The sequence below is a fragment of the Panthera onca genome, chromosome D2, assembly GCF_046562875.1.
Source record: "Panthera onca isolate mPanOnc1 chromosome D2, mPanOnc1 haplotype 2, whole genome shotgun sequence".
Lineage (NCBI taxonomy): Eukaryota > Metazoa > Chordata > Mammalia > Carnivora > Felidae > Panthera > Panthera onca.
This window is the reverse complement of record NC_138349.1, coordinates 65062623-66161560: the sequence shown is the minus strand read 5'-3', so window position 1 is coordinate 66161560 and position 1098938 is coordinate 65062623. Positions and strand designations below refer to the sequence as shown.

General features: G+C 39.3%; 4 protein-coding genes, 3 non-coding genes and 4 pseudogenes across 47 annotated transcripts; 5 read left to right on the top strand and 6 right to left on the bottom strand.

Moving 5' to 3' along the window:
- Window positions 1–17570: 17570 nt before the first annotated feature.
- Window positions 17571–29011, bottom strand: MRLN (myoregulin). 3 transcript variants are annotated; one of them, XM_060642749.2, is made up of 5 exons: window positions 28885–29011; window positions 23735–23788; window positions 19349–19460; window positions 18989–19040; window positions 17571–17800 (listed from the first exon to the last, which is right to left on the bottom strand). In XM_060642749.2, the coding sequence occupies exons 4-5, from the start codon at window positions 18996–18998 to the stop codon at window positions 17640–17642; spliced, it is 171 nt and encodes a 56-aa protein (XP_060498732.1). In that variant the 5' UTR covers window positions 18999–19040; window positions 19349–19460; window positions 23735–23788; window positions 28885–29011; the 3' UTR covers window positions 17571–17639. The 3 variants fall into 3 exon arrangements, with proteins under 3 accessions (XP_060498732.1, XP_060498729.1, XP_060498731.1); XM_060642746.2 differs by lacking the exon at window positions 18989–19040; XM_060642748.2 differs by lacking the exons at window positions 18989–19040; window positions 23735–23788.
- Window positions 29012–58058: 29047 nt separating this feature from the next.
- Window positions 58059–166315, bottom strand: CCDC6 (coiled-coil domain containing 6). Of its 2 annotated transcripts, XM_060642738.3 has the most exons (9): window positions 165232–166309; window positions 116248–116397; window positions 98021–98149; window positions 83591–83694; window positions 81600–81760; window positions 76042–76198; window positions 74617–74717; window positions 63395–63519; window positions 58059–62355 (listed from the first exon to the last, which is right to left on the bottom strand). In XM_060642738.3, exons 1-9 carry the CDS (start codon window positions 165538–165540, stop codon window positions 62161–62163), a joined length of 1431 nt encoding a protein of 476 aa, XP_060498721.1. In that variant the 5' UTR covers window positions 165541–166309; the 3' UTR covers window positions 58059–62160. The 2 variants fall into 2 exon arrangements, with proteins under 2 accessions (XP_060498721.1, XP_060498722.1); XM_060642739.3 differs by lacking the exons at window positions 58059–62355; window positions 63395–63519 and adding an exon at window positions 72534–72735 and having other exon boundaries at window positions 165232–166315.
- LOC132685724 (U6 spliceosomal RNA) lies at window positions 67203–67306 on the bottom strand. Its single transcript, XR_009613293.1, has one exon. It is a non-coding gene; the product is annotated as a U6 spliceosomal RNA (small nuclear RNA).
- A 63763-nt stretch (window positions 166316–230078) lies between the features above and the next one.
- Window positions 230079–231033, top strand: LOC132676444 (small ribosomal subunit protein RACK1 pseudogene; annotated as a pseudogene).
- Window positions 231034–236360: 5327 nt separating this feature from the next.
- Window positions 236361–239064, top strand: LOC132684674 (GPI alpha-1,4-mannosyltransferase I, stabilizing subunit pseudogene; annotated as a pseudogene).
- A 4185-nt stretch (window positions 239065–243249) lies between these two features.
- Window positions 243250–243355, bottom strand: LOC132685714 (U6 spliceosomal RNA). The gene has a single exon (XR_009613283.1). It is a non-coding gene; the product is annotated as a U6 spliceosomal RNA (small nuclear RNA).
- A 22478-nt stretch (window positions 243356–265833) lies between these two features.
- On the bottom strand, window positions 265834–953751 carry ANK3 (ankyrin 3). Of its 35 annotated transcripts, XM_060642719.3 has the most exons (53): window positions 953419–953703; window positions 858849–858930; window positions 827982–828020; window positions 494321–494422; window positions 493833–493931; window positions 493521–493619; window positions 485010–485108; window positions 478314–478499; window positions 477634–477657; window positions 476374–476472; window positions 454794–454892; window positions 434309–434407; window positions 428461–428658; window positions 426274–426372; window positions 423481–423579; window positions 421529–421627; window positions 418337–418534; window positions 416232–416330; window positions 415852–415950; window positions 410068–410265; window positions 403869–403967; window positions 395429–395527; window positions 395241–395339; window positions 394607–394702; window positions 390229–390301; window positions 390005–390067; window positions 376232–376285; window positions 369055–369178; window positions 364061–364163; window positions 348023–348129; window positions 346034–346066; window positions 343111–343335; window positions 340166–340320; window positions 322986–323197; window positions 321545–321752; window positions 318512–318608; window positions 317598–317826; window positions 316828–316953; window positions 315773–315895; window positions 315310–315336; window positions 314166–314247; window positions 302288–310090; window positions 301588–301662; window positions 298370–298501; window positions 297292–297435; window positions 293732–293822; window positions 291329–291707; window positions 289578–289628; window positions 287412–287498; window positions 280843–280926; window positions 280673–280732; window positions 279094–279174; window positions 265834–267252 (listed from the first exon to the last, which is right to left on the bottom strand). In XM_060642719.3, the coding sequence occupies exons 2-52, from the start codon at window positions 858867–858869 to the stop codon at window positions 279103–279105; spliced, it is 13467 nt and encodes a 4488-aa protein (XP_060498702.2). In that variant the 5' UTR covers window positions 858870–858930; window positions 953419–953703; the 3' UTR covers window positions 265834–267252; window positions 279094–279102. The 35 variants fall into 35 exon arrangements, with proteins under 35 accessions (XP_060498702.2, XP_060498672.2, XP_060498700.2 ...); XM_060642689.3 differs by lacking the exon at window positions 858849–858930 and having other exon boundaries at window positions 953419–953751; XM_060642717.3 differs by lacking the exons at window positions 827982–828020; window positions 858849–858930; window positions 953419–953703 and adding an exon at window positions 784446–785027.
- LOC132685416 (male-enhanced antigen 1-like) lies at window positions 621896–622737 on the top strand (annotated as a pseudogene).
- A 24741-nt stretch (window positions 953752–978492) lies between the features above and the next one.
- On the top strand, window positions 978493–978659 carry LOC145712542 (U2 spliceosomal RNA; annotated as a pseudogene).
- Window positions 978660–1004456: 25797 nt separating this feature from the next.
- LOC132685664 (U6 spliceosomal RNA) lies at window positions 1004457–1004563 on the bottom strand. Its single transcript, XR_009613253.1, has one exon. It is a non-coding gene; the product is annotated as a U6 spliceosomal RNA (small nuclear RNA).
- A 1376-nt stretch (window positions 1004564–1005939) lies between these two features.
- On the top strand, window positions 1005940–1026116 carry CDK1 (cyclin dependent kinase 1). Of its 4 annotated transcripts, none has more exons than XM_060642741.3 (8): window positions 1005940–1005995; window positions 1008586–1008646; window positions 1015344–1015500; window positions 1016352–1016475; window positions 1018484–1018654; window positions 1020096–1020259; window positions 1020383–1020524; window positions 1023971–1026116. In XM_060642741.3, exons 2-8 carry the CDS (start codon window positions 1008610–1008612, stop codon window positions 1024067–1024069), a joined length of 894 nt encoding a protein of 297 aa, XP_060498724.1. In that variant the 5' UTR covers window positions 1005940–1005995; window positions 1008586–1008609; the 3' UTR covers window positions 1024070–1026116. The 4 variants fall into 4 exon arrangements, with proteins under 4 accessions (XP_060498724.1, XP_060498728.1, XP_060498723.1 ...); XM_060642740.3 differs by having other exon boundaries at window positions 1005950–1006067; window positions 1023971–1026109; XM_060642742.3 differs by having other exon boundaries at window positions 1005979–1006053.
- Window positions 1026117–1098938: the final 72822 nt, after the last annotated feature.

The window sequence follows — 1098938 nt, the reverse complement described above, 5'->3', positions numbered from 1 at the left end:
AGTTTGTGGTTACTCGAGTGTATTCGCTTTATAATGATTCATTGACCTGTACACTGATAACTTGTGTTTGATAAGAGATATTTTAGAAAGTTTTTTCTTTGATTCAAATACTCTCTAACCACCAAAGCAAGTGTCATCTTGTCAGTTAGTTTGGTCAAACCAATCCACGCATGTAAAATTATATTTTGAGGACAAGGAATCCCTGCTTGAAAACTACTTGTGTTCACGAACTGGTTTCTGAAGGTGCCTTGTTCCTGTTCTCGTCTCCACCAAGTTTCCCCAGATTTCCTTTACAGATGGTATATGACCAACACTCCCGTGTCTGCTCAGGCCAGTTCACACCTATCAGTTAAGAACAAAATGAGTTCATTCTTAAACACTAGGGTATGGTCCCAATTTTAGTGTAGGACTAGAGCCCAGGGGTCAAAAACTCAAATGGCTAGGGGTCCAGACTCATAGTGTAATGAATGAAGTGGGCAGAAGGCAGCCTGGAGAACTTAAGGAGTGTGTAAGGTGACTCTGGGAGCAGTGGCCACCTGGCTTAGGGAATTGCTTCCTTGCTAGAATGTGAGAATTGCCCCTACCCCCTTGTGAAGTTTCATTTATCAGTCACACCTCAGCAGAGAAATTAGACATGTGAGAGAACTCAGAAATCTAATCCAGCTCTGACACTTTACCTATGAATGGAATTTGACCTAGAGAAGCTAGGGATGTTCTGATCACCTGGCTCCCACACCACCCAGCCCACAGCACAGAATGGGGTAGAGAGCAGGTTGACAGAGACAGTATTAAAACCACCTTGCTACCATCCAGAGTTTTCATCCCCAATGACAGGAAGAAGCAAGATTTGCTAGCAAAGTGAGGATCAGATAGTTTAATATTGCTGGCCTTATAGCTCTGTGCAACCCGTGCCCTTTGGGTCTCTCTTGGGCCCAAAAGTATATGTACTTTCAAGAGAGAAAGAAAAAAGTCATTAAATAAGCTGGATTTAGGGGTGCCTGGGTGGCTCAGTCAGTTGAACATCTGACTTCAGCTCAGGTCATGATCTTGTGTCCATGGGTACAAACCCCACATAGGGGGTCAGAGCCTGGAGCCTGCTTAGGATTCTGTGTCTCCCTCACTCTCTGCTCTTTCCCTGCTTGTGCTCTGTCTCTCTCTGTCTCTCTAAATAAACAAACAACTGTTAAATTTTTTTTTTTTTTAAATTAAGCTGGATTTAATGAGACTCCCTTGGGAAGAAAGAAAACTGAATGTGCATTTAAAGGAAAATTGATACAGAAGTGATGCCTTGGCCGAAGAACTTCATTCCTTGCCTTGTATTATTATTATTGTTATGGAGCATTTATTAAGAACTTTGTGATTTGTGAAATAGCTTAAGGTCCACCCCTTCTTAGGCCATTTGCTGACTCAATCCTTTAGAGAAAAGACAGAGAAGTTAAACTAAAATTGCTCTGAGGACCTCATCCTAGCCAGGAGGCCAGAAATGAGGAGGGCAGGTGAAGGCATCAGTTGGTCAGGGGAGGGTAAGACATTTCCACAGCACCTGAGTCACCACTCCAGTGCCTGCCCAGCTGAGCAGACTTTCCTCCCTTACTACACCAGGACAGATTTCTTTCCTTTCCACATGCTGTTCTTCCCCTCTTTATGAGTGACAGCATAGCTACGTGGACACTACATTTTAAAATAAAAATAAAGAAAATAGACATTAGAGTTTTTATAGCAGTTGGCTCAAATCTAAAGCCATTAATTCCATTTCATTCATTTATACTCTAACAGATAAAAGACCAAAAAATACTAGAAGTGGATAAATCGTTCTCTCTTATACTTACAGAGATACGTTTAAAGAGACAAATTTTCAAATGTTAGACCTGAACTTAAAGACATACTATATCATATTTTTGCTTGTAATTCTCCAGAATGTTGTTTCATCTTTTTCTTCCCTTTACTTTTGTCATGTTATTGGGCTGAGATGTTTTTAATCTTAGGAGATTATTTAACCCTCTTAGGGTTAAGAGGGATAAATGCTGTTCTCTGAGTGTCTGGTAATTGCCAAGAACTATGCTATCTCCTGGCGTTTGGTATTGTTATCTTCATTTCACAGATCAGAAAACTGGAATTCGGTTACTTGCTTAGTGGGTAAGTGATGGAGTAGGGCTCAGGCTCTGGTCTGACTGATTGCTAAGTCTGTGCCCTTCCCACTCTACCTTAGAAAAAGGATTCAAGGCTGGTAAGAGCTAACACTACCAGCTCACTAAGCTCACTATGACCCATAATAAACCTAAGAAGCAGGTGCTATGATTATCATCCACATTGGCTGCTGATGAAAATGAACTAGAGAGAAATTAAATAACTTGCCCCCAGTCACACAGTTCACAACAGGTAGGCTAGAGTTCAAATCCAGACATCCAGGGTACAGAGAACCATGCTCTGCACTAACATTTTATATTCTTAAGAAAGTGGAAATAAGAAACATAAAACTACATGGAATGTGTGTGTCCTTCTGTGGTGTGTGTGTGTGTGTGTGTGTACACATATATATATATATATATACTTTCCACCTTGTATCCTTCTGGCTAGCATTGCACAGTTCCAAGGCCATAACCAAAAATAACTTGCATTTTTATATGTACCAATTTCCAAAGCACCCAGCATATATCCACGTGTAGGACTCCCAACGTCTATAATGTACTCATTATTTGTTTGCACAGAGAAACTATAAAATCTTGGTAGCAGGTACTTGGTTGGCCTATCCTGTTCATCACTATTCCCTAGAGTACAGTGGCAACAATAGAGTAGAAGTTTGTTTAATGAACTTTTGTTGAATGAATAAGTCACCAAAGGAGCAATGAATGCATGAATGCATGCTCAAACATTTTTTTGTGAAAAGTAAGTGACTTGCTGCATCAGACCATTAATATTCTTCAATTGCCTTACTCTGCCAAGCTTTATTTTATTCTATTTTTTTAACTGGAGACAATTGACGTATAATATTGTATTGGTTTCAGGTGTACAACATAGTGATTCAATATTTATGTACATTATGTAATTGCCACACAATAAGTCTAGTTACCCTCTGTCACTATACAAAGTTGTTACAATATTGTAATAACTGTGCTGTATACAACATCCCTCGTGTCTTATTTATTTTATAACTGGAAGATTGTACCTCTTAATCCCCTTCACCTATGTCATCTATCTCCCACCCTCTTCCCCTCTGCCAACCACTGGTTTGTTCTCTGAATCTATGAGTCTGTTGCTATTTTGGCTTTTCTGTTGTTTTTTTAGATTCCACATATAAATGAAATCATTTAGTATTTGTATTTTTCCGTCTGACCTATTTCCGTTAGCATAATACCCTCTAGGTTCATCCATGTTGTCACAAATGACAAGATCTCATTCTTTTTTATGGCTCGGTAATATTCCATTATGTATATATGCCACATCTTTACCCATTCATCTATCGGTAGACATTTAGTTTACTTCTATACGTTGTAAATAATGCTGTGATGAACACAGGGGTGCGTATATATCTACCTTTTCAAATTAGAGTTTCCATTTTATAGATGGTAAACTAAGGCCCCATGAGGTTCAGTGAGCTGCCCAAAGTCGGAGGGCAACAAAGCAGCAAAGATGGAAGCAAACAGGCAGCATGAGTGCAGGGGCCATGCTTATGAGACTAGGCCATACGTCTGCCTATAGTGTATTGAAGGAGGGAAGAGAAAATCCCCTCCTGTGTCCAGGACAGTTTCAGACCATTTCTTACATTTTAATCCACTCATGGAATTGTTTATGTTGCAAATTCAGCTCATATCATCTAGGATGTAATCAAATTGGATAATAGATCACCAGAGAAGGGTTTAATCCCAAAGGCAGGCTATCAAGTTCAAAGGTACCAGTGAATTCAATTTCTTTTTTTTTAATACAGGTGGAATTGATTATTATTTTAAAATAAACATAAGACCATTGAATTGAATATTTTTTGTGAGACAGTGCCAATTTTTTTAATGTGCCTCTGCCTGAGTGTCTGACTTATGTGCAGTATATAACAACATTTCAGACAACCCCAAACAATATTTCAATTCCAAATGTTAAGTTTTAGCCTTCTTCTCTTCTCTGTTACATGATGTAAGTGAAAAAAGCCTGACTTCTACATTGTGCACAGGATCTATACAGTCCAAAATCTGTGGACAGTCCAAATAGTTTGTCCCATGGTTTCAGCGAGTAAACATTTTTGTTTTTCTTTCTTTTTTTTAAAAAAACATGGTCACCTTAGAACTAATCAGCATGCTGCAACCTTGGCTTATTGAGCACAATTTTGAAGATGATACCTAACCCATGAAACTAGAAGTTATAAAGAAAAAAATCCAGTTTGGACATGGACTGGGGCCACTGCAGACAGAATAAGCCCAACAGTGCTAGTATATTTTCCCCCATCGACCAACCCCAGGCTGTGCTCACATAAAAAGGTGCTCAGCTCTCTCCCTCCCCCCTGCACACTGTACAGCTTCTTTAATTTTCCATCCAAGTACTCAACAGTAATTCCAAACCACAAGCAAAACAACCAGCTATAGAATTGAAATGTGTTGGAGGTCCTCTGCTTTCCTTTAAAGATGTATGTGAACCCTGCTTTGACTCAATAGCCATAAGTGTTTTCATATCATAACAATATTCAGTAGCAATAATTATCTATTTTATTTAATTTAAATATTTCCATCAATAAAATTTAATATTAATTTTTTAATTTAATAATTAAACAGTTAACAGAGCCAGGAGCCTGCTTCAGATTCTGTGTCTCCCTCTCTTTCTGCCCCTGCCCCTCATCTCTCTCTCTCTCTCTCAAAAATAAATAAACATTAAAAAGTTAAAAAATAATACTAATTAAACATTTAATATTTATAATTTACTATAATAATGGCTCACATTTCTTTGGATTGTTTTAAGTTTATTTATTTATTTTGAGAGAGAGTGCACAAGTAGGGAAGGGGCAGAGAGAGAATCCCAAACAGGGTCTGCACTGTCAGCACAGAGCCCAATACAGGGCTCAAACTCATGAACCGTGAGATCATGACCTGAGCCGAAGTCAAGAGTCAGATGCTTAACTGACTGAGCCACTCAGGCACCCCAATAGCTCGCATTTTTAAGCAATTTATATATATAGTGTATTAGTCAAGGTCCAGGCAGGAAACAGAATAGGCCCAACCAAGATAGTCTTAAGGGAAAAAATAATTATAGCAATGTGGGCAGGATTAAAGGAATAAACAAGAAGCAACCAGAGACTAGACAGTGGGAAGTGATTACTACCTCTGGGCTTTAATAAGGGAAGACGTAGTATTACCAGCACCTAGGACAGCAGAACGTGCAAAGGAGGGACCCCCTGAGGGGAGATGGGATTGGGAAGAGATACAGTTTAATTGCCAGACACAAAGTGCCAAAATGAGTGTGGAGAGAAGTCCCCTGCCTCTCTTTCTGCTCTCCAGTCTTTTGATGGTGCTTACCATTGGCCAAGGCCAAGCAGAATCCAGGCACTGAGGGAGCCCAAGAGGTGTTGCCCACAAGTGGTCAGCCTCCCAGGCACAGAGCAGGACAAAGATGGGCAGAAATTGAATTGGGTTGGAGAGAGTGGCAAACGGAGATGACCAGAACCTCTAGACACTGTGCTAAGCACTTAAGGAGTAGATACCGTTTTACAGATGAAAAAAACAAAGATATGGAATTCAAATCCAGCCTGATTCTGGAGTCTGTGCTCTTAAGTACACACTATTTAACCAAGCTGTATTTAAAATGATGTTTTAAAATTACTTACTTAGTTAAAAAAAAAAAAAAAAAACACTTCACTAGTTAAACAAATGTCCTGTGTTTGTCACAAAACTTAGTGATCACCACAACCCTTAGTCTCATAAATTTGCCTTAATCTCATCAGCAATTTATCTTATGGTTAGTCTCACGCAATTTATGTTGATTTTATGATCTACAATTTGCAACCCATTTCTTGAAGTCTGTTGTCTATAACATAAATCCCCATGCATGAACTACAAAATATACTGTCAATTGTTATTTATTCTTATTTACTAATTCATCTAATATTTCTTAGTCATTTATTTTGAGCCAGACATTATATGAAAACAAAGGGTCTCACCATCTATGAAGGAATACTGACAGGTAAATAGTTACTGGAATGTGCCAAGTACCTTAGTCAAGGTACTCATGCCACTTTAACAGAACACAGAAATAGAAACAGCTTGGGTTGAGAAGGAGGCATCCCAAGACAGAGTAAAGAGCATTTGCAAAGCTTTAATGTCATGAAAGCTTCTTATGTTAGGCTAGGGAACTACAATGGATAACTACACAGGATTAAAGATAAGGGTATTTGTGAGAAATAGAAAGTAAAAAAGAATAGGGCCTTTGATTGCAAGCAATGGTTCCCATCTCTGGGCAGGATTGCATAAATGGACAACCCAAGAGGACGTGGGTCCACTTAGAGATCAAGTTGGCAGGGACTCATAGTCTTATCAGCAAATGAATGGGCTCTATTTTCTCCATTCTTACAGGCTTTTGTTCAAGATTCAGAGTCCCAAAGGAAAGAGTTAGTGATCTGGCTTGGGCACTATAACCATTTCCCAAGGGAACATGGGGCACTTTGAGAGCACTCAATGAAGGAGAGGTAATTCTCCAAAAGCAAATTGGGATGCTAACTAGCCAAAACACACACACACAAAATGTCTTCTCCAGTGGGTTAGACCATGTGAGTTCTTATCTCTGTATGAAGGCTTTAGCAATGAAGCATTGAAAGGTTGAAGGAAGCATTGAAGGATTCCAAACAGCGGGATGACATGGTAGGATTTGTCACAATGATCACTCTTCAAAACCACATTGGAGGGTACACTGGGAGGAAAACTAGTTAGAAGGCTGTTCAAATAGCCAAGGAAAAAACTTATAAAAATGTAAAACCTCTAAAATTATTTAAAAATTAGGGGGACCAATTTGAGAGATTACAAAGTACCATACAAGGAAAAGAAAGGTTGGTAAAAAGAAAGGTTTGTGATGGCGTCCAGGTTTCCCATAACGGCTTTATAGGGAATGGTGGGAAAATTAGGGAAGTGTGCCTCTACACTGCAGGATCCTCCACAATAGTCCAAATTTCAAATACTTTATTCATTGTTCCAATAAGACCCCCAAAATTCAAAAAAAAACTCCAAATCTAAAGTAGATCTCCAAGATTTATTTCACAATTTGAAACGGTACAAAATTCTTTTGTCAGATTCAAATTTTCAGATTTGTGGTCTGGATAACATGACGACAAATGAGTGAGCACATGCAACAGAAACAGAAACTGAGGAGTCTATTCAGTACCAGTACCGTGAGTAGTGGTGTCTGCAAAGTAAATACTAAAGTTTCACTAGAAATAGAACTGACTTGAGCAAGAAGAATCAGGGTTGATTATTAGGCTAAAGAGACCATAGTGGCAAGCCAGATCCTTTGTCAGTAACAGGCAAACATCAAGCAAACACCAGGTGTACAGCTGGCTCAGACAGAGGCATGCCAACAACCCCATTACCCACAAATCCAGCATTCTGTACTTAGAGAAAAGTCATTACATCTCTAACCTGAGAGTGGTATGACCCACAGTACAAATACTTGGATTCATCACATAGACTCTGGCACCCACCAAGGAAAAGCTGAATTAATTAACTCTCAACACTATGTACAATGATAATGATGGGCATTTCCTTCCCCTGAACCTGGTCCTTCAAACATCCTTGGAGGCTTGAAGTGGCTGCTTTTGAGTATTTTAGCATTCCCAGGCTACTTCACGGCTTGATAATTTCTCTTAGCCACCCATGGTCATGAATGCTCCTTTTGGGACTGCTGGATCTGAACAAGAGTCTTAGAACTGGAATGGACCTTGGAGATTAGCAGGTACAACCTCACACTCAATGTAACACTTACTCTACTAATTTTTCAGATGAAGAAACAGAAGCTCCAAGGGGTTGAATGATAAAAGGCAGAGGGAATAGAGGGTAAGAGCACGAGCCAAGACTCCCTGTTACTTTGTAACCTTGATGACACTCTTTATCCTTTCGTGCTTGTTTCCTCATCTACAAAATGAAGAGAATAATTTCATATGGTAGTTGTGAAGGTTCAGTGAATGAAACCAAATTAAATGCTTAGAATAAGCCTAGTACGTAGTAAGTGCTATTTGAGTACTTGTTCTCATGTGTACACCAAAGAAACCCAACAAGAGTTCAGATCCCACGTCTCCTGCACAGAGTTAGAAGAGGAAACTTCTATCCATTAACAAATTTACAATGGTTATGAATGGTTGTCATATATAATATCTTTTAAGGTGCCTCATCAAAAAACCTGCATCTCAGCTCTTGAAATTCATTTAAGAAGAGTTTCTCTAGTGGCAGTCAGGTATGATAACCACTCCAGGGAATCAACAAAGTCCAGCGACTAAGTCTGAAAATTAGCCTTTTAACCAAGAAGACTTGAGTCATTCCTCAGGTGTCAAGATGGGTCCATTCTCTGTCAACTGTGGTCTTAATGAACTCAAGGGCTGGATTCTGGCTTAGATGTAATTCTTGGAAAGGCTGTTAGCTCAACTTTTCTTTGGAAGGTCAAGATTGTTTTTCAACAGATTCTTTAGCCAATAGTGTTACAATATACCACCAAAAGAAATGAAGATTGCCATGGGGTGGATAAAGAAACACCTATTAGAACTCTTGTCACGCTGGAAACTATAATCTGCAGTCAGTTTGACTCACTAAGTGCAGCCCAAATAGTATATTTTATAAAAAGCATGCAGCCAATGAATACTGAAAGCCAAGAATTCAGTCTGCAAAGGGTCTGCTTATGGAAAATGAACGATAAGAATCATTTGTACTACACAGTATTCCTCCAACCACACAACTAATAAAGTGAGGCTTCTGAAATAGAAAACAGCAAGGAAAATATCCAGCACCGTGAACGTGACTGGCTTGAAGTAAGTGTCCAAGGAATAGTAGTCAAATAAATCTAATCTCCATCAGTGAAAAAGTGTCTCATGTTAACTTGGATATTTTTTATCAGACCTAACGTACTCAAAGGAAATGTGAGGAATTTTTTACATAATTAACTTCTTGAGATGAAATGAGTAATAAAGAACCCAAACAATAAGCTGTAATTGCCAGAGGGATAAAATAGAGATTTAAAGAAAATACTTGAGGGTTTTGAAACTCAAATTAAGAGGAAGGGGAAAATGGTTTCATCTTTAGCCTTTATTTTGTAATCTACCTAGTTCATATTTGAAATCCTGAGGATTATTAAGGTGACAAAAATGTTCTTTTTCCCCCTACATATCAAGACAAAACTTTTTCAAAAATGGTAGATGTGGGGCAGCTGCTTTGTTAAATAGTCTGGCAGTTCCTCAAAAGTGTAAAAAAAGTAAGAAAGTAAGAAAAGTAAAGAAAATTAAAAGAAATGAGAAAACTTTAAAGTAAGAAAAAATTAAAAGTAGAGTTATCATATAACCCAATAATTCCACTAACTGATATATACCCAAGATAACTAAAAACATATGCCCTCACAATAAATGTATACAATTATAATTGCCAAAAAGTGGAAACAATCCAAACAACCATCAACTGATGAATAAACTGTGATGTATCCATATTATGGAGTATTATCTGGCCAATAAAGAAGCCAAATACAAAAATACTATATATTTTATGATTCTATTTATATTAAATGCCCAGAATAAGAGATCTACAGAAATAGAAAGTCTATTAGAGGGGCACCTGGGTGGCTCAGTCGGTTAAGCCCCCGACTTTGGCTCAGGTCATGATCTCAGGGTTCATGGGTTCCAGCCCCGAATCGGGCTCTGTGCTGACAGCTCAGAGCCTGGAGCCTGCTTCAGATTCTGTGTCTCCTTCTCTCTCTGCCCCTCCCTCCCTCTCTCTCTCTCTCTAGCTCTCAAAAATAAACGTCAAACAAAATTTAAAAAGAAAGTTGATTAGAATTAAGCTGTTATTAAAAAAAACTACAGTAGATGCAATTTTTGCTCTGCTTATGTTTTTTTTAATGTTTATTTTATTTTTGAGAGAGAGAGACAGAGTATGAGTGGGGGAGGGTCTGGGAGAGGGGGACAAAGCATCTGAAGCAGGCTCTGCACTGTCAGCACAGAGCCTAATTCCGGGCTTGAACCCACAAACCACAAGATTGTGACCTTGGACACTCAACCCACTAAGCCACACAGATGCCCCTGCTTATAGTTTTTAAAAGCTGTCTGGGGCACCTAGGTGGCTCAGTTGGTTAAGTGTCTGACTCTTGATTTTGGCTCAAGTCGTGATCTTGTGAGTTTAAGCACCTTGTAGGGCTCTGCACTGATAGCAGGAAGCCTGCTTGGGATTCGGTCTCTGCCCCTCCTCCCACTGCTTGTGCATGCTCTCTCTCTCTCTCAAAATAAATAAATAAACTTAAAAAAAAAAGCCATCCTAAAAGCACAGCTTTTAAAATTAATGAGTAGAGCAATGAAGCTGCTTAATGTTGTGACAAGTTAAGAGCAGACACAATCAGCCTAGAATAACCATGGAAAAATGGCAATCCCCACAGAAGGAAGGATTGTTGTTTAATGTACACTGTGATGTGTACCAGTACAAAGAATGCAGAATATGACATATGCTCACATTCTTTCTATAGTTTGCCATGAGAAAATTTCACTAACCATCTAGGTTGTGCGACAAATATCAGAGAATTTAGGTAGAAGCTGATTTTTATCAATGCTGGAAAACTAACTCCCTACTTCGTCTCTAATCTGTAGTCACACTGGCCTTCCTGACTTCTACCTGCCTCAGGGCCTTTGTACCTACTGTTGTCTATACCTGAAGTCTTTACTCCCAGCTCTCCATCTAGCTTGTTTCTCATTAACCAAGACTCTGCCCCAATGTTGCTTTTCTTTTTTAAGTTTTATTTATTTTGAGAGAGACAGAGAGAGCCAGTAGGGAGGGGCAGAGAGAAAGGGAGAGAGAGAATCTGAAGCAGGCTCCACACTGTCACTGCAGAGCCTGATGCAGGGCTCAAACTCATGAACCTGTGAGATCATGACCTGAGCTGAAATCAGGAGTGGGTTACTTAACTGAGTCACCCAGGTGCCCCTCCAATGTTGCTTTCTCAGGAAACATTTCTTAGATCCTCGTAGCTAAAGTACTTTTACCCCACATAAACCCTCTTTCTCATTGCTTTGTTTTCTTCACAACACTTAGTACTACCTGAGATTCTCATGACTTTATCAGATTGTTGCCTCCCTCCCCCACCCACCAGAAGGCATGCTCCATGAGGACACAGCCCACAGTCTTTCCCTGTGCCTACACTACCACCAGATAGGCAATGAGTGCTTGCTAAATTTTTATTGAGCAGATGCTCTCCATGGTGCAAGTCATAACCAACTTTGTAAACAACACCCAAAAGGTCAGTTCCTGTACCTTGAAGTCATACCAGTCCAGGGACACTGACCATCCAGAAAACAGTCTGTAACAAGCTCTTGGCTGAAACAGCAAATGGTTCAGGCTGGAAACCCAGTTGGCCATCAAGGACTTCCCGTGCTCTTTCACTAATCTTCTCTCGCCATGGTCCCAGGTCAGAAGGCAGGAGCACACTCAAAGGGCCTTTCCTGTGGGTTTATAAATAAGTCTGGGCTCGTTGCTGATCCTAGACTGACCTACATGGCAACTTGCCTTCCGCCTGCTCAGCTCAGTTAGTAGGACTGCTCCCAGGAAGCTTAGCAAATAACAGTCATGCAGAGAGCAGCCCAGAACAAAAACCTGGTCTATGTGGTCACACAAACACCACACAGTTAGAAAAAAATTTTTTAATGTTTATTTATTTTTGACAGAGAGAAAGAGACAGAGCATGAGTGAGGGAGGGCAGAGAGAGAGGGATACACAGAATCTAAAGCAGGCTCCAGGCTACAAGCTGTCAGCATAGAGCCTGATGTGGGGCCTGAACCCACAAACCATGAGATCGTGACCTGAGCCCAAGTCAGACAACTAATCGACTGAGCAACCCAGACGCCCCACAAACACCACACATTTAAGATCTTCTCTCAAATCTTCACCCCAGGCTCTACAGAAGCAGATCAGCCCAATCCTACCTCAGAGTTAGCAACTGTCCACTCAAATTCAGAATGGCCATCTGGCTTATTTTGTGTGTGTGTGTGTGAGCCATCATTCAAGTGAACATTTAAGTGCTGCATACACTGTAGACTGCTTGTTACTCAAAAGATGCTATTATTAAGCCCCAGAAAATGGCACATTTATCAAGATATCACTTTTGTGAGTTCTTTGGGAACAAATTGCTCAAAATGGTATTTGAGACTTGTCAGTCATTACAAAATTCACATTAAGTGATTTTATGGACACAACTTAAATTTCTTTGTATGTTGAATGCAGAACAATGATCCGAGACTCCCTTTTATAAAGACTGACTTCATATTTGGTACCATCAAACAGTGGAGTTCAACCACTGGAGAGTGAGCACATGTGCCATTTTACTACAGAAGCCTTAGGAAAGAGAGTTACCTGTAAGATGGATAGTCATTGCAACACAATAGCTTATATGCAACAGGTCGTATTTTACTTGTATGATTGGGACACTTCATTTAGTGCACACCTCTTGCCCTTCCAAATGAAGAGCCAGTGAGGTAATTAAATTCTTTTGTTTGACCTGAGGCATATAACCAAATGGTCAAAGCAGGGTTCTAGCGGCAGATAGTTTTCAGTGGAGGGTCGTGTTTCTTTCACTTTTAGCTCTATCACCACAATCACGATATCCTATGCGAACTTGGGCCTTTAATTCCTCTGAGTATGTATCTCCTCATCTGCAAAATGGAAATACCTCATTGATCTGTTAGTGCAGACAAAATTACATAATGTATGCAAAACACTCAGCACAGTGCATTCCAACTCCAGGTATTGGCATTTATAAATTATGAGGACCCCAGCAGGCAACTTCTGAACTCTCCACTCAAATTCTTCAAGGGCCACAGAACTGGGAAGGATGCAAGGCCATTTGCATTGATATCAAGAGAGATTATAAAATTAACAGCATGGAGGCACCTGAGTTCACGTATGGCCAGAAAATTCATATGTGTTAATGGCAAGTTAAAAAAAAAAATCCAGTTCAGCAGGAGGGTTGATTATAACAGTGCTTGTGGACCTTAAGTTCTATGAAACTCCACAGAAATGCATCCAGGAAAAAGCATGTTACCTAATCCAGGCTACAGAACACATCCATGCTGTGGATACTGTTGCCATTGATGAGAACCATCCTTTTCCAGTTCTCCTGAAGGGAGTTACAGATCCCTTACCTCACAGAGCGCCTCCTGTCTTCTGGGTGCTTATAACAACATCTTAGATTTATATAACTATTTTCTGTTATGCATTTCTACGTGTTTCAGTTCAGTTCGCTTAAAGTTCACAAAATTTCTATGTGATATGCAAAGTCGTAGTGTTAATGCCATTTTTGGGTTTTCTTCATTCTGTTCTATTTTAATGCAGGAGGAGTATGAGACCCAGAGAGTTTAAGCAACTTGCCCAGAGGTCACATGTCTTTCCAGTAGCCAAACAGTAGGAACACTTAGTCCAGTGGGCCTCCCTCCACATAAGTGCTTGTCAACCTGTAGTGTGCATATGAATCACCAGGGATCTGATTACAATGCAGCTTCTGAATTCAGTAGGTCTGGGGGAAGCTAGGGTTCTGCATGTCTAACAGGACCCCAGGACTTGCTGTTCCTGGCAGTCCCCAGAACATACTCTGCCACACCTTTCATAACAGCCCAGGCATGTCCTCCTGCTTCCTCCAATTTGGAGTCCCATCATCTGGGTATCTACTCATTCCCCCCTCCACCACCACGACTGGACTATGAACTCCCTCAGAGCAGAAACTATGTTTTGGTCGTTATTTTGACATGACTGTTCAGTACCACACCTGGCAAAAAGGAAATGAATGAATATTTTTGAAGAGTGAAAAAGAATGTGTTGTATTTCCAATTAAAAAACCCCAACTCTTGCATATTAAGGCTGTGATTACTTATTGCAAAAAGATATTTATCAATTTCCTTCATTGTCTCCAGTTGTATTATATCTAACTGTATTTGCCAGGTCCCAAATAACATAACCAGAAGGAGCCCTGCAGGGTCTACCAGTTAGACCTACACCTTGGGCAGAACTATGCTAGGGTCCAGTGGAAAACCATCACAGTTTCTGGCTAAGGGAATGGGTCCATGTGAGGTCATTCCAAGGGCAAGGGGGAAGTGTAGTACAGGCAGGTGACTGAGATCCGCTAGCCTTCAGCTTGAGGAAGCCATGTCATCTGTGATCCCAACTGAGGATGCTGATAACACCAAGTTACGGTTGCAGGTTTTCCATATGGCAAGCACTGTGCTTAGCACTTTATAGCAGTCATCTTTCATCCTCTCTACAAACCTACGACATAGGCACTTACTTTGTAGGTAAGGAAGGGGACACATAGGATTATTGAACTGTAAGAGGTGAAGCCAAGATTTGGACCAAGCCAGTCTGGCTTCAGAGTCAGTGCTTCCAACCATGTCCTAAACTGGCTGGAACCAAACGGCGGGAGGCGGGGACCAATTTTCAGAAGATGGAGTGATTTTACTTTCTTGCCAGAAACCTGATAATAGACCCTAACAAATCCCAAATAGAAGTGGGGAGAAACACATCACATCAACAGGACGTGACCCTTATATCCAAAAGGAAGGGTGTGAATATAATGTAGAAACAAACAAACAAAAAAAACCCAGGATTTTCTGTTACAGCAAATGTTCAAATAGTTTGACTCTATTTGGCTTATGGTTAAATATACAACTCCACTGAAAGGTTAAGTAAGAGTCAGTTAAGTAATAAGTCTCAAAGGTCCCAGATTCCTTTCACACTTCATTAGGCCTCTTATGAAATCTTGCATTAATGATTGGGCCAAATCTGAGAAAATTGTCATCACATGAAAGAAATCAGAATTTTCTGAAGCATCTGTGTCCAATGTAAAAAGTCAGAAAGTCTAAAGGACAGAGTGACCTTTGCTTTTCAGAAGCTTAAGAAGCAGAAATCCAACAGTTATATTTTAACACTGTCAGAAAATGAGGAAATCAAAGAAACAAGTGAAGAGAATGCATTGTCAAACAGGGTAAATGAGCTGTCTCTTCTTTCATCAAAGATTTTTAAATGTGGAATAAGAAAACAAACAGGGGCAACGCTCAAATACAGCCCTAGGGTCTTGAATAAAACATTTCCATGAAAAAAAGTGGAGCCTTACAGATTGCTTTTTAACCACACTTGTCTTATTATTGACCTTGGGATGGCAACATGACATGGATTGCCAAGGTCCAAGACCTGGTTCTGCTGCTTCCTGGTTTTGGCCTCAAGCAAGCATATTTCTCCCAAGATTCTCTTTTCTCTTCTGTAAAATAAGGGCAACGAACCCTCCTCCTAGGATTGTTGTGAGCTTTATGTTGAATGACACACTGGGAGAGTTTAGACCCAAATAGAAAACCAATGTACATTGCACCTGTTTTCTCTCCTCCCTTATGAGTTCTATTTTCTTAAAACAATCTCCTTTAAATATTTTTATTCTTAAGTTTTTGTTTATAGAAACATAAAATTGTCCAAGGTTAATAATACCATATCTACACCTCCATGCAGATGCAATATGTGTATAAGAAAATGAGTATAAAGTGTTGGGATATCGTATGGAAAGCTTATCATATGTTAAGCTTGGTGTGTTAAAAATAGAACCATATAAAATTCCACATAGGCATGCATCCTGAAAAAGATCACTCGCAATTACACCTACAAATTTTGGTCAATCTACGAAATTACAATCATATTAAAAAATCAAGAAGTTTTAACTTGTATGGAACCGCAAAAGACCCCGAATGGCCAAAGTAATTTTGAAGAAGACCAAAGCAGGAGGCATCACAATCCCAGACTTTAGCCTCCACTACAAAGCTGTAATCATCAAGACAGCATGGTATTGGCACAAAAACAGACGCATAGACCAATGGAATAGAACAGAAACCCCAGAATTAGACCCACAAAAGTATGGCCAACTAATCTTTGACAAAGCAGAAAAGAATATCCAATGGAAAAAAGACAGTCTCTTTAACAAATGGTGCTGGGAGAACAGGACATCAACATGCAGAAGAATGAAACTGACCACTTTCTTACACCATTCACAAAAATAAACTCAAAATGGATAAAGGACCCGAATGTGAGACAGGAAACTATCAAAACCCTAGAGGAGAAAGCAGGAAAAGACCTCTCTGACCTCAGCCATAGCAATTTCTTACTTGACACATCTCCAAAGGCAAGGGAATTAAAAGCAAAAATGAACTATTGGGACCTCATCAAAGTAAAATCTTCTGCACTGCAAAGGAAACAACCAACAAAACTAAAAGGCAACCAATGGAATGGGAAAAGGTACTTGCAAATGACATATTGGACAAAGGGCTAGTATTCAAAATCTATAAAGAGCTCACCAAACTGCACACCCTATAAACAAATAACCCAGTAAAGAAATGGCAGAAGACATGAATAGACACTTCTCTAAAGAAGACATCCAGATGGCCAACAGGCACATGAAAAAATGCTCAACGTCGCTCCTCATCAGGGAAATACAAATCAAAACCACACTGAGATACCACACCTCACGCCAGTCAGAGTGGCTAAAATGAACAAATCAGGAGACTGTAGATGCTGGTGAGGATGTGGAGAAACGGGAACCCTCTTGCACTGTTGGTGGGAATGCAAACTGTTGCAGCTGCTCTGGAAAACAGTATGGAGGTTCCTCAAAAAATTAAAAATAGACCTACCCTATGACCCAGCAATAGCACTACTAGGAATTTACCCAAGGGATACAGGAGTGCTGATGCATAGGGGCACTTGTACTCCAATGTTTATAGCAGCGCTTTCAACAATAGTCAAATTATGAAAAGAGCCTAAATGTCCATCAACTGATAAATGAAGAAATTGTGGTTTATATACACAATGGAATACTACTTGGCAATGAGAAAGAATGAAATATGGCCTTTTGTAGCAACGTGGATGGAACTGGAAGGTGTTATACTAAGTGAAATAAGTCATACAGAGAAAGATACCATATGTTTTCACTCTTATGTGGATCCTGAGAAACTTAACAGAAGACCATGCGGGAGGGGAAGTAAAAAAAATAAAGGTTAGAGAGGGAAGGAGCCAAACCATAAGAGACTATTAAAAACTGAGGACAATCTGAGGGTTGATGGGGAGTGGGAGGGAGAGGAAGGTGGGTGATGGGTATTGAGGAAGGCACCTTTTGGGATGAGCACTGGGTGTTGTATGGAAACCAATTTGGCAATAAATTTCATATTTAAAAAAAATCAAGAAGTTTTATGACTCAGTAATATAGGTTTTTAGAAACAAAATACCTCCATGTCAATTTTTATGATGTTTTATAAATCTTAAGGTAGTAAACAATACACAGTATTATTTTTATTGTAATGTCCTATTGGCTTCTAAAACAATTGGAGATCAAAATCACTCAACATATTAAACTCCAAATTTTTATTCACTAGAATTAATGTGAAATTTACATGTAAAGTAAGGAAAGTAGGCTCTCTAGGAAGTTATAGCAACATATATAATAGACATACAGTCAACAAAGATAACAAATAAAATTTTTAGGAGTCTTCCAACAATTTCATCCTCCAGACTTGTGGGAGGAGTAGTAGACATTAATATCCAGTTTTTACACGTCATATCCAGGCTGCTCTTGCTCCCTAGGGGAAAGAAAGAGAAAAATATCCTCCAATAAATATATTTATAATCTTGATCCTTTAAACTCAATTGAATATTTGCACTGTAAAAAAAAAATAGTAATGAGGAAACATCCATACACATCTGTAACCCACTAATAAATTAAAATACTTTGCTCCCTAATGAATTAAAATATTTTCCATCCACTCATTTTGGCCATTTTATATCATAATCATACATTTCTCTACATGGCAAACATGCCTTTCTTTCTAAAAAGAAACAGCTCAAGGAGCTATCAGAATGACCACTCTCTTGTCATGTTATCAGTAGTCTAGTCATGAAATCTTCTCTGCAAAGTTATTTACAATCATTTATATTGGCATTGGTGAAATTGCCATTCTTCCAACTTGTATGGACAGTATTAAAGGGAAATGAGAATTTGGACACATGGAAAAAGGTAGATGATAAATTTTTTTTTAATTAAACAGCAAAAGGTCTTTTTAATTTTCTTGATCTTTCCTCAAGATCCTCTCTCTCATTATTTTGGTCACTTAATAAAACATCAAACATTTAATTTCCTCCACATTTCTGTGTTAACCAAATAATTTTTAAAAATAAAGTATTTTACTTTAAAATGCTTTCTAAAAAGTATTATGGAATTTTAAAAGGTATTAGCATGCTCTCTGTTTAGCACACTGTTGGAACATCTTACCAAATGCCTGTCAAGTAGGGAGTTTAGAACCATTCTGAACTCCTTTTTCAGGAATGCAAGGTCAAATAAATGAAGTGATTTTCAAAGCCTTGCATCAAAGTTCCTTTTATATACTCGACTTAAAAGGAGCATCAGTACTTTTTAAAAGTGGCAATATTGGGGAGGCGCCTGGGCGGTTCAGTTGGTTAAGCATCCCACTCTTGGTTCCTGCTCAGGTCATGTTCTCACTGTTCGTGAGTTCAAGTCCTGCATCCGGCTCTATGCTGACGGCGTGGAGCCTGCTTGGGACTTCTCTCTCCCTCTCGCTTCTCTCCTCCCTAACTCATGCTGTCTCTGTCTCTCTCAAAATAAATAAATAAACTTTAAAAAAAATTTTAAAGTGGCAATATTGGGGTAGGAAAATATTTTTTGCTATTTTTACTAAAAAAACAAAAGGCAGGTTGAGTTGCAAGAGAGAATGAGGGGGGGCGGTGGATAAATGAGGTTTGTGCAGTGTTACCTTCTTCCATCCTAGCAGCCTTGGTTAATTTCTGTAGTAACCAGCCCCATTCCTGGAGGAGGGAATGGCATGCTCCAAATTACACAGCAGTCACTAGCAAAGTAAACACCTAGAATTTCCCCGACATTCAACAATTCCTTTTGCCTATGTTTCAGAAACAAAGGGTGAGAATAATATATGGATTTACAAAATGCCTTTCCTTCCCTCCTATAGCCATGGCCCCAAGCTTGTACTTCTTTAATCTGTGTTCTGAGGGGCACCTTGAATTTCCTTCAACAACAGCAAGAGACCAAAATAGGAAGTGAGAGAAAGACCAGACAGCTGGTGGGGACTGAAGAGTGAGTAGAAACCTTTTCTCACCTGATTTAATCCCGGGTAGTGGTAGATAACACGGCTCCTTGGTTTTCTCTCTGTAAGCTTTTGCTAGAACAAAGTGCATTCAGCACAGGTGGTCTCTTAGCAACCTTGGTTCCTGTGTCAAAGCACATTAAAAGGTTTTATTGGATAGTGAGGTTGTGTATGAAGTGGAGGACCAGGGAGCCTACTTGGAGAAACTCTAAAATTACTCTCAAAGAAGTCAGAAAGGGGAGCTCAAAGAGTGGACTTTGGAAAATATGACAGTTAAAGTCTAATTTATCACAGAATTGTACAGCAATTCTGTACAGGAATTGGCAAACATTCACCATACTTTTTAAACAACAATTCTCAGGGGGTGGCAGAATGGCAGAGATGTTTAAAGATAAATACTTGGAACTACTAAGTAAGTTCGGAAACCTAAAACACAGTACAGTGATTATGGACAATAAAACTATATTATAAACATTAAACTTGCTAAGAGACCAGGTTTTAATTGTTTTCAATACTAGAAGAAATGATAATTATGTGATGTGATAAAGGTGTTAGCTATTACTACTACGGCAATCATACTGCAATTTAAATGTATCAAATCAATATGTCGTACACCTCAAACTTATGCAGTGTTATAAGTCAAACACCACTCAATTAAAAACTTCCCTAAAAATTATTCTAAATATATTTGTTTCAGTATCTTCTATGACAACTCTTTATGTAAGACCATAACCCATGCACTTGTGTGTCTGCTATAAATTCTATAAGTTTTCAGACTTTGTATTACTTTTATGAACAAGTTAGAAAGTGGAGGAGTACATTTATTACAAAAGACCATGCCGTAAAATTTAGGCACAAATGAAAGATTATGTATCCAATGAAATGATGGTTATTGCAACTATGAGATAATAAAAATGCTACTTAGAAAATTATGTTTAAATATTTAAATAACATTAAAAGCCATCCCTTATGACCACCCATTACACTCCTAGACATATACCCTAGGCATGGATATCCTGCACCAGGACACAGATCCAAATATTGTTCACAATATTCTCCACTTAGAAACAACCCAAACGCCCATTAGTACATAAATAGATAAATTCATATAATGGAATATTATTCAATAATGAAAATTAAGCTACAACTAACACAACAGCAGGGGTAATTTTACAATCACAATATTGAAGTTTTAAAAAGCAAGGCACCAAAGAAATACACAGTGTACAGATACATAAAGCAAAGAAACAGCTAAAAGTGCACAGTTTAGGGGTGCATATGCAGATGGCAACAGTGTTGGAGGTAAATTTATCAAGAAAAGCAAGGGATTGGCTACCATAAGTCAGGATAGTGGTCAGTGAGTGGGGGGAAGTTGTGGCCGGTTGAGACACATCCAGCACCGTTTCATTTCTTGCCCTGTGTGGCGGTTACACTGGCAATCACTTTTTAACCACTTGACAAACAGTACATGTAAGTTTTATGTGCTTTTCTATATGTATGTTAGACTTCACAAGTGAAATAATTAAAAAGAAAAGAAAACCGAGAAAGATCTATAAATGATCACAGAGCCTGAGTTTGGAAGGAAGGACTCTGTGATTTTTTATCCGTGCTTTTTCCATTTCTCACATTTTCGTTTAAAAGGATGTTGCTTCCCTTAGAAAATAAGGAAAGTAGTTTCAAAACTGCCAGTCTTCTTCCTTTTCCATATAATGAAAAGTAATGTATACTGATTTTTTGTCAAAACAATCACTTAAACAAGTATGAACTTGGGAAAATTAGATCTATCAGTGAAACATTTTAATGACAATATGCAACTTATGTGAAAAAGTACAAATAACATATTTTTAATTAAAATGTTTCACTGACAAATTTAATTTTCCTTGAGTTCATTCTAAGTCTGTGGCTAAAGAACATGTTCTTGTCTCAAAGTGCTCATGATAAACAGGAATATGGGCATTTCCTGTTTGGTTCTTCTGCTTGATGATAGATCTGTTTCAAGATCTAAATCAGTGGAAGGATGCAGATTTGTAACATCGCAAGTTTACTGATGCACTCAGATTTTACTGTGGATTAAAACTATGAGTGTAACTACTCTTTGATTTACATTTTGCCTAATTGGTTCTTACTTACCTAGAAGCTTCATAATCAGATGTTTTTTTTCTCCAGGATTGGAGGGACATTCCTTTTGGGGGAAAAACTATTTAACAGCAACTTTCAGGGGGAAAAAAGTGATTGCTAGTGTTTTTTATTGGCTATAACATGCACCCAAAATACAAATTTCAAACAAATTAGGACACTTCTAGAAGTATGCTATAACATATTGAATGTGACTATCTCAAGACCATGGTCTTATCTTGAACGTGGTATTTAAAAATCATAATTAAAATAATATCACCTCCAATTTCTGATGTAAGACATCCAAGATTATCCTGGGCCAAATATATTTCATGTTGAAATTTCAGATGACTCCAAATTATTTATCATCTCATTTGAATGCCTCTACCTACCTTTCTTTTCCCTATTTCCAGAAGGAAGTGGGAATCAATTTATTATTTTATAGAATGTTGTACTAAAAATACTCTGTTATCTAGTTTTTTAAACTTGTATTTATTTTATCTTCTGACCCCACTAATAGTTCAAATAATCTAATTCAAATTAACCTGTTCATTGTTTACTGAATGGTTGAAAAGTGGTATCCCACAAAGTAAGTTAGACAAATGAAGAGTAACAACAAACTTTGGTCTCTGGAAGTTGAATTTCACTGTATTCCTTGTTCTTCACCCTGCCATCAGCTTGTACGCTCTTGCCTTTAAAACCTTTACAGTCTTGTTTTTAAATAAAATGGGGCTTCTCAAATCAACTCTGACTTCTATGACCACAAGAAGAATGCATTTGCTAAATGGCTTGGCCCTCCAGTAAGGCTCACCATTTTTTCAACTTCTTTCAACCTCTACTATTTCCCCTTATTAGGCATGGATTCTTGGTCAAGACAAAGAACAGAACATACTTTGGAAAGTCTCATTTTCAATCAAAAGATAAACACTTTTCATTGGATTAAAGTTTATAGTCTTAAACTCTTGAGTCATGTTTCAAAAATATTTCCTTTTTTGACAAGAATTTGCTAATCCTACTCATGTTTCCATCAGTATCTAATGGTCAAGATAATATTGACCAAAGTTCCCTGGAGATACATGTTGAAAAATGACAAATAATGGAAATCTGTCCATTTTTATTTAATAGGTCACTTAAGTAAAATACAATAATTACTATTTATTGAGGGTCTAGCATGTGCCAGGCTGTGATTATGTGCTATTAGGAGATGTAGCAACTATCCAAGGCCACGCAGTATTGTGTGCTGGATCCTAGATTCTACTAAGCCAGGACTCTAGTCCCCAGATGGCACCATCTTTCAGCTACACAGATTTGTTAGTGTTTTCAAATGAAAAGTTACTTTTGAGGGGCACAAGGTGGCTCAGTCAGTTGAGCAGCCAACTTTTCATTTCAACTCAGGTCACAATCTCACAGTTCGTGGGTTTGAGCCCTGCATCCAGGCTCTGTGCTGACAGCTTGGAGCCTGCCTGGGATTCTCTCTCTCCCCCTCTCTCTCTGCCCCTCTCCTGCTCATACTGTCTTTGTCTCTCTCTTTCAAAATAAATAAATAAATAAACATTAAAAAATAAAAAAGAAAGACAAGTTACTTTCGAAAAGATATGTATTACAATGGAAATTGACCATACTGAAACGGAAATACCCACACGTAATTATTAATGACTACTCTTCCTCTTTGGTCCTGGCTCCTTTCTGTGTATAAACTGCTGGTCGAATAATGGGCTAGACAGTCTTGCAATTCTGAGAATGAGAACCCTGAACTTGCCAAGATATCTATACAACAGCCAGTTGTTCGTTTATTCACATCAAAATAATCTGGTCTTTGTAAGCACTCACAGACTACCAATGTGAGCTTACTGTCTAGCAACCAGGTTTGCTGAAAGCAGAGGTTTTGAAACCTATTTTATTAGCTCTCTTATTTGCAATTTTATTCTTGTTTATTATTACTTTGCTATCTACACACTGATCAACTTGTGACTGACAAGCGTTTCCCCATGACCTCCTTAACATTAGCTATACAAAGAAATAACAAGAATGTTTTCAGCCCATAGTGGTTGAGAGACGGGTCTGAAATCACACTGATGGGGTTTCATTCAAATCTGCTACTTACCATGAGACCTTGGACAAATTATATGAACTCTGTGCCTTAGCCCTTCTATAAAAAGGGGATGAAAATAATAGTACTTATTTCTTAGGGCAGTATGAGAATGAAATGAGATGATACTTATGCCTGGCAAGTACACATAACAAGCAGCGATAACTATTATTAATTATATTCTAGCATATTACCTCCTAGATGGTATCCCTTGAATGAATCATTCTTCTCAGGTTCTCCTTAAACACCTAAACACACAAAACCATGGCACGTTTACTCATCCTTTGAAACCCAGCATAACCCCCTCTGTGATCCATCCTGACTTCCTCAGGCAGAATTTAAGACAGGTCGTCTATGACATTGCACTTCACTACGTAGTATTATATTCATTTGTTTGCATAGACCACCCCATAGGCTGTTGCTGGCTTCCTAGCAAGTGAAGATGACATTACCCACCCTGGATCCCAGTGCCTTGTAGTATATGACACCAATTCATCTTCAACAAATAACGATTTAATAACTGCACGTAAAGTAGAGGCTTTTTCAGAAGACTGAAAATTCACTTTGTTTAAATGACAATTACAATAAGAAAAACACATATATTAAGTGTACCTTTCCAGAAAATATTTTAAAAATAAAATCTCAAAGTTGGGTGTCTTCTGTTTGTCTCTAAATGGAAAATATCTTTCTCATAAAACTTATGTTCAATAAAATTATCTTTTAGAAACTTGATAAGTCATATGGGAGCTATGTCTTGCTAGTGTTTTTGCTTCTGTATTTGTTTTTTGCTTGTAATTAGGGAACCAAGTCAAGTTCTTGGAAGGCAACAAAAATGTGGCACCAGCAATATGGGATTTTAGGATAGGAATGACTTGTTGGGATGGCTACCGTTTCTACAGCATAATGGAGATTTGCCCCTTTAAGACTCCAGAAATGGATGCTGGTGTGGCAAGCAACTCTTCAAATCTGAGTCTTTCAGAAGTTAACTAAAAACTCAGGCCTAGTCAAATGGATTTTGTGTGTTAGGTAAGTTTCTAAAATTTGTGTTCAAGTTGCATTTTCTGAACTAGGTAAGGCTCAATTAGATTCTGCCCAAAGCTGAATCATGTAAGAAAGGAAATTGAACACAAATCTGAGAAATTAATTCAGCAATGATGAGTCTTGTATGAGACAAAGCTTGTTGAATGAGAATCATAATAAGCAGCATATGGATTTACACTTAAATGTTTGCAGGCACAATTGTTGTTCCTTGTTTCCTGATTAAGACAGGATTTCCAACAGATTTTTCTCTTTCCAGCTAAGAAAAACAATAGTAGATAAAGGCCTGAAATATGCGTGGAAATGTTGGCACTGGAAGAGATTTCTGAAATTCCGTAAACTTCCCCTTGGACAAATGAGGCCCAGAGAAGTACAGGAAGTACAGCAGCTTGCCTGAGGCTCCACAGATACTTTTGTTAAGAAGTACTATCATAATTGTCTCAGCAGTTTTCTGACATTTGAGATAAATTGGATTCTGCATTTCACCAGACTTGGCCACTTAGAGAGGTTCTACCTTCATTACCTCCGAAATTCTTTGATACAGGCCAAGGTAAGACCAGAGAGTCTAAAACAAAGTAAGTCACAAGTGAAAACTGGAACACTTGGCAGGTCAGACTCATGAGGCCAGAACTTGACAAAGTGGACTTCAATTGAAAAAAAAAAAAAAAGTACATTTTGTCACAGATGGTCAGTCAACAGAGGAGAGAGAAGACAGAGCATAGGTTTTAGAGCCAGACGGAACTGGTTTTAGATCCTGGTTCTGGCTAGTATTACCCTGTAGCCTTGGACCTGGCATTAACCTCATCTGCTACCTTATCTGGAGAGCAAAGATAACATCTGTCTTGCAGGGAGTTGAAAGGATTTTATTTGTAACTATCTAACTATTGTTAGGAAGGGCCTGCAAATGCTTTGATTTAAATCTCATAAAACCTTATATCGTGAGTAATTAGCACTCCTATTACCTTAGTTAGGGAAACTGAAGAGCAGAGAGGTTAAATAAACTACTCAAGGTCACACACCAGGGACAACCAGATATTTGGATGAAGGTCTGTCTGGCTCCAAAGCTTTAGCCACTGCAGTATCTCAGGACTGGTAAAAAGGTAAGCCAAGAGCCCAGCATGCCACCTCGCACTTGATACAGTAGAGGTTATTACAGTGAAGCAGCAGAATCAGAAAAATGGCCACTTCCCCGCAGCCCAACTACAGGGAAGAGAAGAGTGACTCAGATGAATGAGAGGAAACCAAAGGACCTAGACAGGAAAGGCCCAGGAAGTTGAGGCAGGTGTGCAGACATGTGGGCAGCAGGGTGCTGGCTTGCCTGGCAGCACTCACGATGGTCCACCTGATCCCCAGTGGGGTGGGGGCAGGTGGGATTCCCAGATCTGTGAAGTTTGGGCCTTCCTGGGCAATCCATGACCATTCCTCAAATGTTTTAAGTACGTATCTTGGCCCTAAAATGAGCTATTTTTCTACACACGAACCAACATCTCTTGCTAATCATCCATTACAAGACTTCTGAAGGTTGAGATTTCCCACTGCCACATTCCTGCCCCAAATAGGAGTTTGTGCATGGCCCCTAAGAAGACATAAATTGCCCAGTTACAGGCATTTAATATGAAGAAATCTTCTGGAACCAAAATAATCAAAATGTTATCAACCTTCTCCCTGCCAAATTCCCCAACCCTCTTCATGAATCACTGCTGTAGAGCACACTTACCAGGCCCGATGAACTGCCCAGAGCCTGGCTGGGGGCCAGCCCTGCACCGTTTCAGCAGGAAGCCCCAGCACAGCAGTGCATCCAATGTGTGTCCTGCCATGATGTGAGGAAGCAGGAGTGAGACCGGGGATGTCTGTTAGGTCTGTGTTTTTCACCTGCAGAATTCATAGAGCCAAAGCAGTGCCGCTCCGAGTCGGGGGCTGGCAAGTGGAGGAGAGTGGAGAATGTCTGCGCCTGTGGGAGTTCTAAAAAGCATCCGGCAAAACCTTTCAAACTACTTTCTTGGCCTGCAACACACACTCTGCATAAATTCACTGGTGGCAATTTTTTTATTCATTAAGGTACAGATTTGATTTCAGAAACCAGCTAAGTGCTTTTCGGAGTCCAGTTTAGCTGAGAAGGTAAATGGCTAGGTTGGAGAACAGAATTTCAAGTTAAATGAAAGTCTGTGGCCTTTTTTAAGGCAGAATTATATTTCCAGCATTTAGCACAGACCTGAGAGAAAAATAGGTGCTGAGTTAAGAAATGATCAGGGAGTGGGGCGCCTGGGTGGCGCAGTCGGTTGAGCGTCTGACTTCAGCCAGGTCACGATCTCACGGTCTGTGAGTTCGAGCCCCGCGTCAGGCTCTGGGCTAATGGCTCAGAGCCTGGAGCCTGTTTCCGATTCTGTGTCTCCCTCTCTCTCTGTCCCTCCCCCGTTCATGCTCTGTCTCTCTCTGTCCCAAAAATAAATAAACGTTGAAAAAAAAAAAAGAAATGATCAGGGAGGTGGGGGGGTAGAGGGGTGAGGATGAAATGCAACTTTAAGGTGCGACTCTTCTATGCCTTTCCAGCTCATTACTTAGAAGTTGAACCCAAAGAGGAGCCCTGAAAGCCTCTGAATCGCTTTCCAAGAATGTACAGCCTTCCAAGGTGATGTGCAACCAATAATGTCTGTTTTTGGTGAATCAGTTTTGCATGTGAAGGCCCTGTGGAGTCTGGGCCCTGTCTGTATTCTGCGTGTACTTCTCATGTCCCATGAAACAAGCCCATTCTGACTGGTAGCAAAATCACTCGTGAAATGACTTCTTTCTTCTAGTACCATCAGAGCTCATTGAAGCATTGTAACCTGGCTCTATGTCTTGCACACAATAGGAATGAAATAAACTTGTGCATAATGAAAGTCCGTAGAGGAAAGAAGAAACCTCATACCCTGAGTTACAAGGGAACACTTTGGGAAGCAGGTACTCTTTGAGACAACCTTTCTTTCTGTCTCATCTAGTCACAGAATCGATCTAGCAATGGGGAAGAACTGGTCCCTTCAGACCACAGAAGTACATAACCAAAGGAAAAATTTTAGAATGCTGGTTAACGTAGATCAGGTAAGTTTATGGAAATAATAGCCTACATGTGAGGTTGTTTGGGGAAGTTTGTTGCCATCATTGATCTTAGCTAGAGCCTAATGTCCCTAACAGGTAACCATATGCCATCTTCAACATTCACATGGCTTACCCATCCTAAAGATGAAGTTCTTAAAAACAGTAAAAACAAATTATTGTCTCTACCATTTAGATTAGTATTTCCCACCAAAGACCACACTGGGGGCCCTAGACCTGAATTTGAAACAAACAAGAGATATAAAGAAGATTCAGGACAAATTCAAATGAGGGATTTCATAAATAATGTTATAATACTTGGCCATTTATATACATTACGAGTAAACCCCACTCCCTTATAAAAGAAGTTATGACTCTCATTTTATGAATGAGGAAACTGAGGCTCAGAGAGGTTGAGTACTTGCTTAAGCTCACACAATTTGTCAGCGATCCAAGCCAGGGTTCAACACCAGGACATCATCTGCCTCCTTCCAATTCACTCTTATGTCTTCTTTACACATTTTATTTAGAAGCCTGATACACATGTTAAAGGACACTGAAAATATGTAGCCAAAACAAGAAACTATATTAGTCCGTGGTCCTGAAGAATGACTGGATTGTCCAGTTTCAGGTCGGCACACAAGGACTGAGAAGGGCATTGGCCTTTCTGAGCTTCAAGGTCCTCCTTTTCCAGACAGAAAACACCGTGACCTACTTTTCAGGACTCTCAGAAGCAACCATTATAAAGGAGGCTGCAAAGACAAAGCATTTGGCTAAAACAAGAAGGCAATGAATCGCTGGAACAAGACAGGTGCCGTGTCTGAACCAAATCTGAAACATGGGAAAATGACAAGACCCATGTCTCCCGTCCAGCTCTCCCTTGCACACACTTCCCATATGTGAGGTTCCACTTCGAAACCACCAGAGCTATAGGAATACCAAACATATCACAAGGTGTGGTTGAATAATTTAGGAATTATTAATCCCTTTCTTCTTGCCCTGCCTTTTTTTAGCCAGAAGGAAATGAAAGGAATACAATTCTAATTCATTAATCTACAACAAGCTGTCCAAAAATTGGAGAGCTGTTGAAACAAAGTGAGGGGAAATGGTCTTTAGGAATCCCAGTTTTAGCTTTCTGTATTGTCCCCCTACGAGAAGCAAACAGGGGTTACACTAAACTTCCCTCCTACATCAACATTTTCCAATGCCGTATATTTTAAAAACCAAAACTTACTGTACAGGGTCTCAATAGGTGAAGTCCAAAGTCAAGGAGATGATCTCTCTTTTGTGAAAAACACCATATGCTCTTAGGTGGATCAGAAGGCTCACTGGGCTGTTATTAATAACTGGCTTAGAGCTTTATGAAGAAACATGAGCCAAACTGTCACGGGAGGAGGCAAATGGGAAGGAACTGACAGGCACAGGTGGATAACTTATAACAAAAATACACTTAGGCCCACATAAGAGCCGGAACAAACCATTAGAGGGGAGCAGCTCCCCGACCCCAGCAATCAATAGACCCTTATGTCAAATGTTCTATGAATTAAACAATAACTAACAAAAATAACGTCTTACTCTCTTGGAAAGCACAATGACTCATTTAATGTTACGCTGTCCTTTGTTCTTCTGAGCTATTCTTTTCCATGGATATCTGAATGCCCTTTCAAATTTCTACGTTTTGCCTTGTTTACTTTGACTTCCCCCTGTTTTGAAAATACATAAACAAATGGATTTTCAAATGCACATTATCATTATGAGATTTGCTTATCTGTAAGCATATCAGTCTCTCCCCCTTAGGAACCCAAAACAATTCCTGAAAAAGTGTATGTATGTGTGTGCCTTGTGGGGGAGGGGCGGAATGGATCTTGGAATAGTATCATAAAAGTGAACTCATAGATTGAGAGTCTGAAGAATGAAAGTACAATCACAGCCTGGTCACTGGTTTGTAGGGGTTCTCCTCTTGAAAAACTGTATTTCAAAACAGGCCAAAAAAGATATGTCTCCCCCACCCCTAGCAATGGATGTTAAATTCTCGGGATCATTAACAGCATGCCTTCAGACCTAAAATATATTAAACACTGGCTCTGCCTATCTGTCTGAAGTTTTAAAAGAAAACTCATCATTGGACAAAGTTATTGAAATATTGAAGAATACAAATTAAAGGGAAAAAATCTTGTCAAATTGCCTTATAAGTGTTCTAGGGGCCTGTCATCTTGGCTCAAGCCTGGTAACTGTTCTTTTTTCAAACTAAACCTTTCTCAACTAAATTCTGGGGATGGGAAATCAAAATACCTCACTACAATTAGTGGAGTGTTATTTTGCTGAGGTAACTGCTGAGAGAAGAAGTAGTATATGGGTAAAGGGAGTACAGAAAGTACAGGGCCTTAATTTTTTTTCCTGTACTGATCAGTTACAATTCTGGAGTGCCCACTGAATATATGTATCTTTATAGAACACATTCATGTACTATTGTAAATACGTTATGCACATCATAAAACACAAGTGGGAATCTTTAAAAGATGAAATTTTGAAATAGACATTCTAATATTCCCTTAACACACCTAAAGGGTCACTTTTACTGATCCCTGGGGCATGAAGATCCCCCTCTGCAGATGACTAGGGAGTGGTACAGAGCCCCAGCTTCATTGCTTATTAACTGGTGTGGGTTGAATTGTGTCCCTCAAAAAGATACGTTCAAGTCCTAACTCTCAGCATCTGTGAATGTGGCCTTATTCAGAAATAGGACCTTGCTCATATAATCAATTTATTTTTTTAAGTTTTTTCTAATGTTTATTTTTGAGAGAGAGACAGAGAGTGAGTGGGGGAGGTGCAGAGAGAGACAGAGACACAGAATCTGAAGCAGGATCCAGGCTCTGAGCTGTCAGCACAGAGCCTGATGTAGGGCTCGAACTTATGAGCCATGAGATCATGACTGAGCCGAAGTCGGGCGCTTAACCGACTGAGCCACCCAGGCGCACCTCATATAATCAATTTAAGATGAGGTCATACTGGATTAAGGTTGATAATACTGGGCCCTAACACAATGACTGGTGTCCTAGGCAGAAAGGGAAATTCAGACACAGACACACAGTGATAACACCGTGTGACAAAGGAAGCAGGCACTGGAATGATCTGTTTGCAAGCAGCAGAACACCAGGAATGGCTGATGACCACTAGAAACTATGAAAAAACAAGGAAGGATCCTCCCCTAGTGACTTCAGAGAAAGGATAGCCTTGCAGACACTTGGATTTCGGACAAAACTGAGACATAAATTTCTGTTGTTTTAAGCCCCCAAGTTTGTGGTCATTTGCTCTGCAGCCCTAGGAAACAAATATATTAATTATGTGCTATTAGCAATGTGACATTAGTAGTGTCATTTACTCTTCTTGTGCCTCAGTTTCTTCCTCTTTGAAATGGTAACTAAAACCTCTGCTCACGCAATCAGGTTATTTTGAGAAATAAGTGACATAAGGCATATCGTGTCCTCAGCGTGGTGCCAGGAACATGCAAACAATAGCTCACACTTATCGAAGCTTTATGAATGACGATGGGGCTAGCCAGCTTTGGTGGAGCACTCCTTTAAACACTCACAACTCAGAAACTTGTGTCAGGTGGAAGAGCGAGAGCAGGTACAGGGTGTGATAATGTTGAGTTCCACCTGAATCCTGTGCTCCTGAAAAACAGAAATTCCTCACCATTCTGTGCTCCAGGAAAAGGTTTACTGCAAAAAACCAGCCTTGTTCAAACAAGACTTAGATGAGACTGTTGGGTAACTCCCTTGTTCACCTACAACAGGGCCAGACACAGACCTCTAAATTCCCATTCCATGTCTCATAAATGGTCAGCTGAACTGTTTGTTACCACTGATTAATCTGGAGAAAATACCAATGTGTCTTAACCAAACTCTATTCAGGCTTCTCCTCTCCAGACAAGCCCCTGAACTTTGACCCGTCTGAATGAGAACACAAGCCCTTCCTTCATGAATTCTTCCGAAAATGAGCTGACCACAGACTTTCTCTGATCAATTGTCCAATGACACACCCTCTCACCCAATTGTGGACATGCAGTCCTTTTAGCTTTGTTTACTCCTCTTTATAAAAGAAAGCCATTTTCCGCCTGACCTTTGAGATGCTTGTAGATCTTGTGGTGAGAGTGTTTTCTGAATTGCAACAGGACCCCTCCCCATTTATGCCTTTCCTCTTCTTTTTAACAATTTTCAGAATTTTCAAAATTGTGGTCAAATCTGTACATCATAAACTTCACCATCTTAATTATTTTAAGTGTGCAGTTCAGCAATGTTAAGTATATTTACATTGTTGGGCAACAGACATCCAGAACGTTTTCATCTTGCAAAACTGAAACTCCATACCCCTTAAACAGCAACTCTCCACTCTCCCTTTCCCCCAGCCCCAGCCCCTGGCAACCACTTACAACAGTCTTTTCAAATATAGTCTCTCCTTACCTGAATCTGGATTTGTTTTTCTTTGATAGTTTTCTGGTGCCATATCTCATATGGAGTGCTGACAATCCCTCTTGGACCCAACTGTCTTCACCCCACTACTTGTGCTGACTTCTCAGACCCTCTGTGTCCTGGGGATATGGGATCCACAATAGTGAGTGGATCCTGTGCTCTAGATCCGTGTCTGTTGTAACACGTTAAGGCATCACACTGATTATTTCAGGCAAAGAGAGCTTTCTGGCTTTTCTTCACGGCTTCTGTTTTTCCTGTTTCTCTGGTGGTTTATTTTGCAAGGCAGTTCCCTCTGTTCTTCCACTGAAAATTGAATGAGGGAGGATTGGTATTGCACAAGGAGAATTGGAGGAATAACACAAGGAGTAGCGTCTTTTCTGCCTTCTTTGTCTCAGACATGGAGGCTGGAAGTCTGAAATCAACCTGTCTGTGGCTCTAAGAAAAGATTCCTCCTTGTCCCATCCTGGCATGGCGTGATTGCTGGTGATCCTTGGCATTTCCTGGCTTGTAGCTGCAACACATCAATCTCTGCCTCTGTCACCACATGGTCACCTTCTGCCTGTGTGTCTCTATCTTCTCCTCTTATAAGGACCCCAGTCATTGGATTAGGGCCCACCCCAATGACCTCATCTTAACTTGATTACACCTGCTCCTGTAATCTACATAAGGCCACATTCACAGGTCCTGGGGTCAGGACATCAACATACCTTTAGAGGGGACACAATTTGATCCAGAACAATAATTCTCTATCTGGCACTCCCCTCCTCTTCTCCCTCTCTCTATATGCTTTGCCACTATGGCAATAATTCAGTTCAATTTCTTCAGTAATGGCCACATTCTCCTAAAGACCACTTGGAACTTCAGTAGCCTGTTGGGGAAATGAGACAAGTCCTCAGTCTGGCTCTCACCTAGAATCTTCCTTCCTATCATTTCCTGTCCCTCACAGCTCCTTCTTTCACCTTTTTGCTAAGTCTGACACTCCCTTAAACTCCCTTGAGTTGTTTGACCCATTCCCCTTCAAAACCTTTCCCTCCTCCACCCCTCTGTCTACCCTGCCTCACCTCCCCCTTCCCACTCTGGCCCCTTAACCCCTGTAGTCACTGGAGCCTTAGGTGGCTCTCCCCTTGTCAGGGTTCTCAAGGGACTCAACAACCCCAAAAGCAACACTTGAGTCTGAAAAAAACTAATTGGAAACTGATTAGATATTTAATCCACTTTAATGGGCTTTGAAGACATCCAGAGGGCCACTTGGATGCCCTTTGCCCAAATTTACTCCACAGCACAGAAGATCACTTATCAGGGTAAAGGAAATCTTAAAAAATCTCCTCCACAAATATTGGTGGGTACGCTTTCCTCCTTCATGTTGAGCAGATAATCTCAACTTGCCCCATCTGCCAGAAACTCAATCCCTGTAAAAATGTAACAGTGGGATAATGATAAAAGCCAGCTCTCTTATGTGAACCAGTGAGTTGAAATTTTATAACTGAAGCTATAAGCCTTCTATTTTTGTACCTATCTGTGTATATGTATGTATGTTATGTAGGTGTAATGTTTTCCTACTTCCAGATGATATTATCAAATTAGATTCTAAGATCCTTTAAAGGAGCTTTATTTTGATTGGTTTAAAACTAAATAAGCCCTAGGGGCGCCTGGGTGGCGCAGTCGGTTAAGCATCCGACTTCAGCCAGGTCACGATCTCGCGGTCCGTGAGTTCGAGCCCCGCATCGGGCTCTGGGCTGATGGCTCAGAGCCTGGAGCCTGCTTCCGATTCTGTGTCTCCCTCTCTCTCTGCCCCTCCCCCATTCATGCTCTGTCTCTCTCTGTCTCAAAAATAAATAAAAAACGTTAAAAAAAAAAAAATTAAAAAAAAAAAAAAAAAACTAAATAAGCCCTTACATAAAGTAAATATTCCTAAAATTTCCAGAAATTAAGAAAATTGTATTTATGATACTTTGTTTTTTTAATGTTTACTTATTTTTGAGAGCGAGTAGGGGAAGAACAGAGAGAGGGGAACAGAGAATACGAAGCAGGCTCCATGCTGACAGCACAGAGCCCAATGTGGGGCTCAAACTCATACTGTGAGATCATGACCTGAGCCAAAATTGGATGCTTAACTGACTGAGCCATCCAGGATCCTGTCCCTTGTATTTCTAATATTTTAAAAAGGATTCTAATAAAAACAAGACAAAATGTTTTAAGAATTCAAGTTTACAAAATTTAGGTAAATATTTGGAAAATAAGACTAGTTTAATAATGTTGGTTTAATAAAAAAGAGCCATCCTCTGAGTTATTAGAGCTAAGTATAATACAAGCACACATCTTATTCTATTTGGGCATATTCTTCCTGAATGTATACAGGTTTACTGATCAAATAAATTGCATTATATCTACTAGATGTTCAGGATTATAAAAACTATAGATTTGTGTTTAACCAAATTACATCATTCAGACAAACTTTATTTCAACAGTAACTATGTTTTCTAGTATGGGTTAGCTTGAAGAGAGTCTCTAAGATCTTCATTATTAAGCATAATTTTAAGGTTCTCTATATTTTGGTCTGTTAATGAATGTGTTAATTTTTGCCCACATTGAGAAGTTGTACTGTAAGGATGTATATGGCTATAAAAGGTTATGAGGTATATGTTCATAAGCTTTGCTACAAAATGTTGGTATATAGAATGCTGATTCATAGGGGCACATGTAACCCAATGTTTATAGCAGCACTATCAACAATAGCCAAATTATGGAAAGGTCCCAAATGTCCATCAACTGATGAATGGATACAGAAGATGTGGTGTATATATATATATATGTATATATATATATATATATATACATATATATATATACATATATATATGATGGAATACTACTCAGTGATGAAAAACAATAAAATCTTGTCATTTGCAACAACATGGATAGAACTGGAGGGTATTATGCTAAGTGAAATAAGTCAGTCAGAAAATGACAGATATCATATGTTTCAGTCATATGTGGATCTTGAGAAACTTAACAGAAGACCATGGGGAAAGGGAAGGGGAAAAAAATAGTTACAAACAGAGAGGGAGGGAGGCAAACCATAAGAGACTCTTAAATACAGAGAACAAACTGAGGGTTGATGGGGGTGGGGGGTGGGGGGGCAGGGAAAATGGGTGATGGGCATTGAGGAGGGCGCTTGTTGGGATCAGCACTAGGTCTTACATGTAAATGATGAATTTTGGGGATCGGATTCCTGAAGCCAAGACTACACTCTATACACTTTATGTTAGCTAACTTCACAATAAATTATTTAAAAAAGAAAAAAAATGTAAATGTTAATGAATGACAGACAATTCACAATTATCTACCTCACAGTTATCTCTGTGAAATAGGAGTCCCTGTGGTTGAGAGTTTTGGTCAATATATGTGAGTGAGTCTCTGGGAGGAACAATTGCAGAGAGAAATAAATTTATATGCAAGGTATTCAGGATGTGCATTTGTTAAGGGAAAGGAGATTTGTCCTAAAGTAATGACTGGTCGTTTAAGAATGAGGAAGAGGAATGTGTAAGACAAAATCTGAATGAATACAGAATGTTGTAGAAGTTTCACGGAAAGGGAATTTTATTTGTCACGGTAAATGTTGGCTAAAGTTTAATGGGTTTATTTATAAGTTTTTCTTTAAAAGTGATTTAGCATCAATTATTATACTGATGATGGGGTGCCTGGGTGGCAGTGTCAGTTAAGCCTCTGACTCTTGATTTTGGCTCAGGTCATGATCTCACTGCTTGTGAGATTGAGCCCTGCATCAGGCTCTGCGCTGACAGCATGGAGCCTGCTTGAGGTTCTGTCTCTCCCTCTCTCTCTCTGCACACCTCCCAACTCACACACTGCATGCTCTTTCTCAAAGTAAATAAATAAGCATTTTTAAAAATATTATACTGATGCAAAACTGAACTTTTATTTTGTCTCTGTTAAATGAAAAAAGTGTTCCTACTTTAGGAATAGCCAAGTTTCTTTATGATCATATTACCTCCCTTTATTATTTTTTAATCCTTTTTTTATCACTTTGATTTTAGACTGATTTTGTTTTGTTTTGCCTGTCACTGGAACTACCAAATTTCCTTGTCAATTTGCATTACTTTTTTTTAATGAACTCTTATCAGATGTTCTGCTTTTGAAAGTTATCATTAATAAGCTAACCACAACCATTTTAAGTCTTTTGTGACCTACAGATATTTCGTTGTTTTACTCTGATGCTTCTCTGAACATGTTTGCAAGTTGCAAATCATCTACAGGCCAGAGTGCCTTTTCTTTTTCTTTTTTTTTAAGTTTATTTCTTTATTTTGAGACAGAGAGAGAGGTAGCATACCCATGAGTAGGGAAGGGGCAGAGAGAGAGAGAGAGAGAGAGGGAGAGAGAGAATCCCAAGCAGGGTCCACACTGTCTGCTCAGAGCCTCATACAGTTTTGATCTCATGAACCATGAGATCATGACCAGAGCCAGAATCAAGAGTCTGACACTTAAATGACTGAGCACCTCTAGAGTGCTTTGGCTCTGACAACAGATGGTCTCAGAGCCACACAGGAAAAGGCTCAGCCAAGTACCCTTGAGCACAGGCTTCTAAGGTCATGCCTTAAACAATTTTGAGACAATACTACTGGACTGAGTCAGGATTTCAGCACTAATGAAGAAGCTAATGGGTTCATGGGACTGCTATCCCAAGATGGAGCAGAATAGGAATTACATAGAACCGAGTGAGCTGTTGAGGGATGATTTGAGGTTTTGGGGGGAATTTTACTAATACCTTAATAGTCTGTTCTCTGGATGTAAGCAACTCCTTTCCCTTTTCTCTTAAGCTATCTATAACCATTTTTGAAAGCTGTTTTTGAAAAAATAGAAATAAAACATTTATCTTTTTTACCTTCTCTGATTCCTCCAGACTTTGGAAATTCATATTGAATATTCGTATTTTCATGGCAATATAAGTTCAACAAGAATATGACCTCCTTTTTAATAGGCTATAATAGAAAATATGGGTTATACAACAAAGGCTTTGTCCAGAATGTTCTATTTGAGAATGAATTAGGTGTGGCCAGTTAGTTTTTAAGGAAATAAGGTTGAGTTTCTTGAGCCAATGCTTTCTTGAGAAAACCAGCATGGTATGTAGCTTACAGGGTTCCCAGACTTACAAGGGAGTAAAATGTTCTTTTCCTGGCAGGCCCAGGATACAGGCTATTGGAAGGACCTCAAGAAGAGAGGAATTCACCCAAACCTATGAATAATGAAGGTGTAATCTGATGATAAGTTCTGGGCTAGACTTCCTAAACTTAAGAAGCTTTTAAAAGTCCATTCTGAGATTTCTTATGAAAACTTCCAGCCAAGCAAATTTAAAAAGGCCTATACGTTAAATCATCATTCTTACTGCTCCTGTGTAAATAATCAGGTCATCTAATAAGACTAGTTTTATTTTATGATCAAGAATCATCTTTTTTGTGATTATCTTTGATCAAAAGAGGGATAACTGTTGAGACAATTTTTGTGTTACGGTGGAAAACAGTAGCACAACCTGTGAGCTATCAGCCTCTGGCCCTGTTCATTGTTCCTGAGCTAGTTTGAGCCTCTTTGCAAACTTCAGGAAACTGATGGATATGAACACCTATAAACTGGACTAGAGCCTATCATCCTACACATACTGTCAAACTTTATTAAATTTTTTATTCTTTTATCTTCCTTCAGTATCTGTCTACAACCATCCAAACTAACATTTCCAATTCTTCTCCTTCTCTCTTGCCTTGGCATCACCAAGATCTAAAATATGACCAGATCCTTCCGGGGACTTTAGGTTGCCCTGTAGTTGGCTTCCTGCCCCCCAGCATCTAAGAAAGTATTGCAATCTAAAGCCTCTGTAGACCTCAAAGGACTCATCCTCACAGCAGCAGAGGCCAGATTTCCCCCTGGAAAAGGCACTGTCTGGAGTACCAAAGAAGTATGGTAAAATGCTCAGGTCAGGTGTGCCCCTATATATGGGACAACCAAGGCCACAAACAGTATTTTCAAGAGCACTGACATCTTAGCCTCAACAAATTCAATGAACGATGTTGTATTACCACCTGCCTCTTGGAATCCACTGGACTAGACACTTCCAGGGTGCAACTCCTGGCTCTCTGCCTAAAATAACTATTCATATTAATATTTCTCTATTTAATTCTGGTCATCCCTCTTTTAAGGTGTCTGAGCAGTAGGATCCTAAATCAACTGATCATAGCCACTACCTGTCAATAGATGATTTAACTGATTTTGCAGAAACAACACCAACAAGAGGTCTCAGGAGATTATTTTTTAGATGATTTTTCCACTCAGGAGATTTAAGATCACCTCTGAGCTGTTCAGTAATGAATGATATTTGTTTATCTTGAACAAAAGAAGGGACTGACAATGTTGAATTTTAAGGGTTTTTTTTTTTGTATTATAGTAGAATACACACAACATTAAATATACCATCTTAATCATTGTTAAGTGTACAGTTAATGCTAAGTACATTCACATTGTTGTACAACCAATCTCCAGAACTCTTTTCATCTTGAAAAACTGAAACTTCATACCCATTCAAAAATAACTCCCCACTCTCCTCTCCTCCCAAACTCTGGTAACCACCATGCTACTTTCTGTTCCTATGATTTTGACTATTCTAGATATCTCATGTAAGTGGAATCATAAAGTATTTGTCTTTTTGCAACTGGCTTATTTTACTTACCACAATGTCCTCAAGATTGATGGGTGGGTATCATAGCATGTCAAGAGTTTCTCCTTCCTTTTTAAGGCTGAATAATATTCTATTAAATGCATATACCACAGTTGTTTATCCATTCACCCATCAGTTGATGATAATGTTGAAATTTAACTGAGCCCTATGCTCCTAGAAAACAGTAGTCAAGAAATCCGCCTACCCTTTGGAGTTCAAAATGGCTTTTTGCAAAGAACCACAGCGCATGTGACTTAGATAAGACCCATGGATGCCCCTTGGTTACCTAAGACCAGACCAGACACAGACTGTCCAAGTCCCACTTTCTTGTGTCATAAAATGATTATATGAATTGTTTGTCCCCACAAACCAATCTGGACAAAATACTAACATTATTAGTATTATGTCTATTATTACTGTCTAACATGACTTAACCTCATTTCCACAGACTGAAAGAGGTTTCTTTAAGCTCTGGGTATTCTGTTTATTTTTTTTCACTTTGGATCCATTTTCCTTTTCTTAGAATATTGGAGAATGTCTTCTTCATCTACAAACATTGACCAGGATTGGGCATGTTTGTGCTGGAAAGAGCACTATTTTGTATGAGATCAAAGATAGCACTGGATTCCCACTCTGTCATTGGTTCTGTGACTGTCAGCATGTCCTTTGACCTTCTTATATCTCCCTTGCTTTGCCTGTAAAATGGGACTAAGAAATTGTTGTCTGCATAAATGCTGGGACCACACCCATGGTCCTCAAAGTTCACATCTAATGGTACACCTTTCAGCAGTTTCTCACTAATCCCTGTCAAATAAAAACAATAAACATACTATTATTCAGAGGTTGCTCTAGCAACATCACTTACATTTGGCAGAGACTCAGAGGCAAGCAGAAGACTGGGAAAGTCTTATAGTGGAAAAAAAGAAGGCTTCAAGTCTGACCTGATTGGAAGATGCAGGCATGGGGCAGCTCTACAGAACCCCCCAGGGCTTATGGTTTGGCTTCTTGGACTGCTTACTATTGTTAGCCGGCTGGCTTCCAAGGCTGCTGGCTACAGCAGGTTGTAGGTCCGAGTCCTATTTTTACATATAGTCTGGCCATTGTATATTCATTCTGTCAGGAATCTCATTTACAAGAGGCCTTCAGACATCTGACCAGCCCCACAGATGACCCCTCATTCAGACCAGGGATGGCAGCAAGATGTTTTTCCCTTCTGTAGGAGAGAAAGTATGTAGCGGCTGTTTGCCTCAACTACCTTCCACTAATCATTTTTTTTCTCTAAAAGGTGAAAATCAGGGCCTGAGCATCATCTCTGGATTTCCAGGGCTCTCAGACAATTCAGAGACTAAGGTCCTCCTACTTGGTTTCTCTTCTTTATGTGGTTCACAGAAGCTCAGAGAATCCAAAGGACTTCATCAGTCTCCTTGCATGGCCCTTAGATTTAACAGAAAGGGAGAGAGAGGTCCAGAGATTACAGTGTTTGGGTTCTAGTCAAAACTCCTTGAGACAAGTAAGGGGACTGGACATCCCCAAGGACCTCAGCCTGTGGGTGAGATGAGTATATAAACATACTAAACATGTCCCCAGACCTGCCATGCGCTGTCTCAGCTCTGATCTTGTAAATGCTGTTCCTTCTGTCTAAAAACCTTGCCCTTCCCTAATTCATTAGCTTTCACTGCTCAGTTCCTAGTTACAACATTACCTCTAGGAATACATTCTGCACACCCCATATTCCTCAACCCACATATGTCCCCACAAAGTGCCCTGTGCTTACCTTTCCTGGACTGCTCATGCTGCTCTGCTCCAGGGTATTTTGCCTCTTTTCCCCAAATAATCATAAGAACCTGAAGACCACCCCTACATGTAGTTTCTGTTGTCTGTCTCCTTCCTAACGCAAAGCAGCCCATCAGACATTTGGAGTTGTGCAACACAGAAGGGGTGTGAGGTGGAAAGACTTGACTGATGGAGGAGGGGCGCCAGGACCAAGTCCGAAAGGAGAAATAGGAACTTGCCAAGGAGTCAATGGGGGAAGGCATTCCAGGCAGAGCTGTCAAGAGGAGACAAAGGTTGGGGAGTCCAGGGAGTGTGTATGGGTAGGATGAGAATGGCTGGCAGCTTGCATCACTGGAGGATAAAGAACAAGTCAGAGGCTGCCAGACATAAAACTGAGACTTGAGGGGTTGGATTGGCACAATGGGTGAAGGGGAAGGGGAGGGACAGGCTTCCAGTTGTGGAACAAATAATTCATGGGGATAAAAGGCACAGCATAGGGAATATAGTCTGTGGTGTTGTAATAGCATTGTATGCTGACAGATGGTAGTGACACTTGCAGTGAGTATAGCATAACATACAGAGATGTCGAATGTTGTACACCTGAGATTAAACCAACATTGTGTGCAAACTATACTCAAATTTTTAAAAATTGAGACTGAGCCAGGGGTCTGTAAAAACTTTGATGTTCTGCTTCATCACATACTAGCAGTTTAACTCCAAGTAAGTGATTTACCCTCTCCATGCTTCAATTTGCCCCCTCATAAACTGAAAGTCATAACAGTCATCCTCACGTAAATTTGTTGTGAAGAGTAAGTGAGTTAACATGCATGGAACACTTAGAAGAACTATGAACATGCCTGCTAGTTTTATAGTGTGTTAAAGACTTCATCCCATAGGCAAGAGAAGGTTAACACTTCTATTCTCAGCAGGGGTAAGACATGGTCAACTTTTGTCCAGAAAGACAAAAGAGGAGGAAGGGGTGATGGATCAGGACTGGAGGCCAGAAAAGCAGTGATGAGAACAGAACTGGATTGGGCGGGAGTGGAAAGGACCAACAGGATTCCATAGCATTCAGCAGGTGCAGTTGGCAAGATGTACTGCCTGGCTAGGACTGGGCAGGGAGAGACTGCAAGAAGTCCAGGACCCCCCAGATTCCTGGTTTAGGCAGCTAGGTGAACGAGACACAGAAATTCCACTTGATCTTAGCCAAAAGGCTGAGAAGCAATGGAGACACAGAAATTGAAGGAGTCTATGAGCACTTCCTATGTGTCAGATCCAGAGCTAGACTTTGATGCAAGAGATGCTGAGGAATTGGTCCTGGGACACAGTGAGCCAGCCAGTGGCCAAAGGAGACTTGAAACTCTGTCTCCCAGTTTATGCACTTTCCAACACATTCCTATGCAATCCAACAATGGGTCCTTCCCAGGGATAAGATTTCTGACCCACACATCACAGTTCTTAACCCTGGGAAATTCGGGCACTGAGGGAGGTGCGGGGTGGGGGAGGCATAGAACTTCTCAGGCGGTCCACACCAAAATAATAATAGTGTCTTACCTCAAGCCACCCCCTACTGGCATATTTCCCTCATTCCATTCATTTTGATGCAAAAGATGTTACAGAAACTTTACCTCTAATATCTATTTATATCCTTGCAGACAGAGCTCTCTTGTTTATTTTCTAAATTTCAAAAAGGGTAGTTTAAAACTGCCATTGAGGTTAAATAATGAAGAAAAATCCTATTGGAATTATGTATTCAAGCTGTTTTTCAAGTATTTTTCCCCAATTTTACCTCAAGAAGTTGGTTTGCATTTTTTTTTATTAAGGAGAACCTGGCTTTATAAATGTGTGTTGAATGAAGGAGTCAGTGAAGTTAGTAAGAAAACTAAGCAAATCCTTAAACAGTAACATTCAAGAACCAAAATGTTCCATTCTCACAAGTCCATGGCCCCTCCAAGGACCCACAAAACAGCAGAAGGAAGTGTTCTTCAAACTCTGGGCTCCAAACACCCCTCGACGATGCTGCTTGAGTCAGATAGAGCCTGTTCATGTCCCTACGCAGCAGAACGCACATGAGTCTGTGGACCCACATGGGTCCCACGTGAAGGCAGCTTTGTTCGGGGAAGGGACTGGCTTCTTGCAGGAAGGTTCCTCCAGAGTGAAGGTCACTAGCAATATGCAACTGAAGGACTGCCCTTCGGTCCTTGATAATATTTGTCAGGAAGCTAACTTCCTGAACTTCATCAGCCCAATATTTTTTTAAAGAGATACGAATGGCCTGGGCATGGTGGCGGGCGGTGGGGAGGAAGTGACAAAGAACAGTAATCAAAAGCCCTTGCCTGTTGTCTCATTCCAATCCAGCTCCATGTGGCCCAGTTTCACTTTCTGGGCACATTGGGGGAAAGTTACATGGTTGATACAGCAGCAAGAGGTGGAGAGTTCTGCTCAGTTTTCAGGACTGATACATCATCACATTTTGAAGGTGGGAACTTAATAAGAATCAAGCATCTAAGCAATTCATTAAGAGAATTTATAAATTACTCAGTAGAATCCTGAAAGGAATCTTACAGCATTCACAAAACACTACTGCCAACAGAAAATAAGTGGATGTGGAGGAAAGCAATTGTCTTCTTTTAATTGCAGGTTCAGAAAAGAAAAACTTAGACATATGTCAAGCTAAATTGACATCTATCGCCAGAATTCAGTATCCTGGCCATCCTGGTGTGGTAATGCCGTGGAACAGAGGAATATAACAGTTCTCGGATGTCGAGGGCTTGCCTTTTCCTAAGTTCTAAGTCCCTGTTTTTAGAGCATCATCTATGGGAACACATCTGTTGTACACAATCCGTGGGGAAGTGTGAGGAAATGGACGCCTAGTGGTTACACAATTCATCCAAGGTCGAAGTGTCAGAGCCAGTGTGTGACCTCAGGCGATCAGGTCCCGGTGCGCATCTATGCTCTCGCTTATGCTCTCAAGATGTATATGAGTAGCTAAAACAAAAGTATGTTCTGATCAAAAAAAAAAAAAAAGGAGCCACACCTCATATCAACTGAATTGTTTACTTAGGGCTCCTTGTTGCCAGATTTGACAAGCCAGTAAATCCTAGGGAAGGAAAATTCTCAGAAACTGATTAACCTGGAGAGGTCAAAATGGATGAGTTGCTAGTACCCTCTTTAGATGTAGTCTAAACTTTCCTTCAGAAACCTAAAAGGACTCATCCAAGCTTATAGATAATTCCATGCATCATGCATGCAAAAACAAACAAAAATGCAACTCAGTAGGGGCTCATAGATACCTCAGGTCAACATGGCTCAAGGTTTAAAATGTAGGATTTTTCCCCCTTTGGAGGGATTCTCAAAGCCTAAAAAAGGCCAATAACATGAGTAACCTGTACTTTGTCTTCTAAATGGTGGTAAAGTTTACTTAACAATTGAACATCTTGATGCCAATTTAAGGTACTTGTTTTCCTAAAGTACACAGAGAGTAAGTAACATAAAAAAAGAACTTGGCTTTTAAGTGATTTACAAATACAGTCGCTCCTTTTGTGCTCCAAGCTGCTATGGTTCTCATCTCAGCAAAGCAACTCTAGATAACTGAGCCAAACTGGTCTCTCAAGTATTTTCTTTAGGACCAAGGAAATCTAGGACCTCTTCAAATGAAGGGATGGAATTTGGAGACAAGGTTCCTCAGATTAGGAAAATGACTGGAAATCTGGGTACCAGTAGAGTCTAATCCAACTTTTGCTGGCTTATGTCTCAGTTGTCATTGTCCTAGACTCTAATCCAGTCAAATTAATAAAGTCTACCTTTCTGGAGAAGTTAGGAGAGGAGAGAAAATTAGAGTTTTCCTTCACTTCACATTTCTTTTTTTTTTTTTTTTTTAATTTTTTTAAATGTTTTTATTTTTATTTTTGAGACAGAGAGAGACAGAGCATGATCAGGGGAGGGGCAGAGAGAGAGGGAGACACAGAATCTGAAGCAGGCTCCAGGCTCTGAGCTGTCAGCACAGAGCCCAACACGGGGCTTGAACTCACAGAGTGTGAGATCGTGATGTGAGCTGAAATCAGACGCTTAACTGACTGAGCCACCCAGGCGCCCCATCACATCTCTTTACATTTAGTTTTATTAAACCATTTGGTTTAACAACCAAGGCTAAATAGGTGATGATCCCTTTACAGAAGGAGCTCAAAGTATCAGAAATGTGCTGCCCACATCCATGTAGCCATTTAAAATTCTTTTAAATTGCTACTTTTAAATCCTGACCTAGGGCTAGTGAGACAAGCACCTTAGAAGCTTCTGCAAAGTCTGAAATTGTTAAACTGGGCATGAAACCCACTGGGTATGAAGTCAGACCCTCAGAGGACTGACCCCTTATTCTGCTTGCCACCTTGATTTGTGCCCAGTCATGCTACTCAAACTAGGGTTATACACTGCATAATGTTAAAGGCTATCCAATAAGTCACAAACACCCACCACAGAAAAAGGCCAGGAATTTTTAAAGCACCAAAAAGTAGAGCCTCATATTTCCACAAAGAGATTGAAAAGCCAAAGTGAAATAAAGCCCAGCGATTTCTTCTCTTTTATCTCATTCTTAAACTCAGACATACCAAAGGGGGTCTCACTCGATAGTTGGCTAAGTAGAGACTAATTCTTCAGAAGCCTCATTACTGATGTCCCTTATTCAGGACTCCCAGGCCTCTCACAGTCCAAAAGTTACATAAGGTCATCCTGAAACATGACAACAGCAGCACATCTTGAGTACAAAATTAGAATACCCTGGGACAAAAGCAAGGAGTGGCCTTTCCCAAGTAAAAGGGAAGCCCCCACCATGTGAGCCCTATTATCTGTGGAAATGTGTACATAGGGACAAGAAAGGAATAAAGGGGAGAACATTTCCTTGTGTTTATGTTACCAGGATATCATTTGCTCAGAGTCCAACACTCACAAACCCATAAACTTGTTTTCGGTGCAGAGCAACTTCTCAACATGTTTCTTTCTTTCTTTCTTTCTTTTTTTTTTTAATATAATTTATTGTCAAATTGGCTAACGTACACTATGTAAAGTGTACTCTTGGTTTTTGGGGTAGATTCCTGTGGTTCATCACTTACATACAACACCCAGTGGTCACCAAGTGCCCTCCTCAATGCCCATCACCCATTTTTCCTCTCCTTCACCCCCTCATCAACCTTCAGTTTGCTCTCTGTATTTAAGAATCTCTCATGGTTTGCCTCCCTCCCTCTCTGTTTGTAACTATTTTTTCCCCTTCCCTTTCTCCATGGTCTTTTGTTAAGTTTCTCCAGTTCCACATATGAGTGAAAACATATGATATCTGTCTTTCTCTGCCTGACTTATCTCACTTAGCATAATACCTTCTAGTTCCATCCACATTGCTGCAAATGTCATGATTTCATTCTTTCTCATTGCCAAGTAATATTCCATTGTATATATAAACCACATCTTTATCCTTTCATCAGTTGATAGATGTTTAGGCTCTTTCCATGATTTGGCTATTGTTGAAAGCACTGCTATAAACATGTGCCCCTATGAATCAGCACTCCTGTATCCCTTGAGTAAATTCCTAATAGTGCTATTGCTGAGTTGTAGGGTAGTTCTATTTTTAATTTCTTGAGGAACCTCCATATGGTTTTCTAGAGTAGCTGCACCAGTTTGCATTCCCACCAACAGTGCAAGAGGATTCCTGTTTCTCCACATCCTCGCCAGCATCTGTTGTTTCCTGACTAATACTTTTAGCCTCTCTGACCATGGTGGCTTTTGATTTGTATTTCCCTGATGATGAGTGACATTGAGCATCTTTTCATGTGTCTGTTGGCCATCTGGATGTCTTCTTTGGAAAAGTATCTATTTATGCCTTCTGCCCATTTCTTTACTGGATTATTTGTTTTTTGGATGTTGAGTTTGGTAAGTTTTTAATAGATTTTGGATACTAACCCTTTATCCAATATGTCATTTGCAAATATCTTTTCCTATTCCGTCGGTTTCCTTTTAGTTTTCTTGATGTTTCCTTTGCAGTGCAAAAGCTTTTTATCTTGATGAGGTCCCAGTAGTTCATTTTTGCTTTTAATTCTCTTGCCTTTGAAGATGTGTTGAGCAAGAAATTGCTGTGGCTGAGGTCAAAGAGGTTGTTGCCTGTTTTCTCCCCTAGGGTTTTGATGGTTTCCTGTCTCACATTTAGGTCCCTCTTTCATTTTGAGTTTATTTTTTGTGTATGGTGTAAAAAAGTGGTCTAATTTCATTCCTCTGTATGTTCTGTCCAGTTCTCTCAGCACCACTTGCTAAAGAGACTTTTTTCCGTAGGATACTCTTTCCTGTTTTGTCAGATTAGTTGGCCATACATTTGTGGGTCCAATTCTGGGTTCTCTATTCCATTGGTCTATGTGTCTGTTTTTGTGACACATGCTGTCTTGATTACAGGTTTGTAGTACAGGCTAAAGTCTGGGATTGCGATGCATCATGCTTTGGTTTTCTTTTTCAATATTACTTTGGTATTTGGGGTCTTTTGTGGTTCCATACACATTTTAGGATTGTTTGTTCTAGCTTTGAGAAGAATGCCAGTGCAATTTTGATTGGGATTGCATTGAATGTGTAGACTGCTTTGGGTAGTATTGACATTTTAACAATATTTATTCTTCCAATCCATGAACATGGAATGTTTTTCTATTTCTTTGTGTCTTCTTCAATTTTCTTCACAAGCTTTCTATAACTTTCAGCATTCAGATCTGTTACCTCTTTGGCTAGGTGTATTCCTAGGTATTTTATGGTTCTTGGTGCAGTTGTAAATGGGATCAATTTCTTGATTTCTCTTTCTGTTGCTTCATTATTGGTGTATAGAAATGCAACCAATTTCTGTTCATTGATTTTGTATCCTGCAACTTTGCTGAATTCATGCATCAGTTCTAGCAGCCTTTGGGGGGCATCTTTCAGGTTTTCCATGTAGAATATCACGTCTGTGAAAAGTGAAAGTTTGACTTCATCCTTGCCAATTTTTATGCCTTTTATCATTTTGTTGTCTGGTTGCTGATGCTAGGACTTCCAACACTATGTTAAACAATAGTGGTGAGAGTGGACACCCTTGTCGTTTTCCTAATCTCAGGGGGAAAGCTCTCAGTTCTTCCCTATTAAGGATGATATTAGCACTGAACTTTGTATATATGGCTTTTATGACGTTTAGGTATGTTTCTTCTATCCCGATTTTCTTGAGGGTTTTTATTAAGAAACTATGCTGTATTTTGTCAAATGCTTCTTCTGCATCTATTGACAGGAGCATATGGTTCTTATTTTTTCTTTTATTAGTGTGATGTATCACATTGATTGATTTGTGAATATTGAACCAGCCCTGCAGCCCAGGAATGAATTCCACTTGACCATGGTGAATAATTCTTTTTATATGCTGCTTAATTTGATTTGCTAGTATCTTGTTGAGAATTTTTGTATCTTATTTGAGAATTGTTCATCAGGGATATTGGGCTGAAGTCTCCTTCTTTGTGGGGTCTCTGTCTGGTTTGGGAATCAAGGTAATGCTGTCTTCATAGAATGAGTCAGAAAGTTTTCCTTCTGTTTTTATTTTTTAGAACAGCTTGAGAAGGATAGTTATTAACTCTGTTTTAAATGGTAGAATTCTTCTGGAAAGCCATATGACCCAGGACTCTTATTTGTTGGGAGATTTTTGATAACTGATTCAATTTCTTCACTAGTTACGGGTCAGTTCAAATTTTCTGTTTCTTCCCATTTGAATTTTTGTAGTGTGTGGGTGTCTAGGAATTTTTCCATTTCTTCCAAGTTGTCCAGTTTGTTGGCATATAAGTTTTCATAGTATTCTCTGATAATTGCTTGTATTTCTGAGGGATTGGTTATAGTAAGTCCATTTTCATTTGTGATTTTTATCTATTTGGGTCCTCTTTTCTTTTTGAGAAATCTGGCTAGGGGCTTATCAATTTTGTTTACTTTTTCCAAAAACCAACTCTGAGTTTCATTGATCTGTTCTACTGTTTGTTTCGATACTATATTGTTTATTTCTGCTCTGATCTTTATTGTTTCTCTTCTTCTGGTGGCCTTGCGGTTTCTTTGTTGTTCTGCTTGGAGTTCCTTTAGGTGTGCTGTTAGATTTTGTATTTGAGATTTTTCTTGTTTCTTGAGATAGGCCTGGATTGCAATGCATTTTCCTCTTAGGACTGCCTTTGCTGCATTCCAAAGGGTTTGGACTGTTGGACTGTTTTCCTTTCATTTGTTTCTGCATATTTTTTAAATTCTTCCTTAATTGCCTAGTTGACCCATTCATTCTTTAGTAGGATGTTCTTTAAAAATTTTTTTTTTAACATTTATTTATTTTTGAGGCAGAGAGAGACAGAGCATGAACGGGGGAGGGGCAGAGAGAGAGGGAGACACAGAATCGGAAGCAGGCTCCAGGCTCTGAGCCATCAGCCCAGAGCCTGACGCGGGGCTTGAACTCACAGACCACGAGATCGTGACCCGAGCTGAAGTCGGATGCTCAACCGACTGAGCCACCCAGGCGCCCCAGTAGGATGTTCTTTAACCTCCATGCATTTGGAGGTTTTCCAAACTTTTTCCTGTGGTTGATTTCAAGTTTCATAGCATGGTGATCTGGAAATGTGAATGATATGATCTCAATTCTTTTATATTTATTGAGGGTAGTTTTGTGACCCAGAATGTGATCTATCTTGGAGAATGTTCCACATTCACTCAAGAAGAATTCTGCTGCTTTAGGATGAAAAGCTCTGAATATATCCGTCAAGCCCATCTGGTCGAGTGTATCATTCAGGGCCATTGTGTCTTTCTTTCTTTCTTTTTTTAATCTTCATTTATTTTTGAGAGACAGACAGAGTGTGAGCAGGGGAGGAGCAGAGAGAGAGGGAGACACAGAATCCGAAGCAGGCTCCAGGCCCTGAGCTATCAGCACAGAGCCCAATGCGGAGCTCGAACTCACAAACCGTGAGATCATGACCTGAGCTGAAGTCAGACACTCAACTGACTGAGCCACCCAGGCGCCCCTCAAGGCCATTGTTTCTTTATTCATTTTCTGTCTAGATGATCTGTTCATTGTTGTAAGTGGAGTATTAAAGTCCCCTGCAATTACCACATTCTTACTAATAAGATTGCTTATGTTTATTGTTTTATATATTTGGGTGCTCCCGAATTCGATGCATAGACATTTATAATTGTTAGCTCTTCTTGATGGATACACCCTGTAATTATGATATAATGCCCTTCTTTATCTCTTGTTACCGCCTTTAGTTTAAAATCTAGTTTGTCTAAGTATGGCTACTCCAGCTTTCTTTTGACTTCCAGTAGCATGGTAGATGTTTCTCCATCCGTTCACTTTCAATCTGAAGGTGTTCTCATGTCTAAAATGGGTCTCTTGAAGACAGAAAATAGATAGGTCTTGGTTTTTTTTAATACATTATGATACCCTTTGTCTTTTGATTGGAGCATTTTAGTCCATTTACATTCAGTGTTATTGAAAGATATGGATTTAGAGTCATTGTGTTATCTGTAGGTTTCATGTTTGTAGTTATGTCTCTGGTAATTTGTGGTCTTTGCATCATTCCACTTACAGAGTTCCCCTTAGGATCTCTTGTAGGACTGTTTTAGTGGTGATGAACTCCTTCAGTTTTTGTCTGGGAAAACCTTTCTCTCTCCTTCTATTCTGAATGACAGGCTTGCTGGATAAAGGATTCTTGGCTGCATATTTTTCCTATTCAACACATTGAATATTTCATGCTACTCTCTTCTGGCCTGCCAAGTTTCAGTAGATAGGTCTTCTACTACCCTTATGTGTCTACCCTTGTAGGTTAAGACCCATTTGTCCCTAGCTGCTTTCAGAATGTTCTCTTTATCTTTGTATTTTTCCAGTTTCACTATGATGTGTCATGCAGAAGATCGATTCCTGTTACATCTGAAGGGAGTTCTCTGTGCCTCCTGGGTTTCAATGTCTGTTTCCTTCCCCAGATTGGGGAAGTTCTCAGCTATGATTTGTTAACTACACCTTCTGCCCCTTTCTCTCTTCTTCTTCTTCTGGAACTCCCATGATACAAATATTATTATGTTTCATGGAATCACTTAGTTCTCTAATTCTCCCCTCGTAGTCCAGAATTTTTTTCTCTTTTTCTCAGCTTCATCTTTTTCCATAATTCTATCTTCTTTTTCACTTATTCTCCCCTCTGCGTCTTCAATCCTCGCTGTCACCACCTGTAGTTTATTTTGCACCTCATTTACAACATTGTTTAATTCATCATGACTATTTTTTGTTCCTTGATCTCTGCAGCAACAGATTCTTTGCTGTCTTCTATGCTTTTTTCAAGCCCAGTGATTAATATTATGACTATTATTCTAAATTCTTGCTCAGATATATTGTTTAAATCTGTTTTGAGCAATTCTCTAGCTGTCATTTCTTCTTGGAATTTCTTTTGAGGAGAATTCTTCCGTTTTGTCATTTTCACTAGTTTTCTGTCCCTTATGTGTTTTCAAAGTTTGTTATATGTCCTGCACCTGAGAGCTCTGCTATATTAAAGAGTGGTCATACACTGCCCAGGGCCTGGCCCTTCAGGAGGTGTTTTTTGGAGTGTGTTACTTGCTCTCTGTTTTTGTGACTCTGGTTGCTTTATCTCCCTACTCATAGTTTGTTTTGGACTCTCCACCAGGTGTGCTTTGATTTGTTCATTGAAGTAACCCTCTGTTTCCTTCTCAGGTGCACATCCTCCACTTAGCATTTTTAGCCATGACACAATAGACATCAGTTGCATTTATACAGCAGCTTTACAGACTGTTCTCAATGGATTTTCCTTCTCTGCTGAGCTTCAAAGCTTCTAAGATCTTGGCAGCTAGGAAGTGAAAGGCAGAGGGAGGGAGTGCAGGGCAGGAGTGGCATCTGGGTGTGTGCCCACTGGGGAGGCCACCTGAGGAACCCAGGATCACCATGTTCCTTATTTTGGGGGGGTGGTGTATGAAATACTTTCACTTGATTGCAAAAATTAGAATTTCCTATGGTAGCATCTCTAGCACTTTCTCAAAACTCCCTTCTTCCTTTCCATCCTTAAAATCTCTTGATCCCCTTGCCTCTATTTCTGAAAATTTTACTGTAAAGATCTTAAACATACAAAAGTGGATAATGGAATAATTATCTCGTAATTTAGGCAATCAACATACTGCCCATCTTGTTTTCTCTACACTCACACCCACTTCCTCACCCTCCCCCATAAATTATTTTAAAGCAAACCTCAAATACCCTATCATTGCATTTGTAAATATTTTATTTATGTATTTCTAAAAGGTCTGCTCTAAAAGATGCATCTAAAAGATGCAGACCTTTTAGAAATGCTACTTTTATTTACAGAAAAGAAATAGGCCAAATATATTATATACATCAATAAGAAGAAGGAAAAAAATAGCAAAGGAAAAGTAGAGGGATTTAGAAACCCCATAATTCAGGACTCAGGTAAGAGTTAGCCCACCTCAAACCCACATCTTCTGCTGCTTCAAGGTCTTCCCTTTTCCAGCCATACTCTGGGGCCCCGCTGGCAACCCTGTCACAGCCCTGATGGCTCTGCCGAGTCAGCCTTTGGACTCATATTTAAGTGGAAATCTCTGCCAGGTGCATAATCTGCCTAAAGCCCTGCAGAATCTTCCCCAGATGGATTTCTGTTTCTGTGGCCTTCCCCGGCACACTTCCAGAGTCCTGACATTTCTCAGGGATCTGGGGCCCAAGTTCTCAGGGAAATAGCCACTGACAAAGATAAAAACCTGAAAGAAAAAAAAAAAGGCAATAGCCACAATACCATTATCATAGCTGGAAAAGAAATTAACAGCACATCTTTCATACCAACTAACCAGGGAGTGTTCATTTCCCCTTTGATTCAGGCACCTTGGTCTCTTGCACATATGCATACACATAGGTCAGGGGCCTCGGTAAATAAAGTTCACAGGTTTTCCTTCCTTCCAGTCTGAACCACCCCCAACCTGTTTTGCTACTATACTCGAGACAACTTCCCAAAAATTTTGTAGCAGCTGCCAATGACCATGGCTCTAGAATCCCTTGTCTGTGAGGTCTGCCTCACAATCATATGTCCACTTTGTCCCCACATTTCTTTTCCATCAAGAGATCACATGTCCTAGAGCCAGATGACTTGGCCTTGCCACTTAACAGCTTGATTCACCCCAAGTTCATTAAACATGTGTCTTAGTTTATAGTCCAACAAAAGGGAACACTATACAGGGCAGCCTGTCTAGTCTAGACTGGCTTCCAACAAGTCAGGGGAAAATGAGCACACTGCAAGGCTCCTCAGCCCCCCTCATGATGCGTCTGCTTCTGCGGAATAAAGTCCTGGCCTCCTGTCTTGGCTGCAGGATAGGGTGGTGGGGAGGGAAGGTAAAGGCAGAGTTGAGTGGAAAAGACCCGTGGTGCCTTAGAACCCACGTGCTCAGGCTCCTGAGGTGAGTGTGCTGGATCTAAGCAACAGTCTTGTACTTGACACGTGGGATGCTTCCCACAAGAGCAGCTGCCTCACAGCCTTGAGACTCCTGAGGGACTCTCACCCATCTTTTGTCCTCTGCTGAGTCCAGACCCCAGCCTGTTCTCAAGCCTGCAGCTGGGCTTGGGGTTTGGGGTCCCCCAAATAAATGAATTTCCCCACTGTCACCACTGCTTTTGCAATAGGACACACACACACAGAAGAGGCTGGAGCCTCCTCTGATTGCCCCCTATCCCCATCCCTCCATGCTCCCAGCCAGAGGTGCCCTACAACTGCCTCAACAGGCTCACAAGAGCCGACTGTCACATTTCCAGGAATTCTGTCAGCTGGCTGTTAAACACAGACACTTAAAAATTAAAGTATACAAATTTATAATTTAAAAGACTGTATTGAAGCAGTTAATAAATACTGAAAATATCTTATATCCTAATTGTTTTGCTACATTTCACTATTAGTATGCTTTTAAGGTTATTTACAACTAGCATGTCTCTGTGGTGAAAATACCACATAAATGGTGTGCTACTGCATGCTTCTCTCCAGTGATCTTCCTCTTGGTGGCATGAAAGCACATGGTGGGGAGTATTTACACCACAAAAATTGGCAAGCAATACAAAGAAGGGCTTAATTTTGAGACAGCAGAATGTTAAACACTTATAAATACAGGCCTGTCTGACTCATTGCTAGAATTCTAGACCCCTGGGCACACCCTCTTCTCAGCCTGCTAAGACCATGCTGTGTACTGAATTTAGAGAGAGCAAGGGACAATTCAGATAGTATCACAGCTAAGAGAATCCAGGAACACTTTAATCCTAGCTCCAATCTTGGCCAGCCTTCCCGATGGGCCTCACAAGAAGGATTGATTCACAGCCCATTGGGTGTCCTTAGACCACTTTATCATTATCCGTTGGACTTGTGCCAGGAACTTCCGGTGTGGGCCTCCTTCCAAACTGGGCTTCCGTGTCCACCTCCCACTCACCCACTCCTTGCCCTTCTTTCTTCTGCACAGACATAGCCTTTAGCCACATCAAACTTCAATTCTTCAAATACCTTACGCCAGGGGTGTACAAACTCAGAAGACTGTGGGGACCCCACAGTAATAACTTGTATGATGGGCAGAGGGACCCCCGAGGCTCTGAAGAGGGACTGGCATTCCCTGCTTTCTGGTACAGCTAATGCTCAGCCCAATCTGATTGTGCAATGGAGAGATGAGGCCCTGCTGTGATCTTATTTTTTCAAGAGAAATTAGGAATCTGGACTTTTAAATAAAACTTTTTAAACAAAAAGTTCTCTCATTTTAAGTTAAAAAGTATTTCCAGTTTTCATAAATTGTAACTATGTGAGGTGATGGATAGGCTAACTAGCCTTATTGAGGTAATCATTTTATAATATATACACATATCAAATCATTGCACTGTACTTCTTAAACTTACACAATGTTATATGTTGATTATTTCTCAATAAAGCTGGAGGGGAAAAAGTGGGAAATAAAACACATGGCATTTTCAACTCCTGGGGGAAAAAATTTTTTTTTCATCAATACTCCAGGCTAAATCAAATGCTTGTGTGAGGTATTGAGCTCTGAGGCCACCAATGCAAGACCTCATATCCTCTCAGCCCACCTGATTTCACCAAGAACACTTACTCACCTTGTCTTTCTTGCTTTGCTGCCTCAGGCTTTTGAGAAAGTCTCATGCACAACCTAGAAAGTTCAAATGTGGGGGTCATTCTCTCCAGGATGCCTTTAGTCAACAGGCAAAAGGAGTTGGTAACTTCAAGTCCCGACATTCCTGCTCTCTGGTGGGATAACTCTGAGGCACATTCTAAATTATGTCTCACACCCCTGGGGTTGAACTCGTTTCCTATAAGGCCAACAGGCTCATCAACACACCCTTCACTGGTCTTAACTTTCTCTGAACTCTCATTCCACGCCCTGGAATCATCCCCAAGCAAGCTTCCTACACCCAAGTCCTTGACTTAGTTTGTTTTCAAGGAACCCAAACCAACACCACGTGGATGGATGCTCTTACTCCAGGTTTTCCCACACGCTGTTTCCTCTATTCCAAACACTCCATTTCATTCCCACCTGTTCTTCAAGAATGTGCCTGAAGACCAGTTCCTCTGGAAGTCTTCTCTGACCCTCATCTCTTCAAATGCTGTGGGAGTCTACTGCGCTGTTCCCCAAGAGCACAACACTCCCAGACTTGCAAACTGTCATGAAGTTGCAATACAAAGAACCTTGTACTCTCTAAAGTTTTAACATCTTCATTGGATCCTACTGACCCCATTCCCATTCCTCTTTTATAGGTGAGGAATCCAAAGCTGAGAAAACCAGAGTTGGGCCAGACTCGAACTCACAGGACACCTGCTAGTGTACTGGCTCCCTTAAACCTGAGGCTTGCTGCCCAGCACTGCAGTGACTAATAGGAACAGTCAGTTCCCAAAGTTGAAGATCCCCCAAGAGCGACTCACCACCACCCCAGCAACACACACACCAGGGAAGGGGGGAGGAGAAAGGTAGGTCAATTAGGCTGAACTTGAATTTTAGGAGTGGCCTTTTATTTTATTTTTTTGTTTATTTATTTTGAGAGAGAGAGACAGAGACTGAGAAAGAATCCCAAGCACTCTCCATGCTCAGCATGAAGCCCAACGCAGGGCTGGAACCCATGAAGCATGAGATCACGGCCTGACCCGAAGTCAAGAGTTGGACGCTCAACCGACTGAGCCACCCAGGCACCCCTAGGAGTGGCCTTTTAAAGGAATAAAGAGCACAAACAGAAATCCACAAAAGATGTAAGTAGCAAGTTTGTTGTTGTTTTAAATTCCAGATATTGTATTTTTTTGTCTCTAGAAATTCAATTTGGTTATATATTTTTCATTTTTCTCATCATGCTCATGCTTTCTTCTGCCTTCCTAAACACATGGAGAAGGTTCTCATATTCCTGTCTACTAATTCTATTGTCCATTTCACTTCTGAGTCTGGCTTTTCCTTTTTAAGATGAAAAAAAAATTAAGTAATTACTAAGATCTCTTTTGGGGATAATTAGTTATCTTGAAAGTTGCACTAAACCATTTATAGAGTACCAGAAAATATGATCTTCAGAAAAAGGTCTAAATATATTTAGTTCAATAGCATTCAATGTACTATGGAATTAGGGATGATACCAGAAAACTTCAAAGGGCAAGAATTCAATCTCTCATGTCAACATAAACATTAGACACAAAATATAATCTATCACACACTGACTTCTTCCTCTATTTCCAAAGAGAATATTAAAAACGTTTGGGCCTGGATTAGATATTAGTGACTGAATACAATTGCATTTCCACAAAATTTTTAATACTCAAATGTTAAAAACAAAACCCCAGATTTATGTAGTTTTATTTACCTAAACACAAAGTTTCTATCAAAACTGTTTCAATTTCAGATGCACCAGGTGGGCATACTGCCTCTAAAAGATATCAGAAGAAAAAAAGCACACATGTAGCTTAAACTTTACTTACTTGTTGTTAAAGCACTTTGTTTAAATCCTGTTTTCATCAAACTCTACCTAAAATAAGAATGGCTATCCCCATTATACAGATTCAAAAAATGAAGCTTGCAAATGAAGCCAGGACTTGAATTCCAAGGTCCTGGGTAACTCCTCGGGTACCATTTTCTGCTAAGACCTAGCTGCCAGGAGTACAGAGGTCTTCATCAAAGGGCTAACCAAATTAAAAACTCTTTCATTAACTAATAGTTAACATGGAATCTGCCTTAAGCCAGAGTGAGTCAGAAATTACTCAATTCATTTAGCACTTTTATACAGAAAAAGGCCTAGATTCAAAGTCTGCCCTCAGAAGACTGTACCGCACCTGGGTTCTTGAAAACTAGACTCCTAATTAGGACTATGCTCCTAAGGCAGGATTCTGCTCAGTACTGCGCTTTCCCCCATTGGATGCTAGGGGCTCACAAAAATGCAACTGACAAATGATACTGCCCCCAAATGTGTGAAAAGTCAACCCCAAACACCCATTCTAAATTTCTTCCCAAATGAATGGCTGTGGGGCTAATCTGTATCTTATTGTGTGAAGGACAACACTAGAGGCTCCCATCTTCATCTTCTCATGTTAGTAAGGCAGATAATGGTATTTCACAGGTGAGGGACTGGAGTTCCAGAGTGGTTAAGTAACTGGCCCAGTTAAAGAGCTGGTACTCAAACCTGGAAGTGATTCTGGAGCCGTGCTTCCTAAAAAAGTAAAAGAGTAGAAGAGTTAATCACAAGAGACTTTAAGAATAAGCTCACAAATATACCAGATGTAATATCCAAAGCCTCAATGTGTGTGCATGTGGGTGTCTATATATGTATGAATCTACACACAATATAAACACACATATATATATTTGTGTAACATTTTGGGAATGAGTGTCACTTTTCATAATTTCCTAGGTTTATGGTTTTAAATTGAAATATAACAGTTATGGAGCAGTGCACACAAATCATAAGTATACAGCTCAGCGAATTTTCAGAAAAACTCAATACATCTAGGTAACCAGCACCCCATTTAAGAGACAAGAACAGTCCTAGCTCCTTTTGTGTCCTGTCCTTAAGTTTACTTTCTAGGGGTGCCTGGGTGGCTCAGTCAGTGTTGGACTCTTGGCTTTGGCTCAGGTCATGATCTCACGGTTCATGAGTGCATGCCTCCTGTTGGGCTCTGCGCTGACAGTGTGGAGCCTGCTTGGGATTCTCACTATCTTCCTCTCTCTCTGTCACTCCGCTGGTGGTGCACTCTCTCTCTCAAAATAAATAAACTTTAAAAAGAGTTTAAAAAAAAGTCTACTTTCCAAGGCAGCCTTTAGTATCTAGAATCAAAGTTAGATGTCCATCAGAATCAACATGGAAACAATGTTCATTTTCTGACTCAAAGACCAGAAACAAAGAGACAGGTTTTAAGGCTCAATAGGTACATTTTAAAAAATTATCTTTATTTAGGTTTCTGATTCAGCACATGTATCAAAGACTAATCAACATAAAGAAGTAAATAAGACATTAATTGGAAGTCTTACAGCTCTCTAAACTCTGACCAAGTATGTCAAGATTGCCACTATCACCAGAACTCCAACCTAGTCAAGTTGTAAACAAGCTATCATGAACAACATACAGTGTGCACGGAGATGCAGAGGCAAAAGACAATGCTAGCACTTGGCTCTCCTCTCTTCCTTGTTGATGTCTTTTTATTTGACAGTCCACTTTTGTTTTCCATGCTAAGTTCCAAATGAAGTCCAAAGGCTCAGGGTCAACCTGATCAAACACTCTTCTGGAGGAATGCATTCTCAAACTGTTGTGCCTGCAACTTTGTTTTTGCCAGGATGAAGTTCAGATCGAGATGTACAGTACAATCTCGATGACGGTGCAGACCAAGTCAAGAACTAAAGTTGAGCAGTAACTGGAGTTAAGGCATGAATGCACACACACACACACACATGTGCACACACACAGCACCCACGCGATCATGAACGCAGGATTCCTTCCACTGCCTAATGAGAGACAACCAGAGCTTGGCAGTTAACCGTAACTGCTGAGCATTCTGGAAGATGCTCCTCATTTTATGCTAACAGGTGTGTGTGTATGTTTTTAAAAAAAATAGAAAAAAGAAAACAAGAAAAAAACAAAAACAAACTAAAAACCCCTTAATCTCTTACAATGGCTCTTGAGCATGGAACTCATGTAGCAGCGTCAATGGCTGGTTCTTTAATAAAGTTGGAAATAAAAGGTTGTTTCACTATGTATTTCTTTGGTAGTTATCACTACAAAGTTTTCAGTGTTGGTTACCTATAAGACAAGTACTAGACAGAAGATCAAGTTACACAGAAATGACTCTTCTGTACTGGTAAGATAAAAATATTGCGCTCTCAAAGCACAGTTACTATGCTTTTTCTTGCCTTATTGAGCATCCTCTATAAGCAAGGCTTCGTGCAGGAAAAGTTCATGTCTACCTAACAAAGGGCGATACATACTCTATTTTCCTACAATTGAACAGTTAACAAAAATTCACATTATCAATTATCTCTGGTCAAATCAGTTAGAAGCCAATTACAAAGGGACAGCAGCACTTGGTGTCAAAGCCACATTCTGGTCACACATTCATTCCATGGTTGTGGTATCTCAGGAGCTCAGAATTTAAAACTCCTTTCAATTAACAAAGGAGCAAGTTAAATTAAACCTTAAATACTTCCACCCTCTGCCAAATTTCTAGAATTCTGCCCAGAATGCCAGCACGCTTGATGAGAGAAAGCAGTTCAGAGCCCAGAGAGGTGTCAGGTATTACAGAAGTTAATTTGGTTTTGTATAGAAGGCATGGTGGTCTGGCAACAGAGTACTTATCCTATTAGCAGCACAGTGGTAGCCAAGGGTCTCTGTCAGCAAGACAGGAAAAGGAAGTTACTGAAGCTACTGCTGTTCCCGCCTGCCTTCATGATGGCTACGGATTTTACAAAGGCCTTCGGGGCATCAGTCCAGGGTTACCCTGGGTGAGTGAGCAACAGGAATGGCAGGAACCATATTTAGCCCCAAAGAGAAGAGCCTGAGGTAAGGCAGCTTCCCATGGGTGAGGGGACTCCTGCCTCTACGGGCTTGGGGTCTGAATTTTATGGGTCCCTCATGGCTAAACAATCACTAAGAAATGGCCCTAGCATGTGTACCGCCCATGCGGGACAGGCTCTACGTGGGGTCAAAAACCCTTTAGAAGGACACAAAACAGCATAAATTCAAAATAGTAGTGTTTGTTCTCTCAATTCTGAATGTCTGCAGGGAGAGGCAACAAGATTTATGTTGAAAAGTGCTGTTTGAAGGAGCTGTGGTGTATATTGAAAGGAACTGACTAGTCCAGGGGCACCAGCACTACAGTTCTGCAAAGTCTGAATATCAAGAACCTGTTTCTAAAAGGCATTTGTCAGGAACGGTCTGCTCACGCCAAGTGCTTTCCGTTCACCACACGGCAATGTCTGGACTAGTATGCTTTCAGGAGGTAACTCAATGGACAGGAAGCAGAGGAAACTCGTTGCTTTATGGACGTTCCGATGAGAGTGCAAGCTGCTATTCAACAGCATTGAATTCTATCATCTCACGCAAGACTTGTAAACACAGACCACGCTTTTCCTAGGAGAAAAACCAAGAACTGTACCATGAAGGCAAACCTTGTTTGCCCCTTCTCAGAATTCCTCGGAATGGCAATGTACCGGGAGGGACAGCGGGCTGTTGGTGAGATCCCCGGGTTTGATATGACCTCGTCTGATCGAATTAAAAACCTAAAGCCTCAATAATTAAATGCCGAACTTCTTCCCCATATTTGAGAACTGCACTATGATTATGCATATTACGTACACATTATAAATAACATTTATATAGACCAACTGGGGAGAGAAGTTCTCAGTTCAGGGGTGGAAGCAGGAAGAGGTGAAAAATCCTACTGTTGCTTTTACTCTCAAGTTCTTAAAATGCTAGTCAAACACTATTATCCAACAAGACTTGTTTCATTCTGTAATTCTTAAATATGCATTCGAAGGCAAAAATGGAAGTTTCTATACTGTACACTATTAAATATCTACAATGTCATGGTTCCTTATTTTTAGGAGTGTGTTCAATAAAGAGCTAGCTATTAGAGATGGTTGTCACAAAACAGGGACTCTTAAAAATTACTGATAAATTAATTTTCAGTTCTCTGATTATATCCAACAGATACACATTCTCATCATAAAATATACATTCTCTAGTAAGTTATTTTCATCCACAGCATATATAAATATGCAAACACAAGTGGTAAAAATCACTTTACTACCAAAGTACAAAACAGTAACTGCTGAAAAGCAAAAAATAAAGATGTTGCAAGTATTAAGAAAAGAGTGACTCACAGTGTTCCACTTCAAAGTGAAACCAAACAATTTATTTGTGCTGAATGAATGGAAATAATGTATTCAGAGTATACTTCTTTGTACACTGCACTTGCTTATACTGGGCGACGTAAGCGGTCATCAATGCTAATGTGCTACTTTCTTCTACAACTCTTCTCTTTCCTGCCAAGCAATAAAGTATTCTGTGGCCATTATGCCAAGATATTCCTATAATGTTCATTTCAAATAGTATTTTCTAATATTTTGCACCTTTAAAATATTTGTTCAAACTCTATTTTAGGGGAACACAAAGAATGGAAAGGTAAATAGCTGTTTTTGTTACAATCACATTGCCCTTTGCAGCAGAAATCAAATAGCATGTTCTAACCAGCCATCAAAACCATTGGTTGGTAGGACAACATTTATCGACTCATGTTAGAGGGGCCCGGTCTGGGTAGATTAACACTAAAGATAAGGAAAGAATCACACCTTAATCTACAATAATTATCCATCCCACATGTGGAAAAGGTACAGCCACGTGATCCATCACTTCGGCCTGTTTTACAAGAGAACGGATGTTGACATATACTGAAAATAACCTATAAAAAGTGTATCTGTAAAAAGCCCTATTAAAGAGTTTATGGTCTTGGGCACTGATCCATCTAACTTTCCATTCTACACCGAAAGCTAGATTTTCAAAGGTCTGAATTGTAGTGCTGAATTACTGGGATGTTTGGTAAACACCATTATAATGGGGGTTGGGGGTGGGATTAACAGCTCAGTAATTTTCTGCAAATTTATGAAAACAAACATAAAAAAGATATCCCTTTTTATTTTACAAACCTAAAAGCCAGGAAAATGAAGCTCTGGGGCCAAGCAAAAATTGCACGCTGCTTCTGAATTACCAAATATTGACTAGCAGATGCTCCAGCCAGGGAATGGACGTACATGTAGATTCAAGTAAAACACTGATGGAAAAAGTCGTCTGTTTAGTGTTGTAGACCCACAACACTGGCTGCGTTTCCGACAAACACTTACAACACAATTAATAGTGAAGCCTAGATAACCTCAGTGCAAATAAGTCAGATCCAAATATGCCAGGGAAGGAAGCCTTTGGCGTCGAGGAGACGGCTCCACTGTACGAGTCCCAACGTGAGATGCAGACCAAGCACATGCATTAAGGCTGGGAGGAGGGGTGCCCCGGATGTTGCGAAGGGGCGGGTTGCGAGGTGGCTGCCGAGGGGGCCGCAGGCTGCATGGGCGGCGGAGGTGGAGGTGGAGGGGGCTGCACTGGGGTCTGTGTGTTGGGAGACGGAGGAGGCGTAGGCCGTTTGAATTTGTCAGGACTGTTGCTTCTCCGTGGTGAAGGCCTCTGTAGACAGGACAGAACAACAGGAGGTCAATCTGGGTCCAGATAGCTCATTTCTAACACAGCCTGACAAGCAGGAGCTAGTGAAAAAGGGGAGCAACAAAGACCAGAAACTAGGGATTTCCTAGTCTATCCCTACTGGTTTCTGAACTACTGATGAAAACAAGGTGGAGTTTGCACCTACACTCACGAAAAAGCTATACATAATTACTATGAAACTTGCATTGACCAAACAATTGGACTTGGGCCCTTCCAGGAGACAGCCCTAGAATTAAAAAACAGCTGTCTCATTCTCCACTTAAATCTTTTCTGTCCATTGTATGTCCCCAAGTTCCTTTCATTACTCAAAGTAAGTTTTCAACCTCCTATGAGCTACAGCTCAACCAAATGTTTCTGCTTTTACATAAAGCCATCAAACCAATAAAAACAACTTCAGAAATACCTTACTGCTTTTCCAGAATAAAAGTCTTCTTTTAAAGATTCCCTTACTGGACATACCCTCACATCTCTCCTATTCTCAAACCCATTAGCTACATTTCCAACTGCTCTATTAGTCAACTAAATAACCAGGTCTAAAGAAAAAACTCCCGAGTGAAGTCCTAACCAAATGCACTTAAGTTTCCTTCTAATCCCAGGAGAGAAAATTCTGAGTGAAACAAGAAACAAGACTAATTTCAGAAAGAATACTGGGGATCAGTGAACTGTGAAGATGCAGATATTGTGGCAACCAGCAATGATTCGTTATGGCAAAGAGCCGGCCAGAATCTAATCGAGGCATTGGCCAGAGTTCAAATAACATTTCACAAAGGGCAATTTTTCACAGAAAGTGAAGCTGAAATTTTTGTCTCCCAGGAAGGATTTTACTTTCAACACCAGAACTTAGTAATAAACTGCTGGAAGTCTCTACAGTTTGAAGGTGAACTGATGGTGGGAGGGAGAAGAAAAGTAAATGTCTAAGGGCAGCGGGCCTGGTCTCCTGAGGAGGTCCTGTTGCTATCAGCAGCAGGAGTAAAGTGTGGCTTCCTGCCCTATGGCTACTTACTGTGATGCCATGGGATGCTCCCATGTGCTGCACATGAAGACCCGGGGAATTGTAGTAAGACATTCCGGCTCTAGTCAGTGAAGTTGGTGGCGTGAAGCCAACTGTGTGACTTGCATATGATAGACCTGAAATATGACAATAACAAGTATTATTTCAAACTCAATTATCTGCTGTCTTCAACCATCTAGAAGACCTTAAAATGCAAAAGTTCTCCATCACCAATAAAAATGAACACATATGAGAAGAGTGCTGGGCTCACTGAATGGCCTGCTGGGTCAAAGGGGAAATGATAGTCAAGTCCTGGAACAGAACACAGTGCCCAGACATAGGTCCATGCATAAACGGTCAAATAATCTTCAACAAAGGGGCCAAGAATTCATAATGGGGAAAGCCTAGCTTCTTCACCAAATGGTACGGAGAAAATTGGATATCCACATGCAAAAGAACGAAACTAGACCTCTATCAAATATCATACACAAAAATCAACTCAAAATGGACCAAAGACTCAAACATAAAACCTGAAACTATAAAACCCTGAGAAGAAAACACAGAGGAAAACCTTCATGACATTGGTCTTAGCAATGATTTCTCAGATGTGACACCAAAAGCACAGCCACAAAAGCAGAAAATAGACAAGTGGGACTATATCAAACTCAAAAGCTTCCAGAACGAAAGAAATAGTCAACAGAAAGGGAACCTATGGAATATGAGAAAATATTTACAAGCTATGTATCAGATAAGGGATTAGTATTCAAAATATATAAAGAACTCCTACAGTTCAATATCAAATAAATAATCCAATTAAAAAATGGGCAAAGGATTTGAGTAGACATTTCTCCAAAGACATACAAATAGTCAAAGGCATATGAAAAGATGCTCAACATCATGCAACATAATGTTGCAAGAGCAAAGATGTATAAACAACCTAAATGTCTATCAACAGATAAGTGAATAAAGAAAACATAGTATATACATACAATGGAATATTACTCAGCCTTTAAAATGAATGAAATTCTTTTTAAGGAGAACACGGATGAACTTGGAGGACATTATGCTAATATAAGCTAGTCACAGAAGGGCAAATACTGCATGATACCAATTATATGAGGCATTTAAGTCAACTCATAGAGGGAGAATACAGAGGTAGTTGTGAAGGGCTAAGAGTAGAAAGAGAATTATTGCTCAACAGGCATAAAGTTTCAATTATACAAGAAGAGTAAGTTCTGAAGATCTACTGTACAACACTGTGCCTATAGTTATAGTTAAATTTTTGTTAAAAGTAGATCTCATGGTAAGTGTTCTTATCCCAATTAAAAAAAAACAAAACAAAACCAGACCTTGTTAGGAGTCCAAATAAGATGTAGGGAAGTAGTGAAAAGACAGGAGAAGAAATAAAAATCAAGGAGAAACACAGAGCAAAGGGGTAAAAATCAGATTCAAGAAAACAGGAAGTGTCAAAAGAGACACCAACAATGAGACAAAACCACTGTGTGTGTGTGTGTGTGTGTGTGTGTGTGTGTGTGTGTGTGTGTGTGTAGCTGTTATAAAGGCAAACAAAAAAAAACAAAAAATCACCACGGAGAACTTCGCAACTTGAAGATACTCAACAAAGAAAACAGAAGCCCTATATATGTCACTGCTCCCCCAAAGCAGCTGATATTTAGGAAATAAACAACCCCCAGCCCACTATCATGTTCTACATGGTCTCCATCTAGGACCCCAGAATCATCTCCAAAGTGTTTTTAAAATACTCAAGCCCAGACTTTTCCTTAGATAGGTTTGGGTTGGGGAGCAAACAGCTGTGTTTTTCAAATAATCCAAATGTTCAACCTAAGCAGCTCAGGAACTACTGGTCTAGTGGTCTGGGGCATTGCTTATTTATCAGTGAATAAATACAGCTATCTTTACATCTTTGAGTTCCCAGCATCTACCAGGGTTATCCAGCACAGAGTACATCCCATATGAATCAATGGAATGAAAATGGAAACAAAGGGGCAATTCGGGGAGTTTGGGCAGAACAACCTATTTTCAATCACTTTGGTTTTGTTGTTAACTCCCATATCGTTAACATACACTGGTATATTAGTTTCAGGTGTACACTATAGTGATTCAACAACTCCACACATCACCCTGTTCTCATCACAACAACTGCACTCCTTAATCCCCCCATCACCTATTTCACCAATCTCCAACCAACTTCTCTTCTGATAGCCATCAGTTTGTTCTCTATAGTCTGTTTCTTGGTTTTTGTCTCTCTTTTTTCCTTTGCTCATTTGTTTTGTTTCTTAAATTCCACATATAAGTGATATGGTATTTGTCTTTCTCTGACTTATTTCACTTAGCATTATACTCTCTTAGAGCCATCCGTATCATTGCAAATGGCAAGATTTCATTCCTTTTTATGGCTGAATAATATTACATTGTATGTATATATACCGATCTTCTTTATCCATTCATCAATCGATGGACACTTGGGATGTTTCCGTATCTTGGCCATGGTAAATAAGGCTGCTATCAACATAGAGGTGCATGTACACCTCCGAATTAGTGTTTTTGTATTTTTGGGTTCTCAGTAGTACAATTACTGGATCATAGGGTAGTTTTACTTTTAACTTTTTGAGGAACTTCCATACTGTTTTCCACAGAAGCTGCACCAGCTGCATTCCCACCAACAGTGAAAGAGGATTCCTTTTTCTCCACATCCTCTCACCTTTTATTTCTGGTGTTGTTGATTTTAGCCATTCTGATAGATTTGATGTGATCTCTTATTGTAGTTTTTGATTTGCAATTGTTGTGCATCTCTAATAATGAGTGATGTTGAGCATCTGTTCACATGTCTGTTGGCCATCTGTATGTCTTCTCTGGAGAAATGTCTGTTCATATCTTCTACCCATTTTAAATTGGATTATTTGTTTTTTGAGTGTTGAGGTTTTTTAATTAAAAAAATTTTTAATGTTTGTATTAATTTTTGAGAGAGAGACGGAGCAAGTGGGGGAGGGGCAGAGAGAGAGAGAGAGAGAGAGAGAGAGAGAGAGAGAGAGAATATGAAACAGGCTCCAGGCTCTGAGCTGTCAGCACAGAGCCTGACTCAGGGCTCAAACTCACAAGCCATGAGATCATGACTTGAGCAGAAGTCAGATCCTCAACTGACTGAGCCACCCAGGTGCCCCTGGGTGTTCTTTTAGAAGTTCTTTATATATTTTGGATATTGACCCTTTATCGGAAAGGTCATTTGCAAATATCTTCTCCCTTCCATAGGCTGCGTTTTAGTTTTGTTGTTTCCCTTGTGGTACAGAAGATTTTATTTTGAGGTAGTCCCCATAGTTTATTTTTGCTTTCATTTCACTTGCCTCAGGGGATATAGGATATATCTAGAAAGAAGTTGCTCTTGCCAGTATCTGAGACATTATTGCCTACTTTCTCTTCTAGGATTTCTATGGTCTCAGGTCTTACTATTAGGTTTTTAATCCATCTTGAATTTATTTTTGTGTATGGTGTAAGCAAATGGTCCAGTTTCATTCTTTGGCATGCAGCTGTCCAATTTTCCCAACACTGATTTGTTGAAGAGACTTTTTCCCATTGGATATTCTTTCCTGCTTTGTTGAAGATTAACTCACCATATCATCGTGGGTTTACTTCTTCTGGGTTTTCTAATCTGTTTCGTTGATCCATGTGTCTATTTTGGGGCCAGTTTTTGATTTTTTGATTACTATACTTTTTTGATTACTATGGCTTTATAATATAACTTGGAAGTCTGGAACTGTGATGCCTCCAGCTTTGCTTTTTCTTTCTCAGATTTGCTTTGGCTAAAAAATACGGGCACTCCACAAATTTGCATGTCATCCTTGTGCAGGGGGCATGCTAATCTCTGTATCATTCCAGTTTTAGTATATGTGCTGCTGAAATGAGTGCCATTTTCAATCACTTTGAATCTAAGATCAGCCAACGGATGTCAAGCAACATGAACTCCACTTAGCCTCTTTTCTGAATTACATCAAAACAAGAAGCTGTTAAGTATGTTTTTTTTTTTTTTTTTTGGCTTCCATGGCTGAGACATGCAGCCACGAAGCCTACCTTTAGTTGTCTTTATTTATATAAAATAAAGGTTATTTCTTGGTTTGACCATCAACTAGTGCTATTTCACATGTTTCTATTCCATTTGTGGACCTTGAGTTGACATTTAAAAAATGGAGGGCTGGGGGTGCCTGGGTGGCTTAGTGGGTTGAGTGTCCGACTTCAGCTCAGGTCAAGATCTCACGGCTTGAGTTCGAGCCCCACATCAGGCTCTGTGCTGACAGCTCAGAGCCTGGTGCCTGCTTTGGATTCTGTGTCTCCCTCTCTCTCTGCCCCTAACCCACTCACATTGTGTCTCTGTCTCTCTCAAAAATAAACACAAATAAATAAACAAACAAACAAACAAACAATCTTAAAAAAAATGGAGGGCTAGAGTAAAGTATAAGTCTTTGGAAACGAAGTGATCATGTTTATTTTTAACCATAAGGGCTTTGTTCAGCTGGAGGAGGAAAGAAGAGGTTCTGTTTCTTATGCAAGTGATGAAATTTAAGAGATAAACTATGGATCCTTATCCCAAGACAGAGAAACTCATAATAATAATAATAGTAATAATAATAATAATAATAAATTATCTAGCCTATTTTGTAGCATTACAAGGTTATTGGTATGTTAAACGCTAATCAAGAATCTTCAAAGACTCCCTGTTGCCTACCTAAATTGAAGAAAAAGAATGTCTTCTCTGGCTATTATAAAGGCCTCTGCACTTGGCTCCAAACTATCTCTTGAGTATCAAAGCCCTTGCCCAGCCCCATATCCAATGAAATCAGAATCCATGGGAGCAGGACCCAGAACAGCCTGTGGTAAGAAGCACAGTGACCTTATCACTCTTGATTCTCACCTCTACTGCTCAGTTCACACCAGCCCTTTGCCTGGGATGTCTTCTCTGTACCTTCTCTCATGTCAGTCAGGACCTCGATCAGCCTCTGAAGAGGCAAACGGCCCAGACACTCTAGAGCCGACTGTCATATTAGCTCAGACTCTAGTTCTGCCTCTTGGCACCAAGTGACAGTGGACTTCAGATCCATCAACTGTAAAATGAGATTACTGTAGTGGCCTCATAAGGTTGCTGTGGGGATGAAATGAGTAAATATCACAAAGTGCTCAGAGTGCCTGGCCAACTATGGCCTCATTAAGCTTCAGCTCATTAAGCTCCTTTAAGGCCCATCTCTAAAGTGCTCTAAGCTGGTAGCTCTCTTTGTTTAATCTCTTCTTAAACTATATTTTTTTCAATTATAACTTTTTATTTTGAAACCATTTACCATCCACATGAAGTTGCACACACACTACATGGGTCCTGTGGTCCCTGCAGCCAGCCTCCCCAGGAACATCTTCCATAAGCACAGCACAGTGTCAACCCAGAACACGAACACAGGTCCACCACTAGTGACCAAGGCAGAGACTTGAGTTGGATTTCATCAGTTTTTATTGTGCTCTTCCTGTGTGCATGTGTGTACACAACTAAAAAGTAATTTTATCACATGTGTAGATCCAAGTAACTCACCACAACCAGATGCAAAACTGCTCCAACATCACAAAGAAAGCCGGTCATGCCCATCCTTTCCCTGGTCACACCCTCCTCCTCATCCTACACCCTGGCAATGACTGGCCTGTTCCCCCATCACAGTAATGGTGTCATTTTGAGAATGTTCTAGAAATGAAATTGTACAGCATATAACCCTTTGAGAATGGCTTTTTTCATCCATCATAACACTCCCCATGCTCCATCCAAGTTCTCACACGTTATCAGGTTGGTTCCTTTTTACTGCTGAGTAGTAAGTATTGCACCACTGTTCAACTACTCAATTTTTACATAAATTCATTATGCTTGGCCTTATAAAGTTTCTTGCAAAGAATTTGTTTATTGTATTTCACCCCCTTCCCCAGGCCCTATTGTTTGTTGATGATAAGCTCTTAGAGGCCAGAGACCAGGTCTTAGTACTTTTTGTTTTCCCTTAAGTTCTAATCATCTTGCATCTGACCCGTGTGTGAACACAGCACAGGAGGAGATGGCGTGCCTGGGTGGCTCAGTCGGTTGGGCATCTGACTCTTGATTTTGCCTTAGGTCTGAGCCCCCTGTCAGGCTCCGTGCTAAGCATGGAGTTTGCTTGGGATTTTCTCTTTCTCTCTGTCCTTCTCCCATGCTTGCACAAAAAAACAAAAAATAAAAAACAAAAGAAAAAATACAGGATGAGAACACAAATACCTAGGTTGAAAATGCCAACCCCCAAATACCAGTCTACTAAATCGAATACTATGGCTTTTCAAAGTTATTGCTACGATAAATTTCTCTGGCTCTCATAGAAATGCATTAACTAAAAAGTAAAAATGTTAAGACTTATTTCACTGTCCACAAGCTCAAGGCTGCAAAATTAAAAGATGATTAATTAAAAGCAGTTCATGAGAAAAACTACTAAGCAAAATGAGGCAAACACAAAATATATATAATCTGTATGAAACCACCTCTCCAAAGGAACACTGTAAGAGGAGGGGGGTAGGGAAAGGACACACCTGGAAACACTAAAATATTAACTCCACCTTTGGATAGAGGGATTCTGGACTCTGGAAAGAGGGACTTTATTTCTGCTTATATCCTTCCGATTGTCCCCAAATTTTCTTTAGTATCTTTTTGCTAATGAAAAAAGAAATGTAAAACTGGACTAAAGGCAGATATACCTTTTCTTCCTTTTAAGATTATTTTAAATTACAATTTTAAGAGATTTTAGTTCTACAAATCACACATAAAAACATTGTCTTTGCAAAAACACAGACAATATAGACAGGATTTCCTCTTTAAATCTCCCTAATGTGGCTCTGTCTCCATCCCTCTATCAAGACTGCTCCTGCAATGTCAGCAGTGTTTCTGCTCTGCCAGCTGCAATAACCATTCTCCACTCCTCATTTTACTTGACCTTGGACAACATCTGATGAAGCTGACCACTCTCTTCTTGTTGAAAGACTCTATGAGATCGTATTCCTATTTTTTCCTTCCACTCCCCTGGTAGCCACTTCCCAATCTCCTTTGCCAGTTTTTCCTCCTGAACTTGACCTCTAAATATTGCAGTTGCTTCAGGATCAGACAGGAGGGTGTTTCTCTGCTCCTTTTATCTATTATGACTAGGTGAGATCTCATCTATTTCTGCAGTTGTTTGTTTTGTTTTTTAACTAACTTTTAGGGGCATTTGGGTGGCTTAGGTCAGTTAAGTGCCTAACTTTTGATTTCATTTCAGGTCATGATCTCACAGTTGCTGAGATTGAGCCCCATGTTGGGCTCTGCACTGACAGGGTAGAGCCTGCATAAGATTGTCTCTCTCACTCCCTCTACCCCTCTCCCACTCACACACTCTTTCTCCCTCTCAAAATAAACAAACATTTAAAATAAGTAAGTAAATGCAGCACCTGGGTTGGTCAGTCGGTTGGGCATCCAACTTCGGCTTAGGGCGTGATCTCACGGCTTGTGAGTTCGAGCCCCACATCAGGCTCTGTGCTGACAGCTCAGAGCCTGGAGCCTGCTTTGGATTCTATGTCTCCCTCTCTCTGCCCCTCCCCCACTCATGCTCTGTCTCTCAAAAATAACATAAACATTAAAAAAACTTTAAGTAAGCTTCTAATTTTAGAATAGTTTTAGGTTTACAGAAAAGTGGCAAAAACAGTACAGAGAATTCCTGTATAGACCACATTCTGATTTCCCTATTAACATCTTATGCCAATATGACACATTTTTCACAACTAGTAAACTATTACTGATACATTAGTAATTATTAATATTATTATTATTATTATTATTATTATTATTAGCTCAGGTCCATACTTTTCTGGACTTCCTGAGGTTTTACCTAATGTCCTTTTTTTTGTTCCAGGACCCCATTTAGGATGACACTTTATATTTAATTGCCACATCTCCTTAGGCGCCTCTTGGCTGAGACTGTTCCTCAATTTTCCCTGTTTTTGAGGAGCTTGTTAGATTTGGGGTACACTGATGAGGTATTTTATAGACAAACTATCCTTCAATCAGGATGTGTCTGATGTTTTCCACATGGCTCAGCTGGGGTTACGGGTGTTTACAGAGTAAGACCACAGAGGTGAAATGCCATTTTCACATCAAGGATACACACTCCCGACAAGGCTCCCCATTGTCGATGTGGACCCCGATGGCCTGGCTGAGGTCACATATATCAGGTTCCTCCATGGTAATGTTACTCTTTTTTTCCCCTTTCCATACTTATTCTTTGGAAGGAAGACCTTATGTGCAGCCCACGCTTAAAAGAGTGAAGAGTTATTTCCACTGCCTTGACAATAGAGTATCCAAAAATTATTTGGAATTCTTCTGTATGGGAGATTTGTCTCTTCTCCCTTATTTACTTATTCAGTCACTTATTTATATTAGTATGAACTCATGGATGTTTGTTTTATGTTTGGGTTATAACCCAGCATGACATTATTTCTTGTGTTGCTCCAACGGTTCCAGCTTTGGCCTCAGGGAGCTCTTTTGGTTGGCTCCTGGATCTCTTTCACATACTTTCATCTTGTTTCTTGAGCACCTCCTTACTTGGCAGCATTATCAGATTTTTCAGGTTCATCCTGTATATCCCCTTCTCTAAACCCTAGAAACATCCAGTTCTTTTCATTGGAGAATGGAATTAAAAACCAAGATCTGAGCAGTGAGTATGCTTGTTGCTACTGGGGTGTAGACCCTTTTTCAAACTTCCTTAGTCCCCATCTCTGATTTAGGCACATCAAAATATGCTAATTGGGAGTGTCTTTTGTCAGGCTGCATCAAATAATGGACAACCTGAAAGATAACTGTTGACAAGTAATACTTTGCTCATATATAATCCACATATGTAACACCACATATTATTAAAAGGATCTTTCATAAATTCTAGGAAATACACTTTTCAGTCAAACTGAAAGAGAACTTAAAACATTTCAACAGCTTGATGAAACCCGAGATTGCCAATGTTAATCAGAAATGGTAAAGGAAGAAACGAGCCAAAATGCTTAGCATGGAAATGGAAACTATTTTTATGAATAATATAATTCTACTAAGAAAGTGATTACAGATTCTTAATACAAAGAACCACAACTTCTTCCAATAAAAACTAAATTGAAAAGCAAACTTGAAAATTCACGTTCTGCTGATGAACTACGTATGGGACAGCAAGGGACTAGATTAGGAGTAATTCTGTTGCCAAGTACGAGATAAAATCAACTTCGATGATATTATCGAGCTTAAAATAAGACACACATGTTCTTCTCACTTAGGCTGGCTGAAAGAAAAAAAAAATCTAGGTGTTACTTATTACTTAGTTTAAGGAAAGAGCAAATGGCTTATCTATACAGGCACGTCCCACACTACAAGGACAGGTGCAGTGACAGTCAAAATTATGTACACAGAGTAAGATCTTCCTATAGAAGATCTGTTACAATAAAAGTTAATATTCCCAGCCAAGGTCTGACTTTTGCTTTTTTTTTTTTTATTCAATGACCACATTAGGTTTAATGAATTGGAAAACATGTCTCTAAGGATTTCTTCAGGTTTAAATAAATCAAACAGAAGGCTAAATTATACTTCATATGAATCAACATCACCATCAACTATAAAAGCTACCCCCATCTTGCTTCTTCCTAATGCATGCCTTCCTTTTAGATCAATAAATCAGAAGGCAAAGACTTTTATCATGGTAACGAAACCCAAGCATTATTTGGGGAAAACTGAGAGGCAGCAAGGCAGAGGAGCTTTTGGAGAGATTTAAAGGCCACGAGAGAACAGGAGAAACAGATTCCAGAACATCCTTTTGGGCAAGAACAAGGGGGAGATGATCATGCATTGATCTATGATACGAAGTCCTTTTGGTTTGCAAACAGCTCCTCTTTACCCTGCCTGAACCAGACAAAAGTTGCCATGCTTTGTGCTTGACATGCTTTTGATTTCTCCTCTTAAAAAACAGACAAAAAAAGGTCACAGCAGTATAGCACAGGGCTGAGATCCTAACCTCACAGCATGTCTGTGGCAACGTGCATTACTGTAGCATTTCCCCTCATCCACCTGAAGGGCATTCCTCTTTGTCAGTGTTGCAACAGACAAGGTGAGGCTGTACCTAACATGTAGCTGTTTTACTTTCCAAAACCACAAAGCCTTTCCTGTGCCACTCTTCCAAGCAGACACCTCGCGTTATTCCGCTGTGAAACTCCTCCCCCCCACACTCTTTTTCCCCAACTCTGTTTAAAATCTGTTTACCAGCAAGGACAAGAAACTCAGACTCGTCCCCTCAGTCACAAGACACAATCCTTTGGCTTGCTACCTTTTCTTTCCTCCCTCCGCTCCACTCACCCACCCCCGCCCCCGGCTTCCTCTTTCTTCCTTGCTGGATCATTTACTTGCCCTCCTGGCCCGAGAGCCCCACGCTGTGCTGGTTCTGAGCCAGAGACCCTGCGGGGAGAGAGTTTTCGGGGTCAGATGAAGACAAGCACGCCTTTGAGGGAAAGGCTTCTGAGGAGCAAAGCCAGATGCAGAAGCAAAGCCAAAAGCAAGGCCAGTTCCTTCTTGCATGGCCTGCCTACTAGGGCCCGGTCCCACTCACCCATCAGTGGGACTATCAGGAGGCAGCTTGTGCTCAAAAGAATACAACCTTTGGAAATAAGAGCCACCCTGCCTTGCCATTTCCTTGGATCTAAGACCAATAGCCAATGAATTTCTGAATCACTGCTTCCTCAATTTTAACATGAGAAAAATGATGCCTACATGAACTATTCTGAGGATAAAAATGAGATAACATACGTACAACAATAGAACCCACAGGAGATATGCTATGATCCATCTTAGAAAACATCTATCCAATGCTTTGTCAATCCACAGGCACTTAAAATCAGTCTAAGACTGTCTTTTTAAAAAGAATTTTTGGAGTTAAATTCTTTTTAAACAATAACAAACAATCTAAAAACACCAGCTGGCACAATAAAATTTATGCTTAAAAATTTCAGATTAAAACTCAGTCTTGATAGTGATTTGTTTTAGCTGTTTCTGAAAAACACAGGACCATTCTCCCTCTGTTTACAAGATTTTTATACGCTGGAGGGGAACATATTTGGAGATGCCTATTAGATGTCCCAGATATCAGTCACAGAAGTAGCTGAGGACGTGTACTTACCGGGTGATATAGGCCTGCTGGAACTTGGAGAAGGTGTGTAAGGGATCGGGCTTGACACAGTGCGAGGTCTTAATCCTTGTGCAGACATCTCATTGAAATACCTAAGAGGAGAGGCGGGAGATTATCAGAACAGTCTGCACTTCAGTAGTTCCTAAGAGAGCTCCTATGAGAAAATGTTGGGGGTTCATATTTTGAGGTCAAACTCTGGGTATTTAGAGAGTGATTTTAAAGCTAGGAGACATGTATAAAGTGGACTTGGGGGTCACACAGCTCCACCGCTTGGCAAAGTCCTCTCTCTAGGGGTACGGGCTAGGGAATTTGGAATGTTCTAGCTCCAGGTGGAGGCTTGCCAACAGAGCTGCTCCAGTCAACAGAGAGGCCTGGGCTTTCCTTCCTCACACAACAGCTATGTAGAAGTCTACCTCTGCTATCCCAAGAATTACAGACACATCCATGCTTTAATGGCTACATTTAAATTATTATTTGAAACTCAAAACCAAACAAGCCCTCTAAGATTTATGTCATCAAATTAAAGCTTAAAGATAATGGTATTCCCATGAACTGGAAGTCAATCATTTACAAGACAAGCTTTGCTTAACAAACAGTCACACGCTAGAATGTAGTAACAGACACTAGCACAGCACAGGTACCGCAGCCACACTTGGCCACGCCATTCCTCCTGGATGTGGAAGTCACATCAGACCTGAGAATACTCAGGCGTGATTGTTAGGGAAGTCAGCCTTTATGCTGTGAACAAGCACAGAATGCTGACAAGGAGACATTTCTGCTTGGGAGACCTCCCAGTAAGCTAACCTTCAGAGGCCATACAGCCAAAGGAAGAAATGGCTGTGTGTGCAGACATCTTTATGCCAGGGAAGATCTCAGCCCTGATTGTCAATCAATTTATGAGAACATGAACACAGCCATTTCCATGCTGGTTTATTTGGCTTAAAGAAAACCAGGCTCCGAAATTTCACATGCATCTCTCAGCTACCCACTATTGACTCTTCCTGTCCCTCCAGGGAAGCCCACCGTGGTGGCACCTACATCCTGCTCGGCAATGAAAAACACCTCTTCATCTCTAAGGAATAAACAACTTGGAGACATCTCAAGTTTCCAACTATTTTCTTTCTCTCAAATGTGACATTGTCATTCCTGGTTCAGTATAGAGTATAGCTGCTCAACTAAGTAAGACTACTACTACCAACTAGTAACTTTGAAAAGACCTTTTTTTTTTTTTTTTCGGTCTGTGATTAAGGAAAATGGCCAATGCTCTTCACTTCCCCATCCTCAGCATCTGCTTGGATGCGGCGGTCACCGCGGCGAGCGCGAGCCATCTCCTTCCACATCCAGCGGGATGCGAAGGGAGACCTCTCAGGGCCTGGTTTCCTTTATTTTTCCACAAGGCTCAGAGGACGTGCACACCTTTCATCATCCATTTCCAGGCTGGACTCGCTCTCAGAGAGCTGCCGACAGAGGGCTTCCCTTCTCTCCATTTCCCTCTGCAGCTTCCTCTGCAGCCGTAAGTTCTCTTCCCGCATGTGGCGCTCCTCCTCCAGATACTGCGCCATCTTCTCGGAATCTGAAAGGCCAGAGCTCTCCATTAGACCACGGCCAGAGCAGGCACCGTCACACCCCCACGTGTACTGTGAAGGCCGCCCAGCAGCAATGCTGAGGGAGCGGCTCTCCCCCACCCCTACCCTCTTGCCCGGGGAGATCTGGATCTAAGGCTTCCCCTTCGTGTTGAAGTTTACCCACGGTTTGCATTTAGAAAAACACATGCATACAAAGCGGCACTCGGAGTAGTTAGGTACCTTCACTCCCACTTACTTGCCTTCTAAAGTGATGTTTGTGGAAGAGGAAATGGTGGAGCTGGAGCCAAGTAAGGGCGCCGCTGGAGCCGAGGGGGGAGGGGGCCAGCCAGGGAAACTGCGTCAGCCCTGGGCTCCCCTCGAGGAGGCACCAACTCTGCTGCCCCTCAGCTCCAGACACAGAGGGAGCCCATCAGCCTGTTAGCACACCAGTGAGAACCAGGCTACTAGAACACGCGGTAGGTTAGAATTCTCTTTATAAAAATAGAAATTGACGTAGTGAATAGCTTTAGATGAATAGGTCACGTCTAACTTTCCGGGTGTGTGTGACTCTACTTCCCTGACTCATGCACAGCCTGAGTCAGACTGCAGGTACAGACCCGTGTGCAGGTAGGCTCCAGGAACGGAGTCCTGCTTATGACAAATTCCCGTTCCTCAGGAGCTGCCCCACAGAGCGAGGCCTCTGCTACAGTACCCGTCTCCTGGACCAGGGTCAATTAGCCTCAGGGCTAGATGGACCCAAGCCAAGCCCATCAGATTCTCCATACAGAAATCTGAAATGTGGAACTGACATCTTCATGGGGCTCTACAATGTCCTTGTGCTGAATTCTCTGGAGCTTTCACAACCCCCGCCCTTCTGAGATCACTCTGTGCAGGACTGTGGGGTACTTTCTGGCACCATTCCAATTAACAGTAAAACGTGACCACCCCCAGCCCTTTGCTGGTTTACATCTGACAGAATGTGTTGTTACTAAGTCACCAAAATAATGTTAATACAAAATGTAGGGTCAACCCATCTTCTTGCTTCCATCCTTTTTCCCTCCCTCAGCCAATGAACATCCTGGGAAAAATAAAATCTCCACCTATTTCTCATTTCTAAAAAATAGCTACAAACTCAGAGCGGTCATGGTCATGCTGAGGAAACAGTCCTATAAACTATTGCTCCATATTACTAGCCCACTCCAAATTTAAGAAGGAAGGAAGGTGTGGAATGCCACACTGACCACCTCTTCCCCACAAAGTGACCCTATTTCAACTCTCCAGTCCAAATTACTTTCAGTTTTAAGCACTTCTATGAAGTTCTGATGTTTTAGCAAATAATGACTTTTGATGCTAAGTATTCAATGATTTCTAAGACCACATCATTACAGAACATATAAAAGTTCTTGAATACCCTTATTTTAGAAATACAAATAAAAATACCAAAATTATTAAACAGTTATGTGCACTAAACACTAAATCCCTCAGTTGTTTTCAATATAACCAGAAACCCTGCTGTCTAATCCAGATGCAAAAATCTCTTTAATTGAAGGCATGCTGGGAAAATATTTACAAAGTACACTTTTAATATAAATGATTTAAATTATTTCATCCCAAATATGCAAGCATGCAGAATTTTTCACTAGCTCTACAGGAAGCACTAGATTGGCCCCTTGGAGTATTATTGTTTCTAGAACAAGAGGGATGGCTGTTGGAGCAAGTTTCCTTTCTTTTCCATAAATAGGAAAGCTTCAGAGAACTGAGGATTTATGAGGCTTCAAGAACAATCATTTAAAGAAACACTGTCTTTCAGATGCAATCCTTTAGCATCCGAGGAAATCAGTAGGGGAATACTTAATAATCTATACACAAGAACATCAGTCAGCAGGAGTGATGGCTGGAGGACTTTCATGGCAGTTGGGCAATTAACCCAGAAGCTAGAGGACAGAGAAAGCACCAGGCCCAACACCTCTGAGTGTTACAGCGCTAGCAGCAGATGGCTGACACCACGGTATTCCTTGGGTGCCCTCTGCTGGCACACCACCACACTGGATTTCAAGAGACTGGATTTACTCCCATGAGTGAGTCACCACCCTCTCACGCTCTCTCACAGAGTTCCCAGGACTCAGGGGGCACAGTCGATGCTTCCCCCATTTTCAGCCATCTTGGAACACTTAGTCACAAAGTTAGCGTCAATAGAGGATGACTTCCAGACAGACTCCAAAGAGGCAGTTCCCATATGATCCAAAGGTGGCCTGTACATTTTGCATCCCCTTTCAAGTTTATACTTTTAGAAAATGCTGATGCCCGGATCCTACCCCAAACAAATCTGAATCCTGAGGATAAAGCCTCTCCACTGGGATATTGAAAAGCCACCAGGGGATTTTCATGTTTATCCAGAGCTGAAGAACTATTGGGAGAGAGGTTCAAGTTTTGATACCGCTGGCCTTGGAGCGTAAGGAGCCAACTGTCCCAGCAGCATGGCAGAGAGGTGGGGTATCTGACCTCTGGAGGATGAAGGAAAGTCACTAACTCATCTTCTCAACCAATCCAGACCAAATGTGAGCAGCAGGGAGCCACATGCCCCTTCTTCCATTCAGCTTTCTCTGCCCTTATGAAATTGAAATAGCACTTATGGATGCTCCTGTAGTCATCTGCAGTCTCTTCAAAGACCAAATAGTGCCCTACGAAGAAAGTTATGGGAATGAAAAATTCTTCCCCAATTTCTTCTAAAAGTTTTGTCTGGGGCATAAGTATACATGAGAAAGAACTGTAAACTGACAGCACTGGAGGAAGTTCAGAAAGGGGCTAAAAGACATCTGTCTGACACACCAAAAACTCAAAAAATATCCTAACATAACTAGTATTTGAAAACTGATTTGTTTTCATGTAATATATGTAGTGGTTTTCAACCCGAGGTACACATCAGAATTCTTTGTATTAAAACAAATGGAGGACCAGGTTCTACTCCTAGAGTAAGCCCAGAATCCTGTATGAGGTTAGACAGAATAATGGACCCTCAAAAGATGTCCACATCCTAATCCCTGAAGCCTGGGATTATGTCACTTTACATGGCAAAAGGGACTTGGTAGCTGTGACGAAGTTAAGGACCTTGGGGTGGGAATTTATCGTGGATTATCTGGCTGGGCCCAAGGTAATCAAAGCGTCCTTGTAAGAAGGAGGCAGGGGAGCAGGAGTGAAAAGATGCAATCCTAGATGCAGGTAGAAGTGATGCCAATGCAAGAAGGAACTATGACCCAAAAGTACAGGCAGCTTCTAGAAGCTGGAAAAAAACAAGGAAACAGAGTCTCTCTAGAGCCTTTTACCAGAAACCAGCCCTGCTGACAGCCTGAGTTTAGCCCAGTGAGAGATATCTTGGACTATAGACCTCCAGAACTGGAAGGTAATATATTTGTGTTGTTTTTAGCTACTAAATTTGCAGTCATTTGTTACAGCAACAAGAGGAAATGAACATTGTTTTTTAAAGGTTCCAAGGATGATCCTGAGTCACCATCCCAGATGCACTACTGGACTAGAATCTGCAGTGAACTTTAGAGAAGACAATGTTAAGGTATGAATCACCAAAATTTTGAATGCACATTCACGTGACTCAACAAATCCACTTCTGGAGTTTCTCCTGAAGATGCTCTTGCTCAGGTATCAAATGTGTGGACACAGATGTCCACTGTGGTTGCAGCATCACAACTGGTGTTAACTAAATTATGGTATAAGGTATCCAAGGGTGATGTACTCTAAGATCCCACAGTGGATGCCTGAAACCAAGGAGGGCACCAAACCCTACATATACTAGGTGTTTTCCTCAATACACACACCTATGATAAAGTTTAATTTCTAAATTAGGCACAGTAAGAGGTCAACAAAGTAATAACAAAATAGAACAATTATAACAACAATTATAGCTACATGAAGTTGTCTCCGTCTCTCTTGTAGGGAGGGCAGGCCACCCAAGATGGACCACTTTGGCACGAACATTATTTTGAAGTAAAAGCAATCCAAACCCAGCAGATTTAGGAAAAGCTCTTTACCTTCCCCTCCAATGCCTGCTTGTACCAGAAAGAGAGCTATAAACAGAGATTCCTCTTTACCTAAGAAACTTCTCTACATAATAGGGCTTTGTTTTCCAAACATCTCCTCTCACCTTCCTCCTGATGGTCTGTCTCTCCTTTGTATCTTCAGAACCCTCCTCCCTTTGTCCAAATAAGCTTCATGTTGCCTGTAGATTTCCTGTACGTATGCTATTAAATTTGATTTTCTCCTGTTAATCTGTCTCATGTCAATTTGATTCTTAGTCCGACTAGAAGGACCTTGAAGGGCAAGGGAAGGTCTTCGTCTCTGACACTCTCAAAATATCTTACTGTGCGTACTCACCCTTCTTGTGATGATGTGACATGATAAAATGCCTACATGAGGAGATGGAAGTGAGGTGAATGACACAGGCATGTGACATATCATCAGGCTACTACTGACCTTCTGACGCTAAGTCAGGAGGAGAACCATCTGCCTCTGGACTGCAGTTGACCACAGGTAATGGACACCACGGGAAGTGAAACTGGGGGTACGGGGACACTAGTGTATCCACTTAACCAAATACCAAGCATCCTTTTAGAAAAGGAGTAAGACATCTCTATGTATTAGCAAGGAAAAAATTACAAGATACAGTAAGTAAAAAAAAGAAAAATACAGGAGTGTGTTCATTGTGCTACTTTTTGTATAAAATAAGTTTATCTGGAAGAAGAAATAAATAAAAACTGTGTAATTGTGAGACCTGGGTGGTTGGGGTCAGGGGTGAGAAGGACAGCTACTTTTCCCTGCATACCTTTCACTACAAGGTCTATTCAGACCCATATGAGCAACCCAACTGCATTAACAGGAGAAGCCCAAGCAAATACATAGTGCCCTAGGCAAGTGTTCAGAAATCTAGTTCCTTTGATTTCTAACTCAACATCTTGACCTTTTCCAAAATAATCAGTATAAATTTTTAAAGCATTTATTCCTCAAGTATGATGAACAGATGTTATCTGATGCTAAAGTTTAGTAGTAAGGAAAATAAATACTATATTCTCTGCCTTAATTCCCCAAAAGTACATTTGTTACTGCAATCTTAGAGATGAACATGGGGCAGAAGATTAATAATAGTGCCTGATTCTGGACTCTCCTCAAATTATTTGATTTTCTAGAAGTATTCTAAACTATTTGCCTTGTCCCACTATAATACTTTCAAAAATAATCTATTCCAGGATGATAGAAAGATTTCTAGACACATGTACTGGTAATGAAATACAGTATGGATTTGATTTATGCAAATTCAATGGTAAATACTGGTAAAATCCTGTAACTGGGAAATGGATTAATTCTGTACTCAGAAGACCAGTGAAATCAGAGGCTACATACGCTGTAACTGAGCGGCTCTCAGCTGCTTCTTCAGCCTCTCCACTTCATTCTTTAAAAACCTGATGTGGCGCATCATGTTTTCTGGAGAGTCTATCTCCATGGAGATGTCTCTAGGCGACGGGGGCGCAGAGACCGGCTGGTCTAATTTCTCCTGCAGGATTCTTCAGTGAAAAGAAAAATTCCAACAATGAAAAACAGTTTGCCTTAAAAGACAAAACAACCTACTAGCTGGAGGGTTTGTTTTAATAGCAAACTCCTGTAAATCACCGGAATTCACAGGGTTGCCAAACTCCTCTGCCCATTTTATATCTACTTCTGAGCTCCCTTACCTAGTAGGATCCAGTCAAGGTCAAAGGGCAGGGCTGTAGGATCCACCCTTTTTTTTCTTTTCAGGGACCACTGATAATTAAGCATTAGCGAGAAAGTCTGCAATGTCTGCTTCTGCTTATTATGCCTGGCATACAGTAGGCACTCAGAATTATCTGCTACCTAAACATTCATCATATTGATTTGTATGGTTGACTAAAGAAATTTCACTCAGTGCTGGTGAAACTTACAAGCTCCATATTATGAACCCCCTTGGAAGGTGGCTTCACATAGACTCCACTTATAAAATTCCCTCCTGAAAAACCAATCCTAACGGCATGACAAACTGGGCTGAAGGCCCTTTGCTTTTGGCCATAGCAGAGGCAAAAAGATAAAGAACAAAATAAAACCAAAATCACTGGGTTAATAATTGGTGGTCCCACCTTCTCTACCAATTATCATTAGTTTGAAGCACATGGAATGTGAATATTCAACAACTTTTGACCTACAGATGATAATTTCATATTACTTAACACAATACTCTGGTACTTATCTATACAAAACCTCCAGCTGCATTCTGCAAAGGAAGGCAGACTGACAATGGACCACCAAGTCCCCTTTTATAAGCTGCTAGGGTTTTGGTTTGGTTTTTAACTTTTCACCTTTAAATTTGCCCAAATGCAAACTGTGAATCACCTTCAGGCCTGCCCTTGTTGAGAAAACTGGTATGTTAAATACTGTAATGATCCCTGCATTTATTATATTAAGTAACTTTTAATAATTCAATTTATTAGTACCACTACAATAATGCAAAACAGCCAATTCACCTACAGCTTGAATATTTCCCCCAGGGATAGAGCTCTATTTTTCACTTAAAGACAGGACTATATTTTGCAAATTTAGAGATGAACTCAAAATAACTTATGGATGTTCATGCAGACCAAATAGTTACGGCAAAAGGACTCTGGTTAGCAAACAAAAGATCCTAGTGAAGTAGCTTAATGAACATTTTTAAAAAACTCCCTTTCCATACCCATGAACACATCCCACATACAGAACCTCCCTGCCATTCTTCAAGCCCTGCTCCATCACCCCCGTAAAGTACATAGTACTTAGAAATTAGGGCCTGACAGTGTTTTGCATAAAGCGGTTCAAGAAACATTTGCTGTTGAATGACATTTCACATCCATGTACCTACTTTTAGCACAATTCCTAACCTTAACTACATCAAGTTTTTCACAGTAAGTTTTAAAATCGATAATTTTCCTGTTAAAATCTCAGCCTTCCTCTGAAATACATTCTAGAGATGTGTAATCATTAACTGTACACAATATACATCCTAACCACTTTAGAAAACTGGGGGAGCCAGTTCAACAAGGTAAAAAGTTGAAATTGCAACCATCTTTCAAACAATTTAAAGGTGAAAAATAGCACCTTAGCTAATCTCTTCATAACCTTTAACCCCAAATGAAAGGAAATTTTACTGGGACGATAAGAGAGAAATATAAAGAGGTGACCAGCATGAGAAGAGTTCAGAAAGCTGTCAACACTTTTTTGGTTTGGCAAATTAATGAATGAGTGCATCACCCAGGGCATCACAATGCCCCTTCTGTTATCCTTGTCACACCCAGCTCAGCACCCCAGACATGCACACACACCGTACTGAACAGCAAGACTAAACAAACCGCTTTTCCGCTTCAAGTTTGTCCATCCTTTTCCAGAGACGATTAACTAGTGCTTCTTGTTCTTGTTCCAAAGTATTTTCAAGGTCGATCTTCTCTCGTCTCAACTAAAGGAAGGGAAAAAGTTTTACTGAGAATAGTAGGCCATTTAAACCTTGTTAATGAGGTTTTTTGATTGGACCATTAGGACTCCCTCGCTTGGAGAAATCTGCAAAGAAATGGCCAGTTTCCTGGCACAGACACATTAAGCGCATCTAGTTCTTAAATTTCAACTAGGAATACTGAGACAGGTTCACTCTTTGATGTGAATGCTTCATTGCCCTCTGGTACATGAATCACACTGCTTGTTTCAGCATTTAGTCAAGACACACGAAAATCTTCTTTAAAGAGGGTCTGGGGGAGCTGTGCTTACCACTCACACCAGGATTTATCTGGGTCTGTCCCCCCCAGGTTCTGCATGTAGCTCAATGTTAAACCAGAAAGGTTATATTACCATGTATATAAAGAACTCAAACACCTCAAGACAATTCTACATACTGATTAAAGGATGCACAATACTAGTAACTTCTGAGGAGGTAGGGAAGAGAAAGATCTGATTTGGGGGAAAGTATGCAGCTGCAAAGGAAACCCCCAAATGCACTCTACTCCATGAAAAGAAGCAAACATGGAAAAATTCATTTAATCAATCAATACTGGACAATATGTGAATACTGTGAACAAGGCCACTGGCAGGGAACCAAAAAATCAGAATTTTCTGCTCTTCATGACACTTACATTTTAGTGGGGGCATAGATAGTAAGTGAAATAAGTTATATACTTTGGTGGAGAGCAAAAGAGAGATGAAGAAAAACAAGGCTGGCAAGAGGGATAGAGAGTGCAATGCTAAATTCCACAGCCACAGTAGAGGGAATGTGTTATATCATTCTTACACTTCTCTACATGTTTGAGATATTAAATAATTGTAACAGATTTTTTTTTAAGAGAGAATGGCTATGGTACTGCCCCTGTGCTGTCTCTTCAACCAGTAGCAATTCACTTTTTCAATCACCGAGTCAACAAATTATTTCTGATTGCACAGCTGCAAAGATGTCCTTAGCAGGTCACAGAGACTCCTCATTGATCAGAGGTCCCTGTGTACACAGTAAAATGAGACCAGTACCATGTATAAACCGTAGGCTTTTAAAGCAACCAGAGCAGATCTTATTAACAGTGAATAAACCAAGATCACATGGTCAAATGAAAATACAGCTTAGAAATACCTTCCCTGCATGGGGGTGGGGAGGGTGGTGGGGACTCAGAACAAGTCAGAAGCATTCTGTGCAGTGAAGCTGGGAGCACGCGAATGCACAAATGCTCTTCGGAATGTCAGATACTTTCAACCTGCAGCAACCGGGAGAAACCCTGGAGCAGCTCATGGAACACCTATTAAACTGCGTGATTCTCTGCACTGACCACATGTTTAGCCAAGCTTTGAAGTACAATTTACAGCCATTTTTTTAAAGAAACAAAATTCCAAGGCATTTACCCTGTAAGGATCCTGTTCCCATGTTTAACTAAAAGCATTATAGAGAGTACTTGGCAAGCAAGGAAAATTTCAAGCTAGGAATTGTTTTACCATAGGGATGCCTAGTAAACTTATACCAAATTGCTTTTAATTTTAGAGTAATCATGCATAATGCTAATCAATAACTCTGAAAAGCAAAATCAAGACAAAGCTGTCTCTACCCGTGTACAACTTACTAAGCATGTGGCTGTGAGCAGATCCTTATCCACTAAATGAGAAGCCTGGCCTACCTGACCTGTGTGGTCCCCTCCAGGACTAGCCACTATCATTCTCTGTGAGGCTTAAGATGGCAGCTGTCTTCAGTCTGAGCCAGTTCAGCTCCAGACCCTTAGAGATGGGGGGAGCAAGAGAACCATCTAAGGCCATCCTTTCATTTCAGCGCCAAGGGACCACTGCCCTGGGAGATCGTGTGACTCTGGCAAAGCGATATCACCAGGATAGGAGTGGGAGCAGTCACCACGGTGGCCAAAAGAACTGGGTCCTGTCCAACCCTCAACTATGGGGATCCTGAAGGGAAAGTAGGATTTAGGGTAAGTTATTCTGATTTGCGAGCCAACAATTCTTGGGAGCAGCAGAGCAGAGGGTAGTTTAGGAGTCTGACACGATGCCGACACAGGTAAGAGAGCGGGAGAAACAAGCAGAAAAGGTACGTGAGTCTCAGGTTCTTTTCAGCACCTACTGGTTGAGCTACAAGTTATCAATTTACTGCCTTCAGTGAACCAAGGCTTCCTGTGAAAGCTGGGTTTGCTGTACCAATGCTCTATGAACTTACTTCCACGAAGCAGACGACACAGGAGGCCGCAGCTCAACGGCTCAGACGCAGGGGTTTCATTACACAGGCGGGCAGTGCTGTAGGAGTCCACATTATCTTTAAGCCTTAGAAAGGGTAGGGTCTTTCAGGGTTTTTTCAGTTTTAAAAAAATCTCAACTTTTCAATAAATGAATTATGAATGAATGAATGCTTTTAAAAAATTAAAAATCTCAACTTTTCTGCATTGCTGAGGAGCTCTGACACTAAAGGGCAAAGAAGTTAGAGGAAATGATATTATCATGATTAATTATGATTATGATTAATACTCTCTTAAGTTCTGGATCAGAGTTGCCCTTCCACCTCTTGTCTAATTCCACAACCTATACATCTGGAGCCAGAGCATACATACCAGCTCTGCCGATTCAGACAGAAGTAGATTTTTCCATGCTTGCACTGTCCTGATACCAGACAGTCCTCAAAACTGACAGTGTATGTTGAGTTTACAGAGTAGGAAAGTCAGAGAGTCTTGCCTGAATGGAAACATCGGCCCAGTGACACACTGCTTTCCTTATGCTGGTCTCTAACTGTCATCCTCTCCCCAACTCCTTCCTAGTAATACCTGAGGGCTTTTTACATTCAGTGTTCGTACAACAGGCGCCCATTCATCTATCGCCAACATCAAATTCTCGGGCAAACCCAAGCCACTCTGACTGCTGATTCTGCGAGCACTCAGCACCAATGGATATCACGGATTTGTATAATACTCATTTGAAAGCCTGCTTTATAATTAAGTCAGTTCAATGGACTGCCAAATTCTTTTCTTCTCTTCAGTAGCTCTCCTTTCCATTGCAAGTTAATTAATGTCAGACCAGGAGTTCTTATTATGTTCCCAAAATAAATATAGAAACTTTAGTGGATAAACTTTGAGTATAATAAATCTAGCTGGCTCATCTGAATTCACAGCCCATCCTATCTGTATCTTCTCAGTGGGCAGATACTGACCCATTACCAAAAAAGCAAAAGGTAGGGGGTGGCCGAGAGATGGCTCCAAACACCATCACACTTCTTTCTCACTGCAGCATTTTCTGATTTAAAGAGAACTGGGACACTGGGGGCAGAGGTATGAGAAAGAAATGGTTAGCCAAAAAGCCTCAGGAGAACTTCGGCCTAACAACCATCGTGTTCAATCCTAGAATCTTGGAAGGTCTTAGTGAACTTTGTTCAATCTATATTAAAAAGTTTTAGTCTAACAATATTATCCTTGTTTCCATGGGAAAATATATTTTGAGCCCCAAACCTATGGCTTAAAAAACAAATTTTGGAAGGCAGCCCATTACAACTAATCCAAGATAATAAAAGAGAGGGAAATGCCCATGAAGTAAGAGCTATCATACAAACAGAACACAGACACACAGTTTGTTACAACATACAGGAGAGGGTAGTTTAGGTGGTGACAATGTAAGGAGAGTACCCCATGTTTAAAAAAGAAATCACAGGGGCGCCTGGGTGGCTCAGTCGGTTAAGTGGCCGACTTCGGCTCAGGTCATGATCTCACAGTCTGTGAGTTCGAGCCTCGCGTCGGGCTCTGTGCTGACAGCTCAGAACCTGGAGCCTGCTTCAGATTCTGTGTCTCCCTCTCTCTCTGACCCTCCCTTGTTCATGCTCTGTCTCTCTCTGTCTCAAAAATAAATAAACATTTAAAAAAATTTTTTTTAAATAAATAAATAAATAAATAAATAAATAAAATAAAAAGGAAATCACAGAGTCCTCGAAGACCTATATTAACCAAACTCTTAGTTGACTAGATTTTTTTTTCCTAAAAGAGAAAGATAAATCCTAAGAAAACAAGTGGGTACTATGGATTAGCACAACAATCCCCCCGAACTTTCCAAGTTAGGTAGTATCTGAAGGCTATTGATAATTTAGCCCAATTGCCAATCAATTTGTTATATAATACCATTATAGATGTTCAAAGTGGTGACCCTGGAGATACAACAGAACCACTTGGGAAAATAACAGTAAATATTCAGAAAATGACTAAATTACAGTAAAAAAAAAAAAACAAAATGTATTTTTTCAATGGCTGAATGTTTGTGTCCCCCCCCCCCCCCCCAAATTCATATGGTAAAGCCTTAACCACCAATGTGATGGTATTTGGAGGTGGGGCCTTTAGGAGGTGATTAGGTTTAGTTGATGTCATGAGGTCATGACCCCCTTGATGATGGGATTCATGTCCTTTCTAGAAGTCAAGAGAGACCCTGAAGCTTGCTGCTGTCTGCTCTCCCCCACATGAGGATACAAGGGGAAGTGGGCAGACTGCAACTTGGAAGAAGGTCCTCATAGGGACTCCATCACACCAGGATCCAGATCCAACTTCCAGAACCATGAGAAATGAGAAACAAAGCCAGTCTATGTTGTTCTAGCAGCCCCAATGGGATAAGACCCTTTTGTTTCTACTACAAGGAATAGAGCCAATAAAAGATCTCATCCCATCCTACTTTGCCAATACATTCGAGTTAATCAAGGTTTTACATAGACATAGGAAAGAACAGGATTCATGAGGGGGCTATTAAAACAGATCAGGGGCAACTCACATTAAAAGAGTTGAGTATAATAATACATCATGGTCCTTACTCTGTGGCAAAGCCTTGTTCGCAAATTAAAGCGACAGACATGGAGTAAAACTTAAAAACACTCTGTTAGTGCCTCTCTTGGTGTCTGTTCAGGCAATCATTGGAATTTTGCTCAGCCCTGACAATGCTCCTCCTAGGTGGAAGATATCTGACCCTTGCCTTCTGAAGAAAAAAAAAAAATTTTTTTTTTTTTTTTAAGAAACCGAACTGCCAATTTTTATTACAGATTTTATTACAGATGAGTTAAGACAGGTGTTCATAAACCACCGAGCCCCCAGGTACCTATCTGATTAACCAAGCTGCAGGCTGGTTTCAAAATTAAAACCAAGTTCTAGGTCATCACCACTGCTAGTGTAATGCAAAGCCAAATAAGAACCGAGGGAAGCTGGTCAGTGAAGAGCAACAAAAAAGGAGAGAAAGGCTGCTCACTTTTAAGTCCAAGAAGTCAAAATCACAAGGGAAAAATCTATGTACATCAGGAATATACTGATAGAGGAAAAAAAGGAAAAAGATGTTAAAAAAAAAACATAAAGAACTATACAGCAAGATAATTAGGGCTGCCCCTTGGGTGAACAGAATATTGGTGATAATTTCTCTTCCTGCCTTTTCCTGCTCCCACCCAATTCTTTAATGAACACTTACTATTTTTGTAACAGAAGAAATTTAAAGATGTCTGATCTTAAAAGTGAAAGTTCCCAGTACAATTTAACAGTACATCCATTAACTGAAGATGATAATTTATATATACAAAATCCAGAATAAGCCAATAAAATCTCAGAGGATAATAGTGAAGTGTCAGCTACTTGAAATACTCTGAGAATTTTCCAGATAACCCAGAGTCAACCTTCTATACTACAGCTTCCAAATATATTTTCTCAAAGACTTCTCCTATAAAAATTAGATTTGTTTTCTGATGAACTGAACTTCAGGACAATATTAATATCGCATCAATATTAACATGTAAAAATGACATTATTTCATCATTTTACCAGTTTAATAAATTTTATTAAAGTTTAAAACTTTTATTCAGTGATGTTGAGAAATGAAGGCCTTTTATGAAAAAAAAAAACACACACAGAATTATTCAGATTCATATGGTTTCTGGACTTAAGTTTTCATCACTTAACCGGGATAATATACAAATTTGCATAGTGGGTAAATAATTCTAGGGGACTTTTAACATAAGTACCATTGATGGAACAGGGTGTACATTCTTTTGCCACATCCAGACTGCAGTGGAGAAGACCTGGGAAAGAAGTCGTAACACAGTGTATGTTGTAGATACAGTATCACATCAGTGGCAACCACCAGTCCATTATCTAAAATAAGCTTAAGAAAATAACATTAGGGAAACTTCTCTTGATATGCTTTATCCAAAATGGAAGTTGCCATGAAAAGTCATTACTGCATCCATCCCACTTCCTTACGCAGAGATGTTGGATTTACTTAGACATTCATTCATTAGCCATGCATGTTTAGCTAAGGAAATGCCCTTTCTAAGTCATCAACCAAATTACTGCTCTGGTCATAAACAGATTTCATGCATCTCAAAATCACAAGCAACGAGAAAGTCTGAGTACAGTACTCTCTGGATGTTATTGCCCTTACTGTAACATACCAATGGACTTCAATTTAACTGGCGAGAGTTTTTACATACATACATGCATGACCAGAAATACACTGTTGGATCATGGGGAGGTATCTCTTTCCTTACACAGGAAACACATTTTGAATTTTTTCCCTGCCACTATGCAACATCATTTGCACCAACTGATCCACATAGCAGGTGTTATCTGATACTTCAAAATAAAGTCTAACAAGATGAAACACAGTGCGTTTTTCTACTTAATTGAAATGAGATCTAGCAAAGAAATTGAGGGATTTTTCCCCCATATCCTGCAGAAAGACTTCCTTATCTGTGTCCCTGACAGAACTCAGAGTTTACTTTCCCAAGTCTGGAGTTGGGACCTCTCAGTTGGCTTCATGACATCCTTGGCTTCATGACATCCTGTTTTCTGGATTACAAATCAACTGAAAAGAGAGCCCACTGATGCTTCCTTTGACTACTGGAGGAGTGCCCCCAGCTTGCTTGCTTTCAAGGCACAAAATTCCACTAATTTTTCAGTTATGCTTTGAGGCTTTTTCCCAGATTTCCCAAATAAGCAGTAGGTAAGACGCTTGTACCCAGGCTTCTCAAGCAACCCAAACACCCTCAAGGATTTGCTACAATCAAATTGCCACCCAGCTAACTTCAGGATTTACTATGATTACGTCTGGCTGTACCCTAATGCATTTTGCATAAATGTGCAGGCACAAGTTATGATGTTTTATTAAAAAATAAAATCAGGGTAGCAAATTGTAATACCCTACAGTTTTTTTTAAAAGAAGAACAAAGAAAAAAAGGGGGAAGATGAAGAAGAAATATGAATAGTAGTTATTTGAGGGGTGGATTGTAATCCAGGTAATGTTTTTATCATTTGTGTACTTCTGTGTCTTCCAATTTTTCTTGAAAGAGCAATAGATTATTTTCATATAAACATTTAATTAAAAACTCCCATGATTTCCATAATTTGAGATTAGCACTTGAAATCAAATTTCAAAGTATGCAGTGGTCACTAAATTTCATCTCTTTAATGGAAGTAAACCCCAAGTAACATGGTTGTTCTTTGGGGGGAAAAACGGCACACAGAAATCAGCAGGTACTACCCAGATTCCTCGCACTGCCAGAATCTGCAAGGGCAGCAGTTAATGTGAATGGAATTCTAATAGAACCCAGTAGGGCCACATTCCCTGTGAATTTTAAAAATACCTTGGCTCCACAGCAACTAAAAAAAGATCAACCAAAGATGCAAAACTGGTTTGTATTTTGAATGAATTATTTTGTATACAAGTAAGTCAGAAAGGCCATCTTGTATCCTTGACTAAGAGCAACTATTCTAAGAGTTGGAAACCTAAAACTTTCCTTTCTTTCTTTCAATTTTTATTTGAGAGAGAGAGAGAGAGAGAGAGAGAGAGAGAGAGAGCGCGCGTGCGCACATGCTCAAGCAGGGGAAGGGGAGAGGGAGACAGAGAATCTTAAGCTGGATCCACATTCAGCATGGAGCCCAATGCAGGGCTCCATCCTATGACCCTGGGATCATGACCTGAACTGAAATCAAGAGTCAGATGCTCAACCGACTGAGCCACCCAGGTGCCCCTCCTTTCTTCCTAATAGAACTTAAAATACACTAAATGTGTCCTTGTTTCACTTAAAAAAAAAAAAAAAAAAAAAAGAACAAAATTAAATCTTGTCCTAAGGATTGAAATGCATCACTCTAAACCCCAGCCTCTGCATTTGCTGGTTACAGATGGTGAGAGACACCAGGATAAGTGGGTGTCACCTCTGCAATGATCCTGTAAGCTGGGGTCTTGTCAAGCCTCTGTAAGCACCTGATGCTGCCAGGCTGAAGGTAACCACTGAGGCCTACAGCTACGTGGTTGCCTCATGCAAAATGCTGACTCTAAAGATAAACTATGCCCTCAAAGACACCAAAGATGCAACTCCTTCTCTTTCCTTGCCCAGTAGCAAAGAGGAAGGATTCAATTTCACATCTTCTTCATGAGCTCTCTTCTCTGTCTCCAGTATCTCTGCTCCACACAGTGCTGACACTCACTTTTTACTGCAAGTCTTCTCTCCCATTGTCTCCTCTCAGTCTCTCCTTCTCCGCAACAAGGCTGGATTTAGATCTATCCAACCACGTGTGTCCATTAACAAATAATTAAACCCGGTGCCAAGGAGCTTTGGGGTGTCTCCCGTGGTTGTAGGGGAAAGGGGGTCGGGGCCACCACAGAGGCCTCACTGCTCCCCTCCACCACAGCCATGCATACAGCATCCCTCTTCACTGGCCTTCCTGGAACAGGAGATCAGACTGCATGAGGCTGGGACCTAACATCATCTTTGTTAGCAGAGTTTGTGCAGAGAGCAGGCACATAACAAAGATGTGCTGAATTAATACAGGATATGTACCATACAAATGTGCACTAACTATAGCATGGGCACAAAAGAAAGCCAAAGGGGCTGGGTCACAAATGACACTTGAGCGCATTCTGACTCATAAATTGAGGAGACAAGGTCAAGGAAGGTGGTGAGACATTTGTGGCTCAAATAATATGCATTCTCATTTTCCTGGAAAATGGGTAGGGTAAAGTACCATAGTAATTAGATGGAAACTTTCATTATTAACAGCAGCAGCTACCATTTTTGGAGAGCTTAATAGATGTGAGTCACCAGGATACGGTGGTGAGGTCAACATTGTGCTTTCCCTCCTTCAATTTATTAGAAAACTTATAGGGAAGAAACACTTCGTATAATTGTTTGCTAGTTGCTGTTTGTGTACCAAGTATTACAAGAGAAATAGTGATCATTATGTAAATACTTTTACAGCAAACGCCCCTAACTGCCTGGAGGAGGAAAGTCAGGTAAGATGAAGGACAATGGGGCAGGCGAGGGAGAAAAGCGGTCCAGGCAGAGGAAACAGATCCATGGAGATGTGGGGGCAAGAAAGCATGGCACACAGCAGAACATGATTTTCAAACTGCAGATCATGAACCATTATTGGATTGTGAAATTAGTCCACTGTGACCTACATTTTGCTAAAAATGAAATGGAATTCAATAGAGAATCAAAAGAAATGTTGTCTTATGGAACTTGTCCCAGTCATATATACGGGTACAAAAACATCAGTGTACTGGGTTGCCATGTTAACTTATCTCTTGCTGTGCAGTCCACACTGGAAGGATTCTGAGTGGAGGAATGAAGAACTTCAATATGCATGTAGTGTGAGGAAGGGCAGGATGCAACATTAATCCCCTCAACACACCTAGGAATTAGGTACTAATGTCTATTTCACAAAAGAGCTCAATTGCTTGCCTGAAGGCATACAGTTTATTCAGATGGAAGGAAGATTTGAACCAAGGTGAGAGTTTCCCTAAGAACTACATGGGATACGATGTTTATAAACGGATGCTAATGAGGGGTGCCTGGCTGGCTCAGTCAGAAGAGCAAGCAATTCTTCATCTCAAGGTCGTGAGTTCGAGCCCCATACCGGTTGAAGACATGACTTAAATAAACTTTAATACAGATAGATTAAAAAAATGGATCCTAATGAATGAAATTGCCATCCAATTCTGAATACAGTTTTAGACAAACAGTGTCTTTGCTTTGGGAACAGGATATAGCTCAGATAAAAGATGATGGACCAAATTCCAGAAGTAACAGAGAAAACTATACTCACTATGCCAGCTAGAGAAAAGAAAAAGAGTAAGGCATCTGGTACCTGGCAGGCAATCCTGTTCACGAGGTAAATGTTAGCTGAATTATGGGACTAATTCTCCATTAACTTATTCCACTTTTTTCTGTTGTACTACCTAACAATGATTAAGTATCTAGTGCACCTGCTTATGGCCACTATTTTCTTCTTTCCCATAGTTTTCCATGCCAAGTGCACAGAGGGCCCTCCAGAGCTGCTGAGTTGAACTTCACTTAATAAATAGGCTAGTGTGGACTACCTTTTGATGCTAGTTATCTTTCTCCAGAGAAATAATAAAAACTCTTCCTGGTTGGCAGAAAACATTCAAGATTAAGATATCTTGACACTAAAAGAATATTCCAAGTTCTAGATATTCTTACTGTCTCCTAAGAAAATGTGAATTCCAAATAAGAGACAAACAATGACCATGTTTAAACAAAAATTCTCAAATAAGGGTTTGCAGGCAGTGACCACCAGTTAAAAAAACAAAATGAAACAAAACATAAAAGACTAAAGTCATGTTGACCAGACTAATCCTAGTCTACAGTGAGGATCCCCTGGCATGTGAGTTGCAAATGATATATGTGATAAGGGAATTGTACCTAGAATATATAAGGAACTCTTAGAATTCAATAATAAAATGATCCTGAATGGGCATTTTTCTCAAAGATATAAAAAATAGCCAATTAGCACATGAAAAGATTCTCAAAATCATTAGTCACCAGGGAAATACAAAACCACAATGAGATACCAGTTCACATTTACCAGGATGCTATAATCAATATGGCACAGCCACTTTGAAAAACAGTCTAGCACTCTCCCCAAAAGGTAAACATGGAGTTACCATGTAATCCAGCAAGTCCACTCCTAGGTATATGCCCAAGAAAAATGAAAACATATATCCACATGAAAAACTGTACGTGAATGTTCACAGCCGCATTATTCCTAATAACCAAAAGATGGAAACAACCCAAAATGTCCATCAAATGATGAACACATACACAAAATAGGATATATCCACACAGTGAAACATTATTCAATCAGGAAAAGGAGTCAAGTGCCGATACATGCTATAACATGGATACAAGCCTTTTATTAAATGAAAGAAGCCACTCACAAAAGATGACATACTATATATGATTTCATTTTTATTGAGTATCCAGCATGAGCAAATACAGAGTAGTGGCTGCTTAAAGGGAATGGGAAATTCAGAGTGACAGCTGAAGGGTACAGGGTTTCTTTTTGAGGTAATGAAAATGCTCTAAAATTGTTTGCGGTTTTGGCTACACAACTCTGAATATACTAAAAGCCAATGAGTTGTACATTTTAAATGGATGATTTTTATGGTATGTGAATCATATCTCAATAAAGCCACTACCACCACTACTACCCACCCCCGAAAAGTGAACTAAGATATTAAGCAGAAGAACCAGGTTCACATCCAGTTCCTCTTGAATCCAGTATCCAGGCCCTGAACACTATACTGTACCTCCTTCCAAAACACAAATGACAGTTACCTGGCCAAATCTACACTTAAACTCTTCCAGCAAAGCAGTGGTATACCATAAGACACATGGGATAATTGCCTTCAAATAGCTTACAGTTTAAAAACTATGTTTATTGTCAGAAGAGCAAAGCCATGTACTACATATAAATCTATATAATACATAATATAGTACATGCCTTTGCTCTTCTGATAACCTATGATACAGAATATATTCTATAACAGAGACTGTGACATATAGTATATCATATGGATGATAATCCTAAGAGAGGATCAGATCACATTCATAGAAACAGAGATTTATTTCTACTGGAGGGGAAAAAACTGCTCCCGCCTAAGCATTGACTAAAATTATTTGTAGCTAAACAAAATACAGCAAAAGATCCCCAACATTTAATCATCCTGGACATACTAAAACAAAGCAGGGGTCGGGGTGGGGGCAGTTTCTCATCTTAATTAAATCAGGACCTTGAGGGGCCCCTGGGTGGCTCCGTCGGTTAAGTGTCCGACTATGGCTCAGGTCATGATCTCATCCTTTGTGGGTTTGAACCCCGTGTGGGGCTCTGTGCTGAAAGCTCAGAGCCTGGAGCCTGCTTCTGATTCTGTGTCTCCCTCTCTCCCTGCCCCTTCCCACTCGTGTGCACGCATGTACGCACTCTCTCTCAAAAATAAGTAAACACTTAAAGATGTTAAATAGAAACTTTACATCCCAGATCTGAGGCTTATTTTCAGGATAGGGCTTTACAATGCATATATTCCATTGTGGAAATCCATTTCTTAATTGTTGAGGTCTGAAATAACCCTAAATGTGTATTAAGTCATTAACCTGGCAAGAATGTATGCCTTGGAATCATTTTAAAGGGTTTCCATTATGAAAGTCGCTGGAGCCCTTAGACAGTACAACAACTCGTTCTCTCTCTCCCATAGACAAGAAGACCAAACTGTCCTCTCTCTGATGCCAGACCACTACCTCCACCTTGTGGCCACACTAAACCCTGGATCACAGCCCCTGTCCCACAGACTCCTTAAGAACTTCTGCAAATACAAGAAAGAAGCCATTACACTCAGCCATCACCATGAACGCTGTGACCAAATGAAGTTCTCACAATACAAAGCACTGAGAATTTCACTTGGTCAGCTCTTGATGAACAAGTATCAGTAACAAGTATTTGGTGTGTCAGAGACCTTCAACAAGAATCTTCAAAGCTTTAACTTGAACGGAACTGGTTGTCCCCTATCCTAGGAATTAAACAGGTGAACTCTGGAACAAAATGTTTTCCAACAGCATGTGGATTTTTCCAAATTTAGATACTGCATCTGAATTCCAAAGATGAATGGTAAATATAGATTACTCTGGATGTATATCAAATAGCCAACCTTTGAAAATAGACCTTTTTTTTCTTTTACCTGGAAGGGATAGAAAAATGTTTTTAGGACCATTATTCACAATCTTAGAAAACCCAGTGACATCCCTTTCTTTTGATACAGGGAGATACAAGAATAACACAGAAAACAAAAGTCAGTTAGATGAGTTTAAAGCCAACCTGGACTTCTTCCCAAACCTGACATTCCCATCACCATTTCGTTCTCAGGTAAAATAATGGAACTAGAACGGCCCTGGGTAGATTTCACAATCAGTCAGCATGAACTAAGATACAGAGAAAGACCCTAAAGTCGGGATAAATCAGACAACTTTGCATGAAAGGCTTAGCCAAACCGTCAAACTGACAATCAGGATTGAAATTACAAAGAGCTAAAAGACCTTCGTCAATACACTGAATTTTACATGGAAACCACATCGCTGTACAGTATGGTCAGCTTCTTATAATTAGCTTAGGGAAAGTAAAATTTCAGGACATTCGATTGGGGCAAAAGCATTAGGGAGCATCTAGACTAGGGATAACAGGTACTTTTGTCAACATACTAACGCAGATGGGCTGACAATGGCTGCCCACAGTTCTGTGTGTTGAAGGAGCACAAGACCCAGTCTGGACTCCCAAGGCGAGGACCCGGCTCAAACACCAACATGTGCAGAGGGCAGTGGACAAAGGGATTGTACACTATGACTTGCCACCTTTTGTACCTGGTTAAGCTCGCCATTCCTGATTTTAGTTTGCCCTTCTCTGTTTACAAATGGAAAAGCTGGGCCCAGAGAAGGTAATGCAAGGTCATACAACTAATGAGAGGCTGAGTCAGGATAAGCAACCAAATCTATGCCTCCATATCTGTACCAACAAATCACATTGGGAAAAGATAGTGTTCATATCATATTGCTAATAATTCAAAGAAGAAAAATGCTAATTGCCTCTTCTCAAGAATCCCTGAAAAAAAAGTTTTAGTTCCACAGCAACACTGTCTCAGGAACTTTCACACAATCTATCCTGTGGTTAAAAACACATTGTTCCCCCTTTGTAAAAGGAACCTAACATTTCCTACCTGTAAGTCAGTACATCACAGTATATCTCCAGAAACTTTATTAATTGCAGTTAAAAAAAGAGAAAGTGTGAGACAGAGAGAGCAGGTGCTCCACAGACTTGTCAATCTTACTACAAAAATGAAGTCTCCACTGTGGGAAGAAACAGCTGAAAAATATTTTTCACTCACATGCCCCAGGGTATCTGAGGCCAAAAATAATAAGGTGAGGGAGAATAATATGAGGAAAAAAGTGTATTGAGAAAACTATAGATTCTTACCTGCTCTAATGTAAGCTGCTTCGAAATGGTATCATTCTCCAGTTTTTTAATTTTCTTCATCAGTTTGTTGACCTGGAATTCCTGCTCTTGTTCGAGATGCTGTTCTAGTTCGGCTTTCTCATGCTGCAACTGGAAAATGGAAAAATCACAGACATGGGAATTGAGACACTCAAAAGCCACGGAAACACCGGCTCCATAAGCTGATTACACCGAGTAAGAAGTATCATCACAGAAGCTACAATCCTCATTTCTGCTGACACCCAAGTGCACACCTAGTGTGTAACCTGCTCCGAGGGTCCTCTAATTCACAACCACAAGTTAGAGTCCACGTACATAAGCTCCTGGCCTGAGCCAAAAGGCCACAAGTGACAGGGCAAATACACCTGAGCATCAAACCATGATTAAATACAGATTGTTTAGTTTTTAAAAACATAGAAGTTGTTGCCTCTGTAGAGAGGAATTGGGAAGCTAGGGATGAGGTAAGGATGGAAACTTCAAATATAAAACTAACGTTTTCAAAAAATATCCCTATTCAAACACACACACACACACACACCCTTCAGTACTTTTCAAACTATATACCATAAAAATTATATTAAAAATAGAAATTTTACAGTTTTAATTAAATGAATTAGTTTACTCAGATTTATATGTGTGTAAAGAAGGAAGAGATGTCACAATCACAAAACATATTTAGTAAATTATTCTGAATGCTATGTCTCAATATACTAATAAGCATCCTTTGGCAAAAACCAGTAGAATTAATTATCTTTCTATAATGAGACTGTACATCACACCTCCTACGTCTTTCCTAAAAGCCCAGGAGGGAGGCTTCTTATTTATGCAGGTAAAACATAAGGTTAGGGTTGCCTGTGTGGCTCAGTCGGTTGAGTGTCCAACTCTTGATTTTGGTTCAGGTCATGATCCCAAGGTCATGGGATCAAATCCCATGCAGGGCTCTGCATTAAGACTGATTAAGATATTCTTTCTTTCTTTCTCTCTCTCTCTCTCTCTCTCTGCCCCTCTCCCCCTGCTCACGCTCTCTCTAAAAAAATAAAAGAAACAAAAGATAAGGTTATGGTGTCACTGAAAAGTATTTTTAAAAGGTCCCCCAACCATCAAAACCAAAGGGGAATTGAGGAAATGACAACTGGGGTTCTAATTTCTAACATTCTCAATTGGGAGTGTTCATTCACAGCAGGGGTTGGAGAGAATGACAGCAACAGGGCCCAAGAGAGATTAAGTAAAAGCCATTAAAAACAATGAAACACATGTACTTTTATGTGGGGGTCTAAGAGGACACTGCTGCCTACTTTCACCCTCAAAATCACTTCTTCAGGCAGACACTGTGTACCAGGTTCTTCATATGCATTAGGCAGGCGTGATCACTCCCATTTCCTATGTGACAAAACAGGAGACTGGACCAAGATAATTCAGCTGAAGGCAGTGGAGGCTGGGACCCACATTCTGCTCTGAACCCCAAGCCAGTATTCTCCCACTGGATCCTGAGCAAACCTAGGAGGAATCAGCTTCAGACTCTGCTAGCATCTAGTGCATCTTTAGCGTTTAAAAAGTCAAACGAGGGGCGCCTGGGTGGCGCAGTCGGTTAAGCGTCCGACTTCAGCCAGGTCACGATCTCGCGGTCCGTGAGTTCGAGCCCCGCGTCAGGCTCTGGGCTGATGGCTTGGAGCCTGAAGCCTGTTTCCGATTCTGTGTCTCCCTCTCTCTCTGCCCCTCCCCCGTTCATGCTCTGTCTCTCTCTGTCCCAAAAATAAATAAATAAATTAAAAAAAAAAAAAAAAAAAAAAAAAAGTCAAACGACCCAGGGCGCCTGGGTGGCTTGGTCGGTTGAGCGTCCGACTTCAGCTCAGGTCACGATCTCGCGGTCCGTGAGTTCGAGCCCCGCGTCCGGCTCTGTGCTGACAGCTCAGAGCCTGGAGCCTGTTTCAGATTCTGTGTCTCCCTCTCTCTCTGCCCCTCCCCTGTTCATGCTCTGTCTCTCTCTGTCTCAAAAATAAATAAATGTTAAAAAAAAATTTTTTTTTTTTTTTTTTTTTAAAAAGTCAAACGACCCAACAGAAAACAAGGCGCCACAGACACTTGCCTGGAGGACGCTGTGTCTCTGGGTAAACCCTGCATATGGCATGACAGGCAACCCAAAAAGATTAGCCAGGCCTGAGCAACCTCTATACGGCTGCACCCAACCCTCACCACACCGACACAATTACCACTGCTCTGCAAGCACATACTTGGTTAAAAAAAAGGTTAAAGTCTGACAGTTTTCTAAGCTGGAAATGTTGACGAAACAGATGCTTCTTTCTCCAACTGTTTTTGATGTGCAACTTCAAGAAAAGCTGGTCAACCTTGCAGGAACCCAGGAAAAAAGCAGATGCAAGGAAGCACTTACAGTGACAAGTCTATTTTTAGCTCATTCTTTAAAACTCAGGTTCTGCAGGATCAAGCAGTAATTACAAGAAACAAGAGAAACCAACAGAGAACAAGAAGAGCTCCTGGCACTTCAGACACAAAGACCCTGATGCAACAAGACCACTCACGAGGAAGAAACAGCAAAGCATGCCCATCCCCACCTAACACTTTTACTCTGTAACATACCTGTGTACCCTCCATCTGTAGGTACTACATTAGACGCAGGGGACATCTTGAGTGAAGATGTCACCCTTGCCCTAGAACAGTTTATGACCACCAAGCTTAAATGGTGTCTACTGGTTTTAGAAAAATAAACTTTAGTCTTAAAACCTTTAAACATTCTGCATAGTAGTTTTTACACCAGGTATGTTTTCCTCCAATATGCTTTCAATTGCTGCCATTTTTATTTAAAAGAACCCCCCCTTTTTTTTAGCATTATTCTTCTGCCCTGAGGTAAATTAAAACAATCAAGGATGCAATCTAACATTGAAACATGTCTGGCCCACAAAGCCAGAATGTTAATCTGAGAAAAAGGTAAGGCTGTCATTGGCTTACAGAAAAATATTCCTATTTAGACAGATGGTCTATATTGTCAATATCTGATGAGGTATTTCCTTTAAGAATACAGATTAAACTAGTAATAAAATTCATAAAAGCTCTCCATTTTAAGAGGCTTTTCCCTCTCAAGAGATATCCCCTAAGGAAAATTTGATGGTAAAGCTGTTGTCACCAGAACTCAAGTGAGATCCCTGGGTTACACTAACCCATTTGGGAAAGATCAAGCCATCTTGAGATCTGTCTGCCAAAGATGCCCGTGTTCATCATCCCCCAAAAGATGCGCGTGTTCATCATTCCCCGAAAGTCAGGGCTGGAACAAACAGCTTTGCTACTTGCTTTGTTCTGACATCTCTCAGGTGACAGCCAATTTCGGGGCAGAGCGTGGAGTTTCTGAACAGAGCATTAGAAACAGGAAATAGGTTCTTCCTTGGAACAAAGAAACCACCAATACAAAGAGAAACACACAGATACAGAGACACCCCCTTCAAAGTCATGAGAGTTCAGATGAGCAAGAAGGTGAGAGAGCAGAAAGGGATCTTGAGGAACTAACAACTGCAGAGTCCGCCTGAGGAACATTCAGAAATTGTTGGTTTTTTAACAGATACCATGTAAATCCAAGTCATTCGGCCCCAACGGGGCTTGAACCAACATCCCAAATCCACCTGCCTAGAAGCCACAGCTCATGACACCAAAAACCCTAAAAGGAGCCTCGTTCAGGCTGACACAAGCCAGCTCTCAGAAATAAATTTCCTACGTGTAGGCATAAAATTCAAGGCATGATTTTAAATTTCTAATCAAAGGTCTTAACATTTTATGAGCAACTTTAAATCTTCCAAGAAGGTCAGTGATCCTAAACTAGAGCACAAGTCATTCAAACTGAGAAGTAAACAGTCAAGCAAATTCTATTAATGTGTTTGAAATAAACTCACGTGTGTGCCTTAAATATATCTAAAGCAAAAGGCTTAGGCAGATTAATTTTTTAATCAGAATTTTCTATAAATACACTTTATAAAGTCAATCACAAAGATTATGCAAGGGTTTTATGACTGTGCAATATAGTTAACATTAATTTAAAAAAGTGTAGAATGGAAATTATATTATGTAACAAATGATCCACTGGCAGCACATTTTCAATGGAATTAGGGCTATATGAATAAGTTTGCTACTTAGGTTTCACCATCAAAAACAAAACAAAACCAACATAACTGAAAGCCATAAGCAAAGATACAAACTATAAACCTATGAATTCCTAAGTATTAAAACTTGAGCATTTTGTTACCATATCAACTCATTATATATGAAGCCCTAAAGCAACCTTCCAGCCTGTTAAAAAAGACAAGTATAACATTAATTTGATCTCAAATAGGCTAGGCTTAAGCATCATTCGATCACTCACAACTGCTATCTTACAATTTATAAAGACTTTCTGGAGCCACTTCTGTGAACCAGGCCTCCCTCTTGTGTAAGAGACTCCAGAATTCTTCACTGCATGACCTTTATTCTGGGTCGAATTCTCACTAGCAAGTAGAAGCACTGCAAACTGTTCACCTAAGAGAACCATCACAGGTGCACATGTAGGTCGGCTGTCGAGCCAAGCCTCCCAGCCGGCATGCGGCAAGTTTGCCAAATCCCAGGCTGGGCGAAGCATGTTTGCGAGTCTGGGTTTGTTGTCCATCTAGCTACTGCCAAGTGAGGCAAGCCTCCAGCCACCAGCCCCAGGACCCAGCTTTCTCAGTGCAATTCAGAATAAACCCAAGATGCTCCCACCTTCTTTGTCACTAGTCCAGGCTAATACTTCTGTGTACTCAACACCCCCATCCCACAGCCAGCATCCTTGGTTTACCGACAACTACCAAAAGCTAGAACTAACTGCACTGGGCCAAGTAAAGGCCACCATAGGACAATAACTGCATGAAGTCATTGGGATGTCAAACACAATTATATTATTCATAGAAGCTTTGCAAAAAAAAGTTCAAAACTAGGTGAAAAGACATTGAGTCTTTTATGAACCAACTTTTTAGCCACTCTATTGAGGAGTGTGAGCAGAAAGCTTCCCGTTTCAAATTCATTATATCACCACTAAATGCCTCTTGGGCCCACACTTATTCCCACCTCCAAACCCCTTCTGTCACTGGTACAATTGTTCTCAATCAACACCTCATATCAGTTACCAGTTGGCATTTAGTCAGCCTCCAGAGCAGCTGTCAAACCACCCTCTTCTTTGTATGCTCATGGCCCCAATCTAGTTCAAGTCTTTTATTATTCTTCACTGGGCCACTGCCAAAGCCTCCTAATAAATCTCCCCAGATTCAATGTAGATCATCCTGACAGACAAACCCTATTAATACATCAACATTCTGCTCAAAACCCTTCAATGGTTCCCTACTTACCTGCAAAGGTATAACATCATTGGCATGACATTCAAGTCCTTCCATGATCCAATCCTATCCAAGTTTCCCATGCTTTCCTCATGCTATTTCACATTCTGCCCAAGTGACAGTCTAAGGTTCATGAGTATAAATGCCTTCAGGGTCCAGACACCTAACAAAGAATGGATGTGCCAAAAAACAGCACATGGTTGTAACTGTGTTAAAGGCAAAGTTCATGTCTTTTACTCTTACTCTTAAAAGAGTAAAGACTCTTTTACTAAAATAATAAATTTAAAAAACTGAAACCCATGATGCTGGGCAAACACTTCTGGAAACCACTCCAGTCCAGGGGTTGCACACCCCTGCCTCCACAACCCTGGTCGTGCTGTACCCTCTGGTAGAGTGCCTGAATCCCTCCCTCCAACCTATTCAAAGTGAGCGATGGCTCAGAAAACATCTTCCACAGTACAGTACCTTCCCACATGCCCCCAACATACTGTATCCTCCCTTTCTTTAAGCTGTGAGGAGCACATTGTACCTGTGTGCATGATAACGTCTAGTTCATGTTTCGTATCTTTCTATTAGCTACTTCTAAAAGCAGCTAATACTTTAAGGCACTAGTTACTATGTACCAAGCATTTTATATGGCCATAACTCTGTGGCAGATACTATCTTTTGCATTTTACCAAGAAGAAAACCACAGCTTAGGGAGGTCAAGTAACTTGCTCAAAATCACACAGCTGATGAGGAGTAGATCCAGGGTTGAAACACAGGTCTCTGACTTCACAGCCTTCGTCCTTATCCCTGATGTGTGCTGCCATCCTCGAGCTCCTGTATACATTCTCGATCACTCTTACAGGACTGCAAGCTCCATGAACAGCAGTGACCAGAACATAGTGAATTCCACTCCAGATCATGGACACATCTCTTGTCCATGCAAACACTGACTCACTTCCTTTACACTGTTCCCTTAGAGTAAGCCTCAGGATGAACAAGACAACTAGGTAAATATAAAGGGTGCCATTACTACATATATAGTACTCTCAGGTGACCATCACCTAAGTCAACAAATGTTAACACTGCCCGCTCTCTCCCAGAGCCTAGTGTATCCTTCCGAATCACAGCTCTCCATCTCTGAGGGGTGATGGCTCTCCTGATTTTCACTCATAGTAAGAACTCCTTGCATTTTTTTCTTTAAAAGAAATTTTATTGCCTATGTATTTCTAAACATTAGTTTTGCTTGGTTTTGCATTCTTTTTTGTCTAGCTTCCTCTGCTAGATAAACTTAGGATTTCATTCACCTGCATTACTTAGTTGAACAGTATTTTTACTGCCCTATGATATCCCGCTGGATGAGCACAATTTGTCTACTCTATGGACAATGAGTATTTGGGTCATTTCTGGTTTTTTACTATTACGTGCAATGCCACAAAAAACATTCTTGTATACATCTGGTGTACATATGCAAACATCATGAATATATCCAGGACTGAAACTGCTGAGTCACACACCGTGAATATTTCCAGTATCATTAGGTAATGCCAAACTGCTCTAAAAGCAGCAACCATTTCCATTCCCTGAGAGCATACAGAAGACTTCTCTAGTAATATCTTCTTGTGTTTTATTTTGCCTTTCTTGATTACTAATGTGTACTTGTTCATTTGTTTCCTGCTCATATGCCTACCTGCTTGTGCAAAGAGTCTGTTCAAGTCTCTATCCATTTTCTTTGGAGCAGTCCATTTTTCATACTGATTTGTAGTCTCATGTTAGTTATACAAGTTGCAAACACCTTCTCTCACACTGTGGCCTGTCTTTGCATTCTCTTTATGTGATTTCCAATGACATGTCTTTGTTCTTCTCTAGGCATTACTTAATGGCAATACTCCCAAATTTCTCTGTTAAAAGAAATCTACCCTGCTGCCTATCTGTAATCTCCATATGGATGTCTAGACCACTCGACTGAAGTTCTGACCTTCTCACTCCAAGTCTACTCCACTTAAAGTCTTTCCCATCTTAAATTATGGTTAACTATATTCTTCCAATCATGGAAGCCAAAATCTCCAAGTCTGTTTTGAGCCTGTCTTTTGCTCATGCCCACTTCTAATCCATCCTCAATCCAATAGGATATTCCTTCAAAATGTACCTAGAACCCAATGATCACCATCTTTACTACCACATCCTAGAACAATCAACCCTATCTCAGTGTGGATTATGGAATAGTCTTATAATAGACAGCCTAGCTCCCACCTTGCCTCCACTCCATAATTTCTTCTTGAGATAGCAATCAAGGCAAGATCATTTCACTACTTTGTTCAAACCCCTTTCCTGCCCCCCATGGCTCCCACTGCAGAGTGAATGCCAAACTCATGATTATGGCTCAATGGCTCTACGTGATCTGCATGCTGGCCACCAAACCCCCAGTACCCATTACCTCCTCAATCTCAACTCTTACTCCTCTCCCTCCAAGACTCCACTCCAACCACATTGGCCTCTCTGCTGCTCCTCCAACATGGCAGGCACGATTCCACCCAAGGCCTTAGCACTTTCCTGTCCCTTCCAGCTTCAATGCTCTTCTCTCTGAAATCCACTTATAGGCATAGGTTTTTTTTTCCCCCTAACAAATACAGTACCATACTATAAATGTATTTTCTTTTAAGTTTATTTTTTTTATTTTAAGAAAGAGAAAGAGAGCAAGCCCGAGTGGGGAAGGGGCAGAAAGAGAGGGAGAAGGAGAATCCCAAGCAGCCTCCAGGCTCTCAGCACAGACGGTGATATAGGGCGAATTCTCACAAACTGTGAGATCATGACCTGAGCCGAAATTAAGAGTCAGACACGTAACTGACTGAGCCACCCAAGTGTCCCTCTTATGATTTGTTTAAGAACATTTTTTCTCTAGCTTACTTTACTGTAAAAGGATGGTATATAATACAAATAACATAAAAAATATGTGTTAATTGACCATTTATGTTATAGGTAAGACCTCCAGTCAATGGCACACTATTAGTGGTTAAGTTTTTCAGGGGAACTAAAAGTTATACACAGATTTTGATTGGGGGAGGAGAGAGAAGGATGGGGGGGAGGAGAGAGAAGGATGGGGGGGAGGAGAGAGAAGGATGGGGGGGAGGAGAGAGAAGGATGGGAAGGAGGAGGTGGCACCCCTAAGCCCTGTGCTGTGCAAAGATCACCTGCATTTTTTTCCTTGAATGTTTGATACAACTTGCAGTAAAACCATTTGAGCCTGCAATTTTTCACTACAAAAGGTTGTTTCTCACCTACTCAATTTCTCTAATGGTTACAAAGCTCATGTTTTCTATTTCTTCCCCAGCCAGTTGTAGACAGTATGTTTTTCTATTAATTTGTCCATTCCATCTAAAATTTCAAATGTACTGGGCACCTGTGTTGCTCAGTTGATTAACCGTCCAACTTTGGCTCAAGTCATGATCTCACAGTTTATGAGTTCAAGTCCCACATGGGGCTTGCTGCTCTCAGTGCAGAGCCTGCTTTGGATCCTCTGTCCCCTCTCTCTGCCCCTCCCCCACTTGGCACTCTCTCAAAAATAAACATTAAAAAAAGACTAAAAACAATTTAAAAATTTCAAACATATTGCCATATATGATTATTCATGAGTTATTCACTCTCCTTTTGAATAGCTACAAGAAAAACTGTGATATGTTTCCTATTTCCTAACAAAGATTTCAAGCTTGATCTTTGTTTCTTTGAATGTAGTAAGCATGGCTGCTCTGGAGTCTGTGTCTGATAATTCCAGTATCTAAAGTATTTGTGAAGTCCATTTCTGTTCTTTCATTTCTACTGGTTGACATCCATGAAATCTCATATCTCCATGTGCCTGGTTCTCCTTGAGTGCTGGGCAACATATTTGAAATTGTATTTGTAGGTGAAATTTGTGGTCTAGGATGATGGTATCTTCTTCCAGAAAATTCTGTTTTCTTCTGCCAGGCACCAGAAGACTGGGTCTACCTTAATCCAAAACAAAAGCTTCATGATTTACAGTTCACCAGGTGATACAAAACTAGTTTGTTCTTGGGGCACCTGGGTGGCTCAGTCAGTTGAGCGTCTGACTTCGGTTCCAGTCATGATCTTGCAGTCTGTGAGTTTGAGCCCCGCATGGGGCTCTGTGCTGACAGCTCAGAGCCTGGAGCGTGCTTCATATTCTGTGTCTCCCTCTCTCTCTGCCCCTCCCCTGCTCATGCTCTGTTTCTCTCTCAAAAATAAACATTAAAAATTTTTTTTTAAAAAAACCTGGTTTATTCTTATCCTAAGGTTCATGATTAAAGTGTAGGTCATTTATCGCTGTCTCCATCTTTGGCCAACGCTGAGCTTTAACTTCTGTAACCTCAGCTCCACACAACTACCATAGCACAGCTCAGTTTCTCTGCTGTTCCATAATAAGCAGCAAATGCTCAGGACAAAACCAGCCCTGGGAGTTTGGGTCTTCCTAATCCCCACCTCCCCCAGATCATAGCCCAGCAGGCCTTCTCCATCTTGCTAGTTCTTCATGCTTTAAAAAATATTTAAGAGCATTCTGTGTAGGTTTTATTGATCCTCAGTAAGGTTTGTCTGAATTACCTAATCTGTCATTTTCTAGAGGGGAAGGTATAAGCAATTTTTGCAAGGCAATAGCTAGGCTCTTCCAGAAAATTATTTTTTAAATGCTATTTTCTTGTCAACATTCTCAACATCAAGGACAAGCCCTCATATTTCCTTTTTTTTTTTTTTTTTTTTTTTTTGAGAGAGAGAGGACACAAGCAGGGGAAAGGAGCAGAGGGAGAGAGAAGAAGAGAGAGAATCTTAAGCCGGCTCCATGTTCAGTGTGGAGCCCAATGCGGGGCTCGATCCCACAACCCTGGGATCATGACTTGACCCAAAATTGAGTCAGATGTTCAACCGACAGAGCCACCCAGGAGCCCTACAAGCCCTCATGTCTGAACAGATGGCTCCACTACAACATGGGGCTTCCCATCTACCCAGAATACCTAGTGGGCTAAGTTTGAGTTTGCCAGATTCCCCACAGCACAAAGCTGTTTAAAGCATTAACGCCTTTAGAGAAATCTGGTTAGGAGAAAATTTAAAAAAAAAATTTAACATTTTTTGTGAGAGACAGAGAGAGACAGAGCATGAGCAGGAAGGAAAGGGGCAGAGAAAGAGAGAGAGAGGGAGACACAGAATCCAAAGCAGGCTCTAGGTTCTGAGCCATCAGCACAGGACCCAATGTGGGGTTTGAACCCACGAACTACGAGATCATGACCTGAGCTGAAGTTGGACACTTAACCGACTGAGCCACCCAGGTCTCCTAGGAGATTTTTAAAAGATGCTCCACGAATAATATAAAGAAATCCTTTAGGGCCTGGAGTCGGCCTACTGCATTGAAAATGCAATTTGTAAAACCTAACACTTCCTTCTTCTGAGGAATAGAGTGTTCAGTACAAATAAAGAATTCATTCTAACTTGAGACATTACTGTGAACTAAAACAAGGCCACACCTTTATGAATAAAGAGGAAGAAAGTGAAGGTAGCTCCGTATTTTAAGGTAATTACTGACTGGGCTGACTGTAAACGGTTTTGAAATAGAAAACCTACCCAAGAGGTGCAAAACAGGGAACATTTATAACTGCAGTGTTTTAAAGTCATTTAAAAAATGTTTCCAATGATGGCTCAAGTCCATCTACAGTGGAGCCAGACTCATCTTTTCACCTAGAAATAACCATGCTTACTCCTACCCTGGAGAATAAAGTAAGCTCCCACTCCAGCTTCATCTCATTATTTTTAATTTCATTGTCTGTCTACTTTTGTTTTCTCTCTACCTGAGTTTTCCCACACTTTTCAAAGGAAGTCAGCATGGGAAGCCTGAAAGCCTCTACTCTTGCCCTTACATTTTTGGAGTCCACACTGGCACATCCAATCTAGACCTAATGTCAACACACATGCATACACTTGGAAAGAAACTCCATGATTTCTTAGAGTCTAAACAACTGTATCACGTTCATTTTATTTTCTAATCGTAATGCAAATTGTGTTGGACAGAGATTTCTGGCAGGCTACTAAACAGGAAAATTCTGGCTCATAATTTGGCCTCTGGAGGCTACATCATTTAAAATGCATTAAAAACATCCCGGGAGCCTTTGCAGATGTATTGGGAAACACAATGTACAAGCCCCTTGCTCCGTGAAAAGAAAAAAAGAACAGACAACGCTGAAGTTCAGAATTTTTGTAATGAAAAACAACACACACACACACACACACACACACACACACACACACACACACACACACACACACTCTCTGACCCTACTGTTCTGTGAGCTATAGGTAACAGCAAATTTTTCAGATCAGCACTAATAGCCCTGAAAAACGCCAGGAGGGCCACTGCTCTGGCCACCTTAATGAAGAACATATTTCACAGTCTCTTCTCCTCTTCCATGGGGAGGGCAGAAACAGTGTTCATCCGAACTGATGCGAAGGCCATCCCAGCCTAGGTGCCTTTAAAGCTAACTAGAGTATCTCATGTGTATTTATTGCCCTGACATGAGATTTTGCTGCCTGCCCAAACAAAATCACTACACTGCCATCCTAGTAACTAGGCAGACTCGGGGTGAGAGGCAGGCAGCCTCACATTCTGGTGCACATGCTTCACAAGAAGGGATCTGAGACGCTATGCTCACTGGTTGTGCCCGCGGGCATGCCTGCTACCCTGAGACACAGCCTGTCTGGGGCTGGGGAAGCACGCACTCCAGAGAGCACAACCAGTAAGATGGTACTTGAAGGAGAAACTGCTTCTCCAGAACTGAGGCGAGGAGAAGGAAAGGGTAAACCAAGTGGTAAGCCTTTGTCTAGATGAACAGGCAGGTTCAGGGACTTACTTGAAATCTTCCTGTCAGTTTTATTCCTGTGCAAAGAGACGGAGGAATAACGCTGTCGCCTGATGTCCCTCTGAGCTGCTTGGCTATCAGTCACTTGGTAGCGGCAGCTTCAGCAGTGGCTTTTGCCCTCAACTTCCTTCCTTTCCTGTCTCACCTTTCTATGGATGCTAGGAAACATTAACTACATGTGTTCCAGAAGGCATTCTAACCTCAAGGACCAAGTCAGTAATAATAAAGCCATGGCATTAAACAAGAGATCCAGAAAAGTGTTATTCTTAAGTACTTTGAATCATCAATAAGAATGTGCCCTTCCATAAGAATATAATACTCTCTACTGTAGCGACAGTGGCATTATTTTCTGAGGACCAGATCCAATTTCAAATATGAATCAAAAGTACGAAACTATTGGGGTGCCTGGGTGGCTCCATCGGTTGAGCGTCAGACTTCGGCTCAGGTCATGATCTCGCGGTTTATGGGTTTGAGCCCCACGTTGGGCTCTGTGCTGACAGCTTGGAGCCTGCTTCGGATTCTGTGTCTCCCCCTCTCTCGCCACCACCCCTGCTCATACTCTGTCTCTCTCTAGTCTCTCAATAATAAATAAATGTTAAAAAAAAATTTTTTTAAGTACAAAACTATTAACCTATTTGTTATTTTAAGGTCTAAAATTTAAAAGTTGGATTAGATTGAAAAAAGTCAGAGATATATATGTAATACCCAGTACCCTTCTTATCTTAGCCCTGCTCCAGGGCTTTAAAAAAAGAAAAAGTATTCATTAGCAATTGGCAGCAGTTGAGAAGATTGCAAACAAAAACAGGACTTCCTAAAGAGCAGAAGTAAACTTGATGCATCAGGCTTGCATCAAAGCAAGTGAAAAAAATCCAGGATTGCTAAAGCCATTATCAATCTCAGCAATGACAGGTCTTCCAATATGCATGATTGGTGATTGGTAGTTAACAGGGGAGTTAAGAATTATTTTAAAAAATAGTTTTAAGACTGAGGGCGTGTGTTATAAGTCATATTAGGACTGACAAGACAGTTAAGCTAGGTATTAAAGCAGTCTGATAATACTAGTTCTTAATGATTTGAGCATTCCAGAATCTTCTTTCACTTGCAAACGCACCCAAGACTGCAGCAGGCTTCACTGCACTATGATGCATGACAGTCACAGCTATGATAGAACTCTGAGCTCTCGGGGCGCCTGGGTGGCGCAGTCGGTTAAGCGTCCGACTTCAGCCAGGTCACGATCTCGCGGTCCGTGAGTTCGAGCCCCGCGTCAGGCTCTGGGCTGATGGCTCGGAGCCTGGAGCCTGTTTCCGATTCTGTGTCTCCCTCTCTCTCTGCCCCTCCCCCGTTCATGCTCTGTCTCTCTCTGTCCCAAAAATAAATAAAAAACGTTGAAAAAAAATAATTTAAAAAAAGAACTCTGAGCTCTCAAAGCCAATGACACAGAAGGTTCCAAAAGGTAAGGACAAAACAGGCATCAGAATTTTTTAATTTCCTTTTTAGGAAAGAAGACATTTTCTATTTACAAAAGTAATCCAGGTTGCTTTTACAAAATAAGAAGGAAAAGGATATAAGAAAACTAATATAACCCAAAGCTTAGCACCCAAGTATAATTACAACTAACATTTTGGAAAATAGTCTTTTAGATTCTTTTTCTAATGTACATGTTATATATCAAAATCTGGTGAAGAGTTTGCTCACAAAACATTTCTTGTAAATTTTAATTATAAATTCTGGTTAAACTACAATTTCTGTTTGAGGCATTCCAGAGCTGAATCTGGTTCAGATGCAGGCTTGTGCTGAACTTAGCAAAAGTACCAGAAGGTTCTTTTAGGGACAGTTCTCAATCAGATAATCAATTCTATGGTCTGGGCTCAAAAGGATGCAGATTTTTCAAATAAGTTTTCATAAAATGAAAGTATAATTTTCTGGCCATCTAGGGGATATATACAAAAGCAAGAGAGAAAGCATGCTTTTTGTGTGTTTTTGTTTCAGTGATGCTTAACATATGTGAAAATATTTAGGCTATATCCCAAACTTGATCTTCTAGGACAAAAGGATTTCCTCTCATCCACACTTAAATAAACTTCCATTTGTAAAGGTATTAGATACCAGTTCTGTTATGGCAGATCGGGAGGGAAGGGAAGGGAAGGGAAGGGAAGTGTGTCCCCCACAGCAATGATCTCAGTTTGTTTTCAGATCCAAAGAATCCCTTTGAAATGCACATAAAAGCACTGTCCAATCACTATGAGAGACAACAGTCAAAGCATGGTGACAAAACCAAAATTGTTCCACAAATGGCCTCAGTGGCCTTGGGGTGAAAAAGGCAAAATTCTTCCATGGTGAACAGGTCAATTCACTCTTTTGTCTATCAGGAACACCTGCATACAGTTTCTCTTCTCAGGCTTTTCAAAAAAAGGTCTATCTAGAAGCACCATCCTAGAGAGCCATGTTAAAGTAATTACAAAATTAGAAAAGTCTACTGGTACCAATTAGCCTAAAAAATCTCCAGATGGAGATCAGTTCTTCCACACTGTGTGGCAGATTATGTGAGCCTTCAACAAAGGGGCTGATATCCTGAGGCAAGCCTCAGGATGGGTAACAGAGGGTGGCAGACCCTCCCGCAGCCAAATGAGCTCTCTCCAACTGGCCAACAACAGAGGAGGGCCTTGGGGTTCTACCACAAAGGTATGCTGTGATAGCTGAAGTCTAAAGTGAGAGATCATCTGTCATGCCACAGAACACACATAGGTCTAGAACTTGCCAGAGACGTCAACCTCAACTCCCTGCCACCCATCTCCTTTCAAGGGCCTAAGAACCAGGAAGGGGGCATGAGGAGTATCTGTTTAATGGGTACAGAGAGTTTGGTTTTCAAGAAGTTCTGGGGATGAATAGTCGTGATGGGTGCACAACAGTGTACCTAATGCCACCACGTTATACACTCAAAAATGGCTGAAATGACAAATTTTATGTTATGTATATTTTGCTACAATGTATATATGTGTGTATATACATATATGTGTGTGTGTACACATACACATACGTATCGCCTAAGAACCAAGCTGGGATTCCTGAGAGATGGTCTTGAAGACATGCTAAGTATTCATTTGTCCAGATTCTTTAAGTTCAACCACAAACGAGCTACAGTCTTACTAAGAGCTCCCCCAGCAACAGAATCATACCTTCATACTATATTCCTTGTTTTGACTTGGCCACATGAAGGCTAGTGCTACATGTTACATACTACTTTGGTAAAAAAAAGTTTATTGCACTGTTCCATCTGCATATTGTTCAATCTCTGTAGAAAGATCCATGCCTCTGGAAAAGTTTAAGTTTTTAATATATGAAAATTATTTTTCTCCTGATCAAGTATAAAACTACTTAAAAAAATTTTTTTTTAATTTTTTTTAATATTTATTTTTGAGAGAGAGAGAGAGAGAGAGAGCGAGCACGTGAGTGTGTCAGCGAGGAGGGGCAGAGAGGGAGGAAGACAGAATCTGAAGCAGGCTCCAGGCTCCAAGCCGTCAGCACAGAGCCTGATGCCTGGCTCAAACCCACAAACTGTGAGATGGTGACCTAAGCTGAAGTCCGACGCTTAACCTACTGAGCCACCAGGCGCCCCCCTCCCTTTTTTTAAAAAAAAAAATTTTTTTTTCTTTTAATGTTTATTGATTTCTGAGACAGAGAGAGACAGAGCATGAGAGGGGGAGGAGCAGAGAGAGAGGGAGACACATACTCTGAAGCAGGCTCCAGGCTCTGAGCTGTCAGCACAGAGCCCGACGCAGGGCTTGAACTCACAAACTGTGAGATCATGACCTGAGCTGAAGTCTGTCGCTCAACCAACTGAGCCACCCACGCAAGCCCGCCCCCCGCTTTTTTTTTTTAATGTCTATTTATTTTTGAGAGTGAGAGCACAAGCAGGAAGGGGCAGACACAAGAATCCAAAGCAGGCTCCAGGCTCCAAGCTGTCAGCACAGAGCCCAATGCAAGGCTTGAACCCATGGACCGGGAGATCATGACCCGAGTCAAAGTTGGATATTTAACTGACTGAGCCACCCAGGTGCTCCAAACAATTTTTTTTTTTAGATATAAGAATTATGAAAAATTACTGTATTTCTCCAGGTTATAGCTAGCTTTAAATTCACCTCCTTTTTCTGTTGCACATGGCTCTTCTGTTCTTTTAGTGCCTTATTTTAAGGGATATCAATGTCTTTGGGAAAAAGGTGGGTTATGATAATAAACTACACACTATAGAACCATTCACAGTGAAGATGAACCTTTATAGAGAACAGAAGCATGATCTGGCTAGGTTTTGGCTGCTTTCTAAATAATTTGGTAAAAGACTCTAAATACTAATAGCCATTTAAGTTGAAAGCAAACACTGCTTCTTCCAGTGTTAAAAATTAGAGCACCTGATTACACGCTAAACTAAGAAAAACAAACTGTAATTGCATCCCTCTAGTTCTAGAAGCAATATGCAGAGTAAGTTGTCTGATGCTGCCAAGGTGAGAGAGAGCCAGAGGTCAAACTAACCTTGTCCCTCATTTTTTCCTCTAAATCTGAATGCACACGAATCAATAACGAGTTCCACACAGAAACTGTGCCATAAATCTCTGCAGGACAATAATGCCTGGCTACCTCTACACTTCACATTTCAACAGCGGCCATCGAAACCGAATTTTGTGTGAGACGGTAACAGTATCTTTGTTCAGTAATTAGGCAGAAAGATGGGGTCAAAGTTGACTGAAGCACTGTCCAGTCTTAACATTAAAGTTTCTTTACCAAAGCTTCCGGCTTTCTCTTACAGGACTGTCCATGTTGGAAGGTAAGAAAAGGATTTGGGAAGTTTTTTAAAAGCCTCAAATATCCTTTTATTATAACTTCACTAAAATACATACTTCAACCAAATCAATGAGTGAAACAGTCAGCAATGCCGTTGCATGGAGGGTACAAGGGGTGCGTCTACCTAGCTTCCACACTCAACTGACAAAGTTCATCCTCCCGGAATAATTTTATATCTGCTAGTGATTTTGGACAATCTGTGCTCAGTAATGAAAACTTAATATCCTACTTATTCTTTTAAAAAAATTTTTAGTGTTTATTTTTGAGAGAGTGAGAGCGCAAAGAGGGGAGGGGCAGAGAGAGGGAGACACAGAATCCAAAGCAGCTCCAGGCTCTGAGCTGTCAGCAGAGCCCCCCGTGGGGCTCAAACCCATGAGCCATGAGACCATGACCTGAGCTGAAGTCGGTAGCTCAACCGACTGAGCCACCCAGGCACCCCTCCTACTTATTCTTAAGTTCATGGTAAGTAGCATACAAAATATTTGCCCTAAACAAATTTTACTTTTGTAATTTATAAGCTTTGAGGGGAAAAGAAAGGAGAAAAGGAAGGACACTCTGGGTGAGAAAAATCAAACCTTCCTGTATGTTTTGTGTGTTGTGTCTTCTATAACCTATCCGAGATTAATGCTGTTTTAATAGCTGTCTGATACTTATTTGCTCAGTAACATATTACTCACCCATTTGAACACACCTGATTGTATGTAATTTTAACTACCGATCACGGATATCTTGTATTTCCACCCCCCAAACTGACATTTCACTTTACAGCCTCATATTTTAATGCAGAAGACCCATTTTTGCTACACAAATGTTGATTTATTCCTTACAGAATCAACATAAAAGGAGGAAAAAATTCCACATTTACTGTTAATCCTATTTCCAAAACACTACTGACAGCAATTACTCCTGTGCTAAGGCTTCAGGCTCATCAGAAACTTCTTCAGGTGCCCATAGCATAAAATCCCTTACCCAAGCAGATGAGTCACAGAACCAGTCTGGAGTATTACACTGCTTCCATCTTTACCTGGTCTTTTTAATCTCCAAAAAACTTTGGCTATAAATGTTTCAAGCAAAGTACTCTATCAAAGTCATTTTTTCCTAGAGAGGAAAACAGGCAGAGAAGATGTAAGGCAAGAAAAGATAAATTTACCTGCATCAACTTTCTGGAGAGCTCATTAGTGAGGAACTCTTCTTCCTTCTCATAATTTACAGCAAGGGTTTCTTTCTCCTTCTGCAAAGCCTGAATTTTCTTGAATAAAGTGTTACTGATGAATTCTTCTTCTTGCTCAGCCCTGGCTTGCTGTTAAAAAAAAAAAAAAAAAAAAATTAAAACAGAGCAACAACAAAAAAATATGTTAAACAAACAGGAAATTTACAATGGAAATAATGTTCTTATTTGCAGAAAGGGCACTCATTTTAATTAGATCTCTATTTTTACCTGTGAACCAGTGCACCCCAAGACACATAAACCAGAGGGGCTGAGCGGCAACCCAGAAGAAAATCTGGCTATTCCCCCAAAGAGCCTCCCTGAACTACAGATGGCCTTCTTCTTAAATTGACGTTTTGAAGAAATTCATAAAGACTGTTTTACTGTTTTTAGAATCAATCCCCAATCAGTAGAATACAGGGAGCTCATCAGATGGCACACAGGTCCAATTCTGTGCATCAATTCATGATAACTCTCTGCAAGTCACTACATCTCAAAGGTTTGTAATAAAGCTGAAATATCTAGGCAACATTTTTTTACTGAAGCAGAGTTCACCTTTTGAGGATGTTACTGAAAGGATTTGGATAAGCAATTGTAAAAGCAATGCACACTGCATGCTCAACGAATAGTAATTGGAAGGAAATACACCAAATGGTGATAAAGTAGCTACTGAGGTAGGAATCCAATGGGTGAAAAGTAAGGGTGGATGAGAGGAGTTTTATTTTTTACTTTATTAATTTCCCTACTGGGCATTTTTTGGAGGTGAGAGCAAGGACAGACATTACTGAATTTTAAGAACAGAAGAAAAGAGGGTCAGAATAATTCGAGAAGAAAATATTCTTCTGAACCACTTCCCCAAACCTATATTTTAACAGAATACACACCAAAAAACTAACCATCCTTGAAGGAAATTAATCTTTTCAGAAATAGGAAACTTGTTTCAAGTGAACTCAACTCTACTCAATGCACTTTTTAAACCCCATCATTTTGAGGCATTAATCCCAAACAATGTGTTCCTGTTTTATCAGCCAAGTCAAGGGAGAAAGAACTATATCAATTCCAAGTTGCCAGCACCTGTCACTTCAAGAATATGAAAGCCAGAGAGCAGGAGACAAAAGGGCACCAGCACTAAACAATTACCACCTTTATTGTACAGCCTCTGACAACCACTCCCAAAATCTGGTGGCTTAGATTTCTGGACATATTCTCTAGCTTCCCCAGCATCCAGCATCCGTGCCCAAACAGACTGGGTTTCTGAGTCTGTCCTCTGTGCTCTCCTGTCAGTGGCCAAAAGGAAGTCCTTCAGTCCCCAGAACTGCTTGTCAAACAATTCTACAAAAGAGAGTAGCATGTCGTATTTCAACTGAGAAACAGAGCTATAGAAAAAGTGAGAACTTTGGGACCAGGTCCAGCACTCAAGTTCTTTAAGAAACCATTTGGGATATGCCCGGAGAGCTGAACATAGCTAATAAATGTTTATTTCCATCCAAGAGCGCCCAGGGAGATATCCCTAGGTTCCCGAGGGCTCCCAGACACTTGATATTTTGTTAGCCCTTCCCAGGGCCCTACTCTCCTCTCCCCTCCACTCCACGGCCGAAGGTACTTACTCTCCCCCTTGAAATGAGTCCCCACTCCTCTTTACAAGTCACACACTTCCAGGTGGGCCAATGGGCAGGAATCCCAAGTATGTATAGAGGCACACTTAACTCACATATATAAGCCTGCAATCTGTTTAAGCTACTTGTTTTTCTGGTTTTGACTGACAACATCCTACACAATTTGATTTCTGATTATTCTAAAAGTTACAGAACAAAAAGGTAGAGGGGAACTGTAAGGCTTTTGCTAGTGATACCGCACTTACTATTTAAAAGGGTGTTTGCCATAAATTATTTTTCTTATCAGGTCAGACTCAACTTTCTTGCGTGTTGCCACACACTCAGTATTTTAGACAACTGGTGTATATGATCACAAGCAAGAAGAGCCAGACTCAGGCTCAGCAGACCACCCTCCCCTTCTGCACTTGAGGCCTGGAAGTAAGAAGCTGGAAATAAGAGGCTAAGCCCCAAGTGTGTGTTCTTGTAGCTTCCACCCCTGCCTCCCCCTCCATCTAACCATTAAGTTGCAGGGACAACAGATTTCAGTGTAATATAAAACAGTACTCTGCGATAAAAAGTAGATTAGTGGTTGCCAGGGGCTGGGGGAGGGGATGCGTGGGAGATGGGGAATGACTGCTAATGAGTGCAGAATTTCTTTTTGGGGTGATGAAAATGTTCTGAAATTAGTGCTAACAGTTTACACAACCTCATGAATATACTAAAAATCAATGAGGTGTACACTTTAAAAGGATGAATTTTATTGTATGTGAATTATATCTCGATTAAGAAAAAGCACTCTGATAATTAGCAGGGCCTGTATTTCCCGGGGCACCTGGTCTCCTTTGCAATTCTTCCCAGGGAAAGCAGCAAAATGTTAAAAGGATGGGGGCGGGGAAGTGTTGAGGAGCACTGGATCTGCTCTAAAGTGCCTTCCAAAGTAAGTGACACATCGCTGGTCATGAGAGGCTGAGGCTTTAGCTAACAAAATTATTCACCATTTAGAATAGCTGCTTAATTCTAGGCAAAGCCCATTAATGGAAAATGCGCGCTCAAGGAGCCCTGAATAACAGGAGGAACTGCTGGTGGAAGCTGGTTACAGCCTATCTAACTTCACAGGGGTTACCGGGGGTTACACAGATTCCATCAAAGGCCTCCTTTAGCGAAGTTTCTGGCACTTTTTGGTTCTGTGTGTTACCCTGCCTCCCACAGCATCTGACATCCAGAGGAGAAGATATGGGAGCACAGGAGTCCAGGTGCCCAAGCTGTAAAACCTCACTCACCCTTTTTCTGGTTGGTCACAGGTCACTTTAGGAAGGAACACATAAATGAGGAAAAAGATAAGATGCTGTATCCAATATAGCCTCAGAGGAAATTTCTGAAAGATCAGACAGAGTGTACTGACAACCAGGGGTAAAAAAAACTTGATTATCAGAGTATGAGCCGTGAGTCACACAGGCAGTCAGTAGCCACTGACTTCCCCACGCAGCTTTCTCCCATGCCACATGCATCAGGGGCCCAATTTCAGCCTTAGTCCTGGCTTTTTCTTCCCCTAATTCCAAAACAAGCCTTTTAAGCTGTAAATGAATTATCTTCCCAGTGTGTTCCCCCCACAGAAAAGCCAAGAGCTCAGTAAAGAGTGGCCCAGGTGCTAAGAAGCAAGCCCCAGGCACTAGCAGTCAGAAAAACAGGGGGACAGAGCAGAGATAAAACAGGCTACCTCAAAAAAATCTCATCGGTTTTACCAATCTATCTCCCTTTTTATCTGAAATGCTTGACAATGTCAACATACTTAAAGACATCCAAATTCAAAAACAAAATTGTATTTCAAAAGCTAAATAAGTGAATCATGGTTCACCTATAACTCCATAAACTCTGAAAAGAAAATATGAAAACTTAGGAATGCTTTGAAGGAGGTTGTGTTCTGTATATGTCTGTAAAGTTGAGAACTGGGGAAATCTGGGGAAAAATTTTAAAATATCTGTAACCATATCTGCATGTTCAATATGGTTCTAGATGCTGTGTGTAGAAACTGGGCGACTCTGTATACTGTACTCACATATTTGCACCGGCTATTTTGACACTCTCCTAGCAGTAACCATTGGGATCTATAAATATGAGGACCAGAGCAGAAAGCAGGTCTCCACCATTCCTTCCCCATCCTACCAGAAGTCCAATGTTAAAAAAAAAAGGGGGGGGGTACAGAAGAGAAATAGGGAAGGGGGCAGGACAGGAGAAATTTACCAAGTACTGTGGGAAAAACAAACACCAAAATTCTTAGAAAAATTATCTTCTCCTGAGTCACCACATATTCAGGCAACCATACTCTAAGTAAGCACTTAGATTTTCTGTGAATAAGGAAAACACAGCTCATTCTGACCCACTGCTATTATGATCAGAGCACAAATTTCATAGGATATTTCAGGGTGATTGTTTAGTTCTTCTGTTCTTTATCAACAGTACTTTGGAGATCAAGGGTAGGCGGAGAAAGCAGAATTCAAAAACTCTCAGCAGCACCACTCACTGCTGACAAGAAAATCCAAGTGCCAAAACCAAAATCATGTGGGATGATGCAATTCGTGATCTATCAAGCACAAGGAAGAGAACAGTTCTCCAAAGCAAGAAATGCAGGCAATATTTAATAGCAGCCATAGGTAAAAGATATAATCAAGAGAAGATACAAATGACTACCAAGATTACACATTAGTATTTGTGTTTTTTTTTAATGTTTTATTTATTTCTGAGAAAGAGAGACAGAGAGAGAGAGAGACAGAGAGCAAGCACAAGTGGGGAAGGGGCAGAGAAAGAGGGAGACACAACCCAAAGCAGGCTCCAGACTCTGAACCCTCAGCACAGAGCCCAACACAGGGCTCAAACTCACGAACCACAAGATCACGAACCACAAGACCTGAGCTGAAGTTGGATGCTCAACCCACTGAGCCACACAGGAGCCCCAACATTAGCATTTGTTTTTAAAAATTACTTTTAAGTTGACTGCTTAATTGTTTTAATAACAAAAAGCCATAAAACTAAGATACCTTGAAGCTCTCACGCTTAAGAGCCCAGGCAGGCTCTATTTATTATTTTAATTATTTAAATTTAGGAATCTATTTAAATGTATTATTAATTTAAATTGACTATTCTGTTGCCTAGTCACATTTTAATGACCCACAATTTAATGATCTTAACATCTCAGTTTGAAAGGGCATTGGAAACCAAACTGTTACGATAGCAGGAACCAACCCAGCACAAAGCCAGGGAAGTGAATAAAACCCTGCGCTCCGTCCACTGTCCCTCCACTAGGTTCACCAGAGCACACGTGGCTTGCTCTGGATGACGCTCAGAGTTCAACAGAACTCATGACTGATGGCTGGTGCCTCTTCAGGGATCAGTCAAGTACCAGGCATGCCAGTGGGTTTGTCAACACCAAACACAGTCCTGCAGTGGTTCTGCACCAGCACCAGCAAGGGAGGGGTGGGTGGCAGGTGACACAGTCCATGAAGTACGTTTGTTTCTTTGACTAGGAGAATGAGAGAGATGATTTCAATTACAGGTGTCAGAACTGGAATTTACCACCTAGTCTGTGGGAGCACAAGGTTACATACACACTGCACTCCAGGCCTATCGTAAAAACAATGAATAATCGGTAAATTAAAGAGCTTATCTGTTCCATTCCAGTATTGCCAGCCAATCAGTAAGCACACAGGCATCACAGCAGAATCTTTATTAGCCCTTGCAACTGTGCTACTGTAACCCAGATGCTTAGGTCACTTACAGGACTGCAGGCCGAGAGAGCAAAAAGCAACAAAGGGTGACCTGCAGGACAGAAGAACTCGAGGATCTCGAGGTTATGAAGGACTCTAATTGCTACCAAGTTTTTTTATCAATCAACCTACAGTGCCTCACAAACCAGCTGTAGTGGAAGACCAGTCCTCACCATTCTGGTGTCAGGCTGCTTGGTTTACAAGATGCCTTTGCCCACGTCCAGCTGTGTGACCCCCAGGAGAGCCATGTGACCTCTCTGGACCACTGCCTTCTCCTCTGTAAAGTGAAAATAACGGCACCTCCCTCTGGGTTGTCTGTAAAGATATATGCATATAACTCACAGAAAGAGTTTATTAGCACAGTATCTTGCATAAGAAAGCACTCAAAAGACACTTACAAAAAGGCTTGGGGAGAAGCATGGAAGGATTACATGGAGGATTGATGACAAAACAGTCAAGTCTTACAGAGTCTCTTTCCATTTAACTAAAAAGTTGAAATGGACATAATTATGGTACATCCATAGAAAAACACATAGTGGAACCATCAAAAATACATGGTCTGCACTTACTGTCATGAAAAGATGTCCAACCACAAAACGTTAAGTGAAATACCAAAGTTGAATGTTTGTATTGAAGGTGGAACAAAACTATGTTGAGTTCCCAAAGAAAAACCACATATCAAGGACACAGTGCATTATGAATAAGTTAACAGAAACGATCTATTTACAGCTCTACACATTCGTACTAACCACCCTACCCTCAGATTAGCTAAGGTTTCAGATATTCAAATTCTCATAAAGTATAAAACAGTATTATCTGAAATGTTTCAAAGAGATAAAATATGAACAAGCAGCAAGAGAATAGATCAGGCAGATTTGAAAAAGAAAACAGAACTTCTTGAAATCAATGTTTAAATTCATCTTGCATTTTGTATTTCAATAGCAAATTTGACACAGTTGAATCACAAAGACTGAAAGAAAGACTTAAGAATCAATCCAGAATGTAACACAAAGAAACAAGAAAATGGAAAATGTGAAGGATAGCAATAGATACAGGAAGGAAATGAGAAGATTTAACACACATCTTACTAAAGATCAAGAAGGAAAGAATATCGGAAGAGATGATGGCTTCAGATGGTATATCTCAGAAATACTACCTGAGAATCTCCCAGAACTAATGAAAAATATGGACCTATAGATACAGAGAGCACCAAGAATTGGTGCCTAGACACATTTTAATCAAACTGTACAGCATTAAGACAAAATCCTAAAAAGAGTCTAAAGAAATGACAGATGATCCATAAATAATCAAGTAGACTGGCCATCACTCCTCAACATCAATAGAGAAAGGAGACAATGGAGAATTCTCAAAATGCTAAAACTGGCAAACTATATACAAGGTTATCAAGAAAAACTATCTTCCAAGAAAGAAACAAAACCCATATTTCTCATATAAACCATAACTGGGTTTATCACCGACAGACCTACACTAATAAGGCTTCTACAGGATGGACTTACCCCAGAAGAAAGGTCTGTAGTGCACAAAAAACTGGAGAGCAAACAAATCAGTAAAAATGAAGGACAATCTCAACAAAAACAGTGTCTAGTCTGTGAGGTGAAAATGTCAGTGACCCCTTTTGCTCACCTACAGACCCCAATAGTTAAAACCAGAAATAGACAAGCCCGCCTAACTCATGCTCTAACTATATAACCCATGGTGTTCATTTCTTACTGCACTTTCTTGCAGCATTGACAAAGCCATTCTACAAGGACCACAGCATTCCGACCACCAGGCTAGGAGAGAGTGCCCAGAAGACCACACCCCACCAAATCACCTTCCCTGCCCCTAATCATGGCTGAACACAGACCAACCCCCACCCATGACCATGTGCTCCCTGCCTCCCTTCTTGAAGGACCCTCCTATGGAAACTACAGCTATCACCTCACACAGTGCTGGAGAGGAGGCAGAATGCTGCTACCACTTTGCAAAAACAGTCGGGACGTTTCTCCAAGTTAAACCTAGAGTCACCAATACAACTCAACCTCCTAGGTTGCTCTGTCTCTCTCTGTCTCAGAAATAAACGTTAAAAAAAAAATTTTTTTTTAAAAAAGAAAGTTTCAGCCTGGGTGGCTCAGTTGGTTAAGCATCCAAGTTCGGCTCAGGTTGTGATCTCACGGTTCCTGAGTTTGAGCCCTGTGCCGGGTTCTGTGCTGACAGCTCAGAGCCTGGAGCCTGTTTCAGATTCTGTGTTTCCCTCTCTCTGACCCTCCCCCATTCATGCTCTGTCTCTCTCGGTCTCAAAAAAATAAATAAACGTTAAAAAAAAAAAAAATTAAAATAAATAAATAAATAAATAAAGCCTGTGGTAAAAGGACAGAAATACAACCACCAAGAAAACTCAAACCCAGTTCAATTACTGATTAGACTGACTCAATCGCACACTGATGGGCTAACAAAGAGACATGCTCATTTCTGGGCATAAATAATTTTCTCAGTCTTTTACAGACAATGTCTGTAGTCAATCAAAAATTACAAAAAAAATTAGGGGTGCTGGGCTGGCTCAGTCAGAAGAACGTACGACTCTTGATCTCAGGGCTCAAGCCCCATGTTGGGTGTAGAGATTACTTTAAAAAAAGTAAAAAGATCCTATACAAGTAGGATAAAGGTTTTTTTCCCCCCTCTTTACGTATGGAACCAATTCAAGGCACAGTTTTCAAAAGTATCTTGTATTTTCTCATTTTCTCTCCTATTGATCCATATTGGTAGTACATTCAAAGTGCTCTCAAGGCCCCGCCCTGGTACAGCACAATTCCCAAACAGTACTTTCCCCCAAATGAAATCACGACACCAAATCAGCTGCCTTCCTTTCCTTATAAAACAAAGCTCTGAGCACTTAGCAGCCCTTTCAACTGACAACTGAGAAGCAATCGGACTGACCTAAATTATACTAAAATATGAAAGACTGTTTTCCTTACCCTGAGGATTTCCTATGAGAGGAAAGGAGAATATAATACGATCCCTGGCTGAGTACTTTCACTGAGAAGTTCATTCCATCAATTATCTTGCTACACTATGTAACAAACCATCACAAAACACAATACTCATAAAGAACAATATATTATTTGTCATCATTCTATAGGTGTTCCCTTGGCTGGTTTCAGTGAGCTTGGTCATGCTGCTGCATTCAGCCAGAAGTTCAGCTGAGCTAGTATGATCCAAGATCAAGGGAGTAGAAAAAGATTTCATCTTTTTTTTCTTTTTTTAATGTTTATTTATTTTTGAGACAGAGAGAGACAGAGCATGAACGGGGGAGGAGCAGACAGAGAGAGAGGGAGACACAGAATCCGAAGCAGGCTCCAGGCTCTGAGCTGTCAGCACAGAGCCCGACGCAGGGCTCGAACTCATGGACCATGAGACTGTGACCTGAGCCGAAGTCGGACGCCCAACCGACTGAGCCACCCAGGCGCCCCAGATTTCATCTCTTAATGAGAGAAGCAGTAAAATATTACTCAATCAGGATACTTCCCTTTTTTCAAAGCTTCTTCCCTTCTTTTGAAGACACAGATTTCCTAAAATCTCTCGAAGTTTTTCTGTAAATGATTGGCATGAGAGAGAAAACAACTCTAGAATTTGGTTAGTACTTTAGGTCAGTGTTAAGTTGGACCACCTGGATTGTCAATGACCTAACTAAATATAGTCAGAGCTTTTTTTTTTTTTTTTTTTGGATCATACACGATCAATTCTTCCTGCTAAGACTCATTTCCTTGCTTGTTGACAGCACTAGAGGACATAGAGTCTCACACTGGAATAACAACATATTTTCCCAATTATAAACACAGGAACTGGTCCTGCAATAGCATGATGGGTAATGTCCTCAGATCCTTAAGGAATATATAGAAAGAGATCAGACCAAAAAAAGTCCATGCCTGAGTCTCAAGGCACACACATCTGTAAGAACTGTCATAAACTAGACAGAACAGAAATACAAAGAGAGAAATGACCACATCAGTGTTCTGTTGTGACTCCCATCACTCATCAACTTACACCCATTGTCTTCTTCACCTTGAAGATATTACTACCACCAGGGTACATCGTGGCTCAGAAGTCAAGGGGAAAGTTATCCACCACTCTTGGGAGACATGTTCTTAAAACTGAGCCTCTAGGGGCACTGGCTGGCTTAGTCTGTATGGCATGTGACTCCTGATTTCAGGCTTGTAAGCTCGAGCCACACATTGGTTGTAGAAATTACTCAAAAACCTAACTAAAGAACTAACTAACTAAATAAATAAAATCTTAAAAATAAAAACCAACTGAGGCCTCTGTCATTTTTTCCCAAGAAAACCACTAATGCCACACCCTTTATACCTCTACTGATCTCCAAACACCTCGAGGTTTCCAAATTTAGTGCTGGGGCAGTAACTGAGACCTGGAGAACAGGAATTTGAAATATACACAGCTCGACATGCTCAGAAAAGGAGCATTACTACTCAGTTGCCAACCGAGAGAAAAGGTGAGCAGCAAGCACGTCCTACTCCAAAGGATCCACAGGGGGAGCTATGGTACAGTGGTCTCAATGGAACAGGATGGCAGGCCCACTACAGACAGAAAGACAGGTATCCTTCCTCCCAAAGGTAAATTCCCAAAGACAGAGGCATAATGAAGAAAATTAAAAATGATAAAACAAGTTGTTCTTCGAGCAAAGACTAAGGTCACTGGTAGTCAATTTCACAATACAGGTAAAGTTCACTGCAGATGATTATTATCCCAGATTGAATGCTGGACATGCACCATTCACTGTGTGCCTAAACTCACAGTTTCCTTGTACCAGGAACCCTGCATGATTAAACATGTCCCCACTATTTCTGACATGGGCAGGGGTGAGCCTCAACACTACTCCTAGAAGTCATCCCTTGTCAGTAATAGGCTTCCCCCTCAATACTAAAGTTCCCAACCAGAATACCTGACAAGTAGAAGCAGAAACTAGTGATTCAAGTTTTTAAATTTAATTCAATACATATGACAGAAAATCCTACATGGCAAGCACTCTATGGATATGGCAGTGAATACCACTGACCTTGTCCCTAGCCTGAAGGGGTACATAATCCTCCTAGCAATTAAAGGAAAGTAACATCATTAATCTATACATTTAGCAGTTGGCCTTGGAGTGATCTTGGCTGCATAAAATAGCCTAAAGAATCAAGGGATTTAAAAGGAGATTAAGCTGCACAGAAGAAAAAGGTTAAGTATTTTATCCACTACAGTAACAGAAGAAATGGCCAGCACATAAGCACTCAAACACGTGCTAAGGGGTATAAATGTACACAAATATACAAACTTTATATTATATACATATATACGTATGTACATAAATATACGTATATGTGTATTTATAATGAGGAATTAACTCTATGGCAGGAATTAACTCCTATACTATATGGTAACGTCAGTCAATATTTAAGTATCGATTATATTTCTGGCACTGTAAGAGACCCCTTCCAGAATTATCTCATTTGATCCATACATGGGCTTCACACATTTCAGCCCCACATAAAAACAAGAGCTGAGAGAGGTCAAGCAACTTGCCCAAGGATCCAAGCTACTAAGTATCAGGAATACAATTTAACCTAAACCCTGGACTGGCTCCAAAGCTCCTGGTCCTTTTACAGCCTGCTCCACCTTTCCAGTGACAATGTCTTCCCCTGGTGCAAGGGATGTAGCATCATGATCCAGAAAGAAGTCAAAACTCTCCAGCTCACTATTAAAGCCAACACGTGTCATTCACAGAGCCTGAGAACCACAAAGCAACTCCTCTTTGGGAGGAGATACCCTGTAATTTCCTTCCCCAAACAAAGTAACTGAATGTTGGGTGACTAACAGGTAATCTTTAAGAAAGGCACAAGAGCCACTGTTTGCTACAGCTACCCACCACTGCTCCAAGTGGGAGACCACACATTTCCTGATGGTACACACACTGTTGTTCCCGCACATGTCACGCTCACAGCACGCTCTGGCAATTTAGCTTTACTCCATCCACATGTGTTCTCCCCTAATCTTTCAGGGTGAATAAGGGTGTATGTGTCAGGGTGAGGGAAAACAGGTCAAAGAAATCATGGGAGCAGTTCGGCCATAAGCAGGCCAGTGAGGATATAGATTCAAGTTTATTGGGAAACTGCAAGATAAGAAGAGTCACCCTCTCTATGTGTAGAAAAGAGCTAACGTAGCAGCAGCCCTAACCACTATCCTTTTAAAGGCTGTTTACAAGCTCAGCCCTTGACTGGTGACGGAAAACTTGAATTTGGAAAGGATCCCCACCACCCTGATAAAAGGGGCTCATTGTGTCAAAACTTTACAAACAATATCGTTTGTGATGAGCACCTGCTTTCCTCTGGGAGACTGGAATTTTGGTACATGCTAAGCGGAGGGTACCTATGTGATCAGTCCCAGTGAAACCCTGGGTGCTGAGTCTCTGTTGAGCTTCCCCGATAGAAAACATTCCACGTGTGTTCTCACCTGTCACCGGGGGAAAGGAAGTACATCATGTAGGACTACTGGGAGAAAACTCTTGGAAGCTCATGCTGGTTTCCTGCAGACTTCACCCCTGTACCTTCTTCCTTGTGCTGATTTTGCTTTGTAGCCTCTCACTTAGGCATCAAGACTGAATACTGAATCCTGTGAGTTCTCCTAGCAAATTATCAAACCTGGGGGTAGTCTTGGCAACCAATGACTTACCCTGCATCTAAAAATAATCTTTCATCTGTCTTTCAAAAACCATGGGAGCCACAGAAAGGGACACACCTCACACCCGTCACACCCTAATGATTTTGGTGTAGTGGTATAAGCTATAACCCAAAGTCTGAATTTAAGTGCACCCTGACTAAGAGAGCCATGACACTACTTAGCCAGAAAAATCTCCCCCAGATCTCCAGACTCTTAACCAACTGCCTACTTACCAGCTTCAACTGGAGATCATGGAACTGTTACCTCAAACATAACCAACACCAACCAAACACATCTTGAGTAAACCTTGGTTCTTCTTTCCCTCGCTGCCTTGTGCCCATTCAATCCATCAGAACACCTTGTTTCTAACTGAAATAGATCTAGAATGTTTTTCTATTCTTGCAGTTGCCTTTGTTGCAGCCACCATCTTTTACCCAACTGACAGACAACAGCCAGCTGGCCAGCCCTGTTGATTCTTCCCCTCTTGCTCTCGAACAATCTATGCTCTCTGCATCCAAAGTGATTTTAGAGGCAGAAAACTGAGCACGTCACTGTCTTGGTTCAGGCCCTCCAGGGGCTTCCCAGGATACTCAGAAATAGTGATTCCTTCCCGTAATCTACCAACTCTCCATGATGGGAGTCCCCACCTGCCTCTCCCACCATGCTCATGACATTACCGCCACCCAGCACATCTACTCCCACACATGCCCAGCTCATGATTCCTGAGTGGGACCCCTCTGCCACATGGCGGACCGGCTATCTGTCATTTCACCTCCCCCCCAAAGCGGCTGCCCCTGTCACCGAACCTAAAGTCAGCCCTCAGTCACCCAGCCCATCACATGGCTTCCTTTTCATCAGAGTATCCACTGCCACTCGAATGTTTTTCCTTCTCTGTCTCCCTGTCACTGCTCACCAGAATGTGGGCTTATGAAGCACAGCGGATCTGCTGGTGACTGCTGCAGCTTCAGAGTCTAGATCCGTGCCTGGCATATGGCAAGCACTCAAATGCTGGACACATGGGCACCTTCTAAAATGCAGGAAAAGCCTTATCTGAATCTCTGAACCTTCTCACTCTTCTCTTGGCTAGCTGATGGCCACCGCAGCGAGTCAAGTTCTTGTGACCAAAAAATGAATACGGTACTATCACTGCCTTTGGAGCAGCTGGTCTAGTAATTCTATATCCTTCACAGCCTTCCACACCCCACATCAGCTTCCACAGATGCCAGTGATACCAAAACACAGCCCTGTACTTGGCAGCTCTGACTTCCATTCTCCCCTCCTAGCCCCACTGCTACACACTGCTCGGGATGGCTGGCCGTAGGGGACTGTCCCCCCAGCCTGAACTTTCTTCTTCCTCCTTTCCACAGCAGGACCTCCTCACACTCTAGTTTGACCCGTGACTATCCAGCCAGACTGAATTTCCCTGCCTCTCTGTGAGTGAGGTGAGCCTGAGCCCTGAGACCAATTTCTGGTCTAGAGGAGGTGAATGGAAGCAGCATGCGACTCTGGAGTCACATCTTCAAAAAGGAAGTGTCGTCATCCACATTCCTCCTTCCCTCAAGTTGGACTCAGACCTGGTGGTTATGAGGCAGCTCCTGCCCCAGAGGCAGGCGAACCCCACACAAGATGGTGGAGCAGTAACACGGGACACACAGGCTGGTGAACACTGTGGAGCCCGGGGCTGGTGAGTGACACTGCCTCCATATTCTGGGTCTCCCTTTCAGCAATTTAGATGCTGCCCCAGTACAATTCCTGAGATGCAAACTCATTGGCATGAGAGAAGCAGATCTAAGTTTAGAAATTAAAAGCTCCCACAAGATACAGTAAATTAAAATGGCAAAAGGCAAGAGGATGTATATTATGATCCCATGAGTAAAGCTTTATTTAATAAGGATACATAAAATGCATTCATCTAATAATAAATAAAAATTGTAACTTTATTATACTATATAAGTGCATATAAACATCTTGCATATAAATCATTGTAAATATTTTAAAAATTAATAGAATTGCACCCAAGAAATGTTAACAGAGCCTCTGGAATTAAGAGGCTAATTTGTCACACAACATCCACAGGGCTGAGAACACTGCTTTGTGCATACTAAGCACTAAGTTCTGTAAATATGACTATTCACTTTGCATTTGTATGTGTAGACACACACACACACACACTGGGAGGGGCTGCCCTGCCTACAAGCCCAGTACCAACATTACATTAACATCACCTATTATTAAAAAAAAAAAAAAAAAAAAAAAAAAAGATGGGGCACCTGGGTGGCTCAGTCAGTTGAGCAACCAACTTCAGCTCAGGTCACAGTCTCACGGTTTGTGAGTTCAAGCCCCACGTTGGACTCGGTGCTGACAGCTCAGAGCCTGGAGCCTGCTTCGGAGTCTGTGTCTCCCTCTCTCTCTGCCCCTCCCCCACTCATGCTCTGTCTTTGTGTGTCTCAGAAATAAACAAACATTAAAAAAAAAAGAAAAGAAAAGAAAAGAAAAGAAAAGAAAAGAAAAGAAAAGAAAAGAAAAGATAAACTACCCCTCTCCTGACACAGTGGGCCAGCTCTGAGCAGGGGGGCCCTGGGGTTCTGAGCAGAGGAAAGGACACTGCACTAGCAGTTGGGAAACTTTGGCTCTGGTCCTGGCTTTGCTGTTAACTCCTAATTAACCTTGGCAAGCTTCCTTCTTCCCTAAGCCTGCATTTCTTTCTCTATAAAACGTGAGAGAATCTTAAGTCCCTTATGACACAGCAACTGACAAAAATCAGTCACATTCTCCAGAAGAACTCTAGGGAAAACCTTTTGTCATCAGAGGACACTAAGGACAAGAAAGACAGCCAGTCAGTGGGGAATGAGAACCAAATTATTCCCCCATTCAGTGCTCTTCCCACATCCTCCTCGTCCTGCCCTGGCCCTTACTCTGCTTTGAACAGCAACTCTTACAAAGTATCCTCCAAACTCAGTGGACAATTGGCAGCAAAAGAGTAGCACTCTGATTAAACCCTAAGTAAACATAGTACTCTGATTAAACCATAAGGGAATACAATTCTCCCCCAAAAGTAAAAGGCTCCTGGATCAAGGGACTTAGAGGGGAGAAGGGGGGGGAGGGGGGTTGAGATAGAGAAAGAAAATAGATTTCTTACAAAATAGAAAATACTTCCAAGAAAATTAGTCCATTATGAAAAGTGCTGTTAACACGGTTATCCATTCCTTCTAAACTCTATGCCTATACAATTTGATAAAATCAGTTCACATTATAGGCACACCACATCACTTCACCCTGCTTACTATGTTGTAAGTATTCTCTGTGATTAAATGTTCCTCCAATGATTTTTGATGTTGGAAATATACTAGCTCACTGATGTGCCCAAACAATCTCCCTGACATTCCAGATGTTTCCAATGCTTTTACCCTAAGAACCGTTACAGTGAACATGCTTGGACAGTATCCAATACTGTACTAAGCTGGATGCTCCTTCCAGCAGATTCCCCAGCGCTGGATTTCAATACAGAGTTAAGATATGGGGATTTAAAGCAAACTGCTTCCGACATTCTTCGCAGCTACAAAGCTGTGTCTGCTTCCTGCGCAGTTGCAGGTGAGAGAGGGGTAGCCAATTTACTCCCCCGTTTGTCATTTGCTTGCTCCTTCAAATGTGTCTGGGGGTTTGGTTTCTACGCTGACTTTCTACAGAAGCCAATTCCTCTTAAGAGGGGAAAGGCATGATGCTTTGGTTAAACTGAAGAATGGCTTTGGATTTGGGGGTTGATATATGAAGGGTCTCTATTTTTCTGTGAGGGAGGAGAGAGAGCTGGTTTAGCTTCTAACAAGGGTTTACCGTGCAGCATAAAATTTCTAATCTGGTTGCACATGAAGATACAGTGGTCAAACTACATTACCTCCTTGATACCCAGGCCTAAGTCTGTTGTGTCTGGTCAAAGAGTATAACCCTTAAGTAATACACGAGTAGTCACTTCCCCTGATAACAACTTCCAAGAAAGCTCACTAACCTGCTGTCAGCAATTAAGGTGAAAACCTAGCACAGGTCCTCAATCTTTTAAACGCGACTCCAAATCCAAAACACTCTGCAAACCGAAAGCTGCAACCATTGGGCAGGAAGCCAAGTAGCCTGAACTGCATTTGCTTGGGGGCAAAGCCTGATCTAAAACGACATGAGGCAGCATGCAGCTTTATCACTTAGTGTGGCTCGTCGCATGTTCCGCTGATGTGTTTGCTGATGGACTGTGATGCCAACCCATTCAGAGGGGTCATATACGGCAGGTGCCCAACACTACCTTTCCACACCCCACCTGTTAGGAGCTGAACTGTCTCCCTGACAAAAGATATGCCGAAATCCTTTCTCCAATTACCTGTGAATGTGACCTTATTTGGAAATAGGGTCTTTGCAGATGCAATCAGATGAAGAGGAGGTCATTAGGGTGGGCCCTAATCCAGTATGACTGGCATCGTTATAAGAAGGGAAAACGCACCGAACAAGGATGTGCCATGTGACTGTGGAGCAGAGACTGAAGCGTTGCGGCCGCAGCCAGGAGCGCCCAGAACTACCAGAAGCTGGCAGAGGCATGGAACTGTCCTCTCCTAAAGGTTCTGAGGGAGCCCAACCCTACAACATCTTGGTTTCAGACTTGCAACCTCTAGAATCCTGTGAGAGAATAAATTTCTGTTGTTTTAAGCCACGAAGCTTGTGGTGCTTTGTTACGCCAGCCGTAGGAAACTAACGCACCCCCATCCTTGCCACCAAAAATCCTGAACTCTAAAACACATCTGGCCGCATGGACAAGAGACGGTAGGACTGTACTTTCATGTGCCATTTTATTCTGCCCACTTCAAAGTAACTCTAGGTTCCATTCACGGTTTCTGGCAACTGGTATTTATAAAATCTTCACAAATTTATATAGAAACTGTTTTTGTATTGGGGGGGCGGGGGAGAAGCAGGAAGAGAATATACAGGACACATAGTTAACCTTCAAAATTAGCAAGACAGAACAGCTAAAACCATCCAGATACATCTTAACTGCTTTTCACAAGAATAAATGTCCCCCATTTCAGTGATATGGAGGCAGTATTATACTTAAACACAAACAGCTGCCAACATCCAAAATGCTGCAAAATTAACTGAGGTTAGTCTTTCAGAGTCCTTATTGACATGTAATACCGGAAAGGAAACAAGGTGAAAGAAGGGAGTTTAATAATGAAGTGTATGCATATGTAATCAGTGTATATACTCATTTCCTTACTAATAAACGTGTACACAAGTGCCAAAGATATAGGGAATATAACAAAGCTATAATGAGAGACAGAACCTTAAACTCTAGCAGGAATGCAACAAAGGAACAAATTGGTCTCCTCCCAGTTCTGAAAACTTCTCTTTGCCTTCTGTTTTCCTACCACTCAAGACTGGAATTCTAGTAATTTGATAATTTCTGTCAAACATATTACAATAATCACACTGAAATATTCCATTTATAGAAAGGTGGTCCATGTGTCAACCAGAGAGATACACAGAGACTGATGTATGAAGGTGTTCACTGAATTGTCATCCACACAAATGCAAAGAACCAATTCATCTAGGAACAAGAGATTAACATGGGCAGAATAATGCCTTCCTCTACCAAAAAAAAAGATGTCCTTATCCCAAATCTGAGAACCTGTGTCCATATTACTTACATGACCAATTGGAATTAAGGGAAGAGATGGAATTCAGGTTGCTAATCAACTGACTTAAAACAAGGAAATTATCCTGAGATATCTGGGTGGGCTCAGTGTCATCACAGCAGTCCTTGCACAGTGGTCAGAGTGACACCACATGAGAAGGGCTCCTCCTGCCATTGTTGGCCTTAAAGATGGAAGAAGGGACCAGCAGCCAAGAAATACAAGTGACCTCTAGAAATTGGACAAGGCAAGGGAATGGTTTCTCCTCTACAGCCTCCAGAATGGAAGGCAGCTTTGCCACATCTTGATTTCAGTCCAGTGAGACCCATGTTGGACTTCTAACCTAACTAGAAGAAAATAAATTTGTGTGGTTTCAAGTCTCTTAGTAATCTGTGGTCATTTGTTACAGCAGAAACAGGAAATACAGGCACTGATAAATGGTCATTTATCCTAACAATGGAATAATTATGCTGCCATAATTAAGAACAAGGGACAATTGTGATGATACACCTTCAACAAGAAAGAACAGGCTGGGAGCCACACCGTGACCCCAATTTTGCTTAAAAACTTCACCCCAGCCCTCAAATGAGTTAGAAAGAACCAGAAGCTCAAGCAATTGAGGTGGTTCTGAGGCATGGCACTGATGACAGTCTTTGTAGAGTGAAGCCGGTTTTCAAAGTTGCTGCAATAAATAGTTATTTGTAATCAGAAAAAAATATTTAGAGTCTGGCAGAGATCTGCTCAACCAAGGCAGCTGTGACAGGCTCCTTGGTGACTGAACCAGGGAAGGCCTGGGATGGACAAACTCTGAGGGATGAGGAAGAATATGCAGAGGAAAAAGGAGGTTCAAAGAGCACAAAGCTGAAAGATTCTCGTCCAGGTGAACTTCAAGAACAAAGACCTTTACTGAATCTTTCCGAGTCTCGGGTACACAGCAGGTGCCCCAAGCACTGGCAGATCATCTGGAAGTTGCTGACATGCCGAACTCTACTCCCCACATCCAACTGAGGCTCTCCAAGGCACAAAAACGGTCTGCTTAGTTCTCCAGTGACAACGTCGCACAGTTTGAGGGGTCTGCCCCAACGCTATTGTTCCCTCAAGCCCTAATATTTTTAGTGATTTTGCAGAATGCAAAGTCTTTCAGGAACACATATATCATGTCAGGGCAGAAACCCCTATATTCCATTTGATGTTTTAAGACCTATGTAGGCACCAAACTGGCTGAAACAGACCCAGCCCAAACCTCTGGCCACTCCATGCCTGCCACAGGGCATTCTGAATGTGTTTGATGATACTATGCAAAGAACATTGATATTTGGGCATAATTTCGTACTCTGTACTTCTACCAGAATACTCAAATAAGTTCTGCAGTCCTGAAAAAATAGTGGTTACTACAAAATCCTGAAGAGCAGTTTCACCATCACAAGCACGTACGTGAGCAGTGTGCACGTACAGACACAGATGTGTGCAGACCTGTTGTTTCTTTCAAAGCAGCACCACTCATGTGTGACATGCCAGCTGCCTCACTGAATGGGCTACTTGCCACCACTATTCTCCCAATATGGCATTTTTTTTTAAAGCCTCTCCTCTACCTAGGAAGGATACCAGCCCCACATGTTTTTGACAGGAAGCGCTGTGTTATACAAACTATACCTATTAAAAACAAACAAAAAAATCTAAGAAAGCTACCCAAAAGTGACCCTGCTTCCAAAACTGTACAAGAAAAAGCTAAAGGCCACCTATACGTAATACACGTGCAGATATCTTGAATATATTAGCAGAATGCATATGAATACAGTAATGTATTAAAATTTAAAAATTACCTAGAAGGGCTTATCCCAGGAGTAAGAGGCTAGTTCAACATTAGATGATGTATTATTGTATTTCATTACATTAAGGTTTTGTAAATATCATCTCAACAGATGCAAAACATTTGACAAAACTCCACTAGCTCGTGAGAACAGACAAAACAAAGCCAACATCCTATGTCCAAGCTTCCACCAAAAGCTTTCATCAGACACCATATTTAAGAATAAAGTACTGGGGCGCCTGGGTGGCGCAGTCGGTTAAGTGTCCGACTTCAACTCCGGTCACGATCTCGCAGTCCGTGAGTTCGAGACCCGCGTCGGGCTCTGGGCTGATGGCTCAGAGCCTGGAGCCTGCTTCAGATTCTGTGTCTCCCTCTCTCTCTGCCCCTCCCCCGTTCATGCTCTGTCTCTGTCTCAAAAATAAATAAACGTTAAAAAAAATTTTTTTTTTAAAAGAATAAAGTACTAGAAGCACTCCCATTAAAGCTGGGAACAAGAGAAGGATGCCTGCTATCATCAATATTATTCAAGGTTGTACAGAACGTCCTAGCTAATGCAATAAACAGAAAGGAAATACGGCCGAGATGCTTCTTATGTTAGGGTTAGCTCCCAAGGCCAGCATGCAAGTGGGAAATGGCATAAAGTCAGTTTTCCTTTGATTACGATATGGTCAGGGTGGGGCTAGGGAACCCTGTTCTATTATTAAAAAAAAAAAAAATGCAGCAGTGGAAAGGTACAAGAAAATATGCATAGCCAACTGGCAAGAGGAGAGACAGACCAGGGCCACAAGGCTCATGGAGTAAGAATGAAGAAGCCAACACTGTTTAAATTAGTAGTCTCTTCTGTTTACTAGGTATAAATAGCCAAACATGTCAAGTTAAAAATGAGTATGACCTGGGGCACTTGGGTGGTTCAGTTGGTTAAGAGTCCAACTTCATCTCAGGTCATGATCTCATGGTCCGTGAGTTCGAGCCCTGCATCGGGCTCTGTGCTGACAGCTCAGAGCCTGGAGCCTGCTTCAGATTCTGTGACTCCTCTCTGCCCCTTCCCCACTCGCACTCTGTGTCTCTCTCAAAAATAAATAAAACATTAAAAAAAAAATGAGTATGATCTAATTCTATGGTAAGACACTGTGAGATGCTAGAAAAGGAGGGACTAGAAATCTGTCATTCCAGATGACATCCACCTAGAAGGTGCTAAAGAACCAACCAGTAACTAACTGTTTAGCAGGTAACTAGAGGTCAAGCAACACATTAAAAACACAAAACAAAATCATTCATAAATATGAGAATGTAAAATAGAAAAAATCCTGCTCACATTGGCAAGAACAAGGTACCTAAGAAAAAAGACTGAAGCCTGCACATGCTAAACCAAGTATTTTTAAAAGCGTCACCAGAGGGTTAAAATAAAGAAACACAAACCTTAACAAATGGATATATAGGAGATTTAGAAGATAAAAATTCTCCCCAACCTAAAATCCCCACAGGATTTAAGGGGTGTGACATGTGGGAGGGAAATCATAACAGCCAGACAGTACTGAAAACAAAAGGTCAGAACTTGCCATATAGTGAAACCTACTATAAGGTTGTAATAATCTGAACAGTTATTAACACAGGAATAGAGATTAAGGAATCAGAAAAGAGTGTTCATAACTAAATCTGGATACTTACGTGATTTAGATGCTATTTCAAAGCATTTCAATAGGATAAATGACCATATATTTAAACAAAAACAAAACTAGACAGCATCCCAAAACATGCACAAGAAGTGCCACACCTGGCAGAAGTGTCTACTTCCTAGCTCCTCTTTTTTTTTTCACCCACTTGCATTGGTTTGAAGCTCTTGGACAACTGATCCAAGCACGCCTCATCTTTTTCCCGTCCTTTTCTTTATTGTCAGGGGGACGCTGCAAGGTAAAACTCACCATTCTCACTAGCCAGTTTCACATTCTGTTCCATTCATACACAGCTGCAGCTCACAGATAAGGCTACGTTTATAAGCATTCAAGAAGCAAAACAGAAGGTGCCAGAAATCAGAAGGTTAAACGCTGTGTTAGACAAGAAAATGAGAAAAGCATGTGCTAGTTAAGTCCCATTCCTAGTCCTTGTGACAGGGTCAGGAGTCTAAGGTGACCCAAAATGTGACATCCAAGCCCCTAACTCTTCCTAACCAGAATGCTGGGCTCACCAAAGTGCAAGTCTTGTGCTCACCCTCCTTTAAAAAGCAATCACATGAGATATTTCAGTACCTCCACCGGGCATCCCCGGATGAAGTTTTCTTAGATGAAGACCACCCCTTTCCAGAAAATGTTTCTCTTTGTGGGAAAGAAAAGGAAAAGATGTGGCTACAGTGCTCAGAGAAAGTTTTGCACATCATCTTGGCCACCGCAAATCTCTTTCAGAAGCAGGTACGGTACAAATTAGCAGATACTTTCTCATTGTGAGATCAAACCATTACATCACAAGGGGTCATTAATAAATTTGGGACCCTGTTATAATTACCCTCACTCAACAGGTAAGGAGAGAAGGGTCAAGTGTGATTAAGCAATTGCCAAAGGGCCATGTGACTGCACAAAGATTACCTAAAACCCCTAAAAACCAGTCCACACAGGGCAACCCCAGTCACCTAAGCAGCTTGAAAACAGGGATCTAAAGGGTAACGTTCTAAATACACTTTCTGTTCAGAATTCTTATTTAGTATTTTAAGGAATAAGTTATCTGCTGAAAGTCAATCCTATTTTTTTTTTTTTTACATTTATTTATTTTTGAGAGACAGAGAAAGAGCATGAGCAGGAGAGGGGCAGAGAGAGAGGGAGACACAGAATCAGAAAAAGGCTCCAGGCTCCAAGCTGTCAGCATAGAGCCCGATGCAGGGCTCGAACCCACAAGCTGTGAGATCATGACCTAAGCCAAAGTCAGACACTTAACCAACTGAGCCACCCAGGCACCCCAAGTCAATCCTATTTTAAAAACACCCCTATTATAAGTGCAGATTTCTGAAAAACAAAACCTACAAACTTTCCTTGAGAAAGAAAGAAAGAAAAAAAAAAAAAGCATCAGTCTCTGATATCCAGGAGCTGGTGTGTGACACTCATAGCTAAATCTCTGTATTACTACAAACTCATCTGACACAGTGAGGTCATGTTGTTCTCCTGGAGGATAAACAATCCCACAGAACATCCACATCAAACAAGGCCACTCTGGGACCATGACAAAATGAGACAAAACAAGATCCCAGTGAAGCCCACAAGATGCCAAACATCCCCCTCTCTCAGCTAAAATGAGTGACTGCAGGGGCACCTGGGTGGCTCCGTCGGTTGAGCATCCGACTTTGGCTCATGATCTCACGGCCTGTGAGTTCAAGGCCTACATCGAGCTCTGTGCTGACAGCTCAGAGCCTGCAGCCTGCTTCACAGTCTGGGTCTCCCTCTCTCTCTGCCCCTCCCTTGCTCATGCTGCCCCTCTCTGTCTCTCAAAAATAAATAAACATTAAAAAAATTAAAAATAAATAAATAAAATGAGTGACTCCAGCTTCTTTACCAATTACAGCTGTCATCGACTCTAAACTGCCCTCTCCACTGGTAATATTTCCTGACACAGCCAATCAGAAAAGTGCCCCCGCGTTTTGAAAACACCCGATCTAGAGAGAACCTGTGCTTTTGCAGACCCTCCCAAGATTACCCAACCAAAACCCAAATCTTATAGTAGGGTCTAACACCCTCTCACTCCCAGGCAATGTTCTCTCTCACCACCAGGGGTAATATACTCACCTGTTCCTTGACAGGTGTGTTCCTGCTGGTCTTTGGCTAAAGGGCACAAATTCCATTTTGCAAAATTTCTAATTTCTTTTCCCACCTACGCTTACATCTTGGTAACACCAAATTTAACTTCATTAACAAACTTTTCAGAATCCTAGCTACTGCATAAAAGCACATTACATCCACAAGACAAAATGTGTCTGGCAGAAACATTAATCCCATCAAGAGTTTTACTCCATTCTTTTAAAAATACAGAAATGCATTTCGTTATTAATAACAGAATCTTTCCTACCAAGGACTCTGAAAATTCAGACAGCTTTTTCTTCTCAAGTTCAAGGCAAAGCAAACTGGGACGACACCTCACAGACTACATTTTCCAAATCTTCAAGTTTTGAAACTACACACACACGGGATTGTATAGCCCTGTAGCATAAATGGTTTTTCTAGACACTCTAGATCCTGAGACCTCATTTCAGAAAAGAAGATATCAACAGCATAGATGAATCTCACAGACATTAATGCTGGGGGAAAGGACTCAAACACTAAGGAACACATACTGTAGGAGTCCAGCTAAACAGAATTCAAACTCAGGACAGGGGTTAGTCTTGTAGGGATGGTGACTGCAGGGAGCAAAGCAGGGTCCTGGGTGTTAGTTATGTTGTTTCTTGATCTGGGCACAAGTTATACAAGTGCCTTCAACCTGTGGAAATTTACCAAGCTTACATTTAGCACACACGCATACTAAACAAGTTAGGATTCAAAAAGAGTTTCAAAAAAAAAAGCAGGGGGGGCGGGGGAAGGATGAAGTGTCAGCATATCAGAGAGCAGCATCCACTTAGAACTGAGACTCTAGAGGTAGCACATGCCCACCATTCCGGCCAGGTTCTCAACCTCTCCAAGCCTCTCTGTCCAGCTGTAAATGAGGATAACTGATTACACTCCATAGGGTTCTTCTGAGGGCACAGGAGAGGATGCCACACCTGGTGCACAGTACATGGTAATTCAACCAGGCGGATGTCCTGCCTACCAGGCTTTGCCCAGCATCATCTCTGTACAGCTTGGGGAGGAGGGGTCATCTCTGACATGACCAGAGGGGATGGCACAGAGCAGATCAACGTCCGGATGACCGCTTCTGCCCTCCCTTTAACTATCCCCTCCTTGCCCATTCTCGCCTTCTAGGCCCATTCGGGTCTCATGAGGCTCTTCCAGTCACCCGTGCCTTCTCTCCTCACTACTTCTCACAACATCTACCATTTCAGAGAGCACGAATTCTGTCCTCAACACTCCAACTGTGCTGTACCATTCAAGCTATTGCTTTCCTTTTCCTCAAGCTATTCCTTTCTGTGGTCTTCCCTTTGTTCTCACAGACACAACCGTTTAAGGGGTGCTTGCCTCCCAGCAATGTCCATGACCCCTGGTACCGAGGGTCACATTGGGTTAGAGAGGCAGAGCTGCCCTTAAGAGAATGTGAGGCCAGGGCCCTCTGTGAGGGGTAGGCGTGCACCCAAGTGCAGCACGGCCTGGAAGACTACAGATGAAATGCTTTTAAAATGAACATCAAGGCAGCATATTCAAAAGAAAAAGGAAAGTATTGGGGCTTCACGTGGGGGAAATTCCGCCTGCTCTGTCTGGGTGTCCCAGAAGGGCAAAACGAGGTCAGACAACTCTGACCCACTCCTCTCTTCGGGGCCAGCTGAGGTCTACTGCAACTGCAGAGTCACTCTGAGCTTCTTTTTATACACTGATTTACTCCAAAATTTACTGGGGTTCTTCGCATAAATATGTAAGATTTTAAAAGGGAAGGAAGCATGGATGGCCGGAGGGGAAAAAGAGAAAGTCTAACAGCCAAATAAAACTAAAAGTTACACAGGTGCTCATCAACAGGTCTTTTTACATTTTGAAATTTTAGCTCTGAGTGTCCTAGATGCCTAGTAGTGTTTGCTGCCCCAAAACTGAAGAACTTTACTTGGTAATAAGACATGAGAAAATAGTTTCTTACGTGAGTCCTCATAAAAGCAACACTGTGACAGGGCAGATAGCACTCAAAAATATGTGCCCTCCCATGTCCCTGTTCCTGAGATACACACTGAATACTCAGGAATGGAGTGACCTGATATCTGAAACCTCCTCTCAGATGGTTGGGCAAAAGGGGGTGGGGGGAGGAGGGGCAGGGAGAGGTTTGTGTGACGTGTGAGTTGTAGGACACCAAAAACTGGTGAATTTAAGTTAAGTGAGGAGTATAAGGGTACTCATTGATCTGTCTACATTTTAACTGAAAAAAAAAAAATTTTTTTTTAATTCAGAAGGAAAAAGAAAAAAAGAGGATATATTGTTACTCCCAAAGCACAGTAACAGGGATTCTAAAGGGTCCCATCAACTTTTAAGTAAGCAGTTGAGTTCACTGCCCACTCTCTCATCTCCTTACTCTGTATTAACAACTCCCCTCAGCACCCTAGTCTTTGAGTTAAACACCACGTGTCTTTGCAACAGCCACACAGCATTATCAGTCCTGCAAAAGACTAAACGTACAACAAGTCCAAAGTGATACTGGAAGGTGGCGACAAGGAACTAGGAAAAGAAATAAACTCCCCTTTTGTGACTTCCAGGTGAGACAATGGCATCAATACCCTGCAGAGGATGAAAGGGTCAAACACTAAGATGCACTCAGGTGTAGCAGATGACACAAGTACCAGGAGTGAAACTGGAAACAGCACCAGCCTTGGTGGGAGCCGTCACCTCCTTCCCGAGGCTCTGTATTTAGAAACCCGGCTCCCCTTTTCTTCCCTTCACTCTTCCCTATTCTATCAACTGAACTCATGGAAGCACGGGTGAATGATAGGAAAAATCTAACTAATCAGTACATTCCATTGCAAGGTTGCTCAAATTATAAATCTTGTCCAACGAGACTGTATTAAAAGCCTGTGTTCCTTTTATTGGTTCTACTTACAGAAAGTGGAGTGAACTCAATTGATTGTGTGTTTCATGGGGAAATCCATTTTATTCTTAAACTTCTAAAACAGATTTGAGAACGTGGGCTAGGACCTATCATGTGAACTGATGGTGACTGGAATGGAAAGCCTGTCTTAAGAAAACGGATCTATAGACTCTGAACACAGTACATGCCAGAAAGTGTCATGTACTGTTGTTAGAGTTCAAAACCCTCAACAGAGAGCCCCAAACTTTGAACAATCATAATACTTCCCACCATTTTACAAAGACTGTCACCTTCTTATATGACCCAAGGGAGTGATCTATGCTAGCCAAAGATAGGTCTTTAGTGCTACTCCAAAAACAGTTTGAAAGAATGAGAGGTATGTCATTAGGTGAAAAAGCAGGATAGAGAAGAACACATGCAATGTGTTCCCACCGCTGTATGTTTTCTTACGGGCTCAGCAAATATAGCCCCACATAAACTATGTGCATAAACGATATCCAGAAAAACACTTAACAACTAAGAAAAGATTAACAGTAGTTACATCTATGAAGACAAACCAGGGTCAAGGATAAGAAACTACCTACTCTGGGGCGCCTGGGTGGCTCAGTCAGTTAAGCATCCGACTTCAGCTTAGGTCATGATCTCACGGTTCGCGAGTTCAAGCCCGGGGTCCGGCTCTGTGCTGACAGCCTGGAGCTTGCTTCAGACTGTGTGTCTCCCTCTCTCTCTGCCCCTCCCCAGCTCATGCTCTGTGTCTCTCTCTCAAAAAATGAATAAAACATTTAAAAAAATTTTTTTAATTTTTTTTTTAAAGAAACTACCTTTCATTTTAATATGGCTTGAATTCCACATGCACCAATTACATGTTTTAAACCTACCTTTCCAAAAAACATAAAACTAGGTCTTTCAGTTTTAACATGGATCAACGTATGCATTTTATGTTGGAGGAACAGAAGTCTCAGGTGATCTCCACAAAGAGTAACAGCAAGCAGGCTCAGTGGTTGGGGACAAGTGATGAGCAGTTAGTATTATTTAATGACTGAATAAAGAAAGAACACAGGACGCATTTTGGGGAAAATGCCAGTAGGATGTTCCTGCTTATCGTCATCTACAGACTTAAACCCACCAAGTGCAAAGAGACAGAACAGCCGTGAGCAGGAAACACAGAAGAGCTCTCTACCTTACAAACTTGCTATATAAGCAAGCCCTGTGGGGTGGGGTTCCTGGTGCCCTCTGCAGACCCAGACCACACCCTAGATAACCCAATTCTTCTCCATTCCTCTCCCCAGGCACTAATCCTTGCATAAGGAAGGGAATTTTCCTACATCTGACCCTTACTGAGGCCCAGTCCAAGACTCTAATATTAACTGATCCTCCCCACTCACCTTTAACCTCCACTCTGGCCCCAGCCTCTAGCCTACCTCACAGGTAGTACGAGCGAATCCACCTTTTCATCCAGGCTCTCTTTCCATCCCCAACATAAGCAGTCAAAGTCTGAAATATGCACAGGAGACATTTCAGAGACAGTTACAACACAAAAATGCACAGGCTCCAATAAGGAATGTCTAAAGTCTCTGACTCCTTCAGTGTACAGATTAAAGGGATCCTCGACACATTTCTAAGATTCTAAGAAATACCACTGAGGACATGTGAAGAGTCTACCACCTAAGGATCTAAGATTCTAACAGATGTGAGAACATACCCTCTGCCATCTCCGCCTTTTTTTCTTCCCTTGTACAACGAAAGCACAAAACAGGCTACTCACCTTTCATCTAGAATGAGCACAGAATAAAATGTGACCCGGGGCAGAAGGGAAAAATCCATTTTGGATACATTTAGTCCTGTATCTACAGATTCTCCACCTTCATTCCTTCTCTAATCCTCCAACCAAGTCAGAAAGTTTGCTGAACAAGCAGTAAATCTTTTTGCCATATTTGGATATTAAAACATGAAGACTACTGGCAAAAACACATCCTAATGAAAAACTAAAAAGGAATGGATTAAAATGGTATTTTTGCAAACCAAATTAATTCATCTGAAGAAAGTTCTAGAATGGCATAGTCACTGGAATAAAGACTACTCCTAACTTAAAAGCACCTATGCCAGCACTGCTCCTTGAAGTAGAAGCTCTAGATACTAAATGTTGTCCTGAAGCTGCAGGATGAGAAGCATGGACGTGGCCTCGGCAGAGCCCACATTCTAGAAGACAGTCTCCTCTTTTGTGTGACATTTTTAATACATGTTATTCAACAAAATTCTCAACTGATTTAATTTGTATATCCTCATAAGATTTGTCATACAAATCAGAATAAAACCACTCATCACAACACATTTCAGTTTTTAGTCAGAACATGTGTTTTCTGAAAGAAGAGGAAGTGTAGAGTACAAAGAACAGTTTACAAACCAAGAGACCTGGGTTGAAGTTCTGACAGACACTACTACTGGCTTCCATTGTGGACTTGGATAAGTCATTTCCCTGGTCTATCATTTGTAAAAAATAAGCATTAGACTAGCAGTAAATGGCATTTAAGGTATTCTCAGCTCCAAAATTTGAAGACGGCAAGAGCTAAAGCTAAGGAAGTCTCTTCCCTTCAAATGGATGCCTTACATATTTCACCACTGGTTCAGGTTTTATTCACAGTAGCATCAGAAGACAGACTATGAACCCTGTCAAAATCTGCCCCACCTACTTCCAGATCCTTCCTCAGGCCACATCCAGATCGCACCCTGACCACAATCTCTCAGTTCCTCAAACTTACCATGCTTCTGTGGCCATCAGGATTTTTGCATGGCCTGTTCCCTTGGCCCAGAACATGTTTTTACCAATCCTCTCCATGGTTGACTTTTATTTATCATTCATATAATAGCAGCCCAAATGTCACCACAGAAAAGGTCTCCCTGGCTGCCCTAAACTAGTCGAGTTCCTGATTGTATCCTCTGAAAACCATATGCATGTTTCTTTTTTTGTTGTTTTTAAGTTTACTCATTTATTTTTGACAGAGAGCAAGAGAAGAGAGCACGTGTGCGAGCAGGGGAAAGACAGAGCAAGGGAAAGAGAAAATCCCAAGTAGGCTCTGCACTGTCTTCACAGAGCCTGATGTGGGGTTCGAACTCACAAACTGCGAGATCATGACTTGAGTCCAAGTCAGGAGTCAGACAGATACTCGACCAACTTAAGCCACCCAAGTGCCCCTGCATTATCTTTCAAGGCATCTATCACAGTCTTAACTGTGCAATGTGAAATTAGTTGTCTGATGTCTATCCCCTTCTGCCTCACCCCCACCCCACACCCAGCTAGAACACAAGCCCCAAGAGGCAGGGAATGTCCCCTAGACCCTATCACAGTACCTGGCACACAAAATATCCTCAGAATTACTTATGAGATGAACAAAAATGACTGGCTAAATGTGAAAGAAGGTTAAATTCAATTTAAGGTCCAGAGCTTTCAACCTATCTTTAAGTAGGGGAAATGGAAAATACTGCAAAGTAAAATAAAACCACCAGATAAAGAGTCTGAAACTAACCAGGAGAGAGAAATAATGACAATTAAACAAGTCCATTTAAGAAGGTTCTGGAGAGAGGAAAGGCTACCCTCATAATACCCAAAATGCAAACAACTCAGTAACTGATCAATTCATCACAGGAGACTTATCGTAATTCAAGATCGTAGACAACAAATGAAGTGATAGTATAAAGACAGACAAGGGAGAAAAAGGATACCAGGAGATGTGCCCCTAATATTCAGCCATGAATTCAAGTCATTGAATGCAATCTGAAAGAATACCTAGCATTGTTACCTCTAGGATTTCTTCTGAATCTCTCTTTAAGATTTTAATTTTTTAAGTAATCTCTACACCACATGGGGCTCTAACTTACAACTCTGAGATCAAAAGTTGCACACTCTCCTGACTGAGCCAGCCAGGCGCCCATGAATCTCTCTTAAATGCACTATGTTACCATTTCAATAAAAACACAGTAGTAGCCACCCTACGCTTTTTTCCAAAGGAGTAAATACACAGCAAAGTTTTACCTAATATGGTAATAATATTTCCTGTAGATTATAACATTAAGAAAGCATAAAGGTAATTTTTCCTGTACATTATGACATTAAGAAAGCGTAAAGAAACTTCACTGTGGCAAACAAAAACAAAAACAAAAAAAGACCCAATGCCAAAAGCCAAGTCAAAAGATAAATGAAAATGGGGAATTTTTTTCCTACTCAAAACTAGAAAAAAGGTCAAGTCCCTGTAATATATGGAGTGCTAAGAAAATGGCCAAGGGAAAGACCAACACCCCAGTAGACAATTAAAAACTGTGAAGTGGGCATTTGCAGAAAAAGAAACGCATATGCTTACCCATCCCCTTGAGAGAAATGCAGACTGCACCAAGATGCTATTTTTCCCCAGACCAGCAAAATCCAGGTTTGATAAAAGCATGGTATGGGGCCACCATTATCTCACTCATATCCTACTAATGGAAGTGTAAATGAGTACAAGCGCTATCAAGGGCGATTTGGCTACATCTGTTCTATTACACATCGACAGTACATCTGAAGCAGCAACATCACTTCTGGGAATTTACCCAGGAATTCAGTACTGTAAAGTGGAGTCATTTTGCACAGGTGTGATTTCTGGCTCTGCCCCTCTCTGGTTTAGGACTTTAGACAAGTTACCTAATCCTTGGTGAGCCTCAGTTTCCTCATCTGTAAAATGGAGACAATACTGGCTACTTCACAGGCCTAATTTGAGGACTGAGCCAATTTAAGGAAAAGGTTTAAGAGAGTGGCTGGTACGTAAGATGCACTAGATAAGCATTAGCAAATGCAGTGTATCCTCTTAGATACATTCACCCATATGCAAAATGATCCATGTTCAAGGTTACTGTAACAACATGAGACCAAAGACTGAAAACAAACTGGATGCCCAATGGTAAGAGACAGCCAGACAATGAATGACAATGCAACTGTAAGAAAGAATGAAGAAGTTAATGAATGTACTGTTATGGAAAATTCTCCAACATATAGTTAGGTAGAACAGAGAAAAGGCACAGAACAAAAAATCATCTGTACCACCTTTTGTGTAAAAGGGAAGGGGAGCGCATATCATGAGATGCCTTTCTATCAAAAAAAAAAAAATGCCAATTAAAAAATTAGAATTTTTTAGGTAATTATGTGACGTGATACAGACATTAGCTAATGCCATGGTGGTAATCATTTCACGATTTAGAAGTCTACCAAATCAACAGGTACACCTTAAACTTACACAATGCTTTCTGTCAATTAGGTCTCAAGAAAGCCGAAAAAAAGAACAGGGAAGGGGCACCTGGGTGGCTCAGTCGGTTGAGCAACCAACTTCAGCTCAGGTCATGATCTCACAGCTCGTGAGTTTGAGCCCCGTGTCGGGCTCTGTGCTGACAGCTCAGAGCCTGGAGCCTGCTTTGGATTCTGTGTCTCCCTCTCTCTCTGCCCCTAACCCACTAGCATTCTGTCTGTCTCTCTCAAAAATAAATAAGCACTAAAAAAAAAAAAAAAAAAAAAAGAACAGGGGGAGAAAAAGAACATTTTTAATGGCAGCATCTTTTTCAAACCTTAGGTGAAATTAATATCTACTCACAATTGTATACACCAACGATTCCCAAACTTTGTTGCTGGTAATTTTGGAATTACCTGGGAATCTTTAAAATTACTAATGCCTGGCTCCTATCCTCAGACACTGAAGTATGGGACCCAGGGTATCACGACTTTTAAAATTCTCCAGGTGATTTGGAGAGGAAAGTCTGGAATCCACAGACTGGAAGGTGAGAGGCTACTAGTTAGAGAGGTCAGATGAGCGTCCCAACAGAGAGCCACTGCTCTGAAAATAAACGAAGTCCCAAGCCCCCAGGTCAGCAGCCCGCTTCAAACACTAGCTGACTTAAGCAAATTAAGAGCAAGGTAAAATTGTCTAGACCATCCCATGGAGGTGATTTCAACAGCCAGGACTCCACACACTTCTTTTTCTATGCCCAGGGCTTGGCCACCCTGCACCAGCCCCCACTGAGGCCTCTTATCACATGGAGTGGCCCTCCTGCAGAGCCCAGCACACATTTGGATAACTTCTGGTAAAAGGAGACTCACTCCCTTCACCAAACTTCAGCCAAGGAGCTAACAACCCAGGCCATCTACCCTGCTATCTGCCCATCCCATTTGTCAGCACTGCTGCACGGCCAATAATTTAATCACATTTCACCTGATTCTTTATTTTTAAGTTGAGACTCCCACTACCCCACCACCACCACCCTCTTACACACACAGACTTCCTGTGAGGCTCAAATGAAATAACCGTGTTAACACCATTCTGTATCTGCTGCACAAGCTGCAGATTTCAGAGCTGCAGACTCTGGGCAAAGATGCTCATTTTTCTACCTGTCCAGAAGACATCTGTCTGCACACACTGCCCACAGCTTCCTGTCTGGTGCTCTCCAGCCCTGCATGGCTTCACATAAGACACTACACCAGACTTTCTAGAAGCCCTAGATGCCAGCCCATCTTCCTAAGGCATGATTTCTCCAGAAAGCTCATCAGACACTTCCTAGCGAAAAACCAGGGAAGACTGCAAAGGACGCCTCACTTCATACCTCCTTGCAGCAGACCTGCAAAAGCTGTGATTCTTGCCGCACACACACCAGACAGTGACCAGAAGTCCACACCACTGGGCAACATGAGGGCTGGGAAGCCAGACTGCATACCTTCCTGAGAGCAGAACACATGATTGGGATGCTTGGGGACTAAGCACCAAGAAGCAGAGCAGCAGGTAAAAGGTCCCAATACCAGCTGCCAGCACACTTAGCAGGAAGAGATTTAGATCTAGGGCTAGCAGGCTCAAGGCACAGGGGTAAAGGCTTAAAGCAGAGAAGCAAGGATAACACATTTGATTCCAGAAAAGTCTCTCCTGTTTACCTTTCAAACACAAATTTACTACAGGAAATACTTTTTTTTCTTAGATGTGATACATAATGGTATGTGGTTATAAATCCTTATCAGCGATGCAAACTCAACTATAGGTGAAACAATCTCAAGACTGACCACATGTTGATAATTGGTCAAGCTGGATGGTTTGCAAATTCATTTTCCTTTTGTGTATGCTTAAAATTTTCCATAATAAAAGTTTAAACAAAATCCTCTAACATCATAAAAACAAATTTCACAGCAGGAGAATGTGAGAAATGTATTCTAACAGCATGATCAAGTGCCAGACATTCAGCAGGGAGACAAGGCCACTAAGCCACTAACTTGAGCAGCTATTTTTCCTCCCAAGGCATCAGCCTCCTCATCAGAGCCCTGGGGCCCGTGACAGGACTGCCACTGGCCATGAACTCCTTTCTGGTGCTGGCCAGGCATCCCGAGCTGTTTCCCACTGTTGAATGCCGCATGCTCTATCAGAAGCGGCTGGTCTTGAGGATATTCAAGGTGTCAGCTCCCCACCTGTCTCTCCTCTGTGAGAAAATTCATGTCAGCCATAAAGGACGACATGAACACACAAGAAAGCATTCTAGGAGAGGGGCTTCTGAGGCTCAAGAAAGACACACAGGAAAGGCCGCAAGTGTCGATTCAGCCATTCAGAGCTGCAGGAGCTGCTGCAAGCGGAGCCTGTGGTTTCCAGCGGCCATGCCTCCGTCCATGCAGATCTCCCTGGCATGTCCTTCACTCACATCCTCCTGGGGAAATAAAAACCTACAAGTCCGCCAACACTCTGTCATCTGTGAAGTGTTCGACAACAGCCCAGGCCAAACATAGCCATTCCATTTTCATTTCTTCCTGAGCCAGTCCCAGGTCTGACTGGCCCCAGATCCCCACTGCCCTCCTCCCACTCTGCACGGGGTGACCTCTGAAGGCTGAAACTCCCAGTCCCCTGAAGCCAGCTAACTGCCCCTGGGTGCAGCCAGGCAGAGGTACTGGCAAGAGACCAGAGGCTGGGAGAAGGGAGAATCGGGGTGTTCTTCCCCTTCTTATCCACCCTAGGCAGCATTCCTGTCTCAAGGCCCAGCTGGCTCCAGCTTTCTCTTGGTGCCCCCTGCCCCTGGGTTGATAACACTTCCTCCTCCCTCTGTCCTCCAGAGGAGGATGGGAGTGATATCCTGCTGTTCCAAACTCTCTGCACCCCCAAGGAGTGGTCTTCTCTACAGCTCCCCTACTGGGGCAACCAGGCCCTGGATTACATCCGCTTCCTCTCATTCCACTCGGTTTCCTCTTTACTGTGTGAGCCCTGCATGGGTGACTCGCCATCTTCCTTCGACTGTGCCATGGTCGCTGCTTTCTCACCAGTCCCTCCTACCAGCCTCTCAGCCTCTTCACAGCAGGCCCCTTCGATGCCCTTAGCTCAGGGCCAGGCACTCAGTTATTCATCATACCCCGCCGTGCTCCTAAAAGGACGTCTCAAGCGTAGAGCCAGCACTTGGTAGATATCCAAAATCGGCTGAGTTAAATAAACACCAAGGATACCTCATAATCTTTTAAAAGTTAGAAGAGGGTCACAAGAAAACTCTCAGAAACATCTTTAAGGGACAGAAAGAAGGATGCTTTTGAGAGGAAACTGATTCTACGGATTCACCACCCATGAATTACAGCAACTTCCCAGACAACAGGCCAAGGACTAAGGTTATGAATTTAAAAAACAAAACTCTGCTATGTTCCCAGCTCCTACAAGAACTTTCACAGACCCTTATAGCTGCAGGAATACAACCCAGTGGCTAAGAGCAGGGGCTCTAGGGGCAGGCTGCCAAGTCCTGGCCCCACCACCTATGAGCTGACTGACCCCAGACCTCAGCTCCCTCAGCCTGTAAAGTGGCACGATTGTGCCCTGTGGCTTTGTTTCTGGAGCTAACTCAATTAAACAGGGCGCACAGTGCCATCAGTCACTATCCACAGCATAGCTCCAGGGTCTCCAATCCAAGTACCTTCGGAACAGGAAGGAAATAAGCAAGTGCAGCTGCTGTAGGCGTGAGAAGCAGCAGAAGTGATGCCCAAGACAACCAGAGCATCCGTGCCTGTCCCACCACATTCTCTTTCAGAAGTCTTCTAAATCTCCAAAGCTAAACCACTTGCTGTGGGCCACACGCAGGCTGCCAGTGAGTCATCCCTGAATCCTAAACAAGACTTCCCAGGGAACAGGAGAAGACTGAGGCCCCAAAATAATATGCGATCATCGCCTGGCCCCAGGAACTGTGAGAAGCCAAGAGGCCCCATTCTTCCCATGCCATCTCAGGTTGAGAAGGAAAGGAAAAATGAAATGAGAGGATTGGTAACACGTGGCCAAAGAGAAGGGACACCTGATGCACACAAAGGTGGCTTCCAGACAGGAACAAATAAATACGTGGGTGGTGGAAGGGCAGAAAAAGTGAAAGCAAACAGAGTAGTTGAGGAAGAAGAAGGGCTGAGGTCCTGAAAACCCCGACAAGCCACACTAAGGAAAGCGCACTGGGTTGGCTTTGTGAAAGAAAAAGAAGATGGGCCAATCCATAATAACTGGACAAAGAGGGAAAAGGAAGTCACGTGGTGCCTGTGTCCTGAGGGCTTTCAGAAGTCACCTCATTCATGAGGCAAACCTGAGAGCTAAGATAATATGATCTGTTTTTAAAGAAGGCATGTTGTCTTTGGGGTCAGGTAAAAGGCCAAATGATCACAGAACCAGGAAGAAGCAAAATGGAGATATTTTTAAGTCCTATGGGTTTTAAGACTGCTGGATAAAATACAGGATGCGTCATTAAATCTGCATTTCATATAATTTCTTAGTATACCTCGTTCCATGCAACACTTGGAACATACATATACTAAAAAAGTATTCATTGTTTATCTGAAATTCAAATATGGTTCCTCATCCTGTTTTTATTTGCCAAATCTGGCCACCCTATCTGGTTTCCAAATCTCTCTCCATTATATCAAGTTCACTCAAAGAACCTTGGGGTGGAAAAACAAAGGAGCTTATGAATAAAACTGAAAGGAGGGATAATCCACACAGATGGCCTAGCGGAGAATGCTGTTCTGCAACACATAAAATTGAGAGCATAAAAACGAAAAAGGTGAGCAGTGGGACCCACAGGAAAGTAAGAACTAGAGAAAGAATACACTGTGGCAGTGCTGTGTGGCAAAGCCTAAATGGTTTTCATCTGTGGGCTAACAAGTGCATTCCAATTGCCTTTTCACATCACCCAACAGAAATTCCAATGACCCAGAGCTACAAGGCTCTGGGCCGAGCAAGAGCGAACCAAATAAAGGATTAAAGTCATTAGTGCTAATCTCCCTTACCTGAAAAAGAATGGGAAGGCATTCAAAGTACTTTGGGAGGGGGACTGAGACAGACCAAAAGACTCCAACAGTCTTGGCTTATGGCCACACCTCCTCAGCAAAAGTAGTAAGGGCTTTCCTGGGTTCAAGAAGGCTTACTTTAACTTATTTACAATGCTGGCTGAGTCCCTGAATTATACCAACTGTCCTCCTTGCCCCCCTTCCATTATACCAAAAGCCTTCACACTGGGACAATAAAACCACAACCGTGCCCTGGTGAAAAGCATGTTCCTTCATCCTTCAAAAAGTCCCATTTCTATTGCTAGAGAGAGAGATCCAGAGGCAACAGAAAGAGTACAGGTCACTTGAGGAGTCCCCTGCAGACAGAAAACTACCGGCCTCCCACAGACTGGTCCTGGCTCACAAGCTGGAGCTGTCCTTCATCATTCAGGAACCGCAAACCTGCAAAGTCAGTCAATTTCAAAGACATTCATGTTTTGGCTTCTGTTCTTTAGACCAGCAGCTAAACAGGAGTGGCACTGGTGTCTCAGCCATCAAAGCCCACCCTCTGGAATCCACACTCCCTTGAAACAGGGTCAGAAGTCACAAAACAGAGAAGCAAGCTTTGACTGTCTGCTGCCCACAGTGCTAAAGACAGAAAACTAGGAAAAGGCACACGTCGGCTCCTATTTCAAGAAATGACGGAAAGAGCCCTACAACCGACCTACAAGGAAAAATGCATCTCTTTTAGGAAACATGTTTGCCTCTTGCTCTCCTTTTATTTTTACGCCACCACACAGGCTGGCTTACTCCTGACTCACCAAACCCTAGGAAACCGGCCAGGTTCCCAGGCATCCCAAACTGCCAGAGAAACACAGGCCCTAAAAAGCCAGGATGCAGAGCTCCCCAACTTAAGGCCTCCAGACAGCTCAGGGCGTGGGGCCTCAATCGCCTCCCCCCTCAGCTTTCCAAATGTTATTTTGATAACACCATCTTACGAAGAAAAGTTTTGATTCTGAAATATATTTTGGAAAACAATAGGAAGTATGGGGGTACTAATAATCTACCATATTCCACAGGAATATTAGGTCACAAATTATCAAAACACTCTGATGTGCATGCTCTCATTTCACACCTACAACAGCAGTAGGATAGAGGTATGCTAAAGAAGGTAGTAAGCCCACCAAGGTTCACAGGCTCTGAACGCAATGTAACTTAGCTAGTAAGGTGGCCGGAGCCTCCAACGACTGGGAGCCACGTCCCGCAGGGCCTCGCATCCTCTGGTGTGCCACCCTCCTTTCCCACTGCCCAGTGAGCACTGCTGAGGGAAGGGGTGGGGTGACCCAGAGGGCACACGCCAGAACAGTTCCATAGACACACAAAATGGGGATACTGCACAGCTTTAAAAAACCCTACCTCTATATGCAACAACAGAGATACTGTTTAATATCAGTAAATATACAAACTAGGATATCAAAGCAAAGAATCCAGACACACAATAAAAACCTTCCATATAAAACCACTTATGGGAAGTTTAAAAATAAGCAAAACAAATCTACAGTGACAGAAGTCAGTGCAAGGTTATTTTTTGGGGTGTGATGACTAGAACAGAGGACAGGGGAGGATGGTGAAGGAAATGATGATAATAGCATGTAGCTTGAGCAGGGTGATGATGACACTGGTGAATTCATTTGTTAAGTTCATAGAGCATAAATTTGTGCATTCAAACCTTGTGCACTTCACTGTAAGCATGTCATACTCCATTAGAGTTTATGAAAACCTGGGCACCCCCAAAACAAATCCCACAAAGTTTACGGAGCATCTCCTACAGCGTCAAGGCTGTGGGAAAAATGATCCTTCAAATGGCAGAACTTTTCTGCACCAGTCGCATGTGAGGTACCCTCAGATTGCCTATGTTCAAATCCCTGTTCTACCACTTACTGTGACCCTCAAGGTGTCACTGACACCTACACCTCATTTCTTCCTCCGAGACGTGGAGATGGCAAAGGGTTGCTAGGAGTTCCCACAAAAAGTGTTTTGAAATGTACCAGGCACACAGTAAAAGACAGTACCATGTAGCTACTACCATGGAATAAGACAGATCATCTCACAGGTGATAAATGACAAAGTACGTGCCTTCAAATAGCCTAGGAGGAAAACACGAAGAAATGTCGGCACTAAGCAGCCAGAGCAGATTATGAAAATACAGAACTGTTCCTATTGTTCCCCTGCCCCCTCCCCACCCCCCTTCTGCAGTCAGCTCCTGGATGGGAGCCAGAAATGGCACCCACCAGGCTTGCCTAGCAGGGTCCTGCTCTCCTCCCCAGTTTGCCTCCTTTCCCCAACACTCAGGTTCTGAGTCAGGGAGGAATGCCCGTCTTGCCACGCCTCTGCCCCCATCTTCCTCTAGATTAACTTCCATTTATCCTTCAGGCTGTAGCTTAAAAGTCACAACCTGTACTACGGTCCCCACTTGCAGATTGAGTCAGGGGCCCTTCACCAACTTCCCAAGTGCTGTCTCATCCCACTGATATATATGGCACATTGCCTAGTATACAGCAGGTGATCAATACGTTTGTTTAAAAAAGAAAAAAAATCCACTATGACTGCGCTTGTCAGACTATTTTTAAGTAGAGGTTATAAAAGAAGTACAAAGAGACTGATTCCAGACTGGGACAGGAGCAAAGGGAGGGAGGAGAGGGGAGCCCAGATGGCTGTGCTATAAGCACAGGGGCAACCTACCAGGGTTCCCTGGATAGGCCACAGGCTGCCCCCTCCCATCACCATTTCTCTTCCAAGGCTGCTACCCTGGAAACACTCCCTTAGGCCTGGCATCCCGGGAATTTGCCGTGGTGACAGGGCAGCCGTGACTGCTCTCACTGAAGGAACAGGAGTGCAGAAAACAAGGAGGAAAACGCCCACAACAAAATAAAGACAAAACTGATCATAAATTGACTTGTACCCCACCCTCCCCAGGCTGTGCAGCCTGCACTTATGCTCTGAGGACAGGCCTGCATTCAAATTCCGCCCCCCGCTCCACCCGCGGCCTGCGTTGGAAAGCTGGCAAGTTATATAACCTGTCTGAGCCTAAACCTGCATAGCGATGCATTACAGCAGTACTGACCCCACAGGATGGTGCTAAGGGTTAAATAAGAAAATACAAGCAGATCCCTCCCAACAGTACCTAACCCCACAGTAAGTGTTGCATGAATATTAGCTGTTATCACAGCAACACAATCTGCTCTGGAAATAGAGCAATGCTGGTAAATAAGAATTGTTAATTAATTTTTTCAATCTTTTGGGTTTTTTCAACCTTTCTTAAATCGTGATCTATTCAAAATGCCATCAAGGAAATTAAATGCTTGCAACACACACACACACACAAAGAGGGGCGCCTGGGTAGTTCAGTAGGTGGAGCATGCGACTTGATCTCAGGGTTGAGTCCCACGCTGGGTGTAGACATCACTTAAAAATAAAATCTTTTTAAAAGTTAATTAATTTTAAAAAATACAAAATTTAAATTAAAAAAAAAAAAAAAAAAAAAAAAAAAGCACCCATGATTGATGAGGAGTCAGGGCAAAGTCCTGTCCCCTGACAGTGTGTTACTCCCTCCCAAGGTTCTTCTTGAGAGGGTGCCTCCTCTAAATGCAAAGTAGGACAAAAAGTGCTGAGCCCAGGGCTGGGGTACCATCCATGTTTGCTGAATGACAGAAAACCCGATGAGGGAAAAGCCCCAATAACAATAAAAACTGGAGATGGAGAAAGATAACAGCACTTTAAAATCTTTTCAGTCCCAATTCATAACTTTAACACCAGGATAATAAAAAACAGCTAGCTGCTTCTGTAGATCACTATAAACTTTTCCTTTAAAACATTTTTAAAAGTAATTTTTAAGTCACTAAGAATAGAGGTTATTAGGGCCTAGAGGTAAAGGGAAATGAGGAAGTATTATTTAATAGAGACAGTTTCTGTTTGGGATAGTAAGTTCTGGAAATGGATAATGGTGATGGTTGCACAACACTGTGAATGCACTTAGTGCCACTGGATTGTACACTTATGGTTAAACTGGTAACTTAATGTTGTGTATATTTTACTGTATTTTTTTAATGTTTATTTATTTATTTTGAAAAGTGTATGGGGGGGAGGGGCAAAGAGAGAGAGGGAGAGAGAGAACCCCAAGCAAGCTCCCTGCTGTCAGCACTGATCCTGAGTGGGCTCAAACTCACAAACTGCAAGATCATGACCTGAGCTGAAGTCAGGCGATTACCCGACTGCGCCACCCAGGCGCCACTATGGTGTATATGTTTAAATTGTACTCTGGTTAGCAAAGATGTTAAAAGCATCTAGCCAATTTTTTTCTCCTCAAATTTTAGTGTTTCTATAATCAGAAGCTCCTAAATGAAGCAGAGACACAATGTTTTGACTCTCAGCAAATGTCTTTGTTTAGATAAATTAAGGCCTGTCTAGTGAAGACCAAAAAAAAAAAAAAAAAAAAAAAGGAAAAAAAAAACCCACCAAAAACAAAAATCTCAATAGAATAAAAGTTATTATTTGAGTTGGTATATTAGGATAACAGAAAAACAATCACCACTTACATGAAAATAATGTCACAAGTTGAGAAGCTCTTTCTATAATTAAACACCAAATAAATTATTTTTCTCAAGACTATTTTAACCTTTCCAATTCAGTCACAAAAAGCCAACTGCACAAAAAAGATTCTTTGCTTAGGAAAGCAACACATGAAGTGTTTCATCTACTGCAGGTACTAGATTTCGAAGAACTTTCTTTAGCTCATACAGACTTCCATGTTGTTTTCACTCTGTCACTTTCCTCTTTCCTTCTATGGAAAACTTTTTTGAATCATGACCAATGTCTGGCTAAATATCCTAACTCTGCTCCTCAGTACCAAATGGCCTCATTTGATCCGAAGTGCCCTGAGATGCCCTGGAGGGTATTAGCCAGATCACCCTGGACACACACCTGGCACCCACAGGAGGCTGGTCTGATCTGGAACAGATGCATGGAAGATTATCCCGTCAATCAACACTGCTTAAAAAAAAAAAAAAAAAAAAAAACAACTGGAATTTGGAATTGCCCATAAACTAGTATCTCTAATTAACTTTACTGTATGAAGTCTTTACTTTCACATGGTTTGGGATTAAAGACTTAGGAAATTCGATCCATCCAACAATATTCCATGAAAGGAATGTGGGTGGGCCTCAGGGAATAACAGGAATAGAGGAAAAACCACCTAGATCATTTCAATCTACCGGCAGATGCAAATTATAAAATTAAGACATCAGTGGCATTTCTTTTCAATCACCACAAAAAAAAAAAAAAAAAAAAAAAAAAAATTAAAAACAAACAAAAACCTCCCAGTACCACCTCAACATAGACAAACTGAGCAACCCGTTCTCCCCATCTTGGCCTTATAAAACCAACTACAAGCTAATTAAACTGTGAGTGAAGAGGGCACATCATTTCCCTTGAAGGGACTCAACAAGACAAAGAGGGTGACATAGCCCTCCCTGGAACCCCTACAAGAGTCTGCTGAACCTCCTTTCTTGCTTGCACCTGCACTTCACCACTCTCTGGACTGGAAAGTGCTGGAGAGGGAATGGCTGTTCCTCTGCCGAGTTCGCTACATCAGCAAGCCAGGGCCAAGCTGACGGCAAGTCTAGTGTAATGCTTGGGAAGCTGCTAGAGAAGCCCTTACACTGCTTCTGAGTGCTTCAGAGCACTGGCACCCAGGAGGCCAGTACTCCGAGAAGTACTGGGAGGTTGAATCGTGCCTATTTTTCAGGCTGTACTCCTCACATACCATTTTGTGCCTTACTGACAAGGCAAAGGGAGAAAGAAATCACAGAAAATTTCCCATCATTAAATAAGTATTATAAAGAATTTTAATCACTAAACTGTACCCCATACATTAGAGCTAGGGACCAATAATAAGGGGGTGGTTATTTCTAAATAAACCATAAATCAAACAATTAGTCTTTTTTGAACATTCTTCTCACCTAAACGAGAACACCTCTGCAAAGTAAGGTTTGTAATTTACTGGAATGAACACTGAAATAAAACTCACAGCTGTGAGTTTCACACCCATGAAAGATAAGAAAATTTGACAATATTGGGGAAGGAAGAGTTTGCAAGTTAACACCACTCTGAGATCCTGATGATTAGAAACATTTTCCAGAGCATTAGTTTCCCTGTCAAAAAATTTGAACCACCACCAAGCAAGAACACACTGAACCTGTGAACACTGACTTCACCAGCTTTGACAATAATTCAATCTATCTAAAAGCAGCTGCATTGTGATTGAAAACAAAAAGCAACACCTACCCACTGAGGGAAGAAGTATGGGAGGGAAAGAGGAAGAGGAAGGTTACTCCTGGTTCAGCCTGGCTGTAGTTGAAAAGGTCAGATGAGCATTTCTAGGTGTAAATGCAACGATCGCTGCAAAGCATTTAAGAAGAAATGCAAGCACACTGTGTGTGACACCATTACCAAGCTCCTGCAACTCCACCCTGCAAGCCTCCCATGGACATCTACAAGGATTCAGCCAAGTCTCCCAATCTCCTTTGCAGATACTTCCCCAAATAGAGCTTCAGGTCACGGGTACTTGCAGAGATGCACGATAGCACACTGTTTCCCAGAGGCAGCTGTGGGGCATTTCAAAACTAACGAAAGTCATGAGAAAACACTGAAATGATCGGTCACCATTACCAAAACTGAAGTGGTAAATCTGAACATGCCAACAGAACCACATTTTCCCCCTAAAAGCCTGGCTCAAAAATCCTTGGAAAGGTGAAACTGAAGACACTTTGTCCCCCTTTCAGAGGTGAAGTGTATCTTGAACATCTAGATATAGCTACAAGGTAACCTATAACCTCACCCACCCTTAGAAAACAAGAGCTTGGGTTGCATTGATTGTAATGGTTCCCCAAAGTATACACTGTATTCATTCATCCATCTAGCCTCTTTAACCAACCCCTGCGAAGACCATATGTGCTGTTGTTCAGAACACATGCAGCAGGAGAGTGACCCTATTAGTACAAGGTCAAGACAGAATGGGCACAAAACAACAACCACTGCACTACCCAGGGCCTCCTGAGTCAACTCAACATACCCTTGAGTATCTACCACATGCCAGGCACTGAGAAATGGGAGTGAACAAAGCAAAATCTGCCCCTGGAAGAATGTATACCCCTGCTGAGGGGCACCTATGTGATGGGGTGGTAGAGGGAGTGACAGATGGGTCCTGTGGGAGCACATGAATGGGCACAAAGCCCACTGTGTGGCTGGTACAGAGGCAGTGGCAATGCGCACTGGGGTGGGGGTGGAAAAGGTAGTATAGTCTACTAGGATCTACGAGGTAGAAGGGAAGGGAGGAGTCAGGGATAGGATTAAGGGCAGGAAGTCTATCCCAGAGGAGTCAGAGAGACCTATTGAAATTCCAGCAACTAGCAGTTCAACCAAGTGAGAGCTTCTAGACGTTGAGGGGTAGGTGTGTGAAGCAAGCAGGGGCCAGAGCAAGAAGGGCCTGGTAAACCACAGAAAGTTTACCTGGATCCAGAGGGTAATGGAGAGCCACTGAATGTTTTTAAACAGGCAATGACTAGTTTCAGATTTTTGCTGTAGGCCAGTGTCTCTGGTCTTGAACAAGAGTCACTGCAAACCAGGTACTGGTGATTCTCCCACCCCAGCAAAACAAAAGGAACACTGCAAAAGACTGTCACAATCTCCTCTAACATTCTGGGTTTTTTTAATCAAATACAATTACATTATGAAACAGAAGAGACATCAACATGAAGAATTTCAACTGCAGAAGAAAACTAACCATACAGCCTTTGTAACAAAACTGAACCATGTACAATTAGACCTAACTGTGAGGTCAGACGTTCTCAAAGTTCTGTCTAAAGCTGGGTGTTTTCCATTAAGAATCTAAGGGGGGAAAAAAATTTTAACAACAACAAAAAAAGACATACACCACACCTCTTTACAAGGGCAATGTCAATCTGACAGCTTCAGAGTCTGCCAAAATGAAGTCTTAAAAATGGAAAATAGTGTATTAAGCTTCCAGAGTAAATAACCCCAAATCCACAACATTTACTATATGGAAGATTTTATTGGTTAATGAAACGATTACACTGTTGATGTTTAAAATAGCCAGGCTTTCTAATCATGCCATACAAACCTGTTTTTCTACTGTAACTTCAAAATTCCTTTGTATTTCTGTATTTCCCTAAAGTTCTATAATAAAGAACTAACTTTATAGTTAGAGAAAGATACTCAAATACTAGGCCTTTATTTTCAAACCAGACACATGCTATTAGGTCTGAACCAGTCTAGAAAAGGCATACGCCTTAGAGACCAGCCATGCCAGGTGAAAGCTCCACTTATACTGAGAATACTAGCAGCTCATCTAGAACTGTAAAACCATCCAACTAACGCCCATTATAGCACTTCCTCATCTCAGAGACCACCACCGCTGGACACCTCTTACTACAATGAATCAGATCATCTCCAATTACATTTTCACCCACAATAAAAGCAGGATAAATCTAGCTAGCCTAACATATAAAAGCTATTCAACAGACTGACTGAGCATTTGCTTTTTGTGTATTTTCTCCACGCCAAAGAAGAAATTATGAGCTATAATCAGCATCCTGGTTCCACTGCTGATTTACTGGGAGAAATTGGATAATCACTCAAAACATTCCACTCTTCGCGTAAGCCCCAAGTGAAACATACTAGGGGCAAGCTCGTGACTCCCAGATGCACCAGGCACTTGGACACACGGATGAAAGGCCTCATCCAGTTGATTCTTCCCTAGAGATAATGTTTAACTTTATCATACAGATGCTGAGAACAGGGACCCATGAAACCAGTCCTTTATTAAATAGGTAGCTTGATCCAAGTAAGCATTTATATACCAAAATACACAGAAATGATCACTAGTTAAGATTTCTACTAGCCTTTGGACTGGTTTTTAAAAGAGGGCACAACAATGAGGTACCTACACACCTATCAGAATGGCCAAAATCCAAAACAATGACAACAGCAAAAGCTGACAAGTATGTGGATCAACAGGAATGCTCACTCACTCCTGGTAGGAATGCAACATGGTACAGCCACTTTGGAAAGACAATTGAGCCGCTGCTTAACAAAAATACTCTAACCATACAATCCAGTAATTGCACTCTTTGGTATTTACTCAAAACAGCTGAAATCTTTTGTCCACACAATGCCCTGCACACAGATGTCTGGTGCAGCTCTACTCTTAATTGCCAAAACTTGGAAACAACTGAGTCCTTCACAGGTTAATGGATTACTATGAAGACAGTAAAAAAAAAATCAGTGGGTGCTAGGTTAGGGAGGGATGAGAAGGCAAAGCACAGAGGAGTTTTAAAGTACTTGGTCTACTCTGCAGGATACTACAATAGTAGATATGTGTCATTATACATTTGTCCAAACCCACAGAATGTACAAACACCAAGATGAACCCTAATGTAAACTAAGGACTTTGGGTGATTATGATGGGTCAAAGTTGGTTCATCAGTTGGAACAAATGCACCACTCTGGTGGAGAGTGTTGATAATGGGGGAGGGGAAGGACAAGGAATATGTGAGAAATCTCTGTACTTTCCCCTCAATTTTGCTGCAAACCTAAAACTACTCTAAAAAAATAAGCTGCTAAAAAAAAAAAAAAAAAAAAAAAGAGCCACACTCTTCCACAGTGTGGCTGATTAGCAGTGTACCTTCCTGGACATATGCAGGGAAAAGGAAAGACACTCACAATCACCTTTAGTGCTCAAGAATATTAAAGTTAATATTGTAAGTAAAGGAACTAATAAGCACCAGGAGAGCAAGTAATAGGATTAGGACACCATCTTCCCTTTAAATTAACTAAAATATGAAAAATCTAGCAAGGCCTTCATTGAATTGAATATAGGCCTTATCACAAACTTTCTAGGCAACTATTAATAAGGGCTATGTTTAACTTAGAGTTGTTAGGAGTTGTCCAGCTTAACCTTGACAGAAATTACGACACAGTATTGTTCAATGGGCTCCTTACACCCACAGACCCATTTCACATAGTCACACACATCTCTCCTCCCATATTGCATACATGAGAGGTCAAGCCCACTTCAACACAACCTGGGTCCAAAATTCTCAAAAGCTTAAAAGAACTCTTCTCTGCATTTGCCTTAATAACACCTGTCAAATACTAAGGAACCAGGTAAACCACAAGCATTTTTGTTTCCTTGAAAGTATGAATTAGAGATCAAAGAAGAACTGAGTACCAAAAGGTACTTGTAGGCTGTCATCTAAAACAATATTAAAACTCTACTCAGTACGGCCACATTTCACAAAGTATATCTGGTGGGGTGTCAGTTTTAGCTGAGGGTAAGTGCTAAGAAATAAAGCTACCACCTCACACACTCTTCAAACCAAGTGTTCAGAAGGCCTCCGATCTTATGCACCAGGAATGAACACATTTGTCCATGTGAAGCCAACGTGTTTGTGTATAATTTACAGACCTACTTATAATACGGTCAACTGTCAAACAGATACCCTTTCACAGTATCTCCACCCCTAATCCTCTCTCCCAAACAAACAAAAACAGCCTGAATTGCTCACTGTATACAAGAGGCTAGAGATTCTGTTTCATATAAGTTTTACTGCTTTCTATGGTTCACATTCTCCGAGAGACTAACCCTCTCATTTACTAACTCAAACCTTAAATAAACTGCTTCCACCAACTTCCCCCTCTTCTCAAACCCCCACTCAGCAGAGACCTCTCTCTTGGCCAAGAAAGCTAGAGAAGGCTTGGAAGTGGCTGCCTCTGCAAATTCCTCCCTCTTCCTAACCAAAAGGGCACTTCAAGAACTTGACAGTCTGGAAACGCGTGAATGTTGTTCCCATTCCATTCACCAGGACTGGATTTGAGCATGCAAAGTGTCTTTCTATAATCAATTTCTATTTAGGCTGCCAATCACACTGAAACTTTGGTGGAAATCTGCTTCTAAAGCAAATTCAGAATGCCATCCAGGTCCCATGTATGAGCTAGCACTGGGGGAGCATACACACCCACTCACACATACACACTCACTTCTCTGCTGAAGACTTTTTCTGGCACAGGGGCATCCTAAACTTGCCCCGTTTCATTTCCAGACTGTCATCTTTGATCCATTCCCAAATTCATGCTTTTTTCTCCATCTGAAGGTTCAGTCTCATCAGCTATGGTGCAGCAACTATGGTAATTTATGCCCTTGATTTCTTGACATTTTCTTCTCAGCTCCTGGCTGGGAAACTGTTTTGATCTGAATAGAGTTGTCTGTATGGGGATTCTGCATGTTAATGATGTGGCTAGCTGGCAGGGATATTAGGTGAGAGCACACGGTGTACTTTTTCCAGTTATGTTTCGCCTCATCACGGCTATAGTGGCCTTTCTAACCGCCTGCTTCGCTAGGAGGGAGACTACACACCTAATCTTACCCTCTTCGGGTGAGCCTCGGGCGCCAGGTGGAAACAGAACAGACAGTCTGTTCTCTCATCAAGTATCTGGACTCAGAGGCTAAATATCCCTAGACACTCCACCACCAATGAAGCAAACACACGTACATCCTCCTCCGCAAGGGAAAAGGAGTCAGTCGATACCCTTCACGGTTTCAGCCTGTCCAAGCTGCACACCCTTCACTCTGTCCAGGTTTAGTGTAAGATGCTGCATTCTCCAGGCTGTGCACTGCCGCTGGCACCCCCTACACTCAACCCGAACCAAGGAAAGGACTTCCAACGGAGGTGGGAGCATCAGCTCCGGTACCCGCCCTTCCCTCTCAATCCTGGCCAGAAAACTCCACTTCCCGGATTCCCAGCCACTCTCTCCCGCCCCCTCCCCGGGCGATCAAGCTAGCGCCGTACAGATGCCAGCGAAGTGCCCAGCCCAGCTACGCAACCCCCGCACCCTAAGGCAGGCCCCCGGAACCTAATCCGGCTTCCTCCCTCTCCCACAGCCTAGGGGTCCCCAGATTCTGGACGTACACCTCAGGCACGCTGTGACTGGAAAAAAAAAAAAAAAAAAAAAAAAGTCCCACCCCGCCCCCCAGCCACGCCACCAGTCTCCAGCACTGCCCGGGAGGGGCCTCCTCCCCAGTGGCGAAAAGAAAATGTGGGTGGTTGTCCCAGCAGCTTTCTCCCGCACCCCGCGAGGGGCCTGACCCCTGAGGGAGGCCAGACTCGCGTGGCCCCAAAGGGACACCTCCCTCTCCCCGACCCTCCAGGGGCCAGCAGTTCTTGGCAGAGTGTGCTCGCTGCAGGTCCCCGGAAGGCTCGGGGAGTTCGGGGGCTGCCCGGTCCAGGTGCAACCTCTCCCGGAGGCGGGCGGAGGTCGGCGCCGCGGCGCGCCCCCCGGGGGAGCAACTCACGATGGTCACGCTGGCTTTGCGCAGGTCGCGGTTTTCCTCCTGCAGCGCCTTGCACTTGAGTTTGTAGGTCTCCAGCTCGATCTTCAGCACCTTGTTCTCCTGCTGCAGCGAGGCCAGGCGGTTGGTGAGCTCCTCCAGGCGGAACGGCGAGATGACAATGCCCCCCGACTTCCCACCGCCGCCGCCTCCCCCGCCGCCACCGCCACCGCCGCCGCCCGAGGTCGATGAGCAGGACGACTGCATGGCGGCCGAGCTGCTGCTGTTGCCCCCCGCCCCGTCCGTGTCGCTCTCGCTGGCGCTGTCCGCCATGGCCGCGGCGGGCTGGGGAAAGGAGGAGGAGGAGGAGGACGAGGAGGAGGAGGAGGAGCAGGGAGGCGGCGGCGACGAAGGCCGGGCTGCGAATGAGTGGGCGCCGGGCGAGCACAGGGGAGCGCCGAGCTGGGCGCCTGGCAGCAGGGCGCAGACTCCGAGCGGCGGCGAGAGAAAGAGAGGGAGCTTCCCGCTGCCAAGGGACCTCCTCTGCCAGAGAACAGAGACCCCGCCCGGGCTCGGGCAGTACTGCACTGGGGCTCGCTCCAGCCGGGCCTGGCGCGCTCGCTAGGCCGCCCTAAAGAGCTGGCCGAAAGCTCCGGGACCCTCCCGCCGCCACCGCCGCGGCCCGCCTCCCGGCGCCTGCCGGCGGGCCAGGGACTCGCGGGCCCAGCCGGGGCGGGAAGGCCAGGTCAGCCCTCGCACCAGCTGCGCGCTGGCCGCACGTGTTCCGAAGGAGGGCCTCCCGGCCCCCCGACCTAAGCCCCCAGACACCCAGCCTCTTCCGGGCTCGCGCCGGCTCCCGGGAAAAGGAAACCCGGTGCCCCGCTAGCCTAGCAGGTGTCGGGGACACGTGGAAAGGTCACGCCGGCTCCCGCATTCAGCCGTGGCCGGGCCGTGGCGGGGCCGTGGCCCCGTCTTCCGCCGACTGCGTGTGCTCCTGTCTCCCTCTGTCTGTTTGAAACATACACGCAGCCCTTTGAGTTTTATCTTCTCGGAGAGCTCAACTGGGAAGTCTAGGATAGCGCTAAGAAAACAGAAAGTTCCCTTGCCAGGAGCCCGAGTGGGGTGAAACAACAGCAGCCACAGGTTAACCTCGTTAAGAATTTGCGGAAGAGACATGCCACTCTCTTTGCTCCTCCTCCTAATAATCTCATAAACCACACTGCGCTCAATCTTTAAACAAGGTGCAACTTTCTTTTCTTTTTCTCTTCACATCTTGAGAACAGTGCCAGGACGTGTCACGCAATAGGATTAAGAGACTAGCGTTTATCTAATCCAAAAAGAAAAAAGAAACACTTTCTGTGGATTAAAACCCATCTCTTTAAGTGCCAGTTTTCTAAGGTAACTGCAGACAAAGCATTATGCTGTACAAATAATGATGATTAAGTGGGAATACAGCATAACCATCACCCTCTTGCCCACTTCCAGAAAACTTTAATAGGTTAAAAATAAAGCATTAATTACTCTGATGTGATCTAATTCAGGGTTCTAGTTTTGAAGCATAAGAAATTCTAAATAACCTTTTATTCCCCCTCTTCTCTCCCAAAGAAAGGCTTGCAGGAAATCCGCCCAGCAGGTGAGACGATTCTAAACATCTTTAAACTGTTGACACAAAACAGCTTTCACTTATGTATAAAAATTGGAAAGTGAAACTGACCAGACTAGTTATTACCAAGCTTAGTCAAGGGAAGAACAAACACTTGGAAACAGAAAACAGGAAAGAAAAAAAAAAGGTGTGAAAATTTTCTATTGCTTTGAACTTTTGGAAAATTTTATAATGTGCTATGAAGGATTAAGAGGTGGAATTTAATGATTTTTATTCCTACTCCTCTGTTATCTTTAAACCTAAATTTGATCTAATGATTAAGCTGTTATTCTGTGGCTAATGGAAACTGGTACCTCGGAATAAACTAAAACCCCAAGTGTTCCAAATGACATCATCTTTTACCAAAATGGCTGCTTCTGGCAGAGAGCTGAGAAATGCCAACTGCAATTAACCCCCAGATTTCTCCTAGTTATTTTTTAGTGCTAAAGGACTTCTGAATTTAGTCGTTGTTGGTGTGGCAGGAGAAAAGAAGAAAAAGAATTGGCTTTGCTCTTAAGAAATATAGCCAATGTAAAGTGTTAGAAGTGATCCAGTGTAATTTTCATTGAAACTTATTTCTCACCCTCACTTTTCTTTTTGGGGATCTGGTACATGAGACCAGCAGCTCATTAAATTAGAAACGGCTTCTGGAAAACTCACTTGCTGGGTGAAATGGAAGAGTAAAGCTCGCAGGGAGCAGCACCACAGGGAGAAACTCAGATTTAACAGCATTCTTTCCGCTTTATTCAGCAGCGTGATAGAATCTTAGAGCAGGTCTGGCTTCCATACTTCACAAGTTCCTATTGTTTCCTATCCCATACTATCTTAAAACTTCCACTTTTAGAGCTTATTGCAACAGAAACATTCCTTCCAGGCAGAGCAAGGGGCAAGTCGGCTCTCTTAGCTTTATCACCAACTAACTGCTTCAGAAAGACCGACGGACTCCTTCAAGTCAGCATAGGGGTGGGGTTTAAAGTGCCTGACTTTCTTAAAGGGCCCACATTATGATAAGCTTAAAAATGTATTGGTCTTGAATAGGATGTGGAGGAAAACTGCATTTTGACATGGTATTTGTAGGCAGTAATTGTGTTTAGAAGACTTTGGGGGAAAGCCATCTTCTAAAGCTTCCCTGCTGATACAGATGGGAATAAACTGGGGAATATTTTTTCACTGTGGTTTTTATTGTTATTGCAAAGCAGAAGCGTGTCTAATTTTCTACTTCTTGTAAAAGTGATTCCCCTTATAAACAGACCATTTATCACAACATTGGTTCAGTAATAGCATTACAATGGAAACACTAGTTACAAAACCAATAATATCATTATAAAACTCCTTCTCAGCTATCTAGGGGAAATGAATCAGAAGAATAGATGGCAGTGTGTGCTGCCTGGAGGAAGAAGAGACAAATTTAGATAATCACTTCCATTGGAGAAATAATGAAATTTACCTTTGCCCTAAAGTCAAGCTGCAAAATGTAACAACAAAGGAAAAAATACCTTATAGTCTAACTGCAAGGCACAATGTCAAAATCTTTCTTTGTCTAATGCTATTTGTGCAGTTGATCTACCCTATGGCCTTGAACTTTCAAATAGTAAAACTAAAATAATGCCATAAATCATAGGGAAATTTTTGTTTAATTTTTTATTGCTATAAATAAATTGCTGTACATATCTAGTTACATTACTGTCACATACTAGTAATTTCATTCAAACTCTGAATGGATTTGGTGGTTGCAGTCTCCATTGTTACAGTTTTGAAAAGAATTGGAATGAGCCAGGCATAAGATGGCTATTACGGAGTGCCAGAATTTGGATAGAATCATAGAATAATGAGCCACTGTGGTGTTATCATTTCTTGAAATGTAGTTGATATTGAAATATAGCTTGTTTATTGAAATATAGCTTTGATTTAGAGGCTATCTATGGTCTCAGAGTCTAGCTCAGGGCTTCATAACCTTGGCACTACTGACACGTGGATCTGGAAAATCCTTTGTTCGGGTTGGGGTTCAGAGGGGGTTGTCCTGTGCACTGCAGGATGTTTAGCAGCATCCCTGGCCTCCACCCACTAGATTCCAATAGCATGCTAACCAAAAGTGTCTTCAGACATTACCAAATATCCCCTGGAGACAAAAGTGAGAACCACTAATCTAGTAGAACAATTACTTTTGCAGGGCAAAAGCAGATCCACTTTGGACTGGCTTTTCTAGCAACATGTTGATTACATACCACAGAGCCATGAAGAGAGCCTTCTTCTCAACTCATATTTCCAGTGTCAACTAACCAGGAGATCTTGGACCCAAAGAACCACATCCACACTTAATACTATTGGCTTTTTCAATATTTTACACTAATTGATGTCAAACTAGTCTTGCTATCCAGCATCCCACCCTGGCAAGAGACCATGACTACAAGATTAATTATATATATGATCTCTAGCCTCCTGTTTGTGTTCAGTCATTATTGGTTCAAAGGAAACAAACCATTTATACAAATGGCAGACAAAAGAAATATGTCATCAGCTAAAGTAAATTACATGAGAATCAAGTAAGAATTTCAACAAAAAATGAAACATGATTTATATGTCTGGAGATTTGACAACCTACAAAACCTAAAATTTGTCTTGACACAGATCATATTGAATTGCTGACCTAGAAATGCTTCTTAAATGGTACTAAATACAGAACTAGAAAAAAAGTAAAGGGAAATCCCAGGCTCCAAAGCAAAGAGGAAAACTAGAAATAACCCAAATGTCCACCTACAATATAAATCCTGTTATATTCATGCAATGGAATAATATACAGCAATGTGAATGAGCAAACTATAGCTACATGAATGAAGCAACATGAGTTGCTTGGTGAAGGAAGCCAGACACAAAAGAGTATATGCTGTATGATTGCAATTGTATAAAGTTCAAAAATGTGCAAACTTAATCTATGAGGTTAGATGGCAGAATAAGGATACTCTTTGGGAGGAGATAGTGTTTGGAAAGGATACTAAAAGATTTCTAGCAATGTTCTTTTTCTTTTTCTGGGTACTTGTTACATAGGTATGTTCTCTTGTGAAAAGGTATTGAGCTATTTATGATCTATGTACTTTACCATATGTAACTTGCACTTCAACAAAATGTATTAATCAAAAAAGGGGAAGAGTGAGGCACTATAAATCAGAGTAGTAAACTGGCAGCTGAAACTGGGACAGCAGCATCGTAGGTCTTGTTAATCACAATGTTCGAGTTTAATACCCATCAGAGACAGAATATGAGGACATGTGGCCATACCAGGAAGGAAGATGTAACTAAGATGCCTACAAAATGCCAGATAGTCAAAAAGCTACACTGCACTGAAAGTCTTCCTACCAGCAAACAGGAAGACAAATAGGAAGATACAGAGTTTAAAAAAAAAAAAATCTCTTCGGAAACGTTATCTCTAAACCTAAGCCTCATGAAGTTAGGGACTTCACATGTATACTTATACTACCTACATGGTCCAAAAATCCCCAAACTGACATAGTATCTTAAAAGTTGGGTTTGCTTGGGAAGTTTTTGGGTGATGGAAATGTTCTATAGTTTCACTGTGGTAGTGGTTACACAAATGTATGCATTTGTCAAATATCATCAAAGATACTTAAAAAGGGAGTTTGTACTCTATGTAAAATCCAACCAAGAAAATAAACTGATTAAAAAAATTGGCATAAAAATGGTAGCATTTCCAGTGTACCTGACAGAAACAACAAAAATTTACTCTGGAAAGAGACTCAAAATGAAGATGGAGTTACAACTGGAAATTATAAAACACACAGAGAAATAATCCCTCTCAAATAAAAATTAGCAAAAATAAGGGCATCTGAGTGGCTCAGTAGGTTGACCAGGAACACATCTACAGCCAAAAAAGCTAGCTTTATCTAGCTTGCTGCAATAAAGGAGAATGTACATCACAGAAATTATGGGAGGGATTTATTACAGGATTTGTCCTTGAACTGGGTGATTCTAAGCAAGGTTTAAGAAGGCAAGTGTCAGTTCTGAATTAGATACTGTCAAAAAGTGGATGAAATTTGGTGCTTGAGTATCTTGGTAATTTTTATCTAAGAAACAGGAGTATGAAAGTTGGGCTAGAGTTATCATTTGGAAAAAAGCAGTAGTCACTCATATTCATCAAGAGTAGGATGTTTACCCCAACTCTTATTGTATCACTATCAATTTCTTCCTTTATGTTTGTTAACAGTTGCTTTATGTATTTGGGTGCTTCCATGTTGGGTGAATAAATATTTACAATTGTTAAAAAAAATAGTAGGATGTTTAGTTATTTTTATGGCTGCAGAGTATCTTTCTTTCTGTCTTGTTCCAAACACCAACACGGAATGGCCTTATCTGATCATTGCTTTTATTCTGTTAACATTGTCTTCTTTCAATTAGGAACACCTGAACTGCCATGTGAGCAGTTTTTCATTTCATTAAGTGATTAATTTTAAAAACCCTCAAGGAGTAAATTAATTAGCAGATTGGACACAGCTGAAGAAAGAATTAGCAAAGTAGAAGATAGATCTGAGGAAATTAGAATGCAGCACAGAGATATAAGAGCAGAAGTTAGAAGAGCAAGGTGCAATACACATCTAAGGGGTATTCAGAAATTAGAAAACAAAGCAAAAGAATAGAAAAGCAATATTTAAAGTGATAATGGCTAAGAACTTTCCATAATTGATAGCAAATATGAATGGTCATATTCAGGAGGTAAGATAAGAATGGAATAGGATAGGGGCCCCTGGCTGCCTCAGTTGGTAGAGTGTGCAAATCTTCATCTCAGAGTCATGAGTTTAAGTCCCACATTGGGCATGGAGCCTACTTAAAAAAAAAAAAAAAAAAAAAAAAAGAATGGAATAGGATAAATAAAAATAGAGCTATAGCAAGAGAAATTCAAACATATGCTGGTAAAAACTCTGAAGAATAAGTGCAAAAAAATTAAAACAATTCTATGTAAAACCAGAGAGAAAAGAGAAAACAAGAACTATCTAGAAAGGACAATTATCTACAATTAGAGTGTCAGCAGATTTCTTAATACCAATAATAGAAGCCAGAAGGCAATACAGTAATAACATCAAAGGGCTAAGAGAAAATAGCTGTACTAGAAATGTATTCACAGCTATAATACTTATTCAAGAATAAGAGTAAATTAAAGACATTTTAAGACAAATGTATTACCACTAACGAAGAGAATTTCTAGATGTTCTTCTAGAAGTAGCAAGATACAAGAAAGAACCATGAGCAAAGAAACTTGGAAGAAAGTGGATAAATTTAAACAAATACTGACTATATAAATATAAAAAATAATGATGGTAAATAATGGGAGTTTAAAAACCAACAATAATCATAATAATTACTATTTTAAGGAGAACTAAAATATTAGAAAACAACAACAAATGGGTAGAGAGGAATTGGAGTTAAGGCATTCTAAAGACTGTAATGTTCAAAGGAGAACAGCAAATACTTCTTCAATCCACAAGGAGATTTTAAAAATAAATAAAAGGTGAAAAGAACCAGAGAAAATCAGTATAAATAGAAATCACACACATACACACAAAGATGGTAGAAATTTATCAGGAAACATAATAACTGTAATTGAACTTACCTATAGAAACACAGAGATAATCAGAATAAAAAAAACAAATCCAATCATATTTTTATAAGCCTGTAAGACATTAAAGCCAACAACTTAAAAAAATTGAAAATAAAAGAATGAAGATATATTCTACAAATACCTATTAAAAGAAAACTGAAGAAGCCATATTAAAATAGGCCCCTCAAAGAAATCAAGTGTTACAAGATATAAAAGGAAGTAGGCATCCCATAATTAAAGGAACAAATAACCACAAAAATAAAACAATTAAAAAAAATTTTTTTGAATGTTTATTTTTCAGAAAGAGAGAGAGAGCATGAATTGGAGAGGGGCAGAGAGCGAGGGAGACAGAGAATCCCAAGCCAACAAGAGAATCTGTCAGCGCAGAGCCTGATGCGGGGCTCGAACCTAAGAACTGTGAAATCATGACCTGAGCTGAAATCAAGAGCCAGATTAACCAACTGAGCCACTCGGTGCCCCAAAACAATTACAATTTTCATGCGCCCAGTAATATAGCCTCAAATGTATGTATTAAAAACTAACAGAATTATGTGGATAAATTGACAAATCCATCATAGGTGACCATAGCACATCTCTCTATTGAAAGATTAAGCAAATGAAAAATTACAAAGAATGTGAAAGATCTGAACATAATTAACAAGCTCAGTCAAATGTGTGTGTATACCTGTTCCCAATAATTATAAAGCAAGCATTTTATTCAGGCACACAGTTTACCAAAACTGATAAGGAACTAAGCCACAAAGCAGGTCTCAACACACAGTATCTCATATTTACTAGCTGCTTACCTCATGCCAGGTGCTGGCTGAATACTTCAGTGCTTCACATGTATTAATTTGTTTAATCCTCACAACAACCCTACTCAAATAGGTACTATGATTAGCCCTGTTTTTAAGATGAAGAAACTTAGGCTCAAAGAAATTAAGAAAATTGTCCCAGATCATCAAATGATAAATTGGAAGACTGGGGTTCAAACTAATGCAATCTGCAGACATTCACTTTCCTTCTCTTAGGGAGAAAATGTTATAAGATACACACAAGAATGAATTCTCAACACCATAAATTAATAAATTTTGCTATTTGGTCATATTTCTTTTACTATTTTTCTTTTTCCTAAAAGACAGAGAACACTTATAGTTAGCCCTCTTAACAACTCAGTTTGATTCCCTGGCTCTTCTCCATGATAGATATGTTTCCTTCCAGTTTATATTTTACACATTTATAATGGCCAATACTTGGGTTAAAAATGTCTTACATTGGTTTTGGTGAGCATGCATATGCAAATGTGCACATACACGTGGGAATCAACTTTTTCAGTTATTTGGGAAAGGAAGGAAAGGACATTTTGATGAGGAAAAAATAGCTAATGGTATAAAACAAAAACATTTAGTGAGGCCAGAACATGAGCTGTATGAGAACAAGTGACTAAAGATGTAAATTGTGACCAGATTTGAAGCATTATTTTTTTCATGTCACAAGAATAAATTTGGATTTTATCCTGTAGGAAATAAATCAGAACAGTTGTCTTTTTCTTTGCTAAGGAAGAGAATGGTAGGTTTAGATATTTTGAAGTAAAATAGAGACATTACAATGTTTCACTCCAAATAATTTTCCTGCATGACCACAATACAATCATTATTACCAATAAAATTAACAGTAATTCCCTTACTAGTATACAGTACCTTATTATTTCCAGGTAAGCTCTACTCCCATTGTGGGGCTTGAACTCATGACCCCAAGATCAAGAGTCACATCTCTGCTGCCTGAGCCAGCCAGATGCTCCTGGTACCCAGTTGATATCATAATTTTCCTGACTGTCACCAGCACATCTTTTACAATTGTGTTATTCAGACCAAGATCTAATCAAAGACCACACACCATTGCATTGCATTTTTCTGTCTCTTTAGTGTCTCATTTTAATAAAGCCCTTCCATTACTTTTCTCATGTCATTAAAATGCTGAAGACTTGAATATCCCACTTCTAGATTTGCCTAATTCTTTCTTTTGATATTGTTTTAATTTTTCCCTCTGCCCTTTGTGTTTCCTAAATACCAAAATTTAGCTCTAAAACTTGTTTAGGTGCAGGTTAAATATTCTTAGCAAGAATACATCATTGGCGATGCTGTGTGTTTCCCACTGCAACATATACAGGAAGCACATAATGTCTGGCTGTTGACTAAAAATGGATGCTAAGATTAGTCCCTGAGTTAAAGTGGTGATATCCAGTTTGCTATTGCAATGCTATGGTTTATCTTTTCCTCCCAACAAATAACAGGCAGAGCATCTTGGCGATGGATTCATTGTCATCTTGTCTCCTATCATCACAACCTAATAGTTTCAACATCCGTGGATGATCCTAGTTTCAATCAGTAATTTCTATAAGGGTTGCAAAATGGCAATTGTCTAGTTTTGCCATTTCTTCTATATCAGTATCAGCTGTCATTCTTTTGTAAAGAAGAGTCTTTTTCCATTAGCTAAGATTATTTGGTGGTCCTGATACACAATTCCTACTAGACATATACTCCTAACAGCCATGATTTCTTGCCTTGCCAAAGAATCAGTATCAAGCTTTCCAATCATAATGCAATTAAATGATAAATTATTAATAAAATACAACTAAAATAACATATATATTAAGAAATTTAAAATAGTTTCTAAGTTAATTGTGGGTCAGAAGTGAATTAAATACGAAAATTAACAGACATTTGTAACAATGATCATTTAAAATCTACTTACAAAAATGTAGGATGCTGCTAAAGTAGCAAAACACCAGATAAACAAATAGTAAGATTCAGCAAGGAAAAAAGATAAGGGGCAAACACCTAAAAGCAATTGTAAGTCAAGAAGTAAAAAATTTAGGCAAAATATACAATTTTTGTATGAAAAAAATGACTTGCCAAGAACAAATAGAAAACCTGAAATATAACCATTGAGCAAATTGAATCAGAAGTTTAAAATGTTCCTCCAAAAAATACTCTTCTCTGAGGTCTGAAAGATTTATAAGAAAGTGCTACCAAACAATCAGAGAACAAATAATTCTTGTCTTACACAAACTGTTCCAGAGAATAAAAAAACAAGGAAATAACTCACAACTATTTTATGAGGACAATAAACCTGATGCTAAAACCATAAAGGGCCATGTAAAAAGAAAAAGAAAAAAGAAAAAAAACAGTTAAAGGCTATTAGACTGCTAACTATTCACCAAAACTATTCTCTCCTTTTTTAAGTACTCAATCAATGTCTCCCAACCTCCCTGGCCCCTGGGTGTGAGCATAGGTCAGTGTTCCTCAGAGTGGAATACAAATGGAAGTGACATATGCCACTGCCATACATGAAAAATAAAAAATTTAAGCACCATCCTCCTTGCTTTTCTGTTTTATGACTAACCATAGTGGTAATCCCCAGGGCTACCATAAAGAACATGAATTCAAGGTGGCTGATCCCCTGTCAGCCTGGATCCCTAAAAGACTACATGTAGCAGGAAAGATACCTGCATCTCATATAACTAACAAAGTATTATTATCCATTATATAAACAAGTCCTATATGTGAATAAGAAAAAAACCAGTCCATTAAAAGGCGGCGGGGGGGGGGGGGGGGGGGCGGCGCCTAGGTAGCTCAGTCGATTAGGTGTCCAACTTCTGCTCAGGCCATGATCCTGCCGTTCATGAGGTTCATGAGTTCGAGCCCTGCCTTGGTCTCTGTGCTGACCTCGAGTCCCGTGTTGGGCTCTGTACTCATAGCTCAGAGCCTGGATTCTGCTTCAGATTCTGTGTCTCCTTCTCTCTCTGCTCCTCCCCAACTCGTGCTCTGTCTCTCTGTCTCACTCTCTCAAAAATAAATAAACATTGCACAAAAAAAAAAGAAAGAAAAAAAGGCAAACCATATTAATCAGACAATTCAACAGAAGTAGAAAATCAAATTGTCAATAAACAACTGACAAAATGATCACTTTTACTACTGAAATACAAAATGATACCACTATGAAGTACCCTCGCATAGGTTTCAAATTGGCAACAAAATTTAAATCTAACAGTAGTGGGGCACCTGCATGTCTCAGTTGGTTGAGCATCCAGCTCTTGATTTTGGCTCAGATCATGATCCTAGGGGTTGTGGGATCGAGCCCTGCATCAGGCTCTGCACTGAGTGTGGAGCCTGCTTAAGATTCTCTCTCTCTTTCCCTCTGCCTCTCTCCCCCACTCACACTCTGTTTTTCTCTAAAATAATAATTTAGGGGAGCCCGGGTGGCTCAGTGGTTAAGCGTCCAACTTCAGTTCAGGTTGTGATCTTGCAGTTTGTGAGTTCGAGCCCTGCATTGGGCTCTGTGCTGACAGCTCAGAGCCTGGAGCCTGCTTAGGATTCTTGTCCCTCTCTTACCCTCCATGGCTCCCCACTCTGTCTCTCTCTCAAAAAAAATTAAAAGTTAAAGAAATAATAATAATTTAAAAATCTAACAATAGCATATGTAGGCAAAAAATTAAGCAATGAGAACGCTCTTCTCTTATTCATTGTTGATAGAATGGTAAACTGAAGAACAATCTAGTAATATCAATAAAACTGAAAATGCATATTTCTTATAATCCACCAATTCTTTAGTATGCATTCTGGAAAACAACCACACATGTACACTAAGTACATGAAAGTAACAAGAATATTTGCAGAATCGTATGAAACAGCAAAATATAGGAACAAATAAATGTTCATCAATAGGACAGTGGACAGATAAACTAATTCTATACAGCTAGAAAAATAAATTCTCTAGAACAATATGTATCAACACAGATAATTCTAAAAAACCTGTAAAGAGGAAACAAAACAAACAGCAGAAACATAGTACATATAATACAATTTAAAAGTAGGCAAAACAATGATCATTTGTGAGTACTTGCACATATACTAAATATATAAAGACATGTATATTGATAAACACCAATTTCAAGATAAACACCAATTTCAAGATTGCCTCTAGAAAGGGAGAGAAGATAAAAAAGGGCTTAAACTTTGTAAAGTTTTATTTCTTTTTTTTAAAAAGTTTATAAATTTATTTTGAGAGAGAGAAAGCATGACCACGAGCGGGGGAGAGGCAAAGAGAGAGGAAAAGAGAGAACCCTAAGTGGGCTCCATGCTGTAAGTACAGAGCCTGATGCAGGGCTTGATCCCACAACCCCTGGGATCATGACCTGAGCCGAACTCAAGAGCTGGATGTTCAACCAACTGAGCCACCCAGGTACCCCTATAATGTTTTATTTCTTTAAAACCTAAGTATATAGTGCTTGCTTCAGTAGCACATATACTAAAAAACTAAGTGTATAAAAATATATATACTGAGCCTGGGTGCCTCAGTTGGTTAAGCATCTGACTTTGGTTCAGATCATGATTTTGATGTTCATGAGCTCAAGCCCCACATTGGGCTTTCTGCTGTCAGCACAGAGCCCACTACAGATCCTCTGTCTCCCTCTCTCCCTGTCCCTCTGGAACCTCTCACACACTCTCTCTCCCAAAACTAAATAAACATTATTTTTTTTTAATTGGATGCCAATGTAACAAAATGTTGAGATGTGACAAGGCTGGATTGTGCATGGCAGGCTGTTTTAATACTTTTCTGTGTGTTTCAAATACAATTGATCATTATTATTTGTGGATTCCATATTTGTCTATTTGTCTACTCCCTAAAATTTATTTGTAACCCTCAAATCAATACATGTAGTACAGTTGAGGTACATTGCAGAAGTGGAAAATTTGAGTCACCTGGTACACATGTTCTCAGCTATGGTAGAACAAGACAACACCCCACCTTTCTGTCTCAGCTTGTATACTATAAAGTGTCCCTCTCATGGTCTGTCTAGTGCCTCATGTTTTGCATTTTTGTGCTTTCCGCTGAAAATTTCACTATTTAAATGGCCCTCAAGTGTAGTGCTGAGGTACTGTTTAGTGTTCCTAAGCTCAATAAGGCTGTGATGTGCTTTAGGGAGAAAATAACATGTTACATAAACTGCTTTTGGGTATGAGTTACAGGGCTGTTGGCCGTGAGTTCAGTGTTAATGAATGAACAAGATATATTAAATAAGGTGTCATTATAGAGATACGTACATAAAATAAGATTACATACTGATAGGTTGATGAAAACTTTGTGACAAAAAGCTCACAGGAACCTAAATCTGTATTTCTCCTAGAAGCAATGGCTCCTACTTTAGTGCTTACTAATTCAATAATTCAGTGTAATCCAGAATACCAAAGCAATATTGAAAAGAAAAACAAATTTGGAGCAGTTACATTTCCCAATTTCAAACTTACTGCAAAATTATATTAATCAAGACAATATGAGGGATGCCTGGGTGGCTCAGTCAGTTGAGCGGCTGACTTTGGCTCAGGTCATGATCTCGCAGTTCACGAGTTTGAGTCCCACCTTGGACTCTGTGCTGACAGCTTGGAGCCTGTGTTTCCACCTCTTCAGATTCTGTGTTTCCATCTCTCTCTCTCTGCCCCTCCCCTTCTCATGCTCTGTCTCTCTCTTTGTCAAAAAAAAAAAAAAAAAAAAAAAAAGACAATATGATACTGCCATAAAAATAGATGTATAGCTTAACAGTACAGATTTATGAGTCCAGAAATAAACACTTATATTTACACATAGCTGGTTTTCAACAAGGATGCTAAGACAATTCAATGTGGAAAAAATTGTGTTTTCTACAACTGGTGCTAAAACAACTGGATATCCATAGGTAAAAGAATGAAGCTGGACCCCTACTTCACACCGTATAGAAAAATTGACTCAAAATGGGCCACAGACCTAAATATAAGGGCTAAAACTATAACGCTCCTTGAAGAGAACATCTTCATGAATTTGGATTAGGCATTGGTTTCTTAGACACGGCAACAAATACACAAGTGACATAAAAAAAAGTAGAAAAGCTGAAATTCATTAAAATTAGAAAGTTTCATGCCTTAAAAAATACCATCAAAAAATACAAGTTCCCACATAAGGAGAGAAAATATTTGCAAATCATGTATCTGATAATGGAATGTATCTAGAATGTGCAAAGAACTCTTACTATCAATAATAAAAGGGGATTACTCAACTTAAAAAATGAGCAAAAGGAAGAAGGGCAGAGTGGCAATGTGGCGGTGCTGGTTGCTGGTGACCCTCTGGAAATGTAGAGTTGGAAGGCTTCTCCAGCTCAGCATGTCATATGACTTGGGAGGAGCTGATTCAGCTGTAATTCAGGTAGCAAGTGCAGCTCGCCAGTGGCAGAAGACTAGAATATCATGACTGATGTGGTTACCAGGGACCTGGTATTAGCTATTTGTGGTTATACCTTCTACTCCATGTCCCAGGAGCATTTCCTAGGTAAGCTGGAGGACAAGGCCAAAGCTGCTGAAGCCAAGCCCTGGTGAGGGCATCAAGACCCTGAACCAGATGGGCCCTCTGCCTCTCCAACCTGGTAGAGCCCATCACATAGTGGATGATGCCCCAAGACCCTATAGAAATCCAAGCCTGCCCACGGCACTGCTGGCCTCAAACCTGGACAGTGATTGAGACCAAGAAGCCAGGTATTTATACATTTGGCCATGTCAAGGGAATGTTGCCCACCTCACACTCACTGTGTCCATCACTGTGCCCTTCTTACAGTTTCCTTGTTTGAGAGTTGTACAACCTTGGCTTTTCTCAGGCTTTCTAACTTTGTGGTTTATTACCCTCTTCACCTTCCAGGTGCTTAGGTATTGTGGGAGTGGGGTGGCAGCTCTGTGTAGTGTTGGAACCTAAAGTGGGAAAGATGGGGCCAGGCTGAGGGTAATATGAGCAAAGGATTTGAACAGATATATCTCTAAAGAACATATAAAAATGTCTAATAGCACATGAAAAATGCTCACTATCATTAGTCATTAGGGAATTGCAAATCAAAATTGTGACATAGTATTTTACACTACTAAGAAAGAAATAAACAAAAACAGACATATCAAGTGTTGTTGAGGGAGTGCAGAAATTGGAACTTCATACATCACTGGTTGGATTGTAAAATTGGCAGCCACTTTGGAAAACAGGTTGGAAGTTTCTCAAAATGTTAAACATAGAGTTACTATGTCACCCAGCAATTTCATTTGTAGGTATATATCCAAGAGAATTGAAAACATCTGTCCATATAGAAAATTGGATGCAGACGTTCATAGCAGTATTACTTATAATAGTCAAAAAGTTGAAAACAACCCAAATGTCAATGAACTGATGAATGAATAAATAAATGTGGTATATCCATACATTGACTATTATTCAGCCATTAAAAGGAATAAAATACTGAGACATGCTATGACACGGATGAACCTTGAAAATATTTTGCTAACTGAAAGAAGTCAGATAATAAAAGGCACACATGATTCCAATTCTATAAAATGTCCAGAATAAGGATAACCATAGAGATAGAAAGTAGATTCATGGTTTCTAAGAACTTGGGGGAGGGAGAAATAAAGGATGACTGTAATGAGTATTAAGGCCACATACACAAAAATGAAAGCTTCACAGTTCATATTTTAAATGCATATTCTCATAGGATAAGCCAAGAATCACAAAGCAGGGTCTGGTGAGTTTGAGTGGCATCTTATCCAGGTTCGTTACTCTACTCCCTCCTCCTTTCTCTCCCTCCCTCCCCTCTCACCTTCCTCCCATCCTTCCTTCCCTCATTTTACTTTGAACTTTTCACAATGGAGGTTTTGAAAGATTTAAAATAGGTAGTATAATGGACTTCCTATTTGTTTGAGAGTATAGTGGATAGTCAGATATACCCATCACTTACCTTCAACAATTATCAATACGTGGGCAATTTTTTTCTTCATCAATAGCCCCATTGATCACCGTGTTAGGTTTGGTACCCTGAGAAGGAAATGTGAAGACAGGATTAGATGGACAACAGGTTTATTGGGGAAAATACCTCTGAGGGAAGGGAGCCAGAGGAGGCTAGGGGAACTGTTAGACTGTGCAATACAAAGTTCAAACTTTGTGGAGTAGAGAAAGAAGGAAGGAAATTTCAGTAGGAAAAATTTTAGACATCAGTACAGTTTTAAGAAACTTTCAGCAAAGCCAATGGAGAATCCTTGAGCCAATGTAACATGTCAAAGGAATCCCTGGTCTCCTAGGAATGGGCCTGCCTTAGATCTCTGCTGCACTTAGCCATTGGCTGGCAATACTCTGTGAGAATCATGGCCTCTGTAGAAACTGGTGATGAGTCAGTTTCAGAGTGCATGTCAGCTGGATACAGTTTTCTACATTCACCTAGTGTTTTCACAGACAAAATTACACATAAGCAAACGCAAAATTTGCATTATGGTTGAATTATTCCCTTATCAGTTGCACTGGAATAAATTCTTAGTTTCAAAACAAGCATAACAGAAGAACAGACAGAATAGCAAAGTTCCACCTCCATTTCAAGTAGCATTGAAAAATTACATTGTAAAACTATGGAAGCCTGGTAGGTCATTAGACTCAGAAAGATTATGTGTCATGGATGTTCCTGGCTGGAGTTCAATCTCATTTCCTTGATATGCATGAATTGATCAATTTCTACATGTTTGAAAGAATGATGTAGAATCAAACATGTCTTTAATATTAAGCTTATAAGGTCAAAACTGAAAGGGAATTCTCTAGAGAAGTTTACGCCATCTGAAGAATGGCTTTTTCCTTTGATTTTTCAGGTTGTTCGCTGTAAGCACTTTATATATTTTTCTTGCTCTTTCGCCCATCCATTCCTAATGGAATTTGAAAGAATTCCATTAGGTTCCTCAGGAATGGCTAACCACTTGGGAATACATTTCTTTTGTCCTTGAAGGCCTTGAGTTCCCCATTCCCCACAAGAAAATAAAAAACGATAAAGCAATGTGTAGTGTTGGCAATATCAGTGCAGTGTTTCCTTAGTGTAGCAAATTTATGAAGAAAGTTTCTTCATATTTCTGTAATTTGGGAAGGAATGGGGCAGTACAGGAAAAGGTGCCAAACGGACATAGGATATTGGGTTATACAGGTTTTGTTTTTAGTTTATTGTGATAGTTTTATAAATTTAGGCCCTATAAATTTCCCTGGAATGAATACTTATTGGAGTCAATTCCAAAATTAATTTTAGAGACTATAGAGTCTTCTGCACTAAAATTTTAATTTTTTTAAATTCTGTGATCAATTATTTAAGAAATATTAGTTTACTTTTTAACCTTCACATATGTATTTTATTTTCCTTCACAACTATTAGTGATTTGGCTTATTAAAGTATGACTCTACTGGACTATAAAAGGCCAATAAATATAATTTTATGGGTAATAATTTCACATTTTTGCAAATAAAACTTCACTTTTTACAATTGGTTATTCATTCCTTTAATGAAAGATATTCTAATATGTTTCTTAAAGTAATGTTTGCAGCAGTAATATATGATAATTAGTTATTAGTCAGTTAATTACTGCTTTTTGAAACTCTGTTCTTGAAGATGGTGGATTTTCAGTTTAATTCTTATGTAATGACATGATAATTACAGAAATAAATTGCATTTTTTAGATGGTAATTAAAATTCTGTTTTCCTCTTCTTTTACTGAGAAGATTAGAAACATTTTCTTGCTTTTGGTTTTGAGAATTTTTACTTTATTTCAAAGAGTAGAAACTGTCTTCTTAATAAAAACCATTAAAAAAAATCCTCATTTTTTTAATTAAAGTGAAAGAAGGAAACATTTACTCTGCCTTTTTTAGAAGGAAATATAGTTCAGCCCTAGTTAATGATGATGAATGCTCCTTTACAAAAGAATATCAGAAAATAAATGTAGAAGAGACAATCTAATTAGAAAGTCAGAATTCTGCATCCCCCTGTTCCATTGAGATAATTGATGTAGGCAGGGGTCATCAATAGTTACTAAATAATTGAGTGAAAGTTTGTTGAAAAACAGAATACTCTCATGATTCCAAAGCTATCTTTACTATGAAGCAATCCGACAGTCACCACCTTAACCCAGTCATCAAATTTAGAAATATTAATAGTAGGATGGCTGTACATCTATTGTTAGATGCAATATGACATACACAGAGCCATCTATGAAAGATACGTGCCACAAATGTTTAACCCAAATTGAATTAAGTCTTTGGATTTAATTTCCAGTTTAAAATACAAGTGATAAACGATCAAGTTGAACATACTGTAAGAAAACAATAAATCAAATCCAGAAGGTAGGGCATTCTACAGCACTACTGCCTGCTCTCAGAAAATACTCAACATCATCAAAGATGAGTTGAAACAATGTTCTATATCAAAAATATGTAAGAGACATAACAGCCAAATGTAATGGATGGACTTGATTGGATCTAGTTTGAAAGAAAAAATATAGCTATGGAAGATTTTTTAGAATTGTTAGAGAAATTTGGGTGCCTGGGTAGCTCAGTAGGTTAAGCATCTGAGTTCAAGCCCCACATCTGGCTCGCTGCCGTCAGCACGGAGCCCACAGTGTCCCCCTCTGTCTCCCTCTCTCTGTCCCTTCTCTCTCTGCCCCTTCCCTGCTTTCACTTCCAAAAATAAACATTAAGTTTAAAAAAATTGTTAGAGAAATTTGAATTTTGATTGGGTGTTGGTTGATCTTAGAGAATTGGAGTTAATTTTTTACATATGGTAATAGCATTGTGATTATGTTGGATTTTTTTTTTTTAATTTTTAGGAGATGCACACTGACATAATTAAAGGTAAACTGATCAGTTGTCTGCAACTTCTTTTCAAATGGTTTAGCAAAATGAAATACATATATATATATATATATATATATATATATATATATTTACAGATGTACATGTAAAATATATTTTTATAGGGTAAAGTGCTTAAAAATTGTTTGAATACAAATGGTTGATATATGGGTGATTATTGTACAATTCTTTCAACCTTCTGCATTTGAAATTTTGTTCCTAATAAAAGTCGAAGTGAGATGCCTAAAGCTTCAATTTTTATTTGTTAGCTGGCCATTATTTCCCACAACTTATAAAACTTAAGAATATGTAGAAACTCTTGGGAATGCAAGCTGGTGCAGCCCTCTGGAAAACAGTGTGGAGGTTCCTCAAAAAACTAAAAATAGAACTACCCTATGACCCAGCAATTGCACTACTAGGCATTTATCCACGGGATACAGGGGTGCTGTTTCGAAGGGACACATGCACCCCAATGTTTATAGCAGCACTATCAACCATAGCCAAAGTATGGAAAGAGCCCAAATGTCCATTGATGGATGAATGGATAAAGAAGATGTGGTATATATATATATATATATATATATATATATATATATATATACACAATGGAGTATTACTTGGCAATCAAAAAGAATGAAATCTTGCCATTTGCAACTACATGGATGGAACTGGAGGGTATTATGCTAAGTGAAATTAGAGAAAGACAAAAATCATATGACTTCACTCATATGAGGACTTTAAGAGACAAAACAGATGAACATACGGGAAGGGAAGCAAAAATAATATAAAACAGGGAGGGGGACAAAACAGAAGAAACTCATAAATATGGAGAACAAACTGAGGGTTACTTGAGGGGTTGTGGGAGGGAGGATGGGCTAAATGGGTAAGGGGCACTAAGGAATCTACTCCTGAAATCATTGTTGCACTATATGCTAACTAATTTGGATATAAATTAAAAAAAAATAAAAAAATAAAATTAAAAAAAAAAAAGAACATGTAGGAACTCAGCAACCCAGAGAAAAAGTGGAAAGAAGGTAAAAGCTTTAGTCTCTTAGCATCATACATGCTATGGACCAAGTTCCTTGCATAGAAGCAGAAGTGTTATCTGAACTGAGATAATTTGTGTAGTGTTACCTCAGGACAGTTTCCTATGGGAGGAAAATAATTCTCCACCACACTAAAATTATCCAAGAATATAAATATATATAGACAAGAAGGAAAGACAGGCTCAAGACTGAGATGCCACCCTCAAAGGATTCTATTGTCATGACTCTTACTCAGGTAAATACTGAGAATCCTGGCTTATAGATATCATTGTAGCTTACTGAATCCTCGAGTGAAGAGATCTTAAAACATTAGTTTGAGTTCTATGAAATTGCCAAATGTGACCATTTCTGACCAACAAAAATAGAAATTTGATATGGTTCGACTTATTACCTGACTCTCCTCTATGTACTTAACAAAGGGTCACCCAGTCTTTTCACACACAATGGAAAGATTAGGGAGGCCCATTTCATTTTCAGACAGCTTTCTTGGGATGGTCTTTCTTTTATTCACATAAAATTTGCCACTCTGTAAATACCACCTTCTCTCCATGACCCAGCTTGGTCTTTGACTCTCTTCAGATTTTCAAAAGCAGTTCTCATGTTCTCCTAAGTTTTCTCCCTTTCCATGTTAAACAGCTGTGGTTTCAGCCATTCCACAGGTGGTACAATTTCAAGTTTTTAAATTTTATGTATGTATGTATTTATTTATTTATTTATTTTGAAGAGAGGAGGTAAGGAGCAGAGGGAAAACAAAAGAAAGAGAAATGGAGAATCTTAAGCAGGCGCCACACTCAGCACAGAGCTTGACACAGGACTGGATCCCATGACTCTGGGATCATGACCTGAGCCAAAATAAAAAGTCAGTCGCTCAACCGACTGAGCTATCCAGTTGCCCCCTCAAGTTTTTTTTTATTATCTTCTTTGCATTTCCTCTGGAGTAGCTTCTGTTCTTCAGTGGCCCAGAGTTCATCAATCTTGGAACCATTGACGTTTGGAATCAGATAATTCTTTGTTGTGGGGGCTGTCCTTTCCACTGTAGGTAGTTTAGCAGCATCCCTGGCCTTCATGAACTAGATGACAGTTACAACCCTCACCCCCACTCCCATCACCAGTTTTGACAAACAAAATTATTTAAAAATATCCCTGGGGGACAAAATTGCCTTTGCCTGAGAACTACTGGTCTAGCCACCAAAGCAACAAATGAGAAATTCCAAATATAACAAAGACTAAAACTTTCTATTTGAAAAACAAAAGATCCTTGTGCCTTGGGAAGAGCAGATTGCTCACCATAATAAAGGAAGAATTATTTGTAGTTCAGAAGGGAGAAGATGAGGATGAGAGCAGAGAGAGGAAGGTGTCAAAAAAAATTCAACTACTGAGGAAATGTGAAGATCTTACTGGTTTTATTCACCGAGTCGGGAATTAGGCAGCATTCCATCTAACAAGTAGAAAGGAGGAGCTGTACAAAATGGAAGACTTTTATAGGCAGAAACTGGGTGGGACAAGGAAGTTATTAGTAAAAGGAAAGAAAGGATTATTTCAGACAAGGTCACCTTTTGGGGGGAGGGTGGGGGTCTATTATGCAAATTACTTCACTAGTGCTGATCAGGAAATTCCAGATTGACTGGTTAAAGGTCACATTCCCCCAGTTAAGTCTTGGTTTGCAGTCCAGGGGGCAGGGAATTCATTTTGGGCCTGTTTTGTTTGTTTGTTCGTTTGTTTGTTTTTAACAAAGCATACCCCAGGGAAAGTCCTGGTGTTTCCTGCCTGTAGGAACTGCAGCACAGAATAGTTGAAAGTGTGATTTTTAGAATCTGGGGCCTTGTTTACTCCATAACAGACTTAAATGACATTTACTATACCCTGGAAAGCTTTGGGTCAGGTTGTTATGATTTGTGACCTTAAGAAAGGGACTCCACTCCTCATCTGGGTTGATGTAGTGCAAAAAAAAGTTTGTGCACAACAGAAGCCTGGAGACAGTGGAATCTACAGAAGTCTCATGGAAGGGCTTTCACCTTCCTCAAGACGCAGACTATAGATTCAGACCCATCTGATCAGGTTCTTCAGAGCCTGTGCCATCCCAGCTGTCACCTGTGAGTTAGGTATGTCCTAGGCACCAGAGCAGGAGAGGGCTCTACTCTCTCATTTTGGACATCTATTAATATACCCTAAAAATTTTCTCCCAGCCACATTACAGTGATGATTCCTCTGTGTGTGTGCGTGTGTGTTATTAAGTAGTTAAAAGCACTGACTCTAGCATTAGATTGCTTGAATTCAAGTAATGGCACTGCCACTTTACCTCTGCCACTGTGTTTTGCTACCTCTTCAAGCTTCACCATTCTCTTGTTACGGAAACTGGTCTGGATCACTGGCAGAAGAACCAAGCGGCACTCAGAGATCTTGGAAGGAAGGCGGTTTGAAGGAGGATTATTTGGGGCGCCTGGGTGGCGCAGTTGGTTGAGCGTCCGACTTCAGCTCAGGTCATGATCTCACAGTTTGTGAGTTCGAGCCCCGTGTCAGGCTCTGTGCTGACAGCTCGGAGCCTGGAGCCTACTTCGGATTCTGTGTCTCCCTCTCTCTCTACCCCTCCCCTGCTCATATTCTGTCTCTCTCTCTCTCTGAAAAATGAATAAACTTAAAAAACATTAAAAAAAAAAAAAGTTGATCAATGAAGGAGGATTATTTTACACCGGTGGGCCTGGTGGGGACAATTTATAGTCTGTTAGTTTGCATTCCTCCTAAGTAGTAATTTGGCTCCTGAGGCAAGCAGGATGGGAACAAGAACCAGGAAGAGAAGTCTTCAGGCAGGGACTGAAATTCCCTTATCAGTCCTGTCGGCCAATATATAACAGAGTTTTCCCTAACATTTCCCACTTTGATGCCCCTTTAAACAGATCAACTCTGTATTAGAGGGCATCATCTTCATTTAAATATATATATTTTTAACGTTTATTCACTTTTTGAGAGACAGAGACAGAGTGTGAACAGGCAGGAGCAGAGAGAGGGAGACACAGAATCTGAAGCAGGCTCCAGGCTCTGAGTTGTCAGCACAGAGCCCTATGCAGGGCTCTAACTCACAAACCATGAGATCATGACCTGAGCCGAAGTCCTAGGCTTAACTGACTGAGAGACTCAGGTGCCCCAGGCATCATCTTCATTTATTATGGGCTGGTTCTTTTTCTTAGTTCCCTGGTTTTGATTGTGACTATTCCTGACTGGTTTACAAAGTAACAGCATTTTTTCCAAGGAAGATACTGGTGCCCCCTTTCTCGACAGTGAGGAGGTCAAGTGCCCATCTGTTCTAGAGGGCAACTCCTGCCAGGGAATTTATTTGCCTCTGTAAGGACATTAGGGAGTCTGCCACTCGTTAGTCCCACAGAAGAGCCTATGCCTCCTATGCCAGTCCCTATTCCCGTGGCTATTCCTGCCCCAGGTGAATGGGTAGTACCTCCACTCATTTAGCCTAGGCCTTAAGGTTGAAGGTTATTTTAGGCACCAACTTTGAGAATTATTTAATCTTTTTCCTGAAGCTTGAGGCACATGCATCATTGTAAACACTTCCCGAAAATGGCATTGTTAACCTCCTTACTGGCAGGCAAACCAGCAGACCAAAAGAGGTTACAACATATATGAGCTTTTAAACCCCCCAATTTTTTCCACACTTACAAATGAGGCCCAGATTAGAGGAAATCAATACCAACAAAACATCCTATCCATAAGAGGAAGGTGAGTGCAAACAGGAACCTCTCATTATTTCCCCAGCTTCCTGGGGCAGCCTCTGCCAACCTGATGGCAAGGAGTAAAGACAGTCTATTTATTTTATCAGACTGGCAATTCCTCAAGCTTCTGCCATGCGTAGACCAGCCAGCTTCCAGGGTGTGGTTGGAGCAGGGCTGAAGATCGGACTTGGGTCAGTCTTCCAAGTCTGGGGCTCCTCAGGCTTGGCCTTCTTGACTCTGGAGTGGTGGACCCCTGGAGTGATGCCTTTAGACGCCCAGTCCACTGTGGTTTGAGAGGGTCTTTTTCCAGTCTCTAACCTTAACCAAGTCCCCTTGTGAGAAGGGGTATAGATGTGCAGGCAGCCCCTCAGCACGAAGTGCAGGCTTACATCCTGGTCCCCTTGGTGGGTGATGATGGTGCCAGCTTTGGCATGATGGGGCAAAACCCTGCTGTTCAGGAGGGAGTAGTCACCGGGTCCTCTGCAGGTCCAGGTAGTGGGGCCCCAGTGTGGTCAGGCTGCTGGCCAAGAGTCTCCCTTGGCTCCTTGATAGCTGAGGCACTGACCACCTGCTTAGAGCCATACACGGGGCTGGTGCAGTCCAGGAGGCCAGGGCTGGGGACGAGGCACAGGGGCTGGATCTCGTGGCTGAAGGTCCCACTGTAGCCTCACCATGATGATATGCACCACCTGCACCAAGCTCTTGGGGTACTTGGTGAACATGGCAGAGAAGGCCTCCACTGGCAATGCAGCACCGTGGAGTCTCGGGCCGCCCAGGCAGACACAGTGCCCCGGGGGTGCTGGTGGCCGGTGATGATGTCCAAGATGTCCAAGAGGCTGTCGACACTGTCCCCAGGGACCACTTCCTTCACCACACACTCCTTCCCATCAGGCCCTGGCAGACAGAGGTCTGGCTGCCCATCCTGCACCACATAGATATTGGCATCCAGCTGGTCTGGCTGGAAGACTAGTCACTCTGGCTGAGCTGCAGGAAGAACATGTGTTGGCAGAGATCCAGGAAGAACAGCTTCTTGAAGCGCCCAGCACCCGGACATTCTTGAGCATGTAGAGCACCTCGGAGGGCAGGTGGGAGTTATCCAGGTCACCCTCATCAAGTCAGCTTCAAGCACCGCGGGTGGGGGCTCCTTCCGTTGCAGTGTTGGTACCTCTTTCTGGATGCGCAGGATCTTTAATACCTGGGGCCATCTGGGGCTGGAGTTTTCTGCACTTACTTAGTCTGCATACCAGCAGGAGGATGAATATGGCTGTGACTAGCACCGCAACTCCAGCCCCAATCATTATGTCCAGCACGTCCTTATTAGCTGCTTTCTTGGCTGCTCTGTCGGCTAGATGATTTCCTTGTGCTGTAGGGTTGTCTCCATTCTGGTGTCCTTTGCAGTGTAGAACTGCAACTTCTTTTGGAAGCCAGACAGCCTCGAGGAGTTTTCTTCCCTGCTGCAGTGAGGCCCCTTTCTTTGTAGATTGCCTGCTCTTTGTATGTGTATAGTAGCAAAGGCACACTGGGAGTAGGTTGAATCTCTTGTCCTTGCGAATGGTCAGGGCTCAGATTAAGGCATGTCACTGCATACCCTACCTTTTGAACGTCCTCCAAGATGAAACTGCTACCATCATTTAACAAGGTGAGGTCTGGGTTCAGTCCAGCTTGGTCATGCAGATCTGGGCAGCTTGCGAATACTTTATCAGTCACCTTATAACAGTCATGATCTGGTTTCCCTTCCTCATAAGGTAGGAAAGTTGCAGGGTTCAGTGTCTGCACTGTTTTAAGAGTGACCAGTGGATTCTCACAGAGGAGCCCCTGGTATTGTGCTAACCGAGATTTGGAGAGGCATGAGAGTTTCTTCTCATGCACAAAAAGACTCCACACTGAACCAGTCTGTGGCCAGCCAAAACCTGCTGGCAAGGGGCCCTCAAGGATGCCCAGTGGTACATCGACCTCATCCCCTAGAATCTGAGAGCAGCAAGCCCCCCACCAACCTACCACACAACTGTCTATCAACTCTCCTCCTCCCCCAGGATGAGCCCAGTTCTGGCTCTGCAGACATTGGCAGCAAGGGGTGACAGTCCCTGGGTCTCTGTGGCCTTCCTTTTTCATCCAGGGCTGAGAGATTCCACCTCTCCCAGGCTGAGAAGCAGCAAAGTTCTCTTAAATGAACACCAAAGCATAAATCCACTCAACCATCAAGAGTCACCTTAGGGCACAGTCTCAGCCCCCTCCTTGGGCCTTCTGAAACACACATCTTTCTGACCCAAGCAGGTATTGAGATATGACTTCACAGAACGAATCAACCTCTCAGCCTTCCATAACACTGTGCTCCTGTGGACGGAGAGGCATCCACACCCTTGGCCGTAGCTGGAGATGTAGGAAAATGTAGGAGCAAGGGGCAGGGGGCAAAAACAGAAATGGCTGTACCACATTTTCTGAAAGTCACTTTAAAAGGCTTTTCTATATTCAGCAGACCAAGGGCTGATGCCTGCCCTGAGGCAGCCTTTATCTCTAGGAAGGTGGCTTTGTCCTTTGCCCAGAGGGTTCTTGATCTTGCCCTACCAAGAGATTATAGAGGGGTCTTGCTGTTGCTGAAAATCTGGGAATCCAGATTTGGCAGAATCCCACAGCCCCCAGGAGCTCTTTTAGCCCCCTCTTAGTTTGGGACTAGGGTAGGGAGGTGATGATCTTTTTTTCTCCGGCCCTAGTGCTCTTTTTCATGAGACCCCATACCCTGAGTCTGACAGGAGTTGGAGGGGGGCTCTTGTGCCCTCTGTGCAATTCTCTCAGGTATTGCTGGCAAAGAGGAGGTCATACACATGCTGGAGAAGGGTGCAGTGTGTGGCCTCCCTTGGAAAGCCAGCAAGGCCTCCAGCCAGTGCCTCCCCAAAGAGGGCAGGTGAGTTTTTAAACCTCTGTGGGAGGTGCATCGAAGTTAGTTGCATTTGACGCCCTGTGTCTGGTTTGGTCCATTCGAAGGCAAACAAGGGTTGGCTCGGGGGGCCAAGCAGAGGCAGAAGAAGGCATCCTTTCAGTCTAGGCAGGTAAACCAGCTGGCAGAGCCTGGAATCTAGCTGAGGAGGGTGTATGGGTTCGGGACCACCGAGTGCCAGGCTTGAATTGTCGGTACCCTCCTCTTGGCTTCTTGACCAGCAAAAGTGGGGTGTTCCAGGGTGAGTGGCATTCAACCAGAATTTGATTGATTTCTTGGATGCCTGCCCTTGCCTCTTGTGGGAGGGGGCATTTCCTTCTGCAGTTGAACCCCTGGGATTAACTCTACAATGATGGGGGCCCGGTGTGGGCAAGTCTGGGAGGGTTGTCCTCGGCCCATACAGCGGGGAAGGTAGTCCTGAATTTGGGCAGCCCACTTCATGCTGTACCATGTGGCCCCTGGATTCACATAATCTATTCCTGCTTTAAAGTCCTTTCTCCTTGTAGCAGGTGCATTGATCTCTTGCTAAGGAGGTTTTGGGCTTTCCCCCTTTTGGGGCTGGACCTTCCCCGTGCTTTTGTCGTGGCTCTCTTGTGCCTGGGGTCAAATGGAGTGTAAGCCTTGCATAACCTCTCATAATAATCCCTGGGGCATTCCCCTTGGGCTGGGCATATTCATGGGCTTCTTAACACCTGTTCAGATTCCCCAGAGGAGAGCCTCTTGGTACCAACAACTGTGGATCAGCATCTGGAGAGCACCTGTGCCTGGCAGAGGGCACAATCTGGCCACTGGTCCAGGGGGAGAGAGAATCTGCCAAGCCGGGAGGTGGTGGAGAGACTGAAGGTGGTGGAGTATTGGGAACTGGGAGGTTCATACGGTGGGGCAAGATTGGTTCTTCCTCCAGTTCACTGGAGACAATTTGTGGAGGTCGGGACTTATACAGGAACTGATCAGGGTAACCTGGGTCTCTGAAGACAACATGCCAGATGCAGCAGATGGTTGGGACATCCAAGTTTCCCTCAAGGGCCCTCCTACACCAAAAGTGGGCCATTCTAACTCACATAGGGTCCTTACCTTGCCGGGGGTTATCTTAATTCCACAGTCTCCCAAAAACCCCTTCTTTGTTTTGTCCCAACCCCATAATGTTCCCATGAGGTGGAGGAGCAAAGACAGACAGAGGGATAGGGGTGCCCTCTCTAATGAGGAGACCAGTCAGATGCCTGTCTGGCCATGTCCCGAAGGAACTTAGGTGATGCTTAGCCGTGGCAATCCCAGCTTTGTGACTTACGACTTCTGATGCCGCCATAGACTGTATGCCATTTACCATGGAATCACAGACAGGCCCACTCAGACTCCGAGGGTTTTTGGGGACCTTAAGGGTGCCGACCCATGGAGCCACAGAATTGAACTTGGCACGGAAGCCAGACCGAGTTGCACATTCACACTCACATACACACCAGAGGTTATGACATTCCCTCTCACAGAATGTCTACAGATGAGACCACTGAGGTCTCTGGGGAGTGATCAGGTCCCCCTTCCACCACCAAGGGTGGGCAGGACAGGACAGAATTGGGTCCCAGGCCTTACTGATATCCAACGTCAGGCCCAGATCCTCCATTGCCAAGTCTCCTCGAGTCTGGTGGGAATAGCGGAGTGGGGATGGCTTGAGGCGACTGAGCAGGAGACTGCCAAAATTCAGGCAGGGTGCGCCTTCTCCACTGCAATTCCTCATTCCATCACTGCCTCGCTGTTTTCCCAAACCGGTGGCAACGATGAGCCAGCGCAGTTGGGTTTCCTGGTCAGGGAACCAAATGTTATGGGAACTGGTCTGGATCACCCAGAAGAACCAAGTGGCATTTAGAGATCTTGGAAGGAAAGAGGTTTATTTTACACCGGTGGGCTCAGAGGAGATCTTTCTCCAGAAATCTGAGCCCTGAATGCAGGCGGGAAGGGTAATTTATAGCGTCATCTTCCGCATTCGCCGCGGCTTTTGCATGCGCCACAAACGGGGCAGGAAGAACCCGGAAGAGGAGTCTCTAAGCTAGGAACTAGAACTTGTTTTAGTCCAATCAGCCATCTTATGGTGCACAACTTTACTTATTTTCCCAACAGTAGTAATTTGGCGCCTGAGGCAAGCAGGGTGGGAACAAGAATCTGGAAGGGAAGTCTTCGGTTAGGGACTGAAATTCCCTTATCAGTCCTGTTGTCCATCATATAACAGATTTTTCCCTAACACTCCTCCACTAAAGTAGGAATAACAACAATACTGTCTCATGGCACTTCCTGTGAGAATTAAATGTGCTTGTGTACATAGCACACATTAGAGTCTGAAAAAGCGCAGCAAACCATTAACAGATGTTTGCTACCATTATTTAGTCCTTACTCATCTGAAAGCAGCTTTTCTTCCACATGTGCTAGCTTTCATACTTCTTCCATCATGGGCTTATGGTTTCGTTGTTTGGCTCTAAGTGCAGTAATACATCATTTCCCCTTAATTTCATCTTGTTCAGAGTGTGGCACCCTGAGTCAGATAGCTTTGGTGTCAATGTCAACTCTACCTGCCTCTTACCGGAATTATGAGAATTAATAAAAACAATTGTGGCAAAAGACTAAATCAGTCGTTCTCACCCAGGGGTGATTTTGCCTTCTAGGTGACATCTGGCCATGTTTGGAGATACTCTTGGGTGTCACAACTGAAGGCTGTTACTAACACCTAGTGGGTGATCCTACTAAACAGATTACAATGCACAGGGCAGCTTCTCACAACGAAGAATTATCTGGCCCAAAATGTTAACAGCACTGAGGTTGAGAAACTATGCATTAATTTGCAAACATCAGTTGTTACCTGTTCTAGCACCAAACAAAACTGTTGACATAATCTTGAATCTTGACTCTGACCTCTACTATCATAGCTTCTTCTCCCTGCCTTAGATTATGCCTAAATTTGATCAGCATACCATCTATATTGTCATCCAAATTACTAACAAAAATTGATAGTGTATAAGGATGGAGTACTCCAGTCAGACTACTGTTGAAGCAGGGTACATGGCGGTTACATATGAGTGTACTGATATGAAATCTGCTAGAGTCCAAGTCTCATCTCCATGATTACTAGCTGTGTGAGTGTGGAAGTTATCCAACTAAGATGTGCTTCCACATCCTCATTTGTAAAATGGAAAGTAATAATATTCCCATATAGTTGCAGTGAGGATTAAATGGTATTAAAGCAGGTAAAGCATTTAGTCTGGTGACTAACCCATAGGAAGTGTTTGTGTTAACCAACTGTTAACACTAACTGAGTGAGTATTCTTTAGGTGTATTTGCTCAAGGAGTACAGGCCCTGCTCTGTACCCCAACACAAACCACACTTTGTCATTTTGTCAACATAGTATTAATACTACTTGTCATATACTTTATTGAAATACTCACATTATGCACATTTTATTAAAAATATTAACCCTAATAATTTTTTTTCTAAAATCACTGCTGTACTTCAGAAATAATTAGGGCTGTGCTTGGGCTTGCAGTATCAGCTCTACATGTTTACTCACTGGAAGGTACATTCATTCATGTGAGGGGGCCAGGGCCGGCCTTCCCAAGATGGCTGCTTTGGCATGAACATTATTTTAAGTTAAAAGCAATCCAAGCTCAGCAGATTCAGAGAAAGTTCTTTGCCTCCCCCTCAATTGCCTTCTCGTACCAGGAAAGGGACTATAAATGGAGATTCATTTTTACTTAAAAGACTTATCTACATAATAGGGCAAACTTTGTTCTCCAAACATTTCTTCTCACCTTCCTGCTGATGGTCTGTCTCCCTTTTGAATCCTCAGACCCCTACCCTTCTTATTATTCACATAAACTTCATGTTGCCTGTCTTTAGAATTTCCACATCTATGTGGATTCCCCACCCATGTGCTATTAAATTTGATTTTCTCCTGTTAAACTGTCTCATGTCAATTTGATTCTTAGTCCAGCTAGAAGGACCTTGAAGGGAAGAGTAAATTCTTCCTCCCCAACAGCAGAGAGATGAGGAAGATCAAGTATGCTTCCTGTATGCCATTGAAATGATTTTGGATTTTTGTTTGAATGAAATAGGAAGTCATTGGAGGGTTTGAACAAGGTTCCACTGTGGTGGAGAGAAGGTGCATGGGGACATAGATAAAACAAGAATGACCAGGCATTCATAATTAATTGTTGAACAGTGAGTAAGTACAGGGTTTTATTATGCTATTCTCCCTCTTCTATGTTTGTTTAAAACTTTCCATGATAAAAATGAAAGAAACAAAAAAGAGCTCTTTAGCTTCTGTGTTAACAGTAGATGGAAGATGATGAGGTTTTGGAGTGATGGTGGGGTGGTCTGGAGCTGACAGCCAAGAAAGAATTCTTGAAGACATCTTTGGTGCAAAAATGTGATTTTATTAAAGCATGGAGGCAAGACCCATGGGTAGGAAGAGCTGCACTGGGGTTGTGACAGGTAACTCATTATATACCCTCAGGTTGGGAGGGGGTCAGGGATAGAGTAAGTCTCTAAGGAATTTTGGAAGCAAGGTTTCCAGGACCTCAAGGGGCTAGCTGTTGCTAAGGAAGCACCATTTATTACCGTTTAATCAAATTTCAGTCATGAGATCCTTCAGATGTAAATCAGGGGGCCATAAGCTTGGAGTATGATTGCCAGCATATATCTTTGGGCAGTTGAGATAAAGGAAGTAGACTTATGGGATCCTTGAGGTTGGGATAATGTTAAACCAAGATTCCCTTTTGCCCCTAGTGAAGTATCATTATCCAGGCAGCTGAGCTCCTAGAGGGAGTTTACTCTGCCAGTTTCAAGGACTTGTCAATGGGCTGTAGGCAGTAAGGGAATTTAATTTTTCATTTGTCTTCATTTCCACATTACAATGGTAAGCACTTAAACCCTTTCCTCTGTTCTTAGGTAGCCAGAAGTGTCCAAGAAATATCACAGACATTCCTTCTGGGGAGAGGGTGTGACAGCCTGTATTTTACCCTCAGCTTGCCCTATGCTCCCTCATCAGAAGATGGGCAAGTGGAGAAGAAAAGGTGACGAGTTAGAAGGCTCCTGCACTTATCCAGGGGACAACTGGGGTGGTTATGGTGAAGGTGTTGAGAAGTGAGTGGGTTCTAAATATATTCTTAAGGGAAAGCAGAAAGAATTGGTTCATGGATGTGGATATGGAGTGGGAGATAAACAAGACTCAAGAATGACTAAGCAACTGGAAAAGCAGAGTCTTTATTAACTGAGATGGAAAAGAATGAGGGATGCAAGGAAAGAGCAGAAGTTCAGTCGCAGTCTTGGGAGGTTTTAGATGCATATTAAAGTAAGTAGAGATGTCAAGTAAACAGTTGGCTCTAAGAATCCAAACTTTGGGGGAAAGCAATGGTCAGAGATAGGAATTTGGAGCTAGCAATGTATAGAAAGCATTGACAGCCTTGAGACTACATGAGATCACCAACTGCAATATTCTGTGATTCTTTTGAAAAACAGCTCTTCCTCTTACAAAGCTCAGACACACTGAGGTTGGTTCTCTGAATGTAGAAACAATAGACTATCTGAAAAATGACTCCTCAGAGCTCTGAGTGCACATAGATTAATCACTTTTATGAGAGTTTCCAAGTATCATTTAATAAATTGTATGGTCCTCGTCCACATCAACTGGAGTCCACTTGTTCTGGCCGCATGAAAAGAAGTAATTTTACATCTTGAAGGGTACAATGGAAGATAAATTCAGTCATTCTCTTTTTCAATGTCAGTAATCTCAGCAGTTTTATCAAATATCAATTGTTTAGTTTGTTAATATGCCAGTCACTCTTCTAATAATCTGCTGATGAAAATGGCCACAATTATTGAAGCCAAAAACCATTTATATGAGGGCTTAAAAGAGTAAGATTGTGCTTCCTCAGTCTGAGCCTGCTAATCAAATGTTCCATGGGGTCTTCTAGATTTCCCCCCACAGATATTTATAATGTTTTTGAAACAGGTTGATCATTATAATCACCAAAGGTGATTGTTGGGCCCCACCTTTGGAAACTCTGAACCAAAATGTCTGGGGTGGAGCACAGGTATTTGTATTTTTAACTAATGCCTGTGTTAGGGAAATATTGCTAAGCAAACAGTTTCAAGAAGCACTTTATTTCTTCTTTCTTCACAAGTGTGCTTCCCACGCCCCATTTTCCTGCCCTATTACAAGGCATTTTTGTGTCTGCTTCCCTTTTGCAATTAGCAGCAGGGAACTAGAATCTGAGATGAGCTGGAGTGGGTTATAGAAGTATTGAGTTCAAGTTATGAGGATCCTTTTGCCCTGATCCCAAAGTCCCTCTTAATCTGCTCAGTTCGTGTAAGGTTAGCTTTGTCTTTGAATCTAAACCTTTTAAGTTAGTAGGCTTCTGATGGGGTTTACATTTAAACACTCCCCTAAGAGAAAAAACAGAAAAAAGAAGCTACTTCCTGTCAAATTGAGATCCTGCCACTATGGCACTGGGGAAACCAGAGAGGATGATTTTGATGTTTCAGGAAAAGGAACTGGAGAATAAACAGAATAAAATAATTTTGAGAGTTTGACTTCTCCAAGGGCCTGGGCCAGGTAGTTTTCTCCCTTTCAAGGTAATGAACCCCTTGAATTCTATCTATGGACTTCTTGGGAGTGTCTGTGGACCTCATGCTGGGAATCTCAGCTCTAAATATATTCTCCACAGTAAAGCCAAAAACATAGATAGAGCTTATCACTTCCCTGGTAAAACTCTTCAGTGGCTTCCTGTTGCTCTTAAAGGCCAGGCTCTTTTGACACTGTCCTCCCCAAAAGCTCTCTGTCATGTGTCGCTGGCTCACCCCTCCAACCTCATAACTCTTTCTCTCCACTCCCACCATCTGTAGAGCCACACTGGCTTTCTTTCTGTATTGACCACATGGCCTTTTCCACTACTCTTCTCTGTACTTGCAATATCTTCCCTCAGTCTTCACTGAGCTGATTTTAACTTTACAGTTTAGTCTCAGATATAATATTGCCATCTTATTTTTGGTATAACATTTATTGCCAGCTAGTATTTTTCCATGTATTCATTTGTTTACTGGTTTATTATAGGTCTTCTCTCACTACAGTGTAACCCATGGGAATAGGAATCTTATCAGATTTATTTAGCAGTGAAACAGCTACATTTAGAAGAGAGTTTCACTCAGAGTGCCCATTCAATAAATTTTTGCTGAATCAATAAATGGATAAGCAAGAGAGAAATTGGCAGGGCTGATGAGGACTAAATTGATGAAGGTGATTATTTTAGGGATGGGGTTGGTGAGATTGGAGGGGAGGAGGAAGAGTCTTACAGGTGTTACCTTATATTCTTTCCCACCATAAAAGGAAAAAAATGTTTATCGGTGATTTTAAGTTTCCTCTTTTTTTTAGTCATTTATTTTTTTTTAAGTTTATTTATTTATTTTGAGAGAGCCAGAGAGCATGAGTCAGAAAGAGGCAGAGAGAGAGGGAGATAGAATCCCAAGCAGGCTCTGTGCTGCCAGTGCAGAGCCCAATATGAGGCTTGATTTTGCAAAACTGCAAGATCATGACCTGAGCCAAAACCAAGAGTCAGGTGCTTAACCAATTGAGCCTCTCAGGTGCCCCTTTAATCATTTTTTAAAATGTTTATTTATTTTTGAGAGATGGAGAGAGCACAGGAGGTGGGAGAGAGGCAGAGTGAGAAGAGGAACAGAGGATCCGAAGTGGGCTCTGTGCTGATAACCGAGAGCCCAATGTGGGGTATGAACTCATGAACCCTAAGATCATGATCTGAGCTTAACTGACTGAGCCACACAGACGCCCCCTAAATTTTCTAAAATAAACATGTTTTAGTTAGAAATCAGAAGAGTGAAATACAATGTAAACAGTTACTTATCAAGATTTGCATTTTCAGAGAACTCTGACCTTCACATTCTTACATACACACCATTGCTTTTTTTTCTACCAAGGACTTAATCATCTATTTTGGAATAAAGTCATATATTAGAATATTTTATGAATAGATATCAGCCTGAGTTTTCTTGGACATCACTAAGGAAAAGCGTGAGATTTAGATGGTCTCCATGGTAACTAGCTCAGAGTCAAGGCTGATCCTTGAGGATAACAACAGTGGTTGTTTGAGCACTGGAAAATTTCTTGGATTTAACCCAGGTTGGGGAGCACCCTGTGTGTTTAGTTATCTGAACACCTGTCTCAGGAACCTTCTTTAGCCAAAGATTGCCTTACAAACGTGATCTGAATCCAAACTGCAGAAGAGCCTTTTGTGTTGAAGCTGCTTCCTGTCTGTAAGATCTTGCCCTCACTACATAAGTCTCCTCCTATCAGAATCTTACTCATCCTTTGCTCCTCCAATAGAAGTTAACTGTTAGATGAAGTAAAACTTACATCCTATATACCCCTCATTAGCCATATTTCATTCTGCTTTACAAATATGATCCTTACATGTCTATTCATCCTCTAAGTTATTGATGGCAAAGACCAATTCAGACAGAGAAACATTGATAAATGTGGTGGTTAATTTTCTACAACCTGACCAGGCCTCAGGATACCCAGATATTTGGTTAAACATTGTTCTGGATGTTTCTGTGAGGGTGTTTTTGGATGAGTTTAACATTTGAATTGGTAGACTGAGTAAAGCAGATTACTCTCCCTAATGTGGTTGGACCTCATCCAATCAGTTGAAGGCCTGAATAGAACAAAAAGGCTGAGTAGGAAAGAACTCCTCCTGCCTGACTGCTTTCAAGCTGGGACATCAGTTTTTTTCCTGCCGTTGGACTAAATTTGAACCACTGGGTCTTCCTGGGTTTAAGTCTGCTGACATTTGGACTAGAACTATACCATTAGCTACGCTGGTCCTTCCTAGGCTTCTAGACTCAGACTGGAATTACACTGTCAGCTTTCCTGCGTCTCCAGCTATATATCTCCTGACTAATACAATAAATACAATTCTATCGTGTGTCAGGTTCTGGGCTAGAAGCTGAGTTCCCCAGCTCTCTAACTGAAAAAAGATGATAGATTAACTTCAATGTGATAAGTGCTATAGTTGAGTTGCATACCTACAAGAGGCTATGAAATCACAGAAGAGTACCTAATCACATAAGGAATTGAGAGAGCTTCACTTAAGAGTTGACATGAGCAACATTGTGAAAAATGACACTCTGTTGAGAAGATTGATGAAATTGAACTCCTGATACATTCACCAACATGGATGAATTTCAGTCATAATTTTGAGTGGAATTAAAAATCAGACACAAAAGAGGACCTACGAATACAGATACTATAGGCATCCTTTAAAAAGAAGCCCTTGATGCTGAACTTGGGAGGACAGTATCCAATGTGTCATCAGTTAGTGTGGTGTGGCAGTGATTACCTACTGTATATATAAAACCTGAAGAAGAACATCATTTGTCTTCTCAATATGACAAACTAATTATTTTCTTGATTTGTTCTTCAGGTTAAAACACAATGAACAATTTGAAAAGAATACATTTCAGTTGTACAGATATTATTAAAATTTAGTAAAATATTTCATTTATGGATTCAAATTTACCCTTAGCAAAAAAAATTACACTTCACAGTTTACACTGTTTCGTTGTGTTAAATTTTAAACACAAATAAAAACTCCAAATGGTCACATGGAATTACAGAATTGAAGTAACTTGAGTTCTTATTTATCTTTATTATGACCATTGCTATATTGTATAATATACATACTATATCATTATTATCTTCATTATCTTTACTATAATCACTGCTATATTGTATTATTTGGAATCCACTGTTTCTTTTTTTTTTAATGTTTATTTATTTATTTTTGAGAGAGAGAGCAAGCATGAGCAGGGAGGGAGTGGAGAGAGAGGAAGAGAGGGAATCCTGAGCAGGCTCAGTGCTGTCAGCATGGGGCCTGAAGCCAGGCTTGATCTCACAAACTGTGAGATCATGACCTGAGCTGAAATCAAGAGTTGGATGTTTAACCGACTGAGTTGCTGAGGTGCCCCTAGAAACCACTCTTTAAATGTAGGAATATGGGGGTTCCTGTGTGGCTCAGTCAGTTAAGTGTCCAACTCCTGATCTAAGCTCAGATCTTGATCACAGGGTCATGAGTTCAAGCCTCTCACTGGGCTCAATACTGGGCATGAAGCCTACTTCTAAAATTTAAAATGTAATTTAATTTAATTTAATTTAATTTAATTTAATTTAATTTTTTAAAAAAGTAGGACTATGTGTTTTCACAGAGGTGGAGACAAGAACCATACATGAAGGATGTTTGAATGATTCTCAATTGTTAAGAATTTACTCTCTAAATGAATGCATGTAGCTGGGTCTGTGTGTAGTTGGCTAATTATGGAAGTGAAGTTCTTTGAATTAGCTTTCACATAGAATAAAATGTTTATTATAGAAAAAAGAAAAAGTAATAAAGGTGTACTAATTTGATACATGTATTACTGAAATTCAACATAGTAGCTGCAGTCATTCAGAGTAGCAGTGCTCAAACTCTCTGGTCTCAGGGAAAAAAAATCCTTTTTGTTCTCAGGATGTTACTGCATTCTTACAAATTACTGAGTTCTTTGCTTTTGTTTATGTGAGTTATATGTACTGATAGTCACCTTATTAGAAATTAAAACTAAACAAAAATTTAAATATTTTTTAAAATTAAATTTCCATCTTAAAGATACACAATCCACTGCGTATTAACATACACAATATAAATGTATAAAAAATAATTAATTTTCCGAAACAAAACAAAACAAAATTTCATGGTAAGGAAGGGTCCTTTTATGTTTATGCCGCTGGAGTCTCATATATCCTTCTGCATCCACTTTGGTGCAATATGTTATTCTAGTTAAAGAATCTGGCCTCACATGATATGTAGTGGGAGAAGAGAGGGTATTTTAATAGCCTATTTAAATAATTGTAGATATTCTTCTTTGATACTACACCAAAACTTGACAAGAACTAGTTTCTTACAGGTTAGTTATAATGTGTTCTGAAAACACATAAATGAACTTTTCATACTCTGTTACATTATAGTCTCTTGGCCTGTCTTACCTCTGAATGAAACTTTTTCTTCATGCATGACTTTGTAGCATTAGTCACTGGTGATTTGGGAAATACTATTTCCCTGAATTAATGCAGTTTTTTAAAAATGTTTATACATTTCTTTTTACAATAGCAAAACAATCACATTTGTTAACATTACCACTGATATCATCAGAAGAGTCTGTATGCTTATGCAAGGTTTCAAACTCACAGTAGCAGATACAGATTTCCAACATTCAGTTTTGGTTTGAAAGCTCAAATTTTAGGTAATGAATGTTTACATTGTTTTCTTTGGTAATGCTAGCCTTACTTTGTTCATTTTTCAGATAATGCCTATTGAATAACCAGGCTTGAATAACTACAGTCTATCAGATACTTTTTAACTCAAAATGGTGTTCCATAGAAGTGGTTAGATTAGCTCACAATTGAAATAATCACAGAAGTACTCTTCCTTGGGACAGCAGAGTGCTTTATATTTCATTTCATTACTCAAAAAATATGGGTGCTCAACTAAGAACAAGCTGAGGGTTGATGAGGGGGGTGGGAGGGAGGGGAGAGTGGGTGATGGGTATTGAGGAGGGCACCTTTTGAGATGAGCACTGAGTGTTGTATGGAAACCAATTTGACAATTAATTTTATATTAAAAAAAGAAAAAATATAAACAAAAACAACAAAAAAAATATGGGTGCTCAATGGTTGACATTTAATACATTGTTTACTGTTACATTAGGGATATTCTTAAGTAAAACTAGGTTATTTAACTGTGAGTGTCTAGTGGTGAAGAATACAATGTGTACTAGTGTGATTTGTGCACTTGCCTTGCTGAGGAGCAAGCAATTTTACTCATCATTGTTTCTGGACCATCAGTACACATAGTCAACATAATGAGAAGGCAAATAATGATTTATAATATTATGAAAATATTTTTACTCCATGGACTGTCTGAAAGGATCTCAGGTTACTTTATGTCTATGTATCACACTTCAAGTTTAGAACTTACACCAATAAATGATGCTTTTCCTACTTAAGTATTTTATTATGACATTGTTTATAATTTCCAGGCCATGTTACTATGGTACATACTGACTTTTAGTTATATTATTGCTTGCACATTCTTCACAGATAATACAATGTTTTATTGTCTGCTCCCAGGGTATACTTTCCTACTGCCCTGCCCTTGGTAGACCACTGGATGTTTCATATGTATCTAGAGTAAAACCTTGGTTTGCAAGCATAATTCATTCTGGAAACTTGCTTGTAATCCAAAGCACTTGTATATCAAAGCAAATTTCAAGAACCATTGGCTCAGTTGTGATCATGTTATGTTTCATGCCACTACTTGTATTGTAAGACATCTCTCGTTTATCAAATTAAAATTTATTAGAAACGTTTGCTTGTCTTGAGGAACACTCGCAGAACAAGTTACTTGTAATCCAATGTTTTTACTTGTATATACGTATGTGTGTGTGCACTTTTTTTTTTTTTAAAGAATTGAGTTCTTTATCAATATATTTATTACAAATACTTTCTCCTGGTCAGTGGTTTGTCTTTCCCTTCTCTTAGGGATATCTTTTGACAAACAGAGATCTTTCTTTTTTTAAAAATAAACTTGGATTTTAGAATAGCTTTAGATTTACTAAAAAGTTGCAGAGATGATACAGGGAGTTACTGTCTATCTATCACCCAGTTTCCTCTAAGGTTAATATCTTATATTACCATTGCACATTTATCACAACTAGTAAACCTACATTAACACACTACAATGAAGTAAACTCCAGATTTTCTTTGAATTTCACTCATTTTTCTCATATGTAATTAATATATAACACATAGCACTAATGATGTGTTTTGGTTTCAGAATTTGGTTTGGGATACCACACTGCATTTAATTATCTTGTCTTCTAGTATTCCCTATTCCGTGACATTTTCTTAGTATCTCCATGTTGGGATGACTTTTGACAGTTTTGAGGAGTACTATTCTGATATTTCATAGAATGTCCCTCAATTTGAGATTGTCTGATGTTTTGGTCATGGTTAGATGGGAGTTACAGGTTTAATGGGAAACCCACAAAGGTAAAGTGCCTTTCTCATCTAGCTACTAGGAGCACATTAGGTCAACATGACTTACCACTGGTGAGGTTAACCTTGATCACAGGACAAGGTAGAATTTGCCAGGTTAAAATTGCTCAACATAATGGTGTGTTTATTCTTTTGTAGTACAGTCAGTTCTTGCTTTATATATTTTGGATCTGTCATGTTAGATGCATTTGGTATTGAGATTATGACCTTCCCAATTAATTGAAACTTTTGTTATTACACAGTAACTGTTTCTGGCAATCTTTAAAAATTTTAAATATATATATTTGCTATTAATGAAGGTACACTGGTTGTCATTAGAGTTGTTTCCCCCCCCCTTGTATATATTTTCTTCCTTTTCTTTTTTTAAAGTTTTTTTAAAACTTGAGGCATAATTGGCATATAACATATTAATTTCAGATGTACAACATAATGATTTGCTATTTGTATATATTGTGAAATGACCACTACAAAAATTCTAGTTAACATCCACCACTATAAATAGTTATATATTTTTTTCTTGAGATGAGAAGTTTTACTCTATTAGTAACTTTATGCAATATAGATGATTAGGTAGAGTCACCATACTGTGCATGACAGCCCCATGAGTTATTTATTTTAGAATTGTAAGTTTGTACCTTTTGACCTCTTCACCCATTTCATCCTCCTCCAACACTGCCCTCCAGCAACCTTCAGTCTATTCTCTGAATCCATGAGCTTTTTTTAAAATTTATTTTTTTTAATATAGATTCCACATTTAGTGAGATCATATGGTATTTGTCTTTCTCTGTCTCTACTTCACTTAGCACGATGACCTCAAGATCCATCCATGCTGTCACAGATGGCAAGATGCCATTCTTTTTTATGGTTAAATAATATTCAGCTGAATATGTAATCATAATTTCTTGTTTTTTGAGTTTATTTATCTTTTTGAGAGAGAGAGTGAGAGAGCAAGAGAACAGGTGTGCACAAGCAGGGGAGGGGCAGAAAGAGAGGGAGAGAATATCAAGCAGGCTCCAGGCTATCAGTGCAGAGCCTGACACAGGGCTCAAACCCATGAACTGTGAGATCATGACCCCAGTTGAAACCAAGAGTCGGACACTCAACAGCCTGAGCCACCCAGGTGCCTCTACAATCACAATTTCTTTATCCATTCATCTACTTATGGACACTTAGGTTGTTGCCATATCTTGGCTATTGTAAATAATGCTGCAGTTAACCTGCAGTTGCAATATCTTTTTGAGTTAATGTTTTTGTTTTTTTCAGATAAATCCCCAGAAGTCGCATTGCTGAATCACATGGTAGGCCATGTGATTTAGGAGTAAAAGGAAACTCCGAGGTTATGCAATGAATTGAATCTATTCTCTCCTCTTTTCTACTCTGTGGGAGAGGTTTTGTTTGTTTGTTTTTGTAATATTGGTATTTTTTTTCCCTTAAATATTCAGAAGAATTCACCACTGAAGCTATTTTGACTTAAACTTTTCTTTGTGGAACAGTTTTTGTTTTTGTTTTTTTAATTTTTTTTAATGTTTTTATTTATTTTTGAGACAGAGAGAGACAGAGCATGAGCAGGGGAGGGGCAGAGAGAGAGGGAGACACAGAATCGGAAGCAGGCTCCAGGCTCTGAGCTGTCAGCACAGAGCCCAACGTGGGGCTCGAACTCACAGACTGTGAGATCATGACCTGAGCTGAAGTTGGACGCTTAACCAACTGAGCCACCCAGGCACCCCCGAAACAGTTTTAATTAAAGATGCAATTTCATTGATACTTAATTTCATTCAGATTTTTATTTTTTCCTTATTGGTTTTCGTAAGTTGTGTTTTTCAAAGCATTTGTCCATTTCAACTACATTTTTCACAGCTTTATTGAAATGTAATTAACATGCCATTAAACCCTGCCATTTGAAATGTAAAATTCAATTTTTTTTTAGTATATTCTCAAAGTTGTGCAACTATCACCACAACCTAATTTTAGAATATTTCCATCCTCCAGACAGAAACTTCATGCCCATTCGCAGTCATTCCCATTCCCATCCCCAGGGCTAGGCAATCACTAATTTGCTTTCTGTCTCCATAGATTTAACTTTTCAAGACATTTCATATAAATGGAACCTTATAATATGTGGTGTTTTATGTCTTGCTTCTTTCAGTTAGTATATGTTTTTATAAAACTTAATTTTTTAATGTTTATTTTTTGAGAGTGAAAAAGAGTACACATGCACATGGGGGAGGGGCAGAGAGAGGGGAGAGAGAGAATCCCAAGCAGGCTCCATGCTGTCAGCGCAGACCTGGAGCTCATCTCACAAACTGTGAGATCATGACCTGGGCCGAAATGAAGAGTCAGACACTTAATTGACTGAGCCACCCGGCAATCCTAAAACTTAATATTTTAAGTTCATGTGTATTGTGGCATGTGTCAGTGCTTTGTTTCTTTTTTGTTTTATTTTTAAAATAAATTTTTATTGAAAAGTACAACCTACATATGGAAAAAGTGTACATACTTGAAAAAAAGTTTTTAACATTTTATTTATTTTTGAGAGACAGAGAGAGACAGGCTGTGAGCAGGGGAGGGACAGAGAGAGAGAGAGAGACAGAATCTGAAGCAGGCTCTAGGCTCTGAACTGTCAGCATAGAGCCTGATGCAGGGCTTGAACCCACAAACCATGAGATCATGACCTGAGCCAAGTCGGACACTTAACCAACTGAGCTACCCAGATGCCCCAAAAAGTGCACATATTTTAACACAATAGAATTTTTACAGTAAACACTTCCATGAAACCACCACCAGACACATCAAGAAATAGAACATTGCTGGGACCACAACACCTCTTCATGTCCCATTCCCAACTTTGTCTTTTCCTTATAAGAAACCAATATCTTTGGTAATACCATAGTTTAGTTTAGCCAGTTTTTGAACATAGTAAAAATGGAATCATGTAGAATGCATTATTCTGTATCTCCTCTTAACAATATATATTTTTAATTTTTTTCAATGTTTATTTATTTATTTATTTATTTATTTTTGAGAGAGAGAGACAGAGCATGAGTGGGAGAGGGGCAGAGAAAGAGGGAGACACAGAATCTGAAGCAGGCTCCAGACTCTGAACTGTCAGCATAGAGCCCAATGCAGGGCTCGAACTTGTGAACCGTGAGATCATGACCTGAGCCAAAGCTAGCTGCTCAACCGACTGACACACCCAGGTGCTTCAACAATATGTATTTTTAAAAGTGCAATTTTTTGGGGCACCTGGGTGGCGCAGTCGGTTAAGCGTCCGACTTCAGCCAGGTCACGATCTCGCGGTCCGTGAGTTCGAGCCCCGCGTCAGGCTCTGGGCTGATGGCTCGGAGCCTGGAGCCTGTTTCCGATTCTGTGTCTCCCTCTCTCTCTGCCCCTCCCCCGTTCATGCTCTGTCTCTCTCTGTCCCAAAAATAAATAAAAAAGGTTGAAAAAAAAAAAAAAAAGTGTAATTTTTTAAGAGCAGTTTGACAACATAATTGAGAGGAAGACAGAGATTTCCCGTATATCTCCTGCCCCGGCACATGCATAACTTCCTCATTGTCAACATTTCTCCCCAGAGTGGTTCATTACCAATCAAGGATGAACCTACACTGACAGCTAATCACCCAAAGTCCATAGTTTACCTTGGAGCTCACTTTTGATGTGGTACATTCTATGGGTTTGTATAAATGTGTAATGACATATATCCATCATTATAATACCATCAGAGTGTTTTCATTGACCTAAAAATCTACTTTTTTTCTTACTGCTGAATGTTATTACACTGTATAGATATACCACATTTTGTTTATTCACTAGTTGATGGACATTTGGGTTGTTTCCACTTTTTGGCTATTATGAATAATGCTGTTAGGAACAAATTTAAGTACAAGTCTCAGCACAGACATTCATTTCTCTTGTGTTGATTCCTAGGAATGGAATTACTGAGTTGCATGGAAACTCTGTGTTTAACATTTTGAAAAACTCTTTTCAAAAGTGACTTATACCATTTTTTTTACCATATATATTAGGGTACCAATCAATATATGAGGGTTCCAGTTTTTCAACATTTTTGCCCACACTTATTTTCTGAGTTTTATTTTTTTCCAAATTATAGTTATCTTAGTGTTTGTGAAGTATTATCTCATTGTGGTTTTGATTTGCATTTTCTTAATGACTAATGATGTTGAACATCTTTTTTTAAAAACTCTTTTTTGTTTTTAATTTGAGAGAGAGAGTGTGTGTGTGTAAGTGGGGAAGACGGGCAGGGAGAAGAGAGGATCTTAAGCAGGCTCCACACTCAGTGCAGAGTCTCATGTGGGGCTGGATCCCACAACCCTGGGATCACAGCCTGAGCCAAAATCAGGAGTTTGAGCCACCCAGGCACCCCCATTTTTTGAGTTTATTAACTATTTGCATGGCTTCTTTAGAGAAACATCTACTGAAATCTGTTGCCTATTTTCTTTTTTTAATTTCTCAAAGTGTATTTATTTGATCTCATTTGGTTGTGTGTGGCAGAAACCACCTCTACCTATCTTAGGCGAAAGAATCAAATTTATTTTGAGGATAGTGTTGGGAGAGATATTCATGGTATGCAAGGGCAGCAATATAATGAAACACAGGGAAGACTGGACATAAACCCTGGTGTGTAGACACCCCAGCAATTCTCTACTCATTGTTTCTCTCTCCTCAGTTGCTTCATTGTCATCTCTCACGGAATCTATCTTTTCATTCTCAGGCCACATGGCAGGACACAGTTATTGCTAATTATTCTTAGGTTCCTCTCTCTTCATTTTCTTTTCTTTTCTTTTCTTTTGTTTATTTTTACTTTTTTAAGAGATGGTGTAATTGTTTTGTAATTTTTTTTATGCTTATTTATTTTTAAGAGAGGGAGACAGAGCACAAGTGGGGCAGGGACAGAGAGAGAGGGAGATACAGAATCTGAAGCAGGCTCCAGGCTCTGAGCTGTCAGCACAGAGCCCGATGAGGCACTCAAACCCATGGGCTGCAAGATCAAGAGATCAAGACATGAGCTGAAGTCAGATGCTTAACCGACTGAGCCAGGCAGTCACCCCACCCCCTCTTCATTTTAAAAAACCAATCAGATATCTCTTAGTCATATTCTAATTTTTTTAGGGAAGAGATTCTAATTGTCCCAGCTTGGGTTATTTAGCCACCCCTAGGTGAAACAGCTGTGGCCAAGAGGGTGATAACCCACATGATAATCATGTAGATCCAGAGCAGATGTCAGCAACTATGGCCTTCCGGCACCTGACCTTTTTTGTGTGTGCACTTGCTGAGCAGAGAATGGTTTTTGCATCTTTAAAGAGCTGGGCAGGAAAAATTAGCAAAGAAGAATATGTAACAGGGATGCATGTGGCCAGAGAATTATATTTATTACCTGGCCCATTACTGATCCCAATCTAGGGTGTGCTGATCCCAATCTAGGGTGGGGGAAACAGTGTCTCAAAAAAAAAAAAAAAAGAAAAAGGATGAGATGAACTTGTTTGCACCTTGCAAGAAATCTGTAGACCATTCATTCCATAGGATATTAGTTAATGATCACATGGTCAATCTTCTTGGGAAACCAAATAGCAAAATTTGAAAAGACTTTTCTGTATTTCAAGACTTTTCATAGTATTTCATAAGTTAGAAAACATTGTGAACCTTCAATAATCTTTAAGAGGAAGATATGTTTTTTACCTCATATTTATTTGAACCTAATTTCCTCCTATCTCCAAGTAAATAGTGTTTCATGGAACACACTTTGAGTAAACTTTTTTTTAAAAAAATTTTTAATGTTTATTTATTTTTGAGAGACAGAGGCAGAGCAAAAGTGGGGCAGGGACAAACAGAGAGGGAGACACAGAATCCGAAGCAGGCTTCAGGCTCTGAGCTGTCAGCACAGGCCTGATGTGGGGCTTGAACTCACACACTGCGAGATCATGATCTGAGCTGAAGTCAGATGCTTAACTGAATGAGCCACCAGGCACCCCTGAGTAAGCTTTTATACATGAACTCTCATATGTACTAATGTGGGCTTTATTTCCAGGCTTCTTTGAAGTTGAGTTCAACAATGACTCTGTACCAGGCCTGTGGTGCTATGTGTAGTGGAGGCCCACAATGAACAAAACAAGGGAATTTTTAATATAGCAGGGGAGACTGATAAAAAAACAATTTTAAGGGTATGAAGAGTGCCATAAAAGATAATATAGAGTATCTAGAAACACAGAGAAGGGATACCTCCTCAGCCTCATGGGGTAGGAGTGGGAGCATCAAGGAAGGCTTTCATGAAGACATGGTGACTGAGCTGAACCTTAAATATCAACCAGTAGAAGTTTACCAGGTGAAAAGGGGGAACAAAAGGTGAACTTTTGCGTGAAGTCAGATAGAGGCAGTGATGTTGGATAAAACTGGACCATTTTAAGAGTAATTGAGTAGGGTTCAGTCATTGATTAGATATAGAATATGAAAGAAGAGATGGCACAGAAGATAATTCTCAGGTTATGAGTTCGGCAATTTGGTGGGGGCCCATAATGCGTTCAGTTTTGGATCTTTGGGGTTTGTTGTTCCACAGGCCATCCTATTGGAGATGCCCTGCAAAGTTGGATGCATGAGGCAAGAACTCAAAAGAAAGATCTGGGCTGGAGATACAGATGAAGGAGTTATCACCGTATACATAATAGTTAAAGCTGTTTGCCTATCTTAAAATTAGGTTATTTGTCTTCCTTTTTTTTTTTTTAATTTTATTTTTAAGCAATCTGTACACCCAATGTGGGGCTCAAACCCAGGACCTTGAGATCAAGAGTCCCATGCACCACCAACTGAGCCAGCCAGGCACCCCCAGGGTATTTGTCTTCTTAATAGTGAGTTGTAAGATTTTTTAATATATATTTTGGATACAAGTTCCTTATCAGATACTTTTGCAAATATTTTCTTCCAGGCTGTTGGTTCTCTTTCATTTTCTTGATGGTATTGTTTGAAGTCCAAAGTCACTTTCTTGATGGTATTATTTGAGTCTGGCAAATGATGTCTTTGATTATCTACTGAATAATTTCGTATACCTGTAAAACTTAAGGAGGTTTAAGTTCCTTTATTGGCAACATGCCTACTGCTGTGTCCTGTACCCTTGGTAAGGGCCCCTCTTTTTACTCCTCTGCTCTGTTTTGTGGACAGAACTTGAGAGAACTTGAGAGAAGTAATTTTATGTAGGGAAGAGTTTTATAGTCCACACTAGCTTTTTGTTGGGACAGGAACAGCTTTAAGGTCATAGCTTTTATATGCAGATCATGCCAGATCTACACATCCAATATTTACTCTTCATCAAAATCAACTGGGGGTTCTTAAAAGTCATAATACCAAGGCTGTAGCTGAGACCAATTTAATCAGAATCTCTGGGGGAAGCCCAGGGTACCCAGGCATCAGTGGCTTTGAAAACTATGTAGATCATTCCTATATTTGCCTAAAGTTGAGAAGCACTGTGGTAGAGTCCCCCACTAGACATAATTTCATTTGTGCATTAATTCAACAAATACTCATTGAAAGTTGACTGTGTTCTAGACATGCTGTCAGGTGCTGGTATTTAATAGTCAATAAGACAAAAATAGTCTCTGCTTAAAATTAAGCAGGGAAAAACAGATACTAAAGAAAACATTATATGAATAAACATTTAATTGCAGTTGTGAGCTAAGTATTTAGTAGATATCTCCATTCAGATTTCCTCAAGTTTATTGTGTCAAAAACTGAGCTCTTAATCGTTCCTTACAAATCACGTCATCCTTCTATAGTTTCTAACCTGGTAATGTCCATTTCAGTCATCCAAACCTTGACATTTACCTCTCTCCTTTATGTTTCTCATTGAGTCAGTACCCCATTTCTCTTTCCATCATAATCATGTAACTGGTCCTTCCTCTCAGTCCTAATTGCTGTTATCTTAGGGCAAGTCCTCATCCTCTAATGCCTAGATTATTGCAATTATCTAAACCTGGTTGGTATTCCTAGTTCTAGATTGGATCCCTTCCAATCCAGTCTCCATAATATCATCAGAATGATTGTTCTAGAAATCAAGTCTTTTTTTTTTTAATTTTTTTTTAACGTTTATTTATTTTTGAGACAGAGAGAGACAGAGCATGAATGGGGGAGGGTCAGAGAGAGAGAGAGAGAGAGAGACACAGAATCCGAAACAGGCTCCAGGCTCTGAGCAGTCAGCACAGAGCCCGACGCGGGGCTCGAACTCACGGACCGCGAGATCGTGACCTGAGCCGAAGTCGGCCGCCCAACCGACTGAGCCACCCAGGCGCCCCTAGAAATCAAGTCTTTAATGGATCCTCAAAACATACAAGGTCAAATCCAGGCTCTTTACATCCCTCCAGGATCTGCCAATTTTTCTAGCCTTATCTCCAACATGAAATCCACTCTCCTCTTATGCCACTTGTCTTCGTTATGTATTGCTACATAACAAATCATCTCAAAACTTAGTGGCATAAAACAACCATTGTTTGTGATCTAGGAGTCCCAGAATATCATTCCTACAGCATTTTATTGATCAGACAAGTAACTAAAACCAGTTCAGGGTAGGGGAATTAGATCCCACCTCTCACTAGGAGGAGTAGCAAAGAATTTGTGGATATCTCTAATCTACCATACCTATTTTCCTTTTCTCTCTGTCTCCCCCCTCCCTTTTTTTTAGGTCTATTTTTTTTTTCTAATACCGTTCCATTTGCATCTTCCTTAGTTTCTTGACTTGGCAGATTTATGCTCTTCCAAACTTAATGTCAGCATCACAAAGACTTTCTTGAGTGAGAAGGCAACTGCATGATGTGTTTTCAATGACTCAGCATTTACCAAGTATGAGGTAACATTTCCCCAAAAAGAATAAACCAAGCTCTGGCTGATAGGCTAGGAACCATCCAGTCAGAGTTTATCCCTCTCCCTTTTATGCCATGACTGTATATTGTATTTATGTCCATGTCACATTTTTTTTTGGAGTTATTTAGGTATATGATTGTCATGCAACCCAAATGACCTCCTCAACTTCTTTGATTTCATCTAAATTCTGTCAGTTGCAGGTAGCTGAAATCATTGTAAGATAAAAGAAGATATATGCACGAGAGGAGGACAATATTATCTCAGGATTATGAAATTGATTTTTAAAAAGGGAGGGGTGGTGCTGGTAGCTGGCATAACTGGATCCAAGCAGCAAACAATACCAAATGGTCTCACTTATACTCTCCTTACTCTCTCCTTTGCCTCCCTCCTCTCTCCTCCTCTATTTCCTCCTCTCTCTTCTTCTCTCCCGTCACCAAGTGCTCTGCTTCAGTCTGTGTAGTGGCTTCCTTCACTCCTACTGCAGACATTGTTCCTTCACGTGATGGATCATTTGACCATGATGGTACTAGGTTTTCAGAATGGTGTCCCCAGAGGCAAATGGTAGTCTTTGTTATTAGTCCCAGATGAAAATTCCTGAAAGGAAAGGCACTAAAGTCAGGGGAAATGGAGCACTGTGGTTGGCCAACCCTGTCATGCTGGGGAAGGGCTGGTCTATTATCAGAGAGGTGGTAGAGAACTGTCCCAGGTCAGAAACCACCGGCTACATTGCATTTGTCTCTGTTTCCCCAGACCTCTGCAGTTATTGGCACATAGCAGGAGCTTCCTAAATGTTTATTAAAGGAAATGAATGAATGAATGAATGAGTTGATGAATGAATGAATGAATCCTTAACCTGAAATGTTTCCCTCTCTGCACAGAAGTTCTGATTCTATGAAACTCTGTCTCAGACATTTCTCACTGACCACAGAAATAGTCAGGAATTTTGCTGTTTAACTACTTCATGGCCATTCTGTGTGAGCCAACCCTACAGGTACCGACACATGAAAGAAAATGACGAAAACACCAAAATCTGGTTGCATCTTCAGTCTGGGTTCTTTAGGTCAGGAAAGGTTTGGGAAGTGTGGTGGGGCCCTGTGAAAGATCCTTCAGGAAATGAAAGAGCATACAGGTGAGTTAGTATTTGGGGCTGGGGCTAAAATACGGCTTCCAGTGTCAGCAGTACATCATTACTAGCACCATGAGCTTGCCGGGAAAGCTGCAGCAGTTTCCGGAGACCTCACTGAAGACAGCAATCCAACGCTTCTCCCAAAGGCTGGTGACCGAGCAGCAAGCTTTTGAAAATTCTTCCTGAGATCTTTCATTCACATTCATGGTGTTCAGAGAGGCAAATGAATGTCGGAGACTCTTTTCTTTAAGTTTATTTATTTATTTTGAGAGAGAGAGAGAGAGAGCGCACAGGGGAGGAGCAGAGAGAGAGGGAGAGAGAAAATCCCAAGCAGGCTCTGTGCTGCTGTCAGCACAGAGCCCAACGCTGGACTCAAACTCATGAATTGCAAGATCATGACCCAAGCCAAAACCTAGAGTTGGACGCTTAGCTAATTGAGCCACCAGTCACCCTTGTCAGAGACTCTTCATGATTTCATTCTCACCAGAGGTTATATCTCTGGCCACTAGTAAGAAGAAGTAGAATTGTACGGAGAAAGAGAAAGAAAGGCTAAATGATTTCTGCAGCTCTCACAACTTCCTGGAGTAAATCTAAGTCCATCTACCAGGGCCTGGTTCATTCTATTTTAGGACATGTTGCCTGCCCTCAGTGAGTGCTAAGTCATGGGAAAAACAACATATAATACCCTCCTATTCAAAGAATGCTGTGCCACTGCTATGGCCACTGGGATTTCTTTTTTTTTTTTATTTTTTTTATTTATTTATTTTTTTTTTATTTTATTTTTTAATATATGAAATTTACTGTCAAATTGGTTTCCATACAACACCCAGTGCTCATCCCAAAAGGTGCCTCCTCAATACCCATCACCCACCCTGCCCTCCCTCCCACCCTGCCCTCCCTCCCACCCCCCATCAACCCTCAGTTTGTTCTCAGTTTTTAACAGTCTCTAATGCTTTGGCTCTCTCCCACTCTAACCTCTTTTTTTTTTTTTTTTTTTTTTTTCCTTCCCCTCCCCCATGGATTTCTGTTATGTTTCTCAGGATCCACATAAGAGTGAAACCATATGGTATCTGTCTTTCTCTGTATGGCTTATTTCACTTAGCATCACACTCTCCAGTTCCATCCATGTTGCTACAAAAGGCCATATTTCATTTTTTCTCATTGCCACGTAGTATTCCATTGTGTATATAAACCACAATTTCTTTATCCATTCATCAGTTGATGGACATTTAGGCTCTTTCCATAATTTGGCTATTGTTGAGAGTGCCGCTATAAACATTGGGGTACAGGTGCCCCTATGCATCAGTACTCCTGTATCCCTTGGATAAATTCCTAGCAGTGCTATTGCTGGGTCATAGGGTAGGTCTATTTTTAATTTTCTGAGGAACCTCCACACTGCTTTCCAGAGCGGCTGCACCAATTTGCATTCCCACCAACAGTGCAAGAGGGTTCCTGTTTCTCCACATCCTCTCCAGCATCTATAGTCTCCTGATTTCTTCATTTTGGCCACTCTGACTGGCGTGAGGTGGTATCTGAGTGTGGTTTTGATTTGTATTTCCCTGATAAGGAGCGACGTTGAACATCTTTTCATGTGCCTGTTGGCCATCCGGATGTCTTCTTTAGAGAAGTGTCTATTCATGTTTTCTGCCCATTTCTTCACTGGGTTATTTGTTTTTCGGGTGTGGAGTTTGATGAGCTCTTTATAGATTTTGGATACTAGCCCTTTGTCCGATGTGTCATTTGCAAATATCTTTTCCCATTCCGTTGGTTGCCTTTTAGTTTTGTTGGTTGTTTCCTTTGCTGTGCAGAAGCTTTTTATCTTCATAAGGTCCCAGTAATTCACTTTTGCTTTTAATTCCCTTGCCTTTGGGGATGTGCCGAGTAAGAGATTGCTACGGCTGAGGTCAGAGAGGTCTTTTCCTGCTTTCTCCTCTAAGGTTTTGATGGTTTCCTGTCTCACATTCAGGTCCTTTATCCATTTTGAGTTTATTTTTGTGAATGGTGTGAGAAAGTGGTCTAGTTTCAACCTTCTGCATGTTGCTGTCCAGTTCTCCCAGCACCATTTGTTAAAGAGACTGTCTTTTTTCCATTGGATGTTCTTTCCTGCTTTGTCAAAGATGAGTTGGCCATACGTTTGTGGGTCTAGTTCTGGGGTTTCTATTCTATTCCATTGGTCTATGTGTCTGTTTTTGTGCCAGGCCACTGGGATTTCAACTCGAGAGCCCAGAGTCCCTGGTACATCAAGTCACTAGGATGATGATAAATAAACCAAGCCCCTGCATTTAGTGGCCTTTTTTTCTGATGGAGGGCACAATCAAACCTAGAAACAAATATGTAGAAATAAATACATATGTGAGATAGTTTCAGTTTATGATAAGTGCTGTGTGATTTATAATGTGTTGAATAGAATAGGATTTAGGGCAGACTCTAGGAATATGGCTATAGAAGCTTCTCTGAGAAAGTAACTTTTGAACAGAGACCTGAATGAGAAGGAGTAGATCATCCACTGAGGAAGAAAGACCAAATATCAGAGAGAGTGAACTTGATGTGTTTAAGAGCCATGAAGAAGGTCCTTGTGGTGGGAGTATACTGAGCTAGGGGAAGAAAGTAGTTAGGAGCCAGACCATGAGGCATCTTGTGAACCAGTCAGGAACTTTGTATTTGATTTGAATTGCAGTGGAGGATTTTAAACAGGGAAATCACATGATTAGACTCATGTCCTTTATCTGTGCTGTTCAATATGGTAGCCACCAGCCTCATGTGGCTATTCAAATTTAAATCAATTAAAATTAACTAAAATTTAGTTCCTGAGTTATACCAGACACATTTCAAATATGTGGTTAGTGGCAGCCATATTGGACAGTGCAGATATAGAATATTTCCATCATTGCAAAAAGTTCTGTCAAACAGTGTTATTCTAGAGAGAGGGGAAGCAGAGAGACCAGTTGGAAGGCTACAGTTAGTTCAAGTTAAAGTCTTTGATATCTTAGACTAGGGGATATGACAGTAGAGATAGTGAGGAGTGGTTGTACTTGAAGTAGAGTTTGCAGGCAAAGTCCAACAGGATTTCCTGATGAGTTATTTATGAGGGAATGAAGGGAAGAGATGAATGAGCTATGTTTGCAGGTCTACTTTGGTGGAGGCAGAAGGATTAGAAATGTTTACATGCAGAAGAAATAGATCTCTGCTGGCTTAATGGAATAAAACTCATACTTCTCCTGGAAGAGATAAGAACCTTTAAAAATCATGGAAACACATACCTGACCAAAAATAGGCTTGCAGGAATTGTTGGGGAACTAGTGGCTTTTGGAACTTGTAAATACTTGTGATTGACAGGTCAGTGGGGTCTATCACTAAAGTGGTGGAATTCATTCTCAGGGAATTTTGATCACTGATGATGGATATGCCACAAATCTCATTTCTGATTTCAAAGAGATCATCTTTTTCAGTCTTCTCCAAAGAAATGAGTTTCTATGCCATTAAGAAAAAATACTTACTTTTCTCTAAAGCTCAACCTGATGCTGCAGGTACTAAAGGTCACTAACAAGAAATACTTGGGCACTGGAAGCCTGATTATGCACTTCGATGGGAAATTAATAATTTAAAAAAAACTGTAGAACCAGATATTCCACTGTGGTTCCTATCCCTATTCATGAAAGGATTAGGTTGTGGAGAATAGGCCTTCACTGGAGAAGGATTTACAAGGTCAAATCTTACATGCTCAGTTGACTCCTTAAGGAGTCTGTGATATCAGACAAACTATTTACCATCTCTGAACCTTCATTTTCTCACCTATGAAATGAGATTAAAAATCCCTGCTCCGTGTGCCTCTATAAATATTTTGAGCTTTAAATTAGATGAAGATAGTGATAACACCACTTGACATTTATTAAGTACTTAGTATGTTCCAGGACTGTGTTAAGCAGTGTGATGAAGCTAAGACAGATACTGTGCTAAACTTCGTGGCTTAAAATAACAACCATTATATTTACTCACGATTCTGTGAGTCAGTAATTTGGACTGGACTCAACTCAATGGTTTTTCTGCTTTTCTTGCCCGTGGTTATGCATGTGGCTGCAAATTATCTGACAGATCTGACACCCTAACTTGTCCCCTCTCTTATGTCTGGCGATTGCCAATAGCTGCTAGTTGTTGGGTGTAAGGGGCCTCCCTTAGGACAGTTTGTCTCTCCTTCACTGACCTCTTACCCTGCAGTAGGCCAGGCCAGGATTTTTCACATGGTGGTTTCAGGGCAGAATTCCAAGAGGTAAGAGCAGAAGCTGCAAGACTCATTGAATTCTAGGCTTAGAAATCCCACATATCACTTCCATGACATTCTATTGATCAAAGCAAATTACAAGTACAATCCAGACCCAAAGTAGGGTGACAAATTGGGCCTTTTTATGGAGGGGAAGGAAAAATCACACTGCAAATGGGCAGGCATACAAGGATAGGAGGAGTTATATTAGTCATCTCTGTGAACAATCTACGGTACTTATCAACAGACAACCTCATCTAACCTGCACATATTGTATTCCTCATTGGATAGATGAGGAAATAGGCACAATGAGGTTGAATAACTTGTTCAAAGTCACATAGTTAATAAGCTCCTAGGTTGGGATATGAATCCAGGCAGACTGACTCTGGAGGCCATGCTCTTTTATTAAGTTCTTCAAATGGAAATCACATTATGATATGATAGTGATTACTTGTGTTTGCCTTACGTCCAGTTCTTTCCTTCTGGGGCACGTGCATCCCTTACAGTTTTAGTAATGTCAGTAACTTGTTCTGGGCCAATGGAGGCATTTATTTATTTATTTATTTATTTATTAAAAAAAATTTTTTTTTTCAACGTTTTTTATTTATTTTTGGGACAGAGAGAGACAGAGCATGAACGGGGGAGGGGCAGAGAGAGAGGGAGACACAGAATCAGAAACAGGCTCCAGGCTCCGAGCCATCAGCCCAGAGCCATCAGCCCAGAGCCATCAGCCCAGAGCCTGACGCGGGGCTCGAACTCACAGACCGCGAGATCGTGACCTGGCTGAAGTCGGACGCTTAACCGACTGCGCCACCCAGGCGCCCCAATGGAGGCATTTAAGCAGGTGTAAATCCTTCATTCTCTTTTAACCCTTATCACTATGACGCTAGAAACCAAGTGTAGAAATGGTGGAACTATAAGATAGAAGTAGACTCGACTGCTGAGTTACATTCAAAAGGAAGCTGCCCTGTAGAGCCACCAGATCTGCAATGGAAAAGAAAATTGCATATGTTAAGCCACTGAGATTTTGAGATTTATTATTGTAGTGAACAATTTCTCTCCTGATTAATACAAGCTTCACTGTATTTTTCTACTTGTAAAGCAAAGCCATAGTCTTATAAAACTTTTAATTAAACAGGAAAGAATAAAGAAACATTTAAAAATCATTCCCAGGGCATCTGGGTGGCTCAGATGGTTAAATGTTGGACTCTTGATTTCAGCTCAGGTCATGATCTCATAGTTTGTGAGTTTGAGTCCCACAATGGGCTCTGTGCTAACAGCGCAGATCCTGCTTGGGATTCTGTCTCCCTCTCTCTCTGCCCCTCCCTGTCTCTCTCTCTCTCTCTCTCTCAAAAGAAATAAAAATAAACTTAAAAAAATAAAGGTCATTCTAACTTCTACTACCCACAGTCAATAATTCTCAATCTTTTGGTGAATATCATGCCAGATAATTCTCCATGTATAAGAATATACACACATGTTTATACAAATAAGTTTTTTTTTTGTCATGAAACAATATAATTTCAAAATTGTTCTTGGTCAAGTAATAGAGACCTATGTAGGAAGCTCTTTGAAATGTATACAACAGGAAGTTTTTTTGAGAACACACAGTATAGGGATTAAGACTATGGGTTCTACTGCCCTATGACCCAGTAATTGCACTACTAGATATTTATCCAAGGGATACAGGTGTGCTGTTTCAAAGGGGCACATGCACCCCAATGTTTATAGCAGTGCTGATAGCACTAATAACCAAAGTATGGAAAGAGTCCAAATGTCCATCGATGGATGAATGAATAAAGAAGATGTGGTACACACACACACACACAATGGAGTATTACTCAGCAGTCGAATGAAATCTTGCCATTTGCACCATTTGCAACTACATGGATGGAACTAGAGGGTATTATGCTAAGCAAAATTAGTCAAAGAAAGACAAATATATGACTTCATTCATATGAGGAATTTAAGACACAAAACAGATGAACATAAGGGAAGCAAAAATAATATAAAAATAGGGAGGGGGACAAAACATAAGAGACTCTCAAATACAGAGAACAAACAGAGGGTTGCTGGAGGGGTTATGGAGCGGGGTGGGCTAAATGGATAAGGGCATTAAGGAAGACACTTGTTGGGATGAGCACTGGATGTTATACATAGGGGATGAATCCCTGGAATCTACTCCTGAAATCATTGTTGCACTATGTGCTAACTAAATTGGATGTAAGTTAAAAAAAAAAAAGAGTATGGGTTCTAGGGGTGCTTGGGTGGCTCAGTAGGTTAAGCGTCTGACTTCCACTCAGGTCATGATCTCATGGTTCATGGGTTCGAGCCCCACATTGGGTTCTGTGCTGATAGCTCAGAGCCTGGAGCCTGCTTCAGATTCTGTGTCTCCCTCTCTCTTGGCCCCTTCACCACTCACTCTCTCCCTTTCTCTCTCTCACAAAAAAACTAAACATTAAAAAAAAATTAAAAAAGAGTATGGGTTCGACATCTTGAGTGCTTGAGTTCATATCCTCACCTCATCACTGACTTTGAGAAAGTTACTTAATCTTTCTGTGCCTCAATTTCTTCAACTGTAAAAAGAGGGTAATAATAGTGGTTATTATACAGTGAAGATTAAATAATGTTTATAGAACACTTTGCACAGTAAGTACCTGGCATATAGCAAACACGAAATAAATGTTAGTTATCATGCCAGGGTAGCAGATTTATACATTCTACCTCGATGTGCAAAGAAAATGTAGTCACTTCCTAAAAGAGATCTTTCTCATAACCCACTGCTAGAGAGCAAAGGGCTGCTTTTGGGGGTGAAAGAAACCATATTACTTTCTTCTGGTTTTAAAAGACTCCCAAAGAAGTATTTGGCCAAACATCCATCTTCATAATGGAGCTATTGCCCCCTTCCCTTAACCTCTTTTCCCCAAAGATATTATAAAGAAAACGTATCTTCCTTCTGTGCATCTCTTTTCCTCTCACACTGCTCCCACACTAACAACACTTCTGACACAGCTGTGTGGGAGTTCTCCCCCACCAAGCAATCCCCTGCAACACCACCTGGATGTCCTACAATTTAACTAGAGTCTGACACTCCACCTAGAGATAGCATCAGCTCTTATAGGTTAAGGGTTCAACCCCATAACTGTCCCTACCCTGCTTCACACATCAGTTGAGAGCTCAGGTTGTCACCTGTACTGCTGACCCATTGACTATAAATGAGAAGTTCTTATGACACCCTCCTTGGCATCAATTAATTTGCTAGCGTGGCTCACAGAAGTCAGGAAAACAGTTTACTTATTGTTTAGCAGCTTATTGTGAAAGGATATATAAAGGATTCAGGTGGACATCCAAATGGAGGAGATGCCTGTGCAGGGAAAGGTATGTGGGAAGGAGCATGGAGCTTCTGTGCTCTCTCTGGCAAGCCGCTCCCCCAGCACCTCCATGTGCTTATCACCTTGGAAGCCCTCCAAACCCCATACTTGTGGGATTTTTATGGAGGCTTCCTCGGGTAGGCATGATGGATTATTAACTCCGTTTTCAGCCCCCTCTTTCCTCTCTGGAGAATGGGAGGTGTGGGACTGGAAATTCCAAGCCTGTAATCATGATTTGGTCTTGCTGATGACCAGCTACCCATTCAAGAGCCCATCGAGAGTCACCTTATTAGAATAAAAGATATTGCTATCACCCAGAAAATCCCAAGGGATTTATGAGTATGAGGTGAAAGACCAAATATTAGAACAAAAGATACTCTCAGTGCTCTTATCACTTAGGAAATCACAAGGGTTTTAGGAGCTCTGTTCCAGGAGCTGAGGACAGACACCAATATATATATTTTCTACTATCTCACAGATGGTTTCTCTGTGTAGGGAGAAAGCTTATGAGGTTTCCTGGTGACAGAGGAAATTTTCATGTTATCTTCACTAGACTTGCTATGGGAAGGATGGTTTAGTCTGCGCTGGCATCCATTACAGGAAAATTAGTTCCATTTGATCTTTTAGTGAACAGTGGTCTGTTGGTGCTGCTGTCTGTTGGTGACTTGACATTGCCTCCAGTCATTGAAAGTCTTGAACTTGCAGGCCTCCTTTACCCACTCCAGGTCTCTGTAAGTCCAGTGGTCTTCCCAGCCTCTCCCCAGACTCTCACCAGGGCACATAGGACCTTTTTGGATTCTTTGCACACCATGCACAGACCATAGGGAGCAAAGAGCACTGTCATTTCTTATACTTTTGTTCAACCCATCCACCCTACCCCTAGTCAGAGGTTGCCAGAGTCCTTTGCATGGAGGTCTCATTCCAAGATTCCATATGGGAGTAGGTCAAAAACTCCTTTGATTTTGGCTTTTTATTCAAACTTATGTAATAACCCCTGCCCCCAGGCCAGTCAATTCATGTCAAACAACTTACTTCTCCCTGCCACCACTCTTACCCATGATTTCCAGGTACTGATCAAGACAGGCTTTCTCCTTCATCTTCTTGTCTATAGGGACTATGTTTATGCCACTAAACCTCATTTCTCAACTTGAATGACAGAGAGGTAAAATCTCTACGTGATAAAGACACTACATGGCTCTTGATATGACAGTTACAAGTCTGTTAGGAACTAGAGCTAACTGTGAATACAAATACATTTATTTAATAATCTGAAATACCGCACCACTAGAATATTCTCACCATCACATCATCATCATATAGGAAGTGCTTATTTTGCCTTCAGTGCCCTTCCATTCTTCTCCTGGATTTACATGACCTGCCAAAACTTGGAGTTTGTTGTGGTTTTGCCTGTTAAGACAGTCAGAAAGCAGCCCACCTGCTGTTTGCCTAGAATGCCGAAAATGAGCATCATACCATATGGGCTCTTTAACACGAACCCACATGGCCCAAGACACAGCAGCAGATCCTCTGGCAACTGTAAGCCAGGCACCACTGGGGTGGCTGCTTTGCTTGGGAATGACACATTTTAAGAAATCTTCTTAATTACATTTTTATCCCGCTGCTCTAAATTAGTGTTTGGTCTTTTAGTGGTCTATAAACCAACTCAGAATCTATACATAGCCTACAAATGACCAATAAATGTTGATATCAGCGGCAGCTGCATAATGAAACCTCTCAACCAGCAGTGCTAACCTTACATAGATTTAATAAAAAAACCTGTCTAGATGTGAGGTCAGAGGCTGTCATTAGGACCTCTCCAACTAAATGCTAAAGCCCCAAATATCACACTTTGGCATTTATTTCTTTGAGTGAAGACATGGTTTTTGTGCCTGTATATCAGTGGATTTACCAGACCGTATAAGAATCCAAGGATTCTGGATAAATCTTACTTTTAACAAGCCCTCCAGGTAATTAATGGGATTAATTTCAACTGCAGTTCTTTCTTGGTGACTGCATAGTATTTAAAAAAACTGAACCTGTTATTCATTTGCTTCCTCACTAAGATTAAATTATACTGAGTGAGTCCAATTAAGGAGACCTCATGTGTATCTCTTTAAGCTGTGGCCAGATTCAGCAAAATTCTATGGCATCTTTGAGCTCTTTTCTATGACTTCATTTTATCTGAAGTTTTGCCAAAAGTAAAAAATACTAAGACCTGTACCTTGGGGCAGAGTTACAGAACTACACCATGACTCTTGGTTTTCATTTAAGACAAGAAGGCCATGCTGGTCATTAATGTATGCCTGCCTTCACTCATTAATCAAGCACACAGGTGGGAGTGTGTGGGAGGCAAAGCCTGGAACTTGCCACTCCTCCTCACTCTTCTATCCCAGGTGAGATATATTTAGTTGGTGTGATCCCCATTGCTGGGCTTCCTGAACCTTCTCCCAGAGACTTGCAGTAGACTTAAGCTACTTTTAACCTCAGGAGAGTCAAATTCCACACTGTCCAGGTTGGTAGTGAACTGATAGGGACTTTCAATGGAAGACAGTGAGTATAAATGGTGGTGTTGTAGACAAGGGCTTTGTGAGTGCTGAGGCTCCTTTCCTATCCACAAGTTTTTCTCTCTTTGTTTTAAAAGCCAGCTACTCTTTCTCTCAAATGTTCTTTGTCCCATGGTTTTTTGGTGAATGTGCTATGAGAGATTATAATGGTGATTGGGAAAAAAAAAAAAAACCTGTCAAGCTGAAGTTCCAATAATCAAGTATCATTTGGGGCCACTAGGAGTACCTATAGCCTGCAGTTTCTTTCTTTTTTTTTTTAAGTTTATTTATTTATTTTGAGAGAGACAGAGGGGGCATGAGAAGGGGAGGGGCACAGAGAAAGAGAATCTCAAACAGGCTCTGCACTGTCAGTCAGCACAGAGCCCAACATGGGGCTCGAACTCACAGTCTGTGAGATTGTGACCTGAGCCGAAGTCAAGGGTCGGTTGCCCAACTGAGTGAGCCACCCAGCAGGCATCCTTGCAATGTCTTTAAAGTAGGATTTTCTGGGGCAGCTGCATGGCTCAGTTGGTTAAGTGTCCAACTTCAGCTCAGGTCATGATCTTGTGGTTTGTGAGTTTGAGCCCCGCATAGGGCTCTGTGCTGACAGCTCAGAGCCTGGAGCCTGTTTTAGGTTCTGTGTGTGTCTCTCTCTCTCTCTCTCTCTCTCTCTCTCTCTCTCTCTGCCCCTCCCCCCCTCACACTCTGTCTCTGTCTCAAAAATAAATAAACATTAAAAATTTTTTTTTAAGTAGGATTTTCTAATCTCATAATACTGAGCCATGTCTTGAGGTCATCAGAAAAGGGGAGTGCATATGTGTGACTGTACTGTATGTGCATATGGAGTGGGGACTTTGCAGCAGCTGGAGGCTGATAGAGACCAGAGGAAGAAGAGAGGACAGGCATAAGTCTTTGAAATGATAGGCGCTGTAAAGTGCAAAGAGCCATCTTGTTTAAGATTTTCTCACCTCCTCAACTTCATCACCCTCCATTTCAGTTCCTTATGTGATCTTCAGGAACTTCACACAATCTTCTGTTATATAAATTATACTTATTAGTTTAGTTAATTATAATCATTATATTTGTCTTCTCCCTTTTGTTCTACCTCTGAAAGTGTATGTTTCCAGAGGGCAAAGACCTTTATTCATCACTGAATTTCTTTTTTTTTTTTAACTTGGAAAGCAGTCTTTATTTATTTATTTATTTATTTATTTATTTATTTATTTCAATATATGAAGTTTATTGTCAAATTGGTTTCCATACAACACTCATCCCAAAAGGTGCCCTCCTCAATACCCATCACCCACCCTCCCCTCCCTCCCACCCCCATCAACCCTCAGTTTGTTCTCAGTTTTTAAGAGTCTCTTATGCTTTGGCTCTCTTCCACTCTAACTTCTTTTCTTTTTTTTCCTTCCCCTCCCCCATGGGTTTCTGTTAAGTTTCTCAGGATCCACATAAGAGTGAAACCATATGGTATCTGTCTTTCTCTGTATGGCTTATTTCACTTAGTATCACACTCTCCAGTTCCATCCATGTTGCTACAAAGGGCCATATTTCATTCTGTCTCATTGCCACGTAGTACTCCATTGTGTATATAAACCACCATTTCTTTATCCATTCATCAGTTGATGGACATTTAGGCTCTTTCCATAATTTGGCTATTGTTGAGAGTGCTGCTATAAACATTGGGGTACAAGTGCCCCTATGCATCAGTACTCCTGTATCCCTTGGGTAAATTCCTAGCAGTGCTATTGCTGGGTCATAGGGTAGGTCTATTTTTAATTTTCTGAGGAACCTCCACACTGTTTTCCAGAGTGGCTGCACCAATTTGCATCCCCACCAACAGTGCAAGAGGGTTCCCGTTTCTCCACATCCTCGCCAGCATCTATAGCCTCCTGATTTGTTCATTTTGGCCACTCTGACTGGCGTGAGGTGATATCTGAGTGTGGTTTTGATTTGTATTTCCCTGATGAGGAGCAACGTTGAGCATCTTTTCATGTGCCTGTTGGCCATCCGGATGTCTTCTTTAGAGAAGTGTCTATTCATGTTTTCTGCCCATTTCTTCACTGGATTATTTGTGTTTTGGGTGTGGAGTTTGGTGAGCTCTTTATAGATTTTGGATACTAGCCCTTTGTCCGATAGGTCATTTGCAAATACCTTTTCCCGTTCCGTTGGTTGCCTTTTAGTTTTGTTGGTTGTTTCCTTTGCTGTGCAGAAGCTTTTTATCTTCATAAGGTCCCAGTAGTTCATTTTTGCTTTTAATTCCCTTGCCTTTGGGGATGTGTCAAGTAAGAAATTGCTATGGCTGAGGTCAGAGAGGTCTTTTCCTGATTTCTCCTCTAGGGTTTTGATGGTTTCCTGTCTCACATTCAGGTCCTTTATCCATTTTGAGTTTATTTTTGTGAATGGTGTGAGAAAGTGGTCTAGTTTCAATCTTCTGCATGTTGCTGTCCAGTTCTCCCAGCACCATTTGGCAAAGAGACTGTCTTTTTTCCATTGGATATTCTTTCCTGCTTTGTCAAAGATTAGGTGGCCATACGTTTGTGGGTCTAGTTCTGGGGTTTCTATTCTATTCCATTGGTCTATGTGTCTGTTTTTGTGCCAATACCATGCTGTCTTGATGATGACAGCTTTGTAGTAGAGGCTAAAGTCTGGGATTGTGATGCCTCCTGCTTTGGTCTTCTTCTTCAAAATTACTTTGGCTATTCGGGGCCTTTTGTGGTTCCCTATGAATTTTAGGATTGCTTGTTCTAGTTTTGAGAAGAATGCTGGTGCAATTTTGATTGGGATTGCATTGAATGTGTAGATAGCTCTGGGTAGTATTGACATTTTGACAATATTTATTCTTCCAATCCATGAGCACGGAATGTTTTTCCATTTCTTTATATCTTCTTCAATTTCCTTCATGAGCTTTCTATAGTTTTCAGCATACAGATCTTGTACATCTTTGGTTAGATTTATTCCTAGGTATTTTATGCTTCTTGGTGCAATTGTGAATGGGATCAGTTTCTTTGTCTTTCTGTTGCTTCATTGTTAGTGTATAAGAATGCAACTGATTTCTGTACATTGATTTTGTATCCTGCAACTTTGCTATATTCATGCATCAGTTCTAGCAGACTTCTGGTGGAGTCTATCGGATTTTCCATGTATAATATCATGTCATCTGCAAAAAGTGAAAGCTTAACTTCATCTTTGCCAATTTTGATGCCTTTGATTTCCTTTTGTTGTCTGATTGCTGATGCTAGAACTTCCAACACTATGTTAAACAATCATCACTGAATTTCTAAAGCTTAATAGGTACTCAGTAAAAACTCGAATGAATGAAGGGTTGAATGCACTAAACACTTCAATATATTTGCACTAAACAATATATTTGCCTTTCAATATTCTTGTAGATTAACTTGGGTTAGAAATGGGCTTTTTTTTTAGCCTGCTTTTTTGCTGTTATATGTACTTAACAACAAAAACATAGGGGTGAATTGTAAATCCAAGAGCTTAGAGTATGGCATTTGGAATATGATCATCATATAGCTAGATATGTGGTGCCATTCCATTGCTTTTATGAAGACTACGTACATTTCTCTGATAAACAAGCAAAGAGTTGTAGTCTGTCAACTTTGCATCCTATCTATTTTAGGACTGCTGGTCTTTGCAGTCCGACCACAACGTTTAAATGTCTGTCATTTCAGTCTTCATTGTCCCAAGTTGAGCCCAGAGCTACTCCTCATTCTTGGCTAAATTTCAGACTTAAAGATGGTTCCAGCGTCCACATCAAGGGCCACATAGTCCACTTCAGCCTGTTGCTGCTTCCTAAGTAAAGCACCCTGGAGATTTACAGCTTGGATACTTGTCTTAAGGAAAGATTCAGACCTTGGAAAAGGGAAGCAAGATACATCAAATGTCAGAAAAACATGAGATATTTTTGAAAGATATTGGTTCATAAATTTTAATTCCTCTTCTTTGTGACTGTGTAAAACTTCTCAAAGGAAATCTCTATATTTTGCCTTCTCTGACTTTTATCCTTATAGTTTTGTCTTTTACAGGGTATATCCATTTTTTGGTGGGGTACAAAATGATGGATTTGCATATTTGTTTTAATGCTCCGTGAAACCAGAATCTTTACTGGTAATAGCATGCCCATGCAAGATTACATTCTTCTCTGTAAGTTACAGTGTCTAGAAGATGGGAAAGGATTATAAATAGTATACATTAATAATGCTAACTTTAAAAAGATTTAGGAATAGGAAACTTACATACTTGCAATCTTTCATTTTAGTCTCCTCTCTTAAGACTTAGTTATTCTTTCTGAAATTCAGATTTTAATTTATATGATCTATACTAAAAGGTAACATGTAATATCTGTTATATAAGAAGAAAAAAAATAAGAAGATAATGTTGAAGCCAGGACATCTTGCATAATACGTGAAACATCAATACGCATCCACACTTGGCCAAACATCCACACTTGGCCAGTGGAGTGACTTGGAATAATACTTTCGAGAATGGATTTTGCATAATATGAAGGAAGAGCTGTTCACAGATTTTTGACCCAATAATTCCACTTTCCATTGGGAAAAAATTAAAATGCCTAACAATTAGATAATATAAATTATGAATATCATGTAAATTATACATCTATTAGAAGGAATAGAATTATTAAATTATATTTTTATACTTATATTACATATACATCTATTAAATTATATTTATGAAGATCAGATATGGAGAAAAGCTTTTATTTTTCAATATAAGTAAAAAAGCAAAAAGACAATTGTATTACTGGGATTTCACGTGTGGAAAACAGAAATACATTAGATGCGGTTCTCTCTTCCTCAGCAGGGCCCCATGCTGAGCCATCCCACTTCATCTTCATCATTGTGGAGACACCTGCACTTGCTGCCTCCATGACTGAGCAGATGACATTTCGTGGCATCCTCAAGGGCCACAATGGCTGGATGACCCAGATTGCCACCACTTCCCAGTTCCCGGACATGATACTATCTGCCTCTTGAGATAAGACCATTATCATGTGGAAGCTGACCAGGGATGAAACTAACTAGGGCATCCCACAGCATGTTCTTTAGGGTCATACCCACTTTGTTAGTGATGTGGTCATACCCTCATATGGACAGTTTGCCCTCTCAGGCTCCTGGGATAGAACACTTTGGCTTTGGGACCTCACAGTGTGTACCACCACACACAGATTTGTAGGCCACACAAGGATGTGCTGAGTGGGGCCTTCTCTTCTGGTAACCCAGAACTCTCTGGCTTCCGAGATAAAACCATCAAGCAGTGGAATACTCTGGGTGTATGCAAATACACTGTCCAGGATGAGAGCCATTTGGAGTGGGTGTCTTGCGTCTGCTTTACATCCAATAGAAGCAATCCCATCATTGTCTTCTGTGGCTGGGACAATCTGGTCAAGGTATGGAACCAAGCAAACCGCAAGCTGAAGACCAATCACACTGGCCACACAGGCTACCTCAACACTGTGATTGTCTCTCCAGATGGATCCCTCTGTGCTTCTTAGAAGCAAGGATGGCCAGGTCCATGCTGTAGGACCTCTATACTCTAGACGGTGGGGACATCATCAATGCCCTGTGCTTCAATCCTAACTAATATTGGCTCTATGTTGCCACAGGCCCCAGAATCAAGATCTGGGACTTAGAAGGCAAGGTAATTGTAGACGAACTGAAGCAGGAAGTTATCAATACTAGCAGCAAGATTGAGCCATCCCAGTGTACCTCTCCGGCCTGGTCTGTTGATGGACAGACTTTGTTTGCCTGCTACATGAACAACCTGGTGTGCATGTGGTAAGTGACCATCAGCACCCACTGGAAATATATGGCAGAGCTTTAGAAAGAAAAAATTGGTTTTCTGACTTAAAATAAATACATTAGATGCAAACTGGAAGGAAATACTTATTTTAGGAAGGTAGAATTAAATGTGACCTTTTATTTTTATTTTATTTTATTTTTTTATTTTATTTTTCCCCCTTGTAACAAAATGTAAAAAAAATCTAAAAAGATCCTAGAAGGTCATATAATTTCTAGGAAATGACTACACAAACTACATTGAAATAAAATTGGCAAAAACCTTAACTAAAACCTGAAATGAAATAAACAAATGCCCATTGATTACACATAGAATTCCACTGTTAAACTTCACTTATTCTACCAATGTAAATATTTGCAACTCAGCTTTTGTGACCCTCCAGTGATATTTCCACTGTTTTCAAAAGCTGTTGAGAAATATTTGGAATTATATTTAGTACTGTTCAAGGTGTATCCAACATCACAGGAGGAAAAGGAGGGCATAGATCACATAATTAAGGAAGGGGTGTTGCATCTGGAGTTATAGTATTCCCCCTTCATAGGCCAGATCCAGGGAGAGAAGCTGATCTGGGGAACACAGGCCAATATTACTACTCTAGCTCCCCTTGGGAGACAAGGCCCTGAGGCAGAGAGGTCAATATCTGGGAAACCAGGTGGATGCCTCCAGTGGTCAGGGAGGAGACCAGCAGGTCTGCAAATGAAACTATTTTAGGGCTTTTGTTTATATGGGACAAGAAACACAATTCAGAGTATATTAAGCATGTCAAGACTATATTGGCTTATGTAACTAGGAAGTACATAATTTGTAGTTCAAATGATGTCAGCAGGATTTTTCTTTCTCTTTCTCTGTTTCCTTATATACTTTTTTAGATCAGCTTCTCTTTGTCTGTTGGCCTCTTTCTCTTACTTCATTTGGCCTTCTGCCAGGGGGTAGGCTTTGCTGAGGACTGTCTCAAGTTTATGTCATTCATCTTAGAGACACCTCCCCCAAAATAAGAACTCCAGGAGGTTCCTTTCCTATAGTATTACATGCACAAATGGTGGTTTAGTTTCCTACACACGGTGGCTGTGAATTGTACTTACAAGTGAATGTTCATTGTTCAGGATGCTGTGCCTGGGGTGCTGTGGTTGGTGAAGTAAGGGCAGTCTTTGTATCTTACTAAAAATACTGACATTAAGAATCTCTCCTATCATTAGTGAAAAATTAGCCCCAAAATAATAGAGCATTGCAAAAACTGCCATCTTTTTTAAAAACCCTGTTTGCTAACCCATGGCTTTCTATGGTATTTTAGGGAGTAAATAGAGTTAAGTGAGTAACTTGAGATATAGTTGGGAAACCATGCTATCCTTGTCTCAATATTTTTCTTTTATTTTAAACTCCCTGATTCTATAAAGTCTTCATTCCCCACCACCCCTCCCCCGTTCCTGCACTTGGTGGTTCACATGGTGACAGCAGTTTCCTAGGATGGGGCTGGGGCAGGTCATTTGTAAGTTGAGTGTTTATAAGGTGGGAACTGTCTGTACTGCATTAGTCATTCGAATCTCGGCTTTTAAGTAGGTCAGTTGTCTCTTCTCTAATGAGGGAGTACTTGTTCTCTTAACATTCTGGCAAGCTTGTTTGCTTATTTTCTTCCCTGTCCAAGTCATACTGATGAATACATCCATCTTTTGATCTTCGGGAGGTATATGGAGCAGAAGGAAACCTTGTGATTGGAAAAGAGGAACAGCAGAAGAGAGTCAGACAAAGGTAGCCAAAGTCTGTTTTAATGATTCTAAAGTGATTCAATAATGTAAAAGACACTATCATGACAGTGAGCATCATCCACCCCGTAGCCAGTTTCTGTATGAAAGAAGAATGGATGATGGCTTTCCACTCTAAAAGTTCTTCCCAGCAGATTGTTAGAAGGGCCTTGACATCCTTGCTAGTTAGTATTCCTTGGGGTTAAGACATGTAGGACTTCTGTTTGAAAAGGCAAAAGTCCAAGTGTATAGGTCACGTCTTACTCATTTTTGTACCTTCTGCACCAGCTCCAGTGCCCAGAATAGTTCATATTTAATATTTTTAGCAGATTAGTTCTAGTTATTCATTTAGTCATTCAGCATAATTCTTCAATGATGAAGATTATAAAAATAACCCTTATTGTTTATGTACTATAAGTTAGGCAATGAGCTAAGTGTTTAGTGTCCATTATCTTAATCCTTACAACTCTATGAGATAGTTGCCATTAGTATTACCATTTTATAGGTGAAGAAGCCTAAGCTTCAAGAGGTTACGTTATTTTTTCCATGCAAATGACTGATAAATGGCACAGGCAGCACTTGTCTATAAGACACTCTGATGCTTAAAGACTGTACTTTAAATCCCAGTGCTGTGGAATGGGTAGGATGGTAAATTTTGTCATGTGTATTTTACCACAATAAAAACAATTGAAAAAAAAAATCTTTATGATCCATCCTTTCTCTTTGCTATTACTTAAGTCTGGCCAGAGGTCAGGACCAGACTAGCCACAGGCTGAATCCAGGCCAGAGTCATGGTTTTTGCCTTGAATTAGATGCAATATAAAAACTGGAAGGCTCCAAATATCATTTTCCACTTAGGAGAAATGACAATTCCAAGTCTGGGCAGGAAACTTTAAAAGGTGAGCTGGGACATCTTGTCATGCAAGAGAGTAAAGAAGTTATCAAACACCTCTTTGGGTTGTGCCAAATGACTCCGGAGCCAACCTGCAGAGGCACAGATATATAAAATGCGAGATGATTTTGTCATCAACAAGAACTGCAATACATTAAAAACCATCATATATATTTAAATCTGTGAGTTCATAATCATAATAAAAACAATTAATTGATAACCAGGGAAGATCCTTGGGAGCTAAATCATTATTTTGAAAAGGAAAGAGTCAGGTGTTCTTCGTGCCCTCCCTAAACAAAGCACACTGTTAAGTAACCAAATAATGGATAAGGGAAAGTTTCTCTTCACAGAAGTATTTTAGCTAGTAGGTAAAAATGTTTATACACACACACACACACACACACACACACACACACCGACACTACATACATATATATAATTAGTATGGTAGAAAATCACTATTCTGCAGCCTCAGAACTAGTTGAGGGGCTCCTACCCATTTTAATTGTACAATTAAGTGGCATTAGATACACTCATAATGTTGTGCAACCGTCACCACCATCCGTATCTCTACGACTTTCATCTTGTAAAACTGAAACTCTATCCTTATTAAACAATAACTCCTCTTTTCACTGACAGCTACCATTCTTCATTCTGTCTCCATGATTTTGACTAATCTAAGCCCCTCGTACAAGTGGAATCAATCAGTATTTGTCTTTCTGTGGTTGATTTATTTTACTTGGCATAATGTCCTCCAGGTTTACCCATATTGCAGCATAGTTCAGAAAATTCATTGTTTTTAAGGCTGAATAATATTCCATTGTATGAATTATTACATTTTACTTATCTATTCATTCTTCAATGGACACTTGAGTTGCTTCCACATTTTAGCTATTTTTTTTAATGTTTACTTATTTTTGAGAGACAGAGACAGAGAAAGACAGAGAGTGAACAGGGGAGAGGCAGGGAGAGAGGGAGACACAGAATCCAAAGCTGGCTCCAGGCTCTGAGCTGTCAGCACAGAGCCCAATGTGGGGCTTAAACCCATGAACCAAGAGCTCATGACCTGAGCCGAAGTCGGATGCTTAACTGACTGAGCCACCTAGGTGCTCCCACATTTTAGCTATTGTGGATAACGCTGCTCTGAACATGAGTGTGCCAATATATTTTTGAGGCCCTGTTTTCAATTCTTTTGGTGTATATCTAGAAGTAGAATTACTGGGTTATATGGTAATTCTATTGTTAATTTTTTGAGGCACCTTTATTCTCTTTTCCACAGCATCTGTATATTCCCATCAAGAATACAGAATGCTTTCATGGGCTCTTGGGTGGCTTAGTCGGTTAAGCATCTGACTTGGCTCAGGTCATGATCTTGCGGCTCGTGGGTTCAAGCCCCATGTTGGGCTCTGTGCTGACAGCTTAGATCCTGGAACCTGCCCCTCTTCCGCTCTCTGCCCCTCTTCCGCTCACGCTCTGTCTCTGTCTCTGTCTCTCTCAAAAATAAATAAACATTAAAAATAATTAAAAATAAAAGAATGCAGAATGGTTTCAATTCCTCCACATGCTCTCCAACACTTGTTATTTTCTGGGATTTTCTGGCATTGTTATCCAAAATGTAGTAATTGGTGTGAGGTTGTATCTCATTATAGTTTTTTTTTTCAATTTTGATTCCAGTATACTTAACATAGAGTGTTATATTAGTTTCATGTGTACACTATAGTGATTTAGCAATTCCATAGGTTACTCAGTACTTACCAAGACAGGGTCTCCCAGGTAGGCTCCGTGCTGCCAGCACAGAGCCCGATGCAGGGCTTAAACTCACTGTGAGATCATGACCTCAGTTGAGATCAAGAGTCAGACATTTAACTGACTAAGCCACCCAAGTACCCCAGTGACTCTTTTCTTAATGTTTTTTTTTTTTAAATTTGTTTTGAGAGAGAGAGAGAGAGAGGGAGAGAGAGAGAGAGAGAGAGAGGGGGAATGAGCAGGGGAGGGGCAGAGAGAGAGAGCACATGAGGATCCAAAGCACCACTAGTGCAGAGGCTGATGCAGGGTTTCAACTTAAGAACTGTGAGATCATGACATGAGCCAAAACCAAGAGTCAGGCGCTTAACCAACTGAGCCACCCAAGCACCCCAAGATAAATGTCTCTCAGTCCCCATCATCTATTTCACCCATCCCCCTACCCAGCTCTCCTCTGGTAATCATTAGTTTGTTCTCTATAGCTAAGAGTCTGTTTCTTGGTTTGCCTTTTTCTCTCTTTTTTTCCCCCTTTGCTCATTTGTTTTGTTTCTTAAATTCTACATAAGAGTAAAATCATGTGGTATTTGTCTTTCTTTGACTGACTTATTTTGCTTACCACTATCTGAGATCAAGAGTTGCACACTCTACCAACTAAGCCAGCCAGGCGCCCCATACCACATCTTCTTTATCCATTCATCCATCAGTGAATACTTGGCCTCCTTCCATAATTTGGCTATTGTAAATAATGCTGCAATAAACATTGAGGTATGTATATATTTTTGATTAATGTTTTCATATTCTTTGGGTAAATACCCAGTAGTGGAATTACTGGATCATATGGTGGTTCTATTTTTAATGTTTTGAGGAACCTCTATAATGTCTTCCACAGTGGCTGCAACAGTTTGCTTTCCCACCAACAGTGCATAAGGGTTCCTATTAGTCCATATCCTTGTCAACACTTGTTTCTTACGTTCTTGATGTTAACCATTCTGACAGGTATGATGTGATATCTCATTGTGGTTTTGTTTTGCATTTCGCAGATGATGAGTGATGTTGAGCATCTTTTCATGCATCTGTTGGCTATCTGTGCGTCTTCTTTGGAGGAATGTCTGTCCAAGTCTTCTGTTCATTTTTAATAGGATTATTATTATTTTGGGGGGTGTTCAGTCATATAAGTTCTTCATGTGTTTTGATACTAACCCTTTATCTGATATGTCATTTGCAAATATCTTCTCCCATTCCATAGGTTGCCTTTTAGTTTTGTTGATTGTTTCCTTTGCTGTGCAGAAGCTTTTTATTTTGATGTAGTCCTAATAGTTATTTTTGCTTTTGTTTCCCTTGCCTCAGGGGACCTATCTGAACAAGTTGCTATAGCTGATGTTAGAGAAATTACTGCCTGTGCTCTCTTCTAGGATTTTTATGGTTTCAGGTCTCACATTTAGTTCATCCATTTTGAATTTATTTTTGTGTTTGGTGTAAGAAAGTGGTCCAATTTCATTCTTCTGCATGTAGCTCTCTGGTTTTCCTGGCATCATTTCTTGAAGAGACTGTCCTTTTCCCATTGGACATTCTTTCTTGCTTTGTTGAAGATTAATTGACCATATAGTGGTGGGTTTATTTCTGGATCATCTCTTCTGTTCCATTGATCTGTGTGTCTATTTTTGTGCCAGTATCATACTGTTTTGATTACTACAGCTTTGTAATATAAATTGAAATCCAGAATTGTGATGCCTCCAGCTTTGCTTTTTCTTTTTCAAGGTTGCTTTGGCTATTTTGGAAGTCTTTTGTGATTCCATGCAAATTGTAGGATTGTTTGTTTTAGTTCTATGAAAAATGCTGTTGGCATTTTGATAGGGATTGCATTAAATGTGTAGATTGTGGGGCACCTGGGTGGCTCAGTTGTTAAGCCACTGACTTAGGCTAAGGTCATAATCTTGTGGCTGGTGAGTTTGAGCCCCATGTGGGGCCCTGTGCTGTCAGCTCAGAGCCTGCAGTCTGCTTCTGATTCTGTGTCTCCCTTTCTCTGTGTTCCTCCCCTGCTCATGCTCTGTCTCTTTCAAAAATAAATAAACATTTGAAAAATATGTAGATTGCAAGGGATGGTGGGGGAGCAAACAAGGTGGCTGAGGCTGCTGCCTCCACCTGCCAGAACTTTCCTGTTGGCCAGAGCTGGAGGGACCAGGGGACTAGGATGACCTCAGGCGTGCATCAGCAAGCCTTCCATCAGGGTCACTAACTCGCCAGTAGCATGCTCTAGGAGCACCATGCTGCGTGCGCTCGCTCCTCCACCTGTGTTTCTTTGTGTGCTCCTCTAGGAAGCACATTCTCTAGTGTCCTGGCTGACAGGGCTATGGGTGTCCGGGCAGTGGCCTGGCTGTTCCTCTGGGAGGTGGCTGGGCTCACTGGCATACCAGCCACAGCCTACACTGCTATCTCCCACTGACCCTGGCATAAGGACTCTTGCTCTGAAATTATTTTGAATAAGTTTTGAAAGATGGGTCCCATAAAGACCTTTTAATAACAGTGAAATTTGGAGAAATTGTTGAGGACTGATGGACCTGCCAACTCTTTTTTTTTTTTTTTTTTTTAAACAGAAGTTGTGTTAGTGTGTATCTGCCTTCCCACAGAGCTTGCCTGAGCACAGTCGTCAGTAGATTTTTTTTTTTTTTAATTTTTTTTCAACGTTTTTTATTTATTTTTGGGACAGAGAGAGACAGAGCATGAACGGGGGAGGGGCAGAGAGAGAGGGAGACACAGAATCGGAAACAGGCTCCAGGCTCCGAGCCATCAGCCCAGAGCCCGACGCGGGGCTCGAACTCACGGACCGCGAGATCGTGACCCGGCTGAAGTCGGACGCTTAACCGACTGCGCCACCCAGGCGCCCCATTTTTTTTTTTTTTTAATGAATTTTTTAAATGTTTTTATTTATTTTTGAGACAGAGAGAGACAGAGCATGAGCAGGGGAGGGGCAGAGAGAGGGAGACACAGAATCGGAAGCAGGCTCCAGGCTCCGAGCTGCCAGCACAGAACCCGACGCGGGGCTCGAACTCACGGACTGTGAGATCATGACCTGAGCTGAAGTCAGACGCTTTACCGACTGAGCCACCCAGGCGCCCCCCAACTCTTAATTAAACAGTACATCCTGGACTTTTTGTGGATCATATGAGTTAGCTTCATTATGACAGAGAAACATAACAGAGGCAATGATGGTTTCAGAAAATTTTAATATAGGAGCTCCCAATTAGTAGTCCAAAAAATCTAAAGTTCTAATATATGCCAGACAAGACTCACAATGTATTGTTGCCAAGCTTTTTCACCTGTGCACTATTGCTATCATCGGCCATGTAGTAAAGATGGAAAAACCTTTATTGTAGTCAATAACCTGGATTTATTGATGTATTGTCACCAAGAATTTCCAATACGAAATGCTGGGCTCAGTCCGAAGTGGCAGTTCCTTGTGCCTTGAAGAATAAGGACATCTGCCAAAGGAGCAATCTGAAATCTAGATCAGTATATAAGGATGTGGCTTTACAGGTTCCAGTGAGACCGGCCCTACACACCTCTTCAGTAGGTTCTGTGACTCTGCTCATTACCATCCCATGTTCTACTTCAGTCCTTGTGGCTGTTTTCAAATATGCTCATTTCCCCTGTAAGCTATATGGAGTTAAATGCTTTCCATAAACCAAAATAAGACCTATTTACTTATCTTCATTTCGGTTAGGAAAAGGAATTGTTTTATGGATTAGAGACAAATTATTCTCATTTTGTGAGTAGAAACACTTTAATTTCAGCTAAAAATGGAGAAAATCCTCACAAACAAGAATAGATAATTTGAAAGAAAAAAATAAAATGTGTAGATTTCTTTGGGTAGTATAGACATTTTATTGATATTTGTTCTTCCAATCCTTGAGCATGAAATATCTTTCCATTTCTTTGTGTGCTCTTCAACTTCTTTCATCAGTGTTTTATAGTTTTCAGAGTACAGATCTTTTACCTTTTTAGTGAGGTTTATTCCTAGATATCTTACTATTTTGGGTGCAGTTGTAAATGAGATTTTTTTTTTAATTTCTCTTTCTACTCCTTCATTACTGGTGTATAGAAATGCAACAGGTTCTGTATGTTGATTTTGTATCCTGCAATTTTACTGAATTCTTTTATCAGTTCTAGTAGTGTTCTGGTGGAGTCTGTCAGGTTTTCTATACATAGTATCATGTCATCTGTAAATAGTGAAAGTTTTACTTCTTTCTTATCAATTTGGATGCTTTTTATTTCTTTTTGTTGTCTGATTAATGTGGCTAGGACTTCCAGTACTATGTTGAATAAAAGTGGTGAGAGTGAACATCCTTGTTTATTCCTGACCTTAGGGGAAAGATTCTCAGGTTTTCCCCATTGAAGATGATGTTAGCTGTGCGGTTTTCATATACGGCCTTTATTATGTTGAGGAATGTTCCCTCTAAACCTACTTTGTTGAGGGTTTTTATCATGAAAGGATGTTGTACCTTTTTTTTTTTTTAAGTTTATTTATTTTTATTGAGAGAGAGTACCAGCAGGGGAGGGACAGACAGAGAGGGAGTCCCAGCCGTCCCAGGATGTTATACTTTGTAAAATGCTTTTTCTATGTCTATTGAAACGATCATATGATTTGGGGCGCCTGGGTGGCTCAGTCAATTCAGTGTCTGACTCTTGAGTTCAGCTCAGGTTATGATCCTAGGGTCATGGGATCGAGCCCTGCATAAGGCTTTGCACTGAACATGGAGCCTGCTGAAGATTCTCTTTCTCTCTCCTTCTGCCCATCTCCCCCACATGTGTTTTATCTCTAAAATAAAAAATAAATAAAATAAAATAAATAAATTCTCAAAAAAAAGAAATGATCATATGGTTCTTAATATTTCTCTGATTAATGTGATATCACATTGATTGCGAATATTGAACCATCTTTGCAACCCAGGAATAAATTCCACTTGATTTTGGTGAATGATTTTTTAAATGTATTATTAGATTCGATGTGCTAGTATTTCATTGAGAATTTTTGCATCTATGTTCATCAGAGATATTGGCCTGTAGTCTTCTCTTTTTGTGGTGTCTTTATTTGGTTTTGGTATCAAGGTAATGCTGGTCTCATAGAATGAATTTGGAAGTTTTCCTTCCTTTCCTATTTTTTGGAATAGTTTGAGAAGAATAGGTATTAACTCTTCTTAGATGTTTGGTAAAATTTGCCTGTGATGGCATCTGGTCCTGAACTTTTGTTTGGAGTTTTTTGATTACTGTTTCAATTTCCTTGCTGATAATCAGTCTGTTCAAAATTTCTATTTCTTCTTGTTTCAGTTTTGGTAGGTTACATGTTTCTAGAAATTTATCCATTACTTCTAGTTGTCCAATTTGTTGGCATATAGTTTTTTGTAATATTTTCTTATAATTTGTTGTTTTCCTGTGGTGTTTGTTATTTCTGCTCTCTCATTTGTGATTTTATTAATTTGAGTCTTTCTCCTTTTTTCTTGATAAATTTGGCTAGAGGTTTATAAATGTTATTGATTTTTTTTCAAGGGATCAGCTCCTGGTTTCATTGATTTGTTCTACTGTTTTTTGTTTCTATATCATTAATTTCTGCTCTAATCTTTATTATTTCCTTCCTTCTGCTGATTTTAGTTTTGTTTGTTGTATTTTTCTAGCTCCTTTAGGTGTAAGGTCAGGTTGTATTTGAGATTTTTCTTACTTCTTTAGGTAGGCCTTTATTGCTATAAACTTGCCTCTTAGAACTGCTTTTGCTGTATTGCAGAGGTTTTGAAAGGTTGTGTTTTCATTCTCATTTGTTTTCATGTACTTTTTGATTTTTTCTTTGATTTTTTGATTGACCCATTCAGTGTTTTTTGTATGTTATTTAACCTCCATGTATTTGTGGTCTTTCCATATTTTTTCTTGTGATTTAATTCTAGTATCATGGCATTGTGGTCAGAAAAAGTACATGGCATGACTCTGATCCCTTTGAATTTGTTGAGACTTGTTTTGTGGCCTAATATGTGAGCTCTTGTGGAGTGTTCTATGTGCACATGGAAAGAATGTGTATTCTGTTTTAGGATAAAAAGTTCTGAATATATTTGTTAAATTCATCTTTTGTAGTGTGTTATTCAAAGCCATTGTTTCCTTGTTTATTTTATGTTTCGATGATCATCCATGGATGTACATAGGGTGTTAAAGTCTTCTACTATTATTGTATTATTATTGATTAATTCCTGTATGTTTGTCATTAACTGTTTTATGTATTTAGTTTTTCATATGTTGGATGTATAAATATTTACAATCGTTATATCTTATTGTTGGATTGTCCCCTTTATCATAGTTCCCCTCTTTATCTCTTGTTTTAGTCTCTGTGTGTTTTTTTTGTATTTTTATTTCACTTATTTTTTAAATTTACATCCAAGTTAGTTAGCATATAGTACAACAATGATTTCGGGAGTAGATTCCTTAATGCCCTTACCCATTTATTCCATCCTCCCTCCCACAACCCCTCCGGAAACACTCTGTTTGTTCTCCATATTTAAGAGTCTCTTCTGTTTTGTCCCCCTCCCTGTTTTTATATTATTTTTGCTTCCCTTCCCATATGTTCATCTGTTTTGTCTCTTAAAGTCCTCATATGAGTGAAGTCATATGATATTTGTCTTTCTCTGACTGACTAATTTCACTTAGCATAATACCCTCCTGTTCCATCCATGTAGTTGCAAATGGCAAGATTTCATTCTTTTTGATTGCTGAGTAATACTCCATTGTGTGTGTATATATATATATATATATATATATATATATATATATATGTATATGTATACTACATCTTCTTTATCCATTCACCCATCAATGGACATTTGGGCTCTTTCCATACTTTGGCTATTGTTGATAGTGCTGCTATAAACATTGGGGTGCATGTGCCCCTTTGAAACAGCACACCTGTATATTCCTTGGATAAACACCTAGTAGTGCAATTGCTGGGTCATAGAGTAGTTCTATTTTTAATTTTTTGAGGAACCTCCATACTGTTTTCCAGAGTGACTGCACCAGTTTGCATTCCCATAAGCAGTGCAAAAGAGATCCTTTCTCTGCATCCTTTCCAACATCTGTTGCTGCCTGAATTGTTAATGTTACAGGTGTGAGGTAGTATCGCATTGTGGTTTTGGTTTGTATTTCCCAGGTGATGAGTGATGTTGAGCATTTTTTCATGTGTCAGTTGGTCATCTGGATGTCTTCTTTGGAGAAGTGTCTATTCATGCCTTTTGCCCATTTCTTCACTGGATTATTTGTTTTTTGGGTGTTGAGCTTGAGAAGTTCTTTATAGATTTTGGATAGTAACCCTTTACCTGATATGTCGTTTACAAATATCTTCTCCCATTCCCTCGGTTGCCTTTTAGTTTTGCTGATTGTCTCCTTTGCTATGCAGAAGCTTTTTATTATAATGAGTTCCCAAAAGCTCATTTTTGCTTTTGTTTCTCTTGCCTCTGGAGACGTGTTGAGTAAGAAGTTGCTGCAGCCAAGATCAAAGAGGTTTTTGCCTGCTTTCTCCTCGAGGATTTGGATGGCTTCCTGTCTTACATTTAGATCTTTCATCCATTTTGAGTTTATTTTTGTGTATGGTGTAAGGAAGTGGTCCAGGTTCATTTTTGTGCATGTCACTGTCCAGTTTTTCCAGCACCACTTGCTGAAGAGACTGTCTTCATTCCATTGGGTATTCTTTCCTGCTTTATCAAAGATGAGTTGGCCATACTTTTGTGGGTCCATTTGTGGGTTCTCTATTCTGTTCCATTGATCTGAGTGTCTGTTTTTGTTCTAGTACCATACTGTCATGATCATTACAGCTTTGTAATACAGCTTGAAGTCTGGAAAAATATGGAAGTTCCATGAGTTTGCATGTCATCCTTGTGCAGGGGCCGTGCTAATCTTCTCTGTATCATTCCAATTTTAGTATATGTGCTGCCAAAGTGAGTACGTTAGTCTTTGTTTTAAAGTGTATTTTGTCTGATACAAGTCTTTTCCTTTCTCTTCTTGCCCATACTACTTAGGATGTTGGTTTGACCACTATACAGAGTCAAAATAACAGAGGCTCTGTCAGAATTAAAGTTTACTTCTCTCTCACAGTAATATGATGGTAGGCAGATGGTCCTGGGTTTATAGGAAGTTTTGTTCCTTGAGGACATCCAGGGACCTGGGTTCCTTCTGTTTTGTTGTTCCACCATTCCTTGGGTTTTACCCTCCTCCAGATATTTGAAACTGGTTTATCTGCCCCCATGGAAGGGGGAAAAGGGAGTAGAGACCAGGGGACTCACTTTTAAGACAGGGAGTTTTAAGGGGTTGCATGCGTCACCCCTGCTTACATCCTATTGGCCAGTACTTAGGTCAGTCTTGTGGTCAAGGCTAGGTGGAAGGGATGTTGTGCTATGCAATCTCTACATGGGCAGGGGAATGATATTACAAAAATATAGAAAGAGTGAATGAGTATTGGGGAGACATTTAGCAATATCTTATATTCTTTCACGTCACACCTCTCCCCTCTCAAAAATATGCCCTTGCATTCTCTCTACTTAAGGAAGAAAAGTGGGTCTTTGTTGTGCCAGAAAGAGAGAGCCACATCAGACTTTGCATGGAGGCAGTGTTAACAGTGGTGGGGTGGGTCTGGTGGTGAACACCCCTGGAACAGTATGTAAGTCCTAAGAACACACCTGGAGGCAGGGGAGGTCGGTAAGCTGCAGAGGTGCTGACAGCAAAATTTGGCTGCTTCACAAAGAACTGCCAAGAGCAAGTTCTTTGTCTAAGCCCTGGTTTATCTAACTCTAAGCCTAAAAACCATTCTGCCAAAACCATTTTGCTTTCTCTCTAAGATTATAAACACTTGAAGTCAGTGCAAGTGTCCTTATTATGCAGGGATGAGTGCATTTTTTACAAATGACATTGTGCTTCGGAAAGCAAGTTCAACTCTGATGTTTGCCAAGGTAAATAGTTCATTTATTAGAAATAAAGAGCCAATGTATCTCATCCTTAACTGAATTTAAGTGAAGTAAGCTGAAATTCCTTTGTTCTTGACAGGACACTGATACGCATTTTCATCTCCTTTTCTGTGCTATTGATATTTTGAGTGTGTACAACTCTTTAAACTTGTTTCCTCTTGCCAGTAAAGTTTGAAGCAATTAAGCACACTACCCTTCTTTATTAATCTTTCACATATGGGGAGAGCAAGAAATATAGAGAACATTTTTATTTCCTGGGAGCTTTATTTCTAGATCCCTTATTTTCTGTCTGAAGGAATGGTCTTTGATTTCCTCTAAGTCAAAAACAACCAAAGTAAGAAGTTTTGTACAGGATTTAAATGCGACTGAAGTTGTGTTAGAACCTTGCAAACAGGCATCAGGAAGGAGCCTGGGTTTGATTCTGATTTTGCTGATTTTACTAATTGTGTGAATTTGGGTTAGTCACTTGAGCTCTTTGAGGCTCATAGTCCTTGTCCAAAACGTAGGAAAAATGATCTGTACCCCATTTGGGTTGTTATTTGAGTTAAATCATAGTTACACTGCTTACTAACTGTGTGGCCTTAGTTAAGTTACTAAAGCTCTCATGTCTCAATTTCCTCATCCATAACATGGGGTGATAAGAGTACCTGCTACATAAAGTTTTCAGGAGTGCTTAGAACAGTGCCTGGGACACGGTAAGCTTTATATAAATGTTAGCTGCTGTTGCTGTTCTGTGACTATGTAATAGCCACCTGTGTGCACTGGGCTTGGCTAGGACATTGACAAGATAGGAAAGGGAATCGGTCTCCAGTCTGGTTGTTCAGTGCAGGCTGGCATTCTTAAGGGTTCCTATACTTATAGGGAGCAGTGACTGTGGAAACTGCTCAGAAGCAAGAGCTACACTAACCTTTCAAGGTAACTGCTGATGATGCATCAGAGAGAGCACAGTGCCACAAAATTTTGCTGAAAAAGGAAAAAATCTTACAGTGCAAATATATTTTTAGGGGCAAAATGACACAAATGTATAAATAGGAATAATCCCACAGGTGGATTCTGGTGAAATCCATCCAGTGATATGTCTTATTTCTTTTAAACATTCTTATTCTGGGGGTGCATGGGTGGCTCAGTCAGTTAAGCCTCCAACTTCATGAAGTTCAGGTCATGATCTTGCAGTTCGTGGGTTCAAGCCCGGCATTGGGCTCTGGGCTGACCACTCAGAGCTTGGAGCCTACTTCAGATTCTGTGTCTCCCTCTCTCTCTGCCCCTCCCCCCCACTCATGCGCGCGCTCTCTCTCTCTCTCTCTCTCAAAATGAATAAACATTAAAAAATTTTAAACATTCTTATTCTGTTCCTTATTATTATTTTGAATTTTATTCCTTATAGCCCTTTTTAATGTCAACCCCGTCCTCCTCTTCAGGTGCATGGTTTATTTTCCTTCATCTATATAGAACCCTTTCTGGGATGAGGGGTTCAAACAATACAAAGATGCAGATCTGCATGTTAACAGAAAATAGCAGGTAAAATGTTTCACAGGGGACTCTTATCAGACTCTATTTTAGGGAGATTTCACTCAAAAGGCTACCCAAATATGCACAATTCTTCTACACCCCCCCCCCAACCGACTCATTTCCCCCTACTTTTCAAATTCAACATCTTCAAAGACATTTAGTTCAAGAAATAGGGGCAGCATCTGATTTGAGAAAACATGCATTTTTTAGCTCAGAAAACTGTGTTGTCATTTTTCTTTTAGCTTTCTTTAAGTTATTTCCTTGATCCTGGAAGAAGGTGGAGATTTATAACACATTTTATTGGTACTTTTCTCCATCACACAGATGATAAATTATTGAGAAGCCATTTGGTCTATAAAAATGAAATACAAGGCCCATCCCCTTCCAGCACGCTGCTTGGACTGACTCCAGCTGCTGTGAACTGCTAGGGCCCTGTGGTTGGAAAAACAAAGCAAATCCCTTACACATTTTGGGCTTTGTCCTTTGTAGGCGGATAGAGAGGAACAATGACCTGATGGACTATTGGCTCTCTGGATGCTACTGAAGGCCACAGAGTCAGCTCTTTTATCACTCCAGAAGGGTCCTTTATTCTTCTGAGTTTTGAGTTTCAGAGATTTTGTACCTATATTTTAGCAAGTTCTTATTTTAGGCTCCAATCAGTGATGGTGATAGCTTCCAATCATTGACAAGGTTTTCAGTTTTTCTGAGACTTCACTGCACTCTGTCTTAATCCCTGTTTGGGTCACATACTCCTCTGAGAATCCTGTGGTGAGCTGCTTCTGTCTCTTCTCAGCAACTGCACTTGTGCACAAACACACTGAAGACTGCAGAGTGTTCACATATTCCCTGACCACCCAACTCCTCACCTCATTACAGGGCTATGCATCTCACTGATTAGACTATATTTTCCCTATGGTTTTTAAAAGTATTTGTCTGATGGTAATATAATTTATTTCTCTCTCTTTCAAAAATAGAAGATTTATTATTTCAGCATGACCTTGTCTTTTATGTGATGGTCAAATCGGCTGTGGTTTTATAAAAATAAGATTTAGTTTTAGTTTTATTTTAGGACACCTGTATTTCTGGAATATTAGTATTTTGAAGCTCAGATTTAGAATCAGACACAGGTGTTTTGTATTCCAAAATCTATATGAATTTTTTAAAACTAAAATCCAGAGAATCCCAGGATTAGTCTAGTTTTTCTCCAACTTACACTTGAATATACTTTTAACTAAACTGTCTGTTGTATAACATAATACAATTCTGTCTATTAATATTAATCCATATTCTTTCTACCTAATTATCTTGGAGCACTACATTAAAAGTTTTATGAGAACCGTAACCATTCAGATATTTTTGGTGAATTGCTGGTAACTTGTTGGAACTAGAGGTGTGGAAGATTTCTTACTATTTGTTATCTTCTACATATGTGTGGTGACATTGATAGGATCATGAGTGCAGTTTCTGGAAGGTGCTTTGTCATTGGTGGGTACTTGTCTAAATCTTGTCTAAATCTTGCTTCTCATTAATAGACAGGAAATATTTAGTCTCATAAGTGTTCCACTTAGATGCTTTACTCTTCAACTTAATGTTTTATGTCTGAATATTATATACTTGGCTGCCTTCAGACCCTGGTTCCATCATGAAGATTGTCATCTGCTTTTTGCTACTGTGCTGTTCATCTGTTACAGGCCGTCACTTCCCTCTCTGTCCTTGCTGTGAATAGTGTCACTGGCTTATTGACCAAGCCAACGAGGCCTAATCCCTTAGTGCATGATCATCATAAATCTAATGATCAGCACTCTGTTGGCACAATCAGGGTCTCCAAATCAGTCACTGTAGCAACCATGCTTTGTGTGATGTCACGTTGATAAACTTCCAGTTTTCTGCGAGCTAAGGATATCTGTCTTTTCTGTGCTTGAACTGATCTAGTGAGTAGGTCCATGGCCTAAGATCCCGGGCTTTAGACCTAGGGAGATGTGACTTTATATCTCAGTTGGATTATTTGGTGTTGGATACACCAAATATTTGGTGTATCCAACACCAAATAATTCTGTATGGGGCTCTTACTACCTCTCTTGCTAGGTTATTCTAAGATTGGAGATAGTATCTGTAAAGCACATTTTAGGGGCTTAATATATGGGAGGTTCTCACTATGATCTCCTAGTCATAATCACTACCTTTGAAATACTGAAGGGAATCAAAAAATCTTTCTGTGTGATTTGCACAAATGTAAACTAGCAGAATATTTGATGTTGGACTGGGAGAGCCCATCATACTAAGTGTGAGAGAAGACAAAGTCCTCTGCCAAGCGTGAATGCAGTTCTTATTTTGGAACAGTGCCTCTCTGGAGACACACAGCACAGGCTTTTAAGGGCTGGATCATCTAAGGTGAATGTTTCTGTTACTGAGAAAAATGGACGTGGGGTAAGGAGATCATTAGCTGTGAGCAGAGGTTCACACTGGAAAAAGAAAAATAAAAAGGCTCCAATCCAATTGTACCCCTGACTACAAATATACTGTCTATGAAGGTTACAGTTAGGGAGAAAATTATTTCTTAATATTTTGCAGTTTCACAGAAGAAATAAGAAAAATGGATTTTCAGTCCCTCTGACTGGGCAAGAAACATAACACTCTTATCAGAATGCTGCTCTAAGAGAGGTTTATGGTCAATTACTTGGTCTTTGAGACCCTACTCTGCTTTGGGAAGCTAGAGACAATTTCTCTGTACTTCCCACATGGAGTTGATGGCGAGCAAAGATCTGGATTTGGGTCTCATTGGACACACCATTCATATCATGAAAGGTGGGCTCAGTAACAGGCCTTGCAAAGATTTTGGGCAATTCTATTCTGAACTTACATATGAGTAGGCTGTCTGTACTTATTTTCAGTGTGTTCCCTATCTGGAAGAGAAAGGGGCACCGTGGAATCCAGAGGATTTACATAAGGCCTCAAACTCTGACTCTGCTCCACACTTAAATTACCTGATTTTTATTTACTAAAAATGGACTCAATAACATGATTGTTAAAAATCCAGATGGTTTCTTGAGGAGCAGTGGTTTTGTTCAGTGTTTTATCAACTTAATCCCCTTGGGAAAGAGAATGTACAGGGGCTCAGACTAGGGTGGACTATTCTGTTAACCTTGGTTGCGAACCCTGCCCCACACTTAGGTCAGAGGCCTGGGACAAGGTGGTTTCACGTGAACAATTCAGCATCTCGTTTCTGAAGATCTGAAATGCAACAGGTTCTTGCTGTCTGAGCTGTTGCAAATAACTTCTTTCTTCTCACCCAACTCTGTAGTTTACACAGAGATAGACTTTTTGTACTGTGGGGTCCCAGGAGGCTAATGTTAATGAGCTAGTTAGTATCTGCCGGGATCAGTACATATGGCTGCTCAGGTTGAATGGGGTGTAATTCCAGGGGGTGCTGTTCACATAACTACAATGTGTTTGGTGCCCCTGGGGTTGAATGCTGCACTTCTGTACAAAGAAGCCCTAATATCTGCTTGAAATGCAGAGTGGCAGGTGTTTAGGATTCTCTTTCTCACAGTGATTGCATTTTAGATGTTGGCTTACTTTGGCAGAAAATGGTGGTCTGGTCCTTAGTTTCTGCAGAATAGCAGCAGTCAGGGTTCCTTGCTCTAAAAATTCTAGGAATTGTACTGTATGTCTGTTTTTCACAGCTGGTTCCCAGAAACCTTGATTCATCAGCAACAGTGTGGCCCTGGCTCAGGCCCAAGCTGCTGAGATCCTACAAGCTTCCTCATATGTTCCTCTGACTCAGTCCCCTGGGGGAGTTAGAGGATAAGACCCCTAAACTACTGGTTGACTGAGTGGGTGGGGGACAAACTTAGAGATTTGTGATCAAAGCTGGCTTCAGGCAAGGATGCACTGAAACTGGCTTGCTTCTAACACCCCAACCCCCACCCCTGCTGTTTCAGACCAGGCTTTTGTGATAAAAGAGATAGAAAACCACTTTAAATGGATGCAGTATAAATAAAGAAGGTCTATCTATTCATTTTATTGAAAAGTATATGAGTATGACTGCCCTCAGGTGCTTGAATGATGCCATTAGAACCTAGTCTCCTTCCCCCTTCTCTCCTCCTCTACCCTCCTCTCCATCCTTTGGTTCTGTTCTCCTCTGTGATGGCCTTGTTCCAGGGCTGGTCTTCTGCAGCTGGTGGCCTCCAGCATCTCCAGGGATGGATCCTTTAAGCTTAGTTATTCCAGAGGAAAAGACCCAGCAGCTCTAAAAAACAAAATAAAAACAAAGCTCAAAAAAATTCTCCTCCAAACAACAAAAAACAGAAAACCAGCTCATATACCAAACCAAAAATGTGAAAAACAAACAGAAGAATGTGTGTTTGTGATCTGGTTTGGGTTATGGGCTCATCACTGAATCCATTGTTGTGGCCAAGGAAATGGAATCCTCTACCAGTCCTGGGACTTGTGTCCATATCATCGTTATATCCCCAATCATGTAGATTCTGGGAGTTAGAAGATTAGTTCTCTAAAGGAAAATCAATATGCTGTAGCTAGAAGAAGGAGAAATGTATGTCTGGGTGCAAAACATGAGTTATCAGGTCAGGCCTTCCCACCTCTCCCTTTCTGCATCACCATGTGGGGCCAGTGGTCCTCTTCTTCATGGCCTCTATAACCTACCCTCTTCTGAGATAGATTTCCTTGTTTAGGGTAACCCTTACCATTCACTAAATTTGCTTCCATTGCTTTTACCAAAACATCTAAAAGCCTGACAAATGTCAAACAAACATGTTTCTGCCTCTAACTTACTTGACTTTTCCATAACGTTTCACACTGATGACATTCATTTCCATTTAAAATGGTCTCCTCCTAGATATCATATGTTTTCACTCATATGCAGATCTTGAGAAACTTAACAGAAAACCATGGGGAAAGGGAAGGGGAAAAATAGTTACAAACAGAGAGGGAGGGAGGCAAACCATAAGAGACTCTTAAATACAGTGAACAAACAGAGTTGATGGGGGTGGGGGAGAGGGGAAAATGGGTGATGAACATTGAGGAGGGCACTTGTTGGGATGAGCACCAGGTGTTGTATGTAAGCGATGAACCATAGGAATCTACCCCCCAAACCAAGAGCACACTTTACACACTGTATGTTAGCCAATTTAACAACAAATTATATTTAAAAAATAAAATAAAATGGTCTCTTCTGTTGACTTTCATGACATTGTGGTCTCCTTGTTCTCTTTCTACTTCTCTGATCCTACAGGTATCTTTCAAGGGCAGAACATTTAACACTAGGTTACCTCACCGATTTATTAAACCACTAAGTTTTCTCGGTCTTCCTTCCCTGAGTGTCCTTAGATCTAGTGTCTATCTCCACAGCCCCTTCACTTAGGGTCTCATCATCTGTCACCTGTGATGTGGCCATCTCTTCTGGTAACTCTCTTTGCTTGCAGTTTTATGCTTCTCAAATCTATCCACCCAACTGCTTCCAGATCCCTAGTTTCCTGTTTGACGCCTTCTATTGTTCTCCACTTGCCTGTAGATGGTGATTATAGGTGTTCCCCTGATTGTCCCTAGACTCTCTCTCTCTCTAGTGTCCTTTCTTTCTGGCTTCCCTCTGGGTTTCCATTGCTCCAAACATCTTATAGATCCCACCATGAACTGAAAGTTTCAATCCTACAATCTTTGCATGGGGTATTCACTGCCTTAGCTGCCCTTCCTCCAGTTATTTGCCTCAGAGTCTCCTTTTTGTCTTTCAAACCCTCTTTAGGCATCATGTTCTCTTGGAAACTTTCTTCAACACTCTGACAGCTCACACTGTTTGAACAAATCTTTTCCTTTTCTGTATTAATTTGTACACCCTTTATTACATTCAGTATTCTATATTTTAAATATTTATTTATATTTCTTTCTTTCTTTCTTTCTTTCTTTCTTTCTTTCTTTCTTTCACTCTTTCACTTTTTCACTCTTGCTTTCTTTCACAGACTTAATGCCTTGGGTAGGACTTGCATGGAGCCAGACTTCACCACTCAATACTGATACAAAAACAGCTGCTTCACAGTTTGTCTTTTCTGATCACTGATGTCATTTGAGTTTCTGTCCAAACCTTAAATAAGCTATTAGTATATAAGCTTCTTGAGAGTAGTAACCTTTGTGTCTTCTTCACTATGCTTTCATGTAATAAGCTATCGATGAATACAGTTGTCTGGAGGCACCTCAACTTTCATGTATGGTCTTTTGTCACTCCAGCCCCATTGAGTACCAAGATGGAGGTTAGGTGGACTTCCTGTGGTCACCTAACTTCTAAGGGGCAAAACCTTGGGCTGTAGTATAAGTTTTTTTTTGATGACTTAGGCTAAGGTTCATCTCACCGCAGCACTTAATTCAACCATTCTCATTTCTTGGAGAGATTTAGAGGATTTTGCTAAAATCCAAGATACTAAAGTATCTTGGCCAGTACTGTCCCAGGATTTTCAACATTGTATACTCATTGTCCTTTACATATAAACCTCAAGAAAACTGATCCAGAAAGACAAAAGAACAAGTTTAAGAAGCCCTATAGTCAGGAAGTGTCTTTTTATACCTTTTCACCTTACTGAGCATGAAAGAAAATTCATAGGGAGAAGGAGAGAGAAAAACAGAGCAAGAAGAATGTGACGGAAAATGTCACAGAAATAATAGGATACATTTTTTTCTTAATTCTTCTAGAATCCCTCTGTCCCAATCTGCTAAGGCCTTTCTAGCCTTGTTCCAGGGCTTCTAGATTCCTTTCCTTTATTTTCATATACTCTTTGATACCTTTTACTGTTAGCTTCCTTAAGTCTTCTCTGGAGGTAGAAAGGGTATATAAACCAAAAACACAAAGGAACATTTTTTGTGGGGGAACTTTGTACTTTTGAGGGGACTTCCCAACATTGAAGCTTCCTTCTGTTAGAAGCTGGTAGGAGGTGGGGGTTCTTCCTGCAATTGTGGAAATTGAAAATATTGGATCCTTTTGGCCCCTGGCCGCTAAGACACAACACAGCTTAGCCTGTCAGACCATCCCACCCAGAAGGTTGTGTCTAGAGTGAGTGTCAGGAAGAAGCAAGCACAGTGGTGGCATTGAGTAGCCCTGGCATTGGCAAGGTCTCCTTCACCAAGCTTCTCTTGTGACATGACTCCAGCTCCAATTCCAGCCTCCCAGTTTCTCTTGGTTTGTGCCTACTTTCCAAAGCTTTAACTTTTCCCATGATTCTGTGAGCTGCTTGACATTCTTTCAGTAAACTCTTTTGTGCTCAAGTTAGCCAGGTAGATGCCTTTGTTTTCAACCAGGGAGCCTGACTGGTAACACTTCCTCATTGACATTAGAAAAGCACAGAGAAGAAATATGCCATCTTCTCTGTGGCACTTCTTACCTAAGTCTCCCTCACTCACTGGTTTTATTCTTTTTTCTCCTCCTCCTCCTCCTCCTAGTCATTCTGTAGCTATCAATGCCTCCTTTAAGCTCCATTTCAATTCAAGCTAGTGGATTAATTGTGCCAGATGCTTCATATATCATATATTCATATCATATGTGAATCCTGGATAATCAACTTTCTTCTATATGAGATTGGCAAATGTGAAAAATACTGAAAATCTCTTTACATGGAATACAAACACACTTCATCAATGATGCTCAGGGAATGCATTTCCATGACAACAGGATGTTTAGGATTTAAGACAAATAAAGGAATAAAAATGTACTTAAAACCATTTTTTTCCTACAGTACCAGCAATGAGCATACTTATTTTTTATTTAATAAATAATAAGCATATTTATTTTATTTATTTTGAGACAGAGAGAGAGAGCACAAATGCACATGAGTGGGGGGAGGGGCAGAGAAAGAGGGAGGGAGAGAGAATCCCACAGGCTCTGCACAAGGGGCTCAATCTCATGAACCATGAGATTATGACGTGAGCCGAAATCAAGTCAGATGTTCAATCGACTGAGCCACCCACTTCTGATTTAATATCAGCCCACAGAGCTCATTTTTGGAAGTCAAGATAATGCACTAATAATGAAATATCTTAAGCATTATGCATTTTCTAAAACAAAAGCAAATTTCTTTTTTTCTCCCTGTGGGGAAGTTTCATTTGTCAAGAATGAAAAGACCTCTCTTTCTTTCTTTCTTTCTTTTGTTTTAACATTTTAATTTATCCCAAACAGTGTGAAACATACATCTTTAGTACAAAGAGTTTTCAGAACAGTTATAACAGAGCACATTTAAAGACAAAGAATGTTTTTACTTGCAATCCACTTGTTCCCTGTCCCTCACATATCCCTTCCATTTGTTAGTATCCAGCAATGCTGCCTTCTGCCACAGCACAAGGAACCTTTAAAATGATTCGTTTGTGGGACACCTGGGTGGTTCAGTTGGTTGAGCGTCCAACTTCAGCTTGGGTCATGATTTCGTGGTTTGTGAATTCGAACCTTGCCTTGGGTTCTGTGCTGACTGTTTGGATACTTCTTCTGATTCTGTGTCTCCCTCTCTCTCTGCCCCTCCCCTGCGTGTGCTCTGTCTCTCTCTCAAAAATAAATATTAAAAAAATAAAAAAATAAAATGATTCATTTACTATCTGTGCAGTGTTCAACCTGACTCTTTCAGGGTCATGATAATTTAATTCCTAGTCAAAATTCTGTCTGTGATTAGAATAATACCATTACTGGACAAGAACTTTTACATACGTTACCTTGAATCCCTGAATATCCTTCTAAGGTAGGGTTAGTATTCCATGTACATATGGAAAGATAATTCACCCAAGATCACAGAGACTCATGATATGAACCCAGTCTGTCACACTGAGAAGCCCGTTTCTGTTCTATTTCTCCATATTGCTTTTACTTGCTTGATGTATTATGATTTTATAAATTGAGATACAGTTGACATATAACATACCAGTTTCAGATGTACAACATGATTTAATATTTGTATATGTTGTGAAATGATCACAGTAAGTCTAGTTAACATCTATCACCACAGGGTCACAAAATTTTTTTTTTCTTACAGTGAAAACTTCTAAGATCTACTCTTAGCAACTTCCAAATATACAATTCAGTGTTATTAACTATAGTCTTTATGCTGTACACTACATCCCGAGTAATTATTTATTTTATAACTGGAAGTTTGTACCTTTTGGCCACCTTCACCCATTTTTCCCACCCCCCACCTTTGATAACCACCAGTCTGTTCTCTGTGAGTTTGCTTTTTATTTAGATTTCACGTATATGTGAGATCATATGGTATTTGCCTTGGTCTGACTTATTTCACTTAGCATATGCCCACAAGGTCCATCCGCGTTGTTGCAAATAGCAGTGTTCCCCCCTTTTTTTATGGGTGAAAAATATTCCATTTTACATGTATGCCACAACTTCTTTATCCATTCATCCATTGATGAACACTTAGGTTGCTTCTATATTGTGGCTATTGTAAATAATGCTGCAGTGAACCTGGGAGTGCCGATATCTTTTTGAGTTAGCACTTTCATTTCCTTCAGATAAATACCCAACAGTGGAATTGCTGGATCACATGGTAGTTTTATCTTTAATTTTTTGAAGAACCTCCAGATCCTTTTCCATAGTGGCTGTGACCAATTTACATTCCTACCAATAGTGTACAAGGATTCCCTTGTCTACTTTGCCAACACTTGTTACTTCTTGTCTTTCTTATAATAGCCATTCTAAGAGGTGTAAGGTGATATCTCATTGGCTTTTATTTGCATTTTCCTGATGATGAGTGATGTTTAGCACCTTTTCACATTCCTGTTTGCCCATCTGTATGTCTTCTTTGGAAAAATGTTCAGATTCTCTGCCCATTTTTAAATTGGATTGTTTGTTTGTTTTGTTTGTTTTTTGCTATTGAGTGGTATGAGCTCCTTATATATTTTGGATATTAACCCCTTTATATATTTTGGATATATATTTGGATATTATATAATTTGGATATTATCAAATATATAATTTATAAATATCTTCTCCCATTTGGTAGGTTGCTTTCTCATTTTGTTGATGGTTTCCTTTGCTGTGCAGGAGACTTTTATGGCAACAGGACAAGTTCCCTTTAACCAGTATTTACATTTTATCACTCTGTTGTTTTTAAACACACTTAGCCCAAAAAACAAGGAAAACTTGCAGTACTTGGAAACTTAGAGAAATCACAAGAAAACAAGTCTTTGGAGCCTAGTGTCCCTTCTTATTCCTGTTGGTGACACATAGCACTGAAAATGAGGGCCTAGTCCATTAGCCAAAATAATAGACACTTGTGAAAAGCAAATAAACTTTGGCTTATTTCTGATGAATTAGAGGCACCATTCACTATTAATAGCAGAACCATTAAAAACAACCTGTGTTATGAGGTACTTTGTAAAGGACTGATGTCTGAGGCAAGTGGTGCCTTATGACGTCCCTAGAATGAAAGCTGCCACATTTGAAAGTGGTAAAATAGAAATAGGCCCAAGCAACAAGGAGTTGACAGCAATCCTAAGTCCAATTTCCTGACTCCCCTCCATTTCCAGCTGTGTGGTTGCCAAACTCATCTTTGCTTCTAGGTTACTGCTTTAGAAAGCCTCCCAGCATCCTCATGAGAACCCCCATCACCAGTCCTGCCCATGGCCCCAGCTTTGCTGCTGGGATCACAGGTCTTTGGTGTGGTCTGGTCTCTCCTTTACTCAGTATGCTCCTGCTTTGCCCAGCCTGTACACAGAAGAGGCAGCTCTCCATTCTAATATCCTATTTGATTTTGCAGGGCATTCACTCTCATTTATGATTCGGTAAGTTTTGAATTTTAACATTATTTTGGATGATGAAGAGGTAGATAAATCAAACAATCAAACCTTTTCATTGTAATCTGTCGGTATCACTGTGGGTCTAGGTCATAAAAAATCGGCTCTGGATCCATGTTTCCCATAACTCAGCCTCTACTCCTCACCCCAGATATACATTTTATGCCTCTGTGAACAAGAAAAAGTACTTCTCTTTTCTCATGGAGCACAGGAAGTGGATTTAGAGAAACAAAAATGAGATTGGAATTGACTATGTAGAGAGGGCATCAGTGACTGACTAGAGGGAGCCAGGCTGCAGGTGGAGACAGAGCCAGATTTCCTGGCAAGAGACTCACTTTTTGGCTCTGAGCTGGGGATGGAAGCCTAACTGTCCAGGGGCTAGGGTGGGAGCAAGGGGGCTGCTGTAGCCTTGGAGGGTGATGGGGGTGGGGCCGGACTGCAGACTCCCAGAGTGGACGTCCATCCCCTGGTCTCTGGAGCAGCGTGTAGCATCTTAGATGTGAGAGGTTGTGTCATGGGCTTCCCACCTACACCACTGCTCACAAACCACAGAGGCCCAAGCAAGGCATTTTCCTCTTTCACCTCTCAGCATAATACACCACCACAAATAATAAAAAGTAGGGAACGTTTATAGAATACTTTCCTCTCCGTCAGATACTTTTTGAAGTGGTTTATGTGGATGATCTCATATGTTGATAAAACTATCACCCCCATTTTCCAGATGAAGAAATATAAAGGTTAAGTAACTTGTGTAACTAGTACAGCATGATGTCAATTATATAAAAGCGTGTATTCACAAGAAACCATTCTTCATGTCCTAAATATCGAAAATTTGGTACTGCTCTTGAGAACTGGTCTCTCTTTTGACTGAGTCGTCACGTATGTTGTCTAGCAGGCTGTGCAGAGAAGGCTTTACAATGAGTTCATGTGCCTGCTGTGATTCATATGGAGTCTGGAGGAGCAGTCAGGGCACTCCGTGCTGAGTCTCTCCTTCCACCCTCGCCTCCTATTCTTTCTCCTTAAGTTCTGACCAAAACAAACTTTGCTCATGCTTCGGGGACGTGTTTATCCTCCTAGCCTCTTTGTTCCTTTTGCCCAGGACTCCTTTCTTGGCACATTGAAATTCTCTCATTTCTCAAGTCCCAGCTGTGATGCTGCTCCATCACCATGCAGTCCCTCATTCTGCCGGTGTTTGCTGAGGGCCTAAGATGTGCAAGACTCTCCACCAGTCCTTCTCAGTTCCCTCTGTCCAGGGTAATCCTGAGGTTATGCTTGTCAGGATAACATAATGATACCACTAACACTCATAACAATCATGATCGTAGTCAACACATGCATGGCTGTGACTGCTTTGCACACGTTTACGTATTTAATACACAGAACTCCCCACATTGTCATATGTTCTATTGAAGCACGTATTCTGCTTTTCCGAGAAGGTCAAAACTTTTGAGTCCATGGATCTCAGCTTTTGTTCTTTTTTATTTTTGATAAAGAGATCTATCTAGGATATGTAAAGATATCCAGGGCAGTGACTTAGACACAGCGTGAGCTACATAAACAGCATTTGAGTTGAATTTGATAGATCCCTATACACCTATGTAACCATAGCCTACATTCACCTTCTCATGGAGCTTTTCAGCTTCTCTGCAAAAACTCAGAAGTGCTGACAATTCTGGGCCTGCATTCCTGCATTGTAATATTTTGTCAGAACTGACTGCTGTGGTTTTCGTTTGGGCATGTGCTCTCAGGTTTTCCACAGGCTCTACCACTTAGAATGCCTTGCATCAGGCCCTGAAGCATCTGATTTTTTAACCTGGTGAAGCCAAAGGAGAATTCAGATTCTAGTTATAGGTTGGGCCCACCAGGATAGGAAGAGTTGCAGCCATTATACAAGGTAGTCACTTAGGCTGTCTGAGCAGCTCTTTTCTGTCATTGTTCTACCAGCAAGACTTTTGTTTCATCAGGAAGATGGCTCACTTTTCTAGTACCAGTTTAACAGGGGCTGTGCTGTGTCTGGGTGATTCAAAGAGTCATTTGAAGATCTGATGCTGTGACACATCCCAGATGACTTTAATAACCTTCCTATCACATGTTCCCAGCACAGGACGGAAAAACACCATGATGATACCTGACAGTCTGTAACAAAGCTCTCATAACATGCTGCGGAGGGGGAGTGAGTTATAAAACTCTGCTCGGCAAGTCTTCACTGGGGGCGGAAGCACAGCAACCCTCAAAGGCAAGCTGAGGTCCTTCTGATACTTCACAATGAGTCACAGAAGGTGTTGCTGTTTTTCCTTGACACTCACGGATACGTATGTAATGTGTCCTAAGCCATCCTTGTCTGTGTTTCCCTCCATCCCTCATTTAGGCAACAAATATTTGAGCCTGCTGGTGCTAGGCCTTGTGGGGGATGCCTTGGAGATTGTATGCAGACAATAAACAGGTATACAGGATAGTAGAAGGATGGTAGAATGTAGAAGGATGATTGTGGCGGTAATGCTATAAAGAGAATATGTATGGTGGTGTGACAGAATAAGCAGGGAGTCAGAAAGGGTGTGCGGGGAAGGCCTGAGGTGGGGACATTTGGAGGTTGAAATGAGATGCTCCCTGGCAGAGGACAAATGGGATGGGAAGGAGATGAGGAAGAACTTGGCACTTTTTAAAAAAAATGTTTATTTATTATTGAGAGAGAGAGAGAGAGCTCAAGCAGGGGAGGGGCAGAGAGAGACAGAGGGAGACACAGAATCCGAAGCAGGCTCCAAGCTCTGAGCTGTCAGCACAGAGCGCCATGCAGGGCTTGAACTCACAAACCTTGAGATCAAGACCTGAGTCAAAGTCGGATGCTTAACCAACTGAGCCACCCAGGAACCCCAAGAACTTGGCACTTTTGAGGAACAGAAAGAAAGCTAGTGTTGCCACAGTCATGCTATGCAGAGCATCGATCTGTGACAGGGAACTTACACTGGAATGTAAATCTGTGCACCATTTCCTTCTCAGAAAAGCCTCACTATATGTTAAAAAAAAAAAAGTCAACTGAACTAAAGTAAAGCTTAGTAACATGGTTTATATTCTGGACCCAGTTTCTTATCCCATTCGGCAGCCAACAGAGAACTCTCAGACTAAGAGCAGTCCACAGACTGCCTTTCTCACTGGTCTGGGGTATCCTGAAAGGGTGAGATGGATGGGGTGGGGTTCTGGAGGTAGGCAGGAGCCACGGTAGGCCCAGATGCACAAAGGAAGATCACCGCTTCACTAATATGCAATAAAATGAAAGTTAAAAAGCCAAATAACTCCTATAGACCCTTAATGAGAGTGTTAGCACTTGAAAGGGTACTTAGAGCACAACCAAGCTGCACTGAGGCAGGAAGTTAGGTAGTCCTTCACACTGACTCAGGAATTAATTTTTTTCCATATGTATACCAACTTTATAGTATATAATTAAAAATCACACATCAAGGGGTGCCTGGGTGGCTCAGACAGTTAAGCATCAGACTTTGGCTCAGGTCCTGACCTCAGGGTTCGTGAGTTTGAGCCCTGCGTCAGGCTCTCTGCTCTCAGCACAGAGCCTGCTTCTGATTCTGTCTCCCCATCTCTTTGCCCCTCCCCCACTGGTTCCCCCTCTCTCTCTCTCTCTCAAATAAATAAAATTTTTAAAAAATTAAAAAAACCCACACATCAATAAATTTATATAGTGTGATCCAGGTATATGTTTATTCTACAAATGCCAAGAGCCAGTGGTAGAGGTTGAAGACCAGATATGCTTGGTGACCAAAATTGAATTAATTTCCAACATTTTGAAAACTTGGAAATTGGGCAGACTAGACTTGCAGACTCTTTAGAAGAGGAAGATCCTTACCTAGTACTCCACACCCCTTAATGTCTTCTCCCGGACTTGTATGTTAATCATGGGTTACGGCAAATCTCAGTCACTTACTAGAGGGTTTATTTCTTGCTCACATTGCATGTCCATTGGGGCAACTGTGTCTCTTTGCTCCACATCACCTTCACTCCAGCACCAGGCCAGGAAGGATCTTTGGGGAGCATCCCTGGTATTGAAGCAGGAGGAAAGGAAGCATGAAGAAAAATGCACTAGCTCTTGGAGCATCTGCTCATCCTTCACTGGCCAAAGCAAGCTGTATAGTTAAGGTGATAGCAATGGGGCTGGAAAGTAATCACCTGCAGGAAGAGTTAGACAATAATTTATGTATAATAACCATCTATCTCAACCCCCTTGCCTAATTTAGATGACCTGCCTAGTGCCCATAGATATTTGAGAGCATGACCACTTTGGCCAATGGAACTTGAGTATTCAAAGTTATATTGTAGCCAGAAGCATGACAGTTACTCTAAAGCTTGCCATGCTCCAGCTATCACCACTCCATCCATCCATCCCTCTCTCCAGCCAGCCAGCCATCATCTACCTACCTACATGGCCTTGAACGGGTTAAGCTTCCACAGGCTTTTCCTTAGACACCCTTTATTTACTTTTTCCTTTAGGTTCTACTCAGACAAGGCACACTAATCATGATACAGTGTTAGCAAGCCAAGCTGTGAGGAAACTGTATTTCTGCTCTTTACTGTACTAAGCATCAACTTCCAGAGGGTGGTGTGTGCACTGATACTGGGCCCTCATCATGTACTGCAGCATCACTGGAGTCTGGTGAGCCTTCAGACAGAACTAGTAAATGATTAGACATGCAATGCTGAGCATTTATTACATACTTTCTGTGTGCCCAGCTCTGCCCTTAGGACTGTGGAAAACAGTCCTTGTTCCTAAAAAAAATTTTTTTAAATGTTTATTTTTGTGAGAGAGAGAGCACGAGCACGCAGGGGAGGGGCAGAGGGGCAGACTCCGAACAGTCTCCAGGCTCTGAGCTGTCAGCACAGAGCTTGATGTGGGGCTCAAACTCACAAACCCGTGAGATCATCATGACCTGAGCCGAAGTCAGATGCTTAAATGACTGAGCCACCCAGGTGCCTCAAACAGTCCTTGTTCTTTTTTTTTTTTTTAATTTTTTTTTAACATTTATTTATTTTTGAGACCGAGAGAGACAGAGCATGAACGGGGGAGGGTCAGAGAGAGGGAGACACAGAATCTGAAACAGGCTCCAGGCTCTGAGCTGTCAGCACAGAGCCCGACACGGGGCTTGAACTCACCGACCGCGAGATCATGACCTGAGCTGAAGTCGGCTGCTTAACCGACTGAGCCACCCAGGCGCCCCAAACAGTCCTTGTTCTTAAAGAGCAAGACATTCAGAGACACCATTAAGGATGGAGACTTGAGTGGTGAATTGTGGGACACCCATTTATTTACCTGAGTGACCATTGTGTGTTGGCATCAGCAGGGGAGGCTTTGTGAAGAGGTCCCTGAATTATGAAGAACTTGATGTGTGGAAGGTGAAGAACATTGCACATGAGTTCAAAGTTTTGACTGGTTTCACCTAAATCCAGAATCTTTGGAAGTGAGATGGGCTTGTAGTCGCTTGTAGAGTTGATCCAATAACTTTGAGATGTTAAGGTTTTCTATTGAGTTGCTATTTTTGTCAGCCCTTAAGTTGCATTTGGTTATGACTAGCAGGTGTGATATGAAAGTGCCATGGCTACACTCAGTTGTCACAGTTGTTTTTCTCTCTCTTCGTGGTCTTCCCTTGTTCTCCAGTACCACTATCTACAGTGTCCTGCAGTTTTGTTTCCACAAGTAATTATAGGGTTTTTGTTTTTGTCCTGAGGGGGCCTAGATTTAGATTTCACACAAAGGCTGTTTGCATGCTCCTCACTGTGTCTGGCATCTGGAAGGGTACCTGCAAAGTGGCGGGCACTGAATACCTGCTGCTGGATGAGATGGGTGGGGGTGGGTTTGGAGAACCACAGGACTCATCTTTTTTCTCAGTTCCTCACTCCCTTATTTGTCTTCCTATTGGAGCTGAGAGGATGAAAATGAGGTCGATGTTTGGCTTGCCAAATAGAAGGAAGAATTGAAGCAGGAATGCATCAATCTGCCTTCTCCTTCTTCCAGTCATACCAGAGACTGAATTGACAAGAATGAAGTAGACTGGGTTGAGAGGCAGTAGGACCCAGGAAGGGCCATGGTGAACATCTGTAAAACACATGCTTGTCCAGAGGTGGCACGTGCGTTTTTGCTCCAGGTGGTTGTTGTCATAGGGAGTTCAGAAATAGGATTGTTGCTTCTTCAGATTTTAAAGAGAACTCACAGCTCATTTTTTTTCTTTAAAATCTCCTGATTAAAAAAAAAAAAATGTTGGCTATCTTTTTTCAGAGTTCATGTGATCCAAACAAAATCTCTCTACAGGCTGGATATGGCACTTGGGGTATAATTTCTGGACCTTATGGTCCTTTATCAACCCAGCAAACACTGAACAATACCGAGGTAGGAATCTTGAGGTAGCTAGACTTTAAAAGAAAAAATCTATCACGTCTGAAAGAGAGGAGGCTAAGCTTTCAGAGACGAGGGTTCATGATGGGTTCTCCACACTCTTAGCTGGCTTTTCAGCAGCCTATTAGTGATAAGGATAAGGAATATAGCCATGGCCATGGGAAGGGTGCCCAGTTCAGCAGTGTGACTGGTGTCCTGTTTGCTCACGAGGCATTGGTATACTCAAATCTAATCATTTAAGACTTTGTGGCTAACAAGAGTCTTGTGCAACTAGAAAGAGGAAGTTAGTCCTTGGTGAATGAAGTCATTAGAACCAAAAACTGTGCTTTCCTTTGATTTCCAACCTGGTTGAACGTGTAAAAAAAATGGTGCACAAGATGGTGCACAGGGTAACATTTCCTATTTGCTGTCCTGTGACCTCTGATGTTTGATTGATGATTCATCCTGGCACTCAACAAATATGAGCACCTACCTATGAGGTGTCAAGCAGTATTCTATGTGCTGTGGATACAGCAGAGGACAAACCACAGTCTCTGCCCTCAGGAAGTGCATAGCATAGCATGAGGACCTGGTGGTGCGGTGCACCTGCTGGGACTCTTTTGAAAAGCCGGTAACACTACTCTTTCCCAGTTCTGAGTTAAGCCACTGCTTGAACTAATGACATAAATGAATGACACCATTGCCTCATCCATTTTTGAAAGAATTCTTGTGAAGTTAGGCTCATATGTCAATGTTAGATTTACTTCTGGACTATTTGGTCATGAATTCATGAAGGAGAAGCAGTGCTGTATGACTAGGGAATTACACACCTTTTGATATGTCAGGGCCTCTGCAACAAACCAAAAAGACTTATCCAGATAGGAAGTTAGCTTTGGGATCCTGGTTTCTTCAGAGACTCAAGGGATGAGTTATTATTCCTGTGATTTATATTTCTGGGCTTACCACATACCCTTGCCGCACAGCCAAATGTGACCTGACACTCATAATAATAAAGGAAACGAACAATTTTTTATTTGCCCTAGAGAGAAACCTCAGTCTTGATGCAATCCCAGGACGGTACTGAAACAAACATGGTGGAGCATCAGGAGGCCAAGGCAGAATTTATTAATAGAGGAAAGAAGGCTGACTGCTTCTGTGTTCAGTAAAGTAGATCCCTCTTAGAAATGATGAGATAACCCTGCATGGTCGATTGCCATAACTTATATGGCAATATGCTAGTGACATTTTAACAAACTCAGGGGTTTGCTAAGAATATAAAATGAAAAACATAGCAAATATCAGAAATCTATCAATGGCAGATTTGCTTTTTTTTTTTTTAACAGCAATGTCAATCAAGGAAAAGCTTAAATACATTTTTATAAGCTAGCAGGCCAAAGACTGTTAGGAATACATAATGTATGCCCTAGTCAACCTATGCATACATATATAAATATATGCAAACACACATTTAAATGCAAATAAAAGCTTTGTTTTCCCATTTTGGATACTTCATTTCTGAGTAAATTTATGAACTTGTTCTTGAACTGTAGTTTAGCCCATCACATATCCCTAAAGTCAAATTTTTTAGCTATCTAAACACAATATACCATTTAATACCCAGGTAAGTATACGTGATTGAGTTTCCAATTCAGGATAAACACCTGTCAAGGACTAGGAGTCAGAAATCCGTAACTCTTAGATGGGAAGTTAGAATATCTGAATTCTGATCCCGATTTTCCGAGAGGCTTTTGGAACTTTTTTTTTTTTTTTTACCCTTTCAGGGGTCTGAGTTTGCTCATTATGATTTTGGTGGCGGTGGAGAGGCACTTTTTGTTTGCTTTGGATTTCATACAATGCAGTCTAGCTCCATTATTCATGCAAAGTAAATTCTCCATACATGTGTTCCGCATTGATATTGAATCTTCGTTGGGAACAATGGATCCAATTCAACATTTTTCTTTAAACTGCACTAAGGTAGGGCTCAAACTCACCACCCTGAGATCAAGAGTCATGCTCCAGTGGCTGAGCCAGCCAGGTGCCCCATCAGCAATCATCTTTAATGGACAGGAAATAGGTGACCCTGTCAAATGGCTCTAAGCACCCCTTTCATATTTGTAAAGGGACAATTACTACCCAAGGCAGTACCTACCTCATGAAGTGGTTATGAAGACTGAATCAATGCGATGCACTTACAGTCGGGCAGAGAGTGCTCCAATTTTAGTGATGATAATTGTGAGTACCACCACCAGTATAGCCTGGCTCTGGGCTAGAATGAAAATTAAAACAGCCAGTCTCTGCCCCTGTTGAATTAATCATGTAGTGTCTGGTTGCAAACCTCAGTGCCTACCTACCAGGCCAATCAGGACCAACAAATGTAAGAGGCGGGGCTGGCTTCTGCACTGTCTGGACCCCCCACACCTGGTTGCAGAGGGCAAGCATGACACGGCCCCACAAGTTGTTGCCTTCTGGAAATGAGAACTGTTGTCAAATCTTGCTTTTTACGGGAAGTTAGAAATTTGGGTTCTTATGTAAAATCTCCCAACTTCTAAGCACCGACCACAAACGCCAACTGCAAACAAGAGCACGAGGGATGAAAAGCCCTGGAGGGTTCCTGGAGCTGTCAGTTGACAACTTCTGGACATGCGGTTGCAATAAGCCCCAATTCCCCACTTTTCTGGGGGCAGCACAAACAGGATGAGGGCAAAGATCACTTGTCGGTTAATCTTTAATTCTTCGCTCCTCCACGAAATGCACATTTTGCCAGAGAACACAAGGACACTGTAGAGCACAGGTGGGTGAAGAGTTTAACACAATTTATTTTATGCTTAAATAATCGACTAGGTCATCCAGTGTATGGTTTTTCATACATATGTCATTAGAGCTATGTGTCAATGAATGCTGATTTTATATGAATATAATCAACAAATTAAAGGATTTCACCAAAACCCAAATAAAAATGCCCTTTAAAACACAGCAGCCTTATTAACCTAATATGACACTGCTAGAATGGTTACAAATGATTGGCTTATTCAAAGGTGTCTACATCTTATAGCCAGTACACAATACAGTAATAATTGTACAGCGTGCTGCCATTCTACGAGCTAAGAATTTCTGTTTAGTCCATTTTAAATACCCCCGACTGGGGCCTCTTATGAGCACCATCCACCTCTAAAGCGGCAAGCATTACCCCCTTTTAAGCACTAACAGCACCCACCCTCCCCCTAAAGCAACTACTGTATAGGGTTTTTTTTTTTCATTTTTAGTTCATTTCATTGAAAAATTGGCAATAGCAACAAATATTAGATGAAGGGCTTTGTGTTTACAGATAAAATCTTCTGTGTTGCAGTATACTGTAGTGTTTGCAAAATTGGAAAAGATTTAATCAAAATAAGGTGATACACATGCATCAAAATATTAGTATTCTGAAGAAAAAATTTTTTCACAGAACTACAGAATTCCTCATTTTGGGAATTATTTAAATTTGCAGCAGATTTTAAAGATTTGTTTCTGTTTTTTAAAATCAAGCTAGCAGTTTTGCATATACAAACATTATAATTGCTAATATACAAGAATCAGTGAAGATTCCCCCCCCACCCAGGACCCCTCCCTCCTCTTCTAGGGTGAAGTCACTTGAGACCCCTAGTATGTTAAATGCATTTGCAATATTCTGTTTGTGTTCTAAGAGGCAGTGCCTTATCAACATTTATTCTATTTTTCTGTTAGAATTTATACAGTGTTATTATTTACAGCAAAACTATAGATGTTTTAAAAAAGAAACAAATAGTGTTTATACCCTGACAGTTTGGGTCCAAGAAAAATAAGGCGAGCTGTTGTGGAGTTAGTAATTTTAGTGTTTCTCTGTGATTTCATCATCCCGTCTTCTGTCCCTTCTGGCGGCAGGAATTTCTTCCTTTTGTAAATGACACCAAATTACTTAGGATAAACTGTTAACAGCATGGCTTCTTGTATATACACTGCATTGCTAATTGCACACGCGCCAATCCTGGGAATGAAAGTGAATTTCCATGCTCTGTAAATTGGCTCATGCTAAATTAAAATGTGGGTAGATTTCTTTTTTTTTTCTTTTTGCATAAAAAAAATCATGCCATTAATGTGTGGAAGCAGCAAACACACACACCCTTCTCCATGAATTTTTACTTCCTGCTGACATCTCTTCCATGAATTTCTCAATACTGGCAGTAAAATTACACGATCCTGTGGAAAGACAGACAAGAGGGAGTGAGGTTAGCTTGCTTTCTTCTTCCTTCTTTCCTTCCTTCCTTCTCTTTCTCCCTCCCTTCCTTTCTTCCTTTTTTCTTTTCTTTGCTTTACTTTTCTTTTCTTTTCTTTTCTTTTCTTTTCTTTTCTTTTCTTGCCTTGCCTAAGCCTTCCTTCCCATTCAACAGAAAAGCTTAGAGAACGAGGCCTCTACTTTCTTATGGGGTAGTTTAACATGATTCTTCTTACCAACACAATCCATTAGGTCAAAACCCTGAGGTGTAGCTGAAAGCTCTTTGAAGGCAGTGACTTTTTCTAGGTAACCCTGTGATCTCCAAAGCACACTCTTCACTGTATGTGTGGTTTTTGAGATTGTGTTGGAAAAGAACCTCTTCTAGGGCTCTATCTGTAACGATCAGGTCACTCAGATACTTGGGAAAGCCATTTACAGCCCTTTGGGCCTAGTCTTATCTATAAAATGAGGCTCACAGAGGTGCTGTGTGGGATTTCCATCAACATCAAAATATCAGGGGTCTGGAGTTCTCATGGGCATAAAGGAGCCCGGGATATTGAGTCAGAATAGAGCATTTCAGGAATGTCCATATGTTTTATAAGTGCTCACTCCCCAAAGTACAACTAATCTTTCAAAAAGGGAGAACAGCATCATTACTTCATTACTCTGGAATTGCTTTTCCATGCACCAATTAAAATGAAAGACTGTCTTCCATCACTGCAAAGAATACTTTCCCTCCTCCTGCCCCACATCAGTCACGACAAAATCGATTCATTATATTTGAGCTTCTTTATGGAAGCTGAGAACATCTTGTCTTACTGAATAATAACTGCATAAAGTCTCAGTGTTTTATAACCAGTCTTAATACAGTCAAAGTAAATCAGCTGCTTTTGCTATGAACTCTTTCTTCATAAAACAAAGTTTGCCTACATATAGTTCATCGTCCTCTCTCAGTGTGAAGCGACAGACCTGAATACTGGCCCGAGAACAAATCCCAGCCCCTGTGAAAACCTGAGGAAAGCAAGAACAATTGTAGGAATAACCGTGTTCACTCACTGGTAAGCAGCAGACCATTTGTGCAGGCCTAGAAGCACCAGCAGAACTGGGTTTCTGTTGGGGCCCAAGGGTGTCCTCAGTGCCCCTGAGTTTGTTTACTTACCCCAGACAAGTTTCTGTCTCTTTAAGAGGGATCACCCAGGATACCTCAGCTTATGTAAACATGTTAGTACAGTACTTCCTCTGTCTGCTCTACTAGTTCTTGCTTCCTTTTTTGTGCTGAAAGTGCTACTGACCAGCATGCCCCAGGTCACTAATGCTTGGAGCCAAGAACATCAAAGTGTCAAGTGCTTCTGGAGTGATTTCAATATCTGCCCCCCTTCCCAGGACTCTGCAAAGGTTGTAGAGAAGGAAGGTGACTTATTTGGGCAGGACATGCCCTAGAAAGTGGGCAAATCCAAGTAGGATCAGGATTTTCTCACCTCTATTACCACTTATACCTAATCTTCTGGGCACTAGGGTTCTTAGATGGCCCTATGATGATGTTACCCCCGTGGTCTCCTTGCGTCTTCCTAGGGAGGCTTCTCAGCAGTCTTCTCTAGTTGAACCCCCTACCCCCCATACTGTACAGCTTAATCGACATATAATTCACATGCCATACAATTTATTGTAAATATACAGTTTGATAGTTTTCAATACATTTATATAGATATGCAATCATCACTACAACCCAGTTGAACTTTTTTTTTGTTTTGCATCCTCTCTTCCAAAAGCCAATCCAATTTCCCAGGTTAATCTTGCCATAAGAAGCAAGGTGTTTCTCCTATCACCTTGATGCAAGCACATGTTATCTTTTATAGAAATATTGGATTTGTTTCTATAATTTTTAAAAATGCTATTAATTATGTCCATTTATATTCAGGTATGGTATGGGTGATAGTTAAAAAGAAATTGGGGAGTGAGTTCCTCTTGTAAATCTCTCTTGTTCTTGGTCATACAATCAGAGTGTGTTGGCCCTAACCACATGGGGTGCAGGAAGGTCATTCATTGGATAAAAGACTTTATACCAAGTACAGTGTTCTACAAAAAGCATGAGTGCCTTGGCTGAGAGACTGTATACCTATTATAAAATATTGACATCTTACAAATTGTGATGAGAGCGCCATCTGATGGAAAGGTGTGATGGCAGGGGCCATCAAGATGACATTTCAGAAATAGAATTTGAGTCCTTTTTTCTTTTTGGATTTAAGTAATACATCTGAGACAGAGGCCTTTGCATTTAGGAATCTGTCTTTGGGTTTTGCATGCTTTTCAAACCCAAAGGTAGTAGAAACAAACATTCCTTTTAATCATTTTACTATATATATATATATATATATATATATATATATATATATATATATATTTTAAGAAACATTTTTGATATATAGAAAAACAGCTATCAGTGTATTTTCATGGCAGTTTATATCTTACAGATGAATGTTGTATTTTCCACATCCATTTTCAAGTCAGGGGTATGCTTGAGTTAGAACCACAATTTCCTTTACAGATCCACATACCAGTGGTTTTTAGCCCCTAGGGCCCACCTTAAAAACAAAACAAAACAAAATCACCTGTCTTTAGTTTGGTATATGAAGCTTTCTGCAGTTCAGCCCAATCAGGCTTACTGTCCACTACCCCTCAGCGAGAAGCTTTTTTCATAATCTCCAATGGTTCTCAAACTTGGGTGCACATTAGAACTATCTGGGAAGACTTAAACCCAGGGTCCAGACCACATCTCATGCCAATTTATTTAGAATTTCTTGGGGTGGAGCTCCAAAAAATCAAAAAAACCTCAAATACCAAAAAACTTTTTAAAAACTCTCTAGATTATTTGAATGTTCAACCATGTTTAAGAGGCAACCATATATTCTAGAACACTGCTTCTCAAAGTCTAATATCTTTATGTATCACCTAAAGTATCTTCAAATGTGGATTCTGATTCAGTGGGTCAGGGTAAACTCAGAGATGCTGCATTTCTAACAAGACTCCCAGGTGACACTGATACTTCATGGACCACACTTGGGGGAGCTAGACTGTGTGCTAGTCAGCAACACATTGGTTTCCAACTTCTTTTTCTTTTTTTAAAGTAGGCTCCATTCTGGGCACGGAGGGCCTGAACTCACGATCCTGAGAGCAAGACTTGAGTTGAGATCAAGACTCGAGCTGAAATCAAGTTGGACGCTTAACCAACTGAGCCACCCAGGTGCCCCACCAACTTCCTTTTCCTTGCTCATGATTTTGTATCCACCTATACTTCTCTTCCCCAATCTTCACCAGTATCTAACTCCTCTCCATCCTTCAAGTTTGTTTCAAATGTCATCTCCATGAAAGTATAGACTCCGCTCTCCCTAAGGAGATCGGCCTTGGCAGGTTAACTGTTACTCGTCTTTAAAGACTTAGCTCTGTTACAGCTTTAGGAAAGAAAGCCTTTTCTAGTATGCCTTTCTTATAGCCTACTGAGAACGCAGATTTGTCATACTATTCTCTTCCATCCCTACCCACCTCTCTTCCCTTCCTTTTTTTTTTTTCTCTCTTGAGTTACAGAAGTCATGGGACTAAAAATATTTTTTCCTAAGCATTAATTCTAGTTCTTCATGTAAACATGATAAACTACAGTGAAATTTAATAATTCCCAGTTCATACCATCCAGTAAATGGTTTTTTGAGTTTGTTTTTTTCTAATGACTTGTGACTTTAAAAATACTTGAGGTCATAGGGCCAGTTTAAAAAAAAAAATACTGGGAAGATATTGATTTATATTTTGGTTGTGAAAAAGATATACTAATTAAATAATAAAATTGTACAGCTATTATTATTAAATGTTATGTGCCAGGCACTGTTATAAAATGGCTTAGCTCATTTAATAACAATAAGGTACTATTATAATCTTGCATTTTACAGATAAGGAAACAGAGCCACAGAGCTAGAAAACAAACCCAAGAGAGTGAACTTGGTACATAGTAGAGCTAGAAATGGAAATCAAACCACCTGACTCTACAATCCTTGCTCTTGACCTCAGAGCCAAGGCTTTTGGTTAATTAGGGATTTTTTTAAAGGGTAAGAAAAGTAAAAACAAACAAAACTAAATAAAAACAGATCTTCCAAATAAATTCAGGGAAAATATTCCGAAGTGAAGCAATTCAGGCACCTTGGATTTCTGGAAAGCAGAATCAGGAGATCTGGGTTAAAATCCAGATCTGTCATTAACTAGAGCCATTGGGCTTTTGTTATCTATCTCTGTTCATTCCTTAGTAAAGAGGAATGAGAATGCCTCTTTTAGTAATTTCCCATGGAATTTCTCTGCTTTTGATGTTGGTATACTTCAGAATACTTTCAATTATTTCACATCCCTTGTTTCTCAGAGAATTTCAGTGATGCTGCCATTCCAACTTCTTCCACTGTTCCCTCCTGGCACCCGTCGCATCTTCGTCTACAGGCCACTGGTCCTGGCTGCCTTAATGCTACTACTAGCTGAACTTACTCAGTACTTACTATGGGCTTGCCTGCCGCTCTCTGAAGCAATTTACTTGTATTAACTCAGCTAATTCCCACAACAACTTTATGAGGTTTGTTATTCTTCCCCCAGTAGAGGTGAGGAAATGAAGGCACAGACCCCAGCTAAGTTCATGTAGCTAGTAAACTCCCTGGCAGGTCCATCGACTCCGGCCACTTCACTTCTCACCCAAATACCAAAAATGACCACACTATGATCTCCAGCCCAGGCTTCTCTCTCTGATCATCATCAAATGTCAAGGGCCCTGCACGCTGACTATCTACAAAGCTACTTCATCACCCAGGCTACGTCAATCACTAATTTTGATTTTGTGGTCTTAGGTTCTGTGATTTTGTTAATAATTACCCTACATACCTATAACCCTGATGTCTTTAACTCTCGCTCTTCTCTCCCAACACGGAACTAATCTGGTTCCTCAAATCTTTTCTCCGCTTTTCATTCTCTCTGTTCCAGTTCAGGCCCTCCTCTGTGTTGCAGATCTGAGGCCCTTGTGTTCAAACTCTCTTCTTCCTCTACTTCTATCAGAGTTACCTAAATCATATCTGATCATATTATTTTCCTGCCACAAAGCTTCCAGTACCCAACTGTATCCAGGATAAGGGCCAAACTCTTGAGCAAAGCACGTATGATTCTCCACACTGCTGTGTCTCAAATGCTACTCTTTCTTCAAAAACTAGTTTGGGGCGCCTGGGTGGCTTGGTCGGTTAAGCGTCCGACTTCGGCTCAGGTCATGATCTCACGGTCCGTGGGTTCGAGCCCCGCATCGGGCTCTGTGCTGACAGCTCAGAGCCTGGAGCCTGTTTCAGATTTTGTGTCTCCCTCTCTCTGTGACCCTCCCCCGTTCATGTTCTGTCTCTCTCTGTCTCAAAAATAAATAAACGTTAAAAAAAAAAAAAACAAAAAAAAACAACTAGTTCAAATACGTACTTCTGAGAAACTTTAAAAGACCTCCTCTGTTGGAGGGAATTATATCTTCCAGTGGTTGCCCTGAGCATTTTGTTATATCATTTATTACATTTATGTATTTTGATTTGTGTGACTTATGATCATGTGTGCCTCTTGGACTAGACTGTAAAGTTATAGTGGGCAGGGATTCTCTCAGATAATAACGTCAGACTTAAAATAGTATCTTACAATGTTGTGCTCTCCCTACTGCCTACACGGTGTGTGTCACAAACCTTGCACATAGTAGCTAAGAAGCAAAGGAGCTCTAAATGTGCATGGTCACCTGCCTACAAAAGCTTGTTAGCTGATCTACATTATAGGAGAGTTTCTCTCATCCACCACTATGAAAAACCACACAAGTATACTGCAGGGTTGAGGCTGAACATGTAGGTGATCTTAGATGATAGGATATAGAATAGCTTTGAGATGTCTAGGAAGGAAGAAGTCAGAGGTAACCTTTTAACTCTATTCCTCTTCAAAATCTTGTTCCTTGGGAGCTCCTCCCAGGCTCACTTTAATCCTCTCCCTAGGGGTTCACATCTATTCTCTCCTGTTCCCTTTCTCTGGTATTCAACATTTACCTCTTTAGTGATAACTCGAACATTTCTAGAAGTGCAGCCCCAACCTTTCTGCAGAGCTCCAGACTTATATATCTAAAACAATACTTGGAAGTCTCAAAAGCAGTTTAAACCCAAATCTAAGCCTGAATGCTTGATGTCCTTTTTTAAAAACCCATTCTACTTCTGTTCCTTTCTCTACTGCCCTGTTGTGTCAGCCAGAAACCTGGGGATCATTCTTGACTCAACCCTTCTCCATCCTCCCTGCCCCTCCAAAGTAATCTACCTGTTGATTTTCCTAAAGCTACTGCCCAGGTCCTAGCCCTGCCACTACTACGGCTTAGTTGAACTGCTCAGTAACCTAACCAGTCACCTTCAGTTTATTCTTGTTTCCCCTCCAACCCATTCTCTACATAACCTATGTGCTTTAAAAAAAAAAAATTGGGTCAGGCTCTTGGCTAAAATCCTTCAGGGGCTTCAAATTCTTTTAGAATGAAATCTAAAGCCTGTTCTCTGGCCTGTGATGATGCACCCCTCACTTAAGTCATCATGTGCCTGCCTGCCTCATCCACCACCAGCTCACCAGGCTCTGGTGTACACTTCTCTTCTTTCATTTCCTCAACTATGCCTTTTCCCGGTCACCGCTTTTGCTCATGTCGTATCCTTTGCTTGGAGTCTGCTTCTCCTCTTCCCCATTCTTTTCATGGTTGGCGCCACCTATAAGTTCTTAGTTTAAATGTCACGACTTCTTTTCTTTCTTCTTAAAGATTTTATTTTTAAGTAATCTATACACCCAATGTGGGACTCGAACTCACAACCCCGAGATCAAGAGTCACATGCTCCACAAACAGAGTCAGTCCGGTGCCCCTATGTGTCATGACTTCAGAGTGACCTTCCCAGCCCCCAAAAGTCTAAATGTGTTTCCGCATTATTCTTTTATTGGATATTGGACTTTGAATTTTTAGCCCTGAAGCATCTGTTCCATGCAGGCTGAGAGATTAGGAGGGGCAGGGCCCATGGAAGTTTTCTTCACCATCATACATCCAGCCTTTCCACTTTTAGCCAGGCAGAAGGTCAAATATTTTTTGAAGGAATGAAAAAAATGAACCAACTTTCTGGTTTAGAAAAAGTGTTGCCCTTGGCAAGCATTGTCACTCTTGGCTTCCACATGGCTGTGAGATTCTGAGCATTTCCCCAGAAGAGGTTTGGAATACAGCTGCTCCACAGTCTTTTATGGCTACATCTGGGGACCTTCCTTTGCTACAACCTCACTAATCAGCCCTCTAATGGTACTTATGAAGTAAACACTTAGAGGTTACCCCCTTCAAAATGGATGTCTGCTTTATTTTAAAAAAGAACAAACATCTATGAGTATTTTCACTGTGTAAAATATGAGGACATTTACTATAGGTTGTCTATGTACATCTGTTTGATTCAAAATTTGCTTTTAGGTCTCTAAGCATCATCAACTACTATTTAACTATGAATATAAGTTAAGAACTTAGGTTCTGGATAAGTTCAAATTTATTCTTTTGCTTATCAGCTGTACAGGACTTTGAGTAAATCATTTAACTTTTCTCAACTTCGGTCTTCAGAGTAGTACTTACCTTACAGCATTGTGTTGGGGATTATATTCAGTAATGTATGTAATGATCTTACCTAGTACCTGGCATATAGTAATCATTTGCTAGAACATGACTATTATTATTCAAATTGTAGACATACAGCTAAGTGTAATAGAAAGGGCACTAGGTAGAGTATCAATAATCTTGAGTTTAAGTCCTAGTTCTACCAATCACAAGCTGTGTGACAATAGAAATGTCATTGACCTCTCTGAGCCTTGGAATATTCATCTGCAAAAGGTAGCAAACAAAATTGGCCTAACCTATCTAGAAGCTTCTTTGAAGGATTAAATAAGACAAAAATGTAAAATCACTTTGTAAACTATAAATCACTATACACTGTGTACAAATCTTCATAGCTATTGAAAGCCATTGGCTTTTCCCTTACATTAAAAACAGGATAACTATGACTCAGTATTAAAGAAAAGCAGGTGCAGGGTTCAGATAGCTCAAAATTTAGCTGGTTCTAAAATGGGAAATAAAAATTTTGATGTCACCATCTGAGACTCCGTGAAATTTGGCAGCAGTCTACTTGCTTAGTTGTTTTTGTTATTAAAAAAAAAAAAAAGGCAGCCAGCAGGCTATAAAAACTCTCAATATATTTGCAAATTGATTTCTCCAGAGCATGCATTCAGTGTCCTGGAATTCCAGTGGGTATTCTTGGACTCATTTCCCAGGTTCACTTACGGAAGGTAAATACCACGCTGGAGAGTAACGTGAGGCTTACAGTCAAATCACTGTTCTTTCCATCTGACACATTAAGTTTGCTTTCTGCTGGAGTTATTTTCACATTCATATGACTTCTACCTGACTTTCTCTCTCCTTTGAGTGGTGTAGCATGTGAGCCAAGGCCCTGACAACTTCTTTACGGGGTGGGTTATTTGTAATTTTAAGGCCTCTTGTACATTTAGTGACCATGTCGTATCTAAAGGACCTAGCACAGTTGTATTTTTTTGGTGTTATTTATTCACACATACTAGGTGGATGTTGCTCTAGAAAAATGGTTCCGCTGCAATGGGCAACCACTTTGGTTCATTTCCATCCAGTCTGAACAAGCTGGCAAATGTTGAGGTGCATACTGAACTCTCTTCTGGATTCCTTTCGCTTATCACTTACAACGGCTTAAATGGACTAAGTCAAGACTGCAAACTCATGCTTAGTGCTTTATTCATCTCTATGTATCTAGATATGTCTTGCACCAGGAACAGCTGCAAGACGTACATAACAAGAGGGTTCATTCTAGGTATTGACGCACTGATGTCATCCATCATTTTCTCATCTCTCACACTGTGTGGAAAGCAAGTCATGTTGATGTCTCCTGATTCAGTCTGCCTCTTACCATCCTCCTGGCCAAGCCAGCACCTATAATAGTTTCTTACTCGGTTTTCTGCTCATCCATTACTGCCCCCTCTGGTATGTTCTGTGCCTTTGCAGCTAGAGCGAGTGATGCAGAACGTACACATTGGACCATACCCGACCCTTGCCTGAGACTCTTTCTTCACTGCTCTCCTTCTGCTTTTAGTGTGCAGACCAGAATCCCTACAGAGAGGCTCATGAGGCTGGACAACTCCCACCTTTCCTACCTCTGCAGACCCAAGGGTCAAACTCTCTGCCAGTTGCACTGACCTGTTTCCCCAGATTCTCCCTTCCTGTTCCTCCCCATTCTGGCCATTGCAAAGTGCTGCTGCACATGCCGAGAAGGTGACCCCAGACACCGTCAAACTTCCCTCTTCACCCAGTCATGTCGTGTTCAGTCTTCAAAACTCAAACATCACTTTTTCAAGGAAGCCCTCCCTGTCACCTCAGACCTCAAGTCTCCAGTCAACATGGTTGAGGGTGTTAACGGTGTTGGCTCTGGTGGCAGGTTTGTACCTGTTTCTGCCAACTCTATGTGATGTTGGGCAATCTGAGACCTATTTCCTCATCTGTTACATGGGGATGATAGGGCATCTGTCCAAGAGGGTTAGCTGTGAGAATGAAATGAAGAGCAGAGTAGAACACTTGGACGAGTATATATGGTAAATATTAATTTCAGAATGTTCTGCAGTTCTTGGTAGTTTTCTCAATGCCATTATACTGATGTGATTAGTTATGATTGGTTAACATTAAATCCCCAAAACATAAGCTCAGTAAGGGAAAGTACCATGCTTATGTTGTCTACTGAGAGTTTCTCAGTGCCTACGCAGAAAGCGTCACAGAAATGAAGTGAAATAAATCTTGGAGTGAATAAACATATGGTAAGCTTTCTTGAGAGGGAGGGATTAGGAATTTATCTGGGCCTGCAATAGTAGACACAGACCCTCATCCCTGCCCTAATTCTAACCCTAATCCTAGATCTTGGGGAAAAAATGATTTGATTATATATATATATATATATATATATATATATATTACATAATATGTATATATTATGTTATATATGTATATGTTATGTATACATATACATATACAGGTATATATGTATACATATATATGTATATATTATACATATATGTATATATACATACAATGGAATATTACTCAGCCATAGAAAAGAACAAAATCTTGCCATTTGCCACAACATGGATGGAACTAGAAAGTATTATGCTAAGTGAAAGAAGTCAGTCAGAGAAAGGCAACTACAATATGATTTCACTCATATGTGGAATTTAAAAAACAAAAAAAAATGAGCAAATGGGAAAAAAAAAGACAGAGAGAGGCAAACCAAGAAACAGACTCTTAACTATAGTGAACAAACTGATGATTACCAGAGGGGAAGCTGGTGGGACGACTGGGGAAATAGGGGATGGGAGATAAGAGGGTACTTGTGATGAGCACTGGGTGTTGTACAGAAGCGTTGAATCCCTATATTGTTCTACTGAAACTAATATTACATAGTATGTTAACTATACCGGAATTAAAATAAAAACTTAGAAAAAGGAATTTATCTCAGCCTTAGTTGAGTCACAAACAAAATTCAGAGCAATGAGACTAGATTTCTCAGTTCCTCATGTCCACACTGCAGTAGCAGGATTCCGGTCACTGGGGAAGAGAAGATCTGTCCGAGTAAAAACTAGAATCTATATGCTCTTTGTCATTTTGACCAGTAGGGCTAAGAGAACTGCTGGTGCACATCCCTTGAGAAATCATGCTACTTCACCTCACGGACTCAAGAGACCTTTTCAAATTTCTTTTCAAAGCTCCATCTGCTTTTTTCATGCTTAGGAAATGACCTTTCATAAGTATAGCTAAAGATAATAGGATAACGTAAAACTTAGAAAACAATGTTTGTTAGAAATATCCTCATCTATGAAAAAATTTCAGACAAATTTAAGCAAATTCACCAAATATTTCACTTAAAAAAAAAAAAAGTAGTCCAGGGGTGCCTGGGTGGCTCAGTTGGTTAAGTGTCTGACTTCAGCTCAGGTCATGATCTCACAGTCTGTGAGTTTGAGCCCTGCGTTGGGCTTTGTCCTGACAGCTCGGAGCCTAGAGCCTGCTTTGGGTTCTGTGTCTCCCTCTCTCTCTGTCTTTCCCCTGCTCGCGCTCTGTCTCTCCTTCAAAAACAAATAAACATTAAAATTTTTTTTCAAAAAAAAAATAGTCCATTTACCTCCTATTTAATTTGCTCTGGTTTCTGGAAGATATACCAAGTAGCATATAGGGATCTCGGCCATTTAATTTAAAATGGGCAACCACTCTATTTCAATGGAAATTGAATTCTCAGAGGCCATTCTGCTAAAACAGTGAAAGGCTGGATGTGCACAAATCTCAGAGTGCATCAGTGAGAACTAACTGGTTGTTGCCAGACCGGCTTCCTGTCAGGCTGTATAATGCTACCACATTTCATACGGAGCCTCTGCTCTTAGAGGGGACTCAAAAATCACTGTTTACATTTGCTTCTGGAAACACCATTTACATTTAAATTCCTGACTAGTTTGTGAGGAGAAAGTTTATGAACTGTGACTGGAGTGTGTGTGTACGTTGCATATGTAAATATAGAAATAAGCCCAATAAGTTCATACTGGATATTCAAAGCTGGAATTCAGTGAAAAAGAGAGGAGGGCAGTGGATGGGGGGATCTGTATCACTCATCAAGAGAAAGGAGAGGTTTCACAGCGAGTTAAGGCCGACTGTTGTTGATATGAGCACACCTATTGCCTTGACTAACCGTTTACTGTTATGAATGGCTCTTCTTTTCCACATGACGGATTTCCTTCTTCGCTGTCTTCACCTTATAACCTTCTCCCTGCTGTAAAAAGGAATGTATGTGTTAAGATTTCACAGTGAAAGAGTTTTAGTCATAGAGTGGTTCCCATTCTGGTCCCTTGAGGCTGGATTAGGTAAGTGAAACACAGTTTAAAGCACTTTGTCACTTCACGTCTCAAAATACACACAATCTATTTGGCGTAACCACACAAGCCTGGCATCATCGAGGCAAGCTAGAGAGCACCGTCAGAATGAATACAGTAACATAACTATACTTTGGAGTAACTTGATAGGTTAGTGATAAATAAAAGGTTAGTGACAAAAAAAGAATAATAGTAACAAATAAAAATTTTTTAAAGGTTAGTGATAAATTAAAAAAAATGAGTTAGCCTGTTCATTTACTTGTAAACTAGAAGAAATCACCACCAAAGCTCTCAAGGCACCCAAACCCAAATTATAACAAATATTAGTAAATTATAATTTATTTCTTCTTAAGCCAACAGAATTTTAAGCAATCTGTTGTATTGAGACTAAAATTTCTCAGGAAAGCACTGATCATGAACTAAACACCATAGGAATGTTGTTGATCTGAGGGACTTTTTTTTTTTTTTTTTAATTTGTGGAATTACGAACCCCTTCCTCATTACTGCAGATCAAGCAATCATCCATTTTCCATAAAACAAGACCTCTCTTCACTGAGCACCAGGGATACTTTTCCCTGAGAGCAAAATTGTACAAATACTCCACTTTTCCCAGCTTTATAACAGAAACACAGTAGCCTTTCCAATCTTTTGAGTTAGTCTTGAGAAATTTTCAGTGCACTTTTTCTTATGTAAACACAGGCTATTGGAGTTTCTATTTTCAAAATGAGAAAAGGAAAGGAATGACAAATAGCCAGAGGTGTTTTGTCTGGGAGATGGAGTTTCATTTGCTGAGTTACACTGCACAGTGGTTAAGATTAGTTCTTTAACTGACACATTGCATATGGGCTGTTATAAACCCAGAGAGGAGAGCCCTCCTCGGGTTAAGATGAGGGAATTCAGATTTCCCTTTGTAGAACTTACTGGAAAGGGAAAAATGTATGGATTTGATGTGAGCTTTTTGCCATTCTAACATTGAAACCCTGTACCTTTGCTGGAAGTGAGTGCCCTGTCTCAGGTGCTCTCCACCCTCCCCCTAGGCAGGCACTAAGCTTCAGGCAAAGCACTGGGTGGGAGGCCAAAGTGGGGGGGGGGGGTGCTGCCCAGGGGTCTGGTGGTGAGAGAGGGTTTTAATTTTATTTCTCTCACATGCTGTAACCAGCACATTCTACTCTCCATAAATGAACTTATTTCTGAAAACTCTGAAGACAGTAAAAAATATATAATGTTAAAGAACGTTAAGAAGAAGTCTTTTTCTTTGACCCTGATCAAATGCACAGGATGTCAAAAGCAGCAAACACTTCAAGCTGCCACACTGCAGATGCCAGCCTGTTAGCAGCGTATTCTAGAAAGTTCACAAAGTGTTTATCCTCTTTTTCTCTGGCAGCCCCTCTCCATTACCATGTCATCATGTTTTCTCTCTTGTGGGATAGCAATTCGTCTTATTACTTTCCGAGTGATCTGTAGGAAGCAATAGTGAGATTTTTGTTTCTGTTTCAAGGGGTGACACTACAGCAAACAGTAGAAAAATCTAAATCCCAAGAGAAGCGTAAAATCCCAATGATGATTACTTTTCTGGTGATGAGGTTGCCTTCTTCATCAGTAAATTGTTCTTCTGTGACAGATTCACCAGGAATGCTTTTTGCTTCCTCTCCCTAAAGGATGTGGCATAGAGATTAGCAACATACTAGATGGACAGATCTCCACAGCACTCCATAGGCCACACACATGCTCTGCAGAGTTTTAGAGAAAAGTATAAATTCTGCTTGCTACTCCAGGGCAAAGGGAAAAGGCTGACTCCTCTAATGGTTACTTAGGCCACAACAGTCAAAGCAGTAAGCCTTAGGTATGTACAAGACTGACGGTTAGCAGGCAACTCCAAGAAGGAAAAATTATAAAACACAGTTACACAATGCTATATAAACCAAAAGGTTTCATTTTTTGAAGAAAAAAAAAAGTCAATGATTAGAGCTCTAATTAGATCGCCTCATTTTGAGCACTGTGTTTCTGAATTAGTCCTACCAAATCTCTAAATAATTTTTAGGTTGTATTTTCCTTAATCTAAATTAAGATGGTACCTTAGTTGGGGCATTACATTTATTGTCTTTATTAGTTTTTTTTTTTTTTTTTCATTTAAAAATTCATTTACTAAGGGTAAGATAGACTTTTTTTAAAAAGTGAAGTTCAGAGTACAGAGAATATCATGTTTTTCTTTAAAACTGAGCTTTTTGGAGGTATTAAAATGAGAATAACTATGTCTGATGGTGTACACAATTTCTGAATACTATCTTCAAGTGAAGGGGTCTTATGTGATGATGGATCATCTAATCTCTATTGCCACAGACAAAAAAAAGAAAAGAAAAGATCAGTACTAAAGGGATTTAAGATGATGATATCTTTCAGTTAGTGACTGTTATCTGATTTACAAGGGGAAACTGTCAAAGATCTTCCTCTGGTGAATTTAAAAAATGGAATAAAGTCTTAACTCCCCAAGTTGGGCTCATATTTTCCAGCTTGGTAGATTTATATGGCTCCTTAATATCTCCCTATTTGGCTCTATGATTGTACAATAAGAAAAACCAGGGGCGCCTGGGTGGCTCAGTCGGTTGGGCATCCGACTTCGGCTCAGGTCATGATCTCACAGTTCGTGGGTTCGAGCCCCGGATCGGGCTCTGTGCTGACAGCTCAGAGCCTGGAGCCTGTTTCAGATTCTGTGTCTCCCTCTCTCTCTGCCCGTCCCCCACTCGCACTCTGTCTCCCTCTGTCTCAAAAATAAATAAACATAAAAAAAAAAAAGAAAAACCACTCAGAGAGCAAAAATGGGGCTATATATGCAATATATAACCTTCTTCACTGGTATTCAACATTCAGTTAGTGCCACTTAGTTTGGGGGAACAAGGACAAACATCTTAAGCGCAGACCTACTCTACAGACCTAGTGACCTGCTAGTCAGACTTCTTGGTGAAAAGGTGGCCGGGACAATGCTGTTAGAACAATGTACTGTAGTTGTTGTTCACCTGATGTTATTTTAGGGAAAATGGCAGATCACGAAGTTGACAGCTACATTTCTGGGAGAGCCAGGATTCTAACTCTTGCAGTGTTGTTGGGCTGGAAAGGGTAGTAGCTCTGATAATTTTGTCAGCACCAGCCAATGGTGAGAATGTTCTATGACTGCTTTATGTCACAGCCAGTAGAAAGGCAGAGCCGGTTTAAAATGACAGAGTAAAGACTAAAACATTACCTTGTTTTGCTGCCAAAATTGTTTTCATTCTTTTCTTTTTACAAAATGACTTTGTATTCTTCTAGATTATGGGCTTATAGCTCATGACTGGGTGAGACATGGGTTCATTTTCCTCACTGTGGTAGAGAGGGAGGGAGGTGGGATGAAAATAAAACATGATGTTTCTTGCTGCTCATGTTTAGCTCCCTTTGGCTCTTGCTTATGATTTGCTTCAATTACCACACTTAAGAGAGGGAAGGGGATTGGAAAAATGTAGAGGGAGGTCTCATGCTTAAATGCACTAAAATCTGCAAAAAGTTTTTTATGGAAGTGTTATTTATATTTCCTGTGGGTGGTTTCATATATTTTGGGAAAAAAAATGAATTTCATTTTATTTTGAAAACAAAGGCATAAAGAAGCAGAAAAGCCAATAATAAGAGGTGATGAAAGATTTCATTACAGTTTAAACATGAAAAAATGAAATGTTTTTGAGCTAACTCTGGGAAATGTCTGGTGTTTTGCATAGTAGGTAATTTGAGGATCCCAGGAAAATCCAGTAAAGTAGAATCCTATTGGATACATTATGAATGGACCCTTTTGTGGGGAAAGATGCCAGTTAACTGTTTGGAAAGTCTCTGACAGAAATGTGAAAGAAGGTATATTTATAAATATAGTGAATAATAGAAGTAAATGGATTTATATTAATAGCCTTAGAAAAAATTAAAGTCCTACTTCTAAATAACAAGCCATAGAAGTTGTTTAGATCTAGTCTGGCATGTAGGCATTTTCTTTGTTTCCTACTGAAAACCCATACTGTTTATGTATAGCTAAAGATAAAGATACCTCTCTTAACCATAATTGGCCATTAAATACAATCAATTAGTGCTTTAATAAGGCCAAAGTAAGTTGTGTTATGATGTACAAACTCACTAAATTGGGGGAGATTAGTTAGGAATCCATTAGATAAAGAGGGAAGACAGGAGTCAGGAAACATGTTCTTAAAAAAAAATCATCCATCTTTAATGACAGAAAATAACCTCTAATTAGTTCCTAAAGTTCTAGACAACAGTTTGTACCTTTAAGTAGGCAAAATTTCCCCCCTGGTCTTGTTGATGGCATTATTTTTGGCAACACCTCCCCCCCTCCCCCCCCACTTTCTCCTTTCCTACTTCAGAGGAAAATCACAGCACATATGGTGTCACAGTATCATCCCCAGTGGCCACCTTAATGTAGACTAGCTGTACTTCCCTTTGGACCTCTGCTAGAGGCACTGCCTTTTATAGCTTTTATTCCTCTGTCCTTGAATAAAAGGAAAGAAAACCAGTACGAAATGTACCAATTTGTCTGATGTATAGAACATTAAAACTTTAGCTTTCTCCCCCAAGTGGAAAGAATACCATGTATGTGACATATATAACTTTGCAAGTTATTATAATAGCAGTAAGTGATAGTATAACCCATTTTTATATTCTGAGAAACTCACTTTGGGGAATGTGTGTTTACATGTATATAAAGTGCATGTACATTTTATATATATATTAATATATGTACATCAAAATAACCTGAAGCTCGTGAAAAGTGGTTACCTCTGGGAAATGGAAAGAGTAGATCAAACTTTATATACTTTTGAGTTGCTTGATTTGGGGAAAACATATATGTAAACTTAATTCAGAAGTTAGCAAAAAGTTCAACAGCAGAAATAAAAATACAGTTGAACTATATAATAAAAATTCAGTTATCTGAATCCTACCTAACTTCACAATAGTTTGGCTGCGAATTAAAGTTTTTACCTTTGTAATCACTGTCTTTGCTAAGTGAATAAAATAAACAAGCTCATAGGACTGAGTAATTTACTGAAACTGCTTCGAAGCATTTGAAACAACTGTGATATTATCAAATTATATAGAAATAAATTAATATGCTTATAAAATCTAAAAGTCCCCACACAATTGGAAGAGTTTGTTGGACTTATTCCTTAGAGACTTGAATACAGTACATGTAAAAAAAAATTAAAAAAAAAACTTCATAAAAAATGGATGAACCTGCATATGACATTACAGAGACAAATCATAAAATTATACTTTCACCCCATCAGTTGTACAAATTTTATGGCTAGGAAGACAGATTCACCCACACTTGTAATGGAATCCTGAGCACACCTACTGCTTATGTGGACCGTGCATAGCCACAGCTAGTCCTGGGAGAGATGGAACAACCCCACAATAGTTTTCAACTCCGAGATCCTAAACGTTAGAGGGATCACTATGGCAAACAGCATAAATATGCTGGTTCAGCCCAAGGCTGGACAACCTCCATGAAGCAGGCCAAATTCTCAGCATTCCAATCCTGTCAGATAATTTCCAGGAGAGACAGCCCACGGCTGCCCTCTTCCAGGCCGCTGGAAAGGTTTAAGTGGCCAAGTGTCTAATTTGGTCTATAAGAAGCTATTCCTTTTTTATTTATTCTGGAGAACACAGTGTTGTGGAAAAAGCAGGTAGAAGGTGCTGCACTGGAGGGCTCGAGATTAGGTTTGGGGTTGGGGCCTTCCAGAAGTGCTACTGTACTGGAGTGTGATTTGGGCTAAACCAACCACTCTCCAGTCCCTTGGTTTTGTCACCTTGGAAAATGAGTGATTTTAGTATCAATGATTCCTTTCCACCCTAACATTCTCCTTTCATGTTTTTGACAGAGGCAGTTCCCACATCCCAGTTACTGTATATGACGGCAGTTTTCAGCTTTTATCTCAGAAAGATACCAACACATGAAGAGAAAAGCAACAGAAATGTGATCCTTTCTAACTGCCCTGAAACTCTGAACAGAAAAAGAGTAACCAGAAAGATTCTTATACATGTAATTTATAAAGATTTTTATTATATCTATAGTTTTCAATTATAGCTATTTTTTTTAGGTTTTGGTTTCTCCAAATTTGTTGAGTGACTCTATTGTGTACACAATGCACTCCCCAGTTATAAAACCTATGCTCTGATCATTCCAACTCAACCTCCCTAAAATTAAACTTCAAGAAGTGGGGATTTGAAGAGAACACAGACTCCTCTGTTTTATGAAGCCATCATAGCATAATTTCGTCTTTTAAACTTAAGCCCTTAATAAAAATGTTTATATATCACACATGCTTAATTTTATATTAAGCTCAAATATATAAATAACACACTCTAACAAAATTACTTAAAAGCTAGCTTGCTAATGCATATCTAGAATTCTAGACCAAGTGAAATAACCCTCATTGATTTGATGGGTTTTGTGTTTTTATTATTTTGTTTTTGTATTCTTTAGAGTAAAACTTCTTTATCCTCTCTCTCTCTCACTTTTTTTTGCAGGATTATGTTTATTTTCTTCTGTCCTATATACAGGAGAGTCAACTCATATAATGAGCAGCTTTTATAAGGAGTGAGGTGGATTTGGAGGTGACACCAGTATGTCATATATTAGCATAAAAAGCAAGTTACAAGACAATGTGTTCGGTGTGCTTTTTCAGGACATTTCACTTTAAAATATCATTTCTTGAAGACACTGATTCTGGGAAGAACAAATCCTGCCTGAGCAAAGAGTATGGCTTTAACTCCTTCAGAAAACCTGTATTATTTCTTTCCTCCTAATCCCAGGGAATGTGTGGGAGGTGAATACTTGCAAATATGCTGGATATGCTGGACACCCATAAGTAATTTGGCTTGCCTATATGGAATTTTCAAAGTGATTCGTGCTTTTTTTTTTTTTTTTTTTTTTTGATAGCTATCTATTGAGCTCATGATTGATTTGTGCATAGTTTAAGATTCAGACAAGGACCTATTTTCTTCTCTAATGCTTCCAGAGTCTTAGAAAAACTATACTAGAGCAGATTTGGCAGATTTTGTCCTCTTCTTTCATCTGATCTACATGAAAAATACAAGCAGCAGGATTAAAAAGTTTTAGATACCTAAGCCAACTTCTCTGCTCTCTGCTGGGCCTCCTGACACTTTGGAAAGGGAGGATAAATTTGATAAATGGTTTTCAATACATATTTCCCTTCCTTTCTTTCTCTCCAGAGCTGTCAACCAAGGAGCCTCAAGTTATTTGGACCACCTTCAAAGGTCTGTGTGTTGAAAATGGCTTCCTAGTTTCTGTAGTCAATTATTCTAACATCAAGAAATCTCTCTCTAAAGAGAGTAATGAAGACAAGCACAGGCTGTGAAAAGTGTTCTGCTGGACCTTACCATGCATACAGTCAGTGCTTCAAAAGGCCTTTGTGGGGGGAAATGAAGGTTTATTCATAGTGTTCAACTGTGTTGTAGCAGGGGGAGAATGATATTTTTCACTTCCAGTAAAAACTGCTTCGTATATGTAAAAATACAGACTGATTTTCTGTATGTTAGTCAAGTTAAAAGCCTTTTTTCAGAAGGTTTTGCCCAATTTTGTTTGTTACATACATCCATGCCAGGCTATTACTCCAAATTCTCAGCCATCGTTTGGTATTAAAGAACTGGTTTTTACTTAAGATCTATCTGTTCAGGCAGTAGGAATTTGAGGCTGAGGAGGGGAGCCTTTTAATTATTTCATTCTCCTTCTTGACCTGACCTCATACCTCACTGTGGCCTCGGAGGTTTCGATTGAACGTTTCATTTGATATAAACCAAGATAAAATCTTTGTTCACATATAACACTTTGAGGGAAAGCAGGATACAAATACCAAGAATTCCCAGACAAAATTACAGCTGTCACATGTCAAACACAGGCCTAGACAGAACACTCACTACCATGCAACACAACCTTTTCCTTGTTGCTGGTTGTTCTTACAAGCTTTCAAATATGCAAAGAAACATACACAGAGCCACTTAGTTATCAAGCATGCTAAATTTTCAAGGCCACAAGGAAGGACTTTCTAATCACATAGCGATGCCCCATCACCATCCGGCTACAGGATACCTTTATAATCAAACGCCGGCGAATAACTCGGGTAGTGACTCTCCGTTCTTCCTCTGAGCTCGAATCACTCTCACTGTCTTTCAAGTCCTGATAAATGCATTTTTTAGTATAATAATTTTACCATCACATTTAAAATAAAAGACATTCTGAGAAGGGAAATCAAAAAAGAATTACTTTCACTTGCTGGTTTTCCCTGCTAAGGAAAATCATGATATGTATTTGTGAGAATCTTTAAAAAAGTTTAGATGGAAGAAAATTTTGAGCAGGATTCTAAATGAAATTCCTCTGTATATGTGTGTATATATGTGTGTGCATATAGTAATGGATATATTTAATTACACTGATCTGTATGTGCATATATATGGTAAAGATCAGTGTAATTAAATAATAAAAATAATAATAAGAGACATTTTGGCATCAGAAACTATATGCTACCAATTATTAGTTTGAAGAAAAATTAATATTCATTTAAAACTAGTTTGAAATCTATATTCACTTGACCTTTCATTAAAGAGGTATAGTATGTCTAATTTCAATGAAATTTTGGTCAGATTTGACAACTTTATCAAAAGCTATTTGAAATTTATAAAAAAGTAAAGAATTTACATCAGTATAATTCGCTACATACATTTATAACAGGAATTTTTAGCAGTATAATTGGCACCTAACATGCAACTCGTACTCAGCAAGAGTTTATGCAAATGAATGAAAGAATAATATAAAACATGTGAAAGCTTGGAGTCTTATTTTAAAGAACTGATGTGAAAAAAAAAAGGAAAAAAGGGGCACCTGGGTGACTCAGTCAGTTAATAAGAGTACGACTTCAGCTCAGATCATGATCTCATGGTCTGTGTCTTTGAGCCCCAAGTCAGGCTCTGTGTTGGCCAGCTCAGAGCCTGGAGCCTGCTTCAGATTGTGTGTCTCCCTCTCTCTCTGCCCCTCCCCTGCTCATGCTCTGTCTCTCTCTCTCTCAAAAATAAAGATTAAAAAATAATTTAAAGAATTGATATGAAATTAGGACAGAAAAAACACCTGACAGACAAGAATATGGCATAGACAAGAATACAGTAATTGCACAAATATTAATTTTTAGGCAATGAGAATGAAGAGGAATTGCCACATAGTTCATAACTCAAAGGGAAAAATATCTTCGGTTTCTATTTCAATGTCATGGTGAACACTATTTACTGAATGATTTTATTTCAAAATTTAATGGTGGAATTCTGATAATAATTCTGGTATTTTGTTTTCTAAGTTTGCTAGTTACCCTGAATCTGATAGTCTCAGAGATAGAAACTATAGTTAATATCCATTGGAACAATCAATGGCAGTGTTGGTATCAATAGGGGGGAAAAAAGTAAAATTGTTACAGGAGGTATCAGTGTTAGCTAATGTGATTTATGGAATGTTTCTCAAATAGATAATGAAGTAGGCCATTTTCCACCAAAGGTATAGTTAACAAATATTTTGAAATATTATAGTAATATCAATCTTGACTTTGTAAGAAATTTCATTTGAACAAAATACCCTACTAAATAACATGGTGTCAAAAGGAAAGAGTTTTCAAGTTCCTTATTCCCTGCAAAGATCTACTGGCTGCTAAGTTCCTTATGAAATTTGAAGTTTTTTTGAAAAGACCATAAATTCAGAAAACTTAGAAGGATCCAAGTATTGTGAAAGAAGGCCCTGAAATGGCTCAAAGAAGCAGAAAAAGGGAAGGAGTTCCTATTGTGGGGAAAAAAAAAAAAGAATTTCTAATTTGCATTCAGAGATCAGTAGATTAGATGAAGAAAAGGGAAAAATTCAATCAGAATTATTCAGAATTAATTACGGATCGTAAACTGGGGAAGATTTTCACTTGGGTAAATTAAAAAGCAGAACATACATTAATGCAAACACTACCAAGCCTAGATGTCAAGTATGTTATGATTGACATAATTATAAAAATAGAAAGGGGCCATTCGGCCTGTGTTTTGTTTCCACATTCTCCCTGCTAATCTGAAGGTGGAGGGTAGAGAGAAGATGGTAGTAGAATCTCGATCAGGATTCCCTTTAAAGAATTCTCTAGAATTGGCAAAGAGGGTAACTAGGAGACCAAACAATTTTCTTAGTACTTCTTGCCATGGGTCACTGCTTTGAAAGAGTTGGAAAGTAGCAGAAGTTTACCTTGTAACAGCAGGCAGTCATCCGTGTAAGAACCGCACCCGGACTTTTGACCTGATTTTTTAGGGGACAAAAAGGGGGCTGTTTTCTGAGATCATACATCAGATGACTTAGTTGGTTGCTAATGCACTATGGTCTAGCCACAAAGGGCACATCCTGAACATTTTTGGATTTCTTGTAAGGCTGGGTTCTTAGGGAATCTACTTAGACCAATCCCAAAAGCACAATCTCATTTATAAGAAACCTTGAAAACATTTTCTAATAGCAATTATGTTCCAGTACTGATGAACTCAGCTGAGTTTCCATTCAGGGTTAAGGCTTTCATTTTCAAACCCTCTTTTGCCCTCTCCCTGGTTCCCCAATGGCCAATGTGTTTGCATGTGTACATATAAGAAGTGTTTATTTACAGGTATATGATCATTTGATTTCAGACCTTTTCTATGGATTTTAATAGGCTTTACAGAATAAACTTTCATAGTTAAGACATCACTATGTTATCACTTCTTTCTCTATTTTGTGGACTCATTTTAAAAGGGAACATCCAAGGTCGCACTGCGTAAATATACTAGAATGAACTGAAAGAAATCAATATTCAAAACCCATTTGTCAGGAAGTGAAAGGAAGGCCTTAGCATTTTACTTCCCCTCACTTTCCCTCCTAACATGCAGGAAAATGGTCAAAAGATAGCCTGCAGAAGGGAAAAGGAAAGGATATGATTAGTTGATAAGCTGATAATTAGCTCCTGAGTGACTGGGAGTTTGCTATTAAAGTTTTTCTAAAGCAGGAGTTAATCATGGACTCAATATTTTACAAAAGACTTTTTTTTGTCCTACCTAAAACACTGCGGTAGATCTTAAGCCAACCTGATGTTTTAGGGAAAACTGTAGGTGCTACTGTTCCAAAGATGCCCATGTCTCAGTCTACGCGCCCACTGCGCAGTTCAGGAAAAGACACAATAATGGAGAGAGCAAAAAGCAGTAAAAAAAAAAAAAGAATGTAGTAAATAGAGCTAATTTTTATTTTCTTATATCCATCTATAATTTCAGTTCTAAAGTTTTTAAGTTTTTAATATCTAAAAATGATAAACCTCAAAGAACGAATACAAATCTATTAGATGGTACAAGAACACGGAGCACAAAGTGCAAATAATTCTGACAGTAAGGTTTTCAAATTTTTAAAAATGAATATTAAGATAATCATCAACTTAGATATAAAAATTATTAAAATGAGACCTCTAACTTCCAATTTCTAAATGCTGTCAATCCACCATGGTATATACCCACCTCATTTTAGGCTTGGGCACTATGTTTCTCCAATTTTTAAAACACACTTTTATAGGGTAGAGCTCTTAGATGGGTCACATGCTATAAACTCTTTAAATTATGCAGAACCACCAGAAAAGGTCTGAATAATTATCCTCCTTCCATAAGAAAGAAGACTGGGTTGGGAGTTAGGAAACCTAAATACCAGACCAAATTAACACTGGACCTTAAGCATAACATCTCTGTAGTTCTCCTTCCTCCTGAAAAATAGCTGAATTGATGCTGCTTGCTTTTTCCTTCTCAGTGAATGAAGGTGTAATCCAATAGCATATGTTCCACCTAGCACTTTGTTCACCCCCTCCATTAGTGTTACATTTACAACTGGGTCATCATAAAGAACCTTGGGCTCAATGTTACAAGACTAATCAAACAAAGTGAAGCATCAGGACTTTTGGTTTAAACGACAGTGTACTGGAAAACTAGATGGCATACCTTTTGCTCAGACCCACTGGACCCTTCTTCTTCGTGCAGGTTAAGCCTTGGCTTGCCATCTGCAGGGGAAGTCCTACTCATCTTTTTCATACTGACAGGCACACAGGGTTTAGGCTCTTCTATTACAAACTTGCTGGTTTCTTCTAGAGCTTTCTGATAGGCGGCTAGTGATGATGCTGGTTCCTCAACACGACCAGATCCATGGATTTTTGGTTTCAGAGTTTCCTTAGCGCTCTGTTTCCCTATATCATTTTGGGATTCTGGAAAGTAAGATTTTGTCTTTGCTTCTGGAGTGACTTCTGCGTGGCTCCCATTTGCTTCAAATTTTCCAGGTTCTCCTTTGAGATATGAGGTAATGGAATCTCGACACTGATCAGGGCTGCAAAAGAGAAGATGTGGAAATTTACAATGCCAATACATGGCTGAAAGTGGGCTTCAGAAGCTCTAAAGTTTTCACTACCATGTTGTAAACTACTCTTGAAGGCATAAAATAGAAAGACATGAAAAATATGGTCACTGGATTTCAAACTGTGAGGGTCTCTCATGGGTTTGAGTTTTGGGGTGATGAGGTGCTACACAGGGCCCCAGCTCTGCCCCGCCCAACCTGCCTAGTTATGCTGTCCTTGTTTTTGTTTTATTTTGTTTAATTGCACTGCAATAGCTACTTGGATTTGAGATCTCAGGAAGTCACCCTGGGAGGTTCATGGGCCTCCCCATGAGGGAATCTAAGGAGGAGGAGATCTCCAAAGCTTTAATATTGCCAGTGAAAAAACTGCTGGCAGAGAACAAAATGCATTCCTTGAGAGCCCTGACATCCCCAAGAACCCCATGTTCCAGTCTCTGGTTTTCCAATTGTGGGTCTTGCCAGCGTGCCTTTGCAAACCACAATAGCCTTGCTTGAGTCTCATCTTTCTTGGCTCCTGACCTGTGCTGACCCCCACTGGTGAGCAGGGTGTTGTTGCTTACCTGTTGCTTCTAGGTCCTGTGAGGACTATTTTCCTTTTAACGGACTATTACAAATCTTTCTCTTCCAACACTTTCTTTTAAAGTGACTTCTAATTTTTACTGGTATCAGTATGGGTTTTATTTTCTAGCTTGTGCATTGTTTTTAGGGTCTTTGCTTATTATCTACAGAATTTGGAAGGCACTGATAAGCGTAATGCAATGTTCTTTATGTATTGTATATGTCTGTGAGTACGTGTGAATTCTTATAAATCAAATTGTGATTATATAAAAAAAACACCTATCCATAGTACACCCTATTCCATATGTATAAGTACAAACAGTCCCAGCACACTGCAAAGATGCTGTAACATAATTGTATCTATTTCCTGTTATGTAACTATAAATTAATGTGACTATATTAGAACACAGACATCAAAACTAGTGCTATTTGTTGTCTTTGGTAGGGTGAGCACAGAACTCTTTGGTCTTATTCTTCAAAAAGAACTCTGTAAACTCCTTTTTTGCAAAATGTTACAAGCTCCCTCTTTGGGAATTTTCATTGAGCAAGAAGCTTTACCAGTCATATGAAAATATTAAACATGGTTATGAAATAAATTTAAATTGGATGCAAAAACACCTGAGGTTATCACTAGTTGCCACTGAAGTAAGTTATATTTTAGTCTGATGTATGCATAAATAAAAATCATGCCATCTATTACTGACAGACTATTTGTAGCAGCCATTTGGTGGCCATTCTATAGGCTTCCTTCTTCAATCTGTAAACCTGTGTGAGGAAAGTAGTAGTATTCTTATTTTTAAAGTCGGTTAAAGTGACGTTCTTACAGCTTAGAAATTCATCCAGAGTCACAAAATGCAAACCTAATGCCAGTGGGATTTGAACCAATGTCTGAAGGACACTAGGCTCTTACCTTTCTAGAGGAAGTCCAGTATCAAAAAGAACCAGATTCATGATTAGGGAATTCTTTTGGTTGTAGTCAAATTTCTATCATGGCAATATTATTTGGAGTGAAGAATTACATATGACTTTTAAAGTCTGAAGTCAGGAAATCATAGAAAGGTTTGCATTTCTAAAAGACGTGGAGTTTTATTTACCCCATTATTTTGAAAGCATATTAATTACTAGCTTTGTGAAAAAAATCAGACAAGTCACAAACTAGAAAAGAGTAGTCTTCTAAAGTAAACACAGACATCTTTGGCATGCATGTAAAACTTTTTACATTTTGCTTCAGGCTATCAGTAGTTTTAAGAATTAAATTGAGTTTCGTGTGAGTTTCCCTCTCCAGATTAGCAGAATGAACCAACCTTTAAAGCAGGTATTATCCCCAAACTGGAATGGTAATTTAGAAAAAGAGTAAGTGCTAAAAAGTAGGTGTTTAAAACAAACTATTAACATGTAATCTGTATTTCGCTTTCCTTTTTTCTGAAATGGAGTCATACCTGTCATCCAGTCTTTCTAGTAACCCACCGGTTAGTCTTCGAGCTTGAGCAGGGGGCTCTAGGTTTCCACCTGATGTCTCGTTCTGCCAACCTGCAATTGAAGACATTTCCAGTTCTGCTTGCTGAACACGTTTAAGAATAGCCTGTACTTTTTCTTCTGTCATCTCCTCAGACTCTACGCCTTCTTCAAGTTGAATGTCCTCAAATAGAGATTTGAGTTTTTCTTCCGTCATCTCCTCATCAGGACCAGATTTTCCTTTCTCTTGCTGCTCAGAGCTTACTCTTACTTTACTAGTTTGTTTCAGTGGCTCTGCTGGTTTAACATCTTTTGGGACCCCAGCCATACTTCCGAGGTATTGAGGATACTCACTCAGACATACATTCTCCAACTGGCTCTCATCTACATCCACTGTGCCAGGCATTTCTGTTAAAGGCATTGAGTCTTCGAGTTTGCTGTCTTCTAAGGAAGTGTCTTCTGCAGTTACGACTGGAGGTCCTCCATCTGCTGAATGCTCTACGTTCCCCTGGGAAGGCACTAGCCCATCACTCAGTCTACTGGGGGTTCTAAGGGGAGACTCTATGCTAGAGATATCACTAAAATAATCATCTTGCTGGAAAGGGGTGGGTGGTGTGTAGTGCAACCCTGTGGGAGTTTCCAGTTCCACTTGAAGGGAAGGATAACCTATGGAAGACAGTACATTTGGACTGACTGGAATGAATTAGAGTACATCAAACAAAACACATGGAATGAATTAAATTATATCAGGTATGAAAATGTATGATGAGTTACAGAACAATGTTCATAAATTTATTGGTTTAGTTCAACTAAATGTAATACAATGAAATAAAAGACTAGTGCAAACTATAATAAAACAGAACACTAATTAATTAAGATATAAATGGTTTCTATCAACTTTGATAATTTTAATACAGTAACTTAAATATACAGACTAATTCAATCCAATAAAAAGTTAGCTGTCGTTATATAAAATACATTTATTCCACGGTCAAATTTATTAGCTTTCTACTTTCAGCATGCAAAATCCATATGGTGGTGGACTGCATACAGCAAGCCACAATTGTTATAATTAATTACTTATAACTCATTTGAAGAGCTTTACATAGGAGCAATGCTACCCGACTCTCATTCTTTTTTTTCTTTTTTTTTCACATGAAATTTACAGCGAAGAAAAATAAATTTAATCTTTGGAAAGAAATTATTATTAGACTTTAGAGCAATAGCACTGGGGAAAAAAAAGTCTAAAAAGATGTTAGGAAAAGGATTTGAGAAGCAGATAAAGTAGAAAAGACTCCAAGGAAAGCTTTCAGGTGTCATAATGTGACAGAGATGAAAGACTTGTGGTGCACATGGAGGTCTTAGTGACTTTGGTGATGCAGACCACTCAGAATCACAACTCAAATAGAAAAAAGAAATGATACACGACAGAGACAGGAAGAAAGCCATTTGCAAAGAGCTCTCTGAATATTCACAACAACACTGTGAAACACCAGCCTGCTCAGTGGGGAGGTAGGGAGCAGTTCCCTTGTTTTAACCTTCGCTGTGTGGACAAAGGGGACATTTTTCTCCTTCAGCAGAGAAAGAAGTGAACAATGGTCTGGTCATGGTGAGGAAAGGAGGCTTCATAAAAGTTCCACCAAGAGGAGAGACAGGAAAAAAAAGGCAACCAAGCACACTTTCTGAATTAATGGTCTACAAAACTAAAGCCTAATTTTCCCATCAGTCCACGACAAATATCAACTTAGCTTTTGTGGTAAATTCAAATTACTGTAGGTAAGTATAGTCACCTATAAACCAGAATCTTATTGAAAAGTTGGCTGACATTAACTGAGGTTCATAATCTGCACAAGTGAAATTTACTTCATATACACATTCCTAAATTTTCCTACGAATTTTTAAAATAAGAAATATAAAATATTAAGATGTAGCCACAAAAAGCCCTTGGGAATTTATTTCATTCTATTCTGATTTTAAAATGTTACAAATAAATAAAGCTTTCAATTCTATTGACTATTTCCATTATTTTCTGGTTATCCTACTTGTTCTTTTTTTTCTTTTTTTCTTTTTTTTGCTTATTAGTTCTCTTAATTTCTTTTCCCAAAAAATAATATTAAAAGATTCCATAAACTGTAACTTGGCAATCATTCAGAATTTGATATAATGGTCTTTCTTTAGTGCAAAGAGATTGGTTACCATTATATGGTCTCACATATAAGACAAGGCCTTGAAGAGAGCTTTTTTCCAAGGTTCTATGGTATGTATGTATGTATGTATGTATGTATTTAAGTAGGCTTCACAGCCAGCATGGAAACCAAGGAGGGGCTCACATTCACAACCCTGAGTTCAAGAGCTGAGCTGAGATCAAGAGTTGGATGCTTAACCAACTGAGCCACCCAGGTGTCCTGCCCCAATTGATGGTATTTATAAGCTTATAAAGAAACCACTTTAGACACTATTGCCCATCGTGTTTATGTTATATGGATAATAAGATATGCTTTGAATTTTCTGTTAGCTTTAACGTTAGTAAGCAGAAACTTTTTAAGAATTTGCCATCTTTGCCACATAACATATGTAGAACTAGAAGTTACTGATTCTTGTTAGTCTAACTTTGCCAGTTTAAAAACGGGGAAAAATGCCATAATTTTCAAAACTTGGGATAGAAAAGTATCCCTAGCTCTTCTTCCTTCCTCCACACCATCATCATTTTTTACTCAAAATTCATTATCAGAATACGTTTCCATTTGTAAAGGAAGACAACACCTTGAAAAACATAGTAAGATATTTGTTATCCTTTACTTAATACTTTGATTAAAAAAGCCCCAATTTACATAGGAAATTGAAGGAAAAATGATAATATTATTATATAAATTAATTTAATGTAAAAAATGAATTATGTTGTTAGTGACATCTGTGCTCATTGAATTAGAAATGACACCGACTTTTATATATCAGGCACGGTTTTTCCAAACAATAAATGGAAGCATATGAAGTTAAAATAATGCTAAATAAGTAAAACATGTTTTTGAGAGATGCATTAGGCTTTTTCAGTAAGCGCTTAAATACTTGGTCCCCAAACAAGATTTCACCATTTTATTTAACAATTTGTCTACTCTATGCTTAAACTTGACCCAGTACCTTGGTTATTTGGTAAAAATAACTCACAATTTGGTCTTACCAATATACTAATAAAAGAGTTCACTAGTTTTTTACGTAAATATGAAAATGACAACCACAATGCATTCTCTAGATATGAAATTTTCTTCCACTTGGTCATGTAAAAAATTTTCAAATACCAACTATTGAATATCCAACAGTTAACTTATGCTTTTATACCTCATTATGTGTATTTTATGTAACAGACATTTATCAAGTTTGTTCTATCAGAGTGTTTATTTCCAGACTCTGGCAGAGAAGATGCTGTGAAAATGAGAAATGAAGTCAAGCAAATCACAATTTAGTTGGTTTTAAGTGGCTGCCTTGTCCTCCACACTTTCAAAGTTTATCAAATGATTAAATAAATATGAACGCTAAATTCAATTACCATCAACAGGGTCATGGAAAACATTGTTCTCATCTGCAAAACTCCTGGTGCCTGAAATATTTCCATAATCAAATATCGGTCCTTCTAGCAGAGTCACTATATCTATTCGATTAATTTTTGTCAAGACCGAAGTTAAGGCATCAGCTGAAAAAGGAGAAAAGAGGGTTGAAAACCCGATTAAGTGATTTTCTTCCAGTCACCACAATATCCACACAAAGGCACGGCTTTCTTGACCCGCCTAGAGTTTATTCAGCTCCTCCTGACTGAGCTCTGCCATGTCACCATCCAGAGGGCTCAAAAAGCCCACCATTACAGGGAAGTCATGTTAGGGTCTCAAGAATCACTTTTGAGAAGCTGTGTGTGATGACAGCAACATTCATTCCACTGTAAGATGCCAAGCAGATGGGCCTCAAAATAGCTAAACTCCATTTAGTTACAAGGAGATCTAATAAAATTTTAAACATGTTCCTCTCCTTTCAGCCTGCCAAGATAGATCACCCTCATATTTGACATTGACCATCTTAACGGCTTACTGAGGTCAGACTGACCCTGGCAAACCCACAATAACTTACTTCCCATTGTTGTGGGTTGGCATTGGCCACGGGACAGCACCACCCCTCCCACCACCCCAGCAAAACTAAACAAAGTCAAACCTAAAAATATTAGAGACTTCTCTGCCAGCACATATGAAGCTGAATAAAATGATTTCATCCTATACCTTCTTCCTTCCTCTCCCTGTGCATCCGTCCCCAGCCACAGCAGTAGCCTCAGAGTGCTTCTGACTACTACCCCACAATTTAACAGCTAGAATTGTATTTTCATTTTTGATGGTCACAGAGAGAACTAAAGACAAAATGCAAAAAAAAAAAAAAAAAAAAAAAAAAAAATTCTCTACTATTTGCTTTCTTAAAAAGATTCCCAAAGATAGATGTTTGGAATATCAGTGTTAAAATTAAACAAGTATAACTTTAATGACTTGCTATTACTTTATGATTACTCTGGTTTCTTAACAGTAGGCTTATCTAAAACATTGGATATATGCAGTTGTGAAAGTTAAAGTAATATAATTTCAGCATACTTGTAGCATTTTTTCCGTCTCTGGTAACCCATTTTTTTAATAACATGAAGCTTTGAGAAATTAAAGAATTTGGATTTTCCACACGTATTTGATTGATTTCATCCACTGAAAAATTCAGTTCCCTTGCCAGTTCTGTAGAAAAGAAAAAGAGTTACTAAGATTTCACATTCTACTTTTATCACATATGTTTCATAAAAGTAATGCTCAACTGCCACACAAAAAAAGAAAGGAATTTTATAGTAAAACCCAGTCCAGCCTTGAGCATTAATCTTTATATGCTTCATTTTACAGGAAGCTGTGATCACACACAGGCTGTGACTTAACTCTCTGGAAATAATTACTTAGTTACAATTAGATTCCCTCTTGAGAGATTATTTTACAAAGAATTCTTGATCTGTACAAAAAGGATGCTGCTGGATTCCTTTAAGTCATCCAAATTATTCTTCACAATTTGCGCAAACCTCACCTAAGATGGGTAGGGATACACAACTCATAAATATGGCAAAGGGGGTGCTGGTAGCATGACTTTAGGAATTCCACTTGGGAGGTTAAATGATGACTCCAGACCAGATCGTTGTCTATGTTACGGTGTCACTTGTATAACAAATACAAGGGAGATAGCTTTGTGTCCATCTCAATGTCTATACCCATACGCTCAACCTTATTAATCAGAGTGTCTTTGGGAAGACACGTGTGAGCATTAGTAGCTGTCTTGACAGAGGGAAACTAGGAGCCAAAGATGAGAAGGAGCCTTACTTTTCATTATATATTTTTTGTACAGTTAAAAAAATTTCTCAGGTATGTATTATATTAAGTGATTATAGAAATAAATGGGAAACAATTCTTCCCATGGAAAGGGAATTGCTCAAGATTCTACCCTGGTTAAATATTTCTAGCATTTGGCAAAATGCATTCAGAGGCTCAAAAAGGTCCAGATTCTTTGGTCAAGTGATTTCACTTCTGGAACTCTATCATGACTATACATTGAGTTGGACACAATGATTTATACACATGAATGTTCATCTCAGGCTTGTACCATTAGAAAACTGAAAACAATCCAAGTGTTGAACAAAAGAAGAGTTAATTAAGTTAATGCAGTGGTTTGCGAACTGTTTTGATCATGGCCTACAGTTAGAAATACATTGTATATCATGATGTTTATATAAATGAAACCAGATCTTTAAGGAACAAAACTTAGCCTTAATACACATAATATACAGACATATCCCCCTCCCCCCCATTCTATCCTATTAAAAGCAAAACCAAAGGATGTATTGATTTCATGACTCTCTAGTACACTGTGACCCAAAGTCAGAAAAACACCATTATTAAGTATGTATATTGGATCTTATTTATCCATTAAAATCAAGACCATAGAATATGTAATTTTGTAGAAACTAGGTAACCACAAATAAAAGAGCAAAAAGTTACATTGTGTATATAACATTTTAAAAGCTTTTAGACAAAAATCAAAGTACATTGAGATGTTAACAGTGGTTCTGAAGGACAGAATTAAATTTTGCTCTTCTACATGATAATTTTTCTAATAATCTTCATTGAGCATAGGTAATTCAAATTTACAAAAGTTAAATTTAAGTTTTAAGTTCTTTCAAGTCCTTTGTGCTTTAAGAAACAATACTCCTACTGTCCAACAAACCCTTATGATCCAACTGTATCCTTTGTCTAGTGACCCAGCAAAGAGCAAAGACACACTGCCACTAAGAATTTTACAACATTATGGCTTTACAGCACATCTTCTCCTGAAATGTACCCTGATATACTAAGGACTGGATTTGTCTAAGGCAAATAATGAATAGTTATGGGCATATAATACTGCACAATCAACATTTGCTCCAGTATGTTTTTAGATTACAATGTCTGATGTTAAAATATAATTATTAGTTTTATGTTAGCAAATATTTATACATAACAAATTGCTATTAACTCTCAACAAGCTTCCAAGGATTATGCAGACCACCTGTCTTTTCAGAGTACTACTAGGCTCCTGGTTGTTAGCAGTGGGCCTGAGAGCAGGGGCTGGGTGGAAGGAGACAGGAAGGTTATTAAGTTGGGGGTGAGGGCAGAACTTAGGACATTTAAAAGAAGAAGATGTAGCTGACCTTGTTTGCCATTATCTGGTTTCATATTCTCCATTTTAATAGCATATAGATAATTGTTTCCCTGAGTATAGAATATCGCTGAGGGTATACATGATGACTTAGATGTGACAATGGTTAACATTTCTATTTTAAGCTATTATATTTTGTTGCTGTTGTTGTGTGTTAAACAAAATACACTCAACCTAAAAAACTTAATATTTTTCTGACTCATGTGAGGAGGATTTTGGGGGCCCAGTTAACATCAAAACTACAAAGCAGAATCGTTCAGTCGACACAGAATTTTATCTTCATCTTTAATGAAGTGAAATCAAGCTAAATATTCATTTTCTACACACTGATCATAAACAGTTTCATTCACTTTACTGAACTCAACTATTTTTGTAGTTTGAATAGATTTATACATGTGTATCAATCTTTAAGAAATTATAATTCAAATTTTAAGCTTCCTGTCATTCTCTTGTTTTCTTCTTTACGTAGTTATTGAAAATGATCCTTGTTGTCTTTTAGCAAAGTGATACAAGATTTCCTTTGAAATAAATCTTTGGGCATAAAAGTGAGTCCACTTAAAAGGAAAAAAATATCAGGTAAATGTACATACAGATAACATGTGTAGGTCATAAAAAGTGTGAAGATGACCTCATGAATGATTAAAATTTGTGAAACCGAGGCATGGATTAATTGAACTGTTGCTTAAGAGAGCTGCCCCCTGAGGGCATAAACCATGTTTAAAATTTTGGATGATTTAAAAATCATAGGGCTTAATTGTGTTTTTCTTTATACCAGAAAAAAAATTTACCACTAGGTAAAATGTTATCTAATATTACCAGAAATGGCAGTGTGAAGAAAGTGCCTACATTTAAGGTAAAGTGAGATTTAAATTTCTATTCTTGAGTGTATGGGCTTTGAAAAAGCTTTGAAAAACACAGTATATAAGGTATTATCGGTAATCATCTCTGGGTTGATAGAATTACAGATGATAAAAATGTTTGCTGTTTTTTTTTCCTTGTTGCTTGTTTCTGTTTTACATAATGAACCCCTTGTGAAAGACAAAGAAATTAAGAAACTGTATTTGTCTCACTCAGTCGTGTATACACTTACCTGTCCAACTAAGTCCCAGGTGATCGGCTACTATTGCCATCCTGATATCTGTCCGTTCACATGGACTCTGTGGACCTACGATTTACAATTTCTTAATTAAAATAATCATCAAGAAAGACACGATACTGGAAAATGTTTTTTAGCAGTACTCAGATTTTACAGAGAGACTAATGCTAACACTGTACACTTACATGTGTCCTAGTCACCTACATGAACACTTCTCTTTTCACATGGCTCACTTGATTGTCACCTGCACCGGCCAGATGTGAGACTACATGGATGCTCAATGTGATGGAATCGAACATGCTGACGAGCTAGCTACTGGACAGCGGTTACAGAATCATTGTGTCGGTGAAAACACCATGATGGGATCTCAACATCTCTGCTTTTACTTTGACAGAATCATTATTAGTACATTAAAGAAAAAAAAAAGGTTGCTCATCTTGAATGACACCAATGTCTTCAGCATGCTTCCCTAGCTGTCTACAGTGTCGTTTGGTTAAAAGGGAGGAAGAAGAGTGTATAGACAGCACACACAGATGACAGTGACAGAATGAGAAACTACGGTTAAGTCACTTCACAGGCAATCACGACAGTTCATGCACTAGGGTCTACGAGTCGGAAAGTGTTTACAAACTACGCTCGCTCTCCGGGATGTGAGCAAAGAGTGCTCGAGAGACCTGACTGCCTCCGTTCTCACCAGTCCTTCTACTGCTCCTTTTCCCACTGCCGGCCTTTTCACTCTTTGATTTTAAAGGTGCTGCCTCTGTTTTCTTATCTCTAGCAGACTTCGTGGTAACTGAAGGCTGGCCACCCCGGGAAGTCTCGGACAACGACGTGTTTCTTGAGGTACTGTCTTCCTCATCGGACAACTCGGACTGCATCTTTTTGTCTTCTTCAGAGAGGCGGTCCACAAGCTTTAAGGTCTCACCACTAATTCCCTTAAAATATTCAATGGAATGTTTACATACTTCCTTAAGCTGACTCTTCCTAACTTTTACTATGGCGGTGGTGGTGGTGGTGGTGGTGGTGGTGGTAGTGGTGGTGACACAGGTGGATCTTACCTTTACTGGCAACTTGGATGGAAGCTGTTTGGCCTTGCCTTTCTCTGGCTGCCCTTGCTTTTGTGTGGCACATGCTTTTCTAACTACGTTATCTCTGTGTGTGTCTTTTACTGGAATTCTGGACTTTACATCTACACATGAAGAAGAAATAAGGGTTTTGGTTTTCTCAGATTGACTGACCTGCTTCGTTTTACTCACTTTCATGTTTGGCATATGACTTGGTGGGCAGATATCTTTTGGTGAAGTGGCCTTTATGGGAAGTTTGGATTTTCGCCTAATCCCTATCGATTCCTTGGTCTTTGGCTGCTCTCCAAGAACTTTCTGCTTATCTCTTACACAGTGTCCTTGCAGTACCCCTGTCTTTTTTCCTGATGAGATTTTCACTGGATTAGCTTTCTCTGTGGTACAAGTGGGTGCAGAATGTTCTGTCAGAACTATATTACTTGTAATGTTATCTGTCTGTATAGTGGAAGAATCCAAATTGTTGTTGTTATTAAAGTTATCTTTCTGGAAATCATGTTTTTCTTGGGGCCTAGTGCCCATGTGGCTATTGGCTGTATTTGAAATCATTGGTATAGTTTCATTCTCTAGTCCCTGACAACTGGTCATCACAGCTTCTATCTTATCTGTCACTTCTCCAGGGCCTTCTTTCTTCATGGTCATGGTGGATGCAGAAATTCCCATTTTTATAGGCGTGCGCAACTTGGGGTCAACTTTAGAGGTGCTAGTGGCTGCTGCCGATTTCTCCAGGGAGCCACTACTGGATGTGCCTTCCTGACACTCTCCGCTGGTCGGGATGCTGGGGTTGGGTTCGACTGGAGGTGCCTCTACATTTCTCTCTAGATTGGTTTCTACAGTGGTGTCCCCTGACTGTGGCTGTGGTGTGGCAGTGACCATACTTTTATCCCCTTCCCCCTGGTCCCCTGACTTCCCTTCAGAAGTATGCTCACCAATCTGGAAAAATTGGAGCCTCTCTTCAACAAAATCCCTCTTGCTCATGTCAATTGCACCACTGCGAGTCATCTCAAACATTTTCCCTTCGTGAAATGGGAAGGGGTTAGGCTCACTAGTTGGGGTACTTTCATCAGTTGGCGTTCTGGCTGGCGTTGTATCAGGGGTTGTTGCTGGCGAGCGGTCTTCCACAGCCAGACCAAATGGCTTAGTTTCATCTTCCCGTGATTTACTGTCAAAAACTTCATCATCCCCTCGGTTATTAGACCAGGGATCAAAATCTAGACCTTTGGTAGCTACTGTTTTAAAAGGAGTGGCAAATTCTTCATCTACTTTGTAACTGAAGTAAGTATCGGGAAACACTGATCTGTCAGGATGTCTGCCTTCTAGAGTGAAAAACTGGGCCCCTGATTTCTGATCAGTCTTATCAGGGGTCCTTTCAGATGAGGAACTTTTAGAAGGTGGCTTATCTTCGTCTGGTCCCACCCTTCCCTCCTCCTCCTCGATAACTTCAAGTTTACTTTGGCTAAAGGAGCGATCAGCTGGCTTCAGAATGCCCTCTGTGTTCCAGACATCTTTCTTGATTTCCATGGTTTGACTTGGGAGTTTAGAATCACTCTCTGTCAGGCCATCATCTTCATCTTGCAGGTCATAGCCATCCAGAGAGTCGATCTCCGTGGCATCTGTGTCATGAGAAAACTCGGCCGTGGTAGCAATGGAACACTCTGTGATGGACTGGTCATTGTTCCCATTCTGGGCAGTTTCATTCTGAGGTGAATCAAGGCCAAGGCCAAATTCGTTATCTTTTCCAGATCCATTGGTTTCCAATTCTTTCTGGTTGGAAGCCTTGTCAGCAGGAGCTTTGGATTTGGTCATTTCTTTTTGTTCATCGTCTACTTCCTTTAATTTGAAGGTGTATTTTTTAACTGGGACCGGTTGATAGATGGACTCGTCATCGCTCGAATCGCTGACGTCTGCCCCGGGAGGAACTGGAGAAGGTGGCTGCACTCTGATGACTGGTTCAGCCAGCTGGTACTTGTCATGTTCATCTTGCAGACTGACTTCAATCATGTCAACCTCTCTTTCAGGGAGATAATGATGCTTCTTATCTGGCTCCATCTGGTCTGCATCCAGTGGTGGAGGAGGGGGGAACTCAATATAGGCAACCCTACTGGTTTTGGGTCTTTGGTTAGAGTCTTTGCTCGCATCGGTAGGCATTTCACGCTCCACGGTTGCTTCCTCCACCGTAGTCTGCTTTAAGGAGGCTGACTTGGCCTGCTCCTCCTCCTCAGATTCCTCAGAAACCTCAGGGATTGGGCTGGGTTTGCCTGGTATATAAGCTATGAGCGAGTCTGGTGTCTTAGACGTGAATTCATAACTCACTTCCTCTGAACTGGGTGTTTCCGGGGTTAAAGGGCTTTTCCCAGAGCTGTCTAGAAAGGAAACTTGTTCTAGAGTGTCGTCTTCTGGACTACCTTGGGGAGAAGGAGGCTGCTTCTGCTGTCTAGTTGTATAAAAGGTCCCCCTGGTCTCTTGTACTGTCTTACACTCCTGACTTATGATCTTTTTTACACTTCCTTGTTGTATCTCCTTTTCATACTGCTTCCCCACCTGTACAAAACTGACATAAACAGGTAAAGTTTTTATGTCTTTCCCTCCCTCCGTCTGGGCTAGTGGAGCAACTCTTTCCAATCCATCAAGGGGACTGTGGTCGAACACATCACTAGAGGGAGATTCCTTTCCTGGGCTAAACTCTAAGGAATCAGGAGATTTGGTGGGAGAGGTTTCAGTTTCATCAAGAGGAGGGCATAAGCCTACGTAACTCTGGCGTTTGGAAACTTTGCTGATTTCTGAATAGGTAACTTTTTCGTCTTCTATAGAATTAAAGTGCTGTGTCTCGACTGTCTCTTTACTCATACTTGATGGGGACAACTTTGGTGATAGTTCGTGTTGGGGGAACGTCGGCTGCTCGCAAAAACCATCAGGAATATCAGAAGACAGTATTCTCCGTCCCTCTGCAGCTCTGACCGGGATGTGTGATGCTGCTGAGCTCTCACTCCTCCTGGAAGGTTGTTCCAGAGATCCACCCGGCCGTTCCCCTTCTTTCACAACATATTCCCTATATAAGACCTTTTTGGAGGGAGATTTTACAGTCATTTCCTTAATTTCTGAGAGAGAACCATTTGTTAACAACTTGTGTTCTCTCTCAGTCACAGACATAAATTCACTCCTTTGATCAACAATCTTACTCTCAGGGTGACCAGTGTGATTCTCTCTTACATCATGAACAAGTACATGTGAAAGTTTTTCTTTCTGCGACTTATTGTTAGCAGCTCCAGAACTTTCCCATGTTCTAAAGACCTTTTTGTCCCATGGTCCCTTAGTTGCTAAATCTGAGGTTACATGACATGCCAAGTCTTTAGGCTGTTGCTCAGAAAAATAGTCAGGCATTGCTTTACTTGACATTTCAGTTCTCTGTGTCTTCACATCCTCGGAGCCAGAATCATTTATGACAATTTCATTGCTTTGGACATGTTCATCTTTAGCTTTCAGGACCATAAAATCATTTTGCACAGACACACTTTCATCTGGGAGGTCTATGGCCTTCTGCTGCTTTTCTCTAGCAAAAACTTGGTAGACAGGCAGCTTGCTCTCCTGGATTTTTTTGACTGGGATTCTGGATTGGCCCTCCGGCTTTTTGTCTTCTTGAGACATGTCCTTACTTTTTGCCTGTGCGCCTTGTTCAAATTTTAATCTAATGGAACTGAGTTTGGATTGTTTGAGCTGAAAGCCAGACTGGGGCCCTTCTGGTGCTTTGCTCTGTGAAATGCTTTCTTTGGCTTCCTCCATGGACTTGCTGTCCTCAGGCTGTTGGGAAGGAACCTTCTTCTCTGGGCTGCTCGGCAGACTGGATTCTTTCCTCTCATCAGCTTTGGGGAAGCCTTGTCCATCATGGCCATGCTGCCTTGCCTTAACCCACTCATCATTGGATGCCAACAGTTCTGTCAGCAGTACCTTCTCGGGGCTGCTACTGGTAGAGCTTTGAGAAGAGTATTCTTTACCATTTCTAGGGCGTGGCTTTTTCTCTGGGGACTGCAGTTCATCATTAAGCTTTTCGGTTTTGTCACGAAAAAACTGTGACACTTCAGTCAGTTTTTCTTCAGCTTCCTTCACAGTCCTGTCCACCCTATCTTCATATATCAACTTCTCTCTACCTCTGTCTAATCTGTCCTCAGTAAAGCGCATCCACATGGCATGTTTTGGACTACTAACATCGCCAGAATAGTGCAACACTGTCACTTTATCAAAATGCTCATCTTTAGACACTTTACCTACACCATTTTCAGACACATCTTTATAGATTTTGGAGAGAATTTCTTTTTTGGGGGCAGTGACTACTTTTTCTCTGGACCGCTTATCAGACCCCTGTAACTCTGAGCTAGGGGGTCCTGCATGGTCTGTAACCGATTCCTCGGTATCAGAGTGAGACACATCTAGCTTTTCTGACAGAAGCATTTTCTCAGCAAACCTGTAAGACTCCCCTCTTAGTTCTGACAACTCATCGTCATGGTATTCTATTGAGTGTTGACTCAAAAGCTTCAATGTTTTATAAGAGTCATCAGATATGAGTTGAGCAGAACTAGGGCGACTATCTTCTTCTTGGGACACAGGAGTGTTTACTCTGGAAGACTCCAGATAAGAAGGCAATGACTCTTCAGCAGTGAGTTCTTCTTCTTCTTGCTGACCCTGTTCCTCTGAACAAGGAAAAGCATCGTGTTTTTCTGGCAGAAAATCTTTTATGTTAATATCTCCCCGGGATAAGTCTTTCTGATATACATACATTTCCTTTTCTGGATGCTTTTTGGTTTCTCTAATAATGACTTCAGTGGGCTCAGCTTGGTTACCTTTTTCGATGTGGACTTCTATTATACGCTCCAGTTTGGGTTTCATTTGGTTGTCCTTCTCTGCATGCTGGGCTGAGGTTTCAGCAGCAGACTTGTGAACATCTGGAGGCACTGCCGACTTATGCTCAAACAGACCTGCCAGTTCTTTGGAAGGGTCCCGCCCGGACTGAAAGGCCTTCATGATGTCATGGACTGACATGGTTTCTTCAATTCTTTCAGAGGCACCTTCACTGCCTGGTGGAGAATGATAGACCATTCTGGTGGTCGTGGTTATGTGAGTCTCTTCCTTAACACGCATGCCTTTGCTTAGAACCCGACTGTGGTCATCTTCTTCACCGTTGGCTTTCATTTGAAATGCTTTCACTTTTTCCTTAATACTAGAGGTGGTGGGCTTTGGCTCCAGTTCTGTAAAAGTAGGTGAAGGTTTGGGTGACACCGGCTCCTCTGGTTGGCCTGGGGGAGCATCTCCAGCCGAAGGTTCATAGCTCCTGATAACATGCACCACTTCAGTTCTTGTTTCTGTAATGACAGGAGGGATGGGGACTTCGTGAAAAAGTGGTTTAGGGCCAGTGCTTTCAGCACTCTGTGGGGCTGAAGGCGTTTTTTCACTTCTTGTTTCAAAGCCACTGTCAGACAAAGGGCTTTTGTCTTGGTCATGTTGAGAAAAGTCATCCGGAGACTCTAAAATAGTATCTGTTCCAAAAAAGGAATCGGCCATTTTACACAACTCTTTCTCAGAGGTGGAAGGCCTCATGGAGGCTGGAGGCATTTTGAGTTTGTGTTCCTGCAAAGCAATTGCTGGCTTCAGAATCCTTTTCTGTCTCTCTTCACCATCCTTCTTTGCATCCTCAAACTTGTACTTTAAATTTGTCAACGAACTACTCCCAATATCATTTGTTAAGTAGTCAATAACTTTGGTCAGGTTATAATCCTTCTCGGAGGCGGCTTTTGCTTTCACTTGCACTCTCTCTGGCAGAGTTGGGGAATGGATCGTGGCAGCTTGTTGTCTTGCTTCTCTTATTTCTTCCGAACTAAATTCTATCCAGTCGTCTTCGGGAGAGAGTCCTTTGTCACTCTTTGGTGATTTGGGTGGTCCTTTATTATCTACACACACATCTTTTTTAAGGATTTCACTCACTTTCACCAAGTCTTCCTTTACTTTCTCAACAATTTTGAAAGGTTCTTCATCGTCAATTCTCCCTTCTTTCGGGAGTTCGGGTTGGAATGGCTTCTCCTCAGGCACGTCTGTTTGTAGTATTGCGGTCATCCGCATGAGGTCCTCTTTCATTTCAGCCACGTCTTTTAATATCTCCTGACTGGAAGATAAAGAAGATGGTGTAGACAACTTAAGGGCAGAGGGTGCAAGGAACAAAGACGACTTAACTGGAGATGAAGTTCGATTGAAATGGGGCTGAGGACGTGTCTCCGTAGTCAATGTTTTAATGGGTGACAGCAAGGCTGCTGCTGATTTTGTAAGTGAACTAGAGTCTGGAAGTTTCTTTAATGCTGGTTCTGGCAAAACATTGACTACAGAGTATACTGGCACTGTTATTATAGATGAAGTTACAGATGAGGTAGTTGCAGATATTGACGACCCAAGGGATGTATAGAGTGCACTTGCTGAAGGAGTTCTTAGAGACTGAAAAGCGGATGGTGCTGAAGAAACATATGACCTGAGTGGGGAAAATGGCATCGCTGTCGTGGTAGAAAACACTTTATCGACTGTGTCAGTGGCTGCGCTAACCACAGAGCTCACAGAGTTTGTAGCCATAGAAATTTTTTCCTGTAACGTGGCAGTGGCTTTGCATCCATTAATTAAAGTTGAAGATGACGGATATTTCAGGGGGGAAATAGATCCATTGACTAATGCTACCTCTGCATGTCCAGGCATCTGTTTCACAGGTGATGAGAGAGAGGGGGCCATTGTAACTTTAGCTGATGAAATGACATCAACTGCTGATTTCACTGGAGACACCACTGACTTTAGAGGCGAAGATATTAGCGGTGCTGCTGATGTAATAATTGACTTAAATGGCAAACTTGAGGAATACATATTAATGTTTGATTTGGGGGAGGCAGGGGGGGTCATAGTAATTGACGACCTCTCCAGAAGAGACCCCGCTGTAGTCACTGGAGAGGTTCGGGAAGAAAACGTAGAATTGGATGCCAGCCCTTTTAAAGGCGAGGACTCTGGGACTGTGGGAGCTCTAACCAGGGTACCAGAGGAAACCTGGATATTGTACGGAGATTGTGACACCACTGTTTTTATCGGTGAAGAAATTGTCCGAAAGGATCTAATCGGAGATGCCACATCACTAATGGATTTAACTGAAGATGTAGTCGACGCGCCTAATGTGGATTTGATTGGAGAAGGAGTCGAAACAGACCATATTGATTTTAACGGAGAAGCTGATGGCGTATTAGAGGAAGAGCTTGATAAGGAAGTGAAGCCTGACTTGGCTGGCCCAGGCACTGTGATCGGAGCTGTTGTCCAGGACTGGTATGGTCTTGTAGAAAAGAATGGCTTGTATGAGTAAGTGGTGGGGAGGGATCTTGTTGCTCCTGCACTCCGTTCAACTGTTTCTTAAATTTTAAAAATGAAATCAAACACAAAAATCAACAAAAATGGTTGAGAAACAGAGAGACCAGAGAAAAAAATTGGTCAGTAAACTTTGAAATATTACAAAAGCAAGTACAATTGTTTGCATGATTTAGAATGGAAGAGGCAAAACGAACAATTAAGTAAAAGAGGAAAAAAAAAACTCCACAGACATAACCAATCCAGAATTAAATAAATAAATAAATAAATAAACAAACAAACAGAAAACAGAGCAATGGGAAATGAAAGACAGAAAAAGCACATCGCAACCAAATAGGCCAACAATGAAAAACAGAAAACATGAGGAAAGAATTAATGATGAGAAAAATAACCACAATGGAAAACGGTTCCCTTACTTCCTATTGACTTTCTTATGTGCTGGTTTCGAAAGATCAGCAGCCATTCTGTTTTGCCTGTATAGGTACACGTTCGTTTTGTGCAACCATATAACTTTCATTTTAGTAATTTCTAATGCTCCCTCTCCTTGAACCTTTCGGTGATACAGATTGCACCTACTCAGAACCATATCAATGTGTGCAGCTATACATTAAATATCTAGAACTCTTTTTTTAGAAAACTACTCAAGCCTATTTCATGCAGAATCCAAAGTAACTTTTATGTGACAGGCAACTGATTGCAAACCGTGAAGCCACTGGATTTTAAATCTGTATCTTCCATGCATGATTCGGTTATGCTTCACACCCATAAAAAGCCAATAAGAGCAAGAAATTTTCTGAGTTAGAACTTCAAAAGAAACAACAAAGAAAAGGAATGTTTGCATTTATTTTTTCCCATGCAGCATATTCCTTTTGGTGAGGAAAAAGAAAATGTAATATGAAATGATTTAAAAATGCATGTGTACATACACACAAAGGGGGGAAAAGCGGAAAATATGGTTCATGGTTACCATAAGCAAGCAAAGCAACTGAAAACATCTTATCATGCGCATTATATCACGGCAAACAAGCCAATGAAGTAATACAATTTTTATGCCATATTATGCACAATATATAAACTTTAAAAATACTTTCACAAGAGCATTTAGAAAGAAGAGTACACTTTTTCCATGAGATGCAAAATCTTGGTACCTTTTGAGATTTTAGGAAAATATTTAATACCGCATACTGAAAATACATCTGCAACTAAATATATCCATATCCAGTGTGATCTTCATTATGGAGAAAAGCACATTGTTTATTTTGGATATTCCCCCCTCCCCCCCCCCCCCCCCAATCTATCACACTTTAAATTCTCAAAAGGTATCATGGGAAAATCTAAAAAGCACAGTCGTATTTTTAACACTTCATACTTAAGTATCTGCAGTGGGATCCAGTATATATTGGTATACATATTTATTTATCAGTGGCAAAGGTACCAATTCTGGTGCCTTCCCAGAATGTTCATGGGGCTCATGGCTGCTCCAAAGAGTAGAGCAGCCGTGAGGCAAACCTACCACTAGGAAAGATGGATTTAGTACCAGCATTCATCTGGCAATGGGACAAGAAACACACAAATGAGGTAAGCACACTCACTGGGGGAGAGCAAATGCACACTTGGTCCTCTCTACTTCTACAGCTCTAACAAACAAACCGAGTTGGTCACAGAGATTTGGAATGCCTGCCAAGGCCTAATGGTCTATGTCAAAGTTGAGTACAGTTTCGCTCCCAGAAAGCACTGGTTCAGAATAATAGTGAAACGCGAAGAGGAAATGACAATCTGCTTCATCTCTTATGCTCCTCTTCATGCTGTGCCCGGGCCATTGCTACAATCCAGTCCTTGGATTAGCAGCTACTCCCACAAGGGTGAAGATTTTCATTCCTAGTGTACATTTAAATTCAAATATTCAGAACATGTCCTCTTCTAAGCTTACATATTATAATAAAGAAACGTGGAAGAACTGAGGAAAAACTCACCCGTTCATTACCCCTCCTAGTCATAATTCTCAATATTATATTGCTTAATATATTTTGGACACACCATACTACAAATGGAAGATTTGGGGATTCCTTCACTTTAGTGACTTGGGCTCAGCCCAATGTCTCAAGAGAATTTATTTTTATAACTACCAGAAACTGGCAAAGCATCTCTCCTTCACCACTGAAGGCTGGCTCCGTCAAGCAATGTAGTCTTCTGAACCACATGTATGGTTTTAACTTTGCATGAAGTAGCCAATTTACTGATTGGTTACACATTTTATGCTTAAATGACACATATTTTGTGATGCACTTTATAACAAAGAAAATTTCTGGGAGGTTCTGGATGTCAGGCACTGAATTACACCAGATTCTTTCTTTCTTGTTTGGGAGGTTGGGGTGGGGGTGGAAGGGACAGGGTACTGAGAGAAAAGCTGCATCACTTGCAGTTCTAACACCAATTCAGAGGCCATGACATTTCCTTAGTTTTTAGTTCTTAGTCCTTTCCATTTCTCTGTTTACCAGTATTATGCTCCCTTTCATAAAACAGAGAAAAGTACCTTCTTCCTTCTATCAATATGTTATACCATAACCGAAGCTAACTAAAAAATAGCAACACTTGCATAAATGAAAAAAATTTAGTTGACTTAGCACAGACCTTACCTCAAACTCATATAGTCCCCCAAATACTTTAGGGACCAGAATCATATGGGAGCTCACCTGCCCAGAGGTACCTTGGACCTAAAGAAGCTGGTCATGGAACCTGTCCAAATCTTAAGTATCTTGCCTGGGAGTCCCAACCAGCTACCCTCTGAGAGCCTTAGATTTGAGGCAAAATAGTATTCCAAAGAAAAGTACTCAAAGAATATTTAGTCTTATTGAAAAACCATCTACTTATACACATATATTGTCCTTGCTTTGTAGAATAAGAGGAGTTAGTTTCATCCCTTATGGTTTTGGAAGGATTTAGATATTTATGCTAGAGACAAAAACTGAGATCTGGAAAAACATTTATAAGTGTGGTAGAGCTCCATTTCTCTTATGCTCTCCGTTTTGCGTCTGGATATAAAAGTTCCGCCAGTAGTCAAGGAGCTAGACTCCATAAGATTATGCTAAGACCTTTTAAGCTAAGTACTAGAGTCTTCCTGCTGTACATTGAATATGCTATGTTGGCCCACAGAAACAAGAACTCAGGAAAGGTGGGAAAAACCAAAGATGTGGCTCTTATTTGTAATTTCCAATCCTCCCTAAACTCAAGTTAACTGTGAGTAATGGGAAACAGCCAGAAATTATTCACTAACAATTATTTGTGTAAAACTCCTTTTCTGATGGATCAAACACAGTGCTACTCTCAGCACTCTTAGCTCCTGTTGATGGAGGGATTCTCTGGAGGGCTGAGGGGATAGGGGAAGATGAAGTGGGGAGGGAGATGGAATGAATGAATATGACTGAATGGATTTATACCCTGATACTTGCAAGCCAGTTAACAATGAACCAAAAAAATCACTGAAAGAAGAAAAGGGCTTAACCAGTCTAGTGAAGACTAGCCTTGGAAATGGTACTTAATAAAGATGGGTGGGGGGTGGGGGTAGTGGCGGAGAGGGAGAAAGGAAGGAGGAGATACGAATTCAATAAGCAAGTGCCTCAAGAACGTAGGAAGATACACTTCTTGCAAACTGGGAAGAAGGAGAATCAGGACTGAGGTATAATGACCTACCTATATTATGAAAAATGAGATGAAAATCAAAGTTACATTATCACTTTTCTACCAACCTGAATATATAAAAATATTTTCTCCTTTGAGCTTAGATTTAAAGCAGCATTGGTGCATTATCTCCTAGGACAGTTAACAATCACAGTGAAATCAAGGTTTTTAAAGACAAGTAATGAGTAGATGTTTCTAAATTTTAAAATAGGTAGGGGCTTTTTAAAAAAACTGTTTTGAGGTTATGATCTAAGGGTGTTTGTGCTTCACATCTTCAACTATGTACAAAGTATCAGTTACATTTCATGATAAAGTTTCCCTGCAGGCAATTTTTCTTTTGCCATTGGGCTTCCAAATGACCCCCAAATTCAATTTGTACAGAAAAAAATGTCTCTTCTTATAGACATCCACATAGATTAGTAAATGTGTTAGAAAACTCACTCATTCCAGGCTCAGTCAAGTAGCTGTAGCGCTTACGTAACGCTAAAGATGCAAAGCTCTGTCGTCTATCTGCTTTCTCGGCCTAAAAAAGAAAAAAAAGAGAGAGAGACTGTGTCCAAATTCCTTGTGACCTCTGTATGGTTTTGAAACATTTTGAAGGATGGCATGTTGATGACTGGTTTATCTCTATTTTTCTTCGTATGGATTCTCCTCATGAAAATGGTAATTCCCTGTTGTGACTCTACAACCCCAGCCACTGTCTCAACCAAATTCCCATCATTTAGCAAATATAAGAGCACCAACACAGCAGACTACAGGGAACTACAAATACAAGACGAGCGTTACAGAGACTTCTGATGCTGAGCAGTAAATTTTCCCAAATCCTTCATATTTAAAACACATATATCACGATGTACACTCCCTCTATGTGAGTACATTCAAGGGAAAAGGGCACACGGCGTCTCATTCGGATTACTGCTGCTGTTTCTATATGTTCAAAGGCATAAAGTGTGGATGAGGTTAAAAAAGGGTTAATGGCTTTATTAGAAATAAGATTCTATTTATTATTACTGGGGTATGAGTTTTAAAAATCCAATTATCATATAACTTGGAAAAATATTAGGAGATGCCTCATAAGGAAAAATTCATTCAAAACCAAATGGAACTACTCTACTATACCCTTAAAAATGGCCAAAATAATTTTCTTTAAATAACAAATATTTATCAGTAGCCATGGAACACATAGTTGGTATTACACAGAACAACTTGACTTATACAATAAAACTTCATATGTTACTCATAATCTTGATTTGACTGTTACACAGAGTGGATACTAGGTGGAAATATGGAAAAATGTATATTTACACATGCCAAGCTACTACATTTAAAAATGTTTAAAGAATTTTAGTTTCTCTTTTTCAAACACTAGCGGGATCACATTCCTGAATGCCCTGGAGTGTTCTTATGTACATGTGGAGGAAGAGTAAACCATTCTTTAAGAAAACCGTACACCCTTTACCTCACTTACGCTAAGATCTGCCAACATATAATCTGTTTCCCCACTTCAGCCCGCTGTAAGTTCTTGTATACAGTTTCAATTTCTATTCTATCTCTGATAGAGTAAAAGCAGAAGTGTTCATATTACCTCATCATCTTGATCTGACTCTGTCTCCTTTTGGTTCCAAGAGGCATTGCAGAGACAAGGAATATTATAATGGACAGCAGGGAAAAGAATATCAGGATATGAAAAGGACTGAGTAGAAAGCACAAAATGCAAGCTGAATCAAGAGAGCAAAGCAAATCAAAAGAAGCCAACACAAAATATCAAGAACTGTACATCCACGGCAAATTAATGTGTGACATCATTTGAAAGCATAAAAATCTCTGAGCTACCAGCAGAAGCAGAAGCACCATACAGAGGACTCCATCATACAAACCATAACAACTTGACGCCACGGTAACAAGACTCAATTTACACAAAGAGACTAACACAACTGGAGTTTCAGGAACTTGAATCATGTTACAAAGCATTCCTTAATTGCATACCAAGGGCCCACTTCTTCACGACCAGGGGAAGAGAGTCACAATAAACCAGTATCAAAAGATACCTTTTTATGTGCTGGCAGAGTGATATTTAAGTTGCAAACAGCTGTTTGAGGCAGTCCTTTTGTTGTCTTTGGTTCTTTCAGAAAAGACAGACGACCACAGGGCTCTTGGCTGGTGTCTCTAATCTAGAAGAATTTAGGTGGTTGACAGTTATAGAGAGGGACTTTTCTGAGGATTCCTGTCTATACAAGGATTAAACATGTTTATTTTACAGAGCCCTTCAAGAGGCAAGAAAAGTAAAGGGAAAAGATGATGGTAATAGTTACGGAACAACCACCGTGGTCACATGTAAACTCAACGGGATTTAGAATGCCAGGTTCCTAGATTAGACCCGGGATTGCTGTGTCTTCTTGTTTTACCCTGGTAATATGCTGTATAGTCTGGGTTATATACATTTTCTTCCATCTAATAATTTCTCTTTCCCAAGGCCTCAGTTTTAGCAACAATAATAACAGCAAATAACTGTCCCATGTCCTTCTGTTCTCGGAGGAGGAAGTTTCTCCAGACTGTCCTTGGGCTCCATCAATATGGAACTTAATTATGGGGTTTGGATTTCAGCCATTATTTGATTAATAAGCATGAATGAGATCTGATGCATTTTATTATTCTATATTGTTTGGTCTGACAAATATTTGCTTAAACAGAAACAATCATTTAGCTGTTTAAAAGGTAAAGGCTCTTTTTTGCTAATTATAAAGCTTTCCTGGCTCAAAAGTGCCCTGGGGGAGAACTCGGGCAAAATCTGACCTTGTTCCTCTGAATTCAAGTTTGGTGGGTTATTTCAAACTGGGTAAATCATTAAACTTTTTTCTTTTTATTCTCTAAGAGCTCTTTCTAAAAAATATTTATTTATTTATTGAGAGAGAGAGGGAGAGAGAGAGAATCCTAAGCAGGCTCTGCACTGCCAGAACAGAGCCTGATGTGGGGCTCAAACTCACAAATCGTGAGATCACGATCTGACCTGAAATTGAGTCAGAAGATTAACTGGCTGAGCCACCCAGGCGCTCCCCACCTTTTTTTTTTTTTTTTTAATTCACAGAGTCTATTGATGATTTACCTTGATGGAAAACGGCAGTCTATTTTCTTTGAAAGCATAAAAGTTAAAAACCAGCTGCTGTCCCCCTTTAGTAAGTGGGGCCAGATTTCCATAACAATCAACATAAATAGGTTTTCCTTCCAGAACCTTTTGGAGTAAAAGAAACACATAATTTAATGTTAATTAAATTGGAAGAATTTTGAAATTTTAAGTCACATAATATTAAAACACTGACATATTTCTATGTCACATTTGTCTCCTTATTAGGAAATTACTTCTATGGTGTTACTTGCCACAAAAATAACTCTTCAGGCTCACAATTCAACAATTGTGATTGGAAACCAAATCATGCACATGTATAAGACAGAATTATATATTCAATTCTATTCCAGCAACCTTAGACATGTTTGAGAAAGTGCTGACATCAATTGCTTATTCATACAGACTTTGAAAGTTGGTTGTTTTTTTTTTTTTTACTCCAATACTTTTACTGAGTTTGCAAATGGAAAATCCTAGTAATGTGCTAAAGACAGTGACCATAAAAATAAAACAATTCAAGTTACCACAGGGAAGCACTGACCATGATGTAGATTCATTACTACTACATTTAAACCAAGATAGCCTCATACAAAGACACATAAAACATTAGAGGATAAGTCTATATCAAATTTTTTAACCAAAAATTGCAATCAATCATGAGCTTGATATTTCTAATAAGTGCTATTGTAACCTCAAGAGACAACCCCGTATCTGGGGAATGTAATAAAACAAACTTGTTATGAACAAGGTACCTCAATATCTTTGCTTCTTGCAACTTCTTCAAAATTCTCTTGCTGCTCTAAAGTTTTGTCCACTTTGTCATCTGTCATGCAGAAACAGCGCAGGGAGGATTCTACAGGATCATTCATTTTGGCAAAAACAACGAACTTGGCCATATATGGAACACATATTAGTTCTCTGTACAGCTGTGAGGCTAACCCCACAGTTTCTAAAACTTGATGGCAGTCTGCAAGCCAAAATCTGAGAAACACAGAAGTGTGAAGATGAGATGATTTTAGCGAAATCTTAAAAATAATCATTAAAAAGTCAAAGCATATAAGGGAATGATACCAAAACATTAACTCGTTCATTTAAACAAACAGCAATGATGCGTACTCTGCTTACAGAAGGTCTACATTTATTATATGTTTGTTCCTTTGCTGAGGAAATGCTAAGGATTTTTTTTCTCTCTTGTCCTTCCCATAAGATTCTTATTCCCCTCGTATAATTACCCATGATGAGCCTTCCCTTCTACTCCTGCTTAAGAGTTTAATCTCTTACTTTACATTAGAAGGAATAAGGATTTTATGGAAGAAAATGGGAAAGACATGGAAATCCTATCTTTTTTCTTTGAGACTATAAAAATTAAAAACAAGTTGCTGTCTTCCTTTAGCAAAGGGGCCAGATTTCTACAACGATCAACAGAAATAGGTTTTTACAAATTGCTGAGAACTAGCAGAAGCAAGTCTAGCACCATAGAGCTGCTTGTAAGAACTGGATAAAATGACGTACAGTAGTGAATTTTACATTTCTGAGTTAGGCCCAAGTTCACCATCAAAATTTTTAAAATTAATCATACTGGTGGTATTGAGCACAAAAACTTTTACTTTCCAAAAGTTAATAAAATTAATTCCTTAGTGCTTTTGGGAATCCTTTATTTCCATACCTGGCTGAAACATTGGTTGTAAAAGAGACACAATCCTTTATAAATGTCAGAGGTGTAGTTCCTGTGATGTCTTCCCACTGAGCAGGCGAGGTGCCTCCTGAGAGAACAAGAGCAGATACGTTGACGTCATCATGGGAGATGCCCCTTATAATATCTTCTTCACCATCCTGTTCTTCCTGCACAGCCGGAACTTGCAAAACTTCAGCAACTTTCAATTAATGGCATGCCCTAAAGGTACTTTTCCTCTATTCTCCTTCTAGCACTATTGCTACCTTATAGTGATCTTCTTGTAAGATATTACATTTTTTAAAGATCATTTTTCTGTTTGGCTACTAAAGAATATTTTAAACCTGGGGCAACCACAGACTATAAAGCACATTTTGTAAGTGCAATTTATAGGTGCAAAGATTAGTTGTTCAGATAGACAATATAATTATCTTACTTTTAAATTTTTTAAAAAATACAAGAACTATCAAGAAAGTTAAGAAGCAGCTTATTTTGTTACAAAGGAAATTGAAGAAGATATAAAGAAATGGAAAATCTTTCTGTGCTCATGGATTGGAAGAATAAATATTGTTAAAATGTCAATACTACTCAAAGCAATCTACACATTCAATGCAATCCCAATCAAAATTGCACCAGCATTCTTCTCGAAGCTAGAACAAGCAATCCTAAAATTTGTATGGAAACATGAAAGACTCTGAATAGCCAAAGTAATATTGAAGAAGAAAACCAAAGCTGGAGGCATCACAATCCCAGACTGTTGCCTCTACTACAAAGCTGTAATCATCAAGACAGCATGGTATTGGCACAAAAACAGACACATAGACCAATGGAATAGAATAGAGACTCCAGAATTGGACACGCAAATGTATGGCCAACTAATCTTTGACAAAGCAGGAAAGAATATCCAATGGAAAAAAGACAGTCTCTTTACCAAATGGTGCTGGGAGAACTGGACAGCAACATGCACAAGAATGAAACTAGACCACTTTCTTACACCATTCACAAAAATAAACTCAAAATGGATAACGGACCTGAATGTGAGACAGGAAACCATCAAAACCCTAGAGGAGAAAGCAGGAAAAAACCTCTCTGACCTCAGCCACAGCAATTTCTTACTTGACGCATCTCCAAAGGCAAGGGAATTAAAAGCAAAAATGAACTATTGGGACCTCATCAAGATAAAAACCTTCTGCACTGCAAAGGAAACAATCAACAAAACTAAAAGGCAACCGATGGAATGGGAAAGATATTTGCAAATGACATATTGGGCAAAGGGCTATCCAAAATCTATAAAGAAGTCACCAAACTCCACACCCAAAACACAAATAATCCAATGAAGAAATGGGCAGAAGACATGAATAGACACTTCTCTAAAGAAGACATCCAGATGGCCTGAACAGGCACATGAAAAGATGCTCAACGTCACTCCTCATCATGGAAATACAAATCAAAACCACACTGAGACATCACTTCACGCCAGTCACAGTGGCTAAAATGAACAAATCAGGAGACTATAGACGCTGGAGAGGATGTGGAGAAACGGGAACCCTCTTGCACTCTTGGTGGGAATGTAAACTGGTGCAGCCACTGTGAAAACAGTGTGGATGTTCCTCAAAAAATTAAAAATAGATCTACCCAATGTCCCAGCAATAGCACTGCTAGGGCTTTACCCAATGGATACAGGAATGCTGATGCATAGGGGCACTTGTACCCCAATGTTTATAGCAGCACTTTCAACAATGGCCAAATTATGGAAAGAGCCTAAATGTCCATCAACTGACGAATGGATAAAGAAGATGAGGTTTATATATACAATGGAATACTACTTGGCAATGAGAAAGAATGAAATATGGCCTTTTGTAGCAATGTGGATGGAACTGGAGAGTGTTATGCTAAGTGAAATAAGCCATACAGAGAAAGACAGATACCAAATGTTTTCACTCTTATGTGGATCCTGAGAAACTTAACAGAAGACCATGGGGGAGGGGAAGGGGGAAAAAAAGTTACAGAGAGGGAAGGAGGCAAAGCATAAGAGACTCTTAAAAACTGAGAACAAACTGAGGGTTGATGGGGGTGGGAGGGAGGGGAGGGTGGGTGATGGGTATTGAGGAGGGCACCTTTTGGGATGAGCACTGGGTGTTGTATGGAAACCAATTTGACAATAAATTTCATATATTGAAAAAAAAAACCTGAGAATAAACTGAGGGTTGATGGGGGGTGGGAGGGAGGGGAAAGTGGGTGATGGGCACTGAGGAGGGCACCTGTTGGGATGAGCACTAGGTGTTGCATGGAAACCAAGTTGCTAATAAATTTCATATTAAAAAAAAAAAAAGCAGCTCATTTTGTACTGCCTAAATCATTTAATTTTCCAGTGTAAGAAGAGGAATCAGCTAGTCATAGAAACTACTCATAGAAACAAAAAAACAACCTATCTTAATCTAGGACTTTCTGTTAAAAATCATATTAGGATGATCAAATGATGAACTAACTTTGGAGTCCAGGTGATTATCACAACATGTGTTCTCCTGACCTTATAGCTTTAGTCTATTGGATTATATTCGTGACTTTGTGTGGTGAGCATCATGCCTTTGCTCTTGCTCTTCCCTACTCCTGGTTCTCTGTGGCAGCTCTGTTTTGTCCAAAGCCCACCCAATCTCCTGTAGTCTAAAGGATTTTGCTAGGTCCACTGCCTCTGTCTAGGTCCTTGAGAGATTATACAGCTGCTCTAGGAGATTCAATACTATCTCAATAACCTTAAAAGAGTGCAATTATTAATACTACACTTAATGGCAGGGAAAAGAATATCACTGAATTTTAAATGAGTCATGATCTCTGCATCTTTAAAGAAAGGTACAGGGATAAAAGGTACAGAGATGAGGTGACAGACAAGCAAAATGTTTTATTCGTTTCTTTTTTCCCTATGCTTATAAAGTTGGCATGGATGTTTCAAAGGCTTTATATTTTTGTACAGAATGACTGCAAATGTTAGCTAGCATCCAGGGAAGTACAGCAGCAAGTTAACCAAACCTGTAATGCTACAGAGCAGGCGCAGATTGGGCGTGGTATCTCCCTTGTACCCGTTGGACACGCCTTCTCCTGAGGGCGGGGGCACCGGGATGGTCATTGTGATAGGTTTATGGAATTTCCTTCTTCTTGGTTCCACGGTGACGATTGGGCTAAACGTTGCTTTGTTTCCAAGGATCTTTTTCACAATTTCATCTGGAACAGGCTGGGCCTAGAGACAGAGAAAGGACCTTAAATGGAAGTTAACATTTTTCTGTCATTGGAAAATTGACTTTTTAAGCGAGGAGGAAAAAGCTCAAAACAGACAACCAAAAAAAAAAAAAAAAAGAGAAAGAAAAAAAAGTCTTTCTTCTTAATCCTTACTACTTCAGGAGGCCACAAAAAAGAACCAAAACAACTTAACAGTGTAGCAGGAACTGGTCAGTGTGTGTATTTCCCCAGCAGAAAACAGGCAACAGGAGCTTTGAGTGACAGAGAGTGAATCAAGTCTCACAGCATAGAAGCCTTTTAGTCTAACTAAAAGTAAAGGTCAGCAAATATTGAGTCTAGTGTATGTTAAACCTTTGCAGGACATCCAGTAAAACATTACATGGGCAATGTGTGCCCAGGCAAAAATTGAGGTTTTTCAGAGTTAAGTAACAAAAGGGCACTTAAGATTTCAATTCTAGACTACCAAACCTAATGTCTTCCTTATGGCTTCTTTGCTATTTGGTAAAATACTCAATACAAGAGATAGCTGAAGGGAACCTCATGTCACTGAAATATAAGGTGGTGTCCTCAGTCACAAGTTACTGACGGCCTTCTCAGAGTTTAGAGTACTTGACTCTAAAAAAACCTCACAAAAAGAACAGGAACTCTAAGTTAAACTATTAAAGACTATATTAATTAACACAAATTAAGTTACCTTCCTTACTATTTTCCTTTTTCAATAGGTCTAGCTGAACAAGTAAATATAAGAAAGACCATCCTTGCCAAGATTTTCAGTTAGCCTTCCAAACCAAAACAAGTTCTAACTGGTCTGGATAAAACCCAGTGTTTATGATCTACTTAAATCAAAATGTGAAAGCTTGCAAGTTTCCTTAGTACTGATTTTCATGCTATGGCATATTATAAATCAAATCAAATACAGTTTATTTCTTTAATGGTATATTTGCTCTTTTGGTGCTCTTGTCGCACATACTGAGACCAGTAACCTATGGTTAACAAAACAATCTTTCATCAGAAACCAAGGTATACTTTTAAAAGAAAACCCTAAAATACATACCTTATTTAATAAGCCACTAAGCTCACTTTATACTTCATGAACTAGGTTACTGCTTCCCAAACCGGCCCACTGCTTTGATTAGCAATATCGCTGGGGTGAGTTACCACAACGGTCTTCTGAGCAGAGCATGGTCACACGGTCTCTACCTGTGCCAAGGAAACAAGCCTTTGTGAACATTACCTGGAGGCCCACGCGGATTCTTTTGGTTAAAGCACCCTCTGGGAATGAAGCCTGGACAAGGGGCACAGTAGTGCTGCTCAGAATCCCGCCTTCAGGGCCAATCTGGTTGCTTTCCTGCTTAATCCGTGAAACCACAGCGAAATACTGGGGGAAGTCCTTTGTGATGATCCTGCAGATACGCTTTTTCCCTAGCTCCTCTGGGCTGTCAAGTTCTGCAAGGACAAATGAATGAAAGAGCTGTGAGAAGTCAATCTACACAATACCTGGAGATAAAATGAAGTGTAATTTCAAGAGATAATACTACTTATATCCAGTGGTCTAAACAGTTTCTATGATTGAAAGGAAGTGATAGTGACCTTAACAATACGAAGCTTTGTAAAGCCAGTATCAAGCTATTCATATATAATATTTATAGGAAAATATTTCTATGAAAGAGGAACACATATATTCAAAAACTGGCATTTACCTCATCTGAACAGAGCTCTACTCTGTAAGAAGAGATACCTCATTCTGTGATTATTTACAATAATCTGCCCTCAGCTGCCAAAGTAGGAATGAATCAGAAGAAAGTCGGGCCTCATAAGAAAGTGAATAAAGACTAAAATATGTCTAAAAGGCTCTAACACTTTATTTGAAAGCCTCTTTTAAAAGATGTTTAAATTACCCAAATGATTAATGTCATCAACACCAATTTCTGTCTGCCCACAGATAACCCTCATGCATCAATCTGCCTATCCACAATGGACATATCTTCTTTCCTCCTGTGCACTGCCAAACTGACTTCTTCCTGTCTGTCCTCACTCTGGAAAAGGATTTACATTTGTCTAGCCCTGCTGTCCAATAGTGTGAGTCACTTTTCTTTGTACATCACGTCGAAAGGTCGAAGTCCAGCTGATCTGGTTGTGGAAATGGCTTTGCCCTGCCACCCCTGTCCGAGCCACCTCCTAGCCATCTCCCTGTCACCCGCCCCTCCTTACTACAATTCGTTCCCTACAGGGCAGCCAGATGGGTCTTCTTTGAAAAGCCGGATCTGATGCATAATGTTGGCAGGTTTAATTTAAATAAATGGTTTTTTAAATCATATGAAATAAATATTCAAGACTAGTCAAGAGTATTTTGGAAAAATAGGCTTGTGAGGAAGAATTTACTTTATAAGATTTTAATAGTTATCTAGAAGTATCAAAATAAAATTTATATGGAGAGACATATAAGAATATATATAAGATTAGATAAATAGCTGAGCGGGATAAAAACACAGAGCAAGAAATAGATTTAAATTTATATATGTATACACACATATGAGGTATATATATAAATGCATATATATCAACTTTTATGTATTATATGTTATATATTTAAATCAAAGTCAGATATTTAAACTTCAAATCAGTGGGGGAAAGATGGCTGATTTAAGATGGTGCTGACATAATTGAAAATCCGTTTGGCAGAACAGAGATAATTCACTATATTTTATCACATATAAATATAAATTCCAGCTGGATGAGAGACTTAACTACTTAAAAAAATTAAAATATTACCATAAAACAATCAAGAGAATATGTCTCAGCCTTAGTTAGGAGAAATTTTTATATTTAAAACTGGAAACCCAGAAGCCTAAAAGATAGTTTTGGCTATAAAAATGCAAAGTTTTCTATGGCAAAAATAGTAAGCTTAAAAGACAAAAGGAAAGGTAATAGTCACACATGGCGAATAATGGATTGATATGCTCAGTATCAATGGCAGCTACAAGTTGAGAAGAAGATGACAAACAAGCCAATTGAAAACAGCAAAATATTATAAGTAGGCAAGTCACAGAAGCTGAAAACTGGTCAGAAAAACGCATATTAAAATGTTCAAACTTGATAATTTACATGGAAATACTTATTTAAACATGATACGAAATAAATATTTGAGACTAGCCAAGACTATTTTGGAAAAGTAGATTTGTGAGGGAGAATTTCTCCTACAAAAATTTAAAACTTATCTAGATGTATTATAATAAAACAGTTATATGGAGACCTCGCTCTCCAGCCACACTTTGCAGGGAGTGGGGGTTGGGCGGGAGAGGTTATTTCAATACGATGATCCCCAACAGGAAACACCTCTCTGAGAAGGTGGCAGTAGGGGTGAGATGCGAGGGTGCCAGGCAGGTAATGACTGACTAGTATAAAGCACAGAAAGTGAGCACAGAAGCAAGATGCACAAAAAAAAAAAAAATGCAGAGTCTGCTCCTTTTTAGGGAAAACTCTAATCTGCACATCTGTATACTTTTATAAGAGAAATCTGTAGAAGAAACATTCTGGTATTAGCACTGGTCACTTCCGAGGCCTGGGAGATGGGGTTGAAGGTGAGGAGCTAAGAAGGGGGTGGGGGAGTACCTTTGGGTTCACATAGCTGGGATGGTCTTGTTACAAAATAAAGGGGAAAGTCCCAAACTTCAGGGAGAGGTGTTGGTTTTGTCTTTGTTGTTACTCACATAAGCCTCTGTTCATACCTCTGACACATACAGAACAGGTCCTACCATTTTTTAACTATGAACATGTCTGCCTCCTTCATCAGATACACAGGGCTGAGATCACAGCTTATTCTGAATAGAAATTTATAGAAAGGGAAGATGAATAGTTAGGTAATTGGGTCAGTGACATCTTCTCATTTTACAGATTACCCACCAAACTCTGAGGTGGGAACACCAAATTGTCAAATAGGAGACAGATAGGGTTCCACTCATCACAAATGGAACTAGAATTTGGTCCGTTTGGTTTCCTAACCATCTGCTTCTCCTCTGCTCCATCCAAATCTAAATATTGAGTTTTTAGTGAAAGAAAATAAAAGAAAACAAAGGCAAATAATTTTTTTAAAAAAAGGTTAATATAGAAAAACAGGAAGGAACCAAAGAGCTCGCTCAGGAAAATATTCTTGGGTGGGGTGGGGGGGGGGCGTTCAGCTATTCAGCAATTGACAAAACTGGATGGATAAGTTTTCCATCCAGAGAGGATATATTTCCCTTTCCATGATTTGGCTTCTTTTTGAAAGTCTGAATTCCCAGAGTTCATAATTCATGTGGCAACTGAGAAATTCTGATGATTAGTTTCAGTTGCTGTGCATCCGATCAGCTGCAGCTAAGCAGACATTGTTCACCTTGGTCTCAAACTTGTGATTGTGTTCTTCAGAAATAGCCTGGGACTCCACACAGTGCGAGCAATAAAAGAAGACCCCACTGTGAAATTACATCCTTCAAACAAGAAAGATTTCCTGACTCCACATGTAACAAGCTGTGTATCCTTTGAGTATGAAGCTTACTCAAGATCAAGCTGGACATACCAGAGGCAGTGAGGAACCTTTTGGGGGACTCGGGGCAACATGCATTCTTAGCTGTGTGTGTGTGTGTGTGTGTGTGTGTGTGTGTGTGTGTGTTGCAGGTATGTGCATGTACATTTGTGAGGAGTTAAGGGAGAGACAGCTGTATCACCCCTGGAAACTATAATAGCAATGGACTGGGAAGAATGGCCACTTTATGTAGCAGAGGCAGCCAGGCCACACTCTGCCATATTGCCTTTGATAAAGAACAAAAGCCACCCCAACTATAAAGTGAGTGTGTCCATCTCAGATGCAGCCGATGAGCGGTAAATGGAAAAGCTCAGGTTCTTACTCCACACTCGACTTATAACATCTTTTAGGATTTGCCAGTGGTTCAGGAACACTCTGTGTTGTACCCACTCTGAAATTGACCCAATTTTCCCGTCATCATTAAAACTTGCATAATTATTGACCTCCACTGTTGTATTTAAAAATTTTTTTTAACGTTTTATTTATTTTTGAGACAGAGACAGAGACAGAGCCTGAATGGGGGAGGGTCAGAGAGAGAGGGAGACACAGAATCTGAAACAGGCTCCAGGCTCTGAGCTGTCAGCACAGAGCCTGACGTGGGGCTCGAACTCACGGACCATGAGATCATAACCTGAGCTGAAGTCGGAAGCTTAACTGACTGAGCCACCCAGGCTCCCCTTTAACAGGTATTTTTAAGATAAGCCTCGGGGTGCTTACGTGGCTCAGTCAGCTGAGCTTCCGACTTTGGCTCAGGTCATGATCTTGTGGTTTGTGAGTTTGAGCCCTGCATTGGGTTCTCTGTCATCAGCACAGAGGCTGGGTTCTCTGTCCCCCCCACTCTCTCTCTCTCTCTCTCTCAAAAATAAATAAATATTAAAAAATATATAAGCCTCACCCCAAAGAAACTACTGTGCAAATTTTGGACATCAGAATCCCCATGCACCATTCCTTAAACAGGATCATATACACATACTGCCCTCCTGAATTACTCAGATTCCCAGGCCTCTGCATGATGAAATGGAGAAAAGATATCGTTCCTTTTGAACTTTTTTTTCTGAGAATAAAAGTCAATACAAAGGTGAAGACTACAAAAAATATTTAAATACTGGTTTATAAAAAGAAGCATAATCTCTAAGAGCTACAGTTGAAGGCTAGGCTATTACATGTTGGGATAGCTGCATAAGTTAGACAATAAATGATGTGCACAGTGGGTAAACATGAAGAGACAAGAGGAGGAAGTGAAAAACAGTAATATTACTATGTAATTCATATGGCCTGAAAATCGATCACAAAATCTTATTGGTCATCATATAGGACAAAGGTTAAATAAATTATGATAGATTCATACTATGGAATACAGTGCAGTATTAAAAAGAATGGGCTAGAAGTATATGTTTTAATATGTATATCTCCAAGCCATATTAAATGGAAAAGCCACCAAAAAATGTGATAACAATCAACTAATCACATCTTTACATGTTGATATATAAATTCATATAATTTACATAAAATTTAGGGGACAGGGAAAGAGAAAAGGAAAATTATAATATATATAATAATGAGTGTATGCTTGTGTATTATTACATCGTAATAATACTAATACTAGTATTAAATAATAAAATGATATAATCAATAATATAACAGATTATTAAAATTTTAATGTGGATTCAACTCAAACACATTTTCTCTATTTCTTGCTTTTAAAAAAGGAGACTGAAACACAGTAATGAAATGATCTTTGCTGACTCGAGAGGCCTGAAAGAGGAAGGAAGTTGTTGACACACAGCAGCTGGGAAGCCCTGACTTGTGGCCATATTGTCCATCATAAGCACCTGATCACGAGGCTTTTTATTCTATTTATAGTTTTGATAAGCTGTTAATGTATATGAAAACTAGATTTTCTTTTCATAAAATGTGAAGTAACCACAGTAAAATTACGTTAAATTAAATGACGTTTGATGTTGAGGCTTGGCCCATGGCAGGTATTCAACTAGTATCCACTGAACAAAGACATCACTGGGAATTAATAGAGACTCACACTTTTCATACCAAATAACTGCATAATTCTGTAAGTCTTCCTTTAAGGGGTGCCTGGGGGGCTCAGTCGGTTGAGCATCCAACTCTTTTAATTTCTGCTCAGGTCACGATCTCATGGTTTGTGGGATCGAGCCCTGCATCAGGCTCTGCACTGACAACATGGAGCCTGCTTGGGATTCTCTCTCTCCCTCTCTCTCTGACCCTCCCCCACTTGAACACACAAACACACACTCTCTCTCTTTTTCAAAATTAAACAAAAAATCTTGCTTTAAAATATATATAGTTTAGTAGACTGATTATTGTTTGTTCTTTTAATAATTTTTTAAAAAATTGTATGAGGAAAAGTGGATCTTGTCTTCCTACTCTTTAATCCACAGTAAATTTTATTATGTCCATGTGTTTATAAGAGAAATTACCATTTACTTAATGGACGTTTATCCAAAGGGCATTGAAAACTTATGAGAATATCAAACTCTTCTGAAACGTTCTGTGTTGCAAACTAAAAAAGTATGTCAGAAAAGTCACATTTCCAGGCAAATAGCAATAAAGTCTAATTACGTATATATGAATAATGTCAATATTCTTTCCAGGACTGAATATACTTGTACTCAGATTTCTTTTCCTTTCGAGACAGAGAGAGAAAGAATGAGAGCAGGGGGGCAGGGCAGAAGGAAAGAGAATCTTAAGAAAGTGCCATGTGCCATGCTCAGTGTGGGGCCCAACACAGGGGTTGATCCCACAACCCTGGGATCATGACCTGAGCTGAAATCAAAAGTTGGATGCTCAACTGATTGAACCACCCAGACACACCTGTATTCAGATTTTAAAATGGTCTATTATTAGGTTAGAGAAGCAGGAATATAGAACCAAGAATCTTTGCTATGCTCCTATCCTTTCCATAGATAAAACCAAGAAAATAACCTACAGATATGATGCCTGTGTCCTATTCATACCCACAGAAAACCCAGCTTGTGTGTGCTCCAATCTGGCAAGATCATAAGATCTTGCAAGATCTGGCAAGATCACCAGAGCTATCTATTAAAAGCACAGATTCCTAGGTTTCTCTCCTGGAGATTCTGACTTGGTAGGCCAGGAGTGGAACCTGAAAAGCTGTTTTTCACAGTCAATTCAGGTGACTTTATGACTTGACATGTCTGGGAAGCAAAGTCTTAGACTTCACCCTAAGTCTGTCCCTAAAGACTCAGAACCCAAATTGTGAAAAACATGACAATAGGATCTTATGAAAAACATTGCAAGGATGGTTCAATATGAGAAGAGGAGCTTATGAGGCAATAATATCCATTACTGTTTTTTTTTAAGTTTATTTATTTGAGAGAGAGAGAGAGAAAGAGAGAGAGACAATGGGGGAGGAGCAGAGAGAGAGACAATCCCAAGCAGGCTTTGAGTCGTCAGCGCAGAGCCCAATGTGGGACTTGAACCCAGAAACTGTGAGATCATGGCCTGAGCTGAAATCAAGAGTCAGACGCTTAACCCACTGAGTCACCCAGGTGCCCCTATCCATTACTTTTAAATGGCTTAAAAAAATTTACTAAACCACTCCATACCTATAGAATTAAAGGAGAAAATGACATAAAAATAAAGAGCTTCTTACCTTTCGGGGTGATTGATAGACTATGAAAAGACCCTAAAACCCCCTCTCTTTCTCTGTTTAATCTGTTACTAGTAAAGTTTTCTCTCTCTCTCTCTCTCTCTCTCTCTCTCACACACACACACACGCACACACACACACGATTAAGGGAAAAGAAAGAGATGAGTTCTGAAACAGGTAGGCTTGGTCAGGAGGAATGTTACAATTTACACTCACTGAATGTCTCTACTTTCTGGCAAGTCAGTTACTATTTGTCCCACAAAGCATTTGGTAAAGAGGGTGTGTGAAGTTCAAAGAGAATAAGTGACCTGTCCAAAGTGACCTGTCTGCTTTAGAGCTTAGAACCTAGGTCTAGGAACAGGGTCAGGGAGAAGTGATGAAGTCACACAGACATGGACTTCAACCATGATTTAACACAATGTATTTGCAGATTACCTGGCACAGGGGTAGTAGTTGATAAATGGATGAGTAATGGACAGATATGCAGATACCCTGGTCCAGAAGGTGATGTCCCTTCTTGTTGGCTTGCTCTATGAGCAGAAAGCTCTGATTACAGTGGCACTTTCTGCTGTGCAATAAATGGAAACTAATGTTCTACAGTTTTCTTCACTGATTAATGATAAATTTCTCAAGCACCTTGTAACTCAGTTTCTTTATTTGTAAAAGGTGGGACAGCTTTCTCTGTAACTGAGATTTTGCAACAGAGCAAGAAGAATCAAAAAATGCTTTGTGAATATAAATGGTTACGGAGATTATCATACAATGAAGCATAAATAACAGGAGTGAAATCATGTTCCCACTAAATGGGTTAATCTTCAAGATTTCAAATGATCATCCTTGGTTAGTTTTGCCTCATTCTTACATGCACATGATTAAATATCTAGATAACTTGGTCAGATGGGACCATGATTCTTTTTCCTACACCAAATTTGTTTTCTGAAAGCTGTTTGTGAGTGTGGGGTCAGGTTTGACTGTGAATAGTCTATAGAAGGAATACAACCTCAAGTTTTCACAAAGGATGATTTCTGTACCTAGAGTTTAATTTTTAGTCAGGTGAATATTCTGCTCAGCCTGATCCTCTAAGAAAGGAGAATTTGATATGAGGTGTGGGGGAAAACTGAGGCCTACAATGTTAGATTTCAAAAGGGCAAGCTAGCCAGGATGGTTCTCTGGGAAGTCACTGGAGACAGTTGCCTTGGGCTCAAATCTAACTCTCCAACCAGTGAGCTTGGACTTTGGATAAGTTCCTGAACTCTGAGCCTTAATGTTCCTTGTCTATAAGGTCAGGATAAGAAAAGCGTCCTCTGGGGTAGATATGACAAATAAATGATATAAAGCCACCAGCATAGTTCTGTTCATGTAATAATTCAAGCTACTTATTCTTTCCAAGGTCATACAGCTTTGGAATAGAGGAGAAACAGAAAACCAATCTGTGGCAGATCTAAGGTTGGATTAAACAACAACAACAACAACAACAACAACAACAACAACAAGAGCAACAACACATTATGTCTATATCTCTATGGTGTATGAATCTTAATTGCTGTCATTTTATTTTCATTCCAGATTTCAAAATAAGGTTTCACTAATTACAAAGTATTAAATATAAGAATTTATAAATAAATTTGGAGAAATGAAGGAAATAAAAGACAAGTCTGTAACATTCAGCTCTGGCTATAGAATATGTGGAACACCAGGGCACTTGTAATATATTCATTCAAATATTTCAGGAAATCATAGACGTTCATCTCCTCGGAATTCAAATTCAGCTTCATCTGAATATGCAACTTTTGTAATAAGTCTGTCCAAGAAGTTGCAGGAAAAAAAAAACCCAAATGATACAACTTGATCCTTCTTCCTCAATGTAAACATAATAGAAACCTCTCCAATTTTGTCCAACTTTTATTTTGAAATAATTATAAATTCATGGGAAATTGCAAAGATTACAGAGAGGTCCCATGTACAGGTACAATTTTAGAAATTTAACTCCTATTCTTATTCATTTCCAGTATGCACTTTATATCTGTCTCGATCAGCATTATTTTACATCTTTGTGCAAGGTAAGGATCTTCTTTGTTATTCAGATTTGTACAATGCATTGAGAGCTAATGATGACTGTCTAGAAACAATGAATTATCTATTTGTTTCCCCTCCGGTTTTAGCAATCCATATAATTTCTGACAATTATATTTTAAAATTATTTTTTGAAAACTAATTTCTAATCATTTTGTGCCCTTTCCCTCCCATGCAGACCACCTCTCCTCATTTGGTTGTGGCACCCCTTCCTTTAGAAAGTTGCTTTCTCTCTTGGGTATAGGTCACTGAATTATTAAGGAAATGTATCATCAAGAGTGGGGACATAGGCTTGGATACAAAGCATTTATTTTTCCATTCATTCAACAAGTTATGGTGTGGTGACAATACTGTGCCAAGAGCTGCTACATGCACTGGGAATATGGCTGTCAACAAGTCAAGCCAAGTCCCTGTCCACAGGGACTTTATCGTACATCATGGAAGATAGCAAAGTTCAAAGTTGCTTGTTATGGAAGAAGACAGGCCAGATGTTGTGGACATATTTACCAGGTGGATCTAACTTAGTCTGGGGTTTAGGGAAGGCTTTCTGGAAGAGAAGTTAGGGAGTGTTTGCTCATGCTGGAATAATCATTATAAGGGTTTCCTCCAGGATTGCAGAAACTTTATATTCTATGCATTGGCTTCTCTATGTATTTTTTCCAGGAAAATGTTCTTCCACATTTGCTTAGTTTTCCACTTATGTAAATAAAAAGGCATGGCTTTCAGGCAATTAGCTCCATTATGGCACTTTCTTCAACCCTTTGTTTAAACCATTACTACGATATGAAGGCAAAAAACAAATAATATAATCCCATGTTCAAAATCAGGATCATATATAATTCTTTAAAGCTGAACACCATAAATCAGTAACCCAGCATGTGCAGCAGATACAGAAGCACAACGAACTCCAAGGGCTCTAGACCTGCTGTGTCTGGCACCCTGGCCTCCATTCTCATCTGCACTAAAGGTCATAAAAGCTTGCACCCAATCTCTCAGCCTTGCTTCCCTGTCCTCAGAGGGCCAAGAGTCCCATTCTGTCTGACAAGTGGGTCAGGGTGTCTGACATCATTATTTTGACCTACTAATGTTTTATAAAAAGATGTAAATGCTGGCAAATCCATTTACACAGGCACATATAAGGCTCGCTGTGGTTAATGTTTATTTGGCTTGGTCCCATTCTCATTTCCCAGCTAGTTGGTTTGGGGTAGCTGTTCTATTTCCCTTCCTTTTGCACTATGGTAGGTATCAAGCAACTGATTTAAAATGAGTTTTATGGCAACAAGCTGAAGGGTTTAACTGATAGTATTTGGTATGCTTTTTGTTTTTTGACACCCTAACATAATCTTCATTTGGTTAAGTTGTTTTTACTTTTTCCTCCAGAATTTTTCAAAATTGTTAACAGATTTGTCCAGCAGATGGTGCTGTGTACAACATAAAGCTACGTGTTCCACTTCTCAGCACTGGACGCTTCTACAATCTAACTTGATGCTTTAAGATTATGCTTTGTCTCATGCCTGATGAATTAAAAATGAGTTCATTTGAACCAAAGTAGCAATTTTTAACTGAAACATCTGCCTCTGTAATTATTGTTCGTATAGTTAGATAACAAAATTATGGAAAATTAGTTTTCTGTTACTTGACATTATAGTTATCAATTTCTCTTTCCTGCTTCAACTTACAGAAAAATAGCATAATTATTTTATCTAAAATGCATTATTTTAAACTTTCACTTGGTCTCATGGGAAAACAATGACAACAGGAAGGAAACATTTTCCTGGCATGATGGCATTGTTTGGAGAGCTTCAGCAAAACTTTGGTCCAACACAGTGGTTGGGATTTTAAAATAATAGCATAATTCCTATATGTTCAAAGCATTCTTGTGATGCTTAGGTAGCAATGATTTTGATTTTAAAACCTAATAAATGTGTCTCTCCAAATCTATACATTGTCCAGAGAAGCACCGTCTAAAAGAAATATAATGCAAACCACATTTGGAACTTTAAATTTCTTTATAGCCACCCTGGAAAATTAAAAAGGAACAGGTAAAATTAATTTTAATGGTATCTTTTTTTTAAAAGTAGGCTCCACGCCCAACACAGAAGCCCAACATGGGGCTTGAACTCACAACCCTGAGATCAAGACCTAGGCTGAGAACAAGAGTCAGACACTTAAGCAACTAAGCCACCCAGGTGCCCCAATTTTAATAATATCTTTTATTTAGCCCAGTATATCCAAAACATTACCATTCCAACATGTAGCCAATGTAAAAAATATTAATGAGATATCGATTGGGGGGTTGCTCTGCACATCTGGTGTAGTTTACATTCACAGTACATCTCAATGTGCACTGGCCCCATTTCAAGTGCCCTGTAGCCACGTGTAACTAGTGGCAACCTTAGTGTCAGTGCCACACTAGAGCATTTCTCCAGCTCTTCAATTTTAAGACCTCCAAGGAGGAAGGATTCTTCTACTAGTGAATCCTCTCAGGTCCAGCAAAACCATAAACCACAAAACACCCTTTGGGGTCTGACTTTAGAGGCAGAATTTTAAACATGTTTAATTGAACTTTGTGAGTTTAACTAAAGATTTTAAACAAACTTACAAAGTAGATTCAACTTGGTTCACTTTAAAGATGATGTTTTTGGGGGGAGCAGAATGAATTTATTTTGTGTTTTCCAGTATCTTTTTCTCAGCAGAGAATTGACAAGTGCTAGGACAAGATCTGGGTCCGCCTCCAAAGAGGAAAGTCGCTTCTGCCACATGATATCTTATTGGTAACAGCAGGTTCTTCACACCCAGACCAACTGTCCTCTGTCATTCTAGCCTCTTACTTCAGTAGAGCTCTGCTAACACACCTGCTTCATTAGCATAATCATTGATGCTTGTGTCTCCAGGCTCCTAGTGGCAGAAATAAATCCTAATTCTACCACATTTTGCAATGACAGTTTTTCTTGAATCCACACCATATCCTTTTGAGTCATATAAGAGCTAAGATGGTACCTTGATGAGTAATGCAAGACTTAAATAGCAGCTAACATTTAAGTAACATTTTTGTTTCACGCAAAACACTTTCATAGGCATCCTTCATTTGAGAATACAGAAAGGCAAAGGGGTATTATAGAAAAACAAGTAAATTTGGGGTCAGAAGCCTGGACTTTAGAAGTCTAGATCTAGATCTATTTTCCTACCATTGCCTGACTGTGTAGTGGTGATGGAGAGAATGTCACCTTCATCAACCCTGACCAGGGCTTCAACTAGCCACGTGCAATTTGGAAAAGGGTGCCACTTAGGACAGACACCACCTTGCAGGTAAATGGCTTGGGAACATTAGTTAAGATTGTCTCTTTGTCCTGCAGGCCAGTGTCAGAGCAGATGTCTTGGCAAGGGGAAGAGGCAAGATTTCAGTTCCTACTTGCTCTCCTGCACAACTGTACACGGCAGCCGTGACAAATACTACCATTGATTGAGTGGTTCTTATGCATCAGACCTTGGATTAAGAACTTTACATATATTAGCTAGTCAGTTCCCCCTTAGCTCTCTATGAGGTATCCTCACTTTACAGATTTAAATGAAATTTTAGAAAGACTGAGTGCTTGGTTAGGATAACACAGCTAGGAAGTCAGCATGGGAATTGTGGTCTATGTGACGTCCACAGATCCTGATCCTAACCACCATATTACACTAGGAAAATTTTCCTCCTCCTTACACTTGTCTTTCTTTGGAGCTATTCTAACTACTCCATTTGTGCACTTGGAAAGGCTTTGCAAGTTTTGAAATATTACAGAACCATATCTAATCCTTACAATTGCATGGTATCGTAAAAGTCAGTTATCAAAATATTGCCTAAGATGATTTTTAACATTTGGGTTTTAAGATTTTTCAGAGAATAAGGTGCAACAGGACTGGTTATAAAAATAGCATATAGATTAGTTACAGAGCAGAATTTATTTATGGAAAAGAGGGTAAAAAAGGAGACATTTATAATAAAACATGTAATACCAAGAGTCACTTGCCATGGATGACAGATAAGGCTTATTGTTATAAATTGGGGAAATTAATAAATTAAAACAACAGGATGCTTTTTTCTTTTTCTTTAAGGAAGTCTTGAGTGATCTAGTCACTGGTTTGTTTTCTGTACTATTGTTATGATGCTCATTAACAACTATCCAGGAATAAACAAAGGGGGGGTGGGGCAGAGGGAAGAAGGTAGAACACAACATGAAAACTTCTGTTCTGCGCTCATGCTTCTTTTCCTATGAGAACTTTGAATAGCTGGACCTTAGGGAAATAGAAGTGTTGGATTTTTTTTTTTTAAGAGATAGGATGATTTTGATTTTTGTCTGTTTTTAGAAGGGGGATGTTCCAGTATGAATGAAATGTCTTTGGGTACTAGAGAAGAGTGGTGATAAGTGGGGCTTAAGCTTGGTATGAAATCTGATTGAGTTTCAGCTATAAAATATGTATAGTACTTCCTTCATTATTGTTACTTTAAAACTTAATCCATGAAGAAAACCACTGTGCCTGGAGAATTTAGTCCTTATTTTTGCTGAAGTACCTCCAGTGCTAGATTCTTTAAGCCTAGAAGTATTTACGTTTTCTTTTAATTGCCTAAAATAGAACCAAAGTTTAACTGGTCTTTAAAAATGTAACAAAGAAACTCTATCTACTATTTCCAAGATAACACACAGAATCCAGGACAGAGGGCTAATATCATCATTACTTGACATATGTCCTGAGTGTGGAAGCTCGAGGGGCATAATTTCTAAGCAAAGATATGACTAATTCCAATTTAAAACTGGTTTAATAAAAACAAAATGAAGATAATTAGCATGAAACCATGGAAATCCATTCCATAAATAATCCTTAAAAATTGAAAAAAAATTGCGGGTGCCCCAAAAACTGGTGGCTCAGTCAGTTAAGTGTCTGACTCTTGGGTTCAGCTCAAGTCATGACCTCACAGTTCATGATTTTGAGCCCTGTGTCAGGGCCTCCTTGGGATCCTCTCTCTCTGCGCCTCCCCTGCTCTCTCTTTCTCTCTCTCAAAATAAATAAATAAACTTAAAAAAAACCGAATCTACTAATTTTTTTTTCAAAAATTCTACCTGTGCCTGGTAGGATGGACATATTATAATCTATACTCAAAAATGAAGGAGACTATATTAGAATATTCAGTGTTTTTGCTAGAACTACAATGTCCAATGAGGTAGCGAGTGGCCACATGTGGCTATCTGAAATTAATTAAACAAAATTAAATATTACCTTCCTCAACTGTACGAGTCATATTTCAAGTACTCCGGAGTCACATGTGACTAGTGATTACTCTTGGACAGCCCATGTATAGAGTATTTCCATCATCATATAAATCATCATCTACTAGGCAGTACTGTTTTAGAATGTTCAGTATTCTTCCTAGAATAATGTTAATTTCTCAGAAATTTCCTCAAAGTAAATGCTCCTCTTTAATTTTCTTCTCCTGTAGATTAACATTAGTGACATTTGGGGTAGAAGAAATAGACCAATGAGAACTTTTCCTCCAGCTAGCTACATATTTTGAGAAGTTCCTCCTTCTGCCCCTTACCAGCAAGGGGGGAAAACCTAAATCAGCATTGTGCCTGACACTGGGGGTTCAAAGGTGATTAAGATATGTACCCTGCCTTCAAGAGGTTACAGTATCAAGGTAGTTATCTATAAAGAAAGAAAGAAAGAAAGAAAGAAAGAAAGAAAGAAAGAAAGGAAGAAAGAAAGAAAGAAAAACAAAGAGAGAAAGAAAAGAAACTCCTTGTATAGGAGACGCTACACGTTAAAAACTAATAATCTACATTGGCATTTAAGAAATACTAGATACATGAAAATATTTACATACTTTATTTTCCTTAAAATAACCACCCTCTCTGGATAACCCATTTTTCTTATTCTCTCCATTTTTGAATCCTGAATCATCTATATTCTTTTACTATTTTCAAAATGCTAATTCAATTCATTCTCTTAAGATGTATTCTTTTTAAAATTTTTAATTGTGTTTCCTTATCAATGTCCTTAGAAGAGAATGACTAGGTAATAAAAATTAGAAATCATAATTACCACTGCATGTTCCTATCAGAAATTATTTGAAGTTATAGCTGATATATGATATAATATCAGTATCATATGTAAACATTTAATATATGCTCATTTAAGATGATTATTCTCCTGAACCTTAAATCTAGAGGTTGGTAGGAATTTTCCTGTTTACATTTATTTTCTTCTCCACAGGGCACACATTTCTAAAATAAGTGGGATATGGTTAAATCTTTGAAAACAAGATAAAACCAGATTTCTAACCCAGCACTGCTACTTAGTTTGGGTAATATTAGGTAAGTGACTTGACTTGTCTGAACTTCTGTTCCCTCATCTATAAAGGGTGATTAAAGGGGTACGTGGGTGGCTCAGTTGGTTAAGTGTCTGACTTCAGTTCAGATCATGATCTCAGGGTTCATGGGTTTGAGCCCTGTGTTGGGCTCTGTGCTGACAGCTCAGAGCCTGGAGCCTACTTCAGATTTTTGTGTCTCCCTCTCTCTCTGCCCCTCTCCTGCTTACACTCTGACTCTCTCTCTCAAAAATACACATTAAAAACATAAAAAAATAATAAACAGTAAATAAATGTTAAAAGAAAAATTTTTTAAACGTGTGATTAAAACTACCTACCTTATAGTACTATACTTTTGTTTTAAATTTTCATATAGAAAGGAATTTATCACTCTCTCACAAATGCTAGAAACTCAACAATTAATAATTTCCTCCTACCCTGCTGTAAAAACATCTTTAAATTCTTGGTTGGCAGTGATGAACTGTGTCTTTTACAGAACCTTTGATAGGACAATTTTTTTCTATAGAATGAATAGTGACAACAGCTGATATTTATTGAGGACTTACTATGTGACAAAGGCTGTATTTCATAAGTGCTTCACAGAATTATTTTTTCCCAGTAACAGCCCTATGAAGTAAGGAAGGTATCTCCATTTTGCAGAAGCCAAAGAGGTTCACAGGGACCAAAGAACTTGACCATGGTCATCCCTCAAACACCCGAGTCGTTCTAGCGCCTTTGTCGTCACTCTGAAACCAGAAGACTGTGCTGGGTGCATTCCAAAAGCCAGTGCATTAAATGCTAGGACAGCGAATTTTATGGCAGGTGAACTATATCTCCAATAAAGCTATTCTTTAAAACAATTGCTGAATTTGTAGTGATTAGGGAGTCAGTATAAAGATTAGTCAGGCTCAGTCGGTTTAGCGTCTGACTGGCTCAGGTCATGATTTCACAGTTCATGAGTTTGAGACCCACATCAGGTTCTTCACTGACAGTGCAGAGCTTGCTTGGGATTCTCTCTCTCTCTCCCCCTCTCTCTCGCTAGCTTGCTCTAAATAAATAAATAAATAAACAAACTTAAAAAAATTAGAGTCTTTCTGTGATGCATTTGGCCTCTAATTGTTTTTCACCCCTTTAAAGGAAAACTCTGCATCAAGTACCTACTCTCAAAACAAGTCCATTCCCAATGTCTACTAAGAAAACCTGCTTTGTTCTAAGGGTCAGAGAGCTGAAGAAGGTGTGTATGGGAAGTGATACACTCAGCTATGTGCCCTACTAGGTCACAGAATACGACACAGACTCCAATAATTAGTCTTGCAACTTATTATTGCCCAACAGAAGTTAAAAATTCACGAAGAATGTTGACATAATCGGGGAGAAGATGGAGACACAAGAAAGGATCCAGAAATAATAACTCCAAAAGTAAAATGTGAACATATTTTCTTAAAAATGTCCTGCATGCTTTGCATACCTTCCACTATTATTTCCCCTCCTCCTGACACATTTTTAATTTAGAAAACTTTCTCAGGTTTTGGAAAGATTAATATATCTCATTGAAGATGGAAAGAATCATCAAGTGGTATTTGTACATTAGTGTTATGAAAACAAAAGGCTGTTGGATTGACTGGAACTTCATGCCTTGCATACAGATAAGAGCACTAAACACTGAGGAACCGGACCCCAAGCTCAGGATGCAGACATGTGAATTTCAGGTGCAGTTAACTCTGGTGTAGTCATGCCTTTGATTTCTACCTGCAGACATTGACAGAAACCAGGACTTGTCACCATTACCTTCATCCATGCCATTGAGTAATTCGGTTAAATCTTCATTTTTACTGTCAAACTGATGCTCCTTCCATGTTTCACCATTTTCACTTCGAAGAACAATGAGTTCTCTCTCCTTTCCTCTCATGGACCCAAAGTGAGGGATTTCCACTATGACAGGGCTGGAAAAGAAATCCACATTATTTTGGTATCACAATGAAATATGTTTATAGTATCATACTTAAAAAAAAAGTTTCATTAACAGTATTCATTTGAAAATCAGAGGTGCCACTAAGGTTGGGAATGATTTCAAAGCTGCAGAATCATTTGCTAATAAATAATATATCAGAAGCCTGATAACATGCCATCATTCATTCATTCACAAACAATTCATAAGGGCCTATCATATGTTAGGCATTTGATTTAATATGGGAGAAAATATTCAGCACATATAAACAGGAATTTTGAATCAAGGAATTGAAAGATTAAAACAGACCATAAGGAAGTTGGTCCATTTTTAAAAACACAATAGGTATATCATATTATACAAAAAGCTAATGATTTAAAAGGACACAGTCATTTCTTTGAAAAAGAAATTCTATAGATTTCCTATTTTGAAAGATCACAGGTGTTTGTCCCTTCGCAAGCAAACAGTCGACATAACAATTCACTCCTTCCAACAGTGACTTTCCATGACTTTTAATGGCCTGTATGGTTAAGGCAGTTTTCTCTGGTGTTTAATTTGTGAGATGGTCGTGGGCAGCTTAATTTCCTAACACTATAATAACCTGCACAGAAATATTTAAACTTTCTGAAAAAGCACTTGTTGGTTTGAAATTGTAATCTAATGATATATTAAATTTTGACAGTGTCCTTTTGCAGAAGAATGCATAAGAATGGCTGCAAATTGAAGACAGCCAATCAAGCACAGGAATCATTTTGTTAAATTTTAAAACAGGATAAATGGCTAAAAAGGATGAATGGAAGTAAGCAGACCACAATCACACACAGTTTATGTAGTTGGATTGTGCAGCTTTATTTTATGACATTTAGTAGACAGTATCATTATTCTCCTACAGAGGTTGTATGTAACCTCACCTCTTACCCTACACGTTTATGTGCATGTCACAACAGAAGATACGGGTTCAGATAGGTAAGAGCATAAAAAGGGCTAGTTGTTGTAATGATCCAATAACATGAATATGTATGAACATTTTATTTATCACAAAAGCATTCTCTTAAAATAGGATGATAAATATGATCATTTTACTTTTGACAAAATAATTAGAATTAATTCAAATTAAGGATTTCAACATTTTTTAATAATGCCTTTATTTTTTGGTAGATAAAAACAAAATCAACTACTCCTAAGAGTGTTAATAATTTCAAGAGTTAAGATATTTACCATAGTTTTTAACCACATCTGATTTGACTTTTGTTTTTTTTGAGAACTAGATACAATCTTTGCAGGTTAATGTATCAGATACTGTCTCTGTAAATATTTGAGGAATGTGGCTTTGTGTAGGACATTGAACAACACTGGAGAGAAGGTATGAACCAGGGCCTCTGACCAAGGTGAAAGCCAAGCATAAGTTTCCATAACAGGTTTCTTCATGCAGACTGCCAAGGCAAATCCCCCAACCAGACAGACAAGCAAACAAACAACAGATACCAACACATTTCAGCTTCAACAAAACAAAACAAGACGATTTAATAACTGTAGTAGAACATTCTATCTGCTGCCTATTTGGCTTTCTTTAAATATCTTCTAGCCCCAACATTTATCAAAATCAGTTTACTTATTGAGGACTTTTCTTTCTCAAAGACCATGAAGATTACTTAGTATGCATAAGTATGTACTTTGAAGAAAATGTAACTCTAGACACATATATATATATATATATATATATATATATACACACATATATATATTCACACACATATATATCATTTACAGCAAATGTTGATTCAAAGCCTGCAAATACTTTCTCTTACACTGGGTTAAAATTAGATTGTCAGTCTGTCTTAAAAACTACCATATTCAGTTGAAACATTTCAAATTAAAGAAAGGTTTACAAAAGCACAAAGTTACGAAGCAGAATGCTTGCAGGAAATTCCACATGCCGGAGAAGCACAAGATAGGTAGCGATGCTACATTAAGTCAAGCCACTATGATTTTTGTTTCTTTCAGTGACACACATCAACTGAAAGCATTAAAAACTGAAAAAATAAAAAGAAACTTAAGACAAGAATAAGACCATGGGTGTGACAGAAAAAAATTGAAAATGGAGAAAGAATTGTAGACATTCTGAATCTTGTCTATAAAGATCCTACCCAATAAATTTTGTTCCTTGAGGCCCAAGCTGCAGGATTCGGCTAACCAAACTCTCACCCTCATTTACAGGGGGAGGATTGGTAGGAAGATGCAGTTTACTGAATAACATCCATGCAGCAGGAAGAGAAACGAGAAGGGGAAATTGTGAACAAACTGTCCGTCACGACAGAGCCTGCCTGATTTGCACCCAAGTGCCACCTCAGGAAAAGAATTTATTTTTCCTTTTTGTAAAATATCATTATCACAATGGATTATGTCCCTACAAATTATCTCTTAAAAAGGCATGTACCCATAGTAGCCAGTTATTCATATAATTCCAACATCTGTATTTTTTCTTAAGAATGGTGCCTTGACTTCTACAGGGGCTGCTGGGGTTCCGTGCACTCACTGAGCAGAGAACATGCTTCTTGGTTAGTAAAAGCTTTGACCAGCAAACTGAGTTAAGGAAGTATCAGCCTACTCGCTTTTCACAGAATTACACAGCTTTGTGACCTTTGACGCTACATGAGAGGTGTACTCAATCAAAATGGTCCGTCCGACTATGCCGTCTTAATAGTTAACTACTTGAGTTAAAAAGGGCAAAGAAAATCATATATATCATACAAGGGCCAAGATAAAAATTGACAAAAGCACTTACCCTAAAAATTGTGCCCCTGCAGGACCCATTTCTACCAGCCTACTGGCTAATCCCTCTCCTTCCACCATGGGGGGTGGGTTGGCCAGTTTATGTCTCTTTACCAATCGGCAGGTGATTCGGGTGGGGGCCGTACACTTGCGCGGGGGGATGATGATTCTCATCCCGTGGTGACGGCTCCCTCTCATGGAGCCTCCTCTTGCATCCACCATAAAACTAACCAGAAACCTGTAGGGAGAAGACCAGAGGCCAAATCAAGGATACATATAAACCATCTTCACAGCAGGTTTTGAAATTAAATGTTAAGGTTTAAAACGACAGACAATGTGGCTATCATTTCCTCTCTTTAAAAATAAACTGGAAAGTAAATACAGTGGAGTCACACCAAACATGCATTTAACTTGTGAATTGGGCAAAAAGGGAAACGTGACAACTTATTATTGGTGGGACGTGGCCTCCTAGTAGAAGCCAACCACTTTGTCAGATGCTCCGATTGAGGAACAGTGAATGGTTCAAAGCTGTAACAAAAACTGTTGTGCATTTAAAAACCCAAGCCCAGGGTGCCATATGTGGCCTCTGCAGATGGCTTATGCTGTATTCAAAGGTCATTTTAACCACTATAAGTGGTTTTAGCCATATGCTCACTATGGACTCTCACTCCCTGACAAGTCAGATGAAACTCCACGGTATGTCTTAACATGTACAACTCCTAAAATAAATATGTACGTATTTAATCATACCAGTCTAATTTGCACTATCACAAAGCAGAATATAAGAACAAAAGCAGATGCCTAGTTCTGCCAAGGCAATTTTGATGGAAAGGGATTTAATCCTTTCAGCATAAATTTGACTTTAAAACTGTTGAAAATAACCTATACTTGAGTATTTACACAGCCATACAAAACTAGTAACCTAGACTTTTTAGAAGATGTCTCTAAATTATATATTATAATTCTGTCATTGGCCTTTACATTAAAGCTAATGAAGAAAAAAATATTTGTTTGCATGTAGATATGAAAATATAGAGAAACTTATAGCATCTCATCTGGGTAATAGCATATTGCAATTCTCGATTCCTTTCACATGCTCATGAAGAGTCGTCCCCAAATCTCTGCTGTCATAAAGCACTCTGGTAACATAAACCAGTGAATCCGACTCATGGAAGAGTGGAGGTCAGACAGGAGAACACTATGCCCCTGTGCATTCCAACTTCCACATGTGAAAATACGCTTATTACTGCAACAGCAATAAATGTTGATAATGAGAAAATTGTTTGAATACCTATAGTATTGGGGGTGGTGGTGGAAAATCCCATCCATCAAAAATCTTCTACTAAAATGTAGTTCATCTAAATAGAGTTCTAACATCTTGCAAATAGATTTTAGGACCTTGCATGGAGGTGCTAGCTGGGGACTTGATCTTAGAAGAGTAACCTCTTCCTCAAAGCAACTGACCTGCCATCCCCATGGAAAAAGGCAATAGCATGGTGATCATTTCCCAGGCAATCAGATGTCCAGGACCAATTCTGGTCATCAGTGAGGTAGAATCAACTTCATATCCTTCTGCTTATTTTGGATTTAGCCATTTTCCTCTGGGTTATGTTTTTTTTTTGTGTGTGTGTAACATTAGATCTACTTTGAGAGGTTGGAACCCCTGTAATGTTCAAAGTAAGAGGGGAAGAAACTAACCCCTCTAAAACAAAACACAATACACACCTTTCTCGTCAAAGACAAAGACACTTATCTACTTGTGCAAGTGTCCACATGAATTGCCTCGGGTGCTAAATGACAAGGCTCACTTGAAACTGCTCTGGGGAGCCTACATTGTCTTGTCTTGGACACACACATATTTAATAACTACCTTTACTCAGTAATGAAGATAATAGGGCAAACTTATAAAGAAGCCTAAGACAAAATCTTACCTTTCCCAGCATTCAGTAGTGAAAATCAACTTGTGATTGGGAATACTAGCAACAGAATGAATTAAAAATGATTTGAGGTCAACTCTGGGTTTGGAAATGTGGTTGTATTAGCACATATAAACACAAGAGTGTTTACACTTGGAGGGCAGTGTTTGCCCTGGCAACAAAGAGCTGATCTCAATAATATAGATAGTAATTTGGATCAGACCTGCCTTGTTCGCTGCTTGACCTGCAGGGCTGAGCACAGTTCCTAAATACAGTAAGCACATAATACATGTTTACTGAATGACCCATTGAACAAAAACTATTTTGTTAGAGGTGCTTTGGAACCGCCTAGGTCAGATGCGGTTACTAATACTAAAAATATATCTATATGAAAAAGATATATATAAAACACTTGTAGGTGAGCAATATGAGGGTAGTTTAAGAAGGTCATCAGTGTCAATATAAAAATATCCAAACTACAAAGAATATCAGACACAAATGGAAAAAAACAAAACAAAACATATCTTAGAAGATTTTAACGACAAATTAGAAGAAGAAGCTCTTTCTCTGGATTCTGCGTAGCACCCAGTGCCTAGTTGGTACTCATTAGCAGTAATTTATTGTTCTAAGGTTTTCAACTTTATAGAGCCAATAGACTGAGGAAAGGAGAGAATAAATATTAAGCAGGGCAAGGGTCCTGTTATTCAATAACATCATGAATTGTTTTCCAAACTCATTCTCTACATATTCTATGCAAAATAAAATTTCATGCAATACAACTCATAGAAACAAATCAAAAGGTGATGTTTAATCATATCTTTTGTATCTTATTAATACTTAAACTAAAGCAGTAATTCTACAAATAATCCTAAAACTAACACATGAATGTTTCTAGTTGTAAGAACAGCAGGATGACAAAAGCTGATACACTACAGACACTGACACATCTAACTGTGGGAAAACGTCACATAAATTAAAAATACAAAAAAGGATGGTTCACATAAAGGACACAGTTATCACCTTGAATCATACTGAGGAAGTGGAGAAGAATAGCTGCAAAATAATTTAGAAAGCAAATGGGAGAAATTAATGGAAGATAATTAGAAGCAAGCAACAGAAAATGTCAATGATAAGCAAAGGAAAAATAAAAACTGTCAGAAAATGAAACCAAGGCTTTTGGCATTTGTGGGACAACCTGGAAAAATATTCGCCTTCAGCGGCTATAGAAGCTACTCCCTAAGACCTGACAGCACTAGTGAACCATTTCCAAGTGTATACCAAGTCTGTATTTTCCTTTTCAAATAAGCCCATGCCAGCTGCCATTACTTTTGCTTTCCTGGACATGTCTATTGCCTTCAATAAATTCAAGAGGAAGGAGAGAGAATTTGCATAGTCAAATATTTCATCATCTCCAATGTACAGGAAAGTTCACCTCTGATTTTATTATTCTATGTTCCCTCAATTTCTCATTTGAAGTTCCAACTATCATTTGAAGCAAAGCACAAAAGCAAAGCATGAAAGTTTCCTAAATGACACACTTTTCTTTCCTATGTAGAGAAAACGTTGGCTCTAGGTCTTTGTAACATGGTGGGCATTCACCAAGCTTGATACAAAGAACCTCTTCAACATGTGGCTCACTGAATGTATCCTAAGTATTTCAGTTTCCTTCCCAACTGATTGTTTTTTGCTTTTCTAAGTTAAGACCCATAAACATCTAACATCAATGATGTAACTATTTTAAGCAATTAAAAATTATTACTCCATAATTAAAGAATTTTATAATCGAGTTAAAGAGATGTAATGTTAATTAGTCAAAGAATATGTATGTGTAGTTTATAGTTTACAAAGTACTTTCACGTCAATTACTTCCATTTGAATGATATTGCAATTATTTGTGCTACAAGCCACAATTCTGTAGGATACTTTAACCTGCAGCATTACTCTAAGTCTGACTTTTCATCTGCAAAATGGGGATAGTGGTAAAACTTATTTCACAGTGTCATTTTAAGGTTCAAAAAAATATTAAGTAAGATAATACATGTAAAACATTTAATACAATGCCAGGCACATAAAAAGGTAAAGCTATTACAATTTATTTTAATTAAAAGCAGCAGAAAATAATTCATATAACACATATAGCATTTCAGAAATGTTAATTACTGTTAACTAATTTAATTCCAAATTACTCTGTCCTTGTCCTGGATCACAACTAATTTATGGCCTAAATGCCAAATTTAGAGGTGAAAATACCTTGAAATTTTCATCATCTCAATGATTTCTATTCCATTTGTGTGGCATCAACTATCCCAAATTTTAATTACTGACAGGTGAAGAATCCCATATGTAAATATGCACTGATTATCAATTCAGTAGTTAGAGCAGGCTACCTTGTAAGCCGCCCACCTCTAATTCTGCTACCAGTGGGGCAGCGGTAAGGAGCCTGTTCAATGTGGTTTTTACCACAGCATTTCTGGGGTACACACATTGGTACATTCACTTCTTTTCTTTTAAAAATTAATCTCTTTTCTTCTAATTGTAATTTAATAAGACTTAATCATAATTTTATTTCAGGAGTGCAGGAGGTACCAAACTGGTCTGAAGATTTCAGGTGTTTCATCATGTGAAGCAAAGCACAAGAGCAGTCAGCAAGGGATGAACAGAAATATCTCCATATATAATTTTGCATTAGAAAGGAAAATCAGACACTCAGAAATAAAACTTTATCTGAATAAAGTAAAATTAAGGGAAATGACTAGATTTACCAATACTTTAATTATTTTCCTTTCCAACAGTGTTTTTTTTTCAACAAAAAACAGGTATAGCAATTTGCTCAGAAAAGAACATTTACAAATGATTTACAAATATATATGACATATACTCACTAATGAAGTCTTTTAGAAGAACAATATTTCATACATATAAAGCTTGTCAATATGAATTTATAAATACAAACAACAAATGTAATGTTCATTTAATGGGATAAAGGTAAGTGACTTTTAGATTACTTACCCAGAATGAACAGGACTTGAGACAAGATTGACATTGTCCAAGGTATCTGCAGCCCAGCTATAATGTCTAAGAGAATCTGAATCAAATTCTCTTGTAAATGTTAGATGCTGCAAAATAAAATGATATAAGGCATCAATAACTCACATAAGACACTGGTTTCTCTGTACCTACAAAATATACCTGTATGTCTCTGTAACTTCAGATAGTCAAAATAAATTTGTACTTACTCCTCTATAGGTCTACACTGAAGTTTCAAGAATAGAAAACAAAGTTTATTGATAAGTTGTTTTATTTTAACCTTTTTTTAAAAAATGTTTAATCTTCATTTTTGAGAGAGAGAGAGAGAGAGCGTGAGAGCGAGCTCGAGTGGGGGAGGGGTAGAGAGGGAGACACAGAATCTGAAACAGGCTCCAGGCTCTGAGTGTTAGCACAGAGCCCGATGCGGGGCTCCAACCCACAAACTGCGAGATCATTACCTGAGAAGAGGTCAGACGCTTAACTGACTGAGCCACCCAGGTGCCTCTGAGTCTTTTTTTCTATACATGCCACTGCATGAGTTTAAAAGAAACACATTTTTTTCATATTTATTTATTTATTTTGAGAGAAAGAGAGACAGTGGGTGCCTGCAGGGGTAAGGAGCAGAGAGAGAGGGAGAGAAAGAATTCCAAGCAGGCTTCAGGCTGTCAGCGCAGAGCCCAATGCAGGGCTCAATCTCATGAACCAAGAGATCATGACCTGAGCTGAAATCAGGAGTTGGATGCTTAACTGACTGAGCCACCCAGGTGCCCTGTTTTATTTTAGTCTTCTAGGACAGCATCTTCAGTAACTGACACGGCAAAAGAAATATCACAGAAGTAATGCTAACCATGATTTCAGCTACTTGAACACATCTCCAAGTTCATCTTACAATTATAAAATTCTTTCCCATGTCTCAAAAAAAAAAAACAAAAAAAAAAAACCACCTTGCTGACTTTTGTTTCCAAGTGGGGCAGAGTAGCTAGTGGAAGCCTACTGCTGCTGCAAGCACACCCGGTAAATATGCAGATGGGCTCTGAACGCCATGGACAAGAGGCACAGAGAACAAGGGAGCTGCCCTCCAGAGAGGGGAAGGGCTCGAAGACCCCTGTGGGCTTTTTGTTGCCATGTTTAACTTGGATGCATTCGTCAATTATCAGTGCAGATAGAATTTGGGCTTTGTACCTGCAGGGGCCACTACTGGGGCCTAGAAAAACTAAGGGAGTTTTGGTGGAGATCTGGGTGGCCTTAAGTGTGCCACAGATTTCTGTGCAGAACATTTCCTGAATTCTGGGACTGTGCAGAACAGGAAGCTAGAAACCTAACCAGAAAATCACTAAAAGGCACAGTGTTGCTTCTTGGCAGTTTCATGAAAAAAAGATTTAGAAGTTTGGGACTTCTCAGGGGAGAGGATCACACAAAATTTTCACTTAAGGACCCTGAAGGGCCAGGGACAAAGCAGAGGTAGTCCCAAGTTTACCAGGGAGGCGAATAATTTTGCCTCATTTCAGCCAAACCTCGACTGGATTGAAATGATCAGCTACCACCCTATTTGTCTAGCAGAGGGAGGGTGCACACTTTATGGAGAATTACATCATCATCGGGTGTGTCCTGTCTACAACTTTTTATATATCATGTCCAGCATGGCCAGAGCACATGAACAAAAACAAAATAAAACAGATACCATAAACAGACTCCCAGGTCATCCTACATTTTGAAGTAAGCAAATAAGAACTTTACAACAGCTTTGATTAGTATGTTGAAAAAAATGAAGGAAAAAACAGAGGAAAGAAATGAAAAGCTGGATAAGTTAACAAGGCACTGGAATTACATAAGAAAGAATCAAATGGGCATTTGATCACATCTAAATACAATGCCAGTTCTTGACTAGGCACAATAGAAAACGGGGTCAGATAATTGGAAGTGTAGATGGAAAAATGTACAAAAGAAAGGATTTAAAAACAGAATGGAAAACACAGAAAATAGTATGAGACATGTGGAACCCAGTGAAAGGTTTTAACATGTGCAATTGGGCTCTCAGAAGAGAAAAAGGCAGAAGCTGTATTTGAGGAGAGAACAGCCTTCCTTTACTGGTCTCCAAGACAGATAGGGACAGAGCCTCAGGCAGAAAATGGGAATCTTTTCTGGGATTTCCCAGTGACTTAGGAATCAGTGGGAATTGGGATTTCCCAGTGAAATGTCTCTGGCTTATTACTTCAGTAGATCATGGATGAAAAGTCTTTCTGCTCCCGTGCAGAGAGCTTCCCATGAGCTTAGTAGTGAGCAAACAGCCAAGAGTCACTAGACAGTTGTGAAGTGTATAATATGAGGAATAAGATAAACAAATAAACAAACAGAACAAAAGCAAATCAGAAGAAACTGAGGCATTTCAGTGAGAAGAAAACTTAAAATGTTTCATTAATATCCAGAGAGAGGAGATCTTTTTATACTTATAAAGCAATAAAACACTAAAAACAAACAAACAAAAAACTCAGAGAAAAAAATAACTCATAGAAAGTAACAAATACGATAGCATTAAAGTTGAAAAAATATCTAGAAGTTAGGGGGAGATTTTCAAATGTAGAAAATAGGAGAGCATACAAGAAAGCAGAGGATTATTTCAGGAATTCCAAACCCATTTGTTTTCTCAAAAAAAAAAAAAAAAAAAAAAGAGAGAAAAGTTTTAGAAAGAAAAAAATAGTGAAATAGAGAAGAAATCAAAGAAATAATTCAAGAAACTTCCCCAAAGCAGAAGACCTAAGTTCCCAAAGTAAAACAATCCACTTGAATGACCAGCATTATGAATATAAACTGACTATAGCACATCATGATGAAATTTTAGAATCTGGAGACAAAGAAAGAGCCTACAAATTTAGAGAGGAAAAGTGATCACACATGGCAGACTTCCACCAGTCTTTTAATAGGAAAAACTGAAGTTAAAGGCAATGGAGCAGTTCCTTCAGCGTCCTGAAAGGAAATGATATTCAATCCAGAATTCTAAAACCAGGCAAAAAAAAGGTACGGAAATAGAATTAAGATATCTTCAGAAATATACCCCCCCAAATATATTTCTCATTAACTCTGTAAGGAAACTATTGGAAGATGTATTCCATCAAAGTGAAGGACTCAACCAAGAAGGGGAAAGTTTTAGGTCTAATATAAGAACATAGAGAATTTTCATGGTGACAGGGAAGGAAGACCCAGGAGGACATCTATGCAGTGGAACTACAAGGAACGTGACAAGTAAGAAAGCTCCCAGAGAGATGAAATTTATAGAACACCTAATGAATGTGATCATGTTGAGAGAAGATTGGCATAACTGGGAGGAACTGGTGGACTGGACCAGTGATATGTAGAGAGAACACCAAGCAAATGCAAAAAACTCCAGGGAAAGCAAAATATTGTGCCAAAAAGAAAATTCAATCAATACATTTCGCATCTGTGGAAAGCATTTACATAGGCATAATAGAAGCACTAAATGCTGGCATAACCAAAGTAAAATACAACTGTTTGGGGGAAAGTAAGGGGATGCAAAGTGTGCATGGTGGGAGAGAAGAGGTATTTAAAAAGTAACAACTTCATCTTCCATTTTGGGAAGTGAATAAATAATTCCTGAAATGGGTGAAAGCCAACAAGAAGCCACATACACATTTTAGACACACGAAAGCACATGATAAGAGCTATCAAAAGGTACGCTAAGCAGTTGTGTCTGGAGAGGAGAAATTGGAGGCTGAAGGTATATATGTGAATTCTTTTTTTTTCCTAATGAGTACGTCTTATAAAATGACATGGCTTTTTATTTGTTTCTATAACTTCAATAATAAAACATAAATTTAAAAACTTACAGTGAATTACAAAGATTTTTTTTTAAAACGCTGAAATCAAATTGGGAAAGAATTAGAGTCAACAATAGCAAGGTCCTAACCCCAAACAAGCAACACATCACTTCAGAAAGTTCCTAAATTCTATATGGATTAACCAAAGATTGTGTGTTAGTGTTAGTCCAGCCTTATTCACCAATTTTACTGACTTCTGGAGACTCCAACCAACTAACCTTCAGAATAGGGCAAATATTAGTATAAAGTTGGTGGTGATACTCACTTTAATTTTTTAGCACAGTATCAATCCTACATTTGGGGCCTTGAGGTCACTTTTCACAAAGGATCCATTTTTTTTAAGTTCTAACAAATAAGTAATATCACTCCTCCTTGGTAATTACAGTAAATTATTTACCTTTGGAACTCTTAGAAACATTCACTGGCAACATTAATTATTGAAACAATGAATTATACCATGCAAGGAGGTATCACTGCCATCATGTACTATTTATGGAGGCAGGAGTGTGCCAGCACACTGGGGTCCCAGGTCCCTGTCAGTCCTTCCTGACTCCTTTACCTTTGCCACACAATGAAACTTTGTCAGCATACAAATGAACAAATGTAATATGAGCAAATGTACTTGTTCAAAATGATGAGCTGTATGTTCCCAATATTTGTCCCAACTTTATTTTCCCCAAAGAGGTTTGCTTACATTTATGAGCAGACCTATCAATTTTAATAACCTAAACACAAACAACATGTTCTTCCCACACCATATCCCTTTAAACACAAAATAAGGCAATTTAACTGAACCTATATTTTTTGGCCTTTCCTTATCTTTATTTATTGAAATCCCTTTTGGAGATGCCCCAACATGACTTGATGGCTTTATGGTCCTTGGTGAATTTCTTAACTTTTCCCAGTCTCAGTTTCCTTTGAAATTTTCAAATTGAGAGTTGCTTGCTGTGGACATTCAATAAAACTGTACATCAAGGGGCACCTGGGTGGCTCAGTCAGTTGAGTGTCTTGACTCTTGATCTCATCTCAGGTCATTATCCCAGAGTCATGGGATTGAGCCCCATGTCAGGCTCTTTGCACTGAGCATGGAGCCTGCTTAGGATTCCTCCCCCCCCCCCCCCCCCCCCCCCGCCGCCGCCGTCTCTCTCTCCCTTTCCCTCTCTGCCCCTCCCCCACTCACACATGCTCACGTACATGTATGAGATGCTCTTTCTTTCTCTCATAAAAAAACAAAATAAAAAATTTAAAAAATCTGGCACCAAGGCCAGTGTTGGCATGGAGTCATATTAATGTTTCTTTATAAGTATAGTAATTTCTACTTTTCTTTTTTTTGTATTCCATTATTTTAATTTTATTCCTTGTTTTTGTACAATAAAATCCATAATTTGCATAAGGCATGTGTTTTAATAACAGCACTGTTATTTTTTAACTTTTTAATTTTCTTATTAATTTTTTTGTATTTTATTTTAATATAATTTATTGTCAAATTGGTTTCCATACAACACCCCGTGCTCATTCCAACAAGTGCCCTCCTCAATGCCCATCACTCACTTTCCCCTCTCTCCTACCCTCCATCAACCCTCAGTTTGTTCTACTGCATTTCTGCTTTTCAAAGGACTTTCATTTATGCTAGCTCATTTGTTAAAATACAGTAATCGGGGAAACAGCAAAAACAACAACGTTCCAGTGCCAGCACCAGTCCTTTACAGTTACATACACAGCATGCTTATATCAAATCAATGGAGCCCGTTCAGTTAGAAGAATGCATCTTGTAAATGTGTAGGACTTGTTGACTCAAAAATGCTTAATGTTAACAAGAGCAATACCAACACTTACTGTGTGTCAACTCAATGTCAAGGACTGTCCTAGACCTTTACATTCATGTATCCTTTGAATTTCAGAACCTCGTAGCCCTAGGAGTAATATTATACCCATTTCACAGGGTACAGAACTGAGGAAACTGAAGTTCAGAGAGAAACTTCAAAAATGTGACAACATAAAATCAACACTCAGCACTGGGTAGCTTTAGTTAGTAGAACACTGTGTTAAGGAAAAATTCACACTGACTTAATAAGACGTTTTACTCCCACATCAAAAATGATATGAATAAGCACATCAGTTTTCATCTTGGAAATGATGTCAAGGGCCCTATTAAAATCAAAATGCACGTTATTCAATAGAGTCCAAAGCCTGACTAATGATGATATCACAGCCTCCATGAGCTTAATACTTTCCAAAAATAGCTTCTCACTAGCCCTATTCATCAGAGGAAAGAAAAGAGCAAGTATGCACTGGCCTTAAAAGAGGACATGCCCAAATGCCCAGGTCTGGAAATTAATGTCCAGGCTTGGAAGCAAAGAGGCAGGGAGCAAGAAAATATATGCAAGGAAAAGAAAGAATAACCAATTAAGTTCAATATTAGATAATTCTCCAGGCTGCCAACTGTCAAACCCCAGTGTGGGATGACACCAGTGAAGATCCTTCACTGTCAGCTCTGCTGCCCCTGGGAGGCAGCAGAAGGTAGTCCTGTAGGTTAACTGGTGGCCTTGACATGCTATTGTTCACATAACTAGGTAGACCTCACAATATCAGGTCACATGCAAAATGCAGTGCAGCTAATCTGAAAAACTGTAAACACAGTGTAATTAAGAAACACCTGGGGCACCTGGGTGGCTCAGTTGGCTAAGCGTCCGACTTCGGCTCAGGTCACGATCTCACTGTCCGTGGGTTCGAGCCCCGCGTCGGGCTCTGTGCTGATGGCTCAGAGCCTGGAGCCTATTTCAGATTCTGTGTCTCCCTCTCTCTCTGCCCCTCCCCCGTTCATGCTCTGTCTCTCTCTGTCTCAAAAATAAATAAATGTTAAAAAAAAAATTAAAAAAAAAAAAAAAAAAAAAAAAAAAAAAAAAAGAAACACCTGGATGACAGCACCAGACTAGGAGCCCATGGAAGGAAAGGCTTACAAGAACAATTTTACCCCATGACCACAAACTAGACAGGACCAGGACAGAGGAACCCATGTGGGTGTCAGTTCCCTTAAACCAAGAGTACATGACTTGGGTTTGACTTTGGCTACTTCATGTCATGGCCCAGCGAATGACAAGTTGATCACCTCACTGAACCTCCATTTCTGCATTGGGCAACTGGTAAATAAGATTAACTGTCCTGATTTACTGTGAGAATGGAATGGCTGAAGTATTGTGAAAGTGATTTGAAAATTTTAAATTGCTATGCAAACAAAAACACAGATAATAATAATCCTAAACTTCCCAGAATTTTTATAAGTGAAGATAATTAATTTCTTAAATTGGTAAGACATTATAGTCTTCTATGAGCTTTTGAGATAGCATATGCCTTACCAGATGAAGCAGCCTGCTGGATTAACAAATAGTGGTGTTTGGGCTGTGACAAATACCTGCATAAATATTGACTCTCCCCATGGTGAACATGCTTTGACAGGTGCGCCATATTTGGCGTATGAGAGTGGCAGCTCAGTGGTCAGCAACAGAATGGGTCCAAACAGCCATCGGACCTAAATTCTATTCTCAGGCCTATCATCTCGTGTCACTTGAAGTGAAACTGAGCAAGTGAAATGCTGCTATCAGCTCCAGCTTCTTTGTCTGTATGTGGTAATGATAGTATCTAGTCCATAGGAAGCTGAAAGCATGACATGAAATGATCCATCGTGGATCCGTGTTGTGGCAGGTACCACAATAAGTATTATAAGTATTGTAATCTACAGCAAACTGAATGAAATGGCAAACTGCTATGGGTCTGTATAGACATCCAGTGCAACTAGTTGGAAATATTCTCTTAACAGATGGATTCCATCTTTAAAGACAAAAAGTCTAATCTATAGTAACTGAGAATAGAATGGTGGCTACCAGAGGCTCAGGGATGGAGGAAGAGGGGGGATATTGATTAAAGCATACAAATTTGCAGTTATAAGTTTAGTAAGTTCTGGAAGCCTAATATATAGCATGGCGACTAGCTAATAATAATATATTATATTCTTGAAACTTGCTAAGAGAGTAGATCTCAACTACACACAAAAAGATGGTAACTATCAAAGTGATGGATATGTTAATTAGCTTGATTATGGAAATTATTTTACAAATATATCAAAACATCATGTTGTACACCTTTAAAAAATGGATTCTATAAAGGAAAACTTGATTTAATCAGAGAATAAAATGAAAATTAAAGGTTGACTAAAGCAGGTCTTTTTTTCCCCCAAAATATTTCTTTTCTTAAAGTCAACTATTGCTACACCTAAGATTTTATTTATTTATTTATTTATTTATTTTTAACGTTTATTTATTTTTGAGACAGAGAGACAGAGCATGAACAGGGGAGGGTCAGAGAGAGGGAGACACAGAATCTGAAACAGGCTCCAGGCTCTGAGCTGTCAGCACAGAGCCCGACGCGGGGCTTGAACTCACCGACCGCGAGATCATGACCTGAGCCGAAGTCGGCCGCTTAACTGACTGAGCCACCCAGGCTCCCGCTAAGATTTAGTTTATACTAAAATACAAACCATAGAATCTGAGCTCTTTGGAACTTCCAAATCTGACTGGCTTCAAAATAATTTAGCTGTCAATTTCCACAAAAGAAGGTGAATCAAGGTCAGCATGGAAGGTGTTAACACATCAACATCTAGTTCAAGATGTCTAAACTAACTGTACCACCTTAAGTAAGTCACAACACCAACCTGTCTGCCTTAAAACATAATGTGTAATCTTGCTGACCAATCTGTGAGAGGTGTTGAATGGATCACCTGAGAAATGCTGGCAAAGCACTCTGAAGAGAAAAAGCAGCATATTAAATGTCACTAGTCAAAGGTGTTTATCTTCCAGGAGACTATCTCTAGCAAATCTTTAATCCCAGGCTGGCTACCTTCTGCCACCATGCACATTTCTGAAAGCCCCTTAGAATTACCTTCACAACCAGAAACAGGAAGACCAGTCTGCTGATGTGGGGGCAGGGGAGGTGCAGGAGGAGAACGGAGTGAGAGGTAGAGAAGGAAAAACTGGGTATTAGCATAACCAGCTTTTGGGATTAGGTGTTCTTCTTTTCTATTACTGAGATAATTGCTTAGGTCTTGAAGTGACAGACGTGCAATTTCTTCTGAAGAACCTTCCAATTCACTTACGACTTGCTAATATATCAAGTAGTACATAACATTTATATGACTAAATATACATGAGATTGTCCTTAGCCTAAAAAAAGACCAAGTCTAACCCAGAGGATCTGGAGTGAGTACTGGGCTGAGATAAATGAGAGAGTTACAGGGAGAGTGGTGGAAAGGATGACAGCTACTTCCAGGTATGGGGAGGCTAGAACAGGGCCTCTAACTGTGACTACAGAAGGACCTCACAGCTCCCGTTCAAACAGCCAATGCAACCATTCGCACACTACTGTAGTTAAACCTTCTAACTACACTACTGTAGTTAAACCTTCACTATTAGAAACCCTGCCACTCATCCCCTTAGACATAAACCATGTGGGCAAATCTGGTATGAGAGAAGGCTGCAAAATGAAAGCAACCTCCTAAACGAGGGCCAGGGCCACACAGCTGCTCTGTATCTCTCTCTTCACAGACGTGCTGCCTCTAGATCAACAGAATTGAAAGCAAATGGAAGGCCCTCATTCCTCAGTGATCAATTAGCAAAGAATGTTTTTCTAAAAGTTTTTCCTTTAGAACACCCAAGTTTATAGCTATGCTCTTAAAAAAATCAACTATTCTAGAGAGAAAGCATAAAACAATAGAATCTCAAGTTTGAATGGCACTTTAAGATGCTGGAAGACTTTCTATGTTGCCCTTGACATGTGGTTGTTTATGTCAGGTTTGATCGCCACAATACAAGCATATTAGTGAGGACCAAACCCCCAATTAAACTGGCTTAAGATGCTCCCAGCCCCTGAGGGATGGGAGGAAATTGCGATTAATTCACTGGTTTATGTAGCAGGAAAGTCTGGGAAGGACTAACTTCAGGCAATGGCTGAATCCAGCCATGGCTCAAAACATGGTAGGAACTGCTTGTCTTCATGCTCCATGCTTAGCAGCTTTGGGTTGACATCATCTTTATAGCTTAGCAACCCCCAAAAACTAAAGAAAGTCTCAACTTGGAGTCTCATTAGACTTGCCTAGATTTTATATTTTAACCTAAAGTAATCACTGTAATCCAGGAAAAGGAATGCTCTCAATGGCCAGATTGGGGCCCATCCTTAGAGGGGAAGTGATTTCTGATCCTTGTAAAGATCCATTGAGAAATGGACAGGGGAAGAGGTTTGACCATCAGATCCTGTCTCCCACCTATGAAAATGGAATGGGTGTAAACAGGCAAAAACAATTCATATCCCTAAGTGATTCCTGCTCTTCTATTTTTGAATAACTACCAGAAATTCATACTGGATTAAATGTTTCTGCCTGCTGTATACATGCATCTCTTGGTCTTACAAATACTTCTAGGGTCATTCAAAGGAACTATAATTAATTGGTTAGCCTGCAAAACATTTTAGACCACTATCATGCCTTCTACCTCATATCTATGTGATGGTCAAGTATTGCCATTCCTTTAATGATGCTTTATATGCCATAATTTTTAGCATAATAATTGTCTCCATAATTTTTATAACTTGTTTCTGAATAAGTTGTCAGTTCCCTTTAAGTCACATTAAATAAGGATTTGTTATTAGAATTAGACATAAGCATAATAAAGAACACATGTCTGGGGGCGCCTGGGTGGCTCAGTTGGTTAAGCATCTGAATTCAGCCCAGGTCATGATCTCATGGTTTGTGAGCTGGAGCCCCGCGTTGGGCTCTGTGCTGACAGCTCAGAGCCTGGAGCCTGCTTCAGATTCTGTGTCTCCCTCTCTCTTTGCCCATTCCCCACTCACATACTCTCTCTTTCTCAAAAATAAATAAACATTAAAAAGAAAATTTTATAAAAAAGAACACATGTCTGATTATAATCTTTTCTGCTAAAAAAATGGGTAAAGATGATGGTATCACATCCATCTTAAAAATACCAGCAAGTATGAGATCCTGGAGGACAGAGTATAAAGTCCTAGGGCTCTTTGATGGCTTCCTTCCAACACAGAGCAACACAGATGCACAGCCGCTAAGGAAGCAGCCTGGAGCCACATGGCCAGTGACTCTGCCATTTATCACCTGTGCCCCCTGGGGTGAGTTAGCTGACTGTGCCTCAGTTTCTTCACCTTTTTAATGGAGCCAAGAAATTATCTCAAATGTTTTTTTTGTGAACTATGAATGAGTTAATACTAGCAAAACACTTAGAATAGTGGCATATAGTAGGAGCTCAAAATGAACTGTTTTCACCATGATCCCCATAAGCATCACCACCATACCTCTTGACACAGCATCTACTAAATATTATGCCATTTACACATGAGGACTGGCTGATATGGATCACACACAGCAATTCCATAAGCCATACCAGACAGTTGCTTTCAATAATTATGCCAGAAGAAATGAAAGAACCAGTCTATTGTATTCATCCTAGACAACTGGGCTTCAATCTGGAATCATCCCTTTTCTTATTACCTCCTATTTGGAAATGAATGTTTCCAAGCACAGATGTTGTTCCAAAACAATCTGACATACACAAGTCAGAGCTTATAAAACAAATACATTAGATGTTGAATGATCAATATACAAAAAGATCCCAACCAGAGTTGCTTTAAATAAGTGATTCTTATGCAGAGATGCATCCCAGAATCACATGTGGAGCTTTAAAAAACACATGTGTCCAGGAACCCAGCCAGGAGACTCTGATTCTATAGGTATCTTCTTTCCAAAGAGCTACTGTGATTCCAATGTGTGCCCCGTTAAGAATTCTAGTAATCTTGGGGTGCCTGGGTGGCTCAGTCCGTCAAGCATCTGACTCTTGGTTTCAGCTCCAGTCATGATCTCACCGTCCATGGGTTCAAGCCCCACATTGAGCTCTGTGCTGACAGTGCAGAACCTGCCTGGGATCCTCTCTCTCCCTCTCTCTCTGCCCCTTCCCTTCTCACGCATGCACTCTCTCTCTCTCTTTCTCAAATAAATAAACTTGAGAAAAAAAAGAATTCTAGTAATCTCTACACCCAGCAAGGGGCTCGAACTCACGACCTCAAGCTCAAGAGTCACATGCTTTTGCCAAGAGTCACATGTTTTTCTGACTGAGCCACCCAGATGCTCCTTCTCCTAATTAGGAATTCTGACTAGGAATCAGGGGCTTCAGCTCTCGGTGCACTAAAAAATCCTATGCTAAGCCCCTCCTAGCCACTGAGCAATCACATTTTTTCAAGTTTTTATTCTAATTCGTTTAACATACCGTGTTATATTAGTTTCAGGTGTATGATATAGTTATTCAATACTTCCATACATTACCCAATGCTCATCACCTGACAAGTGCACTCCTTAATCCCCATCACCTATTTAACCCATTCCCTCCACTGATAACCATCAGTTTGTTCTCTATAATTGAGAGTCTGTTTCCTTGTTTCTCTTTTTCTCTTTGTTTTGTTTCTTAAATCCCACATATGAGTGAAATCATATGATGAGCAATCATATTTTAAAAATTCTTTTTTTATATTTATTTATTTTGGGGGAGAGCACAATACGGGAGAAGGACAAAAAAGAAGGGGACAGAGGATCTGAGGCGGGCTCTGCACTGACAGGCTGACAGCAGCGAGCCCAATGTGGGGCTTGAACCCACCAACCATGAGATCATGACCCGAGCTGAAGTCAGACGCTCAACTGACTGAGCCACCCAGGGGCCCTTAAAAATTCTTTAAGATGATTCTCATGAGCAGTCAGGGCTGAGAGTCACTGCTTTAAACAATAAAATCTTCTGACAAATGAAAGGCATGATTTATTTACATATATATTTTCTGAGGCATATCTACAGGTGACTCTTGATTGCAAGGTAAAGGGAAGGTAAAAGGACAGGGAGTTCATTTCATGGATAACCCAGTATCACAGTGGCAAAAGAGTCCACTCTTGATTATCTGGGGGAGAATTAAGTGGTTTACAAACTGATCATGATTCAGGCTCAGCAGGGCATGAGGACGGGCTCACTTCTCCCAACCCCCTTCCCAGCTCTGGCCTCCACACCTGCCTTCAACAGCACAGGTTCTTAGGAACACGCAAGTAGCAGGCCTGTGCTAATTATCCTGAATCTCAACTTTACTTTCACTGTGGTTAATGTGCAAACTCATTAATCAGCAGCACAATAATAAAGAGGCAACTAACTATGCTTTGTATAGGTGAGGTCTACTCTTGTTGAAAACAAGCAACACATGGAGAGTTCATTTTTATTCATTTTCAACTTTATGTGTCCAAGCAACTTTAACTGGGCAATGATAGGGCAGTTTTAAATCTGACAGTAAGTCATGTGTCCTTGCTTCCAGAATTCTAAATATTTCAGGCTTCTGGCATGCTTTCAGACATAATCAATACTGTGGAGAAACTCCATTTTGAAGTTTATAAATACAGATTTAAAGGCATGATGGATACAAACTAATAATGTTTGCCACTTAATTCTGATATAAAGTCTGTGCTTTATATTAAGCATCCTTCTAAAGTAAATGCTTCTCATTAGTCTTGCAAAGTACACCTAGACCCTTCCCTTTAGCCTCTCTTTGAGGAATTAGCTTCGTCTCTCTTCTATAATAAATGAGATACCAGACACTAAATAACTTAACACACCTCTTTCAGATTTTGTTTTCCCCTTTCCTCCAAGTTTGTATTTTGAAGGTATTCAAACAAATTAAGAAGTTGAAAAAACTATATAAGAAACACCATTTGCACTTCACCTAAATTCAACATTAACATTTTGCCATGTTTGCACTTGCACGAGCTCTCTCTCTCTCTACACATGTATTTTTCTTTTGGCTGAACCATTTGAAAATAAGTGGCTGACTCAATGATTACTTCATTGCTGAAAACTACAGCATGCATACCCCCAGAACAGAGACATTACCCTGTAAAGTTTCAATAATGTTGTCACTGTTAACAAAACTAACAATGATTTTCTAACAATACAGCGAGTACATTGTCAAATGTCCTCATTTGTCTCTAAAATGTCTTCATGTCATTCATACTTTTTTTTTTTTTTTTGAATCTCTGGTGATTTTATTATGAAGTTGTGTGGCCAGGAATAATGTATGTGTTCCACAAGGAACACCTGTCAGATCATGGGATTCTCTGTGGTCATTGGAGAAAGCAACTTCCTACCTCTGCAGTTATCAACTTAAGATTTATTTGTAAAGGTTTCAAGATGTCCTAAGCTCTTCTTTCCCTTGACTAGTCTAGAGAGTTGTTTGTGACATCCACAGAGGTGCTTTACAAACTGAAGCAGCAACAAACTCAACAAGAGAACACCAGCTTTACCTTTAAAGTTTTCTTTATCCTTTCTTTTCACAAATTTTTCATTCTGTTTAAAGCTACCCCTTCCAGCCTCCCTGAGTAAGCAGGTGTTGGCAGTAGCTATGAGGTAATGGTGCGAAACCCCTCAGAAGCCCGTTCACCACCTGTAGCATGGCAATCATCTATATTTTAAGGTTGATGTGCAGATATGGAGAGGAAGTGTACCTGGCAGTGGGAGTAGTGGTGATGGTGGTAGTGATGGTGAGGTCATGGTGATGATGGGGGTGATGGTCCCAATTTCAGACCCTTGCCCTCAAGTAAATACACATTCAGAAATATAAACCATCATTAGATTCAATCAAGCATTTAAGATTCCATTATAGAACTAGGCACATACTTTATATATGACCAAAGTGTTACTGATACCTAAGGAATCTCCTATCACCTGCAATTTTGTAAGTTTTGTGGGTTTTCCTTAGTCATGGAGAATAACAGGCATTTCTACACTGGTGTTATAATATATCCACTAACGTCTCATTTCAATTGGGAACATGAAGAGATCAGAATCACCCAACCAGGATAATGACCACAGCCAACCAAGAGAGAGCACCTCAGAAAATCTCAACCAATACCTGCGCAATACCTTAACACCCAGGAGCTTAGCTCCATTATTTGAAACAAGTGCCTTCTTTAGTGCTAATACCCACTTAAACCATGACATGCTATCGCACCTATAATTATTCTACAAAGGCTGTTTGTGTCTGACAACACACTGAATGGCTACTGTATTCACCTCTGTAAAACCTGCTCACTAAGAATGTTCCAGAGAGTGTAAAGCAATAAAATATTACTTGCAGGTTCTTGTGAAATTCCATGTACATCTGTACGTCTGGAAGTCAGCATGTCCCAAACACATGGGAGTCCCTGAAATCTGACTACTGGCTACTTAAACCTCTAACTTGTTGATAATGTTACTATCACGTATTTACCTGCTCCAATTTACCTTCATTGTTCAGTGAATAAGTAAGTGTAGCATGATTTCATCAATTATTTACATTGCTTGAATATGATAAGCCACCTTCAAAATTAGTTTTATGGCCCATTGTTAGCTCATGACTTCACATTTAAAATCAAGTATTGTGTGTATCCAGAATAATGAATAACCCTGAGCCCTTATGCAGCAGGATTGCACTGCTGGAACTTCCTGCATTAAGCCAGTATCTATTCAACCACAATGATCAGAAAGAAGAAACTGTGTGAACACCAGCAGAGATTCTGGTAGAAAACAAAATACTGTCATATCTTGAGAAGGCCCATCACAGGCAGCTTTGAAGCTAAGGGATCAAAGACTTGACCAATCTCATCTTTAACTACTTGCTAAAAACAATTCTAGCAAATTCCAGCATGCACCCACAGTTTGTTTAGGAAAATCAAACATTCATGTGGATAATGTCAGCAACTTTAGCTACCAATTATTATTAACTCTCTTCAAAAAAACTGAAGTAGATTTGATCTAGAAATGAGAAAGGTATCTGTGTCATTCTTAGGACTTTCTGAGTTCCTCTCTGTGGGCTTTTGGGGATTCACCTGCAGAAGACCAGGCTATTTCTGTGTATGGCACAACTGATTTCTTTCTCCCCTCCCCCCTCTTTTTTTACAATTGATTTTTTTCCTTTTTCCCTGGCAGTACAAGAAGATTTACAAATGCAAAATCAAACATGCAGAGGTACAGATTTTGTCACAGAACAAAGAGCTCAATTCAATCACAGCAATGAAAGTTCAACAATCCAACAATATTTTAAGGAGGATGCATACCTGCTCTTTGGATGGTACAAGGAGTTCTTCAATCATCATGCTGTCCCGCGCATAGGAGCTTCTGTTCAAGGTGTACGACCTATCCGAACTGAAGGAGCGGAGGCTGTTGTATTTACAGTTAACCATTCAAGAGTGGTGGATGATGATGAGATGAACAAAATAAAATTAATGCATGCAAGTTTGAAAACAGGCAAGATGGCTAAAAATATCAACAGAAGTTGTTCTTGAAAAGACATTATCAAAAATAAAATCCCTTAAATTTGAGGAAATCTCTTAAGCTTAAACAATTTCATGATCAGATTTTGTTTAAAATTAGGCTAAATGGTGTTAAACCTGTGACAATATGAAATGAATGAAAACTCTGGATGTTTCACTATGATAGTTGAACTAACAGGGTAACTGAGGGTAACTGAGAAGAACCAGATGACTATAGATAATTTGATAGTTTAAGAGATTTTTCTATGGTAAGGCCTTATCTCAGAGTCTCCTTTATCTGTTTACCTTGTACTATTGAATGGAATTATGTCTGCTTCAAATGGGTCTGTTCATAAGACTTTGGAAACTAGCTATGGGTTTGACCTATTAAGAGTTCTGGTTTATAGCTGTACTCATGGAAAACATCAAAAAGGAAATAGTATGACAAATATATCTTACATGATCTTTGCCATCTTTCTCGCCTTGAAAAATTCAAATTTCATGTATGGTGATCTTATCTTTCCACACTCTACTCTTTTCTTCCTTATGCCTTAAATTGTTCTCCTTCCTAGCTTCTTTTAAATCCTCTACACAGCCCCTGACTTTCCCAGAGTGCAAGCCCCCTGATGTCCTGAAGTGCCTCTCATATACTGACCTCTAAACTAAAAACCAATATGGAGGGTTGCAGGGGGTGGCAGCAGAAGGGAGTGAAGATGGTTGAAACGTATGAACTTCCAGTTATAAAATAAGTCGGTCCTGGGAATACATACACATCATGGTGACTTAGTTAATAATACTGGATCAAGTATTTGAAAGCTGCTAAGAGAGTGACTATGTGTGGTGATGGATGTTAACTTGATTTATTATGGTCATCATTACTTTGTATACCTGAAACTAACATGTAATATGTCAATTACCTCTCAACTTAAAAAAAAAAAAAAAAAAGAGTAAGGGATGCTGGGAAGCTTGCACATATGCACATAGGACATGCAGGCTGATTGGGCTCACAACTAATCTGAGCCTTGGCAGAACACCTTGTGATTAATCCTCTGCAAACAGAGGACAGAAACTTGTGGGGAGGTGTTTGAAGCCATCTGCCTCTTACCTCCCTATCCCACCTAATATGATAGGCTGTAATAAGGTAATTTCTCATTGTCTCTTGTTTCCAATGAGGTCTGACACTTCCTGCCCCACCCTCCTTGGAATAAGCTGCAGAGCATGAAATCACTTAGCTGCAGTCTAGAGTCGACCCCCTGCAATGCAGCATCCCACAGCATCCCACAACTACCGTAGAACCTTTTGTTCTGGTGTTGTCCTTATTGGTATGGAGGACAAAGATGGTGGGAAGTTGCTACCTGTCACTGCCCATGTAAGTAATATACTGAATCTAAAATGTAGCCGCTTGAATCTTTATCAGTAGAATCAGTAAGACGTTGGCCTTGGCCTTGGCTTGTGTAAAAGAGCAAAGAAGATGAAAACAAGAACGGTTCCTTGCTTTGCACAAAATGACTTCTTTTCCCCAATGTTCCCTATACTAAAGATTACCCAAGGTGGGTATTTTATATCAAGTTACAGAGGCCCCTGAATTATAGGAATCATTCAAAGGGTCCACACGAATGAGGAGATGCATTCTTCTAGGATTAGAGCCTTGGCTTCCACCAGAATCCTTGGGGGATTTTTGACCTCAAAATAACCATCATTCTAGAGTCATTATCTAGTGTATTCAGCAAATACACTGATTCTTATTAGTAAGGCACAATATTAGAGACTGGATATAGAAGCAAAAACAAAAAGAACTAAGCCTTATTTCTGCACAGAGATTACCTAGTAAGCCATTATCTGGCCACTTGCATGGGCGGGCCTTCTGGACCCAGTCACATGATACATAACTCTTCCTTTTTTTTTCTGGGTTACTTGCAAACAATTTTTTGCAAACTGCATTACTTGCAAACATCCCCCTATCACTCCTGTTTCTAGCCCCTTACCATCCCTCAAATACAATATAAACTTCCTAAAAGCAGATACTGCCCAAGAGAACTTTCTGCAATGACAGGCACTGTTCAATACGTTGGCCACTGGCCAGGTATGGCTGCTGAGCACCTGAGGTGTGGTTATTGTGACTGAAGAATTGAACTGATTGTTACTTAATTTTAACTAATTTTAATTTAAATAATCTTATGTAGCTAGGGGCTATACCATTAGCGTAACTTCTAAGTAGTCATAGCAAGGGTCCATATCCCCCAGTGATATGGTTGGGAGACACCACATTCATTTCTTTAAGTTCTGGTTCCCATTGTACATGGTAACGCTGTGGTATGTAAGAACAACTTTACAGTAGATGTGAACAAACATGTAAACATTAAAAAAATTATTACATATTCATTTCAACTTCGGCTTTAAAAAAATCTAAGATTTGTTGATTTTTAAAAAATATTCTCTTTCTTTTAACTTCTATATGAGTGACAACTGAAGAATATCCTAGAACTGGGTGCTGTCAATGGGAAAGCCTAAAGATGTCTTTCTTTTACATAACGTCTAAGTTCCTACTCCTCACTGTTCTGGACCAAGTTACGTTAAGACAGATGGAGTTCATTAAGCTTCACTCTGAATCCTTAATACATCGAAGTCCTTTCAGCTACTAAAACTAGATATTATTTGCATGGGGGTCTGGAAAGCATTAAATTGTTTTCAACTAAGGTCAACTATATTATTTGTAGCCATCAGTATACCCTACGTGTTAAATATAGGAAGTGTTAGAAAAACACATGCCTCAGAAGTCTAAAATTATATGAAGGTACCTAGCACAACCCAAACAAAACAGCAACTAGCAAACAAACTGCTTTTCAAATCAAGATTTTTTTCTTCAAACCCAGTGAAAGTTCTCCAGTTACTTCATGCATTACACAAACTTAGTTAAAGGAAAGAAATTCCTTAAGTACTCAATTTTGCATTAAGTCACATTTCTTGTCATACATTCAGTTACTTGCTAATTTTCTAAGAATTACAAAAATGATTTTCTAATGCAGAGCAGGAAAAAAACAAGCACATTGCAGCACATCACAGCACAGCACAGCACAATGCTGAAGAAAATAAAAATCAGAAAATGAGTCAGGGAAGGGCAGAAAAACACCGTAAAAGTGACATATCTTCTTACCTGATCTTGGGACTAATTTAAAGTATTTTTAGAAAAACACAGGAGAAGTAGAAAGCAAAAAAATCAGACAGGGAAAAAAGAAAAAAATGTTATGGTTGAATGAGTTACACACTTAATGTATTCCTTTTTAAATGTTACACTCAGAATATTTGGTAATACTCTAACAATACTTTAAGAAATATATCAGTGTTATAGTTTTGTCTTGTTTTTTTTTTTTTTTTTTTCAGATTTGCCTCTGAGCATAACATGACTTGCCAATGTAAAAAAAATGAGTTACATATAATAGCAACAAATAATAATGGGTGCAATCAAAACCAGAAGTGTGAAAGCCTTAGGAAAATATGCTGGTGTCATCTCTCCCTGAATGTCAGCCTCTATAATTTTCTATATACAAATGATTGACTCACAAAATGCAGCTTTTACATATCATCTGAGGAAGAGAATCAGCTAGTTATTGGATTACAAAAGCTATTAAGCCTCTAAGTAGAATTTTCCCTTGAGATCCTTTGAGACTCTGTATGTTTTTCAGTTTAACTCATGGCTCTGTATGATTACACGAGATATTACATATTTTTAAACAGTTATTTTCCTCTTCTTATTAATGATCCCCTGTTACACTGAGATCTTAAGGACTTTTATAAATATATTTATAAAGCAAAAATTCTATGAAGTTACATAAGGTTCCAAGTTGTATTAATAAAAAGACTAGCTCAAAGAAAAATCAATTCAGTATCTAAACTTGGCCACATCAACAACACTGAGAATAAACTCCCAGGCTTACTTTGTGGGAAGTGCCATTTACTATTAGACAATGAAACTTTTTACAACAGATCCTTAAACTATAGGAAAATGTCCCCAGGGTTCTAGCTTAGAAAGTTTAATTATTAGCTTTAAAATAACTTGACTGTCAGCAAACATGCTGTTAAACCAACCAGGGAAAAGAAGTCCCCAGATTCTGGACAAGGTCCTGTTTCTTTCAACCAGTGTCAGGTAAGTTTGAGCCAAGGTTTTTCACATGCAAAAGTTTTATACTTCAGTTTTAAAGGCTGAATTTGCTACCATTCCTGTCCGCGACTTTGGGTAAGTCATTGCAACGCTCCTAACATGTCCATAGTAAACAAAGTAATGCCACAGTTTTAGAGAGATACCCAAACACTTGGTAGACAATTCTAATAAGCTATATGTAATCTTTTTTAGAATGCTCTCTTAAGTTTCAATCATGAATTATTCTTTCAGTGTTAGAGAATAGTGAACAATCAATACAACTATTTCATACTTAGTGGAAAATAAGATTTTTCTTTCACTATGGAACAAAATTTAATTTTTAAACATGGAGACCACACTGACTATCCCAGTTTTATCAGTGAGCTCTTTTGCCATCATGCTTGAAGCATGACTGCAAGGTGGGGAAAAAAGAACCAACACTCAACATGTTCAATCACGTAAAACCAAGGACTGAGAAACCACAAAAGAAAACAGCAGAGCATGTATACCAGAGTTGAGAACATTTGAGAACATTCTACCAAATTCACATCCTCATCCAAAGAGCACATTTGGGGATAATGTGAACAATGAAAATGATTTTGGTTTATGACAAATCATGGTTGTATTAAGGTAACTATGAAAAACAGCAACAATAAAATACCTGGCGGAACGGGCCCCAAGACTAAAGCCCATGTAGCCCTCTGCAGGGAGAGAGTCATCGCCCAGCTCCTTAAGGTCCTGGGGCCCCAGGTATTTGTCCGTGTCACCTGTCATTGCGTCCTCACCTGTGGATGGACAAAGCAAACCACAATCAGAAGCTTCCCTTTTGAAAATGCATTTGTTGTGGGGAAAACCACTCCTTTGATCACCAGCAAATCACTCATTTTCTCATAATCCCCTACCCCCTGGATAATATCTGTAACTGCCATTTAGAAGGAAAAAGCATAGGTAGAGGTTAGTCCATAATTTCAAGAGTGAATTTAAGTAGCGAAAGAGCTCCTGGTGTTAAGTTTTCCATATTAAAATGTCTCCCCTGTCTCATTTCCCCTCCTCAAGCCCCGGCTGACTAGAAGGCTGACTAGAACGGTGGATCTTTTACTTTGGTTAGCTTTCCATGCCTCACTATGACAAGGGCAGCTCGTCTGAATGGACGTGGATTGCAAAATAAGAGCCACCTCTCCATTACCGTTCTGGAAAATCATATATGGGAAGGGAATGGACTTTCTTTTTCAAAATGGTCTTCTCACACACAGGATTCCAGTTCGGGGCTTATGGAAGAAACTAGCAAGTTATTTAATCTGAACTATTACTGCTTAATAGTTCAAGGAAAACCTTGAAACACATCAATTTTGAACTGTTTCTACACCAACCACAGTAACAGCTCAGTGCAGCTGCCCCAGGGCTGGAACCCTACTTGGGAAGGAGCTCTACTTTCTGTAGAGACCAAATGTAGAGACCAGCAGTTTGAAAGGACTGATATAAATTGCTCTTTGCCCATCAATACAAAGAGTTAATTTCGTAAAACTTTTACTAGCTACATATGCACAGCATGACCTCACGGAAAAACCACATTCCAAGAGTGACAGAGCAGGTTTTTCAAATGCCTTTTGCCCTCTGGGACGTTTCCCATCCTTTTCAAAACGTATCACAGACTGTGGAAAAGTTCATTCCGAAAACAGGCAAGCCTATCTCCTTTTTACGACTCTCCTTGTCTTTCTGGACACAAGCATGTCTGGCTGAGAGAGATCTCAAAAGCATGTATGTTATGTTTTCTCAAAGGTAAGTGATTCATCTGTTCCAGCTATATTTTCCAATTCCTTCATTTGCTACCATTTATAATTTCCATTCATTTAAACCCAGGAAACCACAGAGCTTAGCTTTTAAACTACCAATCAAGTCTAAAAATACACTGTCAACTACTGTTTTTGCAAATATAAAAACTAAACAGATCTGTTTTCTACTACTACCCGGTACCAAGAGATTATTTTAAGTAACTATTCACAGCTGGGCTATTTGCACATTCACTGCACATGAAACAAAAACAGCACACACCAAGTACAACTTAAAGAAAGAGCTTACTCTGCGGTAAAGCCATTTCCACCAGGCGGGGCTGATCAAATGTTTTCCTGATGTTTCCAGGAATTCCTTAGGCAGTGATTTAGAATATACCTCCGAATCAGCCCAAACAAACCGACCCCTGGGGGTGTATTCACGTCTTCACCACCACCGCAGAGTCCTGCTCAGCATCTTTGTCTTCTTGTAGGCAGTGGAGGACTTACACATCTTTTTCTACTCATCAGAGTGCAAAGATTTTCGATCTTTCAGACCAGAAAAAATAAAAATAAAAAAGAGCAAAACCTGGCTACACTTAATTGAGAAGACCCTTTTGATCACTCTGCAGACATCCTTTCAAAGCTCCTTCTGATTGGACCAAGAACTCCGCTGGCAAGCCTCTAGCAGGACCGAATGGTGACATAAATGCAAGCCCTTGAGTTATTTGTATGTAAATATGAGGACTGCTCCAGTGTAGACTTTCGGTAATTTGATACCAATGCCCGGTGCCTAACCGGGTAACCGAGACCGCCTTAAATCTAGGGAGAGCCGGCGAGCGGGGTGCTGCGTTTAGTCAGGAGGTCACTCTTCTCCAACATGAATGAAGAAACGGCCAAGCCAGGTAGAAGAAAAAAAACAGAACAAAACAAAGAAATGGCCCAGGCGGGGAGTGGCAGGGAGCTCCAGGCAAACTTTCAACTTTGTTCTCAGCTGGGAACACCGGGAGCCCTGGTTATTTATGGTCCCTGTCAGGTGGAAGGAGGGGAAAAAAAGAGCCAGAGGGAGGGCCTGCCCTTGAGCCGAGGTGCTGAAACTGTGGGGCTACGGGAAGCCGCAGCGATTCCAGAAGCTCTCCGAGAAGCGCCTGAGAGTACATGGATCCCCACTGCTTTTTGTCAAGAGTTGGAAGAAAGGAGCAGAAGGAAAAAGCAAGTGAATGTCTGCTTTATTTTGGGCATAAGTTCTTTCGACTCTTTAACCCACTCAAAGGAACTAACTGGTCATCCCTCCACCACCAACCCCCCCCCCCCCCCCCCCCCCGCCGCCCCCTTGAGAAGGCTCTGGAGAGAGCTCCCAGCAGAGAGGAAGAAGCATTTGCTGCGAAGGGCAGGAAACAGCCCGGAGGAGGCACTGCTGTCACTTTGCTGTTACGGTGTTTCCCTCCCTCTGGGACTCCTGGCCTCTCTCTGGGTCTCCCGGCCTCCCTTCCCAGCTGCTCCACCCTGTCTGTGTTGGCAAGTGGAGGAGAAAACTAGCAGGAATTCTGCATCCTCCATTTGGGTACACTAGAGAGGCAATTTCAATTTCTTTTTTCTCAGAATAGCTGGAAAATGAGGTTAGAGAGTAAGTAAAGGGTTTTGAACGGTCTTGCTGAAATCAGTGGCATATGGTACTTTTTTCTGATTGGGTCTCTATCTCTTGGGTTGTTATCTAAAGATACAGAAATTTGAATCTGTATAACTGATGAAGTGGGGTACAGATTTATTTTTCCTGGATAAATGCCTCAATCAATGAATCAATGGCTCATCTAATATTAAGACAATTGGAGACCTGGTGCTTTAATTTGACGAGACTGACTGTAGTCAGCACTGTAATTATGCCGCGATAGAAGGAAAGCCATTTATAATGCCTGGTACACATTGAAAAATACTCCCAAGCAAAAGAAAAATTTTCAGTTTTGTAAAGAATGGAAGGGGAAGTCATGGTTAGAATGGATAAAAGGGCTAAACATTAATCTGTTTTCCACATCTGCACTTAAAATCCAAACTGCTTAGCGAAACCTCATTCAACGACTGTTGCTCATTCAAGCTCCCTAACAAGGGCTGCAGTGAACAAGTTCCTTCCTTTTGACTTCTTGGCCAGTCTTTCTCTTTCTCTGGCCACTCCTCCACACCTGTTGCCCTTCTGTCAAACAGAATTATTTCAGTCCCTAGAATTCCTGAAACACTTTAGACTTTGAACCACCACATAGGGTGCACTCTTGATGGAACCTTCACCCCTCTACTTCTCCAATCTTTGACTCTAAAATTCCTCCCATCCTGTACTCACCATCTTAAGTTAGTGGTTCTGCATGTGGGCTTCCCTTATCAGAGTGTACTGCCGGTGAAAACATCTGTTTAGTCTCTCCCACTGGAGAGTGAGATCCCCTAGATTAGGAACCAAATTTTCCTGAGCCTGGCATATTGCAAGTGCCCAATAAATATTTTTGGATTTCATCATTGCTTTTATTAAAGAGTATGGTTTAAAAAAATAGACTCTTAAATACAGAGAGCAAACTGGTGGTTACCAGAGAGGAGGTGAGTAGGGGGATGGGCGAGGAAAATAAAGAGGTAGGTAATGTGCTCGTCTCTGCATCTATGTGCCTTGGCAATGGCAACATAGCACTCTTCTGACAAGTCAAACTTGATGGCTTGGTATACAGTTAAATGGTAATAAGGTTAAGTTTCTATTCTTCTTTGCCCATCCTTCTTAAACTTCAAAAATGGTCACTATGAAACCAAAAGAAGCCCAGAGTTGAAATGGGGTGAGAGCTGTCAATATATTTGGCCAAAGATTAATTAAAATAGCCTTACCACATGGTGAAAACATTTCTCAAAAGGCATGGCAAGTAGAAACAAAGGCAATGGTATTATTTTAAAGCAGTTTTGCACAGTTAGTGCTCTGGATTCAAATCCAGGCTTCGTCATTTACTAATTAGCTGACCTTTGGAGCACTGTTTACCCTGAGTCACGGTTTCAACCTTTACAAAACTGGGATAATAACGCTGCCTTCCAGCCGAAGCCTTCTTGTGGGGAATTAAGTGAAATAATGCACAGAAAAAGGACTTAACCTGCTCTGTTAGTGTTATTCTGTAACACAGCTTTGTCTAGTGCCCAAACATCTGAATTCATGAACTCATGTAGTTAGCATTTAGATTGCTAGTATTGATAGTGGTAAAGGCAAAATCCAACCACAGCAGCAAATGTCTCTGCTTTGTACCATGTAACACAAGGCCTGGCTCATATGGACTCAACAAATATTTGTTGATTGATTCAATGAATGAATAATAATAGAACAAACTCACTCTCCTTTCAATAAGCAAAATATTCTATAATTTTGTATACCAAAACTTCGAAAAGCATGACATGAGTTGTGTTGGGTGACTTGTTAACTGTCTCTAATCCCAAAAATATTTTGATTGGTAGTAGCTTCTGACCAACATGCCCAAATGTAGATAAGCTAACAAAGGTAATTCTATGACTGGACAGCTCTGTTATAATATCAAACATATTTAGTTGAAATATATATATATATATATATATATATATATATATATATATATATATAAGAACCATGTCTCTTATATTCATGTGTACTGCCTTTAAATGAATTTGGGCTGGGTCAAGTTTTCAACAATAAAGTGCAGGGGAAGTGATTTTGCATGCCGTTTCAGTTTTAGTTCAAGGAAACCTTGCAGTTTCTTCTTGAGTCTCTTTCAAACACTAGTTTGGGGGAAGCCAATCCCAGTGTAAGAAATTTGACTACCATGAGACCACCATGATGTAAAGAAAGTCAAGGTGGCCGTAAGGAGAGGCAGCATGGAAAGAGATAGAGAGAGGCCCAGTTAGTGCTCAGATGTTCCATTCGTCCTAGTGGGGTTGATAGACTATGAATGAAGATACCACATTGAACATTCTGCCATATTACTCCCACCCCAGCTGCTATCTGACTGTAATCTCAGCAAAGATCTCAAGAATCCAGCTGAACCTAATGAATCCATACAACCATGGGAGATGAATAATTAAAATATTGAGGTAGGTTGTCACAGTGTAGTAAGCAGTGAAAACAGAGAGGAATGAGAAATGACAAGGTCCAAAAGTCGGCCAAAGAGGTCACACGCTGATTGCTTAATGCATCCCTAGTGAATTAAGAGTCAGCTCTGTAGTGTGCTACTCAATTAGCACAGACCAAGTCCAGGAAGACCACACTGGTAAATGCCACTAGAGGAAGCCTCATCTATTTAGTATTGACTTTGTGCCTCTTAAAATTATGAGCACTGAAGTTCTCATTGTTAATCCATTTCTGATAATAAAATACCAGAGACTGGAAATGTAATGTTTAAAGAAGAACACAAAACACCCCAATCTATTGTGATCCCACCATTCACCAAATAATAAAAGCTATTCAGAGGATTTCACTTCAATTTTCCAGCTATCTCCTCTTCCTGGTCCTCCTATCATGACTAGGTTAAGAAAAAAGTTTCTCATACCACAATCAACCTTTCAAAGATCCACACCCTTTGACTACCAGGAAATCATGCAAAATAGAATCAAGAACAAAGGAGAGAAAGAAAGAATATATAAAATGATTATCAGGACTGTAGTTGGTCAGATAGATGTATCCTCCTTTCTTTCTTTCTTTCCATCATTCATCTATATCTATTACCTACCTACCTACCTACCTACCTACCTATTTTTAGGTTTTTAAGTAATCTCTACACCCAACATAGGGCTCAAACTCACAATCCCAAGCTCAATAGTTGCATGCCCCACTGACTGAGCCAGCCAGGCACCCCAGCCCTCACTCTTTTTAGATTCCAAGTCAATGGTTCAGGTCAGCATGTGGTGGAATATACCGAACCCAATTCCTTGCAATCTTTCATTGTGCCCACTAATATCCTTTTTATGCTGAATAGAGGAAACAGTTCTTGGCCTGATATTTGAAAGTGTTTCATATGCCCTAGGAGTTCTTTTCTCCTTTCTTTTTTTACATGTAACTTTTTTTTTTAATGTTTTCCATGTTAAGATCATCACCAAGGAATACTTTTGTTGCTTTTCTAGGGGTTGAAAGTTGTTTTCCCATCTGTCTGGAGACAAGAATCATAAAGAAATTTCCTTAAGGTAAGTGTACCAAATTATATTGTCTGAAACTTTGCTCAGAAGTGCTTTATTTCCCTGCTACGAAATGCAGAATTTTCTTCTCAAGGTATGTATTTTGTAAACTTATAGAGTTGCAAGTAACAATACATAACACCTTCAAATGAATTGATAGTAGAAAACCTTCAAATTACATGGGATTACAAAAAAGCTAGATCAGAAAGAATACAGAGGAACATAGTACCTATGCTCTAGTGATTTATTAGGAGTTGGTTTCTTAACAGAACTTAGCAAATGGTCTTGTAGGCAACTAGTTAATGATCAAAACTTAGGCTTATATTTAGCACACTTATTCTGAAAAAAAGTGATTTTTTTGATCATCACATAGCAAAGAGAAGAAATGAAAACTTTTGGGAAAATAAATCCTTTAAGCATTTCTAGTCTGCATTACAGAACAATAGAGTGAGATCACACCATTATAGTCAACACTTTATCTACTGAGCATTTACTATGTTCCAGGCACTGTATGGTGCTTTGTAAGTATGATCTGAAGCAATTCTCAAATCCACCTTATAAAATAGAATCATTGTCTCCATTTCAATATAAAGAAAACCCAGTTCACAGTGGTAAATAACCCAAGATCACTTAGAATATGAGAAAAACTGGATTCAAAATCAGTTGGTCTGACTACAGAGCCCTACTTTTAACCATTGTAATACACTACGTTATTGAACAACTACTACAAGAAATTGGTAACCAAAATGTAAGGTCCGTGAGGGCAAAGTTTTGTCTGTTTTGGTCCATATCCAGTGCCCAGAACAATGCCTGGCACATAGTTGGTGCTCAATAAATGTGTGCAATGAAAATTCAGTGATTGCCTTTGGAGATAGCAACTATATTACTGGAGTGAGGAGAAGGAGGGAGACTTACTTTTCACCGTAAACTCTTGTACCTTGGGAATTTTATACCATGTGCATCTATCACCTATTCAAAAAATGAATAAAATTAACAAAATAAAACAAAACAAAATACAGGGACTGCAGATAAATCAGATAGGCTGTGTTCCATACAGCAGAACTGGTATTTGGACATACACAGGTCTGCCAGGTAGATATTAAGATGTGTATGTGCACCAGCAAATATTTGGCAAATGTGGAGAGAAAACTTAGTTACGATATTCAACCTTACTATTTAAGAGATGGACCAGAAAAAATAAAACAACAAGGCAAGAGGAAGGAGATACACATTATTAATGTGGTACTTGTAGTAGCTTCCCATTGTTCTAAAATGGTGGTTCTCAACCTGTAGGATGCATTATAATCACCTGAAAATTTACAATTACACAAGTTCCCAAGTTCTGGTCCTAATCACTTCTGGTCCAAAATCGCACTGTTTTAAAGGATGCTTACAAATAAATGACAGTTATCTAATGGCAGTATTGATTCTGCAGAATTAAGTGTCTATTTTCCCGGTGGGAATTTCTAGAGTAATTGACATAGCTTCAGCAACTGAATTCAAAGAATTGAGTGCAGTGTTTCTAAATTGCCATGTGTATGTTTGCATCATCCGAGAACCTTGTAGAACTGTAGATGCTGATTCTGCAGGTCTGAGGCAGACCCTGAGATCCTGCATGTATCACAAGCTCCCAGGTGACTGCAAACCACACTTTGGGCAGTGAGACAGTAGAGCCCCAGACTAGGATCTGCTATGAGTAAAGCCAACTACTGCCTTTGAGGCATTTTGTCTCCGATAAAGAAGCTAAGACCAAAACACAAACAATAATAGAAATACTATACTACTACTCCATACTTTACTCAGTGCTTTGCATGTGTGAAGCACTGTGCTAACTGAGCACTTCATATGCACTTATACACATGTCTCATTTACTTCTCAACCCCACAAAGCAAATACTCTTACTTCCCTTTTCTAGATGAAGACATAGATATGGAAAGGTTCCGTTATTTTTCAAAGCTCACATATCTAGTTAGTGGTAGAGTCTGGATTAGAACCCACACAGTTAGGTGGCAGAGCCCAAGCTCTTCACCACCACACCAGTGTCAGAGGATGTGCAAGAGAAATGATGAAAGTATCCAAGAGCTCACAGGAAGAGGGCATCACATTGGACTGAGGAGACGTGGCAGATGTTGAATGGAGGTGTGTGAGTAAAGACAAGCAGAGAGGAGTGGAAGTGGGAAGTCGGCCATCCCAGCCAGTGGATGTGGCATGACAGGGAAAGGATGGGAATGTTCTGAGAACAGCAAGCAGCCAATTTTACTAAAGTGAGAGTCAACTGAGTTGTGGGAAGTGATGGCCATGTTGGGCCATGTTTTTAGGGTCTCTGAAGTTGGATTATAGAATAACCATTGCGATCCAAGTGACAAGCAACTGTATGTCCACTGTATGTCCATCAGTGGGTGAAAATGCAATCATTTTATTTGACCCCCCCCCCACACACACACACAGAAACTGGAGACCCAAACCCTCAAAGTTCTCCCTCTTCTTCTCATCTTCTCCCACCCTAATTCTTTTTTTTTTTTTTTTTGGGTGAAAATGCAATCACTTTATTTGACCCCCCCCCACACACAAACACAAACTGGAGACCCAAACCCTCTTCCTCTCATCTTCTCCCACCCTAATTCTTTTTTTTTTTTTAATATTTATTTATTTACTTTGAGAGAAAGAGTGAGAAACTGTAAGAGTGGGGGCGGGGTGGGCAGAGAGAGAGACAGAGAGAGAGAGAGAGCTAGCTATAGGGCTCGATCTCACGAATCTCGAGATCATGACCTGAGCTGCAATCAAGAGTCAGGATGCTTAGCCAACCAAGCCACCCAGGAACCCCTCTCCCATCCCAATTCTAATCCTATAGCAGGAAGCAGGATTCACTGATATTTGCCTGTTTCATAAAAACAAGAAAAAAAAAAAAAAGACTCAGCTGTTTATTGAGCACCTACTATATGCTGGTCACTGTTCTACATGCTTAGTATGTTATTTCTTTTCATCTTCTCAGCAATTCCATGTGGTATAATTAACCATTTAGAGATGAGACAAATAAGACTCAGCATATTTTATTTTTTGAAGGTTCAAATAAGGGACATAAAATACAGATAACTTTGAAGAGAAAACAGTTTCCATCAACGCAAAGCATTAATCAAAAGATGTCTGTCTCCCCTCATGTTAGACAATAAATTTTCAGCATGGAGAATCCAAATGACTATATTTTGCTCACAAGTCTTTTCTCTCCTTCCCCTGATATTTTTAGTCTCAGAAAAAGCGAGGGAGCGGGAAACGCATGGAAGAGGAGTGTGGTAATAGTAGAAGCCTGATGCACTCGGTCTCGTTCTCAGTGTCTGATTCGATCCCAGAGTTACACAATGAGCAATGGGAAGTTACTCAGATTCCAGATCTGCACGTATTTCACCTTTCATTTTGTAGTTTGGGGCAAGAGCTTGGATTAAGCAAGGTTTCCTGTGAATATCTGACAGACTGATAAAGAGGGAGTGACATACGGCTCGTGCAATTGCTCCACGCAGGTGAAGAGGTCGTGTGTGTGGCACAGGCTCTTCCGTGTTAGGCTGGAGGCCCAGCTCAGGACTCCATTACCTTCGAGAAGGGGTGGAGGCTCCGGGAGAGGCTGCAGCCCCAGGCCAGGTAAAGAACAGAGCTCCCTCCCTCAGCCTGGAAGCAGCAGATGCTGGGCCTTCCCTTGAGCCTTTTGTTTTCCAGCATCTCCTAGCAATGGTACTAGGTTCTTTCAAAACAGTTTACCAACTACATTCTGGAATATATATAATGCTTTCTTGCTTTCCTTCTCAAAATATGTGAGAACAATGGGTAAGTTGAGACAACAGTTAGATGAGCAGTGGGTGAAATAGGTGGTCTTAAGAAGGCTAAGGAAGTGTGTGTCATTAAGGGGTTCATGTACTTCTTGTGGGAAGCCATGTGCCACACTCTGCCTGCTTTTTCCCAAGCTCTAGGTGTTCATAAGAGCCAGCCTTCCCAGGTGGCCAAAGAGAAATCAGGCTTGACTGGCAAAGTTTGCACATCTCTTAACCAACAAGAACAAGTTGCTGTTATCCCACAGAACAAATGACTCTTTCTGCTCAGGCTAGTTTTTTTTGTTTTGTTTTGTTTTGTTTTGTTTTAAAGAGTAAACAAAGTCCATTTGATTCTTTACTCTCAAACATTATTCTATTCTTTGTGGCTAGATGTGCTTCTTTTTAAAAACTGGATCACAGTTTTTAAACTGTTCCTTAATCCAAGCTAGATATAGTTTCTAAATAAGCATGCATGACTCAGTCTTGGAACTCTTCCAGATGTAGCAATGAAAAATGTCCCCTGTGATCTTGGTTGGGTTAATAAACAAACTCATCCCAGAAAGGAAAACGATTTCAGTGTCCTTCCTGTGAAGAGGTAGAAAAAGACAATGTTGGGACAGACACTATAACTTTTTCATATTCTTATCATTCTTATCAATATACCTTAACTCTCATCCAGAAACTGCCCTCTGTCATCTCAGTAAGATGACACTGACTTGGTCACATAAACTTCTGAGACTAGAGACAGAAAGCAGGTAGAAAGAAGTACAAGGTTACTTACCCTGTTCTCATTATCTAAAATCTATGCTCCTTGTAAACAAGACTAGACAATGAATAAATCACTAGCCACAAACTAGCCCAGTGAAATCAGGCACTAAAATGTTGGTTCTCACTTAGAGAGAAATTAGGTAGCTTAATTCAAGGTGGTCATGTCCATCATGCCAATTGATTCTTTCCTCTATTTATTCTTTGTTGGCTATTTGTCTAGCTTCAACCCAAAATCCAGACCTCAGTAGTGACAGCTGTTCCTTACTTAGGTGTGTAAGGACAGTGTGTGCACAACAGGAACATATTCACTGTCCTAGGAATAAAGGAGTATCAGGAGCTCCTATGCTTTGTGAGCAAGCATTTGGCCTCTTCCGCATGTTATATATATTTCCTACCTCCACCTGAAATATGTGTGCTTAAAAGGTAAAGACAGGTGGGGTCTGCTGTCAGTTGTCCTCATTTTGGTTCTGGCCCAGGTCGTCAAAGCACCCCTTCCCGTGTGTAGCATCTTGCCTTGCTTCTCCACACCCTCCTATTCCCAGCTCTCTGCACTGCCCTGCCTTCCCTTCCCTGTCCACTCCCAGTGCTGATGCTCCGCTTTTTTCTCTCTGCAGCACGGTTCCCAATGTGAAGGGAAAGGGTTAGGGGTGGTCAGATTAGGACCCACTTCCATAAGAAGCAGGTCAGACTTTCCAGGTAGATGGGCAGGGACTAAAATAATTGGAGGGTGGGAGAAGAAAGCATATTCAAAATTACAACTTGTTTTGGCCAGATTAAAAAAACACCTATTGTCCTTAATCAATAAGCATGCTTAATTCCCAGCCATCAATCCTTGTGTCTGTTTCATTCCACAGGCCACTCCAGCTACTCATCCTGTCACGACTTCTTGGGAGAAAAAGTGCACACACTCCATTAGAACTACTCTATTCTGTGTCTACATCCACAATGTCATGGAGGCGGCAGCTGCCTGAGATCCCCAGGGATCCCAGATTACCTGTGCTCAGCTGACTGGACCCTGTCAGGGAATCTCCCGCCTTTTCTGGTTTTCTTCCTCATTGCTCTCTCTCCATATCCCTTGGCATTTCTCTTTCTCTGTACATGAGAATGTGCCTGGAGTTTTCTAGAACTGCTTCTCATCCTCCCTATGACATTTCCCGGGGTCCTCATTCAGACCGGTGCTTGGTTTCCCGAGCCCCATTGTGCTGAGTTCTTCTGTGAAGTCCTCTGCTTTCCTGTCTCTCTCTCTCTAAGTTTTACTTATTTAAGCTATCTCTACACCCATGTGGGGCTCAAACTCGTGATCCAAGATCAAGAGTCGCATGCTCTTCCAACTGAGCCAGCTAGGTGCCCCATCTCTGACACTTTCTGCACTTAGAACACCTCTTTCCACCTGCCCCCAAATTTCTACTTGTCCACATTCTATCTATTCCTTGAAATGCTTTCTTCCTGAGGCCTTTAGTATCTCTCATTCTTTTGAATTTCCTTGTCACTTTTATCACTTTTATCTATTTTTTTCTATCGCATCTAATTTGAGTAGAAAGAGTAAAAGATCTTAAACCCTCTGAGCCCCAGATTCCTTAACATAAATTACAACAAATAACACTTTAGATTAAGAGTAAATGTAAATTAGGGGCACCTGGGTGGCTCAGTCGGTTAAGCGTCCAACTTCAGCTCAGGTCATGATCTCACGGCTTGTGGGTTCGAACCCCGCATCAGGCTCTGTGCTCAGAGCCTGGAGCCTGCTTTGGATTCTGTGTCTCCCTCTCTCTCTGCCCCTCTCCTGCTCGTGCTCTGTCTCTGTCTCTCTCAAAAATAAATAAACATTTAAAAAAATAAAAAAAATAGTAAATGTAAATCAGGAATAATAATAGTACCAATAATTTCTCAAAGTGATTGAGAAAATTAAGCAAGATAAAGTACGTTGTAACTAACATTCACTGAGATCCCTTTATACATGATCTCATTTAAAATGTGCAAAAATCCAACAGTTGTGGGGCTGTTATCTAAATTACCAGGCACCATGGATGTTGGAGAAGAGGTTAGGACAGGGATTTGCATATAATCCCTTGCACTGATTTGTGTAATCTTGATCAAAGTTGTTAACCTTGCTGGAACTGATTTTCCACATCTAATGGCTCTAACTCTGAGGTTACTGTGAAGGTTAAATGACATAATTCATGAAATGTATTTAGATTCATTCCTGGCACATAGAAAGGGCTCAGTAAATGGTAAGTACCTGTTTATTTTTTTTAAAGATATTTTATTTTTAAGTAATCTCTACACCCAGCATGGGGCTCAAACTTGCAACCCCAAGATCAAGAGTCGCATGCTCTGGTAAGTACCTTGTTTATGATGTTTTGAGTGTTCATTTATATGGAATCCTGTCAGGGGACAGACACAAGTAAACGTGTGGATTTAAGCCAGTGGGCACATCCATAGAAGAGGGCCTATCTGTATGTGTCCTAAGTGATGGGACAGGGATAAAGACAGGTCTACTCCCATGCAGCTAACAGTCTACATTAAAAGAAAATGAAAAAAATGAACCACAGATTGGTAAACCACAGTCTGTGGGCTGAATCTGCCTCCCACCTATTTTTAAAAAAAATTTCTTTTAATGTTTATTTTTGAGAGAGAGAGAGAGAGAGAGAGAGAGAGAGAGACAGAGCATGAGTGAGGGAGGGGCAGACAGAGAGGGAGACACAGCAAGATCATGACCTGAGCTAAAGTCGGATGCTCAACTGACTGAGCCACCCAGGCACCCCACCTCCCACCTATTTTTTAAAACAATTTTTATCATCACACAGCCATGCTCATTTGTCCTGGTATGGTCTCCTGCTGCTTCTGTGCTACAGAGGCAGGGTGGAGTAGTTAGAGACCACATGGCAGGAAAATTCAAAACTAGCCTGTATATTAATATAGGCATTACCTATAATACCTATTAATATAGGTAATATAAATTACCACTGGCCTGTATATTAATGACTAGTGCCTTGAGATGAGTTTTAGGACGAAGTTAAAAAGTGATTGAGTGGACGGTGGAAAATAGGTAGCCACAGTCATATTACACCGAACTCACTGACCATGGAAGGGCCCGGGTTCTATTTCAAGTGCAGTGTAAAGCCTTGGGAGGTTTTCATTTGAGTTTTGTATTTATACTGTACATTATTTAGAGGGGCTGGCTACTTTTATCATCAAATACAGCAACCAGGCAGGTGAGTACATAAAATGTAAATGTACATTTTCACAAACTGTTACAAAATAAATAGCATCCAGGTCAACAACTAGAATATATCCTATCCCAATCGCAGCCTTCTCCTCCCTCTCTCATGGTAATCACTTTATAACATTCTTTCCCTTCCTTTTTTTTTTTTAATAGCCTCACTAATTTTATAATCCTAGTTTATTGTTCCCTGGCTTTGATTAATTCTGTTGTCTCTGCATAATGTACAACCCAGCAACTACAGTCATAGGTCTATACCCTACAGAAATATACGCAGACGTGTACCTGGGGACAGATACAAACTGGAAACAACCCGCATTCCCTTTTCCAAGTGGAATGGATAACTTACCTATGGTACAGGCACACAGTGGAATATTATATAGAAATACAAACAAGTGAACGATGATAATATGCAACCACGTGAATGAATTTTAAAAACGTAACTATAAGTTTTGGAGTGTATTTTTATTTTTTAATGTTTACTTATTTTTGAGAGAGAGACAGAGTACAAGCAGAGGAAGGGCAGAGAGCGAGGGAGACACAGAATCTGAAGCAGGCTCCAGGGTCTGAGCTGTCAGTGCAGGCCTGAAGCAGGGCTCAAACTCACGAACTGCGAGATCATGACCTGAGCCAAAGTCGGACGCTCAACTGACTGAGCCATCTAGGCACCCCAAGCTTTGGAGTGTTTTAAGCTGGGGAATGGAATGATATGATGCAATTTATATTTTTTAAAAGATTGCTGAGTATTCTGTGCAGAAAGCTAAGTCTGTGGGGAAACATGTGGACCTGTGTACAGAGATTCCTACAGTAGTCCACAGGAGAACGGAGTATGTGGGATTGGATGAGGGTGGTGGCAGTGGGGAGGCAGAGAAGAGGGATGTAAGATGGGTTCTGGAAAACTGATAGGACTTGCCGAGGGACCCGGCATGAGTGCTAAGAAAAGGGATACTACACAGAACCTCAGAGCTGGCTTGCATGACGGAGCCACTTACTGAGATGGAGAAGGCGGGAGGAGACACTGTTTGGAGCAGGTGTCCAGGCCATGATGAGTTAAGATGTCTATGAGAATCTAGATGGAAATGTCAGGTATGTAGCTAGGTAGGTGGATGGTGTGGAGGAAAATCACTCAACAATTCCAAAACCAAAGATAGCATACCAAAGATAGGATGGACTGTGTTTTAGAACAAAGACCTTTGACTTTAAGATACAAAACAGATGAACATAAGGGAAGGGAAACAAAATGTTACAAAAACAGGGAGGAGGACAAAACCTAAGAGATTCCTAAATATGGAGAACAAACAGAGGGTTACTGGAGGGGTTGTGGGAGGGCGGATGGGCTAAATGGGTATGGGGCATTAAGGAATCTACCCCTGAAATCACTGTTGCACTATATGCTAACTAACTTGGATGTAAATTAAAAAAAAATAAATTAAATAAAACTAGAATAAAGGCCTCTGCCCCAGTTAACAGTTCTTTTTCTTTCGCTGGAAATTATTTTAAATTTGTTAACTATTCTTTGAGATGCAGATATACCTTAGGAGAGTCATTATAAAGCTGTTTATTGACACGATACATAGCCCAGCACTGTCTCAGTAGGAAGGTGTTTGTTAGAAGGAAGAGGGACACAGCAGGCAAACTTTCTCTATCCTGCCAGTTCTCAGAAACCTGTAAAACTCTCCTTTCTTTGAGTCTCCCTCCACTGTGGTGCAACCACCTTAACACATATTGAACATCTCCTGTGTACCAGGCACTGTGCTAGGTCCTGGGGATGTAACAGAGAATAAGACTTGGGTTCTGCTTGTGGTATTTCATTTTGACTTTATCACTGAAGGAAGCTTGCAGTTATATAAGGTCTGTTTGAAAGGTCAATTGTAAGCAGAGAAATATCAGGCAAAGGCAGGATTTATGATGTTATCATTTGTAAAATGATAACATTTCAGGTAAAGAACAATTTCTGCACAACCACCACCACTCCCTTGGACCACCTGGGTCAGGCTAGTCTCCAAGGCTTGTTTCCTGACCTATAAAGCTAAAAACTTCATTGCCTGACTTATTTATTAGGATGGACAGGGGATTAGGGTAGCAGGATAGTCCTAGGCATTTGTGAGAAGAGGTCCTAAAAGGGCATCTTTCTGGTGGTTCCCTTGATATCCATCTTCATGTCTCCTGAAGTAATTTTTTTGAGTTTCAGATTGTGCCATTCAAATTCGACTTACTCCCTCCTGAGAAGACTCCGATATGTTTATTAAAATTCCTTGCTTTGAGTTTTTAAAATCTATTCTAAATTCCATGTCTATTTATTTTACTTGTATTTGCATCTAGGTCTGCATATTTCTTTTACCAGGATGATCAGGAGAAAGTAAACTATTTCTACAATAGTCTCATCGAGCTCATTACAAAATAATTCTTATTACTTGTGATAATATCCAAGAGCATAATCTGTCCCTTTCCCTAATATTTCCCTTTTTAAAACTTTTAGAAGCTTAAAAATAATACATTCTTGGGTTCTGTGTATAAGAAAAGAGATCATGTTAGAGTAGCAATGAAAGAGAAGCTCTAGAACCAGACTGTCTGATCGTCTTCCTGTTCAGTTCTGCCACTAACCCGGGTGGGCAAGCCACTCAACATTCATCTGGGCTTTGCTACCTCATCAGTATAGTGGAGAGGATAGGCTACATGACTGATTCAGTTCACTGGGCACTGAATTTGGCACAGAGGTGACTGAGCCTGATTCTCCTCACCCCTCATGTCACTAACATCTGATGGCATTTTATCTCAAACCTCTACCTATCTGATAATTATTTGACCACATGTATACTCAGCCTCTTCTTTTTTTCCTTTTAATTTTCAGTGTCTGCCTTAGATCCCGAGAGAGATTTTGCAGCCCTAGCAAAATTGTAAGTAGCTAAGAATTAAGCAATTTTTTCCAGTCTTACCCAGTTATCTCCCAAACCTGTTCAGTAGAGTTCTATTTCACAGAGCTGCTTTTGGTCTACTTTCCATGGTTTAATTGCATTTCTCGTTATGTCCCATCTATGGCTCTTTAACTCTGTTACAATTACCCAACTCACTAGAACTCTGCAAGCTAAAACAACATTTTATACATTATTTAAAAATTTATAAAATATACTTTATAGGAATTTACAATTTAAAGTCAGCACTGAACCAAAGCCAACTCTAAAATCTCTTGGGAGGGGGGACCCAAAAGAGAAGACAGATTGAAACTTAATCTCAATTTTCTTCTTTCTTTTCTTTTCTTGCTTCTTTCTTCTTTCTTTTCTTACTTCCTCTCTCTCTTCTTTCTCTTTCTTCCCTCCCTCCCTCTTCTCTCTCCTTCTTTCATCTTTGCTTTTCTTTCTTTTAAATTATAAACTGAGTTACAAACATAAGAATGTAACTGGCACCAGAACCAGCATTAATTTTGCATGTATATTAATTGTACATGCATGTAACATATTTTCTGGGAAAGAAGATAGTGGGGCATTAAGATATTTGTGGATCAGTCTGACTGTCTAGGAGCTCTGCCTGGGTAATGTGTGAGTTAGAGAAGGCTGCTTTATCGCCTTTCCTTCTATTGCTCTGCTTTGCTGATACTTCAGCCTTTATTCTACTCTGTGACTTGGCTCCATTGTTCCCCTATATCATTAACTTATAACATTATCTAGATTTGTTTTCTTGGTTTTTTTAGTGTGTGAAATTAATGCACACATTCTTTTACCTATGCTAATTTTGCATAGTGGACAAAAGAGAGAGGGGACAGAGAAGGAGAAAGCAAAGAAGAAAAAGGAGAAGGGCTAGAAAGACTACTGTTGACACTATTCCCTTAATATTTACCAATTTTTAGAATACAGGATTAAAATTATATTTTTCCATATTGCAAACTCATTCTCTTTTTCTTCCTTGGGAAACACTGGCAGTGTATATCGCTTTTCATTTTTATTTTCTTCTAAAACCTGCTGATATCCTCAGTAACATAGGATACCAGTGTGATGATCTCTTACTGGTTTTTAGAGAAAGATATTCACAACACCTTGTGGTGACATGGAAATAAACATTTGCCACAGTCTGTACGGCAACTCAGAATCCACCTCAAGTAGCAAAGCAGTGGCAAGACTATATGGTAAATGAGTCAGAAGTAAAAGCTATCATTAAAGTTGGAGGGGTCCTTTTAGAATTAAAATTTCAAAGGATTTGTTTTGGGATTTGGAATAATACAGAAACACTAGTTTATTTAGCACAGAACCATGTAAATACATGATAAGGCAGATATGGCTTATCAGGACTCACATAAGCAAAATTTAGGAACATCAGCTGATAGTAATGTTAACAGGAGTCAAATTAAGTGGGTATTATAACCTCAAAAACATCTTGATTTTTTTTAATGTTCATTCATTTTTGAGAGAGAGAGAGAGAGACAGAGACAGAGACAGAGACAGAGACCGAGCTCAAGCAGGGGAGGGGCAGAGAGAGAGGGAGACACAGAATCCAAAACAGGCTCCAGGCTCTGAGCTGTCAGCACAGAGCCCCATGCAGGGCTTGAACTTACAAACCATGAGATCATGACCTGAGCCAAAGTCAGATTCTTAATTGACTGAGCCACCCAGGTGCCCCAACCTTGAAAACATTTTAATCTTCAATAATAGATTTTTAGTATCATCCATGGACAAAGCAATAGCCCTGCATTACTCTGCTTTGATCAGACTGTACCTGGAATGCTGTGTTCCATTCTGGTCACCTCAATTTGAGATGGAAATTGACACACTGAAATGTGCATAGGTGACTGGCCATGATGATGAGGGAGCAGAGGAAAGGGAGGTATTAGAGAAAAATAGAGTAAGAGAAAATAGGGAACATATTTTTTAAATATCGCAAGGATTGTCACATAGAAGAGGCAGATTTTGTTTTAAATAGTGCCAAAAATATCAGAGCCTGAATCAATGAGTAGAAGCCTGAATCAATGAGAAGGACACTCAGTAAAATGAAGAATTTTTAAACTCAGAGTTTAAAAATGGAACAAGCAGTCTGGGAATTAGGGAATTTCTGTCATTGAGGCATCTGGGCAAAAGATCTCCCCGAGAGGATTTCATAGAGATGACCCCAACATAGAAGGTTATTGTTCAGATCAAGTGACCTTTTAGGAACCCCTTCCACCATCAAATTCTACAATATTATGAAATCAAAAGCCATCTGATTCTCACAGCCCATGACCCACCCATAAAGCAAGGGCCAAAAAGTTTAAAGATGATTAAAAGGAGAATTAAAATTTGTTTATTAATTTCAAAATCTCAAGCTGAGATAAATCTATAAGAAATCATTGTCATTTCTAGTTAAATGGCTAGATGAATTCTCTTCAAATGAAAAGATTCAAAATTTCTCCCTTTTTGGAAATTATTTGGTTATTCACATATATAAAGTGTTATTTCTTCCATTCAAACTTGGCCTCTCGTCAATGCAAATATTGAGATATTTTGTCAAAGCTAGCAAATTTTTAGGTCTGTGATTGTCATATTTCATAAAAGCTCATTTGAAAATGTACTTCTGACATGTTTTATGTGCGTACACATCCATGTGAGAACATCACTTTCCTTCTATCTTTTGCACATAAGAAATTACTCCTAAAATGTTACATAAGAAGGCATTGAAACATAACATGACAGCAAAGCATAATATTCTTAAAGTCCTAAAGCTGATACAAATATTCAATTGGCGATAGAACAGTGGTAAACATATAGCTTATGGCTGAGACAAAAGGAAAGAAAAATGAGGAAAAGCCCTTAACATTTATCAACACGACATTTACAAACAATGAGACGGGTCCTTCCAGGTTCCTGAATGACCACCAGGGCATTAGTTTTTCGAGGCACGCAGCGCCCTGGCCACAGTGCACTTACAGTAGGCAGTCATAGGATGCCAGAAACGTTGAAGTGACTTTGGATTACGTAGGCTTTCCACTGTTTAGATATTCAGTTACATTTGTGCAATTCAAAGTTGAAACCAATAATTAAAATAGGGAAAATTACCTAACCGCAGAGAAAGACTAACAGCATTGAGTCCGCTCTATGAGAAAAATACACAAGAGATGGCAAATACAGGGAGCAAGAAGATAGATGTAGTTTGGAAGAGTCAAATGGTGTAAGAAAAAAAACATAAATATAATATAAATTCTACTATAAGGACACATTTCATTATTCCAGTAAAACTCTCAAATTTGCCATCTTTAGAATATTTATGCTCTGTAAAAGTACTACCTTTCCAATGTAACTTTTAAAGATATCATTAATCGATATATCTACATGTCATGAGCTAGTCACATGTATCGATTTTTAAATAAGGCAGAAAACAAGTAGTTTATTTTAAGCAAATGAAGTATGACTACCAGCATTTATATATTGATCTCTTTAATGAAATCAATATTGAAAATTTATATTTTGAAAGCAGTTTTGTTCAGGTTGAGTTTTCATTATTAGTTCAAGTTCAAAAGCTGCTTTTACTATGAAGCTTAGAGTAAACCTTAAAAATGGGCATTTAATTCCTTACCTATAAGATACCTTCTCTCACTTATTTTAAAAAATATTTCATGCATAAACATTAGTCAGATTTTTCTCTTCTAGATTTTCAAATGTAAACAATAAAAATCAAGTTTCTGCTTAATAGAAACAAAAAGAAAGAAAGTAATTCACATAGTGACATTTGTATTTTCAAGTTGGAAAATGGGTTCAAGCAGAGGGGCTTCAAAGAAACGACACTAATTCCAAACGCACATCTTTTAAATGATATGTAAGTTAATAATTGTAAGTTAAGTGAAAAGTTAGTAACTCAAGGAAGTGTTACATTTCAAAGATAGGAAATGGAAGATAAAGCTGATAGTTAAATTTCATCACAGTAAAAAGTTCCAAATACCTTCTTCAACATCTGAGATATATTCGCCATCACTGAGCATTTCAGGGGCGTTGGCTTTACGAACTGCATGATTTAAGTGAACAGTGTAAGTGTGTGAAAAATGCATACTCTTTATACGACAACAAAAAACATGAACATTTCTAAAAACATTTTTGCAATAAACGTTCTTCAGGAAACAAATATGAAGTCACACTTAATTACGAACATAAAGGTGGGTTTCGTACCTTCATCATCAGACATATCAAGAACTTCATTCATCGTTTCTGGAACATTCATTTTGTGCTTCTCTATGATAGTCTAGTAACAACAACAAAAAAGCAGTACTTTAGTGTAAGCAGACTGAACATTTTAGTGACACTATTTCTTTCTAAATTAATCAGTTGATTTATTACAGGACTTATGTGCTGAATATCTTGAAGCTCCCACATATAAAACAACATCAAAACTGTCCCTTAGCATTAAGGTCCTCACCATAGATACACTGATAAGAACAAATACAAGGTGAACAAATTCTAGTGGCAAAGCAAACCGGCTTAAAAGATTTAGGTCCATAATAAGGCTGTTCAAAGGAAAAGAGAAGGGAGATATTGCCTCTCCTTGTCCATTGTTATACTTTTTCATGGTCTCATGAACCTGCCACCTCATTTCATTAAAAGTCTTGGCTGAAGATAAGCCAAATGAACAGCAAGCATTGTGTCTTTATTCCTGTGCCATGCCAGCCATTGATTTTTGTCTTGGCCTTCTATATGTACATTTTGATTCCTAGCTTAAATACAAAACATCAAATTGTATAAATTATTTAATTTGTGCAACTATGCCTTGCGGAAAATATTTTAGAGGTAATGCATTTGCAAGATCATTTTAACCCCTACACAATTTTAAAGAACTGTATATTACAGAGCAAAGACCTTAGTGAATCTTTTACTTGCTCTTTGATGACTTTTTACCTATATAGATTATATCCATCCAAAGACACCAACAACATAACTTGTTAAAAAATATTAGTGACTTAATGTTTTAGTTGTAAAACAAGTCCTCTTTTTATCCTGAGCATAGGAAAGGCTAATGGAACAAGGGAAGATACTTAAATAAGGCAACTGGAAAAAAAGCTAGGTTGTTAAAACTATGGTACATTTGTCACAATTACTGAACCAATACTCACATATTACTATTAATTAAACTCTATATTTTATTCAGATTTCCTTAGGTTTTACCAAATGTCCCTTTTCTGTTCTAGGACCCATCAGGATACCACATTATCTTTAGCTGGCAGGCCTCCTTAGGCTCCTTTGGCTGTGACAGTGTCTCAGACTTTCCTGGCTTTTAATGACCTTCACCGTTTAGAAGTGAGCTGGTCAGGTATTTTGTAGAATGTCCCTCAATTGGGATTTGTCTCATGTTTTTATCATGACTGGACTGGGTCACATGTTTTGGGGAGGAAGACCACAGAGGTAAAGTGCCAATATACTATCAACATGATTTACCAGCGTTGGTATTAGGCTTGGTCACCTGGCTGAGGCAGTGCTTGTTAGGTTTCTCCATTGTAAAGTTACTCTGTTCTCCGCCCTCTTCCGCAGACTGTCTTCACTGGAGGGAAAACACTATGCCCAGCCCACACTTAAGCAGTAGAGAATTCTGTTCTCTACCTCCTTGCGGGTATTTTCATAAATTGTTTGATTTTTTTCCCTGATTTGTCTCTTCTTCCCTATTTATTCATTTATCTATATCATATGGACTCATGGATATTTACTTTATACGTTGCACTATACTCCAAGTCTCTCGGTGTGTCTGTCAGTCTGTCTCTCTCTCTTTCTATCTATATTACATTGTTCCAGCTTTGGCCATTGGGAACTCTTTCAGTTGATTCCTGTGTCTCTGTGACATAGCCTCATCATTGTGAGTGTGTGTGTTTATTTGCTTATTTGTGGAAGCAGACACTTCCTTACTTTTTGGCACTACAAGACGTTCATCTTGTGTATTTCCTTCTCCAGATCTGGATTCAGTCATTTCCCAAGGAAGCCCTGATTCCCTTTACTATAGAACAGTATTAGAAACCAGTATCTGAGAGACATGCTCTGTTCTTTGCTAATGAGGGAAACTGAATATTTTAAACAATGCAATTTAAATGCTTAATTCATCTTTTGAGTGTCAGCTTCTAGCTACTCAGTTTTCTACTCTGCCAGGACTGTAATGTCATTAACTGAAGCATCTTTCTTAGAATTGCCACATCATATGTTATACTTATGGGGAAGATGAATCTTCTCTTTAAGCGTTTTGAAAAAAGAGACGTCTGTTTATGGAGCCAATGGCTGCTGGGGCCCCAGCAACTGGCTGTGCAAAGACCACCAGCAGTGCAGGCCACCCTGTGAGCTTGAGATCACAGACTCCACCCTGAGCTGTGTCAGTCCTCATCTGTGCCAGATACATCTTACATGTATCTGCTAAGGCAGAGTTGACAAGGTTGTGTCTTAGCTTGAGATAAAGTCTCAAATACCACAATGATGGACTAAGTCTTAGGGACAACAATGGACTCTTTCCTAACCTACAGGACCACTTCATTTGGTGGAAGCCTCATTCACTTCATTAGGCAAACTGGACCTTTCCTGTCAGCACAAGTCCCGTCTTCTCTCTCTTGAAGAAATTACCAGTCAACTCAGCTGATGACACTGAAGGCTATGGCCTGACTCCCATACGTTTCTGTCTTTCACTAGAAACCAGAGCCTTGAAACACTTCTCTTTCAGTAGATATCCTGAGGCTATCACTTTACTTTCTCTGTCTTTAACTTTATTTTCTCCTCAAGGTTTTTTTTTCTTTTTTTTTTAAGATTTTATTTTTAAGTAATCTCTGCACCCAACACAGGGCTCGAACCCACAACCTCAAGATCAAGAGTTACATGCTCTACCGACTGAGACAGCCAGGCACCCCTTCTCAAGCTGTTTTTGATATTAAAGAAACATTCTGAACTTTCCTGATGGGTGAGAAAGTTTTTTACATTTGATAAATAAGATTTATATTTTGAAAAAAAAATTTTTAATGTTTATTTATTTTTGAGAGATACAGAGACAGAATATGAGTGGGTTAGGGGCAGAGAAAGAGGGAGACACAGAATCCGAAGCAGGCTCCAGGCTCCAAGCGGTAAGCACAGAGCCCGACGCAGGGCTCGAACTCATGAGCCATGAGATCATGACCTGAGCCAAAGTCGTACAGTCAATTGACTGAGCCATCCTGGTGCCCCAAGATTTATATTTTGAACTAGTATACAAGTTTCAATTTTCCAACACTGGAAAAGAAGTTCTATATATTTATTACAGTGACTTCAAATCTTTTATAGCATTGTGACACTTGACCATTGTTTTACCTTGTCCTTCTCCCTCTTGTTTCATACTCTACAGAGAGCTAGATGGAATATTTTTAAGATTAAGGTTAATAAACATTATTTGTTTAAACTCGTTTCTCAAGAATTTAATACCAGATTTTAAGATCATGAAATACTCAAGAGGTATATAAAAGCAATACAGGGTAATTTATCTCTATAAAAACTGTATCTTGAAGCTAGAAATGTGCCCTGGTTGATAACCATTGCTCTAGTCCATTGAAGCTACTGTATTCTCTTTGGCAAATAGCATACTTTCTCTCTTGTGATCAGCAGGCTTATTGTTTTAATTTGTAAACCCTGTATATAACTCAGCCAGCGGGTTGCTGCAGAGACCCTCAACCTGTGTTCTTTTATGTGAAGCACTGTGTACACAAACTGTTTGCAGATGCTAACTATGCCTTTCTTCATATCGGAACATGGTGGATGAGACAAGGAGGCAGAGTCGATAAATCCCAGTGTTCCAGAGTCCTAAATTTACATTGTACAGAGCCAATCTCAGGCATGTGTGTTGAGTCATGGAGTCAGGAATAACTGCAATAAGCCTGTGATAATGGCGCAATATCAGCTCTTGATTCCAAAGTTACCAAATCCTGATGCAGTTCAAAGGCTCCAGATGGTGTTAATAAGAAATGACTTATCCTAGAGGCTGCAGCTTGTAAAAACGTATCTGACGCAATAAGGCCCCCTGGTAAAGATTTATTTACAATTTTAATAAAACATCCTATTGTTTTTCCTACGAAAACGCCAATCGCTGACTGGAAGAGTGGTGAGGGTGGTGATAAAAATCCATTCCGATCCTCTCCCAAATGTTTTAGTTTTGCAACAACGTAAAAACTGTTTTTCACAATGATAGCAACGTATCCATTATGATTTGTGAGTCACAACAGCGTAAAGAACCAACTTATCTTCAACTTTCCTACACTGCCAAAGAAGAATGTGAAAATATTTCTGCCTTCACTTCATTAAAACTATTTTTACAGCAAAACAAATGAATACATACATTTAGCTTTACGTGGAATGAAAAACTCCATAGTTCCTAATGCAAATTTTAAAAAGGTATTTTTAGTATTTAGTTTCTCAATATCAGAAATGAGAGGGACAGCATTCGGAAACATGGCGCTTAGTCTGTGAAGAGGGGAAAGTAGGTTCATCTCCCAAAAGTCCCAGAAAATCTACAGCCTGAGAGCTGGCTCTGAGGGGACAAGGGCCAGCATCTGCTACTTACAGTTGTGGTCATGGTTTCCTCAGTCACTACTTTCAGGGTGTCGACCACTGAGATGTAGCCCAGCCTTCGGGCAATGGCGAGGGCAGTGTTCCCATTCTGGCCAGAGGGAAATGAGGACAAGGAATTAACAAGTCATTCCCCATGTCTTAGTGTCTGTGTGCTCCCACATGTTTCGCCCATACTAAACAGAAGGCAAGTGTCTCATTGGCCCCACCCACTGTCATACACAAAACACTATTTCATTAGACACATACCTTGCACAAAACCCACCTAACCTGTTCCCACTCACGCAGCAGAGACTCGGCTTCTACACACGGAACCCAAGAGGCTTATTAACGTTCTAAATCATCAAAGAAACAAACGTTTTTCATTTTATATATGTATTTCCTACTAGTTGGCAATGGATTTGTAGTTTCTAAGTATGAAACATCTAATTACATCTTTCTCTCTCTGGACAGCTCACAATATAGCTATTGTCTCTGCCCTGCATTCCACTGAATGCTCTGTTTATACCTATAAATGAAAGTAAAACAGCAACATTGGTGCCCGATAAAAACTGTAAGAAGATTCCAGTATCCAGGTTCATCTCCTCCCTCCTCCCTTAGCCTCCCTCTTCCCTTCCCTTCCCCCTTACCACAGTGAGTTCATTGGGGGAAGCGTTGTTCTGAAGCAAGACATTTATTATATGTGTGTGTCCCTGCTGAGCTGCTTGATGTAACGGCGTATACCCATTCTGCAGAAGGAAGGTGGAAGAAAGGACATTTACTTCCTTGGACACAAAAATCAATGACTTTGGTGGATACAAAGGAGAAAAGAGTTTACCTTTGTTTTGGCATTAACTTTTGCAGAATGCTGGAGCAGGAAGTTAACAATCTTGATGTTTCCATAGTGGCAGCCCACATGGAGAGGTGTGTATCCCATCTGTAATTATATTTTTTAGAAAAGAAACCTCATAAGTATACTTTTAGTAACAGCTACCCTAAATAGAAGCAAAAGTATTATTTAACCTGTCTTTTTGAGCTGGCAAAAAATAAGTGTTTTCCCCATATATGTGTGTGTGTGTGTGTGTGTGTGTGTGTGTGTGTGTGTGTGAGAGACAGAGAGAGAGGGGGGGGGGGTACTAAAAAATAGTACCATGTCACATGTAAGTAGTTAGGAACTTCCCAAAGGACTCTCTCTTGCATCAACTCATTTTATTCTCTCACCGACTTTTCAAGATAGGAAGTAAACATGGCACAGCCGGCAGTCTGGACAGAGTGATGGTGTGGCTTCTGGGGAGGGTTAGGGAGAGTGTTCTGCAGACAGATGTGGACTAGGATTTACAGAACACTCTATTCTCTCTCTTTGTTTTTAAATATATGAAATTTATTGTCAAATTGGTTTCCATACAACACCCAGTGCTCATCCCAACAGGTGCCCTCCTCAATACCCATCACCCACCCCCCCCACCCCCCATCAGCCCTCAGTTTGTTCTCAGTTTTTAAGAGTCTCTTATGCTTTGACTCCTTCTCCCACTCTAACCTCTTTTTTTTTTCCTTCCCCTCCCCCATGGGTTCCTGTTAAGTTTCTCAGGATCCACATAAGATGAACACTCTATTCTCTAAAAGCATAAAACTGAGGTAGAAAAAAACACAAAGTGGCTTAATGATAATGCCAGGCAGTGGATGAGCATCAGAACGCATGACAGAGGTGGGAAGCACAGAACCACTAAAGCCGAAGAGGCTGGTCTTCAGGAGGTCTGGGATGCATGAACTTGATCCGGGTGTATATGCTGTAGCTAAAGGCTGCTGCCCAACTAGCTAGAGTCCCATAATTTGAAAACAACTGATATAGACAAAGCAGTAAGTTGTTTCCCAAATTAACAGACAAAGCAGTAAGTTGTTTCCCAAATTAATATCCTCTGACCGCTGAAGGACATAAGTCCTATCTATTAAAAAATATATTTTTACACATATATATGATTATATATGTATCATATATATGTGTGTATAACTATGTGTTTAAAATAAGGATATCCAGATACTCTTCTAGATGGCCACATTGCAAGAGACACCACCATGTCATTTCAGTGCCCACAATAAATCTCTGTTTATGAGGACACTGGCAGCACCAGATCACCACAAGGAAGAGCATAGAGTTTTAAAACCATTTCTCAGTATGCACGAGGAGGGCAGGGGAACATGGGGGTCCATGGTTTCAAGGATCTGTATCTCATGTGCGATGCACTATTGTATCTTTATGGTGACTCCATGCTACAGACTGAATGTCTGTGTCCCCCCAAATTCATATGCTGAAACCCCAACCCCCAGTGTGATGGCATTTGGAGATGTGGCCTTTGGGAGGTACTTAGGCCACAGGTAATTAGGTGGAGTCCTCATGAATGGGATTAGTGCACTTACAGGAAGAGGCAGGAGAGAGCTCGCCTCTTCTCTCTGCCCTCTGCCATGTGAAGATTACAACAAGAAGGTATGAGATAGCCATCTGCAAACCAGCAAGAGGTCCCTTACCACACAAGGGATCTGCTGGCACTTTGATCTTGGACTTCCCAACTTTCAGAACTGTGAGAAATGGAAGTTTGTCCACTCTATGGTATTCTTGTTATAGCGGCCCCATCTGACGAAGACATGTTACAAATGGGTATATTTGAATTTGAAAAGGGAATGGCCAGGCCATGGCTGATTGTGGAAGGTGAAGACATCTCACCAGGGACGTGATGCCCTAAAGAGCTTACTCTGGTCACATTCTGTTCCACAAAAGGAGCTGTCAGTGCTCGCACACTGCCTGGACTCCCACTGATAAAGCTCAGCATAACCACTTGTATGGGAGTCATATGGAAACCCCAAAGCTGCTCCACGCATGATGAAGAAGATCCTGTTTTGGTGACCAGAACTGACTTGCCTACTTTACAGGCACCTTTCTCTTTCTTTCCTTCTTTTCTCTTTCTTTCCTTTGTCTTTCTTTCCTTCTTTCCTTCTTTCTTTCTTTCTTTCTTTCTTTCTTTCTTTCTTTCTTTCTTGTTTATTTATTTGAGAGAGAGAGAGAGAGAGAGAGAGAGAGAGAGAAAGAAAGAAAGAAAGAAAGAAAGAAAGAAAGAAAGAAAGAAAGGCAGAAAATCCCAAGCAGGCTCCATGCTGTCAGCACAGAGCCCGATGTGGGGCTTGAACTCACAAACTGTGAGATCATGACCTGAACCGAAATCAAGAGTCAGATGCTTAACTGACTGAGCCATCCAGGCACCCTGCAGACTTCTTTCTTGATGCTGAGGAGCTCAGGATACTGCATTAGAAATCAGAATGGTACTTAGTGTAGGAGGCATGGTAATAATTTTCTCTAATCAGTTCTCAGTACAATTAGCTTAACTGAAGTAACATTACTTCCAACTTTAGTGGTAGAGGATTAATCCCAAGCTAAAAAAACATATAGAAAATATTTTTAAAATCTAAATATTAAGAAACTTTTCATGTTTTGAGTCAATGTGCCTAAGCAATAATGCAGCAGTTTCCAATGGCTATTGTACTACATCTGTTAATTAGATTTTTTAAAGAAATTGAATCATTTTAAGTATTTTATTTATTTATTTATTTTGAGAGAGAGAGGGAGAAGGAGAAGGGGAGGGGGACAGAGAGAGAGAGAGCGAGAGAGAGAGCGTGAGCATGAGCAGGGGAGGGGCAGAGAGAGGGAGGGAGAGGCGTGAGGCTCTATCTCATGAACGATGAGATCATGACCTGAGCCAAAATCAAGAGTTGGATGCTTAGCTTACTGAGCCACCCAGGAGCCCTGATTTTAAGTATTTTAATGTAAAATTTCTACTCACCGTCATAGCTTCTCATCTCATTCCTAGTAAAACCCTAAGTCATTGTGATGGGCTATTAAGGCCTGTCTGATCTGGTCCCTCCTCTACACCACCTATGCATTAAATCTCTGAGCTCATTCCTCCCAATCTCTTCCCTGTTTGTTATACTCTAAGACACTGGTATTCTCAGTGCTCCACAAGCATTTAAGTATTTTATTAAAAGTACATGTGCATCATCAAGAAGATTTATTTTGCATTTAGAGAAACCAAATTGGGGCTTTTCCATTCACTGAGGGTCATAAAATGCCCACATTAAATGGTACCTTGCATAAATATGCTCAGAGGGATGTGATTTGAGAAATTCTTTCCAACTAGCAGCAATCAATTTTGGAAAGACCGACTATTCTGTCTGGAATAGCTAAGAAATAATCACAGTTCAGCTAACTGAGCAGTCTCTGCCTCTTTTTCCACTGTGCCTACTTATACCATCATTATAAGCGGGAGTTAAGCCTTCTCCTTTAGGCAATACCAAGAGGCTGCATTTGTATATGAAGAGCAAACAGGTGCAGATGGAGATTCTGGCGTTTTTGATCCATGGTGCCGTAGCACCTTATTTTACTGAGTTAGGTGCATCTGCTCAAACGGGGTGTGGAAGAGAGGAGTAAGAAATCCACACTTCACTCCCAACCTCCTAAAATCTGTGGTTCTCTATCTACGAGTCCATCCTTAGCCTTCCTTACTCTTGGCATACTCTTCCTCAGTGAATACACCCATTCACAGCTATGACTACTCCTTGATTTTATTTATTTCAGGTAAAATTTTTTTTTCAATTTTTATGTGTTGATTATTGTATGTGTATGAAAGACTATCGTCACATGTTATACTAAGGAGTACTTGATAATATGGCAGATGAAGACCCATGGAAGACTGTAAGATATCTTCACAAAGAGCTTTTTTAAAACATCATTGATTCCAGGATTTGTTCTTTGATTTCCACCACATTGTTTCTCAGTGAGAGACACAGAGAGAGAGAGAGAGAGAGAGAGAGAGAGCGCACAGGGGAGAGGGACGAAGGAGAGAAAGAGAGAATCCTAAGCAGGTTCTACACTTAACACAGAGCCTGATGCAGACCTTGATCCCATACCCTGGGATCATGACCTGAGCCGAAATCAAGAGTTGGACACTCAACTGACTGAGCCATCCAGGCACCCCAATACTTCTTTAAGTATTTCTTAAATTTCTCCCTTGTTCATCAATTTCCCATCTGCCCCTAAGCAGAGGTCTTCTTTATTCTCCATCTAGACCTTAGTAACAGCCTTCAAATGCCCCTCCTCCAAACTCCTTTGACCTACTTAGTTTTTGCACTATCTCTTAGGCTCTTTCTAACCCGATGTCTGATCTTACCACTCTTCTGTTTAAAACCTTCCATGGCTTCCCAGTGCAAACAGGATAAAAAGCTGAACTTACTTTGCCTGGCACATTAAGGCCCTCTGAAATCTTTGAAAATATTTTTTTTTATTATTTAAAACTTAATTTTATTATTTATTATTTTTGACAGAGAAATAGAGAGAGAGTGTGTGTGTATGTGAGAGAGGGAGAGAGAGAGAGCATGAACTGGGGAGGGGCAGAGAGAGAGACACAGAATCTGAAGCAGGCTTCAGGCTCTGCATTGTCAGCACAGAGCCTGACGCAGGGCTTAAACTCACAAACCACAAGATCATAACCTGAGCCAAAGTCACATGCTTAACCAACTGAGCCACCCAGGCCCTCTGAAATCTTAATCTTCTAGCAGTATCTTGGGACATGCCCCCATTTTTTTCTCATGTTTCTGTGATACTGAACCAGTTATAGCTCCCTCCTACATTCCCAACCTTTGTGAAATAATTCAGTTAATTCCAATAGTTCTAAAATTACTAATTTATATATGGGGTCAAATTCAGGCTTTGTACCAATTACCTATGTGACCTTGTATAAGTAATTACTTGTCTGTACCTCAGTTTCCTCTGAGGGACAGGGATACTAATTTCACCCACCTCCTAGGGTACTTGTATGGATTAAACTAATTAATAAAGGAAAGAAATTAATACCTGACACAGAGAAGGTGAGTAATATATTTTATTATATTATTATATATAATTATACATTGTTATATTATATTATTACTATATTATTTTATTATTATTTTTATTATCATATGTCTTCTTTTCTAGACTATAAAGAGATCAAGGAATATATCACCCTGTTGAGAACTTGGCAAGTAGTAAGAGCTCAAAAAAATGAATGTGAAATGAGCATCAAATAAATTTTTTTCATTATTTTACACACATTTAAAGAAATATAATTTAACTATTAATTTGCTAATTAGTACCCCTGAGAATCAGTGCATTTGGATGGTCTAAATAAAATGCTTCAGGAGATTATTCTTTTAAAAAGTGGAAGGAATAGCTTTATTTCATCTGAACAGCACTAAATATTAAACCCTGTGGCCAGCAGCACAATTTAGTCTGAACTGATTTGGTGAACTTCAAATACAGAGCTGGACGTGGAGAAGGTCAGCAAGCCCAGTGGGAAGGCTGCAAAAGCTGTTACCAGGATTTTCAGATATTTTTCCCACAAGAGAGAAGTGCTCTCCATGTTTTCATATTTATCATTTTTTAAATTTAAGCCAGTGAATCTGACGGTACTATACTTTCCAACTGTAGGCTACTTAGAGACATCATCTTCACCAATAAGAATTTGGACATTCATAGAATAAACTTATTCACAAGATCAGAAGGCAAATCCCAACAACCTATCTCTCTGCACTTCTGCTCTATTCAGCTATAGGATGATCACAGCCTCAGGGCTTTCTTGGTGCTATGATCTTTGCTGAGAAGAAAAAGAAAGGGAAAAGAATTTGTAGGAGGCAGAGAGGTGCTTTTCAAATTTTTTTTTTTAACGTTTATTTATTTTTGAGACAGAGAGAGACAGAGCATGAACGGGGGAGGGCCAGAGAGAGAGGGAGACACAGAATCTGAAACAGGCTCCAGGCTCTGAGCTGTCAGCACAGAGCCCGACGCGGGGCTCGAACTCACAGACCGTGAGATTATGACCTGAGCCAAAGTCGGACGCTTAACCGACTGAGCCACCCAGGTGCCACGAGAGGTGCTTTTCAAAGTGCATCACTTGTAAAGGGCAGGAAAGGGAACATGCTTCATAAATATTATACCAAGTACAAAAATGATCATGACCTAAGGTGGGCTGGGTTAGGAGGAAACCCTGGTAGAGGCCTACGAACCTTAAGCCCAGGGGCCACGTGTGCAAGAAGACTCTTGGCACCATGTCCTGCCTCCCCACCTGCCCCGGAGAATCATTGCCACACTTCCTGACTGAATTATAGTATATGCTTTGGATGTGCAGGGGCAAAAACATATGGAGAAACTTAACCCTGCCTGTGCTTCCTGGAATCTTTACTCTGTAAAGAGAGAGGTAACCAAAAAACGTGTTTAAGTCTGTGTTTGTGTGTGTAAATAAAACAACACAAGATGAATATATTTACCATAAGTAAAATAAAGATGGTAAGCTAAACTCAGCTGATTCTTTTTTTAGAATTAAAAATGCTTTTATTTTTCGAATGGAGAGTAGCAAGAAACCATCCAGCTGCTGCCAGTGCCTTTAATGGTTTCTCTGTTAAATACTTAGCTACCTAGGAAAGCACTCAAGACTGAGGATCATGAGAATTTTTAGAAAGGAAGGGAAATAGAGTGAAGGGATTGCTGAGCAAGCTGGCTACCAAGTGAGGTCATGGAGACCTCAAGGCCACAGAAATTCCAGAAAGGGAGGTAGAGGGGAGTTTGCCTACCTCCCAGTTCCACCTCAGGCTGTCCTGATCAGGGACAATGATACTTGCTTTACTGCTTTAATACAAACTTTAAAGCACAGACAGGATCTTGCCTGGTCACATCTCTTTCAGGCAGCTTCTTTTTAATAGAACACAGTATGGGTGGAGCAGCCACTGCCACAGACAGCCGAACAATGTCCAAAGGGTGTAGTCTACTCAGGGCTGTTCCCTCTGTGCTTGTCTGGCAAATCCAGTCTGATTTTGATGTCTGAATGCCACTTTATTTTTTATGTTTTTAATTTGATAGAGAGGGTGAGGAAGAGAGGCAGAGGAAGAGAGAGAGAGAGAGAGAGAGACAGAGAGGAGAGAATCTTAAGCAGGCTCCATGCTTAGTGCAGAGACCAATGGGGGGCTTGATCCCATGACCCTGGGATCATGACTTGAGCTGAAATCAAGAATCAGGCAGTCAACCAACTGAGCCACCCAGGTGCCCCTGAATATCTTTTGACTTGGCTAATTCCTGGTGATACTTCTATATTTGTTAGTATCTTCAGTATTTATATACACACCTCAGAATCTATACATATTATATACAAAATGTTTGTATTCACAATTTTTCATTTTGAGAGAGAGAGACAGACAGACAGACAGACAGCATGTGTGCAAGAGCGGAGAAAGGGGCAGAGAGAGAGGGAGAGAGAATACCAAGCAGGCTCCATGTATAGCACAGAGCCCAGTGCAAGGCTTGATACAACTTTATTTATTTATTTTTTTAATGTTTTTAATTTGAGAGAGAGGGTGAGGAAGAGAGGCAGAGGAAAAGAAAGAGAGAGAGAGAGAGAGAGAGAGAGAGAGAATCAAGAATCAGATGCTCAACCAACTGAGCCACCCAGGTGCCCTTGTATTCACAATATTTAATAAGCATTTATTTTTGTGTCAAAAATATGATATATGGAAAGAAACAAGAGTTATATTTTAGAGTAGATAAAACAAGTTTGCCATGAAGAGGTAGCAAAATTAAGTGCAAAATAAATGCTCAGAGAAATGGGGTTAATATGAAGTCCTATGTCTGATGACACAAAACATCCATTTTTCTTATCTGAGTTTGAAATTGTGTAATTATAAGATATTAATCAGTATTGTTTTCTTTCTGAAGAGAGCTATTTGAGAGAAAGAGAGAGAGAGAGGGAGAGAGGGAGATGCTAGTGACCACACATACCATAAAGATTTTAGCAAGTGAGGAATAACTGAATAAAACTTATTTTATCCTTTTTTTAATAGACTATGTCTAAACAAAGTTAATGGTCACAAATTACTGATAAATTTTTCTGGATGCATTTTAAAGTCAGTCACAAAAGCTAAAAAAGGTCCAAGATTTTACACTCTGTCCTTGGAGGACCGATTTGTTATCACAAGGATAAATACTGTTAACATGGGTGGATATCTATAGGCATCTGGGATAAAGTGCCCAAGCCATTAAAGACATAAAGCATCTGGGACACTATAACCAGAGGCTTTGGTGTCCTTTGCACAGATTTATGTTTGACATGCTATGTATAAAAGATATGATGGAAAATTTGTTCTCCCCCCATCAAATTGTACTTGTTTCCATATAGGAGTCACCAAACGACACATTCTTTTTTGTATACCTTTGTCTGGGCATCCACATTTGCCCCTTGGTTTACGAGGACTTCAGCCACATTCACTCTGTCTTCTTGAGCAGCCAAATGGAGTGGGGTCAGGCCATTCTGCAAAAGATTCAAAGTACAGTCATTTTAGAGAAGGTAATATAGCACACATGGCATGTATGAGAACAATTTATGAATTGTAGGAGACTAAGCCTTGAATTCTTAAATTAAAAAAAAAATTTTTTTTTAATGTTTGAGAGGAAGAGCATGAGTAGAGGAGGGGCAGAGAGAGAGAGGGAGGCAGAGGATTCAAGCAGGCTCTGAGCTGTCAGCATAGAGCCCAATGTGGGGCTTGAACTCACGAACTGTGAGATCATGACTTGAACCGAAGTCGGATGCTCAACAGACTGAGCCACCCAGGTGCCCAAGCCTAGAATTCTTATGTTAAAAAAAATCTACAAAATATGTTTATATATTAGCACCGTGGCAACACTGTTATCTGCAGGCTTCATGAAAATTTCAAACATTCTCAGAAGTGGAGGGAATGGAGTGAACCTTGTGGACTCACCACAGACTCTATGGTTTATCAAGGTTTTCCTACATTTGCTTCATCCAGCCCTACTTCCTGTTCATTCTTTTCTTTGTGGACGTATTTTTTTTTTTTTTATTTTTTTTTTCAACGTTTTTTATTTATTTTTGGGACAGAGAGAGACAGAGCATGAACGGGGGAGGGGCAGAGAGAGAGGGAGACACAGAATCGGAAACAGGCTCCAGGCTCCGAGCCATCAGCCCAGAGCCCGACGTGGGGCTCGAACTCACGGACCGCGAGATCGTGACCTGGCTGAAGTCGGACGCTTAACCGACTGCGCCACCCAGGCGCCCCTGTGGACGTATTTTAAGGCAAATCCCAGACATTATACCATTTTCCTACTACATACTCCAGTGTTCACTTGTCAAAACTAGAGGCTTTAAAAAAAAGATATAAAATGATATAATGTCTGGGATTTGCCTTAAAATACGTCCACAAAGAAAAATATTTTTAAATGAATTAACAAAAACGTTTTGTTGTTGTTAATTTTAAATGAGTAAACAAAAGCAGAATCAGGTCTGTTAAAACAGAAAACAAACTGATGGTTGCCACAGGGAAGGGGGAGTGAGAGACTGTGCAAAATGGGTGAAGGGGAGTGGGAGACACAGGCTTCCAGTTATGAAATGAATAAGTCATGGGAATAAAAGGCACAGCATATGTAATACAGTGAATAATATTATAATAGTGTTGTGACAGGACAGAGATGGTAGCTAAACTTGTAGTGAGCACAGCATGATGTATAAACTTGTCAAATCACTAAGTTGCACATCTGAAACTAATTTGAGATTGTATGTCAACTATACTCAAAAATAAGTAAATAAATATTTACCAAAAAGACACCTAGAGAATTTTTTTGCAAAATTATGCAGGAATTTCAACACATGACCATTGGCACTAGCTTTAGCAGAATTAAAAGAAAAGTTAGTTATAAAATTAAGTATTGACATATGATGATAATATTTTCTTCACCAAATATTAATACCCACAGCTGATAAATATGTTCTGTATGTTGTTTCTGGGTAGGAAAGATGGCCTCGAAATGCAAAATGAATGCTGTACCATGAGAATTTCCAGGTCATTTGAATGGTGTATGTGTTTAATGAGACTGAACATTTGAAACTGAGTCTACAACAGAACGTGCAGGCTACCTGGTTGTTCTAATGGCCAAGAAAAAATCACCAAGACTGTACACAAGTTTAAAAATCCTCTGTAGTTGTAAAGTGTCTTTTCATGAATTATATTTAGGAAAGAGTAACTTTGTGTGAGTGCTTGCAGATTGTTTTCTTTCCCCCAGTACGAGCATGGAGGTTAGTATCTGAGTCCTGGAGGCCTTCCTTCTCTTCCTCTAGCATCTGTGCAACAGGAGCCTCGGCCATGGCATTTGTCAGAGGAGAGGAGTGAATCAGGGACACCACCAGGGAGGGCACAGAGCCCTCTAGATGCCGTACATGACTTATTTAGGGGTTGCTGTCCCATCAAACAGATTATAGGATTCAGGAAGACTCACTTGCTCTCGGCTTTTTAACTATTTACAGAATTTGGGAGGAAGCCCACTCAAACTGAAAAGAGAGGAAATAAGAAAAGGAGGACCAATGCACTCAGTTGAAGTCCAAGAAAAATAAGCTGGGGCCAAGACTGGCACCACCCAACACTGACATAATCTTATAACAATGTTCCATGTTCTACTTTATTTATTTATTTATTTATTTATTTATTTATTTATTTATTAATTATTTTTAATTCCAGTTAGTACACATACAGTGCTCTATGAGTTTCATGTATACAATATAGTGATTTAACACTTCCATACATCAGCCAGTGCTCATCACAAGTGCTCTCCTTAATCCCTGTTTCACCCATCCCCCCACCCCCTCCATGTTCTACTTTAGAGGAAACAAATATTTTCAGCCATAGTATTTTGTAGAGGTTACCTATTCTAAGTTTGAGACTTTTCAACACTTTTGAAGATACTTTACTGAGTGTTTCTCAGCAAAGTTTGGGAAAGGTATTGCGGCATGTGCCTTACTTTCTCATGTTCCCCGTGTTCATGCTGCCTCATGGGTTACCCACTCTACCTGTACCATGGAGTCACTCACAGCCTTCCTGGACTTCACTGTCTGTCCTTGTCTCACAAAGGGCCTCATTGTTACATTTATGTGCACACCTTCTATGTGCTCACCTCTATTAAGAGCATCATAATCCTGCATTTAAATTCTGTTTCCTTGGGGCGCCTGGGTGGCTCAGTCGGTTAAGCGTCCAACTTCAGCTCAGGTCACGATCTCACGGTCCATGAGTTCAAGCCCCACGTCGGGCTCTGGGCTGATGGCTCAGAGCCTGGAGCCTGCTTCCGATTCTGTGCCTCCCTCTCTCTCTGCCCCTCCCCCATTCATTCTCTGTCTCTCTCTGTCTCAAAAATAAATAAACGTTAAAAAAAAAAATTAAAAAAAAAATAAATCCTGTTTCCTTGTCTGTCTTCCTCAAACCACTGTGACCTTGTTGAGGCAAATACTGTATCCTTAATCTTTTTATAACCAGTGTCTAGCGTCTAGCACTGAATCATCCACTAGATGATTAAATCAGAAGATAAAAGCAAACATCTTTAGATAAAATATGCTAAAAAGAAACTTATTTTTATGTTAATGATTTTCATTAAAAAGATTTTATTTTGTTATTTTTTTAAAAGTTTATTTATTTAATTTTGAGAGACAGGGAGAGCACGCACAAGCGGGGGAGGGCCAGAGAGAACAAGGGAGACACAGGATCCAAAGCAGGCTCCAAGCTCTGAGCTGTCAGCACAGAGCCTGATGCAGGGCTCGAACCCATGAACCGTGAGATCCAAGTCGGACGCCTAATCGACTGAGCCACCCAGATACCCCGTCATTAAAAAGATTTTTAAAAAATAATGTGGTGGTTACAACAGTCCCATTTGAATTCAGAGGTTACCTGTTAATCTTTTATAAGGTTTCAACCATTGCTTATTTTAAAAAGTGGCGGTTATTTGGAACAAGAGAACACCACTAACTCAGAATATAAACAGCCCTGCTTAACATTCTATTAGTGGTACAAAGGAATAGAGCTACTTGTGGCCTACAAAATCCATGTGGGAAAGCAGGAACATCAAAAGCGAAACTGAAATCAAACACTAGCTAACTTCACTAGTAGCTAGTCATGGTCTCTTTTCCTTGAAGCTACTGGGAACCACTGATTACTAGTCAGAAAAGAAATAAGTGAAAGCAATAAACTCTTTAGTTCAATATCAATTTTCACAAAAGCTAAATCTTTCTTTTTAATATCTATTTTTTAACAAGGAAATAAAATCTAGTGTTAAATGGGGAGGTAGGATAGGGAGGGAGAGACAATAAATGATGTTTAAAATTGGCAGTTTAGGAAAAACTGACAGAAAATGGTCAGAGTTTCCTTATTGAATAACACGTTCTGCTCATTTTCTGTTTTCACATCAGGGCTTACTTCACACTTTACGTGGAACATGGCAACTGAGAAAGGAAGCAAAAATTTACAAATGCCTTCATATTAGATCATTCCTTGGTAGTGTGAAGTTCTTGAAAGTTCCTTAACTTTAATGTGCTCATGGGAAGCCAGCTGATCTGCTTTTCAAAATTTCTCTGGAAGTATCTCTGCTCATGTAGGGTTTTTTCCCTGGAGGATGGCTGACAATTTTGGTCCTCAGAATTTCCTTGCTAATTTCCAGTCTATCAAAGCAAACACTGGGAAATTCTGAAGTATTTTCAGCCTAAAAAATGTCTGTGATTTTAAGGCGAATGCAAGGCTGGATATGTATTGCAACTAGTTGACTGGAGGATTTTATTTGTTTGTTTATTTGTTTGACTGGAGGATTTTAAAGGAAGAGAAGTCACAGTATACTTTGGTATCAAATCTCCTGAAAACATTCACCTATTAACCAGTTGTTAAGGTCTATATTGCCTTTGAGAGAATTAGTGAGATACAGTATTCTGGGCCCTTCAAATAGACTCTAATGGATGCCAGAATGTACTTCAATTTGGGAAGACCAGGTCTTCTACCTTGTCTTTAAGACAAGTTGAATTTTGTAGCAAATTATTGTAAGCTTGGTCTCTATCTGAACGCTTGAAATTCAAAAACCATCCTGTTTATAATGGCTGTTTGAAATTGGTCTGTGATTCCCATTAATACAGAGACATGCACAGATAAAAGGAATGTTTAAAATAAAAGATAAGAGAAAATCAAATTGTTACACCAGAAAAATATGAAAAATATTTTGTTCTATAATAATCACAAAATATTTTCAAGATATTAAAACTGAAATAAAAAAGATTTCCCTGTTCTCTTATGTATGTGTTTTGGTCTATAGAATTTGTTAAATTACAACCTCGGGAATTCAGGTTAGTGCAGAATAACATTTTCCCTAAATTATAAGAAGTCCACAATTAAGACAACTCTTATTTTCGTCCTTAAGGAGAAGGTGCTGAATGTTACCTCAGTTAATCTTTATGACATTTCTGTGAAGTAAATATTGTTGTCTTCATTTACTAGAGGGCAAAATTGAGGCTCATCAGGTCATATAGCTTGTTCAATCAAGTCACACATCAAGGAAGAGTCAGGCTTAGGATTCACACCCAGAGGATTCAAAACCTCCATGATTCCAAAATACAGTCCACGTATATGAAAAACAAATAAAATTACTTGTCATTTGTCCCCATAAAACTATTGCTGTCTTGAAACTCCACTCCAAAATCTGAGCTATGGCCATGCCATCACCAACTGGTAGAGAAAAAGCCAGGGAGTTTGGATTGTCAAGAACTTGGGAGCACTGTAGCAGGCTTTTGTGTTATATGAAGGGAAGACTTAGAAACATCTGTTCTGTGCTTTGAGCAGACCTCAGACTCAAGGTATTAATAAATAGTTTAGCAAACCCAAATTCTCTGATACATGCAATGAGAGGTCTAACTTCATTAACATGTCTCTGGCCAATTGTGGGCTAGACTTTGCTTCATAAAATTCTTCACTAATAATGGGGCTGCCAAATATGAGGACGGGAATTTGAAAAAACTAGGGAACAGAGACTTCACACATTCCTTGAAACTGCCAATTTACATAGAAAGACTAACAACCTTTCCAACCTATTGAATAAAATAGCTACTCTAAACTTCTGTTATTAAAATGGACTCCATGAAGGCAGCACTCTTTCTAATATTTATTTTTTTAAGTAGGACTTAAAACTGGGAGAGGCAATGAGTAGGTACCCCCAAAACATTTGCAGACAAAATCAACAGGCTACAATTTACAACTTACTATTTTGCTAAGTTCTGGCAAGGTAATGTGGTACTTTGAATTAGCGTTATAGCAAAACTTCATATTATTAAGAAAAACTTTGTGGACTTCATTTTTATGACTATATGTTATTCAATTGTATGACTTGACAAGTATTGATTTACCATTCTCTTACTGTTTAAACATTTTTTCTCAAAGTCTTTACTATAATAAACAATATTTTGGTAAACATCTTTGTGCAACGTTACACTTTATATATTCTATTTGACCTGGATTCTTCATGCTTCTTAGTGCATGCTTCTTAGTGACCTTTCTGAGAGGTAAGGTTTCGTTATACGCTTTGCAGAGAAAAAGAAAGGTTACCTTATTGCTCAGGTTCACATTAGCATTTCTGCTGAGGAGCAGGGACACCATGTCCACATGTCCTTCTTGAGCTGCAAGATGGACAGAAGCAATTCCTTGCCGGGTAACTGCATTTGCATCAGCACCATATTCCAGCAGAGTTGTCGCTATGTCCATCTGGTTCTTTTTGGCAGCGATGTGCAGTGGCGTATAACCATTCTGTCAACACGAATCACTTGGTCACATGCCCAGTAACAAGATAAAAATGTGTGCAGTGCACTTTCAAATAGTATGCTTTCCTTTCTAGTGATTTTCTTCGACGGTTTAAAAATTCATAATCACAGAAGCAAACTGATAAATCAAGCTGTGCCATTAATGTACTGCCCTAATGTCTCCCGCATCCCTAAATTGGGAAAACATACTACAGACAGTTTAATGCAGAGTACCACCGGTTTTGCAAAAGGAATATAGGGTCCTCTCTTGCAGGCAGTTAATGTTAGTAGGTGCTCAATAATTACTTGCTTTATTTAAATTGCCAATGCAAGGAAACGCAACTAGGAAACAACAAACAATGTGGTACCATGGACATGTTCAGAGCCATTATTCCACTTTTCATTCAATAGTAGCTATTCAGAGCCATTACTCTACCTTTAAAATATCTTTAATAGTCACTTGTTGCTAACAAGTTGAAAAATTTAGTGTTCATGGTAGTCAAGATGCTATAATCTACCCTCACAGCCCCTTTGATTGCCTCTTCTATGAAACTCTAGTTTTTACATTATGCTTCAGCTGAACTGGTTTCCCACATAAGATACAGCTCATGTTTCTATTTTGCCTCATTCTATCAAGGATGTTCTTCTCCACCATGTCTTTGGGGTCAGCATCTATCAGCTGAAGATTCAGCTCAAGGGTTATACTCTCATGAAGGGTTTCATTTCCTCCTTCCCCACCTACACCCACCCCCAACCTAACTGACTCCAATCAAAGTCCTGGAGATAGTGGCACTCTTTCCTTTGCATACCTGTTTCCTTCTACTAAAATACAAATTTGTTGAGGGCAGGTATTGTGTCGTATTTGTCTTTGTATCTCTACTAGTGCCTCACAGTGACTGGTGAATCCTCAGAATTTGAGTCAAACTTACTACCACTTTCAGGACATTCTGGGATCCTTGTCTTGACTGACCTCTGATGACCAGAGGTTCAAGCAACTTAAATTCCTCTGGCAAACTGGCAATTAACTGTGCCTCAGGGTTGTTCATAGTCTTCTGCCCTGAGAAAGAAAGGTCCCCTGCACTAGGGGACCTTGTCCAGCCTTATTGTCATTTAAGAGAAATGCAAGATTATATTTTCACTTGGGCATGAATCCAACTATATAAGATATGCCAATGAAAAATGAGAATGATTTTTTATAGAAAAGAAGATTTAGAGGGAAAAAAATGGAATTCATGGATTCACATTTGGCAAAATGATCCAAATCTAGACAACTATCAGTCACAATCTTTCCAGGCCATATGGATGGGTAGGAAACAACACAGAGGACAGTGGGGGCTGCTGCACCACTAATCCGGCCAGCCTACTGCAATTACCCTCATATTTTAAGTCATTAGCATGTCCTAGTAGGATAATGGTTCTCACTTGAGAAACACCCTTTCTGTAATCAATTGTAGAGGATTTAAGCAAGTGGAAATGCTGCTTCCAGACTCTTCTGAAACCAGCCTCTGCCAAACGGGATGGGCCAGGGTAGAAGATTTTATATCCCTATTTTTAGTTTTGACCTTTTGCCATCTGGAAACCCTAGCTGACCTGGGAAACATTTGTCCCTCTGTACAGACACACCCTAAAGAGATTGCCTTCAGAGCCAAATGTAGAGCTTTGGACTGAGCCCAACTTTACAGCGAATGACAGGAGGGGGTGGTCTGTTTTGTTACCATCCCCACCCCTGCATAAAAGCCAAAATTCACAAAATCAGTGCTAAAATAGGTCACCTGATTAGTCAATATGTCTAGCACTGGCTAATCAGAGGGCTAACAGCAACATAGCCTGAGTTTAGCTTCTTGTCATGCATCTTATTTCTTTTTGCTTTTGCTACGGACATAACCTTCGCGTTAGTTACTTGTCAACCACCGAAGGCAGGTCAATGTCCTTTAACAGGTGACAATCCTCTGGATTATTTCTGATTCCACCCAAAAATCCTAGGTCCTAAAGAACACTAAAAAGAGAAACTCTGGCATCTCTGAAATGCATGCTGACTTTAGACAAGTTACTCATGATTACTGAGGGCTTTACTCTGAGCTCCTTACCTGAGCTACAAAGGAAAGAATAAAGCAAGGAAAAAACAATTCATGGCATTTATTTTAGAATGGAAGTTCATCTCAGAAAGACTTAAAAATATTTCAAATAATAAACAAAAAGGTTCATCTTGAGACCTATCAGAAGTTCTCTAATCTTTCTAAATGCTTCTTAATTTCTGGAAAGTAAAATGATTCTCACATATCACACTAAAGGGAAAGATGCATTTATCAGAAGAGAAATAAAATAGTGACAGATTTGGCTATAGAATAATCTTAAATATTTTTTCCTCTTGATGTGGAGAACAAAATGCTTGCAGTGTGTGCTTTTGTAATTCAAGATGAAAACAAAAGGAAATGCAATTTTAAGTTAACAAAAGTAATAGATGTATATCATACTTTATATTTTTTCCCAAGAATCTCTACTGTTCCATACCAGTAGATATATTGTACATTTTATGGAAGAGAAATCTGATAATAAGTTAAGACTCACTATCTGTTTTCCACGATGAGTGTCCAGGTTATGCCTGATTTCATGCCAATACCCCTTCTAGCATAGAGTCTTTCCTCGGGAAATAGATCTGGTGAAAATGGATCACAGAAGCCCATCTACTTTTTTGGCACCTTCCCTCCTCCCCCATTACAAAATCGCATCAGGTTCCTAGGACATGTATGAGTAACAAAATATGTTGGCAATTCTATGAAACAGAAGAAAAGGCAAGAGAGCATCACCTACCCTAAGAACCCAGCATGTGAACTGAGAAAGAGTTCACACTGAAGTCAACTGCTGTTATAGCCATATGTTCAAATCGTGCCTTTTTGAGCCTTTGTCCCTCATTTTTCACCACGGCCAGAATTTGGAAATGCTAAACCTTCCTTTACTCCAGGGAGTATTTGCCTACTCTTTATCCCTTCTCCCTCCTTCTTTAATAAAAGAGCCTTGGCATTGTGTCCAGCTGAAAAACTACACTTCCTAGCTTCCCTTGCAGAAAGAAGTGGCCAGTGACATGTAAGGAGAAATGGCTGGGTGGAGTTTCTGGGAATGCCCTATTGTCTTTCTTTCCTGCTTGAAAAGAGGAACTGGCAGCCTGGGCAAAAACAGTCTCTGAAAGGAAAGGAAGAAAAACAAAATCACAGGGAGCTTTTCTTAATGTTCTGGAAACACTGGACCAACATCAACAACTGCCTACCTCCAGACTGTTTATAAATGAGAAAAAATAGAGCCTCATCAGTTTAAACAACAGTAGCTAGGTTTCTTGCCTAGCAGATAAAGCCCATCCTTAACTGAAGGAACAGGCTTTGCTTGGGATCAAAGTCTAGAAAAAGTTCCTGACCAGGATCAGTGCCTCAGACAGTGGGGACGATCAGCCATGTAGCAGCGATGGTATTACTGAAGCTTTTATGGGGGCAATTGTGCTGTGGCAGCAAGAAGTAACGTCTCCTTAGGAAAGCCAGTGTTGGATTGGCTATAAAAGCTACTCCAAAGGCTCAGTGCTGTTAGAACTCTTTTCAACTCTTTGTTGTGAAGGATGTTTTACAGACATGGAAACATGAAGTCTTGTTTGACAAATATGAAGGTGGAAATCAACTGCAAATATACCTACTACGGACCTATTTAAGGGTTATTTATGGATTGAAAGAAGGAATGGATGGACGGAAGGGTGGCTTGCACTCATTTTGCTTCACAACTACTTTATGACTCTTGTCAATTCTAAACTGCTTGGTACTAGTTGTGTCAAAATCCTTACTCTCATGTGAGGAATGAACAATTTTCCTATTAATTATCTTACTCTTCTGTGAGGAATGAATAATTTGCTTATTAATTATTTTCCTACCAAGAACCTGGAGTTATTATAATATAATAAAAGTGGCCCAGGCCCAAAAGGATATTAAAATATACTAAAATGAAATAGACAATCATTAAGTTTCAATGTAATTTTTTTCATTTTTTAAGTTGTGGTAAATATACATTATGTAAAACCAAACCATTTTTAAATGTATAGTCAATGGCGTTAACTACATTTCACATTGTTCTGGAACCATTACCACCATCCATCTTCAAACTGAAACTCCATCCATTAAACACCAATTCCCCAGTCCTTCCTCCCTTTAGCCCCTGGCAACCAGCATTCTACTTTCTATCTCTCTATGACTGAACTCATACAATATTTGTCCTTTTGTGTGATTGGTTTATTTCACTTAGCATGGTGTCTTTGAGGCTGATTAATGTTGTAGCATGTGCCAGAATTTCCTTCCTACTTCCTCCATTGTATGTATACACCACATTTTAGTTATCTGTTCATTCTTCAATAAATACTGGGTTGCTTCCACCTTTTGGCAACTGTGAATAATGCTACTATTCTTTTTTTTTTTAAAGATAAAGCTTTATCAAATGTCAAGGCATGGTTTTATGATAGAAAAAATGTTTGTCAGCATCAGAAACTATGGAGGGAAAGCCACATTTAGATGAAAAGCAAATTTAGAGGTTTGGTTCTGAACTATAGATTTCACTGGGTACATTCTGGAGAGGCTGGGGCAGGAGATAATTAAGACATATAGGAAAAGAGGTTCTGAGGAGAAATAGGTGTCAAAGATAACCTAGTCTTCAAAAAGAGAAGGTACCTGAAAACTTTCTCTCTTAAAGTCCACAAAGTGATCTAGAACAGCCCATTCATTGATTGACCTGTGTGTACAACAGATTCGATGTAAACACTAAGTTTAAAGCAGAGCACTGTAGCTGTCCCACAATGGCAGAGTAAAAAAAAAAGATGTATAAAGCTTAAAAATGCTAAAAGTTTTTCCAACCAATAGTATTTAGTGAAAGAACTAGACAGCATTAAGTTGTGGTTTGTATCTTTCCACTTTTCTCAGATCACAGTCACCTGTTCCACAAGAGAGAGCTTACTAAACTGACAGCACTCTATTAACCTATCTTCAAATACACTCTTCTTTATGATTTGCCTCTCAAATCAGAATATCGGGGAATCAGGAAGCCATATACTCTATGTATCTCTTTTCTGAAAAATGTAGGTTGTCTACTGGCCCCAAACACCCTAATAATAGGAATAAAGATTCCTCTTAAGAATCATAAAAACATATAAACAAAATTTCCCAACCTATGTTATTAAACAGAAATAAATAACTTGAAGGCAATGTTCTATGGCCAGGAAAATATCACACATATTTTATAACCTCGAAAAATCAGACTTTCATACTCCCTCAGGCTGTGCTGATGTTTTTAATCTGGCTGAAGAATACTTCAACTTTATTTCCTCCACAGGCTCCAGGATGTCCCGGATTTTTAAGGAAAATCAATTGGCACGTGAATATTTATTGAGCATCTACCACATTAGGTGACCAAAGATCTGAAGGCACAGATTTCCTGAGGAGCTTATATTTCTGTGTCTTTTAAGTGATGTCTAAGGTGCAGGGTGCTACATGTGTAGCAAAGTGGATGCACATACAGAGACCAACAGACACTGCCCACAGGCCTCCTCGGGCTGTCCAATCACAGGTACCTTTGCAGCCGCGTGAGGTGAGGCTCCTTGGTCCAAAAGCAGGAGGGCCACTTTCTGATTATCGTAATGTGCAGCTACGTGCAGTGGAGTTAGCCCGCTCTGAAAACACGTGCAGAAACAACAACCAGTGTCAAAAGTGTCTTAACATCAGAGGCTTATATTTAGGAGATGGGATTAGTGTGGGTTCAACACAGAGTGTAAGTTACATTCCGCTTTCCACAATGCTTGGACCCCAGCGTTCACCTCCTGTTTCCAAAGTGATCTTCATCCTATGCGACTTAACTCGGGACTAGTCATAATTTAGGTGGCTGGTGGTGAAGTAGCAAGTGCTTGTTTTGCTACCATGGAAGGGGCCTGCTACAAGGTGGTCAGCCTCATACCTTCCCAGCAGCATCTGGAGATGCACTTTTCTGTAGCAGGAGATTGGCTACTTCCAGCTTCCCATATTTTGCGGCCACATGGAGGGGAGTAAATCCTTTCTGGAAACAGAAACATAAAAATAATGACCAAGAGAAATGAAACAAAGGTATCGCTTTCTTGGAACCAATGAATTATTCTCACAATGAAGCACAGTTAAGTCTGTATTTAAAGACCAACACTGGAAGACAACAGCTAGAATCCCCTTATCAACAAGGATGAACAGTATTTAATCTTTCTCTCTCTGTTGACTGAGTCACAACATGCCACTAATTCTGGGACTAATCAGGCATCTGACCAGGATGAAGGTGGAGAGCTAGATCTGGGACTTATTCTAGAGCTATTTTGGGATTTCACATTTTGGGAAGAATATGTTACTGGGTCCCAATTTGGATTTGGAAGGCTTGGGAAAATCCAGGACAAGTCTGGACCTCCCATATTCCCACATGACTAGACTGGAGCCTTCTCTTCTCCTATTTCTGCATGTATACACATATCTTTATGCTCCAGGCCTCAGGGGTAGGAGTCAGAGAATCATGCATCTTAACCACAAAAGGTGAACTGAATAATAACACATGGTTCTATCCCAGTAAGTTTGCAAGAGCTGGGTACTGAGAGTTGAGTAGTTGCTCTCCCTTGCTACCTGCTCCTACAAGGACATGGGTATCCACCAGTCAGTCACTATGCACAGTTATGGAGGTCCCCAAGCATGAGTCAGCAACTGGAGGGTCATCAACACATTTGACCTCATGAGACTAAAGCCAACTAGAGCCAATGGGCAGCTGGCATGGTGGAAGGGAAGCGTACTCAAAACCTCATCACTCATTACTCTGTTTTACATATTAAATGAAATCCAGGGACTTTTCAACTCAGCTCTACTTAAGAGCCTGAAGAGTCACAGGGGGCAAAAGTTGGAGGTAGTCATCATTTATTCGGATAGTTTTCCAAGTATTTCTAATTATTGTAATTATCTTATGCATTGATCACACTTCTCTGCATCCAAATAAGGGAGTAAAGCACTGGTTTCTAGTTTTCTAAGACATGCCATAGGCCAATTCATCTTTCTATCACACTTGCTAGGTTTACGTAGTATCACCAAAAAGTGAGCTCTGAATTTGCAGTCTGTACCCACAAAGCAACTGAGTGGTAGATTATTGTTCTAAGGCATCAGAGTTGAGATTTTAAAAATTAAACCATTAATCATACAAGACAACAGCAACAAAAGAACACCAAACAAAAATAATCCAAGAAAAATTCACCTCCTGATTTGAAAGTGGTTTGTATACTTGGCCTTAGCAGGAGAGATCTATGGCTGTGTTTTTAAGTCACCATTTAAATCTATCAAATAATGTGCAAGAAACATTGTAATCTAGATATCATTGATGGTTCTTTGGAAGATAATGCACTGAGAAACATAAGACAAACAAACATACCCCAAACTACCCTGCCTCACTCAATGGCTTTGTTTAAATTTGTTTAAAAAAATGTTTTTTAATGTTTATTTATTTTTGACACAGAGAGAGAGACACACACACAGCATGACCTGGGAAGGGGCAGAGAGACGGGAGATACAGAATCCGAAGCAGGCTCCAGACTCTGAGCTGCCAGCACAGAGCCCAGCGCGGGGCTCAAACCCACAGACTGTGAGATCATGACCTGAGCCAAAGTCGGACGCTCAACCGACTGAGCCACCCAGGTACCCCTTATTTTTTTAATGTTTATTTATTTTTGAGAGAGAGAGAGAGAGAGGCACAGAATGTGAGCAGGGGAGGAGCAAAGAGAGGGAGACAGAATCAGAAGCAGGCTCCAGGCCCCGAGCTGTCAGCACAGAGCCTGATGTGGGGCTCGAACCCATGGACCACGAGATCATGAACTGAGCTGAAGGTGGATGCTCAACCGACTGAGCCACAAGGCACCCCTCCATGGTTTTGCTGACCATGTTAAGGGCTATCCTGGGATCCCAAGGATAGATGCTGTTGTACCACTCGTGTACCTATTACCATGCTGGAAATTGTAAGGAGGATGGATCTGGGGGGACACAACAGGATTCCAAGACTCACTTTCATACCTTTGTTGTTATAGATAAAGATGCGCCATGATCCAAAAGGAATGCAGCTACGTCCTCATGCCCCTCGCGGGCCGAAAGGTGGAGTGGGGTATACCCAGAAGTTGTGGCTGCATTTGGAGATGCTCCTTGCTGCAACAGCTGTTGTACTATATCTGCCTTCCCCAATCGGGCAGAAATGTGGAGTGGGGTCTGGTCATCCTAAATAACAAGGTTGAAATACAAGGCTGATTAGCTGAGAACACAATGGTGATGTTGTGAAACATTCAGCAAACTTTGCTTGGTATCAGAGGCTACTGTAGATTCTTTGCTTCATTGCTAAAAAAATCCCATTTATCTTTTTCTTTAACATTTAGTAAGGGGGAGATGGTGGATCTAAACACCTTAAATACCCTTTGAGTAACTTATTAGTATGAAAAGTGTGAAAGGCAGTTCTATCTATAAATTATCCTCACTACCATCTGCCATATTTTATTAAAATTTTATCCCCTAATGATTCCTTTTTTGGGGAGGTAAGGGAATTTATCCTACTAAAACTGGGAAAGGTATTATACCTCACCAGTTATTGTGCCCTCATATGGAATGAATTATTTTTTTTTAAATTTTTTTTTTAACGTTTATTTATTTTTGGGACAGAGAGACAGAGCATGAACGGGGGAGGGGCAGAGAGAGAGGGAGACACAGAATCAGAAGCAGGCTCCAGGCTCTGAGCCATTAGCCCAGAGCCCGACGCGGGGCTCGAACTCACGGGCCGTGAGATCGTGACCTGAGCTGAAGTCGGACACTCAACCGACTGAGCCACCCAGGCGCCCCTGGAATGAATTATTTTATTGGCGCCACCTTGTCATAGTCCAAAGCACAGAGGCCGGGTATAGGGTTGTCCAGGTATAACTGCACAACTTGGCTAGTAAAGACTCCTAGCCAAGAAGGCTGAAAGGCAGCCAACCCTCTGCTTGTCAAGGTGTACATCCTGGCATGAGCTGTATCTGCCTAGGAAAGGCCCCTTATTACAATTCACTCCCAGGCATGAGGCACTATATCTTGCACCTTGAGGATCTTATCCCCAAATGGGAGAGGCATCTTTTCCTAGTTTGCCCAAAGATGCCTTGTGGTGGTCATCCAAAGAGAAATCCTCTATTCGAGTGTGAAAAAATTCAGGTAAGTACTTTAAATAGGGAAGCTAGAGAGAAGAGGTTGGAGCACAGGAGACTGCTCTGAAAAGCTAAGGAGGATGAGAGTCAAGGTCAAAGCAAGAGGGTCTATGTAAGAAGTATAAGAGGAATTGGTGGAGCCATAGGAAGAAGAATACTGAAAACAGAAAGAAGATAATTGTCACAGAAAAATTTCCTGTAATTCTGCTACTGCCACGAGCACCACTAAACATGGGCTGAGCACCTACATGTCCCAAGCTCTGTTCTAAGTACTCCACCTACATGAATTCATTAATCATCACGACAATCTTACCACTTGTAACTGTTAGTATTTCCATTTTCTATATGAAGAAACTAGAAAAATAAATGTGCCACAGAGATAGATATTCATTAACTCGCTCAAACACTATATAGCTAGTAAATGGAGGACCAAGGTTCAAACCCAGGCACTCTGGCTGAGAAAGAAAGGTTCTTAATCACAATACATACTGCCTCCTTAATGAAACAATAACTATAAATTCTATGCTCAATTTCAGCTGTGAGTGAAACCTTTTCCTAGATACAATGCTTGATATGTCACTAACAACACTCAGAAAATGTGAGGTTTCTTGTAATCCATGGTAGAGTACAGCTTTTTTTATTTATTCTACTTTACTGATTAAGCAGACTGAACCACTGTCTCTAGATCAGGGGTATGAAAACTACAATCCAGGGGCCAAATCCAGTTGCCACCTGTGTTTGTAAACCAAGTTTTATTGGAACATGGACACGTCCATTTGCTTATGTAGGATTGCCTATCACTGCTTCTGTTCCAGAATGTCAGAGTCGAGCAGCTATGACAGAGATGGTGCATCTGTTAAAGCCTACAATATATACTAACAGGCTCTTTACAGAAAAAGTTTGCTGACCTCTGTCTCCAGATCCTCTGTAAAATCCACCAACTGGCACCACAGTACATTGGACACCCAAAGCTTGTGTCTGCTGCTGTTATAACCTTTAGGCTCATCTGCAGATCTTATGCTTACAATGATTTAGTTGTGTTTGTTCCCACACTACTATTTTGTACTAGTTACATTGCTACTTTGTGCTATATTTGCACTAATTACTTTAATTAAACAATCGCACAATATGTTAGCAGGTAAAATATGAATCTGAAAGGGAAAGATTAATTTTCCCCTAAGAAGACTAGTTTAAAAGCTTTGGAAAGCTTTGACAGAAGTTGATAAAAAACAACTGTGGTCAAATTAGATATGTGTGAGACAACTAAATATTTTGGGGGGATGTTATAAAAGTCTAGACATATTTTGTATACAAATTGCTTCATATATGTCTCAGTTTTCTCACTACTTAACCTGAAACTAGAAACTGCAGACCATTTATATACTGAAGGTTAAATTAAATGATTAAGGCATTTACATATTTATTTACAATCCATGACCTGAACTGCCATTTTGATAACCAGACCAACTACCTATCTCAATAGTGAAAGAAAAGTGGGTTTCTTCTGGGAGCTAAGCCAGGAAAACGAAGCATTCAGTCTCAACCCAGACATTCTTCTATGCAAAGGCAAATCCCTAAAGCCACTCCAATTTGAGTCTGAGGGTTTATAACATCTCAAGTTGTGAAGAAAAGGTAAAACCTTCCTTTTTCCTTTTATGGCTGTGACAGGTGACATATAAGTCAACCAAAAGAGTTCAATTATGCTTCCAAATTATGCCTGTTCTAGAAGCTTTGCACATGAGCCCTTCTCTATGGAGTGTGAAGAATTCTGGATCAAGTCTAGGTTTGATTCCAAAATCTGTTAGAGGCTAGCAATGTGCCAAGGATGCAAAGTTCTTGTTCTATTTAATTTTGTAAAATAATTGAATGGACAAATGTGTAGGGAAGGATTTTTTTTTTTTTTACAATATCACTTGGATAGATACTTTTGTCATGACTCTATAAGAGTATCCCTGAAAGAGAGCATGCAGGTGTTTAAAGGTTTTAATAAAATCAAGGGTAATTTTTATCCTCAAGAGCAAAGGCTTTCCTGTGTCACACATACCTTGGCTTTAGCTTCTACCTGAGCGCCGTCTTGCACCAGATACCTCACGACTTCAGCTTGGCCAGATCGAGCTGCCATGTGCAGTGCTGTTTCTCCTCTCTGGGGAACATGAGCCAAAGGTAATTAATGGAAGCTCTGAAGTAGGGTGGCATATTTTATTTGCATAATGCTTATGATGTAGGGTGTTTTTCTTTTTTAAGTAAAAAATAGCCCCAAGCACTTCCTTATTGAAAATGAGGAAAGATCGGAAATGAAATACACAAGAATTTCACAGCAACCTGACTCCTGATGGAAGGGATTGGAGTAACCCTTGGGGAGCCTGGTCTCCAGCAGTGTCAGAAGTGCTGCTCAGTGTGGCCTCCTCCCAGCTTGAAAGGTGAATACTCCCAGGAGCCAAGCAAGAGGGGAGATGAGTGAGTGGGGCAGGAGGGGAGTGCTCAACTAGACAGCCCGACGCCTTGCCCAAGGGAGGCTGCTGCTCCTTGGCATCTGCAGACCACTTCAGCAGTTGTGCCAGATGCCAGCCATATCATGCCACACCTTCCTATTTTTCAAAAGCTGGCAGTTTGGCTGTTTGTATATACTTCTTAAACCTTGACCACAAAATCAGAATTGCAAACAGAACAAAACAGAAATCCTATGTTGCCAGGGCAATATAGACACACCTGAGGGCCAGACTTTGCTGTTGGCTGTTGGTTTGCATTCTGTGATTTAGCTCAGCAGACCAGTATTCTGATCTTTGGACATTATCCCATGGGGCCATTTTCTTGGCCACTGGACTCCTCCACCCTGACCACTTCCCTCTTTGTCACCAGAGAGAGTTTAATTCAGATTATCTATTCATTTATTTCATTAAAAATGTAAACAATATAGAAAACATGGATAGACAAAAAGAAACAAAAGGTCATAAAGAGCAAATATATTCTCCCACACAAGTGATATCCACCTAAAAATTCCTTTTATAAATTGAGCATTGCTTTACAGGACATCCACCTCCATGGAAGGATACACAAGGACATATTTCGCATGTAACTTGTTACTATGCTTACTAGAAAGGCATTGGAGATATAGTTTACCAGATCATCCAGGGTTCTCTTTATGAAGGGAAACATTTTCTCTCTCTCTCTGGCGTTAGGAACAGGAAAGATGATATTTCTGCTCAGAAGCTGGTCTGTTCCTATCTTGTGGATGTGTTCATTTGGGCTGTTAGAAGACAGAGCCTTCCTGGAGGCCCACCCTCAGGGTGAGTGTGCAGGACCTTATGGCTTGCCCTTTCTGTGCCAGAAAGTGGTTTATTTGATTTTTACTGCTTTGGTGCTCATGAGTCCAAGTAGTGTTGTTATGCTTATGGTCTGGTATGCTAATATTATTATGAAGACAAACTTAAAATCCTATAAAACAATGTCAAATGCCACATGTAGATCTAGAGTGATAAGTCACTTAGAGAGTGATATTTACTCTGAAATGAGCAATGATTAATATGGGACAACAATACCATCTGATAATCTATGAACATGGGTTTGTTATAACCATGGGTTTGCTATAACATGGTCAAGCTCACTAAAGAGAAGAATTACTTTGGATTTACTTGAAATTACAATAATGATCATTTGAAGTGCCTCCTCAACATGAAACACTTCTTTAAATGCTTCTATTGTAAATTCTTCCCCTCCACAAAAGCTATTTTTTAAAGCATAACATCTGGTAGTAACATATCTGCAAATTTAATGCACACAACCTGTAAGTCCTAACAATTTGTGGCCAGCTGGTGATTGAATGGATCTTGCCTTTGAAGTAAAGGAAACCACAGGTATTCTCAAATTTTGTCCTTCTAAGTAGTCACATTATATAGTAATGAATTTAATTACAATAAAAAATAAGTAAATAAGAGCAATTTTTACCAGTTTATTAAATACTCATAATTGGACATTCTTTGTTAAAAGGATACTTACCACATTGGTCGTGTTTGGTGAGGCTCCATGATGCATTAGTTGTGATACGATATTTACATGCCCCATGAAGGCAGCAACATGGATTGGGGTAAGGCCCGACTAGGAAGAAAAGAGGGAAATAGTGGTTTGTGAGCTTATCATAAAAAGCTTTGTCTGCCTGCCTCCCTGTCTGCCCTCCATGCACCCACCCATTCATTCATCCATCCCACACTCATCTTAACATAACCACTCAAGTGATCAGATCAGAAGACGTCAGGACATTGCCCACTATGTCAGATTCTATAAGATAAATGTATTAATACATAATAATCATTTCCTTAAAGCAGGTTCAGTGATTATGAAGGACCTATGTCATATCTGCTAAAGAATGATTTCAAACATTCTAATAAAGAGCTATGAAAAAAAAATTAGAAATGACCTGAAGTTTTTCCCCCTTTGCTACCAAACCTTTCTTATCCATATAACTATGTGTGTGTGTGTGGGGGGGGGGGGGGGTAGGTGCATGTATGATTACATACATACTATTAAAAATCTGACTTTCTGGGGCGCCTGGGTGGCTCAGTCGGTTAAGCGTCCGACTTCGGCTCAGGTCATGATCTCACGGTCCGTGAGTTCGAGCCCCGTGTCGGGCTCTGTGCTGACAGCCTAGAGCCTGGAGCCTATTTCCGATTCTGTGTCTCCCTCTCTCTCTGACCCTCCCCTGTTCATGCTCTGTCTCTCTCTGTCTCACAAATAAATAAACGTTAAAAAAAAAATTAAAACAAAAAAGCTGACTTTCATTTCAGATCCTATTTTGGCCTTTAAAAATGATTCCGATGAACTTAGAGTCAACTGATTCCATTGTACACAAAAGAGCATGGTACTTAACACAAGGCCAACCCTCTAATAAATGAGCAGATCACATTGTTTTAATCACTTAATTTTAACTTTATGAATATTACAAATTAAGGTGATACAATTAAAGCAAATAATACAATGATTACTAGACAAGACTTTAAATTTTGTTTGTCCCAAATCCTACACACACACACCCTTATGCTTCTTATATGAAATGATGCCATTTTGAATTTTTTAGAATTTAATTCCACGTACAGCATGAATACCATAACTTGGTAAAAATGCTTAATATGGTTAGAAATAGCTAATGTATTTTAAAAAGAGAATGAGAAGGAGATCCAGTCTCAACAGGAATTTGAGAAATGTCAAAAAAATATGTGAAAGAAATTCTGTCTAATAAAAGTGAAGTAAAAGGCAGAAGAGAAAACTTCTGGTTGGCCAGGCTTCAAATAATGGGGACTGAGGAAAATGAGAACTGTGTTAAAAATTGGACACCTTTTTCCATCAGTAGGGGGAGTCCTTAGAACATGTACAAGGCATGTTCTCATCTTGGTCTGCCTTGCCTTTTAAAGCTCTGAGGAGTACAGGGCTGGCAGAGGAACCTTTCCAGTTGCTGACATCTCTGGATACTTAATCAAACACCAGTCAAAAATATTTTATTTTGGAGCCCATTCTGATCTTTAAAAATGGTTGCCATATACTGAGAATAAGCTTTTAAAATAACAGGTCCCTACCATAAAGACATGGGAGTGACAAAAGAGCAAATCAGTATTAATATTTTCAACCATTTAATAACGTTAAATTTGTAAGTGTTACAAATCAAGGCAAATATTTGAAGATAAGAAACTAGGCTAGATCTCAAATTTTATATCTGCTTCAAATGCTACAGTCTTTATTGATGCATTCAGCAGACCTTTACTGAATGGCCTATACCATGTTGCAGGCATCTATAGACCCATCAGACTCAGGCCTGCCTTGATGGAGCCTGCACTTTCTGGGGAGGGGGAGTGGCTAGGTCATAAGTGAAGCATCCAGATAAGTGCTTTAACAGAAACAGGCACAGGGAGAGGTGCTTCGAGGAGGACCTCCTAGACGAGGCCAAGGGCTTCCTAGTGAGTGGCCCCAGATTCGTCCTGAAGAGTGTACAGGATTAGCCAAGATAGCAAACTGGGGGTGACACATGGAGGGTACAGAGATAGGAGGGGAATGAAAGGGTATCCAGTCCCAGAAAATGCTGTGGCTGGAATCTATGGAGAGCAGAGTGCTGGGGGCGGGACAGGCTGGGGAGTCTGGAGTGGTAGATGCCAGGCGTGCTTAGCACTGATCCTGGTGGAACGTTTCTCTGAGTTCTGTGTCAGTTTTACAAGAGAAACCTAGAGTTGTCCTTTACTAACTTCAGCAACTCTGTGTTTTCTTAATTCTGAGTTTTTAGAGAGAGTAATGCTCAGTTTACAAACACTGAGGGGTGGTGTTATATAAGGTTTCTCAACCTTGGCACATCTGACGTTTTGAGCCAGATAATCTTTGTTGTAGAAGGCTGGCCTGAACGTTGTGAAATATTTAGTAGCATCTGGCCTCTAGCCACTAGACACCAGGAGCACCATCCACTTGTCAGAACTAAAAATACCTCCAGACATTTTCACATGCCTCCTGGGGGACAAAATCGCCCCCATCTGAGAAGCACCGCATTACAGAATTTCAAGTAAATTATGCTTTCAGTGGTGGCGCCACTCACCCCTGAGCACAAAGCGTGTGTTCTGAATGATGTGTTTATACTCATTCCCCCTCATACCTGTCTGCTTCCCTCTGACCTTGCAGCACCTTGGGTGAAGCCTTCAGAAAGTAGTGGCAACCATATACACAGCAAAACTAGCTGTTGAGAATGGCTCTGGGACTCCAGCTGTGAAGACCATCCCCTCATGACCCAGGGAACCCTAGAAATCCCACTCCCCTCACCTCGGTTACGGCTTGGATGGATGCACCGTGTTTCAGAAGGAGTTCCATGACTTTAATCCGATTCTTCTTGCAGGCAATATGAAGAGGGGTAAAGCCATTCTGAAAGGGACAAAGACAGAAGTACATTACTGCCTTCCATTGAAATCCAGTTCCACTGCGTGTGGTAAATGTGTTGCAAAATGAAGTTCTGTAAAGATTTGGAAGTGAGCAGAAACAATGAGGGGTTAACAGAATGCAGATTCTTTTCTGGAAGTGTAGGTAGTCTAGCTGCTCCTAGAAATCTGAAGTACCTTGCTGATCATGAACAGGAAGTGAATTTTTGTCATGGTCTCAGTAGCTAAGGCAAAACAGTCATGCATTTTTTAAGATTATTTTATTTTGGAATTTTCTCTTCTAAATAATGTGTCCCTCCCTTCTCCATCCCATTTCAAACACAGACTAAAAACAGCTGGGCCCAAACGTTTGTCCTCACAGCCAAAACTTTGCCAATACTATTCAGACTTCAACTATAAGACCAGTTCTAGAATGTTTTCATCCCAGGGGCATCTGGGTGGCTCAGTCGGTTAAGCATCTGACTTCGGCTCAGGTCATGATCTCACAGCTCATGAGTTTGAACCCCTCGTCAGGCTCTGTGCTGACAGCTCAGAGCCTGGAGCTTGCTTCAGACTTTGTTTCTCCTTCTCTCTCTGCCCCTCCCCCACTCATGCTCTATCTCCCTCTGTCTCTCAAAAATAAATAAATGTTAGAAAAATTAAAAAAAAAAAGATTATTTAGAATGTTTTCATCCCTTCCATTTTTAAATTTCAAGTAGGTACTTAGTCCAAGGAAACAGGAAGTGAAACAACCCAACATTATTCGGATCATTTGGTTTAATATTTAATCTAATAAAGGAATCTGCTTTTTAACATATTACCTACCAATTTGTACTGCCTGATAATTGAGACCATGGAGCATTTTTCAGCCACCATAGAGAAGTATAAAATATCAGGGTCCACTATAAAAGCTTAGGTCAAAGTCACTATAGGTGCTTCCATACCCACTGTGAGACCATTTACCTGGCCAGAGTCCGTTCCAGGATGACTGGCTACAATCTCTACATGTTGTGAAATCTTTAGAGTCAGAGGAAAATGAGAGTGAATGTCCACACCCTGTTTTAAGGCTTTTTTTTTTGTTGTATGGAAAAATGAGTCATGATTAATAATTTCTTTTCCTCCCTTCTCAGAATGCAAAGATATGTTTGATATACCGGGCAGGTCAACAGCTCTTGAAATGCTGTTGTGGTAAAAGTTTTTCGAGTGACGAAGACGGTGGAGCTGCCTGGGGTCAAGAGTGCTCTTCAGTTCTCATCTTTCCTGCCCACTGGTCCTGAGCCCACAGAGGACCAGAGGTGCCATGGATTCATTCAGACAGGGAGATAGCACCAGTTGGAACGGAGCAGTGACCCTTTCCAAATCAGTTGATCAGATGATAGCCTTTACCTCAAAACTGCTAGTAAACTCACATGTTTCCCCTAATATTTGGTGACTGATTTTTTCCTAAACATGGGTACTTATTCTGAACTAAACTTAAACAGCTTACCAAATTAGGTTTATTTATTTTTCCAAAGACAACACACACCATCTTGTTATGAAAATAAAACTATAGCACAGCTAAGCATTAAAATAATGGATCATCTTAGGAGTTACGACTACAAATCAGACCCAAATTTTCATTTTTATCACTAGGAAAAGGAGATGACAGGCAATGTGTTAACTTACATGGTAAACATAACACAAAATTTCAGCTCACAAATTCCTAGACCTCTGATGCTGAAGATAAAGTTTTTTGACCATTTTGCTTTATGTTTAGATCTCAGGAAAAAATTTTAATTCACATAATTATAACTTTACCTTCAGTAAGATTGGTTTGACCAGCTCAGTCTTTTTTTTATACTTACATGGTCTTTGGGTCTTGTTTATTGTAAAAGATTCACCAGTGTGGCTATAAAGAGAATGATTTAGCCCTATCAGCCTTGTTCATGTCAGAAATAGGTTGTTTCTTTAAAAGATATTTGAAAAAGTTGATAGGAAGTACATTTTATTTAACTAGACCGTCCGTTTTTATCTCGTCAAAGTAATCCCTTCACATGCAGAGGTAGCAACTGTCAGCAAGACAACACAGGCTGGACCTGTTGACTGAGCTACTCACCAGGGCTTTGGCATTGGGGTTAGCTTTCTTGTCCAAGAGAACCTTGGCGACCTTGTAATGGCCACAGTGGGCAGCCACATGCAGGGCAGTCAGGTAGTCATTGGTGACGTCATCTACGGGCACGTTATGCTGGAGGAGAAGCTGGACACAGTTTAAGTGATCCCCTTGTGTGGCCATGTGCAATGGAGACAGTCCATTCTGAAACACATAAGAAAATCAGTTGTTTTACCTTTTAAACACAAATGTGCCAAACACGAAATACACTACAACCATGAAAAGATGAAAACTCTGTTTCTCACACAGAAATACTTTCACCTTTTTTTTTTTTAAGATTTATTTTTATTTTTATTTTTATTAGCAATCTCCACACCAGCATGGGGCTCAAACTCACAACCCCAGATCAAGAGTGGCTCTACCAACAGAGCCAGCCAGGTGCCCCTACCTTCCCCTTTATGCTTTTTTGTTTTAAGTTTTTATTTAAATTCCAATTAGTTAAAATATGGAGTAATATTACTTTCAGGTGTTATAATTTTTTTAATTAAAGAAAAAAAATTTTTTTTAATTTTCAGTAAACTCTACACCATACATGGGACTCGAATTCACAATCCCAAGATCAAGAGTTGTATGCTCTACCAACTGAGCCAGCCAGGTGCCCTCTTTTTAAAAGGTTTTAATGATTGGTTTGAACTGCAGGTACTTATAAAACAAGTCCTCCCACTTCTTTTATCAGTTGAAAACACAATTTCCAAGAAAATTTCTTTTCTGATTTAAAAATAGTGCGAATTGCCCTAAGGCCCATTATTAATCATATTCCCAGCAACGTGGAGTTCTCTTTTTTCTTAAGATTTTATTTTTAAGCAATCTTTACACCCAACGTGGGGTTCAAACCTACAACCCTGAGATCAAGAGTTCTCTGCCCCCTGCCCCCCAGAATTCTTAATATTTAAGAGTGAAAAGGACTTTAAAAAAAACAAAATGAATACCCATGGTATTCATTACACTGGGTTTTATTTTGCCTTTACAAGTTACTAACCCTTGATATTGATACTATATTGATTTGATTAACAAAAAAGTTCTGACTAAACACATTTTATCTCACATCAGTGTAGAAAGGAAATATTCCCTCTGCCATCAGTCTGGTGCCCCCATGTGTCTATGATGAGGAAAGGCAAAGCATTGACCAACTCATTAGCTAATGCTGGCCTCAGTTTAAATCAGCTGGGTTCAATGACAGTTAATCATGTGTGGTGGGAGTAAGTCAAAAATTCTTTAAAGAGTTGAGAGAAGAAATGAATAGGCTCAAAGGTAAATAAATAAAACCTTAAAAAAAAACGTTAGAGTGACATTTAGCATTCAGTATGTGTTTCCCAGTGAAGGCAAAAACAAGGTATTAAGAGATGAGTCTTTTCAAGAATGCTACCTTTAAATGTGGAGGCAAAGTGGAGGAAACATGGAAATTTCTAGAGAATCCAATTATTGAGAGAGGCTCTATTAATCACTATGATATAGTTTAACATATCTGGCCAAGGGGGTAGGATATGACCACAAATTCAGTTTCCAAAAATTTGTTTTCAAGTTATTTCCCTTATCTATAAATGATATAAAATGGGATATCAAGATAGGAAGAAAAGGTGCCAGTCTCCCTCTAGTTACTCTCATGGTATCATTCACTCACTGTCAAGTATTTCAACTATTTGTGTTCCTTGAAAGAAAAAGGTTCATGAGTTACAATTTTCCCATACTGCCCCACAGAGAGCCATGTATATATAGAAAGAGGTCAATAAATATTTGTGTGAATTTGAAGACTTCACACAGGGTCAATCAGAATATTTCTACCTAAGAAATTCCACTCCAGGGGCACCTGGGTGGCTCAGTCGTTAAGCATCTGTCTTCGGCTCAGGTCATGATCTCATGGTTTTTGAGTTCAAGCTCCGCATCGGGCTCTGTGCTGACAGCTCAGAGCCTGGAGCCTGCTTCTGATCCTGTGTCTCCCTGTCTTTCTGCGGCTCCCCCTCTCACACACTCTCTCTTTCTCTCAAAAATAAATAAACATTAAAAAAATTCTCTCCAACATCTTGAATCAAAGTAGACACTAATGTGCAACAAAGGATGGGGACACTGGGGATAGTAGCACCCACCAGCATATGCACACATGCGCTCCTGTGCTTCCTGCCAAGACATTCCTTTGCTTTATGTTTTGATACAGTCATATGTTTTGATACATTACTTCATGGTGAAGTAAACAAACAAACAAAATCTTAGGAAACAAATGACTTAGTGGCCAGTAAAAATGGGAGGCAGTGTCAACAAAAGAAGGACATTCCCCACTGATACACAAAATAACAATATATGAGTAGTAACATGTCATTGGAGAAGGACAAGAAAGTAAAGATCATGAACCCTAGGGAGAGGGGTCTTACTGCATACTGTACCCTCATAAAGCTGAAAGTATAGATCCAATGTGATGGGTTTTCTTAGCTCAGAAAGATGGAAGCCTTGAGGAATTAGACAAACGTTTTAAAGTCAGAAATGCATTCATTCACCTAATGTTCATTCACAAAAGGTTTACTGGAAGTCCACTATGTGCCAGGGGCTGATTTAGGTGCTTGGGGTACTGCACTGAATGAGGCAAAGTCCTGGCTTTCATTTTACTGAGGAGAGAGACAGCCGTCAAGAAAGTAAAGTAACAAGAAGGCCTCCCTGAGAAGAAAACATGTGAATTGAAAAATGTGTGGAGACTGCAGAGATCTGGGACAAGCTGAGGGAACTCAATCTGCACGCACAGGAAATGAGGACAAACTTGGTGTATTGCAGGAAGCAAAAGGAGGAGCAGAATGAGAGATAAGGCACAGAGGTAGTCAGATTCTGGTAAGGAATTTATTAGTGCAGGGGGACACTTTAGAATGAAATCGTAGATATGACCTATGTTTATCCATCCTTTTCCAAACTCCAAAGTAATTTAAAACATAAATTCCACAAGAGCACATGCATGTGTGTGCACATGCACACCCACATACCCCCCCATACACACACAGGAAAGGAAATAAAAACAGATGTGTGATGTCTATAAATTTTAGAATATGAAAAGAGGGCTTAGTGTGTTAACTCAGCCAGGAGAAGACAGAAGGCTGAATGCTACGTGTCTGTGGTGGGCTATAATCAGTGATGTACTGGTAAGTGTTTAACAACAGCTCTTTGAAAAAGAGAAACCCCAATATGTGGCATTTGCCAATTCCCATGATGTAAAGAACCCTCCTATGACCAGTTTAAAGCCATCAGCATCATGTCAGTGAATACAGAATTGGGAAAAGATGAACACAATAGGCTTGATGATCTGGCTCCAACATAATGATTTAATTTTCAAATGCCCCAAAGGCAAGGGATATGGAAACACAGCACACCTTGGAAGATATAGATGAGGCGCAGAGTTAGAAGCAGGATTGGTTCACCTGTGTATGGTGCTGTCAGGTTTCCAGGCCCTTCTGACTCAGCAAAGCCAGATGACTGCCCCATGCCCCTTATAGGAAATCAAGAGTTGAGTCTCTGGAGAAATTGAAGCAGAGAGATTCTGGATACAGGAGCCCAGGCAGAGCAGAGGGGTGTGGTGAGGCTCTGGACTGAGACCAGGTGCTCACAGAAAAAGGAAGGACAGTGTGGGTGTCAAGAGTATGGTCTCTTGAGTTAGATGTCCTGGTTCAAATCCTTGTTCTGCCACGAGCTATCCTGAGAAAGTCTTCTCTTTGGGTCTCAGTTTAGTGCCTCATTGTGAGGATTAAATGGGTTGAGATATATATATATATCGTGCTTAGAACCTGCTATGTGGGAACCACTATGTAAATATTTGTTATTATTATGATTAAAGTATCCATGGAGGATTAGGAGAATGTAGTCCCCTTTCCTTTTTCTTACTCTGAATGTGTTGAGAATCCTCCAAAAGATTGGAGGATTCATCTCTCAAAAAAATTGAACTTCCCAGAAAAAAGGGCAACTGATTGTGACATCAGGGGACCCTTCCAGCCCATCACCAACTGGAGTCCTGACTACACTCGCACAGAGCTTCCACTCAAACGTTAGTGCCTGACACTTATGGTCAGGGACAAACATTTGTGGGGAACCCCCCAACATGAAATAGAGGACCAAAGCCAACAAAGTGAAGAGAAAATATGAGGAATTGGGGGCAGAAGAGAGGCAGAAAAAAATTAAAAGAAATTTATCTTGAGTGTTCTCAGAAAGGTAATAGAATATGTTGCATCCATAAAACAAGAACTGGAAAACTTTAAGAAAAGAAGAAAAAAATCAAGGAAATCTCTTGTAAAGAAAGAATAGATAATGAGATGAACAAAAGGAAGAAAAGATGAGACAGCAATTTTATATTTATGCCTTATTGCTTTGATAAAGTGAAAATTAATTAAAAAATTTTTTTTAATCTTTATTTTTGAGAGAGAGACAGAGCGTGAGTAGGGGATGAGCAGAGAGAGAGAGAGGGAGACACAGAATTCGAAGCAGGCTCCAGGATCTGAGCTGTCAGCACAGAGCCTGACACGGGGCCCGAACCCATGAACTGTGAGATCATGACCTGAGCCGAAGTCGGACGTTCAACCAACTGAGCTACCCAGGCACCCCGAAAATTAATTTTTAAGAGAACAAAGGGAATCAGTTGGAAAGTTTTTAGGCAGGAGGTTGACATGATTTAGTTGACAGTTTATCTGGCCACTCTGATTGCACAATAGGAGCAGGATTGGAAAGGAGCGAGGCAGGAAATGTGGGACCAGTAAGGAAGCTATTACAGTTAACGATGAGGTGGCTCTGAAGACAGCAGTAGAGGTGGAAAAGATAGATACAGACTAGGTGAAAGGAAAAAGAACAAACAGAATGGCTTAGATGAGAAGCACTCAAAAGGCCATGGTATCATTGCATACAATGAAACATTGTGGCTGTTTAACTCTGTTGGGTAATATACCTCCCATGGCTCACTAATCTAAACCCTGCATTTCAAATGAGTGAAGGAATTATTCAGACCACCTTAACCATGTTCCATCTTCACTAGGGTTGTTGAGGAAACACCAGAGTGCACACAGAAGCAATATGTGTTTTTGCTGTTTTGATGATATTTAGAAATTAAGGCCCTTTAAAAAGTTTAATACAGCTTCCAAAACTCACTGATTTGATTAATAAAAATAGTAGGGACTCAAGTAGTTCATATGTACCAAAATTTATTTACAAATATTCTTGTTTTTCAAATAGCACCAAAAGGTTTTACCATAAAGATCCAGAAGACATTTTGCAAAACACTATTTGTTGGGCAGTCACGATGCATTCCTTTTGGATATGTCAACTTCCCCAAAGTCCCAAGCAAGATGCAATCTTTCCAAAGTTTCTAGCCTTTATCAGTTAAATGCTATCCTCTTCAATAATCTGTAAACTCTCAAGAAATAAACTAAGGGGTTGGAGAAAGAGAGCCAGCACCCAGATTTTAGAGACTATAGATCTTGTATTTTCTTTCCCCAATAAGCAGTCACTGTTGAACTATGAAAATATTGGATAAAGTCAAGCAGTCAGTGTTCTTGAAACAAAGCAAAAACAAAAGCAACACACACACACACACACACACACACACACACACACACACACACACAAATGACTTTGTGGTACAGTGCATTCTAGCAGAAGGCTTCTTAAACCCAAACTTATTTTGAGGTTCTCCAAAGATTTGGTAAACTAGCCTACCTTAATTGCTAAATGGGAATGATGTCATTTTTCTACATGATTCAAAAGGCTACATTAAAGAAGCAGTAAAAGGATGTAAAGCTACTTATAGTCAGTGTCCAAGAACTTGGGAAGAAATTACCTTGGTTTTTGAAAGAATGGGGGCAGCTCGATCAAGCAGCATTTCTACCACCTGCTCATGGCCACTCCGTGCTCCACAATGCAGGGGCGTCAGACCGTCCTGTTAAACAGAGGAAACATCTTGAGTTAGATTCAGTGGGAAAGTCTGTAAATGCAGTGTATTTCTTCAGGATCCAGTACAGCATCCACATGCTGTGGACCTGTGACCTTCAAACATTTATTCACATATCTCAGTTTCATATTTTTAACTAGGAACTAAATTTTTCATAAGTTTAAGTAGTTGTAAAGTATGTAATTTCTCACATATTAGAATACTCACAGTTAAAAACAGAATTGTTCCACTACTCTTCTTATATCCAATGGAACTGAAACACCATATGTAATTTGATATCCACCGTTAAAAAATATAAAAACAACCTTTTAAAATAGGAATTTGTAATAGGAATTTGACATTGGTCCTCTTCCCTCTTGCATTTCTATTTCCATTTAATTTCTTCCACATGGTTTTATCTTAATATAATATAATTTTGTGCTTGAGTATTTTTAATAAGTTACCATATCATATCTCTTTGCTGTGAAAATATGTAAGTTAAATTTTGAAAAGGTTAAAGATTTCCTGAGAATATAAGTCTTTCAAGCACTAAAGTAAATCTCCTAATTGGAGTTATTAAAATTATTCAAACACAATTGGTCAAAATTGCAAAAACATAATATAAACTTTATGATTATTAAATAAAAGCAACAATTAATTAAAATTCCCCTCTTAATGAGATGTATGTTTTCAAAAACTAGTTCATGTGTCTGCTAATGAATATTAGATATTGCTGGAATGAGACAGAGTCAGCATCAACACTGTCTTGTTTTTTTTAAAGTCAAATGCAGTCTTTTTAAATTTTTTATATATTTAAAAAAATTCTAGCATAGTTGTCATACAGTGTTATATTAGTTTCAGGTGTACAATATAGTGATTTGACAATTCTATACATTACTCAGTGTTCATCATGATAAATGTACTAGTAATCCCCATTATATTTCATCCACAATCCTCCCCTCCAGTGACTGTCAGTTTGTTCTCCATAGTTAAGAGTCTATTTTCTGGTTGGCTTATCTCTTTCTTTTTTCCTTTGTTTCATTTCTTAAATTCCACATATTAGTGAAATCATTTGGTATTTGTCTTTCTCTGACTGACTTATTTCACTTAGCATTGTACCCTCTAGATTCTTCCATGTTGTTGCAAATGGCAAGACTTCATTTTTTATGGCTGCCTAATATTCCAGCGTGTGTGTGTGTGTGTGTGTGTGTGTGTGTGTGTGTGTATACACATATTACATCTTCTTTATCTATTCATCTATCGATGGACACTTGGGCTGTTTCCATAACCTGGCTATTGTAAATAATGCTGCTACAAACATAGGGGTGCATATATTTTTCCAATTAGTGTTTTCATATTCTTTGGGTAAATACTCAGTAGTGGAATGACTAGATAATATGGTAGTTCCATTTTTAATTTTTGAGGAACCTCCCTACTGTTTTTGACAGTGGCTGCACCAGTTTGCATTCTCACCAACAGTGCATGAGGGTTTATTTTTCTCCATATCTTCACCAATACTGTTTCTTGTGTTTTTGATTCTAGCCATTATGACAGGTATGAAGTGATATCTCACAATGTTTTTGATTTGCATTTCCCAGATGATTAGTGATGTTGAGAATCTTTTCATGTGTCTGTTGGCTACCTGGATGTCTCCTTTGGAAAAATGTCTGTTCATGTCTTTTGCCCATTTTTAATCAGATTATTTGTTTTCTGGGTTGAGGTATAAGTTCTTTATATATTTTGTATACTAACCTTTTATCAGATATGCCATTTGCAAATATCTTCTCCCATCTTGTCAGCTGTCTTTTAGTTTTCTTGTTTCCTTTTCTGTGCAGAAGGTTGTTATTTTGATGTAGTCCCAACAGTTTATTTTTGCTTTTGTTTCCCTTGCCTCAGGAGATGTATCTAGGAAAATGTTGCTATGGCAGATGTCAGAGAAATTATTGCCTGTGCTCCTTTCCAGGATTTTTATGGCTTCAGGTCCCACATTTAGGTCCTTAATTTTTTAGCTTATTTTTGTGGTCCAGGTTCATTCCTTTGCTGTCCAGTTTTTCCAACAGGTTAAGAAAGTGGTCTAGGTTCACTCCTTTGCTGTCCAGTTTTTCCAACACCATTTGTTGAAGAGACTTTTCCTCATTGCATATTCTTGCCTCCTTTATTGAAGATTAATTGACCATATAATCATGGATTTATTTCTGGGCTCTCTGCTCTGTTCCATTGATCTATGTATCTGTTTTGGTGCCAGAACCATACTGTTTTGATTACTACAACTTTGAAGGATATCTTGAAATATGAGATTGTTTTTTTCATTTTCAAGATTGCTTTGGCTATTTGAGGTCTTTTGTGGTTCCATACAAATGTTAGGATTGACTCTTCTAATTCTGTGAAAAATGTTGTTGGCATTTTGATAGGGATTGCATTAAATCTGTAGATTGCTTTGGGTAGTATGGGCAGTTTAACAATATTTGTTCTTTCAATCTAAGAGCACGGAACATCTTTCCATTTGTTTGTGTTGTCTTCAATTTCTTTCATTGGTGTTTTATAATTTTCAGAGTATAGATCTTTCTCTGTCTTGGTTAAGTTTATTGCTTAGGTAATTTTATTATTTTTGGTACAAACACTATCCCATTTTTTTTTTTTTTTTGAGAGATCGCATGAGTGGGGGAGAGGGGCAGAGGGAGAGAGAGAGAATCCCAAGAAGGCAGCATGCTCAGTGCAGAGCCCAATGCAGAGCTTGGTCCCATGACCGTGGGACCCCTGGACCTGAGCCAAAAGCAAGAGTCAGATGCTTGATCTAGTGAGCTACCCAATTTTTGTTTTTATAAATGTTAGTGCTGAGACATCTTGTCTGCACAAATAAGAAGATGGATTTTTGTTAAAGCAGTGTCAACTAATAATTTTTTAAACTCTGGAATTGCATGCCAAAATCACCTAATAATATTTTACCAAAGATTTTTTTCAATGATGCATCCTAAGGCAACTCCACTAGCTCCTTCATTTTTGTTGGCAGCAGCAGGATTTCCAATCATCCAACGAGCAGACAAATTTGTTGTTCAATCATTAGAGTCATACAGTTGTTAACATGACACGGATATTCTGAATTCTTCCCCTTGCTCTGTTCTGTCCCCTCTTCTCTCCAAGTTTTGCACCCTGGGGCCAGGTGTGTGAGAGTGACTTAGGTCTTCCTTTTGTGCTAGGAGACAAGGACTATTTTACTACAGGCTAGGTGGGAAAGGAGAATTAGGAGTTAAGGAGTGGAAAATAATTCACTTAAAGCTATCTAAGTGGCCCCAAACTCTATGGAGAAGTGCTCCCCAGCTTGAGGATTCCTGTGGTTGACAAAGCCTACCCTAAGGACAGTCACATTTTAAGATACATTAAAATGTTATCAGTGTATTCAAATAACTTCCCAGATTGTGTGAGCAGATCTTGAAAATAACCCTAATTATCCTAATGTATAATCAGTAAGGTACAATCCTATTTCTAACCTATTAGCCACATCTCAGAATTAAAATCCCTTAAAAATGAAATTTGAATCACAAGCTCACTTGATCATGCTGTGAGCATATTTAAATGTTCTGCCTCTTATGCTGATTTGAAACATTTGCTCTCATAAACCAAAGTAAAGCAGTGTATAGATTTTCAAGTGGGAAATAGCATTTTTCTAATAAAACAGAATAAAATAAAATCTGAAAACATTAAAAAAAACACCATGAAGTCCAAGTGTCTTCCCAATAATATAAAACCTATAAATATCTGTAGAAGAACTAATAATCACACCCACCTTCTGCCACACACACAAAAACACACCACACAGGTCCTGTCATAACGTGATTGTCTTTTACGAACTAAAGGTCAAATTTGTTTATTTTCTCATAAGTAGACTCTAAGATGTAAGAGGTGACAGAATGTGTGCAGACATGTTCAAACCATGCTCACACAGAAAAAAAAAGTATTTACGTTAGCCCAACTCATTTATCCATGAAAATTATCTTACCCAAAGCAAATTGCTACATACTGAATGCAAAGTGGCCAAGAGCAAAATCTACCTCAATCCTTTGAAACATACTGTCTTTTACAGATTTACATTTTTGCTGATTTCAATTTTCAATAAAAGCTTTAATTATGGAAAATTTCAAACCTATTTCGGACTAAAGCAGACTGAATAGTATAATGAGTCTCTCTAGGTGTCTGGTGCTCAGCCTCAGCTGTCATCTCCTGATCAATCTTGATTCATCCGTATCCTGACCTTTTCTCCTTTCTTATATTATTTTGAAACAAATCCAAGATATTACATCATTTTTATCCTCACGATTACCCCTATACGAAAGGTATAATATTCATTTGATAAATGAAGACTCTTTACTTCTCCAAGCCTGCACAGGCTGAATGCAGATCTTGGCCAGACTGTGCAGGACAGTCAAGGCATGACTTAGGAGGAGTTACTAAGACAAAGCCCCTCTTTTCAAACTTTCAGCCATCCTGAGCCTTCTTTTATCTACATTCTGCAGCTGCTGCCTCTGATCTCTGGTGTTTATTTATTAAACACTCATAGACTTTAGAGACTCAGCTAGGGAAGGTGATTTTTTCATCAGTGCAAGAGCTGTGAAGTGCTATTGTTACCGCCATTGTTCTTCTCATCACCTGGTTTCGATGATAAAGTCAGGGGGCTCCCCAGGGTAAGATCTTCAGTTCCTAGCTAACTGCAAAGAGCTACCTGAAGCATAGCTCTCTTGACTGCAGTTTCACTTGCAGTATTTTTAACCTTGATTGCAAGTTGGGCTGACTCCTTTGGATCTGCTGCACATTTGCTCTGAAACTTTTCAAAAGTGCATGACTTCAAACAGCCAGAATTCCGGCAGGAGAGACGGCTCATCAGGAAGCTGTACAAGATGTCACGACTGCCTGGCTGTACAGGCAGTGCCAGCCTGGCTGCTGGGACATTCACAGGTCAGTGGAAAACTAGTGCCTAGAGTTAATGTAAGGTCTTTAATTAGTGTCACATCTTTTATAGTCACAAAGAAGATAGGACCAGCTGACCCACAGCCAGACTGGAAAGTGTCTGCCATGTACCGATTCACACTTAGTTCAGTTTAAAAAAAAAAAGAGGAAAATTAGCCAGGACAGACTTTACTTAATACCTGCATTTGGACAACAAATAATATGTAAATTTCAAACTGGTTTCTTTTGCTTTGAAATGGGTGAGGCTTATCATTCACTTTCCTGAAGCACTGTTCTGATTATGAAACGCTACGTGGCCTTCAATAACCACTCAGTCCTCAGCCAAGCCTCAGTTTCTCAGATCAGCATCGGTGGTCTTCCACCAGCAGTCTCTGCTACACTGGGCCTTCCCCGATGCCCCTCCCTTCTCCCCCAGCTCGCAAGCCATTCGCAGCTCTTCGTGTTCTGGTCTCTCTGCTCTGCCCACACAGGGTACCAGGAAGGAGTTCCCTTTCCATTTTCTCCAAGATCCAAATTTGTACTGTTTTAAAGTCCTACGTTTCTTAGAAGACTTTTCCATAACTAGACATAACCACTGTACTTTCAGGACATCTGCCTTGTTTTATCTGCACTTCTCTTGGGGAAGCTTCTCTAACTTTTCACCGGGTATCTTAGTCATTTGTGCGCAGGCATCATCATTTCAGCTAGGCTGATTCTGAGGACAAGGTCACTAGCTTAAGGGATATTTGAATCTCACAGAGAAGATAACTCAGCACTGTATCCATGAAAGTTGCAAATGAGTAAATGAAGGAATGGAGTGAGCAAATGAGTGGGTTTGGGGCTAGTCCTTTAAAAATGTTTTCTAGTTAGTTGGTTAAAAATTCTTTTTGTTAAGAGCAGACTCGTTTTATCCTTCAGAAGTGCTCTAATGTCTTTCTTTCCAGAAAAATAAAATTCCCCATAAATAAGTGATTTGAAGAATATGACTAGTCTTTTTAGCTCTCAGAATAAGAAAAATATTAGGGGATTTATTCTAAATAAGATATTTTCCTTTTATTTGAATACCAGGAGCTGAAAAAAGAGAACTATTGTGAGTACTGTGGTTTGGAACACAGCAGTGAACTGGTCTACTCCTCTCCCTAAAACTAGAGCAATGCTTTTTCCAATACAAAAATGAGGATTCTAACCTGCTCCCAAACCCTAGAAATTTACAGCTGATATACATGGTCACTTAGACTGGGTCCAGTACCAAAAAGCATTTCTTCAGCTGCATACAACAGTGTCAACTTCCAGTTGGAAAATGCTTGACAAAGGCAATTGCCGGGGCTCAGGGGAGGCTGCCTCAAGAATGGCAGCATATGCACTTGGACGGGAGAGAAGGAGAGAGGGATGCTGAGTTGCCATAGTAACAGTATGGGAAGGAAATGAAATTGCACAGGGTTGGTAGTTTTTTTCCAATTCCCCTGATTTTTAAAGCACTGACATAATGAACAAGTATTCCCTTGGGCAGAATTCTGAAGCAAAGCCAACTGGCTAGTCCAGATCTCATATTTCATTTCAATGACAGTAATCTTATTACTGAGGTGGGAAACTGTACTTTACTGGCTGGACAAAATGCTCTCTTGTGTTAGCCTAAGAGCAAAACCTAGCACACTCGAAGGTCAAAAAGGCTTGCTTTCAGGTCCTATTCAGCTGAAAAGCATGGAACAGGACATTAAGGCATCAGACCTAAGAATATGGAACCCAGAATATGTTCTTAACATGTTGAATTTGCTCACAGCCAATACTGAAATGAGACAAATTCATGACTTGGGAAATACTTTCAAAAACAGACATTTATTTTATTTGTATTCTGTAGCAAAAAAACCCTCTAAGCAAAAAATCTCACTCTAGAGATGGAAAAGGAAACCAAACAGAGAGAATCCAATGGATATATAATCTTTTCCTATATCATGGATGTGAAACAGGATGTGATATTTAATTCAAAACTGAAAACAATGAAAGAAAAAGCCAGTAGTGCTCAGGAGAGAAGAGTTATAATACAGCCAGAGATAAATAAGGGGGCCCCACCTGCAGCCCAACAGTACTGTTAGTCTCATATCTGTGTTTTTTACCAAAAATTCTGACTGTATCCTCATTTTGTGCACGCGAGGCAGTTGTAGATTTGGCATAGGAGGGTGTGAGATAACATTTTTTGAAACCCCTCTGTGGTTACAGGAGCTTTATATTTGTGATCTTATTGAATCTTTACAACTCATGAGAAAGGCATTACAAGTTCCATTTATAGATGAGAAAGCTGCTCCAGAAGAGGAATGTACCTGCTCAAGGTCACATGCAAGCAAATGCTGGAATCGGAATTTATACTTAGGCTTGCCTCCATCTGAGGGATTGGATTGCTTCTAGAAAACAATCTCCTTTTAAGATCTAGAGTTCATTTCTGCCATTCACGTATAGGAGAGAGAAATATCTCTTTCTACTTCCCTTTCTTGCTACCCCGGTCATACATTCTATGTGTTTAAAACTAAAGTAAGGCAAAATCCTTGTATTGTTCTCTCTGCTTAAAAAACCATGGCTTTCTCTCTGACCCTGGAACACACCCTTATGCTATTTGTTGTGTATTTGTCCACTGTTCTTTGTGGGTTTTTTGTCCCTCCTTTTTGTCTTCTTTTGGGTTGAGCATTATTTAGTTTTCTAATCACCAAATCATCACATATATCACTGGCTATCTCCTCCTTTGGCTTTTTTTTTTTCGGGGGTGGGGGGGGGGAGCACAAGTAGGGGAGAGGGGCAGAGAGAGAGAGAGAGAGAGAGAGAGAGAGAGAGAGAATATTCCAAGCAGGTTCCCCACTCAGTGCAGTCTGACATGGGCTTGATCCCACAACCCTGGGATCACAACTCAAGCTGAAATCAAGAGTCAGATGCTCAACTGACTGAGCCACCCAGGCACCCCCTCCTTCTTTGGCTTTTTAACTAAATCTCCTTTTTCTTTTGTTTTCCTTTTAGTGGTTGCCCTAAACATTATAATATGTATCCTTAATTTACCAGTCTAAATAATATTATATTATTAATCATATATCACAGAGTAATATTACATAATACATATTATATTATTTTATATATCATAGGGTAATATTACATAGGATGTATTATATATATTATATAACTTCATGTGTAATATGAAATTCTATAATATAATTCCATTTACACTGTTAGTTTTACCTTTTGTGCTATAAATATCATATATTTAACTTTTACATGTATTACAAGCCTCATAATAAATTGATATTTTTATTAATCAAACTTTAAAGAATTTCTAAAAAGAAAAAGTGTTCTTTATAGCAATCTGCTTCTAATTTTTCTCTCCTTTATTTAGATCCACATTTCCATATGGTATTATTTCCCTTCAGAATACTAAAGAACTTCCTTTAGTATTTCTTTTAGTGTGGGTTTGATGGTAACACTTCATCTCAATTTTTGCTTATCTGAAACTATATTTTGCTTTTATTATGAATTTATGTTCACTGGATATAAGTTCTCGATTCACAGAAAGTTTTCAGTTAGCATCTTAAAGAATGTTCCATTGCTTCTGGCCTCCAGTGTTTCTGGTAAGAAGTTAGATCACAGTCTCATCATTGTTTTTCTATTTATAATGCATCTTCTCCTTTGGCTGTGTAAATATTTTTTTTTTCTATCTTTGCCATTTATCAGCTTCACCACTATGTGCCTCTGTGTGGTTTTCTTTGTATTTACCCTCTTTGGGGTGTTCTAAGTCTCCTGGGTCTAGGGTTTGTGGTTTGTGATTGAATTTGAAAATAAATATATACATCTTTTCTGTTCCATTCTCTTTCTCCTCTGCTTCTTGGACCACACTGTAAGTGTTTAGTCAGCTTGCTAGTATTCCACAGGTTGCTGACATGGTGTCAAATTGATTTTTAATCTTTTTGTTTTCTGTTCTTCAGTTTGGATGATTTTTATAACTTGTCTTCAAGTTCACCAATTCTTTCTTCCTTTGTATTCAATCTGTTCTTTATCCCATCCAGTGAATGTTTTTTTTAAAATTTCAGATATTGCGTTTTTTAGTTCTAAGATTTCTATTTTTTTAAGATTTCCTATTTCTCCTGAAAAATTTTGCCTTACTCACTATATCTGTCTTTTCATTCAGATATTTAACATATTAATTATAGTTATTTTAAAGTCTATTAATTCTAACATCTGAGTCACCTATGGGTCTGTTTTTATTACTTAACTTTTCTTTTGACAGCAAGTCAAATTTTCTCATTTCCTTTCATGTATACTAGTGATTTTTAAATCATATATAAAATTTAAATTAAATACTGGATATTGTGAATAATGTGCTATAAAGACTCTAGTCTTATAGGGACTTGTTTTAGGCTTTCAATAGCAGGTCTGTTTTAGAATCGTCCTTATTCCAAGAGTAATAATCCCTTTAGTCCTGGGACATAGTCATAACTTCTAAGATGTAGTCCTTGTAGTATTAATAAAAAGCCAGAGATATTTGCCAAGTCTCCTTGATGTGGTGTTCTATTTTCCTTGCAGAAAGCACTGCTGAACTTCCTCCTCAGCTTTTAATTTTTTACCTGTTATTTCCCTCTGCTCTCCTTGTAGTTTCATACCACCCCCCTCCACTTCCCACCTCCACACACATAGTTCATTGCTTATTCAAGGATTGTGGGGAGTGTATATGTTTGTAGATTGACTTCAGCACTTCCTTTGTGGTTCCCTCCTATCAGTGATTCCTCCCTGAATATCCAGCCACCATTACAGCCTCAAACTTGATCCTCTGACCTCAAGACAATAAAATTGTGACTTTCTCAATCAACTGTATCCAGTACCTGCCATAAAAATATAGATCTCATCTTGTGTTATTTAGTTCTTTCAAAAGTTGAATTCACTCCAATTTATGCCAATTTTTGATTATTTTTCAGTGCCTACAAACAAGTTTTTAAAAACTATTTTTCCAGGGTTTATGATTTTTATCAGCAGGATGCTTAGTTCATTGTAAGCTACTCCATTGTTCCTTGAAGCCAAAACTCTAACACAGCTGAGTAAAAAACATGAATATGTGACTTCTACACACTACCATCATAGTTTATATTTGTTTCTATCATATACTATTTTAGGAATGTTCCTTCTATAAATAGATGATAATTTCTAAATTTTCAGTAGGTAGAAACTGAATAACCTATTATAAAATATGATTTTAAATGTATAAAGGTGCTTTTTATATAGTTCTTAGAAAATCTTACATGGAAAAAATTCAAATTAAGCTTCACAATGTAAAAAAAAACAGTAATGATGTATTTACTTATTGTATCTTTCCTTTGGCAAGGAGGATAATTAAAGATGCTTATAGTTGATAACTGCAGAGTACTTGTGTGCCTAATGGATGTAGAATTTTTTAAAAGAAGTAGGGAGTGAGCATTACCAACATACATCACAAGAAAATAGGAGGAAGAGTAAAGTACTTTCTGGGCACCAGCACTTAGAACCACATAGCAATTAACTAAAATAACTGCTGTCCTGAGCCTGTTTCATAGATTCTTCAGGAGAACCAGGATTAGTAGCACTCAAAATTTATCTGATACTTTTAGATCTCTACTTGGTAAGGGAAATGAGATCTCCAATATGTTGTAAAATCACTAGGACAGAGAGAGAGGGAGGGAGGGAGAGTGAGAGAGAGAGAAAAAGGGAGAAAGAAAGAGATAAGATGCTCTTATGTTCTCAGAACTCTTTGCAACTCTCAAAAGCATTCTTTCCTTCAAAGAGATTTTCATGTTTTGAACGCTAAGGGCATGTCATAATTACTTGTACTTTCTTTTTTTATATTAATACTTAATTTTTTTAGAGTGGTTTAAGGTTAACAGCAAAATTTAGGGAAAGGTGCCCTGCCCTTCTTAGAATCCAAATAAATACTTTCAATTAACTTTTAATATCTGTTACATAAAAATTAAAAATGAATCTATTTTTGAATGACATATTTTCAAATTAGTCTTGATTAATGTAGAAACCCAGAGCAGTTTGCATTATTTCAAGTGCTCTTGTCAACATGTCTATGTTAGAACTGTAAGGAGGAAATATTGTATTAGAATTTTCCATTTGATAGGGACTATCTTATGACTATAAAATATTTAATATTTACTTTAAGGATTTATTTTTAGCCAGGCAATACACTTCTGGAAATATAATAGAAAGCAAAAGTCAATACCAATATTTCTTTTTTCTTTGTATTTAACCTCAGAAATAATAACCAGTTGCATTTCTGGGAAAGGACAGGCTAAAATTACAGGGCATCCAAATGTCCCCTGATACCTTCCCAGAATAATAAGAATTTAACAACTGACAGATTTGAGGTATTCTGAAAATGCTTTATCTACTTGCACACAAATATCTCTTCGTTCTTCTGAATCAATTGGGAGCCATTAACTTCAGGGAGCAAAATTACATTACCACAGGATCAGTATAAAGTCAAGAAAATTAAGACCTTTTGGCAAATTTAACCTTCAAGAGTGTAGCTTTCATTTCTATATATTCAGCAAATACATATTTAACATCTGGTATGTGCCAGAAAGCATGCTAAGTGCTACAGATACCAAGATGAATGTGTGCATCTGAGTGGCAAGGTGTGGCTCGGATATGATGTGGTGGTAATGAGATTACATGTGGATCTGGGTAGTGGCACCTTGCTAGGAAAACTGGAAGCTGGGAGAGGCATGATTAGAGCCGCATTCTGGGAATCAGAGTATTGGTATTACTGACTCTACCTGGAACCCTTCCATCTTCTCTGAAGCACTAAATACAAGCACAGCTGCCTTTATTATTGGGTAGAGAAGAGCCAGTGAAAAGAGAGAACTCAGAAGATGCCAAAAAGTCTTAAAATGGTTCTGATTAGGGTCCATATTGAGCTTTTGATTTGGCTGTGAACTGATGCAAAGGAAAAGGAAAATGACAAGAGACCATCCATTGCAAAGTATCTTCCTTCGAGAAGTACACATGCTTGCTTTGCTGAGATCGAGAGTTAAATGGGGGGAAAAAAACCAAAACAAAAAACCCATCAGGCTACCACAAATAGCCATTCTTAGCAAAACATTTTAGTCTATAAATAAAGTCATTAAAATTTGGTTGGAAAAAAGTGAGCAAATTTCAAAACTTATTTTAAAATTAGGATCTACATATAGACCAAACTGAAGAATCTGCCTTGATATATGTTTATATCTCAGCACATTTGCCACCGTTATCACAGAGATAACTCTACATACTTACTCTTGTCTATTCTGCAGGAGAATATACAACAAGCCAGTTGATATTAGATAGCATCACAGGACTGGGAAAATAGGACAACCTTTCTTGAAATGAACTAGATAGAAAAAGGACCACAGGCTTTGTGTTTCATCAGATCCTAGCTAAACACTTTTCAGAAACGTTCAAGAGGCTTCTGACTCTTGCCCCCTGAGCCCTAACTTGACTGAGATAAAATTGACATGGAACATTGTAGAAATTTAGGTTATACCATGTGATGATCTGGTATACATATATATTGTGAAATACTTACCACAATAACGTTAATTAACACATTCTTCACCTCACATGAATTTTGCAGATGTCATGGTCAAAATATTAAAGGTCTACTATCATAGCAACTTTTGAATATACAATACAGAATTGTTAGCTATAGTCAACAAGTAATTTATTTTTAAACAATTTTTTCTAATGTTTATTTATTTTTGAGAGTGAGAGAGACAGAGTGCAAGCCAGAGAGGGGCAGAGAGAGGGAGACGCAGAATCCGAAGAAGGCTCCAGGCTCTGAGCTGTCAGCACAGAGCCTGATGTGGGGCTTGAACTCACAAACTGTGAGATCATGACCTGAGCCAAAGTCAGAAGCTTAACCAACTGAGCCACCCAGGTGCCCCCACCAAGTAAACTTTAGATACCTGAACGTATTCATCTTATAACTGGTAGTCTGTACTCTCTGACTAAATCTCCCCATTTCCTCTACCTCTCAGCCTCTGGCAACCACCTTTCTGTTTCTATGAGTGTGATGTTTTATTATTGTATTTTATTTATTATTTTTTAAATGTTTATTCATTTTTGAGAGAGAGAGAGCACGTGTGCACAAGTGGGGGAGGGCCAGAGAGAGAGGGGAACAGAGGATCTGAAGCAGGCCTCAAGCTGACAGCAGAGTGCCCAAGGCAGGGCTTGAACTTGTGAAGCACGAAGATCATGACCTGCGCCGAAGTTGGAGCTTAACCAACTGAGCCACCCAGGTGCCCCAGGTGTGATGTTTTTAGATTCTACATCTGAGTTATGACATGTGGTATTTGTCTTTCTCTGTCTGACTTATTTCACCTTGGATAATGGCCTCAAAGTCTATTCATGTTGTTGCAAGTGGCGGGATTTGCTTTTATGTTTATGGCTGAATAATAGTTCACATATTGCAAATGCAGTTTAAATGCTGTATTAAAGCTTTATTGATTACTCAATAGAACTGGGGATTGTCTTTTCATAAAACCAGTGGGTTCTTTTTAATATTTTTTTAAAAGACTTCAGTTTCTATTCTCTAGGGGCACCTGGTTCTTTGTTTAGTTTCTTCCCCCTACTGACCCTTACAACTCTTCAGATTTGGGGGTGGTGTCACTTCTAGGTCCTCAGTAAGTTTCTCTTCTCTTTCTGGGACTCAATGATGGATGGACTGTTTTCACTTAACGATGCCCCTTTAGTCCTGCAGGTCTTCTTCATGAATTTTTCATCCTTTCTCTTTTGCTCCTCTGACTAGATAATTTCAAGTGTTCTTGCTTCTGCTTGGCCCGGTCTGCTGTTGAAGCTGTCTATTGAGTTCTTCAGTTCCATCACTGTCTTCTTTAGCTCCAAATTTGTGCTTGGTTCTCTTTTTATATTTTCTATCTCTTTGCTGAACTTTTCATTTTGTTTTTATATTTTCCCCCTAATTTGTTAAATTGTTTTTCTATGTTTTCTTGCAGCTCTCGGAGCATCTTTAGAACAATTATTTTGAATCCTTTATTAGGCTTAATCGACCGAGTCACCCAGGTGCCCCGGGTGTGATGTTTTTAGGTCACTGGTATCTCCATTTCTTTGAGGTCAATTACTGGAAGCTCACTATGCTCCCTTGGTGGTTTCTCTGATTCTTCAAGATCCCTATAGTCGTGCATATTTAAAGTCTGCACATTTAAATAACCACTCACTTCTTCCATACTTTATGGGTTGACTTCAATATGGAAAGACTTTCACTTGTGCACAGGGGCACGCTGGAATGTGCTGTAACCCCAGGTCTAGTGGTACAGAGGGCCAAATACAGGGGTGCGTGGTGGTTTGGGTCCAAGAGGTATATGATGTCTTATCTGCTCAGGTCACTCAGGTTCATGGCATTGACAACTGTGCAGTTCTTGGTGAGCACTGTGGGGGGGTGGTCTGAGTCCTCAGCAGCACCTCCAGGGCCAGTGGCTGGTGACGTGGTCAGGTGGTGGTGGTGGCTGGAGCTGGTGGTATGTACACAGCTATAGGGTGGTCCCCTACATAGTGGTGGGGCCGGTCTCACACATACACATAGCGGTGGGGATCAGAGCCAGTTGTAAAGGTGTGGGCCAGCTGCAGGTGTACAGGCAGCTGTGGGTGCCATGGCTGTCTGAGTGTATTGCTGTGGCTGTGGGGCCTCACCGTGGGCACACTGCAGCAGAGGCTGGTGTTGGGAGTCAGGCAAGGGGCGTGCCGGAACACAGCTTGGAAGACCAGCTTCAGGTGAGCCCAGTGGTGCAGGTCAGTGACATGAGATAGGACCGGATCTGGCCTTCAAACGGCTGTGGGGGCTCTGCTCTTCTTGTGTACTCCTGTGGCTGCAGTCTCCCGGGGGTGTGTGCCAAGCCTTGGGAGGCCGGTAAGGATGGTCTGGTTGGGGCATACAGGTGCACAGCTAGAAGGTTACCTGACATGTGCTAAGGAGTGAAGGCCAGTGACTGGTGACAGAGCCAGATTCAGACCCACGGACTGCTATGAAGGCCCTGGCTTGTGGGTGTGCCCTTCCATGCCACAGGATCTGCCATAGGTGTGTGGGTGGCAGTAGAGGGTCTGGCCAGTGGTGTGCAAATGCACAGCTGGAAGGGCTAGCCCCAAGTGCGTACACAGTCGTGGGGGCAGCACAGGGTCTAGGCTGGCTTCTTACACTTGTGCAGACACAGAGGTCTGGGCTGGCTGCTGGTGTGGACCCTTGGCTCTAGCAGCAGGGTCTGGGGGTTTGGGGGGGTGGAGGTGTAGGTAGGGAGCAGGGAGGGACTCAGGAGGCTGGAGTCTGTGAATGTGAATATTGCAGGGGCCAAACCCAATGAAGTCTTCAGGGAGTCCACAGTGGCTCTTCCGGCCATTAGTTACTTTAATAGCAAGAAAGCTGTTGAGGTCTTCTGCAAAGCAGGTGGCTGGGAACCACAGTCATTCCCACTGCATGGATGATACTGGTAGCATCTACTCTTCTTTGTTCCTTCCTATCTCTATTCATCTCAGCTTTGCCAGTCTCTGGGTCAGATGAAACTTTTTTTTTCTTTCCAAGATGTTCTTTAAATTCAAGTTAGTTAACATATAGTGTAGTATTGGTGTCAGGACTAGAATTTAGTGATTCGTCACTTACGTATAACACCCAGTGCTCATCATACCAAGTGTCTTCCTTAATGCCCTTTGCCCTTTTAGCCCATCCCCCACCCAACACCCCACCAGCAACCCTCAGTTTGTTCTCTATGTTTAAGAGTCTCTTATGGTTTGCTTCCCTCTCTCTCCCCCCCCTTCCCCTATGTTCATCTGTTTTGTTTCTTAAATTCCTATGAGTGAAATCATATGGTCTATGTCTTTCTCTGACTGACTTATTTTGCTGAGCATAATACACTTTAGCTCCATCCACATTGTTACAAATGGTGAGATTTCATTCTTTTTGATGGCTGAGTAATATTCCATTACAATATATATTACATATATATATCTTCTTTATCCATTCACTTGTCAATGGACATTTGAGCTCTCTCCATAGTTTGGCAATTGTTGGTTTTTTGTTTTTAGTTTATTTTGAGAGAGTGCGACAGAGAGTGAGCGAGTGAGCATGTGCAAGAGTTGGGGAAGGGTGTAGAAAGGAGAGACAGAATATCAAGCAGGCTCCATGCTCAGTGTGGAGACTGATATGGGGCTCGATCCTATGATTGTGAGATCATGACCTGAACCAAAATCAAGAGTCGGATGCTCAACAGACTGAACCACCCAGGTGACCCTGGCTATTGTTGCTAGTGCTGCTATAAACATTATGGTGCATGTGCCCCTTTGAATCAGTATTTTTGTATCCTTTGGATAAATATCTAGTAGTGCAGTTGCTGGGTCATAGGGTAGTTCTATTTTTAACTTTTTGAGGAACCTCCATACTGTTTTCCAGAACGGCTACACCAGTTTGCAATCTGGTTTGCAAACTGAAGAGGGTCCTTCATACAATGTCCTGAAAGCTAGGGAAGCCAGCCATTCACTTCACTCTCCCTTTTCTGGTAAGGGAAATTCTTCCAAGCTGAGGAGTTCCCTGTTGGCAGTGAGCAGTGCCAGCCTGGGAGATTGGATGATGCAGGCAAAATGAAGCTGCTCTTCCTTCCCTTCTTTTGTAATTATTCTCAGATGGGTTTTTTTCCTTCCCCACACTGAGTTGCTGAAGATTCCTAAGAGCACTCCTGAGCTCTCCCAGAACTGCTTTTCTTTGTGGATGCTTCCGAACTCTTGTTGATCTTTGTTGGGGGTTGGAGGCTGAGCTCCCCTACTTTACCATTTTGGTAACATCAATCTGACTTACATAACCATCTTGAGTTTTACAGTGAAGCTACAATAGGTGGTGTCCTTCCAAATGGGAGAGCTTGTAAAATCATCTGGAAAAACGCTCCATCCATGCTGGGACAGAAACTAAGACTCAGAAGGGTGAACTTGCCTAAGGTCACAGTTTTACTTGCAAGTCATACTTAAGACTAGAGATCAGATCACTGATCACTCTCATCTTGCTTTTCTGGCTGGTAAAATCTTGCTCAAGTCCTCCTAAACTACTCTGACCATAAATCAAGTTTCCTTGCTTGAATAAAAGAGCTCTAAGAGTCTGCTTTTAAACTGAGTACTTTATTAGGTCAGCAGCACATGCAGGGAACAGAGTAAGCCAACGAGGTCCCTTGGAGTGCTGGCGCCTGAGATGTCTCCTGTCTCTAAACCGACTACTGATGTAGCAAGGTAGCCACAACAGTCCTAAGTAATTGGTAGGAGGTGGATGGGTAGATAACAATATTTATTCTCTCAAGAGTTACCAGATTGAGTAGTTAAAACTTGCATTTATGAACAATTCTGTTTTCTGTTTTTAGGCTTGGCCTCAGGGCTTTCTGACATTTCAGCTGGCCTCCTCCCTTTCACCCACACACCCAATGACTACTCAGTCATTTCAGCCAGAGAGAAGGGAGGCTTTGATGAGAAGAACACAAAATAGTTTACATATTTGGGGTATGTACTATGCTTTCTTCGATATCGTCTGCCAGGAATTCAGTCTGTGCCCAAATGCCATCCCACCCTCACCCCACTCCTTGTAGGACAACAAGAGAAGTAGGACAGGCTTCTCTGTTCTCTGTGTCTGTCTCCTTCACATTCACGCGCCATTCACAGAACACAGGAGAAAAGTGAATCCCGGTTACAACTGAATGGATGGTAAAAAGGAGTCTGCATCTTATTCAAAATAAGATAGGCTTTCACAACAGGGAGACAAAGTGTTAGAGAAACCAGGTTGCCCCCTGAATTTGCATAGTATGCAAAGTTGCATACTACATTATTCCATATCTCTGATACTATTTTTTTAATGTTTATTTATTTACTTTGAGAGAGAGAGAGAGAGCAAGGGAGGGGCAGAGAAAGAGGGAGAGAATCCCAAGCAGGCTCCTTGCTGTCAGTGCAGAGCCTGACACAGGGCTCGATCTCACAAACCATGAGTTCTTGACCTGAGCTGAGAGTCAGACATTTAACTGACTGAGCCATTCAGGTGCCCTCATATCTCTAATACTTTTATCCAGAAGAGTTTTTAAGTTTTTGCCCTGGTGCCACTGTCTGCCTCATAAACATGAGGTCTGAGTTCCCCATATGCCCCTTTCTCCTTCATTGTATCAAATACAGCAGGTAGTTTTTGCATAAATGAGGTAAAGTAACTGAAAAGGAATTTTGCCAGTTATTGATGATTATTTTGAGAGAGGGAGAAATAAGGTAATTTCTAATCCACATACTCACTAAAACCCCAGCTGGATAACCAGGTATATCTCTTCAAGCTCCTCTTTCCTGCTTGGCTCTAGTATTTCTCATTTTTCTTCCTAAAAATCTTCCCTGTTCACAAATGATCCTTAAGCTTTACATTGTAATCGAGTGGCACAGCACCAATTCTGTTTTATTCCTTATGACCTCTTGAAATAGCCTATATTAGCGGAAGATCCCTGCCATTTAAAGTGACAGCTCTAGCATATTGGTAATGGCTTCTTATTACAGAATGCAAAGTCAATTCACTAGGAGCTCTATTCAATCTCCTTCCCCAGTCAGACAGTCCTCTAGGGGTCAAACTTCATCTTTCTTCACTCCTCCTCTCTAGAAAGCTGGTTTCTTTTAAGGTACATACACATTTTCAGGGTCAGTAGTTATCAGGAAAAGGAAGCCCGGGTGTCCTGCTAACTAACTACAGTTGGGCTGTTCTCGGGTCAGAGCACAGGTAGTTGACTGCCTGTCAGCTTCATGAGGGTAAGGACAGTGTCTTGCAGTCTTCCTGTATCTGCCCCACAGTAGGCCCACTCCGTAATCATTTATTGCTTGAGGGAATACACACAGTGAACAATAAATGAAGTAGTAAATCAAGGAGCCACAGGAATCGAATGCAGGTTACCAGGCCAGTTTTAGAAACACGGAGATAAGGATTCTTGTGAGGAGGAAGCACGGGATTGCCGGGGCTACAATGGCAAGATAGGGAAAACCACCCCAAACCCTCAGAGAGGGGGCTGGGTATAGTGAGATCACCTCTCCGTTAGCCTCACTCTTGCTCGCATCTTGGAACAAACACAAGAAGTGTTGGACAAAATAATCCCCTGATTACAAGTTTAATGCTAACTGGACCTGTGAGTTATATAAGCAATGGCTGTGACCTCTTTCTGGCCTACTTTTTGCAACACAGTTTACAAACATTAGCTTGATCACTGCAATAACCTTCAAGGTGGCCATTAATTTTCTTTATTTTCAGAAAGAGAAATTACATGCAGAAGGTTAAACAGCCTACCTAAGTCAACTGGCTAAGGTCAGCATCTGGGATTCAAACTTGCTTCTGAGTCTCAGTTCTTTCCTCTACCCAAAAGGCATTGCACCGAATAAGCAACATGCCAAACACCTACCCAGACAGCTTTGTATTTTTTTTTTTTTGATTTCTAAATTGTGGTAAAAAACACACAAAATTTATTTCCTTAACCATTTTTAAGTATATATTTCAGTAGTGTTAACTGTATTCACATTGCTATGTATAACATTTCTAGAAATTTTTCATCTTGCAGAATTGAGCCTCTATAACCTATTAAACAACACTCTCCATTTCTCTGCCCCCAAAACCCAAGCAAACACCATTCTGCTTCTGCTTCTATGGTTTTGACTACTCTAGAAATTCCATAAAAATGGAATCATGTAGTATTATACTTTTGTGACTGTCCTCTTTCACTCAGGATAATGTCCTTAAGATTCATTCATGTTGTAGAATGATAGGATTTCCTTCCTGTTTCAGGCTGAATAATATTCCACCATCTATATATACATTACATTTTGTTCATCCATCATCTGTCAATGGACATTTGTGTGGCTTCCATCTTTTGACAATTGTGAACAATGCCGTGATGAAGAGGAATGGGCAAATATTGCTTCAAGATACTGTTTTCCATACTTGGGGGTAAATACTCAGTAGTGGAATTGCCAGATGGTAGGGTAGTTCTAGTTTTCATATTTTGAGGAGCCTCTCTACCATTTCCCAGAGTAACTGTACCACTTTACATTTGCACCAGCAGTGTACAAAAGTAGACCAATTTGTTTTTAAATAGAGTAACTGTCAGTTTTAGTATTAAACTGACCAAACAGCCCAGCCTATCAGGTCAGGTAGTGATTACATTCTTAAAAATGCAAACTCAACTAAAACTCTAGACCTTAAGCCTTAGTTTTTATAATTAAAATCATACGCCATATAAACGTGTTACAGATTTATACATGTCGATCAGCATTCCATTTTGGGACAAATACATTTAGAATAATTTTCTTGGAGGCTACAACAAATGAAGTAAAAGTGAAGCCACTGTTGAACCAGTGTGAAGGTATCAGGGGAAGATTACTATTCCTGAAAATAAGTATAAGCATGCACACAAATTGCACTTACCCTTGTTTTGGCATCGATTTTAGCTCCTCGATCAAGCAAGAGTTTTACCATATTGGCATTTCCTCTTTTTGATGCAACGTGTAAAGGCGTGATGTCATTCTGTAGAAGAACAGAAAAAAAGGACAGTTTTGGTATCTTCAGTTCAACCGAAACATTGCTTCCCCAACTCCCCCCCAACATGTCCTCACTTTTTTATTTACATTTTTTAACATCCATTGTGAACAGAATGCTTCCCAACATTTCTCTCTGACAGTAATTTTACTCAGTAGACTCCCCTCTCCCCCCAAAAGGGATGAATTTTAAGGAACACATTCTGAAGGTGGGTTCAAGTTTATTTCACTTAGCTGCAGTGACTGATGGATGAGATGGGGTCTTTTTTGGTTTTGTTTTTTTTGTTTGTTTGTTAGTTTTGCTCTAAAATTTTGCACCGTTAAGTCAATGTGTTTTCCTGCAAATTTGTGTGATATATACTGGCTAATGTGTGGTTGACTAAGTGGCTGATTAAGCCAGCCAGACTCAGTTAAAGGAGTATGGTGCTCAGCACCATCTCTGGGTTCATATGAGCACAAGATATCAAGGAAAAACAATAGTTACGCAAGGTGGAAAATCAGTCAGTACTGTACAAAGTCACAGGACTTCTCATGCACGTGGGGCTAAAGTGTGTTTGCAGGCATTTGTTAGCAATCTCACAGAAAACTGTTTTTTTTTTTATTATTACCATTGAGGAATAAACATATTGTTAGGACAATCTGAAATTAAAGTCATGATACTCAATACCACAGGTTTTCCCCCATGCATCTTACAGGTGTTATGATTGTTTCCAGACTGTCAGGGAAATATGTGTATGTTGTGAGAACATTCTCTATGCTGGCTCCTTATTCCTTTGTAGCAACGATATGGATTTTAGGTCCGTTGTTCACCTAAGTTAATTATATGATCAGTGAACTAGGCTCCTATGGGGTTGTATTTTTGCCATTTGATAGCAGATACAACATAATAGCTACCAGGCATTGATTATTTCCTATATGTTAGGCACTGTGCTAAACTCTACTATCTCACTTAATTCTCATAATCCTCACAATGCCACAAAACAATCTGACTTACAATGTCCATTTCATAGATGTACAAATAGCTGGAAAAACCAGGATTCAAATTAAAATATGACTCAAGCTTATGTTTTTTTTAAACACTATAATGAAAATTTTCAAACAGATACAAAGTTTGAGAGAAAGGCATGAGTTTTATGTACTCATCACTCTGGTTCAATACTTATCAACCTCTTAGGAATATTATTTCTTGTATACTCCCTACTACTTTTTTTTCTGGAGAAGTCTGAGAGAAGGAAAAGAAAACCCTAGGCATCAAGGATTTTTTTAAACAAATAGTCACAATACCATTATCATATTTAACAAAGTAAAAATAATTCCTTCATAACACTAAGACCCTGTCAGTGTTCAAATTCTCCCATTATGTCCAGTTAGCTCAGTAGGGTTGTTCAAATGAGAAGATCCACACCTGCATTAGGTTGAAATGTCCCTTAAGTCTTTTAATCTCCATAGGTGCCTTACTCCACCTTCTTTTTTCCATGACTACTTATTGAAAAAACTGGATAATTGATCATGTAGAATTTTCTAACTTCCATGATTTAATCCTCATGGGGTGTTATTTAACATGTTCTTTTTGCCCTGTACTTCCTATAAAGTTTTTTAAACATTATAAACTATAATGCTGTTAGCATTACATTCTCCTATCCGAACTACTCTTTCCCTCATTATTTTTAGGTGCTGAAGTATCAAATGATTCATTAAATGAAAGAAGAAGAAAGAGATCTCAGTAAAACAAATGTGCTTCAGTAATGCTGGTGGGAGTACACAGGATGAATATCATTGCTCTAGACCAACGGTAGGCAAACTTCTTCTGCATTGGGCCAGATAGCAAATATTTTCAGCTTTTTAGGCAATACAAGTTCTATTGCAGCTATTCAACTCTGCCATTGTAGTGTAAAGCAGCCATACAAAATATGTAAAGAAATGGGAGTGGTTGTATTCCAATCAAATTTTATTTACAAAAACAGGGGCACCTGGTGGCTCAGTTGGTTAAGCATCTGACTTTGGTTCAGGTCATGATCTCATAGTTCATGGGTTCGAGCCCTGTGTTGGGCTCTGTGCTCACAGCTTGGAACCTGGAGCCTGCTTCAGATTCTGTGTGTCCCTCTCTCTCTGCCCCTCCCCTGAACATGCTCTGTCTTTTTTTCTCTCTCTCTCTCAAAAATAAATAAATATTTAAAAAAAAACTTTATTTACAAAAACAGATGGTAGGCCAGATTTGGCCTAGGGGCTGACCTGCTGTATACCTACCAGCTATGGCTGAAGGTTTCAACTGTGTGTAACAGTTTACAAAAGAGGAAGTAAAACTATATGCTGTACATTGTGTATGCTCTGGTCCCCTTTTGCTGGCAGAAGGACACAAACTTCCTGATGACTTTTTAATTGTCTTGCTTGTCTCCATTGTGGGTCACTCCAGTGACCCAAGCATCACAGTGGATGAATTCTTGACCTGAGACAGCAGGTGGAGGGTCAGGTTAGGTCTGTAGGAGACATGGTCTACCAGGAAGCTTACTGAGCCCAGAGTGGGATATGGTGCTAAGACCTCATCCCTTCCCCGCAGGAGTCAGGGCTTACTTACTTGCGATTTCCCTTTAAAATTGTGCCCTTGCCTGGTTGAGAAGGACTTAATTAACCTCTATTACAAGTAGGCTAATTTTAGTGAGAAGAAGACTCTACTTCTAATTTTGCTCTCTTCCATATTCATGTACTCTCTCATACAGTGATGCATAGATGTCAAAAGTGTGCCTTGAAATTCTAACTCCCACATTTTTCTACACCTATCTGGCCCTTCCTAGAGGAATATTTTATATTTCTATAGCACTTGAAAAGTGTTGTAAAGGGCTTACCCTTATGTAATTTCACTTTACCTTCATGACACTCTATTGAAATAAAATCACTAACCCTATTTGACAGATACATAAACTGCAGAATAGAACTGGTCAGTAATTTGTATATTAAAAGACAAAGAATTAGAGGCAGAATCAGAATGATAATTCATTTTTCTAGCTCCTTGTGCAGTAGTATTTTTCAGTCAGGGATCATAATGCCTCCATCTAACAACTATTGCTTCTCTCTATAAAATGGAGCTTCTGAGTGAAACACATATTTTTGTATTCCAGAATCTGGTAGTGACTGCTTCTGACAAATTGGAACAAACTGAAATGAAAGTGGTACCTTTGGACCACTCAATGGGACATTTATATTCTGATTCATCAGATAACTAATAAAAATGTTTTATGCCCTACTATGCACAAGACCCAGTGCTGCATTTCCATTATATAAGTGAGGAACAAAATTATGGATTCCCAACATATCAAAAGAGCCTACTGGTATTAGAGATGAAAATGCTTATTTAAGAGAACCCTCATTTGCTGCTTGTGGAATATAAATTTACACATGCTTTCTGGGATGCAATTTGGCAGTATATATGAAAAGCCTTCAAATCTAAAACCACAGACACAAGGCAGAGGTTGGCTGCCATAGTCGAAAGGGCAGGAATGTTAAGAAAGACTCAGCCCTGAGGCCCAGGCACACTCCCTAAGACTGAAGCCAAGACAGAATGAAAGAACCCTCAGTCCCAGCAGGAGCCTAGCATAGAGTAACAAGCAACAGTAGTCAGCTGCCGAGGCCAGACAGGAGCTTCGTGAGAGACATCTTCATGCTTCAGGTGTGTAGGGAGAGCTGAGGATGAAGCACCAACACCACTAAAATTTTCTACCCTCCTCCCCACCCAGCCGCCACCCTGAGCATAAGGGAGTGCAGCTCTCCTCCAGAGGAAGGAGGAGAAGCCTGTGGTACACTCAAACAAAATGTAAACTTTTGACTAGGCTCAACCTTCCACATTTATAGCCTGACAAACATGTGCCCATATCCAAAGATACTATTTACCTTAGTCACTCCTGCATTCTGTCTAGTGGAACAGTGAGCTACAGGCATCAAAAGTTAGGGGATTTCACCAAAGATACGGGGTTTCAGTCAAATAGAAACCCTTGGTAAGAAAAACCACAATATAAGAAACAATTCCTTTGATGGGCTCATCACCAGACTTCACACAGCTGAGGAAAGCATCAGTGAACTTAAAGATATGTCAATATAAATGATCCAAACACAAAGAAAAAAAGAGTGGAAAAGAAAACCGAAATCTAAGGGATGTGGTACAGTACAAAACAAATGAGTTGAATAAGGAGAAGAGAGAAGATGGGGCAGAAGAAATACTTGAAGAGACAATGGTCAAGAATTATCTCAAGATAATGAAATGCATGAAATGACATATCCAAGAAGCTTGGAGAACACCAAGCAAGATAAACTATAAACCAGCAAATGTCACAATTAGACACATCAATCTAATTTCTGAAAATGAAATATAAAGGAAAAATTGTGAAGGTAACCAGAAGGAAAAAAGGACATATTTCATATAGAGAACAAAGACAATAATTACAGCCTCAGAAATTATGCAATGCTGAAAACGTAGTGGGCATCTTTAAATACTGAAAAATAAACACTTGTCAAATGAGAGTTCTATTCCCAGCCAAAATATCTTCTAAAAAATTAAGGAGAAATAAAGACTTTTTAAGATAAACAGAAGCTGGGAGTCCTCATTACCATCAAACCTGCAATACAAAAAACATTAAAGGAAGTTCTTCAGGCAGTAGGAATATGATACCAGACAAAGCTTAGACCCACACAGAGAAATACAGAAATGGCAAGACTGAAGGGAAATATAAAAGATAATTGATTATCTAAAGCAGGAACTGTAAAATGAACTGTGGGCTCTACAACATGTGCAAAAGTAAATGAGAATGACCCTGTTCTCATATGTGTAAAGTGCTATAACTTTGAAGGTAGGCTGTGATAAATCAGTAACACACCACAAAATATATTATTAAATAAAAATATGCTCTCACATTTATGCATAAGTATATGTATACACACATTCTAAAAAAGCTGTAGAGATATTGACCCCAATGTTAATAATCTCTCCCTCAGTGCTGTGATTCTAGATGATTGTTTCTTCACGCTTTCCTAATCCAAAAATAAGGATTAATCTTTACTGTGTTTCCTAAACTATAAAACTGTCCTAGAAATACAAAGATTTTTCATAATGAGTGTAGGGGGTGGGGAATTCTAACATTACTTCAATTTTATTCCTTAGTAAGCATGTCACTGGAAATGAGAAGGATCACTCTTCTTCCTGATATATGATGTTGGGAATGTGCCGTATCCTCTACCAATATTTATGTTTTTATCTGTAGAATGGACATAATACCTACAGTGCCTCCACCATGGGGTGGCCAAGTGCGGATATGAGATAATTCATGTCAGAAGCAGGAAGGAAAGTCACAGGTATTCCATATTTCTTATCTCATCCAACCCACACACCAACTCTAGAAACAGGTACTATCTAATTGTTTTTGTTTTTGTTTTTGTTCTTACAGATGAGGAAACTAGAACAAAAAATAAAAATAGCTTTCCAAAGTCACAAAACTGTCATAATTTGCTACCCCAAAGTTTATGCTTTTTTCACCAGAGCAGATCATGCTGTCCCTGAACTTCTAAACAGTATAAATCTAGGACCGATTCTTATTAGTAGAGCATTCCTGCAGCACCTCATAGTGTGCCAGCAGATAAAGAGAACACTGTGGTCCAATACTACAGCAGTTAAGAGCTAATACTCTGGAGCTAGACCACTTAGCTTCTAATCCCAGATCGACCCCACATTAGCTGCCTAACCTTAGGCAACTTCATTTAATTTCTCTGAATCATGGATTTGTTATCTATAAAATTAGGCCAATAATAGTTCTATCATATAGACTTGTCATAAGGATTGAGTTAGTAAGGGTAGTCTTTTTAATTTTTTTTTTTTTTGAGAGAGAGAGAGAGAGAGAGAGAGAAAGCACCAGTTTGGGAGAGGCAGAGAGAGACGAGACACAGAATCCCAATCAGGCTCCGCACTGTCAGCTCAGAGCCCGATGTGGGGCTGGAACTCACAAACTGCAAGATCATGACCTGAGCCAAAGTCAAGAGTTGGATGCTTAACCAACTGAGCCACCCAGGGGCCCCAGGGTAGTCTTATTTTAAAATTTATTATTTATTTAGTTGTTTATTTTTAGGTGTGAAGCCTAATGTGGGGTTAGATCCCATGACCCTGAGCCGCAATCAATAGTCGGACGCTTAATCGACTGAGCCACCCAGGTGCACCAATAAGGTAGTCTTAACAATGTTTCTTGGCATTTAGTAAACATTATAAAAAGTGTTAGCTATTATTACCCTTTTTATTATTTATAATATTGACATTTAAAAATGGATGACATAAACACATCTCACATGGCAGACCTGAAGTAATGAGTGAACTCTAAGAAGGTGCTAAAGGGACAGTTCTTAGGGCTGACGCAAGGGGTGTTGGAGATGGACAGGTCTGCTCAGCACAGTTCAGCCTGTGAAAACCTCAGAAGGGGTGTGTCTGGAGTAAGTGGAACTGGGGGGGAGAGTGGAAGAAGGGGCATAGCAGTGGCTGATAGAACACGATACACGTGACAGAACGTGATAGAAACATGGGAAGCCATACTTTTTTTTAAACTTCCAAGGACTTGGAAGAAACAAGTACCTTTCTTGGGAAATGGTGGAATTGCTGGCTTTTTCTTTCTTCTCAGCTGTTTCTGAAGAACCTGGCTGAGGTAGTGGCCAAGTTTCTTTATGAAATTGTCACCAAAGCCAGATTTTTCCCACAACTTCCTGAAGTGAAATCAGAGCCCCTTCCTACCTTGTGATAAATGGAAGACTTTTCATTCCATTTAAACATATAAAGGGCAGTAGACCTCTGATCCCCAGTCCCCTCTCCTCTCTCTACTTTTCTTTAAACATGTCTGGGAGGTTCTCACTAAGTAGAAGAGCAGGTGGATGATAGCACTCACAGTCTTTTAGATAATGAAAAGTTAAACAATATGACCATTTTAGTTTAGTTCCTTGATATGGTCCCAATCAAACACAAATTCTAAAACAATTAAATATTCAACTGAGAGGGAACCCTCCATGACTGCTACAGCAGTCATTATTAAGATGACTATCATTGTTAAAGTCCATTTTCCTCTTACTTCATGAAGTTTTCCTTAAATGAAATAGGTCTTTTTAGGCAAAGTCTTTTCCTCTTCTCCAGTTTTACTAACAGCAACTTTTCTCTTTCTGTGATTTCTGGATAAGGAGATTAAGTCCACACAGGTCTTGCTGAGACTGACACTGAAAAATACTGATGGTATCGACACTCCCACCTCACTCTTCCCACAGAAACTGACCAGATCCTATAGGATTAGACATTGGGAGATGCTGGGCTCCCCAGGAGCAGCAGCAAATGCTTAGATGTTTGATGTCTGCTATAAAACCAGGCTCTGACTATTTGGATCTATTCTGCTCTAAAAACCTCAGGCAATTTATTTATGTTCTTTTAAGGATAATATGAAGCTGTTTATCGTTAATACTGTTAGAAGTTTTTACTTGGATTAACAGCAGATCTCTCATCAACAATTTAGATAAGGCTCTGCCAGGTCTCTCTCCAGCCCACCATCTCCTTTTGTTTAACGTTTGTTTAACATTTTGATTATTCATTCATCTGTTAATGGACACTCGGGTTCCTTCCACTTTGTGTGTATTGTAAACAATGCTACTATGAACATGGGTGTTTAAATATATCTTCAAGACTCTGCTTTTAATTCTTTTGTATTGAAGGAGTGGTCCTACTGGACCATAGGGTAACTCTGTACTTAATATTTTGAGTAACTTCCAAACTCTTCCATAGTAGCTGTATCATTTTACATTCATCCCACAAACAAAGGACAAGGGTTCCGGTTTCTCTAAACCCTTACCAACACTAGTTTTCTCCCCCCCCCCCCCCCGCCTCTCTTTTTTGATAGAAGTCATCCTAACGGGTGTTCAATGTGTACTTTTAAAATATATCTTTCAGGATACATTTCAGAGTTTCCATAATTCTATGAACAGTCATGAATTTTTGACCACCAAAAGCCTTTTTATTTTATAAGAATTTGTTAGAAAAAAGAATTCTGCAAAAAAAAAAAGGCACCTCTTGATTTAGACCAAACAACTCTTTGTTTTGCAGAACAAATGTAATTAAAATGAAAAAAAGGTATGAATTATTAGGCTCTTATTTTGGCTGGTTCCATGAGATACATCTCATTTAATCTCTACAACAATCCATGCATGAAGTAGATGCTGTTAGTTCAGATTCTCAGGTGAGTAGGGTGAAGCTGAAAGGAGCCTCAAGTCACACAGTGAGAAAAATGCCTGAGCTGGGATTAACCTAAATTTTCTGCTTCTAAAAGCTCTGCTGGCCTTGTCCAGGGGGTCACAAAGGAGAAACCATATCCAGATAGTGAGTCTCCCCTTAAACTTGGGCAAACATCAGCTGCAGCTCTGAATCCAAGCAGCATAGTCTCCATACTGAAAATGCTGCCGATGTGCAAGTTCCAACCGAAAGGAAACAGCATATCTCAGAGCTAATACAAATATGTAGAATCTAAAAGAGGGGCTAGTTCAGCTCTATCATTTTAAATAAGAACTCATGGCTTTCAGATTTCTTTAAAGGTGTCACTATTAGTACTCATTCAAAAGTAGCCCTCCCTGTTTTATAGTAAAGAAAGCCCCTCCTTGCCTGCGATATCTGGGCAGAGAGGCTTATAGTGTTGAACTGAATGGGGTATCATAAGTTCAATTACAAAGTAATCGACTGCTTTCTGCACAATGAGGAAAGTTGTTTGAAAATTCTGTAATTCTTTAACATTAAAATAAGTTAATCTAGCAATATTAGATTTCCCGTAGTGTTTCTAATGAATGAAGTCCACCCCTTTTTCTAACACCCTACCATCCAAGATTCTTAAAAACAAAACTATTAAGGGGCTTTACAATGATACATTTGCCACACTTCTATATCATTTCTGATAAATCTGGAATAAAATTCATCTATTTCTGTGTTAAATAATTTTCTTTCCCATCCAAAAAGTAAATCACTCTTATAGGCTTCTGAGATGTAAGTTAACTTGAAATTGTTAGTTTCTCAGGTATTCTGCCTTCATTTGGTCTTTGGACAAACCAGATCCTTGCTTGGATAAATTAGATCCTTGCAGAAGTTTCAAACATGTCAAGGAACGAAAGCAAGGTCTTTGAAGTTTTTAAGGAAAAAGCAATTGGAAAAGAAGCAGTCCTGGCATAAATGGCCTTATCTGTGTGCAGTGCACTTGTCCTGACATGATGCTGCTCTCAAGGGACCATGAAGACCTCGGCCACTCAGGGACCAATATCACACACCCTCACGGCCACCCAGCCTCTGCAGGTGCCAGCTGATGCTCACGCATGAGGCATATTAAAATGGGGCAGGTCTGGATCCAAATCCCTGTTATTCTATTTTACTCACAGTAGGATCTGGGACAAATGACATTGTGGGATCTCCGTTTGCTCATCTATTCTTAAGGCCTCAAATGGTGTGCTTTATATAAAAGTACTTTGTAAACTGTATACAAAATGTAAATTCAAGGTTACATTATTAAGATGTTATAAAGATAGTTATTATAAGCCAATGAGTTACTAAGAGTTCTGTGGCTCAATTTTGGACAAGATTTTCATAGCACGGCCTTAGTCAGTATTTTCTTTGTGTGTGTGTGTGGGGGGGGGTCAAGATCTATGCATTTTATTTTTATTTTTATTTTTTTAATATTAAATATAATTTATTGTCAAATTGGTTTCCATACAACACCCAGTACTCATCCCAACAGGTGCCCTCCTCAATGCCCATCATCCACTTTCTCCTCTCCCCCACCCCCCCCATCAACCTCAGACAGTATTTTCTTATTGTGCCTTATCAGAAGAATCACCCAAGGAATTTGTTACAAACACAGATTGCAAAGCCCTATCCCAAAGGTACTGACTCCGAATATAAGGGAACAGGAGGCTGCTGGCCAGCTGGGGACACTGGCTGTGAGGCTCTGGCTTGGGGGCAATGAAAAAGTGGGTTTTAATTTTCAAACTCAGAGGAACTCACTCCTTGTAGAGACAAGCTCACCTTGTATTTCTTCTTACCAGAAAATGGATATTATACCTTTTTGTCAGAAAGCCATTAAGTTTCTACATATCAAGAGTTCATTTCAAACCATGATCTTTCAGGATTCAAAAATGCAGAAGTAATAGAGGTAAATAAAATGTGGGGGAGATGGGAAGGCATTGTATTTTAGAATGAATTTGATGATTTGTTAGTTTTTAGGTTGGCTCCCCTCTCAATTTAAATGTTCTCAAATGTGTAATGGGATTTACTAGTAAATAAAAAAAAAAAAAAAACCTTTTAAACTCCTTTTAAAAAACGTATTTAATTCACTTTGCGGCTCTGGCACAGGCCGAGAACACAATGCCAGCTGAGACAACAGAGGCTGCTGTTGGTTCTGGTTTTCCTGTGATGATCCTGGATTCAGTACAAAGCCCAGTACATGTGGCCTCCAATATTAGAATAGTATGAACTACATAGTCTGAGTATTTTTTCGGGTCTGATTTGAGTGTATTTACTTTTTCTTAGCCCAAGCTCCACCACCTTAAAGCTGTGTGGCTTTGCACAACTTATTTAACTGCTTGCTTCCCAGTGTAAAATGGATATCATCCCCACACCTCACAGGCTTACTGTGAGGAATAAATAAAATCATGTATAGGAAGCTTATTATAGTACCTCATACCTAGTAATAAATGAAAGCTGTTACCTAAGTTCGTTTTAACTTTGTATAAGTTTTGTCCACTTCATATTGAAAGTCTCAGTAGTAAGAGCTGAAAAGAACCTTAGGGTCTTCTGGCCCACCTACCCTTAGGGGTATGTCACTGGGAGAAACTCAATGCACTGACTGAGCATGACCTTCCGGGACCTTTTTCTCCATCCTGGGATATCCCACCTCTCTACCTGCACTGTAAAGAGATGTTCAATCCACATGTCTCAGGGGGTATTGTTGGCATGTTGGCATGGCATGGTTGGGGTACTGTTCTTTGCATGGGTCTGTCCCCATCAGAGAAGATTTAGCCATCCTGGTCCTGTCCCATTACATTCCAGCCACGATGACAACCAAAAATGCCTCTGCAAATTTCTAAATCTTTTGTGGAGAAGGATGATCTCCCTTTTCCTACTGAGAAACTGTGGATGTAGGAGGACTCTAGTGAAGTCACCTCTGAGGAGAGGCACATCAGACCTGGGGTTGGACAAGCTTCTCCTTGAGCACAGTTCTTTTCCCTATGTGACTGGAGCCAGCCACAGCTCACAGCCAAATGTCCTCATCTCCCCTTCATCATGTATGTTCTAACATCTTAAACACCACTGCCACCATCCTACTTTTCCATGTAAGGTCCTGCAACGGCTTGTAGACAGAGATTGGAATGGTGATTACCAGGGGCTGGCGGGCTGGCATTTAGGGAGATGTTACTTAAAGGCCCAAACTTGCAACTAGTAGATGAATAAGTTCTGGAGAGCTAATGCACAGCCTGGTGATTATAGTCAACAATGCCTGTCTGTGTCTAGTCTCATTTCACATTGGCAAGTGGGCTTCTGCCTCCATTTCTTAGACTTCATTCTAATCCCTGTGTTTCCAGCACAACTTAGCTCTTCAGTTTTTTCCCAACTATGCTAGCCAATGCTGATCTCCTACCTGAACTTGTTTTCTTAAACCTCCTCCATTGACTTGGGAGAGAGCCAGTAAATGACTGGTCATGTTTCTCACGTTCATCCCTTTGCAACCTTTGGTTCTGCTCCTGTCCTAAGCTCTTCCCTCTAGGTGCCCTTTCACCCTTTCTGCACATTCTTCAAACCACCAGGGGAAGAAAGGAAAGATTTTTTGTCACAGAAGAACTACAGTGCTCAGGGGCATCCCAGGGTGCATTTGAGGGCTCATCCAAATGTACTATCTGATGACAGTGTGGACAGCATTCTGAATGTTCAGCAGAGGGGCCCAGGAGCCCTTCACCACTGTTTGCACTCACTGGAAGAAATGAAAATTCTACAGCTGATGAATAATTCTCTTTTAAAGTGCAAATGAATAAAGGGAGCTCTGCCAACTCCTACCTTAATAGAACTTTATTTCACGGAATTTTAAAATAGGATTTATTCGGGTTGTTTAAAAATGTCCTCAGAGCAACAATTCCAGAGCAGCACTGCAGGAAGCAGGGCACAAGTCCAAAGAGGAAAGCTGACACAAAGAGAAACATGGACCTTCCAATTTCTATGATCTAATTAGAATTCTTACTATCTCAAACAATGTCATAGTAATCGTTTCTTAAATGACTAAAGGCTGACCTTCTCATGCAGATAAACACCACTGCAGGGTAAATCCAACATTCTGGGAAGCAACATTTCTGACTACCTCTAGAAGTACTCTAGAGAGCTGCCATGATGCCACTTGCTTGACATATGTCATGCTTTACAGATGAATGTGGTTTACGGTGATGGGTCTCCTCCCAGACGAAAAAAGTAATGACAACCTCCACCACAAACATGGTTAGGGTCCTTGTCCATGTTTTGTGGGTCAAGCACTGTGCTAAGCAATGTATAATGGACCATCTCATTCAGTCACAGTGACGTTATGCACTGGGTGCCATTATTGGATCTATTTTATGGATGATAAAGCTGAAGCATAACTAACCTGCCCAAGAGCACACAAAGTCAGCCACATTGTTAGTATGGGACCCAGCAGTCTAGCTGAGGTGCTGTTTATTGTAACACTGTACTATACCTACTCTCTGTCAGGAAAGGAGAAGGGAGGTGAAGGTGGCCTCCACCACCATCAGACAGGGTGGTCGGGCAGAGGGGAAAGGCTTGTGACTGAAATGCTATTTGTCTCACCCAGCTGTTAGGAAAACTGCAGGCCCCGTGATGAGGAGACTTTCCCTGGACCACATTAGGACAGAGGACGCGGTCAGAACAAGAGCCAGGGGTCCGACACGAATCTAAAGACTCTTCTTCAGCTACAACTTAGAAACATCACCTCTTCAGAAGAGAACACAGATCCCATACCACACAGCAAGATGTTAGTAAGTTACAACATACTCATGATTTGAGATTAAAATGTTCCTTTAAAAAATTATATAGGATGGGTCCCAGCTGGTTCAGTCAGAAAAACATGCGACTCTTGATTGTGGGGTTCTAAGTTTGAGCCCCACATTGTATGTAGAGATTATTTAAAAATAAAATCTTTAAAAAAATATTTAGTTATTTTCTAGGAGATTCTCCCTTTGATGTGACAGTCAGGAAATGAAATGAAAAAGGCAGGAGAGAGATTGCATAGCGTGCTAGAAGAATCTCTCTGTACAAGGTGTATCTCTCACCACTCTATCCTTGGCTTATTGGTTTTGTTCCTCCTGATGTGTTAATGTCACCATGGAAACAATATTATGGTTGATGCAGTAGCCGCATTGCTACTTTCCCATAATTCACATTCCTTTGCTAATGCTTCCAAATCCCCATTTTCATTCCAAAGGTGGTTTATATAACCCAATTTTTAAAAGTCTTTGTCTTTAATGCTTCTGAGCCTGTACTAGGATACAAATCTAATTTTCTCTATCTTTGAAAATATTTGTCAATAAAAACGAACGTGGTGTGTGTGTGTGTGTGTGTGTTAAAAGAGTTAACAGGACTGTTTGGGGTGATTTTTCTCTTCTTTCATTTGCTTTGTATTTTATTTTATTTTATTTTATTTTATTTTATTTTATTTTATTTTATTTTATTTTATTTATTTTTAAAGTTTATTTATTTATTTATTTATTTTGAGTGAGAGAAAGAGAGTGAGAGGGTAGGAGGAGATGAGAGAGAGGAGGAGAGAGAATTCCAAGCAGGCTCCATGCTCTCAGCACAGAGCCTGATGTGGGGCTCGATCCTAAGAATGTGAGATCATGACCCGAGCCGAAATCAAGAGTCAGACGCTTAACCCACTGAGCCACCCAGGCACCTCTATTGCATTTCATCTGAAAAACAAATTGTATAATGCAGGTAAAATATAGTAAAAATATATTTGCATTGGAACCTGTACCCAATCCAAAGTAGAGTCTTCAGAAGTGCCACAGCCCTGTTAAGCCGTTTCAAGAGTCACACTCTTACTGGCATGATGCTCCCTGCTTCTCTGTGTAGTAGCCGATGTCTTTTCTAGTGCCCTCTGGTGGGGGCTTGATTGGGACTTGACAGTCCAGAACCTGAGGCCCTGTTCAAAACACTCTTAATTGAACAAAGCTTGGCAGCAGCCTTGGGTGACTGGTCCTTTATTCTAGCCTTGTCTTCCAAGGTCATCTACACTGTCGAATAACGAGTCTTCCTGCTGCTCAAATAAGCCTACCCCTCAGCACCTGACATTCAATCTGTGGCTTTGGTACACTTGCTTAAAACCTCGCTATTAGAATCCTATGGATTCTGCATCTCCCTTAATGTGGCTGATGTCAGTTTGGGAAGCAGCTCCCTCAAGTCAGGTGAGATTCAGCCTGAAATTCTAAGACAGGAGAGGATTGGAGCTTGAGGAAAGTGGGTTTCGATAGGGGCTGCCTGCCCAGGAGTAGTGGACACGGATGCCTGAATGTTATTTGTTCATTCAATCTTGAATTCAATCAATAGATATTGAGTCCTTCCCAGTACTAAGTGCTGGACCCTACCCTAAGGATTCCAAAATGTGTAATAATACACAGGTCTGTCTTTGAGGAATTCAAAGTCTTGTAAGTGCAGCAAAAAGGACATGGGAGTTGTATTTCATTACATCCCTACTTCAGCCTGTATAGGATTGAGATAATACATGTCAAATGCTTAACAAAGAGCTGAAACTTAGTAAATATTCAATAAATTATAACTATTTTGAAAATCATTATTACTATAAATTTCACCTATAGAAGAAAGGAAGAAAATGAACATCTACTGAGCCCTTATTCTATAACAAGCAGAGTCCCACATGTCTTCACATTGTAGCCCTCTGGCTGAGTGGGATGCAGCTGTATGCCAAAGTACCATTTCATCAAAGGCAGATAAAGGGCTGTCAGGCAGGAGAAAAGAAAAAAGGGAAAAAAAGGTCCTGCCCTCTTATAGTACAATGAGTAATGGTTCTCCGAAATAAAATGCCTACCTCTCCTAAAAAATCAACATGGCAAGAAATAGGTTCTCTGTTGCAGAGTCCTTCACTGAAGACTGAAAAGATTAACTTCATGGTAAAGTGACTGTCACAGAGCTCAGCACCTGGGGAGTACTGAGGTAGAGGGTATTTACCAGGTGAGATGAGAATATCACAGGGCAGGAGCTCGAGAGAGGGTGAATGAGGCATCTTAGCCTTCAAGGGGCTTAGTGAACTCATAAGCAGAGTGTGCCAGACATTACCACACACATGAAAGAACAGGCAACACCCACTGTGACAGCGAGAGCACACAGTGTGATGAACACATACAGTGGTGTGACGGGGGAGAGCAGCTTATTTTAGGGGGTCAGAGAATGCATATTTGAGGAATAGGATACAAGCACCCTCTACACAGATTTAAAAACTGAGGTTTTTAGAAGTGAAGTAACCATGTGGTAAAATCTAGTGACTGGAAACCTCTCTTGAGATTTATCTTGATTTCCAGTACATCTGAAATTCTCGTAGCATGAGTTGGGAAGAAATCACTACATTAAAGCTTCTAGTAATTAAAAAAATTTTTTTTAATGCTTACTTATTTTTGAGAGAGAGAGTAACAGCGCATGAGTGGGGGAGGGGCAGAGAGAGAGAGAGAGAGAGAGGGAGACCCAGAATCTGAAGCAGGCTCCAGGTTCTGAGCTGTCAGCACAGAGCCTGACATGGGGCTCGAACTCACAAACCATGAGATCATGACCTGAGCCGAAGTTGGACACTCAAACTGACTGAGCCACCCAGGCACACCAAAGCTTCTAGTAATTTTTATTTCTCTTTTGCAAAAACATTTCAATTTTATATTTGGTGGTGATGTGGTAGTTTCTAGTTTCATAATGAGAAAGGCAAAATATTCCTTTGGAGCAAAAAGGGCAAGTCCATCAGAGTAAAATTGCTCTGCAGAACTATTTAAGGGATCATTTTCCTTGGGTGAGGGAGTTACATTTAGAGATAATTATGATATTGATGGGAAGGAAGACCTGAGACTAATGGTATCTCAGCTTTGTTCTAAAGAACTTTTTGTGCTGATGGAAAGAAATACCTTTGTGTTAATACACTAGTTACTGGCTATAGGTGGCTATTGAGCACCTGAAATGTGGTTACTGAGAATGAGAAATAGAATTTTGAATTTAATTTAATTTAAATTAAAGTTAGTCCCCACTAGATAATGGCTGCTGAGTTAAAATGGTCTAGGAAACATAACCATGTTTGCTCTTATTGGGTCCAGAGACTAGGTGAAGGGGCTTGGAATCTGGCTAAGAGAGACACAATAAAAGGTGTTTCACTAGTGGGAAGCAGGATAGTCTGCAACACAGTGGCCTCTGGGGCTCAGACGGGTGGTACCTAGAGGTACCCTGGAGACTGGGTCATAAAGCCAGTGGACTTTGGGGGCACTGTTGTCCAGAACCAGTCCTTCAGCTTTGCTTCTGTCATCTGAATATCCTTCATCACGCTATGTTTTTGGAAAAGTCATGTTTGTTATTATAGCCTAGACTCAGTTGTGCTTTGGGAAATTAAGAGAGAGACTGTGTTATATGGCTTAGCACTTTGGGGCCTAACCAAATTAATAGACTAAGGGCAGTAGGTTTCTGAAGTCTGAGTCTCTAAATCTAGTCCGTAATTGAAGCTCTTTAATGTTTGCTAGATTGAATTTAATTTAGAAAGGAAACCTCCAGATAATGTTTATCCACGGCATTGCTTTGCTCATACACATGCTGAATCATGTTGACCACTTATGCGGGCAGATTGTAAGTCTGACACTTCTATTTTTCCACCAGTAGGTTTAGCAGTTCACCTATCTAAAATAACCTTTCTTTTTTTAAAATGTTTATTTATTTTTGAGAGAGAGAGAGAGACAAAGAGAGAGCACAAGGGGTCAGGGAGGGACAGAGAGAGAGAGAGAGAAAGTGAGAGAGAGAGAGAGAGAGAGAGAGAGAGAGAGAGAGATTGAGAAAGAGATAAAGAATTCAAAACAGGGTCCAGGCTCTGAGCTGTCAGAACAGAGCCCAATGCAGGGCTTGGAAACCCACAAACATCAGATCATCACCTGAGCCAAAGTCAGACGCTTAACTGACCAAGCCACCCAGGCACCCCTAAAGTAACCTTTCATATGACTTAATTGAGTTCTGAATATGACCCAGCACCTCCAAAAATCTTGTTCAAAGGATCTAATATTTGAGAAAGGCAGTCCAATGGACATGTTAAGTAGTCATTCATCTGTGACACACATGCCAAGTTCTAATCACACACAATTAGAACATCATCAAGCTGAGTACCTGGCCCATAGTCTCCCTCCCACAGCCTCCTGGGGCTGGGTGCCTTCACGGACAAAGATTTAGCATCAATACGCAGGATGGAGCAATCAGAATTGAGTCTTTTGAAATGTGGTGATTAAAGGTATTTTCAACTATGAAACTCAATGTTCTTAATAGAGGATAAAAAATCATATTTATTTCATATACACACAAAATTGTCTCTATAGATAACTGTAAGACTTCTTTTGTCAAAAAATGAAAATTATATATCTTAGCTCCCCTTTCCACTACATATATCAAAGCCCTACACCTAAATTTGTCCTCTGGTTATATTTACTGGTTCATTCCAGCTGCTTGGTAACATTTACTTTTTCTGTTTCATCCTCAGATGGCTTAATTTGTATGTAATTAATTTGCAAACCACCTGAAATCCTTTTGGAAACAAATGAGGTACAGCACTGAAACACATAAATCCCTAATTCTTTCCAGAGATCAAACCCAAAAAGTACTAAATAGCAAGACTAATATAAGGATATTTTATTCAATTGCCTTTCCAAAATGGGGAGTTGGATAATCATTTACAGGCGAAAAGTCAATGACATGAGTGAACATTAAGTTGGGTGGTCGATTATATTTGATGAAAAAAACTCTTAGTCAGCAAAATAAATAAATAAATAAATAAATAAATAAATAAATAAATAAATAAATAAATAAATAAAGTATTAATATATCTCCTTCAGTCAATAAAAGGAACTTTGCGGTCATCCACATAGTAATTTGGCCTTCAGTTAGTCCAGTGCAAAATGCTTTACTGGAATGATAATCAGTAGCCACTCTGGTGTGTCTTAGTTACATTCTCTTCCCCAAGAGAGTTCGAATAATTTGCTAAGAGAGCAGGGGTCATGCTTAAATTCTGACAGTGTCAATGCCATGTCAGCAGACTCAATTCAGGGAGTGAAGAACACTGGAGCTGCATTGCCGTGTTCAGCAGCTACTCTATTAACTCCCTGCAGTGGACCCATGGGGCTGACCAGGTCTTCATGGATAATCCAGAAGGAAATATTGAAGATGTCACACAAGGTATCTTACATACAAATAGCAAAATTATAATGCAAAATCAAAACTGACATCATAAAAATCAAAGACAGGTGTAGTAAACAGGTGAGTGTGCTATAAATCGGTTAATGTTAATTGCAACTCCGAGGTACACACTGGTTAGGATCTGCTTTATAGCTGCATAAATTCGCCAGCCCTGCAGAGAAGCATAGAGAACAATCTGTTCTGCTGTGTACTCCCTTTAGCTACACCGTGTTTGTTTCGGCCTGGTGTCTGCTTTGGAAATGCACATCTACCACATGCAGGAAATTGATTCCAGGGTGCTGTCCTTGGTCTTATTCCTCAGCTCTCTTTGCTAACAGGCAGCCATTGTCTAGGTCACGTACTCAGCCCACAAAGAACTACAAGACTCCATCTGCCTTTCTTCAATGATCCGTCACAGCCAGCTAACAGATATCACAGCCCCCTAAGACAAGGGCTGCTGTTGTTTTGAAATTTACCTCCAACCATCTAATCAACACCTCGTTCGAACCGGGTTCCTGAGGCATATGGTTTACGGTCATGATTTGCAGCTAGCTTTTAGCAAGCAGGGCTTAATGACCCTTCCTTTATTGTTCTGACCAGGTAAAATCTGTTCCCCTCTGTGTTCCACAGTATCTTACTTTCCAGCTGCTGTTTCTGCTACATCCCTGAAGGACTGGGACTCAGAAAGACCCTGCTGAGGCTGGCCAGGGAGAGGCCTTGGTACCAAAGTGCAGATGCTGGATTCCTAGGCAGTAGAATTACTAGAGATCTGGAACCTCAAATGGGTTTCTTTAAGCTGTCTGTGAAGACTAATTCTTCTCTGACCTCCTAAAGCAAGTCATCAATCACCAACCAGAGGGGAGCCTCAAGTGTTGGGGTGTAAGCAACCACACGGGCCTCCTACAAAGTACAATCCAATTAAAGCACAGCTTTCAGCTCAGAGTGCGGGCAGGCCTCGTTAATTAGGGATGACTGGAGAAAATGCCTTTGTAAATCAGAAAACACTCTGAATTTTAACATATTTTATACATTAAGTACAATGTGGTTATTTTAAACCACAGGCAAGGTTAAGGAAGTGGGTCTGAGATCTCCAATGATCTTTAATCAATAAATTAGCATTCATTTGTGATTACCACGTTCAGCGTTTTAAGGTAAGTGGATGCTTTGGAATTGCTTGAAGGAGTCCAAAAATACTGTAATTTGTCCTCTTAAATTCCTCATTACTTCAGCATCAGGAAATTTCTGAACAATGGCACAAAGACAAACTTCAAACACCACCCTGACATAAATTTTCCAAATGTCCTAATTAGAAGATGTGATTTAATGAGGTTTTCATTATACTGTATATTACAGAAATAAAACCAGAAGAATGCATCTTCAAGACAAGAACTTCAGTTTTAACACTGACATGCCCTATTGATGCTAGACTTAAAGAGGTGCTTCACTTTGTCCTTCAAAAGGTCAAATTAGGTTTCAGCCCAGCCATGTCAGTGAATCCCAAGGATACACTTAATGCAGTAAGAACAGAGCTCTGCAGTGACGTGGACTGACTGGCACTCTCGAGTCATTAAAACCGATAAAGGCTTACAGCAAGCTGATGACAATAGTGTAGGAAATAGCTTTTATATTAGTACAATCTGAGTTCTTATTAATTTTTATAGAACTAATGAATTATAAGAAGAGAAGGAAAAATGAACCCCTACAGTCACCTACAGGAGACGCAATACTGGTGTGGTTAGGAGCTTTGGGGCTGAAATCCTGCCTTTCCTAATTTGCTGGCTCTGGGATCCTGGACCAGCTGCTTCTTATTGCTAAGTTTTGGTTTCCTCTTCTGTAAAACAGGGATAAATAACAGTTTTTGAATAAGTGACATTTGAAAAATGCTTAGCCTGGCATCCGCCACATGGTAGTGACTTCAAACATGGTATTACTTCCACAGCTATCAGGAATGAATGCTAGTTTCAGCATACGCCCTCTCTCCAGTGTCATCTAATCCCATTTTCTCCTCATGTGTAAGGTTTTAGCAAAAACACTACTTCACATGCTATGTTCGAAATCCCAGTGCTGATGCTGTCGTTGTCGACAATGTGTCGGGCACTGTGCTAAGTGCTTTACATACACTCTCTTTTAAACTCCACAGTGACCCAGTGAGGGAGTGGTGATATTATTGTGTTATGATTTAACTTCATAATTCAGATCATTTCATCTTATAAATGAGGAAACTGATGGGATACAGAGAGAAAAGTTAAAGCCAAAATTGGAACCCGGGGAGTCTGGATCCTCCCCTATCCTGCTTCCTATTTCATTTCTACTGCTGCTGCTGAGGTTTCTTACACTCGGACCTAGCATCGGACTGGTGTTTACGCTCAGAGCAGTACTGGTCTGGATATCCCAGTTTCCATCCATTGGTGCACACGATACTGTAACTCCTTTCTCCAGGGATAAGAACTTACTCAGGGTACAGAACCTTGTTACTCATTATGAAAGTCTGTAGGAGACAGAGGATAAAAGCAAAAGATGGTCTCTAGCTTTTGGGTTCTGAAGTTTAGGTCTCATCCAGATATTCCACCATATTCCCATCTGCAAGGTCAAGACCCTGATACCTAAAGCACGATGAGCGCCATCTGACTTATTTCTAACGGTCTTGGAAATTTCTACTTGGGGAAGGGTTTGTACTTTCCCAGTACATGGGAAACAGTCACGATTCCTTGAATTGCATCTTCTACATGTTCGGTTATATATGTATCCTCCCCACCCCCATTTCCCATGATCTTGGCTTATTTTTTCTGTTAGGAAATAGGTGCGCCTATATAAAAGCAAGAAAACACAGCAGGAAAAGTAGAAAACCACAGCTCTCCATGTGGGTGGACAGGGGCAGACAGGACCCCTGGAGGTCATCTGTCTCAATCCCCTCCTCATGCTGGGAACAGAGGGCTCAGAATTGTTTCTCATACTTTCAGGGCAGGTCATACTGCAATGCTCTTACCCTTGCCGTGAAGTCCACAGCAGCCGCTCGGTTTAACAGCAACGTGGCTACATTGATATTCCCATAGTGAGCAGCTATGTGGAGAGGAGTGAAGCCACTCTGTAAAGAAAACATAGCAGGCATTCAATGGACTCTTGCCGGCCCCTTGTCTGACACGCGAAAACCATAACCCTGCCCAAAGAAAAAGGAGGAAGCAAAATATGCTAAGGTCCACATTCCATTCTGTACTAGGTTTCTTTCAATTAGTGCCAATTGTTCACAGGGTTTCAAATAAACGCCAAACTCATAGGCAGAGGAATAGCCAGGAAGGAACCAAGGGTGCAGACTGAATAATTTCAGTAGTCCAGTAGCAGAACTATACAGAAGCCAACGTTTCAAAAAGTCAAAACAGGAATGACAAGAAAAATCTATAGCTTATAGAAAGTTTGATTAGTACTGCTGTTTTATTATCAATGATAGAATTGTCCATTGAAACTCTTTGTCAAAATTCAATTTGTTTAATATATTTAATACAGAGCAAATGCCAATTTCAATGATAAAACCAATTTGGGGGGAGGTCACTACAATTGGTCTTGTATAATGGGTGATTCCATTTTATAAAGAATCCACAAGTTGGTCTCTTTATTAGTAAATGCCTATTCAATAACACATGTTTCTAGCTTATCCATTTCAAGGTCATTTTACTTCCTTAAAAAATGCTAAAACATGCAGCGATTCACTTAGTCCCCAAAGATTGAAACCTTATAGGAACTAGATGCATTTCTAAGTTGTTAGCAAGCTACTTAGCCATGCTAGCTATCTGACTGAGTCTTGTGGGAAGGGGTGGGAGATAGATATTGCTACCATTCAGAGGTAACCTTCATTTTGCTGACACCACTGAGGGTAAGTGTCATGCAGAACTCTGAAGAATCAGTCCTGGATGAGTAGAATGACAGGGTTGTCTGCAGCTTCAGGTATAGCTGATAAGCATCTAAAGCGTCAAAACTCTTCATCTCACACAACTCTATTGCGATGCCCTTAAGTCTCAAGGATTCCTCATCCGTCCCTTCCAACACCAGGTTCAGCTGCAGAAAGCCCTGGTAATCAAACTACTATCTTCTCTGGCACATGCTACTTTGGGGGGCAGGGGTGGAAAGCAGGTATCTAGCCTACAGAAGGCGATGCAAAGAAGGAGGGAAAGAAATGAGGCAGCAGCACTAAGTGATGGGGAAATGATGATGCAGATACAGATTCTATGTATATGTTTATATATATATATACCTCTGTTGTTCTATTCACCACCATCTAGGTTAACACATTTGGAAGCAAAGAGGAGGAAAAAATGAACGGTTAGTTCACTGTCGGTGACATGGACGGCAGCAAGCTCATGACAGCTAAGTAATGAGGATGAAAGCAATGATGGGAACACAAGAGGCACAGAAAGAAAGCTAGACCGAATGAAGGGCTACACAATGGCCCCTTCCAAATGCCACATTTCCTTCACAGAGACTTTCAGGGAGTACATGTCAAGGCCATGAGAATTTTCGGCTGGGATTCTGGCTGCCAGCATGCTCTCCACAACCGATCAATACTCAGTGCATTGCCTCTCATCTTAGATACCAACCAAAGGTTTATTTGTGCACATCGTTGTTAGCGTTTTCTAATCTTCCACCCTGGTGTTTGAGCTGACATGTTAAATACGTTAAAAATATATGGTAAAAGGAAGGAAACTGACAAGGGCATACTAATTAATGCCTGAGGTGGCCTCCCTGTTAGCATGCATCGGGCAGTGTCCACAGTTATTACCTCCTAGCTTTAGGTGCTTGGACACGTATTTTTATCACTCCCCATGAAGTTCAGTGTTTGGGGCAAGCTTGCCAAAAGGGAGACCAGGCATTCTTACAGTGTGGGTGCCTGACACAGGAGAGTGGCATGACCAGCTCACCTCCTTCGTGCCTCACCTTTGACTCCACATCTGCGTTGTTGTCATTCTGCAGCAGCAGGGCCGCGGCTTTCGTGTCGTCTTTTCGGGCAGCGATGTGAAGAGCTGGAAGACGCACTTTTCCTTTAGTGTCATTTTCTAACAGCAGAGAAACTACTTGATCATGACCTTGTTGCAAAGCTACTGCCAATGGTGTGAAGCCATCCTGCAAATAAATGGATGGGTCAAGAAGGATGCCTGTGGATCTGTTCTTTCTGATTAATAAATAAGAATGCGACCATGTGACCAATTTTTGTTTAGGTTGTTAAAGCTAGCATATTCAAGTAGGCAGACATGTGAAAGACACATTTATATTTATATTTTATATTATATATATTTATCTTATTTATATTTATACTTATTTATATTTACCAAAACATACAATGATAAGAAATTTATAAAAAGTTTATGGGTTTTCTTCTGTTAAAAAGTGATATACATTAACTGGGTAAGTTTTGAAAATACATAAAAGTACTACATAAAGAGGAAAAAGATACCATAATTTCAATATCCAGAAAATAACCACAGTGAAAACAATAATATTTCAAGGTAAATCCAAGCAAAATTTTCAGAGGATCTTATTTAAATAAGATATACAAATTTCCACTGATATATAAAATTTTTTTTAATTTTTCATATTTGAGAGAGACAGTGTGTGAGTGGGGGAGGGGCAGAGAGAGGGAGACAGAATCCAAAGCAGGCTCCAAGCTCTGAGCTGTCAACACAGAGCCCGATGTGGGGCTCGAACTCATGAGCTGTGAGATCATGACCTGAGCTGAAGCTGGACACTTAACAGACTGACTCACCCAGGTGCCCCCCACTGATATTTTAAAGCTGGGGGATATGCCTATCTGGTTCATCACTGTACCTTGTTGCCTAGCATTTATCTGGTGGTCAATCTAAACATGTTAATTAATGAATCGTAGCAATTGCTGTTTTAGGAAAGGTCTTTATGAAAAATTCTTGACTTCTCTGACCAACCAAGGGAGAACACACAGGGATCATGCACAATCTGACTAGGAAACATTCAGATATACACTCCTGTATATTTTGAGTCTTCTTGTTATGTCCCTGGGACCTGACAAAGAAAAGTCAGCTACAGATTTTACCATGGTTAAGTAATTTGTGGATGGTCTAGTATTGCTGACTGCAGAATAAACAGCGCAGAGTAGACAATCCTAAGACTGGCTTTCAAATTTGAATTCTGCAATGTTTTTATTATTAGACACTCAAAAGAACATTAATAAATTATTTTTACTAGAGAACTGGCGAATTACTTATTTCACTTGGCTCATGATATTGTATATCGGTAGCCCTGGTGCTACACGTGGAGGACTACTCCAATGGAAGGGTATTTGGAAGGGAGAAAAGAAGATCTAGTTACTTGAATACTAATGTCTTGTCTTCCTAAACCACCACCTTCATCATTCTTTTCCTTGATGAACAACCAGATAAGGTCTCCTACCACTTATTTGACTGAATGCACATCACTGTGTTTCTTTTTAAGGATGTGCAAAATATTGGCCCCAATACCAGGCTCTTCTCATATAAATCCTTTCCTGTAGTCTCCGTATTAGCTGTGGATGTGCAAACTATTTCTGCTCCAGCTCCTATACTCGTGCTATGACCCTCACCCTGAAATGTCCTCCTCCTTGCTCTACATATACAAATTCTATCCATTCTTCATGCTTCGAGATCCAGCTGAAGTTCCATCTGCCCCTTTCAACTTTTCCAAGAAGACTCAAACGAGGGAAAGGATGATCATTAATGTGGCTAGAAGGACTGTCCCTGTAGCCTTAAGAAAGACAAGAAAGCTGAATACAACAAAGACATCCCCAAAAGAATATCACAGATTTACACTTAAGGACATAAAGTTTAGAATGTAATTTAATGTTATGAGAAAAGCAATCTACATAACTGTGTAAATATATGACATCATTTTTGTAAAGATAACATGTACCAAAAGGTCTTAGTGAATAAACAAAGTGTTAACTCTAGGGAAAATTAACATTGGCTCTTTTTTCTTTTTGCTTTTTTCTATACCTTCTCACTTACATAATCTATTACTTTTGCAAAGCAAAAGAAAAATACATTTTTAAAGGATAGAATGGCAAAAGGAAAATTATGTATTAAGAGGGAACATGGGGCACCTTGGTGGCTCAGTTGGTTAAACAGCTGACTCTTGATTTCACCTCAGGTCATGATTTTGTGGTCATGGGACAGGCTTTGTGTGGGTGTGAAGCCTGCTTGAGATTCGCTCACTCCCTCTCCCTCTGCCCCTCCCCACCAAAACAGAGTGAATGTGGTGGCACCTCCCTTTTAAAACCTGGACAAAATATATTAAAAAATTTTTTAAATTAAAAAAAGGGGGCATCTGGGTGCTCAGTTGGTTAAGCATCTGACTTCAGCTCAGGTCATGATCTCATCACTAGTGAGTTCAAGCCCTGCTTTGGGCTCTCTGCTGACAGCTCAGAGCCTGGAGCCTGCTTCGAATTCTGACTCCCTCTTTCTCTGCCCCTCCCCTGCTCATGCTCTGTCTCTGTCTCTCTCCCTTTCAAAACTAAACATTAAAAAAAATTTATTTAAACCTGGAAAAAATCTAAAGGGTAAAAATGACAGCCCATTTATGGTTCTGAATCATAAGTAAATGGCTACATTTCTGCTAATATGAACTTCTAAACCCACAAGGCCTATACATAAAGAAAACGACTTTGCACCAGAAAATTAACTGCAACTGATAACATCAGCACCCCTAAGAATGTGCTTCCCGCAATAAGCCAATTAAAAACACAAAGATACCAGTTCTAAGGTGTCAATAGCTAAAATTAGCAGCTCCAGATTTTGGTTGCAAACCTAGTTTAAACAGTTTGGTTCACTCTGTGCAGTTATTCTTAAAAAAAAAAAAATACAAGCCAAAAGAAAATATTACGGAAGCTCCAAGAGAAACTTCATTGCCTTGGGGAGTATCTGGCATGCAATAGGTGCTTAATCATTATTTGTGGGGTAAATGAACAAATACATTTACCTCATGTTTCAGAATCTTAATTAGCAAAAGAAGGAAGATGTATATGGAAAAGAGGGGATATGCAGTACATAGTTAATACAGAAAAGGGTTTGTTTTTTTAAGATTTTTATTTTTTTAAATCATCTCCACACCCAGTGTGGGGCTTCAACTCACAACCCTAGGATCAATAGTCGTATGCTCCACAGACTGAGCCAGCCAGGCACCCCATGAAAGGTTTTAAAAACCATAATCAGGGGTGCCTGGATGGCTCAGTCGGTTAAGCATTTGACTTTGGCTCAGGTCATGATCTCACGGTTCGTGGGTTCGAGCCCCACATCTGACAGCTCAGAGCCTGGAGCCTGCTTCAGATTCTGTGTCTCCTTCTCTCTCTGCCCCTCCCCTGCTCACACTCTGTCTCTCAAAAATAAATAAACATTAAAAAAAATTAAAAACCATAATCATGCCAAAGATTTAGCAGTAAGTTGGACTTAATGCTTGCTGCTAAAGGAGAGATACTTAGTGATCTGTATATCACAGTCTAAAACTGCCTGTCCTTCACAGGCAAAAAAAGTGCTATGAAATCACTTTCATTAGGATATTTATATTATTTAGTATTTTTATTCAAAAATGGGAATGGGTTTTTCTTTTATCCAACAAGTAGGCATTGCTCTACGCCTACCAAATGTAGTTTCTTTTTTTTTTTTTTTATAAATCAGTAGTTCTTACCTGCCTTTAAGAGTACTATTATAGAAACAATACATTCTCATGATAAAAATCCTCAACAGTATGGAAGGGTATAAAGTGAAAAGTAAATCTCCCTCCTACTGCTCAGAATAAACCACTGAGAACAATATACCATGGAAATTTTCTTCTATCAGTACATATTGTCTTGCCTCACTTCTGATAATTCCAAATAGCATGTTATTGTGTGAGTATAGCAACATTATGAAACAGGCTTCCTACTGGTGCATATTTAGGTTTTTTCCAGTTTTTAAAAAATTGTTCTAATTCTATTGGTGAACTTCTCATATACCATTTTGGCATCTCCTTCTAATACATCTGGAATGTAAATTCTTAGAAGTGGAATTATAAAAAGATACGTAAATAGTAATTTTTGACAGTTACTGCTAAATGTTCCGCAAAAGTGTTGCAACCAATGGTCAACTTTACCAATACTGTGGGAAAGTTCCAATTTCTTCTACTCTCCAAATTCTTTTCTTTATCTCCTGGGCAAAAGACTGGGTCTAATTTTTTAACTGATTAATAAATTAATATTTATTTGACTATGAGTGAGGATGGGATATTTTCATACATTTATGGTCATTTGTATTTCTTTTTGTGCAAACTGCCTCTTCATTTATTTAGAGGTTTCCCCAGAAGGCATATCTCAAAAGCTTGGTGAGGTTATATGCAATTCCTCTATTGCTACCTTTCTTGTGCCATTTGGAAAGCACATCAGAATGTAAGAGGAACCCTATTCTGACAGGGATAACCCTGCATCTGTTTTTATGATTTTGTTAAAAATAAAGAATACCCAAATGTTGATCTTTTAATATTAGCAATAGATTTTTTTTTAAATTTGAGAGATATATAGAGAGAAAAAGCATGAAAGGAGGACAGGGGCAGAGGGAGAGAGACAGAATCTTTTTTTTTTTTTTTTTTTTTTTTACTAAAAAGAACGCAAAATTTATTATTTTTTTAATTTTTATTTTTTTAGCAGTTATTTTTTTTTAATTTAATTTAATTTTTTTTAATTTTGTAATATATGAAATTTACCGTCAAATTGGTTTCCATACAACACCCAGTGCTCATCCCAAAAGGTGCCCTCCTCAATACCCATCACCCACCCTGCCCTCCCTCCCACCCCCCATCAACCCTCAGTTTGTTCTCAGTTTTTAACAGTCTCTTATGCTTTGGCTCTCTCCCACTCTAACCTCTTTTTTTTTTTTTTTTTCCTTCCCCTCCCCCATGGGTTTCTGTTACGTTTCTCAGGATCCACATAAGAGTGAAACCATATCGGACAAAGGGCTAGTATCCAAAATCTATAAAGAGCTCATCAAACTCCACACCCGAAAAACAAATAACCCAGTGAAGAAATGGGCAGAAAACATGAATAGACACTTCTCTAAAGAAGACATCCGGATGGCCAACAGGCACATGAAAAGATGTTCAACGTCGCTCCTTATCAGGGAAATACAAATCAAAACCACACTCAGATATCACCGCACGCCAGTCAGAGTGGCCAAAATGAAGAAATCAGGAGACTATAGATGCTGGAGAGGATGTGGAGAAACGGGAACCCTCTTGCACTGTTGGTGGGAATGCAAATTGGTGCAGCCGCTCTGGAAAGCAGTGTGGAGGTTCCTCAGAAAATTAAAAATAGACCTACCCTATGACCCAGCAATAGCACTGCTAGGAATTTATCCAAGGGATACAGGAGTACTGATGCATAGGGGCACTTGTACCCCAATGTTTATAGCAGCACTCTCAACAATAGCCAAATTATGGAAAGAGCCTAAATGTCCATCAACTGATGAATGGATAAAGAAATTGTGGTTTATATACACAATGGAATACTACGTGGCAATGAGAAAAAATGAAATATGGCCTTTTGTAGCTACGTGGATGTAACTGGAGAGTGTGATGCTAAGTGAAATAAGCCATACAGAGAAAGAGAGATAGAATCTTAAGCAGTCTCCATACTCAGTGTGGAGCCCCATGCGGGGCTCAATCTCACCACCCTGGGATCATGACTTGATCCGAAATCAAGAGTTGGATGCTCAACTGACTGAGCCACCAGGTGCCCTAGCAATAGATTTCTAGTGATACGCTTCAGCAGGAATCATAATTTTCCATCCAGTTTAGTTTAAAAAATAAACTGTATTACTTAAGACAGTCCCGCTGACTTAAATAACTTTTTATTTAAAAATAACTCTTCTATTCAAGACCGCAAAATTTTCTTCAATACCATGTTAATCTAACACTTAAAACGTAATATTTTTGTTGAAAAGTGTGAATTAAATCCAGTTAATTTTAGAAATACATAAATTCAATTATTATAACTACACTAACATATTTGGAACAAACAGATTTCAAACTTGTCTTATTACAAACATATTTCAAAACAGTGGTTCCCTGTGAGGTAAAATTATAAGAAACAGAAAAGTGTTTTAAAACAAATATGTAAATAGTAAATAGCTCAATTATAAGATAGAGCCAGGCATTTAAGAGCAGAAAGGATATCTATGCAATGGAAGATTCCTTAAAGATGAAGAATAGACTTTCTAGTGTATTTCATAAACATTTAAGAATCCCCACATTGGGGCGCCTGGGTGGCTCAGTCGGTTAAGCGTCCAACTTTGGCTCAGGTCATGATCTCGTGGTCCAGGGGTTCTAGCCCCGTGTTGGGCTCTGTGCTGACAGCTCAGAGCCTGGAGCCTGTTTCAGATTCTGTGTCTCCCTCTTTCTCTGACCCTCCCCTGTTCATGCTCTCTTCTGTCTCAAAAATACATATCAAAAAAAATTTTTTTTTTTTAAATAAGGAATCCCCACATTAATATATGACTACAATTGAAATACTAGTGGGACAAATTCTCCATGTTACAACTCCAAGCCTACAAAATGCCCTGTAAACATGGGAACTTACCCACAGAAAGAACCAATATATCTTACCTCTGTGGCTAGGCTCTGGCTTGCACCATTGTCAAGAAGAAACTTGACAACTTCCAGGTGGTTTTCCTGGGCTGCCATATACAATGGTGTGAAACCATTCTGCAAAAGAAGAAATAAAATGTTTATTTATGGATTTATGGGGCCAATCTAGTTTTCTACCATACTGGTATTTTTTGTTTCAGAAAATGCTCATGTATAATAAGTTTAATAATACTTTAATGTGGATATTCATATTCATTAGAAAGCCTAAACATGATAGTTTAAGCAGAATTTATAAGTGTAATTCAAAGTACTTTATAACATAACACTTATAATTTGTCTCTTGGGTATAGTTTATAATTAATGGTGTATGTATAATTCATACCAATAGATCCACTTTATTTTTTTTAATATATGAAATTTATTGTCAAATTGGTTTCCATACAACACCCAGTGCTCATCCCAAAAGGTGCCCTCCTCAATACCCATCACCCACCCTCCCCTCCCTCCCACCCCCCCATCAACCTTCAGTTTGTTCTCAGTTTTTAACAGTCTCTTATGCTTTACCAATAGATCCACTTTAGATAAATAAGTACATTTGTTTAATCATCAACCTCTTAATGAGTGCCTACAATGAGCAAAGGATTTTCCTAGATGATGTAAGGATTTGAAGAAAAATACATTTGGTCAGTGTCCCAATGAACTTTTTCCCCACACAATAATTAGCTATTTCATATAAAGGTGTAATACTTTAAAATTAAATTAAGAGTCTAAAATAGTTCACAATTTGGAAGGAATTTATATTACTTTCAAATAGCTTCAAAGTTGCTACAAATGGGATGACTTGGAGCAAAGGAAAGGACACCAATATGCAAAAAGGTATACTTCAATTTCAAAACAGAATTCAATTAGTAGTCTACGTTTTGGTAAGTTTCCTTCCTTGCATTGTTTTGCAAAGCCATAGTATTTTCATGTTCAGAATACACACACACACATACACATACACATACACATACACACTCTATATGTGTATTTATGTTTGTCTGAAATGTGGCCACTGCCAAAGAATCTGGATTAAAGTAAATGAATGTGTACATTACATCTTAAGCTTTTGACTAAAAATATGTTGCATATGTGTGCTTGTTTTCTAGAACAATTTATTTCATATTTATGAAATATTTGAATATTTCATCTATGTAATATTTCAAAATCTTATTGCCAAATACATACACCAAAACATATTTTTCAGATGATAACATTTTCTTTGAATACATTTTTCAGAATACAGTTCTGTTTAATTGTATGTTCTGGAAATTTTATTGTATTCATTATGCAATTACAAGGAATATAGGTAAATATATTCCAAATAAAATGTACCAAATATTACTTAAACGTTTATACTTCAAAAGGTTTAGGTTCATTGTTATAAATATCAGTGACTATATGACTACCTTACTTATCTATAATTCAGCCTCTGGTGACACCACTCTTTTGGCTTTTAGCTAAAAATTTAAAAGTAACTTAAAAAGATCCTTGAGCAGGGCACCTGGGTGGCTCAGTCAGTTAAGTGTCCGACTTTGGCTCAGGTCATGTTCTCACGGTTTGTGAGTTCCAGCCCCACATCGTGCTCACTGCTGTTGGGCACAGAGCCCACTTGAGATCCTCTGACCCCCTTTCTCTGTCCATCCCCCCATCAAAAACAAAATAAAACATTAAAAATTAAAAAAAAAGATCCTCAAGCAGATAAAAGTGATGTCACATAACAAATCTACCATAGTGTATATACTTTATTCATCAGAGAGCTCATCTATTCTATTTACTCTATTTTACATATAATTATAACATGCTAGGTTATCTGGTTGCCAAGCTCAAAATTAGAGACATGAGATTAGAGGCTAGAGAATATGACAAAGCATTCAAGCTTCTTCCCTTTAAATTACATCACTGAAGTTCACTGCTATCCTGTTCTCTCATGAAAGGTTTGATCAACATTAAACGTGGAATAATTGCAACAAAATGTATGTGTACATATGTGTGTGTGTGCGTGTGCATACATGCAGGTATGTGTGTATGTGCCTGGTGTGTTTTGTCTTTGTCACTCTTCCCATAGATTTGAGGGAAACTGAGAGGTACTTTAGGATTACCCTTATATTGCCGATTATTTTTTTATTTTCTTATTTGACCAAGATGGAAGATTATTTAATTCTTGGTTGAGTTAAATATTCCTTAAAAACAACAGAAAAAAACAACAGAAAATATTAAGAAAGAAGAAAAAGGTAAAAACTAGGGGGATTTTTGTTATAGCTCAGTGAACTACTGAGTATCTGTCTTTCCTCACCAGCTGACATTTCCAGATGGAAGGTCCAGTTTTTAGGAGTAAAGTTCTTAAGAAAAATTTTGAAAATAGATGTTATTCTCTCAAACATAAATATCAACAATTTATGTCAGTGGATTCTCTCAACTTCAGGGCAGAGGTTTGCTGTTGTTCAAGGTTACCTAAGGAACACTGGTCTGCATACAAATACCCGGCTTCTGGCCTGATGTACGTAGACAGTTCTTGAGTTTATCTTCTAGAACAAAACATTTCATGAGCCAGGAAGATAATCCAAAACCAGGTACTGAGGTTTAAGGGATGTTGCAGCTTACAGACCTGGAGCTTTCAAAGAGTGATTCTCAACAAGCATGACTTTTAAATAATTCCACATGTCTTTCTCACAACAGCAGAAATTGAACTGTGTAGAACTGTGATTACTCAAAAATCATATGTAGATAAGAGTCACAGTAAGATTGAGCCCTATAATTAATCATTTCCCACAATTGCTTCTCCTCTTTTTTTTTTTTTGTTAGTGTTTGCCATTCTATTGCCATTACCTGAAAGCTGGTCATTTTCTGAATGGTCACATTCTTTCACATTTTTTCAGTTTTATATATTTTTTTAAAATATAATTTACATATCATAAAACTCACCCATTTAAAGTGTAAAATTTAGTGGGGCAACCATCCCCACTATCTAATTCCAGAACATTTTCATCACCCCAAAAAGGAATTCTGTACTATTACTATTCACTCCCCATTGACCCCTCCCCATGCCCTCTGGCAAACACTAATCTGCTTTCTGTCTCTATGGATCTGCCTGTTCTGAACACTTCATATAAATGGAATCACACAATATATGGCATTGAATGGGGATGAATGGTCTCATTTTACTTCTGTGGTTCATATTGATAAAATGTTTTTGGTGTTTTTGTTTTTTCCTCCATAATGGACATTTCCATTTTATAGTGGAAATTTGATTGTTTGTTTATTTTGTTTTGCTTTATTTTTGGTCAGCAAGCATCTGACTCTTCTAGCAGTATCACTCCTATTTTCTTTAGGGCACTACCTCTTCCCTGAAATGTAGGTAGTGCCTGTCTTGGTTGGACTTTAAGACAATTTAGCCTGAACTTCTTCAACCACAGAGTAGGCACATGTACAGGATATCTTCTGTTTTCTCTTCCAGGTCTACTCTCTATTTTTCTTAATTCTATTTTCTGCCAAATCCCCCCTCCCCCCTCTCAAATGATCTGTAAAAACTATTATTGAAGGGCAACTTTACTGTTTAGCTTCTGGTTACTCCCACCCTAACTCTCTGGTTACCAAAGCTTTCCAAAAAGCTCCTTTAGCTTTCTATTTGATGTGTTCCCCAAATAATTTCAATAAATTCCCATTTTTGTTCAAGTTAGTTTCTGTTGTTTTAATCCCAAAAATCCCAATACAAATTTTTAAAATCAAGAAAGGATCAACATGGCATGAGAATACATGTACACCATCTAGTTATGGTTCTAGGGAGTAATTATAAGCATCCTTTGGAAAGACTGAATGAAAATATGATCATTACACTCTCATACAAAGAGGCTTAAGGCACAAGGATTCCAATGTGTTGTCAATGGACAACCTACAGCTGAAATGATTTTTTGTAAAATAGCACCTACATTGGGAAATGGTCAGATTTCAGAAAGAATATTATTTTTCTTTTAAGATAAAAAAGTACACCACTGTTTTTTTTTTTTTAAATTAATTTCCTAACTTAGGAAATTTCCAAAACAAAGAGCTGGCCAAAAGCGAACATATGGGTACCTAATTTGCATTTTTTTTCTGTAGCAACAATAGACTCAATTTTCAAAAGGCAGAACAGTTCAAGATTGAGAAAGTATGCTCGTTGATACCTGATTTGATGCATTATCTTCAGTACCTTTGGCTCAGAACATTTATTGTGATATTATCATAAGCATTCAAATATACAGACCTACAACTTTATAGACCATGCTGAGGCATGCTGCCTAATATCTACCCAAAGAAAATAAAATAGAAAGTAAGGGCTTAAATTTTATCCATGAACTTTTTTTATCCATCCTAGGTTTCTACAGCCAGCCGGTGTAACTTATGAAGTGCTGCTCTGAATTAAAATGTTTATAAGGGCATGGTGATAAATTTGCACTGATTTACAGGTGATACTGATTTTTGTGAATGTAGGTTAGATTACCGGTGTGCTATAAGGTCAAAGGTCAGAGAGGCTTTATCTGGACCACACCTATTTTCTGACTTCCTCAAGACCTGACCTCCTCACCAAAGGAAAACATTTAAAAACACAAAAAGACCAACCAGGCACTGGTTTAATCGAAAGGTCTTGTCCTTTCTGAAAAGGAACATGGAAACCTAGTCAGAAGTTACCTGTTTCACCCTGGGGTGCAGATGGGTGGGGATGGGCAGATGGGGGTTGGGGTGGGAAGAGGTTTTCCAGTTTGTCCTTCCATGCATTTTGATGGTAGAACCATGTGAATATATCACCTATTCATAACTTAAATAAGTACAATGTAAAAATTTTTAAAAACACCCCCACCAAATACCTGCAAAAGGTCTTGTCTTTGCTAATACCACTATGAAAATTTGTCCACTTAGAATACTTTGATAGTTATGATAAAATATTATTTGAAACAGACCTTGCTTCTTTATGAACACGGTGCCTTATATTACAGAATAAAGATAGAGAAGGAGAAAATAGTGAGGGATGTCATTTGATGTGGTAATTTGAGAGTTTCCACTTGCAAACACTACTAATCATTGTTGCTGTATTTAGTACAAAGTATTATGGAGTTAATCATAGTAGAGTTCTTTATAATCACAATTTAATTATTCAACCCAATTTCTTTCTCAGGGTAGGCCTAAATCATTTCTGGAATGTTAAGTAAGATAAGAAAGAGTTAACTAACTTAGTAAGATGTAACATCAAGGCAATGACAAGAATTAAAGTGACATCTAAAAATTCTTAGTTTACAGACCCTCAGTTTATAAGATCAGAACTTGCTGTTGCCCAATTTCACTTTTATTTTCAAGATAAGGAGAACTTTTATACACAAGGAAGGTGAGGGGGACTCTCTTTATACTATTTATTGTTGGCTACTAAGTATTACCTATTTGGTTAAAATTTCACTTAGGGATGTGGTCTTTCTTGAATATTAACATTCCTGCGATGTTTTCTGTGCTGACACCTAAATGGAATTTGATCTCAGTTGTCCTTTGTAAGAGTTCCTATTGAAGTACTCCCACCAGAAATTATCATGGAAAACCCATTTGCTGCATGACCATCTCATTACTTATTCTGTCCACGGAATGGCGCAGCTCGGAAGGCACATGGGGACAGGTGTCCAAATGAAGGCGCCATGCTTGACTGTGAACTGGGGGACAGGGCACGCCAAGCACAGCTGTAAGGAACAAGAAATTCCATGGGCTCTATTCTTCTCATTTGTCATCAGCAGGGAATGTGTACCAATTGAAATCAAATCTGGTTAGGATTTGATTTCAACTGCAGAGTCTCTCATTGTCAAGGAGGTTTAAAACTCTGGGTGCTCTAAAGAACAGTCAAGAATATGCACATTACTTAAAAGGAGGAGGTTTATGTCTTCTCCTGTGGGGGGAGAAAGGGAATGAAAAAATGGATTAAAGAGTTCTCTCACTCTCTCAGAGCTTAACATTAATTATTTTCCAGTAAAAAGTTATAGGGACATTTGAAAAAATGTTTTAAAAGCATGGTGCTTTGCTTATGGTCAGTTGTTCTGTATCTCTTTCAAAATATTTTACTTGTCAATATTCAATTTTGTAACATTCCTTTCTGGAAAAGCATCATTGGTCCAAGTAAACCTTCATAGGGAATCTGAATAAAGAGGCATAGACCATGGATCAAAGGTCCAACCACAAGCAACTAGAAAAAAAAATAGATCAGATATACATGAAAGCACATGTTTGGAAGTGCCACACAGTTGTTTTTCCATGACACTGATATTTAACAGCATCGGAACCATGTTACTAACCATGGAGGGTGTCACTGCAATTCTGTGGACCCATGAAATATAGGAGGATCCTGTTATCCAAAGATAATCAGTACTGAAAAAGGCTGAGGAAATCAAGTACACTTATAATGAAAAAAGTTAGTTTGAGACTTTATTGTAAAAGATAAAACTAGAAACTGTAAAAGCAAGTTTATGAGTTAAGCAAATATTGGCTATAACTGGATGCATGTACAAGTTCTCACAATGAACAAAGCCTAAATCAAATAGGATTTCCGTGGGAAAAAAGGGTAATTTTTCCAACAAAATTATATGGTAGCTTGATGTCCTTCACTTTTTATTTTCACTGCTTAAGTAACAAGACAGTCTTTTTGCAAATGTATTTTGCAAACCAAAGACCTCACCTAATTTTTGGAGGGGAGGGTAATTTAATCTTTGATTAAATCATTAAACCATTTGATTTCAACTCATTCTCACTTGAAACACTTATCAGAGAATCATCCTAATTCTTCACACATTGCCAGAAAAAAACACAACCCACAGCTGTGCAGCCAGTGTTCCCCCATGCCATCCCCCTAACTTCATGCAATCCTGTGTCTTGCAAAACTTGCTGTTTTGTTCCATAATCAATTTGTTCAATATCCAACCTCCTGGAGTTCACACTGACACACAAGGGTAGATGAAAGCATCCAACTAGAAGGAACGTTTGAGCAAGGGCCAGTTTTAAAAATGGTCAGGTCCTTAGTGAATATTTCTGTTATGATGATGTTTGCTTTTCTATACAATCTTATTTCTGTGGGAACTCAAATAATGAAAATTTTAGATTATGAGGACCAATTTTTAAACCTATTTTAAAGTAATTTTTTTAGACTGAAAGTCTACCAAACGGTAATATACTTGTGTTCTTTTTAGAACTTCATGCAAGACTCAGAGCACACAGGAGGACCTACTAAATAAATTATTAATGTATATCCAATACAAAGAATCTGGAATTTTTAGTTTAGGAAATTTTAAAGTTTATTCTGTGTGTTTTTTTATTTTAATCTGTTTCACAGAACAACAAGAAGGCCTTAGTTACTAAACAGGAATTAAGCAGTGTCTTCCCATTTTCAGCTATATAAAGCACTGAGATATTATGAACTATTAAGAGCATTTCCTCATTTACAGGAACTCTCATTTCCTTTGTAAGTTAATAAATACTGAGGCTGGACCTAAGCTAGCATGATAAAATAGTAAAAGACCCTACATTACAAACATTCCCTAAATATTTGTGTCTATGACTACCAGTCATACAGTTTCATAAATGGATAACTTTTTAATTTTTTATTATTTTTTAATTTAAATTTTAGTTACTTAACATACAGTGCAATTTGGTTTCAGGAGTAGAAATCAGTGATTCATCACTTACATATAACAGTGCTTATCACAAGAGCCTCCTTAGTACCCATCACCCATTTACCCCCACTCACCTCCCTCCATCAACCCACAGTTTGTTCTCTATTGTTAAGAGTCTCTTATAGTTTGTTTTTCTCTCTTCTCTTTTCCCCCACCTTCCCACATATTCATCTGTTTTGTTTCTTAAATTCCACACATGAGTGAAATCATATGGTATCTGTCTTTCCCTGATTGACTTATTTCACTTAGCAAATACATTCTAGCTCCATCCATGTTTTTGCAAATGGCAAGTTTCATTCCTTTTGATGGCTGAGAAATATTCCATTGTAAATATATACCACATCTTCTTTATCTGTTCATCAGTTGATGGACATTTGGGCTCTCTCCATAGTTTGGTTATTGTTGATAATGCTGCTATAAACATTGGGGTGCATGTACCCCTTCAAATCTGTATTTTTGCACCCTTTAGGTAAATACTTAATAGTGCAATTGCTGGATCATAGGGTAGTTCTAGTTTTAGTTTTTCTGAGGAACCTCCATACTGTTCTCCAGAGTGGCTTCACCAGTTTGCATTACCACCAACAGTGCAAGAGGGTTCCCTTTCTAGATGGATGACTTTTAAAAATCTCTCTCACATAAATATATTGCAAATGAGGATATATATGAATTTAAATAATCTGCAACAACATAACTGTTCATTGAATATAACTCTTAGGAATTATATTCTCAGAGGATACATATGCCAAGCAAGGACTTGACCCAAGCATTTATAAATTATAACAAAATTTATTGGCAATAGAGTTGGTAGGTTTACCTGAGATTGTGCATTGACATTGGCTCCATTTGTGACCAAGACTTTTACCACTTCTGCTTGCCCAGCCAAAGATGCTATATGCAAGGCTGTGTTTCCTTTCTGTAAAATGAAAAGATACATCACTCACCCTCTTTACCTCTTTGTTTCAACATTTTATAAAATATGGAATCCTTCTATGTTTCTAAGTTCCCCAAAGAGAACATGGTTGGTTGATAAGTATCTCATGAGAAGTTTGCCCTGATTCTTATCAAAGGCTGAATCCTTACTGAATCTGTCAATTGACATAAAAACCATTAAATATGTGATACTGACCTTTGTAGCTGCATCCACATTGGCTTCTCTCTGTAGCAGTTCAGAAACAACTTCTACATGGCCTTCTTTAGAAGCAAGATGGAGCGCGTTCAATCCATTCTGATTAAGAATGAAGGGAAAACTTTACTCAGCAGGTTGAGAATAGAGCAGCAAACAGTCTACTTAGAACTCTGAAGATAATATCCCACCAACAATCACTTGTATGTGTGCAGTATAGAATCTTGAATTAGGAATAAAGGTACTTGAAAATTAGGCAGGTTGTTCTGGTATCATTTTTTGCTAAATTTTGCATACCTACATGTGTGAATGCCCCTTTAACAAAGCAGAGTAATTTGAAAATCTGACTGATGATGTTTAGCCAGAAAAAAGAAAAAAGGCAAGAAAGAGAAAGTCCTGGTAACAACTAAGGAAAGATTCAAGGAGTTTATAGTCTGGATTTTTTAAAATTTTAACTAGAAAATTAAACAGCAACAAAAACCACAACTAACCTGATTGCAAATGTTTATGTCAACCCCATTTTTTATGTAGTCAAGGGCCTTTTCAAGGTGTCCAGCTCGAGCTGCTCTTAAGTAACTTGCATTGGCATCAGACTAAAAGAAAAAAGAAAAACATTTTGATGAAATGAAACCCATATACATGTTAGAGCAATTCAGCTTATAGTCCAAACTAAAAAGATTTTTACAGTCAATATTTTTAAATTGAACTATTGTATTTCTAACATGAAAATACTCTAAAAAGTCTTTGTGAAATCACCAGGAAAAGGATAAATTCTTGAAAAGTTAGTTTCAAGTATACAAAGTTACCCTTTGTGTGATGTCATAACTGAGAAAATTTCCCATAATATGTAGGTGTCTTCAATCAACATACAATTCCTAGGGACTAAAGAGAAATCCTATAACTTCCTGGTGGTTTCATTATGAAAATCTCATTATTCTATTTTACAGAAATTTAACATCTATTCCATTCTTTCATATTTAACTGTCCCCACCAATTTTTCAATTCATAGGTTCACAAATATGTTTAATGTTATTATACTAGTTTAATTTGTAGGATGTTCTCTTGGATTTTCCCACAGCACAAAGCCATGTGTTAGAACATAGAATGTTTCTGAAAAGCATTTATAAATTTCCGTACAAATTGTGAAGAGTACTTTCCATATATTTTCAAGCAAGCTAAGGCTACCACCTAAGAAAACCCTATTAGGAACATTAGCAAGAGCAAATAAATAAATACCTATAAACTGGAAAGCAACAAAAACCAAATCTGTAATGCATTCACCAAAATTACAACTCTGCCTTTCTGCTAAACACTAGTACTTCTGATTGTGGGGTTGAAACCACCTATACCAGTGAACCTTTAATGGAAAGAAGACAGGGAGATGAAAGAATTCAAAGTTGGGTCTGCACAACTTGTAAAGGAGTCTTGCTCAGTGTAGAACAACATAGAAGCAGGTTTTCCTGAAAGGGTAGCCAAAAACATCTCATCATTGGTTATCAATGCCATCATGTGGGGGTATGGCTGAAATAACAGAGGAAATTGTCTTCTTTCAGCCATTTGGCGAATACCTTCAAAGCCCCTGTTCACAGGCCACCTCATCTGGAAAGACTTCCCAGACCTCCCAGTCAGAGATTAATTGCTTGGTGCTCACAAAGCATGAATTTTGTTGACTCCTCTAGGTATTTCTCACACAGCATTATAGTTTTTGGTATACCTGTCCTTCTTCCTCCCTAAATTGTAAGTCCCTTAAGAATAAGCAGAGGTAGCCTTGATCAAGGGGTAGGCAATACAGAAAGCTGACAAGATGCCAATCTTTGAGGAGTGCTACTTCATCCTTGGAAATGTAATTGTGATAAAGGAAATTCCATTCTCAGAAGAGTCTTTGGTTCTGGTGTGGGTCAATTTAGTTAGGATTCGATTTGCTCAGGTCTTCAAAGGATAGGCCACTATTTCTATGTGTTCCACCCTCCTCATTTATAGCAGTACACCTCTCCCTGAAGAAGTATTTCTTTGTCTAAATCATGCCTTCCCAATCTCAGCATTATTGGCATTTTTTAAAGAAAGATGTTATTTTATTTTATGTAATCTCTATCCCCAACATGGGGCTGAAACCCACAACCTCAAGAGTTGCACACTCCACCAACTCAGCCAACCACCCACCCCCACTGGCATTTTGATCCAAGGAATTCTTTGATGTGGGAGATGGTCTTGTTTGGTGTCGATGTTTATTAGCATCCCTGGCCTCTAACAACTATCACCTATTTGTGACTACTAAAAATATATCCTGAATTGCCAAATTTCCCTTGGCAGTTGGGGAAGAGGGATTTTCCCAGCTGAGAACCACTGCTCTAAATAAAGAGAAAACCAATTTATTTACAGATTGTAGGCCTGCCTGAGTTACCACATGCCTTGACCTACTGCAGGCCAGTGACTGTATGTATAACATACATTTTTGTGTTTCCCCTGCAATTAGAAGCATCCTGGCACACAGCAGGTGCCTAAAAATGGTTTTGTGAATGAATGAATCAACAAATAAGTAAACTGTATGGAAATAACTGTACTAATTAAAATATTGCCTGCAACAATACAGGAAGTTTTATTTGTAACAGCAGCAGCAGCTATCTAAATGGAGAACCTGCTAGAATACAAAGCTGACTGCCAAAGATGATAAACTAAGCCATTGAGTTGGTATCTGGGAACACACGTAGCTATTGCTAAAATAAAATTGGGATGTGAGTCAAGCATCCAAATCATTTAATCAGAACTGAGGGTTAAGTAAGAGGAGGATAAGAGATATGGCTTCAAATTAGACAAAGTACAAACCAAAAGTTTGAAGGAATTTCAAGAAAAATAAAATACAGTTTTTAAAGAGGTTTGCTACTTTGAGATGGTTGGGGGCACGGTTGTCTGGTTTCAAGTCCAGTTAGAAATAAATTAGCTATGCGAGGATGGCTCATTGTACCGTAAAACATCATCTTCTTTGTGCCTGCTCAATGACTTATCAGCGAATTTGCCCAGAAGGGCTCTGAGGCTGTTCTGGGAACAAATGACATCAGTATTGGATGTTTCAACTGCCAAGATAACAACTGTGAGTTAAGTATCCCCAATTCTGACTCTGAGTGCATAAAAACAGCTACTAAAGAAGTTCAAACAGAGGTATCATAATTCAAGGAAAGCCTCTGAGTTGATTCCATATCTGAAAAGTTTTGACAACTGTATATACTGCCCATTTTCCTCTCCGAAATTTTCTCACCAGAATCTCTAAAGCAAAACAAAATACAACAATAAAAAAAATTCTAATCCAGTGCTTCTCTACCTATTTGGAGTTCAGATTCTTTTGAGACTAACAAAAGTTGCAAAGAAATCCCTTTCTTTCAACAACTGTACATATATGCACACATACACCAAATCTGCACATACACACCAAACCTGTGCGTGCACACAAAATTTGCACACTGATTTCATGTGGCTCGGGATTGCCAACCCTGCTCACGGATGCATGTTTAAGAACATGTTTAACATGAATCCATGAGCAGTAGATAAATGATTAAGAGTTTTCCGGTGGATACCTTCACTGTATATGTCTCACCAGTGACCCTAGTATCAAATAATTCTCTAAGGTAGCTAATTTATCACCTGAGAACTTTAAGAAAAAGAGAAGAAACAAAAAAAGTTATTTTCTTCCCTTTTCTCAGCCCTCTGTTATGCACAGGCATGCTTAACACACTGATACAGAACAGTCAGCTACTTTATACTTCCAAGAAAAAGTATGGGCAATAAAGAAGGAAGAAAATACAAAGAAAAAGCAAGAGGAAGAAAATGAAGCCTGCCTTGAAGAAAAATGACAACTTAGGGAGTGTGGTTATTCTTGCCTTCAGAAGAAGAACCAAGAAGATCCTCCTTTTATTCTCAACCACCTTCAAACAATGCAGCCCTGTCTTCCACAAATATTTGCTGAACATGGATGGGGCACTAGTCAAGGCTGACATCTGGCTGCACAGAGGTGAGCGAAACAGACTGGCACCAGTGAAGGCTCGCTTTCACCTCCCTCTTACACTTTATCAAATCATGTTGCTTAAAGGCAGGGTAAATAATGGATTCTTCCCTATTTTTTTTTTTCAAATTCTATCCCTAGTACCTATATGATGCTCTTTATTTCCTTAATGCTAAAAATATATAATATTTTGTATTTGGCTCAATAGCAATGTGTTGTGTCTCTGAGCTGTCATTTCATCAAAAACTTGGGAGTCACTCTTTACACAGACTACAGCCTGGGTTTTAGTCCTAAGGATGCTATCAAAACAACACCTCTTAAAGCCAGTTGTAGACAAAGCCCTATGAAAGGAAATCAGCTCTCATGAGAAGGTAAGCTCTGCCACGTGAAAGTCAAACAGAGGAGATCATTGCCTAGTGAGTCAGTTGGCACAAAATTAATATAAGCAGGTCAGTCAGCATTTTTTCCTGTAGATGATCAAAATCTGTAGGAAGAATCTGGAAAATGATAACGTCTTTCATCACCATTTCATGTCTTGTCTACTTAGTCATTTTACTAGACAGGAAAGAAATACGAACCACGTGTGTTTTTCAAGGAAACAGCTTCAAGGGTAGAGTCAAGTATTATTATGGATTAATCTAATAACTCAGCATTTCCACCTATACTGGCATATTGATATTTTCAGCAGAAAGCAGTGATTGGAATGAATAAGCATTTCCTGAGTGCCAACATCAGTAATAAACTAATACTTCATACCTCTGACTATATGCTAGACACTATTACAAGTACTTACATTAACTTCATTATATTAGTCACTTACTACAGTATGTATTAATTGCATGAATCCTTACATTAGTTTAGTCCTTATAATATTTACATGAAGTAGTGTAGTGAATTGTGTCTCTCCAAAATTCACATCCACTTGGAACCCCAGAAGATGGCAACGGACACAGGACATGGATATAGGATCTTTGCACAAATAATTAGTTAAGATGAGGTCAGACTGGATTTGAATGGGCCCTAAATCAATGACTGATGGTTTTAGAAGAAGAGAAAATATGTAAATATCAAATCACTATATTGTACACCTCAAACTAATATAATGGTATATGTCAACTATATCTCAAAAAAAAAAAAAAGACAAGACACACAGATACATAAGAGAGAACATGTAAAGATGCAGGAAGAGGCTGGAGTTAAGCTGACACAAGATAAAGAGTGCCAGGTGGGGCACCTGGGTGGCTCAGTTTGTTAAGTGTTTGACTTCAGCTCAGGTCATGATCTAATGGTTTGTGAGTTCGAGCCCCACATCAGCTCTGTGCTGTGCCCCCACCTCCCACTCTCATACTCTCTCAAATATAAATACACATTAACAACAACAACAACAAAATGCCAGGAACCACCAGAAACTGGAAGACACAAGGAAGAATTATCCACTCAAGCCTTTGGAGGAAGTGTGGCCTTGTGGACACCTTGATTTTGGACTTCCGGCCTCCAGAACTGTGAGTGAGTAAGTTTCTATTGCCATAAGCCACTGAGTTTGTGGTGGTTTGTTATGGCAGCCCTAAGCAACTGATACAAATAAGAACAATTACTAGCTCCATTTTATAGATGAAGAAACTGAGCTATAGAAAGGATGAATGACTTTCCCAGGGACACACAGCTTATGAGTGGCAGAAATACAAACCCAGACAGTCTAACTCCAGAGTCTAGGCTGTTAATCACTAGCTTGAGAAAGGGCTTAATAAATGTTTGCTCCATAGTTTATGCTTGCGAACTCTTGGTTCATTCATTCATCTTCCATCCATCCATCAGCCCATCCAACCATTAAATTAACTATGTAAGTACTTTCAGGTATATCCTCTCTAGACCACAATTCCTTTAATGAGTTTAGTTGAAGCCTCAAGATCAGGCTGACAGTGGACTGGCAGAAGAAATGTAGATTGGAGGCTCAGTGAGTATGTAATAGAGCTGTGCTCCATTGCTTCTAAACCTCAGGGAGCAATGTCTGAGAACTGTTAATACCTGATCTACCAATTCTTGAATCTTTTTCTTTTATCTCATCTTCCCAACTATCTGGGAACTGTATGAAGGGTAAGAGCATCCTTCCTGTAAGCTTCAGGGTCCTTTTCTCTACTGGTGTCCTGCCCTCTGCTTACCTACATACTCAGGTGTTTCTTAAACAACTTAAAAACAAAGCAAAAAACTTTCCCCCACATTTCTACCTAGCACTCCCTGCAAATGATGATCTCCTCTATTTCTCTACTGCTGTTAGCCTGCACCCTAGCTACTCCACTTATTAGAGGTAAGTTTTATCAAGTAACTTTGGCAAGCTTCTTACGTGCGCCTCCAGTTTCTCAGCTGTCAAATGGGCATAAAATAATCTAGTATCAGAATGAAATTAGCTTGTTTATATTAGGTGCTTAGTGTGAGTGCATAGCAAGCATTCAATAAATGATTATAACTTTATTTTGGTGAGTGTGATGCTAAGTGAAATAAGCCATACAGAGAAAGACAGATGCCATATGTTTTCACTCTTATGTGGATCCTGAGAAACTTAACAGAAACCCATGGGGGAGGGGAAGGAAAAAAAAAAGAGGTTAGAGTGGGAGAGATCCAAAGCATAAGAGACTCTTAAAAACTGAGAACAAACTGAGGGTTGATGGGGGGTGGGAGGGAGGGTAGGGTAGGTGATGGGCATTGAAGAGGGCATCTTTTGGGATGAGCACTGGGTGTTGTATGGAAACCAATTTGACAACAAATTTCATATATTAAAAAAAAATCACCCTATTAGCATCAAACATGTTCAAGGCTTGGTCTGGGTTAGTCTCACTGCTTCTATATCCTTAACACTAATTCATATTTGAGTTCTTGGCAATATGGCTTATCTGGTTCATCAGTCAAGCCTCTCTGCACAAAATCACTGATGACCTTCCAATCATAGAATCCCATTGCTTAAACGTTAGCTCTGCCTTTTCTTAATGTAAAACCATTTGACATTACTGACCCCCTTCTCTTTCTTGAAAGTCTTCCCCTTAGTTTCCCTCATGTCTTTGTTCACTCTTTTTTGTTCCTTACTGTCCCAACCCATCACTAAAAAATGGGTGTTTCCTATTTTCAGAACTCATATTTCTTTCCCCCCTGTGCTCGTTCCCAAAGTGACCTCATCACTACCGTGGTTTCCACCATTCTCTTGAAGCCTAACATTCTGCATGTACATTGCACCCATTGGATCCCAAAACATTTCCACTTCCATGTCCCCCAATTCCCTGACCTTCACTGCAACAACAAACATTATAATGTATAATCAATGTATAAAGCATCTGCTACAGCAACTAGGTACTAATGTCAGAGATGTGAATCATAAATTCCTTTCATTTTCTTATTTGTATTTAAAGGTCCCAAGATTTCCAAGCCACTCAGGCATACAACTTTGGTGTGAATCTTTTTTTTTTTTAATTGAGGTATGATTGACATATAACAATCATATTTACTTTCAGGTACACAATGTACTGACTTGATATTTGTATATATTGTAAAATGATCATCACAATAGGTCTAGTTAACATTTGTCACCATAAATAGCTACAGATCGTGTGTGTACGTGTGTGTGATGCGAAGTGTGAATCTTTGATTACTTACTTATTTCTTCTTTAGTCTCTCCCTCAAACTCTCTTCTAGAAAATTATGTGTATGTTTCTTATCAAACATTCTGCCTCCAGGGACTTTTACAGTGTTTATCCTCCTTTTACAAAGCACTTATCATAATGTACATCATACATACAAAAGAATGCCTGAAGCATATATGAACAGCTTAAAGAAAAATAATGGAAGAAACAGCCGCATGCCCAGTAAACTCAAAAATGAAAGTTACAAGCACTCCATAGACTTCCAATGAGCCCTTCTTTGACTGGCTCTCCAAAGGCATCCTCTGTTCTAGTTAATCATTCTCAACATCTATGTAAACCTCCCCAACCTAAATGTTATGTAGTGGACTGTCTTTGCACTCTCTGTAAATGGAATCATACATTATGGATCTTTCTGTGACATGCTTCCTTTGTCTAATGTTGTCTTAGAGTCATTCACGCTGACATGTATAACTGCAGCCGATTTATCACTGTGGCTGCAGAAGATTCCATTATGTGATTGTAACACAATCTATTTATCCACTGTGGAGTTGATGAACGTTTGAGTTGTTTCCAGTTTGGGTCTACTATGAACAGGGTTGCCATGAACATTCTGGCTCTAATCTTGGTGCAAACAGGCAAGGATTTTTAAAGTACATACCTACTATCATAAACGCTGTGTCACTTGGTATGTGCTAACTCAACTGTACCAGTGAATGGAAAATTGTTTTTCAAAGTGATTGTACCAATTTACACTTTCTGTGGTTTGTGATTATTGATCATGATTTCATATTCCTTAGAAATTAATCTTTGGGAATTCTTTCGGGCCTGGGTTAAGGATGCCATACTCCAAAAACGAATTTAACATTGCTTCTTCCAGTTGCTTAGAGGCACTATCAACCCAAGATTATTTTTAAAATAAATGTTTGCCTTGAGAGTTTTTTTTGGTTTTGTTTTAAAGACTACACAAATAAATTTAGATTTCAAGCTGGTATGGATATGAGGGATTCCTTGTGGTTACAAATTCTCAGGGAAGATTTTTTTTTTCCCTTCCAGCTGGTGACAAATTGAGACAGGCAAGTTTTTGCTACTCTTTTTATGTGGTGGATTTATTTCCTGTCCACCCCTGTATTGGGAGCCAACCCCTTTGGAGCCCTGTTTATTAGGGGATCTCTTATTAGACTGCCCACTTGGGCATGTTCTAGGCTTTGTCTCCTGGGCCCTGTGTCTATGTAGACAAGTAAAACTGGTTCTTGCTTTCATGTCATTTTTACCTCTATAGATCCCTTACTTTTGTGCCAGTTTACAAGTGTACTTCAAAGGACTTATTTTTATCATTATCCTAACATTTTAGCTTTCCTTACAGCTGGGAATATGCTTAACCTTTTCTTTTTTTTTTTTTCTATTCACCCTGTTCTAATTGCCCAGTTCAGGCCCTAGCCATGTGATGCTCAGATCATTCTGAAAACCTCTAAGAGGCTGTAGCCAGTACACTATCCCTAGGTGAATATTCCAGGAGCACCGAACACTGTTCAGGAGCTCACTGAGGAGCCACTGAGGGTTCTGAGAAAATCATGACAAAAACAGTAAGTGCAATTTAGTGAATGCCTACTATAGGTCAGACTCCACTAAGCATTTTACATATGTAATTTTTACACATGCATTGTTAGTGTTTATTTCTTAAAAATTCAATCAAGATAGGAACCTGCATTGCAGATGTGAAAAAATGAGTTTCATGAAAGTAAGTGGCTTGCCCAAGGTCACACAGCTAATAAGTAAGCAGCAAGGATTGAAAGCCATAAGTATTTGATAAAAACCCAGGCTCCTTCCTCAATACCAGTGGTTCCGTGGGGCCCTAGCAGACAAACTAAGATCAAGAGTGAGGCGGAGTAAGCTGATTTCCTTATGCCTATTTGCAGTTTCACCCCAAGTAGATACGCTAGTATCTGCTTTTTATGTTGATGTTTGATGGCAAGCTTCATTTGTAAAAATGTTTCTGCTTTTAAATCACAGTATTCAATTGCTATTTCATAGCCTCCAAGGCCCTTTAAATCCTGACGCAAACAAACACTTCCAACCCAAACCAAAAACACAAATACTGATCTTGACAGCAATCTAGACAGCTTTTCATTTCTCCCACTTATTATTTCTAGACAGGCCCCATAATATCCTGTCACTGTGATGTCATCCAGGACATCTCTCTGCTGACTACTAGACCTCACTCCCTCTCCCCTGTCAATAGGTCTAGTAACTAAGTCCTAGGACCAGTTCAACTGTCACTTCATCTGTGCAATTTTCTCCCCAAATACCAGATATGACACCCCTCCCCTGCCCTTGGGACTCCTACAGCATGTGCTCTGTTTTGCTCAGGATCCAGTGAGTCTATCAAGATGGACAGTAATGTCTTTTTGGGCAGGTGCTTGTCTTATTCAGGACAGAGTTCTACCTAACAGAATCCCAGTACATGCTGAACCAAGAAAATGCTGATCCCTTGCATGGTCCAATGCTCTAATCATTCCTCAAGAAGCGAAATCCTACAGAAACTTAATTAGGAACCAAAAAAGTCTGCTCTTCCTTGCTGTTTCTCCATTTCACCAAAGAAAGGTAAGAGTCCAGGGACAGACTTAGGGGTTCTTCCACACTTGAAGAGAAGATAAAAGGGGTGATGCTCAGCGAGTCTGAGATTACTCTGGTTTCCCAATTCACCTTAGGCAAAGCACCTTATTTTTGTGATGCTTGCTGGGATCACCTGTGGAGCAATGTATCTGCTTCAGTAATAACTGTCAGAAAGTGTATGCAGGTGAGGCCTGCAGTCTATTGTGTTTTATGAATCAGGAGGTCTTTAAGTGTTCTGATACCTAATAACATGGTATTGTAACTAACAGTGATTGGACACTTCTAATATGTGGGGCATTTTCTGTAGATCACCCCAAATTCATTCTCATAGGTCTGTGAAGTCTGTGTTACTATCATCTCTATTTACAGATGAAAAAGGTTAGATAATTTACCCAAGGGCAGTTTTCTAGAAACTTGCAGAAGCAAGATTTGAATTCACGTCTACCTGGTTTTAGAACTCTGCCCTTATTCCCAATTCTAATGCTTCCTTGGCTAAATGCTCCGGAATAATATAAAAGAACTCATGTTCCTTGAGTAAAGAAGGAGAAAAAGAGCGGCAACATTTATTTAGAGTCATTGGAGTGACAGGTACTCTGCTAGAACTTTCCAGATATTGCTGGAATGTGGTCATTGTTCTCGTCACCAATAAAGGGGTTCTTTTCACACCTTTTGTCCAACACAGAATGACTCCCAAATAGATACCCCTACTCCTACTGGTAGTCAGTTGTGGTTTTCTTCTAACATGTTTAGACCAGTGGTCCTGGTTGTTGTAATTACATAATTTAATTAGGTATTATTTAAACTTCAAAACAATGCAGAGAAAGGATACTTTTATGAAAACTAAGTTAAATACTTTGGAAAGACATAGTAGAAAGAAGTTCCTAAAAATATTCCTGCTAAATCAGATAGGAATGAGAGGATTGAAGGGGCTAAAATAAAAATCAGAAAAATCCAGAAAGATTCTATACTCAGATTACTTCACAGATTACTTTAATCTCTAGCTTTCCATTAAAGAGATGAAAAGTGGGACTCCTAGAAAGAGCATTTATGGTATGGAAGGCCAACGAGAATTATAGTTGGGGATCCATACTCTGAGAAAAGTCTTCATCTTTAAATCCATGTTGGGCAAATGGATGCACATGTATGTGATTTAAGGTAACACTCAAATATTTACCAAATATATGTACCTTTTAGTGTTCTTGGCTATGAATCATTTTTTTAAATTAACCAAATAATTACTGATATAAATTTTGCTATATAAAAGGCCATCTGTTAACCTTGTTTTCTGCTTCTCAAGAAGTTAATTTCAAGAAGATTGTAAGACACCTCTAACAAAACTTCTTCTAATAAAAACATGCAGAAGAATGATCTGGATGGCCAGATCTAACAGACCTGTTGCCTGGTCATACCTCAGAAAATATGGCCCAGGAAGAGCAGCAATTTTTTAGTTTTCTCACATTGGATGCACCAATTCAAATGTGAATGCCAACCAGCATATCTATGCAGACATATCAGAAAATAAATAAATCTGTTTAGTTAAATCTACATTCTCAACCTCACTATGGTGTTGTGTAGATCATGAATTCACAAGTCTGGGTCTTCAAGAAATAAATATTATATCTCTTCTAACTAGTAAAACAAATCTTCAAAGTGAGTATTACATTATTTATTCCATCAAGAGGATTAAGGATGCATATTCAATACAGGGTTCAATATCTGGCAGTTAAGCAGTGATATCTACTTGGCCTCAACCTTGAGGATACAGTTATTGCTTTCAATGATGTTATAATCTAGCTGTGAAGGCTGGAGACAGCAGGTGGAATGAGAATTTAAGGTAGAAGATCCTAAAGAAGATGATGAAGTCTATAGATGCTATTGAGAAGAACCATTTCTGCACACTGAATATGGCTGGAAAACAACTAAGAAGAGAGGCAGGAATTCTAGAGGGGACCAAGTCAGTGGAGAAAAGAAGGAAGGAAAAATGGGCAGAGATATGGAAATGGGGAGGTTTCAGGAATGGTAAATAGACAATCTATTGAAAAGGGGAGGCCCCTAGAGTGATTGGTAAAGGAGAAGTTCACGGAAGGTTTGGAATGGCATTTGAATTTGATTTAACTTCATCGCAAAGCTATCAGAACACAGTGCAGGGTTTTGATGAGTGAGAAGAAAGTTTTAAATCTATGTTTTAGCCTACTTAGTTGACAGCAGCTTCATGTAGAAGAAAATGGAGACAAAAAGAGCTATAGGTCACTGGTTGTTAATTTATTATGCCTCAAGGATCTCCAGAGGAAGACTTACACAAACAAGCAAACGAATGAGACACTCAGACCCTACCCCCAGACATTCAATTGGTCTGAGATGAGACATTTTAATAAACACAGCTCAAATGATTTTAATGTGCAACCAGACGTGAGCACCACGGAATTAGGTGAGAGTAAAAATACAGCTCTATGTGACAGAGAAAGACAATTACCATATGATTTCACTTACATGTAACATCTAAAGAACAAATGAACAAAGAAACAAACAAAAACCAGACTCTTAAATGAGGAGAACAAACTGGTGGTTGCCAGAGGGGAGGGGTGGGGGGAGATGGCTGAAATAGAGAAAGAGGAAAAAGAGGTGCAAACTTCCACTTGTAGAGTAAATAAGTCATGGAGGTGAAAAGCAAAGTAGGAAATATGGTCAATGATATTGTAATCCCACTGTATGACGACAGATGGTGACTATACTTATCTTGGTGAGCAAAGCATAAGGTATAGAATTGTTGAATCACTATGGTGTACACTTAAAGCTAATGAAACATTGTATGTTAATTACATTGCCATAAAAAATAAACAAATATGGCTGTATGTGATATGGATACTTTGGGGGGATAGCAGGGAGGATGGAAAAGAAAAGAACAATGTGAGAGGCATTCTGAAGGTCTGCTGACAGATTTTTATTTTCACATAAGAGAATGTTAAGATTTTTAAATTTTGGCTTTCATAATTGCCCTTCACCCTTCTCTTTTACTCTTCTATATCCCCCATTTAAAGCAAACTTTTGTACCCAGAAGTGAAAGATGGAAGGCTTTCCTTGGTAGTATCAAGCAGTAATTTTTGGTGAACAAAGTAATACAGATTTGTAAATTATTCTCAGTCAGGAAGGGGATTTGCACAGTATGGGGGCTGCTTATCAAAATCCCAACGTTCTCTGTGCTATTGCTCCTTAATTTGTGATTTAATGTCAGTTTTAGTTTTGAAATATAAATGGAACTGCTTTGTAGAACTCCTCAAAATCTAAGACTGGTATATTTATGTGGGATAAAACAATGTTCAACAGAAAAAAAAAAATAGCTTGCGAGTCACATTCTTCCAAATTTAAGGCTTTGAGATTGGACATGGAGCCACAGGGCTACTCAAGCATGTGAGGGGGGAGGCAGTAACAAAGGAGGGATTTTTTTTAACCCACTAGACTAGAGTGGAATTATAGCTTATACCCAGAGACATGGCCATTCAGATAGTGCCCTCTCAAAGTTTCCAGATATTTTAGAGTATGATATTGTGTGCTGATATTTTATAGATATCTTGCACAGTGATCTAATTTCTGACCAATTTCAAAAGAATGTGACCAATTGCGCAACCTACAACAACTGTGACATTCATGGGATAATCTGTCTCCTGTCAACAAACAACCGCAAATCTTTAGGAGACTGGTCCCCCTCCCCTACCCAGGGGTATTAGGTCTTTATCTTAGCAGATAAGTCCTTTTTAGGTGTGTGTTTTTGGGGGGTGAGGTGCAGAGATCTCAAAAGGGAATTGTGTGTGTGTGTCTTTTGTATGGCAAGTGCTTGAAAAAAAACTAGAACCCTTCTAGTTAGGGAAGATCTTGAATTATTAAGATTTCATTCTTTTTGATTTAATTGCTACCTAGTTACTGGAAATAAACCAGTGGGTTTCCACCTATAAATGAGCAATGCGAGGAGTGAGAGAGGGGGTGAGGGCTTAACCAATAAGGGAAATGCTTCCAAAGACTATCTATGTTTGTAATCATCTCTATCAAAACCACCCAAAGGACAGGGGTTGCCTCCACAGATTCCTTCCCATTGTTACAAGGCTGCCTTTGTTTGTAAGGACTTTGCTTGGAACTAACCTTAGTTCATCCCTGAAAATGAGGTCACTGTCCCCTAACACATGTTAGGCATGGTTACCATCTTTCCACTGGGGCCTCTGCCAGCAAGGCCCCTGCTGTTGCACATTTCAGATCTGCCAGAGCTTCTGTGCACAGCGGCCCCTCTAAAACTGAAAGGCAAAACAACATTTCCATCTTTATCTTTAAGTAGAGGGAACCGGGAACCAGTTAAAAAAATAAATACAGTGCTGGAAGGCTTTTGTTTTTATAAAGACAGTGTTTTTAAGGATTTACTTTGCCAGGCTGATAAAACCCACTCTCATCAAGTCTGTCTACTATGATCTGGTTTACATCAAAAGGAAGACCCAGAATCCAGGCCCCTTGCAATGTCTTTTCTCACCCAGAATTCAGAGACCTAAAATTCTCCTGGAGACTGATTAGAAATAAAAATAAATACAGAGAAGAAACATGTTTCCCATAGGAAAAAAAAAAAAAAAGCACATCGGGTATTGGTGGTGGGTGGGTGTTTCTAATACTTCTCAACGTGAAGTCGATTCTGTTCAGCTGTAAAACAGGATTTATTTGAGTTTGTCTGAAATTTTCTGGGAACATAAATAAAGATTTCAAAGAGCGAGTTTCGCCTACGTCTCAAGGGATGTAAGGCCATTTGTATCAGGAGAGGAGAGTTTTGTATGTCCTAATATGTGGTCAATATAGTAATCTAATGTGCTGATTTGTAGAAGCCTGGGACAGAATTTCAAACCACTTTGACCGAAAACTTTCATTTAAAACACTTTCTTTACACTATAGATGTTGCAGAGTACCTTAGTGGGTTGAGGACACAGATTATGTCCCAACACTCTCGTATATAGATGCAGAATGGTATGTATGATGTCAGGAATGCATAGAATGGTTCAATTAAGTGACAAGTGAGTTCCTCCCTGATACTGTACAATGTGAAAGTACTCTCACAGCGAATTAATAAGTGGTGTTTTCCCAAATGAACACAAATGGAAAAATGTTAATGAAAGCTCCATTTTAGCCAAAGTACCTAACACAAGATGTAGAAAGGGGTGTGTGGCTCTTGAGCCAAAATATGTTTGACATTTAAAGTGAAAACAACATGATCTCTTCATTTCATTCCATTCAAGGACATTTCAGTACAGGGTGAGTTTGTCTTCACTTGCAGATGAGTAAAGTTATGCAGCAGGGACACATTAACCTTAAAATTCATAAAACATTTAGCTTTTGTTATTCTGAAATATAAAGATCCAAATAAATAAATAAACCTGGAAGACAGCCAGAGATGGAGAAATCATTTCTGAAATGTATCTTTTTGGATTCATTAGCAGGCTTGTTTGATATCTCTGCTGTGTTTGGACATATTTCTGGTTATCTCTTGGGATGAAGAAGCACAAGAGAAATGGTAATTCGTTGCTTTAGAAAAATAAAAAAAACAAGTCTATCAACAGCTCTCTCAGTGCTCAACAATTCAGAACATATAACAGCCCTGGAGAATTTCCTTTTTTTCCCCCCACCTTAATCCACAAGGATGGAATATTAACATGAGGAAGGTTTAGCTCCTTTGGAAATTGTAATCATTTTTATTTCAGAGAATTATTTTCCCCAATGAGTTAAAACAAGAATCTAATTGAAGGTTGCATAAAGTAGTTAGCAGTTAATGTTGGTTTGTAATGTGTAAATTTGGTGGATGCCAGGCTCTCCAAAACATATGACTGAAAGCCTTTTCCATTCATTAGGCAAAAGGTAAATGCTGAACAAAAAAATATAGAGCCATTGGGGTCTTAAACTTTCTCATTATCAGTCATCCCTTCTCTTCTCTTGCTATGCTTCATCTAGTTCATCTGTCTCAATTATTTCCCACATGAACATGTCTTTTGAGAAATTCTCTTTTACTCTCCCATGAGCAAGGCTGCCTATAAAATACTTGAGGCATAATTCGTACTCCATTGTTCACTAGAGGAAGTGGCTGTCTTAAGCGATCAGGCTCTCCCACCCCTGGAAAGATCAGTTGACATGCACCCCCATCATGTTTTTTTTTTTTTTTTATAATTGGTAGAACAGGAGAGTAATTTATGGAAGTGCCCTTGATTCACCTCAACAATATGTACTAAATAATCTGAAGAGACATAGCCCTGAACTAGTAAACTGGAAAGTAAAGATTCAGTATAGTAATGATTAAATCTTGGCTTAATATAGAGCTTTGCTTTGTATTACAAAAAAATGTACATTTCTTTTTTTAAAAACACATTTTGTTTTTTGAGGTAGATTACTGCATCATCTCTACTGTACAAATAGGAAACTGAAGCAAAGAGAAGTATGATTTGCTTAACTAGTTATGAAATTGCTGAAAATAGAAATCAGGATTCCTGGATTTTATGTTCTCCCTACCTCATGGTACAAGACCAAGAAGGAAGCGGTCGATGATTTTATGGTTTGAACTAGTATAAGTTCTTGGCTGAAGATTTTCCTGCCACACTCCAATAAAGAGTAGGATCTCCAATGTCTACTTGTTCCCCTTTCCTTTCCCCAAACTACCATTCATCTTGTAACTCCCTACATACACAGTTATCTCATGCATCCTGTGCGGCATGGTGATGCATCTAAACATTGTGACCCATGCTGCATGACAAGGGCTAGAAACAGACAGCTTTGTCTCTTTAGAGATCAAATGAAGTTGTTCTGAGCCCCAGTCGGGTAGTATTATGCAGCTGAAATCTGGGGGTCTGTGTGTACCTTTTTTTTTTTTTTATAAAACATGCAGTAAGGGGTGCCTGGGTAGCTCAGCCAGTTAAGTGTCCAACTATGGATTTCGACTCAGGTTTGTGAGTTTGAACCCCTCATCAGGTTCAGCACTGACAGTGCGGACCCTGCTTGGGATTCTCTCCTTCTCTCTCTGCCTCTCTGCCACTTTCTCTCTCTTTCTCTCTCAATAAACAAACAAACAAACAAATAAATAAACTTAAAAAAAATTAAAACAAGCAGCAAGTTGTTGCACAACTTGGCTAAACCACAAAGAACTGCAGAGTCCCTTAGAAATGCATCTTGTAATACGAAGGTATTGCTACTAACCACTTAGGAAATACATAGCAGTTACTTCTGGCATTACACATGGTAGATTATATAAGACACATCAACTGTTTGGGATTTTTCCATTTATTTGGTATGTTATGAATCAGAACAGGGCTTCATGCCTAAGGATCCTTATTATGTAGGAGGTATTGGCATGAGTCCTAAAATATTTAATCCAGCGAACTATTCACATCTTAAATATAGCAACCGAAAACAGTGATAAGCTAAAATTGGTCTAGGTATCAGGAGAAAGGAGAAAGTGTTTACTTGAATAGATGAACATTTTCCCAACAGTTTTTTTTTTTTCTTTTTCTTTCTGAGGTTAGAAAATAAATATCTTGGTGTTTAGTGTGGATAGACTTAATATTGTGAATATACATAGTTTCTTCTACTGCATAAATATACCTTATATGGTGGGGATCAGCCAGGAAATCACAATACACTGGACTTAGCTTCCTGGTCAGATAATTAGAGGTCTGGGGATAAAAGCCCAGAGGAATTGAAGGGTGAGGTCCATGGCACCAGAGGGAGAAGAGGCATTAGCTAGAGAGATGAAGGGATCTTGAATTAACCATCCTAAAATGTTGTGTGCCAGATGGTGCAGCTGGAATGAAACTATTTGCTTTTGGGGGGGGATTGTGGGGAACACAGTTTCATACTGACTCAATAACATCAATATACCAAAATGCTATTGTTCTTTCCATTTCAATTTTTCATTGTAACTCGACCCTATCATCAACAAAGGGATTTTAGAACCCCTCGGTGAAAATATAGCTAAATAAGTTATTTGAATGAATAAAAAAACCCATATTTTAAAATAAGCTTAGGTCACTAGTGAAGTCAGAAATAGATGGGTAGGTCTACAGATAGAATGATTTGGGAATATTAAATAATATCCAGGTGACATTTACATTTTCCTGAACAAGATGTGTAATTGGAAGATGCAACGTATTTACATTGAATGCAATAAAATGGAAGAGAGAGAGAAAGAGCAAGTAACGCCCAGATGTGCAAGAGGTCTTTTAAAAAATACTATGAAGGGCACTTGGGTGGCTCAATGGGTTAAGTGTCCAACTCTTGATTTCAGTTCAGGTCATAATCTCACAGTTTCATGCCCTGCGTGGGGGCTCTGTGCAAACAGCCTGCTTAGGATTCTCTCCCTCCTCTCACTCTGCCCCTCCCCTGCTCACATGCGCAATGAGCTCTCTCTCAAAATAAAGAAATTTTTAAAACTTCAAAAAATACAATGAAAACACATGGTAAATGTAAAGAAGGATGTTATCTTTTATTACTCAAAGTTCAACATATAAGAGTAGACTTTATCCCAAAGTTAAGGTAACCATTAGAATGTGCAGTAGTTACAACATGGTGGGTGACTTTGAAATGTTCAGCTATATTATAATCAAACAGCTAAGACATACTGCAAGGATCATGGGAATAAACACTCATATCTAAGAAGCTGTCTTTCATGCATGAAGATGAAGGTGCTGACTCAGGGGTAGAATGCTGTATGTATTTTTTAAGTTTTTGGAGCTAGATCTAATCTAACACTTTCTATGAACAAATCAATATACTTTGATGATTTCCGAGTTCAGACTCTGGAGCCAAAATGTCTGCATTCGAAACATGTCTCCACAATTTACAAACTATGTGTCCTTGGACAAGAGGCTTAAATACACTGTAGCTTGGTTTACTCATCTGCAAAATGAGAACAGTAATAAAATTTAACATGTACAGCCTTTGATAAGACTAAGGGAAATAATATATGCAAAGCAGTTAGAAATGGCCTGGTGCACAGTTGGTCTTTAATTAATACTATTTGTTATTATCACCTTAAAATGTCTTAATTTTTTTAGCTTCCTTGCCTATCATGATTACCATGAGAGTCAAGGGCACATAACTGATCACACAGGGACTGAATATATGAATTTGACCTTATTTGACCAGTGCTTTCAGCAACTAAGCTAAGGATACAATCCAGGGCAAAGAAGGTTCACACTGCATTCTGTCTAGAGTAGTGGTTCACAAACTTGTTTGTCTCAGGGTCCCTTTACACTCTTATATATTATTGAGGATCCCCAAAGACCTTTTGAATTGCTATTTATCATATTAGAACATAAAACTGATAATTAAATATATAATTTATTTTAAAATAATAACACACATTACATAACATAAAATATTTATCTTATGGAAAATAATGTTTTCCAAAACAAACCAAAAATGTGAGAAGGATGGTGTTGTTTTAGTTTTGCAAATCTCTTTAATGCCTGACAACAGAGGATATTTAGATTCTCGTATCTACTGCGGCATTCAGTCTTTGGCCATGTGTTGTTTTGGTTCAAGTACGTGAAAGGAATCCAGCCTCAGATAGATAATGTAGTTAGAAAAGGAAGGACCTCATAGGTTCTGGAAGGGTCTCAGGAATACCCAGGGGTTCTTGGACCACACTTTGAGAGTGGCTGGTCTACAGCAAAGCTATCAACTGAAGCCTACTACCTCCTAACAGAATAACTGGCCAACAGGCTTGCGCAGGAAGACAGAGTGTGAATAAGTGCAGTGCTGCTATTTTTGCAAAGTATGGACCAGGATTACTCTAATTGTACCTCTTTACTGATTTTATTGCCAATAAAATTACGGATTCTCCCATCTGTCAAATACATACTTATTTCCCATTCACTACCTTACTTCGGCCCTCTTCATATGTAGGCTCTTTCCAAGTGCCCATGTCCACATACTCCAAATACTCTGACGCTATTACACTTCTCCAGAGGATAACCATCCCCAGAACATCAACTTAGTGTCCTTGGAAAGGACACATGAAAAATTAAGAACCTATCTCATTGCAAGTGGTGCCACCATCTCAAAAAGATAACATGAAAATTCTTTATAGATAATCTGTCATTAGTGTGTAAACACAATTATAGATATGAATCCTGTATTCTGGGAAAATTCTAGACTGGAAGCAATAGTCTAATTTTGGTCACTAAAATGCAAAGTTAGCTAGTACATTTTCCTGTTTCAAATAATTTAAACATTTAGAAATAGTGTGTCTTATAAGACCAATGGTGACTAGAAGGCCAAACATTATTTTAAATCTAGTTTACTAAACAGTGTTGGCTTCTTTTCAGCTATATAATATCTGTTTATTTTCAATTTCATTCAAATACTCTGTTGATGAGATGCTTAAAATACTCTTGAGCAATTACTTTTGATGAGCGGGTACACTCTTCGGAGATAAGGATTTGTTTAAAAATATTTAACAGATATTTATTGAGTGCCCAATATGTGCCCAATTCTGAGGATCAAAAGATGAGTAAGACACAGTCTGTGTTTGAAAAGCTACAGGACTCAAAGTATAGAATTTACCTTATTGTTACAAGTGTTTTCAAAATACATCAGAATAGTCATTGAATTATGGAAATATATAAGTCAATAACATATCAGAATGATGCTGAATTGGAACATAATATAATCAAGAATTCAAGACTAAAAGCTGACGCATACCCAGATTTTACAAAGCAATTTTTAACGTTATCAACTTCTACTTTTTAAATTAATTGCATAGCTTCCTTGACACTTGACCAAAGAAAAATGCACTCACTTTCCAACATTATTATCTGAAGGAGTATCTATCTTAAATGTCTGTTTAGATCTGTATTTCATGTGGGAGTAAAAAAGGTCTCCTAAAATAAAAGAATTAAAGTCTTTATTGATTTATATGCTTTATAAATGATTAATTAGTAACTGTAGGTATTTGCCTGACATGCTCTGAAATTCATGTTGTGTAGTCTAATAATATATTTATCAGTAGTCCAATTAGAAGACATGATTTCATTCTTAATACTAGCGTTTGCCATATATTTGGGAGATTGTAGTAAAACACATCAATATTTGCATTAAAATAAAGAATTGGCAAATATATTTTTACTTTGTGACTAAAAGTGCCTTAGTGTTATAAAGAAGAGTGACTGTTAAAAAGACAGGACACTTAGATTTTAAATTCTCTTCTGTCTTATAAACGTTGCTTAGGATTGATCATCACCTATATTTATAACTGAGAAGAGGTAGTATCTTCACATTGTCACATAAAAAAAGCATATGCAGTTGGTAAGTAAATACCATAGTTACTATATAACTGAAAGTTTCCATTTTAAAACAAGAAACTGTACAGATAGTGTCAGCAGCAAAAAGGTATTGTGACTCCTTTCTTGAGTTTGACTAGATGAATTTTCCCACTTGCCCCATGCTTCCTAAAGTGAAAATCATCAACAATAAAATTATGGATTCAATACGTATTTATTAACGCATTCTTAAAAATCAGACATACAAAATAGAACCCATCTGAGCTGAAGATAGAAAATGAAGTGATACCAATAACTTCTATTTGGTATGACAGAGCAACTTTAAAGGATTTAAAAATAATTCACAGCTATTGAAAGATCTTATTAGCTGCCTCTGAAATGCACATTAAAATTGTATTAAATTTGGGCTTTGCTCAAAGTCTAGCTTTTTGGGGGGCTTGATTATTATTTAAGAGTTAATTTTTTAATCAATCATTTATGGCAAAACTAGTTATTTCATAAAGACTTGATTAGCAACCCTTGAGAATTTCTAAAATTGACAGAGGTACACACACTCTACCTTTCTAGAAGGTTTGTGCTGCAAATGTTTCCCAATTACAAGTTGTAAAATCACAGAAAGTTTCTCCCAAAACACAGACTAAGCAATCCTGTAGAAAATCTCTAAACAATACTACAGAAACCACAAGCCAAATAGAAGTAGCAGGAGGTATTAATGATCATTTGTGAAAATGTAATTATCTACTATACCCTCTCTGCAAGGATTTTGTCCATAGTTCAGCTTATGCAGACAAACTGTTCAGTCTTCCATTCAAGTCAGAGGCGAAACCAGGAGATGAATAATTCTTATTCATTGTCCAACTAAACCCAGGACAGCAATAGTATATGCTACTCTCTATTGTGTCGGGACTTCTGTGTGATCTGTGTCGGGTCAGTAGCCTTCCAGAGTCACTGCTTAGGGCAGGATAATTTCAAATTCAGTCTGTCATTTTATTACACATTTTTTAAACAGCATGCCCACCAAAACAGAAAATGCTGCACATATGGGCCGAGATCAAATGCTCTCACCATTTAGTTGATATATTCTGACACGAGGCAGAAACAAGATGGTCTGCTTTTATCTGAGCTTTCCTTTTGGATCTCAGATCTTTTTCTTTTTTAATAACTCATCAATTCTTAGAGGCCAAAACTTCTCAAGTACATGCTTTAAGATTTGTTATATTTGCACTTAGCTTGAAACTTCTTAGCAATTAGTATTTTGCAAAGCCAAGTCTCACTAGGTCATCAGCAAATGTCATTCTGATTTTATGTAAAGTTTTCAGTTCCATAATTAATAGAACAGAATTCACATTTGAAATTCAACCTTCAATATAGCTCAAAATTTTTGATGGATGAATTATTTTTAGAGTGACATAATATGATTTTTAGGACTCATCTGTCAGTATGCTTATATTACTAGTAAATCACCACTAATGTCTGGAATTCACAACAATGTTTATATCTTTATAATGAATCTCAAGTTTAATTTGAAAAAGCCTTTCTCTGAGGCACACAAAATGTTTGCAAGTCTCACGGAGATTAAAATTTCATACATGTCTACTGCAGAATACAGCAATATTCAGTAAAGTGCATAAAAAGAATATTCTTCGCTAAGAGCTGAACCTATTTCTAAGAATACAAAGATTAAAACTGAATCCATTTAAAATAAAGTTCAAAATTGTGAGAGTTATCTGAATTGCTTTCTGTAACACTATGAAATGACAGTTCTTTTCTCAAAACCATTAGCATGTCTGCCTGCCTGATGTGAGAACTAGCACCAATGTCCTCATTTTTATGATGTCTTCTTCTGGGCATTCTAAGTATTGCATACAAAATGTTCATCTGGTGCTCAGGATTTAATATGTTGTATTAATAGCAAAGTACATATATGAACATATGTGTGTTCTCATAAGTAGATAAATTGGTGCTAAATGAAAAGACACGGGTAGAGAGATTACATGAAACCTTAAACTGTGCCATAATCAAAATCTTATTTTATGAATCCCTCAGAATCAAACATTCAAAATTTTACACACATCAAGCAAATATCCATCCAGTATCCCTTAAGGGGACAATGGCTTACTATGCTAATTCTTTAACATTATTAAATGAGATGATATACTTATATTATGTGCAATTCTAGTGAAACAAAAACAAAATTACATTTTCCAACTTCCAAATACATCCCATCCCCCATCTGCCACTTATATGAGTTCTAAAAACAAACTTTAACTCTACAATGTTTTCCTTCCCAACAGTAAGATTCCATACTTCCCCTTGTAAATTAATAAACCAGACAAAGCTGAGTTTTAAAGCTCTCACAGTTCTCTTGAGAAAAGTGTGAACATTTAAACCTTACATTCTTGGGTCCACTATGCCCTTCCAGGACCCCAAACTCCTCAAATTCTTTTTGCATTTCATTAAGCATCTTCTTCAGACATGCCTGAGCCCAGCACACTCCAAATTACATCAGAGACAAAACGTACCTAGAGTCCGGATCCGAGCAAAACAGAAAGAAAGGACAGCCCATTGTCCTACACATACTGAACTCAGGCGATCCATGATGCACATAGGCTAGCCTCCTTCCTATCTGGCAACACACATTTTGTAAAAGACGCAACTATTCAGGCCCAAGCAGCATTTCTATAAGGAAAACACATTTCATTCGGAAACTGTAAAGGCTTACTTGTTCTGGGAAGCTCTCTCCCTCCTCCACTGCCATTCTCTGTGGCCAAGTATGAAACTTGATAACTCAATTAGTTAACACTTTGGACTGAGCATTGAGTCTAAAAATATCTGCCTTGGGAAATGTAAAGGTTTTCCCTATCTCCTGGTAAAAAGGTAGGAGCTGCTCAAAATTTTCTTAGCTAGTGAACTAGGGAGTGGGCAGGGCAGACAAGAGCATGGAAGGTGCCTTGGCCCTTACAAACGATAGAGTAGCTCCCAGAATTACCCACTGACTTACCATATTTGTGGCCTCCAGACAAGCTTTGTGTATTTAGTCATGATATGTGGAATACCGAAAATAGCAAGGCAATCAGCTGGGAGTGTACCCTAGCTGCTGGGAATCACTCATGAAACTGGCTTTTGTCATTCTGCTTATCAGCACTTTCCTCTGTATGCGGGCTACTCTGACATTCCTCCTAAAGACAATACCGCCATTTTCCCCTGTCTCTGGAATCCAGTCAAGACTGCCTTTTATGATTTTAACTCCTTTTGCTGCAATAGTTTTACTACTGAATATATGTATGCATGCGCGTGCGCACGCGCGCACGCACACACACACACACACACACACACACACACACACACACACAGTGAAAGCATACTGTACTGCCAAGGAGAGTTATCTTGAGATAACTGAATTTCCTTTTATCCAAGGGCAAATGCATTCCATCTTTTTAAAAATGTGGCATCATATAAAATGCTCATGTATTTGACCAGAAAAACAAAGCAGAACAAAACCTCATTGAAGACTTCTGGTCATTTTTTTTTCCAATTTAGGTATTTTTAATTTTACTAATTGAATTCAGTTTTTCAGATTTGGGGTCGGCAATACTTACGCAACTTTTCACTAGTCTTACATTATACTTGAGCTCGAGTCAAAGGCCCCAAAAACCCTTCACCATAAGATGATCATCATCATTTATGTTTTATTTGGAACAGTTCTAATCAATAGTTTCCTCAAACCTGTAAGGGCTGAGGAAAGTGTCTGTAGGAGACTAAACTCAACTTTGGGAAGGCCAGTGTACAAGCCTACTCATTCAACACATATTTACAGAGAGCCTACTACATAATTCTCGGTACTGGGCTGAGGTGGGTAAAAAGACAATGAATAAATTACAGAAAATCTCTGCCTTAAGTGAAGCTTATATACCAGCAGAGGTGGGGTAGACTATACAGGTCATAAATATAATAAATGAGTTATTGGGTATGATAAACAGGATAGGTGCTGTGGAGAAGAGTGTAGGAGAAGGGGGATCATAATTATGTGTTTAGGGAGTAAGTAGGTAAACTTAATGATGGCAAAATAATAAAAATGTATATGGGGTAGGATTTTATATTAGTATTATGTTGAACCACATGAAATTGCCATCTTTATAGGTCAAATCCATATGTATTCCAGGACTTTCGTATGGTTCAATCTAATAATATAATCATAGCCATTATTATTATTATTATTATTATTATTATTATTTAATAATTATTAAATACTCTGCATGCAAGGTACTATGTTAATTTCTTACATATGTTCTTTTAGTCCTCAGAGCTAGGCTATGAAGAAATCTTTCTACATTCGTGAGAGAGAAACTAGAGTTCAGAAATGTTAAATAACTTGCCAAGGTCAACAGCAACTAAATAGTCAAGCTGTGAATCTAATTCTACATTATTCTAAAGGAAAGGTCACACTGGTGGTAGATAACAAACACACGTTTTCTTGGCCCTCACAGTGTTTTTAAAAATATTTTTAGTTGCCAACATTTAAAGATTGAGTAATTTCATATCAAAATCTAGAGTTCTTGTTTTTAAAAAAAATCAAGGATCTGGCAACTCTGGGACTGTTTCCCTTAGGCCAGTTTCCTGGTGTTGACTGACGGCTTTCCACCTCAGCCCTGAGTATTCCCAACTGTCTTACTTCGCTTGGTCTGCTTCACTCCTTGGGTGCTGAGCTACCCAGAGGCATTTGAATTTGGGCCTCTGCCCTAGAGCCTGCTCTGCTGACCACAGTGCTAGTGATTCCCAAGGGAGTGTGATACCCAAGGGGGGCACATGGCACCCAAGAGAGGAGTAACAGTCGGGGAAGGACCAGGCATGGCTCTGAAATGCCCAGAAGAGTTCGTTCACTACTGACTGTACATCTCTTTATTCCCTCTCTCCTGCATTCATTCATTTATACAGTCACCACATACAGGCTGGGCATCTAACATGTGGGAGAAAGGTCCCATCTGCTGATGCTGTGGAGATGGTGAGGCTGGCATAAGAAATCTTCACCATCCCCAGGCCAAGCATTGCCCAGGTGGGGCAAAGTCCATCAAACCCAAGCCCAGCTCTTTCCTCTCGAGCTGCAGACATCTTTCTGATAACATTTATTGTGTTTCTTGTCCTGTTCCAGGCTATTATGTCTGCGTTAACCCCACCCTATCTATCAGAATGCTGGCGGCCTAGGAGTCCAGACCTGTGAATCTGTCCCCTGGATCCTACAGGCTGTTCCAGGTGTCTGCAATGTAAATCAGAGAGCGAGGTGTCTGGGTCCAGGCAGGACATCCAAGCCCCCAGTCTACCCAGACCTGTCCAGAAGGAACTCACATTGGTGTTTAATCATGCTTAGTGGCAAGGCACTATTCCTCACGTCTCATTTAGACCTCTCCCACCGGTTTCTTCATCTTCTGTCTTCAGTGAGAAGACAGAACAGTTGGCTATTGCCTTCCAAACATTCCAGACTGTTACTGAGTTATCCCTTCCCCTCTGCTCTTCTCTTCTCTAGGATAAATAATCCCAACGGATCAACCTTTCTGTGGAACTCTTCAGAGAAAAACGCTCTATAATTATACTAAGTAAGAAGAGTAATAATTCCCACAATTGTGTCTTGCAACCCAACCCTGGCCAGTACATTTTGTTTCCCAAACTAACGCCGCTCATCTCACAGATACTGCAGCTGTGAAAGGAGAAGCATGGATAGAAGCTAACATCCCTAAATGGTGCATGTGGGCTGACGTGGGAGGCTGGTATAGCCTGAACTGGTGGTCTGGAGGGTCTGCTGAAAATAGTAAATGTTTCATAATGGGGTATGTTATGTTACCATCTTTTACCACATCTTATGAGAACAACTGTGCCCTACCTCAAGGAAATCCAATATTTAAAAATATATTTTGACATAAAAGATAAACAGTAGAATAAATTGCATAATCTCAGAGATCATTTAATCAAACCCCATCATTTCAAAGATGAAGAAATGGAAACCCAAGAGTAGTTCTGTGATGGCACACTGTGAAAGATACTGCTGTGCCTAGAATTCATGATGGGATTCCTATAACAAGCTTAAAGATTTAAGGTATTTACACAGGGATTTAATTTTCAAAATGAGATTTAACTTGTGATTTTCATGGTGCATGAATACTGCTCTACAAAGGCAATGCTCATGAAGAATGATGGCATGAGCATTGCTTCTGGTATTCAGCATTTGGGGGCTCAGACAAAGGGACAGAAACTTGTACCAGGTTGTAGAAAGAACAGTTACCAGCTCAAAGCAGAGTCTGGTAATACTTTTCTGGATGGATCTTTAAAATACAGAATAGTCTAGAAGTTATGGTCTTTCCCACCAACCCAAGTTCCTGACTAGGAACCAACGGTTCAGTGTCAACCCACCCTGAATCATGAGTCATCCAGCTGGAACTGGTTCTCAAAATTCTGTGAGCAGAGGATGAAGTCTGGGTGGGCAGTGTGGATGGCTACACATCCCTTCCAACAGGCCGCTCACCTGGGTGAGATTCTCCACACAGCTCTCCAACTCTTCCGCAGGCTGTGAATACTCATGTGTTGCTTGCCTCTTTGTGTCCCCCAACCTCTCTCCAAGGGCTCCAAACAGAATGTGCCCAACAGATACTTCAGGAAGGTGGGAAGAGGCAGAGAGGAACCACGGAGAGGTTGGTAGCATCTGCATATTCAATGGAATTCAGAGATAGTCTCCAGTGTCAGGACCGTTTCAAGCAAGGGGAAGAATTTTTTGTGGCTCTGCTAGAAGTTCCTGAAACCCTGGGTGCTTCACAGATCCTTTCAAGATTCAGCAAATGTCTGCAGAGTTGCCTTCTCCCATGACTCCATCCTGAAAGTGGGCCACCACATACCAACTTCATTGTGAAGATTGGTTTGTCTTGAGATGTCACTAACATCCCAGGATAGATAAGAAAAGGGTTCTTCAAACTACATCATGAACACCCAGACTGACCTGCTACCTGTTTTTGTATGGCCACTGAGCTCACACTGGGTTTTACATTTCGGGTGAAATAAATTAAAAGGATAATAATATTCCATGACGCATGGAGGTAACCTGCAGTTCCAACATCAGTGTTCACAAACAAAGTTTTATTGGAATATGTGGGAGACTGTATGGGCAACAAAACCGAAAATGCTATCTGCCCATTTTGAGAAAGAAAACTTGCTAGCCCCTAATCTAGAGCCAGGGGTTTGGAGGTTATAGCCCTCTGATGCATTTTTGAAAGTATCGTGTATACCTAGCATGCTGTCTGATCTTTGAGATTGGAAAATAGCAGAAACTCCCTGCCATCCAGCAGAATGCATTCACCCATTAGCTTTGTGTGACAGAAAACAGCAGTATCTTTTTGAGCAATAATTTAAAATATTAACACTATTCTCTATCCTATGAATCACACACAAAACATTGAGCACTACAACCTATTTTCTGCATAATTTTCTCTCTTCAATATTGAACAAAAACATAAAATGTTTTCAAAAAGGAAAAAAAAAGATGATAACAGCATTTACATCATTGATATGACTCCTGAAAACTTGTAGTAACAAAGTGTGCTCTCTCTTTTCCTTGTTTGCCCCTTCTTTCAAGCTGAGACCATGACATAGGCATTGTTCACAGGAACACATGGAAAAAGCAGCTCATTGAGCCTGTAAGAGGGCAAATGATCTAATCTACAAGGGAGCTTTTAAACAGTAAAGTAATCTGGATTGGCTGTATTCAACATTTCCATATCTTCATCAGGGCACATTCTACCCTCCTTCATGAGCAGAGAAACAGACAAGATAGAGGATAAAAGAAAAGTTGAGAGACCAGATTAGACAGAAGACCCTTGACTTTGGAGGGAGCCTGGTTTTGGATGGCTCCTATGGGGCCAGGGGGTCAGGAACTCAATGTGGTAGGGTAGAGAGATGCCAAGTGATCCCATTTCTCTCCATTCCCAGAGCCTCAGGCCTCTACCATCCAAAATCCAGTAATACCCAATCTAGACAAGGACACACAAGAGCTACCTTGGTGGTTACTTTTATAAAACAGGGTAGTCTATGGTGAGAATGACCAATTCACCAAACTCTCAGGGGGCTTGCTTTATCCCCAACAGAAAGGATACAAATTCTTCTCTAACTGGATGTCTGGCAGACTTTTGCCTCCCATTGAGTTCACAGTTTCCTGCCTTCATCTATACAAGCCTTGCCGCTCAACCCTGCTCCTGCACTTCCTCAAAGCCTCGTGTTCCATGAGAAATGACATCGATGGACTCAACACACCCTCCCTCCTTCCTTTCTTTTGCAAATGGCTTTATGTGCAAATGAGGCAGGTAGAATAAAAACGGGGTCCCCTCAGCAAAGATACAAGAGAACAAATGATGTGTGGTAACATATTGCCATCAGCCCTTCATATATACGCATTCCCAATGCTTGCATACTTCATAGCTAACGGATTATAAAAGATGCTGTTCATTAACAACAAAGACACCCTGGTTTTATGAGCCTGAGTTGCATTAGGAAAGCCAGATTATTTCTGGACTTCCAAGGCTGTGTTCAGTGTAGCCTGAAGAAACAGAACAGCAAGATATTTCTGCATTGTGTCATATGCTGTTTAATACATAAACATGAAGCATGCAAAATTCAAAACTGATTATGAAATGATGATCACTTTTTTCCTCCCTTCTCTGAAGGGCTCCATTGAGTGTAAACATTCTTAGCTAGATGAAATTGACTATGTTTCTGCTGTTGTGCATAATCAAGTCTTGTGATTTGGAAAACATAATGAACTCTGGGGACTTTGAATAGCCTAAGAACAAAATCTTTAAAGATGGTGAGCTTACAATTGTGCTTCCTTGACATCAACACATCACTCCAGGGGTGTCCACAAATTATGACATCCATACACACTCCTAGAAATGATTTAGAAGGCTGGAATAACTTCTACAGGTAGTTTCCTCTGCCTTTTGAACACTAACCTGTTTAACACTTGCAAGTAAAGGGAAAACACTAACAAATATGCCAACTCTTTAAAATATTCTCTAGGGGCGCCTGGGTGGCGCAGTCGGTTAAGCGTCCGACTTCAGCCAGGTCACGATCTCGCGGTCCGTGAGTTCGAGCCCCGCGTCAGGCTCTGGGCTGATGGCTCGGAGCCTGGAGCCTGTTTCCGATTCTGTGTCTCCCTCTCTCTCTGACCCTCCCCCGTTCATGCTCTGTCTCTCTCTGTCCCAAAAATAAATAAAAAACGTTGAAGAAAAAAAAAATTTAAAAAAATAAAAAAAAATAAAAAATAAAAAAAAAATAAAATATTCTCTAAACTATCAGAATAGTAAATAAGAGAAATAGGAGTTGGGTCTGCTGCACAGTCCAGCATTTAGCAGTTTTCTAAATTGTGTTTTCTTAGGCAGAAATCAATGTGTCCAATTTATTTAAAAATCTTACAGTATAGGGGTGCCTGGGTGGATCAATCAGTTAAGCAGCTGACTTCGGCTCATATCATGATCTTGCTGTTTGTGAGTTTGAGCTCTGCATCAGGCTCTGTCAGTGCTGAACCCACTTCAGATCCTCTGTCTCCCTCTCTCTCAAAGAGAAATAAACATTAAAAAGAAAACGAGGAAAACCCTTACATAGAGAGTTAATATGCATGTGCGCACACATACACATGCACACAATGATCTAGGTTTCTAGGAATCTTCCAACGGTTATTCAACTCTAATTGTAAAGCTCTAATTCTGGGTCTGACGTATGAGTGGAAGACTAACCTTCACAAGTGAAAGGAAGAAGCTAAAATGCTTTTTCTAAGCCCGGCTTTTGTAATCAACATGCACCCATGCATGTGCACACACACACACACACAAACATACATATGCTTATATATTATATGAGCCATGTTAAATGTGGATAATTTAAAGAAAAGTGGTTCTCTTTTATGAACGGGGAAACACTAGCTGTATTCCAGAAAATTATTCTTTGGAAGAAATTATGCATGATTTGGATATATTAAAGAGAAGAGTAAATGATAGTTTAATATGAGGAACTAAAAATGCATTCATCAACAAAAGTGCATGAGACAGAACAATTTGATAAATCAATGTGACAAGTTATTAAGAAGCAACTCTAGACTCAGGGACCACGATGCCTACCCCAGATGGATGGGCAGTCTGATCATGTTGCATCCCAGATCCTAACATAAGTAATGCCCAATACCTAAAACGTGTAGAAATGAAATTATTGAAGCTAGCTCCTTTCTGCTGAACGTATTCTTCCCCTAGAAATTCAAAAAGAGGGTAGAACTAAATATCTGCACACATTGTTCTATCTGCAATGTCCTTTTCCTCAACTCTGGAACTCAAAGGATCAAGTGGCGCAAGTCACATGATGGTCTGCTGCTATGCAGAGGACTGGAGTGTGTCATGTGCTTTCTTTGAAGGGGTGAGAACACTGAACTACTCCAGCCTGCATTCCAACCATCTTTAATCTCTCAGGCAGCAGAAGACGAAGGGGGCTGGGAAGAAGCAGTTATCAGAGATGGGAATAGGTACGCCTTCTCTCATCAAAGTGCCAGACTTGGTGGAGAAAGGCCATCTTGTGGTGGTGGTGGTTTAATTACAAAGACTTGTAGAAACATCCCTGCTTCTTTATCTCCTAAACCAGATGGAGGTCTGTTGGCTTCTGGCTCAGAAGCGACATGCAGTCAAAACAGCACATGGATGAGCTGGGAAGAAAGGGAAGATCATTTGTCCTCACACGTGCACTGCTCAAATAGCAGCTGGACAAGAACACACCCCTGCAAACCTCCTAGGCTATTAGACACACCCATTCTGAATATTCCTAAATCAAACCACACTGAAATGTTAACTCTACTTTGCCATATCAGTTAACTAAATATCAACTAAACAGAAGACAAAAAAGAGATTGGTCCAATTCTCTTAAAGAAATTATACTCTAATTGGGTGAAAAGAAAACTTGCATGCATAAAATAATTTTTAAAAATCTATACTGATATCACCTATTACCTCTTCCCTCCAATGTATGCTCCAGCCACACAAGCTTCTTTAATATTCCTCCAAATGCTAATTTTATTCCTGCCCCAGGGTCTTTCCAGTTGCTGTTTCCTCTGCCTGGAATGCTCCCTTCTGCCAGGTCTTCCAAGGCTAGTTCCTTCTTATCAGTGAGGTCAAAGAATAAATAGCATCCTCTCACATGGGCCCTTTCTGGCCACTCAATCTAACATAGGCCTGAAATAACCCTCATGTCACCATTATTTTCTATGTCGCACTATTTGATAAATTTCGGATTTGCTAGTTCCTAGTTTGTTTCTTCCTTCCCTCCCAAATCCCACAGAATTTCACTTGGTACAAGCACAGCTGTGTCTGTCTTGTTCATGGGTAGAACAAGACCAGGAATATAGTAGATGCTCAATAAATATTTGTTAAATGAAGAAGGAGGACCAGAGTTCAGAGTCTATAGGCAGAAATGAAAGAGGGCAGGCTTGAGCTGACTTCTGAGGGTACTTAAAATTTCTAAACAGGAGCGTATCCTAGGCTGAGGGAAAAAGTCAAGCAAATAGAGTTCTACGGGGACAGCCTCAGGGAAGGTGGAAAAGAAAGCTAACAATTATTGAGCTGTAATTCTGAGCCCAGTACTGGGCTAAGAGCCCTGCATTTCAGAGTTGGAAAGAATAAATCTCTTTATCCATATAAAGAAGCCGAATGTTGGTTCCTGGCATGGGGCTTGGCACAGAGCAAGCCCTCAGTAAATGTCTGTTGGATGTTGAAAGTATCTGCTCCCTACTGGTATATTCGCTAATGGTCCAGAAAGGCAAGAGTGCTCCATGCTCTGGTTCTGCACTAAAGGGACCTACATGAGTAAGGTGGGCACAGTCCCATAACCTACTGACCTTGTCATATCAGCAACTCAGCTGTGGTCTCCAAGTGACAAACATGGAATCTTAGGACTGGAAGGTGTCTCACAGACCATGGAACTCAATTTTTCCGAGGTAACAAATCCATACAGGAAAAAATGACTTGTTCAAAGTCACAATGCTCATTAATGGATTCTATGTCTTCCTTCATTAAAACATTCATTCAGGTTTAAAAACAATTTGTTAAAAATTCTTACTGCTAATGTTCACAAATAAAGAGATTTTGCATAAAAAGTCATATTTCTGTTTCTTCTTAAAAAAGTCAGATGCTTGGTGGCTCAGTCAGTTGAGCGTCTGACTCTCAATTTTGGCTCAGGTCATGATCTCAGGGTCGTGGGACTGAACCCCACATTGGGCTCTGTGCTGAGAGTGGAGCCTGCTTAAGATTCTCTCTCTCCCCTTTTCCTTCCCTCTGCCCCTCTCCCCTGCTCACATGCTCTCTTTAAAATAAAAATGAAATGAAATAAATCAGATGCGTTGGCAAAACTACCCCCTCATTTCTGCGTGCTAACAATTGGCTGTAGCTGAGCCAGAGGTGTGAACTTTAACGGGACCCTTCCTTTGCAGTTTGCCCCAGGTCCCAATCCCAAGCCTGGCCACACTAGACAGTAAGCTTTTCAGCTCCATCATTGAGTGCCATCAACAAGGCCCCACTGAAAACGCCTGGGTCCTCCCCACAACAGACATGGTGGGGCTCTTGCAGGGAAGATCAGTCTTGTTGTAGTTAATCTCCAAGGACAGGTAGCCTATTCCCCTCTGCTCCTCCTTCACTTAGCACAACACCGAGACCTGTTTGCTGAACTGACCAGAACAGAACTGAGTAAAGCCAGTTCGGAAATGGCACCTATTCCCGGGGCTGTAGGGATGATGTGGGCTGTGCCTTTGTGGGGTTAACACAACTGTTCAAGAAATATCCTCAAGAGACTCTGCAGTCTCAAAGTTAACAGGAAACGAATGGCTTTTGAGTAACGTGTGAGTCATAGGAAATGAAATAAGTATATTTTGGGGTAACAACCACATGAATATAGTAATACCCTAAAAGAGAGTCAGTATTGAAAAATAATGAGCCTCCCTTGACTCAGGGGGTTAACATTTTATGCACAGTTGGAAAAAGTGCTGACTTCTCTTTGTCCCCACAGAAAAGGGTAAACTGGGGTATTTGGGTTTTCTCAGGCTGTCCAACGCTTATCTCTTTGCCTGCCCTCTGGGGTCATTCATTTCCTCCAGAACTTCTTTAACCATCAATCAGCCCATTTTCTTGAATCTTCAGTTGGTCTTTCTTTGACCTTGGCTCTTCCCTGCAACTCAGCACCACCACAAAACATTTCCTCCTCTACTTTCAAGCTATGTTCATTAAATTCTGCTATCATGACATGTCCCATGTTTACAAAAATGCTTCTGCAAAAAGGAAGTCTCAAATAAACATGAGAATAAATATATTTTAAACATTTTAACTAAAATAGCACCTCCAGCCAACCCCATCCCTTACTCTAGCCCTGACTCTGTTCTACTTTTTTTTTTTTTAAAGTATTCTCTACACCCAATGTGGGGATCAAACTCATGACCCTGAGATCAAGAGTCGCACACTCTACTGACTGAACCAGCCAGGTGCCCCTTTGTACTTTTCTTACTGGCTTTTATCTCTATGTGAATTAATACGTAGCTCTATCAGTTTACTGTCTATCTCCCAGCTAAAGTGTAAAAACCTCCAGGACAAGAGGTTGCCTGTTGGTTAATACAGCTCCCCTCATAGCTAGAGCATTCCCTAATAGTCAGTAAATAATTTTTGATTGGTTGAATAAATAGCAATTACTTTTGTGGAGCTTCTGATAGGGGGATACTTGGAGAAAACCAAGTCAAGAAACCAAAATTATCAAAATTTCAAATTGGATGATTTTCATCAGATTTCGCCCAGTTCATGTGTTCAATATAGGCAGACACATTTAATGCCAGTGATGTTATTACTTATGATATGTTGCAGACACTGCGCTAAGCATGGTGCATTCATTTTCCCAATTTTCATAACATCATAGGAAGTCACTATTGGTGTGCAAGTGAATGGTGCAAGGTGTCTTTATTATTGTGTTATTCTGACAAGAGAAGACTCTGCAGAGCAGTAAATCCAATAGGAGCTAACCAAATTAACCCTTAAAAATAGCAATTTTTAATTGTGTTATGTAAACAGAGCCAGGTCTGAACCAGACAAGTCTTGGAAATATGTGTCATATGAGTAATATGTGACTCACCAGAAAAGGAATAAGCACATTCCTGTGAAACAGTCACAGGAATATAAAACCGTAAAAGCATAATCAGGACTGAAAACAGGAGCCTCGCTTTCCCTGGGTGAATAACATTTTCTGCAGGAAGCGTAGGCCCAGCTGACTGAAGGTACATACAGACGGCATCTGAATGGGGCAGGGCCCACCCAGCTCAAGCTCATGATAGGTGGCTCGTCTAGACCATCAGGGAGCCATGCTATAAGTGGGTTTTCTAATATTTCAAGAAAGGATGTGAATCTGTTTTTGAGTGAACTCTCCCTTCTTTTTATGTTGATGACTAACTTAAAAAATGGAAATACATGAAGGGCTGATCTGAAAGGAAAACACTTGCATGCCCCTCCTGAGGGCCATGTAAAAAAAGCTACATGGTTTTAACTTTAACGGTAAAGTTCTTCTGCTCGCTTTGACTTCTGATCCCACACTTATGGAAACATAGAGGACATAATGATATGATTCACTTATTAATGGCAACTTTAATTAGTGCAGAATTTTTCAATTTATAAACCCCATTATCCATCCTATTCTTGTTTTCTTGCATGGCCTAGCAATTTAAGTTAGTAGAGGTTGGGAGTGGGTGCAGAAGAATTTCAAACAGTCACAACCACTGAGGCCAGAGGAAGAGGGGAGACAAGACACTGGGGCAAGAAAACTTTAAGTAATATCTATGAGATCTTCATCTGATAAACAGAATGGACTATTCAGCATTGTTTTCATTAATATTTCCTAAGATATTACCTTGTTTTTATTTAAATCTGTCATGAGAGCATTTGTATATTGTGGTGTTTTAAAATCTATTAAGTTTCACTAGGGTGTGCAAATAACATATACAAACAGATTGCTTATTTAGTCCAATAAATCTGAGGACCTTCTAAGAACCCAAAAATTCTGACACTGAACCCAGGTTGGAGTCCACTGAGATTGCCATAATTCTAATATATATTGATGAAAATGTAAAAACAGTTTCCAGAATCCCTGTGATTTTTGCCAAAATCACTGTTAGAAATGAGTCATTTGTAAAAACACTAGTAATGAAAATGGACATGAAGGAAGTTGTCTAATCTCTCCACCTGTCACTGTGGAAAGCATGTTTCGCACAATTTAATTTGGAGATTTAGTTTCACTGGTTTAAACTTGTTCTATGGAATTTGGGAAAGTTCTAAAATAAAAATAATATACTGTTGCCTCCCCCTAGCTTCCTTTCTAAGCTGAGCAATCCACAGCGTTTTTACTGAGCTAGGCGTGAGCTGGCCCCATTTACCAAACATTCTCTCTCTAACTAGCATGGCAAGGATTTATTTTAGGTTTTCTAGCAAAATTCCACCAATGGATATATGAACAAGAAGGTGATAATTCAGAACATTCCAATGGTTATATGTTAGGAGTGTTGGAAACCTCCCCAGCTTTCAATCTACATGCTAAGGGAGGCTAGTTATGATAGAAATGTGAAGAAAAGCTTTTGATTTTCTAATTTGTTCAATTCAGCACAATAGACAGGATTTCCAGAGACTGAGGGCTCCTCAGCATCAGAAGCCTGCTAAAATGAAGGTCCCCAGCCACAGCCCTTGTGGAGCTCCAGGAAAACTCAAGAATTCTTCTAACTAGGTGAGCTGTGAGGACACATTTATGAATAATTGCATTCTTCTAAGTTGCCATTAAGGCAGGTTCTGGGCAGCCTGGTACTTTATCCAGTGAAAACTGTTAACTATGAGGAAGGAGAAACAGAACAAGGAAATCTATGTAAATTTATGATTCCTTAACAAAATAGATGTCTTCATAAAAAAGTAGTGGCCCTGAGTGTCATGGTTCAGTGAGCCGACTACCTGGGTTTAAAATGTGCTCTGCTCCTTCCTACTTCTTAACTGTGAGCAAGTTACTCAGCCTTAAGTACTTGCACACTTGCTCATCTATACAGAAGAGCATTGAGCTGCTGTTCTTAATACAACTCCTTCAAAATATTACCAGATTGTATAGTAAATTCCTGTTTTCGAAAAAATAAAAGCACTATATGAAGGCTGTTATAATAGTTACACATTTGCAAAGGGGTGTTCATAGTTCCCAAGGCTTTGTGAACTAGTCACCAGTGCCTGAGATAGGAGGTTCTCTGGCAGGTGCTACAATCCTTCTTTAATAAACAAGGATGGGGCGCCTGGGTGGCTTGGTCGGTTGAGCGTCCGACTTCGGCTCAGGTCATGATCTCACGGTCCGTGGGTTCGAGCCCCGTGTCGGGCTCTGTGCCGACAGCTCGGAGCCTGGAGCCTGTTTTGGATTCTGTGTCTCCCTCTCTCTCTCTGCCCCTCCCCTGTTCATACTCTGTCTCTCTCTGTCTCAAAAATAAACGTTAAAAAAATTTAAAAAAAAAATAAAATAAACAAGGAAACCAGTCCTTAGAGAAATTAACAACCTTTCCCCAAATTGGGTGGCTGGACTGGATCTGAGTGGACCAGACTAGGTCTTTTCATTTCTACTATCTGCATATTAACATAGTTTCCCATTATCACAATGGAAACAAAACAATGCCACAAGTGCCAGGTTAGGGAAAAATAATTGGATGGAGATGTAGAATTTATTATAATGAAACATGTCTTCCATTCTATTCCCATTATTTAGTATATTATTATATATTTTGCTTAAGCCTCCAGCTCGCTCTAACATGCATTCCTTTATTGATTCGACAAACATGGAACAATCACTTACTAGGTGTCAGGCATTGTGCTCAGTGCTGGGATATACAGTGGATGGAGCCTTGCTTCCAAGGAGCTTACATTCTTGGGGGATATTCCACTTATGGTCAAGTGGCAAAGTCTTTGGAGACATAGCTATGCTGTGAAGAAATCTTTCTCTACTGGACCACAAAAAACTATGATCTTCATATTTAATAGGTATATAGTATATTGGGCAGCCCAAGAGTTCTACCTCTCATCTATAAATCATGCCTATGCATTACTGATGATGATTAATCATAACCTACATACTCTTCTATATTCTCTTCCACGTCATTCCAACTCCCTTTACCAGTCCAGACCTGTGTTTCTCAAACTGGTGCGATAGAGGAATTTCTAGAGAAAAACCAGCTTCATTTTCCTTCACCCTTTGATGCTTCCTGTGCATAATGATTATGCCTACCTCCTCAAGGTTTTCCTTCCTTAATTCCTTAAAGTGAGTTTCTCCCCAGTTTGGCCACTTTCTTTCCTGGGATAGCAAAGAGCCAGGCTCTGTGCCTATGTTGGTGGCAATGGCTCTATTATCCTTTATAATGTCCCTCTGGAGAGGCCTGGAACCATTCATTCGTGTGACTTGTTCTCAACTCTGCCCCTCATTTCACCCACTTTGGATATCTTGAGGCAGAGAAAGACAAGGCTGGATAAACAACAGAAGCCAGCACTGCAGCCCTCTGTGGGCTTGTATTCAAAGCATCAACTTGTCTGAAGTTGGCTGTGGGCACAGCACTGGTGAGCCTCAGTGATTACAATGATCTGAAGGGAACAAATAGGATGTGGCAAAACCTAGAGAGATGACATTCCCATTTGTTCTGGGGAGGGCAGTGTGAGTTGAGAGAAAATGTTTATTTGTTGCACACACTGTGTGAAATACCACTGAACAGGGTGTACTCAATCTGTGGGACACAATCCCTCCCCATCCCATTTGTAAGAGTGGTTTCGTGTGACAGTCATTCAGAATCTCTAGTGGGCAAATGTAGAGTGACAAAAATCCTCCCAGCATGTTCCTCTGCAATGTCCCCAGGCTTATTATAATAAGCTATTATAGAAAAACTTTCTATGCTTCCTTACTAAAGTCGATAATACACACTCTTCCAATTATAGGGGTATTATTTTGAACATTAAATGTAGAAAACATTTAAAAAATAGAGAAAGCATTATACAAACATAATAACAATGCTGTGCAAAAGCACAGCTTATGTCTTGGGAGCTACGGTATAGTCTGGGACATATGAAAGTTAATCATATAAACCCAACCAGAGAAGGCGATTTCACACTTACTCAGGACTTACTCTGTCTCAGCCACTCTGCTCCATGTTCTGCATGTATTAGCCCACTTAATCCTCACAATGATCTCATTAGATCGGCACCACTATTTTGCAAGTGCAGAAGCTGACATTACAGAGGTCACGTAGCGTTGCCCATGGCTGTGCCCCTGGTGAGCTACGGAGCTGGGACTGAAATGAGCAGGCTGACTTCTGAGCCCAGGACCCTAACCTCTATGACACCATGCCTCTTTGATTGCCCCTTGCTGATCATCAGGCTCAAGATACCAGCTCATTTTCTGACCCCAAGAGTAATTTTACTTCTTCTAAGTGGTCCTAGCAATTGCAGATGTATTCTCAAAATACCTATGAGAACAGGTGTGTAGAGCTGAACACATACAACTGTTGGGGTGGTAGAGGTAGGAAGAGGCAGACTTCCTTATTAAAAATGATTCATTAGAATTTTTCTCCACTTTTGTAACATAGCACCCTACTGTGGTAAGCTCTTATAGCATAAACCATGGGTTTCTAAAGTCCCCAGAGGGGTTTTTTCTAATTGTAGAAATATTTAAATAACAAAAAAGTTTGGTTTGAGAAACAGCTACATTCATAATCTTGAAGCAATCTAGGTTAGTGGCCTTTTACACTTTCACCCCAAAGCCTTTTCTCATTAACCATTTGTTTCCATCTATGCAACCCATTAAGCAAAAATTTTTCAAAGGTTGACTATGTTTCCAGACTCTCTTCTAGGCACTGAAAGCACAACAGCAAATGAAACAAATGGACATTTCTTTCCTTGTGGAAGTACATTTAATTGTCTGGAGACAAACAATTTTAAAATGTTGACTATTATACTATTCCAGAGAGTAAAATCCTGTGGACAAAAAACAAGGGTTGAATTCTGAAGGCAGATCTGCTGTCTAGTTGGGTATAAGGTGTGAGAGAAAGACATGTGTCAAGGTGTTTGACCAGCAACCAGCAGAATCAATCATTTACAGAGGAAGGCAAGACCATGAGAAGAGAGGGTAAAGGCCTTGTATAAAGATCTTGGATGTGGTTTGGGACATGTTGGAGGTGAGATACCTATTTGGCATCTGCCTTAGCTTGGGTTTCCCCACAAGCAGACCCTGAGACAAGTATTTTGATGCAAGTAATTTATTTGGGAGATAATCCCAGGAAACACTGTAGGGAATTGGAGAAATGTGACAAGTGTAGGAAAGGGCGCATGTAGATTGTACTACCAAGCTAGTTGATGCCACGGGTAAATGGAGCTGACTCTCTGGGGAGCCCTGGGAAGCAGAACATACCTCTACGCAGGGGCACAGAGGTCCCTAAGGTGAGGGAGCTGGAACATTTATCTATCAACCTCCATTAGTCACTGGTTGAAGGGCACTCCAAGAGAGGGTTAACTCAGCTTCATACAAGGGTCAACTAGGCCATGTAGACTCTTGCAGATGAGAAAGTCTTCTGGCAAAATCACAGATGTTTGCAATTAGAAGTCTGGCCAAAATGCACAGTTCTGAGAAAATATGGAGGGGGCAACAACCTGCAAATGGAGATTTTGAGTAGGCTATTGGATATATATGCCTGGATTTTTAGGGAGATGTCCCAATGGGAATACAAATTTGGGAGTTATCAACATATTGACAGGTTTTTTAAGCCATGAGATTTGATGGGATGACCAGTGAAGAAAGGTAAATGGAAAAGGGCTGGCACCCAAGGACTGAGCTCTGAGGTTTGCCAACACTTTGAAGTTGGAGACAGGAGGATCAGCCAAGAGAATGAGAAAAGTTAGCTAACAAAGTAGGATGCAAATCAGCAGAGAGATGTCCTAGAAGTGAAGAGAGTGTCTCAAAGGCAGCGCTGCTCGAGTGGTGAAGAAGATGCCTGCCTGGAGAGGGGTCATGAGGGAGGGAAGAGGAGGCTTGGGGAACAGCTCTTTAGGAGAGCTTAGTGGTGAGGGAGGACAGAGAAATGAAGTAGAAGCTGGAGGAAGACAGGGGACAAAGAGGGTTTATGAAAGGAGAAATTAACCATGGGAATGCTAACTGGAAGTACTCACAAAGGACAGGAAAACTAATAGAAGGAGAAGGGAGAAATGCTGGATTGAGGACCTAGAGTTGGCAAGAAAAGGATCTAGTGCACATGTCATGAGTATGGCCTTCGATAGGAGTATGGACACTTAGGGCCAGGACAGAAGACAAAGTAGAAGCAGTAGATGAGTAGATGTGATGGTAGGGACTCCTGAGTATGGTCATAAACTGACAGTGTTCATCTGGTTCTCCAGCTTAGAATCCCACTCCAGGTAAACTCTGGAGTCCTCAGTCTCCAGAAGGAAATGTCTCCTTCCCGATAATGTTGCCCGATTCCCTCATTCCATGTCCCTGTCTCCCAGTGGCAACTTTGCCTTATGCAGCTATCATTGAGTCACTGAACTTTTGAGCTGGAAGGGACCTAAGCAGCAAAGGGTGTCTTGTGTCTCCCTCTCTCATGCAGTCTATGTAATCACTCTATAGCATTGGTAATAAGTGGCCAGTCAGCTTTATTTTGAAATCTTCTGGAGTAACACAAAGGCCCTTAAGTCTTATAAAAACTTTTTCTTTTTTTTTGTCCCCAGAGGTCTCACATTGGCTTCCTACCCATATAATCTTTTCCTATTCCCACAATTTCAGAATATTTTCCACACCACCAAACAATCCATCAACCATGGTTATTTGACCATCAAAAGTGTAAGCTCAGTGAGAAGGAAGACTGTCCGTTGTGTCACTGCTGGGTCCACAGTTCTTATAAGAGCACATAGGAGGTGCTCCATAAATATTTGGTGAATACCAAAATGAGAGGCTTCCTGGTAACCTCTCAACCGAGGTAGGTATTTCTGCTATCCAGAAAACAGCTTATATTCGTATCCTATGCTGCTTCCTAGCACCTTGATTCCCTCTTGGTTTAGCTTTCACCCACTGTAACTGCCCACAGTGTGCCCTGCTTACCAAAGTAAAATAGTAAGCACTTGAACCAAGCTAGACCAATCAGACATTTTCTCTTTCACATATGTATGTTAAAAGACAGTGACAAAGAGTCTTAAGTATTGTTCAGCTTTATTCATTCCACATTTATTCATTCCTCTCTGGGAAGCGCCCAGAGAGACCATCTAAGACAAAGGTTTCTATAGTTCCTATTTCCTGGGCCCTGCTTCCTGTCCACCACATAGGCATGGAATATATGCCTATATCTGGCTTTCCCCTCTGTGCTTGTAAGAGGATATTATCTCCAAGGATTGTGGGTGGGCATTATACATAATTTTCTGGCTGGAACACTTCATCACCAGTATGAGGCCCTCCAGGGCTTTCTTTCCCTGCTGTAGTGAACTGTAAGTGTTGGTGAGATGGTTTGAAGTTACTCTGAGGTATGGCTTTTCACTCCCCCCATCCCTGATATGTAGCATGGACAATAGACCTTGGATTCTCTGGGGTTTTCCAAGGCTGGTTTTCCAGTCTTCTCCTAGAAGAGGGCTCAGATATCTTCTAGTAAGTTACCAATTGCTTAAGAAAGCCAAAGCTGGGGCGCCTGGGTGGCTCAGTCGGTTAAGCATCTGACTTCGGCTCAGGTCATGATCTCACGGTCCGTGAGTTTGAGCCCCGCGTTGGGCTCTGTGCTGACAGCTCAGAGCCTGGAGCCTGCTTCAGATTCTGTGTCTCCCTCTCTCTCTGCCCCTCCCCTGTTCATGCTCTGTGTCTCTCTCTGTCTCAAAAATAAATAAAAACGTTAAAAAAAAAAATTTAAAAAAAAAAAAAAAAAAGAAAGCCAAAGCTGGTGCTAGTTTTTGCACTGTGAAAGTTTCCATGTATCATTTCAGTCAAGATCAAGGGTAAAGTTCTGATTATTGCCTTGAAGAGTTTCTACCAGGACCCTGTACTTTACTCACCTACTTTTGTTTCCAGATCCTTCTCTATCCTGATGTGTGAATCTATTCTTGCTTTCCACCCCCCACCCCCCACTCCCACCATGTCTAAATATTTGGACTTGAGAAAGCATTTTTTTCCATCTGGTTTCTAATATCACACCCCTTTCTCTGTTCAGTCACAGACAGGGCTCCTCAGAAGCTGTCCTACCATCACCACCTGTTTCTTAAGTTAGAATCAGCGAAATCACAGAACCACCTCCCTCTCCCTGACCCTCCTGCTGACACTGTTCAAGAGTTTATATGCACAGGTAGAGGCAGATGGTTTCACTGCCTTCACTCTCATGTTAAAAAGTAAGTTTCATCAGGGCAGAGACCGAATGTATTTATTGTTATCCAAGCATAACAGTTTTCATACAAATATTCATGGCACGGGAGGGGGAAAGGGAGTAGCCACTTCAAGTGATTTCACTATGGGATTAAGGGAATGTGAGATGTCAGATCATGCCATCTCTCACTTCTATGCCTATCTTTTAATAGGTGCTCGTGGGTTCTCATATTCAGTGCATGCAGTGGGTTTAATAAATATTTAGGGGGACTGTCCTCTCTCTTTTTTTTTTTTTTTTTAATTTTTTTTTTTCAACGTTTTTTTTTTTTATTTATTTTTGGGACAGAGAGAGACAGAGCATGAACGGGGGAGGGGCAGAGAGAGAGGGAGACACAGAATCGGAAACAGGCTCCAGGCTCCGAGCCATCAGCCCAGAGCCTGACGCGGGGCTCGAACTCACGGACCGCGAGATCGTGACCTGGCTGAAGTCGGACGCTCAACCGACTGCGCCACCCAGGCGCCCCTGTCCTCTCTTTTTTAGGAGCTCTAGGGAGGGGGCAAATAATTTTCTCTCAGGTAGGATAGCAAGCACCATTTTTTTGTTTGTTTTTCTAAGTGGTAGCTACAATACATATTAGTATGTAAATTCAGAACAGTGGGAAGGTTGGTAAATGCTGCCTTATACAAAACCTTTTTTGTTTGTTTTGGTACTGACTCCCACATTCTACTAATCTTTATTTTCTCCATATAGTGAAGCAAAACAGTCCATAAGGACTATACAATCTTCTAGATCCAGAGTCCCTCATGGTCCCCTTTAAAGGTCCAGAAAAGAATGGGAGTAAGGACACAGGGAGAGCCTTGGGATTTCTTGGAAGTAAAAGACGAGCCCAAAGGCGGTGCTGCCTTAATTCAGAGTCTCCTGGCTCTTCCATGCCTCCTTTCTTTTGTTTGATGTCTTTTTAAACCTGAAGAGCATCATAGGATAAAGGTGCCCTTGGCCTTACAGCTCTCTAACCTGCCTTATCGTCAAAATCACCTGGTCAAATTTTAAAAGTATCAATTCTCCAGGACCACCTCGTGGGCATTCTGCTCTAGTGGGCCTAGTAAATGGTATTGTTAAGGCATCTCCCAGGTAACCTGGATCTTCAGGCAGGTTTGCAAAGAGCTACTTTAGAGTCCAATGATTTATTTTCAGAAAGGTGTGTGTACACCAAAGTGTAATGAATTTGGTTATATTTTAAACACATTTAAACACAATTAAATGAACTCTTTGGTGAATCCTCTTTTTAAAAATAATTCTTTCTAACAGGCGTGCAATGAAGGGAAGTGAGAGGTATAGGCTTCCCATTATGGAATGAGTAAGTCAGAGGGATAAAAGGTACAGTATAGGGAATATAGTCGCTGATAGTGTAACAAAATTGTACAGTGATAGATGGTAGCTACAGGTGTTCATGGTGAGCACAGCATAACATATAGAGTTGTCATGTTGTACACCTAAAATTAATGTAATGTGTGCCAACTATACCTTAATTAAAAATAAACAGAAAGGTGTGTAATCATCTTTAAATCTGTTTTATCTATTCAAATTTCGGCTTAAATTGTTTAAAGTAGATATTGCCAAGATAAGAAACTCAAGTCTATTCGGCTGTGATATTTCCTGGAGACAACAATTGATGAAACAATGTAAAAGTCATCAATACAACAAGAAAAGTCTCCGTGACATGTTTAATTCCATAATATCTCTTCGATAATCTTATGTAGGCTTACGAAGTTAATTATAAAGCAGTATCAATTTTAGATCGTGAGACAAAGATGGAGTTAAAAGTATTATTGCTAATGAAAGAATATTAAATGTGGGCAAAGATTTGTTAGTAATGTTCATTGCAACATTACTCACAGTAAGGAACAATTAGAAGCGATGTCTAATAATAGTGGTTAAATAAAAGAACTATATTCCTGTGATGGAATATGTCGTAGGCATTAAATAAGATATTTCCAAAAATGAGAATAATTACTTCCATAGGTTTTGTAAAAGTTAAAATGTCAATAGAGGAAAATCCCACTATAAAGTTAAACCAGCCTCATAAAAACAACAATAAACCCCCCCCAAAAAAACACAAAAAAACCCTCCCCCCCAAAAAAGCCCACAAAAAACAAAGTCACTGCAGCTGCCATATAGTGTCATTCATCAACCTTGCTTGTGATTCAGAATCTGTTTTCTGCTGACGTCTCTTCCATTGTGAAGCCACACATGTCATTCTTTTTGATAAACACATTAGCCTGTCTTTTCAGGAGATTTAAAAAATAAAGTTCATATTATAAATTAAAGTATACTGTTTTATCACAACTAGAAATCAATTAAAACTCAAGAGTGACCTGATGTCATTGAGATATGAATATTAAATGCACCTTACTTCTTGCAGAGAAACCATTTTATTTTTTTATTTCTATTTTTTTAATGTGAAATTTATTGTCAAATTGGTTTCCATACAATACCCAGTGCTCATCCCAACAGGTGCCCTCCTCAATGCCCATCACCCACTTTCCCCTCCCTCCCACCCCCCATCAACCCTCAGTTAATTCTCAGTTTTTGAGTCTCTTATGGTTTGCCTCCCTCCCTCTCTAACTTTTTTATTCCCCCTTCCCCTCCCCCATGGTCTTCTGTTAAGTTTCTCAGGATCCACATAAGAGTGAAGACATATGGTATCTGTCTTTCAGAGAAACCATTTTAAAGATAGTGAGTCAAAAAAAAGGAGAAAGAAATGGGCTCATTTCCCCCTTCATTTCAGATAGGGTCACTACCTTCTTCCTTTGTACTCTATGTATTCAGCCTCTTAATAACTCATTTGAAAAATTCATAGCATCAGGAAATTTATCCATGTAGGTAACTCAATTTCTTTTTGTTGCAGCCTAAGCTCATTTTCTATTGTGCTAAGCTCAGCATAAATTGAAATCAACTAGTTTAATAATTCCTCTCATGATTAAAAATAATTAAGACACTCCTCCAACTCTGCCATTATAAGCACATGCAAATGGCCCTGTTTCCTTAATGTTCTGCTCCTAAATTGAAAGAAGTGTAAAGAAGCAATTCAGGGCTTTATTCAGAATGACTAGGGATTTCCTGTTGTAGACATATGCAGCTTATTTATGTGCAAAATACTTTAATACAATGTGGACAGAAAATGATACAGTGCTTTTCCTTTAAAAATGTACCTTAAATACATATTCACTTGATTCAAGTATGCATCTTGTAAAGGCTGTGTCTGCAGATGTTGGCTCCACCGCTCTGATACAAGCATCTAGTGCAGGTAGTACGTGTTCTCTCTTCCAACTTTTAGAATGATATTTACCAATTTTGTAGTCACCTCATAGTTGGCCCAGTGAAAGGGACACATGGAGGGGGAACAGAAGGGAAGGGCAAGGCTGCTTAAAGTGGCAACTGTCAGTATTGCCACATTTGCTTGGCAGTAGCTACCAAGAGAGGAAAAAAAAGGAACACAGGCAGACACCCAGGAAAGACCAAATACAGACATATAAATAAAAGCACTCTTTTCTAAGTTCTAAACCATATGAAATAAAGGCATCGTTCTATTTTGATAATTGCCTTCTGCAACAACGTGTCTGAGGCTGTTGGCTGTGTGCTGCCTCTGGGGTTTCTGCAAATGCCGTTTAATTTCGACCCTTCTGAGAATCAGTGCTTTAAGATAGTATCAGAGGAATCACTGAACTGTGAAAAGTGATTACAACACAAAGAGATTGGATCCGTTGGGGGGATAAAGAGAAATAAGAATAAACCATGCCATTCCAGCGTTATAATTCTGAGCAAATTTTAGGCTTATTTGGCAGGGCCTATTTTAAAAGTATTTTTTAAATTTTTTTAATGTTTATTTATTTTGAGATAGAGAGACACACAGAATGTGAGCAAGGGAGGGGCAGAGAGAGAGAGAGAGAGAGACAGAATCCAAAGCAGTCTCCAGGCTTTGTGCTAACAGCTCAAAACCCACAAACCATGGGGCTCGACGTGGGGTTCGACCCCACAAACTGTGAGATCATGGCCTGAGCCGAAGTCGGAAGCTTAACCGACTGAGCCACCCAAGCGCCCATGGCAGGGCCTATATATATATTTACACACACACCTTATAGGAGCTGAAGTATAAAAAATTATAACTAGAGATTTTTAAAGGCTTTTTAATCTTTTAATTCTGATAAAGAACTCTAAAATGGGTTCATGTGGATCTATATCCTTCCCCAAATCGCCATAGGGTATATAAAGTAATTTTTTTTTAATTTTCTACCAAACAAGACACAGATGTTCTGCTATTCTGAATCTTGGATACTATTTAATTTCTAATTATATTACTCTTTTATTTCCATCAGTTGTCCACTAATGATGTGTAATACATACTGTTTAGCTCTGTTTTCATTTCCTTAGCTCAGTGCTCACCAGAATTTTGAAAGAGAGCAGAAATTAATACTAATCTATAAAAGGTTAAAAAAGCAGATGATAGCAATTAGGTTAATTTCTATTTGTATTCATAGCTCTTACACAATGTTTCAGTCAGGGGATGTTAGATACCAATTATCCTGTAGTTTGTCACCTAATAAAGATTTTATCAACACTCAACACAATTTACATGGCTTCACATATTTAGTTTGAGCACATTAATGATTTTTATAAACTGTTTAATTTTAAAGTGTATGTTGTGGGAAAAGATTTCCCTTGATAAAAATGATCTATATAAGATAGCATCTCAAAGCCACTAGAATTCTCTGTTTCCCCTCTACTTCACAAAGTATGTACTTGTGTAGTTAAAATTTTCATTCTTAGCTATCCTGTTTCCCCTGGCTTCATGCCAGCTAGAGGAGGTCAAAAGGTAAAACGAGGTGGCCAGTTCAAGCAGGTGGTGGAAATGGAAAGACTGATTCCTGTCCTTGGCAAGCTCTCTAAAGGGTCCGTAAGTTGCTGGCCTCCCTGGCTCCAGGAGATGCTAAGGAAAGTAATGACCTCACAAAACTTTGCCGCAAGCTCTTAATGTCTGATAATGGATTTCAGAAGTCTGTTGTGATCCAGTAAATTTTTTTCTTGTCTAACTTAACTAGGGAAAATGAGAAATGCTTTATCTTAAAAATGAAAACAGGACCAAGGTCTGTCCCCTTGGACAGATAATAATATGGACAAGTTAGCATTTTATGAGTATAGAAATAATCATCCAAACTCAAGGTTTTTTATTTATGAACTTGGACTCCATGGGCCAAAGTCAGGAGATTAATGAACCCCAAAAAGTATGTGTCTATTAGATATAGATGTCCATCTGGCAGTGGAAGGCAGATTCTATCACTTTCATCAGATTCTCAGAGATCTGAAATGGTGGCCTCATATGGCCTTAAATTCTCACTGTTAATAATGTCACTTTCAAGGAGACACTTGGATTTTTATTAAGGCTAAAGTTCTGGAGACTTCATGCCACTTTAAAGAAAGGGAGCATTCGGAAAGGGGTGTGCATATATTTGTTTGAGGGTTGTTAGGGAAAAAGAGCACACTCCAGGGTATATTTCCCAACTCAGCAGTAGGGGTCCCTGGACACCCAGGATCAGGCACAAGGTTTTGGGTATCAGGGGAAGTAAGGGTTACAAATATGAATCTTAAAAACAAATGTGTCTAGTTTACATAAGCCTTCAAGCAGCCACAAAAAAGAAAACAATTGTTTTATCAAAGGAATAATGCTACTGTCGGACATGTACATAAATATACACATGAATAAACAATTTCTGTATAGAAGAGAATTTTTTTTTGGTAGCAGTTCAAAAAATATATTGTGATAGCAGCTCAAAAAAGGAGTTTTTGTTTTTTCTTTTTTTTCATTATTATTATTTATTTGTTTCAAGGTTTCTTTAAAGGAGTTTTTGCTTTTTCAAAGCATAGTGCTAATGTGGGACACACCCAAATATATATATGTATATATATGTGTATACATATATACACAAATTACACAATTACATACATACACACTCTACAGAACAAATTATTTCTGCATGGTTGAGGGTATATTTTTGGCAGTGCTTAACCTGAAAGTTGTTCTCCTCCAGGTTCTAGCCCCTGCCAATTACAAAAGTCAGACTTGGACCATTTCTCTTTGGCAGAAAGAATGAGGAAAGTCAGCCCATCTAAATTCCAGCCTTTACAAACAGCTATAGGATAGCAAATAAGGCAGAGTCAAAACTAAATAAATGGAGGCAATGATGACAGCTCTTCGAACTTTGACTTTTGAGCAATTGTGGTTGGAGTGATCAGAATTTTAATGAACCCACCAGCCTTGATTCAGAAACTTATCAGCATGAAATAAACAGGGATAAGAAGACATCATCCATATGATCATTACAATTTATTTCTTGAGGTAGTATTCTAAGTTTTGTATAAGTTTTCATTCATTCAATCCTTATAAAAATCTTATGCAGTAGGTTCTATTATTATCTCTAATTTACAAGTGAGACAAACACAGCACAGAGAGGTTGAGACATTTGCCCCAAGTTGCACAGCTACCTCTTGGGGGCAGAGATATAATGTAAACTGAGGATATTTTAAATCCAATTTTTTTTGGGGGGGGGCAGGGCAACCTGGGGACAGAGCTATGCAAAAGTCACATGGGGCAGGTTGGGAAGTAAGGCTGTTACCAGAATGAGGTTACCAAAAAGTGAGGTTAAGAAGGGAGGGAGAGGCATCGGGCAGGGGATCTTGGGGTGACCCAGGCTTAATTTAGATTGGAAGAGAACAGCATATTTGTAGGGGGATGTGAAAGAACATAGGAGGAAATTTTAAAATGTGAGCATGAGAGGGAACTCTTGAAAACCCAGGATCTCACTTTCTCATAATGTATCTCTTGATTCAATAAATTGCAGTAGCTGATAGTTCAAAATGGAGAACATGAAGTATGAGACCAATATACAGTCCCGCCAATGCATTGTCCTGAAGGACTATGTTTCCTTCTGCAAGGACATAAACACACATATACACGCACAAAAGATAGTGCAATGTCAAGATGGTGACAGTTATTTCTGGTTTGGTGAGACTTGAAGACATTTTTATGTTCTTTTTGCTTACCTACATTTTCTAAAATTAACATCATTTTGAGGGAAAAAAGCAACATCAAATTATTAAAAAGAAATTTTAAAACTCATTTTGTTTAAGATAATGGTAAAAGCAAAGCTTGCCTATCTATTGATACCAGCTGATGCTTTTCACCCCACAGTTCAAGCCCAGTTGCAGCCCTGGGAATTGGCTGAGAGCATCTCCAAAGCGCAAACCATGTATTCAGCGAGAAAAGTACTCAATGCTGAGACAAAGAGAAGGAATCTTTTCTTGTACTGGTTTGCCACAAATCAGGTAGATGGTGACGGTTCCTGGGTGAAGCCCTGACCCTGGAGCCCGCTGGCCTTTCCCTCTCGGTTTCTAGGAACACACTTCACAAGGCTGAAGAAAGGGATTGCTGCTCAGTGGCCTGTCATCAAGAGTAAGCCTCTAAAACCAGTTGAAGAGAAACAATTTGTCTTGCCAAAGATGAAAATATCCCATGGGGGCTCTCAGGGAAAGCGGTGGGGCAGTTGTGGGGACACTGACAGATGGCTTCATTGTGTGAGCTGGACTTTCCTCTGATGATGAAACAGCAAGACAACAATGAACTCTAAAGTCTATAAGTCTAGCTGGCCAAATAAAATATAAAATTCTCATTCCCACCCCCTGCCCCATGCTTTCTATATTCTCTCCTGCTGCTCATGGTATTTCATATCTTCTATACAGTCTTTTCTTGGCTGCCCCCATCTTGTTCCATTCTGTCTTCTGAATGCTCTGTTCTTGTCAAACACGGCATTCTGAGTTCTCCTGTCCATACACAACACTGTCTGTTTTCCTACAAACACCACATTTTCCCACCATTTTCTTTACTTTTTCAAATCCAGATTCATACTTCCAATCACAGCATTTTCTCTTATTGGCTCTCACTGAATATTTTTCCCATTAAGGTCCATGCTTCTCCACTTTATCTGCTTTTCCTTCATTTGGTGATGTCATATTTGGCAAACATGAAACTCTCCCTAAACCAGAAGGATTTGCTTCAATTCAACAGATAGCCACAGAGTATAGACATGATCTTGGAGATACAGTAGGCTCAGTTCCAGACCACCACAATACAGTAACTTCACAATAAAGTGTGTCAAATGAATTTTTGGGTTCCCAGCGCATGTAAAAGTTATGTTTACACTATATTGGACGATATTGTTTTCCATTAAGTGTGCAATAACATTATATCTTAAAAAACCAATGTGTAGGGGCACCTGGGTGGCTCAATCAGTTAAGCATCTGACTTTGGCTCAGGTCATGATCTCACGGTCCATGAGTTCGAGCCCCGTGTCGGGCTCCGTGCTGTCAGCTCAGAGCCTGGAGCCTCCTTCGGATTCTGTATCTCCTTTTCTCTCTGCCCCTCCGATGCTCATGCTCTGTCTCTCTCAGTCTCTCAAAAATAAATAAACATTAAAAAATTTAAAGAAAACAAACCAATGTGTATACCTTAATTTAAAAATACTTTATTGCTAAAAAAATTTCTAACCATCATCTGAGCTTTCAGTGAGTTGTAATCCTTTTGCTGATGGAGGATCTTGCTTCAATGTTGATGGTTGCTGACCGATCAGGGTGGTGGTTTCTGAAGGCTGGGGTGGCTGTGGCAATTTCTCAAAATAGGACAACAGTGATGTTTGTTGTATGAATTGACTCTTCCTTTCATCAATGATTTCTCTATAGCATGTGATGCTTTTTGATAGCATTTTACCCACAGAAGAACTTGTTTCAAACTTAGAGTATGGGGCACCTGGATTGCTTAGCTGGTTAGGTGTCTCACTCTTGCTTTCAGCTCAGGTCATGATCTCATGGTTTGTGAGTTTGAGCCCTGCATCAGGCTTTGCACTGAGCCTGCTTAGGATTGTCTGTCACCCTGTCTCTCTGCCTCTATTGCACATGCATGCATTCTTTCTCCCTCAAAAATAAATAAATAAGCATTTAAAAAATGTGTTAAATTGGAGTAAATCCTCTCAAACCCTGCTGCTGCTGCTTTATGAACTAAATTTACATAATATTCTAAATCCTTTATTGTCATTTCAACCATCTTCATAGCACTTTCACCAGGAGTAGATTTCATCTCAGGAAACCACTTTCTTTGTTTATTGATAAGAAGCAACTCCTCATCCGTTCAAGTTTTATCATGAGATTGCAGCAATTCAGTCCCATCTTCAGGCTCCACTTATTCTGGTTCTCTTGCTGTTTCCACCACATCTGCAGTGATTTCCTCCACTGAAGTCTTGAACCTCTCAGATTCCTCCATGAGGGTTGCAATCAACTTCTTCCAAACTCCTGTTCCTTTTGATATTTTGATCTTTTCCAATGACTCAATTCTTTTTAAAAAAATATTTTAAGTAAACTCTACACCACACATGGAGCTCAAACTCACACCCCAAGATCAAGAGTTGCATGCTTTAAAAACTGAGCCAGCCAGGTACCCCTGAACCATGAATATTCTTAATGGTATCTAGAATGGTGAATCCTTCCCAGTAGGTTTTCTATTTACTTTGCCCAGATCCGTCAGGGGAATTGCTATTTATGACAGCTACACTCTTATGAAATATATTTCTTTAAATAATAAAACTTGCAAGTTTAAATGACTCTTTGCTCCAGGGCTGCAGAATGGATGTTGTGTTAGCAGACACAAAAACATTAATTTAATACACTTCTATCAGAGCTCTTGGGTAACTGGGTGCACTGTCAATAAGTAGTAATATTTTAAAATAAATCATTTTTTGTGCAGTAAGTCTCAACAGTGGGCTTAAAATACTCACTAAACCATGCTGTAAACAGATGTGCTGTCATCCTGGCTTTGTTGTTCCATTTAGTGAGTGCAGGCATAGGAGATTTAGCATAATTCTTAAGGGCCCTAGGACTTTCGGAACAGTCAGTGGGCACTGGCTCCAGCTTCGAGTCACCATTTGTGTGAGCCCCCAACAAGAGAACCAGCCTGTCCTTTGAAGCTTTAAGACCAGGCATTGGCTTCTCCTCTCTAGCTATGAAGTCCTAGCATCTTCTGCCAACAGAAGGCTGTTTCATATACATTGAAAATCCGTTTAGTGTAGCCACCTTCATTAATTATCTTAGCTAGATCTTCTAGATAGCTTGCTGCAGCTTCTACATCAGCACTTGCTACCACACCTTGTGTTTTACGATATGGACATGGCTTCTTTCCTTAAATCTCACGAATCAACCTCTGGTAGCTCCAAACTTTTCTTTTGTAGCTTCCTCACCTCTTGCAGCCTTCAGAGAACTGAAGAGAGTTAGGACCTTGCTCTGGAATAGACTTTGGCTTAAGGAAATGTGATTGGTTTGATTTTCTACCTGGACCACTCAAACTTTCTCCAGAGCAGCTGTTTTGTTTTCTTATCATCTGTAACGTTCACTCGAGTAGCACTTTTAATTTCCTTCAAGACGTTTTCCTATGCATTTACAACTTGGCTAAATGGCATAAGAGGCCTGGGTTTTGGCCTATGCTGGCTTCCGACATGCCTTCCTCACTAAGCTCTATCATTTCGAGTTTTTGATTTTTAATGAGAGACATACCATAGGAATTTGAGATTTAGTACTTTAACCTTGATGTATCTTCATTAAAAACTTTTCATTTTAAAAATAAATAAAATAAAATAAGAAACATACTACTCTTCCTTTCGCTTCAACACTTAGAGGTCATTGTAGGGTTATTAACTGGCCTAATTTCAATATTGCTGTGTCTCAAAGAATAGGGAGACCTGGGGAGGGGGAGAGAGATGAGGGAATGGCCAATTGGTGGAATAGTCAGAACACACACAACACTTATTAAGTTTGCCATCCTAAATAGGTACGGTCCATGGTGCCCCCAAACAATTACAATGGTAATAAAGATTTCTGATCACAGACACAGATATAATAATGAAAAAGTCTGAAAGGCTGAAAGAATAACCAAACTGTAAGTAGAGACACAGGTGAACAAACGTTATTGGAGAATTGGCACCAGTAGACTTGCTCGACGCAGGTTCACCACTAACCTTCAATTTGTAAAATGCAGTATCTGTGAAGTGCAATAAAGCAGAGCACAGGAAAACAGGGTATGCCCATACCTCGTATATATTAGGCATATACTAAGGGATACCAAAAATGAATAAAGCATGGTATTCTCCGTTTTCACAGAATCATGGACATAGGTTAACAAGTAATTCCCATGCATCTGGTAAGAGCTGTGACAGAAACACATATTCCTGAGGTGGTATCACAGCTAAAAGCAGATTGCACCTAACTGTCAATAAAGTAGCACAGAATTTAGCCCCTTACCTACTTTTATATTTAACTTTCTGTACAATATTTTGTCTAGCCCCATTTGTCAACCTCAGTCCCGTAGTTGCCATGAGCTGTTGCTGTGAACTGGTAGGAGAAAGGCTGACCCCTGACCTCTTTTACCTGCGTACTGAGGTCTGTGCACCTGTTCTCTTGTTTTTCCTCTTATCTCTGATTCTTTCCTGAATCTTGGGTCCTACTTCTCTGCACACTGAAGTTCAGTGAAGCGTGAAACAGAGCACTGGCTGACAAAGTACGATCACACATAGCTGATTAGTATGACGAATGGGCAGCTGGCTATAATAAACCTTCACCCACCCAGGAGGCACACAAACAGATTAACTCAGTACTTTACCCAATTTGTGACCAATGCTTCTTAAATGTTTGTCTGCATCAGTATCACCAGGAAAGCTTTGAGAAAACAGATTCCTGGGCACCTGTCTCAGGTTCTGATTCATTAAGTTTGGATTTGGGTTTAAGAATGTGCATTTCTAGGGGCACCTGGGTGGCTCAGTCAGTTAAGCATCCAACTTCAGGTCAGGTCATGATCTCACGGTTGGTGGGTTCGAGCCCCGTGTCGGACTCTGTGCTGACAGCTCAGAACCTGGATCCTGCTTCGGATTCTGTGTCTCCCTCTCTCTCTACCCCTCCCCTACTCATGCTGTATCTCTCTCCATCTCTCAAAAATGAGTAAAGGTTAAAAAAAAAAGAATGTGCATTTCTAGCAAGTGCCAAGATGATGCTGATGCTGCTGATCCAGGGAGCGCACTTACAGAATTGATATTGAAATGAAAATACATATAAACTCACTTTTATTTTTTTAAAAACATGTTAGACCTGTTTTTTTTTAATGTATTTATTTTTGAGAGAGAGCGAGTGGGGGAGGGGCCGAGAGAGAGAGAGAGGGAGACAGAGAATCCCAAGGAGGCTTCATGCATTCCTGGAGGCTGCACATTCAGCACAGAGCCTGATGCATGGTTTGAACTTATGAACCATGAGATCATGACCTGAGCTGAAATCAACAATCGGTGCTTAACCAACTGGGCCACCCAGGCACCCCAATAAACTCACTTTTCAAATTGAATAGCATATCAAATCTTTTTGTTATTGTTGTCATGTAATGTCAAAGGCATCAGGGCATATGTAAGATATGTCAACATGTCCCAAGCAATGGGAATACAATGGTATTTTCCCAGCCCTGGTGGGGTCTACTGCCATACCAATTTTCATTTTCTACTGTGGTGAAGTTATAATATAGAGGACACTGGGCTGAAAGTTCCCTATCCTTCGGTAAAATCTTTGTTGCTTTTCTAAATAAATCCCTGATACAGGCTTGCTCTCTGACTCTCCTTAGAAACATTTTCCCCATGGAAGTTTAATATTTAAAAAAAATTTAAGCTTATTTATTCTGACATCATAGAGCCTGATGTGGGGCTTGATCTTATGAACTGTGAGATCATGACCTGAGTGCAAATCAAGAATCTGATGCTTTACTGACTGAGCCACTTAGGCCACTCTCCATAGAGGTTTACAGTAGAAAAATTTGAGGGTTTTGTTTGTTTGGTGTTTGTCTCCAAATACATGGCAGTTGTATTTAAGTATGAAGCCACCGAATCTGGGAGATTTGAAGCTTCACAGATGTTTGGTGAATTTCCAAAGAGAAAATCGGTATATACTTCCAGAGCAGAGTGAAACAGAATTGTGTGTTCGTTTCTTTCCTTTGTTAGTATAAAAATAGATTTTTGTTTATTTGCTAGAAAAAAAATTCTAGCATGATTAAAAGGTTCAGACGTTAAGTGGTACATTTTGAAAATGCTGCATAGCTGTATGGCTTCCATTAACATCTGTGGGAGTTAAATCCTCCGCATTGCTATGAAAATGTAATCTACTCAGAGGCCAAGAATATTTCTAGGCTGTGGAATAAAATGAAAACGTATCAGAGGAATAAAAACCTCAGTGAGCCTTCTATGAATCCCACGACTTCTCTCTTAGGGAAGGAGAGGCCACCTTATGACCTCTGCCTGCCTATGTTAATGGGAATTTCTCAACAGCCACACATAGGTTACAAATGCGTCACCACCTCACATTCACATACTTATTTGAACACAATCCTCTCACGTGGTATTTGCACAGTTCTCCCTGTCACTGAAAGCAGGCACGCGCATTTCATCTGGGCAGGCCATATGTGTCAATGAAAAAAAAAAAGTCAGGCAGACCCAGATTTACATTCCAGCTGTATCACTTAAGGGTCATGGGCTTTTCAGCAAGAAGCAGAACATTTTCTTCTACCAAATCCACAGCACAATGTTTATCCTATACAGTTTTTGAAAATATTAAATGAAGTAACAAAAAGCAGAGAAACTCTTCTGACTTGTCCAGACAACTTTCTCCTTCAGGGCACAGTGGAGGCCTTTGGGAGCAGGGAATAGGAGCAGTGAAATACTAGGAGCAGTAGCAGTAGTAGCTAAAATTTCACATGCACTCACTATTGGTCAGCTCAGTGCTGGCAAATACAATGACTGTGCAAATTGGGAGGATTTGCTCATTGTTCAAGAAGATGTTCTACTAACTAACTATACATACCTAGGGGCGCCCCAGTGGCTCAGTTGGTTAAGTGTCCGACTATTGATTTCCACTCAGGTCGTGATCTCACAGTTCCTGAGTTTGAGCCCTACGTCAGGCTCTGCACTGACAGCGTGGAGCCTGCTTGGTATTCTCCCTCCTCTCTCTCTGCCACTCCCCTGTGCGTGTGCACACGTGCATGTGCTCTCTCCCTCTCTCTCTCTAAAAAATAAATAAACATAAAACAATAATTCTACAAATCTATGATGATGACGAGGGGATCTTCTGGAGATGTGCAATACATACATTGTATGACAGTAAGCTGCAGTCCCTGCTGAGCATTTTGCCTGTTTATCTCAATTAATTCTCACCAACACTTGGAGGTCCACCTGGAGGTACTGTTATTATCCTTTGTTTACAGCCCAGGGAGGAGACTGTAGAGGTAATAGTAAAAATGTTAGCAGTATTCAGCCACCAGCATTGACTAAGCATCTAGGGCAGCCAAACCCTGTGCCACACACTTCATGTGAAATATTTAATTTCATCCTCACAACCACCCAGCAGATTCTATTGTTATTCCATCTTACTGATAAGAAAGCTGAGGCTTAGGAGATTACAAAACTTACCCAAAACTTCAAAATGAGCAAACTTGTAGACCTGGGACTCAAATTCAGGATTATTTAGAACAGAAATTCTAAATCATTTTTCTATTTTATCCTGTCTGGCTCTTATCCCTTCTAGCATCTGCTCAAAATCACTCCAAACCTGACCTCTTCCTTAGTCAGGAACTCTGTTCCTGAGGATTCTACCTTTCTTTTCTCTCCAGCCTTGACATGGGCTGCTCAGCTCTACACTTTTAGTACTTTTATTATTAAGAGTCTGGGACATTCTGATTTCTTGAGAAGTATAAAAGACCAACGGAAACCCAGTAGGGAGTTTTTGAAATGCAAATCTATTCATCTGGTGATTAATCATGTTCTGCTTCATGATACTTCATATATCTTTTGGCTTACATTTGTTACTTCTTCTATTATTACCCATTTTTTTTTGCATTCATGGCTTGTCTCCTGATCAGTGTTTCAAGGGCACACACCAGCTTTCATGTTTCTTTAAATTCCACCATCTACCAGTTAGGAAGCATCATTAATGTATCGGATAATATAAGAGGTTCCACTAAAATAAACTAAATATGATTATCATTTGTATTCAGAGAACTCTTCATCCCCAGGACTATATCCTTGGTTCTGTTACATGGCATGCCTCTGCTTTGCATTTTATGTACCTATGTGTACGTCTGATGTTCCCAACTAAAGAGTGGGCATCTTAGGGACACTTAGGGAAGTTAGGATACTTAGGGTACTTAGGGATACTTAGTATAATGCCTTATTCATCTTTGAGTTCTGTTCTTTGCTTGGCATAGTGCTTTAAACAGAGTAGGCACTGAGTGACTGGTTTTTTGAATGAATGGTTACACAAAATAATTTGGTAAAAGGAAACAGGAAGTGCTAATTTTAGGTTAAAAATATCTGGATTGGTTTTTAAGTATCTCATGACTGAGTTAATCCACTTGAGACAAAGGTTTCATTTGAGAATGTCAGGTTAGGGCAGTGTGGTCAGTTTTACAAAATCAAGTGTCTCAAAGGTGGTTCAGCTGGGACAACTTCCAGAAAGATAAATATAAACCTACTTTCTTTTGAGTGACAAATTACACATCCATGAGAAAGGGGGAAAAAGGAATTGAACTTGTAGGAAAAGGAAGGAAGCTTTCATTTATTCAAAATTCGTAAATATTTTCATTAAACATCTACTCTGTGCCACTTGCTGTGCTTGCCTAGAGTCTGCAGTATGACAAGGTCTTTGTCCTGAAGAATGGTATAATTTATTCTTAAAGCCTGAATCGCATTGAAATGAAATGATCTGTTACATTGCCATATTCCAAAACACTCCTTTTCAAAATAAAGGACCTTTTTATTTAAGTAGATAAGAATTCAGATATTGAAACACGAATTTGAGTGAATTTGTTTTATTGTGAGATGACTCTGCTTTTGAAAAAGAAAATATCTTCTGAGTAGGTTGGTTAAATTCACCATCTCTAGGATAAGTTGGGAAAAAAATAAAAGAAACCAAGCATTTAGGAAGGATGCAAATCACTATCATAGTATCTGATAAAAGAAAATCAGTGAATGAGCACTCTGACAGACAATGGTGCGGGCAGTACCTGACTACATCCTAGATCATGGACATGTAGCTCTTAGAAGCTAGTATGGCGGCTGAGGGGAAAAGAACATTCTTGGGTCCAGAAGTCAGGGCTAGGATCTCGGTGAACAATGGCTGACTAAGTCTGAGACTCAAACCAGACCAGTTAGGTAATAGGCAGGGTGCAGAATCTAGGCAGAAAGGAGGCCTTCTAGAGCAGAAGACTTGCAGATCCCATAGGGCAACACTTTCCATGGTATGTTCTACATTACACTAATTCCTTGAGATGCCTTATGAAAAAGGGTTTCCATTTGAGAAATGCTATATGCCAATCCCTCTTTCAAAGATTAATGATTTTCATTAGAACTCAAGGGCTTTGAAGAGTCTTATAGTAGTAGTGTGTTTAACTTTGAGTGTTTCCCAAACTCACTTTGCCACATTTTTGCTTAACGCCTACAGAAAACACTTTGGGAAATGTCATGAGATAATGTGACTGTGAATCAAACCTAGGTAAGCGATCAAGGACAGGACACATGCAGGTAGGCAAGGCATTAAGTCAAAGACCAATTGCACATCTTCATTGTTCAGTGAATATTGTTTTTATATAACCATCCTATTGCAAACACTATTTCCAATATTCAAAAGCAATGTATAAACAAACTATGTAATAATATATCATAGTAAAATAGAAATGTTGACAATCTAAAATTATCTCAAAGAAGGAGGGAGAAAGGAGGAGGTGGGGAAGTGGGTGTCAATTTCTTCATTGTACTCAAAGAGTGAAAACTTAAGAACTGAAGTATGTCATTTAAAATTATGAAGGTAGAGGGGCGCTTGGGTGGCTCTCGGTCAGTTGGGCGTCCGACTTGGGCTCAGGTCATGATATCGCAGTTCATGAGTTCGAGCCCCACATTGGGCTCTGTGCTGATAGTTCAGAGCCCGGAGCCTGCTTCGGATTCTGTGTTTCCCTCTCTCTTTACCTCTCCCCCGCTCATACTCTGCCTCTATCTCTCTCTAAAATAAATAAACATTAAAAAAAAATTTTAAATAAAATAAAATTATGAAGGTAAAGGTGCCTGGGGGGCTCAGTAGGTTAAGCACCCTACTCTTGATTTCAGCTTGGGTCATGACCTCACAGTTTGTGGGTTCAAGCTCCACATCAGGCTCTGTGCTGATAGTGTGGAGCCTGCTGGGATTCTCTCTCTTTTTCTTTCTGCCCCTCCCCCACCTGTGCACATACATGCTCTCTCAAACTAAATAAACTTAAGAAAATAAAAATAAATAAAATTATGAAGGTAGTCTGGAAGAACCAAATATAAAAGAAAAGTAAGAAATAAAAATTTTGGAGGAGGTAGGGGAAAGGGAAGGGCGTATATAAACCAAATCCTCATCTCTCAAAGAGGGTAGCCATAAATACTTCTAACAGCTGATACATAAAGAAGAATGTAGTTTAGATTATGAGAAGTCCTACTAACGTATCTAAAAAGGAAATGGTCAAAAATGGTTCCTCTGTGAAATGGAGGTAGATCTCTGGTATCTTCCTCTAAAGGGGGAAATTGGGTTTTGCATATGATGCAGTCCTAACTAAAGAAAGGAGCTGCAGGAAGAATGTGCTTGTGAGTTAAGTTTCTGTCTTGTAAGAGCCATGCTTGTTAAACTTGAGCAGGCCCCACAATCATCAGGAGAGCTTGTGCACACAGACTGCTGGGCCCACCTGGGAGTCCCTGGTTCAGTCTATCTGGTACAGGCCTGAGAACTGGTATTTCTCCTAAGCCCCCAGGTGCTGCTGGGCTGCTGGCCCGGGCACTACACTGTGAGCTAGCACAAGTGCCAGTTCTGAAACTGCACAGACCTGGACCTTGTGGAGTGCTTGCTCCAAGCTGAGCAAGCAAAGGGGCTGAGGCAGAGGCAGATCCTAATAACCACTTAGTTTTAAATCAACTCCATAAAGGAGTTGCCTGCCTGCCTGCCCTCTCCTGCCACTTCCACCCAAATTACCTGCTTTCAACATCCAAAATCCAACAGGTAACTATTTGTATAGATGGAAAGAGAGCATTCAAAGCAACTGGTGAACTGACTTCAGGTGTCTGATATCATGTCCACAGCTTTATATTCCACATGGAAGCCAAGACAAATATCATTCAGAAAAGTTTTCCTGCAGGTGTAGAAATGGAAGAATAAAACTGAAATATAGCTAATATAGTTATTAAGCTTCCTTCATTAATAAGCTGGCTAGTTTCAAAGCAGGGAATTCTAAGTAGAAAACAAAATCCAAAAGCCATAGAGAACAGAGTTTATACATTTGTGTATATAAAAATGTAACACTTCTATACGGCACACAAAAAATGTAAGGTTATAAAAAAGGACAAACAACAAGGAATATATGGAACTCCTACAACAAAAGGCTGTCATCCATACAGTACAAAGAATTCCTATAAATAGAAAACCCTCCTCTGAAAGATAATAGGCAAAGGACATAAAGACAAAATAAACATCTAAAAAATTACTGAAACTTATAAATCTTTAAATAAATACAGACAAAAATAATAAAATATTACATTGCCTACTAAATTGGTAGAGATTAAGAATATTGATAACAAATACCTAGTGTTGGGGAAGACAAGAGAAACAGAGATCATCATATATTGTTTGAGAATATATAGTATAAATGGATACATCTAGTTAGGAGGCAATCTAGCAATTATACTTGAGATTTTACATGTATATAACTACCCACAAAATGGAAACATATATGCAAGCGTAGATACATATTCTCCCTCTCTCTTATACACACACACACACTCAGATTAAGCTACATCCATACCTCTTTGCCCTGGGCCCAGAGTAACAAAATTCAATCTGATTATACAGACTTATTCTCCTCAAAAACACTGGTGGGTTGAATTACTTAGAAAGAATGGGTATTCTGACCCTCACTGATCTCACCCTTTACTCAACCACTATTACGTCATATCACTTAGGCCCTGATATTCTTTTATTGTTTTCTAATGATTTCATACAAAGAACCTTTTAAGTGACTTGAAACCATCTATTATTTACTTTTTTTAGTTTCTGCCCAGTACCTAATGCAGTACTGTACAAACGAGACGCATGTTTACTGAATAAATTTGTATGCTCACTGGTATTCAAAAGCCTCATGGGTTTAAAATATAACCATTTACATCGTGTTCCATGATTGTAAAATGTAAAAAAAGACTCCATGTCTAATCTCTTTACTTATCTCTTGCTGAGAAGGATTTATGTGGATATTTTTAAGAGAACAAGGGAACATTAATTTGGTTAACTCTCTGTATGTTGAAAAGGTTAATTTTACTCCTATGAATACACGTATATAGAGATAGCAGGGTTTTCTAATTTTTGCTGGGTAGCTGTCTTCCTGCTTGACCATGAGCATTTTGGGGTGGCATATCTTGTGTAATGCCCAGAGCATGTGTCCAGAAACTTGGGTTAAATACCAAGACAGGTATCTGCTATGTAATGTCAGATAAGCCACCTAACGCCTCTGAAGCTCTGTTGCTTCCCTGTAAAAGAGGGATAAGAACATCTCACAGGATTAGTAGAAGGATGAAATAAAGTGACATCTGTGAAAGTGCCTGACAATAAATGGTGAATGAATAAATGGTCCAGTACCAGATAGGTGAGTTGATACCATAAATCAATTCCTTCACCAGATTGATTTGCAATGATGAAAAAAAAAGTACACCTTAATCCAGTGGTTGTCAGACTTTACTGTGCATCAGAACTTCCTTGTTAAGATACAGACTGCTGTGACTCGCCCCTTGAACTTCTGATTTGGTGGATGTGGTATGTGGTCTGAGAATGTCTATTTTCATCATGTTCCCAGGTGATGTCGACTGTTGGCCTGTTAAAAATATGTGACTACTTTGAAACACAGCTTCTGTTTAGCATTAGTGAAAAATAGGCTCTATGGTTTCAGGTGTGACCTTGAACCTCTAAGTCTTGTTCCCTCAGCCCCTTAACCAACACCACGCTTTGCTTTGCTTTGCTTGTTTCCCTTGCACTGGAAGGTGTCGGCCAAGAAATGGCTTTGTTTCATACATTGATTTAGGGTTCCACATTCTTTTCAGCATGATTAGCAACAGGACGAGCTAAATTACAAATCCTATGAAGGACAAAAGGGACTCCTCCATTTTACTTGCTGCTATTCCCCAAGCAAACTCTTGAATATTAAGTCTTTGTCACCCCAGCTAGCCCATCATGAGTTTGGGTGTTACAGAAACCTGGATCTGTCACCCACTAGACCCCAAGATCTGGCCTTTACTGCCCACCTGCTTGCACTCACTAACCTTTGTCTTACATTTTCCCCTCAAGTCTTCTTTCTGGCTTCCTCTGGACTCAGGCAGATGAAACCTGAAACTACCCCCCGGACCCCCATCCCCAGGTGACAGTGACTGCCTGAGGACGAGACCACCCAATGTCCCAGACCTTTTAAGCTAAACCTGACCTGCAACTGGGCAGATGGACCATGGAGTGAAGTCTGGTATGACCTAAAATTACCTTTACCTCATTACAATACTGAATTCCCTAACCAAGGTGGAGCGTCGGCCTCATTTACATAACATACAATGTATGTGTAGGCCTATTTCCTTAAGGCGTATGTGTGACCTTGTGTCCACCTATACACAGGTGACAAGTCTTCCCTATCTAAATATTCATCCTAACCCTAAATAAAAGGAACCCGTGCACCCTCTCTCAAGGAGTCACGGTTTTGGAAACCATTCCCTGTGATCTCCTTATTTGCTGCCAATAAAAGTTTTCTTGGTGCGACAACTCAACCTGGTGCAGTTTCTGACTCACCAAGGAGCGAACTCACGTTGGTTCGGTTACAGATCCTTGGGTTTTAATTACTCATGCACCTGTCTTATCTGTTGCATGAAAGAAAACCTCACATCTGGCCAAAAATGTAACTGGCTGTTTCAGGAAGTATTGGCATTTGACAATCTCCAGAGAGAGTAGGAGGTAGTGACTAAAGACACAGACTTAGTGGTCAAATAGACTTGAGTCTGAACTTCAACTCTGAAACACATAAGCTGTTTGACCCAGGACAAGTAATTTAACCTCCATGAGCCTCAGGCTTCCAGCTGTTAAAGAGAAGAAATACATTAGCCATTTCAGAGGACTGAAACGTTTAAATGGGATACTATACTTTAAGGGTTTATCATAGTGCCTGGGATAAAGTCCCTGTATCTGACACGTGCTATTATTACTAGTGGTAGTAGTAATAACAGTAGTATTAACACTCATGAGATAGTACATTTCTATTTTATATAAGGGGTGTCTCTAAAAGAAAATGTGATTTCATAAGCCATGCAAGAAATCGACTCACAGTTTCAATAGACTATACAGGCCCACAATGCCTGGAACAGAATAACATGCACAAGATCAGTTGTCAGTAACTATACGGTGAGTGAAAAGGAACACAGATAAAGCTAACAGATCTACTAAAAGGTCTGAGACCCTAACTTCTAAAGATGCAAGGGATGCAGAACCAGTACACATTTCTCTCATATGTATTTACACGGCCATTTCAGTCTTCCCAGCATGAACTGGTTTCTGAAGGACCTTCCTCCAGGGCTAAGGAAGTGGTAACAGTACAGGCTCATGAGAGAAACACAGGAGAGGAGAAAACACCAACACAAGTTAGTTGAGCAACAGTTGCTTGAAGGAGAGAAATGCAGAATGTTTTTGGTGCAAACTGTTTGGTGTTACACTCGGCCTTTTATTTCCTACTTGAACTTCAACCCTTCATTTAACTTGTGATCTCATGAATTCAAGCAGAGAAATCAGAAAAAGATCTCTTTCTGCAAGACGTCTACTCAGTCTGAAGGCTGGATTTTATCAGCTACTGGAGAAAGACGTACAAAGACCTCATGTGTTAGAGCTTTGCCAGGCAATGCAAAACTGAAGGAACTATCTTTTAGCTCTCATAAAAATCGTAAGCAAAGATTAGTTAGGGAGAACTGCTTGATGCTGAGGAAGATAAATGCTCAACAAGCATATCCATGAAATGTCCGGTGCATCTAAGATCCACCCCCCACTTCTTTTAACCCCAAAACTCCAAAATATGTGAAAATTCTTCTGCTTCATTTACAACCAGGGCTTCACATAAAAATGGACTCCCGATAACGCAGGTTCTTTGGATAAAATTAATTCACTTTACCTGATAAAAACCACATGAACCTTCTTTCTAAATACAAAGAAAAAGAGAGGAAAATATACAAATAATAGCAATCATTGGAATAGGAACTAGCTTGAGGAGAGAAAGAGAGATTCTCATCCTCTCTGTTCTCTCTTCTACTAGGCACAAATATTCATGGGAAAATAAGAAGCTTCCAAGTAACAGGATCTCTGGACAAATCCCATCTCCCCAGTGAAGATGTAGAGGGAGGAGGTGATAAGAATCAGAAGGAAAGGGGCACCTGGGTGGCTCAGCTGGTTAAGTCTCCAACTTCAGCTCAGGCTGTGATCTCATTGTTTGTGAGCTGGAGCCCCCCCGCCCCCATGGGGCTCTCTGCTGTCAGTGCAGAGCCTGCTTTGGATTCTCTGTCCTCCTCTCTCTCTCTGCCCCTACCCCAGACATGTGCACTCCCTCCCTCAAAAATAGTTAAAACAAACAAGCAATATATATATATTGCTGTGCTGCCGCACAGAACATATATATATATGTGTGTGTGTGTGTGTGTGTGTGTGTGTGTGTGTATATATATGTGTATATATATATATATGTGTGTGTATGTGTATATATATATGTGTGTGTGTGTATATATATATATATGTGTGTGTGTGTGTGTGTGTGTATATATATATATATATATATATATATATATATATATATATATATATATTTTGCAGGTGAAAAAAAGAAAAGAGCCCTATACAGTTAATAACTATTTTTCTGGAAACAAATGGAAACACAGTGGTGCTGAGACTACATGCCTAATAACTAACATATCTATCATTTACATGTTTTTTTCAAATCGATTGAAAACCATAGTGCTGGCCACATTTATTCAGCACTCACTATGGACAAGGCGCTATTCTAGGGAGACTCAAAGAAGGAAAATGCCTGGTCTTTAAGGAATTTACAGTCAAATGGGGGAGATAAGATAATGTACACAAATATCTGTAATATAATATGCATACTAGGAAACATAGTAAACATCAAGCAAATGTATGCTAATTAATTATGGAGCTTAGATGGCAGCTAAGGTTCTGGCTTTAAGAGACTGAATGGGCATGAGGGAGGGGCAGTGAAGTAGGGAGGGAGAAAGAACTCTAAGAGCTTTAAGTGAACAGGGACAAAAACTTGAGAGACTAAACTGATCTTCACCATACCATGAGCAAGCAATATGGGATCTCCTAAGTCTTCGCATGTTACAGATGGGGGTGGGGGCAGGAAGATATTAAGTAATTTGTAAAAGCTATTCCACCTTTGTCTTGGAGTAGATGAAGCAGGTCCCCTAGGTTGCTCACACCAATCTGCTCCGTCCTGCTTCTCCAGGAAAGACACTTCAGAAACCTAATACCAAGAATCTCTTAAGCCCCAGCTCAAATCTCTAAAGGAAAAACAGCTGGAAAACTACAACTGTGACTGTTACCAAGATAAAAGGGAGAGAAGGTTGGAGGAACAGGAAGACGAGAAACATTACAATGTGAACAATTTAGGTCTGCTGTACTAGAAAAGCCCAGTTGGACCCTCAGGGTCTGGATGGTAAAGCCGGGCAGGACCCTCATGGTCCAGATGGTTACAGCAGCCCCTCACTCACCAGCTGTGGGAGGCGGGAGGGACAAGATGCTGCTGTTCTACCTGTGAGTTCCTTGGGCCCTTCCTTTCTTCCCAGGCCATTGACCTGGCTGTCTTCCGGGGAGAAATAATTTAGCTCTAAATTACTTAAACTGCTTTATTGGTTTCACATAGAAAATCCCCTAAATCTACTTTCAAAAGCAGAGAATGCCAATCAGAGGGCATGAACGCATTTCCTCAAATGCTTTTCTCTTAGAAACAATTAGAATTTAAACAATGAAAGAGGCCAGACTTTTCTCAATTCCCGTGGAAAACCTCCAATCCAAAGGCTTCCCACAGTTAACAGCACTACAAACATTTAAATATAAAAGGTTCATTTAAGGATTCAGACTCAGAAGGTTTTTCTTTGGGGACAATCAGAAAATAAAACAATGAGGGGGAAAGTCCTGGGTATCCCATCCTTCCCCGCCCCCCATCCCCAAGCCTGTCAATAACCACTAAATAACTCCCCAGATGCATGCTAATGGCAGTCTCCCAGAATGTACATCTGCTGCGTTTATGAGACTTGCTTTGATATACAACTGCCAAATATAAAATTATTCACTTCAATGCTATCACAGACCGGTCCCATCCAAAGGCAGGGGCATTTGGGAAGTTCCCTATCTGAAGAAAGGAAATAAAATACCATTCACTTACATTTTTTAGTCCACGGTCTCTTACTAAAACACACAATATCTACAGACCATGTAAATTTTTATTTTGAACTTTATTGCCTTGAGACTTTAGGGGAAAACTGCATGGCAGGATAAGGTAATGAGAAAGCTAGCTACAATTCAGGCTGTACAAAGATCCATGGGAGCCCCAGAGAACTCACAGGGGGGAACAGGCAGGCATAGAGCGGCAGGGGACAGCTGCTCAGGCTGGCAGAGCCACACAGAACATCTCAGCAAGCATCCAGAATGAAAAGGTACATCCCTATTACTTTAAAAATTGGTCTCTAACAAGGATTATAAAACAAAAAGCTCAGATGCCAATGCATGAAAGGCATCCAGAAAGGCATTTAAAGTTAAAATAAAATACTCTTATTTTATATTTAAAGTCTAGGTGCACAGTGGCAACTTATTTCTCTGTTTATTTGATTCAGGAAGCAAAGTACACAGCAAATGGAAAAACAGAGCCTGAGTAATAAACTCTCCCACACATGATAATAAAATCCTTGCTGAGGGTTTGCCTTTGGACTTTATTCACACACCCACACAAACACAGATGCTAGTGACCTGGCAGAAGGAAGAGCCCACATTTATATAAATGCTGAGTTGAAGTTCATGGTAACCACCAGATCCAGAGTCCAGTAAATGTGGAAGAAAATCATGGACTGAGAGCACAGGTAGGAACCTTCTTCCTACCAGGTTCTTATGGAATGACCCCACCACCTCAGAATTGCTCCTCTGACTCTTCCAACATTTATTTCTCTTTCCAAAAGAAAAGAGGGTGGAGTTTTCAGCAACATTTGTTTGCCAGACATTTACTCTTTTTCATCTTCCTGTGAATTTCACACCTTCCCTTTGAAGTCCCAGACCCCTGCCCCCATTCTCTTTGGTTCAGAATGACTTATACACCTCATTTTGCATGTCTTTGCAATTTCCATGCCCATGGATTCTGGGTAGATCCCCCTTTGTACAAAATGAAAAATTGACTTTCTCCTGTTAATCTGTCTCATGTCAGCTTGATTCTTAGTCCAGCTGGAAGAACCTTGAAGGGCAGAGGATATTCTTCCTCTCTGACACAGCTTATGAACTACTTACTTCTTCATTCAACTGAAGTTTCGAAGACTCAGGGATGGTACGTTGTTGTATGTATACATGCACAGTGCAGCTGAATTAGGCTCATAGGTAGCTTAAGTAAATCGAACAGGACTCTCTTGGTAGAAGGTGGATGGAAGAGGAAGGAAGGGATGCAGAGAGAGAGAATATGAATGAATGAGTGAAAAATAGAAACTGTGAATCTTAGATCCTTGAATTCCTTTAGTCCTTGAGTTCCCCCTAACTATTATCATATATGCTATAATAAGCCAGGATTGGAGCATTGTCTGATTTAATATCAGATTTAATTTATTTATTTCAATATAAGCTTCTCTGTAAAGATTTCCTTGATTATCTTTGCCCAACTGTATGTCCTTGGATTCTCACACTATTTACTTTACAGTATTTCTTGCCACACAATCTGCCTTTTTATCATTAATTTTGTTGATGAGCACAAATTGAGACTACTCTTGTGTGAGGGATGAGACCTTTGGCCCACAGCCCCCTGCCAGCAACACAGGCAGAACATGACCATCCCTTGTTCTGTTCTCCACATGTGCCCCTGCTTGATCTGGGGGAGGAGGAAGGTCACAAACATTCCACAGCCACTGAAAGTACAGGGTCACAGCAGCAATTTTTAGAATGACAACCAATGCTAAAATAAACACTGCCTCAGGAACCTGCTGAACCTTTGCACTTGTTCATTGTCTCAGGATTTTCCAGGGAGATCCCTGCCTGTTAATATTTCCCAATGGAGTTCAGCAGGCAGGGCCAGAGAGCCACATGCACTGTTGTCATCATGAGCTTGGCCTGTGACCAGGCACCAAGTGGCTGTGCTTGGCTGGGGCATCTCCATGCCCGCGTGCAGTCCATGATGTCATGGACGCTGTTGTCTCTAGCAGGGTATTGTGTCCCGTCGATCAATTCTGATAAAGAGCCCAGTTTTCCAGTTCCAGCCCACCTTCTACAATCAGCTAGACTTGACCACTGAATACTGTGTGAATTGTGAATTGTTCAATGATTGTGAAAATAAACCATTAGGATTTAAGCCTTTCTTCGCCTCCCCCAAGATGGGTGACAAATTTGTTAGAAGAGATGTGAGAAGATATGAGAAACCCCTGAGATGACAGTGCTTCAAGCCTTTTAGATAATGAAGTGGTTCTCCCGGGGTAATAGGTGACTAGAGACATAACACATCTTCGCTTGTTTGCAAAACTGTTCTCACCAGGTAACTGTTTTCATTGCTGCAAAAAAAGTCACTACCTTCAAACTCAATAGAAAACTGAACTTGACATTGTTTGCTAAATCTTAAAAGAAAAATAACCAGAACCAACATTATTTTTTAATAATACTTTCCAAATAAGCTGGAGTTAAGAACAGCCGTCAGGAAGTTCTTTGCCACCTTTTCTCCTGCAAACCCCAGAGATAAAGAACATAGAACATAAAAATAGCTCCTCGCCCCAGTTCTTCTTGGCTCTTGCCCGGATACTGATTAAGAGAAGGGACTGTGATGTGAGTTGGGTGTTTAATATCAATTATTTGCCCCCTTCCATTTTAATGGAGTTCCTCCCTAAAATGTGGTTGTATAAAAAATGTAAACTTCTATTGTAATACATGTTTATCTTATGTTTATGGATTTTTAAATTAAAAAATACTTTCTTTTTTCCTCATTTTTTTTCCTTCTTTCTTTTATCTATCTATCTATCTATCTATTTATTTATTTATTTTTTGGAGAGAGACTAAGAGCGTGAGCAGGGGAGAGGGGCAGAGGGAGAGAAAATCTTAATCTTTATTTTTGAGAGAGAGACAGCATGTGAACAGGGGAGGAGCAGAAAGACTGAGGGAGACACAGAATGTGAAGCAGGGTCCAGGCTCTGAGCTGTCAGCACAGAGCCTGATGCGGGGCTCAAACTCAGGAACTGTGAGATCACGACCTGAGCTGAAGTCAGACACTCAACCAACTGAGCCACGCAGGCACCCTGAGGGAGAGAAAATCTTAACCAGGCTCCATGCTCAGTGTGGAGCCCAATGTGGGGCTCAATTCCACAGCACTGAGATCATGGCCTGAGCCAAAATCAAGAGTCAGACATCCAACCGACTGAGCCACCTAGGTGCTCCCTAAAATACCTTTCCTTTAAAATTAACTTTTAGATATTGATGGCTTTGTGTTCTCAAAAGAGAGAATTCCACATTTAATATGTCTGCTAGAGAATAGCCCTGAATCTGATCATCTTCACAATTAATTTTAGAAGTGTAAGATCTTGTATTTTGTAGCTTAATCTAAGAACAGACTTCACATTTATTTTTATCAAGACTGTTTAGAGAATATAACTTAGCTACTTGAAAAATTGGGACATAGAAAAAAAGAGTAGAGAAAAATATGCTACGTTATTAATAATGGTGAATCCTGGGTGTTAAGATTTTTCATGATTGCTATTTTTTCTTTTTATAATCTGTATTTTTCATAATTCCAGGAATTGTATTTTTCAAGATTTTGCAAACAAATTAAAACAATTACTCCTGTCAAAAAGTTTAACTGAAAATAAATCTTGTCAAGAAGTCAACATCTTTGCTTTCCCTCATGACATTAAAAGGGAGGAAATTGATGATCAAAATTGTTTTTTAATTCAAGGTTGGCTTTTGCACCATTGGCTTGAATAACGTGTTTTCTTGGGCCATTACTGGAATAATTAGTTCTTATTTGGATTATCACTGCCCATGCTCTCAGGGAACAATACTTTGTCAAATGGAGCCTACATACTGGCAAAATATTCTCCTACGACCTCATCACATTGAGTCTCTGTAAGGCATTTGAGGCCAAAGATAGTTTAGAAAATATTGCTCTAATTGAGGGAAAGGACAAACTGGCTGGACAACTCCACAAAGGCTCATCTTCTACATTCTCACAAAAGACCAGAAAGTACTTCTTCACCTCCATAGTAATAGTACAATATTTCTTTCTTCAACAGATTACAAATTTTAAGACAGTTTCCTCCCTCTGGTGCCTTTCTTCACATGGCTAAATTTAGTCAGTATCATCTTGCCCTCTGATAACTTTAAAGTTCTGCATTTTGGACAGAAGTAGAAAAGAAGACCTGTAAGGGTCCTCTACCTTCTCTTGTTTCTCATTCCTGTCTCCTCCCAGGAAGGACAGAGGAGGAACAGAAAGGAGACATTTCAGAGTGCTTGTCAGGCAATGTAATATGGAGATCGTGCTATGATTCAGGAATAGCCCTGCCTTCAAAAATCTTATAGTCTAGTAACAGCAACCCATACAAAAAGTGTCCAGAAAATAATGAAATTCATGCTGGGCTGCTTATGTGGGAGCCCAGAGAAGCAGCAGTGAGTGGAATGCACCATCCCCACAGAACTGGTCTCAAGGATGGTGAGCACTGTAGTGTCCTTAGATCCCTGGTTTATCCATCTTGGGTATGAAATGTCTTCATGGACTCCCCCGAGAATCTGATGTCCTCCATGTTACAAGTTTCATGGGAAATACATTCTAAGTTCATATATATAATTCATAATTCTCTGAAATCGTGTGGGAGTTGAGTACTCATGCTTGTCAGCATATATTTACACACTACATATAGTCAGCTACCAGGAAGATCAGATGCCTAGAGAGTTCCTCTGGCTGCATGTTCCCAGCAGGCATGGCATCTACTGGCATCTGCAGTTCCTCTCTTGGGTACTCCCAGCTAAGGAAACTAATACAGCAGTTCCCTGAAGAAGTCCTTGTTCAGTCCCTATGTCCAGGGGCTGGAGGACAGAATGTCCATGCAGTGGCTCCAGCTAAATGCTCTGTACTCCAGTGGATTAGCAACCTTTCTCTGAGAGACCTCCAGGTACAGTCCCACCCGACCTAATGTCCCCATTACCTGGGTCACTATCTGAAGTTCAAGTGTCTCAAACACTCAGTACACTTTCCGATCGCCCTATTCGTCTAACAGAAATGGGCTGTCTCCCTTAGATACTTCTGTAATCCTTTCATGTGAAGTCTGTTTTACTTCTATGCCTCATGCAATTCAGGGCCTGGCAGGTGTACTTCTTGCTCTCTTTTGCAATTCCAAGTCATTTCTCCTCCTTCCTCTTTCAAAAACCCAGATCCCCTGAAGCACCAGACTATCACTTATTAGTCTTCCTTGTTGTGTCCATCCACTGAAATCCTCATTACACCCCCTTCATCACTGATGGTGGCATCCTATAGCCCAACATCTTTTTCTCTATTACAGCTCCTGACAGATTTCTTAGCAACTTCAACATTCATGTAGCTATTTCCAAGGCTCTGGCCTTTCAAGTCCTTGGCGTCCTTCACGCTGATCCACTTCAGCCATATACGCACATGACCATGCGCTATACCTTATGACCAACAGTGGCATCACCTCCAAAATACACAGTGTAAGCCTCTCAATCATCCACTCTTTCACCACGCATTACCCCCATCTTGTCTTCAATTTCCTCCTTATTGGCTTATATGCTATCTCCAGGCATTGCAACTGCTCCCTTTATATATTACATCCTTGGCATTTCAACCATACCCTTCTGGAAAACCCCCAAACGCATTTAAGCAAATTCAGTTGCACCTGGATCTGAACAGTTAAAGAATCCCAGAGAAAATCACCTGACCCTGCAGACTAGACTCACTTGAAATTTGTTGTCATAAATCTTGAATGGACACTCCATGGTGCCAGACAGTCTTATGAAACTTCCCTGGCAAATCTGCTTTCCCATCCAAACAAAACAGTGGTTTCACATCCAATCCTCTCTCTTCCTTCTCCCAAACTCCTTTCCATCCTTCACTTTCAGCCACCTCATGCTCCATGGAGAAAACAGAGGCAATGGGATGAGTACTAAGTCAGCTTCTTGCCACCGCCTCCAGCAACCTTCCCGAATCTGTCGCAGTGCTATGTTTCCTCTCTTTTTGCAACGGAAGTGGCGTCCCTGCTTTTATGTAAAGCCAACCCTCCCATGGGGGCACTGGCTCTCTCATGTCATCCAGGTCTTGTCCTGGCTTCTTAAGAAGAACTTAGCTACTGTCATCATTCCCTGTCTTTTGCATTGTCAATTTCTTCACCTCTACAATCTTCTTCCCATCAGTGAGATGCTTTTCCCATCCTTCCTGTGCTAACAAAACAAAACAAAATGCCCCAAACCCAAAACCAAAAAACCTTCCCATGGTCCCATTTCTCCACCAGCTATTACCTTGTATCTCTAATCTCCTTCATGATAAAATGCCTCAGTATAATGTCCTTTTTATTCTTTATCTCCTTTCTTCCTTTAACCCACTTAGCAAGATCACCAGTCACCTGCATCTTACAAAGTCAGTTGTCAACTTTCTGTTTAACACTGGAGAGCAGCTAGCATGCTTGGCCACACTCTACTCCATGAATAGCTTTCCGCCTCAGACAATCACACAGGTGTACCTGGTCTTCTGACCTCAATATGTGTTGCTTTGCAGTCTCTCTTTTGGTTCTTCCTCCTTTTCTACGTCTCTAAATACTGGTGTGCCCCAGAGCTCTGTGCTTGGTCATCCTTTGTTCTTTAGCCATCCCCAATCATGTTCCACTGGCTTAAAATCACTCACTACATTCACAGACGACCATCTCAGGTCTCAGGTTTGGACCCCTGACTATCATCCATACTTGTACATCAGACTGTCCTGCTGATGTAGCAACAGCTGGCTGTAGAGCAGACATATTAAGGTTCAATTTAGCTCTACTTTCTACCACTCTTCTTTTGTTGACTTTACTCTTGGAACGTTGGCCACATTTTGGAGCATAGGATGCTCCAGTTGAGACCCATCCCCAGGGGCTTTGCACCTGCTGTTCCTTCTGCTCAATAAACTCTTCTTGGGGGGAAAAAATTATCCTTTTAATAATTCAGATCACAACTCAGATGTCATCTCCCTGAGTGGTCTCTTTCATCAGTCCATATAAAGCAGCTCCTCTAGTCACTACCTACACATCTTGGCCACATTTACCTTCTTCATAGCATTTATTTCGAACCGAAATGGTTTCATTGGCCTATTCATTTGGGTATTTATTATTTAACTCCCTTCACTAGATGCAAGTTCTATCCTCTGAGGGTCTCAGGCTGTCTCATTCACTGCTGCATCCCTGATACTTAGAAAGGTGTCTGGCACAAGGGAATATCTGACACTTGACTGCTTGCCAGCTCTACCTAAATGGTGGTGAGGATTAATATCATTAGTAAGGTGTTTTGACTATACACTCTTTTATAAACACCTGCTAGCCTCCTTTTCACAATGTGGATGACAACCAGTGATACCAGAGCACCCTCGATAGCACTCTTCTCTAGCTGAAACATATGTACCATCTTGACTGAAAGTGCTGCTCAGAATAGCTCCCTTAGAATGATTTCTCTCTGCAAATTTATACCCAGGCTTAATGTGGTGAAGAACTAATAGCACTTCTTCAAATCACACCTACTAAATGAACTATACTTTTTATAAATGCACTCTATCATATATTGATCAGTTTGAGGTTCTTAACTCATATGAATTCTTAGCCCCCAAACTGCTAGCATGATCCATGCTTTCCTTAGAGTAAATTTGTCTTTTTTAGGTTCCTTTAAAAACAAAGCTAATTTAAATCACAGGCTGGTTTGAATCAAAGGAGTTCAGCCACTCTACTGGAAAGTTTAAAATTCCAAATGATAATGCCAACAAAACTGATTTGACCAAAGTTAGAAGGCTAAGCTCAGCTTTACTATTTATTTCTAAAACCTCTATTTTATTAGTATTAATAATACTCTATTACTATTAGTAAATAGTATTAATTCAATTAGTAATTCTCTCTGTACTTCTGAGCTATAATGAAGAGACAATAAATTAACTGAAAAAGTCCAAAATACCTAGTATTTTCAGAATCAAAAAAACAGTTTTGATAGTTTTCATACAGGTTTAAATCTCAGTGTGTGTGCACTCTGTGTGCATGTGTGTGCTCATGAGGATGGACAAGAAACCACATTTTAGGCTTGATTGTATTCACCTATTTTGACCAAGACCCTAAATAATTAAGCACAGATCTAATTACTAAAAACAATTATTCTATTCCAAGGAGCTGAATGACCAGGATTATTCAGCTAAAAGGTCAAGAAACTTGGAAAATGATATTTGTTTCATTTTATTTCAATAAAGGAGATGTGAAATATTTCTTGCCATGCAAGAAGCAAATTAAGGGCACTATCTAAAACATTCTTTTCCTTTTTAGTGACAGGAGACCTAAACAGACAGGTAGCTGGATTTGTTGAAACTAAAAGTCAAAAACTAAAAGAATTTTTTTGGATGAAAAATCAATTTTAACTTTTGGATCTAATATTATAAACCTTTATTCTAAAAAGAGAAACCCAGAATTATTTTTCTTGGTTTCTACTTATGATCTATCCATAAAAGAAAAAGGAAGCTGACATTTACAGACAGAGATTCTAAGTGGTTCTCTTTAATTTTTTTTAATGTTTATTTTTATTTTTGACAGAGAGAGAGAGACAGAACATGAGCGGGGTAGGGGCAGAGAGAGAGGGAGACACAGAATCCGAAGCAGGCTCCAGGCTCCGAGCTGTCAGCACAGAGCCCGACATGGGGCTCAAACTCATAGACTGCGAGATCATGACCTGACCCGAAGTTGGACCCTCAACCAACTGAGCCACCCAGGCACCCCATAAGTGGTTCTTTTTAGAAAGATGGATGAAAATGGGAAATACCATACCTGATGAAATGATTAATGAAAACAAAAGTCCAGGTAGGTCTATTTTAGTAAGTAGTTCAAGTTAAAATCTTTAGTCGTTAGCCTGAAAACTCTACAGCCACATGCAGGCTCATATCAACAGGAAGATGGGTGACCCTGGACATATTCTAGAATCAAAAATTAGATCAATTATGTTTTTTAAAATCCTTCTTCTGGGGCTACCTTTTCTTTCTCAAGTACCTAAGGAAGTTATCCAATATTCCACAGAACTGATGCGTGCCTCTATCTCTTTTAGTACAATTTCCACTTGAGTCATAATTTTGTTACTTACAATTATGCTACTTCAAAAAAACAAGACAATAGAAAAAATGTAAGTGAACCACTCATGGAAGTTTCCCCTTAAACTTGTGGTCTTTAGTAAATAATAGCAATTTGAGATATTAGAATTTCAAGGAAAAATTTTTTAAGTATAATTCATTGTCAAGTTAGCTAACATATGGTGTACACAGTGTGCTCTTGGCTATGAGAATAGATTCCCATGATTCATAACTTAAATACAACACCCAGTGCTCATCCCAACAAGTGCTCTCCTCAATGCCCGCCACCCATTTTCCGCTCTCTCCCACCAACCCCCTATCAGCCCTCAGTTCGTTCTCTGTACTGAAGAGTCCAAAGAGGAAATTTTAAATCACTTCTTCAAAGTTTCTATGGTGAATGCCTCATTAATTGGAATGTTCAAGGACTGGGATGTGAATTTAATTTTTGGTTTAACTCAAAGACTTTTCAGTAAATACTTTCTGTTTAGCCTTTGATGTTGAAAATATTTCATAAATGTATTAGTTCACTTCTGTTTCACAGAGTTCAGTCACTTGCTCAGTAAGAAAGGTACTGGCAGGAGTTCATTGTTGTAGATAATATTCATTGTGGTAGAGTGAGGTATTGGGAAAAAATGGAGAAGATACACTCTATGTCATAATTTGAAAACTATTATTTACAGTATATCCCTAGTTGTAGTTTATTTCATCCGGATTTCCCCACTTTTGTGAACAAAAGAAAAAAGATCTGTTAATACAGGTTTTATTGTTAGTTTTGTTCCAGTTAGTGGAGGTTCCATGTACTCTTCTATTAACCTAATGCATATTTCTGTAAAAATTATATTTTCAGGTTTTTTAATGTTTATTTATTTATTTTATGAGATCAAGAGAAAGAGAGAGAGAGAGAACAGGAGAGGGTCAAAGAGACCGAGGGAGTAGAGAGAATCCCAAGAAGGCTCTGTGCACTGTCACTGGAGAGCCCAACATGGGGCTCAGTCTCATGAACCATGAGATCATGACCTGAGCAGAAAAATCAAGAGTCAGACACTTAGCTGACTGAGCCACCCAGGCACCCCAAAAATATATTTTCTGACTGTAAAACAAAAACACACATTATTTAAAAAAATAAACAATGCAGGAAAACTTAAGCATTGTCTACCATTTTGGTGAAAAAGATATTGATACATGCACATGCCCCATATGCACACAGCATACTTGATATACTCAGCAACACTTTGATGCTCTTATGATATCCTACATGATCGTTTTTAATGCTTTCATAGTGTTCCATTATCTTTTTTAACCCAACTCCTAATGATGAGTTCGAATGTTTCCAAATTTTATTTTAAAACATTGTTACTAAAAAAAAAACACCCAAACTTTGCATGTATCTCTTTGCACACTGGTTTAATCATCCTCTTTGGATAAATTCTAGAAAGTATAAACTATATTTTAAATTCTATGCCTACTCCAGCACAACCAGAATATTTCCTATGAATAGATACTTTGTAGACATTCTCAATTCAGAGAGCTATACTGATTGTTATGCTGAGCTAAGATTTATATCATCAAGACACCAAATGACTATAACTATTTAAAACTATGTATAAAAATTCTAGGAAAGCAGAAAGTCTAGTGCCCCAAATGTGAATATTTCTATCACACAAGCGCCAGCAGGATTTTGGCAAAAAGCTCCCCATAGTACCTTAATGAATACAAGTGGTCAGGGTTGTGGTTTCACATTTCATCAAGGGAATGCCCAGGGGCAAGGATGGAATGTCAGGTGGAAGTGAGATCTCCTCATTCAGCACTCTGCACTGACCTCCAGCAGCTGGCTTTAGGCAACAATCAGGGGATCCACACACACTACACACTCATTCATTGTCTCAGCAAACCTCACTGAACACCATCTCTCTGTTACCACGTGTGCACAAATGGTCCTTGCCAGGGAGCACCATCAGTCTAGTTGATGATAGCTTCAGGACCAGCTGTATTCGCCCGGAAGAACTCTGCCTGAGCAATTCAGGGACATGGGGCATGAGTGCTGGCTCTGGGAGGGTGAATGGATTGGGTTGCCTGAGACGGAGGCAGACTTGTTCTCTGGTGACCCACTGAATGACCCCAACACCCCCTTCTTTCGTTACCTTCACAGTAGAAAGGCTAGCTACTCCTTTTTCCAGGCTCCCTTGTGGTCAGAGAGAGCTAGAAGAGGCAGTCCTGGTCAGTGGGACAAAAGTCTGCTGGGAGCTCAAGAAGAGGCATTTTCTTTTTCTGAAAAAGCCACTGCAGTAGTTACCCTCTCCTTCACTTCTTTTTGCCTTAAATGCAGGTCTGAGGCATGAAGCAAGGGGTGAAGGTCAACATCACTAAGCTTCTGAAGTAGCCTCAGTGGCCCTCTACTTTGAGATGGAGCTTTATGCGGAAAAGCAAGCTCTCTGTTTACACCACTCCTAGTCAGATATACTGCTATTTGCAGCTGAAGGCACTCCTACCATTCCTGCAACTAAGATGGTCTGTGGGTAGAGGCAAGGATAAGGGGCCATGACCAGGCAAAACAGCAAGCAGGTTTCAGAACGTGCACCTTCAACAACTCTCTTATCCTCTCAATGGCCCTTTCAAGCTCAGGACACATAGCTAAGTATACAGGGCGATGTTTCTCCTAAGCGTCAAGGCCTAAAAGTGTGTTTTTATTAGAAAAATATGAGGACGCCATCTGATAATGAACCTGAAACATGGTTTCTTTGAGATGCAACAACTTCAAAAGTTCCAAAAATAAAACAAACAAATCCTAATGTGAATTATAGAACCAAAGAGTAAATATAATGTGGGGTCCAAAGTGAGTGTGTGAAAGGCAGTACAACTAGGCAATGGGTATGTATGCATATAATGTCCTTTCTGTATCCCTTTTCTCTGGCAGAAACTTTAGAAGTTTACATGAAGATAGAAGGCAAATTTCTAAAAAAGCTAACAGCCAAAACATTACCAGCACAGTGGAGTTAAAAGGAAGAAATTTTCTGTTGTTTTGTTTGTTTGTTTGTTTGTTTAATTTTAGGAGAAAAGAACGGCATCTAGAATATCATGGATCTTCGCCAACTGAGCAGCCAAAAAGATTATTCAAGCCTGCTCAGTATCACAGAAATCATGTAAAGGGGTGTCTCACAAGAAGAAAGATCTAATGACAAAAATGTATACAATTCGTTAGAAAAATAAGACAATATTCTATGCAGACTGTTGTTATAACAAACCCAACAACCTAGGCAACTGTTTCCCAAGGTATGAGAAAATAAGCCAATCATTTTTAATTATGGACAATTTACAAAATCATAAATAAATGGGGAAGAACCATGCGTCTTAAAGGAAAGAGTAGTAACAGCAAGGAAACATTAGACATTTTCTGCATATTCCCAAAGGGTGAGGGACACTATCCTGGGTGGTGGTTTTTTTGTGGATCTATTTCACTGTAGTGACCAAGGGTCACTACACATTTGAGTGTGAAATAAAAAAGATGTAATAAATTTCAAGGTATGAAAAACATAGGCCTAAAAATCTAAGAGGGCAAAACAGTGACTGTTATTTACCACTATTTGCTAGTATCTTGCACAGCACCTGGTAAATGGGTGCTGAAATGCTGGGGGAAAAAAGGGGAAAGAAGAGAAGGAAAAGAGAAGAAAACAGGAAACTTGCTTCATGAACAAGATTTTCTTTACAAAGGACTTAGTTTTTCTTAGTCACAGAAGTACCATTTGGTATAAAATACACATAAGTTGCAAAATGATATTAAGGAAATAAACAGCACAGGAAACATTCTTATGAGGCATGTTATAGATGAACGTGTTTTGAAGAACACTCTCAAATTTCATTCTCAATAACCTGATAGGTAATATTTATCATCATTTTCACTGAATAATTTTCAAATATTTGTTGTATAATAAATCTCTAAAACAAAGGGCAATCTGCTCTTGAAAGGGAAGACTGAATTACATTGAATGAGGTAACAAGCCTTTACCAAGGAAGCCTTTCCTTCCTTGTAAGGAACATTTCTCTCTTGGTTGCCTAATGTTTAAGAAATGTCTTCTGTTGGCCAATAATGAGAAACCTCTCTAGGAAACTCTCTGCCAAGATTTAATCTGAAGTTATGTTCTTTAATGGGACAGTAAGAAAGCATCAGAGATTTATTGAGCACTTCTGCAACACTTTATGTTGACCATTCCAGGAAACTGTCCCAACAATCACCTTGAGACAGGGATTATTGGTATCTCTGTTTTATAGATGACCAAACAGAGTTCGTGAGGTTAATTAATTAACTTCAGGTGAGTGAGCAATGGAGGTGAGACTGGCAGGGAATCTGGGAATCTGACAGCAAAGCTGACCCCTGATCACTGTCATGAATTGTAATTGTATCAATGGTAGTGACAGTGATAATAATAGTTGATGGTAATACTAACACAGGCATACCTCATTTTATTTGTGTTTCCTTTTATTGTACTTCACAGACACTATGTGTTTTTTGGTTTTTTGTTTTTTGCCAATTGAAAGACCATGGCAATCCTGTGTCAAACAGGTCTACTGGCACATTATTTTCCAACAACATTTGCTCACTTTGTGTCTCTGTGTCACACTTTGGTAAATTTTGCAGTATTTCAAACTTTCTTGTTGTTATTATTAAATTTGTCACGGTGATCTGTTGTCAGTGATCTTTGATGTTGCTATTGTAATTGTTGTGAGGTAACCAGACTGAGCCCATGTACGGAGGTGAACTTCATCGATAAATGTGTGTGTTCTGCCCGCCCCATCGTGCTTCTCTCCCTCTCGTTTCCTGAGACAAAATGATATTAAAGTTGGGGCACTTAATGCCCCTACAATGGCCTCTAAGTGTTCAGGTGAATGGAGAAGTCCATTGATGTGGAAAACTTCAGTGTTGTCCTACATTAAGATATTGCCACAGCCACCCCCACTTTTAGGAACCATCACCCCAATTAGTCAGCAGCCATCAACATTAAGGTAAGACCCTCCACCAGCAAAAGTTTACAACTTGCTGAATGCTCAGATGATGGTTAGCACCTTTTAGCAATAAAGCATTTTTTTTTAAGTTTAATTATTTTGAGAGAGTGTGAGAGGGGGAGGAGCAAAGAGAGGGGAAGAGAGAATCCCAAGCAGTCTCTGTGTTCTCAGCAGGGAGCCCAACTTCGGGCTCAATCCTGTAAACTGTGAGATCATGACCTGAGCCAAGATCAAGAGTTGGGTGCTTAGCCAACTGAGCCAGCCAGGCACCCCTAGCAATAAGGTATTTTTAATTAAGGTATGTACATTGTTGTTTTTAAGACCATGCTATTGCACACTTAATAGACAACAATATAGTGTAAACATAACTTTTACATTATTGGGAAACCAAAAAATTCATTTAACTCGCTTTCCTGGCAGTATTTGTTTCATTGTGGTGGTTCGGAACTGAACCCACAATATCTCTCAGGTATGCCTGTGATAATATACACAGTTGCTGGAAGAATTTCACACACATTTAGTCTTTGTAAGATATACCAAGCCTCAGTTGTCCCTTGCCTGCCAAGAGCAAAAGTACTTAGTTTTTAGGACCAAAGTATTAAATCACTGTATTTGGAAATTCTTTATCAAAAAAACAAAACAAAACAAAACTGTTTTCTCTCCCTTTGTACCTCAGTGCTAATGACCCCGGCAGGAAACATTTGTAGCATCTCCTCCAGGCCTCTCAGATACTATCTAGACAGGACTAAACCTTTCTTTACTGCTCTTACTCTGAAATTGTTCTATGTCCACAATTGTTACTCTGGCCCTAGTAGGTATTACACTTTTCAGTTTGGTGCCAGAGAGAAAATGAATAGGTACTCTTACTGTATTCTGAGTGTATACTTAAGAGATATTATCTTAATTTTCTGATAGAAATTATATGGAAACAACAAAATAGATGTGTTCATTTTCTCAGCTTAAAGAAATTCTGGGAACTATTATCCGTTGCTGTGGTCCTAACTTTGTCTTCTTTTTCCTATTTGAAATATTAAAAATAAGTACCTCTGGGTTTCTAAAATTCTAGTTCACTGATTAGGGAATTGATTATTTAAAAATAGATCTTAACTTTAACATTTTATGTTGGTACAAAATCAACCTCTACATGTTTATGGCACGTTACAGTAATATTAGAAACACATGATTGGCATCCCCGATTACTTCTGAACTGAAAGACAGGCATTAATAAAAATGAAGAACAGGATACATGTGAGTTACATGAATGGCAATCCTTAAATGATAAATGCACATGACTACCAAACATACTCAAAATGTTTGGTACTCAAAAAATACTCATTTGCATTAATAAAACAATACTGCAAATTGAAACAATAATGGCACGAACACTGTTCAACTGTGAAATTGGTGAAGAAAAGGAACAATTAACACTTAATGCTGGAGAGGGTATAATGAGGTCAACATATTGCTGCCGTGTAAACTGGCTCGACTAGAATAGAAAGCAACTCGATAGTATGCTTTATCAAGACACGAACATTTCCTTTACTCTCCAGTTTTTGTCTCATAGCAGACACACACACACACACACACACACACACAACTTATATTTTAAATTTGGAGCCAAATACCACTCCTTTGTTTCAAGACTTGAACTGTGCTCCAGAGAAACATTGGAACCTAGTGATGCCACTTTGCCTGGCCCCAGGATGTCCATGCTCGGATGAGGACATTCTATGCTCTAACATGTTCAAGGAAGGAAGAAAGGAAGGAGGGAAGGAGGGAGGATAGCACAAGGATTCAAAGTAACTTGGTAGCTAACTGACCTTGAGCAAGTAATATAACTTCTTGAAAATGAGAGCATCCTTTTCACAGAATTACAAGGATCAAATGTGATAATGTACATGAAAGTCCTTTGTAAACAATAAATTGATACACATGTTTTGAGATTTCAAAATTTTTACTTTTTCAGTTTTCCTCCTCAGTGTCCTTTGATGTCCCTCTCAAAGCACTATAGTATCCTATCACTTCCTCCAGTGGACACACCTGCTCTAACATCATTTGCATTCTTACTAAATTTACATAATTATTCCACTGCATGTACATCCTATTGTACCCTCTGGGGTAAGGACAGCCTACCCCTACCCTGGCCAATATTGTTCCAACAGAGTAACATTATTAAAAATTTCTATCACACTTAAATTAACCAAGGCAGAAATACCATAGTCTTCAGGGAGAGACAAGAAAGCACTGGAGCCCTACATTCACGATAGATGTCTACTCTTTAGATAGAGGCACATCCCGCCTTACATAACCGTTCCTACCAAAGGGAAGCTTCGTGTGACATCTGACAGAAACTTGCTCCTAAAAGAGTATGCTTAAATTTTTTATCAGAATGCCTTTATAAAAAATTGAAACAGAGTATTCTCCAAGTGGGGCAACAGTTTGCTAAACAGATTAGAATTTACAATTACCTTTCTAACCATCTTTTTAGAACTCTATGCTGTTTTATGGCTAAAATGCCAAGCAAGTGTTTGGCTTTGAAATTAGGGAAAGAAAAAATGAATTCTTCCTCAAGCCTGAGAAGCTCTTTCACTTTTACATGCCTTGGTGGTAATTTCCCACTAGTAAAAGCCTTCGTCCTTCAGGCGATGGAGAAAAATGTGCTAGAATGGCAATGGGTGCCTCATTTCTGGACTCATCATCAGCGCATGGTGTGAAAATGCCATTTGCTTTCCTTCCCAAGGTGAGTAGCCTGATGAGGTGATGAAAGCACCAGAATTACCAAGCCGGGAGCCCATGTGCTTCCTCTGCTGCACTGCAGATTCTTTCTGACCCAACTCCCCCGTCCTCAGTGACATTTAAGGACAGAAATTGCACTTTCCCTTTAACACGGATGCGGCTCTGTGCAAAGGACGGAGGAGGTGATCCACTGCTCTTAGAAACTAAATATTATGATTCTGTCAGTCTCAAATACTAAAATGTTTCAGTCCTGGATGCTTTAGAGAGAGGGGGCGGGGAGGAAATCTGTATTTTGGGTGGTGGGAGCCTGCTGTGAATACAGATGGAAATTTTATGGCTTGTTTAATGCTTGTCTATTTCAATAAAAAGAATAAATTCCAACAGCAGCACGATTTCATTCTATACTCCATGTGTTGCAGTATTGAAATAAAAGTAGCTCTCTATCCTGGAATCTTTTCTTTCTCTGTAGTGTTCAGTTTATTCCAACCCTGCATCTGAAATTTATTGATGAAGAAGAGCATGTTAGCTTAAAAGGAGGGAAAGAAAAATCTCTAGGGGTAATATGGAACACTCAACTCTGTCTCTGTCACACACACACACACACACACACACACACACACACACACACCAACACACACACGGAGAACAGAAATACTCTTTGTCTGGTTACGATAAGAAGCAAACGATGGAATGTCACCTTTGAGGCAATGATATATAGTCATGGAGAAGAAATAGATGTAAAGACTATTCTACTTGTTTTTATCACCCCACAGAAGCTAAGAGGACCAAAGTGAACCCTGTTTCTCTACAATTAAGGCATTATATTGAACTCTTCAGCTTCATCCATGACATTTAGTGGGCATTCTTACTAAATTTCCATTAACTGGTTATCCCACCCTACAGAAGGGTGAATGTACTCCACAAAATTAAGGTATAATCTACAAATCATTGCTGGTTATTTTTACCAGAAGTGGAAATTGAACTAGAGACAAATTAAAATACAACAAGAAAGCAAATTACTTAAAATCTTGTTTGACAGGCTGGAAAGGGATCTACTCCTCTCTCAGTAAGAATTTGACACTTAAGATACACTTAAGATACTGTTTTAGAAGCAATATACAGAAACTCTACATCAGCCTATGCACATGCCTCTGAATGCCTCCCTTAGGTGGGGGAAGCTCTTTAAAAGGAAAACACAGTTTTAAAGATCCTTCTTTGACAGAGAAGCCTCTAAGAATTAACATTAAGGTTCAACAACGGCACTGGGAGTCCTAACACTGGCTGCTTCGGGTACAGGAGGGACTCTGACTGGCAAATGGCACAAAGGAGCTCCCAGGGGTGATGAAATGCAATACATCTTGTTGGGGGAATGAGATAAGCAACTGTGCATTTGTCAAAACTGATTAAATATATACTCAGGATCATTGCATGTGACTCAAGTAAATTACAACTGAGTTTAAAAAACTCTTCCCAGAAACATTATAAAACAGTAAGATTCTGTGCGCACAGTTTCAGAATTTTCTGGATACAGAATTGTAAGGCAAATAAACAAAAAGAATGCCTTTTGCTGAGCGTTTATGCAAAAGCTGAGGGCTTCCTGGTGCCACGTGTCCCTGCTTCAGTGCCACGCTGTACTGAGACATCACCATGAAGATTTTATTGTTATGAGATGAAAGAAAATATTGCTGAGAATGCAATTAAAAGCTCTACATTAAATTGCAAGTGCAAGCTAAAATTCTAGGCTAGGCATTCCTGCCATATTCCCTGTGATGACAGAAGGGACCTTGGGACTTCCCAGTCACATCTGAAGCAAATGTCCCAGCCGTGATCCACAGCGCAGAACAGTGGGTATAGGAAGGTCTCGCTAGAAAGAATGTGTGTGTGTGTGTGTGTGTGTGTGTGTGTGTGTGCGCGCCTCATTTTTTGATAATTGGATAGCGGACCTCAAAGACAGATACATCAAGACCCAATTTTTCTGATACAAAAGGATTCCTCTCCATGGTCAAGCACCACCATGTATTTTACATCAACTCATCCAGGGAACTTCCCATGTAACATAACAACCTACTGAACTGAGCAATAGATCTATGTTTTATCTTTTAAAAACCAACAAACTGGACTGTTTTCTCTCGGCTGCTTTGACTCTCAATGAAGCTCAATTCTTTCATGACATTAGATGTCTGTTTATTTCTACTAGAAGGAATAGCTGCAGATACTGAGATACGGTTGTCAGGTTCATGAAATTAAAAATACATAGAGATATACAAACACACATGAACACAAACATATAAGAAGAATTAGAAAAAAATCATCTCATGAATTTTGGGGTGATGAAATTCCTTACTGGTAATTAGGGCTTTAATATTAAAGCAACATTTTTCATCAAAATACTATGTATGCTTGCCCAAAAGGGTTTTTATAAAAGGTCAACTGAGTGCATTTTAATATCTTTGCAGAAGTCTTTAAAATGCAACTTCAAACTGGAATTCTTTTTTCAATAAAATACATTTCAGAAAGGTTAAACCTAGTGCATGTTATTAGAATCAGTTTGGCAAATTTTCAGAGCATTCTTATATCTCAAGTGTAATCAAGCTTATTTTTATCAATTAACACATTTGCAAGAAAAACCATCCTATTGTTTTTCAAGATATATTCTTTTTCATTTCTCTAAGCTTCTGAAATTTAAACATTTAAAGATGTTTTGTGGAAGAAATGAATTAAATTGTTCATGCAGTTTAACGCAGATGATTTTCTTCTATTTTTTTACTACTTTCCTTTTAAAATCACTATAGGGGCACCTGGGTGGCTCAACTGGTTAAGTGTCTGACTCTTGGTTTCACCTCAGGTCATGATCTCATGGTTCATGAGTTCGGGCTCTGTACTGGGCTCCGTGCTGACAGTGTTGAGCCTGCTTGAGAGTCTCTCTGCCCCTGCCCTGCTTGCATTCATGTGCTCTCTCTCTCTCCCTCTCTCTCTCTCTCTCTCTCTCTCTCTCTCTCTCTCTCAAAATAAATAAACTTAAAAGAATAAAAAAATAAAATCACTTTAAATCCATTGCTCACAAAATGGAAGAATACATTAAAACATGTCACTGTTTTAAAGGGTTTACTGTAAATATAACAAAAACTTGTAGGACAGGGGAGAGCAAGAACATAACATCACAGTTCTTATCATAAAGATCGTCATAATCTAAATCTGAGATGCCTTTCAACTAGCATTTCTAAATCCATCATACCCCATGACAATGGATGGCAGCCTAGACAGAAGGCAATGACTTCCACATTTCTCAAAGCCATTCACTAATTATTCTCCAGGCTCATCTTGTATCAGCTCAGTGGGGTTCTGTTCTTTCAGGTGCAAGTACAGAACTTCATACTGGAAACCCAAGTTAAAAGTCAACCTAAGATGCTATTTTTGCAAAGCAAAAATGTTATTAAGAGTTAACAGGAATAAAGGAAAGCAGGAGGAGAAGATATCTTAGACAAATCCAAGCCAATCCCTCCTCATTCCTTTCTTAACACAAAGTATAACTAGCCTCTCAGATGCTTGCATTTGACAGCCCCTTCATCTTGCTGGGCTCCTCCCTCTCTCTTGCACCCACATTAAGCCATCCTGTCTGACAAGTTCTACTTCTTTCTGCAAGTTTTCTAACTATGCTCAGTGCCTTATGCTCACATTTCTCAGTCTTCAGGGCCAGGGTCAATGTCCACCTGTCTCTACTCTCTGGCCCCTCACATGGCCTCCATCTCACTTTATAGACACTCCATATCAACTGGAAGACTATCTTAATTCTTTTCAACTTGTCCGTCTCCCTTACTACACTACCAGTTCTCAAAGGACTAGGAGCACGTCTTACTATTCTTTGTAACTCTAAGGTATATAAATATTTATTGAACTGAAGTGTTATTGAATCAAAACAATATGTGTGTTTCATATGCACTGCACTACACAAATACTTTAGAATTTTGTTACTTTTACATCCTTATTATTAGCCAAATTATTGGCAAATTCATTTGGCTCATTTTTTTGTCCAAATAGTTCTACATAGTTTAGTGTCTAAGGATTCAGTCCATAAAAGTCTCTAAGAAGCCAGCTGCTTACCTAGTAAATTGGTTAGTCTGAAATATAAAAAATCAACCTTTGATAAAGCTTAACACATTACATTATTTGTTCCTCTCTTGTATCCAGCTGATACTGAACTATTTCCATCTGTTCTAGTGAATTCTAGTGAATACTTTTATGTTTAAAGAAGAAAACGGAAACAAGAATAGGAGGGCAGAAGCCAAGAAAAAAAGAGAGAAAGGACAATGTATGTATGTTTGGCACTTAATAATTACTTAGAAAATAATTTTTGAGTCTGAGGGATAAAGTAATGGGAGATAGGACAGTGGAAAATACAGAAGATAAGGCATTCTCTGGAGGGGACAGAGCTTTTGTATCTTTATAAATCTGTACGTAAATGCTGTTTATAAACGTTCCAATGTATTCACAGATCAGTCAAATGTATATGTTTCAATGCCAACAAAGAGCCAAAGCTAAAAGTGAAAAAGGAAGGATAAATCCACATGCAAAACAGAAACAAAGTTCCTATGAAAAGGGAGTATACAGGCGCTCAATTGTCTTCTCCCTAAAATGACTGTGACCTTGGCCTCTTTTACAAATAGTGGCAACAGCCGAGGCTGAGCTGTGTCATACAGTATGACATGGACAATCTACATACAGAAGACTGTCAATTCGGGGTAGCAAATGATGGCTAAAGGGGGAATAAAGGGGTCTTGCAACCATATCTTATGAGGACTGGCTGAAGAAATAGGGAGCATTTAATTTGGAGAGAAGACACTGGCACCAGAACATCACTATCTTCATCTGTATAAATAACTGGCATATGGGGGGACATGGTAGGGTGTGAGATTTAGTCTCAAAATAAGAGAGCATATTCTAACAATTAGAAGTGTCCAGAAATGGGGGTGGACTATGTTTAGAGGTAGGACATTTCCAGCACCAGGCTATTCATAAGCAGACTGACAAGCAATTCATAAAGCCATCTTCAAGGACAGGCAGGTTCTGCAGAGGCCCTGGGTCCGTGACCTCAAAGGTCCCTTCCACCTCGAAGACTGCACGACTTGGAGACACTCTGTGGGAATTTTCCACACAGCTCTGCCCTTCAATGTATCTGTCCTTTACATAAGTCCTATAGGTTCAAATTCAGACTTCCACAGGAGCTCTCCTTTTCACTGAATCATATGTTTAAATCTGCGATCCATAAATGTCATAACTAACACATTAAATATGATTTGAGTGGTATGAAAATGGAGGAGTGATCAATAGATTTTTTTTCCTAGTATCACTGTAAAACAATTTGAAGTCATATGTTTATCTCAATCATGTAAATTTGAGCATAAGGTGATTTTCTTGCACTTAAAACATTTTACTTATGTAGCTTTGTAGTGGCCTACCTCAAAATGTTTTCTAATAAAACAGTGGCAGTTTCCCTCTAAGGGAAAACTAACTGAGAATGAAACTGGAAAGTAGTAAAGTTCTTTACTGTGTCCAGTCCCCCACTGCCTGGTGAAAGGAGCACGCAGGCTAGGAGCCTCTCCAGGGGAGAAACGGGGTGAAGGTCACAGTGTCCTTCCCTTGTTTCAGGTGGCATGGGGGGAGGAGACAGCTTTGGCAAGTCCAGGTTGGGAATAATAAAAATAAGGTGATTGTGCTAGAGCGTTTTATCACCTTGCCTATATTTTTACTCCTTTTGCCCTGAGCCATTTTCCAGAAAACTAAAGCGTATATAAAACAAGCAAACAAAAACCCCCTGTATGTACTGTATAATCTAAATTTGTGTGGGGTCAAAAATAAAGTTAAGCAAAAGATACCAAAAAAAACCCCAAAAAACCAAAAACCTTAAGAAGTAAAACACGTGACCCAGGAGTTAAAGAGCCAATGAAATAAAAGTAAGGCAAAAGGCGGGTGCCTGGGTGGCCTAGTCAGTTAAGCATCCTGCTCTTGACTTCCGCTCAGGTTATGATTTTGTGTTCATGAGTCTGAGCTCACATTGGACTCTAAGCTGAGGGCATGAAACCTGCTTGGGATCCTATCTCTCTCTGCCCCTCCCCAGCTTGTTCTCTATCTCTCTCTAAAAATAAATTTTAAAATAAAATTTAAAAAAAAGTAAAGCAAAAGCCAACTGGGTTCTAGATGAGACCCTATATAATGAAAGCAGGAGTCATTGCCCAAAGCTAGATTTTAAGTACTTCCCTGTATGTGTGATGGCATGACACACACAATGGTCCACTGTGCTTGTATGCTCAGTAGATAACAGAAAATTTAGGAAAAAGTAATGCCCACTGATGACACAGGAAATTAAAAAACAGGTAAAAGACTCCTAGAGGAGAAGGAGTGACATCATAATCAGAGATGGAAGGCAAGCCTCTCAAAGTTACCAAAACTGAGAGAGTTTTAGAAGCAGGTAGTACAGAGGACCTTTCCCTTGCACTACCATTTGCCCTTGCCCCACCACATTCCACCAATTCTAGTACACCCTTGGGTTTGTCTCAGTTTCATCACTGGAAGCCCCACATCCTAGGAAACCCCTCAGCTGTGGACAAAGAAGGCTGGCTGGTCACACCAACCCCAGCTGCATAAGGCAGAACCTCTCCTCTTGCCAGTTGAGAGCCACAGGCCTCAATAATCTCTGATGAACTAATGAAAGCTGGAGAAAGAGCACAGAGCCCTGGGCAGAGAGCTGTCATTATTGGTTGACAGGACAGAGCCAAGGGGGCCTAGAAGAAGACACCCCAGGAATCAGTGGTAACTCTGCTCCAAGGAACTTGTAGTCCAGTAAAGTGTACGAAGGAACCACTGGCGTCCCTCCACACAACTGTGGCAGGGTCCTCGACATAACACAGACAAGGAAAGAGCAGCTGAAGTTGCAAACTTAGAGGCTATGCCAAGATCCAAAATCAAGATTGGTGACTTTTTTTCATCTAGGTATCTTCATACACAAAGGACTATCCTCCACATAAAGTTCCTAAGAGATGCGAATAAATAGTTGTAACAGTTAAGAGGAGAGACAGGACTTCCAGAAGGAACAGAATGGGAGAGGGAGGTACTGCAGGCAGCATGAAGGACCCCCCCCCAACCCCCACAGCGGGGGAGCGGAAATGTATGCTCTGGGAAAGGAAAGGTAGTCAGTCCCTCGACTAGAACTAAGTAAGGCCAACGAGTGTACGTGTGGAAAATGAGGTTGTACGTGTGGCGTTGGCTTCAGAATGAAGGACCTAGAATGCTGTGCTAAGGAGTCACCAACATAAGGAGAGCAGAAAGTGAGAACCCTTCAGTGTGGATAAAGATGAAGCCCTTGTTGTCCTTTGTGCCATTTTTCAAGGTAACAAAAGTTGAAATGAACTAAACATACAAAAACAAGACAGGGGAACCTGGGTGGCTCAGTCGGTTCAGCGTCTGACTTCGGCTCAGGTCATGATCTCACAGTTCGTGGGTTCGAGCCCTCCATTGGGCTCTGTGCTGACAGCTCAGAGCCTGGACCCTGTTTCAGATTCTGTGTTTCCCTCTCTCTCTGTCCCTCCCCTGTTCACTCTCTGTCTCTGTCGCAAGAATAAATAAACATTAAAAAAAATTAAAAAAAAACCAAGACATTAGTTGGGTACATTTTGGTACACCCATAAAGTCGAATACCATAGATCCATTAAAAACCTTACAAAAATGTATTTACTGACACAAACATAATGCTCATATTATATTGTTCAGTAGGAAAAAATCAGGTTACAAAACAGGAGGTGCCACCATTATCTCCATTAATTTGGGGTGGGGGGAGAAAGAAAAGGGAAGAGAAGGGAAGGAAAAAAAAACAGAAGAGGGAAGAAGAAACTAAGTATATACATGTAAGAAAAATATTGGAAAAACATATTTCAAGATGATAGCAATAATGCTTTCTCTGGGTGACCTTAGCCTCCCTGTGTTGAAGGCTGTGTCTACAATGTACATCAATTATTCACATGGTGAGAAAGAGGAAGGTAAGAGAACTGACAGAATGTCCCAGAACATTATAGGTAATCAAGCAGGGAGTAAAGGTGGCAAACAGGTATTAAATGCTGTCAAAGGCTCTGAAAGAAGTCTTTGATTGGACAGTAACATTTAGCAAGAAAATCCATCTGCCCAAGGTTAGTCTATTTCTCTGTAATTGTCCCTGAGAAACACATATCAGAGACAGCCTCAAAAGCCCTCTTAGGAGAGTCACCGAAACTGATCTTTTGCTGACTAGCTTCCTCCGAGTGGGTTTCACTCTGGGAGTCAAGGAGCAGCTGCCCGAGGGAGACCTTTAAATGCAAAGGTAAACCCATTAAGGCCTACCCAGGGGAAAAAGGACTGGCTTCTTACTCAGTTTAGAAAATCTATCGAGGCACCTGCAACTGGTCGTTGGGTGCTGCTGCGGAATAAGCTGGGGCTGTGCGGAGTGATCCTGGGAAAGCCACTGCACCTGCACAAAAGCCAAGAGTCCCTATACCCCACACCACGCACAGTGCTCTCTCCGGAAACCACATTTCTTTCTATAGAAATTAATAAAAATTGGCTCTGGGCTTAACTGCCTTATTTAGAATATATATAATACACATTTGGAATACATCTCAAATCTAAACACACATATGTACATGTATATGTAATTATTAATATTACACTTTATATAAATGTATATTTTTCTCCACATATACACATACATGTTTTTCATGTATTTTTTACCCTGCTTGGAATTACCTTCAGTGAATTCACTTCCTTCTTTTAACTCACAACTCTCACTGAATACACTTAGCATAACATAAACTCATTTCTTCCAAGTGGATGAGGGCAAGAGGAAAGGAGTGGGGAGGTGGGAGGAATGAATATTGGCTGAATCCCTGACTTGTGCCAGGCACTTCATGTTCAATTTAATTTTGTCTTCATAACAACTCTTTGCAATAGGTGTTATTGGGGATGAGGGCATAGATGCTCAGAGAGGTTAAGTAACCAACTGAAGACTACACAGCAAAGAAAGGGTGGTGAGGAAGCTCAAACCCAAACCTACATGACTCCGCAGCTCACACCCAGGCCCACTCCTCATTCCACGCAGCCTCCAAAAATCAATCTCCCATTATTTCAGAGATCCTCAGCAGCACTTAAAAAAAAAGGCTGGATTAGGCTCTATGTGCAGATACAGAACAGACCGCATTAATAATTTAGGTTCTGCTAGAGCTGCAAAGCAGCTCTAGGAAAGCAGGTCAAAGCCGAGAATGCCAAATGTACCTAAGCACACTCTCCCTTCCTGACACTGCAAACAAAACCCTAACTAATCCACCAGAAAACAAAAAGATAATGCCTATCAGATGCCAAATGGATGGCTATGTAATTATTTTAATCTGATCCCATAGAAAATCCACTGAAACATGTTATGTAAAATCAAGTTACAACCAGCCAGTGGAGACAAGGCTCTCTAGTGGAGAGCTAGGACAAAGCCCAGGAACCGGATCCACACACAGTGGAATGGGAGGAAGTCAGGCTGCCATAACCACGCTGAACAGCTGTGGAAAAACCAAGCCCAGGGTTTATGTTAACACAGCAAACAGGAAAAACACCTATTTTAATGTATTCATGGTCACCCTCAAACACCCAATTTCAGCTAAGATGAGGCGCAGTCAAAACCTTTTGAAGTGAATCACAGACAGGAATTGGGGAGGATTACCAGGATGGCTAATTCTACACTAATGAAGATAAATGAATGTGCGAGTTTCATATGCTTGGGTCACCAGTATTAATATATTAATTCTATTTGAAGTAATTGTGGTTAGAATAAATGTCCACAACAAAACCATTTATTTTTAGGTGGCAATGACTCCAGCTGAAGAGGAAGAGTAAAGCAGGGATCCTTAACAATGGCCATTCTTCAAAGGAAAAAAAAATTAATTGCATTCAGCATTTTCCAACATCAGTATGGTTATCTTCTTACTTCGAAGCAGGCAAATATATTTTGAGTGTTGACAGAGCTAAGTAAATACACTCATTATGTTATTGAATCAGGTAGTGGTGTCCCAACCATTGCACAGAGGGACAGCAGGTCCTTACGGAAGAAGGGGGAGCAGTGGCCTGTGTGGGGATTCGGTGACCTCAGAGCCTTCCAGCCCATCCTCTCTCATTCACCCCTAACCAGCCAGGTAGTAGGAATGTGGCTGGGAATTATGAGATTGGGCATTTGGGGGATTTACTGATAGAAAACAAAATGCACTGCTCAAGATAATGGTTTTGACAAACATTGCTTCCCTAAGCAATGGTAAATCCACAGTACCAAGGTCAATCATGATTTTTTTCCTGATTCAAAATTGCTCTGTGCTTTGCAGTAATACTTAACGTCGCCATGTAACATTTGAAGATAAAAACACAGGGTTTAAGTCACGCATCATGATTTAAAAAGCACTTCTTATCCAGTATTTGTCACATAAAACAAATGAACAATAACATTAGTAATGAGAAGCATAAAAATGATTTAATAACCGATTAGAAAATAATAAAAAATAAAAGTAAAAGCTTTCTCCAAACGCAAGAATCTTACATGAGCGGTGAAAAACCTATAGGCAGAATAGTGAAAGAAGGGAAAGACCTTAGTCTGATGGCCATGAGTTCACATTCTGCCTCTGTCCAGTGGTCACTGTGACTGTTAAAGTCAATGTCTGAGCCTCAATCTGCTCATGGGCAAAAGGAGAAGAAAGCCATGTAACTCAGAGACTCACATAAGTGTGAAGAGAGAGAACAGCCTTTCACAACTCCCAATTATTTTATTGTAAACAAAGCCTAACTTTGCTAGCACAGCTCCTACGGATTCAAAGTGAAGTGTGTTAGAAAGCCTAAAATCATCTGTCCTAAATAATCAAGTTGTTTTGTTTTTTTTGAGATTCCAATTTTTGCCAACTCCCTTCCCCAAATTAAAGCTTTTTACTCATAGTTCTTACCATCAAGGAAAAGAAAAAAAAATCACTTCATAAGGACTAAGAGGTCTCTTCTATCCTGGCAAAGAACCTGGCAGCACCTATGGTGACTCAATTCTAACATTTGTTGGTGTCGTCGGCTAAAGGGTTTTTTTTTTTTTTTTTTAATGTTGGTGCTAATTTCTTACCACTCTACAAATTGTTTTTTAATTTGTAATTTAGGCTCTGAAAATTAGTCTGTTTTGAGGCCGAGTTCTTCAAAATCAGCTTAACAGTTTTCTCATAAAAATGGTAAGCATGAAGCACAAGGCATTGGGAATATACTCATTTCAAACATCAAGAAATCAGCCAACACAAAATGGTTTCACTATTTGTGTTCACAAATGCCAACAGTTTGGAAATAAACTGTACTCACACTTATTTTACCATTAATATAATTATGGTCCTGTTGAGGCAGGATGCATTTCAGGTAACTGTACGATGTGAAAGTTAAATTATTTATTACATCCAGCATTATTACCCTCCTGCTGTCCATGCCCCAACGTGTATTTTTCTTTTGGGAGGAAGAAATCAATCACAAGAAGGATTTTCTGAGGCATTTTCTAGGTGTGGAAACCCTAGCATGGTGGCATCTCATGGTCCAGGAAAGATTCACCTCACGGATCCCAGTCTCCTGTGAAAATGGCTCTCAGTGGGGACTTGGAAACAATCATGACTGACAGGGACTGAGGGGGGAGAAGTGGCGGACTAAGCATGGGCTGGGAATCAGACTCACCTGGGGGGAAATTCCAGCCTTACACTTACTAATTACGCAACCCTGGGCTTGCTGAAATGTTCGAGAGTATGCCTCCCCTAATCCAGAGAAGTAGGATAATAGCCCCCATTCGTGAGACCTGAATACGATAATCTTCTTAAAGCACTCAGCAGAGCTCCTGGCCCACCACAGTTCCTTAGTGACTTACAGCTCAATAAAAGAAAGAAAAGGTAAATTCTTCTCCATATACTTTTGCTGATAGGCATCTCTCTGTACTGCCCTTCTTTGAAAAGAAAACTCACTTAGAGTCTGTAACAAAAGTGTCTAATGAGAGATGTCCACATTTCAGGTTCTGTTTTTCTTTTTGGTTTAAGGTGAATAGGGCTGTTTACACACTGATAATTCTTAGTGGCAGTTGCTGACGTGGGCCAATTTGGTCCGGGCAGGGTGGCTTGCTTTGTCTGACTAAAAACTGTTTGGCTCCAAGGATGGCAGTCTGAGAAGCAGAGAAGGGGGTGTGCTGGCAAGGAAGACAGTCCACAGGCCACTGTGGGTTCTGAAACCAGGTACAGATGGTGACATCTCCCTATCGACCAGATCATTCACTCTCCCCTAGGTCCCCAGCTACCCTGAAACCATCCGACACCTCTTTGGTGGCCACATTACCTAGAGGGGGTGGAAAGCCGGTTGGTAATGGAGTGCATATACTTTATGGACATATTTATAGGTAATGTTTTTGTTTCAATAAATATATATTATATATATATAATTATATTACATATAATATATATATATAATATATATAATAAGTAAATATATCCAGTGAAGATTGCTTCCATTCAGCCCTAATTACTCTTCCTCCAAGTATTTTAACATTTATGCCCAAATCTGCAAAATAAAGTTGGTTTGTTAAAAGAATTATTTGATACTTCTTCTATCTATACATATGATTCTTAAGCTTTCTTTACTATCTACCTTGGCTATCATTTAACTCCTGAGAGAAACTATTAATAATAGTGTTAATGAATGGAAGGTGTAACATGTGAGTCTTTTGAAATATTTCTCAAAATGACAGATTTAATTTAATTCTCAAAATGACAGATAAAAAAGTTTGCAAAGACCTGAACTGCAGGACTCAAATGACTTTTTTGAGGATACCAGTTTATCAGTAAAATTTCATTCATCAAATAATCTTCTGAGGGATTGCTAGGTATAAAAGTTCTTGTTTTCTCAGCTCCTCTGCTCTGTTCTTGACTATGGTCACTTGGTTACCTTTGAGAGCCCATACGATAAGGAAACTTTAGCTAACTGCTTCCTTTATGTCAGACCCCTGGCAAAATGCCTTTATAGTATTTTTACTCCTTACAATAGTATGCAAGTAAAGGGTTAATATCCCCATCTGACCAATCTGGAAACTGACCCAGAGAAATTTAGTTCAAGGCCACATAGCTAACCAGTGGCAGCTGCGATATGAATTCTTATCTAGGCCCAAAGCCCTCTCTTTCCATCACCATGGATTGTAATACTTAGCCCCCTCCCCACAACATTCTCCTTATTGCTTGCCTGCTTTATTAATGTTTTTGATCCTCTACTAAACACAATTTACCATATTTTCATACCTTCTTCAATTGTATAGACTCTTAGAAAACTGTACTTCGTGAGGATAAAATAATGCTATTCATAGTACTGAAACTACAAAGCTTTCAGGATACCTACATGTAGATTATAAATGTTTCAGTATCACTGGATTCCAGTCATTAGAAAATCTTGGGCTTCCAACACTCTCCAGCTAAGTTATCTGTCCCTATGCTTTTCCACACAGTCCATATACCCTTCCTCTCCTATGGTGATGGTACTGGTTGGCTTTTGTTCTGCCAAGCCTGGCAGATATAAACATTAGTCTCTATCCATTCTAATGGGCTTCATATAAATTCAAACAGAACTGATGATAAGATCCTAATGTGTAGAAGGTCACCTATGGTTTACTGCAACCAACTAAATCTAAATTGAAACCTATACATTTTATAGGCAGCTCCTATATTTGACAGGGATGGGTCATTCCTTCTCATGATGCCACTTTGGGTCCAGGACAGCATAATCCTGAACGAAGGGGATAATCACCAGAAAAATCTGAACCGTATGTAGAAGATCCAGGCGCCATTTCCATTGCTTTGGAATGAACTTTTAACTTACTTTTAACTTACACAAACAAGAAACAGTCTGAGTAAAAACACAGCAGATTCCTTGTTTTCAAATGTTATCTTTCTATACAAGTATTTCTTTAGATTACCATTTGGAGTATACAGCTGACAGTGTAACATTGTATTTAGATATCATCCTTCAACATTTAACCTATTCGTCAATCAACAGATAGAAGCTTACAATTCTACTTTGTTTCAGTGACTGGATTCCTCTTAAAAGTTATTTTAAATGTGTACTAATTTAAACGTACACTAATTTAAGTGTTACGATTTAGACAATATTTAGATTTTGCAGTGAATGATAAATAATTTATAAAAATTCAATTATTAAATTATTTAATTTTTAACATTCCAACAGTGACCATTCTTCTCTTGACATAAGAATTCACCATAGATATCTATTAGTAAGAACCTCCCTTAAAAAAAAAAAAACCTATCCTCTAGAGGTTCTGATGGCCTAAGAAGGGGAGCCACACAGACCTTGATTCCAAGCCCAGTTATTTTTGTGACTGAGGCAAGTTACATAGTTACATAACAAACTTAAGCTTAGGCTAAAGCGTCTGTCCATGTCGATAACACTATGGCATAGTGTTAACATAAACCAGTGCTAACCCAGCAACAAAAAATATCTATTTTTCTCTCTGGTCCTTCACCCTACCTGCATCAAGTAGTACAAGCAGCATATCAAAGAGCAGGTAGATGGGCCTACAGGTCCCATCCTTTACATGCCAGTCTCCAGCACAATAATCAGCACAATGTAGCTGCACAGTACATTTTTATTAAATGGATACCAGTTAAATGTAATAGGATTACTATATTTTTGCTAATAATATAACTACCAAAAAGTACAAAGCACTGTCAAATCCTCTTGTTTGTCAAGCATACCTATTGAAAACATTTTTCCATATTGAGATTCAATAAAGCGTGCGCATGTGCGCGCACACACACACACACACACACACACAATAATATGTCATCTTACCAAAGGCAAATTAAGAGACAGAAAAGACCATGAGCCTGAAGAATGAAGAAACAGTTCAATAGCTACAGTATATTGGTGACAGTATTAACAAAATTTTAAATAACATGTTCAGACATTAATAAATGTATAATTTATACCTAACATGATCTTGTACTCATTATAATGGTAATTCATCAAGACCAAGAAAGTGTTAAGTTTTTTTTTTAGCAAACATATGACTTTGAGAATAAAAAATGTTATCATGATAGTAACAGAGAGCACAGAGAATCAATCAGCAGACCAGTTTTATTTAATTGCTTCCCTATCCCTAAATACCATGGCACATCAAAGGACAAAGGTTTACAACTTTTCTTTTTTATTAAAGAAATTCTTTTTTAATGTTTATTTTTGAGAGAGAGAGAGAGAGAGAGAGAGAGAGAGAGAGAGAGAGAGAGAGACAGCACGCAAGCAGGGGGAGGGGCAGAGAGAGGGAGACACAGAATCCAAAGCAGGATCCAGGCTCTGAGCTGTCAGCACAGAGCCTGACATGAGGCTGAACTCACGAACCGCAAGATCACGACCTAAGCTGAAGTGGGATGCTTCACTAACCATCGTCCAGGTTTATAACTTTTCTACTGAGCTAAGCCTTATTCCATCCATCCTCTTCCAACAGAGGAAAAGTGGAGACGGGACAGCTGCTGTGCTCCTAGGGAGCTTACCTGCCGGCTTCAGTCAGATAACTTGTTGGCACAACCCCTAAAGGTTCAGGTTGGAAACAGTCCACTCATTCTTCTGCTCACTATGAACATCAATAAAAACAGCAACAACTATCACTATATGACTCTTGTTTTGTGCCAAGCACCATTCTAATATTCATTCATTCATTCATTCATTCATTCATTGAAATCTCATTACAGTCCTGTGACTAAAGCATATTCTATTATTATATTCATTTTGCATGTAAAAAGACTGGGGCACTGACAGGTTAAATAACTTCCCAAGGTCACAGCAGCTAAGAGTGTTAGTACCTGAACTCAGACAATCTTACATATAGGCCATACTCTTAATCATTGCATGGTACTGCCTCTCATCCATCCACCTCCTCCCTCCCTCCAATCCACTTCCTACCCTGCAAGCACCAGTTTGGTAGTAGAAGATTGTGACACCACCTCTGCCCTCAAGGAGCTTATAGTCTCCTGGGTGAGACACACGGAGCTTATAATTATACTGCAGAGCATAAAGGATGCTGAGAGAGAAACCAGGCTCCCTAGAGATCTGGAGTCTGTGTTCTCAGCAGAACAGGACGCAGAGTGGGTTCCCTTTATCTGATACCAGTCCACACAACCCTCACCCTCACAAGTCCAGTCACTATAGTACAAAACCTCCCCTGCCTGGTATCTTCCATCATGGGTGCCATAGGTACATCGGGAGCTAGGCATGGAGAAGGCCTATAAATGTCAGGAAGCATCAAGCTTCTATAGCAATAGATAACACTCAATAATTTATCTCTCTTGAAATTTATTCTCAAACCTTTAAGTTGCTTTAATCCTAAATGAGACTGGTCGATTTTTATGACAATAAACCTAGTGGTTAAATATGGATTCCAAAGTCCTATGATCCAAGTTTAAGTGTAGACCCAACACTTAGAAGCTACATGACCTCAGGCAAGTTATTTGTTCTCTTTAAGTCTATGTTTTAGCTATAAAAAAAAATGGGGATGAAAATAATACCTGTCTCATACAGAAGTTGTGAGAAAAATAGAATAATCCATGGAATCACCCTGCACATTGCCTGGTATACAGTGAGCACCTAAGACATTGTTATGTTATTACAGCAACATGTCTTTGAGGAGTTGAAATCCTGTGTTGGCAATTTTCCATTTATTTTCAAAAATTAAAAAAATAAATTCTTGTGGTAAAACATTAAAATCTATTGCAGAGGGTAAGAAAAACAGACACACTGCCATAGTGCACTGGGTTACTTAGCGATATAAAGCTTGTTATTTAAGGCTCCCAATGTCTAGGAAATAGCTGATCACTTAGAAGGTTCTTTGAATCAAATCCATTTTGATATGCAGCTGTGAAAATATTAACTACATATACTGCTCCATGTTGTAGGTAAAAGAACAAGCTAGACAGCTAGACTTTCCACACTGGAGTCTTAGATCTGCCACTAAATAGTGTGGGAATGCTTAATGGGTTCCTGCCTCAGTTTCCTCATTTGTAAATGGGGATAATAAATACTTTCTTTGTGGGGTAGTTATAAAGATTAAATGAGCCTCTACCTACAAAGCAATTTAAAACCCTACCTGATACATTTTAGGTGGTCAATAAATGCCCTGGAATAAAAGACATGAATCCAGGAAATTTAATTATTCATTTTCCGCTTCAAGCCAGGAACTTGGCAGTTACCCTAGAATCCAATCTCTCCCTCTCACATCCTACACCCAGTCCATTGCCAAATTCTGTTGAGTCTTCCCCTAAATATCTCTTGCATGCAACACCCCCTCTCCACTGTCATAGTCTCTGCCCTGGTTCAGACCCTCAGCATCTCTCATTCCTGAATCACCACCCGTGCTTCCGGAAGGCTCTCCCGGCTGCTATCTGCAGCATGGATGCCTGAGTGATGGTTCTAAACCATAAAGCCATTCAGTTACTCTTCCTACTGCCTCCATTTAAGTCGATTAAAGTCCTCTCTCCTTGGAGAAGGTAATTTCCCACCCTGTGAGATGGGATACAAAGGTCTTCATGATCTGGCTTCTGACCACTTTCCAAGCCATACACTCATATCCCTTTTGCTCCTTATTTATGTTTGCTTTTCACACATGAATGTTCCCTCTTATTTCCACCACACTGGGCATGGGATTCCTGTCCTTTTGCCTGCCTGTCTTGCTCACTCCTACTCCAAGGCTCAGCTTCACTGAGAAGCTTCTCGGAGCCCATTTGAGTTGAACTGCAGTCTTACAGTGGGCTCCTGTGGCTCCCTTTACATGTGTTATGAAGGGTGATTAGTGATCTCCTCTCTCTGCAGGGAGTCACTGTACTGTTGCCACTCTGCCTCCTGTAGCTTTGCCTTCAACACTGAATGCAGTGCCTGATCCACAGAAGTCACTCAGTAAATGTTTGCTAAATGAATATGTGAATGCAAAAATGAAGCAATAAATATTCATTCCTGCTCTGCCACTGAATAGCTGCATGAGTCTGTTGTTAACAATTAGAAAAGATATTAATCATAAAATTAGCTGTTCCTTTATCCCAGTATACCCTGTGTCCGCAATGCATATAAATGTTTCCTTTTTTAGTATACATATCCTTAGATCACCTCAAAGTGGGGTTTTTTTTTTTTTGATAGGACATAATAAATATATACAAGCATACTTGTGAACATTTAAAAAAATTATTGAATAAATTAATGTTATTTCTCCTAATAGCCCTCATTATTGAAATGTACCTTATAGTTTACATGGAGAGAAAGCAAAATGTCCAGGTAATGTGGCACCAGAGGCCAGAGGCAACAAGGGAAGTGTGGCCCTGAGAGCATTTGTAACTTCTAGTCCTCATGAACTCGTGGTAGCTTGGGTTATCCACTGACCACCGCCCGTGGGCCAGGACCTTGCTCGGTGCAGGGAATATAAAGAGTTCCTCTCTGCAACTTTCTCAGTCAGAGCATGGATCCAATATTGTCCCTCCCAAAGGCACTCTGTCTACCTTTGGCACGCTACCCCACTCACTGCCAGCATTAGCGGCCCATTGGGAGACGAGGAGAGTGAAGGGGAAAATCTATCAGGGAAGAGTGATGGGACAGTGTGTGTAAAGGAGATGGGTAAATGCAGTAGAAAGACACCTTCTAAACAAAATACTCAGGGGAAGTTGCTTTTTGTTTGCTTCGAGTCAGAAAAATTGGGATAAAAAGATTAAAGGTTTGTCCATCTAAATGCATTTCCTTTTAGCAAATAGGAAGATTTTTCCTTTCCTTGACACTAATGTTGCTATGGCAAGAATAAAACACACCATTATTAAAATTCAAGTAATTATAAATTCCAAAAGTTTCCTATGTTTTTTGATTGGTAGCCACTTATTCATGGTTATCAATATGCATAGCAGACCAAATGTGCAATCATGGATTTTTTAAGAACTGATGAAATGTGAATAGAATGTTAATTTTATATATGCATTCTGACTTGATTATAATACTTAGTAATATCTCATACTGTATGAGGTTATGTCATATATATATCAGGAAAAGTTCATCCTGGGCTTGTTTAAACTTCAATTACAGGGGTACCATGAATCAAATTCCTTTACAAAATAGATACTCTTCACGTTTATCTAAAGCTTTTCTATTTTGTGACTTTATGAAATTACTATTACTTTTATGTAATTAAAAGATCCTAGAGGATATTTCTACATATAAGTAAGAGCAATGAACCCCATAATAACCCACAAAGTACATAAGAGAAGCTTTTCCAATTGCTATGGGGCCTATAACGTGGAGCAAAGTAACCCAAAAGCCTTCATCAGGATCTTAGGAAAAGGTAGGAAAAAGAAACTCCAAGTAAAAACAATTCACTTTGTAGAGAATAAGTGGTATATATACTATATGACTGAAAAAGAATCTAGATTATGTCTTGAAAGTAATCTAATGTTGACTTTGTACTTTGAAAGCAGTCCCTAAAATCCTTGGACTGTGAATGTTAAGTCTCCTGAAATGCATGTATCTTTGATAGGGAATATACTGGTTTTAGTGTGTTGTGAATTAACTAGTACAATGGCAATGAAAGTGTTATCCACAGGCCACTTTCTGGATCAACTCTGTGACTGTCCTGAGAACAAAACATTTACATCTGCTTGCACATTGACATAGCGATATTGATATTTCTCCATGTTCCCTCCTGGTTGCTAAGAGATTTACGTTGGACAGACTCTGTTGTACTCATAACAAAGCACTTTGGTCCACAAAGCATTTGCTTCAGCTCAGTGAGCCCAGAAGCTCCCTTTGCCTCACCCCTTCCCTATTTTGCTTCCAAGTCAAACAGGGGCCCAGGCCCCAAGGCAGCAGGCCTGTCATCACTACAGGAAACTGCGGTGCATAAGCCTGGCTCGGCTAACAAGTCTTATACAGAGTATTAACAGCAACGATGCGATTGTATCTTTACACAAATATATGTACCTTCTTTCCTCATGTTTCTTAGAAGCCAGCTTATCACGGTGGGAGTGGGTAAAGATGTGTGAAGAGTGGGCACTCCGTAGTGACCTCCCACAGATGAACCTAATACAGTGCAATTAGACCAGAACCTGGCAAAATATGGCAATTCCACAACTCTGTTGTGCATGACTCTGAAATATGCCTGCCAACAATTTCCTAACCTGAGTTTGTACTTTTGTGAAAATCTGTTCAAGAAGTTTATTTACAAGAATATTGAAGTAGGAAGCATCTATATTTAACATCCTGCAGCAAAGCGACTGTACCTCTCCAAACTCAATCTCATGAAGTCTGCCACATAACAAAACACAGAGAGCCTTCTTTCACAGATCCTAACTCTGAAGAAAATGGCAAAGGCACCAAAAATATTCATGATCAGCCCTGAAGAGAGGTACATGTGGTGGATGAAATCTGCATGTCATTTAGAAGGCACATGCATCACTGCTCACAGCAAATTAAGATTATCTTTCCCTTGGGAATTCTCACAAAGAGACATAAAAATGCTTTATGACCTGACTTTCATATTCAGAGCACAGAGTTTTAGTCAATTTTTATTAATTGCTATAGAGGAAAAGTGCTTCGGGCCCTCACTCCCCAGTGGGTACCTAGGAGTCACATTTAAGGGCACAGCCACTAAACACTCAGTAAGTACTCTCCGGCTGTAATGAAACACCACTGACCTAGAATATTCCTCCTATCTTCCCCCTGCCATAGAATATCAGTTGGGGATGATCAATGCCCATGCTTTAATCAGAAGCAATCAGCGGTGAAGGCTGCAGGTCCCTGCCCTGCCATGGGAATTCCTGCATTCAGGATAATTCCTCTCACCCAGCAGAGAATAACAAACCTCTGTGATTTCAGCTTCATTTAACAAAAGAAAGTCATTTCTGGCAGCTTGTTTCCTTCGCACAACCTAACTAAAAGCACCTTAGAGAAAAAAGAGGCAAAAGGAGGGGAAGAAAGCAAAGCAGGAAATGACTTTTCTGCTACGTCTTTAAGGTCACAGATGTGCCTGAGAAATGCACACATGTGACAGTAGTTCTAGCACAAAAGCTCCTTTTCCACGAGCCTAGACCTCCAACAAGTACAAAGACCGGCTCGCTGGCCTCTCCCTCAGACCCAAGTCACCGCAGTCCATTTAACCTTGACCGGGCTGGGAAGAAACTACTTTGAACTCCCTTGCAACACCTTTCTGTGTCATGGCAACATGCCCCTGCCTGTGTCAAGTGCAGGCACACCTTCCGCATCAGCACTGCAATCACCCCCACACAGGACAGACTCTCCCCCTGCCTAGCCCATCCTCTGGCCACGGTCGGCCACTGGGTTTTATCATCCGTTCCCAATTTATACTCTACACAGCACGTAAAAATAGCCCTTAATGCTTCTAACAGACGCCAGGAGGAGATTAAAACAAAAAGAATCCAGGCAAGATTTATGCTCTGGCGTATACAACTACCTTTTTCTTCCGATCCCGGGACCGTTTGCGGTGTTTCCTTTTCTTCTCAGTCTCCTCTTCAGCATTGATTTCTAAATCCCTGTTTTTCTTTAATTGTGAGGCTGCATGAGCCATAATGCATTGAAAAAGCTCTTCTCAAGCACACAGGGCTTCCTTGTATAAGGTGATATCCTCAGGCACCTTTAACCAGGCTTACAGTAGCATTCCAATCACTGGAGAGAAACCTTTGACCAGAAGCAGGAAGACATTCAAAATGCAGAGATGCTGTCGAAGCTGAAGCTTTTAAAAACCCAAAAGACGGCTTCCAGACTTCATCCTACACCTTCCTCTACCTGAACCTTTACACGAGAGTGCAGCCATCGTAATGCATTTATCGTAGTGAAAAAGACAGCTGGGACAGAGGAAGCTGTATTATGGCTGTATCCCCTGCCACCAGCTGGAAGTATCTAAGTGATTCCTCGGAAGGGGGAATGCTGCAAAGGATGGTTCTCTGAAGGGAAAAAATCCAGAGTCACCACACATGCAGGAGCGAAAATCCAGCACTAATTCGGAAAACCTATTTTAGAATCCTTTGGAAAAAAGACAGGGCTGCAATTTATACATCACCACTAGTTCGGCACAGAGCATAATTTAACCCGTAATAGAATGGAGCTGTTCCTCCTTTAGTTTAACTGCTGCTGGTGACAAAATATATAAAATAAGATTTCACAAAATACACTAAATTTTGCTGAGGAGACCCTGACTGAATTACAGGGAAAACAATGCAGGCATTGCTGGCCTCAACAATGCATCCTTTATGCTGAACTATCAGCCTAAATGCATTTTGTGGGAGAGGACTACAGAGGGGCCTGTTGTCTTTTAAAAACAACATGCTGATTACAACACATCATACAGAAAGACGTGAGCATGTTGGTGTATGGAACAGACGCCTGATTCACAGGAGTTCCCCAGGACTCTCCTCTCATGTGGTCCACAGGTCAGAGGATGGGTGCAGCACTCAGGGCTGTGGAGACACTGAAATGCAGCCCTGGCTTTCATGTCAGGGTTTGCTTCCATCACCTTACTATTTTTGCCACCTGAGTCCTCAATGACTGCAGCCTCTGAATATTCATGATGTGAAGCGGAGCGGCGGCAGTGGGGTGGCTGGGTGGCTTCTGCCAAGAGGCACACACTGGAAGAAACATACTAAGTCAGGAGCCGTTTATACACACGTGGTATTCACACAGCATTAGCAAGACATGGCTAAATGGTAGACCGGACCTAAAACACTCGGGCTCTGGTAAGAAACCCTAAATTCACTAGGAAAAGGAGCAGAAAAAAATTTTTTTTTAAAAATGATGCTCTGTTGAAAAGACTTTGTATGTGTGCTTCCTATACTGTAAGTCCATGTGCTTCTCCCAATACAAAAAAATCTGTAACTTTGGAGATGGGTGCACTTGGCTTTGCAGGAGTGACAGCTAACGTGTGCGAAGGCTGAAGCAAGAAGTCCGAACGTGCCACGTGAAGAGCTGCTTGGGTTCTCTGGGGCTGTGGTTTATGTGCTTCATAAAGAACCCCCAGTGGGAGCTCCTGAAAACATCCTTCCACTACATTTCTGATTCGGACATCACAGATCTTCTTCCCTGTCTCCTTGTAGGGGGCTTTACCCTCTGCCGGGCAGTGACAGGCAGTGAGAAGGGAAGATGCTGGGCCCATGGATTTCCAGTCCTGCTGCCAGTGGATGGCACACTCCTCTGGGGCCTCACCGTGAACCACCTGAAAACCAGGCGGGTCAAACTGTTCCCAAGGGGCTACTGCGTGCACTGATGTTCATGGGCTGCTTCCCCACAGAAATCATCTTCAGCAAGAGAGAGTCCTGGAAACGTTCTCCATTGCCTACCAAACCATCATCTCGCAAGAGGGAGGAGAAAAGGAAGGAAGGGAAGTAAAGGTGACTCAGATCCAAAAGCAATAAGCCATATCTGGATCTTAGTAATAAAAATAAGTGTTTTTCTACCAGAAGAATTTTTTTTTATTGTCACAGGAATAGGTGGAGTGGAGAAAAGAAGGAAAATTAAAACTTTTTTATAGTCTCCCTTTTATAAATTACCTTGCACTTTTGAGGAACATTCATATAATTTCCTTTCCTTATTTTCAGCAAGTTGAAGGACCAGCCAGCTAAAGAACTGGCTGGTTTCCCACTGGCTCCTGGGCCTTTTTTTCTTTTTTTGTAGACACTAATGAAACTTTAAAATATAAGTATCCTTGATCAGAGTAACCTCTTTGTCTGAGGCTGGCAAACCTATACTTCCCCATTGATCTCTATCAGCCAAAGCATATTGGAAATTAGGAAAACGAACATTCACAGGTATTTCTCAAAACATTTTCTCTAGAATAATAGTTTGTTTTCCCCAAATTATCCCAAAGTTGAGTCCATCACAATCTTTATGTCAACAAAATATAAAGTTTTTGTTATGTTTGATTTTGGAGTATTTCAGTAAGTGGTGGATCCATCAAAAATAAATTCTAAGGCTTGCTTGTTTAGATTTCTAATCTCACAGAAAATGTGGGGTTTTGTCCTCCATTTCTAAATCAGAAGAACTTTTGGGGCACCTGGTGGCTCAGCTGATTAACCGTCTGACTTTGGCTCAGGTCATGATCTCACTGCTCATGAGTTCGAGCCCTGCATTGGGCTCCGGGCTCTGTGCAGACAGCTCAGAGCCTGGAGCCTGCTTCGGATTCTGTGTTTCCCTCTCTTCTCTTCCCCTGCTCATGCTCTGTGTCTCTGCCTCTCAAAAATAAATAAATATTTTTAAAATAAATAAATAAACCAGAACTTTTAACAGCAATGCTGCCAAGGAAGCAGCCCTGAGGGTCTGAGATTTTGATGGTTATACTACTAAAGTCTTAGTTCCTTTCTCCCTATCCAGCCTATGCCCTGACAGGTAACTCCCTAGCTTCTTGTGTACTTACTCTCAATACAAAGGCATTTACCCAGGATAGCCACAAATACTAGTTTTTTTCCTCTCAAAGTGAACTGACAGTTCTGTCGGTAATTCTAGAAAGCAAGCCCTTCTAAGAGCTAAAAACATGGAAAGAACTTTTAAAAACTTTATTCTCTGAAGATTCATAAAACTTTTCCACTTAAGTCTGAATAGGTTGCTCTCTTCTGCAAGGTTACAGAATTAGTACAAATCCCCAAAGTAGAAGGATGGTGCAGCTGGTACGAGAGTGTATCTCTGAGCAGAGAGGCAGCTCTCCGACAGCAAGAAGGAAATACAGGAATAGTATTACAGCAAGCCCCCCATCTGAAACAATGATGCAAGTTTCAGCCGGTTTAATTATCACCTGCATATAGGTTAACTTTTCCAATCCTGCTTCCTGACATTGGCCACGGGGGTGTACTGGACAGGATGGGGATGGCCTGGGCATGGAATATCAAAGCTGTTGAAAGTTAAAGAAAAACTATTCTTAAGCCACTCCTCTCCAGGGAAGGCGGGAGGGGAATCTGTTCTAGTTTTAGAAAAGTCCCAGGTATAGGGATTCCTAAAGCATCCTTTCTACAATAAAGTAAAAGACTGATCTTCCAAACTTGTTAGCTACAGAAATCCTTCTTTGAAGAAATCCTATGGGAAAGGCAATTACAACAAACATAACAGTGGAGCCACTTGGCTGAACTGAAAGAATGGTATCTGGGAGCCCAGCCCTACTGCCTACCCTTCCTGCAGAAGGCAGCCTGGGTAAGCAAATTTGAAAACCAGCCAACTGAAGCAAGAAGGAGTCCTGGTCTTTTCCTTTCCTGAACCTTGGTTACCAGAACTTATGTTGAAAAGCAACTCTGGTTAAAACTTTCCTTATGATTTTGTCCAAAATAATTCCTGATTTCTTACCAAAAATGACAAATTTCATTTACAGTACTTCCTATCTGTGCATAATGCACATAAAACTAGTACAAAAAAGTAAAAATCCCGTTTTAGCTGGATTTCTGGTGGCTGGAGTAATATTTGTACCTTGAGTGATTTCTAATCCAGGAATCACAAGCTGGTGACTAAATATCCCACTGAAACAAAACCAAGTCAACTCATTAAGATGTTTTACAGACTTTAGATGCCAGTGAGGGAATTTTTTCTTCACAGTTGGGGTATACACCTTGCCAGGATTTTGAGATAAATTTTGACTATTACTTCAGCCAATTAATAACTTGATCCCTCTGAGGTGTCATTCTATATTGTGTCTCCACATTGTTGAACTGGGTTGGCACACAAACAACGTGTGTGTGATTTCTATGAGGAGGATACTATCTCTTGGTCGTTTTGAAGTTACAGTAACTGTGCATTTTGAAAAAATATTACATAGTAATGTAGAGAAGTGGAGGATTAGAGTATACAGAAAAATGGAGGATGGGAAACCAAAAGAAAGAAAGAAAAGAAAAAGAAGAAAAGAAAAGAAATGGGAAAAGAAAAGAAAAGAAAAGAAAAAAGAAAAAAATAGTTCCCATCTGCTGGGGAGGCTGTACCTTCCCAACGCTACCCTCTGCTCTCGGTAATGAGCAACGTGTGTATTTTGATGGAAGGAAATCTATTTAATATTGCACCCACTTCAGCTTCCTCGGGAACAGAGCAGCCTCACCGTGAGAGTCACAATATTTTTCCTTCACAAAGAAAAATGGATCCATCATCATTTCATTAACTTTGGCATCCTAGATAAAGATGATGTCAAGAGACCTTGAGCAGGTTCTGAACAACGTGGGGAACAAGAAAGAAAACAAGCACTAAACCTGTCAATGGTTGTAAATGACAAAAAAGCACCCTGGGAAATACTCAACTCATCGTCATGTATTCTTCATTTTCAGATGAGACACATGAAATGCTAAAAAAAAAAAAGAAAAAAAAAAAGTTGGACAATACTGAAAGATTGGAGGTCCTTCCCACACCATTGTAGGGGTGGCACCTTCGGATAAATGAGCGCTGGCTTTGGGCCCATCTCTCTTACTGCTCAGTCTGACCTCTGTCCCTGGAGAAGACTGTCTGTCCAACTAACTGGCCTGACCTCAGTGCTAGAGAGCCAGCTGGCCCCAAGCTGCCAGCTGCTTCTGTCACCTCACAGGTGCAGCAAGGACAGGCACATGGGGACGGCTTCCCCAAGGTCTCTCTATCACAGCCACACTGGCCAACAGCAGGGATCCCTCATGCTCCAGGGAAGACCCCCCACAGGGACATCCCTGTTTTCCATCTGACCCAAAGGAGTAGACGGGTAGTGCCTGGCAGAGCACTGTGTTGGAAGCCAGCACCAAGAAGGGTGGGTGAATGAAATGTATTGCACAAGCCACTTCCTCTCTGGGCCCCTGTTCTTACAGAAGGAGGTAGCTTGGACCAAAGAACTTTGAAGCCATCATCTCATGAATCCAAAATGCTACGATCTGAAGTGATAAAAGGTTGTGGGTGTTTGGAAATAAATATACCTTTCCTATAATCTTCCTTTAAGGAGAGTTTGTAATCTATCTGGCCAATACAGTAGCCACCAGCCATATTTGGCTATTGGGCACTGAAATGTGACTAGTGTGTTTAGAATTTAAATTTTAAACTTAAAGACATATTCAATTCAGGGGTGCCTGGGTGGCTCAGTCAGTTAAGCGTCCAACTTCAAGTCAGGTTATGATCTCACGGTCCGCGGGTTCGAGCCCTATGCTGGGCTCTGTGCTGACAGCTCAGAGCCTGGAGCCTGCTTCGGACTCTGCCCCTCCCCTGCTCGTACTCTGTCTCTGTCTCTTTGTGTCTCTGTCTCTTTGTGTCTCTGTCTCTCTCAAAAATAAATAAACATTAAAAAAAACATATTCGATTCAAATACTGGAACACATTTAAGTGTGTCTAAAACAACCTGGATTTGGGAATCTACTTTTTCAATTTTAAACTTTATTTGAAAAATACAGATCAAGTATTTCCAGTAATTTAGCATCCAAATTAAGACATAAAATAAATGGATTTCAAGAAAAAAGCAATATAAAATACTTTAGTAATAACTTTATATATTAAGTCATGTTGAAATGAGACTATTTTAGATATGTTCAGTTAAATAAAACATATTAAAATAAATTTAACTTTTTAAAAAGGTCTTGAAATGTGGCTGTTAGAAATTTGAAAATATATGTGTGGCTCACACTATAGTGATAGTCTATATGAAGAGTGTATATTAACAAAAAGAGGGCCTTATTTGCCAGAAATTATCTTCCCAAAGACAGATATTTCTCCAAAAAAGCATTAGAAGACACTCAGCACTCAGTCATGCTTTCTGTTTGAAAAGGCGAGGCACACAAAGGTAGTATGTTCTCAGGCATTTGTGCTGAAAGAACCATTCAGGTGCTCATGGACTCACCCATTCACCCTGCTGGTCATTGTGGTTAGCACCTGGGACATACAGATGACTGGAACTTGGTTCCTGCCCTCAAGCAATGGATGGGAGAGAGAGACAAGTCAACCAGCAATTACAGCGCACATTCAGATGCTGTGGAAGCAGAGCGGGGCATAGCGAAGAGATCACCCAGAAGAGTGCTACTCAGTCAGGAATGAAGTCCCTCTTTATCAGCCACAGAGCTCACAGTTTCACAATTTGACCCCGCACAGTCCAGTCACTTAGCCAACTGCTCACGCACTGTGGATTTCCCTTTATGGTCCAGGTGTTGTTATAGGCACTGGCGATGCCAGTGGTGAGTAAGACAGAAGAGGCCCCGTGCCTTGCAGCTTCCATTCTTGTCAGTGTGGGATGGGGGGGGGGGGGGGGGGAGTAAGCAAACAGATACAGGAAGAAGATAGCTTCGGGGAGTTCCAAGTGTTGTGAAGGAAATAAAGCTTCGTGACCAAATTGAAAGTGACTGGGTAGGAACAACTGTTCACGGACTCCACCTCTTTCCATTTTTGATTCTCCAGGAAAAATAAATGAAGATGGTGAGGAGACAATTGAGTTGAGTCTTCCACTCCATTAGGGTAGGGATTCCCTCACATGGCCTAAACTAGGCCACTGATTACAGTGGCGGATGGTGAATGTAAATGTTTTCTCAAGTAATGTGCTCGCTTCAAAGATAGCTATTACTAAAGATAAACAATAGATGCTTTTGTATCACTTCTCTCCTGAACTATGTGGATACTTATAGCTTCCATCACCTTTTCTTAATTGACAGTTTAATAACTATTCCAATAGCATGGATGTCATATGTCTACTAAGTAATAGAATAAATTTTCCTATGGATCTTGTGGAGATAAATCTCATTGTTTCATAGGAAACATAACATATTTTATGAGAGGATATTCTTTGGATATTTCACTAAACTCCTGTTATTTAATGTTTATACAATAATCATATTTGAAGTGGCCCAATGCAAAGACAGTGCAAACAAGCAGGGTCAAACAGCTCTTACCCCAACCTCGCTACATATGGCTATGAGACCTTAGAGAAGTCCCTTACCCTTCCTCAGTCTTTACTCCCGTATCTGCAAAAGGAAAGGAACTCTAAAGTCTTTCTCCCAGAATACACACTCTGTGATGCCAAAATACAATTATAGGAAGGACAATGATTGACTTATGTGCTCTTCTTCTGTTGGTATATTCTGGTCAAGATATAAGGAAAGTAAGTCCACTTTTAAAACATTTCTTTTAAGGGGTGCTGGGTGGCTCAGTCAGTTGAGTGTCCAACTTAGGCTCAGGTCATGATCTCATGGCTCATGGGGTCCAACCCCACGTTGGGCTCTGTGCTGACATTTCAGAGCCTGGAGCCTGCTTCAGATTCTGGGTCTCTTTCTCTCTCTGCCCCTCCCTCACTTGCACTCTGTCTCTCTCTGTCTCTCAAAAATAAATAAAACGTAAAAAAAAAATTTTTTTAATATTTCTTTTAAGAGGAAACTGAAAGTCAAAGGTATGAAGGAGATAGGATTTAAAAATTCAGGAATCTGCTGGCCTACTCTGTGATCATTTGCTAACACTGTATATGAGGGATAGAGTGGTGCATAAGAAAGTAAAGGTTCTTGTGGTGCCTGGGTGACTCAGTCAGTTACGTGTCTGACTCTCGGTTTTGGCTCAGGTCATGATCTCACAGTTTGTGGGTTCGAGCCCTGCATCTGGCTCTGCCCTGCCAGCCTGAAGCCTGCTTGGGATTCTCTCCCTCCCCCCTCTCTCTGTCCCTTCCTGCCACCCACACTCTCTGTCAAAATAAATAAATAAATAAAAATTTTTTTTAAGACAGCAAATGTTCTTATTTTTAGAAATTTTTTAGTTCACTCATGAGGTCATCTATAGTGACCAAGGATAGTATAATAATGACGACTGAGCACTGTGCCAGAGACATTGGAAAGGAAATCAGCCAGATATTCACACTATAACTCAGGTAATAATTCACCGTACTTTAGACCATATCAATCATGCAGAGATTTCCATCTGACAAAAAAGAAAAAAGTCTATTTTCTCAGATTTGACACTGACTTACTGCTCTAGAAAAGAGCTATATGCAAAGTTTATAGCCCTTTCCTCATGTAAAATGGAAATAATGGTATCTGCTTATTGCTAGTATGTTTTGATCGCTAATGTTTATGAAACAATATGATCACAGAAGACAAAAACAGTACATGTAATCACAAGGCATTCCACAGGGTCTCCAAGTGTATTTAGGATCTCTGCCTCTTCCTACCTTACTATGGTAAGTCTTGGTAGGCTTTCTCTCTTACATTGCTTCACAAGGCCAATTATAAATTAGACAAATTAAACTTTCTGTTGTATGTTCCATAACCTTGTACCTTTTTACCTGCTCTTCTATTATATCATGTTAGGATATAATCACAAGGGTTAGTAACATTTGAAAAAAAACCAAACAAACAGAAGTAGATTCATAAATACAGAGAACTCGTGGTTGCCAGAGGGGAGAAGTGTGTGGGGATGGGCAAAACAGGCGAAGGGGTTAAGAGGTGAAAACTTCCAGCTATAAGATAAACAAGTCATGGGGAAGAAAAGTACATCATAGGAACTATAATCAGTTATATTACAATAACTTTGTATTGTAACAGGTAGTAACTAGACTTATCATGAGCACTTTGTGAAGTATTTATAGTGTATCCTTGAACAACATGGGGGTTAGGGGCACCAACTCTCTGCACAGTTGACTTCTGACTCCCTAAAAACTTAATTGCTAATAGCCTACTATTGACTAGAAGTCTTACCAATAACATAAACAGTTGATTAACACATATTTTGTATATGTATTATATACACTATCTTACAATGAAGTAAGCTAGAGAAAAGAAAGTGTTATAATGAAGAAGAAAAATACATTTACAGTATTGAACTATATTTCTTTAAAACAAGTATGTGTTGAGCGGATCGATGCAGCTCAAATCCATGCTGCTCAAGGGTCAGGTGTAACGGTCGAATCACTATGTTGCAGGCCGGAAACTAATAGAATATTGTCGTGTCAACTGCACTTCAATTTTTAAGGAATAAAGTTTGACTATTCAAAATATTCTGTTTGGCATATAAGGTTATATGTCTGGAAAAAATAAGTTATGACACCCTTTAAAAAAAGATAAGAATTGAAAATAATTTTCTTATTCTTTTCCAATTTTTCTTTTTTAAAAAAGGGTGGGGTAGAGGGTGTATCTTTCCAAATACTATGAAGTGTGGCTTGATTCAGGCAGATTTCATCCTATTCATTTTTTTGTATTTTCTAAGGCAAGGGTCAGCAAACATTTTTGTTAAAGGCCAGATAGTAAGTATTTTGGGCTCTGTAGGCCAGATAGTCTCTGTTGTAGTTACTCAACTTTGTCGCTGCAATGCAAAAAGCAGCCAGAGACCACATATATACCAGTGAATGTGGCTAGGATCCAATAAAACTTTATTTATGGATACTGCAATTGGAATTTCACATAATTTTCACGTGTCATCAAGTATTATTCTTCTTTTGATTTGTTTTCAACCATTTAAAAATGTAAATACCATTAGCTTGTAGGCAATTCAAAAACAAGGTCGGATTTGGCCCAAGGTCCACAGTTTGCTGACCCCTCTTCCAAGGCATCATATCGCTTGCGACATACTGTTCTGAGGGTTTCTGAAAAATAGAGTGAATGAACACTAGTGTCCAAAACGGATGCTTGGAATGTTTATGTGTATACACATGTATATACATATATAGTGTGACTGTGTATATATTTGCAAAAGAATCTACCCTTTGTATTTGAACATAGTAACTGTCATTTGAGTCATGGAAAGACATTACTATGGGTGTTTTTTACCTCATGTACAGACAAGTCAAAGTTCTTTATTAACTCACTCATTGAAATATATTTGTTGGACACTTCCCTTATGAAGTAGCATGATCCGACACATGTATTTATGACACCCAAACTCAACAAGTGTTCGGTAGTATGAGGAAGAGAGCAATTTGAAGTAGAACAACTGATCCCACACATAGTTCTATTTGAGGAGCATTTGCCCTGGAGTGAGCCTTCAACAGGACCCAAACCACGATATTCTCTATGCAATACACTGGCCATGTGGTTCACTTCTGCATTCTATTTCTTCCCCTACAAAGTTCCAATGTTTTATTTGTAATTTACTATCATATTCTAAATATTTTCTGTTAAGTGACTTCAAATCCTTTGTAGAGCAAAGCACTGGAATAAACAAATATTTACGGAGTATCTCCTGTATTTCTAATACTCTACTAAAACTAATAGAAAATGAAAGAGAACATGCATAACCTTGTGTTTTAATATCAGAATCATGATTACAGACTTACATGCTTCTTTTCGGCATTATTTCATTACAAGAACTAAACTTGGACTTTTGTCAATAGTAAATGAATGGTACGATTTTCAAACAACTAGCTGCCAAGATGTGGACGCAATGGAAGAATGCGCTTAGAGCTATGATCTCCAAGGACCTCTATCTGCTCTGATGGAGAGTGGATTGTCCTTTAAGAAACATAAGATAGGTTTATTCCTCTTCTTCTGTCTCCAACCTCCTCCCTCACCCCAACACATACACTCTACCGTTAATCAGAGAAAGGGAAAGGCCAGATGGTTTGGGGGATTAGCAATGAGGAAAGGCCCAAGTTTCACCTCACGGTTGTTATTAAATTCTAGTGCGGATTGGCAGGGATACAAAACTCAGACCATCTGAGAGCTCTTGAGGAGTGTTGGTCCATTTCCTAATGAGCAGGTGTTGACATGGAAAAAGCTGCCTATACAACAGTGCTGCAGGCACGGAGCCGCTACAGATCCGGAGATGTGGAGAATCTTCCTCAGTGTTTCCTCCCACCTGAGAAACCATGCATTCAATTCTACACACCCAGACGTGTTCTGTACCTTCCTGCAGCATACCCAATAAAATATATCAATAAAATATTCGATCCATGGTCTATCCTGCAGAGGTGGTGATTTCACAACACTTTGCCTTACTTTAAAAATTCTCTCCAGCATCTACTTAATTTAAATCTAATTTAATTTGGGTCCCACAAAATTTCAATAACCCCTTGTAGACATGCTTGTGCATACAGATTGCACACTGCATTAACTATTTCCTGGATGGAAATTGGCCTCAATAGTCCAGTCAATGAAAACAAAATATACACCAAAATCTTCAATATGGAGATTTTTTTTCACAGACATGATACTAAAATCTAGTAACATTTAGCTGAAGTCTATATTCCATAAGTGGTGATAGTAGGGTTTACTAAATAGAAATACCACTTTACCACAGACATGTAATGTGTTTTACCATGTCAGGGAGCTGATCAGTTAGACTGGAAAGAAAAGCACAGAATTATGGCAAGTAGTTTAACACAGATCCAATATATATGCCATTTTCAACTATGATTTTCCAGCCAACTGATTCTTTTAAAGACTCAGGAAGCCATGAATATTTGACTTTTAAGAAAGGAATAAGAATGCTGATTCTGCTTCCAACCAAAATGTCTGTAAGTCATTTTAATAACGGTGATGTTTTCAAATAAAAACATGATGCTTATAAGAAAAGAATTTCCCCCATCTTTATGAGTTCTTGTGAATGTTAACAGCAAAAGCAAAAATCCTAAGGAAACTACTATATTTCATGATGCCATGTTCTACTAGGATGATAATAAAATCCGTCTTTTGTATAAGTAGATCATCTCAAGCTTTAGGTAACTCTAGAGATTTTATAAAGCTCCATAGATCTTATTACATAGAGTGTAGCAATTTAAAAATGCAAATAATTCTGTAAGTTGTGGCTGTGTAAGGCTTTTAAAAATCATTTTTATTTATTTTTCATGTCTTCAACATATATGCCAAAAATTTTAAATTGTGGATTAAAAACAGGAAAATCATATTGCATTACCTTATACCTGTTAGAATGGCTATTCAAAAAGACAAGAAATAGCAAGTGTTGGCGAGGATGTGGAAGAAAAAGGAATCCTTGTGCATCGTTGGTGGGAATGTAAATTGGTGCAGTAAAAACAGTATGGAGGTTCCTCAAAAAATTAAAAATAGAATTACCATATGATCCAAGGATTCCACTACTGGATATTTACCCAAAGAAAACTAAAACACTAATTCAAAAAGGTATGCACACCCCTATATTTACTACAGCATTATTTATAATTGCCAAAATAAGGAAGCAACCTACGTGCCCACTGGGAGATGAACAGATAAAGAAGATGTGATATATGTATGTATGTGTATGTACACACACATACACACACACACACACACACACACACACACACACAGTGAAATATTAGTCATAAACAAGAATAAGACCTTGGCATTTGTGACAACATGGATGGACCTAGAGGGTATTATGGTAAGTGAGATAAATCAGACAAAGGCACATGCTATAATTTCATTTATATGTGGAATCTTAAAAAAAACAGCAAATGAGCAAACAAACAATAGCAAATATAGACCCATAAGTACAGAGAACAGGTGGTTGTCAGAGGGAAGAGGGGCAGGAGTTGATGGGTAAAACAGATAAAGGGGATTAAGAATACACTTGACAACAACAGCAAAACAACAAACAACAAACACTGAAAACAGAATTACCAAATGAGTCAGCAATTCCATTTCTGGGTATGTATCTGAAGGAAACAAAATCACTATCTTGAAAAGGTATCTACGCCCCATGTTTTATTTACAATAGTAAAACCTGGAAACAGTCTAAGTGTCTATGGACAAACAAGTGAATAAAAAAAAATCTTACACACACAACTACCCACCTACACACACCCCCCACATGCACACACATACAGAGGAATATTAGTCAGCCACAATAAGGAAGATAATTCTGCCATTTGTGACAGCATGAATGGACCTTGAGGGCATTATGCTAAGTGAAATGAGTCAGACAGAGAAAGACAAATACTGTATGATCTTACTTATGTATACAATCTAAAAACACTAAACTCATAGATACAAAGAGGGGGTGGGTAAAGGTGGTCAAAAGGTACAAACTTCCAGTTATAAGATAAATAAGTTCTGGGAATATAATGTATGGCATGGTGAGTCAAGTTAACAGTAGTGTATCATATATTTGAAACTTGCTAAGAAGGTAGACCTTAAAAGTTCTCAACACAAGAAAAAAGTTTGTAGGTGATGGATGTTCAATAAACTTACGGTAGTAATTATTTTGTAATATATACATTTATCCGATCATCATGTTGTGCACCTAGAACTACTACAATGCTGTCAATTCTATCTTAAGTAAAACTGGAAAAATAATCATAGTGCCATCATTCAGAAATAACCACCATTAACATTTTTGTTATATATCCTTTTAAGCCTTTTTTGTGCATACAGGTATTTACATGTAAGTATCTTACCAAAAGTAGAATACCACAAGTAGCTTCACAATCTGCTTTTAAATATATATTATGTACCAACTATATATAATGAACATCCATACAGGTCACTAAATATTCCTCTATAACTTTTAAATGGTTGTATACTATTTCATGTGATGAATCTGTCATATTAAAAAAAAAAAAAAATCAGCCCCCTTCCGTTAGACATTTAGGTCACCTCCAATTTCCCCATGAGAGAATCAATGCTAAAAATGACCACTCTTTTCACCAGATGAGTTCACACACTCATAAGTAATGTTGGATAAATGTCCAGAGGTACATTTCCAAAAAGGTGAAACAAATATGACTTAACAGCGAGGCTTAAATATATACTTGCAGATTGGTAGAATTAAACTGCATTTCCATTATCACATGCCCAACTCCACTACATTTTCTGTGTCCAACAATTGCTCTACTGACAGACAAGATGAGAAACCTAGAGAAATATCTTACCTATGATAAGGTATTTAATTACCTTTCATATTACCTATAGTTTATCTACAACATCGAAGACTCAACCTATTTTTAAGCCCCAAATCAACATATCCATGATAATTTTCACCAGTGCCACATTTTCAATTCTTAAAGTATTATGGACCAAAAAATAGCTTGAAACTCTATTGGTTTGGGATTGTGCAAGTAACCAAAATACACAATTACTTATAAAACAAAAACATATAAACAATCAAAATCTTCCTAAGTATTAACGGGAGAAAAGGAGTTGCTTTTGATTAAACACCAAAGAACTCAATGTTATGTAAATTCCAGAAAGATACAGCACGAAGACTGCTGTATCATGATACTGATAAGACTATTTGCACAAAATTGCCAAATTTATGACAATTTGTCCATAATAGTATATATGTGATAGATTGCAAAAATGGTACTAATTCTCCCCTGCCCCACAACCACAGTCATTTGAAATTGGTGATGAAGTCCATTTTTCAAACTTGTAAATCTGGGTTCTTCTTGTGACTTTCTTTGATCAAAAAAATATGGATAAAAAGCAATTCTGTCATAAAACAAGACTAGGCTTCAAGAGAATTTGCACATTTTCATTCTGTCTAAGAACACTGCAGAGCCACTATGTAACAACTCTGGCTTAGCAGAGCCTCCCAGCAGACTGGCAGCTGAGCAAAGACCCCCATGTGAACCTGCCTGGACTCTAAGAACTTCTTAGGTAATCCCAGCCCAAATGGCCTACTCACAGATAAATAAATGATTATTATTTTAATTTACTAATTTGGGGTGGCTTGTTATGCATTACAAGTAATTGGTACTAAAAAAGTCAAAGAACACAATTTACAATACTATAAATAATTACTAGGGACTATATGTTAAAAAGATAAGTGAATATTATGAGTAACTTTATGCCAATAAATTCAAAATTTAGATGAAATGGACAAATTCCTCAATAAAATTACAACTTACTAAAACTGACAAAAACTGAACAGGAAAATTTGAGAGGCTATTTTTTTTTAAAGAAATTGAAATCGGGGCGCCTGGGTGGCTCAGTCAGTTGAGCGTCCGGCTTCAGCTCAGATCATGATCTCGCAGTCTGTGAGTTCTAGCCCCATGTCGGGCTCTGTGCTGACAGCTCAGAGCATGGAGCCTGCTTCAGATTCTGTGTCTCCTTCTCTCTCTGCCCCTCCCCTGCTCTCTCTCTCTCTCTCTCTCTGTCAAAAATAAACATCAAAAAAATGTTTAAAGACATTGAAATCATGTAATATCATCTCACGAGAGAAACTCCACACTCATATGGCTTCACTGATGAGTTTAATTAAATTCCTAGGTAAGAAATATCAGTATTACAGCAACTCTAGAAAAGCCAAACAGACCAATAACTAGTAACAAAATTGAGTGATAAATCAAAAAACTCTCAACAAACAAAAGCCTAGGACCAAATGGATTCACAAGTGAATTCTACCAAATATTTAAAGAAGAGTTTATACCTATTCTTCTCAAAGTGTTCTGAGAAATAGAAGAACAAGGAAAGCTTTCAAATACATTTTACGAGGCCAGTAGTACCCTGATACCCAAAACAAACAAAAGACACCACACAAAAAAGAAAGAAAACTAAAGGCCTCAATAAAATATAAACAAATTGCATTCAACAACACATTGAAAAGATTATTCACCATAACCAAATGGGATTTATTTCAGGGATATAAAGCCGGTTCAATATTCACAGATCAACATGAAACACCACATCAACAAAATGAAGGTTAAAAATCATGATCATCTCAATAAATGCAGAAAAAGCATCTGAAAAAATTCAACATCCATTCATGACAAAAAGTCTCAACAAAGTGGGTTCAGAGGAAACATACCTCAATACAATAAAGGGCATATATGAAAAACTCATAGCTGACATTATATTCAATGGGGAAAACTGAGAGCTTTCCCCTCTAAGATCAGGAACAAGACAAGGATGTCCACTCTCACCACTTTTATTCAACATAGTACTGGAAGTTGTAGCATAGCAATAAGGAAGGAAGGAAGGAAGGAAGGAAGGAAGGAAGGAAGGAAGGAAGAAAGAAAAGAAAGAAGGAAAGAAGAAAGAATGAAAGAGCAATCCAAATTGATTAAGAAGAAGTTAAACTGTCACTATTTGCAGGTGATGTGATATTAAACATAGCAAACCCTAAGGACTTACCCAAAGAAGAATTAGAAATAATAAGTGAATTCAGTAAAGTTGAAGGATACAAGATTAATACACAGAAATTGGTTGCATTTCTAAACACTAATAATGAAGTGGTGGAAAAAGAAATTAAAAGAACAATTCCATTTACAACTGCACCAAAAAGAATAAAATACCTAGGAATAAACTTAACCAAGGAGGTAAAAGACCTATACTCTGAAAACTATAAAACATTGATGAAAGAAATTGAATCGGACACAAATGAGAAGATATTCCATGCTCATGTATTGGAAGAATTAATATTGTTAAAATGTCCATCCTACCCAAAGCAAAGTGCAAATTTGATGCACCCTCTATCAAAATACCAATAGCATTTTTCACAGAACTAGAACAAATAATCCTAAAATTTGTATGGAACCACAGAAGACCTCCAATAGCCAAAGCAATCTTGAGAAAGAAGATCAAAGCTGGAGGTATCACAATTCCAGATTTCAAGATATACTACAAAGCTGTAGTAATCAAAACAGCATGGTACTGGCATAAAAACAGACATGTTGATCAATGGGACAGAGAGTCCAGAAATAAATCCATGCTTATATGGTCAATTAACCTATAACAAAGGAAGCAAGAATACTTATGGGGAAAAGATAGTCTCTTCAATAAGTGGTACTGGGAAAACTGGACAACTACATGCAAAGGAATGAAATTGGACCACTTTCTTACACCATATAAAAAAAAAAAAACAAAAAACTCAAGATGGATTCAAGACATGAAGCCATAGAACTCCCAGAAGAAAACATAGGTAGGAATCTCTTTGACACTGGCCTTAGCAGCATTTTTCTAGATAGGTCTCCTCAGGCAAGGGAAACAAAAGCAAAAATAAATTATTGGGACTACATCAAAATAAAAGGCTTTAGCACAGTGAAGGAAACCATCAATAAAATGAAAAGGCAACCTAGAGAATTGTCGATGATATTCACAAATGATATATCCACTAAGGAGTTAATATCCAAAATATATAAAGAGTTTGTACAACTCAACACCAAAGAAACAAAATAATCCAATTAAAAAATGAACAGAGGACTTGAATGGACATTTTTCCAAAGACATAAAGATGCCCAACAGATACATGAAAAGATGTTCAATATCACTAACCATCAAAGAAATGCAAGTCAAAAATACTATGAGACATCACCCTATCCCTGTCAGAATGGCTAGAATCAAAAAGACAAGAAATAACAAGTGCTGGCAAGGATGTGGAGAAAAAGGAACCCTTGCACACTGTGGGAATGTAAGTTGTTGCAGCCACTGTGGAAAACGGTATGCGGTTCCTCAAAAAATTAAAAATAGAACTACCATATGATCCAGTAATTTCACTACTGGGTATTTACTCAAATAATATGAAAATACTAATTTAAAACATATGCACCCTTATGTTTATTGCAGCATTATTTACAACAGCCAAGATACGGAAGCAATTCAAGTGTCCATCAATAGATGAATGAATTAAGATGTGAGATATGCACACATACACAAACACACACATATACCTCTAAGATATTATGCAAAGTGAAATAAGCCAGAGAGGGAAAGACAAATACCATATGACTTCACTTATATGTGGAATCTAAGAAATAAAACAAGTGAATAAACAAATACACAAAAAAGCAGATACAGATCCATAAAAACAGAGAATTGATGATTGCCATAGAAGAAGGGAGTCGGGCTCTGGGCAAAATGGGTGAAGGGGAATGGGAGATACAGGCTTTCAGTTATGGAATGAATAAGTCACAGGGACAAAAGGTACAGTATAGGTTATATAGTCAATGGTATTGTAATAGCATTGTATGGTGAAAGATGATAGCTACATTTGTGATGAGCACAGAATCACTATGTTGTGATTCTTCAATCACTATGTTGTACTCCTGAAACCAATGTAACACTATGCATCTATTATACTTCAGATATTTCAGTCTTTCAGGAAATAGAGGAGGTAGAGACACTTCAACTCATTTAATGAGGTCAGAATAATCTTAATACCAAAATCTAACAAAGAAATTAACAACAAATAACACAAAATTATCTCTGTCATCAAGATATATGCAAAAACACTTCAGAAAATATTTGCAAAATCAAATTGAGCAACAAATAGGTTTACTCCAAAAATACAAACTTGAATTAATCTTCATAAAAGTCAATAAAGACAATGCATCAAAAAGTTAATAAAGAAAAAAAATCATATGATTATCTCAACAAATGAAATCCATTTGACAAAACTGAATCTCATGTCATTAAGAAAATTTTCTCAATTTGATAAAAAAAAAGTCTATGAAAAAGTTACAAATCTATTATTATACATAATGGTAAACTATTGAATGCTTTTGTACTAAGAGTAAGAACAAGGTAAGCCTGTCCTTTCCACTACTTCTATTTAACACTGTACAGGAGATCTTAGCCAGTGTAAAAAGTTAAAGAAAAGCAATAAAGTCATAAAGATTGGAAAGGAAGAGTAAAACGGACTCTTTTCATAGATGATATAATTGTTTACATAGAAAGACCCTAAGGCATTTACAAAACAACTCCTAGAATAAGTGACTTTAGCTTGGTTTTAGGATACAGTTAGATCTATTTACAAATAGCAACTCTATTTTATATGCTGGCTGCAAACAAGTGGAAAATGAAATTCAAAAAAAAAAAAAAAGAAAGAAAGAAAAAAGAAAAATTCTACTTTTAAAAGCACCAACAAGCACTAAATACTTAGGAATATTTTTAAAAGTAATCTCTATGCCCAACATGGGGCATGAACTCACAACCCCATGATCAAGAATGGCACATTCCGGGGCGCCTGGGTGGCGCAGTCGGTTAAGCGTCCGACTTCAGCCAGGTCACGATCTCGCGGTCCGTGAGTTCGAGCCCCGCGTCAGGCTCTGGGCTGATGGCTCGGAGCCTGGAGCCTGTTTCCGATTCTGTGTCTCCCTCTCTCTCTGCCCCTCCCCCGTTCATGCTCTGTCTCTCTCTCTGTCCCAAAAATAAATAAAAAACGTTGAAAAAAAATTTAAAAAAAAAATGTAAAAAAGAATGGCACATTCCACTGAATGAACCAGCCAGCCGCCTCCACTCAGGAATAAATTTAATGAAAAACATGCAAGATGTTCACATTTTTACATTGAAATAATGCTGAAAGAAATTAAAGATCTAGACAAATGTAGAGATATACCACATTCATGGATTGGAAGTCCCAGCATTGTTAAAATACCCATTTTCTTCAGATCTACAGATTCAATGAATTCCCCATCATAACTTTTTCAGTTTCTTTTTAAATGACAAGCTTATTCAAAAATTTGTAATAGATAAAAAGGATCTAGAATATCCAAAGCAATCTTGAAAAATAAAAACAAAGTTGGAAGACTTACACTACCTGAATTTAAGATTTATTATAAAACCACAATAATCGAGAGAGTACTGGTACTGGTGTTAAGGTAGACAAATAGATCAATGGAACAGAAATAGACCTATACTTAAATCTTTAGTTTATTTATAATAAAGGTACAAAGCAATTCAATTGGGAGAACAAAGTCTTTTGAACAAATTGTACAGGACAATAGCATGCCCGTAAGGAGAATAATGAACCCTCTATTCCCATTTCATACTATACACTAGAAGTAACTCAACTTTACCAGATACTTACAAATGGCCAATACATAAAAGGGTACTTATTAAGCATTATTAGTTATCAGAGCAACACAAATTAAATCCACCATGAGATACCACTAACCACATACTGGAAAGGGTAAAGTTAAAAAGACTGACACAAATCAAATGGTGGCAAGAATGTGAAACAACCAGAACTCTAACACATTATTGGGGGATAGAGGGGGTGGGTGAAATTCTACAGCTACTTTGGCAGTTCTTTATAAAACCACCCTACAACTCAACAATCTCACTCCCAGAAGTTTACACAAAAAAATAAGAAAGCATATGTTCATGAAAGAATTGGTACAAGAATGTGCACAGATTTATTCATAATAACCAAAAGCAGAGACCACCTAGGTGTGGATCAACAGATGAATGAAGAAATAAACTGGTGCCTTCATCCAATTAATATCTCTCAGCAACAAAAAGCAACCAACCACTGTTCTACATAACAAAACATTGAATCTCAAATACAACAATATGCTGAGTGAAAAAGATCAGAGCAGCAGTTACCTCTGGGAGTGGGGTGAGGTGGGGAACAAGTGAGAAGGGGCATGAGGGAATTTTCTGGGGTGATCATAATGTTTTATATCTCAACAAGGGTCACTTGTAAAAATTCGTCAAATGATACACTTAAATTTTGTGCATTCCACAGTATGCATGTTTTACCTTAAAAAAGTAGACACACATTGACCTCCAGTTAAACTGGTGTGCACACCTCACTTTGAAATGCATAAAAAATAGGATGGAATAATTGGTGGATAGAGAGATTGGTAGATAGATACACAGGTAACAAAACAAATCTAGAAAAATGTTAATCGTAGACTCTAGGTGACGGGCATATGGGCATTCACTGTGCACTTCTTTCAAATTTTTTGTATATTTGAAAATTCCCTTGGAGTTCAGCCGAGGGCTCTGAGCGGCCCTACCAGATGGCAGCAGTAGTCCTAGGGGGAGACACCACTGGCCCCCAGCGTGTCTTCCCCAATCAGACTGAGGAATTAGGGCCACACCAGGGCCCTATGGAAGGCACTGGGGATTGGAGCAGCGAGGAGCCTGAGGAAGAGCAGGAGAAAACAGGGGCAGGCCCAGCTGGCTACTCCTACCAACCCCTGAACCAAGATCCTGAACAAGAGGAGGCAGAGCTGGCACTGGTGGGGGATGGAGAAGATGTAGTTGCTGATATTGAGGATCGGATCCAGGCCCTGGGCTTCATTTGCCAGACCTGCCATTAGAGGGCGAGGATGAAGAGGAGGAGGGAGCCACAGGATTGGGCAACACAGCTCTATTCCCACGGACCTGGGTAAAGGGAGCATGCTCTCATTTTGGAATAATGTTGGAGGAAAGGGACTGGGTAGAGCCAGTAAAGGGGAGTCATAGAGGAACACCCCATTCCTAAAACAACAGTTAGTTATCTAAGACTTTACAGACTTCAGAATCCAGGTGAAAGGCTATTGTGCTGGACTTGGGTTGCAGGTGGGCTTGCCTGGAAATAACAAGATGGATTTGGCCACACTGCTAGCCGAAGGGTTATGGGTTAATTCAAAGAATGGGGGAGTGGAGCTGGTCCATCGTTTCTGTTCTCCCGCTTTTTGTGATTTCAGAACATGTGGAGTTGGTGAAAAGGACAATGGCTGGAGTAAGCCTGCCTGTGCCAGGGGTTCCTGCCTGGGCTCTGGAGATATCAGATGCCCAGTGGGAAGATGTGGTACAGAAGGCCCTCCAAGCCTGGCAGGGATCAACCCCAGCCTGGAAGTGACTACCAGCATAGGACTGAACACATCCCTGGTTGTAATGTCCATCTTCATATTCTCCATCTCCCTTTCCACATCAAGGCAAATCAGACTGCCTCTCAGAGACCCTCTGTATTCAGTTCTGTACGTATAGGGACATTGGCCCAAGCCCAACCCATCTTAGCATGTATCACTCTGTGGTGAATAAGGCACTCTATGTACACAGCCAAAAAAAAAATTCCCTTAATAGTATGATGGGAATCATGTATATGTATATGTATATGTATATGTATATGTATATGTGTGTATGTATATGTATATATACATATATGTATATGTATATATACATATACGTATATGTATATATACATATATGTATATATGTATGTGTATATATGTGTGTGTATATATGTATATATGTACACACATATGTACATATATACATGTACATATGTATACATATATGTGCATATACATATGTATGCATGTTTGTATATACATATACATATGTATATATGTATGTGTATATATGTATATATGTATATGTATATATATGTATATGTATATAGTATGATGGGAGGAAAAAACTTAAACTATACTACAGGGTAGACCACCTTTGTTTCTATACGATTTTCACATGTAAGAGATTACCTTCTCAAAACAATTCTGTAAATACAGACAAGGCTGGCATCAACCATGTTTTACAGCAGAAGACACTGTCTCATAAGGAACCTCGCCCAAAGTGTCAGGGCAATAAACAAACTCATAGTTCCAGGGGACATGAGACGTTTTCAGTGTTTATTTATTTTTGAGAGAAAGACAGAGCATGAGTGGGGGAGGAGCAGAGAGAGAGGGAGACACAGAATCCAAAGCAGGCTCCAGGCTTCGAGCTGTCAGCACAGAGCCCGACGCGGGGCTCGAACCCACGAACTGTGAGATCATGACCTGAGCCAAAGTCAGACGCCCAACCGACGGAGCCACCCAGGCACCCCACGGGACTTTTTCATAAAGGGTCATGTAGCAAGTATTTGGGGCCATACAGTCACTGCCACAATTATTGTACCTTGCTTTTTGTAATATAAAAGCAGGTGTTAGACAATTTGTAAATAAATGGACATGGCCTTGCTCCAATAAAACTTTATTCACAAAAACAGGCAGGGGCCAGTTTGTTGATCCCTAGATGATAATCCAGGTGTTTTCATTACAGAAGTTATAGAAAAGGATTGCTTTTAGAGTCAGATCTACCTGTGTTTTATATACTCCATGGGGTTACTATGACACCTCAATTTGGTAACTCTTATAAAGTAACTAGCATTGTACCTGTTTTAAAGCAGATAATAATTTTTTTATTACCTTGCCTTTTTCTCATTTGCTATTTTTGCCACTATACCTGGTGGCCTGGATGAATTGCAATAAGAAAAACAAACTGCTTAAATGCTGTTCAACCAAATTAATCAACCATGGTAGACTTTTGTTCAGGAAATCTATAAACGGTTGCACTGTCAATGGAAATGCATGATTGTTCCTGCATTTTCTGGGCCAACTTTCAGATAGAAATTCACTGAGGGCCCTCCAGGTTTTCTACTCTATTATATCACAGGGAGGTCCCAGTTACTCGCCCCCATTCCACACCTGAGTAAACAAATTGTTTAAACACATGCTTTCTCTTGGGCCATTTCTCTAACTGACATGATTTCATTTACTCCCTGGTGCCAACCTGCGTGTCCCTTGTATCCAAAATCCCACTGAAAATTGAGTGGGTGGCACCTCTACACTCTTATCTTTGGCTTCTTTCCAAAACCTTGAAGCAACTGAGGCAGCAAAATGCTAATAATTCAAATCTATTCCTTTCTACAGAATTGTGAGGATGCAAATTACCCAACCATCCCCTTGCTCAGTATGTCAGTGGGCAAAGTTGGAAGGGTAGAGCCAAACATTAGGTTACCAGAGAAGAGACTTCTTCCATTTTCTCTAAAGGCTTACAAAATAATACCACAATAACAATAGGTCCCTTAAATGAGCATTTATTATGTCCCAGACACTATGTTAACCATTTGATTCCTTTATTTACAAATTCATCCATATGTATGAAATACTCACCGTGTGCCAGGATTTACATGAATTATCTAATGAATCTACATCAAAATCATGTAAGGTAGATGTTATGACTCCTGTGTTACAAACTGAGTACATTGAGTCTAGAGAGTCATTATGTTCCCAGTGCTCCCTTGGCCCCTGAGTGGCAGAGATACAATCTAGCAGAGATGAACCTTCTGGAGACTTAACAAATATTGTGACTACATATTTGAGGTCACTTGTTTAATGTGGTTCTGTATTGCTTTGCCCTTTTCCAGCATATTTGTCCTGTCTTTGCCACTTAGCTATTATCTCTGTAAAGAACTGTTCCAGGAGGCCCACCGCCTACGACCGTCCCCCATCCCTCCCCACTGCTCTGCGCACAGTGGAAAATCAATAACTTTTGTTGCTTTTTGCCCTTAGCCCCCATCACCGTCTGTTAAGGCAACTCATTTCCCAGCACACCCCCTGCAGGATGTTTTTTCACTTTATTCCCAGCCTCTCTAGAATTAATCTGCAGAAGGCAATAGAATCAGAGACTCCCCCTCCTACGAAACACTCCCTCAACTTTGAACTTTGCCATTACACTTAGCAATCTGCTGTGCCGCTCAGACAAGGAAGGACTCTGGAGGACTGACAGAAAAAGAACGAAGGCATCTGCCTATATGGTACTGGAGAGAATGAAGTGCGGTCTGGAGAGACACCTCCTCCCAGTGCACAAGTAGAATGCGTCAGTCACTGGGGCTGAAGTCGCTGCATCCTCCTCTAGCTGGGGATTCTTCTCTTTCTTCCCATTTTCCCCCACTCAGGCTTTTACACCAACTGAGATCCTTCTGGGTAGACTCCACTTCTCAGATGTGTTTCTGACATCAGCTAATAACACTGGGTACATTAACTAATTAGCAACAGTAAGGAGTTCGGAAAACAAACAAGCATGAAGCAATGCTATTATTATGTGGCTTTTGCCTGACACTGTTGTCCTCATTAAGCAGGCAGGGATGTCAATATATCTACGAAGGAAACCAAAGTAAAATCCTTACTGCAAGTGCCAGCTGGGTTCAAATTCCTTTTTCCTGAAATCAGACATAGCTACTGCTGCAGTGAGACTTGCAGCTGATTTCTCCACCCCCTTCTGTTTCAGTTTTGTTTTTTTTTTTAAGACTCTCTTCACTACTATAGCCGTGCAGCCTCATTTTGCATTGCTTGAGAGTTTGGTTTATGAAACTTTCCAAACAGCAACTCCTCCAGTTCTGGAAAGACCAAGAGAAAATCATAGTATTATTTTCACTTTCCTCATCAGTCGGAATTCACGGCACCTTCTTGAAAGGACTTATTGCCACATCCCTCATGTATCACACTGTAGGTAATATCGGCCTACTTGTGTGCTACCTGTTAAAAACAACAACTCTTCTGATTAAGCAAAAGATGCATATAGAAAGGCCTTGCCTGATTTATGTGCCACTGGTCCTTTCTCTCTTTCCATCCCTCTCCCCCTCCTTCCCTCTCTCCTTCCCTCCACCCCCTCCTCTCTCCCTCCCTCTTCCTCTCATTCATTCTTTCACTTATTTGAAACTGAAGCTTAGGAAGTAGCTGTTGCAGAGGCGTTTGGCTCTTCTCCCTACTCCGCAGACCCAGCCCGCTTTCCCACTGAACATCAGAGTCCTTCAATCTCCAGCTGGGACCTTCCCCTCTTCCCGCTCTAGTCTCCCGGGGCCATGCCATCCATACCCACAGCTTCAGTTACATCTTGCACTAGATGACTCGTCCCAGACTCCGCTTCTGAGCTCCCCAAATCCAAAATTCAACCATCTATATGACATCTTCCCTTGGAAGCGTCACTCCACCATGTCCAAAGGTAAATGCAAGGCGTGCCCCCCACCGATCTACCACTGTTTCTTTGCTTAGCTAATGGCACCTGCATGCACAAGACGGAAGCTTCCCTCCCCAGCCTTTCACCATGGGCCACGTGCTGTGGCCTCCTTCTCCCTTTCAGCTTCATCGTCTGCCAGGCCTGCCCCTACCCGCTGTCTCCATTCTTCACCCAGATGATGCCTCTCTACCTTACAGTTTCATGTTCCTGCCATCCTGACAAAGTAAGCTTCTTCCATTGTAGGATTCATAGCTTCACATGCCTCCCTTCAGAGGAGAAGGCATGGCTACAACTTTCAATATTGTGTGTGTCACGATGTGATTAACCTCTAAACTTCCCAGTGCCAGGCTGCAAACTCCACCAGAAGGGGCAATGTCCGATTTTGTTCACAGCTGTATTCCATAGAGCTTAGAGTGCCTGACACTTAAAAGGAGGTTCTCACTAAGTATTTCTTGGAAGGAAGGGAGGGAGGACAGAAAGGGGAAAAAAAACTTTATTAGGAAAGTTTTAATAAAACCAACTTTAGTTGGTATAGCAGACACTGGCTAGTTATTCTCCACACAATTTCCATTCTCTTGCTGGGCACATATCTTGACTTGTGTTCTCAGTCTCCCTGCAGCCAGGTGAAGCAATGTCACGGACGTCGGAAAGGGATGCACACTGATGTGACATATGGCACCTCAAAGCCTGGCCCTTAAGACTCCCACACAGTCTTTGTCCCCCTTGTCCTGTCCCTTTCTTCTCCTGTCCCTCTCTTCTAATGGCTGTTGACCCCTCTCCGAGGATCCACTGAAGGACTCCAAGGGCCCAATAGAGATGGAGTTTCAAACCACGTAGGGTCTAGACTCCAAATAACTCCACGGCCCCTCCACCAAGCCACACTGGTCTGTGATGTGAACCAGAACTGAACCTTTACTGGGTCAAATTTAGGGGTTATTTTAGCAATCAGGCTACACTAACTTGCAGAGTTGAGAAGAGACAAGATAAAGCAGTTATCACCCTCCACCTGTGAATTTTCTTACACAGATTATTTTGCTTTTCTAACCTGGAAAAGAGAAAACAATTACGCTATGTTTGGGGATCAAAGGTACGTATGCTTCAACCTGACAAATACAAGTGGTGAACAGTAACTGTACTTTCTGGTCACGGCAACCTCAACAGAGAAATGCTAAGCTTCTCTAGGCCGGATAAAGCCGTTGGGCTACTAACGACACAGTCCGTTTTCTTGCTGGTTTCTGTGTGTGTATGGGACAATATCACAAACAGCAACCACAAAAGGAGCCCTTCTGATAGAGCAGTCTTGGGGAGAAGGGACCAGTTTGGAGCTAGTCTGCTTCTAACACCTGGGAGGGGTAGCAGAAAGCTGGGCCCCAGTTGGGGGTGGGGCACCTGGGTGCCAACCTTTCCAACCTTGGGAAGTCTGAACACAAATGAATTCAGAAGTGGAAGTTGCTGGGAGAATAGGTCATAAATGTTCTCATCACAAGAAAAAAGAAATTATTAAGCTATACAAGGTGATGGATGTTGACTGAACTTCTGTGGTAAACATTTCATATGGCATATGTCAAATTGTTACATTGTAAACCTTAAACAAAGTTATATGTCAGTTATATCTCAGTAAAACTGAAGAGAAAAAAAGAGATGTCATAGGGTAGTCCCAGAGTGACCACTTGCTAGGGGAATGGCCTCAGACAAGTGACCTAACCTTTCTGTTTTCACACTTCTAAAATGGAGAAATGAGGGCATAGAAGAAACTACTCATAAGGTTTTTATGGAGATGACTTAATATTTGTAATATTTGATTTTGAAAATTAATATTTGATTAAAAAAGACTAACGGGGGCGCCTGTGGCTCAGTCGGTTAAGCATCTGACTTTGGCTCAGGTCATGATCTCACAGCTTGTGAGTACAGTCCCGGTATAGGGCTCTGTGCTGACAGCTCGGAGCCTGGAGCTTGTTTCAGATTCTGTGTCTCTCTCTCTCTCTCTCTGCCCCTCCCCTGCTCATGCTCTGTCTGTCTGTCTCTCTCTCTCTGTGTCTCAAAAATAAATAAACATTACAAAAATCAAAAAATACTTAGAGAGCCAGGACAATTAATTTCAGTTGTGTACTGTCCAATTTAAATGGGTCCTACAATTTTTCTTAAAGAGAAACTACTTTTGAATCTCTAAGAAGCTTCTAAGCACCATAGAAGAACCAAGAGAGAAGAGAGGTCAAAAACGACAGGTGAGAAGGCATGTGAGGAGGGCGACTCTTCATCTGCTTCTAGGTAGGAAGTATTTGGAGACATCATTGCAGGCACCAGATTGATAAACTGTGCAAGTGTTAAAAACTTCGCTGCTCATTACTACCCAGCTTTTGCGGAGGTTAAGCCATAACAGTTCCCTGAGCACTGGTACCGTTCGTTATTTTCACAGAGAAAATGTGCAACAAACATTCAACTCATTGATTTTACCTTTCTAATGACAACCAAGACTTTCTATTTAGGATTATGATTATTTTAATGTGCATATAGTATTTCTCTGTAAAGCCACTTGCGGGCAGATTCCATACCTCATTTATCTTTCATGCCCACCCAGCACAATATCTTGTACATAATAGGGACTCAATAAAAGATGGAAAGAATTAATGAATCAATAAAAATATGGATCATCCCTAAGTCTACTCATGAATCATCTTTCTCCCCAATTTGTAGAATAGTAAAATCTGAATTTACAAAACTCAAATGTGAAGTACAAAATAATGATCTCCTTTCTATGGTACTAATCTTAAACCCTTTTATAAAAGGGGATTATAGAAATTTTAGCCACTTCTTTCGCATTAAATTTTTATGACCTTGAAGGATGGCTTCATTTTGGCCAATTTACTAGAAAGGATATTGAGTTCATAAAAGAAGTCTATTTCCTCTTCTGATATTGTGCCACGTAGTACACAAGTGAAGAGTTCTCCATAAGTGAAAATGCTGACTACCATGGTGCTTTATGTCCGTACCTGTTACACTTCCATGCCAAGTGCCTTAGGTAAAGCCCTACAGAGGACACTTTGAAAAGATATAGATAAAATCTTCATTACACTGACAAGTTTCTCATCTAGCTCCCACCACAGTTACTAAGTAATTTCTCTTCTCTATGGAGACAATATAAAAATCAAAAAGAAAGTGTTGACCTCTCACTTGAATTCCAAATTATATCATTTACCAGGAAATATCCCATTAACTTTTGGGAAATCTAGGAAGTTCTACAAAATGAAATAAGTATATATTTCTGCAAAAGTATAAAAGAAAAGCAAGTTTACTTCAGATAAAAGAGCGTTTTGAAATGTTTTATTCAGCATGACGCAGGAGTATTTTATGGATATTTAATAAATAAACTAAAATATACTCTCAGGCATTATATAATTTATAATAAAATTGACAAAAGGAAACACTGACATCGATATAGGCACTATTATTTTGCCCCAATTTTTAAAACATTTGCAATTTGAAAAAGATGGTTTCTATTATTCTTACAGCACAAGAAAACAATGACATTTTATTTTAGCATGTATGTTCATCATGTAAAAACATGCCTACAAGAGTCCTGTTCTGCTAAATAGGTTCGATCCTGTTGCCAGCAAATTCCCAAATCTACCCCCTGCTGGGCAGGTAGGCACTGAACTGTAGCCTCCCCGAGTACAGCTGTTGAATGCGCTCCCCACTCTCGAGTGATGTAGACTCCAGCACATAACGGGAATACACAAATCCTGAGTATTTCTCAGAAGCATACAAAGCTATTTATATAATGATCGATCTTCAGTGCAATTCAACAAACACAAGACATATCCACAAATAACTATCGTAAAAGATCTTATAGGCAATTACAAACAGAAAAGGAGGTACAAAAAGCAGCTATGATATCCGGGGGAGACGTCCTTTCGAGATCAAGGAAGAAAGCCTCTGTGAAGGAACAGGTTTTGGAAGGTGGATAGGGTTGAAATGAATATGCCTTTCTCTCCTATACGGGATGGACCACAAAAGAAAGGTCAATGGTGTAATGCTGCCAAAATCATACGCATGTTTAACAGGATGTTCAATGAGACCGCTTCAATCTCCCTCTTGGCTGAGGGCATAAAAAGCTGGTGGCGAGCATGTCTACCTTGCAGAGTGAGTTATTAGACGTCTCAGCAGCATTTGCAAAGGCAGGCTCTGAAAGCCAGTTTTGTGACCTCAGTTTACTGCTCACCTCAGACTGTGAGAGGTTAGAAAAGCTGAGAGGAGACAGCTGCATACCAGACAGGAATCACTCCAGATGTCAGTGTGCTGTGAGTAACCCCCACCCCCACCCCCACAACGACTGCGAGAGCAGAGCTCAGGGAGTTCCTTGGAAGTCTGCGGTTCCAGAAGCTGAGTGCATCTCCACGCAAGTGACAGGAGGCAGCAGGCAGGAGAAAGAATGAACCAGACTGCACTGGCAGCTGCCTACAGTTCCCTGTGGCACCTGCTGCAGGGCCCATGTGCCCAGGTGTTGCTTGTGATCAGCTGTGGGCCCCAGGGGTGAAAATGGTCTGTCTGCAGCTACCAAAAATCCAGTTCAAGAGGGCCTCCAATATTCCCAAAGGCTGAGGGAAGAAAAATCAGAGGCCAGCCTGTGTCACGGGAAGTACAGTCGAACGTTTTCAGAAGGGACCCCTAAAAGCTGCAAACAGGCAGCTTTAATGCTGTACACAGCACAAAGAGGAGACCCTTTCAATTCCATAACAGCCAGAGGAACCACCTCCAGATTACATCAGTGATCTGTCCTGCCTCTGCTCCCTCCACCTGCTCCAAGCCCAGAGTGGCCAGCAGCTGGAAGAGCTAGTGGGGGAGGGAGGATAAATACTCAGTGAAAAAGTGGAAAAGGGATTCCTGTCCCCTGCCACAAGCTTCCAGTCAGGCTCAAGCTGGAAGGAGAGAAAAGGCTTTAACTTTCTATGAAGTTCCAAGTTGTTGTTGTTGTTGTTACTATTATTATCAATATACAGGGATGCACCTGTTAATTTCCTAAATGAGAGTTTTCCTGTGACAGAGTGGCCAGAGGCCTTTTGTTATTGTGAGAGTGAGCCAAACAAGTTGTGAGACGAGCTCTAATATTCTACCAGGGCAGCAAAGAAAACCAAACCTCAGAAAACATTTTCATGAGCAAGAGGAGCACTGAGTACAACAGTTTCTGACTCAGAAATCCTGCTGGTTCAAATACTAGACACATATATTAAATGGGCTATAGTAATCGTAATTTACATTTTGGTTTCTGTTAAGATAGAAAATATATAAAAATGAACTACTGTTACATGCAATTATATATGGATGAATTTTAAAAACATTATGTTGAGCAAAAGAAGCCAGACTCACATATATCTATGATTATAGTAAAAACAATTGAACTGTACATTTTCAATATGCATATGGTGTGATTTGTGAATTATATGTCAATAAAACTGTTTTAAAAAGCCAGACATAAAAGAGGACAGGCAAGATGATTTGATTTATGAGAAGTTCTAAGTAAGAAAATTCAACATCAGTGGTGCTTGATGAGTAGGGATGGGAAGGATGGACTACAAAGAGGAATGAGGGAAATTTGGGAGCGACGGGAAAGTCCTATATCTGAGCTATGCCATTCGGTACAGGATCCATATGTGATGATTTAAACTCATTAAAATTTTAAAAATTAAACAAAATTAAAGATTCATTTTCTCGGCCACACCATCCGTGTTTCCAACGTTCAAGAACACAGCAATATGTGGACAGTAAAGAACACTTTTTATGGTTCTCAAAAGTTTCATCAGATAGTAATGTTCTATCTCTATATCTTGATTTCACTAGTGGTTATTAAGGTCTTATTTGTCACAACTCACCAAAATACACATGCAAAACCATGTATGCATGTGTGCTGAAATAATAACATTGACCTAAAAATTGATCTTGAGAGAAAATAGCCCTGACAATAGACTGCTGAGATCCAGGGAGAAGTGTGAAGAGAAGTGGATGGTGATAGAGAGGACATTTTTGAGAAGCAGGAAGGCAGGTCAGGTCCCTAGAAAAGGCAGGAAGATTTCATGCAGGACATTTGCAGCATTCGGAAGACAGAAAACAATCGCATTAACTGACCAGACGTGAGTGGGCAAGAAATAGTCTGAGACCTAAAAGAGACTTCTAGAGAACATTCACTTCCAGGGGAAATGTAGGTCCTGGAAGACAGATATTAGGCATAAAGGTTATGGAAGGCACCTCAGAGAAAAATGAATCACCGGGCTAGGATTCAGGTGGTTTAAGAAAGAGCAACTTTACTGGGGCCAGCAGAGAAAACCAAATGCCCTAAGGGTTAGAGAAAAAGTCATAAACCAGGCCAACATCTGAACCCTGGTATAAAAACGCATATGGAAGCTGATCTGTTTGTCAGGCTAGTTTAATAGTGTAAGCCTATTTCCAGGGAACATGGGAATTCTGTGCAGAGTTGGTGTTTCATGTAATAGTTTGAACTTAAAAATAGATGTCAGAGTATGCATTTTTTGGAGCATGCATTGTTTCTTGGATGAACAATGGATCCAGAAAAAGATATAAGTGAAAGATTGAAGTGCCACCTATGAGGTGGTCAACATCCTGCAGAAAGAGTGGATGCAAACCTACACGAACTTCTGTGGTTTTTATGGAAGGCTTATTGGTACTATTGGAGGGAAACAAAATGGCAGGTGGATGACGCCACATCAAGGACCAACAGAAATAAATTAGACCCTAATTTCTATAGAGAATTTTGAGGAAGGAATATTTTATAACATCAAGATTTTATATATATATATATATATATATATATATATATATATATACATATATATGTATATATATATATATATATATATACACATATATATGTATATATATATATATACACACACACACACATATATCAAGATATATAAAAATCATATATATAAAATAAAGATAATCACCCAAAAGAAAACTAATACATCTATTAATTATCATGGTAAGGTTTTTTTTTTAAAAGCAATTGTATGCTCTTTATCCACATATACAATTAGTTCTGTTGTCCTGAAGTGAAAACACTTATCTAGCTATCATCTCCTAGGTCCACATCTAGCCAACAAGCATGGACTGGGGATTCTGATCTCTGGAACATTTGGTCTGTTTCTTCTCCTTTAATGATCATAGCCCTGGTTCTGACTCATCATGTCTGAGGTGGACTATTGCAGTAGCCTCAATGCTGACCTTCTTACTACCAATCCCATCCTCCTGAAATGCTTCCAAGTCACCCCAGGATGGTCCTTCTGAAGCATAACTCTGACCATGCCTAATGGTCTATCCACTCTGCCTCTCGCTAACCCTCAGTGTACACACACCGGCCTGATTCATGCCTCTTAGCTTTCACTACTGCCCACTGCGTCTGCCTGGAACATCCTTTATATGTCTCATCACATGGTTAACTTTCCCTCACCCATTCCACTTGAGCCCAGGTATCATTTCATGTGGAAGGAAGCCTTCTCTGAACCACTGGGCTGTCTGTGTACACTTTTTCTTTGCCCTTATAGCTGCATTTAGCACAACAGTAATGTTATCTGTTCGGGTTTGATCTCAATTCCTTGAGAGAGAAATGTGTTCTATTCATTTCATAACACTTAGTACCTAAACTGTGGATGATCTAAATATAATAAAATCTTTTTAAAAATAATAATATTGTCAAAAATTATAAATATAATAGAAATAAGGTTGCCAGATTTAGCAAATAATATGCAGGACTCCCAGTTAAATTTGAATATCAGATAAACAACAAATAATTTTTTAGGTTAAGTCTCAGATATTACATACACATATTTATACTAGAAAAAATTATTTATTGTTTATCTGAAATTCAAATTTAACTGAGCATTCCATACTAACCTGTCAACTCTAAATAGAAATTTTCAGAGAGCTTAAACAACTATTTTATTCTTCTTTATTTAGAGTGACCCTTTCAGACATATAAAGTACTCTGAGTTTCAAAAACTTCCATCTTCTTAAACTGATCCAAACCCCGGCTCTAAATACATATTTTTATTAAGTCTTTTTAAAGTTAAAAATTTGTATTTACAATCTATATCAGGAGAAAAGAATTCTCTTCTAAGTGTTTTTAATCTACACAATAAAGTTTTAAATTAAAATAAAAAGTCTTAATTTGATTATTTCAAAGAGGTAATGTGTAAATTCAGTCTTCTACTGGATATAAACATCTGTATTCTCAAATGAAGTTTAAAGTTTTAGAAACATTTATAAATGTCCCATAAGATTTAAAACACATCCTTTGAAAAGAGATTAATTTAATATAAAAAATACCGGGCCAGGAGTTTGGAGACCTCATTTCAGTCATTAGCTGGAGATGTGAACTTGGGCATGGCACATAACTCATCTTTCTCATCTATAAAAGGAAGAGGGATTATTACATGATCTCAGTGACCCCCTTTTCCAACTCTGACAGTCTATAACTGCAGGAAGCCAAAGCCGTGGGCCCTGGTGGGAAGGAATGAACACAAGCTATGAGTCACAGACCTGGGCCTAGGCCCGAGTCTTCTGGGCAACTTTTATAGTTAAAGTGTGCCTGATAAAAAGCTTCTGCACAGCAAAGGAAACGATCAACAAAACTAAAAGGTAACTGATAGAATGGGAGAAGATATTTGCAAACGACAAACCAAATAAAGGGCTAGTATCCAAAATCTATAAGGAACTTATCAAACTCAACATCCAAAAAATAATGCAGTGAAGAAATGGGCAGAAGACATGAATAAACAATATTCCAAAGAAGAAATCCAGATAGCCAATAGACACATGAAAAGATATTCAACATCACTCATCATCATGGAAATACAAGTCAAAACCACAATGAGATTCTACCTCACACCTGTCACAATGGCTAAAACTAACAACTCAGGCAACTACGGATGTTGGCGAGGATGCAGAGAAAGAGGAACACTTTTGCACTGTTGGTGGGAATGCAAACTGGTGCAGCCACTCTGGAAAATAGTATGGAGGTTCCTCAAAAAACTAAAAATAGAACTAACCTATTACCCAGCAATTGCACTATGAGGTATTTCTCCAAAGGTTACAAAAATGCTTATTTGAAGGGGCACATGCACCCCAATGCTTATAGCAGCACTATTGACAACAGCCAAAGTATGGAAAGAGCCCAATGTCCATAGACTGATGAATTGATAAAATAGATGTGGTGTATATATATATACCATACACACACACACACACACACACACACACAATGGAATACTACTCAGTGATCAAAGGAATGAAATCTTGCCATTTGCAACAATGTGGATGGAACTACAGTGTATAATGCTAAGCGAAGTAAGTCAGTCAGAGAAAGAATTATATCATATGATTTCATTCCTATGTGAGATTTAAGAAACACAACAGATGAACATAGAGGAAGGGAAGGAAAAATAAGATAAAAACAGAGGAGGAGGCAAACCATGAGAGACTCTTAAATACAGAGAACAAACTGAGGGTTGCTAGAGGAGAGGTAGGTAGGGGGGATGGGCTAAATGGGTGATGGGCATTAAGGAGGGCACTTGATAACAAGAGTTTTGGAAATAGATAATAGAGATAGTTATATGACATTGTGAATATAATGAATGTCACTTAAAAGTGGTTACAATGGCAAATTTTACATTATATACATTTTACCACAATAAAAAATGAGGGGCAGAAAGGGGAAAGTCTTCTTTAGTAAGTATGGGTGGGGTAAATGACAACCTCTCAGCTACAAGGCAAACTGCAAGGGCACTGGGAAGAGTGAGGAGGGGCCATCTGCGCCACCTACTGACCTGTGGGATTGGAGCAAACAAGTGCTGAATTCTCAGGGGGGAATCAAGTAAGGGGCAGTGAGTACAGGAAGTGCACTTCTGCCAACAGCATCTCCACAGGTACAACAGTGGCATGGTCCTGTGACCTCTCCTTTCTCCCCCTAGCTGTTCCCCTCAAGCCCTCATTCTCAGGGGCTAGCTAAGTGAAACCGCAGGCCTTATGATGAGCAGATAAGCAACAAGGAAAAGCAGATACTACTCAAGGAAAGTGCTAACCAGGTATAGATAACCCCAATAGACCTTTTAAAATATATTGTTAAAAATCCAACCATACTCTGATATTGTAAACATAGCATTTGTGCTGAAATTCAAACTTGGTCATTGTAATCAAGTTGCATCAGGCAGGTCCATATTTAAAACCCACAGACTTCAATTATTTTAAGGGGCACACTGGAGTCCAAAAGGAGAAAGTATGTTGAAACATGGCTTTTGTTGGAGGGCCCAGACCCCAAAATGGATTGTTACAACTAGGTAATATAAAAATAGAGAAGGCCTTGGAAAAAAGTTCAGTGCAGATATTATGCAGCAGGGCTTTGGAAATGGGTTGGGCTTGAGAGATAAAGAAATCATCTATTTTCAGACTCAAATCTATGCTTGGAGTATTTTTTAAATGTTGACTTTGTCTTGCCTTTTAATTTTAAATAACTTCCACCAAAGTCTTCCCCAAAACAATTCTACTTTTAATTACTCTTGGCTATGGCTTAGAACAAGGGAATTCTGGCTACTAAGAAGCAACGACACATTCATTCATTCATTCATTCATTCATTCATTCACTTATTCATTCATACAACTGTCAACAAATATCTGTTGATCATCTTCTACCTATAAAATTATTCTGCTTTTACATGTGATTAGCAGTGTAAATTTTATTTTTTTTAATATTTATTTTTGAGAGAGAGAGAGAGAGCAGGGGAAGGGCAGAGAGAGAGGGAGACACAGAATCAGAAGCAGGCTCCAGGCTCTGAGCTCTATCAGCACAGAGCCTGACACAGGGCTCAAACCCATGAACCATAGGATCAAGACCTAAGCCAAAGTCGAATGCTCAACCAACTGAACTACTCAGGCACTCCAACAGTGTAAATTTTAATTGAGAAAGACTACTCTAAACTTTGGGTGATTTGCCAAGAGATCCAGACCCTCTATTGCCATCTGAGTTGAAATAATCATAAATATCTGCCTAAAATCTAAGCTTCTGGGGGGTAGGAAGTACAATATCTTTTTATAAGATTCTTACCTGTTATATTTCAGTTCAATTTGGATTTGGCAACACATTATTTTATTCATTTCTATGTCACAGAGTCTGAGCAAAACATTTTTCTTTTGCCTTTCATTAATTTGGTTTATAAACATGGTCTCTTTTTTTCCTCCTACTCTGTAATGGCCTTTGTACAGCTATTGCAGTAAGGGAAATATTAAAATGCAAGCAGACAGTAGGTACAAAAGGTACCTATTACCTTGCAAAAGGTAATAGAGTTCTGCCAAATATTTTTTAAGTTGTTAAATAATCACATCAACTAACAGAATAAAAAGGTCATCTGGGAGTAATTTTCAGTCACTTTAAAACCTGAAGACTTTGTTTCACCTTTCATACATATAGAGAGAACAGATATATGCTCTCCAAATCAGAATATATACTCCCCAAGAATTGCACAAAGGGGCACTATTGACATTTGAGAAAGAACAATTCTTTATTGTGCAGGACAATTCTGTGCATTGAAGGGTGAAGGGTTATTGCTGACCTCCGCCAAATGATGTCAATGGTCTCCCTCCAGCCACTGCGGCAATCAACACACCTCCAAATAATACCCAAAGACCACTAGGGAGGTCATATTAGTCCAGTTGAAAACCAATCTAGTGAAATTCTCCATAGGTATATGTCCTAAATATATTTGTAGGGCAAGAGGAGAACCAAAGAAGATAAACTTAATTGAGCTGGAAAAACTTGTTTGTGGTCTATTTCCATCTCAAGTATCTGCACGTGACCTTTCTTTTATTATTGACAAAGTTGGTTAAAAAGAAGAAAAAGAAAAAAAGAATATCCACAGCTGCCTCTGAATCAAAACAGTCTTATACAAGGTAGGATAGGGCAGTAAGGAATTCCTATTCTGCAATAGCCTTTCTCAATCCTTTTGTTTTCCTAGCACACCCTAGTGTAGCTCCCAGAACTACTAGCAACCGAACAATAGCAGACACACTGACTCACAGCGTCTATGATAGCATCGGAAGTTGTCCCAATCTCCATGTGGATACACTTCTGGCCAGAGTGACTATCGAGGACAACTGCCTTCACCATATCTCTTACATACCAACAAAGCAAACTTCTTGTATATTCCAGGAAAATCACTATCTTTGCCAATGGCTTCATGTTGCCAAGCAGTCTCTTTTAACTAAGAGTCACTTGGTCCCTATTCTCCATTGCATTTCATGACCCATTATGTTAGACGGGATGTCAGCAGACAGACATTCTAGAGATGGCATGAAGACCCAGAATACACATTTTACACAATGCTCCAAATTTAGCAGTAGTCCTGTGAAAGGCTTACAGTGCACTAGAGGTCTATAGCACTGGTTTCAAACAACTCTCCTACAATCGTTTCATAAAAATTACCTCTAATGGTGGTTTTGCAGAAAAATAAACTTCAAGATACACGCAAGCATATTAATATTAGTAAGAACATATTAGTTCCTTGTCCATTCCATATTTCTTCCAGGAATTTTACATTTTGAGAAGTTCTTCTGGAGCTTTTCTACCATATGGAAAACTCAGAAGACAACACAAGTCTGATTTAAGGACTTGGTCAAAAGCATTGAATTAAGTCTCTCCTATCTGTGATTCATCATATTCAGGGTGACCACACATCCTGGTTTGCCAAGAACAGTTCCAGTTTTGTCTCCTCTTTTAATGTAATTATTAACAACACTCCCTTTTATTCTCAAAAGTGTGGTCAATTATGTGGCCACCCTCATTACACCTTGAGTCACTGGAGATAGATAACAAAGTCATAATAATGACTCTGTCACTATTATTATGCATAAGAGGGTCTAGACGGCTAATTTTAGAGGAAAAAACCAATCAAGTCTTTTTTGAATGCCTGTAAGCTATAAAATAGTTTATACTGACTCTTCAGTACCTTTATTCAAAGGTAGAGATGGCCCCTATCACCAAAATAATCAAAAGGTGAATAAGAAGAAAATTCAAGTCAATCCCATTGAACATTATCGAGCACCTACTATATTAATATTCTGGCTTTAGGGAATGAGAACAAAAAAAAAACTATCATTCCTGTACTTGACCTTAAATTCTGTTCTTACAATTTGATGGAGCAGACAGAAATTAAAGTGGAGGTTTGATTGATATGCAGTGCAGTATAGCAGTTATTTCCCCCCATTTCCAAGCTATGAACCTTAGTAAAGTTAGTGAATCACTTTGAAAATGTATCTTATCATATGGGAAATCTAGATAATACCTCTTATAGGTTCATTGATTCTATTCAACAAGTCTTCCCTGATTGTTTCCTACATCCCAAGTATGAAGTGGTTACAAGGATTAAAGAGATATTAACAGTGATGACACATGGTAAACAATGCAGTTTTAAGACGTTTATTATTACTTCATTGTATTCAGTGTACCATTTCAATGATAGAACAGTACATGTAAAGGGATATATGACCCCCAAAGAAGGGCTTAGATCAGCTAGAGACAGGAAAGAGGTATAGTTCAGGGCTACTTCTTAGACAAGATGGCACCTCACCTTAATCTTAAAGGATGAGTAATAGTCATGTTAATAAGAGGATAAAAGATATCCCAGCAGAAAGAACAGAAGGAGATATGAAAAGGTAATGTGTCAAAGGGGACTGGTGTAAATACAAGTAAGATTGTAGTAATATCAAAGTAGGCGAGTGGCAAGAAGGGAATCTGGAGGGCTGGGTGGAGGCCAAGTGGTAGGTCTTTGTACATCCAGATAAATATGTTGGGTTGTTCCTTTAGGCAAATGGGGAATTACTGAAGGGTTTTAGCAGGTAAAAGACGTGGTCAGACTCATGTTTTAGACAAATACATCTAGAAGTATCAGAAAGATGGATTTGAATTCAGAGAACAATAGAGGCAGGTAAAAAGAGTCTGTAGGCTATTATGTTGATAAGACTATACAATACATATTGGGAAAAAATATTCGAGTATGTAGTGATTCTGTTTCCCTTCCACATCTATTTTTAAGTCCTATATGTTTAAATAATAGATTCCTTGCAGCACTTACAGTCATTGGTAAATAGGAAAGGTTCTGCCTTTCATTTCACCCTGTGAGCCACATTCATTCACCACTTGTGTTCTTTATCACATGTCTTTAATCTTGGCTAAAGCCCTTGCTTCAGTAACCAACTCTAACAATAGAGTCACACTCTGTGAATTTAAGTTTTTGTTCCTGAGGCAGGCTGTTGCCTGGTTAAAATATATACATAGCAAGTAGATCATGAAAGATTAATGAAGTTAGGTGGGCCACTGTGGCATGCAAGGGAATGACTGAGGTAAATCAGCAAAACCCACATAAAGAACTGGGTCTTGGGTTTCAGTTCAAATAGGCTTAGACACAGCAAAAGGGGTAGAATAATGAGTGTGACTTACCAGAGGATCAGGAAATATCAGGTTTGTTTAGTCTTCATGCTACTGCTTACCATGTGACCTTGAGAAAGCCTCACTTTTCCCATCTGTTGAAATGGATACAACCCAAATCATCAGAAGAGGAGGAGGAGGAGGAGGAGGAGGAGGAGGAAGAGGAGGAGGAGGAGGAGGAGGAGGAGGAGGAGGAGGAGGAGGAAGAAGAAGAAGAAGAAGAAGAAGAAGAAGAAGAAGAAGAAGAAAAGAAGAAGAGGAGGAGGAAGAAGAAAAGGAGGAGGAGGAGAAGGAGGGAGAGGAGGAGAAGAAGAAGAAAGAGGAATGGAAGAAGAATGAAAAGGGAACAAAAAAAGAGTAGATTCTTTCACTGGACTAAGAGCAAATCTTAGAGGTTATATAGGGAAATAAAAATACTTTGAAAAAACTTGAAGTGGTATGCAAATGTAGACCTACTTCAAATTAATTTTCGTCCTCTCCACTTGATTTGTATTTTAACCTTTGCAGCTCACCACATTCTCAAACCTTCTCCCTTGGTCTCCCCTTGCTTCCTGCTTCCAGTGTGGCCAAAAAAACTCCCACTGTATCACAGATGCCTTACCATCTAACATAAACTGAGTTCTCACTCCCACCTCCTTGCTTCAGTAGAACTCTAGGTTCCATCCAACTTGTTCCAGCTGACATGTCCCTGCATTTAACTCCAGTTGTGACATTACCGTCCTACTTTTCATAATTTCACAACTATACAAAACCTCCTGAAGTCCTCTGTCTTGTCTCATGATGCTACACCCTATTATGACAACTAGTCTAAAGCCAGAATTTTGCCTTATAATTTCTTTTCAATCCCACCAACTTCGATTTAGCTTATGGGCAGGACACACAGTAGATCATTTGAGAAAGCCTTGTTCAAAGCTTTGTTGAATCATCCAGATGATCACATCTATCCCTGTAGTTCCACAAGGATATTGAAGATAAATGTGCTAATATGTAAGAGGTGCTTTTAGCTCTTGTAGGAAAGAAACTCTATCAATCCAAGAGATTATTATTTTAGCTGAAAGGCTATCAAGCATCTTCCCACAATTACTTATTTATAGCTTTAGAAGCTTTTAGCAAAGCACAAATCAGCATCTTCAGTTAGGTCACCCAAGTTCTACATTTATGAAGGAAGACAGTATGTAAAGAGCAGCTGATGGGAATTGGGGCCTATGAAAACAGTAGGTGTCATATAACCATAGTAAGGGAGAGGCTGCAGTTTAAGCAAAATCATAATAAGAGATTTTGAGAGAGGTTCATTTGGAATGAACTTGGAACCTCAGTTTTCTCATCTGCAAATATGAGAGGGTTCAACCTGACACTCTGAGTTCCCATCTGGGTCTCACATTCTATGCAACCAAATCAGCAAAGTAAGTGATAAAGAATATACTGGAGAACTAACAGAACATTTGATGAAGGTCATTCTGAGAATCATCCATAGACTTAGGGCAACATTTATATCCCACATTCCAAAGGGGGTAACCAAGTCGACAAAACACTACATTTGAATCAAGAAACAGCACAGATTATCAAAGACGACAGCAGTCAACATTTGTTTCCAGTAAAAATTATAGAAATTATCAGGACAGACGGACAGATGGGCACATTCTGATGCTGGCCTGTACATGTGTGGGCATCTCACGGGAAAGTCCAGGGCAGTTCATACCCAGAAAAAGTAAAGAGTAAAGTGAGCTTCCTTGACATTTTTGTTGACGAACCATGAAGATAAAGAAACCCACAAGGTGATTATTTTAAAAGCACTTTTGCATCAATAGGTCTTATGACATTGAATGTAGGGTTTTAGTGGCCTCAGAAACCTCCGGAGTTCAAACTTGGTAGGTAAAAGGAATGGGCATATCAGAATTGAGCCTGCTAAGTATTTTTTAAAAATAACACATCCAGTATGACACTCTTGATTGTACTCACCATGGGCATTTTATGATTTAAAAAAACACAAGGGCATGAAATTTTAATGTTTTTAAAAGGGTTCATGGCTTAATAAATGAAAAAGAGAAGAAAAATACTGATGGCATCTAATCTTCATGTCCAGAGCAACGAAGTAACTTTCCCAAGGTCACCAGGTTAGCCAGTGGCTTACATATAGAGCCAGACTGGAGCCCAGAGTTGTTCTAAGTGCACAGAATAGGTGAGCACCACCCACGTTCCTTCTGGGAAGAACATATTTACATAAGCAGTTAGACAATACAGTTAATAATGAGCATTTTAGGCCTTCATTCCAGCAGGCACCCTTGTTTCCATCCTCGAGGAGGCAGCCAGCATCAAGTTCAGAGAATGCAATCAGTATCACCATGCCCTCTCGGGAGCCAGAACCCACATCAGCAATAAGCAGCTATATCTCTTTTTCCAACTGCTTCGCTTCCTCCAGTACTCAATTCTGAATGGCTAATTGAATTGCATTTTCATGCAGTGAGTGTAGGCAATGAACTCTTCATAGCTGTTTATAAAGTCCCTCAAAAGCCTGTTTGGACCATCACTGAATTAAGCAAGCATACCAAAAGATGGAGCCCAAGCAATGAAGCTGTCTGAGACACAACCAAGCATGAGTAGAGTTCTATCAAGTCCGGAATGTGGAGCCATCCCTAGATTCTCTGCTCAGCACTCCTTTGAAATATGGTTAGCTTCTACAAACACAACTCATCATTTTTCAGGGTGCTGTGACTTGCTTTAGTAGCTCAGTACCAAGACAGACAAGGCTTAAGAAGATATTTATCTAAAAAATTCCCCCCCAAAAAGCTGTTCTCCATCGTTTTCCTGTTCCTCACAGTTAACTTTCAAGGGACTTGATTGCTTCATCACTATAACATGACATCATTCCCTGTGGTGCCAGAGTCGTAAAAATGATACCACAACCCTGAGAACATGGATTTACTGGCAATGTCCTGTGACACTTGTTTCCAGAAACTCCATCAGCACTGAAATCACTTCCTAAGACTTAAGAAAGGCCTGGATATGAGACATGCTGAGTTTCCCTGAATAAATCAATACTATCCTCTCCTGTGAGTCCAATAGAAAGACCTGGGTGGTTTCCAACCTCGTTTCCATGGGGATAGAATGGACTATGACATTTTGGAAACCGCATCTATTTGCACTAAAAATGCAGATGCAATGGAACAACTCTACCAGGGAGGTTCTCCCTGTTTGGTAGGAGGAAGACATGTCTTAATTCGCCTTCCATATTGTGAGAAAGGCAATTCCATATCACTTCCTATCCAGTCCCCAGGAATAAGCACTGCTCTTTATATTGAGACTTCCATGTGTTTTATTGGATAATATTAACATCAAATGCATTGGCAGCCCAAAAGTTCACTAGACTCTCCACAACACAGGTGCTTCCTCTATAAAAACAGATAAAATTTCCCACCCTACTTTAATCGCAGGACTGTTGGAAGATCAAATAAATAGATGCAAAACTTCTTTGAAAAACGAGAGCACCATATGCAAATATGTTATTAATAGTATACATTAATATTTCATCACTCTTGAGTTAAAATATAGGATAAAGTTAAAGTAAAAGAACCTTACTACTTTGATCTTCATATTCTTTTTCCCAAAGGCAAAATAAAACTTTGGAAACTGCTAGTCCTACTTGATTATGATGACTGATAAGATTATCTATTTATCCAGTGTGGTTCCAGATCTGCTTACGTGCAAGTCATAAGCAGTCGTATGAAGTTGTAGAAAATTGTATGAAAGTTTTGGAAATTCTATTTAACCATCTCATCCGGCCCATAGGAATATAATGTCATTGTTTAAAGGTGTTTTGTTTTGTTTTTTTTCCTGACCAATGCATTTGACTAACCCCCTTGATTGGATATGGAGTGGCCAATGTCTCATGAGCTTGGAAGTCTACAAAAAAAGTTTTGACACTGGTGGAAGGATGATTGCCAGGAAAAGGAGGAAAAGAGAACTGTGGTATGTAGATACAGGAAAGTGAGAGAATACCAACCCAGAATTCACTGATCTGCAGCGCAGAACATCCAGACTCAAGACAGTTCAATGACCAAAAGTTGTCATTCCTCACAAGATGCCTGACATGGGGTGGAATGGGTGGTCCACAGGAAAGCAAGAGAAAGCTACCCATCTGCTTTTGGACTCCAAACTGATGGGTCATTTCACTTCTCAAATCTTCCCTGGAAGAAATGAGGCTATACATAGGGGGACCATGTCATTTGTTGTCCAAATTGGGACACTACTGAGAGTGAAAGGTTGCTACTAATAATTATATCAGGTCCATAGATGTGAACAGAGTTTGCTCAGACACTGCATGGGTAATCCTCTGAGTTACATATATTGTTGTTATGAATTGAATGTGTCCTTGCTAAATTCATATGTTAAATCCTAACTCCTAATGTGATGGCATTAGGAGGTAGGGCTTTGGGGAGATAATTAGGTCATGAGGGGGGAGCCCTCAGGAGCAGGTTTGGTGCCCTTATAAGAAGAGACCAGAGAGCTAACTAGCTTTTGCTCTACCATGTGAGGGCACAAGAAGGTGGCAGTCTGTAACCTGGAAGAGAGCTTTCACCCAAATGTGACCATGCTGGCACCCTGCTCTCAGACTTCCAGACTCCAGAAGTGTGAGAAATAATTTTTTGTTGTTTAAGTCACAAAGTCTATGGGACTTCATTTTAACAGCCAGAATTAAGACATGTTCTCCCCTCAACACCCCCAGAGAATTTATTAGGACATAATATGGTCAATCAACTTAGGGAAAAGAGAGAAAAATAATAAATTCTCATGCCCCCATTTCCTGGAAGAATCAGTTTTCTAGAGTTTCAAAAACATCTTTCATAAGTCAAAGTTCTAAGTTTGGAATCAAAGATCTGGATTTGAATTTCAACTTTACTATATCCTAGCTGTGTAACCCCAGGCTAAGGGAACTCAACTTCTCTGAGCCTTAGTTGTCTCATCTGTAAACACAGGGGAACAAAATGTGTGCCTTACAGGTTTGTTTTGAGGATTAAAGGAGTTAATACATGCAATGGATTCATCACAAGGCCTAGAACATAACAATTGTTAACTTGTAATATTATCATTAAAGTGTAAATTCTGAAACAATATTTAGCACAAAAGCATCTCCTTGTCCAACCACATACTTCTCGATGATGCTTCCTGTGTCTCTATCTTTCTGACTCATTCTACCTATTGCCTGTCAGCCTGTTTGCCAAACCACCTGGGCCACACACTGTCTCCACACCATGCTCTATCCTACCTAGCTCAAGGATTGCAGTGAAAATTCAGAATGTTCAAAAAAAGCCTAGACTACATCTAAAGAGCTGATCAATAAACACTGTTCTAGTGGTTATTTGCAAAGTAGACATTGTTAACTTCAGAGCAAGTAGGCCGAATGTTCACACAAGGTAGAGCCATTGTTCCTCCATGCAGGGCTCTGAGGCTGGCATCTTCTCAAATGGGGCAATGGTGTAACAATTGCTATTACCACACGAATGCTGATTTTTCTTCAGACCAGCTTTTTCCTGCTTTATATGAAGGTGTTAAGAGTTAAGTGCCCTAACTGCACAGAAGAAAGCTGGTCTACAAGGTAGTTTGGATTCCCTGAGGATAAACTTTCCAGAGGTCTTCTGTAGAGGGCACCAGGTTGACAGGACCTAGTACTCTGTGACCAGTACCTCCTAGGCCCCTTTTTGATTCAGGATGGCACTGATAGCAGGACACATGCCAACACTCATGAAGTTAGCTGTTTCCACTGCACTCTTTATTCCAAGGCATTTGTTTTATTCCTTTTTAACTCCAGGAATCGACCAGACACGGAGGAATAAGGAATATGGTATTTTCCTTCCCAAATAATAATAAAATAAGAAAAATGGACAACTTATAAAAAACACATGAACAATCTGAACAAGAAAAAGCTGAACAAGCAAAGATCAAATATTACAATTCTTGTATATTAAGGTTGGGGCCTGGGGGGAGGCCTTGCATGGGATCAGGAATAACATGGTCATCAGCATTATTCTAAGATCTTATAGTAATAAAGAGAGCACGACAAGTCCTTGCCAAGTGAAATTATCCCAGTGTGGCTCCTCCGCCGTTCTGAGGAAGCCATTTACAGGATGAACTATTACAGCCTTATGAACAAGTTGAATATTTGCCCAGGCCTTTCTTCCTGCATTAAGCCAACTGGATCACTGAAAATCCCCTTTTGTTCCCACCTTCGGACAATGGATGGCCATGGAGATGAAGCTTCCTTCAAGACAGAGTGATAAGGACAACAGAAGATAACCCCAATGCTCTTTAAAAAATTACCCAGTCACGGGACGCCTGGGTGGCTCAGCCGGTTAAGTGTCTGACTTCGGCTCAGGTCATGATCTCACGGTCCGTGAGTTCGAGCCCCACGTCGGGCTCTGTGCTGACAGCTCAGAGCCCGGAGCCTGCTTCGGATTCTGTGTCTCCCTCTCTCTCTGACCCTCCCCATTCATGCTCTGTCTCTCTCTGTCTCAAAAATAAATAAACATTAAAAAAAAAAAAAATCACCCAGTCAGATGGCTGTGTGTACGTAAGGGCAGGGAGTATGCAGAAAAGCTCTGTACATTCTGCTCAACTTCGCTGTGAACCTAAAACCGGTCTAAAAAATAAAGTCGATCCATAAATTAAATAATAATAATAATAATAATAATAATAATACCCCATTTCAGGTACTGATCACAGCCTAAATGCCAGAAATTGTAGGTAAAAAGGCAACATTTTTTTTAAAAAGACAAATGAAGGGGCGCCTGGGTGGCTCAGGCGGTTGAGCGGCCGACTTTGGCTCAGGTCACAATCTCGTGTTCCGTGGGTTCAAGCCCCGCATCGGGCTCTGTCCTGACAGCTCAGAGCCTGGAGCCTGTTTCAGATTCTGTGTCTCCCTCTCTCTCTGCCCCTCCCCTGTTCATGCTCTGTCTCTCTCTGTCTCAAAAATAAATAAACATTAAAAAAAAATTTTTTTTAAAAGACAAATGAAGAACACTAAAAATGGAAATGTAATTAATAGAAACAAATCTTTAAGTAACCTAGGGGTAGTGAGGTGGGTGAAGAGTATGGGGTGAAGTGAGTGGAGGGTGGGAGGTGAGGTGAGTGGGGGATGGGCGATGGAGAGTGAGGGGTGAGGTGGGTGGGGAGTGGAGGGTATAGGGTGAGGTGGGGGGTGAGGTGGTGGCGGGTGAGAGGTAAAGGGTGAGAGGTGAGGTGGTGGTGGGTGGGGGTGAAGTAGGTGGGGGGTGGGGGATGGAGAGTGAGGGGTGAGGTGGGTGCATGGTAGGGGATGGCGGCCAGGGGGTAAGATGGGGGGGTGGGAGATGGAGCATGTGAGGTGAGGTGGGTGGAGGATGGGGGGTGAAAGGGGGGTGAGGTGGGGGGTGGGGGTGAGGCAGGTGGAGGGTGAGAGGTAGAGGGTGGGGGACGAGGTGGGAGGTGAGGTGAGTGGAGGGTGGGGAGTGAGGTGGGAGGTGAAGTGGATAAAGGGTAGGAGGTGAGATGAGTGGGGGGTGGGAGGTGGAGGGCAGGAAAGGAACCAGGAAAACGGGCTTGGGATTATTTGAATGCGCTTACAGACTGTTTTAGAAAACATTCTTACTACATCCCCGATAGAATCTCCCAGAGTATATTCAAGTTCTTGATCTGTTTCCAGATCCTGAGTACACATCAAATGTAGCTCAGATGAGTACTGCTTTCCTATGCAATCATGGCAGCAGGACAGGCACAGGCTGCAGATGAATCCTGGATCTCTCTTACTACATGGTATCCCAGCTGATTAAACTTTCTAGTTGACATGTATCAAATGGATTTTGAAATTTACAGCAAATAGGAGTTACATTTATTAACTTAAAAACAAAGTCAAATGTTTTATAAAAGTGAGGCAAATAAGAGTATATATGGAAAGCTCTGTACAGTAAGGAAAGTCTTGGTTAAACATTAAAAATCCCTATGCAATATTAAATACTTCTGTGCTCACTCATATTTTTGATTAAATAATATACTTTTATATTTACTGGTGAATATTCATACTGATTTCAACACAATATATAGATACTTATAAGAGCTCATAACTTTGGTTTTCAAATTTTATTTTCATTTATGTGACTTTATCACAGCTCACATTTTTAGTATTAGGAAGCAATATATTCTATTGTGCAACAGAGATGCTGGCATGTGGCATATAAATAAAATCACATGTTGAATAATGTACATGAACTCACTGTGTGAATATTTGTGAGCTAAAACAAAAACAAAATAAAGTCAAAAGAAATTTGTAATGTAAGTCATCTTCCATCTCGTGTTTTATTTAAAAAGTCTAATCCAGTGTAACACCAACTCCTAGTACAAAAAACAGTCTTTTATAGGTAGGAAGCCTTAAATTCTTTGGCAGGGCCAATTGTGTACCAGAATGTTCACCTCAAATAGAGTTTTTAACAAAATGTGGCTTTCCTGCACTGCCACCCTGTGGAATATTTGGAGAAGACAATCAGACTTAAAAACACACAGCTTGGGGCACCTGGATGGCTCAGTCGGTTAAGTATCGAAGACTCTTGATGGGACTCGATTTTGGCTTCATTCATGATCATGAGATTGAATGCTGTGTTGGGTTCTGCGCTTTCCTGCTTAGGATTCTCTCTCTCCCTCTCTCTGCCCCTCTCCAGCTTGCATTCTCTTTCTCAAAATAAATAAACATTTTTTTTTAAAGCTGAATTTAATAGGAACACCACCAATACCCACTCCCCCTAAAACACTTGACTTTTCATTATTTAGTACAATATATGCATTTTCAAAGAAGCTCAACCAAATGGCTTCAGAATCTAGATGTCTGCAATGACTTTGCACTTTGGAATTTTTCACTGAGCACTCTCCAAATAATTGAAAAACAACTGATGTTCCATTTTTGATAAACATAAAAAAATGCAGTTTCATGTGAATTTGGGTTCCTTTTCAACATGTTTACTATTTTTCCAAATCAGATTTAAAAAGTTTTTTTAGTGTTTATTTATTTTTGAGAAAGAGAGAGTGCAAGCAGGGGAGGGGCAGAGGGAGAGGGGGACACAGAATCCGAAGCAGGCTCCAGGCTCTGAGCTGTCAGCACAGAGCCCAACGCAAGGCTCGAACCCATGAACTGTGAGATCATGACGCTGTGAACTGTGAGTTGGACACTTAACCAACTGAGCCACCCAGACACCCCTAAATCAGATTTTAGGTAAAGCTCTGTAAAGATGTAAAAAGTAACTGAAAGAGTGCATGAGGCAATGAACTATAGTTCAAACTTATCTGAACGGATGCTTGTGGCTACCTGAGCACTGCACCTATTTTTATGGCCTAACCCCAATCCTGAGAACTAGAATTATTTTTACAAAAGTGATAACTGAAATAGCACAAGAAATAAGGGGCTTTTCACAAAAGGTCATAATACTTTCTTTGCTCAATATATATTTTTTAATATATAGTATTTTCTGATATTGCAAGACATTATAGGCTTATGGGTTGAATTTGTTTTTTTGTGTTGGTTGTTGGAATGTTTGTTTTTGAGAGTTCCTAAATACATTTTATCTTCCTCTTGGCTTGATGTAAATGATGTTTTACATTGGAAATAATGATCCATCTATTTAAAAAATTACATAATTGATGCTTTGAGAAACAAGTGTAGTTGTCTCCTTATTAATTTCTCTTATTTCAAGCACATCTCCTTTCCTTATAAGATCTTTTCTCTAGATGAGCTCTAATACCAAATATCTTTGCCTTTCTCAAAAATATTCCTTAGGTAAAAATTCTAAAATATGTAAAAAAAAATCCATACAATTCAATAATAAAAATATAAATAATCCAATTTAAAAAGAGAAAAGGATCTAAACAGACAGCTCTCTAAAGAATATATACAAATAGCCAATAAGCACATGAAAGATGGTCAACATCATTAGCTATCATGGAAATGTAATCAAAACCACAATGAGGGGCGCCTGGGTGGCTCAGTCGGTTAAGCGTCCGACTTGGCTCAGGTCACGATCTCGCGGTCTGTGAGTTCGAGCGCCGCATCAGGCTCTCGGCTGATGGCTCAGAGCCTGGAGCCTGCTTCCGATTCTGTGTCTCCTTCTCTCTCTGCCCCTCCCCCGTTCATGCTCTGTCTCTCTCTGTCTCAAAAATAAATAAATGTTAAAAAAAAAAATTAAAAAAAACCACAATGAGATACCACTTTGCATCCACTACCACAAGGATAGCTATAATCAAGAAGATAAACAACAAAATAAATGTTGAAAAGGATATGGAGAAACTGAAACCCTCACACATTACTGAAGGAAATGTAAAATGGTGCAGCTATTTTAGAAGCAGCTTTTCAGTTCCTACCATCTCGCCATTCCTATACATATATGTGTGTGTGTGTGTGTGTGTGTGTGTGTGTGTGTGTGTGTGTGTGTATATTCCCAAGAGAATTAAAAACTTACTTATACAAGAAAACTTGTACATAAATGTTTATAGCAGCATTAGTCTTAATAGCCAAAGAGTAGGAACAAATCCATCAAATGATGAATGGAGAAACAGAATGTGGTATGTCCATATAATGGAATATTATGCAGCCATCAAAAGGAATGGAATGCTGAGATATGCTATGGTATGGACATGCCTTGAAACATGACACTCGAAAACAACTCCTGGTGGGTAAGGAAGATGGTGAAGAAGTAGGGGGACCGGAATTTCCCTCGTCCCTCAAACACAGCTGTATTGAGGTCAGAACATTTGGAATATCCAGGAATACAGTCTGTGGAGTGACAGAAAAATCTCCACAGGTGGAAAGAGACAGCTTGACAGGACAGAGGTACATGTTTGTGAATTGGGAGAGATAAAACAGGCAGTGTAGGCACAGAGTGGGTGAACCACTTTTGTGAAGAGACTGAAGGAAGAAAAGAGAGGTTGTAGAAGTTTGGGATGTATTTGGACAAAAGAATAACCTCTCTAGACCATGGAATGGGGAATGAAAAATATGGAGAGAGCCAGTTTCTACTTTGCAAACAGCCTTAGGAGCTAAAGATTGGAGATTTCAGGGGTGCATGACTTTGCCCAAACTGGAGCCACCACCATATGCATGTGCCTAGGGGGTGGGTAGGGAACTGGTCACGGGACTCAGCTATCTCAGGGGCGCACAGGGAGAGAACAGTCCCCTCCCTTGAGTACTGTGGGAAGAGGGTATCTTGCCCCTCCAAGGACAAAAGACCCTGCATGCACCAGCCAGAGGCCCTTTGTCCACTCAGTGGAGTGGCGCTATTCCAGAACTAGCTCCATGCAGAGCGGCATCCTTTAAGATACTGGGGTTTGAGTCCCAGGTGAGCACCTAGGAGGTGCAGGAGACTGTGGGGCAGGACAAGTCAGCCGCCAGTGCTACTCACTGAGCTGCCTGAACACCCAGTCAGGAGAGAAGAGACTGGGATGTGTGGACATTTTTCTCCCCATCGGCAACACAGTGGGGCTTCAGGGAACACAACAGCGGCCCCCAGTGGAGGCGACCCACTTACACCAAACCCCTCCCCTCCTGCCTGGTAACTGCTTATCTACCGGAGTGAGATTGACACTGACCAAACCACACAGCCTCTCCTCTGGACCAGCAAAGCCACCAAGGCACCAGTCCCAGGCGCCAAGAGACAACTGTCCTGCAGTTTTGTATGCTAGTCTGTTTTTGTTTTTGTTTCACTTTCCCTTCTTTTTCTTTTTTCTTTCCTTTGGAATCAGACTCATAGTTTCTGATTTGATTTTTTTGGTCAATTTCTATTATATATAAATATATCTTTTGTTTTCTTTCCTTATCTGTTCTTGTTTGTTTAATCAGGCATTTTTACTCTATTCTTTTTACACATTTTCTATATCTCCTTTATTTTCCCCTCTCTCTCTCTCTCTCTCTCTCTCTCAATTCAGCCTTATAGTTTCTTTGATTCTCTGCCTGGTTTTTTTTTCTTCTTTAGCCCCTTTGATTTCTCTGTATGGGGTAAGGCTCCCCCCCTTCCTTTTTTTTCTTTTTTCCAGGGTTACTTCAATGAACAAATCAAAGCACACCTGGTGGAAGGTCCAAACAATCCACAACTATGGACAGTGGGGTAGAACAGCGAAAGACACAACAGAGTGCATGTAACACATTCTAAAAACACTTCCTAAAGTGCCAGGCCCTGGACAGTGTATGACCCCTTTTTAATATAGTAGTACTCGCAGGTGCAGGACACATAACAAGCTATTAAAACACATAAAAGACAGAAACCTAGCCAAAATGACAAAACGGAAGAATTCTCTTCAAAAGAAATTCCAGGAAGAAATGACAGCCAGAGAATTCCTCAAAACAGATACAAACAATATATCTGAACAAGAATTAGACTAATAGCCAGGCTTGAAAAAAGCATAGAAGACAGCAGAGAAATCTGTTGCTGCAGAGATCATGGACCTAAGAAATAGTCACGATGAATTAAGAAACATTGTAAATGAGATGCAAAATAAACTAGATGCAGTGACAGCAAGGATGGAAGAAGCAGAGGAGAGAACAGATGAAATAGAAGATAAAATTGTGGAAAATGATGAAGCTGAGAAAAAAGAGGGAAAGGAAATTACTAGACCACAAGGGGAGACTTAGAGACCTAAGTAATTCAATGAAATGAAAGAATATCCATTATCACAGGAGTTCCAGAAGAAACAGAGAAAGAGAAAGGAGCAGAAGGTTTATTTGAACAAATTATAGCTGAGAACTTCCCTAATCAGGGGGAGGAAAAAGACATCCAAGTCCAGGAGGCACAGAGAACTCCCTTCAAAATCAAGAAAAACAGGTCAACACCATGACATATCATAGTGAAACTTGCAAAATACAAAGATAAAGAGGGAATTCTGAAAGCAGCTAAGGACAAATGGGCCTTAACCTACAAGGGTAGAGACATAAGGGTAGTATCTCCTGTCCACTGAAACTTGGCAGGCCAGAAGGGAGTGGCAGGAAATATTCAACATGCTGAATAGGAAAAATATGCAGCCAAGAATCCTTTTTCAGCAAGGCTGTCATTCAGAACAGAAGGAGAGATGAAGGCTTTCCTAGACAAACAAAAATTAAAGGAGTTCATGACCATTAAACCAGCCCTGCAGGAGATCCTAATGGGGACTCTGTGAGTGGAAAGCAGCAAAGACTACAAAGAACCATAGATATCACCACAAGCATGGAACCAACAGATAACACAGTGACACCAAATCCATATCTTTCAATAATCACTCTGAATGTAAATGGATTAAATGCCCCAATCAAAAGACATAGGGTATCAGAATGGATAAAAACCAAGATCCATCTATATGCTTCCTACAAGAGGTTCATGTTACAACTGAGGATTGAAAGTGAAGGGCTGGAGAACCATCTATCATGCTACTAGATGTCTAAAGAAAGCTGGAGTAGGCATATTTATATCAGACAAACTAGATGTTAAAACAAAGACTGTAGTGCTCACGTCAGCAGCACATATACTAAAACAAAGACTGTCACAAGAGATGAAGAAGGGCATTATATCATAATTAAAGGGTCTATCCATCAAGAATAGCTAACAACTGTAAATGTTTATGCCCCCAATGTGAGAGCACATTGATAATATAAATCAATTAATCACAACATAAATAAATACATAGATAATAATACCGTGATTGTAGAAGACTTTAATACTCTACTTACAACAATGGACAGATCATCTCAGCAGAAAATCAATAAGGAAACAATGGTTCTAAATGACACACTGGACCAGGTGGACTTAACAGATAGATTCAGAACTTTTCATTCAAAAGCAGAATACACATTCTTCTCGAATGCACATGGAACATTATCCAAAATAGATTACATACTGGGTCACAAAACACCCCTCAACAAATATAAAAGAATTGAGATCATACCATGCATATTTTCAGATCACAATGCTATGAAACTTGAAATCAACCACAAGAAAAAATGTGGAAAACCCCCAAATATGTGGAGGTTAAAGAGTGTCCTACTAAAGAATGAATGGGTCAACCAGGAAATTAAAGAAGAAATTAAAAAATGGAAAAAAAGCTTCTGGACTCATTCGATGAAGCCAGCATTACCTTGATTCCCAAACCAGACAAAGACTCCACTAAAAAGGAGAATTAAAGGCCAATGTCCCTGATGAACATTGATGCAGTAATTCTAAACAATATACTAAATCAAATTCAATGGCACATTAAAAGAATTATTCATCATGATCAAGTGGCATTCGTTCCTGGGCTGCAGGGCTGGTTCAATATTCGCAAACCAATCAATGTGATACATCACATTAATAGAAGAAGGATAAGAACCATATGATCCTGGGGCACCTAGGTGGCTCAGTCGGTTAAGCATATGACTTCGGCTCAGGTCACCATCTTGCAGTCTGTAAGTTTGAGCCCTGCATCAGGCTCTGTGCTGACAGCTCACAGCCTAGAGCCTGCTTCAGATTCTGTGTCTCCCTCTCTCTCTGCCCCTTCCCTGTTCACGCTCTGTCTCTTAATAATAAATAAATGTTAAAAAAAATTAAAAAAAAAAAGAAGAACCATATGATCCTCTCAATAGAGGCAGAAAAAGCATTTGACAAAATACAGCATACTTTCTTAATTAAAAACCTTCAAGAAAGTTGAGATAGAAGGAACATACCTTATCATAAAAACCATATATGAAAGGCCCACAGTTAATATCATCCTCAATGGGGAAAAACTCAGAGCTTTCCCCCTAAGATCAGTAACACAACAGGGATGTCCAGCCTCACCACTGTTGTTTAACATAGTGTTGAAAGTCCTAGCCTAAGCAGCCAGACAAGAAAATGAAATAAAAGTCATCCAAATTAGCAGAAAAGAAGACAAACTTTCACTTTTTGCATATGACATGATACTCTACATGGAAAACCCAAAAGACTACACCCAAAATCTGCTAGAACTGATACATGAATTCAGCAAAATCGCGGGATATAAAATCAATGTATAGAAAATCAGTTGCATTTCTATACACCAATAATGAAGCAAGAGAAAGAGATATCAAGGAATTGATCCCATTTACAATTGCACCGAGAACCATAAAATACCTAGGAAGAAACCTAATGAAAGAGGTAAAAGATCTGTATGATGCAAACTATAAAAAGCTTATGAAAGAAATGGAAAAAACATTCCATGCTCATGGATTGGAAGAACAAATATTGTTAAAATATCAACACTACCCAAAGCAATCTATACATTCAATGCAATCCCAATCAAAATAGCACCAGCATTCTTCACAAAGCTAGAACAAACAATCCTAATATTCATATGGAACCACAAAAGACCCCAAATAGCCAAAGTAATGTTGAAAAAGAAAACCAAAGCTGGAGGTATCACAATCTCGGACTTTAGCCTCTACTACAAAGCTGTAATCATCAAGACAGTATGGTATTGGCACAGAAAAAAACACATAGACCAAAGGAATAGAATAGAGAACCCAGAAATGGACCCACAATTGTATGGCCAACTAATCTTTGACAAAGCAGGAAAGAGTATCCGATGGAAAAAAAAAAAAAAACAAAAACAGTCTCTTTAGCAAATGATGCCAGAAGAACTGGACTGCAACATGCAAAAGAATGAAACTAGACCACTTTCTTACACCATACACAAAAATAAATTCAAAATGGTTGAAAGACCTAAACATGAGACAGGAAACCATCAAAATCCTAGAGGAGAAAACAGGCAACAACCTCTTTGACCTTGGCCACAGCAACTTCTTACTTGACATGTCTCTGAAGGCACAGGAAATAAAAGCAAAAATGAACTATTGGGACCTCAACAAGATAAAAAGCTATGCACAGCAAAGGAAACAATCAACAAAACCAAAAGACAACCGATGGAATGGGAGAAGATATTTGCAGATGACATATTGGATAAAGGGTTAGTATCACAATCTATAAAGAATTTACCAAACTTAACACCTGAAAAATAAATAATCCAGTGAAGAAATGGGCAGAAGACACGAATAGACACTTTTCCAAAGAAGACATTCAGGTGGCTAACAGACACATGGAAAGACGTTCAACATCGCTCATCATCAGGGAAATACAAATCAAAACCACATTAAGATACCTCCTCACACTGTTCAAAGTGGCTAAAATTAACAAGTCAGGAAACAACAGATGTTGGTGAAGATGCAGAGAAATGGGAACCCTCTTGTTTGGAAAACAGTGTGGAGGTTCCTCAAGAAATTAAAAATAGAATTACCCTATGATCCAGCAATAGCACTACGAGGAATTTATCCAAAGGATATAGGAGTGCTGATTTGTAGCACAAACATGTACCCCAATGTTTATAGCAGCACTAACCAACAATAGCTAAATTATGGAAAGAGCCCAAATGTCTATCAACTGATGAATGGATAAAGAAGATGTGGTTTATATATACAACAGAATACTGCTTGACAATGAAAAAGAATGAAATCTTGAGATTTTCAACAACATGGATGGAACTGGAGGGTATTACGCTAAGTGAAATAAGTCAGTCAGAGAAAGACAGATACCGTATGTTTTCATTCATATGTGGAATTTGAGAAACTTAACAGAAGACCATAGGGGAAGTGAAGGGAAAAAAAAGTTACACACAGAAAGTGAGGCAAACCATGAGACTCTTAAATACAGGGAACGATCTGAGGGTTGATGGGGGTGGGGATTGGGGGTGGGTGGGATGTATGGTGAGCATTGAGGAGGGCACAGAGAACTGAGTGTTGTACGTAAGTGATGAATCACGGGAATCTACTCCTGAAGCCAAGACTACACTGTATATTAGCTAACTTGACAATAAATTATTTAAAAAAAGGAAGAAGAAAAAAAGAGACATGATGCTTAGTGAAAGATACCAGACACAAAGGAAAAATATTATATGGTTCCTTTTATAGCAAATGTCCAGGATAGGCAAATCCTGAGACAGAAATTAGATTAGTGGTTGACAAGAGCTGGCAGTGGGAGAACTGGAAGTGACTGCTGTCAGTAGGCATGGCACATTTCTTTGGAGTGATGAAAATGTTCTGGAATTAGATGATGGTAACGATTGCACAGCTTTGTAAATAAATACAACTGACTCTTTGTCAAGTGATGTGCAAATATATCTCCCCCTCTGTGAACTGTCTTTTCACTTTCCTGATGGTGTCTCTTAAAGCACAAAAGTTAATTTTGGTAAGTCCAATCTAGGTTTTCTTTGGTTGCTTATGTTTTTGGTGTCATATCAATATGATCCATCTTGATCCACAAGATGTCTTGGACTTAGAATAACAGGCATACAAAATTGCATAACAATCTGTAACACAGTGCCTGTCTAATCCGTATCTAGTCAGATGCAGACTAGGGTTAGAGAACACAATCCTCATCAGCACCCTATGCTCAGAAGTTCCTTCCTTACCACATGCTGTTCCTTCCCTGCACCTGGAACACTGCTCTTTCTAGCAGAGCATCTGTTTCCCAGAGCTACAACTGACTTCCTGAGTGTGTTCAGACATTTATGTAGGTATCAGAAATTCACAATTGCCATCTAAAAGCAGCTGAGAGCAAATGCGGTCCTCCAATGAATCATGTCCGGCAGAGAGTTCTAATCAGAGGAAGTTAAAATCCTAAGTAAAGGACTTATCATTAGCCTAACAGCAGATGTGGTAGAATTTCTAGGAGCCATATTTTAAGGAAAACTAAAAACAAATGTAACCAGATGCTGATGGACAGGTCAGTGCGTAGGCTAGAGACCACAGAAGACACTTGTTTGAAGAAAAGAGGCATGGAAGACACAAGGATTGTCCTTACCCAGCCAAAGGGCTGCCATGTGGGAGACTTGCATTGTTGCAGGGATGAGAAGTGGGCGGGGGGGGGGGGGGGGGTCGCAGTGTAGAAGTGACAGCGACACAAACTGAATTTGATATAAAGAGCAATGCCTGGATCAAGGAGGGGCTCAATAACTATTACTGATAAAAGAATGAACACATAGAAGTTCCCAGACTAGCCACTGGGATCCAAAGAATTAACGAGTTCCACATTTCTGGAATAACTCAAGCAGAAGATGGTGGAAAGGACGCCTAGAGAAGGCATAAGGGCAGGGGACAGAAGTGTGAATTGTTCTTGACCAAGAACAAGTATTCATAACAAGGTTACATGTTAGATGTCTTCATCCTAACTGCCCAGATGAAGAAACATACTTAAAAGGATTCTGTGTCCTATCTGGGACTACATAGGAAGTAAGATTTGATTTGAAGTTTGTCTCCAGAAAGCATAACTTTCCATGTAATCACACTGTTGGGAGTTAGCTCTGAAGTTCCTATGAATGCCAAGATTCTGTGCTTCTATGGCATTTCTGACAATTATTAAATAACAAGGCACTACTTACTACTATTTCAAAGTGGAGAACCTGATTGTCTACCACAGCTGACAGCAGACAGAAACATCTTCGCCAGAAATTTGCAATGGCCCCTGTGTGTGACTACCGCACAGACTTCTCCACCCAAATTCGCATATTAACAAGTGCTTTGTCATCACAAATAATTCATAGTTACTCCCGATAGACTATAGATGCTGGAAAGGATGTGGAGAAACGGGAACCCTCTTGCACTGTTGGTAGGAATGCAAACTGGTGCAGCCGCTCTGGAAAACAGTGTGGAGGTTCCTCAAAAAATTAAAAATAGACCTACCCTTTGACCCAGCAGTAGCACTGCTAGGAATTTACCCAAGGGATACAGGAGTACTGATGCATAGGGGCACTTGTACCCCAATGTTTATAGCAGCACTCTCAGCAATAGCCAAATTGTGGAAAGAGCCTAAATGTCCATCAACGGATGAATGGATAAAGAAATTGTGGTTTATATACACAATGGAGTACTACATGGCAATGAGAAAGAATGAAATATGGCCCTTTGTAGCAACGTGGATGGAACTGGAGAGTGTGATGCTGAGTGAAATAAGCCATACAGAGAAAGACAGATACCATATGTGTTCACTCTTATGTGGATCCTGAGAAACTTAACAGGAACCCATGGGGGAGGGGAAGGAAAAAAAAAAGAGGTTAGAGTGGGAGAGAGCCAAAGCATAAGAGACTCTTAAAAACTGAGAACAAACTGAAGGTTGATGGGGGGTGGGAGGGAGGGGAGGGTAGGTGATGGGCATTGAAGAGGGCATCTTTTGGGATGAGCACTGGGTGTTGTATGGAAACCAATTTGACAATAAATTTCATATATTAAAAAAATAAAAATAAAAATAAAAATAAAAACAGCAAAACAAAAACAAAAACACAGTTACTCCCGATATACTAGGTTTTTCTCCTGCAAAGTTACATCCATGTACATGTGGTCTGAGAGGATGAGGCAGGGGTGAGGCTAGGATGCGCAGATATTAAAAAACCCTAGGTCTACTTTCTGAAACCCCAACTCTGCCAGCCACAAGGCCTACATTTAAAGGATGAGATATAAGGCCCTGCTAAAATTTATTCTCTCACCTTTGTCCCCCCAACTGTATCTCTTTATGAACACAGCTAAATTCCTGACATTCCAACATCTGGGGCTCCATTTCTTTCATTAAAACAACAAAAAGCCTAGCTTAAAATGAGAGGTAGGGGAGGAAGATGCTAATGTGAATGCAGGAGCCATTTGCAGCCATTTGACCTCGCAGTGACAAGTCTGTTAGTTTAATGGGTGGGAGGATACATTTTAAAGAGGAAGATAAAATAAATCCCTAGAACAACACTTCTACAGTCCTGAACAGCCGGCAATAATTACTCAAGGAAGGAGCTGGTAAAGAATAACAATGTGCTGTCCACAATTCGCCATAAGGAAAGCTGCAGCAAAGCTGTGGGATCTTTCCCTGGTAACACTTGGCTTCTCATTCCCCCCACCATGCCCCCAGAGCAAATGAGTTCGTCCTTTGCCTCAGGGATGCCATCCAATCTGGGATAAGAACAAACAGTAGACAGAGATGGTACTCTGGGATGAAGATCTAAGTTCTAGATCTGATTCTAACCAGAACTTACTGTGTGGCCTTGGATTAGAACACTAGACCTCTCTGGGCTTTAGTTCCCTTATGAACATTGGTTCCAATGACCTCTGAAGTCCTTACAGCTCTGACAATTCACGATTATACTTTAATTTTGTCCTAGCTGGACATCTCTCCTTCCAGCAACTAAATAAACTGTGTGAAAACCTAAACAAATTGTAGCAAATATCACTTAGCTGAAAAAATTCAGTTCATTAACACATTCCACATAGCACATTTTTCAATTTGTACAAAGTACATTTCAGTATGTCCTTCCCTGCTGAGTGCTCCCAGGAGACTTTCATGTTACAAAGAACACTCAAGCTATCAGTGGGTATTCACAAGCTTGGCTGCTCCAACAATTTAGGTGAAAAAGCAAAATAAAAACAAAACAAAATTCAGGATGAGCATGGAAGGGAGACAGAGTAACAACTTAAACGATATCTACCTGCTTGTCCTTGACTTTGTGTGGAGTTTCACCAACTTGGAACTTGGGACCAGCTGTACCTAATTACTTGGGGTCAGGTCCCACTGGGAAACTAAGCTGCTCCCCGAAAGATCCACTGACTCAGGATCTCTGGGAATGGGGAACAAGAAACTCTATTGCACTGTGCTCCCTGGGTGATTGCTTTGCACAGTCTGACAGGTCCCAATGTTTGAGAGACTATGTGGCAAAAAGTACCTAAATTTCATCCGGTAGCCTAAATTCACGTAGGACGTATATTGTATGAGTTGGCAGACTGCCTCAACAATTGGAACGAATATTAAAGACAGTGTATATGAAAAAATTAAAATGAATTTGTTCTCTATAAAACAGTTTTAAAATAGTATTAAGTTTGAGGAGCTTGTGGGACATTCCAGTGGCACTCAGGAAACAGATTTGAGCTGGTAATATCGATAGATTTAGGGTTTATTGCCTATAGGCAGGAGGGTGGGCAACAGAGGGATGGGGAAGAAGCAGAAGACAGGAAAAAATTTAAAAAGATATTCACCAAAACATTAATAGTGGTCATGTCTGGGTAGTAATAGGGATTATGGATGATTTCTACTCTCTTTATGTTTTAAAATGTTTATTTATTTTGAAAGAGAAAGAGCGCACAAGTGGGAGTAGGGGCAGAGAGAGAATCCCAAGCAGGCTGTCAGAGCCAAGCCCCACGCGGATGGATCCCATGAACTTTGAGATGATGACCTGAGCCGAAATAAAGAATCGAATGCTTAACCTACTGAGCCACCCGGGGCCCCTCTACTCTCTTGATAATATCATTCCTCTTGCATTGTTTGAATTTGCTTTTCAATGAGCATTACTATTTTTGTAATCATTAATCAAAATACTTTTCCATCTTGATTTTACAGAGATGAAAAAAATTGCTACAAATAGACTGAAAACAATTTCTTGAGAACTGAAAATCCATGATTGCAGTAATCATATGCATTTAAAAAAAGCTTTCTAAGTCAAAGCATTAATTTTATTAATATATCATGAATTAACATGCAGTGAAACCTCCAGTTCACGTCATGAAAGCTTTATTTTTTCTTCTGTATCTTCTGCTAATAAGTTTCTGCAGTTTAATCTCTGCTTCCTGAGTTTAGCATTTTTCTTACAGAAATGTTATATGTAGGTCCCACACACATACAACAGCAATTATGCGAGCAGAATTAAACTCAGAGTAGGTTTAGAAAATGGTTATTATCTAACATAAGTAAATAAAATATTGTATGTTTATAGTAAGCCCAATAAGATCTCCATTGTAAATTCCTGTGTTCATTTGCTATTCACAACACTTCCCCCTAGTGTCCAACTGGAAGGAAAGCATAGAGGTGGGGAAACAAAGGATGCAGGTTGGAATAAAACATTTTTCCTGGGCGCATGGAGTAGGGAAGGGAAGCAGGGTGCGGATGGATCATTGCTGTCTGATGACCTTGATGAAATGCTTCACTCTTTTCTGCCCTGCCTCCAATTCTTCGCTAGGACCCTGAGACAATGATGAAAGTAAAACAAGAGATTTTGCACAAGCCTTTCAAAAATAACAAACCACAAATTTCCAGAATTGCCCAATCACATTGTTCAATGCTCACTTCCAGCGTCCCCAGCGTAATCCATTACATTTCGCCCAATTTACTTTGAGTGAAAACATTATCCCTTCCGGGGAAAACTGCTCTAAAGAGAAGATTAAAAATAAAAGCCTTTGAAATTTCAAGGAGCGTTCTCCCATGTGATACCGACAGATGCTGGGGGCAATCAAAAAATAGATGTCCATCTTGGATTAGTATACCACAAAAGTCCTGCTCAACTCTAGCTTTTTCCTCCTCTACAAAACTTTGATTTAATAGTGAGGCTGCCTCATCCATTCAGCAAACATGTCTTGGCCCCTTGACAGGTGTCAGGCAACATGGTAGACACTACTTATTTGGGGCCCACACCCATCTGGTATGTGCACGTATGCGCACTTACATCCACATACGCTCAAGCTGACTTTTACCAACATATCTTAAGCCCTTGACCTCACCTTCAGTCAACCAGGGAGCCACCCCAATGCTGCTGGTGAGCCAACATTTGGCATGAAAATGTCAATCTTTTTCATTAAAAAAAAGACAAAAGATATATCTAATCTCAATTATTAACACTAATATTTCTGAGTAGTGGGATTACAAGTGTTTATTTTCTCCTTTTGGTTTGTTTTTTTCTGCCTATACCTTATATCCATTTACTGTGCATCCCTAGACCTGAAATTCTGGCAAGTGATAATAGTACCAGAACTAAAATGTTTAATCCTAACTAAAGAGTAAAACAAAGTATTACTGAAGTTAAAAATGGCGAAATAACTCCAGATGAATCCCCAAGCTTGTACATCAGAACCTCTTTACAGGACATAATGCTTCTAAAAGATAAATAAATAAATAATGAAGATTAAAAACGAAATAAAAGGAGAGACAGAACAGATGGTCAACACTTAAAAACACAAAATGTTTCTCTCTCTCTCTCTCTCTCTCTCTGTTCCCCCCCCCACACACACACACATTTTAATCTACTGATTTTAGTCATAACTCACGTTTCCTCTGAAACACAGAGCTTTCCTCCCTGGGGTTTGGAAGATCAACCAAATTTCATTTCATTGCTAATTTATGATTTGTCACTAGAGGGCGTGGTTGTTCTTTTTTCTTTTTAAATAAGTTTTTAAATTGCAAAGAAAAACATTCTTATTTTTTCTTTAATGTGTTTAGCATAAACTTAAGTTTTGAAATGTGAATACGTCACAGAGGTCATGGATGACCATGTGGTATCTGGAGGACCTTCTACTTTTCTGTGTTGCTTTGGTTGCAATTCTGTAGTTCCGCCAAGTGAATCCAGCACTATGTTGATAAATTAAATCTCATCATATATAAGGTTTTTTAGCCTTTACACTGTTTTGAAAATGAATCCCTTCTGCAAGCATCACAATGATACAGCTTGAAGGTAAAAATAAGGAAGAAAAAATCTGTTATGAAAGCTGGTTTTATTCTTTAATAAACTTGATTTTAAAGCAAAGTTGAAGTAAAATATCATGGTCCAGATTATTAAAAAAAAAAAAAAAACTCCTTTGAAATTCTGTGGTTAGCCAAAAGATAACACTTAATGCTTGGCACAAACTAGGATCACAATAAGTGAAGTAATAATTAAGCTGAAATCACTGATTTAAAAAAAAATTCAGGGGTCTGTCCCCTCCACCTTCCACCTTATTGCAAAATGAGAACTGTCATCTTAAAATTATAACCTGTTTGCTCAGAGGGACAAGAGGAAGGGGAGGCAGAGGCACTCAAGGCCCTTCTATAAATACCCAACTTAAGAGAGGGCACAGCAAGACAAGTGCCTGGATGCCTTCACGTCTCTGTACGCTTGACAATCCCTAGCCATTTGGAATTTTAAAACATGTTGGGTTTTGTATTTCTCAACCATGGAGAGGTAAATTTTAAGGAGCAATTTTTCTTGCCTCCAGTGAAGGAAAACACTCCCAGGAAGCAAATATCTCATCCATCAGAATGGAATGTATCCATCCAGGGCCCACTGAATTTGAGAAAATCGCACCTCACGGCGTGTTCCATTATGCCCCGGGAACTCCTCCATCTCCGAGGCTTAAGCAGCTTGAGTTGGGATCAATTAGTATTAATCCTGGGTAGTACCTGATATTCTCGGTGTGTCCCTTTATCCTCTCCATCTCTTCATTCCGACAATTAGCATGAATTAATATGCATTCCCAGTTTGTAGATGACTTCAAGGTTTAGAGACTTCTGAGAGACTTCTTTGGCTTTGGAACGACATTTAGTGACAGAGCTTTATCAAAACAAAATATTTTCTTCTCCTTTATCTCTCTCATTTGTTTCTGTTTTGTTTTGTTTTGTTTTTTGAGCTCTTTTAAACAGCCAAGGTAACATGTACAGGATATCAAGTTTGACACTGCCTTTTCAAATAGCAACGGCAGGGTTGTTCTAAAAGTAGCTTCAGTTTCAAAGGTTAATTGTAGGGAGGGGTGGGATTCTCTATGGGAAACAGGCTGGGATACAGTAAGGTATTTTCATATTAAGACAAAACACTCAAAAAAAACTACCGTAACCAACGAAAACACCTTTGAAAAAATTCATAAGATGGCCCCCAGGAGGTGTCTGGACGTAAAGCACCACTGAAGATGAACTTCCTTGGTGATTTAGTTATTCTGTCTGATCCTCGGATTACTCTGTGTCTTGTGAGAACCACTGCGGAAGCAGGAAGTCTGCTTAAAATACAAACCCACATGGGTTAGCAAAGGTGATCGGAAACAAATTCCACAAGTGACAGGAAATACCGGTGGAGTGTGAGACCGGGCACGCGCCCAGCGCCCACCGCGCTGCCAAATGCCACACGGCCACATCACAGGCGGCTGCGTGCAGTTATTCTGACTGGAGGGGACAGGGAGATTAGTGTGTTCAAAGACCAGAGGGCTTCCCCCAGGTAGGATGAGCCAAGAAGAAAATGAGGCATTTTACTTTACAAAGCATTCTAAAAATGTCACAGCCTGTGACACAGGGGGTATCAGGACAAAGGGAGAGTAGAGATGAAGTGCCAGCATTAGTGTGCCAAGGAGGAAGGGGACGGTTCAGGAAGGGCAAAAACAGAAGCATTTCTATCACTGCTGGAGAAGCCCATGCTCCCCAAGGAAGCCTACTTTTTGCGGGGTACTCAAGTGCACTTTTCCCCGGCTAACAAAAAGGAGAAAAGCCTCTGCTGCTCCAGGATCGGCAGCTCCTTCCTGTCATCTGCATTAACTGAAACAAATGAGGTCTGCCCAGGAGACAGGCGCAGCTGGGAATTCCAAAGTCATCGTGAGACTAGGTGTTCCCTGGGCCAAATGCATCATGCACAGATTTTCACACTGAATGCCAAAACTGGCAGTCGCTTATTTCTGACCTTGATTTAAGAGTAGGATCTTGCCATCCAGCTTCTTCCTGTGACCACGATGAGGACTCAGAGGTTGTGCAGTGAAAGGTGAGGGCCTGGCATGGTGGGGAGGGGGCTGAATTTCACTTTAAAAATTAGGGAGGGACGAGAAGACTTGAAGAATTTTTACCATCTCTAGAGCTGTATGGTTCTGTTCTCCTTAGAGGAATGGTATTAACAGATATGGGGACCCTTGAAATTCACACCATGCTCTGTCAATGAAGGAGGAGTAGATGGGTAGCCCCCACTCCGCCCTGCCTGCCAGAGGAAATCCTCCCTGACCCCCTTCACAAAGCCTGTTCATTCACAGCATAGGAGTGGAGATAGGACTCTGTTCTGTGCACTGGGGAAATTCAGAGAAGAAATGAGGGAAATACCTCTGGCAGCATTCTGCAGTTGCTAGTCAGAGACAGCCATAAACATCACAGCTTGGGCACAAATGTCCGGGCTCTGCACCGATAAAAATCAGCGAGAGTCATGATGTTTCCAGGGGTTGATAGAGAAACTTAGAACACCAAAGAAAATCCAAAAGAATTACATGAAACTAGAGCTCTCTGGAGAAACATAAAATGTCATCATAACATTCCCAGAGTTTACTTCTTCATTAGAAAGGCAGGAGAATCAGGGCCTCCACATCTTCTCTTTCTTCTGACTCAGACTGGAACGTGCAGGAACCCCTGTGGCCTAGAGACAGAGAAGCTGGGAAGCTGATGGATTCATTTTACTGGCATCTATTGGTATTTCATTTTCTGTTTTCCAAAGGATTTGACCTATTTACACAAATCATACGTCTCCTTTCCTTACTATTTGCCTCCTGGGATAACCAGTGGGGATGCAATGCCTAAGTCTTAGTCACCTGCTTTGTGGATTTTCTCTACTCATCTATTTGGAAGTGACAGCCCATCCTCATGACCTCAAGCTGCTAGTTGGGGAGTGCTGTGAGATCCTAGCACAGCTTATTTTGTTTACTGGAAGCAGCTTCCTGCCCTCTAAAGGAAGAGAGGAATTGATTACTAATTCCTTTGAAGCATCTCCTTTTGAGCTATGGCTCCCCTCCAAGTGAGCAGACACAAGATTTATTGTAACCGATATTCACAGATTATTTGGAGATAATACTTTGGCCAATGGCTCCAACCTTGCTCCATGACTCCCTGGATGCCTGACCTTTCCACAAGACTCCAATTTGACTGAAGCACTGACCTTTATTCCTTCATCCCTAGCAAATGCCTAGTCTCAAAGGGTCAGTGAAGTGACCAAAAGCAAATCCCAGAGGAAGTTAAAGACCTGTGGACTAGTCTCTGAATTATCACGTCTGGATATACAACTGCTGTAGCTGAAGTGGAGTCCCCTAGGAAACAGTAGTCTATATTTCTACAGGAAGATAATGAAGCCACATGTGTTATTAAAATATTCTAGTAGCCACATTTAAGAGGTAGAAATTATTTTATATGACCCCATATATCTTACTATGAAATATGACTATTTTAACATTTCAGTATTTAGTATTCATTTTTTCCATATTAAATCTTTAAAATGTGTTTTGCACTTCTAAATTCAGACTAGCCACATCTCAACTGCTCAACAGTCACATGTAGCTACCTACCCTATTGGATGGTAGAGGTCTGGGACAGGAAATTCATCTTATTCAAGAGAAAATTTAATACAGTGTTTAAGAATTAGACTATAGAATCAGACTTTTGGTTCACCTCCTAGCTGTGTGACTTTGCTCACTTTCTAAATGGCACTTACCATCTATAAAATGGGTCTAAAGTACCTGCTTTACAGAGTTGCTAGCACAGAGGGAGGGCTCAACAAATGTTGGCTGTCCTTACTCTAGTTCCTTTATCCTACTCAATTTAACATACATTTATGGAGCATCTTCCATATACTAGGTGCTGTATTAGTCTGCTCATGCTGCTTTAACAAAATACCAGACTGGGTGGTTGAAATGACAGACTTTCATTTCTCACATTCTGGAGACAGAAGAGTCCGAGATCATGGTGCCAGCCAACTAGGTTTCTGGTGAAAGCTCTCTTCCTGGCTAGTAGATGACAGCCTTCTCACTGTATCCTCATAGTACAGAGAGAAAGCAGAAGTTCACTTTCTAGTGCCTCTTCTTAAGAGGACACTAATGTTACTGGATTGGGGCTCTGCCCTTAGGATTGTCTTTAACCTGAAAAACCTCATCATAAGCCTTGTCTCCTCCAAATATAGTCACATTGGGGGTTGAGGCTTTAACACGTTAACCTTGAGAAACACCACGCAGTCCATGGCAGGTGCTGTGAGATATGAGACAACTGTACATAATATAGAACATTTCTTTGGCCTCAAAGAACTCAATCTAGCAAGAGTCATTATTTACATAATTACGTATACATAGATTATGTTTAAGATGCTAAAAGAGAGGTAAAAACAATGTGCTGTAGAGGTGCAGAGACGGGGAAGATGCAGTGGTGTGACAGCAAAGAGAAAGAAAACGCTCTCCTTTGTGGCATCTGCCAATTTCTACGGTGGAAACACTCCTACCATGGAGGATTTCAAGCTGCCAAAGTATTACTGAATATTTAACCAGCAGCATTCAGCTCTCTCTAGGCAGTGTGAGCTAGCTTCAGTACATTCCTGGAGAAATTTCAACATAGGGGAAGAACATTTAGCCAAGGAAGTGGGATATCAGCCCAGCCTTGAAAGATAAGTAGGAGGGAAGTGAGTGCAAAGTGAGGCGGCAGAATAAGTGGGGAAAATTCAGAGTGATGAAGCGCATGAGGATTCGAGAATTAAGTAATCTTCTGGGGCCAGAGGATAAGAGACTGTAGGGAGCGTGATAGGAATAAATCTCTAGAAAGACAGCTCCAGATGAGACCATAATGGAAATGGAATACAAAAACAGGAGAGTGGCTTCCATAAATGGGGGCATTTACAAAGGCCGCTAAGCTAGAGAGTGCCAAAAATAAAACGTCACACTTGACCTATCGGAAAACACTCACATGTGCATTATCTCACTTCTTCCTAACACAAACCTGTGCAGTAGGCAGAGCTGATATTCCTGCCCCTGTAGTGGGTCAAATACAAAAAAGATACGTCCTCTTGGCCCTTCAGAATGTGACCTTATTTGGAATAAGCATCTTTGCAAATGTAATTAAGGATCTTGAAAGGAGACGGTTCTGGATTAGGGTGGGCTCTGAATCCAACAAACAGTGTCCTCCTAAGGGACAGAAAAGGAGACACAGAGACACATAGAGACAATGGCCATGTAAAGATGGAGGCAGAGATTGGAATGATATGCAGCAATAATCCAAGGAATGCCAACAACCACCTAGGAAATGTGTGGAATGAATTCTCCCTCGGAGCCCCCACAAGGAACCAACCTTGCCAACACCACTATTTCAAACTTCTTGCCTCCAGAACTGTGAGAGAATACGTTTCTGTTGTTTAAGCCACACCACTTTGTGGTAATTTGTTACGGCAGCCCTAGGACACTTCTAACACCTCTAGAAAGAGGTGAGTGTTAAATTAAGGCTTCAGAGAGGTGAAGTTATTTGTTCAAAACCACTGGTCTAGAACTTGCTGAGGTTGGCACTGGGACCCAAGTGCCTTGGCAGCTGGTCTTGTGCTATTATTTGGCATGGACCTGCCCTTCAAAGAACACATTGGGGTCCAGGAAAAGGACAAAAGCTAGACAGGGGGATGGGGAAAAGCAAAAGGTAAACTTCATCTTCTGCCCAGAATATGGAATCATGCTTTCTGTTCCTGTCTTTTCCTTATGCCCCCAATTTCCTGCACCCATGAGTGTGTTTATAAGCACCCAGATCTGGACAGTCTGCGGGCTCCTGGGCAGGAGTAGTTGGCCTTATGGTAGGGTTGGGCCTTTGGGCAGCTACAGTGCAGCTGTCTCTGGGCTGTTTGCTCTCATGACTCACACTCTGCTGGTGTGTGTGGAGCCAACCGTGAGCCTTGCCTGAGAGAGAGAAGTCACTTAAGGAATTGAGTGATTTTTGCCATCACTGAAGGATTTGACAAGTATATCCCAAGGGTTTCTACCATCTTCTAGGACACTGAACACACACTGGAGGCCCTGTGGCAAGGTCACATCTAAAAACAGAGTGGAGTCTCATTAGCACATAGGTGTCAGGCACACCTCCTCTGTCTTGCTTCATAAACTCTGTTCATGTACTTTGTCTTCTAGGGAAGAAAAAAAAAACAGAATAACATGTTTCTGCAAATTCTGAAAATGCTATCTTTAAACTCAGAATCTTGATAATTGTGGGGTAAGAGAGGTGACATCCATCCCCTAGCAGAGCACAGCACGAACCAGCAGAGTGGACTGATCAATCTCTGGAACACTAATAGCCACCTTTTTCCAGGGACAAACTTCAAGGAACTGTTTCTCTGCCAATCGCATTGCCAGAAATGTGCCCTTATTGATCCCAGTATAACCACCAAGACTGCAGCAGCCATCTCCCCCAACCCCCCTACCCCCCATCCTTCCATTGTGGCTTCCTCAGAGCAACCAGTGTTGTTCCTTTGGGATGGAGGTCTGGCAGGATACAAGGATGGGTTCCTCACTGTCAAGAGCGACGGTGATCTTGTTCTTCCAAAGAGAGTTTTGGTGTGCACTGATAATCATGTCGGGCAGCCCAGGATTTCCTCTCCTTATGGACAAGGCTCTCCTACAGACACGGACACTCTGAAAGAAGTGCTAACAGAAAGGGCGACCTTGCAGAGAGGAATGCAGAAATGGCAAAGCCACTCTGAAAGAATAAAGCAACAGCAAAATAGAAATAGGAAAAGAAAACATCACTGAAAAATCACCCATTATAGTCTTTCAGTGTTCTTGACACTCTACAGCCAGTGAAATGAAGATGGACCTGAGGGGACAGTCACTTTGACTGCTGTGTCTTGAAAGTCTTCAAAGGAGGGAGAGCCCTTGTAATGAAACTGTCTAATGTCACCGAAGAGTGATGAATGCTGAATGCGATTCACAAACTGAATTTTCTTAAGTTCTTCACAATTTTATGAAGATACCTAGAAATTCAAGCTCAATTTAATTATACAAGGTTTTATTTTTTTTAATGAGGTTTCAAAGATTACACTTTTGATCTAAATTATATGTAGGTTGCCCATAGAATGTGGACCTCTCTTTTCGTTTAACTTCTCCTTTTACAGGTTTTGTTGGAAAAGGTTGCTTGTTAGTGACCGTTGAAAAGCTTCACATAAGCTGAATGCAAGAAACGCACGTGGTCACAGCCTTGGGGAAAGGAAGCCATCCCACATACCCTATCACAAACCATCCTGGACATATTTCCTGTGGTACCCAGGGAACTGTGGGCAAGGTCAGTGAAAGGTCTGCTCTATTGCCCACGGCAGCAGGGGCCAGAAGAAACCCGGCAAGTCACATTTGTTGTGTGCTCCAAAGAAAACTAAATGCATGAATAGGATCTCTAGGGGAAGGGGCATGGTGGAGCTGTTAAAAGAACAGCACTATTAGAAACCGAAAAGTCTTGAATTTGAATCTTGGCTCCAGCATTTGCTAGATGTGAAGACCTGGGTAAACTGCTCAACCTCAGAGTCTGTTTACTCCTACGTCAAGTTCAATAGGAACACGGAAGCTACAAAGTGGTTGTGGAGATTGAAGGTACACAAGCCTGGCAAAACGCCAGAGTGGGGAGTATGCTCTCCCCTCCCCACCCCCACCCCTGCCCTACCGCTTTGCAGATACTTTTCTGGAGAAGAAATTCCTCTGACCCACTTCCATAATCCATTCCAGCTCCTACAAATTAAGAATTCTCTCTTTAATTTGAATACATTTTCCAGCCATTTAAATTGTTCTCATGATGTTCTGTTCTCAAAGGAAATTAAAATATATCTCCAGTTATCTCTCTGTGTGTGCTGCTCCCAAATTCTCCATGTCTTAGAGACAAATGGTAAAAGACCTTGGGATTTGGATAGGATCTAAGAAGACATCAAGAACAAATGGCATATACGTGTCTGAGAAACTTGAACTCCCCTTCACATTTTTCCTTATTTACCCATTATTCAGACAGAAGATGGACATTTTGTGACACTAGATCCAACCAATAGGAAACAGAAAAAGAAAATATAGTTAAATAAGAATTTCCCAGAATGTCCTGTTTCTGACATAGCTATAACATAATTTCTAAAATTTTCTCTCTAAATATTAGCAATTTTCTGGAATATCCCCATTAGCACTGGTTTAGGAGAATCTAGTTATCTGCTTACTACTGGTAACGAGACACCGAAAACGGATGAAATCTAGATTTACAGTCAGACTGAACAAGACTGGTTTATAGGCTGCTATCATTTACATCTAACAATGAATCAAACAGCTGGCATGTTTTCTTGCTAATATGCAAATTCTGTCTTTTTAAAGTCATTTTTTATCCACCACTCTCTTCCCTTCTATTTTGAAAGTGTGGATTTAAATTCACAAGAAACTGGATGCTTCCTTTGTATTTTTGTTCCATCTACAAAATCATAACAGCAGTTGGAATTATAACTACTGAACTGTCATGTTGATTCTGAGCAGAAATCTCTCAAGAACTAGATCTTTTGATAACATCATTCTCAGTCCCCTCTGACATGAAAATGTACTGTTTTATATACGCTGGAAGATGAGAGGGAGAGAAAAAGCACAACCCCTGGAAAGTCAGTAGAAGCACAATCTAGAATGACACTTCTTTCCTTTTCTTTCCCTATCCACAGAATGCCCTCGGGCTCTTTCCTTCAGTTTCTATTAATGCCAGCCCAGCCTCTTAGGATCTCTCATGTGTCTCGTGGCTTAGAGCCCCTTGAAATTGTAAGCCCAACATTGATAAGGACAGGAAAAGCACTTCCTTTATAACAGGGAAGAAGGCCAAGGAGGTTGGTTTACAGGATGCCCCCTGTCTAAGAGAAGCTCCATTCTGTGCGCTAGGATGAAAATAGGCCACCGTGTGGCTCTGCCTAAAGTAGGACAGCCTAGGATAATGTTTTTATTACATACAAAAAAGAGTTCCTCTGTCCTGCTTGGCTCTACCTGAAAATCAAAGATAAAACAATCTCTCTCCTTACCTGAAGTTGTTGGAACTCACAAATAAGTTTGTTGGGCCTGACACACTAACTGAATGCAATTTTCCTAAGAAAATTTAGCCACAAAAATATCTAAAGCTAAGACAGTAAAACTATATACAGCACTGTAGTCAGGTTCACAAATAATTTTTTAATCACTCAAAATATATTGAATACATACACAGGAAGAGAAGGCTACAGTCTTAAATTTGGGAAAGTTGTAAATTATTATGAAAACGACATTTCTGTATGATAATATGCAGCAATTAGTAGCATTCTTTGGTGCGTCTAAACATTTGTTGTTAAGATGCTTTTAAAGCAAAGTATTCATTTTCAAACAAAAGCCTAATAAGAAGCCCTCAATGCAGAGAACAGAGAAGAGGTTTAATTAAAGATATTTTATAAAATCTAGGGGCAGCTGGGTGGCTCGGTTAAGCGTCCAACTTCACCTCCGGTCATGACCTCATGGTTCATGAGTTTAAGCCCCGCATCAGGCTCTTTGCTGTCAGTGCGGAGCCTGCTTCGGATCCTCGTCTTCCTCTCTGCCCTTACCCCCGTGCACTCTCTGTCTCAAAAATAAACATTTAAAAAAATCTCTGCTAAAAAAAATGTTTTACATGGGCACCTGGGTGGCTCAGTCAGTTGTGTCCATCTTCAGCTCAGGTCATGCATGATCTCATGGTTTGTGGGTTCAATCCCCACATCAGGCTCTGTGCTGACAGCTCAGAGTCTGGAACCTGCTTCAGATTGTCTGTCTCCCTCTCTCTCTGCCCCTCCCCCACGCTCACACATGCACGCTCTCTCTCTCTCTCTCTCTCTCAAAAATAAATAAACATTAATTTTTTCAATAAATAACAATAGTTTACAAAATCTAATTTTCTACCAAATTTTCTCACTATAAAATTGATTAATGAGAATAACAAGGTTATTTGTATTTATAGCATTATAGATCTTATCTGTTTCAGCATTCATATTAGGTCTTTATTTTCTTTTGGGGTGCACAGTGCTGAAAAATGCCCAATTAATACAGACATGTAGTTTCAAAGAATACTATTTAATGTTTTACCTTGTGTCAAGATATTCTTCAATTAAATGTAGATGATGGTACAAGCTTTATTCAAAGTACATACAAAATCATTCAACCAGGCAACAAAAGTTAATGCCCTGCAGGGCTTCTATGTGCTAACCTTTTGTACTCCTTCACAGTTTTACACAGTTTATAATTGGTCATTTAAAAACTATTATGTTTATGGTTTAAACACAATTTAAAATGTTATTTCCTTTACTTTGCCTATAAATGTAAATCGCTTGTCTACATCACACTCAAAAATTACTTTGGCTTTAATAAAATAGTCAACTCTAATTTCAGTTACATGCCTGTCTCATTATACATCCTTCTAATTCCCTAGATTTGAGGCACTGTGGCCCTGTTGCAGGCCCATTCTTGGCCCTCACCAGGCAATGTCCACTCAGTCTTGGCTGCTGGTCTAAGAATGAGTCCTTCTTAGGTCTTAATGGTATCCATCCTTTTTCCGCTCTATTTTTCTTTTAGGAGTCACTCCTCTTGGGAGACATGATGAGGATATATAGTGAGGGCATCTGCAAAAATATTTTTAAATCATTCCGTCCTTAGGGTGCCTGGCTGGCTCAGTGGGAAGAGCATGTGACTCTAGATCTCAGGGTCATGAGTTTGAGCCCCATGTTGGGTGTAGAGATTACTAAAAAAAAAAATCCTTAAAAAAGTTAAATACATAAATAAATAGCTCCCTCCTCAATCTATTCAACCAAGTCCTTTTTGGTTAAAGGTGCACCTGTCTTAGAGCCTCCTAGTCAGGGAACGCCAGTTCTTCACAGCTGGTTTGGCTCAACATGTCATCTTTTTAAAATGTCATGCATGCGGGGCGCCTGGGTGGCGCAGTCAGTTAAGCGTCCGACTTCAGCCAGGTCACGATCTCGCGGTCTGTGAGTTCGAGCCCCGCGTCGGGCTCTGGGCTGATGGCTCGGAGCCTGGAGCCTGTTTCCGATTCTGTGTCTCCCTCTCTCTCTGCCCCTCCCCCGTTCATGCTCTGTCTCTCTCTGTCCCAACAATAAATAATAAAAAACGTTGAAAAAAAAATATTTAAAAAAAAAAAAAAAAAAATGTCATGCATGCAACATAATTTGGAGATCCATCTATACTCAAAGCCTGAATCACTAATCCAATTAGTGGAGGACACCTGCCAGGGGTTCCTTCTGAGAGTAAACCCTTCTTTCCTGTGTCTAACCAAGGAAATAAATGCCTGTGAGGAGCTGTCAAAAAATTCCAGTTAAGAGCCAAGCCACCAGTGCCCCCTTGAATAAATAAAATTAGCTACCTTCCCCAGGAGATTCTGATTCACTTCCTTGGAGTGAATCACCATATTCCCCACTACTGGCCAAAAAGATCCCATAGAGCTTTAGTTTCTATAGTTTGTATTACAAAAACAATAGGGTTGTTTTCCCTTCTGAGTAAAAAAAGTTAAAACACTGATCAATATTTTTTTCAAATACCTACCCCTTCGCCTGATCCCACAGAGAGAGAAAACACACCCTTCCCAGCACAGCCACGGCCTCCTACAATGACTCACCTAACTGAAGTACCAGTGATCAAACCATAACATGATAAGGAGTGGGACTGAAACTGACCATTGTAATTCTGACTACATGTCTATCTCTTTACCACATGTCCTGTCCTTCTGGTTCCTTACATTTGAGGCACTGTCATCAACAACATATGACCCAGCAGCAGGCTTGGCACCACCCTTGACCTTTGTCAGCCAACATCAACTCAGTCTTAGCTGCTGGCCTTGCTTTAATCCTCTATCCAAGTTCCTCCAAAACTCAAGTCTTGCCTTGTGAGAGTGAACTCAGGGATTGCTGTCTGATTCCCAAAGCCCCATCTGCAAATCTCGGTCTCTGCTTCTTGCTGTCAGGTTCCTGATACTAACCAACCTTAGCCTACTGTCCTCTTGCTCTCTACCTACCACTGGATAGGATTCCTGTTCCTGCTCCCCTCTATCCAGAGCCTGGGCCTAGTGCTAACTGTCTTGCCTGGGTCTTCAGCTGTCAACTCTAGCTGGGACTTTTCTACTCTAGCCAATAGGCCACCCACTGGTGGGTCTCCACTCCTGGAGGCAATCACTTGAAAGGGCTCTTAAGAAGTCAAACCTGTAAGACCGCCTTAAATAAGAGATAAAAAGGGGCTGCCTACATTAACCTTCACCATGGCTGTCACAGATACTAAGAAGGGGCTGCTAGGTAAAGGTGGTAAGACATTACCCTCTGCAAATAAAGAAGCTATACATGTGCAAAGTTAGAACTAAACTGTGGGTCCCAGAAAGGAGTGGAAGTGATGAGTACAGCAACTACTAAAGGCCTGCAAATTCACATGTGCAACAAACATTGTCTATACACTAAGGAAACCAAAGGTGTCTTCATAATGAAAAAAAAAATAATACTGACTCACCATGCTGATACATAGTGGATAATGGATATTGAAAGAAATGGGCAAAAAGCTAAGTCGGGCAAAACAGAAGCTTGGAATTTACAGACTGGATTGCTAATAGGTTTTTCAATTGTATTTTTATCAGTTTTGTTCTCCCATGGCATTTATCAAGTTCCAGTGGTCTCTGCTATGTTAATGGAACCAAAAGAGGGTATCACCTTACATTGCCCCTTAAGTCACAGGATAAAAAAAGATCATTTGTGTCTCCATGAGGCAAGGTGGTGTGGCTAAGAAACACGAAGGGAAGGAGCCTCATGGGAAAGGTGAAATTGGGAGGAAAACAGTTAGGGCCTCAGGGTGTCCTTCAAGAGAATCTCCTTGGAGGTTCTACTTTCTGTCTTATTATTTTAAAAAAGCAGCTTTCCCTTCACATCCGCCTAATCTCTGGGTCCTCAGTCTTCCTACTCTGGCAAATCCTGCCAGCAACCAATTGAGTCTAAGAGCGAATCAGTGGTGGGGTGTGGCAGGAGGCAGTGTAAATAGATGGGGAGATGTGATCTGGATCAGACACAGGCTCAGTCATGAGTCTGTTGTACTATTTCTAACGTGGTCTTGGGTGATAACTTCTCTTTCTCTATACTCTAACATACAGAAGAATATACAACCTTTTTCTTAAAGTTATTGTAAGGATTAAAAGAGGTAAGGGATAGAGGGGCACCTGGGTGGCTCAGTTGGTTAAGCATCTGACTTTGGCTCAGGTCATGATCTCATTGTTCACGAGTTTGAGCCCCGCATCAGGCTCTGTGTTGACAGCGCAGAGCCTAGAGCCTGTTTCAGACTCTGTGTCTCCCTCTCTCTCTGCCCTTACCCCTCTCTCATTCTCTGACTTTCTGTCTCTCAAAAATAAATAAAACATTTTTAAAAATTAAAAAAAAAAAGAGGTAAGGGATAGAAAGTGCCTTTGAATGTATCTAGCACATAGCACGAACAAAAATCACTGATTGCAATTATTTCCCATATGCAAACATTTTCTAGGCAAGTTGTGCTATTCTGTGCAAAAATCAACTTCACTGAATTGGCACCCTATTGGTAAGGAAGGAAATTTCTGGAAAATGATAGTATACTCTCTTCTGTCATGTTCTTCCATTTGAAACCAGCTCCTCCCAATGATCTCATATTGCCATCAATGTAATTTGAGAAAATGAAACTTGCTAGCAGCCCATATTCCAAAATGATGCCCCATAATTCCCCTCAGAGGAAGATATAATTCAACATTTTTAGGGTCCTACTGTGTGTTTGGTACAGCCTTAGGCCACTGTGAGGAATAATGATAAGATAGTCACTCCCTCAAAAGAGGAATTCAGTCTAGAGAAAGAAAGAGACAAATGCCAGCTGATTGTGACATCTCATAAAATGGTTGCAGATTATAACAGCTGTACTGAGAAAATTCAACAAGAACCTGAGGGAGAAGGAGATTGGTTCTGTCCTTTGGGAACAGAGGAGATTAAAACAGAAAGGTTCCTTTTCCTTCGGAACTTGCAATGAGTAAGTGAAATGGAAACAGAAAAAATAAGCTTAAGTAAAAATATGTGCCACATAGCAATGGATAGTCTAAGGGATAGTAGCAGAAGAAAGTGATTAACTTCAACCAGAGTTACATAAAACTCCCAGTTATTTCAGTGGACTTCCGCCTGCATGAAGGAAAGAACACTGGTCTCATGGCTTAGGGCCTATGAATAATGTAGTTAAAGTAAGAAGGAGAGGTGTGTTATTCATACCCCCAAAAACAGAGTTCATGGATATGCATCTCATTTATCAAAGAGAATTGGATTGGCCTTAATGCTACTGGCAAAAAAAAAAAAAAAAAAAAAAAATAGATGACACATTTATTCTACTTAAAATACAGGTGGGATTATTTTATATGAAATAAAAAGCAAACTAAAAGTACCAAAAAATATAGTACATCAGAATAAGTGATGGACCTACATCATAAAGAGCCTAAACTGAAAATACTCCACATTACCTTGGGACAACTGGTTTACAAGGAACAAATCTATTCACTTTTTAAAGGACAGATGCACTACATACACAATATGAGATTCTGTTCCTGTGACATTTTACAGACTTTTAAATCACCTGGTCTGGAAGTCAAAAGTTTTTTTCTAATATTTTGAGTGTTTCCCTTCTCTATAATAAACAGCATATCTGCCTGTCCCTTGCCATATACCTTACTTTCAAACTCTGTGAGACCTGGCAGGTCTGAGAAGCCTGCACTGGGTCCTGTACTGATGAGAAGCTTCAAACTGACAATCACAAACCTGGATGAGATGAATGAGGTGCTGTGGACTCTTCCAGATCCTGCAGCTTTTGCTGTTTTTACACTTGCCTGGGACCCTCCTCTGCTTTATTATAATCTGCTTTCAATGTTTAAGCACTGTTCCAGGTCTTTTCTCTTTCTGATTGATTGCTTCTTTTGTCAGTTCTAATTAATGATGCATGAGGGTGTTTAAAACTGTTTCCATAACGCTTTCTCAGTCTTCATCACCCAGAAAGTAAAATGCAACCACTTTATGGAATATGACCTTAATTAACCCAAGTGATCTCATATCAATCACAATTTTCTTCAGACTGTCCACGTGAGGACATTTCCAGTAATTTACTGCTTTTGGAAACCTACACACTCCCTTAGACTCTATTCTAGTTGGTCTTTACAAACCCCCACGCACCTGCATCTCTGAAAATATATAACATGTCTGGTGGCAGGAACTTCGAAAGTAGAGTCAAGTGTATGAGACACAAGTCCAAGACAATAGGAACCAATACCTCAGCTCAGAAGAGCAGGTGGCAGAATGGTTTTATCTCCAATACCCTCTAATACCTGAAACAAGTCTAAAGATAAAAGCCAGAGAACATGTCACCAATTCCATTGGGCCCATCCACCATGAAATCTGCAATTCCTGAGCTTAGCTGTACACTTGTTTTGCAACAACTGTGATTTATCAAAAAAGAAGCCAAACAGCCGAAACACCTAAGCCTCTAATATGTAGGCAATCACTTCTCATCAGGAATGAATCTTCTGGGAAATAACTACATGTCTCCCAGAGGCATAGGCAATGATTCAGCAAACTAAAGAAGCCAGAAAAGCAATATTAAGAAAGCAAAAAATCATTAGAAACTCAGGGAGAAATATAATTTTGCATGGTACTTACCTAAGCAATTTAAAGGCCCCAAAAGATAATTACCATAAAGTACTGTTAGAACAAAGAAACAAACACACCCAGTCTTGAAAAAGTATGGTCCTGAAGATTACTTTAAAACAACAGCAATGACAACCACCACCACCACCAACACAAACAAACAAACAAATAAAACACATCAGGGTTATTTTGTCAATTGCCCTAATTGGATATGACCATCCAAATTTTAATTTTCACGGAATCAAAATTGGCATCCACCTTGGGGGTAGGGGTTCATTGTTCAAAATACACTAGGAACCATATAGGTTTGACAGATAACATCTTTTCATTTTTCTTATGTTCTTGAATATTTCTTTTAAAAATGACTTGTTATTTCCTCTGGCATTTAACTTAGACTGACTGGAGTTTTTAGGGCTTTCTGAAGGGTAGTGTTCAGATTTTAATCCACTGAGTTACCTATTTGTATTATTTTATACCTGTATGTAATTTATACTCTCACTAATATTTTGAAGTGTCTAAGTAGTTAAGGGGGTGATGAGAGAAAATGTTTTAGTTCTCCTGATTTTGAAAGTATTACAACTCCTCAAAAAACATACCTCAGAGTCCTTGTTGCCCATAATCCTAATAATTTATTTTATTTTCATATTTTCCATGTAAAGATGCCAACAAGACAATACAAAACGTATAGTAAGTTTGAGTGTAGATGAACAAAATTATTGCTAAGCCTTATTAAAATAGAACGATGGCATAATACTTTGAAAAAATGGTATATGGCTTTATAATTATAATACAATAGAGGTTTTTGAGTGACAACAGATTTTAGAATTATTCTGGTCAAATATTCCCATTTTACAAAGACTTATGCTCAGAAAAGTTGTGACTTTTAATTAATGACTGGTCAGAAGCAAGGACATGATCTGAGCATGGGTCATAGAAATGCCAATGTTTGCCCATTTTTAACTATGTACAAATCTACCCTGAATGGTCCCTCCCTAGCATCACATCCTATCACAGTCTGCTAACATTTTATTAAAATGAACATCCTGGTTTCTAACCCATTCCCTCATGGGACAAGCATTCTTTTCCTGATACCAAATCTGAAGGAAGAAACCTAAACAACAATCAACGAATGCTACTTCTTTATACTGACAAGTAATTAAAATTAAAATAACACGTGTTCATAATCCTTCACACTTATTAAGATAGTCACCATAAAAATAGCTGGATCAAAATGATAATTTCAGTGCATAGACTGATGGTTAATGGATAGGAATGTCCAAACATCTGTTATGGAGAATTTCACATGCTGATGTTGTAGACACATCAGCAAAGTGGAGACAATAAAGAAACACAAACAAAGACAATAAAAAAACAAAAAAATCTGTTGGCCTAGACGGGTCCAATAACCCATTTGTTTAGTGAACTCTGTGTACATAAGACATACTTGGGTAAACCGCTTAGTCTAGGTGTATGTCTGAACTCCAACATCACATCAAAAGTCACAGCAAAATTGTCCTCAGGAAAAGGCTATCAGTGACTTGAGAACAAGTTAATAACAGGGCAAATATAACTATTATTTAAGTGGCTCCATATCAGCACAAGTATTTGAAATGACTCCCCTGCAAGCTCAAATTGGGCAAGGTCAAGAATCATGCAATCAAATATCAATTCACACATTTCAATCCTGACAGAGTAAAGAGATTGAAGTGAAAATAACCTCTTCTCACAGTATTCCCCCTCTGTCCTCACCAAGCCAGTCCCAGCTGCCTAGCTCCAGATGGAAGAGAAAGGGGAGGTTCTTTAGAACATTGCTCAGATGTGAAAGAAGCACTTGGTGGTTTGGGTGCCCAAGAGAACCAAAGAAAGAACAGTGGAAGTACAAGTTTAGGGATATGCAATTGGATTGTGCTTCCTTCGAGAAAGAAACTAGAAGAAGCAAGAGATTTATGACATTATTTAACAAGGAGGGACAAAATGGGAAGATTTGGTCAAGGGCTGGCAGAAATCAGTGGCTTTCCATGACTGAAAGGCCAGGTTTCTAGATTCTAAATTAGTCTGTTGATAAACAACAACAAAAACACCACAAGGGTTGATATGCATGCACATATCCCAACGGTCAAAGGATAGGACTCATTTTAATGAAGCCCTTATTTCTTGCAAGAAAGTCTCCATAATATTCTGATTCTCTATAGGTAATCTAGTCTAAGGTTCTTTGTAACAGTATCCCAGAGTGTAAAAGTATGCATGCTGAGATCTCTTCCTTAAAAATGCTACTGCCCTACTGACATTAACCATCTAAGTAAGCATTTCCACCTGCTTAAAGAGTTTTCAGAAAAGACTTCTATCTGTCACCATTTTTATCTTGTTCTTCCCTCTTTTCCTACAATACTCTCAACGTGTCTGACCAATCAAGAAAAAATTTAGCTTTTTAAAAAAGGTGACAGTTACATCTGTTACTTCCTTATTGGCTTTATAATCCATCTACAAGATAAACTCAGTAGCTCTCTACCTTGGATGCACAATACAATCACCAGGGGAGGTTTTTAAACACACCAAGACCTGGGCCTCACCCCCAGAGATTCTGCCTTAATTGGTTGGAGTGGTGTCCAGATATTGGCATTTTTTGTCTTCCCAGATACCCACCATGTGATTCAAATGTGTAACCAAAGCTGAAAACTTCTGTCCTACATTTTTCCCTGAGGTTCAATAGCTAAGAAATTTCTCTCTTCTTTTGGACTTGTTCCATAGATTTTCTTGAATCTTATATTAATCCCTATGAGGATTCATCTCTTTGATCTACTTTTCCAGATCTTATTACAATATTTTTTTGTCAAGAAGAACACTGTCTACATTTTATCCTAGCCACTGACAAAAATAGTGGCTAGGTCAAGGCCCAAGACAGAACCCTGTGGCATGACTTTATAAAATTCCCTGTCATCTTTAGATAGGATTATTCAACTATGTGCCATTTTTTGTCTTCCTTAAATTTCTCCATCTTTCTCTTAAGAGTATCAAGAGTGATCTTAACAAACAGACTGAAATCTCCTGATCTACTGGGTTAGCAACCTGTCAAAGGAGAAGTTAAGGAAATTCTGACAGGACAGAACTAATCCAGTTCACTCTCAGCTGTAATAGTTTTATAATTTTGCTTTAAAAAAAAAACCCAAATACCCAAGAACTTTCCAGATTTGAAACAGTTGACTGGAAAATACTTGCAAAGAAACAAATTTTTATGAACCTAAATTTAATGAACCTAATAGACTCAACTCTTCCTCCCCTAAAAAGATTTTGTATTTGTTTGAAAGAGAGAAGTTCTCCATGTATATAATACTCCATGGGGAGTCATGGTTTCATTCCATCAAAAAGACATTTTACTTCTTTGCTGGGGAACTAAAGATTCCTTTTTCTTTGCCAAGAAATGCACTCCACTATAACTTTAAAATGATCCAGAAACACAGAGATTAGCAGTGCTTGACATGGAGAATTTATCCCCACATTGCATTAAACTTTGCACCTCCCATGTGGGGACTCTAGGTACTGACATTAAGGAAGAAAACAGCTAAAAGTCTACTGAGAGATGATAATGCTACAGGTTGAGTGTGCTAATTGGTGCTTTTGTCATCATTCATTAGAAAAACTTACATGATGGAACTACTCAAGAGGTGAGCACAATATGAATTACTTACTCAGGAAAGAAAAATTCTATATATGAAGTTACTGAGAGTTTTTTCCCTTCAGCTTTTACATCTTTAACTATAAACATTTTTGTTCATCTCTTGCTTTGATATGTGGTGTTTCAAATAAATGGTTTTTCCTTAAGTAATTTTTCTGGAAACCAGATAATAATGGACAAATAAATAACCTGTTAATTCTTCCAAAATTTCTGCCATTTCTGTCAGATTCATAAAGTTCTGTTTTACGAAGACAGGGAGATACGCAGTCTTCTCTAAAACACCTTAAACATTATCTAACTAAAAGTGGTCCCATGTGTACAACACCCTCACATGATGTGGAACTACTATTTGCCAATGTCTTTGTTTCTCTCCTTTAGCATATGAAGATGGAACACTTTTGCTTGATTTCTTATCTTCAAAAACTTATTATGCTTGACTCTACTTGCTATTCCCCAATGGCAATTGCCTCATGGCAAAAATTCAAAGTTGAAACACAGATGTCACTTATAATTTGGATGCAATATGTAGAACTAATTTTATGCCCACAATACTTAAAAATACAAAATCTCCACCCTAAAACATTAAAAAAAAATGTAATGCTTATAAGAATATTTTCTTCACCTGCTACAGTTCTTTCTCTATCTAGAAATCAATGAGCCACACCCTACATCTGTTGGGCTCTCCAAAGCAAATGGTACAGAGCTCTATGTTATTTTCTTACCATGTTTACATGGTACACTAGATTATCATGAGAAGTTCTTAATTTCCTACTGTGATCCATACCAGAATTTTACTAGTGAGTTACAAAATTCCAGGAAGCATTTGAAGGAGTGTATCCCTTGAGTATAATAAGGGTATAATTGAGTATAATAACTTGGAATTTCTGGAGTCTAGGTGGACCATGAAAATTCCCATACACCTGCACAAAATTGCAGGGCAATGTTTATGGTCTCCAAGTTACTTGGGATAACATAAATCCACATTTACCTATTCAGTGTCCAGCGAAACATATTCCCAGTTAGTCATCAAGTATTGTGTCTACAGGGTAGAAAACTGTTGAGTGCAGAAGAAGGAAAAAACATTGCTCTAAGAGAATTTGGGGATATAATTAAACTCAAATGAGCAAAGGAGTGGGATCAGAGGGAGAAAAAGAAACCAGGTTGCTTCTGTCCCCTTAGCTAAACATTTCAGGATTCTTCTGTTAGAAAGCAGGAATATCTCTTCTCAGATGAACTCTGGAAATTTGGAATTCAGTAGTGAAACTTGACAAAATGCTCTACAGCAATGGAAAGGTATTTCATTTGGAAGAGTCCAGATGTGTAAGTTTAAGCTATTTTTGTGACTATGTTAAAATTCAAATGCTAAATAGAGCTGAAAGTGACCCTAGAGACCATTTCATCTGAGTCCTTGTTCTACAGAGGCATTAAGTCACAATTCAGGCCTGACAGTGGCAGAAATGGAAGTTGATTCTAGCCAAGAGCTCTTTTGCCCCTCCATCACGCTGAGGGGCAGGTCATTCATGCTTTGAGCACTTCTATAATTATGTAAGAATATATGGGTCCATTTATGTATAAGGTAAAGCTAACAGAGGCAGACTGAATTTGTTCAGGTAAGGTCTTTGATCAAGAAGGCATCAAAATTGTCTTCTAATTATGGAAGGGCTACTTTCTGGTGGAGGCAGTCGATTGTTTCTCTTCAGTTGAATTCTTTTGGCTCAAGATAAGAGAGGTCTTTCTAATGATGAAAAGCCAAAGAAGGAGACATTTGTTGAGCCTTCACACTCTGTGCCAAAACCACCCTAACCACTTCACATATGTTGCCTTAATCTCCACAACACTGGTGAAATGGGCTGTATTATTCCATTGTAAAGATCTGAGAATCCTCATCCACTGTTGATAGGAATATAAAATGGTGCATTTGCTTTGGAAAAGTCTGAGCATTCCTCAAAAAGTTCAACATAGACTTATGTTATATAGCTGGTAGTTGTTATCACATGACCTAGCCATCCTACTCCTACCCAAAATAATCGAAAACTTGTCCACACAAAACTTGTTCACAGCAGTATTATTTTCAAGAGGTGGAAAGAACCCCAAATATCCACCAACTGATGAGTGGATAAACAAATGTAGTACGGACCTCAAATGAGATATTATTCAGCCATTTAAAGAATGAAATACTGATACATACTGTAACATGGGATGACACCTGAAAGCATTATGCTAAGTAAAAGAAGCCAGTCACAGAGGTCACAGAATGTATGATCCTACTTACGTGAAGCATCCAAAACAGAAAAATCTTCAGTCAGAAATTAGATCAGTGGTTGCCTAGGGGAACCATCATTAGATATGTAAAAAAAGTATGGCTCCATTCCTTATAAAAGATTTCAAAAGTAACTGCCAAACAAGTGTGTGTTACATTTAAATATCAATTAGCAATGAACTTATGTTTAGTCATATAACTTGGCATTATTAATCTTCATGAGAATTTTCCACCTAAATATTTATAAGAAACATTTAAAACACTCTCAATTTTTGCATAACTTGAATAAAAATAGTTCAATTATTTTATATTATTTTTTAAACCAGAAGGATTTCCCAGCAGATCATGTAAAATATCTACATATATTTTTGTTTCCTCATAGCAGAGAACATGTAAAGGAACAGAAAACCAGTCTGGAAACAAAAAACAAACAGTAACTTTATTTCTTGGTATTTTTATAGGCTATTAGTCCATAAATTGGGGGAAACTAAAAAATATAGTGTTGCAAATCAATGAGATAAACTAACTGAATTCACATATTACACAATGTTGAGACTAGACAAAATTAAAACAATTGTAGATAAATGAGGAATATGCAAAAAATTTCTGTATATCTGTAATCCAACACCATATGTACTTAAAATGGATATTTCTCATAAGGTTGTAGAGAAACAGTGAATTAAGCAAAACGGATTTTGTATATCCTATTTCTGAAAGAAAAAGGAATAGCAACAATTTAGCTGTACTCATTTAAGTATGGGTATCTATTCCACAAATGTGCATTCAAGTAAAACAGCAAAACCTTATTAAACCTCTCTCTCGTCCTTTTCCAGTGGTCCCCTAATGAATTTCTTGCTTCCTATGATTATCAGTTCACCCACAAGGATATTCTAGCCCAGTTTTAAATCCCAGCCCTGTCACTTGTTAGCTCGGTGAACTTTGGCAGATTTATTTTCCTTTCAAAATGGAGCTGATGATAAAGCCAATGTTAAGGGGAGAATAAATAAATATCATGGCTCAACTAAAGCACTCCAAGAGACTATACCAGTGAATGCTGGTTATATCATTTGTTGTTATATGCCATACAATCATTAACGAATAATGCTAAAATGAAATTCTAAGACAGTGTTATCTTGATCAATACTGTTTTTTAATGTTTCCTTGTGGCAATCATCCTATATACTCACACTGAACATGAGACAATCATAGTATTTCTTTTACAATTGTGTACTTTTGGTATTTAAAACTGGCTATATTTAAAAACTGGCTATAAACACATTATCAGTGAGTCACATCCTTTCATTTACCATATTGAAAGAAAGTCTGTGCCAATGTCACCAATTCTCTCACCTCATCAATGGTGACATGTATATGGAACAGGAACATCCTAGGCATTGAGCTTTACAAGCTAGATTGAATAGTCACAGATAAATTCTATGATAACCTATTTATTCGTATGGAATTTCTTTCCCCAAGCTCTTCACTTTAGACTCAGTGACACAGAAAAGCCAATGGGGACCAGAATCAGAGTTGAATACTATTTTCCATGTGTAGATAAGGATATATTTATAATAATCCCCCACATTAATATGCAAAGTACTTTGGGTTTTCTTGAATTTACAAGTCAAAAAAAAAAAATCACAGAAAGGGTGGGCTAGTAAGCATTTGAGCATCGAAAAATGTACGATATCACAGCGGAAATGTGCATTTTATAGCTCAGTGTTGTTTAATTGAATAGGAATTAGTCAGTTTGGGTAACTGTAAGCCTCAGCTGTTCATTTATACAATTGCACAGTAGGAGAGCTATGTTTGGTAAGTTAAGTAATCATGACAATAAATAAACCACAATGATTTCTTGCAAGTCAATATTTTCTTCTACCATGCAGTATTTCACATTTTCCAATAGTATCAATGAAGTATCATGATTATGCAATTTCACAGCCATTAAAAAAAATCCAGCAATTCAATGTTTCCTAATATAAGGCTAGCCAACACTGAATTTGTTGATTTAATAAGGACAAATACACGTTTTAGGAAATTCGAAAGTCAGACCGCTGGAAGGCATCAACCATGTGGCCAGCTAGTGGCAAGCACCTGACAAAAGCTGATGCCTACTGGGTGTCAGTACCCTAACCCCTGTTCTCCACTGAAGTCCTAACCTGAAGTGAGAGCAGTGAAGAGCCGTGTGGACCAATGATTGAAAGTGGAAGATAATGTGACAGCACAGTGATGGAATCCAATATATATATATATATATATATATATATATATATATATATATATATATATATATATATATATAAAGCAAAACACAAACACCTAGTCTCTATCCCCAAAAGAAACATAGCCAAGAGTTTTTGTGTATAGTTTTTTAAAAAAAAAAAAGGACTATACACACACAGACTTAAGTGTTGTGTATAAGTGTGTGTCTTTATGTATATTTGTGTTCTTTCTTTTTGAGGGAGAGAAAGAGAGACAAAGCACAAGTGGGGGAGGGACAGAGAGAGAGGGAGATACAGAATCCTAAGCAGGCTCCAGGCTCTGAGCTGTCAGCACAGAGCTCCATGCGGGGCTCAAACTTGTGAACCATGAGATCATGACCTGAGCCGAAGTCAAACCTTTAACTGACTGAGCCACCCAGGTGCCTCTTGTGTTATTACTTTTAAATAAAAGGTTATCATTCTACATGAGCCACTTGGCACCTTGCTTTTATCCTCTTACTATTATATGCTAGAAATTTTCCCCTGCAGATATATTAATAATTTTCAATGGCTGCCTGGTACTCAGTTGCATAGATGTAAATTTAATACCTTATAGGTAGACAGAGCTGAAATGCCTAGCCTCGTACATTATGTTAGGGATTTCTTTCCATAAGGATGTTCACTGGATAAGTTCCTGACAGTTTAATTATTTGATCAAAAGCTATATACACTTTATTGAAAAAATTGCCTACTGCCTCCCAAGGGTATTAGAATAACTGAAAACTCCCATCGATAGTATAAGAAACTACCAATTTCCTTATACTTTGTTTCAGATACATCAAAATAGATTTTTTTCTTACGGCCTGACAACAGGTTACATTTCTGAAATACTGCACAAGAAAAACATATCTGAATAAGCCAGCTGAGATGGAAATTTGGCTTTCATTGAACGGTGCCATCCCTGGGTAATGGAGCTTGCCCGCACCGCTGTTAAAGGCTCTCGAGAGAAGAGTTACAAAAAGTAGCCAAAAGCAGATTAATAATAATATTAATATTTGATAAGAAGTCATTATCAGTGAAAGTCTTTGTACTCTCAGGATTTATTTCAGAGAAATTTAATAGAAAAAGTTTTAGAGAAGGAGTTTTTATCAGATCAAGTGGCTTCCAATTCAGCATTTCGAGTCATGCTTATGATAGATGTCAAACTTAGAAAGAGGTCTTTAGAGGTTCAAGGCAGAAACTACTTGAACTATCTTCAAGCCGACACACATAGGTAAACACCACTGCAGTCTTCTATAATTATTGAAGCATGCTAAAATCTCAGTATAGCACTTTGGTATTAATGGTCTTTATGCTATTATTTGAAACCAACTCAAGACAAAGGAAAATATCCATTGGTTATTTATACCACCACATTCATTTTTCCAATAACAACCCAACCTCCAATCCCAACCTAAAACAAATATATGATTTCATAAATAAATAGAAACAATCATAAAAAATATTGTAGTGCTAAGTAACTTACCATAGTCATCAGGAGAATTTAAGAGAACCCTAGTGTGTTGGGATACAGATTTCCATGGGTAGATACGTTCAGTAAATGCTTCACTTAATGAAGCTAAAGAAGGGGTGTCTTTCTCTTAAAGATTTCATAAGTTCTGAGAGCCTGCAAGAGTGAGATATACTTGGACCATTCTGCAAACTTATTAGGTCAATGAATTTTCTCCCCTTAAAATACTCATGCACTGTTACTTTCAAGAGAGATTGAGTCATACAGCTGCAAACTTCTTGAGGATGAGACTGTATCTTACACTTGCTCTACTGCTCACACATCCCTTGGCACATGGTAGAAACTCAGAAATAAATTGGTGAATGAATAATTCATCATTATAAAGAAAACTGAGGTTTTAAATTTACTCCACATCTGTAAAATCATAATATTCATTTCTGGTGAGAGCATTCTCTCTTCCACATTGTGTACACAAAGCTTCTAGAAAGCAACTTGAAAATGTTGATAATGGGAGCAACAACCACTTACCAGGCCTGCAACATACCTTCCATAGTGAGAGTGTCCCACCATCTCCTGCTGTAATGTAGGTATTATTTAATATTATTATTTAATGTTTAAGTAATAGGGTACACAACTGACAATATCTTCTGCACAACTGAGGAATATTTAATGATACCAATGAATGCTCACAATATAGCAAATAAAAAGCAGAATACAAAACTGAACATAAAACATGAGTCCCATTTTGCAATACTCACAAACATGTCTATACACACCCACAGACAACCACACTCTTACCTAATGGAAAAAAATTCTGGAAGGAAATGCCTAAAAGGGTGATTTTGTGTGTGTGTGTGTGTGTGTGTGTGTGTGTGTGTGTGTGTGTGTGTGTGTTTAAGTGATGGGATTGATACTGCTTTTCTCTTTATATGTCTATTTTTTACATTATTACAAATAATTACATTAAAAGCCTACATTTACACATTTTATAAAGAAAAACTAGGATACAAATCTACTTTCCAATGCTTCAGAATTTCCAGATGCCTCAGTATTCTTTGTCTATATGTTAATTCCATATTCAAACACAAAAATATAACTTCAGGGTTTTGTATTTATTAAAATGGCTCAAAAAATATTGAAGCAGTAATGCTCTCATCTCAAATGTGACTCTATGTTCAGAATAGCAAAAAGGGTATGAGCATGAAGGTCCTTTCAAGAAAGGGCACCACTCTCTCCCTGTTTTCACATGGGAACACCAGGTAATGGATGTCACTGAATAAATGCCTTTCATGGCTTCTTAACCTCAAGCACACATGCTGGTGGTGAGGAGACTGGGGTGTAAACACCCAAGGAAAAACGTGGACATCTTCCTGGAGTGCCTGTTTAATCTAGGAAGGAGTGGGTGGTGATGCCGCAGCATATTATCTTTCTATCAAAACAACTGCTGACTTAGGATAGAATGCCAAGCTTATACAAACCTCTAACATAAAAGAATGATTTCCAAAACTTCCCAAGGAATTTAAAGCTTGCTACAGTTTGGGACACATATGAACTCACTGCCCTTTACAGTTTTTCAAAAAGTCCAGGTAGCACAGGAAAGGGAAAAGAATATACACCAGAAAGGATGGAGAGAAACTAACTTCTGTATGGAGACTGTTCTCTCCATCCCCCATTCACAGACTGCATTCTAATGCCAGCGAGGAGGGCCAAAATGTCTCCAGATTGCTGATGTCACTCTGAAGAGAGGACAGCCAGCGACAGTGGGCTAAAGATGGCTTTGCTTCACCCCATAAGCAGGAGGGTGACAGAAGCAGCAGGGTCATCAAACGAAAACCTCAGGGATGTGCAACAGAAGAGTGAGACTGGATGATTTCAGGATCCGTGAGTTCACACTTTGGTCTCCAACAATTATGACCTTGCAAAGAACTTAGACCTGAATTTTTCTTTTGATTAAAACAGAATATGACTTCACGGGGATGTAAAGTACAACATAGGGAATATAGTCAATAATACTGTAATAACTAAGTGGTAACAGTTGGTAACTATGCTTAATCATGGTGAGCATATGGTAATGCACCTAATTGTCCAATCACTATATTGTACACTTGAAATTGATATAAGCCGTAAAAAAACAAACAGTTGAATGAATAAAGAAATAAGACCTAAGGAGAAACTCTTTTCTTAGGAAACGGGGATTTTCCAGCATAAATCTAAAATCTAATTTTTATGTATGCAATTATACTGTTTTTAAAATATTCCATGCTTATTTTGAAAGAAAGACATACATGTCTCTGTGTGTAAATACTTCTTTAGCACATATACTACTATGTGATTAGTAGTTACTTGAACATAGGAGTTTGTGGGAGACACTTATTTTCTTTATATTTTTCTACATTTAATTTTTTTCTATAAGGTTTTTATATCTAAAACATGCGAAAGAGAACTTGGCTATTTAATTTATCTACCTATCTATCTACCTATCTACACACACACACACACACACACACACACACACACTATTTAAAAAGTCTTTTGTAGGGGCGCCTGGGTGGCTCAGTCGGTTAAGCGGCCGACTTCGGCTCAGGTCATGATCTCACGGTCCGTGAGTTCGAGCCCCGCGTCGGGCTCTGTGCTGACAGCTCAGAGCCTGGAGCCTGTTTCGGATTCTGTGTCTCCCTCTCTCTCTGACCCTCCCCCGTTCTTGCTCTGTCTCTCTTTGTCTCAAAAATAAATAAACGTTAAAAAAAATTAAAAAAAAATAAATAAATAAATAAATAAAATAAAATAAGTCTTTTGTTAAATAACCCCAAACCATTATTGCCTTACTTACAGAAATGTGCCATTCAGAAGCTACCACACAAATCTAATTAGAAATTAAAATAAAAGATTCATAAAACTTGTTGGCAGCAATGATTCATTTGGAAGGACTCATTTGGAAGTGCTGAACGAAAATGAAACTTTGGACACAAATTTTAACCTCTTCCTCATAAAAGCAAATGGACCCCACTGATAACCGTATCTACTGACCATACTCCTTATCAGAAAAACACACATGGATTAAACCATGACAAGACAAGCTTTCCCATCTCTCCATTTCATATAAATCTAAGTTGAAAACAATTGCACTGCACCTATGGTTACCACTTTTAGATAAGAGTTGTGTTTCCTGTTTACTGGTGTTAGTTAGCTGTGTCCATAAAGTGTGGCTTCAGTTTGTCACATCAGCTATACAGACATAGTTTAATCCTATTTCAGAATTCACAACAGAACTCATCTTACCCATTTTAAGAGAGAAAGTGTACACATTTTCTGAGTCTAAATGTATCTGGAAACTGTTTTCAAAAAGGAGGCCATACAGTTTAATTTTGAAATAGTGTATCATCTCCGTAAGCCCTGTTTATAACGCTTAGAATGATCTTTTTCTCCTCAAAAATGAGAAAAATATTAGCAAATGATTGTCACTCCCAATTACACATGGATGTGTCTTTAAAGTCAGAGAGCCGGTCTCAAAGACTCTGGCCACCTCCCAGCAACGCATCTGTCCATCTTGCTGCCACATTTACTCTGGTCTCATGACATGAAATTGCTTTTTTAAAAAACTCTGGTTCTGTAGGAGCCAAGAAGCACTGAAGACACACACAGCATGCCAACAGATATTCTAGCTCAAACCAAAAGCAGCAGCTTTGAAAGTAAGCATTTATAATCCCAAACACAGGGACTGTGCAGAGGAAAAAAAAACAGGATGATGTTTTAAAGTCTAAAGGAAAACAAAGGTCTTAGGGACACAAAGCGCAGGTGAATTCAGAGCAACAAGTCCATGCACACTCATGAAGCACAGCAGAAAATGTAAAGTGTTACAGGGCTACCACACCTACAAGAACAGGAAGATAGTGAATGCTGGTGCCAGAATGCTCACTTGACTTTAAACTCTCGTGAGAAAAATGATCAAAATGACTGAGAAAAGAGATAAGCAAAAAAGATGGTAGAATCATTCTGAAAACCATTTAGAGAACTCTAAGTGCACACCCCCGTTCTTTCCATAGTACAAGATTAAGAAAGAGGTTGAAAATGGACAAGTCGAAGGGACATTTTCATGCAATCTATAGTTATCCCACAAAAAGGACATCCCAGAATAATATGAAGGCAAGTTGTAAAGTTTAAAATTCATACTTGATAATTATGTAGGAAATCAACTATCATTACCCACTAAGATTTCCTTTTATTGAGAAAAGAAATAGCAGTCTGCATTTGGGGAAAGAGATTGGGGATGAATAATGAATTCATTCTTCCCCCAAGAAAGTAGTTTCTCTCCTGTGCAATAACATATGCAGGAAATTTTCCAAACAGTCCATCTGTAGAAGAGCCAACACAACACTTTTAGCAAATGAACCTGGGTAGGTCATTAGCCTGAGCCAATGGGGTTCTTTTCATAGTCCTATTAAAAGTTCAAATTCAAAAGTTTACAAAATTGCCATTTTTCCTATTTTCTGATTCTATTCATAAGAGTCACACATTTTCAGCAATGCAAAAAAATCTAGAGCTATATTAGTAGATTATATTGTAGAGGATTTTATACAATGGTAAAAATGAAAATCGAATGAATGAAGAGTGACTAATAGGACTTCATGAAATCACCATTATAGCTCCACGTTTCTAATCTAACATTTAAAATAATTGATCATGGAATAAAATGTAATTTTGTCAAGTATATATGGATCATTTAGCAAATTCTGAAAAGAAAAACTGTACAAGAAGGATACAAGTTTCTGCTAAGTTAACACAACTTGACAGTAATTGTTAGTTATGGTAAGCATAAGGAAGGTAAGAGGAGAACATTATGTTTTAGAGCTAATCACTGTCATCGACAGAATCACTCTTACCAAAAGAAGCAAAACTTGATAAATATATTTCATTAGCACATATCATGGAAAATCGAATAGCAACATGTTAGTGGTTAAGAGCACAAGCCTTAGGGTCAAAAGACCTGGATTACAACTGATCTGAAACTTAATTTTTGCGTTTATAAAATAAGGATTATAAAACTTACCTTACAGTGTTGTTATGAAGTCTTATTTAGGTAGCACGTGAAAAGTACAGAATTCTATTCTTGGCACATGAAAATAGTTTGTTTTTATTGTTATCAATATTGTCAATTTTTAAAGAAAATACAGCTCCTAAACCAGTATCTTACCTATATTAATCAAGGATCTCTAAATATATGCAGCTAAGACTACTTCCAAGATTTATGTTATTTTATTCATCAATTTTTAACAAGTTGAACTAAAATTGTGATTGGTTATACTAGGAATTGGTTAAAATTCAAGGAATAACAGATCAGGGCAACCAAATGATTTTTCCGCTTAAAAAACAAAAGTTTTTATAGAAAAAATATGCTGACTGCTTCATTTCTAGGTTTTGATGGTTTTAGAAAACAGGATCAAATTACACAATTATGTATCAGCTAAATATTTTTCAAAGTCATCAAGTAAAATATTTCCTTACTATAAGGCAACAATACATTATTTAGTACATTTGGAGGTTAGTCATAAATACAAAAAAAAAATGGTAGGCACAACCCCCGTGAATTAAAACTATTGTTTAGGAAATGTGGCTACTTTTGAGCACTGACACACCAGGATTAAGTAGATGTGTAGACACAGAGGACTAAGGATTACTCCTGAGCTCCAACATAAGCACCTGAGTCATTACTGAAGAAGGAGAATTTTAGAGTAGAGCATATTTGGGTGACTATCACGCATTCAATTTGGTTATGTTCAGTTTGAAATGGCCTTGAGAGCTGAAAACCTATTAGGTTTATAAGTAGAAAGCATCAGGATTTTGAAGGTATTTAAAAGCCATGGGACCAGAAGAGTTTTTGTAGAACATCTGTTTAAAAGAAAGATAATGAAATTTGAAATAATTAACACCTAATGGATAGATTACAAAGTAATCCAATTAGTGGCCTTGAGATTTGGGAACATTCAATTCCAATCAGAAGAGGTAAAAGAAACAGTGATGTGAAAGCTAAAACAAAACAGATTGTTATTCAGTTTCAACAAAATTCAAATTAATGTATTTGAACACCTATCAATTCATTCAATAATTCAGCAAATATGTGACAAGTACTTACTAGAAATTGGAAATATAATGGTAAGACAGAGTTCATATAAGATGATGCACAGAAATAAAGCAGGGGAAAAGTGACCACAGGGAGTTCTCTGGTCAGCCAGCTTGGTTACCCAGTGCTTTGGGCAGATCTGTCCCTGAACTACAGATAATGATATTGGCCAAGATACTTAATGGTATTGGCCAAGAAAGTCATTCAACTATTTTCCAAACTCTGTGCAAACTCAGATAATAATAGCCTCTCCAGGTAAATTTTCATCTTGTAAGAAAACAGCTGACAAAACTTTTGGATCCATTCATAGGTTTCACTATAAATTACCATGTTGGTTTATACATCAGCATCTTATAGATTTGGTTTGTTAGGAGCAGTTTCTCTGAATTAAACTGTGAATCAACGCACTGGCAATTGATGCTTGTGGACTCTAAAACTAGCACCAGGTTTTAGAAGCTAATAACCACACTAAGATACTGTTGTTTTGTGAAGTAACCATTCTCTTTGCTTATTCATCTCTATGACACTTTCTTTTAAAGTTTGCTCAAAGCGACCTTCAAAGGCTGAACTACAGAGATTATTTGCCAAAGAGTAGCAAGGAACACTTTATTGCTAAATACTGATCTACCTGCCTATGTCCAATCCCAAATTGTCACAATGAGAATTCTTGGAAATTCTACAAAAGACTGGCACAAGGCCACATAAACAATATGTTTTTAAAGTGATTTTTGTCATATCTTGCCAGCATAACTAATATCAAGGCCCTAGTGAAAGCCATGTCTTACATTCTGCTGCCTGGCTAGTGAGTGAAATTCCATAGTTTCTGCTGGCTATCAACACAAACCTCATGTGTGAAGGTTCCATTAAACCTGAGAGCAAAATCCATCACACTATACTTTGGTTTGCATCCCAGCACAGACACCAAAACCTACTATCTTTGTCTCCAATGAAAGGTAAAGACCTGGAGTTTCCCCAGAACTTGGGTTTATAGTACACACTCACTGAATATTGCCCTAAAAAAAAAAAAGAAAGAAAAAGAAAAACAAAACAAAACAAAAAACAACACTAAAACATGTAGCAGAAACAATAGTGGGCACTGCTATGAAATTCCTGGCACTGCTCTCCTTTTCTGTTCTTTAATTCTCTTATTTCCTCCCACTCCCCATATTGCTCCCTTCATTCTGAAAAGTAATGCCTTCTGTCACCTCCTGTTCTTTCATTCCCAACTCCCACCCACAAGCCTTTCTCCTGTGTTGCTCTTTCTGGTTCAAATGCTGAAGCTCTACCTTCCCAGTGATAATCATAGGATGTTGAAACTCAAAGCATCTGTACCATCATCTATTCCAAGCCCCTCCTTCATAACAGAGGACAGCGGTGTCCAGAGAGATTAAGTAAATTGCCTGCAATCACCGAACCTGGTTACTGGCAGAACCCAGGTCTTCCAATTCCCAATTCCAATTCTCATTTATTAAAGTAAAATAAAAATAAAAATAAAAATACAATTTTACCCAAGATAAGATATTGTGGTCACAAGAAAAAAAAAACAACACAAAACACATGGCACAAGAGATTATGTAACAGAACCATGCCCACTGAGAAAAATTAACGAATGAATCACAGGATTATCCTAAAGTCTGATTATGAAGGGAGGACAGGTGATAGCCATGTCTTTCTGGAGCTTAATATGGATGTGTCAACACTAGTCTCTATTAGGTAAGTCTTTTGTTTAATCCTTGTAACAATTTATAGTATTTTTCTCTATACTTTGTCCGTGAATAAACTGAAACTTGGCAAAGTTGTATATTTTATTAGTCCTGAGAAATGTTAAAATCCCAGCTCTGCCACTGGCTAATAAGGTCTCTTTGACTCCAGAACCCAGTCTTACTTTCAATCACCCTAAAATGCCATTTCTCTTGGGAAAAGAATATGCAAAATCATGATTCATAGTAAGCAAAATTACTTCTGCTTGTAATATCTCTATCACAAAACATTAATTCTGAAAATGAAAATACCTAAAAAAAATTTCTAAAATATTTTTACATGCAATATCCCATAGAATTTTCAAATATGTAGCTATGGCATCCCACATTTTTAAATAATGTTTTTCCCCATTTTCTGCCCATTTTCTCCCTTCTTCATGCTCATGTTCTTTCAAAGATAATTTTCAGTATGGTGAGAAACAGAATGAAACACAACTTTGATTTAATGGGCTCCACTCAGCTCTTCTTTTATGCTTTTAAAAAGTAATGCATTTTTTCTTCTTTTTGTATTTTATATCAAAATGTCATAGCAATTTGAAAACAACAGAATAAATTTTGTTATGCCTCTGATTTCAGTGATATCATAGTTTTTCAAATTCTGTTGGTTTCTCCCTTTAGTTCCCATAAACCATTTTGGATGGATACCCTGTAATCATGGACCCAGGTCATATATACATACATATATGTATTTCATATATATATATGAAAGTATTTATGGATGAAATGATATGATGTTTGGGGTTTGTTTTAAAGTACTCCTTGATCAGAGCACCTGGGTGGCTCAGTCCATTAAGTGTCCAACTCTTGGTTTCAGCTCAGGTCATGGTCTTGTGGTTTTGTGAGTTTGAGCCCCACATCAGGCTCCATGCTGGCCATGTGCAGCCTGCATAGGATTCTCCATGTCCCTCTCTCTCTACCCCTTCCCCACTCGCATGGTCTGTATCTCTCTCTAGATAGATAAAATAAACTTTAAAAAAAAGTACTCTTTGATCAATAAATGTGATGGGAGAAACAAATCAACTAAGAAAGGCAATGAATTGATAACTGGTAAGCTCGGTAAAGGGTAAAAAGGCAGTTCACTGCAACACAGGCCTACCTCAAGAAACAAGAGAAACCTCAATTTAACTTTACACTTAAAGGAACTAGAAGAACAAACAAAACTCAGAATAAGTAGAAGGTTGGAAATGATAAGGATCAGAGTGGAAATGAAATAGAGACTAAAAAGACAATAGAAAAGATGAAACCAAGAGCAGTTCTTTGTAAACATAAACAAAATTAACAAACCTTTAGCCAGACTCATCTAGAAAAAAAGAGCCCAAATAAAATCAGAAATGAAAGAGAATAAGAAACCACAGAAACACAAATCATAGGAAACTATGAACTGTGCACCAACAAACTGATCAACCTGGAAACAATAAAGTCCAAAAAACTTATAATCTTCCAGACTGAATCATGAAGAAATAAAAAATCTAAATAGGTTGATTACTACTAAGGGAAATAGAATCAGTAATCAAAAACCTCCCAATCAACAAAAGTCCAAAATCTATTTCACTGGTGAATTGTACCAACATACAAAGATTTAATATTTACCCCTCTCAAACTCTTCTAAAAAATGTAAGAGAAGAAAACACTCTCAAACTCATTTTACAAGGCCAGCATTGCCCTGATACTGAAGACAGGAACACCACACACACACACACACACACGCACACGCACACGCACACGCACACGCACACATTACAGGCCAATACTCCTGATGAACACAGAAGCAAAAAAATCCTTTCAACAAAATATTAGCAAACCGAATTCAACAATACATTAAAAGATCATACCCCATGATAAAGTAAGATTTATTTGAGGGATGCAAGGATGGTTCAGTGTTCACAAATCAATTAAAGCAATAAAGTACACCAACAAAATGAAAGATAAAAATCATATATACATCTCAATATAGGCAGAAAAAGCATTTGACAAAATTCAGTGTTCATTTATGCTGAAAACTTTCAACAAGGTGGGTATAGAAGGAATGCACATAAACATAATTCAGGCTATATATGACAAACCCACAACTAGTATTATACTCAATGGTGAAAAGCTAAAAACTTTTCCTATGAAATCAAGAACAAGACAAGGATGCCCTTCTTGTCACTTTTATTCCACATAGTATTGGAAATCTAGAGCAATTAGAAAAGAAAAAGAAATAAAAGGTATCCAAATTGGAAATAAAGAAGTAAAACTGTCACCATTTGAAGATGACATGATACTATATACAGAAAACCTTAAAAACTCCACCAAAAAACTGTGTAGACTAGTAAATGAATTCAGTAAAGTTGCAGGATACAAAATTAACATTAAAAAACCTGTTGCATCACTATGCACTAAGAACAAATCATGAGAAAGACAAATCAAGAAAACAATACCATTTATAATCACATCAAAAGGAGTAAAATACATAGAAATAAATACTTATAATTTATTATAATTATATTATATATATACATATATATACGTATATATACACACATATACATATGTATATATATACATGTACATATACATATATTTATATGTATAAATAATATAATATATTATATTATATTATATATATGTATAATATACATATATAAGTATATGCATATGTACATGTATATATACATATGTATATGTATATTATACATGTATATGTATATGTAAGTACATGTGTATATATGTACATACATATGTATATGTATATATACATATATACACGTATATATACATATCTACATATGTATATATACATATACATATATATACATATATATAATATATAATATATGTAATATAATATATAAAGGTAAAATACTTATACACTGAAAATCCTAAAACACGGATAAAAAAATAGAACATACAAATAAAAGATATTCTCTGTGCTCATGGATTCGAATAATTAATATTGTCAGATTGTCCATACTACCCAAATCAATATACAGAATCCCTAGCAAAATTCCAATAGCATTTTTCACATAACTAGAACAAATAATAATAAAATTTGTATGGAACACAAAAGATCCCAAATTGTCAAAGCAATCTTAAGAAAGAAGAGCATTGCTGGAGGTATCCTGCACCCTGATTTCAAACTATATTACAAAGATATAGTAATCAAAACAGTATGGTATTCAAATACCATATTCAAATATGGTATTCAAATAGAAAGACACATAAATTAATAGAACAGAATAAAATAGCCCAGAAGTAAAACCATGCATACATATATGGTCAAAGATGGTAAGATATACAACAGGGAAAGTACAGTCTCGTCAATAAATGGTGTTGGGAAAGCAGGACAACTGCATGCAAAAGAATGAAACTGAACCATCTTACATCATACACAAAAATTAACTCAAAATGGATTAAACTTGAATGCAAGATCTGAAACCATGAAACTCCTAGAAGAAAACTGACAGTAAGCTTCTAGACATTGGTCTCGGCAATGTTTTTTTTTGTGTTGGTTGGGTTTTTTTGTTTTTTTGTTTTTTTGGTTTTTTTGTTTGTTTGTATCAAACTCCAAAGGCAAGGGAAACAAAAGCAAAAATCAACAATTGGGACTACATCAAACTAAAAGGCTTCTGCACAGCAAGGGAAACCATCAACAAAATGAAAAGGCAATTCACTGAACAGGAGAAAATATTTGCAAATTATAAATCTGATAAGGGGATAATATACAAAGAACTCCTACAAATCAATACCAAAAAAATCTGATTTTAAAAATGGGCAGAGGATCTGATTAGACATTTTTCCAAAGATATATAGATGGCCAAAGGAACATGAAAAGATATGTAACATCATTCATCATCAGGGAAATGCAAATCAAAATCACAATGAGATATCACCTTATAGCCATTTGTATGGCCACTATCAAAAAAGCAAAAACAATAAATGCTGGTGAAAATGTGGAGAAATTAGCAAAATTAGTCAGAGGAATAAATACTGCCTTATTTCACTTCTAAGTAGAATCTGACAAAAACAAAAAACAAACCCAAACTTATAGATACAAAGAACAAAGTGGTTGTTTCCAGAAGGGAAGAGAATAGGGTTGGGGACAAAAAAAATGCAGAAGATCAAGAGATACAAACTCCTTGTTATAAAATAAATAAGTCATGGAGATGTAATATATAGCATGAAGAATACAGTCAGTAATATTGTATTAAAAATGAATGGTGGCAAGTGGTAATTTGACTCAGTGTGGGGATCATTTCACAATGCACACAAATATCAAATCACTATGTTGTACATCTGAAACTAACATAATATTATAGGTCAATTATACCTCAATTTAAAGAATTGAGAATTTTCAATTTCTAAGTTTTTAAGAAAAAATACTAATCCAAAGGGATGCATGTATCCTGGTGTTTCTCTAGTAGTATTAACTACAATAGCCAAATTATGGAAACAGCCCAAGTGTCCATCGACTGATGAATGGATAAAGAAGATGTGGGATATATATAATGAAATATTATTGCTCAGCGATAAAAAGGAATGAAATCTTCCCATTTGCGATGATATTGATGGAGCTAGTATTATGCTAAGTGAAGTAAAACAAGAGAAAGATATGATTTTACCCATATGTGGAATTTAAGAAACAAAACAAATGAGCAAAGGGGAAAAAAGGGGAGACAGGGAAACCAAGAAACAGACTCTTAATTATAGAGAACAAACTGATTGTTACCAGAGGGGAGGTGGGTGGTGATGGGTTAAATAGGTGATGGGGATTAAGGAATGCACCTGTTGTGATAAGCACTGGGCGAGGTATGGAAGTGTTGAATCACTAAATTTTACACCTGAAATTAATATTATCCTGCATGTTAGCTAACTGGAATTTAAATAAAAACTTTAAAAATATATTTTAAAAAGAAATTATTACATGGTTACATCTAACAACTAATTTAAGATGACCCCAATGTTACTTTCCCCTTTATATCAAGTAAAATAATGATTTTTCAAACTATACATACACACATCTGTGTATTTTGCGGTTGTAAAAATGACATTTAACTATAACACTGGTACAGTTAAGTGTAGGGATGTAATCCATGAGGCTCACCATAGAACAATAATAAAGGCCACTAATTTTCAGCAAAGCAGTATGGTGGAAAATAGAGCACTGGAATAAGAACTAAGAGACGGAGGTCCTCTGCTGACTATAACTCTGAGTATGTAAATCCAGGCAAGTCATTTAGCTCTAGGGTTCCAGTTTCTTTATGTGCACTGTGAGTGGGTTCCATTACATGCCATCCAAGCTTCCCTTGATCCTGACATCCTACAGGCTGCAATCTGTTTCTCCCCAGGTCTACACCTGTTCAGGAACCCGGTGCTCACCAAAGATTATGACACCTCCAATTTTAGGAAGGCTCCAGGTCTCAACAAAGTCTGACTGATGGAACAGCAAGGAGAAGTCTATTTCTAGTCTTTCTCATAGGATATGAATGAAGCCATGCAAACAGGCAGGGAGTCCCAGACATGTGGAAGAGATTATCCTCAGGGAAGAGTATAACAGTGCACTCAGTTCTGTGACAGATTTGTATAAGGGGTTTCCGGGAAGACTAACAAGGGACCCAAGACTTCTGGGGGGAGATGGAGAGAGGTAGGCAGCTGGGGAAGGTGCTGTTGATAAATCACTCCTGAGCACAGCTCTCCCAGGGTGGGTTAGATGCCCCACCTACTGTTCCCATAGTCCCGTGAACAAATCTAAGCATTTGTCATGATTTATAATTAGCTGCATGAGCTGTCTGGGCAGAGACTGTGGCTTTCTGATTCATAGTGTATCTCCAGCATTCAGAAGTTTCTGACATGCTTCACTTGTGTTTGCTAGGAGAGGAATGATAACTTATGATGGCATGGGAAATATGAACACGATAGTCACACTGAGAACATTCTACCTAAAGTAGCTGTAGGGGTGCCTGGGAGGCTCCACTGGTTAAGCGACGGGCTCTTGATTTTGGCTCAGGTCACGATCTCAAGGTGGGGGATCAAGTCCCACATCAGCACTGCGCTGGGCATGGAGCCTGCTTGGGATTCTCTCTCTCCATCTCTCTGCCCCTCCTCCACCCACATATGCTCACTGGCACATGCTCTCTCTCCCTCAAATAAATAAATAAATAAAATGGCTGTAAATTTTAAGTAGTACATTTAAAAATGGGCTTTTTGGATACTAAAAAGGAAAGCTATAATTTAAGAGAACAGAGAAGAATAAGTTGGCAAAACAAAGGAGAAAAAAAGGAAAAAAAATGAAGCAGGAAGGGGGTTCTTGAAGAAAGAGGGCTTATTATTGAGAGATTGGAAAGGACAACTTCACTCAAATGGAGTCTACCCTATAAGTGGATGTGACAGGTGCTGGTTATGCAAATCAGAAAGTGCTTTTTCCATACACTAGCAGCAAGCTCTCTGAACAGGAATTCCTGGCAGTGTTATAAATACATGCAATGGGAAGAATTATTAATTAGAACATAAGTGACAATTAAGTAAAAGAATAGCAAGAGTTCCTTATCAGTTTTAATGAAAATATTGGGCCTCCATTAAACTTTATAGTTATTAGTAATAAAAGTATGACCAAGTTTTATAAGCACACTTGAACAAGCCTTGATTTTATTCTGTCATTTATCTGCAGTTGATATTTTTAAATTCTAAGACATGGAATGTTAAGAAAAAAATTCTTTAATGATATGTATTAGAATAAAGTAAATTAATAACTTCTCTTACTGATCTATTTATTCATGCAAACACAAAGAAATCGGTGTCTCCAATTTTCAGTAGTGTATGTAATAATACAACTTTTGAAAGATGCTTTTCAGAATAGAGTAACATTTATAGACTCCCTATTCCTAAAAGTTATGTAGCAACTGTCAGTCTATATTATAGTTTTATAAACAAAATTAAATACTTTTATTAAATTTCCATGCTATTTATGCTTTAATGCTAATTTTTAAAAATTTTTAATTATAAATTTTGTTTAATGTTTTATTTATTTCTGAGAGAGAGAGACAGAGTGTGAGCAGGGGAGGGGCAGAGAGAGAGGAAAACACAGAATCTGAAGCAGGCTCCAAACTCTGAGCTGTCAGCACAGAGCCCAACGCGGAGCTCCAACTCACAAACATGAGATCATGACCTGAGCCAAAGTCGGACACTTAACCAACTGAGCCACCCAAGAGCCCCTAATGCTAATTGTTTTAAGCAAAGGAGCAGCATATATTTTTTCCAAAATTTAATAATGCAAATATGTTAGTTGTTCTGAAAGTTATTGCTATGAGCAGTTATGTGGCAGGGCAGGGCAATTAAAAAAAAAAAAAAAAAAAAGAAGACTTAATATTTTAAAGAGGAAAAAAACCCTCAACCATGTAGTGAAAAATCTATACTGTAAATCTTTGAAGACATCAACTATAGTTTATTCATCCTGGATTACTCAGAATATCCAGTATTTAGCACATCACCTAGAATCACTCAATATATTATATGAAAGAAGAGAAACAGGGAGACGTGTAAAGGAAATAAAGGGAAAAAAGTAAAAATGGTCTCCAAGAGAAAATAAAAAATATCTCAGATAAACATTTGACCCAACTCTTCATTAAGACTAAAGCAAAGGAGTTTCCTAACACCTGAAAAGAATAAATCAAACAAGGCGGAAAAGACATGAACAATAGTTAAGCATGATCAATGGGCAGGAGTTTTAATAAATTAACGGTGCTTATCAATTAGTGCACATAAGGACCACTGTGGGCCAGAGGGAGGACTACATGGTAAAACGCATATCTCCAGGTGCCCACTGATCAATCTGACTTGCAAAGTGTATTTAGTGACCCCCAAGAATCCCTGGAAATTCGACTTAGGATCTTCACTTTTAATAAATTCTCCCAGATAATTTTGATGTTGTTGGTCCATAGGTTATCCTTTGAAACCCTGGGCATCTGATCAAAATTTACTATGAGATGAGAAAAAATATATACTTTAGACTTCAGGTTGAGGCTTTTTTCTACTACACCAAAAGAAAGTGAAATACAAGGGGGAACAAAGACCTGTGGGAGAGAGTAAGGAATTTGAAACAAGTTTGAAGTGTTTAATTATAGGTGATAGATACGATCTGGATTTTCTCTGCTTATCAGCTAATTAAAATGTCTGCCAAAAGTAACTCAGTTTAAGAAACTCCCTTAGGCCAAGTTGTCTGTCACTTGGAAGTATAAATGCTGGGATCAGTTTACACATGCCATAGAAGGAGTGGGAAGGTGAGTGGGAAAGGGCCGTTGGGTGAAAGTCTGTGGAAGTTCTAGAAATCGGTCATCCCAGTAAGTAAGACAAAGATGCACCACACCTTAGATGAAGAGCTCTTAAAGATGTGAAGAAATGCTTAACAATTTCTGAAGTACAACTCACATACCATACAACTCACCAATTTGAAATTAAACTGTTGAATTCAACAGTGTCAGCACATTCACAGCTGTGTGATTTTAGAACAATTTATCATCCCAAAAGAAACCTCACACCTATTAGTAAACAGCCCCAACAATCCCCTCTCCACTCCCAGCCTTAAGGAACCAGGAATCTACCTTGTCTCAATTGTTTTCCCTATTCTGGATATTTCATCTAAATGAAATAATAGAATATGTTAGCCTTTTGTGTCTGGCTTCTTTCACTTAGCACAAGGTTTCCAGGTTCATCCACCCTGCAGACGGTAGTATGCAGTTCATTCCTTCTGCTGCCAAAAAATATATTTTTAAACTGAATGTTTACAAAATAAGCACTCATATCAGAGTGCTTATTTATTCATGTATCAGACTAATATAACATATGCCAGTGGCTAAGTTGTATAAATCGATCTTATTTGATATAATTTGACATTATCAAGCATATTCTTGGCAGTTTTGCTCATATTTATAAATAGACTCCCACCAGAAATGGAGGCCATGTACTATATTTTTATACTAAAAAATGCATTTTAATAGTGTATTCTAGTCAAAACTACAACACTTTCATTCTTACCATGGTTGCATTTGAAACAAGTGGCCATAAATCAGGAGACTATAGATGCTGGAGAGGATGTGGAGAAACGGGAACCCTCTTGCACTGTTGGTGGGAATGCAAATTGGTGCAACCGCTCTGGAAAGCAGTGTGGAGGTTCCTCAGAAAATTAAAAATAGACCTACCCTATGACCCAGCAATAGCACTGCTAGGAATTTATCCAAGGGATACAGAGTACTGATGCACAGGGGCACTTGTACCCCAATGTTTATAGCAGCACTCTCAACAATAGCCAAATTATGGAAAGAGCCTAAATGTCCATCAACTGATGAATGGATAAAGAAATTGTGGTTTATATACACAATGGAATACTACATGGCAATGAGAAAAAATGAAATATGGCCTTTTGTAGCAACGTGGATGGAACTGGAGAGTGTGATGCTAAGTGAAATAAGCCATACAGAGAAAGACAGATACCATATGGTTTCACTCTTATGTGGATCCTGAGAAACTTAACAGAAACCCATGGGGGAGGGGAAGAAAAAAAAAAAGAGGTTAGAGAGGGAGAGAGCCAAAGCATAAGAGACTGTTAAAAACTGAGAACAAACTGAGGGTTGATGGGGGGTGGGAGGGAGGGGAGGGTGGGTGATGGGTATTGAGGAGGGCACCTTTTGGGATGAGCACTGGGTGTTGTATGGAAACCAATTTGACAATAAATTTCATATATTAAAAAAAAAAAAAAAATGAAACAAGTGGCCATAGCCCATAATCTCAAAACACTTGTAATACATAAGGGGGCAAACAAAAGTGATAACAGTACTTCAAACAAAAACATAAATGTGCAACTAGTTTATGATGAAACAGCCACTAGGATCAAGAGCCTCACTGAGATTCAGTGAGTTTGATCATCGATGTCTAAACATATAAATTCTGAAAGGGCAGGTACACTTTACTTGTTTGTAGATAACATCCCAAGCATCCCAAGTCAGTGCAGTAAAAAAAAAAAAAAAAAAAGAAAAGAAAAAAAAAAAGAAAATTAGTTTTTTGTTCAGTTATTTTGTTACGTGTTACAGGTTGTTGTATTCATTATGATGAATAGTTTTTAAAATAAGTTTCTTATGAAAATAATTTATACTCATTTTAAAGATATGGAAAAATTAAATCATCATCTGTGATCACCCTATTTAGACAAAAGCCACAGCTAATATTTAGCGCATTATGTTCTAGCCTTCTCTCTGAATAAACGGATATATTAATTGTTGTGTATATAGTTTGAGTCATATTTCACTATTGCTACTCGGAAGAACTTAAACCTGTATGTACATAAAATTTAAAAGGCCTTTAAGTATTTCACATTTTCACAATACTATTCACATGATCTTACTTACAACATATCTGATATATAGTATGTACACGGGGTCCAAAAGAAAGCATATGATTACAAATGAAGTACTAGCCGTCATAAGATAATGTTCCATTAATAGACTTCCTAAAATAAATTTTCCTTGTAAGTAGAAAGCAAAACAAAGTCCTGCTATGATCTGAAGTTATGCTCATGTATACTGAACAGGACAAAGTCTTCCCCCCCCCCCCACCCCCCACCCATTTATTCATCAGGGCACACAGGTAAACCAAGGTGACCTTGACAAGGTTTGCTTCAGTAATCCCAGCTTGTCCCTTCTCCACCCTGTTTCTCCCAGTGCACACCCCTATTCCACCTGTGGCACCCACTGCTTTCCACTACTCTCTTTACCCAAACCAGAGAGGGTTGTAGTAAGATGATACTGAGTTGGAGGCAGTAGCCTGGGCTACTTACTGGTCACAGTTCTAGCTCCTTAGATGAGCAGTGGTATCATTGAAAGCACAACTGTTTCAGCAATAAAAGCGAGAGCTCTTCGTCAGTGGCTCTCAAGACCCCTGTCTTGTCCAGATGGGCACCCTCTAAAACCTGGTTGGCACATTCTCAGTGTTCCCCAGCCCTACTGAACCAGAAACTCTGGGGCAGGGGCCAGCAAATTTGTTTTAACATGCATCATGCCTCTGGTAAAAGTCTGACCACACTGCTCCGTACTCCCTCTAACTTCCTGCATCTCCTCTGCTACCCTCACTTCTAAGAAAAAGCACTCAGAGACTCACGGAGACTCAGAAGGACACAACCAAGCCTCCCCCCATCCTTATTCATGACCGCACCTTACCCATGACCTTTCTCAAGCTGGTCCCTCCACCTGTGCACTTCTCCCACCCTCTCTCCTACTCGAGTACATCACTTCACGACTTCTCCTTTCTCTTTTATTCAGCAATATATTTCCCTTCAACTTTATCATTTTTATTAGCATACAAACTTGCTGTTATCCGCCCCCCCCCCCAGCCAAAATAAATCCTTTTAATCTCTATTTCCCTTGCTAGCTACTTCCACTAGCTTTATAAACGGAAGTATGATTAATATACAATAAAATGCACAGATTCTATGGGTTCGGGTTAGTAAGTTTTGAAAAGTGCTGAAACCCATGTAAACACCATCCAAAACAAATTGTAAAGCATCTCCATCACCCAAGAAAGTTCCTTCCTGTCCCTTTTCGATCAATTCCACTTTATCCACTCAGGCCACCACTGATCTGATTTATAGAACTAGAAGTAATTTTGCCTGTTCTATGGCTCCATAGAAATAGAATCATATAGTCTGTACTCTTGCATCTGGCTTCTTTTGCTCAACATAATGTATTTGATATTCACCATATTGTTGTATATCAGTTATTTGCAATTTTTTATTCTTTATTACCAAATAATATTCCATTATATGAATCCACTATCCTCTGTTTATTCTTTCAGGTGTCAGTAGATATTTAGACTGGTTTTAGTTCATATTATGACTAGGGCTACAGTGAACACTCATGTGCAAGTCTTTTCTGAAACTGATTTGTGTTTGATAAACATATACAGTAAGGGAATCTGGGTTATGTGTCCTGAATAAACCTATTTTTAAGTTTCAGAGTCAGCAAAATGCACGGATACTTTTGCCCTTAAGGCTTTAAACTGTTCAATCAAAATCCCTGCCACTATGAATGCCAAGCTAATCACAGTTTTATAGTGTTTGGGAGAAATACAGAACTCCTTTCTTTATCCATAAATATTATACCAAACATTCTTTCCATTCTTTTCTATCCCCACCCTAATAATACTTTGTGCTTACTATGTTTAGGACTGGGTGTGAATAAAAACTGCTCAAGGAACTGTTGGTATAGAGGGGGAAATTAGACAGGATGGACAGTGCAGTGAAATATTTTAAGTGCAAGAATAAAAATACGTATCAGGTAAAATGCTTCCCAAGAAAAAACTGACCATATGATTGAGACACAGGAAGGGATGGTGACCAAGAGCACAGATCCAAGAGCCAGACTAAGGTCAAATTCCACTGTCATTGCTTTTAGCCTTTGAGCAGATGACTTCATCTTTGTGCCTCAGTTTCTTCAATGAGATAGAGATAGGAGTGGTTTTATATGTATAAAGCACTTAGAATAGTGTTTATGCTATTTATATACACATACATGCATGCTTTATATGTGTATTTCTATACACCAAGTAGTCAGCATTGTTATCATCATCACCGACACCACCATTGCCTCCTCCTTAGTTCTCCTGGGGACATAAAAGGAGTAGAATTTTGAAGTCTTTAAGAAGGGGATAGTGATTGAGCTGGGACATAAAAGTAAATGAAACAGCAGGAACACAGGCACTGTCAAGAATACCACTGCATGTTTGGGGGGAAAGTAGGAAAAACTAACTGAAATACAAGGCATGAGATAAGGCTAGGACATGGAAAGGAATTTCACTTGACAAAGGGGAGCTTCTGACTACAAGTCAGAAATTATCAGATGCATTTTTGAGAAGTTGACTGGGTAGAGATGAAGAAATTGGAAGAGGCTGTAGCATGGAAGGAGAGAGGGAGAGAGAGGAGTTAATGATCAGCAATGATAAGAGCCCAAAGGGAGGCAGCAGAAACACAGACAGGAGAAGGAGGAGAAGAGGCCAAGAGAAGATAAGGAAGAATCAAAAGATTTTGGCTACTGATTGAGTGGTCAAACAGGACTCCTGGGGTCATAGCTTAAATGATTTGTCAAGTTAAGAGTAGAAAAGTTGGAATTCTTAGGTAAAGATAATCAGCTCAATTTTGGACTGTAATGGATTTGAGACTTTGTTGGCAGTTTCAAGTTCAGTTTTCCAGGAAGAAACTAGATGTATAGATATGAAAAGCTAAAAATATTTTGGGTTGAGTGTATAGATGTGGGAACTATTTTCACACATCAAGGTGGTAGTTAAGCCATGGGGGTGGATAAAATTATACACACACAGAGTATACAGTGAGAATAGGATTCTCAAACACAAAGCTCGGGAATATAACATTTTATTTTATTTTAAAGTTTATTTTCATTTGAGAGAAAGAGAGTGAGTACGAGGGGGGCAGAGAGGGAGAGAATCCCAAGCAGGCTCCACAGTGTCAGCACAGAGCCTGACACAGAGCTTGTCTAACCAACTGTGAGATCATGACCTGAGCCGAAATCAAGTCCAACGCTCAACAACTGAGCCACCCAGGTGCCCCAGAAATATAACATTTTAAAGTTAGCAGGGTTTCTGTTACTTGGTGTAGAAAACACCCTGACCGATAAAAGGTATCACTGGAGATGGAAGGAAATAATTAAACTGGAAATAGGAAGAGACTGCTATTATTGAAACCCAGAGAAAAAATAAAAAGCTTCAAAATGAAAAGAAGCAGAAGAGATATTATCTGATCTTTGAATCATGTGTACATATGCATATGAACATTGTTTATATTGACATATGTTTCTCTATATATCAACATAGGTGTTCTTCCTCTCTCTTGATCATTGTATTTATAAAAACATTACTAAATATTTACTCATTCTCTCTCTCCCCAAAATCTAACCTGATGCCTGGCACGTAAGCTTGCAGTAAATATTTGTAGGGTAAATAAAAACTGGTTCCAATAAAGTGTGTAATTTTAGGCTTCCTTTTAAAAATTTGATGAGTTTTACTGTTAATTAGTTACTATGGGAGATGGTCTCTCAACTACCTTCAATAAATACACACTTTAAAATGTAGGAATCTTGACACTTAGGTCATGGTTTCATATTTTTAATTACTCCTACTGAAAGTTAATATTATGTATACCATAGATTTGATGTCATAAATACATAGGTAGGTATAGCCTAATACCAACAGTGACTTTACCATTCTAAATCACCACAGAATAAGATTAATTCTACAGGGATTAGCAAAAATATTTACAAGCCTAGATTTCTTCTAGCTTTAAAAGAACTAAGAAATCTAACAATACTTTCTCCAAAGAATCAGAAATAGCAGAAAGTAGGAAGAAACCTTTTCTTCATTCTTTTGTAAGAGAGAGAAACCACTATTTCCTATAAGATATATCCACAAAGTGGCAAAAAGTTCATATCAACAGCAAATTGCAATTGTCTTATAGTACAGACGGATAGGGCAACTTTAAGAAGTTCCATACAAAGCTTTACAAACCAAAACTACACTTCAAGGTCAATTCCTATAGAACTACACTAAACCCCTACGGTTAAGATTTAGGCGATGGTTGTAGAAATTTACTATTCAAAGTGTGGTCCATGGACCAGCAACATTGGCACTGCTTGTGAGTGTATTGAAAAGCAGATTTGTGGGCTCCACCCAGACCTACTAAATCAGAATCTACTATATTGACAGGACCCTTAAATGCTTGGTAGACACATGACCATTTGTAAAGCACACTTCTGGAATATTCTCCATTTGACCTCTTGCTTTAATTCTCATTGAAAGCATACCAAGCTCATGATTCATGATAGCTAGCCTAAAACTCTAGTGCAGTGCTCAGTTCATTGTGCATGTAGGGTTCCAGCAAAAAAGCAGAAGTCCAAGAGTCTGATTCAAAATCAAACAATAACATGACAGCTACCTTTTTATGAAGTACTGTGAAAAACACTGGGTATGATTTGTAATACTTAGATTAAAAAGAAAATTTCTATAATCTCACTGCAAATTCCAATATAGTAGAGGGAAGAGAAAGAAAAATAAATTTGCAATTATATAATTATAACATACAGTGGGGCAAAGAGTGTTAAAAGACATGGAGATTCAAGCAGAGAAGCAACCGTTAGTTATGATTCTTTAGAAGACTCCAGAGGCTTGTCCTTAATAATTAACTTATCTTTGCAAATCCCTGTTTCAGAGGTATGTAATAGGTGTTCCTATAGCTGATGTAATCTAAATTAAGGACAGATCCCTGATGTCTGTATGTTTCTTTTTTTTTTTTTTTTTTCTTTTCTTCACCACCTCCTGGCCCTGAGATTTCAATAGCAAACTGCCTACTCCTAATTTAAAAAAAAAATTTAAGTAAACTCTACCCGACTCAAAACAAATCATCGTTAAAAACAAGCAAGGCAAAATTAAATGTATTCTACTTCCTATTTCTTTATAATCATTATTTCTTCATAATTAGAAACCTGCATGGTATTCCATCTCTGGGGAAATCTAATCTCACTTTTCTCCAAAATGACTTTAAGAAGGAAATCTTCCATATGAACATTAGCCTTCCTTTTTATTATTATAGCTCAATTTATTCAACTTTAATTACTTTAAAGGCAAGACAACCTTCTTTTCAAGATAAGAAACATGTTGCACTATTTGGTATACTTCACACAATATCCTGAGACCAAAAAAAAAAAAAAAAAATCATCCTAATTTACCAAGGAGAAAAATGTAAGGCATGGCAAAGTTGAATTGTTTGGCTAGTAGATAATTCAGAGGCAGATAGGGCCTGGATCTCCCATTTCTCACCCATTTGTACCACACCTTTCCTCCTTATACATTACAAACATTTAGACAGATGATCGCTGAAGATTACCACTGATGTTCACTTCTGAGAAAGGACTTCACACAGGAAGAACGTCTTCATTTTTGATACAACACAGGCTTTTGCAGGGGTGGGGCAGGGAATGGTCCAAATGATTTGAAATAAATGTGCGTCTGATATCAGTCCTATCAATGGCACACTCAAGAGTGATTGTGGTTGTCCTGGTAAGTAATTACATGGAAAAATGCTCAAAGGCTGGGGTGCCTGGATGGCTCACTGGGTTGAGCGTCTGGCTCTTGGTTTCACTCAGGGTCAAGATCTCATGGTTCGTGGGCTTGGGCCCCATGTCAGGCTCTGTGCTGGAGGTATAGAGCCTGCTTGGGATTCTCTCTCTCTCTCTCTCTCTCTCTCTCTCTCTCTCTCAAAATAAACATTAAAAAAAAAAAAAAGCTCAAATGCCAACAATAGATAACACACAAAATGAAGTCCTAGGAAGCCACGTGTACAGATTTTCTTCTTCTAAGCTTGTGATATAAATGAGCATGACAATGTGTAAAGCAAAAGCCTAGAAGGGAACTCAACACATGCATGATCACTCTTTTAAACTTTGTTCTTATTTCATTTTCATATTCCCACAAGTGGCTCTCAAGGTTCTTCTAAAGAAAAACAAGAGGGCCCCTCTGTTTCAAATTTTGTGTAGTAATAATATTCATACATTAAAAATGTTCAGTTGATTAGCACTGCAGCCTTCTATTTTAAATCAGAAGTTCAGGTCCCCTTCCCAGCTTGAACAAACTACCTAGGGGATTCTGATGCACAGAGTTGGAAAAGCAAGGCCCTAAATCACAATACAGGGATTAGGATGTACCAGACAAAGTACAACAAACTCAGGAAGACAAAATATGGTTGCCATAAATCACCAGTGAGATTTCACCCCTGCAGCTCAGACAATAGAACCTTCGGCATCTCTCAGTAAAACAAAATATTTTTAGAGGTTTCATCTGCAGTTGTGTCTTCCCCTCATGGGAGCATCCGTTATCACCGTCAGACTCCTGACAACCCACCCACAATCCCTACCTCCAAATTGCCTCTCAACCTCTTTTCTCCTCCAGTTTTTTCCTAAGCCTTTTTCCCATCTCCACCTCCCTACCCCCAGATCTTCACCTCCTTTGTCCTTGAACTGGTACTCTCACTCCTGAGGTATTACTGTAGCTCAAAGAGAATTTCATAAGAAAACAAACTCCCATTTACAAATCATTTTTTTTGTGATGGGCATCTCCTTAAATATGCTGAATCTGGGCAGAACACTGCTTCAAAGAGAGGATTTGGAAATTAAATGGCAAATCTGAGGTTAGCTTATTTTCACATCTAACAATAAATTGTGCAATGCATCCATAAACTCTTATTCAACATTCTATCCCATTCCATTGTCTTTAACTGACTTGACTGATTTCCCCAGGTAGACTGCCATTCAAAAAACTAGTTATCATTATAAGCTATTAAAATACCAAGTTTCAATGTGGCCATTAAAATAGATTTGTAAAAAGATCAATATAGACATATTAAGGATAAAGATGAGAAGAATTTCACACTGACCCAATGAAAATGATTGATTTCAATGAAAATATGCTTGTCACATCAAGTAATTTAAACAATCTAGTCACATTATCTTCTTAGTCACAGTGTAGTAAAGTGGCAATGAACTACTGTTCATTTATTCATTGCTATAGTCAAAGTCCCAGTTGTATGGTCCTCCACGATGCTGTAAGGAAGCTAGATTAAAATGTGTTCCTGCCCTCACAGGGTCCAGTGGCCTAGATATGTTTATAAAAATTAATTGTCCAGTATCCTAGTTACCTGACAAAAATAATCTCCTTCAAAAAGGTCATGAATAAAGCCATATAAATTATTTCTAAAGAGTCCCAGGAATCTTATGCCATGATGCAAAAAAGAAATTCAGTTTGTTCATATCCAGTATGATCTGGGCACCTGTGAGTAGAAATTATCAGTCTTCCATAAAGCATATGATTTATAGTGCTAATTACATACATGTTTCTATACATACATGTTTTCATCAATAGTCAGAAAAGGAAACTGAGAAGCTCAGCTCTTAAAAACTGAACAATTTGTGAGACATTAGAAATGTCCTAATCAAGGAGTCAAATATCCAAATTGTATCAATTTGGTTTGACCTTTTCCATCCAGATCAAAATGTGAGAGACATTGAAGGAAAACACCAGTTTAATAAAAGCTACTTAAAACAAAATGTTCCCCCACTGCTGGCACCTCTTCCCCTCCTATGTTCAGCCGGCAGTGTGCATGCATGGTCTATAGAGAAGCCAGATTCTAAGAGCATCTGAATGCTACAGTTCTGAGGGACTTGTTCAAAGACAGGAAAATGGAAAGCTTGGCCCACTTTAGTGGAATATTTTAAGCTCAAGTTAGTGTCTTATTAGTATAAAAAAATCTCAAATATACACAACATATAGAGGACTGCATAATTAATCTGTGAAGCTAAGTAGTGGGTGCACAGTGGTTATCAACATAAAAACAATCTCGTTCTGGCCAGAGGGCTCACAATCCCTCCCACACAGACACCTACTAAATTATTTTAAAGAATTCAGAAGTATCTTTCAGAAATATCTAGGTTAACTAAATGCCACCTATTATAAAACAGACAACTACAGCACTTACCAAAATCAAGAGATCTTGACTAAATTACCTGAGCTGCTGCTGCACCTATTATTGACCAGAAAAAGCTAGAATGTTTGATTTACCCACTGATAACACAGCATTATAGATAGGGAAGGAAGATCAAGGCTTGCACTGTGTGACTGGAGTAGTCCCAAGAAAAATGATCCCTGACCGCAATCATTCTTCCCCCATACCTGTCCCCCAAATCTGTCTTACTAACTAAATTTGTACCACAAATGCTATTCATCTGGGTTTTGTAAACTGAATTTTGGGAAGGGGTAACACAGTAAGCAGCTGTCAATCATATACATCCAACCTCAAATTAATCCTTTGGCTTTTTTTTGGAGACAACTAGCATGATGAAGAAACGAGAGTTTTGGTTTGTGTGAAGAATTAGGAATATATTTTAAACACAGATGAACTGAGGTTAGCAGATACCTTGTGCACAGAATAAAAGGCAATGGGGGGTGGGGAGATGGAAACACAGAAATGGTGGGAGGGTTCCAAAAGCTATTCAACTGTTGGACACTTCCCAGGCCCCACCAACACACTAAGGGCAGGCACTGAGAACACATGCCTGAAAACAGCGCAAGGTTTTGAGACAACAGAGAAACCCTACAGCAGTGATTTTTGAAGGCAGTAAGGGGATCACCAGCACTGACACGACTGAGATCGTTTTCGATACAGATTCCCAGGCCCTGGCCCATACCACGCCCCGCCCCCCCTCAACTGCCCAGTCAGAATCTCTACTGGTGAGACGTAGGAATCTGCATTTTATAACAAGTACTTCAGGTAATTCCTACAATGCTGAAGTTTGAGGACCACTGCTCTAGAAGGTTTTAGCACCTGTCCTTGAAGGACTCAAGTAGTCACTTTGAAGCCTCTCTGCACACATACCTAATACAGCGCTTCTCAAGGAGATAATTGAGTGCAGTAACTTTATCCCTTTATTAAACAGATGTTACTATTTGAAAATGCTAACTACCTTGAGAGATGCAAAAACCAGATAAATATTCTGCCTTCCAGGACTTTACATTCTCAACTTAATTATGTCATCATTAAATTGGGTCACTAAGAAGAGGGCATAAAGGATGTCATAAAAAAATTCAAAGTTATTCTTTACCAATAGGTGAATTTGCTGCAAGTCCAAATCAACACATTTCTGAGAGCTTTGACTTTAAGTTAAGGCAAAGAGAAAGGGGGTGAGGAAGGAAGGGAGCTGAGAGCAGACACGAGGTGAGGGGACAGAGTGTACATATCAGTACTGAGCCCTCATTCTAATCTACGTCCTAGCAGAATGAGAACTATGTTACAGGGAACCCCCTCCCAAGGGGAGTGCATTTTTCTTTCCATATTATCAACCATGGTGCTGCCAAAGGAGAACACACTTCACAGAAGGGGCAGCACTTCACAGTGAAGAGTAGTCCTTTCCAAGAGGACACGTTCCAGAACTTGTTCTAGATACTGGAGAAGATCTGAATTCAACCAAAATAATAAACAGAAAATACTTATATCTAATACTTTTGACAGTAGAAAAGTCTTAGCCCACGTGGCAAAGCTTTCTGAGGCCTAGGGGATGAGCTGACAGTAACCACAGTGCCAGAGCTCTGCCACAGTTGAGGTGATCACAGTCATAATCACAACTTCCAGACCACAAGATGCAAGTGTTTACCTTAATAACAGCATGGCTCATAGCAAAGAGGAGCCAGTAAGAACTCCCTAAATTCATAACAGGATTTGAAAAGCAGAGAGTTCATATAGAAGATAATACACAGCTCCAGATTTACACAGATCTGAGTCATGTTCTAGGAGTATGACGTTAGGCCTCAGTTTCTTCATCTGTGAAATGGAATAATAATACCACACACTAAACAAGTGTTATGAAGATTACATGAAATATCTATAAAAAATGTTTGGCAGAATACTTGGCACTAAAGAAGGCTCTCTGGTTAACTAATCTAACTACAACCTTTTGGTTCATCATATATATTTGCTAGAAATTACATATGCATGTTTAAGTATGTAGCCTTAAGTCTGTAACTTTATACATTTGAAAGTTTGTATCCATTTTTACTCATGTAGAAAGACAAGCAGCAGACAGGTTGATTGTGCTTCTGTTGATATGTTCTCTTTAAACTTATTAAATTTAGTTTTTATCATTAGAGGACTCTGGCACACAAAGAGCAAATTTTTGAATAAATAACTATCACTACTCAAAAAAAAACCCCAATAAACTGATGGAGTCCAAGTTATAAATACAGATCTGACAGAATTCACTACGAAGGTTTTAATGAAGGGAACAGCCATTAGTTACCATCAATAGTAAAACAGCAGTGATGACATTCTTTGATCATTTCCTACATATAAGAACTAGGAAAGCACTTAAGTAGACTGTCTCACTAAATCCTCATAACAATTTTTAAGACCAAGGTCTATTTTCACCATTTTACAGATCAACAAAATGGGGCTTCTCAGAAATTCGTGTAAATTTTCTAGAATCACATGTGTAAGAACAATTTCGGTCCACCCAGTGTGAGCCTGGAGCCTGTGTTCTTGACCAGAAAGCTATACTGCTTAAAATCCAGAACTGGACTTCTGCATCTCCAAATCCAAGTTCATTCCATGTACTATGGAGCCTGGATAGGTACTATCACTATAATTCAGCCTATTAGAAACCAGAGTCAAAATCCCATTAGATTTCACATTCTCCTTTTAAAGTCTCCCCACTTTTACAATGAGAGGAGGCCTTCACAAGCTGTTTCCCAAGTGTTCATATTTCCAGATGAGATGCCCATCCACAGTGAAAACATTCTTCAGATGGTACCCTCTGGAACTATCATTTGGCTGGGTGACAATGACTCTTCTATTATCCTTTCCAGCTAATGGGATACCTTAACTCCATTCCATTACACTTTTTTTTAAAGGTTCATAAAGAATGATCCTGAAAGTGAGAATTTCATGTGTTATGACTAAAAGATGATGAATTAAAATATCAAAATATAAGGGGCAACAAAATGGATCTACCAGGGTTTGTAAGCAAACCAAACATCCATCATCATGTTTTCTTGTGATCTCTTTTACTCCTAAGTGATATGTATTAGATGTTTACCCAAAACCTGAATGCATTTAATATAGCAATGGTAGGAAAAACCTTGATGGGCTAAGATCCTAGTGGCAGGTCTGTGTAACTAGGATCTCTCTAGCATGAGGATATCTGCTCATAACAGGGCAGTGTGTGGGCTGCAGCTTCCATCTGGCTGGTCATTTACAATTTATGACAAATATGAGGAATGCAGCTTTCTTTATGCATTTAGAGGCATTAAGTGTCCACTTTTCTTCCAGTATTTCCTGCATCAATTAATTGAAGTTGACTTCTCATTCCAAAGGATTTAATTACCATAAAGACTTAATGAGCAGGAAAAGGAAAATAAAGAAATTTCTTTTAAATATTACAGTGAGATAAAGAACAAATTGATGGTTACCAGAGGGGAGGTGGGTGGGGGGATAGGAAAACAGGTGATGGGGGTTAAGCAGTACATCTGTTGTGATGAGCACCGGGTGATGTAGGAATTGTTGAATCACTATAGTGTGCACCAGAAACTAACATTGTATGTTAACTATACTGGAATTAAAATTTAAAAAAAATTACAGTAAGAGCTCTATTTGAAGAATGGAATGAAGTTTGTTACTAAACAAATGTGGTTGAGATACTGAGAGGATCTATATAAACCTCATCTATGAGGTATTCTTATTGAAAATGTTAAAACTGAATATAGTCAACCGTTCAGATCCAACTTCCGGTTTACAAGTATTGGGAATGTAGGAACAAATTACAGGACACCACCAACAGGAAACGAGAAAAACGCAAAATGCAGAATATTCCAGAGGATGTTTGACCATGTTTCATCAAATCAATGGCAAGAAAAAGTAAGAGAAAGGAGGAGAGGAAATTGTTCTGAATTTTAAGAACCTTGAGTGATACAACCAAATGCAACAAGTGGAAACTTCTCTGAACCTGGATTCAAAGAAACCAGCTACAGAAAGTCATTTTTGAGCCATATGAGAAATTTGAACATAGACGAGGTATTAGAGGGTGTAAAGAAATTATTATCGATTTTCCAGGTGTGATGATAGTGTAGCTAAATGTAAGCAAATGTCCCTTTTCCTTGACATGCATGTTGAAGTATTTAGGAGCAAATGGCATGTCTAAGATTTGCTTTAAAATAGGTCAAACCCTCCAAAAACAGTATAGTAACTACAGAAAAATCTTGATAATTGGTAAATCTGTGATGATGATATTAGCATGACTCTCTTTTTGTGTATAATGAAATTTCATAGTGAAAACTTTTATTTAAAGAGAATCTAGAATGGTAGACGTATAAAACTATTGTGCAAAGTATTTTACATCAACATGAATTATAAAACACATAATTGTTGAAAATTTTAAGATGAAAGAAAGATATGTAAAATTATGCTTCTGAAAGAACTCATATTTTACTCAAATTCATTTATATCATTTGATAAGTTTGTTAAACACTAATCTCTTATTTTGCCCACCAAGATCTATTTTCCTTTAGTTTGTCTTTAATATTTTAATACATGAGGGCTAATTATTGTCCAAAGTATTAGCTATTCTTCTTAGAACATTAGAAGGGAAATGCAACTAAAAGTTATTGTCACAATTATGAATTAAACTTTATATTTATTAACATTTCCAAACTTAATGGTAGCCATTTGCTATGCCATATGTATGGTTACTTAGGAAGCAAAGTCTGTCACAGTCAGAGGTAGGGTCCAGAGGTACAGCAAATGTCCTATTTATCCCACAACTCCAACTAACCTACAATCTTCCAGTTTCTTTTAGATGCCAAGATTTAGTATTTACAGCAGAATACTCTGGGAGGAGTTAGGATTTTACGGACAAAAAATTTTCTTTCTGTTTAACAAAAACTCAACTTTGTGTTTTCCAACCTCAATTCAAAATATAATTCCAAACAGATTAGGTGACCTATCTCGGTTTACACAGTGAAAAGGTGACAATCACTTGGGATAGGTTCAAACTTGTCCAGTCAGCCCTCAAAAACAACCTGCTTCTACAGCTACCTGGGTCAAGTTTCTTCTTCCAGTTAAGTAACTATTCATATTCATAGTAAAGCCTAAAATCCATTCCACAGAGGAGCACAAAAGAGCCTAAACGAAACTGATTTTTAGTGTTTACATTTGAAAACATGAAATGCTGAGGAGAATGCTCACTGACATAGCAAAATTTCAAAAATATTTTTTCTTTCCCGTTCAGTGGCATTATTTTAATGATAAAGGAAGTCACTGTCCTGCTATAAAGACCACCAAAATGATTCAGCTCCTACAAGGAGAGCAGCTTGGTCACCATCAGCACCACTTAAAGGACTGTGCAACACATCACAAAAATCAGTCAAGTAAATTTCAGAGGGCTCTAGAAAGCTCCCCCAAGACTAACAACTGCGGCAATTTCTGAACTTCTATTAAAGAGAAACATGACTGGGGAATTGCTAGGACAGAAGATGATATAGTATAAACCATATACTCCAGACAAATACAATTTACTGATATTTTAAAAGTTATCTTCAAGTTTCTTGGAAGGCTCTAAAGAACCTCTGATTTCCCCAAAGGCCAAAGGCTCTGGATTTCTGTAGCTCAGTAACTCAGGAATGACTTTGCTTCTAATAAGAATGGAAAACTTGTCACAGAATACCCTAGTAAAATCTACGATACTAGGAACCGATGATATGATATATATTGGGTCCAAGCATAATGTTGATTGAGATTGATTTCTGATGAATAAACTATTAATAAAATTTACAACATACAAGATGAACATACAAGATGATACCTTCAGAGGTCTGAGGTTCATGACCAATTCTCTCAAGGCCTCATTGTGAAAGTTCTGTTTTTATGTCCTATTTTTTTCAAGGATATTTCTCATTAGTAGTAAAACAAGTTATGTTGTAAATGGTAATATTGTATTTACTTATAAATCAGAGCTCTTTTGATTGTGATCTGTGAAAGATAACATTTTGTTCAGAAAATAACCCCCATTATAAAAGATTTATTCACACATCCATGTAACATTTAGAAATTTGCTGTTTGAAAGTGTCAGATGTACAAAACTTGGTGCTTTCAGGGGGGATTCATTTCTACTAAAGTAAAACCCAAAGAGTAATGTCACAGCAGCATAACAGTTAAGAATTAAAGGAATCATCTTGAAATAACCATCATCTAAACGTACCGTTTCTTCTAAGAAAAGAGTCAGTCAGCATTTGCAGTACTTTTAACATTGAGCCTCTCTAGAGTAAAATTTCTAAAGGTAATGATAATATTTCTTTTCCTTTATCTCAGCTATAAGAAGAAACCAACACATTCATATATTTTCTAAGTATGTCAAGCTGAAAACATACTTATGTGTATTTCAAAAGAAAGCTTGTATGCAATATCTGTTCTCTAATAAAAAGAACAACAACCCACCAAGAATTTATATTTAAATAAGTTCTGTGGTCTAATTTTAATCAGAGTGAAAAAACAATTCTCAACCAAAAGAAATGGCCAGCTAGTGAACTGAACTCCAAATTTCAAAAAACACAGAAGTGTCACTACATTTTTAACTCTTAGAAATTAACAATGGAAATATTTAAAGGATATAACAGTCCTAGAATACTAAAAAGCTACGTAATACTTCAAAAGTCTTTAATGACAATATATCTTTTCAGTAGTGAATCGAATAGAAACCCATATTCCTATTTAGATTTAAATACCTTTAGATTCCTTTCTAAGCATAGATCTGATATTTGAGTGTCTACCTAGTAAATAGTTTTCAAATCTTTAAAAAGAAAACTCTAATTATACTTCTGTAATTTAGAACTCTGAATTTAAAAAAATCTAATAATATTCTAGTCCTCAGGCAACTATTAATTTAGTGTTTTACTCTGGCTGGGACCCTAGACCCTTCTCTATCAGCCCAGAGTTTCTTTTTTTTGAGCTCTACAGACCATCTAGTGACAATTGTAACATCACTGTCATATCATGATACTTAAACTTTCATTCCAAACTGGCCATATGTGAAATACAATGTATAGTGATACAGATTCATTTAAAACACCAAACGTTTTGGCCTTTTTAAGTTGTCCACCAGAAAGCACATCCAATAGGACTGCAAAGTAAATCTCATTTTCCATTCTTTTAGCTGTGCCAACTAGAGATGCTTATTAGAGCAACACCACCACTTTTGCTAGGGCAGGGAAAGGAAGTGGGTGCCCAGCTTGCATCATGAGGTGTAGTTAAAATGAACAAACACTTACCATCTCTCTCAGAACATACACTCCAATAGTATCCAAGTACCTGTATCTCAATGTTTTTTTTTAACTGCCTCGTTGAGCTGTAGTCCATAAATTGATAGCACGAGGAAGAGCCAGACAGGAAGCATAATGAGCAATGCCCAATGCCATGTTCACTTACCTACAAAAGGAAGAGCAAAGGTTTAAAACAGTCTAATCATGAAGGCACAATTCTCTCCCCACATGTCTACTAATTAGCTCTGACTTAAAGCAGATTATGTGATAAAGAAAAAGACAAATATAACCTTGAGGTCTTTAATAACATCATTTGAAAACAGAGGGTTCCTTCTCCCATGGGCAAACTATGACTTCTTTAACAGGTACAAGTTAATTGGATACAGAAGTGGAGTCAGTATTTTCTTTATGATGAGGTGATAAAACGATTCTTCCACAGTGCAATGAAGAAAAAATATGGCAATAAAACAGTAAGAGAAATAGAAATCTCTTAAGATCTTGAGGGTATTTCCCCAAGCAGGGTCTAATGATCATTACTAGATCAGCTGCAGCTCTCTCTTTATAGGATAAAATGTGCTAGTTATTGCTGGGATTTTGCCAATGATCTCCTAGGCAACTGACAGCTTAAAAAGCCATAAATAGAGCAGCAAACACCATCATTTTGCCCTTATCTACTTCGGGGTGCACATTCGCAGAGGTATGTTTTAGCATGAGCACTCCTCTTGTGTCAAAGTATAGGACAGGGAACTAGGAAAAAAATGAAGAACCTAAAAAAATGAACTATATATATCCAAAGCCATAGCAGTTAACAGTTGAGCTACTCTCATGTGCCAAGTCCCAAAGCATTTTACATGCGCAAATTCATTTTGTTTTTAAAACAAGACTTGAGGCAAGAACTAATGTTATTCTCATTTTCTGTCAATCAAGAAGTTAAGAAACAGGAAATTCAGAAACTTGCTCAAAGCCACATGGCCAGGAGTGACAAAGCTAGAATAAAGAATTGTATTTTTTATTATCATCAACTCAGATTTCACGGATTCCTGAGTCAAGACATCAAGTTCTTTCCCTCATGGGATTCATTTTGACATGTTACTGAAAGACTGAGGAAGTCTATAATTGTGCACGTCAAAAAACATCAAAATGACAATATGGTTTTACAGCTGTTTTCTGTAAGACAAAGAACATCACTCCCTTAGAATAAACTATTAACAATACAAGCTTGATAGAAACAAAGTGCTTCAATGGATCAAAGTTTGCAAGTATCAAATGATTATCTGTCCTTGGACTGATTCTATAAAACTGTCCTCACAAAAGATCCTTTAGGGATTATTCATAGAATTGATACATATATTATATACCATTTAATAGAACATGTAACAGGACCTTTTTTAGTCAAAGGTATCTTATCTCCTTTCAAAGCACATGGAAACCATGTGCTTTTTCCACTGCAATAACTTATTCCTCTATTCTGGGAACCCTTTTTTTGAAACTATATTCAGACATAGGAATTCTATGAGACAATGGTCCCATTACTTTAAGGTAACATTTTATTTTTGGCTAAAAACCATATTACTTGATGGGAATACTCCTTTACTTAGTATAAAATAACATTTTAAAAACTCAAATCCACTCTTCAATTATATTTCTACTCATTAAAGTTATCACATAGATAAACAGGCAGGTAGGCAGATAGACGATAGTTAGATATAGCTGTACACATATATCTATATATCAAGGTAAATTATCTCTTGAACATGCATACTACTTCCTAGAGTGAAGACTTTGAAGGCAAAATATTTCTTTGAATGTTCTGGAGTGCATGTGGTTTTATCTTCCACTAACGTCCTTCTCATTGAGGCCAATCGTAGAAAGGACCTAATTCAATTAATAGTCATTGATTAGCTAACATGTGCCAAGTACAAGGCTAAGCATTTTTGCATATCAGCTGGATTTACCTTAGTAAGAATCCTCTTAAGAAAAGAATGATTCCTATTTACAGATAAGGAAACAGAAATGTAGCATGAAAGGCGAAAAGTTAACATGGCTACTCACTGGGATTCCAGCCCAGGTGTCCAGACCATAAGATATTCGCTGGATCACCTGCCTCTAGCTATATGACTGACCATCTTCTCTTTATAGGGATAATGTGAGATATGGATTTACCAAGTGCAAATATTTTTTATTAAAAGGGAAAAAAAAAAAACATTCATCGGGCTTAGCCAGCTTCTTACGATTTGTATTTTAGTTCTCAGTCTTACACACATTGACGGTTCTGGATACCATGTGAATGCTCTGGAGAGAAATGACACATGTATGCTCACAAGCCCATTTTAATTCAAATAGAAATGATCAAAATGGTCCCAACTGTATCTTGTCTCTTTTCTTCCTTAAATTTGTTAGAAAGAGAATGCTTTACAAGTGTTTGGGATGGGCATTTTGTTACGATGGCTCTAACTTTTGTTACTGAAGAATTAGGGAATCTGCCAGGAAAAGGAGTCAGAGGACTAGGCACTAGAAGCAGCAGCTCCCAAAGTTGTTTTTTTTTTTTATTAATTCCCCAAGATTAAAGGTAATTTTTGGGGTGGAAGAATAGCACTAATACACCTGTGCTTCTTTGTATGAAAAAAGTTCCATTCCAGAATTACATAATAAAAGATATTAGCAGATAAAAATGAATGTTTAGTGCATCGTATAGAGATGTTCTTTAATACAGGAGTTGGTTTATGCAAATAGCTATTCATGTGTCTCAGAACATTATTTTCAAAGCATTTGCAGATGACTACATGTGGCTTCAGCTCATTATGTACATTCAGAAGTCCTCAACACTGCAGAATACTGAAATGATAAACCCAGGTTCCCCCAGTACCAGACTGCTCCCCTGCTTTTTACCTCCCACTTCCCCTACCTTTCACACAACCATCAGCAGGACAGTGGTGAAGAACATTTTTTTTAACAGCAGGAGACTATGCAAGTTGAGTAGTGTACAGAATATTTGCTGTTCTAAACAATGATTCAAAGTTTCCTGGTAGGAACAGAATTTCTGAGATATTTAAAGATCTTGACCCTCAATGCAAATAAATCTGAGGCACAGACCCACTGAGTCAAGACTGAAATAGCCATCTTGGAATTATCCATGTTCTGGAAACATTAGCAGCAGACCACAGAGCATAGCGTGCCCAACTTCACTATTGGTGATACCCAGGGAAATCACCCTTCATGGGCAAAGACACAAGTTACTCGTTTCAGAGAACTGTCATCTTTGCCATCAATTAAAATAAATACAATATGCAGACATCAGTCTGAGTCTTCTCCTGTGTAGAAAAAGGTCATCTTCTTCTCCCCAGAGATAGAGAAGTAAATAAAGACAAAAAACAGAAAACGAGACTTGAATAGGGTTGTGTTGCATCAGCCATCTCAGTGCAGGGATTGAAAACCAAAACTCAATCATATCTTGAGCACTTTTTGCCCCCTACATCAAGAAATGCCATAGTCCTTGGAATGCTTTTTTTTTTAACTAAAGAATAAAAAATTCTGAAAGGAAATATACATCCAATTAGTGAAAAAATCCTACCGGTTTTAAATGTTAAAGTTACCACCAAGTGGGAAAGTGTCATGATGTATATGCCAGGGGTTATTTTCACACTGAGGAAATAGCAAAAAGATCTTTCCACAGGAGAAAGGAAAATTCTTAAGCAAAATCAATTATTCATTGCAACTCAAGGAAAATGATTTTGCTGCTGGCCTAGGATGCTATCAATAATTTCCTAGCTTTAAACATTCTTAGTCTCCTAATTTAATGCAAGGAGGATTCTTTCAAAGATTTCTAACACTCTGGAAAAACAGTTCTTTATGGAATTAAGTTTTATATAACAATATTACTAAATAACTACAGTTTTGATGCAGACCGAGAAAGATGAGGCTTAAGAAAACTCTTATCTGGATTTCATATATATGTTAATGACCAAGTAGGGTTAGGTACCATAGGCACAGCTGGGAAATAGCAGTCATGGCAGGCTGTATCAGGGGGTTAGTGGTGGGGGAGAGGGGGACCTGGGCAATTCACCTGAGGTATACTAAAAATATAAACAATACAGAGGAACAATTATTTCTTTAATTTAAATAATTCATACTTGCTACTTTTCATTGAAAACCTGCACTGAGGAATTTTCTAATCATGAATTTTAATGTTAAACACAATAGCTGCATCTCAGTTCATGGCATGAGGACTAACACATCAGACAAAGAAATTGCTGGAGAACAGCTTGTTTACCTATTTCCAGTCTCTAAAACAACATTTGATCCACAGGGTGTGTTCAATAAGTGAACTAAGACCCATATAGGTGTGAGGTGCTATGGTGGGCACAAAGATTGTCAGATGTGGCTATTTCTCTCAATACCTTAAAAAATAGTTGGTGGGAGGGGCAGTGCTGGTTGGCTCAGCAGTCAAGCATGCCACTCTTGATCTCAGGGTCATAAGTTTGAGTTTACTTAATTAAAAAACTATTTGGGGATCTTAAAACATAAAAAGCCAACTACCAGTCAGGATTCTATTTTGTAAGTGGTTAACTATTTGTTTGGATGAGAAGTGTTATCATCTTTGAGTGTTCAGACAAGGAAGAGACCAGAGACCATACTCCATTGGCAGAAGGAGATTGGGAGGTTTCTTTGAGAAAGTAAAATGCAAAGGAGGTAAAAATTGAAGGGGACAAATCTTTGGATGCTAAAGGATGTTTGGCTACAATAAGAATTTGTGTTGAGAAGGGGTGGAGAAGGTTGAAAATGAAAAATGGGTACGAATGTTAACGTAAAATGGCTTCAAACTGGTAACATACCAGCTACCCCCTAAATAGGCTTTCCTGTTTGCCTTCTACATATTATGAAAAATTAGAAACTCTATCTATATAATATTTTTAAAGTAGTGCACAGCATTCACGGAAGGGGAAATAATTGTCTTTTAACAGATAATCTTATGTATAGCACCAACTCAAGTATTAGTAAGAAACAAGTAGTTATTATAGAATTAAAATAGCCTTAAAAAGTGAATCTAGACAAGTCAGCAGGTTGATATAATAAAAATCCACCCCCCCCAAAAAATACTAATAAAAAATGATATTCAAAATTTAATTAGCTGTAGGGTTCAGGCATAAAGCAAACAAAATGGCCCTCTGACCCATCAGAGTATGGCCTGGGTTTCACCTGGTTGATTATCAGCTCCCAGTTCTAGCACTGCTGATCCTTATCGCTCTATTCTTATTTCAGAGAACATCTGCATCTGAAGAGAGCATCTCCTCCTGGAGAGGTAGGTCTAGGCAGCCATTTGGTATTAAATGCTCCAAAAACCCACCCAGAGTTGATTGGAACCAAGACGGATACCTGATCAATGCTAGCCCAACTTGAGCTAAAAAAATGCTGAGACCAAGTCAGTCTGCCATTGGAGGAAGTCTGTCAGTAGAGGAAGCTAAATGGGGCAGTGTGGAAGTGAGTGAGAAGAAAAGTCTGCCTGTCAAATAAATAAATTAATAATAATAATAATGATAATAGTAATAATAATAATACAACCATGAAGCAGATGAACAGAGGAAAGTCGAGATGGAAAGCATAGAACTCAGACAAAAAGAAGAAACAATATAGCTGCCTGATGGTTTTTCTCTATTCCTCAGGGTAATAGCGCTTTCTTGCGGTTCAGTTCTCCAGTATCCATTCCTTTAGTGCTTTAAAAATAAGTTCCTCCCTATCTGAGCTTTTTGAGTGGGTTTCTCCTCCTTGAAGTCCAAAATGAACAGAAAACACAAAGCAAATTGAGGTCCTCTCTACTCTCCCTATCTATCAACCTTACTCTGTGACTGTTCTTCTTTGAGATCACCCATAAAAAAACTCTCCAAAAAAAGAAAATAGAGCTACCAGAGGATGAAGTATGTAAGTAGTCTAGCAGTCTAAGTTGCTTATAACTATGTCAACATAACTGAACCAAAAATTTACTAAAAACATAGCAAATAAATGAAAGGTGCATCAAATGGCTACTTCCCCTAGATATTTCATATAAAATGTCAAAATTGACTGTAAAGAATTATATGCTTGATTGAGGATGCTAAATGGATCTTTAAATAGGCTCTAAAATAACAACACTGCTGAGGTGCCTCAGTGGCTCAGTTGGTTAAGCATCCAACTTCGGCTCAGGTCATGATCTCACAGTTCATGGGTTCAAGCTCCATATGAGGCTCTGTGCTGACAGCTCAGAGCCTGGAGCCTGCTTCAGATTCTGTGTCTCCCTCTCTCTCTGCCCCTCTCCCACTTACACTCTGTCTCTCTCAAAAATAAACATAAAAATATTTTTAAAAAACACTGCTAAATTTTTTTAAAAGAAAAAAAGACTTCTCTCATTAAATAAATGTAAGTATGATAAGCTTCAAGCTAAACAGGTTTAATAATAAATGAGAATACTAGACCAGTAATATTTATTATTCAAAACATTCTGACCAGGAACCTACAACAGGTAACATATTATATGCCAGACATTCTGGGGTGATACAGATATGAACATTTCCAGAAAACAGCTGACATCATAGGCCAAACAAGGGCAAAAATGATTAAATCAACTTATCAACCACTTTCCAGTTTTCTTATTACTCAGGGAATAAAGTGCAACTGCAGGAAGCATTGGCCATAAATGCTCCCCAGTGGTTCCAGCCTTCACACATTAAACAGGGTCTAGTCTGGGCTGGCTGGAAATGAAAGTGCAATTAAGATTTTACAAGAAAGCAATATATCCACAAAGAGGATCATCAGCCTTACATAGGGCCTTTCCTCACCCACTAGAAGGGCAGAAGTAATTTTTCAAAATAAATGAGTTAATAAATAAATGAGAAAACACTCAGAATAATGCTTAATTAGTTCATTAATAGAGTATTTGATATACTGATAAATCATTATTAAAATATCAGTGCCTTGGATTTGCATGAGGCTGTGTGTATCCAGGGGTTAACAACCAGCAGGGTGTTTCACAACCACCACTGTCCCTTAACAATGCCAAGTTCTACTTTCAAAGGAGATGGCTACAGGATTTATGGCTACAGCAACAGGACTGGAGAAATTCTTCTTTCCTCCTGTTCAGTGTTGCTTAGAGTTAGAAGTCAAAGCAACCAAACAGAAAACTAGAAGCAAACTAACTGTCAAACACTGAAAGATAATAATGTGTCGTTAATTGGGACCCACAATGTGCCAGGCACTGTGCTTGTGCTGGATAAACACTTGTGAATAAAGTCAATATATCCTAGGGGCGCCTGGGTGGCTCAGTCAGTAGAGCGTCCGACTTCGGCTCAGGTCATGATCTCACGGTTTGTGAGTTCAAGTGCCATGTCAGGCTCTGTGATGACAGCTCAGAGCCTGGTCCTGCTTCGGATTCTGTCTCTCTCTCTCTCTCTCTCTCTCTCTCTCTCTGCCCCTTCCCAGCTTGTGCTCTCTCTTTCTCAAATTAAAACAAAAATTTTTTTAAGTCAATATATCCTCTGCCTTCAGGGAGCTTGCAACCTAAATGGGAAAGATCGAGAACATCGAGCAAAGAAGCCAACATACGTGCCAGTCCGTACTGACTGTGGTCAGAGCTCAGAGTGAGGCTCACTAGGGCAGGGATAATGTAATCAACAGGGTACCAGAATGGAGATTAATGGGGAATTTGGGAGCAACTAAGGGAGCCAAGGAGGAGGTGAAATGTGCAAGGTCACCTTAATCCCAACAGTCAAAGGACTGAATTCCACAACACTGAACAAGACACACTTCCCGTAAGAGTGTAGAGACCACTGGTTTATCTTAAGTCAAATGTTTGCAAGGGTGGCTCTGGAAAAGAAAACATATCAAGCACCTTTTGTCAAAAGAGGAGGAGAAGCTACTTCTATCACAGTTTTGTACGAATGAGGGGACAGATAGGGAGAGCGAGGACCTGTTCTAGTAATCCCAGGTCATCTTCACAATCCTACCAGTTTCACAAATGAGGAACCTGAGGGTCAGAGTGGATCAGACAACTTGCCCAAGAGTACACACCACTGGTGGATGCAAAGCCCAGGGACGCTCTATTCCAACGGTCTCTCCGTGGACTACATTTTCCCCAAGGTCTGCAATTATTGCAGAGGTATAAGAATAGCATTATTCCCCTCTCGTTTTTAGGAAAGAAAAATTCTTGCCTGATGATGAATTTCAGTGACAGCTAAATGGACGTGTTTGGTGTGTCGGTGCTGGGTGGCAGGGAGCAGAGATGGTGAGAAAAGATTTGGCAAAGCAAGAACCAGCACATTATTCTATCTATAGGAATACACTGCGACAGTCTTTCAAACCATTAGGCACTCAACTAATCAAACTTTGCAGTGACAAGTCCAGACAGGAGATACTGAATGTTCTGCTGGCACTGAGCTATGGAGCAGCAGGGGGCATCACAGGACTGGGGTCCACGGAACTGGTATCAGGCCCTGCATTTGTCTCTGGGGAAGGAAACCCCGTGTCGGGAATACATGCAGGGAAAAAGGCAGCCAGCTTTCACACACACACTTGGTACCATTTGAATTTTGTGCCACGTGTATTGCCTACACCAAAAGCTTACCTCAATTTTTAAAAAGAGAAAACAAAAGAAATAACTGTGACTGGGGCCCTGGACAAGTCATTACCTTTTTAAGACTTTGTTTTCTCTTATACAACTTGTGCCTCGGGATTGTTGGGATCACACAGAGTCTTACATTTGAAAGTACTCTGTAAGCTGTAAAATATATACCAATACATAACATGGTTTTGAACAAGAAATGAAGAGAGGTGCATTCTGTGTAAGCCAACAATGAAGAGGACTGGCAAGGTTACACAGGGAGCAACCACTGGAGATTTCCTCTTCAGCGTGCAGCAGAGGCTACTGGTTAAGAGCAAGGCTTAAGAGCCAGAGAACCACCACATCAGCTAGCTGTGTAACCTCAACCTAGTTGCTCAACCTCTCTGAGCCGCCGTTCCCATCTCGGCATAATAAGAATAATATTATGTCTCAGGGAAGTCATGATACCTAAGTGCCACGATTCATTTGCTCAGCCAAGTCCTAGAACACAGTAAAATGTGATCAATGTTTGCTATTAATAAGAGTAGCCGAAATACCTTAACACCACACCACCCTAGAGGTCAGCTGAGTCGAACTTAAGTCTAAAGCCTGGGACAAGAAAGAAATCATGGAAGAACTTACCTCACTCTTGCCAGAAGTTTCTGGTATGGTCAGCAAATAACTTATGTAAAATTCACTTACTTTTCTAACTGCAAATAACATGGTGCATACCAACAAATGTCATAAGGGAAAACTAGCAAGTTCCTATTCCCTAGAAAATGACACACACAGTATGACTCGTAAAAGGCTATATACCATTGCTGTTCCAGACTCCATCCCAGCCATAGACCCTCTGGTTACCACTGCAAACTGGGTTCTTTAAACACCTAGGAATAGGCTCTCAGCCAGTTTTCACACACTTCCTCCACTATTAGAATCACCTGGGCGCTTGTTAGAACTCCAGATTCCCCTCCCCACCACAGAATCCCTGGATCTGAACCTCCAGGGGAGAGGCCTGAGAATGTGTGCCCCAAAGGAGGCTTACAATCGGCCATGCCTGGTTGGGATATGCTGCACACAGTGGCCTAGCTGACTGCTAGAGACCAGTCATGATTTGATTTCCACTTTCCCCTTCCTTCTTTCCAAACCCCAGTCTCATTGCGTGTGAAACCATTCTCTTCAGCTTCCTAGATAAACGCACACACTAATTAACCTTAACAACAGGAAGACTATTTTCACCTGAAGGCTACCAATGGCTTGACTACAAATTTGTTGATTGGAAACAGCTTTTAATTACCCGAGTCAACATGCAAATCTGGCTTACAATGCCTGTAGGCATTTTGATAATTCACAACTGATCCAAAAGGATAAAAGGACCCAGCCCCAGTTTTGCTGGGAAGCATTGGATGGCTTTCCCATCTCGTCACTGGCTCACTTCCCAGCCTCTCTTGTACCCAGTTCCCTCCTGCCTCAGGGATGGGAAATTCAATTTCTTCCTCATAAAAACCTTTCCTGTAGATGCTAGAGAATTCAGTAAGAGAATCTTGCCTTTGCCTCCCTCCTTGCTCTAGCCATAAGGAGAATAAGGAAAAGCAAGGTTATAATATCCAAGGAGCTAAGAGGTGCCCTTGGCCCAGACCCAATGTCCTGGATGAGACATTAAGTCATGACAAACTCTACTAAAGAGGCTGACAAAGTTACTTGTGTGTCTGGGGGCACTTTTTTTGCAATACTAGATGAAGTCTATCCAGATATTCACTAAAAAATTCCCGGGGTGTCACATATTTAAGGCTCCAGGAGGGTGCTATAGGAAATGCAACCCATGTTCACACAAAGTGCCTGCACTGCAGAAGCTTACATAGTCCAACCATGGCTGAACAATTAATAAAAGGAAAGGATAAATGGAAATTTGTTACAGATATTTGGAGGAGGGAGAAATCATTTCCTACTAGCTGAACTGCAAAACATCTTGGAGAAATTTATTTCACTCTGGCCCCTCATTTTACCAATAGGAAAGGTGTCTAAGTTCTGATGTCTCTAACTGGATTCTCAGAGAGCCTAAGACTTGACAATTAGCTAATAAGAACAAGTCTGGGCATTCATCCTAGTTATTCCAACTCTACATAAGCCAACAAATGTATATGCAACACCTACCATGTGTTAGGCACTCGGATACAGGGTAAAAAGGATCGAATCACTGCCTTCAAAGAGCTTATATTCTCGTGTTGATTTTATTATACCTCACCACAGTCAGAACAAAGGCAAAGAATCGTAACAATAAAATGGGGAAATATGGGGCATCTGGGTGGCTCAATCGGTTGAGCATTTGACTCTTGATTTTGGCTCAGGTCGTGATCTCACAGTTCGTTAGATGGAGTCCCACATAGGGCTCTGTGCTGACACCACAGAGCCTGCTTGGAATTTTTTCTCTCCCTCTCTCTCTCAAAACAAATGAACATTTTAAAAAAGGATTCTCTCCTCCTCTAAACCTAAGAAACAAACAAACAAAAAAACTGGATGCCATCAAAGTCCCAGGCGTGTGTTCAGGATTAGGATGATGAGTTAAAGGGGCAACCGGTTATGAGATTGTGGAAATTTCTTGGTCATGAAGTGATAAGCTATTACATTCTGATTGCGGGCCTCCATTTCAGCAATGTTAGCCTGAGCACACTCACAATATCAGAGAACTCAATGGAAAATAGTGAGCCTAAGTTTTAAGCTCAGGTCTATTGATTTCAAATCCCATGCTCATTCAGACCTACACAGGGATAAAAAGAAATTATGAAATTAAGAGGCATTTCAAAGGAGTAAAACCAAGTTGAAAAAATTTTCAACCAAGACATCTTTAAAGAAACCTGCCCAGTTTGTATGCAATTTTCAGTATACTAACAATCTCTTAATATTTTTTCCTCTGATTTTTTTGTCCATTTTTTCTGCCTTGCCATCACAGGCTTTTCCATTTTTTGTGTTACTCCCTGAGTACTTACAGCGTTTCTGCCCACTGCTGCCACTTAAATCATAATGACTGACAAGCAGAAAACATCTCCTTCTCAACACTTGTAAAATATGACCCCTGTGCAAAGGGGGAAATTAAAAACAGTTTTAGATATTAATAGACCAATTACACATAGAATGACATGTTCCAAATTCTCTGAATTTGTACCTAACACAAAAGTTCTGGTCATTTTTCCATTTTGCAATTTTGTCTTCCTTTTTTTTTTTTGAAATTTGATTCACAGCCCAGCTAACCACTGTGTCAGGAGCACTATGCTTCAGCAGCAAACCAGCCACTATTTTCTATAAACTCCATTATTTCAAAATTAAAAGTAGTGATAGCCCTTTGGTGAGTACAACCAAGTTTCATCTATTTGGAGCAGTATAAATCATGCCTGTGAATAATCATGGCCTTATTTTCTTCAAGTATCCACTGTAAGAGGATTATTTTGTTTCTCAGGGACTTCCAGTATGTTTACATCTCCTGAGTCTAAATGAATCTGCCTCATGAGTTAAGTCACTCATTTTAATGTATATCATTTTAATTTTTTTTAATGTTTATTTACTTCTGAGAGAGAGAGAGAGACAGAGACAGAGCGCAAGCAGGGAAGGGGCAGAGAGAGAGGGAGACGCAAAATCCAAAGCAGGCTCCAGGCTGTCAGCACAGAGCCTGACGCGGGGCTCGAACCCACAAACCATGAGATCATGGCCTGAGCTTAAGTTGAACGTTTAACCGACTGAGCCACCCAGGCGCCCCTCTCAGTATATCATTTTAAGAATGAATTATAGCCTACAGCAAATAACTTTTTAAAATATCTCATCCAGAGACTTCCATCATTTGTGTTATACGTTATGTAATGCAAAAAGCTAGTGTGTCTAATGAGGTTCCTGATTAGAGTAGGCAGGGGGAAAATCATGCTTGTATTAAGTATTTTAGAGTTTAAATAAAGCCTGGAGTTCTGAGCAGAGGTTAAGATCTGAGCACAAAAAACAATTAGTAAATTCATAACAGGTCTGATTAAAATTCATTTGTAATCATGATGAGTTACTTTTGCAAGATCTCATAGTTAAAATTAGAGATTAATGTCAAACGGTGGCTGCATCATTGGAAAATGGTGTGGAATAAAATACCCAAATCATTTCAACATCTTACATTTTAAACAGTTTCTTAGAAGCCATGCAGGGCCTACTCTGGAATCACTTTTTTCCCCTTTGTAATATAATTGATCAAAGCTGTGAGAAGGATTGCCTTTATCTGAAGATGATCCTCCCCAAAAAGTAATTACAAAGCTTTTCCTGAATCACTTCCAAAACATCACCATTTCCTGATTCTTGGTAGCAGATAATGAATGCTAACAAATACCCAACTTGCTTCCAAATGAGAATGTGAGCGAACATAACTTCAGGAATAATTTCAAGTGGGAAAACAAAAACAAAAACAAAAAACCAAACCAAAGGCCAGGTAATGTTGCTACCATCAAGAGGCTAATAGTTTGGCCAAGGAAGTTTTTTTCACTCTGAACACAGTTTGATTAATCAGAGTGGTAAGAAATGTCAGCGCCATGGGGATTTGGGGAATGTGTGCAGTTTTCTGAAAGAAACCACATGGCTAAAAATCAATGCAACTCCTTGCAGCTGAGCCCAGCTGAGGGCCATTGTCCCCACCTCCTTTGCAGAAGTCACTGCCTGCCTCAATCCCCAAGCTCCTTCATTGGGCCAGGTGCTTCCAATTTTATGCTTAGTTTAAATACCCAGGCTGTGGTTGTTTCCTGCTGACACAGGACCACAGAATGGTTCTAACACAAAGAGACTGCTAAGGCTTCCTATCAGGATATATTTTTTTTTTGTAAGCAATGCATGCTTTCTGGCCAGGTTTCTGCCTGCATCATGGGCTCCTTGCTGTCTAGCCTCTTTCCTAAATTCAAACTTTCACTTATCTGCCCTATATTCCACAACTGTTATTTGTTTAAATCTTTGACACTTGACTTCCCATCCTTGACCCAGGTTTTGGATTTTTGCCTCCTGGCTGGCTGTGGCCAGAGCCTCCACTCTAGACTGCTTAGGTCCCAACCCTGTGGTCCAGCGTAACCAGAAGCTCCTAAATACTCATCCAGATCGTCTGGATGATTAGAGGTTCCTAATCCCATCCACTGGCTAAATATTTCCCATCTGTTAAAGGGAGATAATAATGCCCATTTGACATATCCTCATAGGGCTTTGTAAGAATAATAGGAGTTAAAGGATAATCTTCTTAAAGGTTAAAATGATGATTCTTACATGAATATAAAAGAACATGTTTTAAAGATTTTATGGAAGTCATTAAATTAATGAAGGAACCAGCAGGATGTTGCAACCAGGTGGGAGAGCAGACATCTGAGATGCGATCTGGAATGCCGCAATGAATTAACAGACACTAAACCGGCCTCTTCGACCAAGAAGACGGGTGGTGGTGTCGACTGCATCTCCATGAGACGAAAATTATTTGCCTTACTATCAGTTTTCTGCAACCCATGTTAAAGATAATGAAAGACACAGACCTCTAGAGAATTACATGACTTGAAAAGAAGACAGTAGACATCACCCAGTATTCCACTAAAAAGACACCTCATTATTTTTTTTTGCCCATTTCAAAGTTTTTTACAACTTTGCCTGGGGTACACACAAGTACATTTGTGCAAAACAACTGTGTGAATTAAAACATTTATTTACCAGCAGCAATTTGTCAGAGATCTATTTTTTCTAGATAAATGATCTAGTACATGATTTTTTTTAGTGGACTCTTTGTCACCACCATAAGAAAAAGCTGTTGTAGCATTAAATAAGAATGTTTAGGACTTACCAGGTGCTTCACAAATTACAGCCATTTAAATTTTTTTTTAATGCTTATTTATTTTTGAGAGAGAAGGAGACAGAGTGCAGGTGGGGGAGGGGCAGAGAGAGAAGGAGACACAGAATCTGAAGCAGTCTCCAGGCTCTGAGCTGTCAGCACAGAGCCTGATGCAGGACTTGAACTCACAAACCGCGAGATCATGACCTGAGCCAAAGTCAGATGCTCAACCAACTGAGCCACCCAGGCACCCTGTAGCTATTTAAAAACAAATGTATACATCTGTAAACGTGTATAAACCCACACTGGTCTATTCAAAAGGTACAAGGTTTGGGCCAGGTCTTTTCCTGTATTAAATTGGAGGGATGCTATGGAACTCCTATGTCCACAAAGGACTGAAAAGTCCAATTCCTGCTGGCCTCCCCTTTCTTTCTCCCACCCCTACTATTCTGGCTACCTCTAGGTCTACCTAGAGATGGGCATGGTGGTACAACTAAGGGGGGACACACTCCTGATAACAACAATCTCCTAAGCTAACTAAAGTCCTGTCTTCAATAAAAGGCCCTGGGAATTTTAATCAGGCATCCCAGGCAATCTGAATGACCAGGCAGGTTGAAGAAACACTAGATTACGCACCATCCTGGAGCCGAGCGATGAAGAAAGTCCATAAAAGAGTAGGAACCATATTCAGACTTCCAGCTGAAAAAACCCATACGTTTAGCCATGACAAACAAAGAAACAAAACTGAAATTGGAGTCAAGTGAAATTCTATTTGTCTCAAACTCTTATGAGGCACGCTCTCAAGGTTGAAGAGGAGAATCACCCCAAAAGCAATGAGAGTCCACGATCATACAGTTCACATGATGAACTAAACCAGTGAAGTGTGGTGTTTTGCATTGTAGTTGAACACTACAAGCTCAATCAATAAAGTAAACACTGTCCTTTGTCAGTTTTTATTCATTTAAAGCATTGTCATATTCACCAAAACATATAATTTGAATACTTTATTTTCCCTCTAATAATTTCATCCGACATGAATTTCTTTGTAGAAACCCCACCACAAAGGACAATAATGGGAAGTTGTAGGAGGAATTAATTGGTTAAGTCTAAAAACGCAGTTTACATATGTAAACAGAACCTATCCAGTTGAGCAAAAACATCAGAAGATTCTATTACAAATATAAACATCCAACTTGAGAAGAGAATTTTATTATTGTCACTCCCAGAAACCATGTAAAACTTTCAAATCAGATTCCTACCACGAACAACCACAGCTACCCTTCAGCAACTCAGAAAATCCATGCAAATATTGTTTATTGATATAAATGCAAGGTGTACTAGGGAAAATGATTGCACAGTTTCAGTAGTAGCCAAAAGCTAGAAGTTAAAAAAAAAAAAAAAAGAAACAACTTAATACCTTTTTAAAGAAAGATAACATGACATGATGTTAAAAGAACTCAGCATTAAACATCTTTGGAAAGAGATAACAAATACTGAATACATTCTGAAAGCCTACTGCATGCCCTGAGCTGCGGTGCTTACCAAAATTGGAAGCATAGTTTGTCTTTTGTAGTTGCAATCCTTTTTGGATGGAGACCTATTAGATTTTGTTAACAGCCAGAACCAACAAATAGGGATTTTTTTTCCTCCCTTTACTAGGTGTCTTAGTTCTATCTGCATAAACTGAATTTGCACAACCTAACTTCCTGGAGCCCCATGTGCAACAGGGAGAGAACAGAATGCCTACATCATTGGTGTTGTTATAAGGACCAAATGGGATAGTGCATTTTGTAAATGATCAAGCACCTAACAAAGGCTAGTTACTGTCCATTCAATTACTCTACACAGATGTGAAAACTACAACATTATTTGTATAAAAAGGAACTGGGCCAGACTGCCTGAGGCTGGGGTCAAGAAAGACCAGGCCAAACTGGTCAAGCTATTTCAGAGATTGCAAAGAAAAGATGTTTGAATCTCAAACAGCAAAGAGGTAAAACATAATGTGAGCTAGCTCAGGATAGATGGGATTTGTCAGAAGCTCTGACTCTTCATGATAATATTAAAATTTTTTTTAATGTTTATTTATTTTTGAGAGAGACAGAGACAGGATGTGAATGGGTTAGGGGCAGAGAGAGGGAGACACAGAATCCGAAGTAGGCTCCAGGCTCTGAGCTGTCAGCACTGAGCCCGACGCGGGGCTTGAACTCACAAGCTGTGAGATCATGACCTGAGCCGAAGTCGGACACCCAACCGACTGAGCCACCCAGGCACCCCAGTCTTCATGATAATATTAATATACAAGTCAGCCATGAAAACATTTCCCATCCTAATGGTATTTTTCACTTGTAAACCTTTCTTAGTGAAATCATATATACTCATCATTCTACACAGAGTGATAGAAAAACTAGAAGAGCTATCTGAATGAACTCTTAGTTTTTTGACTATACAATTGACTGTTCTCGGAGTACAGTAAAATGAGTACCCTAGAATGATTTCATCGGTGTTGTAGGAACAGCAAAATCAGAAGCAGCTTTAAAGACTGTATTCATCCCAGTGGAGGCAACTATAATATATAACATTTTTCCTGATACTCTGATTCTATACATCAGAGTCCCTTTGACTGTGCATTCCATCAGAGAGACATTCTTTGAATTTTGCAGTGCCTCATAAAACGTCAGTAGTGATTATTCCAGACCACTGTAATAAAACAGCTCTTTGATATAACATGCTTACCCATAAAGAATTTGAAACAATAAAAGGTATTGTTACAGAAATACATCAGAATCTTTCTCAACAGGCTGTTAGGAGACAGATAATCAGCTTTTCCCCAATGCCAAATTAATATTTTCTTCCACAGATTTCCAAAGAAATTATGTCACTGTGGTGGGAAAGGAATGAGGGACCTACGGTTGAGTCTTTAGAAAAAGACTAGTATGAAGAAGAAAACATGTAGATTTGTAGGAGTGTTTGTTATTTGTCATTTTTGCTCTTGCTTTTTAAAAAAAATACATGGTCATGGGAGAAAATGCAACATGGACAATTAATGAGTCTCTTTTCCACACACACTCACGTGTGTACACATATATCTGTATCTTTTTTTCCCACTAAATAGATAGATATTGAAGATCTTGTACACAAAGTGCTAGCTATGCAATTATATTAAAAAAGACGTTGCAGGAAACAAAAGGTATCTAACTTCGAAATCAGTGGCTCTCAGCTCTGACTGAAAGCTAAAATCACCTACAGACCACTTAAAATATACTGTTAGAGACCTACCTCAAATCAGGTATCTGCATTGTTTTAAAAGCTCCCTATGTAAGTCTAATGTCGTTCCATTGCTAATGTGCTAAGATGACAGGCAATCTCTCTAACACGCTTTATAGGATTGAGGCACACCATTTGACTATATGCAGAAGTCTTTTGTTTTCACTAATCCATATTTATCACAGAAAAAGTTAAGAATACAAAGAGAGGGAAAAAAAGAATACAAAGAGAGAGATGGGTTCAGAAACACCCACACCCACATGAGTTCTTAATACCACCCGACAAAACAACAAAGCAAAAATAGCAATATGAGCCTCCCTAAGAACCTTGGGAAAATCAATTTTTTTCAATGGATGATATTAACAGACAAAAATTTCCTCAATTCAAAGCCCTTCTCAATTCAAGAAGAATGTCCTGTGGAATTCATTCAAAAGAGCATGTATTAAGCAGCTACTATGGGCTATGTAAGGAGATAGCTCCTGCACCTCCCAAGGTCACCGTCCAGTGTGGTGGTTTTCAAAGTGTAATTTTACCTACCAAACTCTCTCTTCAAATGCAATTTATTTTTTTTTTAATTTTTTTTTCAACGTTTTTTATTTATTTTTGGGACAGAGAGAGACAGCATGAACGGGGGAGGGACAGAGAGAGAGGGAGACACAGAATCGGAAACAGGCTCCAGGCTCCGAGCCATCAGCTCAGAGCCTGACGCGGGGCTCGAACTCACGGACCGCGAGATCGTGACCTGGCTGAAGTCGGACGCTTAACCGACTGCGCCACCCAGGCGCCCCTCTTCAAATGCAATTTAAATGGAAGCTCAAGATCTAAGTCATTGCTAGGTACAGTTGCTCTGCTTGAGGGGGCAAACAAGATCAGAGCCCAGATTCCTACAGCTGTGCCCTACAAGAAGCAGCCAGTCACCCCAGACATCACAAAGAACCCCCAACTATACCAAAGAGTATCATACAACACACTTTATCCTACTAAATCGATGGCAGTCACATCAAACTCCAGATTAGACTAAAGTCTAGAGCAGTATTCTCCAAGGTGGAGTATATACAAAATGATCCACAGGAACATAAGAAGAAAATATTAAAGCTCCCTATTTTGATAGCTTCTCCAAAAGAAGCTATTTTGTGAATTCTATTATGTAAATAATTTATTGGTTGAGTAGTTCATTCATGCAATTTATAATTCCACATATTATCCTGAAATGCATGAAACTGGCATTTTTGTAAGTACAAATTAATATAATGTTAGCAATTTCATATGGTTCAACCTGTATATCAGTATTGCTCAACCTCAGCACTACTGGCATTATAAGCCAGACAATCTTTCTTTTGGGAGGACATCCTGTGCATTTAGGATGTTTAGTGGTATCCTTGGCCTCACCCACTAAATGTCAGTAAACGCCGTCTCCCCAGCTGTAACAAACAAAATGTCTCCAGACATTGTCTATTGTTCCCCAGGGGGGGCAAAACCATCCCCTGTTGAGAACCACTGTGGGGGTGCCTGGGTGACTCAGTCGGTTAAGCATCCAACTCTTGACTTCAGCTCAGGTCATGATCTCACGTTTCGTAAGGTAGAGACCCACATCAGGCTCTGTACTGACAGCATGGAGCCTGCTTGGGATTCTCCCTTTCCCTCTCTCTCTCTGCCCCTCCCCAGCTCTCTCTCTCTCTCACTCTCTCTTTCTTAAGCAAATAGAAACTTAAAAGAACCACTCCTATATAAGTGCATGTGCTGATTTTTTACTAATGGAATAAATGATCAAAACAGTGTGAACACCACTGGCCCAGAGAACAGAGATGGTTGCCATTAACTGATAATAACACCAAGATGCTAACCCTATATAGACATTTTGATGAGTTTCACATGTGAGCCATCTGTTAACGATAAGACAGGTTCCTCATCACCATGAATGGTATGATCTACCAACCCAGTGAAGATACTCAAGATAGTACCATTCTAGGTACAGAAGGCATGTACAAAGACCCGTTCACAAGTGAATGCCGGCACAGCTGTTCTCCCAGACTAAACTAGGAATACACAGCAAGGGTAAGAGAAAACATATCTGTGAAGCACCAAAAACACCAGTCACAGATAGGCCAGACTTGAGGCAGTCATCAGGCCTTGGTATGCGTTTCCCAAGCAAAGGCTTTCAGTAGGCACTGAACACTAGCTCACAAAATGTTCTCAATGCCTCACCATAAACACAATGAGAGTTGCAATCCAGACCCAGAGGACTATCTTCCCAGATGCACACAATGGAAGAGGCTGTTAGTCACAAACTGATCTTTCATGCCACTCCCACACACTGATAGAGGTTTAACCAATACGATTTATTCGGAAAATTAAAATTGATGATATATAGATTCATGTGCACAGTCCAGGACATGTCCAGAATCCAGTGCTCACTGAGCTCACTTTCTGCTCTCCAAAACAAAAATGGCAAAGTCCAGATGTTCATCTGCTCAGACTGCAAGTCTGAAGACACATTCACTCTTGGAGAAAAAAGACATGCCTTAAAAACATCAATTAAACAGTTTTTAATCACAAATGAGTTTGTCTTGGTTCCCAATGGCATATATTAGATAATAACAACAATTAGACATTATCACCATCTACACACAAACACCAGCCTTGTTATATCTTAAACAATTTACACATACATAAAGGCACATGACAGACATTTTTGAAGTACTTACTTAAAAGCCTCAGAATTCACTTTCTTTCTCAGGCATTAATATTTTTGGGTATTGAGTGGGAGGAAGTGTGGGAAGGAGGGAATTCTCAAAAGGAACTGAATAAAAGCTGGCATTAAATAGGAGCTGGGATTCCCCCATCCCACCTCCTGCCTCCAAAGGGGAAGAAAACAGAACTTGAGTCACAAGAAAGCTGGCCCCTGGCCTGACCCCTGGGACAGGCCAGTCTTTGCCAGGGTCCTGCCACCCAGCCCCGTGCCCCTGACACAGAAGCCAACCTCGGTGCCCAGACGGTGGTCTGTTGGGGGAGCTCTGTAGAAGATGACGACTTTAAAGGAGATGTCAGGATCTTCCTATTTGAGTTAGGTCATGAAAGCAGGCTCATGAATAGCTATGAAAATATTCCTTTGTTCTTTAAAAAAAAAGTTTTTAGCTTCCAAAATGCCACTGATTGAAGCAGGATTATGACTGTTCTATGTAAGTGAAGAATCAAGAAACTGAACTTTAATTATAACTAACTTTAACTAGAACTTACTGTAGGCCAGGCACTGTTTTAAATACTTTATGTGTATAAATTCTGTTAATCCTCATAAAAAGGAAAAAAACCCTATGAGGTAGGTGTCATTTTTATCCTCATTTTGTAGATGAGGAAACTCAGGGCCAGCATCTGACACGCACAGGGCACCCGGGCATGACTCCAAGAGAGAGCTGCTCCTTCAGTCCTGTGCCTCAGGCACGTCAGTCGCCTCACTCACCCTGAACTGCCCTGCCCTAGGCATGCTAGGACCACCCAGTCCTGGGCACACCACTAAACTGGACACAGGCATGAGAGAAAGCATAGGGTGCTGGGGTGGTAAGAAGTGTAATAACTCACTCCACAACTTACCAGCTGCAGACTTTCATGTCTCTGAGACACATGCTACTTCTGTGAAAAATCATGATAACATCTATTGAAGGTACTGCCTTCTAATGACTGAGATTGAGAATATGTTAGTGACAAGGCCTGGTCCCCAAGGTCTGCACAGTAAATATTACTGTCTACTCTTCCTTACCCAGTAAAACTTGTCATTTAATATCTTGATGACAATTTTTAAATATTATATTTTATGCCGGGGCACCTGGGTGACTCAGTCAGTTGAGCATCCAACTCTTGACTTTGGCTCAGGTCATGATCTCGCAGTTCGTGAGTTCGAGCCCCACGTTGGGTTCTGCACTGACAGCACCGAGCCTGCTTGGGATTCTCAGTCTACCCCTCTCCCTCCCCCATTCACGCTCTCTCTCTCTCTCTCTCAAAATAAATAAACATTAAAAAATTTCTTTAATTATATCTTATGCTGATGAAAAATAAACTTTTTCCAATAGGATAATAATTATTTGGATAATTCTAGAAGGTGATCTCTTCAGGAGCTAATGGAGAGTATAAGGCAATTTGCTCCAACAGGACGTTTTTGGATTTGGGGTGTCTGCTCTTTGGTTTATTTGTGGACTACATGACTGGAAACTCAATTAATGCCCATCAGTAGGAAACTGTTTAAACAGGTAATGGGACGTTCACACAATGAGTACTATACAGCTACGCCAAAGAATCAGGGAGCCCTCCATGTACTGAAATGGAAAGAGTCACACAATATATCAGGTGACAAAAGCAAGGTACCGAGCAGTGAATGCTAGCATTTTAATTAAAAAGGAGGTTCAGTCTGTGTACATTTATATATGTATGCCCATATAAACATAAACATCACTGAAAAGATGCATAATTTACATGTAATATTAGTTGCTCTGGGAAGGAAAAATCAGTGGTTGTGGACCCAAAGAGTGTCCTTTTTTAGTTAAAAAAATATTTTATTTATGTGAATATATTTCTATTTCAAAAACTAAAAAAAAATAAAAATAAATATAAGACTTGAAGGAAATTACAACAACTTATAGTGAGCTTGTGTGAGTAAAATATGACGTGTATTTTGGAGCTCAGATAATGGCATTATAGCATTCTAGATCAGTGCTATCTGAGGGCCAAGAACCAGCATCACCTGAAAGTCTGAAAAAGCAAATTCTTGGTCTCATCCAAGACCTCCCGAAGAGGAATCTCTGGGAGTAGGGCCAGGGATCCAGTTAAAGAAGCCCTCCAGGTGATTCTAACACCCATGGGGCTGAGCAGTAATTCAGTTTGCAGACTGGCTGTTTGTTTGAAACGGGCCGCTAGGCCCCAGCTGAGACTGAATTACGATATACTGGATGAAACACAAGAATGTGTACTGTTTAATAGCCTGAATCTGACATGCAGCCAGAGTTTGAGAATCACTTCCTAAAACCAAAGTCTGCTGTGATCAATCCAAATGTTTTACTGCGATTAATTTGCACATGGCAGATTAAAGAGACCCAGCTCCATGCCTATCTCCACAGTTGAGTATATGTATGGAAATAATTCTTGTAGTACAATGGAGCTCAAACTTTAGTGTGCATCACACTGGCCTGGAGAGCTTGTTGAAACACATATTGTATTATCCCAACTACAAAGTTTCTCACTCAGTAGAATGCAGGGAGAGGGACGGATAATTTGCCTTTCTAGAAACTTCCAGGTGATATTGCTACTGATGCTGTTGGTCTGAGCACCCTGGCAACCATTTCTCTCTCTAGTCCACTGGTTCTCAGCCAGGATGCTACGTGCCCTTTCCAAGCATGCTTCCGAATATGATCACTATGATGTATAATAATTTTTGCACTAAGTGAAGATGCAAAATTTTATGGGAATAAGTGTGAGACAGAACTTTGAGCTGAGCAGGTTATACTGTGCAATGTTGGGTAGGGAACACTTGATGAAGATAATTAATAAGAGGAATAGCTAAATGTTTAAAAGGTACCCTCAGGAGTATCTAAGAAAGCCTGGTCAGGGCTGCAAACAGTTCTGATTCAACAGAAAAGTCATAAAGAGTGTATGTAACATGTAGGAATGCAATGAAATCTTTAAAGATGTCCCTCCAACGTTTCTTGTGTGTGAAACTGATCCTTGAACTCTAAAGGCTAAGAACCACTCCCATCAGCAGCCCGTCACGGTGACCTTGCTGCCCAATCTGAATAGGACTATGCAACCAAATGCCGATGGCACCAGGCCCTGGGTCATGCAGTGGCTCCCTGGCTGCATAAATGACGGAGTGACTAAGATCAAAAGAATTTGCTAAGACTCACAATTTTAGAACTGGAGTGTGCAATCCAGGAAAATCCCACCATTGTCCAGTTGAGGAATCCATGAACCACAGCAGATGGGGTGCTCAGCCACTCCTCAGTGGTCAGTGATACCCCATTTCCCCTCCAGGGTGGGGGCTCCATGCTCCCTATGCTGGGCTCTTCTGCATGGTGTTTTTTTTCTCTTCTCCTTGTCTAATCCACAAAACCCCCTCAGACATAGCAATAAGTGCTTCTCAGAAACAAAAGATAGAACATATTATGGCTTAGTAGCATCCCAGAAGGTAGAGTTAAGAACATAACATTTCTGTGGGTTCTGGGGGGAGGGGAGTATAAGGGACATTGGAAAGAGGAACAAGAGTGGGAAATGAGGGGGGAACAAAATGCAGTGCAAAACAGAATTTGTTTCTGACCCCATTATTTGTAACGCATGTTATTTTTGTCACGAGCTGGCTAAATTATGTTGCGAAGTGGTTGTTTTACGTTCCAGACGTAAATTTGTAATGTAAAAAGATTAGCTGGTAGAGGAGAAAATTAGAGAGGAGAGAATTTGTTCTTGAGCCCCCTTACACTATCCTACTTTATCTAATTGCAAGGACTTGATTAAAAAGTCATTCTCTCCATTTAAGTAACATCCTATTATATGTCAACGCTGTATATATGAACATATTTAACAAGAACATAAGGAGTTTTGTTTCTATTGTTATATTTCAAGCCTGATTCAAGTTGGTTTCTTTCCTACCCTGACACACCTGAAGTTTTGATCCAATCCTGTCACTATGGAAGCGATTCTCAGGATGGCCATACAGGAATCTCCAGTTGGTGGTAAGAATCACTACTATTCTCAAATGGTAACAATTACAATAGAGCTGATACATGTAATTAGAAGAGCAAGAGACATCTGTCACTCCCCAAATTCATGGATCCCACCCACATGTAATTTCCTCCACACGTGAAAGCAACAAAGAGCACAAGACAATTTAGGGATAGTGGTCAGTAGGCCCTGAGTAGATGGATGAACTTGCTCACTACATCATATTCTTCCGTACCCCAGACTTCTAGAACTCTGAACACATCCATGTCTCAGCAAAATTACAGATTACTCACATCACTTAGTAAAGACTAGGACTACGCTGTTAAATTTGCAAAGGTCGACTATACAATAAATGATAAAAGTGTTCCAAGTTGCAATAACAAGTCAAAGAAGTCTGTAAGATGTATATTTTTTACTACTTGAAATTGGATCAAAGAGTCCTATGTATAAATTATAGAAGCACTTAAGAAAAATAATACATCTCATTACAGTACATCAGGGTATTAAATTTGCAACAACCTAAATTTCCTCTAGGGTATATACAAAGTTTCCATTTCTCAGAAGCTTATTGGTTCTACCTAAGAGTGTGATTATTAACAAATTCTACATTAGAGCTGTTAGTATATGTGAGAAAACTGTAATTAGTCTGAAATCATAGCCATAGCCAGCTGTAACAGTTAAAAGGACAACGCCCTATCTTCAATACAGGGAAAACGCATGTGTCTTATTACTGCAATTGGTGAACTCCTGGCTTGTGACAAAAGTCCCGAGGCCAGAGGGTGAAAAATACTCCCCTAGTCTTTCAGCAAGGAACAAACTTAAGAACTGCAGCAGGATCAACCAGTGTCAATCAGCCTCCACTGTTAAGCCTCACAGACCCTCAAAACCAAACCTCATTTCATCACAGCTGGGTAAACAGCCACAGGACTGATGGAGGCTGGCTCTGAGCTGTAGCTAGAGCTGCAGAGCTCCGACCTGGAGACACATTTTCCTTCTTGTCAAGTCACTGAGCGCTACCACTAGGAATATAGGTCACTATAGGCTGGTGACCTTAAACCACTGCATCTGTAGTTTTAAAAACAACAAAACTTATTTGGCTCTGATGTTGGCAGTTATGTAATCATTCAGTACCAGTGGGCTTTTAGATTTAGCCCAGATATTAAATTAATATACTATGTGAGCCAAATCCAGACTGGGAAATTCCTTACTCTCTCCAGTTTCTCAGCAGTAGAAGAAAATAAGGTCATCCGAAATTTCCGATTCAGTAATGTACAGCCAAATTAGTGCTCTCTGGGTACAGAATCCCTTTACTTCGGAAGGCTCCGAAAGCTCCTTTATCCGAGGGGACTGTCAATATTTTCCCTTCGAATGATAAGTTGCAAATACTAATTAGCTCTATGTAGTAAAATAATATGACAGGAAGCCTAATGTTATAAGTAAGAAGACTATATATCCTGCACATTACTTAGCAATAAAGAGGACTGTGATTTCTTGGCTTGATAGTGATCTTCCTTCAGGACTGAGTGTAGTCTACACCAGAGCATGCATTTTCAATGGGGCAATAGTGCCCCCTGTAAAAAAAAAAAAAAAAAAAAAAACAAACATATATATGTGTATATATATATATATATATATATACACACACACACACATATATATACACATATATTATACACATATTGGTGGCAGGGGATGGGGGAGGGAAAACAATCTTACACATCACACATTATTTATATGGACTAAGCACATATACAATTAGTGTATAAAGTATATATAGAGATATATAGTATATCTATCATATTAAAATTTCATTGAGGGGATTAAAAAAAGGAGTCTAAAGAGGCTCCTTAGGTGGGAAATAATGCTTGAGAAACAATGCTCTAGATATTGGCAAAGCAACTGCTTGAAACCTCCAGCCAAGACAATCATAAGTATTGTTCTGGAAATAGCAATTCATTATTTAAATTCAAGCTTTCAATAACAAATTATTTTCTTTTTGAGGATAGTCACTGTAAATTTCAACAAAGCAGAAAAGAATTCTATATGGTCACAAATATTTTTACAAATGCTTGTGGTCTCATTAGGAATGACTAAAAACTACTTCTAACAAGTTGATCATATCATTTTTTGGAAATTCACAAACTATTTCTCTCTTATTAATTCTATAGTAAAATAGATATAATTATCTTGTGTCAAAATCCTAACCACAGGTACTTTTATAATTGCTGATAAAAAATTAACAATCCTATATTTTTAACAATCTTATTTTAAAGATGTAACAATCTGCATTCCTTTTGTTAAACTCCAGAAAGCTTGTTTTGCAAAATAGTGCACAAATTTCAAAAGCCTGCATGAAAAATTAGCAAACCATGCACTGTTACAATGATGTAATAGCAAAAACTGAGAAAATGGTACCTGTAAACCATCCATTCTTCCCCAAGAAAATTCAAATAGAATTCTACAAGCTAAACATAAAAATACTTTCCCCATTAAAAAATTAATAATAGAGTAAGTTTCTAAAATATTTCATGTTCAAAGACAGGAACATTCTAAATATCCTAAAACAAATGCAAAATGAGTTTATGAACAAAATTCTTTTTTCTGGGATCTTCTCATCAAAAAAGGTGAATTATATAAACAACAAAAAATGGTCACTTCTGTCATTAAAAGGAAGGTTCAGCAAGTCTTCCAACCAGTTAACTGTGGGTCAGTTGGTGACAAAGATTTCCAGAACTGAATCTGTCTCATCTCGAATGATATGTCATGTCTCCTTTCTTCCAGTTCCTTCTTCTCAAATAGTGCATCCAAGAATTAAAAAGCCAAGAAGATGGGTCTGTAGCCATAAAATTTTTTAATTTGACTTATGCAAGAATAAATCATGCTCACAAAAGGGACGGGCACTTTTCTAAATTAAAGTAATCCCAATAATTACAGTCAAAGTTCTTCAGTTGACTGAAACAAAGCCAGCATCAGCATTAACCCAAATGTCTGCTTCAGCAATGGACAGAAAATGCTAATGTTGACATTCCGCTTCAAGAAAAATTATACGGAAAAAAAAAAAAAATGGCACACAAAAACTCACATACCAGTGAAAGGACTTACAAGAAATGAAAATCTGGGGGAAAATTTTTAAATTCCATGACCAACTAAATAAGAATTTTGTTTTCACTAGGGGGCTGTCATTTTGTAGAATGAAAACAGTTACCGCATTCTCTCAAATGGTATTGTTATAGCTTATTAGCTTTTTAATGGTTGATATAAAATTCGGAGAAAAATTTTAAAACATTTCAACCATTCAGTGGGATGTAAATCTAGTTTTGGATTTTCCATGTACCTCTTAAATATACTAATTATTTTAAGATTTAGATATAAAAATGTTTTTAAACAGAACAATGGAGATCATTTTCAGTTGAGAACCTCAAAGTGCCACCTGGGTATCTCATGCACAGACGAAGTGAAGGCACAGAGTAAAACTGCTACAGCATAAGCCACCAGATTAATCGGTCACTCTTCATACACATTGCTATATTATATTCATAAAACCCCAAACCACTAAAGAGCTTGTTTTGAAATTCACAGAAGAAAATGGAAATTGGTATAGGTTATGGAAGCAAAGTGTACTTACAACTTTTAATATTATGAAAATAAAGTATTGCTCAAATGGAATTTTATTAAGCAGTCTTATTTCACAGAAATAAAATATTTCATATGTGATTTTCAAAAATATGATGAAAGTGTAATTGCATTAGCCATATGATAAAACCTCAAATAAAATCTGAATTGTAAGTCATACTTACCATCATGGAACAAACAAGGTGACATTTCATTGTCTTTTGTGTCACCATTTCATTTGTGTATAATGACTAAGATGCTCCTATAATGTGTGATTCATGATGAGTCATTTTTATAAGGGAATAAATTTAAAATGTATTAGTGTAATGAATAAATTCTAAACTCTTTTTTTAAATAACAGTAAGAAATCTGAGCACATCCAAAATACTTTCAGTTAAACGTCATTTTAGTTAGAGCAGGGCAAGTGTCATTCTACTTAATTGGGTGTTATTCCTTAACCATGGTTCGCCAGCCATGGTCTTATGTTCAGGTTGGGTCACATGTCCTTTGACAGTTGTTTTTAGAAGCAGAGCAGATATTTCAGAAGGATGATTAAAATTGAGAAAGGCAAAGAAAAGGAACCAGTGGTGAACAAGAATAACAGATAGGGGAAGTTTGCTCCATAGAATTCCAAATTAAAACAACCTATTAAATGCCACTTAAGAAAAGTCTTATGGGGCGCCTGGGTGGCTTGGTCATTTGAACGTCTGACTCTTGATTTCAGCTCAGGCCATGGTCTCACAGTTTGTGAGTTCAAGCCCCACATCAGGCTCTGTTGCTGACAGTGCAGAAACTACTTTGGATTCTGTCTCCCTCTCTCTCTCTCCCTCCCTGTCTCTCAAAATAAATAAACATTAAAAATTTTTTAAATAAAAAAAATAATAAAAAATTGAAAATTAAAAAATAATTTTTAAAAAGTCTTGTATGCTAGATTTATCCTACAGTCTATCCTTGTCTCATACACAAGATTCTTAATGGCCAGCAGCTCACAGTTATGTGTTTGTCAGCAGGTTTATGCCACAGCACATTACCTTTTGTTTCCTTGGAAGAGGAAATCATTACTCATGTTAATTCCCTATGCCTAGAATACCCCCCTTCTGGCCCTGCATTGCCTCCAAAAAGCTGACGTCTTCATCAAGACTTTTTCTTTAATCACTCTGCTTGGAAGTAAGTTCAATTATTCAATCATTGATTTATTTAGTCATTCAACAAACATCTGCACAGTCTATTCTATAAGCTATGAAATCTGCTAGGCACTGTGCCAGATACAAAGAAGGACTGTCCATATACATGTAACATACAGTGTAATTCTGCAGTTAGTTTTTAAATGTAACTTTTCCTTCTACATTTAAAACTTCCAAAGGCAGAGACCATCTCCTCCTACTGGTTTTGAGACACACACCAATGAACTACTCTTTGACTTTCTCAAAAGAAGTGGTATGTTTAAAATTATAATCTTTTGGGGCACTTGGGGGGCTCAGTCGGTTGAGCGTCCGTCTTCGGCTTAGGTCATGATCAAGCAGTCTATGAGTTCGAGCCCCGTGTTGGGCTCTGTGCTAACAGCTCAGAGCCTGGAGCCTGCTTCGGATTCTGTGTCTCCCTCTCTCTCTGCCCCTCCCCCACTCTGTCTCTCTCTCTCTCTCTCTCTCAAAAATAAATAAACATTTAAAAAATTTTTAATAAAATTATAACAATCTCTTATAGTCAATGAAATAACAATTTCTAATAGAATTATTTGGCATGTACATTTCAATTCAGTGTTTATTTTTGGTTTTATACATCTCACCAATTCAAGTTGTATCCATAAAGTTCCTTATGCACAGCACATGGTAGTCTGTTAACAGCAAGCAAAGCTAAATGAAGGAGAATGCCAGTATCACAGAATTTGTTCTTTGATAATATGTCTTCAGAGATCCATAAAAAAGGGAAGCATAAAATAGACCATCAATACAAACATGAAACTATAACACTTTATCATTGAAATGTTGCAATTATGTTGACACTATATTAAAATACAAATTTAGGAAAATACTCTTGTTATTAGAAATTTCATACATATGACTCCACAGGAATTTTTCTTTTAAAAAGTGTATATAATACCATTGTTTTTTAAAACATGGTTCCTTACTTTATCTTAATAAGAAATAGCATTTAGTCTGAACTAAATAGCATTTAGTCTGAACTAAAAGCTTCTTGTTAACCCCAAATAATTATAAAAGCTAGAGATTACTGAGATTAATGCCAGTATAGGAATCAGGAGACCTGGGTCCTAAAATAATATCCATTATCTACTAGGTGTTTGGTTTTGAACAAAGTATGCATTCCTCCAGCATCTCAGTTAATGCTTCTACCAAACATTATGATACCTGACTTCCTCCTCATGCAGTCTAGCAAAGCATCTAGCAAACCCTATTTAAAACAGGAACTACTGAAATACATAGTTCTTCAAATAAGAAAAATACTCAAAAACACATGTAGGAGAAAGCAGTTCTCAGAGAAGCTGAAATGTGCAATTTCACTGGCCATTAAACATCACCAAGGCACAGCTTCTGTAAGATACAGGAACGTCTCTGAGGTCTGTCCATCCGTGTCTTCATTCAACATGTATTTATTGAGTGCCCGCTGTGAACGAGGCACTCTTCTTGGTCCTGGGATTACAACAATGAATATAATCAATATGTTCCCTTATGCCACACAACTAATATTCTAATGGGAGAAAAAGGCAAAAAATACATAGCTCAAGATTAAGTGCTGTGGAATAATAACACATAACCATGAGAGGGAAAGTCACAGGCAAGGGCGCATTTTGGGTGGGTGGGAAAGCACTCTTTGAGACAGTGACATGTAAAAAGGAGAAAGTGAATAAGAAGAAAGCTTCAGGCGTGTTGAGGCTCCTTTGCCTAATTCCCTACCCCAGGGACAGACACACAACTAAACCAATCAATACAATATTCTGTCCTAGGAATTTGGAATCAGGACTCCAAGGCTGTTACCTTTTAAAAGGCTTGAACCAGCCAGTGATGTAAAAATGGCTGGAGGTGTCTTGTTTCTGCTTGATGGGCAAGACCATGGATCATCCGAAGAATGGAGATGGATATAAACGGAGATTAGAAACCACATGGTTGTGGGGAGATGGAGTGACCTTAGTTCTGCATGGCTTTCCAGCTCCTGGTCTAGTCTCTTTTTGAGCTACAGCTGTGTTTTCAGCCCATAAATTCTATGAGGTCCATCTGGATCCTTCAGGTAATTTCACGAATGGGTTTAGCTTTCTAAACCATGGGTATTGCTATCCTAGCTCCACTTGGAAGCACACTACATATGGATGTATTTTTCAAATTAATCCTAAACACCTAAGAGAACTAAGTGTCAACTAAGAGAAAGTGTGGTAAGGTGAGAGAGGTACATGGGATAAAGATGTGATGACAGTGAGTCCAGGGGCACCATGGTGAGAGCTCCACAAAGGTACATAAAGACCAGCTTAGAGTGTCTCCAAAAGTCAGGAGAGGCTCCTGCCTCATGGCACCTTGAATGGAGAGCTGACAGGACCTATCTATCTCCAATGTGGCCATTGGTTTTAGGCTCGAAAATAACCCTACCTTTGAAAAACCTGTCATGACAGTGCCAATCTGCTTGTTTTAAAGTTTTAAGTATTTTTTTTAAATTTTTTTTAACGTTTATTTATTTTTGAGACAGAGAGAGACAGAGAATGAACGGGGGAGGGTCAGAGAGAGAGGGAGACACAGAATCTGAAACAGGCTCCAGGCTCTGAGCTGTCAGCACAGAGCCCAACGTGGGGCTCGAACTCACGGACCGCGAGATCGTGACCTGAGCCGAAGTCGGACGCTTAACCGACTGAGCCACCCAGGCGCCCCAAAGTCTTAAGTATTTTTTTAATGTTTATTTTATTTTTGAGAGAGAGACAGAGTGTGAGCGGGGTAGGGTCAGACAAAGAGGGGGACACAGATCGGAAGCAGGTTCCAGGCTCTGAGCTGTCAGCACGGAGCCCGAAGCAGGACTCAAACTCACAAACTGTGAGGTCCTGACCTGAGCCGAAGTCAGACACTTAACCAACTGAGCCACCCAGATGCCCCTAAAATCTTCAGTATGTTTTAATGTGCATATCAAAATTTCACTCCAAACGTATCACAGAAATCAGCCTCTAATAGTGAAAAATTGGGAATAACATAAATCTATGAAACAGCAATTGGGCTCATAAAGTATGGCATAATCCTAATGGAACATCAAATACTTAAAAAGTAATTAGGTAATTCAACGTGTATCGGCATGCATTGATAATCAAGATATACTGGCAAATGGAAAAAAAAAAAACTCAATTCTTCACCAAAGGACATAGAGTATTGTCTGAGGTTCAAAAAAAAAAAAAAAAAAAAGCATATAAGCGTCTACACTTATACATGTAACGAGAATATGCAAAGAAAAGTTTGTCAGGCTTTCCGCCAAACTCTTCACTGAGGAGATTTGGTCAGATGGGGATTAAAGGGGCATTTTCATTTTCCCATCTGCTGTTTTCAGTGTTGTTAACATTTTTCACAAGTAGGCACATGCCACTCTTAATCAGTGAGCCAATGAAGATACCACACTCAATCCCTGCCTGTGCAGAAAATGCAAAAAGTGTTCAACTGTACGAAAACTGTCAGCAAGCCCACAGATTTAGAAATGTGAGGGAAGAGAAACTTTCTTTCTCTCTCTCTTTTTTTAACTGCACTACAGACCTGTAAAGAAAGAAAGCTAGTGATTTTACATCTTGCTCACAGAAGCCGGCAGTTTTAGAAAGGCGCAAAGTACTGGAAGTACTAAAAATACCCCCTATGCCACCACAGCACCCAGCTTTCATTTAACTCTCTTTGCTATAAATATCGTAAGAATAACACCCATCCTCTCTAGAGTACTCCTGAAAGTGTGGCTAGAGAGGAAGTTGCACTACTTTCTAGGCTAGAATATGGCTTTGGCAAAGGAGGGAGCTCCTTTGGGGAAGGAAAAGTAGGGTTGTCGTGGCACCCTGACAGGCTTTCCCCAAAAGGCTAAATTGGGAGACACTTGGGTTAAAAATAAAGCAGAGACTTTTCTTCAGAAGCAGGTGACTGGAGTTTTGCCCTGCGTGAGGACTCTTCTCTCTGGCACAGCAGGCAAAGCTCCTTGCAGGCACCTTCCATTTGTGAGCATGCAGCCACTTCCTTGGGACTGAGCCGCCATAGACTCGTGTGTGCTCCATTTGTAAACACACGTGTAGCTTATTTAGGAATATGACAGCATGCCAAAAAACATCCTCTCACTTCCCCTCCTACTTGTGCACGCCACACACCAATTGCCAACTGTTTGGCTGTAATTTTTTTTTTAATGTCTTTCCTCCCCTTCCTGTGAATTTTGGACTCATTTGATGTTGTTGGGGAAAAAAAATCCTAACAGTCCCCACCCCCAGCAATTGGCTATTTCCTTTATTGTATCTGAGGTCCACATCACAGTTACAACAGCAGAAAGTTACCCGAAAACCACCCCCCTTAATCCGCACTTCCTTGTGGGGCAGCATTCCCTTCAAACATCAGTCCACAATGTTAAAAAATGCTAAGAATGTTAGGATTGGCTGTATTCTCCTTTGTACACAGTTGTGTTTGTTTTTTCTCTTAACTAAAAAGATAAACCCTACAGCTATATTAAGTTTCAAAATGCCTCATAGCAGGTGTGGATATAAAGGGGCAGGGGTGTGGGGGGGAATTATGCAAAGAAACCCAGAACCATTTTATCTATAAAGTACATTTATGATTTCTGGACACCAAGGGTAATATAAGGATTGCTCCTTCATTCTGTCCTTGACTGGTTAAATAACTACATTAAATAATTAATTAAAATAATTAGTTGTCTTCTCAACTTTGAAGTCTCACCTGTCTAAAGGTTAGGATTCCAATTCATTCACTGGGTCATTTATTCAAGCAGCTGAGCCCACTCAGCATCAGGCTGAGGTCTGAAACACAACATTTCCTTTTACTGGTTTTGATGGGATTTAAAACTGTGGAAGCCAGAAAAATGTAGAGGTAATTTGCTGCCCACATACCCACAACACAGATGCAATTTGTCCCCCACACACCCAACATGGTTCAGCTTGCCCTTAGCATGGCTTTTGTAGCCATTACTGAGACTTTATCCAATGAGTAATCCTTCTAGTAAAACATTTGCAGCAAATCTTTTTTAAATGGCCTGTTTTAAATAGTCCATGAGGAATCATGCTATTGATATTACTTAAAATCTTATGAAACTAAGAAATACAAATTTGACTCCAGTGACATACATTTTTCATCTTTCATATTGAAAAATATCACAAAGTCTCGACCGCCTTCCGTGATGGCAGGACTGCAAGAAACACAAAGTCCCATACATTACTGATGGGAAAATATGGGATGAAATGGGACACACTCTGTGGAGGGAGACTTGGCCAGAACTATAAATTGACAGCGTATACATGCTTTGCTCCCAGAATTTCATTTCTCGGAAGGTATCTCACAGACACACTGAAACATATGCACAAAGATAAGTGGGCAAGATACTTACTGCACCAACTTTTGGAAAAGCTTAAGATTAAAACTAAACCCAATGTCCATCAGCAGGTGAGTGGTAACATACTTAAAGTGCACACACTCTCAAACAATGCGATGGGCTGCAGCACAGAACAGGGTGTCTCTGTATGGAAAAAGTCGGGTCCCAGGAAAAAACACAGACAGCCTGATAGATGGATAGAGACAAACATTACATACATTTGATGTACATAGACTGTTTCTGAAAGGAAACTGGTAATAGTGACTGTTTCTCGCAGAGTGACTTCCTTGTCCTTGATTTTCATATCATATACATGTGTTATTCTCAAGGAAATAACTATGTTTTTTTAAAATCTCACAAAATCTGGGGTGCCTGGCTAGCTCAGTTGGTTAGAGGATGTGAGTCTTGATCTCAGGGTTGTGAGTTCAAGCTCCACGTTGGGTGTAGAGATTACTTAAAAATTAAGTCTTTAAAAAATAAAATAATAAAATCTCACAAAATCTTATGCAAAATTTTCAATTACTAATTCTACCTATTTCAGTTCATTGTTAATACACATTCCATTTTTTCACGATGCTTCCTTTTCCCACCAACTTACTTAAAACTGTCAAATTCTTGAAGCTTTAGTTCAAATCCTAGTTCAGCGTGGGGCTTTTCTCTAGCTACTCTGCCCAGACTCAACTCCCATCTTGGTGAAATTTGTGTAGGACGCGGTCTATGCCTCCATCTTGGTGTCTGCACTACCTGGGTTTTGTTGCATGAGCTCCTATCTTCTCAACAGGAAAGTAAACTCCTTGGGGGGCAGGGGCGGGGCGGGGAGAAGGCTTCATCCATACCTCTATCTGTGGTTTGCTACAGTGCAAATCATACAGCAGGCTCTAGATATGTGTAAGCCGTATGCCCAGAAATTTACTGAAAGCAACCATATTGGTAAAAGGCAACATGCAAAAAAAAACAAAAACAAAAACGAAAACAAACAAAAATCAAAACCCAGAGAATGGGGCAGGCTTCAGTAAACATCCATATACACTTTATTCTAAGAGCCCACTCAGAAAACTAGCACAAAAGAATATTAGGCTTATAGTATTTCAACCCTTTTTGAGTTATTACCCTTTAACTCAATAGTCTGATTTTGATTTTTTTACATTAGAATTTAAGTCCAGAATATTACTAAAATTTCTGAGAGGTAAAGAAGAGTAATAAAAAGATAATTACAGAATCCTAAATGTATAAACTAAGAATATAACATTCTTGTTTGCCACTCTTGCACATTCCTGCTTGCTTCAGGATGGCAGTTGAAATACTGCTTTCCATTTCTCTCTCATATTTAATCATCACTAATGATCTTTAACTCTGACAGGTTAACAAATTCTTCTTTTAAAAAATAATGACTTTGCACTGAGCTTTAAGTTATCTCTAAATGGCAGTGACAAATATGAAAAAATTATCTGGCAACTCACTCTAAAATGACAGACTTCGATTTTAATCTAAAACAATACATGAAAATTCCAAAATAATGTAAAATAAATACACTTTTAACCATTTTTCCCCTCATTTATAAGGCTGTCATGATAATTTTGTCTGTGTCAATCTCTACCACTGCTTACCACAGGACATTTAAAGAAATCTAAGTACTAATCATAGATGTTTTCCATACTGCTTGGTTTCACATAATATTTTAACACAAGTCTATATAAAATTCTTAAGGAATTCAGTGGCAGATGCAGAGTTGTCTGATTTTCTAGTGAATTCAGCATTATGGATGGTAGATAATGGTTTTGTAAATGAAAGAAAGTGTCACGTTATTTTGGCTGACATTGGCCCTTCTTGATTCTTCCCTAGAAGATTCTCTTAATTTACCTGCAAAGATTTATGCTTTGAAAAAAATGAAACAACCATAATAAGTATGAAGGAGATATAAAATAGGAACATCACTCTTGTGATGAAAAGTGACAGCACAGGGGTAGGAAGAGGAACATCAGAGTGCTAGAATGGCCAGCAAGGTCAGCTGGAGAAGACAAAAAGATGGAAACTCAGTGATACATGAAGGTAGGTCCTAGGAAAGAAGACAAAGGTGAGCTTAGAGAACTAGCAGTCTCAGAAATTATCTGTCCCGGGAATAGCAGTTTTATCCTGTGGTCCAGCCATGAGTCCTGGAGAGAGTACTCGTGCCTTTTATTGAACTAAATTTTCTTCTAGATACTTCCAAACTGAAGTTCTATGGTTCTGAGTCAAATGAAGAACAATAACATGAAAAAATAGTTCTAGGTAACTAGGGTTTCCGGTCAGTTCTGTGCTAGCAGGTGTTATAGACCTTGGTTCAAACCCAAAAAACAAATATTCGAGAAGCTTTTAAGCCTGCCAAGGATGATGGCAAGAGATGTTCTCACGATTCTCATGAATGTGTAAGATTTTTAAGGAATTGAAAGAAACACTATATTTAGCTTAAAGCATTCTTAAGTCAAAGCAAAAGATAGCATGTGTCCAGAGAGAACCCACAAAATCAAAGATCGTGAAAGATATAGAGAGGGCACTACAAATTAAGAGCTGGCTATATGTTATTTAGATTTCCTCCAATTAAGGATACTGCACAATAGCAATATTACCTCAGTTTCTCATTAAAATTTTACAATTGGCACAATCCTAGAACAATGCCATTATCTACTTCCTTACAAGATTAGATGATGCTTTCATGAGTTTTCATAAAGAGCCTTCAGCCCAGAGGGACTGAGAGATAACATGCTCTGCAAACCAGCATGCAAGGCCTCACGGTGTCTTCCAGAAAGCAAGGGTCCCCAACATCCATAATTTTAGTTACCACGCAATATTATTGTGATTCTTAATTTGACTTCTATTCTCCTGAAAGCCACTGTATGTCTCTACTTTAGAGCTTTTCCTGGAATGTAAGAGGATCCACAGGAATGACCAAGGCAAACACAAGGAGCTTTGTGCAACTTCAGGGCAAACTATTGCATTTCAGGATATTCTGTACTAACTGGAACTCAGCAATAACCACCATTCCATTCCATTCAACTGCCTATTTACTCCTTCATTGTCTTCATTTCCTTCATGCCTATGACCCCTCCTATAAAACACACCCAGACTTAACTTTTGCAATGCAAGAGGTAGAATGCATACAACCGAGAAAAACAATAATTACAAGAAAGAAACCATGTAAATAATCATATCAAAAGAAAAGATCAGAAAAGGGTTCAAAATCAGGCCCCTTTATGTGGCAGGTCCTCACATGGTGCTTTCCAGGGCTAGGCAGTATTTAACTCATATAATCTATGAGTAACGATTCTATCCAGGTAAATAATATCATCCCCATTGTACATAAGATTAAACTGAGTCACACACTGATGGATTAATTTGTCCAAGGTCACACAGCTGTAAATTACGGAGTATGGATTTGAAAACAGACATACTGTCAACCACTGTATTTGTGTATGCTGCCTTTAAAATTTTTTAATTGAGGGGCGCCTGGGTGGCTCAGTCGGTTAAGCATCCAACTTTAGCTCAGGTCATGATCTCACTGCTTATGAGTTTGAGCCCTGCGTCGGGCTCTGTGCTGACAGCCCAAAGCCTGGAGCCTTCTTCGGATTCTGTGTCTCCCTCTCTCTCTGCCCCTAACCCACTCATGCTCTGTCTCTTTCCCTCAAAAATAAATCAATGTTAAAAAAATATTTAAAAAAAGATCTGTGGGGCGCCTGGGTGGCTCAGTCGGTTGAGCGTCTGACTTCGGCTCAGGTCATGATCTCGCGGTCTGTGAGTGCAAGCCCCGCGTCGGGCTCTGTGCTGACAGCTCAGAGCCTGGAGCCTGCTTCAGATTCTGTGTCTCCCTCTCTCTTTGCCCCTGCCCAGTTCATGCTCTGTCTCTCTGTCAAAAATAAATAAACATTAAAAAAAAATAAAAAATAAAAAAATCTGTAAAAAAATAAAAAATAAAATAAATAAAATAAAATTTAATTGAGATGTGACATATAATCTAGTATTTGCTCTAGGTGTACAACATAATGACTTCACATATATATATTTCACTATGTATATATAGTGAAATGATTCCACTATATAATATGTATATACGTATATATATATATATGTGTGTGTGTATATATACATGTATATACATATATAAATGTATATACATGTATATATACATGTATATACACATACATATGTGTGTGTGTGTGTGTGTGTGTGTATACATATATATATAGTGAAATGACTACCAGGGTAATTTTAATTAACATCCATCACCGCATATAGTTTTTTCCCTTGTGACGAGAACTTTTAAGATCTACTCTCTTAGCACCTTTCAAATACACAATATGGTATTGACAACTACAGTCACCATGCTGTATATGACATTCCCAGGACCTACCTATCTTACAACTGGAAGTTTGTACCTTTTGACCACCTACACCCACATGTTCCTTTTTCTTTGTCATCTTCTTTATCAGTTCCATCAACGAAAGTTTTTGAACATTTGTAGTTAACCAGAAAACATATACTTAGAGAAAAATGGAGAGGGGAATTGCCCTTATTAAGCAGATTAACAATATGTTCAAGAACAGGACACAGCAAAAGGAAGGCTCTCTTCTGTTCGAACTTGAAACAAGATTATAAACCTCTATTTTAGGAACCACAGACAATAGGGAAGAGTGAGGCCATCTCAACATCACAGCCCTAAGTTTTATTTAATTTCTAAGAAAAAAAAAAACAGTATACAAAATGGAAAGATTTTTTATTTTATTTTTTTAAGGAAACTCCACTCCCACTGTGGGGCTCCAACTCACAACCCCAAGATCGAGAGTCACATGCTCTATTGACTGAGCCAAACAGACACCCCCCAAAAGGATATTATAAGCTCAAATTACAAGACACCACAAAGGGAACAAGTCTGAAATGGCATAATGAACACCATTTGCCCTGTGGTCAAATTATTATTTTCTCCCAAAGAGGAAAACTTCCCACAGTAAGTATTTAAAAACAGTCACAGAGGACATTCACAATAACCAATAATAATACATAGTTTCAAACCATTTGTTTTATATAACCAATGTGTCTCAAACCCAAGTCGCAAACCTATTTTTATATATCTCTCAAATAACTTTAAGTCTGATGGTTCAAAATGAGGGCTAGGCCTTGACTCATTAATATCCTTACTTATATACTGAAGTACTTAAACATACTGTACTAGTTCCCATTGACTCTAAAATTTTATTACTCCATTTCTCATATATAGGTAATTCTTAAAATAGTATATGGTAGTTATGTATATGATAATTATGGTAACCTACATGCATTCATTCATTTATTTATTTTTAAAAAAATGTTTATTTATTTTAAGAGAGAGATAATGCATGCACACGAGTAGGGGAGGGGCAGAGAGAGAGAGAGAGAGAGAGGGAGAGAGAATACCAAGCAGGCTCTGTGCTGTCAGCATAGAGCCCAATGTGGAGCTTGATCTCACGAACGATGAGATCGTGAGTTGGGCCGAAAACAAGAGTCAGATGCTTAACTCTGAGTCACCCAGGTGTCCTCATTTATTCATTTATTTATTTTTTAAAGATTTCATTTTAAGTAGTCTCTACACCCAACATAGGGCCCAAACTTACAACCTTGAGACCAAGAGCCATGTGCTCTACCAACTGAGCCAGGAAGGGGCCCTTGGTAACCTACATTTATACTATTGTCTACATTATAAACCCAAGAACACACTCACGTTTGCAATCTCACTTAATCCTTAAAAACTCTCATGAGGCAGACAAGACATCAGATTATCCCTATTTTTATGGATGAGGAAAGTGAAGATGAGAGAGTCCAGGCCATTCTACAATCAGATTTTGTAACTCCTGCTCACTTAATCTACATCTTAATGCATGTTAAAGCCACATCACACACATAACGGGAAGTATCGTCAAATTCACTAATTGCAATGTCATGGGTATTTTAATTCCAAAAGAAATTAAATAAGAAACTAAGTCTTTGTTATCAAGCCTTCTGAATAATATAATTCTCTAGGAAACCAAGCACATCAGACACAGCCACACATATGATTGAGACAGAAGGGCCTTCTCCAAACACATACATACACGCACACACATATGCACACACACACATCCCCATGGTGACTGTTGTGTACACAAAACACCAGGGTTTTCCAAGAGATCTTACATACCATGAGGTCTGAAATACTTAGCCACTTTGAAATAAGTTTCAAAAACTATAGCCTAAAACATTAATAGTTAATAATGGCTTATGATTCAATGATGTTATTCTCATCGGCAATGTCATAAAAATATTGTTTTACTATTAATTTACTACAGTTTAATACTTTATTCTTATAAAATAATACAGCATTTCTTTTACAACTAACGTATGTAATATTCAAAGACCATGATTCTTATTTCCTCATTGGGGAAAAGACCTAATAATACTTCTCCCTAAAGTTCATAATTAGTTAAACTAATGTTTCCAATGTATTTTAAACTCATTTAAACTTTATTCCATACACAAAATAGATTAATCTACCTAGAATTTTAGGAGATATGGCCATTAAACTTAGATTTTATGGAGGACTATCACATTTTTTACTAGGTCAGGTGGAAGGAAATTATATGTTGAAGTTTCTTCTACATCTAATCCAAACGTTCTTATCATAATTGAAATTTGAGAATACAAACAAAAGAAAAGATCCAAAGCAATGTGTATGTAGGAGTCATTCAAAAGCATTTTGATGAAGACCTGTACTCTGAAATGGCTTTAATGTATGCTGGATTGTTGACTGAAAAATGTGAATTCTTAATGGGGTCACTAGGTAGGTGGCATATTACTCTGGGTTGTCTGAACAGGTACCTATAAGGAGTATGTTATCAGGAAGAGTAGTAGAGGACAAAGAAATAGACAAGTACTTACTATGCTTGCATAAAGAACCTCCATTTGTGTTGTCATGAACTAGAATTATTTGAACTAAAACAACAGAACTATTCAATAATCTGCCATATCTTATGAAAAAGGAAATTATTGAAACTAAAAATAACAACAGTAAAATCATGGGTGAATTGTACCATAATATTTGTCTTAATAATTACAGGGCTTTAAAAAGTATATATATATATATATATATATATATATATATATATATATATATATATGTGTGTGTGTGTGTGTGTGTGTGTGTGTGTGTGTGTGTGTGTGTGTAATATGTATATGTATATATATGTATATATATATTACATATTTATATTTTATATTATAAAAACATTCTTGTGTGGTAGGGATAAATAGGTTTGATTAAGGTAAGATACACAAGCAGCTTTTATTGTCTTAAGTAGCTCATAATTGTATCATTAACAGATTCCTTTCTCATAAGTAACAGAATTAAGAGGCATTTACTTTGTATAAATGTATTCTAAAAAAATTTCAGAGTAATATACCATTTTATAAAAAGAAAGGGAAAATGTGTTTAGAGTTTTCTAAACAGCCCAAAAAAAGATGGGAATTTCTAAAAAGTCCAAAGTATGAAATAGAATTTTCAAAATGTTTATTTGGTTCTCTTTTGTTTTTTTGTTTTTTGTCTTTTTGTATTTTCTGGTATTTCTAGAAACATAGTATTACTTAAAAAGACAATGAAATACATTGTCTAAAAGATAAACATAAAACAAAATGGCACACTGAAAAACAAGAATATAAAGATTTAAAGATAAATGAGTTCTAACTCCACTGTCATGTGTCCACCTTCTATGTCCAACAGAAAAGCAAGAAATTAGAATGTGGTGGCAGCTCATCTAGTTTTGGAGAAACCATTGTTATCACAAAGTGAATTTTTCTTTATAGCTCTCTGACATTTTCATAAAGTAACAAGGATCTTTGTGCTTTTATATTTATTTCTTCATTAAATATTATGTCTTTTTGTATTTCTGATTAATACATCAACCATGTCATTGCAAATACTGTTCAGTGTCTCTTCACAAGTGAAGTTACATCATGTCAGTATATCCACAGTTTAAGAGAAGGTTCAGTAGCACCCTTATCAAGAATCTTCCACACACAAAGTTAAGTTACACATTTTCTATTTTTTCAGTCACATGTATTACCAATATATCGCACAACAAAATGCCTGGTTTGTATTTTTTATTTTCTTAAGCTTTTAACTTAAAAATATTTAATATATGAATTTAGAAACTGAATACTTGAGGACATCTAATTCTGTAACACTTTAAAATTGTGCTTTGAAATGAAAATGTATCACGAATACATTCAATAACTGATTAAAATACAACTATATTTTTAAAAATGAAATTAAAAGAAGTGAAAGGGCTATTACTGATGAAAAATATTTGCTGATGGAATTAAAATGAGAAGCAACTAACTCCCAGGATGTTCATTTATATTTTCACATTAAAAAAAATTTTTTTTAATGTTTATTTTTGAGAGAGAGAGAGACAGATTGTAAGCAGGGGAGGGGCAGGAGAGAGGGAGACACAGAATCTGAAGCAGGCTCAGGCTCTGATCTGTCAGCACAGAGCTCGACGCGGGGCTTGAACTCACAAACCCTGAGATCATAGCCTGAGCTGAAGATGGACGCTTAACCAACTGAGCCACCCAGGTGCCCCTGCTTTCACATTTAATTTAGTCTTACAATTCACAAGTTTAAGTTGGTGCACACTGCAGACACCTCAGTGGCCATTTACAAAATAAAGTGAAAGAACTTGAGAAGATGTGTATAGTCCATATATTTATTTTGAGTTTGATTAAACCTTGAAGAAAAATACTATCTTCCAAAACTAAATAGCATTTTTAAAATTATAATTTAGCATCACAGTATTATTATAGCATCTAGCAGACACTTAACACCATTAAGTTTCTCATTTTAGTCCTGAAAGCACAATCTATTTCTGACATCTGACTTTTAATTTGAAAAGTCCATTGTTCACTATTGTATTTCATCAATTTAGGATGCCACTGATTATGAGATGTGCCATTTTTAATGCAACATAAAGAAAGAAAAAATCCAGTCAATGAAATTATGACACAAAGCATTATCACATGAACTTTCCAATTTACTTTCTTTGAAAATAATTATTTAGACTCATTTATACATAATCTTGTATCAGATGTGACTCTTATACATACTAAAACAAGAAGAGAGAAGTGAAATAAACTGGGTAAGGTATTCTTAAAACTTAGCACATTCAGACCTTCACTCTTCTGTATCGGCAGTGCCTTGAAGTTGGGGCATCAGTGAGTTTTCACCAACATTTCTGTGCTGGTTGACAAATGCTCTACAACCATCTCCAGGATAATCTCCCAACCCATTGTCACCCTTTCTACAAATCCCTCCCTAACGGATCCTTAAGTACTTTGTTGACTGAAAATTTGAGGCGCTGCAGTCATGTCCCCTGGAGTAACAAGCAAGCTTGCACATTCAGGCTATGACAATTATATCATGGCTGCTGTCTGGACAACAGCAGAGATAAGAGCTCATGGATTGTAAAATGCACTCCAATCTCAGCCATATTAAAATGTGCCAGGTACTGTACTCTACCACTTAGAACTGAGGAAATATGATATTCATACTCATTTCTTGTTAATCTGCAATTAGGAATAGGAGTTTTCTTACACCTCATATCCTATAATTATAAAATCTAAGCTAATTTTTGTGCTCTCAACTAAGTATTTAATTAGGCTGAATACATAACACTTTTTAAATATCCATATCTGAGCTTTCACAACCAACAAAAATATACATGTTAGGTCTCAACAAAATGTTTTTTATTACAACAATAAGCATAAATATTGCCAGCATTAAAGTTTTATGTATAATGGCATAGTACAAACATATGTTTTTCGTTAAGACTCTTGGATACCTTGTGAATTTGGTGTGGCACTTTGGTGAAAATAGGTCTATTTGCTACTACTGTTCGTGTACCAGTCATGAACTCTATATATGTGAGATTTGAGCTGTGTTCATGAAGCTAGATTGCTGTAGAATCCTAGAAATTTGCTGTATATACTAACAAAGCATAAAGAACTGAATTATCTTGCTAAATCTATTAAAGCAGGTGTTTCTGCTTCCTTTACTTCATGTTAATACCGACTGATAAAAACTGATAAATAACAATGCCTGAAATTGAATTATACTGCCTCAACAGCAAAGTTCCTTAAAACAGGGAAGTATAAAAGGGCAGGAGAGAAGAAATCAGGCTTTGGATTCCCATAGGCTGGACTCCTGGGTTTGCCACACACCCACTGGGTGAGCCTGATCAATAGTAAAATAATAAAGAAAACATTTCACTGGTTTGCTGGAGGACTTAAGTAAATGAGGTAAGTTGTGTAAATCTCAGACTCTACCTGGTACATAGCAGGGATTCAGAAAATCTTAATTCCATCTTCCATTTTTCTCAAAGAGTTCGATTTACAACACATTTCAAATAAAATAAATTCCTGCTTGACATGTAATGATTTAGAAATCTACAATTTCAGCCTCCATTTAAAGCTCCTGAACTCCTCAAGCACCATCCAGTTTTTTCCAGCTACAGCCCCTTTATTACTTCTACTCAGCGCCCTGAGAAACATGATGTATATAGAACTTATTTAAATCATTTTTCTAATGGGCTTTAACTGGTGTGGGGGTGGAACAAAATCTAATATCGGTATTTGAACAATCAAACAGTAAAACAAAAATTTTTAACCAATAAAATAAAGGAAGATAGGTTTAGACTACATAAACGTTTACCACAGACATTTCTCTACCCAGGAACTCAGTTCTAAAGTTCTACTTAAAACTGAAGACAGTGGTCAACATAGCTAAAAGCAAAGGTACAGGGGTGCCTGGGTGGCTCATTCAATTTGAGCATCAGACTGTTGATTTCAGCTCAGATCATGATCTCATGATTCATGAGACAGAGCCCTGTGTTAGGCTCTGTGCTGACAATATGGAGCCTGCTTGGGATCCTCTCTCTCCGTCCCTCACCTGCTCAGTCACTCTCTCATGCTCTCTCTCTCTCAAACAACAACAACAACAACAACAACAACAACAACAACAACAACAAAGGTACAAACTTGGGGCCAGAAGACTGTCCTGGTTAGGTGTCTGTTTTATTGTTTTGGCAACACAAGGGTTTTTTCAAAAAATATTAATTAGTTTCAGTATTTCCATATCAAGGGATTTCACATACAAATCTAGACTTCTGGCTTTTCTTAAATGATTATGAAACTGTCCACATGGCCCCAATTTATTCATTTATATTACTTCTCTGGCTTTTTAATCATGAGCTTGCCACCTGGATTCAAAACAAGCTCTCTCCAAAAAACCTTTCCAGATGAACAAAATATACTTATAATACAAATACACTTTCTTTTTAAGTTTTTTTTTTTTAAGACAGAGAGAGAGCACATGCATGCATGCGTGCACAAGTGGAGGAGGGGCAGAGAGAGCAGGAGACAGTGAATCCCGAACAGGGTCTGCGCTATCAGCAGGGAGCCCAAAAGGGGCTCAATCTTATGAACCTTGAGATCATGACCTGAGCCCAAATCAAGAGTTGGATGCTTACCCGGCTGAGCCACCCAGGTGGCCCTCAAATATACTCTTAAGTCTGTGTTATTATTGGTCTTAGGTTATCTTTTTATCTTTTAAATGTATTACCTTTCGAACTACATCAAATAGAGCTCTTTCTCTAAATAAAATTCTAAAGCCGTTGTCCCGAAAGATGACAATGCTCCTGAGAACAGAGACAGGGCAGGACCCATGGAGCCCAGGACAGTGTGTTTCACCACGAGTGCAGGTGTTCCAGATCATCCTGCTGGGTCCAAACTGGTGGCGGCTCAAGGAAAGAGACCTAATGCGCTAAACACTAAGCCTTTCTTCCCTGGAGCTTCTTTCTACAAATGATATCTGCCAACTGGTGACCAACTTTAAGAAGATGAAGACAGAAACTACAATGATATGAGGTTTTATAGTACAGCCAAAGGGAGTCCATGACAATTTAAAGTATATGACAAGAACCACTCTGAATGTCATTTAAAAATCCAAAACCCACCCAACAGACACTGGAATCTGCAATGAGAGGTGTCAAGGGTGCATTCCCATGTGGTTTTTCTCGTACATCTCTTTGCTAGTAAGCTTATTTTCCTTATAGGATCAACCATACAGTACTATCACTATAGCTTCTAGTTGAGTCCCTCAGCAGGAATATTTCCAACGTTTTAGTTTTGCATTTCTTCCATTTTTAAATAAGACCCGAGTCCAAGATTCTTACAGAGGATGGTATGAAATAAAAAGAATAAAAATAAAAAGAATGAAAATTCTAAAAATTTCCGGTTACAAAAAAATTTAAAGCAAGAAATTTTAAGAAAACATTTAGATAAAAGGCTACATTTTATAGGAATATTATATCCTCTTAGAATTGAAATTTATAAAAATTTTCTGGTTATAAATATATTTAAAGAAAGAAAAAAAATTTAAAGCATTCAGGTATAAAGGCTACATTTCATTTTGAATCTGAAGACCACAAAACAGACTTCGAATGGGAATTCTAAATCTTCAGTATGTAACACATGTCATGACCAGAAAGTACTCTATGGGGTAATAACAGTTTTGCTCAGCGCTGTGTGGAATAACTTGATTAACTGCATATTTTCATGAGGTTGGGTATCACCAAAAAAGAAAGAAAAACAACAAACCTACCCCACTTAGAAAAAAGCTAAGCACCCAGTATTTTGGGAATCTTCCTGATTCTTCTGTAAGGATCATGGAACCCATAAGCAAATGCCTTTCCAAAATTTTTTGTAGTGTCTACTGCAGAGCAAAGCAGTTAATACTTGTTTATGATAACACGTGATTAGAGTCACATATTCAGAAGCTCTTGAGCACCAGTGGTGCAGCTCACCTGGTTTTGCCCACAAAACATGTAGCAAAAATGGGCCTACAGTTGTCAGTCACAGCCCACCTGGTTCAGAAACCTCCCATTCTGTGACTTTGCCCAGGAGCATTTTCTCACTGTAGATATTACAAGAGAAGTAACTGAGGATGATTGAAGCTATACTGTGAAATGAGAATTATATACTATTTGCTCCACTATAAAGTTAGCCATAAATATATGCTACAGAGAGGGCATCTGATATTTTAAGCCTCTTTCTTCTCTCCAGAAAACCTTATGCCAGATGTGGCTAAATGCACCAGCTATTTTTCTGGCCTTGTGCAAAGAACAGAGTCCATTTCGTCCACTTTGTTCTGGGATAGTCAATAACTTGTGCTTGCAAAGTCTTCTCAGTTCTGCCACCGTTCAAAGATCCTATTTCAAGTAAAAGTCCTCATCAGGAACATTACCACAAGAATTTTACTTTCCTCCTATGCTCTAGTATACACCTGCTGCCATTCACTAAAAGCTCACAAGTGGCTCCTCTATTTGCACTAGATCAGTGTCACTGTCTCTCCACAAACCCCTTCCCGCCATCTCTATTTGTCTGTGATAAATGCACACAAAATTTCGCTATATTTTACTCCCACAAAAAAAAAACAAAAGAGTCATAAGTGACTAAAGAAATTAAGATATAAAAATAAGAACACAACAGGGGTGCTGGCGGCTCGTTGGTTAAGCATATGACTTCAGCTCAGGTCATGATCTTACAGTCCGTGAGTTCAAGCCCCACGTCAGGCTCTGTGGTGACAGCTCAGAGCCTGGAGCCTGCTTCAGATTCTGTGTCTCCCTCTCTCTCTGCCCCTCCCTCCCTCTCTCTCTCTCTCTCTTTCAAAAATACATAAACATTAAAAAAAATTTTTTAAAAGAAAGAAAGAAGAACACAACAGAAATCAAACTATAAAAAACCTATTAGAGGAAAACATTCTGGCAAGTTCTTTAATAAGTTTTATGTTTATAGGATTATTACATGACCAAAGAATTCCATTCCTAAGTATATACCCCGAAGAAATGGAAAGAGGTATTCAAAGAAAAATTAATCCACAAAACAACAACAACAACAAAATTCATCCCCAAAGTTTATTGCAGCTCTATTCACAATAGTCAAAAAATAAAAACAATGCAAATGTCCTCTAAGAGATTAACGGATAGAGAAAATGGGGAATATCCATACAATGTAATATTATTCAGTTACAAAAAGGAATAAAGTACTGTGACAATATGGATAAACACTGAAAATATGCCAAGTGAAGAAAGCCAGACACAAAAGGACACATAGTGTATAAACCATAAACCATTCATACGAAATACCGATTATGGTAAATCCATAGAGGAAGAAAGATTAGTGGCTGTCAGGGGCTGAAGGGGGCGGGGAGGGAATATGGAGTGACTTCTCAGTGGATACAGGCTTTCCATTTGGGGCGATGAGAAAGTTCTGGAACTAGACAGCGGTGATGGTTGCACTACATTGTGAAAGTAATTAATGCCGGTGACTTGCATTTAAAAATGGTGACAATGCTTAATTTTATGCTACGAGCATTTTACCATAGTAAAAAAAAAAAATCATCTGTGATCTACATGTAAACCATGCGCAAATTGTCATTGAGGGATCTTCTACTTCGGCCCAAGAAGGAAAGTCCAACAACTTGCTTTGCCATTAACTAGGGTGTTCTTTCTAGAACCACTTCATATCCCACACTTTAAATTCAGAGTGGTGTTAAGTATAAATATAACAGAACAGCATTGGGATTCTATGTGAAAGGTGAAAAGACTAGTAACCGTTCCTTGTTTTCTTTACACTTCAGTTATAAAAATACAAAAACTAGAATGCAAATTAGCAAATGAGGTGGCTACATTATTAGGGACAAAATAACGCTAGAGGTGTTGAATGGAAGGTGACAACGACACAGAGGAGGTTCCCTTGGGCTTCTGTCCCCTTCAGCAAACACAAAGCACTGCCCCAGATCTCACCTGTTACACTATTGCTTTGAAAGTATGGATTCAATATTGTTGCTAGAAAGCAGTGTCTTAAAACCCGTAAGCATCATAGGTATCAACTAGTTCAAACTACATTTCAGATATCAGAAAATGGGAAGTTTCAGTTCAATGTCACACTGGTAAACTCAATGAACATTTTTATATTTTCATATACGTTGTCTTAACTATCTTCAGTGTCAATATCGGCTGATTTTGAATCTTACGTTCCTTCCACTACATTGCTTCTTGCTGCTGTTATAACAGGGCCAAGAAGAAAATCCACAACGTGTTGTTCTTTCTTCTATACCACCCTGTTCCCTCATTCTAAATGGTTAAATAAAATACAAAGTACAAGGATTTTTATAGCACAAATACAATAGTAAAATATACACTACCATGTGAATATAAATGCTAATAATCTAAATCCTATCTGACATGTACTACTAGAAGTTAACATTACACAAATATAATGAACGATCTCCACCGATTTTTATGATTATAATGCAATATGTTCTATAAATCTGTTCCTAAATTGAAATTTCACTAGAGGTAAATACATAATATTCTAAAACAATTCAGAAGATAATTTTTAAACACATTGTTATTTTTGGATGACAAATTTCTAATTTTTTTATCGAAGAGGAAGGAAATCAACATTACAAATAAATTTTATCATCAAGGAACAAGCTATTCGGATTTGTAAACAAGAAAAGAGAACAAGTCTTATTCAAATGACACACAAAAATTCTGGTTGAGGGAGACAATGAACTTACATCTCTTAAAGTCTGCATTTCTGCATAGGCAGTAAGAAGGACCAAGCTTAATCTTATACTAGCAATGCTTTCAACACTAATGGCAACAACAGCTACTTTATGACATATGCCTATTTTCAGCCAAGAGCTGTGTTAGCCAGTTGGCATATACTGCTTCTAATCCTTATATTAAACCTCTATGTAAGCAATACATCCCCGTTCTAAAGAGTAGGAAACAAGGGTTTAGACTTCAGGCAACCTGGTTAACTTTGCATAAATATTAAGTGCCACAACACGAATTTAAATAAACTCTGGTGTACGTGATTCCATTCTCACTCTTGCCAGTTTCCCATGCAAAATATCTTCCTTTGACCAAAGCCCATGATCATAATATTTTTAGGAGAATCTCCACTTCAAAGATTACAGACAAGCTTTACAGGCAGAAGATAAAAGGCACATATTGACACATTAGTTTAGTGCAGCTACATTAGTACATCTTCTAGAGACAAACTATAATTGGCATATTTATGATTTACATGAAGTGCTATCACCTAATGCCTAAAGTTTACCTCCTAAAAGGCATTTTGTCTAGAGATAAAAGATTCATGTTAAAAGCATTTTCATCAGGTGTACTAAGGAGAGAAAACTTGTCATTAAATTTAAGCAATTAAAATGACTGTTTTGTAGTCTTTACACTGTGATAGTACAGAGGACCGTCCTTCATTTTTAGTTTTGTTCTAGAGATAGCAAATTTCTGTGAAATAGCAAATTCTAAAATAGCAAAATTCTGTGAAAGACAGTGAAAACTTCAGAGGAACTAATGTGCTCCTGCAAGTTCCTAGCAAATAGCAAAATTCTGTGAAAGACAGTGAAAACTTCAGAGGAACTAATGTGCTCCTGCAAGTTCCTAGCACCTATCTCAAGTACCCTCACATATTTGAAGCATCAAAGTCCAACGCTAGCAAATTCTTAAAAAGAAAGGCTGGAGTCCTGGAATCTATTATTGCTATTCTAACCTCATAAATACCCTGTGCATTTGTTTCTAATTGGAAGACATAAAGAACAGTTGAGGAGGATGAGCCCTGCTTAATGGATCCGAACAGGAAACTTCAAATATCTGTTTCTTTTGCTTCTCTCTGTGTCCAAAACAACAGATTGAGTGAAATAACCCCACATGTATGGTAGGAGGCATCCATTAAATTCTTTTTTTTTTTTTTTTTTTTTTTAATTTTTTTTCAACGTTTTTTATTTATTTTTGGAACAGAGAGAGACAGAGCATGAACGGGGGAGGGGCAGAGAGAGAGAGAGACACAGAATCGGAAACAGGCTCCAGGCTCCGAGCCATCAGCCCAGAGCCTGACGCGGGGCTCGAACTCACGGACCGCGAGATCGTGACCTGGCTGAAGTCGGACGCTTAACCGACTGCGCCACCCAGGCGCCCCAAATTCTTGATAAACATCTCTGTGGGGGCAGTGGGGTGGGAATCCATAAAATCAGAACTGTAGTTGCTTTTGTTTTTAAAAAGAAACTTTGAAGTTATTCATAAATATTTACTTGAATACATGACTCACTTAATTACCTGCAATTACACAGAAAATCTTTTTCATTAATATTCAGACTACTGCGGTTCAACTTCTGTATGTATTTTTGATGTTCCCTCTATGTTAAAATGAGCTAGATTTAAAAATGGTGAAAACGATATTTAAGATAACATGATAATGTTTCAAAGAAATTTTCCAATTTTGTAAAATGCCAAGATAAATTGCCTAGTGATGAAATCACTGCACGTAAAGCCTAAATAAGCCAGCATGGTGGAAATGACAAAGGAAAATTACACAATGTTCCCAGATAAATTATCTAGAGGTTAAGCTTCATGTCAAGGAATTAGCTTGGTCTGCTATAATTATCGCTTAATTTTTCTTTAAGTGCCCACAAAACATAGACATTAAAGATGACACCAATGCTTGGAATTATGAAGTCTATATTCTCAGGCAAGGCATATTTATTTCATGGGCTACATATGTGCTATTTGCAAAAATTACTGTGCACAAACATCATATCAAGGTTTATCCAATTTAGTTTCTGATGTATGTCTTTATTTGTATTTCTAATTTATTGAATAGACTGTGTACTTGTGGGGGGGAGTCACTGTTAATTAGAAGCTTAAGAGATGAGGGTTCCTGTAAGTCTCCAAATTCCTTGCTGTACTGAAGTCACACTGGTTAACAATGAGCAGCACTGAAAGGAACATGAAAAGTAGAATAAAAGCTCATCGTCGTCACAAGTTCACTGGGTGCTACCCTGTTTGGGTGCCATGTAGCCCCAGTTGCCTCCATAAAATATTGCTCTTTACCCTTAAAATTCACAAAACATTGACTGAATTTCAGGAAGAAAAAGACATTTGAGAGCAGTGTACAGAAATCTTTAAAGTTCATACCAATGAGAAGAGTCCACTAAACTGTTCCTTCCTGGGGACCTAACTACTACAGGGCATTCCCCAAGCAGTTCCTTCTGCCTAAATGTCATCTTTCCAGAGCTGGCCAAGTCCTTGTCATGACTGAGCTCACCGCTCAAGGGTTCCTACCGCTTAAGGGGGTCCCTACCACAAGGCCTTGCCTGCTACTTCCCGCCATGTTTTAAACTCCTTCCCTAGCTATAGGGGCCGTCCCTTCTTTGAAATCCAGTCTTTCTCTAGAGTAGAGGCCTCTTGTGGAATTTCCATACTGACTTACTGCTAGTACTCACTCTCTAAGTTTGTTGCCTCTTTTGTTCCCAGATGAATCCCTTACACCTAGAATAGTGAGCACTCAAAAAAGATTTGTTGAAAGAAGAAATGTTATGGTATTGAGGCAGAATCAAAATGATGAACTAGATCTACTAAATAGCTTTGTACCATTATAGTTTGTTTTAACACACACACACACACACACACACACACACACGAAATGCCAAACATATCTCATGTGCTATGAAACATATAATTTAAAAGACTAGTGAGTTGGGAGTGAAAGATACAGGATGGCCTGCATTCAGTAAACTGCGTAATTACATTCTGAGTTTCACAAGCAAACTTCACAGGAATGATTTCAAATCTTGGTTTTCTTCAAGACACTGTTAAAGCCAGTTTATCAATTGGTATTTCCAATAATATTAATGAGATGTCTTAGGACAGCATGTTCCTATTCCCTAGTGGTGGCAGAACCAATGGATGTCAATGACTAAAGTTAAACAATAGAAAGATTAAGAAGTTGAGAGAAGTTTCTAGATTTTAAGCTGTTAACATAACCATGAAATAAATTACTTTATGTTTACATTCATGTAGAACTGTGAGGAAAAAATGGAACGAAAAGTTTTAAAATTAAGTTGTATAACATATGAGTAATACACCCATAAGTGGGAATTTTTATCTAAGACGGATGACAGAGAAAGTCATTTTATGTGCTAATTGTGGGAAATTAATTATCCCTCATGATTAACATTATTTTCTCCATAAGTAGGCACAGTGATTGAATCAAACAATAATTTCCCCAAATCTACATTTTTTCTTCTAGAAAACATATACCAGTTATTTCTCATGACCTCATCAAATGGCCATGAATAACAAAAAAAAATCAAAAATTTCCTAAATAACATATTAAGACTTTTTTTTCTTACTATTGGTATGCCACAATTCACTACTTAAAAACAAAACAACAACAACAAAAAGGCTTCATAAATATTATCTTCAAAACCACCTTGTCCAAAATGCTCAGATTTATTTTTTTAATATAAAATTTATTGTCAAATTCGTTTCCAAAAATGCTGAGATTTATTGCCGAACAAGCAAGTATCTGTTAGATTGCACCTGGAAGTAATTTTTCCTGCAAGACTGAAAACTGCATCAGGGACCTTTGATATGGTGCCCAGCATTACAAAATGCCACTTTATCTGAAATTTATTAAGGACAAAAACAAGCCCCTTCCTCCTCACTGCAAGCTAACCTTAAGTCATGCTGGCTCATGTCCAGCCGCAGCTCAGGACTCAGTACAGACTCACAATCCATTATCTGAAGTTCTGCAACCAGGAAAGCTTTGGAATTCAAAACTTTCCAGAGTTTAGAAAGGTATATACCAATATTACGGACTCACCCCCACAGTATGTTGGGACCGTACGCCATAAGCAAAGAATTTTTACTTCTGCAGAAAAACGTATGAATATTCACACTATGTTGGATAAATAAAAACTATAAATAGCTTCACATAAGGTCAGAACAGGTTTTGCTGCCAAATGAGTTCAGGTCGGGTCAGATTTTGCCGCCAAAGAAGTTAGAAAATATTTTCAGGTTTCGTTTTGAATTTTGGAATTATGGAGAAGGGACTGTGAACTTGTGGGATATCAGTGGCTTCCTTTATGGATTTGATGTTCAGGGGCCATGCCCCAAGGCTGCTATACAGAAAATAAATTTATATCAAGTTTCAACTGCCTTTTTGCTAATAAAAAATTGAAGAAAATTTCCAGGTAAATGTACCTCACTAAATTCGATTTTTAAAAAGTGGTATTAGGGGCCCCTGGGTGGCTCAGTCGGTTAAGCGGCTGACTTCGGATCAGGTCATGATCTCACGGTCCATGAGTTTGAGACCCGCGTTGGGCTCTGTGCTGACAGCTCAGAGCCTGGAGCCTGCTTCAGATTCTGTGTCTCCCGCTCTCTGACCCTCCCCCGTTCATGCTCTGTCTCTCTCTGTCTCAAAAATAAATAAACGTTAAAAAAAATTTTTTTAATTAAAAAAATAAAAAGTGGTATTAAATTGAGTGAGGGTTTTTAATGAAATTCTGAAATCCTGAAGTAACCTCTCAGGTTCTTTTAATTCATTCACTCTCTCCCTGCAAAAAGAAAGTTTCAAATGTACAAACGTCTTGAGTAAAGACAACATGGAAATCTGCATACTGAAATTAGCAAACTCCAATATTAAGTTCAAGAAAATACCATTACAAATTCATTCTTGGAGCAATCAAGATTTCTGATTCTTGGATATGGATGCACAAGATATTTAAACATTTTAAATGCCTATTAACTATAAAATTGATAGTATTTGCAAAAATAAAGTGCAACAGCCAAGAGAAAAATAATTGAGAATAAATTTAAAAACATTAAAAAATTTCTACTTACATGAGACTAAAAGAAGAAATATTTGATAGTGATTCATGCAGTGAAATGGAAAAGGATATAAAAGCCATTTGACATGGAGTGTACATTAGTCCTCATATACAAAGCACTGGATATGTGATCATGTTCCGTGAACCATAACTCAACTCATCCCACTCATCAACAAAAGACTTCAAGAAGCTATTTGCTTCTAGAGCAATAGCAAGCAATGTCCAAACACACAAATAAAAATTACAACACAGGTCAACATAGATGTCATGTGTACAAAGTGTGCCCGCACATCACCTCAGTTTGGAGGGCACTCGGCTATCAAGGCACCTAACCAAAGACACTAGAACCAAAATAAACAAACAAAAATTCGAACAATGAAAACTCCAGCAGCATTAGGAATAGTGAATGAAATTCAGAAATGGACATTCTCTTGACTCTTCCTCAAAAAAACAGGTATATATTTGGATAACATAAGCGTCGTAAGAGAAGAAACAAAGACAGCTCTCATACATAAGGCAAGGACACGGGAAAAAAGACTAGGAAAGAAAGAAAGTTATGAAGTCCACCCGCAGAAGGAACACAAAGTGAAAAAGACTAACCTAAAGTAAGTTATTTTGGATTCTTAAGATGGAAGAGGCAAGCGAACTGAAATGGTGAAAATCCTTTCCTGACGTTCCCTAGAAAATCAGCAAACTCACTACAATGAGTTTTACCCAGCAGGGTCTAAGTATCTAAGTATTTTTTCCAATCTGCCACTAAAAAGGAAGGGAGGAAGCAAGGGAGGGAGGAAAGAAGTAAAGAAAAAAAAGTCACTGAATGAAAGGCTAGAGGACCTAAGTTTTCAACAACCATCGGCAGTAAAATATATGACCTATATTCCCACCAGATGGGACGATGGTGTAAAATAAAGACCTAGCACTTCTACCAAATACTAAGGGTGTTTTTCTAAAGAGCAAATCTGACTTCAATACTCATCTGCTCAAAGCCTTTTGGTGAACCCAGAACAATAAAGAGATCTTTAGCTCAAACTTCTTGAGTTGGCCCTGATCTTTTTTCCATCTTTGTATCTTGCAATGACACATCCCTGTCCACTATACTCCAACCACACAAAACAATGTTTAGATTACAAAGCAGGAAGCAGGTGGCTTCAAATCTTTCTCTCTCTTTCATCCCACACTCTATTTGGAAGGTTCTGACCCTCTGGGGAGCACTTAGAAAACACATATCTTCTTAACATCAATTCAAGGATGCCTTCCTCTATCTATTCTTTCCTAACATCACCCTCAGATGGAATTTCCTACTCCCTCATTCTGCCACCAACAGAACCTGAATTCACCTTTATTTGGTACCCTTTATACTTTCTGCAGGGATTGGTTTACCATAGCTGGCCCTGGCCCAGTAATTAAAGACTGTCCACTACATAGCATCTGCTGAATAACTAAATTAATTGAAAGGACTTTAAGCACCATCACATGTTTTATTAAGCATACTGAAGTTGGGAATCTGGACACCACACCCTTCTCTGAATGCTCCTATGGATTGAATTGTACCCCCTCTCCAAATTCATATGTTGAAGGCCTAACCCCCAATGTAATTGTTTGAAGACAAGGCTTTTAGGGGGTAGTCAGGGTTAAATGAGGTCATAAGGGTGCACTGCTTATCCAACCGGTCTTACAAGAAATCAGTCTCTCCCTCCTTACCCTCCCTTCACTTGCAGACACCAAGGAAAGGCTTCATGAGCATACAGTGAGAAGGCAGCCATCCACAAGTCAGGAAGAGCCCTCCGTACCAGGACCCACCATGTGGGCACTCTGATCTTGGATTTGCATTCTCTAGAACACTGCAAAAATAAATGTATGTTGTTTAAACTATCCAGTCTATGATATTTTGTTATGGTAGCTTAGGCCAATTAAATGCAGATGCTAAATAAATAAAATCACCAAATGACACTTTTCACACTTATTCTTTGGTGGCTGACTCAGCTAAGTACTTCCGGCAGTCAGTATAATATTATGTGGGCAAAATGGCCTCATTTGCCATTTCTTCTTTAAAATCAGGCAATCTATAGAAGGTTGAAATTCCACAATAACAACCACTTTGATTTTAGGTGTTATCATTTATAACATCTCTTTTGAAAATATGGCCCTACTGATGATTTTTATTTTACTCTCCTAATATCCCTGATAGCTGTGTCAGACACATGAACCCCATTTTATAGCTGAAGAGTTTGACTGTTCTATGCATGACATCCGGTTGGAAGCAGGGCTATATCAGAAGCCAGCTCTCTTGACTTTCAGTAAATCCTTCTCTTTATAACCAGCACAAGGAAAGATAAATAGCTACAGGATATGGATACACACACACATACATGCGCACACACATACACACCCATGCACACTCCCTCTTCACATTCAGAGCAAAATATAGAAATTATTAGGAAAAAACATTTCCTCACATCAATTTGCATCCTTCTATCTCTGAGCAAAATACAAAACACTTCCTGTGCACTAAAGAAGGAATAATATCATGATTCCATTGCATCTAGCTTGCTGGCACCAATATTAAATATGTCTCATGAGAGACTTTATACACAAATTCCCTAAACATGGGATCTGTTCTGAAAACACTCAACAACAACACATAATTTTTAAGGCCATTTTGAGACATATTCCTATACAAAAAGGATTCCACACTAAATTTTATTTTAAAACCACTCCATAAATAATTAGGAATATTTCAAACATTTGGGGAGCTTGTTGCAACAAAATGTGTCAGGTTGCATATAGTTCCCACCTGAAATGCTTTCATTTGACCACACCCACCGATGCTGCAGTGTAGGTCATCTAGAACACCCGAGACCTTCTGGAATACTTTGTTCCAAAGGAAATAGAACACACACACACACACACACACACACACACACACGCGCGCGCGTATGTGTGTGTATACATATATATCCTTTTTAAGAAAACAAAAAATTATTATATTTTTAATCCAGAAAATATTGGGAGAAAGAGGCCTATTCATTTAAAAGATACCTCCTACTTGGTATGTATCTACTCTAACACTAAACCTTCTTGGTGAATTCTGGTCAGTAAATGAGAGAGATCTTTCAATGGGACATTTATTTAGTGTCAGCTGCATACAAGGAACATACTGAGGGCCTCCTGAGGTGAATACCAGCAGGTTCAATATAGATAAGAGAATAGGACAGGTACACGATACCTTGAAAAAGAAGCAGAATGTGTTAAGTGTCTTGATAGTATAAGGTATTGTGTCAATCCAGAAGACTGACTGACTTCTAAGCAGGGTGAATTGACAGATTTCAAGAAGAAAGCAAGATCTGGCTTGTACTTTGAAGGATGGGTAGGATTTCACCAGGCAGGCTGGCACAGAAATGCCTTCTCCATGGACAAAGGACAAGCATCAGAAGAAATAATTAATTTGGGGGCTGGTAAGATCTCCAGTTTGGATGGAGTCAATTATGAATGAAGTAAATGGTAAAGGAGGAAAAAAGCCTGGGATGTGGGTGCAGGTCAGATTGGGAAGGGCCTCGGGTTCTGTAGTGAGGAATTTGGACTTCACTAAGCAGGCTGGAAGGAGTTTGGAAGGTACTGAGGCAGAGTGATAATGAAGGCTTCATAAAGAGTACCCTGACAGCAGCTGGGAGAGTATAGCACATATGAGGGAAGGAATCAAAGCAACTGACTTCATACTGTCTCTGAGAAGGATAACCTTATATGAGGAGAAGTGGAACACAGCTGGTAAAATTTCAAGGAAGAGAGAAAAAAATGCTCATGTTAAAGGATTCCAAATAAAGGCTCAATGGATTTACAACCGACCCAGCCACCGCTCACTTTCATCTGGATTGCACTGTCGTGGCTCATGATGTGTGTCTGGGCTCCCCATGACACTCCGTGTTCAGAATCATGGTGGAGCCTGTCAGACACTTAAGGCCATATCTCATAAACATGAGCAAAGCTGACAGCTTTCCTTGAGACCAGCACCGCTATGCCAAGCATTAAACAAATCATTTGTGCTGTGCAGCTGCGACCTGCTCCCTTGGGAAATCAGAATAGCACCTTTGCAACATCATCAATCCCTGCGGAGACGACATACAAGAAGTCAAGGCTGACTTAAAGCTCGTCTGCACAGCTTCACCGTCTGTAGGATGTGGAACCACTGCCCTAGAATATGGCACATTCATAAACGTGTCCTCAGAGTAGTCTACTGATAGTAGCTCCTTTAAGAACACCAAATGAACCTTTCCATAAATAACGAACAGTGCTGTTTGTTAACAATTAAAAAAAAACTGTTAATGCTGACAATTCAGTGAGGAGTTGATATCTTTATCTTCTCTACTATAATCGTCCATTCCCTACATGTCCATTGGTTGAACATACATTACATTACGTTGGGTCAAGGAAGCATTTTAAAGAGTCACTATTATATATAATGGCCCTAGCTATTAGAAGATATTATCTGAAGATTCTGATTATAGATAAAAAAAATACATAGTACACATTTTCCTTAACTAGCTCTGAACTAAAATCCTATTTTAGGAATTTGTTTTTCTTTGTTATAGCTATACAAATGTCTTTTCCGCTGGTATACACCCTATGGAAGCCAGTTTATTAGCCACAATGGATCAAAAGCAAATGCTAGACCTAGGGAACTACCTTCCCCCCCAACCCCCATTTTCAAAATGTACTAAAAAGTTAGGAGCACATTTTAAGATATACACATTCAAGACAACCAAAATGAATCTACAGGTTTATAGTAATCATCTATTGATATTTGGGAGATTCTTCAATTTACATGGAAAACAAAATTAATTTTATAAATTGTAATGGATGAGGCATATGGCTGTATAACTGCAGAGTCTATTGCAAATTGAGATTTGTCAGCCATAAGCTGATCAATAATTAAAATGGAGTTCACCTCCATGCTGTAATTTTAAAGTGTAACTACAGGTTTCCCTAAGTTTGCCTCAAATATGTGTTAAAGCTAAACATCTATACCATAATAATATTCATTAGTAATTGTACCCTGTTGATTAACAAGCACTCTGGAAAATTTAAAGGGAAAAAAACACACCCACCCACATAATTAGGACATGTGTTTACTTAATAATCCTGAATATCGCTATGAAAAACACACCACTTCAGTGAAATCTAAATGACTATATTTAACCTTTTAAATATTTTAGCAATGCATCTGAGTTGTGATGTTTGTCTCCAACACAGAACACACCCATTATTAATAGACCTGGAAAACAAAAGCAATCTGATTCTAGCAGCTTCTTAAAAATCCAATCTCTGAAAAATCCAGCCTGAAGATCACTTCCTCCCCGGAGCCAGAGAACAATACAGAGAACATGTTGCTTATTCATTTCTTACCTTTTTTCCTTTCCTTTTCCTGTGAGCAGGTTTTGCATTTTTCTCCTTTGGTTCTTCACTCATCTTTCCTTTAAATCAGGTGAGTTTATAAAAGACAAGAGATCACCGCCCGTATTCCAACATCCAAAACCACGACAAAGAGTCAAAGCATTGAGACCAAAGTCCATTTACGGGTGCTCCCCGGGCAGGCAGCCGCTGCTTCAGCCCAGCCCTTGCTGCTGTCAGAGACCCGCGGGCTGCGAATGTGGCACCGTTCAGCTTCTCCTCAGGAAGAAACTGGGTGTTCTCTACATCAAACAGTCAATGATTCTCACAATGAAAATCAATATTTCAGCCTTTCATATTTAACTAATCATTACCCTGAGATAAAATCTTGACAACACTTTGTTGCTTGTTCCTCCACAGTGATTCCAGCCTGTAAATGGTGAGAGAGAGAAAGCGAGAGGGAGACGGAGACACACACACACACACACACACACCCTCACACATACAGAAATAAGCTACAGACTGCTGACAAGTCTCCCGAAGCCTTCCCAGAGGCTGATTTGCTGCTTGTGGCAGGCTGGGAAGCAGAATGTAAATTGTTCTGAGGGCTGCCGGCCTCCCATTCGAACACATGTGTTGAATGCATCAGGGCACAGCAGAGGAGGAGGCGGTCCAGCGAGTGATAAAAGATCAGGTTACAGGTTCGCAAAAAACACTTGGGTGATTCAGACAATAAAAGAGACCTACTACTACTGGCAAAGCCAAAGGTTACATTTTCTCCATGCTTACTTCTCTTTATGTGATGAGCAAAAAGATGGGCAAATTGCCAATCTCTGGCTAAAGATTTCTAATGAAGGGCTAATTACAGAAGGCCCCATACCTAATTTACCCTCATTTGTATTTGATCATTGGTTTCCTGCCATGAATATACCAACCAACCAACACCAGAAGCCCTCCAGAACACTCAGGAAATATGACAAGCAGAGCCGCCGTCTACACATGTAGACACAGTACATACTCCTATTACATACTCCACGCCACACACTATCCTAACCAAGGGCTGCAGGGTGTTTTCTGGATACCTGGGAGGGAGGGGGGGGAGCTCCCACCTGAGGAGAAACTCCCTGACCCTGATTTCCATCCATTTAAACATAGCTGAATTTGAAGCAGAAACCGTCATGTAAGCATCTCTTGAAGAGCGCTAGATACATTCTGATTCAGGAAGGAACAAAGTTGTGAGCCAACACAGGCCACCACGAAGACTGAAACAGGTCTCTCAAAGCAGATAACTCACACGGGTGTAAAGACAGGAAGAGTGAACAGGGGAGGAGGAGATGAACAGCAAGGTCAGATCCATCCTTAGGGGCCCAGAAGCCAGGAATCAATCATTTCCTTTCTCGCTCTAACAACTGTATTCAGGAGCAATTGGATTAACATTTTTATTCACAAGAAATTGGATTAAAATGATATAAAGCACAGCATTGCAGGGAAAACCATATCACAAGGACTAATTTTCAGTATTGTGTGGGGGAAGATTTAGCACTGGTTTGAGGAAATGATGCTAAAATATTGACCCCAAAGGGCAGATGTTTATACTCAAATATTCCCCATTCTTTACCTAACATAGGAAGGGGGTTTGTGTTTATATGCAAACATTCCTTCGACCACACCTCAAATCACCAGCCCCCACCCCGAGAAAACCTGAGTGTGAGGGATGCTTGAGATGTCCCCCTGTGGCCAAGCAGGCCAGGGCCACGGGTGCAAATGGCCTTTCCAAGAGCTACCTGGATTTTATGAACTGTAGGTTAGCTACTGGAGCTACCCACTATGAGGTTTCACATTGTTTCTTTATAATAATGTACACCTCAGTAAGTCTGATGTGGCCACAATTCTGAATGGTGTCAGGCTTGTAACCCCATACTGCAAGTTTCTGCTCAGACTGTGAACTGCTACCTTTCCATCGTCCCCACTTTCTGCTGCTATTTCTCAACATTCCTCTTGTCACACAATACGAGGTAAAAAAAAATCATATTATGGAAGAATAAACCTTTCACCTTCTTCCCTGATTCAACCCTTCTCATCTTCAACGCACAGGGAAATCTGGGCACTAGGCAGTATCTTATTGTCTCTATCCTTCATATGCTTTAATCAGATAAGCCTGGGTTTGTTACTTGCTGACCTTTTCAGGGACAAGGGTGAGGTAGGTACTTTATACAAATTCTGTATAAACCAAAGGATGTAAGCAGGTGGAACCGAAGTCAGACTATCTAAATCTTTGCATTCTTCACTAGTTAAGCAACAGTGATATTGCACCCATTTAGAGTAGAATCCTGACATTTTGATTCCTGGTATCTAAAGAATGACTGAGTTGAATCCCCTTCCAGAAAATTCTTTGTCAATAATTATTTACTGAGTATCCAGAGTAGAGCCTCTCTGAACAAAACAAAACAAAGGTATACAGAAATTGAGACTAAATTTAGTCCATTTGTATAAAAATTGATAAATTAGGATTATCAAATCTATAAAAAAACAACTAACACAAAATTTCTGGCCAAGTAAATAGCACAAGAATGGGTTTGGAGAAAATGTTGTTATAATAACTTCTTTAAACTACAAAAGTGTGCTTAAATTGATGAAAAGTTTAGGAAACTGATGAAATAAACTGGAACTGACAGGAGAGAATGGGGTTGTGAGTGATGATAATTGCCCATGTCTTTGATAAAGCATGATCTTCACTATTCACTTATATACACGTTGCTCATGTTATTAGCTAAAGTGCTCTCTGCTGGTTGGATAGAAAAAAACAGGACTTTTAGATATAAAATTATATAGCAAAATTCTACAAAAGATCATTTTAGGAAGGAATTAACCTTACCAATAAGGAATTCATAAATCTGATGGAATAATATTTCCAGATGTCACATTGTATAATCAAATCTGATAGAAAGCCCAGTTTCAAAAATTAAGTTCTAAATATGTCAAACTGTATACTTCAGTAACAAAATGACTTAAGGTATAGTTTGATAATAACAGAATGTGGTGATGTATATAATATGTTTGATGTTTGTTTTCTGTAACTTGATAAGTTCTACGCATTTTAGAAGGAACAAATCTCTAAAAGTCTATAAGGCAAAAAGCTTTTCTGTGTCAGAATTAAGGCCTTAAAGCATCGCAAAATCAATAGTAATTTAATTCCTCACAATACAAAACATATTTCACTTTGTGAAATTAGACAAATTTCATTAAAGTCTGAAAAATTAAAACAACTTAGATGTAACAAATAGAAAAATTATTCCTTATAACTGTTTAAAGGTCCTTCCTACACTTGTACTCTAGAAATATGCATTCACAGAAATACTGTTTTTAATATGCCGAAAGGTGTACCAGTGCATATTAAAATTGCCCTGAGTAAAAATCTAAAAACAGTCTGCAGGTGAATCCTTGTTCCAAAAATCTTAAATGTTAACTACTTTCCAAGAGTTATCTCTTTTTCATCCAAATTCTAAAATTCCTCGACCCTTGAGGAAATTAAATTCAGTCTAAGAAAAAAATTATAAGCTAAATACACTGAAATTATCAACTTGGAAACAAAGCTCTCTATCAGGTCACCAAATTGGAAAACATAACTGGATTGCAATGCTCCAAATATGACTCCACAGAACCGCCTGCCTAATTAGAGTTTACTCCAGATAGAAACGATCCTAAACTAGTTGATACAGATCTACTGAGACAGTTCTATTTTTAAATTAAATAACTCGCATAAGAGGACAACAACCAGGGCCAAGTTAAGTCTCGTAGAACAGATCTATTTTTAAAATGAAAGTGGCTTACCATAGGAGAAATAGTGGGGCCAGGGTTATTAGGAAGCAAACGTGTTATGCTATATTCTGCATAAAATTCACTTGAAAACACTAACATTGATGTAATTTCTTGGCTAAAATTAAAGCACATCAAATTAAAAGTGAAAAATAAAACTTTCCATTGAAGTTCAGCAGAAATACCTATATGAATAAGCTAATTTTATTTTTAAGGCTGGGACGTCATGTACATACTGTAAGTTACACTGCTGGCTGGCAAGCTAAAGTAGGTGCTAAATCTTACCAAGAGCATTCCCTTGATACCACTCATTAGTCCTCAATGTTTCAAATACTTGTACAGCTAAAGGCAAAACTACAGGCAAATGAGCTATTTTCTGGAAACCCTAGAATCCTCAGCACAGAGGAAAATGTGGAGATGTTGTTCTCTCTTCACCCACCTGTGGCCCTGACAGATCTTCCCTGAGGTTAACCCAGCCAGTTAATAGCAGAACTGGGACCAGAGGTTGTTCTATGGATTCCTCCACTGAAGGGCTCTCTTTCCACTACACCAGTATCTCCCAGAGAGGATAACGTGAATCCACAGTGAGGTTTGAAATCATCTCCAGTGGTAAGCAAACATGCCTTCAATAGTTATGCATGTACTTTAAATAAACAACAACAACAACAACAACAACAACAAACATAACTAGGGTTTATTGGGTGCATGTTATAGAAACTTCACTGTGAGGTTTTGGTATTTACCTTGCCCTATATTGGGTGAATGCCAGGAGAGAAGAAAACAGAGGAAGTGTATCACAGAAATAGTCACTTCATAAGTCGAACTGGTCACTCTCTTTCCCAAAGATTCGAGGTTGCCTTAGGCGAAGTTTGGTCTGAGGTTGCTTCCACCATAACCCCCACTACTGCCTCATATTCCCGCTTGCCCACTACCTCAAGTGATGTGCTAGTACCCCTAAACTTCTGGGCTATCCCTGGTAATGATTTACAAGTACAAAAAATATCACAGTATAATTGTATGTATCAAATCCATCATGTTTGGGGCACCTGGTGGCTCAGTCAGTTACGCATCCAACTCTTGGTGTCGGCTCAGGTCATGATCTCAAAGGTTCATCAGTTCAAGCCCCACACCAGGCTCTGTGCTGACAGCATCGAGCCTGCTTGGTATTCTCTCTCTCTCTCTCTCTCTCTCTCTCTCTGCCCCTCCCCTGTTCGCTTTCTCTCTCTCTCTCAAAACAATGTTTTTTAAAAAAATTTTAAAAACCAACATGTTTTACAGAACATCTTGATATTTCTAAAGTGAGTGAAAACATCTGAAGAAACACACTCTGTATTTAAGCCGCTCATCTTCTTCAAGTCTGCACATTGAACAGTGACACACAGTGACATCTAGACGTTGGCTTAGAACAACAGAACACTCAGGTAGGTGTGGGCATGAGGCGAAGTAGAATGAGAGAGTGAATGGAGTCTCAATTTTCAGCCCCTTCTCAAATATCACCATGATTTTTGCCTTATCCAATGGCCATCTGTACTACTCATTAGTGTTTTTAAAATAAAAAAATTTTTAACCGGGTTTGCTCTAAGCAACATTATCTGTGAAGTTACATTTTGATATACTGGCTCCATTTTTGACAATATATCAGAACCCTTCAGGCAGGTTCATAGCAGGAATATCCTATTTTGTTCTGGGTGTTCTTTCTTTCCTGAGTATTTAGCCATGTGCCCATTAAAATATAATGATATAATCAAAGTAGATTAGTAAAATAGGGAGAGACAGAATGCTCCTATAAAAGAGTGATTTGTTTTTTGTTTCTTTTCTTCCTGAACCTATGCTTTTTCACTAGTATAATTTTCTGAGCAAGGCAATTTTCTTTCCCCAGGCTCACAATTCTCTTTAGAGGCCCAGCAGTATTTACACACCAGATATGAGTCCTTTGGGGAAGTGAGAACTGATGAGTCATTCCTGTGATCTTCCCTAAATCCATGTGCTTTATCTAATAACAATAGAGATCCTAAATGATTTTAAAAGAACCATGGTGACAGATTCAAAAGAAAAGTCCCTTGCTTTACAAAAGGTAATCTCTAGCAATGCTAATATTAAAATGATTAAGAACTATGGATGCTTATGTTTGGGTCCACACCCAAATGGGGCCAGTAGTTCTGCTGAGTTTTCTTTCATTGCTGTGGAAAAGGTATGCAAAAGTTGGCCAGATATAGCTCCAAGGGCACCCTTCCCCATCAGATGTCCACCCAGGACAGTTTCTGCTTCACATCCACCCCACATGGTAATATTGAAACATTTATTCTTTCAATGACTAAAATAGAAGGGATTAGAAGAAAATTTTTATTTTTAAAAACTTTCACATAAGCTGTATCTCACAGTATCTGAACATTTTTTACTAATGTTAATGCTGCCTTGACTAAAGCTATCACGATATAATGACGAGTATACCCACACACCTCCTACTTTCATTTTGCTTAATAATTGTTGGCACAAATGCTTGAAATCATTCTTTCATGGAACAGGAGAAGGCATGGGCTGGAGAGATTTTTCTAGCAGCAAAAATTTTTAAAAACAAAGGAGGAGCTACAATAAAAGGGGGATTGGTTATTGAAGCAGAGAGTTTGTGAAATGAACACGAAGAGAGCTGTTCTAGGAGCCTCCTGCCCACCTCTACTCACACACGTGAAACCAGGCTGTTGGCTCATTTAGCCGCATGTCCAAGATGATATTGGAACTAAAGCCAGGCCAAGGATCCAGCCAATGACGTTTTCACCATGTCATGCATGGCTAATCCTCAGATTAGTTATGAGAATTACAAAGTTAAGGTAATATTGTTAATTTTACAAGGTGTATATCGAATGTCACACAGTGCTCTGAATCTGTCATGGTCCTTGACCCATATTTCTCCAACCAAATAAGTGAAAGTACAAAGTCCTCTTGAAGTGAGGGATTCCAGGGCAATGTCAATCCTCTTATAAACATTCTTAAGTTGTTTGTTTGTATTATTGATGCTTTTGACATAAAATTATGAAATGATGCCTCTAACTCTAAATGATTTATGCGTTTAAGACATGGTAAGATGACTCAGAAATTCTCATCAAGATAAGCAGTAAGAATAACATCCCCCCAGGGGCGCCTGGGTGGCTCAGTCAGTTGAGCATCCAACTTCGGCTCAGGTCATGATCTCATGGTCTGTGGGTTCGAGCCCTGCATCGGGCTCTGTGCTGACAGCTCAGAGACTGGAGCCGGCTTCGGATTCTGTGTCTCCCTCTCTCACTGCCCCTCCCCCACTCTCACTTTGTCTCACTCTGTCTCTCAAAAATAAATAAATGTAGAAAAAAAAATTTAAGAATAACATTCCCCCAGAATTTGTCATTATCAATCTAAACATTCCTCATTGATGTATAAATATGTGTGTTTCCTTACACCCTCACCAGCATATCCTAGAATCAGTTTTATAACATTTGCCAAATTGACAAGAGAAAAATATTATCATGCTGGGTTTTAACTTGCATTTCTCTGATTGGTAGAAAAGTTGAATCTCTTCACATTTATGAATTGCTGTTATTTCTTATTTTGTGAATTTTATTTTTGTGACTATACCTCAAGTCTACTAGGATAATCAGTGGAGGTGAACTTATTTCTAGGCCTAAGGATCCAAGGAATAAGAGACACATAGCTCTACTCTAATCAAAATGAGAAATGAGGATGTGACCAGGGAACCACAACTGGCTTGAAAACAGCATACAGTTTCTAGAAACAGCCATACATACACAACATTTTCTGGCATGACATCTTTAGTTACCTCAAAGCCAGGATTGGGATAATAAACATGTCCAAATCCTGCTCCTTTCTCACCCTTACTGCAAAAGATTTTTTAAAGAATGAGAACTTTTCCATATAAATTAAGGTTAGCTTGATATAATTAATCTTTATACTAAGATTCTGTATTAAAATGTATTTATTCTCTAGGATTGTTCAGTACAACAGCTTACAAAGTTATTAAGAAAGTGCTCCAAACAATTAACCCAAGTATGCAGGCCATCTTTATCCCTCAACTCTCATAACAGAGTCTGTAAAAATATTTTCACAAAAGCAAATTCAACATTTACACTTAGACATAAATACTAAAGATAATGCTCATCCAGAAATGGAAAACATCCCCAAATAAATGCATAGAACACCTTCACGGGGAATCTGGTCTACCTCAGCTGACCAGGCTTTTTTCAGGCTTGAAGGACAGAAAAATCTCCCAAAGAAATGGATTCCAAGCTGACCTTCTCTAACTCTGTGGGAGCAGACAGAGCAGAGGCAGGCCTCATTTTATCACCCTTCACTTTTATGCACTTTGCAGATAATGTGTTTCTTACAAATTGAAGGTCTGTGGCAACCGTGCCTTGGGCAAGTCTACTGAAGCCATTTTCCAACAGCATTTGCACACTCCATGTCTCTGAGTCACATTTTGATAATTCTCCCAATATTCTAACTTTTTCATTATTATTATATTTGTTATGGTGATTTGGAACCAAGGGTCTCTGATGTTACTACTGTGAATGTTTTCAGGCAGCACAAACCATGCTCCTATAACATTGCAAACTTAGCTGAGAAAAGTTGTGTGTGTTCTGACTGCTCCACTGACTGGCTCTTCTCCATCTCTCTCTCTCTCTCTCTCTCTCTCTCTCTCTCTCTCTCTCTCTCTCTCTCTCTCTCCCCTCATGCCTCCCTTTTTCCTGAGACACAACAATATTGATATTAGGCCAGTTATAAACCCTAAAATGACCCTGAAGTGTTGAGGTGACAGGAAGAGTCACACGTCTCTCACTTTCAATCAAAAGCTAGAAATAATTAAGCTTAGAGAGAAAACATGCCAAAAGCCGAGATAGGCTCACAGCTCGGCTTCTTGCGCCAGCCATGTTGTGAATGCAGAGGGAAAGTTCTTGAAGGAAATTCAAAGTGCTGCTCTGGTGAACACACAATTGCTAAGAAAGTGAAACAGTCTTATCACTGATATAAAGGAAGTTTGAGTGGTCTGGATAGAAGATTAAACCAGTCACAACATTGCCCGAAGCCAAAACCCAATCCAGAAAAAGGCCCCAATTCTCTTCAATTCTATGAAGACAGAGAGGAGAGGAAGCTGAAGAAAAAAAAGTCTGAAGCTGGCAGAGGTCTAATGAGCTTTGAGGGGAGAAGGAGTCTCTATAACATAAACGTGTAAGGTGAAGCAACAAGTGCTGATGTAGAAGCTGCAGCAAATTACCCAGAAGATTCTGCTAAGATAATTCATGAAGGTGGCCACACTAAAAAGCAGATTGTCATTGCAGACAAAACAGCCTTCTACTGGAAGATGTCATCTTGGACTTCCAGAGCCATACAGGAGACATCAAGACTCGGCTTCAAAGCTTCCACGAACACAGCTCTCTTGCTAGAGGCTAACACAGCTGGTGACTTGGAGGTGAAGCCAGTGTTCATCGACGGTTCTGAAAATCCTAGGGCCCTTAAGAATTACCCTAAATCTTCTCAGAACAACAAAGCTTAGATGACAGCACATTTGTTTACAACATGGCTTACTGAATATTTTAAGCCCACAGTTGAGATCTGCTCAAAAAAAAAGATTCCTTTCAAAATATTACTGCTCATTGACAATGCACATGGTCACCCAAGGGCTCCTATGCAGATGTAAAATGAGATTCATGCTGTTTCCAAGCCAACTAACACAACATGCAATCTACAGTCCATGGATCAAGGAGAAATTCTGATTTTCAAGTATTATTTAAATTATTTAATGTATTTAAGAAATACATTTCGGGGCGCCTGGGTAGCTCAGTCAGTTGAGTGTCTGACTTCGGCTCAGGTCATGATCTCACGGTCTGTGAGTTCGAGCCCCGTGTCAGGCCCCGTGCTGATAGCTCGGAGTCTGGAGCCTGTTTCAGATTCTGTCTCCCTCTCTCTCTGCCCCTCCCCCACTCATGCTGTCTCTCTCTCTCTCTCTCTCTCTCTCTGTCAAAAATAAACATTAAAAAAAAATAATATAATAAAGAAAAAAAAAGAAATACATTTCATAAGCCTATAGCTGCTAAGGATAGGGATTCCTCTAATGGGTATAGGCAAAATCAGTACAAAACCTTCTGGAAAGGATTCAACATTCTAGATGCCATTCAGAACATCATGAGTCATGGGAAGAGGTCGAAATGTCAACACCCACAGGAGTTTGATAGAAGTGGATTCCAGGCCTCATGGAGGACTCTGAGGGGTTCAAGACTTCAGTGGAGGAAGTCACTGCAGGTGTGGTGGAAACAGCAAGAGAACTAGAAGTGAAGTCTGAAGATGGGACTGAATTGCTGCAATCTCATGATAAAACTTGGACAGTAAGGAGTTGCTTCTTATGGATGAGCAACAAAAGTGTTTCCTTGAGATGGAATTTACTCCTGCTGGAGATGCTGAGAAGATGGTTGGAATGACAACAAAGGATTTAGAATATTACATAAACTTAACTGATAAAGCAGGGCAGGGTTTGAGAGGACTGACTCCAATTTTGAAAGAAGGTCTATTGGGGCGCCTGGGTGGCTCAGTCAGTTAAGCGTCCGACTTCGGCTCGGGTCAGGATCTCGCGGTCCGTGAGTTCGAGCCCCGTGTCGGGCTCTGTGCTGACAGCTCAGAGCCTGGAGTCTGCTTCAGATTCTGTGTCTCCCTCTCTCTCTGACCCTCCCCCATTCATGCTCTGTCTCTCTCTGTCTCAAAAATAAATAAACATTAAAAAAAATTGAAAGAAATTCTATTGTGGGTAAAATGTTATCAAACAGTACCACATGCTACAGAGAAATCCTTCGTGAAAGGAAGAGTCGATTGATGTGGCAGACTTCACTGTTGTCTTATTTTTAAAAATTGCCACTGTCACCCCAAACTTCAGCCACCCTGGTCCATCAGCAGCTATTGATATCAAGACAAGACCCTCCACCAACAAAAAGATTACAACTCACTGAAACTCAGATGATTATTAGCATTTTAAGCAACGAAGTATTTTAATTAAGGCATGGACATTGTTTCTTTAGACATAATGCTATTGCACATTCAGTAGACTACAGTATAGTATAAACATAACTTTCATATGCACTGGGAAACAAAACATTCATTTGACTGGCTTTCCTGCAATGTTTGCTTTATTGCAGTGCTGTGGAACTGAACCCACAATATTTCCAAGTTATGTCTGCATTCAAGAGGATAACACATATGTCCATGCAAACTTTTATTACCTTCAAAAACTGTTATGCCCAATATTGTGGTCCAATAGAATAGTCTGAAACTTAATAAATTATGTTGCCTATAAGCTCCTGGCACAACACTTGTATCATGTTGTCTGTATATGCCAGGCACCAGTACAAGGTCTGGTACAGGACAGGTGCTTCATGAATACCACCTGCATTAACGAATGACAGAATTATAGAGCCCTGTGGCATGCCAGACATTACCCTACATTGGAAGTGTTGTGCTCTCTAAAATTTCCAGTCCTATCTTTACGTTTTGATGTGGTGTGGGAGAAGGCAGTGACATAGAAATCTCAACAGGCTACTTCCCACACAGCACCAAAATACAAAGATGGCAGTTTTTTTATTTCCTCAAACCACCCCTTTCCTTAACCATGGCCCATCTTATCCCAAGCACAACCCACCCCACTCGCCCCTCACTAGAAGTTCAGAGATGGTAAGAGGAAGATTGGGAGCCAGAACTAAGGAGTTAATTATTTGTTACTGGTTTTTAGCTAAATATTAAATGACTTATTACTACATGATCAAAATGTCCTTAGCAGGGCGCCTGCATGGGCCAGTCAATTGAGCGCCCAACTCTTGATTTCGGCTCAGATCATGATCCCAGGGTCGTGGGATCAAGCCCCACGTGGGGCTCCATGCTGAGCATGAAGCCTACTTAAGACTCTCTCCCTCTCCCTCCCTCCCTCCCTCTCTCTCTCTCTCTCTCTCTCTCTCTCTCTCTGCTTTGCACCTTTCCCCAGCTCTCTCTCCCTCTTCCCCTCTCCCCAGCTCTCTCTCAAAAAGAAAAAAAAAGTCCTTAGCATTCTGATTAAAATTAAAAGCATGAAAATGTACAAAAGAGAATAACAAAGTCATATAGGTCTTCTAATCTATACTTTCTTGAGGCATTTTTACTGAAGTTCCAGTGGTTCCCTGAATTTCCCTTCCTTCCTTTCTGTCTGAGCCTCAGTGATGTCCTAACAGATTTAGACTTACACATTCCCAATTCAGTCTGAGATATTCATTAAGCCTCTGGGATGCACCAGGCTGAGCTAAGGGCCAAAGGGCAAAATCACAGAGGCCTAGTCAGACTGGTAACTGTACGCCTCCAGGTCACTGTGTTGCTGTGGCCAAGCCTCGGCTGTTTCCTGTCTTGGTTCCTGATTCCCGAAATGAAGAGGAGTTGGCTCTACCACGTGATCTCTAAAGTCCTCTTTCAGTTCTGAAATTCTCCAATTTGGTGACAGTCTTTACTACCCTGGCTAGCTAGCATCACCCTGATGAATACAGAAATGAGTACCTTTGAGTGAAGCGCTGCCATAAAAAATACCTAAAATTGGCCTAGTAGTCAGGCAGTGGGCAGCGAAGAAACTACTGCCAGAGGCTGCAAACCTGGAGATCCTTGGGTGCCTGCGGGTGGAGCACTTGGTACCTCTTGCCCATGGTAACTTGAAGGGCACCCTGCACGTTTGCTATGCCTGGATGTTCTGCGTGTGCTCAGTGTTCTTGGCAGCATTTCGCAAGGTTTGGGAAGAAAGAGATGATCTTCGGTAAAAATTATCAGAAAAAAAAGAATAGGAGAGAGGAAGTCCAGAAATGTGGGAACTTACAAGGATGGAAAAGGCGAGTGCCTCAAGACCCCAACAGAAGACTGAGAAACACCTCATAATGGACAAAGGCCCCCTGGCACTCAGCCTTGGGGCAAAGATCAGAGTAAGAAAATGCCTTCTCTCTATTTTAAGTGGTTCCTGAACAGCCACTCCTAAATGAGAGATCTAGCCAAAGGAATGAGAAAGCAAACAAAAAAGAAATTGACAGTTATAACTTCACAGACCTTTGGATGAGGTTACTGGCACCTGGAACTAACTGGAAGGACCCTACCAAGGTTTTAAAAGAATTATATTACTAAAGAAATCAGAATCTCTTCTAAAAAAGATGCAGAGAGTTTGAGCCAAAAAAAATTTTTTAAGCTTTGAATCCCCAAAGTTACCTTCCAACTGGCAAGAATAGGATGCAGATGGCAAAAAAATGTATAGCTCCCAAGGACGGCATGCTCTATAACCACAACGAACGTGGACAGGTATGAAAGTGAATACAGACAAACCTGCCAGAGGGGAGGCAAGGGCCACACAGAGAAACGGACAGGGAATTGCTTACAGCAACTGAAAGTAGAATTCAAGTCTAACCAAGGAATTTCAGGGGCACCTGGGTAGCTCAGTCAGTTAAATGTCTGACTTAGGCACAGATCATGATCTCACAGTTTGTGGGTTTGAGCCCCACATCGGGCTCTGTGCTGACAGCTCAGAGCCTGGAGCTTGCTTCAGATTCTGTGTGTCTCTCTCTCTCTGACTCTCCCTCACTCACACTCTTCTCTCTCTTTATGTCTCTCAAAAATAAATTTTAAAAAAATACATTTAACCAAGGAATTTCATCCAATGCCAGAGCACAAAGACCTCATCATCTATCCCCAAGAGTATTCCAAAATTTCTATAGACCAATGAACTGTGCCCCACCACCTCCTCCTCCTCTTTTCAATACAGGAGTGATAATTGTGGTCACGTTATGCTCCACCACTGTATACTGATTTAGGGGGAGGGAAGATGCTGTACTTTAAGCTGGATGCAGTGACTGACTAAGACTTTGGAGAAAGTAGGGGACAGCACGTGATCTGGGATGGCAAAAGGGTTGGCCTCTGGCAGAGTCAGCCTGCCATTCAACAAAGATGTGTGCTCCGCTACAGTGTTGAGTTCCCTGGCCAATGGGGCTCCCTTCACCACCTTTACTGTGTCGCTTTGAAGCAGGGCCATATGAGTGGTTCTCACTAACAGAATGAGAATAGAAATGATGTGTAGCACATCCAGGCTAAAGTGGTTAAAAAGTAGGTGCCTTTCCGTTTTTCCTTTCTTCATCTCTCAGCTGAAGGGACAGGATTCTAAGGCATTATTGTTCTTGCAGGTATAGACAAAAGGAGTCCAGGTTCCTAAATCACAGCATGGAAGACTGCTTGCCAGTGCAATAGGTAGAAATAAACTTGAGTTGCATAAAGCTGCTTAGACTGGGACTAATTTCACTCGAGTTTTCATAATATAGATTCCAGACTGAAAATTCCTTACGCTTAAGATCCAAGGTGCCCAGGCGTGTTCTCTAAATACCATTTATTCACTTAGAGACACTGGGACTCCTTGGAGAAATGGCTGATTCAAGATCTGAGGCAGAGAAATGTAAGATGAGCCTGCAACATCTTGGCATCCCAGAAAGCAAAGGAGCTATCAAAGTCCACTGGGGTCATGTTAAAGAGGACTCAGAACCAACTTAAAGAGGCTCCCACTGGCCTCAGATGGGTCATCAAAAAGACTAACATATAGGGTGGACTGAAACACTTCAAATCAGTTTAAATCGCTGAATTATGGTACTAGAGAAAAGAAACATTTACCCTTGGAGGATACCTTACAGAACCAACTCATTCTGAAAACTGCTAAAAAAGGGAAATCAAGTATCAATCCTGTCTTGACTATACAAACTGTACCTCAAATAGACCAAGCAGTTGAAAAAGGAATGCTTCTCTATGTGGAAATACTCCAGCTAATGAATTAACGAGGAATGACTGAATTAGAATATCACTATTTTGCAATTCCTAATGAAATGATGGATCAAAGCAATGGTTGCTAAGACTCCTTCCTGAAAAGTAGATGAAGAACTTTATAGTGGCTGGCTGGTTCAAGCTGGTAGCACACAAACCTGTTCACCACTGTTAACACTGTGGTAAGGAAGATAGCCAGACTTTATGTGCTCCCTCATGAAAGTACACAAGAGCACCTGGGAAACAGTCTTACAAAAAAAAGAAAAGAAAGAAAAGAAAAGAAAAGAAAAGAAAAGAAAAGAAAAGAAAAGAAAAGAAAAGAAAAGAAAAGAAAAGAAAAGAAAAGAAAAAGAAAAACTCAAACCTGAATCTAGTCAAACTTTTCGATCTAACCACCATATTACAAAAAGTACAGAGGATTAGAGGCACATGATAACCAGTGTCACAGGGACACAACCAGCAAAATCTAGACTGGGAAAAACTCTACAGAACAAAGTACCGAGTTCTCTCAACAAAATATTACAAGGAGGGGTGGGGAAAGGAGAGGAGGGAGCTTATGGATTAAGCCCGTGAACCAAATGTAATATGTACACTGACTATATCCTGATTCAAACAAGTTTCCTATCAGGAAAAAAAACAAAACAAAACAAAACCAATTGTGAAAATATGAACATTGACTGAATAATTCTAAGTTACATAATTAAAACTATTACATTTAGATGCGATGTGGTATTTTATTGAGGGTACTAAAATTACCAATGCACTATCAATGATTCTGGAATTACGCCTTGAGGTAATTGGGGTCAGAGCTATAGATGACAAAGAAATTAGCTATTAGTTAATAATTGTTGAAGCTGAGCTAAAAGGTTCCATAGATCATCATGCTGTTCTCTCTAATGTTGCATATATATGAAATTTTCTATTTAAAAAAGTTTAGGCAAAATAAAAAATGATATAAGTCTCATGTGAACCCTTAATGATTCTGATCCAAAAATCAATTGCCAAATAAATTGTTTACGCTTCTTCTATATGTAATGACATCACATATGATGCATGATCTATGTGACTGTCATCATAAATTATTGAGAAATTACTGAGCTTTCTTTTTTAAAATTTCAGGTGGCACGGTAGCTTGGATCATCAACCACATGGGTGACAACTGAAGTCACAGACGACTGTGGCATGAAGCATGACAGAACTCTGGCAACAGATGGCATGAAAGAAGAGAGTCCCTTAATCTCCACATAACTGACTTCATTCCATAGTAAACCATATAACCAGTTTAGAGAACAAAAAGGCACTGGTACTCCCAATCAGAAAGAAAAAAAAAATTCTGTAATTTCTCCCTTTTAACAGATATCATATTCTTTTTTTTTTTTTTAGTGTTTTATTTATCTTTGAGAGAGAAAGAGAGAGAGAGAGAGAACACAAGCGGTGGTGGGGCAGAAAGAGAGGGCGACAGAGGATCCAAAGCGGACTCTGTGCTGAGAGCAGAGAGCCCGATGTAGGGCTCGAACTCAAAAACCATGAAATCATGACTGGAGCTGAAGTCAGATGTTTAACTGACTGAGCCACCCAGGTGTCCCAATATCATGTTCTGACTATAAGGTTTCAGGTGGAAAAAAAAATGTCATTGACTATTATGAGTAAATTATCACACTCATTTTTAAATTTTTTTAATTTCAACCAGCTTCCTTTTGGCATCACTAACCAGCTATTGATTTTCTTCCCAATCAAGAATAACTAAAGATGTAACCTTCCTTTAAGTTTCCACAATTTAGCTCTTCCCTAACAACTGTAAACTGCTATTTGGATTTCTGACAATAGCCAACAGGGTCTTTGACCCACAAACTCTTTTTTTATGTTTACCCTGGGTAAGTTTTGTAAAAAGCACATATAAAAAATGCAACTACGATTCATTTTCTTTCTGTTTTTCTCCTTCCAGGTGAGGATCTGAGAATAGTCCAAAATTGTTTAATGAAGAATTCACAGCTACCTCTTGGAATCTGGTGAGATAATTTAGCCCTGCTCTGTCCCCTAGAGTAGCAACTATCTACATATGGTGACTGAGCACTTGAAACGTGGTGAGTGCAAACAGAGATGTGTTACAAATGTAAAATAACACTCTGGACTCCACAGACTTGGTGTGAAAAAAATGTAAAATATCTTATCAATAATTACTTAGATTTATTCCATGTTGAAATCATGTTATTCTAGATATGTTAGATTAGATGAAATACTTAGTTAGAATTAATCTCATCTCATTCATTTATCTACGAAGCTACTAGAAAATTTGAAATTACAAATGTGGTTTACATTATATTTCCATTGAACAATGCTGATTTAGTGTTTGAAGATTTTACATAGATTAAATTTTAGTGCAGTATGAAGTCAGGATAGGAAGGAACCCAGATGGGGAAAAAAAGAAACTAACTTTTATGTGCCCAGCATTTTACCAAGCTTTTCACTCTCTGTGTCCTCTAACAACAGCCAATAGCAAGCTCAGATCAAGATTAGCATGTCACGTAAAAACCAGCATGATGCCTTGCTCATAGTAGGTATTTCAGAAATATAAGCCAGATAAATGAACTCAGGAAAATCAGCAGCACAGATAATCCAATATGGAAGTTAAAAGTATTTACATTTGGTATTACTTATTTCTATAATTTAAAATTTTATAAGCTTTTAGATATATATTAGCTAATATTATTAAATGTTCACTTATGCATTATAATTTTTATCTGATTACATCCATATAGCAAGCCTCTAAGATATGCACTATTTCCTCCATTTTATAGGTGACAAAACAGGGCCAAAGACATTAAATGACTTGCCTGAGGTCACATGGCCAGCAGGCAGCAGAACCAGTGTTCAAGGCCAGACAGCCCAGCCTAGTTCTTATAGGCAGTTAAGCCACCCAAATCTCAGGCTTGAGTATGCTGATGATAAGGAAGTCAAGAGAAATAATAAATCAATATTGTGCAGATGTGGCTCAAAGGAATGAACCATAGAGCAGCGTGTAGTTGTCCATCTGCTTTAGTCCTAATTTCTTTCTTTCTTTTTTTTCTTTACTCTTGGTTTCTTACTCATTTGCCAGGAATAGAAAGCACCACCTCCCAGGGCACCTGGGTGGCTCAATTGGTTGAACGTCCGGCTCTTGATTTTGGCTCCGGTCATGATCTCACGGTTCATGGGTTTGGGCCCTACATTGAGCTCTGTGCTAACAATGTAGAGCCTGCTTGGGATTCTCTCTCTCCCCTCTCTCTGCCCCTCCCCTGTTCATGTGTGCTTCCGCGCTCTCTCTCTCTCTCTCTTTCTCAAAATAAATAAATAATAAGAACATTATCTTCCCTAGGAGATAACAGCCACCAACCTATTTGGAAGAAAGGAAGGAAGAATTAAGTATAAAATTTCCAAACTTCTATGCTAGAATGAAAGTAGATCCCATGTTAAAAACTACTTGAAAAAAATAAAAGAACTACTTGAAAAGAAGCCTTGTCATGATAAATGGAGATGCCCGTCAATCCACACAAACAATTGGGAACAGAGTCTTTCAGATTTAGTGGTTCAATCTTACTGTATGTTTAAGATCAGCTGGAAGGAAAGAGAAAAAGGGCACCTGGGTGCCTCAGTTGCTTAAGCGTCCAACTTTGGCTCAGGTCGTGATCTCATGGTTCATGGGTTTGAGCCCTGCCTCAGGCTTTGTGCTGTAGCCTGCTTCAGATTCTGTGTCTCTCTCTCTCTCTCTCTCTCTCTCTCTCTCTCTCTCTCTGCCCCTTCTCTGCTCACAGTCTGTCTCTCTCTCAAAAATAAATAAACATTAAAAAAAACTTTTTTAAAGAGAGATTAAACAATACAAACAAAAGTTATACATGTCTTCTGTAAAATCATAAAATCCAGTTCATGAATCTTCTGTCTAGCCTTCCTCATAAGACTTTGTGGCCATTTAGAGGCTTGGACATTACGGGAAGAAAAATGTCCAGGCCTCTTGGAAATTACTGAGCACTGGCTCGGAGCCAGAACTAATTCTGCACATGACACTGCAGTCTAACAGCCAGTGTGGAGGTTTCTGGGGTCAAGTTACAAGTCAAGTGTTGACTCAGTCTAGCTCACATTGAGCCCAGTGGCACCTCAAACCCATACTGTGGTTACTTTCTCCATTTTCAAGTGCAGACTTAATAGAGATATTCCTAAAAAGAAAACCCACTGACTCATAACATAGAGGTTATTTTTGTGGGAACAGCCCAAGCACTCTTTGAGCTGCTTTTCCTTGTAATCAAAATCCTAATCAAAGTAATACAACATCCGTGAAGGAATGGCAGAGATCAACAATTGCATGAAAGACCTGAGAGATGCAGAGATGGTGATTTCTAGTTTGAACAAGATTATCACGTTTAATCAGGTGGTGAATGGATTTTTACTTGCCATTCAGAACTTGGTCTGCTTAGCAGAACAAGCTGATTCAGCCCCTGAAACCCTCTGGGCTACCACTGACCATGCAAGTGCTAGACCCTAAAAAGCAGAAATCCCAAAAATAACCTGCTGACCTCATAAGGACAGTTGGAACATCTTCGGTGTCTTGCCTTAGGTCCACACCTAGTCTCTGACTGTGTTCTACCTATTCATCTGCAACTTTGATCATCTTGCCAAGCTACAGAATCACAATATTTACCAACACTGAAGATATCTTACTGAGCCTTCCTCAAAACCGAGCAGTCATCCTAGATGGGACACATGCATGCCAGAGAGCGAGATACAAAGCATTGGTGCAGAAGCCAGTTACATTTACAGAAGTGCTGATAGGACTTAGTGTCCAGCAGTGAATATGGCATGTTCTATTAGTAAAGTCCTAAGTAGAACATTTTCTGTGGCATGACTACATTGCCTCTTTTGACTAATACTGGCTATATGACTCAGCTTGCCCACATTCCCTACTTCTGTCATAACTCCAAGCCTTGTTGTCCAGGCTTCCATTCAATTCTGCAAGCTGTCTGGTATTCTTCAACCAATTCTTTTTCTGTTTAAGTTAGTCAGAATCAGTTTTTTGTTTGCAACTAAGAACAATATATTAAAAGATTTTAGATTTTAGAATCTATAGGGCTATGAACTAGAAGGAAAGCACACAATTACTGTACAATATAGCACCTGAGTGCATACCGCCCATAGTCCGTCAACATGCAAAGTAAGACACAGAGAGATTGGAGAGGAGACAAGTGAATAACTGAGCATCTGAGTTATTCAAAAGTTAGACTGAACTATTTCAAGACAGATGAGGGTCTTAGAGTGTAACCCTCACACATTCCCTACAACAAACAGTTCTGGTAGGTTCTCTGGCCTGTTGATGGGCTAAATGCTGCAAGAAGCTGCAGCTGAAGAGAACATTCCACAACTAACCCAAAGAAAATGCTCCCCACCCTTCTTTCCAAAGGCATACATCCTTGCGGGGGAGAATAAGTAAAAAGAAAATTGGCACTTTTCTTGTTGCTTCCTTGTCTCTGGAACCTCCTTAGCATTTCTGTTAGCCAAGCAGTATGAATGACCCCTATGTCTTTGCTGAACTCACACCACACAGAACACTTTAGAGTTGCCAAGGGCTACAGCAGTGCTTAGAACGATAACTGATACTTAAGTAAACACAACAATTAATCTTAAGGAGTTTGATGTACTTATTAATTAACTCTCACCATTATAGGTACCCCAAAATCTAAGGAATTGATGACAATTTTTTCCACCAGTTAAAACATGTTGTGCCTGCCTTGCAGCCAAGAAATGAAGAAATGTGTTTTAATCAAAAACAATCATTGCCTTATATAAAATTTTATTCCTTTTATCCAGGATGTCTTGCCTTGATCTCTACAAAGTCACTGTCGGGAGAATCAAGTGCTTGAATGTGCTGTAGAAGCGTAAGACGCAGCTGTGGGGCATACAACCCCATGTAGCAAATGAAATTCTTTAATCCATAATCAGGAAAAGGAAAGCAATACAAAAATCATGATTTTTTTTTAGGTTCCTATTGCTTTCTGGGCACTCTCAATATTTCCAAAAGTATGAACAATGTTTATTAGTTTCCTTTTGGACTTTTAAGGCTGGCTGGCCAAATATGGGTTTACTACAAAAAAATCAAATATGTACTAAAAGTAATTTTGATGAAATTGTTCTAAGAAGAATACTCTTGTTCCAGGGCCCTGTGGTGAACTGCAGGGTTTCCTCGCTCGGGTTTCAATCCCTCTATGTTTCTGCTGGCATAAGACCTAGCCACTGAAACAAAAATGAAAATGTCTACAAGGTTGTTTATGAGTAAAAAGTCTGTGACCTTAGCCTCGAAAGCTATTAGAGTAGAAGCACTTATTTAGTGTTTTACATTATGCATTAAAGATAGAAGACCTGGAACCAGCATCTATTTCCCACGTGCTCTAAAATACAAATTTGGGTAAGTCACATGTTGATATAATCCCATTGAGGCTTTCTTCTCTACACTCTGGCATTGGTTAAATGACCAATATCCATAGAGGAGATGTATATAATTTAGATTTATCAAGGAAATGCATATCTTAATTTTAATAAGGAACATAACAATCAGTTTGTCCTCTCTCCTCCCACCTAATCTGCCCATCTACCTATATAAATCTTTCTACCTACCTTTCTGTTCAGTTCCCTATAATACCTGCCATCTTCCCATCTAAAGACAGTTAAACCAGGGGCTGTAGCCTTGGAAAGACTCGCACAGTCTAAAGCTAATCTCTGGACTACAGCTGTCACTTCTACCAGACGAGGCAACATTTAATAATCCAATGTATGCTGCTTGGTCTTGCTGGTGCTTTCTTTAAAAATAAATCCATTTTTCAATTGAAGACTTTATTAACTTCTTCTAAGAGAATGGATCACATGTACCTGGCTTTTTGTCTCCTTCTTTCAAAAATATGTTAAGTCATTCATTACCATACATTTTGCAAAACAATGCTAGGAACCCATTCACTACTACCCATTTACTACACACTTTTTTGGATGTATATATATACACACACACACACACACACATACACACACTCTTATACACACACACACAAACACACACAAGACACAGATATACCTCTACGAAAGTAAAATGCAAACACAGAGAATTTTTTACAGATCTTTGCCATTTTGTGGCCTGTATTTTATCTGCAGAAGATTTATTTTTATAGCAAGCTGATTTTTATTCCAGGTATACTTTTGTTTGGACTAGGACAAAACAGCAATAGCCTCACTATGATGAAGTCTTTGAAGCTTTACAGGATTAGGCCTTGATTTTACCTGAGAAATGCATGCTATCTGGTTTCTTTGCAATCACCTTACAGGGAACAGTAATTGCTCCTTTTAGGTAATCATTAGCAATCAATTGCAGGATGATTCTGGCTTAATGGCATCTTTTAGATTGTTACTACTTCCAACAAGGTAAGAACCCACTAAAATCTCTGGTGTCTGAAGAACTAGAACATTCTAGAGAAAGAAATAAAATGTCCAGACTTTGACATTAAGCATAGGGCCTGTCAACTCAGACAAATCCCTGGAAGATGAAGTTCTTTTAATTTTTTTTAAAGTTTATTTATTCAAGACAGAGACAGCATGAGCAGGAGAAGGGCAGAGACAGAGAGAGAATCCCAAGCAGGTTCCTAGAATGTTAGCGCAGAGCCAGATGCAGGGCTCAATCCCATGAACCGTGAGATCATGACCTATGCTGAAATCAAGAGTCAAACACTCAACCAACTGAGCCACCCAGACACCCTGAGCTGCCTTGTTTTTTTAAATAAACCTTTATTTTAGAGTAACTTTAGACTTACTGAAAAGTTGCAAAGATAGCTCAGAGTTCCTATATACTCCACACTGGTTCCTCTATATTAAACATCTTATATTAGTGCTATAGGTGTCAAAACTAGGAACCAATATTGTTGCATTACAATTAACTGAAGTCCACATTCTATTTAGATTCCCCTAGTGTTCCCCTAATGTCCTTTTCCAGGATCCATATTATATTTAGTCATCACGTCCCTTATAGTCTCCTCTAGTCTGCAACAGTTTCTTAGATTTTCCTTGTTTTTGACAACTTTGACAGTTTTGAGAAATGCTGACTAGGTATTTTGTGGAATGTTCCCCCATTTGAGTTTGTATGGTGTTTTCTCATGGTTAGTGTAGGGTTATAGGGGTTATATAGGGATCATGGGGGAGCATGATCACAGAGGTGAATTATACTTTTTATGACCAATGCTCTTATGCTCTTGAGCATAAGTTATCAATGTAAGTTATCACTGATGATGCTGACCTTGGTCACCTGAACAAGGTAGTGTTTGCCCAGTTTTGCACTGTAAAGTTACCTTTCCTCCCATTCCGTACCCTGCTTTTTTTGGAAACAGCTTACTAAATGCAGCCACACTCAAATGCACTGAATTTCCACTTCCTTGGGAGAAGGATGCTGTGTGTGTGTGTGTGTGTGTGTGTGTGTGTGTGTGTGCGCTTAATGACTTTCTAATAGTCCATGGGACTTTACAGGACATGTGAATGTCTGTTTTTTTACTTCTAAAGTAAAATTCAGATCTAGAGTTTTAAGAGATACCTCCCCAAATCTATCCTCTCCCTTCACATATATTTCATATCTGGGGACACCTCTCTTTAGCTGCCAAGAAACCTCTTTTAGTTTGTTTATAATTTCCTAGTTTTTTAGGTCATGCTTGTGCATAGACCTGAATTCAAGATAAGCAACATGCTACTCTAACAATGGCTTTGTTGACATTTGTAGATGGTAACTGGTAAGCTACTAACCTGACAGTAAATCTGCTCCAGGTGACTAATAAGCAGTTTTCATACAGCCATGTTTTTGAAATTATTAATATCTAGGGATACTGCTGTCTTATCAAATGTTACATTCAACTTTGTAACATAAAACTTCACTCGAGTGTGTACTCACATGTTTTTTAGCTCATTAGTCAGTCAACAGGTTTTTACTGAGCTTCTGCTAGTTTTTGCCGTGGTCTGGTGGTTAAGACAAATCAGATGCCTAACGTGAGGCAGATCATGTTTCTAGTGCAAGACACAGACACACAGAATAAACACATTAAAAATTCATAAGGAAGATCATTTCAGAGCCTGATAAGTGCTGTGAGGAAATATGCAGAGTGAGGCGCAGGTGGATTCCTTGGTCCTGGCGGCTGTGTCTGCTCTCCGCTTTGTGGCCAGGGCAGTCCTGAAGTGAGGGCTGAGTCCGCAGGAAGTCCACACATCTGCAAGTCTGGCAGAAGAGCTCTCCAGCAACATCTGGAGCTGGGAGGAGATTGGCGAGTTCCAGGAATAACAAGGCTGGGGTGGTGTAAGTGAGGGCCGAAACGTGGGGAAGGCTGTGGAGGTAGGCAGGGCCTGGTACCTCTTTACTGTCTATGGGAAATCTCTGGATGGTTTTAAGCAGGGAAGTGACATCTGATCTATGTGTTTGAAAAGCACCTTCTGGTTGCTATGTGAAAAACAGATTGTAGGGGAGATAAGAGGAAGATAACAGGAGACCATTGTAACAGTCCATGTGAGAGACAGATGATGGTTTAGACTGTCAGCAAGGTAGACAAAAGTAGGTAGATGAGGTGATGATGCCATATAAAACTGCCTCCAATATAGACTGTGTTGCATGTAAGTCTAATGTTAGAAAAATTTGGCATAAGAAAAGAAGCATTAGGGGGCGCCTGGGTGGCTCAGCCGGTTGAGCGTCCGACTTCGGCTCAGGTCATGATCACGGTCCGTGAGTTCGAGCCCCGCGTCGGGCTCTGTGCTGACAGCACAGATTCTGTGTTTCCCTCTCTCTCTGCCCCTCCCCTGCTCATGCTCTGTCTCTCTCTGTCAAAAATTTAAAAAAATAAACATTAAAAAATTAAAAAAAAGAAGCACTGTCATTATATTTTCAATTAATGCTTTAAAAGAAGAGTGGTATCATTGATAGATGAATGGATAAGGAAGATGTGGTGCACACACACACACACACACACACACACAGGGATACTCCACAGCCATAAAAAAAGATGAGATTGTGCAATTTACAACAACATGGATGGACCCAGAGGGTATTATGCTAAGTGAAATAAGTCAGACTGAGAAAAAGAAACACGCTGTGATTTCATTCATACATGTAATCCAAAAATAACAAAGAAACAAACAAAAAGCGGAATCAGACCTATGAATACTGAGAATAAACTGATGGTTGGTGGGGAGGACAAAAAAACAACAGAAAAAATGGGTGAAGGGGGTGGCAGGCACGGCCTTTCATTATGGAATGAATAAGTCACGGGAATAAAAGTCACAGCATAGGGAATATAGTCAATGATATTATAATAGTATTGTATGTGGACAGATGGTAGCTATGCTTGTGGTGAGCACAGCATGACATACAGGAAAGTTAAATCACTGTGCTGTACACCTGAAACCAAAGAACACTGTATGTCGACTATCCTCAAATAGAAAACTTAAAACAAAAAAAGCAAAGGGGTATCAAATATCCACATTAACACACTAGGAAGATATTAGGGAGCCATGCCCACCCTAACTTATCAGTAATAGAAGAGGAAACTTGCTCACCAACGTAATGAGCTCTTAATATCTCTTATGGTAGTCTGCTACACCTACCAACCCCACAACAGTAAGAATTTGTCTTTAGGGCTTAATAATAAACTGGAGTAGTTAAGCATCCCATTTATTTGATTATTACTCCTCAGGACATTCTCATCTTAGTAATAATATTTCTGATGCAATGGTCACTGTGAATTACTTTTCTGTCATAATGACTGTAATATTCAGCAAAGCAGATCATGTTTCAATCACATATTGATGTTTAACTCTGGAGTCACTGAGAAAACATTTCATTGTTGTAGCTCTTACGTGCACAAAAAATGCCTTTTGATGAAGGGTTTTACAAAGCTTTCTTTGGAATGGATACCTAAACGTAGTCAGTTTTGACATTTTGACTTTTACATCAAATACAGCAGCTCATTTTAGGAGAGCCCAAAATTTAACATTATTAACAATTGGTTTGTTTTAAATTTTCAAGGTAATACTTTTTCTCCTGTATGAAGAAATACTGTTACAATGTAACAGCCTCATTAGTGGGGCTCAAGTTAATATTTTTGGGTAAAGTAAGCAAGATAGGGACAATTTAGTTTTGTATTCTAGAAGTAAGGGTTTGCTAAGGAGCTGATGAGGTAAAGAGAAGGGAAACATTTGCCTCTTTAATAAACTTTTTAAAAGCACTGCATAAGTAGATGGATGTCACCAAAATCAAGCAAATGGGTGTTATTAATATGTTAACTATCTATGGTTCTCATCTGTTTATTAGGGCTAGTGTAGCAGTACTTTAGTTTGATAAGACTTAGTTAACTTGTGTTATGGTATACCACATATTCGTGTAACACTGGATGATGTTTGGTTTTTTAAAGAATAAGACACCTTCAGTTAAAATGGGTTTGCCTATCAGAATGCAAGTTAGTTTCAAGCACAGAATTCTGCCCAAGTTTATTAGTTGGAATGTAATTAACTCTGTTAATTGAGTGAGGTCCAGAAACAGGAACCAAGCTTTTTAGCTACATTAAAAGACACACTTTTAATAATACAAAAGTAAATAAGAAATAGTAAAATTACCTCAATCCTTGTAAGAAAAGAATGTTTTGACATTTCATGTGGTTACTCTTAGGAGAGAACTGCGGTTCTCATAGCCCCAGGAGATTATATTCCCACTGCCAGATAGAGTAAAAACCAAAACCAAACCAAAGGTTGTCATTATGAATTACACTGATTCTTTGATTAAACTTACTTGAACAAAGAGGAAAGCTGTAAAAAGTGGCATGATAGATATAAAGATGTCAACAAAACAATCTTTTCCTAAAGAATTTAAATCTAGTTGGACGTGAGAGCTGTTCATGTTCTAGCATGCCCTCTTTCTGTGCACAGCCAGAAGAGTGCATATAGCACGTTAGGGGAGCATGCACTAGAACAGAGCAAGTCCAGCCATGAGAATGACATGGAATTTGGCATCTGAACTGATTCTTGAGGGAGGTGTAGAATTTAAACAGATAGGAATGATGGGCAACAGAAGCCTTGAGGAAAGTCCTGGGGGTAGAAATGACAGCACCTATTCTGGCTCTTCTCTTCCAGCCAGGGATTGTGCGGGTCACTTTACTGGTCACTGAATAGCTCACCAAGTGCCCTGAACAGAGGCTGATGAACAGATACAATCACATGGATGGACAGCATACTTACACACTGACAGCATACAGATTACTACCGTGTTTAAATCTGTTAAACCAGGTAGCATAATCACATAAACTATATTCACACTATGTGATGTTGGCAATATGCTTTATTTGCTTCACATCTCACTTGCAACTTCCTGACTCAACTGCCGCAAATCAGAAGGAAAAAGAATATATCTGGTAGGAGAAAGAACTCATAAGGATTTCTTTCTTGGGCGAAAGAAGACAGACATTTCTGAGAGAGGTCTTTGGTTTCTAGTCTCCTGTCTTCAAAGTCTGCAAAAGGACAATTGTTTTAATATTTCTGTTTTCCAACCTTTGGGGGCTCACTTTAGTGGAGAGGAATGCTAAGAATTTTAAATAAGTATATTTAGGGGAGCCTGGGTGGCTCAGTTGGTTAACCGTCTGACTTTGGCTCAAGTCATGATCTTGCGGTTCATGGGTTCAAGCCCTGCGTCAGGCTCTGTGCTGACAACTCAGAAGCTAGAGCCTACTTCAGATTCTGTGTCTCTCTCTGCCCCTCCCCAGCTTGTGCTCGCTCTCTCTCAAAAATTAATAAATATTAAGAATAAATAAGTACATTTAACAAGCTGTATTTTTTTGATCAGGAAATATTCATATTCAGAGTGAATCCTTTCATATTACATGAAGTCCGTTTTTTAATGTAATTAGTCTTTTATAACATACTGATTTAAAAAAAACTTGGTTTCTTATCCATCTGATTTAAGTTTTGGGTTTCTAGTCTCCTGATTCTAATAGGAGTCTCTATAGAAGCAGTTGATTTAAAGCTTTTATGTTCTTATATCTGAAGACTCACTTTAGTGGTAGGAATCCTAATAAAAGTACATTTTAAAGAACACATTTACTAGCTTTATTTTTCTAATGAGAAGAATTACATATTCAGAATAAATCTTTTCATATGGCATGTTTTCTGTTCTTTTTCTTTTTTTTTATTTACATAGCTTTTGTATAATTTATTGGTTTCAAAAATGTTGTGGACTTTTGTATATTGGAGTTCCTTAAAGTAGAACATGTTCAATGTCCTGTTGACTTTATATTGAGATCATCAGAGCAACCAGTAGAGTACTATGGATACTCTTCATTATTTTGCCCTAAAATTCTATCAGGTTTAGAAAATAGATAATCTGGAAAATTATTTTTGATACAATATAAAAAAAATGAGTTTGTTCAAATGGAGTACACAATAAGCCAATGACCGTGAAAGAGTCTAGCTCTGTTTCCCTGTTTGATTAGAACAAGTGTTTCTGACATATAAAATATTGCTATTATTAATTATCATAATGGACTTTGGGGGGTGGTAGATTTTAATTTCATTGCTAGTATTTCATTATGTTAAGCGTTCAGCCATTTCACAGCTTGTTAAAGATCTATTTCAAGCATTTGTTTTTCCTCCTGAACATTTTCCCAGTATTATTAAGGGAACACACAGTATGCAGAACAAATTCATATGTGCAAAACTGACAATCCCAGAAGTGTTATATCCTTATTTGCATCACGGTCTTATTCATGTCAGATAAAATCCATGTATTTCTCTCAAATTTCTCTCCTTTTCCTCACTGAGCCTCTTAGCAGGGATGCTGTACATGACACTGCATGCACGCTGTTAGGAATATTAAAAAGGCTAAGAACCTCATGCTGAAGAATTATTGTAGAAAGAAAAGATGCCATGAATTGTCAATCTGTCCTCTCTTGCGTTTTAGGTTTTTACTGTCTTATTGGCAATATCTTGGGCTAAATGTGGAGCTCTTTTTACCTGCCATTTAAAAGGAATTGGGGTGCCCAATTTTGTGCTCCCTCTCATTCTGTCTCTCAAAAATAAATAAATAACAGGGGCACCTGCGTGGCTCAGTCGGTTAAGTGTCCGACTTCGGCTCAGGTCATGATCTCACAATTCGTGGGTTCAAGCCCCACATCGGGCTCTGTGCTGACAACCTGGAGCCTGGAGCCTGCTTTGGATTCTGTGCCTCCCCCTCTCTCTGCCCTTCCCATGTTCATGCTCAGTCTCTGTCTCTCAATAATAAATAAATGTTAAATAAATAAATAAATAAATAAATATACACATTTTTAAAAATTTTAAAAAACAAGGCAGCTCTATCTGGAATGATCTTTAGGATTTATTTATTGATGTACTCAGGGTGAAGTACAGTATATAGCATGCAGTCATTTCTGTATCAAAAAAACTATAATGTGGGGGTACCCGCATAGCTCAGTCGCTTAAGCGTCCAACTCTTGATTTCGGCTCAGGTCATGATCTCACAGTCATGAGACAGAGCCCTGCGCTGAGCTCTGTTCTGCACATGGAACCTGCTTAGGATTCTCTCTCTCCCTCGGCCTCTCTCCCCCCACTGATATGTGTACTCTTCCTCCCTCTCCCTCTCTCAAAATAAATAAGTAAATATTTTTTTAAAAAAAGAAAAAGACTACGTGTGGGGGCACTTGGCTGGCCCAGTCAGTACAGCATGCAATTCTTGATCTCTGGATCATGGATCAAGCCCCATGTTGGGTGTAGAGTTTACTTTAAAAAAAAAAAAAAAAAAAAACTATATGTGTATGTACACAAACTTATAAATATATGCATAAACTCCCCCTTTAAAGAAAAATCTATTGGGGCACCTGGGCAGCTCATTTGGTTAAGCGTCAGTCAGACTCTTGATTTTGGCTCAAGCCACAGTCTCATGGTTGTGGGATCAAGCCCCATGTAGGGCTTAGGCTGACAGTGTGGAACCTGCTTGGGATTCTCTCTCTCCCTCTCTCTCTGCTCCTCCCCTTGTGCTGTCTCTCAAAATAAATAAATACACTTTAAATAAATAAATAAATAAATAAATAAATAAATAAATAAGAATCTATTACTTTTATATATAAAACATTGCCTCTGGAAGGAAAATTGGGTGACTGGGGAAAAGGAAGCAAAAATGATTTCCTGTTCACCATATATACACTTTTATATCTTTAAGATTTTATATAACATTCATGTACTACCTTTTCAAATAATAAGTTAAATATGTCCCTGATGTCTTCCCACAATCTTGGGTTGGTAATTAATCACTGTTGTATATGTAAATATGGTTCTTTGAAATATGAAAGAGGGGCACCTGGGTGGCTCAGTCGGTTGAGTGTCCGACCTCGGCTCAGGTCATGATCTCACAGCTCATGAGTTCAAGCCCCACATCAGGCTCTGTGCTGACAGCTCAGAGCGTGGAGCCTGCTTCAGATTCTGTGTCTCCCTCTCTCTCTGCCCCTAACCCACTCACATTCTGTCTCTGTCTCTCTCAAAAATAAATAAACATGAAAAAAAAAATTATTAAAAAAAAGTTAAAAAAAAGAAATATGAAAGAAAGCTTCATGGCTTCCACAACAAATCTCTAGAGCTTACGAGTAGTGATTTATGCTGGAATAGCAATAACAGCACTAATACAGGGCTTACTATGTGTCAGGCATGACTGTAAATGTTACATATATATTAACTCACAAATACCTATGATATCAGTGCTGTGATCTGCAAAAAAGATTTTCACTATGGCTACTAGCATTTTTCATTAATGAGTTGAGCATTTTCCCTTGGCCTCTTACAGGTTGTTTAGATGAAATGTCTCCACTTAAACTATGGCTTTATTTCTTATGCTCCTTCAACAATATAATGGAAAACTGGCAAAGGGCCCAGCCATCTGGCATCTTCTGTAAAGAGTTACCATTCCATTCTTCTGAGGATTGGATCACATAGACAATATACATGTTTGAAGTTCATTTGTTTCTGCTATTACACAAGCCTAACATAATTTAAACTATACATATTAACTAGAATATCCACAATGATTCTAATCCTAGAGACATTACTATCTGGAAAGAATATATCATAATCTTATATTAATATTGTATTTTACTTTTTATTTTTAAGAAAATTATTTTTGAGAACATTACAATTACAATGGTGAACACGTAAACACGGGTATTTTGATTGGGGTATATGGACATCCTCCACAGACATCCATCCGGGGACAGACTCTTAGATGGAGAAAAGTACCTCTTTACTTTTATTAACATCTAACTGACATCTAGCATCTCCTTGCATTATAAATGTAGGCATGATCCAAGCCACAGAGTATTAATAGTACCTGTGACTTTGTCACCAATAGAAATAATGATTACTTTTCTACCACTCTATAGTTAGGCAGATATATTATGATATTGCTTAAGTGTATCATGATAACAAAAATGCCTGGGTGGCTCAGTTGGTTAAGCATCTGCCTCTTGATTTCGGCTCAGGTCATGATATCACAGTTCATGAGTTCAAACCCTGCATCAGGCTCTGCGGTGACCGTGCAGAGCCTGCTTGAGATTCTCTCTCTCCCTCTCTCTCTCTTGAGATTCTCTCTCTCCCTCTCTCTCTCTCTCTCTCTCTCTCTCTGTCTCTTTCTCTCTGCCCCTCCCCTGATCACACTCTCTCTCTCAAAAATAAATAAACTTAAAAAATAGAGCTGATATTAAACTCTCTAGTTCTTGTTACCTAATGCATTAATATCTATTATTCATCCATTACTTTAACATAATTTTTAATCTTTGATAACTATTTTAATATAATAAATTCCTCATATCTTATGTATTTAAAATTTTCTTTCTAAGAAGGGGTCCATCAGTTGGCCAAAGGTCTTTTAAAAAGGCAGTACAAGAATTTAGTATGTGAGAGAATGCATCTACCCCATTTGTCTTCAAACCAATGAAGCGCGCTACTCAGTAAATGCTAGTGGATTGAAGAAATGGAAAAAATTCAGCATTCTCTGTAGTGCTTTATGGTTTGATTTAAAATGGTTCAGTCTCCCCTCTTGTACAAAGAACTCAAAAGGAACATGGAAACTAAGATGAGGTATCAAGCTTTTTTCCAATAGTCACTGACACATTGACACTTCATATGCAAAACCCCAGCAGTGACAAAGGCCCAAACTGTAACCCCACTCACTTTGGGAGGGCCCAGATGATGAAGATAAGCTCATCCTGACTGAGCTACATTCTAAAATGTGAGCATGGCCTCATGCAATAAAACACTAAATATTGACTTTAAAAGATAAAAAACAAAACTCTTTTCTACAGTAGGCCCAATTACAAGGGGGAAATGCAACCAGTAATGTTTATATGCAAATGTTATATCCCTGAATCTCAAAAACATTTGCATCAGTTGTAATGTTCTGTTTCATTTCTTCAAATAATTTACACAGAGAGCCATTTTCAGGGGGAAAAAATTGCTAAGTGCTATTTTAAAGCATAAAAGTTAGAGACTGCAGTAATGAAATGTTGATGATCATAAGATGTTACTAAAATCCGTATCCAGTGGCTATAGAATTACATGAATCACCAGCATAGTAAAATCATCAGGAAGAAAATAGGTTCAATTTTACATGAGTTTTTCCTAGTGAAATCAGGTTGGCTCCTAATTGTCACCACTTCTTAGTCATCACAAGCTATCAGTTCAATAACCCGGACTGTAATGTTGCCAGACATCAATAGGAAGCCCACTGATACGCAGTTTCTATCCTCCCTCTTTTTCTCCTTTGGGTTCCTGGCAGAAGAACTGTATCCTTTTAGTCTTCCCATCTTCGCCTCTTGACCTGCAGGAGTCTTATGAACAGTTCTGAGGCACATCCCTCAGCCTCACTAAATAAACATCAATCGGTAATTGAAAAATAGATAACTGAAAATATAAACATTGGTTATAAGCATTTGCCCAAAAATTTGTTTAAAAGCCAGTTCATTAGGGTTTGAAAGACAAAATCTGTAAAGGTCAAGGATTCACATAAAAGATGGCTCCAGAAAATCTGGTCAGGATAAACCCTGATTGTAAAGGTTTAAATGGTCTTCTATTCAGACATGACTTTCAGGGACAAGAGAGCTGAAGGAACTGCAGATTCAAAGCTACTGATTTAGGTCAGAGAAGTGCACAATGTATAAACACCAGCAGTAGAAGAATATGAAGCTTGGATGTTTTCTTAGTAAAAGGGTGGTCAAAGCCGCATTTGACTCCACTATGTTCTTATTTATTAAGAACTATTTTATCTGCTTTGAGGCCTAATTTCAACACCTACTGCCCGTGAGGTGGGGCTCACCTTTTTATCTAGCAAGATCAAATCAAAATGCCTTCAACAAAAAAGTTTCTCTGGAAAAGGCATTTCTGCAAATAAAAACTCCCCAAAGGATGTAAATACACACTCCCCAAACCAAGAGCTGATACAAATAAATAAACAAGTAAGTAAGTAAGTAAGTAAGTAAGTAAATGAATAAATAAATAAAACACATAATCAAAAGAAAACATTGTCTCATCTTTGATTGCCAGCTTGTAACAATGCTTGTGAACGCCTCTCCTGGTTGCATAGCAACAGTCTAAGCAGCTGCTCCAGCCTGGAAGAAATTTTCATGCCAGGGTTGTGAAAATAAGAGCTAACTACTCAGTCTATTTTGCAAGGTTACCTGTATTTGCAAAAAAAAAAAAAGAAGAAGAAGAAGAAGAAGAAGAAGATAAACTAATGTTCCACATGTGTCTAAAACCAAAGATCTGGAAGGAAGTTCTCTAATGCTTTTAACACCTCTACAATAATTCCTCACCACCTATGCTCTATGTAGGCAATTCCCATTTGAGTGTTGAGAGAAAGGCACCAAACCTATAGGAAGTGTGCCTGGTTGCCGAAACAAAATAAGCAAGCTCCACAAAACTAAATCACTGAGTTCAAGAGTTAGAAGGTAGACAGCAGACTTCCTAAGCATCCTTATTCAGAGGCCACTCTCTACGCTGTCCCAAAGATTGCTACTGAACCACACAACAAGATTCATTTTGGGTTTTGCTATATTAGTTTAGCTGATCACAGCACTGGACAAGTCCCTAAAATGAGCAATTCATTTCCGTCCATAGAGACTCATCTTAAAAGCTTGAGCCTGGTAAACATAATCAGTACACTTACTGGCATCAGCACAGCTGATAGGCACAGACCATCTTTCAGTCTGTCTCCATCTAGGTTCCACACAGGAAAAAATAAACAACATACATTACCAAGTGTGATGAGTCCAGACAAAAATGTTCTTAAGGGAAAAGTGGAGACATACACAGAAAGATTCATATGCATTGGTGAACTGGTGTTACTTTCTCTGTAGTTAGTTACAGAGTGCATCCATTAATGTTTAACAACCAGCCCACAAAGGAACAGGGCTTGACTGCTTCTCACAGGGAAATGACTTGAATGGGGGGCATGTGGTCCCTTAAATGAGTGACTTGGATAGTGGGACAGGGGAAAAAGCACTGAACCAAGGGCCAGCTCTAGTCACAAGTAGGTCAGCTATGGGACTTTGTGTAAGTCAAGGCAATGAGCTTCCATTTCTGTGTCTATAAAGTTATATTAAGAGCTTCTCTGCCCACTTCATAAGGATGATCTAAAAATAAAATGTCAAAGAAAGTAACAGGAAACATACAGAAACTTCTGAATATTCTTTCTGACTTTACGTAACACTTCCTGCTTCCTCAAGTCATGTTATAAGGGTATCATACTGGTGCTGATTATCTCCAGAGCTCCAAAATATTAATATAGAGATATTTTATCTTATTTCTGTCTATAAAGAAGTGTTTAGGAAAATCAAAATACAGCTGTATCATTAGACTTTAGACCAGCAGAAAATTTGGTGCTAGCTGTTGATGGGCAGCAGTATTGACAACTAGAAAAAAAAAAACATAAAAAATGACAGGTAGTCATTCTTAAGTTCCTTATATTTCTGGACTTTAAAAAATACATTTCCTAGAGTTTTAATGATTGTATTGGGACAAAAATAAACACATTTGTAAACTGAGGAACAGGTTTTTTTTGGAACACTGATAACTGTACAGCACTAAAAATAATTTCAAAGCTTCTGATTAATCAAATTAATTGGTCTCTTGTGATGCTTTAGAAAGTACACATCGTCTTTTCTAAAACATATTCCTGTACAGGGAAAGGTCTTCTCTCATTTGGTGAAAACAAATATTTACATTTTCGTTAAAAAGTGTGTCTTGCATATAAAAGTATTCATCTGTTGACTTAAAAGTGAAAGATCAGTAGTTAATTTTAACTTTAGGTACTGGAGAATATCTACTGCTGATTAATTTAAGATGAAATCTTTCTAGGCTTATACTCATTAACTGTTAATCTTTGGGCACATTTAAAATTATTTTTGAAAACTACTGAGTTTACTTAATACGGCAGGTGGGATAGGCAAGTTTTTATCAGGAGCACAGAATACACAGAAGAGACCAGAGGATTGCAAAATGGAACATGATCCCTCCCCAGCCCAGAAGTGTTTTCTCCTATGGCTGTAAGCTTTGACCTACCATATTTGTCATTTCTGATTCCTGCACAATTCCAAAGGCATCACCTATGTCTCAAAAATGTGTTGGAATCATCAATAGCTAAGTTAGCAAAATGTGACTCTCAAACTCACCACACCCCAGATCTGGCAGGGAGAACACTTGCCCACAGCGGATGTATGGAATCCACCCAACTAGCTGCTCTATGTTGAGTTCAGGTCTCATCTCATGCAGAAGGTATCAGGGAAATGAGAGAGTTTAAACCTTTATTTAAAATAGAACAGATACAGAACTATAAAGGGAATACAGCCTTTATGTGAGGAAAGTCTTATTTAATCAGTCTTTTCTTCATACACATGAATTCATTAAAGGCAAGAACTAAAAATTAATTAAAAGCATTACCCGGGGCACCTGGATGGCTCAGCTGGTTAAGCGTCTGACTTCAGCTCAGGTCATGATCTCCCGGTTTGTGAGTTCGAGCCCCACATTGGGCTCTGTGTTGACAGCCTGGAGTCCAGAGCCAGGAGCCTGCTTCGGATTCTGTGTCTCCCCTTCTCTATGCCCCTCCCATGCTCATGTTCTGTCTCTCTTTGTCTCTCAATAATAAACATTAAAAAAAAATAAAATAAAATAAAAAGCATTACCTTTCAGGTCAAAACACAGAGAACTAATATTTGCTCAGTGATGCTCTGTGCTAGGCACTATAGTGGGTGTTATAAAGAATGGTAGGTACAACATGTGCTTTGCAAATGGATAACCAGAGCTCCAAGAAGTAAAGTGACTTGCCTAGGAGCACTCCAACAGTGAGAGATGGGACTAAAATTTAAGACTGCACCAATCAGACACTCAAGTTCACCCATTTTTCCTTATACTGAACACTTCCTCCCTTTCTAACATAAAAAAAAAAAGAAAGAAAGAAAGAAAGAAAGAAAGAAAAAAATCTTACTAAGAAAGGCTGAATCCAACCCAGAATACCTAAATCATTGCAAAAGGCTGCTTATTGGATCCTGGAAACTTTCTATTAAAGAGCAACATATTTACATGCCAGAAGGTTTTAGCATATGTTCCATCCATGTCATTTCCAAGTACCTATCAGCACAGTGCTTAAGAATCCTGACAAGGCTGACATCTTAATTGCTGACTCTTTTCTCAGGAGGTTATAAACGCCTCAAATTATAACTGGATATCCAAAACACTAGATTAAAGTTGAAATAAATAAGTAAAGTAAATAACTGTCACCAACATGGCTTTACTAGTTCCAAGCAAACCTAGCGAATGTAAAAATTTTAGCGGGAGGTGGGAGGCAGGTTAGAAGTCAGAGTCGAGGTAGGGGAGCCTGGGTGGCTCAGTCGGTTAAGCTTCCGACTTCGGCTCAGGTCATGATCTCGTGGTTCGTGAGTTCAAGCCCCGCGTCGGGCTCTGTGCTGACAGCTCAGAGCCTGGAGCCTGTTTCAGATTCTGTGTCTCCCTCTCTCTCTGACCCTCCCCCGTTCATGCTCTGTCTCCCTCTGTCTCAAAAATAAACATTAAAAAAAAAAAAAAAAAAGAAGTCAGAGTCGAGGTAAATAGTGAAGAGCAGGACAGTACCCAAGTCAGATGAAAAAGAGACAGGCAGAACTTATGTCTGAGCAGGAAACTTGCTTTACATGGTTATTACTGCCCACAGTAGCTGCCTACTCATCTCCCTGGGTGTGGATAGCAGGGCCAGCACCTGAAATGTGAAAAACTTTGAGCAATTTTTCTGGTCTCCCTTATTCATAATCAAATGTATCAGCAGATGGCAAAGCCCCAGAAAGAGCATGATTTGGGGGATCAGTTGAACCTGGGTGTAAATCAGAACTCTGCTATTTACCAAACACTTCAAGCCTCAGTCCCTCATCTATAAATTGGGGGTAATCAAACCAGCTTCACAGAGCCTTTGGAGAATCAAATGAGTTAAAATCATAGAGCATATAATGGCCATTCAATAAATGTTGGTTCCTTTTCTTTTACTGCACTATTTGAAATAATTATCAGCAGATTGGTTATAGACTCAAAAGACAAACCACAGTCAGTTACATCAGGAAATCTTTTTCTCTTTCATGAACCTAAGAAAGAATACATGTGAATTCTATTTTCCTTCTGGCCTGAGACAGAATCACTTTTTATTCCAATAACCTCTTGAGTTGGGAGCTACAGACTGAGCAGTGGGGGATACACATTATACTCTAATCGTGAAGAAAGAAACCCATCATTGTAGCTTAGAGTAAACAGTATTTACCACACTGAAGCTCCTCCCCAGGTTTTCCCCCTGGGATGAATTAGCAGAGTAACTCTTATTGAGAGGCTCAGCAGGGATCTGGAATTATGGAGATTTTTAGAGCTCTAACTTACACCATTTTATATACATTATACAGTGTGTGTGCTCACACATGTACACTTGTCTATATATATAGTAACACATATTTAGTAATAACACACACAGTAGATAAGCATACATCATTAAAGACCAAAACAAGACTAACAGTCTCAAATTCTGTTCATCTACTTTGAGCCCTCTTTTATAATATTACAAATGGATATGGTGGGGGGGGGGGGGGGGGCGGTGACCTGTGGGCCAAGGAAGCAACCATGGGAAGAAACTGACCATTTTGAAATGGGATTTTAAAGCATCCTTTCCTGGCTCCATCACCAATTTCTTGTCTCCTGCTTTATTACTACACTATTAAAATGTTTACGTCCTCATAGTTTTCTGGGTTTTAGCCTCAGTCTCTCAAAACCTACTACATGGAAGATGGTGTAGAGTATCATCAACTGAGGAAAAGGAAAGGAGAAGGGGCATCTTCATGTTGCTGGTGGTGAATTTCACATTGCATCAAGCACATACAATGGAGCAGTAACTTTGGGGAAAAGCTGTATTCTCATTTTATTTTCATAAAAACTCTACGAGGTAAGTACTTATTATTATGGGCCTTTAGAAATGAGAAAACTGAGGAATATAGCAGTCAAGTGACTTGCTTGACTAACTAGCAAGTAGCTTGCTAGATACCAACCACTAGGTATCCCGCCCTCCAGAAGGAGATGGTTTGGAAGCAGAAACCATAACATTACCCAGGTTAGAGTCCCTTTTTCATCATAAAGATGAGAACTGTAGAACAAGAATTCACCTTGGAATTCCAGGGTACTAATTTGAGTTCTAGAGACTCAGTGAAGACAGTTCAGTTTCATATGTGAACATATGAAACCTTTCAGATGTGATAATGGATTTAAATGTGTTATAGATAAATCCATTAGAAAGTCTGTCACATGGGGTACCTGGGTGGTTCCACCAGTTAAGTGTCTGATTCTTGATCTCGGCCCAGCTCATGATCTCACGGTTTGTGGGTTCAAGCCCTGCGTCAGGCTCTGCACTGACAGCGTGGAACCTGCTTGGGATCTTCTCTCTCTCTCTCTCTCTCTTTCTCTCTCTCTCTCTCTCTTTCTCTCTCTCTCCGCCCCTTCAACACTTGATCTCTCTCTTTCTCTCTCTCTCTCTCTCTCTCTCTCAAAATAAATAAACTTAATTTTTTTTTAATTCTGTCACAAAAGGGACTTTCGTGAGAGTTAACACCACCACCACCACCACAGTGAAATAATATGACAGTGCCCCACAGTTTGGCATCTCCTCCACTGCTTCAAGGAGATTAACATATACTGATCCCTTATCATACTGTGGTCCACAATTGTATCCAATTTAATATGAATCATGTCTATTCTAGATTGATCTCCTTAGCTGAAAATTCAAAGCCCCCAACATGACTCTCACCTCAGCCATATTTACCACCTTTTGATTTTTGGTTTTCATATAAAAAATATGATCTGAAACTGTGCCCAAACATGTTTTCTAAAAATTACCATATTTGAAAACAAGTCTACGGTTAACAGTTCCACCACAAATAGTGTTTGTTTACTAAACTTTTAAATTAAACTGTGCAAGCTAAACATAATATAAAGGGAAATAAAAGTCAAAGGAACTCTACAGAAATATTTGCCCCCAAAATGGAGCTAAAGGACAAATAATATTAATACATAAAAAACTTGTATAAATTGATGAGGAAAATATGAATACCCTGATAAAATAATGCCCAAAGACATGGAGAGACAATTTCCAAAAGAAGATGTTAAGCAATAAACAGCATCAGATGTCTGGGAGAAAATACTGTGCTATCAGACTTCATTTCTGAAATTTTAAACAACTTTGTAATCATACTGAAAAACAGAGGATCAATTGAAAAATTCTATTTTCTCATGAGCGGAAGGATAGTAGCATTTTGTGAAAGCATGAGAGTGACAATATCTGGTCATATATGAATCTTTTGGTCTGCTAAGCCAGGATGCTAAGCTTGTGGGTTCAAAGTTGGTGTCAGTTGCTTACATGTGACAACTATACATTAGTGAACTAACAATAACTTCATTCGTAAGATGATTTCTAATATAGCAAACTATATACTTTCATAAATATTCTACGTGCTATTTTTTAGTCTTCCAAATCCCAACTCACTCACTCCCTCTCTCTCTCCCTCTTTTTTACACATACTCACATACTCTTACTTGCATTCCTAACACATTTTTTAAAGGCATACAATAACATTATTCTCTTTCGAATAGAAATCAAAGCAAACATGTATTCCTTAAATGTCATGAAAAAGTGTTAAAGGACTGATAGTCCCAAATGAAAATGGGAATCTTTTCTTCCTACTGACCACACACCTTCAGTAAGGGGCCCACTTGAAGGAGCAGAGAGGAAAGCCATGTCCAAGCTATCAGATCAGTCCTGAGGCTGAGTGAAATGACAGTGGATGTGGCCAGCACACTGTCACATCTGAACCTGGTATAAGCCAGTCTCCCCATGTAAAGACCTTCAGGGCAGCATCGTGCCTGCACTGTGGTAGCTCTGATTTGTTCTGAATGTAAAATGAAAACAAACTTTGGCAAGCAACAGCAAATATCCAAGTATTTTTAGTCAGCCTTTTTGTAACCCATACCCTTAAGTTGGGCATAAGTCAATTCTGACAGTTCTTAGAATTGTGTCATCAGGATTCAGACTCCGCCTGACACGATGCAGCATTGTTCCTGATTACTCATATTCCAGAGTTCAAAGACAAAAGAATTCTATCACAGAGGCTCATGCTTTCCTTCATCTTTTCTATTAAGCAAATCGAATGTTCTGACAGCACACCTATCTATAGATGTCAAGTCACATTTACAAACATCTAAATCAAAGGCTTGCCTAGGCAAGTCTTTGGTATACGAGATTCAAAAAGTGACCTTGGTTTCTTAAATGCTGCCATTCAATTCACATTCTATAAAAACACATAATCAAAGTGGTGGGGGAAAACAAAGAAAGAATCAGATATCAAGACATAATAATTGGGTTTCCTTTCATTTTTATCGATCATCTTCTCATTAAATTCAGACTTCATCCAAGCTACCCCTTCAATTTGTGCACTATGAAATCATACCTCCTCAGTCTCTAATCCCAGGAGGACTTTAATATTTTAAGTAGGTGAGAGGATTCAATAACAAAAATTCTGAAAAAGGATTCTGTGTTGCCTCCTGAGGCCCCAGACATTCCCTTGCCGGCAAAGTGGGTTGGACCATTAAATGACTGGAGATGAGAAACTGGAGTAGGTGCCAAGCAGCAAGGAGCCTCTTTAGAGTTCAGATCTCTGACTTCTGGTGTGTTCTTTGAAACTGTGACAAGAGAGAATGGAGGCAAACTGAGCTGATTGGCCACTGTGAGTTCCAAAGAACCAAGGCAGTTGAGTTTATACCCAAACCAGACAGAGGCCACAAAAGACATTCCCAAGATACCAAAACTGTAAAGCAGCAGAAATCCTTCACTTTGGATAAAAAAAAGGCATCAACTCCCAGTCTCTTTTTGCCCTATTCAGATTTATTGACTCACCGAACTGGTGAATTCCTGGTGGTATTGAAGTCTCTAGAGAAATCATTTATTTCAGCCTAGGAATGCCAATGCCTCATGTCTTCTGACATCACGGTACAAAGTCAATTCTTCAGTAAAGACAGCATTTAAACCACATATAAGACATAGCTACATTTGGTTTGGGCACAAATACATTATTAGAACAGAACAAGAAAGTCCTAAATCCACACTTGAATGGTTGTTTCATGCTCATATAATATTTAAGAAAAACTAAAATATTTCAATGTTGACACATGACAACATATATATTTGTTCTCATCAGAGTAGTGCTGAAATTCATGTTCCATTCATTCCAAAATTGGTATCGATTATTAACTACACTGGATTTGAAACTCTAAAATGTGGTCAAAGAATGATTCTGAGCAAAAACAGGACCCTAGAAATATAGAGGGAATGGGGAAAACTAAAGGATACCCATTTTTTTTTCTGATTCTGCCACTATTATTTCAGACAGCCTCTTAAGGTTTTTATTTACTCAAAAACACAAAATGAGAGCTTTGGGTAAGACCTGTAAAAGCCCATCTTAGCTTTGAAATTATGAAGATCTCTGTTCAACTAACTAGATTACTAACTAAATCTATGCTCTTGGTCTAATTATTCAACATACAATTCAATGTTTTAACTTTAGAAAATGAAGATAATTATACTTTTGCGCCTTAAAATTACTGGAAAAGAAAATACACCCCCAAAATACAAAAGTTCTTTAAGAGGTGAGACATAACATACATGGGTAAGAAGGAATTAACAGTAGGATTCAGATGAGTCTTAGTTTATTATCAGTGACACAAATAACACTGACCAGCAACATGACAACATCTTGTAAGGCTGGTGATATGATGGGAAGAAATATCTACTGAACCAATGTAAAAATCTAAAAAGACTATGTTATCATTCTTATGAGTAGTTCACAACAAAAAATCAGTATTACTCTACCATTTCACTGAAGATCAACAACAAAATAACATCATTTAAGGAAGATGATGCAAGTGAATATTTCAAAGAATAAGGGTAATGATATGTGTTAAAGCAGTAAAATAACTAAAGGTTCCATAAATAGGAAAAAGATTTAAAAGTTAATGTTATTGGGTTTAGCCAAAGGAAGTAGCTATTGTTAGACAATTTTTGACATACCAAAATGGCAATTTTGCATAATTCACCCTAATAAAATCTATACATATGAGTGCAGAAGTCACCTTAGAAAAAACAATAAGCTATAATAACATGAATTATATCATTTGACTTTTTTAGCTCTTATTGTACCACTGAATGAAATGGTCTCCTCACAACAAACCTATGAGATAGGTACCATTACTAATCTATCTTCACATTGAGGAAGTTGAAGCACAGAGTGACTCAGTACCTTGTCCAAGAACATGGAACCAGGTAGAGTTGATATTCAAATACAACCAGTCCTAACCCTTTCCTTAGCCTGCCTGTTGCAAAGAACAGATATTACCCAGACTAAAAGATGAAAGAAAGTGGATGTTAAGCATATGGAAAGATGAGTGGTGGCAAGTCCAGGGAGGTGGGAAAGGGAGAGGGGGAGAGTTGTATCATTTACCCATCGCTGTATAGAGGAAAGGCAGCCTGCAAGGCCCACTGGGCAGAACACTCCTCAAGGTAAGATGGGGCACTGGGGTATCATGGCTAAAAGACTTGCACTATTAAAATCATCAAACTGGCTCTCCTAATTCCAGATTGAGCAGCATCTGATCATAATTAAATTTCTATTCAGGCTTTTCAAACAGAGAATGTACTAATGAGGCAAGCCAAGCATTTGATTTTCATGGCATTATAAATGGAGAAATTGATGCTGCATCAGTCTCCTGGGGATAGGGCCACTCTTGGATGTCATAAAATCAAACCTCCAATCGTACAGCTGAGGACCAGATGTGGAACATAGGTAACACTCCCAAGGTACCATTCTACCATGAGCACGTGTCCAGGTGACCAGGTGGCTCCATGAGGCAAAAACTAAAAAAAACTTTTAAACTATTCTCTGATTTAAATTTTTAGGGGCGCCTGGGTGGCTCAATCGGTTAGGTGTCCGACTTCTGTTCAGATCATGATCCCATGGTCCATCAGTTCAAGCCCCACATCGGGCTCTGTGCTGACAGCTCAGAGCCTGGAGCCTGTTGTCAGATTCTGTGTCTTCGTCTCTCCACCCCTCCCCTGCTCGCACTGTTTTTTTCTCTCAAAAATAAATAAAACATTTTTAAAAAATTAAATTTGTAAAAGGTTACAGAACCTCATCCTATATAAATAATTCTTTCAGTCCATGTTTATAATTATGACAAAAAAGGGAAACCAAAAATAAAATATCTATTGAGTTCCATCTTAACTTTCTTTACCTTTCTGGAGCTTCGGGAATAGTAGGATCCATAGTCACCCTAGAAACAAAGAAACAAATTTTAGCAAACATGAAAGAATTTTAGATATTTACCATGACAACGGTTTACAAACAGTTATTTGTTTTTAATGTTTATTTATTTTTTAAGAGAGAGAGAGAATAGGTATGTGTGCGTGAGCAGGGGAGGGGCAGAGAGAGAGAGAGAGAAAGAGAGAGAGATGGAAAGACCAAGAATCCCAAGCAGGCTCTGTGCTATCAGAGCAGAGCCCAACATGGGGCTCAAACTCACGAACCATGAGATCATGACCTGACCAAAATCAAGAGTCATACACCCAACAGACTGAGCCACCCAGACGCCCCTTCAAATGATTATTATTAATGGACTTAAAAACACCGGAAGTGCCTTAAAATGCAAAGCAAAACAGAGGAAAGGTGATGGTGCACAGTGAAAAAAGGAGCCTGCAGGAAATGTTCACATAACTAGCGCAATGAAGAAAAACTCTGAAGTGTGCATACCAAATCAAAGGCATCGATAATCTGAATAGAATTTTTAAAAACAAAATTGTGTCAAATACATAAAAAGTGTGAACCTGAACATGAAAGGAATATGCCCATGAGATACAATTTCAACAGTGTAACAACAGACTGCGAAAATAGTCTTGCTTATGTGAAGATTTTGGCACCGTAAAACACATTCCCCACATCATTTTTCTTCACAGCTATTAAGAGAAACCCATTTTCTCTCTCAAACTTCATTATCCCAAATATTGTTTACCAAGGGCCAGAAAAGCAAGACAAAGAAAAGCCAAACGCCGGATATGCAAGAGAAGACATGGTTCCAGTAAGACAATGGCAGCCTCAAAAGAGAGAACTACGGACCTATTCTGAGTGCAGGCGCTGCCAGATGAAGGAGAAGGCTGACTTTCTGCTTTTACAAAGTGCTAACTTTATCCTGCCATGAGAAAATGAATTTAGCTCATTCCCTATGAGGATATAATAATATGTGCAAGATGCAAATTATTCCAACTGGCATAGATTAAATCTATAGAATGTGAAGAGACGAACACAGTACTTTGCACCTTTAGCTGTAGTGATGCTTGCTTGCATTAGTTAACTGTACCGAAAGCTACACAAACAGATGCCTCAGGAGTTTAGTCTTCTCAACTTTTAAAAATTCACTCTCAAATCACAAAGAATTAAATCTGAAATTTGAAATTCCTATCTGTGTCCAATAAAGGAAAACAGGAAATGAACATTTCTAAAAAGATTTTTTTAATGTTTATTTATTTTTGAGAGAGCGAGAGACAGAGTGCAAGCAGGGAGGGGCAGAGAGAGAAGGAGACACAGAATCCAAAGCAGGCTCCAAGCTCTGAACTGTCAGCACAGAGCCCAACGCAGGGCTTGAACTCATGAACTGTGAGATCATGACGTGAGCCAAAGTCGGATGCTTAACTGACTGAGTCACCCAGGTGCCTCCAGGAAATGAATATTTCTAAAACCTTACTTTGGCCATATTTTCTTATCTAATCTGCACAACTTCTAAAAGTAAATTTAATAGCTTTTTTATAATCATAAAAGCAATATGCATTTATTGTAGAAAATATGCACAATGCAGAAAGTAAAAACCAATGTACACACAATTTAGAATGGAATTTATATCTTCTGTTGCTCCCTTTCAATATTCCCAAGCATACACACACAGAGCTTTTTATTTTTTTTTTTATTTTTTTTTTTAAACGGTAATCTTTTTTTTTTTTTTAATTTTTTTTTTTTTTTTTTTAACGTTTATTTATTTTTGAGACAGAGAGAGACAGAGTGTGAACAGGGGAGGGGCAGAGAGAGAGGGAGACACAGAATCTGAAACAGGCTCCAGGCTCTGAGCGGTCAGCACAGAGCCTGATGCGGGGCTCGAACTCACAGACCGTGAGATCATGACCTGAGCCGAAGTCGGACGCTTAACCGACTGAGCCACCCAGGCGCCCCACACACAGAGCTTTTTAAACAACATTGGGATTATACCACAGATAGGGTGTGTCTTGCCTTTTTCCCTCAACAGCAAATCACTTTTACCAATAATAGTCTTTAAGAACACAGTCTTAATGGTTACATTTTGGGACAACTGGGTGGCTCAATTGGTTAAGCATCCAACTCGATTTTGGCTCAGGTCATGATCTCATAGTTGTGAGATTAAGCCCTACATGGCGCTCTGCGCTGGGCATGGAGCCTGTTTGGGATTCTGCCCTTCCTCTCCCTTCAAAAAAAAAAAAAGTTACATCTTCATATTCACATGACACTATTTGTTAAACATTTCCTGATATTTCTTGTTAAAGTTGTGTTGTTTTTCTATTTACCTGGGTACATCTAACATTGTAATAATATCCTTGCATGAAAATCTTGACATTATAGCTGCCAGTTTCCTTAAAAGAAATTCACCAAAATAGAATTTCTTTTTTTTTAATTTTTTTTTAACGTTTATTTATTTTTGAGACAGAGAGAGACAGAGCATGAACGGGGGAGGGTCAGAGAGAGGGAGACACAGAATCTGAAGCAGGCTCCAGGCTCTGAGCTGTCAGCACAGAGCCTGATGCGGGGCTCGAACTCATGGACCGCAAGATCATGACCTGAGCCGAAGTCGGCCGCTTAACTGACTGAGCCACCCAGGCGCCCCACAAAATAGAATTTCTGAAGAAAAGGCATACGCTTTTTCCATGGCACTTGCCCACAGCTTACATACAGACCAAAAGAACAAAAATCTATACTGGCACATTTCCATTTATGGTGTTGCAGATACTGCATTTGTTTACAAATTGAAGGTTTGTGGCAACTTGCCTCGAGCAAGTTCTATTGGCACCATTTTTTCCAACGGCATTTGTCCATTTTTTGACTGAATGTCACATTTTTATAACGCTCACAACTTTTTCATTATTAATATATTTGTCAGAGTGGTCTGTGATCAGTAATTTGGGGGCACTATGACCTTGTCCAATATAAAACAGTAACTAAGTTGATAAATGTTGTGTGTTTGCTAACTGTTCTACAAACCATCCTCCCTGCCCCCTAAGACCTCCATCTCTTCCCCTCTCTTCAGGCCTCCCTACTCCCTAAGTAACAGCAGTACTGAAATCAGGCCAACTAATAACCCTAAAATGGCCTCTAAGTGTTCCAAGTAAAGGGAAGAGTTGCATGTCTCTCACTGCAAATCAAAACCTAGAAATGATAAAGCTAAATGAAGAAGGCATGTTCAAAAGCTGAAATTGGCTGAAAGCTAGGCTTCTTGTACCAGTTAACCAAGTTGTGAATGCAAAGGAAAAGTTATTGAAGGAAATTCAAAGTGAATACACAAATGATCAAAAAGCAAAACAGCCTCATCGCTAATATGAAGAAAGTTTGAGTAGTCTGGACATGAGATCAAACCAGTCAACATTCCCTTAAGCCAAAGCCCAATCCAAAGCAAGGCCCTAACTCTCTTCAATTCTATAAAGACTGAGAGAAATGAGGAAGCTGCAGATGAAAAGTCTGAAGCTAGCAAAGGTGGGTTCATAAGGCTTAAGGAAATCTCCATGTTTAAAGAAACCTGTCTCCAAAACATGAAAGTATAAGGTGAAGCAGTAAGTGCTGATGTAGAAACTGCAGTAAGTTATCCAGAGGATTCTGCTAAGATAATTAATAAAGGTGGCCACACTAAAAAGCAGATTTTCATTGTAGACAAAACAGCCTTCTAGTGGAAGAAGAGGTCATCTAGGACTCACAGAGCCATACAGAAGTCAAGGCTTGGCTTCAAAGCTTTCACTAACAAGTTGACTCTCTTGCTGGGGGCTAACACAGCTGGTGACTTGAAGTTGAACCCAGTGCTCACTAACCATTCTGAAAATCTGAGGGCCCTTAAGAATTACCCTAAATTTTCTCTGTATGTGCTCTATAAGCAGGAAAACAAAACTTGGATGACAGCACATACGTTTACAACATGGTTTACTGAATATTTTAAGCCCACAGTTGAGACCTACTGCTCAGTAAAAAAGATTCCTTTCAAACTATTACTGTTTACTGACAATGTACCTGGTCACCCAAGATATCTGATGGAGATGTAAAACGAGATCCATCTTATTTTCAAGCCCGCTAATGCAACATCCATTTTGCAGCCCATGGATCTTGACTTAAAACTTTTATTATTTAAGAAATACATTTCATAATAGACACTTTTCTAAAGAAGACATCCAGATGGCCAACAGACACATGAAACATGCTCAACATCACCCATCATCAGGGAAATACAAATCAAAGCCACACTGAGATACAACATCACACTGGTCAGAGTGGCTAAAACGAACAACTCAGGAAACTACAGATGCTGGCGAGGATGTGGAGAATCAGAACCCTCTTGAACTGTTGGTGGGAATGCAAACTCGTGCAGCCACTCTGGAAAACAGCATGGAGGTTCCTCAAAAAATTAAAAATAGAACTACCCTATGACCCAGCAACAGCACTACTAAGAATTTACCCAAGGGATACAGGAGTGATGATGCATAGGGGCACATGTACCCCAATGTTTATAGCAGCGCTTTCAACAATAGCCAAATTATGGAAGAGCCTAAATGTCCATCAACTGATGAATGGAGAAAGAAGATGTGGTTTACATATAAATAGAATACTACTTGGCAATGAGAAAGAATGAAATCTTGCCATTTGCAGCAATGTGGATGAGACTGGAGGGTATTATGCTAAGTGAAATAAGTCAGTAAGAGAAAGACAGATACTATACATTTTCACTCATATGTAGATCTTGAGAAACTTAACAGAAGACCATAGGGGAAGGGAAGGGGAAAAAAATATTTACAAACAGAGAGGGAGGGAGGCAAACCATAAGAGACTCTTAAATACAAAGAACAAACTGAGGGTGGATGGGGGTGTGGGGAGAGGTGAAAATGGATAATGGGCATTGAGAGGGGCACTGGTTGGGATGAGCACTGGGTATTGTATGTAAGCCAATTTGACAATAAATTATATTTTAAAAAAATAAAGTCTTATAAAGAAATAAAACCACTAAAAAAAAAAAAAAGAAAGAAATACACTTCATAAGCCGATAGCTGCCATAGATACGATAGGGATTCCTCTGATGGATCTGGGCAAAGTCGATGCAAAACCTTCTAGAAAGGATTCACCATTCTAGATGCCATTCAGAACATTCATGAGTCATGGAAAGAGGTCAAAATATCAATACCTACAGGAGTTTGGTAGAGGGGGATTCCAGCCCTCATGGAGAACTTTGGGGGGGTTCAAGACTTCAGTGGAGGAAGTCACTGCAGGTGTGATGGAAACAGCAAGAGAACTAAAATTAGAAGTGGAGTCTGAAGATGTAACTGAATTGCTATAATTTCATGATAAAACTTGAACAGATGAGGAGTTGCTTTTTTTGGATCAGCAAAGAAAGTGGTTTCTTGAGATGGAATCTACTCCTGTTGGAGATGCTGTGATGATTGTTGAAATGACAAAAAGGATTTAGAATAAACCATAAACTAGTTGATAAAGCAGTGGCAGGGTTTGACTCCAATTTTGAAAGAAGTTCTACTGAGGGTAAAATGCTATCAAACAGCTTCACATGCTACAGAGAAATCGTTCGTGAAAGGAAGAGTCGACCAATGTGGCAGACTTCACTGCTGTCTTATTTTAAGAAATCGCCACCGTCACCCCAACCTTCAGCAACCACCACCCTGGTCCAGCAGCATCCATAACAATGAGCAAGACCCTCCACCAGCAAAAAAGAGTACGACTCCCGGCAAGCTCAAATTGCTTTTTAACGAAGGTATGTATATTTTTTAACATAATGCTGTTATACACTTAAGAGACTACAGTACAGTGTAAACATAACTTCTATACACAATGGGAAACAAAAAAATCATATGTTTTATTGCAATATTCACTTTATTGTGGTGGTGTGGAACCAAACCCACAGTAACTCTGAGATATGCCTATAGACTGCCCACCAAAAAGACAATTAGCAGTGTATCTCAGGTCCTATTTCTCAAATTTCTCACAAATATCTTAACAATTTCATAAAATGTTTTTTATTTCATAGTGAAAATGGTGTCTACTTCTACTTTTAGTTGTTTTCTTCTTGTTAGTGCTTCTGAGCAATTTTAAAAATTCATGGTAATTCTCCTATTTATTGCCTTTGACCATTTTTACTTAGGAAATTTGTGGGTTTCTTATTGATTTGTAAGAGCTCTTTGTACAATAAAGAGATTAATCATTTGTGTATTTTAGCTGTATATTTTCATTGGCCTTCCTAGTCTGTTATTTGCATTTGGGTTTGGTTTCTAATAGTTTTTGATGTACAGAATTTTAAATTTTATGTAGTCAAACATATCAATCATCTCTTCTGTGGTTTCTTCTGTGGTTTCCATGCTTGGAAAGTTCTTCCCTAGTCCAGTTACAATTAAATAGCTATTTCTATTTCTTTTACTTGCCCTCTAATTCCTGCCACCACCTTTTACCCTTGGCCCTTTTCTTCAATCTGGATAGAATTTTTGTAGGTATACTGTAATGTGAGTACTTAATGTAATTTCTGACAACCTCCCTTGTCTTTTTCCCAAAACCACTGGTAAAATCACTCACTCCTTCATGGTTCATTTGTGTAAGATTCAGTTTGAGAGCAATTGCTTTGAGGTATAATATTTGCTCTAATGTCAGCTTTGGCACCTGGGTAAGTTTTTTTTAACTTTTTATTTTTATTTATTTTTGTTTATTTTTGAGAGAGAGAAAGTTAGAGAGAGAGGGGGACAGAGAATCCCAAGCAGGCTCCGTGCTGACAGCACAGAGCCCAATGCGGAGCTGGAATTCACAGGCTGTGAGATCATGACCTTAGGTGAAGTCAAACCAATTGAACTACCCAGGCACCCCTTAACTTCCTTAAACTTTAGTTTCCTTATTTGTAAAATGGAGATCACAACATCCATCTCGCAGTTTTGTTGTAAGGATTAAATTAGATAATTTACAAAAAGCCCTTAGTTCAGGGCCTACCACAGCACATATGCTCAGTAAGTCAATGGCTAGACACCACATTCAGGACAGTCTATTTATTTGTCTTCCTCTTACCATCTGTCTATTCTTGTGCTCACAGTGTAAACTTGATGTTACACATAATATTTGGTAGGAAAAGTATCTGCAATTATTTTATAAAATTGCCTTGGCTGTTCTCACCTGTTTGTACATAGATAGCCCGAACTCACTCTTCATTTCAGTTATGCGGGATGGTCTTTTCTTTCCACAACCATCTCTTGCACACTTGCTTTTTGGTACATGCTATTACATAGGCCCAAACTTCCAAATCAATGCTTAAAAGTTTGGGTGCCTGAGGGCGCCTGGGTGGCTCAGTCGGCTAAGCATCTGACATCGGCTCAGGTCATGATCTCATAGTCCGTGAGTTTGAGCCCCACGTTAGGCTCTGTGCTGACAGCTCAGAACCTGGAGCCAGCTTCCGATTCTGTGTCTCCCTCTCTCTCTGTCCCTCCCCTGCTCGCACTCTGTCTGTCTGTCTGTCTCTCTCTCTCTCAAAAATAAACATTGAAAAAAAAAATTTTTAAGTTGGGTGCTTGGGTGGCTTAGTTGGTTGGATGGCTGACTGCAGCTCAGGTCCTGATCCCGTGCTTCGTGGGTTCAAGCCCTGCATCGAACTCTGCTGACAGCTCAGAGCCTGGAGCCTGCTTTGTATTCTGTGTCTCCCTCTCTCTCTGCCCCTCTCCCACTTGCACTCTGTCTCTCTCTCTCTCTCTCAAAAATAAACATTGAAAAAAAAATTTTTTTTTTTATTTTTTTTTTTCAACGTTTATTTTATTTTTTGGGACAGAGAAAGACAGAGCATGAACGGGGGAGGGACAGAGAGAGAGGGAGACACAGAATCGGAAACAGGCTCCAGGCTCTGAGCCATCAGCCCAGAGCCTGACGCGGGGCTCGAACTCACGGACCGTGAGATCGTGACCTGGCTGAAGTCGGACGCTTAACCGACTGCGCCACCCAGGCGCCCAGAAAAAAAATTTTTTAAAGTAACGGTAAGACATCCTTGTCTTTTAACTAATTAAAATACTAAAGATTCTAGAGTCTCATCATTGAGTTTGTTGTTGGCTATGGGTTTAAGGCACATAGTCTTTGTAACACTGAAGTCTTTATATTACTGTTTTTTGACATTATTTTTATTTCTATCCCACATAGGAAAATGAATTTTAAAGAGGTAACATGAGCTGCCCAAAGTCATACAGCCAGCACATGGAGTCTGAATACACACCCAAGTTGTCTGATTCCATTGTTTTTTTATTTTCCATTGCAACAATGCTATCACCCTATAATATAGTCAGTCTTCAAGCCAGCTATTTGTTTTGTTCCAAACTTAGCCATATAAATTCATTTAGATCTTATAAAACATCTTCTTATAAAAGTAATATAATAAATAAAGGATGGCTAATTTCTCAGCTGATCTGAAGAAATGTAGATCATCAGTTATTACCTGTAGAAATATTTCAGTATTCATCAGCGTTTGTATGGTAAAGAGAATCTAGTAGGATATACCAAAGACATGGCTGGAAATCCTCCCTAGATATCCCCCAAGCAGAGAGAAGAAAGAACTATCGTTTTGGGCCACCTAAGGGCAGAAAGGGGTTGTTTAAAGCAAAACAGAAGCTCTTCCAGGAAGAGGATTGGGAGTTAGCAGATGAGATGGAGATGGTGGTAGAAAGTAGAGCAGAAGGACAAAGCCAGAAAAGAGGGTTTAAGTGGCATCTCCTGACGTCCTCCTTCTCCTTAGACCCATAAGGGCTGAATGTGCCTTTAGAGCAAATGCCAAATATAAATAAAATTTGGCCCATCTGTTTTCCTTTTCAGCCAAGCTCTGATCTCAAGTTTTCCCCTCCCTCTGATCCACTGCATTTCAGAAAGACAAGTTTTCCTTCTATTGGCCTGACCCAAAATAAATACGTGTCTTTCTTTTTTTTTTTTTTTTAATGCTTATTTATTTTTGAGACAGAGTGGAGAGAGAGAGAGAGAGAGAGAGAGAGAGAGAGAATGAGTGAAGGAGGGGCAATGAGAGAGGGGGACAGAGAATCCAAAGAAGGCTCTGAGCTGATAGCAGAGAGCCTGATGCTGGGCTCAAACTCACAGTCCATGAGATCATGACCTGAACTGAAGTCGGACGCTTAACCAACTGAGCCACCCAGGTGCCCCTAAATACATGTCTTTCTGCTCTAGGGAAGTTTAACTTTAGCAATTGCTGGACAACTGGCAGGGAATAAAAAATGCAGATAAAAAGAAAGTTGCAGTTTCAAAAAACCTCACAGTTGACCCTAGTTCTTCCTAGAACGTAATTATCCAGACCACACTCTATCTCTACATGAGCTCCACCCTCTTCAGTGAGAGCTCCTTCATGGGCCAGATTTCTGCCTTCTTCCTAACAGAAACCCCAGATGCTGCCTGTCCCAATCCCCCCTGTACTAGGAAATATACTGGTCCTACTATCTTTTCCCTTATTCTCACCCCCAGAAAAGGTCTGAGAGTCTTGCTAAAACATCATTTGTAGGACAAAAGTTTAACAAAACCTATTTACATCTCTTCTGGTAACCAGCTTCACATCAAGACCCTCTCCTCTCCTCTCCTTTAATCCAGCCCCCAACCCAAGTTCCTTCTCTGCCAGCCAGGTCAAAATCATATGCTGTGAGGGAAAGTGATGTGTTTCAAGAAAATTAGAATAAATTACATTAAGTTAAATTAGTTATGGTTTAAATTTAATAGATCTAAATTTGTAGAATAGAATTTAAACAGAAAATATCCCGTCTGCTTTTCTCTTGACATAGCCCAAGTCATTTATCCAAGGTTCCATACAGAAACAAAAATGTTCTTGACATTGTCTTGTCTTGACATTAATTAAAATGAAAAGCACAATCACATACATGGCGAGGGATTCTACATGTTATACTATTGGGCCTACAAAACAATCCTGTGAGAACATCAGGGTAGAGATTATCACTGTTAGTTTGTAAAAGAAGAACCTAATGAGCAAAGAGACAAGTTAATTCCCCCGAGTTATATGTTCGTAAGTGGCATCACCAATACTCAAACCCAGGACTTCTGCTGTCAAATCCAAAATTCTTCCTATTTCCTTAAACTGATTCCCACCTTCTCTAGAACCACTGGTTACTAAACTTAGCATTTCTATCAGGGCCACAGAGGCAATCATGATTCAATTCTCAGCAACTGTTCTCCGACAAGATTATTCTGAAGTTCATGGTAATCACTTTGAGACTGTCCTACACAACTCTTACTTGTTCTTTGACTGAATAATCACTTAAGGTAATAAGCAGGAAAATATAGGTCAAATCATGTCTGGTTTTATGAAAGCAGTATTGGAGACTATTATAGTGCTACAAATGCTAAATAAAAAAGATTATAATTATTTATAATCTTATAAATAGCTGCTTTTAAATAATGACTTTTTCTCTTTTTTTTAAGTTTATTTATTTATTTTGAGAGATTAAGAGAGACAGAAAGCAGGAGGGGCAGAGAGACAGGGAGAGAGAGAGAATCACAAGCAGGCTCTACACTGTCAGTGCAGAGCTGATGTGGGGCTCAAACTCACAAACTATGAGATCATGACCTGAGCTGAAATCAACAGTCAGATGCTTAACTGACTGAGTCACCCAGGCACCCCAATAATGTCTCATTTTCTAGAAGATCTTGAATTTCTGACTTTTCCATGTCTGACATATTTCTTACATATACATCCAACTACTCAACGTCTGCAATAATAATTATTCCATCCATCATTTAAAATGCAGATCCATCATTATGGTTGGGTGAAAATCAAGTTTAGCTCTGTTAGCAGCATCGATATAAAATAAATTAAAAAGTTTTGTAATGTTTTATTTTTGAGAGAGAGAGCATGAGTGGGGGAGAAGCAGTAAGAGAGGGAGATGTAGAATCTGAAACAGGTTCCAGGCTCTGAGCTGTCAGCACAGAGCCCAATGCAGGGCTCAAATCCACGAACCGCAAGATCATGACTTGAGCCCAAGTTGGATACTTAACCTACTAAGCCACACAGGCACCCCCATCAATATAAAACAATAAGACTTAATCCTTATATTGTTCTTACTATGTGCCAGGTACTGTTCTAAAAGCTTTACAAGCATTATCTCTTTTATCCTCACCTAACAACCCTATGAGATTGGTACTTTTATTATCTTCATTTTAACAAGGAAACTGAGGAAAAGAGAAAGTAAGTAATTTGCCCAAAGTCCTAAGTAAATAAGTAACAGAGTTTAGATTTGAACCCAGATTGTGTGGCTCCATAATCCACAGATTTCAGTAACTTTTAGTTAACAAAAAATTTTCATTTGGTAGCAAGAATTAGGTATGAATCCAAAATTCTTATGAGTTGACTGCTAGAATAAAGTTTAACATCTTGAAAACAATCCTGTTAAGAGACCACTGTTTGTGTCGTTTTTAGTTCCTCCTTACAGTGGCCACTTTGTATTTAGCAACAATGCTAATCATCAAGACCACTCATTGTTTTAAAGCGTATTGTTTTTAAATAAATACAAAGAAAGAAAACTGATACTTTCTACAATAAAAATAAATAAAACAGCGATTATTAGCATTTTAGAGCTAGAGGGCATCTACCATATATGCCCAACACAAAACAGGTTTAATCCAATAAGCAATATGAGGTAGGAATTATTATTGTTCCCATTTTACTGATGAAGAATCTCACACTTAGAGATATTAAATTGCCCAGTGCTCCACAGCTTATACATAGCAAAGGCAACATTCAAACCCAATGCTATCTTCAGAGCCCAACTCTTAGCCATTCTATTAACCTGCCCTCTGCCTAATCTATTGAGATAACATTGGTTAAATTAGAAAAAAAGCAATTTGAGCAAATATTTCTCCACTTCAACTACACAAGGCAACACAATGCAGTGTGTTCACCTACATTCACAAATTTACCTGCCAGTGTTCAGAAGAAGTACCTAGTGGACTGAAGCACTTTAAAGACCTTTAGGGGTCTTTAGGGGTCTTTAGGGGGCTAGAACAGTAAGACTTTTTGTAAAGTGATACTCTCACCCTTAGTCATTAAGATAATTAAAATTCTAGATTGTTGTGTCCAAATTGGACATTTTATTTCCTTCAGGAAATCAGTCTTTTTTTTTTTAATTTTTTAATGTTTATTTATTTTTGAGAGAGAGAAAGAGAGAGAGAACAAGTGGGGAAAAGGCAGAGAGAGAAGGGGACAGAGGGTGGGTTCTGAGCTGACAGCCCATCGCGGGGCTTGAACTCACAAACCATGAGATCATGACCTGAGCCAAAGTTGGCCACTTAACCAACTGAGCCACCCAGGCATCCCCAGGAAATCAGCCTTTTATAAAATGGCTAGGCCTCCAAACACTATATTATTTCAACTATATTTGAACAAATAAATGGAAATACTTGACATTCATAATACTCTTGTATTAGAGAACAGTGCAACAATTTACCACTGACAAACCAGCAGTCCAGACTTTCCTGGAGTCCTGTGATTTGTTGCAAGTTTGAGAAGCTTAATGTCAACCAACTTGCTGAGAAAAGTCTTAATTCACTTGTTGAACTCAGACCAACTGATGTATTTGTCATGAACTATTAGAAAATTCCAAGTGGCACAGTTTTTTTTAGCAACTTGTAGCTGGTGAAAAAAATATTTCTAATATCATCTATTTCTTTTTTTCCCCCAAGGTGATATTCAAGCAGTAGAAAGCTCTGTAAAGAACAAAGACAAGTATTACTGCTGTGGACAGGTAATGGATTTGATCCATTCATTCAGCCAATGATGTAGTAACAACTTAAAGTGTGATTTTAACACAAACGAGCTATGTTTGACACTAGGCTAGAATGACAATGTGGGATCATAGAGAACTGCAGCTGTAGGTGGCAAAGCTCACCCAATCTAGCAGTAATCCACCCAACAGAAGTGAAAAGTGAAAGCTCTAGAGTAGGCAAAGCTGAAACACAGCCTCAGTTTCTTCATTTATAACGTAACGAGAATTAGGTTGCTACCCAAAGGGTTGTAAGGATCAAGGTAATAAATATATAGAGTGCTTAGCACATAGTTAAGTGCTCAATTAATATTAGCTACTGCAGATCTGATCCATTTAGCTCTCCTGTTTCACAGACCTGTTAGGGAAATTAATAAGATGAAAGTAACCTGAACTAACAGAAAAGGAGCTTTAGTGTTTTACATCTCTTTTAAGGGAGAAAATGAGGACAAGAGCTATTTCTTTCTTGTTCACCAAAAAAGCAAATATTGAGCAAATATACAACACGTGACACAGTATCTAATAGATACATGTTCATTAAATATATGCTGAATAATTATATATATATATATATATATTCATTTTATGAATGAATATATTAAGAGTTGTCTCAGCATAAGGCACACTGGATTTGTTCCTTTTTTGGTTTTTTTTTTTTTTGAAATTTATTGTCAAATTGGTTTCCATACAACACCCAGTGCTCATCCCAAAAGGTGCCCTCCTCAATACCCATCACCCACCCTCCCCTCCCTCACATCCCCCATCAGCCCTCAGTTTGTTCTCAGTTTTTTTTGTTTGTTTGTTTGTTTTTTTAACGTTTATTTATTTTGGAGACAGAGAGAGACAGAGCATGAATGGGGGAGGGTCAGAGAGAGGGAGACACAGAATCCGAAACAGGCTCCAGGCTCTGAGCTGTCAGCACAGAGCCCGACACGGGGCTCGAACTCACGGACCGCGAGATCATGACCTGAGCCGAAGTCGGCCGCCCAACCGACTGAGCCACCCAGGTGCCCAGTTTGTTCTCAGTTTTTAAGAGTCTCTTATGCTTTGGCTCTTTTCCACTCTAACCTCTTTTTTTTCCCTTCCCCTCCCCCATGGGTTTCTGTTAAGTTTCTCAGGATCCACATAAGAGTGAAAACATATGGTATCTTTCTCTGTATGGCTTATTTCACTTAGCATCACACTCTCCAGTTCCATCCATGTTGCTACAAAGGGCCATATTTCATTCTTTCTCATTGCCACGTAGTATTCCATTGTGTATATAAACCACCATTTCTTTATCCATTCATCAGTTGATGGACATTTAGGCTCTTTCCATAATTTGGCTATTGTTGAGAGTGCTGCTATAAACATTGGGGTACAAGTGCCCCTATGCATCAGTACTCCTGTATCCCTTGGGTAAATTCCTAGCAGTGCTACTGCTGGGTCATAGGGTAGGTCTATGTTTAATTTTTTGAGGAACCTCCACACTGTTTTCCAGAGTGGCTGCACCAATTTGCATTCCCACCAACAATGCAAGAGGGTTCCTGTTTCTCCACATCCTCTCCAGCATCTATAGTCTCCTGATTTGTTCATTTTGGCCACTCTGACTGGCGTGAGGTGCTATCTCAGTGTGGTTTTGATTTGTATTTCCCTGATGAGGAGTGACGTTGAGCATCTTTTCATGAAGGCACACTGGATTTGTGACTGGGGAAGGGAGAGAGGGTTAAATATGGAAAAGAGAAGTTAAATGAAGTCTTTACAGTTATTTTCCACACTGGGACCAACAAGATCCAATCAGATCCTTTAAGTTTATTTATTTATTTATTGAGAGAGAGACAGAGACAGAGACAGAGAATGTGAGTTGGGGAGGGGGACAGAGAGAGAGAGAGAGAGAGAGAGAAATCTCAAGCAGGCTCCTAGATGTCATTGCGGAGCCAGACGTGGGACTTGATCGCACTAACCGTGAGATCATGACCCGAGCTGAAATCAAGAGTCAGACACTCGGGGCACCTGGGTGGCTCAGTCGGTTAAACATCCGACTGTGGCTCAGGTCATGATCTCATGGTTCATGGGTTTGAGCATCAGGCTCTGTGCTGACAGCTCAGAGCCTGGAGCCTCTTTCAGATTCTGTGTCTGTCTCTGTCTCTGTCTCTCTCTCTCTCTCTCTCCCCCTCCCTAGTTCACACTGTCTCTCTCTCAAAAATAAATAAACATTAAAAGAAAATTAAAAAGAAAAGAGTCAGACACTCAACTGACTGAGCCACCCAGATGCCCCCAGATCCCTTAGGTTAGATTCCCCAAATCACTGACCTATCCATAGTGCTAAATGCTGCAGACTGACCCAGGAACACAATACTAACCTTTATGTACTCATGCAAATTTAGTTCTTTAAAACCAGCTAAATCCTCACAAGAATCTCCCTAACCACACTAGCCCACTCCAGACCTTAGGAGGGCCTATTATCTATAACATTCATCTGGCACTTAACTACAGCAGAGAAGCCACTGTTTTAGAGACTTTATTCTTGTGACATTAAATTTGTTGGATCTTCTCCAAAAGACAGGAATGAAATTCTGTACATATTCTATCCCTTTCAGGTTTCCAGGCATTATTGTGGCCTCCACAAAAAAACATGAAGAGGAATAAGGCACAATCCTTACTCTGAAGGAGCTTCCTGTCTAATAAAGAGAATAAGACAGGTATAAAAATAACTTCAATGCAAGGCAGATCACAGCAAGTCTCATGGAGATGTACAAGGAAAGAGATCCAAAGAGAAATCAAATAAATCTATTTTAAGCAATTAAGGCTTTATGATAGTGAGGTACATGAATGAGACCACAAAGATTTTGAATGGGCAAGGGCATTGCAGGTTGAAAAGACAGCAGGGGTAAAGACCAGTTGGGAAAACACAGGGTGATTATATAATTTGGGACCACTTTGATATTTTACTGGTTTATGGGGTCAAAAAAAAAGAATATTTATTATCAAAACCACATGTAAACTCTGGAACACAGGGACAAAAGTGTAATAAGAAGACACATAGGTTGTTGAGCAAAAAGTAACATGGCCAAGACTATTCGTTAGATGGACTGATCTGGCAGGCACACGTTAGATGGAATGGAGAAGCAAAGAGATAAAGTAGCTCTGTAATAAAGGATTAACCTTTCCTGAAAAGTGGTCTAGCCTCTGCCCTTACTCCCGGGAAGTGGCCTTGACCCTTGGAATATTCGGCCTGATAAATGTCTCTGTTTACCTTGGGGCTTTGGGTCCCTCCACACATGCTATACTAATGATGCGATTTTATCGCGGGTACCTGTGGCCACGTGCTATCCGCTCGACTTCAGGAAGGACTGGGGACTAAGGTAAATCACACAAGCAGTCAACAATATCCATGTGGCCAACCAAGACTATGACTGAGCCTCAGTGAAAACTCTGGCCACAAAGGCTCAGTGAATTCCCTGGCTGGCAATGCTGCATGTGTGTTCTCAAACACGGTTACTGGGGGAAATAAGAGTGGCCACATAACTGCACTGGGGGAGGACGATGGAGCTCAGCACATGGAACTCTCCCAGGCCTGGAAGGATGCGTGTCTTCCCTGGGCTGATCTGAGCCTGCATCCCTCCCAGTAACAAACCACAAGCATGCGCACAACAACTTGCAGAGTTCTAGGGGTCTTTCTAGTGATCTTGGGAACCTAAGGGTGATCTTGGGAACTTAAACGTGCAGTTGGACTCAGAAGCAAAGGTGATCTTGGGACGTCCAAATTTAAAATAACCAATAAGAAAACCCTCTGTAACAGTGCAGGGGGGCAGTTACGAAAGCCTGTAAAAACAGTGGTGGAATTGAAAAGGCATTGATGTTACGGCTCTACAGAGGGAAAAAAAAAAAAAAAAAAAAAAAAAACAAAGAAAAGTGGATAGAGACATGGTTACATATTAAGAACCTAAAAAGAGTTACCCTGGGAGGGGCTCCTGGGTGGCTCAGTTGGTTAAGTGACCGACTTCGGCTGAGGTCAAGATCTCACAGTTTGTGAGTTTGAGCCCCGTGTCAGGTTGTGCTGACAGCTCAGAGCCTGGAGCCTACTCCAGATTCTATGTCTCCCCCTCTCTGTACCCCTCCCCTGCTCATGCTCTGTGTCTCTCTGTCTCTCAATAATAAATAAACGTTAAAAAAAAATTTTTTTAGGGGCACCTGGGTGGCTCAGTCAGTTAGGCAGCCGACTTCGGCTCAGGTCATGATCTCACGGTCTGTGAGTTCGAGCCCCACGTCGGGCTCTGTGCTGACAGCTCAGAGCCTGGAGCCTGTTTCGGATTCTGTGTCTCCCTCTCTCTCTGACCCTCCTCCGTTCACGCTCTGTCTCTCTCTGTCTCAAAAATAAGAATAAAAAAAGTTAAAAAAAAAAATTAAAAAAAAATTTTTTTTAAAGAGTTACCCTGGGAGAAAGGAATTAACTAAATTATTAAGAAATAAAAATTGAAGAGCACCTGGGTGGCTCAGTCAGTTAAGCATCCAACTTTGGCTCAGGTCATGATCTCACGGTTCGTGAGTTTGAGCCCCACATCATGCTCTCTGCAGTCAGCACGGAGCCCACTTTGATTCCTCTGTCTCCCCTCTCTCTCTCTGCCCCTCTCTTTCTCTCTCTCAAAATAAATAAATACAGATTTTTTTTTTAGAAAGAAAAGAAGTAAAATTGAGGGGTATGTTGGTGGCTCAGTTGATTAAGCATCCAACTCTCGGTTTTGGCTCAGGACATGATCTCACCACTTATGAGTTTGGGCCCCACTGTTAGTGCAGAGCCTGCTTGGGATTCTCTCTTCTCTTCCTCTCTCTGCCCCTCCCCTGCTCACAGGTTCAAGTTCTCTCTCTCTCTCCATCTCTCTCACTCTCTCTCTCTCTAAAAAAAAAAAAATAATAAAGAAGAAGTAAAAATCGAGAAAAGAGAAGGAAGAATGAGCTTGAGGAGGAAAGCAAGATGAAACGGGAAATGAGGGCTTTGGGTACCTTCAGCTCCTTCCTTCCCTGCACACATGCCACTGCCCTCATCGCCCGGGGGTCTGTTTCTTTACCCCTTGGAATCTTTCCTTGCCACTAGAACACAGCATAAATGATGCTGTGCGCACTGTGGCTCTGGCCTTTAAGAGGACAGCAGGCCGTGCTTCCCGTGTCTTGTCACCTGAGCCACCATATAAAAGGTCTGGGCAAGTCTGCTGAGGGAGGGGTGGGAAAGAGAAGCACAGAGGTATCAGATGGGTGAGAAGGCAAGGCACCTTGAACATGCAGAGCAGTGGGGCCTATGGAGGACTGTGACCACACAGGAGACCCTGGGCGAGAGCCCCTCAGTCCCATGAGGGATAAAAACACAGTGCCATTTAAGCCCCTAGGCTTTGGGGTGGTTTGTCACGACATAATAAGATAACTGAATTTAAGACAGTAAATATAACGAAATCATTTTCTCTAGCTTATTTATTTAGAAAATATATGATCCTCCAAGATAACAGAGGACAAAAATAAAAGGTATAACAAATTAAAATCCCTAAATGACCCAAAGAGCTTGAGAACATTTTGCTATGTGGCTATAGATTATCAAAACCAGTTACTTTCCGAAGTATCTAATTTCCTTGTAAGGAGGCACTAAAGAGCACGCACTCAATCAGGTCTGATTGCACCTGGTGCATCCTCCCCCTCACCTCCTATCTACACTTTTCCAGCTTATTAGTATCTTCAATCTAATCCCGGTTACAAATCGCTGGCAAGCTTGCATAGTTCTGTGCTATCTGCAATCAAAGTACAAAGCAATACAAATGTTCACAAATTAATCTTTTTCTTAATCTTTATTTTGCTATATTAAAATAGTTGAAAAGAATCCATGGTACTTGTAAAATCATGGCATTTTGGTTCTAAACACTGAGATAAAGTATTGGCTAAAATAATGTCTGAGGCATAAATAAATATTTTTAAATGCTGGAGGAAACTGAGGCTGGGGGGCTCCAGCCTGGCATTCCACTCCCAAGTGACCCAAGCAAGGTATAACCACTGTCATTTCAGTTGAGTATTAAAAATTCTTAAATAAAAGCTGTGTTTTCACACTTTAAAATAAATAAAGAGCACCTGCGTGGCTCACTCAGTTACGCATCTGACTCTTGATTTTGGTTCAGGTCATGATCTCAGGGTCATTATATGGAGCCCTGAGTCAGGCTCCCTGCGGAGCATGGAGCAGGCTTAAGATTCTCTCCCTCTCAGTGCGCTTGGGTGGCTCAGTCAGGTAAGCATCTGACTTTAGCTCAGGTCATGATCTTGCCATTTGTGATTTCCAGCCCTACATCGGGCTCTGTACTGACAGCTCAGAGCCTGGAGTCTGCTTCAGATTCTGTATCTCTCTGCCCCTCTCCTGCACTCACTCTCTCTCTCTCTCAAAAAGCAAATAAACATTAAAAAAAAAAAAGATTCTCTCTCCCTCTCCCCTCTCCACAACTCGTTCTCGCTCTAAAAAAATTTTTAAATAAAAAATAAAGAAATGAGCAGTACCAAAACTATCAAATTTTATATGGTATTTGATATCATACAAATATGAAAACAGGCGTTCTGAATACAGATGATTAATCTTTTGGGCCATAGACCCCTTTGGCAGAATGATGAAGCCTCTGGAGCCCTTCTCAAGACAGTGCTTTTAAAACATGAAATAGAATTGCAAAGGAAATCAAACATAGCAAAACACAGTAATCAAAAAAAATGTCTTTTAACAAATTTTTATTGAGCTGCTTCTATACTGAACCTGATGCTAAGGTACAACAGCAATCAAGATAGATATACTACCTCTCCTGACAGAACTTACATTATTTTCAGTAACACCTTTTTTAATTTCCAATATAGTTAACACGCGATGTTATATTAGTTTCAGGTGTACAATATAGTGCCTCAACAGTCCTATACACTACTCTGTGCTCCTCACAAGTAAATAGACTCTTAATTCTGTTCACATATTTCACCCATCCACCTTTTATTTGATAAAAATATTAAAATATTTTTAAAACAAATTTATAACAAAATAATATAAATGCTTCTTTATACATTACACTGTACAATCTAGTAGCAGGTCTAATAACTAATTTTGAAGTAATTAAGAGTATGAATGGTATTTCTAGATATCCTCAACAGCTATAATATGAAAATATTCATAATTATTACTGATGACAGTCATAGGTATTAGTAACATTACTTTGATATCTGTCCTAAATTCATAATTAAAGGAAACGCTAAATTTTACTGAAACGAAGTAATTTTTTCCCACCCAAGTTCAAGGGACTTGTAAATTCTACTCCCAGTCAGTTAGTTACAATCCCCTGCCTGCAGTAAAGCACCAAGCGTGCCTCTCGTTAAGTATACTGAATTCACAGAACTTCCAAAACACTGAGCCTTGGTGCCTGGGAGAGGCTAGAACCCTGACAGAATCTCCCACTGGTTTTAAAAGATAGCAGGAATGGGATTACGTGGTAGAGGCATGCATGGTCAAGAGGTACAAAGGTTTGGGGGGTTGCATACCTCGGTGAAGTTATAGCAAGGTACTCACTGCAAACACTGGCATACAGTCAACTAAGGACCAGCTAGAAAGAGATCGAGATGACGGCAAGATAATTTTCCAAAATAGCCACATAGAAGTAAAAGTGTGGCCACGAGATTGGGGGGGGGGGGGGGGATTACAAACGTGGAAAAGACAGAGGAGATCAGAGCCTTGACTTGAGACTTATCAAATTTGAGGGGAAAGGCAAAGGACTGAAGACAGAAAAGCATGAGAGCAATGAATGAGAGATAGTAAATATTTCATTCAGTCCAGGGCCACCAGGTGAAAAACAAGAGAGTTTGAATCAGGGCTGTGGATTAGCTCTGATATCTGATTTAAATAGACAACTTGATCCATTACAATAAAAGGAATTTAACTATAGCCAAGAAATTATTTATCAAACTGCAACTTTTTAAAAAATTTTTTATAATGTTTATTTATTTTTGACAGAGAGAGACATACACACAGCATGAGCGGGGAAGGGGCAGAGAGAGAGGAAGACACAGAATCCGAAGCAGGCTCCAGGCTCTCTGCTGTCAGCACAGAGCCCGAAGCAGGGCTCGAACTCACAGACTGCGAGATTATGACCTGAGCCGAAGTCAGATGCTCAACCGACTGAGCCACCCAGGCGCCCCATATCAAACTGCAACTTCTGGAAAAAACTCTATCTTCTATTTAATCTTTCTGTTAAGTACTGACTCAAAATCCATCAAGGGAAAAGAAAAGGCAGGTAAGAGAAGGTAATATATCATGATAAATGCTATCTGACCTCATTATCTTCTGCCATTAATGAAAAGGTACCTTCTGCTGCCAAAAACCTCTATATAGGGACTGAGGATCATAAAAATCAAGGTTAATAAATCCTTACTGCATTTGAATGGACTTACTAGCAAATGGAACCTTGGTATACAGTGTAAGAGGCTACCAATGTTATGCCAATGTCTTACATGTAATTTAAATCTGAAAAGAGTGAAACAGGTGTACTATTTATGGTATTGCCTATCTGACTTCTTCAAATTAATTATTCTTTGACTCACTCTGGAGGTCAAATGTCATCAGCTGGGTAACTCTCAACCCCAACCTTCCTACTGTTTTCCACCTTAATTAACATACACCCAAACAGCACTTTTTGTGTACCAGGTCGTACTCCAAGCACTTTACAAACATAAATCCTTTCCATCATATCTCATAACAACCTATAACATAGTAACGGCTGTTATCCCCATAATGCAAATGAGGAAACTGAGGCCCATATCCAATTGGATATTTTCCAACATCACAGAGCCTCATAGCTGATCAAACTAGGAATCTTACTCAGGCAGCCTGACTCCAAAGTCTGTGCTTTTAACTACAGCATTCTGTTACCCACTGCTCTGAGATACCGTGGGGGCTTGCAAATGAATGTACACAGAAACATTTTGAATGCATTCTCAACAATAAACCCTTACTTCACCAAATGCCAAGTATTTAATTTTATTATTTTCCTAAACTCAATACTCTCATCCTAGATTGATAATACCCATTAAGTTACTAATTCCCTTATCTGTAAAACTAGGACTATGTTAAATGGCATTTATAGATGAATATCACTGTTTGAGAACTCTATAGTTTGTTAATTCAGAGTATTTTACTCTCAAGTCCACTTGAAGCCACTCCTTGCAAGAGGATTACTTCCTACAGTAACATCATGGATTAAAGAGCAGCTTTTTAAATATTTTCTATCAAGGGGCGCCTGATTGGCTCAGTTGGTTAGGAGTCTGACTTCAGCTCAGGTCATGATCTCATGGTTCATGGGTTTGAGCCCCACATCAGGCTCTGTACTGACAGCTCAGAGCCTGGAGCCTGCTTCTGTGTCCCACTCTCTCTCTGCCCCTCCCCCACTCTCACATACTCTCTCTCTCTCTCTCTCTCTCTCAAAAATAAACATTAAAAAAAACATAAAAAATGTTTTTAAATATTTTCTATTAAACTCTACATACTTCCTCTGTGCAAGCTGTGCCTAATAAAACACTGTTTGGTTTTACATTTTTCTCTCAAATACCCCGTGGTTACCCAGAAGCAGTTCATGCGCTCAGTGATTCTCTGAAGTGCTCAGTTATGACCCCATGATTCTTTGCTGAGCCTCTGCTCTACTGGAGAAAAGGCTATCTTCCTATGTCCCAGGAGAAAAAGCTTCAAGAGAAGACTGTTAAAGGTCTCCAACACTAAGTGGCTTCAAGAAAACAAAAACAAGGGGTCCCAACATCACATCTTCCCACAACTTCAGAGAAAGGCTTGGCAATTGTCTCAGCTCATTCAAACTGCTATAACAGAATACCATAGACTGGGTGGCTTATAAACAACAAACATTTATCTCTTGCAGCTCTGGAGGCTGGGAAGTCATGATCATGGCGCTGGCAAATTAGGTGTCTGGTGAAGACCCAAAGCCTGATTCAAAGACAGCTGCCTTTTCACTGTGTCCTTACATGATAGGAGGCACAGGAGAGCTCTCCAGGGTCTCTTTTTAATGACCCTAATCCCATTCTTTCATAAGAGACCTAATCACCTCCCAAAGATCCCACCTTCTAACGCCATCACATTAGGCATTCGGTTTCAACATATCACTTTAGAGGGAACACAAGTGTTCAGGCAACAGCAGCAATTAAAAACAAACAAAAAATTTAAGCCAGATCACAAAATTAAATTGTAAAACTTGAAGTTCACTCATCTTTTTAAAATCTCGAATATACACAGATCTAATTTGCCGAACTGTTATAACTTTTTTTCTACACACCCTGTGACAAAATAATGGTGCGTCACTCTATCAAGATAAAAATAACAAAGGTTATTTGTAGGGAACTGACATAATATGCCTAACATTTCTAATAGGTTAGAAATTTCAAAATGATTGTTAAAGGGTTGGATATATCAAAATGTTTTTGAATAGTATCTTTAAAACTGCTGTTCAACCAAGGGAGTTGCCATTTTACTGAAAATAGTTTCTCTGATTTTTTTTCTTTCTTTTGGAAAGCTACTTAGAGCCATGAGTCACTAGGTGATTTCCTTTCTTTATTTCTGACTTACATTTCAAAGACAAAAACACTCTTCTCCTCTCGGTCTTCTTACATGTACCTGAGCTGCTATTATTCAAGGTCAGGAAGAAGGCAAGCCGGTTAAAACAAAAACTTATGTTTATTTGACAAGCAGCTTTACTCCACGGGAGTTTATGTGCGTGTCAAACATTTAAGGCAATTTAAATTTTTAGTATCTCTAGAGATGAAGCTAAATGGCTGCTAAAAACTAGCTTTCAAAGCGGCTTTCATTTCTATTTAATTTATTTGAATAAAGGGTAGCAAGCATCATATTTAAAGTATCTGTTGGACATAACTAGGACATTAAAATATTCTATTTTATTTTTCAATATTGGACTCCTAAGCAAATATTCAGATTCACTATCATCTCCAGCTAGCTGATACTGAAAAACACATAATGGTGGACTGTTACCATGGTAACTCCTCTACAACTACACATTTTCTATGGCAACCCAGGCTCCATGGAATACTAATGAAAACCCATAGCAACAGAGAGTTAAAGAGGTGATGTCTGGAAACCAAAAAGCTCACGTAACATCTATGACAAATGTTATGGATGCTTTTGTATGTTTAACAAACAATATCAGAGTTCAAAGACATTAGTTAGAAAATCAAAAGGCTAATTTGAAGCATTTTCTGAAAAAAAAAAATAGCACTAATGCCTACGGGACTTAAAGGATTCACATCACTATACTATTAAATGTGAAAAAATGTTAGTCATATTTTAAAATACAGAACCATAATTTTTTACATAAAGGGATATATTTTTTCCCAGTTGCAGAAGTATTACATGCTACAATGTAAGTGAACCTGAGAAGCAACTCAGGGGCACTCTGTTTAGATCTTTTCCTGGTTCCTATTCTTTTCAAGAGTTCCAGCTGTGTAACCTTGATCACTTAACCTCTAAAAGCTTTAGGTTCTCTTTTCACAAAAGGATGTTATATTTAAAGGACGCTAACTAAAGCCTCTGTGATTCCTATTCTACCATTTACCAGAAAGTGAATGTGAACACGTCATCTAATCTGCGTGTCAGCATCTTATCTGTCAAGGGGCATGATATCTGCCTCCCCCTCATTACCAGTTGGCTGCAAAATATGCTAGATATACATGAGCACTCTGGGAATAAATTTATTGTCTTAGCTAAAGAAAAAAAAAGAATTAAAATATTCCTTTATATTTTCATTTTAAAACATTGGGGTTAATTATAAAGATCCATGTAAAATCCATGCTCATTATGAACTATCTCAATGTACAATTATTTATTGAGCATGTAATATGCTGCCAGTTATGGGTATGAGAACAAACAAGACAGTTAATGTTCCAGCACAGTTCTAGCAGATAACGTCAGAAAATAAGTAAACAAAGATGACTAAAAAAAAAAAAAAAAAAAAAAAAAAAAGAAGCCCAGAGGAAATCATCAGACTGAAGTGAATAGAAACGACTTGTGAGAAGAGACGGGCTAATTTAACTCAGGTTGCAGTTAGTCCTCCTGAAGGAAGGGGAAGGGACTGAGAAGGGAGACTTCCAAGGCTCCAGCCATGGGGAAACAGGGACAGCCAGGTAGAGGAACAGCCATCATAAGAGCTTCAACAGGGGCATCTGGCTGGCTCAGTGGGTACAGCATGTGACTCTTGATCTCAGGGTCATGAGTTTGAGCCCCACGTTGCGGGTAGGGTTTACTTAAAACAAAGAAACAAACAAAAAACAAAAAAACCCTTTAAGTAGCAAAGCCTTTAATATGTTGACAAAACAGGCAGATGTCAATGGGGCTGAAGAGGAGAGAACAGGGACAGAATGAATGATATGAAAACCAAAAGGGAGGCAGGACCACAGTAAGGCCCTGGAAAGAATATAAATGTGGTTACAAGTACAAAGACTTTACCAACAGAAACACATGTTTTTATGACTGTGTAGAGAATGGATTAGGCAGGGAGACCAGATTGGAGACTGCAACACTGTCCAGTTTAGAGATAATGGTGTGACTCGTAGTATGGCAGTAACAATGGTGACAGCAAGAAACAGACATCTAGGGGCGCTTGGGTGGCTCAGTCGGTTAAGCGGCCGACCTCGGCTCAGGTCATGATCTCGTGGTCCATGAGTTCGAGCCCCGCGTCGGGCTCTGTGCTGACAGCTCAGAGCCTGGAGCCTGTTTCGGATTCTGTGTCTCCCTCTCTCTGACCCTCCCCCGTTCATGCTCTGTCTCTCTCTGTCTCAAAAATAAATAAACGTTAAAAAAAAAATTAAAAAAAAAAAAAAAAGAAACAGACATCTATAAGATATATTTCAGATTTGCTAATGGAGTAGGTACAGAAGACAGGCTGGGAGGGAATCAATTTTTGACTCCCAAGTTTCTGACACAAACAACTGGCTGATGGTACAGTCATCTAGTATAGGGACTATAAAGGGGAGAAAGGAATCTTGTCAGAAGGGGTGGACAGGAATCAGGTGTTTTGTACTGATTTGCCTATTAAATGTTCTCCCAGGCCATAGTCATAAATTTCCTTAAAAATAATTATATGGGGCAGCTGGCTGGCTCAGTCAGTGGAGCATAATATGACGCTTGATCTCAGGGTTGTGGGTTCAAGCCCCAAGTTGGGTGTAGAGATTACTTAAAAATAAAATCTTTAAAAAATTAATATTTGATTAATTGGTGTCCATTATTACAAAACTTATAAAAATCCAGAGACTCTTCTTCCAAAATGTGCATCAAAATTATACATAAAAACTATAAAATCACATTTATCAAAAATATAAATTTAGACTAAGTTTTAGATTAGACTAATAATAGCTGTGTGATAATGAAAGAAGAATATATAAGGAAGAATATATATCTACATAAATACATTTAGAGGCTCTTGACCTTTAAAATTCTTTGTCACAACCCTTCCATTTGTATAGAATGTGCTTGTTCTATAAGAAGGATGTAAGGATCCTCATGCTTTTGATATGAATATTTTTATGTATCTTTTGTAACCTTTCCCCTACTAGATTTGAGCAGCCACCTTACTCAAATGTATACTGTTATATATACATCTAAAAACAAAATAAAAGTATTTGTATAAATAAAAAAATACATTTTGAAGTAACTATCTTTTCTATGATAAAACTAATATAGATTCATTGCAGAAATTTTGTAAAATATGGAAAAGTTTAGGGAAAATAACAATTACCTCTAATGCTATCATCCAGAGATAAGTCTGATTAACATTTTTGTGACTATAAATCTAATTAGTTTACCTTTGTGTGTTTAGTTAGTTTTGGTAAAGCTGAAGAAATCTAAAATTCACATTTCAAAACTGTTGGGCACCTGGGTGGCTCAGTCAGTTAAGCATCCGACTTTGGCTCAGGTCATGATCTCATGATTCACAGGTTCAAGCCCCACGTTGGGCTCTGTGCTAACAGCTCAGAGCCTAAAGCCTGTTTTGGATTCTGTGTCTCCCTCTCTCTCTCTGCCCTTCCCGCCCTCCACCCCCCATGTGCTCTGTGTCTCTCTCTCTCTCTCAAAAATAAATAAACATTAAAAAAAATCAAAACGGTTTAAATGAAGTAAGGGATAACACCTTCATGCCTAGTTATTATTAAGCATTTCAGAGTCTAGTCTTGCCCATTAATCTAATTCCAGACATAAGAATGGAAAACATCCTTGGGGAGGGTAGAGCCAACCTCTTGTGATGTCTGTCTTCCCCACAACCAGTTCCCCACCACCACCTGCCACCTTCAAACACTGTATCTACCAAATGAGACGTTCAGCTAACATAAGGCAAGCTTTCTTTTTTCAACCACCATTTAGTTTTACATTGCTTTGTAATTCATACACTGCATATTCATTTACATGAAAGCCAAATTATTCCTACATCCAGCAAGACACTGACTTTTCAATTGTTTTTAATCTCTTCTTATTTATAAGATAACACTTACATATAATATTTAAAATTCTATATCACAATTCAACAGAGTTCAAAATAATTGCTTTTTAAAACCCTTGACTGTTAACAAAAGTAAAAGAAACTAAAATGTTTAGAAAAGCATGATGTTTAAAATTTTTTTTTTAACGTTTATTTATTTTGGAGACAGAGAGAGACAGAGCATGAACGGGGGAGGGTCAGAGAGAGAGGGAGACACAGAATCCGAAACAGGCTCCAGGCTCTGAGCTGTCAGCACAGAGCCCGACGCGGGGCTCGAACTCACGGACCGCGAGATCATGACCTGAGCCGAAGTCAGCCGCTTAACCGACTGAGCCACCCAGGCGCCCCAAAAGCATGATGTTTAAGATGGTCAGTATTTTAGTTTAAGACTTGTCTAATGTTGCTTTGATAGCCAATCGTTATTTTATAAAATTAAAGCACTGGGAATTTTTAATAGTTTATTTTGGGGTTATCATCTCTATTATTTCCAGACAGAATAGTGTATATATATTCTACACTAAACCCAGATAGAATAAACTTAGATAAAATCATGTTTACAAGTTTAATATTATTCACCTAGGGTTTAATAACAATGAAAAATCAAATGGAATTTCTACCTAGGTTAAATCCAGTTTTAGCAAGTATGCAAAACAATACAGTCATCACAATACCCTTAAAAAAAAAATCATTAGCATGACTAGTGAAAGAACAAAAGACAGCAAAGCTTTAGATATTTTATTTCATCTAATAACTGTACATTAAGCACAAGCTGAGAATATATTCCCCAGACTGAAAAACATTAAATCACAAAGACTCCTTCAAGGTTATTTTTAAGTGCTATCCTGTGGCTAGGAATAATTTACTTCTAACAAAAAATTGCTGGAGTTGTTGTTTTTGCTGTTTGTTTGTTTCTTTTAAAAAGTAAACACAATTTGGGGCACCTGGATGGCTCAGTCGGTTGAGCGTCCGACTTCAGCTCAGGTCACGACTCGCGGACCGTGAGTTCGAGCCCCGTGTCGGGCTCTGGGCTGATGGCTCAGAGCCTGGAGCCTGTTTCTGATTCTGTGTCTCCCTCTCTGTCTGCCCCTCCCCCGTTCATGCTCTGTCTCTCTGTCTCAAAAATAAATAAACATTAAAAAAAAAAGTTTAAAAAAAAGTAAACACAATGAATCACTATATAGTAGGTTAAAAATAAAAACACTTATTAATAAAGAAAATACTAGTGAATAAAGAATTTGAAAGCACATAAACTTCTGCAATAGACAAAAACATTTAAGCAAATTTAAACAAATGTAAAGGTTCAGATACAACAGCTCATGACTGTTGCTTTAAATCTTGGCTGGCCAATCCAATGAAACAAAGAGAGGAATTGAGCTGGGGTAGGGATAGGCAATGATGTTCCAGCTCTTCAATTTTCTGGGTAACATTAGGTGATATTTACAAATTACAACATGGTAAAAAGCATCATGGCAGACCAATGTCCTAAAAGTCTACACCACTTGAAGCATCCAGCTCTGATTCTATCTACCCTTTTCTAATTTTCAAATGCTCATTTACTCTTGAATTAAAATGCCCACACTTTCTACTGAATGTTGGCTGTTGTTTTTGCCTAACAAATTTTGCAAATGTTTCCTGCCTTAGGGTCAAATACAAAGGAGAATATAATTTAACATAACATGAACAAAGAAATTGGACACGAGTCTCATAAAACTTGAACAAACTCTAGTAGCTTCCATCTAAATAAGAAATATCTATCTCAATTATAATATAATCTGCATCAAGTTCAATTATAACTACTTAAATGGGGAGTGTTTGGCTGCAATTTATTCACTTATTCTGTATAATAACCTATAATAAGCTTTACTGCTACAGAATAATGTAGAATCTTTGAAATTACTTTTGAAGTGTTTTTTTGCCTGCTATTTCTGTTTGGGTTTTGTTTGGCTGGATGGAAATTTCTGAAGGCACATGATAATTCAACGAGAAGAGGGAAACAGTCTTAAGATTGTCAAGTGTTCCAAAATTCTCCCACAAACCAACTTTAATATATGATTTAAACAGTTTTCTTATCATTTTGGCAGCTCAGGCATTTCTAAAACCTTAGTAACCCAGGGGTGGTCTTGCAGCAGTCATATTTTAGTTTCCCCAACAATCCACTCTACTCCATACCTCCAGAAATAGTCTTGGTGGAAATACCTCTCATTATGCAAAATGCCGGTTTACACCTAAACTCTATGGGCCTATCTGTATAGGGTGGCCTTTCTACCTCTGATTTCTCTGTAATTTAAAGAAACTCCAGTAACTGGACTCTGAGCACAAATTACATCAGAAGCAGTCAATAAAAATGTGAGAGCAACATACTGATGAAAAATGTGTACCATTAGATAAAATAGCTAGAAGTACAGCAATCTAGGGCCACTTCTTTCAAGGATGGATAGACCCACCTGCAGCAACAGTTTCTGAGCATCAAAAGTATCAGTTTATAACAGATTTCATATCAGTGGCTCCAAAGCATTAGTAGGACATTCAGATGTGTTCTCTATATGAGCAGTCTCTGAATTAAGAAGGAGAGTTTGCCCAAAGCTCAAGCACAAGTCTGTTATTTAAGACTGAAAAAGTGTTTATAGTCATTTTTTAAAAAGTGGTACAGTTTGTGCCCAAAATAGCACACAAAACCCCTATTTAAGACAAAAATAACTAAAGTATCAGATTAATAGTACTTTAAACAAAAATTATAATACACAGCCTTCGAAAGCCTCCTCTCTCATCTCACAAAGCCTTAGAATTACAGCAGAAATGGATATGGAAAGAAGCCACAGATGCCCACAACCAGGACAGCTATTCTGAGTTTAACTCTGGTAATTTGAGGTCTCTTAAAAAAGAACTGAATACTCATTTAAGCACTTTATTTTAACTATAGTCCTAGTGAAACATCTCAAGTGTAAATATCTGCGATGCATCAAAGATAAATGAAAAGCAACCCAATATATTTTGCTCAGATATTAAGCTGACACATCATGGTTAGAATATAACTCGTTAAAAAATTAGAATTGTATTTGTTAAAGGTCTTTGGTAATCTGGAAACATAGATCATTACAGAATATGGCTAAATGTTGCTTTTAATATAAAACACAAATTTAATTTCTATATCCACAACGAGTTTATCCTTTTAAACTTTTTTTTAATCCTTGTTTATACATTCAAAGTTTAGAACTAATAGAGAATGTAAAATTCATGTCATCAATCAAGAGCAGAAACCAAAGAGCTAAGTGACTTGACCAAGATCATTCAACTTATTAGTCACTCAGCAGACTGGAAGGTAGGTCTGTCTCCAAAGTCTTAGATCATCTCTGTTCTTGACATTTTTAAGCTTTTTCCTTTTGGTGAGATGGCTAAATTTTGCTTAAAGTGCATTGGTTTTATAATACCGCATACCCGTGGTTTGCCTTTGTTCTAATGAGGCAGAAAGTGAAGATGAGACCTTCACCCTGAGGGAGAAAAGCCAGCCCCATAAAGAATACTCACCCAGGATAAAGACCAGATCATATGTTCAGCGCAAGGAAAACTGCTCCAGGCACAGCTATGCCTGCACAGACAGCAACGTACGCTATTTAAAAGACAAGAAAGAATCAAGCCCATTGAATTTACAAGAGCAGACAAGGCCTCAACCTGTTCACTTAAGAAACAAACAACAGAAAAGGTTGCTGCAGTATTTAGATGCCGGGTATTATCCTCAATTGAAATAGGACCTGTCGTTATGAAAACACTTTAGAAACCTTTGTAAGAAAATCTTTGTAGGAAAAACAAAGCCAATGGTAAGAAATTGAATTTTACTACACATAAAGAGTCAGTACACCCATGGAATGTAGAAGATTGGGTGTGTGTTGCACTTACTCAAAACCAAACAAAGCCCTTCACTATCTGCTTTCTGCCTTCAAATCCCTCTTTATTTCCTCCTACTTTCTCACCCCAAACCCACACTTTAGTCACCTTAAATGTCGCATTAACCTTTCTAATGTTTGTTTGCTTTTTCTCTGTGTGACCTTATTACAAACTGCTTATCCTCAAATATTTGATGAAAACTTCACGTTTGTGGGGTTTTCCTAGGTGGACTTGGATCACTCCTTCCAAAATGTATCATATGTTGGTGATTGGTTTACTGTTTTTCTCACTCACCTATGAGCACTCTGGGGAAAGAGTCTGTGCTTGATTCTCCCCAGCAACAGACTTCACACTGTAATGCATTCAGTGTGTTCACACAAAGAATAAAAAAGGTAGTGCTATAAGGGGGTAGCAAAATGAGTACTCTCATATAATGCCAGGGGGAAATTGGTATAATCTTTCCAGAAAATACTTAGTGACACATTTGTGGGGTATTAATACTCGCAAATCCTTCAACCCAAGTATTACACTTTAAGAAATACATCATGAAGACATAATTGAATGTAAAAAAACAAGGACTCATATCCAAGGATGTAGCCAAAGATGTAGCCAGGGATGTTTAAGATAGCCACTTTCAAATAGTGGAAAACTGGAAACAAGGGTCATATCCTAAAAGAAGGGAAGAGTTAAATAAATTATAGATAATCCTCAGGATGGACTAACGGGACATTATAATCACATGTGGGAAATTTTTATGATATAATATTAAATGAAATAATGCATTTATAAAATGAAGCCACTTATATAACATTTTTTCTACTTCCACTCTTAAAGGATGAACTGCTATAGAAGTTTCCTTTCTGCTATAAAGTGTACAAAATACACGAAGCAATGTTTTTCAGATATTGAAAAATAAGCAGTGCTGAAATGTGATCCCTGAGGGAAGGAAGAAAAGTGAGTTCAGCCCTATAATAGCCCCATCACACTCCCTGGGAGTAGTTTTAGGCCACAGCACAGGAAGAGAGAATGCAAACACAGCACAGCAGACTTACTAAGTGGAGGAAATACAGAGCTAGAATTTGTAAGGCTGAATACAAGAGAGGAAGGAGATGGGGGGCCTGGGTGGCTCAGCTGGTTGAGCGTCTAACTCTTGATTTTGCCTCAGAGTCATGGGATTGAGCCCCAAGTCAGGCTCCATGCTGAGTGTGGAGCCTACTTGAGATTCTCTCTCCCTCTCTCTCTCTCTCTCTCTCTCTCCTTCTGCCCCTCTCCCCTGATCATGTTCTCTCTCTCTCTAAAATTAAAAAAAAAAAAAAAAAAAAAAAAAAAAAAAAAAAAAAGGAGAGAAAGTTGCTACACAGAAGGTCCTGTAGCAACAAGGTTCACTGAATCATTAACAAGTACAGACCTTACGTGCACAGGGTGGAAAGCCACGAGGTGAAGGAATGAACCAATGGGCTACAAAATTCCAAGTGCTTAAGCAGGACTGGGAATAGTCTATGCTCCTATCAGCCAAACTGGAAATACCCTGTAATCCATGGAACACTGGGTAAGGTCCCCTGAGGAATTACACCTTGGTAGGTAGGGCTTAGCCCAAGAATAAAGGTTACTGTGGACCCACCCTAACAAAGCTGAACAGCAGCCTCAAAAGGTTAAACTGATCTGTGAGTTACTTAACTACATGACAGAACAAAAATTAAAAGAATACAAGAAAATCCAGCACTCAACAATGAGAAAATCTTGATGCCCAGTATCTAGTCAAAAATTGCCAGGCATGCAAAGAGGCAGAAAAAATATGACCCAATACCAGGAAAAAAAAATAAATCCAATCAATAGAAACAGAGCCAGAATGACAGATAGGAGGGAATTAGCAGGCATGTTAACAAATGTTATTTACAATGTTAACAAAGCTATTATACAATTATTAATATGCTCAAGGACATAAGGAAAAATATAACCATAGCAAAGAGAGAAATGGAAAAATATACAAAGGCCAGATGGAATTTATATAGACGAAAATATGCTGGATGGTTTCTTGAGTCAAAAATATACTCGATGAGATTAACAGCAAATTAGACATTGCAGAAGAAAAGATCAATGAACGTGAAAACAGAAATAGAAACTGTCCAAAAAAGCACAGAGAAAAAAGACTGAAAAAGTGAACAGAACATCAGTGACAAGTACATATGTATTAAGTAGTCTATCATATGTGTAACTGGAGTCTTAGGGAAAAGGGAAGAAGTACAAAAATATTTAAAGAAATAATAACTCTATAGATTTCAGAAGCTCAAGGTATCTCAAATAGAATAAACATAAAGAAAACCAAACAAAGATACATCATAATCAAATTGCTGATAAAGAGTGATAAAGTGAAAAAGAGAAAATTCTAAAAGCACCTGGAGGTAAAAAGACATATTGAGTGAGTTCAGAGACACAAGAAGAAGAAATGGCAGTAGATTTTTTGACAGAAAGTAAACAAACAGAAGACAGTAGAATGCTGGCTTTAAAGTTAGGACAGAAGAAAACTGTCAACAGAATTTCTATGCCCAGAAAAAACATAGAAAAAATATCTTTCAAAAATGAAGATGAAATAAAGATGTTTTTAGACAGAAGGAGAAGGAGGAGAAAAGAAGAAAGGCTGAGAGAATTTATCACACTAGATTTTCTCTAAAACACGAAAATGTGGATCATACAAAGCAATGAAGCACCCCTACAATGGTAAATATGAGGGAGAAGGGGATATAAGAGATTGTTTCTAAAATAGTTTAACCTGTGACTGTTTAAAATAAAAGTGACCATCTAACACAAAAATATGGAATTTATAACATATGTAGAACTAAAGTATATGACAATAGCACCAAAAAATGAAAGAAGTAAATAGAACTGTACTGTTGTGGGTTTCTTACACAGATACTGGAAAATAGGCAGTGCTTATTTACTATGATATGTTAAATATATTTATCATAATCCCAGATTATAGTCACTAAAATAAATCAATAAAATAAGCCAAAACAAGAGGTGCCTGGGTGGCCAACTCTTGATTTTGGCTCAGTTCATGATCTCACAGTTTGAACCTTGTGTCTGGCTCCATGCTGACCTGTAGAGCCTGCTTGGAATTCTCTCTCTCTCTCCTCTCTCTGCCCCTCTCCTGCTCATGCTCTCTCTCTCAAGAACAACTTCATTAATTTAAAAAAAAAAGATATACCAAATAAAGAGGTATTTCTAATAAAATCATATAAAATTGAATCTTAAAAAATACTCCATTATTTTTCCAGAAAAGGAAAGAAAAAGAAAAAAAGAACAAGAATATAGGAGTCAAATAGTAAACAGCAAAATAGTAGATGTAAACCAAATCATATCAATATGTTTAACATAAATCCTTTAACATTCCAATTAAAAAGCAGAGATTGTCAAGTTTGATAAAAATAGGAAACTCAAGTATATGCAGTCTGTGAGAAATCCACTTGAAGTTTACAGACACAAGTTAAAAGTAAAACAATGAAAAAAGACCTATCATAGAAACACTAACCGAGGCGGGCGGCGGGGGGAAGCTTGAGGCACTATATTCATAACGGTAAAGTAGACTTCAGAGCAAGGAATATTATCATGGATAAAGACAGACACTTTATAAAAAGGAGTCAGTTCCTCAAGGAGACACAGTGGTCCACAATAAGTATGCATCTAAGAGCTGCCAGATACATGATGGCACAACCTGACAGAACTCAACAGAAACACAGAAAATTCAACTGCATAATCAGGCTCTGTGCTGGCAGCTCAGAGCCAGAGCCTGCTAGGGATTCTCATTCATTCTCTCTCTCTCTCTCTCTCTCTCTCTCTCTCTCTCTCTCAAAAAAAAGCAAAACATTAAAAATTTAAAAAATAAAATGTATATATATCCTGGAAGATCTTTTTCCCTATTTCAGGGCCTGGTAAGCCTAGACCAACATAAGCATCATTGCTTTTTAAGGAGAATGCCTTCCCAGGACAAAAGCCTATCAAGAAGAAAGTTGTATAAGTATCAAAGAGGCAGAAACAGCTGTGACAATACTATTGGAGCCTCTGTATGTAGCTATGCCTTAAAACAGGCCCTCCTGGACCTTTCAGTTATAGAGCAATTTTCCATTTTTTACCTAAGCTATTTTGAGTGTAGTTTCTATCAGAGGAAACCCAAAAGAACCCTAATACAAAATGATGTAAAAGAGTTACTTCAACTAATCCCTGGTTTGCTTATCTATATTTTTCTCTTGAGAAGAGAGTAATGAATTATAAGATGACTTTTCTTTTCTTGGTCTTGTCCATGCCCATCAAGCTAGCACTGGACGGTCATTCTCAAAAGAAGCTGTCAGAGAAAATAAACCACCTCTAGGAGGTACATGGGAACATGGTATCTAGCAAGACCAATAAATATACAAGGTAGATTCTTCTAAAGGTTATGTCAGTCTTTAAAATATATTTCTACTCGTTTGTTAAAATGCTTTCACATAGCATGAAACAGATTTTTTTTTAATTTCTATTATGGAGCCACAAAGATTTTTCCCCTATGTTAAACAGATTTCTAAGTAAATAAATATGCCACTGAATAAAAACCAGAAGGTTTGAAATTGCTCTGAACCAAATGAAGGAATAATTATCTTTAAAAGTACCACATTTCTCTACGGGAAAAATAATATAGCAGATTGATTCATGAGTCAAATCATCAGAACAAGGTTCTGAAGCATTGCAGCTTAGTTTACAGGATTGGTTTACACACACCTTGATAAATAATTCTCCCCCAGCCACATACTGGTCCTCTTTACCCATTCTCTCCCTCCTCTCCTAGATTAGATTACAGAATAGATCATATGATCTTACAAAAATGTGTAATTGTGAGCCATGTAGCAGGGAGGTATTCAATACTACTTGGACAATTTTCAAATCAGTAAGAAAAGCTATCCAAGGAAGTTAATTTAGACAAAAAAAAAAAAAAAAAAAAAAAAAAAAAGCTCTGAGATTGAGACCTGAATTACTGCTGGTTTTAGTTTAAAAAAAATAATAATGATGATGAGTCACTGCTACTCTTCCTTGGTGTTCAAATTTAGACATAAGACTCAGGTTACATTTTTAGAAGTAATTATGGTCCACAAGGTTGATTAGGACTAAAATTTTATTTACTTTAAAAATAATGGGGCTTTTATAAAAATAAATACCTTTTTTATTTAATTTTAGAATATATCTGGAAGTGTGGGTTAGGATATATATAAATCTTATATATCTTAAATAAAACAAAACAAAAATAAGCTTTTTCTAATAAGGTTTTTTTGATGCCCAGAATTTGAAATTTTATCACCCAATTTATACTGTCCATAGTTATAGATGATTAAAAAACACAAACACACAAACACACACAGAGACAACACAAGATAAAAATGTGGTATGTATTCTATTAAAAGAGAGAGGTATATCTAATACAAAATAAGGACAAACTTCTTAAAAATACACTTGGTATTCTAAAAAGTTCGGTTTAACCTGAGTAATTTTCAACAAATTTCTAGTAACAATATTCCTACTGAAGTTACTGGTCTAATAAATTGATACATAATCTATGACAGTGAAAAGCTAAGCTTTAGAAATTGAGGATGGAACACTTCTGAAGTTCCTGGCACATTTATTAAATGCTGTCTATCATGTGTATACCAGCCTGGCCTGCATCTGGGAATTTTGTTATAAATCAGGATACAACCAAGAACCAGGCAATAACAGCTTAGAGTCTAGGAAGGAACACAGGAGTATACAAAATTTCATTGACAGAGTTGTCATAAAGGCTCCAAAATAATGCAACACTAAAAGAACTTCTCACAGAATGCAGACCTAACATAGTCTATGGGGACAGGGAAGGAGCTCTTGGGGAAGACACTGGGCTGAGGGCCCTGAAAGAGAGAACCAGGAAGACAGAACAGCTTGCTCACTGTTGGACAGATGCCTGCAGGCAGGTAGAAATGCTTAAAAAAAAAAAAAAAAGTCTGCTGTGGTTGGAATGCACTGAGCAAAGGAGAATGGCTCAAGATCAAGCTGAAAAATGTAGACAGAGCTGGCTTGGAGGTGGGGCTAGCTAGAATATACAGTGCAGCAATAAGGGTTTGAGACTTTGTCCTTAAGAGCAATGAAGAACTTTGCAGGTGTTCTCACTAAAAGAAGGAGATGGCTTCTGGAAAGCTCTGTCTGAGAAATGTAGAGAAGGAGTTGGTGGCAACGTGTCTGGACAAAAGAAAACCCTGAAGAGATGCCTGGGTGATCCAGATGCAAAGGTCACATGGCTTGGCCCCGGGTGGGAGCCACAGTGATGGAAAGAAGTTGAGGGCTTCACTGAGGGACAGGAGAGAATGATATCAGACATCATTTTGACCTGAGGGACTTCAACATTTAGCTCAGACAGAAGAGGACTGAATGAATACTAGGCAGTTTCTGCTGGAAAGGAAGGCCAAAAGGGAAATGTAGACGAGTACACTATAAGCCCAGGGCATCCAGTGTGGGAAGATGCTGAAAGCAAGGAAGTGTGTCCCCTGGCTTCAGCAACATGGAGATCTCTGGTCACCTGAGCAAGAGCAGTGGCAGGATAAGAACAAAAGCCAAACTGAAATCGACAGCAGAGGCAATGGTTGGCGAGTGGTGTAGACAAGGGCAGGCAGACAGCACTTTTATTAAGTTCCGCTGAAAGCAGAAGAGAGGTGGAAAAGAAGCAGAGCATGGAAGACTCACATATTTAAGTTTCCAATATAAAATTATGCAGCATGGTCACCAGTGTATATTTGTGTGCATTGCATGTATGCATGTGTCTTCACAGACTATATAGATTTTCCAGGACTATATTTTGAATAGAATGCGTAATAACAGTAAAACATTTTAATCATTTTTGAGCTAAAACACTTGTGAGCAAGTAATTGAGCAATTATATGCCCAGCTCTGAGTTGAGCATTCTGGAAAGAAGATAAAATTTACAGCATGTTATTCCTGACCTCAGGATGCTTGCTATCTGGTAGGCAAAACTAATATGGTACAGCTAAAATGACAGAAGACAGGTTATAAGCAGGGAAGGAATTGCTTGCTCAGAACTCACTTAAAAGCTATTTGGTTGTTGATCAAAATGTAGTTTTCCAAATGAAATAGGAAGTCATTTTGCCTTAATAATGCCAAATTGCAGCTGCAATGCAAGGTCTTCTGCAGAGCTTTAAGTACAATGTCACACTGCCATCTACTGGCTGTTTTGTTAATTGTCTTTGACAGTTTTAGTCCTATCACAGGACAACTCCATTGACTATTAATTGGGGCAGTGAAATATCTGATAAATGCCATATAACAAAATGTAAACATAATACAAAAAATATAATAAACATAATACAGTTACTTATATGTTATTAAGGGGGCTCAATTTCAATAAATCTCCAAATTCATAGTGTCTAAAAACAGAAAAAGGGAAAAACAAAAACAAAAAACAAAAAACAAAACACAAAAACAAAAAACCCTGCCTTATGTTTTATAGCATGTACTATGTGGACTTTGAAAAGGGAGGAAAAATTAACTGGTCCCCATTTGCCAGGGACTTTATGGGTTTTAGGAAGTCCCACATACCAGGAAATCCAATGGTCCCAGGCAAATTGGAAAAATTAATCACCCTAGCTATCCGAGAATCTAAAATGCACTCAGATCAGAATTAAAGGTCCCAGCTTGGAAAGAGTTACAAAAGAAAGAAGTCAAGAGTCGGTTATAACAGTGATGTTGCTAAAGAGCACTGTCACCTAGCTACACTTTCAACAATTAGATTATTAGGGCATGAATTAAGATGGTGGCAAGAGGGCACAAATGGTTTGATAAACCACAAGCAAAATTATGAAACAGAAGTCAATAGAATTTGGTGAGTGAATGAATATGAGGGGAAATACAGAGGGTCAGTGTCGATTCAGAATCACTATCATTTCAACATACATAATAATGTCTTCTCTCAGAGAGTCAGACATGTGTATCTTTCATGATGTTTCCACTTGGGCATCACTAGCCCTTTGCACAATTATTTCATAAATTAAAAGTTTCAGAGATGCTACATACAATATCTCCCTTTTGGAAAGTCTATTTCACATTACTCAATTAAAAGCACTAAGAAAACTTGAAGTTAATAAAATTGCCTCTTTAAATTCCTCAAAATTAAATCAAAATTTATATCTCAAAATTTCTCAAATGCAGTTTCTATTTCATAGCTTCTATTATTCTCTTTGGATGGGAAACAGGGCCAACGGCTTACCGTGGCCATAATGATCTTCTGTGGTGTGAACTTAAAATGCTAATGGTTCCTCATATGATCCAGCAATTCCACTATTGGGTATTTATCCTAAGTGAAAGAAAACACCAACTCAAAAAGATATCTGCACTCCCATATTCTTTGCAGCATTGTTTACAATAGATACATATAGATATATTTCAGCCATTAAAAAGAATGAAATCTTGCCATTTGCAATGGCGTAGATGGAACTAGAGAATATAATGCAAAATGAAACAAGTTAATCAGAGAAAAACAAACACCATATGATTCCACTCATGTCGAATTAAGAAACAAAACAAATGGGGGTGCCTGGGTGGCTTAGTTGGTTAAGCATCCTACTTTGGCTCAGGTCATGATCTCATGCTTTGTGAGTTCCAGCCCCACGTCAGCACAGAGCCTGGATCCTGCTTCGGATTCTGGGTCTCCCTCTCTCTCTGTCCCTTCCCCACTCACTCTCTCTCTCTCTCTTTCTCTCCCTAAAATAAATAAACGTTAAACATTAAAAGAAATGTAATCAAAATAAAAAATCAAAAAAGGAAGAAACAAAACAAATGGACAAAAAAAAAAAGAGACAAACCAAGAAACAGACTTTTTTTTTTAATGTTTATTTATTTTTGAAGGAAAGAGAGACAGAGCATGAGTGGGGAGGGGGGGTGGAAGAGGGGGCAGAGGGGGTGGCAGAGAGAGAGAGAGGGAGAGGGAGAGGGAGACACAGAATCTGAAATGGACTCCAGGCTCTGAGCTGTCAGCACAGAGCCCAACACAGGGCTCAAACTCACAAAAAAAGATCATGACCTGAAGTTGGTCGCTTAACCAACTGAGCCACCAGGCGCCCCACAAAAAACAGACTCTTAACTATAGAGAACAAACTGGTGGTTACCAAAGAGGAGAGGAGTGGGGGGCTGGGTGAAATAGGTGAAGGGGATTATGAGTACACTTATGGTGAGCACTGAGTAATGGAGAGAATTGTTGAATCACTATATCATACACGGAAGCTATTATAACACTGTATGTTAACTATATTAGAATTAAAAAATAAAAAATAAACTAAAATTTTAAAATAATTTTTTTAAAAAGCTCAGCTCATAGATACAAAGAACAGATTGGTGGTTGCCAGACATGGCATGGGGGAGTGGGTGAAATGGGTATAAACTTCCGGTTATAAAATAAATAAGTCATGGGGATGTAACATACAGCATGGTGACTATGGTTAATAATAATGCAGTGCACATTTGAGAGTAGCTGAGTGAACAGATCTTAAAAGTTCTCATTATAAGAAAAAAATTCTGTTAACTATGGTGACAGATGTTGGCTGAACTTATTGTGATCATTTTGCAAAATAAACAGATGTTAAATCATCTTGTTGTACATCTATAACTAATATAATGTATGTCAATTATACCTCAATAAAAATTAAAATACCAACGGTTCCTTAAAAAAAGGAGGAAAAATCATATCTTTACTACTGCTAATAATGATCAGTTGCACAAAGTAACAAACTATGGGATAAAACTATGTCAGGCTCATTATATATAACAGAATAAAGAAAAGCATTTCCCTTTTCAACTGAAACAAGTCTTGAAAATTCTTTTAAAAAAAAACAAATAGTTTGTCTCTGGGGAAAAGTTTCTTGTTTTTCTTTTCAAATTTTTATTTAAATTCTAGTTAGTTAGCATACAGTGCAATATTGGTTACAGGAGTAGAATACAACACCCAGTGCTCATCATAACATGTGCCTTCCTTAATGCCCATCATCCACCTAGCCCATCTCCCACCTACCTGCCTCAATCAACCCTCAGTTTGTTCTCTATCTTTAAGAGTCTCTTATGGCTTGATTCCCTCTCTCTCTTTTTTTAGGGGAAGAGTTTCTTTAAAAAAATTTTTGGGAGGTGATATTCCTGCCCCCCTCCCCAACCCAGATCTACCCTTCATCCACCTGAGCTCTGCCTGCTCCTGTTTCCCCCAACGAAGGAGAATTTGCTAGTGTGATTGGCAAGAGCCCAGGGCAATCATAACCAGGAGGGTTAGTGTACCTGAAGAAGGTACAAAGCCACGTTACCATGTCTCTTTTCCTGGTTCTATGCATCAGGGAATGTAATAGGACTCAGTGTTCTTCTTAGGAACTGGACACTCCTAGCTTTCTTTGCAGAACCACCTAATCCCGTTGGTCCCAAGACACAAACTCAAGCTACTCCAACAGGGTCTCCTACTTATTAGGAGAGGACACTTCGCTTCTCAGATTGCCATTTTTCTGGCCTATGCTGTCCCAAGAAATTCACAGGAAGGAAGAGCATAGAGCAAGCCACTGGTGAGCCCTGCCATCAAAATACCACCCATATTGCCACAAACCCCTAATAAATAAATTAAAACTACAAAGTTACAGTTATACAAGAGGCTACTTCCAAAGACCTACTGTACAGCATACTGCTTATAGTTAACAATAAGGTATTGTGCACTTAAAAATTTGTTAGTAGGCTAGATTCAGTGTTTAAAATAAGAAAAAGACAAGAAAACCAACCAAGGACACAAGGAAACTTTTGAAGGTGATGGATATGTTTATTACATGGATTATGGTGAAGTTAACATAAGTGTATACACATACTCAAATTCACCAAATTGTATAAATTAATTATGTGCATTTTATATAACTATTATATCTTAATAAAGCTGGGGTAAAGTGCATTGTCAAAAAGTTAAAATAAAAAATAATTTTAAAAATGCACGGTCTCTATAGTTAACAGTGTAATTAGTTTATCCTAATAATAATTTAACCTATTAAAGCATAGGTAATAGTACTTTTATAGTAATAGTATTTCCCAAAACATCCTAGGTAAGTCTCTTAAGATGAAGTACCAAGGGTAAGAATTAATATAAAAGTTCAACAAAGTCAATTAATTGCTCCAAAAATGACAGTATCTGATGTGAAATCCATTCAGCTCAATACATTTTTGGTGCATTTGAAACCCAGAATTACTTCTCTCAGTTGTAGGCTGGTAGCTGTCTTTAAAACAGAGGCTTTCCCAACCATCATCTGTGGGGCTCGAAGAGACCCCTGAGTCCCTTACAGCTCTGGCCACCACATTCCAGCTTCAGCCTGAGTAACTCTCATGTATATGGTTTCACCCTGTTTAGTGTTCTATCTGCTATCTTCCACAAAAGATCTCTTGAGCTATTCACGAATACTCCATGTCTCTTCCTTCTAGGTTCATAATAGGATTGTATCACCATTTCCTTGGAAGTTGGGTATGGCCATAGGACTTGTTTCAGCCAATGCACTGTGTTACCTCCAGGTGGAAGCTTTAAGGAACAGTTCATGATCTGACACCTTCCTCTTCCTTTGTTGAGTGGTAACACATGTCTAGATGAAGTCCCCATCAGCCTCAGAACTTGAGTATCTAGAATGAGCAGAAATCTTCTGCCAATTGCCGCTGGACAGAAAGTATGAGCAGAAAATAAACTGCGGTGGATAAAGCCACAGAGATATCAAGGTTCTTTGTTACCACAGTGCAACTTATGCTTCTGACTGTTACAACTGCTAATAATTTACTGAACCTTTACTCCAAGGCAGGGATCAGCAAACAATTGCACAGGAGCCCAATCTAGCCAGCTACCTGTTTTTGTTAGAAAAATTCTGTTGAAACACAGCCACACCTGTTCATTCACATGTCACCTATGGCGACTTTCCAGCTACAAACGCAGAGCTACAGACTAATATGGCCCACAAAGCCTAAAATATTTACTATCTGGTCCTTTACAGAAAAAGTTTGCCAACCACTGCTGTACAGCCCCATGCCAGCCAGTACAGCTAAGAAAAGATGAGAAAGACCTATCTATTCTCTGATAGCAGGTGCTAGGTCTGCAAAAATAAACAAGGCAAAATGTGTTCACAACAGACCAGTGGCATCTGTAGTCTTAATATTCATTGTTATGACTATTGTCTGGCATCTGTTAAGGACACTGTAAAGAAATGGAGTTTTGTAGAGGCAGAACCTTGGGTATAGCATGGAGAAGCTGCTGTTGGAGAGAAACTGACCTATGAAGTGACCCTACTTAGTAGATTGCTCATCAGTCCTGTCTCATCACAACTTTGTTTTTCTCCCCTTAGCTTTGGGAGTTTCTGACCTCATGCATGGTCAAAAAAGCAAATATTTATCTGTATAAAACTAGCCTTGAAATGAAATTAGCTAGTCATGCTGATGGCAAAAGTAACAAAGTCTTAGGAGATGTTCTTAACCTGAAAACAGATGCTTTACTCATGTGAAAGAGTAGTCCATCAAGATCCGTGGTGGCTCTGCTTGCAACATACAGGAGGCCATGGCACTCTACAGAGAGACACTAGTCCAACTACTTCAGCGAGGGCCTGTCAGTACAAAAATTGCTTATCATACAAGGTCCAAAACTTTAAAGAGAGTAACAAAGACAATTAACTTGGCAAGTTAAGGGCATGCACAAGTAACACATTTAATTGTTGAGTAAAATGCAAAGCAACTTCTTATCCTAATCCATTTCAACATCACACTGAGAATGAACACAGCCAGCACTGCTATATAATACAGCACAGGTTAGCAATTTAGGTAGAACTTGGAGCCAGACTCCAGCTTCAAATGCCAGCTCTGCTGTTTATTAGCTACCTGACCTTGGTACATTTCCCAACTTCTCTCTGCCTCAGTTTCCTCACTGGTAATGGTGACATGATAGTGAAGGGATTTTGTGAAGGCTAAATTAGTTCTATTTGTAATAGTGCCAAGTTGGTGCCTGGCATAGAGTAAGCACCATATAAGTCTTTGCTAATTAAATGCCCCAACAGTTCCTTCTGGTACAGGCATTCTGGCCTTTCACACACAAGAAAACACACACTCAAAATACACTCAGTTAAAAGGCCACTAGTCTAAAAACCAGATGATTAAATCTTATAAAATATAGTACCCATTAAGAAAAAAATGTTAAATTTACTGACATCTGTTTAATTCCTACCTATAAAAAAATGAAAAATGGGGGCACCTGGATGGCTCAGTCGGTTGAGCGTCCGACTCGATTTCGGCTCAGGTCATGATCTCAGGCTCTATGAGTTCGAGTTCCGCATTGGGCTCTGCACTGACAGCTTGGAGCCTGGATCCTGCTTCAGATTCTGGGTCTCCCTCTCTCTCTGCCCCTCCCCTGCTCATGCTCTCTCTCTCTCTCAAAAATAAACATTAAAAACATTTTTTTAAAAACATGAAAAATGTTCTAGAAGAATTGGTATTGAGGCAGTTTACAGAGTAACACACTAACAGAATTAAAAAGAGAGGTGATTAAAGAAATTGAAAAAAGAAAGTCTTACTGAGACAAAGGACAGACCGATTTGGCTTCATTCTATAAAAAATCAAGGGAGAAAAGAAATAGAGACAGAGAGAGGCATAAGTGAGAGCATAATGGTGTAAACCATAACAGTTAAAAGGATATTAGCCAAGCACTGAAAACCTTTATGAAAAGAAAAGGCCACTGGTTTGTTTCCATATTTTTGTCTAAGGGGTCTATTCTCTTCCAGGAAAAATATACAAAAATCTAAGTTGTTCAAAGAAATAGGACCAGTCTGGTCCCAATCTCAGGGCTTTGAGCCAGGAAGTATCCAGAAGTCAAAGCAAGCACAGGATCAAAAATCCAAGAGATCAAAAACTATAGCACAGAAAGATTGGGTGGGGCTCCAGAGAACAGAAAGGAGGTAGAGCCTGGACAAGTTCTACAAATGAAGACCTTCACATGCTTCCATTTTCCCAAATCACTCATGTTGAACATCTTTTCATATCCTATTGACCATTCATATACTTTTACTTGTGAAGTGCTATTCCAATTTTTTTAACCACTTTTGTTAGGTTATTTGTCTTAGTTATTTGACTTCTAGGAGCTCTTTATAAATTCTAGATATGTCAGACATATATATTGCAAAATTTTTCTGTTTCTATAAATTATCTTTTTAATGATACTTTTTAATGTTTATTTTTTAATTTTTGATAGAGAGAGCACAAGTGGGGAGAGACAGAGAGAGGGGGACAGAAAATCCGAAGGGGGCTCTGCACTGACAGCAGCAAGATGTGGGGCTCGAACTCACAAATCGTGAGATCATGACCTGAGCCAAAGTCAGATGCTCAACCAACTGAGCCACCCAGGCACCCCTTTTAAAGAGCAAAAGTTTTGGAGTGACTGGTGGCTCAGTCAGTGAAGCCTCCAACTGGATCTTAGCTCAGGTCATGATCTTGCAGTATGTGAGTTCCTGAGCCCTGCATCAGGCTCTATGCTGGCAGCATGGAACCTGCTTGGGATTCTGTCTCTCCCTCTCTCTCAGTCTCACTCTGTGTCTCTCAAAATAACTAAACTTTAAAAATAAATAAATAGCCAAAGTTTTGATTTTGATCTTTAAAATTATATTCTTTTATGATCATGATTTTTTGTGTCCTAAGAAATCTTTGCCTTCACCAAGGTCACAAAGATTTTTCCATTCTTCTTCAAAAGTTTTACAGCTTTAGCTTTGATATTTAGGGCTACAATTCATTTTTAGTCAATTTTTGAGTATAGTATGAGGTAAGAGCTAATGTTAACTTTTTTCCATGTAGATTTCCACTTATTCAGCAGTATTTCTTGAAAAGACTTATCCATTTCCCATTAAATTGCCTTACCATTTTTGTTGAAAACTGATACTATATAAATTGATAATTATACATGCAATAAAAATTTTATGGATTTTGTTACTAGTCCACTGATTCATGTGTCTATCCTTTCTCTAGTACTACTATGGCTTGATTACACAGTGTTATAGTAATCAGGTAATATAACTCCTCCAATATTTTTCTTCTACTTAAAAACTGCTTTGGCTATAAGATGGAAATTTAGCAGGGACTATGCTGACACTATAGATCAATTTAATAATAAGACTTAGTCTTCCAATCCATGGACATGATATACTTCTACATTTATTTAGATGTTCTTTAACTTCTTTCAGCAATGTTTTTGTACTTTTCATTGACAGGTCTTGTGCATAATTTAGTATTTCATGGTTTGGGATAATATTGTACACAGAATTATACTTTTATTTCATTTTCCAAAAATATACTATTAATTTCGTACATTATTCTTGTATCCTGCAACTTTGCTAACCTCATTTCTTAGTTCTAGTAGCTTTTTACAGATTCTCTCTTTTTTTTTTTTTCAATCAGTCTAGGTGGAGGTTTATCAACACTACTTACGTTTTCAGAGAATCTGTCTTTGGTTTCACTGATTTTCCTTTAGTTGTCTTTTTTTAACTGATTTCCAACATTATCATTATTTTCTTTCCTTGAGATACTTTGGGTTTAATTTTTTTCTTCATTTTATAGTGTACTAAAGTGCAAAGGTATGAGCTTAGATCAATTATTTCAGACTTTCATTTCTTTTCTATCATAAACATATAAGGCTATAAATATTCCTACTGTAGCTATATCCTATATAACTTCTTTTTTCTAATTTTGATATGCTGTGTTTTATCATTCAATTCAAAATTATTCTAATTTTCTTTTTGATTTCTTGACTTATGAATGTTTAGCAGCATTGAGTTTCTAAGTGTTTTGGGCTTCCTAAATGTTTTATGGTTGTTGATTGTTAATTTATTTCCATTGTAGTCAGAAAACATATTCTGTAAGTTTCAATCTTTTGAAATCTATTGAAACTTGTCTTATGGCCCAATACACAGTCTATCTTGGAGAATATTCTATATGCATTTGAAAATAATGAGTATTCTGTACTTGTATATTGTGTTCTATAAATACCAATCAGATTAAGATGGCTGTGGGGTGCCTGGGTGCTCAGTTGGTTAAGCATCCATCTTTGGATCAGGTCATGATCTCATGATTTGTGAGTTCAAGCCCCACATCTGCACTGTCAATGCAGAGCCTGCTTGGGATTCTCTCTCTCTCTCCGCCCCTACCCCACTCACACCCATGAACTCTCTCTCAAAAATAACGTAAAAAAAAAATTAAAAAAAAATTAAAAAAAAAAAAGATTAAGATATCTGAGTGCTGCTCTGATCTTCCATATCCTTACCAATAGGTAATTTTCTCTCTCATCTCCACCTATTTCTGAGGGACCATTTAGCCAGGTTCCCTAATATCTCCCTGACGTGTGCAGTTACCTATCCATTTTCTGTGGTTCTGCTGCTGCCAAGATTTCCTCTTTCAATTTCCACATGCTTTTCCACACCTGATGTCTGATCCCTGCTCCAGTATGTATGTATGTAGCCAGTATGGCCACAGCGTGCCGTTGAAAGTTATGGCAAGAAAAAGGGGTATTGGGCCAGAAAGCTACAAAGTCACAATTCTAATCAGTTTTTTGAGATTAAATTTCCCTCTGGTTTTTGTCTATTCTGTGATACTTTCCAAAATCTTTAAATAACTACAGTTTCTAACTTTTAATTATCATTTCACTCTGTTCTTACCATTGTTATCTGTGAAAGGGTTTGTGAGACCACATCACTCCTCTATTAGAAGCTGTTGATATTGTACAAGTTTAAAACTCAAAAATACATAATGGCTATTTGTCCCTTATAAGAGGCACCATAATGTCTGTACATACAAAATGGTTTAAACACCTTTAACAAGAATAATATATCCTTAGTTTATCATAAACATAAAAGGATATGATAATCATTTAAGGGAATGGTGACTGCTTTTAGATACATTGTCATAAGTATAAAATTAGTGGGGGAAAATTAAAAACAGGAAAAAACAATTGGATGCACTGTATACAAAGTTAAATTAAGAGCTATAAAGAAAGCTAACAAAAGGGGCAGAAGGTACAAAAAAATCTGATAATAGGCCCTTTAATTTCCAGGAGACTTTGCAACAAATCAGAGAAAATACCCCCAAATCTTCTCTCTGCTAAACTTGTAGGATTTGCTCTACTTTAATTTAATCAATAATCTGCCTGTTCTTAAACCTTAGCCATATTGAGGATTACTTCTGTTATATAGATAGAAAAACAAGTAGGTATATAGGTAGATATATAAGTTGGTATATTTCTCTTTCTGGACTCCCTGAACTCTTGGTTTATGCCTCTTCCAGGGCATCTGTTTTTCTGATTAGATAATTAGCTGTTTGCTTTAGGCTTTGAGCTGCTTCAGGTAAAGGGATCTTCTCATTTGCCCTCGTATATACTGAAGCTCCTACCACATGCAGGCACTAAAACATTTCTTGAATACATATATCTCTGTGTGAGTATATCAAATGATGGGGCACCTGGCTGGCTCAGTTCGGTTGAGCAGCCAACTTCAGTTCAGGTCATGATCTCCCGGCTCATGAGTTCAAGCCCCGCATCTGAGCTCTGTGCTGACAGCTCAGAACCTGGAGTCTGCTTCGGATTTTGTGTCTCTGTCCCTCCCCTGCTCTCGCTCGCTCTCTCTCTCTCTCTCTCTCTCTCTCAAAAATAAATATTTAAAATATATATACAGAAAACAAACGAATAAATAAATAAATAAATAAATAAGAATATATCAACAAAACCAATCTGTATATGGCACTGTTCTGGGATGCAAAGATGCATCGACTAGCAGCATCTTCCCCCTCATTGCCCTTCTGCCTGAGTACAGGTCAAATGTTCTTGCTTCTTCGCATATCTAGTGGGATAACAAATTATAGCAACTCTGGATTCTGCTGTGTTCCTCTGAACATTATGGCAGAAATGCCATGAAGAAGGGAACATTTTATTAATTCTAATCCTGGACCAGAATCAGGGAGGTTTCACAGCAGAGATGACATATAAGATGGCCTTAAAGCAGAAGTGAGATTCTTCTAGACAAAAAACTAGAGAGCATTAGAGGCCAAGAAAATGGGATGAGCTGAACAGTGTGAGCATCTAAGCACTATTTCAGGAATCAGGAACCGGTCTTACCTCAAAATATTTAGAGAACAGGAGCAAAAACTTGGGAGTATTATAACATTACACACACACACACACACACACACACGCACCGCAACCAACCAGTTTGGCAAGTATACCGAGGAGGTCAGGCTTAGTTCTGTAGAAAGTAGGGAACCACCAAGAAAGCTTTCTGGAAAAGAAAGTAAAATAATCAGAAGGATGACTGGCCTCAAGGTGAAGGATGGACTATGAAGGGAGAAGTAATGGGGATGCATGGGGCTAGGGGTGGGGCAGAGAGAGGGAAGTTGTTTTCTTTCTGGAAGACAATTGTTACAAGGGACCTGTACCCAATGTCTAGGTTACGGTTTTATGTTCGCCTGTCAAAATAACATATAAATATAGAAGAAAATATTACTGAAATGGTACAACTAAACTTCTAAGAGCTTAATCATAAAACTAAAGAGTTTCTTAGAAAGTGAAAGAACAAGGGCCAAAAATAAAAGTACTAAAATTTTTAAGCACTCCTGCTTCCTTCTACCAAAATAACACTCTTAAGGGAGCCCCTCCAGTCTATGATAGGCACTGTGTTCAAAGATACAGTTTGTAAGGACCTAATCATTTGTTCTTCTAGTTACTTTCTTTTTCCTTACCCTATAAAAACTTCATTGTTTTCAACCTGTCTATTCTCACCCTTTGCTATGGATACCAGTTCATACTAGGCAGATTCCACTTTTATTTTATCTGTTACCGTTGTCTCTTAACATTGGATTCTGAACTCCTAGCACAGTAATGACCTGCTCACTTTATGCAACTTTGCAAACTTAAAAGAACTAAATAGTCATTTCCCAGACAAATGGCAGCTTCCAGGTGTAGAGGCAAGAAAAGGCATCCCAAACAACATCTACAGGAATGATGCCCTGCTACCTGCGGGGAGCCCCTTGGCACCCTCACCTGCCATCTGGCACAGCTGGGTTACAAAAGCATCATTATTTCTTCAGTTCTTTGAGCTGAGTCTAACACCAGTGTGCACTTTTATCTCCCAAACAAAGTCAGACTGGGAATTGAACCAGATCACCTGGTCCCAGTCTTAGCTCTAAACTTCTATACCCCACAGGCTGTAAAGAGTAGGAACAAAGGCTGAACGGATTACCTTAAATCAATTCAGTGAAATTTTTTGATGAAATCAGTTATGCCATCTCCTAAAAGAATATGAATTATAAACAAATCGGGGAAATTGTGAACATACTTTTTTCATCTCCTTTTTTATTGGTCTTTTGAGTTTATTTTGAGAAAAATAAAGAAAATAAATAAAAGATTAAGAAAATTGATGACATAGTAGACAATTTTAATCATGGGATTGCCCTGCAAAGAGATGGAATACAAAAAATGTTTTCAACTGTCCGATTTACATAGAGATATAAAGTTAAATTACAGTGTGCTTCATTCACATTTCATGAAAATATTTGTTATACACTAAAAGATAAATGGATAACATGGAGATCACAGAATACAATGAATCCTTTATTAATCTTTCTGCCACAAAATTCTGCAGAAAGTTGAAAAAGTAAAAGCCGTATGCTCCCCAGACCCAAATCCTAACAATCAAATGTACTGGTAACTACATATATACATTTACATGCACATTCGTTATTGTCATCACTTCATGATGCGTACTGCACGTCATTAAGGTAAATGTAGAAAATGTACTGACAATTTCCTGAGGCAAGCTGTAATTAGAATAAATGCCTTTGCCAATTAATTCCTTCCAAATGTTTATATCCGTGTTTTCTAAAGTAAAACATAAAAGCAAGTTCCAAGAGAATAGAAATCTGTTTTGTTCACTACATTATTCTGAGTCTCTAGAACGGTGTCTAGCAAAATAGCTCATGCTCAGCAAATATTTGTTGAATGGATGAACATGTTTAGAGTACAATCCACTACGAAACTAGCCCTTAAGATAAACTATTAAACTATTCCAGGACTTTCCTCAATGTTTTATTCATTTAGTCGCTCAGATATTTACAGAACACCTGTGTAAGACCTTGTGGGGTATGCAAATAAGCCTTACATAAGGCCCTTGAAAAGTCCTTTAGAACAATCTACTTAGGGAGATAAGGCAAGTCAAATAATGTAAGAGTTTGTGGTAATGCCAAGCCTTCCTTCCTGTCCCCTCCTCCTTCAGTAACTCCCCTCAGCAAGCCCTCCCCCCCCCCGCCCCGCCAATAAATGAGCAGTCCATGTAAAAATAATGTTTGCTATACAAATAGTACACAACCCTTCCCCCACCATCAGATGGCTGCCATTAAACCCTTCCTATGCATATATTCTTGGCTACCAGGAAGTTTAAAATTGTGATTCCAGAAGTTACTATAAGCATGATACAGGGAAAGAGCACTGGGCTATGATTTTCCTAGAAAGGTCAAAGGGAGAGGGTAGAGACAGCTTCCACTGAAGTGGTCCCAGGTTTGAAGGTATTGATCCCTTGGCCCCTTGTCTGTTGCTTCAACTCAAGCAGCTCTACCTTTACCTATGTTACAGGGCTGGCTGAAAGGAGGGGACATGAAAACACCAAGCAATGACTTTCTTACACCTGTTCAGTACCATGAAGGGAAAGCGGGCTAGGGCAGTGGTCCCAGGCCAGAGGGAAGCCCTGGGGTCTTAACCCTCCATGTCCTGGCCCAGGGACTTACGTCTGGACTTTATGTCTGGGTACCAAACCCCTCAGTTCCATTATTACTGAAATAAAGCTGATAAGACCAGCACCTCCTCCTACTTCAGAATGGTGTAAAAATGTTCAAATGTGACCTATATGTAAAAACACTTTGAAACTGTAAAAATACTTTTTAACATAAATTATTTTAATTCTTCCATCTTAACGAGGTGACATGTGTAACTAATCTCTCCAAATTAGTATCTAAAAATTATTTTTGTGCTGGGGTTTGAATTTACAAAGCCTTCACAAATCAAATCTTATTTACCCTTGCAACAGTAAGCAGTGAGGTAGTCAGAACAGGATAGATGCTACTAATAAGAAAATAAAGAGAGATTAAAGAGCTCACTCAGAACCAAAGGCAGTGGTCTTTCCCCCCGCCCCACCACTGCCCAGCCCGCTCTGCTCTGCTCACAAGGCCACACAGCAGCACTGGGAAGAAAGTACAGACTAACGCTTACCCACCCACGCAGCCTCCCACGGGCTGTCAGGGAGGAAAGCGGAATCAGACACAGGAGGCCACATAAACCTTGACACTAGCTCAGCGTAAAATCCAATCCAGCGCCTCTAAGAACTTCTAACCTTAATGTTTGGGATTAATAAACAAGAAGAGTTTAATGTCAAATTTCATGTACTAATGCTGGCAAGTTAGGGCGAAGTATAAAAGAGGTTTTATTATGGCATGATTCTATAATTGTGCCTGAAATGACAGTTGCCATCACATTGGATGAAATAAGGAGCCAAAAAATAAGAAGCAATGACATTGTCTTAAATCTAAAATACAATCCAAGATATCCACATTAAGGTATTTAGGTATGTACATATATAGCAGAGAACATTCAGGAAAGCAACATTTGACCAAAGGAGTTGAGAATGGGTCACCTTGATACACCAGATGGTCCTAGTGTAAGCTTGTTTCATGCAAAGTTAGCCATTTAAAGTCTCAAAGCACAGAGAGAAAACAGAATAAATTAGCTTAAAAGAAAACGCTGCAGGCCAAAATAGTTAGCAAAATGCTCATGAATTCAGACAGACCTAAAACCTAAATAATCATTGACTTCAGGATCCATTTAAAGGCATAAAACTCAAAATTCCAACAATGACCTCTGTTGAATAAGGTACCTACAAAATATTTTCAAAAGGTATTGCAGAGATATTTACTTCATGCCATAATGATAATGCTCAATTTGGTCACAAAGTAATAATTTTGAAATTAAGTTGAAATATTTTCAAGTCCACAGAAGGCAAATGTTGATTAAAAATATGTAAGAAGAGTAAAATACAAGGAATTTAAATTACTTTTATATCCAACATGCAAGTCACTTAAAAAAGAACAAGCCTTAAAACAACTATTTTTATGGGACCATGCTATAAAAAAGGAACACAGGAAGTGTTTCCCGTCCAGAAGGGAAGAGTAGGAATGCTAATTAGAATGACTCCCAGTCAGGTGCTCAGATTAATTCTCTGTGCAACATACCTAACAGCACCAAGTCTCTGTCTTCTCGTCAATGAAATGAGGAGAAAACTCCTACTCTGAGGACTGCTGGACACTACAAAACACTGTAAGAATTTATTTTGTATGTTTATTGTTATTTAAAGAAATAAAGGTAGTATCGTTTCTTTTTTTTAGCTACTGGAAACACCACAAAACAACAAAAATACCAAAATGCAATTCTATTCATAAAGCATTCCCTGAGAACCTAAAATGTGCTCACCATCATGCCTGAGGAACCCTGAACAGAATCAAAATGTGCTGATCTTTCTATGTGTCCTCAATACCAACATGGCACCTGGCATATACCAGCTGCTCATTAAACATTGGTTGAACAAATTCTTTGAGACATGAATCCCATTCCTGAGGCTAATACACCGTCACCATGGAAAGGACAGTATTTCAGATAAAGTGCCCATTCGCACTCAAGTGTGGATTGCATCCTTGGTATTTAAAATAAACACAGTTGAAGTTCTGGGAATTTATGAAAAACAAAATAAAGAAGCCATTCTCGTAAGAGTGTCTTGGGGCCCCTGGGTGGCTCAGGCAGTGAAGTGTCCAACCTCACCTCAGGTCACGATCTCACAGTTTGTGGGTTTGAGCCCTGCATCGGGTTCTGTGCTGACAACTCAGAGCATAGAGCCTGCTTCGGATTCTGTGTCTCCCTCTTTCTCTGTCCCTCCACCACTCATACTGACTGTCTCTCTCTCTCTCTCTCTCAAAAATTAATAAACATTTTTTTTAAAAAAAGGAGTGTCTTGAAAGATTCTGAAAAAGCCATCCAACTTCTCCATCCTAATACCAGTATAAATTCCCTGCAACCAGTAAACCACACAGGACAGCAGTTCTCAGCTACCAGGTAACATCACACAGTGAACTTGGATCAAATAATTCATTACCAATAATAAAGCACTAAGTTATTTAGTGATCTATTCTTTAAATAAGGGGTGTCACCTCACACCCATTATGATTGCTACCATGGAAACAACCCAAAAAAGGACGAAGTTGCTAAGAATATGGAGAAATTGGAACCCTACTGCACTGCTGTGAGAATGTAAAATGTTGCAGCTGCTATGGAAAGTTGTACAGCAGTGCTTCCTCAAAAAAAGTAAACATAGAATTACCGTACGATCCAGCAATTTTCCTTCTGGGTATACACCCAAAAGAACCGAAAGCAGGGTCTCAAAGGGACAGATATGTGGATTATTCACAACTGCCAAAGGGTCAAAGCAGCCCAAGCTCCTAGAGTAGCCAATTAGAGACAGAAAGTAAAATGGTGGATGCCAGGGGCAGACTGAGGGTAGGACAGGGAGTTACTGTGTAATGGGTGTGGAACTTCAGTTTTGCAAGATGAAATTCCATCCCGAAGATGGGTAGTGGTAATGGTTGCCCACTAATGGGAATGTACTTAATACCACTGAAGTGTATGCCTAAAATAGTTAAGATAGTCAAGTTTAGGTGATATGTATTTCATTATGACTTTTTTTAATTTAAATTTTGTTTTAATTACCTGTTCTAAAGTTGCATTGTAAAAGATACGGAATATGCTCAAGATTATCCCTAGAGGTCTATCACTCATAGTCACTCCCTTCTAATGTGATTTCTTGAGGAGTGAGGTTGCCTCTAGGTTGCCTAAAACTGTACACAGCCCACAACCAATCTTAGCTAAGGCCGTAACTATTTCAAGAAACTTTTAGCTTATAGCTGGGGAAATTTTGAATGACAGTAATGATCAGACGTTATAATTTAGTTACTATGAATTTAGGGTTGTCAGATAAAATACAAGACACCCTGTTAAACTGAGATCTCAGATAAACAATTTTGCATGGGACATACCCATACTTTAAAAAAACACTATATGTATCTGAATTGAAATTTAACTAGGCACCCTGTATTTTTATTTGCTAAAACTGGCAAATCTACTCCAATTTTTTTTAATGTTTATTTTTGAGAGAGAGCATGCAGGGGAGGGGCAGAGAGAGAAAGAGAGAGGATCTGAAGCAGCCACACCTCACTGACAGCAGAAAGCATGAACCGTGAGATCATGGCCAGAGCCAAAGTCGGGAGCTTAACCAACTGAGCCACCCAGGCACCCTACCCCAATTTCTTCCTAATTTTATCACAGCATAAAAATTTTAGGAAAGAAAAGATTGAAAATAAATCAACTATGATGCATATGAAAGCAATGCATGCTTTGCCAAAGATATCTTCTTTGACAAGTTACTGAGATCTTTAAAGATCTAATTTCATCACCTATGCACTTTGAAAATGCTGTTAGGTAATCCATCCCTTCCCCTCCTCCCTGCCAAAAACAAAGCTGCAGCACCAGCTGTTATATGTCCCCACATAACGAGTGTGGGGTTCAGATCTGGTCACGCCCATGGAACTGGGACAGACCTGAGTTAGCATCCATTTTGGACGAGTACAGGGAGGAGAACCACCCCACATGGATGAGCCAGATGGCCAAGACAGAAAGGAGCCCCCTTCCCTATTACCAGGATGCCGGAAGCCTCTCCGAAGAATCCTCACAAACAAGAATGTTCTTAAATACAAATAAAGTCAAAAATGTGTTACAGATGTTGTTGCATTAAACAAAACACCAACATGTTCAAAGCACTTTTTGCTGAACAAAATGACTCTTACCATCTTTTGAGTATTTATAAAAGAAAACCAAAGCAGCGAAATGATAAAGAATTTCATAAAAATTAAAGTTCTCAATCTCTAAAGATACACTGACGTCTTAGATACTTCCGTATCCGTGGACCATCTTCTGGAAATGTCTTTAATTTACATTTTTTATCCTTTACAAACCTGTCATTTTTGTTTCTCCTTCTAGCCCCAAGTGTCTTACTCAAGCTGTGTGCATTTCTTTCCAATTCATCTCTCCCCTATGACTCCCTCCCTTTCCCCTTCTTTCCTCTCCAGTGGGTACATAGGCAGGGCCTCAGAGAGTGGCCTCAGAGCCTGTAGGTTTGTATGACTCTACAACACAGTCAACCCAAGGCCCAGTTCTCTCCCAGTCATTGGCACCCATTTCCTCTGTTCTGGGATGGCCCTGAACCTCTCTCCTTGGTTAGGGCAGTCCTTCTCAGTCTTTACCTTGCAATGGAATCACCTGGAGGGCTTGTTAAAACAGATTGCTGGGAACCACTTTTCAGTTTGGATACTATAGGCCTTGGTTAGAGAGAGGGAATACATTCCCAGTGAGTTCTTGGGCAGCTTTGATGCTGTTGGTCTGGAGACCACACTTTGAAGACTACTGCACTAGGGAATGTGTGCTGATCCTTCGTTGCTTCCTAAAAAGAGGATGAAGACAGAAGCTCGGGGAACATAAATTCTCACTCTCTCTACAGCACGATGGACCATCCAGAGGAGCCAGAAATAACTCGTCAGATTAAGGGTCTAACTTAAAGTCTGGCCTGTCTTCTCTCCCAATTACTCATGACAAAATTAAGATTCTGAGTAGAGAAGGTGGCCCTGAGATGCAAGTGAGGAAGTAACTATTCATAGAACTGGGGGCCACTTCACTGTGGCATTGATTATAGTACTTAAGGGACACAGCAATCCAGAGAGACCAACCAACGCACAGATATAAATACCCGCTTTATAAGGATATAAGGATCTGGTGGACCATTTTCACATCATTGACACCAGGGGGTGGGCTCTTCTTGCTGCCAGGTGCCAGGAATTTCTTAACCACAGGGATATTACTCATTCCTGCTGGAAAGGGGAACTGTGGCCAGAACACTGGGGACCTTCTCTTTGACTGCAAAAAAAGAAAAATGATTTCTAGCAGGTGCACATTAGCTAGCTCAGCTTGTCCAAGATTCTTTCAAACAAGTCTTCAAACACAAGAAATGTGATGCTGCTGTAGCTTTGGGGGCCAGCAATTTTTTGCTTATCATCTCCTGGCTTTGAGAATGGGCCTCAATGATCAGACTTGTATTGCTGGCACAAGTACGTCAAACAGGTTTTCCTCTCCTTTTAGCCCTTGTTGAAATGGATTGTATTTGTGGGCTACCAGTAGGGAAGGGCACTTTTGGGGAACAATTTCCTCACAACCATGTCTACTCCTGACAACTGACAGCACCAGTGAGTGTTCAATAACTTGACAAACTGTTCTTCTGTTTCTAAATCTATTAGTGACCTGCATTCCAGCAGCTAGCACTTTCTGCCCATCCTGCCTCTTCCAATTGTCTGAGAGTTTTCATTTTCCTGTTGTGATGAACTCACAGATTTTCAGAAGCCTACACTCTATACACAGCAGTCGGGTACTGCTGGGTCCCCACTCACACCTGAACACACTCCCAGCTAGCCTCCATCCCCACCACTCTCCCGAAATGTTCTTTTCAAGGTCACCGGTGACCTCCAGCTTCCTGGGTCTGATGGATGCCTCCTGGCCATACCTTACTCAGCCACTCAGCAGTGAAACAGTCCATCTTGAAGCCCTGCCTTTCCAGGTTTCCAAGACACCACACCCCTGGCTTTCCTTGGCCATTCCTTCTCACTTTCTTCTGGTAACAGAGCCTTCTCTATCCAATATCTACATGTTAGCATCTGTGGGAGCTAAGACACATTCCTCCTTCTCTTCCCTCTGTATACTCCTTCCTTGGGAGATTTTAAATATCTCGATGGCTACAAACACAATGGGTACAGTCTGACTTCCTTTCTGAACTCCTGAAATATATAGTCAAGTGCTTACTCAACAGCTCTCATAGATATCTCAACCCTAAAGAATCATAACCAACTTCCTAATCTTCCCTCCAAGCTTGTCTCCTGGTTGCTCTTCCTCATCTCTGTAATTGCAGCACTCTCAGAAAACCTGAATTTCATTATTGATGGCTCCTCTTCCCTCACACCTCCCTTGTTACCAAGACCTGTAGATCTGAACTCTGACATACAGCCCAGATCCACCTGCTTCTAGTACCACTGCCCCTCATGTAGCCTATTACCTAAGCCCTGAACCACTGCACAGCCTCCTCGCCGGTCTCCCCACCGTACTCCTTCCCCTTTGTCAGCCATTTCCCACCATGAGCTTTTTTATTTAAGCATCATGTAGCTCCTGGTTTTGAACCTTTTAGTGACTTTCCATTTGTGGCACAGGCTGCTGGTTGCTGACCCCCAACATCCAATTTCCTTCCCCCTAAGTAGAAGGGACATGAGAGTTTAGTTGGGTATTTCTCGCCCAAAATAAAAGTTTACACTCTCCCTTACAACTGAAGGAGGCCATGTGAATAAGTTCTGGCTGACTGACTGCAAGTAGGAGTGTCATGTGGGACTCCTAGGAAGGCTATCTAAAGGAACCGAGAAGCCGGGAGGGGGTCTTCATTTTGCCTTTTTGCCTTTCGCTCTTCTCCTGGTCTACAGCAAGGATGTAATGACTAGAGCCACAGCCGCCATATTAGTCCATGATGCCACCTTTGGGATGGAAGCCACACAATAGGATAGTGGAGCCAAAAATAGTCGAATGAATAAATGAGTCAACAGGAGCCTGGGTCCCTGGATTTTCTACCATAAGACTCATTTCCTAAGAGAGAAAAGGATAAACTGTTATCTTGTATAAACCAGTCTCCTTGGGGGAGGTGCAGTAGGGGGCCCGTTACACACAGGTGAACCTAAGTGCAAATATACCATGGCATTGATATTAAAATCCAACTTGTAGGGATCCACTTGCATGATTCAGCACCGGCCGACCTCTTCAATTGTGCCACACCATTTCTGCAACAGGCCAAATGCTTTCCTTCCTTGGGGCCTCACACAGACTCTTCTCTTTCCCCTCCTAATCCTTGCTGTGATGGGCTCCTTCTCATCCATCTGGTCTCGGCTTAAAGGTCACTTCCTCTCAGAGGTCTTGTCTGGCACCACCAGCTACACTCTAACTCAGTACCCTCTTTGTCTTAGTAGCAGCACTTTCTGCCTTTGTCAATATCCTTTTTTGTCACTAACCTCATAGAGGTGTGTGTATGTCTCCCCCTGGCTGGTCTGTAAGCTGTAAGAACAGAGAGTCCAGCCCAAGAGAGGGTGAAAGTGAAAGACTGTGCCTTACAAAGCAAAGTCAGAAGACATTGCAGTCTCCATTGTAGCCTGTCTTGGATCACTCACTGTGGGCGAAGTCAGCTCCATGTTATGAGGACACACAGCAGCCCAATGGAGAGATCCACATTGTGAGGTCACTCAAGTACTCCCAAGAGAAGCCCATGTGGTGAGGAACTGCAGCCTCCTGCCAACAATGGGAACGAAGTTGCCAGGAACATGAGTGAGCTGCCCCCGGTTATGGCTGCAGACAACTGCAATCCCAGCTGACATCCTGAGAGGACCTCGTGACGGACCGTGAGAGCAGAATCCTCTCGCCATGGTGCTCCTGGATTCCTAACCCATCCTGGCAGGACCTCGTGAGGGACTGTGAGACCAGAATCCTCTCACCAAGGTGCTCCTGGATTCCTAACCCCGAGAATGTATATGAGATAATAAATACTGTTTTAAGCTGCTAAATTCTGGTGTGATCTGTTACTCAACAACAGACAACTAATATCCATTTCTATCATTTAAATTCGGTAACAATCATTTCGCCTGCAGACAATGACCACCTATTTAAAACGTGGAAAACTTGAAAGAGTTCATGTCATAGGATGATAAAGTAATTGTTGAATTTTTTAAAAATTATGCTGCAAGCATATTTTGCTTTTAAAAAAAGTCTTTAGGGGCGCCTGGGTGGCTCAGTCGGTTAAGCGTCTGACTTCGGCTCAGGTCATGATCTCACAGTCCGTGAGTTCAAGCCCCACGTCAGGCTCTCTGCTGACAGCTCAAAGCCTGAAGCCTGCTTCACATTCTGTGTCTCCCTCTCTTTCTGCCCCTTCCCTGCTCATGCTCTGTCTCTCTCTGTCTCAAAAATAAATAAACATTAAAAAAAAAATTTAATAATAAAAAAAGTCTTTAATAGGCAAAAACAGGCACTCAGAAAAGACTGTAGAATCCCATCCTTTATCCTCAACAACCTGAAAAACTACAACAGGAAATAACTCATAGAACAAGGATCTAACTTTAATTTGACCCCTCCTCAGAAAATGGCTTCAATTTTGACCTCTCCCACAAGTGTTCACTGTAAAAATACAGATTGAGGAAAAAACAACTAAAAAACTCTCATCTTCTTGATTGCCGCTCTCTTCAATCCCTTTTTCTGTGGACAGTTCAGGTTCCCCTCCCCTCTGCTCCCATGTGGCTACCAGGGGGAAGGAGGAATACTCAGAGGAGTATCAGAGAAGGAAAAGGCTGAGTTGGAGTCAAGATGGCACAAAGGACTTGGTGACATGAGTCATACTGCCTAGGCTGTCTCTGCTCTAAGCACAGACTCTTCCCTGCTCACGCGTGGTCAAGTTCAGTTCACCTGAGTAGGAAGCAGCACATGGGTTTGGGCCAAAACCCTGTGTGGTCATAAATGTTGTTCAGTGGCCTGGAGGGTCCTCCTTGATTGTGGGTCCCAAACTAAAGTCCACTGACCTCTTCTGAGCATATAAAACTCTTGCAAAAAAACGTTTAACTATTGTCTCTATTCCTATTAAATGTTTTCTTTATTAAGATAAAGTTTACATATAATGAATTAAAGTGTATAATTTGATGAGTTCTGATAAAGGCATGCACCCATAAAAAGAATACCTAAATCAGAACATAAGAAGTTTCTATCACCCCAGAAATTTCTGTGTGCCCCTTTCCAAGTAATCTCCCACTCCCCCTTAGAGGTAACTTCTGTTTTGATTAATATCACCATGCCAATTATAATATTTTTTAAATTAATATAAATACTTGCTGAATCATCTGGATGTCTCATAACTAAATACTGTGCGAATTTATGTTCACAATCAAACTGATATCAGGTAGTAATATATCAAATTATGAGCTGATTAAAAAAAAAAGAACAAAAGCATAAATGATACATTTGGGTTCTGGTAGCATGGGCAGGCTGAAATCAAATGAACCTATGACATAATGGCCAGAGTACTGGCTTCTTGTCAATACCTCAATTCTGTCACATGCGCAAAACTGATATAATAAATACTTTTTGGGTGGGTGCAGAATAGTTCTGTAGAAATGTGAAAATAACATACTAAATTGGGGTACTTAATCTCTGAAATTAAACAGAAATAGCACCCAGGTACAGGACATGGCTTCTTAAACTGGAATTCACAAAATGCCTTGAAATGTATAATAAACTTTGTGCCTCTAAATGTTGTGTTATAGTATATTTTGTGTCCTAATAAATTTTGTGTTTTGTGTTTTTTCTCCAGAGAGGGTCCATGGCTTTCTTTCCTCTGATCTCAAATAGAACTTTAGTCCTAAAAGATGGTAAGAAATCACAGGGAAATTCAAAGGTCAGCTAGGTATCACATTCCTCCACACATCTGGGGCCACCACCTTTGTTAGCTATGAACACAGCCAACAAAGAAGTTGAAATACTGAGATAATTGGGAAGAAAAAATAACAACAGAATTTACATTTCATATAGTAATCTAAAAGTTAAATTGCACCATTTATATATCTAAACATAAGTTCAACTCAAAAATAAGAATATTCCACTTTTTTCTATCTCATCCGTACACTGGAAATTATAAAAACACGACTACCTCAAAAGGTAAGGCTTATTTCATTTTGACATAAAACCATCATGAAATAGTCAATAAAATCAGTGAAAATGCTACAATGAAGCAAAATACTTGATGTTGCCATTTTATTTATTTGTTTATTCATTCATTCATTCATTTTGAGAGAGAGAGAGACAGATTGATTGTGATCAGGGGAGGGACAAAGAGAGGGACAGAAAGACAATCCCAACAGGCTCTACACTGTCAGCACAGAGCCTGATGCAGGGCTTAACCTCACAAACCATGAAATCATGACCTGAGCCAAAATCAAAAGTTGGATGCTTAACCGACTGAGCCACTCAGGCGCCCCAATGTTGCAATTTAAAATGAAAAAAATTAAATTGTCTACTAAACTAACAACAATTCTTGTAATTTGAAACATTTAATCAATATTAACATTGAAATACTAATAAAATTAATTATTAATTATAATTAATAATTAATAATAAAATTAAATAATGTGTTCATATGCTTACTAGATCATCACTTTTACTTATGTTTATTCCACATTTTCTTTAAATCACTACTAATACAATTTTATATGGAATATGCTAATAGAATCATGTTAACTTCTATTATACACATTTTCAGTAACCTGTTTTCATGACACATAGCAGCAAGTCATTACATTTGTTAAAGAATCCATCTCTGTTTTTGTTTGTTTGTTGTTTTTGTTGTTGTTTTATGAGGGAGAGAGAAAGAGTGTGAGGAAGGGAGAGAGAATCTCAAGCAGGCTCCATGATCAGCACAGAGCCCAAAGTGGGGCTTGATCCCATGACCCTGGGATCATGACCTGAGCCAAAATCAAGAGTTGGACACTCAATCGACTGAGCCACCCAGGCACCCCAAGAATCCATTTTTGCATTTCTATAATAAAAATAGTATCCATTAATTGTAAAATACTAACAATAAGTTCTAAATCTCAGCTACAATACACTTACAGAATCATTAAGGATCACTAATGATCATGAGTCCTTCAGCGTCATGATGAAAAAGTAAACTAGAGAAGGTACAAAGTGTTAAGAACTAAATAGTCACACTATGCAGGCAACCTAAGTGTCCATCAATAGATAAATACGAAAAGATGTGGCATATATGTACCATGGAATGACACAGCCATAGAAAAGGATGAGATCTTGCATTTTGTGACAACATGGATGAACCTAGAGGGTATTATGCTAAGTGAAATAAGTCAGACTAAGAAAGACAAACGCATATGATTTCACTCATATGTGGAATCTAAAACGAGTAAAAGAATAAACAAAAAGCAGAATGAGACCTATAAATAGAACAAACCCATGGTTGGTTGCCAAAAGGAAGGGAGATGGGGGGTTGGGCAAAATGGGTAAAGGGGATTGGAAGATACAGCCTTCCAGTTATGGAATGAGTAAGTCTTGGGAATCAAAGGCACAGCATAGAGAATATAGTCAATGATATTGTAATATCATTGTATGGACCCAGATGGCAGAGACACCTGTGGTGAGCACAGCATAATGCAGAGATGCTGAATCACTATGTTGTACACCTGAAACTAAGGTAATGTTGTGTGTTAACTATACTCAATTTAAAAAATATATTTTTTAAGAACTAAAGAGACCTAATTATAATGAAAAACTAAAAGCACAGTGATTCCTTCTTTATTCAAAAGTATCAGAGGGTTAAGTGGTGTCACTAGTAATGCTTGCTCATGGCTGAGGTGGATGCCCAGTGCAGAGACTGGCTGAGACCAGGTGTCCTGCCTATAATGGTAAAATTCTAGTCCAGGGAAAAGAGATTAGCAATGCTGCTCAACAAATCAGATGGAAGAAGCAGCAACATTCTAACTAATTTGTTCTTTCAAAAAACTGATCCAATATAATGAGACACACCAGCAGGGAGGCATTCAAGTGGAAGAGAAAGTAAGAGGAGAAGACAAGAGGGTCTGAATGTATTTGTAGTTTTATGGGGGTTACAATGTATCACTTTTTTCAACTTGAAATCAGTACATGTTACTGTTCAAAGTCATTATTATACATTGTGTCATTTAGATGTTTAAAATTTATCAAAGAAAGAAAATCTTGGGTTGGAGGCTGAGGTGATATAATTTCTTAAAATGGATTTTAAATATTTCACTTACTTTTCCTACTCAAATAAGCAGCTTACAAAGTTGCAGCCTTACCACTCCAGCTTTCAAAGAAAGAAGTGTATTTGGAATAACCGAATGCCTTAGATTTGGAAATGGTTATGGAGGATTGAAAATTATTTATGAAGGATAAAAGCCCCAGCCTTTGCAACCAAGCACTAAGTTTGGTCTCCAGAGACTCTCAAATTCCACACTGTTTCTCACAACCTCACCTAGAGACTGAATCCCAAACTAATCCTTTCCCAGCTACCAAAAAAAAAAAAAAAAAAAAAAAAAAAAAAAAAAAAAAAAAAAAAAAAAAAGACATCAAACACTACTCACTTTTCCTTACATGATGAAGCACAATACTCCTTCCAAAAGCCAGACTCTGTTAGACGTCTACTGGCCCTTTGTCACAGGGGCTAAATGCTATCCCTGCTGTCCAAATCCACTCGGACTGTCCTACTTACGGACAGTACTTTGCCACACTGTTAGGTAAGAAATGGAAATGAATCCGCTGTGAGCTGGTGGTTTTGTCCTCATTGATGGAGAATGAATGATGCAAGACACAGGCTGAGAAAAAGGCAATGTCAGTTTAGAATAATTTTCTTACTCTCTATGAACACAAAGGTAACAAAAAGAGCTCTAAGAGTTAGGTTTTAATATTTCAAAAATCCTGAAGAAATTGTATGGTAAAGTATATTAAGGTTGCAGAATCCAACAAGAAAATAAATTGATAAGGTTTTTGTGAGAATTACATCACCAGCTTAGGAAAACAGCTCATGATGACAGTTTATTGGCTTTAACATGGAGGAAACAAATGAAAACAAATGACTACTAAAGAAACAATTTAGTGTGGGCAAAATTTCAAGACACTGGGTCAGAAGATTAAAAAAAGTCAAGAATAGCCTTAAAACCTCAACGCATAAGAGTATATATTTAGGCAAAGCATAAGACTTATTATCTAGCTTAAACACTAAATATGAATTTCTTTTCCTTGGAATCAAAACTATGTATTTTTAAAATAGGTAATTTATAAAATGCCTATTTACTAAATATATATCCAATATCATTCCCAAATAAAATCTATAAAAGCTATCATGGATAATGCTATCAGGCTACTTACAAATAATTACCACTTTATCTGTTTTATGAAATATTTATATAAATTATTGTTATAGATTATTGAATATTAAGAAAATTAAAGATATTATTAGGATTTCAAAGTTTCAAAAATATAAGATTTTTTTTGGAAGTTGAATCAATGCAGTTCTGTGATTTTTCCTCCCATAACATTCTGAGGCCCTAGAAGGAGAAAATAAAGGGGCAGGCCAAGCACAGGCCTAATCCAACATTGGGACTTGGCCATGGAAATGGGTTAATAAGAGGAGCCTAAGATTGGGTTTTAGTTAGAGGGCTGTTGGGTGGCTGATCACAGAAAACAGGCTGAACTGAAAAGCAAGAACAGAGCTCATAGAGCAAAGGGTTTAGGAGAATGGGAGAGATGGCTGGTGAGGAGAGTGTTCAAGGTAGGACCAAGGAAGGCAATTAACCGAGTAAGCACCATGCACTGTATGGATGCTAAAATAACCGCAGGGCAAAGAACTTGGCCTGAGAGATGAAATAATGCAGTGATCTGTATTAGACACACACCACAGGAGTAGATGGGGGTGCCCTCAGGGCCAGGAAGGAGGCAATAAATGCCCACTGGTCCAAGTGACTCCTGATCATTGAGGGAGGGGAGAGGGGGACACTGGAGTCCTTTAAAGCCAGGTAGCCCATGAAGCTGTCACTGAGTAACTCTCTTCTGGTTTTCTTCTAACTCTGCAGTCTTGCGTACTCTCAGTCTTCTGGGAATGACTCTAGATTACTGGTGCTCCCAAGAGACCTTCCCTTCCTCTTTCACGCCACTACCTCTCCTTCCTTTCAGAGTTATCATGCACCAGCATATATTGCCCAAATCCATGAGTGCAAGCTAAAGTTTGTTTTGTTTTTTTAACGTTTTATTTAGTTTTGATAGAGATCGTGCGGAAGGGGCAGTGAGCGGCGGGGGGGCGGGGGACAGAAGATCTAAAGTGAGCTCTGGTCTGACAGCAGCAAGCCTGATGTGGGGCTCAAACTCACAAATCATAAGATCATGACCTGAGCCGAAGTCAGACACTCAACCATCTGAGCCACCCAGGCGCCCCCTAAATTTTTTTCCTAAACTCAAAACCACTGGGTTTCTCTATGTAGACGTCTTGATGGAGCCTCAAACTCAGCACAACCAAAACGGAACTCCTGTTCCTCACTGATAAGACACAACAGGGTGGATGCTGGGCCCAAGGTGCCTGGTTTAAATTCTGGCTCCACCATTTTGTGGCCATGCATTCCAGGGCAGATTGTTAGTCTCTCCATGCCTTTGTGTCCTCATCTATAAAATGGGAATCCATTGTAGCTCCAGCTCAAGAGCCTCTGTGAGAATTCAACTGTGTAGTACATGGGAAGCATTTACAACATTGCCTGGCACACAGGACATGTTTTATCTGGGAGTAAGTAGCAACACTATTCCTACTCTCCTGACATTCTCTATCTAAGGGAAAGGCACCACTTACTCAGCCAGTGTCCAAGTCACATATCTGGACAATGTGCTCAACTTCTCCCTCTCCTGTAACTGCTGTATCCCAGCTGCCATCCTACAATCTGGGTATCTGCTAAAGATATTTACGTCTTATTTCTACTACCTCTGTTCTAGTTTGGAACCCCTCCCCCCCCCCACCACCACCATCATCTCTTTTCTCCAAACTGGCCTCCATTCCTGACCTCCTTATATCTATTTTTCAGACAATACAGAGAGTACACATCCTATCATTTGGCAATGTCCTTAAGTTCCTTTGGTTCCTCAGAACCAAGACCAAAACCCTCCATGTGACTGGAAAGGCCTTTCATGAGGTGCCTTTGCTACCATTCCCACCACTTTCTACGTGGACACAGGTAGAATTTCTTTCAGTTTCTGGAAAACACCATGATCTCTCACACCTACTTTTTGCAAATATTGTTTTCTCTTCCTAGAACATTCTTCTCCCTCCTCTTCATCTGGCTGAATGCTAATCATCTCTCCAACTCAGCAGTGCAGGAAGCCTTCCCCACCCATCCAGCCCAGCAGTCTCATGTGCCCTTCTATGCCTTCCAATAATATCCTACACGCTTACTGCACCTGTGCCTCCACAGTATAAGAATAGCCGGTAAACTGTAAATTCCACGAAGGCAGGGAAAAGGGCTGTCTTCTTCAGTAATGTGTCACCTGGTGCACACCAGCAGCACAGCAGCACAGCACATATTAAGACCTCAGTAAGGATGAGGGCAGATAGAGGGAAAGAAAGAAAGAAGAGGACAGGGATCTAGAAACTGCTCTTAAAGAAAAGGATTGTCTTCTCCATGTTCTTGATGAGAAAATAGAGACTCAGAAAGGTTAATAACTTGCCCAAGGCCATGGTCATGGGGCCCGATCCTAGAAACCATATTATTAAGGCCAATGCCTTTCAGTGGAAAGCGCACAAAACTCTATATTAGATATCCTTCATCTAACCCTGATTCTGCCATTTAATACATGTTGGTTTACCGTGAACAACACCTGTGCTGGCCTTTTTCTTTAAAACCAGTTACATGGTGAGCATAATATCTACTTATGAAGGTCATCATTAACATTGGAAAAAGTGACAAATGAGGATTTTTGGCCTTCAGAAAGTGCTCAAAAATGCTGAAAGTATCCAACAACATCTGGGACAGTTGTTAACTTTGACCAAGCACGGTCCTTTCTGGCAGAGTTAGAGGAATGAGAAGAGCCAACCCAACAGCATCAAACTTGCTAATCAGAGGGGGGCTAATTACAGACTATAACCCTCACCATCTGATCATCTGACGTATGCGATGCCCTATCCTTATCTCCAGAAGGGAAGACGAACTGGAAACATATTCCTGAACTTCACTCTGAAGATATTTCACAAGTGGGGTTTCCTTTTAGAAACACCAAGTTTGCCTTTTCCCAATTTCACCTTAAAAGCCAGAAAGCTATGAAAAGTCTGCTTTGAATTTATAAAGGGCAAAATCCACCATAATCCTCTCTTCTTATGCTTTCTAAATTCCTTTGCACTCATTCATTTAGTTCCTATAAGCAGCAGCCCCATTTTCCAAATTAACCTACTGAGGCTCGGATAATAAAAGTGGCTAGGACAGAATTACACATCGCACGTTAGTTCGCAGATCCACGGGCCTTCCTGCACACTGCAGTCTCATTATGTAATTCTGAATTTCAAAAAAAAAAAAAAGATATTCTTACTTCATATAAACTTACTCTTTAAAATTCATGGAAATACTCTAATTCTCTAGGAATATTTTTAAGTTATGCGTCATCAGGAACTTTGTGTGTTCAGTCAATGCTGACTAGTAGAACTATACATCAACTCAATATGCAGGGTTAAAACAAATCTGCAGTCCTGGGTGTAGCAAGAAAAGTATTAACACACTAAGTAAAGAGAGAACTAACAATCCTCTCTTGGAAAGGTAGAGGAAGCGGCTTGACAAATGTGAAAACCTTAATGTCGGTTAATACTCCTCCTCATTACTGTACTGGCATTCTCCTGGACACAGCATCGTCAGAACAAAAGGTTCCAGATGTTAAAAGACATGATATGGCCTCTCGTGCCCCTCCTTCAAGTATTAGAAAATGTTTACTAATGTTCCAGACTGAAAGTATGTTTTAAATCATTTAGATTTTTCTTGTCAAGATTGCTCAGAGTCCTTATGGAGAAATGCAGCTACTCCATCCACATAGATAGGCCACAGGTGCCTAAAAAAGAGGACAAAAAAATGTCCTATCATCTTGAGGGGTGGACACACAAATCATAGCCTTAAGTGTATTGTATTTTTGAGATGGGTCTGAAAGTCTAATATGTCTGTGATACATTATAGCCAAACACCCTTTCTAAAATCAATGTAAAGACAGGACAAGCAACATTTGATGTTCAATTGCTTTCATTTCCCTTGATAAAAGACCTTGTAACTGTACCAACGTTAGTCTAAGAGCTTTTAAAGTACAATCTTAAGTTATTAGCATTTGCTAAACATCTACTACATGTTTATTATATAAAAATGACCCACCCCAATGAAGAGAAGCCTGGCAAAACTTCAGCGAATCTAAAAAGCGCTGGCAATACATTTTAGAATGGACAATGTTATTTGTAATAGAAAATGGGAACAAAGGCGTGCCTAGAATGACGGCCTAGAGCAGGACTGCAGAAGCTATGAAGAGAGACTCAAGTTCCCCTAACAGAGAGGTGGGGGCTAGAACTCTGACAGCTACAGAGATCTGTGAGGTAGAAAATGCAAAGAAAGGAGAGGCCTCCAAGTGAAAACATAAACCCACCAATTAACCACAGCTGCTCCAAACATACAAACATGGAAAGTAATATATAAACAGAAATTTTAAAAGACAGAAAAGGGGAGCCAGGGTGGCACAGTCAGTTAAGCATCCAGCTCTTGATTTGGGCTCAGGTCAGGATATCCTGGTCATGAGATCAAGCCCTGTGTCAGGCTCTGTACTCATAGCACAGAGCTTCTTGGACCTCTCTCTCTCTCTCTCTCTGCCTCTCTTGGGTGCATGCTCTCTCTCTCAAAATAAATAATAAACTGAAAAAAAAGTAAAAGTCAGAACAAAGAAAATGATAATATAAATACAGCCAAAACAAAAAAATGACCTAAGTAAAAATTTTCTCAGGGGTGGGCAAACCTAATCACATTGTTACTTTTCCCAAAAATTAGTCTATAAATTCAAAATAATTCCCATCAAAATGAAAATAAAATTTTCATGAAAACTGACAAGCTGATATCAAATTCTAGAGAGGAACAGGAACAGCTAAGATAATTTTAAGGGAAGGTTTGCCCTGGGTCTCAAGAGGATTTATAAAAAGTCATAGTATTTAATATTAAAAAGGTGCTAGGAAGCAGACATAAAGCCCGGAAACAGATCCAAATACCCACACACAGAACTTGATATGTGACCAAAGCAGAAGTAAAATAAACAAGGACAAACATGTATACCTGACAGAAATATATATATAATTGAATCCTAACTCTGCTCCATAAATAAAACAATTCCTGGTGGATTAAAGACTAAAATGTCAAAAGAAAAACTTTAATACCTTTAGAAGGAATAAAAGAATATATTTGTGACCTTCAATTAAGAAAGGATTTCCTGGGGTGCCTGGGTGGTTCAGTTGGTTAAGCATCCAACTTTGGCTCAGGTCATGATCTCACAGTTCGTGATTTCCAGCTTCGCATCAGGCTCTGTGCTGACAGCTCAGAGCCTGGAGCCTGCTTCGGATTCTGTGTTTCCCTCTCTCTCTCTACCCCTCCCCCCTCATGCTGTCTCTCTCTCTCTCTCGAAAATAAATAAAAATTTGAAAAAAAATTTTTTAAAGAAAGGATTTCCTAAGCTAGATTTTAAAGTAAGCATAAAACATAAAGAAAAAATTAAATCAACCATATTAAATGTTAAAATTCTACTCATCCAAAGACACTATAAAAAATATTTACCTAAATACCACAGACTGAAAATGCTTATGGGCAGGTCAAACGAGTCAAGAATTTAATTTGGCAACTTATAAAAAAACAAACTTAAATGGCCATTAAACATACAAAAGTAGTTCAACTTCATTTGAAATCAGGGAAATGTGGCAAATTAAAACCCCAGTGAGATTCATTTCATATCAAAAACTGACAAAAACTTAAAAACCTCCCAATGTGGATTCTGAAAGAATTTGGAAAAATGTCATCTCTTGTACACATTTGGGTGATGGGGCCTGTAAACGTAATTAGCACCAATACCTTGGAGAGCGATCTGGCAGTATCTGCTAACATTGGAAGACATGCGTACCATCAAACTATCACATTGTGCACCTTAAATACATACAATTTTTGTTTGTCAACTCTACCTCAATAAAACTGGGGAAATAAAGAAAAACAAAACCTCAAGAGCTTTAAAAAAAAAAAAAAAAAAAAAAAAGAACTGTATTCCCTTAGTCTCAGCAATTCTACTTACTCTCAGTTACATATCCTAGAAAAAACTCAATCTCAAGTACCCAAGGAGAGATTTTTCAAGAACTTTTATTGTTGTATATAATGTATATTTTTCTATGACAAATATCTATGTAGTACTTACTGTGTGCAAGGCACTATTCAAAGTTTGTTGTTTGCTTATTTGTTTGTTTACAAATATTAACCCATTTAATCCTCATTACAACTTCACGAGTTAGGTACTATTACAATCACCTGTTTACTTTTTATTTCATTTTTGAAACTCATTCCACAACATTGGATTAGTCAGTACCTTTGTTCAGGATAGCATCTCTTCATGTATCCATGCACGGCTTACTTTCATCTGTTAGTCGGTTTGTTAATTATGTTAATATGACAAGAACCAGAAGAAACTTCCAGCATCCCTACTTTTAGCCCCTACACCATGCTGTCAGCTTCTGAAGTGACAGGCAGAAAAAGGGAAACAAATAGTGTTTATCAATAGAGAATGGATTCCTATATAAAACTGTATTTTATAATGAAATCACAGCAGTTAAAAATGAACTATAGCCATATATATAAATAGATCTCAAAACCATGATGTTGAGTCAAAAAAAAAGTGCAGAACTATAGGTAGAGCATGAAACCATTTCAATGAAATTTGAAACAATACTAAACTATAAAAACATGCTTGAATATAGGAAATATCAACTTCAAGAAACAGTTAACTGGGCATGCAATGAGAAAAAAATCATATTAGAAGGGATAGAAAGGGATAGAAAAGAGATAAACAGTATTTGTACAATTTATTTTTTAAAAAAATACCAAAAGCAAACGTGACAAAAAAACAAAAAAAAAACATAAGACTTCATAAAGCAGATTGGTGGATTCACAGGTAATCATCAAAATATGCACCATAATTTCATATCTTTAAAAAAATGTTTTTAAGGAAAATGAGTTAGTGTGATATACTAAATATTCACAACTCATCATAATAATTAAGGTAGGTAACTATACAGACCAGAATTATGGAGTAATTTTATAGATTGAGTATTCTTTTCTAGAAACCACATCCCCAAAGGAGACACTTTCTCCAGCGCAAGATTTATAATACTCCTCCTCTCAAAATATACAATTCAAATTAAAAATAACACCAAGAGGGGCGCCTGGGTGGCGCAGTCGGTTAAGCGTCTGACTTCAGCCAGGTCACGATCTCGCGGTCCGTGAGTTCGAGCCCCGCGTCGGGCTCTGGGCTGATGGCCCAGAGCCTGGAGCCTGTTTCCGATTCTGTGTCTCCCTCTCTCTGCCCCTCCCCCGTTCATGCTCTGTCTGTCTCTCTCTGTCCCAAAAATAAATAAAAAAAAACGTTGAAAAAAAAAAAATTAAAAAAAAAAAAAAAAAAAAAAAAATAACACCAAGATATCAGTATAAGGAAATCCAAAGTAGTTCTGATTGTACCAGTAATAATTACAGAAAATAATACAACTTATTCAGAACTGACTTGTATGACAGGCAATATAGTTTTCTAAGACAACTCTCATACTTTTTATGATACATGAAATAAATTTTTTCCAAATAACTTTTCAGACAAAGAAGGAATGAGGATGTTGTTGTCATATGGGGGCTAACCAGCTGGTGCTGAAGCATGTTTTTATTCTGCCTATTGGATAAACCCAGTGCTGTCACCCCACCCCCACCAAACCCCTAGTGAAAATAACCAAAAGACAATTAATGCAGCCTACCAACCATATATGACCTACCACCTCCTTTGAGTAATTTCACCAAGAGCTAGTTGTATATCCAAATGTCTTTGGAAACCAGGCATGTAAAAGTAGGAAGCTTCTAGGTACATAGTAGCAGTAGGGACCATGAGTAAGAGTATTTCCAACCCATGAAAAGGACACAAATTCTATTCTTGTTTAAATATTCGGCTGGGTCAAAACATAAGGTTGTTGATAGAGATTTCCAGCCTAAATCTGCCCACAAGCAAGTATTTTAATAATTCCTGGATTCAATAAATCCACACAAATTTGCTTCACCATTCAAACAAACTACATTGACAACTTCATTCAACAGGTTGATTTGTGTGTTTTTAGTTCTTTTTGGTGTGTATGTAGTTATTTTGTGGCATCTGCCCACAGACCCTTTCGATCAAAGTCAACTCTCCTAAACTCTAGGACAGAGCCTCCCAATCTTTTTTACTTCTTGACATATAAACAAGCAGTATTTAAACTAGCACTCTGAATAAGAAGGAAATGCTGTTCACCAAGTTGGGCAAATTGGCCTTGGAGTTCCTGCCAACTCTGAGACTGAGAGTCTCAATACACATGAACCCCACTCACCATTTTGTGACACACGTATTTGGAAGCTTTGCTCTGGGAGCTTTTATTCAAATACCTTAAAACAGCATGATACAATGGTTAAGAGCAGAGACTCAGAGTTGAACAGTCTGTGTTGAGTCCTTGCTCTATCACTCATTAGCATGTGACTTTGGGCAAATTACTCAATCACACCATGCTTCAGCTACCCCACCTGTAAAATAGAGAAAATAAAACCAGTATGAACTCTATAGAGTTAGAAGCTTTAAATGAAAGGACCAATCATGATCTCACAGTTTCCTGAGTTTGAGCCTCACGTCGAGCTCTGCGCTGACAGTGCAGAGCCTGCTTGGGATTTTCTCTCTCTCCCTCGCTCTCTCACTCTCTCGCTCTCTCTCTCCCTCTCCCCCTTTGCCTCTCCCCTACTCATGCTATCTCTGTATCTCTCAAAATAAATAAAATTAAAAAATAAATAAATAAAGGACCAATGTATTTAGAACTTTATGTACACAGGGAACATGCCACTTTTTATTTGTTTAAATTACCAGCAAAATTCTAAAGGAACATTTTTCCCTACATAGGGGTGTAGTGAAAGATGTTCTCAAAAGGTGAAGTGAAGGGCACCTGGGTGGCTCAGGTGGTTAAGCTCTGACTCTTGATTTCGGCTCATCATGATCTCACAGTCATGAGATGGAGCCCCACATCGGGCTGGGCATGGAGCCTGCTTAAGATTCTCTGTCTCTCCCACTGTCCCTCCTCCGCATGCGCCCTCTCTCTCTTCAAGGGAAAAAAAAAAAAAAAAAAAAAAAAAAAAAAAAATATATATATATATATATATATATATATATATATATATATATATAAATAGTAATTTTTTAAGGTGAAGTGAGATGACCATTCTGCATGGCCAAAATGTGGGTCAGGCTCCCTGACTTTTCAATATACAACATCAATGATGATGTCTCTTGCAAGTCTAATCTAGACGGCTTTGCTAACATAATAGCAAATATAGTATCATATTCCAGTCCCTAACCCTAGACTTTCATTTGCTATCTTCTTTCTCTCAAGAGCCCAGCTGAGATTTTTGAAATATTTAAGAATGAATAATTTAAGGCAGTGGTTCTGAAGTATCTTCTGCTAAAACATACACAGGCCTATACTCACACACCTGCACCACAAACTCATTCTACCAGGAAAAGAGCTCAATCCTTTATTAGGAATAGATGGCAGCTCTAAAAAACAGGCCAATGAACCTTCTATCCTTCACCATTAGCTAAATTCAAGTAGTCTTCAAGCAGATTGACCAAAGTTATAGGAACTTCTTTATTTAAGATCCACACAGACATTACTCAACAGAATTTAAAATCAGTGTATTGTTTCAAGACTTTATTTTTTTTTAATTTTTTTAACACTTATTTATTTTTGAGAGACATAGAGAGACAGAGCATGAGCAGGGGAGGGACAGATGGAGAGGAGACACAGAATCCAAAGCAGGCTCCAGGCTCCAAGCTGTCAGCACAGAGCCCGATGCAGGGCCCAAACTCACAAATTGCGAGATAATGACCTAGGCCAAAGTCAGACACTTAACCAACTGAGCCACCCAGGCGCCCCACAAGACTTTAATTTTTTTGTACCATTTGCAACTATATGCATGGAACTGGAGGGCATTATGCTAAGCAAAATTAATCAGCCAGACAAAGACAAATATCATATTACTTCACTCTTAAGATTACTTCACTCTAAGAACTTAAGATACTAAACAAATAAACATAAGGAAAGGGAAGCAAAAAGATTATAAAAACAGGGAGGGAGACAAAACATAAGAGACTCTTAAATGTGGAGAACAAACAGAGGGTTACTGGAGGGGTTGTGGGAGGGGGGATGGGCTAAATGGGTAAGGGGCATTAAGGAATCTACCCCTGAAATCATTGTTGCACTATATGCTAACTAACTTGGATGTAAATTAAAAAATAAATTAATTTTAAAAAAAGATTTTAATTTTTTGAGCAGTTTCAGCTTTAGTGTCAGAACAAATTGAAGAAAGGACAGAGATTTCCCATTGCTTCCTGTCCCCCCCCCCACACACGCATAATTTCCCACCTTCTTAATATCTCCCAACATTTGTTATAACTGATGAACCTACACTGACACATCATAATCACCTAAAGTTCATAGTTTACATTAGCGGTTCCCTCTCAGTTCCCACCAATTTTGTGGGTTTGAACAGTTGCGTGGTGACATGCATCCATCATTATAGTATCATACAGTGTGTCTTCACTGCCCTAAAAATCCTCTGTGCTCTGCCTTTTCATCCGTTACCCACTCTCCACCCCCAACTCCTGGCAGCCACTGATCTTTTTACTGTCTCCATTGTCTTACCTCTTCCTTAATGCCAAATAGTAGGAAACCTAGAGTATGTAGCCTTTCCCGATTGGCTTATTTTACTTAGTGATAGGCATCTAGGCTTCCTCCATGCCTTTTGACAGCTTGAAAGTTCATTTCTTCTTAGCACAGAATAATATTTTGCTGTCTGGATGTCCTACAGTTTACTTATCTATTCACCTACTGAAGAACATCTGGGTTGCTTCCAAGTTTGGGCAACCTTGTGCAGGTTTTTGTGTAGGTTTTCAACTCCTTTAGGTAAATACCACAGAGCACAACTGATGGATTATGTGTTTAAGTATTGGTCTTATAGGAAACCACCAAACTGCCTTCCAAAGTGGCTGTAACCATCTGCACTCTCACTAGCACTATATGAAAGTTCCCCTGCTCCACATCCTTATCAGCACATGGTGTTGCCAGTGTTCTGGATTTTGACCATTCCGATAGGTATATAATGGTATCTCGCTGTTGCTTTGCATTATTGTTTTAATTTGCATTTCCCTGATGACATACGAAGTGGGGCATCTTTTCACATGCTTACTTGCCATCTGTGTATCTTCTTTGGTGAGGTGTCTATTAATGTCAAATATTTTTGTTTTGTTTTGTTCTGTTTTGACTGACCACACAGAAAACATCTTGTGAAGACAATATCATTACACTAGGCGCTGTCCCTGTATGTGTTAAGTTATCCTGAGCATAGTAGCACCACTTCTGCTGCCCTCCAGCTGTTGTGTTTCTTTTTGTTAGATGAGCCCCAGGTACTGTCCCTTCTGTCCTGGGCTGCCTAGAATTTGGGGGATGGGGGGTGGGATTGGGGTTCTTCACACTGGGGCCATATGTATTCCACAAGGTTCAGGATAACAAAGTGGAGCATGGATACTTTTATATATCAATTTGCAGATTCTCAATTTACACTTCTACTTTTCCTAAAGCTGATCTGCTAAAGCTGATCTGCTCCTCCTCCTCCTTCCTTATAAACGTCTCTCCCCTCCAAATTTAAAAAAAAAAAAAAAGGCAAACCACTTTCATACTGCATCTTTCTAGGGCACATGCTATCAGAGTATAATAATCACTGGGGTGCCAAGTATATGCACAGTTCAAATTTTACTGCTGTCAGTTTGAGAAACTAAATGACCTTATTGTCTCATTAACAAATTCTTTGGCAATTGAAGTGATTTCTGATGCTTTACTTTGAACAAAACCAAAGAAGGGTATAATCCAGTTATCAGCTGCTCCTTAAAAGCAATTTTGGTAATAATTTGCTACATGTGTTTGGCATGTGACATGGAAGCCAATCAAAGAACTGAATGACCTGTTATAATAAAGTATTTTCTAAGTTTATTTATTTATTTTGAGAGACAGAGAGAAAAGAGGAGGGGCAGAGAAAGAATCCCAAGCAGGCTCCGTACTGTCAGCAGAAGCCCAGTGTGGGTCTCAAACTCCTAAACTGTGAGATCATGACCTGTGCTGGAACCAAGAGCTGGATACCTAACCGACTACCACGCAGGTGCCCCTGACCTGTTATAATAAAACTTCTTTTTATTATCATTTATTATTCATGTGAACCAGGTTTCTCAAGATTAGAGCTATAAAAACAACAGTAGAAATGGAATTGTTACTGAACCCTGTTTTATCCTACTAATATCTATTATTCAAATAAGAAGAGCTAGGGGCACCTGGGTGGCTCAGTCAGTTGGGCATCTGACTTCAGTTCAGGTCATGATCTCACGATTCATTGAGTTCAAACCCTACATCAGGCTCTCTACTGCCAGCACAGAGCCCACTTCCAATCCTCTGTCCTGCTTTCTCTCTGCCCCTCCCCCACTCACACTGTCTCCAAAATAAACATTAAAAAAAAATTTTTTTTAAAACACAAGAACTAAAATAAGTCTCATCCATCTAAGAAATAGCATTTCCAATAAAATTTTACTTTTAAAAAAATGCAATGATTCTCAAATATTTTAATACATTGAGCTATTTGGATAAATTTTATACTGCTAATAATTACAATGGTAACAATTCAGTAAAAAATGTCTTAGCACTTAAAGCCTTATGGTCATGGAAAATTTTTAAATAATTATTTTAAATTTATATGCATTTTTATTGTCAAGAAGTATGATACAGTGGTCAACGACAACAAATTGGCACAAAAATATGTTTCAATACAATGTAATTCTCTGCAGGAAGGGGAAGGAAATACACATTTAAGGAGAAATATAATGTCAAATTGAGCTGCTAAAGATCTTGCTTATATTTCTTTAATGCATGACCAGAGGTCTTAAAAATGCTGTTATTCCAATTTCATTGGCTACATTTAAAAGAATGATGTAATGGTATCATTTTTAAGTGACACTGTTTATCATAAACAGGAAATCACATTATTTGCAACGGTTTAAATTTATGGTAAAAATGTTAGATGTCAACTACAAAATGTGCAGAGGCAAATAGTTTTTCAAAATTCTTTTGGAGAAAAAACAGACTACAGGCTTAAGAGTTTATATAAATACTGAACTTCTACAGCCTAGGTTTCTGTACAGCTCTTTCCCATCCCCACTGCCTTTCCCAGGCAGCCTTTGTTTTTTCTTTTTTGTTTTTCTTCTTCTTTGGACCAAGGGGTAGAGTTTTCTGCTTCCTAAAGACAGGTGCATTAAAAATGACTTGAAGTATGGGGTGCCTGGGTGGCTCAGTCGGTTAAGTGTCCAACTTTGGCTCAGGTTATGATCTTGCAGTTTGTGAGTTCGAGCCCCGTGTTGGGCTCTGTGCTGACAGCTCAGAGCCTAGAGCCTACTTCAGACTCTGTGTCTGCCCCTCCCCTGCTCACATTCTCTCTCTTTCAATAATAAATAAACGTTTAAAAAAATGTTTTTTAATGACTTGAAGTAAAGACACTAAATACAGATATAAAAGATCTACTATGGGGAGTATCAATGACATTAATAATTCCAGTACAGTGAAAATGCAGGTCCCTACAGCAATAATCCTCAATTTTTCTGTTTTTTGAGGTATGTTATGACTTAAAGTTTTTGCATAATTTAAAACATACTAAACTTAAATGAGAAAATAATACAAAACACACTTGAAAGTCATGAAAGCAAACTTGAACTAGAAATGAAAAAACATGCCTTTGTAGAAGATTCAACATCACAGAGATGTCAGTTCTAAGTTAACTTATTAATTGAAAACAATCTACATAAAAATGTCATTTTGGTTTTTTCTTGGAATTAGACAAGTCAATTCTGAATTTCATCTGAAAGAACAAACATACAACAAAACCAGGAAAATTCTGCAAAACAACATGCAGTGGGTGACTAGTGTAATACATTATAAAGTTGCTAATATCAAAACATGAATTGCTGGGGTATCTGGGTGGATCGTTGGTTAAGTGTCAGCTTTGGCTCAGGTCAAGCCAAAGTGGGTTCGAGCCTACGTCAGGCTCTGTGCTGACAGTTCAGAGCCTGGAGCCTGCTTTGGATTCGGTGTCTCCCTCTCTCTCTCTGCCCCTTCCCCACTTGTGTGCATCCCCCTCAAAAATAGATGGATAAACTTAAAAAATTTAAAAACAAAACCAAAAACATGAATTGTGGGACACTTTGAGTGGCTCAGTAGGTTAAGTGTCTGACTCTTGGTATCAGCTCAGGTCATGATTTCACAGTTTGTGGGATTGAGTCCTGCATCAAGATCTGTACTAGGCATGGAGTCTGCTTAAGATTCTCTCTCTTCTAGGAGGGGTTCCGGAAGATGGCGGCATAGGAGGACGCGGGGCTCACAGCGCGTCCTGCCGATCACTTAGATTCCACCTACACCTGCCTAAAGAACCCAGAAAACCGCCAGAGGATTAGCAGAAGGGAGTCTCCGGAGTCAAGCGCAGACTAGAGGCCCACGGAAGAGGGTAGGAAGGGCGGCGAGGCGGTGCGCGCTCCACGGACTGGCGGGAGGGAGCCGGGGCGGAGGGGCGGCTCGCCGGCCAAGCAGAGCCCCCGAGTCTGGCTGGCAAAAGCGGAGGGGCCGGACGGACTGTGTTCCCACAGCAAGCGCGACTTAGCGTCTGGGAGGTCATAAGTTAACAGCTCTGCTCGGAAAGCGGGAAGGCTGGAGGACAAAGGGAGGGAGAGCTGCTGAGCCCCCGGACGGCAGAGCTCAGCTTGGCGGGGAACAAAGGCGCCAGCGCCATCTCCCCCGCCCATCCCCCAGCCAAAATCCCAAAGGGAACCAGTTCCTGCCAGGGAACTTGCTCGCTCCGCGCAAACACCCAACTCTGTGCTTCTGCGGAGCCAAACCTCCGGCAGCGGATCTGACTCCCTCCCGCTGCCACAGGGCCCCTCCTGAAGTGGATCACCTAAGGAGAAGCGAGCTAAGCCTGCCCCTCCAGCCCCCGTGCACCTTGCCTACCCACCCCAGCTAATACGCCAGATCCCCAGCAACACAAGCCTGGCAGTGTGCAAGTAGCCCAGACGGGACACGCCACCCCACAGTGAATCCCGCCCCTAGGAGAGGGGAAGAGAAGGCACACACCAGTCTGACTGTGGCCCCAGCAGTGGGCTGGGGGCAGACATCGGGTCGGACTGCGGCCCCGCCCACTAACTCCAGTTATACACCACAGCACAGGGGAAGTGCACTGCAGGTCCTCACCACGCCAGGGACTCTCCAAAATGACCAAACGGAAGAATTCCCCTCAGAAGAATCTCCAGGAAATAACAACAGCTAATGAACTGATCAAAAAGGATTTAAATAATATAACAGAAAGTGAATTTAGAATAATAGTCATAAAATTAATCGCTGGGCTTGAAAACAGTATACAGGACAGCAGAGAATCTCTTGCCACAAAGATCGAGGGACTAAGGAACAGTCACGAGGAGTTGAAAAACGCTTTAAACGAATTGCAAAACAAAATGGAATCCACGATGGCTCGGCTTGAAGAGGCAGAGGAGAGAATAGGTGAACTAGAAGATAAAGTTATGGAGAAAGAGGAAGCTGAAAGAAAGAGAGATAAAAAAATCCAGGAGTATGAGGGGAAAATTAGAGAACTAAGTGATACACTAAAAAAAAATAATATACGCATAATTGGTATCCCAGAGGAGGAAGAGAGAGGGAAGGGTGCTGAAGGGGTACTTGAACAAATTATAGCTGAGAACTTCCCTGAACTGGGGAAGGAAAAAGGCATTGAAATCCAAGAGGCACAGAGAACTCCCTTCAGACGTAACTTGAATCGATCTTCTGCACGACATATCATAGTGAAACTGGCAAAATACAAGGATAAAGAGAAAATTCTGAAAGCAGCAAGGGATAAACGTGCCCTCACATATAAAGGGAGACCTATAAGACTCGTGACTGATCTCTCCTTTGAAACTTGGCAGGCCAGAAAGGCTTGGCACGATATCTACAGTGTGCTAAACAGAAAAAATATGCAGCCGAGAATCCTTTATCCAGCAAGTCTGTCATTTAGAATAGAAGGAGAGATAAAGGTCTTCCCAAACAAACAAAAACTGAAGGAATTTGTCAACACGAAACCAGCCCTACAAGAGATCCTAAGGGGGATCCTGTGAGACAAAGTACCAGAGACATCACTACAAGCATAAAACATACAGACATCACAATGACTCTAAACCCATATCTTTCTATAATAACACTGAATGTAAATGGATTAAATGCGCCAACTAAAAGACATAGGGTATCAGAATGGATAAAAAAACAAGACCCATCTATTTGCTGTCTACAAGAGACTCATTTTAGATCTGAGGACACCTTTAGATTGAGAGTGAGGGGATGGAGAACTATTTATCATGCTCCTGGAAGCCAAAAGAAAGCTGGAGTAGCCATACTTATATCAGACAAACTAGACTTTAAATTAAAGGCCGTAACAAGAGATGAAGAAGGGCATTATATAATAATCACAGGGTCTATCCACCAGGAAGAGCTAACTATTATAAAGGTCTATGCGCCAAATACCCGAGCCCCCAGATATATAAAACAATTACTCATAAACATAAGCAACCTTATTGATAAGAATGTGGTCATTGCAGGGGACTTTAACACCCCACTTACAGAAATGGATAGATCATCTAGACACACAGTCAATAAAGAAACAAGGGCCCTGAATGATACATTGGATCAGATGGACTTGACAGATATATTTAGAACTCTGCATCCCAAAGCAACAGAATATACTTTCTTCTCGAGTGCACATGGAACATTCTCCAAGATAGATCATATACTGGGTCACAAAACAGCCCTTCATAAGTTTACAAGAATTGAAATTATACCATGCATACTTTCAGACCACAATGCTATGAAGCTTGAAATCAACCACAGGAAAAAGTCTGGAAAACCTCCAAAAGCATGGAGGTTAAAGAACACCCTACTAACGAATGAGTGGGTCAACCAGGCAATTAGAGAAGAAATTAAAACATATATGGAAACAAACGAAAATGAAAATACAACAATCCAAACGCTTTGGGATGCAGCGAAGGCAGTCCTGAGAGGAAAATACATTGCAATCCAGGCCTATCTCAAGAAACAAGAAAAATCCCAAATACAAAATCTAACAGCACACCTAAAGGAAATAGAAGCAGAACAGCAAAGGCAGCCTAAACCCAGCAGAAGAAGAGAAATCATAAAGATCAGAGCAGAAATAAACAATATAGAATCTAAAAAAACTGTAGAGCAGATCAACGAAACCAAGAGTTGGTTTTTTGAAAAAATAAACAAAATTGACAAACCTCTAGCCAGGCTTCTCAAAAAGAAAAGGGAGATGACCCAAATAGATAAAATCATGAATGAAAATGGAATGATTACAACCAATCCCTCAGAGATACAAACAATTATCAGGGAATACTATGAAAAATTATATGCCAGCAAATTGGACAACCTGGAAGAAATGGACAAATTTCTAAACACCCACACTCTTCCAAAACTCAATCAGGAGGAAATAGAAAGCTTGAACAGACCCATAACCAGCGAAGAAATTGAATCGGTTATCAAAAATCTCCCAACAAATAAGAGTCCAGGACCAGACGGCTTCCCAGGGGAGTTCTACCAGACATTTAAAGCAGAGATAATACCTATCCTTCTCAAGCTATTCCAAGAAATAGAAAGGGAAGGAAAACTTCCAGACTCATTCTATGAAGCCAGTATTACTTTGATTCCTAAACCAGACAGAGACCCAGTAAAAAAAGAGAACTACAGGCCAATATCCCTGATGAATATGGATGCAAAAATTCTTAATAAGATACTAGCAAATCGAATTCAACAGCATATAAAAAGAATTATTCACCATGATCAAGTGGGATTCATTCCTGAGATGCAGGGCTGGTTCAACATTCGCAAATCGATCAACGTGATACATCACATTAACAAAAAAAAAGAGAAGAACCATATGATCCTGTCAATCGATGCAGAAAAGGCCTTTGACAAAATCCAGCACCCTTTCTTAATAAAAACCCTTGAGAAAGTCGGGATAGAAGGAACATACTTAAAGATCATAAAGGCCATTTATGAAAAGCCCACAGCTAACATCATCCTCAACGGGGAAAAACTGAGAGCTTTTTCCCTGAGATCAGGAACACGACAGGGATGCCCACTGTCACCGCTGCTGTTTAATATAGTGCTGGAAGTTCTAGCATCAGCAATCAGACAACAAAAGGAAATCAAAGGCATCAAAATTGGCAAAGATGAAGTCAAGCTTTCGCTTTTTGCAGATGACATGATATTATACATGGAAAATCCGATAGACTCCACCAAAAGTCTGCTAGAACTGATACATGAATTCAGCAAAGTTGCAGGATACAAAATCAACGTGCAGAAATCAGTTGCATTCTTATACACTAACAATGAAGCAACAGAAAGACAAATGAAGAAACTGATCCCATTCACAATTGCACCAAGAAGCATAAAATACCTAGGAATAAATCTAACCAAAGATGTAAAAGATCTGTATGCTGAAAACTATAGAAAGCTTATGCAGGTAATTGAAGAAGATATAAAGAAATGGAAAGACATTCCCTGCTCATGGATTGGAAGAATAAATATTGTCAAAATGTCAATACTACCCAAAGCTATCTACACATTCAATGCAATCCCAATCAAAATTGCACCAGCATTCTTCTCGAAACTAGAACAAGCAATCCTAAAATTCATATGGAACCACAAAAGGCCCCGAATAGCCAAAGTAATTTTGAAGAAGAAGACCAAAGCAGGAGGCATCACAATCCCAGACTTTAGCCTCTACTACAAAGCTGTCATCATCAAGACAGCATGGTATTGGCATAAAAACAGACACATAGACCAATGGAATAGAATAGAAACCCCAGAACTAGACCCACAAACGTATGGCCAACTCATCTTTGACAAAGCAGGAAAGAACATCCAATGGAAAAAAGACAGTCTCTTTAACAAAAGGTGCTGGGAGAACTGGACAGCAACATGCAGAAGGTTGAAACTAGACCACTTTCTCACACCATTCACAAAAATAAACTCAAAATGGATAAAGGACCTGAATGTGAGACAGGAAACCATCAAAACCTTAGAGGAGAAAGCAGGAAAAGACCTCTCTGACCTCAGCCGTAGCAATCTCTTACTCGACACATCCCCAAAGGCAAGGGAATTAAAAGCAAAAGTGAATTACTGGGACCTTATGAAGATAAAAAGCTTCTGCACAGCAAAGGAAACAACCAACAAAACTAAAAGGCAACCAACGGAATGGGAAAAGATATTTGCAAATGACACATCGGACAAAGGGCTAGTATCCAAAATCTATAAAGAGCTCATCAAACTCCACACCCGAAAAACAAATAACCCAGTGAAGAAATGGGCAGAAAACATGAATAGACACTTCTCTAAAGAAGACATCCGGATGGCCAACAGGCACATGAAAAGATGTTCAACGTCGCTCCTTATCAGGGAAATACAAATCAAAACCACACTCAGATACCACCTCACGCCAGTCAGAGTGGCCAAAATGAAGAAATCAGGAGACTATAGATGCTGGAGAGGATGTGGAGAAACAGGAACCCTCTTGCACTGTTGGTGGGAATGCAAATTGGTGCAGCCGCTCTGGAAAGCAGTGTGGAGGTTCCTCAGAAAATTAAAAATAGACCTACCCTATGACCCAGCAATAGCACTGCTAGGAATTTATCCAAGGGATACAGGAGTACTGATGCATAGGGGCACCTGTACCCCAATGTTTATAGCGGCACTCTCAACAATAGCCAAATTATGGAAAGAGCCTAAATGTCCATCAACTGATGAATGGATAAAGAAATTGTGGTTTATATACACAATGGAATACTACGTGGCAATGAGAAAAAATGAAATATGGCCTTTTGTAGCAACGTGGATGGAACTGGAGAGTGTGATGCTAAGTGAAATAAGCCATACAGAGAAAGACAGATACCATATGGTTTCACTCTTATGTGGATCCTGAGAAACATAACAGAAACCCATGGGGGAGGGGAAGGAAAAAAAAAAAAAAAAGAGGTTAGAGTGGGAGAGAGCCAAAGCATTAGAGACTGTTAAAAACTGAGAACAAACTGAGGGTTGATGGGGGGTGGGAGGGAGGGCAGGGTGGGTGATGGTTATTGAGGAGGGCACCTTTTGGGATGAGCACTGGGTGTTGTATGGAAACCAATTTGACAGTAAATTTCATATATTAAAAAATAAAAAATAAAAAAAAAAAAAAAAAAAAAGACCCAATTGCAAGGGCAAATACAAAATAAAATAAACTGTTGTCAATCTCCCTAAAAAAAAAAAAAAAAAAAAAAAAAAAAAAAAGATTCTCTCTCTTCTACTCTCTCTCTGCCCCTCCCCTGCTCTTTTTCTCAAAAAAAAAAAAAAAAAAAAAAAAATTGTTAGTATTGACATATGAGTAATGCAAATAAATAATGCAAAATAAAATCCATTATTACTTCTAATTACAAATGCAAAAGTAATATTTCATAAAGACACTCTTACTTGGGAGGCATTTTAATAACTGGATTAAAAAAATACAAAATTAGATCCATTGCTCATACCATACACTAAGATAAATTCCAAATGGATCAGAAATTTAAATGTAAAACTGTGAAATCATATAAACAGCAGAAGAAAACCTAAGTAACTTCCTCTGTAGCCAAGAGAAAACTTTTCTAATTATGACCAAACACTATAAGCAATGAAACAAAAAGATAAATTTGATTACTAAAACAAAAAGAAAAAAACCCAAATGGCAAAAAAAAAATCACAAGTAAAATGACAAAATATTTACAATTTTTAACACAAATGAGGGGGATATCAGTTACATGTAAAGAATTTCTAAAAAATAGAGAAAGAACCAATGATGATATAGAGGAATGGACTACAGAGCTAAACAGCTGACAGAAAAATAAGTGAAGATGGCTCTTAATCATGTAAAAAAAAAAAACCACAATAGTCTTCATAAGAAAAATGAAATTAAAACCATGTAGACATGTCATGTTTTTACTCATTATACTGGTAAAAAAAAATATATGTTTGATGTCATATTCTATAGGTGAAAATCGTCATTCTCATATGTTGATGAAAATGCAAAATACAGCAGCCTCTATGAAAAGGAATTTGGCAACATTTCACAAAATTACATATTCATTTGCCCTTTGACCCATCAACCTGCCTTTAGATATTTATTTCAAGGATACACTAGGCCCTATCACCAGCATTCTTCACAGAGCTAGAACAAACAACCCTAAAATTTGTATGGAACCAGAAAAGACCCCGAATAGCCAAAGCAATCTTGAAAAAGAAAACTAAAACAGGAGGAATCACAATCCTGGACTTCAAGCTTTTTTACAAAGCTGTAATCATCAAGGATACACTAAGAAAAACATGAAAAGACATACATTGGTTAAAAAAACAAAACAAAACAAAACAAAAAGGCCATAAGAAGACAAGTCAATGCATGGCAGGACTATAACAGCAAAAAAACTGGGAACAATCCAAATGTTCAAGAAGTAGCAAACTGAATAAAATTATGGTACATTCGCATAATGGAGTTCCCTGCAGCTCTGAAGAAATCGCAAGAATATCTTAAGTAAAAAAAAAGCAAGATAGGGAAAATGTGTATAGTATGCTATCATTTATCTGATAAACGGGGTTGGAAATATATTTATAAATATATACCCCAAATGGCCTATAATGCGAAAACCAATGAAAAATTTAAACCATAAACTTAAAAATTATTAAAGGGGGAAGAGAAAGTATATGGTAGAGAAAGAAGATAAATAATTCCCATAATTATAAAATTAAATTCTTTTTTTTTTTTTTTTTTTTTTTTTTTTTTAACATTTTTTATTTATTTTTGGGACAGAGAGAGACAGAGCATGAACGGGGGAGGGGCAGAGAGAGAGGGAGACACAGAATCGGAAACAGGCTCCAGGCTCCGAGCTATCAGCCCAGAGCCTGACGCGGGGCTCGAACTCACGGACCGCGAGATCGTGACCTGGCTGAAGTCGGACGCTTAACCGACTGCGCCACCCAGGCGCCCCTATAAAATTAAATTCTAATGCAGGAATTCCTAAAAACAAATTCCTAAAATAAATGTGTGGCCAGTTGGAGGCCTAACTAAACAGACAGAGACTACACCAAATGATTTAAAACATGTAGTTTGGGGGCGCCTGGGTGGCTCAGTCGGTTAAGCGGCCGACTTCGGCTCAGGTCATGATCTCACGGTCCGTGAGTTCGAGCCCCACGTCGGGCTCTGTGCTGATAGCTCAGAGCCTGGAGCCTGTTTCAGATTGTGTGTCTCCCTCTCTCTCTCTGACCCTCCCCCGTTCATGCTCTGTCTCTCTGTCTCAAAAATAAATAAACTTTAAAAAAAAAAAATTTTTAAAATGTAGTTTGTATATCCCACATGAAATATACACAAAGACAAAAAGAATTGGAGAAGAAAACATACTTGACAGTAATCACATTGTTGGTCACAGTATTGATATTATTTTGAGACTCAGTGCTTATTGTGGAATAAATGAAAAAAGTAACTATTTGATATTCTAGTCCTATCACTCCTGGGGGCCTAGAAAATGGAATCTTGGTGAGCAAAAAAAAAAGAGAGACAGACATAAGACAGAGACAAATGGACTAACTCATTATTTTGAAAACCTCCTATGTGAACTGTACCAAAAGATGAGCAAATAAAGGATTTAAGGACTTTTCTCTTCATAGCAGTATTGGTGCAAATACCACCAATAAAATAAAACCATAAATTTATGAAAGGAGAATGAATTCTATAATCAAAATATCACCATTTTGTACTTCCTAAAATTAGTGGATCATGTATTTCTCCTCAATAAACAAACAAGCATTCATTATTCTGCATCCACATGGAAGAACATACCACACAACCTATGAAGTTCTATCCAAAAGAAAATCTAAATCTGATAGAGCTTTTAAATTTCACTGCCAATTTACAGGGAATAAAAGAACATACTCAATGATACTACTAAATGCATTGTAACCAGGGGGATGTAGTCAGCAAACAAAGACCTAGTTTCTTTAGCAAATAAATTGAAAAAGAAAAAAAATTTAAAAAAACAGAGAAGGAGAAACCAACAGATCAAAAGAGATTCCAAGCACCTGGCTCCGTTGGTTGACCATCCAACTCTTGATTTCAGCTGAGGTCATGATCTCGCAGTTCATGGGATTGAGCTCCACACTGGGCTCTGTGCTGACAGTGCAGAGCCTGCTTGGGATTCTCTCTCTCCCTAGCTCTCTGCTCTGCCCCTTCCCACCCCCAAAATAAATAAATGAAAACATTAAAAACAAATTTTTTTTTAAAGAGAGAGATTCAACAGACAGGTCAACCAATTACAATGTGTGGATCTTTAAAAAAAAAACAAAACAAAAATTATGATATTTAATAGATAATTAGAAATATAAACTTCCTGATTATCTGATAATATTTAAGGAATTACTATTGAAGTTTTAGATATGATAGAAGTTTTAGGTATTATTTAAGATTTAGACACTATGATTAGGTTGGGATTAGTTGTTTTTTTTTTTTTTTTTTAATTATTATCTCTCAGAGATACAAGTGAAATATGTAGAGCTGAAATATTATGGTGTCTTCAATTTGCTTCAAAATAAATGGGTGGGGGTATAAATGAAATCAGATTAGCCAAGAGCCTGTGTTTGTTAAGGTTGAGTGCACATTTATTGTTGATGAACATTTTCTAGTTATGAGATCTTCTTCAAAACTATGATACTATGGAATCTTTTTTAAAAAAGTATATGATTTTATTATGAAATATTTTTAAAGTACCAAAAGTATATGGGGGCACCTGGGTGACTCAGTTGGGTTACACATCCGACTTCGGCTCAGGTCATGATATCAAGGTTCGGGGGTTCAAGCGCCATGCCGGGCTCTGTGCAGACAGCTCAGAGCCTGGAGCCTGCTTCAGATTCTGTGTGTCCCTCTCTCTACCTCTCCCCCACTTGTACTCTGTCTCTCTCCCTTTCTCTCAAAAATAAATAAAACAGTTTTAAAATTTTTTTAAAAAGCACCAAAAGTATATAAAAAAGTTACATATAGCCATATACTACAAAATACATAATAATCAGAAAATTTTTCTGCAATTATATTTCCCCCTCTATCCATTTCCCACTACCTTCTCCAAAGGGAACCACTATTCTGAATTCAGTGATGAACAGTGCCTCATATGGTAACTGGTCTACAAATATAGCTCTCCAGTTGAACAACACCTCTAGGTGTTCATGCCCTTTAGTAGGCCCTTGAATTTGGGATAGCCCTAACACTTTGCTTCAATAGAATGTGGTAAAACTGATACTGTGTCACCTCTTAGGACAGGTCATAAGAAGCCAGTACCAACATCAACTTTCAGCCACATGAGCCAATTATCTTGGAAATCCAGAGCAAGTGAGCCTTTTCTGATGACTCCAGCCCAGTCCCAGATGCTGTCTGAGTAAGAGAGCTGAACCATGTCTACCAGGAGAAATATAAGAGATAAGAAAAAATTGATGTGTTAAGTCACTACGTTTGTGAATGACTTTTTACACAGCAACACATAACCAGAATACCACATATCTTATCCTTTGAGTAGTTATTAATGAAATAAAGTACTTTAAAGGAGCAAAAGCTGATAGTAAAAATAATACCTATGATTTACAGATACCTTTTCACCATTGCACTTGTCACACAGATAAGATACAGACCAGAAGTCCACAAACAACAATGTAGGCACCAAATGTGCCTAGTTTTGTACAGCCCAGCACACTTAGAATAATTCTATGTTTTTAAGTGACTGAAAACAATCAAAAACAAAACTATTTCATGACACACAAAAATCATTTGAAATTCAAGTTTTGGGGTCCATAATAAAACTTTATTGGAACACAGGCATACTCATTCCTTCATGTACTATGCATGTGCATTGTCTTTGGCTGTTTCCAAGCTACAACAGCAGAGTTGCATAGGTATGACAAAGACCCCATGCATTGCAAAGCCTAAATATTTACTATCTGGCTCTTTTGTCAAAAGTTTGCCAACCATTGCCATAAACTTACTTACCAAATGCTTCCCATGGAGAAAAAAAATTCACTAAAGTAGCTGAAGAACAAGAAGTGGGAGAACCTGAAACTGACCCAGAAGAACAAAGAGGAGACTAGCCTTTAAAAAACCATCTAAAACAAAGCCTGGTAAGAAAAAACAATCATTACCCTACCACCAGATAAATTTATCAGTAGATTAAAGGAAAGATGGGAAAAGGAGAAAATGGTTTCAAGGTCATTTGAACTCCCTATTCATGGGAAGACAATAGTTAGCATGGGTCTTACAGAGTATGGGAAGTAGGGTTTCCTCCAAGAGAACAACTTCAAATTGAAGTGGTGAGGCGGGGGGGGGGGGGGGGGCAAGGAGGAGGCAAACTGGAAATCAGTTATACACAAAAAACACATTTAAGCATGCCTCCTAAGTACACAAAATTACTGTATGTATGAAGTACTCTGCAGCTGAATAAGAAGAAGCCCTTAAGTGCCAACAATTTTCCAAACATTTATATCCATTATCTCCTTATAACTGGAGGACAGACAATATCTTTAATATCTGATTGTTTCTTCACTATCAAAGGTTGACATTTCTCAAATGAGCTCTTATGAGGTTCAAGCAAAGGTCTAAACAGCTTTGGTTTTTGAATTTAATCTGTAGACCAGTGAACCCCAAGAAAGTGAGGATGTTGTAAAAGTTTAAAACAATAACAACAATGGTAAAAACTGGAATACTATTACTTGCATTTTACTGAGGATTAGCAAAATTAAGTAGCTCCTCAAAATCACAGAGCAAACACATGGCAGAGCCTGGCTTCAATCCCAGACAGTCTGATTCCAGGGTTGTGCTCTTGACCTCTACACCTTACTGCCTCTCCAAAAGTTAACTGTGAATAGCCAAGTAAGTATAAGCCTAATCATATGGAGGTGGAATCAAAACCAAACAATATACCATTAGCATCCAAGAAGTTTTAAAATCAGTCTAGGTAAATGTCAAGTACAGTATTTTTATCACTTCATTTCACATCAGTTATTAGTTTTGTTTCTCTTTCTATACTATCTCAATTTAATACCAGTTGAAATACAAAAACCCTCAGCTCTACAATGCATTTGAATCAAGGCTGATTGACTAGTTAGCCTGAGTACATAGCAGCAATCAGCATACGCCTCAACTCTGAAGGAAATACAGTATAATTATACAAAAAATGAGTATCCAAAACACCAGAGCTTTTAAAGTAAAATGCCTTTATCCAGAAACGCAAAAGATAACCTCAGAAAAAGCAGTAGATTATAGTGATGAAGTGAGAGAGATCTAAAGAATTTTAATGACGTTGTCCTCCTGACCTTTTCTAACCAAGAAATTCTACGAAGAGGAAGTACAAAGGTCATGCAAGGAAATGAGTATGAATTCAAGAGGGAATACAGACATATCGGACAGTTATTGTTCCACTCAGACTTCAAATTTATTTTAAATCGGGGGGGGGGGGGGGGGGCTGGTTAGCAACCAGATGTGCATTTTCCCAGCAAACTACGGAAGCACAAAGAACACAAAGGGCATTCCTTGGTGCAGGCGGCACCTGTGCTAGCTCATCAAGCACAATGACAGCCATCACCAGACCCATCACGGGGCATGGTGGTTTGTGATCTCTGGTACCTTCCTGGTTTTGTTTCCTACCACAGCTTCTTCTTTCCTGACTCTGCAAGAGTTTGAACACTGCTTTACTCTCCCTCATATTTTAGAGTGTAATATGGATAAAAGTGGTTTAATGAAACATTGGGTGTTCATGAACAGTAAATGCATTTTTTCTATGGATTCATTTGTTCTCAAAATTGCCACAATTCCTGCCATTGTTGCTGGTGAACAAATTGTTCAAGTTTACCAGACTTAACTAACAAAATCAAGTCAAACAACTTGTAGAACATATCACAAATACTTAAAGCACAATAAACTCAGGCCTGTAAACTAATTTATACTGGATACTCAAGAAAATATTTTGAACATAATTTGACCATATATTTGAAACCAAAGCAAATAAAAACTGTTGGGATACTGGGGAGACACAAATAAAGGCAGCACTCATAGCACTCAATATTCTTGAGTGTGAATACACACACACGTGTGTGTGTTCATATACACATGTCCATACATGATTCACACCTATAATATATAAAAGTGTTCAAGTATGTAAACAGTCCTTCACTATAAATTCTAGGCGTTCACAATCAATATTTAATATAATGCCACTTTTACCAAAACAAAAAATGAAACAACAAAAAGTAACTGGGAAACTTCCAGTCACAATCACCATCATAATAGAATAGTCACAATCACTATTATGAATAATTTAGAACATATAAAATCTAATTTTAGACTACAGAGATCCTAATGTGAAATTATTAGGAGGCTACATTACACTATGTCACTTTTTAAATCTAAATTCTCAAGTCATTGTGAAAGCCTCCATTTAAAAGAGGATGTTTTACTGTTGTTTAACATAGTGTTGGAAGTCCCAGCATCAACAATCAGACAACAAAATGAAATAAAAGACATCAAAATTGGCAGAGAAGTCAAACTTTCACTTTTTGCAGATGACATGATACTCTACAGGGAAAACCCAAAAGACTCCACCAAAAGGCTGCTAGAACCGATACATGAATTTGGCAAAGTCGCAGGGTACAAAATCAATGTATAGAAATTGGTTGCATTTTTATGCACCAATAATAAAGCAACAGAAAGAGAAATAAAGAAACTGATCCCATCTACAACTGCACCAAGAACCACAAAATACCTAGGAATAAACCTAACCGAAGATGTAAAAGATCTGTATGCTGAAAACTATAGAAAGCTTATGAAGGAAATTGAAGAAGACACAAAGCAATGGAAAAACATTCCGTGCTCATGGAATGGAAGAACAAATATTGTTAAAATGTCAATACTACTGAAAGCTATCTACACATGCAACGCAATCCCAATCAAAATTGCACTGGCATTCTTCTCAAAGCTACAACAAACAATCCTAATATTTGTATGGAACCTGAAAAGACCCCAAATAGCCAAAGCAATACTGAAGAAGAAAACCAAACTGGGAGGCATCATAATCCCAGACTTTAGCCTCTACTACAAAGCTATAATCATCAAGACAGTAATGTACAGGCAAAAAAACAGACACATAAACCAATGGAATAGAATAGAGCCCAGAATTGGACCCACAAATGTATGGCCAACTAATCTTTGACAAAGCAGGAAAAAGTATCCAATGGAAAAAAAGACAGTCTCTTTAGCAAATGGTGCTGGGAGAACTGGACTACAACATGCAGAAGAATGAAACTAGACCACTTTTTTACACCATTCACAAAGATAAACTCAAAATGGATGAAAGACCTAAATGTGAGACAGGAAACCATCAAAACCCTAGAGGAGAAAGTAGGCAACAACCTCTTTGACCTCAGCCACAGCAATTTCTTACTCGACACATCTCCAAAGGCAAGGGAATTAAAAGCAAAAATGAACCATTGGGACCTCATCAAGATAAAAAGCTTCTGCACTACAAAGGAAATAGTCAACAAAACTAAAAGGCAACCAAGGGAATGGGAAAAGATATTTGCACATGACATATCAGATAAAAGGCTAGTATCCAAAATGTACAAAGAACTTACCAAACTCAACACCCGAAAAACAAATAATCCATTGAAGAAATGGGCAGAAGACATGAATAAACACTTTTCCAAAGAAGACATCCAGATGGCCAACAGACACATGAAAAGACGCTCAACATCACTCATCATCAGGGAAATACAAATCAAAGCCACACTGAGATATCACCTCACGTCACTCAGAGTGGCTACAATGAACAAATCAGGAGACTACAGATGCTGGTGAGGACATGGAGAAATGGGAACCCTCTTGCACTATTGGTGGGAATGCAAACTGGTGTAGCCACTCTGGAAAACAGTATGGAGGTTCCTCAAAAAACTTAAAATAGAACTACCCTATGACCCAGCAAAAGCACTACTAGGAATTTATCCAAAGAATACAGGAGTGCTGATGCACAGGGGCACATGTACCCCAATGTTTACAGCAGTGCTTTCAACAATAGCCAAATTATAGACAGAGCCTAAATGTCCATCAACTGGTGAATGGATAAAGATGTGGTTTATACATACAGTGGAATACTACTTGGCAATGAGAAAGAATGAAATCTTGCCATTTGCAGCAACATAGATGGAACTGGAAGGTATTATGCTAAGTGAAATAAGTCAGTCAGAGAAGGACAGATATCATATGTTTTCACTCATATGTGGAACTTGAGAAACTTAACAGGAGACCATGGGGGAAGGGAAGGAGAAAAAAAAGAGTCACAAACAGAGAGGGAGGAGGCAAACCATAAGAGACTCTTTTTTTTTTTTTATTTTATTTTTGGGACAGAGAGAGACAGAGCATGAACGGGGGAGGGGCAGAGAGAGAGGGAGACACAGAATCGGAAACAGGCTCCAGGCTCCGAGCCATCAGCCCAGAGCCTGACGCGGGGCTCGAACTCACGGACCGCGAGATCGTGACCTGGCTGAAGTCGGACGCTTAACTGACTGCGCCACCCAGGCGCCCCTAAGAGACTCTTAAATACAGAGAACTGAGGGTGGACAGAGGGTGGGGGAGAGGGGAAAATGAGTGATGGGCATTGAGGAGGGCACTTGCTGGGATGAGCACTGGGGGTTGTATGTAAGCCAATTTGACAATAAATTATATTTTAAAAAAAGAGGATGTTTTAACCATTCACCTTAAAATCCACGTTTTCACGTTTCAATTGATTTAAGATCTGGCTTGCCTAGAGTTAATACATACACAAGTATGGGGCAGGTATGTGAAAGTAAAGCCTCAATTCTAAACTTGCTAAACCTCATTTAAGTCTAAAATCATCAAACAAAAAGGGTACAATAATTAAAAGAATGTGATAGAATTGCAGATACCCTGACTTGGACCAGACTATATAAGGTTTTCCTTAAACTGAACACAACACAAGTCTGATAAAGCTAGACATAACTGGGCAGGATTACAGAAGTGATGGTGGCTAAAGGGACCACAGGCTTTCTTGGAGGTGCTTTCCCACTTTTTCATGATTCAGTCACTCAGCCACTTCAGCTCTGCAGGCTGTCTGTCTCCAACTGGTATTGTCTCTTAGTAGCCATGCCATTGTCAATATTCTCTGAATCCTTCTTATTACCTCAAGACATTTAGTTTAGTTCGGAGAGTTCAACACTTCAATAAGTGCCAGTCTTGCCTTCCAAAAAAGAAAAAGCAGTTCTTGGATCAAAGCTTTGAGCGAGCTATGGTATCTACCTAGGATTTTGCAGCATTGTTTTATTTTCATCAAGATTTTTATGTTTACTTTCTGTTTCAGCAAAACCATAGTGATTTTCAATTTACAAGAGTTGTCAAGTTTCCTTTCAAAGAAAAAAAATGATATTTGCAAAACATGAGTTGACTTAAAGAATAATACTTAATGCGGTATGTGGATATAGCAAAAAAAAAAAAAAAAAAAAAAAAAAAAAAAAAAAAAAATCATAAGCATCTGAGCCAGACTGCCTGGGATTGAAGGTGAGCTCTGTCTCTTAATATGTGTGTGACCGTAATCCATTGCCCTAATCTCTCTATTCTTCAATTCCCTCATCCACAAAATGGGATCAGTAATTACACCTGCCTCATAGCAGTGTTGTAAGAATCAAATGAGCTAAGACAACTGATGACTTTAAAACCACAGTTGTCACGTAGTGCACTGTCAACAAATGTGAGCTCTTATCATTCAAAACAAAGGGAGGGAAATGTGGCAAATTTCAATGAGCTATTTTTTTTAAATCAATGTTGTCAATTGGAGGAATTTAAATATCTAGAATATTCTTTTCTTTCTTTGGAAAGCACACAAGACAGGATGTGCTACATTCAAGGAACACAAGAGGCCAGGAAAACAATGCACAATGTATAGTTGCTTAGTGGACCCTGCACTAAAACTGTCCGTTAGCAAAGTAGCAGCCAAAATTCTGTACTGAGAGAACGGGTGGGGAAAATTAGATAACCACAACACTAGGAATCATACCAAATGACTCCAAATTAGATGCTTACTTTTACCTTGTAGTATTCCTAATCTAGGAATAATAGTCATAGTCACACCTCAGGGTTCTGGGCAGGCTTGAGCATTTAAAATTCTAGGGGTCCCAGTCTTAATAGAGCCCCAACCCTTTCATGAGTTTTACCTCCAGGAACCCCACCACGTTCTCAGGGTAAAGACTGAAGAAAACGTCCCCTCCTGTTTCTGGCAGGGAGAGGGGACAGGTAGTCATTTTAAAATATACCCTGAGCTCTATTTTCCTTAACAAAAGTCTGCCCTTTGGGGAAACCTAATTTGCAAAAGCCTAACTGGGTTTTACCAGAGCCTAACCTACTTGAGGGAAAGAAAATGCCCACTGCCAGCATGCCCTAGACTTTCTTTCTCACCTAAGGTGAAAAAGAAAGGATGAGAAGTACTTTGAAGGTCACAGTGCAGGGTCTCACTAAAAGACCTAATCAATCTGGCTCCGGTATGGTAACAGGAGATTATAGCTGACAAACTGCATACACCAAACCACAGATCCAGGAAGCTCACAGAATATCATGTATGATAAATATTTAAAAATCTGCACCTTGACATATCATATCCAAAACTGCAGAAAATCAAACACAAAGAGAAAAATCTTGAAAGCACGAGTAAATAAACATCTTACTGAAAGAGGCAGAAACATAAGAATTACTCCCCAATAACCATGCAAGCAAGAAGAGAGTGGCATGAAATATTTAAAGTCCTAAAAGAAAAAAAAAACCTACCTAAAAATTTGTATCCAAAGAGATTATTCAACAATAGTAATGAGAAATAAGACTTTCTCAGACTAATAAAAATTAATTTGTTGTCAGTAGACCTGCCTTGCAAAAAATGTTAAAAAGTTCTTCAAAGAGAAGGACAATGATGTAAGTCAGAAGCTCAAATCTATATTAAAAAAGGAAGAGTGTTAAAGAAGGAATAAATTAAGGTAAAAATATTTTACTTTTCTTATTTTTAACTTATCTAACAGACAAGAGTCTGTCCAATAACAACTCTTGTTCAGTAATAACAGCAACAATGTATTCAGTGATTATAGCTAACAGTTAAGTGAAATGAATCACAACGATGTTATAAGAGGGATACATTGAGAATACTGTATTGTAAATTATTTGTATTACTTGTGTAGTAGATGGTGTTATTTGAAAGGGGACATGGATTAGCTATAAATTAATATAACCAACTCTACAGCAAACACTAAAAACAATTTTTAAAGGAGCATAATTTATATGTTAAGAGAGGAGAGAAAATGGAATTATCATATAAAATGCTCAACTGAAACCAGAGAAGGCCAAGAAAAAAAAAAAAAGTCCTGGAAAACACAGGAAACAGAACAGGACAACAAATTAAAAAGAATTTAAAATATGGTAGCTATTAATCCAGCCATATAAATAACCACTTCAAATATGAATGGTCTAAATACCCAAATTAAAAGACAGAGATTGTTACAACGCACTAAAAAAAAGAAGGCCCAACTACATGTTGTCTACCAGAATCCCACTTTAAATATAAAGACACACATAGGTTAAACGTAAAAGGATGAAGAAAGATATATCATGCCAACATGAGTCAAAAAAAAAAGCTAGTATAGTAACTTTAATTTTAGAAAAAGCTGACTTTAAAGCAAGAAAAAATATCATGGATAAAAAGGAGCATTACATACTGATTTAAAAGGTAAATGTTTTATAACGAAATAACAATCATTAATATATATGTGTCTAACAACAGAATGTCAAAATATGTAGAGCAAAAACTGGTAGGGGCACCTAGTGACTCAGTTAATTAAGCATCTGACTTCAGCTCAGGTCATGATTTTGTAGCTCGTGGTTTTGAGCCCCAAGTTGGGCTCTGTACTGACAGCTCAGAGCCTGGAACCTGCTTTGAATTCTGTGTCTCCCTCTCTCTCTGTCCCTTCCCCGCTCACATTCCATCTCTCTCTCAAAAATGAATAAATGTTAAAAAAAAAAAAAAATGTAAGGCAAAAACTGATAGAACTACAAGGAAAAATCGATGAATCAACTATTATTGTGGAGACTTCAATACTCTTATCAGTAATTGACAGATCCAGCAGGCAAAAATATCAGGAAGGACACAGGTGAACTAAATAGTACCACTGAACAATTGGATCTAATTGCCATTTATAGAATACGTCATCCAACAACATCAGAATACACATTGTTCTCAAGTTTACATGGAACATTGGCCAAGACAGACCATTCTGCTAAACCATAAACCACACCTTAACAAATTTAGACAAAAGAAATGGATCACATTGGAATTAAATTTGAAATTAATAACAGATAGCTGAAAACTCTCAAAACAGAAATTAAACAACACACTTCTAAATAATACAGCAGTCAGGGGCGCCTGGGTGGCGCAGTCGGTTGGGCGTCCGACTTCAGCCAGGTCACGATCTCGCGGTCCGTGAGTTCGAGCCCCGCGTCGGGCTCTGGGCTGATGGCTCGGAGCCTGGAGCCTGTTTCCGATTCTGTGTCTCCCTCTCTCACTGCCCCTCCCCCGTTCATGCTCTGTCTCTCTCTGTCCCAAAAATAAATGAAAAACGTTGAAAAAAAAAAAAATTTAAATAATACAGCAGTCAAAGAAGAAATCTCAAGAGAAATTTAAAATATTTTGAACTAAATGAAAATGAAAATACAACATATTTTAAGAAAAGAATATATGAACAGTTCTGTGCCTACAGACTTGATAACCTAGATGAAATGGATTGATTTCTTAAAAGATACAGTTAAACCTACCAAAACTCATACAGAAAGAAACAGCTACTCTGAATAGGCCTGTATCTATTAAATGAATTGAATCAAAAATTAATAACATTCATAAGCAGAAATAATAACTTTCTAAAATTATTCACTGGTGATGTCTACAAAACATTTGAGAAAGAACTTATACCAACTTTCCATAATCTCTTCCAGAAAATTTAAGCAGAGGGAATATTTCTTAATTCATTCAATGAGGCCAGCATTACCCCAATACCAAAACCAAAAACATTACAAGAAAAGAAAACTACACATCAATACCTCTGGTGAAAAAAGATACAAAAAGCCCTCAAGAAAATATGACCAAATCAAGTACAACAATGCATAAAAATAATTATACATCTCAACCAAGGGAGATTTATTCCAGGTAGCAAGGCTGGTCTAACATTTAAAAATCATTTACTGGGATCCATCATAGCAACAGCCTAAAAAAAGAAAAATCATATGATCTTATCAATAGATATAGAAAAAAACATTTGACAATAGCCAAAACTCAGTTATGCTTAAAAAAAAAAAAAAAAAAAAAATCTCAGCAAATCAAGAATAGAGAACTTCCTACACTTGATTTTATAAGTACCTACAAACACCTACAGCCAACATTCTTTTTTTTTTTTTTAATGTTTTATTTATTTTTGAGACACAGACAGAGTGTAAACAGGGAGGGGCAGAGACAAAAGGAGACACAGAATCTGAAGGAGGCTCCAGGCTCTGAGCTGTCAGCACAGAGCCCAACGTGGGGCTGACCTGAGATCATGACCTGAGCTGAAGTTGGATGCCAAACCAACCAAGCCACCCAGGCGCCCCACCAACATCATTCTTAATGGTGAGAAATCAGATCCTTTCTCCCTAAGATCAGGAACAAAGAAAGCAAGGATGTCACCTCTCATCACTCCTAGTCAGCACTGTACTAGAACTCATAGCTACTGTCTTTGTACACATAAAGATATAAATTGTTATGTAGAAAATGCCAAACAAAGATTGACCAAAAACAAACAACAAACAAAAAATCTCCTGGAACTAATTTAAGCAAGGATAGCAAGGTTGCAGGATAACATGGAAAAGCAAAACTCTGATAAAAGAAATCAAAGACCTAAATAAATGGAGAGTTATTTCATATTCGTGGACAAAAAGATTTAATACGACTAGGATGTCAATTCTTCCAACCTAGAGATTTGACACAATCTCAAAATCCCAGCAAGTTACACACACAAAAAAAACAAATAATCCAATTTAACAATGAGCTGTCTATTCAGCACCTGAATAGACATTTTTTTCAAAGAACATATACAGATGGCCGACAAACACATGAAAGGATGCTCAACATCACTAATCATCAGGAAAATGCAAACCAAAACCACAGTGAGGTATCACCTTACACCTGTCAGAATGGCTAGGGAAAAAAAGACAAAAAATAACAAGTAGTGGCAAAGATGTGGAGAAAAGGGAACCCTCATGCACTGTTACTGGAAATGTAAATCTGTGCAACCACTGTGGAAAACAGTATGGAGTCAAAAAAACTAAAAATATAAAAATCATACAATCTAGTAATCCCACTACTTATTTACAAAAAGAAAACAAAACACTAATTTGAAAAGACATATGCACCCGTACATTTATTGCAGCATTATTTAGTATAGCAAGGTGTGAAAGCAACCCAAGTGTCCATTAACAGGAATGGATAGAAAAGATATTGTACACACACACAGATACATGTGCACATTGGAATATTATTCAGCCATTGAAATGAATGAGATCTTGCCATTTGTGACAATATGGATGGACCTTGTAGGGTATTATGCCTAAGTGCAACAGGTCAGGCAGAGAAAGTCAAAAACCATATGATTTCACTTATATGTGGAATTTAAAAACCAAAACAAACAACAGAAAAGCAGAAACAAACCCACAAATACAGAGAAAAAACTGGCAGTTGGCAGAGGGGAAGAAGGTGGGAGGGATGGACAAAATAGGTGAAATGGAGTGGCACAGGCTTCCAGTTCTGGAATGAGTGAGTCACAGGAATAAAAGGTACAGCATAAGGAATATAGTCAATGGTATATAGCATTCTAATAGCATTATAGGGTAACAGATGGTAGTTACACTTGTGGTGAGTATAGTATAACATATAGAGTGGTCAAATCACTATGTTGTGCTCCTAAAACTCATACTTCAGTTTAAAAATAAAATTCCAACAAGTTACTTTGTGGATATCAAAAATGTGATTCTAAAGTTTATATGGAGGGGCGCCTGGGTGGCTCAGTTGGTTAAGCATCCAACTTCAGCTCAGGTCATGATCTCACAGTTCATGGGTTCGAGCCCCACGTCAGGCTCTGTGCTGACAGTGTGGAGCCTGGAGCCTTGCTTCGGATTCTGTGTCTCCCTCTCTCTTTGCCCCTCCCCTACTCTCTCTCTGTCTCAAAAATAAGCATTAAAAAAAAAAATTTTTAGGTTTATATGGAGAGGCAAAAGACCCAAAATAACCAGCACAGTATCAAAGAACTGACACTTCCCAACTTGAAGACTTATGACAGAGCTACAGTAAATCAAGGCAGTGTATGTTGGCACATGAATAGATAAATAGATCAATGGAAGAGAACAGAGAACCCAGAAATAGACACACACAAATACACTCAAGTGTTCTTTTACAAAAGAGCAAAATTGGTTTAATGGACAAAGGACAGTCTTTCCAACAAAGGATGTTAGAACACTGGACATTGATATGCAAAAACATGAATCTAGACACAAACCTTACACCTTGTCCAAAAATTAACTCCAAATGGATCACAGCCCTATAAGTGTAAACCCACAAAACATAAAACTACAAAATCATAAAACACAAAACTATAAAACTTCTAGGCAATAATATAGGAAAAAATCTAGGTTATATAGAGTTTGATGATGAGTTTTTGATACAATGCCAAAGGCATCATCCACGAAAGAAAATTTTAAGTTGGGCTCCATTAAAATAAAAAACTTCGGCTCTAGGAAAGACTCTATTAAAAGAATGAGAGACAATATTTGCGAAGTACATATCTGATAAAAGACTTGTATCCAAATTATAAAATGAATTCTTAAAACTAAACAATAAGAAAACAAACAACTCAATTTAAAAACAAGGGAAAGAATAAAAATAAAAATGGACAAATGATCTGATTAGGAACTTCACCAAATAAGATACACAGATGGCAAATAAGCATATGGAAAGACAATCAACATCGTATGTCATCAAGGAATTGAGAATTAAAACAATGGGAAACTACCACATACCTATTAAAATGGGTAAAAATCCCAAACACTGACAATACCAAGTACTGACAAGGATGTGGAACAAGAACTCTTATACTGCTGATAGGAATACAAAATGGTACAGTGACTTTAGAAGATGGTAGTTTCTTACAAAGTTGACTACAGTCTTACCATATGTTCTGGCAATTATGCTCCACGTTATTTACTTAAATAAGCTCAAAACCATGTCTACCCAAAAAAGTACACATGAGGATCTACAGCAGCTTTATCGACAATTGCCAAAACTTGGAAGCAACCAAGATGTTCTTCAATAGGTGAATGGATAAACTGTGGTACGTCCAGAGAGTGGAATATTGTTCAGTACTAAAAAATAAATGAGCTATCAAGCCACAAAAAAAAAATAGAAGAAATTTAAAAGCATATTACTAAGTAAAAGGAGCCAGTATGAAAAGGCTACCTACTGTATAATCCCAACTATATGACATTTGGAAACAGGCAAAACTATAGACAGTATAACAATTAGTGTTTGCCAGGGCAGTGGGGGAGGGGAAAGGGACCAATGAGCTAAGCACCAGGGATGTTTAGTATGATACTGCAATGGAGGATACAGACAGCAAATGTTTGTCAAAACCTATAGAACTATACAACATAAATCCTGAACACTAATGTAGTCTATCGGTTTTAGTTAATAATAATGTATCAATATCATTCACCAATTGTAACAAATGTACCATACTAACTAACATAATAGAAGAAATTGTGTGTGGAGTTGGAGAAGAGGGTGGTATATGGGAGATCTTTGTACTTTCTACTGTACTATTTTCCTGTAAACCTAACTGCTCTAGAAAATAACATCTATTAATTAAAGTCTATTAATAAAGTCTATTAATTAAAGCCTATTAATTAACATCTATTAATTAAAGTCTAGTACTTCAGAGCAAAGACAGTGTTATATTTGCCATTGTAAATCCAGTCTCAGCAGAGTGCCTGGCCCAAAGAAGTGTATCAGTATCAGACAAATTAAAGGTATAAGGCATAAAGGCATGCAAGCCCTGAAAACACATATGCACACACATCTGGTGGCAGGAGAGACAGAGATGCAGTTCAAGAAGTCTTTACAAAAGAAGTGATATTCAAAGGATGGGCTTAGGGGCAGCTGAGTGGCTCAGCCGGTTGAGCATCCAAGTCTTGATTTCAGCTCAGATCATAATCTCACTGTTCGTGGGATCAAACTCCACGTTGGGCTCCATGCTGATGGGTCAGAGCCTGCTTGGGAATCTCCCTCCTCTCTCTCTGCCCCACCCCTGCTCACCTCTCTCTCAAAACAAATAAATAAAACTTAAAAAAAAAAAAAAAAAAAAAAAAAAAAAAGATGGGCATAAAGCACAAGAGACCTTTCCCAGGTACATAAGGGTAGGAGAATACACAGAGAAGGATTCCAACAAAAGCACATATACTAGGAGAGGGTGTGTATTTGGACAATGGCAAGAGGGTAAACTCTGGGGAGTTTTTGTTTGGATTTCCTTCTAAAGCCAGAAAAAAGTCATTTTAGCTACTATAATTAAAGAGCTACATTGAAAACGTGAACATTGATAAAGACTGAAGTCTCTCACTGAAGTGGAGTGGAGGCTAGCAGAGGGAGCCTGCACCGCTCAATGTCAATTACAGGAAGAACTGTCAATTACAGAGCCCAACAGAAGAATAGTCAACATAAAAGAATCACTAATTACAGGCCCCAACAGGGAAAGATGTACATTGCATCTTCTACAAGAAATCAACTACTCCTGCAACTCAGCCAATGAGAAACCATCATCGCCCTCTCCTGCTTCTCTTGTCTCCTGTTAGACCTGCCATAGTTTTGCTGTAACTTGCATGACCCAAATTGCAATTCTATGTTAGTCTTGAGTAAGCCCATTGTTGCTGCAAAATAACTGAGTTTTACTTCTTAAGATGAACAAGAGATTATGAAATTTATTCTTAAATGGCAGTTTTGAATATTTACAACTCTGCTCCAGTATGAATGTTATATTTGTTTTCATGATTTTTTTCTTTTTTAATTCAAGCTTTGTAATGGCTCTCAGTCAAAAGATATTAAAATTCTGATCTGAAGATCAGAGGTTTGAAATTTGAGGACGATGTTGACCACGTCAGTGCACCTCTACCCTTTAACAAAGAACCGTCCCTAGTACAAGAAAAACTAGAGAAGTGTACGTACAAATTAAAATAAATCTAGCTCCAATATTAGCAAATCTACTTCAGATGGTTAGGAATGTCATATTTTCCTCTGAAGAATCATACACCATTGCTACATATAATACACATATTCAATTTTTTTGCGCACCCATTACAAGACATGAATATGACATGAAAATAACAATCTGTCAAGAATCACTAATACCATACCCCACAAAAATTTTAACACCAAAATCCAAGAAAGTTAGAAAAGTGTTATTCTAAGCTTTGAATTCACATTTTTACTCATTTTCTTGCCACCTCTTCAGGGAAACTGAGGAAAAACAAACAAAAAAATGTGTGAAAAAAAAGTGCTGCAATCAAAGTACAGCTTCTCATAAACAAAGCAAGCATTTGGAGAAACAAACTTTGTATTGCCAAAGTAAACTATGTGATTAAATACTGCTAAGAAAGAAAATGTTGAACATAGTAAGGACAAATTTTTGTCTTTAGCCAGGATCTCTAGCCAGGAAAATAAGTCCTTTCCACTCAAGTCATGGATAGTCCTCAATAGTCTCTTGCAATTTCACTCTCATCAATGTTAAAGGGAAAGAACTTTCAGAATGGAGATTTCCAGGTTGAATCTCAATTTAATAACAGATTGCACACTGTCACCAGAAGCACAAGGTGTAGCAATGTAATGTGAATAGCTGAGCTCCTGGGACAAGTGCAAAGAGCAGAGACTAACAGAAGCTTCTCGCAGAGCCAGTGATGTAGAAGACTGTCAGGTATTACTGCCTACACACTTCATCCCCTGAGGATCTTTTCTGAAAGCTAATATTCCATATTTTACTTTTACATTGATCAAAAATTTATAACCACAAAGTAAAACAATGTTGGGCCACTTTTCATTAATCACATTCGTAAAGGTAAAGAAAAAAAATAATACTGTGCGGTAGGAAGTTCAGGAAGTAGGCACTCAGGAAGTTACATACTTTGGTGGGATATGAATTGGTATAATCTATCATCTGAAGGGGGATATGGCTGTACTCCAAAAACAAAAGGGACATAAAAATGTCCACATCCTTTGTACATGTTCCACTTCTAATAACATACTATAATCCTTACATGTGTCCTGGAAGTAGGAGGTTATTGATCCCTCAGTCTTTAGGGCAAGGAAAAGGGGCCTAGTGTGGCCACAGCCCCACAGCGCCACCTGCATCAGGGAGCAGCCTGGTCCTTTGACCCCAGTGTGCCGTGTTATAAAATAAGGTTCAGGAGCACAGTGACTTACTTCTCTATAGAGAACGTGCATTACCTGCTCAGTAAAAACAATACTACACATGAAACCTTTAAAAATAGCAAGAAAAAAAACTTACTATGAACCAAGCAGTGAGCTTTACAATTTTGTGCTTACAACAACCCTATGGCAGGTTAGTACTATTTATTATGCCCATTTTCCAGGTAAGAAAAGATATAAATCAACAAGCTGTAGAGATGGAAATTCAGATTTGTCTGTGCACTGCAAATGTTTTAAAACTTTATTTTTACCTGATGCCCTGACATCCTCACAAACAAGCCATGAATACCCCACCCAGGCGACTAGGTACAAGTTCCCCTTCAGGTCCACTCTTAACTGTGAACTAGTGATATTCAAATGCAAAAATGAAATCCTCTCCTGTCTCTTGCTTGTGTACTCCACCTGATCCCTTGAAGCTTCTTCCACACATGCCCCTGCATGTGGTTCTGTGCCCTAGGGGCCTGTGCATGTAATAAATCTTTTCACAGGTCTCTCTCTGTGGTGTTACTCCACACCGGCACCCAACTGATCATCAAAAACAACCATTCATAAGTAACATAATTGTTCCTTGCAACACAGTCTGACCCTCATTGTTACTCGATAGAAAATATTTGCAATGAGAGTTTAAAATAAAGTTACCAAGGGATTGAGGGATTGATATCAAATGAGTGGGATTCACACCATTTTTTGCCTTGGAGGAGAGGGGTTGGGTTTGTTTGCTTTTACTTGACTGTGTTTTCTGATTTTTCAGGAATGAATAACACTTGTTCTTGTAACTAAAAAAAAGTTTTTTTTAAAGAATTTAAACTTTAATCAAAAGAAACTCAGTAACTGAAAGGATCAAATGAGGCAAGGACTCTACTCACCTGGAAATAAAAAGGATGAGGGTAGAACTATCTCACTTTGAGGCATGAAAGAGGAAAATAAACATTCTTTTTTTAAAAAAAAACATTTTTTTAACGTTTATTTATTTTTGAGATAGAGAGAGACAGAGCATGAACAGGGGAGGGTCAGAGAGAGGGAGACACAGAATCTGAAACAGGCTCCAGGCTCTGAGCTGTCAGCACAGAGCCCGACGCGGGGCTCGAACTCACGGACCATGAGATCATGACCTGAGCCGAAGTCGGATGCTTAACCAACTGAGCCACCCAGGAGCCCCTAAACATTCTTAATTCCACTCTCTAAAAATATGATTATGATATCAACATCCAAGCAAAAATTTTGTATAGCTCCACCTCAGTTCCAAATGTAATTTCTAAATAGTAGACCTGTGCAAAGGGACCACAAATCTTAATTAGCAATGAAAAAATTTCCACAAACACAGATACCAAGCCATTTTAGAGAGGGGAGTTCTATAACTATGAATAAGGAACAAATCCTAAGATAAAATGTACAATACATGACAGTATAAAAATGTATGCATGTAAAAGATGTCCAAGAGAACAAGTCTTTCTGCTTTTTCTTTAACTTAAATTTTTCTTTCCTTGATTTGGTTTTTTGCTTTATTGGAAACTTTCATTATTAAATATATGCTCATTTTAACATACCAAGTGAAAAGAAAATTTAATAATTCCCCCTCCCCTCAAAATCCATCAACAACCTATACTCAAACACTATGACTGTCCTTTTTCCTTCTTTTTGTTTTCAAAATTGGATCATGCTACAGTCTCAATAAATAATGCACATCTGGGGCGCCTGGGTGGCCCAGTCGTTAAGCGTCCAACTTCAGCTCAGGTCATGATCTCACAACTCGTGGGTTTGAGCCCCGAGTTGGGTTTGAGCCCCGCGTTGGGCTCCTCGTGCTGACAGCTCAGAGCCTGGAGCCTGCTTCAGATTCTGTCTCCCTCTCTCTCTCTGCCCCTCCCCTGCTCATGCTCTGACATTCTCTCTCCCTCAAAAATAAACATTAAAAAATAAATAAATTTTTAAATGCACATCCTTCCAGTTTACTGTGTGTAGCTTTTATTGTTAAATTGTCTTAAATACATTCTATATAATAGAGAAATCCTAATAAATTCAGCCAGTCCCATTAAGGGTTAAATTCTGTTTGTTTCCAGTGCTGTTGCTTTACAAACATTGTTGTAATAAACATCCCTGTAAATATGCCCTTACATATGGATGTAGTTTTTTTTTTTTGGTGTTTTGTTTTCGATGTTTTAACTTCTATACAGCAGAACTTGCCAAAACTGGGTTGCTAGATAAGCAAAGGGTAAGCATGCTTTTATTTTATTTTAACAGATAAATAGTGTACCTAAGTTCTCCCCACACCAAAAAAGTTATACAACTGACACTCAAATCGTATCCTCAATACCCCAAAGAGGATTTTTTTTTTGGCCAATCTAGTACATAAAATGTTATCAAATAGTATAGAAAGCAGTCCTTTTAATATCTTAAGACTTGTGAATTTAACATCTTTTCACTTGTTTATTGGCCAGTTGTTTTGCATTTCCTCTTCTTTCTTTTCTCTCTCCTTTTTTTTTTTTTTTTTTTTTCCTCTTGTATCAGTTGTCTGTTCATACCCCTTGACCATTTTTCCTTTTGGTACTTTGTCATGTTCTTCACAACTGATTTGTTATATTATAATAAAAATTTTCTCCTAACCTTTCTTCTGATTTTAATTGTGATGCCATTCGGTTTATCACTTGGTTATAAATTTTACAAAGCAATCAAAAGAATATACATTGGATTGGGGACTATTAGAAGCAGACAGTGGTGCTTTTTGTTTTATGCATGTGATCTGTCTTCTTCACAGATTTTTAGCTGCTACCTATCATAAACAAGAAAGACAAATTAATTTTATCATCAATTGATTATATCAATAATCTCTTCTTTAAAAAATCACTTTGAAGCAAAAGGGTGGACAATTTCCCACCATTTTACGGTAAGAGGAAAGGAAAAGAGGAAGTTTAAGCAAAAGAATATAATGTTGTTTTGCAAAAGAGAATATATGAGAACAGTCCCTTCTTTACTAGGATAAGAAACAGTAGAAAATGCATATTATTAACATATATTAACACAGACACAGTAAATTCAATATTATTGGTAGATGCCCAAATGATAGTAGCTAAGTGCCAGGTGCTGTGCTAACAGCTTTCCATGGAGCAGCTCATGTAATTCTGTCAACAACCCTATGAGATAGGCACCCCCATTTAAAAATGAGGAAATGAGTCTCAGAGAAGTTAATTTCATTTGCCCAAGGCACACAGATACTACAAGATCCAAACACTACATTATGCTATTTAGCAGCAAATGGTTGTAAGGTCAAACCTTCCAAAAGATAAAAATATCATTACATATTAGTATACACATATACCCTTGCCAGATTTCTGACACATTTCTAAAATCTTATATATATCTACATCTGACTTAGGGCAAAGTATCCTCAACATGGTCCTTCAGGAGACCATGATGGAAAACACTGTCCAACTGCCAACTATCTTTTTGTTCAATAATCATCAACGAGCACAAGATGTGCTAGATCCTAGATAGAGAAAGGCATACATGAAAATGGAAAAAAGCATAAATATGCCCTCGAGGAGCCCACTGTTCAGTTAGTTACAGAAGACAATAAATACTTCCAACAAAATGTGATACTTTCCATTACAGCCAACTGTACACAAAGGGCTACAACACTATGGAAGTAAGGGTGACTGTCACTGTCTATAGAAGTCTAGGAAGGTTGCCTAGAAGAGGGGATGCTGGAACTAGATACAGAAGGATTTGTAGGGATTTTCCAGGAAGAGAAAAATGAGGATGGCACAAACTAGCAGACAGAACATGGAAGAATGCAAAGGTACAGTCCATTTGGAGAAAGTTGGAAATATAATTATTTAGCCTGGTCACAATGTCAGATGTTTCAGAAAAAAAAAAAAACAAAGAGTAAAAATGGTAAGTTGTATTGGGACAAGATGGTAAAAGATCTTCTGTGCAACCCTAAGATATTTGGACTTTATCCTACTTATACCGGGTAACTATAAAAGGTTTTTAAACAAGGGAATGACACTGTATCCTTATTTTATAAAGATGAGTCAGGATGCCAACTGTCCACTGGAAGACAGTTCGAGGCAAGGAGACAGTTTAGGCAACTTGTTCAAATGGCCCAGGTGAAAGATGATGAGGGCCAGAACTAAAGCAGTGGCACAGAGTTGGAGAGGGGGTGGGATTCAAAAGCCATGTATGGAGCAGAACTAAGAGTATTTGTACCACATTACATGAGAAAGAGAGAAAGGTCTCATTAATGACTCAGCTTTCTAACTTAAGCAATGATCACAAACAGATAAAAGGCTTCTTTAGGAATCCATGTACATTTAGGTATTTACTTACCCTTCCAGAGAAGACACCAATTTCTGGGCAAACCTACAGCTGAGAATTAGCTCCCTGGGAGGTTCTGTAAAACAGCATGTACTAGTTTTGTTTGAGAGCCTCATCACAGTCTGGATTTCAGAACATGGAAATTAAGCAGGTAGAAATCTTATTTTTTTTCTTTGAGAGACAGAGACAGAGCATGCTGGGGAGGACCAGAAGAGAGACACAGAATCTGAAGCAGGCTCCAGGCTCTGAGCTGTCAGCACATAGCCCAACGTGGGGCTTGAACCCATGAGCCATGAGATCAACCTGAGCTGAAGTCAGACACTTAACTAAACCACCCAGGCACCCCTAAGCAGGTAGAAATATTACCAGTTAAGAGGATACTCTATAGAAATGAAGTGATTTGACCAAACACATATACACTGAATAACAGACCAAACCCAAATTTCCCAACTTAGAGGGCAATTCATTACATTGGTTCTTCAAACACCCAGAGAATTTCAAGCTGCTAGGTACCACATATTGAAATATTCAATGGAGACTTAAGTAGATATCCACACCAATCAAAGCCATGCCATTTCATACTCAGTAACAGCTTTGCAATCTAACCAGACTTTGGGAAATGCAGCATGGAGCTCCAAGATTTTAATTATAGTGTATATATCTGTTCTTCTGGATCAGCAAACTAAAATAGCAGTTTCCTGGCATACTTAATGCTTTAATAAGATTAAAAATTGCCAAAATCTCAAAAAGATGCTAAAAATTCCAAATTTCTTAAGAAATCAACTTTAGGGACACCTGGGTGGCTCAGTCAGTTAAGCGTCCGGTTCAGCTCAGATCATGATCTCACAGTTTGTGGGTTTGAGCCCCAGGTCGGGCTCTGTGCTAAGAGTACAGAACCTGCTTGGGGGATTTTCTCTCTCCCTCTCTCTGCCCCTCCCCCACTAGTGTGTGCATGCACACACATTCTCTCTCTCTCAAAAATAAATTTTAAAAAATAAAAAAAAAGAAATCAACTTTAAAGTACCCAATTATCACTGAGATATTATTCTCTATCACTTATCACATTTTGCAGGATGCTAAAGCTATCATAATGAAAAGCAGCACAGTGAAAAAAAAAAATGTAAAAAACCACACCAATATGTTCATATGGCACTAAGCAATTGAACTAAATAAGTTACCTAATCATACAACGTGATCCTTACAGCTCTGAGATGGATAAAGCAGGCATTATCATTAACCCCATTTTTGTAGATGAGGAAACAACTGCAGGACGGCTCAGCATCACACTTACAAATCTCATTTTCAAATATCCTGACATTGAGCTTGTTTCCCTTCTACAGGACAACAATGCCTCCCCTTTCTTACTGTTTTATTTATGTTGTTGAGAAAGACAAAACAGCATTAAAACCAGTTCTTTGTTGTCAACGTTTTATTGCATGCTGTTGTAGATGAAACTCTCACCCAAGAATTAGGTCTTTTTCTGCATATTACAGGCAAACCTGAAACTCTGCATACCACTCACAAACAGGTGGACGCTGGGAGCACCAAGGATGTAATCAATTTCTCTCCAGCTTCTACACCTATCATTAAAATAATTGGGTGCCCTTCTGGTCTCAGCAGTTTGCCTACAGAATACCAGCAACACCTCCAGAGTAGTGATAGATGAACACTTTGAAAGGCTGCGAATTCTCAGCTGAATTTTTAACCATTATGGCTTTTTCAACAGTCAGAATAGTTGTTAAGAAATTGTACAACATGTACAAAACATAATTATAATCATTTTATATAACTATCTTTCAGAGGTATGGCAAATAGCGAATAGAAAGGCAAGGTAAACTAAAAAGCAACCTATTCCAAATGATGATAAAAGCAGAGGTTAAAGTGATACAAAGCCAAGTGTCTCATGTGGACGCTAGAAGCTGAAAAAAAATAAAGAAAAGGATTCTCCCCTGGAGCCTCTAGAAGGAAGGAAGTCCTACCAACCCGTTTTGGACTTCTGACCTCCAGAACTGCAACATAATAAATCTGCACTTCTTAAAGCCACCCCATACCACCAAAAAAGTGATGTATCACTTCAAATTTAACTTGGAAAACAAATAATACAATAGAAGGGGATATATCTGTCCAAAAAAATCACACTTATATCCTTTAAAAATAATATACACGAAGACAACTACATCTAGATATAACAGGATACTGAGTATGTTTTGAATTCATGAAGAATAAGGAGTTTATCATTTTATAATTAAATATTTAGTATATTACATTCTAACTCCATAAAAACTGTACCATATGACACATCTGTCTCTATTATCCCAAATATAAAATTTAAAAGGAATTTAATTTTTAAATTATACCAACTCAAGTGTACCATATTATAAATCTTTTAAAAAATTTTTAATACTTATTTATTTTTAAGAGAAACAGAGCACAAGTTGGGGAGGGGCAGAGAGAGAGGGAGACACAGAATCCAAAACAGGTTCCAGGCTCTGAGCTGTCAGTACACAACGCAAAGCGGGGCTCAAACTGATGGACCACGAGATCATAACCTGAGCCAAAGTCAGACGCTTAACCAACTGAGCTACCCAGGCGCCCCTTATAAATCTTTATTAAAAAAAAACAAAACAATAACAACAACAACAACAACAACAAAAATAGTGCTGCTCTCTGTGAGAAGTTTTACTTGTAACTTCAGAAACCAATCCAAATTTTATTTCACTTGGAATATCCATTCCATACAGTATAATGATAGCAGGTTCTCCCTGGTTAAGCCTAGTGGTAACAGAGATCACATAAAAGGTATTCAAACTATATCAATATGCTGGGCTTTTTTGTTTTTAACTTCATCATTCAGCAGGCTGAGTGAGCCATATGTAATGGTTCATAGCACCTTATCATTATTCTCTTTATTAATTCTTTTTTATCTACATAGCCTACTTCTATTCACTGGGTCCCACCAGCAGTTATTCTAATGTACTTAATGAGTATTTTATGTAAGTTTCTTATGAAATGCCTACTGTGCTTATGCTTATGAATTTTTAATTCACATAAACAATTAATATGTCTCTCACTCTTACATTTTTCACCAAGCACTCTATTCTTTTCTTTTTTAAGGTTTTTTTTGTTTGTTTGTTTATTTGTCTGTTTTGAGAGAGCAGGAGCTGGTAAAGGGCAGAGAGAGAGAGAGAGAGAGAGAGAGAGAGAGAGAGAGAGAGAGAGAGAGAGACAATCCCAAGCGTGCTCCACACTGTCAGTGCAGAGCCCGATGTGGGCTCAATCCCATGAACGAGATCATGACCTGAGCCAAAATTAACAGTTGGATGCTCAACCAATTGAGCCACCCAGGTGCCCCCCCAAGCACTCCATTCTTCAGATCCATTCATGTTGATTTTGTTTACCTAATCTGTTGCTTCTAATGGCTACAGACAATTCCATGATGCATACACACCACTCTACCACTCCCCCTCCCAGCAGTGGTCCCCAGTTACCTCCCATTCCCCCTACCGCTAATAACACAGCAGTGAATAACCTTGGACACATTCTTTGGGGACCAGTGTCCACCTGTAGGAATTAAATTGTTAAGAGTAAATAACTAGCTAATTTGCTTAAGTAATGCCAGATGCTTTCCAGAAGGACTGCCTCAGTCTAAGCTCCCACCAGCAGCACACAAGCTTTCTTATTTATTGCCCCCTTCCCTCATTTGCTTTTCCACTTGTTAGTTCCATAAAGATCAGGAACAAGTACACCTCTGAACCTTGTCTTTCTTTCTCCTAAAATGAGACTATTTGCTCCAACTGCCTTATATGGTTGTTGACATACCAATTTAAAAAAATAACATGAAAGTTATTTTAAAATATAAATAGCTGTTTACAAATGTCAGCAATTATAGTCCTTTTTTAAAAAAATTATAATTCTTGTTCTTACTCTAATTTCTAATTATCCTGCTCCCCACCCTCTAGCCTGTCCTGCCAAATAGAAGGGGATAAGCAAATAAACTTGAAGCTTGGAAAATAAAATTTTCTCTTAGATACCTAAACACTGAGGGAGACTAAAACCATATACACAAAATGCTTTTTCTTCTTTATTTACTCATCTATGCATTCATTTAATCAAATATTTTATTAAGGGCTTTGTCCTTACACTCCACTAGTACTAAAATATAAACATTTATATAGCAAATAGGCACACATAAGCTAATTTTCCATCTATGCCTTGAATTTTGTACATAAATTTTATTCCTAGATGTGAACACTTCAAAGATGGTGGCTTCTAGGGGCGACTGGGTGGCTCAGTCGGTTAAGCACCAACTTCAGCTCACTTCATGATCTCACAGTTTGTGAGTTCTAGCCCTGTGAGTTCGAGCCCATGTGGAGTTCTGTACTGACAGCTCAGAGCCTGGAGCCTGCTTTGGATTCTGTGTCTCCCTCTTTCTCTGCTCCTTCCCCACTCATGCTCTCTCTGTCAAAAATAAGTAAACATTAAAAAAATTTTTTTTAAAGATGATGGCTTCTGATATCATAGAATAACACTTCCTATTTACTGAGCACCTACTATATCAACATGCCATGTGTATTTCCTCAACCACTTAGAACAATCTTGCAAGGTGGATGTTATTACTATAATTCCTCATAGAAGGAAACAGACACAGTTAAGTGACTTGTCCAATAGAGCAATTAAATGGAAGAGCTGGAACATCTCAGTACGTTTATCTAAAGTCCTCTTCCCACTCTACCTCACTTCCTCTTAAAAGATATGTTCAAAGGAGGCACCTGGGTGGTTCAGTGGGTTGAGCATCTGACTTCAGCTCAGGTCATGCTCTCACAGTTTGTAAGTCTGAGCCCTGCACGGGGCTCTATGCTATCAGCACAGAGCCTGCTTCAGATCCTCTGTCTCCCTCTTTCTCTGCCCCTCCCTCCTCTCAAAAATAAATAAACATTTAAAAGATATGTTCAAAGACATCCTTAGCAGAGAGACTACTGAAGCAGTTATAAGGATATGAACAAAATACCACAGAAATTACAAAAATGCAGACACAGTTTAATAATAAACACTACCATTTAGTCAATATTTATTATGTACCAAGTGCTTTGTGTGCATTACTTATAATCTTTATAAAAAATATTGTAGGGGTGCCTGGGTGGCTCAGTCGGTTAAGCATCCGACTTTGGATCAGGTCATGATCTCACGGTTCATGGATTCAAGCCCCGTGTTGGGCTCTGTGCTGACAGCTCAGAGCCTGGAGCCTGTTTCGGATTCTTTGTCTCCCTCTCTCTGCCCCTCCCCTGCTCATGCTCAGTCTCTCTCTATCTCTCGAGAATAAACATTAAAAAATATATATATATACACATATATATGTATATACATAGTAAAGGAGGTGTCTTCATCTGTTTCAAAGATGTAGAAACTGAGATTTGTCTTACCAAGGTCACGCAGTTGCTAACTAGTAAAATACAGGCGAAAACACAGGTCTTACTTAACTCCAAAACCATGTTTTTTTTTTTGTTTTTGGGTTTTTTTTTTTTAACCATAAGTCAGCACTTCTTAGAGGGTAATAAATATTCTAAAATCAGATTGTGGCAATGATTTTCCAACTCTGTAAATATATTAAGATTTATTGACATGTACTCAGTAAGTGGATTAATTTTATGTATATAAATTATATCTCAATAAAACTATTAAACTTATAGTTTACAAGCTTGTAAAGTCTTACTTAACATCAATTTTTTCTCAATATCCATCTTTCTTCCATTGTTAAAATCATATTTTTCAAAAATTCTCATATTAAGCACATGCCAAAGGAATAATTTCTCCATGGGTTTTCCCCTTCTCTCCCATTCTGATCTGAGATCATTCATTCTCTACAGATATGAAGAAAGACGTGAGTTGTTTCTTGTACGGTCAATCATATATGACCTTTCAACTCTACAATCCTAATCCTAGTTATTTAACCTCATTCACACATACACAAAAAGGTTGGGGGGGGATATATATGTCAACAAAAAGATATATATGAAAATGTTTATAGCAGTTTTATCCATAATAGACAAAAGCTGAAGACAATTCAAATGATGAATGGATGAACAATTTGTGGTACATTCTATACATTGAAATGCTACTCAGCAATAAAATGGAATAATCTACTAATACTGACAACAGCATGAAAAGATAACAGCAAAAAAAAACATTATGCTAGGGAAAGAAGTCAGGTACAAAAAACAAACAAAAAACATATAGGCAAGATGAATCCATGGTGAAAGAAATCAGAACAGTATTTGCCTGGAGGATTGCAGAGAATTTAATTGGGAAAGAACACAAGCAAACATAGGATGATAAATATTTTGTCATGGTTGGAGTATAATATTTGTACACTTAACTATACATTTAATATGGTGAATTTTATATCACAAATTATAAATTGTAAATCTCAAATTGTAAATTGTATCTCAATAAATGCGATTAATAAACATGCACAGTCACCAACACATACACAAGCGGAAGAAAAATCTATTAGGCTTAATTTGACTTCCAAAGAAACAAGGTCTTAAAAGTCACGTTTCACCACTCTAACATCTAATAATCTAGTTATAAACCTCAGTTCTCTCATTTCTAACTTAGATATCTGAGGATCTACTTGGTATTTATTTTATTCTCAGTGGAAAACAGAGAGCTAATCAACCATTCTCAGTGTAAGAGTCCTTCCTTTACTTAAAAATTCATTTAATACAGCTTAAAGTCCAGAACTGTGATGCCTCCAGCTTTGCTTTTCTTTTTCAACATTACTTTGGCTATTTGGGGTCTTTTCTGGTTCCATGGTACTGGCACAAAAACAGATATGTAGATCAATGGAACAGAATAGAGAACCCAGAAATGGACCCACAAATGCATGGCCAACTAATCTTCAACAAAGCATGAAAGAGTATCCAATGGAAAAAAGACAGTCTTTTCAGCAAATGGTGCTGGGAAAACTGGATGGCGACATGTAGGAGAATGAAGCTGGACCACTTTCCTATGCCATACACAAAAATAAACTCAAAATGGATGAAAGACCTAAATGTGAGACAGGAAGTCACCAAAATCCTCGAAGAGAACACAAGAAGCAACCTCTTTGACCTCAGCTGAAGCAACTTCTTACAAGACATGTCTCCAAAGGCAAGGGAAATAAAAGCAAAAATAAACTATTGGGACCTCATCAAAATAAAAAGCTTCTGGAGTGAAGGAAAGAATCAACAAAACTAAAACGCAACCGACAGAATGGGAGATGTTTGCAAATGACATACTGGATAAATGGTTAGTATCCAAAATCTGTACCGAATTTCTCAAAGTCAACACCCAAAAAAACAGTTTTCTTCAGTGAAGAAATGGGCAGAAGACATCAATTGCCATTTTTCCAAAGAAGGCATCCAGATCGTTAACAGACACATGAAAAGGTGCTCAACGTCACTCATCATCAGAGAAATACAGATCAAAACCACGAGACACCACATCAGACCTGTCAGAATGGCTAAAATGAACAACTCAAGAAAAAACAGACATTGGCGAGGTGCAAAGAAAGGGAAACCCTTTTACATCGTTGGTAGGAATGAAAACTGGTGCAGCCACTCTGGGAAAGACTATGGAGGTTCCTTAAAAATTAAAAATAGAACTACCCTAAGATCCAGCAATTGCACTACAAGGTATTTATCCAAAGGATACAAAAATGCTGATTCGAAGGGGCACAGGTACCCCAATCTTTATAGCAGCATTAACAATAGACAAATTATGGAAAGAGCCCAAATGTCCATCAACTGATGAATGGATAAAGAAGATGTGGCATGTACACACACACACACACACACACACACACACACACACAATGGAATACTACTCAACAATCAAAAAGAATGAAATCTTGCCATTTGCAACAACGTGGATGGTACTAGATTATATTATGCTAAGCAAAATAGTCAGAGAAAGACAAATATCATATGATTTCATTCATATATAGAATTTAAGAAATACAACAGATGAACATGAGGGGAGGGAAGGAAAAATTAAGATTTTTTCTTAAAAAAATCCTCCCTTAGGAGGGAGGCAAACCGTAACAGGCTCTTAAACACAGAGAATAAACTGAGGGTTGCTGGAAGGGAGGTAGTTAGGGGGAAGGGTTAAATGGGTGATGGGCATTAAGGAAGTTACTTTTTGGAATGAGCACTGGGTGTTATATGTAAGTGATGAATCACAGGGTTCTACTCCTGAAACCAATACTACACTGTAAGTTAACTAACTTGAATTTAAATAAATAAATAAATAAATAACAATTTTTTTCATTCATTTAAGTGGCCAGCTACACTAAGACATCATGAAGAGTAAAAACTAGCTCTTATTTATCCACGTATCCCCATATGTGCCTCGTATCCGGTAAGTGCCAAATATATAGTAAACAAATCATTGATTCAACCAAAAAAATTTCAGTGCCTTTTACCATATGTAACTGGTGTGCTGCAGCTGGCTAATGCCAGCTTGCCAGTCACTTGTGCACATGTCTTCCCAACCCCATGTTTACCTCCCACTGGCAGCTTGAAATCAGTCATGGTGGAAGTATTCTATAATTTTTAAGAAATATATATTTGGTCTTTGATCCTATTTCTTGGCATGAAGCTCCCAAAACCCTTATAATTTCCTAAGTGATGAGAGGAGTAAAAGTATCTTGTTACGTTACGAGGTAACTTTTAGAAAACTCTTAAGGACAGGGACTGGTTGCCGATGGAGTTGACTATGGGATCAGAGGGTTCAGACTTTCAGTCCCACACACTAATCTCCAGGGATGGGAAAGGTACTACAAGTTAAATCAATCACCAATGGCCAATAACTTACTCAATCCTGCCTGTGTAATGAGGCCTCCATTCAAACCCAAAAGGAGGGGGTACCAAGAGCTTCAAGGATGGTGAACACATGGAGATACCGTAAGAGTGGCATTCAGAGAGAGAGCATGGAAGCTCTGAGCCTTCTTCCCACACCCTGCCCTATGCATGTCTCCCATCTGGCTGTTCCTGAGTTACATCGTGATACCAGTAATCGACTGGTGTACCAGTAATCCAGTAAATAAAATGTTTTTCCAAGTTCTGTGAGCTGCTCTAGCAAGTTAATCAAACCCAAAGAGGGAGTTATGAGACCCTCCCGTTTATAGCCAGTTGGTCAGAAGCACAGTTGGTAACTCGGGCTTAAACTGATATGGGAGGTAGTGGTGCAGTGGGTAACCTGTGACTGAGCCTTTAACCTGTGGGATCTGATGCTACGTCTGGGTAGACAATGTGGGAAATTAGTTGAATGGACAGCCTGCTGCATTGCTTGTTTGCATAGGGGAAACCCCACTCCCCACACACGTCGGGATTGGCGACCAGAATTCTTATATTTACGTCGCAGAAATGGACAAACGCTATAAATCAGGGCTTTTTTTTTTTTTTTTTTTTTTTTTTTTTTTGAGAGGCAGTTTACCAGTATACCACTGATTACCTCTCAAATTGAAGGAAGAATGGGCGGAAAGGAGGGAGGGAGGAAGGAAGAAAAGAAGGAAGGGAGGAAACCTAAAGGACCCACAGAGTCCAAGCAGCTATCCCAACTGCTTTCCACCTACATATGAAGTATTCCTCTTCTTTTATACTCCATTCAAATCCCTTGTCCTTGGTGAGTGTTCAATTATCAGCCCAAACTCACTGAGATAATCTTTCTATTTCCTCCCTGGAACTATTAAATGCCTTATGCTGCAAGATATCATCAATTGCAAAAAAGCACTATTTCTTTAAATTCTGATTTTCTGAGAAAAATAATCATTTAAAATAAACAATATATAATAAACTTAAAAGCTCTCAACATTCAGGCAATTATCTTAACATCAGGAATGCCAAAATATGAAGGGAAAATTCTTCCGAGAAACAAGGAAATATATCACTTTATTACTAATTACCTACACCTCTCTCTTAGCATTTTTTTTTTTTTAAATCATAGACTAATTGAGCTGGACTACAGCTTAGAAACCACTTATTCCAGCTCCCCTTCCAGGACAGAAAGCAAAGCCAAAGAGGTGATAAGATTCTGAGGTCACAGTGCTAGTTAGCTGGATTATGGGGACTCCATTCCTGGCTTCCTGGTTGCATCATCACTGCTCTGCCCATTGCTCAAGCAGACAGGAGTTCCAATCCAGTTTCGGCCCTTACCAAATTACAACTTGCACAGCCTTTCTGTGAAACTATGAAAGCTCAGTTTCTTTGTGTTGAAAATGGGGTGAGGTAATAAACCCTACCCTAATGTTTGTGCTAAGGTATGCAGTATCCACCATGAGAGGCACAAGAAATCATGGCTGGTATTATTAAAGATGCATATGTCTTCTCCATCCAATTGGATTACAAAATTTTTTTTATGTGTAAGGATATTTATTTGCAGCACTGTGTATTGAGGTCAAAAAACTGGAAGCAAGGTAAATGTTTATTAATAGGTAAAACAGTAAATAAATTATGGCCTATCCACACTGTGGATATTAGACAGCCATTAACAAGAAAAAGTTAGAGCACCTTTCCATATAGTTCTCTGTGGCTTTTCACACATTTCTATTCTGCAGCATTTTTTCAGTGCAGAAACTAGGAAATATAAAGTCTCTCCATTCCTGATGCCATCCTAAAACTCTTAGGTGCTTTTGTCTACATTTCCCCTTCTTGATTATACACTAAAGCCCAAACTAAAATCAGGCACATGGCACACGATTAAATCAAAAATCTATGCATGGAAAAATTTCCAGTACTGGCTCTGTGTAGGTCTTGTCCTATGCAAATGTAAGTAAGTTGGATTATGAACTTCTTGAGAGTAAAAACCAAAACTGTGCAACACGGCGTGCTTTTCACTTGATAGGAGCTCCAAAGTATTGTTCAAATGGCTAAATCTGTTCCTGAATCTGAATGCCAGATCCTTTTCATCATTTATTCTATCATTCATTCGACAAACATTCACTGAAGGCCTACTGTGTGTCAAGCCCTATGTTCGATGCTAACGAGCAAAGCTGCAGTCGCAGAGCTGCTTTTTGCCAAGGTTCCACATAAAATGTCATGACATGAACAAAGGGGAGAACAGCAGCAGACTCTTGCATGGCAGACTATTGGCATGAAGTCTTCACACTACCCAGAGGAACTGCATTGGGCAAGAATGCAGTCGGTGCTAGAGGGACAAAATAGCTACTAATGAATCACTGTAGCTATCTCTAAAACACTTTAGGAAACAGCCTTTCCAATTCAGCAACACACAATTCTTTATTCTACAATGGCATTTCAATTAACTTCAATTCTGCCTCTTTCATCTACCAGGCCACTTCTGAATATTCATGCCCTACCCAGAAAACAAAATGCATGCTAGGGCCAATTTTTCAATATTTCTCTTTTCTAACTCCAAATGCTAGTTCACTTAATCTCTGCTTATTAATAATATACATTATGAAGTACTAAAGACAGTTTATCCCAAAAAAATACTACCATCTACTTAGATCTGAAAGCACATAACTTTCATGTACCTGCTTTCTTCCTGCCCAATATAAGATACTTCCTAATCAATCCATATGGGACTTTCCCAAAGAGGAAATTCAGGAGTAATTTCTATAAAACATGGAAGAATCGATTCTATTTTGGTGCCATTTATCTCACTCCAAACAGGAACCTGATTGGTTCCTGGAAATATCTTTGTCCTTTTGAATATAAATCCATTGGAAGATATGGAAGACACAAATCAATTGGAAGATAAATCTGTTTGAAAGTCTGCCCACTTTCAAACACACTGAGACAAGTGTCCAGGAGTACTTCAACCGTGACTATAGATTTTGAAGATGTTACCACATCCTTTAGGGTCCAGTCAGAAAAAAAACATACTCAGAGACTGCACTTAACTTTGTAGGAACTTTCAATTTGTAACTAACCAGTTGGGCTTCTAGTACTTAAAAAAAAAAGTCTTGTAGGTAAAAATAATAATAAATTTAATTTTGTTTTATTTTTTAAGTTTACTTATTTATTTTGAGAGCCAGAGACAGTGTGAGTAGGGGAGGGGCAGAGAGAGAGAATCCCAAGCAGCTCCACAGGGTCAGCGCAGAGCCTGATGTGGAGCTTGAACTCACAAAACCGTGAGATCATGACCTGAGTTGAAACCAAGAGTCAGACGCTTAACCAACTGAGCCACGCAGGCGCCCCAATAAATAAAATTTTTTAATTAAAAGTAATAATAATAAGATTTTTAAATGTCTAAAAGAAAGTAGGTAATATCAAATTAATCTTAAAAATTATATCATGGATAGAAGGCAATTTAAAAAATGTAAGCTGTTTTCACAAATTTAAACTGTTGACAGAGGATGAAATGAAAAATCAAAATTAAATGGCCCTATTCCAGATACTTTTATTGTTCCGGCATTAACCCAACACCTCCCTGGCATTCACACTGTAAGATCCAAGGGTAGAGTTATATGAACAGACCCGTCAATATATACAGGGAAAGGTTACTTCAGATCTGATTAGATTATTAGTAACCTTGATCTTCTCAGAAGGGTAGACTTTAGTAACTTTGGAGACAGTGTAGCAAGGCTAAACATTTCAATTAAAATTTATTAACTCATAAACACTTGGTTATAAAAGTGTCAGGTTAATTGGTATCATTAATTTCAAGTTTTTAGTTTATTCAAAAAAGTAAAAATGCCACTTGCATAGGCTAGAATTTCACAGGCTCTCTAAGTTGGATTATACTGATTTCCTATAATTATAGTAACACATTCTACAAAAAAATTTGAAACAAACAAGTTACTAATCAGAAATCAAGCTAAGAACAACCCTGAGAGTCCAGAGAAATTATATTATTTTCAATTACCAAAATATTAATCTAGAATTAAGCAGACTCACTTGCTCCATTAACACCGTAGAAGGAAAAAAACTTTTTTTAATACTGAATAAAGGAAAACCACAGTCCTAATGTAACCACCACCACAAAAATGCAAACAAATTCATAATCCACAGTGTTTCCTTGGATTCCAAAACACCCTGACTGGTCTTTATATTGTCTGAAGGACATTGAGCCACATTCTCTGCTATGGAGCCTGACATATCACTGTGTAGATTACAAAACAGATATTTATTTATGCTTTAACAAAAAGAACACTGAGAACCATCATAAATGGTTCATCATTGACTTAACTACAGCTCAGATTCACAACTCACTTATTCATCCTCCACTGATTTGAGAACTAAGAGAAATGGGCCCTCTAGATATTAGTGGCTGTGTTGAAGATGCTCAATAGATTGCTTTATTTTCAGTTTTCATTTCAGAGCTGTGATTTTAATTTTACATCCACTTTCAATATTGAGAATCTGCTGCCTTCAAGATGCTCCCGACTGAGCCCAGGTCAGCAGATTATAAGGATGCCAGAACTGCTAAAGCAGCAATCCGTGTCCACTCTGAGACCGTCTCCCTCCAATTTTCCTACTCCAGCCTATCTGCGTGGCCTACCCTCCTGGAATAAGGTCTGGTTACAACCTTAGGATGACTCCCAAACGTGCGTTTAAATGGAAAGTGGTCTCTTCCAAAATTAGACAAGCCACACTTAATTTTCAAACAAGCAAAATTAAAATTCAGAATCAAATTAGCACTAGAAACCACCTATTAACTTTGCCAAGACTTAAGAGTCTTCTTTTGAAGACGTCCCCTTGATTCCCTGAGGATTTTGGCAACTAAAGGAGACATGATAAGGGCTAGAAGATTTGTATGTTTCAAGCGAAATTCTACGTAATCTGAAACTAAGTAAACTATTGCCTTCAAGGCTACTCACACATACCTCATTTTTTTTTAAGGTGGTAGTTCTCATTTTTCTAAAATAGATCTTGCATGCACATGGTTAAAAAAGAAAAAGTTCCCAAAGGTACGTGAAATTAAGTCTCCCTTACCCCCTTCCCCCCTCCCCGGGTCCTCCCCAAAGACAACTACTGTTTCTCGAGGCCACTTCCGTCGGCACTCTATGAACGTGAAAACATACGCAAGTGTTTTAAACCAATTATCCTATATTATACACCCAATGGCAGCTGCAAAATTGCCGCTGAACGCCTCTGGGCTAAAAGGTGGCAATCCGCTCGGGAGTGTGGGGTGGGAGGAAGGAGACTTATCTGGAAGCTGTGGTTTTGCACATCACGCACCTGGTTTTTACCTCGTGTTTCACTTGCATGCCTATGGCAGGCAGTCGAAGATTAGAGGAGAAGGTAATCCCACCCCAAGCCATCCCCAGGCACTGACACTACATCCGTACAGGTCTGCCTTTCATCTATGTCCCAACCTTTAGGTATATTTTGTATTCTTACTGGGTTAAAACAAAGTATCTTGACTCACCTTAAAAAAAAAAAAAAAAAAAAAAAAAAAAAAAAAAAAAAAGGGCAGACTAATTCTGAAGGTAACTTTCAGCACCAGGTGATTTCCTGCCGGCCAAACCCGCAGCCTACTTCGGTCTTGTCCCTACGAAGCGTTCAGCCTGGCACGGAGTTGGAGGGGCGAGCCCAGACCAGAAAAGCCCAGAGACTGGAAGCCCAAGAGATGAGCGCGTCCCGAGCCCTGGGCCGCGCTTTTCTAAGCGGCAAACGTTTCGAAGCAGAAGCCCGAGACCCTCGGGCCCTCCTCCGTCCTTCCCGGGGATGCTCGAGCGCCGGGGCACACCAGCACTGCTCACGCCTCCGCCCCGGGCCGCGGCTTCAGTTCGGCGCAGCCAGAACCCCACGACCCGCGGGGATCCGCTCCCCCTCCGCTCGCCTGGCCGGGGCCGCCCGGCGCACCCCGGAGCGCAGGAGTCCAGGCAGACCCCGGCGCCCCGCGGCCCCCGCCGCCCCCAGCCCCCGGCCGCCCGCGTGCCCACGCCGCGAAGGAAGCCACAGGTAGGGGGGGCGGGGCGGCGCTCACCTGCGCAGGAGGGGTGCTCTCGGCCCCGGCCGGAGGGGAGGAGGTGGAGGAGGCCATGTTGCCCAGCCGCGGCCGCCGCTCCTTCCAGGAACTCCGCTCTCCGCTCCCCGCCCTGCTCCTCCTGACCCCAAAAGCGGGACTTCTGGGGAGAAAGTTCGGCTGCGGCTCGGCAACGCCACGCGCGGCCCCGCGGCGCCCGCCCCGCGGCTGTCTCCTCCCCCTGCCTTGTCCGCAGCGCCCGCCAGGTGCCCGCCCGGGCCGGTGTGCGGGGGGCGGGCCTCGCCTCAGGTAGGGGCGCGGCGGAGGGCCGAGCCCGCGCCCCGCTGGCCGCCCAGTCCGGGCGAGCATGCCCAGTCGGCGGGCGCTCGGGGGTCGGAGCGGCCGCGGGCGCGGAGCGGGACTGTGGGGTGCGGCGCCTTACCTGGGGAGGAGGGGAGCCGAGGTAGCTCCGGGAAGGGAGGGAGGGCAAGTCCTGGTTCTCGCGGGCTGCTGAATACAGTTCCCCTAGCCACGTCCATTGTAACAAAATAGTAATAAAAGTCTCTGATTCTTTGATTAATTGGTGCTTATTGAAGCTCAAGTGAGTAAAATCGTTGAGCAATGCTGCTTTTGCTTTTTTATTATTATCAATCTATAGCATATAACCCATACAGAAGCCGTGTCTGCCAGGCAGACAGCTTCAAAACAGTGTCCACAGCCTCCCGTCCTCCCCACCGGGGTGCCGGCAGCACACAGAATGCTTCGGCTACTTGTCCAGTTAAAAAATAAAATTCCAGAGCCGTCCGGGATAGGTAGGCGCTGAGCCTGATCTAGCAAAGAAATAGGGGACAGGACCTCTGAGTGGCCTTGTTTCTAGAGGCTTAAATAGCCGGGCTTGCAGAGCTCCTGTCCTGGACCAGGCCGAGGGACAGTTGGATTCAGGAGGCTTCCCCCCACAACATTTATTATTCAGATTCAGATCGGGGTGTGAAGCAATGTCTCTCAAAGGGGGAGAGCCTGTCACTGGAGTCAGGGGAGATGCGTTCAGTCCGTGCACCGAGCAGGGCCGGGGCATTAAAGAACAGCGAATCACACTGGCGGGAAAGTTATTTCCTTTTCAATTCTCTTCCAGTTCTTCTGATTATAACCAGAAGAAAGTGTTCTGACACTAAACTATTTATCAAAGAGCAGGTCCCAAGCTCAAAGCCCTAGGGGAGCACTGGTATCTAGAATTTATAGCATTGTTAAATTTTCATTGTTTAGTTTCATTGTTTATTGTTACTGTTACTTTCTATTTATGACAAGTGAAAGTGGTTTTCTATTTATGGTAGGGATCCAGTTTCCTTTTTAAGCCAGTATATGTAAGTGTTTTTAAATTATGTAAATAAAGATAGTAATAATTCAGGTGGGACTGAGATAAAATTCTAGAGGTAGGTATGAGATGATTGAAATGCACAATGTTTTCATCAACTAGATGCCAGAATAACTCCTTAACCAGAAAGTAGTGAGTTAGCTGTGCCTCTATTTTAACACCTAGCTCACTTCCTTCGTAACGCACATAAAGCTGAAATAACATTTATTTGCACCAGCTTTATGTTGGGCTCTGTGCTAAGCATCATACTCATAATATCACATTTAGTCCTCCCCAAATCTTTGCAAGACAGGCAGTACAATCTGGAAATTGAGTCTCAGAAAGATTATTTTGGCCAAGGTTACAAACCAATAGAGCACTAACAACTCTATAGTTTGGACATTCTTAACTTGAGTTTTAAAAACCACTTCAGAGGCACCTGGTTGGCTCAGTCAGTTAAGCGTCCGACTTTGGCTCAGGTCATGATCTCATGGTGTGTGAGTCCAAGCACAGCATGGGGCTCTGTGCTGACAGCTCAGAGCCTGGAGCCTGCTTCAGATTCTGTGTCTCCCTCTGTCTCTGCACCTCCCCCACTTGCACTCTGTTTCTTTCTCTCAAAAATAAATAAACATTTTTAAAAATCCTTATTAAATAAATAAAAACCACTTCAGAATTTAGCATGTCCACACACACTCTGAAATTTTATATTAAATTCAACTTTTCAAAGAGATCTACATATCCTCCAAAAGTTTTAAGAGCCAGTGCTACTATTATTTACAAAACACTCCCATATCTTGGATTATAAGTTCCAGAGAGGCAAATGCTCTGTCTCCTTACATCTTTACTGTGCCCAGCCTGGTGCGTTATGCCCTCAGCTGCTCAGGAATCGGTTGGGCTCAGTCAAATGTAGGAAACACACAATTCAGGCTAAACGAATGGGGTAGCTTGGGAAGAGCATCTCTTTGGTAAATCCTGCACAAACATAGGTATTTTACAAGCCAGCTCCCAGGCACCCTTACAGCCATAAAAGCCATCTTAAACAAGTAGCAAGGAGCCAACCAGATAGACAAAGGAGGGAGGAAGGTGCAAAAGCCCAGCAGGAAGTCAGCACAACAAGTTAGCACAAGAGCTGAGCCTAGAAAGTTGTGCTCTCTTGCAGAGCTCTTCCAGTCCAGTCTGTTTATCGGTCCGTCTGCTTCTGAGAAACACTCGTGTTCAGCTTAAACACACTTCTCACCCAGAGGCAGGCTGTGACACCACTGGAAAAGCTGGGCGTCTGGCAGCACTCCTACCTTTAAAAACTAAAATTAAACCCAAATCTTTCCATACCACCCCATGACCGCTTCTAATTTTGACCTTCTGCTCTCTGTCCCTCCCATCACAGCCAGGTGTCTTAAAAGGACGGTGGTCCCTTGCACAGTCCTCTGTCAGAGTCGCTCTCTGCCCCTCTTCAGTGACTGAAACTGCTCTTTTAAAATCACATTTGACATCCTATTGGTCATGTCCATTGTGGAGTTTTCCAGACTTTGTCTCAGTTGATCTTTCTAGGGCAATTAACGTGGTCAACAGTTTCTTTTCCTTCTCCTTAAGTATTTTCTTGGACTTTGACCTCAGTCTTCCTTTCTTCTCATACAGGCACTGTCTCTCTGTGATCCCATCCACATCAAGGCTTCAGCTTCCACATGATGACTCCCTAATCCAATGGAGATAATTTCCCTAATCCCCAAACCCATACTTCATCATGTCCAAAATGGAATGCCAAGCAACAGGGACCCTGAAACCAGGAGAGGAGACTTGCAGGTCTTGGAGGGAAGGAGGCTCTGCACTCCCTCTCTCCTAGTCCAATCAGATACTGAGTCCTAGATAATTCCCTGAAATATCTCTAAGTCTTCCCCACTACACCCTTGCCTTTGCCCTTCCAATCGCTACAAGTTATTGAGCAATTGCTATATGCAAACCATGTCAACTTGCATTTTCTGTTCATCTCTAATTAGACAACCACAGAAGCCTGAATTTGTGTAGTGGTTCAGCTCTGTCATCCAATATTATGATTTTTCTATAATTTCAAATCTGTTCACATGACTACATGCTGTTAAAATCTCATACTAGCTCTCTTTATGCTTCAGGATAAAGGTGAGATTTAGCAAGGGGCCCTGACCACTGCATCTACCTGATCTCAGCTGTCCTCCATCAACATTTCCATCTCCATGCCCTTCTCTGTCTCTGTCTCAGACACACCTTCACCTGGCCATTCTGAATCATTTCCCCCCAAACACTAAGTCCATTGTCTTTCTACAGGCTGTCCCTACTGCCTAGAAAACCCTTCGCCCCAAAGCCTCCTTTGTCTTCTCCATTGTCTCTGTGGGGTTAACTCCTATTCATCCAGCAAGACCCCATTCAGAAAATACATCTTTAAGGAAGGCTTCCCTAACAACTTTTCAATTAGAATGTGGTTCGGGGCACCAGGCTGGCTCAGTTGGTATAGCTTGTGACTCTTGATCTCGGGGTCATGAGTTTGAGCCCCATGTTGGTTTTAGAGATGACTTAAAAATTTTTTTTAATGTGTTTCATCACCCTTTCTTTGTTCTTCCAAAACAACTGGCAACATAACTGTGGTTATTTTAAAGAACAGATCCACCCTCTTCTGAATTCAGAAATCTTAAATGTTACAATAACTAATAACCTACACCAAATTGATGTGAGGCTATTTATTCCATTTAGTCTTTATTCCATTTAGTGTGAGTAGTCACATGTTTTCATTGTGGGGTACTGCTCCATACGCTTTTATGGCTGTTATGCAGTATACAGTATGTGCACCTTACTAACATTCTAAAAATTCAGGATTGTGACACTCATCTGCCTTCAAAAGTTTCAGATAAGGTATATAGATCTATATAACCATTGTTTTCCTTATCTGTCTCCCCTTATAATCAAAAGCGTCTTGAAGTGTCAACTGTATCTTTTTCATGTCCAAATCCCCAGTATTTAACACATCAGGCTCAATAGAGGTTTGCTGAATAGATTAAGGATATATTTATGAACTTGGACTATTATTTCATCGGACTGATTCCCAAGGTCGAAACCCGATACCTTTCCCTGCTTCCTGCACGGCTGTCCCTCCTCTGGGCTACACTATACCGTGCATGCACATCAGATTTCTCATTGTATAATAATTGTTTGCATAACTGTGTCTGCAGTGAGACTGAGCAGGTTGAAAGTGAAGATGATGATGTATTAATCTCTGTATTTCTGTGTTCACAGTAACCAGCACAATGTCAGACACTACACATGGGCTCAGTACATGCTGTTGAATCATTGAGAGTAGAACATATCAGAGGAGGAAAGAGGAAAGAAGGAAAGATAAAAAAGAAGTTGGAAGAAGTCTGGGTTGAAGACGATTTAACCTCTTTTAAGAGAACTCTAATGGAATATTCTGAACTCTATCACTTCACAATACTTGCCATATTTGTGTATCACCTTTATTACTTAATATTTTCATTTACATTAACTTACTCTTAGCTTATTTATTTTTAAAAGAAATATTATCTTACTATGTTAGTGGAAAACCACTTTCACTTGCACCCAACAGATATGATGAAAACAAATTATTGTAAATTTCTTGATTTATTCTGTATTCTGCCTGAACCCTCTCTCTTCAATAAAAAAAAAAAATTAACAAGGGTTTAGAGGATACAAGCACTGGCAATAGATGTAAACATTTTCCTCAGTGTTAACAGAAGTAGTGAATACCTTGTCCTTAAGTCACCTAATGTTACTTCAAGAACCACCACTAGAAGGGCTCTTACCCTGTCATACCTTTGCTGCTTCTACATTTATATATTTCCCCACAACTTCAATTAGACACTCTATTCCTTCCAGAGTAATTTATACTATAATCAGACTCTAACTCACAAGTGTGTTTAAACAGTAGGAATTTCCCACCTGGACATTAGCAAATGAGAAAAGTTTATTTTTTGCATAATGTCTATGGAATCTGTAATTAGCAGGGAAATAAGAGTTACTACAGAAAGTCTTTGCCTGTGAGAAAAAAATTTTTTTTCTAAGTTCAGGAGATTATGGTTAGTGAATGTGTATTTGTTTCACAAGATAAGCAAGTAACAAAAAAACATTTCTCAAAAGAAACATATTTGGTTACCACTACCCATGGGGACTATGAATGTGTATAGGAATATGTCCCTTAATTTGTAAATTTTATGAGAGAAAACAGCTCACCAAGCACAAAGTTGAACCAAAATGTTTTTTCTCTTGTGGCTTTTGGCCTTTCTCCCCATTTATGGTCTCTACTGGGTAGAAACTCATACTTCTAAATATACAGTAAAGATCATGGCTTAGCAAAATTTTTATCAAAGTCAACTGGAATGAGAAGACAATGTTTGTGTATTGAGTAAGTTTTTACAATCCCATTTAGAATACGGTTAAATAACATATTTTAGTGTCTACTTCCATCACTTAGTTCCTTAAATTTCTTCAACGTTTCAAAGGAAATAGGGATTATTCGGGTATCTCCTATGGAATGAGAAACATTGTCTGACTCAACATATTTTATATTTTATTTATTTTTGATAGACAGGGCACAAGTGGGGGAAGGGCAGAGAGAGAAGGAGACACAGAATCCAAAGCAGGCTCCAGGCTCCAAGGTGTCAGCACAGAGCCCGACGCAGGGCTCAAACTCACAAACTGGGAGATCATGACCTGAGCCAAAGTCGGACGCTCAACCGACTGAGCCACCCAGGCACCCCTTAACTCAACATATTTTAAAAACCCAATCACATGGGGCACCTGGCTGGTTCAGTTGGTAGAGCATGTGACTCTTGATCTCGGGATCATGAGTTTGAGCCCCACGTTGAATGTAGATATTACTTACTTAAAAATAAAACTTAAAAAAAACCCAATCACAAAATAGTTTACAAAAAAGGGTAATAATCAGAATCAGAATCGTAATAAACTTCATAGTAGAGTTATAGAAAAGATCAGTGTGGTAAACTCTATTTCCATATTCCAATTAACATGATTTATCACTTCCCCGTACTTTGGTCTGGAATTTCAAAAACACATAAAGTGATGATAGTATGAATAATAGTAATATCAATCGTTAAAAATACATATAAAAAGTTACCATAAAGCAAAAGTAATTAGCAATGAGAAATAAATTGATAAATTTCAGCCTCATAGTAAGAAGGAAAAGCAAACTTCCCTTATTACCCTTGGCTGAATTCCCACTGAAATAAGCTGCATGATTCTGATTGAGGGTGCTTAGGAAAGTAAAGGAAAGAGGCACTTTGAGTTGTTCATTGACATGGCACCTAGGACACAAGAGGAAAGGAGTGAAAGAAAATGACACCTTGAGAACGGGATTGGGAGATTAAAAAGGAACAGATTTTCCTTTAAAATGTTTTCTTTTTCCCCACATACTCCTTTTAGTTACCTGTTGCTTCTTTTGCTCTCTTCCTTTTAGTTCTGATAAACCAGAACCAAGATCTTTTAATTCAGGTGTTTGCATCTTTGGCCTGAGCCAAGGGAAATAATAACCATGAAGCTCCTTGCCCTATTCCTTACATGCTTTGCTCCCAGCTCCCATGGAATCGCCTAGTTTCAGCCTTTGTGTTTTATACAGCTGTTTCGAGTAGCCTTCTGCAGGACTCCTGCATCTAGGGATTCTAATTGTATATCACTGTGTGATATAAAACCTTGAACTTCCAATCTGAGTTTTTAAATTCAAACTGGAAAATAAGTAAATAAATAAGTTCAACTTGATGAAAATTGAAACACAACAGCACAACTCACCAACGCTGCCCCCAAACCAGCTGTGCCCTCCAAGAGCATCAACTTTCCAGTCACAAAGACATCCTATAACTGATGGTTTTATTTTGCCCGCTCTTCCCCTTGTCCACTCTTTCAAGAACAGTGTGTAGCTTGTTCAAATTTTACATTAAAAGGTTTAGAGAGTCATATGAAATTCTTGTGGACACTCTTAGGATACTGATACAATCCAACTTAGGGATCACCGACTTAGTTAAAACTGACAACCAGTGAAACAGTCTTCACACTCCTCAGTCCAGGGCTGTCCCTTCTTTATAATATTATAGTCACTTTCTCATCTAAATACTTGTACTTCTGCATATAATTGAGCAAGTTTCTGTACTGCAAAAGGGCGCCACACCCAGGTGCCATTCACATTGCAGTTACTGTAGAGTTGAATATTTATATTACATGTTTTTGGCAGATAGCCCTAAGAAAACCACTATATATATTTTTTTATTCTCGACTTAGTTAGCATGCATGGCTTCAGGGGTAGAACCCAGTGACTCATCACTTACATATAACACCCAGTGCTCATCCCAAAAAGTGCCCTCCTTAATGCCCATCAACTATTTAACCCTTCCCCTCCCCCACCCCTCATCAACCCTCAATTTGTTCTCTGTATTTGAGAGTCTCTTGTGGTTTGCCTCCCTCTCTGTTTTTATCTTTTTTTTCCTTCCCTTCCCCTGTGATCACCTGTTAAGCTTCCCAAATTCCACATATGAGTGAAATCATGTATCTGCCTTTCTCTGACTTATTTCACTTAGCACAATACCCTCCAGTTCCATCCACATTGTTGCAATTGTCAAGACTTCATCCCTTTTCATCGCCAAGCAGTATTCCATTGTATACCACATATTCTTAATCCATTCATCGGTTGATGGACGTGTGGGCTCTTTCCATAACTTGGCTATTGTTGATAGTACTGCTATAAACATTGGGGTGCATGTGCCCCTTCAAATCAGCATTTTTGTATCTTTTGGGTAAATACCTTGTAGTGCGATTGCTGGGTTGTAGGGTAGTTCTATTTTTAATATTTTGAAGAAACTCCACACTGTTTTCCAGAGTGGCCGGACCAGTTTGTATTCCCAACAACAGTGCAATAGGGTTGCTCTTTCTCCACATCCTTGCCAACATCTGAGTTGTTAATTTTAGCCATTCTGATCGGTGTGAGCTGGTATCTCATTGTGGTTTTGATTTGTATTTCCCCGATGATGAGCAAGAAAAACAATATTTTAAAAATATTTACTATAGATGGAGATAAAATATCTTGAAGAAGGAGAGGGTCTTACTTTCTTCTCACAGAGATGCTCACACACTGTCCTATAGGTCTTCCCTAAAAGGAAACATTAAACTCAAAGTACCGTGAAAGCTGGAAGTAGTATATGCCTACCACCATATATCCCAGCACCTAACACTGGACCTAGCACGTACTTAATGCTAAATTAATACTTGTTGACGGCCTGACTGAACTCTGTCTTTTAGGTATGTATGGGTCTTCCAATTAATTGAAATATATTGCTTATCCTCTCCATCACTTATCCTCTTTTACATTGAATTTATAGATCTATAGTGAGTGATTTTAATAAAACTATTGATGAACAGAATGGAAAGATAGAGACATTATATGAATGTTACATGGTATTATTTGTTGGTTTATATGACAATGACATTTTAAGTTTATTTCAAATGCTTTTATTGATCGCCTCTTTATAGCTGGGCCTTCTCTTTCACAGACCACTTGAAAAATATACTGCATGACATGCCACCAATATTTCTCTGAATGCACCACTTCCTAGGTATATAGATATAGTACATCTGTCTTACATTCTTTCTACTCTTTGTCACGGTCTTGGTCGCAGTCAGCAAACTCTTTCTATAAAGGGTCAGAGATGAAGTATTTTCGATTTTACAGACCCTATGGTTTCTGTTACAACTACTCAACTTCACTGTTGTACAGTGAGAATGATCATGCCTAACAAATGGGCATGGTCATGTTCACATAAAACTTATTAGCAAAAACAAATGGTGGACCAAATGAGCCAGTTTGCTGACTCCCAATCTAGATTGCCAGCATGCTATCCTTTGGCTTTGTAGCAGGCACTCTGTTTTATCTCAGGCAATCCCCCAAACAAATCTGCAAGATGGATATTACTATCTGCTTTTTATGGGTGAGGAAATTAGGGCTTAGCAACCAGAGTTTACCAGTTTCTCCTTGCTAGTGAGTCAAGTAATCAGGTCTGTCTGTATTATCATTCTGCTCCTGTTCAGAGACCACCATCTCTGATCTGGAATACTCCCATGCATCCTAACTGGTCTCCTTGCTTCTCTCCCTCCTTCCTATAATTCACTTTTGTCACAGCATCAAGAGTATGCTTTTTAAAATGCAAATTAGATCATATGACTCCCCTGCTTAAAATCCTCCAGTGGCTTCTATTGCCTTTGGAGTTAAAACCAAACTTCTTATTCTGCCAAAAAAGTCTGCCATGGTCAGGCCCCTGCCTGCCTCTCTGATCTCACCCCCTGCTCTATAACTCTTCTCCTGCAGGCTCTTGCCATACCAGCCTAAATTCTGTTTCTGAAATGTGCCCAGACCATCTGATCTCATGGCTTCTCCACCTGATGCTCCTTCTGCCTGAAGCATCTTCCCTGCCCTTCCTCCAGGTCTTCCTGCCACCTCCTTCTTATCATTTGGGTCTTACCCTGAAGGTCATATTTCCCCAGAAGGCTTCATGAATCCTCCCATCTGTGCTTCATCATCAATCACGTTTTTCTTTGCACAGCACTCATTACTATGTGAACTTTCTAAGTGATTGGTCATTGCCTGTCTGCCCCACTGGAACATAAGCTCTATATTCACTTTCCCTTTTATTCACTGCTATATCATCAGAGTATTCAATACTGCATTGTATATAGTAAGGACTCAAGAAATATTTATAGGTATCTGCTTAATGAATGGTTATTAACAAAAATCCCATGCTCTTCATCACAGTTTACCACTTCCCAGGACTGGCTGAGGCTATTTCTCGTGCATCACATCAGAACAGTTGGTTGGAAAACCATTTGGTTTGTGTTGTTCCATCCATATTCCTTAACTTATATTATAACTCCAAAGACATAAAGAGACAAAAACAAACTACACCAATTATGTTGGCCAGTTAGTTCAATGCAAAGATGATGCTATGCTCCATTTAAAGAACAATACCACTGAAAATGACAGCCCCATCTTAATACGGCTAAAATTCTGTTCTTTAGATAAGCAGCCTTGCTAAAGGATTCTTCAAAGGTCTCACTGAAAAATGAAAAAGTTATGGTCTACAAGGGAATAAACTTTTGTTACACACCAACTTCAGGGGAAATCCACAGGATTTTTCCCATAATTATGTCTTGCCATGAATATGATCATATGTATTTCTACTCTCAACTAACACTTGTAAGTGCTTCATGAGTAGGGAACATGTTTCTTTGCATTCCCATCATGATGAACACACAGACATTTAATATATACTCAATGTCTTAAGTCAAAAATAAGGAAAGGAAAGAAACAGTGGAAATGATTGATTTCAAGGCAGTTGAAAGCCTTCTGAATTCCCAGATTGGTAAAAGGAAGCAATAGGCATTTGATTTGCAATACTGAAGAGCTTAGTTGTGGTAAAAAGTCTGGATCAGGATTTAGAAGAACTACTCTCAGGAGACAAGAACTCCTGCCCGCTCAAGGTCTTTTTGGCTGGACTAAAAATCAAATTAACATGAGATAGATTAACAGGAGAAAATCAAATATAATAGGCATATGTATAGGGAATACACATAGACATGGAAATGCCAAAGACAGGCAGACAGAATGAGGTATATATGTCATTCTGAACAAGAGGGGAATAGGGGTCTGGGATTTCAGAGCAAAGAAATACATTTCCAGGGTGAAAAGAAGAACAGATGTTTGGTAATTAGATGTTTGCCCTGCCATACAGATGGGTCACTCAGATAAAATTTATCTCTGCTAATAACACTTATTATGGGAAAGACCTCCAATTTGGATTCTTCTGTGTGGCTAAATGAGGGACAAAGTTTCTCTTGAGCCCACTGGGTCTCAAGTGCCTTTAGCTCAAAATAATCTACATGCTAAAGTGGCACATTCAGATGGTCAGGTAGTCTGCCCTAAACCTCTCCCACTCCCCCATCTGAAACTTCCGTGGGAGTTTCACATATTAAAAAATTGAGCTAACAAGTTGTTTCATCTCACTGATCCAGTCTCTTAGTCCTGACAATAGGTCATTTCAGTCAAACTCATTTCAGGGGGGCATGATACAGGTATGTTCTCAAAGTTAGACCTATGGTTCAAGTAATCAGATATTAAATAAGAGGGGTTTCTATGGAAACAAAAGAAAAACAATGGTTAATTGGACCAAATGTTCAGCTAGGTTCTGAGTGCTGAGGGTAGCCAGTTGAGAAGACTTCCAAATGTCACACTTGAAGTATCTTCAGATAGAGTGAGGATAGGTAGTTCAATCTCACAAATCTTCCTGGTTTGCAGTTCAAACATCTCTGGTGATTTTTGCATTGGAGGACACGAGAAGAAAACAGGATCTAGTCCATTTTATAATGAATAGTATTAAAATCTAATACATACAAAGATGTGCTATTGAAACATAATTTCTCTACATAATCACCCTCATTTTTACCAAAGATAACCAAAATAACACTAATTTGCTTGGAAAAATAACTCGTTTCCAAAAAACCCTCAACCTAATTATTTACATAAGTGCAGCAAGAATAGTGATTGACCGTGCAAACTCTTTAAAACTTGCTTTGTTGGAACTTTTCATGAGGAATCTCTAGATTTAACTTCTAATAGCCTTAGTCTCTCAGGGCCAGAAGACAAGCCCATAAATTGTGGTCAATTCCTCTCTTCTTGAGGTCCCCAAAATATTCTGAGGTTCCTGCACCCGCCAGGAAGTGACCTCTGTAAGCAAGGTATCAGGCTGACATTTCCAAGAGGGCTTTATTAGCTCCATAAAGCCAGCCTTAGTTCCTTCAGGCTATCTGGTCATATCTGAGTTTATGTTGGTCATATATGACATTCCAGTCAAAGCCTTGGTAATATAACCAGTGTTTTTATTTGTATCTTGTCGTAAGAATAACAGATTCTTATTGAACTTATGCAAATAAATATATTGCCACAAAAATATAAGAATACTTACTGAGATTTTCTGAATTCTGGAAGGTTCTGGTAAAGAGAAAAGATAAATGTTTTAATTTGTTCACAAAGGTATAATTTTATCAAATTGCTATAAGTCAGCTTAAGAGAAAAAGTTTTCTTAACTCTGGGGAAAAAACATTTTAAAAAGTCAACAATGTTTCAAACAAAAAGTCATTAAAAGTATAATCCTCTTCCTCAAATCATTCAGTCTCATATTATTAATTCTTGTTCTTCCTGAATCCAATTTTTCCACTAGTTCTGGAAATTTTTATCTAGTTCAGTTTTATGATCTTAAGCTTATCAGAAACCTGTACTCAGAGTTTTTTCCATGAGTCTCACTGAAGATGAAGCACATTCGCAGGAAACTTTCATAAAGCATCTGAGTATAAGCATGAGTGTCTGTAAATGATAAAAGACTTAAAATAGCCATGGTTAATGATCTGATTTGACTATACTGTACCTGAAACTAATGCAACATTGTACTCTAACTATACTGGAATGAAAATAAAAAACTTAAAAAAACACACATATACCACATTTACACTGCACAAACTACACACATAATTTATGTATATACCATGCGCTCTCCCTACATAAAGCGCAAATACAACACACGCGCACACACACACACACACACACCTCATTTGAATTCATTATAATGCAATTGACAAGGAAATAGGGTCATTTTTGTGATACACAACACTTCAAGACAATAATATACCAGGACGTCACATTTCTAGGAGTTTCACATAATTTTAGAACTCTAGTTTCAATAACATGTCTATATAAATATAACATAATAGTGTTTAATAACACTTATTTGACAATGCGTCCCACATAATTTGACATACCAAACAAGTCTAATTAACTTAATTTCTCACAAATTTTTTTCTCTTAAAATGTTGCAGGGGCCCGCTGGAAAATTTCAGTTAGATTATGGTCAAAAGACTTTATTTTAGAATTTGGTTTTGAAAACTAAGTCCAAAAAAATATCAGAAGTGTGAATATTTGATTAAATAGAATCACAATCATTGTGAAAACAGTATTTAATGATCCATTTCATCAAAGTGACAATAAAAGATGTCAAAGGCAAATACAGAAAGTCACATCATTGCGAGTAAAATTTAGGTCTTTTAATATTAAGACTTAGTTTCCTTAAGTAATCAAAGACCTGATAAACATTGGAAATTATTTTGGCAAATCTGGAATCATTGGTTTTTTTGGCAGATTACTTAAAGGTAAAGAAAAGCATTTATTTACTTTTTTTTTTTTTTTTTTGAGAGAGAGAGAGAGAGAGAGAGAGAGAGAGAGAGAGAGAGAGAGAGAGAATGCCAAGCAGGATCCTTGCTGTCAGCTTGGAGCCTGACTCGGGGCTTGAACTCTCAAACTCACCTACTTAAATCAAGAGTCAGAAACTTAACTGACTAAGCCCCCCAGGTGCCCCTTGTTTACAATTGTTTGTGAAGAGCAGACCAATAGTTCAAGAAAACTTTGTACTTCTAACAAAGAAAAAGCTGACTCTCAATCTAATACCTGAGTACTTTTATTTTTTATTAAAAAAATTTTATTTTATTTTATTTTAGAGAGAGCAGGAGACAGAGGCAGAGAGAGGGAAAGAGAGCATCCTAAACAGGCTCCACTCCATGCTCAGTGCAGAGCACAAAACATGGGGCTTGATCTCACGACCCTGGGATCATGACCTGAGCTGACATCAAGAGCCAATGCTCTACAGACTAAGCCACCCAGGTGTCCCCCCAGCATACTTTTAGAACTCATTCATTCCAATCTTAGTTAAGTCCTGAGCATGTGTACAATTCTTTTTCAAAGATTTCCCTTCACAAACCATCCACAATTTCCTTTTCATTCAGATTCTGTCCTAAGACTTCTAAGTAACCAGTCTCATTTTAGGACAAAATTACTTTCTTTTCCCTCAATAAAAATGTATTCCTATTCCTCATACTTTTCAAAAACACATCTAATTTTCCCTGCATACAGAGTTGCTTATCAAAATGTGATAAGATTTATAATTTCAGGGGCAGAGAAGAGTGTAAAGAAAAAAAATTTTTAGAATTTTTAGGTAACTGCTATTTAAAATTTACCCTTGAGGCGCCTGGGTGGCTCAGTGGGTTAAGCATCTAACTCTTGGTTTCAGCTCAGGTCATGATCTCATGGCACATGGGTTTGAGCCCTGAGTGGGGCTCTGTGCTGACAGTGCAGAGCCTGCTTGGGATTCTCTCTCTCCCTCTCTCTCTCTCTGCCTGCTCTCTCGCCCTGCTCACTCTATCTCTGTTTCTCTCTCTCTCCCAAAATATATCAATAAACTTTTTAAAAAGTTAAAAATTTACCCTTTTCAAAAAAAGTACAGAACAATTTTGATTCAATATCCTGATTATTTTTAATAATGTCCACAAACATTTTGAAAGAAATAGTCAAGATTTAGAGATGGTAAAGATGGGTGGGCTTCAACTTATTTCTAGGCCTATAGTTCTGGTTTTATAGAGATTTATAAGATAAGGACAGTTGTTTCTAACTCCCCCAAAGAACTGGATTATACCTTAAATATCAAAGGGTTACCCTATCTTTTTAACTAAGTTTACTTCTTTATATCAGGGAGAATTTTAACTAAAATGGGAACCAAAAGATTTATGCCTTTGTAAAGTCTGTATAAAGTATTTTAACAAACTCCTTTAACCTTGACTACTGTTTAGGCCCTGAATATTGGCCTTTTGCAAATCAGGTGTAGGAGAGCCTAGGAGGAATTTTCGTCATCTATTTCCTCAGAAGGGACGGTCATGAATATGGCCGAATAATCTTTCTAATTACTCTCTAAATTTGGTAGGATCTTTTGAAAGTAGAGGTAAAAGGGCTTTATAATTTAAAAGCTCTGCTGTTATCCAGGGGACACAAATTTTTTTGTAGTGGGGGTCTAGGATACTCCTGCAAAGGATGTTGTACAGGAATGCCTTCAAGCCCCAGAAGCTAGGAGCAAAGTGAGACAATCTCATGTGCTTTTGTTAAATTCATTTTCTGGCTTTTATCAGTTATGTGAGCAACGTGTACACTTTGAACCTAGAGATTAAGCCAGAGTGATCTCTGTAAATCTGTCAGGGAAAGGGAAGTTAAAGCAGACACATGCAACCAGATTTTAAGAGGGGAATTTATATTGGATGTGGACATTTCTTTCTTGTCTATGTCTACTTTCTGTCCTTTTATCTTGTCAAGGGAGTCCCTGAAACTAGCTGTTATACTAATAAGACAATTGAGAGCTCTTTATAATATATATTTTTAAAATATAGCTAATTTAGGGGTGCCTGGGTGGCTCAGTCAGTTAAGCGTCCGACTTCGGCTCAGGTCACGATCTCACTGTCCGTGAGTTCGAGCCTCGCGTCGGGCTCTGGGCTGATGGCTCAGAGCCTTGAGCCTGCTTCCGATTCTGTGTCTCCCTCTCTCTCTGCCCCTCCCCCGTTCATGCTCTGTCTCTCTCTGTCTCAAAAATAATAAAATAAACATTAAAAAAAAATTTAAAAAAAATAGCTAATTTAAAGAATCCATTGTCTGGCCATTGACAAGCAAGATCTCTTAATAGTGACTAAAACCAAGAAGCCTTTTATTTTTATATTATTTAAATGTTTATTTTTGAAAGAGAGACAGAGAGACAGAGTGCAAGCAGGGGAGAGGCAGAGAGAGAGGGACTCACAGAATCCCAAGCAGGCTCCAGGCTCTGAGCTGTTGGCACAGAGCCGGACACGGGACTTGAACTCATGAACCATGAGATCATGACCTAAGCCAAAGTCGGATGCTTAACTGACTGAGCCACCCAGGTGCCCAAGAAGCCTTTTAATGGCTTAACCAAAGACACAAGAGGTGTCTAGAGAGGACATAGATAATACATCCCCATGATCCAAAAGTTTGCTTCCAACATTAGTCCAAGAAAGCAAAGAGCTTTTGTTGCACAGGTGGTAAGGACGGTGCAGTGAAAATGGTGTCTCCAGTCTCCCACAAAAATGTGAGGTGCCTTTAGTCACAGACTCACTAATCTGTGACACCAGGCAGGTACTTCTGGAACTTTCTAGCACTAACAAACAACGAGAGTTGAGACAACAAAGGTTCCTATGGGCTGGAAACTCTCATGTCAGATGCCCTGAGAACTGGCACAGCCAAACACAGACAGAAACTAAGATCCCCAGTCTATTTGATTGGTCACCAATGTGTACCCAATGTCCACTCTCTAAATGGTGGAGACCAAAAAGAAGATTCTCATTGGTCACAAAGCCAAACTCTTAGGACACAGCACAAGACAAGAGGAAAACTCTAACAGCTTTATATAAGCCTTGGGTCTCTTGGAGCCACAATAATACCTAAGAGGGATATGCTACAGTGTTTTGTTTTACAGTGGACCTCACTTCATGGAAGTTTTCTTAAGGTGGGCAGATGACCTAGCATCAATCCAACCAATCCTGTGACCAAATTGTCCTATCACAGGAGTCTTATTGAGGTGGCAAGTGCTCTAAGAGCTTTTAAGTGGTCACCTTGTGCCCACCAATTTTGCAGCTTTGCAAAACAAAGCTGTGACAAACAACACAGAAGACAGAAAAAGGAAAGCAAAGACAATCTCTGGGAGGAAATAGATCAGTAACCAAAGACTACGCTGCCAAATTTAACCAAAGAGTCACCACGCTAGTACCACAAATGTTTCTTCCTGCTAATCTAAATTTAGAAAGAGAGAAAAGACTCTTACCACTCTTGCTCCATTAGACTCTGCAGACAGAGATTCCAGGAGGTGTCTATGGTTAAGAAATCTCACCTTCTGCTGACTATACGTCAGGTGTCCCAGGATCTGTCTGCTGCAGCACTGTCCAGCCATGCAACGTCCAATGAGTTATCTTGCCAACCACGCCAACTGTTGGGAGCAAGAATTCCTGTCCTCTCAAAGGGCCTTCTGGTTGCACTAAGAATCAAATTGACGGAAGACACATTAACAAGAGAAAATCAACTTGGCATACGTATAGGGAATACGTAAGAGGCATACGTATAGGGAATCCACATAGACATGGAAATGCCAAAGACAGGCAGACAGAATGAGATATATATGTCATTCTGAAAGAGAGGGGGGTGGGGATCTGGTATGTCAGAGCAAAGGAATGCATTTCACAGGGTGGTAAGAAGACCAGATGTTTGGTAATTAGATGTTTGCCCTGCCATACAGATGGATCACTCAGATAAAATACATCTCTGTTAATAGCCCTTATTCTGGGAAACAGCCCCAGTTTAGTTTCTTCTGTGTGGTTAAGGGAGAGACCAAAGTTCTTCTTGAGCCCACACGGTCTCAAGTGCCTTTAGCTCAAAATAATCCACATGCCAAAGTGGCACATTCCCAGGACAAGGGCAGAGGGGGTGGAGGAGTCTGTCCTGAACCCCTTCCCAACTCTGACTCCCTGGAAAATAACTTCAACTTTTTCAGCCTTGGTTGCCTCCTTTAAAAATGAAAAAGGTTTAAACTATGAATATTTAGGGTCCCTTCCAATGTTAGCATTCTGTGAGTTCACCAAGACTTTAATCCCAGCAGCTGAAAAGATAAGCCTGAAACTCAGTTAAATAAGACAAATTGAGGCATTAACACATTAGTACAAGAAATATAGAAGAAAAGAGCAACCAGAATATGTGAAGATGCTTGGACCTACATTCTTCATTCACTCATTTTTACATGCATTCATTTAAAAATACATTTATGAGGGGCACCTGGGTGGCTCAGTCAATTAAACATCCAACTCTTGGTTTTGGTTCAGGTCATGATCTCATGGTTCTTGGGCTCCAGCCCCATGTCGGGCTCTGCGCTGACATTGTGGAGCCTGCTTAGGATTCTCTCTCTTCCTGTCTCTGCTGCTCTACCCCTCCCCCTTTCTCTCAAAACAAATAAATTTTTAAAAAATACATTTTTGAATTCTCACAGATATTTTACTAGATTAATCCTAGAGATATTTTTTAAATACCTAATGCATTTTAAGCTCTCTAAGCAGACAGGAAAGAGAGCACAAGGCTTGGAGTATATATATCTGGTTCTAGTCCATATTGCTCAGAAAGGAACATCCCTAACTTGATACTCCATGGAATCTGCCCAGTTTCCTTTGCCAGGACATGATGGGTCAGCCACAACAATTTTGGATATTTGAAGCATCCTTCCTAGAAATAAAATTTAATGATATGAGGACATTGAGGACAATCTAGTCAATGAGTGTCATCAGTTATAAGATTATTTCCAATTAGACACTGCACAGGAAACTTGAAACACCCTGAAATATTAGAGTTAATATATAAAAGAAAATTGGTAGTGGTTTTCCCAAAGTAGAGAACATCCTGAAAATTTACAGGACATTATCAATAATTCATATGAAACCAACACAAACTTTTTTTTTAAATTTATTTTTGAGAGAGAGAGAGAGAACAAGTGGGGTAGGGACAGAGAAAGAGGGGGACAGAAGTTCCAAAGCAGGTTCCACGTGCTGACTGCAGAGAGCCCATGCGGGGCTCTAACTCACAAACAGCGAGATCATGACCTGAGCTGAAGTCAGGTGCCCAACCGACTGAGCCACCCAGCCGCCCCCAAAACAAACTTTTATAAACAAATTCAGATCAACTGAATTCTTTCCATCTTCTCTATAGAAAAAATTATAAAGCTGTTGCCAAAGTTCAGGCCCCACAAAATCTGGATTCTCCCCAGGATTTATCAGTCGGGGAGGAATTTAGGGAAGGCTTCCCAGAGTGGGTAGGATGGGGGTGTTGGCTTTAAAGGATGAATAGAATTCAGAAACTGCTAAGTGAATTCACAACTCAGGAAGAAATCACAGAGCACCCCATCTTCAAAGTCATGGCATATTCTAGGCATGCCAAATGATTGCCCTCCAAAGTTCATCTCCTGTTTATTAGTCTGGGTTTAGTGGAGAAAAGTGCTGTGATCAGCTGGTGAAGCCTGCCACTATCAGAGTTGGGGGTAAAGGGACCATGTGGGCCACATGCTTGGCTTACTTGCTCAGATCTCTCAGGACCTGTTTTTCCACATTGCAATGAGAACATTTTTGTCCCAATTAAAATTTTATGTATCTTCATGTGAAAATACCTTCTCCTTAAGTTATACCAATGCCGAGGTGTTCTAGTACCAAGATGGGATAAAAAATAAGAAGAGATAATTGTTTTCAGGAAAGAGTTCTCTCAGGTTCTTCCCAAATTCCACTGCTCTTTACCTTCTCTGCTTCCCAGACAGCAGAACGTATGTGCTGAAGGTGAGAATGTGGAAATTTTTGACATTATGCCTCTAATGCAGGCATAGAGGCCTATCGGCAGCCATTGAAAGAAGAGAGGGAATCAATTTGGCAGGATGCCAGGTGAAGAGGTGCTCAGCCTCTGTGCCTACATTTTTTTCCCCACTCATTTCCCTTTGAGCGGTAGCTCCTAGAAACAGTGGAACTGGTGTCTCAGTCAGTTGAGCATCTGACTTTTTTTTTTTTAATTGTTAGTGTTTATTTATTTTTGAGAGAGAGAAACAGACAGAACACGAGTGGGGCAGGGACAGAGAAGGAGAACAGAATCCGAAGCAAGCTCCAGGCTCCAAATGTCAGCACAGAGCCCAACGCAGGGCTCGGACTCACAAGGTGTGAGATCATGACCTGAGCCAAAGCTGGATGCTCAACCCCCTGAGCCACCCAGGCACCCCGAGCATCTGACTCTTGATTTCAGCTTAGGTCATGATCCCACAGTCATGGGGTCTGGGGTCGTGGGATTGAGCCCCATGTCTAGCTCTGTACTGAACATGAAGCCTGCTTAAGATCCTCTCTCCCCATCTCTCTCTGCCTCTCTTTCTCTCAAAAAAGAAATAATTGGGGTGCCTGGATAGCTCAGCTGAACATCCAACTTCACCTCAGGTCATGATCTCACAGTTTGTGGGTTCCAGCCCTGCATCAGGCCCTGTGCTGACAGCTCAGAGCCTGGAGACTGCTTCAGATTCTGTGTCTCCCTCTCTCTCTGTCACTCCCTGGCTCACACTCTGTCTCACTCTCTCAAAAATAAATAAACATTAAATTAGAAAAGAAGAAATAAAAAAAATAAAATAAAGATGGAAACAGTGGGCTAAATGGAATGTGGGAGAAGAATCAGAAGAGCATCTGTGTGGCTTTGAAGCTCTTCTGGGAGTACCAAGGAAGCCCCCTCATCTGCTGGATCCTAGGCCACCCGCGTCTGGGGTTGCTGTGCTGGTAACTTACAATATGCCAAACACTGTGCTAAGTACTTGGGGTCCCTTTTCTTGCAGTCAGAAACAGTGTAACAAAATGGGAGGACTTTGGCTTCTGGATTTGAACCTGGGCTCCATCAGTGATCACCTGTATGATTTGAGTTAAAATAATTCATTTTTGAGTCTCAGTAAATTTGTGTAAAAGAAGATAGTGTAATACCTATATTGGGTAGGAGTCAGATAAGATAGTGTAATACCCATATTGCATTGTTGCTGTAGGAGTCAGATATACTGTCACATAGGAGGCCCTCCATATTGATTTTATGATTATTGATTATTGATTTTATTGATTATTATTATCATCATGAACTCCTGGGGAAGATGGTTGTCATCTGCCAGGGACACAGGGCCTAAGAAGGTCTGAGAACATTATGGACACAGGCTGTATTTGGAAGTGATGGTGGATTACTGTGGCAACAGGAACGATGGCAGAGTCAGGAATGAATGATTGTGCAGCTTCCCTTGCAAGAGCAACAAAAATGTCTTTCCAGGGCCTTGATGAGATGATATATATCTGGTCCTACAGTGGACTCCCCAGGAACACAGAGACCCGAGGAAGTAAGCTTGGATGAATACTGTACTTCCTTCTGAACAGCTCCCTCTCCCTCCCCCCAGCTCTAGGTCCTGTTCTCATGATGCTTTGCACTCAGCTGGCAGTCAACTATAATAATATTTAGGAAGTAACCACAGTCTGCCAAGTCTAGGGCTATACCTATTAGTGACTAAGGCAGAGTGCCTGTCAGAGATATTGCAATTTGAATAGAGAATCATGAAACCGTATTAACTAAAGAAAGGCAGCTCTAATGTCGAAAGGCAGGCAATGCGATTCATTGGAACAAGCTTGCAAGTTACCACTTGTGGCCAACTCTGTCAAAAGCTTCCAATTTGGGAACTAGGAGAGCGGCATGCTGGTCTAAGTTTGGTATATTAGTCTCCTGTGGCTGCTCTAACAAATGACCACAAACTTAATGGTTTAAAAGAGCATCAGTTTGTTCTCTTACAGTTTCAAAGGGCAGATGTGAAATGAGTCCTTTGGGGCTAACATCAAGGTGTCTGCAGGCAGGTTCCTTCCAGATGCTCTAGGGGAGAACCTGTCCCTTACCTTTTCCAGCTCTTAGGGCCAGGATCTTAAAAGGTCCCTTCCTAGGGAGGTGTTTCTGGAATCACAGCACTGAAAGGGCCCTCTCAGAACAGATCTAGGGCCTTTGTCTTAGACGAGAAGACTGAGTATTTGCAAAATGCCAAGAGGTAACCTGCCCAAATTATTCAACCAGACTAGAGCCCAGATGTTCATACTCCAAGCCTCATGCTCTCTCCTTTATTTCTTGAGAGAACTCTGCACGCAATTAGTTTACTTATAAATGTCCCTAAGTTTTCAAGCTAGCAAATGTTATTTCTTTCATAGAAGGAGTATGGCAAAACATTCGTCTGAAAAGCCAACCCAGGTGGAAATTCACCTGTCTGAGCACCTGAAATGCATATGAATTGCAGTGCTGTTGTTTGTTTGTTTGTTTGTTTGTTTGTTTGTTTGTTTTTGAGCCCACCTTTGTTCCCTGAGGTCTGGAACTTTCTCATGGTCCTTTTCAAGCTTAGATGGCATTGCTGGTGGGATGGAACTTGTCAAGAAACACTGATCTTTGTTGGAGTGGAGGGGTGGGGGCCGGTGGCTCTGCACTAAGCAGGCACCCTACCCCTATCAGAGTCACTTGGAGGGCTTTTTCTTCTGCCATCACACCTATGGCAGCAATTCTCAACGTGTGCAGTGTCTGGAGAAAGAACATCAGTATCACTGGAATTTGTTAGAAATGCAAATTATTGAGCCTCACCCCAGATCAGATCAGAAACCTGGGGCTGGGGTTCAGAAATCTATGATTCAACAGGCCCTCCAGGTGATTCTGATGTAAGCTAAAGTACGAACCACTTTCTTCTTTTTTTTTAATGTTTATTTATTTTTGACAGAGAGAGAGAGAGAGAGAGAGAGAGAGAGCATGAGCAGGGAAGGGGTTAGAGAGAGAGGGAGACCCAGAATCTGAAGCAGACTCCAGGCTCTGAGCTGTCAGCACAGAGCCTGATGCAGGGCTCGAACTCACAGATGGTGAGATCATGACCTGAGCCGAAGTCGGACTCTCAGTAGACTGAGCTACCCAGGCACCCCAAGAACCACTTTCTTAAGAGAAAGCCAGACTTCTCTGGGTGAAGACGGTGGTGGGTAGGAGAAAAGAGTGAGACCAGGGCTTGCTTCCCATGTAGAGAATGACCATGGAAATTATTACAGTTAAGGATGTGTTTTCTTCACAGGTGTATTGGAGTGGAGAACTCTGACCTTCACAGTGATTTACCAGACAAAAGGAATTGACAAAGGATTAAATAGTATGGACAACAGTGTGGAAAGACTCAAGAGTATGGTTTTGGGTGACAGCAAGAACATTTTCAATCAGTATGACAGGGAAACTTGGAGTATATAGAAAAAGTCTTGCTTCCAAGTAGCCCAGAGATCTGAACATTTTTTTTAAGTTCTGTCTTTGAACAAAAGTGTAAGGAAAGAAAGATGGATTCCTGGCAGCAAAATCATTACAAGAAACAGTGACAATTAACTGGATGACACCAGCAGAAATTTCTTTCGCTGGAAAACAATTTGGGAGCCTCCATTTGGAAGCAGCTTTTGTTTGGTTCAGTTATAGCAGGGTGTGAAGGCCAGGGGGATTCCTTTCTCCTCTTTAGGTCAGGCGTGAGATGTGAAGAGATAAAATGTAACACTTCTTATACCTGAAGGGACATGAATCCAGGGCAGTAGCTCTCAGCCAGGGGCACATTTCACATGGAGACTTTTTTTTAATGTTTATTTCTTTTGAGACAGAGAGAGAGCAAGTGGGGCAAAGAGAAGGAGAGAGAATCCTGAGCAGGATCCATGCCATCAGTGCACAGCCCAGCACAGGGCTCAATCTCATGAACCATGAGATCATGATCTGAGCCGAAAATCAAGAGTCCGATACTGAGCTACCCAGGCATCCCGACAATACGGAGACATTTTTAACAGTCACAGCATGAGGGATTGCTAGTGGCATCTAATGAGTAAAGGCAAGGGATGCTGCAGCCTACACAGCACAGGACAGCCCTCTACAGTTATTCTGCTCCAAAGTCAACAGGGCCAAGATCAGGAAACCCTGCTCCAGGGTGAGATACTCCAGGAGACCCCATCCCAGTCACACACGCACTGGCTATCTGTCTTCCTAGTGAAAAACTCATGTTTTCAAGCAACAAAAGTTGTACCTTTGAGTATTTAGACTGAGTCAAACTGACTGAGAACAATTAGTAGTGGTTGAGAGAGCTGGGGGTAGCGACAGAGACAGAGGTAAAGACTGTCAGATGGACTCAAAGAGGAGAAAATCAAGTCAACAGGTCAGCGAGACAACCCCCGATCTTCTCCATCTGGAAGTCACCTTCTCCTAGTCCTTTCCCTGTGTGTGGGCAAAGGCTGTCTTCACATCAGTAACTCTGGGCTTGCAAGGGGGTGGGAGCAGAGGATACATATAACTTTGGGATGGGAAATGTGCTATTTATGCACTCAGAACACCAAACACAAATTACACCCATCCTGAATCACCAGTACTGTTTCATCATTTAACCAGTGAAAGTCAAACTTATTCATTATAAAAGGAGCCCTGTAATGAATTTCTCCATGACCTTGTGTGATGAGTGATCCAAGAGGCTATTATTTTGCACTTAATGTGTGCCAAGAATGCACTGTGTATTAAACACAAAGATCCATCTACTTCCCGTCCAGAATCACCCAAGGCTACCAGATGTTCAATTAAGAGAAATTTGAATATAATTCAATAAAGGTACAGAAGACATAAAAATCTGATTTTACCCATCTCTGGCATCTTTCCTCCAAATTGCTCATACTTCAATATCTGACCCCACCTTTTTGGGTCCACTTAATTAGGTAGTGGTGATGTAAACATTTGCAGATAAAATAGAAGTTTGTTGGATTCTTTTGTTGATTTGCAGATAAAATGTAAGTTTATTGGATTACTTTGTTGGTTTTTTACTGCTCTTCTAGTTAGAGTTTTGTAACATTTCTAAGTTTGTCTTAATTGTTTTTTAACCACTTATTTAAAATTGCCTGCGATTTAATTAACTTTTAATTAATCACCCCACTTCACAAAGTGGTCAAGATAAAGAAATTTGAGGTATGGTGTTCAATGTGTAAATTATAATTATAGCAGCTGTAGGGTTGTTATTTTTTTTAATTGGGTGATTTGACTAGAAGACTAGATTTTTTTGTCTTCCTCTGGGACATTTTTTCTTGGGTCCCCACCTGCCCACCTAGAAGAGCACTTGGTGGAAATTTTGCTTTGGCCTCTAGACCTCTGGAGACCATGAAGGATGAGACAACTTACTCCCTTTGTTTTTAAAGAAATTTTTAGAATTGGAAAGAAGATCGCTTCTCGGCCTTTTGGCTAAGATCAAGTGTAGAATTGGAAAGAAGAAATGCCATGAATATACTTGGTTATATATTTATTTGGTCTGATAAAATCAGAAGGGCTAAAATTCTCTCTGGATAAAAAATAAACATACTTTGAAGCTTGTTAATTTTTTTTCCTGGTCACTGAGTAATAAGTAATAATGAGGAAATTACTCTGACTGCACAAGGCTACTAGAGTCAAGGAAAGGAATTCATGTACCTAAGCCAGCACAGAGGGGACTGGCCTGGTCACAATTAATGCAATTACTGTTAAGAATGTCAGAAAACAAAGATGTGATCTGAAATAAGACTTAATTTTCTACTAAATGGAACTATTCCTTTTTTCTCTGATGTTACACAATCATACAGGCTTGCATGTCTGCACATACACATACACTTCTCCTTACACATAATTTCTAAATCCCCATTCTCCTGACTAAATTAATTGATCCATCCACATATAAATTATTAGGTTTCCTATCAGGGAAGTCTTTTCTCAAAATTGTAAAGGGGTTGCCTTGACATCAAGCTCCTAAAAGTATTGCTTGGCTTATGCTGCTTCTGTCCACAACTTATTGTTAGCTTCATTCTTACTTATCCTTTAAAACTCTGCTCAGTCACTGCCACCTCCTCTGGGAAGTCTTTCAGGATAGTCCACAGTTGAAGGGAGTTGTACTTCCTGTGGGCTCTCTGGCGACTTGTGTATCCCTCCATTTCCCTTGTAAAGGTGTGAATACTGGGGACACCAACTTCCTTGCCGTTTGCCCCAGCCTCTGAGCTCCTCACAACTGTCTTTTTTTAATCTTTGTACAGCCAGTGCCTAGGACAGATCCTACCACATGCTAGGTACCAATACATGTTTTATAAATTTTTCTTTTACAGGCTGAGTGATAGAATAAAAATTATTCCTCAGTCCTACAGCATAGGAATGTGTAACTATCAAAAACATGGAATTCACTGTAGCAACATCGAAGGCGACCAAACAACGTGATTAGAAACTGCCACAACAGATAATATCCAGAGAGCTGCTAACGTTAAACAACTACTCCAGCTTAAAATAAATCCTTTCATTCATCCAATAAACACTTGGTGTGTGTTAAAAGCCAGGTGCTGAGCTACTTTGCAGGGAACCAAAGATTAAAGAGGGTGTCAAGGGTGCCAAAACCATACAGTTATAATGAAGTGAGATAAAATCCAATAAAGGCATGAGATGATTACACAGTGATGAGATCACAAGCTCCAGACACAGTGTTTTGGCTCTTGACTATCACCGCTGATGATTATCCATGTGGCCAGGTACTGACTCCAGAAAGCCTCGGGATCCTTACCTATAGAATGGAAATATAATAACTCCTCCCTCCAATCGTTGTTCTGATTGTTAACTAATCCTTCTAAAGCACTTACAACAACGCTTGGGGCGAGATGAAGGTCACTGCTTCTGCTGCTGCCACTACTTTGATAGTATAAAATACAGAAGGTCAATGAGGAGAAAGAGGGACCATGAGAGGTGAGTTTTTTTTTAACTTTTATTTATTTAATACATAAAAAAAAATCCTTATTACTTCACCACATTAGAAAGCAAAGTTTAAAGTAAAATCTCCTGTATTCTCAAATAAATATTTTGGTACACGTTGTTTCACAATGTTTTATTTCCGCATATGGAGATCATAGTATGCATACCATTTTGTATCATGTTTTCCCACTCTTACTGTCAATAAATATGTATTTGCATCATAATCATTAACAGTTCCCTGTGTTCATTGTATAATCATGTATTCTTTTTTTTTTTTTAATTTTTTTTAACGTTTATTTATTTTTGAGACAGAGAGAGACAGAGCATGAACAGGGGAGGGTCAGAGAGAGAGGGAGACACAGAATCCAAAACAGGCTCCAGGCTCTGAGCCATCAGCACAGAGCCTGACACGGGGCTTGAACTCACGAACCGCGAGATCATGACCTGAGCCGAAGTCGGACATTTAACCGACTGAGCCACCCAGGCGCCCCAAATCGTGTATTCTTATATGCAGTTACTAGTCTATCTGGGTTAGTTTTCTTTGTTCTATTAGAAACAACACTATAATGAACGTTTTCCTCTCTGTCTCTCCTGCCTCCCTGTCCCCAAGTAGTCTGATAATTAATTGTCTGATAATTTCTTTCTGACTTATTTCTAGAAGGTAGCAAATATACAGCTACAATTAAATTTATTTTACTTTTTCAATAGATAAAACATTTGCATATTTCAAATATCAAAACAATATAAAAAATAATTAAGATATCTTGCTAACTCTCTGTATCCATTTATCTTGTTTCCTATTTTCTTCCATCACAGGAAACAATTTTAATTAGGTTATTATGTAAATTTTTAGTGTTACGCAAATATTAGCAAATACTCCATATATATTCTCATTTTTCCCATTTCTTACACAAAAGCTAGCTTGGTATACTCATGTTCTGCATTTTATTTTATTTTTTTCTATTTAGCAGACAATTGGAGACGATACCATTTTCGTACATAAAAAATTTTTTCTTTCTTTTTCCTTTCCTCCAGCTGTTTTTTTTTAAACTGTACCATGGATTACATTTTGAGGAGATATCATTGAAACAAGTTTATTATACGTTGGCTCCTTGCTCTAACCCCCAGGATAGGTTTGGATAAATTTGACCCTGTCCTCTGCACCCCACAATCCCCTCCGCATTGAGTAATGAAAGGATGGGGAGAGTAAACCACCTGGATTGTTCCTAACCCATGGGACACAGTGAGTGTCTACCACTTCCTGCCTAGGTTCTTGATTTCTGGGGTTTCCCTCCAAACAGAAACATGTGATTAGGCTATGAAAGACACTTATAACCACACACTTTATGAGTTTACACTGACTCTGACCAAAAATTGTCAGGAAAACACAGGTGTATGGTACCAGAAAGCTCTCCCAAGTGCAGCATCAAGTTACTCTTGTATATACATAAACCATTTTCTTTGCCTCCATGACTTCATTCTTTGTTTACAGCACAGACCTTTCTCAAAATCATCTCCCGACTTGCTTCCAAGAAATGGTAAGTAGCTCAAGATCCCTAATCACTGTTTATTTTATTCACATGTTGGCTTTCTCATTATGGTACAATTACCATAAGATGATGATTCCATTGTCAGGTCAACAAGAACTGGATAATAGGTAATGAAACTTGAACTAATAGCTCTATTTCCTCTCCTTGCCTCCCACCCCCAAAACTGTACTCCTGGGCTCTCTCTCCCTCATGTTCTGAATGACCTTCAGTTTCTCTTGAAATTACTGAATTTATTGCTTTCATTTCTACCAGCTAAACTTGAGGCCTTTCTTCTCTTCTTAACCAGTACCTTGGCTGGCCCATCTCACTCAACAAAGTATAGACAAAGCAGGTAGGTATTTCAGATAGAGAGAATGCAATATTAATGTGTTTTGAAGAATTGCAGTTTATTTGAACCTCCAGGACCACAGAGTGAAGCATGGGGGATGTCAGGAGATGTGATAGATCAGACAGACTAGAACTATATTGTGGCAAAAGTGGAGTAGTATGCCAATAGGTTGAGGCTTTATTGTCACTGGGATGGAGAGCTCCTGAATAATTTTAAGGAAAGTCATCACATGGCTGTGGAGCTTGAGGAGAGACTAGAGGACAGATAAATAGCTAGGCAGTTATTGAAATGGTGGACTTAGCAATTGATGAGAGCCCAAACTAAGGAAGTAGCAGTGACAATGGAAATAAAGGAAAAAGTAAAAGGACATGTTGAATTAGGTGTGGCTGGGGAGGAAAACGGTCAATTAAGATCAACATTGAAACTTGTGGAGTGGGCAGAAGTGGAGAGACTGTGCATCGCTGAGGTTAAGGTGCCAGCAGGAACTCCAGGTGGGGCTTCTCCAGTGAGTAGTAAGCCTGGAGCTCAAAGGACAGATGCAGATTAGAAATGTGCATGTGGACATCACCTTTCTATAGGTGGTAGCTGTGACCTCAGGGTTCAACAAGACCATGCAAGGAAAGAACATAAAGGGAGAAGAGAGTCCCCAGGATCAAATTGTGGGAACCATGACGGAGAGAAAGAAACAGCCAATAAAAGACAAGGGGAAACAGAAACCACTGGGTAAGAGGAAAACCACTTACCACAAGGAGGCTAGTGTCGGGAAGGGTGCACCTTGTAAGACAGTTTCAAAAGAAAAAGTTTTGCCAACAATATCAAATGCCTCATAGACGTCACATAAAATTATGTAGATGTTTGGGAAGTAAGTACTTTTTGTCTGACTTTTCTGTGTGTATGAATAACAAACCAAATAATTTTTCTTTCTGTAGAATAACCTAATGAACTTAATTTCTTTTTCAAATTCCCTGTATAGCCTTTCTTTCTATCTGCAATCTCTGTTAACTACCTAATATGTATTTGTAATCAATATGTAAATACCACCCTTGTGCCACCTGAATCCAATTTATCACTATTTCACTATAAAATAATTATCTATTGGCCCCTCATGTCCCTGTCCTGTCACTGTGGATTCAGAGATAAATAGTCTCTGTCTCCAGGCTGACATAGTTTGTATGATTGTCATCCACTCTTGTCATCTTAAACCAAGGGGAAATGTGGGACCAAAGGGCAGTGCCCAGGGGCCATGCAGGTGAAGAGCAGCGAAAACAGTGAGAACCAACCTGTCTGGAGCAATTGCTTCCCTAGTCCTCCCCATCTATACTCAGTGACCCAGTCTCCCCACCAATACTTCCCAGGCTCAATGACCCAGTCTAGGACTACTTCCATGGAAAACAGATTCATCCTGCCTCTCATGGGGAGAGAAATATAATTGTGACTTTCTGGTGCCTGGGCTATCCCCTCTGGGGCAGATCCCACTTCCCAGCACCTAGTCAGGAATGGACTTTGGCATTTCCCAGCATGTGAAGCAATACTTCCCAGAGAGTCAGAGTTCATAGGCTAAACTAACCGGATGCCTACTTAGAATGAAAAATCACAAGTGACTACAGATTTCCTCAAACGCATGTGCTACAACAACAGATAAAGAATGTAAAATATGTCTAAAACATACACTAAACAAATGGGTCACCGGGGGTGGCTCAGTCAGTTAAACATTCGACTTCAGCTCAGGTCATGATCTTGTGGTCTGTGAGTTTGAGCCCTTCATCGGGTTCTGTGCCTGCTTAGAGCCTGCTTCGGATTCTGTGTCTCCCTCTCTCTCTGCCTTTCCCCTGCTCACTCTCTCTCTCTCTCTCTCTCAAAAATAAATAAACATTTAAAAGATTTTTTAAAAATAAATAATAAATAATATTTTAAAAAGGAAGAAAAGATATTAACAGTATAAAAGAAAAACAAGGGCAAAAATTGTTATGGGAAATACAATAGATGAGATAAATAACATACTAGATGGGATAAACATTAAGAGGATCCAGCTGAGGAAATTAGCATATTGGAAGATCATATTGTGTCATTCTCAACAAAGGAAGAAGGAGAGAAAAAAGCAAAAGAAAACATAAAAATAAAGCCAGATGGTATGAAAACGTGTAATTGTGGGGCACTTGGCTGGCTCAGTTGGTGGAACATGTGACTCTTGATCTCAGGGTTGTGAGTTTGAGCCTCATGTTGGGTGTAGAAACAACTTTTTAAAAATTTCTAAAAAATAAAAATCTTTTGGGTGCCTGGGTGGCTCAGTCAGTTAAGAGTCAGTGACTCTTGATTTTGGCTCAGGCCATGATCTCACAGTTCGTGAGTTTGAGCCCTGTGTTGGCACTGACAGCATGGAGCTTGCTTAGGATTCTCTCCCTCCCCCCTCCCCCTCCCCAACTTGCGTTCACTCGTTCACTCACGCTGTCTTTCTCTCTCTGCCCTTCCCCCACTTGCGTGCGCGCGCGCTCTCTCTCTCTCTCTCTCTCTCAAAATAAATAAATGAATAGGGGCACCTGGGTGTCTCAGTTGGTTAAGCGTACAACTTGGGCTCAGGTCATGATCTCATGACTGGTGGGTTCAAGCTCCACATCAGGCTCTGTGCTGACAGCTCAGAGCCTGGAGCTTGCTTTGGATTCTGTGTCTCCCTCTTTCTCCATCCCTCCCCTGCTCGCACTCTGTCTCTGTCTCTTAACAATAAATAAACATTAAAAAAAATTTAAAAATAAATAAATTAACCTCGAAAAAACTTTAGAAAAAGAATATAATTGCTAATATCTGGGTAAAAAAAGAGAAAAATAGAAATAAGGAGGAACAAATATTTGAAGCAATAATGGAGACAAAATATTGAAAGTAAAGAAGGATGAGAGACCTAGAATCAAAAGTCTCATAAAGCCCCAAAAGAAGAAGAAAAAAACTTCACCTGGATCTCTTTGAAATTTTAAAAGGCAAAGGCAAAACATAGTCTAAATCATGCAGAAAGAGTAAATATGTATTTTTTTTAAAGGAAAAACATTAGGGATCTAGAATTTTTTAACAGCTGAAATATAGGGCTTGGTAAAAATATTCTCAGATACTTAAGGGTTTAGAATATTTGCAACACAAAGGCCCATCCTGAAAACCATTTTCGATAAAATACAAATAAAAGCAAACAAGTCTAAAAAGTATGCAAGATATGTAAAGATCTTCAAATACTTGGTAAAGTTTGTGTTTACCTTAAAATAACTGTATTAGTCTTCTCTTGCTACTGTAACAAATTAGCACAAATGTAGTGGCCTATAATAACACAAATTTATCACCTCATAGTTCTATCCATTAACAGTACAGCACAAGTCTCACTGGGATGAAATCAAGGTGTGAGCAAAGCTGTATTCCTTTCTGGAAGTTCCAGGGGAGAATCCATTTCCTTGTCTTTTCCAGCTTCTAGAAGGTGCTACTGCATTCCTTGGCTTGTAGACCATCTTCAAAGCCAGCAATCTTGCATCCCTCTAACCATCCTTCCAGACTGTCATATTTTCCTATGACTCTCAGACTCCTTCTTCCACTTTTAAGGACATTTATTAAGGACACTTTGACAGTTAGACTGACAGATTGAGCCAACCTGGATAATCCAGGATAATTTCCCAAATAACAAGGTCCTTTAAATTTAATCACATTTGCAAAGTCCCCATTACCATGTAAGAGCAAAGCACATTCACAGGTTTCAGGGATTAGTATGTGGACATCTTGGGAGGCCATTATTCTGCCCACCATAATATCCATATAGTAGAGAAAGCAGAATATCCATAAATACCCTAAATTGAATATTCTAGACATTAAAGGCATGTGACAGCATGCCAAAATGCAAGCTATATAATGAGAGGATTAAAAGAAGCACAGAAAATGGAGTACACTTTGAAATAATAAAATATGATTATAGAAAGAGATCATTTTAATAATTAATAATTATAATAAATATAAGTAAACAGAACTTGGCAGTTAAAAGAGATTGTCATATTGTATAAAAGCAAAACTGAAATCTAGACACCTTGTCTAATCAAATCTAACATGCCATTGAATCTAAAATGTACATTTTATTATGTAAATCTAAGTAAAAAAAAGAAACGCTATCAATAAAATTATGACAAAAGCTTTCTGATCTCTTAGATTTTATTTTATGTTAATTTAAAGAGCTCTTTTAGATTTATTTAGACATGTAATTTATCATACATAGCTAATATGTGCATAAAAAAGTAAAATAAAAGCAAAATAAATTGATTAAAGTGTTTCTAAAATTTCATCACAGTCACCCAAACCTCATGAATCACCTTTTCATTTATCGATATCCATTACAATATCATGGTTTGTGGCTCAAGAGCATTGGTGAGTCAGCACTGCCTAAAATAATTCAAAAAAGAACTGAAAGCCACTGGTTCTGGGCTCTTAGGACAGCTTTACAATTATGCAGAACTAAGTCTATTTTGTTTACTCTTATTTTGTGAATATTGCCAAACATGTTTGATTCATACTTTCTCCACTCCTTTTCCACAACCACACGGTTCTTAGGGGCTAAAAGAGAGTCCCACTGTGTTCTCTTGGGATTGCATTCTGAGTCACTGACATCCATTTTTCAAGTTTTGACACGGTACTTTTTTTTTTTTTTTTTTTAAAGTAACCTCTAGGCCCAGCGTTGGGCTTGAACTCAGGACCCCAAGATCGAGAGTTGCATACTCCACCAACTGAACCAGCCAGGCACCCCAATAAGGGTACTTTTGATTCTTGTGCATGTTCAGGCAATGACAACTATGGTGCAAATACCACCTAGATGACAGAAATTGTTAACACTACATTGATTGATTATAAAGTGAATCCTGATTTCAAAGCAGTTTACATGCCAGATTTCATATACATCTTAAACTCCATAAAACGATGCGTATATCTTTTACAAGGACATAGGGCTTATGACTACAGAATGTTTTAAAGTGAAAGAATGAAAAAAGAAGCTAGAGACAAATAGTAACCAAATGCAGGCTGGTACTCTTATGTAGACCTACATTGTCCAATACAGTAGCCACCAGCTACGTGTGGTTACTGAGCACTTCAAATTTGGTTAGTCTGAATTGAGATGTGCCATAAGTGTTTTTTACACACCAGATTTCAAAGATTTGCCACAAAAAAAAAAAGAATGTATGATATCTCACTGATAATTATTTCTACTACGTTTCATTGGTAACTTTGAAAACACGTTTATTTGTTTTGAGAGAGAATGTGCGTACGTGCGTGTGAGCAGGGGAAGGGCAGAGAGAGAGAGGGAGAGAGAGAATCCCAAGCAGGCCCTGCTTTGTCAGCACAGAGCCCAATGTGGGGATCAATCTCATGAACTGTGAGATTATGACCTGAGCCAAAATCAAGAGTTGGTTCTTTGACTGAGCCACCCAGGCGTCCCTAATTGTTTATATTTTCAATACATTGGGTTAAATAAATGTATTTTTGAAATTGATTTCACCTGTTTCTTTTTACCTTTTTATATATTTTATTTTTTTATCCTTGTTTTTTTTTTCTTTTTCTTTCTTTTCTTTTTACCTTTTCAACGCGGCCACTAGAAAATTTGAAAGTGCATGTATTTCTCACATAAAATTTCCATCAGAAAATTCTGATAATAGACTTTAGGAGAAAAGCATTGTTAGGAAATGGCATGGTTACTATATAATGATGAAAGTTTTAATTAACCAAGAAGATATAGTACAACCAAATATTTAAGTATATAATAAAATATCCTCAAATAAAATGAAGCAAAATTTGATAGAATTACAGGTGGATATTGATAAATCCAGCTATTGTACCAAAGAAAGATTTCAAGACATTTGTCTCAACTATTGATAGGTGTGGCTGTCAAAAATTTAACAGCGATTAAAAAGTCTGATAAAGGGGCGCCTGGGTGGCTCAGTCCTTAAGCGTCCGACTTCGGCTCAGGTCATGATCTCGAGGTCCGTGAGTTCGAGCCCTGCGTCGGGCTCCGTGCTGACGGCTCAGAGCCTGGAGCCTGTTTCAGATTCTGTGTCTCCCTCTCTCTGACCCTCCCCCGTTCATGCTCTGTCTCTCTCTGTCTCAAAAAATGAATAAACGTTAAAAAAAAAATTTAAAAAAAAAGTCTGATAAAAACCATAATTAATGAGCCTGAATTAATGAATGCATATATAAATCCACATCTAAGATTAGAGAATACCCAGTTTCCTCTAATTCACATGGAATATTTACAGAATTGATCCTGTACCAGGCCAATAAAGCAAACATCAATAAATCTCAAAGATCAAATATCATTTAAAAAGAAGTTTTCTGTTTTGTTAAAAAATTTACTTTGGGGGGTGGGAGGGAGGGCAGGGTGGGTGATGGGTATTGAGGAGGGCACCTTTTGGGATGAGCACTGGGTGTTGTATGGAAACCAATTTGACAGTAAATTTCATATATTAAAAAAAAAAAAAAAAGAACTACTTTTGCTACATCCAAAAAAAAAAAAAAAAAAAAAATTTACTTTGAGGGGTGCCTGGGTGGTTCAGTCGGTTGAGCATCCGACTTCACCTCAGGTCATGATCTCATGGTTCGTGAGTTCGAGCCCTGCGTTGGGCTCCGTGCTGACAGCTCAGAGCCTGGAGCCTGCTTCAGATTCTGCATCCCTCCCCCCCACTCTCCACCCCACCCCTGCTTGTGCTCTGTCTCTCTCTGTCTTTCAAAAATGAATAAACGTCAAAAAAAAATTTACTTTGAAAATGATAAATGAAAAGTCCTATATATTTAAATTTTTAAGAACATATTTAAATCTTTTTTTAACATTTATTCATTTTTGAGAGAGAAATAGAGCATGAGTGGGGAAGGGGCAGAGAGAGGGAGACACAGAATCCGAAGCAGGCTCCAGGCTTTGAGCTGTCAGCACAGAGCCTGACGCGGGGGTCAAACTCATGGACTGCGAGATCGTGACCTGAGCCGAAGTCGGATGCCCAACCGACTAAGCCACCCAGGTGCCCCAAGAACATAGTTTTAAATAACCCTGGGTTAAACAGAAAAATCACACAGGAAATTTAAAAATAAAACCTAGAACACTATAGGACCTTCTGCTTTGAAACTTGGAGTAAAAGGCACTGAATTTATTCTCCCACCTCAAACACCAAAAGAATAATAAGACAAATGAAATACGTGAAACACCAGTTTTCAAAACACCGGCCATCAGGCAACGTAGGACAGTGATCCATGAGAGACTGGAATCAAATGGGATGAATTGAATGATTGCTCCAGTTTGCTGCCTTGAGTTTCTAGTCTGTGGTGAGGAGAGGGGAGACACAGGTAGAGCCTGGTGGACTCCCCAAACTGAAGATGCAAAGCTGAGGGTCCAGGGAATCAAACTAACATTCACAGGACAGAATCCTAGGGTGGGGAGAAATGCACAGAGAAGCCTGGAAATCTGCAAAGGGTCCCCCTGAAGGATTCAGGAGGGTTTTGACAGCTCATGCATGTGTGGAAACCGTTAAGAGGGCAGGACAAGAACCACTATGATGGCTAACTTCATGTGTTAACTTGACTGCACGAGTGTGTAGCCAGTATTGGATCAAACATTATTCTAAAAGCAAAAGTGAACTATTGGGACCTCATCAAAATAAAAAGCTTCTGAACAGCAAAGGAAACAGTCAGCAAAACTAAAAGGCAACTGACGGAATGGGAGAAGATATTTGCAAATGACACATCAGACAAAAGGTTAGTATCCAAAATCTATGAAGAACTCACCAAACTCCACACCCGAAAAACAAATAATCCAGTGAAGAAATGGGTGAAAGACATGAATAGACCCTTCTCCAAAGAAGACATCCAGATGGCCAACTGACACATGAAAAAATGCACAACATCACTCATCATCAGGGAAATACAAATCAAAACCAAAATGAGATACTACCTCATGCTTATCAGAATGGCTAATATTAACAACTCAGGCAACAACAGATGCTGGCAAGGATGCGGAGAAAGAGGATCTCTTTTGAATTCTTGGTGGGATGCACACTGGCACAGCCACTCTGGAAAACAGTATGGAGGTTCCTCAAAAAACTAAAATTAGAACTACCATACGACCTGGCAATTGCACTAGGCATTTATCCAAGGGATACAGGTGTGTTGTTTTGAAGGGACACGTGCATCCCCATGTTTATAACAGCACTATCGACAATAGCCAAAGTATGGAAAGAGCCCAAATGTCCATCGATGGATGAACGGATAAAGAAGATGTGGTATATATATATATATATATATATATATATATATATATATATATACATACATACACAATGGAGTATTACTCGGCAATCAAAAAGAATGAAATCTTGCCATTTGCAACTATGTGGATGGAACTGCAGGGTATTATGCTAAGCAAAATTAGAGAAAAACAAATATCATATGACTTCATATGAGGACTTTAAGACACAGAACAGATGAACACAAGTGAAGGGAAGCAAAAAGAACATAAAAACAGGGAGGGGGACAAAACATAAGAGACTCTTAAATATGGAGAACAAACAGAGGGTTACTGTAAGGGTTGTGGGAGGGGGGAATGGGCTAAATGGGTAAGGGGCATTAAGGAATCTACGCCTGAAATCATTATTGCACTATATGGTAACTTACTTGGATGTAAATTAAAAAAAAAATTAAAAAAAACAACATTGTTCTGGGTGTGTCTGTGAGGGTGTTTCTGGGTGAGATTAACATTTGAATCAGTAGACTAAATAAAGCAGATTGTCCTCCCCAATGTGATTGGACACCACATAATCAGTGGAAGGCCTGAATGGAACAAAAGTCGGACCCTCCCCCAAGGGAAAATTCATATTGTCTGATTTCCTTCAAGCTATTGGTCTTCTGGCTTTGGACTCAAACTGAAACACTGGCTCTCCTTGGGTCTTGAGCTTGCCAGCTTTCAGACTAGAATTTACACCATTGGATCTCCTGGGCCTCCAGCTTGCTGACTACAGCTCTTGAGGCTACTCAGTGTCCATAATCATGTGAGCCAATTCCTTACATTAATAATATAGTTATGTAGTATAATGATGTAGTTAAATAATATAGTTATAATTCCTGACAATAATAATATATATAATAGTACATATACACATTCTATTGGTTCTAGTATCATTACATTATTACTCTATATTATATAATTGTATTATTATTGGGTCCAATAACACATACATACAGTCTATTGGTTCTGTCTCTCTGGAGAACTCTAACACAACCACCCAAAAGGATTAGAGTTAAAGGTGCTCACCCAGGCCCTGCCAGACTAGAAAACCTCATAATTTCTAGGACAACAGGAAGAATACTCAGAGGGACCTTGCCACAGCAGTAGGGAATAATTAGCCCTAGACTAAGCACTTCTCTGGTCCTGCCTAACAAATCATAAAAGCAGTCCTAGAGAGGATTAAATCGTTTCCAAGGAACTTACCTGCACCCTAGAACAAAGCTTAGAAATAGTTATAGGAATACAAAAATATCTAGGCCCTAGCAGTGTAAAATTCGTAATGTCTGACATAGTAAAAAATTACCAAGCAGGCAAAGAAACAGGAAAATACAACCAATATTGAAGAAAAAAATGAACTGAAAACAAAGTAGGACAGACACAGATATTAGAATTAGCAGACAATGACATTTAAGTTCTTATTTTTAATGTATTCCATATATTCAAAAAGTTAAAACACTATAATCAAAGTTTATAGGATACAGAAATAATGATATCATGAGAGATGATTTTTTGTTTTGTTTTGTTTTTTTAATTCCAGTATAATTAACATACAGTGTTATATTAGTTTCAGGTATACAATATGAGGGACATTTTAAGAGTCTCATGCTCTACCGACTGAGCTAGCCAGGCGCCTATGAGGGACATTTTAGATATTAATTTTTGGATTGGAAAGATCAGGTGTGGGGGCCTGGGTGGCTCAGGAGGCTGGATGTCTGACTCTTGATTTTGACTCAGGTCATGATCTCACAGTTGTGAGACTGAGCCCAGTGTGGGGCCTGCTTAAGATTCTCTCCTTCTCCCTCTGCCCCTCCCCTGCTTGTGTGCTCTCACTCAATCTCTAAAAAACAAACAGACAAAAAAAGGCCAGGTGCTAAAACTTAATGAGTTAGCAAGAAAAAAATAATATAAGAGCAAAAATAAAAAATAAAGCAAAAATTAATAAAGAATGTTAAAGCCAAGGCCACCTGGCTGGCTCAGTCTGTAGAGCATGTGACTCTTGAGTTCGAGTCCTACATTGGGTATAAAGATTACTTAAAAAAATAGAATGCCAAACATCAGTTCTTCAAAAACAAATAAAATAGGTGGGAATGCAAACTGGTGCAGCCACTCTGGAAAACGGTGTGGAGGTTCTTCAAAAAGTTAAAAACAGAACTACTTTATGACCCAGAAAAAGCACTACTAGGAATTTATCCAAAGAATACAGGAGTGCTGGTGCATAGGGGCACTTGTATCCCAATGTTTATAGCAGCACTTTCAACAAAAGCCAAAGTATGGAAAGACCCTAAATGTCCATCAAATGACGAGTGGATAAAGAAGATGTGGTTTATATATACAGTGGAATACTACTTGGCAATGACAAAGAATGAAATCCTGCCATTTGCAACAATGTGGATGGAACTGGAAGGTATTATGCTGAGTGAAATAAATCAGTCAGAGAAAGGCAGATATCACGTATTTTCACTCATATGTGGAACTTGAGAAATTTAACAGAGGACCATGGGGGAAGGGAAGTTTCAAACAGAGAGAGAGGCAAACCATAAGAGACTCTTAAATACAGAGAACAAACTGAGGGTTTGGGGGGGGTGGTGGGAGAGAGGGGAAAGTGGGTGATGGGCATTGAGGAGGTCACTTGTTGGGATGAGCACTGGGTGTTGTATGTAAGCCATATCCCCATGGCACAGCAGCTGGAGGCAGGGAATTAGGATCTACCTCATGAGCAAAAGAGCATCAAAGAATTTGTGGACAAATCTTTAAAATGGAAACAGCTAGAAGTTATCGGTTAAATGAAATAAGCAACCTGCACCAAGTCCCTCTTGACCTGATGCAGCGTGAAGTGCACAACCTCATTGTGAAGTATCCTTTGCCAAAAACGTTTCACCCAAATTTAATCAAGCTTCTAGACCTAACTGCCAATGACAGAAGGTATTTTATATAATTCAGGGAAGGGACGCTTGGGTGGCTCAGTCAGTTAAGCGTCCGACTTCTGCTCAGGTCATGATTGCTCAGTTTCTCTGTCTGAGCCCTGAGTTGGGCTCTGTGCTCACAGCTCGGAGCCTGGAGCCTGCTTCTGATTCTATGTCTTCCTCTCTTTCTGTCCCTTCCCCTCTCACACTCTGTCTCTCTGTCTCTCTCAAAAATAAATTAACATTTAAAGAAAGTATATAGTACATGGAATATTGGAACAAGGTAAACGACACCATGAAAAACCAATCACATGTACCATGTGGACACTGTCTCAGGAAAAGTGGCTTACAATAGTATTACCAAAAACAAAACAAAAAGCAGTGTTAAAATAGACTAAAGAGACATAAATACAATTCCTATGTTTTGACTGTATTTCAGGGTTTTTGTTTTAAATCTTGAAAAGACATTTTGGGGAAAATTACAGATATTTGAAAGTATATAGAATATTAGAAAGTATTATGGAATTAGTGTTACTTTCTTTAGATGTTTTGGTTATGAAGGAAAAGGTCATTCTTAGATGCATGGTGAAGCATTTGGGGTAAAGTCATGGTGTCTGTAATTTACTAGAGAATGAATAATTCAGGAAGGGGGGGGAGGGATGAAGAGAGAGAAAAGAAAAGCAAATTTGGCCAAATGAAAACAATTGGTGAATCTAGGTGAAGGGTTCATGGGTTTTGTTATTACTACTCTCAACTTCTTTTGTAGGTTTAAAATTTTTATTATTTATTTATTTTTATTTGAGAGACAGAGCATGAGCAGAGAGGCAGGGCAGAGGCAGAAACAGAGAGAATACCAAGCAGGCTCCACGCTTAGCACAGAGCCCTACTTGGGGCTCCATCCAACAACCCTGGGATCATGACCTGAGCTGAAATCATGAGTCAGATGCTCAGCTGTGAGAGCCACCCAGGCACCCCTGTAGGTTTAAAATTTTTAAATAAGAAGTTGGGGGGAAGCACACATACACATTCTTTTTAACACCACATAGAGAAGATAAAACCAAATAAAAATGCAAGCAAAGGAATGATTAAGGATAGTAGTTACCGTGGCGCCTGGGTGGCTCAGTCAGTTAAGCGTCTGACTTTGGCTCAGGTCATGATCTCACGGTTTGTGAGCTCGAGCCCCGCGTCAGGCTCTGCAGTGACAGCTCAGAGCCTAGAGCCTGCTTTGGATTCTGTCTCCCTCTCTCTCTGTCCGTCCCCTGCTCACCCTCTGTCTCTCTGTGTCAAAAATAAATAAACACTAAAAAAAAAAAAAAAAAAAAAAAAAAGGATAGCAGTTACCCAGGCTTTCAGTACTGGTAGAAGAAAAAAAAAAGAGTGTAAAGAGGATCACATCCATATAAAGTATTGTTAAGGTCCCAGTTTTAAAGTTTGGTTTAAAGTTATGGTTTTCATGGATGCTTATTACATTATTACTGTATAAATTAATAATTCTATGAATAAAGGTACTCATAAATGCACCAAGGGTGAGACTGTCATGAACCAAGGATTACATTATTCCACTTCTGTGTTCATAATCTACCGTCAGCCTGCTCCCCTGGAAACACTGAAAATAGCCATTTATCTCGAGCAGAAAATTCTAGTGATGAGAGAAAAGCTAGACCTACAACTATTCAAGAGTGAGCTCTGAAGTTTTCATCCCTTTCATCTGAAGCTAATAATTGTGGTGTTCCAATAATAATGAACAACTATTTTGAATACTCTACCATTAGTGAATGATTCAAACTTGTTTAATCACATTCTTATTTAAAGAAAATGGTACACTTCTTCTGTTCTTTAAGAAGACACTAGTGGGGATGAAATTGTCATGAAGATACACAGTATAAGAAGACTATATAATTTCTTTTTAACAAAATTAGTGTTAATATTTCCAATTATCTGTCATGTTAGAGTATATATTTATTTTATTGCATCTAAGTGGAAGATTGCATGGGGGTAGAGAAGCTAGGCTTTGGAGTCAGAAAATCCTGGGTTCAAGGCTCCATTCCACTTCTTATTAGCTGTCTGACACTGGGCAGATTATTAAACTCCTCTAGATCTGTTTCCTCATCTGAACAATAGCATTGTTTCATCTTTAAAGACAGTCCTTAAAGTTCTCAGCACAGCTCATGACATGTCTGAATGTTATAAAAAGTAGCTGTTATTACCATACTGAAACACTGAAATTGATTTACTTTCTCTATTTATCTATACACACATCTATTAATTTATACATATATGTATTTCCTACATGCTGACAAAGTTGCACTGTTTATTATCAGGAACTTAACAAGACAAATAAGTATGTGAAGCTCTGAAAATCGGGGAAATGTAAACACATTGCTTTAACACTGTTCATTTCTCATTAGATGATTTCTAAGGCTCCATCAACTGTAACATTGTGTAATTTATAAATTCTGATTATTGCCTTTCCAAGTGTTTAGAAGCCATTAAAGTGAAGATGAGCTTATTTCTAGTTTTGGAGTTTATGTTTTTAAAGATGGAAGAGGAGGTTCAGCTTAGACATTTTCATGACTGAACATGTCTATCTGACTTTGGAATATGGACAAATTCCATTTAAAATTTGTTTGCTCTGCTAGCCTCTTTGCTTTCCTTTTCTGAAGCTGTTGAGGGAGGTATTCATGTATCTTTTACAATACTATAATTGACTCCAGAGATATTTTGCTTGTAAATATGTTAGCAGGTGTATTCTAGAAATCTCACTTTAGTTCCCTCCTTTCTCCCTCTCTTCCTTCCTTCCTTTTTTTTTTTTAAGGTAATTGAAGAGAGTTATTCTGATTAAAGGTTTAATATATAATGATCTTTACACTGTGAAGCTTGGAAAAGTATTAGTTAAATGGTAATACCTTGAAATTATAAGTAAAATGTTAGTGGCAGCATATTCTCCCTTTTGGTGTGTGGTGATTGTAAAAACAACATAAAACTAGTTGAATGGAAATGCTTTTAAATGACCACACATCCCATTACACTAAGAGAACAATCTGTTTCTATTTCCTTCTAGTATAAGTTCACGCTCTTATAAATTTGCAATCACAGTGCATGTGTCTGAGTATGTGGTATTTGATTAAGGGAAATACCGTAATTTACCTATTTAACCATTTTCCTGTTAGACTCCTAGGTTGGCTCTAAATTTCTGTTATTATAGAAAATGTTATTACAACATAATAAGTTTTTTCAAGTATATGACTTATTCATATAGAATTATTTCCTTATGATAAAATAACGTTAGAGGAATATTAAGTTTAAAAAACTGGGGGGCACCTGGGTGGCTCACTCGGTTAAGCGGCTGACTTCAGCTGAGGTCATGATCTTACAGTTTGGGAGTTTGAGCCCAGCATCCAGCTCTGCTTTCAAGCTCTCTGTTGTCAGCACAGATCCTGCTTCAGATCCTTGGTCCCCTCTCTCTCTGCCCCTCCCCCATCCATCCATGTGTGTGCTCTCTGTTTCAAAAATAAACATTTAAAAAAATATGGGGCGCCTGGGTGGCTCAGTCGGTTAAGCCTCCGACTTCGGCTCAGGTCATGATCTTGCAGTCTGTGAGTTCGAGCCCCGCGTCGGGCTCTGTGCTGACAGCTCAGAGCCTGGAGCCTGTTTCACATTCTGTGTCTCCCTCTCTCTGACCCTCCCCCGTTCATGCTCTCTCTCTGTCTCAAAAATAAATAAACGTTAAAAAAAAATTAAAAAAAATAAAGAATAAGAAAAAAATGGTATGGACATTATGGCTTTTCCTTACTGAATTACTTCCCAAAAGGAAGTGTGTGTGTGTGTGTGTGTGTGTGCATAAAATATAGGATTTTATCTGAAAAATATTTTAGGATTTTATCTGAAAATGAGTATACCAAAAATATGCTTCTTTTCAGCTTAAATTATCTAACCAAGAGTACATATCCAAATTAACTTTACCAATCATACTTTTTTGTCTTTGTTACCATTGTCATCTTTTTCTTAAACCACAATCAACTTGGATGCAATGTTCAGGATTCAGTTTAAAAGAAGAGTTTCCAGGGTGCCTGGGTGGCTCAGTAGGTTGAGTGTCTGACTTCAACTCAGATCATGATCTCACGGTTCATGGGTTTGAGCCCCAAGTTGGGCTCTGTGCTGACAGCTCAGAGCCTGGAGTCTGCTTCAGATTCTGTCTCCCTCTCTTTCTGCCCCTCCCCAGCTCTCTCTCTCAAAAACAAATAAACATTAAAAAAAATTAAAAATAAACAAAACAAGAGTTTCCAATCAAGGCCATAATGAGATATTGGTTATTGTAAAAAGTCTAAGTGCCAACTAGTTTTTTGGTCTGGCCAGGTAGCTTTATTTTTGCCTTCTAAAAATGGATACATTGAATTTATTAACTTGCCTAGAACTACAACCCACTAAATGTACTTGTCATATTTTTCTCAGTCATGGGCTAACTGAATTAAGCTGAAACCATAACAAAATATAGGCCAGAAGAAAAATACTTGGTTTATAGCAGGTAGGAATGATAACAACTTCATCTATTTTACCAATTTGTCTCTACTACCCTCTAGTGGAATCATAGTCATAATGTCTTTACAGCATTGCCTCCAGATGACAAATTCACCACGTATATAGAGATTTACAAAGTTCAGCTTTATAGAGTTGGTCCCAGCATTAGATATAATCAACTTCTGGAGGTAATTACCTTTCAGCTGGCATTCTTGCACTTCTCTCTTGCCACACTAGTCCTTTCTACTCAGTACTGCCAGATTAATCTGTTTCAAATGCAAATGGGATCCTATCACTCCCCTGCTCAGTTAAACCAAAAAACCTTTAGTCCTTCCCTCTAGACTGTTTGAAGTACTGCAGGTTAACTTCCCCACAGTGACTTCTAAAACTCTTCACAATAGGGATCCAACTCTCCTTTCCCCTCTTCTATCCCTTTACCTCCTATCCCTCCAGCCAAATCCCACTGCTGGGTGTTCTCCAAATCGGCTCCCTATTTTTCCTCTTTCTGCCTAGAACGTTTCCCACCGTCATTCCCACTAACTCCCTTCTTTCATTTCCCTTTGCCAAAGTTGGGCCTGTACTTCAAGAACTGGTTCAAATGCACCCTTAGCTCAGCTTTACCAAGCTCCCTCTGTCAATCCCTTGCACGCCAGATACCTCTTTGACACTGTGCTGTCCGTTGCATATGCCCAGGCTGCTCTCCTTCAATTCCCATTTAAACATCAGTTTCCCTTCCCAACCCAATGTAAAGGTCACAGCATTAATGAAGCCTTATCTGCCATCTCCAGAGTTTCCCTCCCACCTCTCTTGTGACCCCAAGCCATGTATTCAAGTCTCTGTCCCACTACTCATCACCAGAGCAATTCTTGTGAGAGATAGTGATCAGTATGATTAGGGAAAATCACACATGTGAAGTGCTTTACTGCAGGTTAGGCCTGGATCTCAGGAGATGTTGCATGGATTACCCCCATTTTAACACAACCAGGTACTATTACCATCTGCACTTGAGTAAATGAGGTACAAAGAAACAAAGTGACTTGCCCGAAGCCACAGACAGATTAAGGGGGAGAACCAGGATTTAAAACGCTTAGAGGCCATGAAGTCTCCTCCCTAAACTTTTACCTACAGTGATGGTGTAGCCATTCCTGGTGGGCTTTTTGTTGGGACCGTGCGGCTTCATTGGTTCCACTCCCACTTCTCATTTCGAATCCGTGGTTTGGAATTGGCCATGGAAAGAATCAAATAAGATCCCTGGAGTAGGAAGAAGCTTTTCTTTTGTCTTGTTGAATAAAATGGTCTACTTTTCTCTTTGAAATTTTTTTGTTTTCTTTTTCCATGTTTCCCCATCTGCATTCTGAAACTGTGAAGGGCAGGCTTGGGTCCCATTCTTGTTTGCCCATTATTTGAGCCAGTACTTAGGATAAAATAAGGGCTCCATAAAGTTATCAAATGTGGGAAGAACAGATATCTTTCCCTTTTTGTCTTATCTGGATGTGACATCACTTTACTTGCATTCCCTTAGTACTTGGTTCAAAGTATCTGCTGAAGGAAGATATTTAACTAGGTAGCCTAAAGGAAGGATAGTCATTTGGTGTATTTTTCTTATCTCGCCCCTCCTCTCAAGCTCAAGGAAGATAGATAGTCTAATTCATCATTGTGTCTTTAGTAGCCCCCAAACCATGTCAGGTGAACAGAAAACACTCAAGTATTTGGTGAGTGGAACCGAAAGAGCTTAATTTCCTGTGGTACCTGAAAGTGACTGTCTCGTTTTTGAAGAAAGAGTAAATTACGTTTCATCTGTATTATTTTACTATTAGCAGTGTGTTACTGTAGCTCTGCTCTTTGGAATTTGTCAATTACAGGAAACATTTAAAATGAAGCAGAGTATTTTATAATGTGAAACCCCAGGTTTCACATTATACACCTGTATAATTTTGGATGACAGTGTATTGAATTAAAATAGAACTTCAGGGGCGCCTGGGTGGCTCAGTCGGTTGAGCGTCCGACTTCGGCTCAGGTTGTGATCTCGCAGTCCGTTAGTTCGAGCCCCGCGTCAGGCTCTGTGCTGACAGCTCAGAACCTGGAGCCTGTTTCTGATTCTGTGTCTCCCTCTCTCTCTGACCCTCCCCCCATTCATGCTCTGACTCTTTCTGTCTCAAAAATAAATAAACGTTGAAAACATTTTTTTAAAATAGAACTTCATCTGTTCTATTTTTTAACACCATTAAAAAATAAACTTTTGTATTAATTCTTTAACTTACTGATTAGACATCGAGTCATAATCCATTGCCCTGGTTCATGGGGATAATTTTAAAAGATAAAGATTTAAAGAAGTACTGTAAGTACTGTAAGCTTTTACCTCTGGCAGAAGGGACTATCTTAAGCATAAGCAGTATTGTGATAAAATTTAAAGAATCCATAAAAAAAAATATTAAAAACACCTCAGAGGTTCAAGTAAAACAACTGCTCTGATCATTTCAACAGCCCTGATCACTTCTCTGGGCTCCAATTATGTTTAAAATTGTTTGCAGCTTAACAGTTAGACGCACCGTGTATTTAACGAAGCGTAAGTGTTCAGATCCTGCCTTAGCACAGGCCCTTCCCAGAGCTCTGAGAGGGGTGTTCACATAATCATATGTTTTTGAAAAATGTATGGAATAAGGTAGTTTAGCCACAGTTCTGTAAAGCTATTGTTTCTTTCCAGTTCAACTCCCACCAGTTGCATTTCTCCCCACCTGCCAGCAGCACTGACGGGACCATGAACATAATGGGGATTCAGCTCAGGGGAAGCTGAGTGGAGGATACATTTAGCTGAGGCTCAGGGGCATGTAGTTATCTCCAGCACTTCCAAGTCATTGCCAGCGATCCTAACATAGCAACAGCTTCTGGAAATACTCCTTCTACCCTTTCTGTGGACTCTGTCGGCATCTGGAGATAAAGATATAGGGTCAGAGATCTTGTCAGAATGGTAAGTAAGTGGGCAGCGGGTCATAGAGGAGAAGCTAACTTGTGGGAAATTCTTCCAATCTGGAGATTTGTAAAATTACATCATTATGTCATCCAAATGGAACTTCCCTTGTGTCAGGAATACACTCATTAACACAGCATAAACAATCATAAATGCATCAGACAAGTTTTTGGAATCTGGAATTCTTTAGAATCATGCAAATTAGAATTTAGCATAATACTTGTGTTTGTGGGGCATAAGCTTAGAGAAGTCATACGAACAGCTCAGATGTGAAAGAAACTTGATAAGTGTTTTCTCAAATTTGATAGAAAGTCTAAAAATCTACATGATGTTATCAATAATGAGATAAGAAGTCATAAAAACCATTTTGAAATAATTAATTATAAAAAGCCAGTTTGGATTAACCATGTTAAAGGAGAGACTGAGTTATCTTCTTTCTGTTCATAGTAAATATTACAAAATTGCGATTCGTATAAAGAGACAAAGATAAAGAATTTGCCAGCTGAAAGGATGAATAAACGCTGAAAATATGGATTCCAAAAATTGTTGCCCCTCAGAAATGTAAGGACAAAAAGCATTATAAGGATGTGTCAGGCAATCAATAAAAATATAATTTTCTATGAATTTTGTGACTTTATGGTACTTTTAAACTTTAAAAATTTTATAATTTTACTGTTTCTTATTCTCATAATATTCCCTATCACACTTAATCTAGCATTCTTTTCCTTTAAAAGTTCCCCCAAATGATATTGCTTCAGGCCTCATGGAATTTGCATCTGCCTTTGGATATCTGAGGCCACATGGATGTCATATTGGTATCTCATAATCAACATGCCCAAATGAGCACTTACCCCAACCGTAAGTGCCCCTTAGCCTCTCTCCAGAATGGTAGTGGCATCAGCTCAGCTCGTTGTCAAGCATATACCCTGGTCATCACTGATGATCCTCTCTCCCTTGGTCAACACACCCAGTTCATCCCTCAGGTCTTACTGTCCTAGCTCCTTACAGTATCTCATCATTATTTCCACCTCTTCAAACTGACCACTCCCCTGGTTTCAGCACCTGTTCGGATAGATGTGGAGCCTCCACTTGTCTGGTTCTGATGCTACCTTATTGTCCCTCCTCAGATCTCCTCTTCAGTGACTTTTTCCTTCCTAATCCCATGTTCCTCATCCTGACTATGTCACTCCCTACTCACATTTTGTTTTTTTCAATTCCATCCTCTGTCCAAATCCTTTAGCAGGACCCTGAAAGACCCTTCTAGGTGTGGATATTGCCTGACTCCATAGCATCATTTTTCTGACTTATTCTCCAACCCCCTAAACTCCATTTATGTTCCAGCAATACTGAATTAATTTCAGTCCATCAAACATGTCTTTTTTTTTTTTTTTTTTCTTTTCAATGGACCAGAAATTTCTCCTCATGCATGTGTCTGCTTGGGAAATTCTTCATTCTTCAAGACTCAATTTAGAACCCACCTCTGTGGTGAAGCCTTGCCTGACCCCTCTGCCCTCCACCATACTCACAACTATTCCTAATAACCACCATGCTCTGCACAAAGCAGCCTTTACCTATCACACCTTAAGGATTTGCTCCCCACCTGTATGGGAAGACATGCATCTATTCATCTGTTACCTTTGATCCTTAATCATTGGTGAACACATTTCTATTCCTGACCCCATGCTCATTTCCTGAATTTCCAATGAAAGATTGAGATAGGTTGACACACGTGGGTTTACAGTATGGATGCCAACATCTTAACCATAATTCCTCTTTCTGTCTCTTTGTTAGAGGTATGAGGGTTGGAGCATGAAGATTATAAATGACAAGTTCTTATTATGGAGTTGTTTGAACATTTTACAAAAACCACATTACTTTTATAATTAAAAAAAAAAATGCCTAACTCAGGAACAGCCATGATAGTTCCATGTTTTCAGCTGTGATTAAAGGATCTTGAAACTGTATGTCTTACTTTTTTCCACCACTTTACTTTCTGAATTATGTTAAGAGAGATCAGTCTTCTCCTTTTGGGTATGTTTTCCAGCAACTTCTGTGAATTTTATCCAGTAGCAAAAAGAGGGCTCGGCCTCTTTCATTCATCCATCCATTCATCCATTTATCTACCCATACATCCATTCATTTATTTTTGGACTAGGTAATACACTCACATGGTTCAAACTTCCAAAGACACAAAAGTCTCCCTTCCCACCTCTGTGCCCCAGGCACTCCTTCTCCTCCAGGCACAGTGTTTCTTGCATCTCCCTTCAGGGTACTTTATGTATTTACAAGCAAATGTTCTTAACCTTTTCATCTGAAAAAATACTTTAGTCAGCTTGGGCTGTCACAACCAAATACCATAAACTGGATAACTTACACAAAGAAGTCTATTTCCTCACAGTTCTGGAGACTGGAAGTCTGAGATCAAGGTTGCCCGCATGGTGGGTTCTGATGAGGCTTCTGAGCTTGTAGATGGCATCTTCTTGCTGTGTCCATGCAAGGGGGAGACAGAATGACCCAGCTCTCTGTTTTCTCTTCTTAAGAGCACTAATCCCATAGTGAGGGTTTCACCCTCAAGATCTCATTTAAACCTAATTATTTCCCAATGGCCCCATTTCTAAATACTATCACATTAAGGGGGAGGGTTTCAATATATGAATTTGGGGCAGAGGGAGAGATAATTCACTCTACAGCAATGTTTATTTCTAAAAATAAAACAAAACAAACATATGCAGTGCCAACAGATCTTTTTTTTTTTTTTTTCCTAAATGGAGTTTATCAAAATATAAATATGAAATTTTTAGGAGCACATGCCTTTTCATCCTATCCTCTTCTGTTCTTTTTTCACAGCATGTCAAGAATGGTTCTGAAATAGTTCTGTACCTCTCCTGTGCAGCCCCTTACAACAGTATTCAGGGCTCTTCAAGATTCTGACTCCAAACTCCCTTCTTTGCTTAACACCTGAGGACCCCCTGCACCCTACAATGGCGGCACCCTGAATTATCTGAGCTGACTTTCAGTGCTTTCCTCATGGAATTTCCTCTGCTTGGAAGCCCCACCCCCACAATTCTTTCTCCAACGTTTATTCAAATATCCCTTCCTCTGTTCGAATTCATAATCTCCCCCTCTATGTTCTCATTTCACTTTATAGCATAAATTACAGCATAAGTGCCAGAACACAATTCTAAGTAATTATGTGTTCTCCCACCCCCACCACCTAGAGCAGGAATTGTATCTGATTAATTTTGTGTCTGGAAAGTACTTTAGAGACACTGAATACAATTTGGCCCAAATAATTAATAAACTGTATTTGCTGAGATGATAGCATGAATTTACAATACCCCCTGAAAATTTAAAAACAAAGATAATTGAGTTAAATTGAAAAATCTAGCATCACAGCTGTGGAAGCTTGTGGTCTTCTTTATGCTGAATGTAAAACGGATATAATGAATTACCAGCTGTTTTTAGATGCTATAAAATGAATGCTTTGCTGAGGCTTCCCAGAAACATATATATGTATATGTATATGTATATATATACTCTCATTAAAATCAGTACCCTGAACTGGCAGAGAACAGTCTTCTTCTCTAAAGCTTTCTCTGGGGTAGTCAGTCTTCATTTAGAATGTGAGTTTGGGATTTTAAAAGTAAGTTTTAAAAGTTCTTAGGTTCAGGCAGAGATTTCACAACCCTCTACCTCCACTGTGAATCCCAAATGCTCTGCCACCTAGGAGCATAACATCGTCAAGGCCGTGCATTAGTACCACAAATAGTGCCAGATGACACAAACTGCTCACTGTGTAAAAGGGTACTAAACACTTAAATTAAATGCATGTGATATACTACCTCTGTTCTTTACCCTAATCTGGTGCTGTTGCTGCTGCTGCTTTTTTTTTTTTTTTTTTTTTTAATATGGAACATGTCATCCTTACCCAGGGGCCATGCTAATATTCTCTGTGTCATTCCAATTTTAGTAAATGTGGTATCTATAAGAGCATCTAATTGGGGTCTTATTTTTTTTAAGTTTATTTATTTGTTTTTGAGAGAGAGCATGAGCATGCAGGGCAGAGAGAGAGAGAGAGAGACAGAGAATCTCAAGCAGGCTTCTTGCTGCCAGCGTAGAGCCTGACCTGATGGTTGAACTCACATACCCTAAGATCATGACCTGAGTTGAAATCAAGAGTCTAACGTTCAACCAACTGAGCCACCCAGGCACCCCATAATCTGAGTCTTCTAATACATATTTGTAGAGTTCATGGTAGTCACTCTTTCTTCTACATCCCATTAAGGGTAGGCCAAAGAGAAATTCTTACTAAGGGACTCTTATTATTCCTAGTTCTATTTTACTCATATTTTCTTAAAGACTTAAAGAAAGTTCAAGTGCAGAAATTTCTCTTAAGAATATGGTGGGGGGCAATGAAAGAGAAAGTTTTGGATACTGGATTATTTAAAGTATAATTTAGATCTTTTTTTTTTCCTTTCATGGAATTGTGAATTTTTGTGTTTTAAAAAATCAACTAAAATTCTGATGTGAAAATATTTTAAAATTAAAAATGTAAAATTTTGTTTCTAACTTAAAACTTTTTAATTTTAAATTTTTTTTTTTTTTTAAGTTTTATCTATTTATTTTGAGAGAGACAGGGAGCAAGAGGGGGAGGGGCAGAGAGAGAGGGGGACAGAGGATCCAAAATCGGGCTTTGTGCTGACCGCAGAGAGCCCATGCAGGGCTCGAACTCACCAAGCCTAAGTCAGACCCTTAACTGACTGAGCCACCCAGGAGCCCCTGTTTTTAATTTTTAAATAAATGCAATCTTTAATAAAACACTAAACATTTTAGAAAGTGAATATATCTGTATATATATCTGTGTGTGTGTATATATACATATATACATATATGCACACATACATATATATACGTATATCCATATATCCATATATGTATATGTATGTATGCATGTGTGAAATGTGCTCCTCCTTTGGCCTAGCTGGAAAATCACCGACTTAGAAAAACATAAATATACGCTAGCTTTAAGTATTAGAAGTGAAAGTTATGGAATCTAAATGTATATGTAGTATCACTTTGAGTGCAAAAAGTTTTATTTTTGCCAATACTGGAAGGGGAAGTACCCGACCCAGGGTGAACGGTAGATTTCCGACGACTAGAAACAGTAGGACGACACTCTTCGGGGCTGAATGAAAGCGCCTGCGCTAAGACTCAGTTGGCGCCCGCCCTCCTGCTTTTTCTCCAGCCGCCCTTTCCATTTTTTTTCGCGCTTTAGCCACCCGGGAAGGCCCGCCCAAGCGTGGCTGGGCTCCGATTGGCTCCTTTGAAAGTCTACGGGCTATCTGATTGGTGGGCCCCGGACCCTTTAGCGCGGTGAGTTTGAAACAGTTTGCACTTAACTCCAAAGCTGGCTCTTGGAAGTTGAGGTGAGAGCGACGCTGACGTGGTAGCTGCTGCCGCTTTCGTCGTGGGATAATAAGCCGGGTAGAGTTGCTGAGGTCAGGGTCATGCCTACGGGGTGTCTGCTCGGCGGGGGTCGGCTCGGAGGCCCCCGAGAAGGAGTGCTGAGGAACCGGGTGGTATTAGGAGGCCGGGCTGGGCAGCGGGGCTCTGCGCGGGGCCAGGCAGGGCCTGTGGAGACTAGGCCGGGCCTCCACTCGGCTCCGGGCCTGGCCCCGGCTTTCCAGGAAGGTTCGCGGGAGCCCAGACCCAGCGGACGTACACCGGGGAGGGCTGGGGCTGCCCTGGCCTCGGAGTTGCAGTCAGGGGTCGCGGTCGGCTGTTCCGGAAAAATGCCGCCGACCTGGCTGAGGAGGCTTTCGGGTCTTGGTTGAAGCCAAACCCTTGCATTGGTTCGACGTCGCGGAGTGCCAGGCTCCGTCTTAGGCCCTGCGGCTCCGGCCTGTCCCCTGTGCGCCCTGCTCTAGCCTTCGGGGGCGGAAGGCCAGACGGCTCCGGGGCCAGATACCCACGCCGGTTCCCAAACCCAGGCCGTCCCGGAACACCGAACTAACCTGTGGGCCTTCTCGGGCTTGCCTCCGTACCCAGGGCCCTTGTGCACCCAAGGCGTTCAAAAACACTTGGCCGAGGCTTAGAGCCAGAGGGGATTTGGATATTTTTCGTTTTAATTTTATGCTTGGTGGCTGTTACGTACAGTGCAAATTGGAAAGCTAAGAAATGCGTAGAGATAGATACAAATATGTATGTATTAGTATTTTTATTTAATACTAGAGTTGGTCATGTGCACGTCCCGCTTCCTTTAAAGACCTGGAGGTCTCTGGCTAGGAGATGAAGCCATTGGCATTTTACGTCCTGCTGCTAGTACGCAGCCCCAGGAGACATTCAAAAGGCATTTTAAAGTGACATCCTTTATTTTAAACTGTTACAAACAGGAAAATGGAGGGAGGGTAATTAAACCCAACTTTGAAATTGAAGTTTTAGCCATTTGTTCAAAGAGACCTCAAAGTCTTATTGTTCATTAGGCATATTAAATCTGGATATTGTAGAAAAAGGCAATTATCCTAATTATTGCTATTTTGTAACATTAAAATAAAAAGTATTTAATTTTTAATTAAGTTTAATTTAATGATAATTTAATATCATGACAATGTAGTGCAATTTTTTGTTCATTTAAAAAGATTTGTCTCTACCTCTGGGATAATTTTGCAGATGAATGTGAGAAATAGAACTTAAGTGTCACTCAGAGTCACCTTTACATATATGATCTTATCAGTGAGGAGAGGAGTGTGTTAAGAAATCAAGGGAATTATGATTTGGGCTTCTGAAGTTATGTTTCATCAGCAAACTTCTCAGCTGTGGACGTTTTGAGTGTCTTGTCAGCATTTTAGCAGACATTAAAACAGTCTTGCTAATGGGTGAGCAGTATGGCCACATTAGCTCCCTACTGGTGTCTTTTTTTTTTTTTTTTTTTTTTTAAGATTTTTAAGTAATCTCTGCACCCTGTGTGTGTGTGTGTGTGTGCGCGTGCGCATGTGCGTGTGAGTGAAATGTGCTCTTTCCAACATGAGACTGGAACTCACAACCCTGAGATTAAGAATTGTACACTCTTCTGACTGAGCCAGCTGTGCGTCCTGCTACTTGTGTCTTTAAAAACTGTTTCTTGGGGCGCCTGGGTGGCTCAGTTGGTTAAGTATCCGACTTTGGCTCAGGTTATGATCTAGCGGTTGGTGAGTTCAAGCCCTTTGTGGGGCTCTGTGCTGACAGCTCAGAGCCTGGAGCCTACTTTGGATTCTGTGTCTCCCCTCTCTCTCTGCCCCTCTTCCACTCATGCTCTCTCTCTGTCTCTCAAAAACTGAATAAATGTTAAAAAAAAAAAAAAATGTTTCTTTTGAATTCTCTTCAAAAAAATATGAAGCGATACAAATTCAGTCAAATATTATTTAAGGAAATGTTTGGGTGTATAACTAGCACACATTGGTGCTTCTTAGAAGTGTTATGTAAAGAGAACATACTTTTGTTTTTTGTTTGGGGTGTATAGATAAGTTTGTGTCTAAATTTGCATGTTAATTTGTTTGGAAGAAGCAAATACTACACTGGTTAAGATACACAAATACTTCTGATGTTTTAAGAGCCAAGAAAGGTGGGAAAATCTTAATTGCAGAAGTCCTTTCCTTTATAAGTGTTTTGGTTTTTTTAATGTTTATTTATTTTTGAGAGTGAGAGCACACAGGCAAATATGTGTGGGAGGGGCAGAGAGAGAGGGAGACAGAATCCCAAGCAGGCTCTTTGCTGTCAGCAAGCACTGAAACTGCCCTGGGGCTCAACTCAGTAACCGAGATATGACCTGAGCCGAAGTTGGACACTTAACCGACTGAGCAACCCAGGTGCCCCTGTAAGTGTTGTTTTAACGTAACTAATATTAATGGGAAATTAATACTGTACTAGAGACTGTGGAAAATGCTTTACACATTGTATCTCATTACAAACTTTAAACCACCTTTGGAGTTATAGTGGCAGGTGATCATGTGATCAAATTAGTTTTTCCTCTCATTCTAGGATCTACCGTATCTACGATTAACTATGGAAGACTATACCAAAATAGAGAAAATCGGAGAAGGTGAGTGTTTTTAATACCCAAGTTTTAAAAAAGGATTTTGTAATGCTTATAACATCTGTGACATAAAGACCTGTAAATATTAAAATCAAATCTTTATGGTATCCTGTGCTAATGTGCATTAATTATATGTTCTTTACATGGTAACTTAAACACAAAAATGTTCATATCCAAGAGAACTGAAATTATTCTGATATGATTACCTGGCAACCCTCTTCCCCCCAGTTATCTTAAATATGAAACACTTAAAGCAGTATTTGTAATTTGAGAAGACTGTTGATAATTTGTATGTGTGTTGGGAAAGGTTAGGGCAGTAGAATTAGGTTTAACAGTGTACTTTTAATCTCCTACAATTGTTTTTAAGGTAAATATTTTTACCTAAACTTTCTAAGCTGCTACAATAGGCTATTAAGCCAATTTAAATAAGTTTTCTATATAGTTTCCCAGAATTAAATGATCTGTCTTGTTTACATGTTTAAGCAATTCTAAACCAATAGCTCTTATGTATAATTATTCATTCCCTTTCTGTAGTACTTTCATTAAAGTTTTTAAAGAATGTTTATATGGCATAAGTGATGGGTAAAAATATCCCTTTGCCTTTTTCCCCCCAACATAAAATCTAACTTTCTTTTATTTATTTTTTAATTTTTAAAGTTTATTTATTTATTTTTGAGAGAGAAGGATAGAGAACATGTGAGTGAGGGAGAGGCATGAGGGAGAGAGAATCCCAAACAGGCTCTGCTCGGCCAGCATCAAAGCCCTATGCAGGCTTGAACCCATAAACCCTGAGATCATGACCTGAGCTAAAATCAAGAGTCAGATGCTTAACTGACTGAGCCATTCAGGCACCCCAAGAGCATCTAAGTTTCTATATAAAAGTCTTGGTATTAACATTCTAAACTCTATAGGAATAAATGGTACAACTTATACTATTAGAGCCTAATTTATGTAGGGTTTGTTTTTTGTTTTTTTAATTTTTTTTTATTTTTGAGAGCATGAGCAGGGGAGGGGTAGAAAGAGGGAGAGAGAATCCCAAGCAGGCTCTGCTCTGGTACAACTCGGGGCTCAATTCCAGGAACCGTGAGAAAATGCACAACCTGAGCTGAAATCAAAGGTCAGATGCTCAACTGACATAGGCACCCCTATGTATGTAGATTCTGTTTCAGGGATGTTTCTGACTAGTGTATTGTTAGTGTTCTCCAAAACTATACTTGTACAAGGAGTACTACTAAAAAGCCAAGGGCAGAATACTAAAAAGAATTTGGTAAGATACTAATGATATGTTTGGGTGGTGGTTGGGTTAGAAATCGATTCTTGTTCTTAACTTACAAATGTTAGATGATTTTTTAAAAAAATCACTTAGATACTTTATTAACACCTGGTCAACTAAGCTAGTCTTGTTTCTGAGTTAAAAATAGTTTTGATTAACAGACTTAATGTTTTCTGCTTTGAGTTTTTCTTAAGTCTTAGAGAATTTAATGAGTTCTGATTTTTAGTTTGGAATAAAAAGAAACATTCTTTTTGTGTAAATGTGTTTTTCTTTGAAACTCTGGAACTCCTAACATGCAAGAGACTGCAGATTTGACTCTTGAGGAAGGTACTGTAATTGCTACTACAAATAGTGGTTCAGAGCATAACCTGAAATGTAGTCTATTTACTGGAGTTACAAGCCTCCCCAATTCTTCTACATGATACCTCCTCATATGCCTTGTTCTTTGACCTCTGGACCTTTGGCAATGGCAATTCTTTCAATTTGTTTTCCTTAATATCCTTTTTCTTTGCTACACTGTAAGTAAGCTTTGTGAGGTTTGGGATTTTGTCTTGTTCACAGCTGTTTGAACAGTGCCTGGCAGTAGTGTCCAGCACTATTGGATGTAGTCAAATATTTGATAATAACATCAGTTTCCCTTAGTGTTTTTTCCTGTTTCTTCTTCTGGCTTGTATTGTTTTGACTACTCCAGTGCCTGGCAGTTTTAGATTATGTGGTGGACATTTTTTTTTTTCTTAAATTTTTTTTTCTAATGTTTATTTATTTTTCAGAGAGACAGAGACAGAATGTGAGTGGGTTAGGGGAAGAGAGAGAGGGAGACACAGAGTCTGACGCAGGCTCCAGGCTCTGAGCTGTCAGCACAGAGCCCGATGTGGGGCTTGAACTCAACGAGCTGTGAGATCATGACCTGAGCTGAAGTTGGACGCTCAACTGACTGAGCCACCCTGGCACCCCTTTGGTGGACATTGTTTTTGAAAAAATAAATTGTACAAATAATTTAAGGCCTAGACGATATCTTTCACACAGTATTTTCTTTTGCTTTTTGCCAGATACCTGGTCAAATTTTAACATTATAGTACTGATTTGAAAAGTTAAATTTCTTTCCCTCAACTTTTTATTTTATTTCCAAACATACAGAGAAGTTGAAAGATAAATTTAATGAACCTGTAATACATTTTACCAAGATGTTAGTTTTGTCACATTTACTTTATTATCTGTGTTTTAGCATATTGTTTTTCTGTTGACCAGTGTAAAGTAAGTTGTAGTGGTGTGCTTTACTTTTTATTTTTTTTAATTTAAATCCAAGTTCGTTAACATAGTGTAATAATAATTTGAGGAATAGAATTTACTGATTCATCACTTACATTTAACACCCTCTGTTCATCCCAATAAGTGTCTTCCTTAATGCCCCTCACCCCTTTAGCCCTTCTCCCACCCAACACTCCACCAGCAACCCTCAGTTTGTTCTCTGTATTTAAGAGTCTCTTGAGATTTGCCCCCCTCTCTGTTTTTGTCTTATTTTTTCTTTCCTTCCCTTATGTTCATCTGTTTTGTATCTTAAATTCTACATGAGTGAAATCCTGATATTTGTCTTTGACTGACTTCACTTAGTATAATATACTCTAGTTCCATCCACATTGTTGCAAATGGCAATCTTTCATTCTTTCTCATTGCCGAATAATATTTCGTTGTACATATGTATACCACATCTTCTTTATCCATTCGTCAGTCGATGGACATTTGGGTTGTTTTCATACTTTGGCTATTGTTGATAGTGCTGCTATAAACATTGGGGTGCATGTGCCCCTTCAAATCAACATTTTTGTATCCTTTGGATGAATACCAAGTAGCACAATTGCTGGGTTGAGGGGTAGTTCTATTTTTGACTTTTGAGGAACCTCCATACTGTTTTCCAGGGTGGCTGCAGATATGTCTTACTTCTAATACTTCTACATGTATCTTCTGAAGATCTAGTCAGTGTTCTGCATTTCATTTAGTGATTGATATCTCCTTAATCTTTTCTAACTTAGAATAGTTCCCCTACCTTTTCTATCTTGACACGTTGAGTTTTTTTTATTAAATTTTTTTTTTATGTTTTATTTATTTTTGACAGAGAGAGAGAGACAGAGCATGAGCGGGGGAGGGTCAGAGAGAGAGGGAGACACAGAATCCGAAGCAGGCTCCAGGCTCTGAGCTGTCAGCACAGAGCCCCACGCGGGGCTTGAACTCATAGACCGCTAGATGATGACCTTAGCCAAAGTCGGATGCTCAACCGACTGAGCCACCCAGGCGCCCTGATACTTTGAGTTTTTGACAACCTGATTCATTTCTTAAATATAGACTTTTCTTATTTCAGTTATTACAAAGACATTTTCTGGTTTCTTCTAAATTACAAAGATCTGAGTGTTGTCACTTTAGTTTTTGAACTCTATCATGAGAAAACATCTTTTTGGATCATGGTAGCTATATCCATGATGTGGGACCTAACTTGGTCTTTATTCACTCAATAAACATGTGTCAAATAAAGGTTTTGTGCTTAGCATTTAGAGTCTCCGTAACTTTGACTATAACATTTTTAAAAATTTAGTAATGTTTAATTCATTTCAGAGTACATACCATGCATGCATCTTATAAATAATTTTTGGTAATTGCCTAGTAGAATCATTCTGGTCTGTTTAACTAGAGCTCTGTACCAGTAGTTATGAGGGGTAATGGCTCAAAAAGAGAAAGAAGAGAACCATAGAGCACTTGTGATTTCTAAAATTAGGTAAATACTAAGTGTTGGCTATAAGTTAATTAATTGTTATGAGTAAATTTTAGACCTCGATGAGGTTGTACACTTGAAGGAAAGAAAGAATATTAGGGGGGAAAAATTTAGTCCTGAATTTACCATTAACTGCTTGTACTATATTTATGCAAGTGATGATTTTTCCCGAGTCTGCTTTCACAGTGTGCCAGGTGATTGTGCTTCTGACTTAACTACTTTTGTGTTTTTTGATGCAAGTATGATTTATACCCAAAAAATGGACAGATTTTAAGTGTACAGAAAGTTACCAATTTTTAAAGATGGTTGTAAAGATCCATAAAATTGAGGTTTTTAAAATCTGGAATGACTTTGGTTGTCCAAGAGTCACAGTTAATCCAGATTTAATCAAAATAATGTGAAATGGCTCTTTAGTCAAATTCTGTGTTTAAAATGACACCAGTATTTAGGAAGACCCACTATTGTATAGAATTAAAAAAAATTTTTTTTTGGATGTTTATTTTTGAAAGAGACAGCATGAGTGGGGGAGGGGCACGTACACACACACACACACACACACACACACACACACACACACACAGAATCTGAAGCAGGCTTCAGGCTCTGAGCCATCAGCACAGAGCCTGACATGGGGCTTGAACTCACGAACCATGAGATCATGACCTGAGCCTAAGTCAGTTAACTGAACCACCCAGGCACCCCTAGAATTTCTCTTTAAAACAAAATTAGGGGATCCTGGCTGGCTCACTTGGTAAAGTATGCAACTTTGGATCTCAGGGTTATGAGTTCAGGCCCTATGTTGGGTGTTGAGATTACTCAAAAATAAAATCTTAAAACAAAATTAGAACAAAGTTTATATAACATCAGTTTGCCACTCACCAAACCATCTCTAATAATCTAATTAAGCCAGTAGATAATTTGATAGTAGTTCTTAGCCTTTTTAAAAACATTGCTACCTTTGGAGAAACTGGTAAAAACTATAATAGATCTCTTTAGAAAAATGTACTCTAATCACTTTTGAAGTTATACTGATGTTACAGAAGAATAAGGTATTCAGTAAAATTTTATGTATAGTCAAGCAGTTCAGGATCTCCCTAAATTTTCCAATTCCAGTTTAAAGATTGTAGGGGCGCCTGGGTGGCGCAGTCGGTTAAGCGTCCGACTTCAGCCAGGTCACGATCTCGCGGTCCGTGAGTTCGAGCCCCGCGTCAGGCTCTGGGCTGATGGCTCGGAGCCTGGAGCCTGTTTCCGATTCTGTGTCTCCCTCTCTCTCTGCCCCTCCCCCGTTCATGCTCTGTCTCTCTCTGTCCCAAAAATAAATTAAGAACGTTGAAAAAAAAAAAAATTTAAAGATTGTATTTATTTAAGATTTTATTTATTTATTTTACTTTGAAAATTTTTTTTTAATGTTTATTTTTGAGAGACAGCATGAGCAGGGAAGGGGCAGAAAGAGTGGGTGACACAGAATCCAAAACAAGCTCCAGGTTCTGAGCTGTCAGCACAGACCTCAACTTGGGGCTTGGACTCGCAAACTGCGAGATCATGACCTGTGCCAAAATCGAATCCCTAACTGAGCCACCCAGGTGCCCCTGTTTATTTTAATTTTAAGTAGGCTTCACGCCCATCATGGGGCTTGACCTCATGACCCTGAGATCAAGAGTCACATGTTTCACCTACTGAGACAGGCACCCCTCCCACTCCGGTTTTAAAACGCACTAAATCTGGGGACTAAATGTGTCCTGTATATGAACTTTTTGAATCAACTAATCTGCCTCCCTTAATATTGCCACTTCTGTCCTCTGTATCCACCCTTCTCCTGCCCAAGATCCCGTATATTGACATTGTTACTCCTTATCTGAAGCCTATATATCCAAATCAGTGTTCTTGTTAACTTCAGAATGGGTGGGAGGCTTTCCTACTATATAGTAGATATTGTGAACTTTAATAGATTTTATAAATATATATTTTGTAATGTTTGTTTATCTTTGAGAGACTAAAAGCATGAGCAGTGGAAGGGCAGAGAGAGCGGGAGACAGAGGATCTGAAGCAGGCCCTGTGCTGATAGCAGAGAGCTTGATGCTGGGCTTGAACTCATGAACCTTGAGATTATGACCTGAGCCAAAGTCAGATGCTTAAACCGACTAAGCCACCCAGGTGCTCCATATTTAATAAATATTTAATAAAATATTTTAGCCCCATTCTTTTTTAGATAAGGGTTGAGTATGTATTTGATATGCATAAAGCAGTCTATACAAAGTTTTCTGAAAGTGTCACAGTGACTCCTGTTAATAATTCCTCAGCCCAAATCCTCACCCTGTATTTTATGCCTGCTTTATTGTTAGATTGGATATTTGAAAAGAGATAAATTTCGATCTGCAAAGGATCCGTTTTCTTCTCTAAAATGTGCTGGGAAATTACTTGTTATTTAAATGTATGGGAAAATTGTGATGACTACATGAACTTTATTTCTAAACTATAGATGTGATAGGTTGTAGTTACCCGCAATTTCTTTTTGGAAGTGATGAGAGTATCATCATGAGTATGATACTTCCTAGCTGGTCACAGTAGACATTTCTATCACATGACATTTTACAAGATGAGTCATTTTGTAAAATGTTAGTTTGTGGAGGGTGTCGTATAGTAGACATTTACTTTGTCTATTTCAGGTACCTATGGAGTTGTGTATAAGGGTAGACACAAAACTACAGGTCAAGTGGTAGCCATGAAGAAAATCAGACTAGAAAGTGAAGAGGAAGGGGTTCCTAGTACCGCAATTCGGGAAATTTCTCTATTAAAAGAACTTCGTCATCCAAATATAGTCAGGTATGGTATATTTGAATTTAAGCCATTTTCCGCATACTATTTCAAGTGTGAATTTCAACGTAGAAATTTTTACATTTGTTTAATATCTGGTCTAATTGCTGAGCAGAAGAGAACCCTACTATTTTTGTTAATTGGGGGTGCCAGGCATAGGTAAATGGGCTGTTAAAACAGGAGCAGGGTGATAAGAGATTAGTATTGGGAGCTGAAAACTCAAGGTAAACCAGCCAAGGGAGAAAAAAGTCCTTTTTCACAGACCTTTATCACCTATACCAGTCTGAGCTTTGGTCCTTGAAGACCTCTTAATCAGAGTCCTAAGACAGGTAGTTCTGTCAGATGAAAAAGAAAAGTGTTTTTCTTTCTTTTAACTATTTGGATTGGTATTGGCGGGGAGGGAGGGTGTTTCCTAACAGGCCAAGTTACGGTTAAATTGCATTTTTCTGGGGTTGGAGATAATGAGCAACTGTTAAGGGTTCCTAATAAATTTTAAAATTTATTTCTGTAATTCACTTCAGTGAAAAAACAAACTCTGAGCAACAAGTAGTCAACCTAGAAATGTTCTTTTGTAATAGAAGTGGTTTGACAGTTAGTACCTTCTGTATAATGTTACTTAATTTTCAGTTGCTGCCCTGAGAGTCCTTTCTCAAATTCTAGTTTAGAACTAAGGTTTTCATTACTAGGGAAGCTACCATCTCTTCTTTCCCAAAACAGTATGTACTTTTTGTTGTTACAGAAAATTTCTTAAAGCTTCACTTTCTGTGATAGCCACTGTTAAGTTTATGGAAGCTTTATTTTGTGAGAGGTCAAAAATGTTTCGTAGATATTTTTTTCCATATAATTGTTTTGTTCTTCAGTCTTCAAGATGTGCTTATGCAAGATTCCAGGTTATATCTCATCTTTGAATTCCTTTCCATGGATCTCAAGAAATACTTAGATTCCATCCCTCCTGGTCAGTTCATGGAATCTTCACTTGTTAAGGTAAAAAGCTTACTTAAGTTTATTAGTATTTATCCATTGTGAGTGTAAAGTGTCTATTCTGTAGAAGTTCCTGTGTTTTGGGGGAATATCCTTGGAAAGAGTGTTAGGAAATAGAACTAGGAAGATTTTTTTTCCACAGTCTATAGGTTAGATTGTTACCCCTTTTATTACTAGATACTGCTTCTAGTTGTAGAGTGAAAAGTTGTGCCTGAGACAACAAAACCAGTAGGTATGTATTCCATTGTTGGAAGCTAGGATGTTTTGGTCTTTATTTGAGGGTCAGATATGTGTGAAACAATGTAACAAAAGCTTGGGGTAAGGTAATGATGGCAAGTGGTTTTATTTTATTCTGGTTTTGAATGTTTTGGTTAATTTACAATAGACATTTCTATATTATAAATGTATAATTTCTAAATTATAAATGTATAATTTTTTTAAAAGCACTGAAGTGTATATGTGGATATGTCTTATCTTTACACTAACTCTACCAAACCACTTCTCAGAGGTAGGTACCCATTGTTAGTTTTTTAATAGTCTTACAGACACTTGCATGTCAACTTTGTGTACATACATACGCTGTTTTACAAAACTGTAAAACCCTTTTTCTGTGAAACATTCAACATATAGCCTTGCCTGTTTACCTAAATGTTTGATCTGATTATTTAAACCAGTTCCATACTAATAAACATTGAAATTGTTTTCCAGCTTGGTGATTCATGCTCTTAGGAACAATGCTGCAGTGAATCCTTATGTATATTGATCTTCATTTGCAATTTTATAGGATAAGTTCTTATAACTTGAATCAATGAGTTGAAGATGTTTATTTACATTTAAAATCATGATAGTGCCTGTTGCCCTCCAAAGACTTGTAGCAGTTTACTCATTGTGGTGGGTAACAGTTACTGTTTTAGTACCTAGCTTTATCAATCTTTTAAATATTTTATCAGTCCATCATGTGAAAAAGGCAAATATTTTGTATCTCATTTAATAATTTTTCATTTTTTAGCCTTTTTATAAACATCTTCATTGATGTTTCTGTTAGGATATTTTTTCACTGGTCTCTAAGGTCCTTTTTGCTAACATGTTGATAATACTCCCTTTATTCCTTTTTTCTTTTGTTGTTTTGACTTGTTAATGGCATATACCATTAATAATTTTTATCATATATTTAACAGTCTTATACATAACTTTTGGACTTTAGCTTATATGTCTTTCAAACATCGTGTATGCTAGAACAATACTTGACAATATTTTTTAGTAGGTTGCCACACCTCCCTTTTGTTTGTGTTAAACTGTGTGGATGGATCAAAGTTTTATTTTGGTATAAAGAACTAGGGATCTTAATGGTTAGCCATTTGTTCCAACAGTTGATTTTATGTATTATTTTATAATTTTGAACTTTATAAGTCAATATTGTTACTATGTATACTTCAGATTTCTGTAATATTCATGTTGCTTCAAATGACAATTACGTTGTCTTGGCAACACCTGTCTTGTATAATACTTTTCTCTGAACTAATAAATAGCATGTTATAATAATTGTCTCTATTTAAATATATAATCATAATATCCTGTTTGTTATTTCTTTTGGAATCTGTGACCAGGGTTTCTAAAGAGGAAATGAATATGTAATAAGAAATAGAGATGGACAAATCTTAATAAAATTAGAGTTGCTATAAGTATATAGATAAAAGTTTACAAAACTTTCTATACAGAAAACTAATTAGGACTTAAGAATAAGAGATGAAAAAAGAATGAGAGATGAAAAATAGTAGAAGACTAAATGAGTTCATATGGATGTGTCCATAAGGTGAATATCTTAGCATATCAGTGGGCTTCTCACCCCAAATGCTGCTTGCTAGTCTCAAATGGCCTGAAAGCTTTTGTGGCAGTTAAATTGTTTACCTGCATTATAATTTCTTATATCTTTGAAACAAACCCACCAAGATTATTTAGAAAATTATTGTGTGGTACAGTTAAGTTTCTAACTTATGTTTCCTTCTTCCAGAGTTACTTGTACCAAATTCTACAAGGGATTGTGTTTTGCCACTCCAGAAGAGTTTTGCACAGAGACTTAAAACCTCAAAATCTATTGATTGATGACAAAGGAACAATTAAATTGGCTGATTTTGGCCTCGCCAGAGCTTTTGGAATACCTATTAGAGTATATACACATGAGGTATGTAGAATAGTGGTTTTTGTGTTTTAGAGTATGTGTGATTGCTGGATTGTTTTCTGTATTTGTTTTTTAAGTCAAGAAAGAAATAATAAAGGTTTCCATTGTGCAGGATTAATTTATTGCCTCTCAGCTCCAAACTCACCCTTCACTGCATGTTATGTGAAAATCTAACTCAGACCTTTAAATATTATTTCTTTGCCAGTAGGTGTGATGTCAGTGGATGGTGTTGGAGAGGCACTGCAGGAGGAAGGGGTTATCCTTGCTACAGTTCTAGAAATTATTTCTTATTAGTCAGTCTCTTTATTCTAACCCTCTCTTAGTTTAGAATCTTTCTTAGTAAATCTTACCCATGCAAATCGCCTGTGTGTTTTTTTGTCTCCTGCTTGGATCCTCTGGTACACAAATTGGTTAAAAGACAGGTTTTTTTTACCTAAGGGTTACTGTTTCAGGTACATTTAGAAGCTACTATAACGGTTTTCAGTGTTAATACAGATGACATGGCATTTCATTTGTTATTTCTGGAGAGAAAGGGAATATTGAATTGTATAATAGAGAGCTTCTGGAAAACTGTCTTCTGTGGGGTTGTCTATCCCTGAGCCCAAAGACTATCTTCAAATCAAAACTTAGAACAGTGTTCATTTGGTTAGATGTCTTGGCTTCTTTTTATCATCGCTTTTTATTATTTTTCCCATAGCTGTATAAATAAAGATTATTTGGTTCCCATTGGCTTAAACAGATGCTTAAGTTAGAGATGATATTTTTGCCGTGACAAATTATAGATAGTAAAATAATAGATTACCCCTAGACCACTGTTATTTGACTTATGTTTTTATTTTTTTAAGTTTATTTTGAGAGAAAGCACAAGCAAGTGCTGGTGGAGTAGGGGCAGAGAGAGGGAGAGAATTCCAAGCAGGCTCCATACCGGGCTTGAGCTCATGCATAAACTGAGATCATGACCTGAGCAGAAATCAAGAGTTAGACGTTTAGCTGACTGAGCCACCCAGGAGTCCCTGACTTAACATTGTTAGCATGTAAGCAGTATTCATTCATTTGTACGGTGCCACACTGAATTTATTATCAATTGCCTTTTTGGTTTTTTTGAAAAGTGAATGCTATCTTGACTTTTTTTTTATCCTTTTCCTCTAATGATTTGAAAAGCAAGAAAAGAGTTGGTATGTTTGTATAGTGTTTTTTAACCTAATGAATAGAACTTAGGAATGAAATATTTATCTTCCATTTAGTATATTGTGTATAGTTAATTGACTTTCAAACAATATTATCAGAGGAATTAATGGAACTTTCTAAAGGATAGTCCTACTGAAATATAAATGTTTATATTTAGGTATTTAATGCATTTTTTAAATTTAATATTTAATTAAATTTTTTAAATGTATTTATTTAAAGGTATTTTTATTCAGTGTAAAAATTTGCTTTGTAATAGGTAGTGACACTCTGGTATAGATCTCCAGAAGTACTGCTGGGGTCAGCTCGCTACTCAACTCCAGTTGACATTTGGAGTATAGGCACTATATTTGCAGAATTAGCAACTAAGAAACCACTTTTCCATGGGGATTCAGAAATTGATCAACTCTTCAGAATTTTCAGGTATTTTTGCCTTATATTTAAGCTTTTAAGAAGTTTTCAGATGAAATAATAATAAGGCAACATGTATAACAATAAGATTATATGTATGCTTTAATAATTTTTTTGTTTTTCTCTGGCTTTTAGAGCTTTGGGCACCCCCAATAATGAAGTGTGGCCAGAAGTGGAATCTTTACAGGACTATAAGAATACATTTCCCAAGTGGAAACCAGGAAGTCTGGCATCCCATGTCAAAAACTTGGATGAAAATGGCTTGGATCTGCTCTCGGTAAGAAGACCCTTTATACTGGGGCGCCTGGGTGGCGCAGTCGGTTAAGCGTCCGACTTCAGCCAGGTCACGATCTCGCGGTCCGTGAGTTCGAGCCCCGCGTCAGGCTCTGGGCTGATGGCTCGGAGCCTGGAGCCTGTTTCCGATTCTGTGTCTCCCTCTCTCTCTGCCCCTCCCCCGTTCATGCTCTGTCTCTCTCTGTCCCAAAAATAAATAAAAAACGTTGAAAAAAAAAATTAAAAAAAGAAAAAAAAAAGAAGACCCTTTATACTGATTTCAACATTATTGATTCTGAATGTACTCAATTCCTTTCTTTTACCTGGGAAATAGAAAGCCAATATATATTGTGCTAGGCACATAGCTATTATGACTGTTAATGTTTATTATGTTACTAGCTTCATTTTAGATACCAAGAAACATTAGTGGTTTTGAGAGGAGGATTCAGCATTAGATGTTATTTGTTTGTTTTTTTAATCTTACATAGCGAAGATGCTCTGTGAAGGCAAGGCCAGGGTTAGTACACCTTTATTTAAGTTGCTGGTGTGTAATGGCCCTCCCTTCTAACTTTTTGTCCCGGTGTGTACTACTTTTTAGTTTATCCGAGACATAGGTTTTTCCTTATTGCTTGATATTTTTAGTTATTAAAGCCATTTACTGCATGAACTCTCATTTCTTACTTTGTGCCTTATTTCTACATCAGAAAGGTTAGGAGGAGTAATGTAATTCTTATAAATCCATGGGGCATGTCTGACTTTTCATTTCACCTCAGGTCATGACCCCAGGATCCTTGGGATCAAGTCCCTCATAGGGCTCTGCACTGAGCATGGAGCCTGCTTGAGATTATCTCTTTCCCTCTGTTCCTTTTCCCTGCTCTCTCTCTCTCTCTCTCAGTCTCTCTCTCAAAAAAAAAAAAAAAAAGTATTAACAAACTATAAAAAAAAATTGCATTTACTACTACATTGCCACTCTCAACTAATAGTTGTTTTCTTTAAAAATAGGGCCAAAAAAATCTATTAGGATAAAAAAGAAATTGTCCTAGGCCTGCTTTAGGAAAATTGTTTTTTAGAACAGTATTTAAATATTGAGCTTTTCTCTCAACAATAGCCAAATTATGGAAAGAGCCTAAATGTCCATCAACTGATGAATGGATAAAGAAATTGTGGTTTATATACACAATGGAGTACTACGTGGCAATGAGAAAGAATGAAATATGGCCCTTTGTAGCAACGTGGATGGAGCTGGAGAGTGTTATACTAAGTGAAATAAGCCATACAGAGAAAGACAGATACCACATGTTTTCACTCTTATGTGGATCCTGAGAAACTTAACAGGAACCCATGGGGGAGGGGAAGGAAAAAAATAAAAGGTTAGAGTGGGAGAGAGCCAAAGCATGAGACTCTTAAAAACTGAGAACAAACTGAGGGCTGATGGGGGGGTGCGAGGGAGGGGAGGGTGGGTGATGGGTATTGAAGAGGGCATCTTTTTGGGATGAGCACTGGGTGTTGTATGGAAACCAATTTGACAATAAATTTCATATATTTAAAAAAAATAAAAATAAAAAATAACAAAAATATTGAGCTTTTATTTGTTTATTTTTTTAAAAGTTTATTTATTTTGAGAGAGAGTGCACGTGGCGGGGGCGGGGGGGGGGCGGGCAGAGAGAGAATCCCAAGCAGGCTCTGCACTGTCAGTGCAAAGCCCTACCCAGGGCTTGATCTTATAAACCTTGAGATCATGACCTGAGCTGAAATCAAGAGTCAGGCGCTTAGCTGACTGAGCCACTCAAGCGCCTCTAAATATCGAACTTTTGTTTATTTTTTTTTAAGTACATTTAGTTTGAGAGAGACAGCACAAGTGAGGGAGGGTCAGAGAGAAGGGAGGGAGCAAGAATCCCAAGCAGGCCCTGCACCAGTGGTGCAGAACTCCACAGAGCCCGACACAGAGCTTGAACCCACAAACTGTAGTACAGACCCCTACACGGAGCTCATACCCACGAGCTGTGAGATCATGACCTGAGCTGAAGTCAGACACTTAACTAACTGAGCCACCCAGATGCCCCCTAAATCTTAAGCTTTTAGATGGAACTAATTTTTATGAATCTTGGCTAATGTAATATTGTGATATTATCCTGTAAATCTTCTAATTGGTCTTTGGGCTCCTTTCAGAATTTATAAATCATTATGCCTCTAAATTCAGCTCAGATTTCCAAATTGCTTACAGTGAAATCCCAAGTCCTTTACCTGTCATTCAGATATTTTATGTATCAATATTATTGATTTGACTTAGAAGGCCTTTCAGATCTGTCTTTTTAGCTTTTGTAATTCTTGAACACAAAGAATTTCACTTCAGTCAATGAAACTCAAATACTGTAAATCATGATTCCTTAGTCTAGCTAGTATTGACATCTTGGACTGGATCATTTTTTGTTAATGGGATCGGTCCTGTACACTCTAAGATATTTAACAACATTCCAGTCCTTTGCCCTATACCTGCCTGTAGCATGTTCCTCTCAGTTGTGACAATTGCCAAATGCCAGACATTGCCAAATGTTCACTGAGGGGCAGAATCTCACCCAGATGAGAACCACTACTGTAAAACATCAGACTTGGTTTCACATTTAAGCTTTACCACTGCTTAGCTTTATGAATTGCTGGGGCAAGCCGCTTAACCTCTGAGCCTCAGTGTCCTCATTGTAAAATGGGACCAATACTTACCTTTGTTGTGAGGATTGTGTAACACGGTATGTGTCAAGCACTTAATATAGTGCTAAATATGTAATAGCAGCTCAAAGGGTAACTAGATAGTAAAAGTATGTCTGGTTTGCTTATTGATTTGATTTTCTTTAAGATTAATGTTTCTTAAAGATGAAATTTAAGATCAGCATTAAACTTTATGCAGTCTTTTCTGGTTATGTGTAAATTAAGTTTAATACTAGATTGACCATCATTCATTTAGTCTCTCATTTTAACTATGTTTATAACACATTGTGCTCTGGTTTTGTTTTTATTTGGAACTTGATGGAAGCTACATTAGAAACCACTATAGCTAATTGCCACCATTTCAAGAATGTTGTAAATAACTCAGATGGCCATTTAATTCTCAAAGTAAATATAGTTAACTAGATATCTTTCTTAAATTTATGTCCTGGTTTTAAAACTATCTCTATCTCACTAAGAATGCTTGTGTCTTAAAGCATAATTTATAGCAGAAAGAGGTTATTGAGGTATCTACGATTTAAGGAATAAGAGCTAGAGGGTGAAGTATGGAGGATTGAGACATTTATGTGGTATGGTACTGAACTAATGGAAATGTTCATGTAGTAGTAATTTTTATTAAAATTATTAGCTTATGGCTTATTGGTAGAAAAATTAAAGCTTTATTTTTTTATGGTTCATTTCTTAAATCAAAACCTTTTTTCTTTTTTATCTTCCCGCCCCCCCCTCCAGAAAATGTTGGTCTATGATCCTGCCAAACGAATTTCTGGCAAAATGGCACTGAATCATCCATATTTTAATGATTTGGACAATCAGATTAAGAAGATGTAGCTTTCTGAGCATTTCCACGTATCAAAAACAGATAGTTATATTTTTACTGTTAACTTTGTCTATTTTTTGTTTTGTGTTTTTCTTTCTTTGTCGTAAACTTAAGCTGTACTTCATCTTCTGATTTCAAAACTGTAACTTAAAAATGTAAATATTGTTCTATATGAATTTAAATATAATAATTCTGTATATGTTTATAGATCTCACTGTAACAACTATATGTTACCATAATAAAAGTATAAATCTAGTACTGATGTCAGGAATTGGAAAAATTTTGAGTTAGCTTAAATCATCTCAAATCTTTAGAGTCTGGTTTTCCTGTAGTTGGAACCACCAAAATTTAGGAAAGTGTGCTAAGTTCAAAGTTCATAAAGCTTTGAAGTGTTTTTATGCTCTGTTTAAATTTTTGTCTGTTTCTTGCCAAGTGGTAACCGTACAACCTGCCTAAAGATGAGTATTTTTCTGCTGTTATTTCAATTTGTGACCTAAATGTTCAAGCATTCAGAATGAGAAAACTATTGAGATTTGAGAAATGATGCTAAATTTATAGAGGTTTTCAGTAACCTATAAAACTAACATTAGAGCATGCCAAAGTTTGCTAGGTTTTACAGTCAAAGATCAAGGGCTGCTCACAGCAGGGAAGAACAGTTTAGAAAATTTATGAACTAGCCTATTTTTAGGTAGGTTACGAAAGCTGTCTAAGTGAATTCTTATGCCTTGGTCAGAGGTAATAACTAGACAAAGGAGCTGCTCATCTTGGCTTTCAAGTCTGACTTACAGTCAGTCTGCAGTAAGAGAGTGCAGAACCTAGGGATGGAAGTCATTTGGGGTCACATTGTTAAGAGTTAAGATTTCACGGTGGGAATTTGGTAAATGAAAGGTCACACAAAAGATTTAATTAAGATGCTGAAATGACATCCCCTTAGGCTTGAGTTTTCTTACTTATAAAGTGAAGTGTTGAACTGCATCAGTTTTTCAAATTGTGGATTGCAACTCTATAGTAGTTCACAACTTTCCCTCCTCGCCATGTAGAATAGAAACTCAGCCCATCTTATGAGTAAATATTTCTTGGTACTTCTGTCTCAGTAATGTCTAGATACATAAGGGTTACAAATGGTTGGGGCTTTGTGGATTTCGTAGAAGCAGCAGGCAACCTCACTGATGCATGGAGTCTAATTGTTTGAAAAGTCAATAAGTCATCAATTTAGAACCTACATTGTGAACCAGGGAAACGAGATGGTAGAACAGTGTGTGTGATCAATTGCTATAATGAGTGTCCTACTTTTTTGTGTAGGGCTGTGTAAAGTGTTTATGTCAGCTTCAGTAGCTGGGTGAAAGCTACTGAATTGGGTCCTCCCTCATCTCATAAATATTTTAAATTGGCTTGTGCTCTTTTGCTTCTGATTAATTTTAAAATGGAACATGTCTCTAGGTCAGTAGTTCTTAAGTCTGTTGTACACTAGAAACACCTGAGACTAATTCTAGTCCTACTCTTGAGCAGTTCTGAAGTTGAAAACTGGGAAATGTATCCCAGGAAACTTTGTTCAGAAGTTCCCCAGGCTGATTCTGATGCAGCCCGTTACCATCAGTTAGTGGTGAGTTTAATGACATCTAGTTTTCATTGTCTTAAAACTTCATGGCATTATGTAGTATCTTTAACTTGTTCTATTTCTGTTTCAGTCTATACTTTTTCATGACGGACAGGAGATAGCTATATATTTTGTCACCAATGTAAGACTTCCATATACTTGAGCATAGCACTGTGACAATTGCCCTATGTTAGCATTGTCCGTAGTCTTTGCCGTAGGGTTTTTTTTTTTTTAAGTTTAAATATACAAGCAATAATGATGCAGAGATTAATACATAATGTACAATAAAATCTTGGTAATTTACATGGGGACATGGCATATATATAAATTGTTTTTTTAAAAAATGGAATTTGACCCTAAACCTTCCATTGTCTTTGTGGAGAAAAGTGAATGGTATAAAGATTCCAGGCTTTAGAGCCAGAGAGATTAGGGCTTGCCATTTCTGTGTCCTTGAACAAGTCACCCAGTGTCTCTGAGTCTGTTAACTCATACAGTGGAGATCATAGGATTTATTATTTATGTAAATATATGTAATATATTTATATAACTATATAAATAGGATTGTAGGGTGGTTGTCAGGATAGAGATAGGGTTGCCAAGCATCCTGCATATATAGGACATGTCCATTTTTGCCTGTATATTGCCGTGTCCATTTAGGATGCCCTGAATGTCTTTTTTTCAATCTATTACAAAAAACTGGGCAGTTCTGTTTTTCTGCCACAGTAACTGGTGCTTAAATCCATTAAAAAGCAACCCTAGATGGGAGAGTGTATAGGTGAAGTTCTAGCACATGGTAATTTCTTTGCACGCTTAGCAGTTTTTTTTCATGTTCCCTCTATTGTTTTCTCCTTTACTAAAGTGCAAGTCCAGTGAGGGCAGCGGCCATGTCTTACCCTTTCGTTGTCCAGCTCTTGGTCTAGTACTTGAAGCATTAGACACGATTCTTTAAGTTTGCCTAAAGGTGGTGGTACCTCACCTTCGGTAATTGAACATGTGAGCAGGCACTGTGCTTTACATATGTTCCTCTTTCTTCATGGCAACCTTGGAACGGGCATTGATGTTACAGATGATAAAACTAAGATCTGAGAACCTGCCGAAGTAACCTTCCAGGGGTCAGAAGCCTAGTAAATGCCAGAGCAAGGAAGGATCTGGGGCTTTTGACTTCCCCTGTTCTCTTTGCATGGCCTCATGTTGGTTCCCAAGATCAATCCATAACGAATGTATTTATTTAGTTTCAAAAGCTTAAGAGGAAAGAATTGCAGAAGGTAGGCAAATAACTAAAGCCAAGGCAGCCCAGATGCCAAGGAGCACCAAGCTCACGGTTGTCAAAAACAATACCGCAGGCTTGCAGATCACTCATTAACAGATTATCAGAAACCTCTATCTCAAGATTGAAAGGACCAAGGTCACCAAAGTAAGGTTCAGTTTTAAGTCCAGTCCATTCTCCTATTTTTGGTAGCAATACCCTCTTTTATTAGGGGAGCCCCACTACTGCCTGTGGTCCTACTGGGGTTCTTAATTCTGGCTCTCCATTCTGTTCTTAAGGATGACCCGGATGCAATCAGTTACAGTATACAATACCACAGTAGCAGTAATTGGTTCAAGGACTGGGCAAATGAACTAAGACACATCAGGATCCTTTTTTGCTATAGGAACCTTGAGAGAATGAAGCCCTCTTTCCGCTGATATTGTCAACCTGGGAGAACATGACTGGGAGCCTGAGCCATCTCCCCCTCACCCCTCTGCCCCACCCCCAACTCTGGAGCTCCCTGAGTGGAGAAAGTGGTAGATTCCTGGGACCAGGATGTCCCTGGTTCTGGTCTTGGCCCTGGTTCCTGCAGTGCTGCTTTAAAATTGTCTGAGCTACCCAGTGTTCCTTGTAGGTGTAAGGGATTGTGGGTTTTGTTTTGATTTTGCTTGATCTGGTTTGAGTTGAGGTTCTGTTATTTAAACCTCAGAGTCCTGACTAATGCAGCTATCGATACCAACACAAAACTGGATGAATAATTTTAAAGGAGCCCTCGATTTAAGCACCCTTGTAGTTAGAAATGTTTATGTAATTAAATATCTTCTTGAAAAGCTCTTTATTGCTCATAATCAGTTTTCACTGCAGCTTCTAGTACTGGTTGGGTGGAATGGTACTGATATTCAATGTATGCCTTTCAAAGAACCTATAAACTTTGGGGAAATGTTTATATTATGGGTACCTACCAGTCAGGAGTAGAAATCTGTAAGATCTACTTTTCTACAAGGAATCATTCTTTTCCTTGAGATAGGATGTCAAAACCATTCTGTACTTCTCTGTTACGGAAATCATACAATAACAAAAGCAGAATGTATTTAGAAAATTTATTTGCTAATGGGTATTAGTAGTTCTTTATATTTGCAAAGAGCTTTATAGTAATTAAGTAGCATATGTTATTTCAGTAGACAGAAGCTTCCTATACTATAAAAGTGCCCTGAACTATAAAACCACAAGAATAATTGAACCATAACACATTCTTTATAATACAGAGAGAAAAGATACATTTCCCAGCTGAACATAGCAATTTGTCTCAATGGTTCTGGTATTATGACAAACATATTTATGTGCAAGAAAATATAAATGTGTTCGTCATGAAGTGTGTTCACTGCTTCACGAATCCAAATGGGAAGCAGAGCATTTGCTCCATCTTAAATCTTGCTAGAATTTGAACATAGTTTTAGAAGTGCATTTTGGCTTCTTGTTTGAAATACTTCTCATGCACAAGCACTAATGGAAAAATGGCTCAGAACATGAAAAGATTGCAAGTTCCCAGGTAAGCAGAGAACATTTTTTGGCCTGTCAGCATCCATCTAAAACCGCAAGAAGTAGATGACAAATGCAATGTGAATTGTATGTTGGGAGCTCTTAATTAGCTATGCGTCTAGAAGGTCATAGCAGCTTGGATAAGCCTAAAGAACAAACATCTTCCCTTCCATGCCCCAAATTTTGGCATTCACTGTGTGACCCCACCCACTTTCAGCAATAAATCATATTAACTAGTTTAGTGAAATAAAAAAATTTCAGAATTGGGGCGCCTGGGTGGCTCAGTCGGTTAAGCGTCTGACTTCAGCTCAGGTCACGATCTCGGGGTCCGTGAATTCGAGACCCGCATCGGGCTCTGGGCTGATGGCTCAGAGCCTGGAGCCTGTTTCAGATTCTGTGTCTCCCTCTCTCTGACCTTCCCCCGTTCATGCTCTGTCTCTCTCTGTCTCAAAAATAAACGTTAAAAAAAAAAATTTTTTTTTTCAGAATTGAATAGGATCTCTTGGACATCAATTTAATCCTTATTTTCCCCAAGGAGAAACCATGGTTTCCGCAATGGAGTAAGAATTAGAGTCTAGATTTTCTGATTTCCAGTTTCAAGAGATTTCTACTCTCTTTTACATTGGCTCTGACAGTGAATTTGGGTCAATAATGGAGTCAAGAAAGAAATGTATTTTAAGGATGAAATATTTAGGCAGGAGAAAACCCAAGTGGTCAGAAGAAAATAGCAGTCAGATCAGAGAAAGTTACATACATTCTCAGTTCCTAGAAACTGAAGTAGCCAACAATGTAAGTAGCACATGCAAGCCAAACACATTGTAAATGATAGGGACTGAGTGTGTTCTTTGCAAAAGCAATAGCAATTTTCATTCTCTACTCCACTTCACAGGATAATTTGGGACTTAGATGCTACAGGTATTTTTAAATAGATGGCTTTCTTAAAAATATAAAACTTTATCCAACTGCAATTTAGGTATGAGGTAAGGTCTCTGGCACTGGAATAGCTAACATACATTAGCTGATGTGTACAATAAAGGGAAAAGGCAAAGGGCTCAACTTCCATCTCTTATTTTTCAAGAGAAATATGTGTGATCATGTTTGGAATATTTCCTAACATGACCCAAAATCAGGGAATAAACAATTCAGTGTGCCTTAGTGGCAAAAAATAAAAGAATTATTCACAAGCAGAAAACTGGACTTTTGAGGATATGTTTATTTAAATCCACACAGCAACTCCTACTTTTCCTGTTATCTCCAATTATGTGATGCAACATATTTACCAGAAGAAGCACTTTTTAAAAACAGCCTTCCGGGGAGTGAATAAACAATACTATATTTGGCTAACAGCTGCTTTTGGAAAATGAGATGTCAGCAAAGCTGAATGTTGTTTAAAGAATTAAACTAATTATCCAACTACCTTTGACTTGGATCAGAGTAAATAAAGCACTTCCCTATTTGCACCGAAATGTTTTGTCTAGGATTTAAATATTAGGTATTAGATATTTTACTTCTTCCTTCTCTTGCCATGTAGAGCAAATGAATTCAAAGAGATATTCCCGTTTGATTTTGCTGCCAAAACCACTTTAGGTCATCTGGTGCTAGACAAAGTCATTGCTTCTTTGCTTATTCCCCATCCACCCTTTATTGTGTTCAGTTTAAAGCAGTGTTTATATTTACAGACACATTAAAACTCAGATAACCTAGTGACATATACTGTGGTTCCATTTGTGTGAATTTGATTATGCAATGTCAAATAATATAAAGTTACGTTTAAATCCATATAGAAAGTGAAATAACGCAAATACCCCCAATTTTTGAAAGTTTAAAGTTGGCAAGCTGGTTGAACTGCTTTATGCTATTGCAGCACTGTACTTTGGCTGGTGATATGTGCAACCCTTTGTTGCGTGAGCCAGGCTGTGGTCTCCCTGACTTAGAACTCCTGTAGGCTGTGGTGGTTACAATGCTGTACTTATTTTAACATTTACTGTTTGTCATTTGAAATATTTTTACTTTCTGGAGCAATCTCATATGAGCACTCATTAAATGGGGGGTCCATTGCTGGTGCTGAAAAGTAGGTATTTTGGAATGAGCTTGAGATGGGCTTTAATGTCACAAAGAAGGCCAAACAACTCCCATGGTACATTTTAGAGCAACTATTTTATAAATGGTTAGTGGCTATCTTGAAAAATTACAGCATTACAGCAAAACTATGTATTAGTTGCAGATTTCGAGAAAGCATCTCCCTACTTTACACATATTTCTGTGGAAAAAATCAGTATTATGCTGATTCTTTGAGAATATATCCTTTGTATAAAGTCTGGCATATGATTTTCATATAAAGTTATTAGGTGTAATATTTTATAAATGTTCATCCAACAAGTATTTACTGAACATATGAGCCAGATACTGAGCTAGGACGTGAGGACACAGTATTCAACTAAATAGGTCTTGTCTCGGTGGACTTTACATATCCTTGGAGGGAAGACCCATTATAAGCAAGTAAATAAGTGAAGTGGCCATAGGAATGGGATTCTTGCTGCCTGCTTTGACTTAGACCAGTAAGATAGTTATCAGCTATCTGAGTTGTCAGAACTACCATATCTGGTATGCAGGTTTACAAGGAAATGGCTCTAGGAACCTGTCCCACAGCTCTTAGGCCCAGGATAAGCTACACAATTTCCAGGGCCCAGTGCAAAATGAACACGTGGGCCTCTTGCTCAAAAATCGTTAAAAAATTCCACAGGGAAACAGCAGAACATTAAACCAAGCACAGGGCCCTTTGAAGTGCGGGGTCCTGTGTGACTGCACAGGTCACACACCCGTGAAGCCGGCTCTGCTTAGATCTAGTCAAAGAGAACTAAAAAGGTTTAGAGTGGGGAAGAGAGATCTGGGGATGGTGACTCTGGAGAGCTGTGCCGTGCTTTGGGAATGCTACCATCTAACCCAGGCCTAATGAAGGAGGGGTGCAGAGAGACCCCTTGAAGAGCTCTGGAACATGTTGCTTGCCCTCGTGCCACAGAACAAGTGCCTGGCTGAGGCCTGAGAAAACAAGCAGACAGGGAGCGTGACTTCTACCCGGAGTACTACCGACCAGTCAGGAGAGTACCACTGACGGTGCCCCTGCACGTCTGGAGCTTGCAAGGGCAAGGACTGACTGTTTACCTAACTGGATGGGGTCCAGCGGGTAGAGACAGCAGGCAGGGGCTTTCTCGGGCGGGTCTTGCCAAATGGCACCCAGCCCTGCCTCCAAAACCAAGATAATGGAGTCTCCTGCCGCTTAGAATAGTCAGGTCCACATCGCTCATATTCCTTCAAGCTCTTCTGTAATACTTACATGTAATTATTATGAAATACTTTTATGTAAACTATAAACAGCAATATACATTGTCCCATGTATCCATCACCCAGTGTCATTATTATTACATATGAAACCTTCAGATCTCTTCCTGTTCACATCTCCCTTTCTTTCCCCAGAAGATGTGTTTATACTTCTTCAACTTTTCTTTATCCCTATATAACATGTCTGTCTATAATCATCATTGCCATATTGCATGTGTTTATGCTTTATATAAATATTAAAGAATGAGATTTATTTTGCTTGGCTTTGTGAGATTCATCCATGTTGATAAATGTAACTATAGTTCATTTGCTCTCACTTTTGTGGAATATTCCATTGTGTGACTCTACTACAATTTATCCTCTCCTCTTAATAGACTTGTTTCTCATGTTTTGCTTTTATGAACAATGTCACTGTAAGTTTTACTGTATATGTCTCCATCTGCTTGTGTGTAAGGGTTTGGGGTTTGGGTGTTTTTGCTTTTTGTCTTGTTTTTGGCAGACTTGTTCCTTATCCTTCCCTTCTCTGCTCTGCTCTGTATCTCCAGGCCCTGATCCACGTGGGTGCCATGGCCTACCTCCCGTCCCGTGTCACCTGCCTGTTTCCCGGTTTAGGCAGTGGGAGGTGCTGGTGAGAGAGTGGGGAAGGTGGGGAGAGAGGAGTGAGAATGTCCATCTCCCTCTTGCTAGGACTGGGTCCCTTCCATTCTGTCAGCCGTCATCACGCACGCAGCTCCTGCCCCCTGGTCTTTGGTAGCTCCTCTCCTTCACCTCCGTAGCTCCGGGGTCTGTAGTGGGCTCCTGTTGGGTTCCTGTGGTGGTGCCTCACTGCTGTTTTTTGTTTTAAACGTTTATTCATTCTTGAGAGGCAGAAGATAGAACATGAGGGGCAGAGAGAGAGAGGGAGACACAGAATCTGAAGCAGGCTCCAGGCTCCGAGCTGTTAGCACAGAGCCCGACGCGGGGCTCGAACCATGAACTGTGAGCATGATCTGAGCCAAAGTCGGGCACTTAACCGACTGAGCCACCCAGGTGCCCTCTCACTGCTCTTTGACATAATGCTTTCAGGCCCCAGGGAACCAGTTCCTTACATTAAATTCCTTCTGTTTCAGTACTTGGGACAGTTTTTGTTTTTCTGTTACATCCTAATACGTAGGTCATGTATATCTTATGTTCAAATTGCTCTCCAAATTGGGTGCACCAATTTGTATTTTTTTTTTTTTCAAGTTTATTTATTTATTTTGAGAGAGAGAGGGCAAGCATGAGCAGGGAAGGGGCAGAGAGAGAGGGAGAGAGATAATCCCAAGCAGGCTGCACGGTCAGCACAGAGCCAGAATTGGGGCTCGATCTCATGAACTGTGAGATCATGACCTGAGCAGAAATCAAGAATAGAAGGCTTAACTGACTGAGCCACCCAGATGCCCCTCACCAATTTATGTTTCTTTTTTTTTCTTTGCTTAAGTTGTTAAATTTATTTTTTACTGAGATAAAATTCACAAGAACATAATATTCACATTTAAACACTTTAGAGTATAATCTTTGGAGTTTTTAGTATGTACACAGTGATATACAGCCATCATTAATGTGTATTTTTATATTTTTGTCACCCTCCAGAGAAACTCTACATCTATTAAGCTGCCATCCCCATTTCATCCTTACCCTAGCCTATGACAACTGCTAGTCTACTTTCTGTCTCAATGGATTTTTCTATTCGGGATGTTTCATATAAATGTAATCATATATTGCGGATTTTTGTGTCTGGATCCTTTCACAGAGCATAATGTTTTCAAGATTCATCCATGTTGTAGCATACATTAGTACTTCTTTCCTTTTTATGGACAAATAATATTTCATTTTATAAAAAAAGTATTTGTTTTTCCACTAATCAGTTGATAGATATTTGGGTGGTTCTACTGTTTTGGCTATGCTGAATAATATTGCTGTGAACATTCATGTACAAGTTTTTTTGTGAATATGTTTTCAATTATCTTTGGCATATACAAAGTTCCATGTGTACTTTAGAAGAATTCCTGAATGTCTGTTAGATCTAGTAGGTTTATAGTGTAGTTCATTTACCTTTCAATTTCCTTGCTGACTTTCTGTCAAGTTGTTCTATCCATTATTTTTTTTAAATTTTTTAATTTTTTAAAGTTTACATCCAAATTAGTTAGCATATAGTGCAACAATGATTTTAGGAGTAGATTCCTTAGTGCCCCTTACCCATTTAGCCCATCCTCCCTCCCACAACCCCTCTCGTAACCCTCAGTTTGTTCTCCATATTATGAGTCTCTTCTGTTTTGTCCCCCTCCCTGTTTTTGTATTATTTTTGTCTCCCTTCCCTTATGTTCATCTGTTTTTTCTCTTAAAGTCCTCATATGAGTGAAGTCATGATTTTTGTCTTTCTCTGACTAATTTCACTTAGCATAATATCCTCCAGTTCCATCCACGTAGTTGCAAATGGCAAGATTTCATTCTTTTTGATTGCCGAGTAATACTCCATTGTATATACCACATCTTCTTTATCCATTCATCCATCGATGGACATTTGGGCTCTTTCCATACTTTGGCTCTTGTTGATAGTGCTGCTATAAGCACAGGGGTGCATGTGTCCCTTCGAAATAGCACATCTATATCCCTTGGATAAATGCCTAGTAGTGCAATTGCTGGGTCATAGGGTAGTTCTAGTTTTAGTTTTTTCAGGAACCTCCATACTGTTTTCCAGAGTGGCTGCACAAGCTTGCATTCCCATGTATTTCTTTTTTTTTAATGTTTATTTTCAAGAGAGAGAAAGTGCAGGGGAGGGGCAGAGAGAGAGAGAGAGAGAGAGAGCCTCTGAAAGTGGGCTCTGTGCACTGACAGCAGAGAGCCACCCAGGTAGGTGTCCCATCAATTTATATTTCTAACAACAGTGTATGTGTTCCCATTGTTATAATAGTAACCAATATTAAGTATTGTTGGACTTTTAAAATTTTGCTAATCTAATTGGTTTGAAATAATAGTCCACCAAATTTTAGTTTTGTTTTCTTGAAACTGAGGTTCTTTCAGTATGTTATATACCATTCAGATTTTCCTTTTGGTGAATTGCTTGTTTACCTATTTTTAGATTGTTTGGTTCTTATTGATTTATAGGACTTGCTCATGCTGGCATACTAATTCTTTGTTGGTTATATGTGTGCCAAATATTTTTTCCCATTCTTTGTCTTATCTTAACATTTTTCAGTGGATGGTTTTCTTCATTAACACAATTTCTAATTTTAATGTAGTTCTCACAAAGTTGTAATATTTCTCTGAGTGGCATAGAACATCACTGATAAGACAAGATCCACCAGTCATGAGCTAAGTTGGACTACCAGACTACTTGTGTTGGCAAACTTCTACAACCCAAATCCCCCAGACAGGGCATGTGCAGAGAAGTGGCTTGCAGCCAGCTAGTCAAGAAACCATAGTTCAGTGTTTCCCTTTAGACTACATGGACGGACTTGAAAGAGGAGGTATGAGGCTGTGTTTGCTGCAGACCCTAGCTGGAGCATGGAGAACGCATGGCTTCACTGGGGGGCACCTGCCAGGCGTTTCTACCTCAAATGTACTTCAGACTCAGTTGAACACAAGCCTAGTTTCTTTCAGTTTATACTGAGCCTGTCTTGGAAAGTTTATTGGACAGGGCAAGTTCCTGAAATGTAACCAACTATGTTCAATGTAGCCAACTGGCAAGCAAGAGCCATGCTGGGTTGGAACAGAGAACACACAGGCAGTGTGGAGCCGGAGCCTCGGAGCCTCGTGCTGCCACAGGAAGCAGAAAATTCCAAGCGCGACCCCTCAGCAGGCTGAAGAAACTGAGCTCAGGATCAGTCTGGCGCTTCCCTGGCCACACAGGCCGGCACATTTATCTCTCCGCTGGCAATGGCAGCAAACCCACTGTGAGGACTGGCTCCCCAGAACAAAGGTTAGGAGCTCTTATAATACCTGTATTTTAGAATGGTTATTACTTGCATGTGCTTTTAAAAAATTCAAACAATATAACAAAAAGTACACAGTTTTGCTTCTTTTCTCTATTTTTTATTAAAAAAAATTTTTTTAATGTTGGTTCATTTCTTTAGAAAGAGAGAGAGAGAGACAGAATGTGAGTGGGGAGGGGCAGAGAGAGAGGGAAACAGAATCTGAAGCCGAATCCAGGCTCTGAGCTGTCAGCCCAGAGCCCGACGCGGGGCTTGAACCCACAAACCATGAGATCACGACCTGAGCGGAAGTCAGATGTTTAACCTACATCTCACACTCCTTGCCATCCTCCCCACTATCATTTCAAGCAAAGATGAACATATCTTGTTACACTTCCCTGTTTTACACCAAAGTGGAATATTATACAGTTTTTTGTTTTTTTGTTTTTTGTTTTTAACAACAGCTCTAAGGGGCCTCTGGGTGGCTTGGTCGGTTAAGTGTCTGACTTGGGTTCAGGTCATGATCTCACAGTTCGTGAATTCGAGCCCCGTGTCGGGCTCTGTGCTGACAGCTCAGAGCTCTGGGCCTGCTTTGGATTCTGTGTCTCCTCTCTCTTTGCCTCTCCCCTGCTCGCACTCTGTGTGTGTGTCTCTCTCTCTCTCAAAAATAAACATTAAAAAACAACAACAAAAAAACAGATCTAAGAAGTGTTTGATAAAGAATTTTTATATCAGGTTTTAATTTAGTTAGATTGTTCCTACAAATTGAGTGTCATTTTGATAATTTTTCTTTATCATATCTCCTACCACAGTTTTAAAAGTCTGTGGTCAGGGATGCCTGGGTGGCTCAGTTGGTTAAGCCTCTGACTTGACTTCAGCCCAGGTCATGATCTCATGGTTTGTAAGATTGAGCCCCTCATAGGGCTCTTTGCTGACAGTGCAGAGCCTGCTTGGGATTTTCTTTCCCCTTCTCTGTTCTTTCTTTCTGCCTCCCCAACCCTGTCTTCTCTCTCAAAATAAATAAATAAACTTAAAAAAAAAAAAAAGGTCCCTGGTCAGCCACCAGTCCGTGGGTGGTATTTTTTCTTTTTAAAATATTTAAGAATCAGAAAGAAAAAAAGGTTGTATGTTGTGTTTATTGAAGAAAATTCGGAGAATAGAGAAAAGCACAAAGATGAAAATAAATTTAAGAGTAATTCTACTACCCAGAAATATTTCAGTGACAACTATTAGAGTGTTTGGGACCCAATATTTTATAATAGATGTATTACATGTCCGAATAAAACACAAATACAATAAACATACACTTTAAGCTGTAAAGTGGAAAAACATTCATCAATGCTTGCTTATTTACCTTAAAATCATAAATGTTCAAAATTTTCAAGCTCCTTGGTGATAACAATGTAATGTGTTGATGTGTGTGTTAACTTGCTCTATTTTTTAATTTTTTCACTACATGTTATTTTTATTTTATTTTATTTTAGATTAGTTTTTAATTTTTTTTTAAGTTCATTTATTTATTTTGAGAGAGCAAGAGCACAAACAGGGAAGGGGCAGAGAGAGGGAGAGAGAGAATCCCAAGCAGACCCCTCACCGTCAGCACAGAGCCTGATGCAGGGCTCAAACTCATGAACCATGAGATCATGGCTTGAGCTGAAATCAAGAGTAAGACGCTTAACTGACTCAGCCACCCAAATGCCCATCTATGTATGTTATTTTTAAAAGGAGTCTTAAATAGAGACACATCGATTCTGTGCCTAGAGTATAGAATTACATCATCTCTCTATTTGATGCATTTCAACAGGTATTTTATTCACTACTTTAATTTTACCTGTAAGTCCTTACATTTATACACATTATCACAGTTTGCAAAAGTCTTGTTTGTTCTTCCGAACATCCCTTTGAGCAAGTGGTGCTATTCTCATTGGCTGCCTGAAAAAACTGAAGATCACAGAGGTTATGCCTTGTCAAAGGCCATCTAGCTAATTGCATTGGAGAGTTTGGGCCTAAGGTTTGGACCCTAAGTCTAGTTTTTATTCCGTCAGACCACTGTGGGGACAGAGGAAGAAACACCCTACATTCCCAGATCTCTTTAGGTTAATAATGTAGTTGGGACATGTGACAAAACCCCTGGACACCCAGAGAGGAAACCACTTAGCCTAACAGAGGTAAAAATGGTCACCCTCAGCAGACATTATGCATGCTCCATTTTGCCAGTTTCCAGTTAACCACTTGTCCCTGTTGTTTTACTTGGTCTTCAGGCGTTTGTGGTACGTGCCTAGACCCTGAAAGCCTTTGAAGAAGAGCTATTGATGAGAAGTTAGAACTTCAACTGAGTTGAAGGCAAGGCAGAAGATGTGCATTCTCCCAGTAATGGAGATATTTCACTGACAAGTGAGAATTATACCTTACTTGTGTTTTTCCTGTGGCTTAAAAATGTTTTTCGCATATTCGCTCAACTGTTCAGTCATTTACTCATTCATGTTTGAATTCAACAGGCGTCACTGAGTACCCAGCCTATCCTCAGTGTAAGACACCCTGCTAGCCCTTAGAGGAGGACAGATAAATAAAACATGAGTTATTCCCTTAAGGAGCTCTGTTTCCACATGATTCTTCTGGTTACTCAGGCAACAGACTTCGATAGATAACATGCAATCCACACTTTCCACTTAGGCACAACTGGGGACCGCTCTGTAAAGGTATCTCTTAGCTAAAGCACCAGCCAAGAGTTTTTCATCTCTTTTTGACACCAAATCATTCTTGTGAAGATAAGGTCTCTTTTCTAGGACCAGGATTGAAGGTAATGGCGTCCAACATGGTGTGTAAAAGACAACCCATTTAGGGTACAGGAAGATACTATTTTCATGTAGCCTTATAACATTTCTTTTACCAGGAATATGTTTCATATGATATATAATGTGTTAGTATTATACACGGTAGTTCACATACATACTTTGTGAATCAATACATACACATATATACTCAGTAGTATTTTATTGATGGTCAAGAATTTGGGGTTTTGGTGTGCCTGGGTGGTTCAGTCAGTTAGGCATCCAACTCTGGATTTTGGTTCAGGTCACGATCTCACATTTTGTGAGTTCGAGTTCCATGTCTGGCTCTGTGCTCATGGTGCAGGAGCCTGCTTGGGATTCTCTCTCTAACCCTGTGCTCTCTCTCTCCCTCTCTCTCTGTCCATGTGCCTGCTTTCTCAAAATAAATTAAAAAAAGAGTGGGGGTTCACTGCTCTAAAGCCACAGCTACACTGGCTCTCCTTTCCCAAAGTATATAAAATTCTGCTGAAAGCTTCATTTGGGCAGCTTTCCAAAGTCATTGAATTCACATTTGTCCTGATGGCTAAAGAGAGTATTACACAAGGTTTCTGGAGTGGTAAAGTTCAAGTAAGTTCCTGCAGACTGTGTCTCAGACAGAGGAGGGATAGATTTCTTCTTCACTGAATAAGCTCTTCCTTCCTGTCAGGATCCTGAGTTTTAAGAGCTTGCTTTTCCCCCCTCACACTTGGAGAATCCACTTTATTTGTTGTGGGAGCTCTTCTGTAATTGTTTTTCACCTATTTTCCCAAATAAGTGCCCTTCACTCCTTGTTCCTCACCTAGCTGGAGTTGGAGAAAAATCAGTTGGACTTCTTGAGTTCCCACACCTCTTCTGTTGCCAGACACTTACATTTGGTAACAGATGTCCAGCAGGGCCCCCCATGTGTCAGCCCCAGAGCATTCTACCAGCTTCACTGACAAGTGTAAATTCTCATTAACCCAGTGTCTGTACATTGACCACTCTGCCTGCTTTCTGGCCTAGAAATCCTTTCTGCTGTACCATGGTGAATTTCTGGACTGTAGATTATTTCTCACTTTTGTCTAAGTGTTCCATTTTCTTCTTTCTCCATTCCACCTTAGCTTGCATCTTGGATATCATTGAAATCATTGATAGCTTATGCAAAATACACGTTTCGTTTCACTAAAAGGATTATTAGTCCATGATAATTCAAAAAGTACTTAGGGAATGTGGTTTGTGATTGTTTGAATTGCAGAAAGATCTTTAAAGACAGATTCTTTTTTATCTTTTTGACATGTGATCGGTTTGATAAAAATTTCAATTTTGTTTGTTCCAGAAATCCATCCGTAGCGTATTATGAATTTTACTTGAAGTATCCTTTTCTTCTGGTTCTGGTGTTTACTAAAGTCCATGCATAGAATATGTGTTTTGAGATGGAATTTGGAAAAGCTCATCTATATTAGATATAAACCAGATGATCTTTGCAAATATCCACACCTGGCTTCAGATAAGAAATCTGAGCTTATCAATCACTGGGGCCTCCTGAGGGCAAAGATAGGCTGGCAAAATAGTTTTTGGGTAGGCCGTTCTGAGGGATCTTTTCTTCCAAAGCAAATGAAGGATTCCTATCCTTGATGCTAGAGTCATGACATGTGGGTGACATCTATAACTAGATAAGGAAGGCTGGCTGCTGGAAGAGACAGACCCTATAATGTATAATAGCTCAAACACAATTGATGTTTGTTTCTTTTAAAAAAATGTTTATTTATTTGTTTTGAGAGAGAGAGAGTACTAGTAGGGGAGGGGTGGAGAGAGAGAGAGGGAGAGAAAGAATCCCAAGCAGGTTCTGCACTGTCAGCATAGAGCCTGACTCAGGGCTCCGATCTCACAAACAGGGAGATCATGACCTGAGCCAAAACCAAGAGTGGGATGCTTAACCAACTGAGCCACTCAGGCTCCCCTCGAAATGTATTTCTTGCTGTGATGGCAGCACTGGGTAATGAGAAGGAAGGAGGCAGGACAGCTTTCCCAAAGGCAGTCATTCAAGGATCCAGACTTGCCATGCTCCAGTGTCTTTAACTCATGGTTTCCAGAATTGCCCTAGGAGGCATCTCTATTCCAGCTGCCCAGAGGTCAATAAACACATGGAGAAATGTGCATGGCCAGGTCTGGACGTGGCACACTTCTCATACTTTGTTGGCTAGAACATAGTCATGTGGCCCTGCCCAACTCCAAGAACAGGGAAGTGAGAGCTAGTTGTGTATCAAAGAGGAAAAGGAGAATATTGTATGAGTCTTTACCATCACATACTTAGCCTTTGCCTCATGGAAAAATTTATTTTCAAGTCCCCCTTACTAAGCAGTGAGAATAAATTGTGTATTCAAGGGTTGCTCTGGGATTCCTTTCCCAGGCAAAGAGGGTTCCCTATCATTATATAGAAGATGACAAGCTCTTGTAATAGAGTTAAGTGGCACAGAGTGGATTTGTGTGTTTTGCAAAAGGTTTTCTAATGATCAGCAAATCTCTACTGGAGGAACACACAGGGTGACCTCTCTGGAACCATACACACAAGTCTGCATATCTAACTCCTCTCTGGACCTTGTGACCCTGTGTTTCCAAGTGTCTGAAAACCTGATATGCACTGCCTTTTCACTTGATCAGGGGAAATTCTGGTCCTATCTTTGCAAATAGAAATAATTCTTCTGCTGAAATTGCCTCCTTGTTATCTGCGAAGATGGCAGGGGTTCTTTGGCAAGAAAGGCCCTAGCAATCTGCCTCGAACATGGGCCAATCGATGGTCTGGGAAAAAGCTGGAGACTTTCATCTTTTGGAGAAATTAATACATAGGGCATCAGCTGAGTTTCCATTTCAGTGCAACTTAAGCCTGAGTGATAAAGGCAGCCGTGTTCTGTGAAACTTGTATTACATAACCCTCATGTGATCAGGGCCACTATTTATAGTTTTCCATTGTGTGGGGCTCTGGACGGGGTTACATGGATGCAGCATCCTTCTTGTCCAGCCTTCCGGAGGAGATCAAAATGACTCTGCATTTATCAACTTCCACCTAGCCTGTCTTTCAAAATGGCTCTTGTTTTATTGTCAAAATTAGTTTTGGTTTCTACCTTACCCTAAAGTTCGCGATTTATTCATCCCTCATCCATCAATCCATTTATTCATTCATTTGCCATTTAGTGAATGCCTACTAGGCACCAGGGATACAGAATTGAATAAAACATATCTGGAGTGGAGGTAAGGGGTTGAAAATTCTGATTCCTAATCTCCATCCTAGACCAGTTAAAACAGCAACTGGGGGATGCATTCTGGACATAGGTGTGTTTTATAATCTCCCCAAGTGTCTGATGTGCAGCTAGGCTTGAGAACCACTAGAATTTGTAGCCACTGTACCCAGAGGAATGCATAAGGTTTAATATGTCAAGGAAAAGGACCAGAAAGAGAACCAAATACAGACACAGTCCTAAGTGGGTATTGAGAACAGTGTAGAGAGAATTGAATGTTAGATACAGAGAAAAAGAAATATCTTCGGTGTCTGATCAATCTGTGGTAGAATTTCAGCCTTTCTCCTTTTTAGCTTATGTAATGCTGGACAACATTTAACTACTCTGAGCCTCTTCTCTTCATTTAAAAAATGAGGATAGTCATAATCTTTACATCCTAGGATTGCTGTGAGCATTTAATCAAATTGCCTGGTGTGCAGCAAATTCATTTTTTTTGTTGTTGTGGCTATTTGGAATTCAGGAGGAAATATCAAGCATAAAAAGGTTAAAGATGTGAGTATGTTGGTGAATTCTACCAGATATCCAAAGAAAATTTAATACATCCTTCTCAAACTCTTCCAAAAAATTGAAGAGGATGGAACCCTTCCAAACCCATTTTATGAGGCCAACATTACCTTGGTATTAAAACCCTACAAGGATACCACCAGAAAAACCAAAAACAATGGGGTGCCTGGGTGGCTCAGTCGGTTAAGCGACCGACTTCGGCTCAGGTCATGATCTCACAGCTCGTGAATTCGAGCCCCGTGTCAGGCTCTGTGCTGACAGCTCAGAGCCTGGAGCCTGCTTCTGATTCTGTGTCTTCCTCTCTCTCTGCCCCTCCCCCACCTGCACTCTGTCTCTCTCTCCCTCAGAAACTAAATAAAAATTAAAAAAAATTTAAAACAAAGCAAAAATAAAAACATGTACATATAGGTCAATACCCCTGATGAAATAGATACAGAAATCCTCAATAAAAGTCAATAAAACACTAAAAATACACCATGATCAAGTGGGATTTAGTCCAGGGATACAAGATGATTCAACATTTGCAAATCAATCAAATGATACACCATATTAACAGAATGGAAGATAAAAAACATATGATCATATCAATAGATGCAGGAAAAATCAATTGACAACTGCCAATCAACTGTCATTTATGATAAAAACTCAGTAAAGTGGGTATAGAGGATATGTACCTAAACATAATAAAGTCTATATATGACAAACCTAATAGCTAATATTATACTCAATGGTGAAAAGCTAAAAGCTTTTCCTCTAACAACAGGAACAAGACAAGAATGTCCACTCTTGCTACTATTATTCAACATAGTATTAGAAGTCCTAGCCACAGCAATTGGGCAAGTAAAAGAAATACAAGGCATCCAGATTAGAAAGGAAGAAGTGAAACTTGCTATTTGCAGATGACATGATACTAAAATCCTAAAGAGTACTAAACAACTGTTAGAGCTAGTAAATGAATTCAGTATAGTTTCAGAATACAAAATTAATATACAAAAATCTGTTCTGTTTCTAACAAGTAATTATCAGAAAGAGAAATTTTTAAAAATCCCATTTACAGTTGCATCAAAAAGAATAAAATACCTAGGAATAAATTTAACCAAGGAGGTGAAAGACCTGTACACTGAAAACTATAAGACATGTGTGAAAGGTATTGAAAGAGATACAAATATTGTTATTATTTTTAATTTTTTAAAAAAATATTTAATGTTTATTTATTCTTGAGAGACAGAGAGTGACAGAGCACGAATAGGGAAGGGGCAGAGAGAGAGGGAGACACAGAATCTGAAGCAGGTTCCAGGCTCTGAGCTGTCAGCACAGATCCCAACGTGGAGCTGGAACTCACAAGCCTTGAGATCATGACCTGAGTGGAAGTTAGCCGCTTAACTGAGTCACCCAGGAGCCCCCTGAAGGAGATACAAATAAATGGAAAGATATTCTGTGCTTATGGATTAGAACAATTAATTTTTTTAGATGTCCATACTACCAAAAGCAATCTGCAGATTCAATACAATGCCTATAAAAATTCCATTGGCATTTTTCACAGAGCTAGGACAAATCTAAAATTTGTATGTGTATGGAATCTCAAAAGACCCCAAATAGCCAAAGCAATCTTGAGAATGAAGAACAAAGCCAGAGGTTTCACGTTCCCTGATTTCAAACTATACCACAAGCTATAGTAATCAAAACAGTATGGTACAGGCATAAAAAGAGACACATAGATCGGTGGAACATACTGGAGAGACCAGAAATAAACCCACGCATATATTGTCAACTTACAACACAGGAAGCAAGGATATAATGGGAAGGAACAATCTTCAATAAATGGTGATGAAAAACTGGACAGGTACATGCAAAACAATGACCATTATCTTACACCATACATAAAATTTACTCAAAATGGATTAAAAACCCGAACATAAAACCTGAAACTATAAAACACCTGGAAGAAAATATAGATGTTAAGCTCCTTGACATTGGTCTTTAATAATGTTTCTTTCTTTTTTTTCTGGATATGACTCCGAAGGCAAGGGCAACAAAAGCAAAAATAAACAAATGGGACTACATCAAGCTACAAAGCTTCTGTTCTGTGAAGGAAACCATCAGTCAAACAAAAAAACAGGCTAATGAATTGGAGAAGATGTTTGTAATTCATATATCCAATAATGGGCTAATGTCCAAAATATATAAAAAGGTCATACACCTCAATAACAGAAAAAACCCCAATCTGATTCAAAAATGGCCAGAGGATCTATATAGACATTTTTCCAAGGAAGACATACAGATGGACAAGATACATGAAAAGATGCTCAACATCATTAATCCTTAGGGCAATACAAATCAAAACCACAATGAGACATCACCTCACACCTGTCAGAATGGCTAGTATCAAAATGACAAGAAATAACCAGTGTTGGCTAGGATGTGGAGGAAGAAAGGGAATCCTTGTACATTGTTGGCAGGAATGTAAATTGGTGCAGCCACTGTGGAAAATAGTGTGGCGGTTCCTCAAAAAATGAAAAATAGAATTATCATATGACCCGGCATTTCACTTTGTGCATCTATCTGAACTGATATCTAGGTATCTAGTATTTGGAGAAAATGAAACACTTATTTGAAAAGATGCATACATTCCTATGTTCATTGTAGCATTATACAACAGATAAGATGGAATATTACTCCGCCACAAAAAATAGTGAAATGTTGCCATTTGAACAACATGGATGGACTTTGAGGTTATTGTACTAAGTGAATTAGGTAGACAGAGAAAGACAAATACCATGGATTTCACTTATATGTAAAATCTAAGAAACAAAACAAAACAAAACCCAGACTCATACATACATAGACAGACTGGTAGTTTCCAGAGGGGAGGAGAGTTGGGAAGAAGGGCAAAGAGGATGAAGGAGATCAAGAGGTACAGGCTTCCCATTATAAAATAAATCAGTCATGAGAATGTAATGTACAGCATGGGGAATATAATCAATAATAGTGTATTAACTTTGGCAACATATGGTAGCTAGACTTACTACGGGAATCATTTCACAATTATACATGTGTTGAATCACTAGGTTGCACACAAGAAACTAATATAATATTGTAAGTCAATTATATGTCAATAAAAAATTTATTATCAAAAAATAAATGAAAGAAAAATTAGAGACTTAAAACATAAAATAAACATCTGAGAATGGATCTCAAGGCACTCTCTGATGCTGCCAAAATGGGGAGAAGGCTCAGATATCTGAGTGTCTGGGACCTCAGCTCCATATAGTGTGTCTTTCTTGTGGAAAAAAGAAATAATAATTTTTATTTAAAGACTAATGTAAATGTATTATTGACTACAATGGCAAATTTGTATCAATTAAGATAAAAATAAAAGTTCATATGTTTTGAAAAGAACACCCCTTTTTTTGGAGGACACATTAGGGAGTGCTCAGGTCTCCCTGAGGGTATCATTCACACATCTCTGCCATTAGTGTCCCCTGGCCTTTGGGTGGAGAGCACAGCCTTGGTATCATGTGGGACATTCAGAGGCCATTCTTTCTGGATATTTAACTAACCACTGCCAGCACTCTTTCCAGTGATAGACTGTACACACACACATGCACACACACACACACACACACACACACACACATTCCTTTTTTGATTTGTAAAAAAGATAACACATTCCACATGCTATTTTAAGTCCTGAATTTTACTTTAACAATATATCTTGGAGATTATCTATATCAACCCATAAAGAGCTTCATCTTTTTTTTAATAGCTGTACAAGTGTTCTGATGTAGTATAATTTATTTAACCAACATTCTGTTGATGTTTTCAGCCTTTTGCTATTTAAACTTCTCGCTGCAATGATGTAAGTCATTTTGCATATGAGAGCATCTTTTGTTCTATAAATTCTTGAAGAGGAATAACTGGGTCAAAGGATATGTACATTTTCAGATTGCCTTTCACAGAGGTTGTTCTAATTCCTACTTCCTCCAGCAACATAGGAGAATGCCTGCCTCCCCACACCTCCACCAACACATTCTCTTACAGAAGTTTGATTTCTGCCAAGGGACTAGGTACAAAAAGATACTTCTCAATAGTCGTAAAGTGTATGTATCTCTCCTACTGTGAGTGATGTTCACCCGATTTTTATAGGTTTTACGTTGCTGGGGACAGTTTGTTCATATCATTTGGTTATTTTTCAGTTGGGTCATTGGTTTGCTCCTTATTGGTCTCTAGAAATTCTTTATACATTTAGGTTAACCAGCATGGTTTCTATTGGAAATATTTTTTCCTTCCAGTTCTGCTATTTGTCTTTATTTTTCCTACAGAACATTGTGACTTTTTTGTTTTAGGTATATCATAAATATAAAGATATTCTGCACTCTGAGATTATTAAATAATTCTCCCATTGTTTCTTGTATCACTTGTAATATGCTATTTTCTTAACATTTTTGTACCACTGGGAATTTTTCCTGGTATAAGGTATAAGGTATGGGATTCAATTTTATTTTTAGATGGCCATCCAGTTGACCCAAAGCCTTTAATTGAATCTTTTCTATCTTCTCCATTGATTTGAGATATTATTCTTTAAAGTATATTAAATTTATCACATCCAAAATTTCCAGATGCTTTTAGGTCTATTTCTGTACTTTATACTCTCTTTCATCCATCTCTCTATTCATGTATCAGTACTATATATTTTTTTAATGGTTATTTATTTTTGAGAGAGATGGAGACAGAGTGCGAGTGGGGGAGGGACAGAGAGAGAGGGAGACACAGAATCGGAAGCAGGCTCCAGGCTCTGAGCTGTCAGCACAGAGCCTGATGCGGGGCTCGAACTCACGGACCGCGAGATGATGACCTGAGCTGAAGTCAGATGCTTAACCGACAGAGCCACCAGGCGCCCCAGTACTATACATTTTTCAATCGCTATAGATTTACGATAGCCTTTAATTTTTGATTTGGAAAAAAATCTGGTAATTTTTCTCAGGACTTTCCTGACCACTTTTGCTTGCTTATTTTTCCATCTAAACTTCAGAATCAGCTTATTTAATAAAGTTTAAGAAGATAATATATTATTGGCTTTGTATAACACATTGACATAGAGGGGACTGCTGGCTTTATATTACCTTTACAGTGCAGAGGTCCTGCCCCTTGTTTAGTGTGATCCAATGGATGTCAGACTCTCACAAATATAACAAATCAGATATAATACCACTCTGCCTATGGGTTTGAGTGAGTGATGGAGAAGAGAGGCAACCAGAAGTAATTATTACTCTTTTCTGGGGAGTAGAGCAGAAAACCTATTCTTCCATGGGAAGGTGAGAAGCAGATGCATGTAGGTGTTTACCATTAACAAGAATTTGAGGGGTACCTGCCAGGGATTCCTCTCGGTACGTTTCAGTGGCTGACAATCACAATTTGATCTTGTGATTCCAGAGAGCTGAGACACTAAGGGTTTGTGTGGAGTATTCCATGTGCTGAAAAGGATGGTGAGAGTCAGGGCTTTAGAGTCCAAAGAGACTGAGTCTGAATCCCAGCCTGCCACTTGTGTGATTTGGGGCACTGAATTTCTCCATCTAGCACTTCTCTCACCTTTATAAATACCCTGCAGAACTCTCAGTGTTAGAATATTTCACGATTCTAGCACAGCACCTGGCATACATTATGTAGTGAATAAATAGTTTGATGCACATTTTGTACCAAAGACAAACTCAGTTTCTCTCAAGGCCTTGGCAAACTTCTCCTGCAGAGAGTGGCCCTGTTCCCTAAGCTCCACAAAGAAGGCACCTAAAAGGACAGGCCTTTATGTTTCTGGAATTGCAAGTATTTCAACTCTTGCTGTTGGTCTGGTGACTCACTCAGGTTCTCTCGTCTCAGTGCATTGACATGCATCTCATTTCACAGGAATTTTTTTTTCATGCTTCGGTGTCATCCTCAAATGGAGATATTTTAACCATAAACAAATAGAAACTTGATCCTTAAGAAGAAGTGCTAAATATTTTTCCTGATTATGATCTTTCACATATGCTCATTTAAGAAAAAATAGAAAATGGAGAAAAACATAAGAAAATAAGTATTAGTTATAATGACATGAAGCAGAAAATGTTTATTAGTATATTATTCTGGGCTTATTTCTGTGTCTACACCCTCCTCCATGGACCTTGATTTTGACATTTACATCCACACTTGTGTAGACATGAACACCCATATTCACACCGATATGTAATTGGATCATACTTTAATAATTTAGTGTCTTGTTTTTTTAACATTAGATCATATCTTTCTTCTATGTTTTATGAAATTTCTGGTAATATAATTTTTTATTGCTGCATAATATTTGGTATATTTTCCTTTTAAAAGTCAAGAATTAAAGGGGTGCCTGGGTGGCTCAGTCGGTTACACATCTGACTTCAGCTCAGGTCATGATATCATAGTTCGTGAGTTTGAGCCCCACGTTGGGCTCTATGCTGACAGCTCAGAGCCTGGAGCTTGCTTCTGATTCTGTGTCTCTCTCTCTCTCTCTGCCCCCTCCCCCACCAACTCACACTGTCTCAAAAATAAGTAAACATTTAAAAAATTCAAAAAAAAGTCAAGCATTATGCAAAGAGATGTTATCTCCATCGACACTAGTTAGGGAGTGGACATAAAGATCAGAGAATTATTATTTAATGTTTTCATTTAAATACTAAACAAGTGAACTAATCAGTTAGTTTCTGAAAGCTTAGAATAATAAATGAAAGCGCTTAAAATCATTGTACACTGTTTTTTGTCCATTTTTTAAGAAAAAGATTTGAATATTTTTCAGACTTATTACTGAGTAACTTGCGCAACACTATTTTTACAAGGGGCCCAACAAAAAGCAAGGGTTATGGCCTTCCTTTCCTTTCCAGAACACAGAGTGTTTATCCTTTTTATGGGGGCAAAGTTGAGATTTTCCATAAAGCAAAACAACCTGGAAATCTAGGGTGATTTACTTGAGCCAAATGGTAAATAAAAAACAAATAAAGTAAATTAAGAAATACTTGTAGGAGAGCAAACTAGATCACGTCTGTCATCCCACCATGACCCCTTTGTGCTGTGTCTCTGGTGGTTGACCACAAGATGTCACTATGGCTTTTTTAATCCTAGTAATCACGTAGCTGGCTGGGGGTGGGGAAAGAGCAAGGAAAGAATCTTACAGTTCTATGCAAAATGAAATAGTACTTTTTTTTTCCTGGCAGGCAGCCAGGCTAATAAAAAAAAATGTTTTTAAAACCAACACTATGAATTCAAAAGGCTTTCAAGAAACATCTGCACAGTGAAACTGTTAACTCCAAAGAAGTCCAACATTGTATTTATACTGTATAAATTAAAATGGAAAATAAAAACCCATTTGGGCCAGTATGCAAAATCTCCAAAGCAAGAGAAAAATACTTCTGAACTCAATCTATTTCAGAACGATGGCATTAAATATGGAGGATATAGTAGCTGACAACAGCCAAAATCCTGCCCAGTGAAGCTTCAAAGAACAAGTTTCCAAAAACAACTATTGTTAATTAACCAAATTTCCCTTCACGGACTCAAATTTTAGGGGAAGGAAACAAATCATTTTTTTTAAATGCAAGCTCCTTTCATGTTACTTGGGTAAAATGGTTTTCACATATAGCTAGAACAGTCTGCAGTGTCCCCTCCATATGTCACATCTACAGGTTGGTAGAGGCGAGCTGGTGTTCTGGATTGTGATTCTGAAGAACTGAAAGTTCCCGAGTTACCAAAAAATTTATATTTCTTTATGAACGTAGAAACCAAGAAGGTGCTTTAAGAAAGCAACTATATACACAAGAAACCCTTGGATTTGAAGGGCCGTCTATTGGATGGTGTGCTGGGCTCCCGCCTCATACGCAGGTGTCCACATGCATCCTTCCATCCACATGGTCACAGCGTGACTGGCATGCGATGTGACCACCCAGTGTTCTAGCAGTGGCTAGCAGCCTGACCCCAGTCCTTCATCAGGAATTTGGGACTGAGTTAGTTGAGTCTTTCCTCAGATGACCAAACAGTGGCATGCAGACTCTGGAACTGTTGGTCACCATAGTTTCCATCTTGCCAACTGAGAAGCAAAAACATAGGTGTCCAGGGAGAGGTAAGAATGAAGGGGGCACTGAGGAGCATTGACAGAGAGGGAGCTTTGATGGCATCCAGGTCCAAATTGCCCTTGAGGTGCAGAGTCATCCTCTCTTTGGTTTCCAGAGAAAGCCCAGGATCCTTATAGTAAATAGTCATTTTGTTCAACCAAACCACTCTGGTGGTTGCAATTCATTGCAATTAGAAGTATCTTAACTTCCAACTTTTCGGGATAACCTGGAGCTCAAGTCGTTGTAATTTTTTCCCTTTGCACTCCAACCCTCCTCTACTCCCTAGGTGTCTTCTGTCTCCATCATTTATCCAGACACTTAGGTTATGGTATATTTCATTTGCTCTTTTGAACCAACCCTCCTGGCTTGTTGAGAGACAGCGAATATAACCTAGAAATACCATAAGGAATGCTTTGAAAGATGACTTTCAGTCTCTGTGGTCTTTGAGTGATATGGGTCTGAACATCAGTATTCTACAATAGCACTTCCTCAAATGTGTTCCTTAGAACATTAACCCTGAAAGTGTTAAGGAAACAAAGTATTCCAAAATAAAATAAGTTGGGGAAAAAATGCAAGAAAGTCTCCTCTTGAAGGCTTATAGTTTATATTAATATAGTAAAGGCTCTGACAAAGTCCTGTAATAGAAAAGGAATCTACATTTGTTTAGCTCAAGATTTTCCAAATTTGGGAGATAGTAGACTTCTCTGGTGTGTGTTGGGGCGGGGGGGGGGGGGGGGGGAGTTCATTCTTATCGGCAACATTTTAGAATGTTACTTAAGATACTTTATAGCCAAACTGAGTTTGAAGTGAGCTCACCTTGGGAATTTTGGTAGGAAAGGCCCTGGAAAAATCTCAGTCCCTCACCCTCCTACCTCATAGCCCTTAATTAGCCAGGCAATTAGCCTGAAGGCTAGGGAATGGCCTGGACATCCAGGGCTGTCGGAAAGACTGCCTTATGGCTTCTCTTGCAGGTCCTACCTTTCCCAGAGTCCTGATTTTATGCCTTTTAAATTTTTATGTCTTCTTCAAAAGATAATATACACAAAGAAAAGTACATAAATCACAAATGTGTAGTGATGATTTTTTACAAAGTGTTTCACACACTACTGTAACTAGCACCAGATTAAGAAATGACATCACAAGCCTCCAGTAGCCTGTTCACGCTCTTTCAGGCACTTCTCCACACAAGAGCAACCATTTTCTGACTTATGCCTTCTTTACAAATAAAGGGATATATCCTGGAGGACAGGGACCAATCCTCGATCTCCTTGTATCCCTGCAGTGTCCAGCATAGGATTTAGTGAAGGCTACTTCATAAGCACAAACCCCAAGAGTACAAGTACCCACCAGACTCCTGCACAGGGTGATGGGAGGACCCTCCAGTCAGACTGGCTGGGTTCAAATCCTGCAGCTATGATTACTGCCTATCTGACTACGGGCACTCGCTTAACCTCTAAGGACCTCAATTTCCTGATTTGCAAGATTAGTCTGGATTATCTGGGGAGCCTTGAATGCCATCACAAGGATCCTTATAAGAGAGAGACAGAGGGGCGCCTGGTTGCCTCAGTCAGTGGAGCATGCAACTCTTGATCTAGGGTTTGTGAGTTCAGGCCCCATATTGGGTGTAGAAATTACTTAAAAATAAAATCTTAAAAAAAGAAGAGAGGGAGATAGAGGGAGATTTGATGCCCACACACAGAGGAGAAGGTAATGTGAGAATAAACAGAGAGATTTGCAGATGTTGGCCTTGAAGGTTGTAGTCACAAGTTTAGGAATGCCAGTCACCATCAGAATCTACAAGAGACACAGACTGGCTCATTTTCCTCTAGAACCCCCAGAAGGAGCATGGCCCTGCCAACCCTTGGTTTTGGCTTAGTGAAACTGATTTCAAACTTGTGACCTCCAGAAAAGTAAAAGGATAAATTTCTGTTGCTTTAAAGTTTGTGACACTTTGTTACAGCAGGAGTTAATCAATAAAATTTTATTTTATTTTATTTATTTTACTTTGTTACAGGGGAGTTAATACGCTTACCAGGAGACAGGCATTGGGGAGACAGCAATGAAGAAGAAACAGCCTTCATGGAGCTTATACTCTAAGGTGGTAGACAACCTCTAGATACATAGATGCAGAATCTAATGTCAGGCAGTGATGCTTGCTACACATAAAACTAAAGCAGGGCAGGGGTAGCCCAAGGAGCCTAGGAGAACAGTAGGAAATGTGTTGGGTGGGGTGTGCAGGGCTCTGCAGGTGGCCCACAGTAATGGGGAAGGGCTTTGATTTTCTCTAAACATGGCTGTGGGATTTTTCACAAAGTTTGGGAAGACAGTGGGCTCCCCCGTTGTCCTAGGAGGGGGTTTTGGACTGGGCTCAAGTTGACTGATGCACCTGTGCTCTCAAGAGATCTCCTCACCCTCTCTAGATTTTAATGTCCTCACCCCAGGTAAGATTAGCTAATTTATAAGACTCCTGCTCTTCAAACAAGAAACCACTGCTCCCCACGCGGTCCTGAACAGAAAAAGGCACAGCCAGAGACACAATGGCTCCTCGGGCCGCGGCGATCCTGCTCAGGACCACTAGGGGGAGGCGGCCGAAGCCAGCTTTGCAGAGTCGAAATGTTAAGAAAAGGCTGCAGGCGTGTTGTTTTAAAAAAAAGCCCTTCGCTCACTCTCACGATCTGCTTCTAATTACACAACAAGGCTAGACTCTTAACCACACACATTTCAGCCAATCCTAGATGGCCCGGGCTCCTTTTTCACCCTGAAAGCAGTGAAGGCACACGCGAAGCACTTTCAGACCAGAGAAGTGGAACAAAGAATCACGGATACGGGGTCCCACCCCTTTCCTGTCCTCCCGAGCGTCCTCGGCTGGAGAAGCGGCTTCTGTTCACATCCTTCCCCCGCCCCGCAACTGTCCCAACTCCTCATGGCTAACGCTCAGAGTGGACAGCAGTCCCTTTCTTATTTCTTCCCAGAGTCATTTCATAGTTACTCTTTTCTCTCCATGCTCCGTGTTAGAGGCTGGCAAATGATCCTCCCCCACCACATGGAAGTAGAAACAAAATAATTTGTAGTCCATGCAATAAAAATTCAATTTCAGGGCTCTAAAGGCCCTTTCAAGCGATATGACAAAGGGAGGTGAACTCTGGAGGCACTTTTAACACAAATCCTGAAAGCAATATAAGGATATAATAACAACCTTAAGAGACTGCTTTTTCCTGTTTAATCCTTCTAATGGCTAAACCCAGAAGCTGGAGAAGGTGGGGTATCAGCAAATATTTACTTACAGATTCATTTAGTAAACTTTTTTTCCTTCTTAATTCCTGGTTTTGACATAATTTCTGACTAAAAGAAAAGTTGCACAAATAATGCAAAGAATTTCCGAATTTCCTTTTCCCAGATTCCAAATATTAGCATTTTAGTATGTTTGCTTTTTTCTCTCTCTTCTCTCATATTGTTTTCTGAACCATTTGAGAATCAATAGCAGAAATGACATCTTTCTTCTGTTCACTATTTCTTTAAAACAAGAACGTTCTCTTACACAAGTTGCACAATGATCAAAATTAAAAATATGAACGTTAAGACATTATTATTTTCTTAATTTACAGACTTTATTCAGTTTTTTCCAATGGCCATTAGTATATGTTTTTTTCATAGTAAAAGAAAGTCCCAGGTGATATATGGCACTCACTTGTCATGTCTCTATAGTCTCCTTTAAACTGAAACCATTTCTTGGTTTTTCCCTGTCTGTCTTGATCTTGACATTTTTGAAAAGTACAAGCAAAATATTTAGTAGAATGTCAATGTTTGGGTTTGTCTGATATTACTTCATGGTTAGATTCAGGATGTGCCTTTTTGTTAGGAATACCATAGACATGATGTTGTGTCTTTCTTAGTGCATTACATTTGGGAAGCACATGATGTTGATTTGTGGCATCACTGGTGTTACTAACTTTGATCACCTATTAGGGTGACAGTAAATATATGAAAGCTATAATATATATTGTATATTATATATAATATATAAGCTAAATATCATAACATATCATAATATGAAATGTGCTAGGCTAATGTGCTAGGCTAGTGGTTCTTAAACTTTGGGTCTCAGGAATGCTTTTCACTCTTACACATTTTTGAGGGTCTCAAAATGCTTTTGTTGGAGCACCTGGGTGGCTCATTCAGTTAAGTGTCTGACCCTTGATTTCAGCTCATGTCATGATCTTGCCTCAGATCATTATCTCATGGTTTGTGAGATCGAGCCCCGTGTCAGGGAGCTCATGGAGCCTGCTTGGGATTTTCTCTCTCCCTCTCTCCCTCTGCCCCTTCCCCACTTACACACGTGTGTGCTCTCTCTCAAAATAAATAAACAAACATCAAAGAGCGTTTCTTTATTTTAGTTATAGCTATCAGTGTTTACTGTATTAGAAACTAAAATGGAGAAATTTAAAAATATTGAATTATTAATATATTTAAAAATAGCAATAATAGGGGCACTTGGGTGGCTTGGTCGGTTAAGCGTCTGACTTTGGCCCAGGTCATGATCCCACGTTTCATGGGTTCGAGCCCCGGATCGGGCTCTGTGTTGACATCTCGGAGCCTGGAGCCTGTGTCAGATTCCGTGTCTCTTTCTCTCTCTGCTCCTCCCCTTCTTGCACTCTGTCTCTCTGTCTCCCAAAAATAAATAAATATTAAAAATTAAAAAAAAATAACAATAGTAAACCTGTTACATAGTAATATACATAATACATGAAAAATAACTATATTTCCCAAACAAAAAAAATTAGTGAATATAATGTCATTGTTTTGCATTTTTGCAAACTTCTTTAATCTCTGGCTTAATAGAGAGCAGCTAGATTCTCATACCTGCTTCTGGATTCAATTTGTTGCAATATGTTTTTGGTTGAAGAAGATGAAGAAAAAAATACATATGTAATTGGAAAAAGAAGGGGTATTTTAGTAGCTTTTTCAAGATTGTGGATAATCTTTGATACTGTCCCAAAACTCAGTAATTGATAGTTTCTTAAAGGTTAGCTACAGTGTAGAATCTAAAACCATTATCAATAAACATTTTGTTCTCCATTACAGTAAAATCTACTGGCTTATCATGCATTTTGGATGGATCTTTTACCCAGGCACGATTTTAACAACATTGTACACTAGTCACTTGAAAAAAATTGGCTCCCTGAGTTACACATATCTTCTAAATGTTGCCACTTCTTTCAACAACAACAACAACAACAACAACAACAACGACAAAGACCACATTTGTTAATAACACCACTGACCTCTTCAGAAAAGTGTACAGACATTAACAAGCTGTGAAACTCACATTAGTGGATATAAATTTCCCCAAATTTGAGTTTTCACTCAAATGCTCAAATTTTTATTATTGGCAACAAATACCATCAGTTGTTTTCTCTGAAGTGACAGGTTTACTTTGTTTATTTTGGGGAAATGCCCACTAAATTCCCACTTCTGAATAACCATGGTGTATCTGTCAGTTGTTTCAAGTGCAAGTAGTGTTCAGTGAAATGCCACGAGCGCAGCTCACAACGCAGACTGGTGCACGGGTGCTCTTCTGGGCAACAACTGAACTTGAGTGTGCAGGGGCATGCTCTGTGCCTGTTTCCCATTTGTCATGCAGAAGGTTAAACAGGCAAGCAGTTGGGGCGCGCCTGGGTGGCTCAGTCGGTTAAGCTTCCGACTTTGACTCAGGTCATGATCTCATGGCTTGTGGGTTCAAGCCCCATGTCTGGCTCTGTGCTGATAGATCAGAGCCTGGAGCCTGCTTTGGATTCTGTGTCTCCCTCTCTCTCTGCCCTTCCCTTGCTCCTGCTCTGTCTCTCTCTTCTCTCTTTCAAAAATAAATAAACATTAAACATTTTTTTTAATAGGCAGGCATTCGAGGATCAGGATTTAATAAAATTAATACATTTTACTGGTTAATCAAGGACATCTTAAAGTAAAACTTTCACAGAGTTCCTGGATTGCTCAGTTGTTTATGCATCTGACTTTGGCTCAGGTCATCATTTCGCAGTTTGTGAGTTCAAGCCCCGTGTCGGGGTCTGTGCTGACAGCTCAGAGCCTGGAGCCTGCTTTGGATTCTGTGTATCCCTCTCTCTCTGACCCTCCCCTGCTCTCACTCTGTCTCTCTCTTTCTCTCTCTCAAAAATAAGTAAACATTAAAAAAACTTAAAAAAAAAAAAAGTAAAACTTGTACTTTACAATGACTACAGTCCGACATGGGGCTATTACCTTGATTTGTGCTAAGGTGCCAACAGTTTTACATGCCATTGCTCTTGTAATTTGTGCAAATGTCAACATAGTGAAAAAGGCAAATAATGTCTCAATAGTATGAGAAAAATATTGTGAGCTGAACGTGTCTCCAGGACTCCTAGGGTCTGGGGAACACACTTTGAGATGACAATAAAACACACAACTATCTCTGTAAATACACATATTATGTCCTCCACGAACTTAACATCTAATTGAACCAGCAGACCAGCTGACAAGAAGCAGGGTGAGGGAAGAGTTTACAGGTATATATAAGTTATTGGTGATATTTTAGTTCTTGTTTTGGTCATACACACATGGAAGTTGGTTATGTTATAAATCTGTGCTGTCCACTGGCCACATAGGACTACTGATCACTTGAAATATGACTAGATCTAATTAAGATATTCTGTAAATGTAAAATACATACCAGATTTTGAAGGCTTCATATAGAAAGAAAAGAATGTAAATATCTGATTAATAATGTTTATATGTATTATATGTTGAAGTGGTAATCTTTTGGATATATTGGTTTAAATAAACTACATTATTAAAATTAAGTTCATCTGTTACTTTATACTTTTTAAAATGGAGCTATTAGAAAATTTACAGCTATATATGTGGTTTCCATTATTTTTCTACTTGGCAGAACTATTACAGATAAATATACACCCAGATAAAATAAAACACTGATTATAAAACAGGGTCAAGCATAGACCAGTGATGATAACGCATTACAAACCAAGGATTAGTTTTCAACTGATTCTGTGCCCATAAGGTCAAGGGAAAAAGAGAACTTTATACTTAAACAGGATAATTAAGGTTTTCGAAATCATTTGATAAAGGTTCAGGTTGCTAAGGGAGCACAGAGGGGTGGGTAGCTAACCTAGTCTTGGGAAGATCACAGAAAGATCTCTTCCCAGAGAAAGAGATGTCTCAGCTGCAACTAAAGGAAAATTAGAAAATTTTCAGCGCACTTGGAGAACTCCAAAATTTATGGGGGCTATTGTGATTCTGCTACATCACCACCTGCAGCTATTTACATAAAACTTCGTTTTCCCTGAGGCACTTGTATTTGAAGGGGAGGTTTATTTTACTTTCCTGCATTTCTCAAAAGAATCATGAATTTAAAATTATATATTTTAAAATCTGGGAAACATCCCGGCTCATACTAAGAGATACTTTGGAATTACTATTTAGTTTTATAGACACACATGGGGTTTTGCTTATCCACATCTTGCCAAAAATGTGACCTTTAGCATCCAGGGTAGTAAAATCCGGACTCCATTATACATAGAGCTGCACATGGCTCTCAGCAAGAGGGAAAGTAAAATAGGAAAAGTCTGCAAAGACATAAAAATGATATTATGGTTAATTCTGCAATGACATTGCATTGATATTACGGTTAATGCCAAAACGAGCAGGGGGACCCTGAGTGTCAGGACCTTGATAATTAGCGATGTTCCAGCCTATTTGCTATCATGTTGATTCAGAGCACAGGCCCTGGTGAATAGTGGCGGCAGGATTTTAACTGGTGAGGTTGGATCGCTAATTTGACCTCTCCCCTCCTCCTCCTTAGATGAGAAATGTGTCTGAAGTCCTCAATCTTTTAGAGAACTGGAGAGTAGAAAATCTTCAGTAAGAAAATAATGTATTCAAACCAATGACCTGAGCGCCCCAAGTTCCCTTCATGACCATCTCACTCAGGCAGCTCCCCACAGACATGGTCCTCATTCCCTGAGCCTATTTGTTGATGGTCCATCGGATGTAGGTGCTTTGAAAACTGGAGCCTTGTCTGCTTTGTGCCTGGAGCTTCAATGCCAAGGACAATGGTGCACAGGAGATGCTCACAAAGTGGGATTGTTGTACTTGTCACTTAGCTCACCTTGCAGCGTGTTTCTTGATGGGAAACCTACACAGAAATTGTTCTGTTGAGTGTCGTCGAGAATGAGAATGTGTCCACTCGTGGCAGATGCTCTCTGTCTTTCAGGGGGCTAAAAGAGCACGAGACTGGGTAACAAACAAGCCTTCAGGAGCCAAGCCGTCCACCACATAGGAAGAGCGGTAGCTGGGAATAAGAGCCCTTCCATCTCTCTCCCCACCACGCCTCTCTTTCGTCTTAAGGTAACTTCCACAGACTCAGTGCCTCCCCTGCGCTGTGCTGGGCACTTCACGAACATCATTTCCAGTCCTCATGCTAACCCTACAAGATGGGGGTTATTGATGTTATCATCATCACCTTACAAATGATAAAACTGAGGCTACTTGCCCAAGTCCATGCTGTTAGTAATAATGGACTTATCTGGGTTCTGAACCTGTGCTGATTTCACCCTAAGGTCTGGCCTTCCTCTTCCATCCCTGGGTAGTCTGGTCTGAGGTTCTGGAATGCCAGCAGGTGGAGCAAGAGAATGAGTGTCTTTGGGGCACCTGGGAGGAAGTGGAAGTGAACAGTAAGTGCTACCAGTGGTAATGCTTCCAGAGCATTTGCCATGGCTGGCCCTACACCAAACAGGTTACTGGGGTATCTTGATTACCTGTGGATAAGATTTTTATGGAGAAAGGAATCTCAGGCTTGAAGAAGTCACAAACTTTGTAATTTTGTGCCAGGTCTTGGAGCTAGTGGGAGGCAGAGCTAGCATACAGACCATCCTGAATCCTAGGTCCATACTTATTTATTTATTTTTTTTAATTTCTTTTTGGACGCCTGTGTGGCTTAGTCGGTTAAGTGTCCGACTTCAGCTCAGGTCATGATCTCATGGTTCATGTGTTCGAGCCCTGCGTCGGGCTCTGTGCTGACAGCTCAGAGCCTGGAGCCTGCTTCGGACTCTGTGTCTCCCTCTCACTCTCTGCCCCTCCCCCACTCATGCTCTGTCTCTCTCTCTCTCTCTGTCAAAAATAAATAAACATTAAAAAAATTTATAAAAAAAAATTCTTTTTGGAGAAAAAGGAATCCTAGTGCACTGTTGGTAGGAATGCAAACTGGTACAAGTACTGTGGAAGTCGGAGCAGAGGTCCCTCAAAAAGTTAAAAATAGAACTATCCTATGATTCAATAATTGCACTACTGAGTATTTACCCAAAGAATATAAAAATACTAATTTAAAGGGATACATGCATCCCGATGTTTATAGCTGCATTATTTACAATAGCCAAATTATAGACACAAAGTGTCCATTGACTGATGAATGGATAAAGAAGATGTGGTATATGTGTACAATGGAGTATTACTCAGCCACCAAAAAGAACGAAATCTTGCCATTTGCAACGACATGGATGGAGCTAGAGAGTACTATGCTAAGGGAAATAGGTCAGTCAGAGAAAGACAAATACTGTAAGATTTCACTCATATGTGGCTTTTAAGAAACAAAACACATGAGCATAGAGGAAAAAAGAGAGAGAGAGAGGCAAACCAAGAAACACACTCTGACATGTAGAGAACAAACTGATGGTCACCAGAGGGGAGGTGGGTGGGGGATGGGAGAAATAGATGATGGGGACTGAGGAATGCACTTGTCCTGATGAGTGTTGGGTGATGTATGAAAGTGTTGAATCACTAATATTATGATTAGATAACATTGTGTGTTAACTAATTGGAATTTAAATAGAAACTTTAAAAAATAAAAAATAAGAAAAGTAACTTATTGAATAAGTATTAAATCCATGTAGTTCAAAAACATCAAAAGGATATTCAAAGGTATGCAATTAAAAAGTTTGCTCCTGTGTTCAGCACCATGACCTCTCCTCCTGCAGGGAACCACTCTCATTAGATTCTCATATATCTTTCCAATGCTGCTGTATGAGAAGAAAAGCAAATACAAACACAAGTTCTTATTTTATTCCATTTCATACACAAAAGGTAGCAAATTATGCACCCCAAAATGTTGTCCTTTTCATTTAATGGAATATAAAAGTAACTCACAGTTACATGGTGCTTCCCTGCTGTGTGCCAGATCTAGGTCTAAGCATTTGATGAATACCAACAGATTGAATGCTCTCATCAACCCTGTGAGGTAAGAATGATAATTATCTCCATTTTATAAAATGATTATATTGAGACAGAGAGAGGTTAAATGACTTGCCTAAGATCACACAGCTAGGAAGAGGTGGAACCAGGCTTCCGATCCAGGTAGTCTGGCTCCAGAGTCTGTGTTCTTAACCTCTACTCTAAGCTGCCTTTCTCATATTATATATGAAGAAGATACATCATGAATATATAATATAGATCACATATTACAAAAAACCTATTGGGGTGCCTGGGTGGCTCAGTCGGTTACATGTCAGACTCTTGATTTTGGCTCAGGTCATGAGACTGAGACTGTGTCCAGCTCCACACACTGAGCGTGGGGCAAACTTAAGCTTCTCTCCCCCCCTTTCCCTGTCAAAGAGAGCACATGTGCTCTCTCTCACTGTCTCTCTCAAAAAAAAAAAAAATTAAAAAAATCTGTTTTCTTTCATATAATATAAATTATATATGCAGTGTTAAATGTCTACTATATCAGTACATAGAGGTTCTCCCACTTTTTAAACATCTGTAAAGTATTTTATGCCAACATATTGTAATTTATTTAACCAATCTCCTGATGGACATTTTGGTTATTTCTGAATCTTTTGCTATAATATATATATATATATATATATATATATATATATATATATATAGTGTGTGTGTGTGTGTGTATGTATGCGTATATATATATACACACAACACATAATTATAATACAAAATTCAAATGCAAATTAATATATAATTATAACAATATAAATGTACAGTAAATATCAAACACATGTTTATTTCCTATGTGTGCAGGTCTATCTGTGGGTTAAATCCTAGAAGTGGGTTAGTGAATTGAAGGCCATATGCATTTGTAATTTTGATAGACAGTGCCAAATTGCCTTTCAAAGGACTTGTACCCTTTACCATCTCATCAGCCATGGGCCAAAGTGCCTATTTGACCATGGCCATACTCACACAGTGCTCCGTCATAAGACTCATACCCTCAACTGTTGCACCATGCTGTTTCCCGAGGGCAAAGTAGTTTGATAGCTGTGTGAATCCAAGGAAAACTAAGTTGCATAAGAAAAGGTCAGAAACTTGACCTAAGTCAAATGTCTGGCCACGAGTACTACAAACCAGAAGCAAAACGGAAAGTGCTTGATAATTATACTCAAAGGAAACAGTATAAAGACATGGATGCCAATAATTGAGTTCCCATTCAAGAGCCTGGGTTTCTAAACTGTCCCTCCCTCTGTAAAGAGAGGAAAGTAGTTGAATTCCTGGAAATGCCACTGGATTCTGAACACAGACAGGAAGCGTGTATCTTCTAAGTAAGGAGGGGGAAGAGCTGCTGGTCTGGGCTTCCAAAACCTTTTGAGCTTACATGGGATCAAATTGCTTTTCCTGGTTCCAATTCTGGTGACCTGGTTGAATACAAATTTCTGGAAGCTGATCAAAAAGGAACAGGAAGGACTCAGCTTCTCCCGTGGACTACAGACTCTGCAGAAGCTCAAGACAAGGGTATGGGGTATTCGGAGGCTTTCAGCTAAATTTGTTGAGCTGATGATGCAATCCTGGTGATTCTGTTTTTTTTTTCTTAATTCTTTTGGAGATAATATTTTCCAGATTTTTAATAGGGAGCATATATTACTTTTACAACCAGGAAAATAAATAAAGGCCATTAAAACTAAAACAATTCTTTCTCTCTCTCTCTTTTTTTTTTCTCCTCCAAAACAATTCTTTCAAAATGGGCCAGCAGCTTTTTCTGTGGTGAGATTCAAGGGCCCCAGGAAGTTCCTGGCTACCCCCAGGACTTTCCTCAGCTTTATGGCTCCTAGGAATATTGCAGATGCAAATCCTCTCTCAAATGAGCTCACCTCCCCTTTTAGCCATTCCTTCCTAAATCCGGCTCCGGCAGTTAGCTGCTCACTGGAGTGTGCAGGTCCAGGAGGGGTTCGGGTGGAGAAGGCAGAGGCACTGCAGGCCTGAAGGGGAAGGGGAACCAGGGGGTCAGGAGAGACGTGGATAGAGACGACTGCATGAACAGGAGCGAAAAGCAAGTGAGGTGGCACCAAGGACATTCTTCTCTAATTTCTCCAGATTGTCTATAGCCAGTCCTGTATATCACAACTGAAAATAATCTGGAAGAGAAAAATCTTCATTGAAAATGGGTTGGTGAGAGGTGCCTGGGTGGCTCAGTTGGTTAGGCATCTGACTCTTGATTTCATCTCAGGTCATGATATCACGGTTCGTGAGATGGAGCCCCATGTCGGGCTCTGCAGCTGGTAGCTCAGAGCCTGCTTGGGATTCTATCTCTCCCTCTCTCTCTGCCCTTCCCCTTCTTGTGCTGTCTCTGTCCTCTCTCAAAATAGATAAATAAACTTAAAAAAAGAAAAAGAAAATGAACTGGTGACCCCCCGCCCCCCCACCATTGCTGGTAGGAATAGCAATCTATCCAAACTGTAGGGAAGTTTGGGAATACAAATAAAGGTTGTAACAATGTACAGTAAAACCTTGGATTGTGAGTAACTTGTTCTGCTAGTGTTCCACAAGATGAGCAAGCATTTCTAATAAATTTTAACTTGATAAACAAGCGATGTTTCTCAATACAGTAGTACATGATGCCGAATGTCACATGATCACAACTGAGCCAATGGTTCTCTCTCTCTCTCTGTCTCTGTCTCTGTCTCTCTCTCACTTCAGGATTGTGGATGATCATCTTCCATGCTCGAGTGCTTCGTCTCAGGTACAGCGTTTGGCAGAAATCAGTGATTTTTCAGCACTTTGGAAGGTGCCCACAACTGGCACTAGTGTATTTTTTGTCACCCCAAAGCACTTATGGACAATCCTTTGTTTTCCCACACAAAAGTAAGCTCAGGAATGCTTTGCTTCATTCTAGGTCAGGCTGCCTGCAGATATAGAGCCTTTCCTCAGCCTTACTGCCAGTTACATTAAATACAGTGTATGACAAGGGCTTATTAATACTGTACTGTAGTCAACATCCGTGCAAGTGTATGCAATGGCCCCCATGCAGAAAAAGGTAGAAAAGAAAGAGGGTAAGACGAAGGAAATGATTATGGTGGAAGCTAAGAAGGAAACCACTGAGGGGTGTCTGGGTGGCTCAGTCGATTAAGAGCCGGACTCTTAGTTTTGGCTTGGGTCATGGTCTCAAGGTTTCATGAGTTCAAGCCTCATGCCAAAGCCCTGGATTCTCCCTCTCCTGTCTTTCTGCCCCTCCCCCACTTGCGCTGTCTCTGTCTCTCTCAAAATAAATAAATAAACTTAAAAAAAAAAAAAAGGAAAGGAAATCAGTGAGAAGTACCAACGAGGTACACGAGTGGCCGAAATTGCAAGATTTTATCAGAAGTCTGCATCTTGTCTGCAGAGGAGGAGAAGAAGGAGAAAAAGTGAGAATCCCTCACTGTAAATGAGATTAAGGACATGTGTAAAATGTGGGAAATAGTGCAAAATTTTGTAGAAAAGCACCACCCGAATAAGGCTGTAGCAGTGCGAGCCATGAATCTGTTTAAGGTCACTGCAATATCACATTTCCATGAAATCCTCAAAAGGAAGCAAAAGCATGTGTCATTGGATAGGTTCCTTGTTAATGTGCGAAAAGAAAAGGATTTCATTGAGCTAACAGATATCAGTGATTCCTTTAGTGATAGTGAAAGTTTTCCTATATGATAACCCTCCTCTCTCTTATCTCCCTCACACCAGCTTCGAAGGTTTTCAAGGGTGCCTGCAAGTTAATTTGTTTACTTTTCTTTATATTTTGTTTTTCTTTATATTTTACATTTTATTTATTATTTTGTATTATATTACAGTATTGTAATCATTTTTGTATGAATATTTTTGGGTTGTGGAACAATCATCTGAGTTTCCATTATTTTTTATGGGGAAATTCACTTTGGATTACAAGCATGTCTCTAGAACGAATTATGCTCGCAAACCAAGGTTTTATTGTACTTCTATTCTTGAGAATTTACCCTCAGGACACAACTTAAAATATGAAAAAAGTTGTTTACCGAAAGATAATTACAGCATTATTAACGAATCTGCAAAATAAGACATAACTTAGATGCCCTATAATAGGGAACTAATTATATAAATTAGGGCACATACACACAATGCAATATTATGCCATTAAAGAATTTAAGTTATAATTTTAAATGGGAAGCAATGTGTAAAAGTGATTTACTTTATGATTAAAATTATGCAAAAATATGCATAAAAAGAAGACTATAGGGAAAGGTACTAAAATGTTAAATGCTAGTCTTTGTGTGGTTGAAATTACCAAACATTTATTTTTTCTTTCTAATTTTCTGTGAGTACGAATATTTTAAAATTAAAATGATATACTTATCTAAAAAGATCAGGAGATTAAAGATTTAGCTTAGGGGCGCCTGGGTGGCTCAGTCGGTTAAGCGTCCGACTTTGGCTCAGGTCATGATCTCGCCGTCCGGGAGTTCGAGCCCTGTGTCGGGCTCTGTGCTGACCGCTCAGAGCCTGGAGCCTGTTTCAGATTCTGTGTCTCCCTCTCTCTGACACTCCCACATTCATGTTCTGTCTCTCTCTGTCTCAAAAATAAATAAATGTTAAAAAAAATTTTTTTTTAAAAATAAAAAAAAAAATAAAAGATTTAGCTTAGATGTATGTGCGGTATGTGCATGACTAATTGTAGCACAATGTATGTACATGATTAATATAGCTGTGTGTCTAAAAGTGGGCTAATTTTCTGCACCACCGGTGAACTGGTTAAAGGCTGAGTCAGAGCTCAGTATATAGTCACTGAAGTCAGTACCAGGTGCCAATAAAACGCTTCCAGGGGTCTTATTGGAAGTATTGGAAGTAAATGAAGATACTTTTTAATCAGTATAATTTGCATATGAGCAATAATAGATTCAGTAAAAGCCTCAATTTTTTCTTTCCTGATAAATAGGTTAAACAAACCCCTATGAATTCCATGTAGGCTGTTACTTTGCTTGGCAAAATATACCCTCATGGAAGACTTCTAGGTCAGTCTGAGACTGGACCACCCCAGCCCTATTCAGGTAATCAAAATGGTAAGATTTTATTGTTTACATACATGGGCTTTTTCTAAAGCTTACTAAACTTGAATTTTTCTTGGGGTAGTGACAGGACATCCAATGCTATAATCTGTACATCTTACATTTTGTTAATTATGTTTCGTACCATTTGCTAATGGCTTTGTAAGTGAGATCTTACTTCCCCTGGTTTTCCTGGAAGGCCAGGATTTGACCTCCTTTGAACTGATTTCAACCAGGAGCTCAATGCAAGGCTGTACTTGGGATTTATTGGTTGATAAGCTGAAAAAAATAATAAAAGGGTCAGGAACATGCTCCAGAACATAGCTCACTTACAGAGTAAGAAAAGTAACAGTTCTAGGTTATTTATTGTGCTCATACTACTTATCAGGTGCTGTCTAGGTGTTACGGGAATGAAAATATGACTAGGACATGGTTCTTGCCCAGGGTGAGTTGTTGCATACAAACTCTATTATGCTACCTTGTGCAGGTAGCATCAATTAGTAAAGCAAGCTCGATATGAGACACTAGGGAGAAGTAAGGACTGTGATAAGTTAGAGAGGGTTCTCCAGGCTTAAAGGCTTTGGTGGAATCTTGTCATTAGGCTCTCTGAATTTCATAGTAAGTTATCAAAATGGACTTTCACATAAAATCTCCAGATTTTAAAAATTCTATCAACTAAAGTTTTTAAAAATACTGTGACTTGAATCAAACAAAAAAGATTCCACTGGACCACATTAGAGGTGTGGGTCCCCTCGTGCAACTGCTGTCTTTGAGAAACAGTCTTTTTGGATAACAAAACACTTCAAAATGTGCCGAGCTGCAAAGTGACATGCTCACAATACTAATCTCACAGGCTTATTGAAAATATTAAAAAAAGATGCTGGGTATGAAGTACTTGGCAAATGACCGCTCTTAATTGTGATAAATTGGTGGTGAAATTCATGTGTCAAGGATAGAGGTAATGAGCGGATGGAATGACAAAATGTGCTCGGAAAAGTCAGAGAGAGTTTCCCAGAGGTGGTGATGCATGAGCATTGCTGTTTGTAACAGCTTTATTGAGAGATAATTCACATACCTTACAATTCACTCATTTAAAGTACACAGTTGAATGGCTTTCTGTGTCTTCATAGACTTGTGCGGCCACCACCACAATCAACTTTAGAACACTTACGTTACCTCCAAAAAGTAATTCCATACTGACCAGTGGGCACTTCCCCCTGTCCCCAACCCTTCCAGACCTAGGCAACCACTAATATTTTCTCTCTCTCTAAAGATTAACCTATTCTATCCACTTAATATAAATGTGATCTTGTAGAGGTACCTGACTGGCTCAGTTGGTAGAGCATGTGACTCTTGATCTTGGGGTCATGAGTTCAAACCCCACATTGAATGTAGAGATTACCAAAAAAAAAAATGGAATCTTGTATCATGCGGTCTTTTGTGACTGGTTTCCTTCATTTTCACGTTTTCAAGATTCATTTATGTTGTAGCATGTATCAGTACTTCCTTTATTTTTAGTGCCAAAGAGTATTCCATTGTATGGCTATCCCTCCATTTTATTTATTTATCAGTGGATGGACAACTGGGTTTCATTTTTTGGCTATTATGAATAAAGCTGCTATGAACATTCATGGACAGATTTTTATATGGGCATGTTTTCATTTCTCTTGGGTATATACCTAGGAGTGGAATTGCTTGGCTAAGTGTTGCTTTGATTGATAGGTAAGGTTTTAGGCTGAAGCAGCAGGGAGAGTCAGAGGATGCAGAAAGGATGGTGGGGGATTGGGAGGGTATTTTGCAGTTTGAGCAAAACCATTTAAAACATAAAAAAGCATATGCAGGAAACTTGCAATGGTTCTATATGGAGAAAATGGTGGGAAATAAGGCTACAGAAGAGAGGAGCTTAGGCCATGGGAGGGGTGTTGCTGGTCTAGACTTTCTTCTCAAGGTACTAGGGGGGCCACTGAATGGCCAAAAGTAAAGCAGGAGTAAGATCACTCCAGAGGCCTCGTGGAGGCCAGATTTGGTTTCACGACTGGGCTCCGACCTAGCAGGCAGCTCTGATCAACATCTTACTACCTGCAGAGAATTTTGCTCTTCGGAGCTATCCACATTAAATATTTGGACTGGCTTCTTGCAAGCGAAATAATGTAATATGGATTTGTGATATGTGATATATTTATAATATGGTTAAGGGAGTTTTAAGATAAGCCCTATTGTTGTCTTCAAAGACATTGCAAAATTGGGCCAAGCTTATTTATGCTGGTACCAAAACACGTGTGGATTAAATTTTTGAAAGTGTATGTGCCAATTTGTTTAGATTCTTTTTTTTTTTCCTGCAGTAAAAACATATTTGTTTTAACAAATAAGAAGTATACCGGAATTGTGATTGAAATGGAGAAGATGACTCATGATTTGAACTTGAATCTTCTGAAATTAAAATGCCTTCTGCCCTTGTAGCTGTTAACAATAGGACATTCAGAGGATGGTCCTTGTTTATTCCAGGTTGGAGGACAAGAACTGGAATTGAGACGTTGTCATTCAGAAGGAACATTATTTGTGCCCCTGTGCTATGGGAATTATTAGACATTATTAAGAATGCTGTTGTGTATTTCCTCTTTCAAAGATGCTAATATCAGGCTATGGTTGATTCTTTTCTGAGTTTTACTTAATATACTTTCCAGTCCTTTTTTGTTAAGGGCCTTCAGAAATAATTTCTCTGTGCTGATTCCAAATCGAAGTTAAGTCTGACTGTTAAAACAGCTTGTAGTTGCTTCTTTTAATTTCCTTCTTCGCTGGTAAACAGTAGAAGAGGAGCAATATGAAAGGATTTGGAAAAGTTGTATAAAGTCTTCTATTTTCCTTTTGCTAGCATTGAATTTATTGGATTTGCTTCCTCACTTTTGCAATTAAATATAGTTGGGAAAGTTTAAAACACTATCAGTATATATTCAGCCTGTGAATATTTATTGAATACCTACTGTGTGTCAGACAGTATGGAGAGTCTGGGGGATAACATGATCAAGACAAAGGTCCCTACTGCAGGAAATGAGAGCGTCACAATGGCTCTGCCAGGAGACAGAAGGGGGTAAGCCTTGGGAGCGGCACGGCTGAAGTGCGTGGGGGTGTATCCTGCTTTTATGGGTGATTTAATAGAGTTGTGCAGAAAGGGGGTCTGTGACTGAAAATAGCGAGAAGCACTGGTTTAAGCAAAATCAAAAGGACAGCATAGAGCAATGGCCAAGAACATCTACGTTCAAAACGTGGATCTTTCACTTACCTATCATGTGATTTCGGTCAAATTATTTAGCCCTAGACTTGCCTTATCTGTAAAATCAATGTATTCTGTAGGGTTAGTAGTGAGGTTTAAATAAGACATGGAAAGCATTTAGAACAGCCTGATATAGACTAAGCTCTCAGGAATGATTATTCTTTCAGTGTAGGATTTCTCAGAACCGAAACTGCTAATATACATTTTGAACAGGAGAGGATGGGGGGCAGGGAGGGACAGAAAAATCATGCAACTTCTTCCAAAACCAGAACATTACTATTATTTTTTTTCTTTTTAAATAGAGCATCTCAAGGAGGAGCTAGTGTTCTAAGGACCAGATTTTGAAAGCCCTGGGATGGGGAGATGAGAAACAAAAAAGACAGCAGCTGGACTGGGCCTCGTGAGATGGGAATGACTTGGTCAAATAAAGGTGCAGGATCTTTTAGGCAGAACAGAGTGAAAGCAAAAACCGAAGTTATTAAAATTGAGGGTGGCAAAAATCTTTTGTAGAAGATATATTTGTTCATAGGGGAAAGAATGGAGTGGTGGAAACGATAGAAGCCAAAACGATTGTAGTAGACAGCTACAGTTTTGACCTGCCAGAATCCATTTCCCCTTCTTCAGGAAACAGCATCAGAAATACCCAGAGGTGGGTATGCTGTGAAGCTCCTGAAACTTAACCCTCCAAGCCTGTCATTAGCACAGTCCCCTTCCAAGACAACTGTGAGGGGCCCTAGCAACTTGTCACCAAGCCATGCATGTTGTAAAATGTGTAAAAACGAGATATTTTAACTGCAATTGATTAAGAACACTGTCTCTTTCCCTTCTGACCTTCCTCATTCACACTTCCCCATGTGTTCAAGGTAATAGAAGAGCTGTAGGCACATATTTTTTAAAATATGTGCTTTATTTTTTAGAGAGAGAGGGAGGGAGAGCACAAGAATGCGAGTGGGGGAGGGGCAAAGAGACAGGAAGAGAGAATCCCAAGCAGGCTTCGAGCTGTCAGCACAGAGCCCAGGGCAGGGCTGGAACTCACGAACCATGAGATCGTGACCTGAGCCAAAATCAAGAGTCTGATACTTAACTGACTGAGCCATCCAGACGCCCCTAAGCATATTTGTTAACCCAGTTAAGAGAAGTTGAGTTGGGAATACATTTAGTTTGTGTTCCAATGGATGTATTTTTGTGGTTCATAGTCAGTCATAGTTCAGTGTTTGTTAGCATCCTGATGCGATCCTTGACTTCCAGGACTACTCCTTCTGCCCACTGTGGTGGCTGATGCCAGGACAAGAGGACATCGACATGTCCATCGATTGATGGATGGATGAAGAAGATGCCGTGTATGTATAAACGATGGAATATTACGCCACCATAAGAAGAATGAAATCTTGCCATTTTCAAGGACATGGATGAAACTAGACAGTATAATACTAAGCAAAATAAGTCAGTCAGAGAAAGACAAATGCCGTATGATTTCACTCATATGTGGAATTTAAGAAACAAAACAAATGAGCAAGAAAAAAAAAAAAAAGAGAGAGAGAGGGACAAACCAAGAAACAGATTCTTAACTAGAGGGAAGAAACTGATGGTTACCAGAGGAGAGGTGGGTAGAGGGATGGGTGAAATATGTGGTAGGGATTAAGGATGCACTTATGATGAGCACTGGCTGGTGTATGGAAGTGCTGAATCATTATATTGTACCCTGGAAATTAATATTACTGTACGCTAACCCACTGGAATTAAGATAAAAACTAAAAGAGAGACTGACTGACAGCAACTGGTAGTGAGTGTCAAAATCAGAGTATTTAAGATGTCAGGTTTGGGCAAGAAAACTTGAAATGTCTTGAAATTATCCAGCTCATATGTAAAAGAAATTTGACAGAAGTCCCAAATTTGGCAATAATCATAAAACTACACAGAAACACATTGGGAAGCTAAGAGAACATTTTCAAACTATCAGTGATAAAAAAGCCCCACAAATATTGATCAACCATGATTCAACATAGAAGAAGGACTGAATTATCTTTCTATTCTCCTTTAAAAATGATATTCTGAAGTCATTATTGTATGAAGAAGTGATTGAAGTGTATTCAGCCAAAAAAGTATAGGGGAAAAAAAACAATTACAGAGAAATGTCAGGTAGGATTTTGTGATAATTGTGATACCTGTCAGCTTTTTGGGGCTTGGGATTTGTTATTTCTTTCCTCATTTGAATTTTTTTTTTCACTATCTAATTTTGAATTTGTGTTTTGTCTTCTTTTTCTTAAAAAGTTCCTTGGACCCTCCCAACTGAAATAGTGTTAGAACTCACAGCTTGATCTGCCTCTTGGAATAACCCTTCTTAGCACGTACACTTCATTCAAGGGGAGCCGATTCCATCTCAGACTCTAGAAGGACAGGCTTTTGCAGGCTCGCCAATGGAGCATTGCATTTAGTTGTTCAGAGAACAGTTCATAGGTTCAGGGTCATGTGACCCAATCGGAGCCAGAGACTGTTCTGGGGCTTGTGTTGGGAAGTGGGTTGGTTGGGAAGCACAGCCTCTCCTAACCTCCCATGTGCAGAGCATGGACGTTTCATACCATATGTCTAAAGAAGAAGTCATGGAGACCTCACATCTTGGTGGATTCCCCATACATAGGAAATGAAATGTGATGTTCTCTTGTTAAAAAAATAAATAAAAATAGAAATGATGAAGTAGTAAATCAAGGTATCAAGTTGGCTATTAAGATGTGTTCTGTCCTTCCATTGTGACAAATATATCTTCATAATGACCAAATCAAAACATGTTTAAAGCTATAGTTTTTATGAATGAAAATTGTCAAATACCAAAAGACAAATGAATTAAAAAATCTCTTGAGCATATTGGGCATTCTGTTAGTGGGCTGGTGATGATTAGACGAGTAACACAATAAATATACATATGTATGCGATGAGTTATTATGTACTTTTTTCCATACACTTTATTTTTCTTTCATTATGTCAGCAAAAATCACTTATAATTAAGGTTTTCACATAATTTATGTTCTATTGCAGTAATGATCCAATGGATCACAAAAATGAGATTTGAATATGTTTTTGCCAAAAAATGTAGAACTAAGATAATGTGAATTTTAAGAAATTAGCAATATTTGTATGTTTTCAAAAAGTTATTTTGCTTTTAGGATTTTAAACATTATCTATCAAAAGATAGCAAAATATACATATCCTAGCTAATATCAAAAATTAGAAATCAAGGATATGTAAATATAGCTTAAATTTTAAATTAATTTTGAAATTTTAATTAAACCTTATTAAATTATAAAAAATCTAGTCACAATTCTAGTGTCCAGTGTTCTCATTGACCTGCATTAAATTAAGACCCCATTTTGTGCATGTAACAATGTAGACCGTGTGTAGAAGCTTGAGTAACATGAATCCTTTAACATTGCACAACGGTTTTGAGCTGCTGTGTGCAAATATTGCAAATACATCTCTGTTGGCTTTCTTTGTAACTCTAACTTGGGACAAGAAGAAAGGCAAGAAAAGACCACTTCACACTTCTGGGAACTAATACTTCATCTGCAAGATTGACTTCATTCGTGCTAGTTGAAAGAAAGGATTTGACACATTTCCTTGTCTTCTCTCTTACCTCAACTCTTCCTCCTCTCCAGTCCTCCCCACGCTCCCAAGCAGTGTGTCTCTTTGGCACTGTCATCAGGACGGCCCACAAAGGGTCACGGCATTCAGGCACAGCTAGTTTGAGGAACTAGAACGAGACATGGGGAGACATATTTCCCTGGGGCCTAAAAGCTGTTATGCACAGAGAGGATGCTCAGAATGTTCTCTACTGAATGTAGGGATAGGTGTGCGTGTCCAGAACACAGGTACCTATTGGCTCTGGGACAAAAGAACAGCCTGGTTCTGAGCCACCCTTTCCCTGTTACCCAGAACTCCTGGGGCTGCGGTCTCCTCCATACACTTGTCACCAGGGCCTCCAGGGTGGAGATGGGGAGAGTGGTTAGATTCAGGAGGTCATCTTCCCTCATTCTCACTGCTCTCAAACCCTGTTTTCTCCTCTCTCAGATTTGTATCTCTTTAATGATTTAAGTATTTAGGCAGACTTGACTTCAGCCAGCTTTCTATTTCTGGGTGGGGGTGAGCAGACCATCCCTAAGGCAAGGAATTATGAAGGGTGTGGCCATCTGCTTAAAACAGCAAGAGGGAAGGTTACAGGAAAAACAAATTATGCCTTAGTAGACTATCCCACCACAGTGGGGTGGCTTTGTGCTTCCCATGTGGTGGGAAGATAAATTTCAATACTACCTCCAGTCCCTGAATTGCAATGGGGCCATTCTGGAAATCACGTTTGAAAAGTGGACACAAGTATTAGAGGTATAACCTGGGGTCCCACCCCCTGAGAGAGTGATACAGCTGATGAAGGGTGAGTGGGTCCTTGGTACTTTGGGAGAGTCTTACTCAGGAGGACAGAGCTCCTGTTTGTGTCCACCAACAGGTATGTTAAAGAGGAGAGAGACTGACTAGCCAGGTTGTATTTCCGTAAGCCCAGTGTGGAAAAAGGGGACGTTTCACATCAGATTGAGCAGGCGTAATTACAATATGGGTTAGAAGAGTAATAAAAAAAAAAAAAATTAGGCCCAGAGGAAAAAATATCAAAAGTAAATTGTAATTTTATGTTGTGAGCTAATTGGAAGCTTTAAATGGCAATTGAAATTCTTTCTGGGCCTCAGGGAGATGAGGCGGCCCTTCTTCAGGATGTTTGAACTTAATTACCAGGTGCAGCAAGAGCGGAATGGATTTTGTAAAATTACTTAAAATAATCATGTTGGGCACCAGAAATGGTTATATTTATCTAAAGGCCTTGGCATACCTTTCAAGTTGAAAGATAATTTATATCATTGGAAATGTCATAGAATTTTAATGAGGTTACAGATGAGTGGGGGAATATTTGAGAAATGTGCTCTGTACCCTGTCAGAAATTCATTTGGGTTTAAAAATGTATACGGATACTTCTTTAGTAGTATACTGGTATATTGGCAGCAAACTGCTTTTATATTCTTAAAATATTTTTAAAAGTTAAATGTAATATAATAATATTACAAAGTTTTAGAAAAATGCAAAAAGAAATTCATCTATAATCTTACCAAGAACTCATCTTTTTATAAATGTTTGTGGACATATGGTTTTCATAATGTTATGCAATTTTTTATCATGCTCTTTTTCCCCTTATTATAAAATAAGTTTTTTTCTTGTGTTGCTACATATCCCACATTTTAATTTAAAATTTTGGTGGTTACAGGGTATTCCTTCTAGGAGATGTGCCAAAATTTCTTTAACTGTTGTCTTGTAGGCTAAAACATTTAGATTTCCCCTAATTTTTGCCATTAAAAATAAAAATGCAGTGAATGTATTTATGTGGAAAGTGCCCCTCCTTCATCTCTTGTCCTGGTTCCAGACTTCGAATTATTTCTAAGAAGTGGGATTAACGTGTAAAAGGGTATAGGATATTTTCTTGGCTCTGAATACATGTTGTTAAATTACTTCACAAAAGCATCCTTCCAATGAAATCAAATGCTACAGTGTATCAGACCAGCTCATCCATTGTACTCCTCAGCATTTTGTCTTTTTCTCTTTTCTCTAATTTACCATCTAATCTAACCCATCTCATATGAACCTAAATTCAACTGATGACAAATTCGTTGCAAGTTTTTGAACATTTGTTAGAAGAAAGTAATTATATATCCAACTTAAGTGAACAACAATTTTAGTTATATTTGAATTGAAAATGGAATGTTTCTAATGAAGGTTATTTAGTACTTTTTCTTTGGTTTTCTCTGGTAACTGTTTTACCTGGCTACCTTAACCTCAAACTAATTTCCTTCAAAATGTTACTAACCATTCAAAGAATAGAGTTCCATGATCAAACAAGTTGGGAGATAGTACTCAAAGAGGTGGTGGGCAAAAAGAAGATCCCTTCCTGTGATCAGTGCTAAAAAAGCCTTAGACAAATTGAATCATAAGATCCCATATTTCCAGTGTGTGTGATTTCCAGGCTCTGGTCTAGGGGAACCACACTCCAGTCTCCTCTGGTGGCTTTAGAAAGCACATTAGCATATCAACAGCTCTGTGAGGTCCTCTGCTAAAGAAATCTGTTTACCAAACCATTTTGTCATTTACATTTTCATGGTGTGGTCATGAGAGGTACCTAGGACCTTATTCCCTTTGAAAATAGGCATTTGGGGGCGCCTGGATGGCTCAGTTGGCTAAGAGTCTGACTCTAGATTTTGGTCACAATCTCAGGTCAGGGGATAGAGTTGTGCTCTGTCTCACTGAAATAAATTCCTTTCTGGTTTCCACACTGCCTATCTCTCTGCTTTTACATTTTGTTGGCAGTGAGTGGTGAAACCTCATCTTTTTGGGACCCCTGCAGCCAGGTGCTCTCGCACCCCTGTGTCCCAGCTACGCCTTCTCTGAGATTTTAGGACTCAAGTCACAAAAAGAAATTCTGGTACTTCACATGTAATGAATATAGCTCATCAGACAACAATATTGGGATTTGGGGTAAAGGAGAGAAGAATTTGCCACCTGCAAATATGCCTTTTTGGCATATGGGTTCTTTTAGGCTGATTATTTTAAGAAATGCAGACAAAAGAAATTTATATTTATAAAGGAAATCTCCATTTGTAAGGATATCTCCCTGTCTGTACCTGGAAGAGGAGGATGACCAAATCTCGAGAAACTCTGATCAATGGAGAAGGCAACAGACATAAATTTACATAAGAACCACACCCTAGTTTACCTTGCTTTTCCTGGTAACCTCCTATAACTGGCCCTTCCTGTCCCCCTTCCAAGCATCTTTTTCTTTTTTTTTTCTTTTGCCTTTAGCTGGACATGGTGTTTAAGATGGTGGGTTGGGCCATTTTGGAAAGTTTCTCAGTTTTCCTGGGTATCTCCCATGTATTTGGGAGGTTTATGTGTTATTAAACTTCTGTTTGTTTGTTTTTTTCTTTTGTTAATCTGTGTGTGTGTGTGTGTGTGTGTGTGTGTGTGTGTGTGTGTGTTTATAGAGGGGTCTCATCCAAAAACCTAGAAGGGTAAAGGGAAAATACTTTTTCCTCCCCAAGGTTGCATACTTTTTACCTGCAATCTTCTCTCCACATATGTTCATCTCCAAACTGGTGACAACCAATGACTCGTGAAGAATTTGAGACTGCTATTTCCCATCCATCTCTTTCTTTCTGTGTCTTTCATATTAAGGATATGATGCACAATATGCTTGATTCTAAAATCTGCTTCTCAAAACTGGGTGCGCTTTGGAATTAGCCTAGCTAAATGGTTCCTCATTATATGAATTGTACAGTTGGTTGATAATTAACTTGGGGTCATATGATGCCAAATTGGTTTGTTAGGGCGACAGTAACAAAGGACCACTGATGGAGTGGCTTAACCTGTCAGCAGATTTGGTTTCTTTTGAAGGCTCTGAGGAAGAATCTGTATCATTCCTCTTTCCCAGCTTCTTGTGGTTTGCTGGTCTTCGGCATTCTTTGGCTTGTAGATGTATCATTCTGGTCTCTGCTTTCATTTTCACACAGCATTCTTTCTGTATGTGTGTCTCTGTGTCCAGATTTCCCCTTTTCATAAGGCCATCAGTCATATTGGGTTAAGCCCACCCTAATGACCTCACCTTAACTTGATCATCTGAAAACACCCTACTTCCAAATAAGATCACCTCATAGGTATTGAGGGGTTTAGGATGTCAACATCTTTTGGGAGGACACAATTCAACTGATAACAGGTGGTTAGAATATGCTGGGAGATGGAAAAATGGCTTGGCAAATGCCACCATGAAATACAATGATTTTATAATAGGATATTTCATATGTTAGGTTTAATCAACCTATCTTTTCAGGGACCATTTTGTTGAATATATAATTCCAATTATACTTAGATAGAAACTGGGCATTGATGTGATTCCATTTAAGACTATGCAAAACCTTGGAATTATATATGTTTGGTGTGTGTGGTAAGACAAATGGTGAGTTGAGACTGAACTCACTGCTCCTACATAATAACATTCATGAAGAATGGCATCTGATCATTGTGTTGGGCCACATTACCCATTCAACTGTCAGTTCAGACTACTCTGGCTCTCTCTATTTCTGGGCAACTAGTTCTGATAGCCTTAAATCTTGTTCCTTGAGTTTTATCTACCCCTTGGGGGAATTCATATAATTGCTTCCTCTATCTTCCCTGGCCTCTAAATCATACCCCAATTTTCTGAAACTTTATGACATGCCTGAAAATGAAGAGAAATCGATCCACAGAATAGCATGTAGTCTTAGGACATGGTTCCCAGATGCTGCTGTTTGGACTGGGTGCGACAGAATCACTGGAGAGAATGAAAGTACTAATTCCCAGGCCCCGCCTATGGAGGTTCTGATTCAGAATGCCTGAAGTTGGGCATAGCAGTATGTAGTTCAGGAACCAGTAATTTAGGAGATATGGCTTGCTTACTTTCTGCTTCCTGCTTAGCTCCTCCTAGTGACAGAAGCCATCTGTCTCACTCCATCTGGAGGTTCTTTCATGCATGCTGGGACTCCTAGAAGTTTAGATTCTAGACTCCAAGTTGTAGAAAAAGCTGAGAATTCCCAGGGTGGTGGTGTGGTGCATTGGTTCAGAGCCTGAGTGGTGGATTCTGCAACTAGCTGGGTGACCTTGGGCTTAACTTCTCTGGGTCTCAATGTCCTCATCTATAAAAGTAGTGAGTGCTACCTCATAAATTTGTGAGCTTTAAATGAGTTCCTATATGTACAGTACTTATGATAGTGCTTGGCATGTAGCAATCTCTCAATTACTTTTGCTAGTAGTATCATGATGATTATTTTCCTACCCATCTGAGGTTCAATGTCTAACCTCCAGTTTTCTGTCTGAGGAGCTACATCTTTCTGGGAGTCTGACAACTGGAATGACGCACTTGAGTTCACATATCAGCCCTAGCTCCTGGACAAGTTAAATTATCTCTCTACTCCCTATCCAGGAGTGTGTAGACTTAACCCAAAGTAGCAACAAGGAAACCATATCAAAATATACAAGGTTGTGTGTCTGTAATCCATGTGGGAGGTATGGTGGCAGGGGCTTGCTTCCTCATGGCTGCAGTGCTGGTGTCTTGATTGGGTGTGCAGACCTGCAGTGGGACCGTGGGACCCTGGAGCCCTGGGTGAACTTTTCTCCCTTACTTATACCCCATTCGCCCACTTAATAGCATTGGGCTGCAGGCTCTTGAAGTGCATGGCAATCCCATGCTGGATCTGGAGTCCTACTCTGAACTTGGCACTCATGCCACCCACCTAGTCCTTGTGAATCTTGCTCTCCAGGATGATAGATCTTATCCTTGTCATCTTGGCACTGGTCCTGAACCTGTAGGAAAAAATGTGCTAAGAATAGGGAACTTGGGTAATGTTGGGAACCTACAGAGGATTGTTGGCGCCTTCTCAAGAGGGAAGCTACATATTTATTGTTATTGACAATGTGACAGCTATGGAAGATGCCATGAAAATATATTGCCACCATAAACATAGAGGTGGCATAAGACATGTATGCAAGTGACAATGATTTTTATCCTAGAGCGGATGTGTTACTCAGTACTTCCTGAAATAATCACTACAATAAGGACTCTCTGGGGAATCCCACTATTCATGACTGAGGATTTTTTTTCAGGGGCGCCTGTGTGGCTCAGTCAGTTAAGCATCCAACTCTTGGTTTCAGCTCAGGTCATGATCTCGCAGTTAGTAAGTTTGAGCCCCATGTCAGGCTCTGCACTGGCAGTGTGGCTCCTGCTTGGGATTCTCTCTTCCTCTGCCCCTAACCCCCTCTTGCGTGCACTTTCTCTCTCTCAAAATAAATAAATAAATTTAAAAAAAAAGGATTCTTTTTTCGTACTCTGCACACCTCTTTATTGCAGGCCTTACTACACTGTGGATTTGTTACCTGTCTGTCCCTTTGCAAGACTGTGGGGCCCTCAGTGACTCATCATTATGTTCTTACCACCCGGTCGAGCACCTGGCATTTAGTATATACTCGATAAATGTTTGCTAAATAAATGAAAGATTTAAGTAACTTTCATTAAACCACATGATAAAGGTATCAGAAATTAACAAGAAATAGTCAAAATCAGGGAGTGTCTATATTAGACTTATGAGACTGAGATGGGAAAGACACAGACCCACGTATGATCTGTAATATCTTTGTTTGGTGAACTGGTTTTTATTTCCTTTAATAAAAGTATCTGTATTTATATTACAAATGTCTGCATGTAGTTTTATGTTCTGGGCAAAACTGACAGACTGCATTAATAACCAAAATGCACACAAAGGATTCCTGGTCAAGAGTTGTGAGTGGTGTTCCCATGGGGTCTGAGAAGGGATCAGGATCATCCATTTCTCCAGGTGAAGTCAGAAATGTATCTTCAGGCCCTTGAGGCCTTAAAGGAACCCTCCTCCGCGGGCTCATTTGTCAAATGGACTCCTTGGAATAACACCCCCTGCCCTGGGACGACCTGGGTCAGCCTGGCTGGTGCCTCGTGAGGAATGGCAGCCACTGTAATTTTGTGTTCTCCCTGTTACAACCCAAAATGATTCAAGGACAAGAGCTCAACACAGAACTGTCCCCACGTGGTGGCCTCCCTTTCTGTCCCACCAAGGCAGACTCATCCTGGTATATGGACGATCTCAGGCTGGAGTGGAAAACTTAGCAGAACCCCGGCCTTGCACGCAGCAGCTTGTCTGAACAATTTAAGTCTTCAGGCAAATGATTTCTTGTTTAGAGAGAAAAAAAAGTACTGGAGAGATTTCCTAAATAAAGGCTATTGACATGTTCTGGGCTAACTTAGGGCTGGGTGGGGTTGCAGAACTGACCCTTGATAGAGGAAGAGGAGCACTGGATTGGAAGCTTCTGGAAAGAGAGGTAACCAAGGAGAGCCAGAAAGGAGGCTAAATTTACACTCGGTATGTAGGTCATGCTGACCCGCTTGGGAGAGGGAAGTTGAGATGGGGGCTGAGTGTGCAGGGGAGGCAAACACAGAAATAGAAGCAGCTTAGGCCAGTGCTTCTCAGACCTTAACGTGCACGCGAATCGCCAGGGGTTTTGTTAAAATGCAGCTTCTGATCCCGATGGTCTGGGTGGGTCCTGAGAGTCTGCATTTCTAATGAGCTCCCAGGTGATACCAATGCTGCTGGGCCACAGACCGCACTCTGAGAAGTGAGGGCTTCGATGATGGAGGGGACTAATGGAGGGGCTTTGGGGGCCTAGAGGCTCTTGCCTGAGCATGAGCACGGAAGGCCATCTGGGACTTCCTAGCAATAGGTGTTTGACCAAGTGGAGGCCGCCTAAGCCAGCAGTCTTTGGGAAGCCATGTGGTGTGGTGGAAAGGAGATCAGGACCTTGAGTTGTGTCCACATGGGTGTGAATCCCAAGGAGCTTGGTGTTTATTCTGTTAGGGGATGCGGAGGCTTTGAAGGGTTTAAGCTCCTACTGGTCAACTCCTTTCTTGGCTGCCTGGCTAAGTGTCTCATTCCTGCTTGAGACATGGCCAGCTTACAGTGAAAATGGCCCATTGCCACTATCCTGGCCAGGCCGAGCAATGACTCCTGCTTGAACTTGCTTGCCCAGAAAGGGAGAAGGGTTTGAAGAGTCCAGACTTCTAACTGTGGTTAGGGTACACACTGGGCCTTCAAGGCCCCTTTCCATCATGAGATGGGATTCCTGCTCTGTTTTCTGTGCCCTACATTCCATCTACTTGAGTGTCTGGTGCACAGACCAGAAGTATCTGCATCCCCTTGTTAAAAATGCATAATCTTTGACTCCATCTCAGACCTTCTAAGTTAGAGTCTGCATTTTAACAAGATCTCCAGGTGATGTATATGCATATTAAAGTTTGAGAAGCACTGCTTTATATAACTCTTCCTCCAGCACCCTTCTTTCTGGGGAAGGAGAATCAATAAATTGGCCAGGCAACGTTCTGAACACCTTTCAAATGTTAACTCTTCTAATAACCCATCAGCCACACTGCTGCACTCTTCTTGCCTGATGCCTATGTCAGGGCCCCCCTGCAGCAACCAGGAGGGTGGCAGGTACCCTGTTATATGGAGCACCCACACCAGCCCAGCCACTGGAGATGACTGGAGCCTCTTTCTGGGGCCCGGCAAAAAGCAGAGCCTGGTGTGGGAGGGGGGAGATTTGGATGTGAGGGAGCACTCTATCTCCAATAATCCTTTCCAAGTATCTTGGAAAGTTTTCTGGGCTTTGACAGTGATTGCATTTCAGAAATGGGATTGGTAGGTTGGCTTCCACCCTCTTTCCAACCACTCTTCAGCCTCCAGAAAACTGCTGTTGTAAATTTCAAGTCTTGCCTTTGGGGTGAGTCTCTGCAGGGGAGACCTTGAGAGGGCCCTGAGGTGGGTGTGCAACTTTGCGCTGTGTAGGACAGTGGTTCAGAGTGTGGACTCTGAAATAAGGCTTCCTGGGTTGAAATCTGCATCCTGACACTTGCTGGTAGTATGGACCTTGAATAAATTACTTACCATCTCTGTGCCTCAGTTTCCCATCTGTAAAAGGGGTATTTGAAGTACCTACCTTACAGAGATGTGGTAAGGATTAAATGACTTAATTTACATGTAAGGTACTTAAACACACTCGATGTTACCTGTTGTCATTCTGTCTCAAGTCAGACTTAACATCTTTTGTCCATCCTGACAGTGTTGGGTGGCTCTGCTGTTCAGTAGGGCCAGAACCAAGCTGGGAGATCGTGAAGATCCCCAAAACTGGAGGAGGAGATTGGTGGGTCTCTCAGAGCGAAGAGGGATTAAGGACTGTATTAGTTTCCTAGTTCTACTGTAACACCGTTAAGTGGCTTAGAGCAACTGAAACAAATTTACTATGTTACACTCCTGGAGGTCAGAAATCTGACCTGGGTTTCACCCAGCTAAAATCAAGGTGTGGGTTAGAGCCTAGAGGCTCTAGAAAAGAAGGCATTAGTGTGCCTTTTTCATGTTCTAGAGGATTACCTGTGTTTTTTGGCTCATGACCTTCTTCAAGCATCAAAGCCAGCAGCCTGTCATCCACCAGTCTGCCTTGCATGACTTCGACCTGTACTCTGGTCTTAACATCTCCTTTGACTGTCACTTCCCTGCTTTCACCTGTAAGGACCCTGGGCTCACAGTGGGCCCAGCTGGATAATCTGGGCTAGCCTCCTCAGTTCACAATCCCTAACTTCATCACATCTGCAAAATCGCCTTGCCATGCAAGGTAACACGTACAGATTCTGGGGAGTTGGGCATGGATATTTTGGGGAGAGGCCTCTTATTTTCTGCCTACCCCAAGGGCTGGAGATTCAGCAGCAATTTAGTCAGCTGAGTGAATAAGGAAAGCCCCAGTTAATGCTCAGAAGAGGTTGATAAGAAGCTCTTGATAATCAGAGGGTGCTACCGTTATCGGTGGGCATTGCTATGTGCCGAGTCCCACTGTAGGTACTCCCATGGTTTTTACCATTTAATGTGCACACTCACCCATTTTATAAATGAGGGAACAGAGGTTGAGAGACGTGGGGTCACTTCTGTAGGGGCAAGGCTGGTGTTGGAGCTCAGGGATTCAGCTCTGGTTGTGAAGCCTGTCTTCCCCACCCCCCACCCCCACCCCCGCCCCACCTCTTTTTCTGAAGAGGAAGTTGAGCCCAGAGATGCATGCCTATTTGGAGGCTTAATCCTCAATGGCATCCATTTATACAAATATTGTTTGAATATTTCTACAGCTGAAAGCTGGCCAGAGTAGAATTTGGCAGTAAGCCTTTGGAGTCTCATTACCCAATGCAGGCAAGGTCATTGAGAGCCCCCTGGGGAGGAGGCCTCAGTTTGCTCTGCGCTCCTCTCCCCCTGCCCTTGGCCCCATCTCAAAGCTCCATGGTTTTCAAGACAACGTGGCTTTGAAACCCGATGCCCTGCACTGCCTAGCCCCATTTGACACCTAGCCCCGGGTAGGATCCTCTCAGAGAAAAAATTAGTGTATCTTATTTGTGCAAAGCACTCCACAAAATCGATTCTGCCCCCTCTGGCAGCTTTTGGCATTAAGACTATTGGAAGAGTTTAAGAATAATGTAGATCACTCTAAGTGGCAGGGGAGAGAGAAACACAGTTTGATGAAATGTGGTTTTGTCATCACAGACTTTGCAAGTGGAACATTCAAGAGCACAAGCAAACTTGGGCAAAGACCCTCCGGGATGGGGTCATGGGCAAGGGGAGACGGCCCAACGGCGATGAACGTCTCGTGTTCTGGCAGTGCGTAGTGTTCTCTCCATGGGAACTTGGGAGCAGCCTATGTGGTGTCCACTGGGATCAGCACCGGGAGGTCCCCGTGAGCAAACAGGCTGCAAGGGGAAATGATAGAGAAACAAACTTCTGCTTCGTGTGAGAAAGAGCTTCCAGCAACTAGAGCTGCCCAAGAGTGGGATGGACCAACATAGAGAGCAGGGAGCTCCCTGTCTTCAGAATTATTTAAGAGGTCCCATAAAAATCTGTTAGGAAACATAGAGAAGGAAAAAAAAAAAAAGAAAGAAATCTCTGCTTTGTAGTGTTTTCTAATTTCCGTGGTACACATACTCCCATACTCATTGCAAGCCACCAACTTGTCAAATGGCTTGCAAAATTCCTAAAGTTTTAACAACTGGTTCTCTTAAACTGGTGTGGGTCAGCTCCAGCATGCCATGGGCAAAGTTTCTGTTTGTCATTCAGAGCCCCTGCTGCTTGTGGTCAGAATGTATGATGAAAGCAGCTGCTTGGTGTCTGTTCGAAGCACTCTTTTCCACAGGGGACTGGTCCAAAGTTCTTAGGTCAAGCAAGGGGATTATGTGCTCCCCTTATTTACCTCGTCCTCAACCTCACCTCCTGCACTATATTCGTAAGGACCCTTCAAACAAAACCCTCACGGCTGGGATCTGTAGGCTGTCTGTATTTTGGCCTTGTGATCCCAAAGAGCTTGATTGAAGGTTTGGAACTTCACCTCCAGTCTTTAAAAAATTTTATTTAGGGGCACCTGAGTGGCTCAGTTGGTTGAACATCTGACTTCGGTTGGCTCAGGTCATAATCTCAAGGTTTGTGGGTTCGAGCCCTGCGTCAGGCTTTGTGCTGACAGCTCAGAGCCTGGAGCCTGCATTGGATTCTGTGTCTCCCTCTCTCTCTGTCCCTCCCCTGCTCTCACTCTATCTCTCTCTCTCTCAAAAATAAATAAATATTAAAAAAAATTTTAATTTACTTAAATCCAAGTTAGTTAGCATATAGTGTAATAATGGTTTCAGGAGTAGAATTTAGTGATTCATCACTTACATGTAACACCCAGTGCTTATCCCAACAAGTGCCCTCCTTAATGCACCCATTAGCCCATCCCCTACCCAACACCCCTCCAGCAACCTCAGTTTGTTCTCTATTTAAGAGTCTCTGATGGTATGCTTCCCTCTTTTTATCTTCTTTTTCCTTCCCTTCCCCCATGTTCATCTGTTTTTTTCTTAAATTCTATATGTGAGTGAAATCATATATTTGTCTTTCTCTGACTGACTTATTTTGCTTAGCACAATACTCTCTAGTTCCATCCATGTTGTTGCAAATGGCAAGATTTCATCCTTTTTGACTGCCATTGTGTGTGTGTATATATCTATCTATATCTATATCTATATCATCTATATCTAAATCATCTATATCTATATCTATATCTATCTATATCTATCCATTCATCAATTGCTGGACATTTAGGCTCTTTCCATACTTTGGCTATTGTCGATAGCACTGCTATAAACATTGGGGTGCATGTGCCCCTTCAAATCAGCATTTTTGTATCCTTTGGATAAATGCCTAGTAGTGCAATTGCTGGGTCATAGGGTAGTTCTATTTTTAATTTTTTGAGGAAACTCTATACTGTTTTCCAGAGTGGCTGCACCAGCTTGCATTCCCACCAGCAATGCAAAAGTGTTCCCCTTTCTCTGCCTCCTTGCCAACATCTGTTGTTGCCTGAGTTGTTCATTTTAGTCATTCTGACAGGTGTGAGGTGGTATCTCATTGTTCACCTCTAGTTTTAACTCGTCATTCAAGAATCAGGATGTCAAACCACCATATGCCGGATTTCCCGGTATCACAGCACCTGAGGGCACGCTTTCCTGGACCAGGATGAGGGGGAATCTGCAATGGTTCGGAGTCTTCACCCAAAGTGACAACCCAGACCACAGGGCCTGCGAAGGCTAAAGCAGCCGTGTTGTGTACTACTGGATACAGGAAGGACTGCGTATGGAAGATGTCTTTGGTCAGGGGATGGGGATAAACTGAATGGCACCCGGGTGAGACTCTCCCACTAGCCATATGCCTTGGTGATACAGAGCCTCGCTCACTCTGCTTCTTATTCTCCCCTCTCTGGGCTCCAGCATGTGCTGGCCAGAGAGGCTGGCATTGATTACCTAGGATCTCCTACTGGGATCACACTGATGCTTCTTGTAAGACTAGTGGTTGGTTTACCATTCAGGTCCCTTCCATCTTCCTTGTTTCCCAATTTGCTGCCAACACACTTGAGGGCACGGAATAGGTTTCCTGTGTCATTGTTATCTCTCCTAATGAGGTGTCTTTTTAACAGAGGTGCCTGGTGAGATACTGCAGAGAGAGACTCTGCCTCTCCAGAGAACAAAGATGTAGCCCATGTCTGCCCAACGTGGGGCTCATCTGTTACCTGTCCGTGCAGATTACAGCACTGGTGAACTTTGGACGACTTCAGAATCCCATCACAGGTTAAACGTTAGCCAATGAGTGAGGTGGAAAGGAGATGCATATTTGATGCCAAGGACCCTGGAACCTAACACCACAGCTCTGGGCACCCAGTGATCAGGGCTTGGTGGGTGTGAGGGACAGTCTGCAGATACAAACTCAAGATGAGAACAGCAGGGTTGTCAGTGCCAGAGATCGCAGTGGGGAGCATGCTCAAATATATGAGAAAGGCCCAAGAAACTGGCCTGAGACTTGGTCACTTACATCAACTCTGTACATTGGGGTGTGTCACATTCTCTGGCCCTCAGGAGCCTCATGAATGCATTTCTCATTTTATTTGTTCATTTCATTTCATTTTTTTTTATTTGAGAGAGAGAGGGGGACAGAGTGAGCAGGGGAGGTGGAGGGAGAGAAAGAGAGAGTGGAGAGGAGGGAGGGAGGGAGAATATCAAACAGGCTCTATCCTCAGCACGGAGCCCGACTTGGGGCTCAGTCCCACAACCCTGGGATCATGACCTGAGCCAAAATCAAGAGTCAGACGTTCACCGTCTAAGCCACCCAGGCACCCCCAACTCTTATTTTAAATAATTGAAACTATCAGTTGTTTTCTTTTGTCTCCTGAAAGTAATCAGTAATAAATGTTGTTCCCCTGTTAAGAGACTCACCCACAGTTTTGTATTGGTTCTTTGGTTATATTTGTTTTGTTTTACATTGAGATTTGTAAGGTGAAAAATGATGTGGAAGTACAGGTATGTTTTATTTTTTCTTTTCAAATGGCTATCCGTTTGTCTCCACACCATTTATTAAAAATTCCATCCCTTTCCCACCCGTGTGAGGACAACTTGAATCACAGAGCAAACATACTCTGTTGTGCTTGTTTCTATACTTTCTATTTTATGCCACTTTTCTGTCTGTTCTTGGGCTTGGCATTAACTGTGTGAATTATAATATTAGATATTTTAATATCCAGTAATGCTATTCATGTGCTATTGCTTTCTTCTGTTTTTAGAGTTCTCTTTTGTGATAGCCTGTTTGGGCTGCTATGACAAAAGTACCACAGACAGCTGGCTTATAAACAGAAATTTATTTCTCAGGTTCTGCAGGCTGGAAGTCCGAGTTCAAGGTACTAGCAGATTCTGTGTCTGGTGGAACCCCTTCATGGCTCATCAAAGTTTGTCCTTATACAGGGAGGAGCGAGGGGACTCTCTGGGGTCTCTTCTATAAGGGCAATGATACCATTCATGGGGCTCCACCCTCATGACCTAATCACACCAAAGGCTTCACCTCTTATCCCAACAGGGATAGGTTTCAACTTACGAATTTGGAGGTGGGGGGGACACAAGCACTCGATCTATAGCACATGGCCATTGTTATCTATCTCTAAGAACTTTAGGATAAATTTGTCTAAATCTAGTAAATAGACAAATACATGGAGGGCATGACTGATTCAGTGAATGAATACTGAAATGAGTTAGAATCCCTGCTCAGGCACCCAGGTTGGAAACTCGCTAAGCTATGTAGCCTTTCTGGGTCTGTATTCTTATTTGTGAAACAAGCAGGAAGTTGTACAGCAGAGCATTTCAGGATAGATTTAGGAATCAGATGGACTGGAGTCCTACCTCGGGTAAATGACTTATCCTCTCCAAGCCACAGCCTCCCCACCTGGAAACGGGGTTAATTGCAGGGCGATGCCATGCTCTCAGTGAGTGGAAAGAACAAAAGGTAGTAGGTGTGTGCTTGAGGAAGCCATTTAGTCACCTCTTCCTGCTTCCAGGTTCTAACGAGTAGAAAAAAGGTATAAGCAGCCAGAAGGTGAACAAGGTCTCAGCTACAGTAGTGGGGTCAGCTGCCCAATAATCCTGAATTTCAGGGTTTCCCAGTGAAGCTGGATTGGGAGACCTTGTCTGGAGGCCTTGGGCCAAGTGAGGGCCTCCTGCTGCTTCTCAGATCCCGCCTTAGCCCCTGTTGGTGGGGAGCGCTGCATGGCATGGTGGGCTAGGGCACACTTACCCAGCTGGTTTCAGGGTGGGCTGCAGGCTGCTCAATCCATTGCTGGCTGAGAAAGGAAGGCCCCTGAGAAAATGGTGGCCTCCAGGCTGCCTTCCAAAGTCCTGATCCAGAGGGTCTCTTGTTGCAGGGAATAGAAGAGACTCCTGGCCCTTCCTGCACTTCCTCGAGGCAAGGAAGAGCCAGACTGAACAACCCTGTTCAGTGAGTGTCACACTCCCGCCGACCATGTCCACCACTGCTGTAGGGCAGGAGACAACAGGAGGCGGAGAGAAGCTCAAGAAATGTTGCCCCAAGACTTCACCATCATGACAGGGGTGAGAAAATGCTGCTCAAACATGGACAGTACTTGAGGGTTCCCTTCCAAAACGGTTGTGCCCATGGTGATGAGAAAGTTATACCACTGTGAAGAGCTTGGGCCTAAGGTGCTTGCAAGTCAGCAATTGGATGGTTCCAGGAAACCTGTTGGATGAATATCCTTTCTGACACCTGGCTCTGATGCAGTCTGCCTTGTTCCCATTCCCCTTGAATCATCTGAATATCCATTCCTGTTGAAGTTTGTGAGAGCAACTGCAGAACATCTGGAACTTTGCGGTGCCAGATGCCGAAGAATACATATGAGTTGGTGATTTTGATTAAAAAAAACAGGATGCCTATTTTTGGAAAGGTTACTCTGGGGGAAGGGAGACCTTTTTCCTCTCTGGCACTCCCCTCCTCTGGTCCTCATCTCTGCACTGGGCTTCATAGCTGATATCTCTGCTGGCTGCTGCCTCCCATTCTACTCCTGACATGCACATAGCTGCCTTAGAATCAGAGAGAGGAGCAGCTAGAGGTGGTTTGGGTTGTGACCAGGGTTTGATTGAAGGTACAACAATGAGCTTACCTATAAACCATCGAGGGGCCATTTTCAGAGAAGGAGACAAGTAAGAAGCTGAGTCACTGCTGCTTTGCTCTGATAATAAAGCAGACAAGTGAGACGTGGTGTGTTTAATCACAGAACTTCAAGGCTGAATTCTTTTCCATCTCTAACTTGAGGTGACTGCTTTTAGTTCCCTGAAGATGGTTATACACATGGATAGAAACTCAAAGAAGCCTATTTGTGGTGGGACATCCATGGAAACCTAGTACTGCTTCTTGAAGATTTTGTGATCTGGTGCAGGTCCTGGAATTGAGGAGTTAGTCAAGCAGGTAACTGGGGAAGGACATCTGATGGCTAAGGCAAAAGTATGTGCAGAGACCATAGGACAAGAACACACGTGGGGCACCTGGGTGGCTCAGTCAGTTAAGCGTCTGAGTCTTGGTTTCCAACTCAGGTCATGATCTTCCTATCTTGTGAGATCGAGCCCCACATCGGGCTTGGTGCTGAGTGTGAATCCTGGTTGGGATTCTCTCTCTCTCTCTCTCTCTCTCTCCCACTCATGCTCTCTCTCTCAAAATCAATCAATCAATCAATAAATAAACAAACATAAAAAAAAAATAAAGAACACATGTGACCTATTAAGGGCACATCAAGAAGACCAGTGAGGCTGGAACACAACAGGAAAAGGGAAGAAGTGGTCAGGAAGGGGAACAGGACAGATTGGATGGCACAGTAGTTCTCAACCTCCATGAGCATGACAATCACCCAGTGTGCTTTAAAAACTCCAGATACCCTGGTGCCACCCCACTGGTATTTCATGTTGACTTTTAGGCTCTCTGGTTTCTCCACTGAAAATGAATATTGTTGCTGCTATCATTGTTTATGAAGAAATACTTGCTCTTTGAAATTTTACTGCACCAAAGGCCATTAGCTCAAGCAGTTCAGACCCTCTCTGGAGAGTTTGTGTGAGGATAATGAGAGAACATGACTTTAAAGAGGTTGTTTCTTACCTGAGAGATCCAAGTGGAAAGTAGTTGGGCTTCAGGGGGGTCAATAATCTTTAGACAGTTGAAGCTGCTAAAATATGGTGGCTGTCCCAGCTGGAGAGGTAAGCATCTTGATGAGCTTGGGTGAGGTGTATGCAGTTCCTGTTGGTTACATGGGTTAATGTCGGAGTCAGGCTGGAAAGGTCAGGGAGCAGCCCTGGCAGTAGTTTTGCATGTGGAAGATGTCAAATAATAAAGTAACTGGGGACAGAGCATTTCCTGCTTGCTGTGAGCCCTGACCCTCCCTTTGCTCCCTTTGGGTGTCGAGTATGCTTCATTGCCTCTCCATCTCCCTTTTCTCCCTCCTCCAGTCAAACACCAGCTGTGAAAAACCAGCCAACTCTTTCACTGTAAGATATTGCAGCAGATGGGAGCAACAGTATCTCCCATTCCATGTGTTGTTCTTTTAAGTTGACCATGATGCTCCTCCCATTGAGTGGTGGAGTCTAAGCTTTCTCTCTTTGAACTTGAACATTTGGCTGCCTCAAACAATAGAGTATGGTTGGAGGATATGACTCCTGAAACTAAATAAAAAATATACCCTATACTTCTACCTTCTTCTGTGGGGACACTCAGTCTTGGAACCCAGGTACCCAAATAAGTCTAGGTAGAGGGACCCCATGGAGAAACCCTACATAGGTGTCCTAATCAACAGCCCTGCTGAGGTCTTAGTCAATTGCCAGCATTAACCACCAAATATGTGAGTGTAGCTATGTCCAGATGATCCCAGCCCCTAGCCATTTGGTTACCCCTGGCTTCCAGGTCTTAGTGAAATCCCTAAACATTGTGAAGCCATATTCTCTCTGAACTTCTGAGTCACTTAGTTCAAATCTCTACTTAATAACTCCTTGGAGAGCACTTCCTTGACCACCTTTGTCTAAAATGGTATTTTTAAAAAATTGAGATATAATTGACATATAACATTATATTAGTTTCAGGTGTATAACATAATGATTCAGTATTTGTATGTCTTGCTAAATGATCATCTCAATAAATCTAGTTAACATCCATCACCATGCAGTTACAAATTTTTTTCTTGTGTTGAGAACTTTTAAGATTGACTGTCTTGGGGAGCCTGGCTGGCTCAGTTGGTTAAGTGTCCAACTTCAGCTCAGGTCACAATCTCATGGTTTGTGGGTTTGGGCCCCACATCAGGCTCTGTGCTGACATCTCAGAGCCTGGAGCCTACTTTGGATTCTGTGTCTCCCTCACTCTGCCCCTCCCCCACTCATGCTCTTTCTCTCTCTCTCAAAAATAAATAAACATTAAAAAAATTAAAAAAAAGATCCACTGTCTTAGCAATTTAAAAATATGCAATACAGTATTACTATTATTTTTTCTTTTTAAATTTAATTAACTTTAATTTAGAATTCCAGTATAGTTAGCTTACAGAGGGGGAGGCAGAGGGAGGGAGAGAGAGGATCCCAAGCAGTCTCCACACTCAGCATAGAGCCTGACACAGGGCTTGATCTCACGACTGAGATCATGACGTGCTGAAATCAGCAGTCAGATGCTTAACTGACTGTGTCACCCAGGTGCTCCTCAGTGTATATTAGTTTCAGGTGTGCAATATAGTGATTCAACACTTTCATACATCCCCCCTGCTCATCACAGCAAGTGCACTCCTTAATCCCCATCACCTATTTCACCCAAACCCCCATTTACCTCCCCTCTGGTGACCATCAGTTTGTTCTCTATAGTTTGTCTCTCTCTTTCTCTTTCTCTCCTTTTTCTCCTTTGCTCATTTTTGTTTGTTTCTTAAATTCCACATACAGTATTTGTCTTTCTCTGACTTATTTTGCTTAGCATAATACCCTTTAGTTCCATCCACATAATTGCAAATGGCAAGTTTTCATTCTTTTTGATGGCTTCATAATATTCCATTGTGTACAATACAGTATTATTAATTATAGTCACCATGCTATACACTGCATCCCCAGGACTGACTTATTTTATATCTCAAAGTTTGTATCTGTTGACCACCTTCACCCATTTTGCCTTAAAATGTTATTCTTGAATATTTTCTATAGTCTTCTTTTTTTCCTTCATAGCACTTACCTGGTAAGTCACTACAGGCTTCTCACAGTGTAATGTGAACTCTATAGTGATAGGGACATTGACACTTAGAGAAGTGCCTACACATATTATAAAGGTATTTGTACAATAAATGTTTGGAGAATAAGTAAAACTTGACAATTACCACTAGTTCATTCTCCCAGAGTCATATCAGACGCTTTTTAAAATTTTCTTTTTCTTTTTCTTTTTTTATTGAGCACCTATTTATTTATTTTTAAAATTTACATCCAAGTTAGTATATAGTGCAATAATGATTTCAGGAGTAGATTCCAGTGATTCATCCCCTATGTATAACACCCAGTGCTCATCCTAACAAGTGTCTTCCTTAGTGCCCCTTACTCATTTAGCCTATCCCCCCACCAACAACCCCTCCAGCAACTCTCAGTTTGTTCTCTGTATTTAATAGTCTCTTATGTTTTGTCCCCCTGCCTGTTTTAATATTTTTATTTCCCTTCCCTTCTGTTCATTTGCTTTGTATCTTAAATTCCACATATGAGTGAAGTCATATGATACTTGTCTTTCTCTGACTGACTAATTTCGCTTAGCATAATACCCTCTAGTTCCATCCAAGTTGTTGCAAATGGCAAGCTCTCATTCTTTTTGATTGCCAAGTAATGCGCTCTCTCTCTCTCTCTCTCTCTATATATATATATATATATATATATATATATACATATACCACTTCTTTATCCATTCAGCTGACGTCAGACACTTTTAAACAGTCCCAACACTCTTTACCCTGGAGCCTGCATCATACCTCAGAATAACTCAATACAATCATGCATTGCTGATCTGAGTTAGCAGATGAAATTAAACCTGTTTTCTATACCTGATCTAATTTTGACATGTTCATTTATTATTTTATTGTTATTTGGGTGTGTCCAACCAGATACTAGATACCATCTGGAGCCATAGATTCAGTCACGTACTGTTTTTAGCACCTAGAAGTTAAAAAAGTTCTAGATGATTGTAATAATCATCGGATCAACCCTTTACCAAGGTAGAAGGAGAGCTTAATCAGCATGTGATCATGAGGCTTCCCAAGATAAGAGGTGAATACTTTGCGCCACATGAGTACAAGAAATTTTGAAGACTGAATGAAAGGAAGCTACTTCCTGGCAAATACAGTGGATCAAAAAGTCAGGTCTGATGCCAGAGATTTGGGGTTACCAGGTATTCAATATGAAGCTTTGTAGGATTTGAAAAGCGGACCTTTTTCCACCTAACCCACCACAAATCACCGACCTTCATTTGCATCGTCTGCTTGCTTTTGGTATGATGTGCACAAATGGAATTTCTACAGGGCCAGTCCTAGAAGCAGAGGTCAGGCTTGGGGTGAGGGAGAAGGTGGGGTGGAAAAGTGACAACTGTAATGCATTCCTTCAGACTTGAAGATCAAAGGGACCCCACTGACAGATTTTGCTGGGAATTTGCTCATTTGATTTAGGGCAAATGAGATTTGGAACAGTCCTCAACCTGGAAGGCCCTGATTTCCTGGGTGGACTTTGGGTCAAGTTTTTCTCAATAGAAGCATGTTTTCCTGGCTGTCAGCTGAGGGCCTCACTCAGGCCAAGCGTTTTTAAGACAGGAGAGATATATCCTAATTGGTTATGAATGCAATCATTTTTGCTTCAGGAGATGCATAATCAAGAAGAACACTCTCAATGAAATTGAAGATAAATACCATTTTTGGAAAGAACTAGTTCCAATAAAAATTACCATCACACAGAGACATCATCCACCCACTACCAATACATCCATCCAGCAAAAATAACCCAACCTATGAAAAGAATACAAAAAGATATTCCGCTGGGATGAGCTCAGATATTTACCCCTCCCTGTACCTCTCATCTCAGTGAGTTGCAAATAGATATAAGGATCAACAAAACCATTTTCTTCCCCAATGAACTGTTGGGATAAAACCAGAAAAATGATCCAATGGGAGACTCTGCCCTATGCTGCAGTTGGAAAGGTTGCTTAGTATTTGGGTAGCTGGAGGAATGCTCTGTTGTTTAGGAGTCAGGTATAGATCCCACTGCTTAGGCTCCAGGCAATGACTTTACTTTAGGTCCTATGGTAGGCTCAATACAAATCAGGCAGTGAACGCCATGAAAATCAAACAGTTCATATTGGCATAAAATTGTAAAAGTCTACTTTAAATCTTTATTTAGCCTTTGATCATCTCTCCTGGACTGATTCTGTGTGTGTGTGTGGTGGGGGTGGGGGGGTGGGCACGGAAGATGGTGGGGATATCAAGGGAGAATCAGAATTGCCATCTCAGGCCTTTTCCAGAAATTGCCGTAAGTCTATAAAATGCTGTGTGACAGAAATTTGTTTAGGTTCAAGTAAATAATTATTAAATTTGTTTTTGCGTAATCTAGGGAAAATTCAATGATGCCCTTTCGAGTAAGGCCTTGTGTACATTTGTGGGAGGATGATTATGTTTGAGATTCTGTAATTTTGGCAAGTTAATCAAGGTGAATTTATCTTTTGATGTTGTTCAGAATGATTTTAGTAGCTTTTTGACAAAAGAGGATGCAAAATTTTTCACCCATATTTACTCACTGGCACATGACACTTCCATCAATGTGCCCATCAAATTGAACAGGTGTTTTTTCAGAAGTTCAAAATAGAGGTTAGTAGGCAGATTAGACTGTTCTCCGAGATGCCCTCTGGTCCTTCTTACTCTTCTGAATGTCCCCTCCATGACTTCTACTTACCTTTAACAGCCCATACTTGAGACTCTCATGGGAAGGTTTCCTTCAGGCTTCTGGAGCCACTTCCCTCAATTCTCTGATGCCAGAGAACCTTAAATTGTCAGGGATTTACAATTATCCCCTCCCCCTTCCCTGCCCAGAGCACTTAGCCTTTGATCACCATTGTAGGAATAAGAAATCCAACTCTGAGGTGTAGTTCATACTCCAGGGTATGCCTTGAGATCTAGCTGAGAGTGGGACTCCCTGAAACTGTCCCCTCCTCCTTCCTTCCTTCCTCTTAATGGTCTCACCTAAGGGTACTTCCTAAATAAATCACTAGCATGTGTATCTTCATCTCAGGGTCTGCTTCTGGGGAGTCCTATACCTTCCCCATAAGGTAAAGTTGTGAAAATTAAATGAGATAAATGCATGTAAAGTACTTATCATAGTGATTGGCCATGATATATATGAAAAATGACTTATCATTATTATGGCTCTCACATCAGTTATTTAGGACTCTGGTAGATTGGTGCCTAGGCTTGGAACATCAATCCAAGTTATGGCACTGTGAAGAAACACTTGAATATTATTGGGAGAGTGTGTGAGAGTTCATCCTAGCAGTCTCACCACTCAGGCTCTCAACACAAATGTAAGCAAAATGAGAGCAAGGGTAACCAGCAGTACGGAATTTTCTGGAAAGATAGTCCAGATTATTATTTATTATTATTATTAAAGACTGGTGAGCCCATTTCTGTAAGAGTTGAAGGTTAGAGTTAAGAAGGACCCACTATGACTACTTATTTGTATTTTTTTTTAGTGTTTATTTTATTTTTGAGAGGGAGAGAGGGAAAGCATGCACAAATGTGGGATGGTGGAAGAGGCAGGGGAGGGGCAGAGAGAGAGAGAGAGACAGAGGATCCAAAGTAGGCACTGACAGCAGAGAGCCCAGCAGAGAGCCTGGCATGGGGCTTGAACTCACGAACCATGAGATCAAGACCTGAGCCACTTAACTGACTGAACCACCCAGGCACCCCATCTATGACTGCTTATTTTTAAAGAGATCTCTGTGATTCACTAAGTAAAAGACTGTCTTGACAGTGGTGACAGTGAAGTCTGAGCATCCCAGTGGGGGTAGGGCTGGGAGGGAAATCACAGTGGCCTGAACACGCTCCATCTGATGAATTAGGAGGTGTTGTTCTCGGCTGACCACCAAAGGTAGGAAACTAGGAAAAAGGGAAGTTTTATATTCAAGTTGATAGGTTCTAGGGAATTTAAGAGTCATAAAGAAACTGAAAGTCTCTGAGACAGTTTGAACAATCTACTGAGTTTGTACTAGCAGTTTACTTTTCCTTTAGACTTCATGTGACATAAAATTAGAAGGCAACCTTCAATTAGCATGCACAAGCCCAGCAAGGATTCTTTTAAGGCAGAAAATCAGGGATGTTAGTGTTCAAGGGGCTCCTGAGAGGCCATCTTGTCCTTTGGTGTTTTGTGAGAGTCACAGGACACAAAATGCCAGAGCCAGATGGGATTGACTACCTCATTCCAGTAGGCCACAAGTTTCACCATCAGGAGAGCCTCTTTAAAAGCCTCTTAGGTGGCAGGGAGTTAAGCCCATTTTCTCTTCTTGTGGGCCAGAGGACAGCAAGTGTCTGGGCTGGGTCAGAGCCTTGCAGGTTTTTTGAGTCTTGAATTCTATAGAATCCTATCAACCGACTGCTGGGAGCAGGGTAGGGTTTTCAGCATTGAGTTCACTCACCAGTGAGTTCCCACATGTGTCCATCAGTTCAGAGGCTTTGGTTTATACATCTGGAGGGAGTCCCAGATCTTGACCCCAGGGTGTGTGCGAGGAGGTTCGTTTGCAATGCCAGGGAGAGAGGATTGACTAATGTTCCCATCACCAGTGGGATTGGAGAGTGAAATGTGGATATGATCTAAGGAAAATCATGCAGCCATGGGAGGCATAGGACTGGGTGCAGTGTTATGTGGCTGGGTTTCCAAAAACAATGTGGAGCCTGAAAGATGGATCAATGAAATTAATGATCGCACCCCCGAAACAGCACTGTATCTAAGGATATCCACACATGTAAAGACATATATTGAGCACGTTATGGGAGTGGGTATTATGAAAGAGAAGGGTCTTGTAGGACTGCAGCTGATAATGCTAAGCACTCAGGGCATTGAAGAGCCTGGTTACCTAGACTCTTCACATCCAAAAATAAGGAAAAAAGGTGACTGGGAGGAATGAAAGAGAAAATGCTCCAAAGGAATCAGAGACTCAAGCCAAGTTTGGCCTTGGGGTAGTGCAGCCCTTATTCCATAGAGACAGGGCAGCCTAGGGAGGGGGGAGCCCTTGTGGAAAGTGCTATACCTTCCTCCATATTGCCATCACCTGCCTTTACTTTCTGGCTTGTTTTTTTTTATTTTCCCATAGCTTTTATTAATTTTTAAATCGCTGTCATGAAGCATTAAGCAGCAAGGTTTTAAGGAAAAGAGGAAAAGCCCACATTGTTCTATTCTGAAACATGCAGTGTTGTACTCTCTCAGATTTCTTATCTTGGTAGTCAACATGCTTAGATCACAGGTTCATTTACTGAGGGCTTACTATATGCCAGGAGCTGTGCAAGTGCTTTGCTTAAATCATCTCATTTAATCTGCACCCAAAAAAGTGAAAACCATTCCCATGTTTTAGATGACTAAAGCTTAGGGAGGTTGTGTATCTTTTCACACAAAAGCTTATCCCCTGGGTAGATACCCACTCTGATCGGAACCACCATGAATCATCAAAGCAAAAGGATGTTTCTTTTTATTAGTCTTGGAGGGAATAATATAATAATAATAATAATAATAATAATAATAATAAAATGCCCAAACTTTGGTTGTGTCAATCTTAAAAAATAAAATAGCCAGTTACTTCCTAGCAAAATGAGTTTATTCAGGAACAGCAGTGGAGTTGCAGTTCAGAACATGCAAGCTATGATGAACCACAGGCAAAGGGAAGGTCAGCTTTTATTAGGTTTTAGGAGGAAATTGAAGGCCACTGTTTAAACAGCAGTTCATTGGAGAAGAACAAGAGTTTAAGGTTGTAGTGTTTCTCATTGGCTGCAGGTAGGAGGTTAGTGTGCTGTTGCTGGGGCAGGGAGGGATCTTCCTTGTTTTTCTTAAAAGCAGGAGATGAAATTCTTATGTGAAAAATGCCTCTCTTGTCAAGATAATTCTTCTTTCTGCTGTTTATGCAGGCTGCGGAGTGGTACATGTGTGAGAGCACCCCCTTCAGGGCTTCCTGACTTCATTTTATTTTTTTATTTTTTATTTTTTTATTTTTTTTCAATATATGAAGTTTATTGTCAAATTGGTTTTAAATCAGGTTTCCTTTATTTTCACCGTGGGCATCCAAGCAGAGAGAGAGAGAAGGGAATCAAGTTCTTTCCTCAATGATTGCCTGCAAAAATCTAACCATTCTCGTCTTTGGATTGAGAATGTGTTTAGACTCAAAGGATTCCAATACTCCTTGCATGGGGCCGCATTTGCGTATTACCCATTTCATCTACATTCTACTGGATATTGTGTAACTGAGACATTGTGTTCCTAGAAATTTTTGTGAGCAATAGGAGTGATTGCTGACAAGTCACTTCATGTCTCCTATCATTGTTTCTACCACTTTCATGCCTGTGGATGTGCAACTATGTGGTTGGTTTCTACCCAAGAGTTACTGCTCCTAAATTATTCCCATATTTTGTAGACTGTAGTCAGATAATACCTAACTTATGAAGCACCTACACATGAACCCAGTGAAAAACCATGAATCTAAATTGTTTAAGTAAACATATACAATTTAAAGGCACAAGATAGAGTTTTCAAGTCCAGCCAGAGGGAACAGAACAGCTTAACAGAAGCATTGCATTTACAAGTCACCAGTGTTGCCACACCAGTGTCTTTACATGTTGCATACATCACCTGCCTTCTAACTGGAAATTCAAGAAAGCAAAGTCTTCATCCGAAAATAAATTCAGCCATAAGATATGGAGTAATCTCAAAACTTGGCATTTTGAAACAGAGTACATCTGTGTCTCAGAGTGCTTACTGCAACTTTGAAGTGTGGCTTTGGTCAGTGCTTGTTCTCCGTTTTTCTTTTTTTCTCTTTTAAAATTATCTTTAGCATTTTGTTTGTTTGCTTTGTTGAGCTGCTTCTTCATTACACATATAACAGAAACACATTCTCCTTGGTTAACTTTTAACTCTATATCTTTTTTTTTTTTTTTTTTTTTGAGAGAGTGTGAGTGAGTGCGGGAAGGGCAGAGAGCGAGGGAGGGAGAGAATCCCAAGCAGGCTCTGCATTGTCAGCATGGAGTCTGACTCGGGGCTTGAAATCACAAACTATGAGATCATGACATGAGCCCAAATCAAGAGTTGGATGCTTAACTGACTGAGCCACCCAGGTGCCCCTTCTCTGTATCTTTAAGGCAAT

What these genes read in the sequence shown, in the direction of transcription:
- MRLN (XM_060642746.2), bottom strand. Translation starts at nt 19,427, where the DNA reads ATGCACTTTGTTCTAGCAAAAGCTTACAGAGAGAAAACCAAGGAGCCG. An exon ending in ACTACCCGGGATTAAATCAG is followed by an intron (nt 17,801 to 19,348) that starts GTGAGAAAAGGT and finishes TCTTTCCCCTAG; the next exon opens with GGAGCAAGAGCAGCCTGGAT.
- ANK3 (XM_060642713.3), bottom strand. Translation starts at nt 600,928, where the DNA reads ATGGCTCATGCAGCCTCACAATTAAAGAAAAACAGGGATTTAGAAATC. An exon ending in AGGAAACCATGACCACAACT is followed by an intron (nt 390,302 to 394,606) that starts GTAAGTAGCAGA and finishes TGTTGTTACTAG; the next exon opens with ACTATCATAGAGAAGCACAA. An exon ending in ACAAGAGTTTACGGTGAAAA is followed by an intron (nt 369,179 to 376,231) that starts GTAAGTCTCCCT and finishes GTCCATCCACAG; the next exon opens with GTGAGGACGCAATGACAGGT.
- CDK1 (XM_060642741.3), top strand. Translation starts at nt 1,008,610, where the DNA reads ATGGAAGACTATACCAAAATAGAGAAAATCGGAGAAG. An exon ending in AATAGAGAAAATCGGAGAAG is followed by an intron (nt 1,008,647 to 1,015,343) that starts GTGAGTGTTTTT and finishes TGTCTATTTCAG; the next exon opens with GTACCTATGGAGTTGTGTAT. An exon ending in TGGAATCTTCACTTGTTAAG is followed by an intron (nt 1,016,476 to 1,018,483) that starts GTAAAAAGCTTA and finishes TCCTTCTTCCAG; the next exon opens with AGTTACTTGTACCAAATTCT.
- CCDC6 (XM_060642738.3), bottom strand. Translation starts at nt 165,540, where the DNA reads ATGGCGGACAGCGCCAGCGAGAGCGACACGGACGGGGCGGGGGGCAAC. An exon ending in TCTCCAGAAAGTTGATGCAG is followed by an intron (nt 98,150 to 116,247) that starts GTAAATTTATCT and finishes TCCATTTTCCAG; the next exon opens with TTGCAGCATGAGAAAGCCGA. An exon ending in CTGGAAATGGATGATGAAAG is followed by an intron (nt 74,718 to 76,041) that starts GTGTGCACGTCC and finishes CTCTCCTCTTAG; the next exon opens with GTATTTCAATGAGATGTCTG.